This window comes from Apodemus sylvaticus, chromosome 2 (genome assembly GCF_947179515.1).
Source record: "Apodemus sylvaticus chromosome 2, mApoSyl1.1, whole genome shotgun sequence".
Classification (NCBI taxonomy): Eukaryota; Metazoa; Chordata; class Mammalia; order Rodentia; family Muridae; genus Apodemus; species Apodemus sylvaticus.
Window position 1 is genome coordinate 87271178 of NC_067473.1, and position 1153433 is coordinate 88424610.

General features: G+C 37.1%; 1 protein-coding gene across 1 annotated transcript; it reads left to right on the forward strand.

The window, feature by feature from the left end:
* The first annotated feature begins 153764 nt into the window (after window positions 1-153764).
* On the forward strand, window positions 153765-804098 carry Ccser1 (coiled-coil serine rich protein 1). The gene is made up of 10 exons (XM_052173839.1): window positions 153765-154025; window positions 280955-282320; window positions 283799-283980; window positions 347891-347984; window positions 403000-403120; window positions 534867-535074; window positions 606354-606428; window positions 687002-687085; window positions 793953-794030; window positions 803055-804098. Exons 2-10 carry the CDS (start codon window positions 280997-280999, stop codon window positions 803112-803114), a joined length of 2226 nt encoding a protein of 741 aa, XP_052029799.1. The 5' UTR covers window positions 153765-154025; window positions 280955-280996; the 3' UTR covers window positions 803115-804098.
* The last annotated feature ends 349335 nt before the right edge of the window (window positions 804099-1153433 follow it).

A 1153433-nucleotide genomic window follows, 5' to 3' on the forward strand; every position in this document is an offset into this window, starting at 1 on the left:
AACAGCAGAATAATACGGGTGAAGAAAGTGACCCTCACGTGATAAATTATATACGTGTAAGTACACTGAACTCTGTGTTGACTAGAAAGCATCAATAGAAAGCCCCCATATATAGGACAATTAGACCCACTCCAAAAGGGGACTATTTAATGGTCTCACACTGAGGATCAGAATGGGAAATTGCTAGACATAAGATTTCTTTCTTTTCTTTTCCTTGCTGGGTTATTTAGAGAAGGAAAATGAAGGGAATAAGGGGATGGCTGGCAAGACCTACTGTTCACCCACAGAAATTGGTTTAAACAGGCGTAAGAAACATTGAGGAGCATTTATCTTGTTTTCCCTTTTGGGAAGATGGGGGCACTACCATTTAGCAGCAGTCCAGATGGCAAAACACAATAGCGGAACAAACCAACAGCCTCATGCCTGTAATATTTTTTTTTTTTTAAAAAAAAAAAGGTCCTCCAAATATCTCCAATTAATTTACTATGGTGTGTTCCACTAATCAAATCATAGAAGAAAAGAGCACTCCCTTGTCAGCCTCCTAATTGTGGATTGGCTTGAACAATTTACCGGGGCAGTAAATGAAAACACTTCCCCCTAGATTTGACAAAGCCAGCTTGTGTGTACCATCCTGTAGTGTTCTGATGATGATGAATGATGTCAAAGTGATATTTGTGCATTCAGACTGATTTTTTTTCCTCGTATCATTTGCAGTGGTTGTAAATAGCATAGGAAATAAATGCGCCATGTGGGCTTTTCGCTGTGTGACCATAATCACACACTATTATAGATGGACAGATTAGGAGCAAAGCTCTCTGTTATGAAAATCAATCACAAAATAAAATGAAAGGAACAAATATGTGAAGAAAGGCTTTAACAGAGCCAAGAACACATACACTGAGCACTGGCTTTGGCCTCTGCTTCCACTTAACCTTCTGACTCTGAAAAGGCCTTTGTCAAGGAGTGACAATTACCTCCTGCTTTTGATGCCTAGCCAGGTCCTGCAGGAGGCAGGCTTGAGCAGAGGATGTTTAGTCTCTTAAAGGTCACAAGAAAGTTCAAAAGGAAATTGCTTTCAATGGGAACAAAACACTTCTAGGCTGATGTAGGAGGATGATGACAGGAAAGTATTTGTGCCCACCCTTTGCTGTCTCAAAGTTTTAGTTGCAAAGATAGTGCTTCTTATAAGACAGATTTGATTTTCTCTGGATACACTTATATTAAACTTTCAAAGGAAAAGAATGGACATACTCCCTGTGTTATAGGTTGAACATGAAATGCCCTCCACAGACCATGTGCTGAAAGTCTGATCCAGAGCATGTCGTGCTATTGAGAGGGGATGGAACCTTCAGGAGCTGCAGGCTAGTGAATGGAGATAAATCACGGCAGCATGCATGTACTTACAGAGTAGGACCCTGGGCTCCTTTTTGCCTACTTTGCTTTCCAGTTGCCACTAATCAGTTCCCCAGACTGCAGCGGGTCAAGGCCATCTGCATGTCTGGGACATGATGGTAGAACACTTGTTGTAATGCTTGAGGCAGGAAGCCTTCCCTGTGATGCACTCAAAAATGTAACTGCCAAACGAGTCCATGATGCTCATGGCTTTGACAAGTGGCCTGTGTTGGGGTGCACCTACTTCAGCACTTTGAAGACACTGATGGCATATTTCTTGACATATATCTTTTGGCCTTCCTGACAACCTTTTTAGATCCCTTCTTGGGAACCCTTCTTGGTAACTAGTACAAGCTTGGTCTGATCAAGCATGATTGAAAACAAACACAGAAAGACAGCCTAGTAAGTAAACAACAATAACAACACAGAAAAAGTTTTATAAATATAATTGTCATTTCTTCTACTGTAGTTGTTTAGTTTCAAAAATGGCATTGTACTAAGCATAATTAAAATAGTTTTCCTGGAAACACAATATTATATCTTCTCCTTCAAGGCAAGAAGCATTATCATCTTTTTTAAAAATTGGTTTTTCTTTTTTATTTTATGTGTTTGGGTATTTTGCCATAACCATATGATATATTTCTGCACCACGTGCATGCAGTCCCCACAGAGGCCAAAAGATGGTGTCAGATCCCTAGGGACTTGTGTTACAGACAGTTATGACAACTATATGGGTGTTGAAATGAAAAGGCGGGTCCTCCAGAAAAGCATCCAGTGTTCCTAACCACTGAGATACCTCTCCAGGTTTTTTTTTTTAAGGTTTATTTACTTATTTTATGTGTAGGAGTACTCCATCTGCATGTACAGCTCCATGCCAGAAAAGGGTATCAGATCCCATTAGAGATGGTTGTGAGCAACAATGTGGTTGCTGGGAATTGAAATCAGGTCCTCTGGAAGAGCAGGCGGTGGTCTTAACCACTGAGCCATCTCTCCAACCCCACTTCCTCAGTTCTTTATCATTTTACCTCCAAAAGTCAGAGTCTTAAAGGAGCTCCATGTCAGCACTGCGTCAGTCCTCTCATCGGAGATGTTCAGTATCACACGGGCTTCTGCCTACTGCCCCCTGCACTGGCACTGCTGTTCCTTGATATAGCTGACCTGCCGGGACAACAGAACCAGAATGCCAGCAGCAGACAATGAGAGTAACATTCCTGCCTTTAGCCCAGATCTTTCTTCCTGCTTGCTCTGAGTAAATTCTTTCTGCCCTTTGTTTTTCTCGCCCTTGCCCTCCCTTCCTCTCTTTATTTCTTTCTTTAGATTGACCTGTGTTCCCTCACTAACACACTCAGTTAATAAATTACTTGCATAGAATACAAACCTACTGTGGAACTTTGCTAAACAACTACAAGCTTTTAAAAACTACAGAACACTCTCAAAAGAAACTTATACAAGGTTAAATGCACAATCCAAATCTGGACTTTTACCTCCCTAGCAGAATGGTGACAGCTCCTTTCAGATGACCACAAGGTTCCTTTTATTGGCTCCAGTTTGCATGTGTGATAGTCTACTGATCCTCTTCTAGATGTGTTTTTTGGGACCACAGGTTCCTGTCTTTAAAGCTTGCAAACAAATGATGACAAAATACAGGAGACTCTAGGCAAAATACCAAGGTTTCATGATACAGAAAGAGCAATGGCTCCCCTATGTTGAGAGACAGGAATTTCGCTAATAATGCTGTTGGTTGTTCACATGAAAATCACAGCCAGGATGGAAGTAGTTCACAGGCAGGCCACCCCCTCAGAGCCAGTGTTTATCTTGCCCTTGCTCCAGCCATTATCCACCAGGCCATAGAAGCAAGTTTTTTCCACATTCATTCTGAACAACTCTTTCCTCAGTCTTAGATGTCCACTTGGCCTCATTATAGGAATCTGAATCCAGAAAGTCAGTTAACCAAATGCACGAGTTGAAATAACAGCAATGATGGGCAGCATCATCAGCACCATTTTTCAAACAAATGATTTTATTTCCTTCCCAGAGTCACAGGCTGTAACTTCCACAAGCAGAGACTTCATTCAAGTGTCAGGTCTCAAACCTGAGACAAATGGCTGAAGTGCCTATTTGACATATCAAGCAGACCCTGACCACTACCTTCTCCCAGCATCTCTCAGTTACAGGGTTCTCTTGGCTTGCATACTCCACTCCTATGCTCAACTTCTCTAGCCTAGGAAATAGGTTACCTTTATTCCACGATTCCCTTCACTATATGATCGAGCCATTTCTCTCCTGTTACTTTTGTCTACCTTTTTACCCTCTAGGTCTTGTGGTCAGTCTCTTGACCTAGGCCACCCCTCTTGCCCAGTGGCTCTTCTTCCTTCTTCCTCCAATCTCTCCTCACATGGTGCAGCTCAGGGTCAGGTTCATTTTGGACTCTCCCAGATGTCTCTGCACATGGTTGTACTCTCTATCAAATCACCTTTCTCTTCCACCTTACCTAGGAACAGTCATGTTCTTTCTTTCATTTCTTTTTTAAATTTTCATTCAAAGCAAAAGCTTTGTCTCTGCAAGAACAAAGTATACATTGTTCACTCTATTAGGCACTAAGAAACTCTCTATCACTGTTGTATATATTGTTCATTTCAGACACTACCTCCCAAACCCCACCCTGGTGGAACAAACAGCTGAGGTACATATTTTATATACAAAAGCAGACCTGGCCTTCAGGTTGTCCCAACATCCCTCAGTCCCTGCCTGAACTTTCCAGACCAAAGGCCAACCTGCCCTTCCTCTTATGTAACCTCCCTTATGTAACCCAGACATTTTGGTCTCTCCACCCTTCTCTCTTCTCTATGAACACTTTCTTTCTCTCCCTTCCCATGGTGATTTTCCTAGCCAGACACCTTCCTTGGGGCCAGTCAACTTCCTGGCTGGAGAGCAGCTTCCCAATAAAACTATGTTAACATATATTTGAATCTGAATTGGCTTATTTTACAGGCAGAGAAATAACTTATCATATATTTCCTGGGAAATGGGCTAGGGAGAACTTCTCTGGGCAAGGTAAAAGAGTTAACACAGTGAGACTCCAGCAATAAGTACCTTATGAGAAGAGGGAGCAGCATTCTTTTGACAGGGATGAGATAGGCTAATTCCAAGAAAGGCTTCAGATTGACAATTAAGAAGACTAGGCCTAATCTGTTTCCAAGAATAGGGCAAGTGTAGGCAAGCCCAGGTAAGTCAATTACTAAAACAAACAAACAAACAAAACAAAAACTAGGATTCTACCAGCTAATCAGAAGTTGCCACACCACCTGGCCTGAGGCAAGGACAATGGGTCAGCAGCAGTTTCCAGACTTACACTGTAATAGTTTCCAGCGTGAGACCCTGGTAAAGGTTCTGGAATTTCTATATAGATGGACCCAACAGATTAAGATGGAGGTTACCTTCTCCAGAATTCTCCTAATGTGCTTTAAATTGAGCCTGTAAGCCCACTTTGGGGTCTTTCTATATTGGTAATGTGGTAGTTCAGCATGCTGGACTTCTGCAGAATAAAACACTTTTTGTGTTTATATACTATTTGTATCTGGGGTATCATGGACCCTTTCAGATTCAGGAAGGAAGAAAGGAAGGAAAGAAGGAAAAAACACAGCTGTTCGAAAAGGAAAAGGCATATATGAATGCATAAATCATTTACATTTTGTCTAATAGTTTTGAAAATCTACTGATAGAAATCAAGGAAGCAAATAGTACGATCAGAGTCCCAATGACTCAAAAAAGCATATATGAATGCTAAGAATTAAGAAAGCAATTAAGATTAATGCATAGCACTCCAAGAGAGGGAGAAAAGCTAGCTAGGATAAAAGAACTGGCCAGAGTGAATCAGATAAATTGGAATAATATGCATATGTTTAGGACTAGGGACTTCTTTTGAAGAGAAGCCCGAGGTCTACCTGGTGAAAGATATCCAATAGGAACCAAAACTAAGTGAATGAAGAAAATTTTCATGTTTATAAATAGAATTCTATGTTGTCACAATATCATTTTCCCCAAATTCAATGCATAAATCTGACTCAACTCCAGCAAAATGCCTGTAAACTTATGTCAGGAATGTAAAAGTGATTCTTGCATGTATATAGTTAGACAAAAATATCTGGGAAAGGTCATACAATATTGAAGGAAAAGAACAAATTTGGAGGAATATTTTGCATAGCTCAAAATAAACTTTAAATATAGTCAAATGACCTTTGATTAAGAGGCTAAGACAATACAGTAGAGCAAAGGCAGTCTTTCAAAAGTGATACTGGACCAAGTGAACATCGATGTGGGAAAAGTGAGTCAGATCCACCCTCAGAAACATCCCAATGAAGGGACTGAGGTAGCAGAACAAATTCCATTTTGTTTTTAAGACTCCATTCTAACTTGCCCTTAGAGAGGCATGGCCCCTCCCTTGAGGTCTAAGAAAAATCACAAAATGTCCCTGGCAGTTGTGAAATAGACACAGCAGCTGCACCTAGCTGGTAACAACACAGTGAACTAAGAAAACATAAGTTGTTCACAGGTCAAGATGGTCCTTTTGCCGTATGCTCCCTCTTTGCAGTTTGACCAGGTGCTGTAAACCAAATGGCTTAAGGACCAGCATTCCTTTACCCTCTCATATAATGCCAAAGCTTGGAAACCCATATTAGCAGTTTTTTTTTTCCTTTATAAACCCCACTTCCCCTGCCACTTCCTCTAGACCTCTGGGCTGCTCTCCTGTCCTGTTGCATCAGGAAGATTTATGGCCAAAGATCAAGCTTGAACAAAAATTCTCATTTGCTTGCATCAGAGTTGTGGTTCCTGGTGGTCTCTTTGGGGTTTTTCCATACAATCTGGGCACAACACCAGAAACTGACTGAATATGATCATTAGCTTAAATCTAAAGTGTGAAGCTTTAAAACACCTAGAAAATAACATCAACTGTTTTGACAATCTTCATCATGATGACAGCTTTTCAGATACACAGTATTCATAAGATCCATGAAGAAAACAAACTGTTGTGATCTGTGTTTGCGAATGGACACCTGAGTAATAAGAGACAGTCTAGACTTTGAGAAAATAATTGTAAGACCCCTATATTTTTTTTAATATGTGGTCATCCAAATCTATATGGAACTCAGATCTTAAAAATAAGAAAATGAACAATCTGACTTACAAATGGTAAAATACACTTCATTATATGTATACATGTACTTCATTATATATATATGTAGCAAAAACATAAGGAAAAAGCTCTACATATACAAACATATTCACTTAACATATTCATTTATTAAAAACTAAAATTCAAAATAACAATAAGAGATGATCATCATAATCATCATAATCTAAAACAATGAAAATCTAAAATTCTAACCAAGTGGTGGAAATGATAAATGTGACATCTATTCTGGAAGACATAGGATATTTATTACAAAATTATCTATAAATTTTATATCATGACAACTAGTTTTGATTGCTCATTTGACACAATCTAGAATCTCCTGAGAAGAAGGTGTCAATGTAGGACATTGTAAATCAGTTTGATCTGTAGACATGTCTTGAAAATTATCTTTATTACAGTAGTGAGGCTTGAGTCATGCCCACTTTGAGTGGCACCATTCCTTAAGTGTGGGATCCTGAACTGCAGTGGCAGAGAAAGGGGTCTGAGGGCAAGCATGCGTGTGTTCATTTCCTGTCTGTTCTTGACTGGCTATGACTATCTGCTTGAAGCTCCTGCTTTCTATAACGTCCCTGCTATGATAGGCTGTAGCCTGAAATTATAAACTTAAATAAACTCTCCCCAGAACTGTTTCTTTCCAGGGCTGTTTTATGACAGCAACAAGAAATAAAAGCTGGATATGCTTTAGTATTTACTCAAACTATATTAGGAACATATGACTGTGGGTCTCTGTATCTCTTTTGGTCAGCTGAGGGGTGGAATCTCTCAGAGGACAGTGATGCTAGGTGCCTGTCTGCAAGCACAGACAGAGGTCATTACTAGTTTCAGGGATTGGTTCATGCCCATGAAATGTGTCTTAAGGTGGGCCAGTCATAAGTTTGGCCATTCTTTCAGTCTCTGCTTCATTTTTTGTTTCTAAATGTTATGGCTGCAGGATGTGGCCACTTCAGACTCCATATCTCCCACTGCTAGACATCTCAGCTAAAGTCACCATCATAGATTCTCTGGAGCCTCTCCCATCTGAGGTCTCTGGCATGTCCTAGAGATGCCCCTCCCTATGTCTGTGTCCTTCCTCCCACCCCACCCCACCCCCAGCTTCCAAACATTCTCCTAGCCCTTCCCTGTTCTCCCTACATCTGATCCCCCTGCCTCCCATAACCCTCCCCATCCCCTCTCCCACCCAGTTTCTTCCTTCTTTCCACCTCCGATGACAATTTAATATCTCGATCTGAGGATCTGAGTGAGATTCATGTATCTTCCCTTGGGCCCTCATTGTTATTTAGCTTCTTTGGGTCTGTGGACTGTAGTCTGTGTATCATATACTTTATAGCTAATGTCTACTTATGAGTACATATCATGTGTGTTCTTTTGGATTCTCACTCAGGGTCTTGGGGAAAGTTGAAGGAAGGATTAAGGGACCTGAAGAGGATATGGACTCCATAAGCAGGGCAACAGAGTCAGCTAACCTGGATCCTTGCTACCTCCAAGAACTAAACCAGCAAACAAAGAGTACACACTGGCTAGACCTAGGCCCTCACACATATGTAGTAGATGTGGGTCTTATTCTTCACGAGCATCCATCAGCAACTAGAGCAGGGGCTGTCCCTGACTCTGTTCTTTCCCTGTAGATACTGCTCCCCTAACTGGGCTGCCTTGTCTGGCCTCAGTGAGAGAGGATGTGCCTAGGCCTGCAGTGACTTGATGTGCCAGGGTAGGTTGGTAACCATGGAGGAGCCTCCCTCAGGAGAAGAAGAGGTGGGATGGGAGAAGGGAGCTGTGTGAGAAGGGACTGGGAGGAGAGGGGGCCCCTAAAGGGAATAAATGAATTAATGAGGAAAATAAAGAACAAATAACCTTTACACACACACACACACACACACACACACAGAGAGAGACAGAGACAGAGAGAGACAGAGACAGAGACAGAGAGACAGAGAGACAGAGAGAGCCTGAAACTCTAATGATGGATTCATATTTCACATGTTTCCAAAGGCACAGGTTGCACCATACCGAGTGACTTGACTGCTGGTGTATTAAACTGTGGCCTTCAGGTGATGTTCGTATGTCAGTGCGGCTTCACCAGCAGTAGCAATTGTACCTCACACTCAGATGTAAGATGCTGACAGTGGGGAAACCAAGCATGTGCACAGCCTGAGGTGTATCTGAAATGCTTATAATTTCCATTTAATTTCACTGTCAAGCTAATGCTGATTTTAAAATGAATGTTTTAAAAAACTCTTTTTAAAAATATTGTATTCTCTTTAGTCATGTGTATGTGTGTGGGGTGGGCTAGAGAATAACTTAGGGATCTCTCCTTCAAGGTATTAGATTTAGTGGCGAGTGCTTTTACCCTCCCTGAGTCTTCTCTCCAGCCCCTGAAGTTTTAATACTAATGAAAAACTTCGAGTCTACTCATTTTCCACCTCTGTTTACTTGATGCGCCGTGACCCAATGCATGCTCTCCCTCACACAGAACCATTTACAAAGGTCATTTGGAGAACCTACTATCCTCTCAGTGAGGGCAGAGAACCAGAGGAGTGGCTCCCCTACCATTCCTTGTCCATTCACACTTTTGTATGTGCTTGCTCTGGCCTGATGATCTAGGTGATTGACTTCACTGCCCTAAAGGATATTCTTGGATAGAAATTCCATAATAGATTTTTATTGTCGTTTTTTTCATTCTTGTTGTTCTTTTGTTGTGACTGCATTTCTGAGATGTAACCAAAGGCCTCATACATATTAGGCAAATTTTCCCACTGATCTATTCTAAGAAGTTCTCCTAGGTTATAAAAATACCTTTATAAACAGATAATAACAAATAATATTGGGTTCAAATATATCTACAGGAATATTTATTTATTTACTTATTAATTTATTTATTTATTTATTTTTTCGAGACAGGGTTTCTCTAGATAGCCCTGGATGTCCTGGAACTCACTCTGTAGACCAGCTTGGCCTCAAACTCAGAAATCTGCTTGCCTCTGACTCCCAAGTGCTGAGATTAAAGGCATGTACCACCACTGCCCAACAGAATATTTATTTTTTAATACATTTAACATTGCAATTAAAAGTTGGACTCCATTCTCTGAATAAATCTAGCAACGAATTCACACATGGGATTTAATAGAAATTCTTTTTCTGAATAACTAAAATTTGAAACTGACATCCAAACTATTCAAAATGAAGATTATTTTTCAAATTATTTTGTTTTGATCCCCAAATAATGTATTTTTAGTTACATACACCCACAAAATGTTAGTAGTAAGTTCCAGTTTTTATTAACCTTAAATGTGAGTAGAAACAGTTTTTAAAACAGGTGTTGAGAAAAGAGTATGCCTTCATATATAGATACTGCCTACATATCTGAACATTGTCTTTGTTAGCATTTTGTCTAAGCTCTGCCCCCCACTGTTATCTGGCAACAGTCAGGTATGCCTGACTCAGTATAAAAGGGGGGCTGCTTGCCTCCTCCGCTCTGTCTTGCTCTTGTATTCTTGCTCACACTCTGCTCTGTCTTTTCACCCCTTCCCCCCTCTCCCCGTTCCCCTCCCCACTCTCTCTCCATGTGCTCATGGCCAGCCTCTACTCCTCTACTTCTCTACTCCTCTTCTCTTCTCTCTCTCTCTCTCTCTCTCTCTCTCTCTCTCTCTCTCTCTCTCTCTCTCTCTCTCTCTCTCTGACTTTCTCTGTTTCTACTACCCTCTGAACTTCCCTCCTAGTGCCCTGAATAAACTCTTTTCTATACTAAACCATCATATAGCTAAGGAAGCGATACCTCAGCATGGACCCACAGAGGCAACCTCTTACCCCATACCTGACTACACATCCACCAAAACATATTCTTTCTTCCTTTATCTTATTATAAAACACAACAGCCAATATTGTTCCATTTGTTATTAACTTGTAGAACTTGCCCATATCAGTAATAATACCCTACCTATGATTTCTATATAAAAGGATATGACCACATTTTCTTCTGCTCTATTCAATACATTCTCTCACCAATGTATTGTTCCTCTTCCAGCCTTTACAATCGCCTTTGGGTAAACTGATGTCAGTTCACTCTACTGGGTAACTTGAGATATAAATGGATTATTGCCACTTGGATTGTGTCTTACTAATTGGCAAGAACCAGCCCAGGCAAGGATCAGGGTTCTGACAGGAGCAGTGCCTAGGAGCATTGAAAAGAGACTAGAAGTCAAATCATGGATCCAAGTTGACACCTGTGTTCTGCTTGCTCTTCTAAGAGATCTCTCTGTCCATGTCCTGCTTGCTGTGTATGTGTCAGTTCTACATGCAGTTGTCTTCTTTTTATCCTAAAACATTCTCTGGATAGCTCATCTGCAGAACAAGGGTCTAGACTTTAATTTTACATATCAATCCAGTCATTTACTCCAGGTTTCCTTTTGATTTTCTTATGAATCAGCATCCCTAGAGTCCAGCCCTTTGATTTTTAAGAGACAACAACCATACATTTATTTTTCCTTAACATTACAAAAGAACTTAGAGATTTGCCTATCTCTATTAAGCATGGCAGTAAACTAGCTAGGCAGGACCCGACCCTGGAATTACCATTTCTAACCTCACTCTGTCCTAGGCTGACCTTGAACTCAGGAATCTGTCTGCCTTTGTATCTTTCTGACAAGCCAGCTCATGTTGCAGCTCATGTTCAGCTGCCTTTGTTTCTTTAGTTTCATGAAGGCTTTCATAATTGATATTGCATCCTTATATTTTTGCATAATTGAGAAATTACATATTTTTGGATTTATGTCTTTAGAGCTTTTTTCCATAGTCTTAAGGGGTGCCCTGAAGGTCCCAGCATTTACTATTTTGCTGAGATATTAGCCACACTATCACCTACTGGACTCATACTGTCTCATATTATCACAGAGTCATTAACATTGACAGACAGGACATTCCTGGAAGGAATGTGAAAATATGTACATTATTACACTAATGAGCTTTATGCCCACAGCAGTCATTGACACTTGTGAAGGCTCACATCCTGGCCCTGCAGGAATGATGTCAGTCTGTCCCTATCAGGGCCATTCTAGGCTTGGCACTAATAACACAGGTCTACTGTTTAAAATAAACTTAATATTTTGTCATTGCTATCTTTCTGAGATGATCAATAAAGTTTCAGTGTAGTTATCTCTCTCACACTTACGTTTAATTGTGGAATTAGTAAAAATTAAAGCTTTTATGGGTGATTAAGTCGATCAGACAACAAAAGCTCTCTTTTTGCTTTGCTTATTATAGATTAACATCTCTTTAAAGTAGGAATTTCTAGTCATTTAACTCTGAATTACTATGAGATCTTAAGGGAAGGACAATTTCATCTTCTATTGTCATGTCTCACTGAGGGTCATCATTTTGCACCCTGGCTTCCTTTTTCTTCTTTCCTTGGTCTTACTCATTAGCATATATTAATTGAACAAAGGGTTTCTTATGGCATTCCCATTCATGCATATGATGTGCTTTAATCATATCACCCCTTGTCATCCTGTTTCCCTCCCATATCTTAGCAGTTCCAATTTTACTATTCCATACAGTTCCTCCTTGGAAAATACTCTTGGAAAAACATTTTTAAAAGAGCTTTCATGCAAGCCAGATCTTTTGACACAAAGAAGTGTTAAAAATTGAGGTGTAACAACTAGAAAATGAGGTTTACAAACTAGAGAAGGCGAGTGCTTAATACAGTCCAAGATACAAAGAAAAAGAAGATTTAATAGATTGTTGCAGGTGTATTGGCCAAAGCTGGACACTTTAGACACCTGCATTTTGTGGGTGGGTCTTCACTTCTTAATTTCCAAATTTGGTTTAAAGTAGCGAGGTTTTGTCTTTTGGCCCAAACCTGCTGTGCCTGGTGTCAGTGAAATTTTTAATGAAGCTAAGGTCCAGACACCTAATAATCCACATACATGAATCAGATCTCTGGTAAATCTCCAGTTTTGGAATACTAGAAGCAGCAATCTTTAGACTCTGTGCAAAAGAAAAGATTAGCCTTGTTCATTATAAATTTATAATTAATTACATTCTCAGAGAGAAAACTACAATGTAAAATGAGAAACCTTTATTCTGTTTTTCTCTAGAGCAAAGATCCCTTGTCCTGGAAGAAACACAACCCCAGGACTGGAAGCTTCACACCAGCGCTACCACTATGCTGTGTGTCAGTGTGTGGGTTACTTTTCTCCTGCTATTACAGAGCATCTTAGAAGCCAAGGCTTGCACATCATGGTGTGGAAGGCATGGTGTTGGGAACCACACACAGTTAGAGAGAGAGATTAATCCCAGTGCTCAGATAGCATCCTGTTCCCCACCCCCATTCTATTCAGGCTAGGATCCCAGTTCATAGGATGGCACCAGGTATGAAGCAGTTCTCCCCACTTCAGTTAAACCTCTCTGGAAATATCATCATCGACATACCCAGGTTTGTGTTTTCTTTCTGAATAGATCAGGTTGACTGGAGATTAGCCTGATGCTGTCTACTCTGAGACAGGAAGTGCTCCGTTAGCACACCCGTTAGCATATGGAGTAGGGCTGTGTCCACAAAGAAGCTGGGGAAGATGGCGTGTCTGGTCTTCTTGCTGCTCAATACATGGGCACTTAGATATTGAGAAGCAGTATGCTAACAGATAAGATGATTTTGGGAAATTTTTCTGGGGCACTTAATCTATAAAACTTCCAGGTTCTAAAGTTTATCAGCACCTTAGTATTAGTAGGCTGAGAGTAACCATATTATAAAAGTAGTTCTCCAATACCAAAACCAAAAGTCATGTTTTTGGTTTTTTTTGTTTGTTTGTTTGATGTGTGGGTCTAGTTTGTTTGTTTGTTTTGCATCTATAATTTTGGTAAAGACAATGTATAATTATTTCATTATACCATTATCTTGATTATTATAATTTAATTTATAATATATGTGAAAAATACTAACAGTGAGTACCACTGAATCTCAAAAAAAAAAAACAAAGTCACCTAGATAATGGAAAAGTTCTAAAATCCTGAAACTTTACTTCTTATGTTAGCCCATGATCTTAATCCTTATTACCCGTTCTGGCTCAGATCTGCCAGTTGTATTCCTGAAGGGAATGGCCAGCTCTACCTCTGAAGTCCACTTCCTAGATACTTAGAATAAAGTTGAAAAGTATGGTCACATTGTCTCATAGCAAACTGGCAGTGGGCAAAACCTATGGCAACTAGACTCGCTTTCCTTCCATCAAAGTTAAATACCAATACAGAGTTGTCTTCCCCTTGACTCTCTGCTTATCATGAAACACCTAACCATCCCAATGGGCTTTAACCCCATTTAAATGGCTACATCCAACAGGACAAGGGTTTTAGTTTGAAATCCCACCTCATAGCCGGCACAAGCAGTCTATAATCTTGATGATCATGTGAGGACAGTGTTGGCCCTGGTCTGTCACTTGCTTTTATGCATTGTTTCAGATTTGCCTTTGAACTTTCCAGTGTTGCAAAAAGTGTGAAAACTGTTACATTTGTAATTTTATTCTCATTATTACCTAATCTAAAACTCTCACCTCCTGGAATCTCCTTTCTTTACACAGATCTATATACAGCTCTATGGATTTGTTGCATTAATCAGTTTCAACTCCCTTATAGCCCTTTTCTTGATTCAACTGTACCACATTTTTGTTGTATTTCCTCATGAAGACATGTCTGCAGATTGCTGACAACATATCCATCTGGTGGATGGCTTTAATGACCTTCTTCCTATCAGTACTAGCACATTTCTTTTTTTTTTTTTTTTTGTGAAGATATTGTTTATTGCATCTTTATTTCCCGTATAAATTAAAATAAGTATGTATCTCTTTCAGTACTATTTTTGATAAATTAATAATTCTATTTTTTGTGGGAAGACAAACATGGACTCAGGGTAGTCTGAATGTCTGTCCAAGATACTACTTAGGTAGTAAATAATGAATACCATGTTATATGGTGAGCTTCTGTCATCTATTACAAAGGCAACATAGAAAATCAACTGTATTTTTGTAAAGCTTACTCCACTACACTCCACTGAGAAATTTCATGTAACATTAGGAATGCTGTATAATACTACTGAGAAAATGTATTAAGTGGAATGAGCATAAGAAAATTACTTTGAAAAAAAATTAAAAAAAAATAAAAATAAATAAAAAAAAGAAAAAAAAAGAAAATTACTTTGAATTCAAAGAATCCTTTTTTATTTCTTTACAATAGAGTAGAAAGAATGCTTAGTAAGGAGATACCACATTCTACACCATAGACACAGCAGTGGAGAAAAACCTTGCCACTGTGCGAAAGGTCACATAAATACTTAGACAGTTTTCTCTTCTTCCCTGAGCTACCTCTCCCTTCCCAGATCTGGGTGGCACTTTCCCATCTTCTCCTTTTCACATACAGATGAAATGCTCAGAACATTTAGTGTTCTAGTGATGAAACAATGCCAAGACTTTTCATCTTGTTTCACTGGCTTACTTTCAATTCTCTAAGACATCACGTTTCTTTCTGTCTGATCAGTTACATTGTACTCTATCAAATTCACAAAGTTAGATAAGTTTGAAGAGTAATGATGCACCATTGTAAGCATCCTTCGAATGTAGAGAATCCCACTTTTCATATGTATACCTACCAATAACTACACAATCTATCTGAAGTTAATACTAGTTGGCCTAAATGGCCAGTTTACTTCATGTACAAATATTCCTTGAATGACAAGAGGATTATATCCTGATGAAAACTTTTTCCAATAGCCCTGCCCTATGAAACACTGTATGTTAATAATCCAGATACTGCAGAATGATGATCTCATGAGGCTAAGACAATGGTACATTATACATATATAGCCTTGGAAAAAATTAAAATCCAACTTAAATGTGTCATTGAATGTGCACTGCTTCTAGACAGTCATAAAATAAAAAAAGTTGTAAGTCAAATATTATGAGTGAGGCCCTATTTAAGAGTAAGGGTTGTACTGGCTAAGTAGCATGTCAAATTTTTAACTAATTGCCGCTGATGGCCTACGTCCCTTGGCTCTTGAATTCATCAACATATACTTAGCTAGCTATGTTTCCTCCCGTTTTCTGAAAATCTTTCAATATTTTAAGAAATTTTTTATATCTATTTTCTTTTTTTTTGTTTGAATTCTGTATTCTGCTTTTTCACACACAATTTCCATCACTTTCTATTTTCTTTTTTTTCTTTTTTTTTAATTCGATATAATTTATTTACATTTCAAATGATTTCCCCTTTTCTAGCCCCCCCACTCCCCGAAAGTCCCGTAAGCCCCCTTCTCTTCCCCTGTCCTCCCACCCACCCCTTCCCACTTCCCCGTTCTGGTTTTGCTGAATACTGTTTCACTGAGTCTTTCCAGAACAAGGGGCCACTCCTCCTTTCTTCTTGTACCTCATTTGATGTGTGGATTATGTTTTGGGTATTCCAGTTTTCTAGGTTAATAACCTCTTATTAGTGAGTGCATACCATGAATCACCTTTTGAGTCTGGGTTACCTCACTTAGTATGATGTTCTCTAGCTCCATCCATTTGCCTAAGAATTTCATGAATTCATTGTTTCTAATTGCTGAATAGTACTCCATTGTGTAGATATACCACATTTTTTGCATCCACTCTTCTGTTGAGGGATACCTGGGTTCTTTCCAGAATCTGGCAATTATAAATAGGGCTGCTATGAACATAGTAGAGCATGTATCCTTATTACATGGTGGGGAATCCTCTGGGTATATGCCCAGGAGTGGTATAGCAGGATCTTCTGGAAGTGAGGTGCCCAGTTTTCGGAGGAACCGCCAGACTGCTTTCCAGAGTGGTTGTACCAATTTGCAACCCCACCAGCAGTGGAGGAGTGTTCCTCTTTCTCCACACCCTCTCCAACACCTGCTGTCTCCTGAATTTTTAATCTTAGCCATTCTGACTGGTGTAAGATGAAATCTTAGGGTTGTTTTGATTTGCATTTCCCTAATGACTAATGAAGTTGAGCATTTTTTAAGATGCTTCTCCGCCATCCGAAGTTCTTCAGGTGAGAATTCATATCAATATCATGGCTACCTTGTTATAAACTATAACCACAAGCCATTTCTTCTGTAAAATTTATCAGATATGTTATTTCTCTCTAATATAAAACACAATTAATTTTCTTGAATTTCATTTGGTCTTGGCCTAATTAATTACTTAATAATATGTACTTCAAACGTAGAAGCCTGATTCCTTTTCCTGGACCACAATTTTCACATATGTGACATAAGAGAGATTGAGTGAGTTTACCCCTGCTGTGCTTTAACACCCTATAACACACCATTTTCCAACTGCATTGGCCTTTGGTTCCTTATAGTTGTGAAGAATGTGCCCTGTGTTGTCATATTTGGACATTTGGCCACGAGATGATGAACACCAATCCCAGGTCACTAATCTATGCCAGTGTTCCTCATATTCTCCAACCTGACACACATTAATTATGTTTTTGTCACTTACAATCTCAGAAAATGTTTTCAGTTTGGGGAATATTTGTTGATTTTTTTTCAGATTTTCTTGAGTACTTTCATTTTATTTCACCTTATTAATTAAAATTTTTTTTTTTTGTTTTCCTAGTGACTGGTATAGGATACATTTTCATGTACTGTTATCCAGACAGGTCCCAGGTCCCTTAGAGAATACTGACTATTGCTTTTGCTCTTGAGTGCTCACCAGAACTAGGTAATAAGAACCTGTAGTTGAAGATGTCACACACTTTGGTTACAGGAGTTCCAGCAGTTGCTATGTAGGCTTCTAGGGAAGAAAATCCATCAATTGAACTGTTGATTATTTTTGACACAATACCAAGCTCCCAAGGAATATAAGCATATTGGTCTAAAAGTGGCATTAGCTATAGTGGGGGTAACTAAGTGCTTTGTGATTGGATTGGAGTCTTACTCCATGAGGGGTGATACATAACTGGTACTATAAACCTAGTCAAACCCCTATGAATGGGAGGTCATCACAAAGGGGCAGAACTTACTACTGTTGCTTCCCCACATGGACATATTATAAAACTACCTTCTAAGTATTTGCATTTGTATTCATAGGCTAGTGTATGATTCTCATCTTAGGGCAGAGAGGCATGGGCTACTGCTTACTGCCACTCTGCAAGGCCAAGGTAATATCACAGACAGGGGGGCTAGGAACAATGGGTGAGCCAGAGGAAGGGGACAAATGCCCTTACATGTGTCCATCCAGACAGGAAATAGCCACTGCAATCACAAACATAGAGCAGTGGGAGACCCGCTGCTTCAGACTGGACCCTCGACTTTCCATCAAGGATAAAAGTGCCTGCCAGGCCTATCACTTCCTAAGAAGCTAACTGACTGTTATGGTTGTAGTAGGTGTGTGTGTGTGTGTGTGTGTGTGTCATTTTCTTCAGTGGTGTAGCCACTGAGAGGCTAGGTAGAAAGACAGAATTGAAAATACATGAAGGAGGCTAGCAGGAGATGATGAAAAGATTGTGTGTAACCAGAATACAGTTATACATGGAAGAAAAGTGTGAAAAGTTTTAAAAAAAAAAATCCTTGTTTCTCTAGGATTGAAATAAGGATTCATGAATGAAGATGTAAAAATGTATATATGAATTTAAGATATGCATGAAGATGTAAAATTTTATTTCCTAAGATGCTACAAATATAGATCAGATTAAATCAGTTCAGTATAAAATACCACCATTCTAAATATCCTAGGATCACTAAACTTTGCTAGTATTTAATATTCAGAAATGTAATATGATTATTACTGTCAAAACCTTGCAAGGCTTGAATAACATAAAACAGTCTAGCTCAGAACCTTACCAGAATAAACCAAAGTACTTATTCAAGCTTCATTATTTTTTCAATAATTTGAGACAAGAATGCAAATAACAAACTATAGTATTATGATTTTTCTGGTAACCTCATTTAGATTTCCAATAAGCCCCAATATTACACTTATAGGAGGTCCTTCAAGAGATTTAATTAATGACTTCATGCCTGTTTCACACATCCTGTAGAATTGTAAAATGTCTTTGAATATGAGGTTGCATTCTACCTACAGAATTTTGTTTCTATTGTCTCTGAAAAGAGTCACCGATCTCTGCTTTGCCAGCAGAGGGCACATATTCCTGCTCTTTTTCATCTATGAATAGGGATGAAAGGAAGGAGGCAGCATGTACTGCTCTGGAGCCCACACCGCACTTAAATAAAATCCAGCTGACAAAGAAACGCTACCACATTCGAATTTTTCAGACCTAAATTAAAAAGACTGTGGGTGCTGAACAAAAACCAATTCGATACAGATTTTTGTTCCACAAATTTAGCTGTGAATTCTATCATTTATGTTATTCTATGTTTTATTCTGGTCATTTCACTATTGGAGTTCAGTTCTGGATCTGTAGCAGAGAAATGGTGACCTAAATTTTGTTCATTAGTTTATAAAATTAAGCTACTATTCTCTTTTTTAGTTAATATTAAACGTACAGGATTCCAAAGTTGGTTGGAAATCAACTGAAAGATTCAGAGGAAACATTGTTAAGGAAAATGAGTTACAGTGAAACCATTAAAGTGTGGCATATTGATCACTGATTTAAGAACAGCCAAACCCACTTCATCTTCTGGGTACATCCAGAGAATTGGCACAGAAGAGTTACACATTACAGAGAGCAGGTGTCATTTCAACAGGCTGTGCATCCTCCAATGTTTTAGTTAGCGTCCTATTGCTGTGTTAAAAACCAAAATCAACTTAGAGAGAAAAATGGTTCTTGGGCTTGCTTTTCTACATCACAGCTCACCATCAAGGGAAGCCAGGGCAGGAGAGCACAGGAACCTGGAGGAAGGAATTGAAGCTGAGACCATGTAGGAGCACTGCTTGTCAGCTTGCTCTTCAAGGCTTTCTGAGTTTTCATTCTTCTACAGCCTAGAATCATCTGCCCAGGAATAACAACACTCACAGGCAGGCTGAGTCATCTCACACCAATCATTAACCAAAAAACAAACAAAAAAACAAACAAAAACCCCCAGAGTCATGCCCAGGCCAGTCAGATGAAGACAATTACTTAGTTGGACTTCTTTTTTCCTAGTGATTTTAGTCTGTGGTAAGTTGACAAAAACTTACCAGCAAACACGAGGCAATTATGTAACTCCAGTACAGTGAGTCTGTACACATTGAAAGGTTATGTTTTCAAAAAGGAAACATGGGCAGGCAAAATGGTTTAGTTGATGAAGGCTCCTGCCTGATGATCTAGTCCCATCCTCAAGATCCACAGGGTAAAAGGAGAGACACAAATCCAGAAAGTTGTGCTCTAAAATACACAGCGCCCCCCCCCCTGCAATGCACACAAGCATAAATTAATTACTTGATGATCAAATGAAAAGGCTGTGTTAAAAGAATAGGTCCTAGGTTCCCAGACTGATGATGCCCATCTTCAGTAGCATCAGTCTAAAATGTTTTCTATAAGCCACTACCCAGTTTATCTTGCATCAAAGGTTTCACAAATGGGAGCTCTGGAGCCCCATCAGCTTTGAAGGGTCTAAGGGATTATCAGCCATTGAGGATAATCTTCATGGGTTACTCTGAATTTTAGAACGGATACTACTAAAGCCAGAGTGACAGTCCATTACTAAGCTAGGAGGGGGAAAAAAGCACATTTGAAACTTAAATTTTTAAAAATAAGTTATTTGAATGTTAAATAATGAGGAACAGTAACAATGATGTAAACAAAAAATCCAGGATTTAGTTTCATCTATTTTAAATAATTCAGACAAAGTATAGTCACAAGTGACTGTGGTGACTATAGTAAGAGGAAGGACAAGGTTTCAGGCAAAAGAAACAGAGTGGTGTTTCCACACAAAGCTGTGTTCTTCCTTCTCAAGAGAGTATTCTTCCACAAGGAATTTCAGTTACATTGTCTTCCATATTAGTGAATAAAACTCTGCCAGGCTATTTATTGTTAACACCTACCGTCAGCATCAAGTGTCTGAAAGCTTAGACTGTTCTAAAAGTTAAATGTTTATACACACATATATGTAGCTCTTTAGCCTCTAAGCATATGTAAATACTAATTACATACACACACACACACACACACACACACACGCATACATATACATATAACTTAAAAGTCTTTTCTTCCCCATGAAATAAAGACTGAGAGTTTGGGAGTTTTAACACATCAGATCTCTGACATTCTGGAGCTGGAACACAGAGTGAGCAAGAGAGAAATACAAATGCAGAACAAACAGGAGGCCTTCGAGGGACACAGGTCACATCCTGTCAGGATGCCCAAGACACAAATCAGGCACACCACTATTCCACACATGCTTTTGAGATGCCACAGCTAGCTTTCCAATCTTTGTCCTTTGTTTCTGAAGTTTTCAAATTGGGATCTAATATCATAGTTAAATTTATATGCAGAGCTAAACAAGCCAGACATATTTCTTTAAGTTTCAACTTACCTGTCTTCTAAAAATAATTACAGACAGCAACAAAGAAAGCTAAACTCCGTATTTTTTTCACCACTTTCAAAATGGTTACACATACACATGAATATTTAGGCCCATGTGTTTTTACCTTACACATACATTTTCAAATGCACAGCAACTGCAAGGCCCTGGAGGAAGTGAAAGGAAGAGTGGTTCTCCGAGGTTGGTCCTCACGGGGCTTTCCACACTGTGATTCATTCTGTGGTGAAGAACTAACAAGCACAAATTCAGGAAACTGAATTTGATAAATAATGTGCTTATAATTCAACCTTTAAAACCGTTTTTATGATTATTATTGTTCACATTTTCACTTTCAGATCAGTCTGCAGGAACCAAGTGGATAACTTTCATGTCTAAAGCTACCCTGACAGCCTTTCTATGAAGGTGAATAGTTCAAAATGGTGTCAGTGCAGGCAGTCATATGTACTCTCTTCAAGGAGCAGACGATGTGGATATGTGTTTATTTCCATCCTGTATCCTGCCTTGACACAGACTCAGTCTGTAATCTGCAATCATTCTCAAGTAGCTTGTATGGGAATGATTTTGTATTAATGGCTATACAATACCATTACAGTGTGATTAAAATCTTCACAGGCAATGTCATACATAAATGAGATCAGTTTGTTACTTTTCTTCCTGCTCAATGGCCGAATGGGAAAAATGAAAGAGAATTTGTGATGACCACAGAAACAGATACTGAACTTCAGCCTCTAATGCCTCTCATTAATTGGCTTTCTATGTGCACTGCCTACATGTGGAACAGGAAGTGCCAAGCACACAGGCAAGTGCTTTTGTTTTCCTAAACTGATATGATTTATGGTTAAAAAAACAAAGCTGTCAGAAGGCAGAGGGAAAAATCCACTAAACCACAGTTGAGGCACCTGGACATAAACACTAGACAGGCCCAGGGTCCTGGAAGCCTGTGATTTAAGAGATGGGAAGTGTATATTAAGGTGGACAGAAGGTTATTGTTGGGCGTGGTGATGTGATGGGAGGTGTTTTGAGAGAATCTAATTAGATGGCAGCTAGAGTGTAGGAAACACAAAGAAGGTCACATCTATTCAGCAGCTAAAATGTGCTAATACTAAATTAGATGCTTAGTCTATATAACCACCCCTGCATGGGGTAAGTGCTTAAACCTCAGAGAAGCAGTTAATTATCTGTCCTCAATTTGCCAATCTCCCACTTCAAACCCGACTGTAGCCATATATTTAATGTCATATTTGCAGAAAATGTAAACCTCCCCATTTATGAAACAGAGTCAATCTATACCCCCCTCCCCCCAGAGAGCAACATTTAATCACTCCTGTATTGTCAGGGATTATAATTGGAATTGTGATCACTGCCTTTCCTTGCCTTGGGGCTTTGTGCTTTCAAAGCCTTTACAGTAAATCCCAGACTCATACACAAAGGTTCACTGGTGACCAACTCATCAGCACTTTTATCAAATGGGTTACTTTATCAAAATAAACTTTCCAATATTCTTCAATCCATGAATCGTTTGTAGATGTTTTTATTCCACATTGGCCCTACACCAACATATTTTATGTTATGACTAAATATCTGTTAGGTTTGTAAATTTGGTACCTATTTTGTACATTCTATTAAAAAAAAGAACAGATAATAATAATTCTAAAAGATATATACTGTTGCCTGCTATCTAAGAACTTATGTGTACTTGCCTTACAGGAAATCCAAGGGCTTTATAGGCAATAAAGATGTCATTATTATAATGTCCCTGGTGTTTTGGTCACTATTAAAAGAATCATGTGTCAAATAAAGTACAATTGGCCCCCTCACGACCACAAGCACTACGTCTGCAGATGCATGCAATCACACCGCATCATAAATGATGCTGTCCGACCCAGAAAAGTCTGAGGAAAATGAGTTTACAGAGGTTTAGTCTGCACAGCTTACGCTTTGCTAATTCAGTATGTGACAGACAGGTCTACGTTTTTCTTTATATGGTTTGAATATGTACCCTTTGCTTAGTGTTTCTTCTCTAGATTCTGTGGAACCCTTTCTAATTCAGTTTTCTTTCTTTCTTTCTTTCTTTCTTTCTTTCTTTCTTTCTTTCTTTCTTTCTTTCTTTCTTTCTTTCTTTCTAAAAATGATTTAGGACTAAACAGATGAACATAAAAGGAACGCATGAGCAACTCGAGTGTGATTTCCTCCTCTGCTATACTTTCCTTAATAAGAGATCTAAAACCGTTCACTTATTCTACAAACAAACAAAAGAACACACATGCAAGCATGCATGCACTCCGTGCTGCTGGGGTTGCCATGCGGAGCAGCAGGGACTGAGAACAGCTGCATTTGTGTGTGCCCAGTGCAAAATGAAACTAGGAAATCTCTTTTTAAAATGTATTAATAACTCTTAGGCACAGCAAGGAGGAGAGATTGAAGTGAGGAAAATGATAGAATTTTATATCCTCAAAAATTTTAAAAATAAAAATAAATAACTGTTAGGAAGAAACAGCTGAAATTTGACCTGTAACAGGCCCCCAGACCTTAGCATAACTGACCCCAGGATGGAAATACCATTTAGGATTAAAACCCAACAGGCAGCCTGCAACCCATGCTGAAACCAAAACAAAGATGTAACTCATCAAAGTCCATAGTTCCGGGGAAGTCCCTCAATGTACCAGTCTTGCCTTTTGGCTTCCATAGTCTGCTTTTGGCTCACCGTTCTTGCTAACTGAACTGTGTCATTTCACAATGTGTTTATTTGTGTTTAAAAACCCACCCTGACAAAGGCTTGGGACTGCAGACAGATTCCGAATACACAGTGTCCTTATGAGTTGGATAATAAAGACTTTCTATTGGTTTGAACCTGTATCCAAGTGGTCTCTGGTGGATGCCTCACAACAGATCCAACTGCAATCCTATGAGACACATTCATAAAGCTATGGAAAGCATTAATATTGAATGTAATAGCATAGTGGCTTTCAACATCTGGGTTCTGACTTCCTTGGAGTCAAATGAGGTTTTCACTGGGGTCTCCTAAGAGAATCAGAAAACATATATAGTTACATTACAATTCATAGCAGAAACAAAATTACAGTTATAAAGTAGCAACAAAAATAATTGGTTGCAAGTTACCACAGCATGAAAAAGTGTATCAAAGGGTTGAAGCATTAGAAAGGTTGAGAACACTGTTGTAGCCAAAGCATAGGAGCCAAACAAAACACTCTAGGAACACAAAAGGTCATGAATTCAATCTACTGCCTTCTTTGTGTATTATCACCATTGTGTGTGTGTGTGTGTGTGTGTGTGTGTGTGTGTTGGCTTTTACCTCAAATGTTTACTTGAGTAGATAGGGATTTCAAAACACAGCATAACTGCCACAAAGAGTAAAATTTGTCCCAGCACTAATCCTTGCAGCCACAGGAATATAGAACTTCAGTTGTAATAGCACAATTGGGGTATTGCACATTTATTCAAATTTTGCAAAGTTTCAAGGACAGTTAAGGCTATGGTTGGAATGCGTTCCTTTCAAAGTATAGAACTTGCCAATGTGACAGAATTCAGAGGTGGTCTCTCAGAAATGTTTTGAGGATAGAGAGAGAACTCAGTGCTTAAAAGCACTTTTGGTGATGGTTCACACCTTTAATCCCAACATTTAGGAGGCAGAGGTAGGCAGATCTCTGAGTTCGAGATCAGCTTGGTCTACAGAGCAAATTCTAGGATAGCCAGAGCTACACAGATAAACCCTGTCTTGAAAAATAAAATAAAATAAAATGCTCTTGCTGTTTTTACCGAGGATCCCATTTAGCTCTCAGCATATACATCAGATGCCTCACACCAGCTTGCAACTCTATTTCTCCAGTTCTCCAGGAGCTGCCAGGAACACCTACATGCACGTGCTATACAGGCATACACACAGGCACACACATATACACGTAAAATAAAATTTTGCAAAATACACAATCTAAACGAAAGACATTTCAGTCAAAATAGGCCTAAGTTTCCTTATGAAAGGGCTGGAGAAAGTTTACCTCTGCCTTGAATGCTGTGTGAGAACACATCCTTCATGTTGGTGCTTAGTAGCAGAGCTCCATCAACCTCTCAGCACTCACAAGCTAACTAACCCATGATAATGGGCTTCTCAGCCTCCAGTACTGTGACAAATAAATTATCATTCTCTATCTGCTACTTATCCTTAGATATTTGTTATAGCAACACAAAGCTGGCCAAGTGCCTTTTTGACAAAAGCAGATGCATAGAACTTTCCTACCATGAGACAGTTTTACACACACTCTAGCTAAGTTAGGCAAGATGGTATTGTAGAATTATGTGTTTCAAGGACTCTCATTGAAATCAAAATTCTGTGCCTCTAAGAGAATAAAGTCTTCCATGAGATCTGAACATAGCACTCCTAAGGTAAAAGCATATTGAACATGTGGTAATATCGAGGAGATAGACAATAACCTAGTTTCTTCCCTTTAAGAAGAGAAAATGAAGATTAAAGAAATAACCCATGTATTGCTAACAATCCAAGTAGTGAATGTGCCTGAACTGTTGTTTCAATTTCCCTCCCCAGTTAAACAGACATCCCCAGCTATACTCAGAGCAAGGAGCAAAGGCTGTTTCTACAAAGGCAAGAAGTAGAGAAAAAACCTGTTACTACAGAAGAGCTGACTTGGAAGGAAAGAGGCTTGGAAAGCATATGGTGATTTCTTCTTTTTCTGAGAAAGCAAGAGAGAAAGCTTAAAAGAGTAGACATTGTACTAATTCACCCCAAAAGACTAGAGTTCTTATCTTTCTAGTTCACAGGAGTTCTGAGAAGGAAATTAAAACACACACACACACACACACACACACACACACACACACACACACACACATATATATATAGGTACACAGACACACACAGACACAAACAAATACACAAAGATATACACACAGACACAGGCGTACATACAGAGACTCATCCACACAGACACACATACAGAAACTCATTCACACACAAACACATACAGACAAACATCCAGACACACACACACACACACACACACAGAGACACACACACACACAGTACTGGCTGGTTTTGTGTATCAACTTGACACAGGCTGGAGTTATCTCACAGAAAGGAGCTTCATCTGAGGAAATGCCTCCATGAGATCCAGCTGTACAGCGTTTTCTTAATTAGTGATCAAGGGGAAAGGGCCCTTTGTGGGTGGTACCATCTCTGGACTGGTAGTCTTCAGTTCTATAAGAAAGCAAGCTGCGCAAGCCGGGGGAAGCAAGCCAATAAGTAATATCCCTCCCTGGCTTCTGCATCAGCTCCTGCTTCCTGACCTGCTTGAGTTCCAGTCCTGACTTCCTTAAGTGATCAACAGCAGTGTGGAAGTGTAAGCTCAAAAAACCCTTTCCTCCCCAACTTGCTTCTTGGTCATGATGTTTGTGCAGGAATAGAAACCATGACTAAGATATACACATATACAAATACAAATACAAATACACACACACACACACACACACACACACACAAAACCCTCCCCAACTCTAAGGTTTCAGCACAAGATTTTGCACTGGAATCAAGATATTCATTTTGGACATCTTCCCAAAGCATCTTGGCAAGACCAAGAAGTCCTGCCCTGCCCTAGGCGCATGTATTATACAGGGGAGATTGAAGAACACAGAGGGATCCCTCTGGTTTGGATCTACTCATTTGGCCATTTCGCCTACATTTGGCCATTTGTGTGTTTTACATCTTATAATCTGCATCCTTTATTTCATTGTCATTATCTTTAAAGAACAAAATCTTATTACACAGTTGTTCAAAACAAGTGTGAATTTTCAGTAACTACATTAATGTGGTCTAAACATTGTGTCTCTCCAAACTAACATTTAAACTCTAGGACCCCCTGGACATTATGGGCCATGCCTTTACTCCCAGCACTGGAGACACAGAGGCAGAAGGAGAGCTGTGAGTCAGAAACCAGACCAGTCCACATGACAAGGTCCAGGAGAGGCAGGGCTACATAGAAAAGCAAACAAAAGCAAAACAACCAAACAAACAGCAAAAACATACAAACAAAAAACAAAAATGCTATAAGATTTAGAACGCAATGTTATAACATGGAGAGAGACACAGGGTCTTGAGAAACTAATAGATCATGATGGGTAGGGCTTTGCAAAGACAGCCCTGAAAGCTGCCTTGCTCCTTATACCCAAGAGGGCACAGCTGACAGGCATCAACTGTGAGTTTTACCACAGCCGAGTATGCTGTGCTCACATCATTGAACTCCTAGATTAAAGAGCCAAATCCATTTAGAATGTCTGTTGGGTACCCAGTTTGTGATAGATACTCCCCTGCTCTGCTCAGCCCATGGATTAACCAGGTTGTGAAACAACTTCTATTCTGTCTGGCAAGACCTAAAATGATCATAAATGAATTTCTACAATAAAAAATTCTGTTTCCTATGTCATAAATTAAGGATGTGAAAGATATTATAACACTTGATCCATTAATGACTCTCCCATTGTTTAAATATAAAAGACATTTCTAGATAATATTTTTATTTACTCTTTGAAATTTTTATATGTATATATTTGATCATATACATCCACTACCACCTCCCTCCAAGTCCTCTAATGCCCCAACCCTGTCATCCTTGAAATGTTTTTCCTTAACCTTTTGTTGTTGTTGTAATTTAATAGCCCCTGAGTACAATTAGTGCTGTCTACATGATAAAGGATTAGGGATCATCCACTAAACCAGCAGCCATATCTCCAAAAGAGAGTATCTCTACTTCCCTCAGCAACCATCAACTGATAATAGCTTTTCTACCAAGCTAGGGCCTCAGGAGACTCTCCCCAGTTCACACCAGAATTCTGATTGACTTAACCCTTCAGATCTTCTGAAGGTGCTGTGAGTTGATGTATGTAATTGTTATGTCAAGTCCAGAGGCCTGCACTTCACAGCTCTCCTCATCTGTCAGCTGTTGCAGTCTTTCTACCTGTTCTTCCAAGATATGTCCTGAGTCTTGGATGTAGAGAACTGCATATAGATGATATATAGCTGAGCATACACACTTATGCTTGACATTTTAATCATATATAGTTTTCTGCTTTAATCAATGCCCACTGTTGAGGGAGAATGTTGCTCTAACCAAAGTGAGAACAATGCAAATGTGTGTGCAGAAATGCAAACATTTAGAAGATAGTCTGGCAACATGGCCACTCCAGGACCTCTGGTCTCTCTGGTTATTAGTTTTTAACCAGGTTTACACTACAAGACATGGTATCTCTCATGTGGAGTCTGCAGAGTAGGCCTCATATCCAGTCAGAATCTGTTGTGCTGTCATGCTGAAGCCCCCATGACACCATGTGGTAAACCTTGCCAGGCAGATCTATGGCATAGCAACACCCAGTGTTGTGCAAGGCCATTGATAAAAAGACACATTCTTAAAACTGGATTAAAAACTTTTTCTCACAAAAGATAAATGGTTAATGATTTTATTTGCCATTTGACTCAAAAGGTCCAGGCATACTAATGAATGGGCATGGCTCTGTTTCAATAAAATTTTAATATATTTAATAAATCCTGAACAAAAGGACCTATAGCCTTGACACATATATAAAAAAAATGAGAGAAAAGAAAAAAGAAAAAAAAGATACAAGTTGTTCTGAGATACAAGAAGAAGAAACCAATATTTTTTTCTCACTATTTTGTCTCTTAGCATGATGCTCCTGTGAACAAATGTGTAGGTTCTCCTCCACATTTTGGCCAGCTACTAGTCAGGATGAGCAGGGCCCTTATAATTCAATTCTGACCTTGCCTTACTTGATGTCTTTTCTGATCACAGATGGCAAGGGCTAGCTTCCAAGACTGTCTTGCACACCAGGTGCCAATTGTAAACTGTTGGCTGTAGTCTATGCTTTTAGCCAACTGGCTATGGATCAGGCTTCCCAGGTCTCCCTCTGCAGCTTTGAGGAATTTGCTACAGGTTCATTCAACCCTAGAGCCACTTCTCTATGACTGGTAGAATATTTCTAAAACACATGGAAGAAAAGGCATGGGGCAGGGCAAACGAAACAGGCAGGGACTTCTGTGCCTTGGGTGGGCTGCCCTGTGTTCAGTTCTCTGTATTATTCTCATTTTATGTAGGCTTCATTGCAGAATTATGATTGATTAATTCTTTGTCATTTGCAATTGAATTAGCCTCTCAGCTAAATTCTCCCTATCTTCAGAAATCCCGGAATGGGGATGAAGTCCAACCTTGGACTGCCTAGGTCTTTCACTGACCAGCCCTTATCTTGAAGGCGTATAGGGCCTCAGGCATCAGGATACTTACTCATTAGCAAAACCATGCATTAGTGGAGATTTCAATCAAATTAGGAGCTGTATGTCAGGCTACCAAAGTAGCCTGCACACATGGGAAATGTGGAACATTGGCTCTGCCTCTCTAACTCCTGCCTGACTAGACTTGAGGAGACTGTATTCAGGAGGTAGAGTGAGACATTTTCTCTTTCTAAAGAACAGGTAGTTCATGCCATCCTGCATATAAAGTTGTGCTTGATATACAAGTGGGTAATACAGCCATGCTCTGTTCATTGCCTTTTGCTTGTATTTCTTTGTTTGAGACTGGTCTCACTTTTAGCCTTCCCTGGCCTTGAACTCGCAGAGATCCTCCTGCCTCACCCCTGAAAGTATTGTAATTGAAGGTGTGGGTTACCACACCCAGCATTTACTCTGTATTTCTCTTCAGACGCTTGTGAAATCTGAGCTTTTACAGTGAGGTGGGGTGGAGCAGGTGTAAATGTTTTTACTAGTAGTATTCAGGATTCACAAGCAGATATGTCTGCTATGCAAACAAGCATAAAACAAGGAAAAACGAGGAGTGTCATCACCATAAGCAAGCATTGCCTTGCACAGCCCTGGTGGCTGCCCAGAGTATGAGCAGAGTTCTTATACTTTCTAACATTGCAGCAGCTAAACTTGACTGGTGATTTGAAATTATTAACAGTTCCAGTGTATCTCTCTACTGGCTCTTAGGGGTTGGTGTAAATTAATGAGAAAGCTGAAATACATGTCTGGGAAATCCTGTTCAAATCAAGTCTTATCCTTAGTGCGTCCCCTTACTCAATCCTATTGAGCTTGTCAAGAGTCAGGTCTGGGGAAGAGTGGCCAAGGAAAGGTGGGAACATACTGCCCTACCTGTGCATACCTCACCAGCCTTCCCTGACACTTGGCAATGGTTCAATTCTCTCTGTCCTTAGCTTTCCTTGCAGCCAGGGCATCTCTGCCTTCCCCTACTCCTAATTAGGACCCTTCAAAACTATATCCTGTCTGACCAGGGATCCATATGACATCCTTGTCAATAAGTATGCAAATAAATCACTCTTCTAATAAACTGCATCTGCATATGAAAGAAAAAGTTTATACAGAGAGAAGCTGGAAACCAAGTGCAGTTTTGGCATCAATAACTAGGAAATGTTAGTTTTATATAACATAAATTAAAGTAGACATTTTTAAATACTTTGAACTATTTAGAAAATTTTATTACAAAAATAGTTTCAGAGTGAGTTGAATAATGTGATAAGGCAATGAGAGGTGGACAAATTTATAAAATGGTCAAAGGGAACCGGGCGGTGGTGGCACACGCCTTTAATCCCAGCACTTGGGAGGCAGAGGCAGGCAGATTTCTGAGTTCGAGGCTAGCCTGGTATACAGAGTTCCAGGACAGCCAGGGCTATACAGAGAAACCCTGTCTGGGGGTTGGGGGGGGGGAAAGCAAAGACTTTGCAAATAAATTCAATTAAAATTCTGTGTTCAATCTAGTCAGATTTAAAATTATGCGCAATAAGAATATGTTGCATATATGACATCATAAAATGTATAATACATCATGGTTGGTCATAAAAAATCATGCAGTGAGAAAACACTGTAGAGATTTGATGATGTTGATAAGATGGCATTACAGATTGTATTTGTTTGTCTTTCTGATGACCTACACAACAGATTTCCAGGAAACAACACTGATTTGTAACCCTTGTAAAGTGACAGTATTACAAACATCTAACTGAAATAGCAATTCTTGACTCAAAACAATAAACGGATTACTAGGACTTTTTCCACACACGTGCCCCATTAAAAGTTGCTAACTTTGACTTTAGTGGGGGTGTAGTGCAGATTAATGAAATAACCCCTGTTCTAACATTCAGATAAAATTCTGGAAAATAAGGCTCCATCTTCTCTAGTTAAGCACACCACACTATTCCTAAGAAGAAAATTGCTTTTGCTCAGCTGCATGCAAGACTCCAGGCCTATCATCCCATATCTTCCCTGACTTGCGTAGCTATGGAATTACTATGTTTTAACAATATGTGACTTATTGGTCTTTCTTATGAAACTGGGTGAATTAGAAACAAAGAACATATGAATCCACTTAATAACTAACAGCCACACACCTTCAACTGTGCATCCTTATCACACAAAGGCATAATTATTCCTAATCTCATGTGTGTCTGACTGCTCTAGCCCTATTAATGCAATACTGTCAAAGAGTATTGACCAGTAAATGGCCAGGGCCATCATTTCCTTTTGATAAATAATAACAGCGAGCTCCACAGGCCCTCACCAACTGAGCATCCTCAAAGTTAGGTACAGTTGGAGGGTTTCTCGCATACTTTCCTTTGCACAATGTGATTACTCTGAAGAGGAAATGCAGTAAGTAGCATGTTACAGATGCACAAACTAAGCAGAGGTGAAATCACTTGACCATGATGACCTAAATAATAGTAGGAGTCACAGGGACCCTCACTAACAGGCCTTCGCCCTTCGTCTTCTGTAGCCCCCCCCCCCCACACACACACACACACATTAAGAGACTGACAAGCTTTTGCTCCTCACCTTCCAGGGCGCTTGGGAAACGCAGCTTGTAATTTGATAGCCCCTTAACACTAATAATGAAATCTACAAATGCATGAGAAAAACCAACCAAATACTGAAAATGCAAGCTAGAAACACTTATGATTTATCAACTATTTAATATTTTCAGAAATAGGAGGGTTCAAGTTTGTTGATACTTATGAAATACTGTAAACACGTTAGTCGATACTTAATGATTCACAAGACATTCAGTTTGTTTTATCCACTGCAAAATGATTTATTAAATATTTAACGTATGTGGGCTGACTTTTTCTAAACACATGATTTCTATGGTTGGATTAAAGACTAGAATTAAATCTATTCTTATAAACCATTGCTTTGTTGTTGTCTAAGTACCCTCTGAGAAGACTTTGAAACTGTGAATGCCCAGCTTGCTGACCCCGCATTTTTTAAAACCTATTTTTAATGATGTTTTTTAAATGTTTTAACTTCCCTTTAGCCCACCATCCACCAGAAGTGGAATAAGAGAAAGGATACAGGGGAAGTGTACCTGTTTAGAAAGGTTCTTTGGAGCAACTCCCATCTGTGGTGTCAGGAAATCAGCAGTTCAGTTCACAGGTTAGGAGTGGCAGCTTTGTCTACTTGTAAACACCTCACAGAAATATAGGATCAGCAGTAGTAGTGGTATAACCTAGCAGGAAGATCCAGGTCTCAGCCTCAGCTAGAATCATCAGGAGGAACTCAGACGGATGCCAGGAGACATTCTTGGCTGTGTCTCTATCAAGGAAGCAAAGATCAGTGAAGACTTGAGCCACACCTAGCTCTGTAGGCAAGCCAAGCTCTGCCTCCTTCACTGTCAGTCAAGTCCTTTTTATACCCTCCAAACATCATGTGTCCTCCATGTATCTTGCCTCAACATGAGTCTTGTCTCTGCACATGCACCTGTCTCAGCTGACATCACTCTGCCAATCAGCCCGAGACCAGTGACTCAGTCCATTTCTTTCTACAGAGTCCAGACAAATGCAGCTCAACTACACAATATAAGGCAAAGTAATACATGCATGCTATTAGCAAAGAAGCTTTCATCATTTGTCCTTTCACATACTTGCTTTAACAGAACATCCTTTTATCTGTGTCTGCTTCAGCTAAACATTCCTTTCCATGTCTGCCCCACAAATACACCATCTAACAGAACTGACTTTTCAGAAAACCCCTAAGTTTCCACTTCACCCCAGGCTGCTATCTAGTAGTGTTCTTTCCCTGCTCCAGGCTGTAAAAATACTTCCCATTAGTACTTCCCATAGACATCTTGAGTAGATAAGAAACAATTTGCAGGTAGACTACTGTGAGTAACGTTTGAGAATTTTTACAAACTATAACAACCATGTCTTATGTGATAGTTTTCAAATAGCTCCCCCTTTCCTTTTGGAGATGGAGTCCCATTATGCAGATCAGACTAACTTCAAACTTCCTTTGTAACTCAAACCATCTTGAACTATGGATTCTCTAGCCTGCCTCCTGAGTATTGTGATGATGTGATGGGTGTGTACTAGTAGACCAAGTGCCCCAATGTTTTCCCTTCTACTATTATAGTGGTGAAATAAAAATATGTTTTCTAGATCAGGATTGATGGAGACAAATGGAAATAAAAGAAAGAGAAAATTAACCTCTATGGAAGCGGAATTGTTCTTTAAACAGAACAATTGAAGGACACACCAATCTTTCCTGGGGACTGCAGGCTGTGCCAGGGTGCACGGGGTCAGGGACTCAGGCAGAAGAGAGAGCTGATAAGGAAAGTTTTATTAGTAGATGTGTTCTTTATATTTCCAAGACTAAATGATATCAGCAGATGTTCCTATTACTATGTTGGCTTTCCTGTCAGGTGGTATTCTTATCAGTATGCTGAGTCAGGAGTTGCTCAGTTCCTTTGAGGTTCTTTGTTTTAGGTCATTAGCTCTTTAGGTGTAACCAGATCATTTTCCTTTAGCACAATTATTGGTCTATGTAGAATCAAAAGGCATTTTTGCTCTAAATGAACTCACCCCCTTCTGCCTTGCATCTTACTGAGTGTGATAAACCTAATCTGCAACATCCCTTGTCTTTTCTTAACCAGAAACTGAAGAAGTGATGTCATGCTAATTCACTGCATTTGGGCCACTTCTGAAAACAGCAAGCTTGACTCCAGCCGCTTTGGGAATCCAGATAAAGGGCAGCAGCCCCAGAGGAAGTTTGTGTTCGAGGAAGAAAAAGAGGATGGGGAAAATTCTCAAGTGACGTAGCAAGTGATAAGTCTAGGCAGAAAATATGTGCATAAATGGAAGAAATTTTTAAAAAGTTACTAACTCCTTGTATGTTGGTTATATCACTATAATAGCTAAGATCCAGTGCTTCACAAACCACCTAATAAACAGCCACAAAGTGTCTTTGCAGTAAGTCTGTGAGCTGTCATAGATATAAACCTGCAATACTTTTCTTTGATACATACAACCTAAAAGATAGTTGAAACTTAAATTCACGAACCCAGTTTTATCATACTTCCATAATACATCCCTTCAAACTCTGCCAAGTCATCAGGCATCTAACAGTCCACATGTACCAAAACAGCCCAACTTTCCTCTGACTCACTGCCCTAGCTCTATTTAATGTCAATGGTTCTTGACAGCTTGTCATCATTTTTTGAATAAATAACAATAATAATAGCTAAGTGTGAAGCGCCTGCACATAGAACTTTGAACTTGAATGAATAACCTTCATCTCAAGAAAGTGTCTGATAATGTAAGTTTCACCTTGATGGTATTAGAATTAGAAAGAAAATATGTAGGCTCAATAAATAGCAGACCCCACTCCAAACAATTCTGCAGAATTGATGGTGAGTGGATCATTTGAACACTTCTGCAACAAAGTTGAGTAAAACACAGAGAAAGCAGGGCAATAAGTGCTGTCAGCTCTTCACATCGAGATCAGGTCGAGGCGGGCCTTGACAGTCTTGCCTGCATTGTGATTTTGCTGCAGAAATATTCTGCCTAAAGATTAGTTGGACTAAGTCAAGTACAGCACTTCCTCTATGTTTCTCCAAGTCTGAACTATCTGAGGGACTTAGACACCCCAAATCCACAGGCATTAAGCAGGTGGCAATAGCCTGAGCTAACCTGGTTGTCTCCTTGAGTCCAGCAGGACAAACTGACTCATAGGAATACATTTTTTGTGACGTTATTTTTTTCTAGTTTTACTTGAAATTGACTTACAAACAAAATAACAATTATTAGCATGAGGTAAAGGATTCTCATGTCCAGAAAGAAAAATGCAAATGCTTAAGGGCAAGTGGTGCTGAGCTTGAGACTGAGCGTAGGTCTTGCAACCTGGGGAGCAGCATCCTGACCCCTAACTTGTTCCTATTGTAAACACCTATGACCCTGGAGAGGCTCCTAACACCAGTTTCCTCTGAGATAGAAAGTATTACAATCAAGAGTACTCCTGAGTTTTGCAGGCAAGTGGATGGAACTAGAAAATATCATCCTGAGTGCCTCACTCAGACCCAAAAGGACATGCATGGTATGTACTCACTAATAAGTGAATATTAGCCACAGAACTAAAAATGGTCAACTAGCTGAAGTGCCCAAGTGAGGACATATCAGTCCCACTTGGAAGGGAGAAGAAAGCAATCACAAGTGGGGAAGGAAGAAAGGACCCAGGAGGGAAAGTGGACGAGGGGGGGGGAGAAGAGTGGGGGTGGGCATACAGCAACCTGATCTCCTGATCTGGTATTGGGGGAGGGAAAAGGATTGAAACCCTGAGGGCCAGCAGAAAGAACGGAAGCAGGCCACCTAGGGAGATAGGAGGTTAGGGAGACCCTCAGAATGTATCAGAGACCTGGGAGGTAAGAGACTCCCAAGACTCAAAGAGAGGGACCTTAGATGAAATTCATGACAGTAGGGAGAGGGAACTTGTAGAGCCCACCTCCAGCAGGAAGACAAGGCATCAAAGGAGGAGAGGGGCCATCCCACAGTCACAACTCTGAATAATTTTTCCTATCTGAAAGAATTACAGATGGAGAGGATCCTGAGGAAAAGAAGATCCAGGGACAGGCCCAAAGTGGGAACCAACTCAAGGGGTGGTGTCAAGACCTGACACTATTACTGAGGCTATGGAACACTCACAAAAAGGGACCTAGCAGAACCTTATTCCAGAAGACCCAACAAGCAGCTGAAAGAGTCAGATGCAGATATTTGCACCAATGGATAGAAGCAGCTAGCACTTGTTGAATTAAAGAAGGCTGAAAGAAACTGAGGAGAAGAGCAATCCTATAGGAGGACTAGCAGTCTCAATTAAACTGGACCCCTGAGATCTCTCCAATACTGGACCACCAAATAGGCAGCATATGTGAGGCCCCCAACACACATACAGTAGATTACTGCCAGGTCTGTGTTTATTCAGATATGATGCACCTAACCCTCAAAAGACTAGAGGTCCCTGGGAGTTTAGAGGTCAGTTGGGGGGGGGTGGAGATTGGGTGGGGAGGAAGTATAGGATGTGGAAGAGTCGAAGGGTGTATTGGGGTGGGGGGAATAAATTATGGAGTATAAAAAATAATTAATTATTAAAATAAAAGAGGACTCCTCTTTTTCTGGAGTCTCAAATGCAAGCCTTCCTTAAGATGAAAGGGGGACTGTTTACTCCAAACACCTGCAATTGTTTTGACCTGAAGGCCTGACTGCCTAGTAGCTCCCTCATAAACAAAAGGAGATTTTATTGACCAATTCATTTTCAAAGCGACTTGAAAAGACATTAAGCAATCAATTCCCCCACATAGTGTCCAATTTGGGTCTCTCATTCCCTCCTGCCAGAAAAGAACCTGCAAGCAATAGCTACACAAATCTTTCATGCAGGGGACAGACAGGCATTATTAAATGAGGGGGCTTTGTCCTTGCCCCTCTACCCTTGGCCTTTTTGGTTTCAGTATTGAAAATCTTGAGATGATTAAGATTTATTTACTCCTGTGAATATGGTGGTGAATTCTTCAGAGAAAACCAGATTCGAATCACACAAGCAATTCACATGCTTATTGTGGCGGGAGACAAAGGCAAGGGGAAACTGCCTTTGCTTCTCTGACCAACAGCTCTCTCAAGGAGAAGGACATTTTTTGACAGCCAAGGTCTCTCATTGTGAGCACCTGCAAGTGACTTCAGAATGGTTGAATTTCATTTCTCTTTAATGTACAGTAGCTAATTTGTGGGAAAGGGTGATTCCAGCATCTCATTTCTTTTGTGGTTTAGAATATAACACATTCACCTCAAGACATCTGTGTAATGGAAGATAATCACCAATTAAAGATTGTTCTCAAATTCTAATTACAGTTTTGAAATTTCTTATTTTTTTTTTATTCATGCACAGGCGAAATACTCCTATTTATTGAAACATTTCTTTTTTTCTACATTATTTGTTTACATTCCAAATGATTTTCCCCTTCCCAGCTCCTGCCTCCCCATAGAGCCCTCTTCCCTCCGCCCATTCTCTAATCACCCCCTCCCACTTCTCTGTCCTAGCAGTCCCCTACAATGCTGTATCAAGCCTTTCCAGGACCAGAGACCTCTCCTTCCTTCTTCTTGGGACTCATTTGATATGTGAATTGTATCTTGGTTATTCACAGCTTCTGAACTAATATCTACTTATCAGTGACTGCATTCCATGCGTGTTCTTTTGTGATTGGGTTAACTCACTTAGGATGATATTTTCCAGATCCAAACATTTGGCTAAGGATTTCATGAATTCATTGTTTTTAATTGCTAAGTAGTATTCCATTGTGTAAATATATCACATTTTCTGTAACCATTTCTCCATTGAGAGACATCTAGGTTCTTTCCAGCTTCCGGCTATTATAAATAAGGCTGCTATGAATATAGTGGAGCATGTATCCTTACTGCATGCCAGGGAATCCTCTGAATATATGCCCAGGAGTGGTATAGAAGAGTCCTCTGGAAGTGTCATGCCCAGTTTTCTAAGGAACCACCGGACTGATTTCCAGAGTGGTTGTACCAACTTGCATTCCCACCAGCAGTGGAGGACTGTGCCTCTTTCTCCACATCCTCCCCAACACCTCCTGTCTCCTGAGTTTTTAATCTTAGCAATTTTGACTGGTGTGAGATGAAATCTCAGGGTTATTTTGATTTGCATTTCCCTAATGACTAATGATGCTGAACATTTCTTAAGGTGCTTCTCAGCCATTCAAAGTTCTTCAGGTGAAAATTCTTTGTTTAGCTCTGTACCCCATTTTTTAATAGGGTTATTTGGCTCTCTGGAGTCTAACTTTTTGAGTTCTTTGTATATCTTGAATATTAGCCCTCGGTCGGATGTAGGGTTGGTGAAGATCTTTTCCCAATTTATTGGTTGCCATTTTTTCTGCTTGACAGTGTCTTTTGCCTTACAGAAACTTTGTAATTTTATGAGGTCCCATTTGTGAATTCTTGATGTTAGAGCATAAACTATTGGTGTTCTGTTCAGGAACTTTTCCCTTGTGCCCATATCCTCAAGGGTCTTCCCCAGTCTCTTTTCTATTAGTTTCAGTATGTCTGGTTTTATGTGGAGGTCCTTGGTCTACTTGGAGTTGAACTTAGTACAAGGAGATAACAATGGATCAATTTGCATTCTTCTCCATGCTGACCTCCAGGTGAGCCAGCACCATTTGTTGGAAAGGTCATCTTTTTTCCACTGGATGGTTTCAGCTCCTTTGTCAAAGATCAAGTGACCATAGGTGAGTGGGTTCATTTCTGGGTCTTCAATCCTATTCCATTGATCTACCTGCCTGTCACTGTACCAATACCATGCAGTTTTTAACACTATTTCTCTGTAGTACTGCTTGAGGTCTGGGATACTGAATCCCCCAGAAGTTCTTTTACTTTTGAGAATAGTTTTAGCTATCCTGGGGTTTTTGTTATTCCAGATGAATTTGAGAATTGCTTTTTCTAGCTCTATGAAGAACTGAGTTTGGATTTTGATGGGGATTGCATTGAATCTGTATATTGTTTTTGTCAAGATGGTCATTTTTACTTTATTAGTCCTGCCAATCCAAGAGCATGGAAGATTTTTCCATTTTTTGAGGTCTTCTGCATTTTCCTTCTTCAGAGACTTGAAGTTCTTGTCATACTGACCCGTCCAGCAGGTCCAGTTATTCAGGGTTCCGAAGGGGTGCTACCTGAGGGTCAAAGTGGGGAGAGAAAGAAGGAGGCCAGGCAGGGTTCATTTGTCCAGGCCTCGTTTAATTTCCCTGGGTACACCGGGGTACACAGGTTTTAAGCTTTCAGAGGAAGAGCTTGCCTTGAGGTAAGAACAAAGGAGGGAGGGGCATTCTTGGCAGTTTCAGCAGGAAGAGATAAGGGTCCTCTGGTGGAGACATCTGATGTTTGCATAGTCTGGAGCATCCTGAGGTTATCTCAGAACTTCCCTTTGACCAGCAGTTTGTGGGGAGAGGTTCTTCTTTGTTTTACTCAGGACATTTGCCCTGTCAGCCCTCCGGGCTATTAGTGAGGATCTATTATGGCTTCCCACATTTCCTCCCTTTCCTTATATTAGAAGTGATAAGGTCTGGGCAGAAATACTGAGCTAGGGGGACAGACCAATAATATGTAGCTGTCTCTGTCTTAGGATCGACCTCCCTATCCCCAGCCTTACCCATCATAGGGTTACCTTGTCATCCTCAAGGCCCCATGTCTTAGGTTGGTCAGGGGATGGAGGAAGTTGCCTGTCCTTAAAGCGGCTATCTTCGGTCAGCTCCCCCTTCAGACAAGCCCAGGGATGAATAAGTGGGAGCCAGACAGAATCTCACAAAAGGAGCTTATTGAAATTGAGCCTCTCCGTGGCGGGTACTGTGGTTGTTTCTGCAGAGCTGTCTCGGCTCCCCAGGGTCTATCATTTCCCCTGTGTCCAGCCGATGGTACTGTGCTGAGACATAATTCTTGGGTAGGGTGGAATCAATTTGTGGTTTAATGAAGTGGGTTAATCGTTGAAAAGCCCAGGGACCAAAGGAGATTAACAGTAATAGCCCTAAGGAGGGTCCTAGAATAGAAGGTAGTATGGTGGAAAGCCACGCGTTTCTCTAAACTCTCTTTTACTCTCCTCAGACTGTCATCTACCAGTCCTGTCTTGTCTACATAAACACAGCACTCTTCCCTTAAGGATGCGCAAAGTCCTCCCTGTTGTAGGAAGAGCAAATTAAGACCTCTCCTATTCTGTAATACTACTTCTGAAAAGGAGGCAACAGAGTCTTTTAAATTGGCTAAACCATCTCTGAGTTCGGCCAGGTCCATATCAATGGCAGCACTAAGTAAATGATATTGTTGTCGATTCTGTTGAGAAGTAACAAGGGAGGCAATGCCTGGCCTGTTCTGGCTGCCCCTAATCCTAGAATAACAGCAAGGGTGATAGCCGAGATAGGTTCTCTCTTCTCCCTATGGGGCATCTCAACGTTTTCATCCCAGAAGTTTAAAAGGTCTCTTGACTTATGAATGCTAAGTCTTGGAAGTAATTGTACCAGTACGCAATAATCATGACGCTGTATGAATTCAGATATTATAATATAGGTAGTCAATCCTGAGGAACATTCCAAATAGGTATAATTTGGGGCTAGCAAATATTCATAATGATTGTCAATAGTTATGGTATGGTTGCATATCTCTAACAATTGTTGAGGGGGGAGCATATGTTCTCCCAGAACGCAGCTTCCTACCCTGGATACCTCTGTGAGGGTGAATCCTAAGAAATTTTCATTTAAACCCTCAGAATCATTGGTATAAGTAAAATTTCCAAAAAGAGCAACGCCCTCATAGAATGGAGGAGGGGCCAAAAAGCATATCCAGCATTCTACATATTTAGATGAATTAGTCTCCTGTTCCTTAAGGAGCACAGCAGAGGCAGATGCATTAAGGATGGAAAGAATTACCGGAGATGACGGCACGGGGCCCCGGGGAATGGTAGGTTGGAACAAGGAAGAATTATGTGGAGCCCGTGTGGCTTATGGATTCCTAGACTCTGGGGTTCCTCTGGGTGACTGGGTGACGAGGGGGCAAAATTAAGTAATTGATGATTAGGTCCAATGGAGGCTTGATGTATATAGGGTAACGTCTTTTCCAACTGTAATTTAAAGGAAAGACATGGGTGTTTGCCTGCTCTATAGGTACAAAGGCCCCACTCAGCTCCTCATGAAGCCTCCCAAGCAAATTTCTTTCCCCGGCCTGTAAAGGTTATTTGTAAGATATTACACCAGGACTCACATTGTGGGAAGTAAGGGGAAGTACTCTCCTGAGTAGGGGTTCCCTTGCCATTGGTCGTAGGTTTGACCTTGTGGAGGGTTATATCTCTTGACTTGAATGAGGTCCCAAGAAGAGGAGGGATTCCAATAGGTGTCATCTGTGGTCTCACAGCCCCAAGAGGCGCAAAAGTATTTGTCATGGTAACCACATTTCTGTCCTAAGAATCATCTCGGTGGCCTCCAGGGCAAACATAGATAGGTGTAACCGCCAAGAAAGATCAGGCCCATTTATTCTGACACCCAGGGGCAACTCTATAACCTTCCATGTTGTTGACGAGTGTAGTTCGTGGCATGTAGTGGCTGGGGGTACCCCAGGTTTTTCCAGTCCCCAAGGCCAATTGGCATAAATCTACAAATAGGGGTTCCCAACGAGGAGATCCCCCAAGTGTGGAAGAAGCATTGATTACATCACTTGCCTCATTACGTACAATCTAGGTGTAGTTGAAGATCTGGTAAGGTGACATTGCTCCGTTGATCATCAATGGTAGGAGGAGAAGACACACCACAACCCAGTGGCAGGCCATTTTCTAAAATGCAAAATTATTTTGTTCTCAGGCACCACCCTGGAATTTGTTATAGGGCTTTATCAATCTTTCAGGGAGCCATCTGGCTCCCCCTTCTTTAGAATTATAAATATAGGCGGACCCTTTCCCCCAGATGATAACAGGGTCTGGCCCCTGCCATTTTCCGGATAGGGAGCTGTTTCCACAAGAATTGGCATAATCCATATTTGTTGTGGGATGCCATAGGTGGTCAGCGGTGGAGCGCCCTTGCTTATCTAGAGTTAAAAAATTTAAAACAAACAGGGCATGGGATAATAGAAGCTTGGCATTGCCTTTAAAGGAATAAAGGGTTTCCTGAGCGGTGAGCTTTAAAAGAGTATTTTTAAGCATTTGATTGGCACATTCAACAATCCCTTGACCCTGGGGATTGTAGGGGATGCCTGTAATATGTTTTATCTGTATTTGAGAACAAAATTGCTTATATTTTTGACTGGTATAACCAGGTCCGTTGTCTGTCTTAAGTATTTTGGGTTGGCCCATAACAGAGAAGGTAAATAACATGAGAAATAACATTTTCGTGGCCTCTCCCATCTGTGCAGAGGCACATAAAAATCCACTAAAGGTATCAACAGTCACATGCACAAATTTAAGTTTTCCAAAATAGGGAACATGAGTAACATCCATTTGCCAAAGTTCTCTGGGGACAAGGCCCCTGGGATTAGCTCCCAGATGCGGCTCAGGAAGCAATGTTAGATAATTTTTACAACCTTTTACAATTTGTCTAGCCTGTTCCCGAGTTATTTTATATCTAAGCTTTAATCTTTGAGCATTTAGGTGATGAAGGGAATGGGCCATCTGAGCCTCTCGAAGTGAATCTGTGAGGGAGTCCAATACGACTAAGCGGGTAGCTTTATCAGCCAAATCGTTTCCCTTAGTTAGAGGACCAGGTAGGTTTGTATGGGCCCTTATGTGTCCTATAAAGAGTGGGCTTGTTCGAGCTCTTATATGCTCTTGTATCTCGAAAAACAACGGGAAGGCCGGTGACAAAGGCTGTATGATGGGGACAACTTCAAGAACTTGGAGGGCTCTGACTACATAATGGCTATCCGAATAAAGATTAAAACTCTCATCAATTGTTTTAAATACTTCAAGGGCGCCTCGTAATTCTACTAATGAGCAGAGGCATAGGGCGTGTTAATATGAGAGGCCCAATTTCCAATGACAAAGGAAGCTCTTCCATCTTTTGTTCCATCTATAAAGACAGTTAAAGCATCCCTTAAAGGTTTTAATTGTGTAACTTTTGGAAAAACAAAAGGGGTGTTATGGAGAAATTGGATTAGTTTATCTCCTGGTAGGTGGGTATCAAACTTCCCTTGATAGCTGGACAATAAAACAGTCCATTCATCATCTCTCTGTTGTAGCCAAGCAAGCTGCTCTTGTGAATAGGGTGAAATAATTATCTCTGGATCGCGGCCAAAATAGCGGACAGCTGTTTTGAGCCTGAGAAATATGGCTTGGCAAACTAGGGAAGGGTAAGTAGGGAGTATTTTAGGGTGAGTGGCTGGTAGGTGAACCCACATAAGTGACTGTCCACTCTTCCATAGAAGGACTGTTGGTGTAAATGTTGTTGTGAAAATAATCAAGAAAAGATTTTTGGATGGGTCAAAATATCCTATAAATTGTTGGCTAATAACCTGCTCCACTAACTGTAAAGAACTTTTAGCCTACAGGGTCAAAACTCTAAGGGAGAGAGGATCAGCACTCTCTTTCAGAATATCAAAGAGGGGTTTAAAATAGCCAGTGATTAGCTTAAGATATGGTCTGAGCCAGTTAATGTCACCTAAAAGTTTTTGAAAATCATTTAAAGTCTGCAATTGAGATCTTCTGATTGTTAACTTTTGAGAGCAGACAGTAATAGGTCCTAGTTGAAATCCCAGAAACAAGAAGGGAAACTGTGTCAGAATTTTCTCAGGAGCTATAACAAAACCTCTCTGTTGTAAGGCAAGAACCAATTCTTGGGCTATTTTTTGGGTTTCTGATACATTAGCTGATGAAACTAACACATCATCCATGTAATGAATGATATAGGCCATTGGATGGCGTATCCTTATTGGATCTATAGTCTGTGCCACATAACGTTGGCACATGGTAGGACTATTAGTCATTCCTTGTGGTAATACATGCCATTGAAAGTGGGGATTGTGACCTGCATGATTAGTAGTAGGAATAGAAAAGGCAAAATGAGCGCAATCCTCAGGATGAAGGGGGATGGAGAAAAAGCAGTCTTTTATATCAATCACTATTTTATGAAAGCCTTTGGGAATAGCTATTGGGGAGGGCAACCCAGGCTGTAGTGCCGCCATGGAGATCATGGTTTTGTTAACCTCTCGGAGGTCTTATAATTGCCATTTTTCTTTTTTATGGCAAATATGGGAGTATTCCAAGGGGAGGTGGAGTGTTCAAGATGCCCCAGCGATAATTGTTCCTGCACTAACTTTAGGGCAGCCTGAACCTTTTATTTAGGCATGGACCACTGATCGATCCAGACTGGGTCATTTGATTTCCAAGATATTTTATCAGCCGGGACTGCAGGGGGATCAGCAGTCCTTATGAAAAAAGGTCCGTACCCAAATCTTTCCTATCTGTATTAGGTGTGGGAGCCAGGGGTTCTGTTATTCCTTGTTCAGATTTACCCAATCCTTTCCCGGGAAGGAACCCCATTTTTAACATTTGATTGGTAATAATTTTGTTAGGGTTGCACATCATCATCCCCATTTGGGATAGTATATCTCTCCCCCAAAGGTTAACAGGGAGTCCAGGTACTACAAATGGCCTAACTGTTCCTGTATTCTTTTCCTATCCCTCCAAGTTAGAAGCCTTGAACTTTGTAATGTATCTTGTGACTGTCCTATTCCCCTTAAATGTGTGGCCTTGGCCTCAAGATGAAGGCCAGTGTCTGGAGGAAAGCACTGTTGCATCGGCCCCAGTATCTAAAAGGCCCTGAAACTGTTTACCATCTAGCCATAACGTCATCATGGGCCTCTCCCCAGTTAGCTTCTGAATCCAGTAGATATCAGAAGAACCAGGGGAGGAAGAGCCATGCCCTTCTCTTTTGTGGGGAAAATGCCCTATCAAAGAAAGGGACAGCGCTTATGCAATGCGTTGTCTGGTTCTGAGTGTTAATGGGCTTCTTGTGGCAGTGGCAAGAAACTTGATCTCTCCTGAATAGTCAGCATCTATTATAGAAGGGAGTATAATGAGGCCTTGAAGAGAGCTTGAAGCTTGTCCAATTATCAAGAAAAACATACCAGAAGGTGGGAGCCCAAGCTTTCCAGATTCTGTAATAACAGTCCCTTCCTCGGGGATTATAACCCAGGTGATGTATGAACATAGGTCCAGTCCTGCGCTCCCTGGTGTCCTAGATAGGGTGTTGTCACTGGTGTCTGCTCCTGTATTTGGGGGCATGCTGTGGCCTGAGAGTAAGGGCCCCGATGTGGGGCCCTAGGCCCATTTCCCGGGACCACAGTAAGGGTCTGTCCAAGGACATCAGTCTTAGAATGGCATTCATTAGCCCAGTGTCTGCCTCTCTTACAGCGGGGGACAGATTCCTGGCTGAGCGGGCTTTGTGGACAGGATCGTATGCCTGCCTGGGAACGCTACATTCTCTTGCGAAATGACCGGGCTGTTCACATCGAAAGCATGTCTTGCTCCTGGGGCGATTGGGGTCTCCTGTGTTATGAAGGACAGCCCCAATAGCCAAACTAATGGATTTAGATACCTGATGTGTAAAGGGGTCCACCGCATTACAGAGCTTAATCATTCTTGAGATATCAAGATCTTTGGTTTTGCCTCGTAGCATGGCTCTGCATGCCAGGTTGGTGTTCTCAAGGGCGAGCTGCCTAACGAGAAGCCCTTTGCTTTCATTTTGTCATAGGATCCTTGCTGCCACTTCCTGCAATCTCCCCACAAATTGAGCATAGGGCTCTCGGGCTCCCTGAATTATTTTACTTAAGGAGGTAGTGACTTCGGCGGGGACCACTCTCCAAGAGAGAGACAGGGGATAGCCCCCATTGCTTTTCCTTGCGCTGTCTGAGCAAGAATGCCAGGGGATAGCCCCCATTGCTTTTCCTCGGAGGTGAATGCACCCCTTCCACATAGCTTATTTGCTGACCAGGAGGCAGTTTTACTCAAGGTTTTTTTTCTATTTCTGGCAGCAAGGTTTTCTGCTTTATCAATGAATTCTGATTTCCAAGTTAGGTATTGTCCTCTGCTAAGGATGGATTGCACCACTTTAATCCATTCACTAGGTAAGATGTCTGGACCCCACGAGCCCTTCTAAAATGGACAAGGTAAAGGGTGCATTCATGCCGTAATTTTTTACAGCTGAATGCAATTTCTTAATACTCTTAAATTTAAGTTTTTTTGTACATGGGGCACAAGGTCTCATAGTCCCCTTGGTCAGATCCTTCTCCCTCAGAGTCCACGGCAACCTCATCTTAGCCTTGTTCTCCCTCAGTTTCTTGGCCCTCATCGCTGTCTCCCCCTTGATTAAGACCGGTGCTGTCTGGCTTGGGTTCATTTCTAGTTTGTCTAGCACGCGCCCTGGTCATGACTGGGAAAGTTAGTTTAGGCTGACGTTTCTTTAAGGGGCCAGGTGGTCTCTTGTTTGGTGGATCTTGTCCCTTTCTCATAGTTTCTTGTAAGTTCTGAATTTCTAAAGAAAGGTCTCCTAATTCTTGTTGCAAATTTAAGACCTGTCTGAGCCCGGTGATTTGCACCTGGAGTGCAGCTTTTATTTGGGTTAGTCCTTCAACCACTGATCGGCAGAGGTGCAGGAGGGGCCGACAGCATCTGAGGTAGGTATGGTGGGGGCCGAGTGAATCCAGATCTTTGTGTGAAAAAGACTCGAAGTTCTCCAGGTCCATCATTGTACCTCTCCTCTTCATACCTGGCAGCTTTCTCCTCTAACTCAGCCTCGGAGGCTGGGTCTAATTTTGAGTCTGAGGAGCGGCTAGGGCAGTGCTTGTTTTTAGTTTCATTTTGGCTTTTTGAAATCTCCTTAAGAGAGGGGTATATACTTCTAGGAATTTTGGGATCCTCTAGAGATCGTGTAATCATTGGAGGAGGTTCCTCTGTGTCCTCAGGCATATCTACAATCACAGAGGGACATGGAGAGAACGGCTCATCCTCACTGCTTTCGCTTTTGCGTGATGGTGATTTTGAAGCTTGCAGAAAGTCGCCAGCAGCAACTAACAGACGGGCGCTCTCCCCTCCATTCTCAGCATCTATTATTATGTCCCGTATAAGGCCCCAGTAACTAAAAAATGCATCAGACACTGATTCACCTGTTTTCAAAATCTTATTAATTTCTTTACCAAACCTATTCCACATTAGCGGATGAATGTCAGGTCCACTTAAAACCAACATTTTTTATCAATAAAACAAAAGAACTTAATTAAATCTTTTTTTTATCTCTTATTCTCTCTCCCTGAGTGATTGCTTGATTTCTCCTATAAAACAAGCTTCTTTTGATAATTGTTTCCCCATGACAATCAGACGACAATTTTTTGGCCACTTACCTGCCCCTCCAGCGATGCGGTCTGTGGGGTTCTCCTTTTCCCAGGGTTTCGTCTCCCGTCGTCCGGTAGTTGACCATACTTCGGGTCCCTGTTCGGGTGCCACTATGACCCGTCCAGCAGGTCCAGTGATTCAGGGTTCTGAAGGGGTGCTACCTGAGGGGTCAAAGGAGAGAGAGAAGAAGGAGGCCAGGCGGGGTTCAATTGTCAAGGCCTCGTTTAATTTTCTGGAGTACACAGGTTTTAAGCTTTCAGAGGAAGAGCTTGCCTCAAGGCAAGAACAAAGGACGGAGGGGCATTCTTGGCAGTTTCAGCAGGAAGAGATAAGGGTCCTCTGGTGGAGACATCTGATGTTTGCATAGTCTGGAGCATCCCGTGGTTATCTCGGAACTTCCCTTCTGGCAGTTCTTAGGGAGAGGCTTTTCTTTGTCTTACTCAGGACCTTTGCCCTGTCAGCCCTCCGGGCTGTTAGTGAGGGTCTATTATGGCTTCCAACATCTTACAGATTTTTCACTTGTTTGATTAGAATCACACCAAGATACTTTATATTGTTTGTGGCTATTGTGAAGGGTGTCATTACCCTAATTTCTTTTTCAGCCTGCTTATCCTTTGAGTACAGAGAGTTGATTTTATAACCAGACACTTTGCTGAAGTTGTTTATCAACTGTAGGAGTTCTCTGGTGGAGTTTTTTGGGTCACTGCAGTAGACTATCATATCATCTGCAAATACTGATAGTTTGACTTCTTCCTTTCCAATTTGTATCCCTTTGACCTCCTTATGCTGTCTAATTGCTCTAGCTAGAACTTCAAGTACTATAATGAAAACATATGGAGAGAGAGAGGGCAGCTTGGTCTAGTCCCTGATTTTAGTGGGATTGCTTCAAATTTCTCTCCATTTAGTTTGATGTTGGCTACCAGTTTGCTGTATATTTCTTTTACTATGTTTAGGTATGGGCCTTGAATTCCTGTCCTTTCCAAGACTTTTAGCATGAAAGGATGCTGAATTTTGTCAAAGGCTTTTTCAGCATCTAATGAAATGATCATGTGATTTTTTTTCATTGAGTTTGTTTATGTAGTGGATTGCATTGATGGATTTCTGTATATTGAACTATCCCTGCATCACTGGAATGAAGCCTACTTGATCATGGTAAATGATCATTTTGATGTGTTCTTGGATTTGATTGGCAAGAATTTTATTGAGTATTTAGGCATTGATATTCATAAGGGATATTGGCCTGTAGTTCTCCTTCTTTGTTGGATCTTTGTGTGGTTTTAGTATCAGTGTAAATGTGGCTTCATAGAACGAGTTGGATAGTGTTCCTTCTGTTTCTATTTTGTGGAATAATTTGAAGAGTGTTGGTGTTAGGTCTTCTTTGAAGGTATGAGAGAATTCTGCACTAAAACCATCTAGTCCTATGCTTTTTTTGGTTGGAAGACTTCCTATGACCTGTTTTATTTCTTTATGGGTTATGGGACTGTTTAGATGGTCTTTTTGATCCTGATTTAATTTTGGTATTTGGTATCTGTCTAGGAAAATGCCCATTTCCTCCAGATTTTTCAGTTGTGTTACATAAAGACTTTTGTAGTAGGATCTGATGATTTTTTGAGTTTCCTCAGTTCTGTTCTTATATTTCCCTTTTCATTCTAATTTTTTAATCTGGATACTGTTTCAGTGCCCTTTGGTTAGTTTGGCTAAGGGTTTATCTATCTTTTTGATTTTCTCAATGAACCAGCTCTTGGTTTTTTTTAATTCTTTGGTTCTCTTTGTTTCTACTTCAATGATTTCAGCCTTGAGTTTGATGATTTCCTGTCTTCTACTCCTCCTTGGTGAATTAGCTTCTTTTTTCTTCCAGAGCTTTCAGGTGTGCCAGTAAACTGCTAGTGTATGCTCTCTCCAGATTCTTTTTAAAGGCACTCAGGGCTATGAGTTTTCCTCTTAGCACTGTTTCCATTGTGTCCCATAAATTTGAGTATGTTGTGCCTACATTTTCATTAAATTCTAAGAAGTCTTTGATTTCTTTCTATATTTCTTCTTTGTCCAAGGTATCATTGAGTAGAGTATTGTTTAGCCTCCATGTGTACATGGGCTTTCTGTTGTCTTTGTTGCTATTGAAGACCACTCTTACTCCTTAGTGATCTGATAGGAGACATGGGATTAGTTCAATTCTCTTATATTTGTTGAGGTCTGCCTATTTTTTATTTATTCTTTTTTTTATTCGATATATTTTTATTTACATTTCCAATGGTTTCCCCTTTTCTAGCCCCCCACTCCCCGAAAGTCCCATAAGCCCCCTTCTCTCCCCCTGTCCTCCCACCCACCCCTTCCTGCTTCCCAATTCTGGTTTTACCCTATACTTCTTCACTGAGTCTTTCCAGAACAAGGGGCCACTCCTCCATTCTTCGTGTACCTCATTTGATGTGTGGACTCTTTTGGGTATTCCAGTTTTCTAGGTTAATATCCACTAATTAGTGAGTGCATACCATGACTCATCTTTTGAGTCTGGGTTACCTCACTTAGTATGAGGTTCTCCAGCTCCATCTATTTGCCTAAGAATTTCATGAACTCATTGTTTCTAATGGCTGAATAGTACTCCATTGTGTATATATACCACATTTTTTGCATCCACTCTTCTGTTGAGGGATACCTGGGTTCTTTCCAGCTTCTGGCAATTATAAATAGGGCTGCAAGGAACATAGTGGAACATGTATCCTTATTAAATGCTGGGGAATCTTTTGGGTATATGCCCAGGAGTAGTATAGCAGGATCTTCTGGAAGTGAGGTACCCAGTTTTCCGAGGAACCGCCAGACAGATTTCTAAAGAGGTTGTACCAATTTGTAACCCCACCAGCAGTGGAGGAGTGTTCCTCTTTCTCCACATCCTTGCCAACACCTGCTGTCTCCTGAATTTTTAATCTTAGCCATTCTGACTGGTGTAAGGTGAAATCTCAGGGTTGTTTTGATTTGCATTTCCCTAATGACTAATAAAGTTGAGCATTTTATAAGATGCTTCTCTGCCATCCGAAGTTCTTCAGGTGAGAATTCTTTGGTTAACTCTGTACCCCATTTTTTAATAGGGTTGTTTGGTTTTCTGGAGTCTAACTTCTTGTGTTCTTTATATATATATTGGATATTAGCCCTCTGTCTGATGTAGGATTGGTGAAGATCTTTTCCCAATTTGTTGGTTGCCGATTTGTCCTTTTGATGGTGTCCTTTGCCTTAGGGAAACTTTGTAATTTATGAGGTCCCATTTGTCAATTCTTGATCTTAGAGCATACACTATTGGTGTTCTGTTCAGAAACTTTCTCCCTATACCGATGTCCTCAAGGGTCTTCCCCAGTTTCTTTTCTATTAGCTTCAGAGTATCTGGTTTTATGTGGAGGTCCTTGATCCATTTGGATTTTAGCTTAGTAAAAGGAGACAAGGATAGATCAATTCACATTCTTCTGCATGCTGACCTCCAGTTGAACCAGCACCATTTGTTGAAAAGGCTATCTTTTTTCCATTGGATGTTTTCAGCCCCTTTGTCGAGGATCAAGTGGTCATAGGTGTGTGGGTTCATTTCTGGATCTTCAGTCCTGTTCCATTGATCTGCCTGCCTGTCACTGTACCAATACCATGCAGTTTTTAACACTATTGCTCTGTAGTATTGCCTGAGGTCAGGGGTACTGATTCCCCCAGAATTTCTTTTGTTGCTGAGAATAGTTTTAGCTATCCTGGGTTTTTTGTTATTCCAGATGAATTTGATTATTGATCTTTCTAACTGTGAAGAATTGAGTTGGGATTTTGATGGGTATTGCATTGAATATGTATATTGCTTTTGGCAAAATGGCCATTTTAACTATATTGATCCTGCCGATCCATGAGCATGGGAGGTTTTCCCATTTTTTGAGGTCTCCTTCCATTTCCTTCTTCAGAGTCTTGAAGTTCTTGTCATACAGATCTTTCACATGTTTGGTAAGAGTCACCCCAAGGTACTTTATACTGTTTGTGGCTATTGTGAAGGGGGTCATTTCCCTAATTTCTTTCTCACCATGCTTATCCTTTGAGTATAGGAAGGTCACTGATTTGCTTGAGTTGATTTTATAACCTGCCACTTTGAGGGTGCCCTTGCATTTGGCACATAGATGTTCAGAATTGAAAGTTCTTCTTGGTGGATTTTTCCTTTGACCAGCAAGAAGTGTTCTTCTGTGTCTCTTTTGATGACTTTAGGTTGAAAGTCAATTTTATCTGATATTAGAATGGCTACTCCTGCTCGTTTCCTGTGACCATTGACTTGTAAGATTGTCTTCCAGCCTTTTACTCTAAGGTAGTTTTTATCTTTGACACTGAGGTGTGCCTCTCCTGTATGCAGCAAATTGTAGGGTCCTGTTTCCTTATCCAGTCTGTTAGTCTATGTCTTTTTATTGGGGAATTGAGTCCATTGATGTTAAGAGATATTAAGGAATAGTGATTATTATTTGCTGTCATTTTTGATGTTCTTTTTATATTTGAGGGGTTATCTTCTTTTGGGTTTGATGAAGGAAGGTAACTATCTTGCTTTTTCCAGGGTAGAGTTTCCCTCCTTGTATTGGAGTTTTCCTCCTATTATTCTTTGCAGAGCTGGGTTTGTGGAAAGATATTGTGTAAATTTGGTTTTGTCATGGAATATCTTGGTTTCTCCATCTATGGTGAATGAGAGTTTTGCTGGGTATAGTAGTCTTGGATGACATTTGTGTTCTCTTAGAGTCTGCATGAGATCTGCCCAGGATCTTCTAGCTTTCATGGTCTCTGATGAGAAGTCTGGTGTGATTCTGATAGGTCTTCCTTTATATGTTACTTGGCCTTTTTCTCTTACTGCCTTTAATATTCTTTCTTTGTTTAGTGCATTTGGGGTTTTGATTATTATGTGACAGGAGGTATTTCTGCTCAGGTCCAGTATGTTTGGAGTTCTGTAGGCTTCTTGTATATTCATAGGGATCTCTCTCTTTAAGTTGGGAAAGTTTTCTTCCATAATTTTGTTGAAGATATTTGCTGGCCCTTTCTGTTGTAAATCTTCACTCTCATTTATACCTATAATCCTTAGGTTTGGTCTTCTCATTGTATCCTGGATTTCCTGGATGTTCTGGGATACAAGCTTTTTGTATTTTGCACTTTCTTTGACAGTTGAGTCAATGGTTTCTATGGTATCTTCAGCATCTGAGATTCTTTCTTCTATCTCTTGTATTCTGTTGTTTATATTTGCATCTATGGCCCCTGATTTCTTCTCAAGATTTTCTATCTCCAAAGTTGTCTCCCTTTGTGATTTCTTAGTTGTTTCTACTTCTGTTTTTAGATCCAGGATGGATTTGCTCAGTTCCATCATTTGTTTGTTTGTGTTTTCCTGTAATTCTTTAAGAGATTTTTGTGTTTCCTCTTTCATGACTTCTGCCTGTTGACACATGTTCTCCTGCATTTCTTTAAGGTTTTTTTTTTTTGTTTTGGTTTTTTTTTTTTTTTTTTTTTTTGTTTTTTTTTTTTTTTTTTTTTTTTTTTGCCTTTCTTCTTTATTGGCTTCTAACTCTTGGGCCTTAGTCTCCTGCATTTCTTTAAGTGATTTTTGTGTTTCCATTATACAGGTTTCTAGCTTATTCATGTTCCCCTGTATTTCTTTAAGAGATTCATTTATGTCCTTTTTGTGTTCTTCTAGCAGCATCATGAACAGTGATTTTAAATCTATATCTTGTTTCTCTGGTGTGTTGGCATAACCAGAACTTGCTGATGTTGGAGAGTTTGGTTCAGATGCTGCCATATTGCCTAGATTTCTGCTAGTAGCGTTCCTGCGTTTGCCCTTTGCCATCTTGTTCTCTGGAGCTAGTTGGTCTAGTCTCTGACTGGTGTTTCAGCCTCCTGAGAGGCTCTAGGGCTATTTCTGCAACACTGGATGGCAGGATTTCCCCTGTTGCAGATTGCTGATGTGCTGTCCTCTTCTTGGGTGCCCTTGCAGCCCTAGTGTGCTTTGCCCCAGATTGTGTCTGTGAACCACATGGTGCCCGTTTGCTCCTTCAGGGAGTTCTGAGGGTGTATGCTGCAGGGACCTTTTCTGAGTGCTGATCACTCTGCTGGCCAGCGGAACTCCCAACCGGGTTGGTGCACACAAAGCTAGCCTCATTGCTCAGGCTCTGAGTCTAGGCAAAAGCCTGGCAGGCCAATGTCTGAGCAAAGTTCCCCTCAGCTGTGAGTGTTAATTGGGTCTGTCAGGTGGCCAGGATGGTGGAGTGCACGCTCCCTGAGAGTGCTGGGAGAGTCTGCTGGGCTAACAACCTCCTGGCCGGGTTGGCACACAGATGTCCCACCGAGCATCCCAGGGCCTGGGGGCAGTCCAGGGCCTGACCTTCTTAGACCCCAGCTATGTCAACCTCGGGCTATGCCTGTTAGCCGGTTTTGCCTGCTAGGACTCTCTGGCTTCCTGTAGGCATGCGCTGGCCCGGGCAAACAACCTCCTGGCCAGGTTTTCACACCAGTGCCCCCTGCCCCCCCCCACCCCCCCCCCCCCGCAGCAGCCCAGGGCCTGGGTGCAGGCCAACACCCATCAGGCTTAGACCACCTCAATGTTGGTCTCGGGTTGTATTTGAGTACCTGAGTCTGTCTGATCTCTCTGGCATCCAAGAACCAAAATGGAGGTCAGTCTCTCATAACTGACTGGCGGGAGGCAGAATTCTGAAGTGGCTTCTGCGTGGTGAAAGGCGCCGTAAATCCGCCGCTGCTTGCAGCCTGGCTGGCCAGCAATGGCCAGTGGTCATGGGCACAGGATCTGCCTGGACCCTGTCAGCTTGGTTCCACTGCTGATGGCCCTTCCCGTGGACCAGCCACTGCTGCTGTTGCTGCTGCCACAGCCACCGAGGTCTGTCTTGTGACCAATTATATTTTTGATTTTGGAGATGGTACCATGAGGTGCCGAGAAAAATTGGTGCAAAGCTTCAATTAGTTTCACTCTGTTCCTGTTTAGTTTCTGTTTACTTGATCTGTCCATTGAGGAGAGTGGACTGTTGAAGTTGCCCAGAATTATTGTGTTAGGTGCAATGTGTGCTTTGAGCTTTAGTAATTTTTCTTTTACGAATGAGTGTGTCCTTGCATTTGAAGCATAGATGTTCAGAATGGAGAGTTCTTCTTGGTGGATTTTTCTCTTGACCAGGAAAAAGTGTCCTTCCATGTCTCTTTTGATGACTTTAGGTTGAAAGTCAGTTTTATCTGATATTAGAATGGCTACTCCAGCTTTTTTCCTAAGACCAGTAGCTTGAAAAATTGTTTTCCAGCCTTTTACTCTGAGGTAGTGTTTGCCTTTGATACTGAGGTGTGTTTCCTGTAAGCAGCAAAATGTAGAGTCCTGGTTATGTATCTAGTCTGTTAGTTTATGTCTTTTTATTGTGGAATTGAGTCCATAGATGTTAAGAGATATTAAGGAATAGTGATTATTACTTCCTATTATTTTTGATGTTATTTTTATATTAGAGTGGTTATCTTCTTTTAGGTTTGATGAAAGAAGTTTTCTATCTTGCTTTTTCCAGGGTATAGCTATCCTCCTTGTATTGGTGTTTTCCACCTATTATCCTTTGTAGGGCTGGATTTTTGGAAAGATATTGTGTAAATTTGGTTTTATCATGGAATATCTTGGTTTCTCCATCTATGGTGATTGAGAGTTTTGCTGGGTATAGTAGTCTTGTCTGGCATTTGTGTTCTCTTAGAGTCTGCATGAGATCTGCACAGGATCTTCTAGCTTTCATGGTCTCTGGTGAGAAGTCTGGTGTAATTCTCATAGGTCTGCCTTCATGTGTTACTTGACCTTTTTCTCTTACTGCCTTTAATTTTCTTTCTTTGTTTAGAACATTTGGGGTTTTGATTATTATGTGACAGGAGGTATTTCTGTTCTGGTCCAGTCCATTTGGAGTTCTGTAGGCTTCTTGTATATTCATGGGCATCTCTCTCTTTAGATTAGGGAAGTTTTCTTCCATAATTTTGTTGAAGATATTTGCTGGCCCTTTCTGTTGTAAATCTTCACTCTCATCTATACCAATAATCCTTAGGTTTGGTCTTCTCATTTTGTCCTGGATTTCCTGGATGTTTTGGGTTACAAGTTTTGCTCTTTGCATTTTCTTTCACTGTCGAGTCAATGGTTTCTATGGTATCTTCGGCATCTGAGACTCTTTCTTCTATCTCTTGGATTCTGTTGTTGATATTTGCATCTATGGCCCCTGATTTCTTTCCTAGGTTTTCTATCTCCATGGATGTCTCTCTTTGTGATTTCTTAGTTGCTTCTGGGTCTGTTTTTAGATCCTGGGTGGTTTTGCTCAGTTCTTTCACTTGTTTGCTTGTGTTTTCTTGTATTTGTTTATTAGCTTTTTGTATTTCTTCTTTCTTGACTTCTGCCTATTGACTCAATTTCTCCTGCATTTATTTTCTTTTTTTCTTTCCCTCCTCCCACCCCCACCCCCAACCCCCATGGCTAATGCATTTTTCTACTTCGTTTTCTTTTCTTTTTTTAATTATCTTCTTCATTTACATTACCAATGGTAAAACCTTTCCCAATTTCCCCAAAGATTCCCAACCCCTCCTCCCACTCCCTGCCTACACGTATATGCCCCTCTATCTGACACACTCTTATCTCCACCCCCCCACACCTCCACCCCCCCACCCCCATTTCACTTTGTTGGGACCTCTATTGAGCATTTACCTGACCAAACACCACTTCTCCCACTGATGCATTTCTCTGCTAGAACCATGTGTACCCTTTGGTTGATGGTTCAGTCCCTTGAAGTCTTAGGTTGTCTGGGTGTCCAAAGTCATTGTTCTTCCCATGGGGCTGTAAACCCCTTCAGCTCCTCAGGAACCACCCTCCAGATCCTCTGTTGGGGACGCCAAGCCCAGTCCAATAGTTGGTTGCTAGTTTCTGCCTCTGTATTTGTAGGGCTCTGGCAGGGCCCCTCTGGAGACAGCCATGACTTGCTCCTTTTGGTACACGCTTCTTATCTTAGTGTCCGGGTTTGGTGACTGTTTATAGGATGAATCCCCAGGTAGGGCAGTCTCTGAGTGTCCTTTACTTCAGACTCTGCTCCACACGTTGCCTCCCTTATTGCTTCTGTGAGTATTATGTTCCCTTTCTCAGAGGAACCATAGCACCCTCACTTAAGTCCTCCTTCTTCTTGAGCTTCCTGTGCTGGGTGAATTGTAAATTGTTTATTGTGAGCTTTTGGACTAGCATCCGCTTATTAGTGAGTACATACCATGTGTGTTCTTTTGTGACTGGGTTACCTTGCTCAGGATGACACTTTCTAGTTCCATCCATTTCATGAATTCATTGTTTTTAATAGCTGAATAGTACTCCATTGTGTATATATACCACAGTTTCTGTATCCATTCCTCTGTTGAGGGACATCTAGGTTCTTTCCAGCTTCTGTCTATTATAAATAAGGCAGCTATGAACATAGTGGAGCATGTGTCGTTATTACATGTAGGAGCACCTTCTGGGTATATTCCCAGGAGTGGTATAGCTGCATCCACAGGTATGCAGACAGGCAGGAAGATCAATGGAATAGAATTGAAGACCCAGAAAAAACCCACACACCACATGTATGGTCACTTGATATTTGATAAAGGAGCTAAAAACATCCAGTGAAAAAAAGACAGCATTTTTAACAAATGGTGCTAGATCGACTGGAGTCTGCATGCAGAAAAATGCAAATCAACCCATTCTTATCTCCTTGTACAAAGCTCAAGTCCAAGTGGATCAAAGATCTACATGTAAAATCAGACACACTGAAGCTTATAGAAGAGAAAGTGGGGACAAACCTTGAACACCTGGGCACAGGGGAAAATTTTCTGAACAGAACATCAATGGCTTATGCTCCAAGAACAAGAATCGACAAATGGGACCTCATAAAACTGTAAAGCTTCTGTAAGGCAAAGGACATAGTCAATAAAACAAAACGGCAACCAACAAATTGGGAAAAGATCTTTACTAACCCTACATCTGATAGAGGGCTAATATCCAATGTATTCAAAGAACTCAAGAAGTTAGTCTCAGAGAATCAAATAACCCTATTAAAAATGGGTTACAGAGCTAAACAGGGAATTCTCAACTGAGAAAACTCAAATGGCTTTAAAGCACCTAAAGAAATGTTCAGCATCCTTAGTTATCAGGGAAATGCAAATCAATACAACACTGAGATTACACCTTATACCAGTAAGAATGGCTAAGATGAAAAACTCAGGGGACAGCAGATGGTAAAGAGAATGTGGGGAAAGAGGAACACTTGTCCATTGTTGTTGAGATTGCAAGCTGGCAAAATCACTCTGGAAATCAGTTTGGCGATTCCCCTGAAAATTAGACTGAATTTCTTTAAGTTATTTTTGCAATTCCTTTTTATTGGCTTCTATCTGTTGACCTACATTCTCCTGAATTTCTTTAAGTCATTTTTGTGTCTCCATTGTAAGGGCTTCTAACTTATTTATGTTACCCTGTATTTCTTTAAGAGATGTATTTATGTCCATTTTTTTCTCTAACAGCATCATGACCAGTGAATTCAAATCCAAATCTTATTTTTCTGGTGTGTTGGGATATCCAGGACTTGCTGTTGTTGGAGAATTGGTTTTAGATTCTGCCATAGTGCCTTGATTTCTGTTAGTAATGTTCCTGCATTTGTCTTTTGCTATTTGGTCATCTTTGGTGTTAATTGGTCCTGCTGTCACTGGCTGGTGCTTGAGCCTCCTGTGGGTCTATAAGGCTATTTCCACACCCCTGGGTGATTGGGTTTCCCCTGGCATAGATTGCTGATGTGCTGTCCTACTCTTGGGTGCCATTAGAGCCCTAGTGTGCCATATTCCAAGCAATGCTGTACTCAGGTTGTCTTTGTGTACCTGGTATTGCCTGTGTGGTCCTCCTGGCAGTGAAGATGGTGGAGGCTCTGAGGACCCCCTCCAAGTGCTGATCACTCTGTAGGGCAAACGGCCCAGGACAGGGCTTGCTTCTGGATTTCAAATGCTCTGCTGATGCTGGTTCTTGAATGCCCCTGCTTCTACCAAATAACCTGCTCTTGTCCATTCTGGAGAGATTATCAGGAAACAGCATCTTCCCCATGTCAGATGTGGCACAGGTCTACCACATCCAATGGAAAGGGGCAGTGGCGATTAACCTCCCTCTGCCAGTTCTTTAGAGAGTATTAGGAAGTGGGATCTTCCCTGTATCAGATGTGACACAGGACTCTGGCTGAGCTGGCTGCTTGGTCACAGGAGCCAAGATGGGAGCAACCTTGGACAACAGGGCTCCATCTAACTGTGGGACTCCCTGCAGGTCAGACACCCCCTGTAGTATATGTGCCCAGACAGCTGTAGAGCTGCCCTGCTCCCATGAGCAGAAGGAACCCAGGCGGGCTGTGTCCCAGGCGATCCCCTCAGGTGTTCCCTACACACTACGCCAAGCTGACTGCTTGGCCACAGGAGCCAAGATAGTGTGGGCCTCAGACTGCTGGGCTCCCTTTAACTGCAGGACTCCCTACAGGTCAAAGATCCCCCTGCAGGATACATGCCCAGGCAGCTATAAAGCTGCCAGGCTCCCTCGTGCGATAGGAACCCAGGCAGGCTGTGTCCTGAACAATCCTTCACTCTGGTGCCCTCTGTGCACCTGGCTGAGCTGGCCACTTTGTCACAGGATCCAAGATGGTGGCAACCTGGGACAGCAGTGTTCTGACTAACTGTGGTACTGTGCGGGACTCCCTGTAGGTCAGGCATTCCCCTGGCTGAGCTGGCCGCTTTGTCACAGGATCCAAGATGGTCTTCTTATTTTTTTTATATAAAATCTTAGTCAAGAAAACAATTGTAAATAGAAGATATCACTAGTTTGTATAAAAGTATGCTTTTATTTGGGTCTTAACAATTTAAAAGCCAGATACTGAATCCATTTACTTGGTTATACATCACTTTTTAATTCTTTAGTCACCTGCCACATATACATTTTTCCAAAATTAATGCATTTTAAAAGGCCCAATATTTTCATATTCTATATCATATTTGTAAAGAAACTATATTCAGAAAAGTGGAAATAACTCTGATGTTTGTTGTAATGTATATGAAAGTGGCTATCACATTATTAAGGGAATAAATCACACACTACCAGTTCCTTCAAGTTACACTTGGATGTGTTTATAAAAAGATAAAGAGGTATAAGAATATGTCCTATGGGGGTTTGGTGAGTTATAGGGGAAGAGGAGGCACCTTGGTGGGCCCATGCTAAGGCATCTCTTCGCCCTGAGGGACCAGCCATAAAATGGTACAATATAGAATAGAGTTTATTCAGGGCATAGGGAGGGGAGTTAAGAGGGTAGTAGAGACAAAGAAAGGCAGAGAGCGGGAGAGAGTAGAGAAGTAGATGCAGGTCATAGAGAGTAGTAGAGACAGAGAAAGCCAGAGAGTGGGAGAGAGTAGAGAAGTAGGTGCTGGCCATGGCCTGGTGGAAAGGTGGGGGAGGGAAGGTGGAAGGGAAGAGCCCAAGAGGGTAAGCCAGAAAAAGGGAAGAAAGAGTAAGAGAGAGAGGAGGGGGCTAGCAGCCCCTTTTAGAGTGGGTCAGACCCACCTAGCTGTTGCCAGGTAACTGTCGGGTAGAGTTTAGACAGAATGCTAACACATTTGACCTCTTTCAGAAAATTGTTTCTTACTTCTAGAAAGAGAAAAGAAGAAATGCCAGGAGACAGGATTTGGGGAAAGCATCTTGTTGACTTCCTCCCCAATAATAAGCAGACAGAATTACAAAGTGATTTCCTCCCATGATAGAACATGAGAAAAGCCTGCTGCTATTGGAGTAAACTCATCCTGAAGTCCACCAGTAAGGAGGTGTAGGTTGAAGGAAACTCTCAGCACAGCAGAGCATTGAGGCTGGAGATGAGGCTGGAATGAGAGTGGGGGACTCTGCTTAGCAGATGGCTGAACATCTGGAAACTTCAATTTCTATTAGTCTCTGGTTCCCCTATGTAAATCTTTGTCAGGACTATTTGGAAAGAAATTCTAATAATAAAACGTCATTGACATATTTATAATGTAATGCTAGAAATAAGTGGATATTAATTTCATGATGAAGTTTCTCTTTTATGTTCATATTTTTGTGAGTAAAGATAAAATTCAATGTAATAGTGAGCTTAATCAGTACAATTCTCTTGAAACACTTGACAATCTGGACTGTTATGCTGCTTTATATTTTGTGTTTCTGGAATTTTCCTTTATGTAATTTTAATTCTGTTCCTACTAGTATTGCTATCATACTGTCATAATTTTCACTAACAGATAGTTATCTATTCTCCCCATATTTCTTTTTGCTGAGGAACAATATAAAATTGTTATTCATTAATTATGTCATTATAAAAATCTATGTTAACTTGAATTCCTCATTGGTTTATATATGAACCTCTTCCACTTTCTAGATTTTTCTTATCCGATGTAATTACATTTATTTTTAGCATCTTGTAACTTCATGTAACTGGTTAATTTATGTTAAATAGAAATGAGCAGTGTGTCTGCTTGAATATATAGTACGAAATGTCATACTTCATGTGCTTAGATGAAGAATAATCAAATTTAACACTGTACATTATAACAAAAGGCATGAAGGACTTCGAGGAGGAACTAAGGCTCTTTCAGAACAGGCCATGAATACAGAACCCAGACCACAGCTCACACGCAGTCTGCTGCAACACAATACCAGAGAGGAATATCAACAGGGTGGTTCCAAGGGAGGCACACCTTGCATGTGAAACTCAGGCTAGGCTGTCTGCTCTGAAGCAGTGTTTGGGTTTTCTGTCTGGTTTGCACTGTCCATAGGATTTCCTTAGATACACTGAAGAAAAGAGTAAGCCCATGATGAACAGAGGAGTGGTAGGCAGAGAGTGGGGTCATGTGGCAGTCAGAGTAAGCAAAGCCCTGGCTCATCTCAGGAACAATAAACTGACCTTTGCAAAGTAACAAAATGTGTCAGAAACACTTCATTGTAGCAGTATCAAAGATGGCAGAACTCACTGCTCAGGATGGTGTCCTATCCTTCTCAGACGCCTTGACTCTGGAGCTTCCCATAGGTGGAAGTCTACCTTACAGACAGCCATTTCTGATTCTCCACAGTTACATTCCCAAAATGTGTGCTCTTCCTCCTACCCCTTCAAAGGGTTTTTTATTCTAGCTCTAGGCCTGAGAACACAGTTAAACATAAGAAATAGATGAAGAGCTGCTTCAGATTTATACTCCACTTCTAATCCTTCTCCCCAGCTTTATCTTGCAGATGTGGAAGGTCAAATATGTCTCCTACTACTGTGTGAAACAGCTTAAGTAGCGAAGGCTGCAGATTCTTTGCTCTAAGTACAAAGCAAGTATTCTCATGGTTGAAATAGTTATTCTGTGAGCCACTTGTAAGTATATCTTGGTGTGGAAAATGCTCTTCACAACTAGAAAATCTATCAAATCACTACATCTAGAGACATTTTCCTGTTATAGCTTCTCTATAACAAAAGTAGGTTTTAATTAAGCTTCCTCACTGAGTTTTAGAGGATGAAATCACAGTACATGTCCTTTATGAGCTGAACCAAAGGGAAGACAAACACCATGTTGGAGTTGGCGGCTGTTATTATTGTCATAAATAACTACTAACATTTACATTGCGTTTTGCAGTAGGAGTGCAGTAACACACAAATCACCTCATTAAATAAGACAAATGAGGGGTTCACAGTCAATAATTTCAGTTCAAGAAGAAGACAGTTTAAACTTTTTTCCTTCTCATTACCAAACTTAAGGAGCATATCTATGAGGTTCAGTCCTGTTCACTTGCTATCAAAGGGTTTTCCAAATACAGATGAGTGGGGCAATGAAGTGAATAAGAGTGATGTCATCTAGGCACATGATTAGAAAATAGAAAATGACTTTGGCATCAGCATAAAGCATGCCAAGAGATCATGGACTGATAGGTTCATGAAGTAAGAGGTGGTACAACTTTAGCAGGCAGAGGCAGCATGAAAGTGGTACTACAATATTCATGACCCTTGAGAAATTGTTGATCTACAGAAAAATCTTGGAAATAGTTTCCAGGAAAATTAAAGAAATAGATTTGAGCTGTTGGGGGAGAAGTTGTGATGAAAGAAGCAGCTCTTGGTCAACCAAGACCAGCTGAAGATCACTGGTGCCCATAGCACAGCCTGCAGGTTTACCTAATCTTCTAAACTGAAGTATCTGTTATTTAACTACTTATTTATTATGTGTTTAGTCTATTGTAATATCAGGAACAAGTGTGGATCCTCATGTAGCTGGGAAATGTGAGCTTTGGAATTCTTTCCTGTTATAGTCCCCTCTGCCCTTCATAGGCCTCCAGCATAGCTCATGGAGGAACCAAAAACAGGGATCCCAATATTTTGACAAAAGTCCTCAGATTATGAAAATCTCTGATTAATTTGGGGACAGAAACTAAAGAGGAATGAGTGTAGGGGTCTCCTACATTCATGGATTCTGAATCTATAAAGGTTCACCCCAGACATAGCCAAATATCTGATTGTGTGCTGTGTCATTGGACTTAAAATGATTGCCTCTAAACCATTGTCTCTCATTATTCTGTACACAGTGGAGTATATAGTTGCCTATATTGTGTTTATAAAGGAATTTGGGAATGGCCCAAAGCTGTGAGATGTCTTGGACTACATGCAATACTGAACTATCTTTTTTTTCTAAGGGACTTAAACATCCAAAATTTCAGTATGAGTAAGGTAGAGGTCTAAGAATCAAGTGCCTGTGGATATTGAGGGAAAGCTGTTGTAAGAAAATAAGGCACTATTTGCCTGTGTTGCTGTTGAGGGGGAAAAAGCAGAAAGGCAAGCAACACTGTGAAGAGGGAGGAGAATGACCACCAGTGTGAGATATGGAGAAAGATGCAAGGATGTGAGTATAGCTAGAACTCTACCAGAAACTTAAACAGAATGGTGATGGGGGAGGGTAAAGTCTTTGTCTTAGTAATATCCAAGATATAGTTAGAAGGTAAAATTTCCTATTCAATTTAGTTTTTATTGAAGAATTTCTAAGCTTCAGTCCTGCAATGGGCTAAAGGCCAGTATTTGCATACACACATCTAAAAAAAAGGTACAGTTAGAATCAAAAAGATATTTGTATTTTAAGTAAATAGTGTAAAATGTTATTAAAACCAAGAAGGTCACAAGAAATACTGCAAAATAGAAGAGTTAGTCATTATAGGTCTTGCTGACTTCCTGGTCCCAGCTTTCCTCTGGAGAACTCAGATGAAAGGTTTGAGGTATTTTTGTGAATACTCTTAGGGATCTTCAGACCATGATCCTGACCATCAAGCTCTGGACAAGAGCAGTTGAAAAGCCTGTGTGAAAGGGTTGAGGGTGCTGATCACCCTTGCCAGACCTCAGCAGCATTCACTTGGACCTGGATTTACTGCTGTGCATGTGTTGGGGAATCTGCTTGTTTTAGAGTTAGGTGCATGCCAAGTCCTGCATGATCATGCAAAGGATGATGTGGCATGGTTCCTGCCCCTGGGCCAGAGCCAGCAGAGCATGGGACTCCACAAATATTGCTGTGGGTGTAAGGTTTGTTTATATGTGCATATTTTCATGTTCTTCCTTTGGGAAATGTTCTCCATGCCAAGGTTAATGACTCCATGATAATTAGAAGCAGCATGGGTTCAGCAGGTGCGAGTTTGTCTAATGTCTCAGCAAAATGGCAAACACTGAGACCTTCAAGGCAGCCCTTAAGACTGTGGGAAAGACCTCTGAAAACAGGAGTTCAAGAATACATAATTGCTCTACTATGCAAGATATGAGGATACAATGTAAATTGTATAAGTGGCTTCCTGGACCTAAAATAACAGAAGTAAGACTAGTATGAGTCAGCTTGTCCTAAAGATACCAAGGAAGGAGATAAAGAGACTTAAGGAGTGGTGATTTCAAGGCAGGATTCCACCTAGCTCTTTTTATAGTCTGTGCTTATGTAGGCAGGCAGATTCCTGAGTTCAAGGTCAGTCATGGGCAGAGGGAGTTTAGGTCTAGGCCCTACTAGGAGTGGTAGGAATCGTAATCTTCATACACGTACCACCCAGATAAACCTATTGAGTGTGCTAACAAAGGCAGGCAGATCTCTGAATTCATTTGCAATGTTAAAAACATATGCTTGCTGTCTTTTTCTAAGAATCAAGGGGCTAGGGTCAAGGAATGCTGATTTGTGGGATAATCATAAGGGACCCTGGAGTAAATGACTGAATCGATAGTAAATAAAAGACTGGGTTTTTGGTCTGCAAAAGATGAGCTAAACAGAGAATTTTTAGATGTTCATTTCTAGCAAGAGAGAACTGTCTCTAGCAGAGAGTCATCTGGAAACCTTTCTCAAGCACAACAAATCATCTTCGACTTATGATTGACTTTGAGGTTTTTTGTTTGTTTGTTTGTTTTTTGTTTTTTTGTTTTTGTTTTGTTTTGTTTTTTTGCCACTCTTGAACACCCCTTCTCTCAGAAACCTCTAAGTCGAGGCTGGTCCTTGACACACATGGATGAAGACACTATATGGGTGGGTGGGTGTGTAGCGGGGGTGGTGCTCTGTTTTAAAAGAAGTGAATGTATGGGACTGGCTTCATTCTCTGAGTTACTTTTTGTAAACCACACACAAAACTAAGTAAACCTATTGATAACCAAATTTTCTTTCACTCTTTTCTATATGACTAGTCCCTGGATTTTTATCAAGTATAAATATATATATATATATTTCTCTGAAAAAATATTAATTACTTTTGAGTCTGATTTATTCTATACTGAAAACCAATACTCACAATATTTTGACTATTATTTAGTTTTAATTATATATATCCTATTGAGAAAAGTTCTGTTATAGAGGACAAATGCTATTCTAGATAATTTGAATGTGAAGACATTTTATTCCTGTATATGAAATGGGTTACAATATTTGGGTAAAATCTAAAACAAAAAACAAACAAAAACAAAAAACAAAAAACCCAAGGTTGTACAGACCCATTTGCTGATACAAATGGTGGAAACCTGTGGAATCAGGAAGTTGGCTAGTAAATTAGGAAGTGATTGCTTGCAGAACACAACCATCAGTGTGATTTGCATGAAAAAAGTAAATACTTCCTTCTCATTTGTCCTTCATATGTCTGCCTTCCAAGCGTAGGTCATGATGGGCCACCCTACTATGGGAATTGTGCCAGGTAGGGAACCTCAGGGAGCCTGGCTGTGTGGCCTTTGCACACTTGAAAGAGGATAGTGTGCATTTTTAAGTGATCCAGTTCCTGGTATCAGCTACAAATTCTTCCTGATTGTGGCCTCAGGGAGTTAATTCAGTAATATATTCTATTAATTAAAATATTTAGAATAAGTAGCACTTATGAATAAAACATGAGAAAAATTGAAAATCTTTACTAATATAGGGGGAAATCACATGGAAATTTGAGTAACAGAGCTTGATAGTTCTTCATTAGTGTGCACTCCCTTTACTGAGATACCTGAAAAAGTAGGGGAGATTGTTGGTTATCACATACTCCAAGCGAACATCTGCAAAATAGCAGACATGTGCTAGATACACTAAAGTCCTCAGGACATCAAGTCTCCTGTGCCCAAACCACTCTGTCCAGTTCTCAAATGCAGGGCAAGGCCTGCTTTCCTGCTCTCATGTCTTATGGGCCTGCTCTCCTGAGCTCATGCCACTGGGGTCAGCTCTACTGGGGCTGAGTAGAATTGGGCTGTATGATGTGACATTTGCAAAGAATCAACAAAAATGTTTAATTAAAAAAATCCTTACTATATAATGTTGGAGATTGGTTCTAATGCATTGAATTAATTGAGAATCTGAGTGTCCAAGTGCTGAAGGTCCTTGTACCCAATTGGTTTTTGATCGATCAATAAAGAGCCAATGACCAATGACTGGGAGGAGAGAGAGGGTTGGAACTTTTAGATTTGCATGGGCTAGTAACTGGAAGAGAGGAAGAAGAGGTATGGTCACGTATCGGTGGGAGACAGGATCAGATTTAGAGCTGCAGAAGAAAAAAAATCATCCAAAAGTAGGTGAGAAGGAATGCAGCCCTTGGAAGAGTTGCCCAGAATTGTCTTGGGCAGCAAAGACTAGGCAGCTGCCCAGAAGGAGACAGGGCAACAAAGATAAAACATAGAATTAGAGGGCATTAAGCCAGAAGTATCGAAGGAAATGTGTGCTAGCCATGGGAGGATTAGACCTGCCCCAGGCTGTGAGCAAGTCAAGGCATATTAAAATTTAAAATTAACTGAGTGTGTGTGTGTGTGTGTGTGTCTTTCATTCATGAATCTAGATAGCTCTTGGGTGGGTTCCGCATGTGTGACCTGTGGGGAGCACAAAGCAGTTTAGCCAAACTACTGCTATAATATAAGGCACGTGAAGAATGTTGTCACTGCTCACAGAAACCCTTCCCTGCTGATAAACGTTGGTGGGGGTAATCTCTAAATAAGGTCAGTAACTTTCATTAACAAGACAAAAAAAAAAAAACAAAAAAAAAAACACTAAAGGTTCACTATCCTCTATCTTTCTTTTCTCCAAGGAAGGGAGGGAAGGATGTGCATCTACCTGAATATTAGTGTGGAACTAGGTTTTTTTTTTAAAAAAAAAAAAGGGTAAAAGAAATGAACAACAACAACAAAAAAATCATTTGACTTTAGTAAATGCTCATTATCAAAGTAAGTTCACCTGAGCAGCACTACTGGCATCCAAAGAAACTCACTAGAAATGCAAAACCTTTAACTTTAAATTGATTTTTTAATTAGCCAGTTTTCTGTTTCTAGAAATAGGTACTTCAATCTAGGTACCATATAAAGAAAAGAGTTTATTTAAATAATAAATTTTAAGGGTGATATAGCATTTTCCCAGCTCTGGTAAAGGTCACCATACTCTCAGAAGAATTTAGAATTCCATTAGAGCTACTCCCACTGACCTCTCAACAGGCCTTACTTTGTCACTCTGGGACCAAGGTCCTGGCATCTGAAGTCCTAGAGTATTAGACTCAAGCTCTAGACAAACCATAGTAGCCACCAACCAAACATTAAGTGGTTTCCAGTGTTGTGTTTGATACCTATTCCACCAAATGATTTTCATACAGGACTTGGAATTTTGATAATGGTTAGAACCAGTATCTGCATGCAATGAATATCATAAAAAAGTTTGGAGTAATGAGGCATTTTAGTATGTGGAGAGTATGCTAAAAAGAAAGCTAGGTTTTGTGTGTATTACCGTGCATTGGGAAAAACTTGGGGCCCTTTGATGACACTGGAAGGCATGTTGTCAGGTTGTTTTCCATAAGAACAGATTTAGACATCCCATACCAGAACTACACCAGAGATAACCAGAAGTATAGAGTTTATATGCTTTTTTTGTATGTGTCTGCTATACAAAATAAGCAGAAGTATAATGAGCCAACTTAATTATTTTATGGTTTCCCGAATGTATGAAGTCTGACCCATGTCTCTGCAGACTGAGGCACCAAACACCTACCCTTTCCTCTCTCCTTTCTCCTCTTATGACATGGTTCAGTTTTCTAGCCCAGTTTAGTCTGGACCCTTCCAATTGTCTCTGGCTGTTTTCTTCCTCATGTTTACAATAAACCTTCTTCCTAACCAAATCTGGAAACAGCCATGTCCTCATTTTCTCTCCATTCAATCAGGATTCCAGATGAAATGGTCTCTATGATTTGCCAAAGAATGATAATCCAAACTCAAATAGTATGCAAACAGCAAGGAGCATTTATTCTGCAAAAATCCATCATGCAGGGGTCTACCAAACATTAGGATGGAAGACACAAGCGTATGCTCTGCAGAGTCATTTAAAGCCTATTAGAGTAGCAATGGATGACTTTCATCTTTCTTTCCCTTGATTGGTTGGCTGTATTTCCAAGGGTATGGGTCTCTTCTGATTGCTGATTAACTATACTTGACTCAGTCTAAGTAGGGGGCAGCTTCTGACAGCTACTTATATGTTGCTCATGAGGGGTGTTTTTTTTTTTTTTTCCTGGAATTTTTTTGATTTTTCCAGTTCTAGGAAACAGAAACTTAGGCCTAGTCTCCCAAACTGCCAGTTTGCAGCCTGTCATGGAACCAGTCTGGCTCTGGATAACTCAGTCCTCTCATAGGGAAGGTATTCCATAGTAGTTTAAACTTCATCCAGGTGAAAGCAAACAGAATTCTCTCATTGAAACAAGATAGGAGATTCTCCGTAAACACTCTCTCAAGAGATTGATTCATTAAAAAGTGAAGCTAGCCTAACATCCAAGTGGAGACCTAGTTAAGAACAGTAAGATCAAAGGCCAAGAAATTTTGTAAACATAACTTTTATTCATCTGATGTAATTGTTGTCTTGGAGGCTTACTGCTGAATAAACTCACCCTTTCTAGTTTTTTTCTCAACTGTGGCTGGCTGGTTCAACTCAGTTGTTCTAGTTCAAACTCCTCTCCAAGCTTACTGATCCAATCGGGCTTCTCTTAGCTTCACACTGAATTGCTCTGCTTGGCTTCAAATTAACTCTGGCAATTTGTTCTAATCTTTTGGATCGTTTTTATTCTTTTGCTTCAACTGCCTCTACTGACCTGTACTAAGCTTCATGAATTCATGAAGGAACTCAATTGCACTGCACTATATTCACTGCACTGACTTCCAAATGACTGACTCAACTCTATTGTGCTACACTCACTACACTGAACACAACTGGCTGACTAGAACTCTCTCTCCCTTCACTACTCTTAACTAGCTTTTCTTTCCTGTGCTTGTTCTCATGAGAGTGGGATATATACGTTCTCTGCCCCTTGATTAGATATCAGTTTCAAACATAGATGTTTCCATCTACAAACTAATTTTACCTTAAAGATGTGTCCTGAAGTCATGTCTATATTCCAGCCAGAGGAATTAAAGGTTCATGGTGTCTTGCCAGAGCCGCCATGTTGTTGGATTAATAATCTTTTACCAAACCTGATCAGAAACAAAGAAATATGCTCTGGGATTTGGAGTGTCAGACACATGTGCTCTCTTGATACTTCTTGCTGGGTTTGCAGCCAGTGTTACAGTGGCTCCAAAGACCCACTTAGGACATCTATGGCCTTTCAGACAAAAAAAAAATGTTCTCTACCTCTGGATAAGAACATACCATTTTCTCATTTTCTAAGACTTAATCTAGTCTGGCAGGTGTAATCCCTTTGCTAAAGGACCACCCCTCAGGAGAAGGGCTTCAAATAATGCCATGCTAAAGAGATGGGAGGAATTTTTGTCCTTTGAATGAGATAATGTACTTTCCCCAGAATTCCTCTCCCCTACCCACAGAACCCATGCTATTGCTAGGGAGCCACAGTCATAAGATTTCCTAGGTCTTCCCAATTTGCTGCATAAAAAGTGTAGCTTTGATCAACTCTAAGTGGAATGTCACCAGCAATCTCTCCCTCCAGGATATAAGGAGCCTCATCCCCAAGAAGGGGAGACATAGAAAGTGTAGGAGCCAGAGTTGATGGAGAATGATAAAAAATAAGGCCCATCTCAGTCAGCATAATCAAAGCTCATACGAGCTCACAGAACCTGTGTCAGCATGCACAGGGACTGCACACTTCTACAGCAGGTCCTCTGCATTTATATTATGGCTTCCAGTTTAGTGTTTTTTCTGGAATTCCTGAGTTTGCAAACATGTGGGTCAAAGAATGATTCTTGTGCCTTCTCTTGGACACTTTTCTTTCTGTTTGTCCTGTCTAACTTCAATGTGATAGTTTTTGTTTTACCTTATATATTAATATAATATATTAGTTAGTTATATTTTATTATCTCTTTGAGGAATAAATTTTTGCTAATGAAAGGTAGAAAGCAAGTAGATCTGAATGGGAAAAGAAGTGAGGAGGAACTGCAAGAAGTAGAGGGAGGAAAACTGTTAAGGTTTATCAGCAGAATTGTGGAAAAGAAATCACACTGTGCAATACTTCTCTTTGTTGGGGGATGGGATATGCAAAGGCTGCCTCTGAATGTGGGTGGGAGGGGAAAGATGGCAGGAAGAGAAGACACTAGCTTTTTTTTCTCTTTCTGTGTAGTCAACCTGTTAGTTTAATCTGCTTTTTTTCTGTTTAATACTTTATTTACTTTACATCTGGATTGAAGGTTCCCTCTCTCCTCTTCTCCCAGTCCTACCTTTTACTTCCTCCTATGGCTCCTCCCTTGCTCCACAAAGAAGGGAAGACCTCCCATGGATATCAACCCAACTTGGCATATCAAGTTGTAGCAGGATTGGGCACATGTTCTCTTGAGGCTAGAGAAAGCCATCCATTTAGGGAAAAGGGATACAACATCAGGAAACAGTCAGAAACAACCTCTGCTCCTGCTGTTAGAGGTTCCGCATGAGGACCAAGCAAGCTGTGCATCTGTTACCTATGTGTATAGGGGGAACTCGGAAGAATCTATGAGTGTAACCCTAAGACTATAAATAGGGGATATGGAACATGAAATGGTCACCTTCTGTAACAAGACAAGACTTTGTATGGAAGGATGTGGATACTAACCCAGCCATAAAGCCGTCAACCCACAGTTTTTCCTGCTTTTAAAAGGTTCAGCAATAAAGAGTAAACAGAAAATGAGGGAATGGCAATGATTGGCTAAGCTTGAGTTACATGCGGTGAAAGAGATCTCACCCCGACACTATTAATAATACAGTGCTGTACTTGCAGACAGGAGGCTAGCATAACAATCATCTGATTGGCTTCACCCAGCGGCTGATGGAAACAGATTCAGAGACCCACAGCTAAACATTAGGCAGAGAGCTCAAGGAAACTCGTAGAGGGCTTGGGAGGAGGGAAGTATTGAAAAGAGCAAGAGAGATTAAGGCCACCAGAAAGAAACATACAGAATCAATTGAGCTGGGCACATAGTGGCTCATGGAGAGACTGAACCACCAACCAGCAGGTACGCATGGGAAGGAAGTAGCTTTTCATAAGGGCAACAATGTGACTTGTGGCAACAATGGAAATGTATTACATATTGGTGGCTGATGGTGACCTGAAGTCACTAGGTTACTGCGGGTGGTCTTTGGGGTAGGGTTTTCCAACGGAAACTCAGCAGAATACATTATACAGGAAAGCAATCTATTTTCAATAAAAGGAAAAATAATTTTTAAAAGTATAACTTCCAGCCGGGCGGTGGTGGTGCATGCCTTTCATCCCAGCACTTGCGAGGCAGAGGCAGACGGATTTTTGAGTTTGAGGCCAGCCTGTTCTACAGAGTGAGCTCCAGGACAGCCAAGGTTATACAGAGAAACTCTGTCTTGAAAAACCAAATATATATACATATTGTTTTTATATATATAAAGCTTCCTTTTGTTCCTTCTCCTTTCTAAACATGTTTCCTCTAACAATTTAGGCTTTGGCAGCCTTCCTCTAAATAGCTTCCTCCGTTTATTCTGTGGCTGATGTGCATCACCAGACTGCCCTGACTACTTGCCAGACCCCCATACCTAACTGAAAACTTCCATGGCTTTCACTCTTCCTCTTTATCTCCTTTCTCTGAGCAGCTGCTGAGACTTACAGCTTGCCTACTCTTAGACTCTCTTTGAAACTCTAATAAAATTGTTATCAAGATTTCTTTCAAATCCATATTAAAATGAGTTATATAGCAAAACTAGGAGTCCCAAAAGGGGACTTCAGCATTCTTGGTAATACATAGCAATGCCAAGACTCTCTCAGAATTTCTCCTGGTAACAGTAGCAAGCTGCCTACTAGAGCCAAGCAAACCTGTGCCCCTCACTGTTTAGAAACACACTGTACTATATTCAGCATCTGCCACTCTAGTGGCTCTGGAAGAAGAAAAGGTGTTCCTGAACAGAGGCCAGAGGCACCAGTACAAGATGACTCTCTGTAGGTTTGCTCTCTCTTTCTCTCTTTCCCAAAATAGAAATTATTCTCCATATTTTTGATAAAGTGTGGGAAGATGGCTCAAACAGTGTATGGGGGAAACAGTGTAAGGTTTGGGATATAGAAGGTATTGGGGGACACGAAATTCTTACCCCAGAGGCAAGATTCAAATTACCTTGGAGTCATATTTCTTAAGAAACATGTGAATTGGATATATTTGCTTATTTTCCTCCAAAATGTGTGGATTTTTGTTTGTTTGTTCTGTTTGTAATAGTCTATTGGAGATAAAACTGAGGATAAGATTCTGCAAGTGTTTTAAATTTTAGTGAATACAACAAAGGATGATTATGCATATAGGCCAAGTCCTGATGTCCCTTGACATGAATTGCTATATATAAAAACTCAGTTTTTTGTTTGCCTGTTCTTAAAAGGTGGCTGTTAGAATTAGAGTCTACCCTGATCTCCAAAGCGTCCTCTCTTACCAAAGTAAAAATCACGGAGGAGGAAAGAGATAAGAGGTTTACTACATTTATATGGGAAAGTCCTTACATTGATAGGAGATAAAAGGAGGAAAGTGAGTTGAAGCAGATCTTTGGAGAAAGCCTCTGTTCCCAGAGATGCAGCACACAGAGCTACAGAGAAAGAAACAGAAAAAAGCAGAGGCTGACAATTCAGAAATTCCAAAGGAATGGACTTCAGTATTTTTAAATGTTACATTTATCAGTTTTGAGCTTTTTTCTTTTTTCTTTTTTTTTATTCGATATAATTTATTTACATTTCAAATGATTTCCCCTTTTCTAGCCCCCCCACTCCCCGAAAGTCCCGCAAACCCCCTTCTCTTCCCCTGTCCTCCCACCCACCCCTTCCCACTTCCCGGTTCTGGTTTTGCTGAATACTGTTTCACTGAGTCTTTCCATAACCAGGGGCCACTCCTCCTTTCTTCTTGTATCTCATTTGATGTGTGGATTATGTTTTGGGTATTCCAGTTTTCTAGGTTAATATCCACTTATTAGTGAGTGCATACCATGATTCACCTTTTGAGTCTGAGTTACCTCACTTAGTATGATATTCTCTAGCTCCATCCATTTGCCTAAGAATTTCATGAATTCATTGTTTCTAATGGCTGAATAGTACTCCATTGTGTAGATATACCACATTTTTTTGCATCCACTCTTCTGGAGTCTTAGTATGCATAGATATTGATTATTGCTTCAATTTTAGTTTCGTATACTCCACCAGAAGATCTTGCAGCAGTCCAACCTGTTCCAGTGTCTTAGTTAGGGTTTTACTGTTGGGAACAGACATCATGACCAAGGCAACTCTTATAAGGACGAAATTTAATGGGGGCTGGCTTACAGGATCAGAGGTTCAGTCCGTTATCATCAAGGTAGGAACAGGGTATCATCCAGGCCAGAGCTGAGAATTCTACATCTTCATCTGAAGACTGCTAACAAAATACTTTCAGGCAGTTCATTTCCAGGCAGTTAGGATGAGGGTCTTAAAGACACATGCACAGAGACACGCCTCCATTGTATTAGTGGTTAGCATACACCATGCAACCTCTCAATGCCTGGCTCTTTTGGTGACATAGTTATTGACCACTAAATTCTGGGCCAGTATCATCTTATGGAGAGTAGGGCTAGAGTTTTGTGTGTAGATGTCTGGCTCATTCCAGATGTGACCCTGCATAAATTACACATCTTTACTTTTGATTTAGTTATAACTGCAATCCATGCTGCCTGTGACAAGGCCGACTGTGTGTTACTTTAATATAGACTGTAGGAACCACGTAATTGCTTTTATTTTCTTGCAAATTTTATGTAAATTAACGTTACCTTATAAGACCACAGAGCAGATAAACTTCTAAAAATCATTACAAAGCACTTGTGTTAAAAGTGCATATTGTTATGGAAATGCTAATGATAATAACTATTGGAACTTAGCTTAATTGAGGGACTAAAAATAGCACACTGCAGGCGAAATCCAGCATGTTTTTTTTTTTACTCGAATTAATATTATACAGAAGAAAGACACAAACATTTTAAGATAATAATGTTTTATTCAGCAGCTTCCTGGCGTCCTTCTCCTGGGTCCTTGCTTTTGAGATTGCTTCTGCTAATTGCTCTAACACTTTCCAACAAGTGAATTATTAAGCCAAGAATGCCCAGAGTCCAAATCCCTGACGCCTGGGGCAGGTGGGCCACAGCTGCATGAGACAAACTCACAGCTGGAAAGCTGCTCTTCTTTGTCTAGTTCAGTACATTTTAGCTGAGAATGTAGTGCTGAATCTGAAAAGATGGCACACTGATCTGTAAAAAAAAATTGCTTAATGGTTCCCAATTTTCTCTTTCAGATGAAAACTTGAAAAATTACATTACAATCTTGCTATATTAAGCCTGATTGTGACTTAGACAACATACAAAATACTGAAATATTACCTGTCTTTTTATTTTATTTTGTTTAATTTATTGTATCTCAAACATTATTATTTCATAGACCAATATAATATTAACAAAATAAAGACTTAGGATACTTTTACAGAGCAAAGTTACACTTGAGTAGAATTTTTCCTAGATTTGAAAAACTAAAACGTCAGTAGAAATTACAGTGAAAGCTCACATTTTTTAAGAGGGCACTTTCTTTTTGGTTGCAAGAAGAATTGCACATAAAAATAGAAATGTAATTAAGTCATTTCATTAAATAATAACTTGATTTGTAATAAATTTTCTCAAATACCCAGAGACTTTCCGAATATTAAAACAAAGACATCAGCTTTCAGTCAAACAAGCAGTTAATTCTTGGGGTCTATTTCCTTCCATACTGTCTGTCCTCTTGTTTACTCCCAAGCCTCTTGTTCCCTTCTTCCTGGATCTTTTCCTTCAGGGTCCTATTTTTTCCATTTCTTTAACAAGAAAAGGCTCCTAGAAACACTAGTTAGCATTTTCCCATTGATGTTAAGCAATCGTTTCCTACTACTAAACACAAGTATTTTAGTTTCAATTTTCTTTGTATAAAGGCTACTTAGCTTATTTTTACTGGATTTGAAGGCTGAAATAGAAAAAGCCAAACACCTTGTTAAAATTGTCATTGCAAGTAACCTCTGGGATAGGAAGCACCATATGCAGATGTAGAAAATAAGTATTGATATTTCAAAATATTAAGTGCCCTTAACAATGTACAACTGAGGTAAATGTGTGAATCTCCTTTTGACAGACTCTTCTCACCACTATTACATCTCACACCATACCCAGAGGGTTACCATCCTACTGATGCTAATGAGGAAAGATCTCTCTCTCTCTCTCTCTCTCTCTCTCTCTCTCTCTCTCTCTCTCGCTCGCTCGCTCTCGCTCTCTCTCTGCTATACTCCTATGCAAGAGCACAGAGGGAAGGCATCAGTCTGCAAGTCTTCAATCCAGAAATGCAGTTGTCATAATGACTGACCATGCTAGCCCTGATCTTGGACTTTACAGACTCGAGAATTAAGAGGAAATAAATTTCAGAACTTTGAGCCACATAGTCTATGGTCTCTTATGATAGCAGTATGACTGATGAATATAATCATAATGTATGTGTGTGTGTGCACATGTGTGTGTGTTTGGCACGCACCACCCGTAAACGCATGTGGCAAGAGCATATTAAGTCCAAGCATTTCGCACCCCCCACCCCCGCATCTCTCTCATCCTGAAGCATACTGACAATTTTGACACAAAGACTCAGTGATTCAGTTTCCTGTGCATTCGCCTCCCTTCACCATTTTCCCACTAGTAAATGGCCCTTGCAAACATCACTCTAGCCTGTGAAATCTGAAAGAACATAGTTAAAATTTCTAAAGAGGTTCTTCAGAGCTTGAAGCATGCTTCCATTGCTAAATTACAAAGGATATCATGCAAAACTCCAAGATTTCTATTTTTCTTAAATTATGCCTCTGTTCTTTTCATTAGTACTGTAAAGCTGTTCATTGCTTTGCAAATTGCCAGAGTATTCATTTCTAAGTGAAATAATAAAAAAGAACAAAGAAAAGAACAAGTTGCTTAATAAGGATAATTTATTTGGGTCTAGAAAATGTATTATACTTCCAAGTACTGCTATTCTTAAGCTAAGCAGAATCCCCTTCATCAGAGCTGAGACAAGCTAACAATTGTTTAATCAGAAGAACCCAGTAATTTTACAGTTTTACACGGATTATAATATATAGTCTTGATTTGATGTGTGTAGGAGGCAAAGCTTGAGTTCCTGATCAGTGGTGCTATCTCTGGAAGGAGCATGGTGTGGTAGAAAAAAAATAAAGTATAATATTTTTACATGTATGAAATTCTGCCTGCACTGTTAGCATCTTAGATGAACCTTAAATTTTTATTTAAAGAAATTTAACCTGACTAATTGATTATATGTAAAAGATGGGTATAAACCACATTAGTTTGCTATAGTCATGAGAAATTGAGAATGTCTTTTAAAATTATCTAATACAGGAAGGAGAGAAAGCATTACTAGAAAAATTTTATGATATTAATATTCTCATTAATATTCTAATCAATATTAGACCTGTATGCCATAAGTATTATAAACTAACACATATTAACAAAGAATGTTTGCTGGTAACAAATGTTATAAAAAATAAGTGCTAGTTTGTTAAATATGGTACAATTTATTTACTACTTTTAATAATATTTATTTTTGCTTTTAATTGTATGTCCGTGTGTGTGTGTGTGTGTGTGTGTGTGTGTGTGTGTGTGTTGCGGGATTGTTTAGGTGCCAAGAGAAGGCAGAAGAGGGTATCACATCCCTTAGGGTTGGAATCACAGAGTTGTAAGCCACCCAATTTAGGTCCTTTACAGGACCTAAATTTACAGGAGCAACGGTCACTATTATCTCCTGTAAATTAATTTAATTATAAAGTCTAAATAAATTATATTTATAATTTTAAATTTATATAATAATTTAAATTTTAATATAATATAATTTATATAATTTATATCATTTATATCATTAATATAATATAGAATAATATAATAATTAAATTTAAATTTTATAATTATAAATTTAATTATAAACTCTAAATAAAATTGATTTGTTGATGCTTATGTTGTTAACAAGCTTTGCTTGTTTTTGTTTTAGAGACAGCATTTCTCTGTATAGCCCTGGTTGTCCTGAAACTAGCTCTGTAGAGCAAGTTGACCCTGAACTCAGAGATCTTCCTGCCTCTCTGCCTCTGGGACTAAAGTACTGGGATTAAAGGCATGCACCACCACTGTGGCATTTAATCAAAATATTTTGATAGAAACTCCTTTGCTAATATCAGGTCTTTGTATCAATTAACAGTTTTTCTGTCAGTTCATTATGAAAAATAAAATTCTGTCCTTTCTAATGTTGCCTGTCACAATGACACAGTCTGATAAATTCAAAATTCAAGTAATCATAATTGTTTTGTCCTTAATAGTAAAATTATTGTAGAATATTGTAATAATCTAGGCTCGGTAGATTCTATAGAGTTTACAGAATTTGATTTTGTTCATAAAGGTATCAAAAACTGGTTAACATAATACTATCAACTAAATGGCCTGACAAGAACAGAATTAATAGATAAAAGAGAATGGTTTATGCAGTTCCCCACTTGCCATTGCTTGTTAATTATTAAAGGTACCTTTAGATTTTATTCTCTTAAGTAGTATGGACAAGCTCCAAACAAACACTGTTATCACAGTGTGATTTTTTTTTTCTTAAGCCATCCGGATTGCCAGGGGTTAGAGACACATATCAGAGAAGAAAACAGACTCTTTAAAGGCTACCCTCAGAACTGCTTCCTTCTGACAGAGAAAATGAGCTCATAATATCCCTGAGTCCCTCAAATGAAAGGATTATCTGGCTACTGAAGGCAGAATCTTGTAAGGTATATACTTCACTTAGGTAAAAGCTGTAATTCAGGCAATTCCAGCAAAGACCTGGCAACTCTCTGTGTCTAATCTAAATATTTCACGGAAGAGATAAGTGACACCTGACTTAATACCACCTTTTATCCTTTCTTCAAAGTGATACAAAGAGGCCTGTGTACGCTTTAACACTAGCTCCTGTGTGTCTTCTCCCTAGGGCTTGGGTGAAAGGTGCCGTCATCCATTCTTTACCCTGACAAACACGTGATGAAAGCAGACTTTTGCCAGGCACTGGGCTTGAGACTCAGCTCCGTTCAAAAGCAAATAAGGCAGGCTCAGAAGACAAGATTATGTGTTTTTTGGCCTATGAGGATGCTCATTTTAAAGATACAAAAGTGTGTGTGTGTGTGTGTGTGTGTGCATGTGTGTGTGCATATGTAGTCACATGTGTGTATGTATGTGAACAGGACTATGAAAGGAGAAACAAGTGTGTAAATGGATGGTAAAGACACACTTTACCCAGGACACAAGGTAATTAATTAATGGAGGGAGAAAAAGATGAAACTGTTTCCTCTTACATACAGAATCAAGAGATAATGTATATTTAAACACACATGTTTATGAAAAGAAACAGAAAGTAGACATTTACAGGCAGGAATGTGGCCACTAAAACAGGAAGGAGAGACACAGAAGAAGCTAAAGAAAGAAAATAAGAACAAGGTATAATGGTATATGCATACATGTGAAAATCACATAATTTAGTAATTAATACATTATTTAGTAAATTAGCACAACTAAATGAATATTTTAAAAGATAGTCTTTAATCTCCTGGCACATGTTGTTGAGTAGAAGACCTGAGTCCTCACTACAGCACAAATTTGTCATGGAAAGCCCACAGTGCCAGCAAGGAAAGTTGAGGGAAAAAATGGCGGGAGTGAGCTCACTGGTCCTGGCCTTCTTCAGTGGGATGGTCTTCCACACACCCATGTAGGCTTGCCTCACAGTCATGTCAGCTCTCTTCTTTTTTGCAGGTTTCACTGTCCCTGAGTCATTCATCTAACCCAGGAAAACTTTCTTTAGGCTGAGATGTTGCCTTGACCTAGATTCCAACCTCATATCTGACCCCTCACATACTTTTAGAGCTCTGCTTTAACTTTGCTTTTGACTTGAGGGCAGGCTTATGCACTGCACCAAGGAATCAACCCAAAGGAAATATAAAGTGTCATTTCCCCACAGCTATGTAGTCATAGGTTTTGGGAGATTGCTGTAAGTTAAAAACAAGTCTGAGATATATAACAGGACTCTGTCTCAAGACCCAAATATAAACAGGCATTTTAAAAAGAAAAAAATTATTTTTTGTTATGCGATTTGTGCCTTGGGTATTCAGGGCTTCTGGGCTAATTAATATCCACTTATCAGAGATTGCATTCTATGTGTATTCTTTTGTGATTGGGTTACCTCACTTAGGATGATATTTTTCCAGATCAAACCATTTGCCTAAAAATTTTGTGAATTCATTGTTTCTAATTGCTGAATTGTATTCCATGTGTAAATATACCACATTTTCTGTATCTATTCCTCCTTTGAGGGGCATCTGGGTTCTTTCCAGCTTCTGGCTATTATAAATAAGGCTGCTATGAACATAATGGAGCAGACTCCCATGAAGAAGTATGGAGAGGGTCCTGATGCTGGAAAGGATTGATGTAGCATTGGAGGGGAATATAAGGACAGAGAAAAGGAAGGGAGGTGATTGGAGAATGGATGGAGAGAAGAAGGTTTATGGGACATATGGGGAGGGGGGATCTGGGAAAGGGGAAATCATTTGGAATGTAAACAAAGAATATAGAAAATAAAAATATTGAAAAAAAAGAGTATAGGGGAATTCCAGAACAGGGAAGCGGGAAGGGGTAGATGGAGGAACAGGGAGAGGGAAGAGAGCTTATGGGACTTGCGACGAGTGGGGACCCAGAAAAGGGGAAATCATTTGAAATGTAAATAAAGAGAATATCAATAAAAAATAATTTTCTATAAATAAAAAAATTATTTTTAAAAAATACTTGTATGATCCTATAAACTCAAATTTGAGTAATACATCATGTAGCTGTAGGATTAGTATAATGGAAAGCTTTTCTTTTTAGTAAAAACTATGGTTATTACTAAATAAACATTTTATCATTTTGTTAAACTTTGGAAGGTGCTCTAGGCTTGAAATTTGTATATGATAAAACCAATGTGTGTTGATTAAGAAAGTAATTGTATTCAATATTTTATATTTAAGCAACTGTATCAAAATATAAGCAGATCAGCATGAATAGAGGATTTAACAAGAAAGCTAGAATTAAATTATTTGGCTATTTATTAATTTGTTGAGAAGGGGTTTTTGATATGTGGTTCTGGCTGGTCTTGAACTCTGGATACTCTGTCTAGGGTTAATAGGGTTAGGTGTTATGTTTCAGGATTGTGCCACCACTACAGGGTACAATTTTATGCTAATTGTTCTCCAAGGGCTCACAAGCTAAAGGCTTTACCTGCCTGAGGCATGGACTGGAGGTGGTTAATCTTTAGCAATGGAAGCTTGGTGGACAAAAGCTATGTCATTGCAGCTGAGTCCTTGAGAGTGGTATTGGGACCCTGGTCCCTTCCTTCCTTCTTTGCTTCCTGTCCACCACGAGGTGAGCAGCTTTACCACAAGCCCCAAAGTCAGGAATAAGTCAATGGAACTTGAAATCTCAGAAACCATGTGGTTTTGTGCATGGGAAGTGACACTAATAGGTGTGGCTTTGTTGGAATAGGTGTGGCTTTGTTGAAAAAAGTGTGTCTTTGTATAGGTGGGCTTTGAGGACTCCTCCTATCCTCAGGCTCTACTCAGTTTAGAAGGAGCCTTCCCCTGGCAGCCTGAGGAGAGGAGTCATCACCTGGATGCCTTTGGATCAAGATGAAGAACTCTGGTTCCTCCAGCATCATGTCTGCCTGCTGGTGGCCATGCTTCCAACCATGATGAAATGGACTGAACCTCGAAAACTGTAAGCCAGCTCCAACTAAATGTCTTTTACAAGAGGTGCCTTGTTAATAGTGTCTGTTCATGGCAATGGAAACACAAGCTAAGATACAGACTAAATCTTTGCTCTTTCAGTTCTTTACCAACAGTAAGTTATGCAGAGGACATGCTGAGGGACACATGCTAACTTCCTTACTCGGAAACAGAGAGAATGCCTCTTGCCTCTAAGCATATTTTTCATATTTGTTCACTTAGCTCTAATATTTGTTACACACACTCAGATTTGGGCACAGTTCAATTCTTTACATTTTAGGCATCGTTAAGATTTTATTGTCTTTGTCTTTCCCTTGGTTTGAGGCCTTAAAAGCTCCGTGGGACTCTTAATGACCTATTTCTTATGCTTCAGGAGCCTAACATCCCAGTTGTGCAGGCAGCAGTTCCCCTCCACTGGTTTCAGGGCATAGGGAGCCATGCCATAGAGTATATTCCCAGGAGGAAAATAAGCCATCTTTGTCACAAGTGTTTTGAAGAGAGTTTTTTGCTTGATTTAATGTGTTTTATGCTACCATTTGGAACAAAAAGAAACCATAGTTTATAAACTATGAAAGAAGTTTATGTATAGACCAGATTATAGTACTATGATTGTCTAAGAAAAAGGGAAATTTAGAGCAGAGAAGACCACACTTTATATAGCCATCTGGTTTAATGGTAGCAGTGACAATGGTGAGGCAGTCACACTTCGATCTATTTTGTCTTTTCACTCCTTAATTATGCTAGTGTTTGCGTGGACCAGTTCCTAGTTTGGGAGGCAAATCTCTCAGAGCAGTGTACTTAGCCCTGGTGTGGTCCTAGTTCAGCCCTCTAACTGAGACAGAAGACTCCATTCTCTTGTTTCCTTCTTGCTGTGAATGAAATGCAAAAGAAAGATTCACTTGCTGAGAGATTGCTTTAAAAAAAAAAAGACTCACAAGAACCCAACCCCCCCTCCCCGAAGTGCAAGGATTTATTCTTCACAGTTCTGAAGATTTCTGTTACTCTTGTAGCAATTACTTAATAATCCCTTGGTTATACTCCTATCATTCCTGCACTGTGGTGCTGATGCAGGGGGGTTTTGAGTTCCAGGATATCCTGGGCTGCATAAAGAAACACTGTCACTATGCACAAACACACACACACACACACACACACACACACATGCACGAACATGTTGGTAAAACAGATGCCATTCAGAAAAATAGGATACCTCGCTCTTATTGTTCTGCTTGGCTAGATTCTATGAGCAAACATGTACGTTCCTACAACAGTGACAGACAGACAAGGGAGATTTCAACTTCTGAATAGAGAGGATTTAGAATACAGCCTCTGCATGCTGGAGATTTTGCAAAACCACTATTAATATAATTACTGGAGGTGCATATTTCCTGCTCTACACCTTCAAGGTACCTTGTAGCATTGAGTTTTGTGATTAAAATAAAAAAGAAAGAAGCAGCTCTCTCCTCAAAGGAACAAGACACACAGTTCATTCTGGAGCCTACATGAGTGGCCAGGCCTGGATCACAGATTTAGGTTACCCCAAATTCTGTGTTCCCATGTGAAAGCAATTCATGACGTTTTGTAGTTTTAAAGAACAAAACAAATCATACAGCATGGGAAGTTTAAAACGTATCACTGGTTACATTAGAGAGTCAGGTACAGTGAGATGGGGGATTGGTGCTGTCAGCCGAAGTTGCTATCTGATGACATTCTTAGCATGGGGTTGGTGCAAGCTAGGGAATTAATGTTTTATAAGGTGTTTGGCTCTTCAGAGACAAATAAATATGTCACTTCAAGGAATAATATATTCTTTTATAAAATTATTAGTATTCATTAATTTTGTATGAAACTAATGAATTAGGCATACTACAAATATTATTATTAAATAACATGGGAAACCATCAATAATAATGGTTAATTATTCACCAGAAACAGCAGTAGTTTTCTTCATATGTAAAGTGTAGATATTCTCCTACTGACACAGAGTTAAAGCACATAGTTCTATCATCTTCATTAGGAGGCTCATTGGAAGCATATCTATTCATAAAGATCTCTGATTCTATTAATTTTAGGAGTTCTAATAACAAATTGTTAAAATCCATTGAATGGTTATTCATTAGAATGGCTACTGGAAGAAGGGAGTCGTAACCAACACAGTATAAGTATTATTTTTCAATTTTCTTTAAGCAAAATCAGAAGTATAATAAATCCAAGCATTTATCACTACAGCATGCATCTTGCTTACATGCATATATTTAAGATATATTTTAAAAAAGTTCTTCCTGAATTGAAGAAACAATTCCTGTCTCTTGTCTTAAGAATGACTCTCTTAAGTGTAGAATACAGGGACAGATTCGCAAGCCAGCCTGCTTCTGTTGTCACTTTCAGTCAGGTGATACTCATTAGCTCTCATGTGGGAAGTGCAAGGGAAAATCAACGTATTCAATGTAAAGTGCTTTAAATGTACCATGTTCCAATTCTCATCTGCGAAGGCTGTCTTAATTTTGTCATAACAAAGCTTAGTTTTAAAAATGTTTTCTTTGAATGTCTTAATTTGAATATCATTAAAATTTTATGTAAACTAGCTTCTCATTCATCATATTTTATAGTAAGTATGAACTATGTGCATAGGTCTTTTAAATATCTGCACTGATTCACAGACTTTATGGGTATTGTACAAAAAAGTCAATGGAAAGTATCTTTGGCACTACGTTACTGTGATAGCTTAGGTGCACACAGAGCAAGGTGCCTCCCACCGGAGGGGATTTAGGGCTTTCGTTCATACCAGAAATCAACTGAGGGGGAGATACCTAATCTCATATCTGACTGTTTCTTGGGAAGAAAACAAAACAAACAAACAAAGAAACAAATAAAAGTGAATGCATGTTTTTAAGTTGTAGGGGAATTTTTTTCTACAATGACAGAAATAAACTGTAAGAATCTACAAAGTAATGTTTTCTGTTTGTTCTGTTTCCCACCCACTTAAGACAGTACGGTGAAAGCTGGGCAGTGGTGGCACACACCTTTAATCCCAGCACTTGGGAGGCAGAGGCAGGCGGATTTCTGAGTTCGAGGCCAGCCTGGTCTACAGAGTGAGTTCCAGGACAGTCATGGCTACACAGAGAAACCCTGTCTCGGGGGTGGGGGGAGTGGGAGGGGGAAGAGACAGTACAGTGAATTTTTTTTTTAGAAGCAGGTGATATAGGACTGAAGTTCTTGAGATATAGGGATCCTGAGTTAGGAGGATGAAGGAACACAGACTCATAATAGGCACCATGTAAGAAGAGTGGGTGAGTGAGCTCTCTGGAGACAGCCCCATTGTCTTGCTCTGCTAAGATGGGTGCACTCTGGGAAGCGACTGTCCCAGGATTGCTTCTGGCTACTGATGTGCCTTCTAATATTTGTCTTTGCCATACTCCTCATTGCTCTGGCTTGGTGCAAGTGGACACCTGGAGACCCTCATGTCTGTAGCCTGGTGTGATTATTTCCTGGTTGGTAGCCTACTCTGTTGATCAAGTTTCCAGTAAATCAACAAGAAAATGAAAAATCTTGAAGTAATGCTATTTAGGTGAATTGATGATTTTATTGGATCCCTAACTTTATTTAAGAAGTTAGTTTATTTTAAATAGTTTTGGGAAGTTAGGGTAATTGATAGAATATTTAAAGTTAGAAACAAGAATAGAATGTGGCCCCTTTTTCATAGAATGGCAAGAGCTGCATGAGCATTCATGCATTGCAAGTATGTAATTTTAGTATCAAGAAAAACAGGCTTGGGACAGGTTAATGGTAAAAGAAAGCATTTACTCTAGGTTGGGCCTGAGTTCCTTGGTCTTGTGATCTAACAGGTTCTCATTGTACACGATGAAATAGAAAGGTTATGAATAAAGCATAAACAATTCTATTATAAGAACAGAGAACAGATAATCATCCAGTTTAGTTGATCAAAATGTCAAAAATAAGATGTAAGACAGATGACCTGTTCCTTAGTAAGTACAGATGGTCCTCAGCTGCGCATTGGGAGAAACTTGCTACTACAGACTAAGCCTGCTTAAATTTTGTTAATCTATGACAAAAGAGTTACTGCTTTGGAGTTACAATAAGCTTGTAGGAAGAAAGATAGAGGAAAAGTGTTTATTTATATATAAGTTTCAAAAAATAAATATATAATTAATAATTCTGTTGTAGTTTCCTCTTGTATTATTGTTGTGGATGGTCCTGGTGCTGTTGTATTTTGATGTTAATTCCACTTTCCCAGGAGGGGTTGTCTGGACTGAGAAATGAGTCATGTACTCAGGTGGCTCCTTGTGAATCATCTCCTAATTAATAAAGAATCAATCACTGGGCGAGTAAGCGGGACTTCCAGGTTGGACAGAGGAAGAGAGGAAGCTGGAGGGAGTAAAGGACTTTTTTGGGACAGGGATAGCAAGAGAATAAGATATAGTTGCTAGCGCCTTCCTGGTAGATTTGCCCCTGGAGGATTTAGATTTAATATGGCTTACAAGGTTAGCATTCTAGTTGTTGACCACAGAGACTGAGTTACCATTGTTTCTGAACTAAGTTTGTGTAGTGTTTTTCTTCACTCTGCAGCTCAATTGGGTTCCAGAGAGAAAGGTACAGGAGCACTGTGTGGGTTTGCCAGATGTGCATCACAAAGGCCGTGGGGATTTTGAAGCATGGGGCTGATGTGGTAGCAGAAGCATGGGGCTGGTGTGGTAGCAACCTGCCAGTGGGAACTTAGTGATCTGGGTGGAGAGATTTTGGAGCTCTGAGTCAGAGTCTCCATGAGATAAGAACAGGCCAACCATTTCCACCAGTGCATAGTCGTCCAGCCCGTGGGGGCAGAGAGTGGCTGAGTGTAGCATGGGAATCTTGCTGTTCTTTTTAATATTTCCCTCAACACATGATGATTTTAATCTGTGTTTGAAGACTATGCTTTGGCGGTGATTGTTTCTAGAAAATGGGTAACTTGTGGCTATGAGATAATTTTCCTTTTAAACAGAAAAACTTTGTCTTAAGGGATATAAAAAAGGAGGCAAGAGAAAAAATAAACTGCTGTAGCCTGCTTTAGCTTTAATCGCTCTGTGTGTGTGTGTGTGTGTGTGTGTGTGTGTGTGTGTGTGTGAGCGTGCACGCGCGCATTTGTATTTGATTTTATCCCTTTCTTATCTCTAATTACTGGCTGCCATCAAGAGCAGCCTCCCCTGGTTGCTGTCAGCACCAACCACTGTCAGCTGCCATCAGCATTGAGTACAATCGCCAATGCCACAGTTCTGACTCAGTTTACCTTGTGGTGTCAAAGTTTTCCTTTGACAATATCCCGTAATCTCAGCTGCACCTTTTGGTTAATTTTAGAGTTAATGTAAATGGTACACTGTGGAGCCGAGGGATGGACTCAAGCTCAGGTGCCAATAAGGGCCAGCAGCTCAGAACACGGGTTTGAAAGACATCTTTGAGGATTCGCCCAGCGGTGCGGAGCTTTACCCTACCTTGTGACACAGCTGATGAGCAGAGTAAGAAAAGGATGCATGAGAACCTTAGCTGCAGCCACACAGAATGAAAGGCAGACTGACGCCTTTCCTCATCCAGTGGGAAGTCCAGAGTAGTTCACCTCCGCTGAGCAGTGGGGAGGAGACTGGGGAGATCTGTGCTGATGGACTATGATGAGTATGTGACTATTGGGCAGGGAGTCATGTGAGTTAAACACTGTTTTTTAAAATATGGCTTAAGAAGTGTCTTTGCCAGATAAAATGGTTCTTTTCATTCATATATCTCAGTGCACTCATTCAGTAGCTCTAAATCAGTTACTTTTATGGTTTGCTGGTGGCCAGGGGAAGGCTGAGAACAGCTTAAATTCTAAACAAAGACTCCCGAAGTCACTCTTTGTACCTCAGATGCACAAAAAAGGAATCTGAAATAAATCAATGAATTATTTATGATGTGGCTTTCTGGGAGGCAAGACGTGATGTAAGTAATGGAATAACACATATTCTTAGTTTTTCTTTTTTTCACAATTCATGTAGAGATCTTTCTTGTTTATAATTATTAAATATTCCATCAGCCTCCTAAATTCGCTCTATCCCAATGGCAATCACTGGCAGGGCGATCTTAAACGTAGCCTCAATGAAAATCTGTTGCTTAGTTTTCTGCATCAGAAAACTGTAGATAAAACTATGTCTTATCTATCCTCATGAATCAGATAACATCCCAGTCCCAGAGCAGTAAAGAATGTGGGTACAGAAATGAAAATGTCATAGCTTTAGCATTCTTTGTCACTTACTACCAGGACCTCAGAGAAACAACAGATCAAGGCTCTTTGTGTGAACTATGAACGTACAAAATCCTTTAGACCCGCAGAACATAACCTGACCTGGTTGGTGAAGCTCATCTGCTAATGCCTATTGGTTGGCTCAATGGGCAAACCATTATTTGAATTGAGCAGGAGATAAATGCAATGTTGTGAAGGTTGCCCCCCCATGCAGCACTACATACTAATTTCTGCTGCGAAATGCTCTCAAAGAAAAGCTATTATTCGTTATTTTTGTCAGTTATTCAACAAGTCTCTCCTTGCTATTATTTTTATGTACTATTAGACACAGATTATATTCAAGAGTTTCTTTCTGTCACAAGCCTTGCTCCACCTCAAAACTTATTATACTTCACCTGGACAAAATATGAAAGACCCTGGACAAAATATGAAGTGTCTTCAAAGAGAAGATCTGATGAATTGACAAATCCTGTTGAAATAAGTGGATGCTGAAACTTATCAACTATCAAAATGAGACCATTATTATGATATTTATTAAATAGGCCATTGGTTATTTAACAATCACACTTTCTGAGATTATAGAGACATAATCCCACCATCTTTATAATAGCTGGATTGTGGTAAGCCATTTATCTTTGTTGTCCTTTGTTTTATCTTCTCCCCAGTCAGGTTTTGGTGTCCTTTCATCTGTTCCTGAGATTCTGATTCATTGAACATCCACTGACAGAAAGTTCTGAGAAATGTACTCTCAGTAAGACACTGGGAGTGACTGAGCACACTAACTACAGATGAAGGTGAATTTTAGAGAAGAAATGGAGCAAGGCAATGCTTAAAAAATGACATCTCCTCATTGTGAGCTCTCACATGCTCAAGGTAGAACTATGTGGAGGAAGAAAAGTATATGGGAGAGTTGTACAAGAACAATCGCATCCCTGTTTTTTCCATATCTGAGTCTTCAATTTATTCCAAAAGGTCACTAAGCATGTTTCAAGATACCAACCAGTATTCTAGTAAAACAGTGATAAAGTGTATACACCCCCAACCCCCCACCTCACCCCTACTCTTCTGGTTGAGTCTGTAGTGAGACTCATAATTTCCACTTACTAATACTTTCTCCCAATCATCACTCCTTTACAGTAATAGTCAACAGAGAAAATAAGCCCCCCACAATATGCACCTTAGTCAGCCAATATCACTAGTTAAAGAGGAATAAAAGAAAGAATGGACTAAATATTTTAGAATTTATAATTGAAAGCCGAGATCATTTGTATTTGCTTTCCATCTGGGGCAGTTTTTAACTACCCTGTTTCTTATCTATAGTAGGGCTTAATTTCTTTCTCTTCATCCTTAGACAAATACTAGTATTTTTGAAGAAATTCTCTTTTATTTTAGAAAACCAAAATTTTAGCAAGGTGAATAAGACTGAAACACTATTCAAATGACTATGGAAGCCTTAATACACTCTATGAAACTGAAATGAGGGATAATTTGAGAGATAGCCATTAGAATGATAAACAGAAGGCATCCTTCCGGATACAGCATTGGGGTGTTGTATTCTAGTATGTTCCAGATAAACAAAGATGCAAGACTAAAATAATAGTAATAATAGCATGATCCCTTATTCATGTTTCATCTATATGTATACTTTTGTGGTATGTATATGTTTAAATGATTATGTGTGTGCACCTGTGAGTGTGAGTGTTGGTGGGTGTGGCTGAAGTAGGGAAAGGTTTACAAGAGGAATCTTTTTCAGCTGTTCTTCTACTTCTTTTTGAGACAGGATCTCTCACTGAACTTAAAACATATCAATTAGGTGAGATTGGCAAGCAGGCTTTCAGGAACATCAGGTCTCTACTTCCCCAGTGCGGAGATTTTGATATCTGCCCAGATTTTCATGAGAGTGCTCACATCCAAACACAGGTTCTCATGCTGAAACGATAAGCCTCTAACAAACAGGACCATCTCACAATGCCATTTTGTTTCTTTACTAATTTAGAACTGGAATCTAGCCTTGAGGCAATAGGCAGTACCATCTTCTTGAGAGAAAAGAAAAAAGGAAGGAAGAGGAAGAAGAGAATAAAGAGGAGGAGGCAGAAAATAAGGAGGAAGAGGAAGAAAAAGAGGAAGAGGAGGAGGAGGAGGAGGAGAAGGAGGAGGAGGAGGAGGAGGAGGAGGAGGAGGAGGAGGAGGAGGAGGAGGAGGAGGAGGAGGAGGAGGAGGAGGAGGAGGAGAAAGAAAGAAGTTAACTTCCAAAATTCCAGGTTGCTAAGTTTCAAATACTGACCAATTTAGCATTCAGACTCTGGGATTTTTTTTTTTTTTGAAGGAAAGTCCAGGACAGGACAGTACCAACCTGGCTCTGCTGTAAGTCTCCTGGAAAGTAATTCAGACTCTAAAGTCAGGAGCACAAAGCACTCTCTGTCAATATTCTATCACTTTGTTCAGTGTTGGTGCTGACTCATCAGAATCTAGTAAAGGAGCAGATAGTTCCACAGCCAGCAGCCTAAGAAAGCAGCCTCAGGCAGCTGCCTCACCTGGGTGTGGCTGGGAGAATGGGGACTATTCTATGCAAAGTCTGGAGGAAGGTGGGTAATGAACCTTTGTCGCTGTACAACCTGGTAATAACCAAGGTAATATCCAACCCAGATTGAGAGACAAGGCAATCGAACCATGATTCACCTTGAAAAACTGAAAAAATCCAGACAATTGTAATATTTTAGACACCCATTTCTTTAGAATAAAAGGCTCTCTCAAAGGAATGAAATAACTTTGCATCTTAGCCTCTTTTGAAAGAATACCAAGCTTATAAAATAATAGAGAACAAGAGATGAAAATAAACTATCAACTTCTACAGCAATAGAAATATTTTCCGTTTCTTCTTTCAAATAACAATCTTTTTACTCTTAGACACATTCAAAATCTTAAGGTGTAACCAACTTATTTTTTTTAAAAAATATTTTTACGTATTCACTCTGTATCTTACTCACGTCTTCCTGGATACCTCTAAGAGACCCACCAACTCAATGTTTTTAGACCTCTAAGCAACTAGCCCATCACAGAGTAACTTGTTTTTCTGCTTTCAGCTTGAGAAAGATAGCCCACCCTGTTCTAGTTCCAATGTTTAACTATACAATGCCCCAAGGACGTTTGCTCCAGATAATCTCTAACATTCCATACTTCCTCATTCTGTACTTCCCCATTCCATGCATATTTTGTCCCCCACCCCTTGCCTTGTGAATTGTGTCCTCCAACCCTTGTCTTGTGATTTTTCCCCTTTAAATACCCCTGACTTCAGTTGCATGGGGTCCTCAGTCCTCTACCCCTGTGTGGTGTATGGCTGTGGAACCCAGAATTCTGGAATAAAGAAATCCTCATGCTATTGCGTTGAGACCGTTTCTCACGAGTGATTTGGGTGTTGCCTTCCAAGGTGTGGGGTGCTGGGGCACCCTCAGTTTTTGGGGGTCTTACACCTCCTCCCACAATCCTTCCCTACTCATTCCCCTTCACCTCTGAACAGGATGGGGGGCATTCTTCCATTGCAGCCAGACAAGACAGCCCAGCTAGAAGAACATATCTTACATATAGGCAATAGGTTTTGGGATACCCCCAGCTCCAGTTATTTCAGATTCACATGAAGACCAAGCTGCACATTGGCTACATGTGTGCAGGGAGGCCTAGGTCCAGCCTGTGTATGTTCTTTGGTTGGTAGGTCAGACTCTGGGGAAGCCTAAAGGTCCAGGTTAGTTGACTCTGTTGATCCTGTAGAGTTCCTATCCCTTGAGAGGCCCGCAATCCTTCCTCCTAGTCTTCTATAAGAGTCCCCAAGCTCCATCCACTGTTTGGCTATGGGTCAGTCTGAGTTAGCTGCTGTGTGGAACCTCTCAGAGGGCAGCATGCTCCTGTCTGCAAGCATAACAGAGTATCATTAATAGTATCAGAGATTGACTCTTCCCCATGGGATAACTCTCAAGCTGGGTCAGTTATTTATTGGCCATTCTCTCAGTCTCTGCTCCAGCCTCTGTGCCTGAGTTTCTTGTAGACTAGATAAATTTAGGTAACCCACTTACTATGGGGGAAGTGGAACTATGTCACCAGACAAAAACTTGGTAAGGTTGAGTGCATTCAGAGACCCCATACCTTCAACCAGGTTCCTGTCCTGGAACACATGACCATGACACCCATAGAGAGGACTATGATAATCAGTCACATAGTGTCAGTGCTCAAAGTCCCTCCACATACAGATGAGGCATCCCTAACATCTCAGCCAAGCTAATTGAAAGCATCTGCTCTTAGACCCCAACTCACCCCAATATATATATATATATATATATATATATATATATATATATATATATATATATATATGTGTGTGTGTGTGTGTGTGTGTGTGTGTGTGTGTGTACCTATACACAAGGAATAAAGAACACATGAGTTATTTAATCAAAGGCCATCTGAGAGCCTCTGTTGTATAGAACTGCAAGATTTTGGGGAAGATAAATTCTGTCCCAAGTTTTTGCCACTGGAACCTGCTAGAGCATATCAAAGTCACTTCCCACGAATGTGGCCTTGACCTTGGCTCCTTGGTGCAGAGCTGCACTACCTCTGGAGCATTTGGCCCCTTCAGTCAGTCCAGAGCCTCACAGATCCCTCCAGACAGTGTCTAGTACACAGACAGGCATTTTTTTCTAAATAGTAAGGACTATAATCTACTCATATTTTTTATTTCTGTTAACAGTTTCACACATACTTTGAAACAGTTTTATGAGTCAATTCATAATTCATGATTTTTCATAATGAATAGAATAACAACCTGCCAAAGGTCACATAGTTCAAACAGACTTAAATGCAATTTTAAAAAATCTCCACTAGACACCAGAGCCCATGTGGCAACATCCTGACTTTCAGGGACTGTCAGATAATGTATAACATCAGATTACATTATGGCTATGTTGACAACTGCAAATGAAGAAAATCATCTTTCTGTGGATTCTTGCTACTGTTAGGATGACAAAGGCCATGGTGAGTCACTCTCCACAACTCAAATAGGTTAGATTGCTCCATGGTAAGTTATTGACCTGAGTTAATGAACTGAAGAAGACATCTGAGAATCAGTTTAGAGATATTATTGTGCATATAATTTACTATGTAGAGAAAAAAATTGGCTGACCTATCTGGACAGTCAGGCACCTGTCACCACTGTCTCCCTTTTATCTTATATTTAGTATTTTAAGATGCATACAATTATACCTGTAACAATAGTCACACTATGCATTGATGAAATATGTAAGAAATATGCAAGAAATGCTGTTGTATGTATTAATGTTTCTAAGTAGGATATACGTGGAGGATAATGACAAACTGAGAAAAATACTAAATCAATTTATATTTCTTAAATGTGAATTCTGTCACTATTAATGATAATACTTAAAGTGTGTGTTTCCCTGAAAGTTGTACATTGTAAGTATAATGCATCAGAAGATGGAAGCCCTTTGGAAGCTGGTCAGGGATTAGTACTTTTATAAAAGGCAATTAAATGAACTGGTGTGCCCCTCTGCCTTGTGAAAGCACAAAAAGCTGCTGCCGGGGTAGAACACGACCCCAGACTCAAAATCTGCAGGCACATGCAGCGTAGGCTTTCTGAACTCAGATCTGTAAAAAATAAACTCATGTTATTTGTAAAGACTTAGACACACACACACACACACACACACACAAGCAAAATAGTCCATGATAAATGCTGAAATGCCTGAAAAGCCTAAACATAGTGGGTACCGCTTTTGAGTAATGGAACATCTATTGGGCTGTTGGGGACAAGTCTGCACTTCATCACACTGCCATTTACCATTCTGAAAACACAATTTTTTTGAAGAAGCTAAGAAAAAGCTAGGTACACTGAGGTTTGCATGTCTGATACAATAGCAGAAACATCCTTTAAAATAAGTATGCTATCTTGACTTCTGTGATCTATATGGTTGTTTCTTTCTGCTGGTCTCTATGTCTTCTTTTGTATCTTCTCATCTCTCTCAGATGACTCACAGATGAAAACAGAATGGGTCTCTAAGGTTCTGCTGTCATTAGGTCAGGTCTGCATATATAAGAGCAGTCTTTATCCTACTCTGCTCTATAAAGACGACTATAGTCCAGAAGGGAAAGGCACTTGAGATCCTTGCCAGCAAACCTACCTACCTGAATTTGATCCCTGGAATCCACATCGTGGAAGGAAAGAACCTGTTGGCCTCTGACCTCAACACATGAGCCATGGGCATGAGAATGCACACACACACACACACACACACATGAATACACACATGAATACACACACACTTCCACACTTTCTCTAAATAAATAAATACATAAATAAATGAATAAATACATGTTAAAAATCAAAGACCTATAGGTGGCATAGCATACTTGTACATTTTTCCATCCCCCCATACTGTGATCTCTGTGGGGCTCAGGACAATTCAACCTAATTGTCAAGGTGTTAGTACAGGTACAGAATGTGTCATGCTAATAACACTTGCAGAATTGTTGGGACAGGAGCTTTAGGCAAGAGGTGAACTGCCTCTACTAAATCAGGAGGAAGGAAGTGCTTTCTCTTGGAAGCCTTGCAGGCCTCAGGTCAGCTAGTAATTTGCTGATCAAGAAGGAAAACTATCAATGCAGTGGATTTGACTGAAAAAGAAGCTTGAGAATGTTTGAAGTAAAAAAACTTTCCCTCAAAGTAACACCTCCCCACTCCCCTGTGCTCACCCTCCTGACGTCTTAAGTTCTGTCTTAGGTTTCTATCTCTGTGATAAACACCATCGCTAAAAAAAAAACCCTGAGGATGAAAGGCTCGTTTCCCTTTACACCTGTCAGGTGGAAAAGCAGTACCTTACTGGGGGCACTCTGCAGGAACCAAGAGGCAAGAGCTGATGTGGAGGCCACGGAGGGACACTCCTCACTGGCTTATTCCTATGGTTTTCTCTTTTATAGCATCCAGGACCACCTGCTCAGAGGTGGCAGCACCTACAATGGGCTGGACCGTCTCATACCAATCACTAATTTAAGAATATGCCCTGCATGCTTTCCAACAATCCAATCTGATGGGGATATTTTCTCAATAGAGGCTTCCTCCTCCCAAACAACTCTAACTTAGATTAAGTTGGCATAAGACTAGCCAGCTAAGTAGATTGCTGAGATGTAATTCCATATGATAAAAATGCTATTTGGCAAGGGATTAATGAAACCTAAGGAAAAGAACAGATATTTATCAAAAGAAAGCACCTAATTCATTTTTCTACTGTAAAAATCTCATCACTAGAACATATGAAAAAACACTTGTATCTCAAAACTGTTCTACCTCCACACAGTCCTGGTGTGATATCTGATGTGTAATCCCTTTGGCGTTTTTCTTCTCTTGTTTCTGTCACTAAATCTGACCTCCTCTTGCCTGTCCCAAGAAGCCAGAGAAAGTGAGGAAGTTTCAAAGATAATTGAAAACATATTTTAATCCACAGTGTCATTGTAAGAGTAAAAACAAAAGAAAATCACAGAACTGTGGAACTCTAGAGTTACAGCACTCTCATTTGTTAATTTCAATCCCCCTGTAATATAAGCGAATATCATTTTATTGTGCACATGACAAATCCAAGACAGGAAAATAAACTCTCCAGGCTCCTACCACACGATTAGCCAGCAGATGGAAAGCAACGCCCAAGAGAAGCCAAATTCTTGGCAAGCATCTAAAATCATTTCTGCTTTTTTCCTCTTCCTCGGATATAGAAAATCTGCAATTCTGGTAGCTGAGCAGAAAAACGAAGGCAATCCGTTTACATAAGATGTTTCCTGTGCAAATTCAAATGTGTGTTCACATCCCTGAAGATGAAGCTTTAGTGGTGAATGGAAGGTCTAAGTCTTTTAATACCACCCAGAGGTTCAGATTAATTATCCTTTCAGTCAAGGTCACTGACAGAGTAAAGAATTTGCAGGCCCCCTAGAGCCAAGTGTTATCTTTCTTATACAGCAACCATGGACGCGTAAGTAAATCAATACATGGCAATTAGCAGGTAACAGGCAGGGTTATTAAGTAGAAATAGGATATGATGATCTGGCTGTAGATGAGTCTGATAAACCAGGAGGGAACAACTGCCACTGATAGCATACATTGTAATGAAATATCCATTTCAATAGAAGGAGCAAAAATGTTTTAAAAAGATTTAAAAAACGCATTTCACAATTTGCTGGTATATGAAATACCCGAGGAGGGCAATATATATTCCTGGAACAACACACCTCTAAAGAGAACCGGTTCTGTGATTTGTATTCTAATTATGTCAATGGGCTTTAGTTTAGAGCAGTTAATGTTCAGCATTTCAAGCTGCTTCTCTCTTCCTTCCTTAAAGCTCATGGAGCTAACCATTTCTGTGCATTTTGATTCGTGTCAAATGGTCTGTGTCCATTACACAAGGTGCCTTGCAGTAGGTATCTTCACTGCTCCACAGGGCTCTGGGTTCTCTACCCTGTGCCTCTATAGAAGGGTAGTTTTAAATGATGTATTTTATGAATGAAGCTCTAATGTGACTATATTTTTTATCATAAAATTCTATTTTCTAAGTACATCAAGATTGCTTTAGAAATAAAGTTGGATGATTCTTTTTAACCTTGGTTTGGTTTCCGAACACTTCATTTAAGTGTTTTGTGTGCACCTAAGATGAACTTAAGATCCTGTATGGAAGACAAGTGTGGTGTCATATGTCTTTCAGTACTCAGGAGGCAGAGGCAGGGGATCTATGAGTTCTAAGTCAGTCTGGTCTACAAAGCAAGTTCCAGCAACCAAGGCTACCCTGACAACAACAACAACAACAACAACAACAACAACAACAACAACACTAAAATATCATATCTTGAACTCACAGAATTTTGAATATAAATTAAAAAGCAAAAGTTAAGAGAAAAAATACACTCTAAGATAAACTACAGTTAGGCTTTGAACCTGCAACATCCAAAACTCTCCATAATCACTGACGTTTTAACCAAGTAATTGCTCTTGCAGAAAGTTCAACATAAGGTACCAGGAACATTCATTGCCAGAACACAGCATATTACATATTAGGCATGAGCATGACAAATGTGAGGGTAAGAAATCACCAGTAGCCTTTGCCACCATGTGTATGAGTGTTTTGATGTATGTGTGTCTGTGCACCATGCGCATTCCTGTATCTGTGCAGACCATGTGAGTGAATCTGATCTTCTGTATCTGGTGTTACAGATGCCTGTGAGCTTCCAGGTAAGGACTAGCAATTGAACCCAAAACAAATGTTCTTAACTCTTAAGCCATCTGTCAGGCCCCATCAATAGCCTTTTTAAAAATGGATTTAAACCCACTTATGCTTATTGTTTTACAGTTTGGAATCATCAAAAGTCTAGGCATGGTTTATCTGGGACCTCTGGTCAGAGTTTCTGCATGTGGGAAACAATATACCACTATACTACCTACCTTCAGGAATCTCAAGTTCCTCTTCTATATCATTAAGCTGATGATAGGACTTAGCTGTGAGATGGCTGTACACACACACACACACACACACACACACACACACACATATATATATATATATGTATATACTTGATCTTGTATGTCAGTAATTCTTCCTCCCCCCATTAGCTTCCTTGGAGCTCTCTCTCTCTTTTTTTTTCTTTTGGTTTTTTGAGACAGGGTTTCTCTGTGTAGCCCTGACTGTCCTGGAACTCACTATGTAAACCAGGCTGGCCTCGAACTCAGAAATCTGCCTGCCTCTGCCTCCCAAGTGCTGGGATTAAAGGCATGCGCCACCACCGCCTGGCTTCCTGGAGCTCTCTTACACTGTGGCAGTTTATATTATTGAGGAGCATTCCTCTTCAGGAATTTCTTCCTTAACGAATATATCTGTGTTTTAGTGTTCTATTGTTGTGAATAGACACCATGACCAGAGCAATTCCTATAAAGCGAAGCATTTAATTGGAGCTTGCTTACAGAGGTCTAGTCAATTATGATCACGGTGGCAAACATGGCAGCACGTGGGCAGACATGGTGATGGAAAGGTAGCAGAAAGTTCTACATCCGAATGAGCAAGCAACAGGGAGAGAGAGATTGGGCCTGGCTTGAGCATTTGAAACCTCAAGTAATTCACTTCCTCCAAGGAGGTCACACCCACCCCGAGAAGGCCACACCTCCTAATGCTACTCTCTGAGCAGTCAAATCCATGAGTTTATGTGGGCCCTTTTTATTCAAACCACCACAATCTGATTAAATTATTCCCACCCAAAATGATCTCTCTTCCTCAGAATATATTGGTTTGATGTCATAATTATGTCTGTAAAACACTTTTGTATATACTCATCTAAGCAATGTAAAATTCAGGCTGAATTAAGGGGAAAAATTAGTTGCCTAACGTGTGTCTCTCAAACAACTTGCATTATGATGTGAAAACATGGTTAAATGTCTTTATATCTAAGTAGAAATGTCATAGTTATAAAATATTCATAAACTATAATTGTGGAACATTAGAGAATAAGTAATATATGTTATCTTTAGTCTCTTCTATCTTTCCATAAATAAGATTTGTTCATATAAAAGAAAAACATAATTTTTCAGAATGTTAGCATTCAATATTAACTAGAAAGTAGAAATTAACAGAACTGGTTTGTTTTCATTTGCTTGCTTGCTCATTTACTTTATTGAAAGTACTCAAAGGAGAATAAGGTGACTTCAGACTTTTACCTTTACCACCATTGTCTTTTCAGCTCTGTATGACAGATGGGTGTGGTATCAGTCAGGGTATAGACACACAGGGCTTTCAGCAGACACCTCTGTAGCTGAACATTTAGATCTATAAAAACACCAGGTTAATGCCTTATTTTATTTATTTATTTATGAGTTCATATATTAGATGTAAGACATTTCCTTTTAAACTATTTTTATGTTATATAAGGAGTAACAGAGGTGATTTATAGTAAGTAGTTTCAATACCGTCTCTTTAAATTTTTATATTCTCAACCTATGAAAAATGAATGTTCAGAAAATAAAAGTAGATCTGTGGGGAAGTATGAGGTAAGAGTTAAACAAATACCAAGTGCTCAGCAGGCCTAGGAAATACATTAGAAAAGCCTAGAAAAATGTGAGGGTGGATTAAAAAGATATCTTTTCTGTAACCAACTGGTGCCCTTGCCAGTGGTACACACAGGGGCAGAAGTGAGGGTTTACCTGTCTCCACCTCTCCTGGAACTGAACTGGAGACTTCTGTCCCAATCTCTGCTGGTAAATCAGGACACTGCTTACATTAGTAATGTGATAAGAAAATGTAACCCAAGAGTTTGGCCACTGCCTGTCTGCACTGCTGATAAGAGCTTCGTTCCTAGTTAGGAAGCTTCTCTTCAAAGTGAATAAGTTAACCCAGAAAGGCTCTTTAAGGTGCTAAGTGATTGTTGGTGCTTCGGTCCTCATGAGACATCCATATGATCCTTGCCAAGGCTCTGGGGAAATCACAGAAAAGGAGGCAGCAAGAATGTAAGAGCCAGAGGATGGAAAGGAGAACAATGGCCTGCTATTTTCTAGGTATGACATGGCCGTTACACTCATAAAGTCACAGGAGCTGCAGTTACCTGCACAAGACCAGGCTCCATCAACATTCTTTTATATATGGGGCTAGGGTGCATGAGGCCTATGCCTTTCTGGAGAGCTGTTGGCAGTTGAGGGCTGCTGGTGGGTAAGCCCCTGGTGAGTTAGCCACACTCCAGTAAATAGGGCCACATCCATGGCCCTGCTGCTGGCTTACCTAGGTAAATTCAGTGGACCTCAAAGCAAAATTGAAAACCAAACCAAACAACAAAACACCAAAAGCTGTCCAAGTGGGAAAGAGACTTGGGAGAACTGGATGGTGTTATATATGACAATATGTACCTTATATACATGTATGAAATTGTCAATGAATAAACTAATAGTTTAAAGAAGAGGCTCTTAACAACCTGTAACACCTGTACGGTGGGTTTCTTACTGAGGCTCTAAGGAGATTTTTTTATTTTTGTATTTCGTAAACACTGTAACCTCTGTTTCTTCATGGCACTTGTGTATTTGTTGAATTGATTTTTATTCATGGTGTGTCTCCCAATAGATGAAACGTCTCAATACTTGGGGGCTGTATGTAGCACCTGGAAGCACTCCTTATAGTCATTTAATTAATTCTCCATTAGATGTTTGTTGAACAAAGAGAGCGTGACTTCTCAGGGGCAAGCACACAGCAAATTCAATGATGGTGTGTTGGAGTTATTATCTGTGCAAGATTTGAACTGCAAGTCAAAATAGTGAATGAAGTTTCAAAGAGTGGAGGGAGTCCAGTACAAAGCATGTGCTGAGGAAGAAGCAGCAAACACATAGACAGCCTCAGAGGCTCGTCAGGTGGCAGCAAGTGGAAAGTAGCCTACAGCCCATGGGAGTTTGAATTCTCAGAAGAGTAAGCAGGCAATACTGAAATGGTTCAACAAAGAAGGAAGTACAGCACTCTTCCTTCTTTGTTGCCCAATGTCTCAAGAAGAGAGACACAAGACAGGGATTTTTACCTAGCTTGAAGGTTGTAGCTGTTACAGCATTCTACAAATGATGTCAAAGAGCTTCAGTGAGCTTTGAAGACTTGGGAGCTCCTTAGAATAAAACTGCTCGTTTTATATGTGCTCAAGGAGGAACAAAGAGAGGAAATGAGGGGGAAGGGATTTGGGGGAAATCTCTGAAGAAAGCACAATTGAAGGACATAGAGGACAATGTCATGTTCTGCCAACCCTTCCTGGGGCATCTTATTGGTCTGGAAAGGTTTGTAGAACACGGACATTACAAAGCCTGAGGTTCAGCACAATTACAGATCCCAGCAACGAAACCAAGCAAATTTTAGTTGGGTTGTCTGCATGTGTGCTGAAACATTGTTTATATTAAGCAATTCTTGTATTTCAAAAGAGAAAGCATTATTTCCATACCAAACTTTGAAATAACCTGATTTTTTAAAACGTTATTAAAGAGCCTATCCAGATGACTAATTCTAGAAGTTTATGTTAATTACACTAACATTAATCCTGTAGATAAATATCTTCTTGGTATTTTTTGGTTTTGATCAAGAGAAACACCCTTAAAAATATAGTTAGCTTTTCACTTTAGTGCATTCCCTGAACATTCCAAGGAGCTTCAAGGGATGCAGTAATGCTGACAATGGGCAAATATTGGAGTAAGAAGGCTCAGTATCTTAAATGTACAAGTGAAGTTGGAGTACATTATACAATATGAAAAGAAATATAAAACCCACAGTGCAAAGGCAGTCTGCTTGCTTCCTTTTGATGTGGTTGTGGAGTGGAAATATAATTAGGCATAATGAGACTCACATACACAGCTCAAAGGGGCTGAGTGCAAGATTGTAGTGGGGCTCAAAAGCTCAACCTGGTCTCATTATAACATATAATTTTATTGTCTGCTTAGATAGCACAATATTTATGTTATCAGAGTTTCCCCAACCCATTATCTCACAAATGCAATTATAAATGCATTATAAATTCACCCAAGCTGATAAAAAAAAGTCAAAGTAGTAAATTGATTTCAAGTGGAGAATGGGGTTAGGGAGGAAATGGTGGTCAAGTTGTAAATGGAATGTTGGTCACTCTTATAGGTCAGAGAAAACCCGCTTACACTAAGGAAGGAATATGTCTGATACTACAGCAAAGCTTGTGAGAAGATTCAACCTATAGAGGTGTTTGCTGCTAAGTTTGGGGAACTGAGTTTGATGTATAGGACCTACATGGTAGGTCTCTTCTGACTTCCACATGTACAGTGTGGTATGTGGAAATCCATACACATAAACAAATAAATAACTATAATAAAATAAATAAACTCATTTTGATTTCAGTATGATATAGTTTTCTTGGCCAATAGATAATTTTTATTAGCACACATTAATTATACATAATAATGTATTCTATATCTTCTTATATAAAAAGCATGTTGATCATATTCATTACCAAAGACACTGTCCTGTCACCTCCTCTCCATTTCTACTGATCCACATTTCCAATTCCCAAATTACCCCCTTTCTGTTTTCATGTTGTTTGTACCTGTGTGTGCATTGGGGGGAGGGCAGGTTGTGTGTATGGAGGGGTATGTCTGTCTGTCTTTTTTTTTCTTTTCAAGTTTCTTTTTTTATTTTTTAATTCGATATATTCTTTATTTACATTTCAAGTGATTTCCCCTTTTCTGGCTCCCCACGACCTGAAAGTCCTGTAAGCCCTTTTCCCTCCCCCTGATACCCCATCTATCCCTTCCCACTTCCCTGTTCTGGTATTCCCCTATACTCTTGCACTGAGTCTTTCCAGAACAAGGAGCCATTCCTCCATTCTTCTTGGACATCATTTAATATGTGGATTATGTCTTGGATATTCAAAGTTTCTAGGCTAATATCCACTTATCAGTGATTGCATAGCATGATTGATCTTTTGAGACTGGGTTACCTCACTTAGTATGATGTTCTCCACCTCCATCCATTTGTCTAAGAATTTCATGAATTCATTGTTTCTAATGGCTGAATAGTACTCCATTGTGTAAATATACCACATTTTTTGTATCCATTCCTCAGTTGAGGGACACCTGGGTTCTTTCCAGCTTCTGGCTACTACAAATAAGGCTGCTATGAACATAGTAGAGCATGTGTCCTTGTTGCATACCAGGGAATACTCTGGGTATATATCAGGGTCCTCTGGAAGTGCCATGCCCAGATTTCTGAGGAACTGCCAGACTGATTTCCAAATTGGTTGCACCATCTTGCAATCCCACCAGCAGTGGAAGAGTGGTCCTCTTTCTCCACATCCTCGCCAACACCTGCTGTCTCCTGATTTTTTGAACTTAGCCATTCTGACTGGTGTGAGGTGAAATCTCAAGATTGTTTTGATTTGCATTTCCCTAATGATTAATGATGTTGAACATGTCTTAAGGTGCTTCTCAGCCATCTGAAGTTCTTCATGTGAAAATTCTTTGTTTAGCTCTGTACCCCACTTTTTAATAGGGTTATTTGGTTCTCTGGGTTCTACCTTCTTAAGGTCTTTATATATATTAGATATTAGCCCTCTGTCAGATTTAGGGTTGGTGAAGATCCTTTCCCAATCTGTTGGTTGATGCTTTGTCCTTTTGACAGTGGCCTTTGCCTTACAGAAACTTTGTAGTTTTATGAGGTCCCATTTGTCAATTCTTGATCTTAGAGTGTAAGCTATTGGTGTTCTGTTCAGGAACGTTTCCCCTGTGCCCATGTCCTCAAGGGTCTTCCCCAGTTTCTTTTCTATTTGTTTCAGTGAGTCAGGTTTTATGTGGAGGTCCTTGATCCACTTGGAGTTGAGCTTAGTACTAGGAGATAAGAATGGATCAATTTGCATTTTTCTGCATGCTGACCTCCAGTTGAACCAGGACCATTTGTTGAAAAGGCTATCTTTTTTCCACTAGATGCTTTCAGCTCCTTTGTCGAAGATCAAGTGACCATAGGTGTGTGGGTTCATTTCTGGGTCTTCAATCTTATTCCATTGATCAGCTTGCCTGACATTGTACGAATACCATGCAGTTTTTATCACTATTGCTCTGTAGTAATGTTTGAGGTCTGGGAAACTGATTCCCCCAGAAGTTCTTTTACTGTTGAGAATAGTTTTAGCTATCCTGGGTTCTTGTTATTCCAGATGAATTTGAGAATTGCTCTTTCTAGTTCTATGAAGAACTGAGTTTGGATTTTGATGGGGATTGCATTGAATCTGTAGATTGCTTTTGTCAAGATGGCCATTTTAACTATATTAATCCTGCCAATCCATGAGCATGGGAGATTTTTGCATTTTTTGAGGTCTTCTTCTATTTCCATCTTCAGAGACCCGAAGATCTTGTAGTATAGATCTTTCACTTGTTTGGTTAGAGTCACACCAAGATATTTTATGCTGTTCGTGGCTATTGTGAAGGGTGCCATTTCCCTAATTTCTTTCTCGGTCTGCTTATCCTTTGAGTATAAAATAGTTACTGATTTGCTTGAGTTTATTTTGTAACCAGGCACTTTGCTGAAGTTGTTTATCAGCTGTAGGATTTCTCTAGTAGAGTTTTTTGGGCCACTTAACTATACTATCATATCATCTGCAAATAGTGATATCCTGACTTCTTCTTTTCCAATTTGTATCCCTTTGACTTCCTTATGTTTTCTAATTGCTCTAGCTAGGACTTCAAGAACTATTTTGAAAAGATATGGAGAGAGGGGGCAGCCTTGTCTAGTCCCTGATTTTAGTGGGATTGCTTCAAGTTTCTCTCCATTTAGTTTGATGTTGGCTATCGATTTGCTGTACACTGCTTTTACTATGTTTAGATATGGGCCTTGAATTCCTGTCCTTTCCAAGACTTTTAGCATGAAAGGATGCTGAATTTTGTAAAATGCTTTTTCAGCATCTAAAGAAATAATCATGTGTTTTTTTTTCTTTGAGTTTGTTTATATAGTGGATAGGATTGATGGATTTCCATATATTGAAACTTCCCTGCATCCCTGAGATGAAGGCTACTTGATCATGGTGAATGATCATTTTTATGTGTTCTTGGATTCAGTGGGCAAGAATTTTATTGAGTAATTTTGCATCGATATTCATAAGGGGAATTGGCCTGTAGGTGTCTTTCTTAGTTGGATCTTTGTGTAGTTTTGGTATTAGTGTAATTGTGGCTTCGTAGAAGGAGTTGGGTAGTGTTCCTTCTGTTTTTATTTTGTGAAATAGTTTGAAGAGTATTAGTGTTAAGTCTTCGTTGAAGGTCTGATAGAATTCTGCACTAAAACCATCTGATCCTGTGCTTTTTTTGGTTGGAAGGCTTTCTATGACCCCTTCTATTTTTTAGGGGTTATGGGTATTTTTAGATGATCTATTTGATCCTGATTTAATTTTGGTATTCGGTATCTGTCTAAGAAATTGTCCATTTCCTCCAGATTCTCCAGTTGTGTTGAGTACAGGCTTTTGTAGTAGGATCTTATGAGTTTTTGAATTTCCTCAGTTTCTGTTGTCGTAGCTCCCTTTTCATTTTTAATTTTGTTAATTTGGTTACTGTCTCTGTGCCCTTTGGTTAGTCTGGCTAAGGGTTTATCTATCTTTTTGATTTTTTTCAAAGAACCAGCTCCTGGCTATGTTGATTCTTTGCATAGTTCTCTTAGTCTCTACTTGATTGATTTCAGCCCTGAGTTTGATTTCCTGTCTTCTTCTCCTCCTGGATGAATTAGCTCCTTTTTGTTCCAGGGCTTTCAGTTGTTACATTAATCTTCTAGTGTATGCTCTCTCGAATTTCTTTTTGGAGGCACTCAAAGCTATGAGTTTTTCTCTTAGCACTGCTTTCATTGTGTCCCATAGATTTGGGTTTGTTGTACCTTCGTTTTCATTAAATTCTAAAAAGTCTTTGATTTCTTTCTTTATTTCTTTGTTGACCAAGGTATCATTGAGTAGAGTATTGTTCACTTTCCATATGTATGTGGGCTTTCTGTTGTTTTTATTGTTATCAAAGACCACTTCTACTCCATAGTCATCTGATAGGAGGCATGGGATTATTTCTATCTTCTTATATTTGTTGAGGTCTGTCTTGTGACCAACTATATGATTGATTTTGGAGCTGAGAAAAAGGTATATTCTTTTGCTTTGGGATGAAAAGTTTTATATATATATATGTATATATATATGTGTGTGTATATATATATATATATGTGTGTGTGTGTGTGTGTGTGTGTGTTAAATCCAATTGGTCCAAAGCTTCAGTTAGTTTCACTGTCTCCCTGTTAATTTCTGCTTTCCTGATCGTTCCTTTGAGGAGAGTGGAGTGTTGAAGTCATCCACGATTATTGTGTTAGGTGCAAAGTGTGCTTTGAGCTTTAGTAAAGGTTCTTTTATGAATGAGGGTGCCCTTGTATTTGGAGCATAGATGTTCAGGATTGAGAGTTCTTCTTGTTGGATTTTTCCTTTGACCATCAAGAAGTGTCCTTCCATGTCTCTTTTGATGATATTAGATTGAAAGTCAATTTTATCTGATATTAGAATGGCAACTCCGGCTTGTTTCCTGGGACCATTTGCTTGTAGAATTGTCTTCCAGCCTTTTACTCTAAGGTATCTTTTGTCTTTGACACTGAGGTGAGTTTCCTGTATGCACCAAAATGTAGGGTCCTGTTTAGGTAACCAGTCTGTTAGTCTATGTCTTTTTATTGGGAAATTGAGTCCATTGATGTTAAGCGATATTAAGGGGTAGTAGTTATTGCTTCCTATCATTTTTGATGTTAGTTTTATACTTGTGTAATTATCATCTTTTGGGTTTGATGAAAAAAGTTTAATATCCTGCTTTTTCCAGGGTATAGTTTCCCTGGTTATAACGGTGTTTTCCCCCTATTACCCTTTGTAGGTCTGGGTTTGTGGAAAGATATTGTTTACATTTGGTTTTGTCATGGAATATGTTGGCTTCTCCATCTATAGTGATTGAGAATTTTGCTGGGTATAGTAGTCTTGGGTGGCATTTGTGTTCTCTTAGAGTCTGCATGAGCTCTGCCCAGGATCTTCTAGCTTTCATGGTCTCTGGTGAGAAGTCTAGCGTAATTCTCATAGGTCTTCCTTTATATGTTACTTGCCCTTTTTCTCTTACTGCTGTAAGTATTCTTTCTTTGTTTAGTACATTTGGGGTTTTGATTATTATGTGACGGGAGGTATTTCTGTTCTGGTCCAGTCTGTTTGGAGTTCTGTAGGCTTCTTGTATATTCATGGCCATCTCTCTCTTTAGGTTAGGGAAATTTTCTTCCATAATTTTGTTGAAGATATTTGCTGGCCCTTTAAGTTGTAAATCTTCACTCTCATCAATAACTATAATCTTTAGGTTTGGCTTTCTCATTGTGTCCTGGATTTCCTGGATGTTTTGGATTACAAGCTTTTTGCATTTTGCATTTTGACTGTTGAGTCCATGATTTCTATGGTATCCTCGGCATCTGAGATTCTTTCTTTTATCTCTTGTATTCTGTTGTTGATATTTGCATCTATGGCCCCTGATTTCTTCCCAAGGTTTTCTATCTCCAAAGTTGTCTCCTTTTGTGATTTCTTAGTTGCTTTTACTTCTGTTTTTAGATCCTGGATGTTTCTGCTCAGTTCCTTCACTTGTTTGTTTGTGTTTTCCTCTAATTCTTTGAGAGATTTTTGTGTTTCCTCTTTCATGACTTCTGCCTGTTGATCAAAGTTCTCCTGTATTTCTTTAAGTGATTTTTCCATTTCCTCCTTATTGGCTATTAACTTATGACCCATATTATCCTGAATTTCTTTAAGTGGTTTTTGTGTTTCCCTTGTAAGGGCTTCTAGCTTTGATCATTTTTCTCCTGAATTTCTTTAAGAAATTTATTTATGCCCTTCATGTGTTCCTCTAACAGAATTTTGTTTGAACTTGCATGGCCACTTTCTGTTTCCTTATGTCCTTTTGGCTGGAAGGTATCAATTAATATTTATTATTATTATCCCCAAAGAATCCCATGCCAACCTTTGAAGAAGGGATATACATTTTAAACCAGATTTATTAAGTTGAAAAGGTTGCCCAAGATTACAGAGATCGATCAACAGGAGGAAGCCATACTTAGCAACTATTTCTGTTAGACCTCACTCTGAGCTCTAACTCTTTTTCATATTCAGGAAGATATTTGACCTATAGCTGTATTCCAGAGACTTCACACTTACCTTTAAATATGCATTTTACCACTTTAAAGTACCAAGTGTTTAAATTGACTTCTGTAGGTGACATACATACGTGTGTATATATGTAGTATATTCATGTGTTTGATTAAAATCAGTAAGGTGTGTTACCTCATGCGAGGCTCAGAGTTTCCATGTGCTTTCCTTGCTGGTCATGTCTGTTGTGAGAGTATCTGAGGGCACAGGTCTGGCCAAATACTCCTGACTCTTTATTTACCCTCATGTGCAAACTAGAAACCAGCTAAATCTTCTACCCTTGAAACTTGAATTTCATGACAAAAAAAAATCATGCCAGATTCATGATCTCATATCAAATTGATGACTTTCTTTTTATTGATTAGACATATTATAGAGTTTTTAAGGATGTTTAATACTAAGTCTGAAACAAAAAATATATTTTTAGATATTTATACATTGAAAGCTTATTTTTTTTTTTTGGTTTTTTTTCTTTTCTTTTTTTTATTCGATATAATTTATTTACATTTCAAATGATTTCCCCTTTTCTAGCACCCCCACTCCCCGAAAGTCCCGTAAGCCCCATTTTCTTCCCCTGTCCTCCCACCCACCCCTTCCCACTTCCCCATTCTGGTTTTGCCGAATACTGTTTCACTGAGTCTTTCCAGAACCAGGGGCCACTCCTCCTTTCTTCTTGGACCTCATTTGATGTGTGGATTATGTTTTGGGTATTCCAGTTTTCTAGGTTAATATCCACTTATTAGTGAGTGCATACCATGATTCACCTTTTGACTCTGGGTTACCTCACTTAGTATGATATTCTCTAGCTCCATCCATTTGCCTAAGAATTTCATGAATTCATTGTTTCTAATGGCTGAATAGTACTCCATTGTGTAGATATACCACATTTTTTGCATCCACTCTTCTGTTGAGGGATACCTGGGTTCTTTCCAGCATCTGGCAATTATAAATAGGGCTGCTATGAACATAGTAGAACATGTATCCTTATTACATGGTGGGGAGTCTTCTGGGTATATGCCCAGGAGTGGTATAGCAGGATCTTCTGGAAGTGAGGTGCCCAGTTTTCGGAGGAACCGCCAGACTGATTTCCAGAGTGGTTGTACCAATTTACAACCCCACCACCAGTGGAGGAGTGTTCCTCTTTCTCCACACCCTCTCCAACACCTGCTGTCTCCTGAATTTTTAATCTTAGCCATTCTGACTGGTGTAAGATGAAATCTTAGGGTTGTTTTGATTTGCATTTCCCTAATGACTAATGAAGTTGAGCATTTTTTAAGATGCTTCTCCGCCATCCGAAGTTCTTCAGGTGAGAATTCTTTGTGTAACTCTGTACCCCATTTTTTAATAGGGTTGTTTGGTTTTCTGGAGTCTAACTTCTTGAGTTCTTTATATATATTGGATATTAGCCCTCTATCTGATGTAGGATTGGTGAAGATCTTTTCCCAATGTGTTGGTTGCCGATTTGTCCTCTTGATGGTGTCCTTTGCCTTACAGAAACTTTGTAATTTTATGAGGTGCCATTTGTCAATTCTTGCTCGTAGAGCATACGCTATTGGTGTTCTGTTCAGAAACTTTCTCCCTCTAACAATGTCCTCAAGGGTCTTCCCCAGTTTCTTTTCTATTAGCTTCAGAGTGTCTGGCTTTATGTGGAGGTCCTTGATCCATTTGGATTTGAGCTTAGTACAAGGAGACAAGGATGGATCAATTCACATTCTTCTGCATGCTGACCTCCAGGTGAAACAACATCATTTGTTGAAAAGGCTATCTTTTTTCCATTGGATGTTTTCAGCCTCTTTGTCGAGGATCAAGTGGCCATAGGTGTGTGGGTTCATTTCTGGATCTTCAATCCTGTTCCATTGATCCTCCTGCCTGTCACTGTACCAATACCATGCAGTTTTTAACACTATTGCTCTGTAGTATTGCTTGAGGTCAGGGATACTGATTCCCCCAGATTTTCTTTTGTTGCTGAGAATAGTTTTAGCTATCCTGGGTTTTTTGTTATTCCAGATGAATTTGATAATTGCTCTTTCTAACTCTGGGAAGAATTGAGTTGGGATTTTGATGGGTATTGCATTGAATCTGTATAGTGCTTTAGGCAAAATGGCCATTTTAACTATATTGATTCTACCGATCCATGAGCATGGGAGGTTTTCCCATTTTTTGAGGTCTTCTTCCATTTCCTTCTTCAGAGTCTTGAAGTTCTTGTCATACAGATCTTCCACATGTTTTGTAAGAGTCACCCCAAGATACTTTATACAGTTTGTGGCTATTGTGAAGGGGGTCATTTCCCTAATTTCTTTCTCAGCCTGCTTATCTTTTGAGTATAGGAAGGCCACTGATTTGCTTGAGTTGATTTTATAACCTGCCACTTTGCTGAAGTTGTTTATCAGCTGTAGGAGCTCTCTAGTGGAGTTCTTTGGGTCACTTAGGTAGACGATCATGTCGTCTGCAAATAATGATAGTTTGACTTCTTCCTTTCCAATTTGTATCCCTTTGACCTCCTTATGTTGTCGAATTGCCCGAGCTAGTACCTCAAGTACAATATTGAAAAGATAAGGAGAAAGGGGGCAGCCTTGTCTGGTCCCTGATTTCAGTGGGATTGCTTCAAGTTTCTCTCCATTTAGTTTGATGCTGGCTACCGGTTTGCTGTATATTGCTTTTACTATGTTTAGGTATGGGCCTTGAATTCCTGTTCTCTCTAAGACTTTAAGCATGAAGGGATGCTGAATTTTGTCAAATGCTTTTTCAGCATCCAATGAAATGACCATGTGGTTTTGTTCTTTGAGTTTGTTTATGTAGTGGATTGTATTGATGGATTTCCGTATATTGAACCATCCCTGCATTCCCAGGATAAAGCCTACTTGATCATGGTGGATGATCGTTTTGATGTGTTCTTGGATTCGGTTGGCAAGAATTTTATTGAGTATTTTTGCATCGATGTTCATAAGGGAAATTGGTCTGAAGTTCTCTTTCTTTGTTGGATCTTTGTGTGGCTTTGGTATCAGCGTAATTGTGGCTTCGTAGAAGGAATTGGGTTGTGTTCCTTCTGTTTCTATTTTGTGGAATAGTTTGAAGAGTATTGGTGTTTACTCTTCTTTGAAGGTCTGGTAGAATTCTGCACTGAAGCCATCTGGTCCTGTGCTTTTTTTGGTTGGAAGACTTTCTATGACTCCTTCTATTTCTTTAGGCATTATGGGACTGTTTAGATGGTCTAGTTGGTCCTGATTTAATTTTGGTATCTGGTATCTGTCAAGGAAATTGTCCATTTCCTCCAGATTCTCCAGTTGTGTTGAGTACAGGCTCTTCTAGTAGGATCTGATGATTTTTTGGATTTCCTCAGTTTCCGTTGTTATATCTCCCTTTTCATTTCTAAGTTTGTTAATTTGGATACTTTCTCTGTGCCCTTTGGTCAGTCTGGCTAAGGGTTTATCTATGTTGTTGATTTTCTCAAAGAACCAGCTCCTGGTTTTGCTGATTTTTTATATGGTTCTCTTTGTTTCTACTTGATTGATTTCGGCCCTGAGTTTGATGATTTCCTGCCTTCTACTCCTCCTGGGCGAAATAGCTTCTTTTTGTTCTAGGGCTTTCAGGTGTGTCATTAAGCTGGTAATGTATGCTCTCTCCATTTTCTTTTTGGAGGCACTCAGGGCTATGAGTTTTCCTCTTAGCACTGCTTTCATTGTGTCCCATAGATTTGGGTATGTTGTGTTTTCATTTTCATTGTGTTCTAAAAAGTCTTTAATTTCTTTCTTTATTTCTTCCTTGACCAAGGTATCATTGAGTAGAGTATTGTTCAGTTTCCACGTGTATGTGGGTTTTCTGTTGTTTCTGTTGCTATTGAAGACCACTTTTACTCCATAGTGATCAGATAGGAGGCATGGGATTAGTTCTATCTTCTTATATTTGTTGAGGTCTGTCTTGTGACCAATTATATGGTCGATTTTGGAGAAGGTACCATGAGGTACTGAGAAAAAGGTATATTCTTTTGTTTTAGGATAGAATGTTCTATATATATCTGTTAAATCTAATTGGTCCAAAGCTTCAATTAGTTTCATTGTGTCCCTGTTTAGTTTCTGTTTTCCTGATCGGTCCATTGAGGAAAGTGCAGTGTTGAAGTCACCCACAATTATTGTGTTAGGTGCAATGTGTGCTTTGAGTTTTAATAAAGTTTCTTTTACGAAAGAGGGTGCCCTTGCATTTGGGGCATAGATGTTCAGGATTGACAGTTCTTCTTTTTGTATTTTTCCTTTGACCAGCAAGAAGTGTCCCTCAGGGTCTCTTTTGATGACTTTGGGTTGAAAGTCAATTTTATCTGATATTAAAATGGCTACTCCAGCTTGTTTCCTGAGACCATTTGCTTGTAAAATTGTCTTCCAGCCTTTTACTCTAAGGTAGTGTTTGTCTTTGACCCTGAGGTGTGTTTCCTGTAAGCAGCAAAATGTAGGGTCCTGTTTGCGTATCCAGTCAGTTAGTCTGTGTCTTTTTATTGGGGCATTAAGTCCATTGATGTTAAGAGATATTAAGGAATAGTGATTGTTACTTCCTATCATTTTTGAAGTTATTTTTTAAATTTGAATGCTTAACTTCTTTTGGGTTTGATGAAAGGTTACTATCTTGCTTTTTCCAGGGTGAAGTTTCCCTCCTTGTATTGGTGTTGTCCTCCTATTATCCTTTTTAGGGCCGGGTTTGTGGATAGATATTGGGTAAACTTGGTTTTGTCATGAAATATCTTTGTTTCTCCATCTATGGTGATTGAGAGTTTTGCTGGATATAGTAGTTTTGGTTGGCATTTGTGTTCTCTTAGAGTCTGCATGAGATCTGCCCAGGACCTTCTAGCCTTCATAGTCTCAGGTGAAAAGTCTGCTGTGATTCTGATAGGTCTTCCTTTATCTGTTACTTGGCCTTTTTCTCTTACTGCCTTTAGTATTCTTTCTTTGTTTAGAACATTTGGTGTTTTGATTATTATGTGACGGGAAGTATTTCTGTTCTGGTCCAGTCTGTTTGGAGTTCTGTAGGCTTCTTGTATATTCATGGGCATCTCTCTCTTTAGGTTAGGGAAGTTTTCTTCCATAATTTTATTGAAGATGTTTGCTGGCCCTTTAAGTTGTAAATCTTCACTCTCATCTATGCCTATAATCCTTAGGTTTGGTCTTCTCATTGTGTCCTGGATTTCCTGGATATTTTGGGTTACAAGCTTTTTGCATTTTGCATTTTCTTTAACTGTTGAATCCATGGTTTCTATGGAATCTTCAGCATCTGAGATTCTTTTTTCTATCTCTTGTATTCTGTTGTTGATATTTGCATCTCTGTCCCCTGATTTCTTCCCAAGGCTTTCTATCTCCAAAGTTGTCTCCCTTTGAGTTTTCTTAGTTGTTTCTACTTCTGATTTTAGATCCTGGATGGTTTTGCTTAGCTCCTTCACTTGCATGTTTGTGTTTTCCTGTAATTCTTTAAGAGATTTTTGTGTTTCCTCTTTCATGACCTCAGCCTGTTGACCAAAGTTCTCTTGTATTTCTTTAAGAGATTTTTGTGTTTCGTCTTTCATGACCTCAGCCTGTTGACCAAAGTTCTCCTGTATTTCTTTAAGTGTTTTTTGCATTTCCTCCTTGTTGGCTTTTGTATTCTCTTGGATTTCTTTCAATGATTTTTGTGTTTCCCTTGCAAGGGCTTCTAACTTTTGATCCATTTTCTCCTGAATTTCTTTAAGTATGTCCTTCATGTGTTCCTGTACCAGCATCATGACCAGTGATTTTAAATCCAAATCTTGTTTTACTGGTGTGATGGGGTATCCAGGACATGTTGGTAGAGGAGAATTGGGTTCAGATGTTGCCATATTGCCTTGATTTCTGTTAGTGACGTTCCTGCATTTGCCTTTTGCCATCTAGTTCTCACGGGTGTTAGTCTTGTTAGTGCTGGACTCACCCGTGCAAGCTGCCCCTTCCCAGTTGGCCTCTGGTGCACAGCTTACCTCCTGCACTGCTTGTAGACAGGGTGCTGCTGCCCAGGCTGTTCAGATCCCAAAGCAGGCACCGGAAGGCTCCCGCTGGGGCCCGCTGGATTCACTGGAGCACACTGACTTCTCCCAGCTGGCCGCCCGGAAGCCCAGCTAGCCACTTGCAGGACTTGGAGATGTGGTGCTGCTGCCCAGGCTGATCTGGATCCGGAAGTGGAGAGAGTAGAGCTGAGGGCTTCCGCCTGAGGCCTTGCCCCAGATTGTGTCTGTGGACCAGATGGAGCCCGTGTGCACCCCCAGGGAGTGCCGATGGTGTATGCAGCTGTGACCTCCCCTGTGTTCCCCTCACTCCGCTGGGCAGCCGATCCGCCAACCGGGCTGTCGCACACAAGGTTAGCCTGGCCGCCCAGTCCCTGAGTCCAGGCAAAAGCCTGGGAGGCCAAGGTCCGAGCAAAGTTCCCCTAGGGCTATGACTGTTAATTGGGTCTGCCAGGTGACTAGGATGGCAGGCGTGCGCGCCCGCGCTCCCTGAAAGCGCCGGGAGAGTCTGCTGTGCTAACAATCACCTGGGCGGGTTGACTTGCAGATGGCCCACCAAGCCGCCCAGTTCTTGGGGTCAGTCCTGTGCCTTTTGGGGCCTAGACCCCCGTTTTGTTAGCCTCAGGCTATTCCTGTTACAGGTCTGCCTGCCAGAGCTCTCTGTTGTCCTGCAGGCAAAATGGCGGCGTCGCGCACGCAGGCCTGGGCAAAAAACCTCCTGGCTGGGTTGGCCCCCCGATGGCCCCCCAATCAGCCCAGGGCCTGGGTGCAGGCCTACGCCCGTCGGGCTCAGACCACGGCGGTGTTGGCCTCGGATTATGTTTGTGTACCTCAGTCTGTCCGATCCCTGGAGTATGGAACCAAGATGGATGCACCTCTCCTGACTGGTGGGAGGCCGAGTTCTGAAGTGGCTTCCGTGCAGGAAAGGCGCCGCACAACTGCAGCTGCTTGCTGCCCGGCTGGTCAGCGAAGGTCAGTGGTCATGGGCGCAGGGCCTAACTGGTCCCTGTGTCGCCTTGGTTCCACTGCTGATGGCCCTTCAGCTGGACCAGCCACTGCTGCACTGCCGCCGCCGCCGCTGCTGCCGCCGCCGCCGCCGCTGCTGCCACCGGCTGCCGCCGAAAGTCTGAAAGCTTATTTTTAATCAAAATAAATATAAAATTGAGTATTGTAATGAATACCATTATTTAAATCTCACTGTTTTCCTTTAATCTGAAGACAAAAATATATCATGTAGGTAACATAATGAATGTTTTCACCCTCCCCTCCTCTCATAATAAATTTGTAGTGAAGGGAGTATGCTGTCAGTCTAACAAGGCAAGAGGAAAGTCTAACAAGGCAATCTTAGAAAAAGAATCTCTGTACTATAGTTTAAAATTCACTGTGAAAGATGTGTAAAACATGCCAGTGATAATTGTTTTCATGTTATTGGTTTTGACATGTTTATAAGAGTTGTAGTCAGTGGTTTATAAGAGTTACAGGGGGCTCCCGGTCTGAAGGAACCATGTCAGACCAAAGGCTGAATATCTAAATCAGATCATTTTCATGTTGTATAAATTTGGTCAGGAAACTACTTTTTGAAAGCACTGTATTTCTTAATAAATTGTTCTTGTGAAATTGTTTGTGATTCTTTTTTCCATTGTGGTTTCCTGTATGAGATTCGAATGAGGTAGCTACAGTAGGCATTTCCCAAGAATTTATCAGTTCCCAAACTGGAAGTAGCAGACATGAGGACCTTAAATGGCATTGATAAGATATATAATTTAAGCTGAAACAGTTCCTAATCACCCCTCCCTGGAAATTGGTAGGTAAACTTGAATTTCATGACAAAATATTTCATGCCAGATTCAGAATCTCCTATCAGACTGATGGCTTAGAACAGAATTTTCTAAAATAAGTTTTTTCTAACATTTTTACTTAGATGCCTTGTCAAAAGGTTAAAGATATCCCCTTGGTAATAGTACCACATACCAGTCTATGTACTAAGTCTTAACTGCTATGATTAATATATTTACTTTAAAATTGAAATTCTGATTAAGAAATTTTATATGCTGTATGTAATCTCTGTGGAGTCCATCTTTGCAAAAGACCTTACATACTGGTATACAGGAGGTGTTAAATCTTTAGTAAGACACTTTACTTAATTACGTCTCTAATCTATATCCTTTCAGTTGTTATATGCCAAGATAATAAGTAAATTAATAAACTACCATGCTTAAATAAGGTACAAGTTCTTCTATTCAGAAATCAAAATAATACATAATTCAGAGAACAATTTTTTGTACTGGGATGAGAGTTTAAAAATGGAGATTAAAAGCTTCTGTAAGGCAAATGACACACACTGTCAATAGGACAAAATGGCAACCAACAGACTGGGAAAATATCTTTGCTAATCCTACATTTAATCAAGGGCTAATATTCAATATATATGAAGGACTCAAGAAGTTAGACTCCAGAGAACCATGTAACCCTATTAAAAATGGGGAACAGAGCTAAACTGAGAATTCTCAACTGAGGAAACTCGAAAGGTCAAGAAGCACCTAAAGAAATATTCAACATCCTTAGTCATCAGGGAAATTCAAATAAAAATGACTCTGAGATTCCACCTCACAGCAGCCAGAATGACTAAGGTCAAAAACTCAGGTGCCTACAGATGCTGGCTAGGATGTGGAGAAAAAGGAACACTTCTCCATTGCTGGTGGTATTGCAAGCTGATACAACCATTCTTGAAATCAGCGTGACAGTTCCTCAGAAAAATGGACATAATATTACTTGAGGATCCAGCTATACCACTCCTGGGTATATACCCAAAAAATGCTACAACATGTAATAAGGACACATGCTCCACTATGTTCATATCAGCCATATTTATAATAGCCAGAAGCTGGAAACAACTCAGATATCCCTCAACAGAGGAATGGATACAGAAAATGTGGTACACTTACACAATGGAAAACTGCTCAACTATTAAAAACAATGATTTCATAAAATTTGCCGCCAAATAGATGGAACTTGAAAATATCATCCTGAGTGAGGTAACAAAGGAACACACCTGGTATGCACTCACTGATAAGTGGATATTAGTCCAAAAGTTTGGAATACCCAAGATACAATTCACAGAAGACCAAAGTGTTAATGCTTCAATGCTTCTTAGAAGGGATAACAAAATACTCACAGAAGGAAATGCAGAGACAAAGTGTGGAGCAGAGACTGAAGGAAAGGCCATCCAGAGACTGACCCATCTGGGGATCCATCCCAAATACAGTCACCAAATGTGGACACTATTGCAGATGCCTGAAAGTGTTTGCTGACAGGATCCTGATATGGCTGTGGCCTGAGAGGCTCTGCCAGAGTCTGACAAATACAGAGGTGGTTGTTCACAGCCAACCATTGGACTGAGTGAGGGCTCCCAGGTGGAGGAGTTAGAGAAGGGGGGAACCAACAGTGTCAACCGGCCACATACTCCCACACCCCTACACCCCCACCCCGCACAGAGCTCCTCAGGATTGGACTACCAACAGAAGAGTACCCATGGCTTTGGCAGCATATGTGGCAGAGGATGGCCTTGTTAGACATCAGGGGGAGGAGCGTCCCTTGGGATTCGATGTCCCATTGTAGAATACCAGGGCTGGAAGGTGGGAGTGGGTGGATGGAGGAGCACCCTCATAGAGGCAGGGTGAATGGGGAGGGGATAAGGGGTTTCCGGAGCGGAGACCTGGAAAGGGGATAACATTTGAAATGTAAATAAAGAAACTATCCAATAAAAGAAAAAAAAAAGAACGTAAGTTAAAGTGCCCATAGTACTCTCTTACTTTTGGTAACAGATGAAACTTAAGCCAATAACATTTTATAGGATTAAATAACTGACTTGGTATAAAATTCCTGTTTTTAAATGAACTTTATCCACACATCACAATATAACACATAATAAAGCTTTATGTAAAAGGAGAGATTGTATGACACAATATCATGGGCAGATGTTGGAAAGGTTTCATTATGAGGTTCTTCAGCAATGTGCTATTCCTACCAAAGTCAGGTGTACAACACTATGTGAACTTTCCTATGTGATTTCAATATTACATTTTACTGAAAAAACTCATTTTCATTTAAAAAGTTTGTCTTCATATCAAATATGCTTGGCACCTAGAATCTGATATAACGATACTAGGCTCAAACCCAAAACCTTATAAATGAGAGGTAAATTTAGTAACATTGAGTTATATCACTCTCCCTTTACATAATCCGTAGGTGTTTGTCATCTGTTAACTGAAAGGACATAAGTCTTTTCCTGTGCTTTACTCCTTAAATACTAGACTGACTACAGTACTTATGCTTTGCAACACTAGTACAAAAAATTAAATTTATTGATGAGACTATTAGGTATTCATTTAATTCTATTGCTTCTTATAGAGTCCTTCACATGCATGGGATTTCCTGCAACTTCTGCCAGAGTAAAAATCAGAATTAATTTCATTGGATATTAATATTCTTTTTTTAATTTTTTATTCGATATAATTTATTTACATTTCAAATGATTTCCCCTTTTCTAGCCCCCCACTCTCTGAAAGTCCCGTAAGCCCCCTTCTCTTCCCCTGTCCTCCCACCCACCCCTTCCCACTTCCCCATTCTGGTTTTGCCGAATACTGCTTCACTGAGTCTTTCCAGAACCAGGGGCCACTCCTCCTTTCTTCTTGTACCTCATTTGATGTGTGGATTATGTTTTGGGTATTCCAGTTTTCTAGGTTAATATCCACTTATTAGTGAGTGCATACCATGATTCACCTTTTGAGTCTGGGTTACCTCACTTAGTATGATGTTCTCTAGCTCCATCCATTTGCCAAAGAATTTCATTAATATTCTTTAAACAGTGATGACTTCAGGTATTTATAATCGAATTTTGGTGAATTAAAATTTCCCTGACCCAACACTCCTTTACTATTTGCCATCTGTGTCTTTGGTCTTGAAGCCATCTATTCTAGAACAGTGGATCTCCACCTGTGGTTTACAACCTCCCTGGAGGTGGGCATAGAACAACCATTTCAAAGTGTGAAAGGCTTAAAATCATAGAAAAACACAGATATTTATTATATTACAACTTATCACAGTAGCAAAATTACAAAATTTTGGAATTCTGAAAATTTTATGGTTGGAAATCTCCACAACACAAGGAACTGTATTTAAGGGTTAAAGTATTAGCAAAGTCGAGACTGACTGTTTTCTTTTATTATTATTATTGAATATATTGTAATTTACATTTCAAATGTTATACCATTTCCCAGTTCCTCCTCCCAGAAAACCCCCAACACCCTAGAAAAAGCAAGAAAATAATCTTCTTTTAGTAACTCAAAAAGAAGATAGCTACACAAACATAATTCCACCTTTAACAACAAAAATAACAGGAACTAACAATCACTTTTCCTTAATATCTCTTAATGTCAATGAACTCAATTTCCCAATAAAAAGACATAGACTAACAGACTGGATACATAAACAGGACCCAACATTTTGTTGCATACAAGAAACCCACCTCAGTGACAAAGACAGTCACTACCTCAGAGTCCAACATTGGAAAACAATTTTCCAGCACATGGTCCCAAGAAACAAGCTCAAGTGGCCATTATTATATCAGATAAAATATACTTTCAACCAAAAGTTGTCAAAAAAGATAAGGAGGGATACTTCATACTGGTCAAAGGAAAAATCTACCAAGATGAACACACAATTCTGAACATCTGTGCTCCAAATGCAAGGGCACCTGCATTCATAAAAGGAACTTTACTAAAGCTCAAAGCACACATCACATCCTACACAATAATAGTGGAAGACTTCAACACCCCACTCTCAGCAATGAACAAATCATGGAAACAGAAACTAAACAGAGACACAGTGAAACTAACAGAAGTTATGAACCAAATGGATCTAACAGATATTTATAGAATATTTCATCCTAAAGCAAAAGAATATACCTTCTTCTCAGCACCTCACAGTACCTTCTCCAAAACTGACCATGTAATTGGTCACAAAACAGGCCTCAAACAGATACAGCAACATTGAAATAATTCTATGCACCCTATGAGATTGACTGTTTTGACAGGTTGTTGTGGCTTTGCTGGGAGAAATAGGCTACCAAGCAACAACCAGCAGGTAAATAATGTATCAGCTTCATTTTTGTATTGATTACAATAAGGTAGTGAAAGCATTGAGCTTAAGAGATCAATGAGCTCATACTGAAACTACAAATCTGAACAGATGTAAGTGTCTGGTTCTGGGTAAGAACTGTGTGAGGGCATCTGGAGGAGTTGTGCTATCTATGGATACCAAGATCCTGGAAGGAATTTGGGAAGGTCAAGGTAGGGAGGATGAGGGGAAGGGAGAGAGGAAGAGGAAAAAGGAGAAAGGAAGGATGATTTGTTTAAATAACATATATTCAGTTTGTTTCTCCTAGATTAACCAATTGTGTGCATCATACTCTTCCCCTTGGTACAGAATGAACTCATATTCTTCAATATAGAAAAAATATGAGGAGTATAATATGGTTGAGGTAATTCCTTTTTATTTGTTTGTTTTTGAGACAGGCTTTCATATAGTTCAGGCTAGTCTCAACTTGCTATAGGTAAGCCTGATTTTGAACTTCTCGTTTTCCTGCTTCTGCCTCTGGGGTGTTGAAATTACAGGCTTGTGCCATGGTACCCTGTTTTATGGAGTACTTAAGGTCCAACCAAAGGGATTGTAGCTGCTAGGCAAACACTATAGCAAACTGAACTATACCACTAGCCCACAAAGTGGTACCTTATACCTATATTTCTCAAGGAAAATCAGAGGTAGCTGTGATGTTATTGAACATGCTTTGGATTATTGAGTCATGAGACCAAACTTAGAGGGTTTATGCTGCTATTCTCTGATGTTTACCTTCCAGAGCGCAGACCTCCAAGATGAAGTTTATCTGAGCTCTTGGAGGTAATTAATAACATGATATAATACAAATGCTAAGGTTTAAACAAAGCATAAGAAATACATTAGATCCTGTAAATATTGTTTATTATATTGCCACATTCTACAGATGAACAACAGTTATTGAGCACTGTGTTGGGCACTGGATATAAAAAGATGAATAAGACAGTATCTCATCCTATGTCTTATGAAACAAAAAATATAAACATATCATTACAGAAAATATCGATGAGAAAATCAAACTTTGTTGTCTAGGTCATGCCATTAGGTGGTAACAATTGATTATCGGTTTCATACTGTGAGTAACAAGGAATGTCATGGAATTGGCAATCTGATAGGATTTGCATCTAGGATGGAAGCCAAAGCCCATAGATGCTCCTAGTTTAGTAGAAGCTACTAAAATGTGGTGCCCAAAATCTGCTATAGTCTAGCTCAAAATAAAACTGGAACTAAAAGTCACAAAATTATGCATCAACAATAGACTTTCACAGAAAAGGAATAATTCCTTGAGCCAATATGTTTAATCCAGCCATCTTAAAAGACTTGCCAAGGAAGTGGCTGAACTGACCCTTCAACCTACTCTTTACAAATTATTCCACTTTGGAGAGCATAGAAATCTTTTAGCATAAACTTTACATTCAGTCATTTTAGTTGTACGATCTGTGTCATGGAGCCTGTTTTTAAAGTGCTGCAACTGGCAAATGAATTGCCAGACTCTTTGGTCATCTCAGGTCATTTTAGCATCTAAAGTGCAACTCATTAAAGAGTCACCCCATTGTTCCTCTGTCATGCCAACCCTGAGTGAGCTATGTTGTGTCTGGCCTGAGTTTGGCTATTCTAGGTAACTGGGATAAGTGGAGTCACACAGCAGTTCTGTATTATTTCACTTAGAACAAGGTTTTCATGGTTTATTTAAGTTGCAGCATATGTCATGATATCATTTCTTTTAAAGAATGAGTAATAGTTCAGGATGGACACACATGCACACACACACACACATACACACACCTATTGCATTCTTCAGCTGCATTCATGTGGTCAAATTCTGGCTGATTCCACGTTTTTGTTGCTGTGAATAAAGTTACCACAAACATATATGAACTAATCGAGCTGACCCTCTACTATCTCTCCATTCATCACACACTCAGAAATGTGGTTACTCATTCTACAGTGACTTCTTTCACTCTGAGGAAAGTCCATGCTGTTTTCTACAGCATCTACACCATGGTGCATACCCATAAGGAAGGCAAAGAGATTCTGATCTCTCCACATCTTCATCAAGATTTACAATTTTCTGGCTCTTAATTATGGTCCATGTAATGAGTCAGCTTTCTATTACTATGATAAAATACTCAAACAAGCAAGTATTTTGAAAGAAACAATTGGGTTCACAAGTATAGCCCTGTGGCTCTGCACCTGTGCGATCACAACAGGAGAACTAATGCAAAAAACTCATTCATATCGTAATGACTACAAAGCACAGAGAGACTGGAAGTAGTTTACAAGGCCTACAATTGGCTTGCCCTCATCTGTAACAGCAGCTGACTGAGACAGATGCAGATACTTACAGCCCAACATTGGACTAAGGTCTGAGACTCTTTTTATTTTTAAACATTCTTTTTTTGAGATGTATTTATTTTATGTGAGTATACTGTAGCTGTCTTCAGAAACTCCAGAAGAGGGCATCAGATCTCATTACAGATGATTGTGAGCCACCATGTGGTTGCTAGGATTTGAACTCAGGACCTACAGAAGAGCAGTCAGTGCTCCTAACTGCTGAGCCATCTCTCCAGTCCTGATCTGAGACTCTTATAGAAGAATTAGAGGAAGGATTGAAGATGCTGAAGAGGATGCCAACCCCATTGGAAGACCAAGTGTGGTGTCAACTAACACAGACCCCCCCTTGGAGCCACCAACCAAAAAACATGGCTAGTTCCAGGCCCTAACACATATGTAACAGAGGACTGTCTGTCTCATCTGCCCCCAGTGGGAGAGAATGGGCCTACTCCTGTAGAGAGTTTAGAAGAAGGATATCCCCTCTCTTAGTGGGCCACCCTCTCAGAGGTGAAGGGGATTGGGGGATGGGGTAAAGAACTCTGGGAGGGGGGACAGGAAGGGGGCAACATTTGGGATGTAATAAATAAAATAATTAAAAATATCTATCAAGTTGCTACTGATCTAAATCCATATGAAGAAAAAAATCCACTAATTCACATACAAAGAAATGTCAACACTGATTTACAGCATTCACAGTATTAAAACATGTTTGCATGCACTGTCAGGACATAGGCACAGCTATCTGATAGCTTGTAAGAATGGAATGCTGCAGGTACAAAGACTGAAATCACCATCCCAGAGATACAATGTGTACCTGTAAAACCAATATATTTTGTTCTTAAACCAACTGTGGAAATAAACCTTGAAAGTTTATTTATCCAGTATCCTTATTTGAAACAGGATGATGTCCCCAAACATGTCTTCCAGAGGTAATGAAATCTTTGTGTTTGCAAAACACTGCATTCTGAAGCAAGCACCCAAACAATATGGACTCCCGTCACCAAGAAAATTCAAAATTCACCCATCTGTTATAGATGAATGACCTCTGTATTTATGTACTGAAAATTACCTGCTTAGAGAGCCATCTAGACAGCATTCTACCTCCTGTTTGCCAGGGTTTGTATTAAAAGGGCTAGATGTCATTAAGGTGAAAATCACTGAGGAAGAATGAACGTGGGAAGAGAATGCAGAGTTTCCATGCTCTCACCAAAAGATTAGAGAACAAGACATAGATAACCTCAATGACTGTTTCAACATAACAGAGAATCTTGGCTATTATTGGTTATAGTAATAATGATGGCAACAGGAGCATGAAAACACCAAATGAGTGTCCAGTGCTAGTATGTTTAAAAAGCACTGGTTTCAATTTACATATATAGTTCAGTTGCTTAAATTCTAGGGTGTGTGTCACCCTAGTGATGAAAATCAGATTAAAATCAACTATTTGGGAATCTTATTTATTATTGCTTTTTAAAAATCTTTAAAAAACATAAATGAGGAGCACACTGTTTCTTTCCACATGTTTCTCCCCAAATCTTTCCTATTTATTCCATTAACCAGTGGAAACCTAGAAGTTGATCTATCCCAGCTTCTTTACAAATGCCCAGGAATTCATTAAAATGATTGGTAGTTCATTTCTGAGCACACAATCAACAGCTGTATTCCTAGTACATACTTTAATTAAAAGAGTATTTCAAGCACCTTAGCAGGGTGATAACTTTAACATTGTCTGAGCCCTGACCCTTGTCCTGGTCTAAACATGGCAGTCAAGTAGGACATGGGTTTTATATGGGAATGCTTACTATTCTTTAGTATTATGCAGAGAAATAGGATAAAGAGATGTATTATCCAGTACTTAAAAGATAACACTGTCTTAGCTGGAAGTGGTTTTTATATTTTAGAAATGTTTTCTCTATATAATTATGATTTTTCTGCTGGCTCATCAAAATGTCAGATTCTGTGTTTCTTCTGAATCACACACGGATGCATGGACCATCATATTAATTTTTGTAAAGAAATGCATACAAGTGAAATATAATAATAGCATAAAGGTTAAACTTTTAAATGTATTCTTTATATTTTAGAACAGAAATAAAAAGTCTTCTATGAGATGTCTTTACAGATGATGAGAAAGTATAAAACTGACAATGTATTTCACTAAAGAGGTCAGTGCAGTTAAGCTTGCCACTATAAAGATTCAAAGATTGTTCCATTTTCTGATGGGCTTCATCTGTAGGCTTGAAGAATGAACCAATATCTACAGCACTTTCACCAAACGATGTTCTGACTGTCAGGAAATGAGAGGCCCAGAATGAGTTGAGCCAAGGTTCATATAAAAATGTCGAAGCAAATTATGTCAACATACCCATGGGAGGGAACAGGGCTCACCTGGCTCATCTGGTGCATCAATGACTAATACTCAGTTGTACAGGCATCATATGTCACTGTACTATGTTGTCAAAAGTCTTCTTGGTTCAAAGATATATTTGTTTTTAAGGGTGGGAGCTTGCTTGGTTAAGAACAGAGGATATGCTTGTTGACCAAGTTGAGATGGCTGGATGAGATGAGGTATGCGAATGAGAAGCACATTTGGCTTCATTATTAAAGTTTTCAAAAGCATTGAATATGTGTGAAGTCCTGCAAACTGTGAGAACTACCTGGACTTCAGCACTTCTATGAAAATGTTAAAACCTTTATCCTTTGTCATATCTAAGATAAAACACTATATCCGGGGGATATTTTACAAGGTATGATTTGCTTTACTAGAGGCAGACTTTCCTCTTCACTTTGTGGCCAAAGAGATGCTTGTACTACTTTGTGAGTTTCTTTCCTGATTGTTTGGAAACCATCCAGATTTTTTTGTTGACTTCCAGTTTATGTCCCTTTGTCTAATGATGTGGTCACAGCTGTTTCTCATCATACATGTGAAATCTACATGATCAAGATAGTCAGCTAGCATCTTGGGAAATAGTTGACATCTGTATAGCTATTTTCATTGCCTTGACATTGATTTATATTTTGCTATTTTTGCACAACCTACTACCAGTTAACAAAAATAGTATTTGATAATACAGTGATATTTTTGGATAGGTCTTTGGAGAAATTTATGTAGTAGATTAAAAGAGATTTCATTACTAAGTTCTGATCCTCTGGTGACTTGCAGTAAAATCACTCTCCATGAAATGAGTGTTCTTATGTGCACGACAGACACTATATTAACACTACTTTGAAAAGCAGTTGTTTTAAAGTCCACTTATCAGTCAAGGGTATAAAATATGCTCTAGCCCTCCTCAACTCAAGTACTTTATTGCTGTTGGTGTGCAAAAAAAACCTGTTTAGGAAAGATGAGGGATTTAAGATTCAGATACACCAGAAGTGTCCCTTCTACAGGAAATATTAATATAATTTTTATCATTTGAGTATATATTTTTAAAATAAAATCAATAGTGTATTAGAAAGTCTATTGCCTGAAGATGAAATATATCTGGTTCCAATAACTTATGCTTTTAAATTCAACACATGCTGTGTGTACTGTGTGTTTGATATATGTGTGCTTTGTACATAGGTACATACAGAGAGTTATATGTACCAATAAGTGCACATGTTGTTGTTATTGTTTTGCTTTTTGTTCATTGTTGCTGTTGTTTTGGGGGTATATATGTGAGTAAATGACAAATATACAACCAAGAAGCTATTTAGACTATTATAATAATTAATAACATTTTTGTAAGACATTTTTTACACAAAAAACTTGGAAGAAAATAATGCAAAAAATGGAATAATATGTGGGAAACAATCATCCCATTTTTAAATTTCCTTCCCATTTCTTGAGTAAAATAAAAATACAAACACACACATACCCCCAGTTAGAAGTACAGTGACAGAGGCACAGTAAACCATGGAAGTACAGTGTGAGAAAATCCCAAGCAGGACTCAATGTTAGTGTGCAGAATCAGAGAGTTTCTAAACCCAGCAAAACCCAACTTCTATCTGGCCGTCATCCCCTTAAACGCAGGAAGCTACATACCCAGGGAACAGCAGAAAGAATGGCACTTCTCTAGTCACCCATGATCAATTTAAGAATATGCTTTAGACAGTACACGTAATTTCAGCAGCCTCAATCATCATGTATGCAGTTATGCTTTGTCTCTCTTCTCATGATATTGCCATGACTTGTAAAAACTAGAAAGTTTTTTCAAGGTTTATGGACATCGGTGCTGCAAGCCGCCTCTGTAATCATCCAAATGTGTCTTTCTAATCCCTGTTTGGAGCTTGCTAGTGACATGATAGTACCAGTCAATTCTCTTATCATTCATGAAAGTAGATGAGAGACTACTAACCATGCCTTTGGGAAAAACAAATATTTGGCAGAGAAATCATTAGTAGAAGATGCAAGAATTCACCCCAAAATTAAGACTTGCTGAGCTCTCTCTCTTTGTATAAGGTAAGTAGCATGGACATTTCAAGCCTGGTTCAGACTTTTGTTTGACAGATATGATAACCTGATTCGGTGATTGTGTTTCTATTGTCTAACAGCAGTTTTAGGGGTTGATTTAACGATATGCTTCAAACTTACAAATGTGGTTTTACTACTCTTTTTTAAGTATTCACCATAAACAGAAATTGTTTAGTAATAAAATACAAAGAAATTCATAACAGACCAAAGAATGTTCAAGCAAGAGTCTCTTATATTTAGACCTGCATGCTGTCCCATGTCCTAAATATAGTAAGGTAAAAATGATAAACAGCTACGGACATGAGTGAAACTATCCAGTCAGACCAAGAAAAAATGATATATTGGGAGTTAATGTTGAGATTGGTTCCCACTAGTGAGAGAGGTTGATGTAATCAATGTGACAGAAGAAATAGGATGGATCAAGACACCCCAGTACAAAGTATCATTTACTATGAGTGACTAAATGTATACAAAGCACATAGAATAAGCCTGAGTCACACAAAGTTCACAATAAAAGGTATCAAATGCTGTTGACAAACTAAATACATGTTATAAAAATTTCATTCAAAATCACCAATCTGTCAGAATAAATAGAGATGTTGTCTTGGTTTGTTTCAGGCATCAAATACGTGGGACTAGTTAACTTTATTTCCTTCAGTTCTGGATATTGGAACTCCCAAGAATTTGTTGCTCACTGTCTCTTCAAAGTTTTGTCCTCATAGGGTAGAAGGTATGGAAGGTAACACAGGCCTTTATTAATCTACTCACAAAGACAGAAACCTCATAGCTTAATTATTTCCCCAAAGACCTCACCTAGTAATACCATTACAAAAGGGATTAAGTCTCAACCCAATGCTTGTGGCACACATTTCAACCACAGCTTAACACAGCTGAAAATGATGCTCTGTTTCTTATTCTTTGTTTAGGAGTGTGCCTGTCAGAGTCAGATCTAGGGATGACTGTGTCAGAGTTTGGATCTATGTTGTTTCCCTAGGTCCAATGGAATGCAATCTCAGGGAAGCTCTATGTGGCTAAAATTCCTTCTCAGGGTAAGGGACATATCAACCTTCTTCATAAGGTACCAAGATAAACTGAGATAGAGTGAGTTCTACTGAAGCTCACTCTGAAGAGTCAGTAAGTTTATTGGGCTTCCTTCCATAGCACAGACGAGGGCTTATCTACAGAAGGGTAGGTAGTTCCCTTAAAAAATCTGCATAGGAAAATCTTTATTCAGTAGAGTTGGAGGCTCTCCTTTCATGTGTGAACAAATGAGTTTAGTAAGCATGTAGCAAGCACAAGCAGGGGTCATTAGTAGCAGATAGTAACATGATGAAACTAGGAGCTTACAATGAGTAGCAGAAACAACTGGGGAGCCCTCCTGAAACTCCTCCTGGAGTCCCAGATTGAAAGAGCTCTGTGTTGAGTGAACATCAGGCTCCTTGTTCTGACCACAGACATGTTTCAAATTATGAGGGAAGCAATGGCAATCTCCCCGGAAGTCGGTTTGCCTGCTAGCTGCTCTGGAGCCATAACTGCTTTTAATAACTGCTGTTCTTCTTAGCCTCTGGTTCCCGGGTCCAGCCTGACCCTGCAGTATAAGTAGAAAAAAGGATAGGTAGTTTGGGATAAGGGGTTTCTTCTCACTTCTAGAGTCCGCTTTCAGTAAGGGTGAACTGCATGTGACAGTTTGACAATACACTTCACACTAGGGACCAGAGAGTTTGCTGTGGAGAGTTTTCTTGTGTGATCTATGATGTGTAGTATGATCCCTGATTTCTATCAAAGATAATAATGGCATGTGTGAAGTGTGATTACACAAAATGTTCTCAGACGTTATCATACTTCCCCTACAGAAGTGGTCTCTGAGTCAAATGAACCCTAGAAGGCTGATTTTCTCAGACATTATATTGGGAATTCCAGGGTTTGGGTGAGTACATGAACTGGGTCTATCCTTTCATATCTTTTAGTGTTCTTTAAAACATTAAATCATAAAGAAATTTAAAATAATTATTTAGTATACATATAATTTTACCATTTATAAAAGATGAAAGGAAATTTATATAATAAGAGATGAATATACTAGCTTACTTTTACATAATGATATCATGACTGAATATTGACTGAAGGACAGAATATTTTCAGTGTTTTCAGAAATTGTAAGTCATTATGTTTTAAATTCACCAATACTGAGATTGCAGCTTCACATAAATGTATAGTATGAAATGGCAAGTGTTTTGTTCAGTGGCCCAGTCCAGGAATGTATGAAAATTCTGTCCTAATCTCAAACTAAAAATCATGAATTTGTTTTATTTTGTGTATGTAAAACTAAAGTTAGCAGCTCAACAGCAATTTTTAATATCAAACATTGTAATACTGTACAATAAATAGAAAAACTACTTTGATCCTTCATACCAACAAAGAAGAGGAGGAAACTGGTAAAGTTCTCTTTTCTGTAATTAAACCACCCTGGTTTTTTAAGGGCAGAAAAGTTTGCCTGTACAATCAGCACACTGCAACTCATAACACCAATTTATCTTGAGCCTGAGCGAACATGTTTCAGTCTGTGTACATGGGTGTTACGCAGCATAGAAGTATGCACACGCTGCAAAGTGTGTGTGTGTTCTGAGCTCAGGCTGTAGTGAAGTCTTGCACCATGACACGGGTGAAAGCCTCCAGAGACACCTCAGATTCATTATGGTTTGAACTTGACTTGATTTTCTGGCTGCATGCTCAGAAACCTTTTATTATTGTCAAATTTCTCATGATTTCTCATCTTTTCCTCAGTTTTTCCAAATCTAATCTTTGCTTAGACTAGTGAATCACCAAAAGATCATGAATTGTTTTATTTATAAGAATGCACATCATATTATAATATTCTCTACAGATACCTTAGGATGCTAAGTTCACAAGTATAGTGTACAAATAAAAACCTGGATTTAATACCATCTTTAACGGAAGGTAAATTTAATTTCACTTGGAAGCATATGAGAAAGAAATTTAATTAATGTCATTGACTCTTCATTATGAACTTCAATAAACTATAAATAGTATAAATATACTATATTGTATATGAAAGTGGGAAGAATTATTGCAAACGATGCTATTTTTCCTTCCAAACAAAAATCAATTAAACGGTCATAAAATATTCACAATACAAAATTGATACTATTGAAGGACATAGCATTTATTTTTAATATATCGCCAAATTGGGCTGTCACAAATATGATTCTCTGTGTGTACAATAAATATCTTGAATCATGTCATTATACCTATTTAATAATTTTGTTCATAAATTAACTAAAGTAGGATAAATGAATATAAGTGTAACATTTATTAACAGACAACACTATAGATGCAGAAACAGACCCTATCTTTCACATTTTACCATGCATACTTTGCTTGACAAGACCTATGATTGTTTGGTAATGTTGCTGAATGTGCTATGTGTTAAACAGAAACACCTTGGAAATGTTTAGGTTAGAAAGACTGAGAGGGCTTGACCCAGGCCAGAGTTTTCAGGAAAGAACCCATGTCTACCACTCATGCTACTGCAGAATTTGAAATGGAGAAGGTAGTATTCCTCTTTTCAGCAGAGTCATTCTGGCGAGTTAACTGTACCGGTGGAATCTGCACATGGTGCTGAAGCTTTGTGGCAAGAGACTCAACCAGTGAAGTAAACCAGAACCGGTATCAAGTGAGATGGATCTAGGAGACTGGGGTTGGGCTGCAGACCAAGGAAATGGTCCCTGAGTGGTATTCACAATGCAGTGGTATTTCTGTCCTCTTCAGCAAGTAGCTGCATTGGGGAAGTTTTGAAAATATTTTCTACTAAGGGGAAAAGCCACTACTTTTGAACTTCTGCTCAACTTCTGAAACTATGCATTTATCTCCCTCACTTGCTCATCAACACGCCAAGCATCTGCTCAATAACACGTTCATTTATGTAAACATGCAATGGCCAAGTGTTGACCCTCTGTGGAACACATCCTCTTGATTGACTGAAATCAATGGCATCATTGGAGTCACAACCCTACTCTGGAACTATGGTGACAAACACAGTCTTCTCTGAAAAGTCTCTTCAGGGTTTAATTTTCCTAAAAGAGATTCGTTTTGGTTTAAAACTTCTGGAGTTTCCCTAAAAAAAGTTTGACTTTAGAATTTAGTAAAGGAGGTTTGGAGTGTTCATTGCACCAGAGAGCTCTAGAGAAACTCCCCCGAGGCCTGACTCTGCACACATCTTAGGTCGCGCTTTTATCCAGAGACAATTCCTTGGAGTTCTAATTAGATGAGGTACCTGGAAGAGCAGGGTTAACAAAACAGCTGGGATGTGACTTTTCTGCTGTGAACACGGCAGGGCAGGATAGCGGGAATGTGTGACACATTTCTATGGGCTTTCACCTGACAAGACCACTGGAAAATAACAACTAGCCGAAAATTCGCCTGCACCTTTAACTAGATTCCCTGTTTTGTAATGTGCACAGATCACATGGGTAATCCTAAAACCATATTTACGGTGATTACTGGTGCGTAGTTGCTGGTGGTGGCATTTGTGTTTCTGAGTGTAGTTTAACTGATGCAGAATCTTCCTTTACTTTTTTTTTTTTTTTGACATCTGCTCATTAGCCATTTAGATCAAAAGTAAAAGGAAATTAAAAAAAGAAAACTGAAAGTAGTAAAGTAGGGGAAATGGACAGATAGAGACATAGGAAACTGAATGTCATGATACATGGTGATTTTTAAAGAGAGAAAGAGCATAAAGCAAATGAAAACAAAGCGATGACAGCTGCCAGGAGGAGACTGCGGTGCGCTGCGGCTGGAGGAGGCACTGTGGACCGAGAGCCCATCTGCACATGCTCACCACCCGTCCCACTCAGAACGCTGCTCCACATGCCACAGAGCTTGTTAATTTGTACCAATATTCCAAACAAGGATGGTTAAATACAGTGTTAAAGGTCATATTTATCGGGGTCTATTTTGCTGCTGAATTAGCTCTGATGCTGATGACAGAGTGGGCTGAAGGATTCCACACTTTTTTTTTTCTAGTTTGTTCGAAGCAGTGAAACAGAAGGGCATCTTGAAATTTATCCTGTAGTGATCCAAAGCTGGGCTGTGCCGCGGCACGGAGAATGGGCTTCCTTTGTCTCTACTGGACTTGTGTTTGGACTGGTGTCTCCATTGAGCTGTACTCTATGTGCATCTAGAGAAACGAAACATTTTGTTATTTATTTTTCCTTAATGTTAAGCTAGAAAAACACAAACATAAACACTATTCTTCTGAACCTGTTAGAAATTTCTTCTGAGGGAAGATTGGTTGCTCATAGGTTTCTGAAAGTAGCTTCACGACTTTAGGGAAGTGTGATACACATTAAAAAGAAAAAGAAAAATACTATTCACTGGAATTTCAAGGGATTGCATTGCCTTTTCCACCTTGCTTCTGCAAAGACTGATGGAATAATCACACTCGCTCTTTCTCTGCTTCAAATACCATTTTAATTAACACGTGTCTTCAAGCTATTGTTCCCTAATTTGTAGCTCTAGTAATCTCCACGAGTCTGTCTAGAGGAAAGAGAAGCTAAAACCTTAGGTCTTAGAGTATTTTTGTTTGCTAATAAATTCTATAAAGCCAGTTACATCAATGTCAAAAGTAAAACCATACTATTCAGAAAGAAAGAAACGTAGGAATAGATATATATGGGAAAAATATGAATATCATTGCTATCCATAGCTGAAATTATCTCCTGCAGAAGGTGAAGGGTGAGTTAAATATAAATAGCTGGCTCCTTTCCTATTCACACACCCTAACCCCCCCACCCCATCCCCCATGCTGATTGTTAAACAGGTCTTTCTTAGGCTCAGCCTGATCCAGCTTTAATGCCAAAGAGCTTTGTAAATGCCTGCTTTTAAAACGTGTGTACTTGCTTATATTAGACCAGTTGAAGATGAAATGACATGGTCTATGTATTGCAAAAATGATCTGTAAAACCACTTAAAATTCCACTTGTACTCTCAGGGATATAATTTATTCTCACATGGTTCAGTGCTACACGTTTATTGTAACAGCCATGGATTTCCCTTTATATTTTCATCATGAGTTCCTCTTCCTGAGACTTTCATGTTTTAAAATCTATTTTAACATTTTACCTTTAATTGGGATAGAATTTCAAACCAATACTGTATTGATGTCAAGGTCTCTTGAAATGTGGGTGCTGGCTTGCCTTAAACTTCCTGAGGTTGGAAACATAATTATGCTGGTTTAAAACTCACTCGTAATAATCATGTTTCTATCTTGTGCTTTAGTATGGCTGTAGTAACATTCATGTTCATGCTAAAACACCAATGTCATTTGGGGTAAATTTAAATGCCTACATTGCTAAGGCACGTTTTTTTAACTTGAAATTTTCACAATACTGATCACACAAAGGAATTCCTGCCCTGGAGACCAGTCTTCACATTCAACAGGAAGCAGTATTATTAAAAGGCTTTTGGGAGTGGGGGTGGGGTTGAGAGGTGGCCTGGATATGCAGAGAATATAGGATTAAACGCAAACTGTAGCACAGAGAAAAAGATATCCTGCTTGTCACCAATAATCCCAGCAACCAAAAGCTTCAGTTGAATAAATAATGGGGCACTTAAACTGCAAGTCCCTGGAAGGCCATGTGGCCACTTTGTTATTTATTGCTATTTCATTTGAGACCTATTAATGTATTTATATAATTAAAATCATTAATAATTCTTTGAACTAGTAAGAAGTAAGACAGCTGCCATGTAAGATATGGAGTTATAATAAGCATAGAGATATAAGTGTTAGAAATTATTATTTTTCCATTGTTTTCAACTCTAATCAAAAGACTTCATCTCTGATAAGCTGATTTTTAATCAAAAGGTTATGAACATGAAGGTATATGTAGGAAGCATTTTTTTCTTTTAGATCTCTATCCACAGTTTCAAATTAGCTGTTATTTCTCCATCACTTCTGTGATATTTACACTCCAGGAGCTGAGTCAGCAGAGGAGTTATTAGAAGAACCAGTAAAGGGAATGATTTGCAGGGACCTTGCAGAGACATCAGGGCTCAGCTGATAAACGCTCTGCTAGTTTGTGAGCCAAGAAAACTGCTGTTTTCTCCCATTTTCCATTTTCCCAATCCATTCCTGAAGATAGAATAGACAGAAAGTAGATAATAATGGCTTTCACGTAGGATCCTTAGCCTTCTGTAGACAATATTTCTGGCATCAAAGAAAGAAAGAAAAAAGAAAAAGAAGAAAGAAAGAAAGGAAGGAAGGAAGAAAGAAAGAAAGAAAGAAAGAAAGAAAGAAAGAAAGAAAGAAAGAAAGAAAGAAAGAGAGAGAAAGAAAGAAAGAGAGAGAGAGAGAGAGAGAGAGAGGGAGGGAGGGAGGGAGGGGGGGAGAGAGAGAGAGGAAAAGAAAGAAAGAAAGAAAGAAAGAAAGAAAGAAAGAAAGAAAGAAAGAAAAAGAAAAAAAGAAAGACAACAAAAATCGGACACAGTTCTCACCTGCCTCACACATGTGCCTGGAACAGTTCCCTCCTTACCTCTGACACGGACATTTTGTGGAAGTTTTAGCATGGGTGATAATGAAGCATTCTAAAATGAATAGCAAATATTCTTATTAAACAGAGAGTGGCAAGTGAGAGGTACAAGCACACGCAGATGAAACACTAAAGAAATGGTTTGACTATTTTACCTCTTCTAGAACACTGGCTTCCAGGTGTGCGAAGTTCTGTCTGGTTCTCCTGTATAAGGAAATGGTAGATTGCTTTTGAGAGCCTTTGTGCTACCTGTAGATATCTTTCCCCACTAGGCCCCTACTTTAAGTCAGAAAGACTGGTCTTTGGCTGCAGCAGCACCAAGGGAGCACCCACACCACGGGAGTACCCACACCAAAGGAGCACCCACACCACGGGAACATCCACACCAAGGGAGCACCACACCAAGGGAGCACCCACATTGTTCCTGAGCATCACTGTTAGTCTTGGCCTTTATTATGTATTTGCTTACTATTGTAGTGACCCCCAGTCTAAACTCCAAGAGAACAAGAGACCTACTTGCCTCTCCCATACCTCTATTTATCATTTATCCTCAGTAGTCAGCAAATGTTTGTGGAATTCTGGGAAGCATATAACATACTCAGAAAATAAAGCTAGTAGTACTCCATTGTAAGAAAAAAGTTGGATTTGTATTTTGCCACTCATGTTTTATTAAAGGAGGCAGCAGATTTATTTCATGGGTGTTCAGTTGTCTAGTGGGTAGGAAAGGCATATATTATCAATAATTTAGCAATTTAATTTTGCTGCTTATTAATATGCATAAAGCAAGTGTTTTGCTAAGTATTTCATGCCATCTCATTTATTCTCCCCAAATGTCCAATAAGTGGCCAGTATTACTAAGAGTATTGCTAACTGTGATATTTGGAAATTGAGAATTACTGACCACTTGAGAATAACTTACCAAAAGTTGCTGTGCTAATCAGATGTGGAGTGTGAATCTGAGCCCAGTTCTCTGTAACTTGAAAAGCTAGTAGCTTAGTGTTCCATTTTTTGAAATGGTCTCACTGCGTGTAGATCAGGCTGGCCTCTAACTCTGCAGCTTCCCTAGCGCTGGGACCTGCATGAACACACTGCTACGCTGGCCACTCCTGATCTGAATTACTTTATAATAAAGCCTCTCTCTGAAAACAGTGCTGTTGTTATGTGTTTTATTATTCACACATATTACTAAAGCAGGTGCTTGTTTCTACGCATGTCCTGCTCTGGTTTTGATTTTTACTAACTATGCCCCCACTTACACAGTAAGCAAGCATATGGCTTTCTTCTGCTACTTTTGCTTTTGTTTTATTTTATTGAAGTGGAGCTAGATACATCTAGTCACACGTTTTCATCCTTTAAGATTTATTTGTTTTATATGAATGAGATTTTAGCGTGAATATATGTATATGAACCACATGCATCGAAAGAGAGGGTTGGATCCTAGAGTTATGAACACTCGTGAGTCACCATGTGGGTGCTGGGAACTGAAGCCAGATCTTGTGAAGAGCAATATATGTTCTTAACTCTTAACCACCGAGCATCACTCCAAACAGAATTCTTTCTCTCAAAATTAAAAAACTGAAACCATCTCAAAATCAGTCCTACCCCCTGGCTATGTATCAAAGGAAAAGTAACCAGTGTGGCTCTTTGCTCTCCGCTCTCCCACACTCTCTCACCTCTCTGTCCCCTGGGGCTCTTCCCCCCTCCATGTGGTCATTGGCCGGCCTCCTCCTCCTCCTCCTCCTCCTCCTCCTCCTCCTCCTCCTCCTCCTTCTTCTTCTTCTCTCTCTCTCTCTCTCTCTCTCTCTCTCTCTCTCTCTCTCCTCTCTCTCTCTCTCTCCCACTAACTCCCATCCCCTACTCTGAATAAACTCTATTCTATACCATGAAAAAAAAAAGTAACCAGTGTGTTGAAGGAATGCGTGCGCTTCTAAGTTTAATGGGACTGAGTATAGACCAGAAATGGAAATGATCTCAGTGTCCATCAGGTGGTGAATGTGAGTTCATAAATACAGATACTCCTCAGCCTATTGTTTGATGGACACTCATCATGAATTGTCAGACTAAAATTTTATCAATTGTGGCTACATTAATGATAAGAGAAATGAGTCAGGCATAAGCCCAGGAAAATACTTTAGGATCTCACTTCTGTGTGGAATGTTAAGTATTGATCTATTAAAAGTTGAGATAATATTAGTTAGCCGAGACTATAGAGAATAGGAAAGGAGTGAAAAGCCAGGTCAACAGGTACAAAGGTTCAGTTAGATTAGAGAAATAAGTCTCAGTTCTATGACATAAAATCTGAATACAACAATATACATATGAAAGCAGAACAAAGGATGTTCCAGATTCTGATTGTTTTTAATTACAGTTAATTCAATTATATTTTTTTACTTTTTAAAATATAATTGCAAGAAGCCAGACATTGGAATTGGTCTAGATGTTCACCAGCAAATGAATGGATATGAAAAATGTAGACTATTTAGGCAATGAAACATTATTCAGTTGTCAAGAAAAAATGAAATCATGAAATTGTAGGTAAGTGAATAGAGAGAGAAAAATTCATTCTGAGTTAGGTAATCTAGATCTGCTATTGTAGAAGATTCCTTAAATAAAAACACATATGGAAAGGATCTAAATGGGATGACCAAAGAGCAGCAAGACAGAATCCCAACAGCACATCTCTTTTATCCAAATGAAACTTCTAGTGCAAGGAATGGGTTATGTCTAGGTGAGTGGTTGATCAAAGAAAGGAGTCTCATGGAAACCTCCAAACATCTCGAGCTGTTGCCAAGGTCATTGGTTGCTTTCCACAAATAGGTAATGTATTCAATATTGAAGGACAATGCACGCGTGCGCGTACACACACACACACACACACACACACACACACACACCTGCATATGATGGAGATGGAGAGAGAGAGAAAGAGGAGAGAGAGAGAGAGAGAGAGAGATGAGAGAGAGAGAGAGAGAGAGAGAGAGAGAGAGACATGGCATGGATTTGGGTGGGGTGAGGAGCTAGGGAAGATCTAGGAGGGATTAGAGGAGAGTGTGATCAGAACCTATTGTATAAAAAATATGCTAATATAAAATATAATTAAAACAATTACCCCTTTCCTCTCCTCTTCCTTTCCACTTCCATGTCCAACTTTCTTTTACAAATTCACAGCTTACAGCTTCCTTATTATTAACCATTATTTACACACACAGACACACACACACACACACAAACATACAAACATACACACACACAAACATACAAATATACAAACATATACACACACACAAACATACAAACATATACACACACAGAGTTTGTTCAATGTTGTCTGTATAATATATATAAATATATGTATATATATGGCTGAACACTTGTCTTTCAGCAACTACTCATAGGGCCCAGCCCTGGAGAACACTAATTTCTTCCTCTCTCAGCAGTTGTTAATCATTTGTAGTTCTTCATCTAAGGGTACAGTCCACTGAGATGTCACCCCATCACCCCCATCTGTACTGGGATATCAGCTTGTGTTGAAACTCTTCAGGTTTTATTTAGATCACCTATGCGATACATTGAATATTGAATGCATTGAAATATTACAGTGTATCCCCAGAACTATCTATAGTTTTATGTCAACTTAGAACATTCCAGAAAACATTCAGTTTAATAAAGACATTTGAAGAAACAACACATGGAGACATGTAACAAAGGCCATTTGAAGGTAGCCATGATTATAGGAACAAAGAGAGAAACAGTGCCAGGAATGAGGAAAAAAATCACAGAGAAACTAATCAGTGGGAGGAGGAAGAGCTAGTAACACACAGAACCAAAGGAGAAATCTGCTCACTTTTTATTGTACCTGTCAAAAGCAAGTGACCCTTCTTCTCGAAAGCACCTGTATGAAGGTATTCGGATACTGCTTTCTAATTTGCAATAAAAGTTAAGTTCCTTTCATTATCTGGTGTCCCCATTTCTAAACATAGGTAAGAGAAAGTGATCAGTTAGAAGTGTTTCCTCAGAGTGTTTGTATACTAATATGATTGTGGGTTTGAGAGAGAACAAAGAGCATTTAAGGCTATCAGTCCATACATATTGTTGAGGTACAATTTTTATTGCCATGGAAATGTGAAACACTCATTTTAAAATTTATTTTTGATAATGAGCATACATTAAATATAATTACATATTCTATATACTTCAGTACTTATATCGTCCTTTTAAGATGTTTTGAGAGAAGCCATTAGTCAACTAACCCAAAGCAGACATTCCCTAGGAGCCTCTAACATTAATTCAGAAGGATCATGCATATCTTCAGTAGATAAAAACAGGACCAAATTGATTGGATAGCACACAAAAACAGTGCGATGCCCTGATTTGGAAAAATAGGGAATCATAGTACTTCAAATAGATTGCTTTATTTAGGCATCTTATTCTATAAAGTTACAGTCTTCTTAAGCTAAGTTATAGTATTTTTAAAGATCCATTGTAGTTTATTAGTCCCTAAAGTTATATATAAGTTATTTTTAAACAAACCCTGCTCATAGACAATGGGTATGAGTGTGCTCATATACAAAGGATATCCAGCTTCAGAGAATGTACTGATGACTAATTCTCATTGCTATGAGAACAAACCCATCAGAAACACCTTGGGAGAAAGGACTCACAGGGGACAATGAAGACACAGGGTGTTCATGGTGGCAGGGCAGGTTAGTTGGTTACATTGTAGCATATCAAGAGACAGAGAAACAGAACTGGGACAGGACTGGGATGTAGACCATAGGAACTACCCCTACTGATCCATTTCCTCAGCCAGGTCCTGTCCCGTAAAGGTTCTGCAACCTCCCAAAGAAGCACTACCAAAAATGGAACACGTGCTCAAACACATGAGCCTTTGTAAGTAAGACATTGAGGATCCAAACCGCAACCATCTGCCCTTGGCTCTCAAGTGTTCAAGGTCATCTCCATAGTGCAATTGTATACAGTATAAATTAGAAAATCTCTATAAGTTAACACTTACCATACGGTAACTGTTGTAACAACAGGTATAATGACAGTTTCAAGATTCAAAATACTTTTTGATGTGTTTTTGTTTCTTCAAGACAGAGTTTCTCTGTATACCTCTGATTATCCTGGAGGTCACTTTGTAGACTAGGCTGGAATTAAACTCTGAAATTTGGTTTACTCTGTCTCCAGACTACCAGGATTGAAGGTGTGCACCACCAGTGTCCAGCAATCACATATTTTTTTTTTTAAGAAACCAGTGTTCAAAAATCTCTTTTGAGACTTAAGGAATCTCTTAGCTGTAAAATCCCACAAAACCAGAAACCTAGGGACAGATAGTTCTGTTATACAAAGTCATAGAGAAAACGTAAATCTTGAACTTACCAAGGAAAGAATAGGAGGAGAAGATAAATCAGGCCAAAGAAATACCTAAAGCTTGAGAGAGACACACCAAGCCCTAGGGCTCCACAGCTGGTTTACATTGCTCATTCGTCCATTTTCTCGTTGTGGATGGCCTTTGTGACATTACCCAACTGATGTTTTTTATATATGTATAAAAATATATGTATATTTATATATATATACACACACATACATTCACAGTCCTGCTGCTAGCAACATACATGTGCTATCATTGGGATGGCTCCACTCAATACCAGCGGCTTCCCTAGGCAGACATCTTGCATGCCTGGCATCTCCATCATTGTGAGGTGTGTCACCACACCGTAACTTATTCCTCAACTTCACAGCCTTAGTCGCAGCCTACTCAGTAGCTACATGTAGGAAATATGACCTTGTCACACACTATCTGGCCTCAGCAGCCTTCTGGAACAGCAGTGCAAGCCCTCCTGATTCTGAAGCTCTCACATCCTGTATGCCTGACAGCCAGCACTCCGGTGATGCTGTTGCCAGGCTCCACTAGAAGCTCTGGATGCAGCCCTGCCTCCTCTTCCCACAGCTGCCACAGACGCTAAGTGTTTTGGCAATACCTAGAAAATATTCTTGGCAAGGCATTCTGGATGCTCTGTATTTGCAGGTACTCTTTTCTTTTCATTCAAATGCAAATTTCCAAAAGAATTTGCATCTGTTGGGTAAGATCTTTCCCTCAGATCATCTTTCTTACCACCCTAGAACATGCCAAGTCTCACTTTAACTCAACAGTTTTGCTCTGCACCTTGGGAGGCAGGGGATCACAGCCTGTGTCCCAACTCAGATCCAGCCCCCAGATTTCCTTAAGTCAAATAAAGCTGCAAATTAAAAATGGAAAGCAGCAAAGGGGGATTTAATCCATGTAATGACATGACCCGGGGAAGCGGGACAAAGAGATCCAGGGAAGCCACATCCTTCTTCAGGGTCCAGAAGTGCATTCAAAATTAAAGTGGAGGACAGCTATAAGTAGTCCTGGTCAAGGCATGGCATCCCCACCACTGGACCACGATCATCTGGCCTCTAGAGTTTCATCTTGTAAAGTGGTCTGACAAGTTGTTAGAATGGTAAGAAATCTCTCTCAGGGAGATAAAGTTGTCTGGCTGGTGTCTTTTCCTTCACCCAGTATGAGATTCTGCAACCCCTCATTTGTCCATCACCTCCATTCTCCAAATGTACACCTTTTTGATGTCTTTCTACAGTTTTCTCTCAGGATCTTACTATAAACCTGGCTAAAATCAATGAGCACCAGTCAGGCCACAGCTGGAATGGTATACTAGCCTGAAACTTTTTTTTTTTTTTTTTTTTTTGTCAAATAAATTAGCTTGTTATTTTGATTTCAGCTACACTCAGATTTTCAGAACACAGAGAATACAGGAAAATTCTTTGCTAGAAGGTACCATGGGTTGTCTGTAGACCAGTTTTTAATGGAGTGTCTGCTCCCTTTTGAAAGGTCATGTGTGAGGTTTTTACTGTCCACATTTCTATCAGCATGCTGGTCTACTGAGTTTCCACTAGAATTAGATCTGATTTCAGCATTCTAGGCCTTTACTGACTGGGATCCAGCTGTTCAACACAAAGGACTATGGGGTCATTCGGCACCTTAACCATCACAAAAATTGTACAACCTTACAGCCAAATAACCAGAAGTCCACACATCCATCTCTACTTATAGAAAAAAATTTCTCTATGTGTACTTTCTGTAAGCTGTTAGCAACTGTCTGACATATATTTTGAGACTTTATATTGATAAAAATAGAATCCTTTTAAATATTTATGATATATAGAATATTGTTTGATGTATGCATATTACCATAGTCTTTTAAATTTAGGAAGACCAATGATGGAAATTAAATGTTCTCATTGTTCTTTTCATTGGTGTCTCCCCTAAATAAGGGTTCCAGAGATCACATGCAGTGTTTTTAAAGATACTCAACCAGGCTACATTCAGTCAGTTACTTTCTAGAAATAAATTTTACAGGTCTGTATATATTAATCACATACACTTGAATATCTAATGAAGACAGAAGCATTCATCAGTTGCTCTCAGAGGAAGTCCTCAGAGTTACAGAAGAAGAAAGGCATGAGTGCTGGGGTCTCTCACTCAAGAAGTCATAGAGAGAGCCTGAGTTTGCAGGTGTGCCAGTAGGGAAGTCCTTGCCTCTGTAGCTGCAGTTTTAGCAGACAGTAATACAAAGCCTCAATGTGCAGTGGCTGAAGGACAGTACACGCAGAACTTCTAGTTTCAGGGTGTACTGACAAAGTAAGGGTTTTAGCTGGAAAACCGTGAGAATGGGTAAAATGAGGCCAGAAAGGCCTCAACGAAGTGAGAACACTGAACCTTGAATTATAATGCATGGTTTTTGCAAGTGGAAAAAAAAAAACCACTCCCTACTGCTTATATAATCACCTAGTCTGCAGTGAAGTAAAAGTGACTTCCCTAGTACCAATGGAGCCTGGCCTCCTTAACCCAACCTCCTTGTAATTGGTTTCCCTAAAACTAGTGGCAATGGAATCCCCACACATGGTAGTAACAGCTGGACTGACCTCACCATGGTGTTAATGGGCTCCTTGAAGCAGTTGCTGCCTCAAGATAATTCTGACTGTCTATAGAAAGTCTTGTCAATGATTTTCTGCAATATCTGTAAGTTGACTCTCTCCCAGCAAGCCTGTACAGAGCTTGGACTGTGAGGAGATGCACAATCACAAACAAGACTTGCTTCTGTTTTCCTATTTGAGTGTTGCAAATATGTTCAGAAGTGCATTTGAAAAGTATAGGATTATGGTAGAAGAGACATATACTTGAAGCAGGACAAATGCATTTATATGGACTTGCTAAACAGTGTTTAATACACTGTAGCTTGAGGAGTTAACAAACACTCCAAATCTGGGCTTTGGTTGTTTGACTGAAATAGATTGGAAGACGATCCTTTGCTGTGGTATGAACATGTTTTTGAAAGTGTTTTCCTAATGTTCTCAGGTTGGAATCTTGGCTCTAAGAAGAATATGTTGAACTGGTTGCCATAACCATTAAGAGGCAATACATGATGAAAGGTAACTACAGCATTGAGGATGGGGGAGGTCCACCATCATAAATGAATTAACTTAGGTCTCAAAGAGTAGAATGGGTTGCTAAGAGAGTTGAACATCCCCTTAAATCTTTGCTTTTTGTTTTGCTGTGTGGCTCTGTTGTCCACGAATGTTCCCAACATGTGGGATTCACTTTCAAATCTCTAAAACTTTGAAGTAAGTTACCCCTTTTTATTTATAAGATACCCAACCTTAGGCGTTTTGTTACAGAATCACAAAATAGACTAGGATAGCTACTTTGAATAAACTAGAAATGTCCAACCTTCTATGATTTAATGTAAAGATAAAAGGCTAAGGAATATTGGAATGTTATATTAGGTTAGACATTTAACATCTACACATTGACCTGGGTAGAGTACAAAAGGCATATCTTTCAATAATAACTTGATAAATAGATTTGTGATAAGATCCCCAGATTTCTTGGTAAGTTGTGATTGTATAACCCTGTGGGCCAAATCTTATGGTAGGAACTACAGCCACTCAGTTGGAAAACCTTAATGCGTGAGAGTAATGGAATCCCAGGCTGGTAGTAGCCAATTGGCAGCCCACAACTTATAAACAAGTTCAACACAATTACTGTAATGAATAGCAATGTCAAAGCAGCCATAATAACATTGTTGTTCAGGAAGAATTATTTTATTAATTAGCTGATAAGAAGGTAAATGGTCCTAAAAGACAAAGAGATAACATTGACTAAATCCTCTCCTGATTGATCTGAATAGCAAAGTCACAGGGAATAAAAATTATAAAAATACCACAACTCATCTATCACTTCGCAGATATGAATCACTTTCCAAACCCAGAACCTTTTGCCTAGAAGGTCAGCTGAATCTCCTCAAAGAAACATTTCAGTACATTCCCAAATTGCTGTAACTAATCTTTCAATTTTAACTTTCTCCAAAATTGCTACACTGTCTTATCTAAGCAAATGTGTATTGGCAGAAATTCTGTAAGTGACTAGACTCTGAAAACAAGTGGTTCAGTGTGCCCCTGTAACACTCCAGTCATGGATGCTGTGTGAGTCATGGACTTTCAACCCAAAGCATCTCACAGTTGGTCCAGAGGGTCACTAAAGGCACGCTTCGGTTTCCTCCCCCATTCTGATATGTGTTACTGGATAAACATGAGCAGATGCTGAAAGAATTTGCGGATTGGTTCCCAGACCTGGAAAGCAAGGGTTATTTGCTGAGACAAGGCACAGGAAGCTGTCAGTCCTATCCAGGACATTAATAATAATCAAAAGTAATGTAGTATGTCTGTAGGGCTTGCAAAGATGATTATACCACAAAGGATTGAAAGATGTCAAGGGTGTCAGTCACCACCTCCCAACTATTACCTCTGTTTGTCTTGTAAGGATGAAGTATGGGACTTGAATAACAATGGAAGATTATTTAACAAGCACAAGCAGATGTAGACTTCAATAGAAGCCACCACACTGATGGAGTTTGACTCTTTTAACTCCGTCCTCTAGTAACAGGGTAAGCAGCTGTGTATTGTTCTTGAAGATTCTCCACTGCTGTATGTTAAGGATATCCAACAATAGTTTGCTTTCAACTGGCAAGACTAGTGTCTCAGTTAATGTTTCTAGTGATGAAACATTATAACCAAAAGCAAAATGGAAAATATTTTATTTTACAGCTTGTAATCCATGGAAGTCAGAGTAGGAACTCAAGACAGTGTTGGAACCTGGAGGCAGTAACTGAGTCAGAAATGGTGTAAAGAATGCTACTTGCTGGCTTGCTACCTGTGCCTTGCTCAGCCAGGAACATGTGTCTAGATCTTTTCTCATCAATCACCAATCAAGAAAATTCACTATAGACTTGCCTACAAGCAAATATTGTGGAGGCATTTTCTCTATTGAGAGCCTCTCTTCCCAAGGGGCTACAACTTGTATCATAAATCTATACAGCACAACTGAAATTACACCCTTATTATTTACATTAAGTGTATCAGTTCTCCAGCCTGTGTCATAACCTGATTCACAGGGGTCTTGACCTCATTTCCCACACACTTGTCCTTTATACTAGTGATAAGACACTGGTTGCACCTGGTAAGCAAGAGGTAGCAATTATTCTGTTCATATTGAAAAGGGATTTATGTACTAGAAGACAGGATAAATTTCACTCATATCCATAGGCCTTCTAGTCAGCAAAATATTTACAAAAACGATAGTGTGGAGCATGCTGAAAACTTCTGTCAAAGATAAGGAATATCTTATACAAGTTTGCTAATATATTGAAGAGGAACTATAGCACATGGTAGATATATTTGAGTCTTCAGATTTGAACTGAAGTGTACCATCAGTTTTACTGGCCCTTGTAATACAGATTATAGGTTGTGAGACCTCTGGCCCATGGTGATCCTGTGACACAATATACTCTTCATATGTTTTGGTGGCTTATCTGTCATTAAGTGGATATATAATTTTCAGATACCTCTTAATCACAGGAGACTACACATAATCCTCCATGCTGTCCTTACTAATTCTATGTACTTTATCAGCCTGAATTATCATGCCCTGTAATTCAAATGACTTGAAAACTACAATTCCCAGTACAGAGAGGGCCTGTGTATGCTTTTCTTCATTCAGTTTTCTAGAAAATCCTGCCTAGTATATTGAGTGAGTGAATGATCATTTAGAACCACTTGAAAGATACATATTTTAGCTCACACATTCCTTATAGAACTGAGATTTATTAGAAAACTATTCACACCAAAAACTAAAGATATATTCAAAACTATAGGAATTTGTTTTGTTAAACAAATTGCCCTCTTAGTATTCACTTAACAAATATTTATTGAGGGCCACTATGCACAAGGCTCTCCAGCAGGCAGAGAGAAAAAGGTGAATATCCATGTCCTCAATGTCTTTTACATTAATGGAAAATTAGGTAATAAATATTCAGAATATGGTATGTTTTGGATAATGATGAAACAACCAAGGAGGTAGGGAAGTAGTTCTGTGTTGGGAAACAATGTCCCTTTTTTAAGATACAATGGCCAGAGAATGTGTCAATTAGACATGAGCAAAGCCTGAATGAATGCAGACTCTGCTTGTGCCCAGGGACAGAACCTGAAGAGAGCTCCAGCAATGCTGCATGATATTACAGCAATACCACATGATGATACTACAGGAAAAATACATGATAATGGTGATGATGGTCATGATGATGCTGATGTTGTGGTGGAGGCGGGTGCTCAAATACTGAGTCTGTAGATCATTTGGATTAGTCAGGTAGGCTACCATCTGGAGATTTTGAGAACGGTAGCATGAAATGACCCAGATTACCCCAAAACCCAGTCAGTTGAGTATATACAGAAAGGGCAATAGAGGAACCAGAAGTCAATTAAATATTTATTGGAAACCTAAGTTAAAGATGAAAATGGTTTAGAGCCAGCAATGACAATGTTATTAATAATGTTAAGAAGTTATTAGCTAATCTATATGAAGTGAGGATGATATTTTTGTTGACACATTGCACATGTATCATAAGAGAAGAATGAAGCCACCTTTGACTAACATGGGGAAGACCACTGTATATATAGAATGCTGAAAGCACTTCTAGAAGCCTTTTCAAAGAAATAGATTTTTGTTTACATGGATAAGTCTTTTTGCCGGAATATACGTTGGGCACCACATGCGTGCCTATGGGCATTATATCCTCTCAAACTGGAGTTATGGATGATTGTGGGAACCAAACTCCTGACCTGACAGTCATTAATATATATATATTAATATACATATATGACCAATTATATATACATATACATACCCCATATATATATACCCATATACATACCCCATATATATATACATATATGACCAATTATATATACATATACATACCCCATATATATACCCCATATATATATACCCCATATATATATACACTATATATATATATATATATATATATATATATATATATATATATATAGAGAGAGAGAGAGAGAGAGAGAGAGAGAGAAAGTGAGAGGTTGGCTTAAGAGGGGGTACACTTTTAAAGAATAATGTCTCTTCCTCTCCCAGCAGCTAACGATGGCCAGTATCTCCACTGCTTCCAGTAGGATTTTGTTCCCGACTCCTGTCTCCTTACAAAGATTTAGGCATGGGCTTGCACAGGTTTTGTGCTTGCTGCTTTGGCAGCTGTGAGCTTGCATGAGCAGCTGCCCTGCTGTGGAAAAGACAGTATTTCCTCACAGTCATTCACCACCCCAGGCTCTTCCACTCCCTCTTTCTCAGCCATCCTTGTTCCTGGGAAAACGGTTGCAATGTATACATTCCCTTTAGGGCTAAGCATTCTTGAGTCAATTATTTCCTGTACCATAGCATATTGTAGAAAACGTGTGTGTGTGTGTGTGTGTGTGTGTGTTTTCTATCCCTTGTGACTTATTCAGTATATTTCATAACAAATTTGTTGGACTGCTGGAGTCCCTTCAGGTTTTACTTTACTAATATTCTAAATGAAAATGAAGATGTTTTATGGATATTAAGAAACATAACAGTGATTAGAAAGCAATACAATTAATAAATTTGAAGGGATTCTTAGTTTATATTACTTGATTGTGTTGTTCCACTGATAACTGCAATTCTCATTTTTAAGTCAATCCAGAAAGAGAAGACAACTTGAAAAAGGATGATGAGGACAAGGGGCTACACAAAGTTTAAAGGAAAATAAAGTCTTTTAGATAAAAAAATGAATACTAATACACCCCTATTATCACAGATTGTGAATAAAAGACTGGATCTACTTGATAAAACCACTCCTTGGCTTGAATGCAGTGCCTCAGAGGTATAATGATAGGTATAATGATGAGCATGTCTTTCATGTCCACATCTTTGGTTTACAGATCTGCTGCAGGAGACTGGCATATAGAACTGTGTGAGAACCCCCAAGAACTCTCAGTTTTGCATATTCATCCTCAGACCCCTCAGTTTTGCATATCCTTCCTCACTTTAAATGTAGATAGAGCCTGTGCATATAATGATTTTGCTCAGGTGATTAGTAATATTATATGCGCAGTCAAGAGAAGATAAGATTTTCTCAATCCTCCTAACATAATCGCAGGACTTCATTAAAGGCAGAATTTTCTCAAGTTGGTGGAATAAGAGGACTTTAAGGATGTCAATTGCAGAGATTTGAATCGTCTCTTCGAGCTGAAGAGTCACACAATCAAGAAACACGGGTCTCAGTCTCTGAAACACAAGGATCAGGATTCTGCCATCGAGAATGTATTTGGATGTAGCTGTGTATCTCAGGGACTCGGTATGAGAAATAAACTTTGCTTTCAGGTGTGTGATGGTGCACAGAGATTTCAAACTTTTGGAACTGTGATCCAATCAGCTGGCATCACTTTAGAATATCCGTGCATTTGTGGGAGTTTTTTACACAGAGTAGGAGTCTAATGCCGCTTATCAAATAGGAGTCTATTTCATGTTGCTGACTGGAGGGCAGGGATAGGACACTAAAGCTCTTTCTCATAGATGGCTGGCTGAACACTGGGGACATCCAGCCTTCTCCTCTGTCACAGTAGGTAGTTTATAGCCCAAGAGCACAGTGATAAAGCAGACGTAGATGATAGCGCTAAGAGATCACATACCATGTTCTTTTTTTTTAATTAATATTTTTATTAAATATCATATTCATTTACATTGCCAATGGTAAAACCTTTTCCAATATCCCCTCTCCCCTAAGACCTCCCCTTCCTCCTTCCCCCTGCCTCCATGTATTTGCCTCTCCACTCAACACACTCCCTTCCCCTCCCTCGGTTTCCTTTTGTTCAGGCCTCTGTTGAGCCTTTACCTGACCAAGGACCATTCCTCCCACTGATGCCCAACAAGGCCTTCCTCTGCCACATTTTTGGCTGGAACCATGTATGCCCCTTGGGTGATGGTTCAGTCCCTGGGAGTCTTGGGGCCTCTGGGTAGCCGAAATCATTGTTCTTCCCATGGGGCTGTAAACCCCTTCAGCTCCTCTGGACCATCCTCCAGCTCCTCCATTGGGGACCCCATGCCCAGTCCAACAGTTGGTTGGTAGCATCTGCCTCTGTATTTGTAAGGCTCTGGCAGGGCCCCTCCGGAGACAACCATGGCATGCTCCTTTTGGTATACACTTCTTGTCATCCATAGTAGTGTCAGGGTTTGTTGACTGTTTATAGGATGAATCCCCAGGTAGGACAGTCTCTGGGTGTCTTTACTTCAGTCTCTGCTCCACCCATTGTCTCCCTTATTGCTCCTGTGACTATTTTGCTCCCTTTCTTAGAGGAACCGAAGCACCCTCACTTAAGTCCTCCTTCTTCTTGAGCTTAATGAATTGTAACTTGTTTATTTTGAGCTTTTGAGCTAACATCCACTTATTAGGGAGTGCATACACACACCATTTTCACCAATGGTGAGGTCTTCACAAAAGTTCACTAAAGTCAAGTAGAGGAGACCTAAGTCCTAGCACTTAGGTTTGTTTCTCCTGACATAGTCAGAAATGTGTGATAAGAGGGATGCGTGTCAGATGTAGCTGTATCATGTGATTTAGTGACAAACTCCTAAGTTTTTATTTTTATTTAAATTTTGCATATGTCAGGCTACATGTGCATGAGTGTATACATATGAGTGCAGGCACTCACAGAAGCTAGAAGGCATTCAACCCCAGGGAACTGGGTTGTGTAGTGGCAGCTTTGAGCTGCCTGATCTAGGCGCTGATAGCCCAGTTCTGGTCCTCTGTAGGAACAGCATGCACTCTTAACAGCTGAGCTATCTTTCCTGCTCTGGTCTTGTTTATTAATGCTAGTGTTTGGAGGGAAAGGTGGAGGCAGTGTACTAGAATGAATACATTGTTGCACCCCGATGGCAGGTTAGGGGTATTGAGATGTTTAAAGGGGTTTCAATGTGTTTGGATGTGAAACAGAAATCCACCCGACAAACTCCATAATAACGAAAGCAAGAATGTTGACTTTAAAATTAACCTGAATTTCTAGAAACACTCATACATTAAAAAGAGATGAAAAATTTTTTAATATAAACGTTTTCTTTTAACACTGATGCGTATTGTGGTCAGCAGTTTGGAACACATAGCTTATGGCTATTTTTGATCATGTGTTCAATGTGAGTAACATAATGGTTTCTCAAATATGGAAAAGCTAAGAATCTAGAATATTCCTGTTCTCTTAGACAGGAAAGGGAGGAAAATTTTTATCGCAGGGTTAGATCTGATCTGGCTTCATATTTCTCAGGGGGATATACTTGTTTTCTATTATAGAATATGGTTTTTATTATAGAGAATACTATTATATAAATGTAAAGCAATAGCATTTGTCCTCAGCAGATTTATATTTTTGTTCCTCTGTACTTGAATGATTAGAAAATAATTGATCCTCATTAGAGAGTGAACCAGACCTGAAGAAAACACACTGTTCATAAAGACCAAAGTTTTGATGAAATAGTGTATAGGTTTGGAAATTTAAAATGGTTTAAATTTGATATGATTTTATAAGTCTAAATTTCACAATATATTTTCTATAAGTGACAAAAGCTATGAAATGCATCTTCACATTTTAATTACAATTCACATGTCTGTGGCTCCTGCTGTGATGTTTTGTTCAAAAGAAGTCTCATTTGTGTGGCTGCCAGTATAACAGCTGACAGATGGTAAAACCAGTTTCCAGCTTCCCAGAGTACTGGTTTGGTGTGGCTTAGACTATTTTATTAGTGTTGTTTGCTTATTATATATTCAAGTAGTACAAATATGTTCTCATTGCAGTTTTATTCTTGCTACTGCTATATTTATATCTATATATATGTTTAGGTTACTTTCAAATTTTATCAAGACACTGTCTTAGGGATGATTTAGATGATGCTTTGCAGTGTGTCAAGAACTGTCTGAATAAAATACATATTACCATGTAGGTGCCAGGACCATATAGAATAGGAAACTTAGAGCCCAGTTTTTTGGACATAGATAATATTAACAAATTAACTCACTAATGGTAAATTTAAAAAAAATATTTTTTAAAAATATTGTCTTCAAATAAACCAAATTGATCAAAAATGATAATTATATCAGGTTATTACCCTCTTCTCTTCCTGTCTTTCTTTCCTTTTCTCTGTCTTTTCACATATACACACAAATTGCTAAGCAATAGCTACCACAGCCATGCTTAGGAAAAAGTAATTTTTCTTGTTTTCAGGTTGATTATCCCAATCAATGTGCTTCCATATTAATACTGCAGTTTTGGTGCTTTCAGGACCCACTGAGAACTACAGCTGAGTCAATCTCAGGCTTCACCCATTTAAGTCTTTGATCCAGTTTCTCATCCAGTCCTGCTCAGCATGAATTGCTGCTGCTCTCCTCAGGTACCCAGAGGCAACTTTCATGGGATAGCAACCAGCAAGAAGAGCGACACCTAGGAAAGATTAAAGAAAGAGATGCAAAATTATTTAAATTTGTGTGTGTGTCTGTGTGTGTGTGCGCGCGCGCGCGCGCGCGCGTGCATGTGAAGGCCAGAGGTTAATGTAGGTGTCTTTTTTATTTGTTCTTCACCATATATTTTGGAGACAGGGTCCCTCACTGAACCAGATCTCAAAGATTTCCCTAGACAGGCTGGCCAGCAAGCCCTGAGATTCTTTTGTCTTTCCCTCTCCAGCAGCGGGATTACAGGTGTGCTCTGTTGTATATGCCTGGCTTTTATGGGGATGCTGATGATAAAACTCAGGCTCCCATGCCAGGTAGAGAGCATTTAGCTACTTACCTATATCACCAGTTCTTCCTCTACATTGTTTTGTAAATATATTAAAGTTAATTTAGTTTCTAAATTATTTTATAACTAGCAACAGGGTAGGAAAGAAAGAAAATATCTCTATTATCTTTTCTGAATTCTGCTTCTAGATTTTAGTGGTGATACTTAGGAATGTCTAATTTGGCTCATCACTGTGGTGGGAATGCAGTGCACATAAGGGGCACATATGTAACTGGCAACCTAATTTTTCTGCTTTCATCAAATGCTGCAATGCCAAATCTTCATTCAACGTGCCAGTTAGATACACTTGGGAACCTAACAGCAGCACGCACAGAAGAGATGAAAACGAACAAACTGGAAAGAGTCATTAGCTCTCTGTTTTTCTATCACAACAAAAATTATAACATTGAACGTGTTGCAACTGGGAATTTCCACTTGAAAGATGAAGCAGTCTTAAAAGGGAATAATTCATTTACTAACTTCCTCAAGTGCCCATTAGAATTCATAAATGAGGTTTCTAGTATAGGGATTTCTTTTCAAGAAAAATAAAAAGTAATGAAAATGAATCAACTTTTCAGAACTGTGGTTTAGGGCACATACTCCACATATCATTTAGTGGAATTCAGGGCACATTAACTCAAGTTTTTATTTGGGAAAAAATCATGACATAAGAAATTTGTAGTTTTAATGTCTTAATGAAAAAGGCAACTGACAGATTGCCATGGTTCTCACCAATTATGAATGCAATTTGTGAGTGTGAAAACTGCAGTCAGCTGTGATTACCAAAAAATGCCCTTGGAATATCTCCTATAACTTTGAAGTATGCATTATAGAGTAATAATCACTACTGATGACAATGAAATCGACAGAACCAAGTGAATTAAATGGTCAGAACTTGAACAATATCAAGCACTGTCCTACAAAACTGAACAGGACTTTTAAAAATTCTATTTACAGCTAATGGCTATTTACAGCTTGTAACTTGCCAGTTGAAAATGTTTGAAACAACTTCTCTACAAAATTGCCTTTTGCAGTAACCACAGCTTTCTCCTACTGAAGACTATGGTGCAAACTTTCCTCACTTTTCCATCTATGGCTTCTAGTATTTTCAGGTTTTTAAAAGTCCTTACCCATTCCTAAAAGTGATCAGACTGTAAGGCTTTCTTACACCGTGAAAGAAAAGACACGTGGCATTCGAGAGCATTTTGGGTCAGCCTATTAACAATTGCCTAAAGCTCTGAAGAAATGTGTAAGACTTGTGACTGATGTAGTTTTGGATGGACAGCAAGCAGAATGAACATCCTGGTTGTGTCCTTTCTTATTGGTCTTGACATGCATGAGCCATTCTTAACAGACTCATTGCATGAGGCATGGGAGAGTTGGGTACAGCAACATTTACTTGAAAGGCTTGAGGCTGGGGACATCTCCAGTGAGATACTGGCTCAGTGACTGGTGCTGCTTGTTCAAGGGTGATGTGATGACCTGTATTGACCCTGTACTGACCTGGGGGATCCCCAGAAGCCCACCCCAAATGGGTGTGATAACCTACATAATCCTGGGCCTTTCACCACAGAGAATCCCTTGAAGCTTGTATTTGCTCTAGCCCAAGTACCTAGAATTGAAGGCATCATGTTTCAACAAGGTGGGCAGAGAGGACCCACAGAGAGGTATGAAGTGTGCATGTCTGCAGCCACAGAGACATCATAGACACACACATCCTCACAGGTGTATGTAGACGAATGCTAAACATGCAATTGCCATAAACCACACAAGAAGAAAAATGCAGCATCAACTTTGCTATCACCTGCCTTCTGAGTGCCTTGTTTTGTTATATAATAATAATTTATAATAATAATAATAAAACATATATAGCAGAGTTATTCTCACAGAACATATGGCAATCACAATCATATTCATTCAAAAGGTACACGTCTTGTACACCCCACCTCCACAGTCACATCGCAGGAGTCAGACAGATTAACCAGAAAATGCACACATACTTGAAGAGCAGGCTGTTTGACTTTCGCAAGCACACTGTCTGCTTCCCAACAAAGCAGTACACCAGACCATGAAGAACTTAAACTTTGAGAAAGAAGCTTATAAAAGGTGCCAGTAAAAACTCTGCTGTATGACCTTAGCAATAGATGATGCACCTCGAAATGGCCCTATATGCTAGCAGAATGGGTTAAATGTTTCTGTGAGAGCTAAATGGTTTCCATGTGTTGTACTGACTGCTAAAGGCATAAATATAAGGAATGGGGATGAAAAAGAGGATGAATGGAAAACTGTTTCATGTCCCAATACAACCTTAAAGGAAATGATGCGGTGCAAGGGGTGACTGGATCACCGGAAAATAAATTAGGTAAACAACTGCACCAAGCATAAGAAATATTTCCATCTCTAAAGAGATATATTTTCTCCAAAGGGTCACTAGTCATACGGTGTCAAGCTGATCACGGACTCTGGAATGCTACTGAGGACCACAAGAGCAAGCAGAAGTGTCCCCTCCCAGCCAATCCCAAGGCTTCCATTCTGCCACAAACGGTTATTGGGAGGCGTGACCTGTTTAAAGGAAAGGAAGCCGGCTCCTTGTTACCTTGTTAACTAGAGAGTTGTCAAGACGATCATGGGGCGGATGACAGGAGGAAACCAGGACAGAACACCGCAATAACCCCTATTTCCAGGAAGGCAAAGACAATATCCCTGTCTCCGAGAGCCCAAGCACAGCGCTGTCTCAGCGTTCAACATCCCGCCGCGCGCGCCCCTTCCTGCCCCAGCGACTCGCTGCGCGCGGGGATCCGGCGCTCGGCGAACTCCGCTCCCTCCCCCGATTCGGCCGCGGGTGTGCGCGTGTCGCCGCGCCAGGCTGCGTGCGCGGAAGCCAGCGACGCGGTTGGCCGGCGCCGCCCTCAGGCTGCCCCCGCCCGGCCCGACTCTGTCACCCACTCGGAGGCCGCGGCGCCGCCTCCTGCCGCCGGGAGCGCGGCCTGCCCGGGAGGCGCTCGCTGCAGCCGCCCCGCGGCCCCGCTGCGCACACCGCCGCCCACCCGCGGTCGCCGCGCGCCCCGCCCGCTCCCATCCTCGCTCAGCAATGACTGACTGCGAAGCTCTGGCAGAGCAGCCGCGGTGGCGCAGGCAGGAGCGGCGGGAGGAGTGCTGAAGACAGCGGCCGAGCCGGAGTGGACACCGCGTCGGACTAGCCCGCAGTTCCAAGGTAGCGACGCGGTGCGCCCGGATCGCGTGGGGCCTGGGCTGAGCGCGACCAGGTGACTGGCCGCGGCTTGGCCGCGGGCCCTACGGGAGGACTCGCCCGGCGGGCGTGGGCACCGCGCGGCGTGGCCGGCTCTTGCAACCTGGGGGGCTCGGTCGCAGAGTTGGCGCGGGCTCCGGTTGCGGAGCTGGGGCGGGGACGGTGCGGTGGGGCAGACGGGAGCTCCACGCCGACCGCCCCTGCCTCGGGTGCCCGCCGCGCAGAGTGGACCGATTGCTTTGTGGCGCACCCGGGGATCGCGCGGTGCGGGCGTGGGGTGCTCCTGCGTGTGTTCTCGCGCCGGGTCACCGGGGCGGAAAGTGAGCCCGGTGCTGACAGCAGGTGGCTGCCAGGCCCCTCACCTTTGGGATCCAGTCTCAGGGAGTCGCGCACACGGCACCAGCGCCTAGGGAGCGTGCGCGAAGGGGCGACCTAGGGATTTGTGAATGGTGCTTCTGCGAGGAGGCTGCGCCTTACTGATGCAAAGGGGCTAGTATCCCGAGTGAGAAGAAAGGCTATTTATGGTAGAGTTGTGGGGTTCCCTTCTGTGTACGCTGAGCCCCTCCTGCTCGGAACTAGAAGCAATTCTGCTTTTTTTTTTTTTTTAAACCTTCTGGAACCTGCTCTGTAAAACGAAAGAAGGAAGTCTGAAATAGACTCTCCTCTGAACAGGTAGAAGTGCTCCTTGGAGGTCCTGAATCCCTGCTCTGACATTCTGAGAGTCTCAGCTGTCTGCTCCTCTCACCTCTTCAGGTCCCCACTAGGACGACAGGACAGAAAACCCGCCTGCTTTTGGCAGCTTTCACTGGTCAAGCCACCGCAGTTCAGCACTTTCTTTCTTTCTGAAATGTAACACACGCCCGCCCTCCATTCTTCCCTTTCCCTGAGGCTGTTCAAAGAATGCTCACCAATTTTACACGAAGAGGTGTTATTCAAAGCCCCTGGGAGGATGTAGCTATGTGAGTTTGTGTTCTCCTTTAAAATCTAGTTACTGGGGACAACCTAGAGTACTCTTCATCTAGGCTTTAGAACAATTAGTTTGTTTTGGTTTCTCTTTGTGTTTGCTTTAAACAGGTGCCAATTACAGGGTCATAATTTGAAGCTTAGATGTGAGCTGGGACAGTGTCTACCAGGGTGCCTTAGTAAATTTATTATGTTCTTTGAAGTAGCAAACTATGTTTCCATATAACTGCTGACTGGACAGTGACCGTGGGACATTGCTTCAATTAATTTTTAAGCTGAATTTTCCTTAAGACTGACATATATAATGTTTGTTTAAATCAGACTGAAATTCCATATTACACATGACTGCATCTTCAGTAGTTACACACACACACACACACACACACAAAGCAGTCAACCTATTATCAGAGTGATTTGTCTTCACTTGATTTAATTAGAAACTGACCAGAACTGTTTTGATTTAAAAAAAATAATAATGTTTGTGCGGTAAGCCCCAGTGTGGGCAGCTTTTTCTAGTAGTCTATTCATTTGAATAGAGTTAAGAGTTTGATTACATACAGATATATGAACATATATACGTGTGTATATTATCTATTATCTCTCTCTATCACCATCTATTGTCTATGCATTACCACTAACTTAATGTGCATTTACAATGCTGGGGTGTCTTGGTGTCAGGTGGATTCTGACCACACCACATTTAAGCATGGAATTTCATATCATAGCAAGTGTTGCAACATAGAGATAGTTCCATCACTGTGATGCTGGAAGTCATATTCATGGAATATTCTTAATGTTGTTGAAGTTGGTTGTTTCTTAAAAGGTATTTCTAATACTATGGACTGTTAGTTGATATCAGATTCCTGAAGTAGAAATTTATGACCTTACAGTAGTAGTTATTTGCATTTTTATTGTACTCTATTATTCATCATAATATTTGTATTAAAGGTCTGTCTTGAGTAGTGGGTTGTCTAGAGAGTTTTGAGACACAGGGACTTCTTGCTATATGCCCTACTCTTCAGGAACACTTGGGTAGTTTGAAGAAATCTTATGTACATATTTAAATACTGAGTTAACAACCATGATTGCATGGGATTACAGGCCTATTGAGGAGTCAGGGGTTCAGAGCATGACAGTAACATTTAATACTAGATTTTGTCTGAAAAACTGTCAGTAGGTAGGCAAAACATAAGTCTTTTATTAAAGGGCTCGCAAGATTAGTAGGTTGTGGATGGCAAGACCTATAAGGTTTAAGATGCAAATCTGGAGAAGAGAACAGTAAAGAAGATAAGTTTGCTTTGTACTAGATTTAGATATTGTTATATATACTACCAGTTGGGCCTGTTTTGATGTAAAACGTTCTATGACTTTTCTTCTTGGAGTTTGTGGTTAGTATTTCTGCACTTAAGAGGTTAAATCTGTATGTCTTGTAATAAGTAGTTTATTTTGGGGTTACTACAGTAGTGAAGTACTTGTAAGGAAATAGTACTGAGTGTTTACATGTCTCCATATCACATTAAGGTACAGTAGCAAGTCTGTGGTACACCACCTCTTCATGTTATCTTGGTAACTACTTACCTAAGTAAGCATCCTTGGTCTCTTCAAAGAAGGGTGATAAGGTGTAGAACAACAGTGTTGATAAACATTGATAGAATGCATAACATTTTATTATCCTGTATATGCATATCCACTAAATATTTACTCACATTCATTTGCAAGTTTGTAGATTTGTTGGATAGATTAGATTTTATCTCAAGTTCTGATATGTACTGAAATGACACTTTGTCCACCTTTATGGGACTTTTCATGAATATAGTGCAAGAGTGATATTGGGCCTGTGGGGAAGTTTTCAGAATAGTAGCAATACTTATAAAGATAATCTTGCTATTATTTAGTAGGAAACTTTATTACTAATAGTAGCATGACCTATCAGTGTTCTATACTTATATGTGTGTGAGTGTGTATGTGTATGTTGTAATTTTATGGTACAAAATAAACTCTGACAGTCTTTTGTTAAGATATAGCCTATATGTAATGGCTATATATGAAGTGAGTGAGAGATTTTACAGAAATATTGAATGCTAAAAATGCATTTTTTTTTTCATTTTAAAATCATCAAGGTAAATAGTCAGGTTGACTTGAAGCCTGTCTATTTAAGATGACAGCACAGAAGTATATTTTAGTGACAGTAAGGAAATTGTACAAACACTACACATAACTTTCAATAACCAAATGGAATTACTTTCAGATTAGCTGAATTAAAAGATTTTCACATATCTGTATGCTGTTGACAGTGCATGGCTCTGTCCTCACCAAGGGAAAGCCTCTTAAATCCGACTTCCTAATCATGTGTGAGTGGAGTGATATCCAGACTAGCCAGGCTCAGATCAGCCCGTCTCTCTGTCAGCTCATCTCTTTGCAGCGTGGTTTTGGATTGGATGTCACAGGTGTATCATTTTGATAATGTATCCTTGGCTACTATATGACTGACAGCTTCTGCGTGATTTCCTTACTGGGTACTGACAAAACCTACTCCGATTTATATACAAGACATGAACCTTTATCAGCCATATGATCTTTACTATGCACGGGTGTCAGTTAGCAATAAATAATGAAATGTGGGCTGAGAGAAGCAGTGGGAACAAGGAGAGGCCAAGTGAAAACATCCAGGGAAGAAACAGGCTTCATTTTAGAGCTAAAGGAAAGTTTTATGAAAACATAAGCTTCAGTAAACCACAAAATATTCCTTTTTAAAAAATTGTTTCCCCATGTCATACATTAAAAGGAAAAGTGATAGTGGTCATCTATGCTTATAAACATCATTCATATGATATTAAAAGATGTTAAAAAATATTTCTCCTTAGTGGTTAGAAATGAGGCTGTTTGGCCAAATTCCTTAGAACTTTGAATATGACTTCGTGACTTAAATTATTTATACAATATTCATAATTTTATATGATAAACATATAATATATCAACATCATAAACACATGGAGTTGTCTCAAAGCTCTACTTCTGCGGTGAATTTAGATGAAATGGACACAGCTTCCTGAGCCATGCCCACGTCTTTACTTCCTGTGTCTCCTCTAGTGTAATGCTTGTCCTTCTCCTTCTGCTCTGTCCTTCCCCCTCCCTTCTGTGATCCAGATATCCACATGTAAGTTACTTTCCTTGGTTTTCTGTGCTAAGTCAATTGCCCTATTATGTATTGTTTTAGATATGGGTTCTTCTATGATATGACACATACTACAGGTTTTAATTGTATGTGTCTTTTGGAATTGGTTCAGTATTGAATTACCAGAAACTACTAGTGCCAACCTTATCTATATTCAGCAAACACTGGCTGACTAAATGAATGAATAAATGCATGTCTAGTGTCTGGGGAGGTGGCTCAGTGGCTAGATGCACTTGCTGCTCTTATAGAGGACCTGAGTTTGGTTTCCAGCACCCACATTGTATCTCAACTTCCATTCCAAGTATCTCACACTCTCTTCTGATCTCTGCAAATGTATTCATGCACATGGTTCACATACATACATACTCTGAGGCACACCATTATACACATACGATAAAGTAAATATTTTAAAAGAGCAGGGTTTATACCATCACCCCAAGAAATTTCTTCCTCCAAAGAAAGTCTTTCTAAGAAAGATTTAAAATTGATGGTGTCTCTAGCACTTTGATAAACACATGTACCTCTTTCCTTTATGTTTCGCAAATGGTGAGGCATAATTTTACCAACAACAATAACAGCTTTTATGATGAACTGGATACTTCTCTGTGAAAAGTAGTTTGCATCTTGTATTATGCATTTCCTCTAACATTGCAAGGTCAATTCCAGGTGAATAGTAATGAGGAGGTTTTGTGTCTCTCCACTATGGCCTGTCAGCCTATCTAGATCAGTCTGAGCTTTTTATTTCATGATGCAAAATTATTAACTAGCAGGCATTGAAAGTTTTGAAGGAATATGTATTCTGTTCATTTCTTTAAAACACATTTATATAATATATTTATGTATATAGTAAACATTGATCAGTAATGTATGTGCTGTGTGGAGACAGTTTTATCCTTCCCCATACCATGTCAGGCTTACTTGGTAAATGCTTTTCCTGCTGAGCTGTCTCACTGCCTCAGGATCTATTTAGTTGGTGTCTGGCTGACCAGGCACAGGAACCTCAGTACATCTTCATCTTGTTTCGTCCATCTTCAATGCTGCTGCTCTGGCTTCTTGGTCAGGTAGAAGAGGTGATAGAGGATGTGCCAGGCTGATGTTCCTGCTGTATCATTGTGTTTCTCAAACAATGTAGACCCTCAACCACCTCCTCTCTCAATCCTCTTACTCCTTCTACTGTGAATCTCAATTTGTTAATGAAAATGCAAGGTATGACATGCATCATTTTGAGGATGAGTGCATTTACACATAGGCTGTTCAACTATACATTCTATTTCAGTTTTGGAGAAGTGCAGTTCATCTTCTGGGAGGTTTTACACAGAGCCTCAAGTGACTTGCTCAAGAAAAGTTAACTTCAGAGAGAGTTGTGAATCATGTTCTTGTTCCATGAAAGGGAACAAGCGTAGTTTGTTTTTTTACCTACCAGTTGATCTATTTAAGTGATGATTTAATGTCAGTGTGTGTAGCAGAAAATGTACTTAATGATTGACATCAGAGATGACAGGAACATGGTTGCACTTGGCTGTCATGACACTATCACTAGACTAACTGCATACATGTATACATTTTATAGCATCCTTAAGCCAGTGAGTCAAGTTAGATGAACAATAATCTCAAAGAGAAAAAACAGTTGGTTGCTGAACTGGACATTTCCCTTGAAGCCTATTTTGTAACATTTGTCAAACTCTGTTTTTATTACTGTAATTATTTAAATCTTAAGTTGTACCTAAGCTCAGCCCTGACTGAGGGATACTTCTTCTGTGCAGTAGGAAATATAACTGCTTTCTATCCCAGAATTCTGGATGCTATAATAAAAATATTTTGATATTCAACAATTAGGCTTCTTTCTTATAGATGGAATCTATTTATCCCTTTATATTTTCTCTATGTCTTGGTAAATCACTTCATTTCCCCTCCTACCATCAAATCAAGCCCTTCTCTCAGCAATCTCCTATATTTCTTCAAATCCTGGGCCTCTTCTGTGATGTCTCCATTTCCTGAGCCCCTTTGTTTGACAGCATGGCTTTTGTACAGCCTGCTTCCTGGCTTTCTAAGCATTTCCAGCTCCTTGAGGCATGCTTCATTCCAGGAGTCACCGTAGGATTTTTTGATGCCAGCTATTTATGGCCCATTGCCATACACCAGATTCTTAGACTTGTTGGACGTCTTGGGGTATTTATAGCTTAGTTTTTACAGTGTTTTCCAGACCACAGTGCAAAGTTTATTGTTAGTTTATAGCAATCACCAGGGTGTTTTATTTTGCCCTATGTAACCTTTCCTTACTAGAGTGTGTTACTATTGAACTGCATCTGAAAATGTCCTTTAGGTGTAAGTCCGTTTCAAAGAGAATGATCCTCCTATTGCAGAACCTGAAAGGAGGCATTTGCCAGTAACTTATGATAGTTGAAGAACAAGTCAACCCATAACTCTTTGGTACAAAAGGTCTTCTGTGTCTAGTGTGATGCCCTAATACATGTCTGCCTAAATGTGTAGTGGCTTCTTCATAGTTTGCTGGTTCCCTGCTTCCAGTAAATTGTTTATTCAAGATCCATTGGCTTTTCCATGACTTTTTTGAATACAGTCTGTTTAGAATGTACAGTACATCATAATGAAATACGTTCCAGATGTGTTGCCTTCTTTTATGACACTATTCAGCTGATGAAACTTAGTAACCTTCTGTGCTCAGGAAGTGTTTAATAAGCTGAATCTAGTCTCCTGATTTAACATGAGAAGCCCAGCAATAAGCCTTCCTCATTAACTCAAGGCAGACAGGTTGTCCTGATTGAGCACCAGTTCTCTGATGTAAGCCCTTTCTTGGAATTAGTTCGGAATTGTGACTGTGTTAGTGGGTCTTTATTGCTGTGTCTGAATGTTTGTGTGTTTTTGTAGTTGGTGGCTTTGTTTGTTTTTGCAGCACTGGCAAATAGTGTAACATAAACCTACATCAGGATTGCAAGTAAAATCGAGCCAAATCAAGAATGGCACAAGTAACCGTGGTCCCTTAATCTCCGGGCTGTTGCTCATTTGGAAGACTATTCTTATATGTCTGTCATTTTCAGTGTTGTTTATTTTGTGGAGATACTAGTTACTAGCACAGTAAGTCGAAACATATAAAATACCAGTGCATATTCCTTGCTACGTACAATACTTTCTCAAAGACATTCAGGAAAACCCACCAAGGAAATAAGTGTCCTCCTATCAGAAACAGGTGAGTAAAAGAAAGAAAACACCCACTAGCCAAACTCAGGAAATCCTAGAAACACTAGATTAGAGTAATATACTTCTGGCAATGGCTGAATATACTTCATAGGTGTCAAAGCCAATGCGTTTTGTAACACTACATTTTATATTTGGATTCTAAATTTTTAAAAAAGTGTATTGCTGACCTGGAGAGAGAGTTCAGCAGATAAGAACATTTACTACTCTTGTATAGGATCTGGATTTGTTTCTCAGCACCCACTTGTGGCTTATAGCCATCCATACTACAGTTCCACATGATCCGATACCCTCTACTTGTCTGTAGGTTCTAGGCATCCATGTGGTACAAATACATGCACATGGGTAATACACACACACACACACACACACACACATACAAACACACACACACACACACACACACACCTAAATAAATATTGTCTATGGTACAAATGCCTCAATGATAGAAATTTGATTTAAAAATTTAAAATATTGTATTATATGTAAACACTGTGGAATATTAAACTACTTACTAATGGATGAAACATTTAAAAGTTACAATGTATGAATTATATAGCATAACGGGTTACATTCTAACTCATGCTTAATTTTAAAAGTAAACATCACTAATTCGAGTCATTATAGGAATCGTTAAAGATATTTTTACTATAAGTATATAAACTTTAAGCAATATTAAGACAAAAATACTATTTTGAACTATTTTACTTTTCTTTTTCTCTGTGTTCATATTTGTTTTTGTGTATATGTAAATGCCAAAGGGCAGCATTAAAGGTTCTACCCATCTTTTTGGGGACAGAGTGTCTCACTGACTTAGAACTTGCCTAGCAGAGTTGTCTCCACTGATCCCGCCTCCGTAGCTCCAGCACTGGGATTACAAGTGTGCGCCACCATACTTGACTTTTTGGTTGTTGCTCAGTGTGTGCTCAGTGTGTGCTCAAGGGATTGAACACAGGTCTTGTGCTCTCAGGACAAGCACGTTACTAACTGAGCCTTCTGGGCCATGTTTCTTACGCCATGCCCCAGTGTGTGGCATTGGGGGACAGCTTCTCCATCTGCAGGAGTCCTGGTTTGGATGTAGTGTCCTGGGATGGGAAGAATGGACTGGGAGAATGCAGGTCAAAGGACAGTCATTGTGTTACTTCCTTAAACCAGGACAAACCTGCCCCACCTTCAGTGTCTATGGACCTCTGGAATGTGACACCTCCTGTTTCCCAGCACAGGCTCAGAATTTGAAATGTCCATATGTCAGAGGGTGTGTAAATCTGGAGTGGTGTGACAGGTTAGTATTACAGGGACAGGACAATATGTACTGCAAGACCCGCTTACAACTCTAATAGGATAAACAGCACAGGATTCTAGCTCTCTACAGAAGATAGGAATGGAAGGATTCCAGAACATTTCTGAAGAGTCAATTCCAGTGTTTAATGACACAGAAAATACTGGTGTAATGCAATAAATGAACAGAAGATTTTTTTTTATTTCTTTAAGTAAGAGAAGTTTAAGTGGAGTATAGGAAGGAGTGATAAATTTGAATTTCAAGAAGTCCTCTAGCCCTCTTCAGGGTACTTTCATCTTGAAGCTTTCTGTTACAAAGTACAGATGCATTTGTTTTTATTATAGTGATCCCAGAAGTCATTGCCTTAGATGCTACATCCTCTCTGGAAGTGCCTATCTTCCCATCACTTGGTTTGTAGCAGATCCTTCAAAGCTCAGTGCAAATTTAAACTCATGGCAGCATCTTAATCCCATGCTAGGGTCTAGGGTCTGAATTCCAGTAACATCCCATGTCTGTACTAAATCTCCACTTGAAATGTTATAAATCATTGTTTGCTTGTACTACGTGCCCTGTCAGGGCAAAGGGCTTAGAATTTTCTTATTTTCCACCTGAATCTTTTCTAAAACAAGGACATGAAGATTCTTGGTGAGACTGAATAAATTACTACTACCCAAGAGTGACTTGAATTTGGGGGATTGGGGTGATTTCTTGGTCTGTGAAGTGTTTGTCATATAACATGAGGACCTGAGTTCAGATTTCCAGCATCCACCTAAAAGCCAGAAGCTGCTGCATGTGCCTGGGACTTCAGCAGTTTGGAGACAAGAAAGAAAGATTCCTGGAGTCTGCTGAATGGTCAACCTGGACCAGATTGACCCCAAATCAGTCAGTACCACATTCAACCAGTCAATCAACCAAACAACCAGTCAATCAATATATAGTTGCCTGACTATTGTATACAAAATAAAGGTGGAGAGCAACTGGGCAAGACACCTAATGTTTACTTTTGACTTTTATATACCCAGACACATTAGTGCACTTGAACTTGTACACATATAAACACACACACATGAATACATACACATATGAACACACACATGAACACATATGATCATACACACATCAATACATGCACATGAACACATACATATAGAACACATACATGAATACACACATGAAAATACACATGATCTCACACACATGCACACGCATATGATCTCATACACATGGACATATACCCATGAACACACACACATGAATACATATATGAACATGCATATGATCATACACACATCAATACATGCACATGAACACACACATATAAAAGGTACATATGAATACACATATGAAAACGCTCATGATCTCACACACATGGACACACATGTGATCTCATACTCATGGACACATACCCATGAACACATACACACACGAATATATACACATTAAAGCATATAAGAACATACACATGATCACACACATATGATCATATACATACCTGAAAACCCCGGACATCCACACACACATTAAAACAATGACTTGACTGTCCTTTTTATGTTAACTACTTTGCATGCATGCAACTGTCCTGATTCCAGGCTCTAATTCCATCAAATGTTGCTCTACTTGGCTATTTCATAGTCTGAAAATTTTTTCCTAATCTGAATTTTGTCCACTGACATGAGTAAAATGCTCAAGGAGAGTGAAAGGAGAGAAACAAGTGGCATTTGGATTATAGGTATTCAAAGTTGGCAGGGGTGCGTAAGTGAGAGCAGTGAAGGCTTACTTGGAGGATGGAGGTCAAAGCAAGAGTCATTCTGTCACTTCCTCTAAGCTAAACAAACTCACTCCACCTTCCCATTCTAACGACTTCTGGAATGTGCCATCTCCTGTTTCCCTACACAGATCCACATTTTTTTTTAAATTGTTCATGATGGTGAGGGTGTATAAGGCTGATTGCTTTTTATCACACTTGAGTCTTCGGGTACAGAGTATGTGCTATTTCTAAGGATCTTTATAGGGATAATAACCAGAAGCATTTCTCTTTGGATTAGAATTTCCTGTGTTTCAAGAGCCCGAAGCAAAGCACATGGTCGTGCGGGCATCATGTGGGCCGTTTCCCCTCTATCGTTCCACAGTTCCTGGTTTTGAAGTGGATACATTCCAGATATTCCAGCCTTCTCGTTCTTATTTTTAAATTCTTCCTCTTCTTTCTTGAATTGCTAACAGGAAGGTTTCAGTAATGAAGCAGGAGTGGAGGGGGAGACACGTATTTCCTAGTAATTTCTTCCCTTGGGAGCCTACTTGTATACCTATGATAAATGACATGAATTTAAAATAAATTAGGCATAAGGGAAAAGACTTTTAAAGCATGATGAAAATAAAGAAATCTTTTCTAATCCCAAATAAACTCAGAGTTAGGAAAACAATTGAATTCTTTGCTAAAATTCTGAAGTTATGTGAAATATATGATTACCATTACTTGTGTGGGTTAAAAGTCCCATGTGCCATTTTCTAATGATACTAAGACTGGAACTCTCATAAATGTGGTGTCTGACATATATAAGAGAGAAGCTGTTTTAAAACTGTGTCGAGACTGAGTGTGCATATGGCTTTGTGGGGCGTTTTTAGCAGAAGTGCCAGGAGAAAGGGGTACATTTAACAAGCCCACGAATCGGCTCTGCTGTGCAAACAGAATGTTGTGGTAAGAACACTCAGGACCCTGAGAAAGGTCAGGATTCTGGGGACCAAGAGTGGGCTTTCGCTCTGTCTTGAAGAGTGTGCCTGGAAAAAAGAGGTTTAGCTTAGACTATGGCCTTTTACAGAGAAAATTGGGCAGAAAAAACAAAACAAAACAAACAAACAAACAAAAAACCCAGTACAGATGCTTTCAATTAAAATACTTTTAAATAATTAGAACGTAGATCAATTTTGGTCATCCATGCGTGGGTATATAGGTACTCAGGCAATGGGAATGGTTTTTTATGTTGGCACCTGTCTTGCATGGCTTGTTCTAGTGATTCTGGATACTTTTAGTCTAATGTAAACAGACACAATATAATTTATATATTTGTATTTTTTAGAGAAGGTTCATTTTATGAAACTTGCTCACCTGCCTGTTAGGTAGAACTCTGGCAACTAGGATTCTTGTGTTTCAGTGTATAGCAGAGCTCTTCAGTCTCCAGAAAACCTCTGCTTCTACTCTGAGACCTTTATCTGATTGGATGAGACACAATCACATTACTGAAAGTGATCTGCTTCGCCTGAAGCTAAAAGATTGCAGATGTGAAACACATCCGTTCTCATGGTCAAACAGTGTAGATGGGCAGAGTTGACTCCCAGTTATAATCACCACAAAGAGCAAGTGGGAATGTGCCTCCAGGATCTTTCTAGGTCACATAGAAACTTGGGCGTGTTTTTCCCTTGACCAGGAATATTTTAGCTGTGGTCAGCGGCTAGAATGCTTACCCAGGTATTTGTTCGTTTTCACTTCGTGTTACTTTTCTTAAGCACATACCAGGTGTAGCAGATAATGGGATGAGGCCAAATAAAAAGTGATTAGGTTGTATCTTCTGGGAATTTAACTTCAGTGAAAGAGCAGGACGCAAATGTCTACATCTTGCATATATCTGAAGAGGGAAGACATGTATGTTTCAGCTTTGCCAAAGCCATTTTTCCCATGTACAACTTAAGGAAAATGAACAGGTCCTATACCAGTGTTTATGTTCCAAAGTATTGTACTTGTTCCTTTAAGCATGATAGGGTGGTTCATATCTGAAATTGGATTATGAAAGATACCCTTGACCAGTACAGATCAGCATCATTCACATGATGTTGGCTATACACATTTATTTTAGCATATAATAGTGTATCTCTACCTTCAACTTATGAAAAATTCTTCAATATATTATGCTTTGAAAGTGTCTGACAATTGGACTGCCATATAGAACTAATAATCTTGCTTTTCATGTAGCATACAGGAGTAGATCTTTTCTTTATTGGAGCAAAATGGGCATTTCCTATGGTCATGTTAATGTTCTGAAACTATATTTTTTCGATTTCCTTATGAGGAATGCACTTGTCTGCTTGGCTCTCAAGGCTCTTTATTAGTTTACCGCACTGTTAATTCAAACAAGGTCTTTCACTACAGTGAGATCATGCAACTTGCCTCCCTTGCACACATATAACATATTCATTTCATCCTTTTTATGCAAATCTGAGATGTCCTTATCAGACTAATTCTATGAAACTTCCCTGGTGCCTTCAGTATGCCTGGAAAACCGTGACACTCTATAGTTGGCATCAGACAATTGAGTACAGTCTGTTCTGTTAAAAAGTGTTTTTATTCATGAAGTTCGCAGGCAAATGGATGAAACTTAAAAATATCATCCTGAGTGAGGTAACTCAGTCACAAAAGAACACACACAGTATGCACTCACAGATAAGTGGATATTAGCCCCAAAGTTCAGAATACCCAAGATTCAATTCACTGACCGTATGAAGCCCACGAAGGAAGACCAACCAAAGTTTGGCTGCCTCAGTGCTTCTTAAGGAGAACAAAATACTCACAGGAGGCAATATGGAGACAAAGTGTGGAGCAAAGGCTGAAGGAAAGACCATCCATAGACTGCCCCACCTGGGGATCCATGCCATATACAGTCACCAAACCTGGATGCTAATGTGGATGCTGGGAAATGCTTGCTGTCTGGAGCCTGATAAGGTGGTCTGCTGAGAGGGTCTGCCAAACCTGATAAATACAGAGCTCACAGCCAACCATAGGACTGAGTGCAGGATCCCCAATGGAGGAGTTGGAGAAGGGACTGAAGGAGTTGAGGGAGTTTGCAGCCCCATGGAGGGAGCAACAGTGTCAACTGGCCAGATTCCCTCCCCCACACCAAACTCCCAAGGACTGGACCACCAACCAAAGAGTACAGGGAGGGACCCATGGCTCTGACTGCGTATGTGACAGAGGATGGCCATGTTGGACATTAGTGAGAGGAGAGGCTCTTGGGCCTGAGGGTGCTGGATGCCCGAATGTAGGGGAATGGCAGGGCAGGAAGGTGGGAGTGTGTAGGGAAATACCCTCACAGAGTCACAGGGAGGGAGGATGGGATTGGGGGTTTCCAAAGGGGAGACCCGGAAAGGGGAAACATTTGAAATGTAAATAAAGGAAAATAGCCAATAAAAAAAAAGAAAAAATAGTATTTTTCTGTGATGGGGATTAAGTTTCACATAAAGGGTAAATAAGGGAATTATGCTAGTGAAATATGTTAATTTAGCTCTCTGTTGAAGAGGAGAAGAGATACTCTAAGAAGTGCTTGCGGCTTTCCTGCTTGTCCTCCCCTCTGGCAGAAGTACCTGGTGTGGTTTGCATGAGAATGACTTCCGAAGGAGCATATGTGCAATGATTAGTCTCTGAGGATTTGTTTGAGAAAGTTTAAGGAGATCTGTCCTTGATGGAGGAGGTGTGTCATGAGGGCTGGGATTTGAGATTTCAAAACCTCATGCTATTCCAGTTAGCTCTCTCCACTTTTTACTTGTGGATTGCATGTAAGCTCTCAGCTATTTTCACAGTGCTATGCTTGCCTGCTGCTCTGCTCCCCATGCATAGGACATGGATGCTAACCCTCTAGAACTGTGAGCCCCAAATTAAGTAGTCATGGCTTTCATGTGTTCTCCCCCCAAGTTAGAGAGAAGTACCCGTGGCTTTCATACATGCTCCCACGATGGCTGGGATACCTTCACAGCCCTGCCTCTTGAAACCAGTTTCTTCACAGACTGCATTTCTGCACTGTAACACTATCACAATGTGGTATATTTTCATAGCACCACAACTTTTCTCTCAACAGGAAGGAGCTATAAATTTATAATTTTGGTGGACACCAAATATATACATCCTGCCTTCTTCCACTATAAGCTTATGGATAACAGACAGCATGTTGATTCTCTTTCCCTCCTTTATATTCCTATATCCTAACAAGTAGCCAATGTATTGGAATTAATATACACTGTAAATAGCACATACAGTCATACAAGTAGTATAAAATATATGCTTATATAAGTAATAACTTAGTTGGATAAATGGATTAATGAGTAAACTCATTTTTCCTTTCTTTTATTTATTTTTTAATAACCAACACATAAATAATCTTCTATCTGCATCATTTTCACTATCACCATATTCCCATATCCATTGCTCATCTGCATCTCAACCCAATTCTGTATAAGAGCTCCTCCTTTTTCTGTTTTATTTTTCCAGTGATTTGTTCACTTTACATCCCAATCACAGTCCTCCCTCTCTCTTCTCCTCCAAGTCTCACCTTTACAAATCTCTCTCCTCATTGCCTCTCCCCCTTTCCTCAGAGAAGGGGAACCACCCTTGTGTGCCACCCTACCCTGAGGCATCTAGTCCTAGCCAGACTAGGCACATTTTTCTCCCACTGAGGCCCAACCAGGCCATCTAGTTAGGGGAAGAGGATCCAATGACTGGGAACAGAGACTAAGACAGCCCCCCAAGCCCCGCTTCACTTGTTAGGGGAATCACATGAAGAAAGACCAAGCTGAATGTTTTTGCTACAAATGTGTAGGGGGTCTAGGTACAGGCCCCGCATGCTCCCTGGCTGGTGGCTCGGTCTCTGTGAGTCCCCCTGGGCCCAGGTTAGTTGGCTCTGTATGTCTTCCTGTGGTGTCCTTGACCCTCCGGCTTACTCAGGTCTATCCCCCACCAAGCTGAAAGACAAGCTATTTACACATTGTTCCACTTATGGCTTTTCCATCCAGAACTTGAATGAAAGTTCTGTAGATTATTTCTTAAGTTCTACTTTGTGTATATACACACCTTTCTTGAACTTGCCTTCGTATCTTAATTGGTCAAGCTTTAACTTTGAGATGTCCATATTCTTGCCAGGGTGATTGGATGGCCTGCAGTTCCATCCAACCGGTTACCTGGAAGGGAAGCTGGGGAGGTATGGGAAGGTGGCAAAAAGAGATGGAGACCAAGACAACATTGCTGTTCAAGGCCTCAAAGTTTATATTGGAAGAACTCCAAATATATAGGCAGGGGAAAACCCTTCCCCAAAGGCTGGAAGTTTCTCAGCAGAACCAGTTCAGTTGCATCTCAGGTGGCTCATGTTTCTCAGAGGAAACTCCAGGTCCTTGAAGAACAATGGGCTTCACCTTGGTCTGAGCACTCCACCCTAGGTGGAGGAGATTATGGCTAACAGGAATTCCCACTCAAAGGCTGGGAGAGGAACTTCACATTGGTTGATGTCAAGTTCCTGCCAAGTGGCATGGCACCTCAATAAGGCTCTCTACAGAACTTGCCTTCATCTCTTAATTGGTCAAGCTTTAACTATGAGATGTCCATATTCTTGCCAGGGTGACTGGATTGCTGAAATAAAAGTTTAGTCTTTGGATAAATTATTATTCAAATGTTCTAGATGAGGTCTTTATTTATTCCAACCACATATGACTTCTGTGTGTATGTGTGTATGTGTGTATGTGTGTATGTGTGTGTGTGTGTGTGTGTTTGTACACACATGATTACCCATGTATCACACAATGCATTTGGAAAGCAAAAGTTATTGGAATTGCTTCTCTCTTTGTACCATATGAGATATTGGAATTAAACTCATATAGTCAGGGTTGGTAGGAAGTGCCTTTAGTCTCTGAGCTATTGGCCTGCCCTAAATGAATCGAAAAGTTTTGTTTTTTCTTTGTGAATTATAATTTCTTCCTTATATATTTTTAGTCAATTGTGTATGTATTATACATTCCCATAATTAAACTGTATTTTCTAAAGTTCCAAAATTCAGTGATGAGGCCAACTACCACTGTGTAATATTTTTACAAAATTTTAGGTTCACCATTATTTTATTTCAGTTTGTTAATTTTGATAAGGAATGTGTAGCTAAGAAATTTCCATATAAAGTAAAGTAAAACTTTAAAAACTATCAAAATGTTATGGTTACTTTGTTGATGCCATTTGAAATGGGAATTCCATTTTTTTAACTAATTATCTTTAAAATAATCCCATCTCATTGGCTAGATTTACAATAAATCAGCTCAGAGTAGGACAGCATTCCAGTTCAACAGACAAAAATACATAATTTCCAGTCATAAAATAAACATAGTTTTAATATGACATAACAAAAGTATACTTAAATTATTAAAGAGTTTCACAAATGACAATAATTTTAAACAAGACTACAACCTCATATTATGCTATCCATGAACTGTAGATATTATCTTAAGATGCGTTTCCTCCCCTGTGACACTGACAAAAAAAAGGACAAAATAGATTTCTTGGAATGATCTACAAACTGACAGTATATAGCATAGAAATTTTGCCATTTTTATATTTTAATGTTAATTTATTTTTATGTATGTGAGTGTTTGCCTGTAATCTACATATTACTGTTATCTATCTATCTATCTATCTATCTATCTATCTATCTATCATATGTGTGACAGCAGAAGCCAGAAGACAGTGATTCCGTAGAACTGGAGCTGCAGATGATTGTGAGCTGATGCCCTGGTGTTGGCCAGTGCACTTTAGTCATCTACAAGAATAAGTGTTCATAACATCTGGGGTATATTTCATCCCCATTAATTTTCTTTTCACAGGGTTACCAAAACCATGAAAATAACCAAGTTTCCTTGATGTAAGGGGGCAAGGGCTTCATCAGTTTTTCTCTGATGTATTTCACTTTTATCCAGTAAGAGTTAGTGCTGCTACTAGTCTCTGAAAACACAAAATTACTTTTCCATTGATAACACTGCTATGTCCATATAAAATCCATTAACATATCAGATTAAATATTCATCATCATGACCTCAATAATAAGTCTATTTAGCTATAATATTTTGTCTTCAGGCTTCTACTAATGTTTTGGTTATTTTTTATTTGCTTAAGTTTTTTGATTCATTTATTGAGTGATTTATTTATTTGTTACTATATTTGTCTTTAATATTTGAAGGGGCTACCAGTTACCAATTGTTTTCTGAGTTCAAGCAATTGTCCTTTTTGTATTTGTGTCTGTACACATGATCATGTCTGCCACAGTGTGTGTGTGGAGATTGAAGGACAACTTTTAGGACTTGGGGCTCTCCCTTTCCACCATGTGTGTCTCGGGGACTGAACTCAGGATTTTAGGTTTGCAGGAAGCACTGCTTACTCATATTCTCCAACTCTCTCTTAATCCCTACTTTTATAAAACAATTCAGTTTGTCAGTGCCTATACAACTGTGTGCAGTAAAAGAAGTAATCATTTTAGCCTATCTACTGTAACTGCTTATTATATCAAATAAAGTGTTCTGTTACAAATGAACATTTATGAACTGCAAATTATTTCTGGATCATTAAAATGTGCACCTACCACTTATGAACATAAAAACAATACTGGAAATATTCAAGCAGCTAATAGGCTACTATAGATTATTTTCAGATATAATTTTATAAAATATAAAATAATTAGTTCTCAAAGTCATCGACATTTGGTGTTCCAAGTAACTGGTTTAATATTCTAGAAAACTTCATGATACATTTTACAGGCACATTCTAAGAGGTAAGGAAATTAATACTTTCCACATACAGAAATAATAGCTTTTGTAAACTCCAATCTGTCTGATTTCCTTTTAGGGTATCCAGTGTTTTATTTTGAAGATCCAGTAGTGCGTTCTTGAAAATATTCAGTGAGAAAAGTAATATATGAACCTTTTGAATGAAGTTAGTCAAATATGATTGACAACTCTGTGAAAACCAAGTACAGCAGAAAATGCTTTTTCTGAGAAAAATATGAACACTGTAGTTACTGCAGATGCCACTGAGAAAGAAGCCTTCAGTTTGAGAGAAAACCAGAGATCTGTTTACCTGCACTGTTGACCACGTGAAAGTGAATTTATATAGTAATGAATTAGATGTGCTTAGATGTTCTTTATAGAAAAATCAAATCTTGGATTGATATTTGGTACTGAAAAACATCTCCAATTTTTTCAGAGTTGATCAATATTTCAATTTCATGTCTTGAATCTTCCAATGCATTTTTCTATAAGTAAATCAGACCCTTAGTAATTAAACTATGAATTATAAGATGAATTCTAGAATGTGGAAGGTATTTCATTTCTGTCTGAACCATCCCCATGGAATCTATTTTCATGACTATGATGATACAACTGCACATAGTGGCCCCAGCTTACGTGATTTTGTATTGACTATATACAACTCTAAGTATGGTGTACATGCTGACTCACTGAATCCTTCTATGAACCTGATGGTATTTTCTTACATTTGTAGGTTAGGATATTAAAGGTGATAAGTAAATAACCCAGGGACACATATTAGATTAGGGGACAGTTCATACAGTAGAACCCAGTGTCTTGCTTTCAATACCATCACTAATAAACATGGAAAATAACCAATGTTCTTACAACAAATATTTCTGTATGTTGTTTTTGCAGTTGTTGAACCAAGTCATTTGATTGTCTTTTCTTTTCTTTTTTTTTTATTCGATATATGTTTTATTTACATTTACATTATTTACATTACAAATGATTTCCCCTTTCCTGGCTCCCCACTCCCCGAAAGTCCCATAAGCCCTCTTCCCTCCCCCTGTTCCCCCATCCACTCCTTTCCACTTCCCTGTTCTGGTATTGCCCTACACTGCTGCATTGAGCCTTTCCAGAACCAGGGGCCACTCCTCCATTCTTTTTGGACATCATTTGATGTGTGGATTATGTCTTGGGTATTCCACATTTCTAGGCTAATATCCACTTATCAGTGAGTGCATACCATGATTGAGACTGGGTTACCTCACTTAGGATGATGTTCTCCAGTTCCATCCATTTGTCTAGGAATTTCATGAATTCATTGTTTCTAATGGCTGAATAGTACTCCATTGATTGTTTTTTCAGAAAGAATGTAGATGCAATATAGGTCAATGTGATGACTTCTGCCTCACTGAGAAGTCTAAAATAGATTCTAGCTTTCATGTTGGAGGTAGCTGGTTAATTGTCATTGCTGGGCTAATAAAAAGACCCTTTTAGTCAATTTCAGTATTCAGTTATTCCTTAAAATTGTCTACCTTTGAAGAAGGAAAGTCACTAAGTCAAAATAAAAATAAACTTAAAGTTCTTGGCCTCAATGTGACAATACTGGGGACTAGGTTGAAGTGAACTACACTATGAAGCTTGCCTTAGATAACTTTTGTTTATCTTTTAATTTTTTGTAACATCATTTACTTTTTGTATTTGTGTCTGTGCACATGATCACGTCTGTCACATTGTGTGTATGGTGATAGAAGGACAACTTTCAGGGCTTGAGGCCCTCTTTTTCCACCATTTGTATCTTGGGGATTAAATTCAGGTTTTTTTAGGCTTTGCAGCAAGCACTGAAAGCCCTAAGCCATCTCACTGGCCTACCTCAGGTAATTTTTAAAAATCAGAAAAAGAAACCTTACTTTCAGCAAGTATTTTTCTTTACTGTGGTTGTATGTAGTACTTTAAGATAGTGTTGCTAATATAAGAATGTACTGTATTTCACTTATTCAAAATGGCATTTACTTAAAGAATTTTTAAGAATGTTTATAACAGTGCAATATTAATCCTTTAAGACAGAAATAACTATCATGCTGACTTTTTAAAAAATCTTTCCAACAGAGTATAAATCAATATGAATTAGTTTTGCAAATGAATGTAATCCTGTATGAATTTGCTAGCTCTCTACATTCAATTTTTTTTTTGTTCCTTCTGCAACAACCTTGCTAATGTGAGTAACAGTTGGAGAATGTTATGTGAACTTTCTTGGTGTGTTCTTGCCTGGCTGGGGGATACACATGTCACTACCTCTACCTCTTGCCACTTTAAACTAGTCATATTGCTTGTGACTGCTTGTGCACATGTGGAAACTGTTGGTAGAGGAGCTTTGTGCCCCTGAAACATTCTGGCTCTAAAAGTGTGTACTCTCGTAGCTCATTCATTGCTGCCCCCCTTCCCAACATCCTGAATAGAATAAGCCCTGTGTTAAGATCAGCGTTAACTACTGTGAGTTTCTCGTGTGTAAGACCCAGTGCAAGACTAAGCAAGACTAAGCAAGCCAGCCTTAGTTAGCCTACATAACTTTATAACAACGCATGTAGGACTTGGAATCTGGATCAATGGCATAGCACTCACCTAGCACAACTGAGGGCCTAGGTTCAGACACTAGTACTGAAAAGAAAATGGCGATGAGGTGAGGCAATGTACCACAGTTAGTATTTGTTGACAGGTGACTTTAATAGTCAACATCTGTGTTTAAAGATCCACATCATTATAATGAACTTAATGACTCTAGCTAGGTACAGACACAGAGACACAGACACAGAGAAAATATCATTCTTCAAGCAGTTTAGAATATGGTATTATTTCCTCCACCTTACCAGAATAAAGTGCTTCATTCAGTCAAAGCTTGAACAACCCTGCCCTTACTTGGCAAGGACTTGCTTGGTTGATTAGTGTGAATGAAGATGTGAAAGATTTAAAACATAACTGTCAAGGTTATGTCAAGATTAGAGCCAAAGTTCTCCTATTGCTGAATAATAAAAAATGCATGTCTGAAACGCTTTTGAAAAAAGATAGTAAAAAGTCCTACTTAAGCAGAGTGAAATGATAGGGAATAGAAGAAACGACAGGGGAAGTTACTGTTCAAGTAGCATCTCATAAATCCTTCCACTGCTATAAATTAATTAAAGAAAAGGAACAAACAATATTGCTTCAATCAACTTAAGTTATAAACTTTCATTATCCAATTGTTTGAGAGGGGTTCACTGAAGTTATGCCTACAAAATCTACTATTTGTGTTGCTTATAATTTTATTTTCAAAATATTCATTTCAAATATAATACAGATATAAAAACCACAAAAGATTTATAGATGTTCATTAATTATATTTTTTTGCCCCTAAAGGTTTTAAATCTAAAAAAAAAAGAATTTAATTATAGAGTCTCAGATTTTATGTAACTAAGAAGACTTAAGGTACTTTTCTGCCAGCTACAGCTCTACTTTCTCTGATAGCTCCCCTTTCCTGGTCTTATTTCAAAGAGGCAGTGGGTTCTATGACTCACAGCTGTGTTGTAGTATTCACCAGAAGGTCTCCTCTGATGAACCTGGATTCACAGTTCCTAGGTTGGATGCCGGACCTCAGTTTGTGGCTAAAATAAAGCAATGTGCTTATAGGTGCAGCAAGCCAATGCTATTTCCTGGATGTGATTTACCTTGTGCACTGAGGAGTGATTGGAAATGCTGTCGTAGGCATGCCTGTACTACTGGTGATGAAGAAAGAGAGCATTCCTGCATCCAAAACGAAGCATCCTAAAGTGCCCACCAGCGTGTGAACTGGGCATTTAGTTATCCTAATGAATAACTAAAGAGAACCAAGCATAGCAGATTATGCAGAATTTAAAAGAAAATAGAGAGTGCGTGAACAGCAGAAAATGGTGACCCCCCCCACCCCCGTGAGGTTAACTTGGAACACATAGCTGATAGAAATAATATCCAAAGAGTAAATTAGGACCAGGCAGTGTGATACCATGAATCTAAGTGGTGAAATTTGGTATTTATTTGGAAAATGATGGTAGGTCCTTAGTGTTGGGCAGTAATAGACCAGCATGTTTAGAATTTCTAGCACTGTTTGGTCAGTGACAAGTTATGAAAGAACAGTTTGCAAACAAATTATAATTCTAATGTGTAGCTAAATGCTGCCAGGTTTTATATGAGGACAATGAAAAGCTGTGAATGTGGATCTTGGTTTTCTAGGAAGGTGACCATTTCTTACCATAAAGAAGACACAGGAAAGGGAGGTAGGGAGAGATGATGAGTTCCTATAAGGTCTGTGAGATGCAGTTTTTCACACATTTGGTCATATTGGTAAGTAATTCAGGAATCACCATTGTAATGGCTTCATATGGCTTTGAGTTTTAGAGCTGGTTTTCACTTCCAGTGCTTTGTCTCTGTGCTATCTATTATAATTTTACACATCTACCTTCATGCACACATACGTGCAGATTGTGTTTTACTACAATAATAAATGATGTCTAACATTAGGGAAGGCCACTTAATTTTATCCAGTGGACCAAAACATTTTTATTTTTATTACTGATATTTAAAATTGTATGTGATAATTAAAATCAGACTATCTAACATTAGTTGATACTTTCAGTATGACGTCTCACTGTGACAGGCAATTTTCACTTATTACATACTGTGCTTTTAACGACTACCCTACGTTAGGTGTTTCATAGACTGGAACATTTATACGTGAAGAGGTAGCATTATATGCCTAAGATCATAAGCCTAATGGGGCAGGGCACGATCTAGTGTGTAATAGTTGTATTAAGCAGCACATAGTCAGTCACCTTTGAGGGATTAGTGAATACCAAAAAGTGGGTTTTGCTTTGGTAGAGAGAGGGCAGACTGGAGTCAGTTCTATTTGGAAATAGAACCCCACAACTAAAAATTCTGCAGAGTCAGGATCCAAAAAGTAAGAGTGAAGAGCTACAAATGGAGGTCTGTGGGGAGAGTCTGGTGAGGGAGATTACAGTTGAGCTGAGATGATCAAAGGAAATGGCTAAATTCTCTGATAGGACGGAATGTCCCCCAGGGCTTTGTGACTATCAGATTACTAGAGGCCTCTTTTGAAACCAGTTTTTACCAGGTAATGATTACAGACGCACCGGAAATAGGGTTAATGAATGAGTGCAGTGGTTATTTATATTTGAAAGAGATCTCAGTTAAGAGATCTGTAAATCATGAAGCTAGCAATGAAACTGGGCACCAGAGACTGGAACAAGGATAGAAGGCTCTAGTGGGAAAACTAACTCTCCAAATTCTAGAGAAGAAAGCAAAACCTGGTGAAGGTCTTTAAAAGGATGTTCACTATCAAACAGCAGTGTAAATACAGAAACACAGTGGATGGCAGACCTTCAAGCCAGTGCAGGACTAAGCCAATCCGAAGTGTCTCCTTCTGTTTGTCCCTGTCTTTAATTAGATGTTCATTTTGACTTTTTTCCCCCTACAGAAAACCCACTGCAGGCTGTCAAGCTGCTTTGCCTGTTTTTTTTTTTTTTTCCTGTTTTTTTTTTCCTAGGAAAGGTAGAAACTCCCTCACCTCCATGTGTTCCTGATGAAAAGACAGCTATTTTGTGAGTTTTACCATTCTGTTTCAGGAAATGCAAGGTTTCATTACTTAGTCGGGAAAAATACAAACATTAGTGACTGAAAACCCTAGAAATCAAGACTTCTAAAATTCAAATCCAGAAACCCAAAAGATAACCTACCAGAAAATAGAAATCCTGAATAATATAGAATGTTGCTGATAAATACATTGGCCTATATTGATCTATTCTAAGGGGATGTCACAAGAGAAGGGGACCTTCTCTATATTAACTCCCCCTGCTTGCTCATCCTGTGTGCCTCCTTGCTGAGGACCTGTGCTTTGTTTGCCCTAAGAATCCAGTTTCTGCCTCTTCTTCCTTGACACAAAGCTCAGGGAAACATTCTGGAACTACTGGAGAATTTGGCCTCTTCTCTGTCTTGCAACGTCTCAGCTCAACTGTACTCTCTGTCACTGAACTCTCCCTGCAGATCTCCATTTTTATATTTTAAACTTGGTCACTCATACTTTCTGGATCCTGACCCCAACCCTGGGCTATTTTCTACTATCTTTACCACAAACACCCCTAATCCAGTTCACCCTTCTTCCATAAAAATTAGGTGCAGATTCATTATCAGCGTACACTAATCATTTGATGCTTAACTGAGCTCCCTGTCCAGGCATTGTTCAGGTCACAAATGAGAACTGATTGCTTATGCCCAAGCAGATATCATGCCCACATTTTGCAAATGAAATAAATGTAAAACTTATAGCTTCTTTATATATTAACAATTTTATTTTACTATTTGTAATTCAAGCATCAATCATTAACATAGGTGCTTTTAAACCTTAACTTCGTGAAATTAAAGGACCACTACTTGTAAAGCAGAGATTCTTTGAATCAGTAGAAAGTGGTGGACTGAAAAAGTAAGTCTGTGCACACATTAGTTTACTCTTATGCGTCAAGGAGTAAGAATTCAGCAATAGACCCTAGGTTCTCAAGAGATGGAGAGTAGACAGGTTTGTGTTAGCAGTAATCACAGACATCTCCATCCAGCATTCTTCAGGTTGGCCCCCATTTTGACTGTCACTCTGTCACTGAACCACATGTCAAATTCTCTTTCTTCTTCCTCAGGAGCACAGAACAGAAGGCTTTCCCCTTATCACCTTGCATTAGATACATTTTCAGATCAGCGACTGACATTTTATGTGTTTCTGCTCTCTTGATTAATTCATAATTATAACAGCCATGCCTGTATACATATTTTTCTCCTGTAGCATTTCTGCATAAGTTAATCATAATGCTTATATTCAGCCCACTGTATAGAGAAGTTAATACTATCATGTTAAGTGCATGTCATCAAGAGAATAGTTCCTACATTTATTTAAATCACCCTACCAATACCCTAAATGGTCTTATAAAAGTATTAAAAATATCATTAAAACATCAAATTTCTACTGTGGAATTACGGTAAGAAATAACAGAAAGTTAAGACATCAAAATTTTAACATATGAAATGGTTGGGCAGGAGAAGGAGGCAGTTCAGTGGGTTATATGTAAGCATGTTAAGCCAGAAGTCACGAGTGCTGTAGAGGTGAGCTTGCTCTTGCATGTGGGGGACAATCTAGCTTTAGTTTTGCTTGACATAAAGATAGCCTCTTGAGATTTTTATCAATGAAATTTACAATATTTATTTTGTTTTAATGCAAAAATAAGAGTCATCACATTCTTAAACAGTGATGGATAAGAGTGTGTAAGAAAATGGTTTAGATTAGCGTGTTAGCATTTTGTTACCAGAGAGTTACTTAATTGAGTAATCTAAAATAATTTGTGTTTTAGTTCAACCATGACAATGGCTCTGATATCACCTTGTTTAATAATGACTGTTTATATTCACAGGAAATTATCTTTATATTTACTTGTTTTCTCATGTGTCAACATCCAGATAGTCTTGATTTCTTAGCTTGCAATACAACAATTAATGATTTTGTTGTTGTAGCAGGCATCTAAATTTACTCTGTGTTGCTATAATGTTTAATACTCAGAACTTCACAAAGAGTAGAAGATGAGGGTCACAGTAGTAAGTAAGGGGAGGCCTAAGAATATGGCCCCCAGCAGCTGCTGAGGGTTTCTGTGCTCTATCCTTCTAGGGTGGAGGTTGGACAGGCAAGAGCAAGAGCGCTTGATTGCTTTTGTCACACAAACTCTCTTGTAATAACTAACCCATTCCTGTGAGAACAGCATTCATTTACTAGGCCTCACCTCCTGACCCTGCCACATAGGGATGCTAAGCCTTCCATGCAGGCTTGCGAGGACACATTCAAACCTTAGCAGCGCATAATTGGGATACAACATTTTAAATGTAACAGATAAGGATAATATTAAAACATTTCTCTGTAATTTTGCTTGGCAGCCGATGTAGGAAAAGAGGGCCATTAGTATACTTTAAGACAGGGTTTTGGTCTGTAAACCAGACCAGTCTTTATGCCACTGTAGCTCAGGCTAGACCTGAAGTCATTATATTTACCCTTTTAAAGTATAGAAAGCACACACACACACACACACACACACACACACACACACAAACACACATTATATATTTACTGCATTTGATGTGCTGTTTCATTCATTCTACCTACAAGTGGCAAAATATCAAGATATCTGAATTCATGCACATCCTCTGCCTACTCATAATTCATGTTGGTTTCATATTTGTGTTATGACTAAAACTTTCTAAGCATTTTGCATTAAGACTCTTATTTTAAAACAGGAGACACGAAGACGACTTAAATTCAACTGGCATTACAGAAAACTACAACTTCCTTAATGCAGAGAGTGCCTAGTCTCCGTGAATACCACAAGTCCTGACCTAAGGCTCAGGAAATGTTGTAGAAATGGAGACAGAATGTAAGAGCCAGAGGACCAGGAAATCTGTGAGACTGTGTCTCCTAGAAATGACAGAGAAGCTACTATACCATCTAAACAATGTGGGTGTCTAAGCAAGATCCTAACAGTGGTAATACTTATAAGCATGATCGTATAGAAGTGAGCTCTCACGGGACCTCATTCCTAAACAAAGGACTGCAGATGATCATCATCGCTGGCAGAGGGAGAATTAGTCTATACCAGGGATGAACCCTCTAAATGCTTATCCAATATAAAGTGGTCAGCCCTGTAATCTACACTGAAGCACCATTAAATAGATCCAGAAGGTTGTAGTTAATTAATATGTATTTATGTATGTGTAACTGTAATAATAAAAAAAGAAGCTGTCAGTTTGAGAAAGTGAATGGAGCATGAGAGAAGTTAGAGGGAGGAGTCTTGGGAGGCATTAGAGGAAGGAAAGCAAAGGGGAAATGTTAAAATTATATTTTAATTACAACTTTAAAAGTATATTGTCTGTCACTTGTTAACTCAAACAAACAAACAAACAAACAAACAAACAAACAAACAAACAAAAACCCATGCTGGATTATGACTCATCCCAGGGCCTCTGCTGGTTAGCAGAGGCACAGCAATAAGAAGAATGCACTTTGACTTCATAGGTGAAATCGTCTGCCAGTGAGACTGATATGTACACAGAGTATTCTACAGAAATGATATCTGCTAAAACCAAAAGGGAGTCGTGGCATATAATCTGAGGGTCATCTCACATTTAAAGATTTGTTTCCCGGAGGACAAACCATGAGTACTTAGTGGTACCTGGGAGATTTCATAGCGAATGGTGAGGAGAGGTTAATTTTAGTAACAACAATACTGCCTCTGAGAGAAGATAATAAACTATCAAGGAGCTGAACTCAGAAAAGTTTCAACCAAGGGTTGAAACTCAGATCTGATGATCTACCCTCAATAAGGCCATAAAAGAGCCCAATAAAAAGTAGTAGAAAGCAGAAAATGAACATTTATTCAATGTGGCCACGTCGGGAAGAAAGACAAAGGGATCCAACAAATCCCACAAGTCCATCTTTAAGGTCCTGAAGCAAGAACAAAGTTTAATAGGGGCCAAGGACTTCCCAAGCAGAGTGCTGCCACTCCCTACCCCAGTACTTCCGCCATTCTGCCAAGGTGCAGTCACGACCTAAACTGACTCCTCATTGTCTGGGCTTCAGTCTCATCCTGTAATGTGGTCTGGCAAGTTGTGAGAATTCTTTAAAATCTCACTGTGGGAGACAACCTCCCCCTTCTGGCTGGTGCCTTCTTCTTTTCTCTCTTTGAGACTCCTGGCGTAATTCATATTTTTTTGGGGGGGGGGGATTCATTATTTTAGCAGTCTGACCATCCTATGACACAAGTGTCTCTTTTGGACATCTTCATTTCTCCCAGACCATTACAACACTCATGGGCTATGAGAGTTTTCATTAAAACTAAAGGGGATGCAGGAATACCTGGGAGTGTTGATTTCTACATTTAAAAACAAAGGCTGATAGTATCAGTTTGCTGAATGTGCCTCACATCCACATAGTAGAGCAATTAAATCAGCTATACATGTGAAAAACTACAAATAATAAAATAGTATGCATACTCTGCACACAGTATTTTGTTTTTAAAAGTATTACCTTTAAGGAAGCTATTTGTTTAAATCGGGGCAAGTCCAGAGCCAGGTACAGCAGCAACGCATGAGTAGCGCCTTAGAGTTTTATTACTGTGAAGAGACACTGTGACTAAGGCAACTCTTATAAAGGAAAACATTTAATTGTAGCTGGCTATGGTGTCTGAGGTTTGGTCCATTATCATCATGGTAGGAGACCTCAAAGTCACCCCATAGTGACACACTTCCTCCCAGAAGGCCACACCTACTCCAACAAGGTCATCCTTCCTAACAGTGCCATTCCTGTGGGCCAAGCATTCAAACACATGAGTCAGTGGGAGCTATTCCTATTCAAGCCACAAAACCTCCCCTACCCGTCAATCTGCGTACAAAGAGTGTAGTACTGTTTAATTAAGGAGAAAATTGTTTTCAAATTTTTACTCTTTACTAGAAATTAAATATGTATATTAAGTTAAAGAATAAAATTCAAGTATGCCTTTCTTCTGTGATTTATAAAATAAGTTTTACATCAATAATTTGTTATAGTAAAAAACAGGTCTAGGCAAAAATTATTTGACTGTATTAATGTAAATTTTCTTTCAAGTATGAACTGAATTCTAAGAATTAGAATTTTTTGAATTGTAAAAAAGCTTATCTTATAAGGTTGGCTTAGGCAGTACTTAATTAACACACATTATGCTATAATTAATTTACCCGATACTTACGCGATTTAAGATGGTGATACTCTTGGACTTAAGTCATATTATATCTTCAGTCTTTTTAAATACATTTTAATACTTTTTTATTCTCTAAGTAACTGGTTGCTGGAAGCACCAACTTAGTGCAGATTTAATCAAACATAAATTTATCTTATACTATGTTATTATTGATATTCTTACTATAGTTGAAGTCTAACAAATAAATTCTCATGGAACTGTGAAACCAAATAAAAATTCAGCAATATAATTTAAAAGTTGTATGTTTTGGTAAACATTCAAAGATCCATACACTTGTAAAAAAAGGTGAATATTAACCTATGACTTGTGAAAGTGTCTGGATCATTTTAGGTATATAACTCCATGCTTTTATAAGCTAGCAATACACAATGAATTTGAGAACGCAGTCAATGACGGAAACAGATTGTTTACACAAAAATGAGTAGTCATTAACACAAAAAGGATCATGCAGGTGCTGATTTGGTACAATTTTAATTGAAATGTACATAAGAAAAACCAAGTTATTCTCAAGAAGAAGGAGGGTATCACTTGGAAATACGGGAAGTCACTGTGAACCAGTATGCAGTTGCAGCAGCGAGCTGTGTGGACCCTTTAGCCACAGGGCCATTCTGACTCTGAGCCTGGGTGCAGTGCTGCTCATTCTTGCTACAGGGCAGGCTTCACAAGCCTCCTGCTCAGCTCTTGCTTTGTTTCTACAATTGTTAGGCTTTATGGTCACGAGTAGGTAGGTTTCTCTGTAAACTTGCAGAACGATGTTCTCTTGTTTTCCAGTGTCTGAGCATAAATCCTGTTATAAGATTTTCCATACAGAAGGTACTGTGTAAGCTGGGCTTCCTGGGCTCTTCCCACCCCACCCTTCTCTGCGTCCTTATGACGTTTGCACAGCCCACTTTCTGGTTTACATGACCCAGAATTTCCTATGCGTTTGGTTTTCTTCCTGGCTCCTCATACATAAGCTGTGTCCACTTTACTCTGTGAAATGTGTCTATTTCTCCTCCAGTATGGCCATGCTGTCTCAACAGTGTGCCTTATGATATTGCTTTTGTATTAGAAGTTACAAAGTATAGAAATATACTTTCCATTTTGTTACACATATGACACATTGTTATTGTTTTATTTTCTCCCTATAAGCTAGTTTATTAGTGTGTATCACGATTACATGAAAAGAATGCTAAAGTATCTCTCCATCTTCTAGCATGTCTTGATCAGACTTAGGAGCTAATGGATTTATTCCTTACTATTGTTTATCTTCTGTCTAGCACTAACCTCAGCAATGCAAAAATATTGTGGAAAAAAATTAGAGGAAGAAATTCCTCAATTTCCTCTGAGTGTTTATCAAGCTAAAATTTCAAAACTGTCATTACAAACACATTTCTACTAAAATCTAAGCTAAATGTGCTAAATAGCCTGAATAAACAGAGTAATTATTCATAATGTAATCTGTTGCTCCTATTCTCACTCAGCTTTCTCCTGCATGCTGTATTTTGTTTTCTTAAAAGTCTTTTCAGTAATTCTCTTATTAGTTAAGACTAACTTGTAATAAAAAATGTAAAGATTTTAAAATTAAAACACTTAAGCAGGTTTTTTTTTTTTCACTTAGAATGAGATTCCACTGTATAAGTCCCTTGAAGTAGGTTGTAATTAGGCCGGTCTGTGGGGATTAGTGTCATGGAAGGAGATTATTGGGCTCCTTTTGCCTCACGAGAGTACAGAAACATAAAGGCTGAATTGCACAGTAAGAAGGGCTCCACTTTACATTCCCTATCCTGTCAGCAAAACAGCCTGAAACCAAAAAGTTTATGCTGATTATAACATCAGTGCTTTCTAGATAATATGATTTCATTTCAAGCATCCTAAAGTTTGAAGAAATATCATGTTTATGATATGAGAATGCCATAGACTTACATTAAAATTTATATTTTATAGATTATTTTTTAATTCTTTATATTATTTTAACAACTGCCTTAGTTACTTTTCATTGTGACAAAACATCATAACTAAAGATACTTATAAAACGAATTATTTAATTGGGCTCATGAGTTCAGAGGACTAAAAGTCCATCATGTGGGGCAGAGTGAGAACAAACAGGCAGCAGACATGTTGGCATGAGCAGCTGAGAGCTTACAGCTTGATCTTCAAGTGGAAGAGAGAGAGAGAGAGAGAGAGAAGAGAGAGAGAGAGAGAGAGAGAGAGAGAGAGAGAGAGAGAGAGTGCTCTAATGAAGAATGCCCTTAGGTATTTAACTAAGTGCTAAACAGCACGGGTAAGGACTGGAAAATAGACTCCACACCACTAAGGTAACTACAGCTGATTCATAGAGCTAAGCATGGTTCTGGTTCCCAGAATAACACCGGTTAGAAAGGTTGGTCATATCCAGTGCTGGGAATGTGAGGCTCTTGCCTCTGTTGTGTATGTCTCCTGGGCACATTGTCAGATTTTTTAAGACATCAGACACTTCTCCCTATAACATAGCTATTCTAATCAGAGGTTTTTAACAAAGAAAAACGGGAAATCTGTACCTGCAAAGACACTGTATGTTGCTCTTTTGTCTTATTGCCATTTATCTTAGAGGCTGAGCCATTGGTGTTCTGTTCAGGAAATTTCCCCCGTGCCAATGCCTTCGAGGCTATTTTCCACTTTCTCTTCTATTAGATGCAGTGTATCTGGTTTTGTGTTGAGGTCCTTGATCCACTTGAACTTAAGGTTTGTGCAAGGTGACAAATATGGATCAATTTGCATTCTTCTACAAACAGACTGCCAGCTAGGCCAGCACTATTTGTTGGAGATGCTTTCTTTTCTCCACTGTATATTTTTGGCGTCTTTGTCAAAGATCAAGTGTCCATAGGTGTGTGGGTTTATTTCTGGTTCTTCAATTCTATTCTACTGATTGATTTGTACTAACATCTTAAGGGTTTTTTTCTTTAGTCACTATTGCTCTATATTATAGCTTAAGGTCAGGGGTGGTGATTCCACTAGAAGTTCTCTTATTGTTCAGACTTGTTTTGGGTATCCTGCATTTTCTGTTTTTCCATATGATTTGAGAATTGCTTTTTCCATGTCTGTGAAGAATTCTTTTGGAATTTTGATGGGAATTGCATGATTAGATTGCTTTTGGTAAGATGTCCATTTTCACTATGTTAATCTTACCAAGCCATGAACATGGGAGATTTTTTCATCTTCTGGAGTCTTTGATTTATTCAGAGACTTGAAGATCTTGACCTACAGATCTTTCCTTTGTTTGGCTAGAGTTAACAAGATATTTTATATTAGCCATTCTGACTGGTATAAGGTGAAATCTCAGGGTTGTTTTGATTTGCATTTCCCTAATGACCAATGATGTTGAACATTTTTTAAGATGCTTCTCTGCCATCCGGAAGTTCTTCAGGTGAAAATTCTTTGTTTAACTCTGTACCCCATTTTAATAGGGCTATTTGGTTTTCTGGGGTCTAACTTCTTGAGTTCTTTGTATATATTGGATATTAGTCCTCTATCTGATGTAGGGTTGGTGAAGATCTTTTCCCAATTTGTTGGTTGCTGATTTGTCCTTTTGATGGTGTCCTTTGCCTTACAGAAACTTTGTAATTTTATGAGGTCCCATTTGTCAATTCTTGATCTTAGAGCATATGTTATTGGTGATCTGTTCAGGAACTTTCCCCCTGTACCGATGTCCTCAAGGGTCTTCCCTAGTTTCTTTTCTATTAGCTTCAGAGTGTCTGGCTTTATGTGCAGGTCCTTGGTCCATTTGAAGTTGAGCTTAGTACAAGGAGACAAGGATGTATCGATTTACATTCTTCTACATTCTGACCTCTAATTGACAGCAGGTGTTGGCGAGGATGTGGAGAAAGAGAAACACTCCTCCACTGCTGGTGGGGTTGCAAATTGGTACAACCACTCTGGAAATCAGTCTGGCAGTTCCTCAGAAAAATGGGCACCTCACTTCCAGAAGATCCTACTATACCACTCCTGGGCATATACCCAGATGATTCCCCACCATGTAATAAGGATTCATGCTCTGCTATGTTCATAGCAGCCCTATTTATAATAGCCAGAAGCTGAAAAGAACCCAGGTATCCCTCAACAGAAGAATGGATGCAAAAAATGTGGTATATCTACACAATGGAGTACTATTCAGCCATTAGAAACAATGATTTCATGAAATTCTTAGGCAAATGGATGGAGCTGGAGAACATCATACTAAGTGAGGTAACCCAGTCTCAAAAGATCAATCATAGTGCGCACTCACTAATAAGTGGATATTAGCCTGGAAAACTGGAATACCCAAAACATAATCCACACATCAAATGAGGTACAAAAAGAACGGAGGAGTGGCCCTTTATTCTGGAAAGACTCAGTGTAGCAATATAGGGCAAAACCAGAACAGGGAAGTGGGAAGGGGTGGGTGGGAGAACGGGGAGGGAAGGGGGGAGTATGGGACTTTCGGAAGTGAGGGGCCAGAAAAGGGGTAATCATTTGAAATGTAAATAAAAATATATTGAATAAAAAAAACAAAGCAAAAAAGATATTTTATATTATTTGTGGCTCTTGTCAATGGTGTTGTTTCCCTAATTTAAAAAAGTGGGGTTCAGAACTAGATAGAGAAATCTTACCAGAGGAATCTCGAATGGCCGAGAACCACTGAAAGAAATGTTCAACACCTTTAGTCATCAGGGAAATGCAAATCTAAACAACCCTGAAATTCCACCTTATACACAACAGAATGGCTAAGATCAAAAACTCAGATGACAGCACATGCTGGAGAGGATGTGGAGAAAGGGGAACACTATCCTCTACTGCTGGTGAGATCGTGAGCTGGTACAATCACTCTGGAAATCAGTCTGGCGGTTCCTCAGAAAATTGGAAATAGTTCTTCCTGAAGACCCAGATGTAGTGCAGGGTCCAAAAAGGGCATGCATGGTATGTACTCACTGATAAGTGGTTATTAGCCACAAAGTACAGAATACCCGTGACATACCACACAGACCCAAGGAAACCCAAGGAACGAAGGCCCAAGTGAGGATGCTGTAGTCCTACTTAGAAAGTGGAATGAAATCATCCTGGGAGGAAGGGGGAAGGAGAGACCTGAGTGAGAGGGGAAGAGAGGGGCAGGTTTATATATTGGTAGTGGGGAGACAGGGGAGAAGGCCAGAGAGCCAGGAGAATGAATGGAAATAGGCTGCTCCCATGAGTGGGGGATAAGGGGAACCTCTAGAAAGTCTCAGATACCTGGAATGTGAGAAGTACCCAGGACTCATTGTGGGTGACCTTAGCTAATGCCCAAGAGTAACGAGATGGAGCCTGAAGAGTCCACCTCCAGTGCTTACACAGGGGCCCCCACTGGAGAGGCCATTAATCTACCTTCAAAATTTTCGCCCAGAAAAAGAAAGGCAGGGGCGAAAATGGAGCAGAGACTGAAGGAATGCCTGTCCAGTGCCCAGCCCAACTTGAGGGGCAGGCACCAAACCCTGACACTATTAGTGATTTGTGTGTGTGTGTATGTGTTTGTGGACAGGAGCCTAGCATGGGTGTCTTACGAAAGGCTCTACCAACAGCTGACTGAAACAGATGCAGAAACTTAGAGCCAACCATTGAACTGAGGTTAGGAACCCCTATGGAAGAGTCAGAGAAAGGATTGAAGGATTGAAGGGGATGGCAACTCCATAGGAAGACCAACAATGTCAACTAACATGGATCCTGGGAACTCCTAGAGACTAAAAAGCTAACCAAAGTGCATACCTGGGCTGTTCTGAGATTTCCCGCACATATGCAGCCGAGGACTGTCTTATCTGGCCCCAATGGGACAGGGTGTGCCTAATCCTATAGAGATTTGAGAAGAAGGATGCCTGGGGGGGTAGGAGCACACTCTCAGAGGTGAAATGGACAGGGTATTGAATGAAGAACTCTGGAGGGGAAACTGGGAGGGGGCAACATTTGAGATGTAAATAAAATAATTAATTTAAAATATCTATCAAGTGCTATTCACAGTTTAGAAACGTATAGTTTATTTGTATCAAATATCTAAAAATATCTATAATAAATAGCAGAAGCCAGTTATTTTTTGATAAATGTAGGGTGGATACAATTGCAGCCATTCTTTAGAAGAAAGAGTGAGACGGAAACAATAGAAACTATGAATCACTTCCAACTAATGAAAGTCATAAAAATCTATAGGTGAAAGATGAATGGGGAGGGTACCATATAAATAGTTATTGAAGTAGAGTTTCCAAGTACAGTAGAAAGAAGTGGCACACAGCGGTCCACTGGATGCTGGGATTTGGGGTACCAAGCCAAAGAATGTGATGGCCGTCAGGTGGGCAGCTTGATATTTATGAAGATCAGAGTGGACTCCATGGAAAGCAGCTTATCGCCAGAGAAATGGCAATAATAACCTGAATTTTGGAAATTTCTAGATGAAGTAAATCGTGAAACGGAGTTAATGAAATAGACAAGGGTCACGTGAGTGCGGAGATGAAGCCGTCAGCACAGGCCAGGTGGTGGAAGAGCTTTGGGTACAAGGCTGAGTCTTGAAAGTTTATTACTAAAGCCTCGAAAATAGGAGGGTTGAAGGGCCGTGCAGTGGATGAGAAGGTTCTGGGTTCATCAGTGTAATGTTGAGGGCCTGCGAGGAGTCGTGTTCATTGTACCCAGTTGTCAAGCACAGTTTAACAAAGTACCAGGAGTACAGAGAGAAGGAAGAGCCACTGAGGCTGACAATTTTTCCATGACCGCCATTTCTGGAGGGGAACTTTGTCTTATTAAGTTCCTTAAACATTGGCTTGATTTTACAGGAACTATGGGTATTTAGAAGCCCCAAGGCTCCCATGACCATCCCAGTTGCTACCAACATTGATATAAAGCCAGTGTAATTTAAGCATTAGGTTGGCTTGTGGAATTTCTTGAGGGGCCTTAGGATCACTTAGGAAAATGCCAGCTGGATCTGGGAACAGGGTAAATCTGTGTCAGTGGGAACAGGGTAAATCTGTGTCAGTGGGAACAGGGTAAATCTGTGTCAGTGGGAACAGGGTAAATCTGTGTCAGTGGGAACAGGGTAAATCTGGGGAAGTGTGTAAAAGGCAGTTTAAAGCACCATGTTATCCCTTGAGTGCAGGATGGTAAAGGCGTGTCTAAGGCCCGTGCTGCCGAGAGCTGAGCTGCTGTGCTGTCATGAATGGAACAGAAGAAGGCGGCATAAAACTTCACTGCTCGAAAAAAGTGCAAGCGCAGAGCCCAAGTGTCAGCCCTCCCCAGCCGCACATAAGAAGTGCCTTCCAGTAAAATTTACCATGCTATTTTCAGATAAAGTGCACATCCAGGACACAGGGATGATGGCAAGGCTGTCAACACCATCCCTGAATGCGAGACATATGGGGTAGGTCTGGCTGCCAGTGGACAGCTCTTTTTTAACATCAGCCATATTTTTCTGAGTTGCAGGGCAAAGGAAGAGAAATTAGTTTATAAATGGAATGAAGGTCTGGTCTCTGACAGCCCACCTTCTCCAGTGCTGTGAAAATGCCAGCAGCTGTAGCAGTGGTAGCATAGTCTTTTTGCTTTAAAGTTTTCTTAGGTAAAGAAAGGCTTTGACCTCAGAACGATGGGCGATGGGCAGAGGTTGCAGCTCCCTGTAGAGATTCTCTAACAGGGATGGGTTGGAGTACAGAGCCGTCACCCTGTGCTTACTGGCTGTGAACAAGACTTAAAACAAAGGCTCTTTCTGAATGCACAGGGTCTTGACAAAATGGTCATTTCAGCTTACCTGCTTCTGATTCTTAGGTGGCTTTGCACAAATCTCAAGTGTGAACCCCTCCCATCCATGTCCCTCAAAATCACTCTGTGTTGGAGGCTAAATCTACCTTTGTGTTTGTGAGTCTAAAATTGAGTCTAAAAATCAAAAGAATTACTTGATTTCCATCAGGAAAATCAATTCTTTGGTACAATTTTTGTTATAAACAAAATATATGAGCCACACACTACCACACAGCAGGTCATAAGTTAGAAAGGCTAATTTTCTGGAAAGCCTCACTCACAGGGCAAACATCACTGATCACCTAATGAAAATCCAGGCCTATTAAACCTTTGGGAATGCATTAAGTTACTCTGCAAGTAGAAGTTGTTGTGTGTGTTTCATCAGGCATAGCAGTAACTTAATATGACCCTGAGTTTCAGATGTATACCATCAGCCATGCTAGGACTTTGCAAAACTGTAACTTCAACGTTCTTTAAAATGAAGCTCATGAAAATTATAGTGAAAATACACAGCCACAGAAGCAGCCAGCATTAGTTAATGGGAAAGACTTGTCTATGACAGATTGCCCACACCCCAGACACACATTCACTTTTCTATTCCTCCGACTTTTTAGGGCCGTGTTTTCAGTAAACCATTTACATTGGCTTTTTTTTTTAAAAGATGAAATATTTGACATGCATCTTTTTGAAGTTGTGAAAGCTTTTCTAGGAAACCATAAGTTCAAATTGTGACATTCGTTATAGCACTATGTGTCCTTATTGAAGAAAATTGAATATAAATGTTAATGAGTATCCTGATTGTTCTGTAAGAACAATTTATTCATTCTCCATAAATGAGAAAAGCTGGGGAGAGCGGCACGATAACGTGTGGCAGATGAGCACGCTGGATGCGGGACATGGCTGTGGTGAGAGAACAATGGCATATCTCTGAAACAGCTGTAATTCCTCTGAGACTCTGAGGTGATAATTTTGCTCCTAAAGAGAGAAGTTTATGATGATCAAATTATATGCATGTGGTGTGCTTGTAGTCTTTTGGGGGAAACTCTAGGTGATATGATCTCCAAATGTGAAATTATTTGGATAAATATTAATATTTAGGATTTACTAAAACTCTCTCTTTCTCTCTCTCTCTCTCTCTCTCTCTCTCTCTCTCTCTCTCTCTCTCTCTCTCTCTCTCACACACACACACACACACACACACACACACATACTCATACAACCTACTGCAGGAAAATGCTTCCTGCATTCTGCAGTTCATCAATAGTTAGCAGCCTTTCCTGAGAATGCATGCAGCTGCATTATGAAGAACATTGTATTCAAGGAGCTGAAAGGTCAATCAGGTAATCAGAGGAGAACATTCAGAGGGAAGCTTGTGACACAGGGTGTTTAAAAACAGAAAAAGTTAGAATGAAAGCGTATGAACTGAGCATACAGCAGTGGTCCTCAACCTGTGGTTTTTGTGACTCTTTCAAGTCCAAGAACCCTTTCTAAGGGTTCACCTAAGCCCATCCATTGGAAAACACATTACATTACGATTCATAACACTAGCCATATTACAGTTATGAAGTGGCAACAAAAATAATATTTTTTGGTTGGGAGTCACCATATCATGAGGAACTATATTAACGAGTCAGAGTCACTGCAGTAGAAAGGTTGAGAACCACCTGCATGGAGGTTTCTTGGGATGCAACCTTGTGGTAAACAGATAATGTGAAGTGTGAGCTTCTAGTTCCCAGGATCTGCAAGGGATTTATTTCGTGAGGTAAGCTGTGAGCCTTCTGATATGTCTGCTGAGTGTTCTGGCCATCGATACCCTGTAAATCCTTTGTGTTGTCCTTGATTTTTACATGACCCTGTCTGTGCTTTTATTGCAAACTCTTCTGATGTTTAACCTAGGTGCCTGGGTTTCCTAACAAAACTGTTATTTTTTTCCCTGACATGATTACACATACACCAAAAAGCTTTTAGTGGTTTTGTTTCTCTGGAGATCTGAAACAACTATTAGCCAAATTATTAAACCAAAATAGAGAAAGATTAAAAACTATCATAATTAGAGTTGGAAAGGAGACATTATAGCAGGCACTGAGGAAATTCAGAGAATCACTGTTGGTATTCTGTCTAAGCTCCACCCCACACTTACCTGGCAATAGCCAGGTATGCCCCACCCCATAGACCTGGCCCACTATAAAAGGGGCTACTTGCCCCCCCCCCTCTCTGCTCTTTCATCCTACTCTCACCTCTCTGCCCTTTGGGCTCTCCTCCCCTCCCCCCTCTCTCCAAGTGGTCATGGCCCCGCCTTCACTACTCTCTTCTCTCTCTCTCTCTCTCTCTCTCTCTCTCTCTCTCTCTCTGCCTCTCTAACTCCCAACCTCTACCCTGAATAAACTCTATTCTATACCATGCCTGTATGTGTGTGGTCCCTCATGGGGAAGAGGTGCTTGGACATGGGCCGTCTGGGCACCCCCTTCCCCCACACCACCGTGCCACACTCCCTTAACCCCCATTCTCTCTTTTTAAGCCCCCTTCATTGATGCATGAGCCTTTCAATCACAGGACATACTTAAAAAAAATCTTTATTTTACCTAACTGGAAAACCTAAATGGGTGAGTTTTACACACATACAATCCAGAAAAATTGAACCTCCTCATCCAATGAGATAGTAGGTGTAAAAAACAAAACAAAACAAACAAAACAAGAACCCCCCCACCCCACCCCATCACCACCGAAGTGCTTGGTTTGGTTTCCCTGCAAGGAGTTCCCCAGGCAGGAGGGTGTCAGAGGCTTCATTGGTTTATGGAGACTGGTGTCTTTCCTGAGTCTGTGGGCCAGATCACCCAGGCTTATTTAAGGAGGAGTTACAGGCAGTCAGGCAGTCAGGGTTTAAGAGTGGGGCAAAGCATTCTTAATGTTTAATTAAGAGAGGAATTTTTTCCTGCATAGGGTACATTTTCTTCTCTCAGAGAAGATTTTTCCATGCGTATATTTCATGTCCTACATCAGGAAAGTTGCAGTAACATAAATGCTGTTAGTTTGCTTTTGCTTCATTTAGTGGGCAATTGGTGCATAAATACGTTTTGTGAGTTTTATATGTTCTTTAGTTGTGGATGTGTTTTTCTCAGTATGAGAGAACTTTCAAAATTAACAGTAAAATAGATAAGTTCTCAGACTCTCTCTGTAGCTGCCCACAGCTACATTCGAAAGGTTTACTGGGTCACCTGGAAGGAAAGCTGGGGATAGGAACAGCGTGATGAGAGAAACTTGGAGTCCAGAGGAATTTCCTGTTCAAGGCTGGAAGTTTAATGAAGGTCTCCAAATCTATATAGGAGGGGCAAGACCCCTCCCCCAAATGCTGGAAACATATCTGCAGAACTGGTTGGGCTTGCTCTACAGGAGGCTGGTGGCAGGTGGTAGCTAGTGTCCTTGGAAAACAATGGGCTTCACCTTGGTCTGAGCACTCCATCCTATGTGGGAAGCAATGGCTAGCAGAGTTTTGAAACTCAAAAAGGCTGGAGGGTGGGCCCATTTCTCCCCTCTGTGTCCTGACTTCTCTGACTTAGCAGCTGTCTTAGAAATGCAGTTTTGAGTGACATACTTGGTGCGTGTACTGGCTGGTTTTGTGTGTCAGCTTGACAAAGGCTGGAGTTATCACAGAGAAAGGAGCTTCAGTTGGGGAAGTGCCTCCATGAGATCCAGCTGTGGGGCATTTTCTCAATTAGTGATCAGGGGGGAGGGCCCCTTGTGGGTGGTACCACCTTTGGGCTGGTGCTCTTGGGTTCTATAAGAGAGCAGGCTGAGCAAGCCAGGAGAAGCAAGCCAGTAAGAAACATCCCTCCATGGCCTCTGCATCAGCTCCTGCTTCCTGACCTGCTTGAGTTCCAGTCCTGACTTCCTTTAGTGATGAAATGCAATGTGGAAGTATAAGTTCAATAAATCCTTTCCTCCCCAACTTGCTTCTTGGTCATGATGTTTGTGGGGGGAATAGAAACCCTGACTAAGACAGTGTTTTAGCTCTGTCACACTCCCAGCTCCCCTCAGTATCAGTCCCTATAAGTATGAAGAACTGAGAACGGAATATACAAGTATTTGGCAAATGTTTGGATTTGTCAAAAATAACACGAAGACAGATGCTACTGTACAAAATGCAAGTTATAGATAAAGAGCTAGTTATGTGAATCTGAATAGTTACTCTACTATCACTTTAAGTTGTAACCTCTCTGAACTTCAATTTCTATCTACATCATGAAATGGCAGCAAACGTATCTCATCTGTGTTGTGAGACAGATATATTGACAAAGAAGTATATAATAATAGTCGCTGTAGGGGAATTTCTCCTAGTTATTCCGAATGGCTGATAAAGACAACAGGAAGCCAATCATTGAGAGAAGACATGGAGGTGGTGTTTTCTGGGCAGAACAGGAAGAGAAGCAGAGAAGAGAGGGTCAGATGAGACTGAGGACTGAGCGAAAGATGGAGGAAGAAAAAGATGAACCAGACGAAGGATGGAGGAAGAAAAAGATGAACCAGAACCATGTACCATGAGGCCTGAAAGAGAGAGGCGCAGGTAGCTGCGATTTCATACATGATCAATAGAGTCATGTAGGGTATGTTTTCTGAATCTAGGAGCATAGACAAAAAAAGAAAAAATAGATTTATAATGATAAATCTCCAACCGCAAAATGCTTGTGTAAAGAATGTGAAATTCAATTGCTATAAATACAAGCTCCCAGTCAATTGAATAACTACGGGAAATTCCCCTATAAGTCATGGTAACACTAAAGTTAAATTGCTATTTTTTTTTATTTTTTGTCCAACAGAAAGGATATGTGTAGTTATCATGTACAAAACTAAAGCAAAATAAGTTGATACAAGTTGGGTGAAAAATAACATTTATTTCCAAATAAGTTTGATTAAGAAAAATCAGTATCTCTCACATTTCGTCCTCCATTTTTATTTTAATTTCTTAAATGTAATCCAACCTAAGAGAGAAAAATAGAAGATAAGGGATAAATAGAATCTTAAAAAAAGAAAATCATGGGAGAAGAATTAAATCCCCAGTGAATCAGAGGAAGTTGTCCATGAATGCATAGTACCCTCTCCCCAGGGTTCTAATGAACTCTGTATACCGTTCTCCTTGATCCATGCTTTAAAGAGAAAGTCTTTGATTAAGAAATTAAATTTCTAGGCAGGCAGTGGTGATTCCCGCCTTTAATCCCAGCATTTGGGAGGCAGAGGCAGGCAGATTTCTGAGTTTGAGGCTAGCCTGGTCTGCAGAATGAGTTCCAGGACAGCCAGGGCTACACAGAGAAACCCTGTCTCAAACAAACAAACAAACAAACAAACAAACAAACAAACAAATGATAAATAAATAAATAAATAAGCTAAAGAAATTAAATTTCTTAGTTATTGCAACCATCATCTTCATATGAATTTGCAGGAACAGTGACAACTTCCAAATTTACTAATGAAGGATTATATTACTGGTTCTGCAGACAATGAGAGCTCTGAAGATAGACTCCCGGGTGCCCTGGCTCTGTCCTTCTTGATGTTGCCCTGTCTTCCTAGAGTCAGGGAAAGAGACAAACCCTATAAGAAGGAATTTTATGAATGTGGAAGAGGTGGATATGGAAAGAATAGGGGCAAAAGGCACACAGGATTAGAGATATAATAATGTATTATATGACAATAACTGTGTGGTTGCGTGTAGAGACTATGGGCTTGGTCTGGTTTAAATATGTCTTTTAACTCATGTAGTGTGAAAAGAAGAAAGAAGATTTGATGTTCAGGTGTTTCTGAAAAACAATCCATTTTATTTTTGGGGAAAAATCTTAAAGATAACTTGAATTAAATAGGTTTGACTAATGTATTTTTTTTCTTTAGATTTGAGGTTGAATTAACTTCACATTTGCACTTGGACAATAAGATTCTGAGGTTAGAAAGCTAGAATGTATTTTGCTTTGATTTATTTTACTTGACTTGAAAGAACTAGAGATGAGATAACTCGTGATTATGAATGGAATTCTGGGAAGCAAAATTAGTTCACTCTGAGCAATAACTGTTTCTCAGTAATGTCGTCTTAGAACAGCAAGGCCAGGGTTTCTGCTGTTGTACAGATGCATCCCAGGCTATGGGAGTTACTTGTTGAACTCAGATGTGAAGGGGACCTTAGGCAAGCTGTTACATCATCACAGACCTTCATGTGGATAATGGTGAGAAATCTTTGGTTAAGAAAAGCAGTGCTTGTGGATAATGTTTGTAGGAACAGAATTATCATTTAAGATTCTCTTAGGTAAGTGATTATAATAGAAAGTTTTGCATAATTTTTAGTAAATATCTTCACCTCTATTTTGAAAAGAAAATAATATCTTTTAGGAGAGAAATTCACTCTTTAAAACGTAAATATTTACCTAAAATTTTGATGAAATAATCCCTACTAAGATTTTTACTCTGAACAGAAGACTATTCCTGAGTGACATATAAAAGAACTTATTTTAAGAGAGACTTTAATTAAAAAGAAGATTAACATTTTGTACTGATGTTTATTTTAATAAAAATTGCATTTCATTAAATTATATTTCTTCTTGGACACACCATTGCTGAATCGAGTTAATTGAACAAAGGAATCATGTCCTCCTTTCTATGTTCATTCACAAAGCTCTAGATCAGAGGTTCTAACCTGTGAGTCGCCACTCCCACATGAGCTGATTGACCTTTTCACAGGAGTCACATATCAGAGATCCTGGATATTAGATATTTGCACTACAGTTTCATTAATAATAGTAGCAAAATTACAGTTATGAAATGGAAACAAGAATATTTGTATGGTTGGGGTCACAACAACACGAGGAACAGTATTAAAGTAAAGGGTCTCAGTGTGGAAGTTTGAGAGCCGCTGCTTTGGATCTGTAGTTTTCTCAGCACAGATCAAGTTTGTCTTGTCTGGAATGCTTGGGATCAAAGTGCTTTGAGAGGAAGACTTGTCCATAAATATTTTCTTTTTCTTTAATTAGATATTTACTTTATTTACATTTCAAATGTTATCCCTTTTCCTGCTTTCCCCTCCAAAAATACCCTATCCTATACCCTCCTCCTACTCACAAATGCACCCACTCCCTCTAGCCTGTTCTGGCATTCCCCTATACCAGAGCATCCAGCCTTCTCTGGACCAAGGGCCTCTTCTCCCTTTTCAACAAATGTTGCTGGTTCAAGTGGCAGTTAGCATGCAGAAGAATGCAAATCAATCCATTCTTATCTCCTTGTACAAAGCTAAAGTCCAAGTGGATCAAGGACTTTCACATATGTATAATATCAAACTTAGGGTATCATGTCAATGCTAAAACATTTCAGAGTTGGGATAATTCCAGATTATTATTCTTCATCGAGTTCAATTTCATAATCAGAATATAACCATTGCACAGTAACATTTGAAAATATAAATTGTGGACCATGAGGAAATGTTTAAATTATGATAGCTAAGATTGTTTTAAATCAAATACTCATCATATAACTTTTCTTAGTCACTTTCCTCTCACTTGTATGATTTCTTTGATAGTGCATTTTTCTGTTCCTGTGATAAAGTACCCCGAGGGAATTTATATGAATCTTGAGGGGGAAGGATTAATTCAGTTTGCAGTTCCAGGTTGTAGTTCATGAGGCAGAAACTTGAAGCAGCTAGTTGCACAATATCCACAGCTAAGAACAGAAAAAAATAAATGCATGCATGCCTGGGAGATGATGCTGGCTGTGGTGGACCAGGTCTTCCCTTGGTAATTAGCACGAAATAGCCCTTCACAAGTATGCCCACAGGCCAGCCAAATCCAGACAAGACTTCACTGAGGGCCTTCCCTCACTGTGATTGTATATCATGCCAAGTTGACAATGAAACTGATCTTCTCAAGCTCCAAATACACATTCAACCACTTTCCTGGATCCAGCTGTCATCATAGTTAGGATGATAAGTAACCTCTTCTTATGATGCAACCTGCTAAAGTCTTAGATACAAAGCCCATGATTATTTATGTTCATTTTGTAAAAGGAAGTGTTGAAGGTCAAAACGCTAGGTTGGGATGTTAATCTCACAGTGACATTACCTGTGGTTGAAGACCTTTTGATATTATTCACTGTGTCTACTATAGTGCATACGTTTTTTAATATATGTACACATAGACATGCAAACATGTACATACATGTACACACATAAACATGCATTGGTGAAATATTTATTGATTTCCTAATGGAAGTCAGTGTGTTTAACCAAACATTCTCATTTGAGCTTTTCCATTGACTGGATTTGTAACTACTGAAGCTAGTTAGTCACATGGGTAACAATAGAAACCAGTGTAAATTAGCTTCTTTGTGGTCACACTGGTGCAGCATTAAGGACAATTTTATTTCACTGCAAAAAGACATTTAGAAACTATTTTTGCAAACATTCAAATGAAACATTTCAGGATAACTGTTAGCCTCAGAGACTTCATTTAAATTCTATCTGCATAAACTGTGAAGTACAGGTGGGTTTGTCAGTGAGAAATACTGTGGAATCATGGGCATGTTTTATTTATGCCTTCTACAAAAAGAAATTTTATTTTGAGAAAAATTATAAAGCATATTTGAATGGAAATACCTCCTCAGTGGCTGCTGTGTGCTTGAAACATGAAGTGCTCACCTAGAAATAGTACATAGGGAACTAGGTGGAGTGAGTCTGTTATATGGATACATTAATTCAGTTTTCATAGCTATACTAGCATATTTGAATATCTCTTATGAAAAGAGATGCTATTTAGCACCCAGTTTTAGGGACTGAAATTCTCACTGTATGGTTTCAGTAGAGAACCTTGTGGCCAGTCACCTGTTGGTGGATAGTGAGTTGGGGTAGGAGAGAGTATTTCAGGAAGCCACATACCTTGTTAATGTGCGCAATACAATGATCTGGACCTCCCCCTCATCTCCATTTCTTAGGTTCCCAGTTCCAACATCATTTCATTAAAGAACAAAATCCAAACACTTAAGTCTTTGGAGGCAACAACTTTCAAACAACTGTGAATATTTCTTAAAACCAGTTAACATATTTAGCAGTGGCTATGAGGTCATAGCAGGTTTTCATTTGAGTCTCAACACAGTCATGGCCAATGCGGCACAGTGTTATCCATGTGACAACTCTGGTTGGGAACTGATCATCTGTATGAGGGCCCTTTCTGAGTGATGCTACAGCCATGTCACAGGTGGTGTTAAATCTCACCCTACCTCTTAAGATTTGTTTAGGAAGTGTAGTCTGTGTGCCAAGGTATCTGCTTTTAAAGGATTAGTGAAGCCTTGCCAGTAGAACAGCCTTCTGTAGGTCCCCAGTATGCAGTTCACTGAAAGGCAGCTTCAGAATTCCTCCTGCACACAGTGCTCTGAGGAGCCTGTTTTAGAGGCTCAAGACATAACAATATTGTATCTGTATGTTTTTAATCTCTTAACTAAAATGTAAAGTTTCTATGTTTTCAAAACCCAGCTCAAACTAGTTCTGGAGCAATCAAAAGGGTACAATTATTCTTAAAATTAGCAAGTAAACATTTTATTCAGATGCTGGTGATTTGACACGCCTAGGACAGTTGTCAAATTCCCAGTCTGATAATAAACATTGAAGCATGGGCCACAAAAGGGAGCAGATCTTTAACGGAGTCAAGTAGAGTCACTGTGAGGGAGAGTGTGGGCATCCGAGGAAGTGTTGCTTCTGAAGCCCAGGACAGTGGACTTCGCCTGCGACAACAAGGCCACTGTTGTTCCCTGTTTCCCCACAGGATTGGAAGTTATAGCACCAGAATTTATGCATATGTACTGATACTTCCTTATTTCCTACAGTCTGACAAAAATTTGGGTGCTTGATTTAGGAGAAGAAGAGAGAATTTTGCAATAATCTACCCATATGAGGACAATGTTTCCTTCAGGGTCACTCTGTTGGGTCTTGCAGTCAGCAGGACTGCCTGACAGCAGGGAACCTGAGCCAGTGCCTTGTACCTTCAGTATTTCGTACTTTGCTATCTGCTGCTTTGATAAAGATTATGACCCAAAGCAACTTGGGGAGGAAAGAGTTTATGTGACATACACATCCTGGTTACAGTCCAGTATGAAGGGAGGAACTCAAGTTAGGAACATGAAGAAGTGAAACGAAAACAGAGACCACGGAGACACACTGTTTACTGATTTGGTCACTCTTGGTTTGTTCAACATGCTTTCCTATATAAGCTAGGACCCAAGTGCCCAGGAGTGACATTATCCATACTGGGCAGGACCCTCCACCATCAATTATCAACTAAAAAATCCCCTACAGACTTGATTTCAGGACATTCTTATGGAAGCAATAATTAAAGTTTCCCTTCCCAGATAAGTCTCCTTATGTTAAACTGACAGTCAGCAACCAGGCAAATGTTCAGGTCAGTGATTCCAAACATTTGTGTGAAGAAACTGCTTTTTATATCCCTGAAGCATTGGGTTCAACATTTTTGAAGGCCTTTTAACTATTACTGATTTTTCCCTCTTCAAGTCCCAAAGTACAATTCACATTTTAGTTTTAGTTTTTTTATTGTGCTACAAGATATTTCCTATCCAATGACATCGAGGCTGTGAAAAGCCCGTGATTGGAGAGAAAAGGGAAGGCTGAGATAAGGGTTGGGAGGTCAGAGGGGACACTCGAACACAGAGGAGGAGAAGCTCTTGGCAGGGGAGAAAAATCAAGGAGCGATGGAGTCAGATGTTAATTTATTCAAAGGTTAGAATATTGGGATAGAACTTTTACTGATATATTTATTGGCTCTGGTATTACTGTATTGGCATCTTGAACTTGTGTTTTAAATATATTTAAATCTAATGGTCAAATTAATTAAGTGTTGAACGTCTGTTCTACCAGGTAATTTGGAGAACCTCGGTCAGAGAATGGTGTTGAGCAGGCTGTTTGTCCTGCAGTTATGATGGGCGCGGGAACATGTTGAGTTTTAAAATACTTTTAAAATATTTCCCGCTACATTATTGTATGTGTTTTCTAATTTTATATGTATTCCATTTGCCTGTAAGTGTGTTGTATACCACTTGCATGTCTGGTATCCTTTAAAACAGGCAGAGGCCATTTTAGTTCTTGGACTGGGAGTTGGAGATGGTTGTAACATTGTTTGGGTGCTGAGAATCAAACCCAGGTTTTTGGAAGTGTAGCCAGTGCCTGTAACCTGAGAGCCATCTCTCTAACCCCATAGCCATATTTTACTATGGGCTCTTTCTCATGAACAAAAAAATCTGACCAATTTTACAGGAGGTGTCTGGGATTCTACTCCTGCAAGGTAAGCTTAAATAGTTGCAGATATCTTGCAGGAAGTCAATGTTATGAATAGATAAAACCCACAGGGTCTGTCTGATCTGGGTACCTTGTAGACTCTCTTCTTCGTACCAGAAGGGAATATTATGACCCATTTTCATACAGATCAATGTCTTTCTTCAGCTTTCCCAAGAAAAGAGGTGTTACAAATCATAAAATATGAACTATAAACCATCACGTACTAACCTGTTCTGAGTCTTGAGAACTGGGATGCTGATCAGGTATGCCATCAATACATCCCTACCCACAGTTATCACTAGAAAGTCTGGGATGCCTTAATAGGCATAGTTTCTATAGGGGTAGACACTGCATCAGGAGTCTCCAATTTGGCTCCAAGGCAGGATATAAGTAAACTCAATGCATGTTCTTAGCCCTGCCCACAGCTGATTTCTCTCTCCCCTCTTCTGTGCTTTTAGTACATTGCTGCATAGGTTCCCCAATTCTACCTCTTAGTGCACCTGTAGACGCTTCACAGTGGCAGCATGAAAAACAAAACCCATCTTCCTTTGCTTTCCATCTTGTTCTTCAGCATTTCTGTCTCTATTTTTATCTGTGCCATGATTATCTGAGAAATTCATAGTCCTTACAGTTTTAATGACTGCTAATTGATTAATGCATCTTAATGACTGTTAATAGCTTAATCTGCTATACCTCCTGGATGTGATATTTGCATGTTAAAAAGACTTTGAAAAAAAGAATTATAACCTTATTTTTAAAACTAGCTCAGAGTGAGAATTTAAAGCATGCTGACAACTCACATGGGAACAGTATCATAATGGGTATTCCTCATATTTGAACATCCCTGGAAAAAAGGGTTTATCTCATCATCATCATCATTATTATTATTATTATTATTATTATTATTATTTTCTATATTCTTTGTTTACATTCTAAATGATTTCCCCTAGGTTTATCTCTTTTAACTAAAAATTCACTTTATGTATATGTGTACTTTGAATACATGTATGTCTCTGCATCACATGCATGCATGAATGGTGCCCATGAATGCCAGAAAGTATTGAATCCCTAAGAACTGAAGATAGAGATGGTGTGAACACTATTTGGGTTCTTGAACAGTCAGTGTTCTTTAGTATTGAACCATCTCTCCATCTCCAAAGGGATAGTGTATCGTACTTTTATTGGCAATATTATTTGTCCATTATTAGTGATGCATAAAAACAATGTGTTAAGGTAAGTGGCAGATTAGATTGATTTAAAATAAAGGTGTAGGGAAATAAAGCAACAAGGAAACCTACCAGCAGAGTGCAATGTCCCTCAGAGTGGGAGAAAATCTGTGCCATCTCTACTTCAGATGGGGGTGATATCTTGAGTATATAAAAAACAGTACAATTTAAACACCCACAAATTTAGATTGCCAATCAACAAATCTGCTAATGAAATGAACAGACCGTACACACACAAAAAAAAAAAATAAGAGAAAGAAATACAAGTGGCCAATAGGTAATTTTTTTTTAAAATGTACAGCATCCTCAGCCATCAGGGAAATACAAATTAAAACAACTTTGAAATTTCATCTCATGCCAGTCAGAATAGATGTCACCAAGGAAAACAACAACAAATACTGCAAAGTATGTGGGAAGAGGAAATCTGTGTGTTCTTGGTGTGAGTGTAAAGTGGCATCAGGGAATCCAGAGTGTATGCATCTTGAAACGTCACTCTGAGCATATATCCAAAGGCGTCTACAACAAACTCGCATGCATACCCATTTTTATTATTGCTTTATTCACAAGAATGAGGCAGTAGAACCAGGCAGCATCTCTCCAGCAGATGGATAGATAACAACACATTTTATACATACATATACATGTTTTTCAGCTGTGAAAAACAAAATAATGAAAACTTCAGGAAAATTAATGGTTTTTAAAATATGTGAAATGAGTTAATTTAGACAAAACTCATATAGTATTTCTCAAATGCAGATTCTAGCTTATGATGTCTTTAGCAATGTGCATAAGTGGGGGTGGTTATGAGTATGGACTATAGGAAATAGAGGTGCTGAAGAAGGGAGGAAAACAATGGAACCTGTGCAATATGAAGGCAGAGAGCAGGCTATGGGGAACTGGAAAGCAGACTGGGTATAGTGAAGTATTTGGGAGAAATTGTAAGAGCAGAATCACAAAACAAACTGTTTGAAAAATGTCATAATGAGACTGCCCTCCGAAAGATCCAACAAGCAACTGAAAGAGTCAGATGCAGATATTTGCATCCAACCAATGGGCAGAAACTGCTGACCCCCATGGTTGAATTCTGGGGGGGAAAGCTGGAAGAAGCTGAGGAGGAGGGCAACCCTATAGGAAGACCAGCAGTCTCAATTAACCTGGAGCCCTGAGATCTCTCAGACACTGGACCACCAACCAGGCATCATACACCAGCTGATAAGAGGCCGCCAACACATATACAGCAGAGGACTGCCAGGTCTGGCTTCAGAGAAGACGCACCCAACCCTTAAGAGACTGGAGGCCCTAGGGAGTTTAGAAGTCTTGTGGGGGTATGAGGTATGTGGTGGGGACATCCTCGTGGAGACAGGGTGTTGGGGAGGAGGTATGTGATGTGGAACACTTGGATGGTGGACTAGGAGGGGAATAAAATCTGGAGTGTAAAAATAAATAAATAAATAAATAAATAAACAAAAGATTAAATTAAAAGAAAAAATGTCATAAGGAAACAAGTTACTATGTATGGTAATTAAAGATTTAAAGTTAAAATGAAGCAAAATAGAAATTATTTATTATTTATTTACTTATGTATACATTTATTTATATTTGCTTCCTTTCTGACTAAACTTTGTAGTAGATCTGAACTTCCCCTATTTACAAACACACACACACACACACACATACTCTAAACTTAAAATTTATAAATAAGTATATACTTTGTGACCACTGAACTATGGGCATTCTCTAATAGGCTACAGTGAAAGCTTCAGTTTCAACTTTAGGACTTTTGTAGAGGGAATTGAAAAATGTTAGATACTTCCAAGAAATCAGTGTTGGGGATAGCATGGATCCACGGCATGTATTTCCTACTTTTAAAAACTGTCATTTGTAATACTGATTCTCCTCTTACTCCTCCTCATTTTGGTCTGAGAGAGAAGCAATAACCATGAGTAAACACCACAGAAGAATACAGTTGTCTTGAAGGACTGGCTATCTTTTGAAGATGAAAAGGCTTTGTGTCCATAATTACTCATCGCGTGAGACACCATTTTGAATAAAAGAGTGTCATTCTTCCTTTTTGGAAGACCTTAGAAACAATTGCAGAATAAAAAGCAAGCTCATCATCAACAACAACAAGAAAATCTCTCAGAAAATTGGCTAAAATTCAGCTCTTTGTGATGTCGGAACTGAAGGCAGCCTCTGAAAGGAAGCTCTTCAATTTTCTATCACACCGACCAGTTGCCTCCTCCGTTCAGATGCTTTACTCTTTGATGCGATTTAGCAGTGTTCTTGGCAAGGGAGTGTTTATTTAAATAATCTTTGCAGTTTAGTTTATTATTCTCCACCACTGCACTCCGTAGACATCATGGGCCAGTGTCATGCACTCGCGGATGTTTTTAAAATTTCATAGCCATTTAAGTTTAAAACTGAACACCATAGTTGCATGCTTTTAAAGTGTAGTACTTGCTCTGTTTTCGCTGATGAATAATAATTCTTGATATACTTTGTGAATGAGTAGGACTTTTCATTAACTCCTGTTATTATAGTCTTGTACTTAGATGATTTTTTGAAAGTCCAAAAATTAGTGTTAGTCTTTATGTAAGTATAACCTAGACTTTAGAGTACAAAGGAGACTAAAGCTGCTGTACTGATTTTTATTGGTTTGTTTCTTTCATTTTCTCTCTTTGTCTTTGTCTTTGTCTTTCTTTCTTTCTTTCTTCTTTCTTTTTTTTTTTTTTTTTATAAACTTCTTAGTATATCTGATGCTTGGCAAAGGCGAATATGCTTTCTCTGTGAAAGGTTAGTGCTAATCCTCATTCTTTTTGTCAGTATTTTAGCCCAGATTTGTGTGGCTAGATTGTCAGTCGTTAAAGAGAAGTTACCTGAGTGAATACAAACTATGACAGGATCTTGTGACTGTGGGGATACAAAGTCCTGGAGAAGCTGAGGCATTGAGAACTAATGGAGATAAGTTTGCCACGTACAGATAAAGGGATCCGTAGCATTGTACAAACAAACAAATCTCACCTTCTTATACATTTGCCTACAGGTAGCCCAGATCTTTGAAAATGAGTGCCTGAGAACATGCTTGCCAAAGTTAAGATGCTCCTCTTGTATGCATCTGTTCCTATTGAACTCTGACTGCACTTTCATCTGAAACTAAGTCCCTAGCTGCTATGCTCTTACACTGAAGAAGGAAGTGTGTGTCTATATGTCCTTGGGAACCTGTCAGACCAAGGATCTGCGAAACGGGGTATTGTCAAGAAAGGCACCTGGGAGCCTGCTACAGGCACGATCCATGTAATCTGTAAGGAATCCCCTCTGTGGAGAGCTCCAGATGTAGGGCAGACCGCCATGTCCCTGGAAGGTTTGAGCATTTAACTGTAAAGGAAGTATCCCATCTCTCAACATTTCTACACTACTTGAGCTGAGGAATTCCAGCCTGCCACACTTGGTTCCTGTGATTTTCTTAGTATATGAATGCATGCAAATAGGCTCACTTATGTTGTTGTATAGATATATGTGCATGTATACACTTGCATGGATGTCTTGGTATTTATGCATATATAAAATAAATGTATATGACAATTTTTTAAAATTTTATTCGATATATTTTTTATTTACATTTCGAATGATTTCCCCTTTTCTGGTTCCCCGCTCCCCGAAAGTCACATAAGCCCCCCCTTCCCTCCCCCTGTTCTCCTACCCATCCCTTGTTTTAATCCTTCAAGAATTTAATCTGTTTCTCTTCCTCTATCTCTCTCCATGTAGCTGTTTAATTAAAAATGTGCATTTTTTCAGTTGGGCTGTCATCATATATAGTTTGTAATATTTAGTTTCTTAATTACTGATGTTTTATTTTTCCTTATTTTTATTTTTTGTTTGTTTGTTTGTTTATTTTTGTTTTAAAGACCAGGTTTCCCTGTGCTTCTGGCTATCCTGAAACTCACTATAAAGACCATGCTGGTCTCAATCAGACTCAGAGAGATCCACTTGCCTCTGCCTCCCAAGAGTTCTGGGATTAAAGGCATGGGCTACCACCACCCAGTACGGTGTTTTCTTAACAGAGAGCATTGTGTATGTTTTATTTTCAATATTATTGACTAGAACAAATGAATGAGTTTTTGCCTTCTAGCAGAATTGAAAGCATAGTGTTTCATTTGTGACTCGTGACATGTATAGCTACTACAAGGGAAGACAGACGTGGTAAAAATCAGCAATTTCCTCATTGTAGAACAAGTAAAATGTTTCTGGAACAGTCTTCCTCATTGAAGCTCATGACTACAGAGGATGACACTTTTCCTTGTGATCTGTTTAGTAGCTGTGCTTGGTCAGGAAGTGCCACATGAGATAGCAAGTGTGACAGAATAATGAACAGTGTGCTCACAATCTGTGTCAGAGGCAAGCCAGAGCAAGGACTCTAGAGAAGAAATCATAAGCTGGGTGGTGCACACACTTGTTACTTTTGCTCTTTAGAGGTTGAGGTAGGAGATACAGAGTTCAAGGCCAGCCTGGGTTACCTAGCAAGATACAATTTTAAAAGAAAAAAAAATCAAGCCTTCTTCAAGTTTGTGTTCAGGATAACAGTCAGTCACTCAGTAGCCCTCTCTGGAGTTCAGTGGCAATCACTGTGGGAACAGCTCACAGCACTGTGCATTTTTGGTTTGCCAGCCACTGCAGTGGCTACCGTCACATTTCTCCCTAGGCAATGCTACTGTCCACAGGGTACTGATCATGCCAGAATGCAGGGGTTTCTCTGGATGCAGGTAACTGCTCAAAAACTTTACTACATTCTGATGACACTAAAGGGAACACTGTTTATCTTTTACCTCTCAGTTCTTCTCACAGTTGAACGCCATCAGGACTATTGACAAGCTTGTACCCAGTGTGAGGCTCTGCTAACAAACAGCATTGCCAAAAAAGCACCGAGGGCAGATAGTTCGCAGCCACATGCTCGAGAACATACTGAAAGGTTTAGATTTGGGGTTTTGAGCTTGTTGCTTTCCCCAGACTGCTGTCTGGCTCCTCTTGTCTTTCTTAGACAAGCCTGTTTTTAGGAAGGAACACTTTGCTGGGTAACAGGCTAGGTGCAGCTGTTTATCTGCAGCAGGGATGTCTCCCTAGTTCTCAGAACAAAATGATTATCATTGGCAGAAAGTTTGAAACGGGAATCTGAAGCTGTGGTCATATGGCAGACAGAATGTCACTGGAGAATGTTTATCTTGTTATACAAATAATAAAAGGCGTCAGATTTTATGCTCTGCTCTGAGGCTTATTCAGAAGCTAATGAGAGTTGAGTCATAGCTGAAAATATTTAGGGAATTCTGCTTTGCCTCTTAATGGCTTGAACTTGCCTAGCTTTACTGAGGTGTTATTTGTGTTTATAGTGAGTTATCTTGATTTAGGGCTTTTGCAAAGAGTGGAGATGTGCTGGACAAGACCTCTCTCGGCATGGCTCTCCAGAAAGCCTTTGCCAGATGCAGCTTAGTACAACTGGTGAGGTCTCTTTTCTTTGTGTGTGTCTTTGTGTACTTGATGAGTGCCTGCGAGTGCTATAAATCTGGTGTGAACCCTACCCTCTGAGTGCCTGCGAGTGCTATAAACCTGGTGTGAACCCTACCCTCTGGTTTATAGGAAGAACGACCAAGTGTGTGCAGAGAAGCTTTTCATCCTGTACCTAATGGTGAGCTGGATTGGATTGCCTGGACTTTTGTTAGCCAGGGTAATTTAATCTGTGTAAACAGTCAAGTTACCAAGGAGAACTGGAGAGGACAGAGAGAGCAGCCTTGCACCTGCAGCCTGGTTACGGGACACAGCAGTGGACTTACAATGCACACGGCTTGTCTTTAAGCTACAGCAGTTCAACTCACTGAAGAGGATTCCAGTGACTTTTGATACTCTACTTAACTAAAATGTCCTATTGGAAAAAGAGGTGCAGGTCCATGGGAGGTGACGCTTGACATTGATGCTTGACATAGAATCTGTCCTCTAGCATTTTTCTTTTTTTTTACTGTGCATTCAGGATAGTATATGGAGTTTAGCTGTGTAAGATGTGCTATCTCCTTACCTTATAGTTATCAAAACCAATGGAAAAAGAAAGGAGACATGGGCGGGTCGGAACAGGAGACTATGAATGTAAACTGAAGGCATGCATTCAGGTCCGCACCAGACACTTTTCAGCAGTTGCTTTGAGAAGCATATTACATGAGTGGCTGGGAATTTCAGCTTGGGAGCCTGAACTGAATAGCAACACAGTTGCACAATACCTGTCTGACCTTGGGGAATGTCTTTAGCCTCATCATATTGCATATATGACAGGTGAGGTTGTTGTGAGGACAAAGTTGCAAAGCATGGAGCGCCCCAGTTTCTGGGCCATGGCATAGTTGATAATAAAAATTATTCATACCACATGCATTGTAACTGGGTGAAACTCAGTATATTCAAGTATGGTCTACTTTTGAGTAAGAAACAGTTTTCTAGGAATGCAATAGTAAAAAAAAAAAAAGTGAAGCATTGTGTTCTAGAAGACCAGGTGTGGACAGGAGACAGGGATGAACTCAGGGAAGCATTCTGTAGCAGTTTGGTTGCCGTGGAGTGTGCAAACACAGTGCCTTTATATTAAAAAACAGTAACAAAACCAGGTTCCTTTCCATAGAACAGCTTGTGCATCACATATATCTAATTCTTGAAGTAAGATTTATTAAGATGGCTATTAGAGCCTCAGCACGCAATGACATCCCACTGAGAATTGCAGAAGCAATTTCTGTGTATTAGCAGCAGCATCATATCATCATAGCCATGTGTGGTTTAATTTTGCCAAGTAAAACACGATATTTTTAAAATGCATGTTTGGTAGCTGTGGGTGAAAACCTTGAAAAGTTAGACTCCCTCAAGTAGCCGTGAAACCTAGTTCCTGTTGCGATACTGAAAGCAAGACCAAGTCTGTCTCAGAGCCAAACCTGGTACAAAGTTAACATTCAGTAAAAACACAGGGCTGTTAAATGAATGAGAAACCTCTGTTTATATTTCAGGCATTATGCTCTTCAGAGAACAAGTCCCTAGAATAACATCGAAAATGTAAAATTCAGAATTTAAGAGCCATGCACGAACACAAAAGAGTTTGGGTAATATGGAGATGGTTCATAGATTTTGCCAGTTATGGAGTTGTTTTGTAGATTTAGTAAACTAATAATGGGCATAATCATTTGCAGAACTGCAATGTTGCAATATGTATTCCTGAAAGTTATTACTTTATTTGATCACCTAATTATCTAGCCTTCATCTCGTCTGCTCTTGTATTCCCTTGGATGCAATCTGAGAAAGCCGCTTGCCATTACTTTTCCTCAATAGCACTAATATCCAGTTAGTTTTTAAAATATAGGTCACTAAAAAGCCCAACACACATTTTGTTGCATGAAGGGGCTTGTGTATTAACTGCACTTCACTTCCTAGGGGGGGAAATGAAGAAAAAGAATGGAAGAAGATATACATTGATGTATTCAATAAATCTGTAAGTCTAGTGCTGAAATAAAATACTAAATACAAAAATATGCAGACAATTGAAAATACCATTCTCCACATTCTTCAACATGCCCATCATCAGTTAAAATTCAAATTCATCTGACTTTATTATTTAAGTTTCAACATATACAATAGAATATTCAAATCTTAATTATGTATTAGCAGCTGCTTCAAATCTTAATTCAAACACATGCCTTTTTGAAACATACACACCTTTTAGATAGAGAAGAGTTCTGTCTTGAGGGAGAGTTTACTTTCCCAGCAAACTCTGGTAAGCTCTGTATGTTTTCATCATAGTGGTAAAGACATGGCAACAGGTAGGAACGGTGTCACAGCAGAAGCAGGAGGCTGGTTGATCCCTCTGTGTTACCAGTCAGGAGACAGAGCTTGCTATAAAGGCTTGAAGCTAATCACATATTTCCAACATACAATGGCCAAAGTATACGTTCTCCACTGCTGAGGAATGGTAGCACAGGCTAGGAAAGATCAGAGCAAAGTAAGTCCCAAAGTCCCATGGCCAAACCAAAGCCTATACTTGACATGCCAGTAGTTGAGGCTCATAATGGAATTACCTCAGTTCTAAAAGGCTTATCTTCAGCAGCTCTCCGCGCTGCTGCTGCTGCTGCTGCTGCTGCTGCTGCTGCTGCTGCTAGCATGTATAGCCTTCACCTTGGATGGAATTCACTTGATGCAAATATCCATCCTTGGCAGGCATAGTTTTTAAAATATACTTGTAGGCAATCATACCCTGGCACTCGATATCTGGCCACAGATGCTCTCTGAAACTGTGGGGCAAGACTATGACCCCTCAGCTTTGTACCCTTCATGCCTCCAAAACTGCTACCGAGTGCGTGGCACTGTTAAGTCCTGCTGCCAGGTTAGGATGCAGCCTGGCCTCGTTGGACCACAGTTTCTGCTCCTGATGAAATTCTTCCCTTGGTAATTCTGTGCCAGAAGCAGGAAACCTCTTCTGCTGTCTAGTGTAGGCCTTCCCTTTTCAAATTACTTTGCATTTCTCAGGTTTGAACTCCCAGTGGGTGGGGTCCTCACCTCAAGGCATCTAATTGGGAAAAGGGGATTTCTCGTTAACGGTGCTAATATCTTTAATTAAAGCGGCTGCGTTGTTGTCTACGCTCTCTTTGTTCACAACTTAAAGCTTTCATGCACACCTTTCTTGTATTGTTTAGTGCTTTATGCTCCACTCTTTGTCCTTGCTCACTGTAAATCTGAGAGTAGTGACAGTGGCCATGACAAGCCTCAGTGCTGCACCTCCTCGAAACTTCTTCTGTTAAAGAAATTAAGCTATTACTTTTAGATCAACCTGTCTGTAGTTCTCAGGATACAGTGAGACTACAGCCAGATTCATCACCAGCATCTAATCTCAATGGCTGCTAGCTCAGATCACAGTAGAGTCCTTTTTTCCTTCTGAAACTTTACGATTCCAGCCTCCACAGTCTGTGTTTCTCTCTTCCCCCATCTCTTCAAAATGTCCACCATGATAATGCACCAAATTTCGCTAATGGCAGTATCTAAATTTTTTAACCCAAGGTCTGAAAGTCCTGTATTCTTCCTAAGGATCAACTCGAAAGTTCTAATTAGCACACACTTAAATTTATCACAGCAAAGGCCCACTTCCCATTACTGTTTCTAACTCAGTTATTTTTAGTTGCTCTGATAAAATAACCAACAAAATCAACTTAAGGGGCAAAGGGCTTATGCTGGGTGACAGTGCAGAGAGATCCAGGCCATCTTGCTGAAAAAGATGTAACAGCATGCAGGACAGTATGGTCACACAGCCTCTGTAGTACTACTCAGAACAGGAAGTGAGCAGGAAGTGGTGCTGAGCTGAAAAGCATCAGGATCCACCCCCAGGGATGTCTCCTCCAGCTACACACTCCATGTCTTAAAGGGACCACAACTTTCCCACAGAGTACCATCAGCCTTTTCTGTCTGGAGGTTTTCAGGTGGGTGGGATGAAGAAAGAACAATGGGAATGGAGTTTGCTTGACCATGCAGGAGGGATGCGAGCCAGAGGGTCTCACCATACAATATGCAAATATAGTTATTTAATGTAGTTTTCAGAAGAATATTTCATGTAAGATCCTGTTAGTAGTATATCCTAGATAGTTTCCTTTCTGTTGTAAAGAGAAACCAGATAGTGTTAGAACAACAGCACTCATGGCTCATGGCATAGTGTCATGAAAATTCTGTTCCTTTTCCCAGTTTTCCTTGCACTGGTCACATGATCTAGCACTGGTCAATAAGATCTAAACAGAGGTCTGTTGAGGGCTTTGGAAAAATGTGCTTTTCCACAAAGGGACTAATGCTGTTGACAATAACATTGGCAGTGATTTATCAAAGACATCATGTTAAGAAAGTATTCATTAGTTAAGGTTCTCTGGAGCATGGATTAGACTGGCTTTCTCTCTGTGACCTGTTCACTATGGTTAATATCACATCTCATGACAAACTTCTTGGGATGGTAATGACCCACTATTTTGATTCATTCTGAGATTTTCTTTTTTGTGGCTACTACACCATTGCCTGGCTGCCCCCTTTGCTGGCCTGCTTCTTACCATTGTAGGTTCTGATCTCAAGGGGTGATAGTAAACTTCCTACAGAGACTTACAGTCAGACATCTTTACGTTCCTACACATCACACTCCATATCATGAAGTCATAAGGGGACCTTACAGCATACCACAGATATTCCTAGAATTAAAAGTTTTCTATCCAGATTTGCCCTTTATTCAATCCAGGCATATGTTGGAGGTGTATTAAGACTCTAAGTTTAGCTAACACTATCAGAGTTAAGTGGATGTCATAATAAAGTGAGTCATGTAATTGTTTGTTTGTTCCAGTTTATATAAAAAAATTAGTATTATACTATTAGGTTTTCAATAGCATTATAGCTACAAGGAAGTGATATTCTGCACGTTACTGCTGAAAGAGGCTGACAGTGGTCTGGGTCTTCAGTGAATCATAGTCAGTTTTTAATGCGGGGTCTTTGTTCTTAGTTGTTTGTTGATCAGATTCATGTTTACAGTATGTTGGGGTGGCTGTGGCAGTTTCTGACCCCTGTGGTTGAATTAGGGAAAAGCTTAAAGAAGCTGAGGAGGAGGACCAGCTGTCTCAATTAACCTGGACCCCTGAGATCTCTCAGATACTGGGTCATCAACCAGGTTGTATATGCCAGCTGATATGAGGCACCCCATACACATACAGCAGAGGACTGCCAGGTCTGGGTTCAGTCAGAGAAGATGCACCCAACCCTCAAGAGACTGGAGGCCCCAGGGAGTTTAGAGATCTGGTGGTGGTAGGAACATCCTCATGGAGACTGGAGGGGGGCAGATGGGGGTGGGGAGGAGGTACGTGTGATGTGGAACAGTCAGAGGGTGGACCAGGAGGGGAATAAAATCTGGAGTGTAAAAAAAAAAAAAGAAATACTACTACTACTACTACTACTACTACTACTACTACTACTGATAATAACATTTCTCACATGGATTGACTCTCCCTCTCATGAGCGCTGTCTCTTCAGCATTTAGTGCTCTTCAGCAGCACTTTACTTTCAGCAGAAAGTTTTTCAGGATGGGAATTAGTTGCTCCAGACCCTGCCATTCCTGTGTCAATCAAGTTCATTTGCTTTTCTAAGTCCTTGGCTGTCATTTCAACAGTGTACCCAGGATCTTCCCCCAAGAAACGATGCCATTGGAAGAATCTGCCCTCTGCCCACCCTTAAGAAGCAATTCTGCACCCCTGGTTGCCACATGTCATTGTAGCAATCCTCTTCTTTGCTTCTCAATCTTCACAACACATTCCAGGTCTCTTACTGTTTCTACCACATCCACTAAAGTCTAAGAACACTCTAAATCACTCCAAGGATGTCAATCAAATTCTTCCAAACTTTGTGGGGGGTTGACATTTGGACTTAATCCCATGAATCATGAATTTGCCAATATTTTAATGCCATTTCTCTGTGAATCATTTCTAGATGGTTTTAAATTTACTTTCAATCATAAGAGTAAGTATGGCAAATAATTCCTCATGAAATCTATTTCTTAACAAGGTTAGAGTCATTCCTTGATCCATTTTTTGGGGCAGGAAGTTGAATTAATGGGCATGGAAATAATATTAGGTCTGTTGTGTATCTCCATCAGTGCTCTTAAGTAATTAGGTGATATGTAACTGGGCAGTGATACTTTAAAATCAGTATTTTCCTCTCAGCAACAGCATCTCTCATACCCAGCTAATCATGCTAGAAACAGATGGGCTGCCAGCCAGACTCCGTTGCTCCATTTGTGCAATGCAAGAAAAGTAGATTTAGTATGATTCTCAAGAGCCTTAAGATTTACGGGGGGCAAATGAAGATGGTGTTAGCTCAACACTACCAACTATAGAAGCCCAAGAGAGAAAGTCGTTCTATCCTTTTAGAAGCACTGAGGACAGGCTTTGACTTCCTGTTTGTAAGTATGAAAGTTCTAGATGGAATTTTATATATATTGCAAGTCTTTTATTTGGTAGTCAGTGTCAATTTAAAGGACAAGTTGAGGAATATCAAACGGGAAGCAGAGTGTTAATTATAGAATCATAGACACATGGGCAAGGTCTGAAGGGAAGATCATGCATTCTAATTGTTCATAATCCTGCTGAAATGTTTGAAGAATCTGCTTTTATAGGATTTTTTAAATTTAAAAAATTATATATATATATATATGTATGTATGTGTATATATATATATGTGTGTGTGTGTGTGTGTGTGTGTGTGTGTGTGTGTGTATGTATGTATTTGTTAAGGAGATTACATCAAACTGGGTAATCAGATAGCTTGACAACATTAGCACAGGGCATTTATTGGGCATGGACACGTATCTTCACAACTTCTAGGAGTCTTTTTCATTGGTTATCCCTTTCAGGACACAAATATTAATTTAATACTTTGGAGATTCTAAATATTTAGAATCATTTGGCAAGGATATAGAGGAAGAAACCAAATATATACTTGTTAATTATTACAACATCACAGCAACATGATTTAGTGCTACAATGTCCCGGGAATGCAATTTTAAAAGCTTTCTATGCCTTGTTGAGCCATGTTTTGGCCCTGGATGTCTCAAATAGAGTTCATCTGTGGTGCTGAATGTGACATTTCAGGAGAACTTTATCTTGTGATGAATTTCAATTCTGAAAGATTTCAGCTTCAGTAGAAAACTCCAACTGGCCATCTGTAGTCAGTACTAAAAGGGATGCTTATTGACCTTTCTATTTCAAAAGAACTATTTTAAATCAATCATGCAAGAGACCTTTTGATGGTAATGTACAAACCATCAATCTAAATAGACCCCCTTTGCACAAAGTCAAGAAGAATCAATAGTGGTTTTTTTCTGAACTCTCAACATACATAGCTTTTCAGAAGCAGTATAATGTTGTAAGTAGAAGGGCTTCAAAGTCTCTTAGATTATTAAGAGATTTTCATTTATTTGGAGTATAGTAGGGCTTATTTATCTTTGATTTATAACAAAACAATTTGCCAATGGTTTTAGTTTCCTATAATTTTTTTTAAGTGGTTCATATACATACTCAGAAATTTCCCCAAAATTTTATTAAAGGGAAATCACTTCAGATTATATAAGTCAATAGTTTTCACAAACATGCATAATTTTGAGAGATTTTGAATATATATATATATATATATATGCTTTTAAAAATAGAGTTGCAATTTGACTCTTTTCAACTGTGTTTTTCTCAGATTTCTACACATGATAAACTTTTAAAATATGTAATCACAACAAAAAAGCTTAATATGTGAACCAAGCTAAAAAGTATTAATATCTTATTACATTAAAATAGTAAAACTGATCTACAGAATATGTTAGATGTTTCATATTTCTCTTGTCTGTAAATAAGTCCCAGAGAATGACTCCAGCCTATCCTGTGCTAGCATTCACTTGACTCCTGGTATTTATCACAGCCTTGAGATCCTACCCACCCAGGTTCTTGTGTAGCAGGTTAGTAATTGCTCTCAGGGGATGCCTCCTACTCTCCAGCTACCCTAAGAAGTACTTAGGAAGCCCACTCTGTCAGCTTCTTATAGAGAACAGTATTGCTGTTCTGCTTCCCCTTTGTCTTCTTACTGTGGCCAGGTGGGGCTGAACATCTACTCTTCATCTTCAGATGTAGCAAAGTCATTCTGAACAATACTTCCACCACTGACATACCATTTATTCTGGAAAAGTACCAAGCAGCTATTATGGAGAATGAATCACTCGGCCATGACTGCCTATCCTTGGCCAAGAATGTAGTTGGGTAGCTCCTTCTGAACTTTTTGATCTATAGAGAGCCTGCAAAGCTAAAGAGTGGCTTCATTCATTCATATAACCAAGGAAGCAGCATATAACCTTCTCTGAGTAGTCTATAAAGGTGCTGTGGGAAGCAGTTGGGTAGTCCCACCCATCTTTCAACAACATTCAGAGGCAGTAAAGCATCCTGCTTGCAGAAAAATGGCCCACTAAGGACCTAGGAAACAGGAATCCATGCCTGTCTGCTTTCAGTACAGAAAGCAGAAACCTGTCCTACTTGGGTCAACAAGTACTGAGTGGCCTAAGAAAATAACTATTCCATGGAGCTGGAGTTTCAGGTAATTATGAACCACCTGATATGGGTGCTGGGAACCAAACGTAGACCCTCTGCAAGAGCAGTAATCATTGTTAACTACTGAGACAGCTCTAGAGGTGTGTGTGTGCGCGCGCGTGTGTGTGTGTGTGTGTGCGTGTGCGTGTGCGTGTGCGTGTGCGTGTGCGTGTGCGTGTGTGTGTGTGTGTGTGTGTGTGTTTTGGCGCATCTAGACTAGAGTGCAATCCTTTAAGATGTTGATTGTCTAAGGGTGCCTATGTGAAGAGACAGCATGTATGTCTCCGGCAACTATTATAAAGAAAACTATTTAATTGGGGCTGGCTTACTGCTCAGAGGTTTGGTACATTATTATCATGGTGGGAAGCATAGCAGCATGTAGGCAGACATGGTTCAGGTGAAGAAGCTTGAGAATTCTACATCTGGAGCTGCAGGCATCAGGGAGAGACAATGAGCCACTAGACCTGGCTTGAGTTTCAGAGACCTCAAAGCCCACCCAGTGAAACACTTGCTCCAATAAGGCCACCCATGCCATACCAAGGTCACCCTCCTAATAATGCCAGTTTCTATGGGCCTATGGAGGGCATTTTTCAAACCATCACACCAGTCAATAAAAAATGATCAGAAGACCCGAATACAATGTAGTCATTGTGTAATAATTTCATTTAGGTAAAGAATCATTAGAAACTCTATCAGCAATGTGCCAACAAATTAAATATCCCAGAAATAGATCAGTTCTTTGACACACAGTTTATTGTCGTGCGACTTATCCTGGGGACACAGGAAGCATCTTACCTATGACTAGCTTAGTGACTTCCTTAGTGTTACTTACAGGAGCATGAGTGAGTTCAAGACAGCTGCATTGCTGAAAAGCCCACGGGGGTGGAGGGGTGGGGGGTGGGAGGGTGGTAACTCATGTAAGCCATGATGTTGAGGTCCTGCTGGCTTGTAGCAGCTTAGCTGACTGAGAGTCCCCTGCTCCCATAAGCTTCTGATATAACTATGGGCAGTGGCTTGGTGCATCTAGTAACTTCTAAAGTTTCATTAGTCTCCCTGATCCCTACAGGAGGGAATTTTTTAATTGGAGGAAATAGTTATCTGACGTTCACTAGGATATGACATGATGCACGTCACCATGATCAAGCAGGGCTTTTACAAGGGACATCAGGATAGTTCACCACGTGCAAATCAACACACGTAATAAACATGATTTTATCAATACAGGCAGAAAACTAATTGATGATATTTACCATCTCTTCATCATACAACTCAAAAATAATTATGTACAGAAGAATCACCCCTCAGTACTCTAAAGACCATTCATGACGAGCCTACAGCCTGTGCAATGCTGAGTGCAGAGAAGCTGTGTCCTTCCCTCCAAGATCAGGGGCAGAACAAGGATCTCCAGTTTTTTATCGGTGTTGCTCATGCACTATTTTTAGAGATTTTTCCAGAGCAGTAAGGCAAGAAAAAGAAATGGACAGCATCAAAATGGGGATAAAGGAAGCAGGGGATGGCACAATGTTTATGCACAGTGACACCATGCAGTGTCGATCAGTGGAGGAACAGGAAGCAACTGGGATATTTATTCAATGGGAGCATTTAGTCTCTAGGTATAAAGAAAATAGAGTTCTTGTTATACAGATCTTTCACTTATTTGGTTAGAGTCACACCAATATATTTTATATTGCTTGTGCCTATTGTGAAGGGTGTCATTTCCCTAATTTCTTTCTCATCCTGTTTATCTTTTGAGTATACGAAGGCTACTGATTTGCTTGAGTTAATCTTATATCCAGCCATTTTGCTGAAGTTGTTTGTCATCTGTAGAAGGTCTCTGGTAGTTTTTGGGTCGCTTAAGTATACTATCATATCTTCTGCAAATAGTGATAGTCTGACTTCTTCCTTTCCAATTTGTATCCCTTTGATCTCATTTTGTTGTCTGATTGCTCTAGCTAGAACTTCAAGTACTTAAAAAATAGATAATAGAATTCTGTGACTTAAAACAGCATGAATGGAACAAAGAACATCGAGTTAATCAGTTAAAATACTCTTCTTAAAAGAGTTAGGTCAGATCCACAAAGACAACTTTGTTTTCAGGTGTGTAGGAAGCTCAGTGTCCATCTCAGAATGTCAGAGGAGTTTTAGAACTTGGAATGGAAGTAGGAGATGATGGGATAAGGTAGCTACTTAGAAAGTAACTGTGGTTAGCACTCACCAGCTGATTCATTAAGCATCCCCAAATAGTTATTCGAGTGGGTATCGAAATTATCAATCCAAAGAAATGAACAATGATAGATGTGTGAGGGGTATGCTAGCTTCCATCTATGGTGCATTGAACACTGCATATCTGTGTTGAAATGTCATGGGACACCTGTTGATATATATAATTGTTCTTTCTAAAAGTTAAAATTAATAAAATTAAATTGTTCAAGACTAACAGTGCTCAACAAAACCTCCTGCCCAGGGTCTTTCCACAATTTTCACAGGAATTAAAGGGGACTCTCACGGAAATATGTGTCAAGAAAAATTTTAGTTAATCTGTATTTAACCTTCCTCATGAAATCTTTCTTCAGGACCATCAGCTCTTAGCTGTTCTAAAGTTACTGACCCTGAGTTATACATTTCTTGGGTGTTTTTGTACTTATTATTGCTAATTAAAATCATTACAAATCTTAGTATTTGGGGAACACTCTCTCTCTCTCTCTCTCTCTCTCTCTCTCTCACACACACACACACACACACACACACACACACACACAGACAGAGAGAGACAGACAGACAGAGAGAGAGAGAGAGAGAGAGAGAGAGAGAGAACATTTGGAGAATCACCTCATCAGTAAGGAAGTGACAGAATTAAGGTCCATGTTTGTAGTGTCTGACTTCAGAGCAGTACTTTTCTCATGCTAAGCATGCACTCCTGTCCACTCTTTCTCACCTCCAGTAATGTATTGCTTATCACACTGTCCTTAAAAAACTGAGACCTGGAAATCTATGTTCAGGACCAATGCTCACCTAAAAGATTTCTAAAAGTCAACAGTGCCTTTCCACCTGAGATTTCATTCCCTCTCAGACTGTTCCTTAAATGCTACTGAAGATTACAGATTTAATATTGACTTACTATCTTATGTTTTTCTAAACAGGTTAAAGTCTTCAGTATTTTTAAACCCACAATGACATATGGGTCCACATAGCCCGTGCTATTCATTTGATATATTTATTCTTTTTTATTAGAAGGTTCTTTGAGGCACCAGAAAAGACTGTAAAACAGAGAAATGCAGTTTGCTCATGCATGAAGATCATTCTAGAGTTTTTAGCACTCTTTACTGTAAATGTATGGTAATCTTAGGAGACAAATATGCTAAGAGTTCATCAAGGGGGCTGGGTATTATGGTTCAGTGGATAAGGACAGCCATCAGCAGCATCTGATGACCTGAGTTTTATCCCTGGAACACACATGGGAGAAGCATAAACTAAACTCCTACAAGTTGTCTTTGACCTTTAGAGTTGTGCTGTTGCATAGTGCCTTTCTCAATACAAAAACAAATAGTTTAAAATTTTATAGTAGCCTGCAAATATATCTAGTGAATGAATAAAAATTAATTTAATTAGGAAGGGCCTTTGAAATCCAGTATTATGTTGGTAAGGTCTTTTAAACATTTCTAAGTAAATTATTATATAGAGCTTCCTAAAATTCCAACAGGACTATGTCAGAAGTACCTCAGATACAATTGAACTATAGAAAACAGTAGCTCAACCACACAGGCCATTTAGAGTACCAGTCTCCCTCCTGGCATAGGAACATAGTGAGGCTGTACCTTACTGCTTTTATCAAATTATTTTTGCCCAGAAGAAAACATCATTCTTCTAAACTTCCCAGGAATGTGAAAAGGACATTAGCCAAACCATCTTCATCATGTCTTGGTGAAGCAATTGTTAGACTCTGTGCTGTAGATCCTGGATGGTTGAAACAGGCTTGGCAGCTCTGACTCATCATTCTCAAGGCAGATGATAAGCTTCAAGAGCCGCGGTGCCAATTAAGACAATTAAGCAGTATGCCTTCTGTGTGATTTAATAAACTCAAGCATATATGGCTACCTTACTGTTGCACAACCCTTTCTGGGCTCTTTATAGATGGTCTTCTCCTGCTTCACAAGGACTTGCTGAAAAGGTAAAGAAAACAAATTAACAAGTCATTACACAGTCAGCACAAGATAGTATATAATTTAGTAAAACGCCAGAGTACTTCAATAAAGATAGAGGGTATCCTCTGTGATGTATTTGTGAGTAGCTATATTAAATTTTTAAATTTTTTGTGTTTGAACTTTTATTTACGTGTATGTATGTATATGCGGTACCCGTGTTTGAATGCCCAAAGTGGCTGGAGGAGGGCTTTGAATCTCCTGAGGCTGGAGTTATAGGTGGTTATAAGTCATACATTGTTGCTGCAAACTAAATTCAGTTCCTTTGAAGAACAGTTAAACAATGAGTTCACTTAAAAGCGGAGCCTTCTCTCCAGTCCTGCTCCCTTAAAAACAAAACAAACAAAAAAATGGATATTTTAAAAAGTAAATGTAAACATGCAAAAACAATTCTATTAGTAAGTGTATGCAATGTGTTCTATGTAAATATGATTTTAACTAATAATCAGTATCAATTTTAAAATATTTGCATGTTTCGTGCTTAGTTTTTGAAATCCAATATGTTTGTATGCTTCCGCACATCTTGACGTGAACCAGCTATACTTAAAAGTGTCAATGTGTGTCTGGAGGCTATGACACTGAAGAGTTTCACATTAGGTTGTAATCACAGATGTTTTGAGAAAGTCTGGGCCAACAGGAGGTGAAATCCTAGGCATTTGTGTCCTTATCAGGAAATATCTAGTAGGGAAATGATTTAGTGAAAATAGTTGTATTACCTATTGAGCATTTCGCTAATTTATGATTTACTCCCGTTTGCGATTAGGGAATGCTGCCATGCCATTTAAGGAGGTTCAAATAGCCAGTGCTACGTTTACTAGGAACACTGAACAAAGTCAGAAGCAAAATCAAAAGCAACAGCACTTCATAAATGTGCCCGAACGTGTAACCGATCCTGCATACCAATAGGGAGGGACCCTTTCCATACCATATTTCCTTGAATGTACACCTTTAGATTTTTGCTTGAGTCTTTCCCAATCTGTTGGCATGAAATAGGTCTTATTCCCTCCCCAGTGCGAATAACATTCACGAACCCGATGGTTGCAGAGTGTGTACATTGGAGCATTGCCCTAATGTTCTCTGTGCTTTCACGGGACTGCATTAGATGTATTTGAGGAGCATTTTATCATTATTTCTAGAACTTAGGGATGCTTTCTAATTGTATCTTTCTAATTACATAGCCTGTCACAATCAGTTAGATGATGACATTTATTCATTTATTCACTGAAATTACCACCTATCTTTTCATCTATGGAAATGCATTTTTCCTGAACCACAGCTGCGTTTCTGATTTCTAATGGCTGATGTAAATTGATAAATGCTAGGCACAATACTTTGTTTGTACCTCATTAAATATTCATCAGTCACAAAAGCCAAGGAATATCTGCAGTCTGTGTTTGATTGTTCACTGATTTTGAAATGATTTTCAAAGAATTACAGGAGACTGGACATTTTTCATCATTAATTTTCATGAATAATTACTTAACTCTCACAAGGTACTTGCCTGCAACCTGTAGAAACAGCTATGATCATTCTAGGTATACTCTAGGCAGCATAATTGTTGTACATATTTCATTGCTTATGGTAAAATATTGGGTTATTCTTTCTGATATATATTTTTTTGGTCAGGCTCAGGACTAAGAGTAAATGTGAATATTTGCTAGAGGCTGACCTCAGAGCTCATATTTTCATCTATCTAGACAGTCTCTTTGTGCGTCTGAAGTGAGAGTCTAGCATAGTGCCCATTAGGATAGTCTACTACTCCTTATTGTCTCTCATCACTGTAAAAAGATGCTAGAAAAGCCAGCCAGTGAAACAACAGATCCAGAAGGGACTTCCACTGAGGGTCCTAGTAACTCCATGAGTAGCATACTCAAGCTGACAGACTGAATTGCTTCTGATCACCATCTCTCTGAGGCTGGCTCTGGGTGATGCAGGGTCAGCAATGAGCAATGGAAGGTACAGATGTGGTTTGTGCCTAGCTCTGCAAGGAAGGAGGAATGTAGCACGTATCATAACAGCTTGCCGCCTAGGTGGACACCTGGTTATATTCTTTTTGAATTTTTCTCTGTCTAGATTGTCAAAGTATCTCCTGGTTCCAAGCCACCTCCAGGAAAAAATCCTTGCATACAGTATAATGCTGGTATCCCATGATTCAGTGAAAGTAATCCTAGGACAGTCCTTATTTTATTTGAGAAAAATAAAATTTTCAATAAAATTTGTTTTGTATGATATTTAGAACCTCAATTATCCTTTATTTTGTACTAGATTGCACTATTAGTAGTTTGCTCTAATTTAAATTTCCTCAGAATAATTAGATTCATGGTGTATGGTTAAGTTTTTTTAATTAAAAATAAAAAACAATATGGTGCTATTTAAAAACCTTTGTCACATTAAGGCTTAATCGGAAGCTATCACTATATTGATTTGGGCTGATGTTTGTGCAGCTGTAATTCTTCACACTCATTTTTGTCTATAATTATAATTGTTGCAACCTTTCTCATGCTCATGATGTTTCTCCATGCCATAGTGTTAGTATAGTAAAGACTTGGGCCTCCTAATTACTGCAACTGCTAAGGAAGGCGCCTTGCCAGGCTCTCTGCTCCCACTCTTTGCAGTGACTGAAGAGATGTGCAAATGAAAAGTCTTTCCTCAATAAGGAGGAGGTTCAGACATTTCCTGTTTCCTCCAGCCTTCTGGATCTGTGGGCCACTGGTTTATGCCTCAATACTTTATTTTTAAATTGTTCTAAAAGAATCAGTAATTATTTCATAGAACTCTGAGAAAAATCTGCAGAAAAAGAACAAAGTAGTAAGGTTTAAAGCCTGATTGCATGGGCGCTGCTTGTTAAAGATGAAATCTGACATTCAAACCATTTCTGTCCACTTCAATGATAGCTAATTTGTATGTGTATCTCAGCTATTCTACTGTATTTTAAGCAAATTAAATATGTGGAGACAGCAAAATTTACAAATATATGACTGAGGGAAAAAGTAGTTTTAGAAGAGTAGAGAAATTAAAGCCATTATGGAAAACATTCCATTTTCATATTGAGCTTTAGTTAGTGTTTTTATGTAAACATTTTGGGAAGCCATTGTTCTGGATTATAGTTCTAGTCTGGGCCACAATAGACCATACTGGCAATCAGAAGGCAGACACCCCTGCTGATGTTCTATGCCACTGGAACAGAATTGTTTTCTGGCTTTCTGAGAAATAAGGGAGAGAGACAAATTTGCCTAAATAGGACAGTTTACATTGTCACGAATGACCACAGCTAGAGTCTCTGAAACCCATAAGTCAGAGTAGCTTCATGTTAACCAGCTGGTTATTTTGTTGTTTCTTTGGTTTTACGAAGAAAATAATATCGAAATCCACAATTTGGTTTTTTCTTCCATATTCCTTCTATATTCTCTATCCTTCTTTACAACCCTTGTTCTTCTGTTCAGATCATTTGGGGAGTTTATTCATTCTTCTATTAGTCTCTTCTCTTCTCTTCTCTTCTCTTCTCTTCTCTTCTCTTCTCTTCTCTTCTCTTCTCTTCTCTTCTCTTCTCTTCTCTTCTCTTCTCTTCTCTTCTCTTCCTTCCCTTCCCTTCCCTTCCCTTCCCTCCCCTCCCCTCCCCTCCCCTCCCCTCCCCTCCCCTCCTCTCCCCTTCTCTCCCCTCCCCTCCCCTTCTCTCCCTTCCTCCCTTCCCCTTCTCCCCTCTCCCCTCCCTTCCCCCTCCTCTCTTCCCATTTTTCCTCCCCTCCCCTTCCCTCCTGTCCCTTTCCCTCTCTTCTCCTTTTCCTTTCTCTTTTCTTCTCTTCTATTCTATTACATAATGGATTAAAATCTTTAAGCTACATTGTTGTATGTTTGCTTTTGAAAATTGTCAAAAGTAAAAGATTCTGATTGGTAAGGCCTTGGTCGTGGAGCTCATATACAAGTCATGCTTAGTAAGGAACTGATGTTCAAACCCACTTTCATTGTGAAAATAAGCCACTTGCCTTTGCATAAGTAATATTTAAGGAACTCTTCCAATTTTTTTCATGATCTTCACAAATAATGAGAATATATGCATAAGTATATATAGTATACATTACATACTTATTGTAATTCAGTACTAATAAAGATAATTACTTCAATAACGTTCTAGAGTGGAAACAATTCACATGACGATTTTGTTTCTCTATCATTCTTTGCTGTAAGAGTAATTTTGTTTTCATGACCATGTCCTCGAGAATCGAGCAGTTCAACTTAGATGGTAGATGAGGATGTTTTTATAGCCTCTTTGTAAGACCTAATCATTAATAAAATAATTTTAATTTCATTGTATACATGAAAAAATATTAGATGAAGAAAATGTAATAGGAATTATGTTGTAGAATTTTAGTGATGGAGAGAATTAAGATAACTTAGAAAATTACTGGACTTTTCTTAAACTCTTTAACACACTCATAGGCAATACAAAGAAGTAGAAAAGAACACAATTTCCAGTAGTCTGCAACTTGAAATGAAGTTTCTCTTTGTGGAGAAAATGCAGAGTAATGTATTGCCAAATCCAAGTGCATCAATCCAAAATTAGTTACCAGGTTGTTTGAACATAGCTCTTATTTCTTACTGACTCAAGTTGTATCATCACATTGGGCATCTCTCTGTGGAGACTCTGATTTGTCTCTACAACCTTAATGAAATCGTTGGATAGACAAGACATTTAAATTATGTGCAAAGACATAGGCATGTCTGAATTCCTATATTCTTCCTGCAAAGATACCAAGCTTTGATGACTGCTTAAATCACTACTATATCTGTTTAAGTTGTTAAACTTGTTATCATATAAGTTGATTTTGTTTATTTAAACACATCATGGCAGTTTAATTATCTAATAATTACAGTATTTTATGAGATAACATTTTATTAACTTGAAGATGAAAAAGATCATGTTGCATCTTTTCTATTTTTAATTATACCAATTTTGCTTTTGATGTGCTTTATCAAAAGCTTATAGTTATTCTCATATTCAGAGACTGACTTTAAGTTAAAAAGAACTTAAAAATAGAGATGGAAAACATCAGGTGTGACAGAAGAAAGGGAATAATATGTCAAATACCCTTCTGGCCAGACAATGATTAATGCCACAGCATACAGCACACTGGGAGTCTGAAATAAAAACATCCTATCCACTGAGACCAAAAAAGATATCTCATCTTAAATGTTTTCAAGGGAAAAGATGTGTTGTGTTTGTGAGGAAGCAGATATACATCACATATGTGACTGAGGGAGGAGACTGAACATATGTGGCTTAGGCTGTGTGCTAGAGGTCACACTATGTGTAGGGGAGTGGAGACTAGTTAATATATAACTCAGGTCATGTGACCACAGTCACATGAGGCATTGGAGGATTAAAGGGAGATGAAAGAGTGTGCTCATACTCTTCAGGTGTCTCAGAGAGGGGAGAACTGGCCAGCTGGAGAGCATCCCAGACCTCATGGAGGCTACGGCTTCCTCTAAGATGTGCATCATTTAGAGATAAACAAATACTGTTCGCAAAAGTGGGTGGCTGGTACCCATTTTAGCTCTTTTTAAACAGGATCTGGCCTTTAGTTGCTGGGTTATTGCAAGGCAATGGAAAGCAGGGAAGAGACCTGAGAAAGATTTTCACTGTGACATTCATCAGATGAGTGGGTTTGATAAGTAATTACTAGAATTCTGACTAATCCACTACGATGTTAGGGTAAATTTAGAATTAGACCACTGATACAGAGTTTTTGATTGGAGTTTAGAGGTACACCTCAGGGAGCTCTCCTAGAGGAGTTCACTGCCTTCTACTGTGAATCTCACATTGTACTATACTGCGAACACTAGATCTGCTCAGAAGGATGCTCTGCCAGGAGTGCTAAATTCTATTCTAATTTCCTTCCTTCTAGTAGAACATCCCTGGTTAGGTTTCAGTTTTTATGTGTGTTTTACTGTGTCGTTATGTAAATGCTTTTTTGACAGATTTGTTATTAAGTGAAGAAAGATGAGCAGGAACTCTGGTTTTAAAAGCTCATAGGAAACGTGCCATGAATGAGTGTCCCGAGTGCTGTTTTCCTTTTCACATTAAATGGAAATGAATAGAAATCTATCAAAAGAAATGGGTTATGTAAAAAGGATTAGAAGTTATGTTGGTTTTTTTTTTTTCTAAGCATGTGCACTATTCCATAGAAATAGGCTAAGAGTGGTTCTCAGCAGATGAAGCATTGTGGTCCACAATAGGGTGGTGTTTTAACCTCCCTTATAAAGGCTTAATGTAGTGTTTCCTTTCAAAAGCAACATCAATGTATCTTCCGGTTGAGTGAACATGTAGAAATTCTCACAAATCTATGTCATTCTTAAGCATGTTGTCCTTGACCTACTTGTTTATAGGAGAGAAAACTTTCTCCTTTCATTATACTAAGCAAGGTTAGTGACAGGTGACCAAGTCACCATTTGTAACAGATTTCTGTGTAAGCTGACCTGTGTGAATTTCAAGAAAAACTATAGCTTCAGTTAGAAAATACCAAGTGATACCAATACATGGTCCATTGTGTTCAATTAACAACCCATCTGCGTAACAAGCAACTAAACACTTTAAAAGTATATATTTGGTAGGAAACTTAGATTTTCCTCACTACTAAATCTCAAGAGGTAATATAGATTGGTTCCTATGTTGAGCGTATCTTGAAATGTTCTACTCTACTGTACTTCATAGAGAAAACAGGCATCAAATACTGATGGACAAATGGCGATTACCTTACTGGTTATAATAGTAGGTCAGGCAATTTCCAGTGATTTCAGGTTCCTGGAAATGGTATAACAGAGTAGACATTAAACCTTGCAAGTCTTATGGCACTTTGTGGCCCACCAGCAGTAGGTCTGCTTTGACTGGGGAGGATGGAGTAGGAGAGAAGGTAGAGGAAGACATGTACCCCACCTAGGTCTCATTGTTCAGCAGGATCAGAAGATAGGCCGTGTGTTATATGTGAGTTCGTGTGTGCATTCTGCATGAGTGTGAATGATATTTCATGAAATATTCTGATCAAAAATTCTGATGGAATCACTCTGTTTTTGAAAGTATTGAGCAAATTGGTAGAAAGAAATTATTTTTACAAAAAAAAATTCCTCCTTGAATTAGCAGAGGTCTCCGAATCAGCTTTGCCCACATCTTTGCAAACTGTTAGAAATGCAGAATATGAGGCTTGTTCGTTCTGGACTCAATGAATTTACTGGCCCCCACAGAACTGTCTCTCCTCTCCTCTCCTCTCCTCTCCTCTCCTCTCCTCTCCTCTCCTCTCCTCTCCTCTCCTCTCCTCTCCTCTCCTCTCCTCTCCTCTCCTCTCCTCTCCTCTCCTCTCCCCCTCCCCTCCCCTCCCCTCCCCTCCCCTCCCCTCCCCTCCCCTCCCCTCCCCTCCCTTCCCCTCCCTTCCCCTCTTCTCTCCTCTCCTCTCCTCTCCTCTCCTCTCCTCTCCTCTCCTCTCCTCTCCTCTCCTCTCTTCTCTTCTCCTCTTCTCTCTGAGTGACTGGTTTCTTTATTAAATGCATAAACTAAAGAAACACTTCTCTGGTGCAGGTATTAGTGTAAATTTTTCTTTGGAAATAGAAAGATGAGTGTCAAAACATTATCGCCTATGGTTGGAGTTGCTGAGGTCTGTTAACTCAATGACTGGTAGTGTGTTGGCAGGCATCCATGTGCAGGAAGGTCATCTTGAGGTCTCGCAGTTGCAAAACTGCCAGTCAGGACACCTGTCTTTAAGGTGCACAGTCAGTGATCCTTCCAAGATAACATTTGTAAAATATTTCTGCTGACTTATTTTTTTTAAAGCTGTAATATAAAATGAAAAAAATAAAAGGATAAAAGTAAGTCCTGAGTTCACTGAACCCCCAACTTCCTGTCCACAGGTTACTACATAGAGTTGACAGTGGGGTTGGTAATGCCAAACAGAAGCTTAATATACACAGAACAAAAGAAAATATAATTTAAAACGACACTCATAAGAATACCTGATAAATGCAAGTATGTTAAAAAGAGGTTTGTTTGGGGGTAGCAATTAAGAACATTTGTTGCTTGCAGAAGCCCTGGGTTCAGCTCCCAGCACCTATATAGATGGTTTTCTACATCCTTCTATAAACTCTAGTTCCAAAAATTCCAATGGTCTTTTCTGGCCTCCTTGAGCACCAGGCACCCACAAGGTGCACATAGAAACACATAAGCAAAACACATTCACAGATAAGATAAATAAATCTAATGTAAGAGCACATATATATTTCATATATATGAAAACTGAAAAATTGGCTTCATCAGATTAGCTTCTGGACACATCTTTGGGGGTGTTTTTTAATTACTAATTGGTACAGGAGGAATTGACCTGTATAAGAGTAGTTGAGCAAATCAGAGAGAGCAAACCAGGAAGCAGCTTCTGCTTCAGTTACTGCCTCCAGGTCTGACTTTAGCTCTTTGATGCTGAACTGTAACCTATAAGCCTGATAAAGCCTTGCCACCTCAAGTTGCTTTGGGTCAGAGTGGATTGTTACAACAGAGGTGGAACCAGAACAACCAGTGTCGCACTTCCTTTGAATGCCTGCACAGTGGAGCTGATAGGAGCCTCACTCTCCTGTGAGGTTCTTTTTTCTGACTGAAGCCCATGTGACTTGTTTTTTACTACATAGGAATGTGTTTTTCATTTCATATTTATTACCTTGCTTTTAACTTTGACAGGAATCTAGATAATGATTAAGGATAGTCAATATGGTTTTCTTTAAGGATATTTATTGTCGTTTTGATTTTCTACGACTTTAGCTCTCATTCTTAGATCTTTTAATAACAAACATATCTAACAATGAAACAAACATTGGATCTGATAGATGTCACCATTTTGAAGTGTATATCCTGCCTCAGAATAAATGGCAATGTGGTCCATTTCCTGTGCTCTGTATCCACCTCTGGTCATCATGCTTGTGTTTCCGAGACAGTGGTGACATTGATGAATCACTTTAATTTACTTGGCAAGCGACAATGTTTTGAGATTATCTGTAAGAGCCAGCTAGCCCTGCCCCTGAACATTTCAGGTATGTGTTTTGTCTGAAACTCAGTAACTGACTGGATCCAATTAGGATAGATCCTTGAACCACAGATATAGAGAAATATTTGGATTTTTCTTTCATTTATTTTTGTTTTTAATGGAAAAATCAATACCAATGTGAATATGCAAATTGAATTATTTGATAAAAGTACTTTGCTATAATTTGGCACTTTTAAAAAATTTTTAGAGTTGTTTTAAAACTAAACTTACATAAATAGGAATTGATTTTGATAAAGACAATGCCATATGCCAGGTTTCAGAATCAAGGATTCTTTGATTTGCCAAGAGCAAATTAAGGATCAATGGGTTATTTGAATAGTTTATGCTTTAGATAGAGGACAGAAAATAAGATATATAAGCTTCCAACATATTGTTTAATTCTCATGGAAATATATTCAATGTTATAAAACTTAAAAATTGACACTGAGGGGCATAATCACAAGAAATGTGGTTGCAGTTCCTTGAGCTTATGTAAATTCCACCCTTTTGGCATGCTCAGAAGAGAAGGTTGAGAAGATAGCTGTCCATGAGCATGTAGCATTGCTACAGCATCTTTTGTATTCCCCCTGTTTATAAAGAACATTGCCTATGCTGAGACCACCCCCACCCCCAGATCTGCTCCCAGGCAGGAACTGGGTTAGGAAGTACGCTACACCCTGAAAGAAGCACCACCGTCCACCAGACACCTTCCCCTGTCATTTCAGGGGTGCAGGAATTTCACCTAGAACTGATCTAATCTTTCACCTTCTCATCACCATTAAACTGTAAGGTGTACCTATTTTTATGTAAAAGTCATAAAACTAAGACAATACCTAATATGTATTGTTTAAATCTTCATGGGGTAGCTGCTTACCATTTCCCCTACAGCAGGCTCAAACAGAGGAAAGAGGATTAAGTGTTAAAGTATTGATTATGTGAACTGACCTAGTAGAGAGCAAGAGTGAATGGGCAAAGGAAAGCCATCACCTGTATTACACATAAAGCTTGCCTGAGCTTGTTCGAAACAAACATCTCACTATCTCACACAGTCACATGGAAAGAAATGTAAACAACTGGGCAGGACAATTCCTCTCTGGTGAAAAGGTGCTCCAGAGCCTAAAGCAGGCTAGCAACCTGACAGGGTCCAAGAAGACTTCCATATTTTGTCCCTGATTTAATGGCAACCCTGTTTCATCCCATTGATGGGATCTTAACTTCATAATCTTATGGCATTAGTAATCAGCTCAAAGGAGAAGAGGAAGGAAGGTCCAGGGAATCCTTGCTGGACTAGCTACCTTTAATGGAAAACACAAAACAAAACAACAATTTCTCACTGTACTGAGTGTGTTTCGTATGTTTAGTTGAGCAAGCCAGAACTGTACATTAAATATAAAACTAAAATAGAAACAATTTTTTGTATTTTATGTTATATACATTTATATTAGAAAGTATTATGTAATATAAACTATAAGGAATTATATTACTTTGTTAAAACACGTTATAACTAGGTCAATTTAAATTAAATTGGACACTTGTAGCACCAACACCTAATCCAATCGCAGCCTGCAGATGTAATCAGAGCAGGTAATGGTGGGGCTCTGTGTGTGTGTGTGTGTGTGTATGTGTGTTTTGTACTTATAATTGTATTTTCAAGTATTTTTTACAGTAATAAAAACATAAAAGCATGGGCTATAATACACTGCACCATAAGAGGAGATGTTTGGTAGAAATTAGTGAGAGATGGTCATTGTATTTATATAATAAAATATAAATAAGTTTCTTATAATTAAAAATATAAACTAAAACTCAGAAGTGGCTTGGTTTTGCCTTGTAATATTCTGATGATCGCTCAGGTGAGTTCTGTCCTTGAGATCAGGGCTACTTTGGATCAACAGAGAAAGTTTCTCAGGCTGATGGAGGATGTGTTTGTGTTTGGGGTGTTTTCATGGGTGGAAAGCTTATGAGTAATAATTTTGAAATAACAGAAAAAAGCTTGGAGGAACTTTAGCAGTGTCTTTCTCAAAGGAATCAGTTCATGCCAGTGAGTATATGCTTGCATATTTGCTAACCTTGGCTATTCTATTCTTATGTCCTGGATGGGACTTAGTCACACACCAGTCACACACAACAGTCTGTCTTTCTGTTTCTGTTTCTCTCCTTTCATTTTGTTTTTAAAGCAAAGTCTAAACATTGTCTTTGAAACCTCAGTCTTGACTTCTGCTGTCAAGTTAAACAAACTATTCAAGGTGAAAGGTCTCTGAAGGGTTCTTCTGCCTGGGAGAGTGTGGACTAGTTCTTATTTGCCGTAAACCCTTGAGGGACCAGGAAGTCAGTCCTGAGACTGGGAGGAACAGGCCTAGAGCAAGAGGGAGTCCAGGCCTGTTCAAACCTGGGATGCTTGTTCTGAGATTGGCAGGAGTAAGATCATTCTCCCTTTGACATGGGCCTGCACGGTCTGGTGCATATAGTCAGTCCAGTGTCCTGAACCCTTGCTGCACTAGAGAAGGTCAAGTAGCCAGTAGGCTGATTAAACATACTTTCTCCTTATAAAGTCATATCCAGCAGCACCTGGAATTCCTCCTCATACAAATGATGCATCCCCAACCTTCTGGCCCTTGCCAATGCTATACAGTCACCCTGATAGCCCTTAGTCAACATTTGATTAAATAGACTCTGTAACCCCCTCCTTTACCCCCCCCCCCACACACACACACACATTAAACTAAACTAGTGCTCTAAACTGTCCTGGAGTGTGTGTTCTTTAGCAGTACACTCACTGATGACCAATACTGCACCATCCCTGCTAGGCTAAGCTTCCCTTCCTCTAGTCCAGGCCTGTGTGCAACAGGCCTGGCTACCCCGAGGGGAGAAGCAGACACAGGCCACCAAACACCTACTCTGTGTACCTTTTCCCCTTCTCAGGCTGGAATTCATTCCTCAGGAAGTGCTGCTGCCCTGGGTTCTTTAAGTAGGTATTTCCTGACAGCTGCAAGGAGTTGCTCTCACTGTGACTCTTTGCATCCTCTTCCTGTCTAAACTCTAACTTAAACAACTCCATCTTCCCTTTAATCTCTAACAAACATTTCCTCTTAATGTGTGGCGTATTATGACCCATGTTTTTTGTTTTTATTACTGTAATAGATAATTGGGAAAATAAAATTATAAAGACAAAAAGAAAAGAAAACAAAAACCCCCAAACAAAGGCAAACCCACCACCGATTACCTGTTCTGATTACATCTACAGGCTGGGACTGGGTTAGATGTTAGTACCGAAAAGTGTCTGATTTAATTTAAATTGACCTAGCTATAGCTTGTTTTAAGAAAGCAACTGACCCACTCTGTAGTCTCACTAATCTGGCTTTTTTTAGGGGCAAGTTCCCTGCCATTGAGACAATGCTGGACAGGCCAAGGGTGGTTAGGAATTGTATAAACTGTATCCATGGCAGACAAAGTGGCTATAAAATGTCTTGTCCAAACAGTCTCAAGTGGGGAAGGAATGCTGTTGATGGCAGTGTCTGGATAACTTGTGCAAACTGTGTGTCACAGGCTTGTGTTAATGATGGAATTAATGTGATCGTCGAGGCCACGGTAAGTAACTCCAGCTTTATTTAATGAGGTTTGGTGGTCAGGAGGAGGAAGTGACAGCCCTGGTGAGAATACACAGGCTCCTGGAGACTCAGCTGCTTCCAGAAAGATACCCACAGTTGGGATGCTCCTCTGGCCTTCAGTTCCTACTTAGGTCCTCATTTGCATATTAAAAGAGAGACCTGAACAAAAGCCTTGACATTTAAAATGGCCTTTGATCCTTTGCAATCCTGTATGCCCTATAATTAAATTTCCATTCTTGTCTTTCACCTGATAATTAATGCCTCCACATTTAAACTTTCTCATTGGTGTTCATAGGAGTCATGTGCGTAGTTCATAGGGTAAGCCATTTCAACAGCACTGATTCTGTTCTAAACACTAGCTTGGGCTTGGCTAGATGTAGGTGCTATGAAAATTTGGTTTTGCATGTGGTTTCCAAGTGTAATCGTGATATGAAAGTAGAGTAACAGACTGCACTGCTAGCCTTGGCTATTTTATATTGTTATTTTTTACTTATTTAATTTTCTATGTGCTTTACTGAGTAAGTACACAAGAGTACTTACCACATTGTTTTCTTAAAAATTATTTTTCTTGTTATTCACTTATATATTTCTTATTCATGTGTATCTTTTTTGTTATAACTTTCAATATTGGGACAGTTATGAAAAGATACTTTTCAATATTTACTTTTACTTAACATTTTTTATTGAGTTAATTGTAGGTGCATGCACACTTACTGTGTCCAGATCCTATAAACCCTTGCCCGGTTTCTCTACCTATCACACATTATTGCATTCAGGATATTGATGTTTGCCTTGGTGTATCAAAGGTTCCAGTTGTACTGTTCTTTCATGTGCTTCTTCTAGAGTGTTGCTCACACAATAGACCCGTGCCCTGACCATTGAAGTACAGATAATGTTGAACTTCCGTCCCACCTGGGTCTCCTCCTGCTTCCTTATGTGTCCCTGCTCGCCTCTCCTTTGTCTCCATTCCCTCTAAACCCATGTGTTCACTGACCCTTTTGTTTCTAAAATTGTCCTGTTTATTGTATGTGACCGTTGACTTTGTATTCCCTGTGTGTTACAAATATGTATTTTTTAAAATAGGATTTTGAGTAAAAGGCAGAGAATATAATGAAGACAACTTCACAAGCAGCAGAGATAAAGTAGTACTTCTTTGTATTTTAGCATATACGGAGATGAGTATTCTTCATTGTTTGTATTTATTTAATCAATCCCGACCTAGTTAAGTGGTTAACAGCAAACTACAAACAGGACGTATATGAATCAAAGATATGGACTGAATTAAAATTTTCATGAATGGTTACATAGACCTTTGGAGTGCAGCATTTATTTATTTATTTATTTATTTATTTGTTTGTTTGTTTGTTTGTTTGTTGTTTTTTAGAGACAGGGTTTCTCAGTCCTATCTGTCCTTGACTCACTTTGTAGACCAGGTTGGCTATGAAATCAGAGATCCACCTACTTCTGCCTCCCCAGTGCTGGGATTAAAGGTGTGTGCCACCAAGCCCTGCTTGGATTGTGACATTTAAAGAGGAAAGTAAAGATGGAGAATCACAGAGCCTAGAAATTTCCTGTCTTGAGCCTATGCTCACGCCTCAATACACCAAGTAATGCAGTGATCTCAGAGAAATGGCATTTGGTCAACATGAAAAGTAAAACAGATCAAAATAAATGTTACTCCTTTGCTGAGGCCTGCCTGCAGTTTGAAGGACTAGTTAAGCAGGCACAGCTGTCCACTGACACACCAAGCAGACTGAGCAATGCCCCTAGAGGTTTATGGACCTGCCTGAGCCTCTTTAGTGTTGAAGAGAGAATTTCAGGAGGAGCCATTTTATGAAGCACTGTGGGAGGCTTTACTGAAGATCTTTAACTAAGGCTTACTTCTGAGGGCTAAGAGAAAGGTAGATGCTCAGGAGAAAGTAAAATACACGAGGGGGTGGGGGGGACTTGGTGTGCGCTTCTCAAAGGGCCCATCTGTCTTAGTCATGTATAAGGTCTGGGCATGGTTTGAGGCCCATTTCTTATCATGTTCTGGGACCTAAGGGACACCTGGTAGGATTGCAATGCACATGGTAGAAATGTAACCCACAGAGATACAAGAAGCTAAGATTCCTATACGTAGTTTTATTTGGGATTCCAAGCGATGCCTAGGAAGAGGACTAAGGCTGAATGCAAGGTCATGTGCATTCAGACCTTATGCCTGGTCACTTCTGTTTTAACATAAAATAGCTGCCTATGCAAGGAATACTAACTCTTTGCCAGGAGCCTTAATAGAAATATTGTTAACTATGTTGGGATTCTGGATCTCAGCTGGTGCAGGGCATCAGGCAGATACTGGGTGACAGTTTCCTTTCCCTCTCATGTCCCCAGGTACATGTCTTTCTGACATGCCTCAGTTTGACATATGATTTATAGAATCTTTCTCAGTTGATGTCCCAAACTGCAACCTTTTGTTTGTGTGGCTTTTCAGCCCATTTGTCCTAGAATGAAGGAAGTAAATAAAACCAATATTCTTTACAGTTAGACCTTTGTGAGATAACAAAGTTAGAGGATGTCTGCTCTGTCTTTTTATCCTCAGGGTGTACCTGGAAATATCATGCTCTGGCATCTCTTTTTACTGATGGTGAGCAGAAGATTGGGGCATTATTTGTAATATTGCTCCTCATCTTACACCCTTGCAGGGCACTAATTCCTTCATTCATTGGTAAGGGAAAGGAAGAGTTTGTTTTTCTTTTTAGATAGCTTATTGCTGGTAGGAGATTTTATGTCACGCTGAGTGTAGAGCCTATTTGATGAAGCTGATCTTACAGTCACAGTGCCACCATTTCTCAGAAGTCTAGAAAGAAAAGATCCCCAAGGTTGGCCTATTGTAAGGTGGTCACTGTGGTTTGTGGTTTGTGTAATTTTTCTGTTGTACCTTTCTATTCTTAGTGCAGTGTGGGATTGCGAGAAAGACAGTTCCTAAAGGCAGTTCTTTGTATAGCATTTCCCAGGGTGCTGCCCTGTACAGTGACAGTGGCTGAGCCTGGAGCTCTGGCTCTGCTGAAAGGGAGTTTTGTGGCAGAAATTCCTTTAGACCATTTTTTTCTTTATAATGTGCCTAAGTGTGCTATTTGTGGTATATAATATATGCTAAATATATATCTTTCTTAGACAGGGTCTGACCCTGCAGCCCAGGCTGGCCAGGAACTCACCTCGTAGCTGCCTTTGAACTCTGTCATCCTACTGCTTTTGGCCTTGAGTTCTCGATTATAACCCTGAGCAACCATACGCAGCTACCATTTGCTGTTCTTGCCTATTGTAACATGTTTTCCTTCCCTTTGTTCCTATTGTATTAAATATTGTGAGGAAGTAATTTTAACAGCACACACATGATATAATATGCTTTATTTGAGTCTGGATTTAAGGCCTGTTTTATGTAGGAAAAGATGTTTGCCTTTTTCCTAGTTGTTCGTAATGGTTGGATTGCCATAGACACTTGCAGTAGCTTTTCCAGCAAGTGAATACTAGCTAGTACTTGAGGTACTGTGCTTATAATGATGCAGAAGAGGGCTGCCACATCCAGCACAGCTGTGTCTGCAGAAGAACCATGGTAGCTCTTAGATCATAATTTTGCCAGTGACTCTCAGCATAGCCATTGATGACTGTGTTTCTTTTTTCTTTTTTAAAAATTATACAGTGTCCACATGCCCTCTTCCATATCGTTTTCCTTTTTTAAAAGATTTATTTGTTTAATTAATGTATATGAGTACACAGTAGCTGTCTTCAGACACTCCAGAAGAGGGCATTATATCCCATTACAGATGGTTGTGAGCCACCATGTGATTACTGGGACTTGAACTCAGGACCTCTGAAAGAGTAGTCAGTGCTCTTAACTGCTAAGACATGTTTTCTAAGGGTGCCATGTTTTCTAAGGTTTTGTCCTGTACACACCAGCAACATTCTGTGGTGCCCATATATGTAAATTCCCAACCATAATATCATAAGCTTGAGGGGCTTTTCTGAACTTGGTCGTCTGTATTCTGCTTTAACTCATCTAATAGAACATAGTTATGAGTCTAAAATGACTCTCTCATTATATTCTAAAATTACAAGGGAAGAAAGAAACCATGCTCCAGCCTTTATACTTGACTAAAAGTGAATCTAGAGAGCTGTTGTCACATTTGATTCTCACACAATCCTGAGGTATTATATTTCCTGTCTTGCTATTAGGAAACCAGAGCTTGACAGAGGCTATGAAAGCAGACTCACATCATCCATCTAGTGAGGGATAAAGCAAGTTTTCGGCCTCACAGAATGAAACTCTGAAGCTATACCACCAGGCTATTGTGAGCTCTTGCTATCTGCTTCTGATGTAGAACCTGCTCACCATGACATTGACAGGGCCTTGTCTGTGCTTTGTGCTGTCTCTTCCCCTTACTGCTGTCTTTCCTAAACCCGGTGAGATTGACACTTTTGAAAAACAAATTTGTGACTTCAACAGTAGATAAGATTTAGTCACAAACACTTAACTGTTCCAGTCAACAACCATTAAGCTCTATTTTTTTCCTCTCCTTCTTGAATTCAGGAAGAGAGATGAACTTGTGTCTGTCTTTAACCTACATCATGAGGTCAAACCTGTTCATGGCCTTGACTTTGAACTACTTGCCAGTTTCCATGTCACTTCCTTGGTCCCCTGAACTGACCTATCATGTGGCCTGGCACTTGGAGTTCACATGAAGAGCTGGAGAGTAGCTTGGTTATCTGTTAGTCGTCCCCATCTCAGTTCTAAAAATCAGAGGAGAGTAGAAACTTTTTGAAGTCCAGCCTTGGGTAATGCTTTAGGAGGATAACCTAGGTTGTACTCGGCGCACATCACAGGGTTTCTGTTAGTCTTAATAGATTAAATATTTTAAAAATTGGTGCAGAAAGAAACTTGAGAACAATTATATTGAAGTTTGGGAGGCCAGGGGAGCTGGAGACTTGGCTAGGAGGAGGAGATGACAGAAGTCCTGCATTTGGAATTAGAGAAAGACAAACTCATCTTTGCATTCTGTGTGTAGCTGCATAGGGTGGGGAGGCTTCAGACAAAGACAGAGTCAAAGAGAAGGAAGGGAGAGGAGGGAACAGGAGGTGATAGACAAGGAAGGGAGGGAAAGATATTTATTTCGTAAAATGAATTTGTCACCAAGAAAAGGGTGGGTAGAGTCCAAAATTTATTATAAGGAAGAATCTATCATCAGGCCCCATAATGTATGGCTAGCTTCCTAAAAAGTGTCATCAACATATATACTAGCCACACAGATTGTGGTCATCAGTGACTAAGCAGTTGCTACTTCAAGTCTTCAAATGTAGGTTTGTTTTTTTTTTTTTGTTAAGAATGTCTGCATATCTACTGACATCCAGTGTTAGCTTTGTCCTCATGATGTATGTATACCTGCGTTATCTGGACCTGAAGACCTGAACCTGGTCTTTGGGTTCATATCTGAACCTGAAGAGTCTGGTACCTCTGTGTGGGATATGGAATGTTAAAAGAAGAAAATTAATTTTAAGGGTTGAAGACCAACTTTGTAAGAGAGATATATTTTTGAGAATTCATAGAATTTAGCAAGTAGCATATGGATAAATCCATCAAATTCAGAGAAATTCTCCTTTTGGGCTAACCTGAGATACTCACACCGTGTCACCCAGATCTTTTCCCAGCCTGTGGCTGAACATGGGGTCCAGAGGTCTGGCCATTTCTGCTGGTGTTAGATGTGGATGGATTGTCTTTTTCAGATTTGCAGGACTCCAAGGCCTGCACTGCTGTCCTGCCTGGGATGTGACCCCCTTCTTCTCTATGATGTCTCTCCTGCTGTATGGACTAAGGGCTTCCCTGCACAGCTCTGCTTGCTCCCTGTTTACCTTTCACAGTGCTACTCTATCATAGGTCATTCTTAACTCCTGTTCTGGCATCTGCTTCTTGTTGAACCCTAGCATTGTCCAGTTGAGAAAACTAATGTGACAGCTCTGCAGTGCTCATATCATGATCCACATCAGATCCATTCATTACAGTTTTTGAGAAAATCAAATGAGGTTCACATCCTGAGATATGTTTTGAGGTGAGGAAGGCACCTATTAAGTCACAAATTTTATTACTTAGAAAATCTGATTCCTCTCTGAATTCATGTTATAGCCAATTCCTACTATTTTCTTCTAAGTGTAGACTTTTCTAAAATTAGTGCAGAGGTATAGAGATGCCACAGTGACCAGTAAAAGTATATATTTAAATTATGCTACTGGAAACATATGCTTTCAGAGAAGGCAATGCTAACAGTGGAGATGATTAAAGAGAAAGACACTGAAAACTCTTTATCTGTATTGTATTTTGGAAACTAATACTTAATCTGTTTTCTTCATGTGTATCATAGTAGTATGAGCAATGACCTCAGATCTTGGAGAATTAACCCCTAACAACAGGGAAAATGATAATCTACATTCATGTATGTTTCCCGTTATGTTATGTATCTCTAAAATGTACTGAAATTTTCTTTTTTTTTGAAAATTTCTTAATGATTTTGAATATTTACACTAGAGTTTATCATTTTTTCTATTTGATGTGCTTCTAGGATTTGTATTGAAAGTGAATGCTTTGAAGATTTCAAGTTAGAATGTCAGAAAATATAAAGCAAGCCAACCTGTGATTCCCACAATGTCTGTGTTTAGAGAGCAAGTAAAGCTAGAGCAAGGATATCTGACCAAAGATCATTTCAAAATCATCCTTTCTGAATCTTAATTACAACCTATCTTAATAGTTTGTTATGTAAATGACCCCATCGAGGGTAAGAATCCATTTAGTTGGGGTCTTGTTTTCATTTTTTCTCATGAGATTTGTGATATTAGATAGGCTAGATAATATGAGACATACTGTGGCTCATCTTAGGAATAAAAAGTGTTGAGTGCCAGTGTCTGGCTTTAGTCCAGCCATAGCTCATTTGTGAACTGCACGCTACCTGACTCCTGAATTCTGAATCCTCTGCTCACCATGTCACTGTACCTTTCTATCTGTCACCTTCCTATCCATTGCCTTCCTTTGTTGTGTGCTGTGGCTTCCTTTGTCACCTGCTACCTTTGTAGTCCAGACTTAGCCTGGGGGTGCTCAGGGACAGGGTACCAGGTAAGGGTATTCTTGCATTTCCAAGGGTATGATCACCAGCTACCTCTATCCTCAGTGCTACCAACATCTGCCCTGACCCTGCAGTGTCACTGTTAACAAATCCCTGGCTCCCAGTGTCCCAGAGTGAGTGACTATGGAGCTGAACGGCCACCTTTAGGTTCTGTCCTGGTTTCCTGTGACCCCTTTACCTTAGGACTTAGGTTTCAGGACAGGGATCCTTGAGAGAAGACAACCAGAGCCCTGTCTCATCTCTCAAATCTGGGACACTGGCCTGGAACTAAAATGTGCCCCTCAGGTTTTCTTTTCTCCTTCGAAACTTCCTTTCCCTGAAGCTCTTTGTCCTGATGGGAAACATTAGTCCTAGAAACAGAAGTGTAAACACTTGAGCCCAAGAATAAATGTAATTTGTCCTAATGTAGAATCCATGCATCATTTTAATATTTTGTTTCTAAGTGCTAAATAATGAGCACTTAAATTTTATAATCATGAATGTATACAAATTTATGTGTGTCTATAGGAATCAAATAATAATAACTACTGGAGTCAAAACATACAGTTTGGCATCACACAAAGCTGGCTTTGGTGTGGTTTTGTGAAACATAAATAAATAAATAAACAAATACATAAATAAATCACCGGAGTGCAAAAAGCCAAATCTTTCCTTGCAGCCCTATCCGTCATTTATGTGATTCTTATCAAATGGTTTAAAGGGCCAGGGTGATCTTGTTGGTCAGGGTGCTTTCACCTTTTCCTGCCAGTCTTTAGTCAATGGAAATGCACTGAGAAGCGAGGAGCAGCAATACCCACCATCTCTACAAACTACAGACTGGTAAAAAACGGAATTATTAATTGAAAGCAAAAGCCTGTTTGAGATTTTTAATTGGGAAAACATGAGGAAAGAAAACTCCTACTTTCCAGGTTAGAAATTTTCTCCTCCGTTTTTTATGTTTAAAATTATAGCCCTGTGGTCCATTAAAGAAATGCATGTGGTCGAGACCCAGGCAAGTGTCTTCCTTCTGAAGGGAAGGCTGATTTTCTTTAAGTGAATGTAATTAATTTTCTTGTTGTTAGTACAAAGAAAAGATGTTTCCTCCCCATGACAACAATGGCAGTTGTGTGTTGTTATTTTTTAAATGAGCAATACGGGGATTTTTAAGTAACGCGTAGACACATTTTTTTTTTCTTTCTTTGTTTGTTTTAATAAGATAACCTTCCTGACTTATCAAATTTATGGATGCTTAGGCTACATTTGTACCCAAAATATTGATTTGTGAAGTAAAAGTTCATGATATGAATTTTGACTTCTGTTAAGTATTTGCATAAAGTTATCCCAACAAATTAGAAGCTATGCATATGTGAATGTATATTTAATATGAATTTTTGATTTTTCTTTGTTCATATTTATAAAGTGCTTTATTGAATTTTATTTTATTTTATTTTATTTTAATTTTCATGTTTTTACAGTCCAGTCGTAACCCCTCTTCAGGTCTGGCCTCCCACAGTTCCTCATGCCATTTCTCCTTGCCCCCCATCTCCAAGAGGGTGTCTCTCCCCACCCCTACCCTACCCGCACCATTCCCCCTGACTCCCTGGGGCCTCAAAATCTCTCACTGAAGCCAAATCAGGCAGTCCTCTGCAGTATATGTGTCGGGGCCTCAGACCAGTTTGTGTATGCTGTCTGGTTGGTAGTTTAGTGTCTGAGAGATCTCCTGGGTCCAGGTTAGTTGAGACTGCTGGTCTTCCTACAGGGTCACCCTCCATCTCAGCTTCTTCTAGCCTTTCCCTAATTCAACAACAAAAGAAAGCAGTACAAAGAAAAATATAATATATATAACATATGCACTCATTTTGCAATTTTGATTTGCCTTGCTTTTAGTTCTCAGTGTGAGCATACACCTCCTGTCCTTGCATGAAGATGCTAGTGTTCTCAGTGTGGTCAAACTGTAGAGCAAGAGCATTTTAGGCTTTAGGCTTAGAAGCAGTTACCTATTAGCCATTCACACGTGATGTTTCCATTCATTGGATGAAGACAGGAAGTGTCTGTGCTCAGCTTTGCATTCCGGTCTCACACCAGTGTTTCTCCTACACTACACACATTATTGTAAAAGGCATTTGAAAGTAGTTGAACTAGAGGTTAAGTTGCTACTTGAACAGAAGATCTATTTCGTTATGTAGTTGAAAAACCAATTTTATCTTTATTGTACAAACAATAGAGCAACTTTATTCCAAGAGTTCTTGGAAAATTAAAGCAAAACACAACAATAACTTGTAAAGTAAGCAAGAAAACCTTAAACCTTAAAACCTTTAGAGCATCTTTAGAAATGTAAAGCTCAGAGCCTCCTAGAATTAATTTTAGCATGCTATTTCTAGGCTGAAGTACACCACATCAACGTGTTTTTTTGTTTTGTTTTGTTTTAAATGATTTTATTAAACTGTGAACAGTGTCCTTTAAATTGAAAATAATGACAGGTCATTAAAGCTGGTGAGTTCACTGAAAGTCTAGACTGTAATAAGAGAAACCTTGGTTCACAGAGCAGAAGCAGCTGGCAAGCTCCCACACTTCCTTCCCTAGGAGCCGGCTTCCGTAGGGTGCTTCCCAGAGCAATTTCTCAACTATTGTCTCTCTGAGCACTGCTAGTTAATATTCAAAAGTTATCTCCATCAAAATCATATGTCCTGCTCCCTAGAGTTAGCGTGACTGTGTACCAGAGCCTTCAGGAACAGAGTGTTAGGGTGATGTACTGGTAATGAGAACCTGAGTTATTCCAGGTGTCGATAACACAAGGAAAATGCTGTCAAAATACATTGTTAAAAAAATAGAAACCATAATTACTATAGCTTAAAAAGTCAATCTTTCCTTGAATTCATTGTGCTTTGTATGACTTGACCTGTTTATCTTGTATAATACGAATGTGCAGGTGGTGATATTCTGCTATGAACCCCAAGAATGGCGTGCCTGCCCTGTGGCAGGCAGTCAGAGGGCCTATTAATCACCATCTCCACTGGCTGGCTAGCTGATTAAGGTTTTTAACCTGCTTCCTTTAGGATACAGGAAGTTCTAATGAAGGAAAATGGAAGGAACATTAGGAAGTTGTCTTGCATTGTAAAAATGGGACTGAAGGGTCCTTGGCACAAACAAGCTTGGCCCAGACGTATTCTGACCACCAAGAGGAAATACGATGCCATAATTCCAGTGCTGTGACTGTCTTTTGCTCTTAATCCCAGAGTCTTCCTATTGTGGATGATAGTGCCCAGGAAGCAAACTCCTACCCTGCAATTAATACCCAGCACACCACCAGCACAACTGAGAAGAATAGGAGTAGATAGTTTGCATAATATGGTGCTCATAATATTATAAAGAATGTTTAGTTTTGGATGTGGTTTTGTCTGTGGAGTAGATGTCTATAAAGCCTGAAAGCCTCTGACATCACCTTTTCACTTATTATGCTCATCGTTTTCATGAAGAATGATAACATCCATAGAACATACTTTAGGGAGTTTTTCTGCACATTGGAAAGCTGGCTTTGCAACTAATTAGGAATGAAGTGCACTGACATCTCTGTAAATAAAGCTGGTTTTGAAGGCTGCAACCAGAGATATTGATTATTCCTGGGACACTGACTCATGTGCTGCTCCTAAAACATCAATTTTCAGTGGAATCACTTTAAGGAAAAAGTGTTGCCACAGTTAAAAATGGAGGTTGATTTATAGACGACATGAAGCATAAGAAGAAAGCCCAAAGTGTAGATACTTTGGTCCTTCTTAGATAGGGTACAAAATACCCATGGGAGGAAATACAGAGACAAAGTGTGGAGCAGAGACTGAAGGAAAGACCATCCAGAAACTACTCCACCCGGAGATCCATCCTATATACGTTTACCAAACCCAGACACTATTGTGGATGCCAACAAGTGCTTGCTGACAGGAGCCTGATGGAGCTGGTTTCAGTGAGGCCCTGCCAGTGCCTGACAAATGCAGAGCGAGATACTCTCAGTTAACCATTGAACTGAGCGCAGGGTCCCCAACAGAGGAGCTAGAGAAAGGATCCAAGGAGCTGAAGGGGTTTACAGCCCCATAGGAGGAACAAAAATATGAACCAACCTGTATCCCCAGAGTTCCCAGGGACTTAACCACCAACCAAAGAGTACACATTGAAGCACTAATGGCTTGAGCCACATGGGTAGCAGAGAATGGCATGGTTGGATATCAATGAGAGGAGAGGGCCTTGGACCTGTGAAGGCTCATTGCCTCAGGGTAGGGGAAAGCCAGGTCAGGGAAGCAGGAGTGGGTAGGTTAATAAGCAGGGGCAAGGAGGGATGGGATAGAGGATTTTTGGAGGAGGAAGGGGATAGCATTTGAAATGTAAATTATGAAAATATCTAATAAAAAAGTAAAAAACAAAAGAAATGGAGGTTGAACTTAGTGCTAGCATCAGTACCAACTTAGGAACTTGCTACTTTATGTGGACAAATTTTCCTTTTAAATAAATTGCATATCTTTTATTCTAGGCTGTAACTTATAATAATCTCAAAGTGTAAATTATAACTGATTTGGTACCAGACTTAGAAGACCTGTACTTCATCTGTTCTGGGTTGGGGATGGAAACCACACACTAGTTGAATCAGCATGTTAACAAATTAACTAGTTGATTGGTAAGCAAATTTAGGTTAATCAAATAAATTTTAGAAAAATTAGCATGTCCGATACAAGTTTTCTTTTTCCTTTTGACATCATCTTTGTATGTATATTAGGCTGTTCTGGAACCATTCTGTGAAACCCAGACTGGTCTCAACCTGTACTCCTCTTATTTCAGCCTCCTTGTCTGTGTCCAGCCCAAAGTTATTAGGTTGTGAGAATGAGTGTATTAGACCTGTGAAAACTCAAGTGGTACTTTAGGCTACAGGAGTATGGAAGAACATACTTCAAAGGGCTGTAGAACATTTCTAGAAGGCTCAATGCACCCCACTGAACACCAGAGAAATTCTAGTGTAGCCTGAGAATCTGGCAGTGGCCTATTGTCTCTGGGAAGGCTAGTGGCAAAGATCTTAGGAGCCACAGGGTAGCGTTTAGACACACTAAAGCCCATGAGGGCCCGCAGTGGGATGGGCAGCGTTACTGGCTACACGTGGGTAGGTTTTGGGTCTCTGGCCCAGGAATTTGGGTACCAGTGAGCATTTACTTGTGAAGAGAGTCTTAGAAATTATTTAATCAAGTTCTCGTTTCTTGACTTTTGATTTGAAACTCTGTATCTTTGGGTCAGATCTCTGCAGAACGTTCTCGGATTCCCATGCTTCCAGAACCTAAGGGAGAGAGCCCCTTAGTCCTCAAGGACTCTCTAGCAACTTCTGCTGGATTCTATTTGTTATTACAAAGCATGAATTTATTGACATGTGCATCGATGAGATAGGAGTCAATTAATAGCTCCTAAGATGCTTCATTCCACAGGCTTGTTGTTGCTAATATTAGAAGTCAGCTGAATATTCTGAAGGCCCCAAATTTATCCAATTGATCGTAGGCGCCCATATTTTCATCCATTAGAATTGTCTGTTATGATTCGTCACATTTTTGTTGCTTGTCATTGCTGAGCTTCTGGTTACTCCTATTCTCTCATCACATCTCTTAACATACACTCTAGCTTTCAGGCACACAAGTGTGTGTGTGTGTGTGTGTGTGTGTGTGTATCTGTCTGTCTGTGTGTATGTCTGTATGTATGTGTGTATCTGTCTGTGTGTATGTCTGGGCGTGTTTGTGTGTATGTCTCTGTGTGTGTGTCTGTGTGTCCATGTGTCAGTGTGTATGGAGTCTCTTTTCTCCTCCCACCTTTCTGTGGTTTCTGGGCATCAAACTCAGGTTGTCGCAGCAAGCACAGCAAGTCTTGTACAGCAAGCACCAGTACCTGCTGAGCCATCTTGCTAGCCCCAAATATGCTCTTTAATGTGGATCAATGTCAGCAGGATCATAAATATATTACAGTATTTACAGTATTGATAGACTGCACTCTAATTAAAGCCATTTGTATTTCTTTTTAATGAGTGAGAGGAAACTGCCCCCAGCATCTGTGGTAGGAATAACATATCATCTATTTGCAGAGTTAAAGAGTGATATTGATTTTGGAGCAATGAGGAACACACAAATGTGTCAATAACTGTTAGTAGTCAGGCAATTTTTCTTCAGCCATCACTATCACTATCATGTTATAGGTGTGAAACACTCAGTGTTAATCACTATCTTCTGATAGTGTCTCATATACTTACATCTATATACTGCTTTCTTCATGTTAGCAAGTCAACTCTAATGCATACTTAGGAGATATACATGTGTATGAGCATCAGAAATGTTTATAAACATATACTAACTAATGCTACATGCATAAAACCGACTTATTACCAAAGCCATAGTGCATGATGAATATGTCTTGATATTTATGTTTATTGGTGCTTTTACCTGTGAATTTGCATTATCAGGCATGTGTTTTCTTAGTAGACAGATGACTTTTCTTTTAAATAGCTTATCCTTTGTTGTGTTAGAGGTAAGCCAGCCTTTGATGGCAACACTCCCCTTGCTTTGACAGTCTCCTTTGCTCTGTAGTCTGTGCTCAGGGTGCTTTCTTTTGGTTTTATTTGAAAGGAAGGAGTGATTGCCAGTTTATTAAACACAAAAAAATTCCAACTTGAACCATTCTGACAGACAAGTGGTTTACAAAAGCCTGGTCCCAGACAGCGAGCATCAGGGAGCAAATGCTAAGAGCCTAGTTCTGCTCAACAGAGGAGAGTTGCTGCTTTAGAAACCCCTGTGCCCAGTGTGTCCCAGCTGAGCAGTGGACAAGACAAGCACCAAGAGGATGCTGAACAAGATCTTCTAATGTAAAGGCAAACCCTCCTAGCAGAGGTATTGCAAGGTGTTAGTGAGGGGGTTGGAGAGATGGCTTAGTGGTTAAGAGGAGCACTGTGAACTCAGTAGTCCTCTTCCCAGCAACCACATATTGGCTTACCACCATCTGAAATGGGATTTGTTGCCCTCTTCTGGTGTGTCTCAAGACAGCAACAGCGTACTTTCATACATAAAATAAATAATCTTCAAAAAAAAGAGGTGTCAGTGAACTTGTATTTTTCTGTGACTAGAGCAAAGTATTCATCTTTGAGTTGAGCCTAGGAGTAATATTGGATACTACCCAACACTTTAATCACTTTCTTATTTATAGATTTAAAATTAGATATAATTTGGCTTTTTATCATATTCCTAAGAAATGTACAAACTAGACAAGAAGTGCAAAGCCCATTTATAACAGAAATGCATGTGATATTACTATATCAGCTTTCTGATACTGTGACAAAAATTCCCCAGGCAGTCAACATTAAGACTTTGTTTCTTTCAGCTCAAAGGTTTAGGATCACAGTTGAGGATCATGTGGGCCCATTATGTTCAGGTCACTGATGTGGAGGGTGGGGAAAACATGGAAGCCCAACCTGGCCCATCACTGCTGAAAACCATGAAGGTCCCATAATCCCCTTTATAGGCATAACACTAATGTCAAATGATCCACTCAACTCTGCTTCCTAAAGTTTTCAAGAGCTGCAAGTCATGAGGGGAGGGGGACTACAAAGGTTCCTCTGGGTCACACTCACAGGTTGAATTATAGCAAACAAGCCAAGGGCCAAGATAAAGAAAAGGACCCAGAGGTAGCAGTGATAAAACAGGCCTTCATGAACAAGTGACCACATAGTGACTCATTTGCATGGCTCTGTGGAAATTGGGCTAGAAAACAAGATTCTGCCTTTGGGTAGGCAGATCACTGAGTGATGTACAATACTTATTGAGTACCCAATAGCTACATGAGTGATGTGAACAAATTTGTTTCTGAACTAACTGGTATATCTGTAACATATATCCTGTGGTATTCTTGTTTCACTCGGAAGTTTAGGTGCCTACAAGTCATTCAGCATAAGGATGAACAGTGACAAAGTCACTGACACCTCTTTTTTTTGAAGATTATTTATTTTATGTATGAAAGTACGCTTTAGGCATGCCTGGGGCACTGGCCTTCATTACCACAGTGAAGCTTCTAAAAGTTGCAAATTGTTCTGTATTTGGTTCTTCTGGTGTTAGATAATTAGTACGTTTAGTAATTCCACGAAGAATTTAAGGACAGAAATTCAGTGTTAGATATTACCACTATCTAATATAATATATCATTATTATTTTCCTTAAAGCATATAGATGGTGAAAGTACAACTGTGGCATAATAGAGCAGTGCATGATTATTACTCTAAACGATTATTAGTGTCTTATAACCAGGAACATTCATTTGCTGTTGTATTTCCCATTAGTATTTTCATGTTTACCTCTTCATTTGTATGACAAAATTAAATGTTTATTCCTGTTTTGTAGCACACTTATAGATTCTGATTTATCTATCATTACTAGTTAGCAATTATAATGATGAAAATAATAATTATCACAGCAGTGAATTACCAAATACCCTTTTGTTTTCTACCATCCCATTATGCCAGGGAACATGTTGAGAATTTTCAGGAGTATTCATCCTGTCTCTAATTAGAGAGGAAGCATAAAAGTTGTAGCATCATTTTCTCCTAATGAGAGAGGCTGGCACACAGGTTACTTAATAAATACTATACTTTGAAATAGCGTTTTGTTAAATGGAACAAGAGAGCTGTGTGAGGAATGCATGCACTTTCTATCATCTAATACGATACTACATAGGTTTAGTGGTTTAAAACAAGACATAGCATGTCCTCATCTGACCAATGACCCCAGAATAGAAAAAAGTTAACAAAATTTTTTATGGAGGAATGTGGCAATCGGCAGAAGTTTAAAATGTAGATGCGTTAGGAAGCATGCGTGCTTCTAGAGGCATCGTGCACACAGGAGAGAGGATGAACCAGGTTGTGAAGCAGTGCGGAGAAGCTTCGTAAAGCCATTTGCATCCTTAGCATAGGAAGTGAGGCGCCTCTTCCTGGGAGCCTTCACAAGGAAGAACTGTAATAATGAATGAAAGAACATGCTTTTATGCTCAAAGTAATGTATGTGTGTGTGTGTGTGTGTACCATTTTTAAACATATGAAGTAAGTAAATCAGAGAAACCAATGTTTTGAATTTCAAATCATTAAAAACTGGTGAAATCAAATTTGAACTTTTTATCTGTTCCCAAGTCCCAATCCCTGCTTCCTTGTTGCCTTGTCCTAGTACTTGATTATAGTTTTTGTGCACTGCTTCCTGAAATGTAATTATTTTTACAAGGAAAATAAATAAATCTCTAAGCTCCCTACAAGTTTTGATAAAACATGTAATAAGCCCAACTCAACAAAGAATGGCTTTCATTCTGGCTCTTGTCTTCACTACAAATCAAATATTCTAAAATGCTGTATTCCTAAAATACTCTCTTGAGCCCCTGCGGGTATGTCATGCCTTAGTCAATGCACATAGTCAATGTGCACAAGAGAGGCGAAATCTTTGCTTCTTCTTGGGAAAAATGCCAGGAACCACTTGGAAGAACAAAGAGTACAGCCATCAAGTCATGATAAATGTCCAGAAAAGTAAGCCCCAGGAGTGTCACCCAGAATGACTGAACCTCCTCTTTGGACTGGGGAGTCTTGCCAGAGCTCCCTGCATCCATGATATCTAAAACTGACATTTCTCTGTCCAAAAGTTAGTCACATGATAACTGGTTAAAGGATCCAAAATATCACACATTTTTTGACATGAAAATCTGGATTTCTTTTCATGTGAAAGTGAAACTGTTTGCAGGGAGGATGAAGGACAGTAGCATGATGGGCTACAAATATGAGTATATTACACTCTCATATCTGCGACCATATCATAATGAAGCTCATTATTTTGTATGAAAACTAAAACATTTCTGATCATTTTCTAATGTCAATAGTGTGTGACTCATTTTAAAGTATCTGTTTGACATCCCTAGGGAGAATCTTGGATGGATAAAGATAAGTTGGTTTTGTTTTCTTATTTTTTATTTTTAGAACTATAAGTGTAGAAAAAGAACAAGGGCCACAATAGTGCGAAGTTGTGGCAACATGAGTGGTCTGGGTTGGTGACTGTGTATTTTGTCAATGTGACAAAACGAAAGACTTACAGGAAGAACTTCTTTTTGCTCACAGTTTCACAGGTTTCGTTCTATGAGGTGGCTGGCCCTGATGCTTTTAGACCAGTGTCACAGCAGCAATATGGCAGAAAGGCATGGGGAGCTGCTCACCCACGGTTGCCAGAGAACAGACGGGGGTGGGGGGTAGCTGCTCACCCACGGTTGCCAGAGAACAGGCAGGGAGAGTAAACGAATAAGAGACCAACTGAGAGGAACCCAGGGCAAGGTAAAGCCCTAAGGATTGTGCACCCAGCCATCCACGCCTTCAAGTAGATCTGTTTGAAGCTTCCCATCACTCCCAATGGTGCCAAGAGAATATGAATGTATTGGTGAAGTGACCTGCTGGTTAGTTTGAAGCCTTCACAACTCATCTCTCTGAATGATCTAATGGTTAGGACCAAGCCTTGAGAAGGAAGTCGTTTCGGTAGACACTCATTCTATTGCCACACTGTAGGTGTTAAAGATCCTGTTCACTTGTGTGTATTGATTAACCGTAATATAAAGTGTAACCTTTGTTAGCTCATTACTGCGTGTGGGGTCATTTATGCCAGCACTGGGGTAGGCTGAGGCTTTCTGAACTGAGACCGAGTGTCCTAGACTGAACAGTGAGAGCTGAGCACAGCAGGGATGATGGAAATGATGGAAAGAACTTCTGAAAACTGTGCGGTAGTGCTTTCCTGGCAAGGTGATAGGTGTCTAACATTTTGTAAGCGTGCATGTTCAAATGGGCACAAATAATCAGAAACAAGCTAGACAGATGACCTAACTTCTGATTTTAGCCTACTAAAGTGAAATAAAGACATTTATGAAAAAAAATCTATGCATAAGTCTGAGTTAGAGACTAGAAGAATACAATGGATGTATACAGAATAGAAAATAATTTTCTGACATGAATCTTTCTAATTATATATAAAGAATAATTACAAAATAGCAGTTAGTCAGTGATATTATTAATTCTAATAGTAAGCAATGGGCTGGGAAATCCTGGGATTCTGATCTATTTCAGCAGTGAGGAATGGTCCAGAGGTGGCAGTTGTAGATCTGGATCATATTGGTTGCTGTGCCTATGATAATTTGTGCATATGATAATTGACAACCTGGGAAAAATGGGGAAAGAAAATAGTTTTTTTATGAAAGATTTTTAAGAAAATCTCTCCAGGCCTGGAGAGACGGTTCAGGGGTTAAGGGCACTAGCTGCTCTTCCAGAGGGTCAGACTTCATTTCCCAGCAACCATTTGGTGGCTCTCAACCATCTGTAATGGGATCTGATTCTCTCTTCTACATGTGTATGAAGACAGAACATTCATATACATCAAAATAAATGTTAAAAAAATAATTTTTTCATGACAAATGGGTACTGCCTACTTTTCAAGTGATTGACATTTTAAACACTGTCATATTTTGGTTTAATAATATCATTTTTCATACAGTTAGCATTTGCTAGATGGGATTTCAGCTTGAAAAGTAACTGAGAAAAGAGCTCATGTCATTTAAAGTTGACATCGCCACATTTCTGTGTTTCCCTTTGAGTTTGGAAAGCATATTTTTCTCTCTTAAGAGTGAATATATATGACCATCCTCATATTGTGAAATGGTACTAGATAATCCTGTGACATTAAAAGCACATTTGTTACATGGTTATATTGCATATGTATGAATTAATAAATTCTACAGTTATTTTTTGCATAGTTATTTTCATACATTTGAATGCATATGCTAATTTATAAAACTTATGTTATCACTCAGTTCTTATTAATGTCTTCTTGAGAAAAGCACATTTGATCCAGTTTCTTCAGGAGCTTCCTCATATGTAGTGGAGTTTATAATTTACTATACATTTTCTAATTCTGCCAATATACTTTTGATTTTAAAAAATTTGACAGAGATAGCATAGTGGTGCAAGTGTGTAATCCTAGCACTGCAGACATGGAGGCAGGCTGGTCAGAAAGGCAAGGGCAACATCCCCGGCATAGTGAGTATCAGTGTGTTGATACTTTCTTTCAACTAACAACAGATGCTCTGTGATCCATTGGCTTTAATTAGTTGAACAGATACATTCAGTCATTTCATTGGTGATTAGGTTTATGGGGTTTCAAAGTTTTTCTACATGACAATATTCAAAAGGAAAGAACACACTGTCAACTGGTCATCCAAGAACACTATGGAAAGAGCATAGACCATCAACATCAGGCCCCTGTGTCTCCTGCATGGCTTTGATTTCCCAAGACCTGCAACAAAAACGCCCTTAAGAAATATGTATCAAAGGAGTGAAGGAAGGTGTTTTATTTCCAAGGTAAAGGTAATCCGTGGTAGAGACAATCCAGAGGTTTAAAAAAACCTGTAGATTAGTGGCAGTGCACTTTTGGAACATGCATAAGGCTTTTAGTTTGATCATCCACATGGCAAAACAGCGACTCCCTCCAGAACCATAAACACCAGTGTCTTCTTCTGGCCCTTGGTTGTACTCTTGCCTTCCACTTCCTAATTGGGTTCCACTTAGTTGGTCCTGTATTACAGGTTCCTCAGAATCATGACATGGCCTGTCAGTAACTCAACAGTCTGTAAGAGGAAAGCTTTGGCACTTTGAGTACTACATACTGACCAGTTTTACTTCAGAGTCTGTATTTGTATTGAATATTCATTCTTTTCAGACCCTCATTGTCTGCCCAAAGAATGAATTCAAACAAACTTTAGTTTTCTTTTCCCATTGCCTGACTTTTCTGTAAATAATTTAAAAAAATTTAATTTTTTTAAAATTTACTTTTTCCTCATTGAGACATAAACCATAAACCATTTGTATTTATAGAAAAGGAAAGCATTATTTTGTGGCAAAATGCGTGTCATAGTTATTTATAATTCCTCATATTATAGCTGAATTTGGTAGCCTTAATCATATAACTCATACAGGACATTTTGGTCTTTGTGACTATCAGACTTTATTGTCATGCACAGTGGAAGATTACCTCAGGAGATGGGTGCTGGCTATATCTCTAGAGAGGCAAAGCTTCAAATCCTAGACTCAGAGTTCCTAATGCAAACATTGTTGTGGAGTTATACTTAATGATCTCTGTTGCGGATTGTCCTGGTGCTGTTTGTATTTTGATGCTAATTCCACTTTCCCAAGAGGCGCAGCCTCAGATGAGGAGTGAATCACATACTCAGGTGACTTCATGTGAACCTTCTCCCCATTTTAACTTGGAAAATAAAGGCTAGAGCAGGTGATTGGACAGTGGAAGGGAAATCCCCATCAGTGTCATTCAACCATGAATACAATTTATTGGGTTTTAGTATACTCATAAAACTGTGTAACACACAGCAAAATTTAAATTTTAGAACAGTCCTTACCCCAAAAGAAATATAATGCCTGTAAGCAACTACAACTAGTAACCTCTATGTGTTCCTAGATGTATGGGATTATAATTTCTGTTAAATTTTTTTAACCCTGAATATTTATCTATGTAAAATTCTAATACTCATAGTTTTCTATGGCTTTCTCATTTTACTTAGTACAGTTCAAATTTCATACATAGTGGAGCACATTTAGGTACATGATTCCTGACATATCTTAGAATCTTAGCAGACCACACTTATTTATCCACTCATTCCCTGACAGACATTTCTGCTATTTCCAACTGGGCTCTTGTCAATAATGTGGCAATGAACCTCCATTAGACACTGTTCATATGGATTTGGGTTCTTAATTTTCATGGACATACAAATAGGGACTAATTGATCTGTTTGATGGACTGTATGTTTGGCATTTTGCAGATTTATTAAAATGTTTTCAAACACGCCAATGATACTGATGGGGATTCCCGGGTCCCCGCCCCTGGGGAACACTTGTCATTCTCACCCTCTTTCATGGCAGCCATCCTAGTGGATAGGAAGTGTGCTTTCTCAGTGGAGCTTAGGTTTGTTTGCTTCTGAAGCGGTGTCTAAGTCGCTGTATCTAAGTCGCTGCCTCGGTCTCATTACATAACCCAGACTTGCCTCTAACCTGTGGCGTTCCTCCTGTCTCTGCCTCTTCAGTGCTGGGAAAGTTGTTTGCCACCACAGCCACCCTCCCTTTGATTTTCAGTTTCTTATTCCTAACAGTGTATTAGAACTATTCACATACCTTAGTCTTTGGATAGACTGGTTCTTACTTTAAATTTTGCAGAAATGGGTTAATTTTCTTTTCATTATTGATTGGATCCAATTGTGGGAAACAAGCTCATTATCAGTTGTACAGTACATATGCATTCTATTCCTCACTGTAGAGTGCCTTTGTAGCCCAGCTTCTAAGCTTTGATGAGCCTCACTAATGATTTTTTTGTTGTTGTTGTTGCTGCTTGTGCCTTTGGTGGTGTTGGATCTATGAAGCTTTGTTTCTGTTTAACCCGGTATTGTTGATATTTATTCTCATGTTTTTGTCAGTGTCTTTTGCAGTTTTACTACTCATTCCTAGTTTATGAACCATCTGAATTAGTTTCTTTGAATCCTGCAACAGTCCCAACATCCTTGTTTTCCATGTCATTATCCCATTATTTCAGAACTACTTGTGGAAAGAGTACACATTCTTTCATTGAAATTCCTTGTCATCCTCATGCTGCAGAGAATCACCTAAGAAAAAGGTAAAGGTGTAATCTGGACCATCTTGTTCCTCTGATTTACATATTCATTCTGATGACATCGCCACACTGTCTTGATAGCTATGCTCTTGAAATATGCGTTGAAATTGGAAAGCGTGTATTCGCCAGTTTCTATTCTAGTTTGCTTTGACTGCTCTGGTTCCAGTTATGATTAATAGAATATCAGCCTGTTGATTTCTACAAAGTAAAGCCAGCTGGGAATTTGACACAGGAAATTTTCAGGATCAAGCTTAATTTGGAGAGCTTTGTCATTAAACAATATTGCCATCTAATCAGTGGCCATGGGACATATTCCAATGATTTTAGCCTTTTATTTCTTTCAAAAGTGTTTTGCTTTTATTTTTTATTGGTTATTTTATTTATTTTCATTTCAAATGTTATCCCCCTTCTCAGTTTCCCCTCAACAAGCCCCCTATCCCCTTCTCCCTCCTGCTTCTATGAGGTTGCTCCCCTACCCAACCACCCACTCCTGCCTCAGCGGCCTAGCATTCCCTCATCCTGGGTCATCAAGCCTTCGCAGGAGCAAGGGGCTCCCCTCCCAGTGGTGCCAGATAAGGCCATCCTCTGCTACATAGCCATCTGGAGCCATGGGTACCACTGTGTATTCTTTGGTTGGTGATTTAGTCCCTGGGAGCTTTGGGGGTCTGGTTAGTTGATGTTGCAACTATGTTGCAACTGTATGATGTTCTTCCTATGAGGTTGCAAACCCCTTCAGCTCCTACAGTCCTTGCTTTAACTTCCCCATTGGGGTCCCTGAGCTTAGTCCAATGTTTGGCTGTGTACATCCACATCTGTATTGGTCAGGCTCTGGCAGAGCCTCTCAGGAGACAGCTGTATCAGGCTCCTGTCAGCAAGCACTTCTTGGCAATGTGTTTTTAGGTTCTCAGAATACATGTGTTGGGACTTGTTCATTAAAATGTCAAATACTTTTTTTTCTACTAGCGAAATTGTCCATAGAGACTTTTTTCTTGGTTTTATTTTGATGTTATTTTCTAGTGTTTAGAAATACAGCTAATGCTGGTATGTATTTCAGCCTTGACAAAGTTATTAGTTTGATTAGTTACATGTTTATGTGCATAAATTTCTGAACAGCAAGCTTGCTCCAAATGATTATTGTAAAATGAGACCACTGCTCAGCAGGTTAATGGAATCTGAGTGGGTGTGAAGTACAAAGAGTCTTCATACTGTTTAGTATGTATTAATCTTTCTTTGAATGACAAAAAATCCTTTATTCTAGGGAGGGTAATTGTTGTTTCTTGGTAAGGAGTATCAAATGGCATGGAATGTGAAAACCTGATATGAGGTATGAAAACATCCAAGGTGTGCCTTATCTACACTGTTTGAGAAACACAGTTTGAGTCTGAATGATGCTTTTTTTTTAAAGAACTCACAGCAGCTGGACTTCAATATGAATGTATTTATCTGAATATTCCTGGTGTAGCGATTAGCCTTTTCATGGATATAGTAAAAATATAAGGCATGGGCAACTTAACTCAGAAGGACATACTTTGTGTATTGTGTCAGGGGAGCTGAGTCTCCATGGTTGCTTGGTCCTATTCACTCAGGCATCATAGTAGTCGGAACATATTCATGGGAAAAAAGTCTTCATGTCAATCAAATGTCAGAGTCAGGCAAGGAAAAACTACCAATAAGGCTCTGACCCAAGTCTACTTTTTCCTCAAGTTATGCCCCATCTAACTTCTATTGGCCTTCCAAAATAGCACCACAGATAAGGACCAGTTATTCTAATGGTGAGAATGGGGGGCATATTAGGTGTTAATCATAAAGAGGAGCCATGGCCAATTTAAAATGTATGCACCTATCACAGTATCTAGAATCTTCAACGTCTAAGCTGTGACTTTATTGCTTAAAATTTCACATTCAAATCCTCTTGAGATTTGAGGTAATCTCTTCTCTGTGAGCCCATGAAAAATAAAAAATAATCAAACTTCATATTTTCAATAAGTAATAGCTCAGAGCACTTTTTCCTGTTCTCAAAAGGGGGAGCAGGGGATCATCAAGGAATGATCAGACCAACCCCCATAGGGAAAACATTGAAGCCCATGGCTTCACATGTGCTGTATATTATGAGGTGGCCTTCAGTGGGCTTGTGTGGCCCTCTTCCTATGTTATGACATTTATATTCTAAATGGATTCTCCATGGGCAGACCCTACCATTGTCTGCAGTCTTTCTTGTTAAAAGTCCATGTTCCTGGCATTTCTGAAATTTGGGAGTTTCCATTAGGCCTCACCTTCGATTTCATGGGTTTATGCATTGCTATGACAGGGGAGCCTTATAGAGAGACAAGCCCTGATACATATTGCCTGGCCTGCTTGGGTTTTACAAACTTAAACAAAAGCTTCTGTGACCCAGTGTCTTTTGAAGTTTCTTTTTCTAGGCCAGCATAACATAGATAGTACCGTGATCTTACCACTAACTGGGCATCCCTGAACTATAGTTGTATTGGCTTTGAACAATTAAGCAAATGAACCTGGGAAAATACCCATTTTTTTCAGTCATGTGGGAGGAACAACCAAATAGCTCTCTTTTCAATGGAAGCCCTTCAGATGAGTTTATAATTGTAAAGCACAGAACCTGGGATGGGTGTGTTCTTACCAGCTCTTGAAATGCTCTCAAAGTTTTCATTGTGTAGTGCACAGTGTTTGAATTCCTTTTAATGGTGCTAATCTCTTTAAAAACTATATCCCTTTTGTCTATCTTTTTCAACAAGCTCCTTTTTGTGGCCAGAAGGATTTGAAAAACATGCATCTTGGTGTTCTGAGTTTCCTCCAGCAACTTTACATAGCCCCAGGATTTTTCTAACTTCCATTTCCAAACGTTTCCAAATTCCTACCATAAAGCTGGTTCTAAAAGCCTAAGACCAACATGTTCAGGTATATTGACAGCAATGCCACTTCCCTGGAGTTAATCCTCTTTATCAATCAGATTTTCCAATTATTTTGACAAAAAATACTTTAGGAGAAGAAGGGTTTACTTTGCTTACAGTTTTAGTGGGTTCAGTCCAGAGTTGTTTGACCTTATATGCTTGGGCAAGACCTCATGTTGATGGGTGTATGCCATCCAATAAATGCGTCACATCATGTTAAAGAGGGTTTGGATCATGAAGTAGAAAGTGGGCAGAAATGACATGCTTCAGGGAAACCATTCCAGATGTTCTGTTCTCTCCACTTAGGCTCTACTTCCTGAAGGGTCTTTAACATACCAAAATAGCACCTCTAATTTCAGATCAAGCTTCCCAATCACTATAGTGTAGAGCATACTACAGATTCAAACATAGCATAGATCATAACAACTGGCATTGTATAGCCCTGAAGTAAAGCTTACAGATGAAATATAAAGGTCTGAGCCCTAATACACTTTCAGTAAATTGAATATATAAGTTTATTAAGATCAATGATCAAAGATTTGTGACTTTGTTTTCGTTTTGCTGTCGTTGTTGTTGTTGTTGTTGTTGTTTGATACAGGAATTCTCTGGGTAGCTTTGGCTTTCCTGGAACTCACTCTTTAGACCAGATGGTCTTGATCTTAGAGATCTCCCTGCCTCTGCCTCCCAAGTGCTAGATTAAAGTTATGTGCCACCACTGCCTAGCTTATAACTTTATTTTATAAATGAGAAATGTTCTAAGAGTTATCTCAAACTTATTTCTCCTGCTGTGGTCTTGACTTTTGTTTTCACTTATAGTTTTATTTTTGCTTATCAATCATCTATTAATGCATTTGTAGTTTTTGAACCTACGTTCCCTACCTAAAATCATTCTTTTTCCATCTGTAGTGATCCTCTAACACCGGTCTACTGTGGTTTTTAAAATGGGCAAGTGTCCTCATTTTCTTTTATTCCTGGTAAATATTGACCAAAGGCTACTAGAAATTAGAACATTTGTCAAATATTAGCCCATCTTTTCTTGCTATGATATATTTAATTGGGTAGTTTGTAAAGCACAGAATTCTATTTAGTTCAAGATTCTAGAATCTAGAAATTGAAACTTAGTGGCTTTATTTGGTGATCATCATCCTAATGATGTTAACCTGATAATGGAGAAAGGACAATGGGTGTATGCGGAAGTGGTAGAGGGCCCAGGCTGTGTTCATGGGATTACAACACTAATTCCAAGAACAGATCTGTGCACACAAGAAATGCATTAATTTTCCTAATGACCCAATTACCTCCTAAGACCTACCTATATTTTCTCATTGACAACATCACATTTTAACAAGAGTTTTGGTGGTAAATAAGTTTAACAATAGTAAATGTAAATATGGAAGTTTACAGAAGCATTTGCATATATATCCAAAGTTATAGTTTTAGTCTCATCCAGTTTCTATATGGATATTTTTTTCTCTCTATTCATTTACATGGAAGGATAGACTTTTATTTTACAATTATAAGAGCACTGGATCATTTTTTCTGGTAATAGTAAGCTTCTGAAAGCATTGATAATAAGAAGTTTCTAAGCAGAAACTTATTTTGGGCCAAATTGAAGAAGTCAGGGTCCAGGAACACAGATTTAGGTTACTCCAAATTCCAAGTTTCAACACAGCAGAAATTTGATGAAGTGCTTTTATAGTAACAGAACAAAGAAAGCCATAAATCAAGGCTCTTTTCAAATACAATAGTAGGAATGTTATATAGGCTTTTATAGCAAAGTGGTGGGGAGGAAAGCTGCAATAGGCTTCAGAGGCTACTTGACAGCATTCTTAGCCCCAGGGTCCTTTGGAAACTAGCATTCTGTTCGCACATTCCAAAGAGTTTAACATAAAGATAGTAGGTCAGTTTGGAAGTGGGGGAGTTGATAAATGCTATTCAGGGAGTAAAGATAATCTGTCTGAATCATCGTATTCCAGGTTCTCTAATCACCAAATCTGCTCAGTCAGTCACCTTTGCAGAAAGTGCAGAGTAAATACAGTTTTCAGGAACTTTCCTTTATAGAAGCATCGGCTTAAAGAAGTTGTACTGATTTTAATGTTATTTGAGACACTGAGATTTTAGTTAATGAGGTAAGGTGACTTCTTGTGATTTTTTTTAGCTATAGATTCATTATTTCTATGTTGCCTTGTGGGTCTTTTGCCCCCCAGAGTAAGTGGTACTTAGCTATTTGTTATATAAGTGATATTTAACATCTAGACCATACCTTAAATGTAAAACTCTGAATTGAGTTAGAACTTCTTTGCTCTGTGATAATATGTCTTGAAATGAAAATTAGAGCAGATTATGTTAATAATATTTAATTATAAAGCTTTCATATTGTTTTTTAATAAAGGAAAATTAAAATATATGAATAATTAGAGCTTTTGTAATAACTTATGGCATGTTTATGTTGATATCATGTCTTAATTAATGGAAACTATATAGTTCAATTTTTTTACTACCTACTCTTAGTAGTAATCTCAAAGCCTGTAATCTTCAAATTATTTTAATTTTTTATGTTTTTACTAGTATATATTTCATGGAATATCTTAAAACTATGTTCATGTTTTTTCAAAATTGGGTAAACAACTATATTTTGAGCATGATATATTTGAGCATGTATATAATGTTTAACACAATTTCAAAGATGCTGTCCATGATGATGATCCTGGGTAAGTCAACTGAGTGTAGATGCTAATGGCCTTAGTCTGTGTCTAAAGAACCCACTTCATACATGTTTGAATACATACATACTAATGGCCTTAGTCCGTGTCTAAGGAATCCACTTTATACATGTTTGAGCTCTTTTCATCTTATTTTTAAGATAGCAGAAAGTTCTAATCTTACAGATTTTAAGCTGACCCTTGGAAGGCCACGGGGGGGGGGGGGGGGGGATCTCTTTTAATATCAGTCTCTAAGATTATGTGAGGGCCAGAGCCAAATAACCCTATTAAAAATGGGGTACAGAGCTAAACAAAGAATTTTCACCTGAAGAATTTCAAATGGCGGAGAAGTACCTTAAGAAATGTTCAACATCTGGGCATCAGTGGGAGGAGTGGTCTTTGGTCAGGTAAAGGCTCAATAGAGGCCACAACAAAGGGGTGAAGGGGTGGGGGTGGGAGTTGAGGGGGAGGTGGGACTGTAGAGGGGCATATGCAAGGTGGCAGGGGGTGGAAGGAGGGGTAGGGAATCATTGGGAAGGGGGCTTTTGGGAGGGGGGAAATTGGGAAAGGTCTTACCATTGGCAATGTAAATGAAGAAGATACTCAATAAAAATAAATTTAAAAAAAGAAATGTTCAACATCATTAGTCATAAGGGAAATGCAAATCAAAACAACCCTGAGATTTCACATCACACCAGTCAGAATGGCTAAGATTAAAAACTCAGGAGACAGCAAGTATTGGCAAGGATGTGGAGAAAGAGGAACACTCCTCCACTGCTGGTGGGGTTGCAAGCTGGTACAGCTTCTGGAAATCAATTTCTGGTGGTTCCTCAGAAAACTGGGCATGAAACTTCTGGAGGACCCTGCTATACCGCTCTTGGGCATATACCAAGAGGATTCCCCAGCATGCAATAAGGACACATGCTCCACTAAGTTCATAGCAGCCTTATTTACAATAGCCAGAAGCTGGAAAGAACCCAGATGTCTCTCATTTGAGGAATGGATACAGAAAATGTGATATATTTACACAATGGCAATACTGCTCAGCAATTAAAAACAATGAATTCATGAAATTCTTAGGCAAATGGTTGGATCTGGAAAAGATCATCCTAAGTGAGGTAACCCAATCACAAAAAGAACACACACGGAATGCAGTCACTGATAAGTGGATATTAGACCAGAAGCTCTGAATACCCAAGACACAATTCACATATCAAATGATTCCCAATAAGAAGGAAGGAGGGGGCCCTGGTCCTGGAAAGGCGTGCAGCAATGTAAGGGAATACGAGGACAGAGAAGTAGGAGGGGGTTGATTGGGGAATGGGCAGAGGGAAGAGGACTTGTGGGACTTATGGGGAGGGGGGAATAGGGAAAGGGGAAATCATTTGGAATGTAAACAAAGAATATAGGAAAAAAAGAAAAGAAAAATAAAAACAAAGAAAGATGCATATCAGAAAAAAAGATTATGTGACGGCATGGAGAAAGAAGTTGAGATAACTAAGAATTTCATTTGATGTCTGGTAATTAGTACGTTGGGAAAATAATCAAAGTATTCAGTATATAGGGGAAAATGCTCTCTATTAGTTTTTAAGCTGTAGGCATGAAACAGTCATAAAAATATAACCCTAGAAACAACAAGAAAAACAATATTATTTTGGATTCATTCATTCATCCTTCAAATGAATTCTTTTTCACCATGATTACATCCGGATGTGTTTCTGAGTACTTGGAGACAGCAAGACAAGATAAAATTGCTGACTTATACACTGTCACTGCTCCGTAGAGTGGCTGCGCACATGAGTAGGTACAGCCTCAAAGCATACCTTCTCATAGACGGCACAAACAACGTGCCAAGGGTGTCAAGGGGCCAACCCTACAGTCAGAAAGACAGGGTTCATTAAATTTAGAGAATGCACTCAGACTGTGATTTAAGTGTGACAGGAAGTCAAGAGCTTTTAACAAGAGGGTGGTTAAATTGTTTTTAAGGAGTGAATGAAGCAAACTGTCTTCAGTGTTCAGAGTAGGCTGCGGACTGGCAGGGAGGGACTGGGGCCAAGCAGTTACATTTGTCTAAGTGGGAGTGGCCGTCAAGAATAGGGCCAGATCTGAGAAGATCATTGAGAAGGAAACCGGTGTTCTATGACTGTAAGTCCTTTTTTTTCTGTCCTCACTGAAGGTGTGTGACTCCAGGAGAAAACCCTTGGGCTACATAGCTGGTTCTGGTATAGTTATAATACTGTCCATATTTTGAGTCATGTGGATGAAAGTAACTATTAAAATTAAAGTGAAATGCCCCCCCCCCACTCTGAGTTTGGTGTCTGTTAGTGGTGACATCATATGTATCATTCTGTGTGGATTGTCAACAGTACTTCATCCTAAAACTAAAGTCTGAATCCTGTGGTTTCACTCCATGAAATAGTTATAATAATGCTGTTCTATTTTATAGTAAGTTTATATGGGTAATCATTATGGTTCACTTTTCTGATTGAACAGACGCACAGACTCAAATGTACTGCCATCTGATAGCCACACTCTGGTGCTCTAAATAGTTCTGGGGTGATATGATGGTGGTTGTAACATGTACAGTATGGATCTAGCTCTTTGCCTATCTATAGCTTACAATAATTCCCTGAGCTGATTGCCTATTTAGCAGCCATGATGCTCACATTCAGACTCACTTTATTTCACTTAATATCTTAGCTAGATATTCAACAGCACAAACTCTTGATTGTTGTAGTAAATATTTAATCTCATTTGGGAATTTTTACCCTGCCTTTGATCATTCAGTTCCCAGATAAAAGACATATAACCTTTATATTTATAATAAGCTTTTAAAACATGAGAGCTAGTCAGGTATCAACCCTCTATTCTATTTTTCCTGCTTGTTTGCCAGTTACCCTGAGTTATAACTTGCCATGTTTCCTCTGGGGGGCTCTTAACTCCAACTGGCCAGACCTCATTACCAGTTTTCACGGCTCACCTACACCATGGGTCTCCTCTCTCCTCCTTCTCTCTCCTCTTGGTTTCTTGGCTCAGATCCCAAGCCCTGGAACCCAGAACTCCACCTATTCATCTTCTGCCCATCTATAGGCTGTAGGCATCTTTATTTTAGGGATAATTTAGGGGCAAGGGCATATAGCCTCACCTTGGTCTATGTGAGAAAAGAAGAACTATCCACAGGGTGCCATAGACTGTTAGTAACCACTCTCTGAATTCTACTGGATTAAGGTACACTGCTAGTGATTACCACATGGTGCTTTAAGATTAATTGGTATGTGGCTTGTGAGTGCCAGTTAGATATTGAAAACTGATTGGAAAACTAATCTTGTTATCTTTTCTGTCTCAATAACCCAAGTAAAGAAACTACAACTCTTATATGCATGCTCTACCAGAATATTTCATATTAGTATAGGGATCTTCGCCTAAGTAAATGTGCATCAGAGAGGAAGATCATTGTCTTCTGAGGTCTATTAAGAATTATTTATTGAATTACTTACAATGCCAAAAAATTCAAAAGCTGTTAGTAAGTGGAGAATTATAAAGTAGCTTATCTTTTAAAAATATTTTTTATATCTAGGACCTAAAGAATAAAGGAATTAAGTCGTTCTTCTAGGTCTACTGGCAATACCATGGTGATTAATCTTTTCATCTTAGAAAATATTTTCTTGAATAATCTCTTCATATTAAAGAATAGTTTCTTGAACAAATATGAAATTACACCACGATCCATCTTTCCTTCTCTCTGTTTCTCCCTTTCTCCCTCTCGCCCATTGATGACTAAATACCCTTATGGACTCTGTTTACAAGGAGATGTGTATCATACTTAGTTGATTGGACTTGAATAAGAAAGGAAAAAAAAGTAGACATTAAGGAGTCATAAATAAAACTAGCAGTTACGTGCTCTGTAATGAGCCAATGTGTGACTGTCCTTAAGGTGCAGCAGTGAATTACCACAACATAGTCCTGCTGCTATGCCAAAAATTAGAATAAGAAAGCCCACATACTCCTGACAAGAAGTCTTCAAGCCATTAATCTAAGAATTTTACCACATTGGCTGAAGAAGGCTTGGAACCCTTCCAGCACAAGCTCAGAGTCATGTTTCAGCACGGCTTGTTATCTTAGCCTTCCATCCGTGTCTTAAATCACACATTCACACTGCAGTGCTCAGAGTTCATTCTTAGCTAAAGCCCCTGGCAATTAAATGCCAGAAACATCGGAAGTCAAACATTCGATTAACGCACACCATGCTACATCCCAGTGTTTAAAACCTACTGTTCCTTAGTACAAGGAGACAAGGATGTATCAATTCCCATTCTTCTGCATGCTGACCTCCAGTTGAACCAGCACCATTTGTTGAAAGGGCTATCTTTTTTCCATTGGATGTTTTCAGCCTCTTTGTCGAGGATCAAGTGGCCATAGGTGTGTGGGTTCATTTCTGGATTTTCAATCCTGTTCTATTGATCCTCCTGCCTGTCACTGTACCAATACCATGCAGTTTTTAACACTATTGCTCTGTAGTATTGCTTGAGGTCAGGGATACTGATTCCCCCAGACTTTCTTTTGTTGCTGAGAATAGTTTTAGCTATCTTGGGTTTTTTGTTATTCCAGATGAATTTGAGGATTGTTCTTTCTAACTCTGTGAAGAATTGAGTTGGGATTTTGATGGGTATTCCGTTGAACTCCAAATGGATCAAGGACCACCACATAAAGCCAGACACTCTGAAGCTAATAGAAAAGAAACTGGGGAAGACACTTGAAGACATTGGTACAGAGGGAAAGTTCCTGAACAGAACACCAATAGCTTATGCTCTAAGATCAAGAATTGACAAATGGGACCTCATAAAATTACAAAGTTTCTGTAAGGCAACGGACACCATCAAAAGGGCAAATCGGCAACCAACAAATTGGGAAAAGATCTTCACCAACCCTACATCAGATAGAGGGCTAATATCCAATATATATAAAGAACTCAAGAAGTTAGACTCCAGAAAACCAAATAACCCTATTAAAAAATGGAGTACAGAGTTAAACAAAGAATTTTCACCTGAAGAACTTCGGATGGCAGAGAAGCATCTTAAAAAATGCTCAACTTCATTAGCCATTAGGGAAATGCAAATCAAAACAACCCTGAGATTTCACCTTACACCAGTCAGAATGGTTAAGATTAAAAATTTAGGAGACAGCAAATGTTGGTGAGGATGTGGAGAAAGAGGAACACTCCTCCACTGCGGGTGGGGTTACATATTGGTACAACCACTCTGGAAATCAGTCTGGTGGTTCCTCCGAAAACTGGGCACCTCACTTCCAGAAGATCCTGCTATACCACTCCTGGGTATATACCCAAAAGATTCCCCAGCATGTAATAAGGATACATGTTCCACTATGTTCATAGCAGCCCTATTTATAATTGCCAGAAGCTGGAAAGAACCCAGGTATCCCTCAACAGAACAGTGGATGCAAAAAATGTGGTATATCTACACAATGGAGTACTATTCAGCCATTAGAAACAATGAATTCATGAAATTCTTAGGCAAATGGATGGACCTAGAGAACATCATACTAAGTGAGGTAACCCAGACTCAAAAGATGAATCATGGTATGCACTCACTAATAAGTGGATATTAACCTAGAAAACTGGAATACCAAAAACATAATCCACACATCAAATGAGGTACAAGAAGAACGGAGGAGTGGCCCCTTGTTCTGGAAAGACTCAGTGAAGCAGTATAGGGCAAAACCAGAACAGGAAAGTGGGAAGGGTTGGGTGGGAAAACAGGGAGAGGGAAGGGGACTGATGGGACTTTCGGGGAGTGGGGGTCTAGAAAAGGGGAAATCATTTGAAATGTAAATAAAAAAATATATCGAATAAAAAAAAACAAACTCAAAAAAAAAAAAAAACCCTACTCTTCCTTGGTGTTTTCTAACTATGTCCACTGCAGTGTTGGCGTCAGCCCTTTCTGCTCATTCCACAGCTTTCACTGGAACTGACTTAGTTTGTCGCTCATGACTTGCTCAGACCTCAGCAGCATTCCTTGTTCTTTAACACTGCAAGGAGAACTAGACACGAAGCTATAACCGAGCCTAGGAAAGCTCTTCTGAGCTTGCATTGAGACATTCTCAGGACTGATTTTTATCTGTTATTCTTTATCTTCTCAGAAAAAATAAGTCAAACATCATTAAAGGACCATTTCTTTCATGTATTTATGCACCAATGCTTTTTCTGTATTAACAGTTACTTCATTTTCCTCAACACTAACTGAAAGATGTTTAGTGTCTCCTGTTATGCTGTGCAGAAGGCCCACTTGCGTCACCATGGGGATGCCCAGATTGACTTGCCTCTTTGGCTGTATTTCAAATCTCACACATGCGAATAGATTGAAATCACTGCAGTTTTTTTCTAACTGATTTTCCAAAACAGACTCAGAGTGACTGAGTAAAGCATTTTTTTTTCAATAGTGCTGCACTCAGATCCAGCATTGACATGCCTGCCTGCAGTGTTAGGGAACTAAGAACCATATGGCTTCTGGTTTATACTTCCTGAATCAGCGTAATTGCATCTGCATACCAATTAGGCTTGTATAAGTGTGTTTCCAGTGATTTTCAGTTGTCAATGTTTTGTTATAAAAATTTCAGTCCACACTGGGAAATCACATAGCCAGGGTTCTCTGGGCACCTACCCTAAGTTTCTCTAGGACTTGGAGAGATAGTAAAAGTCAAAGGTGTCCTAGGAAAGGCTCTGTTTTGCTCCTTGAGCCTATGTGTGCTAGGAGAGATGTGTAGATGAGTTGAGGCAGGAAAATCACTACTTATTCCAGGCCAGTCTGCTCTACTTAGCAATACCCTGAGTAGGTGCTTTGGCTATGTCAAGGTGCTAAGTGTATAAAAAGCATTATTTTATTTTGTCTCATTATCAGACTTTCTATATATAAACAAATAAAATACGTTAAGCAAATTGTACATTCTGGATGGTTCTTTCTTTATGAAGTCCTTTTTAAACAAATATTTGTATAACAAAAAGTACTGCAACATCAATGAAATCATTTTAGCTATACTTAATTTTTAGATTTTATTGTTTTATGTTAATACCTATTATAAAATATTTTTTAGGATAAAAGCACTGCTGTACCTATATAGGAAGAAGATTAAAATTCTGTGTAGAGATTCACACACATTATAGGCACACATGTAGTATATAGGCATGTATATATTTGTTATTTCTATAATATAATTGAGAATACAAATGAATTTTAACTTGTCAGTGATTTTGAAGCATTTTAAGTGGACAAATAAGTACAAAATTTAGGGTTGAGATCTGTATGGAATGCAGTGATTAGCATTCCAGTGGTTTAGCTTAACTGAAATGACAGCATCACTAGAAGTCAGTTACAAGCCTCCGCATGCCATAAATGGACAGCCAGCATAATATGTCCCCACTGGCTTCTTGGCTATGACTTCTTAATGGAGTTTCATAATTGATGGGGATGTTTTGAGTTAGTTTATTTCAAGGGAGCCAGATTAAGGTCCATGACTTTGTTTATTTCACTCTTGGGTTTTAATGAAGTTGTCAGAGTTTTCTATCCATAATGAAGTGTAGCTACATCGATTTGATATAAGGGAAGGATATTATTGTCCTACCAGATTGATGCTGGTGACTTGGTCCTGTTTTCCCTGGGTATCTTTTCTGTTTCTTTCCTGCCATCTAAATGAGCCGATTGTGTTCTGTTATCAAGTGACAACATGCTATTCTTCTCATAGTATCTCCTAAGTAAACTCAGTGTATCATCTTTCTCAGAGGAAACCCATCATACTTGACTGTGTTATATGACTTATAAAGATCTCATCATTGATGGGGTTTAAGAACAGATACCTAAATACTTTCGAATATGTGTGGTACTGCACACTACTAAATATTCTGTTAGGTACAATATAATACTCATGCTGGGCCCACCTCATTTTTGGTTTATAATTATATTTTTTGGCAAGGAGATAAAATAGATTATCATTTTACCCAAGTCAGTAATTAGATTCAGGAAACTATTCTTCAGATAATATAACTATCTTTTCAGTTTCCCTAATGGATGCTTCCCTTATAAATATGACATCTATCAGTAAAAATTAACACGAATAAAAAGCAATTAACATAAAAATTAAAGAAATATTTGATTTCTTATACAAAGTGAAATTTTATAAGTTTAATTAACCTTAATGGTATTTTATTTTAGATTTGTAGGCACATTTTACAACTTACTTTTAATAAGGGTTCAACCTCTCCTCTATCCCACCACCCACCAGAGGTAGTGGAAGAGAAAAGTTATTAGGATATGGGGGAAGTGGATTTGCTCAGCAATAGTTCTTTAGGTGAGCTGAATCTTCTTGGGCCACAGTTCAGTCCTGTAGCGAGCGCCATATGTGGCTCAGGAGCTGCAGACCAGTCCTATGGGCAGGCAGACGCCAAGATGATCCAGTCTTTGAGCACCGTGCAGTGCTTTGAGCCAGCAGACACCGGGCAGCTGTATTCCAATCCTGAAGAAACCAACTGGTCTGAGGCAAGGCTGTGGAAGCAGCAAGATGCTTCAGGGACCTCACAAGCAGTTCTGGGGCGAGTTCCTCTCAATGGCAACATTACCACAAGTTGCGCTCAACAATGCTGTGTAACGTGAACCAATTCATGCATGTCTTTAGCTAAGAACAGCAAGGCGGCACAAACCAAACCAATGCTCAGTCCTCATCACCCACTGTCTGTGGGCATCAAGTGTCCTTTCACATGTCTGCTATAGCAAAACCTCCTCTCACCTGTTTTTGCTTCAGGAAAACTGTCTTCCATGTGTTTGCTTTAGTGATACATCCTTTTACCTGTGTGCCCCAGCAAAACATCATTTGACATAAATAACTTTCCAAAGAAATGAGACGTTCTCACTTTATATATTTCTTTAAATTTAGACATGTCTGATTTTGCCTCAGAGAAATTTCCATGCACATCATAATAATTATTAGTGGTTGCTCAGCTGTTGCTGCTGCTGGACAAGGAAGGGACTGTGTTTTGAGAGCCAGTGGTTTAGGCAGACCTTCCTTAGTTAGTTAGGTCTAGCTCTTTCGAGGTGTTGTGTTCTGTGCTCTAATTACAAATGAATACGGACACAAAGGAAAGAGACTGGTATCTTTGGTCTTCTGCTTCACACAGGACCCCTGCTTTTCAATGGATGTTTGCTAAATTAATTACTCAAAAACCCAGATCAAATGATGTTCCACTTTCTTTTTCTTCTCAGAACTATCCTTGAATTATATATTGTCAATACTATGCTATAACTTACATTTAGTCTTCATTCTTATTACTTTGGTCATTTAGGTAATAAATGTATCGGGTGGTGGAAAAAAGACTATATTTCCGTTTAGTTTTCTGTATGTTTGGTACAGGTGCTCATCCACTAAAACCTTATAATATTTCTAAACATTCTATTTCACACACATATTTCTGGAGACACCCATGGTCTCTCTTTATGACTTGATTTCTTGACTGCTGCAGAGAAGTCCTCACACACTGCACAGCCTTGGGTGAATTCATTGCTGTGGCATGGGAGACACACACTTTACTTCTGGTTGTTGCAGCAGCATGTGCTGCTGTTGTAATTACTAAGTGGCACTTCAGTGGCATGAAAGACTGTCTTGATTTCAGAACAGCTTCATTGATTACCAAGGAGACAGTTATACATGGCGATTCATTCTAGCTTAGAAGAGAAGGCCTACTGCTATTGGGCTGAAATCCAAAACACCAATTAGGGTTCTTCTATTAATAAAATTTCCCAAAACTGGGTCAGCCAAAGCAGATACTCGGTGTTATTGAGTTATTTTTTAGGAGTACAACATATTAGCTACTTTTTTTTGATGGTGGTGTAAAATTTCTACTTTAATAGCAAATGACTGGATCTTGGAGTTTTGGTGTTTCTTTTTAGGAAATGAAATCTAGTTAATGCTCTTATGGAAAGTTTACAAAACCTGAGAAATGGCGGAGAAGGTACACAGTTTACGCACCCTATCTCAGTACTGCAGGCACTCACAAAGTGCTGCACACCGCTTTCCACTGTTTGCTGCTGAACCTGCTGCATAGGAGAGTGAAGAACACAGCTGGAGCAGTACGGTGCGGCGGTCTTTCCCAGTTAGTGCAGGCCTGCGATGAGTAACACTCCCCTACCCTGAACACTCAATGCTTTGCAGTTTCTCTTATATTTATATACCCCATCTTCCCAGCTTTCCCAAATTCAAGACTAGAAATGAACTTGTTTTGAAAGGGCGCGTTTTAGGAATGCTTCATTTTCAAAACGTAAAAGATATTATGACTTAATATGTCATCATATTTTAAGTCTTTGAGTAAACTTTTAATCCATATTTTTCTTGAGTTCACTATCGTGATGGTGATTTTAACAGCACTACTTTACCTGTTAGAGCCACAGCAAACAACAGCAATGTGACAACAAAACAATCTAACAAAGCAACCCTGGGGAATTTCTTAGGCTCTTCTCTGCCCTGGCCTTCCTGCCTTAACCCCCAACATTCTTGTTGATGGTCTCCCCAAAATTAATCTAGCTCCTTATCCCACCATGTGATTCTTTGAGACAAGACAAAGAAGCCTTGTCTTCTTTGGATGATGATGGCGATGGTTTCCCAGCTGCTTGGCTAGTCCTCTATGAAGAGAGGGATTAATTTAGCTCTCTGATGGCTTTTTTTCCTGACGTCTTAAAAGATTCTTGTTCTGTCACGTGCAGACTGCCTAGTCTGTGTGCTCTTCATTAAGCAGTTCTTGGGCAGAGCCTGTTTACCGAGAGATTTCACATTTGATTTTGCCTCTCCCAGAAGATTGGCTCCATTCCGCTCACATGTCACCTCCTTCGCACTCCGCACCTCCACCTTGGATCTCATCCCTCTGGTTGTACAAAGCACTTCACTGTCATGGGCTTTTATCTGGCTGTTTCATTCTCATTGCTGCTTCTCCCTGACTGGAGTGGGTTGAACAGGCTGAATATTACTTTCTTCCCTTGCCTGGGAAAGAGTAGCCCCATTTGAAGAACAAACAAACACACACACACACATTTGAGAATACACTTAGCTGTTTGTGTGTGCTGGGGAAAGGTCGCTCACACTGAAGTGTAACCAGTTGGATCCAAGTTTCCCCCTTGGCTGCACAGGCAATCTTCTTCTGATTTTGCAGTTGACTAGGAGACAGCCTCGCTGCTGCTGCTGTCCCTCTGCTGCCTCTCACTGATTTTACTTGCCATGGAGTGTTAGTTATAACTGCTTCTAGAACACCTTATGTGCATGCAACAAGATGGATACACATTTTATTGGAGTTAGAACAAAGTGGTATGGATATATGTGTGTAACATGTACATGTTATGAACAGATATTTCCCAAACTTGTAACATTCTGTGGATGTGTTTTCATGAATTGAAGCCAACCATGGAGTTGTTCCTGCTGATTCTCTAATACTAAGAGAAAAACACAATCCAAGAACAGTGCTTTCCATACACAAGGTGAAACATGGGCTTTGGTGAAAGGGGTTATTTATAAATTGAGATACATGCTGAAAGAATCTGTAACTCTTTTAAAATGATTTTTTAAAACATGGCAGCACTGGCTTGCCATGTCAGAATGGAAGTTAACTTACTCGATAGCTACACAAAAGCAGTGTTCACAGCCCAAGCAAGGCCGAGTGGGCTGAGGGTCAGAAATTTCATTTTTTCTTCTGCCACAGTGTCGGTCACTTCCAGTTTGACTCATTGAACATTTGTGTTTTCCCTTGACTAGATGGTGAGAGTCTCTGTTACCTATCACATCACTCACTGTCTGCAGTGATAACTACACATATAAAACACACCTGTGATTGCACATGCTTACCGTAACCACCATCAGCTTAATTATTGCCCTCCAGCGTATTCAATTATTTAAAAATTCTTTTCCTTAGAGTAAATTATATACCTCTAGCTATATTTTTAGTTTTTTGAAACCAGGTCTCACTCTGTATCCCAGTTTGGTCTTGAATGCACGTCTGTTCTGATATCTTAGCCTCCCGAATTCTGGCATCACAGGTACAGACAGCATGGTTAGCATAAATCCTATACATGCGTCTAGATTAAAAAGTCTTTTTTTCTTAGCATTTAAGCTCTTCCTGAACTTTCTAGTTATGAGTTAGAGTCTTCTTTTAGTCCAAAAGCATTTGTTTTTGTCAGACATCATTTTTATAAACAAAGATTTATATTGAAAATAATATTGTAATGTAATCATTTGCCATTTAAGCACTTAATGATGCCTTTTGATAATTAAATGTCCATTAAATTGGGTTTATTTGAATATTAATTATTTTAGAAAATCTTTGTTTTACAAATCAAAAGACAGACTTTTGTGCCCTCTGCTGATCTCTCTGTGCAACTACAAGTGTCCTGAGCTAACCGGTTAAGACAAATGCAGTCATTCCATTGTTAAGTGAGCAGCAGTCTTAGGTATTGATGAGGTTTAGCTGGCATATAGTTGGTTTATTAGCCTTTAAAGGTGAAGCTAAAAATAACATTCCATTTTTAAGTTGTTGCAATTTGTTGTTATTATTTTGTATGTGTGGATGTGGGAGAGATGGATGTGTCTGTGAGGTACATGTGTGCCCTGATGCACCCACAGAGGTCAAAAGTCCTGAGGCTTGAATGAGTTTGTCAAACTTGAATAACAAATGTTTTTAATCAACTGAAGCATCTCGACTTTTCTTACTAAAGAAGAGTCCCAGAGCTCCTTACTCCCCAATATCTCATTGTTTGTGTTTATAAATAGGAGGTGTCAAATAATCCGCTACTGTTTGGTCATATTCGTGAAATGGAGGCCTTTTAATTTTTTATTGAATATAATCTTCATTAACATTTCAAATGCTAAAACCTTTCCCGGAGGAGATAGAGGTCTTAAAACCTCAAAGCTGGCAGGAATCTTGGACTGAATCAGATTGTCCTCCTATTACTGAGGCTATTTTGGTGTAAGTACAGTATGGCAGAAGATAAAGGAAATAGTTGTAATTAGGAAATTAAATAGAACTGTAACCATCAGAGAAGTAAACCTTAACCATCACAAATTAACTGATTAGACTGAAAATCACTAAAATATGAAATTTCCCGATTAAATATAGTTCAGAAATGATAATGGATGGTTTAAAATTTCCTAACATGTTTTATTTTTTAAAAGTATATTTGTGTTGGAATATTAACATTTGAAGATCATAACCCCCCATGGATTTCTTGTGTATTGCTGCACTCCCAGGCTCTCCCCACACCCTTTCTCCTGCTCCTTGCAGAGACAAGAACTGTTATCAGTTTTTGTGACTTACAAATGGTTTTTTTTATACAAACAAACCTTATTCCCATGGCAACCATCAACCATCATGGAGGTCCATGTGTACTGGTCCTGTCCCAGGGGCAGGAACCATGTCAATCTGTCCAACCAAGGCCATGCCGGCACAGGTACACTGAAAGCGCAATAGAAAATTATGCCCAGTTTATGTATACAAAATGTATGTGGAATAAAGGATAAAATTTTCCTTTAGTCTTTATGTACCATTTGTGACATTCCTTACATCTAAGCACCTATTTCAAAATGTGAAATCATAAACATTATTGTCCCCAAGTGTTCAGATAAAGGATGGACTGTTTCTGTAAGAGATTAATCAAATAATGTTTGCCATATTGCTCACATCCTGATTTAATAAGTGACAATGAATAGTCTAACCTAAGTCCCACTGGCACTTGAGTCTCTCAGTGTCTGATACACTTTCTATGGTGTTGGTTGTTAGATAAGCAGATGTTAGGCCTAAAATAGGTATGAACTAGTAGAGTCCAGGTGAGGACTTGGGGGAATCCCAGGTTGAAGGAGAGTCCATAATGAGTTAGTCACTGAGGTCTACAGCATTTTTTTGACTTTCAATACTCCTCCTCCTCTTATTTTTCCCCTCCTCCTATTTCCTTCTTTTTCTTTTCATGTACCATATAACAATTATTTAAGACAACAGATCCTGTTATCACCATGGAGAATTTTAGACTCTGGGAGGAATAAGGAAATTATTCATCATGTCAGATCACAGAGATTGCAAATATAGGCCCAAAGTCACACACATTGTTGCATCCATTAGTAATTTTCTCAGCTGAATATCCACTGTCTAAGTCTCCAAACATAAACTATACATTATTTAAACATTAACGTGCTCTTATTTATGTCTAACCTTGCATACGCATACATGTGCACACACACACACACACACACACACACACACATGATTTTTGACATTTGTTGTTTTTTCACAACTTACTAGTCTCCAGACAAACTCATTTTGATCTGTGTCTTCTATTTTTATTGTCTTACAAGGTAACCAAGAGCTATGATCATGTATGATGGTGATATCAATCTTATATTTTCTAAATATGTATCTAAACATGCCCCAGTAATCCAGATAGCAATCTTCTCTGCTTTGCAGTCTTATCAGAACTCTTGTTTTGAAGTGGTTGCTCCCATTTTGTTGTACCTGTCTTATTATATTATTTTTGTTCTATTCTTTCTCCTTGACTATACAATTGTTTTATGAAAGTCTAATTGGGACAGCCTGACTTTACTTATATACCTACTTATATACCTATTCCTGTGGTCAATTCATTTTAAGAAGCACTGTGTCTTATGCAAGCAATAATATTTGTATTCTTATCTTACTTCAGAAAAAAATAACATGTTCACAGTGGCTAATTACTTACAAATTTAATACTTTATTAATTAACTGGGACAAGATTCAACTTTCGCTGCTTTCTTCACAAAAGCTTCAAAAAATAATTTGATAAAGTTTTAAAATCCAAGTAAAAATACAACTTAGGGTACATTTTAAATAAAATCCTGAAGTATTCTTTGTACTAGGTCATTTTCAAACAGACAAGTTATTTATGAGCACAGATTTTGCTGAGTGACTGTGTACCTATAGGCTTATGTACCGCAGGTCCCATGTGTCCCTTGCTTTCAGGCCACGTGTTTCAGGCCCCATCCATTTGCTGGGATATAGCCCAACATAAAACACTAGAGACTGAATGTGCGCCCTATGAAAGGAAGGCCATGGACTTCTGGTGTGGTACTACTTCATCACCAGGGAAGTTCCCATGAAATAATTTATTTTTAAAGACTTATTTATTTTTTATTACTTTTTGTTTGCATCTGTGTTTGTTTCTCTGTATGCATACTACATGCATGAAGGTACTAGAGGCCAGGAGAGTGTATCAGATCCCTTAGAACTGGTGCTACCGGCTGCTACGTACTGCCACATGGGTGCTGGGGAATAGTCCCGGTTTCTCAGCAAGAGCAATAAGCTCTCTTAAGTACCGAGTTATCTTCCCAGCCTCTGTGAAATGATCATTCCTAGTGTTCTCATTCATGCTACTGATAATTCACAAAGCTTGCATTTGAGGTCACAGATTTCTTTATTGTCAATTGCATCTGCAGGAAGGGGTATTTTTAATGTACGTAAAAAGTTTGTTTTATCTAAAGCAGATAATCCTTGTGGTAGCTGAAGCCCCTAGGCAGTGGTGTTCAATCTACAGATTTAAATAACATTTGATTAGGAAAGGTTGCATGATAATTGAGAAAAGAGGAACTGTGAGGTGTCTCAGTATTAAAGCACTTCCTACAAAAGCCTGACAACCTGAGATCAGTTCCTAGAACTCACAGTGGGAGGAGGGAATGAACTTCCCATGGGGCTCTGACTTCCATGTATGCCATGGCATGTGCATGTCAGCACTCCCCACCCCCAACACACACACACACACACACACACACACACACACACACTCACACACACACGATGCAACAGAGTCATTGAGAAAAGATGTTTCTCTCATTTCAAAGAGTATATTTATAAGTATAATAACAGAGTTAAGAGAAATGAAATTACTATGTCAGTAAGAGATGAGATGAGACCCTGTTCAATCAATTTGTTCAATATTATATTATACATATGTCTCAGGTGTCTAATCACAGTTTTTAGATAAGTGACTTTTCATGATTTGGAAGACTCCTGCTAAGCTTCAGATAAGTTGGGACACAATGTGCTTAAAATATTGATGTGCTCAGAGCAAGAGTACCTGCTTGAAAATCCATCCACTACCAGGTACTAGTGTATTTCTTATTTAGTGGAATAACTACGTAAGCAGACACAGTCTTGGCTGTCGGCAGGATGAAGGTAAAAGTAGTAAAGAGACGTGCAGCAGAAGGCAGCTTTGGAGATTTAGACAGCAGCCAGGCCCCAATAAGTCTTTCTCAAGACTTATTTTCTGTGGGAAAACTAAACAACAGGTATTTTATCCTTCCAGTAGGAAACGAGGCTTTGTGTAAAATAAAGTTTAATAAACCTCTTATCTATCTTCTATCTATCTATCTATCTATCTATCTATCTATCTATCTATCTATCTATCATCCATATCTACCATCTTTCTCACTATCTAAAATAAAGCATTTAATTGGAAGCTTGCTTACAGTTTCAAAGACCAAGTCTGGGATCATCATGGCAGTGAGCATGGCCCCAGTGCCACACCCCCTCCAACAAGGCTATAATTAATCTTTTTAAAACAGTTCCATCACATAAGGACCAAGCACTCAAATATAGGTGTGAGTTGGGGCCATGCTCACTCACACCCCCAGAGATAGGCTTCTGATGGAGGGCACCAACTACACAACAACCTTGAAACTTATTAAAGTTTTTATGTATATTGTAAGGAGTCAAAGAACCTTCTACTTCAATAGATTTTATATCTACCCAAGAACAGAGTTCCCCATAACAAATCACATCAGGGCAGAGCTCTCATCATTTGCACTAAGTATTTAAGAACATGTAAAATATGCTTACTATAGAAACTTTCCTGAAAACAGTTTCACATGTTAGTCTTTTGAATATTTGCTGAAGAGACCTACAGTTGAGCTACTCTTTCAGTTTGAGTGCTGATTCAAAAAGAACTGATAAAGAGAAAAAGATCAAGGAATATTTTAATACACATATTTCAATGCAGATTGTATTTTGGTAGCAATTATAACATACTTATTTACCCAAACTGAAATAATTCTAGAGCTCATCATCTTAGCCATGGTCTCCTTAGCCATGTGATTTACAGAAATAGATATGAGTTCCCCTCTCCCCACACCACCATGTAGCAGGATGAAAATGCAATCAAAGAGAGTCTAGTTTCACCCATAACATTCATGTTGCTATTGAACTGGTGAGGATGTGTTACCTGGTTATCTAGTATTGCATGTAGCGTCTCGGGTCTACAACTGGGTAAAAACATCAATTACTTTCCCAATCCCCAGGGAGGAAGTGTTGAGGTCAGTTTCAGGGTCTAGCAAACAAAGTGTGTGTCGTCTTAAGCAACAGGGTTTTATCATCTAGTTATGATGGGAAACCAACAGCAGTGACAGTAGCCTGTGTACCCTGAAAGTGCCATACTTATGCAAAATAGTTTCATTCAGTTGATAAGAAAAATAGAATCATGAGATTTGCAAGAAAATGGATAGAATTGAGCAATATTAAAATAAGACAAATGCTGCATGTTCTCTGTCTTATGTGGATGCTAGCATTGCAATGTTAGGTTCACAGGTTTAATGTGGAGTGTCCATAAAAGGCAGGAAGCTAAAAGAACCCATGTTATGGAGGAGGGAAGAGGTCCCAGGCAGAAAGGAGGTAATAGAACATATGTGAGGATAGAAAGGGCACGATTTGGCAGCATTGTTGTGGGGTTGAGAGATGGCCAGAGGATAGGATGGGGAATATTTAATAAAAACTAAGGACACATGAAAAAGACTAAGACAGAACTACTTTGTAAGTATTTTAGCTTCATTTCTGTTGCTGTGATAAGTATTTGGATGAATTAAAAAATACTTAGCAGAAAATGGTATTATGTTTAGTACATGGATCTAGGCTTTAGTCCATCAATATTGGGAAGGCAAAGTACGAACTTGAAGTTGCTACTCTCGCAATGAGTGCTTCCGTGCCTGTGCTCAGCTCACTGGGTTTCCAGCTCCAACACCATAAGACAAAGCAATCAGATATATAATAATTAAGTGAGACCTTTTATCCAAACAAGAGCAGGCTCTGCTATATGGAGTAAGAAGCATTACGGGGCAGAACAGTTGAATGCATGTGTTACTGTAAGGCTGACGGGGTATCCCTATGTGCAGTGTAAGCATGCCAACAGCTCTCGGCTCTTCATGCCAGTGAATGCAGAGCATCCTGTATCCTTTACTGACCACAAGACAGCCGCAGGAAGAGGAGGCTCAGATTCTCGGTCTGGTTTTGCTTCATTAGCTGGTGACATTAGCAAGTTACCTCCCTTTGTGCTATAAAATGCCTGTAGCATTACTACTTACTTCAAGAATTTTAATAAGACATAATATCATATCTGGGAAGTCCTTTAGCATCAAATTAGTGGACTATAGCAGCCACTTTCCCATCCCCTCCTCCACACTCGTGGTCACCAGCACCAACCTTTATACTGTCATAAAGGGTTTGGGATTTCTGATGTGTTCATTACTGTTGCTCTCATGATTAGGATCATAAGTCTTTCTTTCCTTCAGCTCATAGTCTTTTCCCTCACCTACCTCGTCAGTACCTCTTCCCCGTATCCTGGGTGACTGAGTTTCTTTTGTCAGCAGTTTGACTGTCTCTAAGCTTCCTGTGTTAGACACCATTTGCTCCAATTGGTTTTTCATGAATGCATATTTCAGTGCCTGGCTTGCCACTGTTTCTGGTCTGTGTTTCTGTTAAGCTATATAGACCACCCATTGAGCCACATGGTACCAAACATGGCTATGTTTAATTATAATGACCTTGTGTTTCTCAACCTAGCAACCTTTTCAGTAGATTAAATATTTGTGATGATCCTGAAATTTTTAATTCATAGTAAGATTTTAATACACGTTTGTGAATTATTTTTCTATTCCTTAAATTCTGAATTTTGGCATCCTATTGTTTTAGTATAAACCAAATTCCATTCTTTCTTTTGAGAAGTTGTATTTTGCTTTACTGGATCTTGGCTAAGATTGAATTTTACTGACTTGATTTCTTTGTTTTAACTTTTTTTTCAGGCTGCTAAATTGGCTGCCGCAGTGCAACCCTTGGGGTCCCAAATGGGGGACTCAGGATCAAGACGATGTACACTGGTCTCCCGGTTGCCAATATTCAGGAAAAGTATTAGCAGAAGACATGATTCTCTTCCTTCTTCACCCTCTTCCAGCAACACAACTGGCGTGCACAGCTCCTCCCCCTCCAGCACTAACTCCAGCTCTGGGAGCACAGGGAAACGCAGGAGCATATTCCGTGCTCCCTCTATCAGCTTCCACCATAAGAAGGGGAATGACCCTAAGCCAGAACCCACTGACCAGAACCTTAGTATTTCCAATGGTGCTCAACCCAGTCACAGCAATATGCAGAAATTAAGTTTAGAGGAACAAGTCAAAACCAGGGGGAGACATTCTGTGGGCTTTAGTAGTTCACGAAGTAAGAAGATAACAAGATCTTTGACGGAAGATTTTGAAAGGGAAAAGGAACCTTCAACTAATAAGAATGTCTTTATAAATTGTCTTAGCTCTGGCAGAAGTGAAGGAGACGATTCTGGATTCACAGAAGAACAAAGTCGCCGTTCTATTAAACAGTCAACAAAGAAGCTACTCCCCAAATCCTTTTCATCTCACTATAAGTTTTCTAAGTCGGTTCCTCAGAGCCAGTCCACATCATTGGCACAGCAGCCTGAATTCTCGCTGGCAATTGCACAATACCAAGAGCAGGAACCCGCCTTAGGAAGACCTTCCCCATCTTGCTCTGTGGATGTAACAGAGCGCGCAGGAAGTTCCTTACAGTCCCCTCTGCTTTCGGCTGACCTGACCACAGCTCAGACCCCTTCAGAATTTTTGGCCTTGACTGAAGATTCTTTGTCTGAGGCAGATGCCTTTCCTAAAAGTGGAAGCACGGCATCACACTGTGACAACTTTGGCCACAATGATGCTACCTCTCAGCCCATTCCCAATCTTACTACTGTCACAAAGACAAGGATGGAATTTGTGGGGACTGCGCCCTGTGTGATAATGTCTCCGGGGAGGTACAGGCTAGAAGGTCAGTGTAGCACTGAATTGCATTCTTCACCAGAGACCTCTGCTGCTAACCAGAGGGACTTGTTACTACAAAGCACCGAGCCCTCTGTTAGGAATGGGAGTGACCCAGAGACCCACTTACCAGCGGATCATCAAAGAGTAGAGAAGCCCTTGGCACATGCTGGTGACCCAGTGCTGAGGACCAGCTCACCCAGGACACTGGGCTCCTGTGACCAGCACAAGGCACTGGTTGAGCGCTTTAAAGGGGTCCACCCTGTTTCGGATTCAAGGGTAATCCCTTCCTCTGGAGAGCATCATGTGTTTAGCAAAACATCTTATGGATGTGAAGCGAGTGCTGCCAAAGGTATGCAGTTTTTCCTCATGCAAAAATTATGCACATTAATTTTCATTTTATCTGAACAGTTATTTTTTACTCAATACCCTGAGTGAAAGGTAGGTACATTTCCTTTATATTTATAATTTCTGTTAAATGTTTGCTTTGGTTTCAAACTTCCCTCAGCTATAATGAAAATGTAAGTCTGTGTTAACTCATTTTTCTTAGCTGTATTATTTCTGCTAAGCTGAAAAGGAGGTGGAAGGAAAGAAAGTCTGCTTGGAATGAGGCTGAAGAAGCATTGGTACTTTCTGGCTAAAGAAATAAAGGCATGTCAGTCAAAATCTTCAGGACGGAAATGTGTGAAAATTCAATTCTGCTTCCTGTGTTAACAAAACTCTGTTAGCTAGAATTCATGTTTCAGTACAAATGAATTCTATATGGCAATACAGAGGGATTGAAGGCTGTGAAAATAAGTGGAGTTAGAAAATCTGCCAAGTTTAAAGCCCATCTCAACATTTAGTAGCTATGTAGTTTTAAACACCTTCACTTTAACTGTAATATGAGTGTATAGGACTGTATTTATGTGTGTGCATGTGAGTGTGTGTGTGTGTGTGTGTGTGTGTGTGTGTGTGTGTGTGTAAATTATTTCACTTTGGTTCCAGAAAATATTCAAGGCAATTGTTGACTGTGTCCCCACTCTTTTAACTATTTTATGTGCTATAATTCACTATTTTCTCTGCCATTAGCACTGCTGCTTATAGTAACTGTCTAAATGCTGAAAAAGATGGTTATGTATCCAGAGATGATTTATGCTGTTTAGAAACATTAATTAAAATGATTTCACTTGTTCTTATAATTGTAAACTGTTAAGCAGCAGGACTGAGGCTCAGGGAAGATACACACCCACAGTTATAGAAGCAGATGACCGATGGCTGGGAACTCTCTGGCTCCTTGTGTCAGATTTGCAGATCTAAAAACAAGCTATGGTGTAGCAAGGCAGGTAGATGCTTTCTTGATACAAAATTCAGACTCTTAATAGTTATTCTGTGTTATATGAATGATCTAAAATATCAAATAAAATTAAAGATAAATCAAATGGCATATCAAAAATCACAAGTCCCTTCAGAACAGTTTTGTAGTTTAAATACACATATTTATTTTGAGCATATCTGATATAGCACTACATACTTTTGTTTGATAATTTCGAAACAAACTGCTACTTGGCAGCCCAGGCTGACCATTAGCTCCTCATGAAGCTGGCCTCAAACCAGCAGCAGCTCTCTTGCCTCACATTTCTGAGTGATGGTACACAGACAGATTTGCTTCTGGGACTGCTGCGAGTCTTCCAAAGGAAGTAAACAAATTGTCACTATAAACTCAGAACTTTTTCTGAGGTAGAGACCTTTTGAATCATTCTAGGGTTTTTCATTATCTTAAAATGGTATATTGATTAAAAATTCCACTTTAGCATTGACATTCATTTCTCTTTATTTGTCTTGCAAAAGTTCTTGCCAGTAGCCTCAGTCCCTATCGAGAAGGAAGATACATAGAGCGGCGGCTGCGGTCCTCGTCTGAAGGGACAGCCGGGAGCGGCAGAATGGTCTTAAAGCCGAAGGATGGGCATGTGGAAGCCAGCAGCTTGAGAAAGCACAGAACGGGGTCCTCCTCCTCCAAAATGAACAGTCTGGTGAGTCCGCACTCCCATCTGCAGACAGTGAGAAGCACTCTGTGTACTTGGCATGCTCACACCTCTTGCAGAATGAACACGGGGTAAATGGAAAATTGGTTTCCATACTCATGTTGCCAATCAGAGAGGCCAAGTTTTGCTTGAGAGTCTCAAGGGGTAGGACAGATAACAGCTTGCCACACAGAAGCCCTCCCTTGTTTTGGGGGAAGTTGTCTCGTTGAAGCCAGCTTAGTCAGTCAACACATTCTCCAGTTCAGGAGTGAGGAGTAAAAAGAGAAAAGACAATTAGACAACACTGCAGGATGACCCAAACCCAACCAGTTCTGAGGCTGAGGTGGGTTTATTTTTTCCCAATCTGCTTTTATACCATTTTAATTACATGCAAGTAATAAGGTCAAACAGTACAATAAACACAAATAGTCAAGGAACAAGCAAGGCAATAAACAAAGTCCCGGGATCACCTATTCTAAGGGCTTATCAGGATGACCAAAATATCTGAGCCTACTTCCCTGTCTTAGCCCTAAGTCATATTCATGCCTGAAGCATAACTCTTTCTTCTAGTCTAAAATCAGATTCCTGCCTGAGCTTACTTCCCAGTTCTGGTCTAAAATTAGATTCCTGACAAGCCGCCCCTAAGCTCTCCACATTGTGCCATTTCTGTTTTAAAGCGAGATCCTGGGATTGGAAAGCTGAACATGAGGTCAGAAGTCACGACTACCTGGCAGCCTTGTGTTATTGACCCCTTAGGGCTTTTAGTGCCTTCACGGGGGGGGGGGGGTGTCTTATCTCAGGGTGAAGAAGGTGCAGGTACAGTGGAAAACCCTGCAGAATTCCCACTTGAGACTTGAACATATTCTTAGGACAAGTTCTGAGCTTACTTGTAGGCCAAAGATTTGTGTGGAGGTGTGGAGGTGGCATTTCTGGTCTGAGCTTGCTCATGTAGGATGCATGTGTGGTATCTCACAATATAATGTGTAGCTACACACGAGGAGTGGTCTGTATATTCCATGGAGCCCCGGAGGCCTCAAATCTTACAAATTTTCAGGTGGGTTTGTAATTTTAGAGTTCATGCTGCTCATTTTTGCACAATTGCATGTTTTTCCAGCAGTGTATTTTATTCCCATTATTTAACACTGCTACCTTACCATTAGCTATCTACTCACTGCACACCTATCTACTTACCACCCCATTGGTATAGGTTAAATGCTTCAAATAACCCTTGTCAATGACTGCTTAAGGGAACCTTAACTTCAAGTGAAGACACTGTCATCCACAGCAGACCATGGCGCTATAAGAAGCCTTAGATCCATCCCAACATCACACGGGGCTGTAGAGACACATTTGTAGTTGGTGGAAGAAGTTTTGGTCACTGCTCAGAGAGAAAACCTTCCTTAATCTTGGGGAAAATCATAACTCACAGAAGGACGAATGGCAACAGGACTTCTGGTCTCATTGGTCCCAAGCCGACCGTGTGTTTGCATTTGAGCTCATGCACACAGGAAACTAAGTCCATGGATGCAGGAGGTAACATCGCTCATCCTTTTCCCTTGCATTTTGCAGTTGTCCTTAATGTTGACACTGCTTAATACAGTTCCTCATGTTGCACTTACCCTCAACCATAAAGTTACCGCTGCTGCTACCTAATAACTGTAATTTTGCCACTGTTATAAATTGTAATGTAAATATTTGTGTTTTCTGATAGTTTTAAGCTACCCTGTGTGAAAAGGTCTTCAGACACCCCCAAAGGGATTGTGAACCACAGCTTGAAAACTGCTGTTTTAAATAATTGTGGACTGAGGATGATTGCTAGGAAGCATTTTCCTCTGGGAAAATTGTATTGTTTCTTTATGAAGCAGTAGTTACATAAATAGTTTTTTGAATCTAGCCCACTTAAGAGCTGGCCTTTGAATTATTTTTACCTGAAATTTTATTCTGTCCATACCTATTCTAAATAATTTCCCCCATAACGTCAGCCAACCTCTGTTTCCTTTTCTTTTATTCGATCTAGAACTTTAAAACTGGGATTTTGTTCTCTTGTGGTCTGACATTTCAACACATATCTCTGCAGTACTAGAAAGTGGCCAGTAGATGGCAGGAAAACACCGTTTGTGTCAGAACACTTCCTGCATGGAGCAGGAATTTGGAGAAGCTACTAAGACTTGGCTGGATTTGTAGATGCTATTTGTTGAAATAAATACCAGCACTTTTGAAGTTTTAGAGGTGACTTAACAGAAATTACTTTATGATTTAAGTTTTCCTTTACATCCTTCAATTTGCATATCATCTTTCCATTTCTGTAGTGTAGATTAATTTAAAATATATTCCATACATCTTTAAACAAACAGCAATCAAAGGAAGAAATTCTGTGATATTTTAGGCAATTCTAGAATTGGTTAATATGGAGTGCGGTGGGGAAATGATTTCTAATAATGCTAATGAATTTAAGGTACAGCTTATGACTGTGCAGTTGTACAGTCACAGGGATGGAACCTTAGGGACTCATTCCCATTTTGGCATTTAAACTGTTACCCAAATACTCAAATGTCCTTGCTGCACCATTACATGAGGCCTGTTGGTGATGCTGCAAACTCAATTAGGAAGGCCACAGATTATTACTTACTCTATCAAAATCACTCACTTGGGATTTCTGGCTTTTAGGAGATGTCCACAGTCACATCCACAGTCCAGGGTCACAACACAACCCACAAGAAACACAGGAGAAGGGCCAGCCATTTTTGGTTCTTCCTCCATAAATTGGTAGCTGAGAATACGTGTTCTCAGTCTGGTGCTTGTGGAAGACTGGAGCTCACCTGTTTGTTTTCTTTGGGGAATGAGCCATTTTCATTTGGAGGCTGCCATCATTAATTTATAGTTCTTGTAGGGTGGTCATGACTCAACTTACTTCATGTTAAATGGTGGGAAGATGAGTTTGAGTAAGAGATCTGTAGAATTTGAGTCGTCCTGGTTTGTCATACACTACACAGAAAGCTGTGCCTAGATGCTAGTTCAGTCCTGCAGTGATTATTACTAAAGCAAACAACTGAAGTATTAAACAATACTTATTAAAAACTTCATTAAGAGCAGTATGCATTTATGTTATTCTCTATTATTAAAGGAGCATCAGGGGAAGTTGTAAAGATAAAGAAAAGAGTCTTGTCTCTGATTCTATCGCATTACTCCAGTTTTTTGTTGTTAATAATGGAACACCAGAGACTCTGTAAGATATAAAGGAAAGAGATGAACTTTGGGCATGATTATGATCCAATGCTGATATCTTTGAATGGTCGACGGCCTTCTTATTGGCAGAGTCCCAAGAGGGTCGTATGGGAAGAGACAGCAATTGTATGAAAGAACATTCTAAACCACATCTAAGACAGACCCATTGCCAAGAAAAACCATTTATCTGTTAATTCATTCATTCATGAGGACAGAAGGCTAATTAGTCCCATCTCTCATTACCTTTAGTGTGCACATGATTTTAATTTGAGTCCTCTGGGGGAGCAATCAATAGTAATCAATAGTAATCAATTTTATAATCAATAGTCCAGCACTGCAGGAGATCTTCAGTAACTTTCTGCCACTTAAACGAGATGCTAGAAGCCCATGCTCTCTGTTTGAAAATGATTTTTTTCTTTTTCACATATTTAATTTTGTGCATGTGAATGTTTTCCCTTCATGTAGATATGTGTACCACGTGTGCGCCTGGCATGTGTAGAGGCAAAAAGTTGGTGTCGTATCCTCTGGAACTGCAGTTAGGAATGGCTGTGACCTTCCATGTGGCCGCTGGGAACCAACTCGGGTCTGCAAGGGCAGCCGGTGCTCGTACCCTCTGAGCCCTCTCTTCAGCCCCATAATTTTAGCTTTAATTAGTCAAATTTGTTTCTTCCTTTCTCAAGGTAGGAAGTGCTGTGTACTTTGTACAGTTGCCCCATTGGCTGGCATAGTCTCACATCAAGAGAGACCGAGGGTTGAGGGATTCTGGATTTGTCACACGTTTCTGGCTACCTGAATAGATGCACATTTGGTAAATCAGAATTGATCCTGCTAAAAAATAACATCAATTCCTCCAAAGATAGTCACTGAAACCTGAAGGATTAACATTTTCTCTAAACAATTTAATAGTTTTTTTTAATCTCATTTCTATTGAAACTTAATTAGAACACATTAACTTTAATACGAAAGATATATATATTCCCACTTCTTAGGTCTGTAAATATATTACTAATGAACAACAGAACACAATATAAAGCATCCTAGAATTTAGAGGAAAGCAAAATATGTAATATATTTCTCTTACATAACTTTACAATTGGTGGGATTACTCATGATTACCTCATTGACTGCCATACTTGTCATGTATGGTCAGGAGCTGTGACTGACAGATGAATCGTGCATGAACAGTTTCAATCTCCCAGCATAATGGTGTGTTTGGATGGGTGGCACTTTACTGTTTTCACGTTAGCTCAGGGACCCTTACAGTCTCAGGTCAGACTCTGCTTTGGCCTCCTCTGTCTGATGTCCTTGGCTTCCTACATCAATTCTGAAACAAGTGCCTAGTTTTTAGCCTTTTTATAAAGATCTTTTGTTGTATGTATTCTCAACAGGAATACTAGCAACCTCCAAGCAGACAGTTAAAATGTTTCCAGCATTGCCAAACAATACAGTAATGGTCCCTGGTTGAGAACAGGAGTCATGGACTGTGGCAGTTTTCCTAGTCTTTTCACAGCCTTCACCTCTCCCTGAGTTCTGCTAATCTATCAAGGATGCTATCTGCATACTTCCTCCTCTCTCTCAGCAGGAACTCTCTCTTAGTTATGCACTCCCCATCCTGCTCCTGCTGCATTTCTTTGCTGACCCTGTCTTCATCCCACAGGTTAGATACACCTGGTCTCTGGCCGCTGCTGCCTTATTGGGTCAGACATCTTTTCATTTACCTGATCCATCTGAAAAAAAAAAACTAAGAATTAGGTGAAGTTACATGTGGCTTACACACTGTAAGAGGCTAAGAATTGCTACTTTGTCAGAACGCTGATATCAAATAGACATGGGAAATCAATATAATAGACTTTTGCAAATAAAGCCTGGCTCCAAGAGCTTCAGTTAGTAATAGGTGGAAGCTGGAACTTAGAAATGGCCGTGAACTTGCTTCCTCCAAGGGAGCTAACGGCTTCTCTGCCCTTCACCCATCTGCAGCATTATTCTGCTATTCATGTTATGCCTAGCTGTTCAGGCCAGCTGGGACAATACCTCAGCCTTCAGTTATCCTCACCTCCTCCCATGCTGTGTGTCCAAAGTCACATTAGAGGATCAGCAGTTACACCCCTTAAAATAGGACCCACATTTCGCTCAGTGCCACAGCACAGAACAATACATTCGGCCAGGACTGCTGGCACCCACGTTAGCTTTTTGGTTTTCCTGTCGATCACAGCTGGATCATTAAGCAAAGGACAGATAGTGCCAAAAGTTGCAGGTTTTCCTCACGTGTTGACTGCCCAGGAAGTCTGGTAGCACAGCCCTGGCTGCCTGCTCAGGTATTGTGGGCCTCTCCCATGGTCGTTCTGCCTTGCCTGCTCTGGTGGCCCAGGTACTGCAGCGCCCCTCCTACAGACATTGCCATAAATGGGAAGGGAATCTGAAAATGTCCTTATTCCTTCACACAATACAGATGTAACACTGATAAACTCTAGCAGGTGAACGAACAGTGAACGCCACACGTTGGCATGTTTCTGTATTGTTTGCACACTGCCCTTTCCTAACTGTTCTTGATGCTGTGTTTGAGAGTCTTTAATGTGTCTAATGTGCACTTTATGCCAGTTTTGTGAAACTTGTCTGGACCATAGACATATAAAATCTGAGGCATGCCTTTTCCTAAAAAACATTATCAACATGCCCTGAAAAGGGAGAATTATTTTTGTCAGTTAGAAATGATTTCAGTTCAAGAAGGTTTGGGCAGCATGTTTGGGAAGAGGACGCAGCATGGCATCTCATTTCCTTCACCTCCAAACAACACTGCTTCTTTCCTACATCTTTTCATTGACCTAGGATAAAAACTAGTGTTGTCTTTCAAACTACCCTTTTGGAAAGATGAGTGTCTGACTCATGGCTCAAGTGTGTGTGTTTAGGATATCAGGTTGGTTCCTCTCAGCCCCAAGAGAAATAAATTCCTAAAAACTTTTATTTATTTTGAGATTTCTCAAGAATTTCAGGTTTTTCAAAATCAACGCACTAAAATACTTATAAAAGTCATTTGAATCATACCTGTAAGATTTGAATATTTAATATTTAAATATTATTATGTTTTACAACTTAAAAACCTGGTTAAAGCTAACCAATTTTTGTTTGTTTTTTATTAAATTGCTGGGGAAGCACTTAAGATAGCTATTGTGGGCATTTGTAAAAGAATTTGAATTTTCCATTTGATTAGATAAAATCAAGGTTAAGAATTGTACATTTGTGTGAAGGCTTATGAAACTAAAACATGTATGAATCACTAATTTTTAAAACATTTTCTGTCAGATCTCAAGATACTGCTGTATAAAATTGTTACAGGTTCTGATGTTAAGACAAAAATTTATGCGTCTGACAACATTTACTATGTTCCCTCCCTGTTTCCTTGTAGAAGTAGTTTTGCACTCAGTATCTTTATTACAGGCCTGCTGACCTGACTGATGATCAGTTTCTAAACTGTGAAGAAAAGTTTTGCAAAGCCCACTGTCTGCGTTGATCTTCCGACTTCTTTCTTCTTTCTGCTGGGAGACTATCTCTGCCAGGAGGATATTAACTCGACTGTTTAAACTTGATGAGATTTGAAGCGGAGGGTGACCAGCTGTCAGATAATTCATAGCAGACATTGGGCTCTTGTAGAGACGAGACAGTCTGTCTCAGCATGCTGCTGCCCTCGGTAGATTTACGTTCCAAAGAAGTGTGGCCACATGAACACAGATTTAAATGAAAGGGCAATCAGCCACCTGGCTGTGGTTCATGAATCACAGTGAGTTTCTCCTTCTCAGTCTATTATTTTTTTTAATAATAATAATAAAAGTATGTAGAAAGTATCTTAGCATCAAGTGGCAGCCAGAGCACACAGATACTAAAGTGACGGTTGACCCAGCAGCCTGTGGGAGGCTGCTGTGCCCAATGGAAAAGGACTGGAGTGTAATGTTAAGTTTCGATTTAGAAAAGAGAAAGGGGCCCTCAGTGCACACTCTTCCCCAAAGCACCTGTCTCTCTTGGAGGCCCTGTTCAACTGATAGGCATGGGGGTACCTGTGAATTTCATGAAGGAAAGACTATTGTTGATTGAACTTGCTGGAAGCCTGCCGAGTCTGTTAACTTAAGCTCCTGTTTTCAGTACATAGTTTTGCTTTGTGTTTTTATTTTTATTTAACCAATTCATTAAAAAGAATCTATACAGTGGTAAGCTGGCTCAATGACCATTCAATAAAATGTATATTTATGTCAGCTTAACAGAAGGATATTAGAATAATATTGCAATGTTGGATGCAAAGCTAATCAATGTTCTAAAGGTCAACAGTCTTACACAGACAATGCTTTTCAGTGAAACAATTTACAAGTTACCATGTAATTTCATGACTGAAACCTTAGAGAAAATAGCAAAACCAAAGGATGTTTCAGCAATATTTGGGAGCCTTTCAAACGGAAACTAAGTATGGAACTGTCTTTGTGGAAGAGTTTCTTTGAGTTTTGTGTTCTAACTCACCTGTAACTCCATGGTGAGGAATCTGCAAGTCACTGCATCACTGCACAGAGACTGCAGTAAGGCAGGAGTGTGGAAAGCAAATGAGATGTCAAAATAGAGCGGAGAGAGCTAGGGAGAGTGGGGAGGGAGAGAGCTAGGGAGAGTGGGGAGGGAGAGAGCTAGGGAGAATGGGGAGGGAGAGAGCTAGGGAGAGTGAGGAGGGAGAGTCACATGTCATAAAAATTTTGCTGGGAAGTCAGGAGTCATTGATGGTGTTAGACAGTCAGTGGCATAAAAAGATTTGAAATTTGTAATCATTGTTCTTTTAGTTTTATTTATTATTACTTCTAATAAGAATGTGTTTGTGTGTGCATGTACATGCATGTGCATGACTCAGCAATGTCCTGTAATTATTTTTGGTGTCAGAGATCAAGCTCAGGTCTTCAGGCTTGGGGGCAAACATCTTTCCACAACGATCCATCTCTCTATCCCACAGATTTAAATAAATTTGCTTTGTGCCTGAAAAATACTATAATAAATACTTATGAAAGGAATATCATATTTTTCATCATTTTATAATATATAGCATAGTGTGAACATTAAAGAGAAGGAATTTTTAAATGTTATATGTTTTTAAAGATTTATTTATTTATGTATATAAGTGTTTTGCATGTATTCTTGCATGACAGAAAAGGACATCAGATCCCCTTATATATGATGGTTGTGAACCTACATGTGGTTGCTGGGAACTGAACTCAGGGCAAGAGAAGGAATTTTTATGTTCCAGTTTAATTGAAATACTTTAAAATTTAACCTACTCTTTTTGTATTTCGCTAAAAGTCTATTGTTTGTAAGAGTAAAGCTGTGGGTGGGGGAATATGAAGTAGAAAATGTTACATTGATGATACATTGAATCTGCCCACTTTTCCTATTTTCCTTTGTTCAGCAATTTTTATATCTGTCTTAGGCTGGGAGTTCAGTTTAGTTGGTTAGTGATGAAGTCACACAAAGTAATTTATAAGCAACCAATTTTCTAGCCCAGCTGCAGCTTAATCTATAAAATACCATAGTACTTCAATTCGAGTTAGTATGGAAAGTATGCAGGCTAATCGGGGAAGTTCATAGTACCTGGGAATATCTGTTGCCTTAACAGAAGTGATGGCTCTGGGGATGGAGCAGCTCTAAGCATCAGGTGTCTCTGAGGATGGGTGCCACTGTAAGCTTCAGCGTAGTTTTGTTACCTCCCTTTCTGTGTGCTAGTTTTGCAATCAGCCATCTTTTCAAACTGAATTTCCTTTATTAAAAGTGGCAGACATAAAGTAATAAGAGGCCAGCAAAGTAATCTGCATGGCTTGATTGTGTGATTCTCTTCTAATCAAAACAGGATAAGATTATATATATATAATCTTAGAGCATATATGCTTATACCTTCAACTTCATTAATAGAAAGTGCTCTACTTTTTATATTCTTTAAAAAAGTCATTTCTGCCACCTAATAATGGGTGGATCAGAAATACAAGCAATTCTGAAAAGAGGTAGCAGTTATATGTTATATATAGCTTGCAGAACCTTTTGATTTAAAGAGATATTAAAATCTTTCTAGTGATATCCCAGACCATATATTTTTAATGATTACTTCATTAGTAATTTTCAATAAAATATTTTATAAAATTCCTCTCCTTTATTTTTCATGTATGTGATTGTATAGATGTGGATGAATGTATGAGGAGGTGAGAGGTTGATGTCAGGTGTCTTTTTCAATTGTTTGCCACTCTTTCCTCCTCCTCCTCCTCTTCCTCCTCCTCTCCTTCTCTTCTTCTTCTGAGCCTGAAGCCCACTTATTTTTTCAGCAAAGGGCAGAATACAGAATCAGCTTAAAAAACAAAACCACAGTAACCTCTCTCGTAGTAACAAAAGCATCAAGGAACAGATCGTGGAAACACCCTTGTTCACGATAGCTTCAAAACTTCATCTAAGATTAAACCTAATGAAGAAAGTGAAAGATGGTAAATCCTTGAAGAAAGAAATTGCTGAAGACACTAGAATGTGGAAAGATTTTCCATGCTCATGGATTGGAATAGAATTAATATTGTGGAAATAGCCATTGTACTCAAAGAAATGTACAGATACAATGAAACCACAATCTAAATTGCCATGCCATTTCCCACGGAAACAGAAAGACAATTCTTAAATTCACATGGAGGCACAGAATACCCTGAACCTCTGAAACATTTCTGGAGAAAAGAAATGAAAAGTGCTGGAGCGTTCCTGTCCTGGTCCCAAGCTTTGTTACAAAGCCATGGTAGTGAAAAGAGCACAACACTGTCATGTACGCCTATGTAGGCAGCAAGGAACAAACTAGAAAACATAACCATCAGGACATGAAACCACGGCTGCCTAATGTACTACACAGATGCTCAGAAATACATACCAGACTAAAGAGAGAATCGACAACAACTGATGCTGGGAAAACAGGATGTCCACATGTAGACAGAATGAAATGAGATCCATGTTTATAATTCTGCACCAAAATACACTTCCATTGGACCCAAGTCTGTAGCCCGTATTTCAGGTTGTGTATTTTACATATTAGTCCTCTATTGGATGTATCGGGACTTTTACCCACTCTGGTATTTTACTTGGATTTCTTGATTATTTGCTTTGCTTTCACTAGTTCTGTTTTCTGACTTGGCCTTGATTTCTCAGGGGAAAACCAAAGAGTTCTGCTCAGAGAGTTCTGTCCTACACTTTTGTATTATAGACACTGCCTGTGTTTTCCTAGCAGTTTAGCATTTCAACTTTCATAGCTGAGACCCATTTATGATAACACTATTCTTCAGATTCTAATCCCAGGATTCTGTGCACATTAAACAGAAAATTAAATTGCAGGGTAATCTTTCTCCTATTGAAAGGTACCAAAGAACAAGCCATTTTTTCTGTTCCTTGACATAATGATGCTTTTTACATAAGAATGAGAACACCTAGAAGAAGACTTCAAAAACATTTAGTAAACCTCTGACTGATTTCTCATTATTCAAAAAGATGTATCACTGTGATCCCAGTTTCGGGGAATTGTATCCTAGATTTACATCCTGGAGCAGAGGGACTGAATAGTACAATTTACTTTTGCTCATTTTATGAAAGTATTAATTTCTAATCACTGGTGTAAGGTGATATCTCAGGGTTGTTTTGATTTGCATTTCCCTAATGACTAATGATGTTGAGCATTTTTTAAGATGCTTCTCAGCCATCTGAAGTTCTTCGGGTGAAAATTCTTTGTTTAGCTCTGTACCCCATTTTTAATGGGGTTATTTGGATTTCTGGGGTCTAACTTCTTGAGTTCTTTGTATATATTGGATATTAGCCCTCTGTTGGATGTAGGGTTGGTGAAGATCTTTTCCCAATTTGTTGGTTGCCCAGTTGTCCTTTGGATGGTATCCTTTGCCTTACAGAAACTTTGTAATTTTATGATGTCCCATTTGTCAATTCTTGATCTTAGAGCATAAGCTATTGGTGTTCTATTCAGGAACTCTCCCCCTGTACCGATGTCCTCAAGGGTCTTCCCCAGTTTCTTTTCTATTAGGTTCAGAGTGTCTGGTTTTACATGGAGGTCCTTGATCCACTTGGAGTTGAGCTTAGTACAAGGAGATAAGGATGGATCAATTTGCATTCTTCTGCATGCTGACCTCCAGTTGAACCAGCACCATTTGTTGAAAAGCCTATCTTTTTTCCATTGGATGTTTTCAGCCCCTTTGTCAAGGATCAAGTGGCCATAGGTGTGTGGGTTCATTTCTGGATCTTCAATCCTATTCCATTGATCTGCCTGCCTGTCACTGTACCAATACGATGCAGCTTTTAACACTATTGCTCTGTAGTATTGCTTGAGGTCAGGGAGACTGATTATCTCAGAATTTCTTTTGTTGTTGAGAATAGTTTTAGCTATCCTGGGTTTTTTTGTTATTCCAGATGAATTTGATAATTGCTCTTTCTAACTCTACGAAGAACTGAGTTTGGGTTTTGATGGGTATTGCGTTGAATCTGTATATTGCTTTTGGCAAGGTGGTCATTTTAACTATATTAATCCTGCCAATCCATGAGCATGGAAGATTGTGAGAATGGCTAAGATTAAAAACTCAGTAGACAGCAGGTGTTGTCGAGGATGTGGAGAAAGAGGAACACTCCTTCATTGCTGGTAGGGTTGCAAATTGGTACAACCACTCTGGAAATCAGTCTGGTGGTTCGTCAGAAAACTGGGCATGACACTTCTGGAGAATCCTGCTATATCACTCCTGGGCATATATCCAGAGGATTCCCCAGCATGTAGTAAGGATACTGCTCCACTATGTTCATAGCAGCTCTATTTATAATAGCCAGAAGTTGGAAAGAACCCAGATGTCCCTCAATGGAGGAATGGATACAAAAAATGTGTTATATATACACAATGGAGTACTATTCAGCCATTAGAAACAATGAATTCATGAAATTCTTAGACAAATAGATGGAACTGGAGAACATCATACTAAGTGAGGTAACACAGTCTCAAAAGATCAATCATGGTATGCACTCACTGATAAGTGGATATTAGGCTAGAAATTTGGAATACCCAAAACATAATCCACACATCAAATGAGGTACAAGAATACTGGAGGAGTGGCCCCTGGTTCTGGAAAGACTCAGTTTAGCAGTATAAGGCAAAACCAGAACTGGGAAGTGGGAAGTGGTGGATGGGGGAACAGGGGGAGGGAAGAGGGCTTATGGGACTTTTGGGGAGTGCGGGGCCAGAAAAGGGGAAATCATTTGAAATGCAAATAAAAATATATAGAATTTAAAAAGTAACTTTTAATCACATGACAAAGTTGCTAAAATAGGCAATATGTAAACATACAGATTTATAAAGCAATTAAACCTGAGGGTTCTTTTATATTTATTTTCAATGTTCTTGGTGCTGAGTCCCTTTTTTCATTCAGCAGCAGCAATAGTGGACTTTTAGAATGATCCCACATAGAATCAAAGGTGAACATACCACACATGGCATGCTATGGACATTACACGGAACAAGGCAACACTCAAACCAGAAAATGAGACAGAGTGAAAATAGAACAGGGAGTCGGAAAAACCGACGGAGTGAATACTGTCTTCACCATCCAGGTCCCTGAACTGAAATCTGTTTTATTGTTTATTTTTTTGAAAGAAGATTTTTCTTTTTGATCTTTGATGCCTTAGGCACACACATATTTTAGGATTGTAGTTTCAAGTATTTCAACATTCCGCTGTTCATTTGCAAGGAGGCAGTGCAAATTAGATCTCATGAAGGGAGGACTGCCGTGCCCTAGGCAAGGTGGCCTGGTTGCTTCCTATCTTTGGTTGGTTCCTCTGGTTTGTGCCTATATTTTCCTGGCTTTATTGTGGATTCCTTTTCTAGAAATGTCTTTCATGTGTTCCCAGTAAGTTTTGCCATGATTCTTAAAGTAGCCATTCTATTCAATGGAGGTGATGGTTTCTCCTCTGTTCATGGCAATTCTACTTGTTGAGTTTTAATCCAGTAGGATTGCAGCAAGATTGGAAACAAGATTAACCTGTGGCCTCTCCAATGCGGTGGTTGCTTACAGTGAACCCACAGAGCCATCCTTGTATCCAGATCAGCCCTTTCTGGTGATCTGTGTTTTATCCCTATGAATGCTACACAGCTATTTACTTGATTTTAATACGAATAACTAGCAAATGTTTGCCAGGGCTAACTAATACAGATGAAAAATTTCAATACCTTCTAACATGTTAGTTATGAAGATTACATAGGAAATTAAATTTTGTGTGATTTTTGATCTGCAAATGGGCAGCAGGTAAACTCATTCCTGCTCATGTGAATGAATGCTGCTCTGAAGGCAGCCTGTAGGTCTGCAGTACTGCATCAAGCACTGGTGTCAACTCTAGCGGCTTGTAGCCTCAAGCATCCATAGACCTCTCAGAAGCCACGCCCGTAGCTAGTGTGTGAGCCACACCTTTTCCATCTTACTAGCAAAGGCACTCACTCTATTGGTTGTTCAAAGTTTTATGCTGAATAAAGTTAATTCCAAACAGTGATCCCCGAGGGCCCTGAGCCCTGTCTTACCAGAAGCCGGTCTATCTGGAAAAGAGGTAGCCCTGCTCCCTCCTCTGACATTAAGCTATCACATGTGAACATCACAATAAAAAGATCTCTGCAGGTACTACTGCCTGAGGCAGAAGGAGCAAGGAGTAGGGTCCATCCTGGGCTCTTCAGATATACTGGTGTCGGCATCCTCTCGTGGGTGGGTCATACTGGGTCAGTCTCGTGGATCGCACTGCATCCTCTCGTGGGTCACACTGAGTCAGCCTCGTGGATCGCACTGCCTCAGTTAACAGGTTCAGGGAGCAGAACTGTGTGGAACCACAAACTAGACTTTGATGCTGTGAGACTGAGGCTTCCTCTGACCTTACAGTTGTCTCTCAGCACGGGATTCATAGTGGTTCTCACTGAGCAGTCTGCATGCCTCTGCACCGACAGGCGCATAGGCTGCACAGGGAAGGGGAGACCACCCACACCGGGCATCAAAGGCTGAACAGAGAACTGAGGTAGCAGGAATTCACCGGTGATCTGACAGCACAGCAGCTGAGCCCCACTTTCCATTGTTCAATGTGGCGATCTGACAGGCATACGGTTGCAGCTCGCAAGATTTCCTCTCAAAAAGTCCACAAATTACACACTTGCCTTCACAGTGTCTAAATGCAGAAATTAAACGGCATGGATATTAATTAATCATTACAAATATGCTAATATGGTGGTTTTTATCCATTTGTTCAAGACTCTTGATATTTCAAAATATTGAGATTAAAAATAGCATTTCTACAAAAGCTAGAGCAGTTACTTTGACCATATTTGCAATGGAGGCAAATATTTGAAAAATATTGTGTTTAAGTGACATTGATGAGTCTATTTAAATGTGAAATAAAGTAAATGTTATTTACTTCCAAGCTCATAATTGTTGAGCTAGAGGATCATGCCACAGTTTTGTAAACCTCTTTCTCCTCTGGTTTCATATAAGGTTCCTGGGCGCTCATTGGTCTTGGCAGTCTGTCTGCTGAAATATATTGCTAAGTGAAAAGCAGTACAACTCATATAGACAGGGGGCTGGTCTGTAGAGCTCTTTAGCATTTAGTTAATGGTGAGATCTGAAACTGTATTGATGATTCTTTGTATTCTAAAAGAAAGGGTGATGCTCACATTCACGTTGTGCTCTTGGAAGCCCCCTCCTCTCATCTTAAAGGTACATTGCATTCACTTCCACTCTGGACCCTGGCCCATCTTCCTGGTCCCCAGCAGGTGCTCACATCCACTCTTCCCTTGCCCCGTCCTGCTCCTTCTCAGGGGTTGTTCCTGATTCTCCTCCCAGAGACCTCTGCCTTTTCTAGATGAACCTAAGATCTTCTTCCACAGCAGAGGGTGTTTTGCTGTCACAGCTATGCATTTGTTGCCAATGAGATTTTTTGACATTGATCACACTTTTAGAGGTATAGGGTAAAGTCACAAAATATTAAGTAACTTGTATCCAAGACATAAATGTTGCCCTTGTTGAGATATGGTTTGATATTCAGAAAACAGGCTTCTTAATTTTATCCTGGTAACAAGAACTATAAAGGAAGAAACACAGAATGGTCTCTTAATTTGTGCTATGTGTCTGTGTGTGTGTGTGTGTGTGTGTGTGTTTGTTTTCCTTTGTGTGCTTGAGTGTATGTGTACTTTGTGAACCATGAAGGTGGATGTCTGAAGTCAATCACAGGTATCTTCCTCAGTCATTTTCTACTTCTGTTTATGAGACCATATCTCTCTCTTTATCTTAAGATTGCCTATTGGACTAGACTTGTTGGAGAGCAAACCCTGGGCTCTTTATGTCTCGACTCCTATGATGCTGAGCTAGCAGGTGCCTGCTGCTGCAGCTGGCTTCTCTTGTGTGGGTGCTAAGTTCTGAGCTCGGGTCCTCATGCGTCATCTCCGACATAGGGCTTCTATTGCTATAAAGGGACACCATGACCACAGCAGGTCTTTTAGAGAAAAACATTTAATTGGAACTAGATAGTATATCATTGTTCTGGTGGGATGCATGAAAGCACACAGCAGACATGGTGCTGAAGAGTTCTACGTGTGTCTCAACAACTGGAAAAGAGCTAGACACTGGGCTTGGCTTGAACATCTGAGACCTCAAAGCCCACCCTTTCCCCAAGAGAAACACTTCCTCCAACAAAGTCACACCTCCTCATAGCTATACTCCCTGTGGTCCTAAGGGAGTTTTCACTCAAACCACCACAACACTGACTTTGGGGTGTTTTGTCATTTCCTTTTATCAGTGACAATGGAACTTTGAATGGCAATGGTTATTTATTATTGTGTATCTGTTTTAGCTGGTAAAGCATTATTTAGTTAATGTATTTCCAGTGTTAAGATCCTTTATAATTTCAGGGCATCTTTCACTTGGTCACCCATTACAAGTAAATTATCTGTAAGTTTGACAGCTTGACTGCCATCTTATGTGACTTATTACTGATTTTAATAAAATTTTATTCATTTTTCTTCAGTATTTTCTTCCAAGCTGATGACTGTATTTCTCAGTATTGCTATTAAATTAATATTTTCCTATTCCTCTCCATCAAGGACTTGATAAGAACAGCATATGATAATGAAGAAAAGTTAAATATCAAAAATTTATGTTACATGTTATGCTTGCATACTTTATAAGAAGTCAGTTATAAAAATGTAAAGAATTAAGTTTAATTTACAGGTAAAAAAATGAAAACATTCAGAAAAGACTTTTAATAAGTATAGCCTATAAGTTAAATTCACTTCTCATATAATTCAACATATTACATATTTATTTATATTTTAATTACATTTTACTCAATACTTCACTGTTTGTCTTACGAAAGATGGATGCTGTATTAGTTTCTGTGTGAAAGACCATGACCAAAGAACCTTGGCAAGGCAAGGGTTTGAGTCCCCTATACTTTCCCATCACAGTGCATAAGAGCAGGAAGCCAAGAAGGGATCTGGAACCTGTAGGTAGGAACTGAAGCAGAGGCCATGATGGATCACTGCTTACCGGCTTGCATCATCGTTACAGCCCCAGGGACAACCCACCTAAAGGTAGCACCTGCCTCAGTGATGTGAGCCTCTCAACATAAAAATTAATTAAGGAATTCCTCACAGCCTTGCTTGTAGGCTAGTCTGACAGGGGCCGTTTTCTAAAGTAGTTTCCTTTCTCTCGGATTGTGTTGACAAAAAAATACAGAACAAAGAAAAACCGGAGACTGTTATTTAGAGCCGCTCCAGGAAAAGTACTGGACAGTCTGAGAGATGACAGAAATCCAGCTCTTCATTTTCACTTCTGTTATTTGTTTCCCAGTGGAACCACGTGAGCTGATCTGTGTCACACTGTGGCACGTGCATCATTTATCAGCCCAGATTTTAAGCACTTGAAATAAAAAGTCATCTGTTGACTTTAGTGTGAAGACTCTGCTCTGAGGGATCCTAAGGGGGGAACTGTGTGCAGGAGAGGCAGCTTCAGCCTCTTCACCAGCTCCTCCCTCAGCTTTAACCACATTGTATAATTTCCATGATGAATTATTCATGCTCTTACATAGTTCATAATATGATTCTTTTGTAGGAAAATGAACTCCTTTCTCTGTGCAACGATTGAGCAGAAAATCCAATTACTGTCTTTGATCCTGTTTCTCAGACCAAAAGCTTGAACTGGGCCTTGCGTGAATCCCTTCTGGAAATGCTTGTTCTACTAGTTGCAAGTTTTTCTCCTTTCTGCTCCTCCACCCCGCTTCTTTCTTCACTCATTACTCCTGAGATCTATGCAAGCAGGTCAGTTCTCTCCTGCTCCATCTTTCCACATCAGTTTCTGGTCCTTTCTAGATTCTTCTGCAATCTGCCAACTGCCTTTCTGACTTTCTATCAGCTTCTTCTTTCGGGCCACACAGTGTGCTCTCTTACCACGTTCCCGAGGCTCTTCCCACTCACCCACAGGAGCAAAGGCCCCCAGCCGTGGGGACTTCCCAGGGTCCTGGGCGGTGTCTTCACTCCCAGTTGTCTTACACAGCTTGGCCCTTGCTTGCTGTTTCCAGGATGCTGGCCTTCTAGACTCCTTCCCACCTTGTCTAATGGCTTCACACTAAGGTGGCTTTGTAGGAATCCCTCCAGGCTGCCATGAGCTGCTGTCTTGCAGGCTTCTGCCTGTCTGACTAACCTTAGCATTTCTACTTTTTGTGCTCCTTGAGTCCTTACTGTTTTTCATTAAATTCTCCATAACACTTCTCACTATTTTACATATTTGTTTATGTGTGACTCAGTATTGAAATAAAAGAACCCCTAGAGTGTAGGCTTTTTTTTTCTTTATATGATAATAACCTTCAAGGCCTAAAATCAATCCCTGTGCAAAGAAGGGAGCAGCACATGAAACATTGAAATTGGGATGAGCAGGTGGCAGTTTGTAGTAGCTTTAAAATAATTCCCTCTCGATGATAAGTAAAACATCCTACTAGATTATCCCTTCAATACTTCACGTGGCTCCGTTGTAACAGTAACAGGACCTGATCCACATGAGTGCACCTCTCCAAGTCATATTCTCACTTTTTTTGACCTCACTAGGAGAGACTGAGGGAAAGAACTTGTGCCTCCTTAACTTACATGTCCAGATGCCCATTGGGAGGCCGTGGCTGTATTTACTTACTCTAAAATGCTGACTTATCCTTAATCCACAAGCAATATAGCAAGGAGAGTGCAAACTCCTTTGTTCTTTCATGGCAAATTGCATGTGCAATGAAACTTCCGTTTTAAAAAGTCCTTAGAGAAAGCTACACTATTACTCAAATTGTTTCTGTCAAGTTGAATTTCATTCCTGAATTTATGCTCATTTAAAACATTTAGAAATGGGACATAGTTTATGGATTCAAAGAAAATTATAACTACAGCAGTTGTAAGTCGACGGAGAGATTAGAAGCTGTTAATCAGCTGCAGTGCCAATTGCATAATTTGTAACTTTGGCCTCTCAGCAGTTCAGTTAATTTAACATGACAACTTCATGCTTCACAGCTCCGCAATGTCAAGCCATTTAATAGGTTTCTCTTTTTCATTTCTAACCATCCCCATACGATTCTCAGGAGTGTTGGAAATACTAATATTATGCAGAGTTCAGCTCCTGTTAATTTTGCATTTTGTTATGAATTCTGGGAATTCATCCTCTTCAGAGTAGTACAGACAGTCTAGCCCAATGGCTTTAGTTAAGTGTTCAGTTCATGTTGGACTTAAGTATTATCCTGAAAGGTTAAGCATCAGCCCTAATGAATACATGTGTTTCATAACAATACAACTCTAAGTAGATTTAATATGGAATATACCTTAACATAAGACTTTATAAAGGACTTTCAAGATGAGAATTAGTAGTGATGTTTGTTGTAAAGGCAGCTCGTCTACAGCAAGTGAGAAATGGAATGGTTCCAAATAGAATATAAATTTAAGGACTCTTATCATTATCGTAAGATTAATAAGACCATAATCTTTGGAAAGCCACTATTTAAAATATCAGTCGAAATATCTATGTCTTCATATGTGAATTTTTAGTAAACAGCATTTTATCCTGCTGGACCTTGAAGTGAAACTAGAGAAGTGATATTTGATAACACCCTTATCTCTGTGAGTGTATGAGAGTTGATTATCTTCTTCTTGCATGAAAAATATATCTTGGTTGTAATTATCTTTAACATTCGCCTGACAGGGCTTGGAAAATATATAAATCAGATTATGATGCTTAGCATCAGTGCCGTACATCCTGAGGGCTGCGGCGTGTGTAAATCAATGGGCAACATTTTCTAGGATAATATTCTTTTGCTAAAATTATTAAGAAACTAAAAATCCAAGTGTTGTGCCATTCATTATATTGCTCCTTAATAGCCCAAATGAGTCAAAATATCTGACCTTTTATGGTACTTATCTGCCACAGTCATTTACATTCATACTTCATTGTACTTTAGGGTCAATGGATAAAAGCTTTAACTTGTTCCCATTGTCATTAGTCTGCTTAGATATTAAACACAGTCTTTCTTCACTCAGCTGAGTCTGATTTATTATTAGAATAAAAACCAATAACTGCTGTTTTTCTAGGAATTCATTTATTCTGAGGAAAGTGTTAATTTGGGGCTGGTATTTAAGACTGAGAAGTAATAGTTGAGACAGTACCTGGCAGGTGTCTTGTCACACCTTCTGAACGACAGCTATGAAGGTTCACAGCCACAGATTCGGTAATCAGGTGGCCACAGGTTTGTTGATTCAGTGGCCGTGGATGTGGCAAGTAGCCAGCCATGGATTCAGTGACTTGGCAGTGCTTACTGTGCCAGGAAGTGCCAGTGAAAGCATCAAACATCTAAATCAGCCACTAAGAAAGCAACACGCCTTGTTAGTTTTCAATGCAGACAGTACAAATATTTTACTTTGAGATCAAAGACTTGAAATGAGGACATATGCCAGGAAGGTGCTTCTGTTTTCTAGTCTCTAGAAATATGATGTAGAACCCAGAACAGAGAGTGAAGGGATGGCTCTGATTTCACTCACATTTCCTTCTGTAGGGTTATGAGATGCAACACTTTTCAGTTGGCATCAACACCTTGTCAGTAATTTCGCACGTGTGGTCAGACTAGCCTCTGTACCACATGGAATCCTTTCAAACAGTGGATATCCCAGTTCGGTTCTACCCCTGATCTCAGAAGGTCACCTCGTTCCCTGTCTAAAGAGAAACCAAACTCATTCAAGCTGCTCCGTGACACCTCACCCGCTGACCAGGTCATTAGGATTCACACGCTGACCAGCTCACTAGGATCCAGGATCACCCCGTTCATCCCCATCATCACCTGGGTCACTCTAAGCACAGCCCTTCTGTGAGAGCTCATCTAAGGAACCCTGGGTCTTGCTTGCTCTGCATGGAGAGTTTTCCTGAGAGTAATATGTTCATTTCTTTCACCACCCTCGAAGTGTTCATCTTCTGGAACCTCCAGGAAATTGAAATAAAGGATGGGAAAGGCTTCCCCAGTGGAATACATCATAGTTTTCTTCTGAAACATAATTTTGAGCTTTCCAACCATTACATTCTTTCTTTTCTTACCTTCTTGCTCATTTCTTCTCAGTTTTCTGTTCCTAATGACTTCCCCATAAGTATCAATGGTCCTCAAATCTTTATGCAGTGCAATCCCTTTCATTTTCAACACGTTTCCCCGGATGAGTCTATTCACTGCAGTTCCTCGTGGATGGGAACATTTTTTTTTATTCGATATAATTTATTTACATTTCAAATGATTTCCCTTTTCTAGCCCCCCCACTCCCCGAAAGTCCCATAAGCCCCCTTCTCTTCCCCTGTCCTCCCACCCACCCCTTCCCACTTCCCCGTTCTGGTTTTGCCGAATACTGTTTCACTGAGTCTTTCCAGAACCAGGGGCCACTCCTCCTTTCTTCTTGTACCTCATTTGATGTGTGGATTATGTTTTGGGTATTCCAGTTTTCTAGGTTAATATCCAGGATGGGAACATTTTTATCTTCAGTTCAACTTTGTCATGTGAGGTATAGAATGTCTCATTGAAAATGTTGAAATGAACCATGGCTTTGTGTTGCAAACTCTCTCTGCTTTCTGTATTGGTTATTCTCATCTTTATTATTGAAGTCATTTTCCCTATCCATTTAATTATCAAGAATCCTATTAACATGGCCTCTTTTTTGCTATATTTTTTGTTTTCTGTCCATCAAATTTTCCTTCAAGTTTCATTCAAGTACTTTGAATTTTCCTTAAGATGCAACAAACATTTGGATAAACGTGTACTAGTGTGAATGTGAATACAGGAATGCCTTCAAAAAAGACCCTGCAGGTTAAGCATGTGAGTTACTTTTGAAAATTTATGTCCTTGATGTTGACTTTTCAGTTAGTGTGAAGTTGTGCAAATTCAATTTCCTTACAACATTAGTTGACCAACTAACTAGTCAGGCTGCATTTTCTTACCTGACAGTATGCTGCTTTGTGAAATAAGAGAGGAAAAGTTACATGACTATTAGAAACCTTTGGCATGATACAATGTTCCCTGGTCTGACTACATATTTCAACAAAGATAGGGTGATAGTGTTAATTTTTAGGTTGAGACACCTGTAACAACCTTGTAACCTTTGGGCATGGCTGGGGGAAATAATCCTGATTGCTTCAGCTGGTGTGGCCAGGACTGCTCAGGGTTGGCTTCTCCATTCCCTGGCTGGAATCTCAGGCTCTGTGAGTGAAGTAAGGGAGCTGGGCAGGAGCGGAGCTGGGCAGTAGGCGCTCCTGACTCTCTACATCCCAGTTGTGGATGCCAAGTGACCAGCTGCTTCAGTTTCTTAATCCTTTTACTTCTCAGCCACTAGGGTCCATATTGTCAAACTGCAGGTCAGAGAAAGGCCTTTTCCCGTAACTTTTAAGGTGTTGTGTATTCTATCACAGAAAGAGGAAAAGAACCTAAGGCAGACAGAGATATTAGGGAGCATGCTTGCATTCAAACTGGTTTGAAAAAGAAGGTGCAGCAAAAAGTCATGTGTAGAAAATTCATAGCAGAATCACAGGGGTTGCTATTGGCTGCTGTTACTGAAAAGTTTCCGAGTGGAAGAAGTAAGAAGAGATTAGATTATTGTCCCCCAAAGTGAAGGTGCTGTGTAAAACTTGAAGTTTCAATATTTAGATTGAATTTTTGATAAATTTTCATCCTTTCCTGTGGTGAATGCTAAGCAGAGTCTTCAAGCAATGCTACTTTATAGATCCTGAAACTAATCCTTCTCAGTGTGATTCTTTGTAGTAAAGATTTTAGATTCTTAGCTACTGTGACAATAAGAATATGAGAATTTTCTTATGCTGGAAAAATATTCTTAATACAAATATAACTGAAGTAATTGGGGGTTTTAATAGAGGTATAATTATGTTGGTCATTTATTTAATGGCACAATGAATAAAACCTTGAACAGCAACATTATAGCTTGGACTAATTTATAGCCTTCTGTAAAATCTGCCCACATCTTTCTTGCCATCATTCAAATCCTGCATCAGAGATGGTGATCCTTTAAGAAACAGTAATATATTCTTGAGCAAGCTCTTTATAGATAATCATTACACTTAGCATGAAAGTTGCACAAGTGCTTTTTTTTTTTTTCAATTTTTGGAAGTGATACACATCCTGCTTGTCTTTGAAGTCTCACTCCATATTATTCTGCTCCATCTTCCTGCTGTCAAATACATTTTCTTTGGGATATCTTGCTTTTTTAACCACTGCTTCTGTGATCATTGTGTTTTCTATGGATGAAATACACTTTACATATTTAAAGGAAGTTAAGGTACAATCCAAATAAGTGGTGTCATTTCACCAATTGTGACACAATCTGCTATTGTAAGACTCTTTTTGGTCAGTGTGATGGCTCCGTGAGTACCAAGCCCATCAAACTGGGTTTGATCTAGGGGGCCCATATGATAGGAGGAAAGGTTTCAATAAAAGAGTAACTAAGACACTCACTCAAAGATTAAGAAATCTGTCAATCTTCATCTATTTATAGTAGATGATGATAATACAGATACTGACATCTGGCCATGCAACAAATAAGAGACTACAGAATCCCCAGACCTATGTGATACATACACACCACAACCCCTCCTGGAAAAACTCAGGAATCTTTGTAAATGAGGGAGCAGAAAGAATCTAAGAGCCAGGGGTGCTGGATACCTATGAGGTAACAGTGTCTTGCCTTATAGGTAGGTGTCAGAGGCACTAACTCAGTTGAGGCAACTAACTGAACATATGAACTCACAGTGTCTGTAATACCATGCACAAGATTTGTGCAAGCCCACGCCAGATCAAATTCCAGTATGTGGAGGGGTGCTGGTCACAAAATTGTCCCCTAAGAAGGTAGTGACAGTTCTTAGTTTCTTGGAGATTAAGGGTCAGTTTTCTCTAAAAATGTAGTCCTTCATAAGTTGACCATTCTCCAGTAGAAGGTTACACATCCAGGAATGAGAGGGAAAAAATCAAGCAAGGTGTCAAGCTGGTTTAGCAGAATGACAGTAACACATCTCCCTACAAGGCCTACGACTACCTCAGTCATAGATTTTAACTCTGGTTCAAGTACCTTGTACAAATTCTCTCTTGTGGAATGGGCCTCTAATCCAATCAGAGAGTCCCTAGTTACCCTTACAACAGTAGTGCCAGTCTAGCAGAATAGCAGACCTAGCTATTCTTATTCAAAATTTAAACTGACTGATGATAAATAGAATATATAGAACTGACTGTCTGCAGCATAGACTCAACTTACGTCCTGCGGTTATTTCAGCTAAACCCTTTTACTTCACAGTTTGCTGAGTACTGATTTACATGTCACTATGTATGACTCTCACCATAGATCCCTCTCTATTCTTCATCCTTTAATATTTTTCACACATTATTGGATAATTTCATTCTCTTCTTCTCACACCCTTAATGTGTTTCTTGAAGGACTTCCTGTTGCCTCTCCTCTGTTGTGAGAAGCACTCACCAGGCAACTATATTAAGTATAACAGTGACTTCAATCACAGCAGAAGCTAATACTCAGTGAGCGCCACTGTGTTCTGGTCTTCTGCTCAGGGCTGTTAAAGCACCATTGTGCACTACATAAAAGTCATCTATAAGACACATCTCTCATTCATTGGACGCAAATGAGGTGTGTTAGAGTTAAGTGATTTTTACCAGGTTCTGTCGATAGCATGAATTAAAATCCCATACCATCTCAGTTCAGAGGCTATAATCACAAACACCTGTACATTGTCTTCAAGTCACACACTTCCAGTCTTGCATCTTCCTTTGTACATTTAGTCCCTGAAAGACAGGCATGATTCCATTTCAGTTCCTAGGTTAAAGTGCCTCATTTCTGACCTGATAAATGAACAATTGCTACTGAGGTTAGTGAGTCCGATGACTTATTCTGGAGGGGTCAAAGTAGGGGAGATCTGTACAGAGGGATCTGAAGAAAGCCTGTAGAGGAGGTAAGACTGACATGAGCTTTTAAATTGTGTATGGAAGAAGGTGAAGATGTTGCTAGCATATTATTTGAGAAGATAAAATTAAAAGGGAATCATGGGGAAATCATTGCAACTTGGCATTGCTTAGTCAAAAATATGGAAAATTTCCCATTAGAGTGAGGAGAGGCCAATAGAACCATGATCTTGTCTGTTAGTTCTTTAGGTGTGTGCCAGTATAACCAAAGAAAATAAAAATAAAACCCCACAAACTGAATGTAAATTAAAACACTAGTCAACACAGGGGAGAGGGAAAGAGATTAATGAAAAGTAGTCAAATGGTTTCAGCAACAATGAAAATCTAATGTCTGTTACTAAAAATACTGTTAAGGGAGGGAGAAAAATGTCATTATTAGCTAATGGTGTAAAAATATGCACACACAATAAGGATCATTTGAAATAAAAGAAACTGAATATAATTAATATGGCAATATACAATATTAGCATACAGAAGCAAATTAATTGATTCCTACGTTCAATTAAGTAATGGAAAATATTTATTATACACAAAACTTCACTGACAATAGTGCCCCAAAGCAAGATTCTTAAAAATTTCTATAGAGAATGTGGAAGATGATTTCAAAGAACAATGTAAAACCTTTGAAAGTAAACAAAAATATCTTAAAAATGGACAGTAGTCATTGGTTAAAAAAAGAATCAGTTTCATTAAGATAAATTTAAAACCTATTTCACTGCAGTAATATATTAAGATGTAAAACAAAATTCTAGCAGGTGATTTAGCACTTTAGGAGAAAATAGACAAACAGTTTTTCAAAGGAAATTCTAGTAAGGTGAACCAGCACCACTGGACTTTACATACTTAGCAGAGGGATGCAATTTCAATGAGATTAAAATGCAAAGCTCCAAACTTCTAAGTTTGGTAGATACATAGACAGTAAGTAATGTAAACAACAATAACAACAAATAACCCAAAACAAAACAAAACAAAACCCCATGATGTTAAATTCAATCCTGAATTATTGATTGGTGGGCAAAAGCACTAATTGAGTACACTGTATTGCATTCACTTGGAATCACTTAGAAAAGAAATAAAAGTCTAGGCCTTTTTTTCTATGACAAAACAACAAAAATATAGCAGAATTCCACTTGTAATAATAAAACTTTCTTTTTTATTGGATATTTTCTTTATTTACATTTCAAATGTTATCCCCTTTCCAGATCCGCCCCCCTGAAATCCTCTATCCCATCCCCACTTCTGCTTCTATGAGGGTAGACCCCACTCACCTACCCACTCTTGACTCCCTGGCCTCACAGGACCCAGGGCCTCTTCTCCCATTGATGCTGGACAAAGCCATAATCTGCGACACATCCAGCTGGAGCCATGGGTTTCTCCATATGTACTCCCTGGTCGGTAGTTTAAACCCTGAGAGCTCTGGGTGCTTGCTATTGTAGTTCTTCCTATGGGGTTGCAAACCCCTTCAGCTCCTTCAGTCCTTTCTCTAACTCCTCCCATGGGGACCCCATGATCAGTTCAATGTTTGACTGCATGCATCCGCCTCTGTATTTGTCAGGCTCTTGCAGAGCCTCTCAGGAGACAGCTGTATCAGGCTCCTGTCAGCATGCATTTCTTGGTAGGCGCAATAGTATCTGTGTTTGGTGACTATATATGGGATGGATCCCCAGGTGGGGCAGTCTCTGGATGGCCTTTCCTTCAGTCTCTGCTCCATACTTTGTCTCCATATTTGCTCCCATGAGTCTTGTTCCCCTTCTAACCGTACCTAAGCACCCACATTTTGGTCTTCCTTCTTGACCTTCATGTGGTCTATGAATTGTATCTTGGATATTCTGAGCTTTTGGGCTATCATCCAATTATCAGTGAGTGCACAGCATGTGTGTTCTTTTGTGATTGGGTTACCTCACTCAGGACGATATTTTACAGTTCCATCCACTTACTTTAGTATTTCATGAATTCACCGTTTTTAGTAGCTGATCTGTATTCCATTGTGTAAATGTACCACAATTTCTGTATCCGTTCCTCTGTTGAAGGACACTTGGGTTCTTTCCAATTCTGGCTAGTATAAATAAGTCTGCTACGAACATAGTGGAGCATGTGTCCTTGTTATATGTTGGAGAATCTTTTGTGTATATGCCCAGGAGTTGTATAGCTGAGTGCTCAGGTAATATTATATCCAATTTTCTGAGAATCTGCCAGACTGATTTCCAGAGTGGTTGTACCAGCTTGAAATCCCACCAACAACTTTCTCCACATCCTCACCAGCATTTTCTGTCACCTGCATTTTTGATCTTAGCCATTCTAACTGGCATGAAGTGGAATCTCAGGATGTTGAACATTTTCTAGATGTTCTCGACCATTCGGATTTCCACAGTCAAGAATTCTTTGTTTAGCTCTGTACCCCATTTTTAATAGGGTTATTTGATTGTCTGGAGTCTAATTTCTTAAGTTCTTCATATATATTGGATATTTGCTCTCTATAGGAAGTAGGATCAGTAAAGATCTTTTCCCAATCTGTTGGTTGCTGCTTTGTCCTATTGACAGTGTCATTTGCCTTATAGAAGCTTTGAAATTTTATAAGGTCTCGTTTCTTAACTCGATCTTAGAGAATAAGTCATTGGTGGTCTGTTCAGGAAAATTTATCCTATGCCCATGTATTTGATGCTCTTCCCCACTTTCTCTTCTATTAGTTTCAGTGTATCTGGTTTTATGTGGAGGTCCTGTGAAATTTCTCTCCCCCTTATCCATTTTTGTGTAGACTAACCTCTCCATGAGGAATATTAGTTATCGATTGCTGGCAGAGGACTCATATTCTTTATTAGTGTAGCCACTACTAACTTGCCCATTCTCGGGTAATAAGCCTCTGTTCATGCATGTGCAGCCCACCCTAACATCTCAGTGGGCCTCAAACAAAACTTAACAAAACACATGGAACTAGAAGGAAGACTTGGGAAGAAAATTAGGTCTATCAGAAAAAATGAGGGAGGTAAGACAGGGTAGTGGAAGCTGACCAGGGCCAAAACATATTGTATACATGTAGGAATTATCTGAGAAAGCAAGGACAAATAATATAAGACTTCTAAAGAAGGTTGTTAATACCAAGAAGTATTAACCAAGATCTCTCTCTCTCTCTCTCCCTCCCTTTCCCTTTCCCTTTCCCTTTCCCTCTCCCTCTCCCCCCCCTCTCTCTGTGTGTGTGTGTGTATAAGAAAAACAATGTGGTAGAAATGGTTAGCCCTGCAGAAAAATTTCTAGAAAGAAAGAGAAGAGGAAGGGGAAAATGGGAAGAAAGGAGGAAGGAAGGAAGGATCATAGAAGGAAGGAAAGAAGGAAGAGGGGACAAGAGAAGGACTATCTTTGCTTCTAGTGGGCACTATGTAGTATTTTTACTGACAATATTTTTATACCATAAAATCAAAGGAGGATATGGTTTCATAAAAATTTAAATGCAATTTAGGTAGCTCCCGATTTTATTTTGGGTGGAATGCTGTTCTGCCTAGCACACATCTTGACACATCTCACACACTGGCATTTCTGTTTCTTCATTGTGATTCCCAGCTCACTACTGCAGTCTTGATGATGATGGTTTGAAATCAACATAGTGATTTCTGTTTGCCCACACACAGTGTTTAAAAGCTTTAAATCCCACAGTACCCAGCATTAATCTCCTTATTTCCACCAGAAACTAAAGGTGGCAGAAGACGGAGCCTTATCAAGAAACAGATCATTATATGGTCTGGGATCTTTCAGAAGAGATTTAATTCTGTATTTACTCCAGAGAGTTATCAAAGAATGGAACATTGATGTGTAAAAGCAATTCAAGGCTAATAATTGATGCCTTGGGAAAGTGGACCATACATTTTCCATTCAGTAAGTACATACATTAAGTAAAAGAAAGAGGCTAATGAATTGTCAAAAAGAAATAACCAATCCAGGTAGCATGTTCAATATGAATTATTTAACAGTCAGCCTTTTAGCTATAGAGCTACCTTAGATGTTCAATTTACTCTAGGTCATATCTCCTCATTTTCCTTCAATGTATAGCTACTCTTTAATCCTATATTTTTTTAAAGGGTTCCTACAAATCCAAATGTAATATGTGTAATGGCATACAGATTACTGTGCCTGTTTTCAGGTAGGAGTTAATAACTCGATGAAGCTTGTAAACACCCTGTCAAGCTGAAGCCGAGAGGAGAACCAGTGTGTTAATATTCCAAAGCCATCTTTGCAGTAACCATGGCTAAGTCAACTCGCATTTGCACAGGTTGAATGTCCTTTGTGTTTTAGACTTACATGTTTGCAACATTATAGAAGGGAAAATCACCTTGGGTGTTGGCATTTGTTTATATGTTGGTATAATGATCCTTGTGCAACTAATTAGAAAGATAAGGTTTGCTCAAACCTCATGGTTTGCAAGAAGCTGTTGTGGTTTACTATAAATATAAATTATTCCTTGCAATACATATGTATCATTTCCATGTTAGTTAGATATGTGCTTCCTCCCGTGGTAAGCCACCACTAATAGTGCACTATATTAATTGGCCAAATATAAGTCCTCGTATTTGAATTTCAGCTTATCACTGATTTATTTGACATCATCTGTTTGAAAAAGTGGATAATTGCTAAGAGTCTTTGAGTAGTTATTTTGAAAAATATTCCTACTTACATCAGTAAAATGAACACTTTGTTTATCGTGTACATAGGACAATTAATGCACCTGCATTAATTAGACATTTTGATATATATTATTTTATAACCTCTGGTATTTTGAGCTTCATGTTTTATTGAACTGTTTGTTGATGGGTTTTATTTTATATTTAAAAATGATTGATAATTAAAAACAATTAATTAATAAAATAACTAAATTACTTACTGATTAACATTAGGAATTATTTATCCAAATGTGATTAAAATATTTAGTTATTTTAATTTGATAAATTAAATTGATAAAATTAATGCAATTAAGTTGATAAAATGTTATAGTTTCATGAAAAAGTTGAAATATATTTATAAATTTATTTTGTTTATGAAATTAATCTGATTCATGACATAATAATTCATAGTCGCTGTCCAGGACACAGACGACCAATATTTGAACATATGTTACAGTTTGAACTATCATAGAAAAATGACTGTGCTTATTTATAATCATTTTAGCTATGAAATCAATATATATAAAATATTGAGACTATTATAATTGTAATTAGATGAGAATATCACTCTAAAGCTAATCAAGTTCTGTTTACAGTTTGTTTGCTTAAATATTAAATGAATTATATTTTCAATATATTTTTTGAATAAATACACAAAACATTTAACCAGATTAGCTTTTTAATAAAGTCTGGTAATACTATAGCATGCAAATTGTTTTTAATCTTCTATAAATGATTATATGATGATTTTATAATGTCACATTTTGAAATTTTTGAAATGTTTTGAAATTCTTATGGAGTTTAACAAAAGAATGAAGTGTTTGTTCAAGTGTCATACAGAAATACATCAAAAACATTCCTTTCAAAAATATTCTGAAAATCAACTATATTATAAAATTAAATTTTAAATATTTAATTTAAACAAGGAAGCCTACACTTTTAACCAAAGGGTAAATACTTGAGATATTTGTATATTCTTGATATTTCATCCAAATGTATTTGAATTCAGCATTTTGGAGTTACATTGGAGCAAGATGTGAAACAGTCCCTAATCATCACCAAGTTCTTTTCTGAATTCTTTTGTGTACATTAGTACAGTTTTTCTGTCAGTTACAGAAAATGCTTTTAGTATTGTTTGATGATTGTCTCTGGGTAGCCCACTTGATGGCAGTATTGCACTTGATAAACTCAACATTGGCGAGTGAATTTTATACTTGGTTTACTGCATAATAGTGTAAGCAAACCTTTCAATTAAAACAAATTATGAAAGATTTATTTTCTGTTATAAAATAAGTGGCTATAATTCAGAAATGCTCTGTGATGGCACCAAACTGGAACATAGTAACTGCTCACTACATGTTGGCAAAGTGTAACAGGTAAGAAGTGAGGGAATGAGAGGTTTACAGAATTTTATACTGTAATTGAAATATTTTAACTCTGAGCATTTTCAATTATAGAAAAGGGTTAGGTGGATCTTCACAATAAGGGTGTTCATTAAAGCATTCCACATTTAGCATGGTCTATGCCACAGAAAGACTTTTCTGAAAAGGGGAATGCAAGTCTCTCCTCCCAACTTATTGGGAGGCTCTGAGGATCAGACCAGGCTCCAGCTGTGTGGAATGGGACAGAAACTACCTGCTTCTCAGCTTCTCAACATGGAAGCTTTTGAAAGCACTACACACAGTGATAACTAAAATATTTTAATTGGAATGTGAATAAGGTTAATTTTGTTCATAGTGATCAACATTGTACCCTAAACAGCCAAATAATCCAGAAAATTCCTTTAAGAATATCGGAGGTCTTCAGGATCCACCTGATTTTACAACATTGTGAGGTAACTTTCTTCTTAATTGTAACACCAAGCTCCAGCTCCTTGTAAAATTAAGTATTAGGAAATGAGGCTTAAAAACCAACCAACCAACTAACCAACCAACTAACCAACAAACAAACAACAACAACAAAAAGGATGATAAATGGCCAAAACCATCAAGCACCCTAACTCTAACTATCCTTTCCTTCAACTTCAGCTGCAATCCACCTTCCTTGATATTGCTTAACTTTGAGTTTAGTCTTTTTTTTTTTTTTTTTTTTTTTTTTTTGGTACAAAATGAAACCTGTCCCACATAGGCTCAGTGGTCCTGTCTGGTAAGGGTGCTGTGTTTTCCACCACTGCTGACTGTATCTATGTTGGCATGTATAATTATGACGGCTTTTCAAACCATTCAATAGTATTTTCTTCATTTGAAACCTGATACTTGAAGCCCCACAGCCATATTTGCTGCCTGCTGGGACAGAAAAGGATCACTAGATACTGTATCACCCTGAGCTTTAGATCTCTGGTGGTGCAAACTGCCAGGGGTCGGCCTGCACTCAGGAACTGAGCACATAGGCGGGTTTGTCTGCCAGCCCACCGGGCACAGGGCCTGTGTCCTGCCCAGAGAGCTGAGGAAGGAGAGAAGCCCCGCGGCCATACTCGCTGCCTGCTGGGACAGAAAAGGGTCACTAGGTACTGTATTATCCTGAGCTTTAGATCTCTGGTGGTGCAAACCTCCAGGGGTCTGCCTGCACTCAGGAACTGAGCACATAGGTGGTTCATCTGCAAGCCAGTCCATTGTGGGACCTATGTCCTATGTGAGAATCAACAGAGGGAGTGACCCCCCACCACAATATCTTTGCTCCATAATAGAGCAGAGAGAGAACACCTGGTTGACCTTGACAACCTAAGTATAGCATTGCTTGAGGCAAGACTGAGAAGGGCTCCAAAGGCACAAAAGAGGAAGGCAGCATATCAGCAATCTGTGCCAGAGGAAACACAGTCATCCAGTGTTGCAGAGATAACCTTAAAGATCCACAGTAGGTTGAAGCACCAGCCAATGACAATAAGACCATCACCTGGGAGAACTAGATGGCTCAAGGCAAATGTAGGAATGTTACTAATAGAAACCAAGGCATTATGGCAGCATCTGAACCCATTTCTCCAACAATAGCAAGTCCTGGATACCCCAACACACTAGAAAAACAAGATTTGGTTAAAATCACTGGTCATGATGTTGGTACAGGAACACATGAAGGACATACTTAAAGAAATTCAGGAGAAAATGGATCAAAAATTAGAAGCCCTTACAAGGGAAACACAAAAATCATTGAAAGAAATTCAGGAGAATACAAAAGCCAATAAGGAGGAATCACTTAAAGAAATACAGGAGAACTTTGATCAACAGGCAGAAGTCATGAAAGAGGAAACACAAAAATTTATTAAAGAATTAGAGGAAAACACAAGCAAATGATGGAACTGAGCAAAACCATCCAGGATCTAAAAACAGAAGTAGAAACAACTAAGAAAGCACAAAGGGAGACAACTTTGGAGATAGAAAACCTTGGGAAGAAATCAGGGACCATAGACGCAAATATCAACAACAGAATACAAGAGATAGAAGAAAGAATCTCAGATGCTGAAGATACCATAGAAACCATGGACTCAACAGTTAAAGAAAATGCAAAATGCAAAAAGCTTGTAACCCAAAATATCCAGGAAATCCAGGACACAATGAGAAAGCCAAATCTAAGTGTTATAGGCATTGATGAGAGTGAAGATTTACAACTTAAAGGGCCAGCAAATATCTTCAACAAAATTATGGAAGAAAACTTTCCTAATCTAAAGAGAGAGATGCCCATGAATATACAAGAAGCCTACAGAACTCAAAACAGACTGGACCAGAACAGAAATACCTCCCGCCTCATAATAATCAAAACCCCAAATGTACTAAACAAAGAAAGAATACTTAGTGCAGTAAGAGAAAAAGGGCAAGTAACATATAAAGGAAGACCTATCAGAATTACACCAGATTTCTCACCAGAGACCATGAAAGCTAGAAGATCCTGGGTGGAGCTCATGCAGACTCTAAGAGAACACAAATGCCAGCCGAGACTACTATACCCAGCAAAACTCTCAATTACTATAGATGGAGAAACCAAGATATTCCATGACAAAACCAAATTTACACAATATCTTTTTACAAACCCAGCCCTACAAAGGATAATAGGGGGAAAACACCATTACAATGAGGGAAACTATACCATGGAAAAAGCAGGATATTAAGCTTCTTTCATCAAACCCAAAGAAGATAACCGCACAAGTATAAAATTAAAATCAAAAATGATAGGAAGCAATAACAACTACTCCTTAATATTTCTTAACATCAATGGACTCAATTCCCCAATAAAAAGGCATAGACTAACAGGCTGGTTACATAAACAGGACCCTACATTTTGCTGCATACAGGAAACACACCTCAAGTGTCAAAGACAAAAGCTACCTTAGAGTAAAAGGCTGGAAGACAATTCTACAAGCAAATGGTCCCAGGAAACTAGCCAGAGTTGCCATTCTAATTTCAGATAAAATTGACTTTCAAGCTAATGTCATCAAAAGAGACGTGGAAGGTCACTATTTTCTGGTAAAAGGAAAAATCCATCAAGAAGAACTCTCAATCCTGAACATCTATGCCCCAAATACAAGGGCACCCTCATTCATAAAAGAAACTTTACTAAAGATCAAAGTACACATTGCACCTAACACAATCATAGTGGGTGACTTCAACACTCCACTCTCACCAATGGACCCATCAGGAAAACAGAAACTAAACAGGGAGACAGTGAAACTAATTGAAGCTTTGAACCAATTGGAGTTAATAGATATATATAGAACTTTTCATCTCAAAGCAAAAGAATATACCTATTTCTCAGCACCTCATGGTACCTTCTCCAAAATAGATCATATAGTTGGTCACAAGGCAGACCTCAAAAAATATAAGAAGATTGAAATAATCCCATGCCTCATATCAGATCACTATGGAGTAAAAGTGGTCTTTAATAACAGTAAAAACAACAGAAAGCCCACATACACATGGAAACTAAACAATACTCTACTCAATGATACCTTGGTCAAGGAAGAAATAAAGAAAGAAATCAAAGATGTCTTAGGATTTAATGAAAATGAAGGCACAACATACACAAATCTATGGGACACAATGAAAGAGTGCTAAGAGGAAAACTCATAGCTTTGAGTGCCTCCAAAAAGAAATTTGAGAGAGCATACACTAGAAGATTAACGGAACAGCTGAAAGCCCTGGAACAAGAAGAAGCTAATTCACACAGGAGGAGAAGAAGACAGGAAATCATCAAACTCAGGGCTGAAATCAATCAAGTAGAAACCAAGAGAACTATACAAAGTATCAACAAAACCAAAAGCTGGTTCTTTGAAAAAATCAGCAAGATAGATAAACCCTTAGCCAGACTAACCAAAGGGCACAGAGAAAGTATCCAAATTAACAAAATTAGAAATGAAAACGGAGATATTACAACAGAAACCAAGGAAATTCAAAAAATCATCAGATCTTACTACAAAAACCTGTACTCAATAAAACTGGAGAATCTGGAGGAAATGGACATTTTCTTAGACAGATACCAATTACCAAAATTAAACCAGGATCAAATAGACCATCTAAACAGACCCATAACCCCTAAAGAAATAGAAGGGGTCGTAGATAGGCTTCTGACCAAAAAAAGCACAGGACCAGATGATTTCAATGCAGAATTCTATCAGACCTTCAAAGAAGACTTAACACCCATACTCTTCAAACTTTTCCACCAAATAGAAACAGAAGGAACACTACCCAAATCCTTCTTCGAAGCCACTATTACGCTGATACCAAAACCACACAAAGATCCAACTAAGAAAGAGGATTTCAGGCCAATTTCCCTTATGAATATCGATGCAAAAATACTAAATAAAATTCTTGCCCACCGAATCCAAGAACACATGAAAACGATCATCCACCATGATCAAGTAGGCTTCATCCCAGGGATGCAGGAATGGTTCATTATAAAGAAATCCATAAATGCTATCCACTACATAAACAAACTCAAAGAAAAAAACCACATGATCATTTCATTAGATGCTGAAAAAGCATTTGACAAAATTCAGCATCCTTTCATGCTAAAAGTCTTGGAAAGGACAGGAATTCAAGGCCCATATCTAAACATAGTAAAAGCAATATACAGCAAACCGATAGCCAACATCAAACTAAATGGAGACAAACTTGAAGCAATCCCACTAAAATCAGGGACTAGACAAGGCTTCCCCCTCTCTCCATATCTTTTCAATATAGTTCTTGAAATTCTAGCTAGAGCAATTAGACAAAAGAAGGAAGTCAAAGGGATACAAATTGGAAAGGAAGAAGTCAAACTATCACTATTTGCAGATGATATGATCGTATATTTAAGTGACCCTAAAAACTCTACTAGAGAACTCCTACAGCTGATAAACAACTTCAGCAAAGTGGCTGGCTACAAAATGAACACAAGCAAATCAGTAGCCTTTATGTATTCAAAGGATAAGGAGACTGAGAAAGAAATTAGGGAAATGACCTCCTTCCCAATAGCTACAAACAGCATAAAGTATCTTGGGGTGACTCTAACCAAACAAGTGAAAGACCTATATGACAAGAACTTCAGATCTCTGAAGATGGAAATCGAAGAAGATCTCAGAAAATGGAAAAATCTTCCATGCTCGTGGATTGGCAGGATTAATATAGTTAAAATGGCCATCTTGCCAAAGGCAGTCTACAGATTCAATGCTATCCCCATAAAAATCCCAGCCCAGTTCTTCATAGAACTAGAAATAGCAATTCTCAAATCATCTGGAATAACAAAAAACACAGGATAGCTAAAACTATTCTCAACAGGTAAAAGAACTTCAGGGGGATTCAGTATCCCAGATTTTAAACTTTACTACAGAGCAATAGTCATAAAAACTGCATGGTATTGGTACAATATCAGGCAAGCGGATCAATGGAATAGGATTGAAGACCCAGAAATGAAGCAACACACCTATGGTCACTTGATCTTCGACAAAGGAGCTGAAAGCATCCAGTGGAAAAAACATAGTCTTTTCAACAAATGGTGCTGGTTCAATTGGAGGTCAGCTTGCAGAAGAATGCGAATGGATCCATTCTTATCTCCTTGTACTAAGCTCAACTCCAAATTGATCAAGGACCTCCACATAAAACCTGACACACTGAAACTAATCGAAAAGAAACTGGGGAAGTCCCTGGAGGACATGGGCACAGGGGAATAGTTCCTGAATAGAACACCAATAGCTTACTCTCTAAGATCAAGAATTGACAAATGGGACCTCATAAAGCTACAAAGTTTCTGTAAGGCAAAGGACACTGTCAAAAGGATAAAATGTCAACCAACAGATTTGGAAAGGATCTTCACCAACCCTACATCTGACAGAGAGCTAATATCTAATATATACAAAGAATTCAAGAAGTTAGAGCCCAGAGAACCAAATAACCCCATTAAAAAGTGGGGTACGGAGCTAAACACAGAATTTTCACATGAAGAACTTCAGAGAGCTGAGAAACACCTTAAGAAATGTTCAACATCATTAATCATTAGGGAAATGCAAATCAAAACAACCCTGAGATTTCACCTCACAACAGCCAGAATGGCTAAGATCAAAAACTCAGGAGACAGCAGGTGTTGGCGAGGATGTGGAGAAAGAGGAACACTCCTCCACTGCTGGTGGGATTGCAAGATGGTGCTACCACTTTGGAAATCAGTCTGGTGGTTCCTCAGAAAACTGGGCATGACACTTCCTGATGACCCTGTTATACCACTCCTGGGCATACATCCAGAGGTTTCTTCAGCATGCAATGAGGGCACATGCTCCACTATGTTCATAGAAGCCCTATTTGTAGTAGACAGAAGCTGGAAAGAACCTAGGTGTCCTTCAACGGAGGGATGGATACAAAAAATGTGGTATATTTACACAATGGGATACTATTCAGCCGTTAGAAACAATGAATTCATGAAATTCAAATGGATGGAGCTGGAGAACATCATACTAAGTGAGGTAACCCAGTCTCAAAAGATCAATCATGGTATGCACTCACTGATAAGTGGATATTAGCCTAGAAACTTTGAATACCCAAGACATAATCCACAAATTAAATGATGTCTAAAAAGAATGGAGGAGTGGCCCCTGGTTCTGGAAAGACTCAGTGCAAGTGTATAGGGGAATTCCAGAACAGGGAAGTGGGAAGGAGTAGATGGAGGAACAGGGGAAGGGAAGAAGGCTTATGGGACTTGCAGGGAGTGGGGACCCAGAAAAGGGGAAATCATTTGAAATGTAAATAAAAAATATACCAATAAAAAAAAGAAACCTGAAACTTTTGACATCATCCAATGCATGTAAAGAGTTTAGCATCTGTTAAAAATAGTTCTTAATGCAGTTCAATACTTTCCTTTTCCTTAGTAATCTAAGTAGCATTCTAATACTTAAGAATTATTTTCAAAGTCATATGACTAATACAAAGTATCTTAAATACATTATATTAAAATAGAAAATTAATGTGATATTTTCTGTTAATTTGTATTATATTATTTTTTAGATGTACAGTGTCTGAATTTTAATAACTTTTGAGATATTTGCTATTTTGTTCAGAAAGATAAACTTGGGATAGAAATAAATTCAAAGGCCTATAAAACCACAAATGGACATGTAGCAAATTGTCTATAGGTTGGATAAATACACAGAGGTTGTAAGTCATCACCGTTCATGACACCTAACTGAGTGGCAGAGTTGTCCATCACAGTCATCAACAAACAATTTTTGGCTATTTATAAGATACTTATTTTGGTTTATAAAATGCTGGGAGTTATGAATGATCACTTCACATATAAAACACTCAAACTGTGTTTGGGGATATTCCTGAACATTCACTAAAAGAAAGCTACAATAATGCTGGTCTAGTAGAACCATGTTTGCTAGCTTCATTTGTTTAATTAAGAAATGGGTATCAAAAGGCATGCTGGTTTTGTTTCTGTGACAAATAACTGGAATCAACAGTTTAACGGTCTCTCTCACACTTTCAGACTTTCAGTCCTTGTGTACTTGCTTACATTATATTGGGGCCTTACAAGGCAAGATATCATGGAAGCACTCCAGTGACACACTATCTCTAGTAAGCCCTAGGTACTTACATCCTTACATTCCCCCACAAAGTACCAACAGTGGCTATCACACCTTCTACACAGTAGTCTGTGGAGTGTTTGAATAAAACCAAGAATTATTAAATTCAAATCAATATGATGGGCTTAAAGGCTGATGCAAAATGTTTCAAGAGATGGTTATGTATCTTAGATTGAAAAGTAAAATCGAGGCAGAAATATTATAGAGAAAATATCACCATGAAAAGTCATTATTGTATTATTATTACCTTCTTATTTCACTTGAATTTGGAAGTATGGAAGTAATGGTAATTAGTGATCTGGCATAAAGAATAAATAACGAAGACTTTAAAAGTGGTAAAACCCTGAAAGTTATCACACACATTTTTGGAAAGCACATTTAAACTCTGTAGAGCATGCCTTCTTTATTTTTTTATTTATTAGAAAATGTTTAAGTATTTAGCCCTCGACCTTGTGTTTTTTTTTTTTTTTTTTCTGTTGCTGTTATAAAATACCTCAAAAAGGCAACTTCTGGAGATACAGTGTTTTATTTAATCTTACAATTCCACACTGCAGTTCCTCATAGCGGGATTGGCACAGACACGGGCTGGGGGATGTGCGTCATATGGCATCCTGACATATGCAGAGAGCCTGATGTGCGCCTGCTTGTGCCCCGCTGCCTGTCTCATGCTTATCCAATCCAGAGTCCAACGTATGAAAGAGTGCCGCTCACCGCATGATGAGTCTTCCCACTTGAACAAACTCAATTATGAACAGCTTTCATGTGCATGACCATAGAACAACTTCATCTGACACATCCCCATTGAGATGCTCTTCCTAGTCAAGTCTAAGTATGTCAAGTGGACAATTGAAACAAACCACACAATATGCAATCTGAGGAACTTGAGAATATATTGAGGTGCAAATCAGCCTGTTGTTGTGTGGTAGAACAATCATACACTTATACAATCAAGATGTCCATACATGCAGGGTATTTGTTCTCACAGGCCAGGATGTCTGGAAATGCTTCCTTCATCTTCTCTCCTAGACCTTTGTCTGCTGAGGTTCAAAGGTCTCTTCTGTGGAAAGGATTCTTGGCTGCTGCATTTCTATCATTATCATCGTATTTCTTCTTGCTAACAATTGAATTAATGCGTGTGTATGATTGCATGCAGAAGACAGTGTGTTCCTTCAGAAATAAATTACCCTTTTTCAGTTAGTATTCAATATCAGTACTTCACCGTGTTCACATTGGTCTATTCTTATTACTATTTTTATTTGCCTTGGGATCATAATGACAGCAAATGTAGCTGTCTAGATTGGTATAGTCTTGGTTCATTCTGTGCAGGGAAAGGCTTTAAAGAGACTGGGGGTTATATTGAGTCACAAAACCCTGAGTATGTTTTAAAAATATGAACCATAGGCTTCCTTCATGAAAATATGTTTCATTCTGAAGCGTACACTCTCCAAGCATATACTGTGCAGAGTTTATGATTGCAGTAGAAAGTAAGTTATTAAATTTTGATTATGCCTTCATTTGACACTTCATTGAATTGATTTTTGGTTTCTTCATATCCAATGGAGAAGTAACATTAAATATGTTTGAAGCATGTTTATTGACAAAGGTCCGTTGTGCAATTCTGTATAATATACTGAGTCGCCATTGATTGCTACAGCCTTTTGAGGAGAATGACTTCTGGCTTCATAGTTGCTACAGTTTTGTGTGTGTCTCTCTCCTTGCAACTTACTTTTTCTTATTGGTACTACGTGGGTATTTTTCTAAAATTAATTTATCATGACCATATAAAACAGTAACTATGCTTCAGTGATGACAGACACTATTAGTAAGTACAGTGTGGTAGATGGAAGACAATTTTCCTGAGTGACTTGCTTTCTGCAAATTTTGTGAAGAAGGCATAGCCTTTCCCTGGCTTCAGATGACCTTGCAAAGCAAAGATGGAGACACTATGTCTGGGAAGATGGGTATAGTGTCTCTCATGAACAAGAAGCATCTTGGCTCCTTTGTATCACAATGTTGGCTCCTGTAGGACAAAGGACAAAGTTGTTTCCATGTAGAAGACTCTGACAGCCAGAGGCCCAGATTCCCTCTCTGTGGCACACCTATTCCACCTGAAGAGGGCATATAAGCTCTCCACACACATGTGAATTTAATTACTGCTCAGATCATCCATACAAATGCTGGAAATTGGATCATGTGTGATTTGAGCTTCCATGTCTTTTGCCAAAAGTGTTGAAACATAGTTTTCGATAAATAATGCTGGCAAGTATGGTTAAATCTCATATCTTCTATCAATATTGAAAATAAGTAAAGGAATGCAGGCAATTGTAGTATGAAACAACACAAAACACAAAAATGGAAAAGAATATGAATTTATATATTTAAATTTAATACAGAATTTAAGGAAGCATTTAATGGATTTTATATATCACTGAAAATGTAAATATAATATAGTGGAGTAGTATAAAAGCATTAACCAATCTTCAATTGCTTGTGTTTGAGACGTTGAAGGCTAGGTATTATTAAAGATCATACTATGAACTTTTTTGAAGTCAACAGGTTTTAAATTGTTCTTTAATGATTTCATAAATGTATGTAATACATTCTGATTACTACCCACAACTCTCTCTTATGCCCACTAAATGCTGTGAACTCTCATCTCATTTAAAAATCGTTCTCATATTTATATCTGTTTATTATTGTTTATTATTAATTTCTGATTTGTATGTGATCCACTCAATTTAAATAAGGTGCTGAGGATATAAACTATCTGTTGGTTGCCTGCTGGCTCACCAGTGGGTATACAATATAAGACATTGCCCCCCCCACTTGGAATCCAATCAGACTTTAGCATAGAAACAGAGTTATATAAGTGTTTATTAATAGGCCCAGACTTATACAAGCCGAGTGCAAGGAATTTTAGTGCTGTGTGTTCACAATTGGATGGCTGTCAGGACCAGAAGACAGCATTTCACATCCCTCTTTCTGTCTTCTGCCTCTCAATGTTTTTTATGCTGCTTCTTCTGATATATTCGCCAAGCCTTTGCGGAGATGATATAAATGCCTTCTTTAGCGATGCGCACTCAATCATTATTTACTCTGAGTACCTTGAGCAACCATAAGTCTCTCACTCATATCCATTAGCTTTGAAAGAGGCTTTTGCTGTGAAGTGAGTATTATGTCTATTAGAGAGTACTACCTCCCTGTGCTCCAACATTTGTGTCCTATTGCACAAATGGGGGCATCTTTGCTGGTTAGTAGGCATTGCCTTTCACTGCTCTACACCTCTTAAACCTTCCGAAGAGTTCCACCAACTAGGGACAAAACATTCAAAACTCATGGGGCTACTAGGCCAATCGTGTTTAAGCCATAATGCAATTATCTCTAAAGGAGAATATAGAATTATTCTGCGATGTGCTCATGAGTGGTATACGGCGTTTCTGATTTTCACTCTTTGAGAAACTTGCAGACTAATATGCAGCATGTCAGCAGGTTTCCATCACTCTGTATAAGTGTTTCCCTTTTACCATGTGTGTATGTATATTCCCATTGTTATCTTTGTTCTTGGTGACTGCAATTCTGACACAGGTGAGATGGGATGTTAAAGTAGTTCTAATCTGCATTCTCCTGATGGTCCAGGTGCTAAAATGATCACTAGTTGTCCATATATCTTTTGAACATCCTCTGTTCAGTTCCATAGTCCACTTTCAATTTTTTCTTAAGGTTTAAGTTTTTGAGTTCTTCATGTATTCTAGACATTAATTCTGTGTCATAGGGATAGCTAACAGTTTTTCTCTCATTCTACTGGCAGTCTCTCCACCCAGTTGACAAATTTCTATACTGTACAGAAGCTATTTAGTTTTATGAGGATCTCATTTGTTAATAGCTGCTCTTATTTCTTATGCCGCAGGAGTCCAACTTAAAAAGATTTTTTTTTTACTTATGTCTACATGTTGGAATGTATGCCCTACTTTCTTACTTCAAAGTTTCTGCCTATCAAGTCTTATGTTGAGGTCCTTGATCCATCTCGAGTTGAGGATGTTTCAGGGTGAGAGATATAAATGAATTTAGTTTTATTTATATAAATTTCTCTCCGGTTTTGCCACCCCCATTTGTTGAAGACACTGTGTTCTCAGCTACGTATATTTTTGGTATCTTTGTTAAAATTCAGTTATTGGCAGCTATGTGGTCTTATAGCTGGGTGCTCTTTTGTTTCCGTTGATTACCTCTACCTGTACCATAGTGATAGTCAAGAAATCAAGGTCCAGACCAATATCAGGGAGATTTTCAATTAATATTAGCTCTATAGTATTATGTATTCCATTTAAGTCTTCAGTACAGTTTGAATTCATCATGTATAACAATTGAGTTGAGTGTCTTTGTCCTTCTTCCACTAACAGATGTGCTACTTCTTGAGGAAATACCATTTATTTAATTTTATTTCTATTTATTTATTTGTATTTGTTTTTTCTGTGTATGGATGTTTTGCCTGCATGATATGTTGGTGGACCACACATATGAAGTGCCCGAGGAGGCCAGAAGAGGAAATTAGACCCTCTGGAACTAGAATTATAGACAGTTGCTAGCTATCACGTGGCTGCTGGGAACCTAAGTCGGGTCCTCTGGAAGAAGAGTAGTGCTCCTACCTGTGGAGCCATCTCTTCAAGGCAGAGAGCATCATTTTCCATGCAGATGCTTGACTTTTTTTTTTTTTGAAAATTAATTGATCACAGTTCTGCAGATTTATTTTTGGTTTGTATTTATTCCAGTATCATTTAGCATTTGTATTTGTTTTTAGGCCAGTATCACAGTGTTTTGCTAACCATAGCTTTATTATATAACTGAGAGCTGGTTGAGTAATCATTTTACTTACATTTACTTTGTGCAAAATATCTTCTAAATTTTTTTCTGACTTGTACAAATTTTGGAATCAAGCTTTCTTTTTTTTTATGAAGGATCGCAAGGAAAATTTGTGAGGATTGAATTGAATCTACACATTTATTCAGTTATCATGGGCTTGTTTATATTTCTGTATTTATGAACATGTGATATCTTTACATTTATGTGTATATTTAATTTTTAAAACAAATGTATTATAGATTTCAGCGTGGTATTTTCCTCTTCAGCTTCTTCTGGGGGAGTGGAGTGGTAGTTTGAGAGATCCTGATTCATTTTCCTCCCTCCCTCCCTCCCTCCCTCCCTCCCTCCCTCCTTCCTTCCCTCCTTCCTTCCCTTCTTTCTTTCTTTCTTTCTTTCTTTCTTTCTTTCTTTCTTTCTTTCTTTCTTTCTTACTTATGCTTGCAGAGTTCAGCTGGGAAGACATCTAATAATGTAGGGCAATTCTTTGTTTTTGTTGAGAGACATTTAGATATAAATACAATCTCCTTGGTTTTACTATTATATTCCAGTGCTGTGTGACTGAGTGAGCCTAAAAGGCTTTGAGTTTTAGGAATTTAATCATTTCTTTTACATAGTTCAAATTGTTAGCATTCATTTGTTCATCATTTTATGAAATTTTGTGTTTCTCCATTTTAAATGTCTTCTTAGTTTTATTTTAAAGTATTTTTAATTTTTCTGGATTCTCTCTTGCTTATTTCCATGTAAAAGATCCACAAAATTTAGATTTTATAATCCTTCTTTTCTAACCCTTAACATTTGTTTTTGTTGACATTTGTTGATTTCTTTTCCTGTTATACTTTTAAACTTTCAGTTACTACACAGTATTAAATTTGGATGATATTCCAATGAAAAATTTTGTTTAATTTTATTAGATGCAAACTGCAAGAATTTTACGTTATCATTTTTTTGTTGTTTTATTTTACATGTCCGTATGAGTTTCATTCAGAATAAATCCTTAGCAACAGGATCCAACAGCTCATTACACCATTACCTGCACTATCAAGTAAGATCTTTGAAATAAAAGGTGTATTCACTGCAGGCAAATCCATGACACAATTCTTCATTTATAAAGAACAAAACCACTACTGGCCCATAAAAAGAGGTAATAAAATATTCATTTTACATTTTCTTATGAATTTTACTTAAGTCCTTAATAAATACATGAAATATTTGTTTTCTTGAAGTTTTAGTGCTCTAAAAATTATAAATGTTTCTAAGGAAACATTTTGGGTACCTGACTACTTTGCAAACTAGCACAGACAAGTACCCTCACATCCACTTCCAGATTGTCTTTCACACTTGGGGTCCTGTGAGAGCACAGCACCTCTGGCACTGCTGAGCACCGTGTTTATCTGTCCTTCATCTTCTTGGAGAAATGCCAATACTAACAAAGAGAAGTCTTTTGAAATGATAGACACCAAAGGTGTATTGAAAGCAAAGATATATAGTTTTCTAGAATTTCCAAGGTCCTTCAAAATATGTTGATTTTTTTCAGCTATTGCTAGAAAATTAAATATAGATAGTAGCTTACCTTTTCAGATTGAACAAACACTTAAGATTTTAGTTATCTTATATTATAGTTAATGACAAGGCCTGGGGATTTAGCTCACTTGGTAGAGTGCTTGGCCTGTGTTTGCCATGTTCAAAATGTTTTCTACTCAACATTCCATAAAACTGGGAATAATAATGCATGCTTACAAATATATTTTGGGTCATATACATTTCTCAATTTTAGGAGTAAAACTGTATGTTATTCATGGTTTAGCTTGTTTATAACATAGCTTGTGCAAGCTTTAATTATAACAACCAACAAGGTTTATAGACTCTTTCCTAGCCCATTATGTGCATTATTCAGAGGCAGTCTATTTTAAAAGCTTTGTGTTGCTTTATAAAAGCGACTCAAAAGCTTTACCTTATGCACTTGGCATTTTAACCATGGTTGCAAAGGATTCTGCACATTTAAAGTGCCTACTGTTTTTATTGTTACTTTTATTATGTATTTTCTCTTCTCTTTGAAATGTGTAAAACTGCAGGAGATAGAATATTTAATTTTCACTATAAATTATTCAGATTTGTTTGTTGGCATTACCATTGGTTCAGATGACAATCAATGTCATCTAAATGTTGCTTAATGATTCATAGTTTTCCTAGTATTGCTTAGAAGATTGCTTTTCCTACTTGGCTACAAAGCTTGATAAATTAGCAGCTTGATAAATTGCAAGAAACAAACCCAGACCTTATCTATAAGTAACTGTCTATTTTAAACCTAATTTTCTAGTATCATGTAATATTCAAATGACTTAAGTTTTATATATTTTGTGGTTCTGTATGCTTTGAAGGTGTATAGCAAGAACAAATGAATACAATCAATCTACTTGAAATACTCTTGCTCTAGCTATCCATTAGTCTTTAAGCAATTAATGTACATAATGTATTCTGAAATCAGTTATGAAGTGTACAGATAACATACCCTTCAAGAAATAACTCTTTGGGTTTTTATTTCTTAAAACCTGTAATTATGCAAATAATCAAGATTCATTTATAAATATATCCATATGACTTAACTTCATATATTTTGCACATTTATTTTGAATTTAAATACCTAGATAACATCATTATTGACAATATGATTTGAAGCTTATAATTACTCAAAATCAACAGTAACCAGGTTCCTGGAGACTAGTAATTAGCTGAAGAAAAAGAAAGTCATGTAGGAAGTCACTGTAAAAGCTCCAGGAAACATACAACCAAATGCAGGTGTTTTCATCTTTAGCTCCATAATTAGGAGCAATCTGATTCTGTTAGGGATTTTATAAACCATGTCATTCTAATTGGATCATTGTGAGTGAACAAGCCTGGTCAAGTTAATAGCACTGTAAATGCAAACCAGGGTTAGGAGAATGCCAGGGCACATTTCAGATGAAACAAATGATCACCTTGCTATTATAAATAGGGCTGCTATGAACATAGTAGAGCATGTATCCTTATTACATGGTGGGGAATCCTCTGGGTATATGCCCAGGAGTGGTATAGCAGGATCTTCTGGAAAGAACCCAGGTATCCCTCAACAGAAGAGTGGATGCAAAAAATGTGGTATATCTACACAATGGAGTACTATTCAGCCATTAGAAACAATGAATTCATGAAATTCTTAGGCAAATGGATGGAAGCTAGAGAACATCATACTAAGTGAGGTAACCCAGACTCAAAAGGTGAATCATGGTATGTACTCACTAATAAGTGGATATTAACCTAGAAAACTGGAATACCCAAAACATAATCCATACATCAAATGAGGTACAAGAAGAAAAGAGGAGTGGCCCCTGGTTCTGGAAAGACTCAGTGAAGCAGTATTCGGCAAAACCAGAACGGGGAAGTGGGAAGGGGTGGGTGGGAGGACAGGGGAAGAGAAGGGGGCTTACGGGACTTTTGGGGAGTGGGGGGCTAGAAAAGGGGAAATCATTTGAAATGTAAATAAATTATATCGAATAAAAAATTAAAAAAAAATAATCACCTTCCTGAACATTGTTACAAGTAAGAGGAAAAGTCATAAATATACCACAAATGTCATTTCAAGAGATTTTTCTCCCACAGAGCCCTGAATAATGTCTTCTTCATGATCAACTAGTCAATAATTATTCTAAATTCTAGGACAGATTTGTACTCTTCCGATTCTATCTACCTTCTCAAGAAAGTGGGAAGCACCAAGTTTTCTTGAGGAAATGGATGCTTCAATGTTGCATAAAGAATTAACAATCTGATGCTTATAAGATATCTTAGTTTGTCACTGCAATAAAATACTAAGCACAAAAGGAACAGCGCTTATTCCTTACTTACTTACTGATCCACATCACAGTCCATTTTTGAGGGAAGTTAGGGCTTAAGAATGAGGCATGAATTGAAGCAGAAGTCATGGAGGCGTGCTGCTTATTGGCTTTTTCTTCTTTGCTTGCTCAGCCTGTCTTCTTATAGCACTCATGATTGCAAGCCCATGGATGACACCTCCCATTGTGAGCTGGTCCCTCCCACCTCAAGTATTGATTAAGAAAATGAATTGCTCCTTTGGTCATAAGGAGCTAAAGGGGTTTGCAGCACAGTAGGAAGAAAAACAGTATGAGCCACCCAGTACTCCCAGAACTCCCAGGGACAAAAGTATTAACCAAAGAGTGCACATGGAATTAGTTACCCATGGCTCCAGATGAATGGGCAGCAGAGGGTGGCCTTGTTTGACTTGGTCCTGGAAAGGCTCCATGCTGCAGTGGAGGGGAATACCAGGACAGGGAAGCAGAAGAGGGTTGACTGGAGGACAGGGGGATAGGAGATGGATTATGGGATTTTGGGGAGGGGGAATCAGGAAAGGGGACAACATTTGAAATGTAAATAAAGAATATATCTAATAAATAGAAAAAGAAAATGTATCTCAGACTTGAAAAGAGGGTAATCTTGTGGGGGCATTTCTCAGTTGAAGTTCCTTCTTCCAAAATGATTTAGCTTGTATTAAGTTGACTGGGAAAGGGGTTAACATTTGAAATGTAAATAAAATATCAAATAAAATAAAGGAAAAAAAAGTTGACCTAAAACTAGTCAGCATTAGCCAGCATATCTAACTATACATTTCTGTGTTCCAGTTAGATAATTTGTTCCATAAAAGTTTAGAAACCTGAGAAAGTAACTTTTTTTTGCCTTCTTTGTAATTTTAATTATTTCATTTATTTACAGGTCAAATGTTGTCTCCCTTCCCACTCTCCCCTCTGCAAACCTCCCATCACATTCCCCTTTGCACCTAAGAAGGTACTCCCCAACCCACCCACCTACTCCCACATACCTCTCTAGCAGCCTCCCTTGCTAGATCAGCAAGCCTCCACAGGAACAAGCACCTTTCCTCCCATTTATGCCAGATAAGGCAATCCTCTGCTACATATGGGAGCACCCATGTATAATGATTGGTTGGTGATTTAGTCCCTGGGAACTCTGAGGGGTTTTATTAATTGATATTGCTGTCTTCCTATGGTTGCAAACCACTTCAGCTCCTTCAGTTCTTCCCCTAACTTTTCATTTGGGGTCCCTGGGCTCAGTCCGATAGTTGGCTGTGTCTGCATCTGTCTTAGTCAAGTGCTAGCAAAGCCTCTCAGAAGACAGCCATACTAGTCTCCTGTCTGCAAGCACTTCTTGGCATCAGCAAAAGTGTCAGGGTTTGGTGTCTGTATATAGGATGGGCAGTCTCTGGATGTCCTTTCCTTTATTTTCTGCTCCATTTTTTGTCTCTGCATTTCCTGTAGATGGGAACAATTCTGTGTTAAATAATTTCAGATGGATGGGTGCTCCATCCCTCAACTGGGGTCTATGTTTATCTACTGGAGGTGATATTTTCAGGTTTTATCTTTAGTTTTTCGGTATTTTGACTAAAGTCATCCCCGTTGGGTCTTGGGAGCCTCTAGCAAGGCTAGAGGCACCCTGGCATCTGGGTCTTTCTTGTGGTTCCCCCTGTTTTACACTCTACACTATTACATATTTCTATTTATTCTCTTCTGGCCCTCTGGACTTTTCTCCTGTCTCTTCCCATCCAGGACCCTCCCCTCTCTACCTCCTATGAATGCAGTAATCATAGTAGATTTAAAACCGGAGTAATAATGCAAAAGGTAATTGAGGTGAAGGAAGCGGTGCTGTGAGAAGGATGGTACAAGATCCATCCTCGTGAGAAATAGGAAGAGGTATATAAGTGATATTTAGGCATTCTGTGGAGTGCTTAACAGATAATTTAAAAAGCTAGAATGATTGATGATATATTTATTGTATAGTATAGCTTTGTTTTTAAACAGTGTGTCAAGAGTCTTGGAATCAGTCCTTCCCTTTAATTCAGACTATTATTTTTTAAGATAAGTGATATAATGAATGTGATACTTAACAACATTAATCTTTTTGTAGAAAGTGCAGCACCCTGTAGAAGTTAGAAAACACAGACGGCATCAGAGTTTTTGCACTAGCCAAGGCATGAGATGACAGGGAGTTAGACTTTCTTATGCCGCACTACTATGAAGGTAGAGGAATTTATACCTGACCATGGCAGAAACCAGGTAAGTCCTTAGCACACTGGCTGATGTACTTGAGAGAAAATGTATTGTCCCATGACAAGTGCTTGGCCATGCTACCATATAGCTCCTCTTTCTATCAGCCTTCCAACTACCTGACAAAATAGAGACATGTTGCACAGTATCTTTTCATAAGCCCTATTGACTGCTCAGATGTTTTGAATTTTAGAGACTAGGAACAGATTCCCAAGGAGAAGACAGTTAACACACCTGTGTCTCCAAATTCTTGTGCAGGATTTGCAGCACTGTGAAGTGTAATCAGGAAGATGAGACAACAGCTACCCAACAAAAACATTTTAAGAACTGGTCTTGCTCACCAGATTAGTCCCTTAGCTTTTCATTTGTGAATGAGATTTAAAAAAAAAAAAAACCAACAAAAGTTAAGAGATGCGTTGACAATGAGACAGTAACTATTAGGGTGTAGTTCTTAAAGCATTTGATGCTGCAAAAACCTTGTCACCCATGTGCAGCAAACCTATGGTCATTATAGGAAAGTGGTATGGTTATAATTAAAGGTCATTAGATGATCTAATTAAAATCTTATAGCACACAGAAAACCATGGTGTACTAACTGCCTAGAAATAGTGCAAGATATTAGATAGTGGTACACACTTCATACATATGTATATATATATATTTACTTTTCTTCATATACTAATATTAATATGTTGTTCAAACCAAGTTTGAGGTAGGTTATTCTCTGTTACTGAGAGTTATTTCACCAGGAATTTAGTACCATAAAATAACAAACTGGGAAAAGATCTTCACCAACCCTACATCCCACAGAGGGCTAATATTCAAAATATGCAAAGAACTCAAGAAGTTAGACCCCAGGGATGCAAATAACCCTATTAAAAATGGGGTAAAGGGCTAAACAAAGAATTTTCACCTGAAGAAATGTTCAACATCATTAGTCATTAGGGAAATGCAAATCTAAACAACCCTGAGATTTCACCTCACACCAGTCAGAATGGCTAAGGTTAAAAACTCAGGAGACAGCAGGTGTTGATGAGGATGCAGGAGAAAGAGAAACACTCTTCCGCTGCTGGTGGAATTGTAAGATGGTATAACCACTCTGGAAATCAGTTTGGCAGTTCCTCAGAAAACTGGACATGACACTTCCAGAGGACCCAGCTATACCACTCCTGGGCATATACCCAGAGGATTCCCCAGCATCCAATAAGGACACATGCTCCACTATGTTCATAGCCTTATTTATAATAACCAGAAGGTGGAAAGAATCCAGATGTCCCTCAATGGAGGAATGGATACAGAAATTGTGGTATATTTACACAATGGAATACTACTCAGCAATTAAAAACAATGAATTCATGAAATTCTTAGGCAAGTGGTTAGAACTGAAAAATAAGATCCTAAGTGAGGTAACCCAATCACAAAAGAATACACATGGAATGCAATCACTGATAAATAGATTTTAATCAGCCCAGAAGCTCTGAATTCTAAAGACACAATTAGCATATCAAGTGATTCCCATGAAGAAGGAAGGAGAGGGCCCTGATCCTGGAAAGGCTTGATCCAGCTTTGTAGGGGAGTACCAGGACAGAGAAAAGGGAGGGAGGATGGTTGGAGAATGGGTGGAGAGAAGAGGGCCTATGGAACATATGGGGGAGGGGGGAACCAGGAAAGGAGAAAGGATTTGGAATGTAAACAAAGAATATAGAAAAAAACAAAAAATAATTCACGATATAAAATCTGAACAAGTGCCAAATAATCAATCAGTAATGTACATACTGCAACATACTATATAGAAATGATAGGTGAATTGTGTGTAATCTGCTCATTAGAATCCAAATCATTCTAGTGAAAGCACTGATTTATACGAGCCGTAAGAAAACATAAAATAACATTGGTATCCAAGGGGAAATTAGTGACACTTCAAAAACTGCTCATTTGTTGAAGAAAAAATATCTGAAAGATGGAACTAAACCAAATAACCAGATAATGCAGGCTTTCATTTGAGAAGATTACATATTAATACGGTTGTAACAATAGGACTTATAGAAACGTATTTGTGAAGGACAGTGTTCACAAGCTAGTAAGAACCACAGGATAAGACAGAATAAAATATCATAATACAACATATATGAACTCAAAATTAATAAAATATAAGTGGAAATAGAAAACAGAGAAACATTTCTGTATATGTATAGAAAATGTCAAAGAAAATATTTGTAAAACTTTTACTTAGCTTGTTCTATTTGTTAAGCAACACATTCAGACCCTTATGCTCTCATTTCAATGCAACAATGTCATATTTTTAAACAGCTCTGGGTTTGCTTGTATGTAGCTGCCCTCTGCTTTGTAATCTACACATGGGCAGGCTGCCGAATTTTAGCTGTGATAGAACTAAAATCTGTACTTGACTTGGTAATGAGAATATGAAACTAATTTTAGAATCTAGTTTCAGTTTTTTTCCAGAATATTCTTTTTGCACCCAATGTGATCTACATAAGTCTGGTTTCTACTGTGTAGAAAGAACAAGTTACTCCAAAAGGGCAATGATCCAAAGCCAGGTCACTCAAGACGGGACTCTCATAGTAAACTGTGCATTCCATTGTCATCCTGCACTTATGTGGAAGATGATGGATAGATTAAAGGGCTTGCAGGTACCACATGGGGTTATTGCCTATGTCTTTAGTGGACTTTGAGAATTATAATTTGACTGAGTCTCAGCTTGGGATCATGTAATGTGTAACTGTGACATCTCAAGTCTACTAAATAAAACAAATTTGACTTAGCAGCCGAGACTTGTATAAGTTAATTACTCAAGAAATAATTTAGTAAAAGTACCAATTGGACCTTAATTTTAAAAATTAAGTTGTTATTATTATCATTATCAAACTAGTACATTATAATTTTTCAGAAGACCTTTGCAGTTAAATTGTCACATGGATTCTTGTCCTGATAAATTTATAACTAGAAAGTCCCTCTAAGGAAGCATAACTCATTGTATAATTTAAATTTCTAAGATTTTTGTGATAGAGTTCAGTGTTAAAATGCTTGTTTACCCACCTCAAGACGTTGGGGTTGAATGACAGCACTAAAAAGGTGCACACTTTCATTTTCTGGCATGTGCTCATTCACAGGCGCCATTCAAAATGTACAAAATAAAAACGTCTAAACACTTAATACTTGAAATACATTTTGAAGTTCCCTTTAGGAAATTACATACAAAGTATACTGAACATTTGTAAATAAAGTAATAGCAGCTTGCCAAAAGATAGCAATATTGTTTTCTATTCTAGAAAACAATAAGATATAATTTAAATAAAAAACATTAGCACATGACATAAAAGATAAAAAAAATTAAAATTTATTCATTTCTAAGAAACATGGGCAACCTGACTAGTCCAAGTTTAACATGAATTAGTAATTCACTGCCATAAAATCTGGTGTGAATCCAGAAGTTATCTAGTGAAGGCTTTGGTTGTTCAGTGGCTCAGAACTCACCTTTTCCCATTTTATCCAACTGTCATTTTAATGTAACCCCAGTGAAATCTAATTCAGATTAATTTTCTTCTTTATGGGATCATTTCAAAGAAGATCTGCAGTCATGGAAAAGTCAGTCTTCCAAATGAAGTGATGACATAAGACACACTTTGAACAACTTTCTACATGCCTTTGAGATCAGGGATGGGAATTCTTTCCAGAAGATTAATAATGTTAGATATTTGAATATATGGAGGAGAGGGTGGAAACTCAGCACTGAGTGACTCCTTGCTTGATGACTGAGGTCCATGATGGAAATCTGTGAAATCAAGCTGTGGCCATTTAGCTTCTTTGAAAAGGCCGTTGACAAGGGAGCCTGGAGACATGGTATAAGAACTGGGGGACAGACTCAGAACTATAACAAATGTGCCAATGTTATAATAGCCATTTTTCATGCCCTAGAAAGTCAGGAGGAAAGATGTTTTAGAGGACAAATGTTCAATGTAGTCGAGCTGTGAAAATCATGTAATGGATTCTTCTTCCTTTAGAGAAATAAAAAATAAAGCAAATAAAAGTTTAATCCTAATTTTGATAGCTTTTAACATGCAGTATTTAAAATACATAATCAATGTTATTAGTAGTGATTTCTATATTAAAAATAACATATTAGCACCATTGTCTTTGTGGAGATTAATAATCATTTCCAGTGCTTGCTTATTTATTATGTATGGACAGTCACATTTAGCGTCAATTGAGATTACTTTTATACATACACTCCATTAAATTATTTAACTCCATAGCTATTTCAGTTAGCTATATTTTAACTCATTTCAGATTTCTATTAACCTGGATCTAGCCTTGCAATGACGGTTGCCATTGCCCCATACCTACACGTCATGACTGACAGCCATTCTCAGCATTCTGGTTCTAGGTGAGAAGTGCTCAGGGAGCACAGCTGTTATAATAACCAGTCAGTCCAAGTTGTGACTTATGGTGCTCCCTTTATGTGGTCTGAAAGAAAATGCAGTGCAACCAGAGAATGAAGTGAGGAGAAACCAACTACAGTGCGGAGCTTAGTTAACAAAGCATTTGCCTGTCCCAGAGATAGACATTGATAACGCATGAATATTGATAGAGCCAGTGTAGCTCTCTACTACAAACACAAGGAGGAAAGGAATTAACAATGGTAAATGTGCCATATGCAAATAAGGCGCATTTACCATTTGGGGCAGAGTAGAGCTATGTGTGACAGAAAACCACACTGCCTACCTTTGTGGCACTAGATACACACACTTGCAAAATCAGACAGGGTAATTATCCAAAACTGAATATATGTCACATTTCAGTGATCTGAAACTTATTTCCCGACTAACAGGCATTCTATGACGTTGGCCACATGTCTATATCCTGCACTATTTGTACTCACTGAGCTTAAACCATCTGGCTTTCCTCTCTGCGTATTGACTTATATATCAGGTACACTTACTTTAAATAATCTGCACCTGCTATTTCTATGTTTAGACTCCCAATAGTGTCTTATCCTTTACCAAATGACAACTTTATAGAGACCACCCATCTCAGAGAAACATTGTATCAACTCACCCCTTCCTAGAACAAGTGTTGTTGATTTTCAATAAAGCTAATAGTTGCAGCTGCTGAAACCTTCTTACTTGTTTGTCTCCTTATTATGTAAGCAATTTCTCTTGTTTGTTGCTTGGATCTTCACACTAGTTGAGCCTTCAATAAGTGCTGCTTAGTAGGATATACACTCCCTTTTATTACTAGAATTAGTATTCAAATATGGGAGATTTGGGACAAGACATAGAGGATACCAGAAAGGTTTTCTGTCAGAACATATACATAGTTTGGTTAGTTTAACTTCATGCTGTCTTTGATTGGGGAAAGATGGACAGCTATATTGTCTTAGGCTAAGAAGGAGATTCTTGACTGGTTTAGAGTGGCTGTGACACATCAGAGCCTCTGTATGATGCAATGAAAATCAATTTTGAAGTTGAAATCATCTGTGTAGGCAGAGCCAGTCACACCATGCAATGTAGCCTCAGCAAAATTGAATATTGAAGAAGCACGAATGAGCATTTTTCCTTGGCGAAACTGTCGTATATTCTAATCAATCTGATACCATATGGCAATGCATCTTGATAACAATGGGAAACTTGCTGGAATCTGCCCTAATTTTGCCCTGGGCATTTCTTCTTTCAACAGTGTCTCTACCTGTACCATTTATCTATAATAAGCCATAGACACAATTCTTGTTGATTTCTTTACTTCTCTGAGTGTCTGACAGTGCCTGAGAATGCAACAGAGTTGTTGGTATTGTGAAAGCTGTCAAAAATATGACACTCTTGGTGACTAGGCTCTGCAGGTCATCTAACTCTGGCTAGCCTATAATAAGAGGAAACTCCCAGCCATTTAAAAGCTTTTCATGTGGTAAACTTGGATAGACTGCAAAGCATTAGGAAGTTTAAGGTTTATTTTTATTTTTATTTTTTATTTTACAGAGCTGCTTTAGTGTCAGTACTATATATCACATTTATAAAACCTAATACTCGACACCTGCTTGACAGAATGTCATTTTAGAAATATTTAATTCTCATTATATGAATATTATGATAAACTATAAATATAAGACAGTAAGCTATGCACTAATCTGAATTCCTCATCGGCCAGTATTCTGTATATGAAGATTAGCCATGACCTTACTATAGAGAGCTGTTTACTCTTTCATATTTCCATAGTCTATGGTGACTCCTTTCTGTATCCATAATGATTGATTAGTTTTATAGTTAATGCTATGCTTTGGCAATGTCATGGATTTGGCAAAGACACACATGATGTTCTCTTTGGCAGACATCAGTTCAGCTAATGGAATTTTAAAAAGATGGAAAATTTAAACAGTTTTAGCATCAGAAATAGTGAAAATTAAGTGAGGGTAAAGCTTTAGAAGAAAAGTCAGTGCATACCTCAGAAGTTCAAAGACAGCTTAAATGGAATAAGTGTAGCAATTAAGGATACTTCATAATCTTTATTATAGGAGTGCTTTTCCTAAATAGTATATTTCGTTAAAATACCTTTTAGTTTTAAAATTATGCAACTCTAAAAAGGTAAATTAATGTTTTTTATTTAAACAGTTTTTCATGGAAGACTTCAGCTATAAATAAAGAAAGGATTATTTTCACATGTATTGTAAATTAATTATTATTATGTTAATGAGACTCTTTATACACAATAGTAATACCTTAGAGATTCTGAAAACAGAAGAACAATCTTCTCAGATTTAGAACTGAGGAAGAAAGTCATGTGCTTACCTGGACTTTTTCAAAAGAAACAGCAAATTGCGCCTGTGTGAACTGATTTATTTAATGTTGCCCAGTGAGTGGTCTTCTGTTTCTATGGATCCAGCACATACTAAATTACAGGGGAGATTTTTTAAAAAAAAAAATCAAAGTTTTAAACTTTTCTGTTATTATGATAAAGGAATTCCCACATCTGTTTTAGTGATGGGAAAAGACTTACAATTGATTAGTGTAGATATGATTTTATATTTAATTTATTGGTATTTAGGGTAAGGGAATCCATTCATTAGAAGGGCAAAAAAAATCTATGAATAATATTTTCTGTAATGAATTAATATACCAATTTATAATTTATTAGGAAAGGTGATTGAGATTATATTGTAGAGTTTTAATAAAGGGCTTTAGCACTACAGCATTTTGTTTTCACATACCTTTCGTGTGTGTGTGTGTGTGTGTGTGTGTGTGTGTGTGTAGGAGAAGCCAAAATGAATACTTTATGAAAGTATCTTGTTAGGAGCAGTAAGTGACTAATGATTAACTAGAATGGTTATTGGTAAAAGGTTGACAAGGTCACAGCGTAGTCACCAGGTATGTCCCTGTTATAGTGAGAATATTTGCTTCTGCTAATATCTAAGTAGGTGCAATGTTTAGAAGAAACAATTTTGTCCAATGTTCAAAAGCCTAATTAATTTTAATTCCTTTATCATAATAACAGAAAAGTTTAAAACTTTGATTTTTTAAAAAATCACAATTTAAAAATTACTTACTTTTAATACATTGTTACATATAAAATACAACTAGCATGATCAGAGTTTAATTTTAAAGGTTGAGAAATTCAGATAGTAGTTTAAAAATGATCTAAAATTAACGCTTTTACTCGCCAGTGCTTTCACATTTTATGTCTTTATTATTTTTTATGTGTATGGATGTTTTGCCTGCATGTATGTTATGCGCCATGTCTGTGTCGTTCCTACAAAAGCTGAAAGGGGGAGTATGTGTGTGTGTGTGTGTGTGTGTGTGTGTGTGTGTGTGTGATGAGAGCCACACCCAGTTCCTGTGTAAGAGAACAGAGAACCAAGTGCTCTTAACCACAGAGCCATCTCTCTACTTCCTGTTCTTCAGCACTTCAATCTTGGGACTCTCTACTTTTAATCAGAGAATAAGAAAAAAATTATACTTCATGGACTCTTAATTTTACTTACTGAACTACTTTATAACTACCTACAAAAATACAGACAAATTCAACTACATTCTTTGTACGTGTTTACATGACAGCATATTATTTTAATGGATAATGTATGCATTTCATTCACATTACAAAATGTATATACAGCTTTCTGATTTGAAGAGGGAAATCTTCCAAATACTGATAGAATCAATGCAGTTAAATCATTGTAGGTGGTTTATATTTTATATCTGCTTAGGTCTAGACTAGTATGCCAAATACTGCTTTTTAGATACTTCAAGTCTGACTTTCTAGTAGGTATCCTAAAGATTTGATAGTCTCTCAATTCAGCATTTTTCTTTTCAGAGAAATACTATTGTGAATGGTATATATTAGATTTTAGCAGGGTCATAATTTTTTGTCTTTATCACAATGCAGAGTTAACAAGACTAGCACTGTATGTTAGAAGTCTTTGTGGAATGGATGAATCCAAACACTGCAACCACAGCATGTGCTTCAACTTTGTAGCTTTCTAAATTCAACATCATTGTTTTAGCCAAAAGGACACAGACCCTGGAGAACAGATTTACACTTGTCACAAACAAATGCTAATGCCTGTTTTACTTGTTTTAATAGATATAGTCATTTCTTTGCTAGAATACAATTATCTGTGAGGTGACTGAGGAAAAAAGTCATTTCTGCTAGACTGTTGCAACCCTAGAGATTAGAAAGCGAGTATTTGATTTACTTCATTAGAAATTGTAACCGTTTGTGATAGCAAAAGATTTGTGAAATTATAAGAGTAATTGGTATTACAGGATTTTGAAATGTTTGCTTAGAATATTCTTAAACATACTTGTGTTTGGATTTACTAGTATCCAATTTACTAGTCTTGAATTATATTGTAATTTGCTTTTCAGGGAAATAATCAGGGCTTCTCAATTTTTCCCATAAATCTTGAATAGCAGAGTGTTGAAATATGCATTAAATGAAGATTTCCTGCCTTTTAAATAATACTTTGTCTTATATAAGCAAGATTTTTCCAATTTGTTAATAACCAACAATTGCTTATCAATTTACTTTAAGTGATTTTTATTTTAATGAGATTGTATTACATGCTACATTTAACTAAAAGAAGCTACATAGATTTATGTGTGTACTGTGATATTGTAATATGTATGGACTCTGGAGAATATTTGGCCAAGATGATTAACATCTGCAATCTCATGTGTTCCTGTAGTGAAGATACTTTACACTTAGCAGTTTTCAAGTACATTTTATGATTAAGTAAATAACCAAGCACTGGCTTCCAAATCTCATTACTTCTAAGTGATATTTAGGACCTGGCCAAGATTAACTTATCCCAAGCACCTCTTTAGTCTCTGATAATCACACATTTCTTCTCTGTCTTGTTGATACTTAGGTATTTGATTCTATGTTTGAATGAGACTATGTTTTTGAACCTGGTCTATGAAAACTCTTCATTTTTCATCTATATTGAAGCAAAGGATTTTCTTGCTATTAACATCATTTTTAGTCTTTATAAATTGAGAATTTCACATATAATGTATATCATATAACAAATATAAAACATATAACCATAACCTATAACCTATAGCTTATAACCTATAACATATATAATGTGTCTTGATCATATTTTCTCACTAGTCCATCTCAATCTCCTCCCACATCTCCTACAATTTTCCTCACTGAACTTCATTTGCTTATATTAAAATACACACACACACACACACACACACACACACACAAAGTTTACTTACTGCTGCCTGTGTCTACATAGGTTGAGTACTACCTACTGTACCATGAGTAATCTTTGGGAGGCTGCTCAACTGCAAAATATGTTGACTTGCCCTGTGTTGACAGCAATCATTTGCCAGTAGCTTCTAAGATAGGAGTGCGGTTTCCTGAGTCACATCTGTTCATGTAGGAAATTTAGCTGAATTGATCTTTTACTGGACTTGCACTGTGAATCCATGACTAATGAATTCATAACTAATGAGGCTGTCATGTCCACCAAATGATGTTTTCTTGGAAACATTTCTTCACTCTGGCTCTTACAATATTTTTGCCCTGCCCCCTTTTTACAATAATCCCTGAGCTGAGTGGGGGAGGATCTTGAATGATAAGATGTCCTATTTAGAGCTGAGACATCTACAATATTTGGCTCTATAAATGCTGATCACTTGTAGGTGTTTGTATTAATTACCATCTACTGCATAAAAAAAGATTCTTTGATGATGGATGAGAGATACATTAATATGGGGCTATAAAGAATCCCCTATTACATAGGGGGTAATTTAGTGATATGATAATTTAGCCAAATAGTAGTATTAGATTCTTCCATATGTACTGTGGCCTATCCAGTCACAGGTTTGAGGCTAAGGTAATGGTACTAGGCAAGAGTTCTGTTTTGAAGGGCAGGCCCTAAATCTAGGCAGAAAGTGATTGGTTACTCCTATAATATTTATGACTCTATGACCCAGGTTGGCTAAACTAATTCTGAATGATAAAATCACCACTTGAGGGATTATAATCCCAAATTTTAGCTTCTACTGTAGAGTTAAGTAATAAAAATAGTGCAGTACTAGCATAAAACAGACACATTAATTGGCAGAATAGAGTTGAGGAGCTACACACAAACTCACATTCCTACTGCCACACACAATTTGGCAAAGAAACTGACCGTACTCATCAGTGAAAATGCAATGCCTTCAACAAGTGGTACTTGTCAAACTTGATAGATACATGTGAGAGAAGGAAACTCCACCCTTATCTCTCATTCTATACAAGACTCAGCTCCAAATACATAAGCACTTTAACATGAAAGCTGATAAATCGATTTGTTTGAGGAGAAAGCACAGAAATTTGCTTGAATTTATTGGCACAGGAAAGGATTTTCTAAACAGGCCTCTGATAGCACAGGCATTATGGTCAACAAGTGATAAACAGGACTTTATGAAACTGAAAAGCTTCTGTGTAGGATAGCAACATCCTGTGACAGTTTTAAACAATACTGTATTGACTAAACATCTAACACAGATCAAGATGTTTTCCCTGATCCTGGTTTCATAGGCCATTTCTATTTCTTCTCATTGTTTTCTTTGCTGTTGCACTTTCTAGATGTCAAAATTTTAATTTTCCTGGTATTTTTGAAATTTTTATGTCTGCATTTAGCATTTTCAGTACTTAATAGCCATCTCTATTAATTACTGAAAGAAAGCATGTCTTAGATCCACAGGCGTTATTTTTTGATGATTTTTTATTTAGTCATTTGTATTTGTTGTATATTTAGAAAAAACATAAATGGAAAATTGTGACCATTACTTAAAACCTTCATTTTCTGATTGAACTCTACTTATCAGGTACCCTTATGCCTTTTTAAAGATGTTCAATCCTGCCTTTTAATTTTGTGTAATACTGCAGTGCTCTCATATAAAATGCTTCTTTTTATGTTGCAGTTCCTAGCAATACACAATAATGTTCCTGTTATTAAGATGTATAGAGCTCTGTATCAACATTATTAAATATTCATGGTTTCTCATTATTTCCTTGTTATTTTGCATTTATACATACTAGGAGACAAGGGACTGTTGCTGCTTAGTCATTCTGTCGCTGTTATGGTGCATTCTGATTTTGCTTTTGTTTTATCGGAAGCCTGAAGCCCATCATTGTGCACATTTTGTTTGAGATGCAATCATTAACATTAATTGACTGCTGGATTTCTTTCCTGTGACCCATGTGTGACTATCATGTGCCTACACAGAATGGCTTGAGACCCGTCTTCTCTGCATATCTAGAAAGATGCAGACCTTAATTGTGGTAGCAAATGTATCCTATTGAAAAACTTAGTCTCTTTTTTTATACCCATTCAGCAGGATCAGGTGTGGGAAGAGACAGGAGAGAAGCCCAGAGGGCCACAAGAATGAATGAAAATATGCAGCTGTGGGGTGTGGGGAGCAGGGAGAACCTCTAGAAAGTCCCCCAAATCCGGGATGTGAGAGGCTCCCAGGACTCAATGGGGATGACCTTAGCTGAAATGCCCAATAGTAGAGAGATGGAACCTGAAGAGACCATCTCCACTAGATAGTGTTCCCAGTGGCTGGATGCAGCCCTTAACCTACCTTCAAAATTTTTGACCCAAAATTGTTCCTCTCTAAAAGAAATGCATGGACAAAAATTGAGCAGAGATTGAAGTAAAGGCCATCCAGTGACTGGCCCAACTTGGGCTCCATCTCCTGGGCGGGCACCATACACTGACACTATTACTGATGCCATGTTGTGCTTGCCTATAGAAGGATGGCTGTCCTCTGAGAGGCTTTACCAGAAGCTGACTGAGACAGGTGCAGATACTTACAGAATACCATTGGATTGAGGTTAGGAACCCCTTATGGAAATGTTAGTGGAAGGATTGAAGGAGCTTAAGGGGTTTGCAACACCATAGGAAGATCAATAGTATCAACTGACTTGCACTTCTAGAAGCTTCCAGAGACTAAGCCACCATCCAAAGAGCATACATGTTCTGGTCTATGGCCCCAATACATATGTAGCGGAGAACTTCTTTGTCTGGCATCAGTAGGAGAGGATGTGCTTAATCCAGTAGAGAGTTGATGCCCTAGGAAAGGGGAATGGGGGTGTGTGTGAGGTAGATGAGAGTGGGTGAGTGGGAAGGGTGATTGATGAGCACCTTCTCAGAGGCAAAGAAGATGGGGAATAGGATGTAGAACTTTTGGAGGGGAAACTAGAAAGAGGGGAAACATTTGGAATGTAAATAAAGCAATTAAAAAATAAAAACAAGATTCAAAATCATCAGTGTCTTAGAACACACATGATATGCACTCACTGATAAAGTGGATATTAGCCTAGAAGCTCGGAATACCCAAGACACAATTCACATATCAAATGGTGCCCAAGAAGAAGGAAGGAGAGGCCCCTTGGTCCTGGAAAGGCTTGATGCAGCAGTGTAGGGGAATACCAGGACAGGGAAGCAGAAGGGGGTTGTTGGAGTACTCAGGGAGAGAAGAGGGCTTATGGGACTTTCGGGGAGGAGGGAACCAGGAAAGGGAAATCATTTGAAATGTAAATAAAGAATATATCTAATAAAAAAGACTAATGAAAACTAACTCTTTGTCATGAGATCAAATAAAAGTAATTACACCATTTAAAAAAAAAGAACTGCAGGGAACTGGAATCAGTAAACTTATTCCTCAATCGGTGTTATGTCAGAAGTACTCTTGGGTAGTCTTGTTTATGTAGAGACCCTGTATAGAACAGTCCCTGCATGGAGGGTATTTTGCCTCATACAATATTGATTAGGCCAATCCTCCATTTTTTCATCTCTAAGGACTCCCTCTTGACTCAGAGGTAGCTGATAGAGTGATCTTGGACCATCTACCAAGAGCTCTGTGTAATGAATCTGCGAGCATGGTGTTTTAGTGAAGGGTTTCCTACCAGAATGATGCAGTACAAACCATGTCCTAGAAGCTCAAAACACATAAAGTGTTCTTTCTGAATTATTTAAAAGTTTGTCATATGCTAGAAATAAATTCTTTTCACTCTTTTCAAAGTAACTTTGGCTATTTATTTTACTAGGTTCCTATAGAAAAATACATCTGGTAATTATTCATCCCATTATGTAGGCTACAACTTTGCTTAGATGGTAGCCATTTCTGTCTGTGTGTGAATATGAATCTATTTGTACTGTTCAACATTCAGGTATCCAGCTTGACCAGCACCTTATGTTGAAGATGCTGTCCTTTCTTGAGTATGTACTTTGGCGTCTATGAAAAAAATGGTTACCTATAAGTATGAAGAATTATGTCTGGGTCTTTAATTCAATTCAACGGATCAATGTATCTGTTTGTGTACTGATACCATGCTGTTCTCATTTTATTACTCAGTAATATAACTTGAAATCACCAATTTTATCCAACTACAAACACTTTAACCTATAACAATTACCTGCCAGCAAGATATGCTGATGTAGTCACACAACTGTTATGGGACTAATCAACTACTATTAAAAATTTAATGCACAGATAATGTGACAAAGAACCAGAAATAGTAGAAAAAATAAAACTAAGGGTTAATTTACAGGCATCTGTGTTTATGAAATTTTACATACTTTTAAAATATGTACGCATTGATCATTTTATGGCAATTAAAATAGATGGTTTTGGGGTTTTTTTGTGTGTGTGAAACAAGCACTTTTGTTCTGATGCTGGAGACTTGTTTCTTATTTTTCTCTATCTTTGGTACATATGTATATCTACTCAACTGGAAACTGCATGTTATTAGTTATTATGTAAATGTGGGGATAGCTAATGGAAGCAAGAAATAGGAAGAGTTAAAAATTTTAGAAAATTCTTTAAGTATTTTATCAGACTGGTAGCATTGGAAGTCACAGGATTTCCTTAATCAGTGTCTTGCTTCATGGCTCCCGCACCTGACTCTTTTCTTAACTCTTCTGTGATTTCTCTCATTGATCAGCTTTCATTTCCTTTCAGGATGTCTTAAATCATTTGGGATCCTGCGAACTGGATGAAGATGATTTAATGCTTGATTTAGAATTTTTAGAGGAACAGAATCTTCAACCCCCAGGTAAGGATTGAATAAATGCCAACAGCAACATGATCATAAAGACAATTAATTAGCTTCAAGTGCAGCTTTTCCTAATAATCTGGACACTGAACCCACTGGTGTGTGGGTTTATTTCTAGGTCATCATTCCAGATTGGCTGATCTACTTGTCCGTCATTGTACTAATGCCATGTAGCTTGTTCCAGATTGGCTGATCTACCTGTCCGTCACTGTACTAATGCCCTGCAGCTTGTTATCATCATTGCTCTGTAGTATAGCTTGAGATCAGAGATGCTGATTCCCCCAGAAATTCTTTTAAGGATGAGAATTGTTTTTGCTCTCCCGGGATTTTTGTTCTTCCAGATGAAGTTGAGAATTGTTCTTTCTGTCTCTGTGAAGAATTGAGTTGGAATTTTGATGGGGGACTACATTGAATATGTAGATTGCTTTTGGTAAGAAAAGCAATATTTAGCAAATCAACAGCTCATATCAAATTAAATGTAGAGAAACTTGAAGCAATCCCACTAAAATCATGGAGAACACCAGACGTCCCACTCTTTATTTATTCAATGTAGTACTCGAAATTCTATCTAGAGCAATTAGACAACTAAAGAAGGTCAAAGGGATATAAATCAGAAAGGAAGAAGTCAAATATCACTATTTGAAGAATATTTGATAGTATATATATAAGCAACCTAAGAATTTCTGCTAGAGAACTCCTGCAGCTGATAAACAACTTTAGCAAAGTGGCTGGATTCAAAATAAACTCAAATAAATAGCCTTTCTCCACGCAAAGGATAAATGGGTTGAGAAAGAAATTAATGAAACCATACCCTTCACAATAGTCACAAATAATACAAAGTATCTTGGCATAACTTTAACCAAGAAAGTTAAAAATCTGTATGACAAGAACTTCAAGTCTGAAGAAAGAAATTAAAGAAGACCTCAGGAGATTGAAAGATCCCATGATCAAGGATTGGTAGAATTATTATAGTAAAAATGGCCATCTTGCCAAATATTTTTTAATAAAGAAATGCTCCAATTAAATTATTTTTTTCCCCTGAGACAGGGTTTCTCTGTATAGTCCTGTCTGTTCTGGAACTCACTCTGTAGATCAGGCTGGCCTCAAACACAGAAATCTGCCTGCCTCTGCCTCCCAAGTGCTGGGATTAAAGACTTAAAGACGTGTGCCACCACAGCCCAGCAACTCCAATTAAATTCTTAACAATGTAAAACACCAATATTTTATGTTTGAAGGGGAAAATATAATGGCTACCATTCTATTTCTCATTGCTTACTTTCAAATAAATGAAATTTTTAGTGGTCTAGATTCAGTATTCTAAATTTTTGTTATAACCACCCTAACAACATAGATTAATGCTGATACTGTAAGGTCGATTTGAATGCTGATAATGAATAGCAGCCAAAGACATACCCTTGAATACATATTTACAATTATATGAGAGTAAAATTCATATCACATAAACTAAGAGAGCATACATCATTTGTAACACTTTGAATTCATATTAAATATTATAACTCTAAATTTAAAAAAGTACTTCATTTTATGTACTTTATATGACTAATTATATTCATATTTTTGTTTTTGATTAAAAAAGATTGTAGGGGTTTTTGGTGAAAATTCTAACAGTTACTTTTATATTAAAGCTGAATTATGTGAAGGTAAGCTTTAAAATCTTGAGTCTACTGATTGAGCTAGGAAAAAGTGACCTTGTGGTACATAGGTGTTCCTATGTCTAACTTATGTGAAGTTTACCCTCTGTATTAATTCTCAGCCATATTTTGAGATGTTTGATTCATGCTAAATTTTTATAGACAATATATTATAAATTTAAAAATCAGACCATAATGATGCTTATATTTTCCTGTACCCTATTTTAGTTTGCCACTGAATATCAACTTGGGATTAAACATTTTGAGAACATTCTGTCTGCAGTTGGTTTGGCAGCTATCTCTTTGAAAATAAAAATTTTTATTATTTATTATGAAGATGTCGTCTAATGCTTATTTTTAATGTGTTGCTGTCCTATTAGTTAGACATTGGGGAATACTGTAAAAATTATTCCTTTTGAAAGGAGTCTTTTAAAATACAATTAGCCAATATTTAGCAAAAATGTGAGTTGTTATATTTAGACATATAATATAGCATAAAAGAATTCATCAAAACTGGAATATTAATCAGGACAAGAACATGAGTTCATTGCTGAAGAATGATGCTATGTGTAAAATCCCAGTGAAAATAACATTGGTCTAAAGATTGAAGAGTGGAAATCTGAATGAAAACAAAACATTGTCTGGGGATAAATGGGGCCTATGGTGATGAAGAAGCTACTGAATGTACTCTTTATCATGTTTCTTCATGTCATACTGCATAAAAATCATACACTCAAAAAGATATTGTTTATTATAAAGCAGTCTTAATGAGTTTGTTTAAAGTATAAATTAGTAGGAAGGAAACTGAAGGCTAATAGTGCTCAACCTTTATCAAAGCCACATCAAATTAAGTGTAAAAACTTTTAAAGAAAATTACATCTTTATTATGCATACCAAATAGACAGAAATTTGTCATTAAATAATAGGTATTATAATTTCATAAGTCCACTTAGAAATAACCCCCCCACACACATACAACTCCCCCTCAAAAAAATCTGTGTATATATGTAGTTTAGATAAAGTTGTGCTACAAATGTTGATAATACTTTCCCCAGAAGTCATGGATTATTGAATATATCCCAGTGCTAGGCAAGAGAAACTACTCCCTACCTATAGGCCAGTGCGAGGGAAGAACTTTGAAGAGATTCTCAAAGCAATGTAGGCCACTGCTACTGCCTTGCCTTCCTTCTAGAACCTGAAGAGAATGCCCTTCTGCTGTGGTAACCAAACACTTTTGGCATAGAACTTGGAGACATAGAACTGGTTCAGACCTATAAGCTTCGTTTCTGAGCACTAGGTCTCATAGTACCAGAAGGTGCTCCAGGGAGAAAAGTAATTAATAATGCTACTCAGCGGTAGTAAATCTGTGGAACATAACAACATTGACCAGTACAACAACATATGCCCAATGGTGCAGTAGTGGCACTTAATTCTTTGAAAGTAACCAAGAATTATGTAATTGGACTTAAGGCCACTTGGTAGGAGGGAGTTCACATCTGTTATTATAAACTTAGCCCACTATTTGTGACTGGATAATCCTAAACTCCAGGGGAGAAATTATCACTACCATATTGCTAAATCAAATAGCATCTAACAGCATTATCAATGCATATCTTGATATTCAAACATAAAGATAGTTCTTACCTGGCATTAAAAATATGTCTTTTGTGACAGATAGAAACTTTATTATAGAGATCTACAACTGTTACAAATGCAGGGCATAAATGACCCCGAGTTGCCTGGCCCCAACTGGCAAATGTACAACACGATCAGAACTAAGGCTCAAGGAAAATTATGGAAAAGGAGGCAGAAAAACTGCAAGTTCTAGAGGAGCAAGATGGCTGACATAATGGTGTCTTCTGGATGTGACAGAAAAGCTGAACTCAAGAAATCTAAGCAGTGTAGCTGTCTAAACAAAACTTAATGAACATACTGGTTGATATTCCAATAGGAAAATATTCACAAGAATCCATCTCTAGATGAGCTAAAGGCAATAATGGCTGCTGAGAGAGGAAAAATGGCATTTCTCCAGAGATGAGCCTGGATAGGTCATCCACTACCAAATAGTACATGGGAGAAATACTAAATAGATTTTAATAAATTATGTGTCTGTCTGTCTATATCTGTCTATCTATCTATCTATCTATCTATCTATCTATCTATCTATCTATCCATCTATCTATCCATCCATCTATCTTATAATACAAACTACAGAAGATGTAATGAAGTTGAGACAGCATGGAAGAAAGGGAGAATTTGGAAGGGGCAGAATAACTGGTTGAAATGATTTAGACACAATGTGTATACTCATTTATGCTATTTGAAAATGTGTGTGTGTGTGTGTGTGTGTGTGTGTGTGTGTGTGTGTGTGTGTATAGAGTATTGGCACCTATGAGTGAGTCAGGATTACTGAACCTTGTTCTCCATTTGTAACACTTTGTGCTTACATTCATCTCAAAATGTCAGTCTGAGTGACTGAGCCATGTTTGAAAGCAAAGTGTATTGCTTTTCTGAATGCATAGGCTAGAGTAGGAACCCAGTACAGTTTGATTTTGCCCCTTGGGATTTAGACAATCTTAATTTTTTGTGAATACTTCCTCTTACCACTGGTTGATTTTTAAGGGATACTGAATTTTGAATAATTATTAGATAATTATTTTCAATAATTATGATAATAATTAATAATTAATAATGATAACATATGAAATTAATAATTGATAATAATTATTATTAATAATAATCATCACTATTACAGGTTATTTCAGAATAAGCTTTCTAATTTAAATATTTATTCTTATTTTATAACATATTAAGTGATGAGTTAGTTTTATTAAATATTGACAAATTAAGACATGTTATTTTTAAAACCCAGCACATTTCTTTATTTTAAACAAGTCTAAAAAAATTCCTGAAAACTTTTTTTCTCTAGATGTTAGTCGCCCAAAATACTATACAACCTACTTAGGATAACAATATATCTGAGAAAGAACATATATCTTTTAAATACCTTGAACACTAGAAAAATGTCTCATCAATGTTTGAAAAAGAATATGGGCTGTTACCTTGTGGTTTTGATTTTACCACTTAAACATGGGACACTTAATTAAAAATAAATTTAAATTATTAAATAGTCTTTGATAAAAAGAATGCAATAGTTAGGTGGGTTTTGGAGTTTATTCCTTTTGTTATTTATTTTGGGTTTGCTTCAGAAGGACTCAGAACATTGGTTTTGCTGTATGTCCACAAACAAATGGAAGTAATGGCCCACAATATCAATTAGAAATTAATTAGTTAAGTGCTAAATATTTTGAATTTGATGAGAATCATTATAAGAATTCTTCAGTGGGTTAGGAATTCCTCTTGTGACTATTAATTAAGAAGGTAATTTGTTGTTAATTTTTAATGGGTAAAGTATAGCAGAGTTGAAATGAAGCCCTGGTGGCTTGGCTAATATGAATGGCAATGTATAAAGACTTGCAACATTAACTCAGGGATATTGTAAAAATCAGGTCTAAGTTTATATGGGCTGTGTAGTATCTAGACAAAGGAAATGGGCACAAGGTATCTTCAACTAGATTGTGTCAAACTCAGAAACTTGTGCCACTTAATTTTAGAGGCATAATTGAAATTTAATAAATATATATATATATATATATATATATATATATATATATATATATATAAAGCTATGCTACTTGGGCTGACAGTGGTGAAAAACCTCTGTTTGAAATGTTAGATATGTTAGTCCAAGTTTCTCCTAAACCGAAACAGCAATTGCTTTTGCCCTTGGATGTCTTTCAGAGACTGAAGACCAAGTTCTTATTGGAAAGACACTGAACATTTGGAGCACATGACTCATAGTATTCCAGCTGTATCTAACTTTATATTGCCTCTCCTACTTTCTAGTTTCCATAGTAACATAAAGTACTATGCAAGTTGACAAGAGAGCTAATTCATAATTTCATCCAATCCTGTATGGATTAGCATGATATCAATACAGGTGCAATAGTGACACTTATATTTCCTGGTAACCGACAATTGTCTAATTGCACTCAAAATGCACTCAACAGGGGGTAGTCATGTCTCAAACTAGAGACCTGGCAAACTAACTGGAGCTAGGGAGATTATGGGTCTGGCAAGAGAATCTACTCCCGCCTACTAATTCCTGCCCACATTCTTTTTTTGTTCTTTTTTCCCTGTTCTGGTTTTGCCTTATACTGCTACACTGAGTCTTTCCAGAACCAGGGGCCACTCCTCCCTTCTTCTTGTACCTCATTTGATGTGTGGATTATGTTTTTGGTATTCCAGTTTTCCAGGCTAATATCCACTTATTAGTGAGTGCATACCATGATTGATCTTTTGAGATTGGGTTACCTCATTTAGTATGATGTTCTCCAGCTCCATCCATTTACCTAAGAATTTCATGAATTCATTGTTTCTAATGGCTGAATAGTACTCCATTGTGTATATATAACACATTTTTTGCATCCATTCTTCTGTTGAGGGATACCTGGGTTCTTTCCAGCTTCTGGCTATTATAAATAGGGCTGCTATGAACATACTGGAACATATATCCTTATTACATGCTAGGGAATCCTCTGGGTATATGCCCAGGAGTGGTATAGCAGGATCGATTGGAAGTGACATGCCCAGTTTTCTGAGGAACCGCCAGACTGATTTCCAGAGTGGTTGTACCAATTTGCAACCCCACCAGCAGTGGAGGAGTGTTCCTCTTTCTCCACATCCTCACCAACACCTACTGTCTCCTGAGTTTTTAATCTTAGTCATTCTGACTGGTGTAAGGTGAAATCTCAGCGTTGTTTTGATTTGCATTTCCCTGATGACTTGTGAAGTTGAGCATTTTTTAAGATGTTTCTCTGCCATCCAAAGTTCTTCAGGTGAGAATTCTTTGTTTAACTCTGTACCCCAATTTTTAATAGGGTTATTTGGTTTTCTGGGGTCTAACTTCTTGAGTTCTTTGTATATATTGGATATTAGCACTCTATCTGATGTAGGGTTGGTGAAGATCTTTTCCCAATTTGTTGGTTGCCGATTTGTCCTCTTGATGGTGTCCTTTGCTTTACAGAAACTTTGTAATTTTATGAGGTCCCATTTGTCAATTCTTGATCTTAGAGCATAAGCTATTGGTGTTCTGTTCAGGAACTTCCCCCCTGTACTGATGTCCTCAAGGGTCTTCCCCAGTTTCTTTTCTATTAGCTTCAGAGTGTCTGGCTTTATGTGGAGGTCCTTGATCCATTTGGAGTTGAGCTTAGTACAAGGAGACAAGGATGGATCAATTCGCATTCTTCTGCATGCTGACCTCCAGTTGAACCAGTACCATTTGTTGAAAAGGCCATCTTTTTTCCATTGGATGTTTTCAGCCCCTTTGTGGAGGATCAAGTGGCCATAGGTGTGTGGGTTCATTTCTAGATCTTCAATCCTGTTCCATTGATATGCCTGCCTGTCACTGTACCGATACCATGCAGTTTTTTAACACTATTGCTCGGTAATATTGCTTGAGGTCAGGGATACTGATTCCCCCAGAATTTCTTTTGTTGTTGAGAATAGTTTTAGCTATCCTGGGTTTTTTGTTATTCCAGATGAGTTTGAGAATTGTTCTTTCCATCTCTACGAAGAATTGAGTTGGGATTTTGATGGGTATTGCATTGAATCTGTATATTGCTTTTGGCAAAATGGCCATTTTAACTATATTAATCCTGCCTATCTATGACCATGGGAGCTCTTTCCATTTTTTTTGAGGTCTTCTTCCATTTCCTTCTTCAGAGTCTTGAAGTTCTTGTCAGACAGATCTTTCACATGTTTGGTAAGAGTCACCCCAAGGTACTTTATACTGTTTGTGGCTATTGTGAAGGGTGTTATTTCCCTAATTTCTTTCTCAGCCTGCTTATCCTTTGAGTATAGGAAGGCTACTGATTTGCTTGAGTTGATTTTATAACCAGCCAGTTTGCTGAAGTTGTTTATCAGCTGTAGGAGTTCTCTAGTGGAGTTTTTTGGGTCACTTAGGTAGACTATCATATCATCTGCAAATAATGATAGTTTGACTTCTTCCTTTGCAATTTGTATCCCTATGACCTCCTTATGTTGTCTAATTGCCTGAGCTAGTACCTCAAGTACAATATTGAAAAGATGAGGAGAAAGTGGGCAGCCCTGTTTAGTCCCTGATTTTAGTGGAATTGCTTCAAGTTTCTCTCCATTTAGTTTGATGCTGGCTACATTTGCTGTATATTGCTTTTACTATGTTTAGGTATGGGCCTTGAAATCCTGTTCTTTCCAAGACTTTAATCATGAAAGGATGCTGAATTTTATCAAATGCTTTTTCAGCATCCAATGAAATGACCATGTGGTTTTTTTTTTTTTTTTTTTTTTGAGTTTGGTTATGTAGTGAATTGTATTGATGGATTTCCGTATATTGAACCAACCCTGCATCCCTGGAATAAAGCCTACTTGATCATGGTCGATGATCGTTTTGATGTGTTCTTGGATTCGGTTGGCAAGAATTTTATTGAGTATTTTTGCATCGATGTTCATAAGGGAAATTGGTCTGAAGTTCTCTTTCTTTGTTGGATCTTTGTGTGGTTTTGGTATCAGTGTCTTTGTGGCTTCATAGAAGGAATTGGGTAGTGTTCCTTCTGTTTCTATTTTGTGGAATAGCTTGAAACGTATTGGTGTTAGGTCTTCTTTGACGGTCTGATAGAATTCTGCACTGAAGCCATCTCCTGACCACATTCTTAAACTTATTGTTATATCCAGATACATATCAGTGTAACTAACAGCCCTCATCAAAGATGCTTCTTTTTTTACAAAATGGAGAGTTTTCTATTGCTGTGAAGAGACAAAGGCAACTTGTAAAAGAAAGCATTTAGCTGGGCAGTGTTGGCACACACCTTTAATCCTAGCACTTAGGAGGAAAGGCAGGCAAATCTCAGAGTTCAAGGCCAACCTGGTCTACTGAGTTCCAGGATAGTCAGAGAGATGCTGTCTCAAAACAAAACAAGTCAAACAAACTGCAAACAAAAGCCCCAGCGTTGGTGTTTGCGTACAGTTTCAGAGGGCTAAGTCCATGATGGTGACATCGTTATTCAGAACAGGGATAGTAAGGAGCAACACTTGGGGGGCTTACAAGCACAAGTTTGGGGGAGATAACATGCTAAATTGGGAATCTGAAAGTTTGAAATTCAAAAACTCATTTCTGGTGATGTACCTCTTCCTACAAGGTTCAGTGTTCTAATTATTCCTAAACAATTCCCCCACTTATCCACATATATGAGTCTATAGGAGACATTCAGACCACTATAGAGACCATTATAGAAAATCACAATTGTTTTTTTTTGGGGGGGGGTATTTGGTTTTTTGAGACAGAGTTTCTCTGTGTAGCCCTGGCTGTCCTGGAAACACTCTGTAGATCAGGCTGGCCTGGAACTCAGAAATCCACCTGCCTCTGCCTCCCAGAGTGCTTGAATTACAGGCGTGCATCACCATCGCCGGCAGAAAAATCACAATTGGAACAATGCTGAGAACAAAGGATTGTGGGGGCTAATGCCCAGGGGATACCTCTGCATTATAACTCCTACACCTAAGCCTATGGAAACATGGAAAAGGGAGCACAAAGATGCAAGAACCAGAGAAATAGGAAGTATGTCATGAAACTGTGATTCCCAGAAATAGCTGTGCAAATCAAACCTGAATAATGATAGTAACAATAGTCACAATAAGCATCAGGAGAAGGAGAAAATCTCATAATGTCTGACCTCTAGATAGAGAACTATAGGCGAATAATGATTGCTGAGAAAAGGAGAATTAGTCTCCTACAGTTGGCCTCTAAAATCGTTATCCAATATAAATAAGTCAGCCCTGAAATCATAGAAACATACAGAGCAATAAGAGACTAAGTAAGTTTTATTTATATATTATACATACACACAGATGCATATATATATATACATATATATATATATATATACACACATACATACATACATATGTGTGTGTGTGTATGTGTGTGTGTGTGAGAATACACATGGACACATATATACACACCATTACTGTTCTACACAGAAATATTCACACATACAGGTAAGATGAAGAAATATCCGATTTGTGATTATATATTGTGCAAAATGCCCATCCAGGCACAGAGACATTTTGGGATTTGTTGAATATATAATTTATAAACACACTCTGCTATCTTACTTATTATTCCATTTATTTCCCCAAAACATTTATATTCTCTCAGGAATGAGTGAAGGAAGACTTAAAAGATCTTTTTGTCAAGGATTAAAAAGTTAAGAAGTTTAAGAAGGTTAAATATAGGGTTAAATTACAATGTTGTGGGTGAAACTATACCTATTGTTTGCAATATATAAAAGTTCTCAATGATATTAAGTTGCTACAAAGAACAACAGTAATATGTTCCCTGGAATTCACGGTTTTCATCACACTTTGCTGATATGCAACTGTGACAGGAGTTATCACTTTGAGGTTTCATCAGCTAGCTTTGTTCTCTTTTACAGCTGGGCTGAGATGGGGTGCTAGGCACTGCTTGGCGGCCATTAGATGGCAATCTTGTTCTGATAATGCTGACAGAAACCCTGTGGTGCATTTGTATTCAATCTCATAGTTTACAAGGTTTTCAAATATGTTATCTCATCAAATTATCAGGATAACTCTGCAGTAGGTGATAATGTGACCCAAATACTGTGGAGGAAGAACATAGTCTGAGGTTAACAAACGTCTCCAGTCTACATTCACTGAGATCTTATCATTACATACAAGGTTCTTCTCAACTCTTTCCAGAGTTTGCTGCATCTAATTTTACAGACAACTCCAGTATATTTGGTTACACATTTTCCAAGGTCACTGAAAATCATAGTCATATCTTAAAAGGAAGTGGGTATTTCAAGTAAGCATGCTGACTGTGGAAAATAAGGATCATTAGCTAAAGAGCTGGGGAAGGCAAAGAGCTTTGCAACACTGGCAGAGTCATAAAGCAGAACAGTGTGGGGTCATTTAATGTAGAAACAAACACCTCTATCCACACCAGCAGGAGCGGGGTTTACAAAGCTGCAGAGTGCAACTCCTCTGCTTGTGAATGTTCTTGTGATTGCTCTGAATCATCTTATGAGCTGGTGAGACACAAATCTCTTAAATTCACCTTGCAAATACATCCATCGAAATTGTTGTATACTATGTAATGTGTTAGGTGGTTCCTGATAACTACAACTATCCAGAAAGTGTCATTTCACAAGCAATCCCCATCACAAACATTTGAGCATGATGTAACTAGGTGTCACATCCTCTACCTTTTCCCTGGGATCATAGCTAAAATACAAGGATTGCTTTGTGATGAGCTTCCTGACTGTCATCCTTGTAAAAACATTACTTTATATTCTACCAATAGAATATAAGAAAGTCTGTTTACCTAACCACACGATTTTATAATGGACAGTGATATGTAACTTAAGGGCATTTAAAATTCATTGTGCTTTGCTTATTTTATGTGCTTTATCAAGCAAAGTAATAATCAGTTCAATAGCTTTATACTTTCCTTTTAGTACTTATAACTATTAATTTTTCTTAATATCCACCTGGAAAATTCAGTGTTTTCAGTATGCCACAGAGTAATGTCCTCACAGGATAGGAGTTTTAGGATAAAAGCCTTCATGTTTCTTCCTCTTTTTTCCACTTTGTGTTTCTCACCCCCCAACCTCAGAGCAATTAATATAGAAAATTTGTGTCTCGGTCTCTTACAATTATGCCATGCCATCCCTATACAATTTTTTCAATAATGGCAATGACTGTCACTATATAAATGAGTATTTAATTAGGAAAATGGATGCTGGTATTTCTTTGAAGGAATATAATATTTATATGTTTAAAATTGTTCACCAGCAAGAAACATAATTTTCAACCTTTCCTGAAATAGGAAAGGAGATAAGAATCATAGAGATTGACATAATCACTACAAATTCAGTTGCAATCATGCGAATGAAAAAGGTGACTTCCTATTCCTTGAAATTTAAAGTTTTAATTGATAATTTTGTGAGACCCTGTTAAAGAATCCTTCCTCATGCAACCCTTCCCACTTCCCTCTTCTAGGGGGAGGGAAGAAGGTTTATGGGACTTTCCAGGAGTGGGGAGCCAGAAAAGGGGAAATCATTTGAAATGTAAATAAAAAATACATAGAATAAATTAAAAAAAAAGAATCAACTATTCTCTAGATCAGTAGTTCTCCAACTTTTATAAACTCCTTTATATTCTAAAACCTATGATCTCGATGGTGATATTTATTTTATTGACAAAAGCAGAAATATAAGTATGTGCATTTAAAATAAAAATGACCTTTTATGTACTAACATGAAATATTTTAATAAAAATAACACTTTTTAAAATAAAAACCTGAAAAGAAAAAGAAAAAAAAAGGAATCCTTCCTCTTTAATTTGGTTTAAGTTTACACTGACATTGGACATTTCTTTGTCTCGTGAAGATTCCTTGTGTCCATATATCCCAGATTTGCAAGACAGTTGAAGTCAGGTCTGAGTGCTTTGGGAATATCAGTGGATGTAGTAGATGCCAAGATGCTCTCCAGTACTGACCAGCAAGCAGTTGATAAGACAAAACTCTGATGTTATTTACTGAAGTGAAAGGAACAGCCAGCACTGCTGAATTCTGGTAGATTCCTGCCAAAGAAAGGAAATATTATTAAAAATTTGAAGGTGCCTCAATGCATATATTTTAATTCGGGAACTGCATTACAATAAATGTGATATATTTGGTAAATAGGATATGGTGGTTCTGGTAGGATTGGTGGAACCAGTAAGAAAGGGCTTAATGATTCTTAAGATATAAAATGTCAGTTGAAGCTTTTTAAAAAATCTTTTTTTTAATCTTTTATTTATTTATTTTAAACTCCAGATTTTACTCCCCTCCCAGTATACTCTCTGACTGTTCCACATCCCATACCTCTTCCCTGTCCCCTGTCTTCATGAGAATGTCCCCTCCCTCTGTCCCCCATTCTACCAGACCTCTAAACTTCCTAGAACTTCCACTTAGGTGCATCTTCTCTGACTAAAACCAGACACAGTAGTCCTCTCCTATAAATGTTTTGGGGGGGGCCTCATATCAGATGGTGTATGCTGCCTGGTTGGTGGTCCAGTGTCTGAGAGATCTCAGGGGTCCAGGTTAATTTAGACTGCTGATCACCTCCTCAGCTTTTACCAGCTTCCCCCTAATTCAACCACAGGGGTCAGCAGCTTCTGTCCATTGGTTGGGTGCAAATATCTGCATCTGACTCTTTCAGCTGCTTGTTGGATCTTCCGGAGGGCCATCATGCTAGGTCCCTTTTTGTGAGCGTCCCATAGCCTCAGTAATAGTGTCAGGCCTTGGGAACTCCCCTTGAACTGGATCCCACTTTGGGCCTGTCGCTGGAACTTCTTTTCCTTAGGCTCCTTTCCATTTCCATCCCTGCAATTCTTTCAGACAAGAACATTTATGGGTCTGAGTTTTGACTGTGGTATGGCAACCCCATCCCTCACTTGATGCCATGTCTTTCTGCTGGAGGTAGGCTCTACAAGTTCCCTCTCCCCACTGTAAGGCATTTCATCTAAGACCCCTCCCTTTGAGTCCTGAGAGTCCCTCCTCTCCCAGGTCTCTGATGAATTCTGAAGTGTCCCTTATTGGAGAATTGTTAGGTCATTAGAAACATCTCTATAAGGAAAATTTGATGTGTAGAATAGCAGAATAGTACACTAAGACTGCGGAAGTAGATAGTGATGCTGATTGAAAGATCAGCTTGGAGAGAAAGTTCAGTCTCCCCAGTGTGGGCGCTAGGAAGATAGTGCTTTTAACTGCAGTCAAGCCTCACTTTCACAATCAAGGGATCAGAATCACCTGCCATTTTGCCTCTGGACATCATCACAAGCATCCCTACTTTCCTTTTCCTCTCTTTCTACCAAATTCACTCCTTGCTAGTTGCCTTCACAGGGAAAAATGAGTGATATTTCCAACTCTAGAGACTGCACACAGATAATAGAAAGGTTTGTCTGCTCTACATCCAGTACCAGGAGAGTTAGATTAAACTAGTTCCCACATCTACTGAACTACAGGAAAATAAATATGTGTTCTTACCCCAGTATTCTCATAGCTTGCACTAGAGAGGATTTCCTGAGAACAAATGTACAAGTATCGCTTGCAGACATCTCAAGTAGATTTTCTCAATAAGGTTTAGATGAAGAGATGAAATCTTTCCTGTACTAAAGAATTCTACAATTTTATCAAATGTACTCCACACTGGCACTCTGAAAATAGCAGGCTTTATAGGAATGTTATTTCAATAATGATTTAAAGCTGCGTCCCTGTGACTCTAACTGTACTTGAAGATGATGAGATGGAAAGTGGCTTTTGTCTTTTTCCCTAGTGAAACTTTTGGGGAGTCACATGCATGCACATACTGAACAATTTTTCCAGCATCTTGGCACTGATAGCAGCATTGGCTGGTTTCTTCATGTAGATCGGTCATAGGTCAGAACATTATTAAGCTACATGTGATTGTGGTAAACAATTATATAGTCTAGTGAAAACAGAAATAGATGCTACCTCTATTTATGTCATAGTGTAGCTTCAACTATCGATTGAACTCACTTGAGAAGAGGGACCTCAGATGGAGAGTTGGCTCCATTGTATTTGTATTGGCTTTGAAAAGGTCTGTGGGTGATTTTTAATTGTCACCCAAAGCAGGGCTCTTCAAAGTGATTTTCCAAATAGTTGCCAGAAGAATAATCTAGTCTCAGTCTCTGTACATCTTAACTTTTTATTACTAGCTTAACCTCCAATAGTCTATTCTTTTTAAGCTCACAAGATATGCTGACATGCTAAAGTGATCTTAAACCTAGACCTATGTAAAAGTCAATATTCCCATTATCTTCATTACAAAATCCAATTTCATTAACAGCTAACAAAGCTCTCATGCTTCAATACTTTCACTTTTGCTACACACTCAACTTGATTTCTAGCAAATATTTATTGAAGGCTTATTTTATACAATAAAAGCCAGAAACAAAGAGTTTAAGGTGAAGGTGTTTTTTAATTAGGTATTTTCCTTATTTACATTGTTATCCCCTTTCCTGGTTTCCCCTCCAACCCCCCCCCCCCAATCACATCCCCACTCCTGCTTCCTTGAAAAAATAATGTTATGAAGAAATAACAATGGGTCCTGAGAGGAGCTCCCAAGGTGGTGACGGCATGATGATATCTGAGCTTTCACAACAAAGAGACATGGGATCTGGGTAAGATAGCCAGAGTGGGAGCTAGAACATGACCAAGAGAACATGTCATACAGCAGAGAATGTCCCAGAAACTCAATATGCTTGGATATCCAGTGATTGACATGAATGTGCCATCTCCTCCTTTATCTTGAGATGCTTCCAGTGTTGATTCTCCAGGTAATGTCCTTTTTCTGCATTACTAAGAATCATGTTATAAGAAGTATCATTCATACATTTGAGAAATGTATTTGCTATACTTATTTGCCATTTGAGAAAACTACGTATAATACTATACAATGATTATGAGGATTAAATAATTATATGTAGTGGAAGAAGTATTTCTGTGATCTACAGCATGTTTGACATACTAGGAGATAAAGCACTATAAAGACTGACAGGGAAACATTATCTCACCCGGAACCAATAGAATACCTAAGAAATAGCAATGTGTAGTAGAAAGGCAATAAAGCAGTATTAGACACACAAAAACAGAGTCTTTAGGTAGTGTTCACACCACTTTCCATCATGTATTCAATTGTAGTTTTCTTTCGTTTCTTTTTAGATATAGTTCAATATCTTTAAGCAGAAAATAAAAATCTGAATTCTTTCAACTCTAAGTGGAACTTTGCATGAGTGCTGCCTAGCCAAAAATGTCTATGTACCTATTCTAAGAAACAAAATTTTTCAGAATCTGAAAAGTTTCTCACTAGCACATTGGAGATAGAAGAATGCACAGGCTTTGATATTCATGTCTGCTGTTCAATAAATGTTTAAACATTTGTTTTACTAGAGAGAGAACTTGTCCCCAGGTGCTTGACTCTGCTTGACATATGAGCAGATATAACTATAAACATATTAAACATTACTGTGCTGGCTAGTTTTATGTTAACAGACTAGAGTGATTGGAGAGGAGACAGCCCCAATTGAGAAAATTGCTCACTAAGGTTTGGCTCTAGGTAAACTTGTGGAGCATTTTCTTAATTAGTGATCATGACAGAGGGCCCCGCCCATTGTGGGTGGTGCCATCCTTGGGCTGGGGGTTCTGGATTCTATAATAGAGCAGGCTGAACAAGCCATGGGGATTAAGCCAGTAAGCAGTATTCCTTATTTTTTTAAATATTTTTATTTTCTATATTCTTTGTTTATACTCCAAATGACTTCCCCTTTCCCAGGTCCCCCCTCCCCATATGTCCCATAAACCTTTTTCTCTCCATCCATTCTCCAATCACCTCCCTCCTTTTTCTCTGTCCTTATATTCCCCTCCAATGCTAGATCAATCCTTTCCAGGATCAGGACCCTCTCCATACTTCTTCATGGGAATCAATTGTTATGCGATTTGTGCCTTGGGTATTCAGGGCTTCTGGGCTAATTAATATCCACTTATCAGAGATTGCATTCCATATGTATTATTTTGTGATTAGGTTACCTCATCTAGGATGATATTTTCCAGATCAAACCATTTGCCTAAAAATTTTGTGAATTTATTGTTTCTAATTGCTGAGTAGTATTCCATTGTGTAAATATACCACATGTTCTGTATCCATTCCTCCTTTGAGGGGCATCTGGGTTCTTTCCAGGTTCTGGCAGTATTCCTTAAAGGCCTCTGCACCAGCTCCTGCCTCTAGGTTCCTGCACTGTTTGAATTCCTGACTTGCCTTCCTTCAGTGTGGAAGTGTAAGTCAAGTAAATCCCTTTCTCTCCAAGTTGCTTTAGCTATGATGTTTCATCGTAGCAATATTTGTTACTCTCACTAAACCAAATACCAATATCTCTATGATCTGGCAATATGTTTTTCTACAAGAGATGTGAAACTTATGTTTCTACCAGAATTGTTATTGAATTATACTAAAAACCTTATATTTAAAATATGTAAATATTTTCATATAATTAATTAAAAACCATTTCAAAAATGATCTATAAATAAGAGTGTAATATATTTGCAGGTAACAAAGAAATTAAGTGGGACGCCTTATAAATAGGTAAATATCAACGATAACTTTCCTTTTAAACACAGTAAATATTGGCAAATGTTAAGGGACATTTCATTTTATTTATCAGCTAAACTGGTGTTGCCATGTGGTGACTCCTAGTTTAATCACTTATTTCTTGACGACACTATAACAGACTTTGAAGAATTAGTAAGAAGTACTGCTATATTCAAAATCCACATTTCTCAAAAAGCTATGAACTTAAGCTTACTCTAATGTTGTGCCTTATTGTATAAGGAAATAAAAATCAGTGAGTAAGAGCCAGAGGACCAGGAAGTCCACTGTGACACTGTCTCCTAAGAATAGCTACAAAAGCAAGACCTGAACAATGACATAATAATAGACACGCTAATGCCAATGGAGGGGAACCCTTAGTGTTCTACCCCTAGGGAAAGAACTAGGAGACACTCATGATGCTGAGAGAGGGAGAATTAGCCTCGCTCAGGGATGAGTTCCTAATTGTCCAGTCAAAGTTGTCTGCTCTGAAGTTATATGAAACAGCAATGTTGAACTCAGCAGGTTGATTTTATGTAGCTGTGTGCATGCGTCTGTGTGTGTGCTTGCATGAGTGTGGGTGTGTGTATAAATTAATAATAAAGAGAAAGAGACCATCAATGTGAAATAATGTGAGGGGACGTTGAAAGAGATTAGAGGAAGTAAAGGGAATGGAGGAAGTGATGTAATTATGATTTTATTAAAATATGTTAAAAAGGAAATAATCAATGAATAACTTGCCCCTGTAATGAGTTAGAAAGATGTGAGTTAATCTTTTGAATATGTTTTAATAAATAAATTGTCCTTGAGGGTCTAGCATGTTAAACTTGTTGAGGGGTTACTAATGTAACCAATATGCTGCAAGACCTTTGTGTTAGTCCCTTTAAATATCTATCTTGCACTTATGAGTGTAGTCCATAGGCAGAGATATTATTTTTATTGAGTGTTATCACAGTTCTAACAGAGAGTATTTGACTCAAACTACCTTTTAAGTAAGATTATTTCTTTCTGACTCTATATTGTGAGAGAAGATACACATTATTAAATATAAATCTGAAATTTCAAGTGGATTTTAAATTTGTGAGTAATCATATTCAGAAATAAGTATTTATATGTGCTAATGTTGAGCTTAAAGGCATGATGAAAGTTGTTTTATTATACAATAAAGGAAACTATACTGTTAATGGTTAGAATGTAATATTAATCAGCCTCGCTTTGTAATGCAGCTGTTATTATAGCCAGCAGGAATAGAAACTCATTTCCGTCAGTGCACACCTGTGGTCTAGCTGTATCAGGTGATCTTCGAGTGAGGCTGCCCTGCCTGACTCGTTTTGCAGACAGACATCGTGGATTTTAAGGCAAATGCAATTTCTGCACAAGTGCTAATCTCTCTGTGGTTGTTTGGTTTTGCCTTTATATTTTTTCACTAACTCCTCAGGAAATGAATGTATTTACAAACATGGAAAAGTTTTACATGTTATGAAAAATTCAGAAGTAATTTATTGGTGTATTATGTTACACCAGCTCAAAATGGTCCAGGCAGAGAGGTCCGCTGAAGAACTCCATCCATGCAATGGTAAACACTGCTCAGCCTTAGATTTGCAACACTGTTCACATGCTAGATATGATTTAAACATTTTTTTTATAAAAAGCACTCCATAAGTTGCCTATCTGAGAATAAACAAAGCATACATTTAGAATTCTTTTGTGTGAAAAATAAATGAAATTGTGTGTGTGCATATCTTTTAGAAATACTTAGCAGAGAAGGCCACAAAAAAACAAAAACAAAACAAAACAAATCTGAATCAGTTCTTCATTCTACTTAAAAATAGCAAATAGCAAATTGGCTTTGGTTTGAGGCTCTAGCAGTGGTTTCCGTTGCAGCACTATGACCATTACCAGATGTTAAGGAGATTGTATGGGCTGGGGCACAGGGCTTCACAGTAGCCTCCTGCACTATCTCCTCAACGGTCTTTGAGGTGCTTAAACTACTCAGAAAGTATGTTATAAAGGGAAAAATGCCACTCAGGACACAGGTTCAGTCTTCATCTTCCAGGAGTCTGGTGTGTAAACTGAAATATCAATAAAAAGAAAGCAAATACAATGCCATTGTAAAGACTGCAGCCTTGCAAAGGCAAAGGATCGCAGGTTCGTACACAGAGCTTTGGTCAAGGTTAAAGAAATTAAATGTCATCTGAGAGGGCAGTTTGCTTGTATAGAGCAGTCACATATTCACATAATGCAGAGGATTCCTTCTGAGCACCTTTATTATGATGTGTAATATAAGATAAAATACTTAAGGGTATAAATCTTAATTACTTCTTAAAAATATGATACTTTTATAAGTTATCATTGTATTCCCAAAACTGTATAATAGTATCCGTGAAAAGGATTAGATATAATCATGGATTTAGGAAAATATTGTTATAAAAGTATATGCAGAAAATGTCAAACTACTCCCGGGAACACTGCTTGCAAGAGGAATTAACTCAGGATATGGTTTAAATAACACAAACAACCCTATGCTCACAGTATGTGGAATAAAAACATTTTTATCATAAATATGTATGATATACATATATATGTATATCATAGTGTAACATACATGTGATTTTCCAAAAATCAGTAGCAGGTAACTCTTCATTGTATGTTTTTTATGTCATATAATTTCAGAAAATGTGTTTAGCCATGCTCGGTATTGTTTATTAGAAAGGAGCATACTTTCCTTTGAGAGCTTCATACAATATATGTGAGACAGAGAAGGAATCAGTCATTAAACAGGCACCCAATGACATTTTGTGAAATAAGAAATTTTCCATTTTACATGTTAACACATATATTGCTTATAGTTTATACATGGCACACTTCCATTGGAGGTTTCAGTTGGCATTTTCTTCTTTGAGAAGTTAATTCAATGACAGATAGACTCTGGATTTGTTTTACCCAGTAAACGAGTCTTTCCCACATTGAAAATGTGAGCATTTACATATCAGTTAGCTAGCATTTGAGTTTCTATTTCAGAAGTCTTCTGAGTGAGGGAAAAGTAATCTCAAATGCACAAACACATTAAAAATATAAAAAGAAGATAAAATTGCTTGTGACATTGTCAAAATTCATTTTCAAGGAGATTTATGTCATTTTTAAGCATAAGTCCAAATGCATTTAAATCTTCAATAGAAGCTGAATGAAATTCATCAAAAGGAAAATCAATCCATATTACCTTAGTGATCTTGAAAGCATATATCAATCAAGATGCATCACAGGGCCAGGTGTGATTTTCTTGACAATTCTTGCCTTTCAGGATTTAGAAGTTAGCTCCTTTTGTAGTACATTGTGATTGGGGGCAGATTCACTGCTTCAGAAATCTACAAAACTATCCTTGTCTGAAAGGCACCTATAAGAATAAGCATTTCCTTCATATGTATGTATGTATGTATGTATGTATGTATGCATGTATGTATGCATATATGTCTATCTATCTATCTATCTATCTATCTATCTATCTATCTATCTACCAATCTATCTGCTTTTGTGTTTATGTGTGTTAACATTTGTGGGTATGCTTGTGCATATCTTCTGTTTGCATACTGATATGCCTATAGATTTGCCCTCACATGTATTGTATATTTATGTGTGCTTCTATGGGTGTGTTTATATTTGTCAGTTTTTACATATCTGACACCTATTTTGGGGAACTTCATTAGAAAAATGTTACCTGAACTAGTGAAGGATTTGCCAATATTCTCAGTACATGTGTGATAATAAAAACAAGTTCAGTCAAAGTAAAAAGCCAAGTCAGGTTGGCTCTCAGCCAAACATTGGACAGAGCACAAGGTCCCCAATGTAAGAGCTAGAGAAAGGACCGAAAGAGCTGAATGTGCTTGTAGCTCCATAAGAGGAACAACAGTATGAACCACCCACTACCCCCAGAGCTCCCAAAGACTAAATCACCAACCAAAGAGTACACAAGAAGGGACCCATGGCTCCAGCTGCATATGTGGCAGAGAATGGCCTTTATGGACATTAAAGGGAGGAGACACCCTAGATCCTGAGAAGGCTCAATGCCCCAGTAAAGAGGAATGCCTGGACAAGGAAACAGGACTGGCTGGGTTAGTAAGCAGGGAGAGGGGAGATGGCATAGAATGTTTTCCGAGGGGAAACCAGGAAAGGGGATAACATTTGAAATGTAAATAAAGAAACTAATAAAAAAAGAAAGCAAATTCAGTCAATGTAGAAGACCCAAGTCAGGATTATGAAACATTAGAACTGCAGGTAATATTTCTCCATGCTTTATTACATGCATAGAACTAAATTTATGCTAAGCAGTGTTGTGTAAAGACATTACATTTTCTTTTTTTGAGAAAAGCATTTTAGAGTAGTTAAAATAGATATAAAATGTTTTCCTTAGAATTTAATTTCAATGAATTATGTTTATGGGATTGTAACTGTATTTTGAAATGCTATTTTAAGGAAAGAATTATTTTCTTAATGTACAAATTTAAATAATGTAACATTTCTAGGGAAAATGATGGCTGAATGATTGGCATAATAACCACAAAAACTAAAGAAACCCTGGGGCTGATATTTTTAGTAAGACTATGCATGAATTAAAAAAATGTATACATGGGTTGGCTTAATGTATAATATGCTCAGTTTATTATACATTCATTCATAGATTATGAAATTCATAGATTCATTCATAGCTTATTCATAGATGAATGAAAGGTTATCAGTTTTGATATTCATTTAATTAAAAGATATAATGATTCTAGAAGATATGTAGTGACTTTAAATTTTAATATTAATTTTCAGTAAAGTAAATGTAGAGTCTTATGAAATCAAGGATTACCTCAATCACAAGCACAACAAACAATACCAATTTTTAGGAATGTTCTTAGTTAATTTGGACCCACTGCTCACAATATGAAATCTGATGGTGGATCTGAAAATAGTACATAAGAAAAAGTGTAGGCATAATGGTTCCATGCACTGGGTAAAAATAATTATTTTATTTTTCAAAGCTGATTTCTCTGTTCCAATATCTTTTTGCAATTAGACATGGCATTATAGTGCTTATTCCAAGTATCTCCTGTTTCAAGTTTGTATAAACATTGCTCCCCAATTATTCTCTGACTTTATTCTCTGTCAATAAAATCTGACCAGCCAATGTCTGGGCAGAAGAAAGAACAGGACTTCTGCCAGCCAGGCGGGAGTAGGGAGTAGGCAGGGAGAGGGAGGGAGGGAGTAAAGGAGGGAGGGAGGGAGGGAGGGAGGGAGGGAGAGAGAGAGAGAGAGAGAGAGAGAGAGAGAGAGAGAGAGAGAGTATAAAAGGGAATGTGCTAAGAAGCATGGTCTGAGAGAGACATCCTAGAATCATGCTTAAAGCAGAGAGAGTCAGACAAATACTAAAGTGCTAGTATCTTGGGGACTTTGGCTGGGAGACAGCCAAATTAGTTTAGAGGATTAGAATAGATCAATGACTACCCTGCTTCTGTGCTATCCAGCTAATTGAATAAACCTTATAGTCTTAGTCTCATTCATTTGGGAGCTAGTGAGGGATAGAGAAAAACTGCCACTATTAAAGTGCTTTTACAAAATATATCCGTTTTTTCTCAGTCAGGGATGAGAACAAGCCTTTACTTGAATGCTAGGCTGTTGGTGCAGTTACAGTGACATTGTCCTGACTGAGTCTGTAGAGGAATTAGCATGATTAGACAGAATACAAAAAGGCCTGAACTCTCTACAAGATGTGTGTGTCTGTGACTCTGGGACATTACAAAGTGTGACCTTGATAAGAGGAATCTGAGTGCTGAATAACCCAAAAATAAATAAGTAAAAATAATGAAGTCTTGTGTGTCTTTCCTACCTCCTCTTTCTTAAGATGCTTAATATTTTTGAAATTCTAGAAATTTGGTGGTAACTGAATGGAAATGCAAATTTGAAATTTTTCTTTCTCTTCTGTCGTGAAGAACAATGTAAGGATAAAAAAGATAATGGTTGCTGTCTCTAGCTAGTGTCGCCGCCATTTCCCCTGAACATTTGCAGATTTTTAAAACTAGTTTCATGAAATATTTTAGGACTATCAGATTCCTGTTCCGAATCCATTCAAAGTTCATTAGCCAAGTAAAATGCATGACCTGTGCTTTTTAAAGCAGAACCTTAGGAAAAGAGAAGTGGAAGTATGGGTCCAGTGGACGGCCTTCTGATCTTCTTTAACTCTGCATTTTTCTGACATTTCTTCCAACAACCTTGGGCAGCTGAACACAGCTGAACTTGGTCTTTTAGGTTACATAGACACCAGTTCATACATACTGGTGTCTCTGAGATGAAACTCGTTAATGGTGACTGTGTTCCACGGCAGTCTCCTGCAAACCCTTCGTCTCCCCATGGGTCTGGCAATCACAGAAGCACCCGGAGTAGGAAACATACATTTTAACAAACACTTGGTCTTGAAAAATGTTGACTTATGACATTGAATGGACAAAATTTGCATAATTATGTCAAAAAGATTTTTGAAAGACATTATGGCTAAATATATTTAAAATGAAAAATTAAGAATTTTCTTCATAAAATGGAGTTTTAATACAGATAATTGTAAACAAAATGCCAAGTTTGAAATCTTATTTGTATTTACTTTTCATTTAGGAGAGAAAGGGTTTATTTTAACTTACAATTCAAAGTTACGGTCCATCATATCAGGAAATCAAAACTGTAAGAGCTTGAAGCACCTAGCTGCATCGCGTCCACAGTTAATAGGAGAGAGGATTGAATTTATGCACATATAGTCTTCAGCTACCTGCCTCCCTTGTTCAGGGACACAAACCAGGTAATGGTGCTACTCACTGCCATTAAGGTTATTTTTTTTCCACCATCACACTTTATATTTTTCCCTTTAAAAAATTGGTTGTTTATTTACATTTCAAATGTCCCCCATTCTCGGTTTTCCCTCCACAACCCCTCATTCTTTCCCCTCTTCCCCACTCCAGCTTCTCTGTCCTGGCATTCTGAGACATTGGGGCATCGAGCCTTCACAGGACCAAAGGCCGCCCCTCCCACTGATGTCTGACAAGGCCATCCTCTGCCACATATGCAGCTGGAGTCACTCTCTATGTGTACTCTTTGGTTGGTAGTTTCGTACCTGGGAGTTCTGGGGATACTGGTTGGTTCATAATGTTGTTCCTTCTATGTGGCTGCAAATACCTTCAGTTCCTTCAGTCCTTTCTCTAACTCCTCCATTGGAGACCCTGTGCTCAGTCCAATTGTTGGCTGTGAGCATCAACTTCTGTATTTGTGAGGCTCTGGCAGAGACTCTCAGGAGACAGCTATATCAGGCTCCTTTCATCAAGCACTTCTTGGCATCCTCAATAGTGTCTGGGTCTGATAACTATATGTGGGATGGATCTCTAGGTAGGGCAGTTTCTGGGTGGCCTTTCCTTCAGTCTCCATTCCATACTTTGTCTCTGTTTCTCCTCCCATGGGTATTTTGTTTCCCCTTTCAAGAAGGACTAAAGAACCCACACTTTGGTCTTTGTTCTTCTTGAGCTTCATTTGGTCTATGAATTGTATCTTGAGTATTCCAAGCTTCTGGGATAATATCTGCTTATCCTTGAGTGCATTCCATGTGTGTTCTTTTGTGATTGGGTTACTTCACTCAGAATGATCTTTTCCAGTTCCATCCATTTGCCTAAGACCCCCCTCGATATGCCTATAACTGTATACACAGATCCCTCACGGAGACTCTGGAGGTTTGAAGAGAAGGGATGTCCTCAGCTCCTATCCTACACAGGCCTTCCATGCCTTACATCAGGCATCACTGTGGTTCTCGGATACTTTTCATAGGAATGAAGAAAGAATGGTCAGGCACAGGGACACACATACATATCTATAAATACAACCTTTTGTGTCCATATAGAGTTGCTCATGTGTACATGTGTTTAGGTTTAAGTTTTGGGGACTGGATAATGTCAGGGAGCTCATCCATAAAGGTTGATTCTGTCTCTCATAGCAGCCATTAATTGCTGACAGTTCTTTTTCTTGGTGTGAATAGTTCCCCATCCATATTTGTATGTTGACTGGTGGTGTTAGTGTGCGAATGTAGTCACTGAGTTTCATGGGAGCGGCTCCTTTTTATATTGAGAAGATACAGTTGTGCAGCAGACATCCTGGTTCTCTGGCTCTTAGACATTTTTCTGCCACCTCCTATTGCACTGATTCGAACACCCTGTTGGGTAGGTTGGCAATGTAATCCTTGGGGTTCACATCTCAGTGAGACCACTCATCCCTTTCCCACTCATCCTCTCGCAGTCTCCATAACACCAGCAGCATGAAAGCTCATCAGCAAGGAGAAGGTTTCAGTCCATGTACAGATTAATTTCTCTATATCTTGCAACCAAGAAATGTGGCATCTTCTGTTGTTTTTAAACAAAATCTTTTTTCTTTTTTCTTTTTGTTTTGTTTTGTTTTTTTTAATTTGTTTTTCTTTATTGATATATTTTTATTTACATTTCAAATGATTTCCCCTTTTCTGGATCCCCACTCTCCGCACATCCCATAAGCCCTCTTCCCTCCCCCTGTTCCTCCATCTACCCCTTCTCACTTCCCTGTTCTGGAATTCCCCTATACTGTTGCACTGAGTCCTTCCAGAACCAGGGGCCACTCCTCCATTCTTTTTGGATCTCATTTAATATGTGGATTATGTTTTGGGTATTCAAAGTTTCTAGGCTAATATCCACTTATCAGTGAGTGCATACCATGATTCATCTTTTGAGTCTGGGTTACCTCACTTAGTATGGTGTTCTCCAGCTCCATCCATTTGTCTAAGAATTTCATGAATTCAATGTTTCTAATGGCTGAATAGTACTCCATTGTGTATATATACCACATTTTTTGCATCCTTTCCTCCATTGAGGGTCACCTGGGTTCTTTCCAGCTTCTGGCTACTACAAATAGGGCTACTATGAACATAGTGGAGCATGTGTCCTTATTGCATGCTGAAGAATCCTCTGGATATATGCCCAGGAGTGGTATAGCAGGGTCCTCAGGAAGTGTCATGCCCAGTTTTCTGAGGAACTACCAGGCTGACAAAATCTTAATCATTTAATTTTACCAATGGAGACTCCAGATCCAGAAGCTGTGGTGAAATCCTGGGAGCTCAGAGAGGCAGAAAAAGCACCCAACTGACCTTCCTCCTCTGATGTCCCACCATCCATGCTCCTCCCCATCTCATGCCATCACAAACAACCTCTTCAAACTCCTTGTCCCTCTCTTCTATATTTTTTATGTCTCTCTATCCATCCTCTGATTCCCTCTTACTCTGTCTAATAATTTTTTCTTAGTAATCCTATGTTCACTTCCTTTCAACTGGATACTTGCTCTGCATCTTGACCTATGATTGACACTGTTTTATCTTATTTATAATATTCAATCAGAAACTCTCTGTATTAAAGGTGTGTGCTAAGGCTAAGACACACAACTGAAAGCAGGTTTTTTCTAAACTCAGGGTTCACAGCATGATAAACTATCCTGTAACAATCTTCAGAAAAAGGTCTTATTATCTAGTTCTGTTTGGTAACTAAGAGGAAGGGCAAGAACCTGTATTATACACTGGCTGGCTATTCTTCTCTAAGAAACAACTGCTATAGAGACCTCTATCACTTGCCACTGATATTTTGGCATTGAGAAGCAACAATAACAATATCTTTTTTGCAACTCTTTATTTCATCATTATTCAGAAAGTTAATTCTTTTAGTCACTGAAACCAAAATTTGAGGTGAGTATGAATTTCTTTAAAAATTTTGCATATTATATCCTGATTCATATTCTGAGAGGGCTAAAATTGATCAACATTTAATCATCTATTTCTGACACATGTAGCTCCTAGAGAATGCTTGGCAGAACCTTTAATATACCTATGCCCATGTATCAGCTCTGTGATGTTTAACTATTTCCTAAAGGAATAAAGACATGGAAACATTTCATTGCTTTCTGTAGGATATAGGAGATGTGAGAACAACCTTGGCATAGGGTCTTATAATGTGTACATAATTAATGTTATCTAGTGCTTTGTTGAAGTCTTGTCAAATATTTTGAAGCCATTGAAGGAAGTTATTCAGCTACAGTCTGAGCTCTTTAGTGTTTTTCTGTGTGGAAATAGAATAGACTCATTTGTTTCCTAGATACAGAAGCAGATTCTACCCTTACCCAGTGGTCTGTCCATAGTACAGTAACTTTTTAAAAGTAATTGCATGTTGGAAATTTGATACATTTTATATTTCTCTTATATAGTGTCTTAATTTAAGCTCTTTTGCATAAAATTGTACATTTTTTTTCTGAGGAAACTGATCATAATAGGATTTGGAAGAGAATTCACTCATAAATTTGATCTCATGGAAATTTTATCACAAGAGTGTTAGGTAAAATTAAATGCCAGCAAGAATGTTAAAGAACAGCTATTTTACTATGTACTTTATAGAATTATTATATTTTTTCAGATTTTTGGTATTTCAATAGGTAAATTATTTCTTCTTTCTGCATGCTAGTTATAGTTTTGTTACAACAAAAATTGTAGTGACTGATGTTAGCATAAACCACCACTGACTTTTAAGCCTTAAGATGTGCCACACAGAGACCATAAACCTCTAATGTGCATAAACAGATTCTTGAGATATATTTGTAAATACTTACAAATACTTATATTTATAAGTTATTATAAATATACAGTCTATAAACATAAATGTTATAAATATTTATAAATAAAAATTGTAAATAACATACAATGTACTTTTGCAAGCAGTGACTGTCCTCTGAGCCAAGCAGTTGCTTTCAAAGGGAATTTAATTGTTCTCTCTTGCAAAAAGACCATCCCAGACAGGCTTGCTGACTGTACACCCCACCCATGGAGGAGTGGGGAGGGTCACCCTCACCTGGTTATAACACTGTTTCCTTGTGCCTCTTCTCAACTCTGCCTTGAAAGATTCTTCTGGAAGGTGCTAAAGTATGCAGGTTGGGGAAGATCAGGGGAGGAAGGAGGAACCCATCTATGTAGCAATAGGGTAGTCCTGGTCCCTGCAGTGCATGGTTTTTATGATACAGGCTGCTTTGGAGAGGGCACCAACTTTTATGTAAGTAGCCTCTTTGCTGTGCTCTGCATGGAAGCAGAATAAACTCATTTGTTCTCAAGAGTGAATTTGGCAGAATTTGTTCCTCAGTGGGACCATAGAGGATTGTAGACATTGTCTAGGTCTGACCCTTCAAGGAATATTGACAGTATGTACACACCGAGATAATACAAACTTATATGGCCCTTTTGTGCCTTTAATAAGATTACTGTCTGCATGGTGTCTAGGAGACAATAGAAGTGACAAGATAATCACCAATTAGTTAATTAGCTCTATTCTCTTTAGTTCTCCATTGAATTATGAAAATTTCAGCCCAAGAAAATCACAAATCAACTGAATCTTTAAGATTGTATACTAGTAACATCGAGTATGTGATGTTCCTAAAAGCTAAGGGTATGTTTGATATAGTTATCCTTATATAGGCCATGTCCTTAGTATATTGAAAATGTTAGTTTTGTTTTTGTGAAACTGTTGTTGCTTCTTCCTGTATCTTTACACACGCATCAAATTATAGAAAGGCTCTATGGCCATCAAATATATTCCAGCAGGGAATTTCTGTTTTCGCTCACCATTTATATTTCTTTTATTTCTTCTTTTAAAATTTTATTCAGCATTATTTTGCATGGTGCTTTTTATTTATTATTTTTCCACTGTACAAAAGGATTCAAGACAGCCATAACACTGTAAGGGTATAAGACAGTTATAGCACTGTAAGGATATAAGACAGCTATAGTACTGTATGGCTGTATGGATGTAAGACAACTATAACAGTGTAAGGATGTAATATAGCTATAGTACTGCAAGGATGTAAGACAGCTATAGCACTGTATAGATGTAAGACAGCTAAAGCACCTACTAATCTATAAAACATTTTATCCACTGGCAACAGTGTGACAAAAGAAGAGTAGAACTTAGTATACCTTTAAGATGAACTGTTTGTTTTGGCCCCTGGCCCTTGGGGAGCTGTGGATTACTATGATGGCATGGTTAAACCAAGAACCACAGTGCACACAAGCAGTCCAAAATGGCAAAGAAATGGAATCAAGATACTCTGATCACAGAGATATGAGTTTCTTAAGTGGTCTGACTCACCGGAGTTCCTGGGAAACATACATTTTACTAAGAACAATAAGAAGGGCCCGGAGACACACACGAGAACAGTATGAAGACAATGAGTGCACTTGTAGAAGTCATCAAGTCCCTTGTGAAGCCTAAGGTGCTCAATCCAAACATGCCAAAGGTCTCTAAGACAAAGCTCCATGGAATTACTTTAACTGCCCATTTTTAGCTTGGGTAGCAAATTTGTGTCCACATGATCAAGAGAAACAGGCTCTGCCAATCAAAGCCTAAAGAGCAAACAAAGGCACAGGGCACATCTCCAGTTCCATCCCAGGCTTCTACTTTCCCTCCTGCTCCACGTCATACAAAGAAGATCAGGCCTTTGTTAAGGTACCATAGAAAGGACCTCATTCTGCCAAGATGAGTACAGATGTATCTCTATGGCCCTCCTCACCAATTTCACATTCGTAAAACCAGGTTTTACAAATATATTTGCGGCAAGATCTATTGTAAAAGGTGATGAAAACAATAGAAACTGAGATCTCAGATGTACGGAGATTTCCTGATCAATTTTAGATCTCTGAAAGCCTTATAATCTAACAAATTGTGCAATTAGCAGTTCTTTTAAGGATCCACTGGAAGTCAATAAAAAAATCCCTGTGAGTGTGAGAACATATAACAAAGACTCTGTATACAATCTCATGTTCCTTCACTCAGTCATTCAAGTGTTAGGAATAGTTACAACACTTACTGGGTATATATGGCATTCACAGATGTGTTATAGGTGGTTTTCCCTTGTTGACCCATGTAGCTAATACTAACCCAATGTACACTGAGAAATTACTATGATCCATATAACTTTGGTGTTGGAAATTTGACTGGGTGATGAGGGAAGGACGAGGTGACAGACTCATAGACACATATTCAGAAAAGCTGACATCACATCATGTGGACCGAATTCTCTTATGAATATGCACTAGCAATGGGGAGGGTAGATTTAATACACAGCTGAAAGAGAAGCCAGGCTAGTTAATCTAGGAGGATGGACTTACAGAAGAGCAGCTTCAGTCTGTAAACCTCTAGGAGGAGGAAGCTTTGCTCAACTGTTCTGTACACATTGTCACCATCTGCATATAGCTCAGGGAAAGGTGCTACCATTCCCATGTGAAGTGGAAACTTCTAGTTTCTTTGGAAAGTTAGTTGTGTTAAATGACGTTTTGATAGGGCATATAGGTGAAAGGTTCTATTGCTAAACCAAACATGTGGAAGCCTGTTTTCCTAAAGCAGATACAGGTGAAAGGGTGTTTTGATATAGCAACTACTTGATAGGGCCCAGGATAAAGGAGTATAAATATAACCCCACAGGCAGTGGGAAACAATCACTGAGCCTTAGTTTGGTTAGCTCTGCCTTGCTATTTTTTACTAATGACATGCAGGTATTAGTTTGCCTTACATAGTGTTGTTGAGCTCAACTTGTGCTAAAGCTGCCATTGAGAGAAACGTGCACAAGAACTGCTAGTGAGGTTCCAGCAGCCTCCCCAGCCTCACATTAGGCCAGCTGATTAGCTGGGTTATTTCTTTAGGATTGATTTACAGCTGCCTGGTGTCTGCTTGGTGAAAGACTGGCCTGTGGCTGCTGGTTCATGCCTGGTGTGTGCCTTCATAGAGAACTGGTTTGTAGCTGCTGAGTCATATTTGGTATTTTCTACAGGGCTGAACTGCTGCCAAAGAATATAGAGCTCACCCCCAAGAACTATTGTTGAACAGGTCCACTTACCCCACATCTTAATAACTTTTCTCTTCCATTATCTCTGCTGGGTAGTAGGCTAGAGGTGATGTTGAACCCTTATTAAAAGTAGGTTGCAATCAATTTTTGCCTAAACCTGTGGGTCTGATGCTTTGGAGTCACATGGTTATGCTCATGTGAATAACATACATTCACTTAGGACTTCATTGACTCCCTTACATAAAATCCATAGAGAATTTAGAATGTGGGTAAATTACTTTTCTGGAGAGCAGATATTTATGGTGCTTTTCGACTATGCAAGACTTCATCAAGGCTTCATATGTAGAATTCTATTTTTTTCTGAATTATTTTTTCATATAATATTTTGAATCAAGTTCTCCTATCCTTATTCTCCTCACCCACCCAACTTTATATTTTTCTCTCCTTTTCAGGTAAATGAAATACAAAAACAAACAAACAAAAACCCAAATCCCCACAAAAATAGAAAAACCAATAAGTTAAACCATTATAATAAAAGATGTGAAAACAAAATAAAATGAAGTAAACTGTCCACAAAAGTCTATGGAGTTCATTTTGTGTTGGTTACCTACCCCTGAGCATGTAACTCTGTGGAGTGTGGTTGATAGACCAAGTGACACTGCAATAGCGAAATTCTATTTCCCCATTGCTAACAGGTATCAGTTGGAATGGATTCTTGTTTAGGAGTGTACTCTCCTCTTAGTGCTGGGACCAGGTCTGGCTTGACACTGAGCAGGTCTTGTGTGTGATGCCATGATCTTTGAGTTCATAGGTGCATCAGTTCTGTTATATCCGAAGATACTATTTCTCTGGAGTCATCCATAACTTCTGGTTCTTATAATCTTTCCACCTCCACTTCCCTTTCTGCATAAATTCCTGAGCCTCATAGAGATTTTATGAAGACATCCCTTTAAGGAACAAGTGAACCAATGTCTCTCACTTTCTGCACATTATACAGTTGTGGATCTCTCTGTTGATTCCCATGTACTGCAAGAAATTTATTTGGTGTGGGTTAAGCCAAAGTGTAAGTATAGAAGTATGCCATTAGGAATCATTTTATTGCTTTGTTTTCTTAGGAGAATAATAGTATTAGGTTTTGCCATAGCTGCAAGCGAGAAAGGCAAGAAATATATAAAAGCAAGCCTATTAGAGTAACACCTGAGTTTTCAATAAAGACTCTGAAAGCCAGAAGGGCCTAGATAGATTTTCTGTAGCTCTGAGAAACCACATATGCTAGTGCAGACTACTATATCCACCAAAATTAACAATTATTATCAACAGTGAAAAATCATTCCATGGTAAAACTGAATTTAAGTCATTTTATCTACCAATGCAGCTATTCAGAAGGTGATAGAAAGAAAACTTAAGTCTCAAGCTGTTACTTACACCCAAGAGAACACAAAGAATAACTAATCTAAGAATAGTAAAGCAAACGAGGGGAGAAAAACCCACCCCACCCCAACAAAATTAGTGACTCTTTACATTAATGATTCCAATACAAAAATAAAAATTACACAAGCTAACAGATTGGATTAGAAAATAGGATACAGCTTTTTGTTTCATCCAGGAAACATACCTCAATCATATCACTTCAGGATAGGATGATGGACAGTAGTATTTCCAAGTGTATCAACATGAAAATAAAGCAGGTATAGCTATTTTAATATCTGACAAAATAGAACGAAACAAAATTAATAAGAAAAGAAAGAGAAGGCCACTAACCTAATCAAATGGAAAATTCTTCCCAGAGGACACAGCTGTTCTTAATATTTATGCACCAAACAAAAAGGCACCCAAGTTTATAAAAGATTTACCACTATACCTAAAATTCCATATTGACCCTCACATAGTAATAGTGGGTGACATCAGTACCACAATCTCACCAACAGACAGATTATTTAGACAAAAACTAAAAGGAGGAACCCTGGATTGAATAATTTTCATCAATCAAATGATCCTATCATCCATCTGCAGAAAATTCTACCCAACCACAGCAGAATATATTACTTCTCATATGAGGGATATCAGGGACATACCTCAACTAAATAAAGTCAATTTGCAGCAAGCTAACAGTTAACATCAGCCTCCATGGAAAGAAACTCAGAGCATTTTCCACTAAAATCAGGAACAAGACAAGGATGTCCCTAAAGGACTTGAAGTCTTAGCTGGAGCAATAAGACTTTACAAAAGCAGAAGGATTTACAAATAGGAAAGGAAATAATCAAAGGGAAAGGGGGAGGTTCACATTTTCCCTCAGGGCATCTGTACATCAGGCAGGAAGGGGAAAAAGCCTGTGATTGGCAGGATACGTGCAATTGGGAGCAAATGCTGAGTGTCAGAGAGGCAGGGAAAGAGAAATGTCCTTCTTCAGGAGTCTTAATGTCATGGTTTCTTTTGGTGAAGGCCTTCCCCATGGTGATCTTTACTGAAGCAGCTCTCCAAGACACACCACACACACAGTATATACATATTTACACAAACACCTACATGCACAGGTACAAAGAGCATCCACATTCATACACTAACTGAGAAAAATAAAAAGTTAGATATAAGAGTCAGAAGTCATTTGACCAGATGTTTCATTTCTTGAGAGAAATCGTACTTAAAACTGAGATCCTATGATTCAAATGTACTGAGAAAGATGTTGTTGAAGTTACCTCAGTATAGAATCCTTCCATTAATGAAGTGTGTGGGTGTGATATTTATTTCTTGAGTAATATTCAATGAAAAAATGTTACTGTAATCTACTTTATCATTAGGTCAATAAAAATATCCTTTGATTTATAATTACATCTGAGTCTTTGGAAAAGGCTGAGGAACACTTAATGGTTGCAAATTAACTATTTTATTCGTACTGATTTATAGTTATCATTATTATAGCAGTCTTTATTTTTTTTTCAGTAGTTTTCACCATGGCTGCCTCAGGTAATGATATTTAAAGTCTCAATCAATAGTATGGTTTTTTTCTGAGCACATTAAAAGCATTTTCTGTTGTTCCACGCTTTTAAAGTGCATGGCTTTTATTTTCAGTCTACATATCAGATATTTTGTTATATGGATGCTAATGACTAACTAGGAACACTATATTAATTTTAATACATTTAATTTTAATGTTATTTTTGTCTCATTTGAAGGGATTATACTATTTCCAACTTGTTAGGTCCAAGTGTAAACATTTCAATAACCACAATGTTGAAGGTTACTAATTATATTTTCAGTGCATGTATGAAAAACAAGTCACATTGACAAGACTGAACTCAGATTGAGGCCCATAACAGAATATTTCATTCACATGCTTATAATCTGGGTTGCTTTTCTTCCAATGTCTGATAGCAAAGTTGGTTATATGAAACTAGATGTCATGACTTAAATGCAGTACTAATTAAAAGAAGATGAAGTGATTTTCCCAGAATTAAGTGTGAGTTACATTTAAAGATAATTTAACAGACAAAATTCTAAATAAAATTAAGGCATTCATGAAATTTTTTGGTATACCTATTCAGCTGAAACTGCATAGCTTACATTAGCATGCAGTTGTGCTGAGTTTAGCATTGGTGTTGACATTCTCAAGCAAAGCACATTTTAAATACCACTTACAATTTTCCATCCTAGAGCAGAGCCCCAAGAAAAGCTTACAGATGGAAGCAAATAAGAAATATTGCATTTATTAGTCTTCAGTACCTAAACAATAAAAACCTTGAATCTGCTTTTCAAATCAGATGTATTTATAAAAATGAATTGAATTTCCTGATTCAGTCTAGTATGTTTTTCATAGATAATGACTCATTGACAGAAAGCCATGGATTTTTATATACTAGTAAATTATGTTACAAATTATTGAAAATATATGCTATATAATATATACTTTTAACAGTCTTCCTTGTATACTCAATCACTATCATTATGGTTTGTAAATCTGTAGAAAGACCTTCTTAGTGTTGAGTATGTATGCTTCCTTTCACATTATTCTGTGAGCAAACACGTGAAACATGGGTACTGTTTTGGCTATTGTAGATTATGTGTTTATTTGGCTAGTTTATATTATAAATCAAAAATTATGATTTCTGTAGCATTAATAAAGTTTATAGGAATAATTTATTAAGCAAAGTCTAGTCTGTTCAAATGCAATTATCTGCAAGACTGTTTTAGCACCTGGTTTCCTGAAGTTTAAATTTTAGGAAAAGTTAAAGATTATTGGAACATCATATTATATGCATATACATACATCATTTCCTATTATATATATATGTATATATATAGTCTCTAAGAGGATTAAGCTTTGTATTGTATTTTAAGGATGTCTGTTGTTAATGTGATTGATTCTACAAAGACTAGAATTTTTTATGGAGAAACTAAATAATTAGGTAGGCTTGGGAAAAATGAAGATGATGATTATTCTGAAAAAACTACTTTTTACATCTGTATTTATGCCTTGAATTTTAATTTTCCAGGCAAAGTGAAATGTTTTTGCATTGGCAACTGAAGGCTAAAACAGGGATCAGTCTTATCACAATTAGAACTGTGTACATAATGTTAATTTTTACTATATTAATAATATCCTGCTGCTGTTTACTATTTTTAAACAAAAGAAGTAGTTAAGTAAGTGTGATGCTGGCTCATGCTAGCTGGAAGCTGTGTAACCTCTAGAACTGCTTGCAATGCTGGTAATTTTTAAGATCTACTTCAGCGTTGCCAAGTTATTAAAATGTCAAGTCTTTCTGATTCCTTAGATTCAGTTCCATTATTGAATTGAATACAGACATGAATCTTGGCTTCTATTTACTACTATTTGTACCTACAATGTAAATATGGAAGTTGTAAGATTGCTTTCACTCTGAAGCCTTACTTTGTGATAGCATATTGGAACAATGTTACAGAAAATATATCTGATAATTTATATATTATACCTTTAAAATATGTAAATTATATATGTATTTTTGTTTATACATGTATATATGTATATATACATACATATATATGTATACATATATGTAATCACAAGTAGAAGAAAATTTAACTATTAAAGCTATATTTCCTCTGAAGATATTTGAAAATCGTTGTTTTAGTTAGAGTTTCCTTTGCTGTGAAGAGTCTCCATGACCAAGGCAACTCTTATAAAGGACAACATTTAATTGGGGGCTGGCTTACAGGTTCAGAGGTTCAGTTAGCTATCATGGCAGAAGCATGGCAGCTCCTAGGCAGACATGGTGATGGAGGAGCTGAGAGCTGTACATTTTCTTCTGAAGGCTGCTAGGAGAAAATTAGACCCCACTTAGGAGGAGGAGGGTCTCATCACCCATCCCCACAGTCACACAGTTCCTCCAACAAGGATACCTACTCCATCAAAGTCAAATCTCCTATTAGTGCCACTGAAATCTAATACTTCTTAACTGACCATTTTCTAAACATGTTGATACTTGACAGTTCATCACTAAGTTATGAATATTATATATATATAATCCTTTATCAGCTATTGAGTTTCAAAAATTTCTTTAGAAAACATTACCCTGCTAGAGATTTGGTCTCCTTCCTATGAAGAAACAATCATGAAGAATGCTAGATAGTCTGTATTTTGCACACAAAGTAGAATTATAGTATTATTATTATTTTTATATTTTTATTTTCTATATTCTTTGTTTACATTTCAAATGATTTCCCCTTTCCCAGATCCCCCCCTCCCCATATGTCCCATAAACCTTCTTCTCTCCATCCATTCTCCAATCACCTCCCTCCTTATTTTCTCTGTCCTTATATTCCCCTCCAATGCTAGATCAATCCTTTCCAGGATCAGGACCTTCTCCATACTTCTTCATGGGAGTCATTTGTTATGCGATTTGTGCCTTGGGTATTCAGGGCTTCTGGGCTAATTAATACCCACTTAACAGAGATTGCATTCTATGTGTATTCTTTTGTGACTGGGTTACCTCATTTAGGATGATATTTACCAGATCAAACCATTTGCCTAAAAATTTTTTGAATTCATTGTTTCTAATTGCTGAGTAGTATTCCATTGTGTAAACCTACCACATTTTCTTTATCCATTCATCCTTTGAGGGACATCTGGGTTCTTTCCAGCTTCTGGCTATTATAAATAAGGCTGCTATGAATATAGTGGAGCATGTGTCTTTATTGCATGACAGGGAATCCTTTGGGTATATGCCCAGGAGAGGTATAGCGGGGTCCTCCGGAAGTGTCATGTCCAGTTTTCTGAGGAACCTCCAGACTGATTTCCAAAGTGGTTGCACCATCTTACAGCCCCACTGGTAGTGGAGGAGTGTTCCTCTTTCTCCACATCCTCGCCAACACCTGCTGTCTTCTGAGTTTTTGACCTTAGCCATTCTGACTGGTGTAAGGTGAAATCTCAGGGATCTGAACAGCCTGGGCCACAGCACTTGGTCTCCAGGAAGTGCAAGAGAGCTGGTGTGGATCCGGAAGCAGACTGGGAGCACACAGCTTGCTCCAACAGCATGGAGCTTAGGTTCCAGTCCTGAGGCCTCTGGCGGGAGCCTTCAGATCTCTGCTTTGGGATCCAGAACAGCCTGGGCTGCAACGCCACATCTCCAGGTCCTGCAAGACACAAGAGGGGCATCTGGGAGGCCTGCTAGGAGGAGTCAGTGTGCTCTGGTGAGTCCAGCAAGCCCCTGCGGGAGCCTTCAGTTGTCTGCTTCTGGATCTGAACAGCCTGGGCCACAGGACCCTGTCTCCAGGCAGTGCAAGAGGTCAGCTGTGCACCAGAGGCCACCTGGGAAGAGGCAGCTTGCACTGGTGAGTGCAGCATTGACAAGACCAACTAACACCAGTGAGAACTAGATGACAAAAGGCAAAATTAGGAACGTCACTAACAGAAATCAAGGCAATATGGCAGCATCTGAACCCAATTCTCCTTTATCAGCCCTTATATTATTATTCTTAGAAATATTGTTCTACAAACTCTGAAGTGTTACGAATATTCCTAGACTATTTTTCATACCAAAGGCTTTGAGTACTCCCCATTTTTAAAGAGCTTTTTTCAGGACTGGTACTCTCTCTGGGCAGAGAATAGCTTTTCAGAAATGCCATGCCAGTGACAGTTTGAGAAAGGTTTATGGGTACAACACTTACTTTTAGGTCTTTATGGTCTGGGAATAATTAGTTCAATGTAGTATGCAAATTAATTTATACTTGCCTGATTTAATTGTATATATTTTCTGTTCAAAGCAATGATATAAATATAGACATTACATCCATCCATCCAGGAAGACTAATGGAGTTTGAGAAAAGGAAGTGCTGTCATACATGAAAGTTTTCCTCAGAATTTAGAGATAGTATTAGTCTAAAACCTGGTGTCTATCCAGTAGCACATCCTATAGGGTCAGAGCTGGAAGATATAAGCTTGAAAGTTCTGTAGGCATCCTGGTCTTTTGTTCACTCCCCATGCCTCATAAATGTCATGGTGGTTCTATGGGAATCCTGAATTCTTGGCTATTTAACACTTCAGTTCAATACAAAAAGTGTTACTAGAAATCTAACTAATTTGATTCATGTGTTTTCATAGACTTTGACTTATTAAAGTATTATCATTCAGTATCTAACAGCATATAGATTATCTCCAGAAGAAATTTACTTTTTCATTTTAACATTTGGTTAGAAAACATGAATGATGTTCTTACATTGTCCTATCTTGCCTTAATAGCTATCCTCTCGATAAATCAACCAATTTATGAATGAAATTTTGCCTCCTGATTTTCACCAGTCACTTCATATAAAGTAGGGTGGAAGATGGCAGAAGGAAGACTATTTTGACAATTTAGCATCTGTTCTTAAGGCAGTATTGTTGAACTTTATTTAACTCATACATCAGACCATACCTAAACATATTTCCTTATGATTCGTTATTCATATGCAAAACACTGATGAGTGGGTGGTTTTTACAAGAAGATAATTGAATACTTTATTTTAGTTCTAAAATGTGAGGAAGAATATTATGCAGATGACGTGTCCCTCATTCTTTTCAGAGGGAAACCCATTAAGTACCTGTCAGAGATCTAGAACGAGGGATTCATCAATTATGTCTCATGGTCTGAGATTCTTAATCTATCCAATGTAATTTCTTTAAGAAAGATTTAGAATTCATTTAATGCTTATTCTGCTCAAACAAAAGGGAGGGAAAGAAATAAACCAAGAGCAGGAAGAAGAGGGGTAGAGGAAAGGAGGGTGATTGACTCATTCAATGATAATACTAGCTATAGCATGTTTGAAAAAGTATGATCTACACTAAAGAAAGAATATGAATAGAATGCTATCCAGTATATAAACAAACTCAAAGAAAAATCACATGATCATTTCATTAGATACTGAAAAAGCATTTGACAAAATTCAGCATCCTTTCATGCTAAAAGTCTTGGAAAGGACAGGAATTCAAGGCCCAACTATGTTTTACTAAACATAGTAAAAGCAATATACAGCAAACAGGTAGCCAACATCAAACTAAATGGAGAGAAACTTGAAGCAATCCCACTAGGGACTAGACAAGGCTGCCCCCTCTCTCCATTTTCATATAGTTCTTTTCAATATAGTGCTTGAAGTCCTAGCTAGAGCAATTCGACAACATAAGGAGGTCAAAGGGATACAAATTGGAAAGGAAGAAGTCAAACTATCCCTATTTGCAGATGATATGATAGTATACATAAGTGACCCAAAAAAACTCTACCAGAGAACTCCTACAGCTGATAAACAACTTCAGCAAAGTGGCTGGTTACAAAATCAACTCAAGCAAATCAGTAGCCTTTCTATACTCAAAGGATAGAAAGAAAGAAATTAGGGAAATGACACCCTTCACAATAGCCACAAAGAGCATAAAGTATCTTGGGGTGACTCTAACCAAACAAGTGAAAGACCTATAAGACAAGAACTTCAGATCTCTGAAGAAGGAAATCGAAGAAGACCTCAGAAAATGGCAAAAACTTCCATGCTTGTGGATTGGCAGGATTAATATAGTTAAAATGGCCATCTTGCCAAAAGCAATCTACAGATTCAATGCAATCCCCATCAAAATCCCAACTCAGTTCTTCATGAAGCTGGAAAGAGCAATTTTCAAATTCATCTGGACTAACAAAAAACCCAGGATAGCTAAAACTATTCTCAACAGTAAAAGAACTTCTGGGGGAATCAGTATCCCAGATCTCAAACATTACTACAGAGCAATAGTGATAAAAACTGCATGGTATTGGTACAATGTCAGGCAAGCTGATCAATGGAATAGAATTGAAGACCCAGAAATGAACCCACACACCTGTGGTCACTTGATCTTCGACAAAGGAGCTGAAAGCATCCAGTGGAAAACAGATAGTCTTTTCAACTGGAGGTCAGCAAGCAGAAGAATGCAAATCGATTCATTCTTATCTCCTTGTACTAAGCTCAACTCCAAGTGGATCAAGGACCTCCACATAAATCCTGACACACTGAAACTAATAGAAAAGAAACTGGGGAAGACCCTTGAGGACATGGGCACAGGCGAAATGTTCCTGAACAGAACACCAATAGCTTACGCTCTAAGATCAAGACTTGACAAATGGGAATTCATAAAACTATAAAGTTTCTGTAAGGCAAAGGACACTGTCAAAAGGACAAAATGGCAACCAACAGATTGGGAAAGGATCTTCACTAACTCTAAATCCGACAGAGGGCTAACATCTAATATATAAAAAGAACTCAAGAAGGTAGAACCCAGAGAACCAAATAACCCTATTAAAAAGTGGGATAGAGAGCTAAACAAAGAATTTTCACATGAAGAACTTCAGATTGCTGAGAAGCACCTTAGGAAATGTTCAACATCATTAATCATTAGGGAAAAGCAAATCAAAACAACCCTAAGATTTCACCTCACACCAGTCAGAATGGCTAAGGTCAAAAAAATTAGGAGATTACAGGTGTTGTCCAGGATGTGGAGAAAGAGGAACACTCCTCCACTGCTGGTGGGATTGCAAGATGGTGCAACCACTTTGGAAATCAGTCTGGCAGTTCCTCAGAAATTTGGGCATGACACTTCTGGAGGACTCTGCTATACCACTCCTGGGCATATACCCAGAAGATTCCCCAGCATGAAATAAGGACACATGCTCTGCTATGCTCATAGCAGCCCTATTTGTAGTAGCCAAGAAGCTGGGAAGAACCCAGGTGTCCCTCAACGGAGGAATAAATACGAAAAAATATGGTATATTTACACAATTCACAATTACACTATTCAACCATTAGAAACAACGAATTCATGAAATTCTTCGGCAAATGTATGGAGCTGGAGAACATCATACTAAGCGAGGTAACCCAGTCTCAAAAGACCAATCATGGTATGCACTCATTGATAAGTGGATATTAGCCTAGAAACTTTGAATACCCAAGATATAATCCACATATTAAATGATGTCTAAAAGAACGGAGGAGTGGCCTCTGGTTCTGGAAAGACTCAGTCCAGAAGTTTAGGGGAATATCAGAACAGGGAAGTGGGAAGTGGTAGATGGGGGAACAGCGGGAGGGAAGAGGACTTATGGCACTTTCAGGGAGTGGGGAGCCAGAAAAGAGGAAATCATTTGTAATGTAAATAAAGAATATATCGAGAAGGTACCATGAGGTGCTGAGAAAAAGGTATATTCTTTTGTTTTAGGATAGAATGTTCTATATATATCTGTTAAATCTAATTGGTCCAAAGCTTCAATTAGTTTCATTGTGTCCCTATTTAGTTTCTGTTTTCCTGATCGGTCCATTGAGGAAAGTGCAGTGTTGAAGTCACCCACAATTATTGTGTTAGGTGCAATGTGTGCTTTTAGTTTTAATAAAGTTTCTTTTACGAAAGAGGGTGCCCTTGCATTTGGGGCATAGATGTTCAGGATTGACAGTTCTTCTTTTTGTATTTTTCCTTTGACCAGCAAGAAGTGTCCCTCAGAGTCTCTTTTGATGACTTTGGGTTGAAAGTCAATTTTATCTGATATTAAAATGGCTACTCCAGCTTGTTTCCTGAGACCATTTGCTTGTAAAATTGTCTTACAGTAGACTAGGGTTTGGATCTCAGCACCCACTTCAGGATGTACACAATGGCTTGTAACTCCAGATCTAGGGATCTGACCTATAACCTCCATAGGTACCTACATGCATATATCTAAAACTTATCCAGGCAAACACATGCCACATAAATAAAAATTTAAAAGATCAAGTACCAAAAATTCCTGGAAGTAGCAATAACATTTTGTTCACTGTTACATCTTAAAAGGCTAGATATGGTTCAAGAACACAGTTAATATGTTTTTCTTTATAAATTGTTTATGTTATTAAATTACATCAAACTCAATTGAAAAGCAAGCAATTATATTATACACACAATGAAATTATATATTAAATTTTGATTTGGGAATGTGTCTTTTTGTAGAGTGTTTACCAATCATGGGTTTCCATCCTCAGCATTGCAAAGAACAAACAATGAAAAAAATACTGAGAATTTTATTGCTGCTTTGTTGCTTCTGCAATTTGTGTAGTAGCTCTATTTAGAATGTTAGTAAATAACAGAATACCCAAGGCAAAGAACAGGTTGGCTGGAAGTTGAAAGATGGAAGACACTCAAAAAGCTACACGGCTGGAAGGATTTTTTCTGTTAGCATTTTTCATAAATTTATACTCAATAATTATTTTATTTACATCTAATTAAGCATAGTATTTCTTTTATTTTCAAATGTACATATGGTTTTTAATAAAATACAATGCTCATTCCTTGTTGATACCTGTTTTAGATTTTTGGACAATTCAAATAAGATATGTTTTTAATAATCTAGTTTTGACAGACTTCTTCAAAACAGATAGGAACAATATATTTAATCCATACTCCCTCCACCCCTTGAGTATATTGACTATTGATTATGTTATATGCTTTGCAAATTGTTTCCATATTGAAATGTCAGGTAAATTCCTATATTTGTGTGTTGTAAATTGTAGGATATCTGACTACAGCAGTCTTAGATTTAACTTTATTTAGATAATATAGGACTTGTCATAAATGTTTTTTCATAATGAGTAACAACTGTGATGGCATTGCATGACTGGAAAATTCATGCTGTCATGTGTTGTTTTAAGTGGTGATGCTGATGCGTGCTTGCAGATTCTTCAGCATAGTCACTGCAAGGATCAGTCCTCCTTCTAAATTTGAGATGAGAAATACAAATAGTTAAATCAGTAAATTTATCAGACTTCTTTAGTTGTATTTTTTCTAGATGAACATTCTCTCCTTCACATATGTGTGTACATATAAACATACATGTACAAGTAAATGTGTGTACATATAATTGCCAAAACATATACTGAATCAATGCTTTTATTATTTTTCATTTCTAGGGTTTTGACCAGGAATGCAACATAAAACATTGTCAGTACCTTAAAACTATCATTTAATTATTTCACCATATATAGAACATGTGAAAACACTGTGGCATTTGTATCAGGCCTTTATCACTGAAGTAACAGATTCAATGAGAACCTACACTTGACTTGTGATACTATCTGTATCTGTATCTAAATCTATATCATCTGTATCTGTATCTTTTTACATATCTATACCTGTACCTAGAGCTGCATTATCTATATCAATCTATACCTATAATCTATTATCTATCTATAGTAATGAGTGTTCTCTACAACTCTAACTTTTGTTGATATAACATTTTTCAAAGTTTGTTAATTGAACAGTAAACACCACTGTGTGCAGGAAATCCAAGCAGCACAAAGGAAATTTTCTTTGCTTTCCTGTTCTTAAAGCATCAGTGAGAGGACACTCAGTCACTTGCATACAGGCTTATTACTATTGGCTGAGGGTATTGATGGGTCACAGATTGAATGTACAAGTGGCTAGCATTCTTCAGAAGTGCCCCAGAGAGATATAAATGGGTAAAACTGCCTTTTATGACCTGCTGTTTAAAGTCACACATTACCATCTGCTACAATATTTTTCAGTGAAGGAGCTCACAGAAGTCCACACTGGTTCAAAGGGAAGAAACAGATACCACTCATGATATGGATCTCTAATAAAGAGGAGGGGATGAGTATTTGTGTTCTCACCTTTAGAAAAAACAACTCTGCCCATGTACTGAAAGGTTAAACAACAAAGTGTATACCTTTTGTTTACATGTGTCCACTGTGTCCATCAAAAGTGATGGGATACAGATCCTAATATCTTTCTTACATCTTATGTGAAACTCATGTCAAAGACAGAGGGCTGTATATCTGTGTGTTGCTAATGTTACTGTCACAGCTTTCCATGGAAGACTGCAGCACATCTAACCCAGCTCTTTGAATTCAGTGAGAGCACAGTAGGCATATTGTTTCAGTGTTGTCTATAGTGATCCCTGTGAAGTTAATTACTCTAGAAAGACCTTAAATCCACAAATAGTCACATTCTTGTATTGCTTAGCTTAAGATGTTTGTTCACACACAAATTACTTGTGTCAACACAGTTCAACTTAAAGGCTGTTAAATATCAGTTTCCATATGTTAACAGAAAACAAATATTTTTCATAAATTACTGATATAAGATGTGTGTGTTGGTGTGTGTGTGTGTGTGTGTGTGTGTGAGAGAGAGAGAGAGAGAGAGAGAGAGAGAGAGAGAGAGAGAGAGAGAGGGCCAGGGAGGAAGGGAGAACTCACTATGTTGCTCTGTAACTATCCCTATATCCATAGAGTGTGGACTGACTTCCAACTCCTGGGCCTTCTGCCTCAGCCTGTGGAGTGTGGGTTTACGGGCATGTGCCACAGCACCTTTTAAAATGCTTTTTTCATGCTCAATATTTAAAACATAACTTTAACATTAACTTTTTTCAGGTTACATTTGTAGGTACAGGATTATTCAGCCTTCCTTAATCATAATAAAGTATATGAGTCACAGTAGTAAAGTATCTAACCATACAAAGAAAACTATTTACTTTTTCCCCATTTCTCATAAGGTTGTAAATCTATTTTAGTATATTTTTAATTATAAAAATTATATTAAAAAAGGTATTCAAAACCTGAGACAAAATCATGTAGTTTCAAGAAAAAAAATTTATAATATAATAACTGTCCAAAGACTGTATTACAAGAGCAAAAATTACTGCTGGACTCCAGTGTGGGATGCTAGTGGACACTAATACAAGCCCTGTGAAATAATCCTGGCTATATTCAATGCTGTCTTTTGTATTTGGTTGTGTCCTAGTATCCTGGATATAATTGTTTCCATGCCTATATCTATATATTCTTTTCTATTAAGTTATTACATCAAGGTATGAACCATTTCAGAATAATTTCTTCATATATTTTGAAAATCACCAAACCTATAATATTATTAGGTAGGGTATTTGTAAAATGGTTAAAATTTTTAAACACCTTCCCAATCCATTTGACGATCTTCGATCAAGATTTCTGCCATTTCTTCTTGTCTACATGCACTAGCTGTATCTTGTTTTTATTACATCCAACTCAATTCTTCACAGAGTTAGAAAGAGCAATTATCAAATTCATCTGGAATAACAAAAAACCCAGGATAGCTAAAACTATTCTCAGCAACAAAAGAAAGTCTGGGGGAATCAGTATCCCTGACCTCAAGCAATACTACAGAGCAATAGTGTTAAAAACTGCATGGTATTGGTACAGTGACAGGCAGGAGGATCAATGGAACAGGATTGAAGATCCAGAAATGAACCCACACACCTATGGCCACTTGATCCTCGACAAAGAGGCTGAAAACATCCAATGGAAAAAAGATAGCCTTTTCAACAAATGGTGCTGGTTCAACTGGAGGTTAGCATGCAGAAGAATGGGAATTGATCCATATTGTCTCCTTGTACTAAACTCAAATCCAAATGGATCAAGGGCCTCCACATAAAGCCAGACACTCTGAAGATAATAGAAAAGAAACTGGGGAAGACCCTTGAGGACATCGGTACAGGGAGAAAGTCTCTGAACAGAACACCAATAGCATATGCTCTAAGATCAAGAATTGACAAATGGGACCTCATAAAATTACAAAGTTTCTGTAAGGCAAAGGACACCATCAAGAGGACAAATCGGCAACCAACAAATTGGGAAAAGATCTTCACTAACCCTACATCAGATAGAGGGCTAATATCCAATATATATAAAGAACTCAAGAAGTTAGACTCCAGAAAACCAAACAACCCTATTAAAAATGGGGTACAGAGTTAAACAAAGAATTCTCACCTGAAGAACTTCGGATGGCGGAGAAGCATCTTAAAAAATGCTCAACTTCATTAGTCATTAGGGAAATGCAAATCAAAACAACCCTGAGATTTCACCTTACACCAGTCAGATTGGCTAAGATTAAAAAGTCAGGAGACAGCAGGTGTTGGAGAGGGTGTGGAGAAAGAGGAACACTCCTCCACTGCTGGTGGGGTTGCAAATTGGTACAACCACTCTGGAAATCAGTCTGGCGGTTCCTCCGAAAACTGGGCACCTCACTTCCAGAAGATCCTGCTATACCACTCCTGGGCATATACCCAGAGGATTTCCCACCATGTAATAAGGATACATGCTCTACTATGTTCATAGCAGCCCTATTTATAATTGCCAGATGCTGGAAAGAACCCAGGTATCCCTCAACAGAAGAGTGGATGCAATAAATGTGGTATATATACACAATGGAGTACTATTCAGCCATTAGAAACAATGAATTCATGAAATTCTTAGGCAAAAGGATGGAGCTAGAGAACATCATACTAAGTGAGGTAACCCTGACTCAAAAGGTGAATCATGGTATGCACTCACTAATAAGTGGATATTAACCTAGAAACCTGGAATACCCAAAACATAATCCACAAATCAAATGAGGTACAAGAAGAAAGGAAGAGTGGCCCCTTGTTCTGGAAAGACTCAGTGAAGCAGTATTTGGCAAAACCAGAACGGGGAAGTGGGAAGGGGTGGGTGGGAGGACAGGGGGAGAGAAGTGGGCTTGCGGGACTTTCGGGGAGTGGGGGGTTAGAAAAGGGGAAATCATTTGAAATGTAAATAAAAAATATATCGAATAAAAAAAAAAGAAAAAAAAGAATTGTATATTGTCCTAATAAAAGAAACAAGTAGGTGTGCTCTGTGCCTGTGAACCTGAAGAAGACATGTTTTTTTTTTTAATTTTTTTTATTTTATTCGATATATTTATTATTTACATTTCAAATGATTTCCCCTTTTCTGGTCCCCCACTCCCCGAAAGTCACATAAGCCCCCTTCCCTCCCCCTGTCCTCCCACCCACCCCTTCCCACTTCTCTGTTCTGGTTTTGCCTTATACTGCTTCACTGTGTCTTTCCAGAACAAGGGGCCACTCCTCCGTTCTTCTTGTACCTCATTTGATGTGTGGATTATGCTTTGGGTATTCCAGTTTTCCAGGCTAATATCCATTTATTAGTGAGTGCATACCATGTTTGATCTTTTGAGACTGGGTTACCTCACTTAGTATGATGTTCTCCAGCTCCATCCATTTGCCTAAGAATTTCATGAATTGATTGTTTCTAATGGCTGGATAGTACTCCATTGTGTACATATACCACATTTTTTGCATCCATTCTTCTGTTGAGGGATACCTACATTCTTTCCAGCTTCTGGCTATTATAAATAGGGCTGCTATGAACATAATGGAGCATATATCCTTATTACATGCTGGGGAATCCTCCTGGTATATGTCCAGGAGTGGTATAGCAGGATCTTCTGGAAGTGATGTGCCCAGTTTTCTGAGGAACCACCAGACTGCTTTCCAGAGTGGTTGTACCAATTTGCAACCCCACCAGCAGTGGAGGAGTGTTCCTCTTTCTCCACATCCTCGCCAACACCTGCTGTCTCCTGAGTTTTTAATCTTAGCCCTTCTGACTGGTGTAAGGTGAAATCTCAGGGTTCTTTTGATTTGCATTTCCCTAATGACTAATGAAGTTGAGCATTTTTTAAGATGTTTCTCCGCCATCTGAAGTTCTTCTGGAGAGAATTCTTTGTTTAACTGTGTACCCCATTTTTTTTTATTATTCGATATAATTTATTTACATTTCAAATGATTTCCCCTCTTCTAGCCCCCCCACTCCCCAAAAGTCCCGCAAGCCCCCTTCTCTTCCCCTGTCCTCCCACCCACCCCTTCCCACTTCCCCGTTCTGGTTTTGCTGAATACTGTTTCACTGAGTCTTTCCAGAACCAGGGGCCACTCCTCCTTTCTTCTTGTACCTCATTTGATGTGTGGATTATGTTTTGGGTATTCCAGTTTTCTAGGTTAATATCCACTTATTAGTGAGTGCATACCATGATTCACCTTTTGAGTCTGGGTTACCTCACTTAGTATGATATTCTCTAGCTCCATCCATTTGCCTAAGAATTTCATGAATTCATTGTTTCTAATGGCTGAATAGTACTCCATTGTGTAGATATACCACATTTTTTGCATCCACTCTTCTGTTGAGGGATACCTGGGTTCTTTCCAGCATCTGGCAATTACAAATAGGGCTGCTATGAACATAGTAGAACATGTATCCTTATTACATGGTGGGGAGTCTTCTGGGTATATGCCCAGGAGTGGTATAGCAGGATCTTCTGGAAGTAAGGTGCCCAGTTTTCTGAGGAACCGCCAGACTGATTTCCAGAGTGGTTGTGTGTACCCCATTTTTAATAGGGTTATTTGGTTTTCTGGGGTCTAACTTCTTGTGTTCTTTGTATATATTGGATATTAGCCCTCTATGTGATGTAGGGTTGGTGAAGATCTTTTCCCAATTTGTTGGCTGATGATTTGTCCTTTTGATGGTGTCCTTTGCCTTACAGAAAGTTCGTAATTTTATGAGGTCCCATTTGTCAATTCTTGATCTTAGAGCATAAGCTATTGGTGTTCTGCTCAGGAACTTTCTCCCTGTACTGATGTTCTCAAGGATCTTCCCCAGTTTCTTTTCTATTAGCTTCAGAGTGTCTGGCTTTATGTGGAGGTCGTTAATCCATTTGGAGTTGAGCTTAGTACAAGGAGACAAGGATGGATCAATTCGCATTCTTCTGCATGCTGACTGGAGAAGACATGTTAATCCCTATAATTCCCACTCTAGACTTGTCTCTCCATTTCCAAAGCTCTCACCCCTCCTGTGCTTGCAACTCCCACTGCCCCTCATGCTTTAATTGCAAAGTGTTGCCTTGAGCTGTCAGCCCATCATGCCCCTGTCAGGATGGATTACCCATGCTGGCTGTAGAAGATAAAAGGCCAATCTTGTTGCATCTTCATTTAATAATTGATTTTAATCCCTATTAACTTCAGGATCAAATTTTAATGTAGAGTCATTGATACTGCCTTACAGTGCAGTGATGCTTATACCTCCAGATTGCTCCTCTTCACCTTTTCTGTCTTATCTAGGTCAATACTCTACTGAAAAATTTTAATTTCTCAAAAGTAGAAGACATTTTCTCCCTTCTCATTGCCTTTTAGTACACACTTCCCTGGGTTAGGCTGCCTTTCTTTCCCTACATGTTCTACTTTATTTTCTTATTCATTCAGCAAATGTTTCTGGGCTGTTTTGTGTGTGTGCGTGCATACGTGTGTGTGTGTGTGTGTGTGTGTGTGTTGTGTGTTTGTTGTGTGTGTATTTTATGTGTATGTGTGTGCGTATGTGTGTGTGTGTGCTTGAGTTGTGGTAAGAATAAAAAGACAGCTTTTTGTAAAACTGTTCTAATTTTAAGTGTTAATTTTGCTGATTGTGTTTCCTGTATGTAGATTGCCTACCCAGTCAAACAAATAGAATCCATGAGATCGAAAATGAATATGTGGTGATGGGTCGAATATACACTATGAGAATCTTTGTTTCTGCATCTAGAAATTTCATCCAAAAAACCAAATCTTTAGAGATTTATTTAAAGCACTGGACATGGGGCTGGAACCTGTAATACTTATACTTAGGGGATCAAAAGGATTATCAGGAGTTTGAGATCCTTTTCAATTATATAGGGAATATGAGGTGAGGCTGGGTTAGTTGAATTCTTGTCTATAAATAAGGAAATCTGAAGATAATGTACATACTACTCAATTGACCCAGAAGACACAAGTTCAGCGCTTCAAATTATAACCACTGTGTTTTGGGTACAGAGGAGTGGTGGCAGCTGAGACGTAGCAGGGACTGTGCAGTTCATATTTTTCTAAGTTAAATATCTGTCATCCTTTGCTATAGATTAATGTATGAGGCTCATGCTTGCTCCATGTTCTCTGTGCAACAATACACCAATTTCTATATCAGTTAGCTCCCACAGTCACTAGAGGAAGCAAAATGATGGGATACTTCATCAATGGTGCTTTCCTTGGCAAAGAACCAAGCAGAGTGTCCCCCTAGTGCCAACTAATTTCTGGTGTTGCTGATTTTAACTGTATGATCAGCTGTGGTCTGTAACTTAGATTGTATGTGTATGTGTGTATGTATGTGTGTGTGTGTGTGTGTGTGTATGTATTACCTTTTACAATCTTTCTACCTCCTCTTACTCATAGATCTCTGAGCTTTGAGAGAAGGGATGTGATACAGATATCCAAGAGCCCAAAGTCTCTCTGTCTATGTAGTTGTGAGTCTGTATTAACTACCATTCACTACAGGAATAAGTTTCTCTGTTGAGGGTTGAGAGAAACAGAGATCAATATATTCTGTAACCATTATGATATCTCCTAACTTTAGTTAATTTTTAATCAAATTTATTCTAAAAGATACAATACATGGAGTGTTACATATAAAACATGTTTTTATATTTACAATGAATTTTAAAGTTTTTTATTTAATTTATTGATATATTTATTTACATTTCAAATGATTTCCCCTTTTCTGGACCCCCACTCCCCGAAAGTCCCATCAGTCCCCTTCCCTCCCCCTGTTTACCCACCCAACCCTTCCCACTTCCCTGTTCTGATTTTGTTCTATACTGCTTGACTGAGTCTTTCCAGAACAAGGGGCCACTCCTCCGTTCTTCTTGTACCTCATTTGATGTGTGGATTATGTTTTGGGTTTTCCAGTTTTCTAGGTTAATATCCACTTATTAGTGAGTGCATACCATGATTCATCTTTTGAGACTGGGTTACCTCACTTAGTATGATGTTCTCCAGCTCCATCCATTTGCCTAAGAATTTCATGAATTCATTGTTTCTATTGGCTGAATAGTACTCCATTGTGTATATATACCACATTTTTTGCATCCACTCTTCTGTTGAGGGATACCTGGGTTCTTTCCAACTTCTGGCAATTATAAATAGGGCTGCTATGAACATAGTAGAGCATGTATCCTTATTACATGCTGGGGAATCTTTTGGGTATATGCCCAGGAGTGGTATAGCAGGATCTTCTGGAAGTGAGGTACCCAGTTTTCGGAGGAACCGCCAGACTGATGTCCAGAGTGGTTGTACCAATTTGCAACCCCACCAGCAGTGGAGCAGTGTTCCTCTTTCTCCACATCCTCTCCAACACCTGCTGTCTCCTGACTTTTTAATCTTAGCCATTCTGACTGGTGTAAGGTGAAATCTCAGGGTTGTTTTGATTTGCATTTCCCTAATGACTAATGAAATTGAGCATTTTTTTCTTTTTTGTTATTCGATATATTTTTTATTTACATTTCAAATGATTTCTCCTTTTCTAGACCCCCACTCCCCGAAAGTCCCGTAAGCCCCCTTCTCTCCCCCTGTCCTCCCACCCACCCTTCCCACTTCCCCGTTCTGGTTTTGCTGAATACTGCTTCACTGAGTCTTTCCAGAACAAGGGGCCACTCTTCCTTTCTTCTTGTACCTCATTTGATGTGTAGATTATGTTTTGGGTATTCCAGTTTTCTAGGTTAATATCCACTTATTAGTGAATGCATACCATGATTCACCTTTTGAGTCTGGGTTACCTCACTTAGTATGATGTTCTCTAGTAGTTGAGCATTTTTTAAGATGTTTCTCCGTCATCCGAAATTCTTCAGGTGAGAATTCTTTGTTTAAGTCTGTACCCCATTTTTAATAGGGTTGTTTGGTTTTCTGGAGTCCAACTTCTTGAGTTCTTTATATATATTGGATATTAGCCCTGTATCTGATGTAGGATTGGTGAAGATATTTTCCCAATTTGTTGGTTGCCGATTTGTCCTTTTGATGGTGTCCTTTGCCTTACAGAAATTTTGTAATTTTATGAGGTCCCATTTGTCAATTCTTGATCTTAGAGCATATTAATACCTTTACTAATGAATTATTCAGAGACAAATTTATTAATAACTTTGATTCTTATTTTTTCTAATTATTTTATAGTTTCAGAATCCAGAATCCAGCAACATATCAACAACTTATTCTGAACAGATTTAAATTTTTCTTTATCTTAAGTAAGAATTTGTAGGATGTCTTATCAGAAATACCAGATAAGTACTATTTTTAAATGTAGATTTCCGAATACCACTAACATCCATATTGTTTTGTAAAGTTCTTTAAGTTAAGAAAAGTTTACTAAATTTCTATAAAAATCATACAATTATACCCCATAAAAATAACACTGGGAATTTTTATGAATATTAGTTTTAATATGTCATTTAATCTATTGTTAAGATAAATTTTTAATAAAACATTCTTGTTCCATTTACTCATATTTATCTCATTTTGAAAAATTTTTACCTACACTTTTCTAGGTGATAAAATTCAAAATAATATACATTAGTAGACAGTTCCAATTCCTACATAGAGGAGCTTATATCATGATTAGTACGAGATACGTTATCTGCATATGAAGTATGCACATCACATCAACCTTTCCTGCCCATTTTCTCATACCAGTCCTGAGACAATTCATGACGTATTTTAAGGCAGGAGTGAAGAACACTGCTTTTGGTTCCTGAGTAGCACTGTTAGGGACTATGCCCTCGGTAAGCTGCATCCCCCTGTTTTGTCCGTGGCATTGCATTCACTTTCCTGTTTTCTTTTTCTCATTTGCTTCTTGCTACATAGAGTAAGAGGGCAATTTGTTCTTTCACCAACTTTCTTAAAATGAGTATTCGTATCAATGTGTAACAATATTTACATTCAATTCAAACATCCTCCCAGTTCTTTCAGTGTTTGTTTCCTTCCCATACATTCTTTTTTTCTGGCATATTTCTGTTTAGATAATCTGCATTAGGAAACTCTTCACAAGTTCGTCGCCAGCTTGTGCTCTGTAGCAGCTGCCTGTTGCTGACCACTGATCATCACACGCTGAAAATGCACACACATGTGCTGATGGTTGTCTGAATTTGTCTTTTACCCAGCAGGGTGTGGACTGAAGAGAAGTAGGATAATTTGAACTTTATGCAATTTAAGATGATACATTGTGCCAGCAGTATTTTGACCTATGTTTTTGGGGTGATTCCTGTTACTTAACTAAAGAGATCAATAGTAATTTGTATGAATTAGAAACACATAAAATAAAGATTATGTAAATATAGAATTCACATAGTAATGAGGAATACATAGGTTAAATGTACAATGTTATTACATTCTTACTTGAATTCTGTATGAGACAGAATTTTAAAATGACACACGGCCATTCTTGAAAACTGAATCCTTGATTTACTCTCACAGGAAGGAAACAAATTTCTATAACAACCTTGTCTGGTTATTGTGAGAAAATGCCCTGGCAATGTCAGCTTTAGGAAGAAAACATTTATTTAGCTGCAAAGATCTTGGTGCAATTTACCATGGCAAGAGCAGTCATAGCAGCTGGAACCTGACATTATGCTGTATCCATAACTAGGAAGCAGAAAGAGATGCTAATTTTCTCCTTTCCTGAAGTTCAGAACTCCAGCCATGGAATGGTACTGTTCAAACCCAGTGTGGATCTATCTTAGCTAACCTGAAAAGTACAATTCCTAACAGGCATGAGTAGAGGCTTGCCTGCACCCTCCAGAGTTTCAGATCTTGATCTTGTCAAGTTTACAGGAAATGTCAACATTAGCCCAGATTAATTTGTCAGGGAATTATTTTCACACAGTTTTTTTTCATAAAAAAATAGAAAAACTTGTTATTGGATGCATTTCAAGATGAAGTATAGGAGATAGTAACTACAATGCTCTCTACTCCAGGCTGCTTGCTGGGTCCCAGTGTTTAGCTCACAGAAACTTTTGATGAGAATGCAGCCAAACTAACCCAATAACACTTGCCTTTTGAGACCCAAAAAGGAGAAGATCTTGATCACACCTAGATTAACAACCTATTGACTTTTGAGAAAACAGTGTGTATTGTTTGAAATGAAGTTTATGTGGATTTGTTTTGCAGCGATTTATTATTAATATACTATGAAGATCAGTGGGCAAACTTGCAAAATTAAATGTTTTTATGGATGTTGAGCAATTGAAACATTTGTTTGGGGAAAAGTAAAAGAGAGGAAAAAGTGTTCCCTGGTACCTCATATGCAGAATTAACTCATGGGCATATCCTAAGGACGGTGACATCTTCTAGATGCATTTCTAGACCGAATCTCCATGTGAAACTATCCAAAAGAGTACAAGAGTATTTATACCTAGCAGTAATACCCACAATCTGGAAACACCATATGTCTATTATCATTGAATGATAAAACCAATTTATTTTTGATTTATCTAAGGGCAAGCTATACTGCCATCACAATGAGCTAACAGAACATTGGGTGGATGTACATGGTACAAAGTAAGCCATCCTTTTATGAATTGTGATAACATTTATGACCCTATTGTAGAAAAGTCAGACATGCAAGATGCTTCGAGGTAACATTATAATCAGAGCATATGAATTTGGAAGGGACATAGCAGGGCAAGAAGGAGACCACAGGAGCATAGGCACATGGTAATGCATGAGTTATTTGATCTTGGCCATGATGAAGCAACTGGGCTTTCTTTGTGGAGATTCATGAGTTACATGTGCCTCGGCATACAATTCTTATTTACCATTTGGCAAATAACTTGTTTTTCAGCTGCTAAATGTTAGCATAATTTTTTTCTCACTGTGGCTATGCAGCTAAGTAAATCTGCCCATGGTTGTCCAGTTAGCTTGGGTGAAATAGTTTGTAAAAGAAAACTAAGTATAATTTAATATCAATATTTTTGTTGAAGTTCTTGCTGAACCTGATTGAAAATACAAATGTGGAATAAGGGACACAAAAATAGGCACTGAAGAATTTCTTTAACGTTTACAATGAATTGTTTTCAAACTGCAGTTTGCCGGGAAGATTCCTGCCACTCTGTAATGTCCTGTGCAGCTGTCCTTCTTAGCCCAGTGGACCCAGCAAAAGAAGTGACTACGCTAGAAGAACCAAAATGTCCTGAGCCTTCCAAACAGTAAGTTGTCATTTAGGGTCCCAGGTGGTGGGATATCATTTATGCACCTTAGAGGAGTGGAGAGAGCTTCCTGACATTCTAGCATGTGATCGAAGTGGCAGACTATGAATGGAGAGACATTTAGTTTGTTCAAAATTATTATTTTTCAACAAATTACTGATATCTACTGGCTTGAGTGTCTGACCTGTGTCATTTAAGTTTTATTTTGGTGCCATATTTTAGGCCGTGGGTCAACAAGCTGAGAAGGTAGCCTTGTGTCTGCATGCACACTGTTCCTGGATCAATGTTTCAGAGTATCAGGGTTGTAGTCTAAAATAGGATCAGTTTGTATTTTTGTTTGTGTATTCATTTTCTATGTAAATGTGTCTACTTGCATATGTATGCTTTTGAATAAGCGTCTACAGAGACAGAAAGGGAGTGTTGGGTCCTCTGGTGGTTTTCTGCTACAGACATGGTTACTGGAAAATAAGTCTTGGTCCTCTGGAAGAGGAGAATACACTGATAACTGTGGAGGCCTCTCTCCACCTCTGAACTCAGTTCTTAGTATAAGCTTATTTTAAAGTTGATTTGGATTTTACGAAGAGTGCAAATTACTATTTTTCAAATTTCAGTAAATTATCATATACTAAAACTTTACATTATTGAAGTTTGCTGTGGCACATGATATTGCCTAGTAAGAAGTACAGAGGTTTGCTATCTATAGATTTTGTTGTCTTCCGTGATCTGTATTCTGGTTGTCATGGACACAGTCATTTTGTAAAAATTTGTCAAGGTATAAAGTGATGATACAGGCACACATTTTCCCAACTATATGTATATGCTCAAAAAGAATATTTAAAGGGTACAATCATGGAATTGTAGTTCATATATTTTTTAGTTAAATAACACTGGTACTCACTGACAGTTTAAATTTGGTTTTATAAACTAATTAAATGAATGACTTTTATTCTCATAATGGCTAAAGATGATTAAAGTCATGATAACAAATACACATAGTCATAAACATTAAATTACAGCCATTTTGGTAAAATATTCAATCAATGAAAGGGGAAATTTGGTGCTTCTTTTACAGAGAACATAAGACTATGCCAGATATAATATCTCTGAAGAACATGTGACACATGATATATATTGCAATATGTGATTATATGAAATAGCCAATAAATATATATTATTATATAGGCTCATAAAATATGTAATGTGTGATGATATATGATCTGTGATGCTATGTGTTATGTGATATGCAATAATATGAAATGCAAGGTATTTTGTAGTGGTATATAATTTATGATGCTCTGTGGTGCTAGTGATATGGAGAGATATAGCATGATGCATGATATGTGTTGGTGTGCCATATGTGTTGAAGGTCAATATGTAGTTCTATATGATGGATGAAACCATATTGTTCATGATGATATATGATATGACATTCTGTGTAATATAAGGTGTTAAAGAATATGTAGTGCTATGTAATACATGTGATATGTGTTATGTAGTGATATGGGATATATGGTAATCTGTGACATGTGATGTATGATATGTAGTGATATGTGATATATGGTATGTGTTACATGTGGTGACTTGTGGCACTACGTATTATGTGATAGTGTGTGGCATGTGATGTTCATGTTGCCTATGTTTATCAGTGACCCATCATATTCACAAGGGAAGGAGTCTTGGCACACCTAGAACTGTTCCTTGCCCTGGCTTGTGTTTGCTTACCTTTGGCCTATCTTTCTACCTGATGATATGCTCCCAAAGTAGTTTCCTACAACACAGTCCTGTTTGATAGTCTTTGTGAAATCAATTAGGAAAATCTCTTAATGTTGCATTCAATAATACTGAATCAAATGGAGCAATGCATGTATTTGATTGCATGAAAATATTCACTATTAATATTCTCATTATAGAGGAAAGAAATGCTAAGCAATTCAGAAAGTGGTGATTGTAATTCAGTGTTAATGCAATATGAAAGTGAAAACCATTTAGCTGCACCTAATGGAGTTTAAGTTTTAGGATCCAATAGTCATCCTTTGTCTAATAGAAAGAAAATTGTATCTCATATTTGCCCAGTAAGTTACATTAAAAAGCTCAAATGTATTCTCATGCAGCATGTTTGAGGGTTTACATAAGTTTCCACAGAGTTTTAACTTGGATCTTAACCTTTTTAGATTTTTCAATGACTTAGAAGAATTCTGGTTAATAGAGTTAATAACATACATACCTTCCCACTCCTAGCCTTTAACTGTTTCATAAAGTCTTATTTCAAATTCTAGTGTATGTATGTGTGTGTGTATATGTGTGTGTGTGTGCGCGCGCGCGCGCGCGCGCGCGTGTGTGTGTGTGTGTGTGTGCTATTAGGCATCAGTATGTTATTAGGCAACAGTAACACCCTTTACTTTCTGTTCTGTCGCTATTGTTTTAGGATCTACATTCCCATTTAAATGCTCTCTGCCAACACTATTATTAATTCGCTTAAATGTTACTAGTGTTTGCTTTATGCGTCATAATACTGATCAAATCTGTTTTGCTTTTGGACATTTATCTGTCCATGCTTCCATTTCTCCATCTATTAATTATGGTGAGAAATTGACCCTCACTGTGAGGATATGAATGCATTATTCCAGAAGAAGATAGTGTTTATGTCCCTGCCTCAGTATCATCTGTTAACATTATAGATGATCTTGTACATAGATGTCTAATGCTTAAAGTTGCTGCCAAGACATCTCTTTAGGTGTCTTCAGTTGTGTCCAAAGCAAAATAGTGACCAGCTTTTTCTCTGTTTAAGTCATATATTGAATCTCATTTACATCAAGCCTCATGATTTTTTTTTAAAATCTTGGCTTACCTTGACTATATTTTCAGAGCAACTTCTATTAATTTATTAATACTTTTATTATATTTGTAGAGTTAAGCTGCAGAAGGCATAAGTATCTTATATATTTTGCTAATACAAATCCTCAGTTGTGATTCTAAGCAAGCTATTCAGATGTCATGCATTTCCCCTTTTACCCCATGGAGTTATCTATCAATTCACAATATATGCCCTGTATACCATGTGCCATATTTTTTAAAATTAATTGGTGTAAATAGATGGATGAGCACAATATAAATGCCAGATTTTTTTTATTTTCTATATTCATTGTTTACATTCCAAATACTTTCTCCTTTCCAGGTTCCCCCCTCCCAATAAGTCCCATAAGCCCTCTTTCCTCTACCCATTCCCCAATCACCTCCTTCCATTTCTCTGTCCTGGTACTCCCCTACAATGCTGGATCAAGCCTTTCCAGGACCAAGGGACCTCTCCTTCCTTCTTCTTGGGAATCATCTGATGTGTTGTGTCTTGAGTATTCAGAGCTTCTGGGCTAATTAATAACCACTTATTAGTGACTGCATTCCATGTTATTCTTTTGTGATTGGGTTACCTCACATAGGATGATATTTTCCAGTTCCAACCATTTGCCTAAAAATTTCATGAATTCATTGTTTTTAATTGCTGAGTATTATTTCATTATGTAAATATACCACATTTTCTGTATCCATTCCTCCATTGAGGGACATCTGGGTTCTTTCCAGCTTCTGGCTATTACAAATAAGGCTGCTATGAACACAGTGGATCATGTGTCCTTATTGCATGCCAGGGAATCCTCTGGGTATATGTCCAGGAGTGGTATAACAGCGTCCTCTGGAAGTATCATGTCCAGTTTTCTGAGGAACTTCCAGATTGATTTCCAGAGTGGTTGTACCAGGTTGCAATCTCACTAGCAGTGGAGGAGTGTTCATTTTTCTCCACAACCTCGCCAACACCTACTGTCTTCTGAGTTTCTAACCTTAGCCATTCTGACTGGTGTGAGGTTAAATCTCAGGGTTGTTTTGATTTAAATGCAAGATTATTAACTGAAAGTTGCTGATTTCCAGTGAGAGACTCACAAAGCAAAGTATCTTCTGGAAAGTAATGGTGACTGGCTTATGTTATTAGAATGTAGTGGGTAGAAATTTCTGATATATTAGGGTGGAACTTCAAGTAGAGCTTCCAATGACCATCTGTCATTATCTGCATCTGCCTACATCACTAGCCTGTCTGCAGCTCTCATTTCCTAGGATTTCCATTTCTCAAATGTTTGCAAAGTCTCAGCAACAGCCAAAGGAGATGTTCATTTTTTGAACACATCCGGTAGAGAAAGCCAGTTTCTCTTAAATGAAAGCAGTGCATATTTGATCGCCACTGGCTTGGATTGTCGAAATAACCATTCAGACACAGTATTGGTCATAATCGTTTTTATTCATTGGATTCCTTTTGAAGCCTGGGAGACTCAGTTACATGAGGATAAAATGCATACTTAAAAATTTGAAAATATTGGTAAATGAAAGCAAAAGTAAGGAAGAAAAAAATACAGTAATGTATAAATATAGAATTCAAAATAATAATGTATGCTTAATTAGTTTGTCATTTTATTTTGAATGGTTAATTTTTTTTATATTAAATTAAAGGTACTGAAATACTAAGGTACAACATGTATATCTTCGTTTTTCAATAAATTTTACTGACCAATTTTATTTTGTTTTTTTTTTTGCTTTAGTTGTACTACTTGTAAGCAGTATATAAAATTTTCTTATTCTTGATTTGTGTTTTATTATTATTATTTATCTCACAGTACAAGGTCTGAAATATAATAATGAATAGGGAAGCAAGAAACACACACATATATATATATGTATCATATACTTTCTAATTATTTTTACAGCAAATATATTATCTAAGAAACCTTGACACTTATTTGAGAGATAAGGCTGCTAGAGCCAGTTAATACATTTTTATTTTCCATAAGTGAAAAATGTGCAGAAATATTAGCTTCCAGAATGATAATGAACTATCTCAGTTCTGTCATCTGAGAAGGGAGTCTTGCATGCCTTGTATCACTTCTAATTCCAGTGGGATTACTGCCTTAAGTACTTCATCCTCCTGACTGTGTAGGCTTCTCATATAAATTCATACAGCTTGGAATCTCTGAAATAGAATTACAGTGACATAATTTAAAACTCAGAAAGTCTTTGCTAGGCAGAACTTGAATAATTTTTTTCATAGAAGTGATTCAGAGTATTTAAGGTTATAAATAAGGAAGAGATTTTAAGAGAATATCTTTTAATAACGTTATAAAATAGGTAGATTTTAGAATCTGGTAAATAACAACATATATTGGTAATAACAACATATTAAGCCAACATATATTCTCTGTCTAGTATGAGTATAGTTTCTGTACAAACATTTCTTTGTTTAACATTGGTCTGGTTTGTTAATATATCAGTATAAAAGAATGCAAAGCAATTCAGAATATTGTCCCTAATTATATTATTGTGTTAATATTTTAATACATAAATTTCCAAGGTGTGAAACATTTCATGGCCATTGTGCTTATAAACCCAATCCCAGTCAGGAGCAACTGTGATTAGACCTTTCTCTTTAGAGCAAAATGACAGGAAGAAGCTGTTCTTTGCAAAAAGATGCAAAGGTGCATTTTTTTTTGCATTATATTAGGAGAGTTCAGAGGTTTGCTTTTGTTTATAGATAATCTTAAGCAAATAAAGCTGTGGAGTTAATTTTGTTTTATGATCTTTATATGTATTTCAACAGATATGGAAATAATAAATTTCTAGAAAACAGAAAAATCAGCCTGGGCAGATGGCTCACACCTGTGAACTCAGCACAAAAGAATATGAAGTCATCTTGGGCTGTATAGTGGTACTGCATCTCAAAAAGAATAAATATATGTAATCTGAATAGTACACAGTGTTCAAATATTCAATTCTTTAGAAACTGAGTTTAGGCTTAAAAATGAAACTTTATATTCATCAAAAATCATAAATGAGCTTGGAGAGTCTTGTAGAAGAATTGGAAGAAAGATTGTGCGACCTGGATGGGACAAAGACCCCATAAGAAAACCAAGAAAGTGACTAACCTAGACCCTTGGGGTTTCCAGAGACTGGGCCGAAACCAAAGATCGTCCATGGGCTGGATCGAGGCCTCCCTACCCCAACCCCCGAACATAGGTAGCAGATATGTTTCTTGGTCTTCATGAGATTCCCCCTAAGAACTGCAGCAGGGCTGTTCCTGACTCTGTTGCCTGCCTAAGGATCTTACACCCCCTAAATAGGCTGTCTAGTTTGGCCCAAGTGGGAGAGGTTGGCACTGACTTGATGTGCCAGTGTGGATTGTTATCCAGGGGGATCCTCCCCATTTTCAGAGGAGAAGGGAAGAGGAGAGTGATTATGTGTTGTAGGGGAGGGGAGGGCTGGGATCCATATGTAAGGTAAATAAATAAAATATATAAAATAAATTATAGTAGCAAATGTATGCTCACATTTATAGTCATGCACACCTTACTATTCAAAACTGTATGTGTGCTTAATAAGCAGCATGCTAAAGAGCATTTTCTGAAATGGACATAATATTCAAGCTCTGAAGAGAATGAAATCATCCAACATTGGTTCTGGGTTTGACTTTGTGCTCTGTTAGAAATCTACTCGTAACAAAATCTGATATTCATACATGCTCTGACTGTGTGTTCGAAATGAAGATACTTGTAGTCATTGTACAGTTGGGTATACAGGGAAAGAAAAATCAAAGTATGGTTTTAATCCTCTGTCCTTTCCGTATTTAAATTTCATACCCTGAAACTCAGACTATCTAAAAGTCATGGTTTATGGATATGTTTGTGGAAATGCAGCATTACTTAACTATGTGATCAAGTCTCGGCCAAGACCAGCTCATTTTTTCTTCATTCTTTTGCTGACTTTGGGAAAGTCCACTGAACTACTTTGTAAAGTGTGTGGGGTTCCTGCTTTTTGGCACAGAGGTCTGGTTTGTAAAGTGTGGCCCAAACCTACATGTTTTATTTTTCAAAGCTACCTTCTAATGTCATCCATAACATTGATTCATAAGCTATTGGTGGGAGTCATCAAAGAATGGTATCATTAGCCTATTTCCAGTATTATCATTTTAGAGATATAGTTATTTATACTTATAGATAGATATAGACTTGCTAGTTCAAATGGTAGTACCTGATGTGTTAACATCACGGTGCTTCTGTGTGGAGACTTTATGCTGATAAACAGGTGTTACTGATAAACTGTTGTTTATCTGATAAACTGTTGGTAAATAGTTGTGCTGATAAACTATTGAAATAACCAAAAAGATAAACATTGATCCTTTAGTTTTAACAAAAAAAAAATCACGATTACAACTGTGTCTGTGGTTGTAGGGTAGAAGTATATTTTGCTGTAAGAGCTCATGCTAAGGACTCTTAGAATAATAAAGAGGTCAGAGGGAATTTCTCTTAGAAAGGAATGTTTTAGCTAAGACTTAAAGGATCCTGGTTACAGAGGTGCACGACCAAAGCAAGAATATTCTCGTAGAGAGAAAGTTTGATCACATGTTTTGCAGTCAGAAGTGTGGAAAAAAATTAAAAATGGGTGATGGAGACATAGGGAAGACAAGATATATAAGAGAGCCCAGGAGACTCTTCAGACAGATCCTGTGAAAGCCTTGTTTTTTGTCATGATAGCGCACTGGAAGTGACTGGATTGCTGGAGTACAGGAGTTCACCTGACACAGACAATATTCTCTCCCCCAAACCTGGGTTAGTGATTCTACTCATGGGGCTTAAATTTAGACGTAGTGGCTATATTGATGTTGCTAGGGTTCTGTCTAAGTTCCACCCCACCATTACTTTGCAATAGTCAGGTGGGTCTGACCTTTTTAAAAGGGCTGCTCGGCCCCTCCCTCTCTCTTACTCCTCTTGCCTTTTTCTTGCCCTCTTGTCCCTAGGGGAAAGGGATGCCTCAGCATGGGCCCTCTGGGGCACCTCCTTCCGCACACTGCCGTATACCATATTCTCTAAACCTCTTTTTCTTTTTATGATCACAACAGATGTATCAACAATTTTTGGAATTATAGTTTCTGCAAAAAACCACAGAAATCTAAGAAGGTGTTTTCTTTGTAATCCCAGGTATGATGATGTGAGGCTGCTTCAGAATATCTAAAGCAGCTGATTGTGGCTCATATAGCGCTCTAGCAGAAGCATGTTTTCTTGCCAGCTGAAGATAATTTCTGCTATTGTGTGCTGTTTGGAATTCTGTGAACTTTTTAAAGCATATATAAATTCCAGGGCTCCAAGAGGCACAGGTGAGAGGTTGGTTATTTAGGGATGTTGTTTGTACTTTTTTAGTAGTGGTGGTCAAAGAAGAAACAAAAGGAAAGAAATTAGATACAGGTATTTTCCCAATTCCTGTCTCACCTCTGTTTCCCTCTTATTTAGTGCTAGAAGGTGAAAACGAGGGGTAAAGATTGGGAACAAAGAAGAACCCACATAGGAGCAAAGGCAGGGTACAGATTGGCACCATAGAAACTGGCAAATTCTATGCACTTTGGCATGTCCTCTGTTTCAGAGAGGTAGAAAAATGCCCTCCCCATACCACTAAAAGCAGATTTTCAAGAGTCTGGCCACTGTGGTGACTGATAGGAGCATTCACTGAACTGTTTAACTTGAAGACGGTCAGCAAAAAAGGAGACCCTGGTTAGCCAAGGCAAATTAAACACAGTTACTAAACTGAGAGTATCAATGGGGTGGAGATGGGATATTATTTTAATTACTAATTTTTCTAATGTTCAAAACAATAATAGTGTAGACATTCTCATGATAAGTATTGGTTCTGTTCTCACCATGCTAGTGAATATTATAAATAGCACTTTATAACACAGGACTCACAAACCCTTTTTTAAACCCAGTGACAATTTACAAAGGAAATGTACAACAGACTATCCTGCTAAGGTCTTCATATAAATCCCATGATTCTTCACAACAATTTTCTTTCACTTTCACTCCTTTACTCAGTGCACTCAAAGTTCGTCTGTGACTAAAACTAAACAGTAGGTGCCCAGAGGACTGTTAGGACTATTCATGCTCTTCCCCATGCGAGGGGTTCAGAAAAATCAGTAGCAGGTTTTATTTTTTAGTCCAAGCATAGAAGCAGTTGTCAGAAAGATAAAGGAAGAGATTTCATCAGAGAGAATCTTTAGCCCAATGGGAGTCTATTCAAGTTTGGGAGGGAAGCTGTTGGGAAGAGGCATTTTCTAGTCACTGCTTATAGAGAGTTCAGGGGGATCAGTTTCCTATTTCTTGGCAGTTGGAAACACAAAAGGCAGATGCTAATTTCCTGCCTGGGTGCCTGAAGCAGGCTGGCTTGATCTGAAGAGGGAGGAAGGCTTAGTCTCTGCCAGAGCAGCTTCCTGAGTGTCAGAGTCCACCAGGCAGGACACTGACCAAGGTGAAGGAGGTGGAGGGGAAGGAAGCACAAGGCTGAGGCTTCTCCAGATTCTTGCTAGGGCATCCTAACATGCTGGCTGGAAGACAACCGGAGAAGGCCCACTCTGTGTGCACTTGCTAGTCTCTAAGACAGATGGCTTTGGAACATCTCTTCTGGACTGAGCCTCTCTCCCCACCACCAGAACAAAGGCTGGGGAAGTTAATTCTCCTTATCCTGACTAAGGCCTGAGAAGGAAAACTTGGTAATTGTTTTTGTTCTAAGTATGTGCCATTGTCCTGTAAAAGCAATCCTAAATTATATTAGCAAACCTCTTGGCAGCCAGATCTGTCCCTGCTCATCTATATTTTAAATGAGTTAGGTTCTTACCTTGGGCTTGGCATTTGAGAAGATTGTTTTCTATCTCTTCTCCAGCTGTGCTGCATTACTTATCACAAAGTTTGAAGAAAATCAGGGTTTCCACCAAGCAATAGGGAATTCCTCTGCCAAGGACTTGGCCCCATATTTCCCCATTAAGCTACCCTTGCAGTACACCTTCAGTCACTCAGTGACCTGACAGTCACTAGTAACGGATGGATTTTAGAAGGATATCTGGGACATTTCAACTCAGGCCTTCTAGTCTAGCTGTGTATGGAGACAGCAAGGTGAAAAGGAAATGGAAACAGGTTTTGTTTTTTGGCCAGTTATATTTTACTGACTAGTCACCTGTGAGAGCGCAGGTGACCACTGTCCTTCTCCCTGCCAGACTTTCTTGCACATCTTATTGTAGGATATGATTTCATTCACGTGCAGTTTATACATTTTAAAGCCAGTAGAGTTAATGACAGGTAGTGAATGACCTAAGGAAACAGTGTTTTCCATACACTACTGTGGCTCCACATACCCATGATCTGCTCTGGTCCAAGTCAGACAAAACCCCAATTCTGAAAAGGGGAAGTGGGCACAAAGTCCCACCTCTAACTCAAAGACTTTTTGTAACTGATACTTGGCAGGAAAATCAGACACTCCAAAGGAGTGTCACTGGGTATCTCAGCCATATTTTAGGACAGACCACACGCTCAGGTGGAGTTAACGCCATGGTATTAGGTTGCATGGTAGTTTCTTCCTCTTTTTTTTCATCTTGTTTTGACAGTTTTGTCATGTTCATTTTGTTCTTTTGAATCTCTATCTATCTATCTATCTATTTATCTATCTATATCATCTATCAGTCAATCAATCAATCATCTCTCTCTCTCTCTAAATATATATCTATTATATATATTTAGAGAGAGAGATGAAGTTGGGTGGGTAGGAGGAGGGGTGGATCTGAGAATAGTTGGTGGTATCATCCAAAATAATAGTCTGAAGAAAACTTAAAAAAATCCAGTGTTACTCAAGAACCAGGAGATTTTAATGGCACAAAGATTTTATGAAAAGTGCACTCTTGAGAGAAGCCTGTCTCATGATTGATAGAATTGTTATTTTATCTTCCTGTGGTTTATTGCTCCTTAGTAAGTTGCAGGATTTGTCCCCTTGTGCAGTCAGCCTGTCAAATCAAGAACTCCCACTGTCATGTCATGTCTGCTCTGACAGGCCTTTGTACACTGAGCGTGTAAGTGCTATTTTCCATATGACTTGGGACCACTTGATAAGATGACTGAAGTGTTTCAGTTTTCTTTATGGGATAATAAAAATACTGCTTTATCAGATCCTCAAACAAGATTGCAAGTGCTGTACAAGTAGTGCCTATTTATGCTTACAGGCACATAGCCAGCCCTCAGCTACCCCTGCTAGCATATTACAGTAAATTCTGTTTTCAAACAAGTGTGTGTTTTACTTACAGGTATCCAATAACAGTGTAAACAATAGTATAAACCTTTTAATAACAGCACAAAGTTATATTATCAGATAGGCAGGCAAAGCAAAAACAGTATCATTTGCATGTCACAGGTACAGGGTTTAAACTGTGTGGCAGAATTGCATTGGACACAAAGAAAGAAATCATTACAAAGAGCAAATGCAGTATCTTGTAAAATTGTGGTAAGCAGGCATATATTCCTAGGAAAATATAGAAATTCATACTGTATTATGATATTATTTTATACATTTCTTCCAGTGTTCCTATAAAAATGCTGGTATTTAAAAGAAAGTGTTATTCCTGTGCACTTGTGTATGTATTTGTCTATGTATGTTGTTTTTTGTGGGTGTGTTTATGTACATGTCTCTGTTTGGGGGTATAAGTATGAATGTGTCTCTGTATGTGGGTGTGTGCATGTGTGGCTGTATGTTTGTGAATGTCTGAGAATGTGTGGCTACGCGTGCATTTCTGTGCATTTGTAAGCATGTAAATATGTTCATGGCTATAGATGTGTGGGTATGTGCATGTGCATGACTATTTATGGAGGGGGCCAGAAGTCAGCCTCGGGTATTATTACTCAGGTGCCAACCACCTTTGACTGTAGCATTTGATTGACAATTTTATACACATATACAATATATTACAATCATATTTACCCCATTACCTTTTTTTTTTATCTCTGACCACTTGTGTCTATATTCCTTTTTCCCTCTGGATGCCTTGTGAAGGTCATATCTATCTTTAGACTGCTATTTCTCTCATCCTTAGAGGGACTTGTGTTTGTAGGCAGTGGACAAAAGCTAATCCAGAACGTTCAAAATAAATGACTGATGGTTCTCACTCCTGCATTGGAAGTCTGTATCACCCTTTCCAAGACCCAGGAAACATTGCTGATGACTATATGGAAAGCAAGTAAGGGATGGAAGACAGGAGGGACCACAGTGAGGCACATGGCATATTAGCCGTGCACTTGAGTAATCAGCAGCTGTGGCTGCTTCTGCCTTTTCATGTTGGGGCAATATTTCTCTCTGTGACCCGAGAACCACTGATTAGTCTAAGCTAGATGCACATTAAGCCCCCAGAGATCTTGCCTCCATCTTTCCAGTCCCTCAATTAGAAACATAAGTCAACATCCAAGCTTTTTATCTGGGCACTGAGAATTGATGTCTGGCCTTCATATTTTTAGCTTTATGGATTGTACTATCTCCCTATTTCAAGTATTACTTTTTCGAATGTACTAAATTAAGATCTATTTATAGCCTATTTTTTCCTGGGCTTTTGTTTTGTCCAAGGGTTATAATAGTATGTCATATATAACTAAAAATACTTGAGAACTTATCACTTTCTATTTATATTTGAGATTGAGTGCATATTTTTGACAAGAAGGTTGAATAAACTCCATTGGTTGAAAATAAGTATGACAAATGATCTTCTATTGTAAATAGTTCATCATTAACATATCAATCTTTGAATAATCCACACATGAATATAGAAATTAAATAGTAATTTTGTCATATGAGATTGGAAAGAAAGCTCAAAATTAGAAAGTACAGCAACTAGCTGGTTTTAGGGCCAAATCTCTGTTTTCCAGAAGGTTGTTCTAAGTGTTTATGAGACAAGCATTAGAAACAAATTCTAATGACAAAAAGTCTATCAACACAACTTATAAAATGCAAAGTGACTTATATTGCCATTTGCTCCATACAGGGAACCTATAATAAATACTAACATTTTTAAACATTTTTGAATTTAGAATCCCCCATGCCTGAGGCAACTTGTATTCCAAGTAACTTCTTGGTACTCAAATAACATCTAAATACTCCTGTTATGGATCACATTAGACAGGATGTTATCTATCTACATTCTTCATAGTTACTCAGTAGAAACCAAGAACAGAGATATTCTGATCTGATATTTCCTATATATCTGTTCATCCTTTTTTCTCAATTACTTTCTTTAATATTTTCTTAGTATAAAATTCTTAAGTGTATGCCTTTTATATTATTTATTTCACACTTTAGCATTTTCTGGTTGCACAGTTTATAGAAGCTGTCATGTGCTCCCTTCAGATTTGCCGATACTAGCTCATTTACTATCTGCATTAATTGTGACAGTACATTATTATCCACAGGTTACAGTGAAGTAAATGAGAACACAGAGACATGAGCTAATTTGTCCAAGATGACTCTGTGGAAGAAGAATAAATTGTACTTTTCTTCCATAATCTTAACTTATCAAATCTTAAGTTTCACACAGTATATATTTATTTTTAATATTTTCAGTTTTTATAGATTTTAGGTATCTGAAATATGTCATTATAAATTATTATAAAACATGTATGTTGTATAAACTCAGAACATTAGCAGAATAAATGGAACTCAAGTTACACTTCTTCATTATTGTTCATCACATCCATCAGAACCCTTGCATTGCTATAGTATGTCCTCACGAGTAAACCAAGAAGGGAAATGTTTCGGACTTACTTAGTGCCTTCCATTTTACTTAATATATATTTTGATTCTTTTATGTTAGCTTTATATTTTTTGGCATTCCTTTGTAAAATAACGTTTATTAACCTCAAATACATAAGAATAACATATGTTTCCCATGGCTTACAGGCACTTACTTAAGAATTTGTAGAAATAAGGCAGGTGTGATGGCTTAGCAAGTAAATGCACCTTCTCCCAATCCTGACCTGAGCTCATTCTCGGGACACATTTGGTGGAGTGTGCTCATTACCACAGCTGTCCTTTTATCTCTCCACATAAATAATCATCAGAGAGAGAGAGAGAGAGAGAGAGAGAGAGAGAGAGAGAGAGAGAGAGAGAGAGAGAGAGAGAGAGAGAGATGAAATGTATCATAAATGTAGATATATGTAAGATCTGAGGAAAAAAACAGTTTCTCCTCAACTAATACAGCTAATATATTCAATCTATTTTCTATATGCTTTATTGGGTGATATAATAATTTCCAAATAGGGTGTCCTTAAACAATTTAGATATCTCATTATGATACTTCCTATTTTATATAATCATCTTATAATTTTCCTATAATAAGAAATCAGAAATCATGGCCTGTGTAGGTGTGTGTAGATCTAAAGGGTTTATCAAATATTTCTTTTAAAAAGTGATTTACAGAGGTGGGTCAAGAAATGAGACAGATTTTATAACAAAGAATCTGAGATGGGAAATTCTAGTCATTGTGAATTTCATTTGACTGATCACTTGAAGGAATGAAGATGGATTTCAGCAATGGGAAAGCTATAGGACATTTCACCATGAAATCCCTTCCTATCTATACTCTCTTCTGATAAAGATCACCTGTATTTTTTATGATTACACATGTATTTGGTTTTCAAACATATTTTCCTTACGATAATTAAGGTATAATTTGATTTTCTAAATATGACAAGATTATAATGTATTAAGATAGTTTTAAATCTAGAATAAATGAGTTATAAGGCCTTTAGATGACAATGTGCTTTTCAATACACTGCTTTATTTTTCCACATGTAGACTATTATACACTAGTTATTATTTTGTTCTGGAGATGACTTCTTTTTCTTTCTTTTATAGAAGACAGTTTTTACCTTTAATTTGTATCTTAATTTTAATCTTACTTAAGACATTTGACATGTTTTCTGTAAAACACCATATTTCACTTTTATGTGTGAACTGATTTGCATAAAAATTCTAAACAAGTAATTAATTTGCTTTAGTTACCTGGAGTTAGAAGTTATTTTCTACATGAGTAATCAAGAAATTAGTTAAGTTGTATAGCTATCACAGAGTGTAATATATATATATATATATATATAGATAGAGAGAGAGAGAGAGAGAGAGAGAGAGAGAGATGAAATGTATCACAAATGTAAAATCCTTGACTTGGGATGGTGGCTCCAATTCCTCCATCCTCTAAATGACTGACACTTAGCCAATGATTTGACTCATTCCTTTCCTCTTTATTTTAAATTAAAGGCTTAAAATAGGTATTCTTTCAGAGGATATAATCTCTGAAAATTGCTAGTTTATCACTTAGGTTGTACATATGCAAAGCATCTGATAAAATAGCTCACAGTAACTATAATTTGTTGAATTCATAATACTTTATCTAATGGTTTTCTGATACAGAAGTTATTTCAGGATCACACCAGGTTCTTGACCCCAGTGCCTTCCTTCCCATTCTACATGTGAGTGTAAACATGTTCTTGCCTTTGGAACGTGTTCCATTAATGTTTTACTCTTTCTCATTTCATTTTATCATGAACTGATTTAACTGAATAATATATTGACTGTTACATGTATGACTGCTGTCATAACTAGACAAAAAAACACATTGAATTATGTCTTTATTCTTCCTTGTCCATGAATACAGTTTCTATTGGATTATAAATAAATAAATAAATAAACTTGACGTAATCTTCTATGAATGGGAGAGTGTATTAATGCTAAATAGATGATGTCTTTATTTTCTGATTCACCAATTGGAACTCAGATGTCTTAGGAGAAATATGCTCTTTACCTATAAAAGCAAACCAGATGTTATTGCATTATATTAAATTGTCACCCATATGCTTTATCATTTAATTGGAATTAAAAATTAGGTGAAAAGAATTTTTAAATGAATATGCATTGACTTCAGAAAACAAATAACAAAAAATGCAAGAGAACACTGCTTCTTGATATTGGACGGTCACTCTGTAATTAAAATGTAATGTGGCCTTCAGATGTTTTACATCATTAATTATTAGTATGGCTATTGAACATTTAATTTTAAAATTGAATACTCAATTGAGTTTTACAGCTATAAGATTTATAGACCACAAATATAGTTTTCTACTTATCTTAGAAATAAACAACAATAAATGTTTTATTGAATCTATGCTCTCTTACTTCAGTTGTAGAATAATTTCCCTCTATACCTGTCATTTGCAGGTAACAGGATAAAACCAGAAGTTACTCAGTTCTTCTTGAAATAAACTGACACAACTCTTTCCTGTTTATATAATTCTTATAGCACTGGAAACAGTTACAACAGTACATTACCATGCATTTTGAATTTTTAAAAATTACCTTAAGAAGATGGGTGATTCTGAATATCTTTTGGTGACTCAGAGATCCTGGAGATTATGGCTATTCAATGCTCCATAAGAAGCATACTGGAAAAGTAACCCTGTAGAGGACACTGTTTACACTTCCAGGCAGCCCTGGCATCCACATTGCTTCTTCTTTCAGTCTTCAGTAGGTACTCTAGCAGTTCAGGGTATGTCTTAAGTCTTGTGTTAAAGAGGAGAAAGTTCTGTTCTGTGCTTTACAAATGATACTCAATAGTTTAAAATCCAGAAAGAGAAGCATCACAATACTTATGATATAACTTTTTTTTTAGGAAAGTTTCACTACCCTTAAGTTGAGCACCACTGCTGTATATGTTATTCTGCTGTTAATCAAGTAACTCACTGGTGTAATTTAAGGGTCAATGGGAAATGATGCACCAAATCCTCCAGAGACTTGAGGCCACAGCTGGAGACCTGATGGTGTAAGAGCATCTTCTCAGGAACAAGTGGGAGGAGGAATGGGATGAAGATTTATGGGAGGTGAAGTGGAAAGGGAAACAATGGCTAGATTGTAAATAAATTAAAAAAAAACTCACCAAAATAGTTCAGATTTTTATAGGTCTTGCTAACATCACAGATGTCAAAGATTGGCCTTGTGTCCTCTTTCAGTTTAGTTACATGATGGTATCATAATTATATAGCTATTTATAAAGAGAATTTAATTTCACAAATAAAACTTAAATTCTATAAATATTAATTTTCATTGTGTTAGAAATTAATACTTCTTATAAATAAAAAAAGATTATTTGATCCACTTTCCAATAAGTATCAAAGTATCCACACGTTGGTCTTCCTTTGTCTTGAGCTTCATGTGGTCTGTGATTTGTATCCAAACACCCATTGCTCACAGCCAACCAATAGAATGAGTATATGGTCCCAAATGGAGCAGCTAGAGAGAGGACCCAAGGAACTGAAAAGGTTTGCAGCCCTGGAGTAGAAACAATAATATTCAACATCCTTAATCATCAGGGAAATGCAAATCAAAACTACCCTGAGATTCCACCCCACACCAGTCAGAATGGCCAAGATTAAAAACTCAGGGGAAATACAACTCTTATGTGAGCATGTTTATGATAAAATTGTATGGAAAAATCAAATAAAATTCTATTGTCTTTACTAAGGACTCAAAAATAATGTACGAAAATTGGTTAGGATTGTGCTTCTCTTTGCAGTGCCTACATCCTTAGAGTGGAACAGTTGGTTGTACTTCAAACAGCTAGAATAGAAAGGCAAAACAAGTGTCCATGTATGAGGCATGGAGAAATGAAACACCAGCTTCTGCACACATGCCATGCCATGGAACATTATTGAACCTGGACAATGGTGTAGGTACTGATGTACGATTCAGTAAGGCTCTGTGATACTACATGGGGTGAAAAACCTTATTAAAAATGGACAATTAATTTATGATCCTACATACAAAATATCTAGTCAGTTTTTAGACAGAGTATAGAGATATATTCTAGGGCTGCGTAAGGAAACATGGGGTCACACTGGTTAGTGGGCATGCAATTTTAGTTTGGGAAGATGGGCATTTCTGAGGGTGGATAGAACTGTAAGTCAGGTTCCCAAGAGGATGAAAACTGATGAAGTAAACTTATACACTAGAGTGGTTTACATAGTGGCGTCTAAGGATGCCCACCGTGGCTGTTTTGCACTGTAGAGCCTCCCTGAAAAACTGATGGTTGCTCCATGTGGGATACTTGATGTCTCATCAGCCCTGGAGGGTTCCCGCAGTCATTGCTCTCCCTTGCACATTGGAGGTCTGAGAAATCCGGGTTCTATGTTAGCTCCTGAGTGCTGCAGATGCAGCAATGGTGTAGACAAGCTTGGGAGTGAGAGTAAAGGCTCACAGTAAAGGCAAAGCTTCACTGTGCTCGGGATTCTTGGTTCCCACCAGAAGGTGCTCCCCACGTTTACCATAAATCTCCTACTTTGCACAGATGCTCTAGGAAATCCTCCAGAGGAGTGCTCCTTGGATTGCCTTTTTGTTAGCTCTAGGTTAATCAACTTGATAGGTAATATGGTCATGATGATTGCACATTAGTGTATGGGAAAATGTCTAGAAGATGTGTGTTTATAGTGCCTATTTTCCAGGCTGCAGAAAATGCTCAATGGTTAAAGCACTTGCTCTGTAGAGGACCTGGGTTCAGTTCCCAGCACACAACTCCCTTTAACTCCAACTTGCAGCAACCACCTATAACTCCAGCTCAAGGAGAGATTCACTGGGCTCTTCTGAGATCTATGTGGTATACTTACTACATACAGGCAAATTACCCACATACATAAAATAAAAAAAACAAATCTTCAAAATGGTTAACTTTTTCCTTATATTATACTTCTTTTTTTTTCCAACTCTGCCATTACTTCCAAATTTGTTATCTTTTAAATTTTGTTTGGTTGCATGAGACAGGGTCTTGTTAATTAGTGTTAACTGGCCTCATACCTATTCTATAACCCAGGTTGGCCTAAATCACTCTTCCACTTTCCATTAAAGTCTATCACTGTGCTCAAGATTGTATACACTGCCGCCCTCCCTGCTCCCAATCCATCTATACACAAACAAGCAATAAGCTCACGTACAAGTGTAAAAGATACAGAAAACCCCAAACACTATCTGCCAAGATAGATGGAATTTCTAAAAGGCACAGTTAAACACAGACTTCAAGGACCTGTCTGAGGATACTCACGTTTCCAAACCACGCTTCCTAGTCCTAAGTATTCTCAGTCTACTCATCCCTGTCCCTAGATGTCTCTTAAGTACCACAAAATTAGCTTTGCTACTTGGCAGTTTCTGCCCTCCAGCTGCCTGACAGCTTAACTAAGCACTAAGCGAAACATTTTCCGGAGACCTCTGCTTCCTCGGGAAAGCTGTCTCAGCAACAATCTCATCTCCTTATCTTGTCCCCTCGTCTTCATCCCTGCAGCCAGGCCTGGGCTCTCATCGGAGCTCTCATCCTTCTCAGACCATTGCTACCATCGCACTAGCACCATTGTTACCATCGCACTAGCACCCTGTCTGCTCTTGGTAGCCTCACGTCCCATAGTCAATACATTTTCTCCATTAGTCTTGGCTTCACTACTCAGAGAGCCTCCAAAGATCCCATTTCCAAAGTGTCACTCTTTTTTATTCTTTTTCTTTTTTCAACTACACTAGGACATGTAAATTCCTTCTCCAAAGGCTTGTAAGGATTTGACCTTTTGAAAATCTCTTTTTATTATACTTTTGGCTCTATTTTAGGTAATCTATTTTTCTTTTTTTATTGAATACCATCTTCATTTACATTGCCAATGGCAAAACCTTTCTGGATAACCCCACTCACCTAACACCCCTGACCCCTTCCCCTCCTGTTTCCCCCTGCCTCCACATATATGCCCCTCCACCTGACACACTCCCACCTCTCCCACCCTCAGTTTACCTTTGTTAGGGCCTCTGTTGAGCCTTTACCTGACCAAGGACCATCCCTCCCACTGATGCCTAACAAGGCCTTCCTCTGCCACATTTTTGGTTGGAACCATGTGTGCCCCTTGGGTGATGGTTCAATCCCTGGGAGTCTTGGGGCGTCTGGGTGGCTGAAATTATTGTTCTTCCCATGGGGATATAAATCCCTTCAGCTCCTCTGGACCATTCTTCAGCTCCTCCATTGGGGACCCCATGCCCAGTCCAATATTTGGTTGGTAGCATCTGCCTCTGTATTTATAAGGCTCTGGCAGGGCCCCTCTGGAGACAACCATGGCAATGTTCCTTTTCACATACACTTCTTATTGTCCATATTAGTGTCAGGGTTTGGTGACTGTTTATAGGATGAATCCCCAGGTAGCGCAGTCTCTGGGTGGCTTTTACTTCAGTCTCTGCTCCACACATTGTCTTGAAAATACTTTCACCTTCTACACTCTTAAGCAGGATATGAACCTCTTTGTTTTCATGGCTTAAATACATATTGTTTACCTTCTCTCTAATTTTCTTCTATGCTTTTTATTAGCTAATGTGGATTCACCTTGTTTTAAAATAGCTTCAAAAATAGAGAGCATTGGGTTCACGTTGTATATTTTGTAGTTTCTCATCTTTGCATATCAGGAGACACATAAATCTGTAACCTAATTATCAGTGGTACATGTTCACAATTGATCAATCTTTCCTCCCCCCCCCTCTCTGTTTGGTTTTTTGGATTTGGATTTTTCGAGACAGGGTTTCTCTGTGTAGCTCTGGCTGTGTTGGATCTCTGTAGACCAGGCTAGCCTCAAACTCAGAAATCCGCCTGCCTCTGCCTCCCAAGTGCTGGGATTACAGGCATGCGCCACCACCGCCCTGCTCAATCTTTTGTTTTAATGACAGAAAATATGCTGAACTCTATACACAGGAAGTGTTTTCTATAGCATGGCTCTAGATTTTCCCCACAAGTCTGAGAAAACTTGCATCAGTCCTTGTCTTAGTGAGGTTTCCCTTCAGTATTCTTCCCAGCACTACCCTTCTCAACCATGGCTGTTGGAGCTCCCTCTGTAGTCTCCTTGATCTCAGGTTGCTTACATGTAAGACTGATCTGGGTCTCTGTCTTCACATTCCCTCCTCAGTCCTTTGTCTCTACGGATCTGTGGTATTTTCCCTCTCCCCTGGTGCACCTCACACTTGCCTCATATTTTCTGTCAGGGAGCACCTTATGGCCTCCCTGTGACTGTTCAAATTTCTATTCATCTTTGTCTACCTACCTTCTCATCCTCCGGGAAGAGTACTGTTCTGGCCACAGTGATGGCTTGTGTTTGATTGAAGGCTTTGCTTGTTATGAAGGTTCTCAAGTCTATGTGTTAGGTTTTTCTCTCTATGTGGATTAGTAAGATGTTGTCAAGAATAGGCAGAATAGGAATCAAGCCAAGTTATTCTGTAAATATTTGTCCTTTAATATAGAGGTAAAAATCAAAAACCATTTTTATTATTTCGAATGCTATCTTTGCAAACCTATCATTGGTCTTTGAGTTTCCACCTCCTAGTTTGGAACTATAATTGGGGAAGCATACAAATGCCTCAGAAGGATCCAAACGTTTTCTCAAAGACTTGCTAGATGTTTAACAATATAGTCTCTTATCCTTTAAGATATAATCAGAGAACATTCTGATACATACAAATTGACTTACTCATACCTCATCAATTTTCTTCTTGAGACCAGTTAGCTTTTTATCTTCTATTGTCTCAGATCATCTATATTCTTTAAGTAGGTCTTGGATGCCCTTCCTTTGCAATTTTGATAGCTATTGTTTTCTGTCTTTTATATCTCCCTCATATACTCACTTTTTCAGTACTTACTTCCCACAGATTTTACTTGGAGGTAGATGGGGACTATTTCACATATTCACAAGACTGTTAGAGTCATTAGATGTTCATTACCATGCAGGTAATAGTAACTGGGAGAAGAAATATTTAATCTAGTACTTTACTAATTACAGAAGCAAACTGAGCCCAGGAGCAAGATGTGACTCTCACGAAGAATCCTACCCACAGTCTGAAATGCTCAGAAAAGACCTTCCCATATGGAATATGGATAAGTTAGATCTCTGAGATCTGTGTCACTCACCTGGGTCCTTAAGAAAATTTAAGATGAGTGGTTGGACTTTGGCTCATTCTTTGAGTCCAAGAGTCCTAAATAGAGGAAATTTTATGAAAGAACATGAAAATAAGTTCCTTTGTATTTTGTGGCATGTGTGTTAGACTAACAAATTGGGATTGGCATATTAAGAACAATATAGAATATCAGCTCTTATTACATGGGATATTCGGAAAATATGCTAGAATTTCACTGACTTTACCCAAAGTATTTCAGAGAATTATGTAATGTGAATATTTTTTGTAATACATCTTGCTTTGAGGAAGAGGGGGATAGGCATAGAGGAAGGAAGTTTGAGGAAAGATCAGTTTTATATACAGTCAGCTCACTAGAGAATATTTTATTGAACTGTAGATTTTACTTCTCTATGCAGAATCATAAATACAGCTTCTTGGATAATAAATACAAGGATAATGAGAATGTTTTGTATTTTATCGAGTTCTGGGATTAATAATTAATGATATGGGGTGATCATTCTCCAAATTCATGATTAAGTTTTCTCTTATAATGAAAGCTATTTTTTAACTTTCTTTCCAGGAGCCTACTGTCTTGATTCATGTTTAGTATTTTATACAGTATCTTTAATACCTACCTAATCCTAGTGATAGAGGAAGATGAACCACTTTCCCGTGATAGAATAGAATGCAATCTCAACTATGAAAACAGAATTCAAGTGCCTCACATCTCTGCCTTACAGATGAAACTCTCCTATTTTATGTTCCTTATGAAAAGAAGCATCAGCCACCAAAATTCATTCTGTGTGCATAAAGCTGAGGAAAGATGCAGGACAATAGTTACCTTAACAGATTGGTTTATACTTCAGAAATCTTGCTGAATCCTGAGGATCTCATAAATCTGAGAAAGCTATATAATCTCTGTGAATCTCAGAGATTGATAGACAAATTTATTGTTCATCGGAAGGGATTTAAAAAATGGCTGAGTATAATTTTGATGCTATATACGGATTATAAAGAAACTTTTATTACTTTTAACTCTTTTTCTCAAATTACAATTAAAATTATTCTGTGAAGTCAACTTCCTGAAGCTTAACAGCCTTGTGACCCGTCCCAGAGTATGAAGGTATCTTGAATTAGGGATATTAGTCGAGGGTAGATTTCCTGGAGCACTGGAACAGTGTTGGTGATGAGTAGGGCCCTCGCATAAGATAGACACCCAGTTTCCTTTACCTGGTAATTGATTTGCTTACATTCTCATCTCTTGTACTCATCATTGTTTTCAGAGGCTCTTCGAATTTCTGCATCCTAGTTTAAACTAGCTGCTTCCAAACTTATTAACTTCTAAAATGTCTCCAGCATCTCTGTTAGCACAACCTGATCCAGTTATTCTTAAAAGAATTATTTATATAAGTATAAATGTTAAATTTGTCTGAAATCATTTGCCCCAACTTTAGATAAATATAATTTATGTTGAGTATATCGCAACATTTTTGAGTATTTTCTCACCTTCTATTAAATAGTCAATATCCTCTAACCATGTCGAAGATGGCAGTGATTGGAGAAATGAGATTTAAACATTAAGAACTATCACTATGAATTTGCCATAGATTCACATACATCATTAATTGCTAGCTTGGTTGGTTAAGAATTTGCTGCTTTTGCATATTTTAGAAATACACATCTAGACATACAGTCAGCTACTACAACTTGACAGCATTTACACCTACTTGACCTGATCTTAATGGGTAACTGAAAGGAGGGTAATTTAGTTCATGTCAGGAAAAGTATAGGTTATTTACTCTGGGTAAATAATACCCTCAAATGTAATGTTATTTATTAATTTAGGATAAAAAAATCCCACTATTATTTTACCTGTATTTTAGCATAAATTAGATAGTAATTATGCTTACACAATGAGTAATTTAGTGCAAATATATGATTAATTTTTAACTACAGTTTAAGGGAATAGAAGACAGAATTATCAATCTGTAGATGTGAATATTAAAGATTTCACTCATTAATAAAAAATACCTTTTTACACAGCTTGGAGTTTTGATTTTAAAGAGATATTTCTGGAATTGTGAAGCTATTGCAACTATGGACTTGAAGGGTGGCAAGGAAGAAGATGAATTCAACCACCTTGCTTTAACTGCTGACACACAGTTAATGGAAATTTAAAATAAAATAAATTAACATCAATTCACACTTTTATTTTTCTTGGTAACGTTATATTAAATAAAATCTTTTGAAAAATGGTTTATTAAGATTTTGTGATTCAAGTTTAGAAATAAATAGAAACCTCTAAAAGTATAAGTGGGACTTATGATAAAAATGTTGCCAATATTACTGAAACATAATTAGATAGCATGGGTGCAGCAAAATTCAATGAAAACTAATGGGTGTCACTTAAGTCACAGCAGTTAAAGAAGCTTATTGGAATGGCTTCACTGTCTGAGACAGTCATAGAATTACTTACAGACACCATGAATGGAACCAAAGATTCATTGTGCTATTTTCCAAAAATTGATCTGTGACATTTGTTATGAAGAAGAAAATAGAAAAAAAATCATACTGAAATTACTTCACTCAGTAATACTGTGCTTGTGACTTAGAACTTAATACAGGTGCATTCAGTGTGGAGTGTTGACCCAAATACCCCAATAGAATTGAAAGCAAGTAGTTTATCACTGGATAAACTCACATTTATAAAAGTTAGATAGTTTCCATTGTATTAGAATTGATTTGTCCCTGAACATTGAAGTGTGATTGATTTCCATTTTTCTGAGCTTCCAAGGGGAAACAAAACAGAAAGATTCATTTTGGTCACAAAACTTCTAATTTTGAACATGTGCTCTGTCCATTTTAATTAAACATACTTCAGTAAATCACCATGTTTCACTCAGTGGATATTTTCCTTGAGGGAAACTAAAGAAACAATAAATAAATTCATCAGATGTATAGAATAAAGAAACCATGATCATTTTAATGTACTTATTCTGATTTCAGTGGAACACTATAGAAATTATAAGAACCAGTTGCTCATTATTTTCAACTTGAGTATGTTTAGAATTACTTTAACGGCACATCTCTGGGCAGACCTCTGAGATGTTTCCAAGAGAATTCACGGAGGGTTGAACGTGAATGGCCCTATAGAATCACATAGGGAAGGAAACCAGATAAGCATACACTATCTCTCTGCTCTGCTTCCCTGACCTGTTCAGATACGGTCAAATACCCCAAGCCATTCCAAGCATAATAAAATTATAACTATTACTAAAAATTGGTATCAGGAGTTGGTCATTGTAATAAATCCAAACTCTTCCTGTGTCTGTAGAAACAAAGGAATAGTTTATTTTGCTTCTAATGTTTGTGTTTTGCTAAAATCTAGCATGTCAGCAAGTATGTTTTGAGTGGGTGTAAGGACACATTAAACAAAGGTGAGAGGATTCCAATTTTTTGATCTGAGACATACTTCATCTGTCTATAAAATTCTTAAAGGGTAACATCAATCTGATTAAGCTATAGTCCTGTAAGTCAGTGTCCTCAAAATTAGAGAAAAGTGGGAGTTAGAAATTGTTTTAGTAATGTCATAAACACAATTCTAGTGAAGATAAATAGAAATATTTATATTTTCTTATTTGAATTTTGAAATTTTACTAAGCACTGTTGTTTTGGTTTTGCATTTCACTTCATAATTTTAAATTCATGTAATTACTTACATGTGATTAATTACATGTTATTTTTCAGTGTTCAAATATAACTTTGAAAAGTAACAAACATTGTTAATATTGTTAATTTAAATAACTGACTATTTTCTGCTTTGTGTATTTCACATAAGTTGCTTTTAATTTTAGACTTTGACTATTATTTCTTAGTTTATACAGCAACAATACTTTTATTCTTTTCCTAATACATAGGTGGAGAGGACTGATGAACATTCACTTTTACACTTCTCTTGTTTCTTCAATAATATCTTTAAATAGTTATTGCCTGATTTTACTTCCTATCCATTATAGAGATTTTGACATTTAACAAGGAAAATTGAAGAATTAAATGAAGCACACAGGAATGTGGTTTTGTACATTGAAATAAAATCCAGGCATGAAAGAACACACTAATTTTTTTCTTTACACTGATTGCTATTCATTGAAAACACCAGTGATTATCTCTTTTTGTGTCCCAGAGCAATAAAAGGATAATGGCTCAGAACAAAGATGGAAAAAATTAAACATGCTGGAGTTATGTTATTATTCCTTACCACTCCATCTTTTCTCATCTGTTCAAAATATAAACAAGTATAGAAACCATAAGTCAGAAGTAGAAAAATATTTAAATGATGGTGGATTTTATATTGTCTGAAATTACTTAAGGAAAATATACATCAATTTCAAACTGTGATATTAATCTCAGGGAGTTCTTTTTTATTTTTACTACAAGGAGAATTGTTTCATGTTTTTCATTGGTTAGAACACATAAAATAGAGATTTAATGCGGCAACAACAGTGTGGGGATAAGATTATGTATTGGTAAAGAAAAGGCAAAAATAGAAGAAGCACTTAAGATTTTACAGTCAAGGATGGTCAGTTTAAATTATCCAGCAATTATTTGTCTTCAGTATTGGATAGAAAGAGGTAATATCAAGGTTCTCATCTGCCTGCTTCTTTTTAGTGCCTCTCACTTTGTAATGTAAGAAACAAAGCTTTCAATCATTGGCTACAATTATCTATAGTGGTGCCAGCTTTGGTTCATATCTAAAAGTGTTCACATCAATCTCTTTTTTCTCTCAAAAACTTGAGAAGTAGTGACAATATATAGCAAATTTTAATTTAACATAGTTTTCAGCCAAAATTCTTAAGCACAGTTATAGAAAGAACCCAGAAAACAAGAAATTGAGTAGATTTAATGGATAATACAACATGCCCATGCACACTACATTACTTAGACACTAGCTTATGTGAGAAATTGATTTCACCTTATATACTCTGTATTCAGTGAATTTAATCAATTTTAATTTAATGGCTATAAAAGTGATTGGCTTACAAAAATCTAGGATTTAACAAATAATGTATCAAAATGAAGAACACTGGAATTATTCTAAAAGCATCAATTACTGCCCTAGGGAGTGGAAATAATTCATCATGCATAGAAGAATGAAGTTATCTGAGTTAAATGTTAACATCTCCAACGGGATGAATGAGCTTGGCTTTAGTCTACCTGTCTATGTGTGTATATAGTTTTCATGTATGTATGTATGTATGTATGTATGTAGCCATGTGTCTGTGTTTATCTCTATAATCCTTTATCATCTATGTTTTATGTATGTTTGTATCATCTATCAGTCAATTATAGCCCTATCCTATAATATATTATCTATCTCTATCATCTGTTGTCTATTATCCATATTATTCACCATCCGTTTGGATCACCTATCTATTTGCTCATCTTTCTTACTGTCCAGCAGCATGCTTTATTGGTTATATAATTTCCTAAAGGGTTAAGATCCCTGCACTCTGGCCTGATGATGGAATCTGTAACTACTCTAATCATTATGATGAATCACACTTGCCTTGAGAAAGGGAATCACTGTACTTCATAGTTTTCAAATTAAAATGATCAAGTATGAGTTTCAATACATTTATGAAGCATCAGGATTATAGAAATTTTGTACTGCTATCAATTATTTTTACTGGTTCTTTCATGGTCATTTTCTTCTATTACTAATATTAGATTGATCTAGCTCACTTTAATTGTTATTATTATATTTATAAACCATGGATCTGAATTTTTCATATTCAAACATTCATGTTCATGAACTATAATTTACCTATCCTGGTAGTTGATTGTTTTATTAATAATAAATATCACAAATAATTTTGAGATTCATGACTTCTTAATATTTACTAAACAACATTGTTAAATTACCATTTGCATATATTAATTTAATTTATTTGTAAGATGTTTATATATAAGCTATTTTGCTACTTATGTGTAGGATATAAAAATGGTTCATATATATATTTGAAAAATTAAAGGAATAAGGTAGATTGAGTAAATTACAAACACAGGAGAGTTTGGTTATATACTTCTGCTCTTGTGTGTTTACATATATGTACCTATGTGGATTTAAATGTGAGTGTGCCTGTGTACATATTGAGAAGACATTTCTGTCACATATTTTCATAATAGAAAGCCATTAGTTCTTTGATCTCCTATCAAAGCAGAAAAACAACTTTTACTCATTACTGATTTCTACAGTGTTTGACAATAGAGAGGTCAGAGATTTTAGCAAAAATTAATATTGCACTGGATTTTAAATCTACAGCATCTAGAAAGAGGGATAGATACCAGTGATTACCAAGATTAATGCATTCATACACACACACACACACACACACACACACACACACATTTATATGTTCTTTCCTTCTCTGGCTATCTATCTATCTATCTATCTATCTATCTATCTATCTATCTATCTATCTATCTATCTTTTAGTTTTACATTTTTAAATTTATTTCCTCATACAATATCTGCCAACCAGTTTTCTGTCCCACTATTCCTCCAGGTAGACCCCTTCACACCTTCCTTCTCCCCCAGATCCACTCACCTCCCTTTCCCTTAAGAAAAGAACAAGTCTCCCAGAGATATCAACACATTTCAGTCTAACAAGCTACAAGACTAGGTACAAACCGTCACATCAAGGGTAGACAATGCAACCCAGTAGGAGGAAAAGGTTCTCAAGAGCAGGAAAAAGAGTCAAAGACACACCCACTTGCCTTGTTAGGCTGGAAGATTAAAATTTTAAATTGGGGAGTGGATATTGGAGATTTGACTTCTTCTTTGGCCACTGAATTGGTGATGATTATATCAGAGCACAATTGACTGTGACCAGCTCCCCTGCACACACACATACACACTAGTTTTTATTATGTCCTAAAAGATTGTGTGGTACTGAACTAGGATAAAAGGGGTTAAGATAACACATCTCAGTGTTGATTGTTAGCTGAAAACATTTATCACACTGATGCTACTTAAATTTTTAAAATATCCACTTTATAGAATGAAATATTAAAGCTATAGTTAGCAATACATGCATTACATGTAGAGGTACTTTTTCTAGCAATTGTTTTGCTATTTCAAAAATCATGACTAATTTTTTACGGAGCATGGAGATTAAGTCTGTGTCTAAAGACAATTAATGCCCTGAGTCAGTAGTAATGTCAGATTTTCATGGTTTATTAATCTCACAGTGTGCTAGAATTTAAGCACTTCTTTAGATGTGATCATTCACATTGGAAGATAATATATCATTCTGAAAAGTCCTTAAAGGACAAATGCAAGCTAAAATAAATGAATTGGAATAAATACATTTTATAATATGCAGAAAAATATTCCATTACCAATAATGTGATGTATTTCAAAACTTCATACTTACTCTATTCTTTTTGGTGTTTATTGCATTATAATCTTTCTTAAAGTGAGATTCAGATCACCAGAAATATTAAACTGTTTCTAAATAGTCAAATACAAGAAAACATTTTAATACTGTATGGAGTGATGGTCTTTTATGTGACCTTTTTGTATTTAGTCACTGATCTACTCTACAAGTTACTAGCATACAAATAGATATGGTGCAAACAATATTTCTATTTTCCTTATCTTGTTTGAGTTCCTTTGAAACATGTTTTTTCTAACACAATTAAACATGAAACAGAAGTTGTCCCAAGTTTCAGCATCCTCTGTTCCTGACTTTTAAAAGCATTGTTCTAGAAACCATTTGTACTTCTGGGTCTCTGTTACTCCATGGAACACCTTTTAAACTTTCTTATTTTTAAATATTACCTAAAATATAAATACAGCATTTTTTACACTATTTCTCAAGTCCCTATCCTTGATATTGCCCTACCCTCTCAAATTCATTGACTCTTTTCTTCAGTTATTATTCCATATGTGCAAATAAATATATAAATACTACCTGATTCCATTTAGCATTGATTGTATAGGGTGACAAGTTGGTATTAGATAATCAGTTGTAGACTTATTCATGGGGAACACTAATTCTTATTTTCCTAGCAGTAACTAGTTCAATGTATCTCTTCATCTAGAGATGAGGCCCTGTGAAAATTTACCCTTCCATAGTAGTATGTGAACATGTGTTGTTATTGTTCTGGTCTTATTTTAGTGGCAAGAGTTGCATTTTAGATGTATCAGTGGGGGTTGGCATCCCACAATCAATTGTTCCATCCATGTATTTTCCCATATTGTGGCTTTTTGTAATGGTCTAATTATAAAGACATTTTCTTTGATGATAAGCAAGAGCTATACTTAGCTGTGGCTATAAGGATGAGCAGTTAGGAATTATACCAATACAGGAACATGGCAATGATAGCTTTTCATCTCCAATCTATGCCCTAACTAGGCATGGGTGATTGGGATAGATTTACAGTACCAGACATGGTTTCCCTGCTGTTTAATGGTCCTTAATTCTAACTAACAAACTACTGGGTTCCACCAATATATAAGTAGCATTATATAGTGCTCTCATTGAATGCTAGTAATTTTTGTGGTTGATTTGTATCACAGTTGAGTAGGACCAGTGTTTACACTTTTCTCTCAGCAGCTTATAGATACCTTTCTGTACTATTTTATGTGTATGATGAATGTTTTGTCTATGGGAGTATATATGCATTGTGATTGTGGCAAGTGCAGAGTACAGAGGGGGTTCCAAAACCCCTAAAATTGTAGCTAGAGAATGTAATAAGCCATCATGTGGGTCAAATCCCAGTGGGTCTGGTGCAGCTAGGCAATACACCTTTGACTCCTCTTTCTGTAAGGTTTGCAGATAATAAACTGTGCTCAGTAGTGGTGAAGGAAGGAATATTTGTTCAAGTTGTCTCTTCTCTTACTAAGTATTAACAAGTAGCTACAGGATCTGCTTTTCTGTTAATTTAGTAAAAGGTCTCATGAAATTTAATTCAAATGAGAAAGACACAGACAAAAGCAGTGCTTGTAATTTTACAATTGTAGCTACAAATGTCCAAAAGTTTAGTGAAATCCTGTCCTATAGAATACCGTACTTTTATTGCAAAGCACATTGCAGAGTGTGTTGTTTACCTTCAGGATTGCATAGGTGACTGGGCATGGAGCTTTTAACCATTGCCAGAATCACAAAATATCATGTTGCATGTGGCTAGCCTGAGAGAAAATAAAAAATAATCAAAGAACAGTTCCCACTGCATGTGTATTATCTTATTGTTATCTAAAAGCTGAAATATTCCAACACTGTAAGTCCGGAAAATATGAATATAGGACATAAGAGAGCAATTCATATGGTAGGATATATTTTAGATTGTATAGATAGGCACTTTATGAGAAAGTACCTTTTTGTTGTTTGCTTGAAACTTGAATAATGAGTCAAAGCAGCAGCTGTGGGCCCAGGGTGGAGATCAGTTCTGACAATATACAACAGTATATTGGACAGCATGATTTTTCAGTTATGGGGATTAGTGAGAGGAAAAGTAGGTATAGCTACTTAGTCTAATTCAGAAAAAGGTGACATCACTCTTCCAAAGGAGTTTAATATATGAAGAATTGTAAAATTGCATAATCTTGGCATAGGTGTCTGTTAGGGGATTATGGGGGCACCTGAAGCCAAATATTAAATAAATAAATAGATAAATAAATAAATAAATAAGACAAAAATGAGCTGTTACGAACCCAAGGGCCAAAGGGGTACAAGTACCTGACATAACTGGGAAGGAGGGTATCCCAGAGGCCGCCAGTTCAGGAACAGCCAGCTAACAAAAACCCATAGAGGGAGCTAGAAAAATAATTCCAAAGTTCACTTTATTTCTGCCTTCCAGGTTCCAAAGCGACCGAGTCTCTATTGCTAGGACATGGTCCAGGACCATGTGGGACAGCACCTTTGAGGACAGAGATCATAGATAGTGGGAGGATCTGGGCATCCTGAAGACCTTCTGGCATTTACAACAATGCACTGTACCTTTGGCTTCTGTTGTGGAATTGTATTGGAGGAAAAATGAAGAGCCTTTGTTATTGGTGGTAAAAAGGCTCCCATTACTTAACAGTCCCTGTGCTGGCCTCAATTAGTCTCACTGCCAGTCAGGTTTACTGGAATATTTAATAGAACTGATAATAGAGTGAATAAAATTATTGTCCCAGTGCATCTTCTTCAGCCAGCTTGTGTCACTGTATAAATCTATGTAACGCAATGGATTGACATAGGAAAATTATGTAATAACTAAACAGTGGTAGGAATGTCCAGCAAGCTGTAGATATGAAATATCCAAGGGGAAATGTCAGCAAACTGAATATACAAATTTAAAGTATTCTCACTGAAAGGACATCTGGAAATTCTCTGTAATGGAAGTGGAATGAAAAGTCAAAATATTGATAAGAAAAAATAACAAGTAGAGAAAAAGAAGATACGATGAATGAAGCCTTATGAGATGTATCTGCTTGGGGCTGGTATATCACAGCAAGCCAATTAAGAAATTCTGTTTCTAAACTAGCACTAAACTAATAATTTTATGCATGTTACCTACATTGGTTTTCACTATTTGATAATGTGAACAGTGTCATATTATGAACAAGGATCTGAGGATCAGTTTAATGATAACTTGGCAACAGATGACATAAGAGTTTGCCTTGCTTCAGAATCAGTGCAGTTTTTTATGACACCAGGAGACCTATTAAATATAAGTATTTGTTAAAGTCAAAATCTTCTTTGCACAGTGAAAAAAGTAACAAAAACAATAACAAATTCCCTAATATGAATAACAGTTTAGTCATATGCCTTATGGTATTTCCATCAACAGTAGATGTCTTGACATCAGGACCATCGCAAAAATTTTACCATAGATCACCACTAATGAATTTGGTCATGTGGATGCTATGAAATATCAATTGTGCTGCTGCCAGTCATATACAAGTATAACACATAATATGTGGGAATAATATAAATGTCTAATGGTTTGCTGTCAATGATACTCTCATTTAATCCTTATTTCAGGAAATCATATGTATATTATAGATGTATACATATACCATAAAATAGCCTATAATTTATGTCAGTAGCAGATTCATCATCTTAGGTTTACCACACTTCTTGAGCACATTTTCTTTTGTTTAGTTTATCCTGGCCCTAGGAAAAATGTTCATACCATATATATGAATATGTAGAGAATGTGTTTGCCAGTATTATATAAAAGTAGACTATGATAGTAGTTCAATGAGGAAAAGTGCTTAACTGTGCTTTAACTAGGCATTTCTCAGAAATCTTCATCATAAAATGAACTGTGAATAGAGTTTCCGTTTCCTCTTACTTTATGCCACTCTGAAATCTATAAACCACTTTAACTAGCCTCATTTCCACTCATTATATGGTTTTCAATCTTATAAATGAAGTTAACTCACACAACTAAAATTTATTTTAAAAATGGATTTGGGTATAGAGTTTCCACCAATTTGATTTTACATCCTAATGAGTGGAAAATTAATTTTATCTTCAATCTAGATTTACAACAAGCTCTGGTCTTAGATCTAACAAATTGTTCCTAATAAGTGAGCACATGATTTATTAATAGAGACTATAAAGGAGGAATTTCAAATGGAAAATTGAGAACAAGTCCTGGCATTTAAACCTCACCACATAAAATATGAACTCTACTATTTTCCATTAAGATGTTAGCAATAGAGCTTTGAGCATCTCTGGCAGTGACCTCAGCTTCATAATCAGCCCACTAAGCATCTTTTGGGATGGCAGGAGCTTCATGATTGGCCTATTAAGTTGTGGTGATAATGAGTGCTTCGCTCCGGCATCTGTACAGTTGGATGAAGAACTTACCATTAGTACTAACACATGCATGATAACTCAGTCTTGAATAGGAATTGTTAAAGCACATTTGATTTTTTTTTCTGTTTTGAGACACTGTGGTAGAGATTTCTATCATAAAATATTCAGTTTGTGATATTTCATAGATTTTGTTTTAGCCAGGTGAATATCATTGGAGTAGTCATGATTTTGTGTTTGTTTTCAGCCTCTAAGGACTAAGATTTGCATACATTTGTATAAATAGGATTGTTTCTGTCTGCCAGATTGTACACAAGGTTTCCACTGTGTTTTTACAAAAAGGATGATATTTACCACAAAGGAGAGGGGATTGTCTCCATTGACTGAGACATGTATTCACCTTACAAATGAGAATCAGTAGAATTTTTTTTTGCTTGAAAACATGCTCAAAACTAAAACTTTAAGTTTATGGTATAAATATATTAACCGGATGGTTTGTAAAATTATCGTTACATTCCATGTATCAAAATCTGTTTCTGGATTGTAGTGCAGTTTGTGACTAGCTCCTGTAATTTATGCTCATCCTGCCTTCTGTGTGTGAGACGTGCTTTTATCTCCTGAAGATGAACATTTCACACATCAGTGAGGCTTCACTCTCATGAAGCTAACAGGTATAATTTTGGAGAATCATAGAAGTTGATAAATTTTCATATGAGTTATTCATGAAAAATGAAATTATATAGTTGGTTAACAATGATACATAAGTATACAATTTAAAAATTTACAGATTTTTTTACAATGTTAACATAAATGGAAGCTGACATTTATGAAGAAAAGTGTTTTGTCCTAAAACAAGTCATTCTGGGAAAGAATAAAACAGACTTTCCAATGATATGCCAGCTTATTAAATAAATATTTTACAGGGGGTATTAAAACATAATAATTTATTACAAATCTTCTGTTTCTAAAATTGAGGTTAACTAGAAGAATTATGTAGCTAATGGGATTTATAGTACTAAGAGTTGTTAGTATTTGGTTTGCCAAAAAGTCACATTTAAAATACTGATTATCTTACCATGACACTGATAGTATGTTTACATACTTCAGCAAATATTAATGAGTTCTAACCCTTGCTGCAATGCCTTAAGACCAAAGTGTGCTTATTTGTTTCATAGTAGCTCTTTTCTACTAATGACTAAATGATCCGGGGAGGCTTATAAACATCTTATTCTTTAATCTACTTAAAAAGCATGGTTTCCTTGAAATGAAGCATTGTGGAATAATAGCTTTATAGTGTATGATGCAATGGCTGAGATATGAAGTTTGAAATCATACCCACTCATTAAAACTCTCAAGGCTCCTGTTTTATAAATGCAAGATGGCTGTCCTGAACGCTGCCTTTCTCACAGTATGTAGCAATACTTTAGCTGGTAACCTGTCCTTTATTAGCTGGTAACAGCTAATGAAAGAACAGCAACAAACCAAGCCCTTGAGAAATATGAAATACTGATCTGCAATTTTAGTTTATGTAATCATTATTCTATTATTTAGTTTATGTATAATTACAACATGTAAAATTATACCTTTTGTTTTAATTAAAATATAATTATATGGAAATACTAGAAATAGTAATCATTTTGACTTTGACCTCTCACCACCTGACACTTGTATTAAAGTCATCAGCACCTTAGCCGGCTGGTGCTTACCATGTGAAATGGACAGATGTTTTAATGAGTAGTTCCAGATTTTGGTGGCGTTCTTCTTTAACCCTTCAATTGTTTGTAAAATATTATCAATTATCCTTCTTTAGAATATGAATTATTCATAGTATATTTCATTAAAAAAGTGTTCTATGTCAAAGAAAAGTCCATGGAATAACAAATTAGTAATGCAAAGGGGAAAAAAAGACCAACTTTGAATAGTAGTTATGAGTGTCCTGTTTCTTGGCAAGCGCAAGGTAAAATATTGTGGTGTTGTATTTAATTGGTTTTATGTGTTGAGAAAATAAATGTGCCACCTTAACTCTGGTGTAAGAGTCCATGTCTCACTGAGGATTACACCTAACATTCCACACTATGAGATTTCTGCCTTCCAGAACAGAGCAAGCCCTCTGACACCACCCTGATGAGCAGCAGAGTGCACCAGGGCTTTGCCAAGCCTGACATGGCCTTGATGGGGACAGAGTGACATGGTTCCTGCTCCTGGGACAAGGCCTTGGTGTGAGCCTCCACGAGTGTCAATGGCTACTGTGGCTATAGGCTCATTTGTGTAATGTGCATATTTTCTGGAACCAGTACTAGCTGTAGAGGACTCTTTAATTTGGAAGAATGCCCTCCCTGTTAACTTTAATGGCTCCAAGATAATTAGAAACAGCAGAAGTCCCAGAGTCGAGGGTATGGCTATGTCTCAGCAAAGGGGAATCTTCCTTTCAGCCCTTAAAGTTATGGGAAAGTACTCTAAATACATGAGTAAGGAAATATATAATTTCTCAACTATGCAAAACTAAGTATTCAATATGAATTATGAGGGTTTTCATGAATCTAAATGAACAAAGATATCTACACTATGAGCCAACTTGTCAGAAAGATACAAAGACAGGCAGATTTCTGAGTTCAAGGTCAGTCTAGGCCCAGGAGTAGTGGAAATGGTAATTTCAGGGCAGGGTACCACCCAGCTATTTTGGAACACTGGAAGATAAAAGCAATGTAGAATTTAATTGTGGTCATGGAAAGCATATTGATGGTAGTATACTTCTCCCCAGTTTAGCAATGAAGCACTGTGGGAACTATATGCTGTTTGTACTGAATAGTCTTTCTTTTCTTTTTTGTGTATTTTCCCAGAAAATTAAATGGAAATAAAAATAAAATAACACAAGCAAAGTGACCTATTTTCTCTACTTTTGCTTTTGCAAGTACTATGATTTGTTTTCATGAGGGATTTTTTTTTTATTTGAACAGCGACTGTCATCTTAAGAGTAGAGAATATGGAACACAAGTACATTTTATGCCACTTCTTTGTTCTTGGGATGTCTTCAGAATGTCAGCCAGCCTTGGTTTCCTTTGATGACGTCTATTCTATATACTTACTTAAAAAGGGATGTCTTCCTGGCCCCTTGTGGGGACAGAGTGACATGGTTCCTGCTCCTGGGACAAGGCCTTGGTGTGAGCCTCCAGCTCACTTTCTGACTGAACTGCTCTGCAGTGAAAACAATGCTTCTCAAGTCAATTTATTTGCAGTTTTCCAAAGTTCAAACCTTGATGAATTTTCAACTCAATTCCATACAGTTCCTCCTTTCTTTGAATTTCAAGGTGTATATAATAATGTCACTATTTAGACAGTCTCCCCAATAAAAGGACTTGTCATGCAGCCCTTCTAGCTCTTAATCCCCAAATCTAGTGCTGTAGCATTGACTTTAGAGTGGGTCCTCTCTAATCACAATATTAGTGTCCCCAAGCTTTTGATCCAATTCTAATCACACCCTAGCGGTGCTCCCTTCCCTCCTCCCCCTAGCTGAGCATTTTCCAGTTCTCTTCTAGAAGCATGAACTCCTAAGATCCTGCTTGGGACCAATCTTTTCTAAGTCCCCTTTTGAGGGCTTTGCCTTCTTTATGAATTTGTTCCACTTTAAATAACTAGTAAACTATAAATTCTAGCAGAATATTCATCCTTTGGAGAGTTCTTGGAATCTGTTCAAGTCCAGTCTAAAAGACAGAACCCTTCTCATGGTCTTATCTTCCTGCATTTTCTCAGAGTGCAATATATTGTTTGTAATAATTATTCTCTACTAATAATATATTTTATGAAAATGGAGATTTTGGTTTTGTGCTTTTATTCTCAGTTCTAAGACAGTGTTTGCTATAAAGCGCATACCAACTGGATTTTAATTAAAGGATTCAAATTCTCATAGCAGGACTGACTGATGGATTTATAATCTCTGTGACAGTGTTTTCAGTTTTAACATCTTCAAGTTTTAAATCCTGTATTCATTTAGTTGTGTCATTTATCCTTATTTATACTCCAAACCTAATATTAAACCTGTTACTAGATTAAGGACTTTACATTACATGAAGTTAATAGGGGGTTGGTATTGTTATCTATAAATTATTGACATCATTTGAATCTCAGTGTATCACTGATAATTTAAGATCTTTCCAAACAATGAATTTTGTTATATTATTAAGAGTCAACATGTATGTTTTCTTTTGGTGAGTAAAAAAAATGCAGTTTTCAAATTTTTATGCAAATAGCTTGGGATCAGTCTCATGTCAGTCCAAAACCAAACAGGCAAGTGGAATGGGCAGGTACTCATCACTTTAGACTTGTTTTGGTCACATTGTTCTCTGACACATAATTAACTTCCTGGAAATGAGCCATCCTGTGACATTTTGTTTCTGTTACAACTAGTGCTATAATATTGGACATGTCAGTTTCATTATCAGGGAAAAGCTTTCAGTGTTATCCCTAAACACTGTACTACCATGGATCTGAAACACCTAAAGCTTTGTGTAAGAACTGACAAGAAAATAATATGTTAAAAGTCACTAGGAAATGTCAGTGCTTATAGACATATAACCTATAGGCAGTGTTGCACTCTAAATAGCACTAAGTAAATAGTGTTCTATTCATAGTGGTCAAAACATAGGTGGTGAAATGAAAACTGATCGATTCTATGCTGTACCAGCAATTGGACTTATTTTCATGTTCTTGGTAGAGCTGAACAGAGCCTGATGAAAAGAGAAGCACATCCCAAACTGCATAAAAAGTGTGAAAAAATTAGAAGGAGATGGTCTGTGTTGTCATCTTTAGTCTGACTTTTTGAAGATGATTATTTGCTTTAGAAAGGTGTCATAAGAATTTGATTAGAATTAGTTTGGAAGAGAGAAATAACATTTTAGTGTGCTAATAAAGGCATCATTAAGCCTGCTTTCACACACTGAGCTTAAGAATCACCCAGCAAGCTGCCCTGACACTCAGTGGCCCACAGCTGAGGCATTCAGAGCTCAGAGCAGGCAGTAAGAATAGCCTCTGAAACAGAGACCTTTGTCCTTCCTGTCTTGTTTGACTCGAAGACTGACCTTTTACCACTGCAAAAGTCAGACCAAGAAAATGCAGTGCTCTTTCTTCAGCCACCCAGATGCTTGTCTTTCAAAATTCTTATAATTCAGTTTTTGTCACCTTCAAATAATATTTAAAATTATAGTGGCCAATACTGGCTATCTAGTTATAATAACAGAGGCAAAAGGAAGGAAGACAAAGCATATGAAATTTAGCTTCTCAGGCACTGAAAAGGAATGCCAGACACTTGGGCATGTTCCATGAAAATGCCATGAAGTTTGTGTCTAGGATTAGATTTTCAGCTTCTTCAATACTCTGCACATTGTTAATCCGTAGATGTTTTTGTTCCAGAACAGTAACTCACATTAATTTTTCTCAATAAAAATATTTTAATAGTATAAAGTTTTTCATTGAACATACAGGACAAAGACAAAGGTAAAGACAAACTAATTAAATACACAAGGGCATATTTAAATGTATTTTGAAAATCATTCATAAAATAAGCGTTCCATTTTATTTAAAATATGTATGACACCCTTTTATATGTTTTTTTATGAAATAGAGGTATTTTATCTTTAAAATTAAGTCTCATCAGAGACAGAATCATTACATATTTTTGAATAAATGGTACTAAGCTCAGTCAACTATACATATTAAATTATAACAACAATGCTCTGACAATTGTTAACATCTTGACTCCTACCCTCCTAAGTGTTTTAATGAAATAGAGAAATTACTTCATTGGGTGTAAACTTTAGCTAAATGCCCTGTAAAGTTTACTCATTGAATTCCTTCCTGTTTAAATATATTATTAAACTTGCCAAACTTCAAGTCAAATTTTAATTATTGAATGGTTTGTTTTAGTAATATTAATTTCTGTTCATCATAACTTAAGCCAAAATGAAAAGAAGCCTTGTTCTTTCCTCTAGAATAGCATACATTTTATGTCTGTGTTTCAAAATCTGAAGTGCTATCTTTTCACATCTGTTGTTAACCCTGTCTTTATGATAAAGAAACAACATCTAACAGATTTGACTTGATTTGTCTGAGGAACTCATATTGTCATAAAGACTGGCATAGTCATTTATAGTTTCGTTTAATGTATTATTTCACACACGTTTAAAAAAAGACAACAACACAAAAGAAAACAGTTCTTTTGGTTTTATTAATCAGCTAAATATCCTTACTAAAAATAGAAAACCCTCCTTCCTGCATTGATGGGAAACATGGGTGGACAAGTGGCACTGTGAATCCTCTTTAGTCATTGCAGTGTACATTCTGATCTGTTTGACAAAGTATGATGACCACCTAGAACAGTTTTGCTCTTCTGTTTTGAAAGCAAGAACAGCAACAAATAAACCAAGAAGCTTCAAAGTCTATGCATTTATATTGAGGATTTTCTCGTGTACCATGGTCTCAAGAAATCTAAATACACTAATAATTGTACATAATCTGAGATGGCTTTAGAGGAAAGTGAAATTGATGTAATAGAAAAGTAGGACACACCCCTCATCACATGTATGTTCAAACATTCCAATGTGTGTATACACATACACACAGAGACACAGACAGACACCCCACATACAGACACACATACACATGCACTACACAAATACATACAAAAGTCAAAAAAGGAGAAACAACTTGACAGCTCATATTTTTTAATAATAAATCTTATTACATGTTAGGTTAAATTATTAACTATAAGTGTGCTTTCATAAGTAGGTACAGCGATTAGCATGGTTTTACTCTTAAAGAAATCAATACTCATTGAATCTCTTATATAATAAAATGCAAATCAGCTAAGATTAAATGAAAGCTGATCTGGTTCATCGCTCTTCAAGAAAATATAGAACATTGTTTACTAACACAAAAGACTATTGTTTATAAATCATACCCCTTCTACAGAGTGGGGAGAGATGGCCCAGAACATAAGAACATTTGTTGCTCTTACAGAGGATCTGTGTTGTGTTCCCAGTGACCACATGATGAATCACAACTACCTGTAACTCTAGTTCTATAGCATCCAATACCTTCTGACCTCTGTGCTAGGGACACACTTGTTACACATGCACACACAAAGTCAAACAGTCAAATACATAAAAAATATAAAATATAAAATAAAATATTTACCTATAAATATTTCTTTTTATATATTCATTCTATATTTTATATTCTGATTTGAATAAATTAGTGATTTGGAATTTTGTCCAGCTAATATAGTTCAATAAATTGGGATATTATGTAGATAGAAATAAAAATGTTAGTTTGCAAAGCTTTACATAAAATATGTAAGACTTGAAGGAACACACACCAGTTCCCATTTATATTTTATCACCACATTAAATCTTTTTGCCGACAGCACAAGGGAAATTACAATGATTTAGAGAGTGAATCTTTATCAGTATTTGACAGAGAAAGGAAATGATGATAACACAGAAACAGTTATTTATAACAGAATTTAACTTGAACTTGACAGTTGCTCGGTATTTGATTTGCACATTTATTCTAGGCACCAGAGCAGGTTTGCACAGTCCATTGGGTCCTCTTTTAAACTGGCTTTGAAATTTTAAAATAAATATTTTAGATTTAATGATGATTATTGAAATTCAAATGAGGAAATAATTGTGGGGCATGATTTTCAGATGGTTTTCCTTCTGTTACAACTTATTTAACAGATAGTCTTTGATTTTTGACATCTTAATTATATTTGACATTTTCATATTTAGTTGACATCAAACCATTTTCTCTTTGCAATTCTTAAACTCCAAAGCTATGAAAAATTCAAATTAACCATGAAAATTATGATCCAGACCTCCAATTAATGAAAAAAAATAATATCCTAAACTTTTTGATTCCATGCCTTGGTGTATTCAGATTTAGTAACATATTTTTTTTTTCTATTTTAGAAGTTAGTTACTCCATGGTAGTATAAATGACACTTTTATTTCTTCAGATGAAATGATAAGATATGTATCCATGTTGTACAAATACACACCTTAGCTGAGCTCAGTACACTTCCTTCTCTCTCTAACTGTGCTTTGACCCAAACCTGAAAGCTTCTAGTTATCTCCATACAATCTAATCTTCCAAGCTCACTGAGTACATCTGGCTCCACTAAGTGAATTATTTGCTCTGCTTGGCTTCATATTAAATTTGGCAATATGTTCTAATCTTCTGGCTCCTTCTCATTTTCTACTTCAGTCTGTTGGTACACACACTCACACACTACCACCACTAAATATTTCTCATCTCTCTCTCTCTCTCTCTCTCTCTCTCTCTCTCTCTCTCTCTCTCTCTCTCTCTCTCTCTCTCTCTCTCTCTCTCTGTCTTGCTTGTGTCAAGTAGCCTCTCTTTCCTGTCTGTTCTCATATCCTATTTCTTACTCAATGGGCATATCCTATTTCTTACTCATTCTGTGAAATCTTTCTCTGATTTGTCACTTTGTCTCCCTGTCAATTAGATGTCTCTTTCAAACAAGGCTGTTTCCTTCTACAAAATAACATTGCATTCATTGTTAGGGATTAAAGGTGTGTACTTAGGAAATGTCTCTATTTCAGCCACATGATACTTAAGCCAGGGTTTATCTTCATTCTAGTGATATCTTTGAATGTGATCCCTTTCCAGAGTAGACATGTTGCATAATTAAAATTAAACTATGATATGGTCTTTATTAGAGTTTATAGACTCTGTCTAAATCTCAAGGACTTTATAATAATACATCATGATACTTTCCAGTTGAAGAGGCACTTTGCCGGCTCATTATGGGCTGACTGCCCTGAGAGCCCATTTGGCTCTAACAGTATCCTGTTGTATTCTTATATTCAGTCATATTTTACAGCTATCTAGAAAGCAATGTTGCTTGAAGAGTAATCTGTTTCTATATACGGTTGAATGTCATTCATTCATAGATGTGCAAGACTCTTCATTGTCTGATTTGCCTATACAATTGTTTCTTGGCTTTTAATGCATTCCCTATGGAAGCACTTTTGAGTTCAGTGACATAAAGGTAACTGTTTTGTTTAAGATTTTCTGCTTTTCTGCTTTTCTTTTGAAATATTAAAGATTAGCATTTTTAGAGGGCTTACTATCATTTGTCCATCCATACCAGTTTTTTTTCTGCACATGCTGAGCTTACATATGTTTCTAATTCCCTTTTTGATATTCATGTGACATTTTACATATCACCACCAATGATGGAAAACCTGTATTGCAATATTTCATTTTAGAGTCTATTTCTTCTATTCTGGCTTTCATCATGTTCTATGCAGCTAAACATCATAAACAGATTGCTGCCTTTTCATTGTAAAATTGTATGAATTATTCTTGTTGATCAAATTAATATTTAGCAAGTGTCTTATATAAGTAAGTCACTGGACTGATGAGAAAACTAGAGATCTCTCATCAGCTTTCCTTTAAATATGTAGTCTGATGGTTTCCTCTCCAGAATATGACACTCATGTATCCGCATGTCCTCTGTCCTCTTTCATTTAAATGTGTAGCATATGATGCTTTCTTTGAAGATATCATCCATGTATCCACATCTATATCGTATGCTCTAACGGATTAATGACTGATTGCTACTGTGCCCTAAATGAAACTATGGCCCAGTTTCTTCTATTCTCTAAATATACTAACTTAATGACAGTAGATGAAAACTGCCCTCCAGATAAACCTGTAGGTGCACCATTCATCATGGTTATAACCATTTTAGAGGTGTGAATATTGAGACGTGTCCCATCCAAAATAACATAGATCTTAGTCAGTTTTCAGCTGTTCTGTTAAGATTTCTCATCTTAATTCGGCTATTGAAAGAGTTTCTTAAATTACTGAGCTTTTCCAAATGATTTTCTTGGAGGCTACAGAATATTACATACTACCAGATGCTGATTCACTTTTCCCTTGAGGAAGATTGCTTACTCAAGGAAAAGGAAATGGTTTTCTTTTCTCTACAGAATCTTCAGAAATCTCAGCAACTATGTGAGAACTTGCTCACTTCCTTTGAAACTAAGGATGATATGAGTGACCTCAGCATATAGAATACAACAAACTATGTTTTCTAGAAACTTACTACCAACATAGTTGACTACACCAATGAAAGCATACCAAATTTCCTTTGCCATCAGAAGAAAAATTAAGCTCTCGATAAAACAAACATTTCTAGTTCAGATAAATTATTGTCATTATAAACAGATGTTTATGGCTCATTTTAAATAGAAATTGGGGGGCACCAAACAATAACTCACAATTGTTTACTATCCTTGCAATATTTGTGATTTACATTTATGTGAATTTTCAGGGGTGGATAAATATTCTTTTTCTGGCAATTGTTTTTCCTTTTTGCAAGGACCCATAGTAGAAAATAAAAAGCAGACTGACAAAGGAAATGTCATTTTTCTAAATAAGCATTTCTCTGCAAGTAACATATGCATTGTTAGTTCTTTAAAATTACTCGGCCTTGTAAAGACCTTAAAATCTCTACAGTAAGTATTTATTCTCCAGGAGAGTTCCTCTTTGGGTTTAATACAATCCTCAGTAGGTTTCCGGTACTGCAGGTTGCCATCTTTAAGGAAAAACAAACAACTTTTAACTTTTAAAATTATTACCTTTGCTCACCAGGTGTCTTTTCATTAGTGTGTATGGTTGTGAGCGTGAATATTTATTTTACAAACCCATTTAACAAAAAAGGCTTTTGAATCACTAAGGTGGGAAATACATTCATCAGACTTTTGAATGCCAATTATTTGAAGGATAATTACATGCTTCACTCCATCTGTAGTCAGAATAGGCAGACATAGTTACTTACAACACAGACCACTTTAACTCAGAACAGCGAAGCACTTAGCACAGCAGTGTACAGAATCTGGATACCTCACTGACATTCTCTGCAGAGCCAGGCTAGACTCCAGTCTTGTTCACAGACATAGAGAAATATGTACATACACGTATTTTTCTAGTTTATGCTTTCACATATCAGCCACCTAACTTTACTACTAGATGTTTCTTAAATAAAATTCAAATAAAGAGTCAGTCTGCTTGACTTTCAAAGACTTGCCCTTTCTGCTCTCTAGCCAAGTTCCTTGTTAGGAGTCATCATCACCTATAATATACACTAATTCTGTAATTTAAATTTAAAAAAGCATACATACACATCTTACAGGTGTACATATGCAAGATTCTAATAACAAGTCTTTTAATCAAGATGAAGAGCATGATATAAGAGAAAGCAATGATGGCTATTGTCTATGCTTAATTACTCTTCTGGCCCAGAAGCTAGGCTCTTCTAGCTACTGCACTCTCTTTGTAACATACTTCAAGGAAACTCAATGAGGGATGGCAGTTTTCATTTCCTGTCACTGTGTTTGAACTGAGTGATGTCATTCCTTTAAATCCAGCCAGCACATGTCAGACTCCCCTAAGCTCCACTGAAACAATGAAGCCTGTTATCTTTAGCATTAATTTCTTTTTAATTTTGCTTCTATAGTTCTACATTTTCATATGTCTGCTGAGAGAGGTCCCTAGTCCTGAAAATGATTGTTGCAGCATTGTAGGGAAATGCCAGGACAGAGAAGTAGGAGGGGGTTGATAGGAGAATGGGTGGAGGGAAGAAGGCTTAAGGAACTTATGGGGAGGGGGGGAACCAGGAAAGGGAAAATCATTTTGATTGTAAACAAAGAATATTGAAAATAAAAAATTATTTTTTTAAAAAGTTTTGTTTCTTATTTGTTTTCTTAATCTGCTTTTGTAATTACTTTCGTGCTTCTTATCCTTTTTTTTAAAATGTAGTCTTTCACTATTACAGCTTGTGCTAGTCTCTTTCCATAAGTGTAAGAAAATTCCCAAGGCAAAATAACACGTAAAGAAAGACACTCGTGTAGCTCTGATTTATGAGCCAAAGTGCGATACTTGTTAGCTTTGGTGAGGACTGTAGGCCACAGTGGTTCTCAACCTTCCCAGTGCTACAACCCTATAATATAGTTCCTAATGTCGTGGTAACCCCAACCATAAAATTATTTTTTACTATTCATAGCTTTAATTCTGCTATTGTTATGAATCACAATATAAATAACTGACACACAAGAAATCTGATATGTGACTCTTGTGTGCACTGAGGCCTACATGTTGAGAACAACAGCCTTAGGAAGAAAGTTAGGAGTGGGTATAAAAGGGATAGATCTCTACATTACAAGAATATGTAGCCAGAGACTGATTTAGGGTAAGGCCTCTACTCTTCCTAGAATTTATCTTTCAAGAGCATAACAACATAACAACGTTAATTCCTTTCAAGGGGGATTGCTTCAGAAAACTCACTGGTTCTCAGCAGGACTTGCCTATGAAAGGTCTGAGCACAACTGCTAGGATTAACCCTTTGAGGGGCATTCTCAAACCATGTTCCAACCATAGCTTTTCTCAGCAGTATTCTAGAGCAGAGAAGGCACAACTCTTCAGTAGAGGCAAAGTGTAGCTATATATATTTCTAGAGCTTATGATCATAACTACAGGTAGTTCATCAGCACTTCTGTACTCATGTTATATGGACTGAGCTGTAGCTGTATAGAGCAAATAAATACCAGGACTGTATAATATAGCATGCAATCAATGCATGCGGTTATGGGTATTTTTTATAACTAATTTTTGCATATGCATGTTTAATTTTGTGTGGAATACCACCAAAATTGTGGGGTTTTTTTTGTTTGTTTGTTGAAGAAAAGTAGTTTTATAAAAAAAAAAATGAATGAGTAGAATTATTTTTAGGGTTTTCCTCTTTTATAACTCTAGGTCTTTCTATAAGTTATTTTTAAAACCTCAGATGTATTGATGTAGTCTCTTGAGAGTCTGCCTCCTGTGTAATCTTCCTACGTGTTGGCTGACCTTCTTTTCTCTTTATCCATATTGCTTTTATCCAGGTCATTTTAGATTAAACTTAGAAAGTTCCTCTAGCACAACATATTGCTCTGGAAGAGCAGTGTTTTTATTTATTTATTAGTATCATTATTTTTATGTTTCACAGGGTCTAAAGTCTTTCACTGTCTTCTGATTTTATGATGTTCATTATTACAATTAATAAAAAAAGCAATGAGATGGCATAATTTTCTCCACTTTAACTGCTGATCTCTGGTTAGCTCAGTGGGCCTTCTGCGGCCAACACACCACTAGGCCTTTCCTTGCCCTTCTGCACAGTGGTTAAGAAGTGTAGATGCCTTTGCTTGCTGCTCAGTCTTTGAGGTTCACCACTGCTGGCAGGCTCCAACCAGGACTTCTGAATGTTTAAAGACTTTTGCTTCTGTATGATGATTTGGAAAGTTTCAATTATTTCAATGTCTATGTTTTAAAGTAATTATTTCAATACTCATGTAATACCATTTGCTTTTCAAATTGGGAACAACCATTGCTAATATCTTAGGATATTTCCACGTATTTATTTACCCACTAATTAATTCAATCCTTTATTTTCAAAATCTGTAGTCAGATAGTGAATGTGTATTGTATGACATGGCCTTGGCAAAAGGTTTGTGATTTAAGTACCATAAATTTTTCCAGAAGCCAGGTCAAGAGCTTTAACTAAGAATGGCCCATTTACATTTTAAATCAGTCTGGTTTTGACTTTCTATATCCAAGCAAAGAATTATTCTGCTGGTCAACTGTTGACAACCTTGGGGCTATGGCACTCTGTTTATTGCCTGAATTGAGTGAAACATACCATTAAAAACTATTGGATGCTTACAGTTGCCACACGATAGAGTGATGTAGATGGGAGATTGTGCCAGTTGCTTTTACTTTGTTTATTTGTTTTCTATGTAAAAACCTTTAATATTGAAGAGCTTTGTGTTTTTATCAGCAAAAATTAAGGGACATGTCTGGAGGCTAAAGGAAAAATGAATGGCACTTTCAAATGCTCATGTACACACTACCAACATTTCCATAGAAAACATTATTATAAGTTCAATACAAACATTTACTTTTCAACCACATAGGACATGGAATCCATTGAACCTGCACTGCGAGGAAGAACTATGAAGCAAGCATCATGACAGGATCATCACATGCTCAGCTGCTTATTTAGGTGGTAATTACTCTTAGTGTACAGGCCAAATTACCCACCTCGCAGCAGCTTGAAACATCTTGTAGACAATGCCATACTTTACACCTCAGAAAAACACTACCTTTAAAATACCATTCCTATAAAAATACCCATATTTAAGTGACGGGTTTTTTTTTATCATAGTTAATACATCCTGAAATGAAATACTTATACATACACCTTGATTATTCTCTTAGACACAGTGTCTACACATTATGCAGGTCCTTTGTAGACAATGTGGCCTCAGATGAGTACTTGAGAGCTGTAGCTCTAACTCATAAGGAACAGCATTTAACATGAGTCCAACACTACATTATGGATCTGGGATTTGGGACAACCCTGACTTGTGTCAATTCTTATAATGCAAACATAGGAAACAAGTGAAATTAATTAGAATGTTTTAAGTGGTCTAAAGACATGTGAAATTTTGATATATGTACACTTTGTGTAGTATTGAAATTAAACAAAATGCCCATCTCCTTAACTGTAGCTGCCCATGGCTACCTGCTAATGGCTTGGGTTCCCTGGAAGAAGAGATGAGGATAGTAAACAGCATGGCAAGAGAAACACATGGAGTCAAGGCACGGTTTCTCGTTCAAGGCTCAGACTTTAATGAATCTCTCCAAATATATATATAGGTGGGGCCAGACCCTCCCTCAAAGGCAGGAACCTGGTTCTGCTTGTTCTGCAGGAGGCTGGCATCAGGTGGCTGGGCTCCTATTTGAGAATAATGGGTCAGAAACTCAAAGGCTGGGGGAGGTCACACTTAACATTAAAAACAAACTTGAACAAAAAAAAATATGAAATTTTGTAGACAATTTATTTATATAAATTTTTATTTGGATGCTTTTCTTTGAAAAATGGTATTTAACATTTTTTTGTATGATACTTTTAACTTATCTCAATTGGGAAAGAGCTAGATAACAGATATTCATGCTACAGATCACACTTGAGAGATTATTTTTATGTTAAATAATGATACCAAAGCAGAGTTTACTTTATGAAAATATTTTTAAAAAGAGAATTGATGAAAAAAATTAGCACAGAAAGCCACTGCACAGGGCTTAGCAGTACTCAGCAAGGAGACTTATGTGTAGCCCGGGTCATACGTGGATCTGCATTAGCTCATAGAACGTTAGCACAGGAAGAATAGTGATCACTTCCATGATAATATTGGTGTTAGACTGACAGGAAAACAATAATTCAATAAAAATAGTTTAGGAGTGGTAGTGCCTTCCAGAATTCCAGCACTGGGAAGTCAGAGACAGAACAATTACTAATTTGAGTTTAGCTTGGGATGCAAAGAGACTCTACCAAAACAACAACAAAAAAAATAAAACAAACACAAAAACAAAAAACAAACAATAAAAATAAACTAACTTTTCTAGCCATAGACAACATTAAAGCACAAACAACTTTGAAGCATGATACAGGGGAACAAAGTGTGCTTGTGTTTTTAATGAACATCTGCATTTAATATTCACACACTTGACTTTCTCTTGTAAATTCAGATTAGGTTTTAAAGGAATCTTCTGAGGGATACTTATACCCATTTTCACTGAAGAACTACAGTGTAATTAAATGTTTTCACTGCAATATTCTTGATTTCAATAAGCTTGGATTGTTATAAAGCATAATGGATACATTTTCATATGACATATTGTGGCACTGCATGATGCATTATGCACTGGTCCTAAAATCTACTATAAACACTTAAAGTGTCTCTTTTGGATGGAAAGCTTTTTGATTATTATGAATATCTGTAACTTTTTGCAGAACAGCTTAAAATTCAAGAATGTAGACTGCAAATGAGCTACACATGCCTGCACCTCTGGTGACCACACTGAGGCCATCTCACTGAGGCCATCTCACTGAGGCCATCTCACTGAGGCCATCATCTCACTGAGGCCACCATCTCACTGAGGCCATCTCACTGAGGCCATCTCACTGAGGCCATCTCACTGGGTTGATCTTTCCTTCATCCTCCTCTGGCTGGCACTCTGCTCTTGGGGCCATTTGCTACTAAACTGTGTCAACTGTGGACTTGGCTGAGTGTTTGGAATCTCTGCTTTGACCTTGATTTCCCTAGAATGAGTAGAAAGCTTAGACTTAATAGGAAGTGAGTCCATTGATGTGGAAATTGAACATCTGGGTTAATTGCCACCACTGTTATTGATGTTCTTTGATTCTAGTCTTCTCTCTCCCTATTGTTTTCTTTCATTGGTTGGTGCATCATTAGCTCTGAGAGAAACACATCTGTAGTGTGTGTGCTCTGAGAGGACTGATAACAGTAGAAGGACAACTGTTTGTGTAAGTTGAAAACTTTTTAGTCATCATCCTGAGTTCTTTTGGTATCTGGTTGCCTTGATACAGTGCATTTGTTTTGAAATCTCTGTTAACAATCTAATTACTTTTCCATTGCTAATTATTTGCCATTTATACATGACAGCCTTGAAGATTGTTTTTAATTTCAAAGGGTATTCTCCAGAATAATTTTTCTAAATGTATTTTTATAAGAACCACTTTAAAATGCACTATACAGTCTTATCTTTTTCTCCCTAATTTTTAGTTGTCTCATTGCCTTGCTATTTTTAAAAAAATAATTTATACATCATTTGAGAATATCATGCAGTGTATTTTGATCCTATTCACCTCCACTTCCTCAACTTTGCCCAGACCTACTTCAGTACTACCCATCCAGCTTTCTACTGTTGTTGTTGTTGCCGCTGTTTTTTTTTTTTAACTCATTGAGTCCATTTTGTTTTGACCGTGTAATCTGCAGAGAGGGGCCTGCCTCCAAAAGTAGCCTACCTATTCAGATCATAATCTTACATAAAATGGTCCTGTCTTCCAACATCAACAAATACTGATAACCCCTGAGCTCAAGGACTCCATGACACATACCTCCATGTTGGTAATTTTCTGGATTGATTTCATTCATTTTTTGTGCATGCTGTCACAGTTGCTGTGAGCTCATATGTGCCAATTCCCTGTTGTGTCCTGAAATTACAATTTTGTTGTCATCATCCACCATCTCTGGCTCTTATATTTCTGCCCCTTACTCTACAATGATCCTTGAGGTCAGAGGTGTAAAATGGATATCCCTTTTAGTCCTGAACATACACAACTCTTGTATCGTCTATTGGTTGACCAGTTATTGGTCCTGTTGTTAATTACTATATACTACAAGAATAAGCCTCCATGATGACACATAAGAGATTTACCATGGGTATCATAATAAGTCATTAGGAGTCTTTTAACCATTATGTTCATTTAGGAGAATATGAGTACTGGAATTCCCTTGCAGTCTATAACCTATCTGACCACAGATCCTTAGCACTAATAAGAATTTCAGGTATGACTTCCATCTCAGCAAATAAGAAAAAAGGTAGTTATGCTGATGCATTTGTACCACTGTGTCACTGGTGGGCATATGTTGCTAAGTCTGTAATTATTATAGCTCAATGCTTCCCGACGGGATAGGATCAATGCTTCTTTTTGTTCTATCTGCAGAGAGGAGGATGTATAGCACATTTCAGCACCATGAAATGTAGCCAATAAGGGTGAAGCTTCTAATTCCTTATTGCTTTGATTTCTCCATGTTCTATGTCTCCATTATGTAGTGTCTTCAGCAACAGCACCTTTCCATCAAGTCTAGATAGAAGCAAAGGACACTGACAATAGCTTGATTTTTTTTTTGAGGGGGCATGTTCTATGGAACACTATCAACTACCAATGCAAATAGGTAACCTATTTCTGATACTTCTTTTCTGCTTTTGTTTTTGTTAGCATGTGGTGCTTAGTTGGGGTACTGTCTACTTGATATGGGATAACTACATTTAAACTCTTTTTATAGATGGATTATGTATATATTTTAGGAGGCTTATGCAGTAGTAGGTTCCCTTTGTCATACAACCTTTTCAAAGACCCTTTAGTGTTAACTCTTCCCATATTTTCTCCTCAACTTTAGGTTTCCACCCCCCCCCCAATTAATCCTGTTCCATTAGTTCTCCTTTTCCTTTTATAGCGCTGTATTCTTTACCTGCTTTCTGAAAAGATGTTTTGCTTCTTCTCAGCTCCTTGCAATTTTCTTAACATCTTGGTTCATTCCAAATGAAGTAAGCATATCTAAATATCAAAGCTAATATATACATATATGAAGGAGCATGTAATATTTGTCTTTCTGGGCTATATCACTCTCTCAGGGCGATTATTTCTAGTTACAGCCATTTATTTGAAAAATATAAAATTGAAACAGCTGAATATTGTTTCATTGTGTCTATATACCACATATTCCTTATCCAAACATCAGTTGATAACTTCTAGGCTGATTCTATATCTTAGTTATTGACAATAGAGCAGCTGTGATCAGGAAAGAACAAGAATCTTTGGAATAAGATAGAGGAGTCTTTTGGGTATGTGGTCAAAAGTAGTACAGCTGGATCACATTGTGGATTGAGCTTTGGATTTTTGAGGCACTTCTCCACTGATTTCCATAGAGACTTTACTAGTTTACAGAACCAGCAACAGCGCATAAGTGTTTCTCTTTCTGCACATCTTAGCCAGCTTTGTTGTAACATGAAAAGCTCAACTTTCTTTTCCTGTCTTCCATTATACTATGCACTCTTTGTTTCATTAATTCATTTTTGTTGCTAACCACACCACTCTTTTATAGAGAAGAGATTATTGGATGCCATGGACCGATCCTCTTGGCCAAAATCTACCTGTCAAGCGCTCTGTGCTTCAACTTTGACCAGGGTTTTGAACTTATTGCTGGAATTGGCTATGTCCAATGTATTCTGAATATCTAATTTTTTATTCATTTTATGTTTCTCTTCTCCCTGGTTCCTGATGGCAATCATCTCTTTTCCCACTTACTTTCTTCTTTCAATATTTGGTTTTGATTTTTATTTATTTGTATGTCTTGTTTTTCCTTATTATTGGTTATTATATTTACATTTCAAATGTTATCCCCCTTCCCAGTTTACCCTCCACAATTTCTGATTCATGATGCTTTTTCTTGCATGACTATTTAATGATTTGAGAATATTTAATTCCATGTTGTGTTCTTATTTACAACCTTTCATCTACTTTGTGATAGAGTTCTTTGTGGTTGATTTTTGTAGACTGTGTTTCTGATGTTTCTGTAACATCTCATTAAGAACTACCCCAACTCCTGTCTTCTGTGGCATAGCTCTTCACACAACATTGCTTGCACATGTGCAGTGAGCACCACGCAGCTCTATTGGTGGAATGTATTGCAAATTATAACTGCATGTTTTTCCTTCTTGTTTGGTCAAATCCTATATATTTTCTTGACATTTCTTTCTTTCTCTTCATCAGTAGCTATGTGGTAATTCTTTCTTCATTTTTTTCTTCTTTATATTGTATGAGGTAGGTAGTTTAGAGGAATTCACCTTCATATATATTGCTTCTATCTCTTCAAGCCTTGTTAGCATTTAAGTTGTGCTTGATATTTAAGTAGAACGTGACCTTTTAATTGCTTTTAGTTTGAAATATCTTCCCAGTAACCCCCACACCTATTTACATTGGCATATTTCATTAATTTTAAGTATTTGGTAGATTGTATAATTCTTATTCTTCTTTTAAGTCCTTCTTCCCTTGTCTTCTTTGGCAAATTGTTCAGTGAGCCTCTAGGGAAGAACAGGGACAGAAGATGCACTTGAATTTGCTCTTTCCAGTTCCCCATAGTGTGCTTTGGGGACTCAAGTCTTTAAGTTGTGCTCAAAGAATACACCTAGAATTTATTAAAACACAGAATTAGTTTTCTAGCTTCTTAGACACAGTATTACTGCTGGTTTTAGCCACCCTGGAAATCCATTGAAAAGCATTGACTTGAGATGTTTGATGAGTGACTTTAATGTCTGGCTGTAATGGTTTTCCGTTTCTCTAATTGGCTTTTCCAATCCAGACTGAGTGCATGTTGCAGCACTGTTAGCATATACTGGCATTCGGGTCAGAATAACTATTGTCTTATTTCAAATAATGTTTTTTACCATGCCTATGAAAGAAAATTCATTGATGGATTATTCTCTTGTTCCCTAATTGAAATCTTTGAAATATTTATCTTATGAAGTCTCCAGAGTGTCTCTACAGAGAATTAATTTTTTTCTCCAGGAATAATGAAATGGTATAACAGTCATAATATGAAATGTGGTAATGAGGACTTTGTAGAATGCAATAAATCATTCCATTCACTGGTATTCCTATTTTATTTTTCATTTTACTGTCAACTTTGCCATCTGCATTTTATGTATAACAGAAATGAAATAATTAAATGGAATAAAATTTTACATGCACATTGTTGCTAGATAAATATTTTACTTAGTTTATGCATACATTTTTCTATTGATTAAATTTATGGCATAAAAATGAAGTAAATTTATGTTATACTTACAGGAAAGCATGAAGCAAGGTTATTTGTAATTTTTAAACATTCATTAAAATTAAATAATATTAATAATTAATAGGGTAAACTTGTCTGCTAAAGTAATATTTGATTTGCTATGTATTGCTAATTATAATGCAGATTATCTAGTCCTGGGTGTGGAAAGTTGAAGAATAAAAGAAACAATTATATGAGATGAATTTGGGTATACAAACATGATGCTGTAACCTTGGAAACAAAGGAGGTCATCATCTTGAGACCAACCTGAACTACCCAATGATCATTCCTACTTCGTGAGAAACATTGATAAAATCTGATCATCTATGAATTTTGAAAAATCAATATTTCATTAATGTTAAAGTGAACATATATTTGAGTATAGATGTGAACAGCAAACTGTCAATACTTTTGATACGCATCTTTACAAGAGATACTTCAAAATTACACTGAAATTCATCTTAATTTTAAATGATGACAGTGGATTTTTTTGTTTGTTTGCTTGTTTTGAACCAGGGTCTTACTGCTTAACTCTGGATGTACTAGAACTCACGTTGCAGATCAGGCTGTCTTTAAATTCACAGATATTTACCTGCCTCTGCCTTCCAAGTACTAGGATTCAAGAAGTACACACATTAAAATTTTATTTAGCTTAAGCATCAATGACTACAATTTATGTTTAATATTTTATGCACTTTTGTGTAACAAAATATCCTCTTTTTCCAGACTTATATATCTTCTTTATAGCCTGTTTGGCCTGGCCTTAAACTTCTAGGTCTCTTGCCTCAGATGTCTGAACATTGGCTTTACAGGACCTTGCTAACACACCCATGTTTATATGTGCTGCATGTATGCCTCCCCTTCCCTGGATCCTCTCCTTCTTACTATAGCTTTTTTTCTTCTGCTTTTCTACCTTCTCCTTCACAACTGTCCCCTGTATCCCTTGATAGAAAAGATCTGCAATGAATAGTGGGGTAAACTCTATTATTTCTTATAGTCAACGTCCAATGTTCAGTCTCATGATTTTAGAAGTGAAGTAAAAATCATGACATGTGCTTCTAAATAATTGCGTTTTTAAGCAATAAAGTTTTGATTGTATAGGAAAACTTCTCATGAAGAATAGACAATGAAAGTCATTTCCATAGATGCTAAAAAGTGAATAAATGTACAACAAAAGGCAGCTATTGCCATAGGCTTTGTTATTATTTTCATGCGTGCACAGAAATTCATTTTCTGTGTTAAAAGTCCTCAGAGTTAATGAAATGAAGACTCTTCTAGTTATAATGAAGGTCTTTTAGAAAATGCTGTATAACAGTTAATCTGAGAATATTATTATATGAGGATAATTATTTTCTTTTTTTCAACAATTACAATCTGTCTATCAGCCTCTTCATTCATCTTACAGACTAATTAAGACTGCATATATTAATATTACATTTTAGATATAGTTTGTGAAGTAGAGATGCTGAAATCAAAGCAGACAGTTTATAAGTAGATACCAGATATGGATATCTGCAACTACTGAGTCTGACCTTGAGCCTGAGGCTAGCATCTTAGTAAACTAGAAATAAACTTCTACTGTTGTTTGATTCAGATATAGTAATGCATGATAGAAACTCAACTTATGAAATACACTTTCTTCAATCTCCTAAAATGTTCAGTTGTTACTGTTTGAAATTCTGACATTTATAATTCATCACTTTAATAGTTATATTAACTCTCTACTTGTAGCTAGTAAAGGAAGAAGAAAGCACAGAGGGTGCAAATAAAGTAACATGGGGGGGGGCGTGGAACAAAGCGCAGAGCTGTGCGACATCAAACTTTGTAGGAAACATGAGAAAACAGAAACTGGTACTCATCTGCAGGAGAGTCATTTATGCTGAATGACTATAGAGCATATGCACAAATTCATATTGCTCAGGCTCAGATACGCATTACAACTGTTATTCACTGTCACAGAGGGTGACAGCATAGCATTCAACATGGTACAACACAGGCAATAGTGAATGCCTAACCCTAGTGAATTAAATTAAAAAAAAAACACATACAGAAAGTATACATGTCTAAAGATCTTTGAGAGGTCTTGGCCCTTCTCTCTCAATGGCAAACCTGTATCCTCTTGTTCTTTTCTAGTCCTTTGTAACATATATACACATATATGATATAAATATTAATAGTAATATATGCACTAAATATAAATATATATATATATATATTTCATACATACACACACATACAGGACACATACAGATAATGTCTTAGGATTTCTATTACTGTGAAGACACCATAGTAATGCTTAAAATGAAAATCTTTAATTGGTGCTAGCTTACATACAATTCAAAAATGTAGTCCATTATCATTCATCATGGTGGAAAGGCTGGCAGAACACAGACATACATGGTGCTGCACGGGTAGCTGAAAGTTCTGCATCTGGATTGGCACACAACATGAAAAGCAACAGAGCCATTGATCGTGGCTTGAGGTTCTGAAAGATGACAGCATCCCCACAGTGATAGATTTCCTCCAACAAGGTCACACGTACTCAGACAGTGCCACAACACCTAATAGTTCCAGTACCTATGAGCCTATGGGAACCATTTTCATTCAAACCACTACACCGTGTGTGAACCTTAGTTTTATAATGTCTTCCATATATTTATTATTTTCAAAATGGGCTCTGACATTTGTTTATAGTTAATAATTGTGACTAAATTTTAAAAGCTTTTGGTGAAAGCATTCTTTATCTAATATGCATACTCTGAAATTTAATCCTTAATTTTTTATTCATATCACTTATTTAGAGGATTTTTCTTTCTAATTCTAATGACTTTGTATGCTTTAGTTGCATACATTATATTACATAATTCACTTCATTAATAATATAGTCTTATGGCTCATTACTTTATTAATTCTATTTAGTTAGCAATTATTTAAAACACTGATTTTTTTGTTGGACAGACTGTCCTAAGGGAAAAACATCAGATTTAAAAGCATGCGATTTCAAAAAGCCTTTCAAGGTAGAGTTTCAGTTTTTTGTTCAAATTGGAAGAAAAAGAAATAGTCATCAAAATGTCAGATTCCATTAGATTCACTGATGTATTCGGTAGTATAGATGGAAACAGAGTCTTCACTCAGCAGGGCGAGAAATTGAGATGCACTCTTACCTGCCCAGGTTCAGAAATTTTATTCATTTTGCTGTTTCCCTGGGTAATGCTGGCATCAGTAGTAGGAAAGCTACCCAAAGCATCTTGCTGCACCATTAAATTGTTTTAATGCAGTGAAGACTCAGGCTATTCAGGTTTGTGGTTGTGACAAACTGGTAACAAAATTAATAGATCAAATCAGGAATAAGTTCAACTATAGTTTGTGTGGCAAAAAGTCTAATCACTTGAGCATCTCAGTCCCAAAGAAATGATGGTTAAATGGCTTTAAGAAGTATTATATAACTTTGTTTGCTTTTATAGTGTGAGGAACCAATGTGTTTTTCTTTTTTCCTTTGTGTTTGGGACTGTGATTCTCCAATGAACACTTTGGAAATTATGGAAAATAAATTTTCTAAATTATTTAATCATAAAATATGCATATACACATTTAATTTAAAATTTCTTATTTCTATATTTGGGACATGGTAATATAGGCATTCAGGGCATTTATATATTTGTATATAGTTCACTGACCTTTGCTGGTGACATATTTATAAATTTCTGACTGAGTTTTTCTTGTGTGGTAAAGGCTATCATTAAGCAGATGGCTACCCCAGTGTTCATTTGTAAAGCTACCATACTACAGAAACTCGCAGTCATAATTGTTTGTAGATGGACATGTGATTTTAGCAATCAGTGAAAACAAATTTTTCAACTCTGTGGTTGATTGTTTTTAATTTTTGTTTGTTTTGTGTGTACATGTGCATGTGTGTATGTACATGTGTGTGTATGTGTGTGAGTGCGTGTGTGTTGTTTGGTTTTTTGGTTATATGTAAATGTTAAAGAGAATGCATAGGATGTCAGACAGTTGGTAGGCTATGTCATCGTAGACTACATGTCACTCCTCTAAAAGGTTGTTTGCCACAGTACCTTGGATATACAATATAGTCAACATTTGTTTGATCAGCATCGAGTTCACTCTGTCTTTATCATACAAGAATTTGTGATCTTATGATTATTTAAGTTCCTTTGTAGGTGTCTCCAATTTTACTTAAAGCTTCTAGCTATGTAAATGAAGTCATATCCAAATTGGCCACTTGGATAACCTTTAGAATGAACTTTATAGTTAATAACTATTTCTGAAGACAGGAGATGAAATCTAGTAAGGCCTCTTTGGGTGTTAATTCAGATCTTGTAAAAGAAGACAGTATTTTACCCTGCATTTATTATACTAAGGTGCTTATCACAATTTCTCAGTCAGTGACAGAAATCTACATAAATCTAGGTTAGAGACAAAAGAGTTTTGCAAGAAGAAGCAGAAGGCAGAGAAACATTGATTTGCAGATTTTTGAATTCACACACCCATGTGGTTGTATCATCTGGCCAAGGGATGTCTGCATATATGATGTGGGGAAGGGGGATATTACAGGGAAACCCTGAAATTTGACTATTATATAAGTTTTGGCAAATGATTCATCCTCTGTTGAGTCATGGAGCAGAACTGTCTTCATTACCATGTGCAATAATAGGGAACAATCAATTAATTGTTGAGTTCACATGCAGGCAAGCCACCCTTGGACTCAGAGCACACTTAAAACTTCAATAATTCATTGTTTATAAAGGCATATCCAATATTTGCTGCATACGTGCCAGCAAAAGCTGTGAATGAGGTCCATTACACTTTCAGATGAGCTCAGAGTGCAGCACCATTGAGTCAGACAACCACAATTTCTTTTTCTTTATTTTTTCTATTATTTATTTTATTTACACTACAGATTTTATTCCCACCCACCCCCAGTCCACCTTTCAACTGTTCCACATCCCATACCTCCTCCCCACCTCCCTGACTCCACGAGGATGTTTTCAGCCCTCTGTCCTCACCCAACCAGACCTCTAAACTCCCTGGGGCCTCTAGGCTCTTGAGAAGTAGGTGCATCTTTTCTAACTGAACCCAGACCAGACTCAGACCAGACAGTCCTCTGCTGTATGTGTTGTGTCTCATATCAGCTGGTGTATGCTGCCTAGTTGGTGGTCCAGTGTTTGAGAGAACATGGATCTAGGTTAATTGAGACTGCTGGTCCTCCTACAGGTTTACCCTTCTCCTCAGCCTCTTTCAGCCTTCCCTAATTCAACCACAGGGGTACCTAGCTTCTGTCCATTGGTTGGGTGCAGATATTTGCATATTACTCTTTCAGCTGTTTGTTGGGTCTTCTGGAGTGAGGACATTATAGGTCCATTTTGGGGAGCTTGCCATAGCCTCAATAATTGTGTCAGACCTTGGGACCTCCCATTGATTCAGATTCTACTTTGGGCCTGTCACTGGAACTTCTTTTCCTCAGGCTTCTCTCCATTTCCATCCCTGCAGTTCTTTCAGACAGGAACAATTATGGGTCAGAGTTTTGACAGTAGGATGGCAACCATATCCCTCACTTGATGCCCTGTCTTCCTGCTGGAGGTGAGCTCTTTCAGTCCCTTCTTTTGGGACTCTCACCTCCCAAATCTCTGGTACATCCTGGAGCATCCCCCAACCCCCTACCTCCAGAGGTTGCCTATTTCCATTTTTTCTTCTGGTCCTCAGGGCTTCAGTCCTTTCCTCCCATGCAGTAACAGATCTGGTTCCACTCTTCCCCCCATCCCTTATTCACTTTCTCTTTCAGGTCCCCCCTCCCTCCTCACTTGTGATTGCTTTCTTCTCTCTCCCAAGTTGGACTAAGACTGGTCTGAGGTCATGAAGACTCTAAAAAAAAAACCACAAATGCCAGCCCAGGCTACTATACCCAGAAAAATTCTCATTCAATATAGATGGAGAAAACAAAATATTCCAGGACAAAACCAAATTCAAACAATATTGATTTACCAATCCAGTCCTATAGATGATCCTAGAAGGAAAACTCCAACATAGGGGAGGTAACTACACTTAAAAAAAAGACAATATATTAAGTTCCTCACAACAAACCCAAAAGGAGAGAACCACAAGTACATGTAGTCACTTACAAAAGCAAACATATCAGGAACCAACATTCAGTTGTCTTTAATATCCCTCAATATTAAGGTACTCAACTCACCTATAAAAAGACATAAGCTTACAGACTGGATATGTGAACAATATCTAGCATTTTGCTGCATAAAGGAAGCATACCTCAATAACAAAGACAGACATTATCTCAGAGTAAAAGGTGGAAAAATTTTTCCAAGTAAATGGACCCAGGAAACAATCTTGAGTTGACGTCCTAATATGTATCCAATAAAATAGACTTTGAACCAAAAGTTATTAAGTGTGATAAAGAAGGACACTTCATATTCCTCAAAGGGAAAACTCACCAAGAGAAAGTCTCAATTCTGAACATCTATGCCCCAAATGCAAGAGTGCCCACATTCATAAAAGAAACATTAATAAATCTCAAAATCCATATTGAACCCTACACAATAATGGAGACTTCAACACCCTCTCTGACCAATAGATATGTAATTGAAACAGAAAGTAAGTAGAAACACAGTGAAACTAATCGAGGTTATGAACCAGATGTATTTAACACATATCTAACGATCATTTCACCCTAAAACAAAAGCTTACACCTTCTTCTCCATACTTCATCATAGTTTCTCCAAAACTAACCATATAATTGGCACAAAAAAATCTTTGACTATACAAGAAGATTGAAATAATCTATGTATCCTATCAGATCACCATTCCATAAGGCTGGTCTTCAGTAACAGCAAAAACAACAGAAAGCCCACATACACATTGAAACTGAAAAACTCTGTCCAGTGATAACTTGGTTAGGGAAGAAAGAAAGAAAGAAATTAAAGACTTCTTGGAATTTAATGAAAAGGCTGACACATCATACCCAAACTTATGGAACACAATGAGAGCAGTTGTACAAGGAAAATGCATAGTAATAAGTGCCCTGGTAAAGAAACTGGAGAGATCTTACACTAACAACTTACCAGCAAATCTGGGAGCTGTAGAACAAACAGAAGCAAACTCACTCAAGAAAAGTAGACAGCAGAAAATAGTTAAACTCAAGGCCAAAATCAACCAAATAGAAACAAAGTGAACAATACAAAGAGACAACCATGATTTCTAATATAGAAAGAATACAGGCTGACTTTGGGCAGGACAAGAGATGGATGTATCAACTTCAGGAATATCACAATGTAGAGCCCCCACTCTCCCTCTCTTGCCATAGCTATTGATAAGATGCCAGTGCTGTCAGTAAATAGAGGAAGACTTCTGCCATGAAATAGATCTGAACTGCCTTACTCAGAAGCACATAACTTAAGTTAACTTAGGCAAACTTTTTCTGTTAGAAGAGACCACAGCATGCCTGAAGTGATAACAGTTTTAAGAAATGTCATAATTTAAATTCATGTCTATTTTCTTTTATGAGATGTGATTCTGAATTTCCTACATAATTCAAAATTCTAGTTATAACATACCTAAAATTCTACCCTAATTTGTAGTGACACCATCATATTCCACTTGGTTTAGTGGTTAGAAGGACAGCATAAAAGCTCAATTTCCTTGAAGGTCCCCCCTCCACTAGCTACTATCTCCTGTTCCTATGTAAATACTTGAATTTTCATCATGGTTTTTGCTTCCTTGTCCCAGCTGACATGGTTCTTCAGAAGTGAAAGTGTCTGTGGTTCATTTTTCTCAGGCAGCCCAAGGAACTTACATATCTTCTGGTCTTTCATGATAAAGAAGAGAGTGAAAATATTTTTCTGAAGTTAGTAGGACATGGGCACAGGGGAAATTTTCCTGAAGAGAACACCAATGGCCTACGCTCTAAGATCAAGAATTGACAAATGGGACCTCATAAAACTACAAAGGCAAAGGACACTGTCAAAAGGACAAAATGGCAATCAACAGACTTGGAAAGGATCTTCACTAACCCTAAATCCGACAGAGGGCTAATATCTAATATATACGAAGAACTCAAGAAAGTAGAAACCAGAGAACCAAATAACCCCATTAAAAAGTGGAGCTAAACAAAGAATTTTCACATGAAGAACTTCAGAGGGCTGAGAAACACAAAATGTTCAACATCATTAATCATTAGGGAAATGCAAATCAAAACAACCCTGAGATTTCACCTCACACCAGTCAGAATGGCTAAGGTCAAAAACTCAGGAGACATCAGGTGTTGGCGAGGATGTGGAGAAAGAGGAACACTCCTCCACTGCTGGTGGGATTGCAAGATGGTGCAACCACTTTGGAAATCAGTCTGGCGGTTCCTCAAAAAACTGGGCATGACACTTCCTGAGGACCCTGCTATACCACTCCTGGGCATATACCCAGAGGATTCTTCAGCATGCAATAAGGAAACATGCTCCACTATGTTCATAGCAACCCTATTTGTAGTAGCCAGAAGCTGGGAAGAACCTAGGTGTCCCTCAACGGAGGAATGGATACAAAAAATGTGGTATATTTACACAATGGAGTACTATACAGCCATTAGAAACAATGAATTCATGAAATTCTTAGACAAATGGATGGAGCTGGAGAACATCATACTAAGTGAGGTAACCCAGTCTCAAAAGATCAAACATGGTATGCACTCACTAATAAGTGGATACGAGCCTAGAAACTTGGAATACCCAAGACATAATCCACATATTAAATGAGGTCCAAAAAGAATGGAGGAGTGGCCCCTCGTTCTGGAAAGACTCAGTGCAACACTATAGGGGAATACCAGAAAAGGGAAGTGGGAAGGGGTAGATGGAGGAACGGGGAGGGAAGAGGGCTTATGGGCTTGCGGGGAGTGGGAACTCAGAAAAGGGGGAATCATTTGAAATGTAAATAAAAAATATATCAATAAAGGAAAAAAAGTTTTCAAAACACATTTTTACTAAATCACAAGCCATTTGAAAAGAGAACTGCATTCTCAAATACATGTGGAAACTGTTGTAAGCATTATTTTTATCTAAGGATATTCAGGGTGCATGTTACAAATAAAATTCTGTAAAACTTGTAGCTAAATCTAGACAAGGAGTAAGATAAACACAAACTGTTATATGCAACAACATAGTTTCTCAATGCATTGTTCAACCCCATGGCATAAGACCTTATCAGGTGCACAACTGGACTCGTTTGACAATTGAGATCTAAATTCAAGGAAATGAAGTTCAGAAAAAATATGCTTTTTAAAAAATTTTCTATATTCTTTGTTTACATTCCAAATGATTTTCTCCTTTCCCAGTTCCCCCTCTCCATAAGTCCCATAAGCCCTCTTTCCTCCACCCATTTCCCAATCAATCCCCTCCCACTCCTCTATCCTGGCAATCCCCTACAATGCTGCATCAAGCCTTTCCAGGACAAGGGCCCTCTCCTTCCTTCTTGGGAATGATTTGATATGTTAATTGTGTCTTGGGTATTCAGAGCTTCTGGGCTAATATCTATGTATCAGTGACTGCATCCCATGTGTGTTCTTTTGTGATTGGATTACAGTGTCCTTTGCCTTAGATCTCGTTGTTAGAAGTGATATTATCTGAGCCAAAGGTAAGAGAATTCAGTTTAGTGTATAAGCCCAGGATTTTTATGTGCACTATAGACATTGTAATGTGGAGGAGGTGACAGAGATATAGAGTTTAAGTTCACTGAACATAGTGACATGACATTTCTCAGATATAGTTTATTATCAGGATTTCATAGCAGAGGGTGCTTTTGCCCTGATAGAACAGTAGATGTAATAGATTAATGACTTCTCTCTCTCTCTCTCTCCCTCTCTCTCTCTCTCTCTCTCTCTCTATATATATATATATATATATATATATATATATATATATATATATGCGCCACTGTGCTCATACTTGTCTGAACATTTTAATGTTCTATGTGCAAAATAGCCAAGGAGGCCAAAGCAAGAGGATTTAATCGACAATAATTTCAAAATATTAGTTTATGCAGTATTTAAATTGTATTTGTTTAATTAGAAAAAAGTGGTTGTTTGATAAAAATATATTTCCTATAGAGGATATTTTAACCAGAAATAGTATAAGTATGAGTCATCATTTTATTTTATTTATGTATTCATCTATTTATTTGATCCTGCTTCTCTAGTTTGAGAATCTTCTTTCATAGTAATGAGAAATTCCTTGATAGAATTCCTTTTTCTGATATAATTATATAAAACTAAATCTGTAAATCAGCAAGTACTCAGCTTTTTACAGGTTTATTGCCTTTTTCAAAACAAAACTCTCTTATCAGCTATTTACAATGTCTTTTTGAAGGCTTTCCCAAGCAATCAGCATTCCCTGTGCAAATTTTATATTTAAGTCTTTCTCATTTTGATTGGGCATGGACATTAATGGATTTTCAGGAAGAATTATTAAAAATTTTGCTCTGCATTCCATCTTTAAATGTCAGAAAGCTAAAGAATAATTTTGCAGATAAATTCATGTAAGATTTAGAGAAATTGATTTGCCGTATTTATAGCTTTGGGGTTTGACATTTTGCCTGTGTCTGTTGTGAAAGGATGATAGTATAATGGTACAATGAAACAACATTTGATCAACAAAATAAATAGACATCTCACAAAGTGTTCTCTTATAGTGGATCTATTCTCTGAGTGATAATTTTAATTCTGAATTTTAAGATACCATATTTATTTCATAATGGACTAATTTATGCCACTGATAGAGATGCTCATAAATTTTTAATAAATTATAATAATATAACTTTTATGATTAAATCATATTTTTAGTTTTATACTTCATTTTCTGCCAGTTGAACTATCTTATTATAAATTTTCATGAGAAATAGAAAAATTACTAAATATTTTGTCTTTTAACTTCAAAAAATACAGTTAGTCTAAGCCCTGAACTTGGAATGTTTGTGCCTCTACTGGTCTTAATTGACAGAATGATTTCTAATTAAGAATAACTTGCTAGACATTAGGCTATTGGTTCTTTTATGTGACTTTACAAATGATATTAATTCAGAAGAAAATAATTATTGATAATCATTTCTTTTTTAATCGATATATTATTTATTTACATTTCAAATGATTTCCGCTTTTCTGGCACCCCCACTCCCCGAAAGTCACATAAGCCCCCTTCCCTGCTCCTGTTCCCCCACCCACCCCTTCCCACTTCCCTGTTCTGGTTTTGCCTTATACTGCTACACTGAGCCTTTCCAGAACCAGGGGCCACTCCTCCGTTCTTCTTGTACCTCATTTGATCTGTGGATTATGTTTTGGGTATTCCAGTTTTCCAGGCTAATATCCACTTATTAGTGAGTGTATACCATGATTGATCTTTTGAGACTGGGTTACCTCACTTAGTATGATGTTCTCCAGCTCCATCCATTTGCCTAAGAATTTCATGAATTCATTGTTTCTAATGGCTGAATAGTACTCCATTGTGTATATATACCACATTTTTTGTATCCTCTCTTCTGTTGAGGGATACCTGGGTTCTTTCCAGCATCTGGCAATTATAAATAGGGCTGCTATGAACATAGTAGAGCATGTATCCTTATTACATGGTGGGGAATCCTCTGGATATATGCCCAGGAGTGGTATAGCAGGATCTTCTGGAAGTGAGGTGCCCAGTTTTCGGGGGAACCGCCAGACTGATTTCCAGAGTGGTTGTACCAATTTGCAACCCCACCAGCAGTGGAGGAGTGTTCCTCTTTCTCCACATCCTCACCAACACCTTCTGTCTCCTGAATCTTTAATCTAAGCCATTCTGACTGGTGTAAGCTGAAATCTTAGGGTTGTTTTGATTTGCATTTCCCTAATGACTAATGAAGTTGAGCATTTTTTAAGATGCTTCTCCGAAGTTCTTCAGGTGAGAATTCTTTGTTTAACTCTGTACCCCATTTTTTAATAGGGTTGTTTGGTTTTCTGGGGTCTAACTTCTTGAGTTCTTTGTAGATATTGGATATTAGCCCTCTATCTGATGTAGGGTTGGTGAAGATCTTTTCCCAATTTGTTGGTTGCCGATTTGTTCTTTTGATGGTGTCCTTTGCTTTACAGAAACTTTGTAATTTTATGAGGTCCCATTTGTCAATTATTGATCTTAGAGCATACGCTATTGGTGTTCTGCTCAGGAACTTTCCCCTTGTACCAATGTCCTCAAGGGTCTTCCCCAGTTTCTTTTCTATTAGCTTCAGAGTGTCTGGCTTTTTGTGGAGGTGCTTGATCCATTTGGAGTTCAGCTTAGTACAAGGAGACAAGGATGGATCAATTCGCATTCTTCTGCATGCTGACCTCCAGTTGAACCAGCACCATTTGTTGAAAAGGCTATCTTTTTTCCATTGGATGTTTTCAGCCCCTTTGTCGATGATCAAGTGGCCATAGGTGTGTGGGTTCATTTCTGGATCTTCAATCCTGTTTCATTGATCTGCCTGCCTGTCACTGTAGCAATACCATGCAGTTTTTAACACTATTGTTCTGTAGTATTGCTTGAGGTCAGGGATACAGATTCCCCCAAAATTTCTTTTGTTGTTGAGAATAGTTTTAGCTATCCTGGGTTTTTTGTATTTCCAGATGAATTTGAGAATTGCTCTTTCTAACTCTATGAAGAATTGAGTTGGTCTTTTGATGGGTATTGCATTGAATCTGTATATTGCTTTTGGCAAAATGGCCATTTTAACTATATTAATCATGCAGATCCATGAGCATGGGAAGTTGTCCATTTTTTGAGGTCTTCTTCTAATTCCTTCTTCAGAGTCTTGAAATTCTTGTCCGACAGATCTTTCACATGTTTGGTAAGAGTCACCTCAAGGTACATTATACTGTTTGTGGCTATTGTGAAGGGTGTCAGTTTCCTAATTTCTTTCTCAGCCTGCTTATCCTTTGAGTATAGGAAGGCTACTGATTTTCTTGAGTTGATTTTATAACCTGCCACTTTGCTGAAGTTGTTTATCAGCTGTAGGAGCTCTCTAGTGGAGTATTTTGGGTCACTTAGGTAGACTATCATATCATCTGCAAATAATGATAGTTTGACTTCTTCCTTTCCCATTTGTATCCCTCTGACCTCCTTATGTTGTCTAATTGCCTGAACTAGTACCTCAAGTAAAATATTGAAAAGATAAGTAGAAAGGGGGCAGCCCTGTATAGTTAGTCCCTGATTTTAGTGGGATTGCTTCAAGTTTCTCTCCATTTAGTTTGATGCTGACTACCAGTTTGCTGTATATTGCTCTTACTATATTTAGGTATGGGCCTTGAATTCCTGTTCTTTCTAAGACTTTAGGCATGAAAGGATGCTGAATTTTGTCAAATGCTTTTCCAGCATCCAATGAATTGACCATGTGGTTTTTTTCTTTGAGTTTGTTTATGTAGTGGATTGCAGTGATGGATTTCTGTATATTGAACCAACCCTGCATCCCTGGAATAAAGCCTACTTGATCATGGTGCATGATCGTTTTTATGTGTTCTTGGATTTGGTTGGCAAGAATTTTATTGAGTATTTTTGCATCGATGTTCATAAGGGAAATTGCTCTGAAGTTCTCTTTCTTTGTTGGGTCTTTTGTGTGGTGTAATTGTGGCTTTATAGAAGGAATTGGGTAGTGTTCCTTCTGTTTCTATTTTGTGGAATAGTTTGAAGAGTATTGGTGTTAGGTCTTCTTTGAAGTTCTGATAGAATTCTGCACTGAAGGCATCTGGTCCTGTGCTTTTTTGGTTGGAAGACTTTCTATGACCCCTTCTATTTTTTTAGAAGTTATGGGACTGTTTAGATGATCTATTTGGTCCTGATTTAATTTTGGTATTTGGTATCTGTCTAAGAAATTGTCCATTTCCTTCAGATTCTCCATTTGTGTTGAATATAGGCTTTTGTAGTAGGATCTGATGATTTTTTGAATTTCCTATGTTTCTGTTGTTATATCCCCCTTTACTTTTCTAATTTTGTCAATTTGGATACTTTCTCTGTGCCCTTTGGTCAGTCTGGTTAAGGGTTTATCTATCTTGTTGATTTTCTCAAAGAACCAGCTCCCGGATTCATTGATCCTTTGTATGGCTCTCTTTGTTTCCACCTGACTGATTTTAGCCCTGAGTTTGTTGATTTCCTGTCTTCTACTCCTCCTGGGTAGAGAGTGGAGTGTAGAAGTCACCCACAATTATTGTATTAGGTGCAATGTGTGATTTGAGCTTTAGTAAATTTCTTTTACAAATGAGGGTACCCTTGCATTTGGCGCATAGATGTTCAAAATTGAAAGTTCTTTTTCGTGGATTTTTCCTTTGACCAGCAAGAAGTGTCCTTCTGTATCTCTTTTGATGACTTTAGGTTGAAAGTCAATTTTATCTGATATTAGAATGGCTTCTCCAGCTTGTTTCCTGAGACCATTGGCTTGTAAAATTGTCTTCCAGCCTTTTACTCTAAGATAGTGTTTGTCTTTGACCCTGAGATGTATTTCTTGTATGCAGCAAAATGTAGGGTCCTGTTAACATATCCAGTCGGTTAGTCTATGTCCTTTTATTGGAGAGTTGAGTCCATTGACATTACGAGATATTAAAGAATAGTGATTATTACTTCCTATCATTTTCAATGTTATTTTTATATTTGAGTTGTTATCTTCTTTTGGGTTTGATGAAAGAAGGTAACTATCTTCCTTTTTCCAGGGTGTAGTTTCCCTCCTTGTATTGGAGTTTTCCTCCTATTATTCTTTGTAGAGCTGGGTTTGTAAAAAGATATTGTGTAAATTTGGTTTTGTCATGGAATATCTTGGTTTCTCCATTTATTGTGATTGAGAGTTTTGCTGGGTATAGCATAGTAGTCTTGGCTGACATTTGTGTTCTCTTAGAGTCTGCATGAGATCTGCCTAGGATCTTCTAGCTTTCATGGTCTCTGGTGAGAAGTCTGGTGTGATTCTGGTAGGTCTTCCTTTATGTTACTTGTCCTTTTTCTCTTGCTGCCTTTAGTATTCTTTCTTTGTTTAGTACATTTGGGGTTTTGATTATTATGTGACAGGAGGTATTTCTGCTCAGGTCCAGTCTGTTTGGAGTTCTGTAGGCTTCTTGTATATTCATGGGCATATCTCTCTTTATGTTGGGAAAGTTTTCTTCCCTAATTTTTTTGAAGATATTTGCTGGCTCTTTCAGCTGTAAATCTTCACTCTCATCTATACCTATAATCCTTAGGTTTGATCTTCTCATTGTGGCCAGGATGGCAGAGTGTGTGTGTGCTCCCTGAGTGCAGGGAGAGTCTGTTGGCCCACAGAGCAGCCCAGGGCCTGGGGGCAGTCCAAGGCCTGTCTGGCTTAGACCCCTGCTATGTTAGCCTTGGGCTATTACTCTTAGCTGACTTTGCCTGCTAGAACTCTCTGGTATCCCATAGTCAAAATGGTGGTGTGTGCGCAGGGCCAGGCAAACAACTCCTGGCCAGGTTGGCACACCGATGGTCCCCCCCCCCCAACAGCCCAAGGGTCTGGGTGCAGGCCAACGCCTGTTGGGCTTAAACCCCCGCGATGTTGGCCTCAGGTTATATTTGCGTACCTCAGTCTGTCTGTTTTCTTTGGTGCCCAAGATCCAAGATGGCGGAGAGTCTCTTGTAACTGGCGGGAGGCAGAGTTCTGATGTGGATTCTGCGTGGTGAAAGGTGCTGTAAATCTGCCACTGCTTGCAGCCGGGCTGGCCAGCAAAAGTCAGTGGTAGCAGGCACAGGGCTTGCCAGAACCCTGTCACCTTGGTTCCACTGCTGATGGCTCTTCTGCTGGCTGCTGCTGCTGCAGCTGCCTAGTCACTCTCCACTGATGATTATTTCTTTATTCTTTAATTTACATGTTTGTTCTTTAATCTATACATGTCAGTCTCACTGGTATGTGAAAGAGATCTGTGCTAAAAATTCATCAAATATAGTCCTCTCATCAAAAATGCATACTTGCTTTTTTCAGCTAATATTGATATCTGATCCCCATAGTCTCTTAGTCTTAATACTGTTTAAAAATGCAGTCTATTTTGTGACTCAAGGAAATCTCTAAAGTGTAATCCCTTTTAAAGTAAAAAAAGGAAGCTACTTATTTCCCACATATATTGGCACAGATTATACCTTACCATTCCAAAGGAAAGTAACTGGTATACAGTAAGGAAATACTTGCTAAAAGCAAGACTAAAAGACTAAAGGGCAAACTCCAAATTCTCTACCTCCTTGTGTTGTATCAAATGGCTTGACGTCTGTGCTCCTTCAATTTTGCTGTCTGCTGTATGCGTCTTTTTGTTGAGCTGCATACATACAGCTCTACTTTTCTTCATTTTCCCAGCTTCCACAATGGTGTCTGAGGGCCTTTTTCCCTCTCATAAACTTCCACCATGTATTGCTTGGCTATAGAAGCTCTCTGAAACTATAAAGAAAGATTCTACTACCCCTAAACTCTTGCATTCTTTTTGACTCTTATACAAGCACCAATGGTCAATCAACACTTCCAAGATTTGCTGCCATCTTGGGATGGAAACTGATCCCACTGAACTACATCACCAGAAGATTTCAATGTTTGTGGGGTTTGTTGTTGTTGTTGTTGTTGTTGTTGTTGTTGTGGTTGTTGTTTGTGATGTTTTGTTTATTTTCTTTGTAGGAGTAGAAATTTCTTAGGCCTTTTACTTTCACAGTTGAGTAAAGTCTAGTCTGAATTCACCCTTTTCCTCATTCCAGTGCAAATCAAATATCTCCTTAATGGTGTTAATTTCCTTAACAATTAGAGCCTCTTTTCCAGGAGGGGCCTTTGAGGTAATGTTAAGTTTGTTACTATCCTTTCTTTTAGAAACAATGCATCTTTTCTTTCTGGCTCATTTGCTCTTCTTCATTTTAGACTTGTACAGGAGTGAATGCTAATAATGATGTGACAGAATCAATATTGGGCAGTCTTGAAGTCTCCTCTGCCAAGGAAATTAGTCCACATACTTCTCAATCACAGTTCAGAGAGGAACAAAAGCCAAGCTGGAAACTCAAACATGCCAAGAACTTAAAGGCAGAAGTTGACAGAGACATGGAGGAATGCCTTGAATTTGCTTGCCTTCTATTGCTTACTTGGAGTGATTTCTTATACAACTCAGAATCTCTTGCCAGGTTTGGCACTGCCACAAAGCACTGTGTCTCTCCATATCAATCAGTAATCAATAAAATATCCCACAATCATGCCCATAGGCCAATTTCATCAGTTTCTTTAACCCATTGGGGCGTTTTCTCAGTTGAGAATACTTCATCTTGGAAGACTCCAATTTATGCCAGGCTGACAAGAAAACTTACCAACTTTTCACTTTTCCTTATTAGAGATGAGAGTTCCTTTTGGTTTTTCTCTGTAGCATATACCTGGATAGATGACCTATGAGTTTTTGGGTGCTGTCCTACGTCTACCTTTCATTGTAATGGGTCTACCTCATTGTTAAAGACTTATCTTGTAAGGCTAGAGAGAAAGATCAATGATTAAGAGCATTGGCTGCTCTTCCAAGAATCCCAATTAAATTCCTAGAACCTACCTAGGAGCTTACAACTGACTGGAACTCCAGTGCTGGCTGATATGGCACCTCACAAAGACATCCATGGAGGCAAAATGAAAATGGATATAAACCTTAAGAAAATAAAACTTTAAAAATATTTTATTTTGTTTTAAAGGGTATGTGTGCTGTGTACATATGAGTGCAAGTACCAGCACAATACCAAGTGCCAGTTCTGTAGCTTTATTTTCTCTCTCTATTTTATGTTTATTTCTATTATTTTCTTATATATTTGATCCCCAGCACTGAATGAAATGAGAGAAAAAGACAAAAGAAGGTTACTGTACAGTGCTCAAGAGGCAAGAGGTTGATATTTTTCCCTATGTGTGATATTTAATTTTTCTTTCTTTCTTTCTTTTTTTCTTTTTCTTTCTTTCTTTTTTTCTTTCTTTCTTTCTTTCTTTCTTTCTTTCTTTCTTTCTTTCTTCCTTTCTTTCTTTCTTTCTTCCTTTCTTTTTCTTTCTTTCTTTCTTTTTTTTTTAGATTCAGATGTCTACCTTGTTCATCTGGAGTTATATAGAAGGGAGAGTTCATAACAGAGTTCATACCCTGTTGCTACTATATGATGTGCCCACTAAGAACATCACCAAAATGTCACTAGCCAAAATGATGCTGAAGTTGTAGTGCCTTAAAAATATCCGTGTTGGGGTGGGGAGCTGGCCCTCATTGGTAAAGTGCTTAACTTTCAAGCTCAAGGATCAGGTTTCAGTCCCTAGAAAGCTGGTCAACAATAAAATATAAAAAGCCAGGTATGATGATTTTTTTTTTTTTTTTGGTCCTATAATCCCAGCATCTTAGAGCAGAGTCAAGGAGAGCCCTGGTGCTCACTGCCTGGCCAGCCTACCCTGCTCCCTTACAGCCCAATGCAAGTTCCTATCCCAACAAACAGTGTATAAGTTGCCTGAGGAAAGATATTTCAATTGTTCTCTGACTCTCACATGCATCCATACACAGGAGCAAATGCACCCCGCCCTTTGCATATGCACATATACACAGGGCACATTAAAGGGAACATCTCTGTAGTTGTAAGGAAAAGATTTGACTCACCTCATCTAGTTACTAATGAAGGCATTTAGAAAATAATTTCATGGTTTTAGGTGACTGTTCCTTACCACACTAAGGAGGGAGAGGCTATGGAGGACAGCACCTATGATTAGTGGTGGCTAAGAGTACCCACTCCTAATTAAATATGCTGGAGCTGAAAGATCTGGAGTATTCTCAACACTGACAAGCATTTGGGTTCCACAGAGGACTTTTACTTTCCTCCCTTTATTGTGCCCAGTGTATGTTGTTTGCAGTGTTAATATTTGCTGAATTCTCACAGGGAAATTTACAGTGATATTTTATTTATTTATTTACTTACTGAAAATTAAGATTTTAAAAATCCATTTTCTTTTCCTTTTGGTTTCTTCATTTTTATAAAAAATGGGGGGGGGAAGAAAGAGGAAACTTCATTTAGTAGCTTTTATATAGGAAAATTTTGGCACAGTTCAGACATCTCAGAAGGTCAGAATGAGGGACTTTCTGTAACACAGAAGAATAGCAACAGCCCGATATGCATCAGCCAGTGACTGTGATTTTAAATTCGACTACAACAGAGAGTATTTTATTTGTGTCACTCTGTGAGCACTTTTGGCTACAATCCATTGGGATTCGCTTTTCTTGTTTCAAAGAAAGCATTCTTGGCTCGTTTCTTTGATCACCAGTATTATTGTGTCATTATATTCCCATGAGAACTTGTTTGATGGATGCTTGTGATGTTCTCAGTATCAAATAACTCTTCAATTTAAATTTTATCTTTTGAAATGTCAGGATGATTTAATTTTCAGGAAAATCACAAGGGACACACTTAGAAAAATAGTGTGTGATATTTTTATTATTAAATAATGAATACAAATTACTGCTTAAAGCAAATTACTAGTAATAAATTCATTATTGTTTCACTTATGTTTTAATTGACAATGCTGATGACTACATAATTAAGCATTGCATTAGGCATGTCTCAGTAAAAGCAAATAATAAAACAATTTATTTCCAAGATAATGATTGTTATATATCTTACATTTCACAATAAAAAACTATAGTTTATGAAGGAATTTAATTAAGAAAGTGAATAACTTTGCATTCCCACAAACATATTAATTATATACAAATGTTTTTACTAATATTTGACAGTTAATAACAGTACAATATATTTTTTGAATTATTAATACTGTGCATTTAAAATGCTGCATAAAGAAGAAAAACACAGCCAAAAGCTGCATCTAATCTGCTGGAAGGCTGGGGCACAGGGAGGCAGCTGGCCACACCCGTGCTACTCACCTGGCATGGTCTGCGTTGAGGATGAACTCCAGATTGATTTTTTACACAAAATGATATTATTTAGTAATTGATAAGCTAATAATATACTAATATTAAGAACAATTAAGTATGTATCTATACTTAAGTGTGTATCCATATAAACATGGTGTCTCAAATAAAAGACATAGGTATATTACTAGCTTATCCGTTGCCAGTTCCACACCTATATTACTCGTTTGCCAGTTGATAAAACTGTATCTTCATATGTGTGCATGTGGTGGAACTCCAATGAATTAGGTTCACAGGATAGTGCATTGTAAAAACTACTTAGAAAGTGAGGGAAAGTTTTCTACAATCACTTACAGAAATTATTGTATATTTCTCCCTCTAAGTTATATGTATATGTAAGTTCTAATTTATAATATGTATAGTGTAGGTATAAATATATGAAGAAGAAAGTTATAAGCAAAGTAGGAAAATAATATACCATAGCATAAAACATAAGAGTGCTGATAATCGTATTGAGTTCCTGAATAGATCTGGAAATACAATTTTAATTTTTAAATTATGTAAGTAAATGCATTTGGGTATAAGACCCATAAAAATGTTTTATGGCCTCATCAATTGCAATATTCTTATTTCATACCTAGGGCCTCCATTATATACCTTGAAGTTTTACTGGAACTGTGGCATAGAGTATCAGTTGTATTTAATATTTTATTTGGTTAATTAAATATATTTTAACTGTATTTATTTTTTATATAGTAAAGGTTGGAAATAAATTAAAAAATTGAATGTAAAGAGTAGGGATGGGGCAATAGCTCAGTTGGTAGAATAATTTCCTAACATGCAAAATGCTATGGGTTTCTTCTTCAGCTCTGAATATACTGGAAGTGGTTGCAAATCCTGGCACTTAGGTCAGAGGCCCACAGATCAGAAGAAGTTCGTGGTCGCCCTAGGTTACATAAAGAGGCTGATTCTGACTAAAAAATACATGCTTGGACATCTTTAGCTCATTCACTTTTACTCACTATCTTTTTACATGGCTGAAGAAATTCATCCTCTCACTTACTGGTATGCTGATTAACTTTGTCAACTTGAAACCACCCAGAATCAGCTGGAAGGAGAGTCTCAGTGAGGGGTTGTTGAATCCATGGTGGATTACCTTGATTGAGTGGATTGCTGAGAGCAGAGTCTGCCTCTATCTTAGAAGACATCAACAAAGGGGATTCTGAATTTAAAAGCTGGCTCTTCCCATGCCTATGTTCTTGGATTTGAACATGTTCTTGACGGTGGGTGTAATGACTAGTTTCTTCTTTAATGGCTCGCCAATGATTAAATGTCACATGCAATTGTGAACTATAATAAGCACCATCTCTTCCATGTTTCTCTGGTCCAAAGATTTTATTACAGCAACAGAAAGGCAGCTGACAAGAGTAAATAAAACATACTTATCAACATTCAAGTAGCTACTGTTTTGCACGTGTGCAGGACTTGTGTAATAACAGCAGGGAATCATATCCTTTCATCTCTGTATATTAACTGCTTCACGCACCAATCTCAATATATATTTTGTAACATAGAACTTCATGAATTTATGAAAAAGGTTATGGGATTATACTTGAGTAGGCATCTGTAATTTTTTGAAGATGACTCAAATTAGTGAATAATATTTCCTCTGATTTGGTACATAAATCTTTGCCTAATTGCATATTAATCTTCTTAAAACAAGAGCATTGAGATATGTATAAAAGATTTCTGTTTTTCTTTCAAAATGTTAGGGAATATAGTTAGTAAAATACAGAGCTGAAATGTTATTAACAAATTATTATGTTTGCATAGTATCAGTCATTTTGCTAATAAAACAAATGATCTTGCTAAAGTTTTATTTTTATTAGATTCATAATTAGTCTAATATGTATGTATTTGTCCTTTCTATTATTTGCTAATCAAAAATTATTTTCAAGCAGTTTAATATTTTTTAATTATAATAATTGAAAGTACTATAAAAGCCACACAAAGATCCAACAAAGAAAGAGAAGTTCAGACCAATTTCACTTATGAACATCGATGCAAAAATACTCAATAAAATTCTTGCCAACCGAATCCTAGAACACATCAAAACGATCATCCACCATGATCAAGTAGGCTTTATCCCGGGAATGCAGGGTTGGTTCAATATACGGAAATCCATCAATACAATCCACTACATAAACAAATTCAAAGAACAAAACCACATGGTCATTTCATTGGATGCTGAAAAAGCATTTGACAAAATTCAGCGTCCTTTCATGCTTAAAGACTTTGAGAGAACAGGAAATTAAGGCCCATACCTAAACATAGTAAAAGCAATATACAGCAAACCGGTAGCCAGCATCAAACTAAATGGAGAGAAACTTGAAGCAATCCCACTGAAATCAGGGACCAGACAAGGCTGCCCCCTTTCTCCTTATCTTTTCAATATTGTACTTGAGGTACTAGCTCGGGCAATTCGACAACATAAGGAGGTCAAAGGGATACAAATTGGAAAGGAAGAAGTCAAACTATCATTATTTGCAGACAACATGATAGTCTACCTAAGTGACCCAAAAAACTCCACTAGAGAGCTCCTACAGCTGATAAACAACTTCAGCAAAGTGGCAGATTATAAAATCAACTCAAGCAAATCAGTGGCCTTCCTATACTCAAAGGATAAGCAGGCTGAGAAAGAAATTAGGGAAATGACCCCCTTCACAATAGCCACAAACAGTATAAAGTATCTTGGGGTGACTCTTACCAAACATGTGAAAGATCTGTATGACAAGAACTTCAAGACTCTGAAGAAGGAAATGGAAGAAGACCTCAAAAAATGGGAAAACCTCCCATGCTCATGGATTGGTAGAATCAATATAGTAAAAATGGCCATTTTGCCAAAAGCAATATACAGATTCAATGCAATACCCATCAAAATCCCAACTCAATTCTTCACAGAGTTAGAAAGAGCAATTATTAAATTCATCTGGAACAACAAAAATCCCAGGATAGCTAAAACTATTCTCAGCAACAATAGAAAATCTGGGGAAATCAGTATCCCTGACCTCAAGCAATACTACAGAGCAATAGTGTTAAAAACTGCATGGTATTGGTACAGTGACAGGCAGGCAGGTCAATGGAACAGGATTGAAGATCCAGAAATGAACGCACACACCTATGGCCACTTGATCATCGACAAAGAGGCTGAAAACATCCAATGGAAAAAAGATAGCCTTTTCAACAAATGGTGCTGGTTCAACTGGAGGTCAGCATGCAGAAGAATGCGAATTTATCCATCCTTGTCTCCTTGTACTAAGCTCAAATCCAAATGGATCAAGGACCTCCACATAAAGCCAGACACTCTGAAGCTAATAGAAAAGAAACTGGGGAAGACCCTTGAGGACATCGGTACAGGGAGAAAGTTTCTGAACAGAACACCAATAGCGTATGCTCTAAGATCAATAATTGACAAATGGGACCTCATAAAACTACAAAGTTTCTGTAAGGCAAAGGACACCATCAAGAGGACAAATTGGCAACCAACAAATTGGGAAAAGATCTTCACCAATCCTACATCAGATAGAGGGCTAATATCCAATATATATAAAGAACTCAAGAAGTTAGACTCCAGAAAACCGAACAACCCTATTAAAAAATGGGGTACAGAGTTAAACTAAGAATTCTCACTTGAAGAACTTCGGATATCTTAGAAGCATCTTAAGAAATGCTCAACTTCATTAGTCATTAGGGAAATGCAAATCAAAACAACCCTAAGATTTCATCTTACACCAGTCAGAATGGCTAAGATTAAAAATTCAGGAGACAGCAGGTGTTGGAGAGGGTGTGGAGAAAGAGGAACACTCCTCCACTGCTGGTGGGGTTGCAAATTGGTACAACCACTCTGGAAAGCAGTCTGGCGGTTCCTCCGAAAACTGGGCACCTCACTTCCAGAAGATCCTGCTATCCCACTCCTGGGCATCTACGCAGAGGATTCCCCACCATGTAAGAAGGACACATGCTCTACTATGTTCACAGCAGCCCTATTTATAATTGACAGATGCTGGAAAGAACCCAGGTATCCCTCAACAGAAGAGTGGATGCAAAAAATGTGGTATATCTACACATTGGAGCCATTAGAAACACATTCAGCCATTAGAAACAATGAATTCATGAAATTCTTAGGCAAATGGATGGAGCTAGAGAATATCATACTAAGTGAGGTAACCCAGACTCAAAAGGTGAATCATGGTATGCACTCACTAATAAGTGGTTATTAACCTAGAAAACTGGAATACCCAAAACATAATCCACACATCAAATGAGGTACAAGAAGAAAGGAGGAGTGGCCCCTGGTTCTGGAAAGACTCAGTGAAACAGTATTCGGCAAAACCAGAAAGGGGAAGTGGGAAGGGGTGGGTGGGAGGGCAGGGGAAGAGAAGGGGGCTTACGGGACTTTCAGGGAGTGGGGGGGGGGTAGAAAAGGGGAAATCATTTGAAATGTAAATAAATTATATCGAATAAAAAAAAATTAAAAAAAAAGAAAGTACTATAATAGGTAGTGTCACTGAAGGAACATTCAAAGGTAACTCTTTGAAGTCAGTAACATTGTTTTTTTTCCCCCAGACACTTTCTCAAGCCATCATGTATTAACTTTAACCGTTGATTTTATCTTGTACACAATATTAGCATGCCATCCTCTTCTGGTAGTTTTCCAATGATGAGGTAATTTAGAATATCTTAATTAGTCCCACAGTTGTCTGCTAGATACAGTAACAGAAAAACACAAGTGTCATAACTGCACATTTCGGCCCTTCCTATTTATTTGCCTGTTTGTTTGTTTGTTTGTTTGTTTGTTTACTGCATGGTATTTGACGAATTTCTCTACTCTATGAGTCATTCCTGTACTCATGGCCCAGCTGATTGCAGTTTCTGTAGAAAAAAATCAAAGCAAAATTGTTATTAGCAAAGAACTGAAGAGGTGCTTCCCAGACACTTAGCAAAGGTAGGCATGCAATGTGCAGTGGAGTAGACTCCTGCCCAGATTGCCTACTACTTTCTGGGGTCTCAGAAGACAATTTCCAACTGCTTGGAAGGTGTTCCATGGAGAGTGAGGTTGAGGTGAAGCTTGATGTTTGCAGCATCCATGAGCTGAGGCCATTCGCTAACGTCCTAGGGGCAAACCCTTGCCCTGCTTTCCATTTCTGATCCTCTTGGTTCTCTCTCGTGGTTGCCCCACAGCTAAAGTCAAGAGAAAGCCAGCAACTTGTGGACATAGGTTAGACGCAAGTGCATATGTGGGTTCCAAGTTCCCGTCTACTAGGATAGAAGGCAAGCTAGAAATTACAGGAGTGGACCTCAAACACAAATGGAAAATAGATGGCTAAGAATCAAATACCAGATATATTTTATATTTCAATACTGACATAGTTCATGTGTATCATACATCATTTAATGTTAAAATCACATTCATCTTTTGTATCATATATAGTTTTAGGTTGACTCAATTATTTCTGGCAAATACGTAAGATGAGCATTATCATTAGATTTATAGTTTCTGTAAAATTACTATAGTTACATTTCTTATATTTACAAGTGTCTGTTATTAGCAAAAACAGTCAATGTGTTCAGATACAAGGACATATGTTAACTTTGCCTTTTACATAAATTAATTACTGTTATAAAATCACTCTCTACATAAACATTTTTTTATAAATGTTAGCCTATTACCTCTAAGAACTCAATTCTGATTACTTAATAAATTTCCCAGTATGGAGAACTCTCTCTGTGGTTAAGAGCTCATATTATTCTTGCACCGGAGTTGAGGTCAGTTATAAACACTCCTGTTGAGCCGGTCTTAACTGCCTCAAATTCCTAAGATCACGTGCCTCTGTGCTCTATTATAGTAGTAATTTAAGGCTGTAAACCTAACATGTTTCCTGTTCTAACTCCAAAATAATTAAAACAAAGACCTATAAAGTTTATGAAGAAGTTGCAAGCCTAGGCTGGGCAGGTTCTGAGCTATGCTAACCAGTAAGACTGCTAATACACACACAAAGAAGTGTCTCATTTCCTGTCAGTATGCCCTTGCTTTGGTTTGCCAGGATCCATGTGTGTCCTCATATCTGCTCTCATCACAATCATTTGGTGAATCCTCTTGGTCTTTCCACATGGTCTCTCTACCTCATTTTTTCAGGGTTCTTCTCTTACTTCTCTCTCTACCTGGGACCCCTAGCTTCAATATGGAAATCCAGGCTTCCTATCTCCTCCTATCCATAGGCTGATCTGCTCTTTATCAACCAATCAGAAATAATTGGAGAACACTCTTTATACAACATCCACAGAGTAGATGGTTCCATTATCATGACAATGCTAGCGTCTGGTCTAATCGATCTCTGGGCACAGAAATCAGCATCTGAATACATAGTGCATAAGACCAACATTCAACCCATGATGCTCACTTAACTCAAAAATACACATAGGCATACATTACATGTAACTAACCTAGAGAGAAACTTCAAGAAAACCCAATGAATCCTATTTCAAATCACCTGGTAATAGTAAGTTAATATAATATGTAGACTGAAAAAAAGTTAACATGTTTCTGTTGGGTAGTTGGTTGTATTTATGTTATATTAAAATAAAATAATCTGCATCACTATATAATGTATTGTTTTATATTGCTATTTATTTTCATAGATAAGAGAAAGCATCTCTTGGGGTTTTTTGTTTTTGTTTTTATGTTGTTTTATGTTTAATGTTGTTATGATTCAACATTTACTGGGTCATTTCTTTGCTACCTACAATTGGCAGCATTCCAAAATTAGTAATATGAAAGGTGCTACTCTATACAGCAGTAAAGATAGATCAGCTCAAATATTTTCTTAAAACTATATGTATTACAAAAAATAATAGGGGGCAGTGCTGAAATGTTTATGAATTGTTCCCTCAGTATGCAGAGGTCTGTTGATAGAATTTTATGTTATACTGTTGGAGTGAGAATTGCAGATTCTTGATTATAGCACTTCTGCAAACATATTATTTGCCTCCCACCACTAAGTTTTTCTCTATCTACTCCTCAAATTTTCATAATTTTCCAATTCTTTACTAAATTTTTTGTATAATTCAATATTGTTAACACTATCGAGTGATATCCCAGCCATATTATTCATAGTGAATTTTGTTTTTTTAATAATTTTCAGGCATACCCCAGCTGTACACATGTATTAATATTATTATTATTATTATTATTACCTCTGATCACTTTCTTCCCTTTTAGTCTTAGGAAGTAATGAAAATGCTCAAGTGTGTGTTTTATAGTTTGAGAACTTCAGTCCTTCACAGTGTGAGAGTGAGAGGTATGAGGATGGAGCAAGACCACAGGTCACACTGCACCAATATTCAGAAGAAGAGGATGAACCGGACATGGAGCCAGGCTCTAAAACTTCAAGGGGTATATTTACTGACTTGCTTTGTCTTGCAAAGCCCCATCACCACGATGGAAAACAAATGGTCCAGCACATGGAGCTGTGGACCACATGTGTTAATCAAACATCAACAATGCTTTACTTGTGTTTATGCATGCCCTTTGTTATTTATTCAAGTTTGACACTGGATCTCTTATTGAACCCTAGAGCTGATACTTTCAGGTAGTCTGGAGAGCTAGCAAGCCCCAAAATTCTTCTACCTCAACCTCCCAGGCACTGGGATGGAAAGCAAGTGCTGCCACAAAGCTTTGTATGTAGGTGCTAAGGACCAAACTTAAGCTCTCATGTCTGCTTGATGAGCACTTTACCAATGCAGTCATTTCCCTAGACTCAAGTTGGGGCAGAAACAAATCTTCTATAACTTCCTGCATCTCATCTCTTATATGAAACCATATACATTTGTATAGTAATTACCCAGGGTTATATGAAAACAGGTTTTCAACTCTGTTGGGCAAACACTTATACTGGCTGGTTTTGTGTGTCAACTTGACTGGCTGGAGTTATCACAGAGAAAGGAGATTCAGGTGAGGAAATGCCTCCATGAGATCCAACTATAAGGCATTTTCACAATTAGTGATCCAGAGGAGAGGGGCCCTTGTGGGTGATACCATCTCTGGGTTGGTAATCTAGGGGTCTAAAAGAGAGCAAGCTGAGCAAGCTAGGGGAAGCAGGCCAGGAAGTCACATCCCTCCATGCCCTCTCCATAAGCTCTTGCTTCTTGACCTGCTTGAGTTCCAGTCCTGACTTCCTTTGGTGATGAACAGCAATGTGGAAGCATAAGCTGAATAAACCCTTTCCTCCCCAACTTGCTTCTTGGTCATGATGTGTGTGGAGGAATAGAAACTGACTAAGACAACACTAGGTAGCTAAGTTTTTGTTATGACAAGATCTATTTACTCAGAAATATCCAAAGCCCCTGCAATATGGTTGGATTGCTTTGTATCCCATCAGTACATACTAAGTCTACCTGCAAGTCCATATCTTCATTTACTATGAAGATTTAACTATTTTGTGTCATAACATTTTTATTAGATATTTTCTTTATTTATATTTCAAATGTTATCCCCTTTACTAATACCCACCCCATAAACCCCCTATCCCATTTCCCTTCCTCCTGCTTCTATGACAGTGTACCACTCCCACCTCCTGCCCTCGCATTCCCCTACACTGGGGCATTGAGCCTTCACAGGACCAAGGACTTCTTCTCCCATTGATGCTCAACAAGGCCATCCTCTGCTACATAAAGAACTGGAGCCATGGGACCTTTCTTCCATGTGTACTCCTTGATTGGTGGTTTAGACCCTGGGAGCTCTGATTGGTTGATATTGTTGTTCGTTCTATGGGGTTTCAAACCCCTTCAGCTCCTTCAGCCCTTTCTCTAACTCCTCCATTTGTAACCCTGTGACTAGTTGTATGGTTGGCTGAAAGTATCCACCTCTGTGTATGTCAGGCTCTGACAAAGCCTCTCAGGAGACAGGTATATCAGGTTCCGGTCCCAATGCACTTTTTGGCATCCACAATATTGTCAGCTTATGGTGATTGTATATAGGATGGATCCCCAGGCAGGACAGTATCTGGATGGCCTTTTAGTCTCTGCTCCACACTGCCTCCATATTTGCTTCTGTGAGTGTTTTGTTAAGCCTTCTATGAAAGACCAAAGTATCCACACTTTGGTCCTCCTTCTTCTTGAGCTTCCTGTGGTCTGAGTATTGTAACTTGGGTATTCTAAGCTTCTGGGCTAATATCCACTTATCAGTGAGTCCATACCATGTCTGTATTTTGTTATTGGGTTACCTCACTCAGGATGATATTTTCCAGTTCCACTCATTTGCCTAAGAATTTCATGAATTCATTGCTTTTAATAGTTGAGTAGCATTCTATTGTATAAATGTACCACATTTTCTGTATCCATTCCTCTGTTGAGGGGCATCTAGGTTATTTCTAGCTTCTGGCTATTATAAATAAGGCTGCTATGAACATAGTGGATCGTGTCCTTGTTATATGTTGGAGTATCCTTGGATATATGCACCTTCCCAATAGTCACAAAGAATTTAAAATACCTTGGTGTAACTTTAACCATGTAAGTGAAAGATCTGTATGACAAGAACTTCAAGTCTCTGAAGAAAGAAATAGAAGAAGATCTCAGGAGATGGAAAGATCTCCCATGCTCAAGGATTGAAAGGATTAATATAGTAAAAATGGCCATTTTCCTGAAAGCATTCTACAGATTCAGTGCAATCCTCATCAAAATTCCAAATCAATTCTTAATAGCATTAGAAAGAACTATTCTAAAATTCATCTGGAATAACAAAAACCCCAGGATCGTGAAAACTATTTTCAACAATAAAAGCACTTCAGGGAGATTCACCATCCCTGAACTCAAGTTGTACTACAGAGCAATAGTGTTAAAACCTGCATAGTATTGGTACCATGACAGCCAGGCAGATCAATGGAATAGAATTGAAGACCCAGAAATGAACACACACACCTATGGTCAGTTGATCTTTGACAAAGGTGCTAAAACCATTCAGTGGAAAAAGGACAGCATTTTCGACAAATGGTGCTGGTTCAACTGGCAGTCAACCTGTAGAAGAATGCAAATTGATCCTTTCTTATCTCCATGTACAAAGCTCAAGTCCAAGTAGATCAAGGACCTCCATATAAAGCCAGATACACTGAAACTTATAGAGGAGAAAGTGGGGAAAGAGCCACAAATACATGGGCACAAGGGGAATATCCTTGAACAGAACACCGATGGCTTATGCTCTAAGATCAAGAATCGACATCTGGGACCTCATAAAATTGCAAAGCTTCTGAAAAGCAAAGGACACTGTTAATAGGACAAAGTGGCAACCAACAGATCCTTACCAATCCTCGTCTGATAGAGGGCTAATATCCAATTTTTACAAAGAACTCAAGGAACTAGACTCCAGACTTTAAAAATAACTCTACTAAAATGCAATACACAACTAAACAAAGAACTCTCAACAGAGGAAACCTAAATGGTTGAGAAGCACCTAAAGAAATGTTCAACATCCTTAGTCATCAGGGAAATGCAAATCACAAAAATCCTGAGATTCCACCTCATACCAGTCAGAATGGCTAAGATCATCAAATCCTCAGGTGACAGCAGATGCTTGTGGCTTGTGAGGATGTAGAGAAAGAGGAACACTCCTTCATTGTTGGTGGCATTGCCAGCTGGTACAACCACTCTAAAAATCAGTTTGATGATTCCTCAGAAAATTGGACATAGCATTACAACCTTTAAAGATCACTTGGACCTACTAAAGATGATAATTATAGTTATTCTGATTTAAGTATTTTTCCTCTGAGAATAAGTTGTTTAATTTGTAAAGCATTTTTTTTAAAAAAATATTTGCTTGTTATTTTCTAACTTGCATTGCTTATATGCTTTACGTTTTCCACCTAAAAATATTACTATTATTAATGGTGTGAATATTCACTGTTTTTGTTAAGGTATGGATTTACAAAATTAATCCTTGCTAACATCTAACAAGGAAATTCTGCAATCTGGTAGAAAGAAGACTGACTTGAATTAAGTCCAACCTAAATTACCTGTATATTATATTTTACAAACAGATTCTAAAAGCAAATAACTTGTGAACTAGTGAAAAATACTCGAAATGCTTGCAAGCATTAACAATTAATATACAATTACTATACTGGTTTTCTGTTTCTCCTATAATGGTATGCATTTACTGATTTGAAAAAAAGAAAGTTATCATGTTATTCTGCAGATAAATTTAGGACAGATCTCAAAGGGCCAGCATGAAGGTGGCAGAGGGTTTTCTTTTATTGGGGATCTGTGGGAGAATCTGACTGTGTTCCCTTCTCTCCTCTGAGGTCACTTGTACTTCCTCACATGTCCGTTTCTGCCATCTTCAAAGCTTGGAAAATGTAGATGGAAGCTTCATAGCACATCTGTCTTGCCTGTCTGCGCCCCAACATTTAGAACTGATGATCATTATGTTATACAATCCATAAAATCCATCTGATTACTAGCATTAGCTCCCTGATATAATATTATGTTCTGCCATGATATATTAGGTCTACACATTCCACATACTAGGATAAAAGTCCTCATATGTCTCTGGTGGGAGCAAGAGTACTTTACTGTATATTACAGTGACTAGAAAAATAAGGACATCGATCACAATCAGTGTATGCTATTGCTATTCATTCATTAAGTAATTGATTTTAGGTAATCACTACTCAAACTGAGAATTATATTCTAACTTTGAAAATATTACTTCTGCATTCAAAAATTGTGACATGAATGGTTAAAGCATAATTATTTCCCTGACATATTTAGAGTCTCTCTCTCTCTCTCTCTCTCTCTCTCTCTATATATATATATATATATATATATATATATATATATATATATATACACAGAGATATACATACACACTTGCACACATGTGTATGTGTATGTGTGTGTGTGTGTGTGCGTGTGTATGTGTGTATTGTCCTATCCTTGCTCTTGTACTTAATGGAAAGTAAATTGTATTATATATCTTTATCTATCTAACTATCAATTTATCTATATGTGTGTATTTATATGCATCTATATGTGTTGGTGAGTATTTAAAGTTTTAAAGTATAAAGCTAAAATTGATTATATTAATTTTCAATTTTTTGTCATGATAGACTTAATTTTTATAAATGTTATATAACTACTTACCATTATTTAAATAACTTCATTTTTATTAGGATATAGATGTTCAAATCAATATTTGAAAACCTTTGTTTATTTATGTTTACTCTAGGCCTAGCAGACCCATTAGTGATCTTGGTGTCAAAGCAGTTGTTTCTAAGCAATCCAGTGACAGCTCCATTTCGGGTTCTTTACTGATTTTTCTTTTTCTTTTCTTTTCTTTTTTATTCTTTCTTTTTTTTTTTGACTTCCTATGGAAACAATTAGTCTAGAAAATAAAAATGTGGCGAGGTCAGACATCTTGTATAAGTTGGTAAAATCACTGCTTTCCATCAGAGCTGTGCTCTCCATCTCATTAATGGCCTAACATTGCATAAGAAACCTTTCAACTTAGACAATTAGCAGATTCATCCAGTTCATGTGATACCCATCTGCTCAAATATAATTTCTTACAAAGATTACCCATACCTCTTCACACTTCTGGCCTATGCTATTTTCAAAAGTCATATATAATTACTGAAGGGTATAAAATGCTAATAGGAAAAAGTCAGTGGCCTTTAGGGATGAAAAATTACTTACTAGTCTTTTTCCAAATCTCTGAAACTCAGACATTAGGGGATAATGCTCCAATAACTCATTTTTCTCAGACATAGTGCACTGCATGCTTAGTCCAGGCCATAGTTTGCCAAACTGGAGGTAATTTTAAAGACTGGAGGTAATTTCATGCATAGCAAAGAGAGACTGCAGAAATAGATTACTGTGCCCTATGCATCTCTGCTCTGTGCTTTGTAGATGGAAAACATCAGGTTTGTTCTATTCCACTTCAGTCTCCTGCTGCTAAGATAGCTGGAGAGTCAGAAGGAGGCCACTTTTGAAAGACCATAAATATATATGAACACATGCATATATTAAAGTTTGTGAGTGAATTTACACAAAGCAGCTACTATGTTATCCCTGTAGCTTGTCAAGCCAATTTCAGGTTGTATTGCTTAATAATTGTGTGACCTACAGATAAGTATTATATTTTTCTGAAACTTAAGATTTTTGTGTATACAATCTGAAGTGCTCTCTGTCAATTAAGTCCCAAGGGAACCTGGATTTTTGCTGTGTTATTGAGAGGAATGTGGAACCTGATTGTACTCATCTGGCTGCTGTCTGTTAGTATGTATGTATGTATGTATGTATGTATGTATGTATGTATGTATGTATGTCTATCTATCTATCTATCTTTCTATCTATCTATCTATCTACTAATCTACCTATCTTTGTTTGTATATTAGGACCGTGTTTCTCTGTGTAACTCTAGATGTCCCGCAACTTGTTCTGTGGACCAGACTAACCTAGACCTCAGGGATCATCCCGTCCATTTTTCCTGAATGCTGATAGATTAGAGGCTTGTACCAACCACCATGCTTGGAGTCTGCATTTCAGTATAAGTCAGTTTGTTATCATAAACTGTCTGACTAAACTGGGGTTTGTGGCTAAAGTTACATTCAAGTTCTATGTACACTAAAACAGTTTTTAAACAGTCCATACTGAGCATGAATGTTTTCACATCCTAATTGGAGCCACCCAGAGCACCTTTTCAGATAGACTACTCCAGTAACTGGAAATTCATATTCCAGGAGACTGCCAGGGCCAGGGATGAGCATGATATAGCTTTATGAGAATATGCAGGCCTGAGCATTGGGCCTATTGAACAATCTCATCTCCACAAAGCCCTCAACAAACACTACAAGTCTTTGTTTCTATTGCAAATTATTTCAAATTTGTCTATGGTATAGGCATATGTTTAAACTATTTAAATTGCTCTTTTAAAATCTAAACAATAACTTTTGTCAATGTACTATATTTCTTTCATTTGAAGATGAATTTGTTTTTGGTTTTTTCTTTGTACAGAGGAAGCATACTTAAAACATATCTTGCTGAAGAAAATCCTTGGATAGAACTGAGAACTGAAAAATTACTATTATATTTTTGAACACTTTTTTCTTCTTTGTAACTCACAATTACTCCAAAATATTTGAAAATTGTTTGATAACCTGCAAAAATCTACTTTGATATTTTATGTAAAACCAGATATTTTTCATCAAATTTTTATTCAAATATTTACAAGTCATAAAAAGTGTTGATACACATATAGATAGATAAGTTATTATTTTATATATCAGTTCTAGCCCACACTATGTGGATGGTGTCATCTGAGTTGTTCTATAAGAAAACAGCCTGAGCAAGCCATAAAGAAAGAGCAGTTATGCTAAATTCCCCTACCCTAATCCTCATTAGCTCCTGCCTACAAGCTCCTGCCTTCTGGAGTTTTTTCCCCTGACTATTTTTTAATGATAGGCAATGATGTTGAAGTATAAGTAGAATTAACCTTCACCTCTTCAGGATGCTTTGGTTGTGTTATTTTGTCACAGAAATTATAACCTTAATTAAGACAGCTATACATTTAGTGTCTATGTAAAAGATAGCTGAATTAGCCAAGGAGAGCTAGACAGTAAAGCCTCCATCCTCAGTCAGTTTGGCTTCAGATCTTGCATCCAGGATATGGCCTTATCTTCTCTTGATGATGATAATCCTATAAGCCAAACTAAAACCATTCTTATCCAAATTGATTCTGGTGAGTGTTTTATCACAGCATCAGAAAGCAATCTAGGACAAAAATAGTTCCAGGAATGAGTTATTGCTATGCTGTATTTGATTATATTTATTGGTTTGGGTTTTGTTTTTTTCTTTGTTTGTTTGTGTTTCCCCCCCTCTGATTAAGGAAACTGGGATGATATTGTGAGCTGTGGGAACATGGAAAATAGGAATACTGAGAGAAATGTACACAGTTGTGTCCCAGCTTGTGAAGTTGAAGAATGGAAGTTTTGAGAGTTCTTAAAAGACTCAATAAGTGCTATTTGTTATAAGTATGTTAAAGTAAAAATCTGTGTGAGTTAAACTTTTTCTTTACTAGAAATTAGATGTCGGATAGCTGACCTGAAAAAAATCAACTTTCATTGTTGAGACACAAACATTATTTTGGTGAAATGTTGGGATAGTGTTCCCTTAAACTCATGACACAGAAGCAGTGGTTCAGAGGAAGGGAAGAGTACAGCTTGTGTTTGAAGTCTGGCAATGTATGAGTTTCCCACAGGGCTTGGGTTTGAAGGCATTAAGAATTCTTGAAGAACAGCAGCCAGGAGAGGGTATAAAAATGCAGCCTCGCTGCCCCCTCTCTCCTTATCTTTTCAGTATTGTACTTGAAGTACTAGCTTGGGCAATTAGACAACATAAGGAGGTCCAAGGGATACAAATTGGAAAGGAAGAAGTCAAACTATCACTGTTTGCAGATGATATGATAGTCTACATAAGTGACCCAAAAAAATCCACTACAGAACTCCTACAGCTGATAACTTCAGCAAAGTGGCAGGTTATAAAATCAACTCAAGCAAATCAGTGGCCTTCCTATAGTCAAAGGATAAGCAGCCTGAGAAAGAAATTAGGGAAATGACCCCCTTCACAATAGCCACAAACAGTATAAAGTATCTTGGGGTGACTCTTACCAAACATGTGAAAGATCTATATGACAAGAACTTCAAGACTCTGAAGAAGGAAATAGAAGAAGACCTCAGAAAATGGAAAAATCTCCCATGCTCATGGATTGGCAGGATTAATATAGTTAAAATGGCCATTTTGCCAAAAGAAATATACAGATTCAACACAATACCCATCAAAATCCCAACTCAGTTCTTCATAGAGTTAGTAAGATCAATTCTCAAATTCATCTGGAATAACAAAAAACCCAGGATAGCTTAAACTATTCTCAGCAACAAAAGAAATGCTGGGGGAATCAGTATCCCTTACCTCAAGCAATACTACAGAGCAATAGTGTTAAAAACTGCATGGTGTTGGTACAGTGACAGGCAGGTAAATCAATGGAATAGGATTGAAGATCCAGAAATGAACCCACACACCTATGGCCACTTGCTTGATCCTTGACAAAAGAGCTGAAAACATCCAGTGGAAAAAGGAGCCTTTTCAACAAATGGTGCTGGTTCAACTGGAGGTCAGCATGCAGAAGAATGCGAATCGATCCATCCTTATCTCCTTGTACTAAGCTCAACTCCAAATGGATCAAGGACCTTCACATAAAGCCAGACACTCTGAAGCTAAGAGAAAAGAAACTGGAGAAGACCCTTGAGGACATCAGTACAGAGGAAAGTTCCTAAACAGAACACCAATAGCTTATGCTCTAAGATCAAGAATTGACAAATGGGACCTCATAAAATTACAAAGTTTCTGTAAGGCAAAGCACACAATCAAAAGGACAAATCAGCAACCAACAAATTGGGAAAAGATCTTCACCAACCCTACATCTGAGAGAGGGCTAATATCTAATATATACAAAGAATTCAAGAAGTTAGACCCCAGAAAGCCAAATAACCCTATTAAAAATGAGGTACAGAGTTAAACAAAGAATTTTCACCTGAAGAACTTCGGATATCTGAGAAGCATCTTAAAAAATGCTCAACTTCATTAGTCATTAGGGAAATGCAAATTAAAACAACCCTGAGATTTCACCTTACACCAGTCAGAATGGCTAAGATTAAAAATTCATGAGACAGCAGGTGTTGGCAAGGATGTGGAGAAAGAGGAACACTCCTCCACTGCTGGTGGGGTTGCAAATTGGTACAACTACTCTGGAAATCAGTCTGGCTGGCGGTTCCTCAGAAAACTGGGCAAGTCACTTCCAAAGGATCCTGCTGTACCACTCCTGGCCATATACCCAGAGGATTCCTCAGCAGGTAATAAGGATACATGCGCCACTATGTTCATAGCAGCCCTATTTATAATAGCCAGAAGCTGGAAAGAACCCAGGTATCCCTCAACGGAAGAATGGATGCAAAAAATGTGGTATATATACACAATGGAGTACTATACAGCCATTAGAAACAATGAATTCATGAAATTCTTAGACAAATGGATGGGGTTGGAGAACATCATACTAACTGAGCTAACCCAGTCTCAAAAGATTAATCATGGTACGCACTCACTAATAAGTGGATATTAGCCTAGAAAATTGGAATACCCAAAACATAATCTACAAATCAAATGATGTACAAGAAGAACAGAGGAGTGGCCTGGTTCTGGAAAGACTCAGTGTAGCAGTATAGAGCAAAACCAAAACAGGGAAGTGGGAAAGGGGTGGATGGGAGAACAGGGGGAAAGGGCTTATGGGACTTTCGGGGAGTAGGGGGCCAGAAAACGGGAAATCATTTGAAATGTAAATAAAAAATATATTTAATAAAACAAATGCAGTCTTGGTTGGATTCAAACCTCTGTAAAATTGAGATATCAGGGTCATGGAACAAATAAGGACAATGGCAGGAATAGAGCTGTCTTGTGTCTGTTGCCAGATGGGCTATCTTCCCTGGGTTCGGCAGAGCTAGAGAAGTGGGGCCTCCCAAAGTTGGTTGGATCCCAGAAGATTGTTTTAACTCCAATATATCAAAAATGGAGTTACAAGATTTTGGAAGTATGCTGCTGGATTTTGGCTCTTCTTAATTGCAATTGTGTTTTTATATTTCTACCCATTTGGAACAAGAGAGTACCACATCTTAGTTTTGATTTTATAGGAGCCAATCATTAAGAGACTGCATTTTTAAAGAGACCTTGGTCTTTTAAAATATATGTTGTTTTTTTTTTAATAAAGTGTGAGCCTTTTCAAGGTGAAAGTTTTTAAAGGCTATGACAAGATAATATCTTGTGAATGAATAAGAAAGAAAAGTACAATTTTATACTGATGGATTTGTGAGGCAAAGTAGCAGAAGGTTACTTGGTATATCAGAGTTAATGTTCATAAAATGATTTATGAAATGAAACAAAATTTAAATAATTTTTAAGCCCATGTGAAAGATAAATTAAGATTTTTCATGAAAAGCTGCAATTTTGTGTGATAGTCATTTGATGTGCTTATATACAAAACTTTAGTCCTCATATGTGCTTGTCTTGACAAGGCTGGTTCATCCCCTTGGGTTAACAGACACTATTTTCATTATGTTTGAAATTAACCTCTGCTATAGATACTTTCTATCAAATTTTTCTGAACTAGGTAACTGTACTGTATTCTTTCACAGGTAAATATATGCAGATGTGTTGCTATAACTAATGTGCATGTCTGTGGGTTCTCTGTGTGGGTAAATGTTTTCTATAGCATTTGGAAAATAAAAACTATGCTTCTTGTCAGATTGCATGCTGACCTATATCTTAGTGATGCTTGAGCCTTTAATAAAACTTTTCCCAGAGAAACATCTGAGTATTGATTTTCAGCCAAGCTTGCCTCTCTCAGAAAGGTCACAATTTTTAAATTCGAGTACTTTTTTATGTGATTTTTCTAGCACATCTGTATTTTGTTCCAGCTAAATATAAGAGGTTAAAAATCAACCTTGGGTGAAAGCATTCAAGTGAAAGTAGAGTTTTTCTCTTTTTTTCTCAAATATTAAAACTTTTCTAGAAAATAATACTAAATAAAGTATTTGGGGAATGCAATAGGATCTAATTTACTTTAGAAAAAGTAGCAATGTAATTTCCATCACATTTCTGTAATCTTAGCTCACAGAGGCTCAAGCAGGAAGATTTAAAGATTGAGACTGCCTTATACAAAGAGATCATATCTCAAAAACAACTGAAAAACAAAAATCTTGTAAGTCTTCAAATTAAGTTTACAGAAACCCAAGGTCGAAGGTAGTCTCACCACCATTTTACATACTTACCCTTTTGTATTTCCCTAGGAGATATGAGGGCTCTCAGGCTCTTTCGGGTCAGGTTACAAGGTTTTGAGGGTTTGTATATGTACTTAATATCCTAAATTGTACATCTTAAGCTTTTATAACTATAGACATATTTTCTCAATAAACCATCTAAGTAAAAACTTGACTTTACTCACTTAACGAATAAGAGGCATACCACACAGGATGGGGGTGAGCACTTGATTACTGAGAACGGGCAAATGAAACATGTTCTTAATTGCTGTCACCAGATGGAATGTAACTTCACAAATACCAGGAAGAGCTCAGGAAAGTCCTTGAGAACCTAGCCCAGCTGACACTTTGATTTAAGTTAAGCAATATTTTTATATTGTAGTAGAGAACCTACTATTATATTAATAGTAGTAGAGAACCTAGCTACAAAATTTTTACTTACAGAATTGCCACATAGAAGTTATTTTCCATGGGACAAACTTTGGTAATGTGTTTTGTAACAATAGAGTACTAATAGTATGATTATGATAAAGCTATTCAAATAAATGGGTGAAGTAGCATCTTTCTTATTAACATTTCATTCTTAAATAAATTACTTAGAATTATACTTCAGATCACTGGTCAGACTATAAAGCATGTATTCAACCATACTGTAAGGCTCATATTATATGATCACTAAAACAGACTGTGATTCATTTCTTCTAAGCATAACAAAACCCTCTACCATTATTAAAGTATTAGTGATTCATTCAATATTGTAATTAAAACACAGTGAATTATAAACTATGTTCTTTTTTAAAAATGGATACAAAAGTAAGCATGCTTTGTTGTGCACTAAAGAATAAAGAAATGATCACAAGAAAGTAGTAAATTTTCTTTGTTTCTTTGAGTGATTACACAATTGTTTTTTATTCTTATAAATTAACTACTCAATTAAGAATTCCATTTGTCTTCTTTGCAATTGAATTTTTAAATTTTATTTCAAAAGCACAGTATGGATAGGAGAAGGGCTCATGATGTCCCATTCTTTTGTGAGGAGATATTGGCAACTGATGACTTTTGGAGGAAAGTCAGTTTTCTTTGGGGGTGTGGTCCCTGGGAGTACATGGTTTAACATTTATTCATATAGAAGCAGCATTAAGTGGACTCAGTGAGCTTTCTAAAAAAGGAGTAGGCAAAACTGGGCTGGAAAAGTTGCATAGTGAATACTGAGGGCTGGAGAGGATTGAGGGAGTAAGAATTAGGGCTGCACTTGATTAAAATACATTATATGCAAATATGAAATTCTGAAATAATTAAGTAAAAAAAGTTCAAAGAACCACACCATTAATGTAGAGCTCAGTAACTATATCAAATAACTTTTCTGTTATTTACTTTTGATTAATAAACCTAGAAATATTTCCAAAATAGTTTAAGTAGCATCAGCATATCTTACTAAAAACATTAATGCCAAAAGGATGGTTTCTCTGAGCTATCTGGACTGAGATGAATTTTAGTAGCAGATTAAATCCAACACAAATTGTCACCTTGCTGTGTTTAGTCTACATGTTCTGTCTATTGTCTCATTTATATCATTATTTCAATAGGGATTTTGTTATTTTCTATTATTATCCTAGCATGCATTTAGATGCCCTTCACATACTTGAAACAATCATCCAGAAGACGTGTTGGCAAAAATGTTTTACTGTAAGTTTATTGTTCTTCCTGTGGGGCTGCAAACCTCTTCAGCAACTTGGATCCTTTCTCTAGCTGCTCCACTGGTGTTCCTATGCTCAGTCTATTGGTTGGCTGTGAGCCATGGGTATTTTAATCCATCTTCAAAGAAGGATCAAAGTATCCACACTTTGATCTTCCTTCTTTTTGAGTTTCATGTGGTCTGTGTGTTGTATCTTAGGTATTCTGTGCTTTTGGGCTAATATCCACTTATCAGAGAGTATATACTATGTGTGTTCTTTTGTGATTTGGTTACCTCATTCAACATGGTATTTTCTAGCTCCATCCATTTGACTAAGAATTTCATGAATTCATTGTTTTTAATAGCTGAGTAGTACTCCAAAGAGTAAATATACCACATTTTCTATATCCATTCCTCTGTTGAGGGACATTTGGGTTCTTTCTATCTTCGGGCTATTATAAATAAGACTTCTAGAACTTAGTGGAGCATGTGTCCTTATGACATGTTGGAGCATCTTCTGGGTATGTGCACAGGAGTGGTTTAGCTGGGTCTTCAAAGAGTACACATGGAGGGACCCGTAGCTCCAGCTACATATGTAGCAGAGGATGGGCATTTCAGACATCGATGATAAGAGAGGCTATTGGTTCTATGAAGGCTCAATGCCTCAGGGTAGGGGAATGCCAGGTCAGGAAAGTGGGTGGGGGAGTGTAAGCAGGGGAAAGGGGTTATGGGATAGGGTTTTTGTAGTAGTAACAAGGGGATACCATTTGAAATGTAAATAAAGCAAATATCTAATTAAAATAAGTTTATACTATAACTAATGTATAAAATTTAAAAAAAAACATGAGCTTTATAAACATAAAAGTCAGTGATTCTTATCTGATTAACAAAGGGCTGAGAGATTTCTATAGATAGTCAGAGAATATTGAGATTGACTGGTCAATAAATGAAAAATTAGTGTCCTACAGCAACTAAAACATTTGGGATGTTTTCCTATTAGAAGAAAATCAGTCATCTTTACTATAAGGCATTCTTTTAGATGTCTATACTCAATTGTTATTTCTGTTACGGCTAGCTGAGGGTCACCCGCTCTGCTGGCAGCTTCCCATAATTGACTCTATCTTGGGTTGTTTATCTGCAATTTTCACAGAATTTAGCCAATTCCCAGGAACTTTATCCATTATGACTTTGGAGTCAGGAATCACATTCTTCCCAGCTTTTCCGTTTGAATGCCAGAAGCTGCATGTTTCTTCTATGATGAATGTGATGAGGGTAGGGATCACATTGTCTAGGAGAGCAAAGGGATCCCTGAGAGAAAAATCATGAGATGGAAGACTCAGTACCAAGGTAGGGAAATGTGGAGAAGTCAAGTGATGGCTTTGAACATTTATGTGGGCTTTGATTTAGAAATGTAGGAAGATTATAGAAAAGCAAGGAAACTGAAGAGCCAATGACCATCCTGAAAGCTTTCAAAAACAACCTCTACCTTGCTGTAGCTTAATTTTATCTCATGAGATGAGACTTCTGTCAGACTTAAGATTCTTTTGATTCCCACAGCTGCAATTATTGGACAAATGCTCAGTGTCGTGTCTACAGTCCATGGGTTGCATATATGAATGCTTAATACTCGAGCAGAAAAACTGTTCTATACCATACAACCCACTACAGATTCCTGGGATAATCTTGAGGCATGTTTCCCAAATTTTAGTTTTAATCCACTGAGTGTATGCTTCTTTGTGGTTAAATAAATATACTTTATTTTTTTAATATTTTTATTTTCTATATTCTTTGTTTACATTCCAAATGATTTCCCCTTTCCCAGATCCCCCCTCCCCATATGTCCCATAAACCTTCTTCTCTCCACCCATTCTCCAATCACCTCTCTCCTTTTCCTCTGTCCTTATATTCCTCTCCAATGCTAGATCAATCCTTTCTGGGATCAGGACCCTCTCCATACTTCTTCATGGGAGTCATTCGTTATGCGATTTGTGCCTTCGGTATTCAGAGCTTCTGGGCTGATTAATATCCACTTATCAGAGATTGCATTCCATGTGTATTTTTTTGTAATTGGGTTACCTCACTTAGGATGATACTATCTCATCTAGAGTATAACATGTTAATATGTCCAAATTCCTAGATTCTTTTTTAAAAATCACTACTTAAATCTTGACTTTAATAAACAGTATATATTCAATAGTACTGTATTTAATTTTGATAAAATGGATAAACCTATTACTAAATATTTAGAATATTTTTAACTATGGATTTTATTTTTCTTAGTGCCATGAAAAGCCTAGTAAGGTGTGACATGGCACTGGCTGTCCTCTAATGCCTCTGTTTCTTCTCTTCATGGTGGATGTTAAAGTTCAATCAGGTTATATTTTTCATATTTTGAGACAGTTCCAAAGATATGAACTTGAGTAACAGGTTTTGAAAGTTTTTTTCCCCAATAAAAATTTACATCATAAAGGGATATTTTTTATTTCAAACTTTCAATGTAAGCTAGCACTACAGGCTTTAAGAGAAAGTATACAAAATTCAGGTATTCTTATTATTGCTTTGCAATAAAATTTACTAGAATTTTATATTCAAATATAGAATATAGTTTTAAATGCCATATTTTAAAATTAGTATGTAGTTGAAAGACCAATTGCTCTTTTTTGCCACAAGTAAGATTTGTTATTTAAATTTTCTCATTTTCTTATATATTTTTGTCTGACAGAATCTAAATACTTTCAATTCATTATTTGCAGATTTCTTGGTGGTATCAATTCAATATTATAAATATATGAGAATTACATGAAAACAAAGCATTTAAAAGGAGGACTTAACTATCTTTTGAGTTATTATAATTTGCTATAATGTTTCATAGTTAAATTAACTAACTGTTTTTATAAATGTGACTCACTAAGTTTTTCTCAGTAACTTGTACATCAGTGGTATCTTAGCTACTTTTCTACTGGTGTAACAAACTTCCAAAGCAAATTATAAAAATAAAAAATAAAATCATTGGGACTCAAGAGTTCTAGATGGTTAGACTCGATGATGATTATGGCAGGAAATATGGCAGTGGAAAGGCTGGCATGGCACTGGATAAGTATCGGACAGCTGCATCCTGGTATGTGATATGTGGAGGTAACTTGGGATGTCTTGAGCTTTTGAAACATCAAAGCCAGGCCTTAGTGACTTTCTTCAACCTTCTGCAACCAACCCACCTACTAATGCTTGCCAGAAAGTCCAATCAACTTGGGATCAAATATTTAAACATAGAAAATATAAAGACCACCCTACACCCTGTTCTCCCAATGCCCCAGCTTATAGCCATATCATAGTGCATTTAATACAATTTCAAATGTCTTCCTACTCTATGATTCAACACTCTTTAAAGGTCTAAAATCTCTTCAGACCCTCAGGAGAATATCTTAATTGTAATCCCTTGTAAAAGAAAAAAAGAAAAGAAAAGAAGAAAAAAAAGAGCAATTTATATACTTCCAACATACACCTTCTCAAACTCCTGACGTCAGGGGGATGATGTGTCCACCCTTTATTCTATCTTTCCTGACTCTGAAGCCAGAACATGGTTGATACACCCAGTTCCACTGCCTGTTCAGAGTGGTATCTGACTCCCTCCCTGAACTAAATCCCCTTATACTTTCCTTTGGGAAAAGGTGATTCCTAAGGGCCTTTCTTTTCTTTCCACACTTTACTGGACTGGCTAGGTGGGGTCTCCCCCAGAGTGCACCACGCCCTTTGTCCCATCACTCTCTTTCAGTGCAAACCAACACTAAATTTCCTGAACCTTATTTTTTTCCCCTCAAACTGTTTATTTTGCACTTTGTTTGCTCCATTTACTAAGAGCCATAGGACTCTCCATGTTACGTTTCCTTGAAGTTTCCTCTGGCAATGAAATTAGTTCCGAACTATTCAGTTTATTCACGAGGCTGATTCTTAGGAGAGGGTCAAAACTAGCTACAATTTTTGCCAAAATATTGTTAAGAGTGGTCTCCAGCCCAGTTGCTAATATAGTTTCCCTCTGAAGCCTCTTGACCTGGGCCTCCACAGTCCATATTGCTTGCCGTCAGGTCTTCTTGCTTTCAAGTTCCGAATAGGGTAGTTCTTTATGTTCTGCTTACTGTATTCAACCAGCTTTTATAGCCCAAAGTCCTAAAGTCTGACACATTTATCCTGAAATGCCATGCTTTTCATGTTTTTTATTGCTAGCAATTTCTTCTTATATTTATGTGCTCCTATGTGATATGCACATTTAGAATTGTTACAGGCTTTTAATGAAGGTACCTCACTATCAAAAAATAATGACCTTTGTCTGTTGTGACTATATTTAACGTGATTTCTACCACATTCAATGTATGTTCAGGTGACTTTCAACTTACAATGAATATATGGAGTTATAGACCCAGTTATGTTGAAATATAATTCTAAACTGGGATGAATGTACAGAGCATGCTAAAAGTCATAGCTTGCACATACAATACTCCGGAGCACTAATTACATTACTGGATCACAACTGGATCACAAAGCACTGTTCCTCTGCTTTGTTTTGCAAGAACGTAAACACAATGAACATCTCTAGTTTGGTAGTAATTGAAAATTTTCAACATGATATTGTTTCTACTGAGTGCTTATTTCTCTGCCAGGAATGTAAAACTAAAAAAGAAAATCAGAGACCAAATTATTATACATCAAGTCCACTGCCTGGCCTCTCGTGCCAACTCTTTCCTGTTTTTTGATTGGAATATATTTTTCCATTCCTTTGTTTTTACTCCTTGCACATCAAGTCTGAACCTGATATCTTATAGGTACCATATAGTTGGGTACATTTTTCTTTTCTTTACCTGTATAGTTCAAATTGCATTTTCATTGGTGATTTTAATCAGTTCATTTTGAAAGCTATTATCAAGAGATTGATAAGTTGTTTTGAGAATGGTGAAATGTCATTATACCTACCCAGGAATAGCAATTCTGATTTTCATTTCCACAATTTCCAAGCTGCACAATAATTACTTCTCATTATTTTATTTATATTTTCTTCCTTTGAGAATATTTTCAGAAATCATTTGATATTTATTTATTTTCCTTGATATTAACTTGTTCAAATATTTGTAAATAATAGAAAAATAAGAAAATATTTTGTAAAAAATATATTTTATTGTAATCTCAATTTATTATATTCTAAATTCATGCTATTAGTCCATCATTCTATTTCTTTTATGAACATATCCACAACTCTACAGATTTTTCTTTAATTAATAATGTGTTCTGAAGATTAGAAGTTTGCATTTTTATGAAATCTAATCTAGCAATTCCTCCTAGAAACTGACATGGATTGAGATTGATTTTTACAGTAGCTGTAAACATATATTACTCATCTTATGTCATCCCTGTCTCTTGAGTTGTTACATTTGTAGACTTATAGTTGGATATCCCATTCCTTTTATTTATCTTTTATTGTTGATAAATACCCATTGAGTATCTGTTGAATTACATCATTTTCCACTTATCTTTTATATAGTCAATGATTAGTTGCAAACTACTTGACAATCTATTGATGAATTACATTTAATTATTTGTTTTATACCATTGTCACTTTGTCTTTAATATTGTAGTTGGTTACATCTTAAAATCCAGAACTACTGCTCCTTTAATTTAGGATCTTATTCCAAAGTCATGTTTCATATTTTATGTTCTTTAAAGTACTTTTCAGTTGTAGAATCTACTGGTTGATATCCCTAAAAAGTATTGAAAGGATCAATTATTAGGTTTCACATTAAAATAATTATTTTATTTCTTTTACAAAGTACTTATAATTCATAACATTTAATGTACATATATTTTACATTTGCCTGAGATTTATCCCTGTGAATGTTGTGTTTCTAAAGGTATTTTAAATAATATTTTATTTTGAAATCTGATTTCATTGCTGGCATGTAGAATACAATTCACACAATCATTCTAGTGATTTAGATATTCTAACACAATTATGATATATATAATAATGAACTTTTATGTTTCCTTTCCATTGTATGTTTTTTTGATATAATATATATATATAAATTTTGGTTCAAAATACTTTAAATGTTTAAATGTCCCTTTAAATTTTTAAATTCACCATGAGTATTTAACAGTATGTTTTCCTTTTACTCATTTTAGAAATTTCTAAAACATTTAAAAAAATCTCATTTGCCTAGAAAATATGATTTAATTATTTTTTAATTTACTAAGTTTTGTTCACTGTCCTGAATATGAATTTTGCTTAATTTGAAGTACAAAGATCCACTTTAAATCTGGATCTTGGGGGTAGGAAGGCACACCTTTGATCCAGATCTTTTGCTGGGAAAAGACACATTTTTTTAAAAAAATATTTTATTTATTATATATAAGTACACTGTAGCTGTCTTCATACACACCAAAACAGGGAGTCAGATCTCATTATAGATGGTTGTGAACTACCATGTGGTTTCTGGGACTTGAACTCAGGACCTCTGGAAGAGCAGTCAGCGATCTTAACCTCTGAGTTTAGAGGTTAAGACCATCTTAACCTCTCTCCAGCCCTGAATATGGATTTTGAGTTAAGAGTTCTTTATGAACTTGAGAATAAATATTATATTTTATGCTCAGTATTCTACAAATTTTAGGTTTGTATTCCAGGATTCTACATATTTTCTTAATGTATACTTCCTGGTTCTGTTGATATGGAAAATATATTATCCAAAGTACTAACCCTACTTTTCCATTTTCATGGTTTTACTAATAGGACTATGATAGTCCATATCTAGGGGCAAGTCATTTAGTGTTTTCTATTTCAGTTGTTTTTCAACCCTTTTTCCAAGACAAAATATGCTTTTTCTTGACTAGCAATATCCCCAGGAATTTCTTCTGGGTACTGTTTCCATATCATTTTATGCTTTCTTTTGATTAATATTTGCATTGCATATGTTGTTTCATGATTTAATTTTTACTTTGTTTGCATATGAAGTTTGTTTTTTTATATGCATGCTGTAGTTAACTATTGTTCCTTGCCTTGACTCAACTTTATATTATTTGCCTCATCAGTGGTTATATTTACATCCCAATTTGCATCTTAGTATGTTTGACTTATTAATGTTAATGTATGCATTGTATCCCATTAAACTGTGAAGTGTTCAAGTGTTTTTAAGCAGCCAGCACCCTGTAGGCTATCTCACTAAACCACATTCACATTGATTCACCCTGTAATAAAATAGTATACCCATTGAGCACCTGCAATATATTATTTCTGGCAATAAATAATATGATATTCATGATTTCATTAACTTCTCTATTTTCATATTCTGAAAGTGAGGAAATAGAAAGAGTGCAGACCAATAGGCAGTAGGCTTCTTTGTTAGAGAAGAAATGGCCCAACTCTTGAAAAGAGTTAAATTTCAGCAGGGCACTGGTCATGCACACCTTTAATCCCAGCACTTGGGAGGCAGAGGCAGGCAGATTTCTGAGAGATTTAGATTTCAAACTTTCTTACCTAAGATAATGTCATGAAAACATGAACTGAATTTCTATGAGAAAAAATATAAGAGCCACTCTGATAATTTATTATAAATATTATTTATTATAAGGATTTAGTGGTTTCTAAGATGGCTGGAAGGGGAGAGGTAGCATATATTTCTGAGACACGTTTCTTTCTAAGGGAATATCTGGTAATGCAACAATGCATTAAAGCGGATGCTGCAGATCGCCATGCCTCTGGAGTGATCACAGTTCATTTCTAGACAGAAGCCTTAGAGGTTTAGTAAAACTAGAGGACTTCATCTGCTGCTTACACTATCTTAGTGTCTTCCTTCAATAATGCTTAGAATAATGTCTTACCTTAGTTTTTGGCATCCCCACCCTCCTTCATGTGACTTTTGTCAGTACAACTTGCTGGCACTTTGGGGGTTTGAGAAGGAAAGTTCTTAAATTTTCCTGTGTTTTAGGACAGAGTACAATAGAAAGAGAAGGATGCTGAACTGACAGCAGATAATCGTCAGAATCTTCACTGGAACTATTTTGGCATATTTCTTTTATAATACATTAGCCAGTAACCTGTGTATCTCCTATTGGGTGCATATGAAAGGATTCCCTTTGGACAGATGCCTATAATGCAGCAGCTCACAGTGAGTGCTTATCTTACATCTTCACAGATGGTGCCACATAATCCTCCATAAGCATTTTGGTTTCTGGGGTAGGACCGAGGAAGAAATGAACTGCTTATAAATGTCTTAGGAGCATAAGCTCTTGTCCCTTTATTAGTATTATAAATAAATATTCATATATTGTACTTATATTGACAATTTTTATATATTATATCTAGATCTAGATTTGGATATTGATTGTAAGCCAATTCGGAGAAATTGGAAAGTGTGGTGGGCTCTTGATAATTTAGTATAAGCCTTTATAGATCTAGCAACCCAATCCCAAGCAACCAAGGAAGAAAGGGAAAAAAATGTTTTGGAGTCTTCTCTAACTGATACAACAGGAGGGCCTAGGGCATGTATATGTAAGTCTGAGAAATAGTTGTATTAATCTCACCAATTTTGTCTTATGATCACTTGAGGGTTAGGTGCTTAAGTATTTTCATAGAGATCCTGATTCTAATTAAGCAGTATGCAGAAGACTCAAATTCAGACACACACAGACACACAAATTATAAACCCTTGGAATTCTGCAGGATTCTTCTTTTCTGATTAAAAAATACTCTAGAACCTTGTATTATTTCTTTAATGATAGTTTTACCCTTTTCAATATTGGCATGTATATTGAAAGGAACTCAGACTCAGGAAATATAAAGGCTTAGATATGTGTTAAAATATGAGTGCCTGCCTCATGTGATGGTTCACATTATTTGTCACCTTGGTGCAACCCAGGATCCCCTAAGAAGTCTAAATGATGGGTTATTGTTGGACTGTGAAAGGCAGTATGTGTTCTGGTTGAGCTAGGTTTTTAAAATTATTTTATTTACATTTCAAATGTTATCCTCTTTTCTGGTTTTCCCTCCAAAAACACCCAATCCCATCTCCCCCTCCCACTACTCACCAACCCACCCACTCTCTCTACCCTGTCCTGGCATTCCCCCAAACCCTGGTGACCCAGTAGAAAACTCTATGAGGGACAGAAGGTCCCTTTGCCTACACTCCCAGACACTTAGGCTCCTAACTGGAGACTTCAGCTCTCCATAATTCTGTGGCCATCATTCACATAGGGCCACACCCCAAGCCCTGATATTCTGACTGGATTCCACCCAGACAGTTACCTGGCTACAGCCAGATTTTCCCTACCCCACAGTTACCTGGCAGCAACCAGGTAGCCCAGCCCACTATAAAGGGGGCTGTTTGCCCCCTCCCTCTCCCTCTCTCTTTTCTCTCTTATTCTCTCATCCTCTTATTTCCCCTCCCCCCTCTCCTCATTCCTTTCCCCTCTCTCCACATGGCCATGGTCAGCTTCTACTTCCCTACCCTCACTCTCTCTCTCTCACCCTACTTCTCTATAATAAATCATAAAACCAGTGGGTACCTCTTCTCATCTGGACTTGGTGTGTTGGAACAATGGGATAGGCCTTCCCCCTATAGAGCCAAGTCTAATCTCCTGCAGGAAAAGCCTCTCACCATTCCAGCCACCATGGCTACCAACCCAAGCTGCCTGCAGACCAGTCCAAGGACTCACCCCTTCGGGAACCCATCCTAGCATGCCTTCCTTGTTCTCAGCTCTTCCATATTATCTAGTGGAGTCATGCATTGCCCAAGAGCTAGAACCTGTTGTCCCTGGCCTCCATAAGACCTAGGATCCCGGAGACTGAGCACTTTCCTCACCCCCTGGAGCAGATCTGGTGGCCTCACATGGCCCAGATGTCCTTTCTGCTGCAGCTGGTGGGGTCACACAGCAGTGTCCTGCATCTGCCCTGCCAGAGTTATTGAGTTCTGATTGTGGTTTTTTTTCCCCATGCCCCTTTTCCCCACACCAGGCACCCTACAAGCCGCATCAGTCCCCTATAGATTATCTGCATTGGGTTGTCATTAGGCCATATTGGTGGGAAATGATCTTAATGAGTTTAATTGATGTGGGACAACCCAGCCCACTGTGGGTATTACTATTCCCTAGTACTGAACCAAGAGTAAAGAAATCCAAGTGACCATAAGCAAGGAAGCAAGTAGCATGCATTCATTTGTTTCTTTCTGCTTTTCACTTGTGATGTGTACAACTATCTTAAGCTCTGTGTATTCATGTGCCTTCTTTATAATAGGGACTACAACCAGGGACTGTAAGCAATATATATATTGTTAAGGTATTTTTTCATAAAATCAGCAATAAAACTATAACATCGCCAGTTTATTATGTGTGAAACACACACACACACACACACACACACACACACACACACACACACATGCTATTCAGTTAACCTCTAAGGATTTTAGCCTAATTTCTGTTAATCAGCTATGAGAATTATATATAAAATTTTAGCACACAGTTTAGCATGTAGTTGTAGCACTAATTATGTGTCCATGTATACTGCAAATTGATCAAGAATAAAAGATATCACTAATGAAAGTTAAACACTGTGATGTGTTTATGGTGAAATAATCTGGAGAGATGCCTCAAGAGGTAAAGGTGCCTGCAGGAAAGCCTGACATCTTCATATATCCCTAGAACTCATATAATGGAGGGAGATAGCCAACTCCCACAAGTTATCCTCTGATCTTCAAGAGCTTTCTATGACATCTGTGTGTACAAACATGGATACACAAAGCTAGTAAAAACAGACTTAAATTTCACATTTCACAGTTGCCCAAATCAAAGATTAAATGGTATCTTCCTCTCCCTTCATATGAGAAAAATTTGCAAAGCGAAAAATATTTGAAGACAGAAAAGAGAGTTTGAACAAGTGTACCTCTAGAAGCCCACTGGATCCACTGTAAAATGGTTTTTACTTTAACATCATGTTTCATATAATTTGTAAAGTTGGTGTATGGCACTCTGTCACTATGCTTTGCCTGTGTGGCTACAATGCAGATGAAATAATTGTGCTATGCCTATTCATGTTGCTCTTAGTACAAGGAGTACACAGTGGAAATTCCTGAGGCTATTGCTAGGTAAGAAAAAGCATATTTTGTGTTGATGAAAGGGTTGAAGATCAACTGAAATAAAAAACACTAAATAATTTGCCTCCAAATATGGACTGTCAGAGTCCAATTAGCAAGGAGAGGGATATCCCTTTAATTCTTGATGAAAAATGAGTACATTTTATAAGTATGCTCAAGAGGGATCAGACTCATTTAGTTACATAATGTTTGTTCTATTAAGCATGGACAAATTAAAATATGAACAAATGTGCCAAATAAACCAACACTTTTCATTGTTTTTCAGATACTAAGTCAATAAATAATTTTAAATATTTTAAACCTCTTATTGAAGATGAAACACATTTTCAAATAGTCCAAGTTCCCCATAACTGAATGAGTAACTAAGCCTGTATGTCGAGTCTTTATTCTTCTCAGATAGGAATAGCTCGTGCTGTGTTTCTCCCCATTAGCAGCGATTACTATCATCCTGGAATGCTTCATTTCACTAACAACATGTAAACAGAAAAAGTCATGAAAATACCTTCGGGCCAACATTTATCTATAACAACACACTTTAGAACAACAACTGCATGGCATGCAAATGTGAAACCAGAGCTGAAATCCCAGCGGCAACATTAATATTCATACTATTTATCTGCACAAGTGTCACAGTGACTCTCATGGTCTGAAGTGTTGTTTTAGAGCTGGGCATTGTAGAGACTACTGATCATTAGTACCTCTGAAATGCAAGATGCATCCACAGAAATAAACATATTCATCCCATTCTCTACTGAGTCTTCAGTCATGCGCTTATTATGAGATAAAACAATGATTTAAGAAAATAGTAGCAGTCAGTTATTCTAACAGATTTTTAAAATGTTTTCAATAAACAAAATAATAAAAAAATAACAAAATGAGGTTTCAACCCAATACCAGTGGGTAGCGGGCGGAACTAAGTGTCAGAATCCAGCTTGCTTTGTCTGAGTAATGGACTGGTTTTCCTCCTTAGCTACAAAACATAACAAAAAAAAAAGTAACAATCGGTAGAACATCCACTCTGGTACAATCATTTGTTTTGCTATAAAGAAATGAACAAATGTTTTGTGATATAAGTCTCCAAGCCTTATTTTTTTCTTCACTTTGCAAGAACAAGCAAATGAAAATACAAAACCTAGGTAAAGCAAAAATGGATATTTGTATATATAATGAGACGCCAGAATTTGCTACTTTGTTTTATGTTCTCTATTTCAAAACAAAAATTAATAAATCATTCCATGGGAGGCTGTAAATATATGAATATTTATTTAAGTAGACCATTAAATAATACATTTATTTGCGTAAAACATAGATTATAAAGTATGGCAAACAATAGAGAATAAAGAAAATCATGTTGGTGCTATTTTATTTATTATTTTACAGACAACATTTAATTTTTTTCCTTTAAGAAAATGTATTTTCATTTTATCAAGTAATATTTTAATAAGAAATGCCAACAAAATAATTTTGTTCCAGAATGTCAACACATCAGATGCAAATTATAATTCGGATATATAACTTAAATGTCAACTTGTAGGCAGTATGTGTGTGTGTGTGTGTGTAGTAATTATATGAACAACCATAATAGATTTTGATTATATTTTAAAACCACTTTTTAAATTGATTATCATTATTATTATTGTTGTTGTTGTTTTTAAATTTATATATAATTAAGCTGTTGCCTCTGTGGCACCTCTCCCACAGTTTCTCATGCTATTCTTCCTGTTCCTGTCTCTAAGAGAGGATCTCCAGACCTCTCCCCTCTCTGGGGCCTCAAATCTCTGAGGATTAGGCACATCTTCTCCCACTGAGGCTAGACCAGGCAATTCTCTGCTACATATGTGTCAGGGGCCTCAGACCAACTCATGTATGTCACCTGGTTGGTGGCTCATTGTCTAGAAGCCCCAGGGGTCCAGATTAGTTGGGACTGATGTTCTTTCTATGGGGCCACCTTCTTCTAAAGCTTCTTCCATCTTTCCCCTAATTCAACCACAGGAGTCCAATGCTTAGGTGTAAGTATCTGCATCTGTCATAGTCAGCTGCTGGTTGAGCCTCTGAGAGGACAGCCATGCTAGGTTTCTGTCAGAAAGCACATCATAGCATCAGTAATAGTGTCAGACTTTGGTGCCACCCATGAGATAGATACCAAGTTGGGCCTGTTACTGGACTTAGTTTCCCTAAGTTTAGTCTCCATTTTTGTCCCTGCAGTACTTTCAAACAGGTACCATTCTGAGTTAAAAATTTTGGCAGTGGGTTGGTAATCCTATCCACTTTAGGTCCTATCTATTTATAGGAGGTGGGCTATTCGAGTTACTTCTCCCTGCTGTTGAGCATTTCATCTAAGGTCCATTGAGTTCTAAGACTCTTTCCCCTCAAACGTCTCTAGAACTTTCTAATGGATATACCACTCCTGAGGCTGAAAATTTCCATTCATTCTGTTGGTCCTCTTGGGTTCTCTCCTATCTTGCCCCCCACATCTGATCCTGTTCCACTTTTCCCCTCCATTTCCCCTCTCCCACCCAGATCCTTCCCTCCCTCTGCCTCCAGTGTTTATTTTCCCCCTTCTAAGTGGGATTGAAGCACCCTCACTTTATGTTGAACTTTTTAAGGTCTGGATTACCTCAATCAGAATGATATTTTCTAGTTCCAGCCTTTTGCCTGCAACACATGATATTCTCACTTTTAATGGCTGGATAGTATTCTAGTGTCTAAATAAACCAATTTTTCTGCATTCTTCCATTAAGGGACATCAGGGTTGTTTCCAGCTTCTAACTTTTACAAATAAGAAATGTTCAATATCCTTAGTCATCGGGGAAATGCAAGTCAAAACAACCCTGAGATTTCACCTCACACCAGTCAGAATGGCTAAGATCAAAAACTCAGGAGACAGCAGATGCTGGTGAGGATGTGGAGAAAGAGGAAAACTCCTCCACTGCTGGTGGGATTGCAAGCTGGTAAAACACTCTGGAAATCAGTCTGGTGGTTCTTCAGAAAACTGGGCATAATACTATCAGAGGACCCTTCTATACCACTCCTGGGCATATACCCAGAGGATTCTCTAGCATGTAATAAGGACATATGATACACTATGTTCATAGCAGCTTTATTCATAATAGCCACAAGCAGGAAAGAACACAGATGTCCCTCCACAGAAGAATAGACACAGAAAATGTGGTTCATTTACACAATGAATACTACTCAGCAATTAAAAACAATGAATTCATGAAATTCTTAGTCAAATGGATGGAAATAGGAAATATTATCCTGAGTGAGGTAACCCAATCAGAAAAGAACACAAATGGTATATGCACTTACTGATAAGTGGATATTGGCCTGGAGGTTTGGAATACCCAAGATAAAATTCACAGATCAAATAAAGCTCAAGAAAAAGTAAGAACAAATTATGGATATGCTGGTCCTTCTTAGAAGGGGAATAAAATGTTTACTGGAGGAGAACAGAGACAAGGTGAGGAGGAGAGACTGATGGAAAGACCATCCAGAGACTGTTGCACCTGGAGATCCATCCCATATACAGTTACAAAACCCTATTGCAGGTGCCAACAAGTGCTTGCTGTCAGGACCCTGATATAGCTGTCACCTAGGAGACTCTTCCCGTGCATGACAAATAAAGAGGGGGACACTCTCAGCCAACCATTGAACTGAGCACAGGGACCCCAATGGGGGAGCTAGAGAAAAGACCCAAGGAGCTGAAGGGGTTTGCCACGCCATAGGAGGAGCAACAATATGAACCACCCAGTACCCCCAGAGCTCCCAGGGACTAAACCATCACCCAAAGAGTATACATGGAGGGACCCATGGCTCCAGAAGCATAGGTAGCAGAGGATGGCCTTGTTGGACATCAAAGGGAGGAGAGGCGCTTGGTCCTAAGAAGGCTAGATGCCCCATTATAGCGGAATGCCAGGACGGGGAAGCAGGTGTGGGTTGATTTAGGAGCAGGGAGAGAGGGATACATTAGGGAATTTTCAGGGGGGGTGAATCAGGAAAGTGGACATTTGAAATGTAAATAAAGAATATATCTAATAAAAATTTAAATAAAAACAACAAATAAGGTCACTATGAACATAGTGGTCCACCTATCCCTTTGGTATGGTGTGACAAATTTTGAATGTAGACCCATAGAGCTGAGTCTTTACATACATCTATTTCCAATTTTCTGAGTAACCACAAGATTGATTTCCAGAGTGGTTGTACCAGTTTGCAATCCCACCAGTAATGGAGGAGTGTTCTTCTTTTCCACATTCTTGCTAGCATCTGCTGTCACCTGAATTTTTTATCTTAGCTATTCTGATTGGTGTAAGGTGGAATCTGAGGGTCTTTTTGATTTGCATATCCCTGATTACTAAGGACTTTGAACATTTCCTTAAGTTCTTGGGCATTTGAAGTTCCTCTTTTGTGAATTCTGTTTAGCTCTGTGCCCCCTTTTTAATTGTGTTATTTGATTTGTTGGATGTTAGCTTTTTGAGTTATTTATATATTTTGGATATTAGCCCACTATTGTGTGAGGAGGTTAGTGAAGATTTGTTTTCCAATCTTTAAGTTGCTGGTTTGTCCTATTGACTGTCTTTTGCCTTATAGAAGCTTTTCAGCTTGATGAGGTATCTTTTATTAGTTGTTGATCTTAAAGGCTGAGCTATTGAAATTCTGTTCAAGAAAATTCTCCCTATGTAATTCTCTACCGTCTGAGCAGTATGGTCCACTACAGTATGTATACGTGATGTTAGCAGTGTGGTCCACTCTAGTGTCTGTATAGCGTCTGGGCAGTGTGGTCCTCTACAGTATGTATACGTGATGTTAGCAGTGTGGTCCACTCTAGTGTCTGTATAGCGTCTGGGCAGTGTGGTCCAGCACACTGTGCTGGCCAGAATGCTCAATCTGTGCTGTCTGTAGAAGCTCTGCAAAGCACTGCAAAACTGGCCATTCTGGGGAAAGAAGTGAATATTTAATTTAAGTAATTTTATTTATACATGTGTTTGTAACTATGCTCCAGGACAAATTACTTGCTTTCTCCATTGATAACGTTTCAGCAATGGTATAATGATTGTGTTAAAATGCATTGTCTTTTTCTTGCACCTATGTGCAAACTTACACTGAAGAACATGCGTAGTGATAAATAACAGTAAGAAATGTCAGGGTTACAAGTTTAATTTTTTTCAGTGATAGTAACAAAACTTCAGATGGCAGTGACAGAAATATTGAGGTTTAAGCCATGTCACTTTTATGAACCAAAACATATTTTATGAGCAATAACCTAAGTACAAAAATTGTATATTCAAATATTTTGAAACCTAAATTTGTTTGTTGTGATGATTTTTCAGACATTTGAAAATGATGTCTAAGATAATTGCCACAAACCTAACACAGGCATCAATAAATAATTTCTAATGGAAGGGAGAGACACAAATTCAGAAGCATGAAAAATCTCTTATTGGTAATATTAACCATTCCAAAGGCAATTGATAATATGTAATAAAATCTTTATTTTCAGACCAGGCAAGTTCTGCGATGGAATTTCAGTATGTTGCACAATATTAATGGTTTATCATTAAATTTACCCTAAACCTTTGCTCATAGATGTGATACAAAGCTTTACATTTATTGTCAGCAATATACATATTTCTCATTGAGGAGAGGCACTTGGTCATTGCCCCAACGTAGGGCAATGCCAGGATAGGGAAGTGGGAGTGGATGGGTTACTGAGCAGAGGAAAGGGGCTTGGGAAAAGGGGTTGTCAGAGGGGAAACGAGGAAATGGGATAACATTTGAAATGTAAATAAAGAAAATATCTAAGAAAAAGTGTAAAAACAGAATGGAAAATTTCTTTCTTTATATACTGGCAAAACAAATTTTTATTATTAAAGGTTACCAATGTGAAAAATTGTTTATGTTTGGCTGACAATTTATTTTCAAACATAAATGATTCCTCTTCAATTCACCCAATTTGACAAATCTACCAGCTTCATGGCTCCTAGTCTAATAAAGTGTCTACCCTATCTTTGCTGGGATTCACAGCTATAGAACTCAAGAATTTTTGTGGAATTAAAACTTCAAAATGATGAGGATAGGCTAGTTGAAGTTACATGGCTGGTACAAACACCATTTTAAAATACAATGGATACACACATGTACATTATATGTATGTGTGTATTTGTATGTGTATATGATTATATTACAAGGATATAATACAGTGATTTTACAAGAACCAGAAACCAAAGCCTTTGTGAGTAAGATGACTTTGTCCTGTGTGCTTTACATTTCTGCAGGTTTCTCAAAAACAATGCATGTTGTGCTTTTTGTATCCTTTTAAGCGTGATTGTGCATGAATCAGTCTGGATGACACAATAGAGTGTTTGGTTAGTGGTTATGGAAAGTCATGGTCATGTGCCTCTTATGTAATAAATGCTAGACATGCTTGCTGTAAATATCAAAGCTGACTTCCCGAGCTTACCCTCTGGTAACATAAGACAGTATCACTATGGAAGTCTCCCGGTTGCCCTATGTTACCCTCTAACAACTTCATGTTCAGAGACCTTCATGTAGGTTCCAGAAATCTGTGCTTTATGCTTTAATTAATGAAACATCAGGTTAACTAATTACATTCTAAATAGGATGAAATTGGGAACATTTTGTTTTTCTTCCTTGTTTTTGCTTTATTACTTGTAAAAATATACTTGACATCTCAAATGTTGAAAAACATGTTTAAGTATTGACTGTTTTTAAATCTGTTACATAGATGTAGCCTGGAGGTTTCTAAGAAACATGCTTGAAGCCAGAGATGTGTATTTCTATAATGCTCTATTCTCTCTTAGAGCCTCTTCTGACTGATTCCAGAGTCCAAAATAGTACTTTGTGACCAGTACTACTAGTTTGAATGCAACTGATCGCCAAATTGACTCATGATATCTGGTCAAAGCCACAGTTTTTACACATGATCTCAGAGGCAAATATTATAGCTATATCCATGTATAAGTGTCAGTAGAATTTTAGGTACCAACATATTCTGTCACATACATAAAATATACTCAATCAGTAATAACATAGAAGTATCTATAAATAAATACCACAGAAATGTTATTCTTCTGCTAAGTACCAAATATGCATAGAATATTAATCAAGAATATGCTGTATTTACACATATGATTAAAGATTTGTAGTTCCAGTTCTTTCATATTTTATTTATCTCATGCCCAATCATTCTGCTTCCACTGAGATGATTTTTATTATGGACATTTCCAACAGTTTTCTGTTTATTGACTTTTTTATTTTATGACAAAGAAACCTGTTAATTCTGAAATTTTATCTCTCTATACAAGAATCTTCCTGCCATGATTTTCTTCATTTGGTTCTTTTATTATTGGATTCTCTCCTCACTTCATCCAGTTTGCCCTAATAGCATAATAATGAAATACAATGTTTGTATCTAGTATGATTGCTTCTAAGATAGAATCCTGAGTTTCTATAGCTGTTCAGAATAGCTGCATCAGGGTATTTAATATACATGGTTATAATGGAGGTTTTGGTGGTTTTTTTTTTCATTCAGCCAGATGTCCATACTTGAACACTTGTTCTAACTGCTACTAGTACTAAATAGTGGAATCTATAAGAATAGAAAGCTTGAAGCCAATATTCCTTCTTCAGCCTGAGGAAGAGTTGAGTTGTCAAATTTTTCTCTTTACTCAGTTAATATTGATGGGCTTATATATTTGTTTGACAAATCAATACATAAAATCATGGCATATTAATTAAAGGAAATGTATGTCAAGTATATTAAAACACTATCGTGGAATTTTCTTAAATAACAGGTTAAAAGTAATCTGAGCAGTATTAAATCAACATAACAAAACATAAAAAACCAACCAAACAAACAAACAACTCTACCAGTTTCTTGTGTTAATATTTTGAATGTGATATTTTGATAAAAGCATATTCCACTTATAATATCAGACATATGTTAATATATAAGTAATGAACAAATAGAGCTAAAATGAACATTGTAGATGGCAGACTAACTCCTATGCCATCACAGTAATGACAGAAAGACAATGAATTTCAGGATATCAGTTAAGAAATCAAACACAAAGGTCAACTTGTGTTGACAAAATTATAGGAAAAGGAATGTTGCATGGTGGTTTGAATGACAATGTTTCCCATAGATTTATTTATATGAACACTCAGTCATCAGTTAGTGGAAAAGTTTGAGAAGGATTAGGAAGTGTAGCCTTGTTGGAGGAGGCATATCAGTAAGGGTAAAACACTGAAGTTTCAAAAGACGCATCACATACCAGTGTACTCTCTTCCTTCTACTGGTGGATCATGACGCGAGCACCTAGCTTGTTCTGCTCCCTTGCTTTTTACTGCCATCATGGAATCTAACCCTCTGAGACTGTCAGAGCCATCAAATGCTTTTGTTTGTTTATTTATTTATTTGTTTACAACTTGCCTTAATCATGATGTTTCATCACAGCAATAAAAAGGCTAGACACTGTGCACATTGCCTTACTTAAAAACTGAGCTATCTTGGTAGCCAAAGTTTAATTTGAACCTATTTTCCAGTGAAACGTTTATAAATTCAGTAACTTTAGAACATGAGTCAGAGGTCAAAGGCACAGTGATTTGTTTCTTGTTGCTTTAATTTCCCCTGAGATCAGAAGGATTTATTCAAATCTCGGATGACTTACAGAAAGAATACCATGAATAGCAGAAAAGACATTAATGACTAGTGCCTACATTGTCTAGTGTGTAAATACCCCAAATAAACATTTTTCTACACCATACATGTAGGCCTTATATGAATAGACAAATGGGACTTCATAAAATTACAAAGTTCATTTTAATGCTTCATTTATGTGCATTCCTTATTAAATAATTCTCACAGAAGAATTTTCCCAATACCAGTCTTTCTGAAGAGAACCACATTTTTTCCAATAATTATGTATGTTGCTTAGCATATATTATACATATATTCAATGACTAGTATCTATGTTAAGATATTTAAAGCCCAGTTCTTTGATACACAGTGTAAGGTAACAGTATACCATGAAAAGACATCCATTTACATTATTTAGAAAGAGGGAATCTTAGTTACGATAATGCCTCCATGAACATAGTGGAGCATGTATCCTTATTACCTGCTGGGGAATCCTCTGGATATATGGCCAGGAGTGGTATAGCTGGATCCTCCGGAAGTGATGTGCCCAGTTTTCTGAGGAACTGTCAGATTGATTCCCAGAGTGGTTGTACCAGCTTGCAACCCCACCAGCAGTGGAAGAGTGTTCCTCTTTCTCCATATCCTTGCCAACACCTGCTGTCTCCTGAGTTTTTAATCTTAGCCATTCTGACTGGTGTAAGGTGAAATCTCAGGGTTGTTTTGATTTGAATTTTCCTAATGACTAATGAAGTTGAGCATTTTTTAAGGTGTTTCTCAGCCATCTGAAGTTCTTCAGGTGAAAATTCTTTGTTTAGCTCTGTATCCCATTTTTAATAGGGTTATTTCGTTTTCTGGGGTCTAACTTCTTAAGTTCTTTTTATATATTGGATATTAGCCCTCTATCTGATGTAGGGTTGGTGAAGATCTTTTCCCAATTTGTTGCTGATTTGTCCTTTTGATGGTGTCCTTTGCCTTACAGAAACTTTGTAATTTTATGAGGTCCCATTTGTCTATTCTTGATCTTAGAGCATAAGCTATTGGTGTTCTGTTCAGGAACTTTCCCCCTGTACCGATGTCCTCAAGGGTCTTCCTCAGTTTCTTTTCTATTAGCTTCAGAGTGTCTGGCTTTTATGTGGAGGTCCTTGATCCATTTGGAGTTGAGCTTAGAACAAGGAGAAAAGGTTGGATCAATTCCCATTCTTCTGCATGCTGACCTCCAGTTGAACCAGCACCATTTGTTGAACTAATAAGTGGATATTAGCCTAGAAAATTGGAATACCCAAAATATAATCCACACATCAAATGAGGTACAAGAAGAATGGAGGAGTGGCCTGGTTCTGGAAAGACTCAGAGTAGCAGTATAGGGCAAAACCAGAACAGGGAAGTGGGAAGGGGTGGATGGGAGAACAGGGGGAAAGAAAAGGGCTTATGGAACTTTCGGGGAGTGGGGGGCCTGAAAAGGGGAGATCATTTGAAATATAAATAAAAATATATCGAATAAAAATATTAAAAATAGAAAGAAAATGCCTCCATATGATTGGCCTGTGGACAAGTCTATAGGGCATGTTCTTGATTAATGATTAATATGGATTGCTTCCCCCCACGTGGTGGGTGGTGCCATCTGTTGTTAGATCGTTATTCATGTTATAAGAAAGCAGAATGATCAAACCTTGTGGGACAAGCCAGTAGGGAGAATTCCATGGATTCTGCTTCAGTTTCTGTCTCAAGTTTCTGGCTTGAGTTCTTCTAGTTACTGAGTATTTCCTGAGAGTTGTAAGAAGAAGCAAACCCAAATCGCTTTGGCCATGGTGTTTTGTCACCACAGCCAATAGGAAAAAACAAACCCAGCTAAGACACCATCTTACACTGTAGATAGACATGGAGATAGACTGGGCATCTTCAGTTTGATCAGTATATTTATTTAAAAAAAATAAGTCAGTATATTAATGATTGAAATTTCTGTATATACAAACTGATCAAATTCTTACAAATACTTCAGCCTTTCTCAGTATATTTTCCTCCCTTCCTTCCCTTCTTATACTGCTTTTACAAGACTGCTATAAAAAGGCCAATAACATATATTCCTATTGATATAGCATTTTAATTTACATTGGCTGTGTTTATAAAAATGTATATATATATTATAGCATTAAAATGAAATTTTTTCCTACTATACAAAGTATTAGTTTAATTTCAAGGTAAAATTTCATAATTTAGAAAATTTAAGAAGATATTCATGGAGGAAAAGTTTAGAGTATTAAATGGGACATTACTTTTGAAATGTTGGAAAACATGTCCTAAAGTTTCTGTTGATAATTTAAGAGGACAATGTACTTTCGAGAACAGAGACTAGTCTATCATCTAAAAGACAAGATAATCACGGAAACCAACCATCAATTTTTACTCTCCTAATGAACAAAGGGAGAAAATGAGTTAAAGTCGATGTACTAGCACTACCTTTAAAAGGAATTTGGGCTCTATAATATACAACTCATGAGATTTATAGTGCATGTCACTCCATTTTAAATCAGGATAATTCCACATTAATATACAACTCATACAATGTTCTAATGCTGGTATCTCAGGACCTTTTCCCCTGGTAAAAGACATTGGTTGCAGAATAGTTAGCATGTTTTCCTTCGAAATGCAATGCCACTTATGGATAGAACATATAGCTCTTTACTAAATAGCATTGAACTTACCAAGTGCCTCCTAAGGTCTTCTCTGGGTAGACACCATGCTCTAAGCATCTATATGTTTTATTCCTATGGATAAGAAGTAATCTACTAAAGTAACAGCATTGTACATAATCCCATCAACTAAGAGCTAATTAACTGAATTAATTACCTGGAGAGTTGAGAGAGCTGAGAACTTGGACATGGCATTGGAATGTTGGGACAGAGCAATTGCTAAAAGTGATTGGCCAGTGAATGAATTTTTATGTAGCACCTACCTAATGAAATCTGATTATGTAGTCAGCAATAATACTCTAAAGCACAGGTGAAAATTGCAGAGAGGGGTATGGTAGGAATCCATCTAAGGAGGAAAGTAGAAACAGTGTAGCAGTTTTTTGATGAATAGCAATAACTCACAGCAATAAGATCTATCCTCAAAGACTCAAGTTGAACAGGAACAGCAACATTTCAGGGCTGGGCTCGATGAAGACCAGCTAGGATGGAGAAGTCATGTGATGAAGTAACATGCTAAGTGTAGTGATGGCAGTGGAACACCAAAGCAACTGTAAGAGCCAAGTTTGAGGCATCATCTGCTTGCAACCAGAGCCCTCGATGTTCTATGAGGATTAATGAACTACAGTGGTTTTATCTTTCTATGTCCAGGTTTGGGAACCTGCATTCGGATCACACATTATGACATGTAGGCAAGATGGGCTGGACCTCGCATTGTACTCCCATAAAAACCATAGGAAGCGCAATGGTGAAGAACAATGGCTTTTTCACATGAGAAACCATTTAGCCAGAATGCTTGTGCAAGAAAAGAAACATGGGTGTTGCCTGTAAATAAATAATGCTAGTATCTTTAGGTAGAAACCTTATGATTGCTCTGGAGTGAACTCCAGTGGCAACCTGAGACATTTGTCAACCTTCTCTAAAGAAGGAAGAAAGGTCAAAATGTGTTCTCTGGGTACAGACTCTGTATATTTTAAGTCCACAATTTTTTTTCCTCTTCTAATATAAAACAGTAGATGTGGAACAAGCCACCTTTGCTATTCGAGTATTGTTTACTTCAAATGGGCTTGCTTTGTTTCTGAAGTTTATTCTTCTGTTATCCTTTCTTAGTGAGCTATTCTGTGGTAAGTATTGAAATGGAGGGTCTTTTTCCGCAACTCTTCTTTGGATATGCTAAGAGTCTGCATATTTCCCTTTCATTCCTGGCCCTGTTTCAGAAAACAAGTCAACAGTGATACCAATCTGTGTCTCAGCTGCCTCTTTGAAAGAGAAACCATGCCACCTATAGCCACTGTTATCTTGTTTAAATGTCAAGTAGACTAAAGCACAGAGAGAAAGAACAAGAGATAACATTCAAGGAAGAAGACAGAGTCCAGGGATTTGCTTGTCTGTGATGCCAGAGGGGGAGAAGACTTGTCAACACCAATGTTAACCACTGTGATGCTTTCTGACCTACCTGGCCCTGAGTATAAAGCCACAGTGGTGTTTATATGTTTGATTGGATTATCATTTTTGTTTTTGCAGTACATATCTATAAGGAAGTATAATTTAGCTTCTGCAAATTGTCATCTATTCAGTTCAGATGAAACAATATGTAACATCTGTTTCAAGGTCTAACATCAGATTCTCTCTTACAAGACAATCTTGCAACAAGAATTTGTTGCAACAAGTGTTTATACTGTGGACAGTTAAATATTTACTAGAAAATTTCAGTTATTATTATACTAAGAGTAACTACTATTAATTTAATAGTACTAATAGCATAATATCATGAATTTCTAAGTGCTTAAACAATTTTAAACAAATTTGATAATTGAAATGTTGTAATTATTTTTAGCTATTTTACAAATCATATTTTATTATAATTTATTATGGTGAGTACTATAATTGCATTTTCATAATGTGACAGCTATTAAATGTTGATACTGCTCATGGGACTAGCCATATCATTTATTATATAATGTAGATACTGTTACAAATAGCAATACACATCCTGGACTGAAGCCCTTCTAATCCTAGGTTAACTAAATACAGCTTATAGTCTTTATTTTCTATATTAGCAATAATGCAATTGAGAAGTAAAATATCTTTAAAATCATCATGGTTGGGGATTAAATTAGGAAACAATTTCAGCAAAGTGGCTGTATATAAAATTAACTCTAACAAATCAGTAGCCTTCCTTTACACATAGGATAAACAGGCTGAAAAAAAATTAGGAAAACAATGTCATTCACAATAATAACAAATAATATAAAATATCTTGGTGTAACTCTAACCAAGCAAGTGAAAGATTTGTATGACAAGAACTTCAAGTCCCTAAAGAAAGAACTGGAAGAAGACCTCAGAAGATGGAAAGAACTCCCATGCTCATGGATTTGTAGTAAAAATAGCCACCCTAGCAACAGCAATCTACAGATTCAATGCAATCCCCATCAAAATTCCAACTAAATTCTTCACAGAGATGAAAAGAATAGTTCTCAAATTCATATGGAAAAACAAACAACAAAAACAGAATAATGGAAACAATTCTTACCAATTAATTCTTTATCAGTTAAAGATATTCTGGGGGAATCAACTTCTCTGACCTCAAGCTGTACTACAGAGTAATAGTGATAATAACTGCATGGTATTGAGAGACAGGGTCAATAACTGGGATAGAATTGAAGACCCAGAAATAGACCCACCCACCTATGGACACTTGATCTTTGACAAAGAAGTCAAAACCATACAATGGAAAAAAAAAAACACCTTCAACAAATGGTGCTGGTCTAACTGGTAGTCTGCATGTAGAAGAATGCAAATTGATCTTTGACAGAGAAGTCAAAACCATACAATGGAAAAAAAAAACATTTTCAACAAAAGGTGCTGGTCTAACTGGTAGTCTGCATGTAGAAGAATGCAAATTGATCTTTGACAGAGAAGTCAAAACCATACAATGGAAAAAAAAAACATTTTCAACAAATGGTGCTGGTCTAACTGGTAGTCTGCATGTAGAAGAATGCAAATTGATCTTTGACAAAGAAGTCAAAAGCTTACAATGGAAAAAAAAAACATCTTCAACAAATGGTGCTGGTCTAACTGGTAGTCTGCATGTAGAAGAATGCAAATTGATCCATATTTATCACCTTGTAAAAACCTCAAGACCAAGTAGATCAAGGACATTCATATAAAACCAAATAGAGTGTTTTTGATTTACTAATGCAGTCACAGGCACAAATTTTACTTCACTTGGGACTTGAAGTTGCTTTGTTTGTAGGTCAGTGACTTGATCGAAGTGTAATTAGATTTATTTGTTTGAAAAGAAATTTAAATAAATGGGCAGTGTAACTAAACAGAAAATTTACCTCAGACAGCAGGCTTTACATTGTTCCTTTATTTTATCTCACAGAAAGACAATATGCCACAATAGTAAAAGCTTTATTTAAACCCTGAATAAGTCCCACACTTGATCCCTCCTCATACTCCATCCTTTATCATCATTATTCCTCCTGTCATTGTCAGTGTGGCCAGTCAGAGTTGTTGACCTTTATTTCTATGAATCCTTAAGGGTCTGAGCGAATATCTTTACTGCTTGAATAGGATTGCCTTTGGTAACTCTCCAAGGATAAAATAAGAAAATTGTTATGAGAAATTGCAATATATAAATTCAGTATTTAATGGTTAATAATATACAACCATCTGCACATTTGTGTGTTTATGTGTACATGTGTGTGCATGTGCATGAGCATGTGCATGTGTGTGTCTGTGTGTGAAATTGTTGAGCTTTCTCTCATGCAATAAATAGTTATTAATATACTGCTAGAAACTAGGTACTTAGAATTGCAAAACATGCCTAAGGATTCCTTTAAACTTGGAAAATATTACATTATGGGATGTTAAGTACTAGGCATGTACATAGGATGTTATTAGATGCATGAGAAGAGCAAGCAGCCTGAGGCCATACAAATGTTTGGAGAGGGATATCCAAGTGTGAATGGATGGGATATGTACTGTGCAGAACAGTTTATTTGCCTGAAAGGATGGAATTTTCATGGCCATTGACTATGAAAAATTGTGTCCAATCTATTCTGCTATTCTACATGCTTCCCTACTTTAGTGTTTTAGTTTCTTTTCAGTTGAAGTGATTAAAAATACCCTTACAAAAGTAACTTAAGGAATAAATAGGTTATGCAGCTCACTATCCCCATTTACAGTATGCTGTGGTAGGGAAGTCACAATAGCATGAGCTTCCAGAGCTAGTCACAAAGCCTGTTCACTGAGAAAAGACTAATGAAAGAGGTTGGGATGTAGCACACTATATGTCTGAGCCAACATGACTTGTAAGTTATCTTGAATTCAGACTTATTGACTTAATATTTCTTCATAGAAGAGGACATTGAAGTAAGTCAGTGGACTCTTACCTGAGATTCTAGCCTCTTCCTTTGATTAAACATTTGCATATAATTATACCCTATTTGAATAATATGATTTCCTGGTTCTGGATGTGTAGAGAATATGTTCTATGGAAGTTTAAATGAGAGGACCCCATTTACACAGCTGTAGGGACATCATTGTCTGCTTTATAGTGACTCGTTTTGTCAACTACCCTGGAGTCAAGCATGACTTGTAAGTGACCTCCACTCATACTCTGTAAGAAAGTCCAATGAACTCATTGATTCCTGAACTTCACTGGAGCTGTACTTTTGTGTGTCATTGATACTCTGTAAGAGGGGATCAGATGTCTCCCCAAAGGGAGTCCCCATATTATTTAACTAAGACTAAATGTTTAACAAATCAAGATAAAGTACATTATGTGTGAGTAGCTTAGAAGTAAAACCATAGTCTTCATGTAAAAAACTCAATGATTTGCATATATAATGCATGCATCTATATACATGCATGTATGCATAATTTTATCAGACATTTTGGAATCCTGTCTTCTGGATATTATGGAAAGTATTCAATAGTTTTCTGTTTGAAACTAAATATAAATCATCAAAATTACTTTTGTTTTGTTTCACAAAGATTATTATTACACAATTTTTAAGATTTATGTGAGTTTTATTGCTCTAAGATTGATAAATATTTGTGTCCATAGAAGTTTATATAAAGTAATAATCTCCAACTATTTTAATTATATATAGATTTTATATATATTTTTTGTGCATTATATTATAATCAAGCTTTTGGTTTTGCCTTTATGCCAATTTGCAGAAGAACTGGTTGTCTTTTAAAATTTAACAACCTTTAGATTATATTTCCATAGCTAATAGTTAGCATTTGGATAACAAAATCCAGGCATTCAGGGTGAATGTCATGATCTAACATCTAGAACAACATAATTTTCTCTAAGTTGCATAATCTAATCACATGATTGTGATCTGTATTATATCAGATCTTAAATTCTGAGCCTTCAATAATAACATATTTTCTTATCAATTTGATGTAATATTTATGGATATTTTGCTTGCATGGATGTTGTGAATTTTGAGTCTACTTAGTGTCTATGGAAAGGCAAAGGTGGGTGTTGGATCCCTTGGAACTAGGCTTACTTATTGTTAAGTGCCATGTGGCTTCAGGGAACCAAGCCCAACTCATTTGGAAGAACAGTCAATGCTCTTAAACACTGAAATATGTCTGAACTCTGTAATATTTTCAAATGATACAATTGACTATCACATTTGCAAAATATTTACATGAATTCTAATAAGATACCTAGAAGGAAAGTTTGAAGATATTTTCAAGATGAGCTTTTATAATGAGAATATCAGAAGCAATTATACAGAAACATATTTAAATAAGTAAATAATAAATATTTAATTAATCATGACAGAAAGATTTCGTATACAAGCTTTTAAATAATTAGATATTGCAATTGTTATGTATTAATGAAACAATATAGATTTTCTAGTGGAAATATGTCTCTAAAAGATTAGTCAAATTTCCTATCCAATTATTGTTTGAAATAACCATAACCTGATATTTTGTTTCCCAATATTTTAATAACAAAGAAAAGACAGCATAAAATAAATAGCATTGAAAATAAAGGTTTTGAAGCATAGAACTGTCACTGGCCACTCTCATCTTACTGAATATACTATGCTGAAAGACTGAAACACTTCCTGCCAAAGTTTATAGTAACTCAATAGTAATAGAGCCAGAATTTGTGAACTTTCAAAGAAAATAAAATGAATAGTGAGTTCTCTAGTGTGTTTTCCTCTAATTAGTTTAACTTAGTTAAAACATGTAAGTAAAATGCCTCATGTGTTACCATAGGTAACTCTGTTCAATTCCCAGTTTTCTTAGACACAATCATTTATGTATGTATGTATGTATGTATGTATGTATGTATGTATATATGTATGTATGTATCTATCTATCATCTATCATCTATTTATCTATATTCAAACTGCTGCCCTCCTTCCTGTTTCCCCCCCTCACAGAGTCTCTCTCTCTCTCCCATGTCCTCGACCCTTTTCCTCTGGGATATTGGAGAACGCCTGAATATCTCCCACCCTGCCACATCATCACTGCAAGGTTAGGCATATTCTCTCCCACTGAGGCCAGACAAGGCAGTCTAGTTAGGGGAATGGATTCTACAGTGAGGCAACAGCTTTAGGAAAAGCCCCTTTTCAGCTGTTGGAAGACACACATGGATAGTGAACTGTACATCTGGTACATATGTGCTGGGGGGGGGCATCATGTCAATCTATGTATGCTCACTGGTTGGTGGTTCCTCAGTCTCTGAGGGGTCTGGGTTAGTTGAGTCTGTTCATATCTTTGTGGAGTTCCTATGCCCTTCAGGACCAGGGATGTGAGAGGTTCCCAGAACCCAATGTGGATGACATTAGCCAAAATACTCTACAGCAGAGAGATTGAACCTGAAGAGACCACCTCCAGTAGATAAACATAACCCCCAGTTGAGGGATGAGGCCATCCACCCATCTCAAAATCTTTAACTAAGAATTATTCCCATATAAAGGAAATGTAGGGACAAAAAACAGTAGAAGAGACTGGAGAAAAGCCCAGTAGGAGACAGCCCCACTTTGGGATTCATCCTATCCACAAACACCAAACTCTAATACTATTTCTGATGCCAAAAAGTGCTCGCTGACAAGAGCCTGGTATAGCTGTCCTCTGAGAAGCTACACCAGCACCTGACTAAGACAGATACAGGTACTCACAACAAACCTTTGGACTGAGCCAGGGGACCCCAATGGAAGAGTTAGGGGAAGGACTGAAGGAGCCGAAGGGTATTGCAACCCCATTGGAAGAAAAACAATATCAACTAACTGGAACCTCCAGAGCTCCCAGGGACTAAACCATGAACCAAAGAGTATATATGGGTGGGTCCATGGCTCCCATACATATGTAGCAGAGTAGTGCCTTATTTGGTGTCGATAAGAGGTACTTGTTTCTGTGGAGGCTTGTTGCCCCAGTGAAGAGGGATGCTAAAGGGGTGAGGTGGGAGTGGGTTGTGGGAGAGCATCCTTTTAAAGTCAAAGGGTATAGGGATGAGGTAGGGGACTGGCAGAGGGGAGACTTGAAAGGAAGAAACATTTGGGGTATAAATAAATAAAATAATTATTATTAATAATAAGCTGGATACACTAAATCTAATAAAAGAGAAAGTGAGAAACAGCCTTGAACACATTGGTACAGGAGACAATTTCTTGAACCAAACATCAATGGATCAGGCTCTAATATCAGCAATTGATAAATGGGACTTCAGGAACTAAAAATCTTCTATAAAGCAAAGGACCCTGTCAATAGACAAAATGGCAGCCTACAGATTGGAAAAAGATCTTCACTAACCCTATATCGGATACAGGGCTAATATCCAAAATATATAAAGAACTAAAGAAGTTAGATTCAAACAATACAATTAAAAATCGGTTACAGAGCTAAGCAGAGAATTCTCAACAGAGGAATCTTCAATGGTCTAAAAAACACTTAAAAAATTGTTCAAAGTCCTTAGTCATCAAGGCAATGCAAATAAAACAACCCTCAGATTTCATCTTGCAGCCATCAGAATGGCTGAGATCAAAAACTCAAATGACAACACATGCTTGAGAGAACATTGCTGGCAGGTGTGTAAATTGGTATGATGACTCTGGAAATCAACCTGGTAGTTTCTCAGAAAATTGGAAATAGTTATCCCTGAAGACCCAGATATTCTGCTCCTGAGCATATACCAAAAATATGCCATACCATATTACTAGGACACTTGGTCCACTATATTTATAGCACCTTTATTCATAATAGCCAGAAACTGGAAACAACCTATATGTCTCTCAATTGAAGAATGGATACAGAAAATGTGGTTCATTACACAATGGAATACTATTCAGCTATTAAAAACATGGACATCATAAAGTTTGTAGGCAAATGGATGGAACTAGACAATATTATCCTGAGTGAGGTAATGCATACCAAAAAGGACATGTATATTATGCACTCACTGATCAGAGGATATTAGCCATAAAGTATAGGACACCGATGATACACCCAAAGAAGGTAAACAAGAAGGAAGGCTGAAGTAAAGATGCTTGCATCTCATTTAGAAGGGGGAATGAGATAGTCATAGAGAACAAAGGGAGGGCTAGAACTGGGTGGGAGCAGGTAAGTGGAGTGGAATGTTGGAGTCAGGATCAGGTTTGTGGAGAGAAAGGAGAGGGGCTCAGAGGGCCAGGAGAATGAGTGGAATCCTTCAGATGCTAGGAGTGGGGGTTTGCAGGAAATCTCTAGGAAGTTCCAGAGACCGGGAAAGGGTGAGGCTCCCAGATTTCAGTGCTGGTGACCTTAGATAAGATGTGTAACAGTGGAACTATAACACCTGAAGAAGTCACCTCCTGTAGCCAGGCAGGACCCCCAGTGAAGCTATAAAAACACCAATCCACCCACAAAACTTTCAAGCAAATTTTGTCCTGTCTAAAATAAAAGAATGCTCCTCTGCCAATGATGGAACAGAGACTGAAGGAACAGACAACTGATGCTAAGGTCCTGTTCCCCAATTGGTTCTTTTTAGTCTCTCAAGACAGAGTCTCTCTGTATAGCGCTGGTTGTCCTGGAACTCACTTAGTAGACCAAGCTGGCCTTGAACTCAAAAATTCAACTGCTTTTGCCTTTCAAGTGCTGGGATTAAAGGCATGTGCCACCACTGCCTGGCTAATTGGTTCTTAATCTACCATTAAAGATGCCTTGGGACAATTTCTGGGTAGAAAGAATAGGTGGGATTTCCAGATCCCTGCAACAATCCATAGAAGGCCAGCCGATAAGCCACATATCTCCATGATTTCTGATTCCATTTCTGCCTTATTTTCCTGCCTTGATTGCTATCTTTACTCTCTTCTGTGATAGATTGTAACCCAGGATATGTAAGCCAAACAAAGCCTTTTCTCCTACATGTTAGTTTAATCAATGTTTATCACAGCAATTAGAAGCAAACCAGTACATGTTCTTTAGCACTGAGCCATCTCTCTATGTTCTTACTATTTTCTATGTAATAATTTTCCATATAGTGATAGACAACTTTATAGGAATCTGTCCCAATTTTCACAGAAGAAAAATGTACAATCTAGAAAATGAATATAAAAATTGATCAGTGCATCAGATACTTTACACTGTTTGATTGATGAATTCCACAGAAGACTTGACAATAAAACTTTACAGGTGTATAAAATTGATCCATATCTATTAAATAGAGGAAGACAAGGCATTGTGAGTTTTTTGACCCATCATTCTTATAAAATCAGAAAAAAAATGAGAGGTAAATTTATGTCCATGTGTATGAGATGCCTTTGGTGTTGCTTTAGTTTTCTGTGAAGGAGCCTTGATCCTATTGTTAATCCAATTAGAGAAGACTGAAAATTCAGATCAGATGTAATGAGATGATTACATATTGAAAATGCATGCATTTGTGAATGGATGTACATATTTAAGATAATTCCTTCAAACACTAATTCTGGCCACTCGGTTCTTCATCTTATTATAAACATTTCTATTTTGTTGACTTCACCTGTTGAGAAATGCAATGATCTTTAATCGTGGTCTCACACTATAGGTCATATCAAAGGGACAGAGAGCCTGAGAGAAGTGATCATTAAATATAAGGTTGTGGGAAAGGCACTAATGATAGAAAGCCAAGGTAGGCAGTATATTTTTTTTTAAGGCAAATCAGTAAAGTTCAAATTTTTGCTGAGTAGCTTGTTACTCACACCATGTGTGTCTCCTCTCAAATTTGGAATGGAAGCCACTGCAAATGGCAGTTCGCATAAACAGTGTTGCTTTCATTTCCGTTTAGGCACCTGGGAATTTGTCTGTCTTTTCCCTTTTGCTTGGTGATATTTTGAAATGTAACTGTCATGGTACTTTGTGGAGCACTTGTTTGCATTTTGAATATGAAATGTGTAGTTCAGCACAGTTCAGTGTGCTCAGAGTGATCTCTCTGAAATGTAGCTTACCTTCAAATTTGATAGCTACTGTGAATGCAAGCTTACTATCACACAAGGCAATCTGTGTACTTCGGGTGGGTGATGTACCTGCTGGGTACAAAGGTTACCCCGAAAGGAAACCTGATGGTAGGAAAGGGACAATTTTTGTACAGACAACACTGAAGTACAGGATCTGAGGCTGGATAGAGTTTGGCACTTCACAGGTCCAAAGTGATGGCAGTGTGATTCGATCAAGAGTAAAAGAAAAGATGTGGAGAAACAGTCTTATTTATGTCAAGATACATTTTACTTTACATTGTGTTTTTCCACATCCAGTTGTGATAACCTAACCAGTTGTGTGCATATTTTTATCTAAAGGTGAGATATTAAGTTCTTACAACTCTCTCTCTGTGTGTGTGTGTGTGTCTGTGTGTGTGTGTGTGTGAGAGAGAGAGAGAGAGAGAGAGAGAGAGAGAGAGGAGGGAGGGAGAAAGAAAGAAAGAAAGAAAGAAAGAAAGAAAGAAAGAAAGAAAGAAAGAAAGAAAGAAAGAAAGAAAAACAATTCAAAGTGGAATTTCCCCCAAACAACATAGACACTGTACATCAAAAGGAAACACAGATGATTGATGAATGGAATAATCATTAGATTTCTGTAGATAATTCTTGAACGGTTTATGTTATGCTCTAGGATACCAGCTCATTAATCAATGTTTATGATGCTATGTGTGTATTAGTAATACTCAAGCTTAGTGTAAACTCAACATAGACAATCAACACTTTCATGAAATTAGATTTGGAGAGCAATAGCTTTCCCAAATAGAGTTATTTTTATTAAAGTTTTGTTCTCTACAAATATGGCTTGGAACTCTGGTTTGTTATGTTTGTTTATTGCATTGGGGTGTTACAAGTCAGATGATCATGACCTGTCTCTTTCTTAGAAGCTTCGTCACTGAGATAACTTTTCAAATCTCAGTGGAGATGTCACTGAGGTGGATGTTGGGTATAGACTGTCTCTGAAGTGAAAGATATCAGGTGTGCAGGATTCTGAAAGGCTTATGTGACAAGAAGATACCCAGTGCCTGAAGACACCTTACATTTCATTGCATGTGTTGGCTGAGGTATTAGTTTGTATCGAAATAATTTGAAAAAGTGCATGCAAAGGAAGTTTTTCACTGTCGATATGGTATAACTAGTTACAAAAAACTGAGGGAAAACTGCAAAAATACTCATTTTATGTGGCAAAGAAATATTGTCTAATGCTTCTGTACTTTGTGTCAAGTGATTTATTTTCTGCTAAACTTGTCTGTCCTACTGACATTAGAAAGATTGATAAAAATAACTTCTTATCTCACAAAGAGTCCCAGTAGCAAAATTCTAAAGCCAATTCACTACAATTGATTAAGGTTAAAAGTTTTAAGTACCAGTTTACTCCCAAATTCTCTAGTCTTTGAGAATATTGCTAGTGCTACATTTATCATTTCAGCTGTTATTCTTGTAGGAACTCATTTATTTAAGTTATGGTTTGAGAAAGGTCCATAAGTCTCAATTCAGTCTTTCATAAATATAACTAAAATGTAAAACATAATGACTCTATCAGCCATTCTAGAATCAGGGCATACGTGACTACTAACACACCATCCTAAAAACAGTGGCAGAGGTGATCTGGGTGGCTGATAGATAGTGGAGAGTGCAGTCTTTGTTTTGTTTGTAGTAGCTTTGATGATTACTGAACCACAGAATCCAGAATTGAGAGGCTGGCCAACAGTGGGGTCTCAGCCCCTAGTACAGAAGCGGCATTTCTCTGTGAGCCTTGGACACTTTTGATTAGAACAGCACTGGGGCATCTATCCTTGCAAGCTAGAGAGAGCTAGGACTACATATGAGAATGATTATGCTTTTCTCATCATAGGGACATTTTTCTCATAGATATGTAGATGCTTTACATACAATAATATTTTCCTTTTAAAAATATTTGATATGTATAATATCGAATATCCTATTGACAATTATTAAACATCAGCCATGTGGTGGTCATCATCCCAAGCGCAGGCACTAGGAATATGAGATGTGTTTCTGAGGACAAGGGCAGCTCAGCAATCTTGCTGCTAACAAACCCTGCCTGATTTGCATTCACTGTGCACTCATAGTAGGTCCACTTTCTCTTGTACATGTAAAATGTTTCAGGATACTCTCATTTCAAATCATTATTTGGAATCAGTTACTAAGCTGTGTACCACACAGCTGAGAAGAGCCTCCTGAGCCAAGAGCAACACTCAATTCTCATGACTTTGGCCTCTATCACGTGCCTGGGAGTGTGGATTTTCACTGAAATTGAGAAAAGAAGTTCCAGAATTCTCTCTTCCAACTGCTGAAGTAAAAAACATGTATAATTTTGTCCGTGGTATATATTCCTATATCTATCCCATCTTAGCTATTTGATATTTGTAGATATCTTCACTTTTCATGTGTGTGTGTGTGTGTATTATATACACACAGATACATACACATATACATCAATCATATACATAAACATGTTCTGAACTGCCTGACATAAGTACTAGCAACCTATGCTGGGAATATACAAAGTAATGCCTTGTTGCTTGCTACAATATTCAGGCAAAGATGCCAAAGAATAATATTTTCTTAATTTTTTAACAGAAAAGATTACTTAGAGTAAAATAATTTAAATTCTAAATTATATGATTTTGTATTATATTTTTCCTTATATTTATACTTATAAATTACAAATACAATTGAAAGTAAGAAGATAATTGAACTATATATAAATATGGACAGTGTGTTTTAAGAGTTGACTACTGCCTTCCTCCCATGCCATCAGTTCATGTGTGTCAATATATTCAAATTTGACTAAGTCATGAGTAGAAATAACTATATCTTCACTGTGTGTCTGAGGAAGCTGAGGAATTACAAGTAGCTTTAGAATTAGAGCTAAGAAGAAGATATAGTTAGATAGCCACACAGTGGGCCTGCATGGAAGCAGAGTTGATCTGTTCACAGCTCTCACAACCCTTGGAGCCCGTTAATGAGTGTGCATTCTGTTACTAATAAGTCTTCCACTCCTGGTAAAATATCTTTTGCCAGTTTAGAAAATACAGTTCTTCATGTAGCCTCTGTTTGAAACTTTTCCTTCTACCCCCCAGGTTTTACAGATGAGGTCCTGTAAAATAGATTAAGGGAAGATGGTTTAATTACAGAAGCATGTTATTCACAGGTGTATCTTACATGTAGAGGAAGCACCCAGAGAGGAGTGACTGAAAGGGCAGTAAGCATTGAAATTGTTGAGCATCTTAATTAAAGAAGGGTAAACTATAGAGAATTTCCAAGATGAACAAAGTGACTGCAGCTTTTGGATAGCAGGTTATGGTCTGGAGATAAATGAGAAAATAAATGAAGACAAGGTTGAATTAGCATAGCCTGTTAGAATCCTCTCTATACCTTATGACTGAGGCATCAAGAACTGTCCCCTGGAGTTAGCACATGTCTTTGGTAAAGAAAGGAAGAGGGAGATTTGGAAACTTGCATCAGATTTTAGATGCATGCGTTGTGTGGGGGAGGGTGTGGTGCACAGAACAGGGAACTTTTCTTGAACATTCCTTTAGTCAGTCAGTTGCCTTCAGGTGAAAATGAGCCTCATGCTAAACAGGTGGTTTTCAGGCATGACGCACTTTTCTTCTTTTCGATGCCATTGTGGAATTATGAGTTTTCAGCCTCTTTCCCTGTTTTAACGTAAAATCTTTTGAATGCCTTTTTTTTTCTGAATAAAATTGTTATCAGCTGCTTTAGTAATTTAAACCAATAGCTATTAAACTAATTTCTTATAGTTCTGTCTCTAAATATTTTCATTCAAGTTAATATAAGCATATCATCAGAAACTTTAGATATGACATTTGTCTTCTAATGTTTTCATTGTCTCAACATTTATAAATGGTTTAAATAAGTACCATGTATAAATGAAATACTGATTGGGGAAAATACTATAAAATTGTAATTGTCATTGAATTTTACCACTAATTATGTAATTCACAATTTCTACTGAAGGTCTGAGAATTTAAAAGACTAATTTGAGAAAATGACAGGGTTCATAGGAAATCTCCAGTATCATATTAATATTGACACCAAAGAGATGGTGTTTTGTGCATACCAAATTGTAATTTTTTTTTTATCTTTTTTCTTGTTAGGAGCCTTTCCCTGAAAATAACAAAAGACACAGATCAAGAGGCCCGGTGTCCCCATGTCAGCCGCGTGCCCAACAGTCCCTCTGCAGACTGGCCCCTGCAGGGTGTGGAGGAAAATGGAGGCATAGATTCTCTGCCTTTCAGACTGATGCTCCAGGAGTGCACAGCAGTGAAGACGCTGCTACTGAAGATGAAGAGAGTGCTGCAAGAGGTAGGGCTGCTGTGCAGTTAACCCTCATCCTCGCTCGTCTGCAACAGCTCTGCAGACCTGCTCATACCTTGCTCAGTAGCTAGTTAATTTGGGGGCATTGAGGATAGGTCAGGTGTCCTCCTGAGCCTTAGCACTCCTCATATCCCAAGTGAATAGCTTCCAGTTCTGCTGGGTAAATTGGTACTTAGAAATTCACCTGTAGATCCCCAGATTCTATGAAAAAGAAGGTTGAGGGCCAGCCTTCTCTAATCTGTCAATCTAGAAGAAATGGGTATCAGCTATGAAGTAATCCATTTATGTCACTGTCAATGGGGAGACAAGTCTGAGTTTTCCTCAACTTAATTTTACTGGGGACATATCTATATGATAGTATAGAGGTATGTTTTTTAAAGTGATTTTTGCTCTGATCGTATCATCCCAATATATCCAAGTTTGCAGGGGTTAATGAAATGTCTTGTGAATACATTTACCCTCCATCAGCCTCTTGGGATCCTTTTCACACTGACTGGTTTTATGTTATCCTGTATCAGTGTCTCTACATCTTTCTCCTTTATATTAATCAATTATATTGGGGTATCTATAACTACGAAACTGGAAAACATTGTATAGTGAAGCTTTCAATAAGTTTTTGTAGGCCAAATATATTTAAATGTTTGCTAGAATGATGCTTCGAGAATGACTAAAACAATCTCTATATTATTAACATGTTGTTTTTCTGTGCCTGAATCCCTCCAGCCTCTTTATGATCCAGCAACGAACAAGACTTGATAAAATCTGTTAAATTAAAAGCTATTAATCTCAAAGTTTATAGCATCTAACTCTTTCATGTTCTACCTCTTATTGTTCAGGGTTTTTAGTAAGAAATTAGTACCTGTGAAAAGAGAAGGGGAAATGGCTAGAGGTGTGTTACATAGCTTTCTGGCATACTGAAGTTTATAATTTTAAGTACTTGTGATTGCCTCTGCGGACTTTGTATTTACTCCTTTGAATTTACAGAGAATGTTTCATCCTTCTGTCTGCGTTCCTCATTAAGCAGAAAAGAAAGAGAACGAATCCTTACAGGTGCTGCACTGTAAGCAGTAATTTCATGGTTGTTCAGACTTCTCTCAGAGCACTGCACAAGTTGTGCCGCGTGATCAACACAGGCTGCAGGGCTCAGGGTGGACATTCTCAGAGATCCTTTTAAGAAGTATCATCCACTGACTTGCTCTCTAGGCCAGGGCTTTTATTTTTTAAGTGCAATTTCCATTTCATCACCAAATTTGAATATATTTCAGATTATTAAAATCTGTTTTAATTAGAAGTTCAACTCTTACACTAGGTTTTAAATATTTTATGGAGGTCTTTCATGGTAAGTTCCCACAGTATTTGAAATATGTGATCTTCCAAATTACTTTGTCTATGGAACTAATATTTCATGTAGCATGTGAATCTATTCTTGGTGTTTATTTGTAATACTTTAAAATTTTTAAATTTTTTGTTACTGTTACTTTATTTTATGTACATGTATGTATGTCTGGCACAAGTGTGCACAGTGCCACTAGTGATCAGAAGAGGGCGCCATATCCCTTGAAACCCAGATCCTCAGAAAGCGCAACACTCATAATTGCTTTACAGTCTCTCTGTACCTATAAAGTAATTCTTACTAATATGTTTTACCCAATAACTTATTTATTTTGAAATGTTTTATTTACAAATTACACTGAAAATATCAATTACATACAAAATCCTGATAGCACATTCATATCTTTAAAATAATTTCTTCATTAATAAAATGTTGATCATTTTATACACTTTGTCAATTAGTGATTCTTACCCCTTTTAGCCATATAAAGAGTGAGCTAATCCAACTTTGTGAATCCTGTTTGTTGTGCTAGACTGTAACATGGAATTTCAGTTGAATGCAATTGGTAGAGTAAGTCCAGCACTGAAATTAGCTACAGCTCTCTGTTGCTGCAGATTGACCTCCTGGTGGGAGGCAGCTGAGCATGTGAGCAGTGCCTGTGGCTCTAGGCTAGAATCAGTTTCAAAACATCAGTGCTGCATCCCAGCCTGCACATGCTGAATGCTTTCCAACAGACTTTTCTGTGGGTTCTGGAACACAGGCACTAAATTAGGGTATTCTATGAATGCTATTACATTAAACAGAGCCGACTCCTTCCTCCACCTGAGGTCTCCTCATGAACACTGAGAATTCAGCCTGTAGCTCCATTTACTCACTTGTCCCACCCCTGAGAGACATTCCTTCTTCTCACAGTAGTCATACTTGGCCTTCTGACTTGTAGCCTTCCCACATACAGTTCAATTTTCTTATGAAAGTCAGAAAAGAAAATGAGAAGGTGATCAGTCACTCCTTTGTTACTCTTTGAGCATTTTCCATGTAGGTTACCAACCTACACATTTTAGGATTTTACATGATTGATTCTGCAAATGCTAATTCTTCCTCTCCACTGATGCTACACTGAGGTTCATGAGAGTCATGAATGAGTTGAGTTCACCTTCTTGTCCTCGTGTCTGTATAAACTGTTTAAACTGTGATGACAACTAAAACATATAAATGAAAGAAAAATAAATACCACTCAACTTCCGGTCAACCATGAAATTCTTGTTCATGGAGTAAAGCTGGGAGCTGGGAGCGCCATTGAAACACAGGGGGGATGAGCACTTTATATTCTCTCGTGCCAAATAGAGCTCATATGACTTTCTCAGCATATCAAATAGAGGCACATTGCAACCATTACAGGGTTTAACTTGAGCATGCCTCTTGTATTTGCTAAGTACTGTGGGCCAAACACCTAATCTTCACAAGCTTTTCAGATCTCCCTATAGAAAAGATGCTTTGGGATTCATTAACTATTATTGTAAAAATTATCTCCTAAATTCTAATCCTGACGATCAGAAGGAAAGCCTATAGGCATAGTCAAAGGGAACTTAAACTATGGTTTTCCCCATGTGCCCTCACACTTTGCAAATATAGATGACTTTTATTTTAAAAGCCATTATTTTACAATAAGTAATAAAGAATAAATATACATCATTATCAAACTGCATATCACTAAAGAGACGAGTTCTTTGACATCTTGCATAATACTTTTATTTCTTTGTCAGCATGGTAAACCTACCATTTTGATAGTGGTGTTTTGTTAACATCTATGAATCCTGAAATAAACTGAATAGATGATATTCCTAAGTCTGGACGTTTTAAGAGTTCCCTTGTGGCTAATATCCAATATATACAAAGAACTCAAGAAGTTAGACCCAAGAAAACCAAATAACCCTATTAAAAATGGGGTACAGAGTTAAACAAAGAATTTTCACCTGAAAAACTTCAGATGGTGGAGAAGCATCTTAAAAAATGCTCAACTTCATTAGTCATTAGGGAAACGCAAATCAAAACAACCCTGAGATTTCACCTTACACCTGTCAGAATGGCTAAGATTAAAAACTCAGGAGACAGCAGGTGTTGGCAAGGATGTGGAGAAAGAGGAACACTCCTCCACTGCTGGTGGGGTTGCAAGTTGGTGCAACCACTCTGGAGATCAGTCTGGCAGTTCCTCAGAAAACTGGGCACATCATTTCCAGAAGATCCTTCTATACCACTCCTGGACATATACCCAGAGGATTCCCCAGCATGTAATAAGGATATATGCTCCACTATGTTCATAGCAGCCCTATTTATAATACCCAGAAGCTGGAAAGAACCCAGGTATCCCTCAACAGAAGAATGGATGCAAAAAATGTGGTATATATGCACAATGGAGTACTATTCAACCATTGGAAACAATGAATTCATGAAATTCTTAGGCAAATGGATGGAGCTGGAGAACATCATACTAAGTGAGGTAACCCAGTCTCAAAAGATCAATCATGGTATGCACTCACTAATAAGTGGATACTAGCCTGGAAAACTGGAATACCCAAAACATAATCCACACATCAAATGAGGTACAAGAAGAACAGAGGAGTGGCCCCTTGTTCTGGAATGACTTAGTGTAGCAGTATAAGGCAAAACCAGAACAGGGAAGTGGGAAGGGGTGGGTGGGTGAACAGGGGGAGGAAAAGGGGCTTATGGGACTTTTGGGGAGTGGGGGGACCAGAAAAGGGGAAATCGTGTGAAATATAAATAAAAAATATATCGAATTAAAAAAAAAGAAAAAAAAAGTTCCCTTGCTCTTAAAAGGTGCTCAGAATTTTGTAACATGTGAAATATAAACTATTATATTAAAAATGCTTAGGAAGTTTAAGTATTTGAAAATTCCATTTTGCCTCTTATTTTCAAGACTGGCTAAAAAATCATTACTTACAACAAATTAAATTTTCTTTAAGTCATATTTTCCCCATAACTTCAATATTCTATGAAAGCACGTAATTCAAAGGGAGAGTTTGTTTAATGATCCCATTGTTTTTTCTGCTCTGTCCTTATAATCTCTGACACAGTTTTTTTTATTTATACTGTATGGTAATTGGCCATGAAGTCTACTTGGAGGAAACAGCTACCCATGAGAAACTGATATCTGGTAACATGACAGATGGTTGAAGTCAGACCCGTTGGTGCCTGGATCTTTTTGTTCTTCTTTGCAATGTGGCTGATTAAATAAATCTCCACTTTCTGCTTTACAATGTCAGTTTGGCCTTTTTAATTGTCCTAGTAAGGGCAGCTGCCCCAAAATCAAATGTCAGACTTTCTCTCTTTTTTTCTATATTTTTTATTCTATATATTCTTTATTTATATTTCAAATGATTTCCTCTTTCCTGGATCTCCCCACCCCTGAAAGTCCCAATAGCACTCTTCCCTCCCCCTGTTCCCCAAACTACCCCTTCCCACTTCCCTGTCCTGGAATTCCCCTACACTGCTGCACTGAGCCTTTCCAGGACCAGGGGCCTTTCCTTTCTTCTTCTTGGACATGATTTGACATGTGAATTGTGTCTTAGGTATTCCAAGCTTCTAGGCTAATATCCACTTATCAGTGAGTGAATACCATGAATGTTCTTTTGTGATTGGGTTGCCTCAATCAGGATGATATTCTCCAGGTCTAACCATTTGCCTAAGAATTTCATTAATTCATTGTTTATAATGGCTGAATGGTACTCCATTGTGTCTATATACCACATTTTCTGTATCCAGTCCTCTGTTGAGGGACATCTGTGTCCTTTCCAGCTCTGGCTATTACAAATAGGACTGCTATGAACATAGTGGAGCATGTATCCTTATTACATGCTGTGGAATCCTCTGGGTATATGCCCAGGAGTGGTATAGCGAGGTCTTTCTCCACAATAAAAATTAAAAGAAAATCTATAATCTTATTTTTCTTTGTCACCAAATGGAAGTAATGAAGAAACTAATGCCAGCTGAAATAGGAAGACAAGACTATGTCCCTACAATGAAACTTCTCCAGAGACCTCTGAGGAAAAGGTTCTTACTGGACTTAGGGTGACACCCTGTGCCAACAAAAGAATGGGATTCCCTAGGGAGTCACTTTTGCTTTGTGGTCCACTAGAGGACAACCTTGTACTCCGAATAAAGATTTGCCACGTGTCAGAAGTTCTTGCAGAGGAGGTAGAGCTGAGACAGTGATATGTAGGGGGCCAAGCATTGGCTGGGCTGTTTAGTGATGCGTATCTTCTGTCTTGTATTTGAACCCTACCCTCATGTTACAACCCTGAAGAAGGACTTGAGACGTCTATGGATCCCATTAACATTTTTTTTTCAGTGTAGCTGCATCAAATAACCTATTTTCAAGCCACTCCCCAAAATTAAAAACAAAACCAACCAACCAACCAACCAATAATAGCAAACATAATTCAATTACTGACAGTAAAAATGGTGTTAAAAATGGCAGTGAAGCCACCCATTTGAGACACTGACTTCTTGTCTTCAGTCCCACACTTTTTAAATCTTCACTTGGCAATTTGGCAGTGTGATGGTAACTCAAAGTATTTCTTGAACCAGTCAACATCCACACAAAACCATGTAAATGTAAACCAAACAAGAGGAATATATTCTGACAGTAAGTCAAAATACCTATAAGTCAAAAATATCAAGAAACTATTTACATTTAAAATGAATATAATTCATGAAAGTATCAAGTTGATAAAAACATTTAAGCTATAAAGTGTTTCTTAATGATTTGTCATATACTTCTGCTTTCGTTTCCTAATTCAATCTTTAATTTTATTTTTCTAAAACAATAAAAGACATAATTTCAAATTTAATTTTCAATGTGATGCTCTCAGCACCTCTAAAAAACAAAAGACTGTTTATAGATAAGGAACTACAAGGATGAATAATTATAGTAATAATTGTAGGAGACAAACCTTTGTGATCCTTCCATAAGCAAAGGCTTGTCTGCGGCTGAGTCTCTTCTTGTTCATTGACTAAGGAACAGAAACCCACAGCAGCTTAGTAGTCAGGGTTAACTGCAACATAGTCATCAGACTTCTTTTCGGGTCTGTCTGAAAATAACAAAGTTACATCCCCCCCCACCCCCCGCATGCTTTTAGCTTTTGTTTTGTATTATTTGCACTAAAATGTCTTTAAGTAAATATAAGAGGTACTGTGACAGTTCTGTATGGAAAAAAGCTAGAATAGTAGAATGTGTAATATACCTGTGTAGATGTTGTGGATGTTGCCAAATGCAAAACAAGTCCTTCCCATGCAGTGCCAGGCAGGGGCTTTTGAGCAGATAGGTCATTGACATGTGTACTTTCTTATTGCCCAGAGGCATCTTTACTCATCGAATTCTTTTGTAGTAAACATTGTAAAATTATGGACCTCATACTATGAGTACTAGAGAAGTTATTATTACTTTATAGGTTTATATTAACAGGAAGAAAATGTACTAAATGATAACAACATTTCTTCCTTAAAAGGCTAAAAAAATGTCAACATAAGTCTAAAGAGGTAGGACAAAATAATTGAAAAGAAAAACGTGAAATACTGTTTGGACAAATAGTAAGTAGTCTGCAAAATCCAATGGTCTCATTGACATTAAAAAAAAGAATTAATAATGAATGAAATGAAAACACAAATAGAAACACATGCATGCTCACATGTACACATGAACACACACACATACACACACACACACAAACATGCACATACAAAACACAACTAGCTCAGGAAAACCAAGAAAGGAGAAGTCATTGATACAGTTTGTACTGATGTAAGAATTGTGAGAATGGTAAGACTTTTAGGAACAGCAGAATGTTAAAAACAATATTATTAGAAATAAAAATTTTATTATAAAAATCCATTCAATAATACAATATGAATAAGAAACACAAATTCTTCAAATATAATGTTAAGGTGACATAAACTAAATCTGAATAAGCTCAATTTGAAATTATTTAAAATGATAAATATTTGTTATCTCACATTTCTCTTAAAAATAGCTACCTATTGGATGTAGATACAGATTAGATATTATATCAAGATGTCAGTCATGGATGAACATAGGAAGGTTTGACCTAGGTTGGGGATTGTCCTTCTAAGTCATTAAAATGTACCTTAGAGCCAGCAACAGGCCACTCTCTCACCTTTGGGCCACAGAATATTTGCCAAAGCTCACTATCACAGTCGGCCTTTCAGCCTCCAACAATGTACATGTCTTATATGCAAATACACTCCATTCTTCATCCCACTATAGATTCAGACAAAGCAAAGAATTATATAGTATGAAGTGTAAACAATTGTTATCAATGTTTAAGTGTAACAAACTGGCACTTTCCCACAATGAACTAATGTATAGGTTAGTATTTTCTTGCTTAACATTCAAAGCCTTTGAATAATTCTCCATAGCTTTAATTCTTTCTTCTGTATTATGGATTGTTATCTGAGTCATCCCCTATCAGGAACATATATGTACAGCTGGATAGTTTTCTGTCATACTTTTATTTTTCTGACAATTTTATATATGAGTGCTATCTTTACTTCATTTTCTTTCCCCAATCTCTCCACATCTTCTCCACTCCCTCTCAAATTCGTATCCTCTTATTATTTACTTATTACTGTTACACACAAAACCTTATAAATGTAAGTATTTTAGTTAGTGTTGCTTATCTTTATATGTAAGTACAGTTAACCACTTGATATTCAATAACATCTCAGAGAGCTCTTCTCTAGAGAAGATTGATTCTCATTTTCTTGGCAATTTTATTAAATATTTAACTCAATCAGGGGACTACCTTACCTTTGATCATTCATATCATTCAGATCAAATCCAGATAAAAAAACATACAGCTTTTATATTTGTGATAAGCCTTAATCAACATTAGAGCAAGGGGGATATCTATCCTCTAAGCTATTAAAATCTACTTCCCCATCAGTAACCCTGAGTTATAACTTGACATGCTTTGCCTGGGTAGCTATTAACTACCATTGGACAGCATGGCCGTGTTTTCATGACCCACCTACCCCATGACATCTTCTCTCTTTTTTTCTTTTTCTTTTCTTTTATTGGTTGTTTTATTTATTTACATTTCAAATATTATCCCCTTTCCTGGTTTCCCCTCCTCAACCCCCCATCAGAGTTCCCTTCCCCCATGCTTCTAAAAGGGAGCTCTCCCCACCACTCCTGCCTCAGTGCCCTGGCCTTTTCTTGCACAGGGACATCAAGCCTTCACAGGACCAAGGGCCTCCCCTCCCACTGCGATATAATCTCTCTTAACTTACTGTCTTCTCTCCCTCATGGTTTTCTTTCAACCCTAAGCACAGGAACTGTGCTTCTCTTCTACTTCTCTTCAGCCCAGCTATAGTCTGGCTATCTTTCTTTAAGCAACAGTTTTAAATGGTTGCAGAACATCATTTGGTGTATGTGCATATTCTCTCATCCCTTGGGCAACCAGGCCTTGCGGAACAGTATTTGACATTGTGATATTTAGCAAAAGACCAAACCTTAACCCTTGGTAATCATTAATTGCCAATATTTCTTCATCTAAGGATGGAGCAATATGGTATTCCTCATACTCACATTGACATATTAATTGTTTTGTTTTTTGTTTTTTGTTTTTTGCTTTTTGGGGAGGGGGGTTTCGAGACAGTGTTTCTCTGTGTAGCCCTGGCTGTCCTGGAACTCATTCTGTAGATCAGGTTGGCCTCAAACTCAGAAATCTGCCTGCTTCTGCCTCCCAAGTGCTACAATTTGTTTTTAACATGTTTATAAAGCAGCCACATTCTTTGATAAAATATCACAAGTCTCTAGCCTACTTACCAATTTTCTTCCCCTCTGTAACCTCTCAAGCTGGAGCCCACAATTCAAATAACCCTCAGCACAGTCTTCCACATTCCTCCAGCTATGGTCCATTAAGCCCTGCCAAAGATTTCAACTGCTTTTCCAATCCAAAGATCCAATGTCTATCTTCTGCTACAAGCAGTACGTCTATCAGAGCCATACCCCAGCCATTGGTGCCAAATAATGTCTTAGCAAATAAATAACTATTTATTGCTATGAAGAGACAGCATGACCATAGCAAATGTTATAAAAGAAATCATTTAATATGATGATATTAGGACCATTCTCAATCAAACCACTATAGTTATCTCCAGGATATTGGTACCATTCTGCATCTCTCAGAATAATAGGATATTCTGATCATTGTTTTGGTGCATAGGCATTACAGCTGGATTCAGCTATTGATTGGTTATTTTACATGAAACATATATAGCTCCTTTTATTACTATAATAGTCCCAAAGCACATGCTTTATAGGTTAGGTCTAACTCTTTCTTCTAAATCCCGTGTCTTAATTGCTTGATGTCTTCAGCAATTAGGTCCTATCTTCAATTCCCATTAGGTAACTGAGGACCATAGCAATAATGTAAACTACTTGAATGGGGATCCCCCTTGTGTCGCAATAGGCTTTATAATATATAAATATAATATATGCTATGTCTTTGGGGGGATCTTTGCCACCACAAGTGTCATAAATTCATTTGAAAATATATGTATCACCCCCTCCTCCTTCTCAGAGGAGAAAGGGAAGGGAGACTGGGGGAAAAGCTGTGTGAGGGAGGGACTGTAAGGAAAAGGAGCTGACATTGGTTTGCAAAGTGAATAAATAAATAAATTAATTAATTAATCAATGAAAAATGTGTATTCATATATAATTTTAAAGAAACATAAAGTGATATGATTCATTATGGTATTTTAAAACATCCTTATGCTTATCTTGTCTTCCTCACTCATACCACACCCCTCCTCAAGGGAGTCTTCGTCCTGCCAACCTCCTTTTACTATTTTTTTCACAATGCCCATGTCCTACTGTTCTCTTCACTAAACCCTACCTCACTCCCAAACATACACATGTACATACACATGCACATGTACATGAAAATGCACATGCACATACACACACACATACACATGTATATCATGGTACCTTTTTACATGTCTGATATCTGAGATTACTCTGGACTAACAATGTATTTAGTCACTTGGCTTTATACTCTTGTTCTTTTATTTGTATATCTATTGAACCATGACTTTCCTGGATACCAGTCCATCAGCACAGGCTTTTTTTTCTGTTAATTGACCTCAAGTGTGTTTCTCTGCATGGAGCATACTGCCACCTCAGATGGACTCAGCTCTCTTTCTCTTTGACCTTTTCTCTTTTTCTGGTCATTTTCTTTTTCAGTTCCAGAATTATTTCAGCTCTTAGAATAGTAAGAGGCAGAAACTGCGGTATAATTGTCTTGGCAAGTATCTTGCCCTAATCTGCTTATTTACAATGCTAATAGCATGTCGAGTAATGCTGCCTGGTGTCCCATTTTTTCCATGGTGTTATTTTTGGAGCTTATTTTTTGTCATATTCTATGGAAGTGTTCAGTATTATTATCCATCTTGCAGATTGACAAAGGTATGACTGAAGAAATAGCGTAGAGAATATATTGGTGTAAAGTATAAAGTATACTTTATATAGTATAAAGGCCTAGAGAGAGAGAGAGAGAGAGAGAGAGAGAGAGAGAGAGAGAGAGAGAGAGAGAGTACACACCTGCCCCTTCCATTGAATTTCTGACTTTGGAAAGTTACTGGGAATCTGTGTTTCTGGTTGACATGATGTCTTCTGTCATTTATGTTTTGTAGACAGGTATCTAAATGCTTCTTTCCATTTTACAATGTCTTTAGTCTGTTTGTGTAAATTGGAAAGTATTTTCGTGGCCATAACTTACTAAAACTGTATGAATTGCCTGTTTGTATTTGGGATTCAATCCATCAGGAGAAAGCCACACCCAGCAGTCTCTTCTAGGTGATCCCAGATATAGTCTGAAATAGTGGCTGACAGGTGCTTTAGACTTTGAAAATCATAATTGCTTTGTTGAGCAGTTCCATGGGGGCACAAATCAAAATCTTAACAGAACACAGCTTTTGTCAGAATGAGACTAGTGTTCTGCCACACCTCATCTTTCTGAATGGTCAGTGAATAGCCCCAGTTTTATAATATAATAGTCAGTGAATAGCTACTCAGTTTTAGAATAACATGTTAGAAACGATAAGTGTAAGAGTTTATTTATGTGGCCAGTTTGTCACACTGTCTGACAAGCTCTCAATTTAATGATCTCTTTCAGGTTCATTGAGGATTGCAGGTTAGGAATGGGGGAGTCTGCTTATAAAAGGCGTTATTCTTTGTGGAGTTAGAAATCTTAATATAAAAAAGAGACAGAAGAAAATATAATTCTGATTATTTTTCTATGTGAGTAATTATATATTTTTCATTATTCTACGAGAACTTAAGGAAAGCAGAGAAGCATTATTTCTCTGATTCCATTCCAGCCTCACTGATAACATTTTCATTTACTTTTTTCATTTTTGAAGAAGTTTATTTGACTAGTAAAATACAAAATTATAGATATATGAATATAAATCTTATTCTGCAACTTAAGTCTCAAAATTCTACAGTTTGACTAAAGGTTTAAGTGTCTCTTTATCATTTGCAATAATAATTATAAAGTCATGTTGCTTGAAGAATTCACAAATTTAATATGAGACATACAGAGGAAATGAGGGTGAGCACTCTGAACATTAGCTACTTCAATAGTTGCAGTTATAACCAATTATAAAACTATGGGCAACTTTCATGATCTCATAAATTCAATGAAGTCTACCAGTTAATCCTCCTTAAGAATGCAAAGACTGCACACGTTCAATGATGCTAATTTGAGAGTAGTATTCATTATGTTGTAGTCATCTTTATTACATGTGAAGTCAATGTTTTGTGTGTGCATGTAGGGTATCATTATTGTTGTTGTTGTTGGTTGGTTGGGTGGTTGATTTTTAACATCATATTTAATTACAGTGAACTGTCTTTTGCTAATTGTCATGCCCAGGAAAATGGTTTTACATCTTGATCACATGCAACCACTAAGGAGGAATATTGACCTACTGAGAGGTGAGAATCTGGTAACATGCCTATATATGTATATAGGTTACACACCTATATACATATAACTTACAGCTAACTATAACTGTGACCTTTTAACCTCGGTAAAGATAAAAACCAGAGGACACCAAATACAAAATGTATTGGATTACTGTTTCAGAAATTATACACTTACATATATTATTTTCTGTATCTTTTTAAATGTTGAACATGATTACATAATTATCTAATGATATACTAGAGATAATTTGTGTTCATTTGATTAGATGGGTTTTTTAATCAAGTTTGGGAAGTGTGAGACAAGACAATTATGAAAGAATCATTATAGTTATAAAAAACCTATTTTTAAAAGACACGAACATGTAGTCTATATTATGGGTCAGAAGATATCTTCAAGTCTAGTTTGATAATACTTTTGGCTTTTCTGTTAATAGCATCTGTATTTCTCTCATTCACCTATGTTGTTCTGAAACAGAAACCACATAATATAATTGCTCAAGTGTTGCTATTGCCCATAACACATTATTTAAAAGAGCAGACAGTTGTTTTATTGTCAGATCTGCTGGGGAGCCAGTCACCCTACAAGCCTTTGTAGTAGAGCAGCAATGAAAGGCTTTGAAGGTAATCACATTTGAAACCCAGAGCACAGAGTCTAAACCCCATCCCATATATACTTACTTATGTTCTGTGTCTCTGTTCTATCATTAGTTGAGTGGCCAAAGTGATATATAACTTCACTCAGGTTTGTCATGGTTATTAAATTTGCAGACATATTTAAACTTTAATAATTGGAATTAGATACAGCCAAAGCTCAATGTATAATACTTTTACTTTAATTCCTATTCTGGGCTACAATTTACAGTGATTGTAAGGGATGCATGTAGCAGAATGTTTGTGGTGGAGAACATACCTAGGGAGTCTTAGATTGGGTGGAAGGAGACACTTCAGCGAGTTTAGGGTAGAGCACAGGACAGTTGTGCTCTGACTAGTCAATCAAGCCAAGAATTTTATTCTGCCCACTCACTATGCTTCCTCCATCAATGACACATAAGTACACATTTCAGTTTATTTGAGAGTAAACTCAGGAGCATGGAATAAGGTTAAATGAGATCCTAAATCTGTGCCAACTTTAGATGGATTTCTAGTGTCTTTGGTGCACCTTAAAGTCTCCTATGCAAGAAGGTTTTGTTGTTATTTTTATTGTTTTCTTTTCCAATTACAAATGTTACTATAAGGTTAAGTTTCATTTGACTCAAGCAATGGAAACACCCAAATGTATTTTAATCATTCTTCCTCCTTGATCATTCCACTTGAAAAGATTCTCGTGCTGAATTGAATTCTATCCCGGTTGTCTGAATTGGCAGCATTTTCTGGAACCGACTTCCTCCAGTGCTTTGGCTCTCTTGCTCCCTTCAATTCTAAGGCTACACAGGGTCATGCGGATCACCAGGAGTGTTGCAAAGGCTCTGGCTTGTTCTCAGAATCCCCTAGTACTGCTCTTCATCCCTCTCTAAGCTTCAAATCAGATGCTGTATTTGGGTTGATTTGTGTAGATGTCATTGCTAAAGCAGCTAGTCCAAGTGTACTACTTGTATTAATGTTTTAAAATAGTTCCAATCATGCTTTCTTAGTGAGCAATTCTGTGGCATAAGTCTTTTACGGTATAATATACTTAACCTCTAGTTGCATCTGCTTTTTTGTCAGCCTTTATCTTCTGAACAATTATGCATTTTTCAATATTCACAATTGCTAGTTGCCAAGGAGAATTTACAGGTAAAATTTATTTAAATTGACTATGTCTTAGCTACAATATTTTTTTCACTGAGGATATTTCAAAGCTCACAATCAGCATTTTAACCATTGGGCCACCATTTTCATTTACTATGTGTTTTTGAGACACATTATTTAATAATGTCTATGTTTAATTAGTGGGTATTATATAAATTTAAGTTTGAGTAAGAGTATAATTGCAAACTGTGTGTATTGTTGAATAGAATTCTTACTTTTGAACATTTGTTTTTATTTAGTTGATACAGAGAGCATATCTTCCTAGCATGTTTATGAAAGCTATACTTTCCCTCTAGGAAATGCTAAAATAGAAACTTAAAAAAAACTAATTTTAGTGAAAATGTCAGATTGTATTGGCCAAAATCATATAACTGGACCATAAAAAATGCTGTAATGGATTTTGGGGAGAAAATTCTGCCAACATTAACTTGAGAATGTTGTAACATCTGTGACCAGAAGTGACACCACACTATGGTGTGTATGGTGTTTGTGTGATGTGTGCATACACGCGAGTGTGTGTGTGTGGGGGTGTGTGTGCATGCATGCACGTGCATGGACATGGGCTCAGGGTACATATGATTGTTTCTATGGTATTGCTGAGTCTGTTTGTAGCACTGATTGGGATGGAGGACCTAAAGTGTTTTAATAAATATGCCCAAAAAACAAAGGCCCAATGGTGGCAGTCCTTCCTTCACCTCCAATCTTCTCCTCAGTTCTGACTCCACTGATGTGTCCTCCAAACCCTGCAAAGATCAGCAGGTACCTTCAGCAGGCCCTGGTCCTGGGTTCCTGGCTCAGATTCTGACCACTGGGCTCTCACCTGCTCTTTCCTGCTGTGTTACTCTTCTCTGTTAGATCTCAGGTGTTGTCTCCTTCTTGGCAGTAACTGCTTTTTATTGGCCTAACCCTGCTGAGGGTGGTGGTAGTCTTATGACATCGTTTTATACACCTAAACAAGCAAAAATCTTGTTTTGTTTGACCAAACAGAACAAAATTGATCTAGGATTTACTCTAAATCCCCTAAAACTTCTCTTTAGACACCACCCGCAAGACCAACTTTCCGATTCTTCCTAAACAGCTCTACTAACTAGGAAACAAACATTCAAATATATGAGGATGTGGGGACTGTCATCCTTCAGTCCACCACAGTTTGCCCACGGATTGCTCCTCCACATTCTATGTTCTCTGTTAGTTCTGCAGACACTGAGACCATGTGCAGCTGGGTGGAATTCCATGCAGCCAGGAGCTGTTGGGAAGTGTGGCTGGAGTCTCAGCTGAAGGTGGAAAGGTTTCCTCTGCCCCCTTTCTCTGGGAGGACATCATGTAGCAACAAGGATCTCTTTGTATGTTGTAGGTACTCTGGGTAAAATGACAATAACTATTGTGTTTACAGGACAGTGTTTTTTCAGCAAGTTTCAATTTTTCAAAATTAAGTTGGTATTCTTTAATTTTCATGTAATATATATTTTAAAATATTATTGGCTATAGATTTCCAATTGGGACAGCTTTTAAAGACCTTAAAAATATTCTAATTTATACCAAGTTAGAACAAGTTAAAATGATCTTAATTTAAATCCTTGTGCTAAGAATTGAAACTAGCCAGTCACCATATAAAAACAACATTTACACATGGCAGATAGTATTGCCTTTAAATTTGAACTCTTTGGCCTGTGTTTAGAATACAACTGTGGAAAGGCAGGCAGAACAAAACCTACTTAAAATAAAATATTTTATGTGATATGAAATGGTGATTCTATTTTTTTCAGACATTTTTATTTCCATTCAGAATCTCTCTGAGCTTTATACATTTTCAAGTTTAGTCTTAAACTGTGCTGTGCTTGATTTTATAGGCCATATTGCAACTATTTGCAATAGTTAGATAATTCAGTTTAGGCAGGGAGTTGCAGTTTCTTATTCAGTTTATCAACAAATTTTTTATGAACAACTAACTGTCATGGAAACTACAAAATGTAAGTGAATCACAAAAGGAAAGAATGAAGTAGGGTAGATGGAAAAAGGGAGAGAGAACAAAGGGGTGGGAGGGGGGAGGGAGGGAGGGAGGAAGGAAAGCACTCAGGGAGCAAGGGGAAAGGAAAAGATGGAGGAAAAGAAGAAGCAGATTTGGTGAGAGCAAAGGCCAAACCTAGTCATGGAAGGAAAAAGGACTTGCTTTAGAGAACTAAATGTATTCTAGGTGCATTTTTAAGAAAATTAAGGGCTAGCAAGATAACTCAGCTAGTGAATTTTAATATGAGGGCCTGGGTTCGATCCCAGAATGCATATAACAATGACTAGCATAGTGCAATATGAATTAGCAATGGCAAAAAACATATGTTCAAACAGAAAGATCCCCAGAGAGAGCCAAATCTGAGCTCTCTAGACTGAGAGACAGGGTCAAAAGACAAGGTGACCAGTGCCTGAGGTGCAGCATCTGAGGTTGTCCTCAGACTCTTCAAGAATATTCACACACGACACACAAACCCACAATTATTGATAAACTGAGCAGAAAATTGTAACTCTATGCCTAAACTGAATTGTGTAACTACACATACACACACACACACACACACACATGCATGCAGAGAGAGAGAGAGAGAGAGAGAGAGAGAGAGAGAGAGAGAGAGAGAGCAAGTGTGAGAGAGAGAGAAATAAAGTGAAGTTTAAAGAGTGAAATTTCTGTATTTGGAAGTCATAATATAAAAGGCAGATTATAAGAAAATCTCATGCTGTGAAATGATTTGTATTGTACTCCCAAGACACACGTTTTTTTCTCAATTCTCTAGTGTGACTGCAGTTAAGCTATAAAGGAAAGGAGGTACCTATATAACTAGTGTGTTTTTTAAGGACACAGAGAAATACAAGACACAATTAGGAAACAGCCATCTGCCAAGTTGAACATCTCATCCAAATGAAACCTGCTGGACCTTGCTTTGAGATGTCCCCCTGCATAAACACAAGAGAGGCAGAGCCATTGTTGGAGTCCTGTGCTGGCTGCTTGAGCTTTCTCTCCCTTTCCATGCCTCACTCACTTCTACCATTTCCTCCTACCCCCTCCCCTCCCCTCCTCTCCTCTCACCCTTTTCTCTTTCCAGACAACCTCTCATATAGAGACAGAAAAGGCAACTATCTACAATGCAGGAAGAGAGTCCTCAGCAGGCTAATTCTGGTCTTCAGAATTGTGAGAAATGTGTCTGCCTCTGACTCTATTAGCTGCTTAATCAGCCAGCTGCTAGTCCATCATGATAAAGGTCTTCCAAATGACTCCAATAGGTGCCTGCTTCCAACTGAGTGACTCCTTTCCCTCCATTCCCAGACCTTCTTGGTGGGTTATCTGCTTCTATCTCTAGGTGGTGTCTCAGCTCTGCTCTGGCCAATGTGCCCTTTCATTATTCAGATAGGCAATGCTGACTTCATACTGCAAATTTCTGTGCATTTGCTTCTCTGAGGAAAGTCTTGTCCCCTCCTCACACTTGCTTGGTATATTCAGAATCTCAATTCTCACCTGTTTAATAAAATCTCCTTGTTGTTCTATTTGTCTGCATCTACTCATCAATATAGCTGAAATACAGTTTAGCTTCTCAGATTGTTGCATGCATTCCAGCTGACAACTTGTCTCTGTTTTATTTCTGTATCACAGTGTACCTAGCTTGGTGGTAGGCAGAGGTATGCTGACTAGCACTTCTAAGTTTATGAAGAAAGCACAAGAACCTTGCCAAGAAAAGAAAACAATTTTAGCTGGGCAGTGGTGGCGCCCGCCATTAATCCCAGCACTTGGGAGGCAGAGGCAGGTGGATTTCTGAGTTCGAGGCCAGCCTGGTCTACAGAATGAGTTCCAGGACAGCCAGGGCTACACATAGAATCCCTGACTGGAAAAAACAAACAAACAAACAAAAAGAAAATTTTATAGTCTCTATAAATATCCTAAATTCATTTCCATAATTTCAGCTAATTTGGTTTCTAGATCTTGCAGAAGGTACCATATTCAGTCATTTCTGAAATGTACTTCATTACAATTTGTTTTAAGACTGTAAAAATATAAAAGTCTAAAACCACCAATTAGCAAATGAGAAATAAATTTTACACACACAGACACACACAGACACACAGACACACAGACACACACATACATACAGATACCACATTAAAACAACTGATTTTAAGAACTGTACAACCATCACAATTTTATATCATCCTGTGTGAACTAAGTCTGATAAACTTCTGGGTGTTTGATATGTGGCAGAGATAGCGTCTAATGAAAATGAGAATATCACAACTATTACTTTTATGGTGATAGCTCAAACTGTAAAAATGCATGTAGACATTTGGAAGGAGGATGTTTTCTGGGAAACAATTATTCATTTCAATTCTGAACTATTTTTCAGAGAAGTGTATAAAGTAAATGTTCCAGGTTTAGTATCCCATCCTAAGGCAAAAGGATTATTTGAAAGATAAATTTTGTCAAATAAGCACATTTTAGATGCTCTTGTAAAAACAAGGGAGCTTGCTGAGCTGTTGTAATGTGTTTCACGGTTGTAAATGTTTCCCTGTCCTCACATCCACATCAGTGTGTTGGGATGCTCAAATGCCCACAATGAAAGCTATTTACAATTTGGAAGTATCTCAGACTCATCAGCACTATCCCAGTGAAAGTGTGCCATAGTGATTCGCTGTCACTTGATCCACTGAAATTCATTACAGATTCCTGACAAGGGTTTCTTCCCAATCTATTTTCTCTCTGGGATGCATCTCTTTGAGCATAATAATTCACATTTCCAAACAATTCACTCTTTCTCTGAATTTCCATCAAGCCTGTGCTGCTTCTTGGTTTAATTGTTTCTTTTTTTTAATGGAAGTAGATGTTATACTCTTCCATGTTGCACACTGATGAAGATGAAGATGGAAAGGCTTTGTCCTAATAATAATAAAAAATATCTCTTATTATATTCTTGCTTTCTTGTATATGAGGACAGTTGTCTGTTCAGCTGCTGTCATGTGTCCCTCAGAAGGGATGGGGAAGAGGAAGGAGATGGTCAGAAATTATGTACTTGTTTGTTTTTTAAAGTAGATTGGTGTCCTTTCTTTTGTAACATATTTTTGTGCAAAACAGCAAATTAAGTGTTTTAATAGATTTATTTTAATTAGAACATAATTACATTGTTTCTTCTTCCCTTTGTCTCCCTCTTTCGATGTCCTCCCAGAAGTCCTCAAATGTTTGGCTTCTTTTTCTTCTCTTGTTTTGTCACGTATTAACATATTTAGATATCTGTCTCTTCATGCAATATATATATATATATATATATATATATATATATATATATATGAAGTAACACTATATGAAATGATTACAAAGATTATGAAGTGTGGCCTTATTGGAGGAAGTATATCACTGGGGATGGACTTGGAGGTTTCAAAAACCCATGCTACAGTGTTTCCCTCCCTTTGTCTATGATCAGAAATTAGGATGTAGAACTTTCAGCTACTACTCCAGCGCCTGCCCACATGCTCACATGCTCCCCACCATGATAATAGACTAAACCTTGCATACTGTAGGCAAACCTCAGTTAAATGCTTTCCTCCATAAGAGTTGTCTTTGTCTTGCTGACTCTTCACAGCAATAGAACAGTTGAGTACCTAGCTATTCATCATTATGCTTTATCACATTTTTTCTCCCTTCTTTTACATACTTTCTCTCCCCTTCTTGCTTGTCTTGTCAACCCCTTCCCCAATAGTATTTCTTTTTGCCTTTCATGGTATACATGTTCTATTTCTCCCTGTTACACTTAAATCACATATGAGAGAAAACGTGGTGTGAGCCTTTATGAGTCTGGCTTGTTTCACTCTCTACTTCCAGTCATTTCATGCAAATATCACAATTCCATTCATTTTTACTGATGAAGAAAAATGCATTGCATGTCTGTATCACATTGTTTTTATCCATGAATCTCTGACAGGTATCTAGGCCAGTTCCATATCACAGCTATGGTGGGTAGTGCAGCAGTCAATATGGATGTACAGTGAAAATTATCTTGATGACCTCTATTTCATATTTCATTCTATATAAAGAAAAAGATTCTGTGTGACACCTTTACATTTAAAGTCTTTATGAGATGTGTTGTTGTTTGAGAAACCTGATAATTCATACCTCTTCGAATGCCTAAAGCCACCCTCAAAATGGCTTACATCTGTAAAAGCTCCATGTCCTGTATGTTTCTGTTACAGGCACGTTTAAACTTTGCACTATGACAACTCTTTTATATTCTTCCTTCCTGTTTTGTATGCTGACAAGTATAACGTGGGTTGACTTTACCATTTATCAATGACACATTTCTTTCCATTTGTATTGAACACCCTGATAAGAATATACTTCATCTAATATTAATGCCACAATTGTAGTTTCTGTAGTCAATAGCTATATTTCCAGTATTTATTGGCAGTGCTCCTATTTTTATGTCTTATGAGTTTTAGTACATATAGTTTTACTTTAGTCTAGAAATCTGTATTTAAAATCAACTGGGAGAAAGCGCTGGGGTAATTGCTTATTTGATGTGAAAGCATGAGGACCTTAATTTGAAACCTTAGAACGCACGATAAAGCCAGGTGTGACTATAAAAGCCTGTAACCGCAGAATTGGTCGACAGATGAATCTTGGGAGCTCAGTGACCATCCAGCCTAGCCAAAGCAGCGAGCTCTATCTCAAGAGAGACCCCAACTCTGGGGACAGAGGCAGAGAACTGATTGTGGTATGCCTTTGACCTTGAAAGGGCACACACTCAAATACACATACGCACACTCATCACACATGCAGCAATTAATTAGTTAATTAATAATTGTAAAATTACTTTTGCATTTAATTGAAGCACATATTTTGTTAATATTGAATATTAGTAGAGGACATTTGAAATGAAGTATACAACTTAAGGGTCTTCATTTTATCTTAATTGTTCTGTAGTCCACTAAGCACCATTTTACATGACTTGTATTTTGTCAATTTTTTGACTAAAATTATATTACATAAACAATATGTAAAAGATAATTTAGTGACTATGTAAGAGATCATACATATATAATTAATCCATAGAAAGTTTCTGTAAGGCAAAGAGCTATCAAGAGGACAAAACGACAACAAACAAATCTGGAAAAGATCTTTACCAACCCTATATCTGATAGAGGGCTAATAGCCAATATATACAAAGAAGTTAGACTCCAGAGAACCAAATAACCCTATTAAAAATGGGGTACAGAGCTAAACAAAGAATTTTCAACAGAGGAATATTGAATGGCTAAGAAACACACCTAAAGAAATGTTCAACATCCTTAGTCATCAGGGACTCTTCATTAGCTGTCACCTGTCAGGGACCAGCTTTCTAATGCCCATGCTTATGGGACATAAGTACAATTATGAAGGAAAAGAATTTGAATCATGTTTTACTTTAAACCAGTTATGTTAACATACATTTATCTTTCAGTCTTAACTATGTACTGAACACTTTTTATTCTGTATGGCCATGTTTCTCCTTCAGATAATTATTAAAATGCCCAAAGAACCTTTAAATATATTATTTATTTTTTGTGTGGCAGTGATAGTGATGAATTCCTTCTGCCTTATTTATTTATTTTTTCCTAAAATATTTTTTAATTTAATTTAAAGTATTTTAGCAGATATGGAATTTGGTAATTGCAATTGGTTTTTTTTTTGTTTTAGTGCTTTAATTTTGTGCTTTGTGTTTAATGAGAATTTTATTGCTTTTAGGAAGCTAATGTGTTTGGGGCTCTTTTAACTTTCTTTTTAATTGGCTTTTAATAACTTGATTACCTTTGTAAAGACTTTTGTTCATTTGTTTTTGAAATATAAGTCAGTGGCTATTATTTGGGAGGGGAAAATAACACTAAAGACTTTTAAAATGCCATATAGAAACCTACTCCTGTAGGAATTTTCTAAAATATATGCATATATAAAAGCATTTTAAATGGAGTTACTCTATAACGGGGAACAGTGCTTTTCCAAGACAGTATTGATATAAAATAAAAAGCCCAATGCCAGGTATGGGACCATATCCAGGAAATACACTGCCTCTCCTACCTCAAACACCCATGTTTCCTTCTGAATATTTTCATTAGATTCATATTTCACCCCTTGAATAATTTCTTCTTGTATACTAATTGTACAGGTAAACCGACAATTTAAATTTTGGCTAGTATATACTGATATATTTAAGATTTGTTTTATTTAGTACAATAGATTAAATAATCTGGTAAAGTGTTCCATTTTGTCCTAAGTTTTCATAACATACTAATTATAATCATGTTAATTCTGTCATAATGGTAACTGTGTTTTCTCTGTCTCTGTAGTAGCTGCTTTTTTGGTTTGATATATTTGGTTTTATCTATTGTTCTCACATGAAGACCAATAATGAATGTCACACATGCAACTTGAAGTTCTGAGTTTCCTTAATGCAGGTGCTTAAGATTTAAGTGTTTTAGAGGAACCCAGAAATGGAAATTATTCTTGTAGAGCCTTGGGAATTGGCAATAGGAAGGAAATTAAAGACTTCCTCTAGACCTCACGCCCTGGGACACCTAAGTCTCAAAGCACCCTCTATACCAAGGGCATTGAGTGCACGTCTACCTAAGATAGCAAGCACAACCATAGGCTTCTGCTCAACATTGTAGGTTTTACTTTCAAATTGACATGTGACCTCTGGAGAAAGGTGGTACCCAATGTTCAATTTTCCTCTCTCATTATACCTTGATTCTTTCCCATGACTTCTGAAAGCTAACTTGGTAGTTTTGTTAGAGAGAAACATAATATAGAAAATAAGTTCCCCTCAGCTGTGAGTGTTAATTGGGTCTGTCAGGTGGCTAGGATGGTGGCATTTGCCCTGAGAGTGCTGGGAGAGTCTGCTGGGCTAACAACCTCCTGGCCGGGTCAGCACACAGATGGCCCACCGAGCAGCCCAGGGCCTGGGGCCAGTCCAGGGCCTGACCGTCTGAGATCCCTGCTATGTCCACCTTGGGCTATGCCTGTTAGCTGGTTTGGTTTTGCCTGCTAAGGTCTCTCTGGCTTCCCGTAGGCAAAATGGCGGTGGTGCACAAACTGACCCCGATAAACAACCTCCTGGCCGGGTCGGCACACAGGTGGCCCACCGAGTAGCCCAGGGCCTGGGGGCAGTCCAGGGCCTGACCATCTGAGACCCCTGCTATGTCCGCCTCGGGCTATGCCTGTTAGCCGGTTTGGTTTTGCCTGCTAGGTCTCTCTGGCTTCCTGTAGGCAAAATGGCGATGGTGCGCGCGAGCCGGCGGGGGGGAGGGGGGGAACCTCCTGGCCGGGTTTGCACCCTGGTGGCCCCCTGATCAGCCCAGGGCCTGGGTGCAGGCCAACGCCCGTCGGGCTTAGACCCCCGCGATGTTGGTCTCGGGTTATATTTGCGTACCTCAGTCTGATTTCTCTGGCGACAGAGAACCAATATGGAGGCCTCGTATCTGACTGGCAGGAGGCAGAGTTCTGGTGTGGCTTCTGTGTGGTGAAAGGCGCCGTAAATCCTCCGCTGCTCGCAGCCTGGCTGGCCAGCGATGGGCAGTGGTCGTGGGCGCAGGGTCTGCCTGGACCCTGTCCATACATCAAATGAGGTACAAGAAGAAAGGAGGAGTGGCCCCTTGTTCTAGAAAGACTCAGTGAAGAAGTATAGGGCAAAACCAGAACGGGGAAGTGAGAAGGGGTGGGTGGGAGGACAGGGGGAGAAAAGGGGGCTTATGGGACTTTCGGGGGGGAAATCATTTGAAATGTAAATAAAAAATATATCGAATACAAAAAAAAAGACAAAAAATAAAAAAGAAAATAAGTGCATTTACCTGTAGTATGAAGTGGTTGTGAGAGACCTTAGGGTGCTCAATGACAGCTACGGAATCACACATTGGGCTGGAGAAGTGAGGATGCAAAATTTCCCAATTCCCTGGAAGACACATGTCCTCCTCAGGGTCACTGCTGATTTGCCTTGTTGAAAAGTCTGAACATCCATAAGATTTACATCCATATTTCTTCCTTTATAGAATACTCTAAATTTAATGACTCAGAACTAAAAATCATGTTAATTGAACATAGTGCAGAGAGCTTCAGAGAGCTATCTTGTTGAATAAAGGCCTTTCTCACGATTCTAGTTTAGAAGCCAACCTTGGAGTCTGGACACTCAGCTGCCCACTGCCTACCAAAAATTCACAAAGCAGTTACAAACCCATCCTTCTAAATCTGAACTAGTTATTCTAGTTTATTCTGCTTTCCTATATCTTATAAATTAAGCTGTAAAGTGGGAAGCCTGTGACTGTGCCACATCTATTTGTGTAGATTAAATGAGTGTGTTTTTAGCACTATTATTATTAATATTAACTACTTTAATTTTTACCTAATTGTGTGATATTCAAGTGTTAAAGAAGACACAAGACAAGAAGTCTTGTATGTATATGTATATTCAATATATGTATATGGAATACAAGGTCTTCCAGAGACAGAAGATACAATTATGTTTATTTTTGTTACAATTGTAATATATATGTATATGCATACCTCTGCTTGTACAGTACAGGGGAACTGTCAACATAGTTGAGAGAAAATGAAGTTATATTTTATGTAATTTTGGTAGATCTAAGGATGCCAATGATACTAATGTATACTTTTCTGAAGGGTTATTTTTCTGTAATAAAAGGCACCATGACCATCCAGAAGTAATACTCTTGAGAAATGTATTTGTCACTAAAAACAAAGAAGGTCAAATGATTTTCCTGGGTGTTGTAGTCACAATAAATATCTACTGTCACCCAGAGTGAAGCAGAAGAAATCTACTGTCACTTCTGTTATTGGAAAACTGTCTGTCTCTTTCTTAGCTCCCTCCTCCAAGCACCCTTCAGTGGGGAATTACCCTAGACAACTCAATTTGCACAAGAGCCAAAGGTTTTTAAGGCAAAGAGCTTTCTCAGAGAATGTCATCCTATTGTTATTTAGTTCAAATTGGGGACTGACTGCTTGAAACCACTTACAAGCTCATTTCTTTGCTCGGTGATCTGAATACCAGAATTCAGTCTGATTTATTATTTTTGATGAAAATATTCCCAAGTTATCAGGGCATTTTATTAACTTAATAAAAAAGAATGATTGTTTTCACAAGGATATCAAATGATCTCTTACAGTATATCATTTGAAAGAGGTCGAAAATATTTTCAGGCACATTCTGCATAAATAGTAAAATCCAAATACTAAGAAAGATTTCAAAAAACACTGCTTTCATGTGTGAGGTTGATGTTTGGTAATTTGTTTTGAGTTCAACTCCATCGCAGCATAACGAGCTAGTTATGACTGTTTCATCAGTGTGATTCGATGGGATTGCTGTTTATAAGTAATATGTTTGAGATATAGGTATGACCACTTTAATAAACATGAAACTTATTCAGGTTAGTTTTCCCTAAGGGTATTAATAAGAATTTTGATGTTAGTTTAATAAAAATAGCATTATACAATGTTAAAAAGAAACACAGTTGTTTTAACTGTTCTGTATGTAAAAAAAAAAAAAAACCAATATAGCCCATTGTAAACGTGCAAAACAAAATGGATATTATAAAAGTCTAGATAATGAGAAATTTGAGAGTCAGAATGCTGTTTATATTGTAACTAGGACATGGAAGTGTAGATTGACAAAGTGGAATGTGAGATATATAATTGCAATCTATCAAAATCAAATAACTAATATTTTACCAGCCAATACATGTCAGAACTCAGATCACGAATGGAACCATGTGCTTAGAATACTGAGCACTTGAGAGAAAATTACAAGAAAATGAGACAAGAGTCATGTGACCTCTGTTTCTCCAAACCATGGCTTATTCTTAGAATGTGCTTTACTGCTTCTCCTGAGTGCATTTTGGGAGTAAATTGACTTCTCTATCTTACTATCCAGATGATGTTTCTTTCTTTTATTAAAAATAGGTTCTTTTCTCATACAATATATCCTGATATACAATATATAATATTTTATAGTTCCCCTTCTTTTCTTTTCCTCCCTACTTCACCTCCCATCCAGCTTTCTGACTGATTAAAAAAAGCAAGATTCTAAGAGATAACAACCAAACACGACAAGGTAAAAATATAACAAGGTAAAAAAATAAACAAAATTTATCATATTGAAGTTGAACATGACAACCCAATGTGTACAAAAGAATCCTAAGAGCAGGCAAAAGAGTTGAGAACCACTTATTCTCACAGCGAGGAGTCCCATAAGAATACCAAGCTAATAGCTAGAATACATAGACAGCGGACCTAGTGCAGACATACTTGGGCCCTGCGCTTTCTACTTTAGTCTCACTCAGTCAAGGCACAGTGCACTCTTATGCATCTTGCTTGGTTGATTCAGAGGCCCTCAGATGATGTTTTTAAGCATGGGTTGTACTCAAGGTGGTAGAAGACCTAAAACCATTTGAACATGCCTTGTCCTTGTGACTCTATACAGATTGAACTCAAGTGATCTTACCTAAACCTTAGAATACCCTCAGAATGTAAATTGTCTGATGGCCTGAATAAAGTTGGTCATTGTGTGAGCTTTTTAGCTTGCCTTGATTTTTTTTTTTTTTAATTTTGGATCTGTCTTCCAGGTTCACATCACCAAGTAGAGCATTAAAAGTACCCAAACAGAGACTACTGAAAGTAAATGTCTAAAATATAGCAAGTGATTTTAATTTTTTGTTTATGTACATTTCTTCCTCTCCTTCCCACCCCATTTTCTCTTTCCTTTCCCATCCTGTCTTTCTTATTGCTTCCCTTTAACATGTGGTTTTAGGAAAGAAGAAAACCTCCCAATATGTGTAATGCATATGACGACAAGTAGCATAATACCCCTTACACTGACTACACATATCATCTCTAGTGGAAATTCTTGAGGCTGGATAGATAGCTTAACGGGTTGGCTGCTCTTCCAGAGGCCCTGGGTTTGATACCTAGCATGTGTGTGATGGTTCACAGCCACCGGAAGAACTCGTGTTTCAACGATCGTCTTCTGACGTCTCTGCGTACTAGACTCACACAGTGCACACACATACATGCAGACAAACCACTTAATACACAATTTTTCAAAAAGTTAGGAAAGAAAGAAATTCTCTGGTTGCTACTTGGAATAAACATATAGTTTTCAAAATAAATATAGTGTCTATTAAGACTGTCCTGATGCAGTTTGGGAAAAGGAAGCACATTTAGAGGAATGTAGGGCTACAACTCATACTTGGAACACTTTTCTGATGAAAGTTTGGAGACACCAGGCAGAGATCACTATGAGAGAAACATGCTACTCCTAGGATTTTATTTTATTTTATTTTCTCTTTTCTTGTGTGTGTGCATGTGTGTGTGTGTGTGTGTGTGTGTTTCATTTTTTCTATTGGTTATTTTATTTATTTATGTTTCAAATGTTGTTCCCCTTCCTGGTTTTCCCTCTGCAACACTTTCCCTTTCCCTTTGCCTCCATGCAAAGGAGCTTTACTACTCCTCCACCCACTGACCAGCTCCTGTCTTATCCTGCGAGCATCACATTACGCTGGGCATCAAGGCTCCACAGGACCAAGTGCCTCCCCTCCCGTTGATGACAGATAAGGCCATCTTCTACTACACATGTAGCTGCCGTGGGTCCCTCCATGTGTACTATTTGGTTGGTGGTTTAGTCCCTTGCTCCAAGGATTTTCAATTCTACTTTTCACCTAGAACTAAGAGAGAGAGAGAGAGAGAGAGAGAGAGAGAGAGAGAGAGAGAGAGAGAGAGAGAGAGAGAGAGAACATACATGCTTTGCAATGTGAACTTGTAAATTTGACTATGAAAATATGCATTAAAATACTTTAAAATTTTATGGGAAATCTGTTTTTCACTGAAAATCAAAACTTCTCTTCTTTTATTGTGACCAACATTATTAAAAGGTTTATACATTGGTTTCTTTTATATAAAGAAACCTGTACTGCAACAGGGCTTCTTTTCACCAAGTGTTTTTAAATGGTTTCACCCCGTGAACCTAATATCTAAATTGTATGCATATAACTATGCCTTAGTATAAGACCCCTCTTACTATTCTTTTATTAGAAAGCATCTAAAAGAGGTCCAAAATATAAATGGAATCTTTTACAATCTGATCAATTAATGGAGTGGTAGCCAAGATAATAAGAACTATTGCCAATATTTAAAAAGAATCTTCATTTTGCTATCTACAGTTACATTTAATTTTTAAATTTGCACTTGATATCCTAACACTCACCTTGAGACAGGAAAGCAATTTATTGGAAATCTTGTCAAAGCAAAGAGTGATTCCAGGGAGAAGGAGAGAGAGAGAGAGAGAGAGAGAGAGAGAGAGAGAGAGAGAGAGAGAGAGAGAGAAATCAATAAAGATAAAAGCAAGTTCTCTGTCTAGTGTGTTCCCATGGCTGGAGGATAAGCTCTACTCCTGTTTCTCCCATGAAGTTCATCTCTTGTCAAAAAAAAATGGATAACTCACTATACCTTTAAATATCAGTTATTGACTTTGTGGAAGGAGATTAGTGATCCTCAAGGAGAGACAGGGAAATTCAGCAAAATAAGGGCAAATGTGAGTCACTCACAGCCAATAATAATCATAATAAATATATAATTTATTCTATAATTATAATGATAAATATAATGTTAATAAAAACTGGATCAGTAAGTTAGATCTGATATGGCCAGGGAAGCTAAAATGCAACATGCATTACTGAAAACGCATAAACATGTACATATTTAATCACCCTTAAAATCATTAATCATTGGACAGTCACTGAGACCCATTAGCTACTCAAAAGGGATAGACTGCTAAGGGTTGAAAGTTCAAGACCTCCTTTACTCAGAAGAATCCAGCATTACTGGGAACTGGTGACCTGCCTCAGCATGTGTAGCTGCTTGCCACCTGATGATATTCATCAGGTGAACAGATTGCATTCAATCTCTTGAACCTGTGAGAAGGTTAGATGGAAGACTTGTTTTTACAAAGCAGTCCTTAACCTACACACACACACACACACACACACACACAGAGAGAGAGAGAGAGAGAGAGAGAGAGAGAGAGAGAGAGAGAAGAGAGAGAGAGAGAGAGAGGGAGGGAGGGAGGGAGGGAGAGAGGGAGAGGGGAGGGAGAGGGAGAGAAAGAGGGAGGAGAGAGAGAGAGATGGAGGGAGGGATGGAGAAAGAGATAGAGAGAGACAGAGAGACAGACAGAGAGGCAGAAAGAGAGAGAGATACCATAATCATGATCACTGTCATCATTAATCATCCTCATCATAACAAAAATAATTATGAAATGAAAATTAGAAATCTCTGGGCACAGCAATCAAATATACCAGTATAATAGATCACGTGCTTAATTTAATATTTGAGTTTTATAAAAGGCAGCAGTCTCTACTATGGTTCAAATATTAAATCTCTATGCAAAATATTTTTGATTTTGAATTTGTTCCTTATATCTTCCTAGATTCTCCACACATAAGTACCCACACAAATTTGTGTTCTTTTTCTTTTGTTCTCTCTTTCTCAAAATAAAAACAGAAAAGCAGACAAAAACTGCTAATATACAACAAAATGTAACCAAAAGCACAACAAAAATACTAATGGAGTCTATTTTGTGTTGACCAACTATTCCTGGCCATGAACCTGTATTGCGGTATAGTTGATATTCCCAGTTAGTCAGTTTGTGATATATATATTTCTGATATTTTAAGACTTTCAAATTATTTTTTCAATTATTTTTATGTATGTTTGTGTATCTTGGTGTTAATACAAGATAATACAAGTGTTATATGTAGTTGCCAGACCAGGGACAGAAGAGGTTGTATCTGGATGAGAGGGGAGGGAAAGAGAAACTGTAAGCAGTAGAAGGGAAATCATAATCAGAATATATTGTTTAAAATTATTATCTTCAGTGAAAAAAAAAACTTTGTCTCTCTTCCTATATCTTGAAGTAAAATTGACAATGTAAAATAAGTTCTAAAACTAAACAATTGCTTCCTCTGTTAATAAAATGCAGTTTGTCCATTATTCTTCTTGAATTGAGTCCCATATAGCTATGATATCCTCAAGATTATCATGTAGCTGAGTATGATCTTGAACTTAAGATTTTCCTGAGTTCTTGGTTTACTGCTTAGGACTGGATAATTATGAGTGAGGCTTTTTGTGTGCTAAGCAATATATGTATTTAATCATTATGTTTCCATTGCTTTTGCCAAGAAAATCTTGCATGTGCCAAAAATAATTTATTAGACTTAAGGCATGGAATTGTCTTAATTTGATTTCTTTGCATGGCATGTATGTGTGTATGCATGTATGTGTATGTGTGTGTGTGTGTGTGTGTGTGTGTGTATGTATGTGTTTACAGTGTGTGTATAATGTATGTGTGTGTAGTGTGTGTATGTGTGTATATATACAGTATGTATGTGTTTATAGTGTGTGTGTGTGTGTGTAGAGGACAGGGATTGCTACCAGGTGTCCTCTTTGATAAGTCTCCACTAAATGTATTATGTAGTCTTTCACTTGAACCTAAATCTAGGTGAGCATAGGATCTGCACCATCTGATTACACTTGGGATCCTTTCTCTCTGTTATTCATTCATGAGAATTACAGGGGAGAGATGCTATCACACCCTGGTATAATTTATGTGTAGGTTTTTAGGCTGCAAACTCTGGCTCTCCCCCTGGTCATGCAAAACCCTGTGTGGATTGAGCCATTCCAACAGCCCTCTAATTTAATCTATTAAGTGATTTAGTCACCCTTCAATTAGTTCATTACAAGCTCTGGAATTATTTTTTCTGTCTTTTTGTCTCAATATTATGAGATTGTATATCCAAGGTATGCATACCAGGCAAGATAGCACTGTTATGGCTGTTATGCTGGTAACAGACTATGGCAAGGTCTCAAATCTCAGTAACAGTAATCAAGCCTCATCTTCCATTGATCGTTATAAGCAGCATGCTAATGAAACTAGAACTCAGTGAACCTAGGATCTAGGTTACCTGATTTCCCTGAGATTCCCCTCACTCTTTTTAACTTATATTTCACCCATTCCATGTAGGGGCCTCATCTGCTGATGGTTCTGTTCAGGAAGTACCTCATCTTATTGGCTACCCAGTGTATAAAGGAACACAGCTGAGCTCATACCCTCAGCTGAGTTTTTTCCTCAGGACACTGTTTTCCTATTCCCAAGCCAGCAGACAAGCTAGCATCATCTCAGGTTGATGTGTTGACAAAAAGCTTTAGGGAGCAGCGGGCAGCCCATCAAACCTCATTACTTTTCTTTTGCACATATTCAATGTTTTATGTAAATTCCAAGAATTTAGTGACTACACAGATGTTAAGATTGAGTCTTGTTTTATTGACTTATAAATACTTGTATGTTTGTAGTAGAATTTAATTATAAAATTTGGAATCATTTTGGCCTTTTTACTATTGTTTGGTAACAAAATGTACTATCTTATATTAGATTTCAATATGAAATCTTGATGGACAGTCACATTTTCTGATGGCAGTAATATTTCTCCAAGTTAATCTCTATGTTAAATCCATAATACTGATTATTATTACTATGACTAGTTGCTAAATATCCTCGTTTTGAAAAATAAAGCTTTTAGTACAAATTAAAAACTTCTGCAGTGAAAACGACTTTAAAATAGATAAGCCACTTAAATTGCTTTGAGGACAATCCCTTTTTATTAACCTAAAACTTCTTTTTGCTATAATGATTATGCTTGCATTTTAAAATGGTTTAAAAGAAAATAGCTTACACATTTGAATTAAGATAAAAGTTATATATCCCTAAAATGCAAAATTAAGGACTTACTAAGATTAATAAAAAAATATGTCTCAAATAGTGGATTCTGGTGCTGTGAGAAGTTTTCATGACTAAAAGGAAGAAGAATTTCACCTATACTATCAGGCGACTGTCCATCGCTGAGGGGAATAAGTATAGAAATGGGTGCAGAGCAGGAACCCAGAGGCAGGACTTGATGCAGAGGCCATAAAGTAGTGCTGCCTACAAGTTTGCTCAGCACAGCTTGCTAAGCCCGCTTTCTTATAGCATCTGGGACCAACATCTCAAATGTGGTGTCTCACACAGTGTGCTAGACTATCCTACATCAGTTATTAGTAAAGAAAATACGCCCCATAGACTTGCATACAGACCAATGGGGGCATTTCAGTCCCTCTTCCATTGTATAGGTTGGAGTCAAGTTGACATAAACCAACCAGCATAGGTTTTCTGTCTGATGTTTACCTGAAATTGACACGTGAGACCTATTCCTTTGAATCAAGAATGAAGTAATCATTGTTATTTTCTTTCAATCTTTTCTTTTAACTTGTTCCAAAATCTTCTAAGGTTAACAGCGGTCACAGAAAGATGTTTTCTCAGAGACTCAAAACAAAATAGTTTTGTTTTATTTGCTCTTAAGGGATTACTTGAGTTTGATTGATTTCCTTATTACTTCAAATTAGCAACTTCACATCATTTTTCAAATTTTAAAATATATACCATTGTCAAGGAGTGTTCTGTACTCTGGATAAGAATAATGAACAAGAAAATCAGAGAAACTGAAGTTTCAAATATGATTATTGTCAGTACTTTGAAGTGTTGGGAGTGATACACTCTGTCACTGTAGATGTGACTAAGAAAGGGAGGGAGCAGCCATACCACAGTCTGAATGACATGCTGTCTACAAATATCCTTGATCAAAGGACCACAAAGAAAGTGGTACATTTTTCCTACATCCAGCTTTTCATAATTCATCAACTGGCAAAATTCAACCAGATTCTTTGGTAGGATATAACTGAAATGGTTTCCAGTATAGTTCTTGACAAAGTCTTTGTTCCTGTCTGATCCTTTACCAGCCAGGCTGAACTGCCCTATTTTCCTTAGAATTCTTTTATGTTTTTTTTCAATAATTTATTTTTTTATTCAGTTTACATTCTTATCACATCCCCTTCCCTCCTCTCCTCCCAGTCACAACCTAAAGCCCATTCCATAAGCTTCCATAACAGAGACAGAGGCAGCCCTCACTCCACTTGTTAGGGGAACCACATGAATACTAAGCTGCTATGAAAGTGTAGGGTGCCAAGGCCCAGCCCCTCCATACTCTTTTGTTGGTGACTAAGTCTGTATGAATCCCGATGGGTTTAGGTTAGTTTGTCTTCTTGCAGTGTCATGGTTTTTTTGGTCATGCTCACTTCTATCCCTCATCATCCACAACACTCCCCAATCTAGCCATGTTTGGCTGTACGTCTCTGTATCTCCTTCTGTCTGCTGCTGAATGAAGCCTCTGAGGAGATAGTTTTGCTAAGTTCTTGTCTGCAAATGCAGCAGAGTATCATTAATAGTGTCAGGGACTGGTTCTCTCACATGGAATGGATCTCAAGCTGGGACAGTCATTGGTTGTATGTTTCCTCAGTCTCTACTCAATCTTTTTGCCCTTCAGATCTTAGGGTCAAGACAAATTTTGAGTTGAAGGTTTTTTGGGTGGGTTGATGTTTTTATCCTTCCACTGGGCATCCTACTTGACCACAGGAGGTGGCCCTTTCAGTCTCTATATCCCCCTTTGGAAGAATCTCAACTAGGGTCATGACACACCTATAGACTCCCTGTATACTCCCTGTCCCAGGCCTCCAGCTGCTCCCAGAGATGTCTCCTACAGATTTCCATTCTCTCTCCTAGCTTGCTTCTGCCCCTTCCCCTGTTCACCTCCTCTTCAACCCAGTTCCCTCTCTCCATTCATCTTCGATGACTATTTAGTTTCCCCTTCTGTGTGAGATTTGTGTATCTTCCCTTGGGCCCTCCTTATTACCCAGTTTCTTTGGGTCTGTGAATTGTGGTACAGTTATCCTGCATCCCATGCTCTCAGAAGAATGGCTCATTAAGCTCTGATGCAGCAGTCTGGAACTTTTATAGTACATAGCTACAAACTTTTCCACATTTCTACTGAAAAAATTTCACTGTAATATATAAGAATCATGTTGTCAAAACCAGAACAGGGAAGTGGGAAGGGGTGGGTGGGAGAACAGGGGGAGGGAAGGGGGCTTATGTAACTTTCGGTGAGTGGGGGGCCAGAAAAGGGGAAATCATTTGAAATGTAAATAAAAATATATCAAATAAAAAAACAATAAAAAATATAATTGAAAAAAAAGAATCATGTTGTCAGATTTAGAATAGCAGCAATCTTACTTCTCAGAATCAGTTTTCTATATTATTTACATTTCCTGTTTCTTTGATTTAAAAAAGAGAAATGGCTACAACATCTTGAGAGAGGAAAAGTTTACTTATTGACTAATAATTTGAGGGTCAGTCGGGCATGTTAGAGAAGCCATGTAGCAGGACCTCGATTCAGATGGACACATTCCATCCACAGTAAAATACATAGAAAGGATGGATGCCATTGGTCAATTTCCTTTCTCCTTTTTATTTTACTAGCAGTCACTTCTTCTTGCTTTAGACCTAACAGACATGCTCAGAGACTAATCTAATTTAGATAGTCCCCCAGGCATGACCAGAGACTTGTCTACTACATGACTACATGATTCTGAATCCTTTTAAATTGACACTCAGTGTTAACTATCACATGGGGGAATTCCCCATGTTTTCCCGCAATGGCCCCAAACTGGTTTAGGAAATACTGAGCTTTGAGGTATAGGTGGACCTGCCTCAGGATTACTATTTCTTCTGTTTTTAAATCTAATACTTTGCAGAACATTTCTGGTGTTAAATCTCTTCCAATTGGTAACAGACAGTGCCAGGCAAAATACTTTACATCTAATGGAAATTGTTGTATAACAAAATCTAGTCATGTCTCCATGGACAATACTTCAAGATCCTTTGCAACTGTAATGCTCTTAGCCATGGTCCTTCTTCAAGGCTGGTCATAATGTAGTTTCCACTCTTTAAGACAAAGTGCTCAGGGCTGATGAAAGACAAAGTGCAATCATTTTTTCTTGTCTAAGATTCATAAGGACATTCATTCACCAAAGTACTTCATAACTCTTTCCGTGATGTCCACTATATCTAATTTACAGTTCTTTGGAACACAGGTTTTGAATTCAACATGTTACAAATAAGAAGCTATTACCCCAGACTTCAAGGAAATAATTTACTGGGAAATAAGAACTAAATGCTTTTTTCAGAAATATATGGGCTCAGGGACTCCTATAATCATGTGGCATTTCCAAAGCCAACCACCATTGCTTTCTTTGACTTTTCTTCAAAAACCTAGAAAACTTGGTATTCTCAGTGGTCAATTGGGGCAGGGATTGAAGCACACTTCTAGCTGCCATCCACAGCTCAGGAGTCCTTTGTAGAGACCACCCACTCTGACCAACCATGCTTTCTTGGCTTCCATATAGAAAAGAACTTAGGGATAAGCAAATATGAGTTGCAGTATTTTTAAAACATATACAGCTGCCTGGAGAATGAACAAAGCACCTCTGTGATTACAGGGTGACTTCTCAAATTGTTGCCCTTCTTGTCAGGGTGGCTTTCTACATTTTGTTGCTCAGCACATATTATATAACAAAATGCAAAGCAGAAGAATTTTCTGTCATAAAAGATGAATTTTTCAGAATGGGAGATGGGCAATAGGAACTGGAGACTAGAGATCATTTGGGCCCCAAATAAGCATAGTTGACTTACTGCTTATTGTTGAACTCTACTTGAGGTGTGTTTATTAACACTCATTGTCTCTGTAGGCAATTTTTGCTTTCTCAGTGTCAGAAAGTGCAAACTGGTTTCCAGGATGAAGAACCCCTCCCTCTTTTATGCCTATAATTCTCGATGACAATTTATTCTGCCTGAATAAACATTTCTTCAAATGGCAAAAATACATAGGTTACTAATGTTAACCCAGATATTAAAGAGCAGTAGCAAGCAGCCTATTTCCTCTTCAACCATAGAAGCTATCTGAAGTTACGTATGTGTTAAGAATGTCTATAGTCTTCATTAGGCATGGACACCGGAATTGGGACAGTCATTACGGGAGAGTTTCTTGAGAGTATCTTGTGATATTCAGTCCAGGTTCTTTGTATTTCAACCAAAGAAATGAATAAAACAATTGTTACCAGAGAATCAGAGTACCCATCTGGGAGTTCTTAGTCTCCTTGATAAGATAATTCAGAAACAGATGCAGAAGGAATCTCAAGGATACTTTTATTTGAGTTGCAGAGAAGAAAACCACAATTCAGGCAAACTGTAAATCTCAGCAGTTCCTGGAAGAAGAGAGATGGAGAGGAGAGCCCTGCCTTTTGTGCTGGGCAGCAAAGGAGATTTATCAGCTCTAGAGAGGGAGTAGAGTCTTCAGAGAAAACAGAGGAAATGCATCAAATGTCAGGGGAACCATGCTTAGGATTCTTGACTGGTAGACAAGGAAAAGATAGGAGAGGGAAAAGAAAAGTTATGATTTGAGATAAAACTAAGAAAAGATTAAAGGCTTAACAAGGAAGATCTATCAGCAACTGCCTACTGCTTGGATAGAATGGCTACCTGAATGGTTAAGTACATGTCATTAAGGGGATTAATAAATCTAGCATCTAGGAAAAACAAAAAATCACAGGTAATTTTTTTCTGGTAAACAAAGTTCCTAGTTCCTGTGCTGAATGATAATTATTGTGACTTATATGTGTTTCCTGTTCATCAGTTTTTGCTTTATGAAAAATATTTACATACAGACACAAATACATGAAAGCCAAATCTATATAGATGGTACATTTATAGAAAAATAAGCACTTTCAAATTAAATTTATACTTTGGCCAAGGAAATATTTCTATAAAATTATCACTTAAAATCAATTGTACTTTCAGAATATGAGGCGATTCAAAATTGAGTAGTTATCTGAAAATATATTCATATTGCCATCAAAAGTGCTGCTAAAATTGTTTGGGACAGTAATGTGTGTTAAAAATAAAGCAAACCCAAGCACTGGAGTTTGAGTAAAAGTCTTATACAGGCCAAATGAACTCTGAAAGAAATGCTTAGCCATTTGGAAATGTCATTTTGTCTCCTTTTGTGCTGAATTTTGTTTTTAAGGAGTTGCGATATTTTATTTATTGGAAACTCGGAAGATATTTTGTGTTTAAACTTAAAGGTACATTTTTTCTTGGTATTACACATTTAAATAAATTAAAAAAAAACAAAAAATGATGTAAAGAACAGGTAAACAAGATCCATGTTCTTTGGGTATAATTGAACAAAATAACTGGAGTTCCGAGTACTTCTGGGCTTTCAGGAGGTCAGAGTTGATATGGTCAGTAAACAGGAAAGGGTTAAAGGACCCAAACTTTCCATGTTTCAAGTTGCATTCTGTACATTTGCCCAACATATGAATTAAATGTAGATGACTATTTTAAGAAATGAATCAATCTATATAAAACTGAATTACAATTTCTAACATTTAATGTAAAATTTTGCTGCTTCATAGAGTTCTTGCTATATCACAAATAAGCTTTAGTACTAGACTGTCATCAAACCCAGATCCAAGGAGTGTCATCTATTAGATTCCTAATTAGTAGATCCTGAACATAAGACATAGGTATATGGTTTTCTAAGTTTGCTGTTTCTAAGAGCAAGCAGTGAAAATATGATGGAAGGAGGAAGAGAAAGACTCAGGATTTCAGTGTTTCGGAGAATTCTCTGTGGAAGGTCCAGAAAGCCTGATGCAAGAAGTTAGACCCCAGGGAACCAAATAACCCTATTAAAAATGGGGTACAGATCTAAACATCCATTATGTTCATGGCAGCCTTATTTATAATAGCCAGAAGCTGGAAAGAACCCAGATGTCCCTCAATGCAGGAATGGATACAGAAAATGTGGTATATATACACAATGCAATACTACTCAGCAATTAAAAACAATGAATTCATGAAATTTTTAGACAAATGGTTGGAACTGGAAAATATCCTAAGTGAGGTAACCCAATCACAAAAGAATACACATGGAATGTAATCTCTGGTAAGTGGATATTAATTAGCCCAGAAGCTCTGAGTACCCAAGGCACAATTAGCATAACAAATGACTCCCATGAAGAAGTAAAGAGAGGGTCCTGATCCTAGACAGGCTTGATCTAGCATTGTAGGGGAGTACCAGGACAGAGAAAAAGGAAGGAGGTAATTGGAGAATGGGTGGAGAGAAGAAGGCTTATGGGACATATGGGGAGAGGGGAACTGGGAAAGGAGAAATCATTTGGAATGTAAACAAAGAACATAGAAAAAAAGAAACCCTAAGACACACTACAGCATAAAATGTGCTATTTCAAAATGCACTTTGTATTCTTTCTAAGTATGAACAGAAATCAAGAATCTAAAAATATTCCAGTATTATGTATGCACTTCGGACACATTTTCTATATGTAATTATATTGCCCCCAATTTTAAATTATTCCACAGTGGCTAAATTCTTTGTATATAGAGATTCTTTCAACAAAAACTGCAAACAAGATTTCTTTACTCATTCTATCTACTATATGTAGACATAAAGAGGTCTTCAGCTAGTATTTAGCCTCTGAAGCTATTGAATATCATCTGGGAGTCCACAAGGAGAAAGCAAGTATCCTGTTGGCAATCCACGGTGATCCGACTTTACTCACCCATAATTAAGTACATCTATTTATATTGGCTCTAAACAAAAACTGTTTTAGGACACTAAAATATAAATAGCTGACACAAGATGAAAGACAAAATGATGCAAAGACATAGTATTCCTAAATCACACATTTGTCATATGAGATATATGTTCTATATTTTCTTGAACCTACAAATTGGATCTGTTATCTAAATGAAGAAGAGAAATTAAGTTAACTAAATAATTCCTACACGAAGGGTAACACTATCAGGAAGAGATTTGCCTTGGAAAAATTGGACTCTCAGAGTACAGACCAAGAGAATCATAGAGAATTTTAAATGCTTTCTGCTTTAAAGGGTATCCCATGTCCCTTTAAGCTGTGCATGATTTCCTGCTACATGGTAGTGACCCTCATTTATAAAAGAAACTTTACTAAAGCTCAAAGTACACATTGCACCTAACACAGTAATAGTGGGTGACTTCAACACTCCACTCTCACCAATGGACCGATCAGGAAAACAGAAACTAAACAGGGAGACAGTGAAACTAATTGAAGCTTTGAACCAATTGGAGTTAACAGATATATATATATATAGAACTTTTCATCCCAAAGCAAAAGAATATACCTTTTTCTCAGCACCTCATGGTACCTTCTCCAAAATAGATCATATAGTTGGTCACAAAACAGACCTCAACAAATATAAGAAGATTGAAATAATCCCATGCCTCCTATCAGATCACTATGGAGTAAAAGTGGTCTTTAGTAACAGTGAAAACAACAGAAAACCCACATACACATGGAAACTGAACAATACTCTACTCAATGATACTTGGTCAAGGAAGAAATAAATAAAGAAATCAAAGATTTCTTAGAATTTAATGAAAATGAAGGTACAACATACACAAATCTATGGGACACAATGAAAGCAGTGCTAAGAGGAAAACTCATAGCTTTGAGTACCTCCAAAACGAAATTCGAGAGAGCATACACTAGAAGATTAACAGAACAACTGAAAGCCCTGGAACAAGAAGAAGCTAATTCACCCAGGAGGAGAAGAAGACAGGAAATCATCAAACTCAGGGCTGAAATCAATCAAGTAGAAGCCAAGAGAACCATACAAAGAATCAACAAGACCAAAAGCTAGTTCTTTGAAAAAATCAACAAGAGAGATAAACCCTTAGCCAGACTAACCAAAGGGCACAGAGAAAGTATCCAAATTAACAAAATTAGAAATGAAAACGGAGATATTACAACAGAAACCAAGGAAATTCAAAAAATCATCAGATTCTACTACAAAAACCTGTTCTCAACACAACTGGAGAATCTGGAGGAAGTGGACACATTCTTAGACAGATACCAATTACCTAAATTAAACCAGGATCAAATAGACCATCTAAACAGACCCATAACCCCAAAAGAAATAGAAGGGGTCATAGATAGGCTTCCGACCAAAAAAAGCACAGGACCAGATGGTTTTGGTGCAGAATTCTATCAGACCTTCAAAGAAGACTTAACACCAATACTCTTCAAACTTTTCCACCAAATAGAAACAGAAGGAACACTGAATCCACTATTGCAGTGATACCAAAACCACACAAAGATGCAACTAAGAAAGAGAATTTCAAGCCAATTTCCCTTATGAAAATCGATGCAAAAGTACTAAATAAAATTCTTGCCCACCGAATCCAAGAACACATAAAAACGATCATCCACCATGATCAAGTAGGCTTCATGTCAGGGATGCAGGGATGGTTCAATATAAGGAAATCCATAAATGCTATCCACTACATAAACAAACTCAAAGAAGAAAAAACACATGATCATTTCATTAGATGTTGAAAAAGCATTTGACAAAATTCAGCATCCTTTCATGCTAAAAGTCTTGGAAAGGACAGGAATTCAAGGCCCATATCTAAACATAGTAAAATCAATATACAGCAAACCGGTAGCCAACATCAAACTAAATGGAGAGAAACTTGAAGTAATCCCACTAAAATTAGGGACTAGACAAGGCTGCCCCCTCTCTCCATATCTTTTCAATATAGTTCTTGAAGTCCTAGCTAGAGCAATTAGACAACATAAGGAAGTCAAAGGGATACAAATTGGAAAGGAAAGTCAAACTATCACTATTTGCAGATTATATATGATCATATACTTAAGTGACCCTAAAAACTCTACTAGAGAACTCCTATAGCTGATAAGCAACTTCAGCAAATTGGCTGGCTACAAAATCAATGCAAGCAAATCAGTAGCCTTTATATATTTAAAGGATAAGCAGACTGAGAAAGAAATTAGTGAAATGACCCCCTTCACAATAGCTACAAACATAAAGTATAAAGCATAAAGTATCTTGGGGTGACTCTAACCAAACAAGTGAAAGACCTATATGACAAGAACTTCAGATCTCTGAAGAAGGAAATCAAAGAAGATCTCAGAAAATGGAAAAATCTTCCATTCTCGTGGATTGGCAGGATTAATATAGTTAAAATGGCCATCTTGCCAAAGGCAATCTACAGATTCAATGCTATCCCCATAAAAAACCCAACCCAGTTCTTCATAGAGCTAGAAAGAGCAATTCTCAAATTCATCTGGAATAACAAAAAATCCAGGATAGCTAAACTATTCTCAACAGTAAAAGAACTTCAGGGGGATTCAGTATCCCAGACTTTAAACTCTACTACAGAGCAATAGTGATAAAAAGTGCATGGTATTGGTAGAATATCAGGCAAGCAGATCAATGGAATAGGATTGAAGACCCAGAAATGAACCAACACACCTGTGGTCACTTGGTCTTCGACAAAGGAGCTGAAAGCATCCAGTGGAAAAAAGATAGTCTTTTCAACAAATGGTGCTGGTTCAATTGGAGGTCAGCATGCAGAAGAATGCACATTGATCCATTCTTATCTCCTTGTACCAAACTCAACTCCAAATCGATCAAGGACCTCCACATAAGTCCTGACACACTGAAACTAATCAAAAAGAAACTGGGGAAGACCCTGGAGGACATGGGCACAGGGGGAAAGTTCCTGGATAGAACACCAATAGCTTATGCTCTAAGATCAAGAATTGACAAATGGGACCTCATAAAACTACAAAGTTTCTGTAAGGCAAAGGACACCGTCAAAAGGACAAAACGTCAACCAACAGACTGGGAAAGGATCTTCACCAACCCTAAATCCAACAGAGGGCTAATATCTAATATATACAAAGAACTCAAGAAAGTAGAACCCAGAGAACCAAATAACCCCATTAAAAAGTGGGGTACGGAGCTAAACAAAGAATTTTCACATGAAGAACTTCAGAGACCTGAGAAACACCTTAAGAAATATTCAACATCATTAATCATTAGGGAAATGCAAATCAAAACAACCCTGAGATTTCACTTCACAGCAGTCAGAATGGCTAAGGTCAAAAACTCAGGAGACAGCAGGTGTTGGCAAGGATGTGGAGAAAGAGGAACATTCCTCCACTGCTGGTGGGATTGCAAGATGGTGCAACCACTTTGGAAATCAGTCTGGTGGTTCCTCAGAAAACTGGGCATGACACTTCCTGAGGACCCTGTTATACCACTCCTGGGCATATATCCAGAGAATTCTTCAGCATTCAATAAGGACACATGCTCCACTATGTTCATAGCAGCCCTATTTGTAGTAGCCAGAAGCTGGAAAGAACATAGGTGTCCTTCAACGGAGGAATGGAATCAAAAAATGCGGTATATTTACACAATGGAGTACTATTCAGCCATTAGAAACAATGAATTCATGAAATTCTTAGACAAATGGATGGAGCTGGAGAACCTCATACTAAGTGAGGTAACTCAGTCTTAAAAGATCAATCATGGTATGCACTCACTGATAAGTTGATATTAGCCTAGAAACTTTGAAAACCCAGGACATAATCCACAAATTAAATGATGTCCAAAAAGAATGGAGGAGTGGCCACTGGTTCTGGAAAGACTCAGTGCAGGAGTATAGGGGAATTCCAGAACAGGGAAGTGGGAAGGGGTGGATGGAAGAACAGGGGGACGGAAGAGGGCTTGTGGGACTTGTGGGGAGTGGGGACCCAGAAAAGGGGAAATCATTTGAAATATATATATATATTTTATTGATATATATATATATCAATAAAAAAAAGAACAAACTTCCAGTAGTTTCTGAAATGCCTAAACATTCATATGTCTCTTGTATCACATAGGTGTCTTTCTCAGCATTTAAAATCACAAAGTCAAAATGTTTTATTTCTCAAATGTTGATGATTCTTTTTCAACTCTACTTTCAAATATTCAGAGTACAATTAATTTTCCAAAAACATAAACAACCATGACAATCTCCTAAGTAGGCAAATTTGCTGATCAATAAATCATCATGTAACATCATGTAAATGTATGTGGTACAAACAACTTTTTAAACATAATTTATTTGTGATGTATTATCAACAAATACTGGATTTATACACATATTATGTTTACCCATGTATCTAGTGTTGCATTTTTTTCCTTGCAAGAAGGTGTCAAAGTAGACAAAGGTTAATACGTCCCACTGAGGAAAAACCTAAGTAGTTTATATGTCTTTGGGGTTAGGGGAACAGAAAATGTTTTCTTGTTTGTTTGGAAAATATTTTTTTAGTTTATTGAATACAATTTTCCCTCAAGAAAATTTGTGGAACTTTCAAAATCATTTTCAATCTTGCAAAGGTTCAGAGCACTTATTAAATCTGCCAAACTCTGCCAAATATTGTCTTTAAGACAAACAGCTCCATTAATCCAGGGTCTTGGGTACTTTCCCCTGAAAGAATTGTATGTTTCTGCATTTTATTTCATGACTCAGATTTAAAAGGGGGATTCTTTAAATGCTGGATACTATCCTCTATTTATAGAAAACAAATCATGTTTGTTTTCCTCCTACCCAGTATAAATGGCAAAGAGCCGAAATTGAGCCTTGACTTACATTCTCTGTTAGCATTGCTGTGTTTGCCCTCTGGGGACATGTACAAAGAAGTTCAGAACTTGAAAATACATCCCACATGTGCTAATCTAGATTTTTTTTATCTTTATGTTCTTTGGCAACTAATGAGGAATTAAAAGTTTTGTGCTGTATGTTTTTAATTTTACATTCAAGGACACTGCAGTTTGAATTAATACCTTAATAGCATAGACTTGATAAGCTCATCAATTATAAATGAAACATATATCATAAATGATGGATTTCATGATGAGAATATAAGAAGTTTTAAAATGCAAGTACAGCGCATTATAGGGAATAATTAACATAAATCATTGACCTGCTAGGTAATAACATCTCAACTTTGACATGGGTTTTCAGCTAATAAGCTGTCATGTGAGAGCTCTGAAGCTTAGAGTAACAATAGACTCCAAAAGTCTTCTTATGAGGTAGTTATTCTTAGGGTGAGAACTCCTGCACTGTAATATCCTGTGATGACATTTTGGTAGACTATTATATGCATGAGTCACTATGCTACCCACACACTATCACACAGTGCTATTTTAGACATTCTGTCTTGTGTAAGTGCACCCATTGCTGTCTACACAGTAACAAACTAGTAATCTAAGGACTTGTGAGAACATAGTTTCATCCCCAAGTGATGTTGGCTGACCCTAGATGCAGTTATCCCATTCAAGAAGTAGACCCCATGTTTATTAAGCTATGTTTAAAAGCAAATGGCTGAGACTAGGATGAAGTTTGCTTGCAGGATTTTTGAGCGACCAAGATACATTTAACAGCTTCCTTAGATTCTCCTTTCATTAGTATCTTTAACCCATTTCATTTTGCTAATTAAACCCAGTGTTTATGTTTAGTGCTTAATAGTAACATTTGATATTGAAGGAATTTTCATTATATATTACAACATAAGATGTCCCCACTGTGCATGCAATAAGGGAACAATGTTCATAGTATTAGGAGAATTTTAGAGGCAGATTGACAAAAGGGGTAGATAATTCAGAATAATGATGAATATAATAATGCAATTTTAATTTATTAAATTTTGAAATTTTAATAGTCTTAGGCATTAAAATTTCGTACGTTTTTGAAATAAATATCCTTTACTACAATTATTGTGGTTTCTCTGATGGTTAATGTTGTCAATAGAATCTAGAATCATCTATGAAACAAATCTCCAGATATACAAAAAAGGGTTTAACTCTTACTTGTGAAGGATTATCTTGATTATCTTAAATGAACTAGGAAAATTTGCCCTGAAAATATGGGACACCATCTCCTGTGCTTGGGACCTAGACTGTATAAGAGTAAGAAAGCAAGTTGAGTGCAGGCACTAACCACATTCTGTTTTTGGACTGAGGAAGTGGTGTTATCAGCTGCTTCCCATCATGATGGTCTGCACCATGGAATTGTGAGGCATAAACCCTTTCTCTCTAAAATAGGTTTATCAGGATATTTTATTACAGCAGTTGAAAAGCACCTTTACTTTCCCCAAATCTTAAAAATAAGTTGGTTAGTTTTGACCACTATTAATCAAATCTGAAATGACAAAATTTAATTTAGGGAACACTAAATTTATATTACCTACCTCCTTCCATGCTAGAATATTGACCTGGCCTTGTGCAAGTGCTTAGGAGTCTCCACCCATAGAAGGGGAGTTATGGGTAGTTGAAGGCTTCTATGGGAAGGAGGAGTGTTTTCTTTACTGGTGGGTAGACCATGATTTTCTAGATAGTCCTATATCCAGGTGTATATAGATAGCTCATATTAGAGTGGATAGGTTACTCAATTTTTATTTGTATGCTGTTTTATTGTATGATAGAGCCAGTGTATATAAACTGGTAAACCTTGTGACAGAGAAATCCATGAAAATTCAGAGAGTTAGGCATTAAGGACTGACAAGTAGAAGATTTCATATTGTGACGCATTTGTTATAGATAAGTCTTATGCAGACGTCAGATTTAGTTCTCTTGCATATTCACTGTTTCACGAAAAATGGTTTTAGAAACCTCAGAAAAAAACAGGACTACAAAGAGAGGCAAACTTTCTGGAGTCTGAAGGATCTGTACTCGAAGACTCTTGAGAGCCAGCAGAGAGCCCTTCTTGAAGATTCTGCAGATAGAACTGTTTTCTATCTGCAGTCACTTGAGGAATCTTCACTCAGTTGCACCCAGCCTCCAGTCAGAGCTGTTGAACCACCTTGTTTATGGGGGAGAAACCTGACACTGGGCTCGGAACAACAATGCTGCCTAAAGTAAGCCATGATATTCAATTTTAATGAAAAGGAGGGCATGGAGTTGGGAGAGGTGGTAAGCAGTTGAAGATGGATCAGGGAAGAATTGGAGGAAGTATGAAGAGGTGAATATGACCCAAATACTGTATGCAATTTTCAAAAGATTAAGAAAGAGATATTTTACAACATTAGCATCATGCATCTATTGAATTTTCAATTTATTTTATTGAAAAAAGAAAGCACATTTCTAGAAGAGAGGAATGATGTCTAGTCAGGTGCTTCCATGTTGACATTATGTCCCATGTGGTATTAAAGTCATATCCACACTATTTGCTGATAAGACATGTCAGATTGAGTAATTGCTCTAAAATGTTTTATTCGATTTGCCATGGTGCCCTGACAGGATAGGAATTCCAATGTGCTATTGTTTTGTATAATTAAATTAATGAGAAATCATAATTTTTCTAAATGTGGAGAAAGCTATGAAGCAGAACTTAACCAAAATAAGGACTTTCCAAAATAAACAACTGGCCTTGTTGCTTACCAGACTATCTCAGTTGAGCCGTATAAAAAATACTAATTGGATAATGACATAAATGTGAAGAGCATACTAATTTGTTGTTAGGTCGGCATATAATCTCAGCAACAGGTATATTAAAAGTACCCAAGGAATACAAGGAACACTCCAACTCAGCACTCACAATACATGTGCTTGGTCTGTTTTTATCAGTTATGCCTGTTGCTTCTGACTGACTGTCAGAGGCACCTACCCGATCTCAGAGAAGGAAAACTGCTGTCTACAGAAGCCACAGAACCTCCTTCAAATATAAGGAAACTCACTCACCAGAGATTTGAAGCAGACATATTGTCTATTGCTTATTGCTATGTCTGACAGAAGGAACTTAAGAGCAGCTCTGGAAGGATGGTATTGGGCTGTCTGAATCCATGGAGTTCTAGAGACTGGTCTTTTCATGTTAGCAGGCATTGTGGCAGCGGATTGGACGCAGACAACATAAGCAGGGTCAGACAACCACCAAAGCTTGCCCACAGCTTACATCCAACAAAGGTTTCCCAGTCTTCCTAAACACTACTAAACACTACTGTCAGCTAGGGCAAGCATAGGGATCATGTTGAAAATACAACATACTGAGGATCACTGAAAAAAAGTTACAAAAAGGTGCTAGTTGGAATATGTTTAAGCTATGAAAAATGATATTCTGTCATTTGTGACACCAGGTATGGCTCCTAGGGATTATATGAAATGAAAAGACCCACACAAAAAGACTAACGCTACATGATGTCACTCATATGTGGCTTCTAAGATATTTGATTTTTATGAATGCTCAAAATTGGGTAGTGACAACTAGAGGATAGAGAGAGTAAGGTGGGAAAGGTTTACTAATGAGGATTAAATTGTAGTTTAATAGAGCAAACATCTCTGTGTGCTATTACATATGTTGGCTACATTAAAACTTGTACTGTACACTTGGAATGCCTGAAAGAAAGCATTCTTCATGCTATAGAAATTCTCATTGTAGTACAAAGATATACACTGTAAATATGTATAAGAAGTCACATAGCACCCAGTAAATATAATATTTGCTCTTATATGTAATGCAGCACATAAACTGATATTTGAGCTAAAAGTTATAGTGTTTGCACATGCAGAGTCCAGTGCAGTGATTATAGTTTAAAACCAGGGTGAACATGCACTAATTCAGGTTTACACAATGAAAAGAACAGAAATGAGAATCAGAGATAGACCAGAACCATCCAATGGCTTCTGTGGAAAGAGATGCAGGGATCATGATGGATAGTTGGGTCCCTTTGCAACTTCCCTTGAAGCTTCTTTTCTCAGCCTGCAGTCAGCCTAAGAAACTTGTAAAAGGCATCTTGAGAATACAAAATCCTATATTTTGTCTCTGAATCAGTGTCTACTAGGAAACTTAAAGTGAATACTTTATGCATGTATCAGAAGACACTGGAATTTAGCAGATTGTAGAGTTCAAGATGAGGTATATCAAGAGGAGACATAAGAATTTTATTATTAAACACTGAGTTTTCCTTTTAAAAATATTCTTAAAAAATATCAATATTTCAAATGTCTGATAAAGAGAATCATATATTAAAAACCAGGGTAAAAGATACAGTTAAGCAACAATAAAATGTGTTGTTTAGTACTTGGCTTTGTCCTTTAAGGAAATAAATACAATATGCCATTTCTTACCTACACTCTTCCTTTAATACTACACGTTTCCTCAGTCATTCTAGTCCATATATTTGCTAATTAGCAAAAAATTAACTCATAGGAATGGTTCAAGAGCTCTGACCAGGTTTAGCATTCATTCATTTATTTATTCATTTAACATAATGATCCCCAATCTTGGCAGCCAACAAGCATGGATGAGCTACCTTATATAAAAGGAAGAGATAGGAACAATTGATTTATTTTCAGTGTATGTTCTCTGTACCTATGACAAGAAAGTTCAGTAGCCTGTACTCTGAGGAACATGTGTGTACAATGTGCCATATGGGAGCACTATTCTCAGGAGCATGAAATCTAGGAAGGAAATAGGACACACATGCCCACAAAGTGGAATAAACTCAAATCACCAAGTGTGGTAAGGGCTGTGGTTAACACCCGGGAGTTCAAAGAATGCAGTCTTCTAGCTGTTCAAGATATTAGGCAAGATTTCATGGAGAAGAGGGCACCACTTTGCTGGACATGATTGATGGCATTTGTATATTAGGGTTACTAGAAAGGGGTACATTCAGATGCTAAGGGAGAAATCATTATGACAGAAAGTAAGTCAGTGCACTAAGGGTAATATGTTAAAAGGAGTCTTGGAAAACAGCTGATCATACTTGTTTTGAGTTCTGCTCTCAAGTCAGGGTATTAAGAATTTAAAGAGAAGGTCCTTCTGAGTTTGAACCTACTGCCTATGTGCAATATTCAAATCTTTTATGTGTGGCAATAAAGAGCCATGCTTTAGAAAAATCCATTTGATGTCAGAGTTATGACTGCCTTGAGAGAAGAGACTTTGGAAAACATGTGACATTGAAAAAGTTAATCTTAAATCATGTCTGTAGTACAGTGTAGCAATGGAGAGAGTACCCTATTTAGAAATTGATCTTTCATTCTTGGGTAACTTGTAGGATTTACTGGATTCACTGGCATAAATCATCCTTCATGGACAAAGTTAAGCTGTTGGTGTCAGGAGAATTGAACATTACATCTGGAAAGTGTTGGCAGGAAATTTCCAATACAACTTAAAGTTAGCGTGAAAGCAGTATGAGTACTGATGACGGGTTCACAGGTGATTATACCTGGCTGAAGCTCAGTATGATGATTTCATGGCCAGAACTAAATAATTATACAGCCTTTTACCCAAAGCAGAATCTTAGATGCTAACGGGCAGTGTATTCATAAAGCCCTTTGCCAAGAATAGACCTTCCTTCACACAGGAAATTTCTACAGATGGAGCCATGGCAACTGACTTATCGCTTGTTCTCTCCAGGTTCAGCTAATGTTGCTATGGATGGCTAATTGTATACAAGGTCTTGATTAATGCCATTTTTGTCCCCATGGTGAGCTATTAGTATCTTTACTAGGAGATGTACAAAATGTGCTCAAGAGGCGAATTTACAATGTGAATCCAAATGGTGTATGTCAAAAGTTTACACATTGAAAACATCTTAGTGGCATGATATTAGTAAACGGGACCTTTAAGGAACAATTAACTCATGAGGCTGGGGTCTTAATGAATGAGGTTAGTGTCCCTGTAAAAGAGAGCTATTAACCATGTAGAATTGTTAACCATGGAAACACATAGAAACAAGACACTGCCAAGAGAGCCTTCAATAAACACAAAATCTGCCAGTATCATGATCCTGGGATTCCTACCCTCTGAAACTTGGATGAAATTTCTCTTATTTATGCTACCTAATTGATAATTTTTGTTCAGCAGAATGCATGAAGCATGCCACTTCAAATTTGCCTCATTTGTAGTAAAGTAAAAACCATCAAAGGAATCCAGCAAGATGTCTCAGCTCTCTACTAAGTCTGATGACCAAAAGCATCATGCATCATCCCTACATACACAATAAATAAATGTAAAATGCTTAAAAATCACGAAAGAACGAAAACCCAGGAAGTTTAAATTACCCTTTGCAGTGTAACTTATGAAGTCTTAAAGGAAACTTCTATGTCAGACACAGTTCTTCAGATTAAGAAAATACATGGAAATTGAGAGTCAACACTATAGATGTTTTATAGCATCAAGGAGAGGATACAAAGCCAATAGAAATGGAATAGGCTATGTATTACTGTGTCAGTACGTTTCTTACCATTCTGAAAAAATATGTGATAAAAATAAATTTAGAGTTGCAAGGTTTTACCTTGTTTGAAGGCACAGGGTTGTGGCAGAGAAATCATATCAGGTTTGTGTAGTGGAGATCATGTTATACCCACAGTCAGGAAGCAGAAGAAAATACATGCTACTTTCTGCTGGGTTTTTCTCTGTGTCTCTGTCTCTGTCTCTCTCTCTGTCTCTCTATCTCTCTCTCTTTCCCCACCCTCCCTCCACCTCAGGGTCCTTAAGGTCTCCCATGGGAGAGTGGTGTTCACTCTCTGGAAAGATCTTCACTCCTTTGCTGAAACATTATAAAGACACCATCACAGTCACAATCAAAGATAAATTTCCTAGGTTATTCCAAATTTAGTCAAGCTGGCAATGAAGATAAGGCCTGGCAATCACCCTCCCAAAGAGTAGCGTATACAGTACAGCTAAGCAAAGTGGAGACAGCAAACAGAGTTGAAGCAAGTGCTTTGGATCCTGTTTGCTCATTCTCTGGCTTTGCTTTAACTTGCAGTAAATTGGAATAGGTGGTTTGGCTTGCAGCTAGGTATACTGATTTCTTCTTCACCTGATGGGCTTCGGGAAGCCTCATGTATGCAATGCCTTTTTGGTTTCCAGGTATCATAAGTTTCGTGTTTTCATAACCACACCATCATAATATGGGCTTATCAAAGAGGCTGGCCTCCTCATTCTTTCTCACAGTTCCCTGAGCCTGTTCATTCTACCTAAGAATCTTTGGCTGGAAACTAATGCCATTAGACTGCTCAACTAATACCTGTTTCTATTCTTTATTGCAGTTTTCACCAAAAGCCCATAGTACTTTCTTTCTTTCTATTCTTTGAAAATAATCTTTCTCTTTATAGAAATAGGTTATCCTCACCTCAGCCTAGCATCTCAGCTCTTGAGCCTCTGTTTGTTCATGACCATACTATTTGTTCTATTTCAGGCAACATATGTAAGAGATGATATGCTTTTTATATCTCTCCACTATATTGTACAATTGTCATATCAAAATTAACTCTTCAATCAGTGATTTTGTTAACCTCAAATATTCCAGGTGCCATCATCCCTAACCATTGAATTCTCTAATAATTTCTCAGCAATTCAGACAAATCCTTAGAAATTCTCATAGCCTATTCCAGGATCATCAGGAAATTCTTTCATTTCTACCTGTAACCAGTTTTCACTCTATCCAGTGCCCAAGCTCTTGTACAAGCATTAATCACCTTTGCTTTCTAAATGATCCTGCAATTTTGCTGACTTAAAAAAAAAACACCATTGGCTATATTAGATTTGAGTCAGTTACTAAATCCAGCCATGGCTTAAAAGGAAGTGCTTACACTACAGTACACATACTTGCAGACATGGCAGGGTCCTCAGAACGCACATGTTCCAAGAGCCCAACTAGAGGAAACTACTGCATCTGGTTCTCAGTATTAAAAGCAGATAGTACTTTGTAGCCAATGGAGAACTCTGGTGTATTTCAGCATAAGAGCCATTATTCCTCTACGTACCAACACTTTAAATGCAAGCTGAGTATACACCAAGGCCCACCAGTGCCAGTCTCTTCTTTCTGATGCTCTGCTGTGTGTGTCTTGGCTGAGGCTACCAATGGCTAGCATGTTTTTTGAATTTTTTAGGTCTAGAGTCTTGAGTAAGATCTGTGAATCCCCCGAACTCCCTGAGTCTTCAAATACCCAGTAAAATAGCTTATTTTTCTTACATAAAACCTTCACAAGCAGCAGGCCGCCTTCCAGCTTAGATCTTCTTATCATCTAAGACTGCCTGAGCCCTCACAGTAATCTTGGCAATAAAGAGAAAACTGCACAGCTATTGAGCAAAGCACAAGATCTCTGCAGGAGATTCTGCTCACTAATGAAATGTTCCTGGCCTGAGCAAAGCTTCCTGAATTCATTGTGCATATACCAGCATGTAAGTGAGCCTTCTGATTCTCAGAGAAACTGAGGGCGTGACACCAGCGGAGCCTCTGCCAACCAAAGGAAACACTAGGACTAAGAAATTAGTCTTCCCGGGAACCCCAGAGTTTTCCAGACACTTTCTTCAGTTTATAAATTTATAATGGTTTTTCTAATATGTCAGTGGTTTATCACATCAAACACATCACTTTTTCAGTTTGCCATTTGTATGGTTTTATATTCAGCAAAACCCTACTAATTCCATAGAAATTGTAGTTAATGAGTTAGTTCTCTTTAATTTCATCTGGTATCTGCTTTTAGATTCTGTTTTTTAATACATTTCAGTTTCAAAAGGCAACCAAAGATTTTGCTTTTATCCTATAAATTAATTCTATAATATGAACAAGCAAGTAAGAACTGATGTTTTTAAAATGAAATCATATTTCTATGTCTACTGAACATAGAGTGAATTTGTAAGTATGCTTTTTTATTATTTTCTATATTCTTTGTTTACATTCCAAAAGCTTTCCCCTTTCCCAGTTCCCTCCCCCTCCATATATCCCATAAGTCCTCTTCTCTCCATCCATTTTCCGATATTTCCCCCTTCCTTTTCTCTGTCCTGGTACTCCCCTACAATGCTGGATCAAGCCTTTTCAGGATTAGGTCCCTCTTCTTCCTTCTTCATGGGAATCATTTGATATGCTAATGTACCTTCAGTATTCAGAGCAGGGATAATTAATATCCACTTATCAACGATTGCATTCCATGTGTATTCTCTTGTGATTGCATTACCTCACTTAGGATGATATTTTCCAGTTCCAACCATTTGCCTAAGAAATTCATTAATTCATTGTTTTTAATTGCTGAATAGTACTCCATTATGTATATATACCACATTTTCTGTATCTATTCCTCCATTGATATCTGGGTTCTTACCAGCTTCTGGCTATTATAAATGAGGCTGCTATGAACATAGTGGAGCATGTGTCCTTATTGCATGCAGGGGAATCCTCTGGGTATATGCACAGGAGAGGTATAGCAGGGCCCTCCGGAAGTGTCATGCCCAGTTTTCTTAGGAACCGCCAGACTGATTCCCATAGTGGTTGTACCATCATACAATCCCACGAGCAGTGAAGGAGTGTTCCTCTTTCTCCACATCCTTGCAAACACCTGCTGTCTCCTGAGTTTTTAACCTTAGCCATTCTGACTGGTGTAAGGTGAAATCTCAGGGTTGTTTTGATTTGCATTTCCCTAATGACTAATGATGTTGAGCATTCCTTAAGGTGCTTCTAGGCCATCCGAATTTCATCAGGTTAAAATTCTTTGTTTCGATCTGTACCCCATTTTTAATAGGGTTATTTGGTTCCCTGGGGTCTAACTTCTTGAGTTCTTTGTATATATTGGATATTAGCCCTCTATTGGATAAAGGGTTGGTGAAAACCTTTTCCCAATTTGTTGGTTGCTGTTTTGTCCTTGTGACAGTGTCCTTTGCCTTACAGAAACTTGGTAACTTTATGAGATCCCATTTGTCAATTCTTGATTTTAGAGCATAAGCTATTGGTATTCTGTTCAAGAAATTTTCCCCTATGCCCATGTCCTCAAGGGTTTTCCCCAGGTTAAGAGACACTGAGGGACACTTCTTGCTGGTCAAAGGAAAAACACACCAAGAAGAACTCTCAATACTGAACATCTATGCTCCAAATGCAAAGGCATCCTCATTCATAAAAGAAATCTTACTAAAGCTCAAAGCACACATTGCACCTAACACAATAATTGTGGGTGACTTCAACACTGCACTTTCCTCAATGGACCCATCAGGAAAACAGAAACTAAACAGGGACACAGTGAAACTAATTGAAGCTTTGGACCAATTAGATTTAACAGCTATATATAGAACATTTCACCCTAAAGCAAAAGAATATACCTTTTTCTCAGCACCTCATAGTACCTTCTCCAAAATCGACCATATAATTGATCACAAGACAGACCTCAAAAATATAAGAAGATTGAAATAATCCCATGCCTCCTATCAGATCACTATGGAGTAAAAGTGGTCTTCATTAGCAACAAAAACAACAGTAATCCAACATACACATGGAAACTGAACAATACTCTACTCAATGATAACTTGGTCAAGGAAGAAATAAAGAAAGAAATCAAAGACTTTTTAGAATTTAATGAAAATGAAGACACAACATACCCGAATCTATGGGACACAATGAAAGCAGTGCTAAGAGGAAAACTCATAGCCCTGAGTGCCTCCAAAAAGAAGATGAAGAGAGAATACATTAGCAGATTAATGACACACCTGAGAGCCCTGGAGCAAAAAGAAGCAAATTCACCCAGGAGGAGTAGAAGGCAGGAAATCATCAAACTCAGGGCTGAAATCAATCAAGTAGAAACAAAGAGAACCATACAAAGAATCAACAAAACCAGGAACTGGTTCTTTGAGAAAATCAACAAGATAGATAAACCCTTAGCCAGGTTAAGCAAAGGGCACAGAGACAGTATCCAGATTAACAAAATTAGAAATGAAAAGGAAGATATAACAACAGAAACTGAGGAAATTCAAAAAATCATCATTATCGTACTACCAAAGCCTGTACTTAACACAACTGGGGAATCTGGAGGAAATGGACAATTTCCTAGGCAGATAGCAAACACCAAAATTAAATCAGGATCAAATAGATCATCTGAACAGTCCCATAACCCCTAAAGAACTAAAAGGGGTCATAGAAAGTCTCCCAAGCAAAAAAAGCACAGGACCAGATGGCTTCAGTACAGAATTCTACCAGACCTTCAAAGAAGACCTAACACCAATACTCTTCAAACTGTTCCACAAAATAGAAACAGAAGGAATACTACCCAAATCGTTCTACAAAGCCACAATTACACTGATACCAAAACCACACAGAGATCCAAGAAAGAAAGAGAACTTCAGGCTAATTTCCCTTATGAATATCGATGCAAAAATACTCAATAAAATTCTGGCCAACAGAATCCAAGAACAGATCAAAACAATCATCCACCACGATCAAGTGGGCTTCATCACAGGGATGCAGGGATGGTTCAATATAAGGAAATCCATCAATGCAATCTACTACGTAAACAAACTCAAAGAAAACAACCACATGGTCATTTCATTGGATGCTGAAAAAGCATTTGACAAAATTCAGCATCCTTTCATGCTAAAAGTCTTAGAAAGAACAGGAATTCAAGGCCCATACCTAAACATAGTTAAAGCAATATACAGCAAACCAGTAGCCAATATCAAACTAAATGGAGAGAAAATTGATGCAATCCCACTAAAATCAGGGACTAGACAAGGCTGTCCTCTTTCTCCATATCTTTTCAGTATAGTACTTGAAATTCTAACTAGAGCAATTAGACAACATAAGGAGGTTAAAGGGATACAAATTGGAAAGGAAGAAGTCAAATTATCACTATTTGCAGATGACATGATAATATACTTAAGTGACCGAAAAAGCTTCACCAGAGAACTCCTACAGCTGATAAACAACTTCAGCAAAGTGGCAGATTATAAAATCAACTCAAGCAAATCAGTTGCCTTCCTATACTCAAAGGATAAGCAGGCTGAGAAAGAAGTTAGGGAAATGACACCCTTCACAATAGTCACAAACAATATAAAGTATCTTGGTGTGGCTCTACCCAAAGAAGTTTAAGATCTATAGTACAAGAACTTCAGGTCTCTGAAGAAGGAAATCAAAGAAGACCTCAAAAAATGGAAAAATCTGCCATGCTCGTGGATTGGCAGGATTAATATAGTTAAAATAGCCATCTTGCCAAAAGCAATATACAGATTCAATGCGATCCCCATCAAAATCCCAACTCGGTTCTTCACAGAGTTAGAAAAAGCAATTATCAAATTTATCTGGAATAATAAAAAAACTCAGGATAGCTAAAACTATTCTTAACAGTAAAAGAACTTCTGGGGGAATTAGATTCCCAGACCTCAAGCAATACTACAGAGCAATAGTGTTAAAAACTACATAGTATTGGCACAGGGACAGGCAAGTGGACCAATGAAATAGAATTGAAGACCCAGAAATGAATCCACACACCTATGGTCACTTGATCTTCGACAAAGGAGCTGAAAACATGCAGTGGAAAAAAGATGGCCTTTTCAAGCAAATGGTGCTCGTTCAACTGGAGATCAGCATACAGGAGAATGCGAATTGATCCATTCTTATCTCCTTGTACTAAGCTCAACTCCATGTGGATCAAGGACCTCCACATAAAACCAGACACACTGAAACTAATAAAAATGTATATGTTTAATAAATTAGTAAACTCACAGTCTTGAACTTGGAAACATAATAATGATATATGTGAAGATGCTAAGCCGCATGTGCATCCTGACTAAGAGACTATAACTGCACAAAAGTATTAAAATTCATCGCTTATCAGCTTTAGGAATATTATCAGAGTAAATGAAGAAAGCAAATACAAAACTAACTAAAATTAATGATCTTGCAAGACAATGTTATATTTGACAATGCTCCTTTTTATTTTTATCATTAAAGAGTTAAAAGATAATATTGATATAAAATTTCTTACACCATAAAAGCAAAATTTAGAATAGGTATAATCATAAATACAAAAACGACTAGAAAAATTAGATATTTTATTTGTTGTTTTCATTTAGTAGTTGTAATGCTCTTTTTCTTTCTCTATGTTTCATCTTTGTATGTATTTGTGAAATCTGTTCATTTTTTTTTCATCAAAATTGTACTTTTCTTACTGGCCTATCTACCCTAGGGCATCTCAAATAATTAATGGTATGATCTACATTTATTGAACTTACATCAGAGTGTCTGCTCTTTTGGAAAGTTCCTTTAATGGCTATTAAATGCCCTTAGTAAAATTAGAGCAGAATTTGGGTTTGTTGCTAAACACACTAAGAAAATCCAATAAAATAAAAAGAAAAATAAAGAAGAACACATGCAGCAACCACTGCATGAAGGTACTTGGCAACAAATAATTTGGATCCAACCATAAAGATTAGAAACCAGAGACAGAGTTTATCACCTTGAAAAAAGTAATAATTCAATACAAAATCTCATCTGTAAAGCATCTTTAAAGTGGAGGATGATTCATGGAATTTAAAGTTTAAACATCATGAATGCTCAGAATTTGGTCATAGAATTAGAAATTGAAATTTCCTAAAATCAAAGGAAACAAAATTAAAATTTAAACATTGAATCATTTTTGACAAAATGACTGTGACAAAACTGACACAGTCACCAGCAAAAGTAGCTAGTTTAAAGACACATTGCAGGTGAGATCTGTTTTTGCTGAATTGGGATTGTCATGCCTGTGACATGAAGTGATTGATTTCCTTTAATGACTGGCTAGATGTGAGTTCTGACACTTTCAAGAAATTGTGACTCTTCAATGAAGATAGTTCTCTGATTCTCTGGCAGTGTTTATATTTATACATCTTATCACAGTTTGATATAAATGTCCTTTGGGAAGAGTCAATTACTTTTTTCCTAACTTCACGTTAAACAAAGAATTGCCTGCTTTGTTAAGATTCTATTTTGAGAGAGAATTCAAATTGGTTATCACTCTGAAATCTTATTTATGCCAAGTTTACTTTTGATTATTATTTAATATTTTTACCAGTGTCTGAGAAGCTCCTTATTCATTTGCTTCATCCACATGAAACACACTCAGTCTCGTGTAAATTGTCCTATTTTAAGAACCTTCAATCAAAGGGCCAGCCTCTGACTGCTCCTGTAGGACACCTCTGAAGGAACAAGAAGGCCCATTTCTTTGCTGTAGATAATTTGAGTTATACCGTAGTTCAGTCATAGCTCGTAGTTCAGTCATAGCTTTGAATTAGTTACAAATGACAAAGTTAGAGATTAGTAACTAGAACGGTACCACAAGATCAGAATAAGGTAAAGAGCAAAAGTGTCTCAACAGCAAGAATCATTTGTTGGTGTAGTGCATTTCCCCCCATTATTGGGTACCAGAAAGAACTGTTTAACTTGTTTACTTTGTGAGTTTAAACATACAATCTTCTTCTCACCTTGTGATTCTGCACCAAAAGTATTTTTATATGGATACTATATGGTTAGACAGAAAGAATATTTATTCCTAAGCCTTGTATATGATATAATCTGTTAGTATCTTTCTATATGGCTATTTGAGTATGTTATTTGCAACATTAGTGATTCCCTTATCATCTATTAGTGCTATTTCCTGTTATTCTTAAAATTATTCTAACCTTCTTCTGCAATGATCCTATACCTTTGAGAGTTGTAGGTTAATTTAATACTGAACATTTTGAAGTCTGTTATTCTCTCACATTGACCAGTGGGTCTCCATGTTAGTTGGTTGTTGCCATCTACTGCAAAAACAAGTTTCTCTGATGAAGGTTGAGAGATGTATGGCTACAAAACCCCAGTAGGAGTAAGTTTGCTTCTGTATGCTCTCCTCTGGTGCTTATCACATATCTTGTCTCTTTTGTTCACCCTGATAATGGTGTAGAGTTTGGGTTTCATCATGTGGAATAAGATTATAAAATAGTTGATTACTTTCAGGAAACGTACACCACTATTGTACCAGTGGGCTTAACTTGCCAGTCTGGTTGTTATAGTTGGTAGCATTCACAGCTGAGCAAGACTAGTGATTGCTTTTCTCATCTGGAAACACCAAACATTCCAGCCTTATGATGAAGCTTCCTGGTCAATAGCAGCTTGATTTCTCCATGTTCTGTGATTTAAGACTGTGATGACTTCAGCAATAAGTTTTACTATTAATTTTTGAGAATAATTAAAAGCACTGACAGCAAACTGTATGTTTGGGTGGGAACCTGTGGGAACTCACTATACAACAACTCTAAAAGAAGTAACTCATTCCAGAAATTTTTTATTGGTTAGCTTGTATTGTACAGTAGGGGTATTACTAGTCTATTATAGTAACTCCATTTCAACATTTTTGTACATGAGTATGCATATACTTTAGGAAATTTCTAGAGTAGTAGGCTTTTATGTGAATATTTTGAAAGATGTTTATTAAAAGAGTCAGAGAATTTGCACATAAAAACCTCACAGTAATTGTAAAAATGTACAAAGCCTGTGTAATCTCAGACCAGACACAATCTCAACATAGATTCTGGAAGGTGAGCACAATGTTTCACCATTAACTAAGGGTATAGGCATTTCATAGCTACTAGAATAGGAATGGGAAGGATGAATGTGATAACATCTCATTATATAAAATTAGTATCACAGACTACTCTAGATGCATGTAAAATTGAGATGCCACTATATAGAAGAAAATAACAATTTCCTGCAACTTTGAAATGTTCAACATTTTAGGTATATTTTCTAGTCTTAATTGTGAACCTATACTAAAACTACTCTTATAGTATACTAAAACTACTCCAGATGTTTATCTTACCAAAACTTGTGAAGCAATGATTGCTAATTTTACAATCCTATTTTCCCAATTGAAAAAGTTATGGAAAATACTTTAGTAAATTATCTTTACTGTCATATATACATTACTTTTCCAATCATGACATAAGACCTTACATCTAGCAACCCATCAGCCACTGTGTTTATTCCTATATTAAAAACAAAACTTAGATCTTAGGTACAGTGTCTTTTAGAAGCCATCTTGGCCACCTAGACCTGAACTGTTGATACAGAAAATATATTTTAGGCTCAGACTTTTCCTCTCTGTTTCTGCAGATGAATGTAGTTAGCTATGACGCTGAGTACTTCTGATTTAATTGTAGCCTAAGACCATTCTGTGTGATACATGTACTTATAACATCAGCACTGTTAGTAAATGAAGACATCACCTCCAAAATTTGTCAATGCAACTTCGGGTTTTGACCTTCATTTATGTAGGTTGGTGTTCTGTATTCTGTGAGCATGTGGCAGTTGTGGCTAGGACTTCATGTGTGTGCGCAGACCTGTTTAAGCCAGAAATACTCAGAGGAAATGAATTGATTTACAGTGAAGTCATCCTTTACCAGAAAATAAAAATGCTTCTCACATAAAATAAACCAGAGAATGGGAAGGCAAAAGTGTCAGTCATCAATTTTTAGAAGATGTGTTTTAATGTCTACATTTTCATTTGGAAAAAAAATGGAACAGTGGAGGTTACTGAAGACAGAAAGGGGGTCGTTGTCTTTTGATAGTATGAATATCCTCATTTAGAGCTTGCCCTCCACTTATCATTGTTGATTTTTCCTTATTGCTAAAACATCATCCAAGCAGGCGCAGAATATACGGCATGTGCTGCAGGAATGGAGTGAGTGGGCCAGCATCCACACAAGCTACTGAGTACTCACAGAGATTTCCTATCCTCAGCCATCAGTGCTGGATTGGTGAAGCCTGGCTTGCTGGCTCCGTTTACTTTGTCTATAGCTGTGAAACTACCCAACAGAGCTCGAGATTCTCACTAACATAAAATATTTCTCTGTGCTATGATTAAGGAACCAGTATTATCTTTTTTATTCCATCATAAGACTGAGGACAAGCCTGCTAATGTATGGCCAGAAAAAATAGGATAAAAACTTAAAATCAGAACACATGAATTTAAAGCTTTCCAGACAGTAGCATAAACAAACAAATTTTTACATATAAAAATTAATAAAAATAGTTAATTTGTATTGTAGAAATCAAAATTATCTCATAGTATAGTAGTCTTTACATTAATGATATCAGCAGTCTGCTGAAGTGTGTATTTATGTGAACTTTGGAGGGATGATAATATGTCTTTAAAATTAACACATTTAAGTTACCATTTAACTATTAAACTTATAATGACATTATTATTATTGTTGTTATTATTATTATTATTATACTTACTTGAAGGGGTTAAATATGAAAATATTTCACTTATTCACTTATTCACACTTTTTTTGTAAGAAAGAGTTTTAGCATACTTGATCATGTTTTGCTTCAAAAAATCCTTATAAGCAAACTATAATCCCACAAGACAGGTCTATTGATCAAGCTTTCAGGGCAGCCTAATTAATGGACCCATGCTATAGAATTATGGTATTCAATGAATATTAATAATGTAAACTTACTTCACTGTGTGCCTTAAAATAATCAAAATAAATAGATCATTTTATATGGCTGAAGGTTTCTCACATGGAAAATGAAAGCGTGCAAAATAATTTAAGATCAGCATTTTAAAGTGATCCTCAGGAACGGATAGAAGTGAAGGACATTATGTTACACATCCAAAGAAAATAAGCACACAAAGCTTATTTTTTATGAAAAGTATAAAGTCCAGTAAAGGTTAGAAGCTAGGAGCATAACGGCCAACCCATATTGTACTCTCATAGTGTTTCACTATATTTCTACTGAGCTAATCTTTAAAAGCTGTTAGTCTCAGAATAGGTTGAGATTTACATGGAAGTTACAGACATAGAGTAAAAAACTCATGTGTGTTCTTACCTCATCCCTCTGCTATTATCCTATTTCAGGAGAGTACAGTATTTAAGAATCCAGTGGTGATGAATGACTGTTAGTATAAATAGAAGATTTTCCTCAGTATATCATGAGCCTTGACATATTAACATCAAGTGGGACTTCTGTTGAAACTAGAAGCAGCCCATTTAGGGGGAAAGATCCCAAAGACAGTCAACAGAGTCAGAGACAACCAATCCTCCCATTGTTAGGAGTCCTACATGAAGACCTAGGTGCACAACTGTTACATATGTGCAAAGGGCCTAAGTCGGTTTCATACATTCTCTCTGGTTGGCAGTTCAATCTCTATGTGCCTCTATGGCCCCAGATTAGTTAATCCTTCACCAGAAAGTCTGTAGGTCTTCTAGTGGTGTACTTGATACCTCTTGTGTCCTACAATCCTTCCACCCCATCTTCTACAGGATTTCCTCAAGCTCTCTGCATCTTTTCCCATCAGTTGCTGTGTGAGGCTTCTCTTATGATGGATATGCTAGGCTCCTGCATACAGATATAGGAGAATATCATTAAGAGTGTTGGAGCAGGCTCTCTCTCATGTCATGGATCTCAAGCTGGTCGACTCATTGGTTAGGTCATTTTCTCAATTTCTGCTCCACCTTTTATCCCTTCAAATTAGGATCCAGGAAAAATTGAAAGTTGAAGATCTAGCTGCTGGGTTGGTGTCCTAATCCCTTCATTGTAAGTCTTGCCTGGTTAATGGAGATGACCAGGTCAGGCTCCATATCCCCAATTGCTAGGGTCTTAGCTAGGGTCACCCTCAGAGATTGCGGGGAGAATCCTTTCCCTTATATTTCTAGCTCATCACAGAGATGTCACACCCCATTCCAGTTGTCTCTCCCAGTCTTGTCTTCACTATCCTCCTACCCCTGATACCACTTGTTCCTATGTGCAGCTCATCCCTCATTCTATCCTTTCCTCCATGTATGTTTATCCTACTTCTTCTCAGTTATTATAACTTTAGTTGCTGATTTCTGAATGTATCTTTGTTGGGTGGGGTTTTTGTTGTTTTATTCCTTGGTGTTTGTTTCCTTTTAATCTTCTGTCCAGAGTTGCCTGCAGTTCTGGTGACCAGTGAATCTTTAGTTACAGTAAGGTTTTTGTGGCCTGCATAACCTCTGGGTATTTGGGTGTCAGTATTTCCTTTACAGTCTCTAATAAGAGCATGACCTGAAGTCCTTGGTGCTGATGTGACTTCTGGGAATGTGGGCAAAATTGTAGGCCAGAAAATGGAGGCCTCAGGATTGGGTTGATTTTAAGACTGTAGTTTGTACTTTAAGGAGAGTTTTAATCATAGAGCTTGGGGCAGGGTCTTGTTTATTTAATTTTTATGATTGTATGAGTTTATTAGGTTTAAGTTATGACTACCATTTTCTCACTTATCAAGAGTGTATACCATCACTTGACAAAGAACTGCTTCTACAGGTTCCTACATTAACAGATCACTGTTCCCTCTCCTTGTGTTTTTTTCTTTTCTTTCCTTTTCTTTTCTTTTCTTTCCTTTTCTTTTCTTTCTTTTCTTTTCTTTCTTTTCTTTTCTTTTCTTTTCTCTTCTTTTCTTTTGAAAGCCATCAATTAAGGCATGCTGAATGTGGCCATGTGGTACTAAGTCCTACACCTTGGATAAGAAATGTTATGTACATAAATTATTTATGATATTCCTTTATTAGCATTTGCTTTTTCTTTCCTATTTATGTATTTGGTCATTTAATTTTTCTGTATGTAGTGATAGTTTGAATGATTTTGAATTATATTCCAACATTGTGTTACTTATCATTCAGTTTGTTCCATCTTTGCCCTTTTGAAGCCGTTTCATGTTGGCTAATTTCTCTTTGCTTTGCTCTGACCATTTTGTTTTATGATCACTCTCTTACTTTCTAATAGATACATTTCTAGAAGTTTCTTATGCAGTCCAGGCCATATCTTGACCAAGTTATTAGTTTCTCTAGGAAGCCCTTATTCTTTTAACAGAACAAACCAAAATTTCAGAATTCTGTGATATTAGGAACATGTTAATAAATTATACTACTTGTCAAAATGGCCATATTTAGAGTGAAGCAAAAGTACTTTATTTGAGAAATAAAAATATTTCCACTAGAATTAATATAAAATTCATATTGTGTTATGCAAATACATGATTGAGAAATGTTATACTTTTTATACTGATAGGAAAAAGAAATAAATACTTATAAATCAGCTAACAGATATCACTATGAAAAATATTAGAAGAACATTGTGTTTCTCAGTGCTATATAAGTGAGTTCATGTTTATGCTCCTCATACATAGAATACCAAAATGCTGCCATGCTCAAAAGTCAGCATAGTTTTCTGGTTTAGTCTGTCATGTGTCTTTTCCTTTAAACTCCTGCTATACTAGTGAAGGGTACTGGGGGTCAGCAAGCACTCTATACTTTGTTTTGCCTAATATCAAGTAGGCAATGCAGTTGAACAGGACTGAATTACTGGCCAAACATTTTAACTCTATCAGAATACAGAGTATAGCAATTCACAATGCATTTTCTCATATTAAACTTGAAAATATATTTTAGGGAAAATTCTTCTTTAATGTTCATGTTTCACTAGAATCTGCGAAGCAAACATTTTACTGTTCTTTTGTGTTGTATATTTAGAAATATTCTCTGCAAATAGCTTAGACTGATCTTCAACTTCTACTTCTCCTGCCTCAGCTTCCAGAGAACACTACTCATATTCTAGTTGTACCCCCTACCATCCCCAACTTGGTTTTATTTATTTCTTTTATTATTTGTTTTTGTTAAACAAGCTTTAGTTTAACATATTCACATAGCACTTAATTAGTTGCTTTTTCTTGCCAATATGGATAACTATAGTAATCCTGCCTTCTTTCCTAGTCTAAAGAGTAGATTTTAGGATTAGAGGTATAATTCTTAAGATGGTATGTCAGAGTTAGAACTTAGAAAGACCATATACCTACTCAGCCACTATTAAAAAGAAAACCTTTGTTATTAGTATATGTTCACCAGATGTGTATGTGCATGTTTGTAATCACTGGAATACATAGACCATGACTGTATATTAATGTCAGAAAATAACTATTTAATTCTCTCTACCACATGTATACAGAAAGTAATGTTATACCATGACATTCTATGACATGCTCTTACCCAATGAGCCATATTTGGAGTCCAAAATAGTTTGATACATTGTCTGGCCTTGTATATCTTCTGTGAACATATAGAATATGCCTAATAATACAGGAGAAGATATAATCAGTTTCTCCTCATTGTTTTTTCCATAATCATGCATTTTCATTTAAACCTGCTGATATTTGCTTTGCTTGTAGGGGAGCTAGCTCTCAATATAACAAAATATATTTTAAATAAAAACAAAACACAAAACTATAAGTACTTAAATCAGATTTTTATTTTATCAAAAGCATTCAAGAAGAGAATGATATTTCCTACCTCTCTCTTACAATTTTATATAAAGTATCCTTTTCTGTTTTGTATGTCTTATTACAAGTGTCAAAAGCATGTCAATATGTCAGTGCAAAAGGCCCAGTCTGTGAGACACTTTGTTTCTCCTATAACCTTTGCCTCTTCCCTGTTTCTGCCTACTTCAAATTTTCCCTTCTGCAAACCATCTGCTCAGGTGTTTCCAAAATAAGGAGATGCTTCTCTGTTTTAAAATAATTTTAATAGTTTAGCTAAAACCCCCATTTCTATAATAATACAATAATAAACCTATATTCACTATTTAAGTTGTTAAGCATAAAGCAGGATTAAGATGTATGATGAGGAAAATTGAATATACCATCTAAGAATATTTGTTAAAATACAAATTAATCTGTGAAAATCTTGGGCTAGAATTTATATAATATAAAATTTGATGTCATTCACTCATAGTACCAGAAAAACATGTCCAAAAGTATTTGCTGTGTTTATTAATACCATAATCTTTGGAAATAAAAAGTCAATAAAATAAAAAAGAAAAAAGACTATACATTTTTTGTGAACTTCAATTAGAACAAGACTTATAACTGCAACAGTCATGATATAAACCTTAAGAAATAACTGGGAAAGACATACAGAATGGGAAAAAATTTACTTCTTTTTAATATACTTTTCTAAAACGTGAGATATAGGACAAAACTAAGTAAATTCTGGCCTAAAAATGTATGTTACATGGGATGAAACAATAAAAAAGTCAATAGTAACAAACAGTGTCTCCTATCCAGATGCCCAGGTGAATGAAGATACAGCACAAACTGCTGAAAATGTTCTCAGTTGAATTTGCTGATGGCCATACATGTGAGCATATTATCACGCTCACAGAAAATATTTAAAAAGTTGCTCTAAGGGAAAATTTACAAATTAGTCTTTCTCTTGTAACAAAAATATCTAAGTCAATCAATTTAAAGATAAAAGTTTATTTGGCTCATTGTCTGGGTATTTTCAACTCCCAACAATGTATCGTGATGAAAATATGCTGTAGGTCAGAGCTCACTACTCAGAGGGTGGGGAGCAAAAGAAACAGGGAACAGGAGCAAGTTACAGTACCCAAACCAATGGTGTGGCCCCATGTAACTAGAAGAATTCAGCCATTAGAAACAATGAATTCATGAAATTCTTAGGCAAATGGATGGAGCTGGAGAACATCATACTAAGTGAGGTAGCCCAGTCTCAAAAGATCAATCATGGTATGCACTCACTAATAAGTGGATATTAGCCTGGAAAACTGGAATACCCAAAACATAATCCACACATCAAATGAGGTACAAGAAGAATGGAGGAGTGGCCCCTGATTCTGGAAAGACTCAGTGTAGCAGTATAGGGCAAAACCAGAACAGGGAAGTGGGAAGGGGTGGGTGGGAGAACAGGGGGAGGGAAGGGGGCTTATGTGACTTTTGGGGAGTGGGGGACCAGGAAAGGGGAAATCATTTGAAATGCAAATAAAAAATACATCAAATTAAAAAAAAAAGAATTCTACCTAGGACACACCTATGAAAGGTCTGTTGAGGACCATGGGTAACAGGTAATACATCTCCACATCATAATTTAGGGAAAGTGAATTCTTTTTTTACCAAGGCACATTTAATATAATATTAAGAATTTGATACAAAAGGCCACAAATATAATGAAGGAGTACATCTCCCCATTTAACACCAACAAGAACACTGTTTAACATGTGCCTGCTGAATGAGAAGAGGGTTTACAGAATAATGGGCGTCAATACAAAAACTGGGAGAGTGACAATGATTATAGGAAAGGCAGAAAGAAGCAGCAAGAGACAGATCTGGAGGGCTACTGGTCAATACCATGAGAGCAGCAGGTTTATTTTCCCAGTGTCTTTTAAAGACAACCAAAAAAGAATATGACCAAGTCCAGAAAGTTAAACAGTGACTACAAATATGTATGTGGTGAGTTTGTGGTATAAGTTATATGTTTGACTAAGCTCATTTCCTTCAAGTTTAAACAATCTCACAAAGATGCTTGTGTAAGTGAATGAACTTGGCAGTACATAATGTTTGTCTTAACTAGAACAAAGACTAATGTTGGCAAACCCATTCATGATTAATCATAAGCAAGAAGTCAGCAAATTTAACTTCACATGTGCTCCCCACATCTGTTTCACTTCCTGCATGCAGTTCCTACCTTAGGTTTTCTCATGATGAACTGTAACCTGTAAGCCAAATACACTCCTAACTCACATGTCTTTTAAGAACAGTTCAAGGACATTTATTTAATTATATTTTAAAAGGATTATTATAACATTAAAACATTTCACTCATGCTTTAATTTTGTATAATTGTTTGATTTCTTTTTTTTATTTCATTTACATTTCAAATGATTTCCCCTTTTCTGGTTCCCCACTCCCCGAAAGTCACATAAGCCCCCTTCCCTCCCTCTGTTCTCCCACCCATCCCTTCCCACTTCCCTGTTCTGGTTTTGTCTTATACTGCTACACTGGGTCTTTCCAGAACTAGGGGCCACTCCTCCGTTCTTCTTGTACCTCATTTGAAGTGTGGATTATGTTTTGCATATTCCAGTTTTCCAGGCTAATATCCACTTATTAGTGAGTGCATATCATGATTGATCTGATTTCAATTGTGTTTATGGGGACTATAAAAAAACCATTGGTAGGGAAGGAGAAAGAAATATCTTAGGGGAAATCTAGTAGAATACAGGTAATGTTACAAATGGAAAAAGAATAATGGAGAGGGAAATTTAAATGAAGAGATGGTTGGGAAAATGCCAAGGATCAGCTTGAAGAGAGGTTCTGAGGAAGGAGTGTCTAGAAGCAATGAAGCAAATTACTCAAAGTCAAATCATACTTTACAAGCTGATGGCCTATGATCTTTCAAAACACCTTTTCAGATCTCTCTGTTTCTCTCTTTGTCTCTTTCTGTCTGTCTGTGTCTGTGTCTGTGTCTCTGTCTCTCTCTCTCTTCCTTTCTCTGTCTCTCTCTGTCTCTGTCTGTCTCTCTCTCCTCTCTCTCTCTCTCTCTCTCTCTCTCTCTCTCTCTCTCTCTCTCTCTCTCTGTGTGTGTGTGTGTGTGTGTGTGTGTGTGTGTGTGTGTCCCCTTGTGTGTAAAAATTCTGCTGGAGACAACTTTTTCTTGCTAGTCTAAAAACTCTCTGGATAGCTCATCTCTTGTAGATCAAAAGCCCAGTCTTTTACTTACATGTCTATTCAGTCATTACCCCCAAATCTCTTTATCCCATAATAGAATCTTAGGGGAAATCCTATGACCCCAGACCCTTGATTCGTAAAAGAAATTTAGCTCAGCATTAGCTAAGCAATCAGCATGATGTGGGACCCCAATGTGAAATGATCATTTCTACCCTGCCTGGGCCTGGACCTAAATTCCTGATCCAGGATGACCTTGAACTCAGGAATACACCTGTCTTTTTATGCATAAACAAACAAACAAACAAACAAAAACTGGTTAGAATCTTGTGCTTCAATCACCACTGCCTTAATCTCTTAATCTCCTTCCTTAGTATCTTTCTGACAAGCTGGTTCATAATGCAACTGCCTCTGTTCCTTTAGATCTGTGAAACTCCTTATGCAGTTAATATTGCAATCATGTATTTTGCACAGTTAAGATGTTTTATATTGTACTGGCTAGTTTGATGTGTCAACTTGACACAGCCTAGAGTTTTCACAGAGAAAGGAGTTTCAGTTGGGGAAGTGCCTCCATGAGATCCAGCTGTGGGGCATTTTCCCAATTAGTGATCAAGGGGCGAGGGCCCCTTGTGGGTGGTACCACCTTTGGGCTGGTGCTCTTCGGTTCTATAAGAGAGCAGGCTAAGCAAGACAGTAAGAAACATCTCTCCTTGGCCTCTGCATCAGCTCCTGCTTCCTGACTGCTTGAGTTTCAGCCCTGACTTCCTTTAGTGATGAACTGCAACCTGGAAGTGTAAGCTGAATAAATCCTTTCCTCCCCAACTTGCTTCTTGGTCATGGTGTTTGTGCAGGAATAGAAATGCTGACTAAGACATATACATACATACATATATATATACATACATATATATATATATATGTATGTGTATATATATATATATATATATATATATATATAGTGAACTCATGTTTTCAGTGTTCTTTCCCACAGCCTTAAGGACTGTCTTGAAGGACACAATGTTCTATCATTCTATTGAGACATTAGACATACCCTCACCTCCTAGATTTTGACACATGCTATCTGATTATCATTTAGTCATTAACCTTTGCAGAAAGGACAGTCTTCAAAGAAGTAACATGGAAATATGTACATTTTATACAAACTAGCCTTGCAACCACAACAACCATCACCACTCATGCAGGCCCATGCCCTTATGGCTCTGTTCCAGAGGACAGAACCATGTCATTCTGTCTTTTATTTGACCAAGCAGGATTCAGCATCTACCTCATTTTGTTTCAATTTGAGAGTGGAAATGTTGACCATTAGTAGTTACTGAGCCCTTGAATTGATTGATACAGACTTCAAGGAGAAACAAAACCAATCAGAATAGACCAAGTGCAATTATCCTCAAATTCATTCAGGGAGACCAAAGAGTATATTCATGCACAGCAAAGGTAAATGCTACATATACTTTCTCAAAAGAATTAAATCCCACTCTACAGTTACTAACATGAATGATCTTATATAGGGAATCCATAACCAAAGTCAACTTAGAATTTTTCTAAAGTCCCTTTAAATGAGACTAAATATTAGACCAGTCATATTGAGAGGTATTATACTCTAAGGGAATTAAGCTAATCCAACAGAATAGTTAATGGCATTGCACTGAGAGCCTGATCTTAATATTTTGAATTTGATTTCCCATAAATAGAACTGCTTCCTCTAAAGAATTAGGTCTATCCTGAAGTTCCCTGTCAATATTCTTCTGAATCATGAGTACTATTTACACATATTTGGATAACTGACCTACATGATATACTATGTAAATTTATTTTACTAAGGATATACTAGATAAGACAAAACTAGAAATCACACCTATTAACAGTCATTTAGACCTCTTGTGAGACAAGGTAGCCCTATGTAAAGCCTCTATAAACAAATCTTGCTGAGAAGGGCCTGAGAAATTGTGGCTACATCATGGGAGTGATACAGCTCTGAGAATTCAAAGGCTCTGGATCTAACTTTAGATACTGAAGATACTGAATGTGGAATGGCTCTAAGTTACCACAGAGGCAGAAAAAAAATCTGTAATATTTCCAGAATGCTGTGCAGGCCTAAGCAGGTCTCTGCAGGTTTTATTGGAGTTTTTTTGTTTTGTTTTTGTTTTTTTTGTTTTGTTTTGTTTTGTTTTTGTTTTTGTTTTTTTTTTTTTTTTGGTACGGTCAGGAGGTTTTTGTAAACATCAACAATATATTTGCTACATCTTCATTAGAAATAATTTTTGTGATGTTCAAACACCCTTGAGTATATTGGAAACACAGGTGTGATTCCACAGATTATGAAAAGAAAATAAAAGGAAAAAACATAATATTGTTAGGAAGAGTGGGGATGAACATGGATTGTTAATGGGAAATGTGAGTGGCAAGCATCATCAAGCACAGTGTAACATGCATGAAACTCTCAAGTATTTAATAAATATTACATTTAGTAAAGAATGCCAACTAAAAGAAAATCTATAAATGTCAGGGTCTAGGAACAGGAAGTCTAAAATTTCTACTTCTGCATTTACAATTCTATTAATTGTATGTGTTTTCTATAATGTGCTTAAGGTATACACAATAGTTTCAATCTGTACAAAGGGACAAAAAATGTGATTTATGGTTAAATTTCAGGCAGAAAACCATTGCTATGATGTCATAATGATTCATTACAGTTTTATCTTCAGAGAAGAGGTAAATCTATAAATTAAGTGAAAATGTTACATATTGCTTAGCAGAAAAGGTAGCCATTAATTTAAATATATATGAATATTGTTTAATTTCTATATAATTTTCTACATAATCCAAATTAAATTTTACTTTCTATATATTTACTTGTTTATCTCAACAAGACATTTATGTTTGGAATTAGAAATGTTGAAAATGGTTTCAAATATGAAGTTTTTAACACAAGGGTCCTTTCTTTGCAGAGTGATGTGAGTCCTTCCAGCAGTACCACCTCACTTCCCACCAGTCCTTTGACTGAAGAGCCGTTGCCTTTCAAGGTAAAAGATAATCATACTCCCCAAAATGTTTTTTCAGTATTTTAAACTTAGCAAACATTGTATACTTTATAGTTACCCATAGATGTGAGGTGATCTGTTTTTTTTTTTTTTTCTCAACTTAACTGGTTGGTTGCCTTTTGTCTTATTTTGTTAGCCATGAAGTAGGATAACATCTCAGCCCCTTTAGTGTTAAGATTAAAGCTGTATGTTCCTGTGATCCCACTCTTCTTAAGATACATTATGTGAAGTATTGTTTTGTTTCATTGTTCTGTTACTACCTAAAGGCTACAGGTTGGAATATACATGGAGCCATTGCCCCCACCATGTTTGACATGGGAAGTATATTATAACATTTTGGTCTATACATAGAGTTTTACATCACATGTTGGTTTTCATGGAAGACTCTGTAGTATTTATTCTACTTAAATTTTCTTTAGCAACACTACTCAATGGTGCAACTGTTACAAAATAAAAATAAAAATTCAGTCTCCTAAACACATTCTCCAAACTGAAAGTCTACACTACAAATTGGGAAATTTACTTGTTGTCTGCTAGGGTTAGGGTTTTAACTATAGCATGAAAATGTACTCTACCAATCATTGATATTGTTATTTTAAAAAGTCTACAGTAGTCTGGATGAAAAAAAAATATTAGGATAGTGTATTTAAGCTTAAATGTTTTTGTTGTTTGCTTTAAACTCAGAGTAGCATATACCTTAGTTCATGATAGTTATATGTAAAATTAATATTTGTACTTTTTCATACAAGTATTTATGTTATTATAACTTATACTACATATAGGCAGTACAGTGATTGCTAGTGCTTTTCTTAATCACCATATGGTATCACCAAGATAAACCTTCCAAATGCTGTCCCCTAAGGATATTTAGGTCCTATCCTTACCTGAGTTGTTTCATGATTAGTGATGAACTTAGTAAAATTGTGAAAAATCTCATTTATATATTAAAATATTGGTAACTACTACATGGCTTCTATTGGGGGTATTGATATGACAAAATCACGTCATACATTTTGTGATTCAAAGTTTAGTATCAAGTGGAATATGTTTCATACTATGTGGGACAGAGGTAATAGGAAAATCCACCTTTACAAAGACCTTAATTGAATTTTCAGAGTGTCACTAAAACCATTTTGTCTTCTTAATATATGGATAAATTACAATGTTAAAAATGAATGTGTTTTTACCAAAGGTTAAAATGAGTCGTTTATATTCTAGAATCTGCTGATATAAAACTAATGTAAGTACAATTATTTTGTTGGACTATTTGACTGGTTATAAGAGATCAATACTGTTTTGGAGTTAATGTGTGTAAGTGGTTCTCAAAAGCAATTAAGGCTTTCAAGAGCCTGAAATATGCAGCACTGGCTTTGAGTGTCTAATGTACTCAAAGTTCATACTATTTTACTTGTTCAAAAATATGATTTATAATCTTCAAAAATTTTCACACCAAAAGACCATCTCATTACTACTTAAAATTATGTAAAATTTAATCTTTTCAATATACGGTAAGATTCCATTAGCTCATTTTATACAATTGATATATTTTATACAATTTACACTGTATACATATCATTTATATAATTGATATTATGTAGATGATAAATATCAATTATTGATTCTTATTTATTTTATATAAATTAAAAATTAAAAATTTCTGGGACAGTACTTTGATGATATAATATTTACAATTTCAAACATTTCTTATTAAGAGTCAGAGGACATTTAGGTACTCTTATAATCATTAAAAGAAGAAAACCCCAATATTATAGATTTCATAGATATCAAGTCTCTAACTTTATTCAAAATCATATTAGTCTGAGGAGAGAACATAGTCACTGAAGTGCTTGCCAGGATTCAGTCTCAGAACTTATTTTAAAAAAACAATCTATACATTTGCAGCAAATATGAAGATTGGTCTTTATGTGGGTTCTAATAAGTGGAGCCAGGACTAGGCCTGTGTCCATCTCTCGTGTCTGCCATTGGATCCCCTTCCCCCTACCTAGATGGCCTTTTTGACATCAATGGGAGAGGATGTACATAATCCTGCTAGGACTAGATGCACCATTGTGGTGTGGTACCCAATGAGGGCCCCCTTCTCTTCAGAGAAGGGTAAGGACACTGGGGGTGAGATTTGTAAGAGTAGGATTGGGAGGGGAGCAGGAAGGAGCTAGGATAGGGATGTAAAATGAATTAAAAATAAGAAATAATCCAGAGATGCCAGAAGAAGGGCAGTGGATTTGTATTGCAGAGCTGTGCAGGCTGAGACAGAAGAATTCCTGGAGATTAGTAGGTAATTGGCCTAGCCTACTTATATAGTTCCAGAGTAAAGAGAGACCTTGTCTCAAAGCAAAATTTGTAGATATTGCCTGGGACATGGTATCAATCGATGTCTTTGGAGATCCACATGCAATTGCATACATGCAAGTGCACTTGAGTGCACATGTGCATGCGCACGCGTGCACACACACATACACACACACAGAATGAATCAGCATTCGCTAACATAAACATATGACACACACACACACGTGTATACTAGAATGTGTATGAGGGTATGCACCAGGACACACAAAAATATATGTTTCTTACGTGGAAGTATTTATTCAGTAGAAGCAATTGATTTTCTTTACTACCTAATGGATCACCAGCATAAAAGATATAAAACAAAAATAAAAACAAACAATGCCCTCCTTCAGCCAGCAATACAGCTTTCATAACTGGAAAATCCATGTGGATTATATTCTTTCGGGTTTTTTGTTTGTTTGTTTGTTTTTGTTTTGTCTCAATGATAAATATTTGAGGGAAACACTTAAGGAAAGAAATGATGTACGTGGACTCATGGTTTCACATTTGTTAGTCTGTTGTAGCTGGCTTCATGTCTTTTGTCTTATGGTGAGACACAATAGCAACAAGATGTACCCTATAAAGGCACACCCTCAGGGGTTGGAGAAATGGCTCAGAGTTGGAGAACACTGGCAGCTCTTTCAGAGGTTCTGAGTTCAATTTCCAACAAACACATGGTGGCTCAAGACCATGGGATTTGATGCCCTCTTCTGTTCTGGCTTGCAGTTGTACAGGCAAGCAAAGCACTCCCATACATTAAATAAATAAATCATAAAAAAATTGCATCCTCAGCTGCCAATTTCATGTAACTAGTTCCTGCCTTACTTTTACAGATGTACCCTTCTGTTAGTCTGTGCTGTTTTACAGTTGGCTAGGCCTGAGCCCTCATGTACATTCCCAAAGATTTGACTAGCAGCCTAGATGTCTGTTAATCCACACTATCATTCAGGTATACCACTAGCTTCCTAAACTGTAGTGATCACAGAACCAAAGGTAACATAAGTAAACAAAGTCTCTGTGCCTCTGAGGCACAGTACATTGCAGCTGATGGAGGAGTTTACTTTTCTCTTTTCACGCAAGTAGTTAAATAAGCAAGAGAAATCACCTCCTTCTGTTGCTCTTGCCTATTTAGGATTAATCTAGGGCTGTTGTGCTTAAAACAAGATGACTTTTGTCTGCTAATGTATGCTATGGGAGTGGCATTTCCTTTAAATATCTTCAGAATGACATTCTGCCTAAATTGGTTTTAACACACAGCATATAAAATAAAGACAAATTGAAAATTATGTTAATGTCCAGTAATTACAGCCCTATTAATATCCATGTCGTTATTTCCCATTTATTTATTTTGAGAATTTCTTAGAGGAGTTCTATATTCATATCATTTCTAACCTTCCCTCTCCCCTTGCTACTCCTGTGTATTTATTATAAAATGCGTGTTTGCTGAGAAACTAACTGTTGCTAGGAATGGTCCACTGTAAGATATAGTAATGTTTCAAAAACTAGATAATATTCTGAAGATAGCGATAGTGTTTGAAAATTAATCCAGGCTTGCCTTAAACAACTGGAAAGTCTGAGGATTCTGCCTTTCTTTGCAAACAGAAGTGACAAATAAAATAGTGGCATATGTCTATATTGGGCTCTCTCTCTCTCTCTCTCTCTCTCTCTCTCTCTCTCTCTCTCTCACACACACACACACACACAAACACAAACGCATACACATACCAAAGCACACAGAGAGACAGGTTTCCCAGGAAGAGGAGGGGAATCAGGAAATGAAAACTCTGCAACACGTTTATATGCTTGGGGATTGGATGAGTTCCCTTTTTCCTCATAATTAACTGGTTTTGTGTTATTTCACGGTGGTTGGATAAACCAGATGAAGAAAACTGATTGGTTCCCACCAGAGGAACCAACGAAATTTGTGGGAGATCTGAAAGTTTCTTTTTGCCTTGGCAAGGGAGAAGCAGGGAGTCAGTTATCTTTTTTTTTATTTGATATATGTTTTATATAATGTTTTATTTAAGGGGAAATATGATTTCCCCTTTCCTGGCTCCCCACTCCCCAAAAGTCCCATAAGCCCTCTCTTAAGTGTTTAAGTAGAACACTCTTTAATCTGAGTAGAGCTCCTTCCCTATCTGCATTCTTGTTGAAGAGCTATGTGACTTCTAGTCCTTCACCACCGTGCACCATGATCTTTAAGAATTTGTTTTTACCTCAGTGAATCGTGATGTCTACAGTTTAGTCTCTTTGCTGTCAAAAATCATTTTGATTTTATGTATCAAATTCATGTTATAATATGATACATTCTTACTCTTGTCCTGTAATAAATTCAATATATTATACTTATCCTCTGCTTCTAAAGTACACAAAGGCACTGAAGAATCACCTCCATTCACTAATCTCCCATCAAACATAGTGCATTATCTTTTCTGAAAAATACATTCCTGCATTGTTATGTTCAAGTTATTGGAGTTTCTTTGAGGTAGGTTATACATCACATAGATTATTTTTCTCTTCTAAAATACAAATACACAAACCATTCACTTCACTTGAGAATACCCTAAAACACTATCTCAGTTCTCACTGGGATCAAAAGATCCTTTCACATGGGTAACATTTTAGATATTGTACTTATGAGATATTTATGTTATGATTCATAACAGTAGTGAAATTATAAGTGTGATAAAATATGGATGGGGTCACTGCAACATGAGAAACTGTATTGAAAAGTTGTAGCATCAGGAAGATCGAGAACCACTGTCCTAAACCTTGCCTACTTTAAAGGGAAAGTTAGGATCTCTGCTCCTACAAAGCCTTGATGTTGTAGACAAAAGGGAGAGAACTTGGTTACCACCACTTCCCAAATTTTAATGTACATAAATATTAACTGGAGTGGGGGTTTAAAACACAAGTCTAATTTGCTGCCTCTGGGAGGGAGACTGAAATCCTGCTTTGTGGATAGCAGATGGATCAACAGGAAGCTGAATGTTAGTTTCCACTAAATTTAGAGTTTAATATCTTGAAATACAATTGTAAATGTGCTTATAAATTCAGATAAGCCTACATCTTATGATATAAGTCTTTAATTCACAAAGGTAAATTCTGATGAACAACTTGAGCAGTGCTGCAGGTGAGCATCTTTGAATTGAATATGCAGATGCTCTTTCCTTTGGCAGGCTTTTAGCGTTTAGAGGTTTGTGTCATTAATTTTAAGTCCTCCTTTTTATGGACTGTGAAAAGTGTCATAGGAGCACTGATACAGACACTGAAGTTTATTCATGGTATGTTACTTTCAATATAAAGTATTCTTAAGAGGTAGAAAATTAAAATTGTTCCACTAAATAAAATGAACCTGATACCTCCTGCCCTCTATGATAGTCTAATACATTACATAATGAAGCATTGTAAAATTTAGGAGTGTATAGTTTTGGGGGGTGAGTTTTGAGACAGGATTTCTCTGTGTAGCCTTGGTTGCCCTAGAACTCTGTTTATAGACCAGGCTGACTTTGAATTCAGGCATCCACTTGCCTCTGCTATCCAAGTGTTGTGATTAAAGGCATGCATCACCACTGCCAGATAGTGTACATTTTTAAAGAAAACACAGCATACATTTTCTACAATAATGGCCTTTGTACCATTATAGACAAATTCTGAGATTAAGCCTAATTTTGCCATTTTCTTCCCATTTTTACCACAAGGCAGTTTCTTTGCATCTTAATGGAGGCATCTACAAAGCAAAAACAAGTACAATTGCTTCACAAGACAATCACAAGCAAGGCTGCGGCACGGGTATGTAGAAAGTGCCCACAAACGCACACAGAGAAACAGTGACTGAGTGCCATAGCTTTCATTGTCACCGAGACAGAAGCTCCACCTTAAGGATAAGAAGTCCCCATGGAGAGATAGGAAGCATTTTTTTAAGCTTTTTTTTTTTTTTTTTTTTACTTAATTGTCAAATGGGAAAAGAATATTTTACTTTGAAGATTAGTGTTTGATATTCCCAAGTCATGTTATGTATTTTATACTATCACCTACCACAGTACTTTTATAAAAACTAATTAACAAGAATATTATGCTTGTGAAGGAGAAAAATATAAATATGTACTTTGTGAGGGTAAACTGATAAATATAATAAAACTATAAGCAGAGAAGATACAAGATGGTTTCTTTTCCATAGGTATATGGAATTTCTTTCATCAAAAGTATGACATAGTATCTTTTGTTAATTCTCTAAATTCACATAGCAAGGCAACGAATTAGCATCCTAAATTCATGACTTCCATTGCAGGAATCCATCCAACTCCATCAGAATACTATGGTAAGAAAAAAAAAATCTTATTTTAAACAAAGAGGCTATTAATTTATCCCTTCAAATGTCCTGACATCAACCTAGCTTCAAGTTATTTTGTCTAGAAGTATCATAGTGGAAAGGAATGCACTTTGAGACCTTTAGAAAGTGGAGTCCATTGTAGCAAGGCCATTACAGAATCATCACGTGTGGAGAGTGAGAGAGATTTTATTCCAGTTGTTTTACACTTTTGGAAATTAGTGGTCCCTCTTAATATTTGAAATCACTTTCTGCTCTCTCAGTAAGAGCCCACTGTGTTATAGTTCTGCATCATTGCTTCCCTTATCTATTAAGTCATTAATTTTTTAATGAATCCCTTTATTGATCAACTGCCTAATTAGTGTTCTAAGACATTCATGTCTCAATGTAAATAATAAGCAAAATCCCTGATGTCATGGTGTCTAAGTTCTCATGAAAACAAAAGAAAACAAATCATCATGTATTATATAATGTGTCATCTAGTGGTGATTGGTATTATGAGAAGAATAAAGCAGGATTTCAGGGACAAAAAAAGAGATGCTGTAATATCTCATTTCAAAAGGAAGGCCAAAAGAGCAAGTCTCTGCGTCTGTATCTGGTTCTTGTGCTTTTATGGGGATCTTTTCCTTTTGTTATTTTGTTGCTGTTGTTGTCTGTTTTGTTATTATTGTTCTACTGAGATGTGTTATGCTTTTTTATCATGTCATGTCATAGTATATTCATTATTATATCATATTATAATCCTCAGGAAGGCTGTTTCCTAATGAGAGACAAAAAGCGGTGGATCCAGATGGGAGGGGAAGAGGAAAGGACCTGGGAGCAGTAGAGGAAGAGAAAGCCATAGTTAGGATATATCAGGTGACAAAGTTATTTTCAATAAAATAGGGAGTTGGGAGAGGCCAAATGCGGTGTACTCTAGACTGGGGTATTTTAGTAGAGATACAATGAACACTGGAGAAAAACCTGTTTCTGAGGGAAGAGTTTAAAGCACAGAAAACACAGAAGCTGTGAGGCATGAAGATTACTGGCTCCTTATGCATTGTCCTTGTGATTAATGTGGGATAAATAAGGCTCAGTTAAGGCAGGGTTATGGCAGCAGGGGTAGGTGAGGGAAGGAAAGAGAGAGAGAGAGAGAGAGAGAGAGAGAGAGAGAGAGAGAGAGAGAGAGAGAGAGAGAGAGAGAGAGAGAATGCCAAAGAAGGCCATGCAGGCTGGGTTATAGACTTAGGATCTTCTTTCGCATGTGAGAGAAACTCATTGGAATATTTACATAAAAACCAAAACAAGAGTTTAGTGCTTCTGTTAGACTTATTACTTTGTCTTCTCTGTTAAGATAATTAATGGGACTGGCAGAGGAAGACAGAAAAGGATCCTGTAGTATATGGATTATGGTAGTTTTAAGTGGATTATAAAGTCTGAAATCCTGATAGCTAGTTGGTCATTCTGAATGTATCATGAGCAAAGTTTGATATCCAATCACACCCAGGATAATCTAAAAATAAAATACTCCAATTTTTGTCTTAATCACTTTTATGGTGTTGCAATAATTAAATGATGTAGAGATTTATGGAATTTTGTTTGCTTCGGTGGTTTGTTTTAGTGGCTGTGAGGACAGAAGGGTAGGTGTGAGCTGGAAGAAAACATTGGTTTCATAAGGAATATTATGCAGTCTTACAATTGCCATTAATTTCTGGTGGTCTTTTATTCTCTCAAGCAACTGTAAAGTATACATATAGAATTAGATATAATGGAATTTGACATTATTTATGATAAGTCAATATTTGTAGGGGAAATATATGATTCATCCATATTTATTAGGAGAAGTAAGCAGACAAAATTCTCAAGGTTTATTGAATATAACATGAATATAAAGTGGCATTATTCTTGCCTTAGTCTGTTTTCCTCTGCCCTAACAAAATGAAAATGTATTTTCTAAAATACCAACACAGAAGTTTGTTTGGCTTACACTTTTGTGTAGTCAGAACCTTAGAGCATGACAACTGAGTCTGTAAGGAACATCTTGCTGCACTGAACTTGGGCAATACACAGGTGAGCACAATTAAGACAGAGAGATGACTGAAGCCAAATCCTCCATCGCTTGAGATACCAGCCCCACAGTGATTATGGTACTCTCACCATGATGGTATTAATCTTCCATGAGGGCAGAGGCCTGGGTGCCACTTAACACTGGATTTGAAAATTATTACAGTGGAAATTAAGTTTTAACATGAGTTTTGGAGGACATGTGCAACCTGAAGCCATTATGAACATGATTTCAAATGAAAACCATCAGTGTTTTTCTAATTACTATATAGTTTTAAGATATATCTATTTTCTATAATGTAATTATTTTAAGAAGCTATATCTTGTTACTATAAAGTAAAATGATGGGTTTGTTTATGTATATCTATGTAGTAAACACTTAAAATTTTTGTCAGCCTTCAAAGACCGTTCCTTACTGAAATGTGTGACTCAGCCATTCTGGGTAGACTTTGCATGAGATTTTAAATTAAGTGCATTTAGATTTACATTAAAGGTGCTATTTATATTATCTTAATTTACTATTTAAATATAAGAGGAGATAAATATTGAAGTTAACTCTGGTCCAGAACCCAGGGTGTATGAGTAAAACACTTTTGTTGCAGTTGCTGCCTGACACGCTTCAAACTTTCCATAGACTGTCTTGGGACTATTGGAAAGTATGGATGTTTGAGGGAAACTAGAGTAAATGTTCTATGAGAAAGTATAGTTCTCAGGTCAGAACTCCACCAGGATTAAGTACTGTTAATCACAAGAAAATCCAGTGGTGTACATGTGATAATTTTGTTCCGTGAACAAAAATATCCCATTAGAAAGTCACCACTGAGGATTCCATTGCAATTTGTCATGTGAGAATGCTATACCCAGATCACTAAAATCCCAAACTTCTAAAAAGAAATAAGGTGTCAGAAATAAGCTGTGTTGCTTGTGCAAGCGTTTCAGCAGCTGGGCACCATTCTTGCCATCATGGAAGCTTGATGTAGGATGCTGGTGATAAGATAAGCCAAAATATGTGACCAATTGGCCATCTTATAGGATGCCTTACCCAGAGGAGGATAATCATTCCCTAGGGCTATTAGATCAAATCGCCATGCACCAGATAGCTCAAACAATAGAAGTGTGTTTTCTAAGATTTCTGGAGAGGATATCTCAAATACTCAGTCTTTTTAGGTTTCTACATCTTCAATGTCTCCATGGCTTTAAAAAGGCCACCTTCTTAGTATGTTCTGTATGTATGAACCCTTCATATTCTCTCCTCATTGCCAGTGTCATCAGCAACATCTTCCACTTCACACCTATCCTTCTTCAAAGGCCTTGTCTCTAGCTATGGTTATATTGGGAACTTTATTGATGAATGACAACACAATCCATGCTGGAACAAGCAGGCAACGTAGAACGTATGTGGATTCAAACAGAGGAGACCTTTGCTGATACATAAGAGAAAGTACAGTTTTGACAGAAATGACAAAGAAATAATTGAAACTATCATTAGTCTACTTGTATGGATATGATAATAATATCTCATTAAGGCAGTTTCCAGTGCTATAAGCATAGAAATTTGGGTTCTGAAAATACAGAAAAAATTAAGATTTGTCCTTATTAGTATACTTGTGACTATAAATAAGTTCTGTGATCATTTCAATTTCCATTAATTTAATTAGTTAAACTTAATGTCAAAAAAATCCTTCATGTCACAGAATTTGAACTAACTGTCAGACAAATCTTGACTACTACACAGATTGTGAATACTTAGTATAAGTTGAAATAACAACTACCAGTATTATCCTCTTTAATCTTTCTCTCATATTATTTTATGCTTTTTTGTTTCTCATTCTGTCATAAGTTTAGAGTTATTTCCTTGTTATTTGACCTATACTGACAGCAGTGCTACTGTATAATATATGATCCTTCATATTTTCAGAAAATAAGGGTTTATATCCTAGTAAGAAAAATACATAAATTAAGCCAAAATGAATTTACTTAATTTATGCTAAAAGACATGTAATATCTTTTCGACATAGTAGATCTCTGAGGAAAGATTTTAATGGGAAAATCAAGTGCTATATACTATCTTCCACATTCTTCCCCTACACTATCCAAATAATTTCAGGCAGCTATGTACAAGATAAAGAACCTGTTCTTATTAATATATACTAAACATAATAGCATGTCCTTGTCATCTAGAACTCGTACACTTTATTTTCTTCTCATTTAAATTTCATTGAGTTTGTTTCTCTTTATCCAACTTGGTGTCTGAGATTTTGTCTGAATTTTTTGAGTGCCTCAAGTGGTACATGAAGAAGCTCCTCTGTGCACAGATTTGTTTAGCATGCTTTTAGACATGTGGCTTGCTTCTGTATCTGTAATGAAATATTAGGATATCATCTGAAAAGATTTTGTTAAAACATGATCTTGAAAAATAAATTCAAAGATTCTGGTTTTTGTCACTTAGGCAAATAGAACATTAAAGAGTGATCTGATACAAATATTTAGAATATGTTGCACAGAGCTAGATTGTGGATTTTATAGAAGTTTGAATGCAGTGGATTTTATGTACTGAATGTTAGATATTTCTGCATATTGCATTTAATTGATACTGTATCTGATTATGTGAAAAAGACAAAATATTGTTTTTATTAAAAATTAACTCAAATTGATACAAGGTTTGCAAAGTGAAAGTTGGTGCCCTCTCAAATTTCAAATCTTGAAAAGTTTTTCCATAATGTGATATTATTAGCACCATATTATAATTAGACTTGATCTTTTATTGCATATTATTATTATACATTTTTTTACGTGAGCAGAAACCTCAGAGGCAGTATTAATACCTAAGCTTGTTATCTGTGACAAATATCCCTAGAAGTAAGTGAAGAGAAAAAGGAGTTCCTAGCATCACAGTTTCAGAGGAGTCCATCCACAATCCTTGAGTCAGCTGGGATGGGGCCCATGGTGAGGGAGGATGCCATAGCAGCAGAAGCATGCTTGGGGATGCTGCTCACAAGATCAGGATACAATACGGCCCCTAAAGACACACCCAGTAACTCGAGCCCTTCAACCACTCCTTCCCTTTAATATTTCACCAGCTTCAAATGATGTCATCATAATATGAACACAGAAAGACCCCTTTGTTGGTAGTACATATCAATCTATGAGGCTCTGGGAGAATCACATAAAAACTATTATAACAAAGTCCATAGGGCTTGACCTCTCTCTTACAATATTACAATTTGTAGAAACTTCTCTCTTGGAATCCAGAAACAAGCAGCAACCAACAGCATGTGCTTTTTCTTCAGCCTCTTAGCTTTTAGAACTCAAGACACATTTTTAATACTCATAGGCCACTTACTTTGTGGTATTCTTTTACAGCAGTCAATGCAGACTATGATAATGCTGAAACAATGTTTCAAGGAATAGGGAATTGAGTGTAGTTAATTAGATCTTAAGTGAAATTACTTGGAAATGGTTGTTTTTTTTTTCTGGTAACAAACATTGCACAAAAATATTAAAACTTCTAAGGGTTCAGTAGGATGCCTATGAGGAAAGACAGATAGATGGAGTCAAGACTCGAAGGTGGATAGAAAATAATAGTGCACAATGTATGAAGAATCATGTTAAATTTATGTTGTACCGTTTTAAGAATATACCTATAGTGTAACTAGGTTTTGCTTTAAAAAAAAAACACATTGCAACTTAACAGGAGCTAATTAATTTTTACCAGTGGAACAGTATTGTCACAGAATAACTAAAGATAGAGGAGTTCAGCTCACTTTTCTGGTTACATGTCTGCTCCAGAGATGGAACATTGGGCAGTACACTAAAAAAAAAAAAATTGTGGGTAGCATTTGGCAGTAAGATCTACATCAGTAAAGGAAATAGCTATGCTCTCTGACTTGCACTTAACCATGTTTTCTCTTCTTTATTTTCTTCTGACCATAGTCAGGGATTGTCCCTTTTCTCACCACCCATGTCATAACAATTAACAAATATATGTTGCGTAATAAAATGAGTAAGATCTATTAACAGAAGTGGGAATATTTTATTCTAATTATAGAAAGCTGCAGGAAATTGTGGTACTGGTTTGATTTGAGTCTGGAAAACTGCAAAATGTTCCAACTAGACATTGAGAGACATATTGTAAGACCAGGGGAAAAAAAAACCAAGGGTGCCCCAGTACCCCACGCCTCTGAAGGCAACACCCATATCACTTGCAAGAAACAGTCTTGATGCAATCAGCAAGAGGATTTTCATTCCAAAGGCTCTGGGGTCCACAGTGGTACACCTACACTGCTCAGGGGTAGAGAACTGTGGGCCGCTGAGCAACTGAAGTCAGGGGTATTTAAAGGGGAAAAAATCTCAAGGCAAGGGATGGAGGACAAATCATGCTTGGAACAGGGAAGTACAGAATGAGGAAGTCAGGCAATAGTTTATGCCTTAAGGAAGATTAGAGATTATCTAGAGCAAACATCCTTGGGGCATTGTAGAGTTAAACATTGGACCAGTCATTAGATATGTCAAGAATGTGGTGAGCTAGTTCCTGGGACTGGGTGGGGCATCTTTCTCAAGCTGAAAGCAGAAAAACAAGTTACTCTGTGCTGGGCTAGTGGTTAGTGGTCTAAAAACATTGAATTGGGGTCCCTCAATATCAGAAGCCAAACCAAGTGTCAAGGTAGACATGAAGATAAAAAGTCTTCAAGCATTCTGTGATGTGTTACCTGCTATGGAAGATGGTCTGTATTTCATGAAAGCTAGCCATCCTTATGCGTAAGTTAGGTATACAAGGCAGGCAAAAGAACCAAATGTAAGCCTCAAAATAAATAAAATTGTATATGCTTCTTAAGCATAAATTCCACAGAATAGGGTCTCAGCTTTGTTTGAAATGTATCAGTTATGAAAATATAAAGTAGACCTGATCAAGTAAAATGTAAAAGATATGCAGATATGTTTCTACTATATGTAATTTTTGGTTTCCTATCTGCATATGTTCCAAATAGAAAAGAATCTCTCTATATTCATATTAAAATCATAATCATAGATGATTTTTGAAATAACGTAAATCTCGAGCACCATTTTACATTAACCTTTGGGGAAGTTTTCTTTGTGTAATTATCCTGTCCTCTAATTTCTCCTTCTGACATATGAGGACCCCTGTTTCTTCTCCAAGTCTATCCAGTTAGCCAGTTTTAAGGTTCACTGATTAGCAACCTTGATTGCATTTGCACTTCCAATTTTTGCAAGATGGAGACAATAGGTAATATTCTGCTTACCACAGACGGCAATATAATATGTGTAAAATCTTATTCTATTACTCACTGGGGAATTGTTATTCTGTTCATACATGTTTGAGCAATTATATATACTTTGGGAAAGCATATTAATTATCCCTATAATTGTTAATTAATCAACACAACATTAATTAATTAACTAACACAAATGTACTGGCTAGTTTTGTGTGTCAACTTGACACAGGCTGGAGTTATCACAGAGAAAGGAGCTTCAGTTGAGGAAGTGCCTCCATGAGATCCAGCTATGGGGCATTTTCTCAATTAGTGATCAAGTGGGGAGGGCTCTTTGTAGGTGGTACCACTTTTGGGCTGGTGCTCTTGGGTTCTATAAGAGAGCAGGCTGAGCAAGCCAGGGGAGCAAGTCAGTAAGAAACTTCTCTCCATGGCTTCTATATCAGCTCCTGCATCCTGACCTGCTTGAGTTCCAGTCCTGACTTCCTTTAGTGATGAACTGCAATGTGGAAGTTTAAGCTCAATAAACCCTTTCCTCCCCAACTTGCTTCTCAGTCATGATGTTTGTGCAGGAATAGAAACCCTGACTAAGACAAATTGGTACCAGCGTAGTGTGGTATTCTTGTGACAACCTGACCATGTTTTGGGGAGGACTGTGGAAGGACTTTGGAACTTTGAGCTAGAATATTAAGAGCTCATTGGAAAGTTCTGTAGGAGCTTGGAAGACAATGTTAAGAACAGTGCAAAAGATGAAGGCCTGGCTTGTGAAATTTCAGAGGGAAGATTAAAGACCCTTACAGTGGCCATGTTTTGATTGTGAAGATTCTGTGGTTTTGGTTAGCTGGGGCTGAAGAATCAGCTGTGAGGAACAAGATACCAGAACCACTAAAGCAAACCTTTGTGTTACTGGGACTATTGATGCTGGTTAGCTGGAGCTAAGAAATTAGCAGTGATTAAGAAGAGACCAGCATCACTGAGATGAAATCTTTTTGGAAGTGTTTTCTGAGAGCACAGAGAGTATGTTCCAGAGATAGTCATAGTTGTATTTTGTGCTATGGCTGGACTTGGTATTGTGTAAGAGTCACCCAGATGGTACTGGTTTTGAAGGGATGAGGGGTCATGAAGAGCTGCTGAGGCTCTTGGCACAGTGAGAGGCCACGGAAGGCCATTGGTGAAGGTGCAGCCTCAGTTGCAATTGATGGCCCAGGACTTGAAGGGGTCATGCATAGGAGCAGAGGTTTGTCACCCTGATGAGAGCCTATGAAAGGCTTTTGGTGAAGCCTAATTACAGTGGAAGATAGCAGCATTTTGGAGATGTCAGTACCATGCGATGACCACCAAGAGCAGCAGCAGCAGTGGAGTACAGGCAGCTGGAGCCTAGATGACAAGCTGTGTGCTACAAAGGGCAGAGCTGAAGAAGTGACCCAAGCCCTTGGAGGAGCCCAGAAGATCGTGAATTGGATCCCAGACTCCCAGACATTGAACCATTGGAGTCTGAGTTTTGCTTTGGTTGTGACTGTACCCTGATATGATTCCCTCTTGAAGGAAGAAAGTATTTTAGTGGAGCCCACAGTTGAGAGACTTTGAATTTTTAAAAGACTTTGAATTTAAAAGATATTGGACATTTTGAAGTGATTGAATTTTTAATATGTAAAGACTGTGGGACTTTTAAAATAATTTAGATCTTGGGGATGCATAAGAAAGTAAGGGTTGAGGCTTAATAGTTATGTGTTTGTGTGTCAAGTTGAAAAGGGGTCAATTGTACTGGCTAGTTTTGTGTGTCAAGTTGACACAGGCTGGAGTTATCACAAAGAAAGGAGCTTCAGTTGGGGAAGTGCCTCCATGAGATCCAGCTGTGGGGCATTTTCTCAATTAGTGATCAAGTGGGGAGGGCCCCTTGTGGGTGGTACCACCTTTGGGCTGGTGTTCTATAAGAGAGCAGGCTGAGCAAGCCAGGGGAGCAAGCCAGTAAGAAACATCCCTCCATGTCCTCTGCATCAGCTCCTGCTTCCTGACCTGCTTGAGTTCCAGTCCTGAATTCCTTTAGTGATGAACTGCAATGTGGAAGTTTAAGCTCAATAAACCCTTTCCTCCCCAACTTGCTTCTTGGTCATGATGTTTGTGCGGGGATAGAAACCCTGACTAAGGAAACAAATAATAAAATACAAACCAAAATATTAATTAATACAAAATGCATAATTTCTATGGCCTGCTATTTAACTGTGATATACTTTCCCTGTCATTTCTGTCTGGCTAACTTCTGTCTTCCCAAACATATTTCACCTCTTGTGTGAAGTGCTCCCCCAAATTCCTGTGATACCTGATTTATATTTTTAATAGAGAAAATGGAATTATATTATTTTTAATTTTAGGTTCTTTGCATCATTATTATAGAGCAAGTGCACAACACACAGCCAGTTGAATGAGTTAGTGATTTCTAGTTGTGTCCCCTCTGCTTACCCTCCCCATATCACTGAGATAATTTTTTTAGAAAATTATTAAATTATACAATGAATGTCAGTTACCAAACTAGCTTATCCCTCCTTCTGAAACTTGCAGGATGGATCAGCAAAAGCTAACTGCAGGTGCTGCACTTAGTGTGAGGGAATGCCATGTCACACTCTTGTTCTTTATTGGGATCTCATCTTGTGTTGTAGAAACTCTCCTGCCTTCCACTTCCATATATATATATATATAGATATAGATATAGATATAGATAGATAGATAGATATAGATATAGATATAGATATAGATATAGATATAGATATAGATATAGATATAGATATAGATATAGATATAGATATAGATATAGATATAGATATAGATATAGATATAGATATAGATATAGATATAGATAGATAGATAGATATAATTTGTTTTTGTTTTTATTTTTTTATTTTTGTTTTGTTTTGTTTTGTTTTGAGACAGGGTTTCTCTATGTAGTCCTGGCTGTCATGGAACTCACTCAGTAGACCAGGCTGGCCTCAAACTCAGAAATCTGCCTGCCTCTGCCTGGGATTACAGGCATGTGCCACCAAGCCCAGCTCTGCCTTCCTAATATTGACTTGATAAGTGTAACTGCCCACAGCCACAGAGAACTGGGTCCCTTGAAGAGAAGCTGGGGATAGATGGAGGGGCAGTGGCAGAAGAAATTATAGGCCAGGACAACTCAATTGCTGATCAAGGCCCAAAGTTTAATGGGCATCTTACAATTTCAGGGTTTAGGCAAGTCCCCCCACCCTCAAACTCTGGGGTGTGTTCCAGGGGAATTGGTCTGCCTGTTCATTGGGCATTGGCTTCAGGATCCTGGCTAGCACAGGAATCCCTGCTCAACAAAGGTTGGGAGAGAAACTTCACCTTGATCAATGTCAAGTTCCTACCAGATGGCATGACACCCAAATATGGCTCTGTACAGAAAAGCAATGTGTGTGTGACAGCTGCATTCGTGCTGACTGAACCTTCACTATTTCTATTGAGTTGTATCTTTTGTTGTTGTTTTTGTGTTTGTTTCTCCTAGGCAAGAACTGTAAGTTTTAGCTATAGACTTGTTTTTACAAATTGTGGAAACTGAAATCTATACTACTTTCAGTCACTAATCCATAAGACAGAGGATTACTGTACATTTTAAAGATAAGGACATTGAAGCCTTGAGATCATTAGCAGAACTGACTAGAGGTCCCAGTACTCAGCATGCTGCTGAGCTCAAACTCTGTCTCAGCTCTTCTGTGGGGCTGCAGTGCTTTTCTGGTAACCCGATGTCTTATTGTTTATGAGGTATCTGTAAGTGATATGAGGACACTATGAATGTAAACAGATGAACATATTATCAGACCAAAAAGAAAGCTTGCTTTGAGATTTTGTTCTGTTATAATCATAGGTGCTTCTTTTGTTAACAAATCTCATCAGAATAGTCTTTAAAATTCTCAAATGAGAGTTACCTGGAATAAAGTTTGGCTCAAATAATTTGAATCGATGAGATTTCACTGTGGATTATTTGGTAGTCTACAGAAATCTTTGATAGTCAGTAGTTCAGACATTGAAACTGAAAGAACAAAATCCAGGAGTGACTGCTGTCCAAGAGGCAAGTCTAGGTGCAGAGAACACAGTGGTTACTGAGGCTGGGGATTTCCCAGTGTGACTCTGTGTAGACTTAGTCTAATTTACATGTTTTCAATTGTCTATACCTAAATTTTGCCAGCTTTGTTTGTTTGATTGGTTGGTTGTTTTTGATTGTTATCCATCTAATTTCTTTCTGAAGGGTTCTAGTCTCCTACTTTGAAAAAGAGATCTTGCCTGGAGTCCATTCCTCCTTCAGCCACACCTTCCCTCTAGCTTCTTCATGCCTTGTTTTGTTTTGTTTGTTTGTGTTTGTGCTTGTGTTTGTTTTGTTTTGTTTTGTTTTTCTGTCCCGGGGAGAGTTGGGGAAGTTAGGGTATGGACAGAGGTGTGTATGCTTCAGAGCTAGATCACAGGGTTGTGTCTGCTGTCCAGACGTGCTTTCAGCTGCTGTCTGCTCTTAAAGAACTTAAATACTTTATTTGGTACCAGTGGCAAATACCCACCTACTTTTTGTGAGATCTAAGTACTGTCTTTTTCTGTCTAGGGAGATATTTATATTCAATTAAAATTATTTGAATAATAATTCTGAAAGAATAGAAAATACAGCCTAACCCCAGCCTTCTAAGGAGTCCCAACCACTTCATATTCCAGAGCCCAGTCTTTGTGCTCTTTGTTGGAAAAAAGATAGCCTTTTCAACAAATGGTGCTGGTTCAACTGGAGGTCAGCATGCAGAAGAATGCGAATTGATCCATCCTTGTCTCCTTGTACTAAGCTCAAATCCAAATGGATCAAGGACCTCCACATAAAGCCAGACACTCTGAAGCTAATAGAAAAGAAACTGGGGAAGACCCTTGAGGACATCGGTACAGGGAGAAAGTTTCTGAACAGAACACCAATAGCATATGCTCTAAGATCAAGAATTGACAAATGGGACCTCATAAAATTGCAAAGTTTCTGTAAGGCAAAGGACACCATCAAGAGGACAAATCGGCAACCAACAAATTGGGAAAAGATCTTCACCAATCCTACATCAGATAGAGGGCTAATATCCAATATATATAAAGAACTCAAGAAGTTAGACTCCAGAAAACCCAACAACCCTATTTAAAAATGGGGTATAGAGTTAAACAAAGAATTCTCACCTGAAGAACTTCGGATGGCGGAAAAGCATCTTAAAAAATGCTCAACCTCATTAGTCATTAGGGAAATGCAAATCAAAACAACCCTGAGATTTCACCTTACACCAGTCAGAATGGCTAAGATTAAAAATTCAGGAGACAGCAGGTGTTGGAGAGGGTGTGGAGAAAGGGGAACACTCCTCCACTGCTGGTGGGGTTGCAAATTGGTACAACCACTCTGGAAATCAGTCTGGCGTTTCCTCAGAAAACTGGGCACCTCACTTCCAGAAGATCCTGCTATACCACTCCTGGGCATATACACAGAGGATTCCCCACCATGTAATAAGGATACATGCTCTACTATGTTCATAGCAGCCCTATTTATAATTGCCAGATGCTGGAAAGAACCTAGGTATCCCTCAACAGAAGAGTGGATGCAAAAAATGTGGTATATCTACACAATGGAGTACTATTCAGCCATTAGAAACAATGAATTCATGAAATTCTTAGGCAAATGGATGGAGCTGGAGAACATCATACTAAGTGAGGTAACCCAGACTCAAAAGGTGAATCATGGTATGCACTCACTAATAAGTGGATATTAACCTAGAAAACTGGAATACCCAAAACATAATCCACACATCAAATGAGGTACAAGAAGAAAGGAGGAGTGGCCCCTTGTTCTGGAAAGACTCAGTGAAGCAGTATTTGGCAAAACCAGAACGGGGAAGTGTGAAGGTGTGGGTGGGAGGACAGGGGAAGAGAAAGTGGCTTATGGGACTTTCGGGGAGTGGGGGGCTAGAAAAGGGGAAATCATTTGAAATGTAAATAAAAAATTATATCGAATAAAAAAAAAGAAAAAAAAAAAAGAAAGTAGGTAAAAGGTCACATTCCAGAGCCCGCCCTTTGTTTCGAGGTAGTCTTGAATAGGTGATCCTGGCCCCATAAGGTAACTGGAAATGAGCTAAGCTTATCTTGCTTTTGTAAACTGCTTACTACATTAACCCTATTCAGGAGTTCATGCAGCTATAGACATTCAATAAAGTAGGAAACTAATTGGTCCACTGAGCTCAGGCTCCGATAATTTGGACTGATTGGCCTAAAAACTATGGAGTGGTACAAATCGATTGGCTTGCATTTTGAGGGCTCTCCATAGTAAGAAATGATTGGTTCGTGATTCAAGGGCTTTGTTGTAAACTTATAAAAGCTGTCGCAGTTCAATACTCAGGGTCCACAGTTGTCTAACCCTGCATGGTATATGGCTGTGGAACCCAGAATTCTGGAATAAAGAAATCCTCATGTTATTGCATCGAGACCATTTCTCACGAGTGATTTGGGTGTTGCCTTCTGAGGCGTGGGGTCCTGGGACATCCTTGGTTTTGGGGGGCGGGTCTTACAATTCCATCTTGAAACCAACTTCATCTCTGGACACATATTTGTAAAATGTAATAAATGTAAATAGTCAATGTTGCATGACTATTGGTAAGAGATAATTATGTGTATCTGTCTATTTTGACAGGGCCACATGTCAATTAGCAATAAGAATTTAATTTTAACTATTTCTTTGTGACAACAATAACATTTTCTAATGGAATGTTAGACTTTCTTGACATATATGGATAAAGCACTGCGCAATGGAAAACTATTAGGAACCATTTCTAATGGGAAATATTCTGGAGCTAATCTGCTTAATTACACTTCATATGCTAAATGCAAAGATTTTAGGAAATCCAGAAAAAAAAGTTGGCCACATGCTCATATATGTCAATATGTTCACATGTTGCTATAAAGTTACTTCTAAAAGATATACACATACAGAGTAGAGACAGACTTCCATAAGACCATTGTTAAATGTCATTGTATTCAGTTTTATAAGTCAGTTTCAATGTCTTAGTAAAAAAATTTTTTTCCAACAAAAACTTTATTTTTTTATTGTATTCACATTGTATCATTAAGGCGCAGGCTACATAGTTTAATACATTTCTAAGTGGTAAAAACAGTTTGAGAGCAGCTGCTTCTAAAACAGCTTTATATTTATTCTGACTTAAATTACCTATTGACTTGGGTAAGTAATTATAATTTTGTCCTAACACAGTGTAACATATGGTGTTTACATTTTTCTCAAGAGCTCCTTGAAGGAAAAAATAATACCAAAGCAGCACTATAAATAATGCTTTAAGGATCCAGGGAAAAATAAACAATTAGTTGTAGTTAATAGACTGTTAAGTAGATATTGAAGAATTTGATGTTTTTTTTTATTGAATTATTGATGCACTGATTGAGTTTTCAGTCATTTGCTTGTTGCTGGTATCAGGGAATCATGCTCATTTTGAATAATATAGTTTTGAAACATCATTGTTAACCTTTAGTTTTATTTCAAGCTATGTGGTCCTCTTTTTATAAAGCAAAGAATTATTTCACATCTATATTTGAGGCAGCACAGTTTCATACAGAGCTAAATAGATTTTTTTTAAAAAAACTTTTAGTTATTTTCTTTTTATTAAATTTTTATTATTTTTAAAAATATTAAATCTAAATATATTTTAGTCACATTCTTCCCCTCCCACAAGTCTTTCCAGATCCTCTTTATGCAGTGGCAAATTCGTTAAACCTCTTTGGCTCCCAGAGGGTTTCAAGCATGCTATACCCCCCTCCCCAAGTGCTCTCTGAATCTACGAATAATGCACACACACACACACACACACACACACACACACACACACACAAACACAGCTAATTTTGATACATCTTGACTAGTTCAATGGTTGGGCATTTCTATTCCTCCCTGTGGCTAGCATACATTCTCCCCTCCAATTTTCCTGAGTCAACTAGCAAAATCCACATTTCATCTCTGCTACCCTAGACCCAATTGGGGGAGTGGCCCCAGGGCTATTTTCCTGAATTCTTACATGGCTGGTTGCTTTCTTTCCTACAGCTCTTACTTCTGATCCCTCTGCTTCTGAGTCATGGTGATTTGCCTCCAGACCTCACTCAGTTCCTTGCCTGAGAAATGTAAAAGTTCCACCTCTTTCACCCTGCACAACCATTGGCCACTGGCAACTTTATTTTCCAATCAGAGACAACTAGGGTCCTTTAGAGCCTGGAAGCCAACAGAGACCTTTAGTCTCTGAACACACAGAATTCTATGTAATTCTGGGAGCAAAATTAAGACAAAACATTAAAACCAATCCCTAACACTTCTCCTTCCTAAGCAAGTTTATGTTCTTTATCAAAACAATGACAACAACAGGAGCAACAACAACAAAACCCACTATAAGAACTAAACAAAAAAACAAAAAACAAAAAACAACATCCAAAAAGAAAAGAAAACAAACAAAAAACAAACAAACAAAAAGCCCCACAAAGCCATAACAAAATAAAAAACATTTTTAAAAAATGTGGATTCCACTCTATGCTGGTCAACTATTCCTGAACATGATGTCTGTTGTCAAGTGGGTTGATGTTCCCAATGTCACACTATTGGAGAAAACTAACTTTCCCTTTCCCAGAAGGCATAAATGACAGTTCCATTGTTAACCTTTACCCTAGTAGCTAGTTTTAAATTGATCACTGTAGCTGCCAGCAGCCACATGTAAACCGGGTTACCTGTTGAGAGAATTTTGGGGTTATAGGGAAGAGGGACGAAAAGAAAGTGCGGCTAAGTCAATGTTCACTGATCAAAGCCGTAAACTTTAATGGCGCCAGACCTTTTAACAGTTTGGGCAAACCCTTCCCCCCAGACTCCAGGCTGAGTTCCGGTGGAAGTTGTCTAGCTTCTCTTGGAGGTCCTCGTCTTGACTGCTCCGGCAGCTGGGTGGGTCACCTGCTTAATTCAGGAATTCCTAGACCTGGAGGAACAATGAACTTAACCTTTACTATGAGCGCTCCACCCTGGGTGGAGAAGGATCCTGGCTAACTGGGAGAAGTTAACCTTGACCAAAGTCAAACTCTGACCAAGTGCAAGACTGCCCCAATATGGCTCTGTACATGTCCTCCCTTTTTTTATTAATTTGAACACGAGGAGGTAGAAAACAAGTGGATAAATATCCTTCATAAGAAGGCGGGCCTTAACCAGGAGGGGAAGCATTGACCGTAATTCCTCTTAAATATTGTATAACGTCTTTTTCAGAGGAGGGGTAATAGGCTCCCTTATTATTTTAAGGACAGCCTCTCGACGTTAACCCCTATGCAATTAGGTGTACTTCCTGGGGACTCAGAAGCAGAAATTCACCTCCCCATGCAGTGCTTTGCCTCGCACGTCTCGCTGGTACCCATGTTTGTTCATAAACAAACACACATAGATCTGAGTTCTATGTGGCTCCCTCTTTGGAGATCCACTTGTGTAAGTTTTGAAGCCAGGGGGGTCTGCAAGTGTCTTTAACAGACATGCAATCTCTCCATCCCAGTGAGCCTGGGTGGAGACAGCCAGTCTGCTTAACAGACAAGGTCAAGAGTTAAAGGTGGAATAGGATTAACTTGTCCCAGAAGTATCCAATTCAGTTGTAAATTAACAACTTTAAGGACCCAAAGCTTGGCCTCTGAGGTGGGAGAGGTAGCCTTGTGTATCAAGAAATAAGCTGTTACTTCTCAGGAAAAGTGGAGACTATATGTTAAATTAACACAGCTGGCTGAAGATTGTTAGCCATCTTCAAAATTGGAATCTTCAATATTGGAATTATTTCTAGACCAGTCTATGGTTGAGTCAGCTGAACACAATAAGGAGAAGAGTCATTTTAACTCTTCTTTAGATTAATTTTTCCTAAGCTAGCTTAACAGTCTCCATGTTCTGTCCCACAAAGTCTAAAAGCTTGAAGCTAGGCAATTTATCTAACCTGGGACATTTAACAATTAAGGTAAGTCAAGAACATATACCCAATATAGCTCTTATGTTACCATGGTCTGGGCATTCAGCAAGCACACAGTCAGCATATCTTCTGCAGCATCTGTGGAAAAAACAGAGGACATGCCTTCTCCCCCAATATTAAATCAGGATCATGGCATATGTTAATAAGTGAATTCCTTCATTTCACATAGACATCAATATGTCTAATTACAAGATGTCATATACATTTAGCAAGGAGTTTCTTGGCATCCAAATTTTAAAATTTTCTATATGCACAGGGACACAATTTCCCCTCTCTTCTTTCTTCCAAGAAGATATTGTTTTATTAATTTAAGTTGGAACACAAAGTATAAACCATAACATAGGCAATAACTATGTAATTATATAAAATAAACATAGCATTTTTAGTTGTTTTTTCTGTTAGAGCAGTTGTAACTAGACAGCCTAAAAATGAATCATTAGTCACATGCACATATTTTTTTAATCTTCTAAATTAGAAATATGAATATCATTTATCTGTAATAACTAAGTCCTCTAGGATTAACACCATTACGTGGTAGAGGTAGAAATTGAGGACATCAAGAAAAAATCTTTACAATTTGATGTGCACAAAATATAAAATTATTTCAAATACCTAAAGGACAGTCATTTAGAGAACATATCCTTTGTTCTTAGAAATTTGAATCACATTTGTATAAACTGTAGAAATTAAGAATTAGCAGTATTAAAAATGGACCAATTTTAAGCAATTATAAACCATGAGCTATATATATCTACTATTATTAAAAGCTTGACCTTTAACATCTTAAAAATAGCTGCTATAGCACCCAATTCAGGTATCTGTGTTGAAGCAGGGAGAAACTTAAAGGAATAAACATGTGATCTGATAGTACAAATTATCTTTTGGATAACAATTATTAATTTTGCCTAAAAATGCTTGCCATGTAATAGACCAACCATTAATAATAAATTTGATTGTTGCTTGAAGCAAGGAACAAACATTTCCTACCTTGAAAACAGAGGTTTAAGACCTTCTGTGGCAAGCTTAAAATGAGGTAAATAAGATAAAGCCAATTAATATATCCTAACAACCTTTGAAAGCCATTTACCTAAAAATTTTAAAAGTCCATAGGAGCAAGGGCCTGTAACAAACATACATTATAGACAAAACACATTTTTTTTTATTTATCTGCCCTAGGATCCACCTTTAGTCCTTGGCAAGGACTAGATCTGAGCCTTTTAACTAAGACCAGCCCCAAACCTGCTAGGACGTTTTCAGGATTAAACAAAAGAAACCTGTAATTCCATGGTCAAAGGAACCTACTTGATATCAAATACATTTCCACAGAGATATCCTTTTTAATCTTGGAGGGTTAAATTTTGCTCCTACTATTGTAGCCTATAAACTTGTGGAAAAGAGGCAATGGGCCTCTAAAACCCATAGCTGCATCACTCTCAAAATTATCATAATTACAAAATGTTAAGAATTATGAGCCTGTAAACTGAAATCTGTAGCCAATGACACACTGATTTTTATTGTAACTCAATGTTTTCTAGCAATATTAGAGCACAATTGTAATTTTGGAAGCAAATCTCAATTTTAAACAATCTATTTTCTTTAAAATCAATGGCAAACACATATTTACAGCACAAGGTTTGTCTGCCAGTTCTTATGTTCAAGTGTATGACAGTGTAACTTATTAAAGAGACAATATTTTAAATCTTAATCTTCATTAAGTCCAATCTCCAGGCCAAGATTTACATGAAACACCATGCCAATTTAGGAGCGTCCCAAAGGCCTGTATTTCCTGGATTGCGTCATGCCACGTGTTGTTCAAAATGGCGACTACCCTAAACTACCAGCTTTAACCATGCCACGTGTTGTTTAAAAATGGTGACTACCCTAAACTACCAGCTTTAACCATCATGCCACGTGTTGTTTAAAAATGGCAACTACCCTAAACTACCAGCTTTAACCTAACTTTTGTTAATAACATTATACCTTTTAAATCATGTCCAGTGACTTAAGCCAATACTCTATAGTCAAGACATGCAAAATATACCTTTAAATCCAATTATAAACAAGAACAAAGCATGAGTGGCGTTAGGCCACGTGTAGTTAAGATGGCTCTAACACTGAATCACCAGTTTTAAACTAACCTTTTCTTAATAACACTATACCTATTACATAATACCCAATTAATTTATAACTCTTAAGTCAAGAAATGTAAAGCCTTATACCATTAAAACCAATTAGAAACAAGTATAAAGCGACTACATGAATTTCACAAGCCAAACCAAAGTCTTCCCAAATCTTGAGGTTTCTGGGCTTTTAAGAGCGGCTTTTTCCCCAGCCATGCTTGCCTCTTGGGTGAGTGAGCTACGCTGCTGCGGCGCGCCTTTAAATCAATCTCCACACAAACTGTGGCTGGCTCAAGAGGTTGCCAGCAGATGAAATCCTTACCAATTTTTCTTTTTAACATGAAACAGTCATTCACACAAAGACACAGAGAGGACATAAACATACACATAGACAGTCGGTGCACCGGGACAAACACGGAAAGATACACAGAAAGTTAAGTGCGCTTGTTAAGCAATTGTATCCATTTTCCTCTTTAAACAGCTCTTAGAAGCTGTGGACATATGCCTATTTTTAAAAACCCCTTTCTTTTCGCCGAAATCAGCTCTTACGAGCTTTGGGCAAATGCCTACCAAATTCCTTCCCCATATTTCCCTATCTTATCAACCCAAGCAGTCCCTGTGCCGGGTCCGCACAGTTTGCTTGAAAAACCGTATCCTTCCTACACTCACAACAATAGACACGAATTCACTAGCGCTAGTTTTGACCTCTATGTTGCTTACCGTGCGGATACTACTTCTTACCACCTTTTCTGCTAAGCTTCGCTGGATAGGGCTACCTCAGGAAATTCTCTCGTACCAGGTCGCCCCACGTTGGGCGCCAATTATGTAGCTGCCAGCAGCCACATGTAAACCGAGTTACCTGTTGAGAGAATTTTGGGGTTATAGGGAAGAGGGACGAAAAGAAAGTGCGGCTAAGTCAATGTTCACTGATCAAAGCCGTAAACTTTAATGGCGCCAGACCTTTTAACAGTTTGGGCAAACACTTCCCCCCAGACTCCAGGCTGAGTTCCGGTGGAAGTTGTCTAGCTTCTCTTGGAGGTCCTCGTCTTGACTGCTCCGGCAGCTGGGTGGGTCACCTGCTTAATTCAGGAATTCCTAGACCTGGAGGAACAATGAACTTAACCTTTACTATGAGCGCTCCACCCTGGGTGGAGAAGGATCCTGGCTAACTGGGAGAAGTTAACCTTGACCAAAGTCAAACTCTGACCAAGTGCAAGACTGCCCCAATATGGCTCTGTACAGATCACATAGAAGTTGGATAGAACAAACCAATAGAATAAAAAGATCCCTTGAGTAGGTACAAGAATTGAAGACCCACACACTCAGGATTCCCAAACAAATACTAAATTGGAAGCCATTGCATACATGCAGAAGACAGGCTGCAGACTCCTGCAGGCTGTCTGCAGTGCTGCTCCAGTCTCTGTGAGTTCATATGTACATCAGTCCTGCTGTGCTTTGAAGGCCCTCTTTTTTCATCCTTTATCCCTCTGGCTCTTAAGGCTTTTCTGCCTTGCCTTCAGTGGGGTTCCCTGACCTGTGAGAAGAGGAATTTGATAGACAAATGCCTTTTAGGGCTGTGTTCCAAGGTCCCTCACTCTGCATAATCTCTGTCTATGAGTCTCCATATTTGTTACCATCTGCTACAGGAGGAAACTGTTCTGTTGAGAGCTGAGGAAGACACTAATCTGTGAGTATAAGAATATCATTAGGAGTCACAAAACAGATTTTTAATTGAAAATTATGAGGAATGTTTTTTTTAACAATTTAGATCAATTGAGTTTTAGAAAGTTTTATCATAGGAAAGTTAAGTGAGAGAGATAACACAGACATACTGCAAGAAAGATGGGTTTCCTAGTAGTAGGGCAGCATTGTGCTTCACTGCCTGGGCGTACCTAAAGCTGGACTGGATTTGAAAAAAAAAAAAAAACAGAAGTGTTTAGGAGGTGGTCAGTCCACTGAGATCCTAGAGGTGAGTCATATCTTCCATATGGTTTCCAGGACAGAAAATGAGGTAAAACTAATCAGCAAAACTAAACAAACAAACAAACCCAGCTCTCCTTCCCAGCATCCTCAGCCTCAGTCTGAGAGAAAGAATAGACACTTTTGTTTGCCTTTCTGGCACCTTTGGACCTAGGGCAAAGTCAAGGCTAAGCACATTTCTCACATTCAGTCAAGAAAGAAATTGGTCCCTTTCTTTGGGGTCAAGCCAATCATGCCTCTTTCTCTCATCACAACTCCTTTGAAGACGTAGGCCTAAATGTTAGGGGACTCAGCAATAACTGACCTGTCTTCCTGAATTATCCAGAGAAGACTGGAACTATTACATGGTAGTTGACTGAGGGTAAAGGCCCTAGGTTCTATCTCCAGCATTACAAAAGATAAACACATAGAAGAGTATCCTAGAAAATTTCATGTAGACCAAGTATATTTTGCTTCAGAAAGAAAAATGGTACTGAGTGTTCTTTGTGGTAACCCATGACCCACCCCAGTGAGGTCAATGAATACTCATCCCAAAGCCATCTTTTCCATTTTGTATTAAATTTTCTACTCAAATGCATTTAATCTTTTCTCTGATATGAACATCTTGTTGACATTTCAGTCCCTTATTTTAGTTAGATACTCCATTCACCTGTAAAAACCAGACGAGGAAAACTGTACCAACATAAAATAAAAGAGATTTAATTTCTTGATTACATCTCACACATAAAATCATTCTGAAACTAGATGGTCTAGAGGGCTGGGCTGCTCTGGATGTCTTGTGTTGGCCTGACTTCCATTGTGTTCTGTTCTCATCTCCAGCTTCTCTATCAGTTGCCACTGAAAGTCTCATGTAGATATTAGATTTCTTACCATCACATCTGTGTTTCAGGTAATAAGAAAGAAGCACAAAGAAAAGAGGAAATGCTTTCACTAACTTAACCAGTTTCTTAATATAAATAGCTCTGCAAACACATACAGACCTCTTCTGGTGTTTTGCTACTTTAATCTCACTAAAGTCTGGAAAAGTTTGTAACATATTGACTCTATACCCTGCTGCTCTAACAAACAACAAGTTGGTAACGAATTCAGAGGTGTCAGATGAATAATGATGCCAGGAATAACTTAAGACTCTTACCACTGCATTCATGCATCCAACCACTGTTCCAGTTTATTGTTATGTTCTTATTTAGTCACACTTTATTTTTTTGTTTAGATTTCTTAAAATTAAATTATTTATTTATTTACATTCCAAATATTGTCCCCCTTCCCTGTCTACCCCTCCCCAGAGTTCTTCATCTCTTCCTTGTTCCCATTTGCCTCTGAGAGGTTGCACCTCACCCACACATTCACCCACTCACATCTCATTACCTCAGGACCCGCCTTTCCTAGGGTATCAAGTCACTACTGGATTAGGCACATCTTCTCTCACTGTGGCCAGACAAGGAAGTCTTCTGCTACATATGTGTCAGAAGTCAAACACAGATCAGCTCATGTATGTTCTTTGATGGCTCAATCTCTGGGAGCTCTCAGGGTCCATGCTAGTTGATACTGTTGTTTTTCCTATGGGGTTGCCATAGCCATCAATCATAAGGGTCCCTGACCTCAGTGCAATGACTGGCTCTAAGTATCTGCTAGTAGAACATCTCAGAGGACAGCCATACTAGGCGCCCATCTGCATGCATCAGTAATCATGTCAGGGTTTGGATGCATATTTTTTACCACTCCCACCACATTATTGTCCACTTTATTAGCTTTCCCATCTTTTACTATCTGTCACAAAATAGTAAATTCTTGTTATGGTTGGATTCAAATGATGGAAATACATTAGCTTGGTTTCATTAACATTCCTTAATGGGAGATGCTCAAAGCATGGGAAGCACATGGCACTTCTGAGGATAATATAAAAATAAGAAAAATGCACACAGTATATTTACTTCTATACTCTTAAAATGTATGCTGCCAAATTGTACTATTAAATTTGAAACAAAACTCCTTTAAAATGCCAACAGATTTTGGAAAATGAGTAGTAGATGTAGAAACAGTTAACTCTAGTTTTTGCTTAATAAAACAATCAAGAAGTTGAACCACCTAAAAGGATGTTATTTATGAAAAGTCCATTGATTTCCCTTATGCAATTAGACAGGGGGAGAAGGAGCTGATTATTGTTATTACTTTGGCAAATTGTATGGAACAAGAAGTTGATGTTTCTATAATATGCTTCCTGTTTGACAAGGTGTTTTAATCTTACCTAAAAGCCAAGATTTTGTAACACATAATAATAATATATTTAATGTATTATAGATTGATTTCTTTCTAAATATTAAATAGCATTGCTATGGTCTGCTACAACTTTGTAATGATTCATAATAAAACTTTTGTCTCATATTCAATTGTTATCTACAAAATCATAAGTACTTTATAACATTATATGGCCGATTATTCAATAATGAGATACATTAATATAATTTAAAATTTAAAGTTGAAGGTAGTAAGAATGAGAATTCTTGGAAGAAATCTGTCTCTGCAAAGACTGGTTGATGGATTAAAATGTCAGTGGCTGTAGGACGTTCAGAATGTGGCAGGTTCGGAGACTAATGTTTTTCTGCCTTGAGTATCTTTTACAGTCATGTACATTCCCACTTCTGAGTACCACCAAACATCCTGTTACTAAAAAGTAGAAACTCACTGAAATGTGTTAATAAGACCCTAGTTTTAGCCAACCAAAAAGAATGAGTTATCAGATACCAACTGAGCCTATAGCTGAGATTCCTGTCTACACCACTAATGTATTTGAAAAGTGGCTTAATTTCTGATTTTCTTTCTTATCTTACTATAAAAATGTCATGAAACTGCATCCATGTTTAAATATGGAATTGAAGTAATATAAATTTGTATCCACAGTCACTCCTATTTGACTCCAGAACAAATGACCTCTAGTACCCTTTGAGATAAGAGTTGTGTTTTCATGTTGACATTAGCTACTCTAGAAAGGCTTGCTTTTGGGGCTTGAATTTCCATCACTTACAGATTTATTTTTTATGTCATGTAATATGCCTGAATATTATTCCTAAGTCATAGGGGATATTGGGTTGCTTTGATAACCAGAGTCTTATTCAGGTATCCACAGTCCCAGAAACTATATAGTTTACAATTCTACCTTAAGAATGCCTTTTAGATTCTTATCTTAAAATTTAAAAAATCAAATTTGTGAACAATAGAGCATATCACAAACAGATTTATTACCTATAAAGGTAAGGATACATGGTGAGATAGACAGTGATGGGCAGAGTTCCCATGTGTCAGGAGCAGTTCCACAAAAGAGGAGAGAAAAATTCTCTTGGGGTTTTTAACAGGACTTATGACAGTAACTATGGTGAAGGAAGAAAGTAAGTGGGATGGTCCATTTGGCCGATCCAAGTGTCAAGTGCTTCCTCTCTGTTTCAGTCATTAATCACGAGTGGCTTTTAGGCTGAGGGGCTTAATTAGGAGATAACAAAGCAATGGAAGCAGAACTCTCTTTTGCATTCCTGGACTCCATCAAGATATTCTGAGATCTGCTGCCTCAGGGTCCCTGTCTTACTTGAGCAGTTCCTATTTCTGTTATTCCCAAGAGTTTTATGTAATGCATTAAGTAGTTTTAAATGGCAATGTTGAAATGCTTCTGGAGAACAAACTTGTTGGCTTGACAGTTTTCTCTTAAGACTGGGCAAACTATGAAAACCATTTCGTAGTACTTGTAATATCAAGTTGTGAACTGCAAGAAGTGAATGTTTACACAGCTCTCTGTCTCCCTCTCTTTTCTATGTCTTGTCACTGTCTCTGTTCCCCTCCACCCAAAACCACTGTGTCTGTGTGTGTGTGTGTGTGTGTGTGTGTGTGTGTATGTGTTATATTCTCTAAAATCACCTAGCAAAGTGCTCTGGATGATTTAGATTTTCATCTTCTGAAGATAGTTAGGACAGGAAGTTAATAGGGCAAGACTCTGGAGCCAGGAGCTGATAGAGAGGCCATAGAGGGGCGCTGTCTGCGGCATTGCTCCTCGTGGCTTGCTCATCCTGCTTTCTTATGGAACCCAGGACCACCAGCACCAGTATACCACTTTCCACCACGAATTGGGCCCTCCCAAATTAATTAAAGTTGAGAAAATAAGATGCCCTATGAGCTTTTTCTTTTTCTTTTCTTTTTTCTTTTTTCTTTTTTTTTTTTTTTATGTCCAGAGTGCATGCACATCCTAGTAATCTCAGTGCTTTTGTCACGGAGATCCATAGAATTCTGAGGCTTGATGATCAACTGTCTAGCTAAATCCATGAGCCCCAGGCTCAGAGACACTACCTCAAAAACTATGGTGAAAAAACAATTAAAGAAGTTACCTGATGTTGAAGTCTGGCCTCTATACATGAGCAAGTACACATACACACAGATGAATATTACACAAACACATTAACACACACACACACACTCAAATGTGCACACAGAGACATACACACTCACAAACACACATACTCAGATACATGAATGTTCATGGGGCCACGGTGTGGAGTAGCAGGGAGAGTGATGGGTCAGCAGGGATGGGGGTATCAAGAAAGCTGTTACATTACAAACCGTGTGACAAGGAAAGAATGCAAGGATATATAAGAAAGTTCCTACCATGCTAGGGTCCCTATCATTCTAGTGTGATTCACAGCCATCTTTTGCTCTATTGTAGCTTCTGTAGGCACCCCCACTCACACACACACACACACAGTGTGTTAAAGTTCTGTGTGTGTTTATGTGTGGGGTGTGTGTGTGTGTGTGTGTGTGTGTGTGTGTGTGATGTACACCTAATATGTAGGTATATGTGAACATTTATGAAGGGCAGAAGTTAACATCAGGTGACTTCCTTTTTAAGCATTGCTGATTCCATCTGGTTACAATCCATGTGCAAACAGTAAATGCAACTGTTAAAATGCAATCACATAATTGCTACTGTAAGTGAAACCATAAGGTGCCAGAGAAGTGCATAGCTAGAAACTGTAACTATAATAAATCCTAACAGCAGTATCTTCCACTTCTCAGCGCTGGCCATTTGACAAGAGTGTGCTACTGACTTTACATACGTCATTTCCCTTGAATTTTAGAGTCTTGTGAAGTGTATATGCTTATTGTCATCATATATGCCGACTCCTTCACATAATATCTATTTTCCTTCAATTGTCAATATAAACAGCACTTTCCTGAGGTCTTTCTGATGCTGAAACCCAGTGAGCTCTTCCTTTGCCTCTGCCCCACACTCACCGCTGTCTCCTGCCATACGAGGGTGTCACTGCCTAAGAGTGCAGAGGCTTCATAAGGAATGTGAGCTCGGCTGTATTTTTTGCATTACAGACTCAGCCAGATGGGTGGCTCAGTAACAAACAGAGGAAACAGGATAAGAAAACAGCATGGACCTAATCTGAGTCTGTTCAGTTGCTTTTAAAATCAATACACAGTTTAGTTTCTTAAGACCAAGCACATTTCTGTTTTCATCAATAATTTTTGTAAGTTAAAAATTTCAAATATTTTTCCAGTGTGCTATTCTCCGTAGCTCAATAGCAATTAAGAGAAGGTAATATAATAACTAATATCAATATAACTAATAAAGTAAATAGATTTACTTTTTGTTAGTTTTTTTAAATGGGTGTGTGTGTGCACATGTGTTGGGAAGAGTGTGTGCGCATTTGTGTTAACTTGCATATAAAGGCAAGAGGACAGTGTTCTGTTTTTCAGCCTCCTGGTTGCTTTCACTGTTATATTTTTAAGACTCGGCAGGCATCCCACTGAACCTGCACTTCATTGATTTGTTCACGGAGTGGCTGGACCAGGAGTTTCTCTGCCACACTGTTAGCCCTGGAACCAGCTAGTCACTTGGTTCTGGGGATTTGATCTCAGTCCTCATATGTATTTGGTAGAAAACATCATCATACACAGCTTGTCACATGGTGCTAGGGACTCAAACTCAGGCTCCATCCATGTGTGGTAGGCACTTGATTTTACCTCCTATACATCTCTCTAGCCTTTCTGTTAATTTTTAAAATATCTGTAGATAACAATATCTTAATTTTGAGCTAGAGTAATAAGTTGTATGCTATGAAGGACTTAAAGGGCTAGTTAAAAATGAAAAGTTTTGAAGACGACTGCAGATTTCACGGGGCAGGAATGGAAAATGAGCTCATTTCCGCTCCTGCTACATGGTACTGATGAAAGCTCAGGAGTGGCTTCAATCACAAGTTGAAAAGAATAAAGTTACATATTCATAGCCAAAGGGAACATAATAGCAGAGGTTGGGTGTTTTTAAAAATAATTTATTGATTGAATTAATCTTTACTTTTCCATCTAAAAATAGCATATTTAATTTCAGTGACTCATCTATTTTATGCTACATATCTTATTCAAAATAAGCAATAATTATGATTTTAAATTGGTCCAATTTTGTAGAACTAAAAATCATTAAAGTATTCATATTATAAGAAGTTTTTTTTTAATTTTTATTATATATATTATTTATTTACATTTCAAATGATTTCCCCTTTTCTGGGTACCTCCTCCCCAAAAGTCCCATAAGACCTCTTCCCTCCCCATGTTACCTGATCAACCACCTCCTGCCTCCCTGTCCTGGTATTTTCCTACGCTGCTGCATTAATGCCAGGATTAATATAGTAAAAATGGCTATCTTGCCAAAAGTAATATGCAGATTCAATGCAATCCCCATCAAAATCCCAACTCAATTCTAGAATAAGAAAGAGCAATTCTCAAATTCATCTGGAATATCAAAAAACCTAGGATAGCTAAAACTATTTTTCAACAGTAAAAGAACTTCTGGGGGAATCAGTATCCCAGACCTCAAGCAGTACTACAGAGCAATAATGTTAAAAACTGCTTGGTATAAAAAGTTTTAATGTAACATTTTTCATTCATAATCACAATGTTAAAATATATTGATTTTTAGAAACTATTGACAATTTATACCTACTTTTTATACACATATACATATACACATACACATATAGATCATAGACATAGACATAGACATCATCTACATCTACATCTACATCTACATCTACATATACATATACATATGCATACATATGTACCTTGAATTGAGTTTTTAATATATTATAACACCTGGAAAACTTAAAATATTTTCTTTTTATTTGGACATCATTTGTTTTTGGTTGTTTTGCTTTAAAACTACTAATGTAGGAATGAGTGAAGAAAGTTGAAAGTAATTCAATATAATATATATATATATATATATATATATATATAGAGAGAGAGAGAGAGAGAAAGAGAGAGAGAGAGAGAGAGAGAGAGGGGTAATACAAGTTTTCAATATTTAGAATTTTGTATTTTCTAAAGTATGTTTACACACATATATCATATAGTTGTACATTTCTAAGTGAACTATTGAGTTTATAATTTCTGTATGAACTAAACTTAAAGGCAGGATGTGTATATTTTAGTATTTATTAGTATTTATGGTCATGTGATCATGGGCTTATTAGTCTGGTGTGTGTAGCAGGAACAGCAAGAATCGAATGAGGTAGAAAAGTGAGTGAGTAAGCATTATCCACTGACTCTGACATGTGTGCAGTGGCATGCATGCATGTCAATCACACACTAGAAATACATACACACTCAAAAAATTCAAAATAATTTTGTAGAAATTAATATGCTAGAATCTCAGCGATTTGTAAAAAGATACACATATCTCTTTGTCCTTGACCATAGTGGAATCCTTCTTAGCATCCTCTCTCAAAGAAAGGATGTACAGATGTCCAGAAAATCAGCAGTGAGCTTGCCATTCTTGGAGGTGTTTTTATTGGTGGGCATTTATCATATCAGGAGACTCTGACATGTTTACCATAGCTGAGAGGATGGTGGCAAAGCTAGCCCCAAGGCCACCTGAAAATAGCCTTAAAGGAGCTTACTGAGGGGGACATAATCTCAGTGTTTTATCCTAGACAATAGAGTGCTGCTTAAATACAAACTGTCAGTTTTGAATAGGGCTGTGGGAAGATAGACAGTAGGCATCACTCAGCAACAAAGCATGGACACAGCAGTCCACCAAAGGCTGAATGTGGAGGGGTGATGGGATGCCATTCCTGAGCAGAAGTTTTCAGAAAAGACAGTGGAGAGAAGCAGCTGTTTTCATAACAATGCATTCAATGACTTGGCTTGGTGGCTTGTGATCAGTGAAGCCACAGAAGTTGACCAACAAATCACCCTGTGTTTTCTTTAAATTGGTAAGCCTTAAGCATGTGTTGTGCTTCTTCTAAGACCTGCAGTTTGAATATTAAATGTCTCCTGGAAGTTCATAAGCTAAAGAATTGGTCTCCAGCCTGAGGTGCTGTGATTGAGGTTATGTTGACAGTGTCAAGGACAAGCACAGGAAAAGGATAATGTCCACTTCTTGAGAAGAAATGTTGATGCCCAGGAGTGTTACTCAATGACTGAAAGAACCTCTAAAGGACTGGGCCTAGTGGGTTGAAATTAGGTTAATGCCAGTAGTAGCCTTTCCTTTATGTCTGTCTTCATTTCCCAAACATGAGGTATATAATTTTGCCCTACCACATTCTCTTTGACATGAGGTTATCTCTTCACAGGTTCAAAGGCAATGGGACTAGTCAACCATGAACTGAGTCCTTTGCAATGTTAAAACAAATGTTTCCATCTTTAAGTTCATTTTTTCAGGCATTTTGTGACTGTAGAGAAGAGCTGAATAAGACAAGTCAATGAAAACAAACCCCCACAAACAAACAAAAATCCCACATAGTTCTCATGTTAAAGGGACTAAGTGATAGTTTATTCTGGAACCATCATGGCACAGGAACAAAGACATATTACCACTCAGTAGAAGCAGCTTCATGTGGTTGGCTTTTATTTTAGTTTAGTTTAGTTTAGTCTTTCAGTTTTACAGAACAAAGAAAGCCTTAAATCAAGGCAAGTTTAGAATACATTGGTGGGTACATCAGAGAAACAGTTACTACAAGATGGAGGGAAATAGTTTGTAAGATTAAGATATTATCTGATGGCATTCTTAGCTCTTGAATTGGAAGAAGCTATTATTCGTGTAAGTCAACAGATGCTAAAAAGTTTATATGTATTGCCCCAAAATGCTAGTTTTGATATGGTGTAGTGCAAAGAATGGCTGTTTTGGAGGGCTAAGGCAATTAGTCTTTGGACCTAAAACACTCCAATCTCTCCACAGTACTGAAATTCTAATCAGTGGATCATTTTCTGAAGATAAGGCTTCTTTTAGGAGTTTGTGCTTAATTTAATTCCTCTTTAGTTTAATTTAATTCCTGTTAGTTCTTCCTTTTACTGATACAGTCTTTTTCTTGAGGTACTTTGTGGGTGTTTTGGTTGTTCATTTATTAGCTTTGTTTTTTGCATCTCCAACTCCTTAACAAAATGGATACAGTTTTCAGGGTTTCTTCTCCATTCACTGAGAATAATTGAAAATACATCACTGATAATCTATCACAGACAATGAAATAAAACTTATACAGTGATAAATAAAACAGCATACATTTAAATGTATGCAGTCTTCTGGGAAAACACAATGAAATTGAAAATTCCAGGTATTCTTTTCTTTACCATTAAGTTAAGAGTACAGAGGGAGTTGGCAGAAGAAAGTTATAGTTCACCATTTGAAGAAAAATACTGGTATCTGGAAGTGTTATTCAACTTACTTAATAATAGAGGTTTGTAGTTAACCATGACAAATTTTTGATATTACAGGTGTTAGGGGGAAATATAAAATATTCATGAAGAGAGAGAAAATACACAACAAATATTTAAGAAAAAAATGATTTAGAAGAAAGTTATAGGATCCTATTAAAAGGGTTAATGAACACAGTCTCACTCCTAATCAAGAAATGATTTGCAATTAATACCTGCTGGAGAGGGAAGAGTCAGTGTCCTCCAGTGGAGTGACACTGGGTATTACAACCACACACCAGGGTGGAAGCCATGTTCAGGAGGAGCTGGATGAAACAAAAAAACAAAAAACCAAACAAAACCTATTCAGCAAAACAAACAAACAAAAAAAACCCCACCATACTTTTTGTTGTTATTGTTTGTTGGAAGGTTTGGTTTTGATTTTTGTGCTTTTGTTTTGGTTGAATTTGGTTTGGTATCTTTGCCTTATTGGTTTTTTTTTGTTTGTTTGTTTTTGTTTTTGTTGTCGATGATGTTGTTTTTGGAGAAAGAGAAAGAGAGAGGCCCTGGGGAAAGAACAAAGCATATATAATCTGCAATGATCTGCTTAACTTTAGGTTTGACCTGATTGGGGAAATACAAAGAAATAACAGACAAACATTGAGCAAATCTTATAACAAATGGGCAATTCAGCATTTGTTGAATTTCAGCAGCATTGAAATTCAGCATGTCTATTATATACTTCACAAACTAGTAGGAGGCAGCTAGCTAATCTCAGTAGACAGATTGTAGGAGAGCATCGTCAGACTGCATTCCTTTGAGAGTTGGAAGTTATGGGATAGACTCTGCATACAGAGATTCATGTAGAGCCAAGGGAAGACATCCAAGCCATTCTGAAGGCCTCACCTTTCTCAAGGATCTGAGGCACTGTAGTGGTTGTCAATACCACATCCATTCTGAACTTCCTAAACCCCACACTAATATGCACTGATTTTTCTTTTTTTTTTCTGGCATATGGTATTCAAAATTTGAAGGCTCGTAGAATACCATAAAAGAAAATGACCTAAATCATACAATCTCCTCATGTTTGAACACAGCAGATGAGGTTTTGTGTTACAGATATTTTCTACTTATGAAAGTAACTTCCTGAAACTTATATATGCATAATTTCCAGTTTGTATAGAATTTTTTATGAAGCAGTTTTACTGCAACTAAAGATTTTAGGCTTATGACTGTTAAGTAACATAAGGCACAATTAAAAAGCTCCATAAAATATCTGAATGCTCATGCAAAAAGGAATAGATCTGCTTGTCTGAATATGTTATCCAGACAATACAAATACTCAAAGAATTTCAGAAATAATAGGTAGTATAATCTTGTCATTATAAGAAAAATGTCAACCAATATTCAATTTAATATTACATGTCTGCATATTTATTATGGGTTTTAAAATCTTTTCTTTGTGTTCACACATTTGTGCAGTCACTCTGTTTCCCTCACTGATGCAGTGAGGAATAGGGATAATGCAAAGACAAAGATGCAAATCATACATGAGTTCTAATCACTGTAGCTTCTAGATAGCTGTATGAGCTGTGATCTATGCTGATGCCTAAGAGTGTGACATCCATCGCTCCTCAGCTCCCAGTTCACGTCAAGTGAAACGTCTGTCCAGTATGACTGTCTAGTTAAACAAGTTGAATGCCATCTGTCTACTGCAAACCTGCCTCTCTGACACTCTGTGTGTCATTCAAATTTGGATAAATTCATAGGATAATCATTATACCAAAATCACCTTATTTCCGTAGTAAACAACCTTCTGTATTGATTGAATGGTGAATATTTGTAGAAAAATATGGTAGTTTCACTGGGCTTCACTCAAAGGTTGACTTAATTTCTATGTGACATAAATAAATATGAGAAGGTTATCAACAGGAGCAGCCCTTCACACATATACAAGTGATGAGTGGAAATGTAGAATATATCTTTTTTCACGGAAGGTACCATGATGTTACTGAATGTATCCAGGATAAAGTGAGGAACTGTTGATTCCATGATAGTCTAAATATTTTATAGTTTTAACAAGTGCTATACTTTCATCTTCTTCTATAACATTTTCTTCCTCTCTGTAAACCAGTTGCCTTCTAGGTTGCTGAGTCTTCCCTAAACCAAGCAGCTGTCCCAGCTTCATAAGCAAATGTGACTAAGAGTCATTGATATTGTGGGTATCATCAGCTATTTTACTATCTCTGGGAAAATATAATTTATATATTTCTAAATGATTCATCTGATCATTTTCCAGCTTGCTTTTCATTATTGTGGCTAATGAAAAGAGAATAGTCTTAGCAGGTAACACAATAGTTGTCTTATCCCACTTTCATTTTATTTTACAATACAGTAGGGGCAGTCACAAGAAAATACAGTCATTTCTTAAAATTGTGGAGTCAGAAAGCACAGGTTTGGGGAAGGGATCCAAAAGTAGGTAAGAGAGTCAGAAATAGCCCCCACTCTAATTGTTAGGGGACATAAATGGAAAAAAAGCTGCACATATGCTAATCTGTGTAGGGGCCCTTACAAGCTCTTTGGTGTTTCCAAATCTCTGTGAGTTCTCAGAGACCTTGGTTAGTTTACTGAGAAGGTCTTTTGTGGTGCCCTTGACCATTCTGGCTCCCTTATTCCTCCTCCCAACTTGTCCAAAGAACCCCCTAAGCTCCACCTAATGCATGGCTGTGTGTCTTTGCATTTGTTTTCATCAGTTTCTGGATTAAGCCTTTCAGAGGAAAGTTATGCAAGACATGCTACTCTGCAAGCATAGCACAGTATCTGTAATAGTGTCAGGGATTGGGTCTCTCCCATAGGGTAGGACTCAAGTTGGGTCAGTCATTGGGAGGCCATCCTCTTGATCTCTGCTCCATTTTATCCCTGCACTTCTTGTAGGCAGGACAAAGTTTGGATCCTTTTATTATAATTAATTAGACTGCCTTGACTGGCCACAGTAGGTGAGGATGCAGTTAGTCCTGCTAGGTCTGGATGTGCCAGGGTGGGTTGGTACCCACTGGGAGGCTTCTCCTTTTCTGAGGAATGGAGGAGGTTTGGGATGGGAATTTGAGGAGAGGAGAGAAGTGAATATATAAATAAATTAATGAGGAAAAAAGTTTAAAAATTCCATAATCAAAAAGCTTCAGTCTGGAGGCTTTCTGGGAGGGACTTCTCCCTATTCAACAGCAGAGGTATCCCAGGGTAATGTAGAACACTAAGGCCATTTCATGTTTATCCCTGTGAAGCCCTAGTTACCACTTGGAACCTCAACTCTAATGATGTCACCTCTTTCTGATCATTGACTGAGATTCTACTTTCATCTGTTAACTGCAAGAAATACAAGACTGAGCTCCTAACACATGTCCTTTGAGGAACGTTGAAATCAGAGCAAGGGCTGGATGATATACTTTCAACAGGTACTTGTAGCAGGCTGACTTAAAATCATGCCTGTGATCACCTCTGTTTACCCATACTTCTTTAGACTTTCTCTCTTATTGACTTAACTTTCCATGAATAAAATACATGATCTATTAATGATCTATTTCTTCCAAGATTTTTTTTTAGTGTAACTTCAGACTTATAATCAGGCTTGCTTACTTTGGGAGAAGTCTGCCATGGGGCAGGTCTTTAAAAAAGTCCACATGCTGACAGTATCTTCTGTGGCTCACCAGTAGCCTTGTGGAAGTACCCTTTATCAGTAGCTTGGCATGGGTTTATTCTTTGCAGGAATGGCAAAATGTCATTAAGAGAAAGTATGTGATGAAGACACCTGTATAAACTCTGCCTAGAGCTCTGATCCACAGAAATGAAATAATTAAAATTCACTGGGTTTGGGAATACATTTCAAGCAATGCTGGATACCCAATAGATTTTGTTTCTAAGTGTAGGGTGCTGCTACAGCAAAACTCTAAGATGAGGGGTGGTATAGGCTGTGGGCATATTTTTAAGAGAATTCTAGTGAAAGTGTACTGTGCCTTAAACTGTTTCTAGATCCATTATAGTCTTCAATATGCTGCAGTTCAGGTCTTGTATAAATGTTAAGTATGTCATATTTGAAACTAGAGAAGGAAAAAACCCTTATTTCACAGTGTCCTTCGTAATGAATTTTAATAGTGTTGTTGGTGGAAGAGAAATGAAAAAAGAATCCTCAACAGACAAGATGATATACTTAAAAAGATATCTCAGCAGAGTCAAGAAGATACCACCTGGTTTCTCCTAGTACTGTGCCGTAGAATCCAGGAATAAGGAGGAAATTTAGAGGAAGAGTTGTTAAGCACAAAGGATTTGGTAATGGTGATTGCTTCTCTAGGAATCTATGATGTTTGAAAATTGGCTGCAAGCAAAGATCACATCCAAATTGCTTCCAAGAAATATAAAGATGAAAGCAGAGACAAGACGATAAAACTTTTCATTAAGACCTCATTAAAAAATGCTGGCAGCTCAAAGCCCTTACAAAACTGAAGAATGGACACTCCACCCCCACCCACTCCCTACCTCCCATATACAAGCATGACCTCTGAAATTTCATCATAGCTTCAGGATAGCTTTAGGGCATTACTTACTGGTTTAGCAATGAATGTGGGATCCCAGGATATAGAAGAGTTTATCTCTATAGACTCATTAATGTGGCTTTTGTGAACTGACATAAATTCCATGATGATCTCTAAGAGACTTATGGAATACTTAAAGGTTATATTTTCAGAAATGCCACCTTGACAGAGGGGACTGGAAACAACTGAAATTAGAGAGCAACCCTACCCTGAGTTCTGCTGCAGAGCCAGGGGAGCTAGGCAGGAGTGTAATGACTCAGAGTGCAGAGTCCTAGCTCAGTAGGAAAACCCAACAGCTTCAGGAATTCTGCTTCATTCTTTTTTTTAATGTAATTTTTTTATTAAATATTCTCTTTACATCTCGCTCACTGCTTCTGTTCTGATTAACCCCTCTCAATCCTTCTCACAATCCTCTCTACCCTTCCCCTCTGAGCTGGCAATGCCCTCTGGCTGTGCCCCTATCAATGGCATATCAAGTCTCTGCCAGGCTAGATCCATCACTTCCCACTGAGGCCAGACAAGGCAGCCCAGCTAGAAGAACATATCTCACATACAGGTACAGGCAAATGGTTTTTGGGATAGCTTCCATTCCAGTTGTTCAGGACCCACATGAAGATCAAACTGGAAAACAGCTACTTATTAGTAAGGAGGCCTAGGTCTAGCCCATGTATGTCCTTTGATTGGTAGTTCAGTCTCTGAGAGCCCCTAGGGTGTAGGTTAGTTGACTCTGTTAGTCATCCTGTGAAATCCCTATCACCTTAAGGACCCAAAATATTTCCCCTACTTTTCCCTAAGAGTCCCCAAACTCCATCAACTGTTTGGCTGTGGTGACTGCATCTTTCTGAGTCAGCTGCTAGGAGGAGCCTCTCAGAAGACAGCCATGCTAGACTCCTGTCTGCAAACATAGCAGAGTGTTATTTAATATTGTCAAAGATTGGTATGCATCTCAAGTTTGGCCAGTTACTGGTTGGCCATTCCTTTAATCTTTGCTTTATCCTCCATTCCTGAATTTTGTGTAGACAGGATAAAATTTGGGTCAAAATTTTATGGGTGGGTTGGTGTGCCTATCATTCCACTGGGGTTTCTGCCTGGTGGCCTCTTCAGATTCTATATCCCCAATGCTGTGAGTTACTCCTAAGGACACCCCATTTGTGGTGTCCAACCTTCACGGCAAGGAAAGACACAACACTGGGGAGTTTTCTTCCTTCTAACAATTTAGTTTGGGAACCTTGAACAAAGCTTATTTTCTTCTTATTGGCGGCCTCGAGCCCTCTCCCTGCCGCCCTTATATTGCCTTACAGCCCCGTCTGCAGTAAAATAGATAGTGCACCGCTTCCTAATAGGTGAACTAAGTGAATTCTTCATTAGCATGTAAGTGTAATAACAAATACAGCTCACTGCACATGTACTAAAGTTGATTTACTACCAGGGAGCTGCATCTGGCCAGTGCCATCTTGTAATGGAGATGAACAAAAGGTGGCTTACTACACCCACTGTTTCGTTGGCACCTACCCTATCTCAGGTCCCTGTCTCAACCTGGAGATGCTCCCCACCTCCCCATCCACATCAGTTGCAGTTCCATTCATTCCTATAGACACCTAGCCATCTCTCCTGTCTCTCCCCACTCATTATTCTGACTGTCCCATTCCCTCCCCATCCCATCTCCCACCCAGTTCCTTTCCACCATCTTCCTCTTGTGACTATTTAATTCCCCGATTTAAGTGAGATTCAAGCATTCTTGCTTGTACCTTCTTGTTTAGTTTCTTTGGGTCTGTGGAATGTAGCATGTGTAAGTTTATTTTATGCCTAATATCCACGTTTAAGGGAATATATATGATACATGTCCTTTGGGGACTGGATTACTTCATTCAGGATGATATTCTCAAGTTATATCCATTTATAACTTGATGCAAATTAATGATGTCTTTGTTTTTAATAGCTGAATCATATTCCACTCTGTAGATGTACCACATGTTATTTATCCATTCTCTAGTTAAGGGATGTGTTCATCTTATTAGATGCTGAAAAAAGCCTTTAATGAAATCCAACATCCTTTAATGTTAAAAATATTAGAGAGATCAGGAATATAAGGCACATACCTAAATCAAAGCAATATGCAGCAAGCCAGTACCCAACATCAAACTAAATGGAGAAAAACTTAAAGCAATTCCACTAAAATCAGGGACAAGACAAGGCTTCCCACTCTATCCATATCTATTCAAAATAGTGCTTGAATTTGTATCCAGAGAAATAAGACAACTAAAGGAGATTAAAGCTAAGTTGGAAAAGAAGACATCAAATAATCATTATTTGTAAATAACATGAAAGTATATATAAAATACCCCAAAAATTCTAACAAAGAACTCCCACAGATGATAAATACCATCTGCAAGGTAGAGCAATCAGCAGCCCTCCTTTATACAAATGATAAGCAGTCTGAGGAAGAAATTAGGCAAACAACACCCTTTATAATAGCCATGAATACTTTAAAATATCTTGCTATCACCCTTTATGATATCCATGAATAATATCTTGATATAAGTCTAGCCAAGCAAGGGAAAAATCTGTACAACAAGAACTTCAAGGCCTTAAAGAAAGAAACTGAAGAAGATATTAGAAGATGGAAAGATCTACAATGCTCGTGGATCAGTAAAATTAACATAGTGAAAATGGCCATTTTATTTTTTAGTTTGTTTAAAGATTTATTTATTTTATTATATATAAGTACACTGTAGCTGTCCTCAGAAATTCTCATTACTGATGGTTGTGAGCCACCATGTGGTTGTTGGAATTTGAACTCAGAACGTCTGGAGCAGTCAGTGTTCTTAACCTCTGAGCCTTATCTCCAGCCCCCAAAATGACCATTTTACCAAAAGCAACCTGCTTCATCTTCTTCAGCTTGTGTGCAACGTTGTGTGATAGGACATCTGAGTTGCTGCAGCCCAGTGACTTCGGGATGTTTGCATCATCTGTATTACTTTATTGTGTGTGGGTATTTGGAGACCCAATCGCCATCAACTCCAGACTAACAAGAATTCTATTCAACATGAGATGAAAATATTCCAGGGCTCATAACTATGATTGGACTTGACTGGAACAATGAGACTAAGTACTTTGAGAAAACACTGAATGTTAATCTTTATGGGGATATTTTATGTGTAAAGAGCTGTCAGACTTTGGAGGCCAGTAGCTGTGTGGTGACCTTAATTATGCCTCAGTGTAGGACTTTGGGTGAGTGTTACATATGTTGACTTGTTTCCAATGGTCTGGCTACACCAAAAGTGATGTATGTCACTTCTGAGATTAGGTTGGAAAGGCTGAGGCTTTCGTCTTCCATACTTCATTGAATGACTGATTTGGGGGCGAGCTGCTTTCACTTTGAATGACACAGTGATGAACCTAGTATTTCAGCTTGCAAAAGGACTTTTAGCTTAATGTGGTCTAAAGGAAAGAAGGCTATCACACTCCCTCAATGTTTAATTATATCCTTAGCTCCTTTCGTTCCAATATCCCAGCCATATAGAAACTGTATGAGTGCAAATTTGTGTTCCATCTAACTTATTATATAGACTGATAATTAGTCTACCACCCATCAAATGTATGCTACCAAATATATATGAATAATATGTTAAAATGAAAACATTAGTTAAAATTTAAAAACAGAGGTCTCATATTTTCTTGATTTCTGCATCTACTCCATTTATGTATTTACCACTGAAGTTTGAAGCCTTCTGTGAGAGAGATCATCAAACATTTGTCATTTGGTTTGAGTTACCTTAATCAATATAATATTTTCTAGTTGTATCAATTTACCTACAAAGGTCATCATTTGATTTTTCTTTAAAACAGAATAGTATTTTATAGTGTATATGTATCACATTTTCATTACCTGTTTGTTGCTTGAAGACTATTTAGATATTTACCAAAGCAAATGAAGAAAAGCCTTTGAGGTCTCAACATTATGTAAGGAAAGGCAAACAACTAAGGAATGCAGAGTGAGGAAATAATCTTTGCCAGGGAAGAGCATAGCGATTAGTTATCCAATATGACATGGTCAACTCTGAAAACATACAAACAGCTGTATATAAATATAGACTGAGCACCTTATATGTACATGCATATAAATATATGCATGCAATAACAATTAAAAACAAGAGCCTGCATTTGAAAAAAAGCAAAGAGAACTATATGAGATATGTGGAGGAAGGAAATGAAAGGGAAAAAAGTTTTGTAATTATATTATAATCTCAAAAAATTAAAAAGAAAGGCAAAAGTTAATAAAGTATGTATAGGGCTTCTATTTTTGAGTCTGTGTCAGGGATAATTCAGATCAATAGTTCAACTCTAATATGAAAAGAACGAGCTACTAGACAATTCTTTGATGGTATACTTAAGTGTGGGGAAAGCTGAAATCAAGTTATGTGTCTTATATCAGTCACATGGACCTTCTCACAGTGTGTGCCATGCGCTGCACTAAGCATTGTCCTCATGTCTCCCTCACTGCTGGGCTCCATGCTTCTATTTACCTAGAAGTTATTAACATTTGCTCTCACACTCTGTTGCTTCATTTTTATTTCTCTTCACAACATCATTTTTCTTTCACACATATATACACTTGTCACAGTACAAAGACATGTCAATGACAAAAAAAAACAAGTCTGAGTTACTGATATAACCAAAATTATAGGGCCAAACAGAACTCTATACTCAGCAGTCTAGTAAGAGTGAATTAAACACGCCACTTGACTTATAAATGAAATATTTCTTATATTAATGAAAGAACACTTTTGATGATTTTCATTTATTTTCTAAATGAATGCTAATAAAATTATTTGTTTTTCAATAAGTTCAGAATTCATGATTAACTTTCAAGTACCACCTATCTTTTAATCTGAATCTACTTTTGGTCCTGAAAATACAGCTATTAAAATTAAATGTTGTATTCAACCTTTAATATGGCTGTCTTAAAATATCCACTCTGCTAGTATTTATGTAAATTATTATCATTCCTCTTATGTTTGTTTTATGTCTGGGATGAAATATCCATGTCATTTCTAGGATGCACAAGCTCACAGCAGACTTTTTGGTCCTCTGCACCTAATCATGCCTATATATTAAACCCATCAGAGAACAGTCCAGTGCATGGCAACAACCACAGCTGTTTTGGCCAACCCAGGATTCTAGCCTTTTGATCCATGTTTATACTAGAGCTTTGCTTACAGATAATGAAGGTGAAATATTTTTCATTTATAATGGTATCTTATCTGTAATGTTTTTACTCTAAGGCTAATAGTTTCTTTTTTTAAATTTTCTATATTCTTTGTTTACATTCCACATGATTTTCCCTTTCCCGGATCCCCCCTCCCCATATGTCCCATAAACCTTCTTCTCTCCATCCACTCTCCAATCACCTCCCTCCTTTTTTTCTCTGACTTTATAATTTCTACAGAAATTAAATATATTTGCTTTAATTTATTATTTTTACATATGTTAAGTGGTATCTGTGTTATTAGTGATCTGAAAGTCATGTCTGTTCTTCTGGAAGTGCCAGCGGAGGTTTTTATTACCAATGCTTATTAAAATATTTTCATTGAATAGCTGTAATCATTTATCAGTTTTAAACTTATATTAGGAGTTTGAAATATTATTTCATTAGTTTTTCCTCCAACTACAGAGACACTAAAACCATGTCACTGAACACAACCCATGTGTAGCAATTTCCTTTAAGTAAAAACAGAGAAGCAGAACAACATGGATTTTTAGAAGATACCACAGAGACAGAAAGTGAGCTCAAGAGTGTGGAGATGAGCCCTACTTCATAAGATGCTTGCTTAAGCTGAAGAAATGCAGTTCCGTGGCAATTTTTGTTGTTTCTGGGCTTGGGTTGGGAATTAGGCTTTCTCTTTCAACCCAGAAGACTCTTTTATTTCCTTCCTGTGTTGCTTGTGGCTTCTATTAATTCTGGCTGTTATTTAGTTACTGCTATAGCTAAAACTGGTGTCATGGCTGATGCTGATGCTTTAGTGTATTGCCATGGGTCATTCATAGGGCTGAAGTATACAGTAGGTGTTAAACTTGACTGCATGTCCTCCTAGTTATGAGGTCTGACTCAATATCAGCTGTTCTCAGTCTATGGCAAGAATTTTTCTAGCCCTGTTTATACAACCAATTTTGATCTCTCATAAAATCTACTCTAAAATAAGAAATATAACTTTTATTTAGACAACTTGGTTCATAAGAAAGTATGTAGTATGGTAAAATGTCAAAGTATCAATAAATTCTTTGATAATTTTTGTATATTAATTAAGGACATCTGTGAAAACACAAGTTTCAAATTAGATATGTTTTAAAAACTGTATATCATAGTGTATTTAAAAATGTCCTAAAATGAGTTAAAATGTGATTAAACTCAGGTTAATTAACATTTATTACAATATAAATGGAGTATTGGTATGTGGTGGGTGAAGGATATGCTTAAGATGTTTATTATTACAGATGACAATCCTCCACATGATGTATCTAAACTTTCTTTGGATAAATGACTCGTGTAACTCAGACTCTGCTGGAACAAGAGGCAAATAATTCTGTGTTTCTGTGAGATTGAAAACGAAATAGAACTTTCCAGGGGATATCAATCAATCAGCTGATTGCTCTCCACTGGAAAACATCCCCATGCATGGGCTTAAGCTACTGTTGTATTCACACACTGGAGCTGTGGCGTAACCAATAAAATGAAGCCTCAAATCATCTTCCAATCTCAAGAACATTCTGGCAGAATTACTGTGACTTGTCTGTGGAAATTGATTTCCTCTTAAAGAAAAACAGGCTTTCCTTATTGTGTTAAAAATGATTTTTATCTATTAAGTGTCTTTTCTTCAGAATATCATTTTCTTTTATGACAAAAAAGTAAAAAAAAAAAAAACATAGTTCCTTTCCTCTCAATTTTTATATTGTGATTTATCAAGTGATCCATAATCCAAATAGGTAATAAAATGAAGCCTAACCTGGAAGGAGTAACGTTTAAAAACAAATATGAAATGGATAACAGCAGTGGCGGTGCTCATCCGTGTCCTCATGTGAATCATCTGGGCTGTATGATTCCCTGCAGCAAAAGCAATTGATGGTGGGCTTGCATGGTGATCATTGCAGGATAGGACAGTACATTATGATACTTCAGTGTGTACTCTGGTGGCTGTTTATGGTTGTTTTTCTTTGAATTTTTTTCTTTCCAGTTAAATGTTTACCTGTGTAGTTAAGGCTGTCCTCAAGCTGCAATCCTTTTGTCACTGACTCTCAGGCACTAGAATTGCGAACCGACATGTAATTTTAGAAGATAACGGGAAACTCTACGCAAGAAACATTGGAGGAACTCAATACTTAAGGTTCTGAACTGAGGCATATTTGTTGAGGATGTTGAGCACATCCTGCTTAGGTTCCTTTGTTGTTTTTCCAGACCACTCAAACATATGTATTGTGTATATGCACACACCCACGTGTGTATACATCTACACATACACATATGCATATATATGTATATAGATTATACTCACATGTGTACGTATATATATTCAATGGAAAAAGAATTGCAGGTATTTTTATCTGCTACTTGATAACTGAGATTTGAATTAGTTTTCCAGAATATGGGAGGTCAGAAATTGCAATTCTTACCTAAAAATACAATAGCATTATTTGGTTAAGAGCAAAGTAAAATGAGAGCATTCTTTTAAATTTTGCATATTCAAAAGGATAGCTAAATGTCGAAAGGATGTACTCACAACAGTAAATTTAAAACTGGTTTGTGGGGATTCCAACAATTTGTCCATGTATGGAAAAGTCAATGACATTGTTTCTTGATCAGTGAAGTGGTAATATGTATCTTAATCATTCTTAATAGTAACATCTTCATGGTAAAGTAATATTTGGAATCCTAAATCGATCTTATAACTGTAAGATTTTTTTTTGGCCTTAGGTTATAAAACACTAATAACATTGGAAGGAAGGACATGGCCAATTTCCCTGTGATACGTGAGGCATTTCCTCTGATTCTCATCTCATCAGGCTTCCTATGTGGATTGACTTTGTAAAAATTGCCACTTGATGGTTCTTATATTTTTAGAGATTTGCATGGGTGTCTTATCTTTGAGAGTAGTGATGTGTAAGAACTGCCTTCAGAAGAATTTCTTTGTTGAGCAGATTAATTATCATTTTATGAAAATACTTGTTGGAATCATTGAAAACTTTATGTCGACATTTATGAATAAACAACAAATGGTGAACACTTTTCTGTATAATTATAAATTTATACCCAGTACACCACAACATGATGTCATATTACATTTTGCATAGCCCTCCACCTAATAAGTTGACCTGATAAATTGCCCTCTGCTAGATGTCACCATGTCCATCTCTTCACTTCCCTCTCTGTCGCATACAAGCACTTTTACTTACACTGGTTAATGAAAAGTTTCTTAAATCAAGTCTGATTACTACTCTGGTGTTTTCCAGGCATGCCTGGTGATGAGCCTGGCATATGAAACAATTTCCTACAGTTATAAAACTAATTAAAGTAGGCACTCAGCCACATATCACTTTGTAATGAATTATAATAAGTTCATCAATCTCACTCACTTTTATTCCAAAAAGTCCATTGATAGGAATTGTAACAGCAAGATTCTCAGTTCAAAAACAATCACAGATTCAAAATGACTACAGGCTCAAGCTTAAAGTTACAGATTGCTATAACTATCAATGTCTTAAATAAAATGTGAAGCTTCCATACTCCTCTCAGATTATTTATCATTTTCTATTTCATTTTTGTTATACTTGATTTTATGAAGAAAAATGATTCATTATGAAACGACTTAAGCATCTCAAAGACTAAAATTGAGTGATCCCACTCATATCTCTCCCAGAGATCATCAAAAAGATGATGATTGAATACTTGAGATCAAGTGGTAAAAATGCAGCCTCTTTCCTCTCCAGAGAAAGTGTAGCATGTCTTCTAAAATGGTGAAATATAATGATAATTTTCATTAATGTTTCTATACCTCTTCAGGTATCTGATCATAAAGCATAAGTATTGTTGTTACATTCATTTGCCAATAGTTTTGCAATGTATAACAATATTCTAAAGATAGTTTTACAGTCAAAGAGATTTGATTGTTTAAATGCTAAATATGGTAAGAAAACGTGTAACCTATGATTGCTATTGTGCATTCATTATAATTAAAATTTTCAGAAGCTGACAGTTTATGAAGACGATCACTATCAGTATGACATAGCTTGAATTTCTTCTGGTAGAAGTGGATTATGTATACATACATTTCAAAATTAGCAGAAAATAGTTGTAATGAGTTACCTACCAATGGGTATGCATGGATTCAGTTGACCTGACTACAGCATACATCTGGAGGAGAACAAGCCCAAAATTTTCCCTGATCTATCCAATGCCTAAAACCATAAAAGGGGTGTGGAGCCTTAGGACATCTTGATGCAATTTTCTCCAGGGATATGCCTGATTTTCTTGACACTAGCTTGAGCTAAACCAAGTCTGTTATGCTTTGATGAATTTGATTTTGTCCTGACTGTTAGGTAAATCCACCCCCCTTTCTGAGGAAACCCCCGGTGTTTTTTGCTATTGCCCATGCACCATGACATTTGTCTCATGGTATCCAATATTCATATTGGGATTAGATATTTTTGACATAAGGTAGTCTCACTTGAGCATATGTACATAATATCAACAAATTATGAATATAACTTAATTTTAGCCAATGTTTCATTCTTAATATTTTCTATTGTATGATTAATAGATGCTTAATAAATCTGCCACATATCACTCAATGTAAGGTCACCAGTCTCTGATGGCCATCAGTTTCATCTGCCTGTGATGGTAAGTTTCTTATTCTTGGGACAACTATGGCCCAGCCTTCAGCATAGGCCTACTTGGCATTGACCTCTATTCCATTGAAAGAGTAGTTCACAGAAAATTTAATGCAGTGAAAGTATTTAAAAACTGGGGAGGTCAGTCTTGAGTGATCTGCTACAGAATGAAGAAAGTACCTCTGACAGTAAACTTGGTATTACAAAGATATTAAATACAAAACAACAATTTTGTATTATATAGAGGAGTAATGTCTCCTTAAAATGTTAGTATAGATCAAGTCTTTGAAATTAATGAGATAAATTTTGTGCCACAAATTCTTGCTGCTAACTTATCACTAACTAGCTTCACTCCATGAACTTGACACACCATCTCTTTGTTGCTAAGAACCACTAATGGCATAATGCTGAGCATAAGACTGAATGATGTTATTCTTCCTATTAGAAGCAAATTATATCTCAAACATAATAGAAATTTATACAAAAGCCTGTGGAAACTTTTCTAAGTTCATGGTGATTTTGTGTTGAATTTAACAAAGATATACTATACTTGAAAAAGTATATACTATCTCTCTCTCTCTCTCTACACACACACACACACACACACACACATGCACACACACACGTACACACAGCTACTAAGTAATGGGAAACATTGGCAATAGTCTTCAGTGTTAGAATCCTGGTTTAGAGACATAGCTCAGTGGTTAAGAACATTTGTTTCTCTTGTAGAGAACATGGATTCAGTTCCCAGAGTCCATGTGGCAAATCACAAGTATCTTTGACTCCAGTTGTAGGGAATCGATTGCTGTTTTCTGGTTTCTCTGGGTCCCAGGTATGCATCTGGTATAAACAAACAGCCAAACCTACACTTAAAATAAAAATACACATACCTGGTTTTACAATAGAAACTATATTCATCCTTACTATGCCCAGCATTTATTGAAGACTGAATAACCAGTACTTGCTAAACTCTTATTAGAGTTCAGGGATCCTTCTAGCTTCCTTAATATGCTGAATTTTCTTTACTCATGTGAATGGTCATAGCTTGTTCATAAAATAGGAATAAACATTGAACAGAGATAGAAATCTGGCAAAAGAACATTTCTTCATGCTGTTAGAATCTGTAACCATGTGCATTTGTCATTGTCACCTTTGTCATCATTGTCTCATCATCATCATTATCACCACCACCACCATCATCTTCATTATTCTTTTTTCTCCAACCTCTTATCTTCATAATCCTTAGGACATTTAGTCTTCCCAGTGTCACTTATTTAAACAATTTATCGACATTATCTGGCAGAAGATAGGTATTCAAAAATATATGTGAATAGCTTTAAGAAAAAAATTAATTGATTTGTGCAATAAAATTTGCAGGCTTACAATTTCCTGTAAGTATGACTTAATAAACTCTTGACACTCACACCTAAGCCCTTCCTGTTGCCTTCTCTCAGTTTACTGACTGTGAGCAACTATTTCAACATGCACCACATAGAGTTTGAATACTAGGCTTTGATGTCATTGACACAGGTTCACTATTGTTTCCCTATGCATAAGACTTTACTGAGCTATTTTTGTAGATGGGGTTCTATGTCTAAGAGTTTTGCCTTTTTTTACTTTTTGAAATTATAATGTAATTACATTTCTACCTCACATTCTCCTCACAAAAGGCTATCATAAATAGCTCCATGTTCTCCTTAAAAAACATGGCCTCATTTTTAAACTAATGCTATTTCATGCATATATGCATACATGTATGTATGACTTATACATGTATACAGTATATATACATATGTAAGTATATATATTTAAAATTATCTTATTTAGTACATGTAATGTTACCTGTATGTATGTATATTTTCAGAGCTCACAATGAACAACCAGTTGGTGTGTTTTCCCCTGGGAAGACCATGTCTTCTGTTCCCAGCTTTCCTCATTCCCCTATATTCTTTTACTTAGGTCAGATTCTTGTGAACTTTTCTTCATCCAGTTTTGGCATTCATATTTGTACAAAATACATTGTACAAATATGTACAATGTGTATGTAAACTGTAGTCTTGTAACTCTAAACTTCAACATCTTAAACATTTAAGAATACTTGTATATTAGTGATATGGAATAAAATTGGCACTATATCATATTGGATTAGTTAGACACCATACACATATAGACCTAGTATTTCAGAGTTCTGAAAGATTTGGTGCAATCTTTACACATTTACAACATTAAATTCTCAATATTTTATCACAAAATACATTTTCATTACCTGGGTTAATTAGGGATTAGTAAATTAATGCATCTAAAATATCTCACATAGAATAAAATCAAATGAGTATTAAGTTGATCCATTTAAAATATTTTATTTTTCCTTTAAATTTTCTCTTTTCCATTTAATTTAGTATCTGGGAATTTGAAAGAAAAGTGGTCATTTCCACTCATTGAATTCATTTATTGAACTGTTTTTATGCATTTCTCTCAAATCTATAACCACTATTTTTGCCTGAGAACTAGATAACTAAAATTTTATCATTCTGCTTAAGGTTACTACTGAAAGCAGGGTAAATTCAGGCCTAACAAAAGTTAATTTGTTGAATCTATGTTTTAGAGATCAGTGGCAATTTGAAGACTATTATAGGGAGAATATGTGCACTGTATCCTTTTACAAAAGTGTCTGAATAGACAGAAGTCCAAGTCATGCATTGAAACTATGTCATAGAAGAGGAATTTGAAAGCAGGCTGTGCCTAAGTGCTAGAAAACTTTGCTATGAACATTTCTAAGAGGCAAAATTTATTGTAATTGAGCTCACCACCGAATTACAATGTTATTAGAATCTACAGAAAGCCAGAAGAACCAAAGGGCATGTATATTAAAAACAAAATTTATCATTTTCTAAAGGAATATTCAAGATGACTTATCTTCCTGTACCCTCTTGTATGTTAAGGAGGTGACAGTATCTGAAGGGAAGCATATGTCCTTCAGGGGGTGCTATAAGCTGGAAGAAGCCTCCTCTTCAGAGTTCTAGTCCCTAAGAAATAAGGAGTAGACCTTGTTGGTTGGCTATTAAAATTATTTATTAAGTTACATCAAATTAATTTGCTATGTAGTTAGAGATGAAGTTGCCACTGAGAGGACACACATGCCAAAAATGTGGTCCTTAGCCTATGACACTCTTGGCAGGTGGTGACTCTTCCCAAGGTAGTACCCAGAAGAAAGTTTTTAGGTCATTGAAAACCAGGGCTCAAAGAAATTGTGAAAGTCTAGTGTCAGTGTTCCCACACCCCCCCCCCCCCCCCGCTCCTGGGTTTCGAGGCTGTCCTTTAACACATGTTGTGTGCTGATCTCCAGGCCTAAGAGGACAGCAGGCCTGCAGCAGACATCATGTCAGCATTCTCTCCTGCTCCCTTGGATTCTCTACTTTAACCTCTGCGTTATTACTGAGCCCACCAGATGTAAAATGGTTGTCACTTTCTGGAAGCCCAAGTGGGGTCCTGTGACTTAGTCTTGACTATAGACTGACAATAAGTTAATTCAGGTATTTTTTATGGTGATAGGAAGCTAGCTAACATATATGATCTTATGTCATTCAAAACCAGGCATATTAATAACATAAAATGTCAGCTTAGAGATAGGGTATTTTTCTAGAGTATTTGTGCCCATAAATCAGTCATGTAGAGTCAGAACTCTCAGCCTATGTAAATGGACTTTGATAAGGTCACTTCTTTCCTCCAGTATTGCCTTCTCCTTGGGGCCTTCTCTTACTTTGGTGGCAGTTTTATTGTCCTCCCTTCCCACCAAGCATTCATTACCTTGAATATGGACAGGCTAGGCCCAGCAGTGTTGTGCACTGTGACTGTTACTTCTTCTATACTAAGCATCTTTCCTTTTCTTTGAATATCCTTTATGCTTTTCACACGTTTGCATTGGTTTAATGCTTTCTTCTTTTACTATTGTAGTATACCTCTTCTTTTACCACTATTGCATCATACTGATCCTTTAGAACTCATCTATAAAACATAATTTTTCTGTTATATTAACGTCTGCCAAGTTTTAAATTTTTATTTGAGCTAGCCACATAAACACCCATTTTATCCTAAAGTCTTTTGTTTACTAGTTAGCATGCAATATCCACTTATTCCTGCATATGTTGGTCAATGAAAACAGTGTCAAGTATGAAAATTGAGAGCACACACCTATGTCAGACTTTCCCCATGTTTTGCTTACATCTCTATAAAGCAGACATCAGGATGCCTGACTTTCTCCACAGACACTTTCTCTTGACATTGAAACCTATTTGATTTCTTTCATTTTTTTTAAATCTTCAATCATTTTTTACAGTTCAGTGATTATCTCTCCTCCCTTTCTGCCCTCCAAAAGTTCCTCATCCATTCCTCCTCCATCATGTCTCCAAAAGGATACCCCCACAACCCATCCCCCACCACACCCTGCCCAGCCTCCCCATTCCTTGGGTCCTCTAGTCTCTCAAGGGTTATGTTTGTCTTGTCTTATTGAGGCCAGACTAGGCAGTCCTCTGCTGTGTTTATGTTGGGGGTTGATTTTCAACAGAAGTCATGTCTTAGTCATGTGACCCCGTTCTGAACACTAGGATTAGAAGATATATTGTAAATTTGATAAAGATGATACAGAGAGGAAAACTACCCTCCCTGTTAGATACAGATAATTGAAAACATTATTTGGCATAGAAGTTTTAAAACTAAAATAGATTCTGTTATTTTCCAAGAGAGATTCAGCAGAGTATCCCTCCAAATGTTTGAGACTACAGCAAATGTAAAAATTATTCTGAACTACAAATTCCTAAGGAGTGTCTCAGCTTCTCAATGATCCCATCACAATGCAAAGAAAGGCTAGAAGCCCAAGAAGATATCTGTGCTCCTGCATTTGTAAGGTATATGTACTCAGGAATTTTTAGCATATTCCTGGTCTTATGGAGTCCTAGGAAGCAGGTGCAGCTTTACTACCTTGACTTATTCAGAAGTGGAGATAAGAGGCAAGAGATTTCTAACTTCTTTCCTTTGAAGCAACCAAGTATGAAGTAGAAAGGAGTAAGCAAAATAGTGGACATTGTTATATGACTGTTTTTTCTCCTGGTCCCAAGCTCTCTGAATAACAGCACAGAGGCTTCAATTGTTTACAGATACATTGGCCAAATAGCCTTTGCTGGTTCCCAGATTAGGTCATAACTTAATAACCTATTTGTTCTGATCTAAGTTTTGCTATGTGTCTGGATACCTCTGATCAAGTTTAATATATCTATTCACCCTCATGTCCTGTGCCAATCTCCCTGTACCTGGATATCTTCCAGAATCCTATCTCCCTACCAGATGTCTCTATTCCATCCATAGAAAGTACTATTTATCCTATCTTGGTGAGTTCAGAATTCTGTACCTAAATCACTTTCTTTCATAACTTTCATTACTAACTTAAAAGAATCTTCTCAAACCTAAGAAGATCTACTTTTTAAATCTTAAACAATTTAAGCTTATATATGAGACTATAGCTATCCAGACTCTAACTTTATCAGAGACCTAAGAAGAATTAAATGTTACCTGCATATACAGAAATATGGGTAAGCAGATGGCTTCCAAAACTATAGAAATTACAAAAAACATTGGCTGCCTGGAGAGTCCTCCAACATTCTTCTATGACACTGGAGCATCTATCCCAGCCTCTTGCCCAGAGTAGCTAATCAACCTTTCTGTGAAGCAGGAATTATGAAGGACTTGCTTTCCTTGTCCTTGCAGAGCTTGGGAATTAACTTCCCTGGTCTATGTTTATCTGTTTTGGGCAGCATACTGTCAGCAGTTGAAACAGTGGCAGTCTCTTGCAAAATGGTCACCATCATCTTTGAAGTCAAATGGGGTCCTGGCAGAAGAAGATATGTCTCATTGTCAGTAAAGCCTTAAAATAATGTTACATCTGTAAATGCCAAATTCTGTAGGTCTCTGAGGGTTCTCCAAACTTTCTATCTATCTATCTATCTATCTATCTATCTATCTATCTATCTATCTATCTATCTATCTATCATACATCTAAATAGGCATATGTTGCTTGTTTACAGCTAATTGATATCTGTTCAACCTAGGAAGGATATTTTTGTGATAAACTAATATAGTATCTAACATGACCATGAGCTTGATTGACTAGCTATTGACTGGCATTACTTAACTATCTTAAACAGTTTGTAATAGCAGCTTATAAAGGACTTAAACTAAATATTTTATTTTTTAAATGAGCTGCATAGATCCAATACCTTATATAAGAATTGAAATGTAATATATAGTAGGTTTTAACAAAATAACTTTAATTTTTGTGTCAATCTATAAAGATCACGATACTACTGTAACATTATTGGCTTTTAGACTGTGTTTTGGTTTAAAAGTAACTTCAATCTATCCTTTTGTCCTATCATTTTTATATTATTCCTATAGTCCCCCTCTTATCTTTTTAATAATTCTCCCCCTATATAAAATAATTCAAGGATAGCAAAAAGTAAAAGGAGAGAAATCCCTGAGTCTACCTCTTATGCCTTGTTTTCTCCCTGTGAGGCTGGAACAAGTAGGATGCAGGGAATAACTATATTTTAGCATCTCAACATCCTGGACGACAAATCTAGTCAAGACTGCATCCATTTCACTTGTGTCTGGTCCTTTGCTCTGTAAACATTTAAACTCTCACAAGTAATATACATTTCTGCAATTACATACATATGGCATGTACAATATGCACAGATCATTTAAAGATGATACTTTGCCCTTAGTTTGAGAAGTTAAGTTATATGTTTTTTTCATAAGCTACTTTGGATAGTACTAAACTGCAATATAAATCTTCATCCATACAATATGAAACGGGGCATGTATGGATGAGTCATGGGGACTCTGTAGCTAACAAAAATTATTGGTTACACATAGACATTCTCTTCTCAGACAGTCTCAGAGCTGTTCTTATATAAAAGTGTCAGCATATGCATTAACTGCTTTGTTAATCTTGCTAATTTCTTTCTTTCTGTCTGTGGCCAAGATCTTCAGGCAGGTAACATTATTTTTATTAATTTGGGTTGATTCAACTTTCTCTTCTGTAGACAAATATATAAAGCTTTGACCCCAACACCATATATTTCCTTGCTTCCATTCGAAAGTAAAGACATCCTTAATATACACAGGCCAATAAAGGTCTCTCAGCAGCTGTTGTTTTTTGTTCATTAGCATTCAAGAACTGTAAAGTCAATAAAGCACTATGTAATCTATCTCTGGTGGTATTTGTTATCCCTTTATGTATATTAAGTATCTCATACATCTATTTCTTTATCTATTAAGCCTTTGGTCTCTCTTGAGATTTTGTTTCTTCTATTGAAACTGTTCTGGTTTTGATATCTGGGTTTATCAAACTCTAGTTTTGAAGAATTGTTGCTTAATTTTTTGCAGATGGGATTTTCCACTGCTTATTTGAAATGTCCAATTTGAATTTGATATCAGGACCTCTGGGGGTACTTCCCCTTTTGTTTGTCTTTTGTTGATCTTACTCATTAGTCCAGTGGCTTTTGCCACATCTGTTGCATATTCCAGAAAGCTGGGCCCTTCATTTTGGATTACCTCTAGAAAAAGCAAATGCATTGTTTTAAGGAATGCCTTGTGTATGAACTTTGGAAAACCTACATTGATGAGCCATATAATCATTCCTTCCATATTTAATCCATTTTATAGGAAGCTTTCTCTCTGAATAATAGTTATTATTATTATTGTTGTCATTATCATTATTATAGAAAAATGTGACCTTAGAAACTGTTTGTTTACAATGCTTTAGAAAATTACTTGATGTTTCACAGCCATAGCAATGGGCTTTTTGTGCTGTAATTGCTGTGCAACCATAACTGAATAGTTTTAAACTATACCTAAGGAGGTATAGATTTAGCCTTTTTTGCATTCAAGATTAGCATTTTCAAATTTAAACAATCAATTACAATATCTCTAGCTGTTGGATCTAATATTGTTCTATTTAGAGCTGTAGTTCATCTTTGTAAAATGTCAGTGAATGATCCATTTGAACCCTGGGTTATCTTTGTAAATGATACTTCAGTTCATACCTGGTGTTCAACTTTGTCCCAAGCCTCTAAGGTTATTATACAACATTGTTCTAGGAGACCATCATCAAAGGTAATCTTTATTCTGAATTCAGAATAAAGACTTCACCTAGTGATTGATCCTTGACGATATCAGTGTCTCTAGTCCTATTTCATTGTTCCCCAACTAAATGGATAGTCGTCTCTTATTTGGCTAAAAATTAAGCCTGAAAGGTGTTTTTTTTTTTTTTAAACAGAATATGAAGTGAGTTCAATTATTTGTGTTCTTTCTGAAGCTAAAACAGTGTGGTGTTTGGTGCACTCTTGTATTTCTTAGAAACATAACTATATTTGATTATATAGTCCAGGCTGAGGCTATTACTGAAAATAACAAAATCTGTCATTTTTAAAAAAGCTTTGATACAAAGTTTTACTTTTGATATTGAGCTGTTTGAATCACTTCTATGGCTGTCTTGAATGACTCACTTATCAACTTACTTATGAAAGTCACTATTTCAATTTATTTATGAAATAGACTGATAATGCTTGTGATATAAAATATAAAAATAAAATCATTTTTTAAAAATGATGAAAATCAAAAACATGTGTTAAACTGCAGATAGAATAATATAAAGTGTAAAGGTTTCCATTACAAAATATCCTCTGATGTTGTCTTTGTCTTATGGAGAGCAGTAAAGTCATTTTCTATAATGCATTTCCTGAGTACTCACGGATGGTGGTGTTGATTATACAGCACATTTCCCGTGCTGTCCTCACTGAATTGTTAATTTGAATAGCACCAGGGGGCAGCTACTGGCATCATTGATGGAATATATTTGTGTATAAAATATTTTCCCTTAGAGGAATACTTAAGGATATCAAAAATAATTTTGACTTCAAATGTCATCCTAACTTTTCATCTAACATACCAAGGGCACATTTGATAGCAGATTATACATACATTCATCTGTATATTTGATTGTTATTAAAATCTTCATCTGTGAACATTAGTGGATTATACACATTGGATAAGCAGCTTATAACTCTCATACTGGAATCTATTATTTAGTAATAGATTATATATGATTTTAAATATGTACACAATATGTAATATATAATCACATATATATGTATGTGATTATATATATAATATGTATATGATGTCTATATGTGTGTACATCTATACATATACATATGCATGTGTGTATATGTATATATATATATAATATATATATATAATATGTATATTATAAAATGACTGACAAAATTTTGAGACTTTTAAGAATGCCTTCCAAATGCAAACTTTGGTCCAAGGTAGCACTTTTAAGAATGCTTTCCAAATGAAAAACATTTTTTCAAATGTTTGAGTATGACAGATTAATGTCTTGAAAGCTATAATTTTTGCCCATGCAACAAGATAAAAGCTGAACTAACAGGGTATCAACACATATATTTTAGATTATGAGAAACATGGGGCTACAGAATAAACTGTCAGCTACAATCTGGAGATAACATACCCACCCTGGAGATAAAACTCAAACATCACAGAAGAAAGCACTTAGCTACTGGTACCATAAACCTGAACTTTGGGCTTGGATGCTGAGCTTTGACACTGATAATGCTAATGGCTTGCTAGAGGCTGAGTTGCTGGTAGCTGGATTATATCTATTTTGAGAGTTAGAAGCTCCTTAAAGTACATCTATGGGGAAACTCATTGTTTCCATGAGTCTTACCTCTAGACATTACAAAGAGTTCTCTTGGGGATAAGGGTTGTGACAGTGATCATTTGTGATCTGTCCATCACATTCTCTTGATTCTCAGAGGACTACTTTGCAGGTAGAAAATAGTTGGCCACACAATTTCTGTCTACCTTAAGAGAAAGGATACCTTCCTAATTTCACTTTTACCTACCTTTCCTCTCTCCATTGAGAGGGTAAGTCAAAATAAGCATGGGAAAGGATATGTGCCAATTTATGGGAAGAATATGGACCCATTAAAACCCTATGATTTAATCAGAAGTTTATAAAATTGCCCTTCATAACTCTTTATTGACCCATCAACAGGACCACAGCTAAAAGAACTACATGACACAGACTCTTAGATATATCAAGCATAGATGCTAAAATAAGTATCCAGAGCTAACATATTTAGGACTCTGTTGCATGAAATATTTTATAAGATATTTTATTTATTTACATTTCAAATGTTACCCCCTTTCCTGGTTTCCCCTCTGAAAACAAGCTATCCCATTCCTCCTCTCCCTGCTCACCAACCCACCCCCTCCTGCTTCCTTGTGCTAGCATTTCCCTATACTGGGGCATCGAGCCTTTTCAGAACCTAGGGCCCCTCCTCTTTTTGATGTCCAACAAGGCCAGCCTATGCTACATATATAGCTGGAGCCATGGGTCCCTCCATGTGTACTCTTTGGTTGGAGGTTTAGTCCCTGGGAGCTCTGGGGGTAATGCTTGGTTCATATTTTTGTTCCTCCTATTGGACTGCAAGCTCCTTCAGGCCTTTCTCTAGCTTCTTTAGGAACCTTGTGCTCAGTCAAATGGTTGGCTGAGAGCATCCACCTCTGCATTTGTCAGGAACTGGCAGAGCCTCTCAGGAGACAACTATATAAGGCTCCTGTGAGCAAGCGCTTGTTGGCATCCACAATAGTGTCTGGGTTTGGTGGGATGGGATGGATTCCCAGGTAGGACAGACTCTGGATGGTCTTTCCTTCTGCTTCTGTTCCACACTTTGTCTCAATAGCTAATGACAATCCCACGCTAGCACTGGCTACTCTCTGGCCTCAGTGGTTTTAGCATCCATACTTGATATATCTAAGAGTCTGTGTCATGCAGTTCTTTTAGCTGTGGTCCTGTTGATGTGTTAATAAAGACTTATGAAAGGCAATTTTATAAACTTCCGATTAAATCATAGGGGTTTTAATGGGTCCATATTCTTCCTATCAATTGGCACATATCCTTTACCATGATTATTTTGACTTACCCTCTCAATGGAAGAGGAGCAATATCTGCCAACCAGACTCCCCAAAGCTCCCAGGGACAAAACCAACCACCAATTACATGGGAGAGACCCATGGATCCAGCTGCATATGTAACAGAGAATTACCTTATCTGGCATCAATGGGAGGGACCCCCTTGGTCCTGTGGAAGCTTGATGACCCAGTGTAGATCCCTGAGGCAGGAGGGAGTGGATAGGTAGGGGAGCGCCCTCATAGAAGCGGGGGATAGAGGAGAGGCAATAGGGCGGTTAACTAGAAAAGTGGAAAACATTTGAAATGTAAATAAATAAAATAACCACTAAAATAAATAAAGCTAAAAAATAAAAGAAAGAGAAAATCCTGAAAGAAATCAAAGGAAGAAAATGCCTTGATGTACAGAGAACCAAAGGTTACAAAAACTTTCCCAGCTACACATGTTATACACACTCTAGAGGCGGGTATTTACAAGGTTAAAGGAAGACAGGGCTCATCAGGCTTTGTGACAGGAGAGAAGGGATGGTGCAGGCTAAAAGCACACTGGAAGAAAAACGGTGAGCTGCCAAGCTGCTTAACTTTAAGTCTGACACATGAGGGAAGTACCTTGAGATTTAACATAGGGGTTTCGATGTGGAAAATTCATGAAACATATTATTCAATTGTTCATTTATAGATAGTTGCTGTGTAAGAAACCGATGAAGATTTGAACAGGCGGTGGAGGAGGACTTGAAACCGAAGCCTGGGAAATGTGAACCTTTTACAGAACAGTGAAAAGACAACAAAGTGTCAAAGAGTTTGAAGGGTAGAAACCTGGGAGTGAGAAATATTTAAAGGAATCTTTGTAAGGCAGAATCAAAAGCAGAGACTGAGCTGAAGACTAAAAATAATTTTCTAATTAGCACTGATGAAACTTCAATTAAGTGACTAGTCAGGAAACCATTTTTCAGAGACAAGAAGATTAAACAATTATCTGCTATTAAATTGTTATATGAAACGGTAAATGAGGACACAGATCCTATGAACATAGTGCACCTTTCAAGAATCTCATTATGCCAATGAGAATGATCTCCCACATTTGTTTCCCATCACACATGTGGACTCAGGATCACCCAGGACTCGTGTACCCTGCCTTCAGATGCCCTCCTCTGGTGTTGTTGGACATCTACATGTTTGGACACATAGGCATACATGCACACATATCAATCTCAAAGTCATTTTCCTTTTCCTTGTTCTTTGTGTTTATGAGAGTAGCATCTCATTATTGAAATAAAAATCAGGAATGCAAATTAGGTTCATACATATCACAATTATGTGTTGCTATTGCTGTTATCATGTTTGATGAATAAAAGTCACCTGAAAGATTCAGATAGCTAAATTGAAAAGAATTAAGCTGAAAGTTATGCAACTTTCAAGACTGGTCTTTCTACACTAGTATTTTGACCATTGGTGAGCAAGTGCTTAACCTTGATTGAATCTTAACTGCCATAGATTTCACAAACAACTAGTTCCCTGAACAGTTCTTGAGAATCATATCTCTGCAACATCATTCCAGATAATAGAACGCATTTTCCACATGAGAACAGTTTATGACCCACTGTGATTACAACATGCAAATATCACACTAGTTGTAAAGTGCAGATGCTCATCTTACAAACTTCTATAATTGGCTTCTGTAATTGTTCCGGAAACTGTTTTCTAAAAAGTGAGATTATGATGTGACGATGGGAATAGAGAGCTCCCATTTACATTTCCAGTTAGTTCTTGTGAACCTGAGGGTGTGGAGGGGACTACATCACCATGAAATTCTTGCCAGATGGCTTAGTAATATTCGCACCCACCTCAGTCTACTGAAAGCTCTTTGTAATATTGGTTTACTTCACAGCTTGTGCTTTTCTCTGTACAGGAGGATGGAACCTGGGCCCTTGCACATACTAGATGAGTGCCCTGGGTCTGCAGAACTTTATCCCTGCAACCTACAGGATTATTTAGTTTTTTGTTGTGTTATAATCTTGTGATTTATCAGTGATACAAGATTTTGCACAGCTGGACACAGTCAGAGAAGCAGTAGGAGCCTTAGATTCAAATCCAAATTTATAATCAGTGTGAACAGAAATATGTTGTTTTCAAAATGATGTAAAGAATTCATGAGTTATAAATACAGTTTCTGTTTTAAAGTCAAATAATTTGACAGTTGTTGACAGAAATAGGGTGTTGCTGACCTTTATGAAATGTTACTTTACAAATTAACCTCTGCCCATACTATTTAAAAGGTATGTTAAGTTGTTACTTTTCAAAACTTGTCATCATTTTCTTTCTAAATGAAAATGATGACATTTATATGATGATTTATATATATATATATATATATATATATATATGATGACATATTATTCCTAAAGCTTTATTAAATTTACTATAACATCTGTTTTTAGCAGTAAGAAAACACTTAAGAATGTGTTTTCTTAAGTTTAGTTTCTAAAAAGTGTAGTAGTATTATAAATTTATCAAGTTTTCAGTGCCATTGTGAATGAAAGACATCAGTGGTTTTACTGCTGGTTCTAGTAATGTAACTTCTACAACCTGCATGCTGGTTGTGCATTGAATATGCATATAGTTTGAATTCATGGAGTTGGTTAATGGTATTTACATAATGTTATTTCTAAACTTCTTTTCTAGCTTCCTGTGGTTTTTACCTTGTATCCAACTCCCTGTGGTCCTTAACTCTGCTGTTTCTCAAGGTCTCTGCTGGGAGGGTTCTTTGTTCTGTCCATTCTCCTTGGCTCTTATAATGCAGAACAGTAGAAAAGACAGATAGGAAGGCACTTAGAAGAGGAATGATAGAGACAGAGCGAATCAGAAGGGATGAGAATAAGATGGCTGAATGATATGTTCTAATAATGATGTCCAGGTGTACAGTTGAAGCTCTCTGTTGAGAGGTTTTTAAATACTGCAACATTTCTTTTGGAATATAGCATTATTTTAAGCTTATTTTTATATGTATTCTGGGCAGTATATTACATGTTTGCCAAATCTTTTGGAGCAAAGATTTTGTTTTCTATATGTGTTTTTTATACTGTTGTCATAATATTAATGCATAAAGCACATCGCTGCTAGGTTCCACTTCATGTGAATAATTAACATATTGTGGTGTATGTCGTGATATCAAGTCACATGTCTCAAGCAGTATAAAGTAGATGACTGTACAAGATCTAAGTTGTGACTCAATATGCAGAGACAGAAGTAAGAAAAAGACTAATTCTAGCAAGTACATCCATATCTAAGTTCTCACTGTTAAAACTAACAATAAATGCTGGAAGAACTATGGAAATAGAAGAATCATATATTAGGTTATCATAGTTTATGTATGATTTTTTCCACCTTTTCTTTTTTTCTTTGTTCAGCAGTCATTAAACATAGGTGCTGTATCAATTCAACTACTTACACAAAATCTATAAGGTGCAACAGTTGGAAATTATGTCTGTGCCTGTCATATAGTTCTGCACCATTTCTATAAGATGCCACAAAGTATCACACAATCATAGTTCTGGAGATTAGAGTTCTAAGCCCAAGATGTTGAAAGACTGTGCTCCTTATAAAAGCAATAATCTCTCTCTCTGTCCCTCCATCCTGCCATCTTCCCTCCCTCCTTCCCTCCCTCCATCCCTCTTTCTCTCCTTCCTTCCCTTCTTTCCTCCCTCCCTCCCCACATCTCTTTCTTGTCTTTCTCAATTCATGTCTTTGATTCTGTCTCTCACTCTCTCTCCTACTTGAACCCCTTCTTTCTGGTCCCACTTTTATCTTCCAGTTGTTCTGAGGTCTGTGATAGTAAATTCATAGCAATCAATTATCCATATTTGTTTTCTTTAGCATAAATTCCCTATCTTTTTTAAAGATATCAATCATACATTTTTTATTTATTAATTTTTTACACTGTATATTTTATTCCCCCAACCCCCTGTCCACCTTCTGACTGTTCCACATCCCATATCTCCTCCCCACCTCCCTGTCTCCATTCCAGTATTTCCTCATTTTATCCAATTTTGTCGGAAGTAACTCCACTCCAAATAAGTTAACACATGATTATGATAATAAAGATTACCAAGTGTGAATTTCAGAAGGAAAATGTACATTCTTAACACTATAATATTGCAAAGTTCTTTGGAAAGCAAAAATTTAGCATTTATCAACCATTGATAAATACTATTATCATTTTTTACTTGCAGATGCTCCTCTAATAAAGCTAATATTTTTTTCTACATACTGTATAGGACCTAGTTTCTTCCTAGCATTTGAAGAAATTTTTCCTTAATATTTTTCTTTCACTTGCATTTTAATTTCCTACAATATTTCCGTGAACCTATGAATACTTTTAAACTTTTATAAAACATGCACTCTTCCCCTGCTTCATTCTCATCCTCATCCTCATCCTCACCATCACCATCCTGACAATCCTCCTCATCATCATAAACATACTGTCACCACCAGCAGCAATAGCAGAATGTTACCACCTCAGTCCTAAAATTCATTAACAGTTTTAAGTATGGTTTGTTTCATATGAATTAATGTGCTGAAGTCATAGTGTCTTGTATCATAGTATTAAGAGCTGGGCTACTGATAGTTAAGCCTGGTGAAATATAATTAGACTATAAAGAATTTTCTCTCTTGAATGACTTGCCAGGCTGGTAGGTGTAGATTAGTTCCCATGAGCACTTGAGAATAAAGAAAGACTTCCCTCCCTAGTTTCTTGTTTACCATATTGTTCTATACATTCTCCCAACAATGTGTTGCCATTATACCAAGACAATAATCTAAATATAGAATGTGCTGGGATCTTGTTCTTTATCCTTCAAAACTGAGCTAAATTTATTTCCTTTATAAGTATCTAGTTTCATATAAGTTGTCATGGAAACTGAATATGCACTAAGACAGCTAATTTTCTTCATGTCTGCTATTCACATATTTCTTGAAGGAAGCTTGTATGTTGCTAACTGTGCTATTGGTAGCTCACTAGTTTATTTCCAGTACATTTTAAGGCAATCTGTAATATGGATTTTCTTCCCACCAGACAGTGCTTTGTTGATGTCAGTAGTGATTGATGCTTGTGATCAGCAAACCAACTATTCAGTCTTATTTTCACCTCTATTTTGTTTAAATTTATCACACACACACCCCAAACCTTCCTGTTATGTTTATTTCCTGCCTCATATGTCATATGATATAGCACGCCTGATTCTCTATTTGTTATATTATCTTCCACAGATTCACAGTTTCTTACTTTGTTTTAATGTGTTGATATACTGGTACTTCAATGTTTTTGAATTTTCAATTTGTAAATAATTGTTAAATCATCACTTTCATTTTTACCTCAGACACTTGAAGGCAATATATTTGAATGTTAGTGTTATATTTTGATAAATTTTAGATTGTTAGTGGTAACTACTTTATTCCAAGTCTATTGGAGCAGCTGCCATATATCATCCTAGAGAATCAAATGAGTCATCTGTGCCAGCCTAAGAATAGTGATGTGTAGTCTATGAGTTGTTGTAGATTTTCTTCTATCCAGGATGATGGATGCCTTAATAATTACTAATCATTTAAGATTTCTCATGGATTACATTTAACTTGCAACCTCTTTAAGTGTAAGTTCATTACACAAAGTGTGAAGCAGTCCACTACATAGGCAGTCATTCATAGTATACATGATAGGCCGAAGATATATATATATTTTGTCTTTACAAAATATATATATATAATTTTATATATTTTGTCTTTACAAAAAATATATATATATAAATTTTGTCTTTACAAAAATATTAGATGAAACAAAGAATACAGTGGTAAAAGCATTTAGCAGCAATTTTGATATAAACTATTAGTTAGGGTAAAGTACTCTCTCCACTTTATAAAAGAGAAAATGAGTAGCTAGAGTATACCATATAGAGGTCACAGGGCATCACTCTCACCTGATTTTTTAATAACAAAACACACACACACACACACACACACACACACAATTATATATATATGTCTCCTTTATTGATAGACAAATTCAGAAGGGCATCACTCTCACCTGATTTTTTAATAACAAAACACACACACACACACACACACACACACACGCTTAGTTTTATTCCGATGGTTTTTATGTCTGATGGTGATATAAATGTTCAAGAGACAAGAGAGATGCCTTTCTTTCTTGTAGGGAAATGATAGAGGTGCCACTACCATACATTCAATCTCCTACTGGCATTTTTATTAAAAATGAAACTTAAAGATTCTTTTAATGGTAGAACATAGTACATTGACTCATCACACTGAGAGGTAAAATCCAGAACTCTGTTACTGCTCCAACAAGCAAAGGCTCTACATGGGCTTGGCAAGGTCGACCTGAGAACTTGTAGTAACAGGTGGTAGATGGAGGATTCAGCTTGCCATAGCAAGGAAGATGAGGTTAACTTGGGTTTCACAGAAGACCCACCGATCGGATAATTTGAATGCTTGTTAACTCTCGGAAATAGGTCTGGCTGCCCAGTGTTTGGTCTTGAGACAGAAGTGAGGTGTACTTGTGGGGTTGCATGCTAGAATGGTTGGTATATGAAGAGCCTGCAGGTGTGTGACAGGTAACAAAGTTGATGTTAGTTAGAATCTATACAAGGACCCTCACTGGACTCAACATGAATTTTAGGTTGCATTTGACAAATCATGAAATAAGTGTGCATGGTATTTTGGAATAGGGACAAGTTTCATTCTTTGATTACTTTTTCTCCTATCCATAAGAGCATATACGTTTAGTGTACTCTTCAATTTCTTACTAATGCACAATGTAAATAAAGAAGATATTTAAAAATGTGAGAAAAATGGGATCTGGAAGTATTTCCAGGTAGTCTCTAATGTAGTGTTCTACTGTGCACATGATTATATGCAATCTTATCAGCTACTGAATGTATTTAGGCACTTAGTAACTGCATTGGTGAAGATATCTGGGAAGTTTCACTAAGTGGGAAACTTAGATGTAGGACTCAGATTCTATCTGATGACATTCTTATATTTCAGATTGATAGAAGCCATTGGTTTTCTAAAAACACATTTTTAATGGGTGGGCAGTGAACAGCTTTCTAAGGGACCAAAATAGCCCAGGATATATTTGGCTATAGTCTGAAACACTTTAACCCTGTGTAATCACAAAGTTTAACCACTTAGCATTTTACACAGGGCATATTTTTTTCCCTGACCTACCTACATTCTGGAACATTCAATTCACACTTGAAAACAGATAGAAACTTTTAGATTGGTATTTTATTTTTTCCTCATTTAGACTGCATTATGGGAAGGGGCTTTACATGGGAAGTTGTTCACATGACTTAAACTGTAAAGTTTTAATCCTATTTGTCTGAGAAAATAATGATAGTGTCAGACAATCCAAGATGCTTGGGGATATTTTCTGCCCCAAGAACTCCTACTAAGCAATTTCAGTAGGACAATATGAATAAATATGAACCTCTTGATAGCAATCTGTTGAGAAGCTTATTGCTGTTGGGGTCACAGACTTGTCGTGGTATAGTTTTAAATTGACCTTGATGATACCCACGGGCTTTTAGAAGAGAAGAAACTAACTTGGCATGTCTAATAACTTGTAGTGTTTTCCTGAAAACTTTGTTCATATTCCTTCTGCCATAAAATACAGCCAATTTTAGATGTCTTTGGAGACTTCTAATATCACATTTACCTTTGAAATTTTGTCTTTACAAAAATATTAGATGAAACAAAGAATACAGTGGTAAAAGCATTTAGCAGCAATTTTGATATAAACTATTAGTTAGGGTAAAGTACTCTCTCCACTTTATAAAACAGAAAATGAGAAGCTAGAGTATATCATTTTAAGTTCAATGAGTTCATTTTCATTATTGTATAAAAACCTACATTCAAAATAGATATTGACCGCATTTTAGAAATAATAAGTCTACATCTCCTACAACCATCTTAACATTTTTTTAAATATATACTAAATCAAAATAGCAGTGTAATTAAGTTTCATTTAGAGGCTGGTGGACACAATTTTGCATTCTCAGTATTCTGCTTTCATCATATTTAGTATTTACTGAAGTTGTTTTTTCTTTGCAATTTTTGTGCCTATGCCTCCTTTATTCCAGAAATCTACTGTTTTCTGAGATAGCTTGTTAAAAAAAGATTATTAGAATAAAAGTGACTCTACATCACTTTTATGTATTTATGAATTACAGAGCATCCACACAAATGCAAGGTACTGTGGGCTTTTAGAAGATGAAACTAGCTAAGAATTCATTTATTTCTAATGGAACCTTTTGTAAATTAAAAAAAGGTCAATATTCCAATATTCTTCTTCAACTATGGAATGTCCTATATACCATTGTTCTAAAAGCCTTATTGTTTCCTGGATTGATTTACAGACAAAAGTCAATGTTTCAAATATAACACCTTTTGAAATGAAGTTACTAATAGGTTCAGTGTCAAAATCAATAACACTGTTTTCTTTATATAAGTCAACTCTATTATATTTTTCATTTTGTTTATGAAACTTAATATCTCTTATAAATATCATAGTACATTGCCACGATTATAATCTGACAAACGTTTGTTCAAATTAAAAACAATAATATTTAAAATAATGATTGATTATATTTGGTAATGTTTTGTGTAAAAGAATCAAAGAACACTCTTTCAGTGAATTTAGCATCAGCTTGTATCTGTATACATAACCTCCACCCTTAATCCCCAACTCCTCTCCTTGGCTAGATTTACACATATACATGCTTTATCAAAACAGCATTAGTTGTAGCCATCCAGTGGCCTTGGTCAAACTGGGAAAGGAGAGCTCTGAGATGGAACAGGACTGATGGATGAGAGAGGAACAAAGCCAAGACAAAAGGTTCTGATCAAGGCTCTGTAGTTTAATGTTTAGCTCTTTGTTTATATAGGCCAAAAACCCAAAGACCTATTCTTTGTTTTAGTTGGATTGAGTTGCAAAGCGAGCTCAGTAGGTGGACAGCTCTTTAAAGCTCAGGCAGGAAGATACAAATGCATCAAGGCCAGTCACTGACAGTTGTAAAAACTGTCTGAGGTTTTGCCAGCTCAAGGCTGGGGAACAAGCACAATTCCTCCTTCTTTTACTTTTGAAAGATGGAAGCACAAGATTTACTTATGCTCTATGATCTCATCAGATATATATGGCTGTCTGGCTTAGGTCAGGGTCTAGACTCCTTTTTACCCGTCTTTAAGGCCACATGCAGCTTCTTTATGTTTATTTGAACCAACAGGGCCTTTTAGTGTTTCTAATGAACAAAAGCGAACTTTTGGCATTACCTCTCTTTAGGTTGATAGGAGCTCTACAACCCCACAACCCCAGCTGTCTGTCTCCGGCTGTTGGCCTTCATTAGCACACCTTTTCCCATTCAGACCAAAGCCATAAAGGACATATGAATATGTAGTCAATGTACTTTTTCACATTGATGAATAAATGCCTTGGTGAATAACTGAGCTTTGCTGAAGGCTATCCTGTGTGAAGACAACCCATCTGTTTAAGATACAAAGTCAAAAGTTAAGAGCAACCAGATTAAGGTTGTCTGGCAGAATGTCTGAAATATTTAATTCAGTTGCAAATTGGCAACAATCAGGCACAAAGTCCCGCCTCCGAGCGTGTGGGAGGTGGCTTTGAGAATTAACAGAAAATGGTTACTTCTCAGGTAAGAGTGGAGACTATGCTCCAAGTTAACTCAGCTGACTCTGGCTGGATTTTGAGTCATCTTCATAATTGGAATCATACTTACTAGAAGACTCAGGATCTGTGTCCACTTGACAGACCAATCTTTCAGGTAGCCATGGAGGTCCGTCTCTTCTTTTTGTGAGAAAACACAGAAAGAAACTCGCCCCCTTATTAAACTGGGGTAGAGACCATTTCATGTATTAGTTAGGGGATCCCACCATTTAATCATGGCATATGAGCGGGAAGTGACTGGATGCCAGTGCTGATTCACTGTAGTCTGACCTTTAGAGTCAGTTTGTAAAAAATTTGAAACAAATAAGACAAAAGCAAGATGTACTTTTGGTGACCTTGATAATATTTTTATATTTTTATTTCCATGTATACAAAGAGATATCTGTGGGATGAGACCGAAGTTTAAACACAAAACACATTTCTATTTCATATGGCCTTGTGTACACGCCTAGGGTAGCTTTGGGTGTCAAAGTGAATACACCTTTGTGTTCAGGTGTGGAATTTTTCCATTGCAGTATCAAAAATTTTTATATTTTTCTGCATTTAAGACTTCAGATTATTAGGTTAAGTGTTATCAAAGTATAAAATGCTCATGAAAATATAAAACATGCCTTTTATTTTCACATTTTTATGAAAAAGTACTCAAAGAAAAGAATCACACATTCTGAATATTAGGTCATCACTTCAAAAAAATGTAAAAAGAGCAACTTCTTAATTTTTTTAATTTTCATGATCACATACTGATTACTAGTACTAAAGTAAATTTAAGACTGATTATAATTATTTAGAATTAGTCAAGAATTAAATGTTGAGGTTTTGTTTTTTTTCTTCCCCAGCTTCCATGTCTGAGGAACTGTTCCTATAGATGCAGGATAACTGCTTGTAGCATTTTCTTTCACTAGTGACCTCACTGGGGAAGCATGTATGCAGCCCTACAGGACAGTAGACCCGAGAGAGCAAAGAGCATGCCAGCCAAGTCCTCTGCGTGTTTTTACGTTCTCGAGTCTCATGCCTGATCCCCTCCCTGACTTATTTCTGTTGTTTCCATCTTGCTCATAACATTCTGTTTCCATTAGCTCAGTGAAATTGTCTGTGCCATTGATATATTTATTTTTTCTTTTGATCTCCTTGTTACGTTATAAAATAAAACCTGGACAGAAGACACAATGTTTATATATAAACAGATCAGATTAACACATACAAATCTGAGGTAGTATTTTAACTTCTAGAAAAAATTTTTTTCAAATATTTACCTGAAGAATCATCATGGGGAATTGTAGGAATTGCAAATTATCCAATTTATTTGTTTGAATTTTTAATGTTAGCACCAGACCAGTTTAAAGAGGACTTAACTTTTGCTTTTTGAAACAATTTTTTGTTTACATGATTTTCTATAAGTATTAAAAATTAGGGGTTTCTAATAGTAGTCAAGAATATATAAAGTTTAAGACTCAATTAAAAACTTAATTTAAGACACCTTTTCCAAATTTCTGATATTCTAGCTTTAAGTTTGCAATTTTATGGAAAAAAAAGGATAGAGATAAATTAAATAATGAAAGTCAAAACTTAAACCGCGCAATAGTTTTGCTTTTAATACTTACAGTATGTATTCTTGTACAGTCATGAATCACCATTCAACAAGAGTATTGAAAGTTTGTTTGCCTTTTGTTTAACTCTATAAAGTAATTTTAATAATAATAATAATAATATATGTTCTTAAAACTTAATGGCTAAAAATGTAATTTTGTTTGTTCATAATTTTATAATTAAACCATTTAGAGCAAATACCGTGGCCCTTTAATACAGTTTCTCATATTGTGGTGACCCACAAGCAAAAACATTTATTTTTTTGGTTGCTACTTCATAATTGTAATTGTACTGCCATTATGAATTGTAATGCAAATATCTGACATACAGGATATCTTAGAGTACCCCCGAAGGAGTGAGACCCCAAAGGTTCAGAACTGTGAATAGAGAGTGATAGAATGGACAAATGTAGCTTAGGTTTCTCAGGCAGAGATGAACTTGGGCTGCAAACCCACAGACTTTCTCTGGCTTGAGGTGTTATAGCTTATATTTGATACAGGTTATTCTTTGGCCACTGAAGTACTTCATTCATCTCCATTTATCTATTCATAACTACTCAATTCTTTTTTCTATTGGATATTTTCTTTATTTACATTTTAAATGTTATCCCCTTTTCTGCCCCCCCCCAGGAAATCCCCAATCCTCTCACCTTTCCCCCTGCTTCTATGAGGGTGCTCCCCTACGAACTCACCTACTCCTCCTCCCCCTACTCTTGAATCCCCCTACACTGGGGCATCAAGGCTTCACAGGACCAAGGGTCTCTCCTCCCATTGATGCCAGACAAGGCCATCCTCTGCTACATATGCAGCTGGAATCATGCGTCTCTCCATGCGTATTCCTTGGTTAGTGGTTTAGTCCCTGGGAGCTCTCGGGGGTCTGGGTGGTTGATATTGTATGAGGTTGCAAAGCCCTTCAGCTCCTTCAGTACTTTCTCTAACTCCTCCATTAGGGACCCAATGTTCAGTCCAATGGTTGGCTGTGAGCATTTGCCTCTGTATTTATCAGGCTCTGGCAGAGCCTCTCAGAAGACAGCTATCTCAGACTCCTGTTACCATGTACTTTTTGGCATCCACAATAGTGTCTATGTCTGGTGACTGAAGGTGGGATGTATCCCCAGTTAGGGCATTCTCTGGGTGCCCTTTCAATTCTATTCTTTATACAATGTGAGATGAAGACTTTTAAGAGATCACTCTGGAAACAGACTCTTCTTGAGCTAGTCATGACTGTACCACTCATATCTTATTCAATCGGGCAAGCAAGTCAATAACACCTAGGAAGATTCAAGTGCTGTGAGACCAGGCTTCCTTGGTGATGTTGCCAGTAACGGATACTACACTGTATTCAATATTGATGAGTAACTAAGAATACTAAGTCCAATCACTCTATCCATCCATATGATTTCTAACTCATATGTATATCTCTTTCCTCTAAATTGAATCATTATATTCATCAGTTTTAAAGTTGTGATTCTGTAAACAACTGAGAAATTTCCACCAGAATAAAATCTGAGGCTTTTTGACAAGAGCATGTCTTTGAAAAGACAAAGTTCTTTATAACTTTCAGAAAGCAAAACAGAAGCAAACCTACAATATTAAAATAATTAATCCACGAAATGCTAATTAATTTCTAAAAGCTATTGTTGATCATCAACACCATCACAAAATTAAAACAGAAACATGCTGAATCCCAGAAGACTTGCTGAGAGCTGCCAGGACTTTGTTCAGTTGACTCCATTTAACCATTATCTCATTAGCATCTGGTGGGCTCCCAGTGATATGCAAGGTCATCACTAAATAGTCTAAAACAAAGAGTAAACTCAGAGTGTGGTGGCTGTGCTCTAGTTCTGCTTCAGGCACTCTCCACCCACTGACTGAGCAAGAGTCAACCTGCTGGCCTCAGTGGGTAATTCCTGCCACATGCTAACAGAGTTCAGAAGGTAGTAGCTAACTGGTAGACTCTCAGTGTGAAGTATGGCTGTGCTAATCTCTCCTGTCTTTACTCTTCCACTTCTCAGCTACCCTTTCCCCTTCTCTGTTAAACCTTTAGCATGCTTAAATTCATCGCAGTATTTAGTTCCAGAAGAGAAAATGTGATAGTTTATTATTTTCTGCAGAGCCTTAACTTCCTTTAGATGTAATAGTACACAAGTTTGATAAGGGTAGGTAGTAATAATACAGTTTTTGACCCCATAGAGTTTCTAGCCCATTGTGATTCTCAACACCCACAGGGATTTACATAGAGTTAAAATATGTTAACTACTAGATACAAAAATACATAACTATTTGCATGATCTGGGATCAGGTATCAAGTATTTGACTTTCCATTTATTTGACTGTAAAAAGTCATGATTGCTGTTTTACATGCTCCTGAGTGTTAACTTTTCCACTGTAATGTGAAACAACTTGAACTTCCTGCTCCTGAGTGTACTATGTACATGTAAGTTTAAAATAAATGAGAATAAACTCAGTCTATGAAACCCAGATGTGTGGGAGACTTATAAGATCACAGCATCTCTCGCTAATATGATTATACTTGGAAATATGGCTATACTAGTTAACATGGCTATACTGGTGAGGTTTGTTAACTTGACACAACCTAGAGTCACCTAAGAAGAGGAAACATCATCTGAGGAATGATTCTTGCAGACTGGCTTGTGGGGGTGTGGATGGTGTATTCTGTTTATTGATGATGGATGTGAGGTGACTCAGTCCACTGTCAATGTTGATATGCCTGGGCAGGTGGTCTTGGCATTTAAAAGAAAGCAAATTGAGGACACCATAGGGAGCAAGACAGCAAGCAGCATTCCTCCATGGGTCTCTTTCAGTTATAACATTCAGCATCTTGCTTGGTTTCCCTTGTTGATAGACTGTAAATTGCAATTGGAATAAACGCTTTCTTCCCCAAGTTCCCAGTGTTTATTACAGTAATAGAAAGAAAGCTATTAACAGTAGTCATCAGAAAAAGCAAGGCATATAAATAAATTAGAATTATATATTATTTCTCACTATAGAGAAAGTAAGATTTATCATAGAATAACAAAATTCTATTTCATGTTGTTCCTTAGATATTTTCTTGTTAGGTCAGATACAGAGTAGGAGAAAACGAGTATACTCCTAAAGCATATTGTGTTTGTGTTCCATCTTTATAAGAAGGAAACATGAACTGAGCTTTTTATAAGTGTCAAATACTATGCTTGGTGGTAATGACATACTAATGAGCTAGTTATACAATGAGGCATTGAAGCAAACGGAAAGTCCAAGGAGGGTCGGAAACAAGTTCACATTTGAGGTTTCATATGAGATGACATATGGTTTAGGTACTGATGCAGAAGACTTTATCTAATAGTTTAGTAAGTAGTGGATAAGAAGTAATTTTCAAGATTTTTTGTATAATAGTGAATATTGTGAGGGACAGGGGTGTTAATTAGTAGAAGTGAGTAAAACCCAACAACATGTGTGATATATTTCAGTTTAGTTTGAAGAAGCATTTTTAAGGTGGCTGGAAATCCAAACCTTGAGTATTCTCAAATATGCAGATGGCATCAAAGAATGCAGTACACTGTGCTAGAGGGTTTGATTTTCTGTGAGAAACAAAAAAGTAATACAGTAGGAACTTCCTAAAATATATACACATATAAAACTGATCTAAATTAAACCCCCAAAGAATGGAGGGGACACAGTCACAAGTGACTATCTCTCACCAAATGAAGTTTCCAGTACTTGGATCAGGTTATATCTAGTTGGTTTCTTGGGCAGTGGGCCCCAGGGGAATTTCCAAAAGAGACTAGACCAAGACTATCGGTTTCTCTCCACAAACTAACAGCAATAACCCACAACCTTTTTTTTTTTTTAGTTAGTTGTGTAAGTCAACACTAAGTTCCTACTGTACTACTTTTTTGTTTCTCACAGAAAATCAAACCCTCAAGCACAGTGTACTGCATTCTCTGATGCCATCTGCATATTTGAGAATACTCAAGGTTTGGATTTCCAGCCACCTTAAAAATGCTTCTTCAAACTAAACTGAAATATAACACACATGTTGTTGGGTTTTACTCACTTCTACTCATCAACACCCCTGTCCCTCACAATATTCACTATTATAAAACAAATCTTGAAAATTACTTCTTACCCACTACTTACTAAACTAAACCCTAACTAAACAGGGAATGCTTCATCTGGTGCGTACTTCGAGCTTCAACCTGTATGTTTCAGCATCTTTTTTACAGGAAGGTCGTCTATATGTTATCAAAAGAGAAATGTAAACATGAAGCCAGTAAATGTTACTGACAATGGTGTCCCACATGGAATTTATTCTAGGATAATGGTGACACAAACTTGTGGGAGTGACCAACCAATATCTGATTTGACTCAAAACCTACTCCATGGGATGGAACATATATCAGTCACAATTTTAGTGATCAAGTATGTGAAACTGTATAGTCCATGGACCTAGGGTAAAACAAAATAATGCTGATCTAAAAACAGAAGAAGAAAAAACAAACAAACAATGTAGCTATAAAATGATTCCTATTTATATTTTGCTACACTTATAAATCAATGCGTTGTTCAGCCATCATGAGAAAAACTTCCTCCTACAGCATATTATGCAGAGACACAGTGCTGGAGAGGGAGCTGAGAGTGCTACCTCTGGATCCACAGGCAGCAAAAGTGACTGAGATACACTTCTTTCAGCAATGCCACATGTATTCCAAGTCCACAAGTCCTAGTAGTTCCACACCCTGTGGCCCTATGAAGACTGTTTTTATTCAAACCACCATGGGCACCTTAGACACAATCAAATCAGAAATATTAAGTAAGCAAATAGAGAATTAGTACTAAGTTTGGTTCTGTGAGTAGATACTAGAGCAATGAAGTGTGTCCTCTTAGGGCACTGGGGATGGTGAGTATAGGCAGGACTGCTGATTGAATGAGAAGCTGGCATATCCACAGACACAGCTGAGATTCTCATCAGGTGGAAGGTGTAAGGTGTATTTGTGATTAAAAATTTTGAAAAGAGAATTCTGTAGTGGGTGGTCGTATCTGAAAAGTGTTAACACAAAATTACAGGTACCCTGAATATGGATGTTGAACCTGAATGTGCTTTCATATTGAAAACATCAAAACTAAAATTGTAAGACTCTGAAGAGCCTTAACTTACCAGAGACCCCTGAGTGAACCATATGGAAATGGGAATCAATGCAAAACACAAGAGGTATTTTATTTAATAACCAGCATGCTAGGGTCACCCTGCACATGGAGAGAAAATGACTATGTGAGCCAGGCTGCACGGGCCTTTATACAGTCCTCAGGCAGCCACCATTAGGCACAATGTGATTGGCAGAACAGTGTTACCTCTAAACCAATTGGTTGTTAGAGGATGAGGCAGGGACCTCCCTGCAGTCTGAGGAATGTAATTTAGCCTCTCCCTTCTGGGAGGGGCAAGTGTTCCATGACCTTTCCAGAGTTCCTGAGTTAATCCTTCCACAATGAATCCTGGTGAAAGGGACTAGTTAAGTATCCTAGGCCCACCATTGGTGATGAGAATGTAGCATGGCTGTGGTTTAAGAATTAACATTAAATTATAGCAAGAGAGCAAAAGTAACTCTTGGACAGTATAATTAATATTATTGCATTGATTGTGTGTACCCAGAAAAGAGGAAAGAAATACTAATAATGTCTCTGCTTCTTTTTCAGCACCTCAGTGTTGACAAATAATTTCCAAAAGGAAAACTTTTAACTTCTTTCAAATTATGTATATGGAGAAATACACATGATGTATACAGCATAGTAACATGGGCTTTTCTTTTGCAGTTTAGAAGTATGAAAGGGAATATCACATCATAGATAAAGCTGAGTTTCATTAGTCACATACAATTATTTCCCTGTGTGAAGCTGACCTCTTTGATGTTTTGTAGGATATAACGAAAGACGAATGCTCCATGCTGAGACTGCAGCTGAAGGACAGGGATGAGCTCATTTCCCAGCTTCAGGCAGAGCTGGTAAGTGATTGGCTGAAGCAGTTACTTACTTTCAGGGTTATTTGCTATAAACCTTTATCTATTGACACTGATATTATTATTTATTTTTGATAAGTGATTTAATAGGACTGTCAATTTTATCATCCTTTAGTAATGAAAGCCGTAGTTCTTTGGTGACAGAAAAGAAATGGTGTTTTACATGTACAAGACTTACCATACATACTTCTAGAAAATGGTGAAATCTTTCAGTTGTATATATAATGATAAAGGTTAAGGCCACATTACATTTTATAACTGTGTGATTCCCATCTTCACTGAAATGCCTAGAGAGAAAACTTTACAATATATAAGAAGGCATTTATTATTCTTGCTAACTAAGCAGGTTTTACATTCATTTTCACAATCACAAACTGTAGATTTTTGTCAATCTATTGTAGGTTTTCAATTAATGCACAACTCTCACAAAATGCAAAATATCTATAGTTTATTTTGGTGGTGAGGTTTTCATAAAGAAATTAAGAACCAAATGTTTAGAACATAATATGTTTGCTATGTAGAACAACAATGGGCATTGCTTCTCTAGATGCTATAATTTATATACATTAGGATAAGCAGTTTAAAATAAGTATTAGTACTCTAGATATAAATAAAATCATAAATCATAAAACATAAATTAAAGGAGAATGTTAATCCATCAAGAATTCTTAAGATACTGGCAAAATAAATATAATACTGTAGAAAACTTATTGACACATTATCAGTGTTACAAAATAAGTGCTAGTTAAAAGCATAAAATGATTTAACAGTTGACTATATTAATGTTGGAGTGTTATAAAATGCAATTTAATGGCATAACTGAGTCACAGAACAACATTCTTCTGAGTACTACTCAAATAGCAGCTCTGTGTTGCATTCATAGCACATTTTATGGATCTAAGCGGCTGGCAATCTTTTTACTGACCTTTGACCCTTATTGAGAATAGGGGTTGGCATGTGCATATAACTTCACAAACTTCTAACTTCCTTCTTAAAAATAGAGGAACATTCACAGACAAGAGGGGCATTTTCTGTACTGTAAGAAATATCCCATTTAAAATATCAGCAAAATATTAATAGTACAGAAAGTATCTACTGCATAATACAAAAGTATCAGTGGTTATCAACATTACTGTTGCTGTGACCCTTTAATACACTTCCTCATGAGTGACCCCAAGCCATAAAAATTTTTGTTGATACTGCTGGTGGGGTTGCAAATTAGTACAACCACTCTGGAAATCAGTCTGGCAGTCCCTCAGAAAACTGGGCATATCACTTCCGAAAGATCCTGCTATACCACTCCTGGGCATATACCCAGAGGATTCCCTAGCATGTAATAAGGATATATGTTCCACTATGTTCACAGCAGCCCTATTTATAATAGCCAGAAGCTGGAAAGAACACAGGTATCCCTCAACAGAAGAATGGATGCAAAAAATGTGGTATATCTATACAATGGAGTACTATTCAGCCATTAGAAACAATGAATTCATGACATTCTTAGGCAAATGGATGGTGCTGGAGAACATCAGTCTCAAGTGAGGTAACCCAGTCTCAAAAGATCAGTCATGGTATGCACTCACTAATAAGTGGATATTAGCTTGGAAAACTGGAATATGCAAAACATAATCCACGCTTCAAATGAGGTACAAGAAGAACGGAGGAGTGGCCCCTATTTCTGGAAAGACCCAGTGTAGCAGTGTAAGACAAAACCAGAACAGGGAAGTGGGAAGGGATGGGTGGGAGAACAGAGGGAGGGAAGGGGGCTTATGTGACTTTCGGGGAGTGGGGAACCAGAAAAGGGGAAATCATTTGAAATGTAAATAAAAAATATATTGAATAAAATTTTAAAAAAAATTGCTGCTCTTATGAATTGCGACATAAGTACTTGATATGCCAGGTATCTGATGTGTAATCCCTGTAGCAATCACGACTCACAAGTTGATACCTGCTGGTCTACGCCTATATTGTAACCAAGTTTGTTTGCAGGACATAGAAAAATATTTGCATTTAGCAAATATCAAGTATGAATACCTATTATCAAACAGAGTAATCAATCTTAAAAAACAAGATCTGTTATTAGCTGTCATTAGCTATTATCTGTTCAGTCACTTTGACTGGGAGCACTTATTTTCAATAATTAACTCAGAAAAATAGATTGTTCATTTTTCTTCTTATCATCAGTTTGATCAGATTTAAGACATAGAATGATCAAGAAACAGACCTTTCTTTGTTCAGTGAAATGAAAAAGTCATTGCTTCCAAAGCCAATTCTACAACTATGATTACAATAATTCATTGCCCCTCCCTCCAAAAACTGGGCTTGTCTAAATTGGCTACTCATCCTTGAAATTTTCCAAAGTAATAATCATGGCATCATTTCAGTGTCTGGGCTGCAGAGTTTGCGTAAACAAAAGAATGATATTACCTTTTGCAGTGAAATTTGTTTTGGTAAAAAGATTTTCCAAAGGTATGGAAAAAGATGTGATAATTTAGGGAAACATGTTAAAAAGAAAAACAGTTCAAACTAGATCTAAAGAATTTGTGAGGTACCCAAGTGCCCACTGATGAGTTATTTATCCACTGCCAGTGAAATGAGCCAATTCAAACCAGGTTAAATTATATTAAAGGCCATTGTATTGTGAAACTGCTCTTGGGTTCACTGGCCACAGAACTGAGTTTAGGGGAGTCACATTGTGGAAGAAGGGGAGGGGGAAGAGAAATCGCAGAGTGAAAAAAGAATAGGATATATATATATATATATATATATATATATATATATATATATATATATATATATATATATATATTCTCTCTCTACATATATATGGAGAGAGAGAAAGAGAGAAAGAGAAAGAGAGAGAGAGAGAGAGAGAGAGAGAGAGAGAGAGAGAGAGAAGCACAAAATATGTGGATTATATAAGGAGGCGCCTCTGGGAGAAGGCCAGTGTTCAGAGCAGGGTATGCCAGGTAAGGACTGAGGGAGAACCTGGAGGCCAGGTCTGTTCTAATGTGTAAACTGTGTACCTCAGTCCCTTGACCCAGGGGCCAAAGCCAAGCACACAGGACTATACAAACTGCGGCCATCAATGGAAGTTATGAGCCAATGTGATTCTGGTTCTGAACACAAGCAACTGTTTTGTTTTCAGTTTGCATTAGTTTGTTTGACACAGGGTTTCACTCTGTACCCCACTTGGCTGACCTTGAACTCATGAAATTACCATGCTGTAGTGTGCCAAGGACAGACATTACAGTTGTTAGTCACTACAACAGGCTAATTTGTGACATTTGATAATTCTAAAATAAAGATCAGAGATCAGTTAGCAGCTATTTATTATCATGCAGATTAACAACACAATGCTTTACAAGTTATTGAACAGGTCTTTTTAATTATTGACCACTAATATTATTATAAGCAAATTCATCAACCATATATTTCAGAATAATTGTTTTTATTATTCACAGTGATTATTTCATTAAAAGCATAGTTAAGAATGCTTTCTTTTGTGATTGTATTTATTTAGTTGAACACTGCTATTCAGACTTTTCATTCCTATAACAAATAACTGAGTGGGAAAAAAATTTAAGGAAGAAAGATTTTTGTTTATTGCTTCTGTTGTGTTTTCAGTCCCTGCTCGGTTGGTTTCATGTTTTAAGCACATTGCAAAGCAAAACATCATGGATGAAAGAAAGATACACCCTTCAACCTTGCTCTCCCACGGCCTTTCTTTCTCTGCATCTGCGTGACACTGAGGTAGTTCTGCCTCAAATACACATTTCAAATTTTGAATGCATCAGTTGATTACATTCTTCACTAGGCCATGGCTAGCATGATGTAATCCTTAGAAAAGCCTTCAGATATATCTACTGATATACTTCACTAATGTCCCAGCTTTTTTTTTTTTTTTTTTTTTTGGTTTTGGTTTTTTGGATTTGTTTTTTTCGAGACAGGGTTTCTCTGTATCTCTGTATAGCCCTGCCTGTCCTGGAATTTACTCTGTAGACCAGGCTGGCCTCGAACTCAGAAATTCGTCTGCCTCTGCCTTCCAAGTGCTGGGATTAAAGGCATGTGCCACCACTGCCCAGCTCAGTTTTCTTTTAATATATTATTGATGATCAAGATTATTTGGCACATCTACCTTGATAGTTTTATCCATTCTATATAGTGAATCAGTGGTCATTAGTGTTGGTACAGAAAAGAAAATTGTAAATATTTCTTTTTCAGTCATTTCCAATAGGCAGTTTTTTCAATGTCACCTCAACAATGCTATCATCATGCTAGAGTAATTGGCTGTTCTGCATGTGATAGGGTTTCAACAGCATCTTCCACTTCCACAGTAGATGTCAAGAACAGCCTACATAAATTACTGGATATCTAAAGTATCTAAAAGTCTTCCCACTCAAGCACAATTTCTTTAGAGGCAACATATAAATGTTGCCTATCCATTTTCCAGTCTATCAGTGAAGCTATATAAGATCAGCATATGCATATGGGTACCTAAGGAGCAGGAAACCTACAGAAGAGATAGGCCTTTTCTATACATTATAGTGAAGTGTGAGAAAGCTCATTTATCGTTCTGTCTGCTAGGGAGTCTGAGACTGGAGTACCAGCTTGGGTGGGTGCCAATGAGGACTATCTCTGTTTGATGTCTGGCCATCTTTTCACTACATACAGTGTGAGAGGGGGATAGAGAGTTCTGTGGCCTCTTAATCTAATCGAATAAAGGTCCCAATGCAGGAATGTCATCTAATTAAAGCTATCTCCCAACATTCCCTCTTCCAAGGGGACCTACTGTGTGACTCAGGGAAGGTACAGTTCTGACCAGAGATCCTGGGTTATGGTTCTGCTTGTTTATTGTTACTAATCAAGAAACATTACAATCAGCAAGTTCTACTACATATTTCATAAAGTATCATCATTTCTCTTCTCCATAATTTCAGAATTATTACCACAGTTCTCTACTTCCTGCTTCTTGAGTTGGTAGACTTTATAAACCATGAAGATGCTACAAAATTCAAAATAATCATTTGATTTTATGTTATACATTCATACTGTTTAAGAAGAGCATCCCATCTATGAAATGATTTCCTAATGAGAGGACATTTCCTATCCAAACTTTCAATTTATCATTTTCTGTGTAAAAAGGGAGGTAATAAGCAATTAGTTCTCTCAGGATCAATTTCAAGGAGTCTGATATTAATGCCTATGAAATTTTCATGCATTACTTAATTTTATGAGCTTTATTGGTTTTTGGCAGATAAAAGTGATGATTTACATGGTTTTATAATGTCCATGGGAACATTAAATAGTACAATATCAGCTTTTACTGAGGTTATATACACTATAGGGCAACAAATTGGAAGGAAAGGGGGAGTTACACACTGTAGTCCCTTCTGTTAGTGCAGAAACGAACTGGTTGGCCATGTGAGCATCTGCTTCCAGCTGTCTCACCCCACAGCAGAATCATCATGCTTTGCCAGAAGCACATCACTGAGAAGGGAAAGGCTGTCACTCCATTCTGGCTTCTTAAGTAACAGTGTTTTGTGTCGACCATGAGGTTAGGTGGCTTATGTGAAGTAGATCTTGTCTCCAGATCTGTCTGTCTCCTTCGTTCTGACCTTCTTGCCCTCTCCTCTCTATCTATATCTTCTTATACCCGTCAAAAACCCTATTCTCTGAAAAGGCCATATGCACAAGCCCAGAGAAGGCAGTTTTAAGCCAGGAAATGACACTCATAAAAACCTAACTCTGCTGACTACTTGGTCTCAGATTGAAATGTCCAGAACTGTGAGTAACTAAAATCCTGGATTTAATCACCCAGCCTGTGCTGTTTTTATCTGTCTGCTTGTATCTGAGATACAGTCTTCATATGCACCCCAGGCTTTAAAGGCATGTGCTGTGCAGCCTAGGTTTTACTTGGCTTCATGGTTTTCCTGACTTTGCTTTCCACATGTTGGGAACATACAAAGCACTATTGCACCTGGCTTCACCAGGAATCTAAGCTCCCGAAATCTGACTTTGCACTTAGTGCTATTCTGTATTGTACTTTTCTTAATGCTTCATTTTAATGATTAATAAAAACCCAGATACTTATTTTGGAACATAAATTGAGATTTTTAGAAAATTTTAGTGTTTTTCATTCTCATTGTCTATAAGGAGGGAGGCAGTAAAGTCATCAGAGAGGGGTTTTGGGTTTTCACACTCCCTACTAGCTGAAAAATAAGAGCCCAATTTTATTGCTATTTTATATGATATTTTACTTGATAAATTTCTACAAAATAAAATTAAATAATCAATATAGACAGAATGATTGTTGATAATTATTATGGGCCATTAAATTGGACAAAGAAGAGGTGAGTGGGAGGTGAAGGCACAGACATACGCCTCAGTATGTGTTCAGCATCATCGGGACTGAGGAGGATGCTAATTAGCTGAGAGTATATAACAGAGACAGGAGGCAGAGAGTGTTTTGAAGGGTTTTTATAATGAATAATATTCAAGTGTATTTAAATGTGAGAATATATTTTCTTTGTAGGGTATATTGGACATTGTATATATTGAAAAGATAACTCTCTAACTCAGAACCTAGATTTTAGTATCTTACTTATTTATTAAATTATTTAATGAATACACTATACATTATATACATTATGCATGTATGGTATACATTGTGGACTTTATAATATACAGTATGCAGCATATACAAACTATAATATATATTAGAACCAAAAGTCTATATAAAATAGCACAATAGCTGAATATTTACACTCTCAGAATCAATTATAATAGGATGATCGGTTTACATGTTCATATAAATCTAATTTTATAAAACTATTGTATAATACAAATATTTTTCTTGCTTGTGGAAACTTTTAATCTCTTTCTCATCTGTTCATTGAAGGTCTTGCTGAAGAATTGCCTATAATTTTATTTTTATTACCAGAGTGAAATTGAGGGACACTACAAACTATATTCATGTAAATCTCAGTAAATCTGTGAAATCTGTCATGAACATTGGTGGTAAAATGTAGCCTTGTGTTTTAGGGAATGGATATATTCTTGTAGATACCTATTAATCATGTAGGTAGCTGCAGAATTCTCATGAATGTTTTCAGATTTGTGGTGAAGAGTGTGTTTTATATGATATAGAAATAAGATACTCTGTATTAATCATTCACCTTTAAATTAATTCAGATTATTTTAAGTACTTACAAAGAAAAATATTTTTTTTACTCTGAAGAGAACAGAAGTACCCACATTTGTCTTGGTCTGTCATGTATGCACTAGGGTTTTTAGTAGTAATTTAGACACATACTGTTTATATTCAGTAAAATATCAAATGAGTATGTAAAGATAATTTTAAAAGTAAAATCAAATTATAAACATAGCTCAAGATTTTGAATTTTCACCTGTTCTATTGGGAAGCTTTTCCACTCATCTTCTACCCCATAGACTTAAAAGTGTTCAGTGCAGCCTTTCTGTTGATTTTACATTTCAACATATTTATTTCTAGTTATAAGGAAAATGAGTGCTTAAAATAGAAACAGAAGGAACACTACCCAACTCCTTCTACAAAGCCACAATTGCACTGATACCAAAACCACACAAAGATCCAACAAAGAAAGAGAACTTCAGACCAATTTTCCGTATGAACATTGATGCAAAAATACTCAATAAAATTCTTGCCAACCGAATCCAAGAACACATAAAAACGATCATCCACCATGATCAAATAGACTTTATCCCAGGCATGCAGGGTTGGTTCAATATACAGAAATCCATCAATGCAATCCACTACATAAACAAACTCAAAGAAAAAAAACATATGGTCATTTCATTGGATGCTGAAAAAGCATTTGACAAAATTCAGCATCCTTTCATGATTAAAGTCTTGGAAAGAACAAGGATTCAAGGCCCATACCTAAACATAGTAAAAGCAATATACAGCAAACCTGTAGCCAGCATCAAACTAAATGGAGAGAACATTGAAGCACTCCCACTAAAATCAGGGACTAGACAGGGCTGCCCCCTTTCTCCTTATCTTTTCAATATTGTACTTGAGGTGCTAGCTCGGGCAATTAGACAACATAAGGAGGTCAAAGGGATACAAATTGGAAAGGAAGAAGTCAAACTATCATTATTTGCAGATGATATGATAGTCTACCTAAGTGACTCAAAAAACTCCACCAGAGAACTCCTACAGCTGATAAACAACTTCAGCAAAGTGGCAGGTTATAAAATCAACTCAAGCAAACCAGTAGCCTTCCTATACTCAAAGGATAAGCAGGCTGAGAAAGAAATTAGGGAAATGACACCCTTCACAATAGCCACAAACAGTATAAAGTACCTTGGGGTGACTCTTACCAAACATGTGAAAGATCTGTATGACAAGAACTTCAATACTCTCAAGAAGGAAATGGAAGAAGACCTCAAAAAATGGAAAAATCTCCCATGCTCATGGATCGGCAGGATTAATATAGTTAAAATGGCCATTTTGCCAAAAACAATATACATATTCAACGCAATTTCCATCAAAAGCCAACTCCGTTCTTCATAGAGTTAGAAAGAGCAATTCTCAAATGTATCTGGAATAACAAACAGAACACCAATAGCATATGCTCTAAGATCAAGAATTGACAAATGGGACCTCATTAAATTACAAAGTTTCTGTAAGGCAAAGGACACCATCAAAAGGACAAATGAGCAACCAACAAATTGGGAAAAGATCTTCACCAACGCTATATCAGATCGAGGGCTAATATCCAATATATATAAAGAACTCAAGAAACTAGACCCCAGAAAACCAAATAACCCTATTAAAAATGGGGTAGAGAGCTAAACAAAGAATTTTCACCTGACGAACTTCAGATGGATGAGAAGCATCTTAAAAAATGCTCAGCTTCATTAGTAATTAGGGAAATGCAAATCAAAACCACGCTGAGATGTCACCTTATACCAGTCAGAATGGCTAAGATTAAAAATTCAGGAGACAGCAGGTGTTGGTGAGGATGTGGAGAAAGAGGAACACTCCTCCATTGCTGGTGGGGTTGCAAACTGGTACAACTACTCTGGAAATCAGTCTGGTCGTTCCTCAGAAAACTGGACATGTCACTTCCAGAGGATCCTGCTATACCACTCCTGGGCATATACTCAGAGGATTACCCACCATGTAATAAGGATACATGCTCCACTATGTTCATAGCAGACCTATTTATAATAGCCAGAAGCTGGAAAGAACCCATTTATCCCTCAACACAAGAATGGATGCAAAAAATGTGGTATATATATACAATGGAGTACTATTCAGCCATTAGAAACAATGAACTCATGAAATTCTTAGACAAATGGATGGAGTTGGAGAACATCATATTAAGTGATGTAACCCAGTCTCAAAAGATCAATCATGGTATGCACTCAATAATAAGTGGATATTAGCCTAGAAAACCGGAAAACCCAAAACACAATCCACACATCAAATGAGGTACAAGAAGAACAGAGGAGTGGCCCCTGGTTCTGGAAAGACTCAGTGTAGCAGTACAGGGCAAAACCAGAACAGGGAAGTGGGAAGGGGTGGAAGGTAGAACAGGGGGAGAGAAGGGTGCTTATATGACTTTCAGGGAGTGGGGGGCCAGAAAAGGAGAAATCATTTGAAATCTAAATAAAAATATATCGAATGAAAAAAAAGAGAAAAACATTTTGCATCCTTCTACCCAATACTCTACAACAAGAAGCTTAAGAGATGAGGGATTTATTTGGGCTTGTGATTCTGGGAGCGTGTTCCACCACATGGAGAGTGAGTGCATGGAAGTGTGCAGTTAGGTGCCCGTGACTGAGATTAGAGAAGCAAATGTGCATGCTCAGCAAAATTTCCTCTTTTTCCCATTTTATTCGATCTGGGTCTTCAGGCCATGAGACCTCCCTGCCCTGCCCACATTCAGAATTGATCTTTGTCCTCAGCTTTACCATGGGCTGAGGTAGAAATGTCTTAGTTTGTTTTATCTAGTCAAGCTGACAATAAAGATTAACCATCAAAGCTACCAAATTAGAAGTTTGTTATCCCATGAGAGAATAAAAAGCTTGTGATTATTGTGTCATATTTATACTAAAAAAAAAAAAAAAAAAAAACCCAAAATACCAAAAAAAAAACCAAAAAACATACCAAAAAAAAAAAAACCAACAAAACAAAAAACCATCAGTTTCTAAGTCAACTACAACACATTTCAGCATTGAGCAGCAAGAATTTACACTGAATATACAGTATGGAAATAATAACATAATTGCCTGAAAGTCATCTGTATTTACTGTTTCTTTCTATTAAAATTCTAAACAAATCGCTGATGAATCCTCCTAGAAGTATCTATGTGTGCATGCATATCTCATTTTTACTAATACTAGATTTGTATTATACATATATTACATATCATATAAATGTTACTTAATTTTAATGTATAATACATTTTAAAATAAAAGCTAGCTAGGAAGACTTCCAGTTATAGAGATAAAACACACAAACAAAATCTGTTGTATATTTCCCTTGTAGCTGATATAACTGTGCAGACTAGTTTCACTATAATTTATAAACTGGGTGCTGCTAAGGAAGATAGATCAGCTATAGATTCAAGGTATAAAATTTCACTTACTGACTCCCACTACTTAATTCAACTGTTTGGGGTATTTGTTTAAAGTTAAGAAGTAAACTGGTGACACAGGTCAGTGGGTAAATGTGTCTGTTGCCAGGCCTGACTACTTGACCTAGTTTTCCAAAATTTATATGATCAAAAGAGATATGATCAATCTGCACACATGCAGCCGTGCAGAACTACTTGCATTTTTGCATTTTACATTTTAAATTTTTGCACACATGTCACATAAATAAGTGTACTTAAAATTTAAACAGTGTAATGTTTAAATTTAACTGCCAATGACAGTTAAGTCATTTAAGTGCATGGAAATTTGAATTCATGTGTTAACTATCCTGAGTGAGCTATTCCAATTACCAAAGAACACACATGGTATACACTCACTGATAAGTGGATATTATCCCCAAAGCTCAGAATACCCAAGATACAATTCAGAGACCACATGAAGCACAAGAAGAAAGACCAAAGTGTGGGTGCATTGGTCCTTCTTAGAAGGAGAAACAAAATACTCGTGGGAGACAAAGTGTGGAGCAGAGACTGAAGGAAAGGGAATCCAGAGACTGCCCCACCTAGGGATCCGTCACACATACAATCACTAAATGTAGACACATTGTGGATGCCAAGAAGTTCATGCTGACAGGAGCCTGATACAGCTGTTACCTGAGAGGCTCTGCCAGAGACTGATAAATGCAGAGGCAGATACTCGGATGCTCACAGCAAACCATTGGACTGAGCACTGGGTCCCCAATGGAGGAGTGAGTTAGAGAAAGGACTGAAGGAGCTGAAGAGGTTTGCAATCCCATGGGAAGAACAACAATATCAACAATCCAGACCCCCCCCCCCCAGAGCTCCCAGGGACTAAACTACCAACCAGTGAGTACACATGGAGGGACCCATGGCTCCAGCTGCATATGTAGCATTGTCTGGCATCAATGGGAGGAGAGGCCCTTGGTCCTGTGAAGGTTTGATCCCCAGTGTAGGGGAATTTGAGGGTAGGGAAGAGGGAGTCAGTTTGTGGGTAGGGGAACATGCTCATAGAAGCAAGGGGAGGGGGATGGAATAGGAGGTTCTGGGGCAGGGACAGGGGGACTGAGATCGGGGCTAACATTTGAAATGTAAATAAAGAAAATATCCAATAAAAAGAAAACTATCCCAGTACATTTTCATATCTCCAAAATTATTTTATGTTTCTCATTGGACATGTTTATTATATATATATATATTATAAATATATATATAATATATATATAATGAAGACATATTTTGTATACCATAGAGAAGATTCAGTTGTTCCCAGTGACTCTTGTCCTTTCAAAAAATATGCTTATTAAATTTCCTATCTTTCAAACTTGTATTTACAATGTTCAAAAAAAGTATTGGTTAGTTCTGATTCTCTTCTGACCATGGATAATATTCACTTAATACAATGTACATTATCTAATAATAAGCTTTTCTTACAGAAAAGAGGATATTAAAATACTGTTTTAGGCATTCAATACAATAGTTCACTAAGGTGAACACTTTTTCCTCATGATAAAAATCAACTCTAGCAAGTTAAGGAAAATGAACAAGTTAGCAAAAGAATCTCGAGTTTTATTATGCCTTCTTCCTCTCATTCAAAATGATGTTCTCACTCTAATGTAAAATAAACAACAGGTACTCACTTTCAGCTTTCTGAGAGGCAATGCATAGAATGCAGGCCAAGGTTAAGGATGGTATCTTTGCACTGGCATAGAATGCATGGAATGCTTAGGAACCTTAGAATTTTTGGAAACTTGAAGGCATTGAAAGTATAGCATCCTGTGTATACTGTGTATCAGCTTACTACCTATAACATAAAGAGGGTGCTAGAAATTAAAGTCCAAGAAATACATATGGTGAATTACATTTCATCAAGAATCTGGACAGAAGAATGATTTCATTTTGTTTAAATATATATTCAAAATTCAAATTGATTGAAATTGTACACCCTTGAAGATTTAATAACAGAATAATTCCTACTTTATAAGAGAAACATCCATTCCACATTAAAAGAATCACATCTTGAATTCAGCTTGAAAGTAATTCCCCACTTGTACCTCATGCTATTATAATTTATAGTATTATTTCATGCCAGTCATTTTAAGATAGAATATTACAGGTCCATGGAAGATTTACATAAGAACAGGCAGCTGTAAGTACTTTCAAATCCTCTTTCTTTTTCATATTTAGGAAACATTAGGGACAGAAAAGAAATAGATTAGGTGTACTTAAACATTATTAAAGTGTCAGGCTACTTTCGTTCTTTTTCCAGGAGAATTAATTGCACATATTCCAGAAAGGGCTTATCTCAGCAGTAATTACTCTCCTAGTCAGCACTGTGAGACAGATGTAGAATATGAATCTGACAATATCCTGTGATACATAATGGGGATTAGCGTCTGGTTCCTTGCACACTCCAGTACCCTGATGAAGAGCTGCCAAAAGATACAATCTTTAATATTCCACAGCATTTGTTGTAGCAATCCTGAATACTTGTTTAAGTCTTTATCACAGAATGTTGTCATATTGCAGTATGTCACAGATACAGAGAAACAGTTGTTGCCTAGTTTAATGGCAATAGGTCAGGAGTTTACTTTGAAGTCATGGAGAAAGCATAAAAGGAGTATGCAGCTGCAATGAGCAAATCAGGCACCGAGCAGAACTGAATACAAGTGTAAATTGGAACAGTTGACTATTTTGATGTTTTCTCAACTTCTTCTATCAAGTGTGTCCTGCAATTTCCCACATTTTCTCTTCTCTGCAAAGAAAAATAAAATGTAAATAGTATACTTTTAAATTTTCATACCAATACATGTTCCAAATCTTAGTGCAAAATTTATAAAATACACCAAGTTAGATAAACAGGCCGTAAAGTATACAAACACGTAGTTAGGGAAAAAACATAATTATTGAATTATAGCAAGAAATAATACAATGGAATTTATATGTTAAAATGTATGTGGTTTGATGAAAATTATAACAAATTTAAGATCAAATTGATATTAGGAATTAACAAATCAGGCTTGAATCTCATTTGAAGATTTAGGAAAAAATAAACCTCCTCTCATAGGTTTTGAAGGGTGAACTTATGATGAGAAGAAAACAACACAATCTAAAAAGTCTGCTGGTTACTTCAGATATCTTCCCTGTAAAATGATGGGCTCACACCTTGGAGGAATCAAGCTGTAATTGACATAAAAGCCTTCTCCCTGAGGAACAGCCTACTGGAATACAAAGGTGATAATGTAAGCTTCCAAGGGAGAAAAGCAGTTAAGAGTCTTGCTGAGCTATAAATCCTATAAACCACAGCAATGACTAAGATGGCCTGATATTCACAGGGGTTCAGTGGTGGCTCCTATATCTTGGGGTAACAAGCAGCTGTACAATTAGAATGAAATCCCAGTCACTAGAAGAGAATGCATGTCTGGCAACTGTAAACCTAGACAAACTACCCATGTCTGGTGATGTCATGGACCCTAGAGAAGAAGTTACCACAGCTACTTTCCTAAGCCAGTATAATTCCTAACTGCATTATAAAACTCATCCTTATACAAAAATTACCATACTACTTTTTGCAGAATATAAAGATCAATACAGAAAACTAAAGCTGGCCAAAAAATGAAAGAAATACTAGCCTCAATGGATATATCTCCAACACAATGTCTCTACATAATGCTCATTGGGAAAATGCAGAAGAGGGGATGCGAAGATTGTAAGAGCTGGAGGACTAATCTATTTCCTATAAAATATGGCCTTCTTCCTATGAAAGGGGAGTTCCCACAAAGTCTCAACAATGTGTCACTTACAAATGGAGGTCAGCATGCAGAAGAATGGGAATTGATCCACCCTTGTCACCTTGTACTAAGCTCAACTCCAAATGGATCAAGGACCGCCACATAAAGGCAGACACTCTGAAGCTAATAGAAAAGAAACTGGGGAAGACCCTTGAGGACATCAGTACAGGGAGAAAGTTTCTGAACAGAACACCAATAGCGTATGCTCTAAGATCAAGAATTGACAAATGGGACCTCATAAAATTACAAAGTTCTGTAAGGCAAAGGACACCATCAAAAGGGCAAATCAGCAACCAACAAATTGGGAAAAGATCTTCACCATCCCTACATCAGATAGAGGGCTAATATCCAAGATATATAAAGAACGCAAGAAGTTAGACTCCAGAAAACCAAATAACCCTATTAAAAAATGGAGTACAGAGTTAAACAAAGAATTTTCACCTGAAGAACTTCGGATGGTGGAGAAGCATCTTAAAAAATGCTCAACTTCATTAGTAATTAGGGAAATGCAAATCAAAACAACTCTGAGATTTCACCTTACACCAGTCAGAATGGCTAAGATTTAAAATTCAGGAGACAGCAGGTGTTGGCAAGGATGTGGAGAAAGAGGAACACTCCTCCACTGCTGGTGGGGTTGCAAATTGGTACAACCACTCTGAAAATCAGTCTGGCGGTTCCTCAGAAAACTGGGTACCTCACTTCCAGAAGATCCTGCTATACCACTCCTGGGCATATACCCAGAAGATTCACCAGCATGTAATAAGGATACATGTTCCACTATGTTCATAGCAGCCCTATTTATAATTGCCAGAAGCTGGAAAGAACCCAGGTATCCCTCATCAGAAGAGTGGATGCAAAAATGTGGTATATCTACACAATGGAGTACTATTCAGCCATTAGAAACAATGAATTCATGAAATTCTTAGGCAAATGGATGGAGCTGGAGAACATCATACTAAGTGAGGTAACCCAGACTCAAAAGATGAATCATGGTATGCACTCACTAATAAGTAGATATTAACCTAGAAAACTGGAATACCCAAAACATAATCCACACATCAAATGAGGTACAAGAAGAACAGAGGAGTGGCCCCTTGTTCTGGAAAGACTCAGTGAAGCAGTATAGGGCAAAACCAGAACAGGGAAGTGGGAAGGGTTGGATGGGAAAACAGGGGAAGGGAAGGGAGCTGATGGGACTTTCGGGGAGTGGGGGTCTAGAAAAGGGGAAATCATTTGAAATGTAAATAAAAAATATATCAAATAAAAAAACATAATACCTGGACTATGGTAATACCAGTTGCATGCCTGTGTGTTGGAAGAAATATTACAAGCTCCTACAGCTAGATAAATTAATAGCTGAAGAAAAGATCTCCCTCTTCTCCAGGGACTTCCCCTCTGTGAGGATATTCAAGCCAAATCAGTCACTAGTAAACACATAGACATAAAAACAAAATTAAGAAGGCTGAGCAGATTTTATATGTTTATATGCCCCCTCTGTGTGTGTGGGGGTCTGTGTGTAATAATTAAAGGTAAAAATGTCAAAAACTTAAAATGGAGTTGTGGGTATTTGGTAAGAATTGGAAGGTAAAATCATTTTCTCGCTCTAAAGGTCAATGAACAATATTATTTCAGTTTAGCTAAGAGTAGCTTACTGTTAGTATTTCAATTTACCTTATTCAGAAACTCAATAAAAATCAATGATCTTTTGTTTTACTTAATAGCATGTATGTGTAAATATTCTACATTGCAATGGATTATTTTTTTAAAAAATTGGAAGTCACTTTGAACAACCACTTTGAGGCCAGAGATGCCATTATAAGGAAATGTCAAATTCAAAGGATTTATTTAAACAGAAAATGATTAGTTGATGAATACCTGCTATTTGGTAGATACTATTGTTAATGTTTAAAACTTACAAGTACATTTAATTTTTACAATCAAGTTGAAAAGTGTTAGTACTTTCAGTTTCCCATAATAAAACAAGTTCAGAAAGATATAAGAATATCAAGGCTATATTATAAAATTGAGTTAGGATAAAACAAAATAAAAATGTTTGTCAGCCTCTTTGAATACAGTCTCCAAACATATTTCTAAAATTTAAATTAATATAAAATAGGAAACAATTCAATTTTTATATAAACACTGTAATGAAATATAGTAGTTTTTCTGTGTGTATTGTTCAAGTGCCTGGTGGCAGTATACTTGAGCTGCCACAACTTCCAACCCAAGGGTAACTGAATAAACTCACTTCAGAGCAGCTAGTTCACTCACATTGTATATTCCAATCATAAATATCCCATTGCATTGTTGATTGTAACTTAAACATCAGTGCTGCCTCTCTTTAAAATGTGTATCTACTGAATAGTAAGTGCCTAGATTTATCAAAAACAAAATTAAAAAGAAATAGCACTTGAAAGGTCATGGTTTAGGATTGTCAGAAAAATGAAGAATAAGCCAAGAGTAAACTGAGTTGTGGAGGAGGGAATTTGGGATCCTATAATTGAATGTAAGAAATAAAATGAGGCCAAGGAGATCAACATGAGAAAAAAGGGACTAAAAAATGTATTACACAAACAGGGACATCAATGGCAAATGATGCATGTCCAATAACAGAATTAATACAAGACTGTAAATACTCATCATATGAAGGAGTGGGGAGGAACGATATGTCTACAGAGATGAAATGGCTAGAGGGGAGGTGGATAGGTCCTTAGAAGAACAGCTGGTTTATGTTATCACACTGACTTTAGTCTTATTCTCCTAGGAGAATAGTTAATTCTCACCAGGGTATTTACCTGTAGTGTCTCTTCTTGCAGACTAATGTCTAGGCAGATGCAGTGATCTGTGGCAAATCTCTCCCTGCATTCCATTGAACCCTAAGAACTTTCAGTAAAGAAGCAACAATTTACCAAGGCGCTTAGCTTTAGTGTCTTGTTACTGAACTACATTGGCTTAGAAAGCAATGATGTGTTATTTATTATGTGTTCTTCCTTGCTATGCTCCTCCAGCTGGTCTGGAGCTTGCAATCCTCCCATGTCAGAATCAGGCATAGGAGATTCCATTCTCATCAGGCTGTCTGAAAACATTCTGTCTCTGTATGATAAGTGCATCATAACACATACAAACTCATCTACCCCACCTTGCACACAAGTTACCCCATAATGTAACAGGAGTTGTGAAAAATGAGGCTGGATTTTAATCCTAAACAAGCAGTTTGCATGTGTTCACATGTCTCCCTCACCTGTACACAGGTAAAGAGTAAGTCAAACTTGCATTTCATCTCTCTTCACTGAGATGGTCGTAGGATTGTTGTATATTCTGTAAGGGATCGATGGGAAAAGTATTAACTGATCACCTATAATTCCCCTCCAGAGCTTGGGTTTAATTGACCTTCCTGCATTTTTTATTTCAAAAGCACATTGCTTTGCCTTTATTAGCTTTCTTCTCATTGATAAATTCTCTGATGATGGGGCCTAGGCCTGTGGCGTGCTCAGCAGCAGTGTGAGTTGATAGTCAACACGGGGCAGATGGATGGAGTGTGCATCCTGATTCATGAAGTTTTTAAAGCTTTTAGGGAAAACTGGAAAACACCCAAATATTTAATAGGAAGAGAAATGGGAGAGAAGGGATTGATTTTGGCGGGTAGTTCAGGAACCCTGAAAACAGGAAGCTGAAATGCAAGGTGCTGTCACTATGAACAATGCAGGTCTTAGGTAGAGAAAAGGAAGCCAAGACATGAGGGGAAGACAGGCTACATGTTATGGAAACAGAGAAAGGCTAAGTCAGAATCAACTAATTCAGACAAATCATGTTACACATCAAAGAAAACAATGAACAACACTATGAAAATGTGACTTGAAGAAATAACACTTTTAATATCATGGCATCTGTTTACCTTCTTTATGAGCAAAGCATTTAATGGCACAATGCAGTATTCTCTGTTCTTAAAGTTTGTTTGTTTTCATGTGGAGGTGAGTCTTGGTTAATTTTCTATTACTGTGAAGACAAAACCTGACTAAGGCAATCTGTAAGAAAATATTCAATCAAGGATTGCATTTTCACTTAATATCCCTTGTGTTTGTGGGGTGTTTAATCTATATATAATATCATTTAAGAACATTTGAATTGTGAGAAATTAATAGTAGAAATAATTAGTACTTTAGCAAGAAATATTTCACTATATACATATGTGTGTATCATATATATATATATATATATATATATATATATATATATATATATATTACACACAAACATGCACAAATTCACTTATGGAACTACGAGAGACTGAGAAATACCCAGAACCAACTGTATTATACTATCCATCACTACATAAGTCAGTGAGTGTACTTAAACAACTTACGGTTGCATCCTGTCATATTTCTTCCATAATGGAGAAAACTGAAGCTGAGCTATTAAGTCCTAAACCTAGAGAATTATTAGGTGTCTTTTAAGTAATCTGTGTAAATTTCATTGTATTTGCTCTGAGTAGTGGAACGACACACTACTGAGACCTTTACCCACTACTGTGTCCTGCTGTTGTGGATGCTGCTGTAAATCTGCACAAGTTGGAAGACTATAAAATAAGATATTCTTAAGCCTCTTAAAATTCCCTAAACACAATAGTCTGTTTGCCTTCATTACATTCCCAATCCTAACATTCCACACACAGGCCCATCACAGGCCCAAACAGGGTTTACTAGAATTAGGATGGAAGGCGTCCAGGATTGGGAGCACTGGACTCAGCCTTCCAGGCAGTGAGAAGATGCTTGCCAGGTGCTTTCAATCAGCACTGGCCTGCCTTCACTCAAAACAGGCTTTCCTGTAATATGTCACTAAAGAGTGCTTTCATTGCTGAAGGGTGACAGTCTGCACATTTTATGAAATTTGTCACAAATACGAACTAGGTGTATATTTGCTTTTAGTAAGAACAGATAAAGTGCAAGGAAGAGGACAGTGCCTACTGCAGTGCACACAATCGCCTGAATAATTTGAGCTATCTCCAACCCACTGCAAAGCACAGAAACTTGGCACTCCATTCCATTATAACTGAATTGAAGGCTGGAGAATAACATTTTATTTTATCCTTGAAACCTTATGAGCATGACTGTCATTATGTTAACCACCACAACAACAAACCCTTAAAGAAGGTTCCTCATTTTCATATCATAAGTGGAGAGTATGTTTTGAGAAAACTTTGCTACTAGGTAAATTTTTTTCTTGGATTGTTAGAATACTATTGAAAATAAAAAATATTCAGTAGCAGAAGATACAGCATCAGATTTACAGCTTTCATATGGCAACTCCTAGACATATTAAGGAACAATGTTGCTGTTGTTATTGTTGTTGTTGTTAAATAAATTAACTTTTACCTGTAGAATTAATAGGGCTACTAAAATTAAAGTCCTATTATATAGCATCAAAGTTACCATAATTCCCCAAATTATCAGTCAAATAAAACATCTACAACAGCAAGTTCGTATTAAATGTGTTTTTTTTTAAAAAATATGTTTAATTTTAGTGGTGTTGTTTGTAAAGCTTACACTTTCATTAGAAATATCTATGAATGAAAAGAAAAGATTTTTTCAATTGAAGTCTCTATTTTTAGCTGTAAGTAAAAATAATAGGGATATATAAACACTTAGTAAATATAAGTGAAAACTGCTTATTTTTTCTAAACCACAACAAATGCCGATGCTACATATAAAGTGGATGGATGAATAAATGCATGGATACTTTTAGGATATAGCATGAATCTGTATCATCGACAACTGAATGTAAGGAATGTCTCCTATTAGATTTCACACCTATTATTATTATTATTAAATAAACTATGCTCACTGAAGTACTCATTCTTGACTATTGCAAAGAAATTTTTACTCAGAAGCATTGAACTAGTACAACTCAACCACAAAACTTAAAGCTAAGACAAACCCTCTTAGCCTTCTCTAAATTTTCCCTTTAGCAACAGATGTTGTAATCATAAAGATGTGACTTATTCATAGCAACCATAGATAAAATGCAAGTCTGATTTTAAACATTGCCTATGGGTCAGTGGTTATCAACCTATGCGTCACGACCCCTTTGGCAAACTTTTATCTCCAAATATATTTACAACACAATTTATAACAGAAAATTATAGTTAGGAAGTTGCAATGAACATAATTTTGGTGTTGTGGGGGTCACCACAAAGGGAGGAACTGTATTAAAGAATTGCAATATTAGGAAGGTTGAGAAGCACTGCTCTAGGTAAGATTAGTACTCCCCAACAGACTAACTGCATCTCACTATACTGACACTCTACTGCAAGGAGAAGGAAACATACAGTATGATTCTACATGTGTCTATCTTTGTTTACCTAGTTTTTTTTTCAAAACCCTAAGAGGCTCATTTCTTTGTAAACCAAGGAAAGTATCAATTAGCTCCTGAAATTATAGAAATGTCTAGCAATACTCTTATTATTTATAATTCTTCAGATTGTCCATTTTATATATATATTCAATTTTAGTGATGCTGTTTGTAAAGCTTACTCTTTCATATATATATACACACACACACACACACACACACACACACACACACACACACAGTAACAACAACAAGAAAAGACTTATGTGTTGGCTTAGTGTTTAAGAGCATTTTCTGCTCTTCTAAAGGATCCACATTTGATTTCCTGCACTGAGAAGCTGACTTAGAACCATGTGCATCTCTACTTTTGTGGACTTTCATGCCCTCGACTGGCCTCTAAGGGCACCATTCATGCACATACAGATGGGGAAAATCTATGCATGTGAAGTAAGACAAAGTAATAAAATAATATTGAACAACATATACATTTTAAAAGACTCGTGTAAAGGTCCTTTGGAAACCCTAAGTTATATTTTATTCACTCAGAACCATGTAGTCCATAAAGCACCATTGCCTAACCTATCAGCATTCACACATGTGTTTAATTAATTATTAAGAGTAAATTAATCTTTTCCCAATTTGTTGGTTGCCGATCTGTCCTCTTGATGGTGTCCTTTGCCTTACAGAAACTCTGTAACCTTATGAGGTCCCATTTGTCAATTCTTGCTCTTAGAGCATACGCTATTGGTGTTCTGTTCAGAAACTTTCTCCCTGTACCGATGTCCTCAAGGGTCTTCCCCAGTTTCTTTTCTATTAGCTTCAGAGTGTCTGGCTTTATGTGGAGGTCCTTGATCCATTTGGATTTGAGCTTAGTACAAGGAGACAAGGATGAATCAATTTGCATTCTTCTGCATGCTGACCTCCAGTTGAACCAGCACCATTTGTTGAAAAGGCTATCTTTTTTCCATTGGATGTTTTCAGCCTCTTTGTCGAGGATCAAGTGGCCATAGGTGTGTGGGTTCATTTCTGGATCTTCAATCCTGTTCCATTGATCCTCCTGCCTGTCACTGTACCAATACCATGCAGTTTTTAACACTATTGCTTTGTAGTATTGCTTGAGGTCAGGGATACTGATTCCCCCAGATTTTCTTTTGTTGCTGAGAATAGTTTTAGCTATCCTGGGTTTTTTGTTGTTCCAGATGAATTTGATAATTGCTCTTTCTAACTCTGTGAAGAATTGAGTTGGGATTTTGATGGGTATTGCATTGAATCTGTATATTGCTTTTGGCAAAATGGCCATTTTAACTATATAGAGTCTACCGATCCATGAGCATGGGAGGTTTTCCCATTTTTTGAGGTCTTCTTCCATTTCCTTCTTCAGAGTCTTGAAGTTCTTGTCATACAGATCTTTCACATGTTTGGTAAGAGTCACCCCAAGATACTTTATACTGTTTGTGGCTATTGTGAAGGGGGTCATTTCCCTAATTTCTTTCTCAGCCTGCTTATCCTTTGAGTATAGGAAGGCCACTGATTTGCTTGAGTTGATTTTATAGAGGGCTAATATCCAATATATATAAAGAACTCAAGAAGTTAGACTCCAGAAAACCGAACAACCCTATTAAAAAATGGGGTACAGAGTTAAACAAAGAATTCTCACCTGAAGAACTTTGGATGGCAGAGAAGCATCTTAAAAAATGCTCAACTTCATTAGTCATTAGGGAAATGCAAATCAAAACAACCCTAAGATTTCATCTTACACCAGTCAGAATGGCTAAGATTAAAAATTCAGGAGACAGCAGGTGTTGGAGAGGGTGTGGAGAAAGAGGAACACTCCTCCACTGCTGGTGGGGTTGCAAATTGGTACAACCACTCTGGAAATCAGTCTGGCGGTTCCTCCAAAAACTGGGCACCTCACTTCCAGAAGATCCTGCTATTCCACTCCTGGGCATATACCCAGAAGACTCCCCACTATGTAATAAGGATACATGCTCTACTATGTTCATAGCAGCCCTATTTATAATTGCCAGATGCTGGAAAGAACCCAGGTATCCCTCAACAGAAGAGTGGATGCAAAAAATGTGGTATATCTACACAATGGAGTACTATTCAGCCATTAGAAACAATGAATTCATGAAATTCTTAGGCAAATGGATCGAGCTAGAGAACATCATACTAAGTGAGGTAACCCAGACTCAAAAGGTGAATCATGGTATGCACTCACTAATAAGTGGTTATTAACCAAGAAAACTGGAATACCCAAAACATAATCCACACATCAAATGAGATACAAGAAGAAAGGAGGAGTGGTCCCTGGTTCTGGAAAGACTCAGTGAAACAGTATTCGGCAAAACCAGAACGGGGAACTGGGAAGGGGTGGGAGGGAGGACAGGGGAAGAGAAGGGGGCTTACGGGACTTTCGGGGAGGGGGGGGGCTAGAAAAGGGGAAATCATTTGAAATGTAAATAAATTATATTGAATAAAAAAATTAAAAAAAAAGAGTAAATTAATCTTATTTTCAGTACTTAAAGTGAGATCCTGATCTATCAGATGGGACAACAAATAATCTCTTCAGTGGACTGTGCTTTACCGGGTTGTCCATGATTTTCCTTGGAATAAGTTGTGTTTAAAATCCTCATTCATATCCTCACAGAAGTTTCTATGGTTCATTTCTCTCCTTAGTATCCACATAAAACTAATGATAATGACAACCCCCCAAATAAATCACTGTTAGCTTGCTAAGAATTAACTTATTAAGCTTTTAGAATTCCACATGTGCTTTCCAAAAATATCTCAGCACACTGAGAGAATAATTAATACTAACACCACATTAATGTGAGGTACCACTTGCATTAATAGTTGCAATATAATCTGCTCTCCATTTAAGATTCCTTGGAAAATAACAGAACAGAAGGAAAAAAATACATTCAGTCTACTCTGGTAATATACAATTTTCAGACTTTGATTACCAACACAGTACCTGTGTGTATACTAAATATGCCTTTTCAATTGCTTATATTATTTATTTTAACATTTCTTCTTCATTTCTTATCTTCCTTTTATTTTTTAGTATTTTATTTTATGGTTTTCTAAAGTCATGTAGATGCTTACAGCTTCATGTTTGAACATGGCAAGGTGGTGACATTACACACCCTTGCCATTCCTTGCTTAGATAATTTGTTAAAGTGTGCTCTATTTCCTTGGAGCCATGAGACCACCTGGTAAGACTACAGCCTTGCTCCAGTGATACTCATGGAGTTACTACAGTTTGATACTTAGGTTTTCCCCTTGAGCCTATTTAATTTACATCTTATTAAAAACATTTTCATTTCTTTCTCTATGCATCATTGTTAGCTTCTAAGTATTAGTCAGTGGTTCCTAGTACTCTCACTAAGTATGACAGTTTAGGAAATCTAAACTTTCCCAGGGAGACATATCCTTGTACAATATAGTTTTATTTTGGTAAAGTTAAAATAGACTATACAAGATTGTTTTAATTTTTTGCAAGACAATTTTTTGCAAGATATCTAGTAGACTTTTGTTTCAGTGTGGAGAGTCTTATGCTATTTTGAAGTGTTTGCCTTATTACAGGCAACACAAGATCTGGGACATAATTGTACATATTTTTTAATTTTCTAGTGATTTCATGTTACTCACTAGGGGTTAGAATACTATGAAAGACTTTCTGGATTTTAAAAATTGTTCTTATCTAGACAATATTATTTCAAGATTTAGTGGAAACCTCATTTTGGCTTCCATATATTTACATATACATACACATATACATACACACACACATACACATACACATATACATGTACATGGATAGATGACACATGATAGATAAAACAAGGTAAATGCGGAAGTATTTTTATTGCCTTTTTCTTGTCTGGTACTGAGGCTTCAAAGCATCATCAGCATGCTCACTGAACAGGCACTTAGGCTGTTACAACCTTTTGAGCTGTCACTCTGATGAATGTGGTGTTAAATATCAGAAACTACAGAATAACCTGTTTTGGAAACCTTAAAATGTGTAAGCTTGCACTTGTCCCACTGCCTCTTGCCCTTTCAAAGGCTTTGCTTGTAGGGCTGTCTTTACTCTGCCCTCTGGGACTCACCCATGGTGTCTTCTGGAGATAAACAAGGCTCACAGATAAATGTCCAGTTCTAGGAGGGTTGCAAAGATCAGAAGAAGTAAATTTATTGTGAATACAATATATGCCATTTTTATGGTCTGAATGTGTCCTACAGTGGTTCTTGTGTTGGAAGCTTAATCCTTATTTTACAGTGTTGAGAAGAAGCTTTAACCAGATACGAGTATGCATTTTCCAAATGAGTTAGCAATCAGGCACATCCGTGGACAGCTAGAAGTAACTTCATGACAATTAGGCATCTTCACAGCCAGCTCTCAGGGACCCGGGGACATGATACATAATTTCTAGTGGCCCAAGAGGCAACAGAGTCACTCCTGTGTCCTGACCCTTCGCACATGTGCCCATGTCACAGGCCTGCTAAAAGACTGATTCTCTCAGCCCCCTCCCCTTCTCTCCTTCCCCTACTAGTGGCTGCCCCTGTCTTCACCTCCCAATAAACCTCCCATGTGAGACCTGCTGCATGGTGTGAGTTGTTCAGGACCAAGCTGCTAACTTCTACCATAGTCCACACCAAAAATTTCCTAGTCTACAGAATCATGTCTCAAGTGAATTTCTTTTGTTTATAAATGTTACCCAGTTTTGAGGATATCCCATAGCAATACAAAATGTTTTGTCCCTTACAGGATTGTGTGCTTAAACATAGTCTTGAGCTGGTATTACTATTTTGAGTGGTTGTGGAAAGTTTAAAAGTTTGGCTTAGCTAGAGGCCACTGAGAACATCTTTCAAGATTTTATTCTACCTCCTTTAAGTTCCTGCCTAGTTATCTAAGACCCAAGAAATAAAGAACATCCCTTCCTCTTATAGTATATATGTATAATATATAATATATTCATTATGTTCTATATAGTATATATAGGCTATATTGAATATTATATATTACATATATATCATTTATATTAATTAGCCTGTTTTCCTTGGATATAACAAGACTTAGAAGCTGGGCAACATGTAATAGTTTTTTTAATCTAATTAACCTATAGTCACAGAAACTCAAGGGTGTGTCCCTGGCATGAGCTCATCATTTGAGGGGATTTATTACTATGGCTTCATGATGTTGAGAATATGCAAAAGGGAGTTTACAGATTGAAGCCAGGAACCACAGAAGGATGGGATGTCTTATTCTTTTACCACTAGCTTTTTACGCATTAACCAGAATGTCATGATAACTACATTACTCCCTTCCATAAGGACATCCCACTAGATCTGACCTTTTTATATTTTTTAAATTTTTTCTTTATTATTTAAACTTTTTTTACAGTCCAGTTTGTATCTCCTCCAGGTCTGCCCCTGACTGTTCAACATTCCATATTTCCTTCCCCACCCCAGTCTCCAAGAGGAGGGCCCCATCCCAGTGGCTTCCTAGCCCCACCCCACCAGACCTGCCCATCACCTTGGGCCCCAAGTCTCTTTAGGGTCAGGTACAGTCTATTTCACTGAGTCAAGACCCTGCAGTCCCACTCTTTATTTACTGGGGGCCTCATATCAGCTGGTGTATGCTTCCCTTGGCCTAGAACCTGAGCAACCTCAGGGGTGCAGGTTAGTTAAGACAGCTGGTCTTCTCTCCTTCCTTCACAGCAACCTCCAGCTTTTCCCCAATTCAACCTCAGGTGTCAGCAGCTTCTGTCCATTGGTTGGTTGTAAATATCTGCATTTGACTCTTTGAACTGTTTGCTTGGCCTCTCAGGCCCCCATGATAACTACATTACTCCCTTCCATAGGCACATCCCACTAGATCTGACCTTTTTATATATTTTTAAAATTTTAACACTATAGAAAGTCTTCCAACAAAAAAAACAAAAAAAACAACAAAACAAAACAAAACAAAAAAAAAACAAAACAAAACAAAAAACAAAAACAAAAACAAACACAGGACCAGATGATTTTAGTGCTGAATTCTATCAGACCTTCAAAGAAGACCTAACACCAATACTCTTCAAGTTAGTCCACAAAATAGAAACAGAAGAAACACTACCCAACTCATTCTACAAAGCCACAATTACACTGATACCAAAACCACACAAAGATCCAACAAAGAAGGAGAACTACAGGACAATATCTCTTATGAATATCAACTCAAAAATACTCAATAAAATTCTTGCCAATCAAATCCAAGAACACAACAAAAAGATTATTCACCCAGGCTTCATCACAGGGATGCAGGGATGGTTCAATATATGGAAATCCATCAATGAGATCCACTACATAAACAAACTCAAAGAAAAAAAAAACACATTGTCATTTCTTTTTTTTTATAATTAACAAGTCAGATTTATATATCATTAAATTCTCAATTCACAAGATGCCAATACAATAATTTCAGAGCCAATTGATAATGATAAAAGCTGCACACCTATATTAGACAAATTATCCCAAATATTCTATCCTTTATGAAATCATAACTACCTGTGGCTATGTAAAGACATGCTCATTAAGGATCTTCTTTGTGTCTGTCTACCTCTATCTTACCTTCTCCCCTCTTCTCTCTCTTTCTCTTCCTGCAACTCCTAGCTCCACCTCCCTTTTCCATGTCCAATCACAAGCAACCTGCTGCACTAATATTTTAATGTAATTGGACAGGGAAAATCCTGTTACAGGTGAGTTTCTAATGGTAACATCCATCAAATACAATAAAATCTAGTCAAGGAAAGACATATATTTAATAAAACAACACATTATTAGTAAGGGACATGGTGTGTCTGCGTATATGTGTGTGTGTGTGTGTGTGTGTGTGTGTGTGTGTGTGTGTGTGTGTGTCTGTGTGTGTATAATCAATCATCAATCAATCATTCTGGCACATTGTCATTTCATTAGATGCTGAAAAAACATTTGACAAAATTCAGCAGCCTGCCATGCTAAAAGTCTTGGAAAGAACAGGAATTCAAGGCCCATACCTAAACATAGTAAAACCAATATACAGCAAACCTGTAGCCAGCATCAAACTAAATGGAGAGAAACTTGAAGCAGTCCCACTAAAATCAGGGACTAAAATGTATTTTCAAATCATGGATCTTCAGACGATTAAGTCTAGGACAGTTGCGATCATAATAAATTTGATCAGCCTGTCCAAGTACATGTGAATTCCTTCCTCTATCTCTGTAGAAAATTTTATGTGCATTAGTTCCACATTAAAAGTAATCAAAACTTATGAACAACTATGTGCAAGAACAAAAGTAGATACAGAATTCATATAAGAATCATCTATAGTGAATAATTTTACAAATTATTATTTTTTATAAATTTTGTATAATAGTTTTTAGGGAATTGAAAATCTGTTTTCTTCTTTAATTTTCTATTAATACTATTCTTGTTGTGGTGGTTATTTGTGTGTGCATGTGCATAGTGCTATGTATGTATGTGTGTGTGTGTGTGTGTGTGTGTGTGTGTGTGTGTTGTGTGTAGTTTGTAGTGCATTAGTGTGTTTGGCATATGCCATAGCACACATGTCTCTATAATATCAGCTGGAGATTCCCTTATCATTTTATATCTCTTCAAAATGGTTGGAATACACCCCATTGGATAGCTCAGTGGATAAAAATGCATGCCTCCAAATCTAAAGAGGTTAGGTACATCCCAAGAACCCACAGAGTATAAAGAATGAATTGATTCCTACAAGCTAATTCCCATATTCATGTCATAACTTATATGTGAACTCAACCATGTACTACTGTAAATATATACATAAGTAAACAATATATATATATATGAAATATATTCATTTGCTTATATATATTTGTATATATATATGGACTCTGGATTTTACTTCTTTATACTATTAATACTATATATTATAATATGAAATCTTTTTTTATTCGGTATATTCTTTATTTACATTTCAAATGTTATCCCCTTTCCTGGTTCCCCGCCTCCTCTGAAAATCTCATAAGCCATCTCCCCTTCCCCAATCAACCCACCCCTGCTTCCCTGTCCTGGTATTCCTCTACACTTTGGTATCAAGCCTTTCCAGGACCAAGGGCCTCTCCCCCATTTGGTGTCCAACAAGATCATCCTCTGCTGCTGATGTGTCTTGGGCCATGGGTAACTCCAAGTGAAATCTTTATGAATGCTTAGGACGGTATTTAAATAACACTGGCAACGTTTATTGGGTAGATAAGAATCAGACTATCTGAAGCAGTTCAGAAAGAATAGTTGTTAGAAACCAAGGTCAGTTTTGTCAGTGCTGAAAATTTATTTGGTTTTTACCCCTCCACACTGGGGTTTATTTTTGAGAGAGGAAGAACATGAAGTTGGGTAATTGGGAAGGTCCTAATGATCTGGGAGAAGCTGAGGGAGGAAGAATATGATCAAAATATATTGGATGAAAAAACATTTTGAAAATAAAATGAATAGCAGCACCTCACTGCACTACAGCTAACAGAAACTCGAGTGACACATGCCCTCAGATATGGGCTTAACTACTAACACAGCAATTTGAGACTCAGTAACTCCCTTCTCTGACAAGAAATCATGGATATGTTTGAGGGCAAGTTTGATAATAAACATGAACATCAATAGGTAATGAAAATGTTTCCCATATTTCTTTGACTCATTGTAGTTCAGGAAAAATTTACATTAGACTTATTTAGCATCATTCTCTTCTTTGCCAATGTTTTGGGTATTCTAGAATTTTAAGTGTGTTTTACCATCAGTCTCATTGCAAAGATGAGGCTCTAGTGCCCCGTGTAAATTTATTATGGGACTCTAGTTGTGCATCAGACCCCCACTCTTCTAGCAGCCATGCAAACCCTTAAGCATAAAGCATGCCACTTCCTTGCTAGTTCCGGTTGTACCCCTTCCACTGAATGGATCTGGGCTTCAAGTCCCAAGTACAGGCCATCATCATTTGGTGTATTGTCTGCTGTCTCCTTTGTGTTTCCTCTCTTACAGCTCTTTTTTTTCCCATTAAAAATTTAATGACTTGTATCACAGCCTGCCTGGAACACCTAATTGGTCATACTGCTACCATCTATGAAAATAACACATTAACTTCCCACCAACATCTTATTTAAGATATTTTTATGTTTAAATATAAAATCAGTTTCCTATCTTTAACTAATTATTGTTTGCTAAATGGACAGCTTTGTTAAAGCTTTTGATGTTTTTTCTTCCAAAGAAATTAGTTAGACGGTTTCTTTTTATGCTCAAACTCTAATTTTTTAATTTATGTGTTGCATAATATGAATATAATCTAAGAGAGGACAAACAACATCCTGTTTCCTAGCCGTTTGTCTGACTAGTGTTCATTTAGTCTCTAACAATTACTATAATTGTGTTGAATCTGAGTCTAATAGTGTTGCATAGTTTCTTAAACGTTAGAGCTAATCAAATAAAATGTATTAGTATATACTTTAGTACTCTTGAGGCTTAGCCAAGCCTTACCAGATCTTATGAATTTTGAAACTCTTTGCAAACCCAGAGGTTATTATGCATAAGATGTCCTCTAAAATATTAAATCATACTACCTCCATTAGTTATTTTCCTTGTCAGTGAGTGAAGTAATTTACCGAGGTGAGGATTGTTTTGACCCATAGTTCCAGGGTATTGTCTATTATAATTAAGGGATTACAGCTGGGGACTCCACTTAGAGACAGAATAAAAGGTAGAGTTGCCTTGTGGCCTATAGATAGCTAATAATAGATAGCTGCGTGGCACACATTTCTAACCACAACATGTGAGGGGCAGAAGAAAGAAGATCAAAAGTTTGAGGTTATTGTTGGTTATATAGTGATTTTTTTGTTCTGACTTGTTATAGAACCTGTTAGATCAGGTAGCTGAGAACTCTGGGTGGATCAAGGACTAGGCTACAATCCAGGAAACCAGCCCTAGGGACCTATTTACTGTAACTAGGAATCCTATCTTGAAAGTACCACTCCTTCCCAAATAGCAACTCCAGGTGGAAAGATAAATCCATAAAAATATCATTATAACTTTGTTTCCAGAGAGAGAGAGAGAGAGAGAGAGAGAGAGAGAGAGAGAGAGAGAGAGAGAGAGAGAGAGACATTGGTAGAGACAGAGACAGACAAAGACAGAGAGGTAGAGACAAAGAGAGTCAGGGAAAGAAAAAGGCAGAGGCAGAGAGAGGCACACAGAGAGAGACAGATAGACAGCAGAGGCAGAGAGAGATAGGCAGAGACAGGGAGAGGTAGAGACAGATTATGATATATGTTGCAATAGAATATTATTAACTCGGTAGCACAGTACTGCTCCAGGGTTCTTATACATTGTCAACATTTAACAAGTTAATGACAGTACTCTTAAGCCCTGACTCGCATTCCTGCAGCTGCAATAGAAAATGTTTCCTCTGAAGAATATATGCCATCCTCTCCCTCACTGTTAGACCGCCTACCTTAGCCTCATCACTCTTCTTTCTTGAGCTTCTTTACTGTTACTAGCTAGCTTCCCAGACTAAACATTTGTTCTCATCCTTCCCAACCTTGTGACGCCTTAATACAGTTCCTCACATTGTGATGACCCCCAACTATAAAATCATTTTCTTTGTGACTTCAGTACTGTAATTTTTCTACTGTTATAAATTGTAATGTAGATATCTGTGTTCTCTGATGGCTGTAAGAGACGCCTGTGGAAGGATAATTTAACCCTTAAAGGGGTTGCAAAGCACAGGTTGAGAAGCAGTGGGCTAGAACATTCTTCTTCCTAATTTTCTATATCATCAGTATCTCTCCTTTCCAATCATTTGCTCTAAAGTCACTCTCTACAGTTCCCCATCACCATTAGAATATTTCAGGCTGCCCCTTTACATATTATGTTCATCTCCTTACCCTATTCTCTTGGTCATATAATAATTACTGCCTTCTTATCTTGATGGTATTTATTTGTACATTTGTATCTGTCTACAACAGCCAACATGTTCTAGAGGACAAAGAACTTAGATGTGCTCACTTTTACTTCTAGTTCCCATTCAATATGTTAACAAACATTTCCTAAAAATAATAGATTATAAATATCATAGATAATTGGCAATACAATTAAATTTTGCTCCTTTGAACTGAAATCAGCTAGAGAGAGCATATAAATGAATGTGTCTGTCATCCAACAAAACTTATCCACACAGCAGAGTGAAGGCTGGATTTGCCTTGTGGCCTCCAGATAGCTAGTAATATACAGTACCTAACAGATTCCTTGTAAAGATTTGATTAGGGGCTAAGATTGTAGCTCAGTTGGTAGAATGTTTTCCTAGTATTCACAAAGTCCTATGTTCGCCGTCAACCTTGTAAAACCAAGCATACTGGCAGCAGGCAGCTGTAGTCACAGCATGTGAGGGACAGAGGCAAGACGATCCAAAGTGCAAGGTTATAACTGGTTACATAGCAAGTTCCACATCAGCCTGATTTATGTGAGACTATGTCTTTAACAAACAAACAAACAAACAAACAAACAGTAAACACAGATATATAATGAATGAATAATATAATGCACATTAAACTTAAAAGTTTATAAAAGATGAACATTAACCTCCAATTTGTTTCCTTTTTCTCTCTGAAATTGGTGCACAGTTTATTAGTTTAAAATATTTATTCTGCCCTTGCTTTTTGTCTCTTTTAACCAGTAGATTTTATCCACTGTTCTCTAATCCATCATAGGAATGAACAACTTAGGTACTATTGTTATTAGTACATTCTCATGGAGCACAATGACCTGGACCAGAAAGCCAGAAAAGCTGGAACTCAAGATTGATAGGAAATATACTTATGGAACTAAAGAGATTGTTCAAAAATTAAGAGCACTTGCTGGTCCTGTGGAAGACCAATGTTTGGTTTCTAGCACCCATATCAGCTGGTTTGCAACCACCATCTTTAACTTAGCTCCTTGGTATCTTATGACCTTCATGGGTACCTGCACTCATGTGTTATTCATGGGTGTACATACACATTAAATAGATTAATATATATATACATATATATACATATATATGGATATAGATATATAAATATGGATATAGATATATAAATATATAGATAGATATATAAAGAATATTTTTTGTGTGGGGCCATAATGGCCCAGGATTAATGAGGAAGAGATGAGGGAGATTCAACCCCCATACCTCAGAGAGAATGGCAGGTGTTAGCTACCTCCTACCTCCCAACCTGACCCCATAAAGTGGAATTCTCTACCTTCAACCCTAGTAAGAACTCAATAGTCTGACACTTATCAGACTTACCTCCTTGTTGAACCTTATATACTTTCCCTATGACCCTATAGCTCCTGAGTACACAGGTGTAGCATCTTCCAATATTTCAACACCTCTGCCCTGCCAATGGTCCATAGCTACATAAACCTTGGCACAGATAGCCTGGCCACCTCCTCAGGGGCATAAATGCCCATTTCTTCCCCTCAGTGAATGAAACAGTTCTCTGAAGCTGTTCCCGGGTTTATTTTTTGCAAAGCACTCATCACTGACCACCATCCTGCACTGACCCTACCCATGCCTACTTAAGCTTCTCTCCCTGTAGCCCAGCTCAGTGAGGAATGGGCCTGGCTACACCAAGGGAAAAGCAGACACTGGATGGCATTGTTGGTGATTGCCATTTTAAATGAATTCCTACACAAAAATATTTCTGAAAAGTTTAAAACCTCTACCATTTTTTCTTATATTGCTTGTGAGAATGTCAAGTTTCTTGTCTTTTGAGATAGATTTGAGCATGGGGTGATGGTGTGTATTATCACTGTTACTTCCGGTCCTTGAAGCTGCTACATACTGTACTAGTCTTGGAATGTTCTCAGTCTGTTTATGAAATAATTTCTTTGTATGTGTTACTGGTTATTATTTTTCAGGGAAAAAGCTAGCATTTGTTTTTATAATAGACTCCTATCGATTTCTTGTAAGGAGATTAAAAGTTTCTCATATACCCTAAAATGGCCTGTTCATCATTTCAGGCTTAAATACCCAAATGCATTGGATAGTCTGTCTCTGATTTTTAATGAATTACTAATATAAATGTAAACAGTGAATTAATACAGTGACTGCATTTCTTGACTTTATGTTAAGCCACAATAACTGTACAGAGAAATGAAGATTTATTTAAAACTGCACCTTAATAGCTAAGCAATTAAATGATATATCCTTATCTTCTATGCTAATCTGGCTAGCTCCCAGCCCTGACACTTGCATACTATTATTGATCTGGCTCCTGGGGCTGGCTTTTCACTGCTTCAGTGCCTCCACCCTCCCAGGGCTTCTGTGTATCTGTTTTCCTTCTCTTCTCCCGCTCTAAAGTGGATACCCCACTCTATTCTCTAATTTTGCCCAGCCATTGGGTAATCAACATTTATCGACAAGGCAGAGAGTAAATGGTAAAAACTGTTTACACAAACTTGAGGCAGGAGATTCTTGGTATAAGCATTACAATGCCTGGATGAAATATGATATGGAGGTAGAGAAATCAGCATTTGAATAACAGGGTAAATTTCACGCAGCTTAGAAAGCATGCCTATAGTGATAACCAACAAGGGGGTTATGTGATCTAAGTAGTCATGCCTGCATATGTGTCAAGATCTTGCAGAATAGCATGAAGTCTAAGAATCTTAAAGAAGTGTATGGATCATGGGAATGTTTAGGGAAATCTTCTTCCACTATGAAACATGTTTAACCAATATGGAAAAGAAGTATTTTCAACATCAAAATATATTTTCTCGTAGTTATCACAGGGATTTGTAGCAGAGAAATTAATTTTGACAATTTTGTTAAATTCAGACACTTATTGATACCTGATTGGTTGGATGCCTTTATGAAAATAAGTCAAATAAATCTAGTTGTCCATTCAAAACTGCTAAAAATTAATGGGATATGAATTATGGCCATAGTAACACATAGAATACATCGTGTAGAAGTAATGTGTGGCTCTTCCTCCCATCCTCATGCTCCCAGAAATTAGACTTAGTCTCTAAATATATTTACAAATACCCTGGCCATACAGCTAGGCTCTACTCTGACTATCTCATAATTTAACAACACAATTATTTTAACCTACATTATGCCATGGGTCTGTTTACCTGCGCTCCTTGAAACATGTTCACCTTAATACATTAATCTTCCCATGCCTGAATCTATCCCAGAATTCTTGCTGCCTCCTGGATGCCCTACCTTCTATTTCCTGCCCAAGCTATAAGCCATCAGATTTATTAATGACAAGTACCATACAGACATAAGATATTCTTTCTCCAACCTTGTGTGTTTCCTGCAATACTCCCATTATAGTTGAGATGGAAGAATTGCTTCTTTCTGTTACATCAATAGATATTTACTAATCTCCTTTTCCCAGAAGCTGTGGGCAGGGGATTTTTAATCCCTAAGCATTGATCTATCTAAATGTAAAACTGGTTTTTGGTAAAAATCTCTTTAGATGTATTTTCCATATGTTTATATTTTACCAACAAATATTTAGCAATCATATGATTATTGTGAATTATTCTTCTATGGATTTAAGTCTTTAAAATGGGTCATCTTTAGATTCCTTTACAAACAATTTAAAATTTAAATTAGTGATTGTGTTTCCATGGTACTTATTTTCCATAAGGACATGACACTTAACTCTTCAGTGACACACTAAAACAGATTGACAGACAAAGTATATTGGTTCACTGTGAAGAAGGCTGATGTTGACCTGAGCACTGGCTGATTGGGGATGCTTTCAGAGTGGCATCCTAGCTAGTCATGCACCCTTGGCTATGATTAGAGGCCCTGGTCTATGCCACTTAGAAACTAAGTTATCTGCCTCTGGGTCATGACCTGATGCTCCAGTATAGATAGCTCTTTCTGGAGATTTTTTTTACTAAAATAAAAAGCGTATGGGATTTTACTTCTTTCACTTATTTTTCTCAAACTTAATTTTCTATTTTTATGCTGCAAATGTTCTTATGCTAATTCCTATTTTAATAATAATTTAACAATAACTTGTTTTACCAGACTCAGTCTTTCTTATACTACATATATGGCTATATTAAAAATGCAGATTTATATATACTTGTTTTGAGGCACTGTGTTTCTTTGACTGGTCTTGAACTTGAGGACTCAATTGATCTTCTGATCTCAGTGTACCAGGATGCAGGAACTATCAGCATACACCACTATACATAACTTCAAAGGCAGACACAGTGCACACCACTACAACCAGCTTTAAAGACACAAGACACATCACTACAACCAGCTTTAAAGACATAGGGTACACCACTGTATCAGCTTTAAAGAAGTTCTGAATACTCAAGACACAATTAACATTTCAAATGATTCCCAAGAAGAAAGAAGGAGAGGTCCATGGTCCTGGAAAGGCTTGGTCCAGCATTGTAGGGGAGTACCAGGAGAGAGAAATGGGAGGAGGGTGACTGGAGAATGGGCAGAGGGAAGAGGGCTTATGGGACTTATGGGGAGGAGAGAACCAGGAAAGGGGAAATCATTTGGAATATAAACAAAGAATATAGAAAAAAATACAGACACAGTACACATAACTGCACCCAGCCTTAGAGACACAGGACACACCACTGCATCAGCTTTAAGAACACTATCCAGATTCAGTTTTAGCCCATTTTTCTTGTTTTTACATATGTTATGCCTTAATTGTTCACTTTTTAAAATTATCTTGAAATTAGGCCTAAAAATGCATCCAGTCATACATGAGTATCCAGCTCTTTATGTTTCTCTTAATTAGCTTTTCCATTTTTTGGACCAAATTCATGACCAAATGTAAGCTGGGATGGAAAGCTACTTCACCTTACAACCTTCAGGTCATACTCTTTCACTGAGAGAAGTCAGGATGGGAAATCAGTGCAGAATCCTGGATGCTTATTAAGAGGCCAAGTTCTGTTTACAGACTTGCTTTCTACAGCTGTCTCAACCTGGTTTTTATTTTTTTGTTTTTTCTTTTTTAAATATACCCCAGGACCTACAGTGGGCTGGGCCATTTCACAGCAATTTCTAAGTAAGAAAATTACTACAAAGTTGCTTACAAGCAAACCTTATAGAAGCATTTTCTCAATTGAGAATCCCTTTTCCAAAATGTGTCTACCTTGGGCCAAGTTGACATAAAACTACACAGGTTGTTACTCTAATATGATTTCCTTCTATTTAGTGTACAATCACTTTTATTCTCCAAACCTTCAAATACATTATATATATATATATATATATTACTTTTGATATTTCAAATCTTTTGTGGAAGACTGTAGCAAGTATGGTCAAAGCAAAATATAAAAGTTGTACAATATAACTCTAATCGAGGTAGAAATGACATCCACAAGGAGTAGCCGTTATTCCTAGATTTGACATAAAGTCATCATAAAAGAAACCATTGACACTAAGTTTGATGGCAACATAGCACTGGAAATAATTCAGTTACAGTTGCTGGATGGCAGAGAACCTGTATTCGAGGAGGCTGGCCAAACCTCCTGGAAGTCAGTCTTCTGGAACTTGCTGGAATCTCGATCTGCATGTACTTTGTAAAGTTCTGAGCGACGATGCCTGGTGTTTCTGGCTTCTGGTGTTTCATGTCTTATTTGGTATATAGTAGTCTCCATGCAGTACTGTTTCATTACTATTGATGAGATTAAGTTAATTTAAATGGTTTATGGAAAATATATTTACTCATGAAATTTAAGGAAAGTTATAAGATTCAGCGACAGAATGTTTTCATCCCTATCATTCTGCCTGTGTAAAATATTTACTTATTATTTATGCCTTTGCACTTTCCACTGAGGAACAGGAAGTTCAAACAGGTGAATGGTTAGGCTCTGGAATTTGGTTTGTTTCAATTTTCTTTCCATTATTTCTCAGAACATATACTGACCTGATGAACTAAACACTCTTCAGGGAACCTAGAGTGACAGAAATGATTAAGTTCCTACAGAACTATCAGTGAATTATCAAATGTAACAATAATGAAGGGTTCTGTGCATTTGTTGAACACATCTTTGCCTTGTTAAAAGAAGAAAGTCTTTGGACATTGTTAAAAGAAGAGGCAGGTGGAGGGAATGTTGTTAATTGGCAGATATGTTCATAGAGATGTTCAAGAACCAGGAAATCGCCCAATTTTGCTGGTAAGCAGAGGCTAGAAAGGGGCCCCCTCAATGAAAAAAAATCAAATGATTCTGATTAAAAATAGCTGCTTCCTTCAATTTCTGAAAGGAGGAATTAAAGGAATTGATGTTCACGACTGATACAATCATGTCTAGAGACTGTTCTGTTTTTATACCTGAGCTCTTTGTTTTCATTGGTATTTTATTTTAAGGTCCTGTGTGCTGTCTACTTCCGAAGCAAAATGGGATTTTTGTTTGTTTGTTTGTTTGTTTGTTTTGTTATGTTATGTTATGTTCTTTAGCCCAGATCCCTATGATTTCGTGGCTTCAGCATCTGTGCATGCCTTATTTCCCCTCCATTGAGATACTTCTTTTGTCAAGTTTAATCATGCAAATTAATCATCATCATTCCTTTTCCTCCTGGTCTTCAGTTTTAATATTTAACCTTCACTTGCATGCAATCTGTAAGCCAAGGGTTGATTGATCACAATACAATTGCGTGTCCAGTAGGTGTCACTGCCCTAACATAGGGCTCTGGATTTCCATGGTTCTCTCTCTCTCAGCTATTAGAGGACACTGAATCTGGCAAAGACTTTTAGAGCCTTACAGCAATCTGCTCAATGAACTTTAAAATCTTTACTTTTTACAGTGTGGTTTGCTTTGAATATGAATGTAGAACTATTAACCATAAATGCTGTATAAAGAATTTAGGCCGGGGGCGGAGAAGGTAGAAAGGTAAGTGATATTAAATCTTAGTTTAGCTAGCTTCTATTCTATTTTATCACTTTTTATGTAAGACACTCATTATTCATAGTGTTCTTCAGTAATTTTTATTTGAAATTACTGCTTACCAGATTTCTACCACTAAAAATGTTAGTGAAAAATTATTTTTTCCTATAGACCTATATACTATTTTCACTAATATTTTCATGTTCTGACTTCTTAATGAATTCAATGTTGATTTATCCTAGCTAGAATTTGATATAAGAAACAGTTACTCTGGGCTACTTTTATATATTGGAGAAAGTTGTATCTTGAAATTAGGAAATGTCAGGACTTACTAGCTATGGCAGTTTAAACATTTGCCTGATTCTCCATTGTTATGATCTGAATGGGACTCAGGCTTTTGAACAGTTGGTTCCAGTAGTTTGTGTTGTTTGGGAAGTATTAGCATGGTACAGCCTTACTGGGGGATGCATGTCATTGGGGTAGCTTTAAGAGTTCTGAGCCTGGTCTACTCCTTCTACTTTATGAACATCATTACAGATGTGATCCCTTAGCTCCCTCTTTCTGTCTCACTGCCTGCTGCTCTAATTCCAACCATGGTGGACTCATTCCTCTGGATTCATATGGCCCAAATAACTCAGCATTCCATAAGTTTGCCTTGTTTTCTCACAGTATCTCATGGCTAATATCACATTCATTCCCTATACAGCCAACATTTTCTCAGCAACAAATTTACTTAGAGACTGGTGTCACAATAAACAATTTAGAAAAAAATTAAGAGAGATAGCAATGCATTTGCAATGCTCAGTGGTCACATTATATTACATCACCTGACTACACTACTTCATTCCACTTTCTTTGCTTTTCTCCAGTGCTAACTCTACATTCTGCCTTTGTAGTGCGAACGTGTGACCTAGACACATGGATCAGCTTCTTCTCTGAGTGTTTTTTTTTGAGACTTAATAAAACTATATGCAGAGAGACTTCCAGTCTTCATGAACCTGGAGGGCCATTTCAAGCCTAATCATATGATTCTAGGAAGAATTGTTTACTGTTGACTATTGGATTAAGGTCACAGTCCCTCACTGTCTGTTTACCTTGTCACATTAGCTTCATCATAGGGAATGTAACAAACACAGACTTGTTTCCTCTAAGCTAGCACATGAGAAGAACTTACAAGGCATTAGAAAAACAGAAGAATGTGTTTGTTACAGCCAGGGATTTGGAAATCAACCAGTCAATTAAGTTCCTGAAGCCCAAGTATGAGGATGAATGTAGAGTCAAGTTACTATGTAAAAGTGCCAGTCATGCCTGTCTATCTGTAAGCCTAGTTTTAGTGTGAGTATGACAGAGAGAGGCTGATCTCGTAAAGCTCATTCAGAAGCTTCTCCAGACAATCAGTGATGTCCAAGTTCAGCCAAAGTGTCTGTTTCAAAAGATAAGACAGGGACACCTGACATCAACTGCAGAGATGTACATACACTGCACACACACACACACACACACACACACACACACATAGCACTATCATTTTGGACATTTTCTGTATTTTATTAGAAACAGGCTACAAAATCCATCATATGTTCTGAAAAAGCAATTACTTATATGAATGAACAATGTAGGCCTTATGAAACTATTTATTACATCTATGGACACAATTATTGCTTCTAGTTGCCCTGTAAACCCTACCATCACCCCAAGTTATGTCTTCAATTTTAAAAGAGGGAGAAAAATAAACAAAGCAATGTATAATTATTATTTTAAAATAATATTTAAAATATCAGAAATGAATGGTGACCAGGATAAAGCTATGTAGACAGACATAGTATCACAGGTCTTCATGTTTAAATTTCCATGGATCAGTGGAGTTCATGTGTTCCCCTTTTCTGTCATACCATGCGAAATTTCATTTGAATAGGGAAAACTACACAAACATGCACTTTTACTTAAAGTATAACTTATATACATATATGTAAAAATATGTTTCTTTCAGAATGGAAAATAGGCCAGTCAGTAATGGCCTTCTTACAGCCCACTGGACAGAAGCTATTGTAATGATGCAACTTAGCAATCTCAGAGCTCTAAAGACTGAGGCACCAGAGTCCCTGAAGCCTCAGCCAGGGGAGTCTACTGTTATTTCCTGCCCAGTGAAAGTCTCTGTCTCAAAATGACAAAGTGGACTTGAAGAAAACCTGAAGTTGTCTTCAGGCCTCCAAGTGCACACACATAAATGCCCACACTCTCACATGTACATCGGCTAAACACATATGCACATGCATGCATTCAACCAGAAGAATGGCAGAGATAATAATTTTTTCAAATAGTAAAAGTGATATGCTTTTAATCAGAATACAAACAGAAATTTCCCTATGGAAAAGGAAAAGAACAGCTAAGTTTAAAGAAAGGGCTAATTGAGTGTGCACATGGACAGGAATGAGCTGCTACCTGTTAGAAGGGAAACACATCCTCTACTGCATTCCACTGGTATCACTTTAAGAATGGGAAGAGTTTAGAACACTCAGTTTGGGTATTAATATGTTGCTTAGTACCTTACCTACTGTGCGTATTCAAAATGACTGAAAATATGTGCTTACAAAAAATCTGTATATGATGTTCATAACAATATTATTCAGAATAATGCAAAATGAAAATAATCCAAATGTTTATCTATTGTTGGCTCAACCAAATGTGGTATATTCACATACTTGAATATTATATAGCTATGAAAAGTAATTAAAAATAGGTGGATGGAACCATCTTGAAAATATGTTAGAAAGGAGGAATAATCATACACTGTATTACAGATTTTAGTACATATTTATTTTATGTTTATGTGTCACCTGAATGTGTGCACGTATACCATGTGAATGCAGATCACCACATAGCTTCCCAAAGGAATCATCTGATCCTCTGGGGCTGGAGTTGCAGGGAATTTGCAATGTTAGATGGGAACCAAACTCCAGGGTCTTTGTTAATACAATAACCCTAACCACTGAGCAATAACACTAATCACCAAGTTTTTATTATAGTTACATATTTGTGGAATAGGAGTGCATGTATAACAGCACACCTGGAGGTCAGAGAACAGCATGTAGGAATTTGATTCCTCTACTGTGTGTCCATGGGAACTGAACAGCGGTTGTCAACTATGCAGCAAGCTCTTTGCTCTGAACATGTCATTGTTTCCTTAGATCTATCGATATAACACACATGGAATATTGATATAAGACATGGAATATCTTAGATACACAAATTAATAGAGACAAATATTGGCCAATAACTTCCAGGAGATGGGGGTGGGTACAGAGTTTTAGGTAGAAGAAAATAGTCTGGGATTACATAGCGGTGGTAGTTGGAACACAGTGCAGTAAAACCCACTGGACTGGATATTTTGGAGCATAAATTTTATGGCATATGAATTATGGTTTTATAAAACTATTATAAATGATAATAAAAATCATCACAAAGTATTTATGAATCATGACATGAGACACTCAGGAGAAGCACAAAATATGGTGACCAATGACAATGTACAAGGATCTGTTTGGAGAATAGGATGGAAATGTGAGAGAGAGATAAAAATCTGTGATATTTAAGATTCTGAATCTATTAGAGATTGTTTCTCAAAACATGTGAAGTTATAAAATATGAGTGAGAAATTGAGCAAAGAGATGTGTGTTTAACCAAGTCCCCGAAGGACTTTTAGTTCATGATTCTAGTGCCTGCACTGTAGTTACAAGTAACATGGTATATGATAATGCTCCTGTGATATAGACATGAGGCTGAGGATTTACACTTTATTTATTTATTTATTTATTTATTTATTTATTTATTTATTTATTATATAGCTCATTTATTAAATATCAAGTTCCATGTTATAATATAAACTATACAAACACACAGTAATGGCACTCTATAGAGAAGAATTTGTCAAAGAACTCCATCTAATAGAACAGACTAAAGTAGTCTGTGAACTGTCTTCTTTATTACATTGGCAATTTGTAGATTATTAACAGCTTAGAATTTCCAATATGGATATGCCACTGAACTGCTTAATGCATTTTATGAATTGCATGTCTCCTCTGAGCCTCACAAAATCTATGAAATAGGTTAAGCATACAGATAAGGAGCTGGCAAAGACAAAATCAAAGTTAGATGCTTTTTAGATAGTCATGAGAAGAGACAAGGATTTTGTGATTTAATGTTCATCCTTCCTCTGTTCTTTTTCTTCTGTTGCTGGTATTTAGATTTTTGGTTTGGATATTGTCTATTGAACACAATAGCACTTATGGATAGAAGGTTGAGGAGGGTGTTGATGACAAAATAATAAACAATTTAATAAAAAGAAAATCTATAATACATTTCTCTCCTCTCATGTCTCCTATCTTTTTCAAGTCTCAACCCCATTCTTTTAACCATTGTTATTTATATACAAATAAACATATAAACACAAAATGATGGGTTCTTTCAGTGTTGACTATATGCATATGTTTCTAAAGCTCACCGCTGAATGTTGGGAAAACAATAATGGGTCGCATCCTTGACTCTCCCTCTCTTAGTAGTTGTTCATCCTTGTAGATCTTTATATGACACAGGGAAGACCAGTGAGATTCCCTCTGTTTGAATTGGAATGTCAACTGTTGGAATTGTTCAGGTCTTATTTATGTATCCACGTTGTTGAGACTTTATAGGTGAAGCTTCCCTCTCATAGCTAGAAGGCACAATCACATAGTAGACTTCATGAACTTCCTTCTTTTACAATCATTGAGGATGTTTTCTGAACCTTGAGTGTGGGAATAAAAATGTAAATGTAACAGCATCCATGGTCAGTGGCTTCCTTCCATTGTAAAAATAAACTTCTTCGGTAAGGAATGAGTTCTACAGTTATTCATGGGCATAAAGATAAATATTTAGAAGGCAGTTAGAAATTGTGCTGGTTTAAGAAAGTAGCTACCTCTCTGTCTTTCTCTCTTCCTCCCTCCCTCTCCCCCCTCCTTCCCTTCTTCGCTCTGTGTATTTGGGGGTGGGGCATATTTGAAAGTCAAAAGAAAATGTATGAGATAAGTTCTTCTCTGTTTACTCTGTGGGACCAGGGATAAAACTCAGTTTTTGGCCTTGAGGGAGGCAGCTTTAGCCACTGAGCCCTTGAGCGCGGCTTAAAAAGAGAGAAGGGGGATTAGAGAATATGGCATGGCAGTGTGGAGGAAGGTGGTACTTAGACGGGCCCATGCCCAGGCACCTCTTCCCCCTGAGGGACCACACACACACAGACATGGTATAGAATAGAGTTTATTCAGGGCAGAGGATGGGAGTTAGAGAAGGAGAGAGAGAGAGAGAGAGAGAGAGAGAGAGAGAGAGAGAGAGACAGAGACAGAGACAGAGACAGAGACAGAGACAGAGAGAGGAGAAGAGGAGAGGAGAGGAGAGGAGAGGAGAGGAGAGGAGAGGAGAGGAGAGGAGAGGAGAGAAGAGAGAAGTTGAGGAGTGGATGCCAGCCATGACCACTTGGAGAGAGTGGGGAGGGGAGGAGAGCCCAAGGGGCAGAGAGGTGAGATTGTGATGAGAGAAAGCGATGAGAGAGAGAGAGAGGAGGGGCAAGTAGCCCCTTTTATAGTGAGCCAGTTCTATGGGGCAGGCAGCCATATCTGGCTGTTGCCAGGTAAATGTGGGATGGAGCTTAGACAGAATACCAACTTATTCCACTATTTGTTTAATTAAAAAAGAAAAAAAAAAAGGAAAAAGAGGTGATGGTGAAGCAGGAATAGGGTCGTCATTGTGATATCTGGCTGCTTCATGCTGACATTGGGGGCGACATGTCTCTGGGGAACCTAGAAAAAGGGGTATAGTGTTGTGTGTTTGTCCAGTCCCAGGAGGACTTGGCTGCTTCTTGCTGTCCAGGGTCTGTGGAACCATTTGAGGATAGGTCAGGAGAACAGGTCCAGCAGAAGCTGTCTGTGTCTAGAGAAGCTGAGAGGAGATTGGAGTATCTGAAGTTTGCTTCTCTGGAGCTGTCCTGGATGTGGCAAGGGCCTGGACTTGACAAGATTTTGGAACACATTAGTATAGGTAGGGAATAAGATTAACTACATTTGGGAGAATGGGAAATTTTCTTAAGATGTACAATTGAAACCCAGAGGAATTCCACCCTTTGGAATAGGTAGTAAACTGGGAACTTTGGTAGATGTACTTATCTGGATGGGGCCTACTTGGTGCATGATCTGGGTAGGTTTCCTGTAGCTAACAAGTTTATTAAAGAGATAACAACATGAGTTAACCACATGAACAGTTTTTAAGATGAGCCTTTTGTGGATCAGAAGGAATGGGATTGAAAGTTGGATCTAATAGTGGAATATTTATTATTTGAGTTAGGCAAATCTATAGGAATGCAGATGTTAGGACAGTGACAGAGCAAGGAGAGGAAATATGAAGCATTTAATGGAAACAGAGTTTTGGTAACTGTTTCCAAAGGAGATAACTGTCTAGCTGTCAATGTAGTCAGAAGTCTGAGGAATAAACAATAACTTAGCAGTTATATTATTAAAGAATGACAGATTCCAGTAGCCAGTAGTTCTCTGTGGTCTCTGGTCTCCACGGTGGCTTTGGCTCTCAATCTGGCTTTCAAGCACAGAAGATGCAGGGCTTTTTCTCTATGGAATGGATACCCATGACATGAGAAATGGCTTACCTTTTTTTTAGCTAAGTCATTTGCCTCAAGGTATCTGGTCTTGTCCACTGTGCTCTTTTAGCAGCATCATGTAGCAGTGTCCATATCTTTCTTCTGAGACCTCCTGGGAGAATCTGTCAGTCCTTTGGGAATTCTGTCTTGAACTTCTGACAAGATTGAGTGCAAGATAGGATAGCAATAGTCAAGAGAGGATAGGAATGAGAATCTTAAGTAGCTTTGACAGGTTGCATAGGTAGAGGAAAGTATATTGTTTTGTTAGTAAAGATGCTAGGATCAGAGTAAGAAAGCTGGCTGCAATGGATTAAACCGTGGTGACAGGAAATGAGTTTGTGTAGGCAGAATTAGGCTCGTTAACATCAACTTGAGCACACAGGCTATAGGAACAAACAAGTTAAGGGTGTGGGAACACAGAATAGGTGAGGCTTAGGTCCTTAATCATTTACCAGACTGTTAATTTTAAAATGTACGGTTGAAGACAAGTTATAGCTCATTGGGTGGGTGGGGAAGTTGCTAAATATAATTTCAGCATCCTGAAGATATATTAGCATCATGCTACAGCCAGGCTAAAGACTCATGTTGTCGTGAGAGTCTTTAGGGGCTTTGCCATTCCAGAATGCCTGGAGAAGTGCCCAAGCCTGGACCAGAACTTTTTTTCTGCAGCTGTAAAAACTAAGACAGAGGGGCTCTGGGTCGCTTCTGAGTCAGGAGAAACTCAAGGACTTAAATGTCTTATCAGGAATGTTAGCTGGAACTGGGCATGAGAAGCAAGCCTTTGTTCAAAAGAAGTTGGCCAGGCTTCATTTGAAGACTAAGGGTTATTTATTATTATGGTTAGTGTTTGAATTTGTAATCTGGTAGAAGAAATAAGAACCTGGCAGGTGGCGCACACATTGTGGGAGCTGGCCCAACTGTTTTCCCAGGCGCAAAAACTGGAAGTTTGAGAAAAGTAAGCAGTGGCACAGCCACGCACACTAGGAAGTATGTGTGCCTGTGGGAATTGTCACCCAAGTCTGCACGACCTGCAGGAGAGGCCCACAGGAAAGGCCGAGATGGTAGTGGCTGCTGTGAGAGAAGCAGCATGGTTCTGAGATCCGCTGCTCTGCCGGTGGCTGTCATAGGCAGCCATAGCGGAGCTGAGCAGGGCGCGGGTCACGGCCCAGCTGTGGTAGGCATGGCAGGAGAAATCTGCACTGTGGCCAGTGGAGCGGGATGGCACGGTGGTAAGGACACGCGGCCTGCTTCAGCGGCAGCTGCAGCGATCACACGGGTGGTAGTGGCTATAGCATGGAAAAGTTTGTCAGCGGGAAAAGTTGTAGTGGGCATGAAAGACTTTGTGACTGCACAGGCACAGGACAGGACTTCCAGCCAAAGGCAGAAGTTGTAGCCTGGGAAGAGGAAGTACCAAAGTAGCTTGTTTCATATCTTAGTAATGGCCAGAGGTGAATGAGATAGCTGTGCCCTGTGGGTGTGAAAAGAAAGTACCCGAGTAGCTTGTTTTGTATCCTAGCACTGGTGCAGAGTAATGGGGCAGAGCACCGCTGGCCATGGTCTACCACGGCCGAAACCATGGCAGGGGCTCGACTTTCGGGGAACAGGACACCTGCAAGATAATGGCTGTGTGTGGAAACTGTTTGTTTTGCATAGTAGCAGGCAGGTATGTGCTGCTGCCATAGCGGCACAAACATAGACCGTTTATCCCATAGTGTAGGGGAGCTAGGAGAGGGAGTAAGAAACACAGGAGCATTCTATATCCCAGTAAAGGCACAGCAGCAGGCAGGTGGTAGCTCCAAATTACCCTAGAACTATTACCCTAGAACTATGTAAACTGTCACTCTGACCAGTGGGGAGTGGGGAACTTACCTGTCCAGGGCTAGTGAGTGAGGATGTGGCTTAAATGGCAAAACTGGCAAGCATACCCACAGTGTTTCTCATTCCCGGCCAACAAACCAATGAAGGGGACTTAAAAAGAGAGAATTGGGGTTTAGAGAATGTGATGTGGGGGAAGGGGGTGCCTAGGCGGGCCCATGACCAGGCACATCTTACCTCTGAGAGACCACATGCACACAGACATGGTATAGAATAGAGTTTATTCAGGGCAGAGGATGGGAGTTAGACAGAGAGAGAGAGAGAGAGAGAGAGAGAGAGAGAGAGAGAGACAGAGAGAGAGAGAGAGACAGAGAGAGAGAGAGAGAGAGAGAGAGAGAGAAGATAGAGAAGTTGAGGAGTGGAGGCCGGCCAGGACCACTTGGAGAGAGGGGGGAGGGGAGGAGAGCACAAGAGGGGCAGAGAGGTGAGAGTGTGATGAAAGAAAGCAATGACAGAGAGAGGGGGGCAAGTAGCCCCTTTTATAGTGGGCCAGGTCTATGGGGCGGGGCATACCTGGCTGTTGCCAGGTAAGTGTGGGGTGGAGCTTAGACAGAATACCAACAGACCTAAGTCCAGATTTGATAGCACATCAGCAGGTAGCTGAGACACTGACAAATGAAAAGTCAAATAGATGAATAACTTATTGAAAGAGATTTGATATTCAGAGCATATGTCATCTTCAAACTCAATTGGATTCTATAAGATTTTTTGTGAAGTTGATTTTGGTATTTATTAAGAGACTCTAGAGGTTTTTAGTGTAAATTATATGACAGCAATTAGTCAGTTATCATGTGCATTTAAAGTGTCTGAGCTGCAAGTACTTTCCCAAGATGAGTGAGTGATAATTCTGAAACTCAGAAACCACAGGCCATATGGTTCCTCTTTTCAAATGAAAGTCAGTTACTTTTTAATGAAACCTTTCAATAAGAATTATGGCTGCATCCAGTATAAATTGGAATCCTTCCCTTTTTCTTAGGGGTGGAGATTAGTGTAATGATGGCCCTGGATTTGTGCTCCCTCCCTCACCTCATACTTCTGCATCTAAGCAGCAACAGAAGTTACCATGCAGTCCTGTCAGTACAGCACATCATCAGATCTCCCCTAGCTTGCTGGCATTATAGGCCTTCCCTAGCTAGCATTAGAGTAGTGTGGCACCACTCTCACAAAACCCTCCTATACTCCTTACACCTGTGCAGAAAACAGAGGTAATATGAGTGAAAAACCCAAGAGTTGTTGTTTCCCAGCTAGAGCTGCAGGAGAGAGGAGAGCATGACTTTGGTCTATGAAGGTAGGCTCAAAAACGTGTAAATGTTTACCAAGGTGTCAGACAATATACAGGCTGAGATTGAAAAGGGGGCTTCTATTAACTGGTTGCAGTGGTTGCTGCTGCTAAGAGGGGGAGTGTCAGCCTTTCCTTGTTTAATACAGAGTGGTGAGTCCTGAAACCACAACACATATCACATTAACAACAGAAATGGAGTTAATAGGTTGTCTCTCTCTCTCTCTCTCTCTCTCTCTCTCTCTCTCTCTATCTATCTATCTATCTATTTATCTCTATCTCTCTGTCATATACATATATATGCATTTTTATAAATATGTGCACATACACACACACACACACATATATATGTATATATATATATTATATAAATAATTGTGTATATAATAATTGTGTCAGAAGAGCTGACCCTGTGGAGAGTAGTGGTGACATTGATGTTGAGACAGCGACTTGGGAGCAAATGGAGGGAGCGAATGGAAGGAGGAAATGGTGTGATTATAGTTAAACAAAATATATAAATATGAAATTAAATGTAAAAATAAAGTGAGTTTTTGTAACAATTGAATAAAGCAGGAAGAAGAAAATGAAGGACAAAGGAGGACGGAAGGACATAGGGGTAAATAAACATCTAACCTTCACTCCTTGTACTTGGGAAGTCTCACAGTTGATAGAACTGTTGAAGGGACTTCTCCCCTACCCATGCCTGAGCTCTCACTTTACCCTCTGCTCCACCCTCAGCTAAGCTTGCCCATCACTTTCATGTTTGGCTCCTCGTGTGCCTGCTCTGGGAATCTGCTCCTGGACCTCTCCTCCCTTGCAGTTGTTATACCCACTAATGTTTCAAACTCTTTCTTCTCTCTTGGTTTTCTCAAAGTATTTGCCCACGTCTATGAGATTAATGTATTCCCTTTCCCCCAACACCTCACTGGAAGGCTGTGACACTGACTTTTTTGTCTCTGATCAGCACAGTTCTTTTGGTCAGTGTGAGATGCCAGAAACAAACAAACAGACAGACAAACAAAGAAAACAAAATGAAACGTGGTTAGAGTTGGATCCCAACCTGAAAACTCAGAGCAGTTGCTTTTCCATCCTCAGATAGCACTCTTCCCAGAAATAACTCATGATTGTTTAGGGCCACAACACGTTGAGCTCCTCTAGAGAGGTGAGCTGGAATGACTGTATGACTTTGACTTTCTGTAGACTACAGTCACTAGCTTTGTCATGTCTGGAACCGCAAAATACTAACAAACAGACCTCCTGACTGTCCTTTTGTGTTCTAATGGGTTTTGACAGCTGATAAATATCATGAGCTAACTTCTATATATGTTCTTATGTGTGTAATTGCTGAGACATAGGATGTTAACTTTTTTGATGACGTAGCCAATTTCTTATTTTGTTTTATTTAGTACAGTCTTTGCTTAACAAAAGTGTGACTCATTTAAATCAGGTGCTGTGTTACAGATAAGCAATTGTAATGGAGGCCTGCTAGTGACCAAGTATATAGAAAGAAGTTTGTGATAGGAAGAGGAAGAGCTCTCCTCCTGTACTTAATTAGGAAATGGACTGTTGCATAGGCTTGCCTATGGTTGAGACTGCACCGTGACAGTAGCTTCTCTGCAGGAAGTTCCTTTAGGGTAATTTCTTTTCCTCTCTGTTTGATTTTGTCAGATGAGGACCTTTTGAGTAGTGAGAGAACAAGTTTATTCTCTCCTCAATGGTAGATCTTAGGCTATACAGTGGCAAAGGAAGCCACTGTGGTGTTGGCGCATATGTATCTACAATTCTTAATTCTCCTATGTGAAACCTACAGCATTCACCTTGAGTGTGACTGGGGACAGTGTGTTATAAAGCCAGATATGAGAGCAAAGGCATGAGAACACAGATGGTTTGGGTACTCCCAGTGCCATGACCAGGTGGTACAGCAGTCTTATGATTTTCATAATAAAGAATCCATAGTTGTCATGTACTTTGCTAGAAACAGCACTGAGGCAGGTTACAGCAAGATGGGGAGAGCTGTTACAGGCCCCGGATGCATTGATAGCTGTTGGGTGGGTGACTAGGGGGTGTTTTCACCTATTTCAAAGCCTTTACCTCATTAATGATCACAGGAATATTACATTACATTAAGAGATAAACAATAAATGGCTGTTCAAAGAAGGGCATATGATACCCGAAGATAAGTTCTCTTGAGGCTTTAGACCCACAATATTTCAAATTTTATGTAATCACTGAAATTCTAGCCAGCCATTGAAGACTTTCAAATTTGTCCAATGTAAGCTGCCATTTAATATGAAGTTCCCATGTCCTTTTAGGAACTGATACTTTTTAACCTTCTTCCTTGATTTCTTGTTGGCTATTAAATTTGATTGCTAAGATTTAGTATCACATATAGCATTTGGGCAGCCAGTATACACATCAATTTTCTTTGTGAAAAGCTGTACTAACAACTGTTTGATATGCATTATAGTCTTTTAGGTAATTGGAATTTAACTAGGCTACAATTAAAACAGTAGCAGTGATACAAAATTGTCTCTTAAGATTTCTCTTCACCCCATCTCCCACCATCTATACCTTACTCTAATCAGTTTCTTTTTCTTCCTGGCATCTCACACAGATCCATGTTCACTGAGGTTTAACATATTTAAAATATAAACTTGTAATAGCACAATTAAAATTGGTTCCATCCTTATAATACAGATGATCAATAGGCCATTTATGTATTATGAAAACATGTGTATGTGTGTTTATGTAATAAGTCTATATATACAAGCACACATGTACATGTGTAGAGAAAAAGGCTTTGACTTACATGGTAGGGATATCTTTCAATAGTGCCTGTACTGGAAAAGATTCCACATTTTTGAAGTATTCTTTCCAGGAATGGGAATATCCTAGATTATAGTATTATATCCTTCTAGTGGCTCCTGAAATGACTTTGGTCAACAGCAGTCAGAATATTTGTAAATAAATGTTGGATGACATTTAATTATCATAGAGAATTCCATGAAAAAAGTGAACTCCAAATGAGAAAAAATTATTTCCTTTTACAATCTGGAAGTTTTCTACCTGTGGTCCTTTGGCTATATTGCATTTTTACATGTCCTCATGTTGTTCTATCATGGCAGAAGCACTTGGTGGAGACAGCAGTTTAAACACAAAAGACAAGACAGGGTGTCTGAGCCCACAAGAGGGTGGCCCTGGTGTGCTCTAACTCCTTCACACTCAGGCCACCTGCTGAAGGCTCTCAACCTTAGAAAAGCTTCACAACAGAGGGGCCAGACTTTGGGGAAACATTTAACCAAACCAAGAAACAGCTAGCAGTTATTGCTCATAAATGTTAATATTTTAGTTTATCTGACAATATAATTTCTGAACTCACCTTTCTTAATTTACAGACTATTGCATTAGCCCCTGATAGAGAAGGAAGTTCAGGCAGTCACAGGCTTTAGAGATAGCATAACTCTAGCTGTCCTATCATTTTTCCTTAAGACCTCCCTTAGGTCTTTGAAGTCTGACGATCTGTATCCTTCTGTGAATGGATTCTTATCCTAATGAAAGGAAGTGAGGCATATATAAATTGCTGCAGGAGAGCCTTCTCTGAGGTCAAGAGGATTTTCCCCTCACTTAACCATAGTCCCCCTAACAGCAGTGAAATAATTGCTCTGTACTGGAAAGTTGAATGTGAATTTTGAGTTTTAATGAGACCAGTATAAGAATTTAGTGATGACAGATGAGAGAAAAGCAGCTTTGAGAAATGTCTCAATTCAAGTGAGGGTCACTGATGATGCTGGACAGTCTTGCTACTTTATTTGAAAGTGAATGAAGCTTTATAGTAATAATGGACACACATTTTCACACGGAATATTGAGAATGGTCTTCATTAATAAGAGTATTCAATTTCTGTGGGATTGATTTTCTGTAAGTAAAACTATTTACTGGTGTGACCCTCACTCCCTGAAGCTTCTATAATGAGTACAGCCTCTATTGATATTTCATTTTTAGGATTCAGCAACTCATTTTATGTTTCCATATTCACACCATTACTAAATCATCTGTTATCTTTGCCTCTCCATCCACAGTGAACAGCGCTGAGGTGCACAGACAGTAAATGTGGTTTTGTCTTTCCCACAACATCTACTATTTTTTCAGTAGCTCAGTTCTTGATTGTTCTAAAGTATAAACAACAGTTTTTGGATATGCACTTCAGTACAGCTAGGCATTTGCTATAGTTCTTCAGAGCAATAGAATTAGTAATCCTAAACTGTAACATATAACCAAACAACACCCACTTTCAGAGAATTGCTGTGATTACTGTACACTCCAGTACGACAGAAATTTATTTTAAAAAAAATCTCTTATTTGGTATGTGTGTGATTTTTGTCTTGGATGTTCTCATCTTGTTAATAGCAAACCAGACTCTATTTACCATTAAAAATTTACATGTATGCCAATGGAAGTAGTGTTCTTCCCTTAATCAATGCTGAACACTCGTCTTAGTTCCAATGTGATACTTCTACATGCTGTGTACCTCTCATTCTATTGTGCTACAACTACCTAAGCAGTAAACAACATGTCCTGAAATGTGTATGCATGTATATATCTGTGAGTACACGTTCATAGACAAACAAAGCAATGGATTTTTATAGCTATATTGGGAAACAGAAAACCAGGAGTGCCTTGACCTTACTCTCTGTGTTATTCTCCTGGCCCACACCATGAGCAGATGGCAGTCATGGTCCCAGTGGGCCCTTCCTATATTTCACATCTATCAAGATGCCTTTTTAATAACAATTTATTTTAACTGGTTTCAGAAATCTATGCAAACACCAACATGTAGCACTGTGTCTCCAGATGTGTTAATGATTTAGCTTCCCACCTTGCCTTCTTAATCTGCTTTCAAGGGCAAAGAAATGCTGGTGTGGTGAAAGTGAAAGATTCCTTACTTGCGGTTTTCTGTCCCTCTTCTGCTTACTTGAGCTGTGCACCTAGGCCCTGAAAGATGTTCTCCTCCACAGAGAAGTGCTGCTGAAGCATTTCTCTCTCCTTTGCTTCCACTTATCTCCAGGCACAGCTTTAGGGGATATTTTTAAAGTTAACAAATATGTTCTCATGATATGATTATATAAATCCTTTATCTACAAGCACAAATCACTAGAGGGTTTGTATGTGAGGTCTTTAAAATAAGCATAGAAAGTCAGTGACTGTGCAGCAAACCTGTGAACTTATTTAAAGTGTTATTTTTCCCCTGAAATTTGTCAAAGTGTGTTATGAATTTCAAACCTAGAAGTAGTTTTCTCTTCCTAGAAAAAAATAGTTTTCTATTTTGAAGCCACTTCAGAGATGAGACATTTGACCAGGTAATCAAATGTTTCACACATCTCCAGGTTACACTATTTCCCTGCCCACAATGAGAGGCCTTTGAGAGAAAAAGTTATTCTATTTTACTCTTTTTTAATCTTTAATTGAAAATAAAAAACAGAGAAGTGGCATCAAAATAAATTCAACAAATGTTTACAAGTGAGTTTAGTATCCCTGTTAAGTGATGTTTCTTTAAAGAAATGATTTTTGTTCACTACGTTAAGTTATTGAAAAGTCTCAGTGGCATGCCCATTTTGGTGAACACAATGTTATGCTATATATCCTTGGCCAGTTAGCTCATCTCTCCTCTCACCTATTTAAACCTTGTGTATTCTCAGGTTGATGAGGTGCTCGATCATCTATGGCATGACACAGCCAGTATCACTGACTGTATCATGTGTCATGTGACAGTATCACATGACACTCAGGCTCTTACTTGTTCTGCAGCGTGCTGAAGAGAGAAAGGGGCAAGATGAATGAGAATCATCTTGTATGGGTGGCTATTAAATGACTTAACTTTAAAACAATGAAAGATGTGATAAACAGAGTGGAGCCTCATAGTTAGTGACATTTCCAAGTTTTAGAATGCTGTAAATAATGGGGAAATTTCATTACAAAACAAAGGACCTCTCTTCTGACACATGAGAACAAATGACTTCACATCTCATCTATATTTAGAGGGTTGATTTTGAAGTCTATTCATTTATCCTTTGGTCTTCACTTTTATATAAATGATGGTGCTCTTTTAAAACCTGAAGTCCAAATGGCTTTAATGTGATGAAGTATGTGACATTTTATAGCCATTTCATAACAATTCTTGCATGTCACCATAGTGCAGTTACATACAATATCAATTATCCTCGAAGGTATTGTGTGGTTGTAGATCATAAACTTTTAGCTTAAATTAAACATCACAGCTGGTTGCTTTAATTTGATGCATTATGCCACAAATGTTTCAACAGCTTGACTAAAATGAGCCATACTGCCGATTCAGAGGAAGAGCGAAGGTCAGTGCGCATGCAGCCTAGTCAGCTGTAAATTTTCTCTGGGCATATTAAAAGGCATTCTGCAGAATATGCTTAATGGAATGTAACCAAACAAAAGAACTGAGTAGCCGTTTGCAATGTTGTCTCACTGATGGAAAGTGTTGAATGAATTCTTTTTCTCACAACAAAACATTTAAAAATCATGGACATTGTGTTTTAGGCAGTTGTTTACTCCTATTGTGATAGATGGCTCTGCTTCCCTTTTCTTTTTATACTGGAGACATCATGAAGTCTTCAAGGGGACACAGCTGGAGAAGGACCAAAAGTGATTTTAGTTTCGTACTTGCTTTCAACAAATACAACCCCCTCCCACCTGTGCAATTAAGAGACCAGAAAAGCTATCTTTTCTACTAACTCCATTTGAAATTCAACAGCCTGTAGCTGAGAAGTTGAAAGTAATACCGCTAAGATAATCATTCATAATAATAAAAGCCAATTTTAAGACTATTGTAACTCCAAGGGTGTTCTAACCTGCAGCAATTAGTTCTAAAAGTTATCGTTGATGCAGTTCATGATGTAAATTAGCTGTCACTTAAATCAGAAAATAAAGTTTCCTAAATTACAGCTGGAAATAAAACAGCAAAAAAATAGCGTGATTGGATAAGGCTACATAGTATTTAAAAATTTTAACTTTATAAATAAGAGTTACTTTCCTATCAGTCATGGTGCATTATAATTTTACAGCTACATGAGAACCAGTAGTCTGATAGTTTCTTTTACAACCTGTTTAAGCCTCTTCCAGTTCAAGAAGAGCTGTCGCTCTTGTACACCGTAAGATTTGGAGCCCTACCTAATCCTTTTTGTATATGACAAAATCAAAATTATCGAGTGCATGTCTGAGTGCCTTTTCTTTAGTCACAACTATGTATACTGTTTTTTTCTTTAAGCTTAACACAACTTCATACACCTCGTAGACTCATTAAACTCTCCCAGTAAAAAAATCAAATATTCTTCACTGTCTGATGACAATTTAGTTACAGACTTCCTTATGTCTCATATTAGATTTGCTTTGGCAACTAGTTTGTAAGCATATTTGATCTGTATAATATTCATCTCTTCTTGAGCTCATAAACTATCTAGATTTTCATGACTGTAATGAGACAGGTAAAATACGCCATTACTGAAATAAAGGAGATCATTTAGCTCTCAGTTTTATGGTCATACATCCAAATGGCAAAGGGATATGCAGATAAAGTCCCCCCATAGATGTAGGATTGGGGGCAAGGAGGAGGATGGCAGACTGAGCAAAGAAAGAGGATTAGAGTGACCAGGCTTACTCCTTCTGTAAGAACATTTCCACTAGGTCAATGGCTTAAAGAGTCTGGTAATGGATCTATCACTCTATAACTTATAACCCCCAACACTATCAATATTGTCATCATGAAAAACAAATCTCCAGTACAGACAGACCCTTAGAAAAACTCATAATTCTCTTTGTATGTAATTTACACACACACATACACACACACACACACACACACACTTTCACATGAAGTTAATAATAATTATGATCCCATAGTTTCTTTTTTTTTTCTATTTTGAGATTATATTTACATCATTTGTCCCTTTCCCTTCCTCCTTCCAAAGTCGTCCAAATACCCATCACTGTGGTTCACTTTCAAATTCATGGCTGCTTTTCCCTTGACCGTTACATTTATATATCTGTACACATATATTTTAAAATACAACCTGCATAGCCTATATCATGTTGCTTTTATGTATATTTTCAAGCCTGACCATTTGGCTTTGGATAATGAATTAATGGCCTCTCTCCTGGAGAAGACTATTTCTTTCACTCTCAGAATTCCTTAGTTGCCTATAGTTCTTTGTTCAGTGACCCAAACTCTGTGGTCTTTCTCCTGTTGACTTTGCGATATCTCTTGTCCTTGTTCAGTTCATGTTTACCCATTCAGGCTGGTGAGACTTTAAGTGTTGTTTCTAATATTACAAGGAGAAACACAGTATCACAGAAAATCCCATGATTCTCTGCCTCTTATATTCTTTCTTCCTTAACTTCAACAATGCACAATAACTCCAAGAGTGTAGCAATGCTATGAATACCTTAGCCAAAACCAACAGCTTTCTAATTGGACTTGAGACTGGCTCCACTAGAGAAGATTGTGCACTGGGATCTTCATCAACTTCCCACAACTTGTAAAGTCAATGGATGTTGGAGAAAAAAAAAACATATCCACAAGTTTACTAACTCAGAACAATTCATAATCTATACTTTCACATATTTGTCATTATACCCACAGATGAGTGTAATGCTCACAGGTCATCAAGGAACTATCTCTTTGCAATAATAGTCTCCTTTTTAATATAATGGATGAGCCAAATTTTGAGGAAGTTTCATTTTTAAACAAAATGAGTTAATGATAGCTTTTAGATCAAAGACCTGCTAGTGACCTTTGTAGCCATATCAACAAACTTGAGTGAATAAGTCTCACTCTGCATCAGTCCAGAACTGGACTGTTCTGGATCTGGTTGCTCAATGAAGCCTCCACCAAAGAATGAGAGAACCTACTCTGACCCTCTTCTCTCAGCACTACTGTGAATCAGTATTTCTGGAGTTCGTTTCAGAGGCAGAAATAAGTCTGCCTTGTCTCATCTTTCTCTGTAGGAAAGTATTTCTAGTGAAAATATGCTGTGTGTGTACTGTGGGGAAACCTGATTATAAAGCCTGACTGTGAACTTGGCATGTTTACTAGGTTTTCATGCTAGATGCCTTTTGGTAATTGCAGAGAACTATGTGTGTCTCCTAAGTGTTACTACACCGCATAAGTGAGGCAATTCTAAAACAAAAGCTAAGAATGAGCCTGACTCACAGATTTTGTGACATAGAGCCAAATCTCTTTCACAATTTCTTCCTTGCAGAATATATCCAGGTGCTCTAGGTTGAAGCTGCATTTTTCAGTGAATCACTGAAAATGAAATAAAAGGAAATAAAAGGCATAAGATGTACCCATTAAAGTGGATTTTCTGGGTAGTCTTTCCTGAACTATTTTAGAACTGATGGAACATAATTACTACTCAAATCACACAGGGCAGTAAAAACTGCTTTCAGGTCAACAATTTGAGAATGGTGTACCTTGCATGTGATGATTTACCTTCTTTCTCATGTTGTCATTTTGTAAAACCACAGTGACCCACTGTTCAAGTCAGCTCCATACCATCTTGGATGCCTCATTTTCAATGGCCTGCCTCTTTTCTCATAGTTGATGCATTCTGGGTGCTACCTAGAAAATGTATCTACAGAGATCTTCCTCTACATGATCACAAACTATCGGTCTGGCCCTTTTGTAAATATGCACAATGCCTCATAATTCCTGCTTCCAACCAGATCCTTTTACATCTTTTATTAATTCATATTATTGTTGTTAACATTCTTCTTCTATTTTTGTTTCTGCCTGAGAGTCCATCCTCAAGCACCTTCAGAAGATGCTGCTTTAGGTCAGTAAGTGTCAAATTTCCCTTCACATTTCATGGAAATTGAGAGACAATGAACTGAATAATACCTAAGGAGAAAGTTCTCAATGCATGACCTAATGTATCTAAATTTCTGCTATCTGCCCTATCTCTGTGCCATCACACAGACCAAGTGTTCTCTAATCCTATTAATTGTTCCCCCAAGAAGCTACACTTTTGCTTCACAGAGAAGTATTCTAGGTGAGAAGGCAATCCTTTCAAATTAAAACTTTTGTGAAGTTGAACAAGATAGCCAGGCTCACAGGAAGTTAGGTTTTTATGGATCCTTTTGCTTCAGCATCCTGAGTACTGGGATCATAGGTGTGAACGAGCACACCCAGCTTGGTTTTATTGTAACATTAGATATTTTAAGGTCTTATGTTTTCTCATGATACATTTTTATGTTCATGAGAAGTTTCACCATGGGAGGAGCTCTGGTTTTCTTACTATATTTTACTGTTTCCCTTCTAAAGAAAAACTTTCTGCTGAAATCAATTGATAATTGTGATTTCTTAATCTCCAGTGACTAAGGGTTCTTAGTATTTTGCCATGAGCAGGGATATGCTGTGACAAGGTATTTAACCTATTCCAATCATTAGCTCCTATCAAATATAAATTACAGAAATGTTTGTTTTATGTGTAATTTCACATCTGATTTTTTTCTTTTTCTTTTTTTTCCAAATCTTTTCCTCAAGAAACCTTCTTAACTGTCTAATCACATTTTGAGTATCTGAGTTGTTCACCTTCCAATACTCTTAGGAGTGGTCTCCTTGGTCACCTACTTTGAAATTAGTTTGGAGTCTTTTAGAGAGTGGATATCTGATGTCTCACTAGAGTACGTGTTAATTTAACCTAGTGATGAATTTGTAAAACAAACTGCACAAAACCATTAAGGTATGTTTTCTTCATGATTTTGCTTTAGTTTACGTCTCCATAAAGCATCATGTAAATGCATTCCAAACAGCCTGATGAGGACAGAGACTCAGGATGGCAAAGACCAGTGCAGAGAATAGTGAGAATGGAGTTTGATGCCCTGCAGTTGAGAATCTTAGCAATGTACTATGTTCTGTCTCTAGTCACAGAAGGAGCAAAGATAAAAGTTGGATTAATCTACCACCATAATTAATGACAGGATGAAATTAAAAATGTCAGCCATGTCTAACAAGCATGGTTGTGTTATCAATGAGTGACCATATTTTCTGCGTTTTATTTAAAAAAAAAATCATGTTAAGGTCAAAATATGCATATTCACAAAGTTTAAATTCAGCTCATTTCTGACTTAAAATTCATTTACTGGCATACTCAAGGAACAGTATTCTGAATAAATGAGAAATAAGATTGAAAAGCTGTGCAAAGCTGAAAAGCGAAGGATCCCTGAAGGATCGAGAAGGCAGAGAAGCACGGAAGGTCTGTACACAGTGCTAAAATCACTGAGTCTAGGAGGGGAGCCAGAAATACTGTGTTGTTAATGAAGAACATGTATGTGGTGAGAGCAGACAGAGAGCTGAGGAAGAGACAGGTGCCAGTTAGACCTTCTGTCTTCTGACAGTGAGGAGCCATGGCTTCACGCTGTGGAGCTTTCCTTTTACACAGCCTATATCTGATGGGCATAGCTTAAAATTAGACATAATGAGATTGAAATAACGCTGAAGGTTGACAAGGGCATTCAGAGGTTAATCAGAGAGGAGGAAGGCAGGTGTTAGAAAAACATATTCAATGGATATTAAGAGTTAAATCACAAGATAAGTAGCTAATTAGAGTGAGATTTAGACTGGCCTCCTGTAGAATTCCACTGAGTGAAATGTGAAACTGTTTTGTATACTCACAAATTCTAAGGAAGAGACGGAGAGAAATGCCAGTCGTGGATGGGCTGACCATTAAGTCTATTTTCAGGTGTCTGGAATCATATCCTTGTCCAAGGCAGAGAGCAAAGGTTGGTCCAGTGGGTCAAGGAGTACCTCACGCAGGTGTCAACAAATCCAGTTCAAGTTAATAAAAAATGATTTTTTTGTGACAGAGATAAATGATTTTTTCTGGCATATAGTAAATTTTATAAAACTACTGTAAAATGAAGGGCAAAGAAACTCACAAAATATCATTCAAGGGCAACACTAAGCACCCACAGAGAAGGGAGGCCCAACAATACGACATGATCTCATTTATATTAATACCATTTGTCCTTATAAAAACATGGACAAACTAAGGTGACCAGGACAGAGAAATATCAAAATATTGTAATGATCAATTCTAGTTGCAGAGGTAAATGAAATGCTTATTTGGAGGAAGTTTCAATTCTACCGATTTGTTTTGCTTTGTATTTGGAGGAAAGCGGGTTGACCACAGCCTTGATCCAGTATGTTAAAATTAGAAAGAACTAGTTACTGAGTATATAATTATATGCTATTTCAGAATTAAGGACTTTTAATAGTAAATGTCAATATGCTTAAAATAATTCCTGATAGTTCTACTCAAGAGTGGCTTGAGAAAGTATACAGATTCTCTGTGAAGAATAAATGCCAAGCTGGAGTGAAAGGAGAAGGGAGTACAAGACATAGAGTGGACTCGGTCAGAGCCAGCTTCTAAGACACATGACCTCTACATGTCAGGCCTGACATCAAGAGCAGGTAGACAGGGCACTTGAAACATAGCAGATGGAAATATCTCACCAATGTAGTGAAGAAATAAAAATTAGAAAGAAAATCCCCATATTCTGTGGGATTTGTCCTTCAAATTTCATTACACGAGAGGTAAATCTTAAAATGAAAAAAATTAATACATGCTTGCCTCCACTAAAAGCATACACTCATTTTGTCTAGTTCTGAATTATAATAAAGAGTCAAGGGGGAAATGTTACACCTCTTAGATGACATCATTCAAGAAATTATACTAAGGCAAAGTCACATCACTTTTCCCCCAATAGGAACTCAGTGACCATGAACTGCTTCCCACACTGGGGCAGTCACTTAAGTATTCTGAAGTGTTCTCACAAGTTCAGGACTCTCCCCAGTACTGTCATTACCACAGACTAGAAACAGACCTGACTGAAAGAAATGTGACACAGAAATGTGTTACTCAATTTATAATTTTGTACTTTTGAATGCTCAAGTGTGTTGCAAAGATGATCTAATTGAAGTTAGGAAATGTTAAAGGATGTCAAAAGCCAATTCATTACTTGCTGGGTGGAACTGCAAGATGACTTTAGAAATTGTTACCTCAGCTGTTTAGGACTCCATTTGACCTTCTTTTGCCCATAGCATGCACTATGATCCCAGAAGGTGGAAATTCTTACAAAATCTAGGGAAATGTATTCGGAAAGACTTTTTCCCTCCGCTGAAGATATCATCCCTACTTCCCCATTTAGATAGGCTGGACAATGAGGTGTGAGGACAGGCCTACTCACTCTCAGAGGGAGCAGCTCCTTAAGGACAAAGGTTAGCAAATACATAGACATTTTTCTGTAACTTCAAGAGAGAGAAGTTGTCCCCATGTGAGGCACTCCTTCCTTGTGAGGACATTTAGAGAAAAGACTGACAGAAAAGTCCCCAGGTAAGAAAAAAAATTTTTAGAAAGGTCAAAATTCATTTTGTCATTCTGCCTGCTATTGATTTTGTTTTTGTTACTTAAAATTTTTTCATACAATATATTTATTTAGATCAAAGTCATTCCCCTCCTCCAGCTCCTCTCAAATCCTCCCCACATCCCTCCCACCCAGCCACAACCTCATGCTTTTCTTTTTTTAAAATTGGATAATTTATTTATTTACATTTCAAATGTTATCCCCTTTCCTGTTCTCCCCTCTGCAAACCTGTCTCATCCCCCCTTACTCTGCTTCTAGGAGGGTGGTCTCCCACCCGCTCACCAACTCACGCCTCACCACCTTAGCATTCTTCTACACTAGGGCATCAAGCCTTCACAGAACCAAGGGCTTCCTGTCCCATTTATGCCAGATGAGACCCCTTCAGCTCCTTCAGTCTTTCCCCTAATGCCTCCATAGGGGTCCCTGTACTCAGTCCTATGGTTGGCTGTGAGCATCTGCATCTGTATTGGTAAAGACCTGGCAGAGACTCACAGGAGACAGCTGTATTAGGCTCCTGTCATCAAGCACTTCTTAGCATCAGCAATACTGTCTGGGTTTGGAGTATGCATGTGGGATGAATCCCCAGGTATGGCAATCTCTGGATGGGCTTTCCTTCAGTCTCAGTTCAAATCTTTGTCCCCATATTTCTTTTATTTTTTTCATGCATTTTTTATTCAATGTATTTTTATTTACATTTCAAAATGATTTCCCCCTTTCTGCCCCCACACTCCCCAAAAGTCAAATAAGCCCCCTTCCCTCCCCCTGTTCTCCTATCCACCCCTTCCCACTTCCCTGTTCTGGTTTTGCCCTATACTGCTACACTGAGTCTTTTCAGAACCAGGGGCAACTCCTCCGTTTTTCTTGTACCTCATTTGATGTGTGGATTATGTTCGGGTATTCCAGTTTTCTAGGCTAATATCTACTTATTAGTGAGTGCATACCATGATTGATCTTTGAAACTGGATTATCTCACTTAGTATGATGTTCTCCAGTTCCATCCATTTGCCTACGAATTTCATGAATTCCTTGTTTCTAATGGCTGAATAGTACTCCATTGTGTATATATACCACATTTTTTGCATCCATTCTTCTGTTGAAGGATACATGGGTTCTTTCCAGCTTCTGGCTATTATATATAGGGCTACTATGAACATAGTGGAGCACATATCCTTATTACATGCTGGGGAATCCACTGGGTATATGCCCAGGAGTGGTATAGCCGGGTCTTCTGGAAGCAACCTGCCCAGTTTTCTGAGGAACCACCAGACTGATTTCCAGAGTAGTTGTACCAATTTGCAACCCCCACCAACAGTGAAGGAGTGTTCCTCTTTCTCCACATCTTTGCCAACACCTGCTGTCTCTTGAATTTTTAATCTTAGCCATTCTGACTGGTGTAAGGGGAAATCTCAAAGTTGTTTTGATTTGCATTTCCCTAATGACTAATGAAGTTGAGCATTTTTTAAGAAGCTTCTCAGCCATTTGAAGTTCTTCTGGTGAAAATTCTTTGTTTAGCTCTGTACCACAATTTTTAATAGAGTTATTTGGTTTTCTGGGGTTTGACTTCTCTAGTTCTTTGTATATATTAGATATTAGCCCTCTATCTGATGTAGGGTTGGTGAAGATCTTTTCCCAATTTGTTGGCTGCCGATTTATCCTTTTGATGGTGTCCTTTGCCTTACAGAAACTTTGTAATTTTATGAGGTCCCATTTGTCAATTCTTGATCTTAGAGCATATACTATTGGTGTTCTGTGCAGGAACTTTCCCCCTGTACCGATGTCCTCAAGGGTCTTCCCCAATTTCTTTTCTATTAGCTTCAGAGTGTCTGACTTTATGTGGAGGTCATTGATCCATTTGGAGTTGGGCTTAGTACAAGGAGACAAGGATGGATCAATTCTCATTCTTCTGCATGCTGACCTCCAGTTGAACCAGCACCATTTGTTGAAAAGGCTATCTTTTTTCCATTGGATGTTTTCAGCCCCTTTGTCGAGGATCAAGTGGCCATAGGTGTGTAGGTTCATTTCTGGATCTTCAATCCTGTTCCATTGATCTGCCTGCCTGTCACTGTACCAATACCATGCAGTTTTTAACACTATTGCTCTGTAGTATTGCTTGAGGTCAGGGATACTCATTCCCCGAGAAGTTCTATTGTTGTTGAGAATAGTTTTAGCTATCCGGGGTTTTTTGTTCTTCCAGATGAATTTGAGAATTGCTCTTTCTAACTCTATGAAGAATTGAGTTGGGATTTTGATGGGTATTGCGTTGAATCTGTATATTGCTTTTGGCAAAATGGCCATTTTAGCTATATTAATCCTGCCGATCCATAAGCGTGGGAGATTTTTCCATTCTTTTGAGGTCTTCTTCCATTTCCTTCTTCAGAGTCTTGAAGTTCTTGTCATACAGATCTTTCACATGTTTGGTAAGAGTCACCCCAAGGTACTTTATACTGTTTGTGGCTATTGTGAAGGGTGTCATTTCCCTAATTTCTTTCTCAGCCTGCTTATCCTTTGAGTATAGGAAGGCAACTGATTTGCTTGAGTTGATTTTATAACCTGCCACTTTGCTGAAGTTGTTTATCAGCTGTAGGAGTTCTCTAGCGGAGTTTTTTGGGTCACTTAGGTAGACTACTATCATATTATCTGCAAATAATGATAGTTTGCCTTCTTCCTTTCCAATTTGTATCCCTTTAACATCCTTTTGTTGTCTAATTGCCCAGGCTAGTACCTCAAGTACAATATTGAAAAGATAAGAAGAAAGGGGGCAGCCCTGTCTAGTCCCTGATTTTAGTGGGAGTGCTTCAATTTTCTCTCCATTTAGTTTGATGCTGGCTACCGGTTTGCTGTATATTGCTTTTACTATATTTAGGTATGGGCCTTGAATCCTTGTTCTTTCCAAGACTTTAAGCATGAAAGGATGCTGAATTTTGTCAAATGCTTTTTCAGCATCCAATGAAATGACCATATGTTTTTTTTCTTTGAGTTTGTTTATGTAGTGGATTGCATTGATGGATTTCCGTATATTGAACCAACTCTGTATCCCTGGAATAAAGCCTACTTGATCATGGTGGATGATCGTTTTCATGTGCTCTTGGATTCAGTTGGAAAGAATTTTATTGAGTAGTTTTGCATTGATGTTCATACGGGAAATTGGTCTGAAGTTCTCTTTCTTTGTTGGATCTTTGTGTGGTTTTGGTATCAGTGTAATTGTGGCTTCGTAGAAGGAATTGGGTAATGCTCCTTCTGTTTCTATTTTGTGGAATAGTTTGAAGAGTATTGGTGTTAGGTTTTCTTTGAAGGTCTGATAGAATTCTGCACTGAAATCATCTGGTCCTGTGCTTTTTTTGGTTGGAAGACTTTTTATGACCTCTTCTATTTCTTTAGGGGTTATGGGACTGTTTAGATGATCTATTTGGTCCTGATTTAATTTTGGTATTTAATATCTGTCTAGGAAATTGTCCATTTCCTCCAGATTCTCCAGCTGTGGTGAGTATAGGCTTTTGTAGTAGGATCTGACAATTTTTTGGATTTCCTCAGTTTCTGTTGTTATATCCCCTTTTCATTTCTAATTTTGTTAATCTGGAAACTTTCTGTGTGCCCTTTGGTCAGTCTGGCTAAGGGTTTATCTATCTTGTTGATTTTCTCAAAGAACCAGCTCCTGGAGTTGTTGATTCTTTGTATGGTTCTCTTTGTTTCCACTTGATTGATTTCAGCCCTGAGTTTGATGATTTCCTGTCATCTACTCCTCCCCTGTGAATTGGCTTCTTTTTGTTCCAGGGCTTTTAGGTGTATCATTAAACTGCTAATGTATGCTCTTTTTGGAGGCATTCAGGGCTATGAGTTTTCCTCTTAGCACTGCTTTCATTGTGTCACATAGATTTGGGTATGTTGTGTCTTCATTTTCATTAATTTCTAAAAAGTTTCTGATTTCTTTCTTTATTTCTTCTTTGGCCAAGATGTCATTGAGTCTTGTTCAGCCTCCATGTGTATGTGGGCTTTCTGTTGTTTTTGTTGCTATTGAAGACCACTCTTACTCCATAGTGATCTCATAGGAGGTATAGGATTAGTTTGATCTTCTTTTATTTATTAAGATCTGTCTTGTGACCAATTATATGGTCGATTTTGGAGAAGGTACCATGAGGTGCTAAAAAAAAGGGTATATTCTTTTGCTTTAGGGTGAAATGTTCTATAAATATCAGTCAAATCCATTTGATCCAAAGCTTCAATTAGTTTTACTGTGTCCCTGTTTTGTTTCTGTTTTCCTGATCGGTCCATTGAGGAGAGTGGACTGTTGAAGTCACCCATAATTATTATATTAGGTGCAATGTGTGCTTTGAGCTTTAGTAAAGTTTCTTTTACGAATGAGGGTTCCCTTGCATTTGGTGCATAGATATTCAGAATTGAAAGTTCTTCTTGGTGGATTTTTCCTTTGACCAGCAAGAAGTGTCCTTCCATGTCTCTTTTGATGACTTTAGGTTGAAAGTCAATTTTATCTGATATTAGAATAGCTACTCCGGCTCGTTTCCTGAGAACATTGGCTTGTAAAATCGTCTTCCAGTCTTTTACTCTAAGGTAGTTTTTGTCTTTGACACTGAGGTATGTTTCCTGTATGCAGCAGAATGTAGGGTCCTGTTTCCTTATCTAGTCTGTTAGTCTATGACTTTTTATTGGGGAATTGAGTCCATTGATGTTAAGAGATATTAAGGAATAGTGATTATTACTTCCTGTCATTTTTGATGTTAATTTTATATTTGAGTGGTTATCTCCTTTTAGGTTTGATGAAAGAAGATAAATATCTTGCTTTTTCCAGGGTGTAGTTTCCCTCCTTGTATTGGAGTTTTCCTCCTATTATTCTTTGCAGAGCTAGGTTTGTAGAAAGATATTGTGTAAATTTGGTTTTGTCATGGAATACCTTGGTTTCTTCATCTATGGTGATTGAGAGTTTTATTGGGTATAGTAGGTTTGGCTGACATTTGTGTTCGCTTAGAGTCTGCATGAGATCTGCCCAGGATCTTCTAGCTTTCATGGTCTCTTGTGAGAAGTATGGTGCGTTCTGATAGGTCTTCCTTTTTTAAAAAAATATTTTTATTTTCTATATTCTTTGTTTACATTCCAAATGATTTCCCCTTTCCCGGATCCCCCCTCCCCATATGTCCCATAAACCTTCTCTCCATCTATTCTCCAATCACCTCCCTCCTTTTTTCTCTGTCCTTATATTCCCCTCCAATGCTAGATCAATCATTTCCAGGATCAGGACCTTGTCCATACTTCTTCATGGAAGTCATTTGTTATACGATTTGTGCCTTGGGTATTCAGGGCTTCTGGGCGAATTAATATCTACTTATCAGAGATTGCATTCCATGTATATTCTTTTGTGACTGGTTTACCTCACTTAGGATGATATTTTCCAGATTAAACCATTTGCCTAAAAATTTTGTGAGTTCATTGTTTCTAATTGCTGAGTAGTGTTCCATTGTGTAAATATACCACATTTTCTGTATCCATTCCTCCTTTGAAGGACATCTGGGTTCTTTCTAGCTTCTGGCTATTATAAATAAGGCTGCTATGAACATAATGGAGCATGTGTCTTTACTGCATGCCGGGGAATCCTTTGGGTATATGCCCAAGAGAGGTATAGCAGGGTCCTCTGGAAGTGTCATGTCTAGTTTTCTGAGGAACCACCAGACTGATTTCCAAAGTGGTTGTACCATCTTACAGCCCCACCAGCAGTGGAGGAGTGTTCCTCTTTCTCCACATCCTCGCCAACACCTGCTGTCTCCTGAGTTTTTGACCTTAGCCATTCTGACTGGTGTAAGGTGAAATCACAGGGTTGTTTTGATTTGCATTTCCCTAATGACTAATGATGCTGAGCACTTCTTAAGGTGCCTCTCCGTCATCTGAATTTCTTCAGGTGAAAATCCTTTGTTTAGATCTGTACCCATGTTTTCATAGGGTTATTTGGTTCCCTGGGGTCTAACTTCTTGAGTTCTTTGTATATATTGGATATTAGCCCTCTATCAGATGTAGGGTTGGTGAATATCTTTTCCCAATTTGATGGTTGCCATTTTGTCCTTTTAACAGTGTCCTTTGCCTTACAGAAACTTTGTAATTTTATGAGATCCCATTTGTCAATTCTTGATCTTAGGACATAAGCTATTGGTGATCTGTTCAGGAACTTTTCCCCTGTGCCCATGTCCTCTAGGGTCTTCCCCAGTTTATTTTCTATTAGTTTCAGTGTTTCTGGATTTACATGGAGGTCCTTGATCCACTTGGAGTGAAGTTTAGTACATGGAGATAAGAATGGATCAATTCTCATTCTTCTGCATGCTGACCTCCAATTGAACCAGCACCATTTGTTGAAAAGGCTATCTTTTTTCCCCCGGATGTTTTTGGCTCCTTTGTTTAAGACCAAATGACCATAGGTGTGTGAGTTCATTTCTGGATCTTCAGTTCTATTCCATTGGTCCACTTGTCTATCACTGTACCAATACCATGCAGTTTTTAACACTATTGCTCTGTAGTATTGCTTGAAGTCAGGGATACTGATTCCCATAGAATTTCTTTTGTTGTTGAGAATAGTTTAACTATCCTGGGTTTTTTGTTATTCCAGATGAATTTGAGAATTGCTTTTTCTACCTCTGTGAAGAACTGAGTTGGGATTTTGATGGGGATTGCATTGAATCTGTAGATTGCTTTTGGCAAGATGTCCATTTTAACTATATTAATCCTGCCAATCCATGAGCATGGCAGATTTTTCCATTTTCTGAGGTCTTCTTCGATTTCCTTCTTCAGAGACCTGAAGTTCTTGTCATATAGATCTTTCACTTGTTTGGTTAGAGTCACACCAAGATACTTTGTATTGTTTGTGGCTATTGTGAAGGGTGTCATTTCCTTAACTTCTTTCTCAGCCTGCTTATCCTTTGAGTATAGGAAGGCAACTGATTTTCTTAGTTGATTTTATAACCAGCCACTTTGCTGAAGTTTATCAGCTGTAGAAGTTCTCTGGGGGAGGTTTTTGGGTCACTTAAACAAACTATCATGTCATCTGCTAATAGTGATAATTTGACTTCTTCCTTTCCAATTTGTATCCCCTTGACCTCCTTATGTTGTCTAATTGCTCTAGCTAGAATTTCAAGTACTATATTGAAAAGATATGTAGAGAAGAATATACCTTTTTCTCAGCACCTCATGGTACCTTCTCCAAAATCGACCATATACTTGGTCACAAGACAGACATCAACAAATATAAGAAGATTGAAATAAGCCCATGCCTCCTATCAGATCACTATGGAGTAAAAGTGGTCTTCAATAGCAACAAAAACAACAGAAAAGCCACATACACGTGGAAACTGAGCAATATTCTACTCAATGATACCTTGGTCAAGGAAGAAATAAAGAAAGAAATTAAAGACTTTTTAGAACTTAATGAAAATGAAGACACAACATACCCAAATCTATGGGACACAATGAAAGCAGTGCTAAGAGGAAAACTCATAGCCCTGAGTGCCTCCAAAAAGAAAATGGAGAGAGCATACCTAACAGCTTAATGACATACCTGAAAGCCCTGGAACAAAAAGAAGCTATTTCACCCAGGAGGATTAGAAGGCAGGAAAACATCAAACTCAGGGCCGAAATCAATCAAGTAGAAACAAAGAGAACCATACAAAGAATCAACAAAACCAGGAGCTGGTTCTTTGAGAAAATCAACAAGATAGATAAACCCTTAGCCAGACTAACCAAAGGGCACAGAGACTATCCAGATTAACAAACTTAGAAATGAAAAGGGAGATATAACAACAGAAACTGAGGGTATTCAAAAAAATCATTAGATCCTACTACAAAAGCCTATACTCAACACAACTAGAGAATCTGGAAGAAATGGACAGTTTCCTAGACAGATATCTGACACCAAAACTAAATCAGGATCAAATAGATCAACTGAACAGTCCCATAACACCTGAAGAAATAAAAAGGGTCATAGAAAGTCTCCCAACCAAAAAAAGCACGGGACCAGATGGCTTCAGTGCAGAATTCTATCAGACCTTCATAGAAGACCTAACACCAATACTCTTCAAACTATTCCACAAAATAGAAACAGAAGGAACTCTACCCAACTCGTTCTATGAAGCCACAATTACGCTGATACCAAAACCACACAAAGATCCAACAAAGAAAGAGAACTTCCGGCCAATTTCTCTTATGAATATTGATGCAAAAATACTTAATAAAATTCTTGCCAACTGAATCCAAGAACACATCAAAATGATCATCCACCATGATCAAGTAGGCTTCATCCCAGGGATGCAGGGATGGTTCAATATAAGGAAATCCATCAATGCTATCCACTACATAAACAAACTCAAAGAAAAAAACCATATGATAATCTCATTAGATGCAGAAAAAGCATTTGACAAAATTCAGCATCCTTTCATGCTAAAAGTCTTGGAAAGAACAGGAATTCAAGGCCCATATCTAAACATCATTAAAGCAATATACAGCAAACCAATAGCCAACATCAAACTAAACGGAGAGAAACTTGAAGCAATCCCACTAAAATCAGGTACTAGGTCTTCCTTTATATGTTACTTGGCATTTTTCTCTTACTGCCTTTAATATTCTTTCTTTGTTTAGTACATTTGGGGTTTTGATTATTATGTGACGAGTGGTATTTCTACTCAGGTCCAGTCTGGAGTTCTGTAGGCTTCTTGTATATTCATGGGCATCTCTCTTTAAGTTGGGAAAGTTTTCTTCCATAATTCTGTTGAAGATATTTGCTGGCCCTTTCAGTTGTAAATCTTCACTCTCATCTATACCTATAATCCTTAGGTTTGGTCTTCTCATTGTGTCCTGCATTTCCTGGATGTTCTGGGATACAAGCTTTTTGCATTTTGCATTTTCTTTGACTGTTGAGTCAATGGTTTCTATGGTATCTTCGGCATCTGAGATTCTTTCTTCCATATCTTGTATTCTGTTGTTGATATTTGCATCTATGGCCCCTGATTTCTTCTCAAGGTTTTCTAACTCCAAAGTTGTCTCTCTTTGTGAGTTCTTAGTTGTTTCTACTTCTGTTTTTAGATCCAGGATGGTTTTGCTCAGTTTTTCCATTTGTTTGTTTGTGTTTTCCTTTACTTCTTTAAGAGATTTTTGTGTTTCCTCTTCATGACTTCTGCCATTTGACTCACTTTCTCCTGCATTTCTTTAAGGTTTTGTGTGTGTGTGTGTGTGTGTGTGTGTGTGTGTGTGTGTTTCTTTATTGGCTTCTATCTCTTGAATCTTAGTCTCCTGAATTTCTTTAAGTGATTGTTGTGTTTCCATTATACGGGTTTCTAGCTTATTCATGTTCCCCTATATTTCTCTAAGGGATTCATTTAAGTCTTTTTTGTGTTCTTCTAGCAGCTCATGACCAGCGATTTTACATCCAAATCTTGTTTTTCTGGTGTGTTGACGTAACCAGGACTTGCTGATGTTGGAGAGTTTGGTTCAGACACTGTCATATTGCCTTGATTTCTGTTAGTAGCGTTCCTGTGTTTGTCCTTTGGCATCTTGTTATCTCTGGTGTTAGTTAGTCTTGCCTCTGACTGGTGTTTGAGCCTTCTGTGAGGCTGTAGGGCTATTTCTGTAACAGTGGATGGCTGGGTTTCCCCTGTCAGAGATTGCTGATGTGCTGCCCTCTTCTTGGGTGCTGTTGGAGCCCTCGTGTGTCCAGCCCCAATGTTATGCTTGGGTTGTCTCTGTGGACTGAACCTGGTACTACCTGTGTGCTCTGTCAGAGAGCGAGGATGGCAGCAGGGATCCCTCAGGGCACTGGCCCCAGGACTGGCTGGCACACAGAGGAACCACTGCTCTACCAGTTCCTGGGCGCAGGCAGCAGCCAGCAGCTCAGTTGCCTGTGTCACCAGGGATCCTAGACTCAGGATAGCTCAGTGCCTGGGGTGGCCTGTCTCATCTTGCTGGGGACAAAAATGGTGACTCCCATAAACCCTTTTCCGTCCCCCTATTCTTCCATCTACCCCTTCCCACTTCCCTGTTCTGGAATTCCCCCATACTCTTGCACTGAGTCTTTCCAGAACCAGGGCCCACTCCTCCATTCTTTTTGGACATCATTTAATTTGTGGATTATGTCCTGAGAATTCAAAGTTTCTAGGCTAATATCCACTTATCAGTGAGTGCATACCATGATTGATCTTTTGAGACTGGGTTACCTCACTTAGTATGAGGTTCTCCAGCTCCATCCATTTGTCTAAGAATTTCATGAATTCATTGTTTCTAATGGCTGAATAGTACTCCATTGTATAAATATACCACATTTTTTGTATCCATTCCTCCCTTGAAGGACATCTAGGTTCTTTCCAGCTTCTGGCTATTACAAATAGGGCTGCTATGAACATAGTGAAGCATGTGTCCTTATTGCATGCTGAAGAATCCTCTGGATATATGCCCAGTAGTGGTATAACAGGGTCCTCAGGAAGTGACATGCCCAGTTTTCTGAGGAACCGCCAGACTGATTTCCAAAGTGGTTGCACCATCTTGCAATCCCACCAGCAGTGGAGGAGTGTTCCTCTTTCTCCACATCCTCACCAACACCTGCTGTCTCCTGAATTTTTGACCTTAGCCATTCTGACTGGTGTGAGGTGAAATCTCAGGGTTGTTTTGATTTGCATTTCCCTAATAATTAATGATGTTGAACATTTCTTAAGGTGTTTCTCAGCTCTCCGAAGTTCTTCATGTGAAAATTCTTTGTTTAGCTCCGTACCCCACTTTTTAATAGGGTTATTTGGATTTCTGGGTTCTACTTTCTTGAGTTCTTTGTATATATTAGATATTAGCCCTCTGTCAGATTTAGGGTTGGAGAAGATTCTTTCCCAGTCTGTTGGTTGACGTTTTGTCCTTTTGATGGTGTCCTTTGCCTTACAGAAACTTTGTAGTTTTATGAGGTTCCATTTGTCAGTTCTTGATCTTAGAGCATAAGCTACTGGTGTTCTATTCATGGTTTATGGGACTTGCGGGGAGTGGGGACCCAGAAAAGGGGAAATTTGCAATGTAAATAAAAATAAATAAATAAATAAATAAATAAATAAATAAATCAATCAAAATGGTGACTCCGCCTTCTCCACAGGGCAGAGTACCTGAGTCAGGCTGGCCCTCAGAGGAACCGCTGCTCTCCCAGTTCCTAGGCACAGGCGACAACCTGCAGCTTGGTTGTCTGCGTCCCCAGAGGTCTTACACTCGGGATAGCTCAGTACCTGGAGTGGACTGTCTGGTCCGGCCAGAGGACAAAGATGGTGACTCTGCCTTCTCTGCAAGGCAGAATACCCGCATGTGGTGGTCCATGGAAGTGTTACTGTTCTCCCAGGTCCTGGGTGCAGGCGGCAGCCCACAGCTCTGTTGTCTGCCTCCCCCAAGGTCTTACACTCGGGATAGCTCAGTGCCTGGGGTGGCCTGACTGGTCAGGCTGGGGACAAAGATGGCAACTCCGCCTTCTCTGCAGGGCAGAATACCCCCATATTTCTTTTAGATGGGAGCAATTCTGGGTTAAAATTCTGGACATAGGTGGGTAGCCACATCCCTCAAACAGGGGGCCATAGCTAACCTCTGGATATGGTCTTTACAGGTTCTCCCTCCACTTTGTGAGGTATTTCAGCTAATGTCATCCCCATGAGGTCCTGGGAGGCTCTTGCTTTCCTGGAATCTGGGACTTGTTACTACTACCAGTTCCCCACCCCTCATTGCTATACACCTGTTTCCTGACCCTTTTGCTCCCACACCTGTTTCTTCCCACTCTTTTTCTACCTCCCCCTCTTTTCTTCCTCCCAAGTCTCTTCCACTTGATTATTTTGCTCTCCCTTCTAAGTTGGACTGAAACATTCACTTTTTGGTCTTCCTTCCTCTTGAGCTTCATGTTGTAGGTGAGTTGTATCATGGGTATTCCACATTCTTTGCCTACTATCCACTTATTAGTGAGGACATACCATGTATGTTCTTTTGTGACTGAGTTACCTCCCTCGGGATGATATTTTTTAGATCCCCCCATTTGCCTGCAAGTTTGATGAAGTCATTGTTTTTAATAGCTGAGTAGTATTCCATTGTGGAAATGTACAACATTATATGTTTCCATTCCTCTTTCAGGGACATCTGGGTTCTTCACAGCTTCTGTCTATTATAAATATGGCTGCAATGAACATAGTGTAGCATGTATCCTTATTACATGTTGGACTATCTTCTGTGTATATGCCCAGGAGTGGTATAGCTGTTTCCTCAGATAGTATTATGTCAAAATTTCTAAGAGAAAAAACTAGATTGATTTCCAGAGTAGTTGTACTAGCTTGCAATCCCACTAGTAATGGAGGAGGGTTCCTCTTTCTCCACATCCTCACCAGCATCTGCTGTCACCTGATCATCTTAGCCATTCTGACTGGTGTGAGATGGAATCTCAGGGTCCTTTTGATTTGCATTTCCCTGATGACTAAAGATGATGAACATTTCTTTAGGTGATTAGAATGGCTACTGCAGCTTGTTTCTTAGGACCATTTGCTTGAAAAATTGTTACTCTGAAGTAGTGTCTGTCTTTGTCACTGAGATGCACTTCCTATATACAGCAAACTGCTGGGTCCTGGTTATGAATCCAATCTGGCAGTCTATGTCATTTTATTGGGGAATTCAGTCCATTGATGTTAAGAGATATTAAGGAGTAGTGATTGTTGTTTCCTGTTATTTTTGTTGTTATAGGTGGAATTATGTTTGTGTGGTTGTCTTCTTTTGGGTTTCTTGATTACTTTCTTGCTTTATCTAGGGTTTAGTTTCCCTCCTTGTGTTGGAGTTTTCCATCTGTTATGCTTTGTAGGGATGGATTTGTGGAAAGATATTGTGTAAATTGGTTTTTGTCATGAAATAGCTTGGTTTCTCTACCTATGGTAATTGAGAGGTTTGCTGGGTATTGTAGCCTGGCCTGACATTTTTGTTCTCTTAGGGATTGTATGACATCTGCCCAGAATCTTCTATCATTCATTGTCTCTGTTGAGAAGTCTAGTGTAATTCTGATAGGTCTACCTTTATATGTGACTTGATCTTTTTCCCTTACTGCTTTTAATATTCTTTCTTTGTTTTATGCATTTGGTGTTTTGACTATTATGTGATGTGAGGAATTTATTTTCTTGTCCAACCTATTTGGAGTTCTTTAGGCTTCTTGTATGTTCATGGGCATCTCTTTCTTTAGGTTAGGGAATTTTTTTTTTTTTATAATTTTGTTGAAGATATTTACTGGCCCTTTAAGTTGGGAATCTTGATTCTCTTCTATACCTCTTATCCTTAAGTTTGGCCTTCTCATTGTGTCCTGGATTTTCTGAATGTTTTGGGTTATGCGCTTTTTGTATTTTGAATTTTCTTTGACTGTTGGGTCAATGTTTTCTATGTTATCTACTTCAGACGAGATTCTCTCTTCTATCTTGTGTATTTTGTTGGTGATGCTTGTGCCTATGACTCTTGATCTGTTTCCTAGGTTTTCTATCACCAGAGTTATCTACTTTTGTGATTTCTTTATTGTTTCTATTTCTATATTTAGATCCTGAGTGGCTTTGTTCAATTTCTTCACCTGTTGGGTTGTACTTTCCTGTAATTCTTTAAGGGATTTTTGTGTTTCCTCTTTAAGTGCTTTTACATGTTTACCTATTTTCTCCTGTATTTCTTTATGGGAGTTATTTATGTCCCTCTTAAAGTCCTCTATCATCACCATCAAATGTGATTTTCGATCTGAATCTTGCTTTTCTGATGTGTTGGGGTATCCAGGTCTTGCTGTGGTAGGAGAAATAGGTTGTGATGATGCCAAGTAGCCTTGGTTTTGGTTGCTTATGTTCTTGCCCTTGCCTCTCACCTAGTAGCTTTCTCTGGTGTTAACTGGTCTTGCTGTCTCTGACTGGGGCTTGTCCTTCCTGTGTGCCTGGGTGTCAGCTCTACTGGGAGACCTGTTTCCTCCCAGTGGGATATGGGTATGGAGAGCTGTGGCACAGAGTCAGCTCCAGGGCACAGATCTAAACTGGAAGGATCTTTTTCCAGGCTAGTCTTCTGTTCCTGTATCCTGAGAGCTCTGGGCAGGTCCCTCTTGGGCCACATATTTAAGCAGAAGTTGTAGTCTTAAACCTGTGCTCTCAGTTTTGCCAGCACTCCTGGGAGACTGGCTCTGTTTCAGTTGAGTTTGGGGGTGTGGGGAGCTGTGGCACAGCAGTTGAGTTTGGGTGTGGGGAGCTGTGGCACAGGGTCCTATTCCCAGTAGTTATCAATTGAAGTACCTTCTTGGTTAGGGGTGAGATTTTCATATCATTTCCTCTTCTCTGTGTTGGGATTGTGTATACAGGTCTTGCCCATGCTTCTTTCAGAGTCTTTCTGAGTTCATATCTATATCAGACCTGTTGGGTCCATAGACACTGTTTTCCATGGAATCTTTCACCCTGTGGCTCTGTACACACCATCCCATTATGAGGTTCCATGTTAATTGTGATCTACAGCAAGCAACTTCTCAAATTAAGTTGAGCAATGTTCATCTATATTTTTTGCTTAAAAATTTATCTCCTGCCGACCTAAAATGTTTTAATCTGCAGTCACAAGTTAGTGTACCTTTTTAAGTGACCTAAGGGGATGTGGCCATTTGGAGGAGGTATCATTCTTAGCTTCTGCTCTAGCACCTTCTCTGCCTGCTTGCTTTCAAGATTCTCACTGTAATGTTCATAGACTAAGTCTTTGAAACTCCAAGCAAGCCTCCAATTAAGTGCTCCCTTCTATTATTTGCCTTGGTCCTGGAGCTTTATCTCTGCAAGAGAACAGTAAAGCAGGCAATTGTATTGCATTATGTCATTAGAAGTCACTTTATTGCTATTCTTTTGCCATTCTTAAGGAGAGTTCTGGGAAGAGAATTGTGTTCTGCCCTGGTCAGACTTTATACCAGGAGAAGCAAATCCTGTACCCACTTCACTATGAAGGGAGTTATACAAATAATTCCAGTGGTGGTCTCATGACTGGGAAATTAATGGCAAGCATGCTAGAGAGCTGGTGTCCTAGATTTAGAGTAGTTTCAAGTTTACCTCTGGAAAGATTTTTCTCTACTTTTAGAGAAACCATAACAAAAAAATTTGAAGTCTCTTAGAACATTCTGGATATTTGTTATATAGTGGTTACATAGTGTAGCTTTTTTTTTTTATCAAAAAGACACTTTTTGTCTTTTTTAATTAATTAGAACTCAACAATGACAGAGAGGTTATCAAAACCCTTAAAGAGTCATATAGAATTGAGAAAAGTAATTGAAGCAGGCATGTTAAAAAAAATGGAAAAAAAAAAAAAGCCAAGAAAGTCTACAATGACTGGAGCTCCTGTAATTACAGGCCCTGGGAAATGTGGGATTTACAGTTATATTAGAAACAAAATAAACAAGCACACAACTATGATTCCCCTATTGCTCTCTTGTACAGTACTGAGTAGCTCTTGTTTTTAGTTGAATTCTCGTTTAGTTTGTGATGAGAATGAAACACAGCAATATGGAAGTATCGATTAAAGAGCCAGCAACAGTGTTATATCTTGTTCAGTACAATGCTCGTCCCTGGCTCACTCTAACCTTTATCCATGTAGATTAGGTGCTCCCTTTTGACTTAGTTATACTTTAAAAGGGCAAGAGTAGAGAAAAAAAGATAATAAATGGTAATAGAAAAAAAAGTGCAGAGGACAAGCAGCTTTCTCCTTTGCAAATACGCAGAGAAGACTGCCTAGACTTGTTTTCTTCTTGTTTCTTCATATGGTAATCCCGTTGCCCAGTCTACCAGTCATTATCTGGTATAGTTAGGGTACGGGCAAAGCAAAACACATGAGATTAACATTTAATACAACACACTACAAGCAAATTACCGATCCAATTTAAAAACACATTGATAATCACCATATTTTTTCACTGACGATCATGTTCTTTAATGAAAAGGAACACAAAGCACAAATGGGAAAAGCAATCAGTATTACAAGCAAATACCTTAGAGAGATAAGAGCACCTTGTTTCTTGGTAGTATCCTATCATCAGTATCTGAAGTTCATTCTGAGCAACTACTAAATCCTCATTACAGAGTCAACTGGCATAAAAATGCACTAATGTTTTCACTTTAATGTTACTAGCAAGTTTATAAATAGGACATAAAGCATGTTAGTTGAAATTCTGTATCATGTTTCATATCGTCACACTTTTATTTCATTTAATTAATTAAAATACTTTCTGGTCAGTGTTGTGTAAATGAAAGAGTGGAAAGAATCAAGAAGCACATAATTTTATATCTATAATATCTCAAAAAAACCTGTTTGATTCCAGAATCTGTCTGATGTGAATGAGAATTACATATACAAATCATATCAATTTCTATAGTAATTTTAAATTCTTTCCCCTGCCTAGTTTCCATTGTTTATTTTCTGGTATTATTATTTTATACTGAACTAGAATCTCACAACATATCTCATCTGACAATAAAGTTATAATAAATAAAATATGAAAAAAATAAATAGGCTAAATAGGCTAACAAATATTTTAAACATTCATGATGTTAAAAGTAAATAACATGATAAAAAAATAATATTTCTTCTGATCAGTTGCAAGGACTATTTTAAATATTAAATAAAATGTTAAATTTTTAATATTTTAAATTAAAATGAATGTAAGCTTCATTCCAGTACTCTTTGGAAATTATGAGATATTAAATGCACAGAACAGAGATTATAAAGATAACAAAGTTATTTCTTTAACATGGAGCACTATCATTAAAGTGAAAGGGAATGGAGATGTTGGCTGTTTACATGCCCCATCCTAAGGAAATGATCCTCTCTCCTGCCAAGGTGTGCAGTCTTTTCCATGTAAATTGTAGACATGAAGCGAGAACTGCCATGTTCTTTCAGAGCTCTGACAGTATATGTGCCAAATAGGTATTATTGTGACTGTGTGCTGGCAGTGAACATTTATTGTCAGATCCCATCCATGGGAGCTGTGCTAGTTTTAGGAACAGCGGGCTGCATTGCCTGCAATCACCGTGTGCATATAGCCGACCAGTGCAAAGCTTACCCATAAGCCAGCTCCCTTCCCCAGGCAGAGACAGATGAGTGTCATCCTCTTTCCTGCTAGAACTATTCTGCAGAATGGAGTCAAAGCACTTCTCTCAAGTGCTGAAGATGTCTGTCTCTCCATCCCAAAGCTTCTTCCCTTCACTGCTTTCCTTTCTCCTGCTTTGGCTTTCCTGATACAACTTCCTAATAAGATAGCTTCATGGATATCCTCATCTTACCTAAAAGCAGATATTAAAAATGACTAACAAAATAATTTATATGATCTCAACATCAAATAATTAAGTCATTGTCTTTTGCTTTATATTCATTTTTGTTATTCTATGTGTATATGTTATTCTATGTGAATGTGGTGTGTAGACACCATTCACCCTATGCATATGGAGATCAGAGGACAATTTCCAACTTTCTTTAGAATTGTGTAGCAAGCACCTATACCCACTGAGTGATCTTGCTGCTCCTGTTCTTTATTTGCTTTTCAAATTAAATTTAAAAGCTATGTTTGTAGTACTAGAAATACTTTATATATGTATATATATAAACTTTTTTATATATGTGTGAATATATCATATATATGCAAAGTATTATGTACAAGTTAAAACATTCTGTTGTACTTTGTTAGCTACCCATTGATATAAGTAACTTTGATGAGTGGCATAGATTCTCCTTAAACCTGAAATATTCCTAAAGATGAACTCCAGTCTATGCCTATATATCAAACTGCGATTTTTCCTCTCTACTGGCAAGTTTAATAAGAAGAAATATGAGCTCAGCCACCACACCTGACATTTATTTTCTCTGTGTCATAGCCATTTCCTTTGATACCAACCTACAAGTGTGGTTTTCATCTGTCTGATGGGAAAAAGAAAGTGAAAGGTTGTGAATATGTTTTTAGTTATTTTGCTGGTATATTCTTTCACTAATCAATAACTTCAAACTTTACTCTGAAGTCCTATTATTTGGCTATATCATTTTTGACATATCCTTGAAGACACAAATGCTAGGTAGAGGTTAATGTGGATAGGCTGGGTGCCAAAGAACAGTCACACAACATTAGCCACACAGTTGCTACAGTGCCTTCTTTGCCAAAGTGAAATGAACTTGTATGTACTCTTTTTATATGAGATGAGCTACATTTTAAATAAAACTATTCACCCATCGGTTACTCATTGGCTTCACAAGATGGGAAAATGGATCAGAGTGCAGAATTTTCTTTGTGATTAGTCTAAAAAAGCATGTTTGTGTTACTGTTTACCATGCCAACACTAAAGATGTTTCCTATATCCCTTTGAAATTCTTCTACGTCAATTGGCCATTTCTGAAATCATATATGTAGAAATTACTCTAAACAGACTGAGCAAGTTTTATTAACATATTTAGCTCTCTCTCTTGCTCTCTCTGTGTGTGTGTGTATGTGTGTGTGTGTATTTGTATGTGTTCATGTCTGTGTGTCTAAAACAATAACAAAGAAAAATAGTCCATAATTTAGAACCAAAACAAGGCCAGTATATGGAAAGAATTGTGATATGAAAAGGAAATCTGGGAAGGTATATAATTATATTTTAATTAAAAATTAAAATAAACCATTCCTTCTGAACCTAGAGGTATTAGTAAAGAGTTAGAATTGCTTGTTGGTTTTAGAGACAACTTATGGTTGGGGCTGGTAACATGATACTCTCTACCATCAGATAATTGTTTTCCTACTGAACTTCAGGAGGACCTGACTGTCTAGATTTTACCCCTTAATTTTTTGTCTGGTAGAATATAGGAGAAACAAGCTTATATGAGGGCAATCAACAAATCTTATGAGTTAGATCTGAGAAACACAGAAAGAAACATCCTAGTCATGTCTGCTTCTGCCTACTTTTACCTCATTCAGCTATTCTTTTGCCCAGTTGTTACTGAGGAAAAGAGGATGCCATGACAGAGTGGAAGTGACATGAGAGCAGGAAGAAAGAATTTAAAATGTCTTCCCAATGCTTCCTGCATCCATTCTCCACCTCAAACCCTGGCTCGGAATTGATCACACAATTTAAATAAATTTCTTGGTTTTTAGATTCTTCTTTTCTACCATAATGTAAAAAAGGTAGAAAAGAAAGTACCCTGTGGTACCTTCATGTCCATTTTTAGAGGTGGTAGGTAGTATTCTATGTAAATTTCCTTTTTTTAAATATTTTTATTTTCTATATTCTTTGTTTACATTCCAAATGATTTCCCCTTCCCCGGATCCCGTCTCCCCATATGTCCCATAAACCTTCTCTCCATCCATTCTCCAATCACCTCCCTCCTTTTTCTCTGTCCTTATATTCCCCTCCAATGCTAGATCGATCCTTTCCAGGATCAGGACCCTTTCCATACTTCTCCATGGGAGTCATTTGTTATGCAATTTGTGCCTTGGGTATTCAGGGCTTCTGGGCTAATTAATATCCACTTATCAGAGATTGCATTCCATGTGTATTCTTTTGTGACTGGGTTACCTCACTTAGGATGATATTTTCCAGATCAAACCATTTGCCTAAAAATTTTGTGAATTCATTGTTTCTAATTGCTGAGTAGTATTCCATTGTGTAAATATACCACATTTTCTGAATCCATTCCTCCTTTGAGGGACATCTGGGTTCTTTCCAGCTTCTGGCTATTATAAATAAGGCTGCTATGAACATAATGGAGCATGTGTCTTTATTGCATGCCGGGGAATCCTTTGGGTATAAGCCCAGGAGAGGTATAGCAGGGTCCTCTGGAACTCTCATGTCCAGTTTTCTGAGGAACCTTCAGAGTGATTTCCACAGTGGTTGTACCATCTTACAGCCCCACCAGCAGTGGAGGAGTGTTCCTCTTTCTCCACATCCTCGCCAACACCTGCTGTCTCCTGAGTTTTTGACTTTAGCCATTCTGACTGGTATAAGGTGAAATCTCAGGGTTGTTTTGATCTGCATTTCCCTAATGACTAATGATGTTGAGCACTTCTTAAGGTGCGTCTCGGCCATCCGAATTTCTTCAGGTGAAAGTTCTTTGTTAAGATCTGTACCCCATTTTTAATAGGGTTATTTGGTTCCCTGGGGTCTAACTTCTTGAGTTCTTTGTATATATTGGATATTAGCCCTCTATCAGATGTGGGGTTGGTGAATATCCTTTCCCAATTTGATGGTTGCCGTTTTGTCCTTTTAACAGTGTCCTTTGCCTTACAGAAACTTTGTAATTTTATGAGGTCCCATTTGTCAATTCTTGATCTTAGAGCATAAGCTATTGGTGATCTGTTCAGGAACTTTTCCCCTGTGCCCATGTCCTCAAGGATCTTCCCCAGTTTCTTTTCTATTAGTTTCAGTGTGTCTGGTTTTACATGGAGGTCCTTGATCCACTTGGAGTGAAGTTTAGTACATGGAGATAAGTAGCAGAATTTTTAGAGAACATATCTGTATAAAATTTCTATGTAGTATCTTTGTAAACGCTAAACTAGTGATTTATAATTATTGTATAACTTGACTTCTTTAACACCATTTTCATTTTATGATGCTTATATTTCTCTACCTTGGAAATATTGTAAAGTTCACAATTTTTCTTTACGGTACAGTGAAAAAAATTTCCATCTACAATGAAAGTAGGTGTTACAAAACCTAACCTTATAAATAGTTCTTTGAAAAAACAGTTTGTGATATATTAAGGTGTCAAACACCAGCTAAAACACCTTTGTGAAAAGTTATGTTTGCAAACAGTATTAAAATAACTCACATATTAAAAATCATGTAATAAGACTTCTGGAATAAAATCCATTTTACATTTCGTTGCTACAAATAACCTTTTTACATATTGCTTGTTTTATGTCCTAAATAATTGCCACTCTTTTTTGTATCGATTATGCAAACTTAACTCTTGTGTTGCTAGAATGAAAGCTAGTCCTTGTTCATTCTGAGTACAATCTGACAATAGATCACAGAGCTAGGTCTAACTTTCAGAGTAAGTAACACAGTGAACAAAGATGGGCTAAGTTTACCCACAATGCACAGACCTACAGGAAATGAATTGTCCTAGAAATACAGTGGAAACACCTGCAAATACTAAATGGTAGGTCATGTTATAAATTAATCAGTATAATTATAAAATAATCAGTACCTATTCTGTTTCTAAGCTCTGTATTCCCCTTTCTCTTTCTCTACACCATTTTTTATTTTGTCTTTCTCACCCTTCTTTTTTGCCTGTGATTTGTTTTCATGTTCTGTCATTCCTTTACTCCCACTTTCTCACAATCTCTCTTCTCCTTTCTTTGTGTCCCTACCTCATTGTCAAGTAGCAGTGGTACTACCTCCTAGGCTGATGCCGGTGCTAGTGCTAGCGACTTCTGTCTACCAGTCTCTAAATGTTCTCCATGTGCTGGACACTGAGCTTTGCTTCCCATCAGATGAGTAATTATGCTTGGGAGTGCTTGCAATTGATGGCAAGTTCAATTCAATTTGTGTGTGGTTTGATTAAAATTATGCTGTGACTGCTTTGAAATTAAACTGAAAGTAATAGACTACTGAATTTAGATTAATGGTGATAGAGTAGAAAGCTCCAGGGTTGTATGCATCACATTTAGTAGAGTGCCTAGCCCCTTTCTTTGTAAATTCTCAGTAGGTTAATTTAAAAAGGCAGCAAAGCTACAATGCTGCAGTAGTATTTAAACAAATAATAATATATTTAATGGTCTATAACTTTAATCTATAAAATTAGCAAATATTTAAAATATAATGTTTGTGTTCCCTTGTATAGAACACACAAAAATGTAATACTTCATCATAAAATCAATAGATGCTATTATATGTAATAAAAGTATAAGACAATTGTATTTTTCCAAGAAAACTTCTTAAGAAATACCAAGACAATCCACAACACTAGCCATTTTAACTCATTTTAAAAACAGCATATGTTTAGTGGGATTGCCTCAAGATTCTCTCCATTGAATACCCAAGACACAACTCACATATCAAATCATTCCCAAGAAGAAGGAAGGAGAGGACCCTGGTCCTGGAAAGTCTTGATGCAGCATTATAGGGGAGTACCAGGACAGAGAAGTGGGAGGGGGTTGATTGGGGAATGGGCCGAGGGAAGAGGGCTTATGGGACTTATGGGGAGGGGGACAACGGGAAAGGAATGTAAACAAAGAATATAGGAAAAAAAGAAAAGAAAAGAAATACAGCCAAATCTGTAGTTGCCTCTTGGTAGGCACACATTGTCATTATTGTAATATTTGGTGATTGGCTTTTGGAAAAAAATATCCTGACTTTCTTCACTTAAACTAGATATTCTTCCTAAAAATAAGAATTTACCACAAGATTTTCCTTGATTGTGTCTTTGGAAACTAAAAACTTGGAATTGGTGAGATGGATTATCAAGTAGAGTCACTTAACACTAAGCGTGAGTTTGATTCCTAGAATCCTCATGTTAGAAACAGAGAATGACTTATCTAGGTTGGTTGTTCTGAGCTTCATATTCATAGTGTGGGATGAATAACTAAAATGCTGACTCTTCCCAACACACAATAAGTAAACAATAAATAAGTAAATAAAGTGATAACAATCTAAATGGAAAAATATTTCTATTCTAGTTGTAAGAGTCAGAGTAGTTCTCTTTATAGAGAACTACACAAATGGCATGAAGTGATTGGAATTTTGAATCATGACATTTAACTATGTGAAGAAGGAAAAAGAATATTGTTTAGGCTTGGGTCAAATATCTCTTCTAAGATGCCTGGACAGCTCATTAGTTCATTTGAAAGTAGTATTTGTGGGAGTTGAAGGAAGTGACATACTGTATACAAAGTCTGCCACCAAATCCCAAAAAACAATTTAAATAGCATTGAAGCAGCTTTGTCTAGAATTTATATGGAGCCAGTCAAGCATATTTTCATTTCATTTTGAGCAGAGGAGTTTTGTTGTTCTGAAAACATATAGTCATCAAAATGAGTTGGAGGGGCAGGAGTCTGACCAACTTATTCCAGCAATGTCACAGAAAAAACGGTAAGAGGACAGCTAAGGTAGCAGGGAAGTGAGAAGTATGGGAATTATTAGACGCAGAGTTGCTAGAATGTGATATATTGATAAAAGATGAAGGAAAGTAAGCATCCAGGAAGATTCAGAAGGTCTTCATTAGGGATTGTTTATCTTTTACTGGTAGAGAGACTGAAAATAAGGAGATTGTTAAGAGATGACAAGTTCTGTTCAGAATACATGGAGGTGGCGATGCATGAAGGATATTGAAGTAGACATGCCTGCTCTGCAATTTGACAGAAATGATAAATGTTAGTTTAAAAAGTTGGATGCTGTTCAAGTTTGCTTTCTGTTAGTGTGATAAACACCACGACCAAAAACAACTTCAGGAGAAACGGGTTTATTTGGCTTAAATTTCCAGGACACAATGCATCACTGAAGGAAGTCAAGGCAGGAGCCCAAAGGAGAAAATGAAGCAGAAAACATGGGGTAGTGATGCTTACTGGCTGGCTTCCAGGCTTACTTTTGGCTACCCTTTCTCATATAATCCAAGCCCGCCAACCTAGGGATGGTACCAAATTTATTGACAATCGAAAACTCTCCTGTAGATAATAATCTGAAAAGTAAGTGTGGTGGAGACAGTTCTTAAACTGTGGATTCTTCTTCACAGTTATATCAAAGTCACAGCTAATATTGGCCCTCACAGATAGCTTTATAAATGAAAAGATCATAAATGGGAGACATGATTATCTTTTAAAAACTTGACTTGCTTAATCATAGATTTTATTTTGCTCTTAGAAATAAATTTTATTGTAAAGCCTCTGCCATCCACAGAATTCATAGATGGGTGTGATGAACTCAAGTCTCCTTCAAGAGCAGTACATGCTATTAATCATGGTTCTGTTCCTCCAGGCCGCAAGTATTTTAATTAATAGTTGTGAAGAGAAATAGTCAACAGACAAATAAGAGAAGCAATGCCATCATACAGAATTTAACAATGTGTATCCTCCATTATTAATTAATAGCCACATGTGACTTTGAAAAAATACATTATATTTAATACTTCAACCAATACTATTGGTTGTATACAATTTAATACTATAACCAATTTATAAATAAAAATTTAATGCTGGGATCATTAGTGTAAAGCAGTGTATCTTCATTTCTAGTGATATTTTGTTTGCTAATGTATTGCAATACAATTTAATGATATACAGGATACACAATAAATGTTTTAGGAGACTGATTATTTCTTTTCTTAAAAAGATTTATTTTTAAAAATCTGTGATGGAGTATGCATGCAAGTGCAAGTGCCCATGGAAGTCAAATAATGACGTGAGAGCATCTGGTACTAAAGAAGGATGCAGGAGGTTGTGAACAGCCTGACATGGCTTCTGCCAACTTACCGTGGTTCTCAGAAATGGCTTAGCCAGGTTCACATACTCTACTTGATTATCTTTATTTCTACAGTTTATAATAAGGAATATTTCCAAAGAGAAAAATAGGCATTAAAATGTTCAGCATAGCTTGAAAATTAATTTTAATACCCTCAAGAATCAAAAACTAATGTAACATTAAAAAAGTACAGAGTTATATATCTGTAACTTTTATTTTTTGTAATCTTATGTTTGTTGATGGTTTTCAAATGTTTTAGCTTCTCTTATAGCCCACCACCCACCAGAGATAGTGGGGAAAAAAGGATATGGGGAAAATGGATCTGTTTAGAAAGGTTCTTTGGAGTAACTCTCATCTGTGTTGCTGGAAATCAGCAGTTCAGTTCACAGGTGAGCAGCAACAGGTCAATCTACTCACAAGCATTTTATGGATATACCAGTACTCTAGTTTGGTAGAGTCTGAAGAGGAAACACAATCAGTAGCAGTGACACTCACAACAAAGACAGTCAGGCCTCAGTCTCAACACGAGTCAATAGGAGGAGCCAGCAGGTAAACTAGCTGTGTCTCTCTCAGTGTAGTGAAGATCTGCAAAGGGTCGCACTGCTAGCTCTGTAAGCAAGCCTAGCTGTGCCTCCATCATTGCCCACTGAGTTCTAGTTACACTCCCTCCAAACATCACATGTCTTCCACTAGTCCTGCTTCACCATGTTCCTTGCCTCGACATATACAACTGTCTCAACTGACATCACTCTGTCAGTCAGCCTGAGACCACAAAAGCAACAAAAACCTATAACACACCACCAGAAGTTTTTTGTGTGTTTCTCTCTATAGAGTCCCAGTGAATAGAACTCAATTATATAAGGCAGACCAATACATATATGTCATTATATGTCATTAACAAAACATTTCTCATCATTTTTAAGTATTTGTTTTAGTAAAACATTCTTTCTCCTGTTTCTGTTTCAGTGAAACATTTCTTCACAAGTCAGTCTTAGATTTTTACTATGTCCACTTAAAAAAAACAACTATTTTATCTGTTTGTTCTAACAAAACATCATCCAATACAATTGATGTTCCAAAAATACCTTAGGTTTCTACTTCATATATTCGTTGTAAATCCATATGCATGGAAAAGAGAATGGATTTTAACTGAAATGTTTTCAATTAAACCTCAGATCTAAGACTATTTTTATTTTGCATGCAAAATGATTAAACAATCAAATTTTAGTTTTCATAGGACAAATAAAATGCATTTTATTTTATATACTAGTTACATATCAAATATCCTAATGTCTGTCTTCTATGTGAGGGCATCAAATGTGAGGGCAAAGGATGAGGGATTACTAAAACTGTAGAACCATACAAGTTTACCAAGATGAAGCAAGTGTTTAATATATAAAATGACAAATAAAAATTCAAACTTGAATGATGAAGAAAGACAAAGGAAGAGTTAGATTTCATAAATGTATTATTTGTCACTCTTTAGATTTTATTTATTAAAATGAGACATTTCAGCTATATAACTGAAGTTATTAATGTTTCTTAGGAAAATTAACAAAAATATTAAGTAATATTCTAGTCAATGAAAACTGTAATTTGTAGGAGTGGGAGATTAAGAATGTTTGTTTGCTTTGTCCAGTTTTTATTGGGTCTAAATATGGTGGTTTAAGAAACAAGAAATTGCATATAAGGTTTTCCTAATCTCAAAACTTGTTGAAACACTTGAGTTTAGTATGTGGAATTAATCAGGATCATAGGAGTCTATGCCTTGATTGTGTGGCTATTTAGAAGCTAGAGTGGAGCTGTATGAGAATATTGTACCCATTGTCAATATATTTATGTCTGTGTTGTCTAGGTTCAAGACTAGCACATCTGTATTAAAATTCTGTATTCATTAATTGTATTCATATAATCTGTATTCATTAATTGAAATTGGATTATATGTTATATATTAGGAAATATAGCTGGCTTCTTAATAATGTGTGGATGATGTAAATGAACTGAACAGTCAAAAGGCAAACAATGGATGATACAACTACAGGAAGAATGTGATGACATGACCTTTATACTTACAAACTTGTTTTGGATTCCTAATAGTATACATAAATATAAAACTCAAACCATGTCCTAAGCAGAAAAGAACATTGAGCTTGAAAATGATTCCCCTATTTTTAGTTCTTGTCCATCTTTACTTTCTTAGAAATCACTTTCCTATTTGACTGAATATTTTTTTTTATTCGATATAATTTATTTACATTTCAAATGATTTCCCCTTTTCTAGCCCCCCCCACTCCCCGAAAGTCCCGTAAGCCCCCTTCTCTTCCCCTGTCCTCCCTCCCACCCCTTCCCAGTTCCCCGTTCTGGTTTTGCCAAATACTGTTTCACTGAGTCTTTCCAGAACCAGGGACCACTCCTGCTTTCTTCTTGTATCTCATTTGATGTGTGGATTATGTTTTGGGTATTCCAGTTTTCTAGGTTAATAACCACTTATTAGTGAGTGCATACCATGATTCACCTTTTGAGTCTGGGTTACCTCACTTAGTATGATGTTCTCTAGCTCCATCCATTTGCCTAAGAATTTCATGAATTCATTGTTTCTAATGGCTGAATAGTACTCCATTGTGTAGATATACCACATTTTTTGTATCCACTCTTCTGTTGAGGGATACCTGGGTTCTTTCCAGCATCTGGCAATTATAAATAGGGCTGCTATGAACATAGTAGAGCATGTATCCTTATTACATGGTGGGGAATCCTCTGGGTATATGCCCAGGAGTGGTATAGCAGGATCTTCTGGAAGTGAGGTGCCCAGTTTTCGGAGGAACCGCCAGACTGCTTTCCAGAGTGGTTGTACCAATTTGCAACCCCACCAGCAGTGGAGGAGAGTTTCTCTTTCTCCGCACCCTCTCCAACACCTGCTGTCTCCTGAATTTTTAATCTTAGCCATTCTGACTGGTGTAAGATGAAATCTTAGGGTTGTTTTGATTTGCATTTCCCTAATGACTAATGAAGTTGAGCATTTTTTAAGATGCTTCTCCGCCATCCGAAGTTCTTCAGGTGAGAATTCTTTGTTTAACTCTGTACCCCATTTTTTAATAGGGTTGTTCGGTTTTCTGGAGTCTAACTTCTTGAGTTCTTTATATATATTGGATATTAGCCCTCTATCTGATGTAGGATTGGTGAAGATCTTTTCCCAATTTGTTGGTTGCCGATCTGTCCTCTTGATGGTGTCCTTTGCCTTACAGAAACTCTGTAACCTTATGAGGTCCCATTTGTCAATTCTTGCTCTTAGAGCATACGCTATTGGTGTTCTGTTCAGAAACTTTCTCCCTGTACCGATGTCCTCAAGGGTCTTCCCCAGTTTCTTTTCTATTAGCTTCAGAGTGTCTGGCTTTATGTGGAGGTCCTTGATCCATTTGGATTTGAGCTTAGTACAAGGAGACAAGGATGGATCAATTCGCATTCTTCTGCATGCTGACCTCCAGTTGAACCAGCACCATTTGTTGAAAAGGCTATCTTTTTTCCATTGGATGTTTTCAGCCTCTTTGTCGAGGATCAAGTGGCCATAGGTGTGTGGGTTCATTTCTGGATCTTCAATCCTGTTCCATTGATCCTCCTGCCTGTCACTGTACCAATACCATGCAGTTTTTAACACTATTGCTCTGTAGTATTGCTTGATACAGCAAACCAGTAGCCAGCATCAAACTAAACGGAGAGAAACTTGAAGCAATCCCACTGAAATCAGGGACCAGACAAGGCTGCCCCCTTTCTCCTTATCTTTTCAATATTGTACTTGAGGTACTAGCTCGGGCAATTCGACAACATAAGGAGGTCAAAGGGATACAAATTGGAAAGGAGGAAGTCAAACTATCATTATTTGCAGACGACATGATCGTCTACCTAAGTGACCCAAAGAACTCCACTAGAGAGCTCCTACAGCTGATAAACAACTTCAGCAAAGTGGCAGGTTACAAAATCAACTCAAGCAAATCAGTGGCCTTCCTATACTCAAAGGATAAGCAGGCTGAGAAAGAAATTAGGGAAATGACCCCCTTCACAATAGCCACAAACAGTATAAAGTATCTTGGGGTGACTCTTACCAAACATGTGAAAGATCTGTATGACAAGAACTTCAAGACTCTGAAGAAGGAAATGGAAGAAGACCTCAAAAAATGGGAAAACCTCCCATGCTCATGGATCGGTAGAATCAATATAGTTAAAATGGCCATTTTGCCTAAAGCACTATACAGATTCAATGCAATACCCATCAAAATCCCAACTCAATTCTTCACAGAGTTAGAAAGAGCAATTATCAAATTCATCTGGAACAACAAAAAACCCAGGATAGCTAAAACTATTCTCAGCAACAAAAGAAAATCTAGGGGAATCAGTATCCATTGACTGAATATTTTTGAGTTACAAACCTATTTTAATCTCCTGTGGGAATTTAAATTTAAATGGGAATTTTTTCAAAGTCAACTGAGAAGATTTATCAAACCACAAACAAGGTACATCAAATCAGAGATTCAGATGGTGCTCACTCATCTCTGCTTCTCTTTGATATGTATCCACCCCCATCTCCTTCTGTCCTCCTGACAAACACAGCTCACTTGTTACTGTGGCACACATAGACATGACCTTTTCCTTTATACTTTAATTCTTGAATATTTTCCCAAGCAACACAAGCACTAACTCATTTGTGTTACTCTCTCTATTTAAATTGCTAAAATATCCATCCTTTTTCCTCACTACTAACAATAGATGGTCAATATGACAATATGGTCTTGCTCTAGCAATATATTTTTTAAATATTTTTTATTGAATATATTCTTCATTTATATTTCAAATGCTAACACATTTCCTGGTTTCCCCTCCCCCAAAACCCTCAAACCCTCCTCCCACCCCCTGCCTCCATGTATATACCCCTCCACCCTACCCACTCCCCTCTACACCCCCTTGATTTCCCATTGCTGGGGCATCTATTGAGCCTTCACAGGACCAAGGACCTCTCCTCCCACTGATGCCCAACAAGGCATTCCTCTGGCACACTTTTGGCTGGAACCATGTTTACCCCTTGGTTGATGGTTTAGTCCCTGGTAGTCCTTGGGCATCTGGGTGACTGACAACGTTGTTCTTCCCATGTGGCCACAAACCCCTTCAGCTCCTCCAGTCAGCCCTCCAACTCCTCCACTGGAGACCCCATGCTCAGACCAGTGCTTGGCTGCTAGCTTCTGTCTCTGCATCTGTAAGGCTCTGGCAGGGCCCCTCTGGAGGCAACCATAACAGGTTCCTTTCAGTATACACTTCTTGTCTTCCATAATAGTGTCGGGGTTTGGTGACTGCTTATAGGATGAATCCCAAGGTAAGGCAGTCTCTGGGTGGCCTTTCCTTTAGTCGCTGCTCCACACTTTGTCTATATAATTGCTTCTGTTAGTATTTTGTTCCCAGGTCAGTCAGCCACAAGGTCACCAGTATAAGAGATGCATGTCCTCCAGTAGGCTCTGTTGCTAAGCAGAGCTTTTAAGCAGCTTATGTATAATAAAAGATCTGTAATGTGAATACTTTCAATTTATAATGAATTTATTAGGATATAACATTTATAATAGAGTAGGATCTGCATAGAAAATAAAGCAATATTGCAGGAAACAAAATCAAAATTTACTATATTTTTAATTTCACAAAGAAGCAATGAACATGTATTTTACTTGCATAGTTAATTGTAATACCATTACCGGTGGATGAATTATCAAAATATTTGACTGTAATTAAAATAATATATTGCTTATCTAGTTTTAAATGTCTCTGCTCACTATTTTTGTTTAAAATATTAATGAACAAGTGCTCACATCCAGTATGTAGTTCCCCTGCTTGTAATAGTTAATCTTTTTAGATTTTTTTTAACATTTGTGTTGGTCTTCATATAATTAGTGGATACATGGATGCAATTCCTTTTTCCTATGAGTATGTTCAATGAAAAACCTGAAACAGTGACTTAGAATTCCATGGATTTTCCAGGACAGTTAGATCTGTGTTAGACAGTTTGTCTGCTGAGGTTTGATTCATTACATCCACTTTTGCTGGTTATTGTCAAGTATAAGGCGATGCTGACTCAGCAAGGGTTCAGTGATCTTATCTTCCGTATGCTCGCGTTTGCAGAATTCTGTCATCAGCTTATCCCTGCCAAGGAATGGCTGCCTTGAAGTATTTTGTGTGCTTCACAATGTATTATTAGAAATTTTATATACATTGGCACCGAATCAATGCCATAGAATGAAATGCTCACTATACTTCAAGTAAATCTCCTTCAAAACAGGCGGCTTAGTGATGAAGTTGGCACAGTATTACTTACTGATCTTTCTCAATAAAAATATCAAGCAAGAAAAAGTTTGGGGACTCTGCCATGTTTTTGGACTGTCAGTGCAGGAAGGTCTCTATAGTGATTCATGGTTTTGTATGTTGTCAGGGCTGAATTACAGAATTACAAACTGTTGTGTTGTTTGAATTGTCCCAGCTCTCCTGGGTATTCACAATAACTGTATTCATACCTGATTCTTTCAGATTCATTCATTGTCTGGGTGCATTTCAAAGAGAACAAATGCCCTTCTGTGGCCCTTGAATTTAGAGTTCAATATAAAATAGAAGATTCAGAGAAAGTGAACTAAAGCATCACAAATAAATGTTCTAGACAAAGACTAGAGCTCAGCCATTGTAGCTTCTAGTACTTTTATCTCTGACAAAAACTGATTCTGTAGAGTTGCTGACACAATAGGAACCTGTAGACTTCTCCCAGGCTAAGACACTGTAAGCTAGTGTGTGGACCACTGAGATTTATCTTGCAGAAACTTATGCCAATAGGAAGCAAATCAAATTTCTTTATCGCATGTCAACCACAAATTCTTAGGTGAAAAACATTACATGTAGATATATGTTCAACAGAAGTTACCAGGTATAGATAAAGGGATATATAATTGAACTGTGATCCTGACAAATAGAGATGTGTGTTAAGTCAAGGATGCTAGGACTTACTATGTCAAGACAATCTTCTGGGCCCTATTAACTAAAGACACATTTACAGTCACAGTTCTTCCCCAATCCCCATCATTGGTTTCATTATGTCTTTAATTCCTCACAATGTAAGCAAGAGGGAAACTGGTGCATATAACCATCTCTAAAATTGAGTAAATCTTAATCATTGCATAAAGAGAAACTTATTTTACTTGTATCAGTAATTCCTCGGGGACTGTTGTGATTCATGGATATTCTCTGAAATCTTCACTTATGTTCTACTACTGTCCCTACTCTTTGTTTTGTCCTGAGGCACTTATATAGCCAGATATTTCTGGATGAACTATTGAACTCATTTTCTATTTCTCACTTGTCCCTCCTTCAATTTATGTACCATGCAAATGCCAGATAATTTACAGGGCTTCTCATTTCAACAGCCTAATGTCCAGTAAACAGCTCTGTAGATGTCAGATTCACCAGTTGATCTCAAATGCCACCCAAACATCATCTGCTGCCACTCATTTCCCACTTCTTTACTGAAAGCAAGACTGAAGAATGAAAAAGTGCCCAGACTTTATGAGGCAGTTTGGAGACGGCATGGCTCTAAAAATGCATGAATCCTTGTGTAAGGAGTTAACATATTAGGGCAAAAGTCAGACTAATTATAGACAAAAAGATTAAGAGAAACGTTAACAATTGAAATGAGAAACAGTGTTAAAAGATATTAAGAAATAGAAGTATGGATAGACTGGACTCTTTATCTTTAAAGAAGGATTTTCCATAGACAATGGAATTTCTCAAATGAAAATGGCACTGTCAATCTACCAAATGGAGTATTAATATGATGTGTCCAGTGTGCTTATGGAAAACATGTGAAGTGAGTATCATAGAGAGAGCAGGTATGGCAGAGAATAAAATACCAACAGTTGTTACTTTCTAAGCCACAGAGCTTTAAGATGAGCCTTAAGAGTTGATTTCAGTAATTTCATAGTAATTTCCAAGGTAACATGATTTTAAGCCATAAAATTATTCACAAAGCATTTAATTTATGATATTATTTTACAGATCCTTTAAAAGCCAGTGTATGTTGTAATTTACCAGAAATTCCAGTTTGAATTAGCCACTTTTCAATAGCTCACTTGTCATATATGACTAGTGTTAATCATTGGACTTTTAAATTGTTAAATTTGTCTTAACCGTCTAAAGTTTTATTTGCTTGCTTCCTTATCTAATTTTGCTTTATCTTTTATTCAACTCTTTAATTTCACCTTGCTTTCTTTTAAATTTGTCTTTTGTTTTCATTAGCTATTCTTGTGTGTGTGTGTGTGTGTGTGTGTGTTAAAATATATAAATGCAACTTCTCTGTTTATGAGATGTTACTTGTATTTCAGGACTATTTTAAGGACTGACTGTTTGGTGCTGGAGAGCCAATTAGTCTTAAGGAGATTTTAGCAGATGATTGATAAGATCATTGCATGACACTGTACTGTGAAGAAAGGAACAAACTCCTACTGACTTTAGATAGTGAATGACAGATACTAACAATGTCCAATATGGCAACCCAATCAGTTTTATTGGTGTTATTTACAGGACTATAGGTGAGGGGTTACTTACAGGAGTAGACATGACTAAAGAAAAAGTTGTGCTACCAAAGTCAACCCAGATGAGTGACAGCTCACAAAAGCTGGAATCCTTTGAATACGATGCACCATCAGGCTGTCCAGCATATTTGAGAGTATCTTTCCCAGATGTTTCAGTAGATCTGTGAACTTCTTACAACTATTTGGGCTATTCTCTGTTACCTTCAAACAACTTGTCTTGAAGGTTATAGCTCATATATGCTTTGGAGGGAGAGACCTGGTAATTCCAGTTGGGTCCATTCTGAAACCATTGAGCCATTTACTTTCTGGGTTTAATAAGCTTCCTATCAGGTTGGAAAATTTTTACTTCTCCTAAGAATATCATGCTATTATACCTCGTTTTAACATTTGTGTCTTACATAGTTTCTTGACAGGATGAACACTTTTAACTGGAAGGAAATTGCTACACAACAGGGATTTAGTTATACTTTTACACTGTGAACATGTTTTTACAGAGAAGCTGGAAAGGAATGTGTGTGAAAGCAGGAACAAGTTAGGAGGATGCATTAGTTCCCTGGGGTTGATATAACAAAGTGCCAGGAGCAGATTTAACACACAGCTTCTCTGCAGACCGGAAATCTGAGTTAACATGTTCAGGACCACATCTTTCCAAGGCTCTCTGGAAAGGAGTCTTCCTAGCTGTTAAGCATTGTTGGCAGTTTAAAAAATTGTTTGGCTTGTTCTGGAAAGATAAGTGGGGGAACTTAGGTATCTTTTTTAAAATAGAATCCCTATTATTGTGACCACTGCTTCTGCCTTTTTGTGGCCTTCTTGACAGCTTTTCTCTGAGACTGTCACAATGTAGAACTCTGAAAGGCAGTTTGGCTCCTTTTTGAGCAAAAGCTAGAAACCCCAGTGACCCTAAAGGGATGGAAGGCCAGTCTCCTGGCACAAGGAGGCTGCAGCCCTCCATAGATTTGTGGCCCTTGGTCACCTAAGGGCATTGTGCTAAGCCCCTCCACAGGTAGAGGTGTGACCTGTGGTCACAGAGCCTCAAGACAGATATCTCCATTTTAATGAAATATTTAAAGGCCTGGAGGACCAATAATCTCCTTCCCAGGCACTCTTCCCTGCAAAAGGTATCTAACCTCAGAAGTGGAGTGCCCTTTTACTCATCAGCTTTCCACCATGACAATAAATGCCCTGACACCATGGACTGTCCCTTTTCATCCGGATCTGCCATGGGGAGTAATGCAGAAGGCCTTTGCTTAAGGAGCCACAGTCATCTAACCTCCCTTCGAAGCCTCCCTGCACTCCCAGCCACCACCAAGCTCAAGCCCAAGCTGGCAAGCCAAGTCCTTATCCCCACTGGAACCAGCTGGAGCTCCTCCCCTCTTTTCCCCCTCAGCTCCAGGCTAGATCCAGCCTGAGAGGGCCCCACTCTGTTCTCAGCTCTACCACAGCTCCCAGTAGAGCCTGGGTACCCAAGAGCCTGAGAACCAGATGGCCCCAGCCTCCTTGCAGGCACAGGGACCCCCAAGTCAGCTCCGGCTGTCTCTGGGACCTAAGACTGTGCTCCTCAACACCTGCCTGGGGTAAGCACAGTTAAAACTCCCAGGTCCTGCCTCCCTGAGTAGCCAAGCCCTGTGTTGTAGCAAACAGAACCCAAAAGCCTACATCACAATGTTTCTTCTTTTAAGGATACCAAGCATATTATGTTAATGACATCCTAATAAACCAGTCTCATTTTACATGTTTGTATTTTACATGTTTATATGACAAATAATGTCATATGCAGAGGCTCCTGGTTGGCAGATATTTTGAGTAAATGCCTTTTAATCAAGGGCAGAGGCTATGGAAATAAGAGGTGGTATTCTGAAAGCAAATAATATCTCTCTAGCATCACTCATTGTTTACATTTAGAAAGTGGATAAGGACATTGGATTTACAAATGAAACATGTACAACAAATGTGCAAAGTGTGGAGGCAGAGTCAACAATTTTGCATCTTATAATAATGATGTCAGAACTAAGGAGAGAGCACAATTTTGATGGATATCATCCTATAAAAATCTTAAGCTGCTTTCTCATTTAGAACGTTTTATGAGTTCATCTTGGCTACATGTATTCATAATCATTGTAATCTCTAGACATCCTCACTGCTGACTTACAGATCAAGCTACTGCTTAAATGAAGTGAACTGAACTCTTCTTAAAGATAAATATGTTTTCAGCTTGAGTGATCTCGAATAGACAATCTGTTCACAATTTCCAAATGCGCTGCACCATGTGTTCTGCTGTACTTCTGGTAAAAATCAACTACAAACCAGTCTCATTGTTGTGGATCTCAGAAGTTACTTAATTCAGGTTTCATGAGATCCAGTGAAAATAAATTTCTTCAGATGTTAATTGATCTGACACTTCCTCTGCCTTTATGGTTTTAACCCCTTTCTTAAAAAATAAAACAAATCATAACTCCTATCCCTTCCTCTTTCTTAGCCTGTTAAATCTCTGCACTGCTTTTCCAGTTAGCAAAGCATAACATAAACTGAAACATCTCTGAAAACAAGTGTGAATCCCAGCATCAGGCATGGGAGCTCACAGAATGAAATGCTAATTATTGGGGTCATAAACAATACTTTAAAAAAAAAACTGATGAATCAATGGTACTCTATCCTATGTTGGCAATGACACCTTTCTCATGATTTGAAAAACCATATTCAAATTACAGATATTTAAATTTTATTTATGCTTTTCTTTACTCCTCTTTCATACAGTACATCCAACTGCAGTTTTCCCTCCTCTCCTCTCCATCTCTGTCTGTCCACCCCACCATCACTCCTCCATTTCTCTTCAGAAAAAGATAAGCCTCCCATGGATATCAGTGAAAGGTGGCCTATCAAGTTGAAGTAGGATGAAGCTCTTCCCTTAGTGTTCACCCAGGAGGAGGAAAAGGGTTCCTAGAGCAGTCTGCCAGTGTCAGCAGTCCTACAAGAGGATTAAGCTACTTAACTGTAACCTATGTACGGAGGGCCAGGGTCAGACCCATGTGTGCTTTCTGTTTGTCTTCAGCATCAGTGAGCCCCTCTTAACCCAGGGTAGTTGATTCTGTGGGTTTTCTTGTGATGTCCTTGACCCTGCTGACTGCAGCAATATTTTTACCCCCTTTTCTGGAGAATCCCCCAAGCTCTATCTAATGTTTGGCTGTGGATCTCTGCATCTGTTTTCATTAATTGCTAGGTCAAGCCTCTCTGATTACAATTGAGCTAGGCAGAATCATTTCGCCAACTCCTGTTCTTTCTTTCTTTCTTTCTTTCTTTCTTTCTTTCTTTCTTTCTTTCTTTCTTTCTTTCTTTCTTTCTTTCTTTCTTTCTTTCTTTCTTTCTTTCTTTCTTTCTTTTCTTTCTGTGGGACCCTGGTGTGTGAGACAGTCTGTAGCTTGGTTGGGCAAGGCCACTCTGGAGACTGGACTCCATAATCCTGTGGCCATCAGTCACATGTGGCCAGGCCCCTAGTGTTCTGGCTGGACTCCACCTCTGCAGTCACCTGGCTACAGCCAGGCTTTCCTGCCACCTCCTTTACTGGTTGCCAGGTAACCAAGCTTACTATAAATGAAGACTTCCTGCCCTCTTTGCTCTCTCACATCTCGCTCCCTTTCTCTCTCTCATCTCTCTATCTCTCTTCTTCTCTCTTCCATGTGGTCATGGCCATCCCTCATCTCTCTATCTTCTCTTTTTCCTTTTCTCATTCTAATCTTTTAATAATAAAGCATAAAACTATGAACTGTCACTTTTATTAAACTTGCTGCATAAATGCATTAGCAAGCCTCAGAGTTTCCTGCCAAGGAAGGATCAGAGCCTCAGAGCCAAGCCATAACCAAGTTGCTCTTAAGAGGTATCGGTATCCATTCTGTGGTATATTTACACAATGGAATACTACTCAACAATTAAAAACAATGAATTCATGAATTTTTTAAGCAAATGGTTGGAACTGGAAACTATCATCCTAAGTGAGGTAACCCAATCACAAAAGAATACTCATGGAATGCATTCACTGATAAGTGGATATTAATTAGCCCAGAAACCCTGAATACCCAAGACACAATTAGCATATCAAATGACTCCCATAAGATGTAAGGAGAGGGCCCAGATCCTGGATAGGCTTGACTCAGCATTGTAGAGGAGTACCAGGACAGAGAAAAGGGAGTGGGGTGATTGGAGAATTGGGTAGAGAGAAGAGGGTTTATGGGACATATGGGGAGGGGGGGACCGGGAAAAGGGGAAAGCATTTGGAATGTAAACAAAGAATTTAGAAAAAAAAAAAAACACCAGGTATTGGGACTTGCAAATGGTTGCCAGGCTGTCTCATCCTCTAAATTAGGGGGGTTGGGGGGAGGAGCAGCACTCCCTACCTTGTGGCCCTTTGGCCAGCACTCCTTATCATGGTGCAGTCCTGCTGGTTTCCCTATTCCTTCCAGCTCTGCCTGCCAGAGTCTTCTCATATGTAGGACTTCCTGCCTCACCGTCCTTTTTTTTTTCCTCCCAAGTTTTCCCTCTTTCCTTCCTTCCTTCCTTCCTTCCTTCCTTCCTTCCTTCCTTCCTTCCTTCCTTCCTCCTTTCCTTTCCTTTCCCTTTCTTTTCTTTTCTTTTCTTTTCTTTTCTTTTCTTTTCTTTTCTTTTCTTTTCTTTTCTTCTTTCCCTCATACTTTTCTTCCTTTTCTGCCAGTCCTATTTTGTTCTATCCTAGGTATCCAAAGGCTTCTGTCCCTCCAGGCAGCAGCAAGCATGGGCTCTCTCTGCTTCATGGGTCTCAAGCTGGACTACTCATTGCTTAGCCACTTTCCCAGTTTCTGTGCCACATTTACCTGAGCATATCTTGTAGGCAGGACAAATTGTAGGTCAAAGGCTTTGTGACTGGATTGGTCTCCCGATTCCTCCACTGGAAGGCTTGTCTTGTTACAGGAGATGACTAATTCAGGCTCTGTAATCCCCCATTGCTAGGAGACTTAGCTAGGGTTACCCTCTAGATTCCAGGTAGTTTCCATTTCACTAGATTTCCAGCTCATCTCTAAGATGCTTCCAGTTCAAACTGCTTCTCCAAGTACCCTCTCCCTCCATCCTCTGACCACCTGATCCCTCCTCTTCCTGTTCTCACCCCCCACCCTCCACACCCAGTTATGATATCTATTTTATTTTTCCTTCCCAGGGAGATCCATACACCACTCCCCACCTGCTGAGATTTGCTTGTTACTTAGCCTCTCTGCATCTATGGATTGTAGCATGGTTATTCTTTACAACTAATATCCACTTATATGTGAGTACATAACATACTTACCTTTCTGAGTGCCAGTTGCCTTACTCTGTAAGTTATACCACTGCATTCTGTACAGGAAGTTAGTAATACAGAGAGGGCCAGCCTTGGATTCTAATGTACACTGGATTCTCTCATTTAGAGCCTGAGTATATGTGTGAGTTACCTAACTAGTATGTAAGGTATATAATCTTCTAGCACTCTGTTACTAACTCCCTTTACATTGACTCCTAAGAACTGATACAAACAGATACTATACTGCAATGGTCCCAGGTTCTTAATAGTTAGGGTATAGTCATAAGGAAAGACTCACTTGACCTTTGTGCCCCTTCTTTAGCCTCACAGAATCCTCTTCACATAGGCAGAGGCATGTGAGAGACAGATGATACTCATACCTGAGTCAAAGGACAGTATAGGTTTGTTAAATCATTGAAAGATATAGCTAATACCAATATTTATTTAAATCCTATTGTTCACACTTAATAGTTGTGAAAGGGTTCTACTTATTTTGCTGTAATATTTTCTTTTTCATTTCAAAAAGAAAAGGATGAACAGGGCTCTCTATTCTACACCACAGAAGCAAACATGTGGTGCCTGTGTCTGCAAAAGCAAACAAAAACAATACTAGCAAGGGTCCAGAAAACATTTTCCAACATCATTCCCCAGTGAGTGGGTAACACAATAATTGAAGTAGCCTGGGAAAGAGAAAAGAGAAAATATAGAGGGCCCATTGCTTATAGCTGAAAGTCATGTTAAAGATTATGTCCCAGGTAGATAGTCATACTTCAAAGGCATAAATACCTTGTAGTTCAAGAGCTTCTAGGGTGTGCTGATGTATCCTGACCCACAATCTCTGACAACAGCCTCTTCTGCGTCATGTGTACCAGGCTCTCTTGTTCCTGCTCTTATTATGTTCTGTTCATCCCAGATCATCAGTTTCACTAAGTCATCGAGGTCATTGAGGCCAGCCCTAGAGGTCTGCTCCTGTGTCCTGAAAAACAGCATGACCAGGTTTGAAAGTCAAGAACATTGCCGGTTTATGACTGGATTTCACTGGAAAGTTGTACTGTCTCCTTTCTAATTTCAAGAAAATTTAAATTTTATTTGAAGAACTTTGCTTCTTTGGCCGCTGTTCTCGAGAATTCTTCTAATTCTGCTGATGTTTTTACTGGTACCCGATCATTAAATGGGAATAAAAATAATCGATGTGAGCCGTGTAGTTTTGATTTTTGCTTCCCTGTGCTCTCCCTGGCTTTGACATCATTAAGCAAGCCCTGTGATTTTCTGTTTGGGTTTTGCTTTTGTATTATGTAAATGGTCATTATTATTATTATTGACATAAAAATCCATCACATGATGATGCTCAAATTCCTTTGACCCACTTAATTCTTGGAACTAACCTTAATCTACCACACTGTGTCAATTTTCTTATAATAAATTACATTGTTTTCCATTTTAAAAGTTAACTTTTATCCTCCTTTCAATTTAATTATTAATAGTATTCTGTTTCCATCATTATAACCTCTAGGTCTATGTTAGATTCATATATTTTTAAGGCAGACTTCACGTTATTTTAAAGTTTTTTAGAAATCTATCTTTCTACTTTAAACCTATTCTTACCAAATATTCTTTTTAAACAGGGGATAACAAACATGGTTTCTTTGGTCTACAAACTCAATATATACAGCACAGCGTGCAGTGACCAGCATATGTATCTCCCAAAGTGCCCCATCATCATTATTGTTCTAGAATTTCCTAGTGTGATACAATGCTCTTTGTCTGTGTTAACTTTTTTTAAAGATTTATTTATTCCATGTATATGAGTACACTGAAGTTGTCATTAGACACATTGAAAGAGGGTACTGGATCCCATTACATCTGGTTGTGAGCCACCATGTGGTTACTGGGAATTGAACTTAGGACCTGTGGAAAAGCAGTCAGTGTTCTTATACTCTGAGCCATCTCTCCATCCCTTGTGTTAACTTTGTTGTGCATTGAAGGCCTTATTCAAATGGTCATAGTCCAGTTCAGAGTCTTGAATCATTTTGTTTTCTTCTCTTAGTTTCATAATTTCTGATCTGGCACATAAGTTTTACAAACATTTAAGACATTAAAAAATATATATCTATATATAGATATATATATGGATAGATAGATATAGATTATAGATATAGACATAGATGATATAGATATAGATAGATAGAGATAGAGATAGAGATATATGCTTTGTTTGCATGTATACCTGTGTTTCTGATACCTACCAAGACCAGAAGAAGGAATGGAATCTTCTGGAACTCAAGTAGAATTACAGATGATTGTGAAACCCTGGAAATCAAACCCTCGGCCTCTGGAAGAACAATCAGTGTCCCTAACAGCTAAGCCATCTCTCAAGAACCAAGCATTTAATATATTTTGAGATAAGATTTTTACATGTGGAGAATCAGGTCTATTGTCTGTTTTAAAATTTCATTAAAGGAAAATTTTAGGGTCTTTTCCATGACTCTTTATTCTGTGTGCCTCCTTGCAGCGCTGCTTCAATAGCATGTGCTCTAATTAGTACATAAGGAAAAGGGAAAATACATTTCAATGTAGCTGTTTCCCCCTGTGTATTGAATAGACATATGCAATGTATGAAATTAAAATATAAAAATATAAAAGTAAAAATTAGACTTGTTTCCATTAAATTTCTTTTTAAATTTAGTTTTTGAGCATGTCAGACTTGAATATGTATCATTACACTACTTTTACCCCCACTCCAACAACTCCTATTTTGTACCCCTGCAATCCCTCTCAGATTAACAATGTCTTCTACTTTATTTATTTTATGTTGTACACACACACACACACACACACACACACACACACACACACACACACAGGAGTACAACTAGTCTGAAGTCCTTTATTGTTGTTCGTATGCATAGTATATTTAGGTTTGGCTTAACACTGGAATTATACAAAAGAAGACTGATTTTCCCTCTCTCAGAATCACAAGTAGCTGGTAGCTCTTCATTGATAAATGAGGTCTTGTAGGATTACCCATTCTATACTGACAAGTCAACTGTTGGTACCATTGAGCAGGTATTATGTAGGCAATCATATTGTTTCATTTTGGGGGTTAGTTCTCTATTATATAAAGAAACACTATCTCTCAGCAGATATCCTAGTCCTGTTGCTTTTACAAATTCCCACTCTCTACTGTAATGTTCTCTGAGCCTTAAGAGCAAAACTTGTATTCATGTCAAATGGGATTAGATTCTCATGAGTCAATTGCTTTCTGCATTTTGACCAGTTGTGAATTTCTATAATGGTCTCCATCTACTGCAACATAAAGCTTTTAAAACAAGGGCTGTGGATTTTACTTACCTCCTGCTACAAGTATTTAGAATGGAGTGAGAAATTGTAACTATTTAGGAAAATAGTAGTGGGTTCTTGTCTGGGTGTCTATGAAATGGTCCATGGTAGGGTTGACAGTACTAGGCATGAACTCCCTTATATTGAATAGTCCTTAATTTGATAAAGTAATCGCTGCAGCATTAATATTTTGTTTGGGATTGTTGTGGATATCTACAGAGTATTGGTGTGTGCATGTGTCCATGCATGTTTGCGTGATATGAATTTTAGGACTTCTTTTTACTGTCTGTGGGGAAAATGTTGTACATATTTTGATTAATTTTGGTTGCATTGAAGTTGTAAATTGTGCCTTTGATGGTATGTTCAGTTTTATTCTATGAGTTCTACTAACCCATAACTATGAGTTCTTTCCATCTTCCTTTGTCTTCCCCAGTCACGGTCTTCAGAGTTTTAGAGTTTTCATTCTAGAGTTTCAGTTGTTAACTATGTAGTTTGAATTCTCCAGTTTTTAATTTTCTTTGTTTTGATAGCAGAGGTGTTCAATGATTTCATTCCTAGTGTGTCTGTCAGTGATATAGAGAGACTATAGTTTTTTAAGCAATTCTTTTTAATGTTTTTGGACTTATTTATTTTGTGCATTTGAGCATGTGTTTTTGTATGTGTGTCTGTGTGTGTGCCTGTATGTGTGTCTATGTATGTGTGTCTATGTGCGTGTGCCTGTCTGTGTGTCTGTCTGTCTGTGTGTGTGTGTGTGTGTATGTTTGTGTGTGTGTGTGTGTGTGTGTGTATACCTTGTTCATTCTGTATGCTTGCAGAGGTCAGAAGAGGGTCGTGGATCCTTTATTCTGGAGTTATGGATTTTAAACTACCATGTGAGGGCTGGAAATTAACCTAGGACTGGGAATATGGGGATGATGCTGGCGTGTGAAATTAGCATTTTTAAATAGATAGTATGTATTGTGGAGGAGAGTCTATTAAGAGCCATTTTGTCATTCACACATGCACACTCACACATGTACACAGACACACACATACAAACACAAATATATCTGTGTCTAAAGTATGACCCCTAGAATATATATATTATTTTAGAATATTTTTCTGTGATTAGCTATCATGACATTAAACGAATGTTATACTTTGTCTAAATTTTGCTTTTATGTGTTTGCTTTTCCACATTGTTGTCCCCTCAAAATTGTGTAATAAGTCAACATTAACCTTATACTTGACTTCTGACTCTTTCTGTAAAATGCATGACTATCATATTTGAGGTAGAAGGTATTCTATGGAATTGAAGGTTTCAGGAAATACATTGCCAAATCTGAGGTGATTTTACATTCCTTCCACAGAAAAGTATACTTTAGTAAAGTATGAAAAATAATATAAACAAGTGAACCTGAAGACTAGTTTATTACCACCCTACAATTACTGGCTGTACAGTGACTACAGAAATTATATATTTGGTATCTTTCTTGGACATATGACATAGTGATAAAAATACATCTTTATAGTTGTACATAGTTGGAATAACTTTATGAACAAGAACTATAAGGTTGAAGACAGAAGAAGATTTAAATTTTCAGTTCTACTTACTGTTTTATGTGATCTTTAATTTAGTGTTTATTTCATGTTCAAAAGTGACAGTAAAATCTCTAAAATGATCATTACATGCATCAACTGGACATGTTACTTGCTACAGTGCCTGACATCTAGCCTATGTTGAGTTATTTGCATCTGCTGTAAATAGTGGTAATTACAGTAGTAAAGATTATAGTAGCAAAGAAAATGTAAATGCAGCTTAAATTTTTCTGTTAGTTCGAAAGCTGTATTTCTTTGGCTTATATGCATTTATATATTATGATGAAAGTTTTGTTTTACTGTATTAGCATTGCCATATTACCTCTAATTTGCGACTTAATCACTCAGAGATTCAGATAGGGAAAAACAAAACAATCAAAGAAAAAACCAAACACACTTGTACCAAGTAGCACTAGCTCACAGCACCCAATACCAACATACATTTAGTAACTGATTCATCAGCAAATATAAATCATGATACATGTTTTTCATCTCATTTTGACACTCCACAAAATCTACCATGTTTTTATAATTCATGCACACATATGATTCATTAAATTTAAATTAAAAAATATAACATGTATTTTAATTAAGAAATATTTAATTGTTCACTGCTTGGAAAGGAAAAGCTAAAGTCGATTATATAATTACATTTATTGATTTATTTGTAAAAGTGACCTTTGAGAAATTGAATTTAATGCCCCAATATCCCCTAAAGTAGGTAGAGGTTTGTGTTTGGTTACTCTGGGGGATTAAGGAGGTTACACAATGCACATGTAGCTGAGAATTTTGCATTTGCTTATCCTCAGATGCTGCTCTCTTTCTTACTTTTCTCTGAATTCTTTTTATGCATAATATGAGGCCACAGACAAGTTGGAATCAGTGTGCTGGGATTTATCTCAAATATGTTTCTAGCCTTTAATCATAGAATAGTATCAGGAGAAGGCTACTACTGTGTAATCATGCAGGGTTCTGTCCTTTCTGGTTGGGCCTTGTCCCTCTGGTACAATCCTTTGTCAAATCTGTACCTTTGGACCTGACCTGGCATTTACTGGCTTCATTCTCCATTGTTTTTTCTCTTCTCACTCTTACTCAATTTTACACTTGTCGTCATTTAGGCCCATCATTGTAGTAAGTCCTTTGACTTCAGTTACTTATGAATATTATTGCCCAAGAAAATCTCCACGTAACACATATTTACATTCTAAGTTGGCTCCAAAATAACTCCTCCTTCTGTTTGTAGCTGACATATCAGTAGATTCCTCATCCTAACATACAAATGTGCCAGTCTTGCACAAGACACACTTTGACAACTGTGTTCAAATGCCTGAGACTATGTGGAACATTTCTCATGTAAAAACACCACAGTCACTCCTAGACTAGATGAAAGGATGGCAAAGTGGAAACTATGCTGTAGACGCACTCATTCAAAAAACACCAAACCAAAACCAAAATTAAACAAGAATGAAACCCCCATGCTTGAATGTATACTTGAATGCACAGACAGCGGTTCATGAATTAGAAATTAAGTTTTAGTCAATTGAAACTATTAGCATAGAAGCACACAGCTCACTATCATTATGATTATCTTCTTTCTTTTTTTTTTTTTTACTCTGCAGGAAAAGTTGCAGCATTTACAGAAGGCGTTTGCTTCACGAGTAGATAAATCCACACAGACTGAACTTCTAGGCTGTGATGTAAGTAGCTCTATGAAACCAGTTATGCCTTCTTTATTGGTTTACAGTCTTCCACAGCTTGTATACTGTGCTGTGTTGTCCTGCATTGCCTGAATTAATTCATTGCTTATTCACAGACAATTCCCAAATATCATGGAGAGTTGAGAAGGATAATTCCAGGTATCAATGGCACACCAGACCCCTATTAATTATTTTTAAGCAAACATCTATAACATGTTTTCCTGAGCTAGTAAATTTTAAGGAACATGGAAACATGCAGAAGAACCATAGGATAATATGTTTTAAAAAATGTTAATTTGTTTATTAGCAATTTAATAAAGTTATTATGTTTGCAATAACCTAAGGCCAATCATTTACTTTTACATGTAGGCAAGAGAAACAAACAAACAAATGAACAAAATACCATCCAATTTCACAAGCAATTTTACAATAATGTTTTCGATTTGGGACTTTTGTGTAGGCAATACAAGTAATTTATTTAAAAGTTAGTAATTTTTGTTAATGTAAAATACTTGCTGATAGAATTGTAAAATATATTGTAACCCCAAATTCTTATAGAAACACCATATGATTTTGTAAAGCTGATCAAAATAACAATCGTTTCTTAAACATAGCTCAAAGTTTGGTGTTTTGCTGAAGTTCATGACTTTATACTCCTATGCTAAAATATAAAGAGATTCTCTTATTCATTCCTATGTATTGTGAGACTTTCTATGCTTAGAAGTGATGAGTAAGATGTCACTAATTTGTTGATAAAAAACTGGGTAAATGCTCATTTAAGTTTTGTGACAATTTCACAGTAATGATGATAATACTTGACATAAAAGTAGATGTCATTCTTGTGCTGCTATGTAAACCACCATAGCATTTTAAACAATGTACTACGTATGTGCCTGTTGTGGGAAATAAAGAAAAAAAGAAAAAAAACGAACCAGCACTTGCCTGCGCTTGCCCCTGCTACTTCCAGCCCCTGCGGTCTGACCAGCCATGCACTGGCAGGCAATAGCCAACCTGTTTTTATTTTGGGGAGACCCTGACTCAGTGCCCCCAAATCTCTCCACCCAACTTGCTAAATTCCCACTGGCGGGTTGCTATCACAATAGCACCATGCTTCAAATCCCTTATGGTCTTTGTAGTGCACATCTAGCAAACCCATGCTTTGCTGCCATACTTTTCTCTCTTGGACACAGTCTAACTGTTGAGTGAAGGAAAATGTCACACAGACTTAGTTCAGAAACAATGCAACTAAAATCCTAATCTGTAAACCGTATTAAATCTAAATCCTCTGGTGGCGAATCCTGATGGATCTGCCATTGAAACTAGGAGGCACTTGTAATTGCATCTTGTCCTCACGCTATCCATGTCCAAAAGGACATAACAATATCCTGCATCCTCTTTTCCTCCATCCAACCCAGAAGTCCCTCCTACTCGCCCAGTGATTGGCTCCTGTGTTCATTAGGGGATTGGTTCACAAGAACAGCAACAGGCCCATCCACCACACATGCCTACCTAACCAAATAAGCCAATTTGAATTCTAGCACAAAGTATTGTCAAAATGTAATTTTAGTTTAAAAGTTTTAAAAGCTATACATTTCCTGAGAATTTTTTGTATTTCTCATTTTCAAACACAATATTTATCTTAATGTTTTCCTTCCACATGTTTAAATATTCTACAGATACTAATATTATTACAGCAGCATTTCTAGCACAATTTTTATATGTTATATGCATGCTAATTTTATTTTTGAGAAAAAAATAATTTTACAATGTAAAGATAGTTTACACAAGTAATCCACTGTTTATCTCTTTCAAGGGACATCCCCCGCCAACATAACCATTTCATATGTATAAGTATGTATCAGTTCTTAGGGTGTAACCTAAAAACGTATTTTAGATAACAATCTGTTTTTTAAGTCTAGCAGTCAGATATATTTCAAAAAGAATTATAAAAGCATGATCTGCATCCAACTGTATGGCAATATGCACGTGTGCACTCCAGGTTAGCCTAGAATCCAGCTACTTTAAAACACTCAATTTGTAAATGAATTACCCACAAGAAGGTGGAATGTTTTGGTATTGTGAAATCAGTGCAGCACCTAGGATGTTATGCATTTTTAATACAAAACAAGGAAAACGCTTCTGCGTTTTGACTTGATTTGAGGAGCAGTATTTGGGGAAACTACATTCTAACTGGCTTAGTGACTCGATATGACAAATGAGCAAGCAAGAAAAGACACCAGGACATTTATGCAATGTTGTAAAGACGTAAAACCTGCTGTGAGTGCTGGTGAGAACCTAGCTACCTGCTACCTCCTTTGAACTTGGTCTCCATGATGAACCACATTCTTTTTCTTTTTGTCACAATTCATCATGGTACTTTGTTTTCTAAATGTGTAAATGTAAATGTTAAAAGGGAGACAGGTACATGACTCAGTGTCCTCACTGTCCTTATCATATGACGAAGTTCAGTCAGCCCTTCACTGGAGGCTAAGGCAGAATGCTTTCTGGCAGCAATTCTCAAAGTATCCCACGTCAAGCACTTATAACAGTTTGGGGAGTTTATAACACATGACAGTGCTCTGGTCACATGGATGTGCTCATATCCTTATCAACTGTTATATAATAGAATCTGCAGAATCAGCAAATAAATAACTATCTGGAGCCTTAAGAGAATAACTGTCCTTAGCTACATGCATGATCTGTATAGTACTTTTTATATGGAAACCTGGGAAAAGACATACTGTAAATAACTTAGAAGCATGAATCTCATGACAACTAGAACACATGTGACTCACGCACACTTCTCAAGGAACAGGAAGTGCCATCTATCACTTGTGCTTTATATATGCAAATAATTTAATATTTTCACATGCATTTAAATTACTAGCTCTATAATATTTTCTTCAAATTTTTTCATAAAATTGTTTTATGTTACTTTATATACAGATACATATGTTACATCTATTCATAATTCTGCTAGAGCTTTTCCAGAAAGAAAGAAGTATTTTGTAGAAACCTTGTATATCATCCTTGGTTCTTATGTTTCCTTACCTGGTTTTTGAAGCTGTCAGTATCAATCACCAGTTGCTCTTTATGGATTAAATGTGATCATGTGTCAGATGGGCTAGTGTCAGCATACAAAAGGACAAGTCATCCTTAGCATTCAGGACATGACATTGGCTGCACATGCTGTATAAGAAAGGAATCCATATGAACTTAGAATAAAATATATAAAAAAAAAGACCACCATAGACTATCTAAATATTTTTAAAATAAACTTTTACATGAAACTATTCTATTAGGACTCTTAGAAAGCAATAATTTCCTAGGTGTCACCTGTGCTGTTGAAATACCCCATGGAAGATGGATGGATAGAGTTGGGATGTAACCGGGTTTACTCTGAGACCACATCGACAAATTGACATCCTTCTGATTATATAAAACATGTAAACAAAGGTCTTCCCACAGCACATAGACATCATATAAATATTTCAAAGCTTGAGCGTTACTGCAAATAATGTTTTGATTAAAATATTTGAGTGTGAGTACATAAATTTAGCAGAAAAGGCCTTAAATATCAGTGAGATAATTCAAGTCATCATTAAATTATTATCTTAAAGAAATATTTTACTTCCTTGATATGTTTTATAAAAAGGTTGCTTTTTAATAATTATGGTTGATTTTAAGTATAAATTTTCATTTCAATTAATACATTAATTTCATTCAGAATAATTAGACTTTTAAATAAAAAGATCTGTTACTTTCATTTATGCGTTTTAAACATTTTTGTGGAAAGTGTTTACTACAATTGAATTCTTAACATTTGATTGCTTTTAAAATGTGTAATTAATAGATAATTCATCAAATATTAACTTGTTATGATCAGTGTATATATTATTAATGGTTTTGATTCCACTATTTAAAATGGCCGAATTGTGTAACAACTTATATTTTTGACACAGTCCAGATTTTGAGAGAATTTCTCAGTTCTGTTTTTCTGTGTGGTTTAAAACTTTTACTGAATTGATTAGATTTCATTTTGGAGCTTCTACTGGAAGTTAGTGTACAAATATGTCCCTGAAATACATTGGAAAACTTTATCCTGTCTCATTAGGGACAGTACTACAGATGCTTGGCTTTTGCTACAGTTGTTGGTCAGCCCTATTTTAAAGTAGGAGGGTTATTAATTTTATCAAGATGATATATTATCTCTGTTGAATAGCTGTCAGTTCAGCATTCTCATTGGTTCCTAGCAACCTGTATTGTATTAATTAAGACTGCATTGCTGCCTTTATCATTCATAGAAAGAACTTCATAGAATTTACCCCTCCAAAAAATAATGTCTGTCTCCAAATGCTCTATTTATTGATCAGCACTCATTGCAGGTATTTCAGTTTATACCTACACATTAAATCATGCATTTAAAGATTTATAGAGTTTTGTTTTACTCAAACAACTATTTTTCATATTATTTTCATTAAATGCTCAAAAATTGGTTAAATGTGCTAACAGAAAACATGTGACACAGAATCTAGGCTTCTTCAATACTGCTGGTCTTATAACAATTTTGAAATTCTCTTGAATTCATATTTAAAAAAATCACTATTTACCTGGAAACTTTTACTGAAAAGCCCAAGATATTCTCTTATGGCATATATAGTTGCTTAATCTGTAGCATTAAGGATAACAAATGAAAAAATGATAGAATACATCAGAAGGTTCTAGGTGTATAGTGAAAAGAGAGGGGACACAGGGCAGAGCTGCTGTTTGTGTGTGAGGCTGAGTCCGTATGGTGTCAGAAGAGTTACAAAGGGACACTGAAACAGATAGGGATGAGCTCTGTGCCTTGGAAGAGGAAAGAAAGTGTCTTTGAGAAATCCTATTATAATATCCTTCTGAAGACACTTTGAATGTCTTAGTCAGTGACAGAATTTTGTTATCATTGTCAGGTACAGGATATGAATAATCATATTAGCATAGAAATCATTTAACATAAATAGGGAACTGTGATAATAACCATGGAAACAGATTGTCTAGAAACTGACACTAGAGAAACAAAGCCTACATGAAGGAAGAGAACCCAGATTTCCTGTGTTCCGTGACATGGGAGCCTTAACTCAGACTTGTCATGTTCCACCCACCCTAAGAAAAAAGAGACCCAGGCCTTTATTGCACATCCAGCTATGTAGTGGATGTAGTAACCCCCATCATTTCTACTTGACATAAGAAAAGAGAGTAAAGCTAAATGCAACCATAGATCCTGATGATTCTCTAGGGAAGAACTAAAGTAAGCACATTGGTCCCTTAGTATCTGAGAGATTTGTCCAGGGGCCCCATTAGAACTATCTTCAAGTACTCAAGGGTACTGGAGCTATATATCCTGTTGTATGTGAGGACTCATCTCCAGGACACAGTTAATACCTTATGCAATATAAACAATCTGTAAGTACTTGCTTCATTATTGGGGGGGGGGGGGTTGATAATTTTAGTCACTTGCTTCACCCTCTGGAATTTGAGGGTCTTCAAGCTTATGCAACTTTTGCCAGTGAGAAAATTAAAATGGATTTTTTTAGGGGACAAGAGACTTTGAAATTGATAGATTGAACGTATTTAAAAATAAAGATATGAAGTGATTTTTATAATGTAGTGTTAGAGAATGAAGAGAAAAGTTTCATAAATGTATTTATATGAAACTGGCACAGAAGCAGGAAATTTTAGAATATTCCATTAGAAAGTTTCTTAAAAGCATGCCACATATATCATTAACCTTATGCACTGTAAAGTAAGAATGCAGGGAAATTATACTCTTTAGTGATGCCATGTTAAGATGGTAATTACAATTTTAAATTTATGAAGCTGAATTAGTATATAGAAAATTTATACCAAAGAGTGTAATTTGCAGTTCAGAATACTTAAAGAGTCAGTTCTATAAATAACAAAATTATTTCAGATTTATCATTATTTTATGGATTTTATATTTATAAATGGATTTATGGATTTGGATTTAATCCATCACATTGATGTTATATTCCATTGCAGAATTGTTTTCTGGAAGAAAAATAGTATAAAATGTTAATCATTTTCTTCAATTTATAAGGAGAACCGGGAACTGGATGAATTGTTTATTCTCTAAGCTAAAGCTGAAACTGATGTGGAGCTGAAAATATCATTTTTTACAACTCTTTGCTTTTTGTGAAGTAGGCTGCAAAAAAGCAACTAAAACCTTTTTCCCTGTCTGTTTTGAGATAGGGTCTGTGTAGCCTAGGCTCAGTTGGCACTTACTATGTAGTTAGTGTAAGATGGCCAAAAACTCATGGCAACACTTCTGCGTCAGTAACAGACATGAGCTACCACACCAGGCCTAAAACACTAATTTTTAGTAAATAGGGGTTTTACAAATATTCGTTGACTCTGAAAAAAATTATTATTCTTCTTTCATGACAATATCAAAATGAAATGTAAAACTAAAATAAATTTATGTAAGTTATAACATAAGCAAATATTAGTTAATGTGAGTGTACATTTTTCATCTCTGAATGCCTTTTATGTCACCTTCTTTTTCACATAAACAGAATCACATTCTATATCATATACATAGCCCAGACAATCTGAAATTTTGCCATTTTAAATCTAATAATTACCATTTTACAAAAGTAAAATATAATTTTCTTAACAATTTAACTGGATGTCATTTAATCATATGAACACTTTAGTCCTTTTTATGTATCTTCACAACATATCCTGTTAATGAATAAACTTGTCACATACACACTGTCTGGCAAAGAAATTATTGAGAAAACAATAGAGTTAGCCAAAACTCATAAAAGGTATCTATAAAATTATGTCAGCACATAAATTATCATATATTTATACATATATACATAGATGCATGTGATATATATTTATATATATATACATTTCCATATATATACATTTCAAACAATATGCTCCTAAGATATACCCACATTGGTATTTCTTGTCACAGATGATGATGGAAAAATAACACAAGCACTCATTAATAGAGCTTATTTGATAACAAACTGGTTTCAAATAGATGGCTATCCAAGCAAAAAGGAAGAGGAAATATCAATATTCTCATATAGAGATGTCTTAGACTATTAATAAGTCGAGGCAACTTATAAATCTCTTATGCTGCATCTCCTCTTATTTGTCTAATTCATAGACAACTCCAAATGGAGATAAGAGAACACTTACCTGAGAAGGAAAGCGAGCTAGGGCTTCCAATAGAAGAGATGAAACCAAGGAGACTACTGTTGAATGTGTCTGTAAATAAGGTTTGCATGGAAAAAGGAAGAGATAAAAGGCACTTGACTTATCTGAACTTACTTGGACTTGAAACGGTAACATACACCTTAGAAGTGAGTTTCTAAATGTGGTGTTTTGCCCATTTCTCTAGTTAGATATCTTCAGTGAGTTTTCTTTTCAGGGCAAAGAGAACTACTGTCCACTTTGCTCAGCAGTATACCTCTGTCCAAAGAAGCAGTGCCCTCAGAGTGTTAATTTGAAATCATTCAAGCCTTTCAGCCTCATTTTCAGTATGTACTAATGAGCCTGCGTGTCCAAGTAATGAGCAGTATTCCATGAGACCACAGACAAATTTCCCTTACATGCTATTAACATATAACACTTTGACAGTATACATACTATATTACACACGCACTCATACACAGAAACACACACACACACACACCTTCACACTGCTTATCAGTAAATTTTGGAGATTAAAATCAGAATTCCTTAAACCTCATGACTGTTCATATTTTCCACTTCCTAATTATGTAATACCACCTTCTGTCCTTATTCAGAACTGCTCTGGAGACACTGCTCTGTCACACCACATTTTCTTATAAAGCTCCTTGGAGTGGACTCAAATAAGAAGGTTTCTTCTTCTTTTTTAATTTTTTTATTCATTTATATGCCAATTGTTGCCACCCTTCCTGGCCCCACCCCCAGAGTTCTTCACCTCAACCCCCATCCCCTTTGCCCCGGAGAGGTTGCTCCCCCCACTACCTGCCTCCTCACACCACTCCATCCCATCTTACTTCCCCTGGCATCCTCCTTCCCTGGGGTATCAAGTCTCTACAGAATTAGGCACATTCTGTCCTGCTGAGGCCACACAAGGTAGTCCTCTCCTACATATATGCCAGGGCACAGGACCCAGCTCATTTATGCACTTTAGTTGATGGCTTAGTCTCTAAGAGCTCCCAGGGGTCTGGGTTAGTAGATAAGTTTGTTTTCTTATGGAGTGAAGGTTTCTTTTTGTGTGGAATCCCTTCAGAATCTTCCAATGCTGTTTGTACTACAGATCTTATATGTCACTAAATCTTATATACTGACACATGTCACATACATATATATAGGATATACATGGTACATAACACAATATTATAGTGTTGATCCTATGTCATGCATATCTCTTCATAACTTTTACTGTCCTTAAAAACACTGAACTATCTTACACTTCTTAGACCTTACACTTCCTTTTGTGAGTATTTTCTAATTGGATTTTCTTGTTTCAAAATAGGTGAAATATTTGAAATGTTTTAATTTCTTGCCATGTGAAGTTTCAGCATTAATCACACATTGAAAGATTAGAGTAATAATCACAGTAGATTAAGGAAATCATCCTGGAGCTTTGTATGTAGGGCTCAGCAAGTAACTGTGGTACCCAAAAATCTTCAACAGAACTTTGTAGTTTATCTATTATCATATTATTGGGCTGTTTTTTACTTGAGAAATGTATAAAGAGTTGAAAAAACTATTTTGTACTTGGTTGAAATACGAAAAATATAATTTTATTTCAAAGTTTCATTCTTTCCTTTTACATCACTAAAATATTCTTTGTAAATGCTAATAACAAATATTGACATAAAATTACCAACAGAAGAGTTTCATGTCAATCTGTATTTTTTATTTAAGTACTTATACATTTAATATCTTCATTTAAAATTTCATTTCATTTTGTTATTTGCCATTCATTTCTTTTTGTTTTCTTTTTTCAAGGCCCTGTGGAATCCTACATGCACTGGAGGCTTATTTAAACCAGTATATATTTCAAGCTAGATTTAACAATCATTTGACCACGAATAATTCATCACTGATCTTTGGCATGTTAAATATTGATTGAAATCAATTTTTCTATGAATCCTGTTAACTCTTTTGCAGATGTGTAAGGCGGAAACTGTTTCATCCTAAGCACTGTATTCATTTGCATTTCTAAACAATTGCCACAGAATATTAATGGAGATTCAATGGACATATGTTTGCTTTTACTTATTGTATTTTTATAAGAAAACATACTCTTTTATTTAAAGATAATATCTATATACAAATTCCTAAGATGTAATATTCCACTTGGCAGTAAACATTGATTATCCTCCTTATATTTATCATTTGGGTTTCTTTTTTGTTGATAAACTTTGTGCTATTTATGTTATATTCAGTGTCCATCAGATAGATTGGAAATGAAACCTTTGTTACCTCATTTTGGTGGGATATCTCCCAAGGATGAACTGGATTATTTGTAACCTCTTCCCATCACATTAACCCCAGGAGGTGACACCGGGTATCTTCAAATGGAACAAGGGAGCTCAGCCTTTATCTAACCACAGAATGTAATATAGAAACAGAAACAAACTATGTTCTTTAAAAGCAGATAAACAAGCTTAGCTGTTGGTCTCACAGTGACAGAAGTTTGTTGAACGTATGTGGTATAAGAAGAGGCCTTACTCTGAGCTAAACCTCTGTGGGTCCCTTTCTCTTGCCTTCCTATAATAGCCCCACCTTATTGAACTGAATAGTGTCCAGAAGGCACTCATGAAAAGCACAGTTTATTTCAAGGATCATTCAGTGCTATGGGCAGGATGTTGTTCAGTAGAATGGCCACAGGGCTCCAGAGAGAAGAATAGGTTTTAATGAGCCTCTACCCTTTAAAAAGACACAATGAAATCATTATAATTATCAACATTAATGTATAGAAATATGTCATTAAATTATTTGGATCTTTATGTTACATGTGTATGAATGACTAAATGCTGGGTGAAAACTATGGTGTTAAATAAAACTATAAATATATTTATTTACACATGAACATTGTATGTGCTCTTATTGACTCTATCTCTTAAGCATTATTCTAGGATCCAACATATTAAAACTTTTTTCTTTCTTCTAAGGTTTTCTAGAATTTATTCTCTTCTCTTCTTTTAGATGGTTTACATGTGAAATCTTTATATAGAGACAAGGCAATATGCCATTCCCTTTTGTCAAGCATTCCCATCATATACTTTTTTCTCATCAAATTGCATGATCAGAATATTTACAAGAGTAATTCAATTAAAGACACCATGAACTGATAAAGAAGACAAAATCTGGTGTAAATTACCAGAGTCAATTGATAAAAAGCACTTTTGATTTCCTCAAAAGCCCTGAAGCTGTCAATGCAGAGGAAACAAACCACCTTCCTCAAAGGTACAGCTGCTGGATTGCCCTTTATTTATTCATTTTATTGATTAATTATCTTATTTATTCATATCCCAAATGTTGCCCTACATGACCCCCCTTTCAGAGTTTTTCCCCCATCCCTCCTCCCCTTTGCTTCTGAGAGGGTGCTCCCCAGCATACCCCTCTCCTTGGGGTATCAAGTCCCTACAGGATTAGAAACATACTCTCCCACTGAGGCTAGACAAGGCAGTTCTCTGCTACATGTGTCGGGAGCTTCAGAACAGCCTGTGTAAACTTATATGTGGCTTAGTTTTGGGAACTCTCCGGGCTCTAGGTTAGTTGACACTGTTGGTCTTCCAATGGGGTTGTCATCCCCTTCAGTTCCTTTAATCCTTCACCTGACTCTTCCATAGGAGTCTACAACTGCAGTCTAGTGCTTAGCTGTGAGTTTCTGCCGCTGACTACTTCAGCTACTTGTTGGGTCTCTCAGAGGACAGCCTTGCTAAGCTCCTGTCTACAAGCACAACCTAACATCAGTAATAGTATAGGTTTGGTGCCCGCCTTTGGAATGGATCCCAAGTTGAGCCGCTCACTGGTTGGACAGTCATTGATTCTATGCTCCCTTTATTATTTTTTTTTTGTCCCTGCATTTCTTTTAGACAAGAAAATTTTAGGTCAAAAAATTTGAAGGTGGATTGGTGTTGACATCTCTCTACTGGGAGCCCTGTCTAACTACTGGAGGTTGTGTCTTCAGGTTCTATCTCCCCACTGTTAGGCATTTTGGCTAAGGCTGCACACACTAAGTCTCTGTGTAGCCTACCCCATCCCAAGTCTTTGGGACTTTCTAGAGGTTCCTCCCAATACTGGAAGCTGCATATTTCCATTCATTCTCTTGGGCTTCTCCCTCTGGGCTTCTCATCTGTCTTCCTGATAAACTTGATCAGACCCTCCTTTCCCCTCCCTCTCCCCTCTCCTACCTAGGTCCCTTTCTCCCTCCTCTTCCCATTATTAATTTGTTCCTGCTTCAAAGTGTGATGGAAACATGCTCACTTGGGCTTCCTCTTTGTTCAACTTCTTAGAGTATGTAGGTGTATCGCCCTTTAATAACAGCAAACTGTTTACTTTGTGATCTTGATACCTCGCCCAACTCTCTCCATTACCCCTTTCTCCCTTTATGTTTTGCCCATTACCATATATATGACAGCATGTTCACAATTCACTACTTTCAATTTCAAATATATAAAACAGTAAAAAAAAAAAAAGGATTTTCAGAATTTTTCACTGTTTACTATAAAGGGTGATTCTTTTTATATATCACTCTCCATTTAACTGTGACATTATAGTTTTCCAAGTCTTACTCAATAGCATAGACCATGTATAAAATACTAATATGAGTGTTACAATTATTTCCTTAAAAATATATAAACAGTATTAAAATATTTAGCTGCATTTCAGGAAGCACACATACTAAGGCTAATTATTCTTTTCAATAGCCAAAAAATAGGCTTAGGGCTTGTATGAGTGATGCAGTTTGTGCATCACCAGTATTTATTGATTAATAAAAATAGTATGCCTGCAATTTTACTTACATATTAAATATAATATGTATCTTTATTTACCCTAGAAATATAAAGTATAGATTAAAAAATTATGCCTGTTACATTGTGTTTTGTACTTGTATTTTCTTATAGGTTTCTATAATTAGGATTCTATCCTAGTTGAATTTTCCATGTATAAACTTTTTCGAACAGTTTCCTGTAACATGCTCTGCTCATACAGTCATTGTCTTCATACTGTAGTATGCTGCCACATTACAAGCCACAATAGCCAGTCCCGTCTGCTACTAAGAGACTGTTGTGTGCAAGCATCAAAGCATTATGTGGCATGCCTTCACTGTGTCCAGAGAAGAGAAAATGTAAAATAAGAAAGTTCTGTATCAGACAGTGACAACCTAAATTTGCTTTAAAAACAATAACGTTGCTAACAACTTTTACAGATATTGGTAAATGTTAGCTATTAATATATCATAGACAAGCTTTCTGTTTCAGATTTAAATCCCTGATTTTCATTAGAAATATCATTGCTTTATTTTAAATTGTCTCCTAAATTTTACTTAAAATATAAAAAAGACAAATAGGAACCATCAAGTTTGTGTGTGTATATGTATGTGTGTTAAAGAAAAGTTCAAATTATCTTCAATTTTACAAGACAGACAACTTACTATCATGCATTTACAGAATAAATTATATACTTCTTTTTACTAGACCAAATGCAAATTTAAAAGACTAAAGTAAAAGAAGGAAAGGAAAAACCTCAGTGTAAGCATATTTTCACATGGTGGTATGAATAGAAGGCTCAGGAGTTAAGAGTACTTGTTACTCTTGCAGAGGTCTCAAGTTCAATTCCCAGCACCACATGGCTAGGTGGGAGCCACCATCCGTAGCTCCTCTTTCTAATAGATGTAGCCCCTGCTTCTTACTTCCTCTGCATCACGTATACACACAGGTTGTTTTGTTGTTTTGTTTTTTCAGTTACCTTTTGTTTCTCTCTTCATTAATATACAAATTACCTGGTTTTACTGGTCCTAGGGCTGTCTCCAATTAATCTACTTGACTAAATTTTTTCCCTCTATTGTCTCTTGATCATTCAGAAACATTAGCACCTTGTTCATTTTCATTTTTTTTTAATTTTTATTTTATTGGTGTTTTTCTTTATTTACATTTCAAATATCACATTTTTAAAATTTATTGATATATTTATTTACATTTCAAATGATTTCCCCTTTTCTGGACCCCCACTCCCCGAAAGTCCCATCAGTCCCCTTCCCTCCCCCTGTTTTCCCACCCAACCCTTCCCACTTCCCTGTTCTGATTTTGCTCTATACTGCTTCACTGAGTCTTTTCAGAACATGGAGCCACTCCTCCGTTCTTCTTGTACCTCATTTGATGTGTGGGTTATGTTTTGGGTATTCCAGTTTTCTAGGTTAATATCCACTTATTAGTGAGTGCATACCATGATTTTATTGAAGACTTAAAGGGACAGTAAAGTTCAGTGAGCAGCTTAGGAGCATCACCCAGGCACTGTATCCCTACTTCAGAAGAAGCTTCTCATTCACATGCTGCTGGTCTTCCTAACAGTCAGGAAATGCTATCCTTTCTTCACTATGTGAAAAAGTGACTCAGGGTAAAGAAAGTATTCATTCATCTCCACAGGGAGTAAAAATCACTCTTGTCTACTATCCATCCTGTAAAGGTCCAGCAGAAAGAATAGGCATGCCACACACAATTTTGACTTCTCATACAAGTTTTATATTAAGAAGGATGGCAAGGTATCACCTGGGATGAAATATGATGTGAGTGTAAGGGCAATGGCTTCATACAGAGATAAATGTGCAGATTTTCATTACCCACTGCTTCATGTGTGCCAAAAGGTTTATGTTTAAACAAGAATTTTACTCATTAAGTTAAATGTTCACTGTTAATGTTCATAAAGCATTATATTAAAGTATCTAAGTCTCTATCATTTAGTTGTAGACTCATGAGCTTAGATTCCTGAAAATTAATGATTCGTCTAAGAATACTAAACAGGCAAGCCAGTCATTCAAGTACATCAGGAGTAAAGCCTTAAATGTATAGAAACACATGATCCGTGAAATTATTTCCTTAGTGTTTGTCACCAGAATGAAAGCTTCACAAAAAATATTGTTTTTAAGGAAAAAAATCATGTCATCTATTGAATAAATTGTACATGTATGCTGGATTACAATGACAAAGACCATTCAGTTCTATACACCAAAAATCAGATGCACAAAAGTTATAGATCTTATTCAGTAAAATTTTCTTTTACTGGGGTATCCTTTTATCACATTTTCAATACCCAACATTCTTTCTTCTACCTCTTGTACTCTGTCAACAAAACTTACTGAGTTGCTAAATTTTTCATTTCCAGATTTTATTCATTTTGAGTTTTCTTCATTGATTTTATTTCCATGTTAGGGTCTCAAACAGTTTTATTTATTTCCTTCTATGGCTAGTGTTTTCATAGATTTATTTAAGGGGCTTATTCATTTCCTTCATAAAGATCTTTATTATCTTCATACAAGCTGTTTTAAGGTCTTTGTCTTATGCTTCAGCTATGTTCCAATACTCAGGACTCACTGTGGTAAGGTTGCTGGGCTCTTGAAGAGATGTATTGTCCTGGTTCTATACTAGCGTGTAAGCATCTAGGTTGTGGAGGATTTTAATTCTAAGTCTGATATCTGGTCTTAAGTTTGTTGAGTAGGTAGCTTGTTCCTTGGTTTTTGTTGATATCTGGTTCTTAGGAGAGTGTGGAAGCAGTATGTCATCTGGTAGAACATTTTTCTGAGACCCTTATAGCTGTTATCATTTGGGGTCTGGACAAAATGTTTCTAGGTATTAGGATCTGATACTTAAGGATGGGGATTCTTGGTTGGGGTGAGGGTTCACAGGAGGGGGGAACAGGCTGATTGATAAGAATCTGGGGAAGAGAGCAATGATAGGTCAAGGTAGTCTGATACAGACCTGAGGATGAGAGTGGGGGTTTGAGTATGAACAAAAGGAGGTAGAGTGAAGACTTGAACCTTGCCAGCAATCTTTGCTGGCCTACCTCCTTATCTGTCAGGTTCAACCACGGGGTTTGTAGAGAATGTGTGCTGGCATTGGAGCTGGAAATGAGTCTGGGGATTGAATTTTGAGGTGAAGAAGGAGAAGGGAAGATCTAGAGTTAGCCTACCATTTTTCTTGGTTGTGGGCCTTGGAGTGTTTCCAAGGAATGTCTGCTGGTGTTTGAGGCTGGGATAACAGAATGCATAAGGAGGAAGGTTGGAGAAGGTCTGAGTGATCAGTTGGTGATGTAGGCAGAGGAAGGGGAAGCCTCAGTTGTTGGTCTGCTCTAGAGCTGTAGGTAAAACTGGAGAATTAGAATTGGAAGAGACAAAGAAGCGGTGAAACACCACAGTTAGGCTGCCTGCTTCCCTGACTGGAGTCCTGTTGTAACTATTTTAAGACAGATGATCTCACTTGACAGTATTTATCTCAGAATCATTATTGTACCTGTCAGAGTAATTTATTGTGACACTGTTGTTGCAGCAGCACATTTACTCATTTACCTTCCCACAACTTTATCATTAAACACATTTTTCTTCCAAAAATATCTCTAGGGATTTTAAGTGACAAATAAATGTCTTAAATGTGTGAACAAAAATGACTTTCTTATTTCTAAATAACATGCTTTGTTTGCTACAGAAATAGATCATTTGCACCAGATAAGACATGTAGGTTTAATGCATTTTCCTCCTGACTAATGTGCTTTAACATCTTCCCATGTTGTCTCCTAAATCATTGATTACATTTCAGTCTTCATGATATAAACATAAAATCTCCTTCTATCCCTCATTACACGATGTGCATCTTTACTTAATGAGAAAGTCCCCAATGAATTTTATTTCATAAACCTAGCAAACTGCATTATTCTGAATGAACTTTAATGTTGATGGTAAAAGGAAATGGTTGTATTGCTCACAGTTTGGAGACTCCCACCCTCTTAAATGAGTCAACTATTTTAATTTCAAATTAAATAAGTAAACATTAATGTATTATAATTGTGATTGGCTTGTAAGTTTTAAGTTATTCCTTTACTCACCTCAGCCCCTATGTGAGTGCACATATATATTCACTTTAAATATACATACAGAATTAGTTGCTAATTTTTTGACTGAACATTTGTAGAGTATAAAATATATTGTGTCAAGTTGGAAGAATACCTTATTTAGAATTTGAGAAATGCCATTTTTTATTTGTTCTAAGTATTTTATTACACATGTTTGTACTTATATCATATGATCTAGAGAAAATACTTATAATTTCAGAAAGATTATAAGTTTATGTATTATTTTTGCAAATTTACATTTTATCTACTCAATCATTAAACAGATTGACACATTTTTATGGTTAGTTTCTGCAGTTTGACAATAGTAAACCCTGCATTACAAAATATGTAATACTAACATTTCTGAGCATTTTTCGTGTTGTAAAAAATAAGTGGCTGAAATATTCAGAAGATTATGTTCAGTGTGCTATCTTTTAAAATATTCAAAAACACCATCTTTTATGTTAGTTTCCAGGATTTCTATTTAATTGTTTATTCAAGATTTTTTTGTTTAATTGAAACATTTGCTAAACATCTATAGTGTGCTGGGTCCTGAACTATATAGCTAAATAATACCATAAACCAGCTTACTGTATAAGTAAGTTTTAGCAATATTTCCAGTGATGATCACAGTACTTTTTACAACATTAAAAATATGTTCAAGGTGATCATTTTAGATCATAGCATATTTTAAAACAATTTGTGATCAGCTTTCAGCTTATTGATTTCAGGGATCATGCCATATCTTGGTTAAGAAAATGAGAAGTGATATTGATATATTAAGAACATCATTAGTATTAGTTACACAAGTGCTCTTTGGGTTATGTGTACTTCTGTAGCTATGCCCTTTGATTGGCTTAAAGGGAACACCAATCTATTCCTAATGGTTAGTTACATCAAATTTTTAAGAATTACTTTAAATATAGAAAATGAAGTATTTGTAAAGTGAGATTAGATGACATAAAATTTCTAAGAAATTAATAATCTGAAAGAATTTTATGTTTAGTATTGTTAAAATAAATTAAATGCTACAAAATCAGAAAAGCCTTAGGACAGTGGGTCTGTGGTAATCATTAATCATGGTAGTGGATAAGAAGCAGCACTGTATATGTATCCAAGGAATGGCTAGAAGTCCTGTGCACTTGTGTATTTTCTTCTTATGTGCTGCATTTATGAAAACAAATTAATAAAATGTAATAAAATACATGCCATTATTCATACATTACCTTATTCCAATAAGTACCTAGATTATGTGTTCTATGCCAGAAACTTTTGGAAGTTTTAGGTAGTCAAAAACAGCAACTATCATTCTATTCATATCTCATTTAATAAACTAAGGACTTTAAATGATATGTCCCTTATCTTTACTGAACAGATGAGGACATTGGGCTTGCAAACAATAAACCATCTCCTGATCTCACAGTCAGCATTCTTGTCCCTGAGCTGATCATATATCAAGGATATGGCCCTTATCATCACTTCATTCCCCGCACAGATACAGTGATATCTACAATAGAGCGTTTGGTATTGATACTCCATCTAACATATAAGGATTGTTATATGAGAAGAATCAGGGGTAGAATTATCAACTGTTTGATCAATACTAATTTATAAAATCCCAACTAATTGTCTGTGGTAAATTGAAAAGACACTAGATAGCATTGATAATGTTTCAATTACAATATAATATTCTAGATTGATTCCTGAAGAGTATGAATGAGTTTCAATTTCAGTTTCTGATGTCACCTCTAACATTACGTTATCATGTTGAGATTATTCAAATTTAAATTTTCATCTACAAGATTAACTCAATAAAATGGAGACCAAAATAAATTTTTATTATTACCTATGTCCTCTGTTGAAGGTTGGAATAAACCAAACAAAACCACAATGTTGAGTTCTAGTGTCATTAATAAGCAAATAGAAAAATGCTTTTAAAATATTATATTATGATATCCTTAGCCATATTATATAAGAATGTAGAATCTAACACATTTCTCTTAGTTCAAAAGCTGTTTGCAATTGTGTGGATCAGAAGATACATAATGACAACTCTTTCACAAGCATACCTTTTAATAAAAATCAGCAAGGTTTCTGCCCACAAGTCTGTTTATCTTAGATAAAGAGAGCCACTTTTAGGATCCCTGAGTACTCCTGAATGCAATATGTTTGCACAGTATAGTGTTTGCTAATGCTTGTGTACTAAGATATGATGTGTTGCTTTGGTGTGTTTCTGTTCTACACACAAGATGACCATTTGTCATATTTCTATGTTCCACTGATATGTTCAGCATCATAAATAAAACCAGCATGGCACCTCTCAACTACCTTGGTATACACCTAATATTATGCTACTAGGATCATGCCAGTGCAGGCACTGTAATAAGCAGAGCTAATGAGAATATTAATCTATACTTCTACTTAAGATGTGTACACACAAACAAGGTAAATAATTTTACAATTCTAAGAAGTCCTTGGGTATGTTTCAAGACTGTTGTTATTTGGTAATTTGTGTCCACACCTAATGCCTAAGTATTGATGAGCAAACATTTTTTCCACAGTGGTCTTGGCTTTGCTTATTTTGCACAGAATAAGAGAAAATGGAAGCATGCCCTTAACATGACTTTCAGTTTTGAACTCTTATTCAAGAGAGGATGATAAAAATTTACTTTTACAGAAATCACTCTGTACCTGAGTGCCTTGCCAAGGAATTCCTTATATTATAGAAGTCTTTTATACAGACAAAAAAAAAAGCAACACTGAAAGAAATGCTTCTGTTTTGTAAAATAGAACTTGGATTTTTTTTTTAAATAAGGAATTTTTTTCAGTTACCTTCCTTTTACAAATCTCAGGATGGATGAAGAGCATTGGAAATGCGGATTAAATGCTCTCTCTCTAGCTTTTCATAGATTCTCTTGCTTGAAAATTTCTGTACATGGTTAGAAAATATTGTTAGAAATCAAACAATAATGTAAGAAATATTTTTTCATAAATGTAATTGAAGATGTGTTATAAAAAAAATCCACTCTAGATGTAACTCTTCAGAGCAAAGTAGAATTTTATGCTTGGGTATCAAGAAAGAGAGAGGCACAGGGGGAAGACTTCCAGCAAATATAGCTGATAATTTTTTATTCTGGGTGCTTCTAAATTGTTTCAGTCATATTTTTTACCATTGCATTTAGAAAGTTGGAGTTTTCAGGACAAAAAGTAGGTATATTATAGGGACTCTAACTTTTAGTAAATCTCCCCAGTTATAGTTGTTTAACTAGACAGGCGGTTTCTGGATATTAATTTTACTATCACATAACTATGATCTTTCTTTTTTTTTCAAGTATTACTACTGCAGAAGCTTAAGTTACTTTACAAGAAAAAAAATCATTGGAAGAAGAACCTTTCAGAAAGCAGTCTTCAAAGTAAATTTACTTATGTTGAATTGATATGGAAGCAATTATTGAAAGGTGGTAAAACAAAGGAAAAATGTTTCTAGAGGAAGCCATTTTAACTCATTCTGGTATTTTTTTTCCTAAGCAACAATACTCAGTTGAAGGCAGTTGTATTCTTCAGAGGAGAGTGGAAAAGACTGAAGTTAGTTTTGGAAATCACTACTACAGGCTTTCACTGTGACCTAGTAGGAAGAGGCTAGGAATTTTGTTCAATACCCATGTACACAAAACAACTCTCAGCACTTGAAATGTTCACAGCACAAAGACAGGGAAAGACAAGAAGTCTCTTGTCTAGATTGTAGTTATCAATGGGTAAACTGTTAATAGGTACAGTGGTTTCAGTACTTTTCATGGAATAACAAGTCTTGCTCCTTCTCTCATAGCCTATCTTTTCCCAGGGAAGCCCGATAACTGCCCTATTTCAAGAAATGTATTCATTTCTTGTCCTCTGTCCAACAACTCACGCTCTTTAAATCTCCATTATGAGGAAGTAGCCCATTTTCCTCATGATTACCACAATATAGTCTAATTTTCAATTCATTGTTTTCTTGTGGTGATATTTGTCTTAATATTCTAATCATTCCTGACAGGAAAAATAACTGAGAGGATGAAATGCATACATTTTGCTCATAGATTCAAGGATTTTCATCCCTAATAATAGGACAGTTTTGTTTATAATCTTAGGCAAATGTGGTAGGCATTGTTTACATCGTGGAGGACAAATAGCAGCGAATAGGAAGAAGGGGAAGGTCAACCTTCAGAAGCCCTCCAGGAGTGACCTAGCTTCTCCAGAAATTTGGCCTCTATTCCTAAAAATCCCAGTGTTTCAACTGAGAAACAATCATTCAAGAGATGAGCCCATATATACTCTTTATAATCAAACCAAGGTGTTCTTCTCTTGGCCCTGCATGGTTCATGAGATTTCCACTATGTAAAATGTGTATTCTAACTTTAAGACTTTACTATGTTCAAAAAGTTCCAAAATTGTTTAAAAGTTCATGTATAAGATCTGTATTTAGATTGAAGGAAATCACTTATCTGGGGAACTGACCATATATAGTGAAAAAGAAGTTATCTGCTTCTAATATACACAGTGACATCAAGGAAAAATTCACTTTTCAATGGATTTATTGAAGCATTAAATAGGATAGATGGTGACAAGGAAAACCAAAGACGAAACATTTTAAATGTTAAAGTCCTGTTAGTCTATGGGCAGCATACAAGACATATAGTGCCATTCATTGTGTGAAATCCTATAAGGAATAGTGTCTTTTGTTGGCTGTCTATATGAGGTGTCTAACAACTCTCTCCTGTTACTCATAGTCCTGCTACCTTCAGTATCTTTGGATCCTCATTTAACAACTACTTTATCTGCACTGCTTCCTTCGTAGCCCTTCTGGGGCATCTCCTTTGGGAATCTGACCCTGCTACATATGGTATAGCCTTACTGTCTTTTCTCAAAAAATCTTGACAGAAAACATCATAAAAATGCACCTTTGAACTGAGGATTATGAGCATTTGGTTGTTATGACAGGTCTTGGGGAAAGTTGCCAATTCTGAAGCTGGAACATCACTGGAATAAGTTCAAAGGAAAACAATATGTAGCTCTTCATTTGCATATACATGGACACAATGTGACTCTTCAGAGTTTGGGTACTTGAACACAATAAATGGATCCTTTTGGGTATATGTGATAGGAATTGGAATGTCTGTGTATTCTGCTCCTCAACCAATAAAATCTGTTGTCAAAGAGGTAAAAAAAAAATGCACCTTCAGTATTGTGCATATCTTCAAAATTTTCACCATGTATTTGATATGAGGTCCTACAACAGCTTAAAACACCACTGTATGGGTTTGTAAGTGCTGGCGGGATGAATATGTGAAAGCACTCCTCTGAGTGGTCATAGGCAAGGGGTGAGAAGCATAGGGCATGCTCTCTTTAAGAACCCAGATGTCCCTCAGTGGAGGAGTGGATACAAAAAAATGTGGTATATTTACACCGTGGAATACTACTCAGCAATTAAAAACAATGAATTCATGAAATTTTTAGGCAAATGGTTGGATCTGGAAAATATCCTAAGTGAGGTAACCCAATCACAAAAGAATATACATTGAATGCAGTCACTGATAAGTGGTTATTATCCCAGAAGCTCTGAATACTCAAGATAAAATTAACATGCCAAATGATTTTCAAGAAGGAAGGAAGGAGAGGGCCCTGGTTCTAGAAAGGCTTGATCCAGCACTGTAGGGGATTACCAGGACAGAGAAATGGGACTTGGTGATTGGGGAATGGGTGAAGGGAAAAGGGCTTATGGGACTTATGGGGAGCAGGAAACTGGGAAAGGGGGAATCATTTGGTAAACAACAAATATAGAAAAGAAAAAAAGGAAAAAAAAAAGAAACCATCTTTCAGCCGGGCGGTGGTGGTGCACGCCTGTAATCCCAGCACTCTGGGAGGCAGAGGCAGGTGGATTTCTGAGTTTGAGGCCAGCCTGGTCTACAGAGTGAGTTACAGGACAGCCAGGGCTATACAGAAAAACCCTGTCTCAAAAAAACCAAAGCCAAAAAGCCAAAAAAAAAAAAAGAAAAAGAAAAAGAAAAAAGAAAGAAAGAAAGAAAGAAAGAAAGAAAGAAAGAAGGAAGGAAGGAAGGAAGGAAGGAAGGAAGGAAGGAAGGAAGGAAGGAAGGAAAGAAAGAAAGAAAGAAAGAAAGAAAGAAAGAAAGAAAGAAAGAAAGAAAGAAAGAAAGAAAGAAAGAAAGAAAGAAAGAAAGAAAGAAAGAAAGAAAGAAAGAAAGAAAGAAAGCTTCTTTCAAATGAGTCTACATCTGTTTATGTTCCTGGAGCCTGAGGTTTCTACCTTTTGAAATGTCTTCAGGGTATTTTGGTTAACTTCCCATTGCAAATGGCTTAGCATCTCTGTGTTGACCTGCATCTATTGAATGTCCAAGATGTCCACGGGTTTAAAATGTTCATTTTCTGGTCAAGCTGTGGAACTTTCTGTCTCACTGTTTGATTTCAGTTTGTATTGCAAACTTGACTAAAGGCAGCCACAGACAAAAGAGCTACAGCTGTTTTGGTTACTTTTGGATCCATCCTCTCAACATTTCATAGGCAAACTCTCAACAGATTTTATTTTATTTTATTCTATTTTTTATTTATTTTATTTATTTTTTTGCTAAAATGCAAACCCTTACACCCATTTGAAATCTCCTGAGCTTTGTTCTTCCTTTCTCCCTTTCTATCAGCATTCTTTTCTTCCAAAATAATGTAAGAATATACCATGAGTATTCTTTGTTTCATTCCAGATCTTTGTTAGCCTCCATATTCAAATATTCCAAATCCTTCCTGCAAACCAGTTTCAAAGGGTAGGATGTGCATAAACAGTTGAATTTAAGCAATAGTCTGTTTCCAACTGTCTTTTTTTTTTCTGTTTTATCTCTAGTACTGCAATTGAACATGAGGAGCTATCAATACTGGGCAAGAGCTCTACCATTGAGCAAAACAGCTAGCTCCTGGTTTTAGTAGCTTTTATATAGCAGAAATCACCATATATGACACAATGAAGTTAATGGTAGAAGGATTTATTTGAGCTAGTAGTTTCTGAGATTTGAATCCACCATGGCAAGGATGGTGTGGAGTACATGGAGTACATTAGGTTGTTTATGTCACAGAAGACCAGGTTGCAGAATGTGCCCATAAGCCAGGAGCTTGATCAGGCCCTCAAAAGCCTCCCTGAAATTTCTATTTCTGCCATTAGGGTCTCCCTCTAAAGGTTCTACAGCAGCGGTTCTCAACCTTCTTCCTCATGTTGTGGTGATCCCCCAACCATGAAATTACTTTGGTTACTACTTCATAACTGCAATTTTACTATGGTTATGAATTGTAATGTAAATACTTTTACAGACAGAGGTTTCCCAAAGGAGCCGCAATATACAGACTAAGAACCACGTATCTACAATCTCCCAAGAAGAAAGGGTGTTTAAAACATGAGTCCAATGTAGGCATTAAAATGGCACATATAGGGAAAATAAGTTTTTAGATGAATTTTACATAGGGTTCTGTCAACCCCATTAGATTTTTTTTTAAAATCACATACAATTCCAATATTGTAGACATAGACATTGATCTAATATGGGCTTGAATAAGTTTTATTAAAAACTCTAAATTTAAATATCATATATAGAAATCATTGTAACATTTGATTTCCTATTGCTGTTCAACTTTTATTTCACTCATTTAAAATTTTATTACTTTCCTACAGAGATGTTTCTTACATGGAAATATGCACATTGACAAACACATGTCTTATGCTAATAAAATGTCGAATCCATAGCTATTGCATATTGTTATGACTACAAAACATGTGACTCAGTATATAGACATCTTATTTTATTTTTATTTTTAAGCAAACCTTGTGATTTGGGTAATCACATGGATCATCTTAAAAAATTCATGTAAAGTAATTTCCAATTTTGATTTTAGTAAAGCAATTTGCAGGCTGGAGAGCTGGATCAGTGCTTAAGAATATTGGCTGCTCTTGCTTAGGACCTAGTCTCAGTTCCCAGAACCAACATCTTGCCCTATAAACATCTCTAACTGCAGTTCCAGGATACTGCATAGCATACACATGCATACATACCTGCAGGAAAATCTTATATACACAAATAATCTTAAATAAATAAAACAATCTGGCCATAGTGTCATGTGCTTTTGATCCCAGCATTAAAAAGACAGGGGCAGGTGGGTCTCTATGAGATATAGGGTATTTTGGTCTACACAGTGAGTTTCTGGTGAGCCAAACCACACAGTGTGATTTTTGTGTCAAAACAACAGCTTTGAAAATAAAAATGAAATCAGTTCTCTCTTAAATCTACCTTTTACTTCTTTTAGTAAACAGATTTGTTAAAAAGAAATGTTACATGATCAAATCTCTCTTACCTATCCCAATTAATTCAGTAAATACTCAGTGATAATTTATTATGGCATGGAACTGTGCCAACTAGCAACAGAGGAAATAAATACTTCAGCCTATATAATTTTTGTTTACTCTTATTCATTCTTTTTGTTTGTAGTGTGTGTGTGTGTGAGGGTGTGCTTTATACACACGCCCATGTGAATGTAAACACCCGTGTATGCATACCAAGACAAGGGGAGAATGTTAGATGCCTACTTCTCAACTCAAGATGTCTCCCTTGCACCCCTGAGGCAGGTTTCCCAACATAGCTGTAGTAAGGACAGCACACTCAAGCTCAGGACTCTTCCCAGTCTATCTCACCAGAATACAGGGATTATAAGTGATTGCTTATAACAGTCAGTTCCTTAGGTGGGCACTGGGGATTTTAACTCAGATTCTCTTGGTTATGTAACAAGTTCTCTTACCCAATGAGCTATTTCACCGTAAAAGTTTATACCATTTAAAAAAACAGAATCATAAGCAAATAATGAAGATGATGAATTATACTTTATTTCATCTGTATTCATATTAACATATAAACACATTGATATATGAGTACATATATTAATTCTAATACACATTAATTATATTTGATGTAGTCATAGATCAGTGTGGTTTTGGTTTTCATTTTGTGGATTTGTTTGTTTACAATTACATATAGATTGTTCCCACTTCAAAAGGAAGTTACATTTATACATTGAGATTTTATAGATAAAAGAATGTGCATTGAATGCATCTAGTCCTTTAATCTTAATCACTACCCCTGAAAGGATCAAAATTTCATCTTTGAAGTCTAGATTTTACTTACAGAATAATGTTTTCCATGGTGTAAAGTAGAAACATCCCAGGACAAATAAGTGTAAGTCAGAGGCCGTGTTTTAGATTTTATATATACATGTTTATGAAATGCACACATATACTTAAGAAGATCATTTTTATTGATTCATACTTGTTGAATTTCTAGTGTATAATTTAATCTGTCTTATAGATTTCCATGAAGCTTATATGCCTGAAAACCTCCCAAAGAAAGCAAAACCCTCCCCCAACCCCACAAAATTTCTGCATAACTTTTCATATCCTCAGCAATAAGATAAAACTGTAAAGTTCATTAGAATGGTCTCTGGCATTCTTTAGTTTGTCATTAACTCTATTGTAAGACACTTCTCAGAAAAGCATAAGTAGCTTCTGCAATCAGGTGTAACAAATGTTATTAAGTTTTGTGAAAGTTTATGCACTCAAAAAGTGACAACTTATGCAACATTTTCCTATAGATATACATTACATGGGCCTGTACCAAAACATAATCTCTATGATAATTTATGAATTGCTCCTTTTTTAGTGTACAGACACATGAACCAAAAGTTCTATGCTGTACTTATGCATAAAACCTGTTCAGCATCATTAAAAGGGTCAGAGAATAACATCAAGACTTCTTTATATTCTCATGGAATCTAAAGTTTGATAATAATATTAGCTTTATTAAGTTTTAACAATAAATAATCCAATTATATAATTTAATTTCTTACATCATTATTTGCATTTATATTACGTTTTCTCAATATTTCACTGGACATGTTTTATGAAAATGACTCTTGTATCAGTTTGGATTCCATTGTTGTTATGAAGGCCAAAATCAAGGAAACATGGGAAGGAAAGGGTTTACTTGGCTTACATATATCTATGACAATCCACCACTGAGGGAAACCAAGGCTCAAGTGAAACGGGAGACTAAAGCTGAGATCATAGAGGAACACTGTTTACTGGCTTCCCCTCTACAGTTCTCTTCCTTCTTATCCATCCTTCTTATACATCCCAGGACCAGCTGCCCAGGGGTAACACTGCCCACAATGAGTTAGGTCTCCCAATGTCAATCATTAATTTTGATAATGCCCCACAGACTTGTCTGCAGGCCAATCGGATGGAAATATTTTCTGAATTGAGGTTCCTTCCTCATACTCATTCTATTTTGTGTCACTCCAACACATAGGTAACATGCATGCCTACAAAGTATCACAAGAAGCTGAAGAAACCCTTACTGCAGCTCACTTATAAAATTCTTAATAAAATTGGTAATAGAAGTTTAATGTTTCCATGGTTAGCTCACACCAAGTACTTGTAACATCAATCAGATCAGGAGAGCTGACTGAAAGCATGTGCAGGATGAGAAAGTACACACGTCCTGTGAGGCTGTGAGGGAGTACTATAAATCTCAGTCAAGTGAGTCCATGATGGAAATGTAAAGACATTGTTCTAATGTGGTGGCTTTGTGTTTGGTTACTACCTGGGGGAGGGGGGGATAAGCACCCTCTCAAAGCAATTAATATCGGCAGTGAGAAAATGGCCAATGTGCATAAAATTACTGTTTCCTAAGTTGATCATGTTTGAAGTGTCCTTCAGAACAGATACCATTAAAACATCCTAAATCTAAGTGCCACATGTAAACATTAAAAAGATCAACATACAAGATGTGCATTCCCACAATAGGGGGTGGCAGTAAGGATTGAGAACAGAGGAAATCAAAGAATAGAAAGAAACCAGTATTTTAATTGTGTTTGTTTGTGTCAGGATAAAGTAACATCCCTCCTTCTAATATATGGCTACCAGATGTTGTTTTGTGTTCAACACATTGGCCTTACAATAATGTAATACAATTTGCATTTAAAATAATATATGAAGAATAAATGCAATTATGTCAACATTTAACTATATGTCTTTGACAAAGGGTGATTAGAAAGGTGTTTCCTCTTCCCAGCATTGAACTCCTTTTTACCATATGAAAACAAGAGAGCTGCTGCTTTGAAACTTAAAGGATTCTAGTCTCACTGTAGGGTAAATCGCAGTACATTACCCTATTACCACCTGTATTCCCAGCACATTGAATTCTTTGAGGTCTGATATTTCAAAGGCTTTTTTTCACAGGTTGTGAGATACCCAGTGTACACATAGGTCAAATCCTGGGGTATCTACTGCTCTGCCTACAACTATGTTCTTGTTGACACCTGTGGTACTTCCCTTCTTAGAGCTTTGTGATCTAAATATCATCACAAATGCCCATCTAAAACCTTGCTCTTGTTTCATAGTTCTGCCCATTTTGACATCACTTACATGAATCACATGTGATTTATTAATATTCCCCAATTGAATATAAACTCAAAACACAGAAAGTATAGCATACTTTGACTGATTTATTCCTGTATTTGAAAGAGTAGCTGGTCACAGGAAAGAATTTGGTAAATGTCCTTATAACAATATCACTTTGTGAGAGGACAACAGTTGTGTTAGTTTTAATTCCAATCAAGATAAAGACAACAGGGATGGAGAGGTAGCTCAGCAGTTAAGAGCACTGACTGCTCTTCCAGAGGTTCTGAGTTCAATTCTCAGCAACCGTATGGTGGCTCACAACCATCTGTACTGGGATATGATGCCCTCTCCTTTTTTGTCTGGAAAGAGTGACAGTGTATTCATATAAAATAAATAAATCTTTTAAAAAGCAACAACAAAAAATGAAAAAAATGGGATCACAAAGGGAAAATTTAGTTTTTTTTTTGAAAGGAAAATTGATTTCAGGAAATTAACAATAATTTAAGGTGTCTGTAAAACCAAACTCCCATTAGTAAATGCTACCTTTGTATTTGGTTACTACTTAAAGAGGATTAGCAGTCACTGCTTAAAGCAATTAATACTGGTGGTGATGAAATGGCCAATATGCATAAAACTAGCATGGAAACATGCTAAATTACTGTTACAAATTTTATTAAGTATTTTATAGTTGAACTATGGTAAGATTTCTTCAGCATATGATGCTATGCATGGATGCTTGTGAGTTCTGAGTTGGCTTGACACAAAATAGAGTGCTCTAAGAGTACTTACCCTTCACATAGCATATGGATAATGATGTCTGAATAGGCAGAGGACATTGCTTCAATGCATCCATTATTATAAGTATCTTTTCACTGTAACATATATGTTGACCTTGGTGAAGACAGCAGCTCCCCCTTTCTCATTGCAAGATGTGCATCATCCACAGCTCTCTCTTTATAGGATAAACGTTTAAAGTGTTTGTTTTAATTTTAAAATTAAACAGAATTTCTTGAAAAAATATATTTTTTTCCTTGAAAAATTTAATCTTACTCCTGTGAGCTTTACAAATTCATCATAGAAAGAAATGATCTGCCCACATAATATGAATGAAGTAGAAATGCAGAAATATTATTTACTTAGGGGTTTCTTACCCAATTTTGACCCAAGAAAAACATATTAACTGTGATGGAAAATAACATGCAAGACTTAATGAAGTCTCTATTTGCCAACATGACAAACATGTAGGTTGCATATGTAACAGCAGAATTTTCTAAAACTAAAGTTGAAAACTGTATTAAATATTATATCAGTGTCCCCATCTCTAGGAAGTACAAGAGGTCAGCTGTGCACCCAGAGGCCGGCTGGGAGCAGGCAGCTTGCACTGGTGAGTCCAGCCCTGCAGAGCGGAGGATCCAGTCCTGAGGTCACTGGTGGGAAACTTCCTGTCTCCACCTCTGGATCGGGAACAGCCTGGGCCACAGCGTCCGGTCTCCAGGCAGTACAGGAGGCCAGCTGTGCACTTGGAGGCCAGCTAGGATGAAGCAGCTTGCACTGGTGAGTCTGGCATTGACAACAAGACCAACTAACACCAGTGAGAAATAGATGGCAAAAGGCAAACATAGGAACATTACTAAGAGAAATCAAGGCAATATGGCAGCATCTGAACCCACTTCTCCATTAATAGCATGTCCTGGATACCACAACGCACCAGAAAAACAAGATTTGGATTTAAAATCACTGGTCATGATGCTGCTACAGGAACACATGAAGGACATAAATAAATCTCTTAAAGAAATTCAGGAGAAAATGAATCAAAAGTTAGAAGCCCTTACAAGGGAAACACAAAAATCATTGAAAGAAATTCAGGAGAATACGTGTCAAAAGATAGAAGCCAATAAGGAGGAAATGCAAAAATCACTTAAAGAAATACAGGAGAACTTTGGTTAAAAGGCTGAGGTCATGAAAGAGGAAACACAAAAATCTCTTAATGAATTACAGGAAAACACAAACAAGCAAGTGAAGGAACTGAGCAAAACCATCCAGGATCTAAAAACAGAAGTAGAAACAACTAAGAAATCACAAAGGGAGACAACTTTGGACATAGAAAACCTTGGGAAGAAATCAGGTGCCATAGATGTAAATATCAACAACAGAATACAAGAGATGGAAGAAAGAATCTCAGATACTGAAGATACCATAGAAATCATGGACTCAACAGTTAAAGAAAACGCAAAATACGAAAAGCTTGTAACCCAAAACATTCAGGAAATCCATGACACAATGAGAAGACCAAACCTAAGAATTATAGGCATAGATGAGAGTGAAGATTTACAACTTATAGGGCCAGCAAATATCTTCAATAAAATTATGGAAGAAAACTTCCCTAACCTAAAAAGAGAGATGTCCATGAATATACAAGAAGCGTACGGAACTCCAAACAGACTGGACCAGAACAGAAATACACCTGTCACATAATAATCAAAACCCCAAATGTACTAAACAAAAGAAAGAATATTAAAGGCAGTAAGAGAAAAAGGCCAAGTAACATATAAAAGAATACCTATCAGAATCACACCAGACTTCTCACCAGAGACTATGAAAGCTAGAAGATCCTGGGCAGATCTCATGCAGACTCTAAGAGAACACAAATGCCAGCCAAGACTACTATACCCAGCAAAACTCTCAATCACCATAGATGGAGAAACCAAGATATTCCATGACAAAACCAAGTTTACCCAATATTTTTCCAAAAACCCAGCCCTACAAAGGATAATAGGAAGAAAACACCATTACAAGGAGGGAAACTTCACCTTGGAAAAAGCAAGATAGTAACCTTCTTTCATCAAACCCAAAAGATTACCAATCAAATATAAAAAATAACATCAAAAATGACAGGAAGTAATAATTAGTATTCCTTAATATCTCTTAATATCAATGGACTCAATTCCCCAATAAAGAGATAGACTAGCAGACTGAATACGTAAACAGGACCCTACATTTTGATGCATACAGGAAACAAACCTCAATGTCAAAGACAAAAACTACCTTAGAGAAAAATGGTAGAAGACAATTTTACAAGTAAATGGTATCAGGAAAGAAGCCAGAGTAGCCATTCTTATATCTGATAAAATTGACTTTCAACCTAAAGTCATCAAGAGACACTGAGGGACACTTCTTGCTGATCAAAAGAAAAATATATCAAGAAGAACTCTCAATCCTGAACATCTATGCTCCAAATGTAAGGGCATTCTCATTCATAAAAGAAATTTACTAAAGCCCAAAGCACACATTGCACCTAACACAATAATTGTGGGTGACTTCAACACTGTACTTTCCTCAGTGGACCGATCAGGAAAACAGACACTGAACAGGGACACAGTGAAACTAATTGATGCTTTGGACCAATTAGATTTAACAGATATATTTAGAACATTTCATCATAAAGCAAAAGAATATTTATCTTTTTTTTCTCTGCATCTCATGGTACCTTCTGCAAAATCAATCATATAATTGGTCACAAGACAGACCTCAACAAATATAAGATGATCGAAATAATCCCATGCCTCCTATCAGATCACTAAGGAATAAAAGTGGTCTTCAGTAGCAACAAAAACAACAGAAAGCCCACATACACATGGAAACTGAACAATACTCTACTCAATGAAAACTTGGTCAAGGAAGAAATAACGAAAGAAATCAGAGATTGTTTAGAATTTAATGAAAATGAAAATGCAACATACCCAAATCTATGGGACACAATGAAAGCAGTGCTAAGAGGAAAACTCATAGCCCTGAGTGCCTCCAAAAAGAAAATGGAGAGCACATACACTAGCATCTTAACAACACACCTGAAAGCCCTGGAACAAAAAGAAGTTAATTCACCCAGGAGGAGTAGAAGGCAGGAAATCATCAAGCTCAGGGCTGAAGTCAATCCAGTAGAAACAAAGAGAACCATACAAAGAATCAACAAAACCAGGAGCTGGTTCTTTGAGAAAATCCACAAGATAGATAAACTCTTAGCCAGACTAACCAAAGGGCACAAAGACTATCCAGATCAACAAAATTCAAAACAAAGAGGGAGATACAACAACAGAAACTGAGGAAACTCAGAAAAGCATCAGATCCTACCACAAAAGCCTATACTCAACACAACTGGAGAATCTGGAGGAAATGGACAGTTTCCTAGACAGATATCAAACACCAAAATTAAATCAAGATCAAATAGGTCACCTAAACAGTCCCATAACCCCTAAAGAAATATAAGGGGTCATGGAAAGTCTCCCAACCAAAAAAAGCATGGGGCCAGAAGGCTTCAGTGCAGAATTCTATCAGGTCTTCCAAGAAGAACTAATACCAAAACTCTTCAAATTATTCCACAAAATAGAAACAGAAGGAACACTACCTAATGCATTTTAAGAAGCCACAATTACACTGATACCAAAACCACGCAAAGATCCAAAAAAGAAAGAGAACTTCAGGCCAAATTCCCTTATGAATATCAATGCAAAAATACTCAATAAAATTCTTGCCAACCGAATCCAAGAACACATCAAAACGATCATCCACCACGATCAAGTGGGCTTCATCCCAGGGATTTAGGGATTGTTCAACATAAGGAAATCCATCAATGCAATCCACTACATAAAAAAACTCAAAGAAAAAAAAAGTTTGATCATTTCATTAGATGCTGAAAAAGCATTTGACAAAATTCAGCACCCTTTCATGCTAAAAGTCTTAGAAAGAACAGGAATTCAAGGCCTATACCTAAACATAGTTAAAGCAATGTACAGCAAACCGGTAGCCAACATCAAACTAAATGGAGAGAATCTTGAAGCAATCCCACTAAAATCAGGGACTAGATAAGGCTGTCCTCTCTCTCTCCATCTTTTCAATATAGTACTTAAAGTTCTAGCTAGAGCAATTAGACAACATAAGGAGGTCAAAGGAATACAAATTGGAAAGGAAGAAGTCAAATTATCACTATTTGCAGATGACATGATAGTCTACTTAAGTGATCCAAAAAACTCCACCAGAGAACTCCTACAGCTGATAAACAACTTCAGCAAAGTGGCTGGTTATAAAATCAACTCAAGCAAATCAGCTGCCTTCCTATACTCAAAGGATAAGCAGGCTAAGAACGAAGTTAGGGAAATGACACCCTTCACAATAGCCACAAATGGTATAAAGTATCTTGGTGTAACTCTAACCAAACAAGTGAAAGATCTATACGACAAGAACTTCAGGTCTCTGAAGAAAGAAATCGAAGAAGACCTCAGAAAATGGAAAAATCCTCCATGCTTGTGGATTGGCAGGATTAATATGGTTAAAATGGCCACATTGCCAAAAACAATACACAGATTCAACGCAATCCCCATCAAAATCCCAACTCGGTTCTTCACAAAGTTAGAAAAAGCAATTCTCAAATTCATCTGGAATAACAAAAAACCTAGGATAGCTAAAATTATTCTCAACAGTAAAAGAACATCTGGGGGAATCAGTATCCCAGACCTCAAGCAATACTACAGAGCAATAGTGTTAAAAACTGCATGGTATTGACACAGTGATAGGCATGTGGACCAATGGAATAGAACTGAAGACCCAGAAATGAATCCACACACCTATGGTCACTTGATATTCGACAAAAGAGCCGAAAACATCCAGTGGAAAAAAGATAGCCTTTTCAACAAATGGTTCTGGTTCAACAGTGTCTTTATCAAAAGGGGTAAAAAGGCTATTCTGTTGCTTACACAACATTTCCTGCGAATTATGAATTCAGTACTCTCCCTAATATTTTTAATTAAGGTAAGTATAAAAAGTGTAGTAGTTTAGCAGGTGTACAAAGTGGGGAACAGGGATCTTCTGACTCCAATTACAGGAGAGACAGAGTGTTGGGAGAGAATTTACAATGAAGTAAATAATAAAAAACTATAGGTCTCCTTCATGCCCATAAAAAAATAAAAGGATCAGGTTGGTAGTTATAGAGCAAAATTGATAGACAGAATCCTGACATATTCAGAGATTGAAGTAGCATCTAGCTTGATTTACAAGATAATCAAGAATTAGCTCTCTTATGTTGGCTCCTGAAAAATCACACATTAATTTAAAACTGTATCTTCAGTTGTAATCCTGAGAGAAGCAAGAGAGGAGAGGTTATTGTGATTCAAAGGTTGTAACTTCTTGTACAAAAGCAGGATTCCTTTGTTTTTTGAGTCTCTGCCATGGGCATCTAGATGGCAATGGGAGACCTGTCACAATGCAGACTGCTTATGTCACAGGAAGGGACAAAGAAAGAAAAGAAAGGAAAGAAGGGGATGATTGAAGGGGGAAGGAGAAAATGTGAGGAAAAAATTGTCCCATCCCCTTTAATGACACATCTAAAGACCTCCCAATTGACTCCACCTCCTATAATTTCTTCTATATCCTTTGGTATCCTCTGGAACTAAGCATTTAACATACAGACTTTAGGATGTATTCATCTAATCCGGAGAAGATTTGTAATAGGAGACCAGTTCTCTGTTAGTGTCCTTGGCCCTTTTATAAACAATTATATTGGAAGAGAGAAGAAAGGATACACTACTTGACAACCTCGCAGACCTTGTTCTAGAGGAATGTTTGTTTTCCTCACACTTTAGATCGTAATCATATCACCTTGAACCTAATTTTCCAGTAATAGTAAAGAGATTAGTGGGGAAGAAATTTGGATCAGATAAAGTCATGAGGGTAGAATAGATGTAAATGGGATTCATGACCTGTAAGTGTCCTGAGATAGTGGCTCTGAACCACAAGGTATACACAAGTCATAAAGATTTTTTTTGAGTCTGTATGAATCCAAAAATTTATAAAACGATTGCCAGGAAAAGATTATATGCAATTTGGTACATAATTGAAATATCAGCAAAACATTAAGGCAGTTTTATGCTCCTTTGATAAGGTACATATCTGTGAACAATGTAAAACATTAAGTATACTTACCCCAGACACAAATACTTTCCCAGTGACCACACTGGTTACATTGTGTGGTCTCGGTAAGAAACCAGGTGGTATCTTACCACAGCAAACTCTCCTTTACCATTTTTTTTGGCCTTTTCATTGAGACTTTATTCATTTATTTGCTACAATAATTAGATAAAACAAACTTCTCCTGACACTAGCAGCAGTAAATATTTGTTTTATTGCTCAAGGGATTGTGAATCTGTGGTAGCCACATGCAATTGCACTGGATTTAATGGATTTGGGTCCTGTATATGGGGTGGGTTCTAGCTAGCATTATATGTCTCCTCATTTTCCTTGGGCTCTCCAGGATATAATTTTAGCATCCACAACACCAAAAATCAAAACCTGTGAAAGCCTGCAGCTGTTGTGAGAGCCTTTAGCCAAAGCCTGATTCAATGTAAAGTTCAATATACCCAAATCAAGGATTATACTCTGCTCACAGAAGGTAGGGGATAGTTAATGCATGGTTAACAGAATTGAAATGTTCATTCCATTTATAGACTCTTGGTCTTACATGGTTTAATAGTTCTTATGCACTGATTCTTGACTACAAAAAGCAATCTTCGGCAAATTGAACAGAGTGGGATATTTTGATATTATAAATGGAAACACATAAGACACTGTACTCATATTCCTATCCTCAGTAGCTGTTCAAACCAAGCATTTGGTTATATGTTTGTGCTAATTCTCTCTAGTTCACAAAATAAATACTAAGCAAATTCTTAATGATAAACAAACTGGGGTTCAGGGAGTATAAGATTTTTAAATTTAATTTAAATTTAATTTGCCTCTTAATTTAAAAATAACAATTAGCATACATAACTTATAAAATTTTAAGTGAAATAAGATTAAATAGCAAGTTGAAGATAAATGAGATATCATTACCTAAGATAATGGTACACCAGCAGAGAATGGAAAAGAAATCCAGTTCTTGATGTTGGACTATTAGGTTATCTGCTTATATCTCTGCTTGTCTTTATGATAGAAGTTTATCTTGATTGCCTCCCTCCATCATGGTTATGACCTCTTGAGCCATAACCAGAGCATATACCTTCTTACCTGTGATAAGAAGGCTCTTGGCCTTAACTTTGGCATATGACACAGTGATGTGCTGTGGGCATCACTGCCATCTATTAGGTCTGCTTCAAATGAACAGCCTAATCCTGGCTTCAGAGTGAGATTTTCCTTACTTCCTTCATTTCTCACCTGTGATCTAGAACAATGGGTCAGCAAAACTCACCACAGCTCCTGCCTCAGAAATAAAGAACCTTCTCTATAAGAATTATACATTAACCATCATATATTTGAACTGAGTGAAAATTTTATTTCACAGGGTACTTCCATGCACTTGCTTTCATTAATCATTCATTCTAGGTCTAAAAAGTTCATTTAATACATTTTTATGAAGGACACTATAACACAGAGATCAAGGATACACAGGAGAGAATTAGACATCATTCTGAGGTAGATTTAACCATCAAAAACTTATACCCAGTAGTGGAAAGGAATATAACACCTGATTCTAATGTTGGTGTTTTCTCTCCCTTTGGTAGAGCCTATTAGCCATTCAACTCTGACTTGTCCTATATCTACACTAATCATTGTATTGCTGTTCCATCCACACCATGCTAAAAATTGAAAGTAATCCTACTTGGATGCTCATCTGTCCTTCAGTTTTCAAGCTGATGGAGACAGCAGTGACAATGACTGAACCCAGAGACACATTCCTTCAGAGGAGATGAATTTTGTCACCTTTCTGTGACAAATGTTTTGCACTAATTGACTGGCTTTCAATTTGATTCCGAGTCATTCCCTCCAGATCTTGCAGTCTGTCAATGGAAGGCTTGTATTTGAAAGCTCAAATCCCTTCTCCATGCTGCAAGTGGTGGAATTGTGTTCCTGCCTTTAACTAATTCTGAAACACTGGATGACTGAAATGAGCTGCTCTATGAAATTATGGGATAGTTTTCACCACCGTATGTATTACACACTTCTAAAAGTGCTTTGTGAATACTCTGCAGAATGTAGGCATGATATCTCTATTTGGTATATGAGACAAGAAAGCCTAGAATTGACCCAGATAATTGAGATCAGAATTTATGCTCTCATGATTGTGCAGTTTCCCCTTCAAGCTATCTCTACACTGACATTTGTGCATTCTCAAGCTACACAGCCTTTTTTCACATTCCCCAATTTCATCCTGTGAACTCCAGAAAATCATGTTGCTTTAGCCAATTGCAACTTCCTGGAAATCCAGGTCCCATGTTATTCCATTCCTTGGGTTCTATTTTCATGTTCTTCTGTGGATCTCCAGACGCACTCATTTTTACTCTTACTAAATGTTTTAGATTTACAATTTTTTCATACTCACATATAAAACCACACATATACATGCCAGAAGATAGTAACTTTGGGTTAAACTAAAGGCCAAATAATATCAAACATTTGTCATCAGATCAATCTTTCTGCTTTGGACCCAATGGATGAGGCATGCTAGATACATGTCTGTACCATTATTGTCTGTAACACTGGGTTATACACATAAAAATATGGCATCATGACCGTTCTGTCTATCTCAGTCCAGTGTTGTATTGCAATATGAGCCAGCATGAACGTGGCAGCTCTCATAAAGGAAAACATTTGATTGAGGCTCACTTACAAGTGAGAGGCTTAGTCCATTATAAGCATGATGGTTAGCATGACAGCACATAGACAGATGCGGTGCAAAACAGGTACTGAGAGTTCTATATCTGGATCTGAAAGCAGCAGAAAGGAGAGAGAGAGAGAGAGAGAGAGAGAGAGAGAGAGAGAGAGAGAGAGAGAGAGAGAGAGAGAGAGAGAGAGAGAGAGAATGGGCCTGGATTAAGCATCTGAAACCCCAAAGTCCACCTACAGTGACATACTACCTCCAACAAGACCACACTTACCCCAACAAGGCCATACCTCCTAATTGTGCCACTCCCTGGTGAACAAGCAGTCAAGTCTATGAGATTATGGTGTCTTTCTTATTCAAACCACCCCAATGCTAGGGAAAAAATTTGCTTCAGTGGGTATTTAAATGTTATTATAATATTTAATTTTCTTAAAATCTTATAAATTAAGGAACATAAAAAGAAATCATTGACATTATGCAAATATTACTTCAAAATATATTATTAATTTACCCATTTGTATTTTAAATAAAGAAAAACACATTAAGCAATATAAAAAATATCAAGCTTATGCATATTTGGTAAGCTGATTATGCTATAGAGTAACATTATGTTATCAGCATGATAATATATACTGTTTCTACAATGATTTAATATTGGTAATGTGGAACAGAGTGGCTTTAAAGGTGACTACTGATTCCTGAAATTAACTAATTGGATCAAATCCTTTTATATTAGCCTGATAGCATGAATATATAAGGTAAATAAAAGTAGGATATATAGAATACTCACAACATTTGGATGATTGCATTTTGGAAAATGTGTCTTCTTGAGAGTTATGGTATAATGAGCACTTTTTCTGTGCTCTCAGAACTATCATTTAATATTTCTACCACATTGGAAAATATTTTTTTCAACTTGAAAGTGGAATTTAGCTGGGCATGGTGGAGACACCTATAATCCCAGCACTTGGGAGGCAGAGACAGGTGGATTTCTGAGTTTGAGGCCAGCATGGTCTACAGAGTGAGTTCCAGGACAGCCAGGGCTACACGGAGAAACCCTGTCTTGAAAAAACAAAACCAAAGAAAAAAGTGGAATTTAGAGGAAAACCTCTTATTCATTGGACAGCAACCTACCACCAGTCTTACTATACCATTAGCATTTTATGTATGATTTATGACTCCACAGACTCTCATTTATGATGTATACCAATTTTACTTTCTTTACATACAAGATAAAAATTTCAGTGCTATAAGGAGAGAGGGCAAAATTATTTCTTTTTTTTGTTATAAAACTAAAATGATAGTTTTGCCCAACTATAGTCAAAACTGTGAATAAGAATCTGTCACCCCTACATTTAGCATCCCTTTTAGACATGGTAATGAAAGAATAATATTTAGACTGTATTAGCTTAATTTTAATAGGAATATTTAAATCTAAATTTAATTTGACAGGACAATAAAAGAGTAGTTAAAATTGTGAATTTTCTATGCCCTCTAAACTTGCTCCTCAAAATATCTCAGTGACTCATGTAGCTAATATTCTGATTATAATCACATTACAAGTAGGAAAGAATAATGCACAAGTATAGGACTTAAAATGTAGTGGTGGAGCAAGCAGCATGTGTTAGCGTAATGCTCATTAGAGATGACAGAATATTAATTAATGGCAAAAGGCAAGATTTGGCTTAGGGTCTTACCTTTCACCTTCAGGCTAATGTTACAAGCGTAACAGGATTGGATTACTTTACCCTGTAACCACCAGTATGCATATATTTAACATCGGGCTATTTTAATATTCATTTATTAACTTTGGAATAATGAAAAATTCTTGTAGTCACTGAAGGCAATTTATTGCTAGTAATGATAATGCAGTCAGAGTAGGATGAGAGGGGCAAATCATAGCATGGATGTAAGTAATTAAATATTGCTAGATTCTAGCATGAGAAAAAGCATGTTTTAAATTTAAATGTCATTATTTGTTAGCAAGGTAAAAGACCAGGGTTCACAGTATCACTAATTATTCAGGGATATTTTTTAAAGGTAGAGTTTTAAATAGTAAATATAACTGCAAAGTTAATGCTCTGTTAACAATTACTCATGTGTCTCTATATTTTGGGGAACATCAGAATCTCAGAAACTAACACTGACATTAAGCTAATGAAGGAAACTTGAACTGAACTTATTCTAAAAAGCTTCACAGGCTCTGATTGACTATTGGAACTGTATTTCTGATTTCGGTTTCTCAGTGTCTGTGCTTTGAACAGTGATATGAAGGTGATGTTGAAATGGTTCTATATTTAAGTTCTAATATCTCTTGTGAAGCTATTTCCATCCCCTAAAAATCTATGTGGTAAATTTAAACCTTACTAAAAGGGTTCATATGTTCATAAGATACTGCTATACAATACAATTAAAGCTAAATATGATCATGTAAATGATGCTATCCTCTAATCCTAATCTTTTTTTTTTTAATGTATATGAGTATATTGTCACTTTCTTCAAACACACCAGAAGAGGGCATCAGATAGCATTATAGATTTTTGTGAGAGACCATGTGGTTGCTGGGCATTAATCTCCATAATCTGAAAGAACAGTCAGTGTTCTTAACCACTGAGCCAACTCTCCAGCCCCAGGACTTTTATGAAAAGGAGATAATTGGACAAGGAAGGGACACATAGAAAGCTCCCTGTCAAGGTCAGGAGAAGGCAGATTTCTGCAACCAAAGAAAAGTCCTTAGAAGCACAGCCTCTAAGACAGGACAATGTGTATTTCTTACTTTTGAGATACCTAGCCAAAGGCACTTCCATAGAGAAGCTCTAGAGAATTAGCACAGAATTTCAGGACATTTGGAAAATCTCAAGCTAATAATGTGTATTCAACAAGTTAGGGTTTACTGCAAAATAATGTTTAAGCCTGACTCCTTTTTCAGACCAAAAAGACATATAGAAAGTCTTTCATTTTTGTTCATTTATGTGATTTCAAATAGGTCTTTAGAAGCCAACTGTTGTATTTCAAGGCAAGAACTATCTTTTGCACTATTATTAGAAATAACAATTACATAAAATTGATATACCTTTCTATATGTTCACATTTAATGAAATTGTTATTTTAGAAATGATTCTAACTAATAATAGTATATAATTCAAAGTATTATGTGAATGAAAACTTTTATGTTATTTCTAGTTAAATACATAAGCACAATAATAAATCTGTATAACTATTTCTTTAAATTTAGGACTAGCACCTAAATCAGGGAATTTAAAACTGCCTTTGAAATATAAAAAAAGGTAACAATTCTGAAATGTCAGAGCTAGAACATATGAAAAGCTACAATCTAGAAAATAATAAAAATAGTGGTATAGGGGAAATATTTGGTTTCTTTAGTTAACTAGAAATCAGAAAAGACTTTCAATGATATATCTGTAAAGTCAAGACACCTTTATTAAATTCCTGTGGCTGAATCAGTTTTAGGGGCCATCCTGCTGTGTTTGGCTTTCTGTGCTCCCCAACTCTTGCATCCTTGGGGGATTTCTCTTGACAGTTAATGTGTCTGCACCAAAGCCAACTCAGGCTGAAGACATTTTACTAACCCTACTCCCAGATTTATCAGTATTTGTTCTTACTCCCAACTTCATAAATGAGGTTCATTCATAATCTGACATAGAATTTTATCAATGGAAAAAATAAAAAAAAATCACATCCCAAGAGCATTGGTTAAATGCAGTCAGCTATTAAAATTACATTGACTTGGGGCTATTGTACAATATAGGGAAAATAAAAGACTGCTGAGATATATATTTAATATTTTATAAGGAGATAGAGAGGGCGAGAGTATGTGTGTATAGTAGAGGCTGGTGTGTACTGTGTAAGCCTGTATAGAGATCAGAAGATATGCTTTGAATCAATTTTATTTTTCCATTTTGTTTGAGGTATATTTGCTTTGCTTATTTCTTCTGTGTATTCCTGGTTAGCTAGCCTGGGATCTTCTGGATATTCTTTTGCTATTGCCTCCCATCTCCCCATCAGAGTACTGGGATTATAGGCAAAATATATCATGTCTATCTTTATGTAGGTTTTCGAGACTCAAACTGGAATCTCACATTTGTGCAACAATTGCTTTACCTTATTCCTGAGCCATCTCCCAAGTCCTGAACCATAGAATTTAACCAGGAACTATGGGGACTAAAATGTCTGCAGTTGCCCTTATAAAGACCTGGTATATTCTTGGGAATCTAGAATCCAGAAAATTTTCAGGCTTTGTATATATGGAAGTCCATTTGCATTTCTAGGAAAATGTAACAGAGCCCTATTCCTTTACTGCTGGCTGGCCTGAAGGATCAATGTAATATAGAGAGTGAAGGGTAAAACAGAGAGAGTATCAGCTATCAGAATATTGAAATTAATCCACGATACCTACAGAATATCCCTTTACAGATGCCAAAGGGCTTACTGACTAAACTGTTAAGAAAATCACAATTTAATCACAAATCAATGGCCAAGATAAAGAAAGAAACTTCAGTGGCCATGGATGACCAATATCCAGAATTAGGTGTCAAGTGATCTTTAAGGTGCATTTGTAAACTGTGTATTATTAAAGATTTAAAGTAAATACTTGGGTCAACATAAACAACAAAAGGAAGACATGAAAAGAAACAGAATGTATAACAATGCATCATATATCAGTCTATCAGTAATAAATAGTTTGAGGAAAAGAGAAATAAAAGAATAAAGAAAAATGAATAGAGTTTCAAAAGCTAGTGAAACATCACATTCATACAAGTAAAGGATGAGACTAGGGCAAAAAATTTCAGAGAGAATTTTTGAAGACACGATGTCCAAAACTTTTCAATGTTAAAAGCAAATTAAGATTTCAATGAAGAAGCTTAATAAGCTTCAGCACATAGCATTTAAACAACTCTACACTTCAATATTCTATAGTCTAACTTGAAAGATAAAGAATCTTGAACACAGAATGATCAAAGATACTCTGGGCATACATGTCTTGGAATAGATAGCCAGCTAGCTCCTCACTGACACACTGGCAACAGCAGCCTTCTGATGCATTCGTAATGCCAGGTGGAAATAGAAAATGCCAAGAATTTAAACTGCTTTTCAAAAATTGAGATGCAATTGAGAATCCAAGCTTGACACAAAGACTTAGTGAGCTGATGACTAGCAAGATGTCCTGATAGAAATACTAAGGGAAGAACTTCACACTGGGATAAAGCAGATAGCATCTATAGTAATGCACAGATAGAGCATTGGGATAAGTAACTGCCGAAGAAAATGTAAACTATGTTCCTTTTCTTCATAACTGTCTCATTCTCATTTCAATTATAGCTACATACAGTCCTGGCCATAAAACTGTATTAACGTATATTTGTGGATCATGAGACAACATTGCTAACCTAACACACACCTTAAATTGGCGTATTAATTCATCACAGTCACATCTCTCCCAGCCAGAGCCTCTGAAAAAAACTGAAAAGGAAACTCTATCTTCCTTATAGAAATGAATGGTCCTCAGAAAAGTGAAGTTAATACTAAAAAAAGAAGAGTGAAATTGGAGAGCTTGGTTTTTCCAGTGTTAAAAACTTATTATAAATCTACATTATAATAAAGATGGTGTGATACTTGCATACAGATAGACCATTCATAAATGAAATGGAATTGAAAGTCCAAAGTCCTCTCTTATGGTTTTGGCAGTTGATTTCTAATAAGTATTAACATGTTAAAATGGGGGAAAAATGAAACAAATGGTGGTGGGGTGACTGGACATGCAGAACATGTAGGACACCTACCTAACACAACATACAAAATGTATTTCTTAATGGATCGATGAGATGAAATAATAAGCCAAACAGAAGTGTTCATGGGAAAACATGGAAGCAAATATTGACGCAGCTTTAGGCAAGAGTGACATCAATAAACAGCTAAAGGAACATCAATCAAAGACAAAGCAGATTTTCCTCAAAATCAAGAATTTGTAGTTCAAAATTATGTCAGAAAAATGATAAAGTAGCTGTTTTCTATCCTTGTTTATTTATAGAACTACAGAATTTCAAAACTACTCATAACTCAGAGGACTTTTGGGATCGGAAATGAGGTTACTGGTCCGATTTAATGCAAAATGAGGCAGAATTGTTTTTCTTTCCCTTCAACACTTCATCTGCAAGGAAGTAAGGCTTAGTACAGAAGACAGATTTCCTCTGGTGGAGCAGAGCAAAAGAGTGAATACTTGGTTTCTGCTGCTACATAAGACACGGAGGGAGCTGGACACAGAGTTCAGCAGTTTTAAGTGCTGTCTGCTGTTCGAGAGGACATAGGTTCAATTCCCAAAACCCACCTGGCAGTTCACAACTGTCTTTAATTCCAGTTCAACAGGATCAGATTTTCTTTTATACATTCATGTAGACAAAACACCTGTACATGTAAAATTATTTTATTTTTTGACATTGGAAAATTTTAAGTCATAGTCTTTGAGATATTCTTCTCACAGGAACTTTCATTAATATGTAAAAATATTTAAATTGTAACACAAAAAGCATAAAAAGAATTAAAAGGAGAGTATTTCTGTATTTAATTGAAATTGCTAACTGAAAATAGTCTCATAAGATGTTTTATGTATGTTGCCTTGTAACCAAAGTGAAAAACCTTAAGTAGATATGCAAAAGTCAAACATGAGAAAATTTAATCCATAGCCCACAAACCACAAAAGAGTAAAGACTTACAAAGTAGAACAATAAAATATTAACAGTCTAAACCTATCATATACTATAAAAATACTAAACTGGCATTAGTGGGAGGGGAGTCCCTTGGTCCTGTAGAAGCTTGATAACCCAGAATAGGAGAATGCTAGGGCTCTGAGGCAGGAGTGGGTATGTGGGTGGGGGAGGTCCCTCATAGATGCAGGGGGTGAGGGGAGGGAATATGGGGGTTTGTGGAGGGGAAACTGGGAAGGGGGATAACATTTGAAATGTAAATAAATAAAATAACCACTAAAAATATGGAAAAAATACTAAATCCACCAACAAAAATACATCCAATTGACACCCGGAGAAAAAGAAATAAGTTCAATTTTAGCCTTGAGGCTGCATGTAGAAAGGAAGTTAAAGATCAGAAAAAGAATTCCATGTAAGTATCAACAAAGGAGAACATGTGCATTGTGGAAATTATTATTCTGGTGATTTTCTATACCCCTTAGTTGTCTTTAAATATCTATTATGAGTTTCTGTACCATTCCAGATCATTTAGTTCCCAAATAAAAGACACAGAGATCTTTACATTATAATAGGCCTTAGAGTACTATAGGCAGACAGATATCCACTCTCTATGCTATTGTTTTCTGTTTCTATGTCAAAGTCCCTAAGATAGTATTTACCCTGTTTCATTTGGGCTCCTCCTGTTATATCAGGCCAGCCCTCATGACCTTATGCTCATGATTCATGCCAACCTTTCTTTTCTCTCCTCTCCTAATGGTCCCTGCCTGGGACTCGAAGCCCCAGGATCCTTTGTTCTACCCCTCTCTTCTACACAGCTCAGGTTAGAGACATTTTTTATTAACTAATCTCAGATATCTACAGAGGCAAGGCTTACTTAGCATATTTGGTGTAGTTGAGAGTCTCCTCCTTAGGAGCAACTAGATCTTGGGGAGGGGCAGTTTCTAACATTTGTATACTTAGCAACACCAGACCAACCGCATACAGATATTACTACTTTTATATCAGGCAAAACCAGCTTTAACTCAAAGACCACAATCAGAAAAGTTATCATATGCTGGCTGTAGCTTTAGTATGAAATGATTAAAACCACCCCTTATTGTAACCACCAAGACTGCTTGAGAGAAACTCTAGCCAGCTCCTTACATTGTCTCCCAGCACAGTGTATACAAGCAGACCCCTGCAGCACAAGTGGAGCTCTGCCAATAGACCTTAATGGCCTCCTAGCTAAGGATGTACCTGAAGTCATTAAAATTAGCTCAAGATAATGATATATAAAGCATAATTAAAATAAACAACCTAATTATCTCCCTAGCATAAGTAGGAAAAAGAGAAACTAACTGATAGCTAGGAAAAAGTATGAAATAAGTTTACGGCAGAAATAAATTAGATAGAAGAAACATGGTGGAACAAGTTGGTAAAAATAAAATTTGTAAAAATAAACAAGTTTCCAAACTTTAGTCAGATTAAGAAAAAGGAGGATTAAAACAATAATGAGAATTGACTCATCTGAGACTGCTATGAAAAAGTCTATGTCAGTTATTTGATTAATCTGCCACATAGGGATAATTTTTTAGGCACAACTTGCCAAGACTCAGTCATAACAAAATAGGGATTTTAAGCAGAATGATCAACCGGGAAATTTAACTACTGATGTAATTTGTCAGTTCTGCTGGGCAGGGGTTTTTCTAGACCATTCTTCACATGCATTTGACTAGGTGATGAAAGATTGGAAGATAAATTAAAATTGTAATGATTCACTTAGATGTTATTCTCTTGTGGTTTCTTCTCTTTGCCTGCTCTCAATTCCTTTTCAATATTCTTGGTGCCAAGAGAGCAACAATTAGTAATGTTTTTATTCACTCATTAATGGTATCTGCCGTCATATTCATAGTTTCTTCTTCTTGCAAAGTCCATCTAAAACAGGAAGCAGTATTCTAGAAGCTCATTGTTCTGAAATCTGGATTTAATGCACAAGGATATTTCTTTATGCATGCATCTAGAATCTTTTTCTATACACTGCAAGAGCTGAGGTACTGCTGAGGCTGGAACACTGGTACTGTAGTAAATCTGTAGGCAATCATCTGAAGGCCCCTGTCTCTGTTTCAGAATATTCAAGCCAGTGGTTGATCAATTTTACTATAGGAGCCTGATTGATAAAATAAATATTTCCTCATTAAGTTTTTGTGAGAATTCAAAAAGCTAATTCAAACATGGTACTTAGAACTATGTTGAGCATATAAGTCTCCTATGCATGCTTTCTATAAATAATGGTTTCAGTTAAGATGCACATTGTTCTATCACTAAAAGTACCTTCTCAACACTTGTCTATTCAGAATGCATGTTACTTTGTTTTCCTTTTGTTCCTTCACTAAATCTGAACACAATTAATATACTTTATGATATAAAACTCTAACATAGATTCAAAATATTATTGAATACCTGAACAATGCTTGTTAACATGAATAAAATTATTCAGATTAAGCAAAAACAAATAAGTTCAACTTGTCTAAAATATACTTTGAAGCCATGTTGCTTTAGATCACATTTCAATATTTGTCATGGTCTCCATTAGAACAGGTGTTTATTTAGAGAACATAAAGTCTACAGATTGATTTGCTCAGATTGTAAAGAAGCCAATAGTGGTGATTGCTTTATGATAGTTGCAAGAGTTTATGTGTGTAATTAAATAAATTTTGAAAAAGATTATTTAAAATACCATATTCATTCAACTTGTAATTTTATTTTTCACCCTGCAAGTACTTATTTTTTTATATGAGGCTAATTCTAGTATTTCTAAAGAATGTTTTCAAAGACACTGAAGAAGACTAAATTTCCTGATTCCTGCCATGTGGCTTGCATGATACTGTGGACTGTATGGCAAGTAGAGCTTCTACTAATCTATATAGCTGAGTGATCATGAAAGAGTACTGTTCCAGAGTCTCATGTGCAGATGAAGGTGAAAGACTTTTCCTCTGGATTAATACATTCTAGTGCTTTTGTTAATAGAATTAGTCAAACTCATACTGATAAAGCACTACTCTAAGTGCTGGCAATGCAGCTGTGGGCAAAACTGGCATAGGAACAGGCCTCAGCCCCACAGTTCCTACCTCATACAATGAGGTGATAAGGAAGTGCTAAGATGAGAGAATAATCTGTTAATAGCACAGAACCCCTGTTCCTGCAGTGGCCAGAGGAAGGAAATACTTCTGAGCCGTGTTTTCAAGATTTTCTCTTACAGATCCTGTCGGTACCTTTAGCCTTTGTTGATAAGTGGAAGGAGTTTGAGCACACAGACATGAGTTCGTGATAAAGAGTCCAGAAGAGAAGGAAGGGGGCAATCAGGTAGACCAGGTGGAAAGCTGCCACCGGACTGGGTGGTACTGCTGGAAGTGGTAGGACACACTGAAATAACAACACTGTGGAGAGGTATCCAGAGGGATTCTCTATGACTCTACAAAGGTGAGCTGAAAGAAACATGGCAGGGTCTGCAGGAAAGAGACCCAAGCCATGAAATGAGTGTAGGCAAGTAGAAACTCCCAGACAGATGCTTAGAAGACAGGTGCAAGAGGCTGTATCTCATCCTGGATTCTGGTGCTCACTTGGACCTTGAGCTATATGAAATGAGAATGCTTAATTGCAGTTGTTTTCTTCTTTAAGGTGAGCTTTATTTAACACTAAGGCCAGCTGTTGATGCATTTCTCTTAATCCTCCATTGGTAAATTATCATTTTCATGTTTGTAGGGAATCAGCCCCCTCATTTCACAGAGTGTTACTGGTAGGCCTGAAGTGCCAGAGAGGTAACCCTCTCTTGGGAAGAGTTCAAGCAATTACTCACTGAAGTTGTACAAACATCTAGCTTCCTAAGCCACCAGCTGAAAATACTGGCTTCTAGCGTATCCTGATGGCTTTTGCCTTAATTGTCCAAATAAATCAGTAATATTTATAATAATAGTACTCCCCATTCAGCCTGTTGCAATTTTCCTCTTTTCTCAATTCTCAGTCTCAAATGATATTTCCTCTTATGTGCTCCCAAATGAGCATTGGTCAGGATCTATTTATAAGAAAATCCAGAGTTCCCAGGGACTTCACTACCAACCAAAGAGTACACATGGAGGGACCCATAGCTCCAGCTGCATGGGTAGCAGAGGAGGGCCTGGTCAGACATCAGTGCAAGGAGAGGTCCTTGGACCTGTGAAGGCTTTTTGCCCCAGTGTAGGTGAATGCCAGAAAAGGGAAGCAGCAGTGGGTGGGTTAGTGAGCAGGGGGAGGGAGGATGGGATATGGTGTTTTCAGAGGGGAAACCAGGAAAGGCGATAACATTTGAAATGTAAATAAAGAAAATATCTAATAAAAAAAGAAAATCCAAACAAACATAGTTCAAACCTATATAAAAATTTCATCAAATGAATTAGAGAACTTAGTATTAAGATTTTATATATTTATGAATTATAGATCTTTTGTTTTGGTTTGATTTTGAGACAAGGCCTCAATAAATAGTCAGATCTCATTATGGATGGTTGTGAACCACCATGTGGTTGCTGGGATTTGAACTTAGGACCTTCGGAAGGGCAGTCAGTGCTCTTAATCGCTGAGCTACCACTATGTTCATAGCAGCCCTATTTATAATAGCCAGAAGCTGGAAAGAACCCAGGTATCCCTCAACAAAAGAACGGATGCAAAAAATATGGTATATATACACAATGGAGTACTATTCAGCCATTAGAAACAATGAATTCATGAAATTCTTAGACAAATGGATGGAGTTGGAGAACATCATACTAAGTGAGGTAACCCGTCTCAAAAGATCAATCATGGTATGCACTCACTAATAAGTGGATATTAGCCTAGAAAATTGAAATACCCAAAACATAATCCACAAATCAAATGGGGTACAAGAAGAACGGAGGAGTGGCTCCTGGTTCTGGAAAGACTCAGTGTAGCAGTATAGGACAAAACCAGAACAGGGAAGTGGGAAGGGGTGAATGGGAGAACAGGGGGATGGAAGGGGGCTTATGTGACTTTCGGGGAGTCGGGGGGGGGCTGGAAAAGAGAAATCATTTGAAATGTAAAAAAATATATATATCGAATAAAAAAACTTTATCAAATAATTTATATATTTTCACTTTTTCAAATTAATTTTATGTTGGCACACAATAATAAGAGGTTCTATACAGACAACTGAAGAATTTACACTGTCAATGTGAAATGGCATTTGACATAGTTTGAAGATTCAACACGCGATGTTTGTGGTTGGGGACTGTTAGAAGGGGAAATAGCTACATAAATATAAATTGAAAGAATACAAGAGTAATGAATTATTATTCGTAAATCCCAAAGACTTAGAAGAATACAAAGCATAACTTGATCAAGCAAAGAACACTTGTATTAAAGATAGTTCTGACAGAAAATTAGTTTTACTGAAGAATTTGGATTAAAGATATCATCAAGCTGAGCTTGGAAGGAATAGGAGGTTTCAAATTGGTGAGACCCATCAACTAAGAAAACTTAGCAAGCTATAGTGTGTTAGAATCTTATTAGTGATTCAATACTAAGGGCACTCTCATAAGATCACTAATGAAGCCTCTGTCAAATTTATTGACAGTCCCCAAACTGATGAGTTAAAATAACTAACTAGGTTTGAGCCAGGCCCTATCTCTCTCCTTTCCTATTAGGAGGCAGTTATATACTTACAGTAGTGGATGTATGCTCACACTTAAAGCAGATTATTTCTAAATAATGATTGCCTTGGAAATTTTATGTTGCTGCATTAAAGTACGGCAAATGATTGGATTAGTACCCTGCTGCAGTTGTTTGGAGACCCACATTAAGACCAAGCTGCCTAATAGAATTTTGATACTTCCGCCTTCAGCATTTTAACAAGTAAATGACAACACCACACAATCACAAACACATCCACACATGCACACACACACTACCACTACCACCACCAACAACAACAAAAGTCCTGAAAATTATGATGCCTTGAAACATTGGGAATCAGAGATCTTGCTGCAAAAAATTAGATAAAACCTAGATTACAAGTGTTCCTTTGGGAGGAAAAAAAAGACTGTTGAACCTACAAACTGAAAACAGCATGAAGATGTGTGATAAGATTCCTGGAATGGTTTTGAGGCTTGAGATCCTCATGCCAATCAAAGCAGGAGAAAACCAAGCCCCTTGGAGATAACCTGGTGACCTCATACTCACTAGACCTTCAGCCTGAGGACAAATCCATGATTAAGGAAATATATGTAAGTGAATTTCCTCTGATTTTCTTGACCTCAATCTGTCTCCCTTGCCTTAGGTCCTTTCACCAGTCAACAACATGAGTTATGTCATGCATATTCCTTCAACGCTGCCTCCAGCACTGGAGCAGAGCACAATCTTCCATGAATCATTACCATAACCTCCTAACAGTTGGGGGTACATTAAAATAGAACCCTAAAAAACAAATATGCCTGTTAGAAATGCATTTCCTTTCAGGTGGATAATTATAATCCAGTACAATGTTACATTTTTAATAATAGTTGTTTCATGATATTTTCAATGATCATTTATTCATACATCATTCTCTCATATTTAAGAATGTTTCCATATCTGCTCCCCAGAGTCTAATTTGATTTTTTACATACTAAGAAACTAGTTTGATACTAACACTATAAATCATTTGTGAAGAGAGTTATGTGTCTTCCTAAATATATCATTGAAATTCTGTGATATTCTGCCTAGATGTTATTGAACACCATCTTGATTAAGAAATTATTACTGTAAAGAGACACCATGATTACAGCAACTCTTATAAGCAAGACATTTTAATGGGGCTTCCTTATGGGTTTGGTCTGTTATCATCATACAGGGAGGATGGTGGCAGACAGGCAGGCATGGTACTGGAGAGGTAGCAGAGTTGTACATCCAGATCCAAAGACAGCAGGAAGAATGACACCAGACCTGAAATCTCAATTGAAAATTGAAACCTCAAATCACATTGTAGTGTCCTCCAAGGCTACAGCTTCTAATAGGGCCATTCCCTATGAGCCTATGGGGAAGGTTTTCATTCAAACCACTAACAATGATTTCAGGAGTGGTTATTTTTTTAAATACATGAACATTCCCAATTTCCTATTGTTTACTAATAACACAGAGCACGAGGAGCCTAATGTACTATAGCTTTGGTAGATTCAAGGGAAACTAATAATCAATAGGTATTAAAAGCAAAATATTGAATATCTAAAGCACACATCAGTAGTAAAAAAAAAACAAAAACAAAACAAAAACAAAAAACAAAAAACTGATGACAACGATAAAGCAAACCTGTACAGGAGAAGGTTTATAAATTGTTTGGCTACTCTGACATTCTCTTCTCACACCCTATGACTGTAATGCTAGCTCGTAAAATTAAATACTCAGATGCTTTCCTCTAGAGAATTTGATATTTCCATTGTGTGACTCTTCAGCAGACAGTCTATAATAGTCATTTATCCTGTACTATACAGTTTGGCACATAACTCCTTATTGTTTATATAGCTCTTTAAATGCTAGTCTCCTTGGGATATTACAACTTATTCAGGTGATGAAATACTGTCTTCTTTTTTTTCTGTATCAGCAAGAGTGTTGAGGTAATTATTATTACACTCTTCAGAATAACTGACAGTATTGGGCACAATGCCTTGTTCATAATGAAATCCCATGTTGTTTGGAGTAATAAATAAATGAACAAGTACTTGTTTAGTTGAATTAAAACAGAACACATACTGGAGAAGAATTACTGTTGTTAGGATGCATTGGACATTTTCTATTATCTAAGCTCTACAGATGACGTGTCCTTGGATGTCCTGTTTGGCAAACTACTATGTATCAAGTTCCCTATTTAGGAAAGTTTATTTAAGTCTAAGGAACCAAGTGACTCACTACTTCATTTTAAATCAATAGGAGGGAAAACCAAGTTGTCTTAAAGGGCAGAAGTTTTATGAAATACCTTGATTTCGGGTTAACATTATCAAGAACTGTTCTTCTGATTCTGTACTACACATGTAGGATCTGCAAGCAACAGCCAGTGGGATCTTTCGAGGTTACAACTTAAGTATAAATACAGAGAAACTTTCCCTCAACTTCCAAAATAGTGCATGACAGAAGAGCATCATTAAATGTTGTCTTTGCAAACAAGTGCTTGGATAACTTATTTTAGGGTGGGGTAAAGGATTTGCTTAAGTGAACCTGAATGCTTTTAAAGAAAAATATAAAATCAACATGGAATAAGACAGTTTAGAATGAAGAAGAAAAAAAAAATGACTCCACCCATTTTATCTGTTTTAAATATTGGGATCCATATTCTCAAATTATATATGGCAGACTCCCATGATCACAACAACTAATACTGGTAGTAAGACAATTCAAAACTAATTGGAAGCAGTTTCAGCATAGTAGAATGACCATCTTAAATATTTTCTGCAGCCCTGAGATCTGTAGCCAGTCTGCCGTCCTTAAACAGCCACTACATCTTTAGGTGAACAATACAGAACATCAAGTGAACACTCTTTATATCATATATGTCAAATGGTATATATACTATTGTTTGTGTGTGTGTGTGTGTGTGTGTGTACATGGCTCTGTGTGTATATGTGTGTGGTATGTGTGTGTATGAGAGAGAGAGAGAGAGAAAAGAGAGAGAGAGAGAGACACAGTGTCATCTCCTGACAGGATCTCATTATGTCTATTTTACAAATCATTCATACTTTCCCTAGATGCTCTGCCTAATTTTTAATCTTTGCCTAATTTTTCCTCCAGTTGTTAAGGACTAGAAAACTTTATCCCAGAATTCTCTGTTTGAAGATAGGAAATAGAAAATTAAAGGGAATTTCCTTTCCAATAGCCCTGACAGGAAATAAGTGCAAGCATATTCATGACAATAAAAATATTAGAGTGATTTACCAAAAATTAAATGTAGTGATCAACTATTATATAATTCTGATAACCCTTAGTAGTTTTGCTCATCATAGAAAATAGATTATTGTAGATAATTCACTCAATATAAGCTGAACTGAGCTGGAATGTTGGCTCATGCCTGTCATCCCAACAAGTAAGGGTCTAGCATGGAAAACTCCTATGTAAATTTGAGTCTAGACTGAGATATACTGATTCAGAGAGTAGGACTGAGTTAGTAACCTAGTCACGTGGGTTGAATAAACAAAGAACCTATTCACAGCTGAGGCATGTAGACCAAGTTTGGGAGGGTAGTGGGATAGGCCTTGTGGCTGAAAATCTCATAACCTTTGAACAAGGAAATTAGTTCAATTTAAATAAGCAAATGAAAATAAAAATTACTATACTCTTACATTTACAACTCTGATTGGACTAAAATATTCATCAGAGCCCAAAAATACTCCAGAGAATTCATTAAATTTGCCAGCCTTGCTAACTCAGAGAGATCACCCACAGTAGCAGACACAATTAGGTGACAGCTATACAATGTTTGAGTCAATTTAATTAGTTAATTAAAGTCTCGCTTTAGGGCAGAAAACAAGGAAGACTTTCTAAGCAGGGATTGGTGAGATTTTGTAAAAAGGTAGGTTGGATACTGTAGTATATTTGCACCACATGGGTTCATGCTGTCTATGGACTGGATGGTATGTCAGCTAGGGAGATCTATTTGTTTATGAGTGGTGCCAAGAAAAAAAACCTTAAAAAAAGTTGCCAGGGAAATGGTGGGTTTTATATTATGCCTTCTTAGCAATGCTAAGAAGGCATATTATGCCAGGCAGTAGTGGCACACGCCTTTAATCCCAGCACTTGGGAGGCAGAGGCAGGCGGATTTCTGAGTTCGAGGCCAGCCTGGTCTACAGAGTGAGTTCCAGGACAGCCAGGGCTACACAGAGAAACCCTGTCTCAAAAAACCAAAAAAAAAAAAAAAAAAAAAGGCATATTATATTTTTACATTGAGGCATTCAAATTTATAGATACTATACTTGTTAGGTTGTTTAGGAAAAGTAAATTTATTTCTATTATTTTTATAAAATTTATATTTTATTATATAAATTTAACTATTGCTTTGTTTATCTCAAGCACTAGACTTGAACATAATGTTTTGAAACACAGATTTTGACTAGGTACATAAACATAGGTCAGAGTGGAATTTCGTGGTTTGTCTTTATTTCTTATTCAGTCCTGAGACCACTGACTGCCCTTTTCCATTAATATGTGTACAGCCCTTTCACAGCATTTAGCAGAGGCATTTTATTCTCCTCATGAATGTTTTACAGCTCACTATAATATAAGCTCAAAGTAGGCTTATATGTCCTTTATCACATTTGATGTTATTGGAGACTTTTCTTTCCTTGTTGGTTTTCACTTCATGTTCTCTGTCTGGATCACAGTTGACCATTGTATAGCTCCCAGAAGATAATTTATTATATGATTTCAAGATGTTCAAATGCTGGACAATTTCCCAAATGCATCCTTTTAATATTGAGGCATACAAATTTATAGATACTATACTTGTTAGGTTGTTTAGGAAAAATAAATTTATTTTTATTATTTTTTATAAAATTTATATTTTGTCATATAAATTTAACCATTGCTTTATTTATCTCAAGAACTAGACTTGAACATAATGTTTTGAAGCATAGATTTTGACTAGGTCCATAAATATAATGTTTTCAAAGATGTGAAATATTATATTAAATATTAATAGAAATTTATTTTACCCAATATCAGAAAATAATTTTTATTTTCATAGCATGTAAAAGACAAAAACAATAGAAAAGACTTTCCTTGACTTTTTTGTTGGTTGATGTGACATAATCCTGTTTTTCTCTTAACCTGAATTTCTGGCTTTCACAACAGCTATACCATTGTGAAATGCCAGGAGAGAATTTTGATTATATTAAAACACCACAGTTATTGCTGGTACTATCTGCCATGTTCTTATGTGATGTCAGAACATGATAAGTGACATTTCTGAAATTTATGCTACTACATTATGGTAGAGATTCCAGTTAAATTTACACTTTATATTTGTTTTTAAGCAATGTAAATCATAAATATTTAAAATAAGATTGATAGCTGAAATTTTATCCCTCATCAAACTCTCATGTATTTCTATTTGCTGCTGATACTTTTAAGCTTTGATAAACAGGAAATTACTTCAAATTTGGCAGAAGTCAACAGTCTGTTCTGTTTTGGTCTTCTCTTTTTTTTTTCTTTTTCTTTTTTTTTATTCGATATAATTTTTTATTTACATTTCAAATGATTTCCCCTTTTCTAGCCCCCCACTCCCCGAAAGTCCCATAAGCCCCTTTCTCTTCCCCTGTCCTCCCACCCACCCCTTCCCACTTCCACGTTCTGGTTTTGCCGAATACTGCTTCACTGAGTCTTTCCAGGTCTTCTCTTATAAGCAAAGTATTCATCAGCTATTGCTATACCCAACTCTTCAATAGAAATGGAAAATAAAGTATTAGAATAAGCTATAATAATATACATTCCTAGACTCACCAAAGCTTCATGGCAAAGCTTCTGTAAAGTTTGCCTACATGTTCAAAATAATTTTCTACTTGTTTTGAGGCAGATTAGGAAGTTTCTAGTCTATGAACTGTGCTTGTAATCAAGACACACTTGTGGATTCAAGAGAATATTTTACATCTGACAATACACAAAAATCATTGAATCTCAGTGTGAGTGTACACCCCTTTCCATTTTCCCTGTTTCACCAAAAATATGCTTGCACATACCCATTGTGGAACTTTGAGTTGCAGAGACTGTAATTGTCTTAGTTTCTTTTCCCGTTGCTGTATTAAAATATCCTGACAAAAGCAAATTATGGAAAAGGGGAAAAATTTCTGCTTCAAACTTCAGATTACAGTGCATCATATTAGAAAAGTTATGGAAATAGAAACATGAGGGAGCTGATCCCATCATCTCTATAATCAGGAAAAGAGCAGTGGGTGAATGCTTGTCAGTGCTCAAGTTGTCCTTCTATTGTATGCAGTCCAGGATTTCAGGATCCGCCCATTCATTATACCCATACTGGAATAGTCAAGATGGGTCTTCCCACATCAACCTATGCAATCAAGCTAATCCCTCAAAACACTCTCACACGCTAATCGTTTTGTTTTTTCAAAAAAAAAGTTTATTGAATATAGACTTCATTTACATTTCAAATGCTAAAACCTTTCCTGGCTTTCCCCCTCCCCAAAAAGTCCCATCCCCTTCTCCCACCCCCTCCCTCCAGGTATATGCCCCTCCACCCAACTCACTCCCATCGCCCCACACCTCCCACCCCTGATTTCCATTTGTTGGGTCATCTATTGAGCCTTCACCTGACCAAGGACCACTCCTCCCACTGATGCCTGAAAAGGCATTCCTCTGCCACATTTTTGTCTGGAACTATGTGTTCCCCTTGATTGATGGTTTAGACCCTGGGAGCCCTGCAGCATCTGGGTGGCTGACATCATTGTTCTTCACATGGGACTGCAAAACCCTTCAGCACCTCAGGACCATCCTCCAACTCCTCCATTGGGGACCCCATGTTCAGTCCAATGGTTGGCTTCTAGAGTCTGCCTCTATATCTGTAAGGCTCTGGTAGCACCCTCCCCCCCTCCCCCCCCCCCGAGACAATCATATCATGTTTCTTTCTGTATGGACTTCTTGTGCATAATAATGATAAAGGTTTGTGACTGTTTATAGGATGAATCCCCAGATAGGGCAGTATCTGGGTGGCCTTTCTGTCAGTCTCCACTCCACACTTTGTCTCCATAACTGCTCCTATGAGTATTTCTATCCCTTTCTCAGAGGAATCAAAGCAACCCCATTTCAGTCTTCCTTCTCCTTGAGCTTCCTGTGGTCTGTGAATTGTAACTTTTTAAATTCGTGCTTTTGGGCTAATATCCACTTATCAGTGAGTGCATGCCATGTGTATTCTTTTGTGACTGGGTTACCTCTCTGATTATCATGGAGTCTTTAACCTTGTCAAAGAGACCTTTCCCCGAAGTAAGAACAAAGTTAAATATATAAACAAGTCTTATGCCTCAGAACTGTTAACACTTCTGGGGGCCCATTCCCTGCTAGCTCTGCTCCAGGCGTGGGAACTATGTCATTCAGACCTTTCTACATGGCCATATAGGACTTGGCACCTCCTCAATAAGATCCTCAGCTTCCCGTTTTCTTACTGTGAAAATATTCTTATACTCAATACTAATGTATTTTCTTTTGGCCTTTGTATTAATTTCTACAAAATGTCATATAAGATTAACCACATGGCATCCTACATATGGCTTAAAACAATGTTGTACTCAGTTACAGGTCTAGAAGCTTAGAATCCTGAAATGGAGTCAAATAGGCTATACTCCTTTTAGAGCTCAGAAGTGACCTTTGTTTGGTTTCCATCCTATAGTTCCCTCAAAATAACCCTTGTGTCTTTTGGGGATGTCTTTCTCCTGCACTTCTTTATCATCAGTTATCTCTCTCCCTTCTGCTTTGACTTCCTCCTAGGAGAGCATCCACATAGTTTCTATTTTTATTTAGCATGACCTCATTTGAACATGATTGTATTTTAAAATACCTCATATTCAAATTTTTCACATTCATAGTTTTGACGGGTTCAGATTTTAATATACCATCTGATAGGTTGCAGTTTTGTACACCACAGCACTTTGCAGTGTCAATGCTACCCTATCCTCTTTGTTTCATGTAGCTTAGAATATGAAACAACTGGCTTCCACATTGTTACCATTTCTGTTCTTCTACCAACTGTAACCTGGTCTTAGGTTCTGCTACCATTCAAATTATTTCTGTTTCAGGAACCACTGAAGATTTAACCGAAAAATCTGAAGCATGTATTAGCACTTATTATACTTGTTGTAACAGCAAAACACAGAAATCCACTTGTGTTGTCTATCCTACTCTAGAGTATTGTGTATTTTCTTCTTGTCAGTTTCTATTTGAATTGACCCAAAACAACTCAGTTATGTGTGACTTTTAATTTCATTTTAGTTAATCACTGGAGCTATGAAAGAAGTCTTCATGAAAGGAAATTGATAAATTTTGTGAAGCATAAACATTTTATTGGCTAAATTTTCAAAACAATTTCACAAAATATTTATGATTATCCATAGGACTTTATTGCTCTTTGTCCTGTGAATGTTTTCATTACTATTACCAATATAATGTTTACCTGAAACAACCATTGCAAAAAGCAATTCCACTTCATTGTGAAGGCTTACAAATTATGGCTATAGTTAGGCAAAAGCATTTAAAATTGCACTATATTATAATATAACATGCATCTTGCTGTCTTTTCATATCTACAGGCACTTCTATATTCCTATCTAATCATCAGTTTCACTTAGTGTGTTAACTACTTAAAGCAGTATAAATATATACACATATATTTGTATATATATAAATATATATGATAGTATATGAATATGTGTGGCAAGAACACAAGATGATTTAGTTGTTTCATTGGTTCTTATTATATTAAAATCAAGATAATCACACAGACTCTGGTATTGTCTGAACCTCAATTGACTTACATGATCACTTTCCCTCTTGGAAAAATTCAGATGCTTTTGGTGTGTGGATATGCATTTCTTACTGGCTATTGGCTTAAAGCTACACTCAGTTTATAAAGGCAACTTATAAGTATTTGCTATGTAGAGTTCCAGACATAACTATTTGCCAAATATAGTGAAGGAGGGAAGGAGAAGAATAGATAGAAAGAAAGGAAGATAGAGACCTAAAGATGGCATCTAAAAATTATATGTAGTCATCAGATTGTGATTATATGGTCATGGCCACTCAATTTGTTATTTTGAAGTAAGTCACAAATTCATCCAGCGCACAGTGAGAGAAGATGACAACCAGGAATTGAAAATGTTATTTTGGAATCAAGTTTTTAGAAGAATTGAATGATATCTTGTTGAGTTTACTGTATAAAATTAAAATTGCTTATTTAGCCTTTCATCATATGTTCTCCATTGGCTTTGGGCACTACCCAGAAGAATTCTCAATAAATTGATATTTAGCTCTTAGATATGTATTCTATTAGTGTTTATTAGGTTCTGTGAGGCATGCAGAAATGAAGTGAAAAAAACAATATAGTCCGTAGTAATTATATCTTATTGTACAGATTTTGTAATTAAGTTTATAAAAAAAATTAGTGTATAATTTAAAGTTTCTTTCTTGTTTTTGATAGTGCACTTTATTTTATTTTATTTTATTTTATTTTATTAATTATTCCATTTGTTTACATCTCAAATGATAATCTACTTTCAGGGTACCTTTCCAAAAACCCCCATCCCACATCCACCCTCTCCCCCTCCCTTTTTCCTCTATGAGGATGCTTCCCCACCCACCCCCTTCCTGCCCCACTGCTCCAGCATCCCCCTATGTGGAGCATCAAACCTCCGCAAGACCAAGGGTCTCACTTCCCATTGATGTCAGGCAAGGCCATACTCTGCTACATTTGTATCTGTAGCCATGATTACTCCTTGTACAATATTTGGTTGGTGGGCTAGTCCCTGGGAGCACTGGGTGAGCTGACCAGCTAATATAGTTCTTCCTATGGGCTTATAACCAACCTCTGCTCCTCCAGTCCTTCTGCCAGCTACACCACCACGGTCCCCGAGTTCAGTCTGATGTTGGCTCAAGAATCCATATCTGTATTGGTTGGTTGCTGGATAAATATCCCAAGAAACAGCCATACTGTGTTCCTATCAGCAAGTACCTCTTGGCAACAGCAACAGTGTTGGGTTTGGTGTCTACAGAAAGGATGGATCCCCATGAGGGACAGTTCCTAGATGGTGTCTACAGAAAGAATGAATCCCCAGGTGGGACAGTCCATAGATGGTCCTTCCTTCATTCTCTGTTCCATTTTTGTCCATGTTGTTACTTTGAATATGAACATTTCTCAGTTAAAATCTTTGACATGGGTTATTGTGATGCATGCCAGTATGATTTGCTGAAGGAGGCAGAGGCAGGAGGTTCATGAGTTCAAGGCCAGCCTAGGATACACCTCCTTTTGACACTAAGGTTCATACTCTTTCCTGTTCATTCATGATTTCATATGAATTTCTGAATTCCTACCAGATAAATATTGCCTCAACTTTGCTAAGTTAATAATATATCGATATTATTAACTAATATAATACAAATTATAGATTAATATCACTTTGTATTATAAAATTTTTAATGAGAGTTATGGGAACAGGAATATAGACATATACCTGTGGGGACAGGAGGAGGCCTGATGGAGGTAGCTGGCCTTATTGGGAAGAGTGTGCTTAGTTTGGGAGGCATTTTAGACTGACTCCGGGGCTAGCAGTCCTTTTGCATTCCCCAGTAGTATGTGAATAATTCAGTTTCTCTCATCCTCAGATCAGCAGCTTTGCTCATGTTTCCACATGTGATGCTATCCAGCCTGCAGTGTGTAAGCTGATGCAGTACTGGAATTTAATTTACGCTTTCCTTGAAGCTACATATAGTGAACGTTTTTGGTGGCTTTTGGTTATAGTTTGCTCTGATTAATAAAATGTCCATGTCATTTTTCCATATCAAATTAGCTGGTATAAAGTTATTACTATTGGGTTCTGATACCTTTTTTTTGTATTTTAGTTAATGGTTCTTTGTCAGTGATGTGTCTTATATTTTCTTTGAATTTGTATTCATTTTTACCATTTCCCATGGCGTGAAAGTTATTTATTTTCATGTACCATATGGCTTTTGATTTAGTAAAGTGTCCTTGCTGTTTCTTAGAGCTCTCGAATCTTTGTGGGAATCTATTAAGGGAATTGCAGTATAATTGTCAAATCATATTTGTAAATTTTTATGCCCACATAACTAGGATCCCACATGGCAGAGTCCCTCTTGGGCATTGTTACGTGTAGTATCACATACTGCTAGAAATTTCTGCAACTCTCTTGGTGCACATTTGAGTTACCACATATTTTTTTCTTTATTAAACCAAAAACATCACACTTGGGTAAAATTTCTTGTAACAAATGAAAGAAAATATTAGTAGGTGGTAGTTTGAACTGGAAATAGTTTACTGGAAATTATGGACTTAATTTTCTTTGTCCTTGTCAATCAAAAATTTAGTCATAAGCTACTTTTAAAAGTCTAATGAATTCTGTATTATGATCCTCAAGAAAATATCAACTATGTGTTAAGTCAGTATAGAATTTCTTTTTATTCAAGGATATTCTTGTTTCTTCCCATATATATTTCAATGATGTACAGCAGGAAACATGGACTGCTGCACCAACTGTGGTGGAGTGAGTCTATGTGACATGACAAAAGTCTTGCTTTCAGAACTGAGGGTGTCTTCCTTGAAACTTGCTTCCTGGAGATCCCTGGTATCCTGCTTCTGCAAGCTGTTCTTGTGAATTAATCAAATTCTGTGGATTTGGGTTCTGTGCCTTGTCTTTCTTGATTTTTATAAAAATAGTTAACATAATGCAACCTGGCCAGATCTTAATAGATCAAGGGTCCAAGGAATATCCAAAAAAAACCCATTCCTAATAGTGTAATCATTCCAGTGCCTACAAAGACTAATGCCAATGAAACTGATGACCAGTACCAGGTAATACCAAACTTAGGTCAAAAAAGATTCATAAACTATTCAACACAAGATCTCCCATTTTTCAAAGCTTTACTCAGAGTTAAGTGGAAAAAATAAAATATTTTAAAATATAATAAATCAGTTATAACAAGAATTTTTTATAAAAAATCCAAATACAATAAATAGGAAAAAATAAAAGTTCAACAGTTGGTAGGAAAAAACCAGAATGATGTATCAAAAATTTAAAAAAATATTCCAACAACTATAATATATAATGGAAAGCATTACTTAAAGGATGTTGGTGGGCTCATCTTGTAAATAGAAAAACTCCATAAAGGTTCAGAACAACAGTTCCAAATTGGCCTAACTGGCCATAAATTATTAATAAGATTTACAAGCTAGAGCTAATGTGCTCAAATTGCAGCTTGGCAAAATTCTAAGTATAAAGTGACCTCAAGTCTGGGTTAATTAACCACTGTCTAAGTACCAAAAGGTTCCCAAAAAACATTTCCTGCTCTGTCCTTTTTAATTTCAAGTTAAGTTGTAAACATATAAACTCCCATCTAATCATCACCTAGTATAACCTGGCATAAAGTTAAAAAGTAGTTCCTAAATCATATGTATATATCTAAAATGTTTACAAAAGTAAAATTGCAGCAGATTCAAACTGCTTTTTGGTGTGTTGTATCTGTCTGTCTCACCAACTCCTTACCTACCTGAGTACCTGGACCCTGCTTCTTCCACAGGAGGAGACCTGACTGGGTCTGTTTGTGGCAATGGACAATAAAGGAAATCTCATGGTGACAACTGTTCCTGGAGTTTAGACTTTCTAATGTTTATTGTTGCTACATTCATACTCTTCCTCCACTCCCTTTCTTTTCTCACTCCCTTCTCTTAAAAGCACTCAGACACACATGCACCCTTTCTTTTTCTCACACACATGTATGTGGAGATTATATACCTAATATATATGTATTTCTAAACATCTAAGTGAAGGATCTGAAAACGCTCTTTTTATCTCCTTAAACAACAAAGAAAATATCTTCCTTGGGAATTCTGAGAGAGCTATTGAAAAACATGTTGTGGTTTTATATAACACTCACTAATGATATTTAATTTGAATATCTATAACAATGATATTGATGACAGCTAAGAACAGAATATTAATGTCTAGCTTAGACAGGCATTTCAAGCAGTCCATTCCTACCTTTATCACAAGAGCATATGTTTAGCATATATCTGTCCCAACTAAAAGTTTACTTATTATGATCGAAACTTGCTTTACTCTCTATTTATTCTTTTTGTTTTATTTTTTAGAATAATTGTTTTCATTATACAATGTGAATATGAATGTATGTGTTTGTACTCAACTGCATTTCATATACCTGTTTATTTTTAAAGTGTTTTTTTAGATAAAATTTATTTACAGAAATATCTTTGCAAGTAACACATTAATCAAGGGTCATATTCTAGAAAATGATATGGAATATAAAATTAGACTTTGAAAAGATCTACTCAAAAAGAATAACATGGACCGAGCCTGCATTAGGTGATTTCATTACTGTCCTGAAATTGTTTTAAAAATGAAAATATGCATTTCAGAATGCTTTTCTTAATATAAATTAGAAAAGTTCATGGATTCCAGTATGAACACTTGTAATAATATGTAATGAAAACTCTCATAAATTCATTTCCCATTTAATCCAATTATTTCTCCAAATTTTGTGATTCTTGTCTAATTTAAAGAACTTCTTTATATTTTTACAATTTTATAAAGCCAATAATTAAAATAATTTGAATTCACATTTAAATATTAAATCATGCTGTACATTTAAATATTAAAATTATTATATTCAAGAAAAAATCTTAGAGCAATTACAATGAATCTATTTTTCTTTCATCATGATAAGCAATGGAAAACTCTATTTAATTGGAATTTCTGCATTTTGACCAACTCTGACTTTACCGTTGGAGATGGAGTAAAGAGAAATATATTATTTTGATTCCAGTAATTCCATTTACTCAAATTATGCATGTCTTCCCAGACTAGAAATTACATATGGAATAAAAAGAACATGAAGTAATTTTTAAATGTTTAGTGATTCCATTATACATACCTTTTTCTCCTCTCAGAAATACTGTATATTAAATTATTTTCCTCAGTTGCTTTAAACTATTAGCAATACAGTAGAATTATCTTTAAATTTTAAAATTTCTAAGGAGATTAATGATTAATTATATATCTCTTAAATTTCAAAGGTATATATCATTATTATAAAGGACCCTGGAATAGGTTTCAAATCATTTTTAAATGTAATTCTTAGAAACATCTACAGTTACATATAGACAGGACATCCAGACAAAATGGAACTGAGAAATTCTGTTGCTAACTGAATTCATAAAACAAATGGTCCTTATAGGTATCTAAAAACATTTTATTCAAGCACAAAATAATATAGTTTCCTCTTAATACATCATGGCACTTTCTACAGAGTATGAACACATACTCTGACACAAAGCAAGTTTCAGAAGATATAAGAAAACTAAGATAATTCCCTTCAGCCTATCAGACCAGTACAGATTAAAATTGTATAGCAACAACAACAAAAATAACAGAAAATTTACAAACTCTTGAAAATTAGACACCTCTACTGAATGAAAAATAGGTCAAGACAGAAATAAAGAAAACAAAATTGAAGACTTTCTAGAATTGGATTGAAAAGAATGCATATCATGCCCAAACATATAGGACACAATGGTCATTTTAAGTGTAATACTCATAGTATTAATTGAACAAACAACAAAAACAAAAAGCAAGCAAGAGCTCCTGATAGTTACTAAGCAGCACACCTAAAAGTTCTAGAACAAAATGAAGAATCACATTTAAAAGAGTAGATGGCAAGAAATAAAACTCATGGCAGAAATCAATAAAGAGAAACAACTGTACAATACAAAAAAAAAAAAGAAACAATGAAAGAGTCAGTTTGAGAAAAATCAATAAGATCGACAATTGCTATCCAAGTTAGCTAAGATTCAAAGAGAAGAGATTCAAATGAACAAAATCACAAAACTAAAGTGTGCCTGAGGAAATTCAAGAATCATTAAAATTTAAAACCTGTACTATATACTAAACCAGAAAATCTAAGGTAATGGTCAATTTTCTCAATACATATCACTGACCAAAGCTGAAAGATTAGAGAAGCAAAGATCAAACTCTAAACCCCAGTGAAATAGGAGTCTAACTAAAAGTCTCTCAGCATACAAAAAGACCAGGTCCAGATGGTTTTAGGATAGAACTGTACCAGACTTTCAAAGAGAGTTATAATGCTCCTTAACTAAGACTCAGTGAAGCAGAAAAAGACGCTCGGGCGGCGGCGGCGGCGGCGGCGGCGGCAGCGGCAGCAGTGGCTGCTCCAGCTGAAGGGCCATCAGCAGTGGAACCAAGGCGTCACAGGGACCAGTTAGGCCCTGCGCCCATGACCACTGACCTTCAGTGACCAGCCGGGCAGCAAGCAACTGCAGTTGTGCAGCGCCTTTCCTGCACGGAGGCCACTTCAGAACTCGGCCTCCCACCAGTCAGGAGAGGAGCATCCATCTTGGTTCCGTACTCCAGGAATCGGACAGACTGAGGTACACAAACATAATCCGAGGCCAACACCGCGGTGGTCTGAGCCCGACGGGCGTTGGCCTGCACCCAGGCCCTGGGCGGGTCGGGGGGCCATCGGGGTGCCAACCCAACCAGGAGGTTTTTTGCCCAGGCCTGCGAGCGCGCCGCCGCCATTTTGCCTGCAGGACGACAGAGAGCTCAGGCGGGCAGACCTGTAACAGGCATAGCCTAAGGCTAACAAAGCGGGGGTCCAGGCCCCAAAAGGCACAGGACTGACCCCAAGAACTGGGCGGCTTGGTGGGCCATCTGTGAGTCAACCCGCCCAGGTGATTGTTAGCAAAGCAGACTCTCCCTGCGCTTTCAGGGAGCGCGGGCTTGCACGCCCGCCATCCTAGTCACCTGGCAAACCCAATTAACAGTCATAGTCCTAGGGGAACTTTGCTCGGACCTTGGCCTCCCAGGCTTTTGCCTGGACTCAGGGACTGGGCGGCCAGGCTAACCTTGTGTGCGACAGCCCGGTTGGCAGATCAGCTGCCCAGCGGAGTGAGCGGAACACAGGGAAGGTCACAGTAGCATACACCGTCAGCACTCCCTGGGAGTGCACACGGGCTCCATCTGCTCCACAGACACAATCTGGGGCAAGGCCTCAGGCAGAAGCCCTTAGCTCTACTCTCTCCGCTTCCGGATCCAGATCAGTCTGGGCGGCAGCATTACATCTCCAAGTCCTGCAAGTGGCTAGCTGGGCTTCCGGGCGGCCAGCTGGGAGAAGTCAGTGTGCTCCAGTGAATCCAGCGGGCCCCAGCGGGAGCCTTCGGGTGCCTGCTTTGGGATCTGAACAGCCTGGGCAGCAGCACACTGTCTACAAGCAGTGCAGGAGGTAAGCTGTGCACCAGAGGCCAACTGGGAAGGGGCAGCTTGCACTGGTGAGTCCAGCACTGACAAGATAAACTAACACCAGTGAGATCTAGATGGCAAAAGGCAAACGCAGGAACGTCACTAACAGAAATCAAGGCAATATGGCAACATCTGAACCCAATTCTCCTCTACCAACATGTCCTGGATACCCCATCACACCAGTAAAACAAGATTTGGATTTAAAATCACTGGTCATGATGCTGGTACAGGAACACATGAAGATCATACATAAAGAAATTCAGGAGAAAATGGATCAAAAGTTAGAAGCCCTTGCAAGGGAAACACAAAAATCATTGAAAGAAATCCAGGAGAATACAAAAGCCAACAAGGGGGAAATGCAAAAAACACTTAAAGAAATACAGGAGAACTTTGCTCAACAGGCTGAGGTCATGAAAGACGAAACACAAAAATCTCTTAAAGAAATACAGGAGAACTTTGGTCAACAGGCTGAGCTCATGAAAGAGGAAACACAAAAATCTCTTAAAGAATTACAGGAAAACACAAACATGCAAGTGAAGGAGCTAAGCAAAACCATCCAGGATCTAAAATCAGAAGTAGAAACAACTAAGAAAACTCAAAGGGAGACAACTTTGGAGATAGAAAGCCTTGGGAAGAAATCAGGGGACAGAGATACAAATATCAACAACAGAATACAAGAGATAGAAGAAAGAATCTCAGATGCTGAAGATTCCATAGAAACCATGGACTCAACAGTTAAAGAAAATGCAAAATGCAAAAAGCTTGTAACCCAAAATATCCAGGAAATCCAGGACACAATGAGAAGACCAAACCTAAGGATTATAGGCATAGATGAGAGTGAAGATTTACAACTTAAAGGGCCAGCAAATATCTTCAATAAAATTATGGAAGAAAACTTCCCTAACCTAAAGAGAGAGATGCCCATGAATATACAAGAAGCCTACAGAACTCCAAACAGACTGGACCAGAACAGAAATACTTCCCGTCACATAATAATCAAAACACCAAATGTTCTAAACAAAGAAAGAATACTAAAGGCAGTAAGAGAAAAAGGCCAAGTAACATATAAAGGAAGACCTATCAGAATCACAGCAGACTTTTCACCTGAGACTATGAAGGCTAGAAGGTCCTGGGCAGATCTCATGCAGACTCTAAGAGAACACAAATGCCAACCAAAACTACTATATCCAGCAAAACTCTCAATCACCATAGATGGAGAAACTAAGATATTTCATGACAAAACCAAGTTTACCCAATATCTATCCACAAACCCGGCCCTAAAAAGGATAATAGGAGGACAACACCAATACAAGGAGGGAAACTTCACCCTGGAAAAAGCAAGATAGTAACCTTTCATCAAATCCAAAAGAAGTTAAGCATTCAAATTTAAAAAATAACGTCAAAAATGATAGGAAGTAACAATCACTATTCCTTAATATCTCTTAACATCAATGGACTTAATGCCCCAATAAAAAGACACAGACTAACTGAATGGATACGTAAACAGGACCCTACATTTTGCTGCTTACAGGAAACACACCTCAGGGTCAAAGACAAACACTACCTTAGAGTAAAAGGCTGGAAGACAATTTTACAAGCAAATGGTTTCAGGAAACAAGCTGGAGTAGCCATTTTAATATCAGATAAAATTGACTTTCAACCCAAAGTCATTAAAAGAGACCCTGAGGGACACTTCTTGCTAGTCAAAGGAAAAATACAAAAAGAAGAACTGTCAATCCTGAACATCTATGCCCCAAATGCAAGGGCACCCTCTTTCGTAAAAGAAACTTTATTAAAACTAAAAGCACACATTGCACCTAACACAATAATTGTGGGTGACTTCAACATTGCACTTTCCTCAATGGACCGATCAGGAAAACAGAAACTAAACAGGGACACAATGAAACTAATTGAAGCTTTGGACCAATTAGATTTAACTGATATATATAGAACATTCTATCCTAAAACAAAAGAATATACCTTTTTCTCAGCACCTCATGGTACCTTCTCCAAAATCGACCATATAATTGGTCACAAGACAGACCTCAACAAATATAAGAAGATCGAACTAATCCCATGCCTCCTATCTGATCACTATGGAGTAAAAGTGGTCTTCAATAGCAACAGAAACAACAGAAAGCCCACATACACGTGGAAATTGAACAATACTCTACTCAATGATACCTTGGTCAAGGAAGAAATAAAGAAAGAAATTAAAGACTTTTTAGAACACAATGAAAATGAAAACACAACATACCCAAATCTATGGGACACAATGAAAGCAGTGCTAAGAGGAAAACTCATAGCCCTGAGTGCCTCCAAAAAGAAAATGGAGAGAGCATACATTTCCAGCTTAATGATACACCTGAAAGCCCTGGAACAAAAAGAAGCTATTTCGCCCAGGAGGAGTAGAAGGCAGGAAATCATCAAACTCAGGGCCGAAATCAATCAAGTAGAAACAAAGAGAACCATACAAAAAATCAACAATACCAGGAGCTGGTTCTTTGAGAAAATCAACAAGATAGATAAACCCTTAGCCAGAATGACCAAAGGGCACAGAGAAAGTATCCAAATTAACAAACTTAGAAATGAAAAGGGAGATATAACAACGGAAACTGAGGAAATCCAAAAAATCATCAGATCCTACTACAAGAGCCTATACTCAACACAACTGGAGAATCTGGAGGAAATGGACAATTTCCTTGACAGATACCAAATACCAAAATTAAATCAGGACCAACTAGACCATCTAAACAGTCCCATAATGCCTAAAGAAATAGAAGGAGTCATAGAAAGTCTTCCAACCAAAAAAAGCACAGGACCAGATGGCTTCAGTGCAGAATTCTACCAGACCTTCAAAGAAGAGTTAACACCAATACTCTTCAAACTATTCCACAAAATAGAAACAGAAGGAACACTACCCAATTCCTTCTACGAAGCCACAATTACGCTGATACCAAAGCCACACAAAGATCCAACAAAGAAAGAGAACTTCAGACCAATTTCCCTTATGAACATCGATGCAAAAATACTCAATAAAATTCTTGCCAACCGAATCCAAGAACACATCAAAACGATCATCCACCATGATCAAGTAGGCTTTATCCCGGGAATGCAGGGTTGGTTCAATATACGGAAATCCATCAATACAATCCACTACATAAACAAACTCAAAGAACAAAACCACATGGTCATTTCATTGGATGCTGAAAAAGCATTTGACAAAATTCAGCATCCCTTCATGCTTAAAGTCTTGGAGAGAACAGGAATTCAAGGCCCATACCTAAACATAGTAAAAGCAATATACAGCAAACCGGTAGCCAGCATCAAACTAAATGGAGAGAAACTTGAAGCAATCCCACTGAAATCAGGGACCAGACAAGGCTGCCCCCTTTCTCCTTATCTTTTCAATATTGTACTTGAGGTACTAGCTCGGGCAATTCGACAACATAAGGAGGTCAAAGGGATACAAATTGGAAAGGAAGAAGTCAAACTATCATTATTTGCAGACGACATGATTGTCTACCTAAGTGACCCAAAGAACTCCACTAGAGAGCTCCTACAGCTGATAAACAACTTCAGCAAAGTGGCAGGTTATAAAGTCAACTCAAGCAAATCAGTGGCCTTCCTATACTCAAAGGATAAGCAGGCTGAGAAAGAAATTAGGGAAATGACCCCCTTCACAATAGCCACAAACAGTATAAAGTATCTTGGGGTGACTCTTACCAAACATGTGAAAGATCTGTATGACAAGAACTTCAAGACTCTGAAGAAGGAAATGGAAGAAGACCTCAAAAAATGGGAAAACCTCCCATGCTCATGGATCGGCAGAATCAATATAGTTAAAATGGCCATTTTGCCTAAAGCACTATACAGATTCAATGCAATACCCATCCAAATCCCAACTCAATTCTTCACAGAGTTAGAAAGAGCAATTATCAAATTCATCTGGAACAACAAAAAACCCAGGATAGCTAAAACTATTCTCAGCAACAAAAGGAAATCTGGGGGAATCAGTATCCCTGACCTCAAGCAATACTACAGAGCAATAGTGTTAAAAACTGCATGGTATTGGTACAGTGACAGGCAGGAGGATCAATGGAACAGGATTGAAGATCCAGAAATGAACCCACACACCTATGGCCACTTGATCCTCGACAAAGAGGCTGAAAACATCCAATGGAAAAAAGATAGCCTTTTCAACAAATGGTGCTGGTTCAACTGGAGGTCAGCATGCAGAAGAATGCGAATTGATCCATCCTTGTCTCCTTGTACTAAGCTCAAATCCAAATGGATCAAGGACCTCCACATAAAGCCAGACACTCTGAAGCTAATAGAAAAAAAACTGGGGAAGACCCTTGAGGACATCGGTACAGGGAGAAAGTTTCTGAACAGAACACCAATAGCGTATGCTCTAAGAGCAAGAATTGACAAATGGGACCTCATAAAATTACAAAGTTTCTGTAAGGCAAAGGACACCATCAAGAGGACAAATCGGCAACCAACAAATTGGGAAAAGATCTTCATCAATCCTACATCAGTTAGAGGGCTAATATCCAATATATATAAAGAACTCAAGAAGTTAGACTCCAGAAAACCAAACAACCCTATTAAAAAATGGGGTACAGAGTTAAACAAAGAATTCTCACCTGAAGAACTTCGGATGGCGGAGAAGCATCTTAAAAAATGCTCAACTTCATTAGTCATTAGGGAAATGCAAATCAAAACAACCCTAAGATTTCATCTTACACCAGTCAGAATGGCTAAGATTAAAAATTCAGGAGACAGCAGGTGTTGGAGAGGGTGTGGAGAAAGAGGAACACTCCTCCACTGCTGGTGGGGTTGCAAATTGGTACAACCACTCTGGAAATCAGTCTGGCGGTTCCTCCGAAAACTGGGCACCTTACTTCCAGAAGATCCTGCTATACCACTCCTGGGCATATACCCAGAAGACTCCCCACCATGTAATAAGGATACATGTTCTACTATGTTCATAGCAGCCCTATTTGTAATTGCCAGATGCTGGAAAGAACCCAGGTATCCCTCAACAGAAGAGTGGATGCAAAAAATGTGGTATATCTACACAATGGAGTACTATTCAGCCATTAGAAACAATGAATTCATGAAATTCTTAGGCAAATGGATGGAGCTAGAGAATATCATACTAAGTGAGGTAACCCAGACTCAAAAGGTGAATCATGGTATGCACTCACTAATAAGTGGATATTAACCTTGAAAACTGGAATACCCAAAACATAATCCACACATCAAATGAGGTACAAGAAGAAAGGAGGAGTGGCCCCTGGTTCTGGAAAGACTCAGTGAAACAGTATTCAGCAAAACCAGAACGGGGAAGTGGGAAGGGGTGGGTGGGAGGACAGGGGAAGAGAAGGGGGCTTGCGGGACTTTCGGGGAGTGGGGGGGCTAGAAAAGGGGAAATCATCTGAAATGTAAATAAATTATATCGAATAATAAAAAAAAAAATTTAAAGATCTCTAAAAAAAAAAAAAAAAAAAGACTCAGTGAAGCAGTATTCGGCAAAACCAGAACGGGGAAGTGGGAAGGGGTGGGTGGGAGGACAGGGGAAGAGAAGGGGGCTTACGGGACTTTTGGGGAGTGGGGGGCTAGAAAAGGGGAAATCATTTGAAATGTAAATAAATTATATCGAATAAAAAAATAGAAACAGGAAACATTGCCAATTCTTTTTCTGAGGCCACAGTTATCCTGATAACCCAACTACATAAAGACCCAAAAAGAAAAAGAATTCCAGTATAGTTTCTCTTATGACTAGAGATGAAAAAGAAAATCTCAAGAAAATATTTGCAAACCAATTCTGAGCTCCGTAAGATTTCTATTCACCACACAAATGATGTAATGATAAAGGCAGCTCATGTTTGTTGTCTGATGAAAAAAATATTGTTGTGCCACAATATGCTTATCAGATGTGTTAAAACCACTTCTGTCATGCTGTAAATATACACTCCACCATGCTCAGCATTGGCGACTGTAACAAATTATTGACCAGCCCTGTAGAGCGCTGAGATGACACTCATTCTTCAATTTCACATATTTTAACAAGATATCAGTGAAAATGAGCACAGACATCTCACAAGTATACAAATTTTGTTTCCTCTACAATTGATGGCAGATTGTATGTATATTAGAGTTGTTTTAAATATTTTTAATGTTTATCATTAAAGATTTGATTTAACCTATTTTATGTACTTTTTCTCTATGCCTGTGTCTTTTTTTATTAAATATATTCTTTATTTACATTTCAAATAAAGGTTGTCCCCTTTCCTGGTTACCCCTCCCCTTGAAGATACCCTAACCTATACCTCCTCCCCCTGCTTACCAATCTGCCCTCTCCTGCTTCCCTGTCCTGGTATTCCTCTATCCTGGGGTATCGAGCCTTCTCAGGACCAATGCCCTCTCCTCTCTTTGATGTCTAACAAGTCCATCCTCTGGTGCATATGCATATGGAGCATCGGTCCATCAATGAATACTCTTTGGTTGGTAGTTTAGCCCCTTGGAGCTCGTGGTGGGGGTACTGGGTGGTTCAAATTGTTGTTCCTCTTATGGTGCTGTAAACTCCTTCAGCTCCAGGGTTCCTTTCTCTAACTCCTCCATTGGGGACCCTGTGCTCAGTTCAATGACTGGCTGAGAGTGTCCACCTCTGTATTTGTCATGCACTGGAAGAGCCTCCCAGGAGACAGCTATATCAGGCTCTTGTGAGCAAGCACTTGTTGGCATCCACAATAGTGTCTGGGTTTGGTAACTGTATATGGGATGGATTTTTAAGAGGAGCAGTCTCTGGATGATCTTTCCCTCAATCTTTGCTCCACATTTTGTCTCTATCTTCTCCTGTGGGTAATTTGTATCCATACTTTGTTCTTCCTTCTTCTTGAGCTTCATTTGGTCTGTGAATTGTATCTTGGATATTCCAGGCTTCTGGGATAATATCCACTTATCAGTGAGTGCATACCATGTGTGTTCTTTTGTTCCCTCACCCAGGATGATATTTTCTAGTTCCATCTATTTGCCAAAGAATTTCATGAATTCATTGCTTTTAATAGCTGAGTAGTATTCCATTGTGCAAATAGACCACATTTTCTGAATCCATTCCTCTGTTGAGGGACATCTGTGTTCTTTCCAAGGCTGCCCCCTCTCTCTCCATATCTATTCAATACAGTACTTGAAGTTCTAGCTAGAGCAATTAGACAAAAGAAGGTCAAAGGGATACAAATTAGAATGAAGCCAAACTATCACTATTTCAGATGATATGATAGTATACTTAAGTGACCCCTATAACTCCGCCAGAGAACTCTTAGTTGATAAGTATCTTCAGCAAAGTTGCCAGATATAAAATTAACTCAAAGAAATCAGTACCCTTCCTATACTCAAAGGATAAACAGACTGAGAAAGAAATTAGGGAAATGACACCCTTTACAATAGTCACAAACAATGTTTTTATGTACTTTTATACCCATAATAACATAAAGTTTTTAGGCTAGAGAGGTGATGAATGGAAAGTCTTTGAGAAGACATACTTTTGAGGAATAGTGAGGTGCTAAACTCTTTTCTGTTCTCAGCACACCTGGAGTGGGCCTGTTCATTGTGTAGCCCAGAGGTTCTCAACCTTCCTAATGCTGTATCTTAGTTAAGGTTTCCATTGCTGTGAAGAGGCACCATGTGTACAGCATCTCTTGTAAAAGCAAACATTTAATTGGGGCTGGCTTATAGTTCTGCAGATTTAGTCCACTATCATCATTATTGCAGATGCTCAATGCCTGAAAAGGAACTGTAAGATCTGCATCTTGGCCCACAGACAGCAGGACACTGGCACACTAAGCATAGCTTGAGCATATTAGATTTCACAACCTGCCCCAACAGTGGAAGCCTCTAACAAGGCCATACCTACTTCAACAAGGCTACACCTTCTAGTAGTGACACTTCCAATGGGCCAAGCATTCAGGTACATGAATTTAGGGTCACCATAGCAATTCAAGCCACCACATGCTGCAATCTTTTTAATATAGCCCCTCGTATTGTGATAACCCCCAACCATATTATTTTGATACTAATTCAGAACTGTAATTTTGCTACTCTTAGGAATCTTAATAAAATATTAGATATGCAGGATATCCAAAATATGACATCCAGAGTGAATACAACCAACAGGTTGAGACACGTTGCTGTAGTTTCTAGAAATGATTCAAAATTAGAGGCACATTTACTCTTCCCTTCACTCCCTGAGGAATAGATTGTGAGTTATATGGCTTCTGTATTCTGTGCTGTCAAGGAACAGTCTGCCATGCACAAGCATGCCTGTCTTTTCTATTTATTCTTTTTTAATGTTTCTTTCTCTGTTCCCTTCTTTTATCTTCTATATCTTCTGTTGTATTTCTCTTTCCTTTCTTCATCTTCTGCCCCCCTTTTCTCTATTGCACACCCTTTCCATGCTTCCTTTCTTTTACATTTTTTCTTCCTTTCTTTTTTTTAATTTTCTAGAAGATAATTTAATATTACTCTTTTAATTTAATTTATTTTTGGCATTTTTTCTTTTTTTCATTCGATATATTTTTATTTACATTTCAAATGATTTCCCCTTTCCTGAATCCTCCCTTCATGAAAGTCCTATAAGCCCTCTTCCCTTCCCATGTTCCCCAATTACCCCCTTCCCATTTCCCTGTCCTGGTATTCCCTCCCCTTCACTGATGCACTGAGCCTTTCCAGTACCAAGGACAGCTCCTTCCTTCTTCTTGGGCATCATTTGATATGTGAATTGTTCCTTGGATATTCTGAGCTTCTGGGCTAATATTCACTTATCAGTGAGAGCATATCATGTGTGTTCTTTTGTGCATGTGTCCACTGGTGGTACATAGGTGTCATGAAATCTTCATCTGATGAGTTGATATTCACATGGACAGAGGAGCTGCTTCCTGGATTTCTCACAAAGTTTTATTGTGGATTTTTTTGCATTGATATCTATGGAGGTGGCAGCCGGACTATGGGGTTTCCTATTCATGGAAAGCATATTTTTCTCATGATATAGTTAAAGCTTTATAAAGAAAGACTATACAATCAGGGAAATAATCAGGTCATTATCATTTTTGAGAGGTTGAACACTTTGTCACAGTGAACATAAACTCAGTGACTAAGGCCACAGAGAAGATGTAGTCAGTAACATTTTCAGCATGTAAATTGGAGTTCCCTGGCTCTTACCTGGATATTACTATGTCTCCTGTTGCAAGACAACATTCTGATGTGCCTGGGACATCTGAGATACAGAATCTCCCTACAAGTGCTCATCAGGGCTTCTATTTTGAAGAGCTGAAGCCTAAAGAATCCAACTTAATATGCAATCACTGAGCGACAGTCTGTCATGCCACAAGTTTAATAATAAGCATCATGATTTCACTCCTAAATTATGGGAATATGATCTTGTAAGCAAATCTGTTCTAAAACTTTTAATTTTAGATTCTGTGGGTTTTTAAAACTTCCTTATATCTGATGAACATGGAGATTAGCGTTAACTGCCCCGTTATTGCTAATTCAAGCCCCAGAAATCTGTTGTTTTATGTAGATTAATTCTTGCACACACTAATATACATAATAATGTAAGAAAGCCTTCTCAGGACCAAATAGTAAAAGCACTGGGTAGTAAAAGCAGAAATAACATGGACCCTTTCTGTGGATCATGTGTGATTCTTCTGAAGATTAGGTTCTCTATTGATATTCCATATTTCACTCCCACTTCAAAATCTGTTACCATTTTATTCTAGAATGTTCTGGATAGCTAAATTCTCCTGCTATCAGGCATTTTATATACTAATGTATTCTGAGTTCTGGGCAGCTCAGATCTCCAAAGTGCTCTCTCAAGACGAAATCATGGCAGAGTAAAAATTCCACTGTTGACTTTTAAAGAAGCCTAAATTCTTACATCTTGTCAAAGCCAAATCAAATTGAAACATCTCATTAAAGTATTAGTCATAACTTTTTCACATACCTTTATAGTATTAGTGCATATTTGTTACATATACCTGTCAGGTATTAGCACACACCTGTTTTACATGTGATCCGGAATAAAATGTCTTCATAAACAAACATTTTTATGAAACAAAAATTTTTATGAATTTTTTGTCTTAAATTTTTTACTGTATGATTTGCACAGTGATAATAAAGAAAATTAAATTATATTCATGTGGGCCTATAAGAATATATTGGTACTGAATGTTTAGGTTTGGGGAAGATAAAAGCCACAGATTGTATTTGTTAAAATAATGAGGAAATGCATTCTTTAGCTATTCTTAGTGCTTTAAAGAGAAAATACAGATGCTACTGTTTTGTAGCTTAGACACCCCAAATAAGGACTTTGGTTTTAGTGTTTTTTTTTTTTTTTATTTTGAGGAAAATTTATGTTATGGAGTAGCCTTCATTGTATACTGATTAAGTGATGTTAATTGTTTCTTTCTCTCTCTCATTTATATATATATATATATATATATATGTATATATATGAATTCCCTCATTCATATATATACATATATATATGTAATCATATACTTTAACTTGCTATTACATTAAAAAATTGTAGAATTATAAAAAATACAGAAAATCTGCCTTTTCATTTTAAATGCATGTTGTTGGTTTCAACTGAAGTTGAATGCATACAAGAAAGTTATTTCTTCTCTGTTGGATTAGCAAAGGTAAGGCCATGCTAAAAAACAAAACAAAACAAAAAAACGTAATAACAAAACTAACCTTAATTCAAACTTAAAATTTTTACCTTTAAATAATTCGCTATGGTTATTAACTATTATCTCTATATCAATAGAATTTATACTTTTTATTTCTTAAATAAACAATATGTGGACAGTTAATTTTGATGAAGGGGTGAAATATTAGAAAAGACAGGCTTCAGAGGGTGAAATTTTAGAAATTCTACTAATCTTTGAGCATAAATAGTACCTGTATTTATTTGTGTGGTTACCTCTTCCCATGATCAATTTTAGTACATTTGATTTATTATTAAAACCGATCTTTATATGCTAAATAATATAATTTTAAATATGTTTATCAGAAAGTCTTGACTAATATTAGATAACAGTTTTCTAAATAAAAGTTTGCCTTTAGTCTGTAAAATGTAATAATCTTTGTTTTTAACTAAGCATATTAAAGAAGACAGTGTTAATTGGAGTATAGATTTGAATTTTAGTGTCTGAAGTTGTTCTCATTGAACTAATGTGTTGTTTGATATGCTCTTAAATACTTAGAACTTCATATTTGTAAAACTATTCAATATGAAGATAAGACAACTCAAATTTAGAGTATGAAAAAAATATGTTGACCATATTTTACCAAATGCATATTGAAATTTATAATGTGGCACTTGATCTAATAATATTAATTAAGATGAAAGCATGCTTGGAACTCTAGAAATGTTTATATTTCTTATATATTTGTTTACATATATTTAAGTTAGACAAGCAATTAGCATAAAGCTATAGAAAGAGTCCCTAAAAGATACAGCAGAAAAGGTGCCCCAGTTATCATCCCATTTCTACTTGATGCTAACTAAAATGTACTGAATAGCTTTTATTTTTATGAACAAATATTTGCTATTTTTCAGATATAATGGGAGAAAGATAATTTCTATCTCTGTGAAGTGACTTGAAAAGTTTTCATATAATTCATTAGATATATTGAGGGTCCTTAAATTCCTTCTTAATGAAGAATTCATAAACAATTATGCAAAATATTGTAACATACTTAAGTGTCCAAACCATTGTCCCTGAACACATTAAACACATTGCAACATTTAGACGCTGACTTAGTGTTTTACTGGTGTGAAGTGAGATCATGACCATGGCAGCTCTTACGAAGGCAAATATTTAATTGAAGATCCTTTAAATTCAGAGGTTTAGCCTATTATCGCTATATTGGGAAGCATGGTTATACATAGGTATACATGGTTATACATAGGTGCAAAAGAGGTAGCTGGGAATTCCACATCCAGATCAGTAGGCAACAGCAAAGAGAGAGGCACTGGGCCTGACTTTGTCTTCTGAAACCTCCAAGTCCACCTAATAACATACTTCCTTCAACAAGGCCACGTCTCCGTACCCTGTCTCACTTCCTGTGAGCCTAAGAGGGCAATTTCCTATTAAATCACCACAGACACACATTTCAATAATCCCTTTGTAACATTCACTTCATGATCATCATCATTATCATCATCATCGCCATCATCTTCATCACCCCTTCAACAACCTTTTATCTCTTCTTCTCAAAAACTTACTTTTATAACAGCTCTCATTGATATTTTCAAAAGAAAAAATACAAACACATCCAAAATCTGATAGAATCTATTTGCTGAGATACATGAAGTGTAGTACCTGCATCAAGGAGTGTCTAGGACATAGACAGTGGAATCTGTTTTATTAATGAAAATGGAGATTAATAGCAACTTTGAAAATTCTTACATTTTGCTTTCTGTCTCTGAAGGGGCAGATATAGAGGCCTGAGATAAATATCTTTTGGACATACTTCTGTATAAGGATGAAAGAAAAGCTTTAGACAGAGGTCAGGGTTAAAGAAATTCTGCTCAAAACACTGTGGTAGTTTAAATGAGAATTCCTGCACGGACACACAGAAAGAATTTCATAATATCAGATTTGATAATATTTACTTTGAGAAAGAGTTGTATATTTAATTAGAAAGGAATCTGTAACTAACTCCACATAGAAAATTTCTATGGTAGGTTCTGGGTAGATTGCTGAGTGGTTGAGGTACCCACTGCATAGTATGTGGATTTGTGACTCAATCAAGTGTGGCATGTCAGTGTTGCCTATAATCTGTGTGTGGGCTCTAGAGAGCCAGACACACACACACACACACACACACACACACACACACACACACACACACGTAGGGATCTCTGTCCACAATTTTACCTGATGCAGTACAGATTTAGTGAGAGATCTGTCTGACAAAATACAATGGAGATGTGACTGAGGGAGACATCTGTTGTCAGCCCCTCAGCTCTACATGAGCAGTGGAGTACACACATTCAGATAGCACAGTCATTTCTCACATACACCTACCATGCAGAATTCCTGGTTTATAAAGCATAGTGCAATCAATAGCTGTCTTTTTTTTTTTCTGGAGAAAGCCACTCGTCGTCACAGCTGCTGCAATAAACCTGCTGCTCTCTCTGTAGTTCTTTCATCCATTTATCCTGCCTGGCCTCTGCTGTGTCACACTTGCTTTGCTCATATCTGGTCCTTCCTACTGTATATTTCATTTCCTGAAAATAAACTGCACCTTCTCTATTGTTTCTTTCTGGGTATAAGTTCTGACCCTAATGCAGAGGATCAAGGTCTTCCCTTTCCTCTCCCTGAGGAGTCTCTAGGGAAGACCTATAGTACAAATGCCTGACTGCCGCTCACTTTGAGATTTTATCTGTAATCATGGCTATTTACCCTCCCTCAGCAGATAAAAGTCATCATACTAAATGAGTATTTAGTCACATTATTTGTTAAGGGCATTCTGTTTTCCTTTAGCTGAATTCTCTCTCTTGACTTAATTATGACTCCATATGATGGCTTTATGTGAACTTTGATATCAGTTTTTTTAAAATGTGTGTATGCTATATTTTTTCATTTTTATTGGTTTTATTATTTATCTACATTTCAAATGTTATCCCCTTCCCAGTTTCCCCTCCACAAATCCCCCATCCATCCCCCTCCCCCTCCTCCTGACTCTATGAGGGTGTGTGCGCCCCCACCTGCTCACATTTTTTTTTAAACTTTTCTCAAATGGAAGACTTTTGCAGCCCTGATTTTACCATTAGTTCAATAACAGTGCATGGGACTCCCAGCAGTTTTGTCTTTGAACCTTCAGAGAATTCTACTTTTCATTTCCATGAACTCTTCTCAACCTACAATTGTAACTTGGACTCGTGCCCATCAGATGGCTTCCTGAATTCTAAGAAAGCACTGGCTTCTCTTTTGTCCTATATTCCCTGTGACCTTCTATTCAAACCTACTTGGAAAATGGCCTCTGCAATTTAGTGTCTCCTAATTTTCTGTGTGAGAACACAGAGCTGGCTACTTCCTTTGTCTCTATTGTGTATAAAGCCTTATAGAGTTTCTTTGCAAGTAATCACCAGGCATAACTAGGTGTTGTCAGTTCAAATGTGATAAGCTAATACTTTTTATTTTCAATATCAGCTTCCTTCACAATGTATTATTGTATGATTGGTACTTCTGCTCAGTTTTTTTATTGCTATTATTCTTATTCCTATTTTTAGGACAAGTTCTTTGTTTATGAATTTATACCTAATTTAATTCACAAATAGATTAATAAATCAGTATTGAAATATATCTCTCCTTAAAATATTTCCCACCAGCTATTTCCAAATTTAAAATCTAATATTAACACATTTATATAACACTATTTATAATTTATTTTAGTTACTGTTTGCTTTTACTACCAAAATAATATTGTGTCATGTTAATTCTGTAAACATAATTAAATTTAACTAAATACAGGTGAAAATTCATCCTCATACTTTGCTTTAGTATTGTGAGCTTGGTTTACTGTCAAGTACAGAAGTTAACACCATTAATTTGTGCTGATTTTGCAAAATGCACATGATGAAATAGATAATAAAAAATAAATGAATGCCACTCGCAGAAACACACACACACATATACACACATGCACACACACACGATTTCTTTCCTTTCACAGTTTATATATTTGCCTACTGGTAGGTAAAGCAATCAATAATGATGAAAAATATCATACATTGCTCACTCTGAAGAGGCTTATTAAATGGATATTAAATGAGAATTCTAAGAAATCCCTCTTGAAATGCCACACAGTCATTGATGAATGAGAACCCTCAAACTCAGGTCATACTAGACTAGCTGTAGACAGTAGAATGTTTCTGCCCATGATTAAATACGTAAATCTTTGCTGTCAAACACAGCTATTATTTACAATTGCACTTCTATTTAAAGAAACTGTGTACAAATACTCTCTATACTTAGTTGAAAGCCTCTCCTGTGTGAGAATGCTCTGGGCTTGTATGTTGATCAGGCCAGTACAAGCAGTGACAAACGTGGGATAAGCACAAGACTCGTTCTTTGGTTGAATACACAAATCACCAATATTTCAAGCTAATCTTCATGCATACAGTGAAACTAATAGCTACTTGATTTTGCAAACATCAACCAACTTTATATAAATCTGAAGCAAACACATGAAAAATACTCATAGACAAATTTTTCATTTATAATAGCATCAAAGAAAAACATTTTGAATAACCATAACCAAGAAGATGAAAGTAAACTTCTTTTTTTTAATTTTTTTTATTCGATATAATTTATTTACATTTCAAATGATTTCCCCTTTTCTAACCCCCCACTCCCCGAAAGTCCCGTAAGCCCCCTTCTCTTCCCCTGTCCTCCCACACACCCCTTCCCACTTCCCCGTTCTGATTTTGCCAAATACTGCTTCACTGAGTCTTTCCAGTACCAGAGGCCACTCCTCCTTTCTTCTTGTACCTCATTTGATGTGTGGATTATGTTTGGGGTATTCCAGGTTTCTAGGTTAATATCCACTTATTAGTGAGTGCATACCATGATTCACCTTTTGAGTCTGGGATACCTCACTTAGTATGATGTTCTCTAGCTCCATCCATTTGCCTAAGAATTTCATGAATTCATTGTTTCTAATGGCTGAATAGTACTCCATTGTGTAGATATACCACATTTTTTGCATCCACTCTTCTGTTGAGGGATACCTGGGTTCTTTCCAGCATCTGGCAATTATAAATAGGGCTGCTATGAACATAGTAGAGCATGTATCCTTATTACATGGTGGGGAATCCTCTGGGTATATGCCCAGGAGTGGTATAGCAGGATCTTCTGGAAGTGAGGAAGCCAGTTTTCAGAGGAACTGCCAGACTGATTTCCAGAGTGGTTGTACCAATTTGCAACCCCACCAGCAGTGGAGGAGTGTTCCTCTTTCTCCACACCCTCACCAACACCTGCTGTCTCCTGAATTTTTAATCTTAGCCATTCTGACTGGTGTAAGGTGAAATCTCAGGGTTGTTTTGATTTGCATTTCCCTAATGACTAATGAAGTTGTGCATTTTTAAGATGCTTCTCCGCCATCCGAAGTTCTTCAGGTGAGAATTCTTTGTTTAACTCTGTACCCCATTTTTAATAGGGTTGTTCGGTTTTCTGGAGTCTAACTTCTTGAGTTCTTTATATATATTGGATATTAGCCCTCTATCTGATGTAGGATTGGTGAAGATCTTTTCCCAATTTGTTGGTTGCCGATTTGTCCTCTTGATGGTGTCCTTTGCCTTACAGAAACTTTGTAATTTTATGAGGTCCCATTTGTCAATTCATGCTCTTAGAGCATACTGTATTGGTGTTCTGTTCAGAAACTTTCTCCCTGTACCGATGTCCTCAAGGGTCTTCCCCAGTTTCTTTTCTATTAGCTTCAGAGTGTCTGGCTTTATGTGGAGGTCCTTGATCCATTTGGATTTGGGCTTGGTACAAGGAGACAAGGATGGATCAATTCGCATTCTTCTGCATGATGACCTCCAGTTGAACCAGCACCATTTGTTGAAAAGGCTATCTTTTTTCCATTGGATGTTTTCAGCCGCTTTGTCGAGGATCAAGTGGCCATAGGTGTGTGGGTTCATTTCTGGATCTTCAATCCTGTTCCATTGATCCTCCAGCCTGTCACTGTACCAATACCATGCAGTTTTTAACACTATTGCTCTGTAGTATTGGTTGAGATCAGGAATACTGATTCCCCCAGATTTTCTTTTGTTGCTGAGAATAGTTTTAGCTATCCTGGGTTTTTTGTTCTTCCAGATGAATTTGATAATTACTCTTTCTAACTCTGTGAAGAATTGCGTTGGGATTTTAATGGGTATTGCATTGAATCTGTATATTGCTTTTGGCAAAATGGCCATTTTAACTATATTGATTCTGGCGATCCATGAGCATGGGAGGTTTTCCCATTTTTTGAGGTCTTCTTCCATTTCCTTCTTCAGCGTCTTGAAGTTCTTGTCATACAGATCTTTCACATGTTTGGTAAGAGTCACCCCAAGATACTTTATACTATTTGTGGCTATTATGAAGGGGGTCATTTCCCTAATTTCTTTCTCAGCCTGCTTATCCTTTGAGTATAGGAAGGCCATTGATTTGCTTGTGTTGATTTTATAACCTGCCACTTTGCTGAAGTTGTTTATTAGCTGTAGGAGCTCTCTAGTGGAGTTTTTTGGGTCAATTAGGTAGACTATTATGTTGTCTGCAAATAATGATAGTTTGACTTCTTCCTTTCCAATTTGTATCCCTTTGACCTCCTTATGTTGTCGAATTGCCCGAGCTAGTACCTTAAGGAGAAAGGGGGCAGCCTTGTCTGGTCCCTGATTTCAGTGGGATTGCTTCAAGTTTCTCTCCATTTAGTTTGATGCTGGCTACCGGTTTGCTGTATATTGCTTTTACTATGTTTAGGTATGGGCCTTGAATTCCTGTTCTCTCCAAGACTTTAAGCATGAAAGGATGCTGAATTTTGTCAAATGCTTTTTCAGAATCCAATGAAATGTCCATGTGGTTTTGTTCTTTGAGTTTGTTTATGTAGTGCATTGCATTGATGGATTTCCGAATATTGAACCAACCCTGCATTCCCGGGATAAAGCCTACTTGATCATGGTGGATGATCATTTTGATGTGTTCTTGGATTCGGTTGGCAAGAATTTTATTGAGTATTTTTGCATCGATGTTCATAAGGGAAATTGGTCTGAAGTTCTCTTTCTTTGTTGGATCTTTGTGTGGCTTTGGTATCAGCATAATTGTGGCTTCGTAGAAGGAATTGGGTAGTGTTCCTTCTGTTTCTATTTTGTGGAATAGTTTGAAGAGTATTGGTGTTAACTCTTCTTTGAAGGTCTGATAGAATTCTGCACTGAAACCATCTGGTCCTGTGCTTTTTTTTGGTTGGAAGACTTTCTATGACTCCTTCTATTTCTTTAGGCATCATGGGACTGTTTAGATGGTCTAGTTGGTCCTGATTTAATTTTGGTATTTGGTATCTGTCAAGGAAATTGTCCATTTCCTCCAGATTCTCCAGTTGTGTTGAGTACAGTCTCTTGTAGTAGGATCTGATGATTTTTTGGATTTCCTTAGTTTCTGTTGTTATATCTCCCTTTTCAGTTCTAAGTTTGTTAATTTGGATACTTTCTCTGTGCCCTTTGGTCAGTCTGGCTAAGGGTTTATCTATCTTGTTGATTTTCTCAACGAACCAGCTCCTGGTTTTGTTGATTTTTTGTATGGTTCTCTTTGTTTCTACTTGATTGATTTCGGCCCTGAGTTTGATGATTTCCTGCCTTCTACTCCTCCTGGGTGAAATAGCTTCTTTTTGTTCCAGGGCTTTCAGGTGTGTCATTAAGCTGGAAATGTATGCTCTCTCCATTTTCTTTTTGGAGGCACTCAGGGCTATGAGTTTTCCTCTTAGCACTGCTTTCATTGTGTCCCATAGATTTGGGTATGTTGTGTTTTCATTTTCATTGTGTTCTAAAAAGTCTTTAATTTCTTTCTTTATTTCTTCCTTGACCAAGGTATAATTGAGTAGAGTATTGTTCAGTTTCCACGTGTATGTGGGTTTTCTGTTGTTTTTGTTGCTATTGAAGACCACTTTTACTCCATAGTGATCTGATAGGAGGCATGGGATTAGTTCGATCTTCTTATATTTGTTGAAGTCTGTCTTGTGACCAATTATATGGTCGATTTTGGAGAAGGTACCATGAGGTGCTCAGAAAAAGGTATATTCTTTTGTTTTAGGATAGAATGTTCTATATATATCTGTTAAATCTAATTGGTCCAAAGCTTCAATTAGTTTCATTGTGTCCCTGTTTAGTTTCTGTTTTCCTGATCGGTCCATTGAGGAAAGTGCAGTGTTGAAGTCACCCACAATTATTGTGTTAGGTGCAATGTGTGCTTTGAGTTTTAATAAAGTTTCTTTTACGAAAGAGCGTGCCCTTGCATTTGGAGCATAGATGTTCAGGATTGAGAGTTCTTCTTGTTGTATTTTTCCTTTGACCAGCAAGAAGTGTCCCTCAGAGTCTCTTTTGATGACTTTGGGTTGAAAGTCAATTTTATCTGATATTAAAATGGCTACTCCAGCTTGTCTCCTGAGACCATTTGCTTGTAAAATTGTCTTCCAGCCTTTTACTCTAAGGTAGTATTTGTCTTTGACCCTGAGGTGTGTTTCCTGTAAGCAGCAAAATGTAGGGTCCTGTTTACGTATCCAGTCAGTTAGTCTGTGTCTTTTTATTGGGGCATTAAGTTCATTGATGTTAAGAGATATTAAGGAATAGTGATTGTTACTTCCTATCATTTTTGACGTTATTTTTTAAATTTGATTGCTTAACTTCTTTTGGGTTTGATGAAAGGTTACTATCTTGCTTTTTCCAGGGTGAAGTTTCCCTCCTTGTATTGATGTTTTCCTCCTATTATCCTTTGTAGGGCTGGGTTTGTGGATAGATATTGGGTAAACTTGGTTTTGTCATGGAATATCTTAGTTTCTCCATCTATGGTGATTGAGAGTTTTGCTGGATATAGTAGTTTTGGTTGGCATTTGTGTTCTCTTAGAGTCTGCATGAGATCTGCCCAGGACCTTCTAGCCTTCATAGTCTCAGGTGAAAAGTCTGCTGTGATTCTGATAGGTCTTCCTTTATATGTTACTTGGCCTTTTTCTCTTACTGCCTTTAATATTCTTTCTTTGTTTAGAACATTTGATGTTTTGATTATTATGTGACGGGAGGTATTTCTGTTCTGGTCCAGTCTGTTTGGAGTTCTGTAGGCTTCTTGTATATTCATGGGCATCTCTCTCTTTAGGTTAGGGAAGTTTTCTTCCATAATTTTATTGAAGATATTTGCTGGCCCTTTAAGTTGTAAATCTTCACTCTCATCTATGCCTATAATCCTTAGGTTTGGTCTTCTCATTGTGTCCTGGATTTCCTGGATATTTGGGGTTACAAGCTTTTTGCATTTTGCATTTTCTTTGACTGATGAGTCCATGGTTTCTATGGAATCTTCAGCATCTGAGATTCTTTCTTCTATCTCTTGTATTCTGTTGTTGATATTTGCATCTCTGTCCCCTGATTTCTTCCCAAGACTTTCTATCTCCAAAGTTGTCTCCCTTTGAGTTTTCTTAGTTGTTTCTACTTCTGATTTTAGATCCTGGATGGTTTTGCTTAGCTCCTTCACTTGCTTGTTTGTGCTTTCCTGTAATTCTTTAAGAGATTTTTGTGTTTCCTCTTTCATGACCTCAGCCTGTTGATCAAAGTTCTCCTGTATTTCTTTAAGTGTTTTTTGCGTTTCCTCATTGTTGGCTTTTGTATTCTCCTGGATTTCTTTCAATGATTTTTGTGTTTCCCTTGCAAGGGCTTCTAACTTTTGATCCATTTTCTCCTGAATTTCTTTAAGTATGTCCTTCATGTGTTCCTGTACCAGCATCATGACCAGTGATTTTAAATCCAAATCTTGTTTTACTGGTGTGATGGGGTATCCAGGACATGTTGGTAGAGGAGAATTGGGTTCAGATGTTGCCATATTGCCTTGATTTCTGTTAGTGACGTTCCTGCATTTGCCTTTTGCCATCTAGTTCTCACCTTTGTTAGTTGGTCTTGTCAGTGCTGGACTCACCAGTGCAAGCTGCCCCTTTCCAGTTGGCCTCTGGTGCACAGCTTACCTCCTGTACTGCATGTAGACAGGGTGCTGCTGCCCAGGCTGTTCAGATCCCGAAGCAAGCACACGAAGGCTCCCGCTGGGGCCCGCTGGATTCACCGGAGCACACTGACTTCTCCCAACTGGCCGCCCGGAAGCCCCTTTTGCCTCTTGCAGGACCTGGAGATGTGGTGCCGCTGCCCGGGCTGATCTGGATTCGGAAGCAGAGAGAGTTGAGCTGAGGGCTCCTGACTGAGGCCTTGCCTCGGATTGTGTCTGTGGACCAGATGGAGCCTGTGTGCACCCCCAGGGAGCGCCGAGGGTGTATGCTGCCGGGACCTCCCCTGTGTTCTGATCACTCCGCTGGGCAGCCGATCTCCCAACCGGGCTGGTGCACACAAGGTTAGCCTGGCCGCCCAGGCCCTGAGTCCAGGCAAAAGACTGGGAGGCCAAGGTCCAAGCAAAGTTCCCCTAGGGCTATGACTGTTAATTGGGTCTGCCATGTGGCCAGAATGGCGGGCGTGCGTACACGCGAAAGTGCCTGGAGAGTCTGCTGTGCTAACAACCTCCTGGGCGGGTTGACACACAGATGGCCCACCAAGCCGCCCAGTTTTGGGGGTCAGTCCTGGGCTTTTTGGGGCCTAGACCCCTGCTTTGTTAGTCTCAGGCTATGCCTGTTAAGACTCTGCTCTCCAGAGCTCTCTGTTGTCCTGTAGGCAAAATGGCGGCGCGCATGAGCAGGCCAGGGCAAAAAACCTCCTGGCTGGGTTGGCACCCCGATGGCCCTCTGAACAGCCCAGGGCCTGGGTGCAGGCCAACGCCCGTCGGGTTCAGACCCCCGCGGTGTTGGCCTCAGATTATGTTTGTGTACCTCAGTCTTTCTGATCTCTCTGGAGTCCGAAACCAAGATGGAGGTGAACCTCTCCTGACTGACGGGAGGCCGAGTTCTGAAGTGGCTTCCATGCAGTGAAAGGCCCCGCAAAACCGCAGCTGCTTGCAGTCCGGCTGGTCAGCGAAGGTCAGTGGTCGTGAGCGCAGGGCCTAACTGGACCCTGTGTTGCCTTGGTTCCATTGCTGATGGCCCTTCAGCTGGACCAGCCACTGCGGCACTGCCGCCACCACCGCTGCCGCTGCAGCCCTCCCTAATAGCTACCTTTGTAATAAAACTTCAGCTTTTAATTCTCTCTGTCTCTGTCTCTATCTCTGTCTGTCTCTCTCTGTCTCTGTCTCTGTGGTATAAGTTGATGTCATGTAATATGTTACATATGTGTCATGCAATATGGTATGTATGTGTCATATACATATTCTATGTTGGTTTCAATGTACAAGTCAATTTGGTTTGACTTTGTTTCCCTCATTTTTTCTAATCTGTCTTCCTAGGAATCTTGCATGAGTTTCCTAAACACTAGGCTAGAGTAAATACAGGCAATCTGATTAACAACCATGAAAATCAATGGCTAGAGGAGTTGAGACCATTTGCTACCACCATATAGAAAGACCCGTATAGACCCAAGACATTCCGTCTCTTAGAATTTTCACCGATTATAAATAAAATAAAATTATTGCAGGGGAAAGATTGACAAATACTATTTGCCAGTTCACTGTGTATGAGCATAAATGTGCTTCCCATTTTATCAAGCATATGAAGATGGCTATGAACTTTGCTAATGCTGTTTGTTTCCCTGTCAGTCATTTCCCATCCATAGCTCATGTTTTTGATTTCTTGTTACAGTTCTTATGAAATAATTGAATGTCATCAAAATCATTTATCCTTCATCAATTAAAACATTAATATATATAATTAAAATCGTATGTGTTAGTTAAAGTTGTCTAGAGTAGCAGAACATACAGAATGAATATTTCTTTACATATAGAAAGAGGGATTATTACAATTACTTACAGGCTGTAGTCTAGATAATCCAAATATGGATAGCGATGAACAGACAAAACAAGAACACAATAGCTGTTCAGTCCATGAGGCTGGATGTCTCAGCTGATCCTCAGTATACACTGGAATCCCAAAGAAGCAGCCTCTAATGCCATGGAATGAATAGATGGGCTAACAAAGTGAGGACTATCAGTCAAAGAGCAGAAGCTTCTTTCTTCCATTTATTTATATAGGTTTCCAGCAAAAAATGAATTTGAAAGTGTAAAAGATCTGGATTAAAGGTATATCCTACCCCCATCACAATCCAGTTAAAATGTATACCTTCATACCTCAAAGATCTAGATTAGAAGTAGATTTTCCTACTTTGAATTAGGCCAAATTTCTCTCACAAGTGTGCCCTTCATTTTTGGATTTTAGTTAATTCCTAATGTATTCAAGCTGGAAACTGAGAATAGCAATCACATCATACTTATATAATCTTTTGATATTTACTTCTTTTCTGTCAATAAATTTCCAACATCTTAGGACACTGTCCCTTTTTGATGTTCTGTCAAGTCCCAATATCAAGAGTCTTCATTATATTATACTGCACTGAGATGTAAGATTAGAAGTGCCTTTAAATCATGAAATGTTCCAAATCAATAGAAACTGCTTCTCTTAGATAAGGAAATAAAACATCTGGTTTTGTATTCAGGGAATAATAGGTTGAATCAGTTCCATTATTCTTCAATTAAACTCTATTGTACAGCATTTTAACATTAAATGGATCAGTAATTCCTGTATTAATAGCTAAGCATAATGTCTTAAAAGCTATCCAGTAGATTTAAACAATTTTGTGTTAACAAAGATCCATGTGGTTGCATAACATTAGCTGAAAGGTATTAATGAAATTTGTAATTTATTAAGCAATAAAGATTAAAATTGAGAATTCTTTTGGCACAAAAGGTTCAGGATTGACATGAGGCTTGTGGGCAAATTTCAGTTTTAAACTAAACTTGGGATTGCTTTTTGCTATGTAAATTTCAAAATCAGAATTAATAATAAATAAGCTTAATGTTTTAATGGTCTTAATAGTGGTGGTTTAGAATGGTAGTGTTTAAGATAGATATTATCAAAAGAGAACAAAAGGTCCAGAGTGAAAGATTACTGCACCATTAAACACATGATCCCAAGTTAAATGTAAAGTTCGAAGAATAATAAATAATATTTAATATGGTGTATACCGCATTAAAATTGTTGATCTAAAATTTCCTACTACCAACATACTCATTAGACATTTCATTACTTTGGACCCACTACTATTGTTTCCTCACAAGCCTACTGTTCAAGAGATGCTCATATTATTTAATGAAGGCCCCAACACACAAGAGTATTTGCTCTGGTACCTTCTATTTTTTATGCTCCATTATCTAAATAATATACAAGGAAGACAACCACATTCATGAGCCTAAATAAGCCTGGTTCTCCCAATCTTTTCTGTTCTTTCCTCCTTTCCTCTCTCCCCTACCATTCCCTACCCTCCTTCTTTCCAGGTTTCTCATTTCTCCCTCATTCCCTCTCTCCTTCTCCCTCCATGAAGACTTACTTACCATTCTTTCTGTCATTATCTCTGAGTTAACTCTGACTCTACATGTGACTCATTGTGTCACTTTCAGTTTTGTTCTAATATAACAAATTTGTGGTGTGGTCATATATTTGCTGTTTTGTTGCTTAAATGTTTGTGGCTTGGTTATGGTTTACTTGCTATTAAGAATGGTGGCTATTAATATTTTTTAAAAATACACATTTTTCTCAAGTATCAGAGTAGGCCACATTTATGGGAAAAGGGGCATGTTTCAACATCATTTTGCTCTATGTATCAGTAGACTAGAATAGACAATAACTACTCCAGCAGACTTATTTTATAGTTAAATTATAAAGTAGAAAGTATAATTTAGAACTGTAGTTTACAAATATTCTTCAATTTGTGACACAATAATATCATAGTATGTCTAACTGTAGTTTGAAATTATTTAATCCAGAATTGTTTTGAAAAACCTAACTTTCTAAATGCCTGACCCTATCAATCTTGAATATAGGACAAAGAATAGGGCACAAAGTTTATGTCATAATAAATTGTTGAATGTGATGGGCATTTGATTAGATACTTCTTTTCTCCAACTTTAGGTAACACAGTAAATATTAGAATATTGTTGTTGAACTTGGGACAGACAGAGCTTGTGGCTACTGGTCAAATTCACAAGAAAGTATCATGCTGCACAAACTTGACAGGGCCAGGTTGGGCAATTGTAACTTCATAATAATGTAAACTGGCTGCTTAATGCAATCAATTCTTTGTGTGTTTGTGACCTTTATGTATCGCTCACCCTCCCTGTTACAATGTGGATTGGATATGTAGGTGGTGATGCTAGAGAATTTCAAAAGCTGTTTCTCATTCATTCATTTAAACACACTATCCTATATTAGCTGCTGTTTGTATAACAGGGTAAATGTGACCAGCAGGACACACTGTTATTTCAGTTTGTTATAATGAGTCAGAGACTGTTTTGCATGGAAATAAGAACATAAATACTACATCAGGACAGTCTTCATCTAGTAACAAAAGTAAAGTCGTGTTATGTTCTGGAAACACAGGCTTACATCAGTTCTCCAACATGGCAACACATAACAATTTGAACAAAAGAAACAATGGCACACACCTATCTTTAAATTCTCTGCAAATACATGGCAAATATCTACTCGATTTTAGAGCTTAGTAACAGTTTCTCAATAATCCATCCAGAAAAAGAAAATTGCCTTAGGAGTCCTAACATGGTGACTATGGTGAGCATGCTTCCCTGTGAATATGAAATAATTATTATTGGTTTGAGGCAAGAGCAACTGTAGCCACAAGGAGCACTTCAGAATGTATATCCTAATGTAGAAATATTAAGACACTGAAATTTACATTAGCTAATGCTAAAGACAATCTAAGCTTTAAGAAAGAAAAAAAAATCAGGAGCAGAATGCAGTTACTCAGAACTAAGTATTACACTGACAAATCATGAGGTAAACTTGTAATTGAATTCAATCCATGAACCACAGTCAAAGCCCTTGTAAATGCTCTGGATTATGTTCTTAATAAAGAGTGAGCCTTTTTATTAAGAGCGTCTCCACAGTAGAAAGCAAAGAAGTGCCTGCAAGTCTACTAGGCAACACCCTGTCTTATACTCATTACATAGGTTATAATGCTTCAACAAGTATTTGCACAACATTTTTATTGAATCTTTCTCAATAACTGAATTAGTATTTTCAACACAGGTTTATTATATACACAATATATAAAGGGTCTTAAGATTCTAGTAAATTAAATTATCTAGTAAATGCAAACATGCTAAAAGAGACCTTCAAGCATTTAATAACAATCATACATGATTTAAACCATAGATAAGAGGTAATCTGTCCAAACTTTCTGGGAAGCAATGCAGTGATAACTGTTCAGTGAGTGCTGGCTGTACTCTGGCAGCATCTTATCCTGTGACTATATTACGCATAGAAGGTAGACGCATGTTAAAAACAGGTGTGTGGCTTTAAGCAGATGACAGGAAGGAGGATCAATGGAACAGGATTGAAGATCCAGAAATGAACCCACACACCTATGGCCACTTGATCCTCGACAAAGAGGCTGAAAACATCCAATGGAAAAAAGATAGCCTTTTCAACAAATGGTGCTGGTTCAACTGGAGGTCAGCATGCAGAAGAATTCGAATTGATCCATCCTTGTCTCCTTGTACTAAGCTCAAATCCAAATGGATCAAGGACCTCCACATAAAGCCAGACACTCTGAAGCTAATAGAAAAGAAACTGGGGAAGACCCTTGAGGACATCGGTACAGGGAGAAAGTTTCTGAACAGAACACCAATAGCGTATGCTCTAAGATCAAGAATTGACAAATGGGACCTCATAAAATTACAAAGTTTCCGTAAGGCAAAGAACACCATCAAGAGGACAAATCGGCAACCAACAAATTGGGAAAAGATCTTCACCAATCCTACATCAGATAGAGGGCTAATATCCAATATATATAAAGAACTCAAGAAGTTAGACTCCAGAAAACCAAACAACCCTATTAAAAAATGGGGTACATAGTTAAACAAAGAATTCTCACCTGAAGAACTTCGGATGGCGGAGAACCATCTTTAAAAATGCTCATGTTCATTAGTCATTAGGGAAATGCAAATCAAAACAACCCTGAGATTTCATCTTACACCAGTCAGAATGGCTAAGAATAAAAATTCGGGAGACAGCAGGTGTTGGAGAGGGTGCGGAGAAAGAGGAACACTCCTCCACTGCTGGTGGGGTTGCAAATTGGTACAACCACTCTGGAAAGCAGTCTGGCGGTTCCTCTGAAAACTGGGCACCTCACTTCCAGAAGATCCTGCTGTATCACTCCTGGGCATATACCCAGAGGATTCCCCACCATGTAATAAGGATACATGCTCTACTATGTTCATAGCAGCCCTATTTATAATTGCCAGATGCTGGAAAGAACCCAGGTATCCCTCAACAGAAGAGTGGATGCAAAAAATGTGGTATATCTACACAATGGAGTACTATTCAGCCATTAGAAACAATGAATTCATGAAATTCTTAGGCAAATGGATGGAGCTAGAGAACATCATACTAAGTGAGGTAACCCTGACTCAAAAGGTGAATCATGGTATACACTCAATAATAAGTGGATATTAACCTAGAAAACTGGAATACCCAAAACATAATCTACACATCAAATGAGGGACAAGAAGAAAGGAGGAGTGGCCCCTTGTTCTGGAAAGACTCAGTGAAGCAGTATTCGGCAAAACCAGAATGGGGAAGTGGGCAGGGGTGGGTGGGAGGACAGGGGGAAAGAAGGGGGCTTATGGGACTTTTGGGGAGTGGGGGGCTAGAAAAGGGGAAATCATTTGAAATGTAAATAAAAAATATATCGAATAAAAAAAAAATAAAAGGTCCCAGAAATAGTCACAAAATCTCTACACCTTTGTGGTCATACAACCTCATGTAAATTAATCTGTTTACTACAGTTTCCTATTTTATATCACTATAATTGTTCCTATTTTAATGTTTTATCCAAAGGTGAAAGCAATTAACAAACAAAAATCACTTAAAGAAGGGCTTTATAATACTAAATGTGTTGTATGGAAAAGTATGAGCGATTGCTTTTTTTCCTCACAGCATAAGAAAACCAGACACTGCCTGAAGCATGCCACGTTTGCAACACTGTATTCTTCTTTTATATTGATATATTCACAGACTCTTAGATACTAACTATATTTTTACAGTCAATACTTCTTGTCTATTAATTTAATCAGTTATGAACAGTGGACTGCTATGAGATTGTTTCCCCTATAAATGTCAGGAAACAGCACTCATGTAGTCAGGCAGCACTCATGGCTCCCTAAGGAGAACTGGAACAAGGAAGACACCACAGACACACTAACACAGAAAGTGTAAATCTCGTGGATCCAGCCCTAGACTAAGTACTATAGGTGATTAAGGAATGTGGAGATCGAGAGAAAGTCTTCCCCATGAAAGAGCATAGCAACTGGTGTTCATCCACTACAAGATGATTAGCACTGAGTATGAATGTATATATATATATTTGTGTGTGTGTGTGTAACATTATACAGGCTCAGCATGTTGTATTTATAAATTTATATATTTAGGAATATATTTGTGAGTGTATGCTGTGTGTGTGTGTTTGTGTATCTTTCTGTCAGTCTGCTGTGTGTCTGTATTCTTATGTGTTGGAGAATCTCTCTGGGTGTGTAAGAACAGTTAAAGAAAACCAATCAGAGACTGAATTTAAGAGAGAACAAGAAGGAGGTTACATGGGAAGGAGAGGGGGGACAAGAGAAATAGCAATGTTATAGCAATATTTAATTTACAACAACAACAACAACAATAATAATAATAGATCTGGATCATTAAATGGTATAATTCTTATTGTGTAAGAAATAGCAACATGAAATACATGATCTTGATTGTGTTCAGCAAGTCACTGAAAGACAGAATATAACAGTATGGGAAATTATGTTACAAAGCTGAAAGAAAACTCAGAAATTCATATCTTATGGGCACCAAAGAAAGCTAAATGAATAACTAATTTAATTGTGATATCAGAGAATTGCACTGAATGATGGAGATACCCCTGTCCTGTATGTGTTAGGAGAGCTTTAGGCACATATGGTGTTATGCCTGAGAGATGGATTTTATAGGTCACACTCATTACTATGATTTAAATTTCCGTAATCTCCCCTGGACATTGCGTGGTAGAGTTGGAAACAGGTGGCAATGCAGCTAAACCAAGTGGAATGCGTGAGGCTGTGGAGGGAGAAGCATTAAGAAAGTTGTTGTTCCCTTTGTTATAAACTTGGAGAAAATGTGACTGAGAAGGTCAGGAAAGCCATGATCAGAAGTGTATGCAGAGATCGCAAATCGGCTGCTTGTCTTTGGGCCACTGGAATATGCAAAACATAATCCACACTTCAAATGAGGTACAAGAAGAACGGAGGAGTGGCCCCTAGTTCTGGAAAGACTCAGTGTAGCAGTATAAGACAAAACCAGAACAGGGAAGTGGGAAGGGATGGGTGAGAGAACAGAGGAAGGGAAGGGGGCTTATGTGACTTTTCGGGAGTGGGGAACCAGAAAAGGGGATACCATTTGAAATGTAAATAAAAAAATATATCGAATAAAATTTAAAATATATATATATACTTATTAATGAGTTGAATAAAGCAAGAGACTAAGATAAAAAATAAAAAGAAGAAATCAAGTTCTTCAGTCTTTGAAAAACAAAAACAAAGATGGAGTGGAGTGGGGCAGAGAGGCCTGGGAACAAATTAACCTTTCCACTGAATAGTTTCTTTAGCTGTAAATCTACTAGCTTGATGAAAAACCACCATTAAATTCTGAAGTCCCCTTCCTTGTCACACACAATTCTGTTTGACATGATTTCTTGTTATATGTTGAGCATAGCTGTTTACAATAGGTATCTACTGTCTCCAAGGCCCCGTGTTCTCTCTACAGAAAGTCTATGTTCAGGCTCTTAATGAGCCAGAACCTCATAAATATTTGCTTTTACCTTTAGGGAACTCAGAAGTGTAAATGTATCTCTTCCGAGAAAGGCTGTTTCTTTTAAGAAAGAAGTGGTTGCTCCCTTTTGCTGTGGCTGCAACAATAATTCCCTGGTTTACAATGTATCAAATAAGTCAGACTGTGGAAGGGGCCCTTGCCTGCATAAGCTGGATGTGTCACAGGGATGTAACTTATTTTCCCTTTTATAATCTTCGGCATTGCTAGTCTTTTAGATTGTCTTTGAATAAATTCCCTCCTGCCTTCAGTACTCTGTTTGTCATACCTACTGCATGACTTACTTCCTCACAGTACTTAATATCTGCCAAGGTACCAAGAAAAACAATATATTTTATTTATTAAGTGCATTTTGAAGAAGGTATTTGTTTCCTCTCTTTACTGATATATGACAAGGATTTCCTAATGCTTATGTGATAAAAGGTCAATTGAATTTTAGAAATAAAGCTTGAAAAAAAATTACTAATCTCAAATCTTTTGATGTAAAGAAACTCTAATTTACATTTTCTTGACTAAGTCTTTTCTTTTTTCTTTTTCTTTTCCCTGTTTGGTATGTAAAGGGTTGGAAGTATAAGTATGTTTGAGCCATGTCTCTTTGAGGTAATTTTGCTGAAACTTCCTTTCTGTGATGTTATTTGATTTCTTGAGTATTAATTTTTCTTTAGAGTTACATAAAATCTATAGGAATTTAAAATACTTCAGATTGTTTATTTCATTATCTAAAAACAAATGTCACATAATGAAATAGATATAGTTTTATAATATATGGTATCAAATAATGAAATATATCAATAAAACACAAAATTTGGTGCTGTAAGATGTCTTTTTGAAAAATGTATTTTAGTGTCATGTTGATATTTTCCTAATACTACTTATAACTGACAGACATTGCATAACAAGTTAGGATTGGTTGCTCCTTAAGAAAAAAATATTTTAGTGCTAAAGGGATTCTGCCAGCTCCATCAGTTCTGACTTGATGTACTTGGATTTAAACCTTGCATTTTGGAAGAACACTTGATAAAAATAACATATATCTACAAATAGGGGAAAGGAAAAGAGTACTGCTCTAGGGGCTTCCAATTGTGTGTGTGTGTGTGTGTGTGTGTGTGTGTGCGCGTGTGCGTGTGCGTGTGTGTGTGTGTGTGTGTGTGTGTGTGTGTGTACCTGTGTGAGCTTATGTGCATGGAGTGATTTCAAGAACCCCCAGGGTCAGAGGGCCTGGTATTCCCTGGAAAAGGAATTGCAGACAGTTGTGAGATTCTTCTTGTGAGTGTTTGGAGATTGAGGTTCTCTGCAAGAACCCTCAGTGCTTGTAATCATTGAGCCATCTTTTCAGTCTGTGGTGGTTTGAATGAGAATGGCCTGACAGGTTCATATATTTGAATGTTTGATCCATAATTGGTTAAATGGTTTGGGCATGGTTAGGCGGTATGGCTTTGTTGGAGAATGTCACTTTCCATCTGTGTCACTGAGAGTGGGCTTTGAGGTTTTAAAAGCCCATGCCATTCCCAGTTTGTTCTCCTTCTGCCTTCTGGTTGTTGTCTCAGGATTCAAGCTCTCAGGAATTGCTCTAGCACCAAGTCTGTGTGCCTGCTGCTAAGCTTTCTTCCAGGATAATCATGGACTCAACCTCTGCAGCTGTAAGCAACCCATAAACTCTTCTGTGCAGTCACAGTGTCCCTTCCTAGCAACAGAAGAGCAACTAAAACACAGCTCCTCTTTTCTTTCATTTAAAATTGTGATTTCATTAGTTAGCGTTTATTTATGTGGCTTATATGTTATATAGTTTAATATTTGTTCTGGGAATAAGTATTTTATATTTTAATGTATATTTTCATGTTTGTCAATAACTATGATTACTCTAACAACATGACAATAATATGTGGCCCATCTACAGTAGTAAATGCTAGAGTAAATAATTCATAGAAAATTGGGATCGTATTTGTATTCTCAAAAGCCAGTAGTGGAGGGAAAGAAACTTAAGTGAAGGCTATGGAGATTATTTAAAGAATACAGAATTTATAAATTATAGCACTTGTAACATGCAAATTCCAGAGAAAGGAAAAGGCGTCATGGCTTTGAAAAATCAGGACAGGTTTGAAAGCCCGTGGCATCTGTGGCAGACATAAGATAATTAGCATGTATTCATAGATGAGAAATAGGCAGTAGCCGCCATCCATGCCAAGGTATGTTAAAGAGTGATTGGAGAGCACTGCAGGAATAGAGAGACACTGAAGTTTCAAATACCTGGGCAACACAATATATTTCTTAGTTCATTTCAAACTCTGTAACTGATCAAACTTTACCATGCAGACTCCTTGAAGGCCTTTTGAAACATAGGTTATTTATCCACATCCTAAGAGATTCCAAGTCATTTAAGTCTTGAGCAGAGCCTGAGGATGTTCGATTTTCAAATTAGTTCCCAGATATGATGTAATTGTCTGTATAGTGGTAAACATCCAGGCTCCAGCAAAAGTTTCACTTTGTAGTAAGGGATTTATTAGCTATCCCGTAATGTACATTGAGATGGTTTATGAAGACAAATCTAAAAGGAAATGCATAAAAAGTACAAGAAGTTAGATCTCTCAGAAATAATAGTGGCTTGCCACAAAGGAAAAAAAATCACAAAACCTGAAGTTCTGTTCTGCCTGAAACTAAGGCAGTGTCCTGGGAGGACACATGAAAATTAGGGTTTTAGTGAAGAGGTTAACAAAAATGGGACAACAGCTAAAGACAGAAGTCTATGTCTGTCCTCTGTCGGCATGCTTGGGTCAGTGAGAATGTTATCACAGCTCACAGAGAGTGGGAACCCTGAAAGCAAAACTGATCAGGGTTAGTAGGAGGGAATCAGGGATGGAGGAGGACATACACCAGTTCTTGTTCTCTTGCATCCCTGTCTTCGAGTCATTCCTCTTTGGGAGAAAATCAACCATTAGCCAGTGTGTTAGCTGTCACTGGGCAAAACAACCAGTGGACTGCACGTTCTTCAACATGGATAACTTGACAGAACACTGATGATTGTAGGAGAGAACCCCCCACACACACTCTTCCTTGTTTTAAACCTTGATTTTGGTTTGCAACACAGGATGGCACCACTGCCATTTTTCTTCTGTCTTTGTGTTTAGAAAGCAGCAAGCTGAGCTTGGTGTAGCACACCTTTGAGAACAGTCTAATTGCTTACTTACCAGAAACCCAGAAGCATTTTGGAGCTCTCTATTGCTTGGGCAAAAGTTCAAATATTCCTGCAGCAGAAGAACCATAGGCAAAACTTTCTCATAAGTCAAAAAATGTTGTTAAGAGCCCGTTGTTTGCTCTAAATATAGGGAGATAAATGATTGCCCAACTCGAGCTGCACAGGGACGATTTGCTCTTTCTGCATTGACTTCTAAGGCCCTGGGGCTCTTATATAAATACCAAGAAGGCACAGCGAGCTTAGTTGTCTCACCACCAAAGAAGAAGCATCCTTTTGAATGCTTTTAAATACTGAATGGCAGTTTAACTGTGATAAATACCAGCACTATTTTGCAATTCTTAGTCATAATCCTGAGAATACTTTTATTACATCAAGTCTTCTAGGACCTCCACTAAGTCCCTGCAGAATTTGTGAGGCAGGAGCCCACTCGGATTCACTGTCTGGCTGTGGCCGTGAGATGATGTCTGACATTCAAGATGTCAGGAGCATCCCAATTGTCTTCTTAGCCTTAAGTCCTCTGACTTTTCAATATACACCCTCAATTTCAGACAAACTATGGTGCCTTAAAGTTTTTTTGTCCCAAATGACATAGATTTATTTCACCCCACAAGTTAGCTATAAAATTTATTTTGCTGAAACTGCCATTAAATGTATATTCTCGGCAAATCCTGGTTTCTCTATGAATCCTCCTTACTTCTTGAAACATTTAAGAAATGAATTATAAAATCAAGACTGGAAATAAAGATAAAATACAGATTCTGTATTTTGTATGTTTCAAAACACTCTATACTTCATCACGTTCTGGAATTAAGCCCTATAACACCAGTTCTAACATTCTAGAACCATTACTAACCTATTACAAATACATAAAAGGTGATAGTAATTGGTAAACTAAAAAAAAAAAATCAGTTGTGTGGCTAGGTATGAAGTGCAGTGGGAGAATGCCTGTTTAACTGTAGTCACAGGCTCATTCTCCATCGATAATCAAACACAAATGAGTAAAAAATTAAATAAACCAAAAATGCTGTTTGCAATTCTTTGTGTTTGCAGTATCCTTTCATGATAGGAAATTTACAAAAGTGTCCTACCCAATTAATTAGAAGGATTCAAATTTCCATGCAGTAATTTAAACCCTTAATTATCCTGAGTTCATACTGAACAATAGAGAAGGGAACCCATCGTGACATTCCTTTAGGCTTATAACCAGGCAACCACATAGATATGTAGATATGTGTGTGTGCACATGTCATATACAGAAAACTTGTTAATCATAATCTTTTAAAATGTCTTTTAAAAATATATATGAAATAAAGAATGCTAACAGCCATGTAAGACTAAAGCAGTGAGCCCTGAGGAAAAAGCTTGAACAAAATGGAGATAAACTAAAGACTCTGTTTAGTATATAGCAAAATACCATGAGTTCTTCATCACAGTCACAGTGTAAGCTACAAGCGCTTCTAAGCACTCTAAGCCATAAAGCAAAGCTTTGTTTAGGCACATGGCAATCTACCGAAAAGCACTTAGAGACACAAATAAGGGGGGGGGGGAAGACAGATTCTTTAAGAGAAATATATTTACTTCTGGAACTAGGTCCAGAAATAAGCTAGCCACCTTTGGCCTCATTTAGAAGATAAGGAATGATTTATCTTAATGTGGTAGATGGTATTCTTAGAATGAATGTACAATGCAGCTGGCTACTTCCTTCTATCAAAGTAAAGGGAGCTATGATATAACCTAGTCCTGCAAGCTTACACTACAGGAGCTCATTATCACTGAAATATGTATCTTTCTCAGGGTGGCTTAATCAAAAGAAAATTTAAAGTATCTGAGAAACAAAAGGAACAATTTCCCACAGATAATCCGCCATAAGTTTTTTTACTCTAAACTGAGAATCTGGTGAGTCCTTTTTGTTGGTAATTTAAGGGAAAAGACCATTTTTTTCTGATTTAAAACATTTTAATGGTCAGTCAAGCAGGGAATATGATTGACAGTTTCTGACAGATGCCTACATTAAATTACACTGCATCTTAAAAGCAAGTGTGGAGGTTATCACAATCCAGGAAAAGCAGACATTCTGTAAACATCTGGAAAAATTCATTCTAAGTTTTCAATTTAATTCTATGTTGTGAAGGTTGGGGACATGAGGGATTTGCAGGGAAATTTCTTTTCCACTTTAATATTTCATACTTTAAATATTTTACAGTACAATGCATTGCTTTATTTTTAACAAAAGAAGTTCTAAGACCTCTTCTCCACACCACAACAAAGTAGCAAGTCGTTTGAAATCTTCAAATATATCACTCCAAAACTGATTGATGTTCTCATACTGTCATTCATGTAGAGCAGTGGCTCACAAATATGTTCAGAACTCACATGTAGAATGCCACAGCACAGGTATTCAACCAGAACACATCTTAAAAGTGCACCTGGGTATTGTTTACTGGTAACTCAGAGTACACAAAATCTCAATGGGTCTTCCAGGACTTGAGGAATAACATTAGGTTTTATTTTACCTACAGGACCTGAATCTCAGCCCTTCTGAAGGGGATTCAACAATGTGTGTGTGTGTGTGTGTGTGTGTGTGTGTGTGTGTGTGTGTGTGTACAGAAGTGTTTGTTTATTGATGCTTCAAAACCACCAAATATATTCAGTGACCTTCTAAAATCCTGAAAGCTGTGCAAGACTTTCTGAAAAAGTTGAACTGTTTAAAATACCAAAATTTTATCAAGAAAAACTGTTCTAGCAAAGATTATTTAATATGCAACAGTACTTAGACTTTCTTAATAAAATACATAATAGAGAAGGGTACCTGTTCATGAATTAATATTTTTATATAAATATATATTACAAAATATACTCTTTTCCTGGATATTCCACACAGTGTCTTAAAGATACAGAAAAAGGAAAATTTATGAATTCAAACCAGAATTCCAGATTTCTATGACCGGATTGAATTGCAGCTTATACAAATTAGAATGCTTTAGAAGAACTAGTAGAAGTACTAGCGATTCACTGTTGCCAGCCCAGCTGCTCATTATTTTTTTAAAACATGAAAGGTGAATTCAAAAGTCAGCCACATGCTGGAGAATCTTCTGGGTATATGCCTAGGAGTGATATAGCAGGGTCCTCTGAAAGTGACGAGCCCAGTTTTCTGAGGAACCGCCAGACTGATTTCCAGAGTGGTTGTACCAATTTGCAACCCCACCAGCAGTGGAGGAGTGTTCCTCTTTCTCCACATCCTCGCCAGCACCTGTTTTCTCCTGAGTTTTTGATCTTAGCCATTCTGACTGATGTGAGGTGAAATCTTGGGGTTGTTTTGATTTGCATTTCCCTAGTGATTAATGATGTTGAGCATTTTTAAAGATGCTTCTCAGCCATCCAAAGTTCTTCAGGTGAAAATTCTTTGTTTAACTCTGTACTCCATTTTTAATATGTTTATTTGGTTTTCCGGGGTCTAACTTCTTGAGTTCTTTGTATATATTGGATATTAGCCCTCTGTCAGATGTAGGGTTGGTGAAGAACTGTTCCCAATTTGTTGATTGTCAATTTGCCCTTTTGCTGGTGTCTTTTCACTATGTTCATAGCAGCAATATTTATAATAGCCAGAAACTGGAAAGAACCCAGGTGTCCCTCAATGGAGGAATGGATACAAAAACTACGGTATATATACACAATGGAGTACTATTCTGCCATTAGAAAAAAACGAATTCATGAAATTCTTAGACAAATGGATGGAGCTAGAGAACATCATACTGAGTAAGGTAACCCAGTCTCAAAAGATCAATCATGGTATGCACTCATTGATAAGCGGATATTAGCCTAGAAACTTGGAATACCCAAGTCATAATCCACATATCAAATGATGTCCAAGAAAAACAATAGAGTGGCCCCTGGTTCTGGAAGACTCAGTGTAGCAGTATAGGGTAATACCAGAACAAGGAAGTGGGAAGGGGTGGATGGGGGAACAAGGGGAGGGAAGAGGGCTTATGGGACTTTCGGGGAGTGGGGAGCCAGGAAGGGGGAAATCATTTGAAAAGTAAATTAAAAATATATCGAATAAAAAAATGTTTTAAAAAAAAGTCAGTCACAGCATAAAACACCAATGCAGACATACATAAAGTCCCAACACAGTTATTCCCCCTTATAATTTTGCAGGGTAGAACAGTTGACAGAGATTATGGGCACCAAAATAAAGGGAGAGAGAGAGAGAGAGAGAGAGAGAGAGAGAGAGAGAGAGAGAGAGAGAGAGAGAGAGAGAACTGAGTTTGGAAGATAAAATGAGTCACAATTAGGGACCAGAGCAAATCAAATAGTAGCATCTGCAGTCTTCTCCCCAATATTTGATAAAAATAATTTTAATTATATTTAATATTACTGAATATGCTTACTACAAAAGGAAACATTTAATATATATTTTTAAATGTATTTTGTGAAATAGTTATACAACATCTCTGACTAGTCATATTAAGAAAATGTGTTTCTTAAACATTGTTGGCTACTTTTATATTTACATTAATTTTGTAATTACCAAAAACAATTAGATATTTTTCAGTGTTTCAGTGCTTGAATACAGTATAACAAACATAATGTGCTGTGAAAGGCACTCTGTCTACAGCCCATTCTTCCCAATCCAAGGCCAGAGGGACAGCAGTCTGCCTCCACTTAACCAGGGAATTCAGAGTCCTGCTGGCCATGAGGGGCACAGATTATCCTTGTGAAATATCTGAGTTTATTGCTGCTGAAATTAATTTCCATTAGTCACCAATGACACAGAGCTTCCCAATGCACTTGAAAACAACACAACAAAACAAAAATATGTTTTAAATAAAATCTTCTAAACATTCACTGATGCTCTGTGCCTGTGTATACAAGCATCCAATTGGCAGGAAAAAATACATAGACCCCTTAAAAATGACAAAAATCTTAAAGCTATGCCTGCAGTACCAGAGATAAATGATATCTCATGAATAAAAACATTCACAAAAACATATTTAATACAATCATATCAAAATGATCATGTGTTCTAGAGTTGAATTTCTAGCCTAAATACTTATTTACTGGTAGATCAGAAACTTTTCTCATTTACTAAATATCCCATAAAAAGTAAGATGAAGGTGTCCTTCATAATTTCCTTACTTTTATTTCTGTTAGATTACTTAGATTCCACTTTAGTTCAATTAGTGTGCACAAAAGGTACAGGTTATATAAAATGTTCCCTTAAGGAACAATAAAAAGATGATAGAATTAAATGCTGCAGTGATGAGGAGAGCAAAACTATGGAGCCAATGTTGGAGTTGGCTTGAAGACAGAGGCTGCCTGGAAGACATGTCAGGTTGATTTCAGAGCCCTAAGCTAGCCAAAGTTAGGGGCACTTTTTACTTTCAACATATACAAAAAGACACAGACACAGACACAGTCACAGAAACAGACACCCCCCCAAACACACATACGCATCCCAGAATCAGGTAAACATGTACTATAGAAAAGGCAGGACAGTTTATCACTTATTGCTTTATTATTATTATTATTATTATTAGATCATTTCTTACTTGTATATCATGTTTTGCTCCAACCTGTGCCTCATTTCCTCTTCTATCCCCCCCTTACCTTCCCATCCAATTCCATGCACTTGTTTTTATACTTACTGAGTCCATGCAGTGTTTCTTCTATGTGCATGGTCGTAGAGCCATCAGCTAGATGCATCCTTGAGATAAACTGACTCTTGACTCTCCCTATCCCAGCTGTCATCAGTTGCCAACACTTCCTACTCCAAGGGTGGGACTTCATGTATCCTGCTTTCCAAGCTGGGACCTGGGCTGGTTGTTCAGGCTTGTATGTACATTCAAATATGGGGTCATTTGTGCCATACTGCTGTCATGCCTGGGAAATACATTTTCCCTACAGACATCTACCACCTCTTGTTTTTACAGTTCTCCCATCACCTTAGCCAAGATGATGACTAAATCTTGGGTTGAGGGGTTTGACATGGACATCTTTCTCAAATAAAACACTCCAAGGTCTCTTATTCTATATATGTGATTCCATGGTGACCCTCTTTGGGGTAATCATCTACTGTAAAAAGAGGCTTCTCCCAGTAAAGGCTGAGAGACGCACTAATTTACAGGAACAAAGATAGGAACTTAATGGCAGTTTATTATTATGTTCAATTACCTGAAAAAATAGTGCTAGGTTTTCCCTTAGCAATTCATTGTTTTAAAAAATTTAATAGCATGGGTTCAGGACATATCTCCAATATCTGCTTACTCCTGCTTTCTTTTTCCTAATAGGTGTAATTGTATGAAAATATGATACAGATGTATCAATTTTTAGCTGAGGAATTTAGATTTCTATTCACTCACAAGTTTTAGATGCTACAAAAATAGATGTATGCATACATACATATGTATCCAAAACCTGTGTGTGTGTATATATATATATATATATATATATGCAGGTAGATTATTTTTTAAGTCACATCATAAATGTCTAATTATATATATAAGAAGTACATATATATAATATGTGAATATGGAAAAATAAACATTAATTAATTGATCCTATAAGCACAATTTATTCAAAGTAGAATTGTTATAAAGAATAATTTTAAAGACTTCATTGTTATAGTTTTTATTATTTACCTTTTATGCTTGAATCTTTATGAATATTGGTGTATTGTAAAGAAAGATGTAAGAAAGGAAAAGACACAAACCATGAGAATACCAAGGGTTAAGCAGTTAAAAGCTACTTAGCCATAGTCATATATAATATATTTTCATGACAATCATACAGTACATGGTACATGTGAGAATATCTCAAATACAAATGCCACATAAAAGTAGTAATATTGATATTTCCCAGTTTATTTATCTAGTTTATTCATTTATTCTACTCTTCTAATCAAAAGAAACTGTACAATAAATAGTATTATTGATCTTGAATTGTAGGTAATATCTTAATAGCCAAATAGTAACATTGAACGGTGTCACCATAGAAAAATGATGATTCAGACAACTTCCTGTGCCTCCACCCTGTGTTGTAGGAAAGGACATAAATTTAAGTCTTACAGCACACGTAAATATACTTTACTTACTGTACACTTAATCTTAGCACACTCTAGAATCCAGAGAAGGTAAACCATATCACCAAGGGAGATATGATGTTTACTTTTATCCATAAAATTACTGTGATCTAAGTCAGGCTTGACTTGGCTTACAAGTGGTCATACACGTAATGTTTACTTAAGTAAAATAAAAAAAAGTGTATCTTTTTCAAACTGGAGACAGTACACACAGGAGAAATTGCTATCATGCTGGATGGGATAGAAATCACAGAAAGATCAATAGTAGAGATCCAAGATAGAGCCATTATGTTCAAGACCATTCACTGCTCACACTGTAGAGGGTTCCTAAAGGAATCTGAAGAGGCCAGAAACATAGTTATAACATGTAATACATAGTGATGGTAAAATGATTCCTGCCTAATCATCATAATTATTAGTTTTGTCACTGAAAAGTGCATAAAGAAAGAGAGGAATTAGAAAGGACAGATTAAAAGTTTAAGGATATATAAAATTTATTTGGAAGCATATTACTTTAAAAGCTTCATAAATATATATATATATATATATTCATAAATAAATTACATGGGGACATAGATTGTAAAACAAAAGCCAGTGCCAGGTATGGAAAGATTCTTTTCCAGTTGAATGTCAAGGAGGTAAAAGAGACTCCACAAACAACACAATGCATTGCCCTTGCTCTTGCCTGCCCACCAGACTTCAGGGTAAAGCTCTATTACTGTAGACAACACATACTGTAGTCCTAGCACATGGAGAAGTCAAGCTAGTACTGGCCTGATAACCTCTTTTCAGGTGGCTTGATGTCATCACTCTGAAAGGTGTTGTGTACACTGCAAAGGGAGAAAAATTACCAAGTTTTACCGAGCTACAAACTCTATGAGGTCAAATAAGTTCCATCCTTACAAGATAGCATGAAGATCTTAGAGATAACCAGTAGCTGTCTGACTGGATCTAAGTCCTTTTCAATAAGAAGGAACTCATGCCTGGTAACATAACCTTGACCAAGCAATTGTTGCTAGAAATATCATAGACTGGAGGGAGAATCTACTACTATTATATTGTTAAATGGATATAGTATTTTATTGTCTTCTAAATACATATTTTACAGAAGCTCCCACCCATCCCCAGAGATGATTCTTTTTGTAGTACAAGAACCAGAAATATAAGAACCAGTGATGGTTCAGAGCAGAGAATAGCAATGCCATGCTAATCACAAGCCACATCTATTCACACCTCTTTCTTTCAAGGGAACCTGTTGAAAGGAATGGGAAACTGCTGTAAATTAGTATTTCTTGGAAATGACAGGGATGTTGTCCCAGGCATTCTGAGGAGCTGTGATTATCTCCCAAGACCTGAACAAGGTCCATGCAGTCAAATTTTCTGTAAGGATACCACTCCTACATGAGGAATTACAGGCATTTAATCAGCCCCAGGGGAGGGAGGAGGAAGTTAGCTTTCTTTAAGGATGTAGCACCTAGTGGATTGCTCATGCCCTAAACCCAGACACAAATAGGAGAACAAAATTTACTCAATGATTTTATGTATATATATATATATATATATATATATATATGTATTTATGTATATATATACATATATATGTGTGTGTGTGTGTGTGTGTGTGTGTGTGTGTGAAATTGGGATGTCCATAAAAAATATAGCAGGGGGAGAGAAACCTAGCATTGAGGAGTATGGGTAAAGGAGACCCATATATTATATTAATGCATGAAATTCTCAAAGAATAAGTTTAATTAAAATTAAAAAGGAAAAGTGAGTAGTTTTGATACTGAGGAGGCAGAGATTAGTGGATTCTATTACTCACTGGTCAGCTATTATAGCCTAGTCAGTGAGCTCCAGTACCAGTGTACCAGTGATAGAGCCTATTTAAAAATAGAAGTGATCTGCAGCTAAGGGATGACACTGAAGTAGACTACACACACACACACACACACACACACACACACACACACACACACAGGCCTACATTTGATTACATATACATGCACACACACACACACAGGCACACACAGGCATACATTTGATTACATATACATGCATACACACACACACACACACACACACACACACGAAGATGCAGATGTACACAAATATTTGTTTAAAACTCTATTTTTGAAGCATTTTATAGGTAGTACTCCAGACTGGAGGATAAGCAAGAAGATGCTCTCTTTTCATTTTATCTGCAGGAAGAGTTGTTTGTATTGTCATCATTACATTATTCATTTGGTGACAATTCAGCATTCTGAGAAGTGGCAAATTATGTAATCAAATTTTGTTTTGTATTGTTCTAGGTTATTAATTTCCTTCTATCAACTAGCATCATTTTCTAAGTTATATTAGAGAAACTTTGACAAACAACTCATTTCTGATGCTCAATTCTAATAATGGAGGAGACACCCATTACTTGGAGATAATTAGTAAGAAAAGAATCCCATGACTTTGCCCAAAAGATCCCCTGGCATGTACAGTGTCATCATTTGCAGAACTTGTGTATGACATGACAGCTTCCAGGTGTTACAAGCATCTCTGAGTTAAAGAAAAAGAAAGAAAAAAAAAACTCTTAAAAGCATCTCTCCAAATAAGCAGGACAGATTTTCTCACATAAAATGTCTGTTTTACTTTTCAACAAAATAAATTCCAGCTGTTTTAATGAAGGACAAAACAACTTATGTCAGTCCACATGAATTATGATGCTCTTGTATATTCTGCGCTCCAAAATCCCTCACGTGCATGCCAGGTGCTCAGGCAGCAGTGTGGAGGATGCCCAAGCTCCTGAGGATGAACAGACGTCGTCTGCATGACTGACATAGTCCCCCTTGAGATCTACATCTGAGTTCATTATTCACGAAAATATGCTTTGACAAATATTTACAATCTCGCCTTGGGTATGCTAGCTGACACTGCTGCATATTGGGCTATGGAATCTAAATGAAGTAGGAAAGATAGATCCTAATTTCTATATTTGTCTGTTTTTACAAAAGTGCTTTGTTTTAACAGTAAAGTGGGTTTTATGTTTCCTTATTTGGCTTATCAAAGCAGGTCTGTGCATGTGTGGAGAATTTAAGAATAACGGCAGCCTTTCACTCTTTCACTGACATTCAGAGCACAGTTTCCCATCTAAATGATTCTTTCATCATGCACATATTTATAAATGTTATAATTTCCCAGTTAATTGCTGTAGATACAAAAAAACAAGCAAACAAATCCATTGGGTTCTGTTAAATTTTGATTGATCAAGAAAATACTTAAAATTTGTTCAATTTCATAAAGATCCATTTTTTGAAATGGGAGTAAAAGCATTTTTAAAATATAATTTTACAGCCATAATAAAGTAACCATCTCTCTAAACTCTAGATGATGTTTTTCCATATTTCTAGAAAATTTAGTGAATAGGGCAGTAGACTATGTGAGCATCACTGAAACACTATTACACAGGCAGGGGCTTGTGTAATCATGAGAAATGATCTTTAATGTGGACTCACAAAGAACTGTGTTTTTTGAAAATGTATATCTAAGCATATCAAGAGTAAGGCTGATGATTGTCAAAAATGAAATAACAAGAGCGTTTCTGGAAAAATCAGCCCTTCCTAAGATGAAGATTGCTTCTAGCAGCTAACCATAAATCTCATTAAATGAACTGTATGCAAGTATATGCATGCTCATGTTCATGTGCATGTGTGTGTGTGTGTGTGTGTGTGTAGAGTTCTTGGGAATGAGATCTTTACTAAGGAAAATAAAGTAATGATCCAGGGAAATTTACAGCATTTAAAAATATTGTATCAAATTGTGGATCCACAAAAACAGACATATTTGGTTCTTAGGCAATCATAAAATTTTAAGCCAGATAATATCCCAGTGAGAGTAAGCCTTTATGAAAAGGCCCAGTATAATTATCTCTAGCACATCTTGACTGAGGAGTCACTGGGAAGATGAATTATATAACCATAAAGAAAGTGTGACATCAAAATGTACCAGTGGGCACAGGTAGCTGTGAAATTGTGCCCTGAATGGAATTCTAGCAATCTACCCCATAATATCTAATCCATTATGAACCCAGGGTCCTCCTAAAAATAGAGACTTCATGAAGAAATAGCCATAAAATTCAAAAAACTACACAATGCAGATTTTCTTCCAATAATTAGAATGTCACAGGCAATGTGCTAGGTTTCCAGTACTAGACATAGTTTTCCTCCTCTTGAATATGTCTTAAGTCCAATTGAAGAGCTGTTAGCTACCTCAAAGATATATGCACCACAATTGAATCTTTAGGGTTATCATGGCAATGTAGTCATTGAGGTGGTTGTTAGGCACCATTGGTGGGTACAATTGTTGGCTGCCCCTCTCCTTTGGAATCTTGACTGACATCTGGTGCTATGAAAACTAGTCTTCATGGATGAAGCATTCATGCCAGTTTTAGCTCATGAGTCTCTGGGTTCTATTTCTGAAGTGCATCGTGTCTTCAAAAATAAGGACTTATGTCCCACCTCTGGGGGGTATTCAAGGGCAAACGCAATGGGCTGTATGCTCTGAAAGTCTCTCACTCTTAGCCAACAAGTCAAAAAAGGCTCCTTTGTATGTAGTCAAATCACTTTTGTCTTACTATTCTCCCTCCAAGCTCCTTTCCCATCAATTCATTGTACAGTGTCAATTTATTGTATGTACATACGTGTATAAACATACTAATCTCACAAATATTTTATCTAGCTTTAATTCCATATTGATAACAGCTATCAATTCTTACACACACACACACACATATATATATATATATTTATATATTTATTTATAATATATATATATATTTAATGCCTAATGTTTAAACTTTATATAATTAAACATAATATTTTAGTTCCCCATCACTTTGAACAAGCCTAGGAAGACTATACCTTGACTCAGGTTTATCACAAAAGAAAGTCATAACCCAACTTCCTCCTTCACTAAGATGATTGATAACTTTCTTTTAGCTTTGTGTCTCTGTCTTGGAATTGATCTCTCCAAACAAACTGTGAACTCCAAGCACATCCTATATTGTTGTCATGTTACTCTATATTTTGTTCCATTCATGCATAATATTTTCAGAGATAGAAGGAAATCTGAGAGTTGTCTTCATTGCTAAGAATATTCTAGAGGTATGTGCTTTTTTTGAGATGTCAGGACATATTAAAGGCATTTCTTTCAGGATACCTGTTAGTAGCTAGATTCATAAATATGAAAAATCTCATGGCTTAAAGAAACATTTTCGCATGTTTCTCTTTGGAGAACAGAAATGCTTTGAAAAACTTATTTGAAAATGTTGTGGAAGATCAACATCTATAAGAGAAAAGAGCTTTCACTCAATTCGAAAAGGAAACAAGGCATCCAGTGCAAAGCACACCAGAATACAAGTAGTTAAGCAGAAGATAAATATGAAAAGATAAAAAGAATAACTAGTTCTCATATGCCACCCACACTTACAAACTGTTCTTCTATCTAAAGGTATTACCTTACCTAGCAACTTGATAAAGTCTAGAATCATCTAAGAGAATTTCAACTGAGAAATACCTAAGGGGTTGTTTTGGTAGGTCATAAATATGGAAGCTCAGCCTACTATGAATGGCACTATCCCTAGGCAGCTGTGTTTGGCTACATAAGAAAGCCTGTGAGCTAGTAAGTAGATGTCCTCTATAGCTCCTGTCTAAATTATTGCCTTAAGCTTCCCTTATGTTAAAGGTTCCTCTTCTGACTTCCCTCAATTATGGATAGGGTTATGGAAGTGTAAGCCAAATAAACTCTGAATCAATTTGATTTTGGTAAAATACAAAAGAGAGAGAGAGAGAGAGAGAGAGAGAGAGAGAGAGAGAGAGAGAGAGAGAGAGAGAGAGAGAGAGAGAGAGAGAGAGGAAGGAAGGAAGAGGGAAAGAAAAAGAAAGAAAGAAAGAAAGAAAGAAAGAAAGAAAGAAAGAAAGAAAGAAAGAAAGAAAGAAAGAAAGAAAGAAAGAAAGAAAGAAAGGCAGGAAGGAAGGAAGGAAGGAAGGAAGAGAGGAAAAAAGAAAGAAAGAAAGAAAGATAAAGAAAGAAAGAAAGAAAGAAAGAAAGAAAGAAAAAAAGAAAAAAGAAAGACAACAAATCATGGAGGCAATATCTTATTTAAATGCAGCAAAGACATGGATACTACTGATAGAAGTTTACACATTTTCATAAGTCATTTAAAAAGCATTTGCAAAATTAGCATAGGTGACTAATAGAAGAATGATTGGTAGATGATATATAGATAGATAGATAGTGAGATAGATAGAGAGAGGGGATAGACAGATAGATGGCTAATAACTAGATAACATTTGAGTTGACAAACTATCATTAAATCCATTACACATGTTTAATATCAAAAGAACTTACAGATAATGCAGTATGGTTAAAATAGTAACATACAAAGATTAATGATTCACTGATTCTGGTCACAATAGAATACCTACTTAAAGTGTGGGATATTCTGAGCATGAGTTATAACACAAACTCTAATGGAAGTGAGGAGTCCATGTAGTCAATTTTCTGAAAGTTAGAATTTCTCATTAAGACAACCAAAGTATTGTTGGCTAATCAGTCTCATAACTTTTTAATAATACTATGACTTTTATGTTGTATAACAATGCTGTTTTATTCTGGAAATATTCATGGGACAATTTTTAAAATAATTTTTAGTAGTATTTTCCTAGAGGTATTATGTACTAAGTTAATATTATAGATAGAAAATTACATTTAAAATCTACAACAGTAAGAACAGTCTTTCTTAGTACCAATTTCTGTCTTAATTAAAGTTTTACTGCTGCAAACAGACACCATGACCAAAGCAACACTTACAAGAACAACATTTAATTGGGGTTGGCTTACAGGTTCAGAGGTTCAGTCCATTATCCTCAAGGTAGGAGCATGGCAGTGCTGAGCCAGGAGGAGTTGAGAGTTCAACAGCTTGTTCAGGAGGCAAAGAGGAGAAAATTGGTCTAATTGTCAACTCCCACAGTGATGCATATTCTCCAGCAAGACCACACCTACTCCAACAAGGCCACATATGCTAATAGTAACACTCCCTGGGCCAAGCATATTCAATCTACCATATAGTCCAACGTTTTGCTTCTGGGGATCTACTTCCTCCCACTAGGCTTTACATGATAATATTCTATTCAGCTATATACTCATCAATAGATAAATTCATTGACACAATAATGACTGTAATCTTGCAAAGCAGCACCACCTAGTGCCCAAGCCAACACCTGAGGTTTTTTTTTTTTTTTAATTTGATATATTTTTTATTTACATTTCAAATGATTCCCCTTTTCTGGCTTCCCACTCCTGAAAATCCCAGAAGCCCTCTTCCCTCCCCCTGTTCCACCATCTACCCCTTCCCACTTCCCTGTTATGGTATTCCCCTACACTGCTGCACCGAGTCTTTCCAGAACCAGGGGCCACTCCTCCACTCTTCTTGGACATCATTTGATGTGCGGATTATGTTTTGGGTATTCCAATTTTCTAGGCTAATATCCACTTATTAGTGAGCATACCATGATTGATCTTTTGAGACTAGGTTACCTCATTTAGTATGATGTTCTCCAGCTCCATCCATTTCTATAAGAATTTCATGAATTCATTGTATCTAATGGCTGAATAGTACTCCACTGTGTGTGTATATATATATATATATATATATATATATATATATATATATATATACCACATTTTTTTGTATCTGTTCCTCTGTTGAGGAATACCTGCGTTCTTTCCAGCTACTGGCTATTATAAATAGGGCTGCTATGAACATAGTGGAGCACGTATCCTTGTTACATGCTGGGGAATCCTCTGGGTATATGCCCAGGAGTGATATAGCAGGATCTTCCGGAAGTGATGTGCCCAGTTTTCTGAGGAACCTCCAGACTGATTTCCAGAATGGTTGTACCAATTTGCGACCCCACCAGCAGTGGAGGAGTGTTCCTCTTTCTCCACATCCTCACCAACACCTGCTGTCTCCTGAGTTTTTAATCTTAGCCATTCTGACTGGTGTAAGGTGAAATCTCAGGGTTGTTTTGATTTGCATTTCCCTAATAACTAATGATGCTGATCAATTTTTGAGATGCTTCTCAGCCATCCGAAGTTCTTCAGGTGAAAATTCATTGTTTAGCTCTGTACCCCATTTTTAGTAGGGTTATTTGGTTTTCTGGGGTCTAATGTCTTGAGTTTTTTGTATATATTGGATATTAGCCCTCTATCTAATGTAGGGTCGCTGAAGATCTTTTCCCAATTTGTTGGTTGCCGATTTGTCCTTTTGATGGTGTCCTTTGCCTTACAGAAACTTTGTAATTTTATGAGGTCCCATTTGTCAATTCTTGATCTTGAAGCATAACCTATTGGTGTTCTGTTCAGGAACTTTCCTGCTGTACCAATGTCCTCAAGGTTCTTCCCCAGTTTCTTTTCTATTAGCTTCAGAGTGTCTGGCTTTATGTGGAGGTCCTTGATCCATTTGGAGTTGAGCTTAGTACAAGGAGATAAGGATGGATCAATTTACATTCTTTTACATGCTGACCTCCAGTTGAGCCAGCACCATTTGTTGAAAAGGCTATCTTTTTTCTACTGGATGTTTTCAGTCCCTTTGTCGAGAATCAAGTGGCCATAGGTGTGTGGGTTCATTTCTGGATCTTCAATCCTATTCCATTGATTCGCCTGCCTGTCACTATACAAATACTATGCAGTTTTTGACACTATTGCTCTGTAGTATTTTTTGCGATCAGGGACACTGATTCCCCCAGAATTTCATTTGTTGTTGAGAATAGTTTTAGCTATCCTGGGTTTTTTGTTATTCTGGATGAATTTGAGAATTGCGCTTTCTAACTCTATAAAGAACTGAGTTGGGATTTTGATGGGTATTGCATTGAATCTGTAGATTACTTTTGGCAAAATGGCCATTTCAACTATATTAATCCTGCCAATCCATGAACATGGAAGATTTTTTCCATTTTCTGAGGTCTTCTTCCATTTCCTTCTTCAAAGACTTGAAGTTCTTGTCATACAGATCTTTCACTTGTTTGGTCAGAGTCACACCAAGGTACTTTATATTGTTTGTGGCTATTGTGAAGGGTGTAATTTCCCTAATTTCTTTCTCAGCCTGCTTATCCTTTGAGTATAGGAAGGCTACTGAGTATTGTGGCTTCATAGAAGGAGTTGGGTAGTGTTCCTTCTGTTTCTATTTGGTGGAATAGTTTGAAGAGTATTGGTGTTAGGTCTTCTTTGAAGGGCTGATAGAATTCTGCACTGAAACCATCTGGTCCTGTGCTTTTGTTGTTGTTGTTTTGTTTGTTTGTTTGTTTGTTTGTTTGGAAGACTTTCTATGATCCCTTCTGTTTCTTTAGGCGTTATGGGACTGTTTAGATGATCTATTTGGTCCGGAATTAATTTTGGGATTTGGAATCTGTCTAGGAAATTGTGCATTTCCTCCAGATTCTCCAGTTGTGTTGAGTACAGGCTTTTGTAGTAGGATCTGATAATTTTTTGAATTTCCTCAGTTTCTGTTGTTATATCCTCCTTTTCATTTCTAATTTTGTTAATTTGGATACTGTCTCTGTGCCCTTTGGTTAGTCTGGCTAAGGCTTTATCTATCTTGATTTTCTCGAAGGACCAGCTCCTGGATTTGTTGATTCTTTGTATGGTTCTCTTTGTTTCCACTTGATTGATTTCAGCCCTGAGTTTGATGATTTCCTTTCTCTCCTCCTGGGTGAATTGGCTTCTTTTTGTTCCAGAGTTTTCACATGCGCCATTAAGGTGCTAGTGTATCCTCTCTCCCATTTCTTTTTGGAGACACTGAGGGCTATGAGTTTTCCTCTTAGCACTGCTTTCATTGTGTCCCAAATATTTGGGTATGTTGTGCCTTCATTTTCATTAAATTCTAAAAAGTCTCTGATTTCTTTCTTTATTTCTTTTTTGGCCAAGGTGTCATTGAGTAGAGTATTGTTCAGCCTCCATGTGTATGTGGGCTTTCTGCTGTTTTTGTTGCTATTGAAGACCACTCTTACCCCTTAGTGATCTGATAGGAGGCCTGGGATTAGTTTGATCTTCTTATATTTGTTGAGGTCTATCTTGTGACCAATTATATGGTCGATTTTGGAGAAGGTACTGAGAGAAAGGAATATTCTTTTGCTTTAGAGTGAAATGTTCTATAAATATCCGTCAAATCCAATTGGTCCAAAGCTTCAATTAGTTTTACTGTGTCCCTGTTTAGTTTCTGTTTTCCTGATCGGTCCATTGAGGAGAGTGGAGTGTTGAAGTCACCCACAATTATTGTGTTAGGTGTAATGTGTGCTTTGAGCTTTAGTAAAGTTTCTCTTATGAATGAGGATGCTCTTGCATTTGGTGCATAGATGTTCAGAATGGAGAGCTCTTCTTGGTGGATTTTTCCTTTGACCAGCAAGAAGTGTCTTTCCATGCCACTTTTGATGACGTTAGGTTGAAAGTCAATTTTATCTGATATTAGAATGGCAACTCCGGCTCATTTCCTGAGACCATTGGCTTGTAAAACTGTCTTCCAGCCTTTTACTCTAAGGTAGTTTTTGTATTTTACACTGAGGTGTGTTTCCTGTATGCAGCAAAATGTATGTGTACTTACATTGTTTAACAAAATGCATTCAGGCCTGTGGATGTATCTTAGCTGATAAATTTCATGCTTAGGATGCATGAAACCCAAATTTGAGCTCGAGTACCATATAAATCAAATTTGGTGAAATGTACATATAAATCTAGAATTTGGAAGATAGAGTCATGAAGAACTTAGTTTTTTGCTTTATAGAGCATCTTAGGCTTATTTAGGATACACAAAACATTGTTTCTGACAAAGGGAAACAAAGAATAAAAGTTATCATTTGTGTACTGGCTTAACATTCTCTCTCTCTCTCTCTCTCTCTCTCTCTCGATATATATATATATATATATATATATATATATATATATCTTTGTCTTTCTTCTTCCTACTCTTAATTCTTTATACAGCTCGATCCCAGGCTACAAGCAGGTTAATTGATAAAGGGGAACTTGGTATTCCGGTGGAAGGAAAAAGAGGATGTGGCAATTATGCCTACTGCTTCCAGTCCTAAACTCAATGAACTCATGTTGAACCTTAGTGAAAGAAAGTCTTGGAATGCTTTTAACAGGGTCTGTCTTTATTACTAGCCTTAGTAAAGGTAATGATAAGTAGTTTGTAACAAGAAGAAAAACAATATTATATAGGACTACTGATGAGCTATTGCTTTATACAGGTACTTATGATAAGAAGGTAATAGATGGATAAAAACATTGAAGGTTAAAAGGTCCTATAATTTTCTTGAGATTATGGACATAGATTAGCTTGAGCCAGACCACCGTGGTGTTTGCTGTCCAAGGTAGTAGAGAAGGCTCTTGTAATATATATGTGTTCATTTTTAAAGCATTTTGACTTTTGATGACAGAAGAAGGCTTTAAGCATACGAATTGGTCTGAAGGCCCAAGTTCTCCTGTTGATTATTAACACAACTTTAATAAGTAACCACAAGTTAGAATCGAACACTATATGTCTGAGGTTCATGATCATAGTTTGCTTTTGATCACAGTTCACAGAGTAAGAGTTCCTGTGGGCATCATCTCATGTCTACTTGCTGTTCTAATTAAGATGGAAATGTACCTTGTTTAGTAATTGTTTGAGTGTTTCTGGAGATGTGCCAACCTTGATCTGTTCCTCAATGTATTATAAATATGCCTGACTAAAAAAGTAAACTTGCAGCAGATTCAAACCGCTCTCTGCTGTGTCTGTCTGTCATCTCGCCGAACCTGTGCCTTCCTGAATCCGTGGCATGCTACACTGAGTCTTTCCAGAACCAGGGGCCACTCCTCAATTCTTCTTGTACCTCATTTTATGTGTGGATTGTGTTTTGGGTATTCCAGTTTTCTAGGTTAATATCCACTTATTACTGAGTGCATACCATGATTGATCTTTTGAGACTGGGTTACATCACTTAATATGATGTTCTCCAACTCCATCCATTTGTCTAAGAATTTCATGAGTTCATTGTTTCTAATGGCTGAATAGTACTCCATTGTGTATATATACCACATTTTTTGTATCCTTTCTTCCTTTGAGGGACACCTGGGTTCTTTCCAGCTTTTGGCTATTACAAATAGGGCTGCTATGAACATAGTGGAGCATGTGTCCTTATTGCATGCTTGGGATTCCTCTCTGGGTATATGCCCACAAGTAGTATAGCAGAAGTGTCATGCCCAGATTTCTGAGGAACCTCCAGACTGATTTCCATAGTGGTTGTACCATCTTGCAATCCCACCAGCAATGGAGGCATGTTCCTCTTTCTTTACATCCTTGCCAACACCTGCTGTCTCCTTTGCTTTTAACCTTAGCTGTTCTGACTGGTATGAGGTGAAATCTCAGAGTTGTTTTGATTTGCATTTCCCTAATGATTAATGATGTTGAACATATCTTAAGGTGCTTCTCAGTCATCTGAAGTTCTTCCCGTGAAAATTCTTTGTTTAGCTCTGTACCCCACTTTTTTTATTCGATATATTTTTTATTTACATTTCAAATGATTCCCCTTTTCTGGCCCCCCACTCACTGAAAGTCACATAAGTCCCCTTCCCTCCCCCTGTTCTCCCACCCACCTCTTCCCAATTCCCTGTTCTGGTTTTACCTTATACTGCTACACTGAATCTTTCCAGAACCTGCGGCCACTCTTCCCTTATTCTTGTACCTCATTTGTTGTGTGGATTATGTTTTTGGTATTCCAGTTTTCCAGGCTAATATCCACTTATTAGTGAGTGCATACCGTGATTGATCTTTTGAGACTGGGTTACCTCACTGAGTATGATGTTCTCTAGCTCCATCCGTTTGCCTAAGAATTTTATGAATTAATTGATTCTAATGGCTGAATAGTACTCCATTGTGTATATATACCACATTTTTTGGATCCATTCTTCTGTTGAGGGATACCTGGGTTCTTTCCAGTTTCTGGCTATTATAAATAGGGCTGCTATGAACATAGTGAAGCATATATCCTTATTACATGCTGTGGAATCCTCTGGTTATATACCCAGGAGTGGTATAGCAGGATCTTTCGGAAGTAACTTGTCCAGTTTTCTGAGGAACCACCAGACTGATTTCCAGAGTGCTTGTACCAATTTGCCACCCCACCCGCAGTGGAGGAGTGTTCCTCTTTCTCTACATCCTCGCCAACACCTACTGTCTCCTGAGTTTTTAATCTTAGCCATTGTGACTGGTGTAATGTGCAATACCCATCAAAATCCCAACTCAATTCTTCATAGAGTTAGAAAGAGAAATTCTCAAATTCATCCAGAATAACAAAAAATCCAGGATAGCTAAAACTCTTCTCAACAACAAAAGAAATTCTGGGGGAATCAGTATCCCTGACCTCAAGCAATACTACCGAGCAATAGTGTTAAAAACTGCATGGTATTGGTACAGTGCAGGCAGGTGGATCAATGGAACAGGATTGAAGATCCAGAAATGAACCCACACACCTATGGCCACTTGATTCTCAACAAAGGGGTTGAAAACATCCAATGGAAAAAAGATAGCCTTTTCAACAAATGGTGCTGGTTCAACTGGAGGTCAGCATGCAGAAGAATGTGAATTGATCCATCCTTGTCTCCTTGTACTAAGCTCAACTCCAAATAGATCAAGGACCTCCACATAAAGCCAGACACTCTGAAGCTAACAGAAAAGAAACTGGGGAAGACCCTTGAGGACATCAGTATGGGGGAAAGTTCCTGAACAGAACACCAATAGCTTATGCTCTAAGATCAAGAATTGACAAATGGGACCTCATAAAATTACAAAGTTTCTGTAAGGCAAAGGACACCATCAAAAGGACAAATTGGCAACCAACAAATTGGGAAAAGATCTTCAGCGACCCTACATTAGATAGAGGGCTAATATCCAATATATACAAAGAACTCAAGACATTAGACCCCAGAAAACCAAATAACCGTATTAAAAATGGGGTATAGAGTTAAACAAAGAATTCTCACCTGAAGAACTTTGGATGGCAGAGAAACATCTTAAAAAATGTTCAATTTCATTAGTCATCAGGGAAATGTACCCCACTTTTTATATGTGATTATGACCTTTGAAATATATAAACAAAAGGTACACAAGTCAAATCAAATCATTCAGTAAACAGCAGCATGTGATTCTGATAGGTCTTCCTTTATATGTAACTTGCCCTTTTTTTATTACTGCATTTAGTATTCTTTCTTTGTTTAGTACATTTGGGGTTTTGATTATTATGTGACAGGAGGTAGTTCTCTTCTGGTCCAGTCTGTTTGGAGTTCTGCAGGCTTCATATATATTCATGGGCATCTCTCTCTTTAGGTTAGAGAAGTTTTCTTCCATAATTTTGTTGAAGATATTTGCTGGCCCTTTAAGTTGTAAATCTTCACTCTCATCAATTCCTATTATTCTTAGGTTTGGCTTTCTCATTTTGTCCTGGATTTTCTGGATGTTTTGGGTTACAAGCTTTTTGCATTTTGCATTTTCATTGACTGTTGAGTCCATGGTTTCTATGGAATCTTCTGCATCTGAGATTCTTTCTTCTGTCTCTTGTATTCTGTTGTTGATATTTGCATCTAAGGCCCCTGATTTCTTCCCAAGGTTTTCTCCAAAGTTGTCTCCCTTTGCAATTTCTTAGTTGTTTCTGCTTCTGTTTTTAGGTCTTGGATGTTTTTGTTCAGCTTCTTCACTTGCTTGTTTGTGTTTTCCAGTAATTCTTTGAGAAATTTTTGTTTTTCCTCTTTCATGACTTCTGCCTGTTGATCAAAGTTCTCCTGTATTTCTTTAAGTGTTTTTTTGCATTTCCTCCTTATTGGCTACTATCTTTTGATCCATAGTCTCCTTAATTTCTTTAAGTGATTTTTGTGTTTCCCTTGTAAGGGCTTCTAGCTTTTGATCATTTTTCTCCTGAATTTCTTTAAAAGATTTATTTATGTCCTTCATGTGCTCCTATAACAGCATCATGATCGGTGATTATAAATCTAACTCTTGTTTTTCTGGTGTGTTGGGGTATCCAGGACTTGCTGTTGGAGAATTGGGCTCAGATGCTGCCATAATGCCTTGGTTTCTGTTAGTAAGGTTCCTATGTTTGCCTTTAGTCATCTAGTTCTCAGTGGTGTTAGATGGTCTTATTGTCACTGGCTGATGCTTCAACTTCCTGTGGACCTTTAAGGCTATTTCTGAGACACTGGATGCCTGGGTTTCCTCTGGCCCAGATTACTCATGTCCTGCCTTCCTCTTTTGTGCCCTTGGAACCCTGCTGAGTTTTGCCCCCAAGCAATGTTATACTTGGGTTGTCTCTCAGTAAACCAGGTACTCCTAGACTGCTCTGTCACAGAGTGAAGATAGAGGTGGAGAGTCACTCCCTCTGCTGATCCCCAAGTAGGACACAGGCCCCACAATAGGCTGGCTGCTAGAACTGCCTATATGCTCAGGTCCTGGGAGCAGGCAGACCCCTTGCAGTTTGTGCCCCCAGAGATCTTAACCTCTGGATATCTCAGTACCTCGTGCTGCTTTTCTGCCCTGGCAGGCAGAGAAGATGGCAGCGGAGAGTCACTCCCTCTGCTGATCTCCACGTAGGACACAGGCCCCATGACAGGCAGACTAGCAGATGAACTGCCTATGTGCTCAGATCCTGAGCACATAGGCAAACCCCTGGTGGTTTGCGCCCCCCCAGAGATCTTAAACTTGTTTGATTGATCTTATCCATTCTGACAGATGTAAAACAAAATATCAATGTAGTTTAGATTTTCATTTTCCTGATGAGTAAGGATGTTAAACATTTCTTTAAGTGTCTTTCAGCCATTTGAGAATCCTCTTTTGAGAAATCTGTTCAGATCCTAATATTAATTGTGTTATTTACTTTCATGTCATCTGGATTTTTGAGTTGTTTATGTTTTGCATATTCTATTAGCATGAGTACTATCTATCAAATATGGGCAAAAACTTTCCCCATTGTGTAACTTCTGATTTTCCCAAAAGATTGTGTCCATTGTTGTATAGAAGCTTCTCACTTTCAAGAGGTCCCATTTATTATTATTATTTTTAAAATCTTAGTTACTGTGCTAATGGTATTCTGTCCATGGTCTTTAATTGTGACATTGATTTCAAGTCTATTCCCCACTTTCTATTCTATCCTATATAGTGTATCTGGATTTATGTTGAGGGTTTTGATCCATCTGAAGTTGTTTGTCCATGTTGATAAGTATGGATCTATTTGGTGTTTTCTACATTTCGTCATCCAGTTCAAAAAACATAAATTGTTGTACATACTATTATTTTCCAGTGAGCATTTCTGACTTATTTATTAAAAATCAAGTGCTTATCTGTGTATCAATTTATGTCTGGGTCTTTAATTTGATTCCAGTGAACAGAATGTCTATGCCAATACCACGCTGTTTATTATTACAATAGCTGTACGGTAAAACTTGAAATTGAGAATGGTGATACTTCCAGTCACTCTTATTATTCAAACTTGTTTCAGCTTTACTGAATAATTGGGCTTCACATGAAACTGAAAATTGTCTTTTCAAGATTTATGAAGAATTATGTTGGAATTTTGATGGGGATTACATTGAATCTGTAGACTGCATTTGGTAGATTGGTCATTTTTACTATGTTAACTCTATTGATCCTTGAGCATGTATCTTCTGATATCTTCTTCAATTTCATATCTCAATGTGTTATAGTCTTTCAGTTGCTTAGATAGAGTTACCCCCAGGATATTTTCTATTACTTGAGACTATTGGCAAAGGTATTGTTACTTTGACTTCTTTTTTCATCTGTTTGCCATTTGTACACAGAAAATCTCTTATGTGTGTGAGTTAATATCACATCTAGCTATTTTGCTGAAAGAGTTGAAGTTTCCCTTTATAATTTTAGGGTCACTAATATATATTATCATATAAATTTGCAATAAAGAAACGTTGTCTTCACACATTAAAATATGTATCTACTTGATCTCTATCATTTGCAGTATTGCTCTAGCTATGATTTCAAATAATACCTATACTAGGTGTGGTGAGAATAAGCAACCATGTCTTGTTCTTGATTTTAATAAAATTGCTTAGAATTTCTCTCCATTTAAATTGATTTCGGCAATGATTTTTAACCTGTAACCTGTTTTCATTATGTTAAAAATGTTCCTTATTTCTGTAATCTCTTTAGGAATTTTATCAAAAAGGGCTGTTGTTTTTTGTCAAAGCCTGTTTCTACAACTAATAATATGAACCTAATAGTATGTCTTTCAGTGTGTTTATATGGTAGATTATATTTGCATATGTTAAACCATCCTTGCATATCTGGGATGAAGCCAAGTTGATCATGGTAGATTATCTTTTTAATGAGTTCTTAGATTTGGTTTGCAAGTATTTAACTTAGAATGTTTTACATTTATATTTATAAGAAAAAATAATCTGTAATTTTCTATGAAATATTATTTAATGATTATAATTCTGAAAAAGGCAAATCTATTTACAAGAATCTTTGTTATTAAATATACTTTTAGGAAAATTAAAAGCCAAAATATATCCTAAAGAATAGCTTCTCAGAATGCCAAAAGTGATAGCATATAATGATATAAATTCCTGTGTCATAATCTGAGGACTGAAATTACTCAGATTGTTCAGTGATAGAAGCCTTTTCCCTGTTTCTAAAGACATCATTAATTTTGCAGTGCAGTTATAACTTAAGGATGGTGAGACCAAAGAGGTATAAAGTGAAATTCAAAGACTTTAAAAAATTCATTGCATTACTTGAAGCTACCATGTATGTTTAATGCTGCTGCTAAGATTTCACACAGAATTCTGACCCTTGTATATTCATAAACTTTCTAGAGTTTATTATCATGGAAAATAATTTTGTACCCCTAAGGCAAATTTTAAATATTTATATGTGATATAAATGTGATGTTCTTAAACTTTTATTGTCTCCATTTAGTATGTGGGTTTTACTTACAATGTAACTTTCTAGTTTCAAATAGCATTGAAAATAGTTAACAATAATATATATTAGTAGTTCCATGTGCTAAACCTTGTAGTTGGGAATTTTAACAAGAATAGAGGGCATAATAAATGTATTAGCACTCCACCTCAAGCCTTTCTCTGCATTTACCTATTGATGTTACACACGGTGATATAGTAGCAGTGAAAGGATCTTCAATGGAAACTGTAATTTGCACTTTGGATTTTTTTGTTGTTGTTGTTCTTGGATAGGGGTGTATATGGAATGTTTCTGTGAGGTTAGCAAGCAGCAATCATGTTTTCTCTTATTTTCATTGGATATTTTATTTATTTACATTTCAAACGTTATCCCCTTCCTGGTTTTCCATCCAGAAACCCTCTATCCCATACCCCTTTCCCCTGCTTCTATGAGGGTTCTCCCCCATCCACCCAGTCCCACATCCCCGCCCTCTGGGATATCAAGCCTTCACAGGTTAAAGGGCCTCTCCTCCCACTGATGCCAGCCAAAGCTATCCTCTGCTACCTATGCAGATGGAGCCATGGGTCTCTCCATGCATACTCTTTGAGTGGTGGTTTAGTCCCTGGGAGTTCTGGGTGGGAAGGTCTGGTTGGTTGGTATTATTGTTCTTCCTATGGGGTTGCAAACCCCTTCAGCTCCATTGGACTGGGAACTGGGTCCACAATGGAGGACTTAGAGAAAGGACTGAAGGTGCAGCAATCTTTCTTAACTAGGAGATCTTAAGATAAACTATGGAGCATTTGCTGTACATTTACTCTTGCAATACAGTCATTCAGCAACTTAGTTGAGACATTCAGCACTTTATTTTAAAGTAGACTCTGTTTTCAATGATTTTGGCCACCCCTTAGCTAGTTAATACTGGCTCTGAGTATGGTAGGAAAATGTAGTGAGGTGAATAAGATTCCATAGTTCATTTTCAAGTGTTTTAAATGAAATTTTATTATAACATTTCTAATGTATTATGAGTAATTGTGGCTTGATACATTATTAGTCAAGGAATATCAGTGGTTATTCAACAAGAATTATTAAAGAATGAAGGCAATGAACCTATAGAACCTAAGCCATAACTGCATACCTATCTGTTCAGATAATGAAGACTTCCCTTCCACTTATATGTATAGAAATTTTAGTGCTTGAGATTGATAACATGATTTCTGCAGTGAGCCAGGTACTAAAGTCTACATATATGATACTTCAATATATCTTGACACATATTGGAAAATTATACTATGCAACAGTTTCCTTCAAGTTCTCAAAACCAGTGCCTTCAAGTAGACCTGAAAGCCCCTGGATCCACTTTGAAATGTTGGTCACTTCTCATTATTTTTGTATGTTTTATGTATAGCAAATTCTGGGATGTTCTATGTTGATGTGACACTATTCACCTATCTGCCATGTTTTATCATCTTGTTAGCATCACAGTGTTAGAAAGGTTAATGTTTCTATGTAAATAACTGCATTTACATAACCTGGTCATACAATCTTTTTGGTTAAAATACATTTATGTAATGTCCCAATTTTCTTATCGCAAAAGTTTTAGAAACTTTTAAGACTCATGCTAATTGTTAGATAACTCAAACCCACCAGTGGTGATATTATGTTTAAAATTGTATTTTGCATCTGAAGGTAAAGTAATTCCAACTTTACATTTTACTAACTGCCACAGATCATTCATGAACTCAATATCTGTTTTTTGGAACCTTTGTTGATAAAAGTTATAAAATTCTTATTGAGTCAAGATTTAATGGTTAAGAGAGTTTATGTCATTTCACGTAAATATGTGTCTGTATTTCCTGTATAGAATAATAAGTAATATGATATTATAAGGACAATTTAATACTTTATCTTCATATAAATCAATGACAAAATATCTTGCTTAATTATATTTTACTTCATACAAGCTACTCTAGAAAGAAAAAAAAAATGTATGCTCTCAAAACTTCAAAGCTTCTCAAAACAAATTTTTATCCAAGCTTATGTATTTCCATATGGTTCAATTTTTTAAAGTCTTCCAACTTTGGTAGATGGGGAAAGGCTACTGAGTTAGCTTAGAGTACTTGCAGCATACTATAGTCATGACTGAGGAGCAAAGGTCCTCTTCTCTGGCAAAACTACATATCATATACAGATTACTGAAATAATTGAAAATAACAGAAGCTAAAGTCAAATCACAATGATTAAGAAGTACATGACAATTCTAGGATAACACTGGATCAAAAGTAGTTTGAGAATAAATAAAGATAAGAAGTCACTTTTCTTCTTGCTCTTAGTTCTAGAATTACTATGATGTATTCTGAAAGTTATGGTGTAAAAGATTCTATGCAAACCTGCTTGTCAATACAAGCAATGGGGACATTCTCTAGCACAGTTTACTTTGCTGTGGATATTCAGATATAGAGTGAAAAACAATTATACAAGATATTGCCCATTTGAAGAGAAGCCCATTTGGCAAACATGGAAGGAAAGGAGTGTAGAAACTGCCTAGGAATTCCAGCAAGGCATTGGTTGGCTTCATTCTTTCTCCCTCCTCACATTGGGTAGTCTGCCTTTCTCCCAGAGCTGCTAGCAGATACCTTCAGATGGCACTTCTGTACTCTTTTACACTCTAAAATTACAATTAGCATAATTTATCCCATTAATGGAAATCTGCCAATTTATTGACAGTTTGAAATATTACTAAGACCCAGTAGACATAATCTAGTCCTCACAGAGAGCTAAAACAGGAAGATCATATGTTCAAGGATTGCCTGTACTACCATTTAAATTCAAAGTGAACATGGGCATCTCAGTGAGATTCTGTCTCAAAATAAAAAAGCAAAAATGGGCCTGGTATTGTTGCTTTGTGGTAGAAACTATGCCAGCACATGGGAGGCTCAGAGTTTTATCTTCAGAAACACACATACCCACATTGCATACACCCTATTGCCATACCCAGAGGTCAAGATTGTTAATGAGTACCCCCATGCTGCTAGAGATACAATAGACAAAGTCAAAAATAAAGCTCTTTCTGGTTCTTCAAAACTCTTCACATTAAATTCATTTTATTGCCTGTAGCATGCAATATTAGAAAAAAAAACATGCTATCACTGGCTACGCACCAGCTAGCAGTCTTGGTTTGTTCCCAGCCTGGTATGGAGTCCAAGACCGCATGTTTTCCTGTGCCAAGGCTTCTCCAGATCTCTGAGATAACTCTAGAGAGCTCCCCATAGCTGGCTGCTGCCAAACTTGCTCAGCACTCCCACATTTCTGTGGCCAGTTGGGGCGCACTCTCTCAAACCCATGCTCTGTAGGGATAGGTGACCTTTCTTTCCTAGGAACTCAGTTGAATCGACATAAGACTGAAAACAATCTTAGTTTAGAATCAACAATTAACAAAGTTGCTGTGCTCAGAATCTAACATCTTAAATTCCCCAACTATTCTATGTTAGAAATCTTCTAGTGGAGGATCCTGGTGGATTCCGCCACTGAACTAACGGCCCCGGTCTACATCAAGACCACCTTGCTCCCACCAATCCAAAGGAAGTCCCCTTCTCCTCCTCCTCTTCCTCTTCCTCTCTGGACTCAGAAGGCCCACTTCCTTCTCGCCCAGTGATTGGCTTCTTGTATTTATTATTTTAATCAATTAGGCAAAAATCCTGCTATAATTGCCTGCTTTCCAAATAAAACCTATTGAGAGAAAAAAAACCTCCCCTTTTAATTTTAACAGAATAGTATTTTTCTTCATCATGGGTAAAACATAGTGTGTGTGTCTGTATGTGTGCATGTGCCTGTGCGTGTGCGTGTGCATGAGCGTGTGCATGTGTATGAGCGGGTGCGTGTACATGAGTGTGAGTGTGTGTGTGTGTGTGTGTGTGTGTGTGTGTGTGTGTGTGATGTGCATTTGCTTATTGGTATATGTGAGTTCACATATATGTACTCATAGATTCCCAAGGTTGAAGTGGAGGATTTTCTCCACCAATCTTGAAATCTGTTATTTTGAGGCTTTCAGTCAAACCCAGAGTTCTCCCAAATCACTAGCTTTGTTAACCAGCTTGCCTCAGAATTTCCTCTCTGCTTTCCCAGACTGGAGCAACAAGCTGGCCACTATGCTGACCTAGTATTTATGTGTATTCTTGATCACAGATTTAGGTCTTCCACTTGCATAGCAAGTGTGTTAGCCCTTATATCATCTCTTGATCCTATAATAGTTTTTTTGTGTTTCTAGTAAAACCCTTTGAAACTCCAGCAGTTTGAAGTTTGCTATCAATTGTCTCATTAAACTTTACTTTCTTCTTTGATCTATATCGGATTTGTATACATGTTTCATAGTGGTCAATTCCTGCCCACCAGCTGCCTCTTTCTTCTCACTGCCCCCTTTCTCCACCGTACCCCTTGACTCTCAGTGTTTTCCTTCTTAATTTTATTTTCTTTCTTACCTTATTACACTTCTAAGTGTTTTGCACAATCATGGGCCCTCTTCTTGTTTCTTGGCCTTTGCCTGTTACAGATCCTATTGGTTACATATATTCAATAGTAAGAGAGTAGGAATTGCATATGAGAGAAGGACATTTACTGTTTGTCTTTCCTATTCTTGCTTATTTACTTTATGTAATTGTAATGTTTTCACTTCCATCCATTTCCATGAGACTTTCTTAATTTCATTTTTCATTGTATAAATAAAATTACACTGTATACATGAACATTCATTGTTCATTGATAGACATTCTAGTTCCTTTTCTTAATTATTGTGAAAAATCAGCAATAAACAGGGGCATATGAATAGTATTTCTGTGGATGAGTTCATTGGGTATATCTATAGATTTAGATATATATGCTAATTATTTCTGTGGAAGATTATTTAGTCCTTTGGATATATATATATATATATATATATATATATATATATGATATATACATATATATGAGTACCCCATGCTGCTAGAGATACAATAGACAAAGTCAAAATTAAATCTCTTTCTGGTTCTTCAAAACTTTTCTCGTTAAATTCTTTTTATTGCCTGTAGCATGTAATATTAGAAAACAACACATGCTATCATATATATATATATACATATATGTATATATATACATGTATGTATGCTACAGAATTACATAACTTGGTCATGTTATAGGCCTATTTCTTAGTTTTAGTGAAGACTCCACAATGCTTTATTAGTGGCTGCTTTCTTAAAAACAAATTATTTTCACTGGAATCTTTTGAAAGTATATCTTGGAATTGTTGCTCTTACATACACACAAACACACACACATACACACGTACATACATATATGGTATTTTTAAGTGAAACACAACAATTATGTATACCTCAAATGGAATTTAGTGTGAGGACTATAAACATAAGTACATCACACATTGGTATTACCCAAATGTCTTTCTGCTCCTCCCATCATTCTTTCCTCAAATCCATTCTCATAGCATACCAAAGAGTTCTACTTTAAGACCATATTTTTGTTTGTTATTTACTATATGTGAGAGAAAACAGGAGGTGTTTCTCTTTCTCTGGCTTTCTGTTATTAGTGACCTTTACTCTGGTTAGTGTTTCAATGTCTTCCAGTGCTGTCTATTTTCCTGAATATGATAAGATTTATTTTTCTTTAATGGCTGAATAATAGTCCATCGAACACAGAAACCATATGTCTTTACTTAGTCATATTTTGAGGAGCAATTAAGATGATCCCATGGCTTGGTCATTGTGAATATTGCTTCAATGAAAATGTTGTACAGATTTAGTTAAGATTTAAGTTTTCTGATTTTATTAGTATATACTCAGTGCCCACACTTCTTTATAGATATGTCATGTGCTTTGAGAAAATTCACCCTTCCAGTCTCTTTTTGCCATTTTTTACTATTCCCATTCATTCCTCTCAACAGTCTCAAAAGCTTATATATATACACATATATGTATATATGCTTTTATTTGGATTTCTCTTGGCATGTGTGAGGGTACTCAAACTGAACGGAAGAATGTGTCAAATCCTCTGGAGCTGTAGTTACTAGACATTGTGGCTTTTAGCTACTGAGCTACCCCTTCAGGCCCACATTTGTCTTCTTGAGTCTGTGTTAATTGGCACAATAAGGACGATATATAGTTGAACTGATTTTTTAACACAAATGGCATAATATTGTTCCTTATGGATGAATAAAACTCAGTTTTGGAAATTTGTTTCTTAATCCATTCATTTGCTTATTTTGTTATTTACTACATATGAGAGAAAACAGGAACTTATATCTGCACTATTGATTGTTTGCTTTGGTGAATAGAAGCTCTATAGTTTGATATACAACCTTACAAATTGTGGAGGGACCCATGTGTTCTCAGTGTATACTACAAATTAGAACTCAAATTTGAGAATACAGAAACTGATAAACACTGCTATGTTCGATTCTTACTTTGATGTGATTTTCTTGCTTTTAATATTTTTATATAAATACCAATAAAATATTATATAAATTAAATAAAATAAATTAAATAAAAATTATATAAATATTATTTTACCAAGTAGAAGTATAGACACTCATCCATTGTTTTAGTTATTTGTCTTTGGATAGAAAATGAAACTCAGGTAGATGGTATGTAGTTAGATTTGATTTTTTTCTTTTTTCCTCTATTTGTTATTAAAAATTAAAGACTTCACATTTGAAATAATTATTAATAGTCAAATACATTTGTTCATTTTCATTTATCTCTTTTCCCTTAGATTTTTAATGTACTTGTGTTCTTCATCAGTGGACAAATATCTTGGACTTAGTTGATATCTGCTGTTGAATAGTGCTTTCATTTCTTTTCTCTCCATTGAGCATATGCTGTTGCAATTTTATTCTACTTTACTATGAAGATTATGCATAACATCTTAACTTTTAACACTCACACTTGACTCTATATCATTTGAATTTCAGAAACATGACAAGATGTTGAGCTGTATAGAAACATTTTCAGGTCAATCAGATGGAGATGCTATGGTTATTTTTAATGTATTCATTTCCTGAATAGTAGGTGACAATTTGCCATATTTATAAGCTTTGGTAGTTTTTCTGCCTTCATCACTTTCCTTACTGCTTTCTGACTTCCAGTGATCCTAATCACACACCTGCTAGCCACTCAATTGATATTTTCTAGCATTTGTTAATTTCTGTTACTTCTAACAAGATTCATTCTCTCTCTCTCTCTCTCTCTCTCTCTCTCTCTCTCTCTCTCTCTCTCTCTCTCTTTTGTGTGTGTGTGTGTGTGTGTGTGTGTGTGTGTATGTGTGTATGGATTGCACCACCACTGTCTGGCTATACTTCTCTTTATAAAGTATGCTTTAGTTTATTTTGTATAGTCATAAGAACAGTTGACAGTTTGATTAAACTCAATGAGTCTACCTGATTCTTCCAGAATATGTATGGCTGTAGGGCCATTTCCTGGAGCATATACACTGTTCCTAGGGCTACATCATAAAACAATTAACATTCTTCTGCAAGCATCCATCATTTGCCAACATTTCCTCAACTAAGAAAAGGGTTCCTTCTCCATCCATGCCATGATTTTCTCTGACTTGATCTTGTGCATGAGTCACAATCACGGTGCAGTTTCCCTGTAATACCAATAAAACAGTCTTACAACATTTCTCTTTCAATAAGTTTACTCTTTCATCAGTAATGATCTCTGAGCTTTGTGGATGGGTGTATAATATACATGTACCTTTTAGTGCTGAGTACATCACAGTCTCTCAAAGTCTCTGCACATTGAATATTTGTGGGTCTATGTGTCATTACCAATTTGCAAAAAGCTTCTCCAATAAACTGAAGCAAACTATTGTTACAACAGTAAGTATTGAGTTCGGCTTAGTATCATGTCCATTTAGCTGAATAATAGTAGTAAATTATACCCTATGGCCTATGACCTACCCAGCCATGGGTTTCTGGACCAATTAACAAGGCATGAGATACAAGCAGATGTATGTCTTATGTATATCTAATCACAGATACATCTTGAGAAGCAAATGTATATCCGATCACAAAGTGGTTGCTTATTTCCATTACATCTCTACCACTGATGCACTAATATGTATGCCTTGCTATACCTATCATTATTGTAGTGTACATGGGTCACATGTGGATGAGACTGTTCCTTTCCCATCCCTGACCTCCTGTGCCTCATGCTCAGTAGTATACCCAGCACCTTCAACCACTGAGAAAAGTAGCCACTGGGAATGCAGTACCTAGGTCAGTGTCAATTTGACCCCCTCCTGTGCATACTATAATTAACATATATTAACAGGTAATGACTGTCTGACTAGGATGTTAGGAACAGTAAAATTAAGACATGTGAAAGACACTGGCAACTTAACTGTTCCTTTGTTGGTAGAGTGGTTTTGTTTGTTTTTATTTTCTCAAATCTGTATCTTTTTCATGTTTGGTGACTTTGTAAAGCTGTCATGTATATGGCCAGGCCAGTTACTATCAAATATACTCACTTTTAATATCTGCATTTTAATTTGCATATATATATGCACTCTTTTGGCCAACTCTTTAAATCACAAGGAAGTCTTTAAGCCAAAGGTGAAATGCTTATTGCTGACAGGATTGGGGTTGGGGATGGTGGTACAAAAATGACTGTAAATGTACCTACATTGTACCTATATCACCAGAAGCTATGAATCTTCCAGAAGCTGTAATCATTCCTACAAAGAGAATGAGGTCCCTGTTGCTCCTGCTCACACCTGTGAATTGTCTGCAAGACACTTCAGGAGCAAATGCATAGCCGCTGGGTAATAGGAAGGGTAAACTGGTAGAAATTGCTAAAGTATTAAAGTATATTCCATAAATTAATTTCCTATACCATCCTGTAAAAGTTGATAGCAAATGATAACTCTAAGACTTTCAAAGTATTTACATATACATAAACATAACGATTTTATATACAATAGGTACACAAATAGGCACAATAATAGGTACAAAGCCATGTCTATATATGTGGATCATTATTATCTGCAATCAGAGAAACTCAGTGACTGTAATTGTTGTCTTGATGGGATATGCTATAGTTATTGCTATGTCATCTGTCATCTTTCCAGAATCTTCTATCACTTGTTATTTTAAAACTGAGGGATTTTATTGCTAGTGGGTTGGATAACTGAAAAGAGGCCAACTTACTGAAAAATAGTGTGGCTGTGTCACAGTTGTAACTACAGTCATCAGCTTATTTTCATCTTGGAAGCATAGTGGTGTTTGGAATGTGTGACTCAGCTTAAGGGTGCTCTCCCACGAATATCTGTGCTAATACTAAACTAATACTTAAGTTATCACCTAGAAGCCTTTTAACCCTCAGAATTCCTGCTTTATAGGTTAAATCCAGGTTGAAACTGACCATCATCATGAGGTTGTCTATAAGTGACTATTCATTTCAACAAATTAAATCATCAAATTCCTGCATACTAATTTTCTTGAAAATGTAGATTTTTTTCTTTTGCCAGTCCTGAGAACAATCATGTGGAGATAATTTATTGTGTAAATCCAAAGTCATATATCCTATAGAATCTGATTGGTATCTCCTAGTTAAATAAAAGGCAACGGTATATTTCGTGCTTTATTTGTCTGATTATAATATTGGTATCCACTATCTGACTTCAATTAAAATAAAAATAAGAAAAACATAAAATTCTCTTTGTTCGCAAGCCAATCTAAGTAGCCTCAGCAGCTATCAGTGTTAGGTGTTGAGACAGGTTATCTCTCAATTCCAGACAAGTTCTTAATGGAAAAAGAATTCAGAGAGTAGCTTTTGGGTGGCCAGCCTTCCAATCTCCTGTTATCACTCTCTTTTATTCTTCCATATAATGCTGTCACTCTTGCCCCCAGAAGGCTTATCCTTCTCCTACTGTTCTATTTGATTGAGTCTGATGCAACATAAAGTGTTTTTCTTCATCTTTTCTGTGAGTCATCTTCATCCAGACTTCAGGATCTGTAAACTTAACATATTAGTTTAGGAAAACAGTCAAGTACAGGGCTTCCTGTCTTGTAGATGAAAACTCAGAAGCTTACACAGCATAAGCAGAATGCTGTGGGTTTCATAGCTCTTAAGTGGAGAACTTGAAGATTGGACTACATTTAACCAAAATGGAATAGTAGTACTTCCTCAAAACTCAGAAGTGTCGTTAGTAATGAGAAATCAAATATTGGTCGTCATAAATCATATCGTCTTTAATATTTTTTGCAGTTTCTTTTTCTCCAATATAGAGATATTAGATCTATTTGTCATGTCAAAAATAAGAAACACACTTACATGAGAATGTGACATTGCTTTTGTTATTCTTGCTATCACTGATAATGGTTTATTATATGTCACATTCTAATCTGGCTATTTTATATTATTTATTAACATTATCTCCCTAAATCATGCAGGTATTGTTTTTTGGCATAATGAATAAAATGGTTTTATTTCTTCATTTGCTTATGTATTTGTTGTGTAGAACGAAAGCACTTAAGGTGGCTTGTGGATTTGTGTGATGCTGCTGTTTACTGAATGATTTGATTTGACTTGTGTAGCTTTTGTTTATATATTTCAAAGGTCATAATCACAAAGTTGAATACAACATCTGTTTCTATTTATGACAGTGGTTTGTGGTAACTCTTACTGTGTTGGATAGAAATATCTTGAGCATAAACATTGATCTATAGAGATGAAAGTATGCTCTGGATTCTAAAAGAGCACAGCAGGGATTCTTTCAGAGAAACAGACAAAGAATAAGTCTGAAGGCAGCAGCTGGCTAACTAGAGGAACAACCAAAGGCAAGAACATCAATCACAGCTCCTTTTCTAGACAACTAATTCAGCCTAGTGCGAGTTTATATTGGTAATCTTTCTCCAAAGATATGCATACAAGGTCTGCCCAGTACCATAATAAAATCATGATTTTGAAACAAGCTGGTATTGCCAGCCCCAAAGCCTTATCATTAGTCTGTGCAGTGAGAGTTCCCACAGACCTCTCTATCACTGCTGAAATGCCGACAAAAATAGTAATTGCTTTTTTCTCTAGGATCAATTTTGTTGCCATCTTCCAGGCTGCTGAGCAATCATTCAATCAGGCCTTCAGCCAGGGTCCTTTTGCAAATCTTTTCTTCCTCTGGGAGTCAGTGTTCAATTTTCTGGAACTCACTAAAGTTTGACTGGCTCTGAAAATGTTTTCCTCTTCCCCAATACCTTCGATGTTCTTTGTAAACTTAATCAAAAATATTCAGCAACCTTATTTAAAAAAAAAAAAACTGTCTTCGGCTCTGTGGTGAAGAAGCAGGGGCATTATCAAGTCTACCTAAACAATGGCAAATATAAAGTGCTCAGTGACACAGAGGTTTAAACTTTAAACACAATTGCTCACTTCTGTTTTCAGAACTACTGTGCATCTTCCACCCATGACCAAATTTGGTTAATTTAATCAAGAGTATAAACAGGATCTTTGGAGAGGAAGAACACATTTTTCAAACCTATGAAAATGAAATGCCAGTTGATGGTAGATAGACATCCACCTGGAAAATGTTCTGAAATGTGCTAACAACTGTCACTATGTGCATGTGTAAGCTCTCCGGCTGTCTCATGTACTGAGTGGCTGTTTGGCATGGCACTCACCATTTCTGCCTGTCTCCTCGCTTCTCTAAGCTTTGCTTCATTGTCTTCAAACCTAAGAACTATTCCTTGGTTCTCTTCCAGATGCACAATGTGTTTCTTATTCCGCAATTAAGATAATTTAGTACAACTTACTACAAAACATTTCAAATGTCCCTCAGTGACCTTGTCTTCTTTTTAAAAAATAAAAAAGGAAATGTTTTGAAAAGGTCTAATTTTCATCAAAAGGTTCAATTTTATTGTTGGTGCTTGTCATGAAAAAGTTGTAAGTTTTGTTTTTGAGTTGTTCTACGCGAAAAGACACTCACACTTTTTGTCCTGTTTTGTTTTTCAGTTTTAATTTACATCAGCGTGGTGGTTGAGATAGGGAACTTAAATGTGATTGCTAGTGTTTCTTTGTCTCCATTTGCCTAATAATGATTTTAAAATGCATTACAGTTTATACATTTCAATGCATAGTGACAAGTGCCATCTCATTAGATATCTATAATCAGCTGCTAATGTCCTTAGAACTCATATGGGAAATGAAAAAGATATGAGGCTAAATGACTCTCTGCCAGACTGTATCAATTCAAGTACTTTTGACCGAATGAAATAAAAGCCAATTCAAACTTTCACAAAGACAAAAACTTTATTTCACACAAAAGAGAAGAAAATTTCAGTGGATTTTACTCTGCATTGCCCTTTACCACTATATTTTCTTACACTCTAATCAGTCTGGAGGTAATCACTGCAGGGGATGTGGGCACTATCTTTCAAGTTTTCTTCTAGGAGAGAAAGTGATTATTCTTCAGCTACTGTGGGTTTAAACTCAAAGTATTTAGAGTTTCATTACATACAATGGCTCAGATTTTGTTCCAGCTCACTTTTATTTTACTTTCTGGTGACTGGCACATGTTGTTAATTTCCAGTTCTATAGCCTTGGATCTGGGATCTCCCTAAAGGTAGGTCCAAATGGTAAAAATTAATTAATTAATTAATTAATTAATTAATTAATTAAACAACTTCTCATAGGAAGATTTTTGTAAAACTTTCAGGATGTGAGGTCTAGCTAAGGGACACTTGAAATCATTCTCATTATACCCCAGATCATGATCCATTCTCTTCTGAAACTCTTTGCTGCAAGTTGAGGTGTCCAGTTCTGCTTGATTCTTTGTTTCATCCATGATGCTTCACTTTTATTGCCATGGGTCCATCTGGCTGCGGATGGAAGTTAGTTCTACTGTAACCAGAACCAATGTGATCTTTTATGTGTTGATTAGCTGGGGTGTTTATTAAGGTAGAAGCCATCATTTTGTTTGTTTTGTTGTTCTTTGTTTTCACTTCTTTGTAACTATTACCATTAGTGAATTAATGCATAAGCAGATGGGTTGGTATGCAGTTAGATATAACATTTCTTTCCCTTACAATAGGTCTTGTTCCTCAGTGAGACACATTATAACAATCTCTTTCGTATAGTAGGCATTCAATGCGTGTTTATATATTTATTGAGTAAATTAGTGAAGTGTCATAGATAAGTTTTCAACTGATATTGGCATTTTATTTAACTGAAGTAGAGATTGGAGGTATTCAATGTTTCTAGAAGGAATAATTTACTGTTAGAGATATTTAAGCTATTATTGCCAACCATGATCCCAAAATGTCTACTTACTCCTCCTCTCCATCTCTTTCTGTGGACGTAATGAATATAGATGTGCTATTCTATATACATTTGTACTCCTTGACAAAAAACAAATGACAGATGAAAATCTCTGTATTAAACTTTTATTTCCAATTAGTTGTAGATATTGTAAAACTTAGTATCACAATAAAAATTGTTTGATATTTTCAGCAATGAACAAGAAATATAGCCTCCCTCCTCCCATCCCTGCTGCCAACTCCTTCAGTTAGGTTTGATACTCCATTAGTCCCAGGTAAGCAGCTCCTTCTCTCATGTTGCCTTTTAGACATGGCTCATGTGCAGGCACCAAATCTGTGACAGCTAACTTCTGACCACACCATATACCAAAATGTTCAGATGTTTGTCTAAAATAGTCTTCAGTATCTATAGTGCCTACATGGCCATATCCCTGTCATCTTGAGTGTCATGTGGTATAAGTCTAACAAAATCAAAGGAAGCACTTTGATCGGTGTCGTAAGAACAAATGTCTGGAATTAAAGTAGATCATTTTGAACATTGCTTTGGAGCCAAAAGAAAATAGTTCAGGCATAGTTCATTCCCACGAAGTTTGTTCCTATAAGACAATCACCATATGTCGGCCCTTGTTTAATTGTTTAAACATCTACCTTCAATATGATCAAGAGATTTTAAACTTTTTCTCTATACCTACAAATAGATGTTTTTCCAACAGTATTATAGATAGTTTAGCTTATTTTTTCATACTTTGCTTTTATTTTTGTCTATACATAGGCAGAGCAAGGGGTCTTTAAAATCAAAATTTTAGGAAAAACTCAATAATTTATTTGAAATTATTTTGTAGTCTACTCTTCTATTGTTATGAAGTGATTCCATGAGCCAAGCATTTTATAGAAGAGAGTTTATTGGAGCTTACAATTTCCGATGGTGAATTCTTGATCATCATTGTTGGATAAAATACAGCAGGCATCAGGCATGGAGCTGGAACACTAGCAGATCCAGAGATATGGGGATCACATATGATCCACAAGCAGCAGGCAGAAAATTGAGAAAGCTAATTTCCTGAAATGGCATGGGCCTTGAAACCTCAAAGGCCACTTTCAGAGATATCATCCTCCAGTAAGGCTACATACTCCCAATCCTTCCCAATACCTCAAAAAAGTGTGGACTAAGCATATGAGCCTCTGAGGCCCTTCTCATTTACTCCTTCACATTCCATTGCCTGGTTCCCAACAACTTATAACCATATCATAACAAAAAAATGCATGTAGGTCAGCTTCTAAAATCCCCATAGCTTCTCACAGTCTCAACACAGCTTACAAGTCCAATGTCTTTTCTGAGATTCAAGGCAATCACTTACCAAAATCACCCTGTAAAGTCAAAAAGCAGATTATTTTCAATAAACTATGTCACATACCATTTTGAAAGGGAGGATTAGGGGTACAGTGAGGAAATATTGGACTAAAGTCTGCACCCAAACTGAGCAAACTCTGAATCCTGTAACAGCATCAAAGGGCTTAGATTGCTTGTCCCCTTCATCTTTACTGAGTGCAGAACACTTTTCTCTCTTGGGTTCCACTCCTTATCTGTACATCTCCTTGACAGACACTCTTGGACTTTGGCATCTTCAACATCTTAAAGATCTCCCATGCAATTCAGACTTCATTTTCTAAGCTCCATGAAATTAATCGTCTCTTTGGGCCTCCACGTCAGGGCTCCCTCGCCACATGACTGACCTCAGTGGCTATTCTTAATGTGAAGGAAGATTCCACAATCCCCTCACTTCTCTATCTGTCATGACTGCAAAGCAAGAACCATTTGGCACGTGTCACCACAATTCTGCTGCTCACTCTGAATGAAACTTGGCCCCTTCCTTAAATTACACCAGTGTAATCTTTGGTTTGTTGTTTTTGTTGCATAAGCTTTCCTTTTTATAAGTGAGAAGCTTAGCTTTACTCCATTTCTCATGATTTCTTTCAGAACAAATGTTGATTTTAAATTTAAATTTTCTGGTGATCTTTTTCTAATCACAGTTTTGTTTTTTGATTGTTTATTTACTTTTGCTGCTTGCTTCTCTGCTATATTTTGTTTTCTTTTGACCATGCTAAATATATCTCATTATAGACTAATGTAAGAATTGTCACAAATAACCACAAAACACAGTCAATATTAGGCTACTAATAATAAATTTACTCCAAACTATTCAATGTAACCTCAGACAGGTTTGCAGCCACCACATTCTTAATCAAAATATCTCAAGAATTGTCTCTAGTTGTGTTTCTAATATGACTTCCCTTTGAAACTTCTTTTTCTGGGCTTCCAAATAGCACATATCTCTTAGCACCAGTGTCTTCTAAACTCATACTAGGATGACTCATAAGCCACAATTACAATACTAAACTGCTTTCACAGTCCAAGGTCCCAATGTCTTCCATCTTCCTTCAGAACAGCATGATAGACTTCTTAAAGAAATATTCCTGTAACGAATTCTGTCAAAATTATTATTATTTTTTATTTCTGTGAAGAGACACCAAGACAAATGTGATTTATAAAAGAAAGATTTTGTTGTGTCTTATAGTTTCAGAGGATAAGCTTTTGACCATTGTAGCAAGGAGCATGGCAACAGGAAGCCAGGCATAAAACTGGAGCAGTAACTAAGAGTTTACATCTGACCTACAAGTAGTAGGCTAAAAAAGAGAGATAACCAACTAGGAATCACATGGATTATGATATTTCAAATACTACCACTAGTGACATACTTCCTCTTCAAGACCACACCTCCTAATTCCTCTCCAACAATTCCACCATCTGTGGATCAATTATTCAGATTTATTTTTTTCAACATTTAAAGGACTTTTAATTTAAGGTATAATTATGAAAAGAAAAATTCATTATAAAATAAGAATATCAAATGCATTATTTATGAACTGTTTCCATAAACAGCATTCCTATTATTTTCTAGAAATAACAATAATTATATATAGATTTATTAAATGGTACTATTGAAATAAAAAGCACTTATGATAAACTTAACAAAAGTACTATATTACTATAAAATTTTAAACAAAAGTCCAAGGCTACCTACCACTTTCACTTCTATTAGATTAAGTGCATCTGGTTTTATGTTGAGGTTCTTAATCCATGTATACTTGAGCTTTATGCAAAGTGACAAATATGGATCTATTTTCATTTTTCTACATACCAACTGCCAGTTAGACAGCATCATTTATTGAAGAGGCTTTCTCTATTCCATTGCATGTTTTTGGCTTCTTTGTCAAGGATCAAGTATCTGTGAGTGTGTGGTTTTACTTTCAGGACCTCAATAATATTCCATTGAACAACATCTCTGTCTCTGTAACAATACCATGCAGTTTTTAACACTATTGCTCTCTAACATACCTTGAATCTGTGTCCTCAAGGTATGCTAGAATGGTTCTGAAAGCACACACATATACACACCTATAGAACAGTCACATTCAAATGCCATAGAAAATAATAAAATTTGCAGTCCAAGCTGTAGTCATTTGAATAAGATGAATCCCCCTAGGCTTGGATATGAAAATCCTTAGTCACCATGAAGTGGAACTCTTTGATAGAATTAGAAGGATTAGCAAGAGTGGGCTTGTTGGAGGAAGTGTGAGATATAGATGAACTGTGGTATGTTTTGTCAGGACTGCCTTCCTGTTAAGGCTTAGGCTTGAAACCAAAAGAAGAATCAGTAACTAGTGAAGTTCCACTAAGTTCTGATCTTTCCATGTGACATCATAAGTAAACATTAATGTCCTGTTCTTTGAGAAAAGCAATGAAGTATCAGAAGGAAGCTACTCAAGAGGACTAATATTGTTGCAGGTGCTTTTGAAAATATACCAGCAAATCTAATAGTCAGACCCAAATAAAATTATCATACAAGGATCTTGTCTTTATTTTTATGCTCAAATATATGTGTTAATTAACTTAATTATATGAGCATGCTGAGAGAAGAACTGCAACAGCTCCTCACTACATTTCTATACACTCAGAATTTGTTAGGGTGGTGATGAAATTCTTCCTTTAAAGTCCAAAATCAGAAAACATAATAAAATTAAAGATAATTTTGAGTTGATCCTAAAATTTATTATACTACTTTCTATTTCATTTTCTCAATGTTATCTTGCAAGATACCACTTAGTCTCTTAAAAATATTTTACTTCCCCTTTCTTTCATTATATCTTTTAAATAGATAGCCATGTTTTTCCACTTTGAATTTATGGATTGAAGGCAGGAAATTGATTTTCCCATTTAACAGTAGGTTGCTCGTCTTTTGTAAAGAGAGTAACAATAACTAGTGGAAGTCTCTTGACTAGCAGAAGTCTCTTAAAAGAGCTGAAAAATACATCTAAGTAACTGTTTGTATAGCTTCTCCTTTGAGGTCTTGCTGGATGAACTAGCTCAAAGGTATTGGGCTAGTAATACCAAATACCCAAAGGTATTAGACTAGTAATAGTCTTGGATCTAAGACCAGGATTTATTACAGTGGACTTATAAAGCACTGCTATTCAGTATCTTGTTGATGCCAGGTCACCCAACAAGTTTAAAGGATTTCAAAAGACTATTTCCCAGACATTAACCAAGACTGAATTCTGCATATAGGCCCTCTAAGGAGCAATGTTAGACCACCTATGTTGACTTTTTAATACACTTTCCTTTGCCAAAATGGAGAGCAGGGCTTGGAAACAGGGTGTGCAATTAAACAAAAGAACAGGCAAGCAAGAAAACCAGTAGTCCTCTCTTGGTACTTGAATATATGGTGGTGTTTATAGTTTTACTCAGAATTTCATTTGAATTATAAAGATAGCCAGTAAAATCTAATAGCTATATATTTACTAATTTCTATTTCCCTGTTTGTTGGGGCACATTAGTAAAAGTGCAGTGTCTTGGTAACTTAAGACCATAGTAGATTAGGCAGATGCACATAATATTTTAACATGCAGAATGGAGCATGCTGTAAATTTAGATAAGTACTCAGAGAAGTAAGGACATGCAAGGAAAGGAAATGATAATTCAACTTAGGAGAAATTCAGAAAGCCCCATGACACAGTGACATAAGCTCAGCCTTCCTTGAAGATGCCTGCTGAAGCAAAGATAGTACAGTGATTGTCTCTCTACACAAACACAGAACTGTGAGTGTATGGGATATTGGGAAGTATTAATTATCTAGGAGTGTTATAAAATGCTGTAAAAAGACATTATTCTATAAGTTAATATGACATTAGTGGCATGTATTCATATTATACAATTAATGATAGCTATATTCTATGACAAAGGGATTCATGTTTAATATTCCATAATTTTGTTAAAAATTCAATCAATGTATTACATTGTTTTAATACAATGAAATAAATGTGGATGTCTCTTAATGACCTATATGAATTTTAATTGTCCTGTATCAGAGTTAAAGAATAATAAATAATTACTTAGAACATGATCTAATTGTTCTACTGGAAACAAATTGGTAAATTTTATTCTGTATAGTAATAAACATATATCAGTTTTGTTGAACTTAGATTACTAATCTAATTCCTTTATATGTATTGAAATTACAAGTGATTTCCACTCTATCCTGAACAATTATAGGATCATTTAAGAATTCATTTAATTTTATCTTCTATTAATATTTCTGAATTAAAATGTTAGGATACAACTGACAAATTAAATATGTAGTTATTTCTAAATACAGCATGCTAAGTATACATATGCCTATAAAATGAAGTTATATGAAGTGTGTAATTATTATAGTAAAGATTATTCATTCACTTTAATTAAAATTATGTTCATTTTATACGAAATTTGTATTATTTTATGTTTTGCATCATATTTTTTCCATTTCCCTGATTTGGAAGGTGTGATGGGGAGGGCGTTGGAAATAACTCACTAGTGAGCCACAAGGGATCTGCTCTTTGCTGATCTTATTTATGTAAACTGTTTTCAGAAATACCAAAGACTTGCCAAAAATAGGTCACATTTACAAATGATAGATTTAGCTTTTGCAACAAATGCTGCACACTTTCCTCCATAAGTCTGGGCCATTCTGAGGAAAAGCTAATTATCTTAGGGCTCTGAGTCAGCTGTGCCAAATGGTCTCACAGTTAGCAGCAGAAAAGAAATGAAGCACAGAGCAGTAAACCTTGGGGATTCACCTGGCCTCCTTTGCAGCCAAGACAGTTCCTATGGTGTCAGACAACAATTAAAATCTTGAACTTGAAGGTGACTCAGAAAAAGGGCAAGCTGAAAAGTGTAACTTTCTCAAACAGGTCATGCAGAGTAGAGTTGAAAAGATAGCCAATCTTAAAAGAACATGGCTAGAGGAACAATTCTTGGTTGTGCAGAGATAGTTATCCATCCAATTGGGTGGAAAAGAACAACAGAGCAAGTGAACTGGCAGTGCGTCCTCTGTGGGTCATGCCTACTACCTGAGTCATCACAGAAACAGTGTTCAACATTCCTGAGCTCGATTTACCACAAAGTTAGGGACTCAGCCTAAATGACTTCTGAAGCTGCGTCTAATTCTCATTCTGTAAGTATTTATAGAAAAGATTTTGTCTCTGTTGACTCTGTGTGTAGAATATGCCCTACCCCAAAGGAAGTACTGCTGGAAAACAAGTTGAGGTGTTAGCGGGCTGAAGAAATGACTTCCAGAAAGCATAGCATATGCTCACCCAAGCACTGTTCCATCGGCATCAACGCTAGTGATGCGTGTCATGTGGGAGATAGAAAGGGATGCTTTGGAGCTTCAAGGTTTCCTGCAGGTTTGCAAATTCCTGTATGAAAAGCTAAAAAGTAATTTAAGCTCCTTAACATCATAGAATACATCTTGTAATCTCATATACTCAGCAGACTGCAGCAAGAGGATCACAAGGTCCAGTCTTGCTTGGGTAATTTAGTTATACGCACATATTGAAATATAATAATAAAAACAAAAAATCAAAAAAATATGCTAAGAGTGATAAATCTGCTCAGTAGTAAGTACGTGTCTAGTATGTATGCAGGACAAAGTTTGGTTTCTTGATATATAATATATATGTATATATATTATATATCAATATTAAAATTTATTAACACATTGATACCACAGAAATTGATATTCAGGCCTTGTCTAGAGTGACATTTCTTAAGCAGCAGTGCACAATCCTTCCATGGTTAGTGAACATTGTGCTTGGGATAACACCAAGATGATTTAAAAAATGTATTCTCCCAAGTGTAGTCATAGAATTCACATGATTACCTCCTTCTTACTCTAACAAAAGCGGTAGTTGGAATAAAAATTCAAGGACAGAAAAATATGTGTTTAAATTTCACTTGAGTTACATTGCTATTGCAAATATGGAAGAATTAAAATCTATTCAATTACTTTTACCATTCTTTCTTGAATATTCATGGATTTTCTAGAGGAATCATTTATCCAGAAATCCAGGCTTCAGATGTCCTGACACTGAAGTAGCTGCCCAGGGAAATTCAGGAGATCATTTCATTTATACACAAGACATTACTGAATTGTGGAACATGAATCTGTCAGATGAAAATTTAATACTTTGTACATCTCTGACTTTAAACTAATAACCCATATTTATTCTTTGTGTTTTATACTTTGCTGTTTCTAGAAATTAGTTATGACAGGACTGAGCATGCTTATTAAAGTAAGATTTCCAACAGTAGATTGCAAAACAATCTGATTTATTTGTTTAATATTGACTTTCCAATAGAGCAGCTACTCAGAGCATATTGAGCTGTATATTATAAATGCCATGTTTACAACTTGATATTTTACATATGGTTTTGAAAGTTAAGCCCATGTACAGTGTTATAATTGGTAATATAGAAAGAATATAGGGCAAAAGTTAAGTATTTTTACTTAGATTTCAGCACTCTCAGAGGCTTGAAGGAAACTTTTTAAAACAATAATTGACACATAGTGTATGGAAGTAAAATTTATAATTATAATTCCTGATTATAATTGACTGGATCATACATCAAATAATAAAATTGAGTGTTTCATAGCATCTAATTTTTTAAACAAATAGGTAATTTTAGAATAACAAAGACACACACACACAAAGATGTTCAATGGTGTGGAGAAACAGATAAGTGGTTAAGAGCTGTTATCACAGAAGACTTCAGTTTAATTCCCAGCACCCACATCAGGTATCTCAAACCCACTTTTAACTCCAGCTCCAAGAGATAGGTGTCTCTATCCCCTGAAGGTACTTGCATTCACACACACACACACACACACACACACACACACACACACAGAGAGAATCAATCAAGTTTTTTTAAATAAAAGTGATATTCAAGTTTATTCAGTTTTAAATTTCAACTTTACTAAAGTTGAATAAAAATAATCTTAGATTCAGGGTAATTTGATCAACCAGCTGGGACCCTGGGTACCTGTGGAGGTGATCTGGCCTGGCAGGGAGTTGATGGGGGGCGCAGTCCTTGGTCTGGTCTGGTGGCTAGAAAGGCTGAGAGGCTGGTTCCATTGCTACAGCATGGCGGGTTTAGAGGAAAGGAGATAGCTCATGACTTTAGAGCTTTATTGTAGAAAGTAGAGGGAAAGAGGAGAGGTAGGGAAGTAGAAGCCAGCCAGGGCCAGGTGGAAAGAGGGGGAAGGGAAAGAGAAAGGTAAGAGAAGAGATCAAGAGGGGGAGAAAGAGGGAGAAGAGAAGAGAAGAGAAGAGAAGAGAAGAGAAGAGAAGAGAAGAGAAAAGAAGAGAAAAAGAGAAGAGAAGAGAAGAGAGGAGAAGGGGGCAAGAGAGGGAGAAGGGGCCAGGTAACTGTGGGGCAGAGCATACCTTGCTATAGCCAGGTAACTGTGGGGGTGGAGTACCAGGAACTTGGGGCAGGCATTGCCCTATGTGACTGATGGTCATAGGGTTATGTCTGACAATCAACCATAAAACCATTTCTTCTGAATGGATTTAAGCTAGGACCAAACTCTGTGTATTAATACCTTATTTATTTTAAAAAGTAAAAAAAATATTTTATAAGAATCATAGAGCTTTTCATTCATTCTATCCACTTAATGCTTGTTTAGCTATTTTCACATTCTGAGCATCACTGTAAATACTGGGTCGTAGTTTCATAAGAGAAAGAGGAGGCCTACAGTCAATAGACAGTGAATGATAGAGAAAAGAAATAGCCTGTGTGTAAAATAATAATTAAGTAAAGAAGAAAGATAATTGAGTGGTGAATGGTAAGCAGAATATGTTTTTTACTGAACCATCTCTCCAGTGTGAATGTGGACATTTTCAGTTGTCACAAACAACTTTAATTATCAAATAAATATCATCATTGTCTGTGAAGATTCAAAGACAACATGGAGAGAAAGTGAGCTATTTAAGACAGTTTGTTAAGAGAAAGGGGGCTTATTCAAAGCATTTGGTTTTGAGTCTTAGGTCACATTCTTAGACGTTTATCAACTAGTGGTGCTGATTTTACAAATGATAGATCCTAATTGCAATATATTAAAAAATATCTTAACTGTTATCTACTTGTATGCCAAGAAATAGGCAAGTTATCTTCAAATACTAGTTGGGGGTTGTGAGTTCTTCTGGCAGGTTCTTTTATGTAAAAAAAAATGACAGAGCTAAAGAAAGTGCCAGGCAGAGAGAAATGTGAAAAAATTGTATTACTCTGTAATAACTAAATGCCTGGAACTGGGTACTTGGGATAAAAGCTTATTTAGTTCATGTTTTTGAAATGGAAATTCTGAGATTAGACTGCTCCATCATGTAGGCCCACAGGCAGCCACATGGTAGATCCATTGCAATGGCATCTCTTTATATAAGAGCTCATCTTGTCAGACAGGAGCTCAGAGTGGTTTTGGCTCTGTACCCACTTTGTCTTAGCTACTTGTTCTCCTGGGAACAAATTCATTACACTAGACTAGCACTCATCGTCCCAAGGGCTGTGCCTAGCTACCTAACAGATTTTACCACTTCTTTTTGACACTGGGTAAGAAGAAGCCTATGACTGATGAATTCATTGTCATTCACAAACACACCCAACTATCACCATCCATTCCTAAGATGGTAGTGTAAGCTTATATAGTATATAGACATCACTGTACTTACATTTTCAAATTATCCTAAAAGATAATTACATTTTAAAAACATTAAACTCATAACGTATTTTATGACTTGTCTGTGGTAATCAAATAGTCATTCTATCACTACTGAAAAATTAAAAATAATGTACTTTATTTGTGTGAAATTGTCTTCTCAACTAAGTTATGCCATGTTGACACCAAAAATATATACCGATGCTTAAACGCCTGTAATATTAAGGCCCTAGTTTTAAAGTGTTATTTCAAGAACGCTTTTGGCTTAGTTAAAACATATATGCAAAAAGGATAAGACACAGCTTACTTCATGTAAATCTTGAGTTACTGTAATCTGAAAGGCAGATATGCAAAAGGAATTATGTGACACATCTCATTGGTACTTAAAACTAAATTTTAAAATATATGTGGATACAGTATTACTACATATTTGTTTGCATTATTTACATGATTTAATACTTGATGTTTTTTCAAATTGCCCAAAAAGTTGCCCATGTGCTGGAAAGATAGCTCAGCAGAAAGAGTCCTTAGTGGTCCTAAGACAACCTAAATTTGATTACCTACATCCACATTGGGAGGCACACAGCCACCTATAACTCCAATTCTTATTGATTTAAGATGATTTCCTGACTTCAGGTACCAAATTCACATGCATATACTTTCACAGAAATGTATACCTAGGATTTTGAAGAAAATAAATATGTTTTAAATGTCCATGTGATAATTTCAGTAACATAAAAGCCGAGAAATAAGCTACAACTTCTATCAGTGGGCTTCCCATTGGTAATCCTCATACTCCTCAATTCATTCAACTGCTACTGGAAGGAAAAAGTTAGAACAAATTATCATATCATGAATGAATCCTGTGCCTAATGCACTATTTTTTTCAGTAACATAATATGAAACATACATCATGGGCACACAATGACAAATAAATATAAAACCACAAAGAAAACTAATTATAACTGTTTTATTATCTGCTTCATGAGGATAAGGACAGCCAGTGACTGTTTTATTTGTGGTTGTATCACAGAACCAAGGAGAAAATTTTAGAAATAATGACATTTGGTCCATGTTGCTTCAAAAAAATAACACTGGACACAGGAACTGGCTCAGAGTTTCCAAAAGACCTGAGTAGTATTTACATAATGGCTCACAACCATTTATATTTATAGTTCTTGGGGATCCAGCACAGTCTTCTGGCCTCTGTGAGCCTGATATATGCATATGATGCAGAGATATACAAGCAGGTAAAACATCAATACCCATTAAATAAAAGTATACAAATTTCATAAGAAAGAAAAGAAGTAAAAGTAGACACACTTAAGTTGCAAGAAAGTTTGCTGATTTTTAAAAGTATTGATGGACATTCTATGAAAAGCAGTATTCGGCAAAACCAGAACGGGGAAGTGGGAAGGGGTGGGTGGGAGGACAGGGGAAGAGAAGGGGGCTTACAGGACTTTCGGAGAGTGGGGGGCTAGAATAGGGGAAATCATTTGAAATGTAAATAAATTATATCGAATAAAAAATAAATAGAAAAAGGTAAAATTAAAAAAAATACAATCTATTGTGTACAATGGAAGTTTCTTTTACACACATTTCCAAAAAAAGCCAAATAAAGTTGAGATTCCACTGCTGGCCAAAGAACATGAATTTCCTAGAGAGCAGAATAGAATAACCACTCTGTGCCATGAGAAAGTTGCAAAGTTCTGTTAGTGTCTTATTTCCATGCACTCATCAAGTTCAAGGAGCTCTGAGGAACTGCAGTGTTAAGTCTTGCTTGAATAACAGTTGCCCTGATAAAAGAAAAGAACCTCATAATGCAGATTAATACCAATGAAGAAGAGCTATGACACAGAAAAGGGGATGGATAGAGATGGAGATGATTTGGAAGATGGAATTCATGTTTAGGACCAGTATGTCTAGTCCTTCGAGAGATTCGGCTTAGCAAGAGGTTGATGATATCAATGTAAGAAACCTATTAACTGTCATCTAATATTTTTATTGGATAGAATTATGTGCAAATTCGTTATTTTTAATTGTCTGTACTTAACATAATACAGACATTCTTCATTGTCTCTGTTTTTTTGTAAATTGTGATTAAAATTTAAGTACACTAAATATTGTACTTATAATACAGACATTCTTCATTGTCTCTGTTTTTTTCTAAATTGTTATTAAAATTTAAGTACACTAAATATTGTAATAGTTTCTATTGTACATGTTCTTTATTTGGGAGAAATTATTTGTATTTTGAATATCATGATTTTATAGATTCAGAAAGAACAACTATCATCTTGACAGAAAAGGGACATTCTTTAGTCAGTAATTGTTATTTAAGGGGCAATTAGAAATCATTAATTTCTTATTCATAAAGTTCTGTCAATAATTATGCTTAGGCATTTAACAGGAAAATGTAATAATATCCATTGTTTGTAAATGTAATTGACAGAATTGTAAATTTTATGTTATCAATAATGTTTTACATATTTATTTTCAATATTTGTAATGCTTGAGCTTAAACATGAGGCTTTCAAACTGCATATATGAGCATCTTGAACTCTTTAAATACTAAATGATTTATAAAGTCAATATTCAGGTACTGAGGGGATGCCTCAGTGATCAAAAGTAATCTGCTTTTAGAGCACTTGGGTTTAATTCTCAGCATCCACTTCAGGATGCTTTACTCCAGTTCCAAGGGGTCATATGCCCTCTTCTGACTTTCATGTTCACACAGGAGTACATATTCTCTCTTATATGAATTTACCTGAACAAAATAAAATAAAACAAATATTTTAAAATACTTCATTAAATAAATACTGAATCATATACTTAGCACAATCAGCATCCACGAAATACTCTTAGAGCAGTTAAGATCATACCAAAATAATAAAATCAAGGATTTTTGTTCATGTGGAATTTACAGTTGATGCACAAGAGTAACAAATTTCTAGAGTACATTCAAATATTTTGTCTTCACAGAGTTGAAAATAATAAGCAGTAGACTTAAATATTTGACAGAAATAAAAGCAAGCCTCAAGAAGGTTGCTGCACAAAAGAAGAAGAAAAAAAGAATACTGAGATTGGCAAGAGATGTAATAATACAAAAAGAACTGCAAAGTAAACATTTAAAAATATGAAAATAATCAGTGATTACAGGATTACAGGTCACACATTAGAATGTAGTATTTGGTGCTGATGTTATCCTTACATACATTAACTTCCTGTTGGTTTGCATTTCTACCATCGTTGTACACTGAAGCAATACACCTTTCATTTTATATATATAACGATAATCATATATATATATATATATATATATATATATATATATATATATATGATTATGTTTCCTAAAAATTAATGTTTAAGGTTATCAGCTAGAATCTGTGTGGAGCAATACCACACTGAGAGTCTACAATTCTGAGTTGTTAACTAGTCTCATATCTGATACAGAAACACTTTTCTAGAAATGACTGCTCCAATGAGAACACCTGAAGCCCTAGCAGTTGTCCAGCTCAAGACAAGCTTTACCACACAGTCTCATAAACTTGAGGATCCAAGTCCCTGCAGCAGAGGAAATTTAACTTATGCAGTGTGCCACAATGAAAACTGCCTGGATTCTGGGGACGTGGATGCATTGGACTAGTTTAATACTTTAGTTAGCCTGGAGCAACCATCATCACAAACTCTATGAAGTGTTATTTGTGCCCGTACAGTAACATTAATTTTCTTTTAATCTTTGTCTGCCTCGGGAAATATATCAATTGAATTTCACATTTCTTTCCAGGGAATCAGGGACTCTGAAATCCAAATTCATTTACTTTATTTTTTTTCACATTTCTTTAAAATCTGAAATGAATTAAAAATAATTTATTTTCGTACATTTATTTTTTTTACAAAATGAAAAACTTTATACTGCTTAGGTTGATGATGTGAACTTTAATAAAATAAATGGGTCGATCAATTTAATTTAAAGGAACATATTCAACTAATTCAATAGAAAGAGTCATTACAAGCACATTGGTTGATTTTGAAACAAAAGCATGTTTGAGTCATAAGGCATGTCTTCAACAAAACACTCTAGGTTTTGTATTCAAATCCATCTCTTTTGATCTAAATCTTCTTGTACAAGTTACCCAAACACTTTGTCTCCATTTTTTAATTTTAAAAAATGGGATTGATGTAGTCACCTTCAATACAATGGAATGTAATTTAGCAATATGTTTTTCATGACCTCTCTTATCTTAAATATTTTGCCTTGCCTTTTCTAATGTTTTTTGTGTGACCGTGTATCTATGGGTATATAAAATAAAATGCGAATCAAAATACTGACAATAAATTTTAAGAAAAACAAATTTAAAAGTAAGCACTTGACACATACAGTTTTACACTTTTTGAAAAATGAAAACAAATTTTCACAATAATGAGGATTGCTTATCTAATTTTTCATAATGAAGGCTGAGTGGGATGAAGAACACTTTACATACTTCAGAGTTGAACAATATTTTGATGTTGTAATTGTCAGTGGTTCAAATACTACTTCACATGACTATGAAGCACAAAATGGCAGATGTGTGTTTAAGGACATTGCAAAAACTGATATAAGGTTTTTATATAATATTAAAACAAAATCAACAAAAATAGTTTCTAATAAAATGTAAATGAGATATAAGAACAACTAAAAAATCATGTCGATACAACATAGTTCAACATCTTTCCACCATAAACCCATTGAGTTTCTGTAAGTGGCAATTGCATTGTATGATTATTACAAAGACTGCAATTTATGTGATAGTCCTCAATTCAAACCAAACTGTTTCAGGCAATATGCATTGACATTGTATTATGGGGCATCATTCACAGAGCAAAAGTATACATGTTCAGAACCAAAGCTGTGGTCAAAGAGCAATTGTGTAATTAATGCTAGGAAAATTTTGTATTCATAACCTGCTGGATTATTTATTTAATAATTGGTTGTGCTTTCAGACATCTTTTGATGTTGCCATGTGCTTTATGACCTACACATTCTTACATAATCCTGTAAGGATTACTACCTCAGTTTAGAAAGCAGTACTAGAGTTAAAAATCAATACATGTGATACATTCTGTGTCATGTACAAATTTGTTCTTTCAGAAGAGGAAAGAGTTATCATAGACAGTGTGCCATTGCTATTTTCAAAATGATAGCACTTAATAGTGAAGCAGTGATGTAGCTGAAAATAAGGACATCTCTAGTTTTTAAAAAGGAAGGCGGAACAAATTGAAGCATCTGGCCTGGATTACAGATATTAGGCACAGGCTCTCGGAGGTGCCTAGCATGACTAACATTGAAAGCAAAAAAGTTAGAAAAATAATTTAATAAAATGTTGACACTTGGATGATTTTAGTTTGTGGATTACCATTGAATAAAATTCTCATGAGCTGTCTAAAATTCTACATATGTGCTTTAGTAATTTCTCTGAACTTTATAATACAATAAGGAAAATAAATCAGACATATTAATTAAAAGAATGATAGCAAAATTACATATTTTTAAACTAGAGATTAGATGTAACAGTCAAGTTTTGAGGTTTCTTTTACTATAAGTATCCATAGAAATGTTCAGAATTTCTAAATTAATGTAACAAACACATGAAGAGTCACATACCTCAATATTAATAATTAAAAATGAATTGCAAGGATTTAGTTATGAATTTATAAATGTACATAAACATTTTCTCAGCAACGTAAATGCAAATTACTAATAAATATAAAGCCTACTAGTGAGCCAACAGTGGAAAATATTGACATCTAAATTTTAAAGGCTTAAATTAAGCAACTCACCAAGGTGGACAGTAAAGGTATTAAGCCTTGTTGGAATTAATCACTTGAATAGTTCCATCAGCTCCCTGATGACCCTTGGTGGACAAAGAAAAACAAGCAAACAAAGGAACAAACAAAACACCCCATATAAAGTCCCTTAGGAGAACTCATTGACCCAACCAAAACCTGAAGCAAATGTTCCCTCAATAAATAATGAATTACACACTTAGCATAATTCATAATTAGAATTCATCAGGCTCTATCTGGGCACTTGTTCATAAGATCTAAACTCACACATAATTGCTCAATAGTCATAAAGTTCTATAATACATTTACTTACTTTGTCTGCATGGAGGTGAAAAAAGCAGTAGATTTTAATATTTGATAGAAATCAAAGTTGGCTTCAAAATGTTGATGTACAAAAGACAAAACTGAGGTTGACAACAGAGAACTAATAAAACAGAATTGCAAAGTGATATTTTTCTTTCTTTTTTTACCCATGCCCAATATTTTTTAAATAAGAAAATAATCACCTTTTGTTATACATGGCACAAATTAGAATCCAATATTTGATGGTAGTACTGTCTTTACATGTGTAAACATGCTATTGGTTCTTTTTTTTTTTTGCCATCATTTCTGCACACTAAAAACTTGAAACAAATGATACAACTTAGAACTACCAGAAGTATTTACTGAAAATATCTTTGCTAATTTCATGATAGGCAGAGGCTAACTATTGTTATTATGAGTCAAGAGTGTACTATTCTCCCCAAATACTGAATCTAGGTTGAAGAAGTGTTTTTCTAAGGAGTGAGGAGACAGGAATGGGAAACCTCTGATTGTTCTGGGTCATGAACCACAGCTGAGAAGTGAGATAAACAGTAGGACTGAACAAAGCTATGCACCTTTTAGTCTAAAAACGTATTCAAAAGGAAAAGAGATCAAGTAAAAGGTCATTTTGTTTCACCTTGTTCAATTTGACTGTAAGAATAGATTTTTCCAGCTGAAACATTGGATCAGTAGAGTGTTGTACAGACAACACATATACACCGATTATTTTAAAAACTGTAATAGAATCAATGTTTTGCTTTTGCAATGCAAATTTCAGCACTGTCTTAAAATACTAATAAAGCTCAAGGCACAGTGTGGATAGCTGTGTGCTGGGCATGGTACTGTGCCTTATGGAGATTATCACAATTATGCCTAAAATTACTTCAGTTTCAAAGCTGTGAATTTGGGGATATGAGGGCTCATGAACGCTCGAAAAGTTACAGAGCTTTTCAGACAAGAAGGATAATAGATATATTAACAAAATTTTGTTAAATAAAGATAATTATGGATTTGAACCATAATGGCCTGGATTTAAATTCTGAAACTGCCACTTAACATAAGTTTCAGGCTGCAAGCTTCTTTGTTTCTCAAATGGGGCTATTGAACTCCAAGCTATTTGCTATGCCCATGACTCTCTCCTATGCCTTGGTAGTTGAGGCTAAATGTGAAACTTCACACAGTAATTTTAAGATTCTTTTTTTTTAATAATGAATTTCGACTTTCTGTAGCTAAGTCATAACTTTTTAGGTTTATCTTTTAATTATCAAAGGCAGTATCTCTAGTATTAGGAGTAAAAAATGAATTCTATATCTACACTGTATATTTTCCTATACTAGAAAAATCAATCAACCAAATCACAGATTCTGGATAATACCTTTAAAAATCTTGGGGGTACAGTAGAGCTAAGAACAATATACGTGGCATGATAGCAGTTGCAAGAGGATTTTGCTCATCATGAAGAGGATGGTGTCATACAGGCCCAGGTTGCAGACACAGTTGGTATCACACATCTACCCAGCTACCCCCGCTTACCCATTCAATTGAGACCACACTCTCACAGTTGCAGGGACAAGTACACAAATGTCTGAGCACTGGCAAGAAAATTTGGCTAAAACGTTCTTTTTTTTAAAAAAGATAATAGCTTTTTCTACTCTATGCCTTGCTAAACCATCTTAATTTAGTACTCTGCAGAACACTTGCTTCAGGGTAATTCTTCTCTCTACAAGTTATAACATTTTGATTTGGTCACAGGTGATTAATTTTGATCAATGCAAAGTGAGAAAGTACATATACTGAAGGATATATGTTTACCGAAGTCACGTTCCCCAGACTATTTTAAAATATAATTTACTTTAGACATGCCAGATAGATATTCTATCTATAAAGCTAAAGAATATTGATGTAGATTTCAAATCATTTAAAATTCTTTGTATTAACTTTAAGAGCTAGATAATATGCACACTAATTTGAATATATCCACATAAACAATTTGATTGTTGATGATTTCATTTGTTTCTCTGAAAGCCGAACTTTTGCAGAGAACAGTGTGAAAATGTATTAATTTCCTTATGAATATATTCACTGTGCTTCAGTGGTTATAATGAAAATCATAAGAAATGCCAAAATGTTTCCTCATGTGATAGGTAGAGGGCTGGAAAGAGGCCAGATGCTCTTTAAAAGCCCTGGTCTTAAATGTCCCTGGCTAGCAAATTGAAAATGATGCTAATGACTGGGGGATAGCTGTACAGTCCTTGTTTGGTAATCTCCACATATGTGCTCTAATTTTCCACATGACAGTGAGAAGAACAATTGGAACAAAGGTGATTTATAGAGGAAGGTGAGTGCAGATGCCAGCTCTTTGAAACCAGGGTAGTAGCGTGTCCATTAGCTCCTTGAGATGCAATGTACTGAGCTGAGTCTTGGGAACAACAGGAATTAGCAATAAAAATTAATTTTGATTTTCCCCCTTTTCTTTAACCAAGGTACAGAGGAATTAGTGTGAATCAGCAGAAACTTAAAAGAAGTCTGCAAGAGATTATTCTACTAAGAATATATAGCAAAATCCAGTATTCACAAAATAACATTCACATAATTTGACAGACAAAAATATTACTGGACGAGAAAAAATGGATAAGTGAGATTTATAACCAGGAAGAAAATTCACCCAATAGAAACAGAGCTGGTAATGACAAAGGAAAAAACAATCAAGTCACTATTTTATATAAAAATAAGTGAAGGCTTTGAGTAAGAAAAAGAATTTATGATAATAATATAAAGCATATATAAAGACATGAAATAAAATGATTAGCAAACTGTCTAAGAAACTATAAACCTGCAGATACAACTTTAGAAAATATGCAAAATAAGGAACCAATCAAAAAGAAACAACTTGACAATAAAGGTACAGTGGCATATGGACCAATGATTAACTTAAATCATTGCTAATTAAATTAACTGAAAAAGGTAGTGGGAGAGGTGAAGAACAGAAAGATGGTATGGAGGGAGAAAAAAGGTCCATTTTACCACCTTTTAAAATTTTTCTCTCAAATGGTAATATCAAAGTATTATAGGAGAGAAAAAAAAAGGCATGACAAAATAGTTCAAATAATAATTTAAGCTTGTACACGTAATATGTACTCCCTAATTTTATACACATTGTTGTGAATACAAGTGTTTCCTATGAAACTGCATTCTCCAAATTCAAGGAAGAATACAAGTATTTTATTTAATGTTGTTTTATATTTAAACATAGATTCCATAGAGATAAGAAAGTCAGATAGTAGAAAGTGAGTTGGAAGATGAAAAAGAGAAAACAAAGACAGGGTTGGCTTTTACTCTATGCAAAATTGATATATCTCATCCCACCTTCAAGAGAACAAATGTGCAAGCTATAATGTCTATTAACTTAAAGCACAAAGATTATCTTGAAAGTGATTGTGAAATATATTGGAGGGCAGACACAGAAGTTGAGAACTAGAGATTAAAAATGACATGATCCTGAACTCAAAACTGTCTCTGCATACTTCTCCCAGGTGTTAATACTTGTGCAAATGAATCCAATTTAGAATGTTTTATCTTTAGGTTCCATGTTGATAATGATGCTTTTCCTTATACTCTTTTCCTTAGAAGTTAAACTTTTCAAAAATGTGTTCTGAATGAGGACAAATCTTTCTCCTCAGAAGGCAGGCTGCCAGGCAGTTATACATGCTGTCAGGTAGATCCTAGAATATTTGTCAACATAGAAATGTATTCTGTGTGAACTGGCAGAGGGACTTATATAACAATTTTATTCTGTAGCTTTATCAGAATAATTAAAGAATGAAATTTCATAAAGCAATTTGTAAAAACAACACTGAATAATTTTCTAAACATAATCACTGATACCCAAAGAAGTAATTGAATAATTTAATCTTCATGTAGATATGAAATATTTAAATTGTTATAATAGTTTTGTTAATTAACAGTATAAACAGTTAACATTTTTTCTTAAATGATGAAATAAATAGCCAGAACACACTTAGTGTAGCATATCTCTTCACTGCAGATAAATTTTAATTCAGTAATACAGCTGCTCAGGCTAGGGATCATATCTAAAGAAATTCTAGGTCTTGGTGACCTGACTGGAGTGACATACCTTTAATCATTTGAGCTGGAACACACACACACACACACACACACACACACACACACACACACGAATGCACCCTTAGTATGCATCTAAACAATGAAGGTAAATTTAGTTTGTAGAAAGAAGCAGCCATGTTTGAAAGGTATATCTAATTGAAAGGGCAGACAAAGTATCAAATCAGAGAAAGATTTGACAGATGAGTCAGAAATAGAATACACCCAACTCTCAGAATGATAGAATGGAAAGAGAAGTTATTTAAGAGCAATACAGAGTCCGCAATGAAGGGCAGTTCAGTAAGTGCAGTTCAGTTGAGTTCAGGCAATGGAGAAGAGTGCAGTTAAGTGCAGTTCAGTTGAATGTACTTGTGTTCATCTGAGGTCATGCAATTCAGTTCTGTTCTATTCAGTTCAGGCAGTCAGTGCAGTCCAGTTTGTGGAATTTGGAGGTGGTTTTTCTAAGCAGAGCAATTCAATGATTAGCCAAAAGAAGCCAGTGTGAATCAGTTATCTTGGATTGGAGTTTTGAACCATAAAAGGTGAGTTGGAACCAGCTAGCCAGCATTCAGAAAGAACTAGAAAGGGTGACCTTTTTTCAGCAGCAAGCCTCTGAGACAAACAATTATTTCTGGTAAATTAAAGTCACTTTTTCATTTAACAAAATAATCATTTTACTAGATGTGTTAAGGACAATACAAATTTATAGCTCAAATTATTTAACAATAATGTTACCAGAAACAGAGAAATATTCTGTCCTGAATAAAATTATTAATTTAATAAGAAAAATATATTTTCCTATTCTCTTAAGTTATTTAGAGAAATGTAAAAACACTTTAAGTTTGATAATATACTTTATATCTATATTTTCAGTTTGCTTGTTTTAGTTTTAAATTATTTTACACATTTTTATATCTTGGTTGTATGCATATTTGTATACAGTGTGGGTACCTGTTGCCCAAATAGGCCACAAGTTCAATAAAACCCATTGAACTGGAGTTATTCAGGGTTGTAAACCATATGGGTGCTGGGGATCTAATTCAGGTCTTCTGTAAAAGTAGTCAGTGCTCTTAACTGCTAAATGCTAAAGGAATTTTAAGCTCTTGCATAAGATCACATTAAAAGACTTTCTAATTTTATATGATTTACTAGTGTGCAGAAACTTCCTTAGTACACACCTTTAATCACTATCAATGAAGGAAAGATTAGTTTGTAGATGGAAGCAGCCATGTTTGAAAGTGAAATCTCATTAAGAGGCAGACAAAGTGTGTCAGAATGATCAGAGATACAATATGCCCAACTCTCAAGAGAACAGCACAGGAAAGAGGGTACTTAAGAACAGCTTAGGGAGAAAAATGGATAGCCCTGGCTTTGTGGTGTGTGATGTGTTGTTTGTGAATGGCAGTCTTACTGGGACAGTTTTATAGAGACAATTTACAGAAAGGAAAAGCTAGACACAAAGACAGAATGAGACTGATAATGAGAAGGAGCCAGAAGAATAAAACATATTGCTAAAGTTAATATGAGGCCAAGTAGAGTAATTCAGTGAGAAACCCAGAGAAACTGAATTAATTCAGCTAGGAAGATTAGATTGTTTGGAAGCTAGAAGCTTTTAGACCTAGAACTAGGAATAGTTAGAACAGAGAAAGAAATGCTTTGAACAAAGCCATGTATTCACACAGCTTGGGTGTGGCTCTCATCTCATCCCATCATCTGAGAAAATAAAAGCAAGAGTTACACTGAGCCATCTCTCTAGCCCCTGTTAATATATTTTTAATGACATGTAGGACCCATATCACTTTATTGGATAAAGTATGAGTTTCTGATATGTGTAGATTAAGTGTAACAATCAAATCAGAGTAATTAGTATATTTATTACTTCAAGAATTCATAGTTGTATGACATTCCCCTGAGAGGAGCAGCTGTTTTTTTTTTAAATCATCTATGGATGTTTAATATTTACTTTACACTGAAATTAAAGTTACATGTAGGTATGTAAGTTATTTTCAATCCCCCAAATCATTATTTATTGAAAAGCAACTAATGGAAAGTCTGGAATTAAGTGTCAGTGTATCATTTAATACATTAATAACAGATATTCTAGAATTTTACGGTTTTCATTTTGAGGGCTTCATTTATATTGCACTGTTTTTTTTTAATTCGGTATATTTTTTATTTACATTTCAAATGATTTCCCCTTTCCTAGCCCCCCTACTCCCAAAAAGTCCCGTAAGCCCCCTTCTCTCCCCCTGTCCTCCCACCCACCCCTTCCCGTTCTGGTTTTGCTGAATACTGCTTCATTGAGTTTTTCCAGAACAAGGGGACCCTCTTCCTTTCTTCTTGTACCACATTTGAAGTGTAGATTATGTTTTGGGTAATCCAGGCTTCTAGGTTAATATCCACTTATTAGTGAGTGCATACCATGATTCATCTTTTGAGTCTGGGTTACCTCACTTAATATGATGTTCTCTAGGTCCATCCATTTGCCTAAGAATTTCATGAATTCATTGTTTTTAATGGCTGAATAGTACTCCATTATGTAGATATACCATATTTTTTGCATCCACTCTTCTGTTGAGGGATACCTGGGTTCTTTCCAGCATCTGGCAATTATAAATAGGTCTGTTATGAACATAGTAGAGCATGTATCCTTATTACATGGTGGGGAATCCTCTGGGTATATGCCCAGGAGTGGTATAGCAGGATCTTCTGGAAGTGAGGTGCCCAGTTTTCTGAGGAACTGCCAGACTGATTTCCAGAGTGGCCGTACCAATTTGCAACCCCACCAGCAGTGGAGGAGTGTTCCTCTTTCTCCGCACCCTCTCCAACACCTGCTATCTCCGGAATTTTTTTTTTTTAATAGTTTTTTTTTTTTTATTATTCGATATAATTTATTTACATTTCAAAAGATTTCCCCTTTTCTAGCCCCCCCACTCCCCGAAAGTCCCGCAAACCCCCTTCTCTTCCCCTGTCCTCCCACCCACCCCTTCCCACTTCCCTGTTCTGGTTTTGCTGAATACTGTTTCACTGAGTCTTTCCAGAACCAGGGGCCACTCCTCCTTTCTTCTTGTACCTCATTTGATGTGTGGATTATGTTTTGGGTATTCCAGTTTTCTAGGTTAATATCCACTTATTAGTGAGTGCATACCATGATTCACCTTTTGAGTCTGGGTTACCTCACTTAGTATGATATTCTCTAGCTCCATCCATTTGCCTAAGAATTTCATGAATTCATTGTTTCTAATGGCTGAATAGTACTCCATTGTGTAGATATACCACATTTTTTGCATCCACTCTTCTGTTGAGGGATACCTGGGTTCTTTCCAGCATCTGGCAATTACAAATAGGGCTTCTATGAACATAGTAGAACATGTATCCTTATTACATGGTGGGGAGTCTTCTGGGTATATGCCCAGGAGTGGTATAGCAGGATCTTCTGGAAGTAAGGTGCCCAGTTTTCGGAGGAACCGCCAGACTGATTTCCAGAGTGGTTGTACCAATTTGCAACCCCACCAGCAGTGGAGGAGTGTTCCTCTTTCTCCACACCCTCTCCAACACCTGCTGTCTCCTGAATTTTTAATCTTAGCCATTCTGACTGGTGTAAGATGAAATCTTAGGGTTGTTTTGATTTGCATTTCCCTAATGACTAATGAAGTTGAGCATTTTTTAAGATGCTTCTCCGCCATCCGAAGTTCTTCAGGTGAGAATTCTTTGTTTAACTCTGTACCCCCATTTTTTAATAGAGTTGTTTGGTTTTCTGGAGTCTAACTTCTTGAGTTCTTTATATATATTGGATATTAGCCCTCTATCTGATGTAGGATTGGTGAAGATCTTTTCCCAATTTGTTGGTTGCCGATTTGTCCTCTTGATGGTGTCCTTTGCCTTACAGAAACTTTGTAATTTTATGAGGTCCCATTTGTCAATTCTTGCTCTTAGAGCATACGCTATTGGTGTTCTGTTCAGAAACTTTCTCCCTGTACCGATGTCCTCAATGGTCTTCCCCAGTTTTTTTTCTATTAGCTTCAGAGTGTCTGGCTTTATGTGGAGGTCCTTGATCCATTTGGATTTGAGCTTAGTACAAGGAGACAAGGATGGATCAATTCGCATTCTTCTGCATGCTGACCTCCAGTTGAACCAGCACCATTTGTTGAAAAGGCTATCTTTTTTCCATTGGATGTTTTCAGCCCCTTTGTCGAGGATCAAGTGGCCATAGGTGTGTGGGTTCATTTCTGGATCTTCAATCCTGTTCCATTGATCCTCCTGCCTGTCACTGTACCAATACCATGCAGTTTTTAACACTATTGCTCTGTAGTATTGCTTGAGGTCAGGGATACTGATTCCCCCAGATTTCCTTTTGTTGCTGAGAATAGTTTTAGCTATCCTGGGTTTTTTGTTGTTCCAGATGAATTTGATAATTGCTCTTTCTAACTCTGTGAAGAATTGAGTTGGGATTTTGATGGGTATTGCATTGAATCTGTATAGTGCTTTAGGCAAAATGGCCATTTTAACTATATTGATTCTGCCGATCCATGAGCATGGGAGGTTTTCCCATTTTTTGAGGTCTTCTTCCATTTCCTTCTTCAGAGTCTTGAAGTTCTTGTCATACAGATCTTTCACATGTTTGGTAAGAGTCACCCCAAGATACTTTATACTGTTTGTGGCTATTGTGAAGGGGGTCATTTCCCTAATTTCTTTCTCAGCCTGCTTATCCTTTGAGTATAGGAAGGCCACTGATTTGCTTGAGTTGACTTTATAACCTGCCACTTTGCTGAAGTTGTTTATCAGCTGTAGGAGCTCTCTAGTGGAGTTCTTTGGGTCACTTAGGTAGACGATCATGTCATCTGCAAATAATGATAGTTTGACTTCTTCCTTTCCAATTTGTATCCCTTTGACCTCCTTATGCTGTCGAATTGCCCGAGCTAGTACCTCAAGTACAATATTGAAAAGATAAGGAGAAAGGGGGCAGCCTTGTCTGGTCCCTGATTTCAGTGGGATTGCTTCAAGTTTCTCTCCATTTAGTTTGATGCTGGCTACCGGTTTGCTGTATATTGCTTTTACTATGTTTAGATATGGGCCTTGAATTCCTGTTCTCTCCAAGACTTTAAGCATGAAGGGATGCTGAATTTTGTCAAATGCTTTTTCAGCATCCAATGAAATGACCATGTGGTTTTGTTCTTTGAGTTTGTTTATGTAGTGGATTGTATTGATGGATTTCCGTATATTGAACCAACCCTGCATTCCCGGGATAAAGCCTACTTGATCATGGTGGATGATCGTTTTGATGTGTTCTTGGATTCGGTTGGCAAGAATTTTATTGAGTATTTTTGCATCGATGTTCATAAGGGAAATTGGTCTGAAGTTCTCTTTCTTTGTTGGATCTTTGTGTGGCTTTGGTATCAGCGTAATTGTGGCTTCGTAGAAGGAATTGGGTAGTGTTCCTTCTGTTTCTATTTTGTGGAATAGTTTGAAGAGTATTGGTGTTAACTCTTCTTTGAAGGTCTGGTAGAATTCTGCACTGAAGCCATCTGGTCCTGTGCTTTTTTTGGTTGGAAGACTTTCTATGACTCCTTCTATTTCTTTAGGCATTATGGGACTGTTTAGATGGTCTAGTTGGTCCTGATTTAATTTTGGTATTTGGTATCTGTCAAGGAAATTGTCCATTTCCTCCAGATTCTCCAGTTGTGTTGAGTACAGGCTCTTGTAGTAGGATCTGATGATTTTTTGGATTTCCTCTGTTTCCGTTGTTATATCTCCCTTTTCATTTCTAAGTTTGTTAATTTGGATACTTTCTCTGTGCCCTTTGGTCATTCTGGCTAAGGGTTTATCTATCTTGTTGATTTTCTCAAAGAACCAGCTCCTCGTATTGTTGATTTTTTGTATGGTTCTCTTTGTTTCTACTTGATTGATTTCGGCCCTGAGTTTGATGATTTCCTGCCTTCTACTCCTCCTGGGCGAAATAGCTTCTTTTTGTTCCAGGGCTTTCAGGTGTGTCATTAAGCTGGTAATGTATGCTCTCTCCATTTTCTTTTTGGAGGCACTCAGGGCTATGAGTTTTCCTCTTAGCACTGCTTTCATTGTGTCCCATAGATTTGGGTATGTTGTGTTTTCATTTTCATTGTGTTCTAAAAAGTCTTTAATTTCTTTCTTTATTTCTTCCTTGACCAAGGTATCATTGAGTAGAGTATTGTTCAGTTTCCACGTGTATGTGGGCTTTCTGTTGTTTCTGTTGCTATTGAAGACCACTTTTACTCCAAAGTGATCAGATAGGAGGCATGGGATTAGTTCGATCTTCTTATATTTGTTGAGGTCTGTCTTGTGACCAATTATATGGTCGATTTTGGAGAAGGTACCATGAGGTGCTGAGAAAAAGGTATATTCTTTTGTTTTAGGATAGAATGTTCTATATATATCTGTTAAATCTAATTGGTCCAAAGCTTCAATTAGTTTCATTGTGTCCCTGTTTAGTTTCTGTTTTCCTGATCGGTCCATTGAGGAAAGTGCAGTGTTGAAGTCACCCACAATTATTGTGTTAGGTGCAATGTGTGCTTTTAGTTTTAATAAAGTTTCTTTTACAAAAGAGGGTGCCCTTGCATTTGGGGCATAGATGTTCAGGATTGACAGTTCTTCTTTTTGTATTTTTTCTTTGACCAGCAAGAAGTGTCCCTCAGGGTCTCTTTTGATGACTTTGGGTTGAAAGTCAATTTTATCTGATATTAAAATGGCTACTCCAGCTTGTTTCCTGAGACCATTTGCTTGTAAAATTGTCTTCCAGCCTTTTACTCTAAGGTAGTGTTTGTCTTTGACCCTGAGGTGTGTTTCCTGTAAGCAGCAAAATGTAGGGTCCTGTTTACGTATCCATTCAGTTAGTCTGTGTCTTTTTATTGGGGCATTAAGTCCATTGATGTTAAGAGATATTAAGGAATAGTGATTGTTACTTCCTATCATTTTTGACGTTATTTTTTAAATTTGAATGCTTAACTTCTTTTGGGTTTGATGAAAGGTTACTATCTTGCTTTTTCCAGGGTGAAGTTTCCCTCCTTGTATTGGTGTTGTCCTCCTATTATCCTTTTTAGGGCCGGGTTTGTGGATAGATATTGGGTAAACTTGGTTTTGTCATGAAATATCTTAGTTTCTCCATCTATGGTGATTGAGAGTTTTGCTGGATATAGTAGTTTTGGTTGGCATTTGTGTTCTCTTAGAGTCTGCATGAGATCTGCCCAGGACCTTCTAGCCTTCATAGTCTCAGGTGAAAAGTCTGCTGTGATTCTGATAGGTCTTCCTTTATATGTTACTTGGCCTTTTTCTCTTACTGCCTTTAGTATTCTTTCTTTGTTTAGAACATTTGGTGTTTTGATTATTATGTGACGGGAAGTATTTCTGTTCTGGTCCAGTCTGTTTGGAGTTCTGTAGGCTTCTTGTATATTCATGGGCATCTCTCTCTTTAGGTTAGGGAAGTTTTCTTCCATAATTTTATTGAAGATATTTGCTGGCCCTTTAAGTTGTAAATCTTCACTCTCCTCTATGCCTATAATCCTTAGGTTTGGTCTTCTCATTGTGTCCTGGATTTCCTGGATATTTTGGGTTACAAGCTTTTTGCATTTTGCATTTTCTTTAACTGTTGAGTCCATGGTTTCTATGGAATCTTCAGCATCTGAGATTCTTTCTTCTATCTCTTGTATTCTGTTGTTGATATTTGTATCTCTGTCCCCTGATTTCTTCCCAAGGCTTTCTATCTCCAAAGTTGTCTCCCTTTGAGTTTTCTTAGTTGTTTCTACTTCTGATTTTAGATCCTGGATGGTTTTGCTTAGCTCCTTCACTTGCATGTTTGTGTTTTCCTGTAATTCTTTAAGAGATTTTTGTGTTTTCTCTTTCATGAACTCAGCCTGTTGACCAAAGTTCTCCTGTATTTCTTTAAGAGATTTTTGTGTTTCGTCTTTCATGACCTCAGCCTGTTGAGCAAAGTTCTCCTGTATTTCTTTAAGTGTTTTTTGCATTTCCTCCTTGTTGGCTTTTGTATTCTCCTGGATTTCTTTCAATGATTTTTGTGTTTCCCTTGCAAGGGCTTCTAACTTTTGATCCATTGTCTCCTGAATTTCTTTATGTATGACCTTCATGTGTTCCTGTACCAGCATCATGACCAGTGATTTTAAATCCAAATCTTGTTTTACTGGTGTGATGGGGTATCCAGGACATGTTGGTAGAGGAGAATTGGGTTCAGATGTTGCCATATTGCCTTGATTTCTGTTAGTGACGTTCCTGCGTTTGCCTTTTGCCATCTAGATCTCACTGGTGTTAGTTTATCTTGTCAGTGCTGGACTCACCAGTGCAAGCTGCCCCTTCCCAGTTGGCCTCTGGTGCACAGCTTACCTCCTGCACTGCTTGTAGACAGTGTGCTGCTGCCCAGGCTGTTCAGATCCCAAAGCAGGCACCCGAAGGCTCCCGCTGGGGCCCGCTGGATTCACTGGAGCACCCTGACTTCTCCCAGCTGGCCGCCCGGAAGCCCAGCTAGCCACTTGCAGGACTTAGAGATGTAATGCTGCCGCCCAGACTGATCTGGATCCGGAAGCGGAGAGAGTAGAGCTAAGGGCTTCTGCCTGAGGCCTTGCCCCAGATTGTGTCTGTGGAGCAGATGGAGCCCGTGTGCACTCCCAGGGAGTGCCGATGGTGTATGCTACTGTGACCTCCCCTGTGTTCCGCTCACTCCGCTGGGCAGCCGATCTGCCAACCGGGCTGTCGCACACAAGGTTAGCCTGGCCGCCCAGTCCCTGAGTCCAGGCAAAAGCCTGGGAGGCCAAGGTCTGAGCAAAGTTCCCCTACGGCTTTGACTGTTAATTGGGTTTGCCAGGTGACTAGGATGGCGGGCGTGCGCGCCCGCGCTCCCTGAAAGCGCCGGGAGAGTCTGCTTTGCTAACAATCACCTGGGCGGGTTGACTCACAGATGGCCCACCAAGCCGCCCAGTTCTTGGGGTCAGTCCTGTGCCTTTTGGGGCCTAGACCCCCGCTTTGTTAGCCTTAGGCTATGCCTGTTACAGGTCTGCCCGCCTGAGCTCTCTGTCGCCCTGCAGGCAAAATGGCGGCGGCGCGCTCGCAGGCCTGGGCAAAAAACCTCCTGGTTGGGTTGGCACCCCGATGGCCCCCCGACCCGCCCAGGGCCTGGGTGCAGGCCAACGCCCGTCGGGCTCAGACCACCGCGGTGTTGGCCTCGGATTATGTTTGTGTACCTCAGTCTGTCCGATTCCTGGAGTACGGAGCCAAGATGGATGCTCCTCTTCTGACTGGTGGGAGGCCGAGTTCTCTATCTCAGGAATTTTTAATCTTAGCCATTCTGACTGGTGTAAGATGAAATCTTAGGGTTGTTTTGATTTGCATTTCCCTAATGACCAATGAAGTTGAGCATTTTTTAAGATGCTTCTCCGCCATCCGATGTTCTTCAGGTGAGAATTCTTTGTTTAACTCTGTACCCCATTTTTAATAGGGTTGTTTGGTTTTCTGGAGTCTAACTTCTTGAGTTTTTTATATATATTGGATATTAGCCCTCTATCTGATGTAGGATTGGTGAAGATCTTTTCCCAATTTGTTGGTTGCCAATTTGTCCTCTTGATGGTGTCCTTTGCCTTACAGAAACTTTGTAATTTTATGAGGTCCCATTTGTCAATTCTTGCTCTTAGAGCATACACTATTGGTGTTCTGTTCAGAAACTTTCTCTCTGTACCGATGTCCTCAAGGGTCTTCCCCAGTTTCTTTTCTATTAACTTCAGAGTGTCTGGCTTTACGTGGAGGTCCTTGATCCATTTGGATTTGAGCTTAGTACAAGAAGACAAGGATGGATCAATTCGCATTCTTCTGCATGCTGACCTCCAGTTGAACCAGCACCATTTGTTGAAAAGGCTATCTTTTTTCCATTGGATGTTTTCAGCCCCTTTGTCGAGGATCAAGTGGCCATAGGTGTGTGGGTTCATTTCTGGATCTTCAATCCTGTTCCATTGATCTGTCTGCCTGTCACTGTACCAATACCATGCAGTTTTTAACACTATTGCTCTGTAGCATTGCTTGAGGTCAGGGATACTGATTCCCCCAGAATTTCTTTTGTTGCTGAGAATAGTTTTAGCTATCCTGGGTTTTTTGTTATTCCAGATGAATTTGATAATTGCTCTTTCTAACTCTGTGAAGAATTGAGTTGGGATTTTGATGGGTATTGCATTGAATCTGTAAATTACTTTTGGCAAAATGGCCATTTTAACTATATTGATTCTACCGATCCATGAGCATGGGAGGTTTTCCCATTTTTTGAGGTCTTCTTCCATTTCCTTCTTCAGAGTCTTGAAGTTCTTGTCATACAGAGTCTCTTTTGATGACTTTGGGTTGAAAGTCAATTTTATCTGATATTAAAATGGCTACTCCAGCTTGTTTCCTGAGACCATTTGCTTCTAAAATTGTCTTCCAGACTTTTACTCTAAGGTAGTGTTTGTCTTTGACCCTGAGGTGTGTTTCCTGTAAGCAGCAAAATGTAGGGTCCTGTTTGCGTATCCAGTCAGTTAGTCTGTGTCTTTTTATTGGGGCATTGAGTCCATTGATGTTAAGAGATATTAAGGAATAGTGATTGTTACTTCCTGTCATTTTTGACGTTATTTTTTAAATTTGATTGGTTAACTTCTTTTGGGTTTGATGAAAGGTTACTATCTTGCTTTTTCCAGGGTGAAGTTTCCCTCCCTGTATTGGTGTTTTCCTCCTATTATCCTTTGTAGGGCTAGGTTTGTGGATAGATATTGGGTAAACTTGGTTTTGTCATGGAATATCTTAGTTTCTCCATCTACGGTGATTGAGAGTTTTGCTGGATATAGTAGTTTTGGCTGGCATTTGTGTTCTCTTAGAGTCTGCATGAGATCAGCCCAGGATCTTCTAGCCTTCATAGTCTCAGGTGAAAAGTCTGCTGTGATTCTGATAAGTCTTCCTTTATATATTACTTGGCCTTTTTCTCTTACTGCCTTTAATATTCTTTCTTTGTTTAGTACATTTGGTGTTTTGATTATTATGTGACGGGAAGTATTTCTGTTCTGGCCCAGTCTGTTTGGAGTTCTGTAGGCTTCTTGTATATTCATGGGCATCTCTCTCTTTAGGTTAGGGAAGTTTTCTTCCATAATTTTATTGAAGATATTTGCTGGCCCTTTAAGCTGTAAATCTTCACTCTCATCTATGCCTATAATCCTTAGGTTTGGTCTTCTCATCATGTCCTGGATTTCCTGGATATTTTGGGTTATAAGCTTTTTGCTTTTTGCATTTTCTTTAACTGTTGAGTCCATGGTTTCTATGGTATCTTCAGCGTCTGAGATTCTTTCTTCTATCTCTTGTATTCTGCTGTTGATATTTGCATCTATGTCCACTGATTTCTTCCCAAGGCTTTCTATCTCCAAAGTTGTCTCCCTTTGAGTTTTCTTAGTTGTTTCTACTTCTGATTTTAGATCCTGGATTGTTTTGCTTAGCTCCTTCACTTGCTTGTTTGTGCTATCCTGTAATTCTTTAAGAGATTTTTGTGTTTCCTCTTTCATGACCACAGCCTGTTGACCAAAGTTCTCCTGTATTTCTTTAAGAGTTTTTTGTGTTTCCTCATTATTGGCTTTTGTATTCTCCTGGATTTCTTTCCATGATTTTTGTGTTTCCCTTGCAAGGCCTTCTAACTTTTGATCCATTTTCTCCTGAATTTCTTTAAGTATGTCCTTCATGTGTTCCTGTACCAGCATCATGACCAGTGATTTTAAATCCAAATCTTGTTTTACTGGTGTGATGGGGTATCCAGGACATGCTGGTAAAGGAGAATTGGGTTCAGATGTTGCCATATTGCCCTGATTTCTGTTAGTGACGTTCCTGCGTCTACCTTTTGCCATCTAGTTCTCACTGGTGTTAGTTGGTGCTGTCAATGCTGGACTCACCAGTGCCAGCTGCCCCTTCCCAGGTGGCCTCTGGTGCACAGCTTACCTCCTGCACTGCCTGGAGACAGGGTGTTGTTGTCCAGGCTGTTCAGACCCAGAAGCAGACACCTGAAGTCTCCCGCTGGGGCCCGCTGGATTCACTGGAGCACACTGACTTCTCCCCGCTGGCTGCCTGGAAGTCCCACTTGCCTCTTTCAGGACTTGGAGATGTGGTGTTGCTGCTCAGGCTGATCTGGATCTGGAGATGTGGCGCTGTTGCTCAGGCCGATCTGGATCTGGAAGTGGAGAGCAGCAGCTGTTTTTTATAAAGAAGAAAACGAAAATAAGTCAGTCTCAATTTTAAGATTATGTCAGCCCTCATTTTTATCTCTTCAGTATCAAGGTAACTTGTGTATAAGGAAGTATAAACTTTATTCGAAAATCCTTACAATTTAGACAGCTTTTGTTTCTTCTTTCCCTGTTTTCCATTCTGCCCAGCTCAAAGTATATTAGCTACAGCATTAGCATTTAAGTAAAGTACTTCTCACCATCTTAAACATATTAGCTTTTATTGTTAAATTGTGTGACTGTGTGTGGGGGTATATGCACTTGATAGTAGTTGCTAATTGCCTTAAGATGAAGTCAGATATCTGAAAGCTGAAGTTAATGTTGATTGTGAGCAGTCTGACCTAAGTATTCAGTGGTAAACTGCAAGAGCAGCATGTTCTTATAAATATTGAGCCATGTCTCTAGGCCTGCTTCTAGGTCTCAGTACACAGGACCACTTGTTTTGAGTAGAACCTGGACTTCTGTGTTGCAGTGAGTGCCAGTGATTCCAGGCTGTTGGGGCTCAAGTAGTGTGCTCAGAAGAGTTACTATCTCTGTAGGAGAGAGTTCTTTCAATGCCTTCCCTCTGCAACCTAAAAAGTGGTCCAACATCATTCCAAGCTGAGGTCTATGCAGATGTATATTACAGGCCTCATTCTTATAACTAGAACTACATTGAGGACACCATGTCTTGAAGTTGGTCATCACATTTATTTGGCATAATCGTTCCTTATTTGGTGATTCATATATATATATATATATATATATATATATATATATATATATATATATGTATTCCCAATGTCTAATACAATGCCTTAGTCAGAGTAATCATTTAACAAATACACATTGTAAGATAAAAAAGAGAAGAAGAAAGGGGAAAAGTTAGGAAATAGATGAGAAAAATATGAAAGAAATTGAGTGCTATAGCATTATTTGTTGTTATTATAACTGTGGGTAATGTGACTTTCATTTCTTCAACGTAAGTAACCACTGTAGGGATTACTGCAGGAATTAAATATATCATTTGGTTTTGATATTTAATCAATCTTCTAATATATTCCCTTATTAAGTTTCATTGACTCAGTGAAGACAGATTACCAATATTCATGGCATGAATGGACAGATAGATGATAGATAGACAGACAAATAGATAACAAATGAGCAATCAATACGTCTACTTTTCCATCTTGTGTCACAAACTCATTTTGCAATTATCTTCATAATTAACAGGTTAAGCCTTCTCCCTTGAAAGCATAATATGTATTTGGCTAGGCTTTCATTTTCCTCCACTATGGAAAACACTCATAACACTAGAGAAGGGAATTTCTTTGTGAGCACTAAATCCTGAGTACTTTCCTTTATTTCAGTATTCTTGTGATAGCACTGATTATGAGTTGATTCCTTGTATATAGTAACATATTATACATATTTATTTTCTTCCAGGGTTTAAGTCTGAAACGACTGGAGGCTGTACAAGGAGGGAGAGAGGTAAGAAAATATAAAGGGAAGAAGAGAGGGAAGAAGAGAACATGGTTGTGGTGGCGTGGTGTTAGTGACTATGGACATTTATATTATAAATATATGTGAACATATATGTAAATACATACACACATATATACATATATGTAGGAGTATATATACATATATGTATTATATATTTTCTCACATATTCCCATTCATTCTGGTAAAAAAATTCATGTTATGCATATGTTTAAATGAAGATTTTATTTATATAAGTAAACAAATATGCTTACTTCTTTGAAGTTGAAAATACCGCTCGTCTTGGTAAGGAAGTGTTTCTATTGAAATGTGTTTCCATAGCAGCATGTCCTTCAGAGAGCTCAGAAAAACCTTTTCAGCAAAATTTGCAATATAGTATGTAAAATGCCTACTGTGGAATTAGCATAATTCATATCAGGATGAGACATGCACAAACCTGGTTTGCAGTTGTTCTGGTCACACCAAAGTTCTTAAATCTTCCTTAGTAAATGCTGAATTCCTCAAATGCTTTATAAATATAGGGAATTTACATTGTACCAATCTGGCAATCTGGCATCATATTATGAAAGTTTTTATCTTATACTTAAAGGGTGATAACAACTGCTAATATTCTCTGTTCTTGAATATGAAACTTTGATTCTGAATTCTATGTTGATGGGAGAGGTGGGAAGGACAGAATATTTGATTCAATAAGTCAATACTTTGTAGAAAACTTATTTTTATTTTCTGTGAAATTATCTAACCAATTATTGGCAAAACTAGAGGTGTTTTTCTCTCACAAAACAAGAAAAAGGTCTTCCCTCCATTTCTTGTCATTTCTTTCTCTACAAGTGGACTTCATTCTTTGTGAGTAACACTTGCTCCTTTCCTCTTTATTCTTATTTCTTCATGGGTATTTTCTCTTTCTGCTTATCATTTAAAGTCACCCTCCATTACCCTTGTTTTCCAGCCAAAGTAATACTTTCTCTTAGAGGCTCACATCAGAGAAACAACTGGAGAAGATGAAATACAGATACATTCTTTAGACACTTTTCATGATGTAAGAACTAAGACTCCAGACACAATAGGACTGATGCACATAAGCACTCACAGAAGAGTATGTGTATATCTGCAGAGTCATGTAATTCAAACTCCATTGCTGCAAATGGAAAGTGTACACAAAAATCCTATCCCTAACATAGAAGCTATTTGCAACTGATAATTGTGGGGAAAGGAAAAATCTGTTTTGTTCCCTGGAGTGTCACTAGGTATGTTAATCATAACTATAATCTAGGGCAGGCTCCATACTCAGGAATAGATGGCCAGCAAAGAACAGGCTCAATGTACTTTCTGTTTAAGGGTTTTTTTGTTGTTGTTGTTATTTTGTCTGTTTTGTTTATTTTGATTTTCATTTTTGAGAGAGACAAAGAGAATAAATATTAAGGAAGTTGACTCAGAAGGTAAGTTGTAAGATCTGGGAGTTGTTGAATAAGGAAAAGGCATGATCAAAATATGTTGTATAAAAATTAAATAAATATAAAATTTAAATAAAAAAGTATTGACTATAAAGCATTATGAATTCTCAGTTCTTTTTATTACTTTGCAGTTCTACAGGAGAAAAACAGGCAGGGATTCTTGACATTTTATCAAATCCTAATCAAGTTCATAGCATGCATCAGGTAAATTTTACTCACGATCTAAGTGTGCTGAGCCATTAAATAATTCTAGTTAATAAAAAAGCAAAGATAAGGGCTGGAGAGATAGCTTGGCAGTTAAGAGCACTTATTGTTCTAAAAGAAGGCCCAGGTTGAGTTCCCATCATTCACATAGCAGCTTAAAGCTATCTGTAAATCAGAGGATCTGATTCCTTTTTCTAGCCTCCATCCGCAGATACTGCATGCATGTAATATGCGGGCATACATAAGGACAAAACACCCATAATCAACACACACACACACACACACACACACACACACACACGTGCAGGCAGGCACACATACTTCTAAAGAAAGGAAAGTCTTTATCCATGCTTAGAGCATTAACGACAATATGAAATTAACTAATACATAGAATTAAAACATAATCACTGAAATCATCAAAGACTCTCTTAATCAATGTCTCTGTATGAATAAACTAAGAATCAGATATTCAAAGTTGTATAAGAGCAATCCATCAAGATGTCTCTGTAGGTAAGGCTACCCAACTTCTCTCCCAGAGTGAATGGGTGGCGCCATGGTTCCTGAGGAAGATATCAGATACTCTTATAGATGCAGTGACTGGTTTTCTTCAGAAGTACTAAAACATGCTGACCTACAGAGTACACTGATTACCTCATATGATGGTTCTCACTTAGCAGGGCTGCTGCAGGTCCTCTGTCCTTGTTCAATGCCCTCAGGGACATTGTATGGAGAAGGAAACATTAAATCTTTGTACCACTAGGATGGTATTGTTAAGCTATGGTAAACAATTCATTTCATCAGGAAACATTATTTGTAAAATTAATACTACTTTAAAAACACAATGTTTGGTCCTCGTTGAAAAGAGTTCTCATTAATGTTTGCTTCTAATTTTTGCATTGCCTCCTATTTTATTTTTCCTATAAATGCAATTATGTATAAGAAATATGTCAGTGGTGTACTTTAAATTAAAATATATTGCCTCCCAAATATTTAATGATTTATAGAAAATATAGTAACATGCATATAAGCATATACTATGTACATACTATGTTTATGTCTACACACACATATATATGTATATACATACACACACTGATCCTTTCTTTTCTCTCCACATAGAAAACAAATGTGGGCAACTAACATTAAAAATAACTCTTTTATTTCCTGTTAGGATGCCTCTCAGTGATCTGAAGCCTTCAATTTTATCTAACTACTCAAAGTTAACTTTATCCATGAATGAGAAAGTAATCTGTCTTATGATAACTAACTTTAGAGAAGCTGGAGATAATTAGAGACAATGTGTGTTGGAAACCATTACATATTTCTCTTTTAAATTGAAAATCAGTCTGGCCTGGAATTCCAGAGGTAGCTCATCTGTAAACAAAGATGCAGTTACCATCACTCTTGAGTATGACAAGTGACATGAGTCTCCATGGTTACTCTTGACTATTCTATAGTGTGTGCAATTTAGAAAGAAGTGCAGTGTTACCTCTGAACAGTTAAATTTTAACATGGGTGTTTTCAATGCCCTGCAAATAGTCTCTTACAGTTTCTCACTGTGAGCCCATCATGACTGATAAAGATTTACCTACAATGATGCTGGATAAGATGAATTACTTTGTCCAACTTTAAATGACAGACATTCCCAATAGGTGTTGATGGATGTAGTACTAAGGACCAATTGGCAAATATTTATAAGAAGGTTTAAAAAATGTCACTGAAAAATGTTGTATTCACTTCTTGAGTTAATAACAACAGCTTGAGCATGCAGGGATAATTGAACTAGGCAGTAATGTGCTATTTGGGTAAGTGGAAAATCCTGTTACAAAGGTAACAGCCAGTCAGGAAGGCCAGATTTGAACACTACTGTCCATGCAAAAATCCACATTTCTCACTTCACAGGGAATAAGAGATGGCTCCTAATGGAGGCAAACATGAGTGACCATATTCTAGAAATACAGATTTAGGTTACCTCAAATTCTCTCTTCCAGCTTGTTCTCAATTTCTTGAACTTTTTATACTAACAGAAGAAGAAAGTCATAAATCAAACTGCTTTCAAATTCATTGATGGAAATGGTAAATGTGGGTTCTCACACAGCACAGAAATATCATCTACAACCCTCAAATGTCTTCGTCTTTTGGTTGTTGGATAAGTGGGATTTTGTTAAGCAAATGCAATCAACAGTTTTCACTTGTTATCAGATTATTAAGTCAATCCTCTTGGAGTGATGGGAGAAAACAAGAATTCTTTAGTCAGCTAAAGATAGGCCAGGATAAATAGTAGTTAGGCTCTGGACTCAAGTCTTTGAAGTTTTAGTCAGTCAACTGGCCTTTGTAGACACTCCACCTCTTCAGGCATTCTCATTCACACTACTTCTTATACGGTATCAATTATACAGTATGCATTGTTTATGTTTCCAGTGGACCTGAGATGAGTAATCACAGAATGTGTGTGCTATAGTGCAATATTTTTAAAAAGATAATAGGTGAATAAAAGGTCAGTATATCTGTGTCTCTTTGCATGTTGTTATATGTATGTCATATGTAATCATTGGGCATGCTCTTATGGCGAAAGAAAGGAATTGAGAATAATAGATAAAGTGTGACCACGTAACAATGATTACCTCATGGTTATGAACTGGGTTCCTCCATCCAGTGGAATTCACAGTTCATTCAAAAGCTCCAGTTAGGTTTCCTGGATAACAATATAGATTAATCATTTCTCTCAGAAAACTTATTTTCACACTGATTTTATGAAAATACCAGGAGCAATTAAATTGTTATTTATTCACAGGGTTTTTGGTTTTTTTTGAGAAGTGTATTCTGCCATTATAAGAGACATTATATTTTGTAAATATATATTTTTCTTTTGACGTTTTACTTATGGTGAATATTATTTAAGCATGAAATATTCTCATGACTAATTATATTTCTAATGTCTTTGTCATTAGGCATAAAAAGCTTTGCATTGTTTGTATATTGAAAAATTACATATTGCTACTTTAAATTAAAATTCAGTTTGTCCTGGAATCTCAGAAAAAGAAATTCAGAAAATGAAATAAATGCTATTCTAAATGTTGAAAAATTTTGTCTGTATGACTTTAACTAGCATGAAAAAAATCACATATATTTTTTCCATTTGTGGTTTAAAGATAAGTATTAAGCAGCAGACAATTCATTAGCAGGCATTTTTAAATAATGTATATATTTTTTGCAATTTCTTAAATGTGTGTAAGGCCAATAGAAAGGACCATTTTTGGATATGGCACAGACAGCAGGTGGACCAAGAGGAGGATAATGACTGGATTGTAAACAAAGAAGAAGAAGAAGAAGAAGAAGAAGAAGAAGAAGAAGAAGAAGAAGAAGAAGAAGAAGAAGAAGAAGAAGAAGAAGAAGAAGAAAGGAAGAAAGAAGAAAGAAAGAAAGAAAGAAAGAAAGAAAGAAAGAAAGAAAGAAAGAAAGAAAGAAAGAAGGAAAGAAAGAAAAAGAAGGTGAAGAAGATTAAAGAATAAATTTAAAAAAAGAATTAAACCCTGACTTCTAAGAATAGAACAACATGATAAAAAGTTATAGAAATAAGTGTCAGCCCATGTTCCAGGGCATCAGTGTCCTCAAGGACCTAATATTTTATGTAACTTTTAACAAAATAAAGAAATTATATCTTTTATTATCATTTTATTTTTATTTTCATTTTTATTTTCTATATTCTTTATTTGCATTTCAAATGATTTCCCCTTTCCTGATTCCCCTGCTCCCCATAAGTCCCATAAGCCCTCTTCTCTAAGCCCATTCCTCAATCACCCACTCCCACTTCTCTGTCCTGGTAATCCTCTAAATTGCTGTATCAAGCCTTTCCAGGACCAGGGCCCTCTCCTTCCTTCTTCTTGGAAATGATTTGATATGTTAATTGTGCCTTGGGTATTCAGAGCTTCTGGGCTAATATCCACTTATCAGCAACTGCATTCCATGTGTATTCTTTTGTGATTGTGTTACATCACTTAGGATATTTTCCAATTCCAACCATTTGCCTAAGAATTTCATGAATTCATTGTTTTTAATTGTTGAGTAGTACTCCATTGTATAAATATACCACATTTTCTGTATCCATTCCTCCATTGAGGAACATCTGAGTTCTTTCCAGCTTCTGGCTATTATAAATAAGGTTGCTATGAACATAGTGGAGCATGTGTCCTTATGGCATGCTGGGGAATCCTCTGGATAGATGCCCAGGAGTGGTATAACAGGGTCCTCCTGAAGTGTCTTGCCCAGTTTTCTGAGGAAACACCAGACTGATTTCCAGAGTGGTTGTACCAGCTTGCAATCCCACCAGCAGTGGAGCAGTTTTCCTCTTTCTACACATCCTCACCAACACTTGCTGTCTCCTGAGTTTTTCATCTTAGCCATTCTGACTGGTGTGACCGATGGCACCTCATACAATTACAAAGTTTCTGTAGGGCAAAGAACACTGTCAATCAGACAAAACAGCAACCTCAAATAGGTAAAAGATCTTTACCAACCCTACATTCGACAGAGGACTAATATCCAATATATACAAAGAACATAAGAAGTTAGACCCCAGAGAGCCAAATAACTATATTAAAATGGGGAACAGAGCTAAACAAAGAATTTTCACCTGAATAATTTCGAATGGCTGAGAAGCACCTTAAGAAATGTTCAACATTATTAGTCATTAGGGAAATGCAAGTCAAAGAAACTATATCTTTATTAGCTCTTTGAGAGTTTCATATATGTTTTTATCTCATTCACCCCTCCTCTATCACTCCCAAGACTTACCCTCACTGCAATATCCACCCAGCTTTTGTGTTCTTATTCTATTTTGTTTTGTTTTGTCTTCATATAAAGACCAATTCTGTCCAAATATTCTTGGATATCTGCCCTTTCACTGGAGGATGGTCAGCTTACCAGAGTGAACCAATGTTCCCTCTGCATGCAGCAAGCAGTTATCAATAGCTTCATGAATCTTGCTGCCCTCTGAGATCTGGCTTGTGATGTTCTTGCATAGGTTTTATGCATGATTTCCCATCCTCTGTGTGGTGTTATGGTAGGCTGCACTGTTGTGTCCAGAAGACATGGTTTCTATGTGGTCAGCAACAACATCTGATCCTTAAGTTCTTTCCTCTCTCTTTTACTTAATGACTTCTGAGCGTTGGATATAATTTTTAGTGTTCTCTTATGATTTAATATTTTGTATCACTTTGTGACTACTTATATATGTCTTTCATAGCTCTGTTTTAAACAGAAAACCTACTGCAAGGAAAACTTCAAGATTAGCATTTATCTTTATATGATGATCCTAGTTGTTTTCTATTAACATGGCAGAAAAAAAACAGGAAAATGGCTTATAGATTTTTAAGAACTAAGCAATAAAACAATGAGATTTGGGATATAGACTAGTGACATTGCTCATCATAGTATGTGACAGGCCTATGTTTTCAGTACTGTGATCTTGCTTACACTTTCATGTTCTTATTATCTATTGGTCAAAATATGCCAAAATTTTAACTCTTATTCAACTTTATATTTTTAAAATTGCATTTATGTATTTAGTAAGTATTTGTTCATACCTTTTAGGGGTGTGTATATGTTATGTTACATGTCTGAGAACAGGCTATGAGATTTGGTCCTCTACCACATTGTGCCATGGATAAAGTAACTCTGATGTCAAGCACCCCTACCCGCTAAGCAATCTTGACCTCAGCTTAGGTTTTCTGAGAGATCTGTAAGGACTCTTAACTGCTAAGTTCTTTCTCCATCTCCTATCATTCCATTTTTTAGACTAGATTTTTTACAGCTTCATAACTCTTGCCAGTAAGATTTACTTGATTTATAGTATGACATTGAATAGGATTTGGTTAAATGTAAAGAACCCATATATTTGTCCTTTAAACTAAAAATTAAAAAAGAAATGAGAAGTAATTATGCTTACTAATCAATGTTTTATTTAAATCGATGGCTTTCCTGGAGTTTGCTTGGAATACCCACCAACACTTTAGTTGAGCAAAAGGGATTTTGCCTTTTTCTGAAATTATCAGTTTCAAATTACTTCTTGGTTAGGAGTGGGATTTTGTGTACACTTCTGTTTTCAGTAGTGAAATTGTATATTATACCAGTCTGTGTAGATCTTGTACATGCTGCCTCACTTGCCTATGAGTCTATGTATGTATCAGTCTTGTTACATATAGAAGACATTTTTCCTTGAGTCATCTACCACCGCTGGCTCTTATAGTCTTTCTACCTCTTCCTTCAGCATAAATCCCTGAGCTTGAAGGGGAAGAATTAGATAAAAGCAGCCTGTTTACAACTGAGTGCCCTAAACTCTTTTACTCTCTGCACATGGTCTACTTTTGGATTCATGTGTTAATTTCCATCTCCTTCTAGAAGATTTTGTGATGAGCATTAAGTGAGTCACAGATCTATAGGTATAGTGATATATCATTAAGAGCCATTTTTTTCGGTATGTTTCTTTAGAAGAATATTAGTGATAGGATTTCCCCTGGACCTGTATAGTGATGTATTCTTGGCTATTTTAGTAATGACAGTTGTGGGTTCCATCTCACCAAGAGAGCCTTAAGTCCAATTAAAAAGTGGTTTATTTCTTCTACATTTTTGGCACAGTTGCACCAATATATCTTGCAGGCTTGTTCTTTGCCACTCATTTGTAACTGGGTGATATTGCTTATTACCATTTTCCTATGGTAATGTTCAGAGTACCCTCCAACCCATGAATACTAATCAATAATGATAAAACTTCCAGTTTGGTACAGTTTGACTGGTCTGTGCATGATAATTCGAGAACTGTCTTCAGAAAAAAGACCATATGATTTACCATCTGATTGTGGAAAGCCTTACCCAGTATTTTTTAGTATCCACATGGACTTATGTAAACCATTAGAATCAGTTTTTTTTTTCTTTTCTGAGACAGGGTTTCTCTGTGTAGCCTTGGCTGTCATGGAACACACTCTGTAGACCAGGCTGGCCTCGAACTCAGAAATCCACCTGCCTCTGCCTATCAGGTGCTGGGATTACAGGCGTGCACCACCATGCCCGGCTAGAATCAGGGTATCTTAAACTAAGCATACCTCAAAGAGGATTTTCATACTCTAAATTGAGTTTGAGATGACAAATTCTAAATAAGTCATCAAAACCTATGCAAAATGATATATCAACTAACCTAATCAATTCCTCCATTCCCTTCTTCCTATTATAGAACAGGATTAAGATTCATTTTTCTGAGGACCATGATTTAGAGGGCAAAATCTAAAGTTTCCAGGTTAGTGAAGTTTGAGCCACATACACTTTCCACATTCTGCAGGTATTTTCCCTTTTAACTTGGAAGTACTCTTCTGTTGTTAGTTTCAATAATCTTCAAAGAAACCAAGTAAAAGAATATGTCCATCAAGTCAAAGTAAACTTATGATAGCTATCATTATCAAAAGAGTAAGAGCTACAGATACGGTTTTAGTGATAGCTCAGGCAGAAAACAGTAAGTGCCACAAATCAGTCACTTACAAATCTGACTAATTACAAAGTATGCAGAAACAGTGACAGAGAAGTATTTTTCCTGAAAAACAAATGGAAAGGATGGAGAAGGGAAGCTGTTTGAAGTCATCTCACGGGAGGAAGAAAGCCTCTTTGGGGAGTCAGGGAGAAGTGAAGACAGACAACAATGTGGACACTTGTGATGCCCTTTTAAGTGGGTGCCCTTTTAAGAATTAGAGTTCTCTACTCACCAACTAGTGATGATTATAGGTAGAAGTAGGGTCAGGAAAGTGGGTTGAAAGATTCTTTGGGTGTAAATTGGCCATTTCTAGCAATGAAAAAAGAATGGTGATCAGTGAGCAAATGAATTAAAAGTGATGGCACACAATTACTTATAGCCAGCCAGTATTTCAGTCTGCAGGGGCAGTGTAGAGAATGCAGGAAAGCAAGTCCAAGATGCTGATTACTGTGGTTTTAGGAAACTCTTATTACTTAACCAAAATAAAGAAAAAAATTAAAATGACCCAGCCATAGCTAAAAGCTTTAAGTATGAAAAACCTATCACACACACACACACACACACACACACACACACACACACACAAACACACACACACACACACATGGACATGGACACACAGACACACAGACACACACATGGACCTACACATGGTCACAAGCACATGCACTCCTAGACACACACACACACCAAACATTTACAACAAGCTTATATAATAATTTAAATTCCAGCACATTAGGCAAAAATTATAGGTATGATAAGATAAATATGTTTCTGAGAATTACACAACTGTTTTACGTTGTACTTGGTGGAACTATTCCATTTCGGATCATACATATTAGCTGACATGCAACAAAAGCAGGAATTTGACCTAAAGAATGAAACAAGAGATGAAACAAATAATTTACTTTCAAACAAAATAAAACTCTGTGAAACAAAGACAATACTGGGACATTTAGGAGGTTTTTGAAGGGTTATCAAAGCTCAGTTGTCTAAAGGGTATCAGTCTGGCAACAGCTTCTGTGTCCTGGACACTAGGCTAGAATCATAACGAGGGTCATACGACAGGTCAACAGTGAAATTTTAAATGACAGAACAGGGTTTCAATGGAAGATAACATTTTTGTTGATTACATAAAGCATCTTCAATCCTAGTAGCAATAACTTTACCATTGAATAGCAGTGATTGTTTAGGCTCTACTAGATTTACCCCACTGTCTGGGAGGCTTGAAAAACCTGAGAAAAACTTACATCAAATAGAAGGGGTTGAGGCATGGGTTCTAAGTGCACCCCACAATAACACCACGATAATTGATCATTGACCTCAGAAAATGCCAAAAGTGTAAAAAACAAAATAAATTTATAAATTGTTGAGCAAGCAAAGAAAGTGAAGTTCTCTAGGACACAAAAAAAAATAAAAAGGAATGCTTAAAGTTTTGTTTAGGTTTCTGAGTAGGGAATTTAGTCAGTGTCAAAAGTCTGTCTAGAGTATTAATAGAGAATCTAGTTAGCCATCTGGAGAAACTGGTTCAGTTTCATCATGGAAGGATTTGGTCAGATGCAAACAATGACAAGCACTGTGATTGCTTTGCTCATTAGAAGTAAAAGCTACTTGCCACCTTGAAAATACAGAATGTTTAATATTATTATTTTGGGTATTATGTTTAACTTAGTAGGATAATGTCCATTCTGTTTTCTCTGTGTGTTCATGTGGAATAAGTAATCCCTGTGCATGAGAGTTTAATTCTTGGCTTTGTGAATAATGTACTTAATTCCTTTGGATGCGAACACACTATTTTACTGCTCTGGTGATCCTCTACCCTCCTCTCCATCTGTTGGAAAACAGCCTTTGCTTTCTTTTCCTCTATTCTCAGCTTTCATATTTGCTCGATGTCCACTTCCTGTTTTCATCCTATCCACAAATCGTGTTGACATTAGTCTAGTCTATGTTCCCAATAAGTCTGATGAAAATGAACACATTTGATTAGTTTTGCTACTAACCTGAGCATAGTGCCACATGCTAAGCCTCTTCTAGGTGATCAATATGTCATCTATGTGCTAGTTTAGTAGGGAATTGTGATCACCTATAGAAGAATATGTATGATTCTTTTTCATTAATTAATCCGTTAATGCATGTATTCAGTTTACATTCCAATGTCTGCCCACCCTGCTCCCAGTCCCTGCCTCACACAGCTCTTCCTCCATCCCCATCTCCTTGTCCTCTGAGAAGGGGGTGCTCCCTCTATAAATTCCAACACTTTATAGAGATGCTTATATTAAATTTGTTCAAACTATCCGCCTAAGAAAAAATTGCTATTGTATACTATGTCCATTGCAACTGCCATAACAAAAATTCCACTGTTGGGTGGCTTTAATGATGAAAATATCCTAGTTTAAAGCCATTATTGAAGTGTCATTGGCATTGGTTCTCTTCTGACTTCTCATCTTGGCTTCATTCTTGCTGTAATCTCACATGGTGATTGCTCTGAACGTGAACAACCTCTTTATCTTTTTGTGTCTACAAATTGTGCCCATCTTTATAACATCTCTTTTTTTTGTTTTGGTTTTTTGATTGTTTTACTGTTATTTTTAATATTTTAATTTTCTATATTATTTGTTTACATTCCAAATGATTTCCCTTTTCCCAGATCCCCCCCACATATGTCCCATAAATCTTCTTCTCTCCATCCATTCTCTAATTACCTCCCTCCCTTTTCTCTGTCCTTATATTCCCCTCCAATGCTAGATCAATCCTTTCCAGGATCAGGACCTTCTCCATACTTCTTCATGGGAGTCATTTGTTATATGATTTGTGCCTTGGGTATTCAGGGCTTCTGGGCTAATTAATATCCACTTATCAGAGATTGCATTCCATGTGTATTCTTTTGTGATTGGGTTACCTCACTTAGGATGATATTTTCAAGATCAAACTATTTGCCTAAAAATGGAGAGAGCATATACTAACAGCTTAATGACACACCTGAAAGCCCTGGAACAAAAAGAAGCTATTTCACCCAGGAGGAGTAGAAGGCAGGAAATCATCAAACTCAAGGCTGAAATCAATCAAGTAGAAACAAAGAGAACCATACAAAGAATCAACAAAACCAGGAGCTGGTTCTTTGAGAAAATCAACAAGATAGATAAACCCTTAGCCGGACTAACCAAAGGGCACAGAGACAGTATATAGATTAACAAACTTAGAAATGAAAAGGGAGATATAACAACAGAAACTGAGGAAATTCAAAAAATCATCAGATCTTACTACAAAAGCGTATACTCAACACAACTGGAGAATCTGGAGGAAATGGAGAGTTTCCTAGACAGATATCCAACACCAAAACTAAATCAGGATCAAATAGATCATCTAAACAGTCCCATAACACCTGAAGAAATAAAAAGTGTCATAGAAAGTCTCCCAACCAAAGAAAGCATGGGACCAGATGGTTTCAGTGCAGAATTCTATCAGACCTTCATAGAAGACCTAACACTCTTCAAACTATTGCACAAAATAGAAACAGAAGGAACTCTACCCAACTCGTTCTATGAAGCCACAATTACGCTGATACCAAAACCACACAAAGATCCAACAGAGGAAGAGAACTTCAGGCCAATTTCCCTTATGAATATTGATGCAAAAATACTTAATAAAATTCTTGCCAACCGAATCCAAGAAGACCTCAAAACGATCATCCATTATGATCAAGTAGGCTTCATCCCAGGGATGCAGGGATGGTTCAATACAAGGAAATCCATCAATGCTATCCACTACATAAACAAACTCAAAGAATAACATCTCTTAATAATAATTATTGTCAATGATAAGGGTTGTTTACCCCCAAATATATCATGTTCTGGAATTACTAAAGTTTTTTTTTTTTAATGTTCTTCAAATGACCATGTGTTTAAAGCTGTATTTTCACCTTAACATTATGCAGCCTTGTGTAACAGGTGGGAACACATGGGAGATCTCTTTTGTCACTGAGTGCCAAAGAAGGGATTCCAGTTTCCCGGGGCATCGCCATATTCATAGGTGTTGCCACAGAAAACATTAGCAGAGAACTGAAGAATCACCTGGATCCTCCAGTGCAGGGGCCTGAGCTTTCCAATGCTCTCCTACAATGCCTTCCCAGACAAAGATGCAAACAGTCAATAGAGAAAGCTTAGGGATGATTGTCAACGTAATGAAAATGAGGATGTGAGACAAGAGAACCTGGTAATTGTACCTTTTATTGACTGGCCATGGAAGCCATGATCTGTCTGTGCGGAGTCAGCCCTGGGCAAGTAACTGCAACTTAACCTCTGACTTTGTTCATCCAAAAAGGAAACAATATGATGTATTCTATTACTGTGGAGTTTACCTTTTCGATCAGTTAAGGCATTAATCCCAGGATATGGGATAGGAAAGCAACTATGTCACCATGTTCTTTAATGTCAGTTTCCCTTTGGCTTTGGGTCAGCAATAAGCTATCCTGTGCTGGCTGATTTTTAACTACACAGTGACAAGAAGTTTGAGAACTGAATGTTTGAAAGTTTTAAGCTGCATTTGAAAGCCTATCTTCCCTCTCCCAATTGCTTAACTCCTTACCTACCTGAACATATTAGATTGTCAGATGTTTCCAGCTGGGGCATATTGACTAGAAATATAGGCAGCACGGGACAGCTATAAATGGGCTTCCAACACTCAGGACTAGAGTTGGGGTGTCCAGAAGAGATCTTTGGTCCCCTACTGTGAAAAGTTGCCTTCTTCCCATCAGAAATTAGTATGAGCTTTAAAGAGTACAAATGGCTGCTTTCAGCACTAAATGTATCTTGCCATTAGAGAGCTCCTAGGGCTAGATGCTCTCTGATGCTCTGTCACGCATCCCTGAGGACATGGAAAAATGGATTGAGAGGATGCCAAGTGTCAAAGAGAACCTCATATCCTTTCTTTATTCTTCATTCATCTTGCCCACAAAAACTTGAAGATAGTTGGAGAAACATACGATGCAACTGAGGGGCCTTTTCTTAGGACTATTTCTTTGCTTGCTAAAGATTAAAAGGCAAGAGGTTGGCATTCAGAGCAAACAACCTGTGGAAAAAGGAAACATAATATACTGGATAAAATATCTATTTTCAGTTAGAAACCAAGTAAAATTGCATATGTCTAATGAATGTCTAATAAATCAAAGTGAAATTAACACTCCACAGAACAGAGGAACATACTACCCACTGGGGAGGTTACAGAACTGGCATCTCTCAAAGTTCTTGGAGAATCTAAGTATTTTATACTCTGTTAGGTGTGGTATGTCACAAACTTGGAATGCATTTTGCCATTCCCTGTACTTAAGTGAAAGCAGAAATATGATTCGATGTTTTAATACAAGAAAGTTTAAACATCACCACATGGTAGAGAACACCTCCAAGAAAAATAATACCCTCCAAAGTGCAAGGACAAGAGCCAGGATGTAGGCCATTTTGGATGAAAGTAAATGCACCTGACAATCTACCTACTTTAGAATCAACTATTTTTTAATTTCTCTCCCACACAACACAAAAGAATAAATGTTTGTTTGTTTGTTCGTTCATTCATTCATTCATTCGTTCGTTCATTTTTTTATCCCAATGAAGCTATCCTCTCCTCTGGGTCCTCTTCTCACACAGCCTCTCTCCACCCCTCCCCCTTCTCCTCTGAGAAGAGAGAGTTCACCTCTGAGTATCAGTTCATTCTGGCACATCTAGTCACTGCAGGAGGAGGTACATCCTCTCCCACTGAAGCCAGACAAGGCAGTCCAAATAGGGGAATAGAAGAAAAGTTCTTAAAAGTGACTCAAAACAAAGAAAATGCAGTCAAAACACTTACAACTCTGGGAAAGTTGCCCATATTTACAGTTATCGGGATCTGTTTTCCATGATGTCGCTGACTACTTCAGCAGAATTCTGGAGGTGGCATAAAGCTCCTTGTGCTTTCTCTTTTCTCCTGGTTTCAAACCTTCTTACGCTGCCCTCTCCCTAAACTAGTAACCAGACAGCTGCTTACTACCCAGGCTTGTTGCTTATGGCCAAACTTCTACAGTAAAGGAAAGAAGCTGAAAGAGAAGGCCCAGATTCAGAAGCCCATGGTCTTGAAGCTCTGAAAAGGCAGGTACCCAGGAGCTAAGCTCGCCCAAGCGCTCGCTGTTCACATTCTTTCTCTTCCATGGCTGAGAGTGCTGCGGTAGGACAAGGAGTGGAGGTGGTCACTTATCTACTGACCAAGTTAGCAGGGAGACTCAAAGAAGGCTCAAATCCATTCCATGCGACCATCTTCCTAGCAAAGTTATGACTACTTCAAATGAAACCTGAGGACCTGTGTGGAAAGAGGCTTTTATGGACTGAAGTGACATGTCTTTAAGTATCATTTTGTTTTCTTCAAGTAATGAGATAAATGATTCTTCTTAAAAAAAGTAATAGTGTCAAAGTCCACTTTTTTCAGAGGTGAATTTTTTGGCTGTTTGAAATGAGACATAATTGTTTTTTTTGGTTGCTGTTCTCTCATTTTAGCCATTCTGCTTTATGCTAGTTGCATCCCATTGGAGCGTCTTCCCTGTAGCTTTCTCCACATAATTGCCTCTATTCTCTACTCTATAGCAGGATATTACTTCTAGTTTAGACACTGTGGTATCACTGGTCCTTCTTCTAAAAGACACACTAAGAAAAACCTGACTCTTCTTCCCTCAGGACGCACCAGCTGTCATTAGCTTCTTAATTAGAGACAGAAACTCATGAAGTGTAAATGTAAATGCTGTTTTTATTTCCTCAGAGGAAGTGATGAGCTGAGAGCTGTATCAAGCTGTGCGAATACATATCTTGGGCTGAGCCCAGAGTGTTTACTTCTCTCTCTCTCTCTCTCTCTCTCTCTCTCTCTCTCTCTCTCTCTCTCTCTCTCTCTCTCTCTCTCTCTCTCTCCCCCCTATCATCTATCTATCTATCCATCCCTAGGTCTAGGACTAGAAAATAGCCTTATTATAATTTAATCTTCTTCAAGCCTGGACCTTCAAAGCTTTAACCGCCAGACTTTGTCTGCTAACCTAGCCCTAGAATGTTTCAGCCTCTAAGATTTACTACTGAATACACTGACCCTTTCTAGGTCTTTCTGGATGGCTGGTTCAACCCAGCTTTTCTGGTTCAAACTCTTCTTCAAATTGACTGATTCAAATTAGTTTCTTTTGGCCTCTTACTGAATTGCTCTGATTGGCCTCAGTACTCTGGCAATCTGTTCTAGCTCCTTCTCCTTCTCTGACTCATTCAGTATTCACCTACAATCTGTCTTTGTAAAATTCTCCCAGTATACAGTATACTGCACTCTCTCCGTCCCTCTCTCTCTCTCTCTCTTCCTCTCCATTCCCTTAGTTTGCCTCTCTTTTCTCTGCTTCTAATGAGCATTGGATATATCCCTTCTCTTACTCATTCTGTCAATGCTTTCTCTTTTTAATCATTTTGTCTGTGTCTTAATTAGTAGTCATTTATAAACTTGGATACTTCCTTCCACAAACTAATTTTACCCTAAAGGTGTTTTCTAAGGGCATGTTTGTATTCCACCCAGAGTTATTATTCATGTGTGGTCTGGCTGCAATCCAGTCAGATACACAACCTAGATCTTTGGATGTGATCCTTTACCATTGCAGCCATGTTGCTAGATTAAAATTCCTCTATACAACCAAGAAACTGAGATGAAAATTATCTGAAATTTAGATAGGCTCAGAACATTTATGATATATCTATATACCACTTTGTAGATGAAGTTATAAATGATATGAAAAGCAACTGTTACTCCTTTACATAGGAAATAGCTATAGAGTAAATAAAAAGTGAAACACAATTGACTTTTTATAGAGCAAGCAAGAATTTAAAGTAGCTAATGTATGCTTTGGCATGTTGCAATTGACTAATATATTTTATTTTAATTTATTTTAAAAATTGTAATATCAAATGCTGTTTTCTTTACTCCATTTGACTATTACAAATAGAAATTATGAAACTGTTTATTGACAGAAATGACCTCCAAGTCCAATGCCAGTGAATGTGAGCAGTAAGAAAATTTTCTTTATTTGTTACTGTAGCTGCTCCCTTGAGCTACTAGAGAGCAGCAGAGCTTCTGCTCTCTGAGGCATGACACTAGCCAGCACAGATCTCAGGCTGAGTACTGCCTTTTCAAGAAAAATCCTAGGGGTCCTGTCTTAGTCAGGGTTTCTATTCCTGCACAAACACCATGATCAAGAAGCAAGTTGGGGAGGAAGGGGTTTACTGAGCTCACACTTCCATGTTGCAGTTCATCACTAAAGGAAGTCAGGACTGGAACTCTAGCAGGTCAGGAAGCAGGAGCTGATGCAGAGGCCATGGAGGGATGTTTCTTCCTGGCTTGCTTGCTCTGTCTTGCTCAGCCTGCTCTCTTATAGAACCCACGAATACCAGCCCAAAGGTGGAACCACCCACAAGGGGCCCTCACCACTTGATCACTAATTGAGAAAATTAGTGGATCTCATGGAGGCACTTCCCCAATTGAAGCTCCTTTCTCTGTGGTAACTCCAGCCTGTGTCAAGTTGACACACAAAACTAGCCAGTACAGGTCCTTAGTTGTTAATTAGTTCTATGATTAAGTTTGTCTCATTGTGTGGTGGCTGATTGTGCTTATCTCTAGCCATTCACTAACAGAGTACAGGTCTTGTTCATCTTTTATCTACTAAACCCCGCCTATTTTCTTTTCTTTTACTTTCCATTTTAGGGTTTTTTTTTTAATTCGGTTTCTCATACATTACATCACAATTGCAGTTTCTCCTACTTCACTCCCCCAAGTTCAACCTCTATGTCCCCTCTTCTCCAGATCCCCTACTCAAATAAACAAACAAAACAAAACAAAGCAAAACAAAAAACCCAACACCAACCAAACAAAAAAAGACAATAACAAAACCAACCAACCCAACAAACAAACAAACAAAAACCCAATACCACCAAAACAAAACAGCAGACCTCCCAGGAATATCCACTGAACACAGCACAGAGAGTTACAATAAGACTAGTCACAAACCCTCATATCAAGGCTGACTGAGGCACCCAAGTAGGAGGAAAAGGGTTCTAAGTACAGGCAAATGAGTCAGAGACACTTCTCCAACACATACTCCAGCTGTTAGGAGTCCCACAAAAACACCAAGCTACACAACTTTAACATATATATATATGTTAACATAACATATATATATGGAGAGAGAGAGAGAGAGAGAGAGAGAGAGAGAGAGAGAGAGAGAAGAAAGAGAGAGAGAGAGAGAGAGAGAGTTCATGGTTCAGAACATAAAGGTTCTCCCTGACTGCTTCTTCAGTCTCTGTATGCCTCTATGAACACTGCTTTGTTGATTCTGTGGACTATATTTTCTTGGTGTCCTAGATCTTTTTGGCTCCTACAGTCCTTCCTCTCTCTTTTGTGGTGTTCGCCGAGCTTTGCCTAGTATTTAGCTGGGCATTTCTGTGTCTGTGCCCATCAGTTAATATTTGACACCTCTCTGATGATGATTGGGCTAAGTATTGCTGTATGAGTATAGCAGAATGCTCTTAAGTATCATTTCATTGACCTTTTTTGCCAGTTGGATATCATATCCTTGATCTCTGGGTTGTCCTGTGTCTGGATCCTGGCCATCCAGACATTGTTTGGTGTAGGCTTCCTCTCATGGGTTGGAACTCATAGACCAGTCAAGTGGCCATTCCCATAATTGGTGCACCACAATTACCACAGCACATTTTGCTCACAGGGCAAAGGTTTTGTGGCTGGGTTAATGCCCCAGATCCACTGCTAGGAGCCTTGCCTGATTATAGAAGATAGTTCAGGCTCTGCATCCTTCCTTGCTAGGATACTCTGAAAAGGTCACTCTCATAGATTCCAGAGAATTTCCACTGAACTAGATTTCTACATTGTTCCTCAAATGCCCTAAATTCCACTCATTTTCCCCAATATTTTCTCTCTTGGTCCCTCCCACTTCTTGCCTTATCCTTCCAGTTGCAATCCCCACCCCACTCCACCACCTGGCAACCCACAAAATCTGTTCTGCCTCCCTTCCCAGGAAGAGCCATGTTTTCATGTTCCATCTTGAGCCCTGCTTATTACTGTCTGTAGACTATAGCATAATTATCCTTTCTTTATCAGCTAATATCCATTTATGAGGAAATACATACCATGTTTGTCATTCTGGGTCTGGGTTACTTCACTCAGAATGATCTTTTCTTATTCCAACAATTAGCCTGCAATTTTCATGCCATTTTTTTAACATCTAAGTAATGTTCCGTTGTGTAAATGTATCACTCTTGTTTTTTTATCCATTATTCAGTTGAGTGACATTCAGTTTGTTTCTACTTTCTGGATATCAGGGATTTAGTTGAACGAGTGTGATAACTTCCTGAACAGAACACCAATAACACAGACACTAAGAACAAAAATCAATAAATGGGACCTCATGAAACTGCTTGTATAAGGCAAAGGATACTGCCAAGAAAACAAAATGATAGCCTACAGAATGAGAAAAAAATTCAACAACTCCACATTCAACAGAGGACTAATATTCAAAATAAATAAAAAGACTCTAGAAACTAGACATCCACAAACCAAATAATCCAATTAAAACTGTGGTACAAAGATAAACAGAGAATTTTCAACAGAGGAATCTCAAGTGGCTGAGAAACACTTAAAAATGCTCAATATCCTTAGCTGTCAGGAAAATGCAAATCAAATCTACTTTGAGATTCCATGTTACATCTGTCAGAATAGCTAAGTTCAATAACACAAGGGACATCTTATGCTGGCTAGGATGTGGAGCAAGAAGAACACTCCTCCATTGCTGCTGGGAATGCAAACTTGTACAGTCACTATGGAAATCAATATAACAGTTCATCAGAGCCTTGGGAATCAATCGCCTCAAGAATCAACTACCACTGTTAGGCATATAGCCAACAGATACTCCATCCTGCCACAAGAATACTTGCTCAACCTGTATGGTCTCTTTACCAAAGATTCCAAGAAATATTTGTTGAGGTGAATCTCACTCTTTCTAAAGATCTGTTAGTTTTGAAATTAAAGCAATCCATGCTATCTCCTTTCTATTCAATGCATTCATGCATCTAATTGGTGTATCTAATTGTAGTTAGTTGATAATTAAATATAATAGTAAAGTTAATAAATATGTTTAATTTCATACACCTCTATTGTATTCAACTTCAGAAGATGCTAGGAATTCTAGACCACATCCTAAGGGAAATTGAACTGTAAAAATATACAATAATAAGAAACATAATTATAAAGATTCTTTACAAGGAGGCTTTTAATGTGGTTGAGTTTTTTGTTTGTTTCTTTGTTTTGTATTTGCTAAGTTTTGTGATTTCAATCCTAATGATCTAAATGAATTTTAAAATTTATCTACTATTTCAGGCCAGTGCTAAGTGAACTGGTTGAACTGCCCATTTTAATCATTAATCAACCCATTAATACTGCCCATTAATTAGCATTAAATAATGATACAAACATCTTCAACTGTAATCCCCCTTGTAATAAATAATTTCTATTTAGGCTTGGTGAAGATTACTGGATTACTCACAATTGTATAAGGCATGCAACTTAGAACCTGGAATTTGCAATGACATGGCTAAATGGTATTTAAACAGATCAATGACAACTTTAACAATTCACCCTTTAACTGATAATATATAATATAAGTTATAAAATATAATAACTGAGGGACTGGACACTAGTATACAGAAAATAAGTTATTATGTAATGAAAACATTTAATGAGCATTGTTTGTAATTTCTCCCAATACATTCAGAAAGTTCAGGCAATCACCTGAACTTTAAAAATAGAGATTATGTGTCTTAGGGGAGGTCATAAATTTGTAGGCATTAAGTAGCAAGCATGCTTAACTCTCTTTTCCATCCCTTAGTACCACTGCCAAGGAGATAACACCCCAAATTCATGAGGTAGTCTATAATAACAAAACACCAGCCAAATGGGCTCTCTTCCCAGAGAATCACTGAAACAAGAAACAAGCACAGCAAAAGAGCTGGAAAGAAGGGAGAGAAAAAAGATTATGAAACAAAACATGGAAAAAATTAGATAAGTAGAAAAGCTGTCTTTTATATATAGTGAAAGAAAAGCACTTCCCACACCCCACTTAGGGAAAGACCACAGTTAAAACATCAAGCACGTTTTTTTGACTATGAGCAAAGTCAAAGCCACCTTATTTCACAGAACTATAAAGCACTTTATAGCTTGGCTCTTCAACCTTAAAGCCATCATAGACGCGGTTTAAAAAAGTTATGTTCTGATATTGCTGGGATAGTTTTATCACCAAGCTATTGTCAAAGTAATTTTTTTTTGGTCTCCATGTATCTTTAACTGAGTAATGGGCTATTTGGAGCAAATGGGAGTAAGGCTAGTTCTTATATATCACTACCAAATGATGGCATAGCACAGGTTTTGACCCTGTGTTGGTCCTTGTTTTTTGACAGATGTTTATTTCTTTCTGGCAAGCCCTTGCTGCTGACAGTTGTGATACTCAATTTTGTGCTAAGATTTCTTAGGTCTTTGTCTCAAACCAGATCTCTCTCCAGACCCATGTGTTTGCATACTTACTGGGAATTTTTATTTGAATATTCTAAATATTTTGAAATGCTTGAGAAGACAACAGATTTGTAATCTTGTACTTTGTTCGTGCCCTTCTCTCCTGAAGGGCTTTATTCTCTGCCATCCATCTGATTTTATGATATCAAGTCTTAGTTCAGAAAAACACATAATAATGCTTCTTTCCCCCTCCTCTCAGAGACAGGTCCTGATAGACCCTGCCTTCAGACAAGTCAGTGTGTCTTTGCTCCTATCTGTCCAGCACATAGCCAGCCCGTTCCTTAGCGAACAACTCTGGCTCTCTTCTAGATATATTCATTCTCTGATCTCTGCCTTCTCTGAATGGGTATTTTCATGTTTCCCTAATATAATTATGAGACTTTCTTCTTGTTAGAGCAAGATAAGGTTAAAATGAGCATAGTAACCAAAACAATAAAGAAAACAGGATTCATTTGTCAAATTCAAATGTTTCCAATTCTCCACATGTCTGAACTGCACCGGAGCCATTTGCTATTTATTTACAACTTTGCAAAAGGTTATTTCCTTTAGCAGGTGAAATTATCCTTCTAAAACATATTAACATTGTTTTCTAAAACTCATGTGCAAATTACTACATTGTAAAAATAGTAAATGGTTTAAACATGTCTGTTTTTCAAACACAAAGGTACTTTAGGATATTTCTGCCTGTCTTTTTAGTTTGGAATGTATTTTAGGAGGCTAGAACCATGAAAACCTTTCATAGCTTTGTTAAAATCAGTGTAAGTCATTGCATGGTATGTTAAATTTCAAGGACGGCCTTCCTGAGGTTTCCAGTAATAACCACTAGATGTCACCAGCACATTTCTGATGTTAATTTTCTTGACCGGAAAACTAGCCTTTACTGCAGACCTACTGTGTGCCAGCCCATTATCAATACTTCTACAAGCTTGCCATGACCATGAAAGTAACTTGGACTTGAGTTCATGGAATGATGAATGTGTGTGTGAAGTGAATGCCAAATAGAAAAGGGAGTAGGATCTCAGTGTACACAGGCACAATAACTAATCAGTGTACAGTGCCAGGTATGTTGGCTTTATAATCAACAGCACAAGCTATCTTTGCAAAAAATCTAAATATTTATCAACAAAATAAACTATTATCAAGCTAAGCATTCTACCACCCTCCAAGTTAAAAGTCTGTGACTTTGTTTCTGTAGGCTTTCAGAAATTTAAATTACCATCCAAATAAATATATTTAATTACTCATAAAACATTTTAAACGGGAATGTAATAGTTTTTATTATGTACTCAGCTTTCTTTAATTGTATAACTTTACATATACTTTTTATGAGAACTTTCTAATTAGTGCTCACATAGTAAGAAAACGGAGTTAATGCTAGGAATTGGCTTATCAGCCAATGATGCTTCCTTGGTCCAAATTTAGGATCACTCTTCCACTAGGTTACCCACTCTTTAGACTGGCTGTCAAAAACATCTCCATGCATCAGTCTCTTTGATAATGTCACTCATTTCTTCTTGAAATTTAACTATTTAGAAGCATATCTCTAAATAACGTGAAATTCAATATGTCTCCTGGCCCACCGTTCATGTCATCTTGCTGTCCACTACCTAGTTATGCCTCTGAATAATACCAAACAAGGCACAAAGACTGGAGAGGTGTCTTTATAAATATTTCTTCCAGTCATACATTTTAAGAAAATATGATGGGATTGAACTTGTGTCAGAATGCAGCCTTTGGGCAAAGCCATCCTTCTACGCAAAAGTCATCACACAGATGACAGAAGAAGGATAAGACAGCCATGGTCCCTTAAAGTTTACAATGTATGTAGTCAATTTCAGTGTCATATTTGAGTCTTTAAATCTTCCATCAAACCCAGTGATTGCTTTATTCTCCTATTGACAATTTATTATAGATGCTAAAGCCTACCAACTAACATCTTAGATTTATATACAGAAAGATTTTCTTTGGGATTTTTAAAGGTAAAGTATTATTATAGCCATGGAAACAGGGTATATTTCTTCTTGAGCATTTGTCTGAATGATGTTTTTAATTCAAATTATTTTAATTTAGAAGTTAATAAAATAAAAGTAACATATTTACTTCATTAAATTTTGGGAAGATTTTAATTTAACCTTATAACAAAGTACAAAAATCTCATAAAAGTTGGAAAGCTGATTGATGGATAAATTATATATTTTATTATTATTAACATTTATCTGTCAAGGCTTTGCATCGTAAATCTTTCAAATCCTTATCAATTTTTTTGTACTGGCTTTGAATTACAGGAGATTGAAAGTAATGGAGGTCATTAGCAAACTTTTACCAATAAAATATATCCAATTTTTAATCCTTTCTGATTAGAAAAAAACATCAACTTTCATGTTCTTTTTCTACACTAAAAAAGAATGGTCTCTCTCTTTCTCTGTCTCTCTCTCTGTTTCTCTGTCTCTGTCTCTGTTTATATGTGTGTGTGTGTGTGTGTGCTTTGTGTATTCCATGTTTTCTCCTCTACTTTTGTCAAATACAGAATATGTATCAAAACCCAAGTGCTAATGTTAAATGTTTTAATCAAAAAGTTTAGAGAAAGACTTGACAGGCACTCTATGGCTTCCTATTTGTCTTTCCCCACCCATCTTTGATATTTTGAACTCAGATCATGATGGCAAGTGCAGAATTAATATTCAGACTGTGAAGTGTGTCTTAGAAAGACAGTCAGGGTCCCCTAGTGATAACAGAAAAAAAGGTTGTAGAGCCAGAATGCCCAGAAACAATCCCAGTTGAGGTCACCTACTGATATAATAGGAAGCCATTAGACACCACAATGCCCTCCCTTTCCTCTTTGTTATGGTGGGAGGAGTGGAAATGCTTACCTCACAGGGTTGTGCTGTGAGTTAAATGAGCTAGAATATGCAAAGCCCTTAGGACACACTGAATGTCTAAATGCTTTGGGGATGTTTACTGTGCTGCTGCTGTTTTGTTTTATTGTTAAAGAAAATGTGGCTCAAAGAGGTTAGAAGCAAATGGTCTGCTAGGCTTCCTGGTTTGTCCTGAAGTAAGACTCAGTGAAACAGTATTCAGCAAAACCAGAACGGGGAAGTGGGAAGGGGTGGGTGGGAGGACAGGGGAAGAGAAGGGGGCTTGCGGGACTTTCGGGGAGTGGGGGGGCTAGAAAAGGGGAAATCATTTGAAATGTAAATAAATTATATCGAATAATAAAAAAAAAATGTAATTGTGAAAAAAAAAAAAAAAAAAAAAAGAAAGCAAAATGAATCCTAGTCCTTATGGAACATTAGATTAATCGAGTGGACACTTTTCGAAGTTAGTCTTTGTTTGGGTAATAAGTTTAAAGAAGAACAAGTTATATGATTTTTTTGAATCATTCTGCTTTTTAAAGGGCCAGCTAGATTTTTAAAATGTTCCTTATGCTTATCAACATTATGAGTTGGTATAGTTAATCATCCACAGGATGGTTTATAAATGAGGAAAAACAAATGTGGGGAAAGGATTTCACACTGAACAGCAAGCACATTTTTTGATGTGGAAAGAAGTAAGCTGTAGAATGAAGAAAAGAATGGTCCCCAAGTTTAGGTAAGAGAAAAATGGAGAAAATATCAGAATTTTTTTTTTGGAGAGCTTTATTCAAATTATATACACCTGGATTTACCAGTTATTTAATTCAGCTGTTGAACAAGACAGGGTGAGATCTTGACAATCCAACAATTTTGTTGGCTAACTATTTGTAAGAAGGGGTGTGCTTTTTATTTTATCATCACTAGGAGTTGTGAGGAAGATTCTGACATTTATAATAAGTGAACTCTTAAAAAAAAAGGTTTATACTTGCTTTAGAAAGGACTGTCTGCAAAGCTTGCTTATGTGTCTCTGGGAATGCCGTGTAAGGAAGGAAGCCTTCAGTCCTATCATGAACTATGAAGAAGGCATCACTTTCATAACACAATGGTACAGTTATAGGCAAAGAACTGAGCAGAGGAACCAGGCTTAGGCTTTGCTCTTGAATGGCAGTAAAGAGGCACACTAACAGCCATCAACTTACATAAATCTTACTTCTTAAAAATGAGTCGGGTTTTAACAGACATAGAAAGCAGCTGGACATTGTTAAGTATGACCACCAAATGTGAATGAGTCCAGAGTCCTGGTAGCAGGACGTATTCAATAAAAGGGGATCAAATAAGGCCTTTACCTCCCATGATCTTACATGAAACAGACCTCTGTGTACTTTACTCTCCATACACAGGCAGTCTCTCAAGTTTCTGATGAATTGAAAGGCTTGTGAGCATAAGAGTTTTTTAGTGGTACCTGATGTACACTACATGGTTTGTAGGGTCTGGGTACAAAACTGATAGAGATATTCTGCTGTACAATGAATTCAGTACTTTTCCTAAAAAACAAAACAAAACAGCACAATGAAAACAAAATCCTAAAATTGGCTTCAGAGACATAGCAATGTTTTTAATGAGATTTCTTAAGCCGCACACACAGCCATACCTCTGACAGGCACCTTGCTTTTTTAGCCACCCAGAGTGAACTATATGTAATCCCACTCACCCAACACTGTAAGGCAGACAAGAATACAATCATTAAGAGCATAAATTTTGTGGTGTCAGTCAAAATTCAAAATCCTAGCCCTTGTGCTACGGCTTCAGGTAAGTCATTTATATTGTCCAGATATTGTCCATGGTGAAGCACTGGAAATCTTTATAACTGGTATCACCTATTTACTTTCACATAGAATTTATTCCTTCTTTTATATTAATTTTATAATTAAGTTTGTTAATGTGCCAGGTTCAGGGAAAACGGGGAGTGAGGGCATCTTATGTGAGAAGGAGAGGGGCTATGAGAGAGAGAGGAACTGGGAGGAGCAACAATGTTTGGTATGTAAATTAATTAATAAGAAATTAAGTCTGTCTGCTTTTATATTTTAATGAATAGTAACGAAATGTGCTTTACTTATTCTATGGTTCTAAATTTAATCCTCTATCATACAGAAAATAGTATAATCTATGCCCAATACATATTTGAGTTCCTGTTCATATATCAAAGATTTATGTTTTTCTAATCATTGAAACTGTGTTAAAAAATAGGGGGAAGTTAATTTTGTATGAGTAGGAGTACATTAACAATAACGCATAAAATGAGAAAATATTAGTTAATAGTTAAGTACATTTCATGTTTTCCTTTTTAATAGAATAAGGTGTAACTATTTTAGTGACTCGTAATGTTTCTTTTAATTGCCTAAATTCATACAAAAATAAAGCACAGAGTGGGACATGCGCTTTTATGGATAAACATTTTTTTACATACCCACAAGGAATGTGTTCTGCATATAAGAACAAAGCTTCATTCATGATTGCATGTCACATTCTTTCTGGCTGGTTTGCATAATATCTAGTTTCTCATTGGTGTAATTGTTAGAATCTATCATTTTAGAGATGACTATTATGATCAACGTTTCTAGGTACTTTTCTAGGTAATGTTTACAGTAGTAAACCTAAGTAAATTCCAAGACTTTATTTTCTCTCAAGGCGATCTAGGTAAGACAATCTGCTTTGGTCTTTGCAGAGTCTGAGCCAGTCAGTCTGCAAAAAAGAGAGAGGTGGAGACAGGGAATTCATTAAGGTGCACTCCTCAGTTAGATATTAATATATTAGTTGTTTTGTTAAGCTAAGCCAAACACAATGATTACTTTGCTTTCACAGTTGAAGGTGCTTACTGCTACATGTGGTGTTATGGAACTGAACAGAGAAACACTAGAGAAACTCCACTGGAGAGCAAGGAAGGAAAGCATTAGCCATTTAGAATGGAGTGCTTTTAATTGTATTTAAAACCTCTCTGCTTTGCAAACTTCACTGCACAGTATTAAGACTTAAGTTAACTAAAATCTTAAAAGTATTTTTACATAATTAAAATCATATCTGTCATATACATCTCTAATTTTTCTCTCTTTATCTCTTTCTGTGTATTCATACTCTTGTGTTTGATCATAGTCTGAACATCAACGTTCATTCAATTTTTAGAGTTAGATATTTCATTGTGCTTACAAAAAGAGAACCAAATAATAATAAAATAACAGTAAATATGTACTTCTTAAATGAAAATTAGACCCAGTTGAGCCAGTTTTCAAATAAGAATTATTTCTGCACACAGACTAGCAGGTCATTAGTACTAACTAGCTGTGCACAAACAAAAATTAATCAAATATAAATATTCACTATGTAGAGTAGATTAACAGGATTGCTTTCAAACTCAGAAGGGGTTAAGGAATAACAGTGACTTCCTGTATGATTTGCTTGTGGATACGTGAATAATGATGCTTTTAAACATAGTTACACATAGGTTTTATATTTTACACTTGTAAATATTTTATAGCATGGTTTTAAAAAGCCCATCTAAAGATATGATAAAATAAATTCATTGGGAAATTTATTATGTTTTGGAAGCCTGGCTAATTTCCACAACTCAAGTAAGTGTAGACACTTTAATCATGGTTCTATCATTATACACAATGACTAGTTTAAGAATGACGTTCATACAGGGTCATTAGGTTGCATTGCATCCTGATAAACTGCATGTCATATTCAAGTGTCAGTAATTATATCAGTTTTCATTCATTAACTTAGAGGTAAGTTTTTTCTTGTGAAAAAACAAAACAAAACAAAACAAAACAAAACAAAACAAAATAAAAAACTCTTTGAATGTTCAGGATGTGAAAGAACAAAGAACAGTTGGGACAAAATATATTTGTATTTGACTCCAGGAACTCAAAATACTCTGCTTTTGTATTGTCTGTATGGTTTCATATCAACACTGTTAAGCTGGATCTGAAAGTCATTGAAGGCGGTGTATGCGAAGCTCTGACACTTTTCACTCTGAATTGCATTGTTAGAGAGAGAGAGAAACAAAGGTTATTACTCAACCTTCCATCTACATCCGGGGAAAAGTGAAAGGAAGCTCAGAAGAGAGCCTAAAGCATGGCACCAGAGATTTTGTTTTAAGATCTCAATCTATTTATAAAGATTATCATGGCTCTGTGCATGAAAAGGGTCCAGGTCAGAGCAGAGAGCAGTGGGATGACTCTCGCAAGCCGAATGAACATAGAAGATAGTTGGATCCCAGAGGGGCAAAAAGTTATCTCTGTGATGCTAGGAAAAATAATGTAATGTCTGGGAATGAGATTTGACTATTTTCCAGTTCATACTTAGCAAGAAGAGAAATTTGACTACTGGAGCAAGGGCTCAGAGGTTTAGAGCATGTGTTTCTCTTGCAGAGCTCTTGGGTTTGGTCCACAACATCCACATCATGACTCACAGTTACTCAAAATCTAGTTTAAAGGGATCTAGTACCCTTTTCTGCCCTCTGGGTACATGCATATAAATAAAAATAAATTTATATATTTAAAAAAGTTACATTTGGTATGGAAACAATAAATGGTAACCAGAAACAAGCACAATAAAAACAGATATTTTTTCAAGAGAGGAGTTGGCTATGTTCTTACAGAGCAGTGACCAGCTGTTTTCATTTTATAATCAATAAACAATCCTCTCTGCCCATCCTCTTCCTTTCTGCCTCATTTATTCTCTGCTTTTCTCACTTCATGCTTCCTTCTTGTATAACTTGTCTTAAAAATTATCACAATGATACAGCTTGGTGTTAGTCAGAGTTCATTAGAGGAACAAAACTGAATACACACACACACATACACACACACACACACACACACACACACACACACAAATATATATATTGTAGGACTATATAGGCTAGGGAATTTACCAGTCTAGCTTAAAGGCTGTGGTCCTAATATCTAACAATGGTTATTTCATGTCTAAAATGCCAAGATTCCAATAGTTTAGTAGATGAATCTGGATGTCTTCAGCATCATAGACAAAGTCCAGTTTTGGTGATGGAATCTTAGATAGCTGATCATCTTCAGTGTACATTTGTCTCCTGACCAGGTAGGTTCTAAAACTGGCTGCAGCAGTGGGACAGACAAGCTTGCCACTGTAGACAGTAGACAAGAAACAAAGCTTCCTTTTTCCATGCCACTTCATTTGGGATGCAACCATTAGGTATGGCCCAGATTTAGGGTGGGTGCTCTTGTTTCAAATGATCCAGCTATGAGAATCTCCTAAGTGTGTCTAGCAGCATGAGTTTTAGTTGACTCTAGAGGAAGTCAACTTGAGAACCAGTACTAAACACACACACACACACACACACACACACACATACACACATGCACCCCCCCACACACATATATATTTGTTTGTGTGTATAAGTACTATATAGGCCAGGGAATTTGCCAGTCTAGCTTAAAAGCTGTGGTCCTAATATCTAACAATGGTTATTTCATGTCTAAAATGCAGAGATTCCAGTAGTCTTTAACATTATCATTTCAGTATCATTAATTTGAAGACTGGGCTTCTGAAGTCCTTCTTTTTTTGGGCTTTCCACTTTTATCAAGTTACTTAATGCAGGCCAGTTTTCTGTAACACTTTTCAACTATCTTCTGAATAAGATATTATTAAGCATTTTTACAGTTGTGAAGAATTAATGATACAAGATCTGTATTTTGTCCTATCCCAAGATTCTGCATATTAATAGTATATGGTAAGATTATAAGCCACAAGATTTGTCAATAATTGATATTTACAGCAAAGAGTAGAATCAACAACAACCCATCTGTCTTTTAAGAAATGGAAGTTAGGCAGGCAGTTGTGGCACATGACTTTAATCCCAGCACTTAGGAGGAAGAGGCAGGTGGATTTCTGAGTTTGAGGCCAGCCTGGTCTACAGAATGAGTTTCAGGATAGCAAGGACACACCTGTCTGAAAGAAAATCTTTTTCTTCTTTTTCTATAGAAAAATATGTCTATTAATTAGCTTCAGCATCCTAGAGACAGGAGCACACTAGGGAGAATGAAGTCTTCCTCTTAGGTTTATTTTATGTAGATATTAACTGGACAAAATTGTTTCTCAAGTATTTCAAATATGCAATTTTGATTCTAGTCTTTAATCATAAATGTAGGCTTTTGAACCCTAGTCTGTTTGTTTATTTGTTTTTAATTCTTAGATAAATTTATGTAAGGAATGTTATTTAAAAGAAAAGAACTGTACAAAAATAATATGTTGGCTTTAGAAAAGCTTTAAAGTTTTAGTAGAATATGTTTTTTATTGATTACACCTATTTTGTTTTCATTGATACAATTAGAATTTCTCAATCATGATTGACAACATATATAAAGAATATTCATTTAATATGAACTGTATGTTGTATTACAATTAAAGTACTGTTTGTAAATACCTCTACATTTTTCATAGAAAATAAATTAAATAAAGTTTAGTTTCAATAAATACTTAATAATCTTGAAGTTGCTGTCCCTTTTGGTCCTTGGAATTTGTTTACTGCAGAACTTTTGTGACTGGGGAATAACTTTCAAAGTTATTATGGTGATTGAGATCTGATTGGTGAATATTTGTATACAAAAGTCAATAGTGTATATGTAGTTGTGGGTGCCTTAGCTTGACATCTGTTAAATGTGTTTGCTGGTAGACTCAGGAATAATGGTTAATTAAATAATATGCCATATCAAATATTTTGTGTTAAACATGATTTTCAATGATTTACTATTTTTTAAGTGATATAAACAACTAAACATAAAAATTTTAAAAAGGGACACATACAGATGCAGATCTAAGTCAGGTGTTGCCCATGCATTATTATTATAATGTGGACATAATATTTTGTAGGAAATATAACAGCAACTTCATTATCAAGGATAAAATGTAAAAAGCTATGTTCTGCATACCTGCCTCACAGTCAGGCAGCTGACATAGAACAGGGAAAGGGCTGGCTGCAGTCTCTGGCTCCCCGGAAGACTGGAAGACTTCCTGACACCTAATCTAGATTTCCCCATGCATGCAAAAAACAAACCCTCCTGGAAGGAAAATTGTGAAGTTAATTAACAATTCAAAGTGGACAATTTTAATTTCTGAAGTTACGTTATTACTCAAATGACATTATCTATCTATGAACAGAAAAAAATTATGGGAGCAGGCCCAATTCTCATACAAGGCAGAAGACTAATATTACAGTGAATGAATCAGAGAGAGCCATGGGATCAGGTTCCACCTGGGGCTATGCTGCACTGCAGGCTTGCTTAGTCAACAGGATCTGTTCATTAAAACCAAGTGTATTACATTTCAGCTCTATATCTGTTGCAAGCAACACACTCTCAAAGTTTATGAACGAATTGATTTTCTTTCAAATAGCATCGTTTTCATGAGGTATTTTACATTTGATCTCATTACTCACTGTACAGTTTGATTAGTTAGGTTCATTATAGCCCTGCAGATAGAAGTACACTCAGAAAAAGGCTCATAATAAATAAAAAAGAATCCTTAAAACATATGCAAACATATTTATTGCTCTTTTTCCACCTTAAGTTCTACTTAGAAAATCAGAACATTGACAGGAGCTTTTTCCAAAACTTTGGGATTCTAAATTGACAAAATAAGGTAGCTCTTGCTATGGTTTGGATAGTGAGCATTCTATGCTAGGTCTAGGTCAGGACCTAAGTTAGTGCTGTTCAATCTACTGTGGAACTTTAAGACACTATGTGGTTCCTATGTCACTTTGAGAGCAGGTCCTTGGCAGGAGTTCTGGAACATCTCTATTCTTCTTGCTCCTATGACTTTAACCACAGATTAGGAAGATAGTGTTTTCCTCAGTTATTTGGCCATATTATTTTATTGTTTTTACTAAGCCAACAGCAAAAACAACAGCAACAATAAACAGCCAACCAAACAAAACACAACAACAATAACAGCTATGGACCACCATTACAGCCAAAAAATTATAATAATAAAAAAAGACAGACAAATTTATTCTTTACATTTGTGTGCATGCATGTGTGTGATTGTGTGTGTGTGTGTGTGTGTGTGTGTGTGTGTGTATGTGTATGTGTGTGTGTATGCACATGCACACAGTTGGGGATCAAACATAACCCCAGGAAGAGTATAAACCTAACAGATGGGCAACTCTGCTCACTTTTATTCTTCTATGATGTGTCTTCTTCTTTGTGCCATTTGGATTTTAGGGGAAGCAGTTTAATGTAGCTTTCAACCTTTTGGAATCAAAAGCCTATGTAGATAGTAAATGCAAACAAACAGCCCTCCCAAAACCTTTACCCACATGCCAGTAAAATAAATTTAAGATTTTATTTATTCTGTAAATTAACTACAGTAAACCTTGCACTACAGTAAACCTTATTTCTACTTAAATCAATATATGTAATTAGTATATATGTTCAAGTGTCAGAGTGAGGCTGCTGAACTTTTCATGTGTGTATGTGCTCACACCCATGTGGACACTGGAGACCAGAGGAGGACCCTGGGTGTCTTGCTCTATCGCTATCTGGTTCTTCTCTTCAGAAGGTCTTGCTTAACATGTAGATCGGATTGAAGTCAGCAAGTTCCAGTTATTTTCCTGTCTCCATCCCTGAGCACTGGGATGTTAGACATGCACAACATCACCCTGCTGGGTGATATATGTGGGCACTCAGGTCCACATCATACCTGTACAAACACAACACACTAATGGTATCCATCTAGCTCCATATCAATTTTCTAAAATGTCTGTTATTATCGGTCACTTTATTATCACACGCTTTAATGATTTATGTACTAGTTACATTGAGGGAAATCATTACAATTATTAAACAATTCATTATCAAACTATACCATCTGACCACTATCAACATGATGTACCATACAAAAAATGTACCCTCAGAATATTCTTTCTCTCTAAAACTAATTTATATGTATAAACTTGCTTTCCAGCATCATCTAACATAACTACTAGCAGCAATATACTTTGTGGCAATCTCACTGTTATTATAAGCATTACACATGAATAATTTCTATATTAAATAAGAAAACCCATAAAGTGCTAACTGGCATAGCCCACAGCCTGAGTTAAAACACACAGCATATGAACAAACATGTTTTTAAGGCAGTTTAAATAAAGAGAAACAAATTAACAAAACATGAAATCAAAGGATTCTTATTTCCATATGATGTGTTCTATGCATGAGTGATCCCAAAGTCCCTACCATCCACTAAACACTCCCTGCAGTTTTGTAGGATTCAAAACTAATATTCAAAACCTAACAGTCTTTCTATACACCAATGACAAATATTCCTGACTGCTTCAAAAATATAACCATCTATACAAGGAAATGGAAAATCCCTTCAAGGAAAGTTTTAAAACACTGAAAAAAAAAAAAAGAGAATAAGGAAAACATGGAAGATAGACAAACCTCTCATGACCACTAGGTTGAAAGAATAACATTGTAAAGGTATTTTTCACACCGGAACCAATCTAAATATTCAATACAATCCCCATCAAAATTCCAATGCCATTTCTTATAGGAAGAGACCAAACCATATTAAAATGCATATAGAAGACCCAAATCCTCTTCTTAATCAAAGTGATTCTGAGAAAAGTAAGCAGTTTTGGAAGTATTATCAAACATTATTTTGAGTCTACCATAGAGCCATGTTTGAAGCAACAGGATAGTGGTGGCAGAAAACCAGATACACAGATGAAGGGAGAGAAGACAGTGATATAAACCCATAGTTAAAGCCAACTGATGTTGGACAAGGATTTAAAAATGTGCACAGTGCAGAAAAAAACAAAAACAAAAACACAGTTTCTTCAACAAATTAGGCTAAAAATTTTTTGGGGGGGTCTGGCTTCCTTAGTATGTAGCACTGAGATTTATTTTTTGAAAACATTCAAAATTTCAAATAGTCACCTCTTCCTCACACAGGTAAATATCATTAGACAGATCTAGAAACTTGATCAGAATAGATCTGGATGATAGTTTACAAAACTAATATAAGTTAGGAAAGAAGTAATTTTCTATTCCTAACATTTAAATGCATTGTTCATCATCATAAAATTAAGAGAAAAACTATTTATTAAACAAGTGTCTATTTTTTAAAATAAAAACTTTTAAATTTTATTAGATATTTGCTTTATTCACATTTCAAATGGTGTTTGCTTTCCACTGTACCCATCCAATAAAACCCTATTCAATCCTGCTTCTTCCTGCTTACCAACCCTCCTCCCACTGTCTTGACATGGCCTTCTCCTACACTGAGGCCTCTACCCTTCACAGGACCAATGGCCTTTCCTCTCACTTATGTCTCTGCTACAGATGAAGCGGAAGCCATGGGTCCTTCTGTGTGTATTCTTTGGTCAGTGGTTTAGTCCCTGGGAGCTTTGGAGGTACTGATTGGTTCATATTATTGTTCCTCCTTTGGGGCTACAAACCTCTTCAGCTCCTTGGGTCCGTTCTCTAGCTCCTCAATTGGGGACCCTGTTCTCAGTCTATTGGTTGGCTGTAAGCTATGGGTATTTTGATCTCCCTTCTAAGAAGGACCAAAGTATCCACACTTTGGTCTTCCTTCTTTTTGAGCTTCATATGGTCTGTGAGTTGTAGTTTGGGTTTTTTGAGCTTTTGGACTAATATACACTTATCAGCAAGTGCATACTGTGGGTATTCTTTTGTGGTTGGGTTACCTCACAATGATATTTTCTAGTTTCATTCATTTGCCTTAGAATTTCGTGAATTCATTGTTTTTAATTGCTGAGTAGTACTCCGCTGTATACATGTGCCTCATTTTCTGTATCCATTCCTCTTTTGAGGAACATCTGGGTTCTTTCCAGCTTCAGGATATTATAAATAGGACTGCTATGAACATAGTGGAGCATGTGTCCTTGATACATGTTGGTGAATCTTCTGGGTATATGAGTAGGAGTGGCATAGCTGTATCCTCATGTAGTACTATGTCCAATTATCTGAGGGACCACCAACTGAGTTCTAGAGTGGTGTTGCCAGCTTGCAATCACACCAGGAAGTGTCTTTTAAACTGAGTTTGAGATTGGCTTTTTATAGAACTTATTTAAATTACTGATAGTCCATAGATCACCAAAAGCGCAATGGAAAACTTGGTCTAAAACAGGAGTATGTTAAATGTGTCTTATTATGCTTTAAAAATGTCTTTGTGATAGTGAATAGACTGGAAATATACTCTTACATTTAATAATAGTTGATATATGACCATTTACTTTATTCATGAAGAAAATCTATGCAAAAGTTAATAAGATGTATGCATACACTGTATCTAAAATAATTTCTATATTTATGTTTTAAACCTACAATTCTATAATAATAAGAGTAATGTGAAAGTATTGTTATAATTTTAGAGAATACATGCATATTAAATTCACAAAATAGAAATATTCCTAATTGTGTAAACACAAAACATAAATCTTCTAATGTTGGCATTTCAGGTGCTGTTCTTGTTATTAGTTTTACTCACACTAGTTTTAAATGTGAAGAAACACAAAAATACCCAAATGCACAAACAAATGTAGTCACTATGAACTTTTGAATAAATTCTCTATTTTTGTTATGTATTTCCATGTTTGTGTATGCATTGCATAGAACAATATATTCTTTGTATTCAATGAGAATAATTTCCAAATATTTGTATGCTAAACTATATAACTAATTTACTGAAAACAACATGTATAATCATGGAAGCAAGATCAGAAACATTGGAGGCATGGAACTGCTAATGATTAGTTAAAGTTGAGAATGGTTGAGTATAAATTATTTAAAGATGCTTTGTATATTCTGTTAAATAATTGACAAGATGAAATGGATGCCTTCATGTGAACAAAGAATGGTAAAGTCAACATTCTGTCACAAGTGTAGAATTTTCAGAGATACTGTTTACTATAGAGCTAACAGCAAAGAACTGAACACAAGTTCAGATGTAAAGGTGAAACTCCTGGGCAGGAAAACACAATACCTTTGTTTATAATTTTTAAGTTTGCTGTTACTTAGAATGCAAATAGAATCAGAAGATAATGCTGTCTGAGAAAATGCCTTACAACTAAGGCTTCACATGGTCATTTGGTGACATCTGCTTGTAATCGACTCAGTCCCGGTTTCTTTCTTTACTCCCTGGGTAGCAGCAGGCTGCAGCATGGGTCATCTCAGAGTACAGGCAAAGTTATAATGTTGGCTATGGTACTTTAAAATGTAAATTTGCCTAATCATCTATGATTCCCTTAGCTATTACTAATGGCATTACATGGATAATATATGTCGAGCCAAATTATTCAATAGAATCAATATATCATGAATTAAATCTGTCTTACTTCATGAGACTCTGCTTCTTCTATTTCCAAATAAGCTCATGTAACCAGAAAGAATACGTGCCAGGTCTCCTCAGAACTTATGCACTTGAGGATTAGCATTCAACCAGAGATCAATTTCTTCTAACAGCAATATGTTGCTGGCACAGATTTGCATTGCAGTATGATAATTTTTAGAATTCAACAAATTGGAGATTTAAGGTACCCTTGCTACTTCTTTAATGAAACACAATGCTTGTAAGGAGAGAAAGCACTATGTGACGAACTAGGTCACACAATTGCATTGATTTTTAAAGGCTCTATCCTGATAACCCTTTGCTGATTTTGTCTGACTTGTCCTGGTTAATTAGAGAAGTTGTTGAGTTTATTTAATCAACCAAATAGCATTGCATGTCTACAAGTAACACATCATCATTCCAGATGCAAACGGTGTGGTGGTTTGAGCAAAATGTGCCCTGTAATCTTAGACATTTGGACACTTGTTTCCCAGTTGGTGACATTGTTTGAGGAGGCTTGTGTGAGAAAGTGTAGCACCAGAGGCACTTTTTTCTATATTCTTTGTTTACATTCCAAACGACTTCCCCTTTCCTGGTTCCCCCTTCCCCATAAGTCCCATAAGCCCTCTTCCCTCCTCCTGTACACCAATAAAACCCCTCCTACTTCTCTGTCCTGGTAATCACCTACAATGCTGCATCAAGCCTTTCCAGGACCAGGGCCCTCTCCTTTCTTCTTCTTTGGAATGATTTGAAATGTTAATTGTTTCTTGAGTATTCAGCCCTTCTGAACTAATATCCACTTATCAGTGACTGCATTCCATGTGTATTCTTTTGTGATTGGGTTACCTCACTTAGGATGATATTTTTCAGATCCAAACATTTGCCTAAAAAATAAATAAATTCATTGATTTTATTTGCTGAGTGGTATTCCATTGTGTAAACATACCACATTTTTTTGGACCATTCCTCCATTGAGGGACATCTGAGTTCTTTCTAGCTTCGGGCTACTACAAATAAGGCTGCTATGAGCATAGTGGAGCATGTGTCCTTATTGCATGCCCGGGGAATCCTCTGGGTATATGCCCAGGAGTGGTATAACAGGGTCCTCCAGATGTGTCGTGCCCAGTTTTCTGAGGTACAGACAGACTGATTTCCAGAGTGGTTGTACCAGATTGCAATCCCACCAGCAGTGGAGGAGTGTTCCTCTTTCTCTACACCCTCATCAATACCTGCAGTTTCCTGAGTTTTTAATCTTAGCCATTCTGACTGGTGTGAGGTGAAATCTCAGGGTTGTTTTGATTTGTATTTCCCTAATGACTAATGATGTTGAACATTTCTTAAGGTGCTTCTCAGCTGTTCGAAATTCTTCAGGTGAAAATTCTTTGTTTAGCTCTGTACCCCATTTTTGATAGGGTTATTTGGCTTTCTGGAGTCTACCTTCTTGAGTTCTTTGTATAAATTGGATATTAGCTCTCTGTCAGATGTAAGTTTGTTGAAGATCTTTTCCCAATTTTGGTTGCCATTTTGTCCTTTTGACAGTGTCCTTTGCCTTACAGAAACTTTGTAATTTTATGAGGTCCCATTTGTCAATTCTTGATCTTAGAACATAAGCTATTGGTGTTATGTTCAGGAACTTTTCCCCTGTGCCCATGTCCTCAGGGACCTTCCCCAATTTCTTTTCTATTAGTTTCAGTGTATCTGGTTTTATGTGGAGGTCCTTGATCCACTTGGAGTTGAGCTTAGTACAAGGAGATAAGAATGGATTGATGTGCATTCTTCTGCATGCTGACCTCCAGGTGAACCAGCACCATTAGCTGAAAATGCTACCTTTTTCCCACTGGATGGTTTTAACTCTTTTGTAGAAGATCAAGTGACCATAGGTGTGTGGGTTCATTTCTGGGTCTTCAATTCTATTCCATTGATCTACCTGCCTGTCACTGTACCAATACCATGCAGTCTTTAACACTATTGCTCTGTAGTACTGCTTGAGGTCGGGGATTCTAATTCCTCCAGAAGTTCTTTTACTATTGAGAATAGTTTTAGCTATCCTGGGTTTTTTTGTTATTCCAGATGAATTTGAGAATTGCTCTTTCTAACTCTATGAAGAACTGAGTTGGAATTTTGATGTGGACTGCATTGAATCTGTATATTGCTTTTGACAAGATGGCCATTTTTACTATATTAATCCTTCTAATCCATGAGCGTGGAAGATTTTTCTGTTTTCTGAGGTCTTCTTCCATTTTCTTCTTCAGAGACCTGAAGTTCTTGTCATACAGATCTTTCACTTGTTTGGTCAGAGTCACACCAAGATACTTTATATTGTTTTGCGCTATTGTGAAGGGTGCCGTTTCCCTAATTTCTTTCTCAGTCTGTTTATCCTTTGAGTATAGGAATGCTACTGATTTGCTTGAATTGATTTTATAACCAGCTATTTTGTTGAAGTTTTTTATCTGTAGGAATTCTTTGGTGGAGTTTTTTTGGGTCACTTAAGTATACTATAATGTCATCTGCAAATAGTGATATAAGAGTTTAAGAACCAAGTGCCACTTCTGTTTCATACTCTCTGCTTCATGCTTGGAGATCAAGATGTGATTTCCATAGCATCCCGCTCCTGAAATGATGCCAGTTGCCTGTTGCACCTACCCATGGCAGTGTAGATATTAACCCTCTGGAAGTCTAAGCTAAAATAAACGCTCTCTCTATTTTTGCTTTTTTTTGCTGTTTTCATTTTTAATGTTGTACTGCTCATAGTGTTTCCTCACATGATATAAAAACAGAAATAACAAGAAAAAAAACTATGACTATAAATGCGCAAAAAGCATACTTTAAATGGCAGTGGTATTATTGTTGTTAGGTCAATTTCTAAGGCATTTAAAACTCTCTCAGACCTACAGTCAACCACTTTTATCCACTAATCCACTGTGTGTGTGTGAGTGTGTGTGAGTGTATGTGTGTGCATGCACACATGTGTGTAAGTAGAAGGTAGAGGACAACCTCTCAGGTGATATTCCTCAGTCATAGTCTACTTTGTGTTTTGAAACACATTCTTTTTTTTTGCTGAATGGACTATGAAGAACAGACTCTTCATTACATGCCAGTGATTACAAGAACAGAACACCTTTCTTCTTGTGTGTGTTCTAGGGATAAAATTTAGGTCCTTATGTTTGTGAGAGAAGCACTTCATTGTGGTATCTCTCTATTCCTCCACCCTCAGTCTTCTTGATGACTTGATGAGTTATCTCAATGTGGTCAGTGGGCAGCATTCATTGGACCACAGGAAAGATGTACATGAATACAGAAGCACCAACTTTCTGAATGTTCTCTGTATAAGCAGCTGAGTGGAGATTCGTCAGGTGGAAACAGAATTATACAAGGACAAACTGTTTTAAACAGGCATGGATTATACAAATGAGAATTTCTTCAGATAAGCGATCAAGGACAAGATCAGACATTCTGAACAGAGCAACATATTTATGCTACAAGTAATTGAAGGCCTGAGGCAATGAGCAATAATATGTATTATCTCATATAGCAAGAAGACAGAGAAAGAGGGAGGACCTAAGCAAAGGGAGTCCAGCCATTACATTACACTTCTTTCCTCCTTATTTCTAGATGACTGGATTCACATCAACAGTAACATTCTCAGACAAAAATTTCCAAAGGTAGACAAGAAAACACTCATTTCTCATATATCTCACTTTTGAATTTTCCCCATGGACAGGTAAAGTTCAATCCTAAAGTGTCTGCTTAGTTTATGTGGAGCCTAGAATTGCAATTTCCACTTCTAATAATAATGATAAAAGTATTTTCCTCGAAAATTTACCCAAGTTCTTTCTCACTTGCCTAAGCCTGGAGCTCACTGTGTAAACCAGGCTGGATTTAAACTCATTAGTACTTCCATCAATGTGGATTAATGTTGTTCACTACCCTGCCAAGATTTCTTAAGTGAATCTTGATCTCCAGTTCTCTCTAAACGTGAAATGATCTGATAACTGAGCAGAATCAGAGCTATATGACCAAGAAATAAATAATAAAGGAGGAAAGAATGATGAAGACAATAGGAAAGGCCACTCTCAGCATATAAACCATTGTGAAACAATTGAGGGAGTTAGTCATTCAGTCAGCTGGGGAAGTTACATAGGTGTTATTCCAGAATGAGTTTCCAGTTGGTAGTGTGATGTTTAATTAGACAGTTTACTTTTATATAATTTCATCTTTTAATGCTTTTAAAGTAGAATTATCTTTTGTTTAATTAGTTTAATAAATTACTGGTTGTGCAGCAAATTTCTGCTTTCCCTTAGGCATGCAGTTATAGCACAGCTTTGTGTAAAAAATTTCTGAGAGAGTTGAGTGCTGTTATGGTTGGGATTGAACCGTGAGCTCAAATCATTGAGTTGAACTTTCCCAATAGCTACAAGTGCAGCCGTGTGCCACTTAGCAAGCAAAATTTGTATGTTTAAGGAAAGGATCATGGAATCTTAGTATCTCTACAATATATAGATATTGTACAACTCTAAAACAAGACTGTGGCAGGGTCAATAAAACATGCCTTTAACCCTAGCAGTCAGGAGGCAGAGGCAAGAAAACCTGTATGATTTAGAGGCCAGCCTAGTTTACATAGGATGTTTCAGGATGGCCATGACTGTCCTGAGACCTTGTCTTCAACCAAAGAAGCAACATCAAAACTAAAAAGCTCCAGTGTGGCAACAGATTTGAAGAAAATCCAATAGTTATTTACATGTCCACACTTCCTGTATACACTGTTTGGTGGAAATATAAACTAGTATACTTTGGAAATCAGTGGGGAAGTTTCTCAACAGATATAAAAAAATGGCATAGGAGATAGCTATATTACTGTCTGACAGGGACCTAAGGGGTAATATCAAACCCTACAACCGAGCTACCTACACATGCATCACAACAGCCAAGAAATGAAGACAGTCTAGATATCCCACAATGCAGAATGGATGACTCTGTGGTATATATACAAAATGCTGAGTTACTCAGTTTTAGATTAAAAAAATATGGTTTGGAAACAAGACCAAACAAAAGAAACAAACAAACAAACAAACAAAAACCCCATTCTAATTGAGTTAACCTAGCCTCCCAAGGAAAACCACCAAACATTTTTTTATATGAGGATCCTGGTTTCAACTCCCAAGAAAAAACACCATTCTTTCTATATGAGGTTCCTGGTTTCAACTCTTTTGGAGGGTTTGACCAACATGTGAAATTTTTGTAAGCCAGGAAACAAGTTGTGGGTGGAGATGGAGTGAATGGACTACTTATCTTATAGGGAGGGGCAACAGTAGATACCTTTAATAAAGTTAAGGATGGGAATGTGAGTGGACAAATTCAGGCATAGAAGAACATGAGACTACTGGGGAGACGAGAGTGGGAGATGTGAGGGGATGAACACAAATAGAGGGAGTATAAAGAAACCATTTGGAAAACAAATTGTGCCCAGATATGCAATAGTGGCTTGATTGGTTAATGAGAAAGAGCCTGCTACCTGAAAGGGAAAAAAGAGCCCCTCTATAGATTGGAGTATCTCTATCCAGTACTTCACCCCGAGCTAATATTGAAGGTATTGAGAGATAGAATACCCATGTGTGTTACATGTTTCTGACAGTTAAATTGACAGAGCTGCTTATAGTATCCAGAGAAAAGAGGCTCTCAACCTTAATTAAAACATTTTTTTCTTACAACGAATACACTGATAACTGTTCAAGATGCAAAAAAATAAGTGATGGATATGGACCCACTTCTAAATAGGGAACTAATTCCACACCCCCAAGCGTCAAGAAACACTGTAAAGAGTAGATGGAAATTATGTAAGAGTTTGAGGAGAGGGTGAAGGCTGCAGAATGGCACCTCTTAGATAGACAACTACAGTAGTCATTACCCTACCTTGCTGGAGTTTTCTACATGGGCTCCTTATCAACAATCACTTAAAGAATGGGTTGAGGCTCAAAATGCCTGACCTTTTTACCTCTGGACTAGGCTGTCAATCAAGCATGAGGGATTTGTCATTGTCATAATTGTGTACTCTCTGCTGAGCCATTCAGCTGCAAAAACATCTCTATTCCCAGGTTCACACCTATGGGCCTAATTAATCTTGATAGGCTACAGAACAAAACAGAGCAATAGTTAACATTAAATAGCCTATACCCTGTGTACATTTATTGAATAAATTGATATTGCAAGATCAAAAATAATACTTATTTTAATTGAGACTTTTAAATTTTAATTAGGCCATGCTCACCTGATTTTGCAAATTAAACTCAAATGAAACTCTACATTGCTTTTCATCCCTCTCTGGGTCTGGATAATAAAGGAATTGTTTCAAACCTACATAGATTCTTACACATTATCAGGATTTAATTCTTTACCTGCTTTTCTAAGCTTTGTTATTTTATAGTTTCTTCTATGGGACCTGTTGGTCATATATGTTTTTCTTCTTTACATTAACATATTTTCTATGTAATTATAACAGATCTTTCTATGTACACTATTATTTAGGCAAAACAGTTCAAGAGACACTTGTAAGTTTTGTTCTGAAAACACAATGGTAGAGTATGGAGTAAAATTTAATTTGCCACCCATGTTTTCACATTCCTTGATCTCTTCAAAATGTCTTTTATATACTTTTATTATTTATTATATCCTAGACTCATTAAGACCTAGCATATTAAGAATGCATTGCAGTAGATTCCTTGGTACTTCAATCTCCATTAAATTAGTTAGTCCATTTAAATTTTTTATCATTAACTTTTTGATGACTCCATGTCTATTGTGTATTTAAAAAATATCCATCAATTCATGATAGAGATCTCCTCATTGTTTTTGGCAGGTTAATGTTTACAGCAAGAATTCCACATGGAGGTGCATTTACACACTACATATAATACCTTCATCCTCAGGAAATGCTCCTGAAAACTTAATTTGGAAGCATTAACATACGTGCAGTCCCACTGAGATTTTTCAGCAACAACAGAACATGTTTGGTGTGTATTTACAGAATATATGAATAGAAACCAAAGGGTATTAAGGAGAATCTAGATGCATTTTTGCCATTAGCCATTCCCTTTCTCAGATGTATTTTAAATGTCAAATTTGAGTTAAACACTGGGACACAGTAGCAAAAGCGCATGCTGTAGACATAATCTACTATAGCAGATAACCACCCATTGGATGTGTAATTTTTGGATAAAACACTGAAAATATTGGAACTCATTCTTAAGATGACAATATAGTGTATATGCTATCTAATAAATAAAGATATAGTAGGCAGTATATTCTTTCACATGATATAGGTGTATCCAGAATATCAACCTAATTGCAGATCCTTTCAAAGAGAACCTACTGTGCACCACATCTCCATGGAGAAGAACCACATCTCTATGGAAAAGAACCAAACACATTTACTTTACCATTCTGGAAAGGTCTCCAAATTTAAATTGGCTTGCTGTTCTATTAGTAAAATGAATGTTGCTTTGTGTAAATCGTCTCAGTAACCATAAATAAGATGGAGTTCAAAAGGTGACTAGTGCAGAGTTAATTAATTTAAGAAATCAATAAACTCCACACATATATAAGATGAATAAGGAGTGTTGAGGTGTACAGAGAGTCAGGAATGGCATTCCTGTATGTGTAGAATAAAGACGTGTTGTTTTAAGGTCAGAGTCATTGCTGAAATAAGCAAGTACCCAGGCTGAAGCAGCAGAGCACACACTTCAACTTGCATGCAACTATACCAGTTTCCTCAGCTGAGACAGGTTTAGAAAAATCAATTCATTCCTTCTGTGGATAAATATTTATTGAGGAATTTTGCCTTATAATCTCTCTACTAATGCAATGTAAGAAAGTGAGATAAATATCTTATATTTGAGGGTCACAAGCAGTTGAAACAGAAGTGCTTAACTACTGGATTTGGATACTTGTTATGAAACAGAATGAAGATATTTCTTTCAGGATCAAAACCTTTGTTAATGTGTTAACATTTAAGCCTATTTCATGTGTGTGTGTGTGTGTGTGTGTGTGTGCTTATAATGATCAATTTTAAATGTTATAGTGGAGTCATCCTACATAAACCTGATCTTAAAATATACAATGTCTTAAAGACTTAAACTTTTTTAATTTTAATGCTCTTGAGGTTAATCAATAATGTAATAATCTTCCTCAAAAGTCTTGGGTTTAAGTGCTCTCTCTCTCTCTCTCTCTCTCTCTCTCTCTCTCTCTCTCTTTCCCTCCCTGTCTCTCTTTCTATCTATCAATCTATCTATCTATCTATCTATCTATCTATCTATCATCTACCTAGCTATCTATCTTATCTACTTACCTACCTACTTTTTACTTTTTATATTTGCAATACTTGTCACTAATTGTCCTGGGACTTCATCAGTATTATAAAAAGCTCCCTAGCATGCTGGAGCTCAAATAAAGTATTCCAAGTAGCAAAACAAACATTACATTATCATAGCACTGTTATAAATGTTTCTTCTGCCTTGTCTCTACTTTCATCTCCCTTTCTTTTAAAAATATTTCTGTTCTTTCTTTTTCCTAACATCTGTTTTTCTACATTCTCTCTTTTCTTTCCTCTCTTTTTCTATTTTTTAACTTATTTATTATTTCATGAATAGGCCTGAAAGAATAATGTTAAAAAGCGTTCTGGATCAAGAGGTGTTATGATTTTTAATGGTGAGGAAGCAACCTAGAAAACTATAAATAAAACGAGATGAGAAAATAGCATAATACCATACTTCTTATCTTTGAAACTTACAGATAACAGGACAGTTCGCTTACTTCTTTGGTTTTAATGAACTTCTTTGTAACTTACTAACTCTTAATGTTCCTTTTGTATTTTGAAATAGTTTTAATAATTTTTTGAGAATCTTGTACAATGTATTTGACTGTATTTACCTCTTCCCCAACTCCTAACCTTACAGCCCTCCCTATGCTACCAGCTCTTCTGACTCAAATTTGAGATTTATGTTTCCCCTATCCAGTTCTGTTCGTATTATCCAATTAGCTTTGAGACTGGGGGCTGACAAGGTGTTTGGTCAATCTACAAGTATTAAAGAAACAAACGTAATTAAAGAAAACTGACTCTTCCTCTTCCAGAAGTTATGAATACAAATTGTTCCTCAAATACTGTTGACATTTCCTATAGATCTGCTTCAAGTGGGGATTATTTTTTTCTGGCTCAATCATTTCCATGTCTTGTGCATGATATCATAATTCCTGTGAGTTTGTTTGGGTACCTGTTTTATTGTTTCCAGAAAGCACTATTTCCTTAATGTTATCTACTCTGCATCTTTTAATATTTAGCTGACCTTACCTGCTTTTACATAAAATCTTTTGGGGAAGTGTGTTATATGAATGCCCTATTTAGAACTGAGCAATATTTATTTTTTTATTCTGTGAATATAGACTATAAGTTGAAAGTCTCTGATTTCACTGTCATTTACTGTATGGACAAGATCCTCTGGTGATTGTTGATAGATGTTCTGATTTATGGATAAAGCAAAGAGTCATTAGAAATCACTTACACTTACAACTTAGCAGAATAATAGTAGCTGGTTCTTCCTAAGGGACTATGAACTATCTAGTCACAGGGTTTTGGTTCCTCTGAGAAAGTGATTTCTTACTCCCATAATCTTAATGCCACTACTAAGCCTGTGGGTCTATCCTGTCATACCAGTAGTTTTATATTTGCAATACTTGTCACTGATTTTCCTGGGACTTCATCAGTATTATAAAAAGCTCCCTTTTGTTATATCTCTGTAATGATACATCAGATATGATACTTACTAAAGTATTCTTTTGTTATGAATTGGTCTTCTATACCTCAAAACAAAACATGAAGTAGTATTTCTTTGTTTGTGAAGAATGCTCCTGGATTCCCCATTAGGATGCATTGTATTCATTTGTTAGTTTTAGCAGAGTGGCCAACTCCATATGTATTTTGCCCCATTCATTATAACACATCTACTTTAGTAATTCCATTGGGACATTTCGTATCATAAGCATAGTATGAGACACTTTTATATATTAGTCACCCCCAAAGTACATAATGAAATTGAAATTATAAACGTTCTCATCATGTATAGAAATATTTGGTGTTCTAGTACTTTAGGCAATCAATCAAGTTTGGAAGCATGTCTTACTCTTTTGCAATTAAGGACATTAGATAAAGAAAATCTATTATGATACAAATATAGAAGGAGTAACTCCTTTGTTGACAAAATAAGAGGGGGTATCATTGTTTTATCACATCATTGTCTGAGAAATACAATTGAATTAAGTAATATTTCCTCACCACAAATAATTTGGAGGACTGTGTACATAATTCTTTTTAAAAATATTTGTTTAAATAAATCTCCTTCCATTTTTAGTATAAAATAGGTAAATTTGTGGTCCATGAGTATGAGGAGTTTTTGAATAATCTAGTATATTTCCAAATTTCTTCCTTCATTCAGTATATTACTCTTTTTATGTTAGAGGCATTTTCTCTCTTTGGGTAGCTTAATACCAAGATATTTTATGGGAGTGTTTCCTCTGTTAACCTTTATTTCTTGAGGATAAAATACAAATCATCCATATTGCTCATCACCAAACTTCCCTGAAACTTACAACTCAAGCATTTATCCTAAGCATCTCATGGTTCTGCAAAATGATTCTCTGTGCCTCTAGCTTTGTACAACATTAGATAGCTCCTAAAACACCAGGGATTTAGACGGGTGTCCTTAGAAGTGTCACACTTATGCACTTAAGTAGGAGTGTGTCTCAAAGAGGAGGAGACACAGTGAGTCATGGATTTGGCTTTGATCATCGTGGGACAAATCAAGAACACAGCTCTCTTCCTTAAAATTAGCCTTCACTTGGTGCTCTTTATTTCGTTCTGAACATCAGTGTTGCAATTGAATTGGTGGCTCTTCCCAACGAGTTAAAGGGGTATTATTTATTTTGTCTCTAAGTTTTGAGACTTTTAGTGTGGTGTTGGTTTGAGGCTATTGTTGAGGAAGGGCATCATAGTAACAGAAAGTGGAAGAGGTGGAAGCTTTTTATCTCATAGCGAAAGAAAACAGAGAGTGGGGAAAGGGCCTAGGATAAGATGTGCTTAACAGAGAGGGACTTCTCTGTTTTTCCTAGCCAGGCTCCAACTTACAATTCCAAAGCTTTCCAAATATCTACTCAAATTTGATTCCATGGATGATTAAACCATTGGCTAGAATAGAGACCTCACGACCTGCCTTTTCTCAAATGTCCTTTATTACGCCAAACATGTTTTATTTTCATCTTAGCCTTCTTCATTCCAATAACTCTTAAAACTAAGATAGACCACTAAAGTCACATTGTCACCAGCCCGTGATTTTATTTAATCTTAACATTTGAATTCAGCCATTATCTCTGCTCTTGTATATTAACCTAGAAAGGGAGTGTAATTTTTCTATTTAATAGAGGATTTACTATACTTTATAAATACATATAAGAAATATTCTAAGACTTGGAAAATTATAAAGAGCTGAGTTCAGATCACCAACACCAAACATAAATGCCAACTATGGTTATGTGTCTATAAACTCAGTGCTGATGACTGGAGTCAAGTGAATGATGGAAACTTAGTGCCTAGCAATGTTGTTAAAACACCAGGTTCAATGAGGGATCATGATCCAAAAACAAGGTGAGAAACTACAGAGGAAGACAACCAATGAAACCTCTGTCCTTTACATATATCTTCACAGTTGTGCATATCTGCTTACACATGTACAACTGTATAACACAAACGCATACACACATATATAGAGAGAAACAGAGATACATCGATAGATAAATAGATAGATAGATAGATAGATAGATAGATAGATAGATAGATAGATAGATAGATAGATGTTTAGACCTAACTCATCAAACAACTGTCATTTTTCAGCAGATAAAAACACTTGCAGAAAGCTACAACTAGGAAAAATGGACAAAACAACTGACCATGTGGTGCTCATCTCCAGCTAATACAACTTGCATGCAAGGCTCAGAAAACATCCACAAAGAGATGTCATGGGTATCATCTATGACATCTAAACAATATGACTGCCTGAACAAGAACCTGAACAATTACAACGAAAAATTGCCATTCCAATGTCCCCAATTCCTAGATGAAGTGCTACAATTAATGAGAGAGAGAGAGAGAGAGAGAGAGAGAGAGAGAGAGAGAGAGAGAGAGAGAGAGGAGAGAGAGAGAGAATGAGAGAGAGTATCAATTAATCTTTTTTAGGATGAGTCCTTTGACCTTCAAATATGGAAGAATTTGTAATGCAAAAATATAGTGGGAAACAATGAAAGTACTCAGCAAAATGAAAGTTTTGCTGTCCTTATTCATTTATGTGTAAAGACAATGGCTAAAGAAAAGGAGACGGTTACTTTGAAAAGAGAATGAGATTAGACCAGGGAGGGAATAGAAAAGATCAGAGGGAGGTACAATACATAATTGTATTAGTCAGTGTTCTCTAGAATAACAGAATTTATAGAATCTCTCTCTCTACAAATGACTTACAAGCTGAGGTCCAGCTAAAGTGAAAATGGTTGACTGTGAATAGAAGGCCAAGAATCCAGTATTTGCTCAGTCTACAAGCCTGTAAATTTCAGCTTGTCTTCAGTATACTCTGGAACCCCAATGAAGTCAGATATAATGTCAAATGGACTTGCTAGCAAAGCGAGGGTAAGCAGGCAAAGAGCAAAAGCTTGCTTCTTTCATTTTGTTATACAAGCTCCCAGACAAATATGTGCCTTTTGACCTCAAGATTCCAATTAGAAAGAAATCTATCATTTCAACTTAAGCAGAGTTCCCTCACAGGTGTGCTTTTAAAGTGGATTTTAGTTAATTACAGATGTAATCAAGTTGACAACCAAGAATAACCATCACAATAATCATATTTTGATTATTTATTTATTTTAAAATTTTCTATAATATATCATGAACATATTTGTTCACTTCCTCCAACTTCTCCAAGATGCTCCCTACTCCCTAAAACCCAACTTTGTCTCTTTCTTAAATAGATTTTGATTTCAAAGATTATTTTATGTATATGAATACACTGGAGCTATCTTCAGACACACCAGAAGAGGGCATCAGATCCCATTTCAGATGGTTGTGAGCCACTATGTGGTTGCTGGGAATTGGACTCAGGATTTGTGGAAGAGCAGTCAGTGCTCTTAACCTCTGAGCTATTGCTCCAGCCCCTAACTTTGACTCTTAAAATAAAAACCACAACAAACAAATATATCATAAAATAATGACAAAATTATAGTGTGTGCTAGAAGAGTCACTATGATGAACTGAGAGCATAGACAGGAAATATGGTTTAACAGGTAGGATACATCCTAGATAGGACATTTTCACATATATGCATTTTCTCCTTGAAGTCGTAATTTTCTAATATTTTCTGTGTGTTTTCTTAACAGAGGCAGAGGTGACTTGAGGATGTCTGGTTAAGATTCAAGGTGTTTTTAACTATTCGTTTTTACCACTAGTGTAACTTCATATCATACAGTATAGATTTGAGAGGGAGCCTACAACAGCTTTCATGAATCAAGTAAATTTATGTTTGTGTAGTATACACAGGGTAAAATCTTTATCATGGCAGTCATTGCAGATCATTCTTGCATCAGTAAATGTTCCCTGCTTGGATAGTCTAACCCATTTTTATACTATTTAAAATGCTCCAAAACCCCTAGCCTTGGTAGACACACATTCGCTTGCTGAACATAGGCTTACTGCGCTCTTATGACACAGCAGGCATAGTTTTGAGAACTAGAATTCTACAAATGAACTTCATGGACTGGGCTCCAGGGTTTAAGTGCTTGAGTCAGGTGAAATAGACTCATCTAAATCTTGCTCTTTTATCCATTTAATCAGTTTCTTTCCTCCCCTCTCTTTTATATACGATATCTTGTATGTAGTTAGCATAAGAATTCTAAATTCTACCTGTTGCTATTTTCTTAATTGAAATGAAGTCTCTTTCCTTCTCAAATTCCTGTCCCTTCTTCTTCTCTGCCAATTCTGGGAGCATATCCAGCAATGTAATACTTTACTAAAGAGAGATATGCTTAACTGTGTTTAAATATATGAAAGCACAACAAGTAGACAAATAGAGGAATTTTTTCTGTATGATTCATAAGACAGGATACAGATCTTTAGGTGGAAATAATGCGGGAATTGATTGGTTTACATTTTCAGCCTTTCATATGGATTCTCTAGCTCTGGTGTCTGAGTAGAACTATATCCCCATTTCTGAAATGTTCTCTACATCTCTGAATGCTTATCTTAACATCATAAGAATATAGTCATAAGCTCTGAGAATTGCTAGGTGCTTTTTTGTAGCCTCTAGCCTTTGAAATTATATTGTTCTAAAAACATATATTACCTCTGGGGGAAAATGGATCCGTATTGTAGTTAAGATTGGCCTATAATTCCCAATTTCCCTGTTTTAGTCTCTAAGGGATGGCGTGTTGGGATTATGGACAAGCCCATCCTCACTGCTATTTCACTATCTCTTTCTCTCTTTCCATCTCTCTATCAGGTATCTATCTATCTATCTATCTATCTATCTATCTATCTATCTATCTATCTACCTATCTATCTATCTATCTATCAGGATAGATGTCAGTGTGATTAGACAGGAAATATTTTTTTCTGCTCCATAAAATCACAAGTATAGTATCATTTCCTCTATACTTTCTCAAACAATAAAAGAACGTCCATCTTTTATAATATACCTCTTCTGATACTCAAAATTTACTTTTTAATTTTGTTCTACATTCTACTTCCCTAACATTGTACATGTTCACCTCATATGTCTTCAATGTACTTTTAGTCATCAAATTAACATTTTGAACATGATAAAAGCCTTAGAGTAATTTGAGTTATGAGATGAGGAGGGTCCAACCAGAATGGTGAGCAGTGATTAAAGACACAAGCTCCAATTACTCAATCTTTCTAAACCAAACCCATGCAGCTACATTTGCATGCTTTTTCTGTCTTTCATCCTGTTAATCACAAAACATACTGTTCCTTATGACAAACATGTTTCATTAATGTTCTAAAGAGCATTTGCTGCTACCATCTCCATGTCTCTGGTTTTAGCCACGCTCTTTCATTTTTACCTTATTCTATGTTTTTCTCAATAGACTATAATCTTTTAACTCCAGTACTTTAAAAGGGAAAGAAATTCATCTTTACATCTTTTTCACATAGCAATTTACTGTTATCAGCTTACTATTGAGTCACACTGACCTGGTTTCAGTTTCAATTTACTTTATGACACTGGGCTCTTTCAGAGAGTTTCAATCAACCTCAGAGCATTATGCAGGCAACTCACCACCAGCTTGGATACTTTTTATTACCACTTCCACTCAAATGTATTTATACATATGCACTTATGAAAGTGTGCATTATAAAAAGGCTCACCACTTCAGGCACGATGGCCCTCGTTTATCGGGTCATGTGAATGTCCTTCAACAGCTCAAATGTTTGATGCTGCCCAGAGCTGGGTGTACCTCACAAGTTTAAGTATAACAGTCACTTTGAGAAAATAGTGAGAATACAAACACTTAAGATTGCAAACTGAAATGCATAAACAATACAGTAGCTCCTTCCACCTCTTCTTTCCAAGAACTTAACACATTTATAATAGGAAGCAATTCTCATCAGCGAATTGTCCATTTTTCCACAGTTATGATTTTATCTGGCTTCTCCATAGACTCAGAGGTGTTACCTTTAAGGTGGGAACACAGATATATTCTTTTTGTTCTTTGACCCTCAGAATTCAGATATCTTAAGCTGTCCAAGTATCAAATACAATTTAATTCAACAGGTGATAGTAAATTCTATTTCTGTTTATTTCTCCATCTATATGGTAATGTTGTGGACAACCCTTAGAGCACACACTTCCATGGGTATATCTCTCCAGCATTTGTAACTTTTATTACAAATGAAACAGCAAACTGACTAGTCTAAGCACCCACCCTTCCTCCCTGTGATATGTCCACACTTCTTCACAGTTGCAATAACGATAACAATCCTGTTTGATTAGCCAAGTGCATGTTCAAAGGCTTACATTTAGCTTTTAAAGGCCAGAAAAGGATCTACAAAAGTTAACTCATTAGAGCACATTTTCTAGTTACAGGAGATTCAACCTTTACTTTTAATTATATTTCTACTAAATTACAAAGGAGGAGACAAAGCAATGTATTTCATATCTTAGAGAGCCACATTAGTTTGATGTAATACCGATTCTACATTTTTTTGGTTTGCTTTTACATCTCCAGAGTCCAGTGCTTTGTAAAATAAGGATGAAGAATTGGTTTATATGAAACATAACATTAGATTTAGAGGCCCCAATGTTGAAGAGTCCTCACAAAACACAGTAAAATATAGTATTTTATACTTCAAATCACTGAAATATCCACCAGTTAGCAACAAACATTCTATTTATTGCTAAAGACTCAGAGTAGTACTGTCTGCCTAATCCAGACTTTCACCCCTTAGTGGTTACTTTTGGCAGCCAAAGATGGCCTATAGGGACAATTTCTTTGCATGATAGAGAGGGGGTAACAATAATAACTTTCTTCTCAGAAAAGCAACAGTGATCTCTGTTCTAGACCCTCTATTCCCATATTCACCTTACTCCAAAACCTCTTGTTATGCAAGAATATTTTGGATGACTGTGAGGATAGCTTAGTGAGCACACATGCTTACAGGGAAAGCATGAGAAACTGAACTTGAATTCCCAGCACCTGTTTGGAATCTAAAAATGGAAGGTTTTGGAATGATGGAGGGGGTACAGAGACAGGATGGTCCTTGGAGCTAATTGACTACTCCGTCCAGCACCAAGATGAGTTCAAGGTTCAGTGAAAAATATGTCTCAGGAAAACAAGACAGAGTGATAAACCAGGACACTCAAGGTCACACCATACATGGAGAGAAAAGGAATACTTCCGTTCTAATATGTGATTACCATATACTATAGCATCCCTGTTGTTTGATATTAGAAAAAGTGTGTGGAAAATTTAATGAAAATAAGTTTTCTATGGCATAAAGTGGAAAATTAGAAAATTCTCTAACACACACACACACAGAGAGAGAGAGAGAGAGAGAGAGAGAGAGAGAGAGAGAGAGAGAGAGAGAGAGAGAGAGAAGATTGCATTTTAAGATCTTCGTTGGCTTACCAAGGGTCTCAATTGTAATTTAGAATGGAAATGTGAATCTCTTCACCCTGGCTCAGTCCTCATAGCACCAGAAACCAATAACTCTTTGAAAAAAACTCAACAAATTATTCAGATTTATATGTAGCAAGGAACAAAGCTACCTTGGCTCACTGTATCAAAATACCTATTATTTTAAGCTTCACATATGTCTCCACGACGTTCTGAGAAATGTCACAAAATTTTATTCTGTCTCCAAGGAATCAAAGGCTTAACCCTTTCTTTCTTTTAGAAAGTTGCTCACCATTTATTGATTTGTTTCTCTACATAGTTATTATTGTGTGATGTTGTGGGTAGTACCCAGGATATATGCCACATGTGCAGAGAGCTCTCTGCCACAGAGCAATCTTTGCAGCCCCTTGTCTTGCTGTAGGAGTGTTAAAATTCCTTTCACACTGTGTTTGAGTATAGAAGGCCAACTTGCAAGGAAACTTTAGATTTCTATACCTTTCGAGCTCCTTTGTTGTAATTTAGCATATCATTATTCATATTTTCTTCTTTACAATTATGAGACACTTAAAACTATTTTTCTTAAGGAGGGTCTAGTAGCTGATTATCAGAGATCCCACATACCTACATTCTCCACAGCTGATTGGCTGGTAAGTCAAATCAATCCACGATACTGGTTTTATAATAAAAACTGAAGCCTTCAACCAACCTTTTCTGATCTGGTTCTGGAAAAAAAGGAATTCTTTTTAAGACAGTGCTGGCACCATATACTTTACTAGTTTTGGGCACCTGCAGTGTCACAGACAAGCAGCATATAAAAGAGTTATGATTAGTGCATGCTACACACATGTGCTGTAGGTTTTGAGGCATGAATTAAAATCTATTGAATCTACATTAAAATTTAAGATACACAATAGAAGAAAAACAACTTTGCTAAGTTGTCAAGGAGACAGCATACTACAGAATTCAATACAGTTTTCCTAACATTACAATAAAAGAGACTATAAATATGGGAGTTCTACTTCACACACAATGGTCCTCCCCCCTTATCTGCTGCTTTCCTCTCACAGCCCAGGCTTTTGATTCTTCTTAAGCTGAAAATCACTCAAGTTTCTCATTTATCATTTGAACTTGCTTATAAACATGATGATGTTTTTGACGTAATAGCTCAGTTATCATACTTGCCAGTGTTCATTCTCTTTTCAGATTTGAGAAGTCGTTGCTTATAACAAGTCTAAAAGGTTAGCTACTGGTAGTTATTTCTCTATGTTGATCTTTAGGGTTGCTTTTTCCTTTGGGTGGTTGTATTCCAAGTGTACTTTCAAAGTGTCTATATTTCTCAGTATTTTGTTTATTCTATGCTATGTAGTATTTTTAAAACTGACAGTCTTTTTAGTTCTCCTAAAATTAAATTTACAGATTTCTGCTATTCATACCACATATCTATGATAAATTTTTGTGACATTTCTAATAACAACAGATATCTTGTCAATTTTTTTTCTAATCTACTGTTAGAATACAGTAGAATAGGAGCAGGGATTTCATTTTGGTGGGTTGTCAGCTATCACCTGGTACCGAGGAGTTATTCAGAATTTCCACAGTGGGTTATGCTAGAACAAAGATCTGAACTTGATTATCAGCTATCACCTGGTACCAAGGAGATATTCAGAATGTCCACAGTTGATTATGCTAGAACAAAGATCTGAACTTGATTAGAAAGTTCGTAACAAAATTGTTATTCATGACCTGATGGAATATTTTTACTCACTATAAATTTTAATGCTAAAGACAGACTTGTTGATTTGTGATTAAATGTCTTTAAATAAATGAATGAATGAATTTAATCCATTTATTCGAGGGAGATATTCTGATGGAATTAAAATTTTGGAGGAAACTAGGTAAACATGTTTGATGCATGCACATCTTTTGTATCAACCACAATCAATTTTTAGTTAATAACACTGATAAAGCTAGCATGCTATTCATGTGTGTCCAAATACTGGCAATGGCTACTCTGTGACAAATATATTTAAATTTACCAGAGCACTACTGGAGAAGATGTCTAGATAGAGCCATTTCTAATTTTTTCTATTAAAATTTCACCTTTTTCTAAAATTCTCTATGAATCTCCCAAACTGGAAACAAGAGGAGGTATAGAAATCAACAGAAGAGGCTGCTAGACCACTAAATTATAAAGGGCTGTGGAGAAAGAAATCAGGCTGATTGTCCTCAGCTACAAAGTGATCTGAAAATACAACCTTAAAGCCAGGTTAGTGCAATCTAGTCCATCGCAACAAATTATTTACATTAATAATTTTCTTCATTTCGCTTAGATAAACTCAAAATTGTCCAAGATGCATTGTGCCCTGGATTTAAAAATCAGGTTTTGAGCACATAGATGTACTTATTTTGATGCCTCTCTGTTCACCCTTAATTAGGACAGGAGATACTGACGATTTACTTAATGATAAGGCTAATAAATCTCCCAGAGTAGCATCTGGTCTCTAGTGGCCTGCAGTCATCATCTAACCCAAATTTGGAAATAGTTGACAAAGTTTTTCCATATGACCTCATTTGAATAATATCAATTGATACAGCAAGTTCTAAATTCATCTGGAAGTTGTCTGACTATCCCTGTGTCCTTGGCCCAATATCCCTTGAATTCAAGAAAAATAGCTGTGGACCAAGAGAAATGCTACTTGGTTAGTTCTAGTTATTTTATTAATTCTTTTAATAATTTACTCTTTCCCAGAGGACTAAACAAGCGTATACAAGGCTATACTTTATAGGTATATGACTTTTAAAAATTAATGCAAAGCATAAATTAAGCATTTATTTGAATTTTAACTTGCAATTAATAATTCACATTTGCATCTAAATGATAGGTTTTTGTGTATTTGGGGTTTAAGTTAAATTCATTATTAAAGAGGTGGGTATTCTTTGCAGAAGAAACAGGGAGCGCTGATGGCACAGGGCTGTCTGCTGTTAAGAGTATAAGCAATCACCTGGAGCACATGGACCTGGGTCTGCACTGCAGGGCTACACAGGCTTATGGGAATGTGGCTCCTTCAGATACTGATGCCTACACCAAATGATGGCCTTAGCCTCTTCTTCACACAGAACATTCCTTTCCTTCCCAGGAACTTTGAGATGGCTACCGTAAATAGGAGGTACAAATTTGGGCAGACAGAAATGGACAGATATAGCACCTGATCAAGATTGTCGGTTCTATCTCAGTTTCAAGGTTTTCCTTGAGTTTCATTTACCTTTCAATTCTGACATCCTTGCTTTCAGACTTGGTGTCTGGAAGCTTTCTGAGACAACAAAGTGTATTTTTCTCTTTCTCCATATAAACAACTTACTGTGTTCTTTCCTATATATCATATTCTTTTTTTGTCTATTATGTGTCTTATAAAAAACTGCAAATGTATACTTCTAAGCTTCATGTTTGATAATGGGAAAAAAAGTTGTTGAACGTTAGGATACTGTCCTAGAAAGCTGGACTTTCAACTTTTAAAGAAAATAAACAAACAAACCAACACCTCTTTCTCCCCAAATCAAAGTGAAACATAAAACTGAGAATGGCCTATTTTGTTTGAGAATATATTCATATTACCACCCTGAAGACACTGATGCTAAGAAGCTAAAGGGGGCTGGAGGTGATGAAAAACAACAACAACAAAAATAAGTCTTTATTTCCTTCTCTTAGCACTCCAGCTAATGCATATGGAAAATGAATGGGGACAGTGGTCACCCCTGTAGCAATTCTGATTTCAGTGAGATTGATGTGAGTTTTTTCAGTTTGGAATAATCATGGTTTTGGTTTGTGGTTTGAAACCTGCATTATTCCAAAGTATGTTTTAGCCTCTCTTATTCTCTCTAAGACATTAATCAGAAAGATGTAAGAAAAAAATCTTAGACAGAATTCTATATGTCTATCGAGATGTGAGATGGCCATGTGATTATTTTTGTTTATAAGTCATTTTATTCCATTTTATTACATTTCTTGACTTACATATGCTGAACTATCACTGTGTTTCAGGGATAATGTCAATTTTATCATGGGCAAATCATTTGATGTATGCTTGTATTTTCAGTTTGCTTATATTTTATTAAGGATTTTGGCAAATATGTTTTTTAGACCAGGGATATTGGTCTATAGTTTTGTTGGTTTTTGTTTTGGTTTGTTTTGTTTTGGTTTCTTTAATCGTAGCTGGTTTGGGTATTAGAGTAATACTGGATCATTGAGGTGTTTAGGATAAATTTTCCTATTTTCATATTTTGAATATTTGGGAAGCATTGATTATAGCCTTATTTGAAAATCTGATAAAATTCAGCTGTGACTATGTCTGGACCTTGCCTTTTGAAGTTGTGGAGCTTTTTATTACTGTTTCACTTTCCATATTTGTTATGAGTCTGTGGAGGTTGCTAATATCTTCTTGCTTAAACTTCTGTGGTTAGGATGAGTCAAGGAGTTAAGTATACTCACTTAAAACAGTTTGAATTGCTTTGGCGTCTGTTCTAATGTTTCCTTGTTAGTCTCTGATTCCAGTGATTTGCACCACCCCTTTCTTGCCCTTGTTTAGTGGGACCAAGTACATTCATCTGTACTGTTTATTTTTATTTCATTAATGTGGATCTGATTTTATAACATTTTGTGGCCTACTGAATTTATTTTGAGTTTGATCCTGTCTTTATGAATTCTTGCATTCCATCATTAACCCACTTATTTTTGTTCTGATTTTGTTTTAATCTGGGAGCTTAGAGGTATAACTGTCTTTTCTTAGAACTCCTTTTAATATTTCCACATATTGTGTTGTGCCTTTGTTCCAGTAATTTTTATTTTGTTTTGCTTTTTGACACATTAATCACTCAGTGCTGTTCAGTCTCCATTAGTTTACACACTTGCAAGAGCTTTGTCTGCAGTTTATTTTATATTTTATTGCCTTACAGTTAAATAGATGACATAGAATTACTTCAAATTTTCTGGATCTCAAGATGCAGATTCTGTGCATTGTTGAGTAGGGAAATGAAAATCAAAACAACCCTGAGATTTCTCCTCACACCATTCAGAATGGCTAAAATCAAAAACTCAGGTGACAGCAGGTACTAGCAAGAATGTGGAGAAAGAGGAACACTCCTCCATTGTTGGTGGGATTGCATGCTGGTACAATCACTCTGGAAATCAATCTTGCAGTTCCTCAGAAAATTGGACATAGTACTACCTGAGGACCCAGATATACCACTCCTGGGAATACCTGATTTTTATGGCATCGTTGTCACAGGGTATCAATCACATCACTGGAAGATAAAATTAGATCAACTTTAAACAACATTTTGTTGTTGTTTGATTACAATAAATGCATGGAGGAAAACTCTTATATACATATCCTGGTTGTTTGGAAATGAAATAGATACCATTGTTAAAATTCATCTATGATTCATGTTATTATGATATATTTTATGCTTACCAGCCTATTATGCTTATCCACCCTCTGTGACAGTATAGCTTGCTATTATTTATGTCTTTATTGGAATCATTACAGGAGGAGAAATTCTGTAAATGTTTTTGTTGCCTTAATTAAATAGCTCACTATCTTATCAACAGAAAATTATTGAGTTATCCACTCAAATATCATTAAATAGCAGAAGAGATACCAAATCCGTTATATGTATTTTCCCAATTTAGAAGTTGAAATGTTTGTAAATTGTTGCGTGTTGAAATCTTTTGAGCAATAGTAAATGGTCATCAGTAATAAAGATTTTCACTATCAGAAATATATTTTATATGCTGAGGCAGCTGTTAACACTGGGCTCTATTACAAAGGGTAAGGCAAGTCAACTTGCTGCAATGCCAATGAGTTCAGGCAAAAATTTAAAAAAGAACATGTTTTTGAAGTGACTATCATTGGACACATACCTGGAACTTAGTGCAAAGTTACTTTTAAATGTTTGAGCTCTCCCTGTGATAAGGCTCAAATTCTAAAGCATATAGGACTCAAGTACATGCAATACTGGTAGATGACACAGCAGAACTACTGACTGGATGCTGAGGGATGAAAGTGTGGAGCAGTGCTACGACACCACAGAACTGTCACTATTAGAACAAGGTGTGAGTAACATAGAGGAGAATCTGGTGTGATAGGAAGTTATCTTCTGAAACCATAGGGCAGCTCACATTCTTCTGGTCAATGTTGCTGAATATGGACTTGGCTGTTTGGATTTTTATATTCCCATTATATTTATCCTCATTATACCTCCTGAAGGAGAAAATATTCAAGCCAATATTCATACATTGCTTCGGTCTCATATCTTTTTCATTCCAATGTATTTCTCACATGTGCACAGAATTTCTCCTGGTTTACAGTGATTTTCAACATTCTTCTTTTTTGTGGTATTGGTGACTATAATTTTAAAACAGATTTCCAAATCTCTGCAGGGATCTATTGAAACTCTGCATTTGTCTTTCACTTTGCTTCTTACCAAAGATCAATGCAGCTAAAGGATGACTTTACCAATTTTCTAAATTCACATTTGTATATTTATTCAAACTTTGAGCACACTGAGTAGTGATAACTCTGGTAAATGTAGAATTAGAGGAGATGGTTGATACAAGGTGTATGTTTAAGATCAATTCCAGGAATAATAACAGTGAATCTGTTCTACTAGAGAATAGACTTCACTATGTAAATTTTAGCTGTCTCAGAATTGTACAAACTCTATCAATACTCCAAGAAGGTGCTTTCAGGCTTCATGCTTCCTCTGTGTAATTGATTTCTGTGTACAGACTTAGATGGATTTGACTAGATGGCTATCCTTGTATCTGGAGAGTTATGAATCAAGCCTTAGAATTTCTACTCTAAACCAGGCAGTGGTGGCACAGACCTTTAATCCCAGCACTTGGGAGGTAGAGGCAGGTGGATTTCTGTGTTTGAGGCCAGCCTGGTCTACAGAGTGAGTTCCAGGACAGCCAGGGCTATACAGAGAAACCCTGTCTCAAAAAAACCAAAAAAAAAAAAAAAAAAAAAAAAAAAAAAAAAACCTTCTATACACTGAAGACATGTCACTGAGGAGCAATTGAAATATAGACAGCCTGGACAGTATGAAGTTTTTATACAGTTTAATTTATTTAAAATTTTTGAAAGTAACAGTTAAAGTATTTTTTCGAAATACATATTGCTAGTATGGGGAAGACTATGTTGTAACTTACCTGTTCTATTGTACAAGTGTTATTACTTAATTCTAGTATGCATTTATATTTTCCTTTCAACAATCATTTGGTCGAAATTACCTGTGAAGCATCTAATACTCTGTGCACAGCGACATGTGGACTTCATAAATCAAGCTATTCTTAGTATACTTACCTGAAAAAAAAACCACATTCTCTAATGATGACAGTCATAGTTTCTTAGTCTTTGTTCTATGTCATTTTTATGCCAAGGTTTTTTAGAATAATACTCTACAGACCACATATTTTCGTTAATATTATTAAGTTAGCCTAAGTACTGCCCCCCAAATAGGTAAAAGATATTCTAAACAAACAAAGGAAAACTAAGAAAACAGCTTTTAAACCCATGAAACTAAGGAGGAACCTTAAAGTACTGAGCTATTACATAACTTTTCAGTTAAAAAGTTTTAAATGACCTATGACTGAGCATATCTTTATTTATACTCCACATTATTTCCTTTTATTGCCATTTTGGCAGAAAAAAAAAAGCTAAAGATCTTGGATTTTCATTAGCTACCTGGTACCAGTCTTAAAGACAGAACCTTAGATGATAGATAGATAGATAGATAGATAGATAGATAGATAGATAGATGCTCTATACTGCAGAGTACAGCCTCAGTGCACCACTCCAAGTGCTGGTTTCTATCTTTCAACATGAAACAAACAAACAAAACCCAAAACAACTTGTGGCATTAATTTCATAACAGATGACAGAATGGCTTTGTTTCATTCTTGTAAAAGTGCTTTATACAAACAGCATTTTTCTTTGATGAGAAAATCCTGTGGAATATATTAACCCAATGTTTTCAGGGATTAATAAAACTAAGGAGGAGAATAACTCACACAAATTTATGAAAAAATAGTGATATAGACAGTAGCATCTCTACATCATACTTATTCTATAAATGACAGGATTACCTGATACTGATGATTTAGAAAATTTATTATATCAAACATCCAGGACCAGAACTGTATTGAAAATATCATTTTTCCTTAAGGTTCTTAAGAATGGTAATATCTTAGTTACTTTTCTGTTATTGTAAAGAGATTCCATGAGCAAATAATTTTAAAATTTGGGATTAAAGTCATGGACCACCACTGCCCTAGGAGTGGATATCCTAAGGAAGAAAAATAGAATGAAGTGTTATAAAGGGATATATGGGGAGTTAGACTAGGAAAATGAGGAGGTAAATATGACAGCAGGGTTAAGAAAATATGAGGAGTGGAAAACTAAAACTAAAGTCTTTTAGAAATGCTCTGTGGGAGGGAAAATCTGAATTTTTAGTAGTTCATACCTCTTAGACCACAATCAGCCAGTGCATGCCTGCCCTATAAAAGTTCAGGATTTTGTTCCACAAAGGTTAGTTCGTTCTGTAATCATGTCACAATTATTTCTATCTTGATAACTTCATAAATACAAGAAGTCATGAAAGAATTTTTGTTAATGGTACTGAAGTATTTGCATTTTGAAAGTAAAGACAGAAGGATCAAGAGTTCAGAGTCAACTTCAGCTAAACAACAAGCAAGTTCAAAGACAGCCTGTTCTATAGAAGTCCATGTCTGGAAAAGAAAGAAAGAAAGAAGAAAGAAAGAAAGAAAGAAAGAAAGAAAGAAAGAAAGAAGAGAAAGAAAGAAAGAAAGAAAGAAAGAAAGAAAGAAAGAATGAAAGAAAGAAAGAAAGAAAAGAAAGAAAAGACAGAGAAGAAAGAAAAGAAAGAAAATCATCAAATAATTTTCATTTGTTAGTTCTATAAGGAATATACATTAAATGGAAGTTTGCTTCAGTGGTTAAAAAAAGAAAAATGTTCTATAAAAACCTACTATGGTAGAATATCTCCAATATATATATATATTATATCTATATATATATATATATATATATAATTTAAATAGAGTTACCATATAGTGTGTGAGACTATTCCCCTAGCAGACATCATGAGTAGAATAACTAGTTCCATAAATGTGTCATATCTTGCTGAGTCATTGGCTTAAGTTTTTGCATAAATCTCCCAAACATTATTGCAATTACCAATACTATTGGTTTCACTCCACAACCTAATAGTAAATGCCTATAGCAGAAGACTGAACTTGGAAAATTGTAACCTAACTGTAATCCAACTAGAAAATTGACCCCTATTGCCTATTGCTCATAGTGTTAGAAAATACTGTACATACAACCTAAGAAGTAAAACAAGCATCAATTGGACCCATTTATGAACTTGTCAACCAATAACACCAATCTGCCTGTAAGATATATTGGAGTCAATTATTTTTGCATGGATGTAAGGACCACTTCAGGAGATGAAACTTACATTGAACAGTTAATGAAGCCTAAATCACTGAACTAGATAGGTCATGGGGATGCAGGCAAAAATTATAATTCTGCCAATAAATACCAAAAACAATTCCTAAAAACATATTGCTATAGCCATAATCTGTGCATCATTAGACTCACATTAGAGAAACTTCTTGCAGCCCATGACAATTGACAAAGAGGTTTGCAACTGGACAAACTGCAGAAAGAGAAAGACTTTGGAGCACCCAGTCCTAAATTGGATGTTTCTTATCAATCACCTCAAGGCTCAGTAATCTATACAGAAGGGAAAACAGAATGATTGTTAAGAGCCCTGGGTGATGGATAACTCCAAGGGAACGATATCTTCTAGAAACAACCAGAATGATTTATCTGTGAACTAATAGAGCCTTTGATAGCCCAGATAATACATGTATAAATTCAATGCAAATGAAGTCCCAGCCCACGTGGAATCATGTAGAATCTCCCACCCCAAACCAAGAAGCTACTTGCAATTAATACTGTTGAGAGAAGGAAAATCAGTTTTTCCCCCAGTGGAGTAATATTGGGTATAGCAACAATATTCTTTGGCAGACCCTTTGCTCAGGGGTAGTTGATCAATAAAAACTGGACTCCATAGTTTTATGTGAGCTACTTTTTGTTATAATTTGATATTTTTTTGTCTTTTGGGTTTTGTTTTCTTGGTCCTCTTTTCAGCAACAGAAATAACACAAGCTTGGCTGGATAGAGATGTAGTGGAATCTAGTAGGAGTTGAGTGAAGAGTAAATGAGGAAATATATGTTCAAAATATATAGTTTGAAGACTTTTAAAATAATGAAAATTCAATAAAATGGTTAATATCTTTATATATTGTGGAGCTAGAGAGAAAGTTCGGTAGTGAAATGCACTGGTTGCTCTTCCAGAGGACATAGGTTAAATTCAAAGCATTTATATGATCTCTCACAGTCATCTGTAACTCCATTTCCAGGGAACTCAGTACACTCTTGTAGTTGATAGAATATTCACTAGTATGTAGGCTAAAAAATCACGCATATAAGATAATAAATAATTTAAAAATTAGAGCAATGTGATACACTTGCTTAAAAATGTAGTACAAATGAACTGAAGCAAATGTAGCACAGGTGAGCAGCTGTTTGCAAAGGCAAGGAGAGTCCCCAGATAGTAAACTGATTGCTTAACAAAAGCAGTGTGCTGTTCAGTGATAGTGATAGAAGCCTTGTTTTGTTTGTTTCATAGAGTACAATCAGGATGTTTTCTCATTTCATTCATCTTTTAAAATTCTCTAACATTAATGTTTGAGTAAAAAAATATTTTTAATTAAGTTATTTAGTTTCTTTACATCCCTGATCTAAACTTCCCTTCTATCCTCTCCTCCCAGCCCTTCCCTCTCCCTTCCCCCTCCTCACATGCAACCCTCCTGCCATTCTGCTAGGAGAAGGGGAGGTCTCCCAGGAATATCATGTAGCCTTGGCATATCAAGTTGTGGTAGGCATAGTCACATCTAGATAAGGCAGCCATGTTAGGGGAAGGGAAAGAAAGAAAGAAGAAAGAAGAAGAAAGAAGAAAGAAAGAAAGAAAGAAAGAAAGAAAGAAGAAAGAAAGAAAGAAAGAAAGAAAGAAAGAAAGAAAGAAAGAAAGAAAGAAAGAAAGAAAGAAAGAAAGAAAGAAAACAGAAAGAAATGGAAGAAAGGTAGAAACAAAGGTAGAAAGAAGAAAGAAAGAAAGAAAGAAAGAAAGAAAGAAAGAAAGAAAGAAAGAAAGAAAGAAAGAAAGAGAAAGAAAGAAAGAAAGAAAGGAAGGAAGGAAGGAAGGAAGGAAGGAAGGAAGAAAGAAAGAAAGAAAGAAAGAAAGAAAGAAAGAAAGAAAGAAAGAAAGAAAGAAAGAAAGAAAGAAAGAAAGAAAGAAAGAAAAAAGAAAGGAAGGAGGAAGGAAGGAAGGAAGGCTATATGCACAATACACATGGATTCCCAACAGTAAATAGAAGATTTAGAAATGACAGATATTAACATTTTCATGAATAAGAAGTATTTATAATTCTTTTTACTTCTGTCTATCTATGGCATATACATTTATTAGAGCCTGATAGTAAAATGAATGATTTCTGTCAGCTTCAAGCATAGGTAAGAATAAACATTTGCTAGAATCCGAATAGTAAGGAAAACATAATTTGGAGAATATTATCTTTAATACCATATTCATGTTGTGGTTACCTACTTATATATGAAATATATTTTTAATTTAACTGTTTAGTAAGCAAAAGTCTGTGTGTCAGGTATTGACAAGAAGTTAACATGAATTTTATAAAATTTGAAACATGTAAGAATACCTGGTTAGTTAAGTGGAACAAAAAATTATTATAAGAAGAAAACTTTTCTACTAATGTTTCTGGATAATTTAATTTGAATCTGATGTACTAATACTGAGCTTAAGTGCTGCTAACTCCTCAAAGCAGTCTATAGATGCATCCTCATGAATTTTGGTGCCCATGAAATGACTATCTCTTTTGGACATGCCTCAGCTTGTAAGAAACCTTTATCTCCTCAGGAAATTGTTACCCAGAGTAAAAGTGTGTGAGCTGGTGGGCCCAATTCTGCATTTTGATCAGAGCAGATTAACAATGAAGACTTTCATTTCATCTGTGGAAATAATTTTCCAGATCAGCTTTCATGAATAAAGAAATCACCAAATCCTGTTAACATGCTGAAGTGTGTGGGTTCAGTTACAGGCTTCAGCTATTACAGATGTGGATGAAAAAAGATGACATTAACAAATCACTTGTACATGAAAATAGTAGGTGCTGTTATCGATGCAAAGCTTAATACATGGGTCTAAATTTAGGTTAAAGCCAATGATTGGCAAAACTGCAATGGGAAATTCTGGAGAGTTATTCTGACATACCCTCATCCCTGTAACCCCCTCACAAACCTCCCCCTGTCCCTCCCTGTTTCCTCTGAGAAGGAGGAGGTACCCATAGGGTACCAAACCAGCCTGGTAGATCAAGACACAGGGAAATCCTTTTCCTTTGAGGCCAGCAAATGCAGCACAGTTAGGCAAACAGGATGCATAGGCAAGCAACAGACTCAGGGTCAGCCACTGGTCCAGTTGTGGGGAACCCTCATGAAAACTAAGTTACACAGGTAGTTCAGCAAGCCCTGGTGTGAATCAAAAGTATGCTTTCTGTTTCTTTAGATGCCTTTGCAAACGCAGTTAAAAATACATATCAATTCTTATAGAGCCTATGTATGAGAGTAGCACAGTTCTGAGCTAAGATTTTTCTGTGTGATGGCCTTGCTGTCTTAGTGTGTAAAATATTTTAAATGTTTTAAAAATAAAGAGAATACAGTGTCTTCAGCAATTGGAACTTTTACATCTGGGAGGGAACAAAAGGCAACAACAGCAGAATTTATTGTTTGGGGAGTTATTTGAATTGTTCAACCACGCCAAAAGGGATTTTCATTGGTCAGTGATCTTGTAGGGAGCACAGTCAGCTCATAACTTAATTCTCTCTCTCTCTCTCTCTCTCTCTCTCTCTCTCTCTCTCTCTCTCTCTCTCTGTCTCTCTGTCTTTTTTGTCTCTCTCCATATGTATATGGAGAGATAATTTTATATACTATTATTATACATATGTATAATATATGACATAACATATGCAATATTTAATATATTATAAATGATTATATATTATATTAGTATACTATATTATATGCTATTATAATAACATACATAATTTTAATTAAATATAACCTGATTCCTTGAAAGTTTATCACACTTCCTTCTTCTCTGATTGCCTCCCTCACCCTCTCCGATTGGAGTAGCCTGCCTTCTTTCTTTTTCCTAATCTATATCATCTGTATTCTACTCTTCTATCAGGCTGTCCTCTCTCACCCATGGTCCCTTTATTCTTTTGATATTTTTGGAGTTACCCTAAGTTCTACACTCAGATCTGAGGTTTTGGAGTATGGAACCACAAGTAGGAAAGAACATATAGCATTTCTTTTTCTAGGGTTCGTTTACCTCACTCACTCTTTTTTCCATTTCCTAACTATTGTGACTAGAGCAGCGTTAAATACAGCTGAGCAAATCTGTGGAGTTAGACATAATCTTTATATTCCTTGTTCTCTTTCCATTATAGTTAAGTGCAACACTCCACACAGGGTCCCAGGGTTTTTATTCTACTTGACAATGCTACAAATTAATATACTAATATCTGAATTATTTTATGTACTTGAAATGGTGAGATTTTTTTTCTTGGTTTTTCCCTTCTTTTATATATCTTTAAAATTATCTGAGGACATAAAGGTTCTATAGAACATAAAAAATAGTTACAGAAATGAGAGTCAAAGAAACTGAAATGTAGTACAATTTCCATGAACTTAAAATTTAGATATATATCTATATGTATATAGATAATATGGAACATGTACTCAAAATATACCTACAATTATTTTTGGGAAGGGGGAGTATGGAGTATATTTAGCAATCTATACATAGTCCACACATTCCCTAAAAAACATATAATGCATGATCTTATCAATAATAAACTGTATATTGGCGATGATGACTAATTAATAAACATCTATTTACATGCACCATATATATGGATGTGTGTGTGGGGGGTGCAAAAACTTACATGAAGAAATATTTTTCTATAGGAAATTGTAATCACAAATAGTGGTTTGGTCTCTGGAGTTCAGAAGTTAAATGTTACACAATATTTTGTATTTTACTTTATAAATAACAGGAGACATGAGGCACAGTCAGAGTAATTTTTCTGTAATTTTGGAAGAATGGAGGGTAAAAAGCATCCTCTGGAAGTTCCTTTTAATAATCAGTGGTTAGAATCTTGGGAAAACATTGGGACCCAGAGGATATTTGTGAAATGTATGCTTTCTATAGCTGAATAGAATAGTCTACTAACCAGAAGTTTTAAACAAATTAAGGATGATTTTAAACATTCTGTAATATTCGCAGTACAGTTTCAAGAATTCTTTACCTAAATACTGTAGTTATATGGATGTGTTCTAAGTATGAAACACCTTGCATTCCTTTGTCAGATGAAATACATCTGAATACAAGGTTTTTAGGAGAATTTCAGTGCATGTATATGTTGAAAATGTTTTGAAATTTTCATGCTTCTATGTTTTTTTAAATCAAAATAGATTCTTTTATCATACTATATATCTCATTTATATTTTTCCTCCCTCAACTCTCCTAGTTTCTCCCAATCTCTCCTCAACTCCGGATCCACATTTAAAAAGAACCGGCTTCTAAAAGATAAACATGAGAATATAAAAATATATTTTTAAGATGAAACAGATCCTTTCATATTGAACATTTCAGACCAATAGGAGGGAAACTCGAGAGGAATAAAAACCATTAGAAATTCACCTTTTTCACAGTCAGGAGTCCCATGAGAACATAAGCTAATTGCTGTCCTGTATGTGCAGCAGCCCAGACGTAGATCCTAGTCTGCCCTGTGCCTGCTGCTTCAGTCCTTGACACTTTAGTAAAGTATGTACACAGAGTTACTGCTTCACTTAGAGTAACTTTCTCTCTATATTAATTAGTTTGGTAATAACTATTTATATGTGTATCTATAGTAATCCTAATGGTTATGCTTTACTACCATGTGCACATGCTTGCTAGAATTACAGATTGCTAACTTTTGTCTTTTTAAACCATAAAAAAGTTCTAAAGTGGCTAATATTTAACCACTGAGTAATATATATATATATATATATATATATATATATATATATGTTACCTAAAACAACTCTTCTGATGTAAGTCATGCACACACACACACACACACACACACATGCAGGCACATACACACACACACACAGAAAAAGGCACACACACGCATTCATATATATGCAATATCACATACACATGGGCACACATGCATGCAAGTGCTTGCATATATGCTCCAGAAATTTGCATCTATAATATGCATAAGCAATTTAAAAAACAAACAATAGCAACAACAACAAAGCAGCTTAGAAAGTGTATATCTTGGATGAGTGAGGAATACACCACAAATTAATATAAACAAGAAAACTAAAGAAATTGTACTACTTAATCAAATAGTGGAATAAATCTAATTTTGCAGAACAAGTACTTAGTAAATTTAATGAGATTTACCATGTGTTGACCCTAGATGTTATTGATTAATTAATATGGTCATTAGATAATATCAATCAAGAATATTAATAAAAATGTAAATGATCAATAAGATATAACTTCTTAGAATAACAAAATTTTATACTCCAACTTCATGAAGAATGGCTGTCTCCAAAATAATTTACTGATGAAGATGAAGGGAAAAAAATTGTTCACATTATAGGTATGAATGTCAAAGTCAAGTAGTGTAGCCAGTATGAAAAGTATGAAAATATGGAATTTCTTCCAAAATTGTAAAATAAAACAAATGTATATCTCATTAATCTCATATTTAATTCAAACTTTAGGAGACATGGATTAGTAGATCAAAATACATCTGCACACCTATATAAATTTCATAACTATTCATGGTATAAAGAAATGATTTGAAGAGAAGTATTTATAAGGTAGTTTCACAATGGAACACTATCACATATAAAGAATAAATATTGCTAAGCCATGAGAACATAGATGTAACATTAAATAATTTGGTTAACTGAAATAAGGCAGGTGCAGAAAGGAAAGCAAGAGTATGATGATTGTATGTGACAATGTTGATACCATGGCATTTGTTATTATTACACTGGCAACCAGAGGATGGCAAGTGTTTCTGCTGGGGAAGGCTGATCACTGGGTATGACGTTCCAATTGCATGTAAAAAAGAACTCTGGCATGGTGACTATATGTAAAAATAAAAAAAAAATAAAATGCTCCATATTTCAAAGAGCTGTAAGAAAGAGTTTAGAAGGATTTTCCATTAAGAAGTTATAAATGTTTAAGGGGATACATATGTTTCAACTTTATTTGAGCAATATTTCCAGCACACACAAATAAACGCATATCATGAAATAACATTATTATGTATCAAATAATTTTCATAAAACAGCAAATATAAATCAGTTCAATAAACTGCTTTAAATAGCAGAAATAATTTGATTTTGGAACTACATAGCTTGGAGGGTATTTTATAATAATTTAATGTATCTTAACTGCTTATATGTAAATATGAAAATATTGGCTGGCATGAAATATTTGTAGTCATGGTACAAGTCACTAAAATTTGAGCAAAATTAATACTATTTACAAGAGAAGGTTATTATTATTATAATTTTCAACATGAAAGAGTTTCACCATTTATCCATGATTCATGATTGAATTAAATAGACAGATTTTAGAGTACAAAAGATACCTGTTTACACTAACTCTTTTCAGTAATTGTCAATCTTTTATTATTATTATTATTATTATTATTATTATTATTATTATTATTATTAAATCTTTTACAGTCCAGTCCTTATACTCCTCAGTCTGCCCTCTGAGGTTTTCTCATCCCATTCCTCTTCCCCATTATCCAAGAGGATGTTCCTACCACCCACCACCCATCACACTAGACTTCTCTACTCCCTGGGTCCTCAATTCTCTTGAGGGTTAGGTGCCTCTTCTCGCACTGAGAGCAAACCAGTCTGTCTTCCGCTGCATAGTATCAGGGGCCTCATATCAGGTAGTGTACATTGTCTTGTTTTCTTTATAGTAGGATTTGTTAAATACTTAATTTAAAAGTTTACCATTATCAGTTTCCATGAAATTATGGGATTATGCTTACTATTGTATTTATATTTCATCATAAATATATTTTCTAAAATCCTTAATATTTTTATTATTAAGTACTAGAAATGTGTTCTCCACACAAAAAATTTACTTTTTAAACAGAAATCTAATCTGAGAGAATGACTAAAATTATATTGGTAATCTTTAATTTGAAAGAAAAATAACAAATTAAATTACTTTATGTCTTTTAAACAAAAATAAGTACCATTTCAAAACAAGTATAAGCATGCTGGTTCTACATACTTAGTCTGCTAATTGTGATTTGTTACACTTTCAGGGAGATGAAAAATAATATTATTTGCTTCAAATATTATCTTATTAGCATTATCTATGGCTTATCAGATATGTCTTGAACATTTGAATGTGAAAATATTCGCCTCTTATGGAACTTGAATCCTGAACAGGTTACTGGATACACAGATGATCATGGTAGTTATTGTTCTCATTATTAAACTAAAATTGAAATTAACATATTCAGTTGGCAGTTTTTCTCATTAACAAACACTTATACTGCATGCTATCTATAGAACGAATACATACATTATTTCAGGAAGAAATATACAACCTTGATAATTATTCATCTCTGTTCCTCTATTTGATATGTTTTGATTTCATAAGAGATGCTTATAAACATTGCTTCTATACTGACATAAAATTTATTCCTCTTTCACCTGAAGGCAAAAACAAGTAAGTACCTTTGACTTGAATGACATTGAAAACTACCAGTGACAATTATTCTCATCACGTCTGTGTATACTGATGGAAATGAAGTCCTAACTCTCATCTTCATTTCCTTTCTCCTCCTTTGCCTATCTCTGTTTCATTCACTTCCCCTCTCCTCTCTCCCAGCTTCTTCTGTAAATTCTAGTGAGGCTGACTGCTTGCCTATAACATTTCACTTTTTTTAAAGGTCCAATGGACTTTTCTCATACAATTCTGTAACAAGTGCTGCAGGTAGAAAAATAAACACTGTTTTCAGATACAGAATTAAACTAAAACAGCACGTTAAACCATAATAAGTATAGACTTAAAGGTACTACAACAAAGATAACTTAATAAGTGTATACAAATTGAATGCATTGAAGAAGTTTTATTTCAAAATAAATCTGAAGAAATAGATAACTGGATTATGAGTGTTCCAGGAAGTGAAAAACATATAAAATCATGAAAAGAAGAAAATCCATTGTTGATAGAATAATAGAATTTTACCATGATTTTGTAACCAAGTAGTCTTTGAAAATCAGTTATACATTTTATGTTTGCTACACTAAGAAGAGCAGAGTATCATGCAAGTGCTGCCTGATGTCTGGGGATAAATATCACCTACAAGTTGCTGTCTACCTCACTTCAGTGCAGAGGAACAGCAGGAAACAGTAAAGCTATGTTGGCAACAAGTAAGAGCTACAAAGTCTATGAGAAACAAGATTTTTTTCCAACTTGCAAAAGGTCATAAGAAGCTCCCTGTGTTCTATCCATTTCTTTTCTCTTCTCTACCCTCCCCATTTGTCAGCTGTATATCAGGCAAAACATTTTAAAAACTTATTTTATTTTATTTTTGATTCCCCAAATGTTGCCTCTCTTGGTCTCCCCTCTCAGAGTTCTTTACCCCCTTCACCTTTCCCTTCCCCATTTTTAATCATGTTGTTTTGGTTTATTTTATTTTTTGAGTCTAACTTCTTTAGTTCTTTGTATATTTTGGATATTAGCCCTCTAACATATGTAGGGTTAGTGAAAATATTTTCCCAATCTGTAGTTTGCTGTGTTGTCCTATTTATTAACAGTGTCCTTCACCTTACAGAAGCTTTCAGTTTCAAGAGGTCCTATTTATTAATTATTGATCTTAGGACCTGAGCCGCTGGTGTTCTGTCCAGAAAATATTCCCCTGTGCCAACATGTTTGAGGCTATGTCCCACTTCCTTGTCTATTAGATTCAGTGTATCTGGTTTGATGTGAACGTATTTGATTTACTTGGTCTTAAGCTACATGCAGGGTGATAAATATGGATCAATTTGCATGCATTCTGCCAGTCAGACCAGCACCATTTGTTGAAGATGCTTTCTTTTTTCCAATGTAAGGTTTGGGTTCTTTTTCAAAGATCAAGTGTCCATAGATGAGTGGGTTTATTTGTTTTTGATTTTATTCCATTGATCAACCTGTCTGTCTCTACTAATACCAAACATTTAAAAGTGATGTGCTCTATTGTTGTACGTGTCTTTGAAATGACTGTTCAGAGATGGCTTTGGGGGTTTTATGCATTTTCTTCCAGATTCTGGTCCTTACCTTTTAGTTTCAAATGATGAGGTTTGTGGATAAAAAAATCTCCCCTTAAGTGCCACTCTGTTCAGCAAGGCAAATGTATGAATGTTTGATATTTTCATATTAAATGCATGGAGGAGATAGGAGAGTGTTTTCATTGCAAGAAGTTGGAAAGGCCTGGAGAGGCATGTCTTTGGTCGAGAGAGTCTTGCTGTTTAGTGAGATGTAAAGTGTCAAGACTCCATCAAGGATGGATTTTAAGAATTTAGAGCATCATAAATGAGCATATCTGAGGTAAATAATGAACCAAATATATAAGATTATGATGAATAAATCATATTAACTTGCATGTGTATTAGTGTTTGGTGATAAAATTAATTCCAAGAACTAATTAGTATCTAGAAATGAAATGAATGAATTATTTTGTGTCAAAAGTAAAGTACAAGTAAAACCATTTAAAGTACTTTTTATAATTTTTACATAATTCCTTCCCTCAGCAAGTGTTATCCTAAATCCTACTTATATCAGTAAGAAAAAAAGAGGAATTGTATGCCTTCCTTAGATAAAGTGATTTGTCTTTAATATAGAATAAATTAGCAAATTTAACAAAATTAGTATTCAATTTAAATATTCACCAGCATGATGCAAAAGAAGACTAACACCATCAAGTAAAAGTGGGAGCGTTTGCAAACAGAGCTTAACAGTGGTATAAGTGTTTAAAATTATATGACCTGCTAACAAAGTAGAATAGTTAATAATTTTGTATAAGAAGAACTCACATTTTCATGATGGCTAAATAAATCTGATAATGGAAATTTTACATCTCTCTCCAAGAAAGTTTACATGCCAAAATAAATTTGTTCAAGAATTTTTGATAGTGGCTTTATTCACAAAAGATGATGAAATACCCATCAAAAAAAACAAACAAACCAAAAAAAACACAAGGAAAATGCACAATGGCATATTCATGCAGGGAAGACACTTCTTGGCAACATAGAATACTCTAATCTCAACATAAGAAGCAGCAAGGATGAATTCTAGAACACTATGCTGAGTGAGCAGACTTACAGATTACACCCTGAATCATTCCATTTGTGGCAAATTCTAGAAGAAACCGATCTAATCAATTGAGACACAAACCAATTAGAAGCATAGTGGTTTCCAAAGGGTCATTGGCTCAGTAGAATCAGGAAGAATTCTCTGTGATATCAATAATGTTTTGTTTTGTAATGCCTTGTGACAGCTGTGTGAGTTTTAATTCATAGGCATTACATTACATATGAATTTACCTAGAAATAAAAATAATAACAAACCAGAAAATTTCTAAAAGTAACATGAAGGAACTTTCTACACTAATCTGATGAAAGCAATCTTACTCCTAATTATTTTGTGGCAAATTAAATTTCACTTTTTTTCTTGTCGGCATAACCAATTAGATCTTAGACCATTTCATAAAGTCCTTGTAATTTATAGGATACTGAAAAGATTCGCATGACAAATTTAAAAGTGTTCTGCTTTAAAGAGAGTTATAATATTGTACTGTATCAGCAGGATGCCCGATCTTTCATATTCCTTTGTGCGTCTTTTCCTGTGTGATGCTTAATCAGGATTGACACAGAAAAGTGTGTGCCTGTTTGTGCTTATAAGGGCAATTTCAGAAAGATTTAGTTTGATGGAATGACTTGTCCTAAACAGGGCTACACTACCCCATGGCCTAACTCCTTGTACTGATTAAAAAGGAGAAAGTGAGCTGAGGACTAGCACCCATCTCTCTATTCTAATGTTAAGGCTTTTGACTAGTTGTCTTACAGGGCTGTTTGTTCCCTTGCTTTATCAGCCATAGACCAAACTCTCAAATGATGAACCATATTAGTTAGTCTCTTCCTTCACCTTTTTTTGTCAGACACAATGTGAAAATCATAAGGAAAATATCAAATAGCCAGTAGGCACTCATAAATGGTTGAGGTGATTATTACCCAATACATCCTCTTGAAAAACTGAGATGCACATGGGGCCAGATGCACATGCTTTGCTGAGACCACAGTGGCATGCAAAATTAGTCCCAGCTGTTAAATATGTTGAAGCTGAAGTATTGTTTCAAGCCAAGTCTTTAGGACCCATCTAGACAATAAAATAATACTCATCTTTCAAAGAATATGAAGACACAGAAGAGAATTGGGAGGAGGTGTATGAAATTTCGTAAGCCTATCTGTTCTCATGGCTTCCAGGTAAGCAGCAGGGTTCTGCTAGCCACTTTGTCTTTACTTGCAATTCCAGACCATTGCCTTTCACATCAAGTGACCAACAGCTTCTATGCCCAATATGATTAGCTGTTTTATCTCTGGAGTTTCATGTAAACAAAACAAAACAAAGCAAAACAAAACAAAAACACCAGCTAAGCAATACTAGGCTGCATATGAGAAACCAAAGCAGAAAAGACATCACTGTCAAGCATCAATAACAATTTATGTGGTGCATAAACAGAGGCAAAATAGTTCAAAGACAAAATGATTTGAAGAACAGAGAGAAAAGGATAGAGGGCCAGCCCATCAATAACTTGCTTAGTTAACACTGTTTAAGAAATCTACTGATGCTGTAAAATACTCTATTTACTATCCTTTTCAGTAAACAGCTTGTGTGTTTTGGATGAAGCTTAAAGTATTCTGAGGGAAAATGCCAGTTATTACTTCAAATCCCCTATATTAACATAAGATGGTAAAGACACAACTGTCATGGAACAAAAATATTTCTTTCAAGTTGATGAGAAACACTCAAATTTTGCACACCAATAAAATATGAATTGTTTGTATAATATGAATAACTGTGAGATCAGCTAGTGTGCATTGTGAGTTATTAGCTCTCATTTTAACCAGAATGAGAAATTAATGACATTAGAAAAAGGGAATTTCATGGTCAATGCTCAGCATTTATCTGGACAACATGAGTCAGTCAAAAGTATGCAAGAAAGTCAAAATGTCCGTTTCTTTATTAGTAAAAATGAGCACTGTAATAGTGTACTGAAAACATGGCAAACCTTCATTCAAAGATGTAACATTCAAAGACAACAACAACAACAACAACAACAACAACGACAAATCATTTTTCTAAACCAAGCAGCTGTGGCTCACTTTTCCCAAGTTTTTCACTCATGATCAGTCAACAGTCTTTTAAGTAAAGGAGGGGAGAAGAAAGTTCAGGAATTACATTAATGGGTGTTCCTGTGAAAGGATGAATGGGGAAAAAAACAACGAGGAGGAAGAAGCTTTTCCTTATTAGATAAACAAAAAGTGACTATTTGAGCATTAATAATTGAACAAAGAATGACGTTGTCCTTAATCTCAGTTGGTTTTAATAGTTTTCAACCGATTAATCTGTTTCAATGACAATTTTTTATTGCTTGTATACATAGGAAAATGAAAACATTCTAATTAAAATGTTGAAGAAAATTGATGCATCACTGGAAATAAATAAAAGTCACCTTCTGTTTGAAGGATTTTACACATTCCTACTCCACCAAATGCTATAGTTGAATGTGCTTGCTTCTTGTTGATAGAAACATAGTGAGGCTAGCCAATATACAGTACATGTGTTTCAAACTCTAATGTGAAGTCTGAAAATAATCAGCTAAGCAGTCACTGTTGAAAAGCTGAACAAAAGACCTCATAAATGTTAGCCAGGAAAAAAAAAATCAAGGACAAACATGTACACAATGATATATACATTTTTACGGTTTTCTTTAGATTGTAAAATATACTTGAATATAGAAACAAAAGCTTTGCTTTTACAGGATTTACTTACATAGTTGCTCAAGGGAATGGTTAATAAGCAATAGAGCTACATAAAAGTTAATGAAAATCAAAATGAATGTTCAAACAAGTAGGAGAAGTTGAGACAGAGTGATTGAATTGCATGCTTGGGGAATGTAGTAACAAAGAATCATGCTCCATGCAGATAGAAACATGCTTAGAACAATCTTGAGGCATGAGTACACATAGTATCTTCAAAGAACAACAGTGACAATTTGAAGTTGATTTGCAGAGAGACTGCATTAAAATTTACATAGTTTCTGATATGTGGAAGATCCACACACTTACTTGAGGATCCAAGTAACAGTGTTGGCCTTTTTTTTTTTTTCTGAAGCCATACCTCTTCATGATAATTTGGTACTACCATTACTAGGCTGAAATAATATATGATTTCATATCAGGGGGTTGGGCTATGTTGGATCAGAGTAGATATATCTTAAACAAATAGAATGTCTCCATAAGAACTTCAAATCATGGAGGATGTCACTATGTACTTGAGATGACCACGATATCCACCTTGAAGACTGGTATGCAGTAACCTACAGTAAAATTGGAATTAAAAGAAACTGGAACAATTCTCTAAAGAACTTTCAAGAACCATTTTAAGTGTCAATGTCCAAAGTACTATGGAGTAATAGTGTCAGAAAAGGTTAGATATTACAAGTATGGACATTCATAAAATAGTAAATACAGTAAGAATAGTGGGGACCAAATTTTGTTTCATCACAACTGGAGATATGATTGTGAATTCATATTTTTAAAATAAATATGAGTATATGGGAAGCATTCTTAATATACATGTATATATATATGTATATATATTCTAATCTAATACATACTTACATGTATACATATATACTCTAATGTGTGTGTGTGTGTGTGTGTTTATGCATGTGTGTTTCTAGTTTCCATGCACTGATTATTCTAGGAGGAGCAATACTTCATTCTTTGTCAGTAAGTATACAACTCCCAGAGTAGCCATCAACCGAGGAGTACACATGTTCCCAGCTGTATATGTAGCAGAGGATTGCGTTTCTGGACATCAATGGGAGGAACTGATCAAGTTTTCATAGCACCCTTGGTCCTATAAAAGCTTGATAGAAGCCCCAGAGTAGGGGAATTGAGGGTGGAGAGGTGGGAGTGAGGGGGGTGGAGGAAGACCCTCATAGAAGCAGGGGGAGGGAGGATAGGATAGTGGAGTTCTAGGAGGAGGGAAACCAGGAAAGGGGATTTGAAACTTAAATAAAGAAAACATCCAATAAAAAAAGAAAGTGGGGAGAAATAGGATGAATGTCTCATGTCCTATGATGGGGATAGGAAATAAGAAGGGAACTACTAACTAGGCCTTCTATTTAATGACCCTGATCTTTATAGATTATATTTTAATGAACAACAAGGGAACTTTTAAATTCTATAAATAAAATGATAGAAATTTGATGAATTTATCCCCAATACATATTGATTTTTCAGATTTAAAAGTAATATGACCAAGGTAATATCATTGGTAGTGAGTAAAAAAGAGATGCAGGTGACAACACCCTGGTATTTCTAAATGTTCCTCCAATTTATCTACAAATTGCATGTGAGCATACTACAGAACCCAGAAAAGTAACTTTACAAAATATCTACATATCTTCCAAAGAATTGAAAGACAGGAAATAGTGATAAGATAGATATAGTCTGATGAGAAATAGGAAAAGCAATTAAGTACAATTCATTTTTGTGTGAAATGTGTTATTACATGGAACAGTATTTGTATAATTGACAAGACCTGAGTAATACTATAATGTCATGTCACTTATATCCTGAGTAACGATCTAAGGGATGTCCTTATTTCTGGGACATATACAGTAAGTATTATAATGGGATAAAGCTACAGGTTGGCAACTTACTTTAAAGTGACAAAAAATAAATATTATTTTAAGCAATAGTCTTGATCATTTTGTATATTTAAATTTAATATTAATAACAGTAACAAGCTATCACTGCATTGTTTTTTATAATATTTTTATTTTCTATATGCTTTGTTTACAGCCCAAATGATTTCCCCTTTCCATGATCCCCCCTCCCCATATGTCCCACAAACCTTCTTCTCTCCACCCATTCTCCAATCACCTCCCTCCTTTTTTTCTCTGTCCTTATATTCCCCTCCAATGCTAGATGATATAGACCTTTGTTTGAAAGAAATAGGGCTGCCACTATGTACATAATACTCTAGAATAACACAAAAGTACAGATGGAGAGTGAGCTCTGGAGTAAAGATGTGGAGTGGGCATTGGAGGGAGGAGGGAGAGTGGGCACTGGAGCGTGGATGGAGAGTGGGTGTTAGAGTAAGAGTTTAAAGGATATAGCGTAATAGGGGTTGAAATAAAAAGTAATAGACAGAGATGATTGCAGGTTTAGTAAGGCCAGTCTTTATCAGGTTACTCAGTCTCTTGAAACTCAGTGCTTTCCTATGTCAATTGATAAAGAGAAATAACATCTATGCCATAGTACATCAGGAAGACAGACTTAAAATATAAATTAGAATTAGTGTTTCATAGTCAATACAGGTAGTATCAGGATTTTATACTTTAAATGACTTCTGATGGATGATTTTAAAGGCATAACATAGTAATCTAAAATTTAATTCAATTATTTAAGTTTAAAAATGATGTCAAAAGTAAATGGGTGTACTATATATAATGATATCAAAGAGTAGCTTTGAATCCATGACAACAGCTAATAGTGTTTTTGAGATCTAAAAAGTCATGGACATTACTCATGTCTTGCTTTTATTGAAAGAAGAAAATATTTAAAACTTTTAATACTACATTGCTTAGAAAAATTGCCTCAAATTACATCCACACTGCTAAAATTCTAAATACAGCTTTTGGTACAGTCTTCATTCCAGAGAGATGAATGTTCTTGTTTCTGAGAACAGAACATACTTTTTTCAAAGTGTTTCTTCCTAATCCAATTTTATATAGCTATTTAATATGGCTACTCATCATGCCAGGGCTCATTTGAAAGCACTTGTTCTTAATTGTAAAAATGACCTGCATCCCCTCTGTTCCTGCGTTGCATCTTTTGAGGTGCTCTGTGACTTCAGTGTGGTCTTGCATCTACATCCTCTCTGCCAATTCTCTGTATTTTCCCATTCTAATTCTCGTACTTCAACCTTAGCTCCTAAGTGGTTCCAGAAAATATCTGATACAATTTTCTAATGACTGATGCATCATTCTCACTACTGATTTGTCTGCAGGACTGGCATCTGTACCTAAAAATTCAAAATAAACTGAACTGTTTGCTTCAATGGAGAATTAAAAGAAATCATTCTAGTTCTGTATTAATTTCTGATATTTAAATTCAGAGCAAGATAATTGTGAAAGGAAATGAAAAGTTACAGACTTTTAATGAACACTCTAAGAAAGCTGATATATTTTTATGAATTAAAAATGTAGGTATTGACTATTTATATGGATATTGGTACATCATTTTGCTACCTAATGCTTGTGAAACTAGAAATGTTCTAGACACATGCCTAGGAAATGGAGAGGAGATAGCTAAAGATAAAGACTCTTAGTCTACAGCATAATTTAATTTGTCTATATATGAAATTTGGTCACATTGATAGGCTTACACTGTCATTTCTACCTTTTGAATACTGAGAAGTCCATATCTATAATGTGGTGGACATTTAAATTTATAACTAGACGTCATATCACAATTGAAGACATGGATTAGAGAAAAAGAAAACTGATTTAGTAAAGTTTCAGTTTCAGAGGTAGAAGGAATAATCTAAATATTCTAAGAAATTTCTTATATATCAAAACTAGTATCTTTTAAACAAAAATTTTAGTTATATTTATACTAGTTATGTATAATTGCAATCTTGTGTTCAATTGTTCTTCATGGCCAGAGACACTGGATCCCCATCAGGTGGAGTTATAAATAAGAGAAGATGGCTAAGTTAGTAAAATGCAATGACAAGTATTTAAACATCTATATTCAAATTGAAAGCAGGATGTAAGAGCAAACACTGCATTTCTAGTGATAACAGGGTATATACAGGGAGAATTCCTTGGTATGCTCTCAGATCAGTGATTGTTAGGGACAAAAATGCACACAAAAAGCTAGATAAACCATAAGCTTGGAATAGCTCTCTTTTTCATTACAAATACATCAATAATTCACAAACACTGAAAGTAATGAAGTGAGTTCAAGGAACCAGAATGTAGTGTTAAGTTAATAATTTGCTCTTCAGTGGGTATTTTGTTATTCTACAACTGTGGCAGTATCTTATTTTTTATTTATGTTATTTCACCTAATATGACAAACATCTTCACTACAGTTTGTGAAGAAAGTAAATTTTCCAATAAATGCTTTAAGTATATAGAATGAGAAGTGGGAAAAAAGTATAAAGAAGTATTAGACTTGACTTTATATCTATATAAAAATCATGATAAGTACAGGCATGGTGGTAGATGACTTTAATTGCAACATTTGGAGGCAGAGGAGAAATATTCTTATAGTTTCAAGTCCAGACTTGTCCACACAAAGAATTCTAGGCCAGCAGTGCTACAGAGCGAGGCCTTGTCTCTTACTTACTTACTTACTTGGTTGATTGATTGATTGATTGATTGATTGATTGATGTAAACTATAAAGAAGTCATTGAACAAATGACATATCATAATTTTTGCCACCTGCAGTTATATGATAATTTAGCATTGATTTACTAGGAAACTTCACTCTTGGCTAGTGCCAAAACTATATGGCTCATGAATGGTTTACAAAGAGACTGACACATTCAAAAGCTTGTCTTAAATACTTGTTAAAAATACATTTCAGCCTTTAGATCCCTCTCCCCTAATTGGCCTGTCTTTTGTGGTCTCAGTGGAAGAGAATGTGCCTAGTCTTGCTGCTGCTTGATGCTTGATATGCCCGAGTAGGCTAATGTTCATGGGAGGCCTCCCTTAATCTGGTGAGAAAGGATAAAAGAATTGTATTGAGAGGAAGAGGAGGTTGTAGAGAGGGGATGAAAAGAGAAGAGGGAGGGGAAGTTACAATCTGTATGTAAAATAAATAAATAAATAATTAAATAAACAAATACCTCAGTGTCCCTTTTCCCCCTCTTAGATGTGTACGGCTCCATGTAGTATTCTGCCTTCCCTGCCTATCTGATTCTATTCCAGCTAAAGTATGCTAAGTTTAATGAGCATTAAACATAATGAATAAGGATACCTATTGTTTTCTGTGATGGATGTAGGAAGAATGATATGGGAAGAAGCATGGTAGTATTGGCAGGCTCTAACTTACAGTATGAAAACTCATCACCAGAGATCATCAGCACCTATTTTATTACACCTTCCACTAAGGAAAGGATGTCACATTACCAAATCTCTGCACTGTTTGGGATGAACCTGGGGCCTGTACATACTAAACCAGCTCACTACTAATTAGCTAGAGACCAACCATTGCTCTTTGAAACAGACTGGCACTGTGAAATTTTGACTGACTTAAATGCATCAAGCTTCTTCCCCTATATTCCAAGTATTATGACTTCAGACATGCATAAGGGATGGTAATTTGGAAACCATTTTAACTCATTCAGATGAAAAGAGGATTTTAGAATAATTATTTGGTAGTATGCTTGGCACACGCCATCTTGACACAAACTAAAGTCATTTGAGAGGAGCGAACCTCAACTGAGACGATGCCTCCATAAAATTGAGGTATAGGAAGCCTGCAGGGATTTTTCTTTTAATTAGTGATTGGTGTGGTAGGACTCAAGGCAATGTGGTTGTTACTTGCTCTGGGCTGCTTTCCTGTGTACTATATGAAAGAAGGCCAAGCAAGCTTTGAGGAGTAAGCCAGTAAGAAGAATTCTTCCATGACTTTTGATTCATTTCCTGTTTTTCATTCACATCCAATTGGAGTTCCTGCCTTGGCTTCCCTCAAAAAAAAAAATGTTCCCCCAAAATGCCTTGATTACAGTGCTTCCTCACAGCAATTCGAAGATAGGTGGAGACTACTGGGAACAGATAAATGAAACATACTTTATGGCACCATGATCTAGAAACAGATATGTAGAGCATGGGAAGCCAAAACATTTCTTCCTTCTGAGAATTGTAGGTGATACTTCTGGAAGTCTGATCTTTTTCAAGTTACGTTAGCTCATATAAAACCCACATGGACACTATATATTGTTTTGTTACCCACATTGTTCATTTCAGCCACAACCAGACAAGATTTAGTTACTCACAACTCATTCAATGTCACTCAAAGAGAAGGATTTCTGTTTTCAGCATGAACCTGCTTAGACAATAGTCTGCATCTGATACTGCTCAGGTGTAAAATCATAACTATAGACAAGATCATATTGCCCTGCACATAGCCAAACATAGCTTTCTCACTACATCCTAGAACTTTCTCTAGAGTTCTCAATCATTTAAATTATGAAGCTAACTTTTACCCTTTAACACCTAGTTTCCATTATCATCTGTGTCATTTAATTCTCAATGTCCCCTTAGTAAATTGGATGTACCAAATCAGTTCTTAGGTTCCTTTACAGTTGTCTGTGGACATAGCTGCTTCATTCATGTGGTAGAATAGTCAGTTCTTTAGGTTGAATTCAATTGACAAATGAGGCTTTCTTGCTGACACATTATTCAGAACCAGTTAATGTATGAAATATGTAGATAAAGGTGAGTGTGACTACAATTTCAATAGTTGCATTCAATATATTTATGTAAATAAAGACATTTACTTGTCTGTGGGAATAGGCTATCCCCATGATAAATTAGAGTCCTAAATTCAGTAAGATAAAAATGTATATGGCAGTACAGCCTAATGTTATTTTTTATACAATCTTGTATGATTTGTCAAACTCAGCACCCTTTAGTAATTTAATAGAGTTCTTATTCATCTTTGCCTTATGCTTTTATATCGCAGTATAATTGCATTCTTCCAAATATCAAAGTTACAGCAAAGCCTTCACTTCATTTGATTACAGGGAAGAAATGAATTCATTCTCTTACAGAATAAATATGAGTGCTTTAAATCATGTGCAAGCATTGTTTATTAGAAAGAGATTTTAATGAAGTGAGGCTAGTGATTTTCATTTTAATCCTTGTCCATTTTTTTAGTATATAGACAGTACTCATCAAAACACACCTAAACTTTGGACAAATTTCAAATTATAGAGCTTCAGATTAAAAAGATATTAACATTGTCTGAGTAAAATTATTATTTATATCAGTAAAAGAGGAAATAACTATATGTAGTGTAAGATAAACATATGTATAATGTATTAAAATCATGATTAAGTTAATTTATTCTTGCTACCTAGTGTTTCATCGTGTGGGGAAAAGGCCTTTTGAACTATATCTAAAGTGCTTACAGCCTTTTGGTAGGTATTTCAGTAACATAAAAGTAAGGTAGGAGGAAATGCATGTTCATCATCAGTGTAGGACAGAGATGGACACCTAGTACAGCTCCCTACACTGACTGTATGCTATATTTATGGAAACAGTTCATCCATCGGCACAGAGTGACTGTCTGAAACTGTGACAGCTGTTCGCTCAGAATAACCACGTGAACAAAGACCATTGCTTATTAAAACAAACCATGAATAAAACATACTGCCTCAAAGGGACAACGTTAAAGGGAGAAGTTCCAGTGGAGAATTGTGTTCCCTATGATGGCACGATATGGTCCCATAAATATGATACTTTTATATGCTTCTTATGAATAAAATATATGCAATACAATTGCAGCAAAAGCAGAAAAATCCCATTAATTGTCATTTCTCTCTCTCACACACACACACACATACACACACATACACACACACACACACACACACACAGAGAGAGAGAGAGAGAGAGAGAGAGAGAGAGAGAGAGGATAGAAAAAAACACAGGAAAGGATGAAACCATCACCACTGTGGGACTGCTTGCTCATGCAATCTCCTAAGTAATATAAGTAAAAAATAATGCTCCACAGACTAGGTCAGAAGAAAATTTGAATTATCTTTCCTTTATCTTTGTTCAATATATGTCTTGTTACATATAAATGAAAAATTTAAATAATGTAGGAAGAAGTTTTCAGTGCATTAATTGTAGAAAGCTGTGCTCCCCAGGGACGAAGGATTGCATTCATTGTTTGCTGATGCCTGAGAGCAGAGAGCACAAGCTTGCCTAAATAAACACAAAACTACAACGAAACAAAAAATTATAATCAAAATATGATTAGTTACTTCAAATACAAAACCTTCCATCTGAATTCAGAATCAAAATTAGGTTGCTCTTTTGAGGCTCTTGAAAATGATGGATTGATAGCTGTCTGAAACGTCAGAACACAACTCTTCCAGTATGCATGATGTCATGAAAGAAATGGTCATTTCATGCATGCAACATGGGTTCACTATGTGTTATTGACTATTGATCATTTGATATTTTTTTGTGATATGGCAGTTGAAGTTCTAACTTGAGGTAATTTTAGTTAACCTAATTATGATCACTGTTTAACAACTACCCATATCTAGCAACACAGTTTTAAGCAGAGATAGAACCAATGCCTCAGTTTAAATACCTGTTTATCTACTTACTTATATTTTATTCTGTGGAAAACATCACAAGGAATTGTAAGTAGATCTCTAAATTTCAAATCAGCATCTGTCTATGGGTATAATAAAGTTTTTGTGCAGTGATATTTCGTGAAAAAAAGTGTTTTTATAATAAATCTCTATTTTAGACTGTTAGTAAGCAATATAGATTTTGCCTTTTTAAACATACAGTTAGAAAAGGATGTAAATTTTACTATACCTTTTTAACTTAGAGGGTAAAGGAGTATCTATTTTATAGATATCTTGTGCTGAAAAAACACTATGTTTATAGAAAGTAATGTGTAGATCTGTCATTTACATGAATTCTATGCTTAGAACATAAATACTGAACGAATGCTAATTGCCTTCTGGACATTGCATATATCCCCCTGATGCTCAAAATTAACCAGAATCTTATCATAAAAAGAAACTTATTTTGAGCTGAGAAGCATCAACAAAAAGGAAGCTTGAACCTTGTCTTAACTCAAATAAATACAATCTGAGAAACCCTAGTACTTAGTGTCCTGGTGTGGGAAATGATTTTATATATAGCAATCATTTAGTTTCCTGACAATGAAAATCATGTTTTTCTAAAGGAATATATTGCTAACACTTTGGCAGTACACAATTGTTTCAAGTTTTAAGAATTTTACAGGATAAAAGAACTTAATCACTAACAAAAATTTAGATTACATAAAACTTCTAAATGAAATAAGAAAACTGCTGCAGCCCAATGTGATCTAACTGCAACAACCTCACCAACAAAACAAACAAGCAAAACATATGGCTATATTCTGGATTTTAAAACAAATATTGGTAATTTGGGAAGTATTCACTATTAATCTGAGTGAAATAAATTATAATAATTTTAAAATACTTCCTTAGAAAACTCATAGAATAATGTTGAGAAATTTAAAATTCTTATTGGATCATTTTAAGTCAAATTGAATACATATTCATTCAAGTACTAAGGCAACAGGGAAATTTATTCAAAAAATTAAAAATGAATAGTTCCCATGATATTATAAGAAAGTTCTGGAAAAAGTAACTTTAATAAGGAGTTACAAAAAAGTAATATCTTAATAAGTGACTGAAAGAGTGAATACATTCAATTCATTATATATACATGATTACACAATACTCATCAATGTACAGAGTCATTAGATTTTTAAAAAGTAGTAAACCACATGCAGGCTATGAAGAAACAAAAGTCAGTAAAGTGAAAGTAGTAATTTTTATAATCAAAACAAATAAGTAAATAAAGTGTTACATTTTATTTTACAAAGCTGTAGCCAAAAGGTAAGCATTATCTGCTCAACCACGGCCATGTAGACTGATGGCTAGAGAAGTACAGAACTACTGGAAATATATAAGGCAGGATAATTTAGAAACTACTGGTTATAGATACTGAAAATGTATCTACGAAAGAGTAAATAATTAATAGTACACAGGTGCTATTCAAATATTTATGGATCATCTATCTTTCTGCCTACCTACCTACACATATACATACCTTATACTTATCTTTTGGCATTGAGCAATAGATTATTCTGAGTAAAAACGTAGAGTGGGAGGGATTATGGCTTGACATTTAAGAGCATACAATCCTCAAGCCTATATAGGAAGTCAGGTTTTTCAAAAACCTGTAACTATACCTCCCAGGGTTCTGATGCCCTCCTTTGGTGTCTGCAAGTGCATACATTTACACATACATGAATTCATGTGTAGTAATCATTTTGGATCAACACTATATGAATGGGAATAATTCAGTAAGAGAGAAATTTCACATCGCATGGCCCCCTTAGATTCAAATTCCACAGAAAAGACACAACAAAGCCAAAGAAAGCTAGATTTTATTTTCAAGATACAAACATATGATCATGTAATTAAAATACCTAGCTCAACATGCAAGGGAATCAGGTAAAACAATCAAATTTAATTTGTCCATTTAAAAGTCAGAAAAACAATATTAATAGTAGTGAAAGATGTGACTAGTAATGCAAGGTGTTTAACAATGTGAAAGTTGTCAAGAGCTTCTAATAATGCAAAACATTTTAGTTAACAATCCTATTCCTCAATTCATTACTGTATTTTAGTCCATATAAACACAATAATATCATAACATGGGTATTTATTGAAGCATCAGTTGTATTGAAAACACAACATAAAGTAATAGGATGAATAATTGTTGTCTATTGAAAGTACTATGGTTGAAAATAGCTTGTTTTTACAATGAGGTATTATTTATTAATATTTTAAAATTAATTCACAAGCATATGAATTATCTGAAGACTTCCTACAAGCTAGTTGTGCTAGCCTATAATGCAAGATACTTGGGAGGCTGAAGCAAAAGCAAAGCAAGTTTAAGTGCAGCCTGAGTACTGGGCACATCTCTATGAGAGTCTCGGAAAATCAAAAGAGCTGGGCAATCAGTGGTAGGGTGGGTAGGATCCTGGTTCAGTGTGCAGGATGGGAGAGGAGATGTGTTTTGTGGTTTAATTGCTACTTTAATTTTTTGAGAGCATTAACTACATAAATTCCTCTTTTACCTTTATACTCCCAACCCTCTAATGTACCCTTCCTTGTTCTTTCAAATTCATGATCTTTGTTTTTTCATTAGTTTTATTACATATATATATATACTATTTCCAATTACATAAATACATGACATATAAATAAATCTATTCAGTATGTATAGTGTTACTTATATTTGTTTTTTTGAGTCTATTTGTTATTAGATAACCAAGTGGTTTACTCTTTCCAGGAGGAGACTATTTTTCTCTCTCAGCATTCCTTATTTTCATGTAGGACAGTGTGTGTGTGTGTGTGTGTGTGTGTGTGTGTGTGTGTGTGTGTGTGTGCATAATACTGAGGCCTCTTGTAACACTCAAATATATATATAACACTCAAATAAAAAAATAAAAAATAATATCTTGTTGTTGTCTTTGTTCAATTCCTGATGCGGCAGCCAGGTTGGTGAGTCTTCATGAAAGTAATTTCTGACATTCTGAGGAGACACATTCTAAAAGCAAACTCCCTGATCCTCTGGACCTTAAAATCTTTCTGCCCTATCTTCAAACACAAGTCCCACATAAAAGAAAACCTATGAGAATAACAGGTGGCTTCTCAAAGGAATCTTTGGAAGGCAGAAGAGCTTAGAACGACACATTCTGAGTCCTAAAAGACCATGACAACCGACATAGATTGATATATCCAACAAAACTATCTACTATATTTGAAGAAGAAAAAACTTTCCACAATATAAACAGTTTTAAAAATTCTATTTAGACTGGGCCATAGCGGTGCATATTTTTAATCCAAGCACTAATGTGGCAGAGGAAGGTGGACCTCTGAGTTGCAAGCCAGCCTGTTCTGGAAATGGAGTTTCAGGAAAGCCAGGATTATACAGAGAACCCCTGTTTTGAAAAACAAAATAAATAAACAAACTCAACAAAAAGTATTTCTTCACATAGGCTCTGTAGTAAACTGCAAAAATTATAGGGTAGGTAACATTTGTTGTAAAGAAAGTATAGGTGAGAAGACAGGCAAAAAGGAACATAAGTATAAAAAGTTATAGAGTCATCACTTAAAAGACGTTTTGTAGCAGATGTTGGCGAGGATGTGGAGAAAGAGGAACACTCCTCCACTGCTGGTGGGGTTGCAAATTGGTACAACCACTCTGGAAATCAGTCTGGCAGTCCCTCAGAAAACTGGGCATGTCACTTCTGAAAGATCCTGCTATACCACTCCTGGGCATATACCCAGAGGATTCCCCAGCATGTAATAAGGATACATGCTCTACTATGTTCATAGCAGCCCTATTTATAATAGCCAGAAGCTGGAAAGAACACAGGTATCCCTCAACAGAAGAATGGATGCAAAAAATCTGGTATATCTACACAATGGAGTACTATTCAGCCATTAGAAACAATGAATTCATGAAATTCTTAGGCAAATGGATGGAGCTGGAGAACATCATACTAAGTGAGGTAACCCAGTCTCAAAAGATCAATCATGGTATGCACTCACTAATAAGTGGATATTAGCCTGGAAAACTGGATTATGCAAAACATAATCCATACTTCAAATGGGGTACAAGAAGAACGGAGGAGTGGCCCCTAGTTCTGGAAAGACCCAGTGTAGCAGTATAAGACAAAACCAGAACAGGGAAGTGGGAAGGGATGGGTGGGAGAACAGAGGCAGGGAAGCAGCTTATGTGACTTTCAGGGAGTGGGGAACCAGAAAAGGGGAAATCATTTGAAATGTAAATTAAAATATATCGAATAAAATTTAAAAAAAAAGAGACATTTTGCTGGATTCATTTATGAATCCTGTATAGTTTTATATAAAGACATGAACATCTGATATGACTACTAACCTGAAAGCAATAAAGAAAATAAAGTCAAAACAAGAAAAATAAAACAGAATGAAACAAAAAAATACAAGTCAAAACAAAAAAAAGTGAGTTAAGAAGTCCCAATTTTTTTTTTATTTCATTCGATATATTTTTTATTTACATTTCAAATGATTTCCCCTTTTCTGGTCCCCCACTCCCCGAAAGTCACATAAGCCCCCTCCCCTCCCCCTATTCTCCCAGACACTACCGAATGCATAGCAAAGGCATTTGGAAATTTAAAAGTGGATCTGAAAGATGGTCAATCTTACACAACTTCATTCAGACTTAAAAAGAAGAGAAAACAAGTCTAGTTTAATTTAAAATTTAGATTGTCCAATACTAAAATTTTGATAATTTCCAGTTTTTTCACTATATGATTAACACTAAAAAAGTTTAAAGTCATCCAATTTGCATATTTTACTCTTAAAAATTATATAACTCAGAATTAAAAGGCATCTACTGTTCACCTAATTTATTGTCCTTTTGGAAAGTAATATACCAGGCTCATTTTTAGGTTTGTGAAATAATAGATGTGAATACTCAGTGTGGTATTTATGTACAACTCTGAATTCTGGGGAAGAAACTCAGCAGGAAAACATATCTGTAAATTACATTAACATCTAAATAACAGAATGAATAAGGACAGGACTACAAAGCTGGAAAGAGAATAGGAGAGTGCAATAAGGTACACTTACAGAGAAAACCAAGATATGAAATTGCAAACACAGAACACAGGATATATAAATAGGAAAAGACCTAGGAAAGAAATTATTTTCTGTAGTATACAATTTTTTTATTAAATAATTTTATTTATTTACATTCCAAATGTTGTCTCACATCCTCTTCCCCTTCTCGAGTTCTTTACCCTATCAACCCTTCCCTTTAGCTTTGATATGGTGCTCTCCCACTCATCTACCCACACATCTACTCCCCACCCTCATGCCTGCCCAGGCACCCCCCTTCCCTGGGGTATCAATTCTCTACAGGATTAGGTACATCCTCACAGAGGCCAGACAAAGCAGTCCTTTACTACTAAGTAATTGCCAGGGGCCACGAACCAGCCTATGTATGTTCTTTGGTTGGTGGCTCAGTCTCTGGGAACTCTGATGGGTACTGGTGAGTTGATGCTATTGTCCTTTCTATGCAGTTACAATCCCCTTCAGCTCCTTTGAGCCTTCCTTTCATTCTTACAATGGGGTCCTCAAGCTCAGTCCAATGCTTGGCTTTAAGTATTTGCATCTGTCTCAGTCATGTTGGATGAGCCTCTCAGAGGGCAGCCATGCTAGGTTTCCAACTGCAAGCAAAACATGGTATCAGTAATAGTGTCAGGTTTGGTGACTTACTATGATATGGACCCCAAGTTGGGCCAATCATTGGGTGACCTTTCTTTCGATCTCGGTTGCATTTTTTGTCCTTGTCACTGCATTTTCTTTAGACAGAAATAATTTGGGGTCAAAATTTTGAAGGTAGGTGGGTGGCACAATCCCTCTCCTGGAAACCCTGTCTTTTTACTAGAGGTAGTCTCTTTAGGTTCCATATTCAAACTGTTGGCCATTTTGACTTAGGCCCTCCCCACTGGGTCCTGGGAGCATCTTACATCCCAGGTCTATCAGAACAACAACTACAGCTGATAAACAACTTCAACAAAGTGCCTGTATATAGAATTAATGCAAACAAATCAGTAGCCTTCCTTTATACAAATGATAAAAAGCCTGAGAAAGAAGTCAGGGAAACAACACCCCTCACAGTAGCCACAAATAATATAAAATATCTTGGTGTAACTCTAACCAAGCAAGGGAAAGATGTGAGTGAGAAAAACTTCAAGTCCCTGAAGAAAGAAATTGCAAAGACCTTAGAAGATGGAAAGATCTCTCAAGGTCATGGATTGGTAGAATTAACAAAGTAAAAATGGCAAGTGTGGAAATGAAGCACATTTTCTGTATCCATTCTATTCATTCTTCAGTTGAGGGACTTTTGGCCTGTTTCCAGCATCTGGGTATTATGAATGAGAGTGCTATGAGCATAGTGGAGCATTTGTCTTTGTGGCATGGTGGAGCATCTTTTGGGTATATGCCCAGGAGTGATGTAGCTAGGTCTTCAGGTAGAAATACTTCCAATTTTCTGAGGAACCAGCAGATTGATTTCCAGAGTGACTATACTGCAAACCTACCCACAATGACAAACTGTTCTACTTTCTCCACATTCTTGCCAATATTTGCTGTCACTTGAGTTTTGATCTTAGCCATTCTTATTGGTGTAAGGTGCAATTCCAGGATCTTTTTGATTTGCATTTCCTTGAGGTTCCCCAGCTGTCCTACATAGAGTCATTTGTCCTTTTGATGGATCTGTGCCATGAGGATGACACTCCAGGAAAGAGAAGGAGAAAGGCCTGGCACCATAATATTTGCCAGTGAAGGGACTTTCCTGAAGAACGGATTGCTGCATTCTAGCATACATTCTAGCATAGTTGCTGAGTGTGTATTTTGTTTAAGTTATTAAAAGGTATGCACATTTTAGTTTCTCAAGTGTACCACCTAAAGACTATGTTTGAGGATAAACATCTATAACATGCTGATGAGGTGATTATCAAAATATACTGTTAAAATGTTATTAAGGTGCTTCTGTTTGTTAATTTTCCTTAATTCTACTTTGAAATATTAAACTATATTGTTGTATGGAAAGCTGATTAGGCAAATTCATTTTTTTCAAGTATTGAAGAAAATCTGTATCCTATAAGCTGAGAGAAAGAAAGAAAGAAAGAAGGAAGGAAGGAAGGAAGAAAGAAAGAAAGAAAAGAAAACATGAATCACTAGATTAAATACATTCTCTATTTAGTACATAAATTTAGTGACTAAAATGAATTAAGGGAAATAGAAGTTAAGCTGCTATTTGTTTTTATATTTTATAGTTGTAACATTTGTCAGGTATAAGGTGATTAAAAATATTCCAAATATTCAAAAAACAATATATATCATTTTCTGTTTTTTTAAGTTTTTTAATTGGATATTTTATTTGTTTACATTTCAAATGCTATCCCTTTCCTGGTTTCCCCTCTGCAAACCCCCATGCCATCCCCCTTACCCTACTTCTATGAGGGTGCTCTGCCACCCACCCACTCACTTCTGCCTTACCACCCTAGCATTCCTCTACACTGGAGCATCAACACTTTGCAGGACTAAGGACCTCTCCTCCCACTGATGCTAGATAAGGCCCTTTCATCTCCTTAAGTCTTTCTCCTAACTCCTACATTGGGGTCACTGTGCTTAGTCTGATGGTTTGCTGCAAGCATCCACATCTGTATTTGTGAACTATTAAAATATGTTTCAACCAATTTGTGCCAATTCCCTATACTTTGAATTTTTTTAAATCAGGTATTAGAAAGCTTTCCCTACGTTTTAAATAATGCATGTTTTATGCTTTAAAACATGTTTTTCAGTAGTATACAAAAAGTATAAGCATTGACTAAGTGATGCTAAAAAGTCTAGACCAGGCTGAAAATTCAAAATAAATTTGGAAATACCTTAGAGTTGTGAATTGTGAAAATGCACCTGTCAGAGGAAACTTAGCCTCCCAGTCAGCGCTAATGCTCTGTTCCAGCCTCATCCCTCTCCTTCCATTAACTTTGATAAACAAGAACTCTAAATATTCAGTTTTGTGATTCAACATTTGCTCTGACTCCCACTATACCTTTAAAGAAACTCATCAATTGACTGAGTTTTTCTGCAATGATTCTAATAGATGTTTTAATTAAAAAATAAATCCAAGAGTCTAAGCAGATGTCTCAATTAGCAGTTTACCAACAAAAGCAAACACTATGCCAGAACAACTATTGTAGAATGAACTAACTGCAGAAACAGTCTTATTCCACAGAAAGTAAAATGGATTTTATCCTCTCAGGAAATACGCACTTTTCATTGAGTTTATATTGCTTTGTCTCATTCATCTAGCAGTATTTTATGTTTCTAAGAAATTAAACTAAAATTAGGACAAAAGCAGCATTAAACTTCAGTACTGTAAAATTATTTGTAGCATAGGATAATTTCTCTGTGTGGAGCTATAATAAGTATCAATTGTAAATTTCTCCATTTACAAATATTAGGAAATTACAGAAACTTTGTAGTTACCTCAGTTGCTAAATAGTTTGTATTTATTTCTCTTCTATTAATGTTTTAATTTGAGATCTCAGCTTCTAAAAATCAAGATTTTTTTTTATTTCTTAAAAAATTATTCAAACTTTCCTCCAAGTACCACTAGAAATCCTCAAATGGACAATCCCTGTAAGATTTTGGCATATGGGATTCAATAGTGATCTAAAATATAATTACTCCACAGTTTTATAGAATTAGTCAATCTCTTGGAGAGGAAAATGAACTGAGAGGCAAAAAGTACATACACGTTCCAATTATTTTTAGATGTGTTTACTTCATCTAGAAACTGGCAAATATGTTGTGAGTCACACCAATACAACAACCTAGAGTTATATTCAGTGTAAATAACACAGTGTGTTATTATTCTATTAGTTCCTCTTTTTCTCAAACGTTCTATCCTAAAATTCATGGAAAAATATTATGCATATCAGATCTAAAATTTATTTTGACTCAATGCATCTGTACAAAAAATGTCAAAATCTTGGCAGTTTTACATGAACTCTTTTGAAAGCAAGTTTTTTTCTCAAGTATATAATAAGTTGGTAACAATAAACACATCCTATGGTTTTATGAACTCAAAAGGAATAAAAATTTTCCAGTCTATATCACTGAAGTCCTCCATGTCTGTTATCTCTGGCAATTACACTCTAAGTTATGACAAGAATGAATGGGGTGGGTTTTCTTTGTTTAGTGTTATCTACGGCAAATTGTTCTATCTTTGTGAGAGACTGGATTAAAATTGGGACAAAAATCAACAGATCTTTTTATAGTTGAAAACAAAGGTTCATGTCCTGTGCTTATTTAAAGTAGGGCAGCCTCATTTTGTTTCTTAATGGGAAACTGACCTGATGTAAAAACTCCACTTAGGTTGTACTGAAGAAGCAGGTCAACTGGCAAGTACTCTGGTTTCTAGGTGGATGTTTCTCATTTACTAATTGTGAAATATTCAACTATAGCAAATATATAGTTATGAATTCTTTAACTGTAGAATGATAAAGTTTGTAGAGTAAAAGACCATTTAAGGCAATGCTGGCTCAAAATACAATTATGTCATCTGATAAGGAAATTGTGACCAGTAGGGTGGTCAGTCTTTTGTTATGGCAACAATCATTCCTCATGATTTAATTAGACACATTTTGATTGAAATTATTAACCATAATTAGAGATATCAAAGTGTGTTAAATATTTTTTCTGAAATTGGTTAAATCATTTTTTCTGGTTCTTTATAGAAGTAAAATATCGTTTATAAGGTATTCTCTATAACAAAAGTTTCACGAACATAACTGACACAAGAAAGCAATTTCATACTGACTTTATATGTTTAATGTCATCAGTTGAGGCTCTTTTTTTGTTTGATTGTTTGGGTTTTTTAATTATTTTTTGAGGCTGGGTTTCTCTTTGTAGCCCTGACTGTCCTGGAACTCACTCTGTAGACTGGGCTGGCATTGAACTCAGAAATCTGCTTGCCTCTACCTCCCAAATGCTGAGATTACAGGCGTGTACCACCACACCCGGCGAGGCCCTCTTTACACATATGAAACAGTGAATGACATTGTGTTAAACTCTAAATCATATATCTCTTTCAATCTTCTCCACATCCCATCTTTATTTCTGTTTCTGTGACTATCTCTGTCTATCTCTGCTTCTCTATTTCTGTATCTGTCTCCATCTCTGTGTTTGTGTGTCTCTTTGTGTCAGTCTGTCTGTCTCTTGTTCTCTCTCTCTCTCTCTCTCTCTCTGCATTCTCTACACTTGTAGTTTGCTTTCTGCGATTAATAGTTGTAGACTCCTATCCTTTGTCATACATTTTCAAGTACACCATAGCATTGAAATTATGGTTTAAACTCCATGGCAAAGTCAAATTATGATCTAAATTTCAAATTTCAGATCCTTTCTTACTTTAAACTTGATATTATCCTGGTAGAATTAATGTATTACAATGCAGCACAAGGAATTTTGCTGGAAGGCACTTGATTCTTTAAATCCGGGAGTATTTGGCAGTATTCATTTTTATACAAGTTCTTGTGTTATCCTCGGTAGCTCTAGACATTTCTGAAGAAAAATCATCACAGAAAACACCCTAAATTTACATCTGGTTTAGTAAGATGTCTGCAACATTGGCTGAAAAGAGAGACTCATGTTAGTAAATGCAATAGAGCAGATATTTGTTCATCATCACAGTCGTTCCCTGCATGCTGGTGCTTTATTGAATTGGGTTATTCATTACTTGAGTCAGAAGTCTGAAAACTGGAGTCATGGAGGTTGTATGCACTTGGACTAAGAAAACACAGGTAGTCCAAAGAAAATTCACATTTTCTTCTGATGTACCAACACTCTGGTACTACAAATTTCACATTCACTAACTGAATTAATGTTCAGTAGAACCATAATGCTACTTTTACTTCTAGTGAAGTATGAGCATAAACCCCTAGAGGTTACGATATCCGGATCCATTGGGATCTGACTAGGTTTACTGCTTCAAACATAAATTCTCTTTTCGGAGCCTCAGATTAAAGCAAAATGTAGTTGTTTATCCTTATATCATTCAAGTCCCTGTTGCACATCTTACCTGGCAGATCTGTATTGTAGCACTGAAATTTCACTGCTTGGTACATGATTTTTCTTCTTCTTTTCTTTGTGGAATGTATAGCACATTTTATTCCTATTTAACTGTTAAGGACAAAATCCTGTCAGTTATGGCTTGAAGTCTCAATATTCTGCAGACAAAATATGAGTGTTTTCAGCAAGAAAGCAATATGGACTTACCATTTAATTTTCATAGATTTCCAAGAGCACTGACAACTGCCTTTGTTGTTGAGAAGTCTCTGGGTCTCCCCTGCCCATAATTGGTAGGGAGGTCTCCAGTAGTGCCACCAAGATTTTCCTCTAATAGTCCATGTCATTCACATATACTACATGTACCCAAAGTCCTTTAGAAAGATTAACTTACAAAATAAGGGGGTTTTGTAACAGAAGAAAAGTAGAACACACACACACACACACACACACACACGCACACACACTCACACACACACACACACACACACACACACATACACACACACACACACATGCTTTGTATGTGAATCCTAGGAAATATATACTAGGATACTAGGATCGACACTCAAGGCAGGTAATATGACATTTGTTTTGATGGCTTTTGGCTAAATCACTTAGTATAATATTTCTACTTGTATTAACAATTTCATGATTCTAAATACAAACACATTCCAATGTGTATATTACCTCAGTTTACACATCCCTTTATGGATTGATATATATGTTGGATGATTTTATTTCTAGCTCTTGTGATTAGTTCATTAGTGAATGTGGATATGCAAGTATTTCTCTAGAAAGATTGAGAATCCTCTGTGAACATGCCCAAAATTGGATCATATGATGATTTTATTTCTGATATTTTGAGAAATTTCCATACCAATTTCTCTAATAACCACAGCAATTATATGTCCCCCAAATGATGATTAGAGATTAGCCTTTTCTACATCCTTCTAGGCACTTATCATTTATTTTCTTAATGATAGCCTTTCTGACTAGGCTGAAATAGACTCTCAAAAGTATTTTAAATTATGCTTCATGATGGATAAGAAGATTGAAATAATTTCTACCTGTTAATTAGTCTGTACTTTTCTTCTTTTGATAACTCTCCGTATAGTTCCATAGCCCATTTTCATTGTTTTTTATGTTTATAATGTTTAGGTCCTTTAGTTCTTTGTAGAGTTTAGATTCTAATCCTCAGTCTAATATATAATGTTCAAGCTTTCAGAGGTTTTCTTCTATTCTATAGGCTGTCTCTTTATATGATTGATCCTGTCCATTGCTATAAAACCACAGGATTAAGCACGCCCTCTCCCAATGAGGCCCAACCAGGCTTTTAAGTTAGGAGAAGGGATCCAATGACAAGCAACAGAGTCAAAGACATATTCAGTTCCAATTGTTAGGGAAGCCACATGAAGACAAAGCTCATATCTGCTACAAATTTGTAAGAGGCATAGGTACAGCTTCAGTATTCTCTTTGGTTAGTAGTTCAGTCTCTGTGAGCCTTCAATGTCTAAGTTTAGTTGACTCTGTAGGTCTAGCTACAATGTCCTTAACTACTCTGGCTTATCTAATTCTATATACAAATCTTCCATAATACTCCCTGATTTTTGACTGTGGGTATTTATATCTGTTTTCATTTACAGCAGGATGGAACCTTTCAGGAGACAGTTATGCTCAGCTCCTGTCTGTAAGCATAGCAAAGTATCATCAAAGTATCTGGGGTTGGATCTCTCTCATGGATAGATCTTAAGTTGGGCCAGTCTTTGGCCATTCCCTCAGTCCTTTGAGACAAGGGAGAAGTGCAAGTCAATCAAACCAAACAGCTGTTGTCTTTCTTATGAGCAGAGGCAGGTATTCTGACTTCATCCTGGATGTGAGAGAATGCCACTGAATCAACCTAACAATCTAGAAATGATGAAGCTTTGAATTCAAACATTTCTCTCAAGGGAAAAGAAATGAGATCATTTGGTGTAAGTAGCAGTGACTACAGAGGAATTTACATTCACAGCGAATGCTTGCTGATTCCTTTTTCCTACGGGGACAAAGTGGAGAAACCAGAACAGACAAATTAGAGCAAAGAGGTGCATGTGCTGGGTCAGAAAAAAGATTCTCCATTGACCATCATGGACGAGTCCATAGAATCCATGGGGAAGATGGAGGTGGTAGTGGAAGAAAGAGAAGAGAGTGGAAACTGAGGGAGGAGTTTGAGAAGAGGATTCTCTACCAGAGGATCTTCAGAAAAACAGTCCTTTCCTATCTGTTGTCTGCATGAGTGTATGAAGATATATATTACAGAGTGTTAAAACATGCCTAATTCTGTCAGTTGACTCGGATGAGGGAAAGGAAAGCTGTTCTGTCTAGCTGTACCCCAATTAGAAGCATTTTTAACAAAAAATGCACTCATTCAAATACAAGATTTCTTCTGAGAGAAGGTGAAAGAAAAGACTAGTAAGACTTAAAGCATAAAACGGATAGGAATATTTTGAGGGAGCAATCTGAGTTTTGAGCATCCTATGACAGTAGAGAGATGCTGTGGGATAAAGGAAGCAGAGCAGGGAACCCAGACCCTGCCATGTTCATTGGTGAAATTATTTTCCACAAATCCTGAGAAAATTACTGTTTTCAAACACTGAGGGTCTAGATGTGAGTAGTTAATACTTGGAGTTCAGTGTTGTCAGACTGAGTGAAGAAACTAGATATGCCTCATTCAGATCCTGGTTCATGTAAACCTTAAGATAACTCCCTTTTTTAAAACCTTAAACTTGTCATAATTTGTTGTGTGGAGTCCAATCTCCTCTGAGTATTTTTCTCTGAATTTTGATTAACATTTTAATCTAAAGGTGAAAGTGGATATAATCCAGGTGGTAGGACAATGATCATCCACTATTTTAGTATTCCTTGTCAGACACTCCAAGATTGGTGGCTTCAAGATAGGTGACTGTAGTCATGTATAGCAGATAACTGACAAAAGTAGTTTTAGCTTCTCTAGTGTTACATGATAGAGATCAACTCCAGAACTTTTTTTTTGAAAGCTACAGCATATCCGTTGTAACTACCCTCACTCTGTGAGAACAGTAACGAAAGCAAAGGTAGGATAAATGATTTGTCCAAGATTAAAAAGTTCATAAATAGCAAACTATTTAAAATCCTGAGGATCTTGGTTTTAGATTATGAGAGTTTAAACATTCATTCTGCTTCTCCTGACATGATTTGGCCGAATGTTATCTGATCTCACACAGCTACATCTCCCTCCTCACCTCCCAGTTCTTTGATGACTTTCAGAGTTTTCACTTTGTAGACCTTCATCTAGATTGAAAGAATATTTCATGAGAGTTACAATGATTAATAACTCTGAGAAGCTGAGCAGAAACGAAAAGTGACAGCTGCCAGGAAACTTGCAGAAATACAGGTGTGACGGCAGTGCTTGAATATCAGCTGTTACAGAGGAACATGCCATTCTTCTGTTCATAACAGCGGAAATCAGCTGTTCCACAGCAAGAGGAAAAATATCAAAATCCACACGGAAGCAAATGTTACATAATTTTCAATACTGGATGATTTGTACATTTTAGTAACAAATAGGCATGATTAATCAATTTTTATTTTAGGGGTTTCTATTAAGCTAATAAAACACACTACTACAATGCTTACAATAGCTTTTGTGGGTTGTACTGATTATAAGATAATTAGCAAAACATCCAATATATTTGTGAAGAGACACAGAACACACACAGAGAATAAAATGTCTGCCTGATAACATGGCAGGTCATCACAGTGAATCAGTGTAGTCATGTCACTAATTTAGAAAATCCTTAGAGGATACACTGATTTTCTTGTGTAGTTACCAATTAGTGATATTCATGTCTTTCATGATGGTGAAATTACATTTTATATGCTCAAATCACATTTTATATGAGATATGCTTTATATTTTTTGTAAAGTTCCTATCACAAGTTTACATATTTTTTAATTATGTTGTTTGTTATGATGACTACCATGTTTATAGAAGAGAGAAAATATCTTTTCCATGGAATTAGAATTAAACACTTAATTCAGAATTTGTAAGAATATCCATGTCTGATTACATAATGGTTTATTCATTTTAAAGTCTAATACTTCTCTGCATCTTGTTACTTATGTTTTACTTACACAGTAATGTGAATTCTTCATCTTCAAATATCCTGCAATTCAATTAAATACAAAAGTGTTGGAAGATTCTACTTTTAATGTAGCAGTCTACCAATTCTCCAAACTCAGTACAAAATGGAGGAGGCTCTTTCTCAACAAGGCTTCCCATTCTCACTGACATTATCTGGAGACTTTCTCTAAGCTTAGTTGCCTGGTTTTGTGGAGGATGATCATGCACAGAGATTCTTGTCAACACTGAATGGTTTAGCACTTAAATTCCACTGCATCCTTCACCCCCTAGATAATTAGGTACTGTGTAATGACCAATCAGACCTTTCTGACGACAACCCCAAACGTCCTTTTATACCCTATCCTTGAAACATTAAAGAAGCGCTGTCTCACAGAAGATGTCTCTCTAGAAGTTCTTCTCTCATACTCACTTCTGTCTGAACCATGCTTGATGCTTGGCTGGGGACCCCTGAGGAAAGGAAGATCTACACAAAATCAGTATTGAATTTCTGGCATGAGCTGCACATCTAATATATTGCAAATAAAAGCATGTAAAAATTCAACATGTGTTGTGAATGGAATCATAGGTGTTTTAGCTTAAAAAAACCCACAAATCTATCTCTGTATCTATTCCTTTCTCTCTCTATCTCCATTTCTATATATCTATATCTATGTCTGTCAGTCTGTCTATCTATAGTGCATAAACACTTGTATTTTGATATATAAATGAGTGTATAAATAATACACAACTGTGTAAAATGTTGGTGAGTAACATTAAAATGTTTAAAATAGTGATGGTAGGAAAATGAATTTAGACTACATGATAAGTAGTTGATATGGTTTCAGGTGAACATATGCATCTCATTTTACTTTTAAAGTTCAATGGTAGCTTTCTATACCAGTCTTAAAATTTCAAATACAATTCCCACAAAACAGTATTTATATTGTTATGAAACCTTTTTATATCCAGAAAAGGATCTAAAATCTCTCACTGAACTCATGCTTCATGATGTTTCATATTCACTTCTGAAATTTTGAGTCAATGAAATATAAATAACAATATTTTCTCTTTCTATTAGTCACCTCAGGAGTGCTAAGCCACACTGTGCATTGTGGCACTGGGCATAGGTCATTTCATCTCAGGTATGGTGTGCTCCCAGACACCAAGGTCTTCATGGCACCAAATTGGTTGTAATCTCAGTTAAGCTCCATGTTTCAGTCTCCAGGTGCTGGACTGATGATCATCTCAGGCTTGCTTTATTCAACTCTATTTAATGCTTTATTTAATTGATCTATTTGTCATTGTTCTCCTGGAATTCATTAAGATTTTATCCACATCCTTTTCACTTCGTTGAATATATTCATCATCAATATTTTGATCTGTTGTGTGAAATTTCAAGTCAATCACTTTCATTGCGGACTATTATGATAGAACTGGTAGATTTTAGAGGGGCATGTCTTAATTTGAAGTGACCTGTGATTTTTGCTTTGGAACATGTACATCAGGAATTACTTCTTTTCTGAATTTATCATCATCATCATCATCATCAGCAGCAGCAGCAGCAGCAGCAGCAGCAGCAGCAGCAGGAGTAACAACAACAGCATTACTTTTGTCACATTTTATCTTTTTTATGAAGGGGTGACAATGTTGAGTAGGAGCTAAGTATAGCAGACTCATGGTGTCTTTATCCTTTCATATATTGGTACACAGGATGCCAATTCCTCTTCCAGATTTTTCTTGCAGCAATATTCAGTGTATTAAAAAGTATACTCATTATGGCAATAGGGTTGCTGTCAGAGACACAACAATGCCTCTTAAATGCTAACTAGTATACCTAGAAAATTTACTTTGTAATGTTTTTATGAATGAATTAGGTATGAGAGTATCAGTGGAGGGAAATAAAAAGAGAGCACAGTAACAAGGTCCACTAAAGGACCAGTGATGAGTTGGCATGATAGACAGGAATGGCAAGAACTGAGAAGAAATTTAGGGGCAAATATGTTTGAGGTAAGATTTTTGGGTATAATGATAGATTGAAAAAAGAGATATATCAAGATACACCATCAGGTAACAGGAAAACTGAATTCTCATCTGTCCTGAGGATGAGGCACAGGGACCCCAAAACTAGGCCAGATTATTTGGCTTGGTGAAGGAAGAGGTAAACAAGCAATTTGAAGATAACACATACATAGACACCACATCCACTCCACCCACCTCCCACACACAATATGAGGCAAAAAAAATACAGCAGGACACAGCTGGTTTGTTAAAATGACCTTGGAAATTAAAGAAAGATTAGACTGAGAGAGAAAAAGAAAGCTGGAAGACAATATCTGATATAAAATTGGCGTGAATTAACATTAATTAATGCTAACATTCATAAACATTTTATTTGGATTCTCCCATGTTCTTGCCCCATTAGAGGTGGGTCTTATGCGATGGGCATTTCTTTGTCCAAGTCTTCCTTTAGTTGACCAGGTTACTCTGTTGAACTGGTCCAAAGTCAGTGCTTCACATATGGAGTCCTACTTTGCTAACTTTCTCATCTATGTCCTGAATTGCTTTCCTTATTTTATTTATCTGCTGATGTAAGTTTCTGTATAGTAATTTATCATTTTGAAATGTAGGACTTGAAAATCTTCTTCTGGCATTTTAGTGATCTCATATTTGCTTTCTCTTTCTTTTATTTTTTTATTTTTTTTAGCATATTTTAAAAATAGATTTTTCTCATTTAATGTATCCTGATTATATTTCCTCCCCATCTACATCTCTCTGCTCCATTCCAGACCCATCTCCTTTCTTTCTCTCATTAGAAAAAACAGAGAAAATAAAAAATACAATATAATAGGATAAAACAAAAATCTATCACATTTAAATAGGTCAAAACTCAAAGAAGATTCAAATTAAAAGCAAAAAATATTGGTATAGAAACTCACTCAGGAATTATATAAAAACACAAAAGTGGAAGCCACAATAGATATGTGAAGTAATTATAGGGTGAAAAGAGAGAAAAACATATAATTAGAAAATAGAAATAGAAAATATAAATGAGATAAAATAAAAGTGTCACTGAAACTAATTTTTACAAGGAACCTCCAAAGGTGATGCTAAGTGCATTTTCTGTTGAACATCTATTGCTAGTCCTGTCATCTACCCTTATAAGTAGTTTTGATGGTAATTTTGTCCAGGAAACTCCCTTTAAAAAATTAAATTTTTCTTTTTCAAGTGCTTATCAATTGGAGATAGCCACTGAAATACGGATGAGGGCATGTCCATTTGTCTTTCATCTTTAAGGACCCTTTCTAGTGCAGAATGGTGTGAGTCCTATTCATGCTGACTCAGTTTGTGTGAGCTCATACATCCATCATGTTGACTTAGAGTTCTTTCATTTGTGTCTATTATTCCTCTGACTTTCACATTCTGTCTGCCTCCACTCTTCCTAATACTCTGAACCCTGAGAAGAGGAATTTGAAAATAGCTGATTGTTTACAGGTCTCTTACTCTCTGCATAATGTCTGGCTGTGGGTCTCTATATTTGTACCCTTCTACCATGGGAGGAAGGTTCTTTTTGATGGTTGAGCCAAGCACTGATGTGTGAGTACAGCAGACTGTCATTAGGATTTGTTTTATTGTTTTATTGTTTTAGTAGAAGAGTAGTATTTAGCTTTACTTTAGGTTCCTAGGCAAGATATTTGGCCTCTAGAATTTGGTGACCAAAGGAGTGTCTTTTATGGGTTCTGTCATATGATTCTTAAATAAAATCAGATATTGTTTGGCTACACCTACAAATTTTGTTCATTCATTGTCCTAGCACATCTTACAGGCAGTACAATTGTAGATCAAAGGCAATATAGCTGATGTTTACATCTCTCCTTTTGGAGCCTGCAGAGTAGAGTCCTGTACCAAAGGTGTTAGCACATAGGGGTGAAGATTTCTGTTGTCAACAGGTCAACTTCTCCATGTTAAATGAGTTGTGTGGGAGAATTCCTCAGTATTAAGGCCTTGATACTTTAATTGATCACTTATAGTCTTGGCAACACTCTGGGTTATTTGGTGGTACCATTGAGAATTACTTTGTCTAACAACTCAGATAGATGTTACTCAGACAAGTACTGTAAATTTCATTAGGTGACAAGAAATGTCTTGTTGGTGTTCTCTTGTTATTTGACTATATTGATTTATATTCACTTTATATATATTTTAAGAATATTCTACTGCTTTAGGTTTTCATACTATCCCCAAAATGTCCCTTAATCTTAGCTAATCCTTCCCACATCCCTTCTCTTGTCCAATTCATTCATTTCCTACTCTCATTTATCCATAGCACTCTGTTAAGTTTCCCTTTCTTGGGTAGATCAATGAGTCTCCCCAGAGCTCTTACCCCAAAACATCTGTGGTTGTATGGGTTATAGTTTGATTATCACTGATTTAATAGCTAATATCCACAGATAAGTGAATATATATCATATTATTCTTTCTGAATCATGGATACCTTGTTCAAGATACTTTTTTATAATTTTAATAATTTACCTGTAAATTTAATTTTTCTGTTGAATGAGGAATATTCTATTGTGTGAGTGCTACATTTTCTTTATCTATTCATCTGTTAAGAGAAATCTATTCTGTTTCTAATTTCTGGCTACTATGAATAGAGAAACAACCAATATTGTTGGTCAAATGTCTCTATGGTAGGTTGAAGCATTCTTTGGATATATGCCCAAGAGTGGAACAGCTGAATCTTGAGGTAGGTTACTCCATTCTTCCTGAGAAATGACCACATTAGTTTCCTTAGTGACTGTACATCTTTGCTTTTCAATACTAAGTTTTGTGAGTTTCTTAATGTGTAGTAGTGGTTTGTTTTTATTTTATTTTTTATTTTGCATACATTTTATGGCTATGTACTCAATATGAGTCTTTTTTGTATGTTGTCTACGCCATAGTTTATGTTCCCTATTTTTATTCCCTGGAAACTAGCTTCAATTGTAAAAGATAAACCAATTCTTTCCAGTAATATTTTTTGTTAAGAATCAGTAAAAACCCTTCTGTGTGACTCACATGTGACTTGTGTTTTATAAAACTTTCAGAGACATCTGCATTATTCAAGTGATTGGGTAAATGTAGTTTATAATTTTGCATAAAGGCAATAATAAAGAAGCAAAGGAGGGGCATAATGTAAAAGGAGACAAAAAGTAATAGATAATACAGAATGAAATATATGGGATACAGAAATGAGAGACAATAGAGAAAATATAAATTATATCTTTAAAGAGGAAAGTTAGTCATAAAAGATTTTAGATTAGTTACCAGCCAAAACAAATTGCCAAAGCAATTGAATTATGTTTAAAAATGTAAATAAAGAAATAAAAGTTAAGAATATTAAATAATGAATAAAATAAAATGGAAATTTGACAACATACCACATAGTTTTGTCCATTTCCTCAGATAACAGTTTCCACAAGTGGGGCAGGCTTCTAGTCTCAGAATTTGAAGTATGCTTGGGAATACACTTTTGATCCAAAAAATCTGGGTTTAATGCCTGTCACCAACAATCACTTTTCCAAATCAGGTTCTAATTTTGAAAGGAAAATGCACCACAGGCATTTCATACATCTTTGTGACAATAAACTATAAGAAATGTACAGCACCAATTCATGTGATACCGACCCAAGGTTTTATTATGAATATTATTGAGTGATTGCCACTGTCAGCGATTTTAAAGTTCATGTGTTTGAAAGTCACACTTTTAAGGTTGATAAAGAACTACCTTTTAATATTTCAGTCTATTTAACACTTTAAGAGGGAAGTTTTGTTTTTAATCTTTCCAATTCATGTGCTAATAGAATGCATTGCTATTGCCCCCAATTGTTAACCGCATTTCCCTCATGAACATATTAAATAATGATCATTTCTGTGTATAAAATATTCCACATAAAGCATGCCTCATAAAATAATTATGAATATGTACACAAAATGTAAGCTTTGAGAAAATAATTAATTTCTTTTTTATCATCTTAAATTTAAAAATAAGGTTTTTCATGTACTAAAATATTCTACTAAAACAGAAATGTTCACCAAAGAGCTAATTAAATATTTCTTTTAACTTTTGAAGAGAATTCAGCCCAGTAATTAATGCAAATATTTCTTAAGCACCCAGTCAGAGGTGCATGCCTGGAAGAATCCTGCATGCAAATAAAACAAATTTGGAATGCACTGTAAGTTTTTTTAAAATGAGTGAACCATTTTGTCACAAATGTATTTTTTAAAGCTGAACTATGAGAATTCCTACATGTTCAAGGCCATTTCCAGCTATATCATAGGGACATCATTTCTTTTTAAAATTTTTATATGAAATATATGTATTTCATTTATATGCAAGAAAATATTTTGAATAAAATAAATGAGAATGTACAAAAAACTGTATGTTATATGCTTTCAAGAGCGAATTCGACCTCAGATTTATTCAATGACATGTGCAATTGAGGCCCCAAGTAACACAAAATGAAAATAACAAACTTGTTTATGCATTCTACTAATTACTAGGCAGTAGGTATTTGACAAATACAATTCATATGATGTATTTATAGGTAACTAATTCAATGTCATCAAAGTATTAAAAATAGAAACATGCAGGTTAAGAAACTGTGTTCTGAATTACTATATATCATTAATTTCTGAAACTAAGAAATATATACTAACATGGCCTTAAATTCTGGAAATAGTGTATGCTATAAATCTAAATAAACTCAATATAAACATAGTACACAGTACAACCTATAAAATGAGTGAACAAAGTACAAAAGAACAACTATATGAATTAAAATGAAAGACAATTTAAAAATAAAGTAGAACTTTTGAAATATTCTAGATGAACAGTGGATTCAAATGCCTTATGACAGAAGTGCAATACTGTGCAGTTGTTACTTTAGAAATGTGTATTGAAGAGACTTAGTAAATTAATCAGCACATCCATTCTTTGGAAACAAAGCATTATCTCCATAATTTGTTTTAATGAAAGACCTTGCATACGTGGGAAGCATATTTGTTTGCCGCACATCTGAATGAGGCAATTTTCTGACATTCATTTTCTTTAGAGTCCTAAAAGAATTGGTGGTATTCATGAAAGGATATGAGCTTATGTAAGCAGGAACAAGACCTTGGTATTCATATAAAAGAGTTTGTTCAAGACAGGAGCATCTGAGAAAGGAAACAGTTGTAAAAAATAAAAAAGAAAACAAACTCAGATAGGAAATGCTCAAATATGTTCATACTTTGAAGAGTATTCTTTGACTTACAGAGCATACACTTTTAGATTAATTCCATTCACAATGAGAATAAAACTCGCTCACCTTCTCTCTGTGTGTACAGCTTTGAGTTTACAAATTCAGTTTTATTTTCAGCCACTTTTAATAATCTTATTTAGTAATTGTGCACTTTCACCATAATATAATAGTGCAACATGGAAGAATGAAGAGTATGGAGATATACAATAGAGTGCCAAGAAAATGAAGTTTGTGACTCTCTGCATATCACTTTCTATGCATAAAGTATAAACACAGCATGCACTAGAATCAAAGTTAAGGGGGTTGGGCTCTAGAGTCCCTTTCGACTCACTAGAATTGATCATGAAAATATTACCTACTATTTATATTCTAGCTGCTACATCAACTAGTTTCACAGGCCTGCAAGGGAAATGGGCCCTCTGCCAAGAATCCACTGAATAGATGGCACAACCGAGACTTTAGAAATTGTATGCAGAAACTGAAGCCAGCTAATCTTGATTCCAAATATGTGGCTTAGATCTGTAACCCCATATCCCAAGAGATGGGATAGGATTATGCTGAGTCTCAGTCCATCCTGGGTAAGAACAGAGTTCCAACCTCAAAGAAATAACATCAAAACAAACAAACAAACAAACAAACAAACAAAACCACATTTCAGTGGTGCTCTTCATTATTCTCAGAGACCTAAGGTTAACAGGCTTTCATTCTATGAAATATCCATGTGTCTCAAGAATTTAATTCAGTTGATGTAGCACTAAGCCAAAGTGGGAGAACAAGTGAGCTTGTTTAAGTGATAATGTCTTTCTTCTTCAATTATCATATGTATGTTAAATTAATAAACTGTGAATATGCAACCTATGACATATGTATGGTTGTTGCTTTATACCTTGCTCTGCTCTGTGGACTGAAGATGAGATATACTTTGGATAAGGTCAAACTAAGAGTCCAGGCAGAGTGTTCAGAGTGGAATGGAAAATCCCAGCATGCAGGATTGCAGGCTTCTTGTCTCGGCTCTTCAGAAGTGGAACTCTCATCAATTATAAATGAAGACAGCATTTGACTTGTAAGATCATTGTGAAGATTAGAGAAATGTATTTTTATTTTATCGATGATCAAAGTATATAAAAAAACAGCATGTTAGTTAAGAATACGCATTTATGGCACATTATTTGGGCACAAATCACATCTTAGAGCTTATAGCTAGAAAATGTGGGCAAATTAGTTGATGAATTTTACTCGTTTTTATTCTGTAAAGCAAAGATAAAAATTTACCTATCTTGTGACTTTATTGTGACCTGAAAATAAGTGACTTTCAATATGCTGGATAATAAATAGGTTCTGGATACACATTAAAACTATTACTAACAGATAAGTGGTTTAATCAGAAATGCTAGTCTTGGGAATCTTATAGGCACTGAGAATGATAAAGACTTATCAGGTGAGGTGACAATGTTGAACACAATATTAAATATGTAGCAATGTCAGCAGTTACATGCACACCTCAAAGACAAACAATGAATGAAAGTAATGTAACTATATAGACTGTAAGAGGATTAGAACTTCAAACTCTCCTGTTGAAATGATGGCTACCTTTATTTGAAATTCAAATTAATGTAACCTATAAACAAGTTCGTATTAGATTCTCATTTGACAAGCAAAATTGCAACTATTTTGAATTAAAAAGATCTCTAATTAATTTTATGAGCTCTAGCAACAAGTACAGCATTCATTTATGCCTTAATAGGACAGTACTATATGATACAGCATTCAATGAGAGATTGAAACAATTTAATGCCACACAAGATTGTGGCAATTTAATTTCTTTTTTTCACACATTGCATTTTTTATTAGATATTTGCTTAATATACATTTCAAATGATATCTGCTTTCCTCATTACCCTTCCGAAAACCCCTACACCCTCTCCATCCTCCTGCTTTCAATCCCCCGCTCACCAATTTCCTGACCTGGCATTCCCTTACACTGGTGTGTCAAGCCTTCATAGGAGTAATGGCCTCTCTTCTTGTTGATGTGTGAAAGGGCCATCCTCTGATACATATGTAGCTGGAGCCATGGGTCCCTCCATGTGTATACATTGGTTTGTGGTTTAGTCCCTGGGAGCTCTGGGGGTACTGATTAGTACATATTATTGTTCCTCCTGTGGAGTTGCAAACCTCTTCAGCTCCTTGGGTCCATTTGGCTGTTCCACTGGGGACCCTATGCTCAGTCTATTTGGGAGACTGTGAGCCATGGGTATTTTGATCCACCTTCCAAGAAGGATCAAAATATCCACACTTCGGTCTTTCCTCTTCTTGAGCTTCATGTGGTCTGTGAGTTGTACCTGGGTGCTCTGAGCTTTTGGGCCAATATCCTACTTATAAGTGAGTACAGAGTACATACTGTGTGTGTTCTTTTGTGGTTGGGTTACCTCACTCAGGATGATATTTTCTAGTTCCATCCATTTGCCTAAAAGTTTCATAAGTTTCATAAGTTCATTGTTTTTAAAAGTATATTTACTCCATTGTGTAACTATACCACATTTTTTGTATCAATTCCTCTGTTGAAGGGCATCTGTTTTTTTTTTTTCAGCTTCTGGCTATTATAAATAAGGCTGCTATGAACATCGTGGAACATGTGTGCTTGCTATTCATTAGAACATTTTTTAGGTATATGACCAGGAATGGTATAGCTGGGTACTCGGGTAATACTTTGTCCAGTTCTCTGAGGAATCACCAGACTGATTTCCAGAGTGGTTGGTTGTACCGGCTTGTAGTCACATCAGCAATGGAGGAGTGTTCCTGTTTCTTCACATCCTTGTCAGCATCTTCTCTCACCTGAGTTTTTGATCCTAGCCATTCTGACCTGTGTGAGGAGGAATCTCAGGATGCTCTTAAACATTTCTTTAGGTGTTTCTCTGCCATTCGATATTCCTTGGTTGGGAATTCTTTGTTTAGCTCTGTACCCCATTTTTAATAGGCTTATTTGGTTCTCTGGAGTCTAAATTCTTGACTTCTTTGTATATGTTGGATATTAGCCCTCTGTCGGAGGTAGAGTTGGTAAAGATCTTTTCCTAATCTGGTTGCTGTTTTGTCTTATTGACAGTGTCCTTTTCCTTACAGAAACTTTGCCATTTATGATGTCCCATTTGAAATGTAAATAAAGAAAACATCTAATAAAATTTCAAAAAAAGAAAAAACACAAGAACACAAGTCTTAAGCAGAAGATTCCCAGTCTTTAGAATCATAGTCTGATAGAGAAATGCTGATAGGAATCACTAAACTTGGAATGCTTTTGAAACTAAATAACAGGGGAACTTCCAGGCTCTTGGAGGAATTTAGACTTGAAAATTCCCTTTCTTTATTGTGTGTAAAGACAGTCATTTTTAAAATTTTGTTGTAAAAATGAGGCAATTTCACACTCCTTCCAATGGCACCCACTTCAAAGGGTTATTGCTTACTTCTAGTGAAGACTACACATTTTTAACATGGATCAATGAGGGGCTCTAAGAAATAATCATATTCCCATATACCAAAACGATTAATGTCCTCCCTGCTGAATTTTAACAAATCACCAGCATGGAAAACTAATGATGGTTGAGCAGAGAAATGTCTTGTAATTTTCCCAAAGCAATTTATATTATGTTCATTGACTATATTCCTCAGGAGAACACAATGTAGGTTTTATTATTGAAGGGCTCTAAAAAAGAGAGGCAGCTTATAATTGTTTCTTAGGATTTAAATATTTCCTGCAGCTTTATCATTTTAAAACATAATAAGAAGAGAGCAGTTACTCACACAGTAAATAAACTATTTATACCTAACAGGGAATATATGGCTTGAAAGGTTCCAGTCTGTTTGAACACATAGACCTGTGCTCAGTTATTAGTACAGTTTCTGAAAAGTTTACACAAAGTTGTTCCAAACTAGTGTGTCTTTCACGTGTAGATTATTTTTAAAAATAAACTGTCCAACTTTTCTCTAATGCTTAAATCTTTCTTTACTCTTTTACAAAGCACAATCCTAGATTGCTTTCCCAAGAAACATTCCTAACAATCTAGTTGTGAGAGTTATATTTAACATACTGGAGTTCTGAGATTCTCTATTCTGATTGCCATTATGGAGTATTCCATGTACTATATACAGTATACACAATCATAACCATCATCACTGAAAATAAAATTTGATTATAAATCAGAAGTAGAATCTTGGATATTGTAATCAAGTTTACTGAAATAAATTATAATATTTATCTGAAAGTATGTGTTTCTAATATTATTTGTTTTCACTTTTTTGTCTGTATTTCCTTTAATCTTTAAGAAACAATTTCTTCATTCTTTTTCTTTATTATTTATTTTAGACAGGAACTCACAATGTAATCTGCCCTGGCCTATAATACATAATCCTTAGTAATCAACTGTTCACCTGTGGAGATTTCAGGGCATATGCCACACTCCTCTAGAGTGTCCCATGTTTTCTGGTAACAGTTTCACTAAGTCACAACACAAATCTGTCAGAACTAACAGCATGGAATTTCGTTAAATGACTTGATTCAAATTTTTAATGGTCACTAACTTCAATTTTCAACATGAGAATTTGTTTCCCCCAGGTTTACTCAATCACTGTTAACATTTTGTGTTGGTTTTACAAATACTCTTTGGAATTGTGATTGTTTTAGAAATCCTCCTTAAAATAAGCCTTACTCTAGTGTAGCCATTATTTAATTTAGGCAATCAACTAAATTAAAGACTGAAGTGTTGAGTAAAGTTTAAATAATAAACTAAAATATATTAATAATATAAAGAGAAACATATAAACTGTATTCGTGAGACCAAAAAGAAACCTTTTACAAACATAATAATTAGCATGTTAAGGCTGAGAAGCTCAGTTTTTTCCTTTGTCTTTTTCAGTAAAATATATACAGATTATTGTAAAGAGTACATATATTTCAAGTGATAAAATTTAAATATAAGATCATATTTGTCCTCACTTACACTGAAACTAAAATGAAGCAATGCCTCCTTTTCATTGACCATCCACATTCATTATCTTTTCCCCATTGCTTTCGTAGTGTGAAGTGCTTTTATTTTTGAAATACCTTACTCGCTGTTGATAATAATGAACTGATAGCCAGAGAAGAGAATAATTAGAGGGATGCATATCAGATAGTTCATGCTATCACACTAACCCTCAGAACTCATTGCTTCATCTGTAGCAAATGTCAAGCTGTGATTATGTTCTTCTGAGATGTGGGTCACTCAATATAATAATAAAACGGTCTTTGAACATTTTTAAGCAATAAAAGCATGATAGTACTATTATAAATAGCTAGGAGGAACTAATGGCCTTTAGTTATGCCTTGCAGAGTCTCCCAAATGCAGAGGGTTGTGGTTCCTATTACAAGTTAAAATGATATAAAGCATACAGATGAGCTTCTGTTTTTCTTATGGTTAAGACTACATTCCAAGTTCAGTTTGATGGTTGGCTGCAAGTATCTGCATCAGTATCTGTAAGGTTCTGGCAGAGCTTCTCAGGAGACATTCATATCAGGCTACTGTCAGCAAACACTTTTTGGCATCAGAAATAGTGATGATTGAGTTTGGCCCCAGAGCTCCCAGGGATGACACCACTAACCAGAGAATACATATGGAGGGACCCATGGCTCCAGCTGCATATGAGGCAGAGAATGGCCTTGTCTGCATCAGTGGGAGGGGAGGGCCTTGGTCCTGAGAAGGCTTCCCCAGGATAGAGGAATGCTAGGGTGAGGAGGAAGTGGGTAGGTGGTTAGCATAGCACTCTCATAGAAGCAGGGGGGGGGGAAGGTTGGGATTGGGGGGTTCAGAGGGGAAACCAAAAAGGGGGAAACATTTGAAATATAAATAAATAAAACAACCAATTAAGGAAAAAAAGAAGGAAAAAAGTCTGCCTTCTAAATTCTCAGCATACATAATGTAAGGATTCAAAACCATCTTCTGGGTTTCTTACTGACAAAAGGAGAAGATGTTGTGTTATGTCAAGGGGGCTCAATTAAAGGAAACATATTGAAGTTTAAGTTCGTTTAAGAAATCATATTGCCTGCTTTCACAAACTCTTTTACTTGTGCCTCATAAAGTTAGCAATGACTGAGAATGACAGAGGCACATATCTGTACTAATAACGTCTGTGAAAACGCAGGCTGCCATTCTTGCTTTCCGTGGCATGTACTTTTTAAAGTTTACAGTGCTATTTCTCACAGACATGAAAGTGTTTGCAACTTCAGACTTACTGGTGTCATCAACAACTCTTCAATTTCTCATTTCTGAGTTTTTACTAGTTGTTGAGAGAATAAAATATCTCACAAATACTTTCAATTATTTTATTTTCCTTTTTAAAATTTCTGTCCTTTAAGAAACTTTCTAGTGATTAAGAGTTCAAATACCAAACTATATTGATATAATCTTTTCCAATTTCTCTGCTCTAACTTTCATTGTAAAACATGGGTACTGAATTAATCTGAGCATGTGACCTGTGGTAACCATTGAGAGCTGCGATGGTTCTCACGATCTTAACTTGCATCTAGACAATATATTGAGTATAGAAAACTCCTGTCTGTGTAATGGTATCTTTGCCTGTGAGTCCTGTACTTGGCTTGACTTAATTGATGAACTTGTCCCTGTCGGCCAACCACAGTAGCAGATAAAAATTGTAAGTTTGGTAGGTGTAGGCACCCAAATGGATTTTTAAAAAGGTAATGCTTTACTCTTTTTCATTTGCAGAGTTCACATAAATTGTATCATTATATAAATTATAAAATAAATTATACTTAGAGTCTGAAAGAATATAAACTAGTATTTAGTTTTTATATAATTTAGGTGCCTTAAATATTCAATATTAAGGAATTATTTTACAGAGTGCACACTTGCTGCACTATTAACCTCTGCATTTTAATTAGCGATTTGAAGACAATGGTAGGTAATAAAAATAAACGTTGCTTTCTCATAAATTTAAGGAGCTATCACAGGGAAAGAATGAGGCCACATTAGAACTTGCATACATTTATCAGAAATTGTCACTGTTGAAAATCAATCCATTTCTAAGGTTAAAAATAGTTACATTAATTAAGTTGTGATTCCACATATGGCATGATTGAGACAGGATAGCATTTCCATTTTATTCATAAATTCCATGATCACTTCAGAATTTGCATCTTTATCTCAGTGTTGAAACTCTACACATCTTTATTTTTCTAGAGAGTTAGTGCTCCTAAACCTAGTTCAAAATCAAGACTATTTTAACTGTGGAAGGGACTATGGAAATGCATTTAAAGTTATATTTTTCTAACAATTCCATGTCTCATTTTGTCTTAATGTATACTGTGGAAAGATGTAATAATTCTTCTCTATACCTATGGAATCACTATAATCATAAAGTATGTGTGTGGGGGTGGGGGAGGGGCTGCATTTGTGAAATCTTTGGTGGACAAATAATGATTGAAGTGAATTGACAAGAATCTATTCATAATTGCTTAAAACACATCAAGCTTATTATAGTTTTCTGTAGAAATAATTTTGTTTGGTTCTTACAGCTCAAGACTTAGCAGAGAATATCACTCTGAACATTTGGATAATTTTGAATTCAGAAATTACTTGCTTGGCCTCAGGATTTTGGATACAGGGTTAAGAATTTTCTCCTGTCCATATTTCTATCCATTTATAACACCTTCACCTTCTACTTGTATGCCTAGGGTCAATATTATTCTAATAGTTCCTTGAGAAGACAGCATGTCTTTAACCTCAAAGTGAGCATACATTATTTTATTCATTTCTGCACTATGAGTGTGTACCTACATAATTTTCTACTAAATGCTTCTACATTTGATGAAAATAGTGAAGAGTTTTATTGCAAAGAAGGTTGTATTCATGTCTGTGCATGTGACATGCATACTTTCTAAAACATGAATTACTTTATTTTTATGGATTTCCAAGTTTCATATCATTTATGTGTTAGAGACTCTTATACTCATTTGCATTCTCATTTATAAATTTAAAAATCTACCATTATACCTATATAATTATCAAACCAAATTCTCACTGTGTGAGTCTGTCTTCACATTCACTTTAAACATAAAGGCTCAGTATCTACATCGTAAACAGCAGTATTGTGCCACCAAATGAGCTTAGCTCTGTGTCTCCAAAGAAATTAATTTTGCTATTACTTCTTCTCATCTATAAATTACACATGAAATGGTGGCACACTGTGATAATAACATATTCCTCACCAAATATTAGCATTATTAAGACAGTTTTATGTATATTCGTGCACATATAAATATGTATATGTGCATGTGCATGTGTATGTACATGCATATGTGTGTATGTGTGTAGCTGTAAAGAATGATAAAAAATCTATTAAACCCCAGCAATAAACCCATTAATTACACTATATGTGAATATTTGCCTTGGTGGAACATTTTCTGTTGGAATTATTAAGCAACTGCAATTAAAATGATTATTGTATATTTTTTTACTCTGAAGTAAATGAAACTTTTCTGAATCTTAACTGAGATGATTGAATTAAATTTTATGAATTTTTAAAACTGATGATCTCCAATAATAGATGAATTTTTAGAAACTAACTCTTAGGAAAGAAAATGATTTAGCATGAAAGCAACGTAGATAAATTGTAGAATCCAGCCATAATCACATCTCCTCAAAGTCTGTCTTTCAGCTGCCTCTGGGTTGCTTATGCTAAACAGTTTTGCTAACCAGAGTATGTCTTTCTATCAGTGATTAATCTCTCTGTGGTAATATTTGAGCATTTGCTAATGCAGTCTACATATTACTAGGGAAAATTATCATATTTTCTTTCACTCATTACACTTGAAACATACATATTAGTTTATGAAGTCTAAGTAAAAATTTTTTATATTGCTATAAAGAGCTATTATACATTAGATTATACAGTAATGGATGCAAAATGAAAATGAGAAGCAAGTTCTTGGACTTCATCAAAATTCTCTGGAGTCTCCTTCAGTTACCCAGCAAAGAACCTCTCTGAAAAATTATGTGATATGGAAATTAATGTAATTTTAAATTTCCATGTAAGATTTAATATTTGTATTTTGAATAGGAAAAATATAAAATGTTTATATTTAATTATTTAAAATTGAGTTAATACATTAAAAGCCCTCAAATTGTTTTGCCCCTAACAATATATCTATAGCTAATGATGAGAGTAAAAATATAAATTGAAATTTGAACAATCAATCTTGTGATTTTTATAATAGGAAGCCAGTGACCTAAGTCAAATAAACTTATTTGTCTGTTTGGCAACATAAATCTGCCAGATTTTTGCAGCTCTCCTCTTGACTCTCTATAATTCTTGGAATCACTCCAATATGAGTAGGAGAAGCATAGCTTTGTTCCCTCCTCAGATGCAAAGCTGTATTAAACCATATGTGTGCCATGACTTTAAATTCTACCTAATTGTGCCCTTCTGATGATCACACTAGCAGCTTGATGCTTCAGAAATGAAAAGACTAATTTTGTACCATCAGATAATTAGAAAGATATTGATTGTTCATATTTTAAAGAAATGTTTCAATAGGAAGCTTTTTTCTGGTTTATTATATGAATCATACTAATTATTCAAATATCTCTAGTTAAATCTCTAGAAAAAGCACTAATATGTTTCAGGTTTGGTGAATATTTTCTAATAAATATGGGAATAATATTCAGGGGGTGAATGACTTGTAAGGATTCTATTAAAATTCTATATCTGAGTCTATATGGCAAGCTAAGAAAGTTTTGAGCTTTTGTATATGTGAAGGCTGCAATTATCTAGTTTCATTTACTTATAAGACACTATGTATAGTAAGAAAATTATCCTTAAAAACAAATATTGACCATTGGTAAAATATATATACTTCTTCCTAAAGAGATTCATCATATAAACATGTTTCAGACAGAGGAAATTTCATCCACTAATTTGCATAACTTATTTTTTATGTTTGAATAGAACTGTTTATATGTTTTAAGAGATAAGTCTTCTTTGGAGGTTTATTTATATGGCCAGGGTTATAATGCTAGAATTTGTTATTCCTTTTCTAAGGATATTTTTGTGTGTATGTGTATGTTATCTGTGGTCAGGGGGTATACCTGTGGATGCCAGAGGAGGACTATGGATCCTCTGCCTGGGGTTATAGATGGTTGGGTACAGGTATTGTATTCTGAGAACTGGAAAGGACTACTCTAGAAGTGTTGCAGGTATTTTTAATTGCTGAACCACCTTTCCAGCACCTGCAATGAGTTCATTAGATTCAGACAACAAATATTCCACTGTTCAACAAGTTAACCATGAAGGTCAGAAAACCTTGGATGAGTCTTTAACTGTTTCTAAACTGAATAAAAACATGTTTAATTTTAAAAAGTTTTCTTTTCAGCAAAAATGTGAAGGATAATGAATAAAATTTGAGAGTGGTGCTGAGCCAAATTGAAGTTGAAAATGGTGAGCAGCCAAGTTTCAGTATTCTAGTTGAGTCAAGATTTGATGTGTCAAGTTTGGGATTACCACAGAAAAAGCAGGAAATAAGTATTATTATTCAATATAATTATCATTTTTGAATGTATTAATAAATAGCTATTGATTTTATGGAGTTTTAATGTATTATTTTAGATCTTTTGGCATATTTTATAATGTATTCTGGTACCAGCAATAAAAGTCCACATTTAACTTGAAGTATGTGCTTGTAGAACACACTGTACTAGAGGGCTATGGTAAGCATGGTGAACACTGTCAGGCTCACCGTGGGGTCCAGCATATTCATCGTTCATGTTATCACTGGATGACATTTCCTGTCTGCTAAGTCTTGCTGCTTTGCAATTATTAATTTTTGCTGAAGCACAAATCTGAGACTTTTTTTTCATGTGACTGAAATCTTACTCCTCTGCCTCCTCCTCATCTTCTTCGCTTTTTTCCTTCATCTATTCTTTCATTTTTTGCATATGTTTCATTTTGAACGCTGAGAGGAGTAACCCCAGATGCCCTGCTTTCTTTAAAAGACACAACAATGGCATCAGCTGAGGATATGGTGGCAGGCAGCATAGAATGTGGCCTCTTCAGAATGCGTGTGCTCCACTTTTTTCAGACCACTGTGAAATCTGCCTGCTTTCATTTTTTTGCTATACTTTTAATCTTCTTTTCATTGTCTTATTTTATATTTAACCATATCAAACATCCAATATATAAGCTCAGCCTCTTTAATTTTTTTTTACTTATTTTGCATTTCTGTTCATACTTCTAAAATTTATTTCTCCCCCACTTTCTGCTCTTAATAATGCTGATATCATTTGCTCCAAAAAATGTGTTTTATTTCCAGGGCACAGCTTATGGAAATGTTCCTGTACCTTCCTGCAGGCAATTATGTGAGTCTCTTAACCTCAGCTCTGTGTTGTAAACATGGCTCTGTGTTTCTGTGCTGTAGCATGGCATGCCGACTGAGACGAGTGCCCACAGGTCAATATGCAATCTGCAGTGTTGTATATTACCTATGATGTATTTGTAGCGGATGGTTCTCCTTGCTTCTTCCTTATCTGTGTGCCATTATCAAGCTCATTTAAGAAAAGCCACATTGCAACATAGCCAACTACACTAAGGTTTCAGTAATGACTCAAAGTCTGGGGCAGAGAGGGCAGTTGACCTAATATAGCTATTTTTATTTGGCAACAATGAGAACACTTACACTGTCAGTGAATCATAAAACTTCCACACTTTCTAACTATCTCTTCCTTACTATTCAGAGATTTCATATCACATAATTGATTGTTTTGTCCAAGCTTGAAAGACCCTTCCTAGTAAGATTACAAAAAGACACCTGCCCTCCAGTGAATTTAAAGCAATGTGAGTCTCGAAATGTTTTTGCTTTATTTCTAAGTCATCAAATTTAGATCATTAAAATTAATGAATAAAAATTTAGCTAGAAAGCCCATACTTTTACAGCTTTACTCTGCTGCTGTCATAAACTTGACGGCAGACCTGAAGTCTCTGGCAGCTTGTCTACATTAGTGTGCCACTGAGAGATGTACCTGAAAATTTCATCTGTGCCAGCAGACTTTGAGAAACAGCTTTTCTCATCTCCCATCCCATCCATGCTTCTCCCTGCTACACAGGGACTTGGTTATGTGCCTCCATTCCCAATTGCTTCTATCAGTTGAGTTGGTTATGTGCCTCCATCACCAATTGCTTGAGCAACACAGCTCCATGAATCGAATTGTGTCTAACCATAACTGCCAATGAATTCTTCTTAATATGATGCTTGGGTATAAAATGCACAGTTCAGTGTGTGCAGTGCTCATCTTTACTATTTTCAGAAAAAAAAATCCTTTGGGGGAAATTTAAAGAGGGTGGTCTATGAATTAATCACAAAAACCACTGCACATTGAGCTTTTTATTCAGTGGCCAAAACATGAATTAATTTTGGATGTTTGAATTTCTATTAATGAAGTTAAATTCAAAAGAACTGCTAGTATGAATGACAGCAATATTAAAATTTACACAAATTTAATGGGTATCGCAGATAATAAAGTATCCTTTGCTGTTTTTCTTTTTATTGAACTATGATCTAATGTTCTAATGTTTATTGGAAATAAGATTTTATTTACTTAGTTATTATTGAAGTATTAATTGATAAATTCAAACCTAAGGCAAGATATTTCAGAATACCATTCATAATTTGATTCAGATTCCCTTTCTTAAGAAGGAGTAAATCTCTACTCTTTATTTAAGTTGCACATGGAGGTGTTGCAATTTAAGTGCTTGGAAGCCACTGTACCAATAGGGTCTAGTCAAGGACACTAGTAAGCTGGTTGTATCACTATGTCTTGTGAAATCAAGACAGAAATATACTGGTTATGAATGTGCTTCATAATTTCCCACTTTCACAAAATAAAAACATAATATGAAAATATATATATAGTTTGATTTTAGATTCTGGTTAAATGAGAATTCACCTTGTGAAAAGCATAGAGTTTCTCTAAGGAAGAAGTTGTTTAATTACACATATATGTTAATAGATATCATCATCAGAATAGAGACTGGCTTCTGTTCATTTGATCTTGAATACTAAGCTTATGAAGCTTGGTGATATTGGTGATATATTTGTGATATAGAGGGCTCAAAGTCACATTTTGTCTTAATCAAGTGTGAGTTCTCAGATTTGTGCCTTGTACCAGTGCAGCTCTTTGGTGCCTTACTTGACATTTGTAATCATGGTGATTATAGAAAGCATTGTATAATCAGTTTATTAATTGCATGAAGATGATCATTGATGTTCACAGTTTTCCTTCCTTTGTCCGCTACAAGTAACCAGTGAGACACTTTTCAGATGAATTTTTATCAGTATGTTATAGTTTATACAAAAAATGAACTTACACTTTCTTGAAGACATAACTGACAAATTCTTATTGTTTTTGTTTTATTTGATATTAAAAGCTTCTTCAGTGTATGACTATTTGTTATAAAACTGTACTCAATTATACAATTTTGTTTAACACTGCCTTGAAACAAAATGGTGTAAAGAGAGAGAACCCTTGGGAATTTAGGTGATTATAAAATGCATGAATCCACAGTGAGAGGATTCATGACTTCATTTTGAGAGCTTATGTTGGCTTAGTTAACACGAGTATTTGTATATTCCTCTAGTGAATAATATTCATCAAAGTTAAACAGAAAAGAAACAGTGTTGCTTAATTATTTTCACAACCTGAGAAAAGTCTTGAATAATCATGTCAAAAGCTTTGTCTTGGAAATTTATTTGAATATTTGTAAAGAGTATAGTTTCTAAATATTAAAAGCACAATTGTCTTGTTAAAATTATTTAAAAGGTTCCTAAGAAAGGAACTCTGGTTCTAGTTTATTGAGGGGGATCAACTTCTGTGCAAAAGGCAAAGACCCCAGTCATATCCTTCTTATGGTTTTCCTGGCATCCACTCAGAGCAATCGCCTAAAATGTAGATGAACAAAATATATCTCTTGAAATTTGTATAAAATGTTATTCAAGCTTGGTGTAGGCAGAGAATGGGGTTTACTACACTTGAGTGAATGACAAGAATACATGACAGAATCCAGTGTTCTACTGAGCTCCAGAGCCCCAGGTCTAGTTGGAACCTCCAAGGACTCACCTTGGGACAAATAACTCACCAAATGAAGAAAGATGTCTCTGCTGTTTTTTATTTTTTTTCTGACTAACTTCCATTAAGTTTCAAGTAGTCTTGGAATATGGTTCAGAAATTACAGATGTATAGACAGACAATAGAAGGGACTAAGTACAAATGAATGTCCTACATCAGAAGAGGCCATTACAATGAAAAGCATTAAGTCAACTAGCCCTATTGGAAAGAAAGACAGAGTCAGAGGCAATGAAAGGAAAAATTACTGGAGTTATTAAACTACTCCCACAACTTCTACACAATTTACCACACTGAATTTGTCCACATGACATTTGTTTACCTAATATGATATCTGACTTTCCATAGAAGTTCTGTATCTTATAGAAAGATGAGGAAAGACAAGGCAAACACAATATTCTGTGAAGTGATATAATAATCAACAGAGTCAGCTAAGGTCATTATGTAGATTCTATAAATATGTGGTAGGAGAGTTAAAATGGTCATAAGTGTGTTTAATACACTAATGAATGTTTTCATGAGGATCAACAGATAATAATATAAAATAGAATCAATAGTTTATATTCTATTAAACTATACACTAATAAAATGATAATATAAAAATATTTATGTGATTTGTTTATCCATTTTCCTTAGTAGTTATTGCAGATTATGTAGTTTTTAATCTGCATTTAAGTATTTGTTTATCAAACCCTTTTATAACAGACGTTAATAGTTCATGGTGAAGCAGAGATTTTTGAGCCCAACATCTACTGATGATTGAAAGGAATAAGCAGTATTAAACATCCAGATCTTAATTATCTATTTCATACATCTATATTCTGTACTGATATGATGTAACACTCTGCTTACTCTAAATTAGCATAATAATTTTCTAATCAAGCACATTAAAATGTTGGCACTGATTTTCCTTTGTCAAATGCAATAACTAAACTTCCATTAATCAAGAGAATTGCCTATTGTGAAATTATTCTTAAGCAGAATAACACTTAATGATAGAAAATTGAAGCAACAACCACAGTAGAGAAGTGTGGGGCGAATCACAAAGCACAGGATAAAACTATTATATGCTCTTATTTTCACTCTTTCCTTTGGAATGATTAGTAAGCATAGTAAGTTAGGCGAAAACAGAAGCTCAATTTTGACAATTATGTTTAGACTCTTACTAAGAAAGCAAAGTTATTTTACCTGTTTATTTGTTATTATGCAATTATTTTACTTTTTATAGTATTAATAAATATTTGTACGCATCCCAAATGTTGTCTTCTACATTTAATGACATTAAAGATGACTGTTATGATAAGCACAACATACAAAGGCTTGTTAGATGTAGGTAGCAAATTGAAGATATGTGGTGACAAATATAATTTATATTAGTATTAAGAGAGCATTGTTTGAAAACTCATATAACTTAATTTGTTCTGATTCATAGATTTGCATGTGATTAAAAGCTTCCTAGCAGAAGAACAGCAAACAACTATGTATTGCATTGTGTGCTGGTCAATGGTTTAATTCTAGCCTGTCTGTCCTATTGGCTACAATTTATTTTTTACAAAAATGAGTCTTTTTTATAATTATTTTTATTTGATATTTTCTTTATTTACATTTCAAATGATAAGTCTTCAGAGGGATTACTACTGCCGTTGCATGACTCTTGGAGATTTCATTAGTTTGGACCACCTGTCATGTCTTCCACAAATTCTTATTGAATAAAAAAAGATTCATACAAAATTCCCAGCACCTCCTACATCCTGCCCACTTCCCCATTAACCCAATTCTAACATTTTTCTCTCTTTATAAAATAAATGCAAACAATAACAAACAAGTTATAAACATTAAAGAAAAATATAAGAAATGTACCCAGAGAATTCATTAAAACACAAAATTATAAATCATAATACATAAGCAAAAAGTCAGTAATATTAAAATTTTTCTTTGCAAGTAGTTATTAGTTACAGATAGCTTTTACGGATGGAAGCCATGTCCTCTTCCACCTCTCAGTCCTGAGATCTCATCCTACATGAACCTAGAAAAGCTCTATGCATGTTTCCAGTTTCTGCAAGTTCATATGTGTATCAGCTCTGTAGTGTCTGGAAGACACCATTTTCTTGGTGTCATCTGTGCCCCCTGGCTCTTAAAATATTACTCTGTCCTTTTCATCAGAGCTCCAAGATCCCTGAGTGGACAGGTTTGATAAAAATATCACATTTATGACTGAGTGTTCCAGGATATTACAACACATTGTCCAGTTGTTGGTCTCTGTGTTATATCTTATCAAAGCAAATAGAAAATTTCACTGATAATTGCGCAGCAAGGCACTGGTCTATGGGTAAAACAATTACATTAGAGATTACTTAATTGCCATACTCTTTTAGTTGAAAAACAGTTACTATTTGGTTTGGCCCTAGCCATGGACTCTTAAGTATCACATTCTCAGTCACCAAAACAATATCAGAGAAGTGTTTCTTTTTAGAGAAATGACCTTAAATCCAATTACACAGTAACTGGTTACTCCCCCAAAAATTTCATGGCACTATAGCCACAGCTTATCATGCAGACAGATCTCTGTTGTAGACTGCAAAATTGGAGCTAAATTGGAGATTACCTTTCTCTTCTGGCAGTTCGCAAGTCCAGGAGCAGTAGTCAATGGAAGTGAACCTTCCAGTTTGGCACCATCTTGACTTCTCTATTATACAGAGAGATATCTAAATGTTGTCTTCAGCAATAGGAGCTTACCATCATATTGTAGAGTATAATCATCAAGATTAAGTGTATAATGAGACAAGTTGGGAGGGAAGTGTCTCCCAAAGAAAAATAAAAAGCCTTGCTGATATCCTCAGATGCCAGGGGATTTCTATGGAGCCTCTTGGCTAATGAGTTGGTTGACTGTAACCAAATTCTGGCACTGGGCATTTCACGTGGAAGTGAAAAATCTCTAGCTGGAGCATCATCTCCCTCACTATTTGGTAACTCCATTTAAATTTCTGTCACTTATCTACATATTTTAAGAAGCTTCTACCACTCTAGGCTTCCATATAACCCTTCAAATGGAACTTAGCTTTATTTGTTCCTTTCTTGATTCACTTTGCTTTGCTTGTCTTTTCCATCCCCTATAACCACTGGGCTCTAGTTTCTTCTCTGTCACTCCATAACTACCTATTTATATGTTCTTCCTTGGAAGATCTTCACCTCTATCCCTGTCCCTTATTCTGTACCTAACCTTTGTAGCTTATATATTGTAGGATGCCTATCAATGTGTGAAATACCTCACATAGGATGACTCTTTCTATTCACATTCATTTACCTGCAAATTTCCTAATTTTGTGTTTTAACTGCTGAATAATTTTGTAATATATTAATGTACCATATTTTCATTATCCATTTATCCATTGATGAACCTACAGGCAGTTTCCAATTTATAGCTGTTATGCTTGAAGAGAATAACAATGAATAACATTACGGATGCAGAAGTATCTCAGTGGTAGCAAGTAGAATCCTTTGGATAAATGGCCAAGAGTGGTATTACTGGTAATTGAAGTAAATCTATTTTCAGCTTCCGGATGAACTACAATATTGATATCCATAGTCTGTCCATGTTCATACTCCCATCAGTATAGAGAGTGTTCCCCATTCCCCACATCTCTGAGAGCATGCGTTAGCATTTGTTTCATTAATTTTGCCCATTTTAACTGGGGTAAGATGAAATTTCAGTGTTGTTTTGATTTGTGTTTCCTATCACTTAGGATGTTTAGCACTTAAGTGCTTCTCAGCCATTTATGTTTCCTCTTTTGAGAATTCTGTTTTACACTGTAAACCATTTTTTTAAACTAGGCTGTCTGTTTCCATGATGCTCCTTTTATAGTTCTTTATATATTTGAGATATTAGTCTTTTATCAGATATGTAATTAATAAAGACTGTTTCCCATTCTTAGCCTGTTATTTTTCTCAAATGATAATGACTATGGCCATAAAGAGGCATTTCAGCTTCATGATGTTCCATTTATTAATTTTTGTTTGTAGTGCTTATGCAGTTGGTGCCCTGTTACGAAGATTTCCCCAAATCAATGAGCTCAGAAAAATATTTATTTGCTTTATCTATAAAACTTGAGGTATTTGGCCTTATGTTGAGGTCCCTCAGTTGTGTTTTAGTTTGGTCAGCATCATTGTTGAAAAAGCTACAATTTTATCAAGTGTGTATTTTTTTATTCTTTTTTTTTTATTTTGTTTAAAGTTCAGTGTCCATAGGTATGTGGACTTATGTTGGAGACATTAATTTGATTCAATTAGTCAGTGTGTTAATTTTTAAGCCAAACCATGCTTTACAAAAGTTCCTATAGCTCTGTAGTACATCTTGAAATAAAGGATATCTCCCATAGTTCTTGGATGATTTAGGTTATTTTAGCTATCCTGTTTTTCTTTTGGGGGGTTGTTTCTTGGGGGGTTGTTTCTTTTCTCTCTCTCTCTGTCCCTCCATCTACTCCCTGTGTGTGTGTGTGTGTGTGTGTGTGTGTGTGTGTTTCTATGTAAAGCTGAAACATTGTCCTTCAATTTCTAGGAATCATTGATTTGGGGACAGCTTTTCGCAGAATGATAATTCTCATTATATGAACCCTACTAATCATGAACATGACAGAACTTTTCATCTTCTGATAACTTCTTCAATTATTTTCCTCAATGCATTATTTTTTTTATCATAAACACCTTTCATGTGCTTGCTTAGAATTAGAGCAAATTCAAGAAATCAAACAAAAGCCACAGAAGTCACCCACACTAATTCTGTACAAGAACTAAATGAGTAGTTTAGTAATTGAAGATAACAATTGTTTATCTTCAAATGTTTGAGGCTATTGTGCAAGTTGTTTCACTTACAAGCCATTTGTATGTAGGATGGCTTTCAGAATTTACATTAAGAAGTAAGGTGTTGTTTTGTTGGTATCCTATGTGTTTTACCTAGTCTTTTTATCTTAGCTCGTTTTCAGATCTTTCCTTTGTTATTTATATTTAAAGTTCTGATTATTGGTGTTTGTTGTGGGAAATATTAAAAAAAAGTTCCTGTCAACTCTCCTACCCCGCCAGGCTACACCACCCTGGCCCAGCTGGTTCCCCCTCAGTACTGAGCTATTCTCTCACAGCTAGCTCCCACAACATACCACCTGTGTTTTCTCTCTGCCATAAAACTCTAATCTGTGGACCCACTTTTGAGTAACCAAGGAAATCAAAACTCTTAAATCCTGATTAATTAGTCAGATTCAGGTATAAATAATATTATAATTTACAGTATGCCAATACAATAATTTAAGAGTCAATTTATAATGATAAAAGCTTTATCCCAATATTTCTAACCTTATGAAAACTCAGCTATTTGTGGCTAGTAAATGCCACACAGGTCCACATCCATCTTGGTTCCGGGTTCAATAAGCAAGACTCTCTTTCATATCTTATACACAGTTTGACTTATTTCTGTGGGTATTGTTTCATTTCCTGAATCTTTCATTTCTATCTTTAGTTGTTTTTTGTTTTGTGACTCTGTGTCTTTTTCCTATTTATTTATTTATTTATTTATTCATTCATTCATTCATTCATTCATTCTATTTACATCCAGTTCTTAAACCCACTTGCAGTCCCATCCTTCCACCTGCTTCTCAAATTCCTCACTCTCCTTCTTAGAAAAAGGAAGCTCCTCTCCCTGGATACAAACCAACACTGGCACATCAAGCTTCATCAGGACTAAGAGCACTGGGTGGTGGTGGCACACACCTTTTATCCCAGCACTTGGAAGGCAGAGGCAGGTGGATTTCTGAGTTGGAGGTCAGCCTGGTCTACAGAGTGTGTTCCAGCACAGCCAGGACTACACAGCGAAACTCTGTCTCAAAAAAACAACCCCCCCCAAAAAAAACAAATAACAAAACAAAAAAGAACATTTTCTTCCACTGAGGCCAAATAAGGCAGCCCAGTGAGGGGAAAGGAATCTTAAGGAAAACAAGTAAAGACACAAGTCAGAGACAGCCCCTTTGAGGTTGTTGGGGAACCCACATAACTAATGGCCAACTAGTGATTCTATTTCTTTGTTAAATTCTGCTATCATGTTGTGAGCAGTTTTCATTATTTTATTCAAAACATTTGTTATCATAGAGTTCATTAAGGTATTTATTCATATCTTCTTTAAGGCTATCAAACATATCAATCATTGATGTTTTGAAGACCTTTTGTTTTTCAGCTATATTACATTTCTCAGGGTCTAGTGTATTATACTTATAGTAGAGTCATATTGTGTTGGCTTTTAATGCTTGTATTTGTACATTGCTTTCTACGTTTGAGGAGTTCTGACAATCAAGGTGATTGGATTCCAGGGGTTGATATCTGGTCTCGTCATTTTTAGATGGGTACTCTGTTCCTCGATTCATTTTCAGTACCTGGAACATATAAAAATGTTGGAACTATGGTTTTCCTGAGGTGCTTCTTCAGTTCTGGGGTTTGATGAGAGTTATGGAGATGTACTAAGGAGAAAAGACTGACAGGGACTCTAGGAAAGAGCTAAGGGGAGTCTCTTAATACCAAGAGGTGGGCTTATAGGGAGTTAGATCTTTGCTGTGAGGAATGCTTCTATGAGGAGGTTGCCATAAGACAAACAGTAATCTGGAGAAACAGGCATGAAATGGCTAGGAAAACCGTAAATTTGTAACAAGAGTTGTAGCCACTAGTGAAAGGAGTTAAAACAAGGAAGAACTCCTGTAAATAGGTTGTTGTTACAGCTCTAAAGGTGAGAATAGTGAAAGAATAATGTTGAACAGAATGGAGTCTACCCAGCTCCTCTGACCATCGCGAGTAGATAGGGTTACCAAGCATCCGCAACAGTTACAAGAGATAATTAAAAACAACACAGTAATGGAGGGGAGAAAGAAATTAAAAATTGCCTACCAAAGTAACAGTATGGTATAGTCACTCTTCCAGATTTATGTGAAAGTTTTGTCTCTAATAACTAAACCAAGAGAGGCCACAGTAAATTTTACTGACTGCATAGAATTGAGTCACCTGAGGAATGAAAACAAAAGAAGTTATCTCAGAACCCAATAGCTCCTGAGAGGTATGGCTTGCAGAGCCTGCTTCTCTCTACCGGGGTTCAGAGATCTGGAAGACCAGTGGTTTCTATGGTTAAAAGATTTCCGTGAAGAGTCGGAAAATATATGTTTCTTTGTTCTGAGTCAGATGATATTCACCATAAGAACAATGCCAGGTCAGGGAAGCAGAAGTGGATGTGTTAGTGAGCAGGGGAATGGGGGGTGTGATAGGGAGTTTTCAGGAAAATGAGCAAAGGGGCTAACATTTGAAATGTAAGTAAAGAAGATAGCTAATAATTTTTTAAAAAAGAAAGAAATATTATAGAAAAAAGAACAACTGTGATCTTTTATCTGCTTTAATAAGTTTTATATTATTTAAAAATTAATATTAAAATATAATGTTTTATTAAAATTTAATGTTCTTTAAAGAATTTATATAAGATTATTAGATTTGTGGATGTTTATTATTAAAACAAAATACAAGAAGTTGATAATATTGTGGAAAAATGAGTACGGCTATCTCAGAGTTATAGAGGTTCAAGTGCTCTTGTGGTTATGGTCCTGGTGTTGCATAGGGAATCACAGGACAAATAATAAGGAATAGTGTACTGGCTAGTTTTGTGTGTCAACTTGACACAGGCTGGAGTTATCACAGACAAAGGAGCTTCAGTTGGGGAAGTGCCTCCATGAGATCCAGCTGTGGGGCATTTTCTCAATTAGTGATCAAGTGGGGAGGACCCCTTGTGGGTGGTACCACCTTTGGACTGGTACCACCCTGGTTCTATTCTTGGGTTCTATAAGAGAGCAGGCTGAGCAAGCCAGGGGAAGCAAGCCAGTAAGGAACCTCTCTCCATGGCCTCTGCATCAACTCCTGCTTCCAGCCCTGCTTGAGTTCCAGTCCTGACTTCCTTTTGTGATGAACAGCAATGCAGAAGTGTAAGCTGAATAAACCCTTTCCTCCCCAACTTGCTTCTTGGTCGGTCATGATGTTTGTGTAGGAATAGAAACCCTGACTAAGACATTTGTCTAAAGACATTTGACTAAAGATATATATCTTTATCTCTTTGTTTTAAAATTAGGCTATTTGAGAATTCCTTGTAATTTATTGTATTTATTTTCATCATCTTCTCACAACTTCTCTCAGATCTATACCTTCTTTTTATAACCATACAAATTGTATGTTCTCTCTTTTTTGTAACCCATTCAGTCCTATTGGTGCTGCTAATATACTCTTGGGTATATAATCATACCGTGGAGCAGGGTAGACATACCAGCAAACACAACGTTAAAAAAACTCCTTTCCTGTCAGTAGTCCTAGGCTATGGGTGGATTCTATGCCCTCCGCCACACTCCATGAAGAGACGTGGACTGGCTTGCATAGGTCTTGAGGATGCTGAACAGCTTCTATGGTTTCATAGGTGCAAACTTCCCTGTTGTATCAAGAAGTCACTTTCCTTTTAGTATTAAATTACTAAAACTACCTAAATTCAGTTTACAACTCATTTGTGAAAATGAAAGAAAGAGTAAATATTTATGTCAGGAATTAAAGATTAGATATGAATATACAGTGACCGTAATATTCATTTACTTGATTTCATTTCCTAAATAAGAAATAGTGCAATAAATTCAACAGTTTGACAAATCATCAAATCTCTTTTAATGTGGTATGTGTATGTGTGTGTGTGTGTGTGTGTGTGTTTTAATTGGTACTTTAAATGATCCAAAGTTCTTTTTTATTAATTAATTAAATATTAATTTTTTTACACTCCATATTTTATTCTCCTCCAACCCTGTCCATCCTCTGACAGTTCCACATCCCATACCTCCTCCTCATGCCCCTGTCTCCAGGTTGATGTCCCCATCTCCCACCCCTGCTTTCTAAACTCCCTCGGGCCTCCAGTCTCTTGAGGGTTATGTGCATCATCTCTGAATGAACACAGACCTGGAAGTCTTCTTGTGTATGTGTGTTGGAGGCCTCCTATCAGCTTGTACATGGTGCCTGTTTGGTGTTCCAAATTAAATGAGACTGCTGGTCCTCATTGCCCTTCTCCTCAGCTTCTTTCAGTCTTCCCTAATTCAACAAAAGGGGTCAGCTGCTTCTGTCCATTGGTTAGGTGCAAATATCTGCATCTGACTCTTTCAGCTGCTTGTTGTGTCTTCCGGAGTGTGGTCATGAAAAGTCCAATTTTGTGAGTGTTCCGTAGTCTTAGTAATAGTGTCAGGCCTTGGGACCTCTCCCTGGACTGGGTCCCACTTTAGGCCTATCCGTGGATATCCATTTCCTTAAGGCTCCTCTCCATTTCCATCTCTGCAGTTCTTTCAGACAGGAACAATTATAGATCAACCCCCTCCCTCACTTGATGTCCTATTCCCTCTCCCTACTGTCTGGCATTTCAGCTAAGGTCCCTTTCTTTGAGTCCTGAGAGTCTCTAACCTCCCAGGTCGCTGCTGCATTCTGGAGGGTCCTCTCAACTTCCTACCTCCAGAGGTTGTCTGTTTCCATTCCTTCTGCTGGCCATCAGGGCTTCAGTAATTTTCCCTCACCCAATACCAGATCAGGTTCTGCTCTACCGCCTCCCTCTCCTCACTCCCTGTCCTCTTTCCCTCCCAGGTCCCATCCTATGTCCCCTTATATATTAAATACACACACACACACACACACACACACACACACACACATCTCTATCTTTATATTGCTATAAGACTCAGTATCAGCATAGTATAATATATAAAGCCAAGAAAACATCAGTGAGAAATAGGGAGTTCAATAGTCATTACAACACAGTGAAATGAAAGAAATTGAGGTTAATAGTTTAATTACTTCCACATATACAATTCAGGATTTACCTGAACTGTTGATCCTTTATTAGATATAGTTTATCATGTAGTGTACACCTTAGTTAACTTAGCTCATCGCTAAGCAGTGTCTGTACAATTTCCAGTGTCACCTGGGATCTGTTTTCCATTTATGTAGAAAGAGCATAAGATGTAATCTTTAACTATTTCTTCTTAGCAATGACAAATCAAATTAGGAAGAAATATATATTAAATTTTATAAATGTCACCATGAATCTCACTTATACATTTTTCATAAATGATTCATTTTTAATCTGTACTTTAAAATACAGAACATAATTTTAGGAAACTGAAATTTCATGAAGATGTGCTCCTCTGAGAGACTACCAGTGTTTTTCAGTGGGCTTTTCTCACACAATGCTACCCCTGATCTTTGCTGTATGATTTAGAGCACAGGGCACATACACAAACAGAACTCAGTACTTTACTCTGTTAGACATGCATAACATTTCAAAATAAGCAGATATTGTAGAGAACCAGTGACTGATAATTTTGTTATTATTACAGTCTTATAAAAATATTTTCTTTAATCTGTTGAAATAAAATTTTCAATATAGATTGAAATTTAGATTTTTTCATAAATACTCCAGACCAAAAGTTATTCAAATCATGTTGTATAATGGTCCTCTTATTACCTATCTTTAAAAAACATTTTTTTGAAGATAGATAGTAAATTAGTAAAAGGTAATTCATAGGCATATTTTTAGAAAATATTCTATTCACTAATAAACAATGGTGTGTTTATTTGCTTTATTGAGTTATCTACTAAATAAAGATACACAACTCACAGATTGGGGAGCTCACAGAAAAGCAGGAGAAGACTGGATGCAAGGCACCAGGTGAACACAGCCCACCATGCCAACCAAACAGGCCTCACATGAGCACATGGAGACTTGCATGGGTCTGCACCGTATGTTATGCCTGAGGGCCTGGAGTTCTTGTGGGATTCCTAACAGTCCCACAAGAGCAGAAGTGTCTCTGACCCCTAACTTGGAACTTTTTTCCTCCTATTCAGTTGCCTTGTCCAGCTTTGATATGAGGGCTTCGTCTTGTCTTACTGTATCCTGTCCTCTTTGGCTGTTGTCTCTTGGAAGCCTACTCTTTACTGACCAGGAAACATAGGTGGAGTAAAGCTGAGGGATACGGGTGGTGGGAGGGAGATCAGCCCTGTGTTTTTATACGTAAGAAAGTAGTTGGATATGAAGCACTTGCTTTAAAAGCCACTTGAATGTGTTATTTTTGTTGTTCATGTTTTTTGTGCTTTTTTTCCCCCCAGTCAAAAATTTATTGGCAGAATAAAAAAGTGCAGAGAGATTTTCCTCTCAGGGGCATCCAGCACACCCTCTGGGGTAGGCAACAGGGGTTTCAAAACTGGCTGTCAGACAAATGTGATCCGTGTCTGACAGGTATTGTTTTGCCTGGCATTTAGCTCCTCATATTCATTCAGAGCTGCCTGGAACCGGGCTGGTGTGCAGCCACCTGATATGCTATTCGCAGTTCAGCTCAGAAAAGCATGCTCTGCCCCCTGACACCAGTTCACAGACGGTGGGAAATATCACATCTGCTGGCCTCTGGGTCCTTCCTATTTGTCCCTTTTCACCAAGAAGGGAGTCCTTTGACATCTCCATCAACCTTATGTCTTCATTTACATCTTCCTTCTCCACAAAGTCTACCATCCAAAGGCAAGCCAGAGCAGTGGAAAGCTGGAGAATGGCCAGCTAGGTCCAGGCAGAAGTATAGGTAGCATCCTTACTGGCATGGGCCTCTTGCCTCATCTCCGCATATGCCTCAGTGATGTGGTCTGCCAGAGATCAGGCAGTGTGGGCTGCCTCTCACAGCACATGGCTGTGTACTCTCTCATAAGTTTCATGTCAAAGGTTTAAATTGGGGAGGGGTCTGCCGGCAATGCTCCCAGGTTGCTCCCTCTTTCAGTTCCATTTTTTTGTCCTTGTTCTTCCTTTGGACAGGAGCACTTTTGGGTTAAAAACTTTGAGATGGGTGGGTAGCCCCGCCCCACCCCTCTAACAGGGGTTGTGCCTATCTACTGCAGGTAGTCTCAACAGGTTCTATCTCCCCCTTCTCTGCACATTTCAGCTAAAGTCATCCCTACAGGGTCCTAGGAATCTCACATTCCCATGGTGTCTTGGATCCTACAGTGACTAACTCCAGTTACTTATCCTCCCCACTACATTTTTTTTTATTTCCTGACTCTTTGTTCCTCTCTCATATTTAATTCTACTATAGGAAAAAAAAATTAAGAGGCTACTCTCAATGGTAACTAAATATTTATGTTTTTTAAATGAGATCTAGTTACTTTTCTAAATTTTCATTTGAAACCAGGTTTGAAATTGCTTAAAGCTTGAAGATATTCTATGTATGGAAGTTACTCAACTCTGAGGGATAACTCTATCAAGCTGTCGGAAATCTCTATAGCAATAGGAGTAGAGAGAGCTAGGAAGGGTAAGACAGAAAGCACAGAGAGGAAAGCAGTAGTCAAAGTATTGATGTTATTAACAAATGTAACATAAATTATTCTATTTTTAGTTTTCCTGTGTCTCAAATTGAGATTTCTATAATTTAAAACATTTTCTCTTGGTTGGCACAATAATTGTAACGCTAAGAATTGGAAGTCAATGCACATTAAATAAAAGGCCCTTCTGTTACTGATTCTTCTGATTCATCTAAAATTTCCCCTTTGGCTCATTAATAACAAATCAGTTTTGCTAACTGACTAACAGGTAATATGCAGAATGAGTAAATAAAAGAATGAGAAATTAATACTAACAAACATTTTTTAAAAATCACACATATAAAAGAAGAGAGCTGTTGCTTTCCTATTACATGCCCACCTCTATCTGAATTGGGTCTGTATTGGTCAAATTGACTGTAATTATCTTTTTGTTCCTTTGGGATGTATTTGTTGCTGCACCTGGAAAATCACCTGGTCCAGTGGATTGAAGATACAGAAATCAGTCATTATTGTCCTGAATATTAACCTATAATACAAAAGCATAATGGAGTGGAAATTGTGGCCAACTACAGGGTCAGCTTATACATGTAGAGCATTTGTGGATCATTAAATGGAAGCAGTAACTGAGAAACAGGAAGAATGATGGTGCAAACTATTTTGTCTTTATTAATTGTTCATTTTCATAATAAACTTACAAAATAAATTCAGAGTTCTTTGGTTTGCTTATGAAGCAAGCTTTTATTGTATAACTAAGACTGTAATTGCATGGCTTACAGAATCCACTAAAATTTAATTTGATTTTTAACTTTTGATAAACTGAGAAACTTATTAGAGCCAATGTGTACATAACACCTTGCAGAAATAGAAAAAAACATAAATACTACAGTTGCACGTTTACTTCTGCTATGCAGTATTTTAAAGGATACTAGTTTGAATGTAATATTGCTGCCATGTAAATATAATTCTTATAAATTATTTATAAATTGGAAATATAGTGTTATATATATCCTAATGTATATACAAACATATATATGTATATATATATATATATATATATATATATATATATATATATATATATATATATATTCAACTTTCTCATTCAACTTATCCTAGGTCTTCCCTAAATCTGACTTTAACTTCATATTCTGTTCAGTATACTATGTTGATGTAAGAATATGATTACTATCTATTATAGATAGGATACAATAAGCATATCAGACTATAATGCATTTGTAATTATTGAACCTTAAAAATATGATATGCAGAACTATTCTTTGTTGTGTAAAATTTGAATGATAGGTGAATATTAAGTAAAGTTCACATGTTATCACAATCTTAGTGTGATATCAAATGAAGAGAAAGGATAAAAAGAAAATAGACACAATAACAAAATAATCACTGTTATCACAAACATACCAGTTTCATGCAGACATGGCATTCTTTCTTTTTTTATGCAATATATTCTTTATTTACATTTCAAGTGATTTTCCCTTTCCTGGATCCCCCCTCTTTGAAAGTCCCATAAGTGCTCTTTCCTCCCCCTGTTTCCCAATCCAACCCTTCCCACTTCCCTGTCCTGGTATTTCCCTACACTGTTGCACTGATCTTTTCCAGGACCAGGGGCCACTCCTTTCTTCTTCTTGGACATCATTTGCTATGTGAATTGTGTCTTGGGTATTCCAAACTTCTAGGCTAATATCTGTTTTTCAGTAAGTGCATATCATGAGTGTTCTTTTGAGACTGGGTTACCTCACTTAGAATGATGTTCTCCAGCTCCATCCATTTGTCTAAGTATTTCAAGAATTCATTGTTTCTAATGGCTGAATAGTACTCCATTGTGTATATATACCACATTTTCTGTATCTATTCCTCCATTGAGGGACATCTGGGATCTTTCCAGCTTCTGGCTATGATAAATAGGGCTGCTATGAACATAGTGGAGCATGTATCCTTATTACATGCTGGGGAATTTTCTGGGTATATATCCAGGAGTGGTATAGTAGGGTCCTCAGAAAATATCATTCCCAGTTTTCTGAGGAACCCCCAGACTGACTTGCAGAATGGTAGTAGCAGCTTGCAATTCTACCAGCAGTGGAGGAGTGTTCCTCTTTCTCCACATCCTTGTCAGCACTTGTTTTCTTCTGAGTTTTTGATTTTAGCCATTCTGACTGGTGTGAGGTGAAATCTCAACATTGTTTTGATTTGGATTTCCCTGATGACTAAGGATGTTGAACATTTCTTTAGGTGCTTCTCAGCCATTTGATATCCCTCAGGGGAAAATTCTTTGTTTAGCTCTGAACCCCATTTTTAAGGGGGATATTTGGCTCTCTGGAGTCTACCTTCTTGAGTTCTTTGTATATCTTGAATATAAGCCCTCTGTCAGATATAGTGTTGGTAAAGATCTTTTTCTAATTTGTTGGTTGCTGTTTTGTCCTTTTGACAATGTCCTTTGCCTTACAGAAATTTTGTAGCTTTATGAGGTCCCATTTGTCAATTCTTGATCTTAGAGCATAAGCTAGTTGTGTTCTGTTGAGCAAAATTTCCCCTGTGCCCATGACTTCAAGGGTCTTCCCCAGTTTCTTTTCTATTAGTTTTAGTGTATCTGGTTTTATGTGGAGGTTCTTTATCCACTTGGACAGGAGCTTAGTACAAGGAGATAAGAATGAATCAATTTGCAGTCTTTTGCATGCTGACCTCCAGTTGAACCAGCACCATTTGTTGAAGAGGCTATGTTTTTTTCCACTGGATGGTTGTAGCTCCTTTGTCAAAGATCAAGTGACAATAATTCTGTGGGTTCATTTCCAAGTCTTCAATTCTATTCCATTGATCTACTTGCCTGTCACTGTACCAATACCATGCAGTTTTTAATACAATTGCTCTAGTACTGCTTGACGTCAGGGATACTGATTCCCTCAGAAGTTCTATTACTGTTGAGAATAGTTTTAGTTGTCCTGGTTTTTTTGTTATTCCAGATGAATTTAAGAATTGCTCTTTCTAAGTCTATAAGGAATTGAGTTGGGATTTTGATGGGGATTGCATTGAATCTGTAGATTGCTTTTGGCAGGATGGTGATTTTTACTATATTAATTCTGCCAATTCAAGAGCATGGAAGATTTTTCCATCTTCTGAGGTCTTCTTCGATTTCTTTCTTCAAAGACTTGAAGTTCCTGTGATACAGATCTTTCACTTGTTTGGTTAGAGTCACACCAAGATACTTTATATTGTTTGTGGCTATTGTGAAGGGTGTCATTTCCCTAATTTCTTTCTCAGCCTGTTTATCCTTTGAGTATAGGAAGGCTACTGATATTGCTTGAGTTAATTTTATATTCAGCCACTTTGCTGATGTTGTTTATCAGCTGTAGGAGTTCTCTGGTGGAGTTTTTTGGTCACTTAAGTATGCTATCATATCACCTGCCAATAGTGATATTTTGACTTCTTCCTTTCCAATTTGTATCCCTTTGACCTCCTTTTGTTGTCTAATTACTTCAGCTAGAACTTCAAGTACTATATTGAAGAATACATATGGAGAGAGAGGGCAGCCTTGTCTAGTCCCTGATTTTAGTGGAATTGTTTCAAGTTTCTCTCCATTTAGTTTGATGGTGGCTACTAGTTTGCTCTGTATTGCTTTTATTGTGTTTGGGTATGGGTCTTGTGTTCCTGTTGTTTCTAAGACCTTTATCATGAAAGGATGCTGAATTTTATCCAATGCTTTTTCAGCATCTAATGAAATGACCATGTGCTTTTTTTGAGTTTGTTTATGTAGTGGATTACACTGATGGATTTCCTTATATTGAACCATCCCTGGGATGAAGCCCACTTGATCATGGTGAATGATCATTTTGATATGCTCTTAGATTCCATTGGCAAGAATTTTATTGAGTCTTTTTACATCGATATTCATAAGGGAAATTGGTCTAAGATTCTCTCTTTTAGTTGGATCTCTCTTTGGTTTTGGTAGCAGCAAAATCGTGGCTTCATAGAAGGAGTTGGATAATGTTTCTTCTGTTTCTATTTTGTGGAATAGTTTGAAGAATATTGGCATTAGGTCTCCTTTGAATGTCTGATAGAATTCTGTACTAAAGCCATCTGGCCCTGTGCTTTTTTTGGTTGGGAGACTGTCAATGACCACTTCTATTTCTTTAGGGATTATGAGACCATTTAGAAGATCTCTCTGATCCTGATTAAATTTTGGTAGTTGGTATCTGTCTAGGATATAGTCCATTTACATCCAGATTTTCCAATTTTGTTGAGTATAGGCTTTTGTAGTAGGATATGGTAATTTTTTGGATTTCCTCAGTTTTTGTTGTTATTTTACCTCTTTCATTTATGATTTTGTTAATTTGGGTACTGTCTCTGTGCCCTCTGGTTAATCTGGCTAAAGGTTTATCTATCTTGTTGATTTTCTCAAAGAATCAGCTCTTGTTGATAGTTCTTTTTGTTTCAACTTGGTTGATTTCAGCCTTGAGTTTCCTGATTTCCTGCCTTCTACTCTTCATGGGTGTATTAGCTTCTTTTTGTTCTAAAGATTTCAGGTGTTCTATGAACTGCTAATGTATGCTCTCTCCAGCTTCTTTTTGTAGGCACTCATCTATGAGTTTTCCTCTTAGCACTGCTTTCTTTGTGTTCCATAAATTTGGGTATGTTGTGCCTTCATTTTCATTAAATTCTAAAAAGTCTTTGATTTATTTCCTTATTTCTTCCTTGACCAAGATATCATTGAGTAGAGAATTGTTCAGCTTCCATGAATACATGGGCCTTTTGCTGTTTTTGTTGCTATTGAAGACCACCCTTATTCCATAGTGATCTGATAGGAGGCATGGAATTAGTTTGATCATCTTATATCTGTTGAGGTCTGTTTTATGACCAGTTATATGGTCGATTTTGGAGAAGGTACCATGAGATGCTGAGAAGAAGGTATATTCTTTGATTTAGGATGAAGTGTTCTATAGATATTTATTAAATCCATTTGGTCCAAAACTTCTGTTAGTTTCACTGTGACTCCGTTTAGTTTATGTTTCGCTGATCTGTCCATTGAAGAGAGTGGGGAGCTCATTCATAATTATTGTGTGGGGAGCGATTGTGCTTTAAGCTTTAGTAAGGTTTCCTTTACGAATGCAGGTGCCCTTGTATTTGGGGCATAGATGTTCAAAATTGAGAGTTCTTCCTTGTAGATATTTCCTTTGATGAGTATAAAGTGTCCTTCTGTATCTTTTTTGATGACTTTTAGTTGAAAGTCTATTTTATCTGATATTAGAATGGCTACTCCAACTTGTTTCCTGGGACCATTTGCTTGGAGAACTGTTTTCCAGTCTTTTACTCTTAGGTAGTGTTTGTCTTTGACACTGAGATGCATTTCCTGTATGCAGAAAAATTTTGGGTCTTGTTTACGAATCCAGTCTGTTAGTCTATGCCTTTTTATTGGGGAATTGAGTCCATTGATGTTAAGAGATATTAAGGAATAGTGATTGTTGCTTCCTGCTGTTTTTGATGTAATTTTTATGTTTGTGTGGTTATCTTCTTTTGGGTTTGTTGAAAGAAGATTGCTTTCTTGCTTTTTCTTGTGTGTAGTTTCGCTCCCTTTGTTGGTGTTTTCCATTCATTATCCTTTGAAGGACTGTATTTGTGGAAAGATACTGTGTAAACTTGTTTTTGTCATGAAAAACCTTAGTTTCTCCATTTATGGTAATTGAGAGATTTGCTGGATATAGCAGTTTGGCTTGGCATTTGTGTTCTCTAAGGGTCTGCCTGATGTCTGCCCAGGCTCTTCTGGCTTTCATAGTCCCTGATGAGAAATCCGGTGTAATTCTGATACTTCTACCTGTATATGTTACTTGACCTTTTCCCCTTACTGCTTTTAATATTCTTTCTTTGTTTAGTACATTTGGTGTTTTAATTATTATGTGATGGGAGGAATTTCTTTTCTGGTCAAATCTATTTGGAGTTCTGTAGGCTTCTTGTATGTTCATGGGTATCTATTTTCTTAGGTTAGGGAAGTTTTCTTCTATAATTTTGTTGAAGACATTTACTGGCACTTTAAGTTGGAAATCTTCACTTTCTTCTATGCCTATAATCCTTAGGTTTGATCTTCTCATGTTGTTCTGGATTTCCTGTATATTTTGGGTCAGGAGTTTTTTGCATTTTTCATTTTCTATGACTATTGTATCAGTGCTTTCAATGATATCTTCTGCATCTAAGATTCTCTCTTCTATCTTTTATATTCTGTTGTTGATGCTTGGATCCATGACTCCTGACTTCTTTCCTAGGTTTTCTATTTCCCAAGTTCTTTCCCTTTGTGATTTTGTTATTGTTTCTACCCCCATCTTTAGATCCTTGATGATTTTCTTTAATTCCTTCACCTGTTTTGTTGTGTTTTCCCTTAGTTCTTCAAGGGCTTCTCCTGGTTTACTTGTATTCTCTTGTATTTCTTTAAGGGAGTTATTTATGTCCTTCTTGAAGCCCTCCATGATGCCCTCCATCAGCATCATGACCTGTGATTTTAAATCCAAATCTTGCTTTCCTGGTGTGTTGGGGTATCCAGGACTTGCTGTTGTGGGAGAACTGGGTTCGGATGGTGCTATATTGCCTGGATTTCTGTTAGCAACGTTCCCACATTTGCCTTTTACCATCTGGTTATCTCTGGTGTTAGTTGGGCCTGCTGTCACTGGCTGGAGCTTGCCCCTCCTGTGTGCCTGCAGGCCTATCTCAGCAACCTTGGGTGAGCTGCTTTTCCCTGGCACAAATTGCTGTGGTGCTGCTGAGTTCCTGGGCACAGGTGGAGTTCTGGTGGTGTGTGTCTCAAGTGATCCTCTACTCTGATGAAACCTGCCTACCAAACTGTTGTGCAATCACAGAAGCAAAGACGGCAGCCAAGACCCACTCTCTTGTAGTTGTATTTGGGTATATACCTCTGTGGCCCCTGATCAGCTGTGCTGGCTGTCTCCTCCTCACTGGCTGCTGGGTGTATAGATGGCTTCCAGAGCTGCTTGGAGATAGCACACTGTGGCCAATGTTTTATTCTTTCTTTAAAACATGTTAATTATAGATTCAACTAATAAAAGGAAAATTATGTTTCTAAAAGACTTTTATAATTAAATAGCTCAATTTCATGATAGCAATGTATTGATGAATTACTTAGTAATCACATGCAGGATAAAAGTGCCTTTGCAAGTGTCTCTAGATCAATACGAAGTTTTTGATTTGTTAATCAAAACACAAATATACTACAAAATGAGAATTTTTACAGTGTTCTTGATTTATGAACAGTAAACCTTTTTCTTCACTTGTAATGTTAAAGTTGATAATATTATAATATCTAGAAATGAAAATATTTAGGAAGCAGAAAGTTAATTGAAAGAATGGTAAAATATTAACTGTCATATTAAAAGGCAATCAAAGAATGGAGTGGACTTTCTTAATGATATTTTATATTTCCAGTTGAAAAGCCTTAAAAAAAGAAAAGGAAAACTTGACAAACTGTCCTTAACATCTGCAATGACTTTTCCGTTTTTCCTTTCTCTCTTTTCTTTCCTTTACATTTCTTTTCTTTCCTTATCTTTAAGATATGGAAATGATATTATATGTTATAAGATTTCAAATACACTGTTTCATCATTTTAATATTCCAAGGTAAGAAAAGACATATAATTCTCTTTTTTCTCTCTAAGCACTCTGTCTTTTGTTGAATTATTTCAAGTATATTGTTTTCTTACATATGTGTCTATTTATCCCAGATCTTCCCCATTTCTCCTTCCAACTGGACTGAACCCTTTCTTTCTCTCATTAGAAAACAAACAGCTCTCTAGTCTGGCAGTTCCTCAGAAAACTGGGCACCTCACTTCCAGAAGATCCTGCTATACCACTCCTGGGCATATACCCAGAGGATTCCCCACCATGTAATAAGGATACATGCTCTACTATGTTCATGGAAGCCCTATTTATAATTGCCAGATGCTGATAAGAACCCAGGTATCCCTCAACAGAAGAGTGGATGCAAAAAATGTGGTATATCTACACAATGGAGTACTATTCAGCCATTAGAAACAATGAATTTATGAAATTCTTAGGCAAACGGATGGAGCTGGAGAATATCATACTAAGTGAGGTAACCCAGTCTCAAAAGATCAATCATGGTATGTACTCACTAATAAGTGGATATTAGCCTAGAAAACTGGAATACCCAAAACCTAATCCACATATCAAATGAGGTACAAGAAGAACGGAGGAGTGGCCCCTGGTTCTGGAAAGACTCGGTGTAGCAGTATAGGGCAAAACCAAAACAGGGAAGTGGGAAGGGATGGGTGGGAGAACAGGGGGAGGGAAGGGGCTTTATGGGACTTTGGGGAGTGGGAGGCCAGAAAAGGGGAAATCATTTGAAATGTAAATAAAAAATATATCGAATTAAAAATAAAAGAACAAACAAACCACTATATCGGGGGGGGGGGAAGAAATAACAAAACAAAACTTAAAAAAAATCCCTAAGAGACAGAAATTAGACTCAAATGAAATAAACAGAAGAAATAGAAGAAGAAGAAGAAGAAGAAGAAGAAGAAGAAGAAGAAGAAGAAGAAGAAGAAGAAACGCAAGAGAAGAGAAACACAAGAAATAGAGGCCTACTTGTTCACACTCAGAAATCCCATAAAACCTCTAAACAGGAAGTTATAATACATGGATATATATCCATGTATTAAACAAAGGACCAGGATCAGCATAGTAAAGAGGGAGAGGAAGATAGAGGTAGAGAGAGCAAATATAAAATAAAATAAAAGTTATGTGATTTTTTTTTTAAAACATGGAAACTCCTTTCACAATATTGTGGAACAGGATATCTCAAAGGATGCCACTGAATTTGGTTTTTGCTCCTTAAGAGTAGATTGTTTCCCCAATGAGATTCCCTTGGAGCAAACTAAAGTTTCACTTGCAAGTGCTTATCAATTGAATCCGTCTTCTGTGTAAAGGATATGAGGGTGTACATATACTCCTTTTTTCAGATATACCACCCCTATCTGCTGCAGATCTGTTTAGGTTCTATGCAGGCTGCTTCAGTTCTGTGCGTTTACATGCATGTCTATAATATTGATTAAGAGACCAGGTTATTTTGCTGTCCTCTGTCTCCTCTGGCTTTTAATTTTTCCTATTCTGTTTTATTGAGATCCCCTGAGTCCCAAGGAGAGGGATTTGATGGAGAGTTTGGGATTATTTAGACTGTTCCTAGTCTCTCACTGCCTGCAGAATGTCTGGCTGTACATCTCTGTATTTATACACACATTACGCAGTGGGAAACACTTAGGCTTTTCTAACTATTGCACAAACTAGGAAGAGAAGGAACCAAACTCAGTCTACAAAACCACTGCTCTCCTGATACCAAAAGCAGATGATCCAACAACAACAACAACAAAAAAAATGCTAGACCAAATTCTCTGAGGAGCATTTAAATCCTATATCACAATAAGTTAGTTTTATCTCAGGGATATAAGTTTGTTCAGCAGAAATAAATTGATAAAAATGATCCAGCATTAAATAAATGGGCAGAGGTCACATGATCATGTAGAAAAATCTATTATAGAGCCCTTTGATCATTATTGTAGAGTAACTTGTAAATATCTCATTACAATCATACCGAGATATGACAGGCCTATAGACAATAAATGAAGAAAATATCACCTTTCTTTGAAATCCAGAATGATATAGATGTGCTTACTCTCTCTATGTTTACTTATTATATTGCTCTATTCTTTAACTAGAATCAAAAGAGGCAGTAATAAATAAAATGAGATATGCATAGAAAGCAATAGCTAAAATGATTCTCATCTTAGAAGCTCTCTTAGACCCCACCAAAAAAATCTCTTGTCATATCAAATCTCTCCACAATGTTATAAAAATCAAATATTAATGAATAAATATCTGTACCTTAGTTGGCAAGATGCCACAGAGAGTAGACACTTGCTGCTAATACTAATATACTTTATTTGCTTGAGGAAGAGAACTGAGTCTTATGTTTGGTCCATTGAAATGCATATGCATGTCGTGAGACTGGCATGCCCATACATGTATACATATACATACACAAGTAATTGTAAAACTAAAATAATAAAAAATTAAAAGTTTAATAAAAATATTCAGTATATGTTCTGTACAATGGTGACACATTTACTAAGAAAGAAATTATGGGAAAAGAGTATTATTCAAATAAGTTTCAAAAAGTATAAAATGAAATATAAGGATAAACACAACGAAGGAGGTAAAAAAATATGTCAGCAGTAAAAACTAAATAAAACATAGTAAGAAAATGAGAAAATAATGTGAACACATAACTAGATAATGTGAAATGCTTATGGATTCATTTATTTATTTGAAAAAATAAAGCACCCTAACATGGTAATATGAATACGCATACAGAAATGCAATCTTTTGTAGAGATGACAATCTTGGAGATCACAAAAGACTTGACATTACACAGCAGAGTCATCTTAGCAAAGATAGCATGCAACTGGAATACCAACAGACATAAAGACCAAAGAAAGAGAATAGAGGTCGTAAAAGCCAATCCACACTGATATCAACAGACATTAATTTAATTTTAAACAGTGCAGTGGGGAAAAACAGACATTTCAACAAACCATTCTGGGAAAATTATAAACATACAGACAGAGAAGAGAAAATTAGATCCACTCACTCACATACAAAATGATGCAAATAAATCAAAGGCCTTAACATGAAGCTTGAAATGCTGAAATTGTTAGAGGAAAACATTTAAAGATATGTGTGTTGGCAAGAATGTTCTGCAAAGGCACCAAACTACCCACAAAATGACCTCAAGAATTGAAAAATAGGATGCACAAAATTACTATACAGCAAAGAAAACTAATATCTGACAGAAAAGCCAAACTAGAGAGGGGAAGAAAACCTTTCCTGGCAATGTTTCACAGTGATTTGGTATTTTAAAAATGTTAAATATTGCAAAATCTAAACACTATGGCTTGGATAGCATTCAGGGGTAGAGGATTTACCAAGTTAGCACAAGATACCAAGTTTAAACTTTAGTATGGAAACAACAGAAAACAAAATGAATCTATACACTTGTTCTCAAAGAAACACAAATGGCCAACAAATTGTTTGACTGTTTTTATTTTTTCTTTTCCCAATGAGGAAATGCAGCTTAATTCCAGTTTGGTATTACATTTACACTTTAACAAAGCCACAACTTCCAGAAAATATATAGCAATAACACTGTGGATAATGAAGAAAGAGAAGTCTTTACTATTTATGACAGGCATGTGAACTGAGGCTACATCTGTGGAAATCAGTATGAAGGTATATCGCAACCCTAAAACCAAAATGACTTCTAGTCACACCTTAAGGGATCTCATGTCCTAACATAGAGACACTCACACAGCCATGTACTCAATTGCATTCTTCAACAATGGCCAGGAAACAGCCTAGATGTCTATCAGCAGATCGACGAAAATATGAGATATATATATATATATATATATTACTTCCTGTCAAAGTGAAAATTCAGCTACATTATGAATTACGTATACTTAACAACTATGCTAAAATTAAGACTCTTCAAACCACCAAGTATCCAATGTATAGAATATTTTACAGGTACTTTGCTTGTAAAGGTAATTTAAATTAAACTTTAGGTTTGGGGGGCTAAACCTCATACTGTTACCTTTCTCTTTACCTAAGAGAAAAGAGGTTAAAGGTAGTTGAGGGCAAATATTTCCATATGGTATTCTCAATAATACTAGTGCAGATTGCACTGCACATTTATGTTTATGTTGGGCATGTATAATGTATAAAACTCACAGATGGATTTGGTAATTATGTTACTACGTGATAATGAAGTGACAGGTTAAGTTTATGTAGCTCAAATGATCTGATTCCAAATAGACGCATGTATTCACCAAGCATTCTTTCTTTAAATATTTAGAGAATATGTGATTACTGAGTTGCATATTGAAATATTAGAAAGTTTGCATTTTCTTTTGAATTTGCAATTCTGATATAATTTTTAGAGAATAAAAGTATCTTAAAATGGAATTACTGAATGAATTATCCACTGTACTGTCAGAGTCAAGCATAATATAGTTCCCTCATCCTAATATAGTTTCCATTTTTTCCTACAAAATATGTCAGTACACAGAGTCAGTGTTCTACATTTATTATCAGAGTGGTTTAACAGAATGAAACAGAAGCCTGTGTGGAGGACTTTGTCCTCTTTTACTGAAAGACCATGAAACTTCCTTTTTAGATTTTATCCTGTACAGGTTTCTTCTTCATAATTAAGAATTACTGTATAATTAAGTCTTGTTGACCATCTACTGCTGGGTCTTAGGTCTGTCTTTAAGTATGTTTTGTGTACACATGGAGACTAAGTTGGAGAAAAATAATTGTTTCTTTGTGTGAAGTTATAAATTAGGAATAGCTTCTGGGCTAGAGATGGGAACTTGTGTCTAGTCCCCGCATTGCATTGGAACTCCATCAGCCTAGACCAGTGCAGAGCCAGTGCATGCTGTCATAGTGTCTGTGAGTTCATATATGTGTCTGTCCTACTATGTGCTGTAGGCCTTCTTTCCTCAGTGTTTTCCATCTCCATTGGCTTTTACACTCGGGCATGACGGGGGTCTGGAAGTAGTTATGGGAGGGGAATCTTAAAAAAAAATGTATTTTCAAAAAAAGAATGAAAGACAAAAGAAAGAAAAGAAAAAGAAAGAAAAAACAAAAATATATATTCAGTTTCACCTTTGATAGAAGATCTATTACAGTTTACATTTCACAGCAATAAAAAGGAAGAGAGTATTTAATAGCTCCCTTCACATCCGACAAACAGGGTGCCCTGTAGTAATCAATGAGCCATGTAGGCACATTTTCCCCTGTGTGGCTTGCCTTTTGGAGCTGGATTTATTTTTCTATTATTGTATCTTTTTTTCCTATCTTAATTTTCCATGTCTTCTTCGTTTCTGCTTCATTCTCATTTGATTCCCTTTCCAACTTTTGATTTCATTACTAAATAATGCATCTATCCCCACTAAGGGCAATGGTGTCCGTGTGATAGCCACACTCCAATAACCACCTCTCCCAGACTCTAGGCATATTTTAGAGAAACCTAATACCACATTTGGGTATAGATGGTTAAAATCGTCAGAAACATTCATTCGTATGCAAATAAATCATTCTCTATTAACTTCTGAGTATAATCATCCATATCTCACAAAAAAATGGCAACGACTTTAGACTAAAATAATCTAAGATAGCTTTTATTTTTCTTTTGCTTTCATTCTAACATTTATAAAGAGGGAAATACGGTAAAGCAGCAAACTTCACCTTTAAATGACAGCCCATATTCCACCACTTAAGTTTATCTCTTTTATTACCATGTTAATCTAAAGCAGCATAAATTTTTATTTATAGACTAGCTTCCCAGCTGGTTGTCTATTTCCCTCTCTTGTGTTAAATCACCTCACAGAGTATAAATCACATCAGACAGGACTTCCTTTGAAAGTCTTTTATTGTATGTTCTTCAGGAAAGAGGCCCAGAACTTTTACCATAAGTCATAAATTTCTTTATTCTAGTTGGTCTTCAGTACTTCTTAAACTCTAATCTTTTCTTCTTGTCTCCATGTTTTTGCCACTTACCTGATTTTTTTTCCTATTCATACCTTGATAATTTAGACTGAGAGTTCTGTCTACCTAAGATCTTCCCTTCAGGTATTTTTTTCAGTACAAATGTAAACTATTTATAACATTGTTCAATATGAAAATATACCCTAATATATAATTTATGTAATATCTTACTAATTGTTCTAATAGGTGATAAACTCAATTAGAATACAGATTTAGTTTTACTCTGCTGGTCAATATTATAAGCACCTACTGCAAGAGTGTTCACAAAAAGAGGTGACGATTCAATAACTGCTACCTGAATATATTGCCTAACTCTGTTCCAGGTTCATAATCTACCAATACATAAAGTACTGGTGTTTATGGTAGGCATTGTAGAAGAACAGATAACCCTTTCAGGAACCTTGCTGTTATGAACAATAATTAGCTGAATGCATGAGAAAAACAACACTGTGTATATTTAAAAATTAAAAGCACAGTTACCCAAAAGTTGTCTTACATAGTTGAATGGGTAATTTAAGCTATGGTTAGTGGCTGGGGAGATACATGATGGGATGTGAAGTAAATCTGTGGCAATATATATTATTTTAAATAATCCACAGTAGAACCAAGATGATTCTGAGAAAATTAAATATGGCATGGTAACCTTGTGAGGTACTGAAACACAGGTAAAAATTTACAAAAATGAATACTTGACATTATATAAGATTTATTTAATATAATGTATACTTATTAGATTTTTCTTATAGCTAATATAGCACATGAATATTCAACAATAATATTTTTTAAAGTGTTTTGGAAAACCTTAACCTAATTTATTGCTGAAATCTAGCATTAGCCTAAAAAGTATAAATAAAATTTCAGCTTTTGTAATTTCTTGAGAAAACTAAGAAAAAGAACAAAATATTAATGTAGGTAGGGTGGTCTCATATACCTTTCATCAACTTCATCTTTTATTAAGCTGTCTTTTCCTACATTAACTGAGGCAAAACTCTGCTCTTTAATAGAGCAGAGTTTTATGGCTTAATGTCCTAAAGAACAAATCATTATTAACAGTGGCTTTCTGGATATACCTAATTAAAATGAAATTCAAATCTCTGACAATCCTTACCCATTAGAACAAAGCCAAAGAACACTTTAGCACACTTTAGGACACACCTTAGTATGTCACATGCTGATTATCTTGACATTGTTTGTCAGCATCACCTTAATATATCAATAAAGAAAAGCAGAAACAAAAAGAAAACAAATTCTTAAACATGAGGGATGAAAAGAAGATGAGAATATATTCTCATAATTTCAGTTTATGTAGAAGAGTTTTCTTTTAAATGACATATCTCATGAATAAAAATGCTACTTTATAGTAGATTGGGATTAGATATATATTGAAAACATAAAACCATGAGAAGTTACTTTTATATTATATTCAATTTTAGCATCACTTCAAAGAATAAAACATTTACATTAGCATTTTGTTGAGCAGGAGTGCAAAATGTCTGCCAAAATTGTCCTTCCTGTTTGGTTATCATCTGGATGTGTTAGGTGGCTTTGAATTACTGATGGGTATTTCATTCTCATGGTATACTATGTACATGAACATTCTGGGAGCACTCCCATTGAGTCCTGTGTCATACATCCTGGATCACTATGAGCATCTTACCTACCCACCTGATAGTGACACCCCATACAGGAATCAGCTTTGGGTTTCATGTTTTCAGACATCACAAATTTTCCTATTCATAATGGAGGGCAGGCAGCATGGAAATAACTCATAGACATCACTCAAAGGGGTTTGATATTGTTTAACTAGCAGCCTAAGCTGTCTCCAATCTTCAGTAGCAAGAGGAAGAAAAAAACACAATGTGCCAGATAATCATTGAAAAGTACTCACTTATTTATGATTTTGGTTCATGTAAATCAGTTGACAACTAAGGGGGGTATTGAAGGGAAGTTATTTTTAAACGCAATGAAATACTATTCTAATAATGAAGTAGAAAATATAATTATGTTTTGAAATCGGTTTTCTGTAGGACTCATTTCTCAGTGGAGAAAGAGGAAGAAGTTCTGTCTGTTCGAACTAAACTTGCTGATTTATCTTTCTTTCAAGGAGGCCTCATGCTTGACTTATGTGCTCTATGAATTTCTGTAATCTCCTGTCTTTATACTTTACTGCAGAGGGCTACTAGGAAGCTTTGATTCATCTGGAAATGTGTGTGAAATTATCATCTCAACTTATCTATACTCTTTTTAAATTTAATTTTAGGGTTTTTATAGATGCAAACAAAAGTTTATTATAAGCTTCACATTAGCATTCCATTCACTTGGTTTTCTTATTTGTTGTTATTGTTGTTGTGTGTATATTGTGAGGGATAAGTTGACAACTTGTGCTTCCTTCTACCATGTGGAGCTTTGAGAATTTAACTTAGCTTGTCACATTTGGCTACAGGCATCTTTATGCATGTAAACAACTCCTCTAGCATCCTCCAATTCACTGTGTAGAGACAGTGAGGACATCTCAATGTTTATTTGCCCAAATGAGGTGAATGTTCCTTTAGATCCATTCTCCTAGGAAGGAAAGTACTAAAGAAAGGTCAAAGGGCATCATCTGGAAGTCAAAGTACAGATATACTGTTCTGAATAGTATGTGACTTTATACAGCGTTCTATTTTTATTAGATATTTGCTTTATTTGCATTTCAAATGTTATCCCCTTTCCTCATTTTCTCCTCAAAAATCCCTTATCCCATCTTTCCTCTCCCTGCTCACTAACCCTCCTGCTTCCCTGTCTTGGCATCCCCTACACTAGTGCAAGGAGCTTTCACAGGATCAAGGGCCTCTCCTCTCACTGATGTCAACAAGGCCATCCTCTGCTACATATGCATTTGGAGCCATGGGTCCCTCAATGTGTAGTATTTGGTTGGTGGTTAAGTCCCTGGGAGCTCTGGGGTACTGGTTGGTTCATCTTGTTGTTCCTCCTATGAGACTGCAAACCCCTTCAGCTCTTTGGGTCCTTTCTCTAGCTCCTTCACTGGGAATCCCATGCTTAGTTCATTGATTGTCTATGAGATTATACTTTTGTATTTGTCAGGCACTGGCAGAGCCTCTCAGGAGATGTTATATCAGGCTCCTGTCAGCAAGCACTTGTTGACATCCACAATATTATTTGAGTTTGGTAGCTATACATGTAATGTATCCCCAGGTAGGACAGTCTCTAAATTGCCTTTCCTTCAGTCTCTGCTCCACACTTTGTCTCTGTATCTCTTCCCATGGATATTTTGATGCCTTTCTAAGAAGGACCGAAGCACCCACACTTTGGTCTTCTTTCTTCTTGAGCTTCATTTGGTCTGTGAATTGTATTGGGTATTCCAAGCTTCTGGACTAATATCCCCTTATCAGTGAATGCATACCATGTTTGTTCTTTTGTGACTGGGTTACCTCACTCAAGATGATATTTTCTGGTTCCATCCATTTGTCTAAGAATTTCATGAATTCATAGTTTTTCATAGGTGAGTAATACTCCATTGTGTAAATGTACCACATTTTCTGTGTCCATTCCTGGATTGAGGGACATCTGGGTTCTTTCCAGATTCTGGGTATTATAAATAAGGCTGATATGAACATAGTGGAACATGTGTCCTTATTATGTGTTGGAATATATTCTGAGTATATGTCTAGGAGTGATATAACTGGGTCCTCAGGTAGTACTATGTCCAGTTTTCTTTAATACATGAAAATATAAATGCTTTAAAACAATGTTAGGTAGAAAAGGCTTTACGAGTATATAGGTATCTTTAGAAATTTTGTGAGATAAATTCAAAATTAATACTTTTTTGTTTATTACTTTTAGTGTTGCCATTAATCAATTCAAAAGTTACTGAGTTGAACTGTTAATCTGTGTTTTGCCAATGCACATGTTTTGTGTTATTTACATATGTAGAGTCATATGAAGAGAAAGAACAAAATCTAACCTATAGCAAAGCTTCTCTTTGACTTCTCTGTTAACCTTTCACACATGGTAATTTTTCCTTATTTCATCAGAGAAGTATTTGAGAGACATTGCTTTGAATTAGCATTTCCTTCTAGTTCTGAAAGAAAAGTTGAACAATAAGCCATGTTGCCCTGTTTATTTGTTCGACTGCTTGACTCCTGTGGTGAAAGTAAAAATGTTTAAGTTTCTCTTTGTTTTAGTTTTCACTGAAACAGATTCACTTGAAATAAAAGTACATGATTACTTCATACTGTTTGCTTTCTTGCTGTCAAGTATTTGCTCTCATTTAGTGTAATTCATCTTTTGAAAGGGTAAAGAGAAAAGAATGGGAGTTTTGTCACCCACTTATGTGTCTAAGCTTCCAATTTGTTACTGTCTTCATTAAGAGCAAATGCCATTAATATAAAACCAAAATTTCCAATAGAAACTGCTTTCTAAACATTTTTCTGGTGACAAAGTTAACATTATACTATTATTTATTCAAATGATATGATCTTAAAATTCTTAATCTGCTTGCAATATTGTACTCCCATTGCAACTGAATTTAGGAAGTGATCACCTGTAGGAAAAGCCTCTGTGATAACTGTTGTCCTTCAAAGCACATCTTGCTATTGCCCTCCCTCTGAGCACTGAGACCATCTGAAATACCATTCTAATCTACTGTAAAATCAATGTTTTATATTTTGTTATGGGATATATGGAATAGTCTTTATGTTTGGTTTGTTCATTTGTTTTCTGTACTTGATGGAATTTTGTCTTTTTATGTCTTGAAAGGTCTTGAACTTATGTTTTACCCTCATTGGTTCAACATTGTAGCTGTAGTAAACATTTCACAAAAAATACATGAGTACTGGTAACCTCTATGATGTGTTAATTTCACTCATTACACATGTTTGTCCAGTAGAAGAATCCTGGTCATACAATAGTTTTTTCAAAACTTTTAAGTTACTTTGATATTATTTTCCATAATGATTATACTAATCATATTCCAACGAACTATGTTCAGAGATAGCCCATTCTCTTCATCACACAAGCCCTGGCTAAGTGTAATAATACTAAGGGTATTTTGCTTATTTGATTGATTGGTTTGGTTTGTTTTTTTTTAAAAAAAACTGCCATTGTGAAAGACTTATTATTTCATTATTGTTTTAACTTGAGTGTCTTTGATGATTAGTGTGATATGGAGCAACTGAAAAAATAGCTATACATCATGCTTTTTGGTTCCATTTTGTTAACATTCAGCATATTTAAAGATTCAAAACAACACTAAAAACTTAGTAGTAACTGCAGGCATTAAAAATGCTATTACAGTAAAAGTTCTTACATGGCTTCTGTTCCAGGGGCAACACTAACTTCCTTGTTGCTATTTTATTAGTTTAGGAAGACTTTTCATTTCAACAAATACAAGATTGTTCTTAGCACAAAATAGAATGAAGTCATTGCAAGCATAGCATTTTCTTTTGCTATGAACCCCACTTAGCAAAATTTGTCACCTATGCGATTTTGAGGTCATAAAGCAGGCACCTGAAGAAGGTGATTTCATTTCAGTTTCAAGCTGCATTACTCACAAAAGGTACGTCCTTCCAGCAGATTTCAACATATATATAGGAGATAAATAAAGAGATTATATGTTGTTGTGTACATGCATGGGCTTTTAATTTGAATTTTGAAGAATATCTCATCTTAATTATTTGTTCCCTGTATCTCAATAGACTTTAGAAAAAGTGAAAAGGAGTTTTGTGCTCTGTGTAAGAAAGTTCAGCAAAACCACAGAACAGGACCACTCTGTGGGTGCAATAAAACAGTATATTGGTGGCAAACTGTCAGGATGTCTCAAAGGAGCAGAGGCTCAGTCAGGCTGAGAGAGCAAATAGGCTTTATGAGATCCATGAAGACACAAAGGCAAATATCTTCCTCTTGGGGGAATCTTCCTGTCTGCATGGAAAAGTGTCCTCAGGTCATGCCCGCTGTGAGCAGCTCTGTGTCTGACATAATCAGGCAGATTTATGGGTAGTGAATCTCTTCTTGCCTGTGGAGATGGATTTATGGAGGAAGACAGAAACTACAGTTATCTGATAAGTCTCTGAGTCACATTATTTCTGAGGAAGGCTAGGATTCCCTCATGCCCTCCTAAGCTCTGATAACCCTTCTACTGCAGTGGGAACTGGGACACCATCTTAGAGGCCAGCCTTTTGACCTAATATAAATTATATTTTTCTTATTCATTGATGCTGCTGTAAGGCTACTGACTACGGAGTCATGCTGTGTGGGTCAGGGTGAGGACCAGTTTCAAATTAAGAACACCCAGTTTTGTTTTTTGTTTTTTTGGGTTTTTTTAGTCTAAGGTATCAAGATGCTATATAGTTGGGAAAACCCATATGTTATGAAGGTATTCATCTTAATGTTTCAAACAGGAAATATGGCAGCCAACTTTTATACTGATCAGCCAGTAGGGATGCTTTTCTCTAACATATCTGAATATTAACCTTGAGGAAATGTCCTTTTATAATTACTTACAGACTTACAGACTACAAACACAAGCAGCAGTAGTAAACTGACTCTACCTTAACTTCACAAAAGAAAAGGTTTTAGGCATAATATGAAAGCTTTCAGGACACTTGGCAGTACTTTGAAGAGAACATTCCAGAATATGCAAGATAATATATATATATATAAGTATAAGTAATTAGGATAAATCTGGGTTGAAAATCACTAACAGTTTGGTAGAAATTGTCTTCTGATCAGCTCTTAACTCAGAGAATATTCAACAAGTGCAAGAGTCCTTATGAAGTAGTGTGCCCAGTAGATTACACCTTTCAAAGGGACTGTGCTTTGTACCACAATGCCCATTGAATTCTCAGTCCAATATTTCATATTTTTGTTGTAAAAGCATTCAAATATTTGAAAGTGTTCAAAGACAACAAAACAAAGATTTTGAGAATTGGGATCATAAGGCAAGTAAATTGTCAGTAGCTTTCCAAGGACTTTCAATTAGTCTTAGTAGAATGGACAAGAAAAATACACAGGCTTTATATACTCCTAAGATTATAATGCTGAGAGTCTGTGAAACACATTTAACTTGGAAGCACACAGTTACTTGTTTAAAACATCCTGTCAATGTTTTTTTGTCTCTAAAACTGGATTACACTTCTGAATAACTGGAAAAATATTAATGAAAAGCTATTGAGAACTTTGAGCTCAGTCAAAAACAGTGCCCACTCTTCAGGCCACTTGCCTAAACCAAAGGGAAACAAGGTAAACTGGTTTAGACTTTGTTCTCATTGCCTTTTTGAGCCTCTTTCTTATAAAAAACTATGTTTAGATCTTTAAAATAAACAACACATTTCTTAAATGTCAAAACAGGGTATTTTAAGTCACATCCACCATTTCTGACAGCTCTAGGTCTACAAGTGTGTCTTGATGTTTGCTTATTTTCAAGTGTCAAAGAAGCTTTGTGTTTCTTTCCTTTCAATAATGTTAATATTTTTGACTTGTATATTTAAAATAAAACAATGGCAACAAAAATATAAGCTGATCCTCTAAAAAGAACTATGTATGTGCCTGTGTGTGTGTGTGCGTGTGTCTGAATGTCTGCATGTGAATGTGTGTGTGTGCATAAGTGTGTGTGTGTGTATGTGTGTGTGCACTCGCGCGTGTGCCGCGCTTGTCTGTTAGCTCAAACAGGTTCCTACAGAGATTCTATTAAGAAGAAATGAGAAAAAAAGCAAGCAATACATAACTTTTTGGTAGCATATTGATGTGTGCAGAAAAACCTTATCAAAATGTAATGACCCTAAAGGTGGATATTGATCTTTCTTTTTTCTCATACAATATTTCATTTTTGATATTGATTCTCCACAAATGAATGTTTACTTAAGATATAGTATTACATGTTAGAAAACAATGCTATGTAAAAGGCTTGCAGCCTTTGAATTCTTTATGGAACACACTCATAGCTAGCAGTAGAACACAACAGCAATCAATTAAAACCTATCTCTTTTACATGCTCGTGTGTGAGTGTGTGTGTGTGTGTGTGTGTGTGTGTGTGTGTAGTGTAGTGTAGTATAGTGTATATATGCATATACATGTTGGAACATTTATCTGGTAATTGATTTTTTAAAAATATCTGAGTTAGAAAACCGGCAGTCTATTACCATTATAAAAACTGGATTTAGAACAATGGCAGGCTAGTATGTTACAAAAGGCTATAAACATGGACGATTAACTACCCAACAGACATATATTTCTCCTCAGTTCTGTAGGCTACAACTTTGAAATTAAGATAAATATGTTCATTGGCATCCTCTCAGAGAGAATGTGTTGTCACTGTCTACAGCTCTATAGTTTGTGGTCTCATAATTCTAATCTGCATGTAACAATTTTATTAAAACCAAATTCGCTCTCACCTTAAGGACCTTACCCATACTGAGTAAGAGGCACACCAGTGACTCTGGGTCTCACTTCTCCAACTTCTTTCTTTTATAACATTTGGGAACTTTGTTAGGGCATGCTTAAGAGAAAATATTTTTACTCTCCCAACAAGTATCAATTGCAAGTAGCTTCTTGGTTAGGGATGGGACTATGTCCATACTCTCTTCAGTGCTGGAATTTTGTCTGGTTAGGACACGTGTAGGAATTGTGCATGATATCATTGTCACTGTGAAATCATATGTGTATCATTCCTCTTGTGTGTAGAAGTCATAATTACCTTGGAGTAACCAACCATCTCTGGCTCTTAGAACCATTCTACCTCCTCTTCTACTTCCATTCCTGAGCCTTGAAGAGTTTGAATAAGGTAGCCCATACAGGACTGAGTGGTTCAATGTCTCTCATTCTCTGCACATTGTCCAGCATTAATCTCTGTGTTAATCACTGTCTATTACTGCAAAAACAGACAAACAAGCAAACAATAACACAAGGCTTGTGATTTTAAACAGCTATGCCTTACCATGAGTCATAGCAGACAATCTATCAAAGAAAATGTTGCCTTGGTCAAAGTGACATGATGTTTATACTTTTATATTCCTACAAACACTATAGTGTTTATAGTAGCTCTGGCTGATATTGCTGTTTCGAAGCCATATCTGAAAGCTGATATCATTTTAAAAATTAAATTTATTTTTTTATCTAATTACAACACAATAACTGCATTTCCTCTCTTCCCAGTACCCCTACGTGCAAGCATAAACAAGTTTCATTAATAGTGTCAATTATAGTTTCTTGCCTATGGGATGGGTCTCAATTTGGAGCAGTCATTGGTTGAGCATTCCCTCAGACTCTGTCCCTGCACATCCTTTAGGCAGGACATATTTTGAGTTGAAGGCTTTAAAGCTGGGCTACTATTTTTATCCTTCTACTGGGTGTCCTTTTTAACAACAAGAAGTGACCACTTCAGGATCCATATCCCCCAAAGCTAAGAATCTCAGCTAGAGTCACCCCCTTAGTTCCTCTGGAGCCTCTCCCAATGTCAGGTCTCTGGTATATCCTAGAGACTGAACCTATTACCCAGAAGATCTTCCTTCTCCCTCCCCTGATTTCACCATATAAAATCTATACCACCCACTCCCTCCTTATCCTTTCTACCACCCAGTTCCCTCTTTCCATCAACTTTTGATATCTATTTTATTTCTCCCTCTGAGAAAGATTCAACCATCCTCCCTTATGCTTACCTTGTTATTTGGCTTCTTTGGGTCTGTTGATTATAACATAGTTATCCTGCACATTAAGGCTAATATCCACTTATAAGTGAGTGCATACTGTGCATGTCCTTTTCAGTCTGGATTACCTCAGCCAGGGGGTTATTTTCTCGTTCCACCCATTTGCCTGCAAAATTCATGATGTCTTTATTTTTAATGGCTGAATAGTATTCCATTTTGTAGACTATCTCATTGTCTTTATTTATATTTCAGTTGAGGGAAATCTAGTTTGTTTCCATTTACTGGCTGCTATAAACATAGTTGGTCAAGAATTAATAAACTGAAAAGCTTCTCTAAGTCATAGGACACCATAATCAGGACAAAACTATAGCCTCCAAATTGAGAAAGGATCTTCACTAATCCTATTTCTAACAGAGGGCTAATATCCAAAATATATAAAGAACTCAAGAAGTTAGGAATTGACAATTCAAATACCAATTAAAAAGTGGGTACAAGAAAGGAGGAGTGGCCCCTGGTTCTGGAAAGACTCAGTGAAACAGTATTCAGCAAAACCAGAACGGGGAAGTGGGAAGGGGTGGGTGGGAGGACAGGGGAAGAGAAAGGGGCTTGCGGGACTTTCGGGGAGTGGGGGGGCTAGAAAAGGGGAAATCATTTGAAATGTAAATAAATTATATCGAATAATAAAAAAAAAAAGTGGGTATGGAGTTAAATAGAGAATTCTTAACAGAGGGATCTCAAATGGCTGAGGAGCATTTAATTCATCATGAAAATGCAAATCAAAATGGTTCTGACATTACACTTTACACCCCATCAGAAAAGCTAAGCTATTATCTTTTAAGTAGTTGTCTCTAAGTCTGCAGAGGTCAAGGTGTTTGGTATTAGTAAAAGGAAGTCATTCTAGCTATTAGATTTAGTTCCTTTATTTCGTATAAATAACTGAGAGGGGGGAAAGGGAGTGGTTGATTTCAATTTTTGGTAGAGAGGAAATCAGTTTGATAATCAATATCTTATCTGAAGGAAAATTAACGTCACAGATTGTTTACTTGATAAATCATATTTATAATGAAATTCAAAGCAATTTCAGCATGCTTCAACAGAACCTTAACTGTTTTTCATACCTTCCCTGCTCAGAAAGAGGAAGTCCCCTAGTTTGTCTCAAAAAGAACATCTTGATAAGAGTCAAAAGTTTTCAGAGCGGAACAATTTATTACACACTACTGTAGACCTAGACACTTCCTATTATTTATCAAGCATAGTGAGTACATTATACCTTGATCCGACAGGAATATATCCCATACCAAACTATCTTGATGAGGATATGAGTTATACAACTTAGAACCCTTGTGACCTTATACTGTAAGCACTTGGTATTCATTAATGGGGATCTAAGTCACTTGCAACTTCTCTACTGGCTGTTTATTAGCATATCCAAAAATAAACTACATGTTTTTGAATCTTTGAAGACTTTTTTTTTCTAGCTACAAAACTTTGGGTTTAACTTGTAGTTAAATAGATTACAAATTAGGATACACTCACCTTATTCCATAGTTTAAATAGATTTGTCCTTAGGTGTGTGTATTCAAGCTTGAAAACCAAGAACACAGGATATGAGACAATGTAAATAATAAGCAAAGTACTTCTTATAAACATGGACACATTGCAAAATAGACTCATGTTAGGAGAATGAACTTTACTTGTGTTATAATTTTTCTGTTATAATTATGCACGAAAATGTTTAATTAAAGCAGTGGCTCTGAGCCACATATATTTTCAGGGCACCAATCCTACTGAGCTTAGTAGAAGTTAAAGAATAAGGAAAGTAGATGACTGCATATGATACTCAGTGATATGGAAGAGGCACACAAGGGGTGTGGAGTAAGGAGTTAAATAGTATTGAGAATTTAGATTTTTAGATTTGTGTTTCTCCTGTACTCAAGAGAACTAAACCTTTTCTATATTCTGAGCAAACTTTTATTCATCAATATGCTCCATGAGGGACTGCCAAAGTCATTTAATCAACTGCTATGGGCCTAGCTATCTCTCCATGCACAATGAACATTGGCACCTTTTGATTGAAAAATCATAGCACACAGAGATTTATCATATACTCTTGATGAACAGGAATTTCCTTTCATACATTTATCTTTGAATTCTGGAATATAGTTCACTTGCTATTGGAAGACATGCACATCCTTCTCTTGGGAACATGGAAAAATCACATTTCATTTGAAAGTAATGCCAGAATTTTATGATGATGATGATGATGATGATAATGATAATGATAATAATAATAATAGTTTTAATTTGATTTCTAATATTTTCTGTTTCCATTGTTCACATAAATGTATGGATTGTCTGTTCTTATATTTCCTTTAAAAAAATCTCATCAGAAAGTTAATATCTTCTGTCCTAATATGCCACAGCAAAGGCAAGTCTAAGAGATGATAGAAAACATGACATGAGAAGAAGAATAACATCGTTCTGATAGTCAAGTAAGTTCTGAAAACTACCTGCTCGCTGCATAGTGCATTCATTGCCTGTGGCCAATGCCATACATGATACCCTTCATTTTTCTTTTGGTGAAATTTTAAAACGTGATATTAAAGTATCTCTGAAGTAACATGAACTTGGAAGGGTAAGAGTACAGCTATACACCCAAATGTGAAAGACAGCCCAAAAGATGATCTGAATTGGAGAATAAAGTATATGAAGCAAGAAATTTAACTTGAACAAATAGTTCATGCAGATGATTGCATAACAATTATGCCAAGATTATGTCATTGGAAGTAGACATATCCTCGCTTTCATGGTGTTTTCTTCTCAAAAGAAGTGACTTTCACAATTCTAAGAAAACGCATGTTGTAGGGTTTTACTGCTATGAACGGACAACTTAACCAATGCATCTCTTATAAGCACAACATTTAATTGGATCTGGCTTACAGGTTCAGAGGTCAGTCCATTATCATTGAGGCAGGAAGATAGCAGCATCCAGGCAGGCATGGTACAGGAGGCGCTGAGAGTTCTACATTTTCATCTGAAGGCTGCTAGCAGAACACTCATTCCAGGTAGTTAGAATGAGGTTCTATAAGCCCACACCCATAGTGATACACCTGCTCCAACAAGGCCATACCTACTCGAACAGGGACACATATTCTAATAGTGTCTTCCTGGGCCAAGTGTACACAAACCACCACAAATCATAACTATTTCCATAGAATATTTGCACATATCCTCATATAATTATTGTAACAATACTGCTACCATATACTATCCTTTTTGGACTCATGTCATTCTTTATGACAATGTTTTTCTCTACTCCTTCATAACACTAGAAACTGTCAGCATCATGGTTTAAACATAAAATTTCCTAACAAACTTAATTTTATTCAGTATTGTTCAGATGAAGTAGGTAAATAAAAAATCATGCGAAAGCCTAAATACAGTCATGTTGATATTCTAAGCATCCATCTCCAATATGGTGGTTTGAACTGTTATCAGCTTTATTAATCCTCCTTAAACTGAATTTGTGGTCATAAACTCATTAATAAAAATACTGTGTTCTTATAAGCGGGAGAGTTCTTCACATTGTGATAAAACCAATGTTAACATTTTTCAGAAATCTGCTGAAGTACATTTCATTATAATGCTTGTTTCTGTTACAATCTTTAGTTAGAGCTCAGATTTGAATTGAACACATTTGTTCATTCTTCATTTCCAAATTCTTCACTTCATTTCCAAATGTTTGCAGAGTTTTGGAAGGCATTCTAAGCCATTTATTCAGAAAACTTGAGAAACTAGTAAATAAAACCTGAAGCTCCACCTTCTAAAAGTTACTGGAGGGGAAAAGGAATAGACAGACATATATATATATATCAATAAATAAAAGGTTCTAGTAGCTAAATAGATATACTAAAGGAATAAATTAATAAAAGCAGATGTGGAACATTTGGCTTACAAATTTTAAGATACTTTTTTTTTCAGTGAATGAGTAACAAATACTTTAATAAATTTAAGACATCTTAAAAAATACTTCAAGGAGGGGGAAGTTTTACTCTGAAACTATGGGAAGGTTAGCCAAAGTTTCTTCTTGATAGAACTGTGTTAAAGTCAGGAGGTAACTCAGGGAGTTGAAATCTGGACTTCTAGACAAAGGTCAATCCCAACAATAAGTGTTTGACTGATTTCATTACAACATATAAAGGTAGCACTGCTCATTTGAGTCCGCTTAATCCTTGTAATTATTGAGCCTTGACTTTCTGCCTTGAGATAGTATGGTGTAATTTCCATATATTTTCTTTTCGTATTGTGTATTTTCAGTTTTTCTCTACACCTCTAAGGCTGAGCTCTCCTTAGTTATGCTTCACATTTGTTCTTCCACAGACACAGTCTGCAGCATCTAGGAGCAGTTGCATGCAGATGTGAATGAGCATCTGCGTGCAGATGTGAGTGACCTCTCCTCTAATGATTTCTTTGCAGTTCCATTTCCTATGATGTACCCTTTCAATTAAAAACATAACTAGCTGTAATCCCATTTTTTAAGTTTATAAATTGAGTTTCATAGAGAAATACTAGGAAATTCATTTCCACATACTGCTTCTGATAAATCATCAGGATTTGATTAAATTAACTCTGCTCAATAAATACTTCATTACTGAGTCAAAGAGGTGGAAACATTTTTCTTGATTAGCACCATTTCCTTTCCAACTGGATCATGTAAAACTGCAAGTTCATGCCTGGCTCACCAGAGTGCAGTATGTGATGTTAGAATTCACAGGAAATGAACATTGTCAGAACACCAGCTGACAGAGGATTCCTTATAAAAATGAAGAGTTTTCACATTTACAGATGATTCACCTCTTTTAATAGACCAGGAAGCTGTTCTTCATTCCGAACTCTCACACATCTTTCCAGTACAATTGATTTTCATTACTTAGCAAATTTGTCCTCTTGAGTGACAATAGTAGAGTTTAGTCTATCTGAAAGTTAAGGCCAATCAAGGGGAATTTTCTACATTAATAAGAAGGAATAAGTGAAAGTTATGTTGTGTAGCCGTGGATTTTAGAATCTTGATTCACCGAAAGGAAAGGAAAACTATAAACAAGTTTTGAGATCAGTATTTTTAACCTTGTCATGTAGTTTGGTTAGTTTCTGTTTAACTACTATCATTTTATTTTATAGGTCAGCCTACAAAGGCCAGTTAATTTGATCTGAGACCCCCTGCGCAGCTAGTAGAGAGAAAAGACATGCCCTTTATAACCATCTCTAGTCTACACATCCTGCAGTTTCTAGTCTCAAACAGGCAATCCACAATAGTAATGACCTAATGTCTTTTCTTAGTGAATTTTCTTCTGATTTCTGTTTTGCTGAGTTATGTCACCATTAATTGTGATCATGAACAACAGCCAGTAATTATAAATAATTTAAGAATTTATATCTTGTGTGTCTGAAACTTTGTCATGGCCTACACTTGAACTCCCTTCAGATGTTCGTGCCGTACCATTTGGAAAATTGAAGACTATAGAGAGTACTGATTGTAGGTTAGCCATAAACAGTCGTGGATTTCTTAATTACCAAATGCATTGGAATGCTAAGGTTTTGTTTTTTTAGGAGTGTTTGAGATGTTTAAAATGAGTTTACATAATTCTTTATTTCTCATGAGATAACTCTTTCTTGCCATTTTACTCTTTTTGGAAATGCATTGATATAGCTTTCCTACAAAGCTACTTTTCCATTTTAATCTTTCAAAATTAAATTGTATTAATAATTATTTATCCAAATGTGTTGTCTTTCTGGAGTTGCAAATACATTTGAATATAAACCTGACCACACACACACACACACACACACATACACACACACACACACATACATACACACATACACACATACAATTCCCCCACCATACACTTTTTCACTTCATCTTATTTTTGTTTTGATGCCCAAAATAATATTAGTAACTTTATGTTGTCAAAGAATCCCTTCAGTGGTACCCTATATCTGAGCAATTACAGTTCTTGCCTCTAATCACACATATGCCCTTCAATTTTTATTGCTCAAGAAACTTGTCTTTCTGTACAATAGTCAAGTTCAGTCCTTGTGGAAATCAAGGTCAATGTTCCACACTCAGAAGTAGGAGAATGAAAAGCTGAGTTGCTGTACAGTCATGATCTTTGGAATCTTGATAAAATAAAGAGAAATATAGAATTCAGTCTAAAAAAAAAGAACTCAGTCTAAATATTTTAAACAATCTTTAATATCTTAACCATTAAATGTTTTGTATTATTGTTGGGTTAACATCCATCTTCTTTACAAAAGTAGAACTCTTTCACTAGAAGAAATACAAATTTTTCTTCACTATTTTGTGGTTACTATTATGGAATAAGTAAGTGAAGATTGAAATAAGAAATGAATGAATATTAAATACTTGAATGAATTATTGAAAAAGTCAATGACTTCACAATCATTTGCAATAAAAACAAATTTCTATATGTGGTTTGCCCTGAGCAAGGTTACAAATTTGCTGACTGTTTATATGCACAAAGAAGAGTAGAATCTTTTCTTATAAATATTCGGCAGTTTTTCATTAATTTTGTGCCTCATTAAAAGAAGTTGTTCAAATAACTTTTCTTTTAAATTAATCAAAATTAATAATTTAATAATTTATTGCTATGTCTTTATAAACCCATCCATTTCACATCACATAGCTTCCCTAAATTTACGTTTAATGATTGTCATTTTCTATGATTTTGAAAAATATATGCTAATATTCTTAAATATTTTCTAAAATAGTGGTTTTTGAACTCATATTTAAAGACTATAGTTTTATTATATTCATTTTCATTTTCCTCTGTTGTAATATTCAAAATAATACACATTAGTTATTTAATCAAAACCTTTACATGACTGAGAAAATGAAATAATGTTAATTTAAAAATATTATTATTAATCAGTTTTTTCAAGTTGTTATACTTTTAGCCTATATATATATATATATATATATATATATATATATAGGCAATTTTCAGCACAATTTCTTTTTGTCTGAAAAAAATATGTATGGAATATTCCTGACAGCTTTAGCTCACATGGAGACTAGTAAATATGCTAAATGAGCAAAGAAAATCAAGGTAGCATGCTCATCTGAAAGTCTCACTGTATAAATCAATTAAACATGTTCCTTGATCAAGCGCTTGCAAGGATAGCAATAGAAACTGGAGCCAGTAAGAGGCTGGAATGGAAAAACAGACTTGTATCATAATGTCAGAATTTTTTTTCTTTAAAGATACAAAAGTATCAGCCAGGTGATACAAGAAATAATGAGAAATAATTGGCAAACTGGATTAAATATCAGCAGTTGGTAAACAATCCCACAAAAAGAAATTTCCATTAGACTTGAGCAGGCACCAGGGAACTGGTCTCAACTTTGTCCAACAGGAAGAAATCCAAACAGGCAGGAAGGGCAAGCTACCTGGCAGTAATGACAGCAGGTGTTTGGTGAAAGTCCAGAAGGCCTTTTCAAGGCAGATAAACAGATGGTCTCCATTGTGAGTGGGGGAAGCACAGCCTCTCCCCCAGGGTATCACCTGCAGGGCTTATTTACAATGCAGATTCCTGGAGTTTCTGATTCTGAACTAGCACTCAAAGCAATTGTGATGTCCTGATCTATTATCTTCAAAATACTAAAAGATTAAGACACATCAAATTTCTTTTTTTGAGGTAAATTAAATTTTTAATAGTCAGTGTTCATATGTTATCCATTAACACACAAAGTTAGAAAATTTAATATTCTTCTACATAAAGAACACAAAAATGAATGAATTTAAATTTTTGAACACATTTTCTTTAGGAAACAAACAAGCAAAACAAAAGAAAAAACAACCCCCTCCTTATTATCCTTTACTTAACCACCCTACTGTCTAAAATGTCAAATATGTAGTCCTCAATATTCTAGTACGGTCAGCTTTGCATAAATGTCTTAAATGTAGCAAGCAGTATGGAAGATTCAATGGCCTATGGCAGAAAGCCTTGTGTGTCTTTTTTGCCTAGAACTCAATTTTCCTGAGATTGAACTGCCTTAGAAGCCAGCCACTCTAGTTTAATGTCTGTGCCATCCTGCGGGCACATTAGGTTTCTCTTCATCTAGTTTTCCAGAACTGCTTAGAAACTCATTATAAATAATATCACTGACGTTTTTAACGTTGTTTTCAAGATTGTTGTTTTTTGTTTGTTTGTTTGTTTGTATTTGTTTTTTTTGTCAGATTACTTTTTTTCATTCGATATATTTTTTATTTACATTTCAAATGATTTCCCCTTTCCTAGCCCCCCCCCCGACTCCCAGAAAGTCCCATAAGCCCCCTTCTCTCCCCCTGTCCTCCCACCCAACCCTTCCCACTTCCCCTTTCTGGTTTTGCTGAATACTGCTTCATTGAGTCTTTCCAGAACAAGGGGCCACTCTTCCTTTCTTCTTGTACCTCATTTGATGTGTGGATTATGTTTTGGGTATTCCAGGTTTCTAGGTTAATATCCACTTATTAGTGAGTGCATACCATGATTCACCTTTTGAGTCTGGGTTACCTCACTTAGTATGATGTTCTCTAGCTCCATCCATTTGCCTAAGAATTTCATGAATTCATTGTTTCTAATGGCTGAATAGTACTCCATTGTGTAGATATACCACATTTTTTGCATCCACTCTTCTGTTGAGGGATACCTGGGTTCTTTCCAGCATCTGGCGATTATAAATAGGGCTGCTATGAACATAGTAGAGAAAGTATCCTTATTACATGGTGGGGAATCCTCTGGGTATATGCCCAGGAGTAGTATAGCAGGATCTTCTGGAAGTGAGGTGCCCAGTTTTCGGAGGAACAAGTGAGGTGCCCAGTTTTCGGAGGAACCGCCAGACTGATTTCCAGAGTGGTTGTACCAATTTGCAACCCCACCAGCAGTGGAGGAGTGTTCCTCTTTCTCCACACCCTCTCCAACACCTGCTATCTCCTGAATTTTTAATCTTAGCCATTCTGACTGGTGTAAGATTGTTGTTTTTAAAGTGCCTTGCTTTGCATGGAGAACCCTAAGTCGAGTGATATCCCCAAGATAATTCCTGACCTGACCCTGTGTTTTTTTTTTTAAGTTTGCATTTAATTATTTAGCATCTATAAAACTCAAAATAACACGTTATTCTCACTTTGTTTATTAGATTTCCTTTTTCATAATCTGAGAAATATATGTCTCATGACAATTAGAAATACATCTTTTTCCACTGCTTGTTGCATTCAGCAAAAATTTCACTTTGTTTATGAGATGTAGTTGGCCAAATGAACAAATCACATGTTGTCATGGTTTGAACTGGAATGGCCTCTATAGACTCATGTATTTGAATGCTTGGCTTATAAGGAGTGGCACTCTTAGAGGGGAAAAAAGTCACTGTGGAGGCAGATTTTGAGATCCTGTGTGCTTAAGCTTTATACCTGGAGTGACTCACAGTGTCCTTCTACTGCCTTTGCATCAAGATATAGAATTCCCCGTTCCTTCTCCAGCACCATGTCTTCCTGAATTCCTCCACCATGGCAATGGAGTGAACCTTTGAAAGTATAAGCCAGCCCCAAATGTTTATCTTTGTGGCCATGGTTGCTGTGTCTCTCCAGAGCAACAGAAACCCTACCTAAGACACATGTTGAAAACATTTGATCATTTAAATTTCTAAAGAAATAAAAGCATTTTGGATGAAAGTAATACAGGTAGTAACACTTAGATATAAAATAATTTTAATATATTGTTATTAACAGATAAACAAAAACCTTAAAATTTATGGTCAGTGATATCAGGTAATGATGCCTTCAGCTGTAAAATCTGCACAATAATTTAACCCATGACATCTTTGAGTCTCAATCTAGAGCTGGCAGAGGGCCTCACTGATAGCAGTATGTTCCTGAACCTTTCTCCATAGAGCTTTCCTACAAAATTAATTGGACTGGAGAAATGCATGAGACCTTGGTAGACACAAAGGACTACCATTTGTCAAGTGAGACTACTTTCTTGCTAACTCCCAAGGTGCTAAATAAATTGGTAATGGTCTCTCCCTTGGTTTTGCTATGGCATTAGTAAATGACCATTTTTTTTTATCCTAAGATATGGCAATTTTATATTCAAGCCTATGCCTATCAGTTCCAGACAAGGAAAATAATGTTCCAAACTTTCTTTGGGAAAATGAGGCCACTAGACAGCAGTTATCCAACAGTTTATTGTTTGGAAACAGACCTGGGCTCCATCCAAATAGAAACAACTAAAGACAGAAAGAATTGTATTATCAACAGCTACAATTACTAAGTATAGGAAACAAGTATCTGAAGAAGGAAAAAAAGGTTTCTTTTGTTACTACTGCTATTGATTTTTTAGCACAAAGACCCATTCCATCAACATACTCTGGTTAAATAAAAACATCTTCAGTACATTTCTACAGATACCATTCCCAAAAAGCTTTCACTTGACTTGTCTGTAAGCCACACGGGTAAACTTTGGACCAAATCTATTATCTGTGTTTTCATGTTCCTGAATCTGTGCTACAAAGCACACAGACAGCAGTCCCCTTCCTTCTCAACCGACAAGGGAGAACAGATGGAAGACGTGACTAAGCATTTATACCTCCACTTGTTTTTTCCCAGAATCAAAGTAATTAATTTAGTGTGAGAGATGAAGTTGTTTATTGACGAGGCGATTAAGGATCATTGCAGAAGTGAATGCCTATTTTCAAAATCTCTAAATTTTCTACATTTAATGGGTGGCTTTTGATTTGTTTTATTTAATATCATTATGAGCACATGTGTGTGTGTGTGTGTGTGTGTGTACTATAGGTGTGGGCTCATGGTATGTCAGCAGAAGTTAGAAGAAACATTTTGTCTCAGCTTCTCCCCTTCCAAATTTACTGGAATCCTGGGACCTAATTCAGGTTGTAAAGTTTGGTGGAATGGACCTTTTCCCATTGTAAAGGATAAAGCTCATCCATTGTGAGCTACCTAACAAGCGCTTATTTTCAATTTTGCTTTACCATAAAAAATGAATAAAAATTAACACAACTGTTGTAACACCATAAAGATTATTGGAACCACTTATTTTAGATTTTAGTAAAACTTCTCTGAATAATTTATGAAGGATAGTTTAAAAGTTAAATATTTAAGTGATGATTAAACTCTTTCAAACAAAATATGCTATCTCAAGACAAGATGAGGAAAATTGTATTTTATATTTACTATTGATTAGCATAATAACCTATATCCTAATTTATGAAGTTTATTATACCTTCATATTATATATATTAAAAGATTTATTTGTAAACATAGTAAAGTTTAAATATCAATAGCAATTTCAAAATACTAATGTTATATCCATTGATTTTATTAAGCATTGCTATATTTTCAAATAATGTTGTTAACAATAAGAACAACTCTAATTTTATGGTGTTTCTGTTATTTGGAGTAAAATTTTCTAAGTGGAATCCAGGACACAACATAGTTGAAAAGGCTCAAGCGTTTTCTTGAGAGGTTTGTTTTTTAATGTTGCTCTTTAGAATGAAGTTTGCTCTATTTAGATTTGCGTCCTTGTCCCTGTCAACAGGTAACTCTGTGTCTTAATCAGCAGTCTTAAATGTCTCACTGTTCTGAAAATAGAAAATCCAAAACCCAGGTGCCCCAAAATCTGGTGTTTGTTGCTAGCCGGTTCCTTCAGCTGGCTGCATTGCGCTTGTGTCCACACAGGGCAGTGTCAGGGCAGAGATGCCAACTCCCCCGTGGTTTTCATGAGGGCAGTAATCTTGACATGGTACCCAAGGGAAATCAGTTTCCTGGTGACCACACAAATGGGAAATGAGAGAGGAATGTGAACTCTCATTGGAAAGGCAGTAATGAAGGAAAAGAGTGAGTGCGGGCTTCAGGGACTTTCAGGCTTCTGCTGACAGGTTAGTGAGCAGGCACTCTTTTGGATTCCTCTGGCCTCTAGTCCAGCTTAGTCCACAGAATGGTATATTTTTGACTGTATTCTTTACTTTAAAGGGACTTTTTCATGTAAGAGAGCAGCATCCAGATCAGCCCTGGAGATATCCTGGGAAAGTACTGTGTCTCTGTTTGTTTGTTTTCCCTATTTGTGAAAGAGAAAAGTGACATATGTTGCATAAATTGTGAACGATGCAGCAAAGCCATTGTTAGTGAAGAACAGATTGTATGGATTGAGGTTTTATTGCAGTTTACACTTCCACAATACTATCTATTGTAAAAAAAAGTTGAGATAGAAACTCATGTATCGGGATCATGGAGGCAGAGGGAAACCTTGGAACACTTTTTTCCCCTATTTTTTTTTTTTTATCGAATATAATCTTTATTTACATTTCAAATGCTAAAACCTTTTCTGGTTTCCCTCCTTCCCGGAAATTCCCAACCCTTCCTCCAAACCCCTGCCTCCAAGTGTATGCCCCTCCACCTGACCCACTCCCCATACCCCTCTATTACCCTTTGTTAGGGCATATAGTGAGCCTTCACCAGACCAAGGACCACTCCTCCCACTGATGCCCAACAAGGCATCCCTCTGCCACATTTTTGTCTGGAACCATGCGTACCCCTTGGTTGATGGTTTAGTCCCTGGGAGTCCTGGGGAGTCTGGGAGACTGGGTGGCCTACATCATTGTTCTTACCATGGGGCTGTAAACCATGTCAGCTTCTCCAGACCTCCCTCCAACTCCTCCATTGGGGACCCCACCCCACGCCCAGTACAATGGTTGGCAGCTGGCATCTGCCTTTGTATGTGTAAGACTCTGGCAGGCCCCCTCCGGAGATAACCATGGCATGCTCCTTTTGGTATGTACTTCTTGTCATCCATAATAGTGTCAGGGTTTCGTGACTGTTTATAGGATGAATCCCCAGGTAGGGCAGTCTCTGGTTGGCCTTTCCTTCAGTTTCTGCTCCACACATTGTCTCCTTTATTGCTCCTGTGAGTACTTTGTTCCCTTTCTCAGAGGAACCAACCCCCCCCCCCCCACCCTTTCAGTCCTCCTTCTTGAGCTTCCTGTGGCTTCTTATAGGCTTAGTTATCCTGCTTTCTGACAGTATTCAGAACAAGGACAAAGGTGGGGCCACCAACAGAGAGAGAGGTGAAGCCTCCAACATCAATCATCAATAAGGAAAATGCACCTTTCCTAAGTGTAATATGTTGGAGGCACTTTAGCATTGAAATTCTCTCTTCCCAAATGATATTAGCTTGTGTTGAGTTGATATACAACTAGCAGTACATTCCCCAAAACTATGTCTTTAAATATTTTTGTTATAAATGTTTAACTTTTATTATTCTTGTATTAGTGTGTATGGTGTATGTGTGTGTGTGTGTGCGTGTGTGTGTGTGTGTGTGTGTGTGTGTGTGTGTGTGTGCGTGTTTGAATTTAGGTGGAGGTCAGAGGGCAACTTTAGTATTTCTGTACAAATTTATATGGGTTCTAGGGAGTGAACCCAGATCATTTTGTTTGCATATCAAGTACTTTTGTCTAGTGACATTTTGAGCAGGCCTACTTTTTCTCTTTTTTTCTTTTTTATCCTTTTTTAAACTCTCTCCTGACTTTATACTTAGGACTCTTTTTTTCATTCTGAAGTTCTTTCTCAACTTCCCTTTAACCCCAGGCCATGCAATACTCTGACATTTGGCCACAATACCCACACCCTCTTTGATGTTCATGGATTTACACTCTTAAAAATGTTATCCCTTTTCTGTGGTGTTCTTTGTCCTTATTTCTGTATTTTTTTTCTGTTCTAAATCTTTTCATATAGATTTTCAGATTATTGATATGTAGACTTTATTTTTCTAAGAGCTTACTTCCCTCTAAATTAACAGTGATTTTTATTATCATCTAGAGATAAGAATTTCACAGTTTATAATACTTATTTGCATAGATATATTTTTTCTCTTATTCTTCATTTTCACTTACTGATGTAGTTATAAAGTAATATTAAACAATTACAGGCATAGGGGAATACTCATGAATTATAAAGAAAGTTGTCATAAGTACACTGACTGGTCACTGTATTATATGTGGAGTCAAAAATGTGTCAGGGAACTGGGGAAGAAAGTTGGAAAATAACATAATCGTTTCTGTTGAAACGTGCAGTAGTTTTCAAAAATCATTACCCAACTAATAGAATTAGCTACAAGAAGGCTCAGATTAGGTAACTACATAAATTTGTAACAAAGCGAAACCTTGCCAATGAGTCACAGCTTACAGTTCCAAAGGGCATACTTCACAGCAAGATAGATATATAAGCCATCTTAGAAGTATGGAGTTCCCGGACCCTTTACCTATGTTTTAGGAAAATGATGTACAGAGAGTTCTGTACTGTGGGTCCCTCATGACTGTTTCTCAATATCTGCATTTTTATCCAAAAATAAACATATCAACTATTTGCCTTTGGCTTTCGTTGTTTTTTAAAACACAAATATGTTGTCCTTGCAACTCCAGAACCATTCATATATGTGTGTGTATATATATATATATATATATATATATATATATATATATATATATATATGAATATATGAATATATTCTGTTTTACATTTCAAATGTTAGCCCCTTTCCTGGTTTCCCCTCCAAAAACACTCTATCCCATGCCCCCATCCCTGTGCTCACCAACCTACACACTACTGCTCCCCTGTCCTGGTGTTCCCTTGTACCAGGGCATCTTCTCAGGGCCAAGGGCCTCTTCTCCCTTTGGTGTCCGACAAAGCCATCCTCTGCTACATATGCAGCTGGAGCCTTGGGTCCCTCCATGTGTACTTTTTGGTTGGTGGTTTAGTCCCTGGGAGCTCTAGCGGGTACTGGTTGGTTCATATTGATGTTTTTCCACTCTTGACATCAAAGAGTCATTATGAGCTCTCCTCTCTCCTCGCCTGTCTTAATTTAGACTTTCACTGAACTCTTGCCATTGGAACATCTTCCTACCAATTTCTTTCCTGATTGAATGCAATGAATAGTACCTCCATCCTTTTGTTTTATTTGCCAATATTTGTTTTTCTGTTCTCAATGTTCCTCATGAAAATCTAGCTTTATCTCCCTGAATCTGTCAACCAACAAGTATTATCAATTTATATATAATAATACAGACAGAATCACCAGCTCCTAAATATTTGAATACCCATTTTTAACATTTAGTTAGTAATTATTTTAAAAATAATGTCTCCCACCCAATAAGATACATACATCATTAGTTCAAGTAAAATGTGCTTTAACAGCATTCTGAACAAGAAACTTCATCTGAGATAGGTTCTTAGTGTTTTCAAGCAAGCTTATACAGAGAGCAGACCAATCAGAAGACCTATTTCCTGCACATGAGCCATCTGTATCACCAATAGACAGTGCTTGCAATTTATTCTAACCTAAGTCATGATCATCTCTACTAAAATTAGGATGCTGAATATCAAATGTCCTACTGAGTTTTCAACAAACCATAGTAAATAAAAATGAATGATATCAAGACATTAGGTTCCAATCAACTTTTTGAATTCTTTCTAATTTCTAAAAATGCCTTGTACTGTTTTATTTGATGTAGTTTCCTCTGTGCTAAAACCAGTTAAAGCACTCATTAAAAGCTAATTTCAAGTTATAATTAATCTTATTTTATGATTCAGGGTTATATCAAAATGGTATAATTATTTATAGCATAATTGAAAATTTTTGAAGACAAAATGATGTTTTACTTGTTAATCAAAATAAAATTTGCTTTCATCTTTTACTCTGGAGAGCATTGCTTACATTGGCGATGTTATCATCCTCATTATCAACTTTGTTGCATGTTTACAAACCCCATGGGGAAATAAACAAAGTAGAAAAACATTAGTGTTAGTAATAATGTAATTTGAAATACTTAGGACTGTGATGGATATAAAAATAAATACACCAAATAATTGAATCTTGTATCTTCATTTAATAACTGAAATTCTCAAGATATGATAGCTGATACTTTTCATTATTTTCACTGTTCTTTCCATCTGTCTCTCTATCTTTTCATTATTCTCATAAATTCTATGCATCCCTATTTTAAAAGGGACACATAAATATCCTTTATGTTTCATACTTATTACAATATGACTCAAAGTAAACAGAATGAGGTGATCAATCCCATTAGCAGTCACAGCATCCATTTAGGATGGAATAGATCTTGATCCTCCTGCAGAGGACCATCAGGATCTCCTCACAGTGTTGCTACAGCTTATTGTCACATCCTGGATGTCCCACTGCTCAATAATCAAGAGGTATCTCACCACACTTTCTAGATCTTAACGTTTTGTCATGTCCCATTAAGATCCTATTATGGCTTGCTAACATCTTGTACTATATTGAAAAGTCAGCTCTGGAAAAGCTTGAGAACAACGTCCAGCAGCAGAGTGGTAGAGTTTCACACTCACCCATATAAGCATCCGATGCTGCCACAAAGGCAGTCTTCACCAAACATCTGCCGTAACATTTGAAATACAATTAACGCAAGTAGAATTGTCCAAGTGCTCATTTATATAATATGGCATTACAACTAGTCTAATAGTCATGAAAAGAAAATAAATATGAATACAGTATAATGCACTGCTTTGGTAGGCTGTCAACTGCATATCACATAAAATAGTTAAAATAGTTTGTCCATCATAATCATTCAACATGGAAGTCTGAGTTTCTTCCAGAGTTGTAAGCACCATGTTGCCCAAGAGTTTTTCATTCTTTCTTTCTTTTCTTTTCGATTTTTTTTATTTTTTTATTTTTTTAATTTTTTGGTTTTTCTAGACGGTGTCTCTCTGAATAGCCCTGGCTATCCTTTAGAACTCACTCTTTAGTCCAGGCTGGTCTCAATCTCAGAAATCTGCCTGCCCTGCTTCCCAATTGCTGGGATTAAGGGAATATGCTTTCTTGTGTTCCGAATGGTTACAGAAAATATGGTATATTTACACAATGGAATACTACTCAGTAATTAAAAACAATGAATTCATGAAATTTTTAGGCAAATGGTTGGAACTGGAAAATATCATCCTAAGTGAGCTAACCCAATCACAAAAGAATACACATAGAATGCAATCACTGATAAGTGGATATTAATTAGCCTAGAAGCTCTGAATACTCAAGCCACAATAAGCATATCAAATGATTCCCATGAAGAAGGAAGGAGAGGGCCCTGGTGCTGGAAAGGCTTGATTCAGCATTGTAGGGGAGTACCAGAACAGAGAAATGGGAGGCAGGTGCGGAATGGGTGGAGAGAAGAGGGCTTATGGGACATATGGGGAGAGGGAAACCGGGAAAGGGGAAAGCATTTGGAATGTAAACAAAGAATATAGAAAAAAAATAAAGGCATATGCCACCACTGCCCGGCAAAGATTTTCATCCTTAAAGAATGTATTTGCTGAGACAAAAGCATGGGCACTCTGAACAGACCCTGGATACTGCTGAAATCATTCTGATTGTGTTTATAAGACAGTAGTTTTATTCTTTTCGTTTTGTGTTACTTAAATTTAGCACATAATGACTGATCTTCAGCTTTGAATGTATCTGCATATTCTATCTTGTTTCCCATTTGTTTATCTGGCTTCAGAGTTAAAAATTGAAGTAGAATTCTGCTATGCTGTACACAACCACACAAGAATTAGTAAACTAAAATAGAAATATATATAATTATATATAATTTTATATATGTATATATAATGATATATATAATATATATAAAACCCACAGCATTAAAAGCAAATCTCATTGTAGAAGCAGTAGTTTTGCATCTGTGAGACCTGCCCTATTTCATAAAACTGTTATTCCTGACTATGTAACACTCAGATATGTATGATATAAAATATAAAAGGGCTGATGAACACAACTCTGTGAGGGGAAGTAAGATTTGTCATGGAAGTAGAATAATGTTCAAATTATAGATTTATTTTCTTTAAAAGTATTCGCTTTTACTCCCTTTCTAGGCATATTTATTTATTTATTTATTCATTTATTTAATCAAATAGAGGTCTTGATAGGTATAGTGTTCCCCAGTGAAATAATAAAAAAAAAGCATGGAACATTTCATATGCATCAGGAAGAAACTGCTACCAACATTTTCTAAAAGTGAAGAAACAATTGAATATAGAAAGAATGAGAAAGAGGAGGAACAGAAGGAGAAGGAAGAGGAAAAGGAGAGCAGAAGATGGGGGAGATGACAGAAGAGAACAGGAGAGGAGAAGAACAGAGAAGAGAGATTAAAGGAGAGGAGAAGAGAGGACTCTCTGTAAAGTGGGAAGGGGATCTAGAAACCAAAAGCTATTTTCCCTCTGGAATATTGGGTTTTTCAGTTCAGTTTAGTGGTTAGTGCCTTATGTGTCCTCTCCCTTCATTTCAGATTTTTCAGCTGAGACTTAAAAAAATAAAAAGATTTACTGATAGGCCTTCAGCCTCAAGTGTCCAGGATTGGCCTTGAACATCTCTGGCTCCCTCTGTCAGCTGAAGGGTTAATAAAATGAAGATGATGACACACGTGCCTTCATGTCGAACACATTCTTCACACGGAGCTATATTTTTCCTGCTTGCTTTCTTTATGTGAATTCTTTTTTCATTTAAGTGTGCTTTCTTGTGGCCTGGAGGTTTGATTGATCTGAGTTAGCTGAAGACAGTTTCTGTTTCTAACTGAACATTATATATTCAGTCTTTCTGTTTCAAAACTTGATTGGTGTGCTCCCTGCATCTGGCATGCTTACTAGGTGGTGAAGATATATTTATCTTATGTGCCAGTAATTAAGACTCTAAATGAAAAGGAAAAGAAGCTGGTATCTTGAGGTCTGCCCTGAGGGTTTCTCACTTAGATGAAACAAATCCTTTAATTCATTTAAGTTAAAAGGCTGCTTTGTAATCCGAGTAAAATTCGGCATCTGTGTTAGCATTTTCTTTGCAGCAGTCTTCCAGTTCAGTTAGATTTTATGTGTTCTGAGACAATAGAAAATCAATTCTTGAAGATAAAAGGGAAGACAAGACAAACAGGAACCAGGAATACCAGCTTGACTGGACCATGCTTCCTGCCCCTGTCCTAACTCTTGGACATCTACCCCACCTATACAGAGGAAGAGACAAGCAATGCCATTCCTACCCTGCTTTTTACTCCCATGTATCTACAGCTTATTTGAGGAAGGCAGGAGACATGGTAGATGTGAAGGAGAGTTGAGAGAAACAGAACCAGATAGCTTATTACATTGTGTCCTAGACAGACTCAACAAAGCACTCACATATGCTAGTGCTTCTGTGAAGGCAATAAAATTGACCTGGATAAGAGGTATTGATAAGAAGAATGAGGGGGACTTCATTCCCATTAGCTCGTCATGGAAGAGAGATGACAACAATGATGTGAACCCCTCCATAATGGAATCCTTCAGTAGAGCTGATCCCACGCATGTGGAAGAGTCCAGGGAAGGTTTCAAATGAAGTTATGGCACCAGGGCTATCAAGCAGACAAAGGTAAATACACCAAGAGACAACAAAGCTACAAACGTGTGAACTCTGTTGTCTGTCTTTTCAGGAAAAGACAGCCTGTATCTATGCTGTCCATGATGATGAACAATTGGTACTGACTGTGCATTTGCATTTGAGTTCTAACAAATTTCCTGAAATAAGGACCAGAAAATCCTTTTCTGTGCTTTCATTTATTTTTCTATGTTTCTTCTTCATATATTTGCTTGCAAATTGGAAAGCAGGCATTCAGCACAGCCTTACTTTCTAACAGCTATGATAAAAGGCTGTGTGTACTTAGAAAAAGGAAGGTGGCATGAAATTCAGTTGTGATAGTATCTGGGTCTCAACACATGCATTAGGCATTAAGGCCAGCTCAATGCCATCAATCTATATTTCAATGCATACGATGCATGTGCTTATATATGTATGGCATTTCCATCCTTCTTTCATAAATAAGATAAACGTGTGGGTTTTTTGTTTTGAAGTATATTTTAAAATAATAAGCAAACTTTATTGTTATATGGTACATGAGTACTTAACATTGCACAGTGTTATTAATCCATTACCTCTCTGGTAAAACAGCTTGTCAGAAATATCAAACACTAGAAGGTTCCCAACCTTATGTGTTTAAAGAACATTGTGTTGAAGGTGCTTTTGGCAAACATAATATTCATGTATTAAAAGGTTACCATAAGGATTCAGAAATTTCAATTTAGGTGATACCAAAATTTATGATGAAATATTTAGGAAATACAATTAAAGGGCACTGTATCTGAAATAATTGATATTTACATGCATGTAGGTATTTAGCAACAGATGGATTTATTTACACTCATTCCAATTAAAATCCATTCCTTTTGACTTAAAATATTTTAGAATAACAGAAAATAAACAGAAAAAACAGTCAATTAAACTATAGAAGTATAGATGGGCAGTGGTGGTGCACACCTTTAATCCCAGCACTTGGGAGGCAGAGGCAGGCAGATTTATGAGTTCCAGGACAGCCTGTTCAACAGAGTGAGTTCCAGGACAGCCAGAACTACACAGAGAAACCCTGTCTCAAAAAAACAAAAACAAAAACAAAAACAAAAACAAAAAAACCAAAAACAAAAACAAATTGCAGAAGTATAATGTTAAATGTGACTGGTCTCCACAATTGAACCCTGGGAAAATGTCAGTAAAGTGGTTAACTAATTTTGTACTTTTACACTGATTTAATACAAATAATTGATATAAAGAGATTTCCCCATCAGTGACCTAAGTGCACATCCTTATTTGAGATGTAAATTAAAAATATATATAAAACACACTGTAGCATCAGTTTTAGAACTTTTTTATAGAAATAATAACTGATGTATTCATTTTCAGGAAAAGTCAAGTGTACACTAGTACTGCTATAGAGGAAAGGAGTGTAGCTTTCTTGAAAGGCAACAATTTTTAATACATTTTCTTAAATCGAACAGAAGTTTAATTGGTGATGTTTATTTTCAGAGCAAAAATATTTACAACAGTGTTTTCTAACTCAATACCAGAGCAGTGTTGAGAAAAACATTTAAAAAAAAAACACCCTGCACATCTGTTATTCATTGTGGTCCTGCTTTGCCTTAGCATCTTATAGGAAATACTGCGGGGTTAAATGAACCCTGCCCAGTGCCACAGCCAGTAAGGGCCATATTGGAAAACGTGGTGAGAGAAAAATGGCATGACTGCATGTTGGTGACATGCTTTGTCAGTGGCTTATGAATTTGAGCTATAATTTCTTTACTAGAAATCTAATGCTTGTGACCAGCTTTCAAGCAGGACATTCAATGTAGGGTTTTTTTTTTTTTTTTTTGTCAGTGTCATTTCTCTTTCTGGAGCTGAGCTCAGAATTCCAAGATTAGGATTTGGATAAAACCCTCTATCACCCGTCTTCAATACATTGTTGGGAACTACAGATGATAGCAAATACTTTCTTGGGGAAAACTAGGTGTGGATAGTAGTCAGCTACCAGAATAACCAAAATGGGGATTACCCATAGCATAAAAATTTGGGGTTTACATTCTTTAATTAAAAAAAACATTCTTTAATATTAAGAATTTTGTGGATGAATACAATAAAATATGAGCTTACCAACCTCCCAATCCCTCCCTCCAACTCCTCTTTGATCCCTCCAGCAACACGTCTCCTACCTACCTGATATCTCTTTTGTTGCTGTTACTGTTGATATTTTGGATAGCTTACTAAGTCCAGTTAGGGTTGTTCAAATGTACATGTGTTTAGCATGGTAAGTTGAGCCTCTAGGTCCTATGGAGGCTTGATGACCCAGGGTAGAGGAATGCTAGGCCGCTGAGGCAGGAGTGGGTGGGAGCACCCTTATAGAGGCAGGGAGGAGGGAGAAGGGAATAAGGAGCTTGTGAAGGGCAAACTGAAAAGCGGGGTAGCATTTAAATGTAAAATAATAAGAAAAAGAAAAAAAGGAATGATTCATCCCCCTTTAGAAGACATCTATTGCCAATAATATCTAAGAGTCATGGCCTGGAGATCATCTACCAACCATGCACAATTTTTCACTAGTTTTATCTTGTGCAGTTCTTATTTAGGTAAACATAGATGCTATGAATTCATTATTGTAATAGTCCTGTCATATCAAAACAGCGCTATTTCACAAAACTCCCCCCATCCTCCAGCTTTTACATATCTCCCAGCCTCTCTTTCATGATATTTCCTGAGTCTTGATGGTAAGGGTATTAATACAGATGCCTCAGTTAAGGCTAAACATTGAGGTTTTTGAATATGTGTGATTCTCTCTCTCTATTTGCCTATTGTCTGCTTCAAAGTTTCTTCTCTCACCAATTCTTGGAACAGTCCAGTTCTATAGGTATAATTATACATATTTAATATAAATTTGACACTTGATTATTTTCCAAGTATCAATAGTACATTCTACCCCAGGGCAAAAGGACTCCCAGCCGGAGATGTTTGACTAGGATTGGAAGTCAAGTGTATACAATAAGATATTGTGGACAGTTCAGACTTAAATGAGACACTGATGTTACAATCCCTCCTGCCAAGCCTTGGAGATAAAGGGAGCAGAAATAATAAACGAGCCAGACAAGAAAGATGACTACAAGGAAACAGCATTTTGTAGATGCAACAGGGCAATATGGCATTCCAACCTATATTGGTGGCAGAGTGCATAATTTCCCTGTGGAAGGTTAAGATATACACTAATGCATGATTATAACAACAAATCATTAGGTATCAGTTTAATACTATACCCATTTAGAAGAGTGATAACAATAGGTTCTCCCCTGGAGCCTGTGACTACCTATGCACAAGTTTTTGCCCTGACACCAGTTCCAGAAATAGAAATTATGTTATAGAGCTGGCTTTAAATCCAATCAGAAAGTGGTTGATATTTCTTATGATATTTATGCCACTATTGTATAAGTGGGTGTATTCTGCTAGGCTGGTTGCTATTGTAGTCTACTGTATACACAGCTGGATAAAATTGATGAGTACATTTCTCCTAGAGCATGCATGGCACCTTCTAGAGCAATTAAATGTAGCTTTACATAGACCTTTAATTTGTGTGAATCCACAGTACTCCAAGTTCTCTGTTTCTCTTCTTCAGTCTTATGTAGCCATTTTGCCCTTAGAATTCTACACCTTCTTTCATAATAAATGTGTTCTACATATGTCCATCCATATAGTTTATTTTTAAGGTAGGTTATGAAATAAAAGGCTTCCATGTAGATTTTTTTATTGTTTTTTGTTAAAGAATTGTCATTGTTTAAATTGTAAGTTACATTAATATGCTGTGCATGGGTTACTGGAGACATTAGCAGTATCATAGGTCCATATCCTGTTCTATTTCTATGCATATTCATGAGAATATCCTCTGAGCAGATAGAAGATAACTGTCCTGGCTTTGAACACCAGCTTCTTCAGGCCGCTGAGTAACATTATTATGGATATGATATTTCTAAAATGCCCTAGATTGTATCTTCACATTAATTCTCTTTAACAATAGCATCTGGAACTGCCTACAGTGATGGCACCTACATGTATCATGACATTATTATAACACTTATCAAAAAGGTAAAAGAATATATGAATGAATTACTGATAACTACAAAAATATAGAGTGACTTTGAAACATAAAGTGAGTTTTGGGGCACCATCAGGAAGCAATAATAGTGATATAATGGAAAGTATTCAGTTTAAGTCATGAGGGATATTATACATTTCAGAGTATTGTCCCTTAGGGTATCATCCTACAAATTAAGGAAATAACTTCATAACTCTACTAAAGCTTCCCCAACTGAGTTATCTCAGCACCTCAAGTCTGTAATTCTGAAAACAATAAAAATTCAAGTGCTATTTGAAGTAAACTTTTATATATAAATGAATTGAGAATAATGAAAATATTGTGATAAATGAATTAATGAAGTTGGCCTGTGAATGAATCCACAGTAAAAAAGAAAGCAGTATTCTTGGTTTCCTTAGATAGGCAGGTAATTATCCAGAAAGCAAACCAAATTTATTTATGATGTGAGTATACACATGACTTCTTACAAATAAAAATTCCATCAATAATATCCATGTTGATGGATTTAAAACCTTTTCATAATAACTTGTTGACAGGAGCCTGCTATGGCTATCCCCAGAGAGGTTCTACCAGTACCTAACTAATACAGATGCAGATACTCATAGCCAGCCAGTCAGCTGAGTCTGGCGACCCCAATGGAAGAGCTAAGAGAAGAACTAAAGGAGCTGAAGGAAATTGCAATCCCATAGGAATTACAGTATCAACTAACTGGACCAACCAGAACTTCCAGTGACTAAAGCACAACCAAACAGTACACATGAAGGGATCCATGTCTCCAGCTACATAGGTAGCAGGGGGTGGCCTTATCAGGCGTAATTGGGAGGGGAGACCCTTGGTCCTGTAGAGGCTTGATGCTCCAGCATAGTGGGATGCTAGAGCACTAAGGTGGGAGTGGGTCAGTAGGTGAAGGAGCACCCTTGTCTAGGTAAAGGGGAGGGAAAAGAGGGGAGATGGAATGTGGGGTTGGTGGCAGAGAAACCGGGAAGGGGAATATAATTTGATATGTAAACAAATAAAATGATTAATAAAATTAAAAATAAAACCTTGTCATAGATATATAACTCACTCATATCATTTTACTCCACATCTCTTCCTAAAAATTGTATAGCTTACTTCGAAATGCAAACACTAAAATATTGAAACCCATGAGAGCTCTGGGACACACCATATGCTAGTGGTTTTCCCCATCAAATAAATATTTTGTTTGTCAAAACGCCCACTCACAACATTGTACATCACGTGTGTACATAAATATATAAATGGTTTTTGAGCTTTTATTGAATTTTATTCCATGTACATGAGAGTTTGTCTGAATGCATGTTTCCACAGTGTCTTTGAAGGTCAGAAGAAGACAACAGAACCCTTGTTACTAGAGTTTAGAGATGGTTGTCACCCACCATAGGGGTGGTGAAATTAAATATGGGTCCTCTGGAGTCTAACTTCTTGAGTTCTTTATATATATTGGATATTAGCCCTCTATCTGATGTAGGATTGGTGAAGAAAACCGAACAATCCTATTAAAAAATGGGGTACAGAGTTAAACAAAGAATTCTCACCTGAAGAACTCCGGATGGCGGAGAAGCATCTTAAAAAAATGTTCAACTTCATTAGTTATTAGGGAAATGCAAATCAAAACAACCCTGAGATTTCATCTTACACCAGTCAGAATGGCTAAGATTAAAAATTCAGGAGACAGCAGGTGTTGGAGAGGGTGTGGAGAAAGAGGAACTCTCCTCCACTGCTGGTGGGGTTGCAAATTGGTACAACCACTCTGGAAATCAGTCTGGCGGTTCCTCCGAAAACTGGGCACCTCACTTCCAGAAGATCCTGCTATACCACTCCTGGGCATATACCCAGAGGATTCCCCACCAAGTAATAAGGATACATGCTCTACTATGTTGATAGCAGCCCTATTTATAATTGCCAGATGCTGGAAAGAACCCAGGTATCCCTCAACAGAAGAGTGGAGGCAAAAAATGTGGTATATCTACACAATGGAGTACTATTCAGCCATTAGAAGCAATGAATTCATGAAATTCTTAGGCAAATGGATGGAGCTAGAGAACATCATACTAAGTGAGGTAACCCAGACTCAAAAGGTGAATCATGGTATGCACTCACTAATAAGTGGATATTAACCTAGAAAACAGGAATACCCAAAACATAATTCACACATCAAATGAGGTACAAGAAGAAAGGAGGAGTGGCCCCTGGTTCTGGAAAGACTTAGTGAAGCAGTATTCGGCAAAACCAGAACGGCAAAGTGGGAAGGGGTGGGTGGGAGGACAGGGGAAGAGAAGGGGGCTTACAGGACTCTCGGGGGGTGGGGGGCTAGAAAAGGGGAAATCATTTGAAATGTAAATAAATTATATCGAATTAAAAAAAATTTAATAAAAAGGGGGGGGTACTGTGCCCTTTCCAGCCTTGAGTAGGCTGAACAGACCTTGAATGCTTGCTACAATGGGTTTAACAACCAAGGTGGAGTCATCCTAGTGAAGTCATCACATTGTTACACCTGCAATTTCCTACAGGAGATTAGAAGAATAGACTGCTCCTTGAGCTTGCTTTGCAAAATAATCCAGCTGAAACAGGATGGGCCTGTGGACTTTCCCTATATAAACACAGTGTTGAATATTAAAGGTGGAGCCTTGGCTTCAACCTTCAAAAAAAAATATGGGTCCTCTGGAAAAGCATCTAAGTTCTCTTAGATGCTAAGTCGGCTCTCTAGCACAGTAATCTTTGTAAAATTGAACTAGAACCTTTGCCCCTTCCAGCATATTTTGCGATGGATTCAGGAAGATTCATCTTGAGGCTCTGCCTTTTTATCAGTGTTGAATTTCACATGTGGAACCTGTTAAGGGTTCATTCCTTTCTTCTGTAGTTTTGTTTTCTCATTGTTATCTATAATCCTAAATAATTCTTTTTAAAGTAGGACTAAAACTTATCAATTTAAATCTATAAAATATATCCATTACAAAAACATTAAAACATTAATGCATTCATGAAAAATAAATATATTATTTTTTATTGAAAAATAATATTATATAGTATATTCTAATCATGGTTACACCTTCTCTAACTTTTCCCAGATCCTCTTATCCTCACAATTTACTTAGATTCAAACTTCTGTCAATGTGTTAATTTTATTTGAAATATTTTTGTTGTATTTCTGAAATATAACAGATTTATTTTTATATAATTATTTTCCTTCTGCTGTCTCAGTTCCAGAGTCATTTTAAGACAAATACATGTTGAATATTACATGCTAGGCAATATACTACATGTTTCATATTCCAGGCAGCTTTCTCCCTTACAGAATCCTCAGAGTCAAGGTTTCCTTTATTTCTTTGACTTTACAATGAAGGTCACGTATGTGTAATGGATGAACATTTGAAAAGACCCATAATACCTCATTGTTAAAATTAAAATGAAACTCGGGTATTTTATACAAACACTTTGGTTCCTTTATCACAATATACTTTTATTTTTCATATTAAAAGGAATCCATCAAAGTAATCAGTCAGTATGAGAGGGTTTAAAGAAGGATTAAGATTATGATGTAAGTTTTAAAAATAAAATTCCTGTCACAGACATTTTAGATGGGTGACATTTCCTGTGATGTCAGTTTATTAAACATGGCAATTGAATAAGTATGTCTGCAGCAGCATTCATCTATTTGATTTCTGTAAATAGTCTAGCATGGGTAATTTTGTCACATTGCTATACTTCGGTACAGGAGACTTCGAATTGTATCAACTGCATACAACTTTGCTTTAAGAAGTCTTAGTGATCTGAGACAGAAAAACAGAACAAAACCAAACTAAAGCAAAGATCAAAAATTATGGTGGGTTCTAAATTTAGGACACTCTATATTATTAAAATCAGTGAAGATACCGATTTAAAATAAACCTTTATCGAACTTCCTCATATTCTAAACTGTACATATATATGACATATATGTATATGTATATAATTACACGTCAAAGAAAAATCAAACCCATAATTGATATTGAGCATCAGTTGAGAGAAGTGGGCCAGCTGCACTCAGTGCTGTTTAGAAGTGCGCATGCCAGCCTTCTGAGGTTTGACCCTCCCCCCTGACCGTGGTGTAACAAGACTATCAGAGGAGTCAATGCTTTCAGTTCTCTCAGATTTCAGTCCACTCATAAATTCCACAGTTTTCCCTTTGCTACAGTCACGGCATAATGATTGGTCTAGTAAATAGACATAGAGCAATGAACCAATCACCTGTTCAAGAATGTCCTTCTGAAGTAAGTAAAGGTCACTTCACACAAATGCATCTAGCTGAGTGAGAGGAATCTTTTCCTCAGAGGACAGTTTCATTAACAAGGATGGGTCATTTTTTATAGCCTTAAAAAAGAGCTTGTATGATTATATAACATAGTAATTTTTGAAGGTAGATTTTATTTTATAAATAAGTGACTTTCACTGGGGTCAGAAAATTGTGTGTGAACATGAAAGTGTGTCATTCACTTGGCAAACTGTCAATGTCTGTGACTATTCCTGCCTTACTATTAAGACAGCTGCATCTCGTTGTTACTTTTGTGCCATTTCTGTGATGGTTACCTTATTTTTCTCTACACAAGAAGTTCCCAAACCTGAATGCAAGGACTTGAGGAGCAGACCCTCATCATTTTAAATCTCCTCATGTATTTCTGCCTGGTTTTACATTCTACAATTAATATAAAAAATCATCCTTCCTTTATCATTAGTCAGGATCTGTTGCCCTGGTTTTGAAGTTGGTCTCTTGAGATAATGGGTATAATTGAAACTCCTGTTAAGTTTTTCCATTTTAATGAAAGTATTAAGTGGCTTGTGGAGTTGTACGGTAAATTTGCCGCCGTGGTCTCAGAGGGCTGGCTGCTTTTCATTCTGCTGTCTATTCTTTTCTTCTCCGCATTTATATAGTTTATGAAAATGGTTTCAATGACTTGACTCTGTTCTCAGATCATTGATTTGTAGGGAAAAGTAAGCTTTTATTTTATTTTAATAATTTTCTCTTTATAATTAAAAGAAAAAGGGCACCATAGAGAACAGAAAACTAAAGTGTCCTGATTAATTCTGTGGTTTTGGTTTTCTGAACTGTAGATTGAATGGAACAATATAGGATGATATGCATGATTCTTCATTGTTTTTTAAATTCTAGTCATTTGTTTGAGACTATAAGTAACTGCAATTAAATCTGAAAGTAGTTTTAAAGGGTTTTGTAGAGAAAAATTACTACAAAAGAAAATAGTACTTACTATTAAATACGTGTGTTTATAATTAAAAAATTCGTGTCACTGAGACAATTTTCTTCACATAGAAATTATAAAGCCTTTTCCTAGAGCTTTTGACACTTGGCTTTTGTTGTTATTTAATACTTTTGTGCCTATATATTAATCATTACCATATATAGAAATAGATAAGTGTTCACAATAAGAAGGAACAATGCTACTGAATCTTTGCAGAAAGAATTTACTTATGCTTTTTAGTTTCATAACATGAAAATTAATAGAATGAAAAATCTAAGAAAATATACCTATTCAAGGTATCTAAAGAAACACAGGATGCAGTTCTGGTGGAAAACTATCATGAACACTCTTACTATCATCATATTCATTTTTGTATCTTTCATCAGTATAATCATTTGCATGCTGGCTTTCTTTAACCTATAAGACCTAGTAGGCACCACAGGCAGCTACAGGTGCATGGCTCATATTCACAGTGCCTTTTATGGGTCAATACCTGCAACACCATCCTCTTTTCACAAATGAAGAACAAATCTAGAGTAATTAGTTTGCCAAGGGTCACATGAAAATTTTGAAACTG

What these genes read in the sequence shown, in the direction of transcription:
- Ccser1 (XM_052173839.1), top strand. Translation starts at nt 280,997, where the DNA reads ATGGGGGACTCAGGATCAAGACGATGTACACTGGTCTCCCGGTTGCCA. An exon ending in ACAGAATCTTCAACCCCCAG is followed by an intron (nt 347,985 to 402,999) that starts GTAAGGATTGAA and finishes TTCAAACTGCAG; the next exon opens with TTTGCCGGGAAGATTCCTGC. An exon ending in CCCAGCTTCAGGCAGAGCTG is followed by an intron (nt 687,086 to 793,952) that starts GTAAGTGATTGG and finishes TTTACTCTGCAG; the next exon opens with GAAAAGTTGCAGCATTTACA.